Source organism: Puma concolor, chromosome C2 (assembly GCF_028749965.1).
Source record: "Puma concolor isolate L17-30 chromosome C2, mPumCon1.1.hap2, whole genome shotgun sequence".
Lineage (NCBI taxonomy): Eukaryota > Metazoa > Chordata > Mammalia > Carnivora > Felidae > Puma > Puma concolor.
Window position 1 is genome coordinate 58,607,445 of NC_141675.1, and position 1,153,433 is coordinate 59,760,877.

At 35.3% G+C, this 1,153,433-nt stretch overlaps 4 protein-coding genes, 1 long non-coding RNA gene and 5 pseudogenes across 17 annotated transcripts; 3 read left to right on the forward strand and 7 right to left on the reverse strand.

The window, feature by feature from the left end:
* Positions 1-64,010: 64,010 nt before the first annotated feature.
* On the reverse strand, positions 64,011-64,108 carry LOC112850579 (U6 spliceosomal RNA; annotated as a pseudogene).
* Positions 64,109-143,549: 79,441 nt separating this feature from the next.
* Positions 143,550-303,157, reverse strand: SI (sucrase-isomaltase). Of its 2 annotated transcripts, XM_086674658.1 has the most exons (49): positions 302,965-303,157; positions 270,444-270,572; positions 240,597-240,714; positions 239,184-239,320; positions 232,792-232,909; positions 232,381-232,490; positions 231,261-231,412; positions 229,697-229,868; positions 227,701-227,800; positions 226,633-226,745; positions 224,272-224,397; positions 223,564-223,695; positions 223,357-223,476; positions 221,500-221,613; positions 215,988-216,072; positions 215,109-215,226; positions 213,597-213,768; positions 209,606-209,722; positions 207,447-207,601; positions 206,435-206,519; positions 205,294-205,350; positions 198,373-198,497; positions 196,267-196,355; positions 193,049-193,098; positions 192,141-192,311; positions 189,741-189,896; positions 188,084-188,290; positions 186,013-186,167; positions 184,186-184,354; positions 182,597-182,693; positions 182,341-182,453; positions 181,898-182,023; positions 180,193-180,321; positions 179,355-179,465; positions 177,366-177,428; positions 172,529-172,645; positions 170,204-170,291; positions 169,125-169,263; positions 160,493-160,626; positions 158,832-158,866; positions 158,632-158,748; positions 155,639-155,787; positions 153,595-153,679; positions 153,454-153,510; positions 152,729-152,853; positions 150,939-151,027; positions 146,964-147,013; positions 146,547-146,714; positions 143,550-143,751 (listed from the first exon to the last, which is right to left on the reverse strand). In XM_086674658.1, exons 3-49 carry the CDS (start codon positions 240,712-240,714, stop codon positions 143,683-143,685), a joined length of 5,484 nt encoding a protein of 1,827 aa, XP_086530784.1. In that variant the 5' UTR covers positions 270,444-270,572; positions 302,965-303,157; the 3' UTR covers positions 143,550-143,682. The 2 variants fall into 2 exon arrangements, with proteins under 2 accessions (XP_086530784.1, XP_086530785.1); XM_086674659.1 differs by lacking the exon at positions 270,444-270,572.
* LOC147577277 (small ribosomal subunit protein eS24 pseudogene) lies at positions 253,346-253,875 on the reverse strand (annotated as a pseudogene).
* Positions 303,158-337,222: 34,065 nt separating the features above from the next.
* Positions 337,223-352,873, reverse strand: SLITRK3 (SLIT and NTRK like family member 3). Of its 4 annotated transcripts, none has more exons than XM_086674663.1 (3): positions 352,722-352,873; positions 348,641-349,823; positions 337,223-346,989 (listed from the first exon to the last, which is right to left on the reverse strand). In XM_086674663.1, the coding sequence occupies exon 3, from the start codon at positions 346,966-346,968 to the stop codon at positions 344,029-344,031; it is 2,940 nt and encodes a 979-aa protein (XP_086530789.1). In that variant the 5' UTR covers positions 346,969-346,989; positions 348,641-349,823; positions 352,722-352,873; the 3' UTR covers positions 337,223-344,028. The 4 variants fall into 4 exon arrangements, with proteins under 4 accessions (XP_086530789.1, XP_086530788.1, XP_086530786.1 ...); XM_086674662.1 differs by lacking the exon at positions 352,722-352,873 and adding an exon at positions 351,699-352,370; XM_086674660.1 differs by lacking the exon at positions 348,641-349,823.
* Positions 352,874-361,375: 8,502 nt separating this feature from the next.
* LOC112850226 (peroxiredoxin-5, mitochondrial pseudogene) lies at positions 361,376-361,862 on the forward strand (annotated as a pseudogene).
* A 2,956-nt stretch (positions 361,863-364,818) lies between these two features.
* LOC112849965 (uncharacterized) lies at positions 364,819-931,063 on the forward strand. Of its 6 annotated transcripts, XR_015255789.1 has the most exons (7): positions 364,819-365,002; positions 505,480-505,547; positions 519,238-519,321; positions 666,798-667,001; positions 692,979-693,175; positions 697,406-697,566; positions 930,476-931,063. XR_015255789.1 is itself a non-coding variant. In XM_086720240.1 (5 exons), exons 2-5 carry the CDS (start codon positions 505,525-505,527, stop codon positions 697,422-697,424), a joined length of 330 nt encoding a protein of 109 aa, XP_086576366.1. In that variant the 5' UTR covers positions 364,819-365,002; positions 505,480-505,524; the 3' UTR covers positions 697,425-697,998. The 6 variants fall into 6 exon arrangements, 1 of the variants encoding a protein (XP_086576366.1); XR_015255792.1 differs by lacking the exon at positions 930,476-931,063 and having other exon boundaries at positions 519,162-519,321; positions 697,406-697,998; XR_015255791.1 differs by lacking the exon at positions 930,476-931,063 and having other exon boundaries at positions 519,162-519,321; positions 666,819-667,001; positions 697,406-697,998.
* On the reverse strand, positions 402,556-409,097 carry LOC147577278 (uncharacterized). 3 transcript variants are annotated; one of them, XR_015255787.1, is made up of 5 exons: positions 408,930-409,097; positions 405,518-405,632; positions 404,725-404,840; positions 403,290-403,521; positions 402,556-402,722 (listed from the first exon to the last, which is right to left on the reverse strand). It is a non-coding gene; the product is annotated as an uncharacterized LOC147577278 (long non-coding RNA). The 3 variants fall into 3 exon arrangements; XR_015255785.1 differs by lacking the exon at positions 403,290-403,521; XR_015255786.1 differs by lacking the exon at positions 403,290-403,521 and having other exon boundaries at positions 405,518-405,635.
* On the forward strand, positions 512,659-513,238 carry LOC147577279 (phosphatidylethanolamine-binding protein 1 pseudogene; annotated as a pseudogene).
* On the reverse strand, positions 652,673-652,766 carry LOC112850568 (U6 spliceosomal RNA; annotated as a pseudogene).
* On the reverse strand, positions 825,145-916,126 carry BCHE (butyrylcholinesterase). Of its 2 annotated transcripts, XM_025913949.2 has the most exons (5): positions 915,988-916,126; positions 908,465-909,989; positions 856,054-856,220; positions 849,235-849,351; positions 825,145-825,705 (listed from the first exon to the last, which is right to left on the reverse strand). In XM_025913949.2, exons 2-5 carry the CDS (start codon positions 909,979-909,981, stop codon positions 825,611-825,613), a joined length of 1,896 nt encoding a protein of 631 aa, XP_025769734.2. In that variant the 5' UTR covers positions 909,982-909,989; positions 915,988-916,126; the 3' UTR covers positions 825,145-825,610. The 2 variants fall into 2 exon arrangements, with proteins under 2 accessions (XP_025769734.2, XP_086530790.1); XM_086674664.1 differs by lacking the exons at positions 825,145-825,705; positions 915,988-916,126 and having other exon boundaries at positions 848,963-849,351.
* Positions 931,064-1,153,433: the final 222,370 nt, after the last annotated feature.

The window sequence follows — 1,153,433 nt, forward strand, 5'->3', positions numbered from 1 at the left end:
TTTAAGTGAGTCAGAGATAGAGTCTGTTATTGTGTTATATTAAAATGAATTTCTATTTAATATATAGCATTCCTTTTTGAATATAGCCAGCACTATGTCCACATGAATATTATATAACCATAAATGAAACTTCTTATATTTCTGTAAATTGTCAACAAATAGTTATCACAAATATTACCAATTTTTATTCTCACAGCAATCCTACATTGTAGACATTATTATTTCTCAATTAAAGGTGAGAAAACTAAGATTTATTTTTGCTCAGAGACATACACTTAGAAAGAAATAGATATAAAAGTCATATCATATCATATTTAGTTTCAAAGTCTTCTTCTCACCTCCACAAACATAAATAAATATTGTTTTATTTTATGAAGTAAGAAAGATGAGAAATTAACTGTCTTATTTCCTCAGATGAAACTCTTTAGGAGAGAATAAATGTAGCCAAAACTCAAAGTCTTGGAAAATTTGACTTTTATCCCAAGAGAGTTTGGAAAGTTCTTAGATATTTAAGGGCTATGTTAATGGCAATAGTGCAAAGTCGTCCTTAAGTGCTGCCAGGAATTGAAGGAGAGCAAGTGGCTAGATCTCAGAGAAAGTTGAATTCTCCTATACAAGGTGATGAGTGGCTGAAAATGTATCCCATTACCACAGAGGACACTGGCCTGAAAGCTGAGGTAAAGCCTGTTATGGTTAGTGACTGGGCATTAAACACCCTGAAAATTGCAATGAAAATGCTGACTCTAAGCTTGGCAAGTGGAGGAAGTGGATTCCTTGAGCTTTAGAACCACCTAAACCCCGACAAACCTCGTAGACCCAAGCAATGAGCAGTTCAGCACTATCTCTCATGGACTGGAGAACAATGCACAACCTTAAAAATCACTCACATAGAGTAAGCCTTGGAGTCTATGGGTTCCTGATTTCCCCAGAAAGTACAGTTTGAAAGAATTTTAATGTAAAATGTAATCCAGGGAGCAAGAGTGTGGAAGACATATGGCGCAAGAAAGGAGAGTTACTATAAAGATGCACAATTCAGTTAGCAAATAATTGTTCGTTCTAAAACTACCTCCTGAAGAGCCATATAAAATGCATCTCAGGACTGACTCTCGGGGAAATAAAAGGGAAAATTACACACCACTGGTCAACATTGTCTTTTCTTCAAGGGGCATAAACATCATCAATTGATATCAACAGCTGAGTCCTGGGGTAGAAGCAAGAGGAGCTTTGCAACATGGATCACATAACTGGTTACAGGAGCAGCAGCTGAAGAAAGAAAACTATGAGGGCAAGAGAATCTTAACTCACAAGAGAGGTTCCATATCAACTACTCTGATATAACTCAAATACACCCATATGCTCTATTAAGTCTAATTCATTACAGAATTGCCACAAAGGGGAAGGTCTGTGTCAGTCTCTGAAAAGATTTAAAATAAGTCAACTCTGGGAACAAATCTTCATTGCTGTATTTGTTTGTGAATATATTCGTATTTCTTTTCCATCACCCATTTTTATTTGCTTATACCTTCAGCCAGCATTCCAACTATCCTGCGTGGTTTGTCTTTATCACCAAGGGATGTGAGTTGTTATATGCTTCACGTCTATCAAACTGTGATTGTTTTAGTTATACATTTGCCACTTAGTCCTCTGTGTTAGGACATAGCTTTCCATGCTTCTGCTCTCTATTAGCAGTCCTGGCTCCTGATGGAAATCAGGGTTCCATTATTCCTACCAATCTAGTAACTTTTTTCCTGTGCTTACTAAATTATCAGCATTAAGAACTTCAACATGACCAGGTAGCTTCACCTTCAGTGAAACTTTTATTGCATTCCTTCGAAGAGGAAGCTCTAATTCTGGACCTCTGTTCTACTAGATTAGCTGCATCTGGGTTTTGGAATGTATGAAAAAAAAAAAAACTAACGGACCCAATGGCCATGCATCCATTGTATCACCTCCTTTGACATAAAAATGTATGTTCTGGTAGGAGACAGTATTGTGCATGGTACTATGTCAATATGTTACACTCCTCTGTGACCTAGGGGAGCAAGATAGAGACTCTGGCAGAAATTGTGCATTCAGGGAAGGCAAATCCATGCCTAGACTAGCCATTAACTCAGAAACCCAGGAGTGAGAGAGACAGGCACATGGCCTGGGCCCAAAACAATCTATCCTCAGGCTGTACCTGTATGAAGCTAGTCGAAGCCCGCACAGAATGGGGTTTGTGGCTTTATGCATGTAAAATAGTAAATACTATTAACTATAGTGAATAAATCACTATAGTAAATGCATAAATAGTAATGTAAGATTCTAGGTATCAAGGGAGAGGAAGGAGATTCTTAAAATCACTGAAATTTCATTTTAAGCCACATAAAAGGCACAGAAGTCATTCAATTTTACTTAGAAATATGACCTTCCTTGCAATAAAGTATCCTATAAAAAATCAGACTATATTCAGTGGTACTTATATCTATGTGAAGTAATCAAATGGATCAAAGAAACTTTCATTTTAAGGAAAATAGCTCGGACATTGCTAGAATTTATATCCTAAACAATCCCCAAAGTATCTCACGAAGGGTTGATGGAGTTTTCCACAGCTAGGTATTAGATTTCTGACCCATTTGGTCATATATGGACAAATATCCCATGTGCTCATCCCAGAGTGATAAGTTATAAATATTCCTAACTCAAGGACAGTGCTCTGAAATGTAGCAGTCACTGATTTTGGTCTTTAAGATATTGCCTTCCCTATAAGTGGATCCCTCCTAACAGTTAAAGAAACTGGACAGCATTAACCCCAAGTAGACTGCCCTTATCTTGTTAAACTCTTGGTCACTCACTGTTGTGATTATGGTTTTCTCTCCATGTTTATCATAAAAATCAAAACAACCTGACCTTTTAGCAGCTGACATTTGTTTTTCTAAAGGGAGAATCCTGCTCACAGTAAAAATCAGACACCAAATGCTTCTCTCAGATTGCTCAAATTCCTTTCTTTGGCTGACTCACTGATAAGGATATTATGGAGCCCATGCTTATTTAGGGTTAATGACTGCTACAATGCTTATAAGGGTGAATTCTCAACTGCAATGAATGAACCGAAAGAAAGTGCATATACACCTTCAAAACCCCTGGAATTTTCCTCTGTAATCATAAGAACTGTGTATATGTACAAAAGGTGGTAAAATTGGAAATAAGATTTCAGTATCTCTCTTCTTTGGTGTCAGGTTAATTCCTTGGTGATTTGAAGAGGAAGAGCAAGGAGTCCTAGGAGTAATAGTATAGATTGTTTAATATAAATACTTCTCTGTTAGAAAATGGAAATAAAATGATATACGATAGTAACAAAATCTAAAATAGTTTGCAAGAAATAACATATATAAGATATATGCAAAGAATGTTGTTCAAGAGCATAAAACAAAACCTCAACAAAAGGAAAACTGTATCATGAGGTTAGATAGGAAGATTTAAAGTAAAGATTTTGGGGGCACCTTGGTGGCTCAGTTGGTTAAGTGTCCGACTGTTGATTTCAGCTCAGGTCATGATCCCAGGATCTTAAGATCAAGCCCCACATTGGGCTCTGCACTGAGCATGCAGGAGACTGCTTGGGACTCTCTCTCTCTCTCTCTCTCTCTCTCTCCCTCTGCCCCTATCCCCCACTCATGCTCTCTCTCTCTTTAAAATCTCTAAAATATATATCTATATCTATATCTATATCTATATATGTATATATTAAACAAAGATTTTCATCATTCTGTATTTATTATATAAGATCAATACAGTTTCAACCAGAATCTTTATAGTCATGCTTTTGTAATTTTTAACTACATGGATTTATAATAAGATTAATATAGAGTGATAGATATTTAAAATAGCCAAAATGTGGAAAAAGAATACATGCATAGCATGTATTCAAATTAATTTTAAAGTTTCAGTAGTTAAAGCAATTGATTTGAGAGCTACAAGGCAAGAATAGTTTAAATAAAGAAAAGACTGGGGTCGCCAAAAGCTTGGGGTTGAAATAGGAGCCCTTACCAAAGCATTTTACATGAAAGTTGGCATTTGTATTGCATACATATGAAATTATAAATTTCAGCATTAAGAACTGCTTTATCAGCTTCAAAATTATGTATGTACACTTTTGACATTCTGCTAAAGGAAAACTAAAGGGAAATGGGATGTATTACACCAAGTGAGTCCATTGATGTCACTATTTGTTGTATACGGAAGGGAAGTCACTAACATAGAAATTCATGCCTCAACAAATAATGTTGATAGTATAAAATTTGAACATTAAATTTGGGGCTTTCTGTACTATGAGTTATGCAAACTTTCAAGTTTGTACAGCAAATCGTGTGGTGCAATCTTGACTGAGTGAGTAAAATCTCGCAGTTTTACGTTAGCTTTTCAGAGAAACTGATAATCATATGATGTCAGTTGATTTGAGAATTGACTTGTTGAAAGCACAGTGGGATAGTGGGGAAGTGAGGCAGAGAAATGAAGGAAGGCAATACAGATGGTTAATGACCAGATTCCCAGATTCTGCCATGACTACAAGAACTCACCCCCACTAGCAATTTCTGAGGAAGTGAATATAGTCTGACTCTGAGTTGTCCCACTATAGGGCAAGGAATCTGAAGTATTTAGTAATTCCTATCTCTGATTTTTGAGGAATGCTCCTCCGGTCATTAACTTCTTAGCACTTTTGGATAACTTTATACACGAACTGAGGAACTGAGAATTATGTAGATGGCAAAAGATTTTAGACCAAGAGGTGTTGGTGTTTTCAGTAGAAGCCATTGACACATAAGGAATATGACTTTATATGATCCAAAAAGGACACCATGCAAAGGATCAGTGTCTGCTAAAGAATATGAGCAGGACATTGACAGAAACTATTATCCATACTCTAAAAGGCTGTTTTGTCGATATCTATAATTCAAACAATTTAGTCATATCTAGTCATTATTAAGGTGCCCAGCAGAACCAACAACATTCCCACCAAGGAGAAAGCTTTTCTGAGCTTGGGGAAAGAAGTCCAACACATAGAAATTTAGCCTTTGTGCTAAATGACATTTCAAATCAGTGTTAGAAATGGTTCATTGCATTTTAAAAGGATGAAACGATAATTAGTTTCTGTAGTGGATAATTATTTTCCTTGCTGTTCAAATCCATTTTCTTTTCTCTTGTAAAATTACTCAAAATTTCTCCCAGATTTACTACCATGCAGATCAAGGGGTAGTACCTGTAGTTTAAGGGGGGGATGGGAGGAAGAAAAGCTCACTCAGCAACATCTCATGACCCACACCATATTTGCTGTGAGAATGAGCATTAGACTCAATACAAGTCAATGAGAATTTATCCTAGGACTTTTCTTCAAACTGTAGAAAAAATCATTTCTTTTCTTTTGTATGTGAAACTATAAATCATAAACTTAAGATTCATTAGTCAAGTTGACATGAGTCTGAAATGAAGCCATGGCAAAGCTAAGAGATGAACTTTTTATTTTATTTTTGATGTAGTTATTTAATGATACAGGAAAATAACATGTTATGAAACAAGCTGGTTACAAGTAGGGGTTAGAAGATGATTTCACTTTTGATTAAAAAATTTAATATTGTGTATACAAAACACTGGATGGTTACATACTACAAAATCAACAGTATTTACTCCTGTTCAGTGATTAAATATTCTTCTCTTTGCTTTTGCGTATTTTTTGAAACATGATTATTTCTGAAACAAAAAAGAAAAATGAGTTATTGGATGTCTTAGAAGAACAGTTATTAAATGCCAGAAGTCCAGCAGTCAAGGCGCAAACCCCAGGACAGGTCCAGCCAGGGTGACAGTGGTCAAGCCCAGATGAAGAGTATCATTCTTTTTTTTTTTACTACTGGGATGCTATTTTTATCAGGCTGTTTCCTCCACATTTGATGTTCTCAGTGTACTTATATTTAACAGGAGTCTATGAATATTAACTGACACGGCAGCAAAATGATGCTAGCACCTTTGGTTTCAAATTGATAAAAATGTAATAACCATTTTATAGTTATAAAATGCACTAGAAATAAAACAAGATGGATGAAACACTCTCGCAATGAAAATTTTACAAAAGACTTCTGTTGTCATTGTTTGAGCCCTGAGAATGAAGGTCATTGAAACTCTGCGATGAAGGTCAGACTAAGGTCAGACCTACCACTGGAATTTTAAGTGATACAAGCCAATAATGTTCTCTATGTTATAAAAAGCTTAAATTAGGTTTTAAATTAGTTAGATTTACAATATGACTGTAGGAGAGAAAGGAAAATTGGATCTATTCTTTGCATCATTATTTTTATTTCTTCAATTTCCACATTGAAGAATGATGATTTAAATTTAGACCTCTGCTAATAACCAAAACAACTAACAAACAAAAATGTACTGCAAAACAAACAAGAAGAGGAGTTCTAGATAAAAATACAGAACACCTTCTATAATTAGAAATGTGGAAAGCTTTTCTTTGCCTGTTTCTGAAGACACAAACATAAAAGAAAATCCTATATTTAAAAATTTTTAAACTTGAAAAGATACTATGAATAAATTTCAAAGACAGTTAACATATTGAGGAAACTATTTTAAAGGACAAAATGCTAATTTTGCTAGGAAAAAAAAAAAGCTCCAACAGGTAAAGAAAAATGGAATGACTAGATATAAAAATGGCCAGTTTATATTAAAAAATACAATAGTAGATAAAGATGTAAATAGATATAAATCTAACTAAATAATCCAATTAATTTAAAACAATTAAAACATATTATTGTAACTTATCAGATTTATGAACGTTAACAAAAAGTTAGAAACAATTATGACAGAGTTTGGCGAAAAAAATCAATCTCACTTCTGTGGAACATGCAGTATGCTATAATTATTTAGAGCGATTTGGCAAAATATATATATATATATATATATATATCAATATATAAAATATTCAAACGTAATTAGGCATTTCTACATTTAAAAAGTGTCACATGGAGGCACTTGCAATAGTTACAAAATGTTCCTTTCAATATTGTTGGTAATAGCAAAATATTTAAAGGAAGCATATGCCCATCAGTTGGGAATATTGTCACAAATTAACTGTTTTCAGTGAACTACTCTTTAGTATGTAGGGCCACAGAATTATAAGTACCTTAAACTTTATAAGTAAAATTTACCAAAGAATAGAAACTAAAACACAAAACCAACAGCAAGTTATTATGTTTAGTGTGGTACATTTGTACCAGAAAATAATATGTGTTTATGTAAGGATGTTAAGTGTGAAAATATAAACAAAGACAAATAAGAATGATTGTGAAAAATCCAGGAATGCACTATAAATTCAATAAATGATTATTTTTACAAGTTATGAAATTATAGTACTTTAGTCTTGTATGCATTATTATAATTTTATCAATTGTAACGACCATGCATCATTTTTAATAATCAGAAATAAATTAATTAACTAAAATGGGAAGAAAAGGGAATTTACACCCGTTACTCTATGCCAAATGATAACAAATAAACAAGACTTTCTTTTCACAAACAAAACAATTCCCATACTGTTACAATCAAAGATTCTTATAACTAGTTATATAGAGATTGATTGCCATTCTCCCCAAATTATAAGCTTCATGAGTGCAGGGATCATATTGTTAATAAATGCACACCCAAAGCATCGAGTCATTCATACAGGCAGTAAATAATTCAATTACAAATTACTTTAATCTAATATAATTTGAAATATTTGATAAGTATTTAATAATTTTATATAGTATTTGTTTTTATCCAGTAATTCACAAGCATAATTTTAAAGGATCAACAGCATGATGGATTTGTATGAAAAACAAGATTCTACTATTTCGCAGTGCTGTTCCCAAAAGTTATCATTTTAGTTACTTTTATAATGCTCTATTTCTATATTTAAGTAATATATTTTCAGAAAAATTTGTCAATTGAAAAAATTATATTGATGTTATTTTTTGATGATGATGATCTAGTTCACACTAATCCTATTTCCCTCATATCATCTTTCCAGTGTGGGGGGTGAGGAGAGGGAGGGGGAATTTGTGTGCGTGTGCACGTGTGTATACATATGTTCCCTCTGATGGGATTTAGTGGGAGTACATAGCCTATTAGTGGAATTTGTAAGACAAATATATATATTACTCCATTATCTTTCAGATGTTAAAACTAAAGATACCCCTGTGATTTTTTTTAATGTGATCCATTTATCTTTGTTTATTTTGTTTATTGTATAAATTCTGAAATAGTTTAGGATAGTTTCCTTATTTCACATGGTTTAACATTTTTGATGCTGTGCCTTAACTTGATTCCTTCCTCCCTCCTTACTTCTTTCCTTCCATTCCTCATTCTTTTTTAAATGCCAGAGGCTGGACAATTAGTAGGTACTTAAAATATGGAGATTCTTTCATCACTTCTGGACTATTTAGAAATTATTTATTTACACATATGCTTCCTCTCTACTTTTTTCCCTAAGAGCTCCTACAATCAGATTGGCAGATGGAGTACACACAGCAGAGAGTTGGGAAGCACTTCCTCAGATAACTGGCGTTATAACAGCGTGATGAATTCAAAGTGAAATGTTGGCAAGGCTTCAAAGCCTGATAATCTCCTGCACTCACAGCTCAGATGGACTCCCTTGGGCAGCAGCCACCTCTGGTCACCAGAAAGCTGACTCATACTGATCCTTTAAACTTACCACGGGTCCCCAAACTGCAAGTCGTTGGGCCAGCCTGAAACTTACCTCAGGACAATCATGGACTCAGGCTGCCTTAAGGACCCACAGCCCAATTACTTTGCCTTTCTTTTCCTCTTCTACATCTAGGGCACTTCCATCTCCATCTTTATACCTGGAGTACAAAAGCCTCATGTTGCTTCTTTTCCCCACAATAGAGGTTGATTTCTCATCAGAAAAAAAAAAAAAATGTCCCAGAACTTATAAGGATAAAAGCCTCTTTAGCCTTCTGTACCTCCAACTTGACAGAGGAAAGCTTTGCTTACACTATTAAATAGAAGTTTATAAAGAGTCAGTTTCTGTCTAGTTCAATCTGAGGAAACAAGTCAGGTAGCACTCTGGGACTTTTTTTTCTTTTTCCTATTTCAAATGTTCATTTGAGTGAACAAGAGCATGTATGCTTGAATAGGAAAACTATGGAGCAGGAAACCAGGGAATTACATGTACTGAAATATTGGCACAGAAAAACAGAATAGAAATCAGAGTGGTTAGTACTTACATAGTAAAAACATATTGAATTAGGGGAGAATTTACAGCACAGTTAAAACAAAGCAGTCCACAAACCTCTGCAAATATTTAAAAATACTCCATGATGGGGCGCCTGGGTGGCTCAGTGGGTTAAGCCTCCAACTTAGACTTAGGCTATGATCTTGTGTTTTGTGGGTTTGAGCTCTGCATTGGGCTCTGTGCTGTCAACACAGAGCCCACTTTGGATCCTTTGTCCTCTCTCTACCTCTCCCCAGCTTGCTCTCTCTCTCTCTCTCTCTCTCTCTTTCTCTCTCTCTCAGTGTCTCTCTCTCAAAAATAAATAAACGTTAAGCAATATATGTATAAAAAATACTCACTCCATGATGGAAGTTTTCTTTCTGATTATATGCCATTTGAAGTATCTATCTATTATCTATCATCTATCTATCTACCTATCTATCTATCTATCTATCTAAATATCTATCTATAAAGCAATAGCCATAAAAATAGCAAAAGCACTTCTTTATTAAATATCAGTATATTTAAGTGAAATATAACACATTAACCAGCATCTCTAAAATTGTAAATATTTTTAAAGAGAGCTCTTATAATCAATTTTGCATTAACAACTTGATGCACTTTTTAAATTGTCTACATAAAGACACAACCAGCTGTTGATTTTGAAGCTGAGTTGTATCTGTAGTCATAGTCTCACTGTCAAATAAGTGAGTTTGATGCTAAAAACAGAAAAAATACATTATGCATTCATAAACCTATTCTATATTAAATATTCATTAAGTACTTATTTTTGTTAGGCATTGTCTTAACTAAATTCATTTCTTCTCTTACAGAAGTTTAAGTTTCAGTGTAGAAACTTACAAAGTCCAATTAAGTATAATTAAAATTTTAAGTATATATAATCTATATAAATACATAAACAAATATTAACATATACACATACATACAATTACACATATATGAGAATTTCACTGTAAAGTTATAGGGGCTTCTGGGTGGCTCAGTTGGTTGGGCATCCGACTTCAGTTTGGGTCATGATCTCACAGTCCATGAGTTCAAGTGCCACATCGGGCTCTGTGCTGACAGCTCAGAGCCTGGAGCCTGCTTCAAATTCTGTGTCTCCCTCTCCTCCCCTCCCTTGTTCATGCTCTGTTTCTGTCTCAAAAATAAATAAAAACATTAAAGTTTTTTTAACTGTAAAGCTATAAAAGGAAGATACATTGTCCTAAAACCTATAAAAAATGGGTGAAAATTGGAGACATTTGCACTGAAATCTGAATTATAGGTTGACACTACTTAGGATACAAACCTGTAAACCTTTGCATAATTTCTGAATGACAGAAGAAACAAAGTAACATTTTTTGTCTGGTTCAAATGTTCTGGTGCCCCAGAGTGGAAATTATTAAAAAACCCTTTACCACTGCCTGAATATCACCTTCTAAATCAGGAAAGACCTCAGACTATCCAAACATAATACACATCAAAACTAGACACTATCTCTTGGGGCACCTGGGTGGCTCAGTTGGTTGAGCATCCAACTCTTGGTTTCTGCTCCGGTCATGATTTCACAAACGGAACCCAACATCAAGCTCTGGGCTGACAATACAGAGGAGCCAGCTTGGGATTCTCTGTCTCCCTCTCTCTCTGTCCCTTTCCGGCTCATGCTCTCCCTCTCTCAAAATAAATATAAATAAACTTAAAAAAAAACTAGATTATTTCTTAACTTTACAAACATTAGTTCTATGAAATCCATCTGCTACCAGGTTCCTGATAAAGTTGATTAAAGAAAACTTCCTGTGCTTACCTTGGAAGTAAAAATTTTGTGACAAAAATTCCCTAAAAATTCTAACACAGCACAGTTCTCTTTAATATGTTTTAAGTATTTTTGGGTAGGCATAATTAAAGTCTAGTGTCTTTATACCCTTCTTTTAGGCAGATTATCTTTTGAAGACACAAAAACACCAACCAAGCAAATATGGACTGTGGTGTAGAAATTGTTTTGTTAGCTAATTCCCACAGTTTGGTCAAATTTCTTTCAATCCCTTTAATAACTTATCTATCTAGCGTATCTTTAAAAATGGACACAACAGTTTTTCAATGTATTAAAAATGCAGTTTCTAAGTTTGAAGTTTGCTGTGTTTAACAGAAGCTTTTGCAGTTCTATCAGCAAATTACTGCTTTTAGAAACTTTGTCCTTCTGCCCTGTGTGAGCTCTACAATGAATTACTGACATGTGAATAGGCAGTTGTAAAGGTTCTGGTAAAGCAGCCATAAATTTTTCATGAGATGTTTTAGTTCTCATTTTAAGTAGAAAATCCTCTATTTAAACCTTTTTTTTCTGTTGTACTACAGACATCACAGCTACATTATATATACGTAAGTATATATGTGTATTTGTATATGTGAACACAGTATATATTTTATTTATATGACCAATCACATGACTAATCACTAACATTATCAAGTATGCAATAAAAATAGAAATATCAGATAAATAGGGCCAAATTTTTCAAAATTTGATATTCTCAAAGCTGAAGGAGAGGCTGTAGCCAATTTTAGCTTTCAAAGCCTCTTCATATTCTAGATCTTTGGATTTTAGATCTCTAGATCCTCTCCAGAGGATCTGGAGAATTATCACACAATTGTTCTGGCAGAGATTTTGCTTGTTAAGCTGTAATCCACTATCTGTAATACTGTACTAGTCCACCAAATTGTCCATTTTTGTTTTTAAATAAAGATAATAGCAGGAGGGTCCCAAGAACCTTGAGGTATTCTTTACCAGAAACACTGGGCATCCTCATAAACAAAAGCAAATACGAATTTAGACTTGTCCATTAGAGGAACAGGAGAGAAGGAACGAAAGAAGAAAAGGAGGGAGGGAGAGAGGGAGGGAGGAAGAAAAGAAGCTAAGAATTGCAGATCAAAGATCAAATACCCAGAAATAAATTTTTGCAATGATACCAAAGTCAGAATTTAGAGCAGTTCAGCATAGTTATAGGATTAGGAACTACAGAGATTAATGGCTAACATTTTGTACAAATCTATATAGTGGCTGACCATCTTTGTTAAATTTACCATTCTTCTTTACTGGAAGTATGGAAATATTATGTGGAATGCCCATTTTCAAATTATTTCTTCTTTTTGTAATTCTTTTGTTACTAGTTTTACTCCTTTTAATTGAGCTTTCAGCAAATAATATTGTTTTACATATAACCCTGACCTATATTTCTGGTAAACTATTCTTATTGATTTTATATCTCAAGTTAAACCAGTGTCATTATATCCTAGGGCACTGATGTTTTCATTAATTTTAGAACAGTGTGGTTTTCAGGTGTGGTATGAGATTGCCACTCTCTGCAATGCCCCCCCTCCCTCTTTTTAAATAACCAACTCATGTGCTTTCCTCCAAACAGTTCCATAAATAGTCCATCCAGAATACAGAGTATGGCAGACTTTAAGTTACATAGCAGGCCTATAGCCTGTAGATTTACAGCAAGATCAGGAGGAAGTAAGAATGCATGTTTCTCAGTAAAAAAAAACAAAAACAAAAAACAAACAAACAAAAAAAAAAAACCCTACCTATAATTGTAACAATGGTGATGAAGGAAAAAGTAGAAGGTTGACCAAAAATACCAGCAAACTGTATTAATCTATACCAGATAGAAAGCAAGAAAATTTTGAGAAAATTGCAGGGTAACACCAGTATCTATCAGAACAGGCAAAGATCGTTTAGCCTGATGAAAAGTTATTGATACATATATGGATGGTTCACAAGTTACCACCTCTAAAATTCCCTCAATCTGTCCATTTTAAGCAATTTACCAATTATCTCCTAGCTGAGGATTTTGTCCTTCAAGACTTTTCTATTTCCCTTGTCTCTGTAATTCCTGAATCCTGTGGAGCCTCTTTCTAGAATCCTTCTTCCAGCATCCTAGCTTCTTGCAATAGGGCATACAGTCTCCCTTCTTCTTTTCTTGCCTTCATAAATTGGTCAGAGTGAGAATTATTCCTTTTAGAGAGTCCTAACTGAATAGCCAGTTCCGTGGTCTTTAATTTTTTTCTTTTCTTTTTTTTTTTTTCTTTTTTTTTTTTTTTTTTTTGTCTTTGTCTTTCTCTAGCTCATCCTAAAACTTGAGTCCGTACTGCCAAGATTGGAGTAGTTATCTGTCCTTGCCATCCTGCCACCTTAACTTGGGTATGGACAATGGACAAGAGAGTCCAAATAAAGACTGACAAGGCTAGAGCATGGTTTTAATCTGACCCAGGGTCAATGCCAATGAATTCTGGGCCTCAACAAACTGCTAATGGAAATCAGTGGGGGTGGGGGGCTCACTCATCTTCTCTATACACGACTGCACTTTCTCTCAGATCACCTTCGTGGCTTCAAGTACTGCCATTAGTAACCCCTTTTGATGAGTTGCTAATGCCCTTAGGTTTTCTGTAGTTGTGGGAGGTGGTGGATAACTAAGCTTCCCTTGGCCACAGAATCCCTTGATGTGGTGATCTGTGGCCCACTATGTGCTTACTTCATCAAAAGAACAAAGTCTACTTGTAGCTGAATTCTATGTAGTGCCAGTGCCCATCTTCACACACAGGACCATGAACTGAAAACGTACTCTAAGTACTTCTACAAAGGGAAAAGAAGCTTTTAAATGGATCATAACTATTGGTGAGGAAGGCATTTGGATAGCTTGGGAATCTTGGGTAGCTTCTCAATGGCATCAGCTTTGCTGAAAATCTAAATAGGAAGGGCTGGTTTTCCATGCATTGAGACAAGAAAAATGTAAACTATATGACACTCTGGTTTTCCTTCCCATATTGATATCCATTAGCTTAATACCTTCTTTGCCTTTTTTTTTTTCCTTGTTTGACTTTTTTCAAGCTATTGACTAGTTCCACTACTCTCAATCCTGGTGCTTTCATATGGGCACATTATTTTATCCAAGTTCTTAATTATTCATTCCCTGATCAGGTCTCTTCATTTTGTCTGTTCTTTCTTTCTTTCTTTCTTTCTTTCTTTCTTTCTTTCTTTCTTTCTTTCTTTCCTTCTTGCTTTCTTGCTTTCTTTTTTAATGTTTATTTATTTTTGAGATAGAGACAGAACAAGCAGGGGGGGACAGAGAGAGAGGGACAGAGAAAATCCCAAGCAGGTTCTGTATTTGTCAGCACAGAGACTAATGGGAGGGGCTGGAGGTCACAAACTGTGAGATCATGACCTGAGCCAAAATCAAGAGCCGGATGCTTAACCATCTGAGCCACCCAGGCACCCACATTGTGTCTGCTTTTCTAGCTATATGGTCTGTGGATGATAAGGGACTCTTGGAGGCAGAGCTAAATGAAATGTAAGATTTATTGTTGCTGTGGTTATGCTCAGTGCTCTATAGCCATGAAATTCCTTTAGTGGCTTTCTGTGTGCAGGATGGGAGTTACCCAGCTAGTCGGTCTTTCCTGTGTCTATTCCCTTGGCATTTGGTTTTCTATTTGCCCTGCCTCATAGAGAATATCTGTCTCTCGCCACTCCCCCAGCTGTAGTGGATGGTTGTTTTACACGAAGTATGTTAACCTCCTGATGAGGCTGATATTTGGATTGTTTCTTTTTTAGGAAGACACTGCATCCCTGAAGATAGAATATGTGGCCTTCACAATTATCTTGCCCTTCTTCAGCTATAATGCTGGATTTAGCATGTATTTCTGTCCATCCTTCATGGATAGAGGTCTTTTCTTAGTTCTTTCTGAAATGCAATGAGTTTTCATTAGTTTCTTTAGGGCTGCAGGCTTTGCTGTCCATACTGCACTAATAAAAGGACAATAACTGTTGTTCTTCTCCCTTGATATTGTGGCTTCTTTTTTCAATAATAGATATAAGGGAGATGGGTCCACAGCTACCACTGTTTCTCAAATATCCAGCACCGGGAGGAAAACTTTCTCATGATTCTCCATAAACAAAATTCTTAGATTTGTGTTATTATCACTTTTCTTTCATTTAAAAATGTTTATATTTTTGACTTGAGAAAAATCAGTATACATACCACCATCATAATTTGAAGGTTTTACCACAATCTATGGACATTTGATTTTGCTTCTGAGAAATCCCATGAAATTCCAGGGAACTACGATCCACTTGCACAATAGATATACTCAGACGTGGGAAATCTGTCTGCTGCTCAGTAACAAATTCACTCAAGCATTGTGTTTCATTTATATAACTGCTTATGCACCCGGGATCTTATTCAGAGTTTAGAGGTAAACCATTGTTTGCATCATCACTGGTATTTCTCTGAGTTGTTTTATCTAAGATCTTATTTGTTGCCATAAATTTGCTTCCTTATTTTAATTCACACTTTCTTGCCTTTGGTGCTTATTACAAAATATCCCTTCATATTTTCTCCTTTTGTGAACCAGCTTTCATTAACTACAAGTATATACTTAAACAGCAATTATGTTTTATTCATTTCCTTGAGAAACTCAAATTAAATATAATTATAATTTGTAATTATATTTCTTCCTCTACATGATTATTATATACCCTCAGGACTTGTTGATCTGCCTGAGTCCATCTGGCATTATTGGATCTCTCCTCATATATTAAATAATACTAATCTCATCAAAATATATTAGCATGATGTTACAATATCTGATACTATAAATCACAAGACATTTCTTACTGGTTATTTTTAAATAGTAGACATGAGTGTAATTTAATTATGTGAATGCACATCACTAACAAAAATCTAACTTGATAAAATATGATGCATAAGCTGTCCTGTAATGTTAAATATTGTTAAAATGTGTCATAATATGATGTGTTCACCATTCTAGGTAAATACATGTTTGAGAGAATTGAGTTTCAGAATGAAATGCAATTATCAATAAACTACTTTGAGTAGAAAATATTGCACGAAAATTCTAAATTATTGCTAAAATTTGCAAAACACATTTCAACTGCTGTTTTTACTTTCACTTCCTAATTGATGGATATAGCAATTATAGGACGTTCCAGTGTGTAGTACCACATCCTTATTTTTAAGTAGATGCTTTCCTTTAGTGCTGCAAATTTGACCAGCTGCTATAGAAGTATCTGGAAGTATCAGAAGTGATGCCATCTATTATTCTTTGAAAAGGTATTTCCTTTTGTTGTCAACAGGTAACTCTTGTTATTACTCTACATTTTGTTCATCTGATATATAATAAGCACATTAAAAATACTTCTAGAAAAAGTCACTACACACAATAACATGGCAATGGAAACCAAAAAAAAAACACACCATTAGTGAATAGTGTGTGTGTGTGTATACACACACATATATACGTATATATGTATATATATAATGTAGATATTTATGTAATATATATATAATGTAATATATATGTTTTCAGTGCATGTGTTTGGTTGCCTATCACATATGACATGCCATGGATGGCGGGAATACAAAGATGATTACTGGTAGGGTCTCTCCTTTCAAGGATGTCAGAGTCTAATGGGACTGTAAACAATTTTTTTTCTGGGAGAAAACTATAAAACATAATGAAACTGAACTAAGTAAAAGAAAGGTTATGTTTGTCATTCTTATTTTGGTCACAAGTCAGAAGCTACTATATGTCTCTTTTCTACCAATTATCAAAAAAAGAAAAAGGAAGTGAAATTACTTGGTATAAATTAGACATAATGAACTGAAGCAAAGAAATGCAAAGTCACCTAAGACAGTCCAAATATATACCAAGGTCGCTGCAATACCATGGAACTTCCAATTCATCTTTAAGAAGAATGGATTTATAAAAGAAGAAAGGGGATATCTACCATAAAAGAAGAATTGGAAAATTGAGATAAATAGCAGCTATATCAGCACTATCAGGGAAGAGGACATCCTAGCCAACTAGTAAAAAAAAAAAAAATCACAGTTCCTTTGAAATGACTCTGATCATTCCTAACGTGGACTTTGATACTTCAGGTAATTTTTGAACTGTTTCCATTATGGATTTAATCTACCTAATCTGTTTGTTCTGATTCCAAGATTACCAATCTAAGCATATCCTTAACCAAATAAAATCCAAACTAATCAATGAGAACTTCACTAAGAGAATGTGGCTCGATCCATGACAAGACTAAATATCAATATTGGCTATACTGTACCAAATATTTGTGTAAAACAGAAAGTTCCTGGGCTATCAGTAACAATTTGAAGCCGAGGGATGACATTATTTAATTTTACTTACTGTTTCACCCTTGATTTTAGAGAGTTCTGTGTGATTCAGAAGGTTATATATGAACAGCTGGACAATGTGAGACATCATCAACATGACAAACAGACATAAAAACTATAAGAAGATAATCTGGACCAGCCTAGGGGTAGATATAACACCTTAACTATAGCACATGTGGAAAGTTCTTACTGTTATTTTCATGATATTTAATATCAAGAAGGGAAAAAGACTTTTCTAGGAGAGTGAGAACATCTGTTCGGAAATAAAGCAAATTTCCTAGCTTTGACTGTGATGCTCAATATGGCCATCACCTCACTCAATACACATTAGTAATTCTCAAAACTGAGGATTCTCAAATACTGAGCATTCAGGAGCAAGGGTAGTGTTTGTTGATTTTGTTCCCTTGAAGTGATTTTTCATTATCCACATGCATTATTATTGCTATTTATGTATCATGTAGGTTACCCACTCAGCAATGATAACTAGATACCTTTGTGTCATCCGTATGTTTGCCTAAATTTCTGCCCATGTAACTCACCAGTTTGCAATTCCACCATTGTTTTATTTGTGCTTGTCATGTGAACAAATTCTGACCCAATATTTATCTCCTGGATCTTTCTGGGTTCCCTGCCTGACATGTCCCCTGTGTTCTACCAGCACTTGGAAAGTAAAGGTCACAGAAAAAAATAGCTGAGTCACTTACCCATACTCGTGGTGTGAAAAATATATTCAGTCTAGAATCAAATTATCTTGCCCCAACCACTAACTTTGCTACTTAGAAGCTGGAGGAACTGATGCCAGCTAAACTCCCGAAATTTAGTTCTTTCCCTAGTAAAATGAGATAAATAATACATTTTTCCACATTAATGTATTATCATAAATATAATTCTATTCTTTGCAAATATAAAAAGCCTTGCTCACTCACAGGAACCAAATCAGTCAATGCTAAATTGACATCAAGCCACTTAAAAAACTAATAAAAAATCTCATCATCAGGAAGTTTTTCTCTGCTTTTGGTTGCTTGTCATAATGTGGGAAATGCTTCTACATAATTGACTTAATTTTTTTATAAACCAAAGTAATTTATACACCAAGGTAATTTTTTATAAATCAAGGTATTTGCTTATTTATGTTCCATCTACTTCCAAAAAGCGAGTGAGTGGATGCACCATAAAAATGTAATACAACAAGATGAGATATTATTAATAAAACATAAAGACAATTTGTAAAGGAATAGAGAAGGAAATATATCAGGACATTTTGATAGCAGAACTATGCAACAACCAAGCACAAATTATCTCTGAGCTATCCAGCAGTGGAATGTTACCATGAAGTCTTGGGCTCCATTCTTAAAATGCCTATGAATGGCCATTTAGCCAAATTTTAGAAATCTTATCTGTATTTCAAGCATTTGGATTTAATTTCCTGGAATTTCAGTTCCACATAGTGAAATGTTCACTGCGAAGACAGAAGCATTGTTACGCAATTTGCTAGTAGTTTGCACAAGTGAAGGCTCAGAAGAGACTAGAATACAAGGGGTAAGGCCTGGGCTTTCCACCCAGACTCTGTCCTTCATTACCTATACAACCTTGGGAAGCTATTAATATCCTAATGCCTCAGTTTCCTTACCTGCAAAGATCCCTGGAAATTCTACCTCGTGGTGTTTTTGGTCTTTTTTTTTTTGAAGAAAAATGAGTCAATACATGTCAAGCACTTAGAGCAGTGCCTGGTCGTAGTCACTGTTCGATTTCAGTGCTTTGTTTTAAACTGGTAGTTCCATGAAACAGATTTGCTTTAGAAAAATCCTCAATGTAACCCAATAAATATATCCTCAATAACTCAGTAAAATAAATGGATAGTGCCTGCCTGCACAATGTTCTGAGAAAAACCTGTGAGGTCATTTTAAATCGGGATGCAGGTACATCAGGCTCGATATGTCTGCTGGTGATACAAGATGCATGTATCATCTTGATTACAATTTAGAAAAAAGGGGAGAGGATGTTCCTACCACAAAGAGAGCAATTACTGCGTCAGCGTGTGGAGGGAGTAGTAAGGAGATAAAGTGTCTAATGACCCCTTGCTTGCTGCTCCTGCATGTGCAATTTTTTAAAAAATTGAATGATTAAGCCATGCCTATTGGAAAACGTACTGTAGACTAAACTGATTACCTTACTTGAACCTTAATGTCTCTTATTGACTATTATCCCAGGACACCAGAATATTAGAGCTGGTACAAGAGAGAGAATCTTGTATTTGGATTTGGGAGCTCTCACAGGAGATGTCATAGTATTAGTACAAAGCAGTATAAGGCTCTCGACTAGTGGATCTAAGCTCTAGATGCAAATTTGAGTGACGTGGTGAGTTTTTAAAAATCACGTGCTTAACCACATCCCCCTAATTTGGATTTAATTGGTCTACATTTGGAATATTGCTATTTTCAAAAGCTGGGGTACAGTCAGAGCGACTGCACTTCCCTGAATGTCTTGAACTGAAGAGAGTGATGGCAGCAAAAACCAAACCAAGAACAGCTCTTTCCACTTTTCACTTTCAGCAACAGAAATCTGCACTTGCTACTTTGGATTGAGTAAGCAAGTATCAGAGATTCTTGGGAATATCTGGTAAAACTAATCCAGTAAGAACACTTCTCAAAAGAGTGACAATTAAGTGACATGACACTTTATTTGGTATTTCAAATTTGTCGAGTAAGAAATAGCAGACACATACGTCTATATTATTTTTTATGCAACCTCAAGATTATATATTTTTAAATGTTTATTTATTTATTTTGAGAGAGGGAGAGAGAGCAGGAAAGGGACAGAAAGAGGTAGAGAGAGGGAATCCCTAGCAGCCTCCGTGTTGTCCGCACAGAGCCTGATGCAGGGCTTGAGCCTACAAACCATGAGATCACGACCTGAGCTGAAACCAAGAATTGGACGCTAAACCAACTAAGCCAGCCAAGTGGCCTCAAGATTCTATTTTTGTCTGAGTTAATTGAATAATGTCTCAAGATTATAGATAGATAGATAGATAGATAATCACAAATATTTTCTGCAATAACTTGATTTTTCCCAGAATGTTTCTATTTTGATTTAAAAATAGAAATACATTTCCAATCATAGCTATAACTCTCACCTTGATAAACAATATTTTTAATGGTAAAGGATAGGATACTTTATAAAATTAGCCAAAGGATTATACGAAATTCACCTTTATATCATTGAAGGTCTTAGATATCTATCTAATTTTAAAGGACTTTTGGAAAAGGAAGGATGAACTGACTGGATTTTTTTTCTCGTGTAACATGAGTAGGCTTAAGTAGGAACCAAATGTCAAGGCCATGTTACACAAGTTTTACCAAAAGAAAGGAACAGTTAATACAATTGGCAAGGGAAGAATTCTCTCAGAGCTGGACATTGCAGAATATCTATATATACTAAATTCTAACGGCCAGAAAAATTGTTTGGAAAATACAACTTAGGTTTCCATGCAGATTTTCATCGAAAAAGAACAATAAAGCATGAATACATTGTGTGCAAATTTGGCCTTTTTGTATCCTTTAATACTGCATTTACTATTTATTGTCAATTAAGTTTTGGGTTCAGTCTTCAATTCTTAAAAAACCAATAAATAATAAATAAATAATAAAATTTTTTTATTTATTCAGATTTTATCTACTTATCTCTTATAGTATTTTCCAACTATCAGCTCTATTATTTTATATAAATCATGTATTTTTTTAGTAGATCATTAGGAACAATTGTAAAATGTATAATATGTATTGAACTTTGTTTAACTTTGACCAAACCAAACATGTATATTTTAGTATCCTGCCATGGTGTTTTGACATTTTATTTTATTTTTTTTATTTAAAAAAAAATTTTTTTAATATTTATTTATTTATTTTTGAGAGACAGAGAAAGACAGAGCGTGAGCAGGGGAGGGGGCAGAGAGAGAGAGGGAGACACAGAATCTGAAGCAGGTTCCAGGCTCTGAGCTGTCAGCACAGAGCCCAACACGGGGCTTGAACCCACGAACTGTGAGATCATGACCTGAGCCGAAGTCTGACATTTAACCAACTGAGCCACCCAGGCACCCCTATTTTATTTTTTTAATGTTTATTTTGTTTATTTTTGAGAGAGAAAGAGAGGGAGAGAGCAGAGGAGGGGCAGAGAGGGAATGGGACACAAGATCTGAAGCGGACTGCATGCTAACAGCAGAGAGCCCAATGTGGGGCTCAAACTTACCACCTGTGAGATCATGACCTGAGTCAAAGTCAGATGCTCAGCTGAATGAGTCACCCAGATACCCCTGTTTTGACATTTTATGACTAGAATAATATCAGGCTCTGGGGTTTTGTCATTTTATTGCTGGAATAATAGCACAGATTTATTCCCCCTTCCACTGGGATTTTAAACATCCAGTCTCTTCTTACGTTGTCTAATCTGTGTGGCATCATTATCCAGTCAGTGGAGAGTTGGTTACTACATTTTCCTGAAGGCAGCCAGTGAGTGAAATCTATTCACATCAATTTGTTCCTTCAAGTTCCTGGTTTTATTCTGCTTTGGTTAGTTAACCTTTCAAAGATATAATTACTCTGTTTGTGCCAATATAATAAGATCAAACAGACTGTATCCTCTCCATAAATCTATTCTTTGTGGAAAATACTCACACAGAAATTACTGAAACAGAAGAAAAATGATTTAAGAAAACATTCACCTTCTATATGTGTTTCAGTGTTTTACTATCTGTGATTGTTTATAGCTACTATTAGTTAAAATTGTACTTTAAAATTAAAATAAAATAAGATTCAGACCATACTGGAAAAATATGGTAGAAAATAAGTAAAATTTGCATAATTATGTTTTAAAATATGTCTTATTCATTCGACATTTATATTCACAACCATGAGGCTCTGGGTAGAGATCTTCTTCAGGTGCCTCTGCTGTGACCTCATGGAAGAGGAAGAAATCGTGAAGACATCTTTCTCCACTATGACTAAGTCTTCAGTACTTTTACGTTCCTAACTCTTCCCTCTTCCTCTCAGGTTCTGGGGTCCCTCAAGAGTGAAATGACCACTGAGATGATCCACCTGCTTTTTGCCAATTTCACTGTTCCTGGGAGAAGATGGAAGGAGGCAGTGGTCAGTGCTTCATTCAATTTTGGACTCTCTAACACCACAGCAAGTGATGAAAGGTTTAACTCTCATTTTTGGCTTGCTGCTATAGCTGCTACTCACATCTGACAGTTCAGCTCTCTCTCAGGTCAGCTAAGCTCCTAGCATATCCTTGAGAAAGACATGTATCTTCTACCAAAATATGAAAGTAATGGCAAGGCCATATCCATTTTTCTCATTTGTAAATAATTCTAATTTAAAAGCATTAGGAGAACGTTAATAACTGCTTTCTAACGTTGATGATGACACTGGAAAACATAAAACATTCTGTAAGTGGTTAATTGTTATCAATGACTTAGAAGGCATAATATTTGAGTCCAAGGAAAATCTAACTAATGCTGAATTCTTACATAGTATCTTCAGTTTTTTGTTTTCTGTAGCCCTGATCTCCAAAAGCAAATTATAATTTTAGTAGCATAATTGAACAAAGTGGAAATAAGTCATAAAAAATGTGTTCAACTCTCTAGTAAGTGTGAATACTCTGTAATTACAGAAAAGAAATTGTCATAAGGTCCTAAAAAAATTCTCATTGGTCCTTAAAAAGTGCCACCTGATTAATTTCTATGCCATCATATATTTCCATTTTATAGTGACAAGAAAAGTTAAATGAGAAACATAAAGGTAGATGCCAATTATCTAGTTATTTAGAAAAGTATCTTATTGTCTAATTGACTCTACTACTATAAAATAGTTTCTGAGGAGACTGATAATTTTTATTTTGAATATTAATATCATTAATTCTTCAGACACCAGCTTTGGCTGCTGTAAGATTCTCCTTTTTTTTTTTTTTTTTTTTTTCACCACTCACTTTCTCTTCATTAATACTTCCCAGGCACAGAACCTTGCGCATTGTTTTCCTGTCACTTATATTTTACTTTTCTCTTAGTTACACAGATATTTCCTTAAGTTAAAACATTTCTCATTCTCAAGAAGCAGTGTCTAAACCAAAAGTAGCCATTTCCATGCTCTAGATTTGGGGATTCATCACACTGGTAGATCCTTTACATTTCTCCACTCTCTTCTCAAGATTTTTAGGTTTCTAAGAATATCGTTTAATGACAAAAATATAATAAAGCATATATAAAGTACCTTTTTCTCTTCCAATTCTTAAAAAGACATTTTATATATGTTTCATAGGTCTTTCCATTCTGAAGATATCAATGTCAGCTACAAAGCACTCCTTCTGTGGCTCTATCTCTCCCACTTGTAGGAAAACCAGCTCTTTGAAGTTCCGCCAAAATAGTTTTGTCAATCGGGAGGAATTGGGCTCCCATAATAAGTCCTCCAAAGATGTGACTTTTTAATATTCCATTGTACCTGCTCTAGATTATGAAGATTCTGGTTTCTACTGGTATTAAAAGATATGATGTCAAGGCATCCTGAAGGCACCAATGAGTTGGTGCTTCTATCATCTATTCCAAATTTATAGATGCCCAAGGTTTAAAAGAGTGGGTTTTACAGTAAGAGTGTCAATTTTCAATGTTAAGGGGGTCAAAAATAGCTGTTATCAGGGCCAGTGTTACTATTTCTGTTGTCAGTACAGTGATTACTTCCTGCTGAATCTGTTGCCATCTTGGTCCCACTGTTCATGCTGGGACTAATGTTCACACCTTGTACTTATTTCTAATGCCACACAGACATTTCATAGAAATGATTTCTTGGATTTTACAAAACTTTATGCAAGTGTTTGTTTGTTTTGCAGTTGCTACCATTGCACACCCATCCACCATATTTGTGCATAAATATACATGAGGAGAGCCAGTATACATACTAAATATCAGACAGGTACAGGTCTTAGAATACAGGTCTTTCCTGACTTCCATGGGGTTTTGTCCCAATAAATCCAACATAGGTTGAAAATATCCAGTCAAAAAATGCATTTAATACACCTAACCTACTGAACATCATAGCTTAGCCTGGCTTGCCACAAGCATGCTTAGGATACTCACATTAGCCTACAGTTCAGCAAAATTATGTAACACAAAGCCTATTTGATAATAAAGTGTTGAGTTATCTCATGTAAATATAAATCTGCCTCAGATTATGTCTTAATTTGTTAGCCTAGACTAGAGACTTCCTATTAAAAATGCTATCTGTAAACAACATATATAAATAACAATAAATAAATATGACTTCATTCATAAACACCGTTATCTCTTACTCTTTGCATACTCTCAGACATTTTTATGTATAACCCAAATTGATGGATTTTTTAATGAGCAATGCTAGTTGTAAATATCATTATTTTACTTTAAATACATCGAACTTCACGTTGAACTCATATTTAACATAGTGCTACCTAGGTAATTTCCTTTTCTATTTCACTATTAGTACTTTCCAATTTCCTTCTGTTTAAGTAACTTTGCAAATAGAGTTGACCCTTGAACGACACTAGTTTGAACTGTGTCAGTCCACTTATACACAGATTCTTTTCGATAAATAAGGTACTGTACTATAAATGTATTTTCTCATCCTTATGATTTTCTTGACATTTTCTTTTCTATGCATACTTTTGTTATAAGAATACAGTATATAAGTAACATACAAAGTGTGTGTTCGTTGACTATTTATGTTATCAGTAAGGCTTCCAGTCAACAGTTTTTGGGAATTTTGCTATTAAGTTTTTGGGAATTCAAAAGTTATACATGGATTTTCGATTGTGTGGATGATGTGGGGAGGAGGGTGGTCAGCGACCCTAACCACTATGTTGTTCAAGGCGCAACTGTATTATATGTTACATCTTGTTTAGCAAATTCTTAAATCTAACGACATAATAAAATGATCAATGTTACTATTTCTTGTGTTAGCATCTGTATCTATTGTACTCTGAAATATCCTGATTATTTTTTACAGAATTACTTAGTTCCCTAGGCCTGCAATATTCTCAGGGTACTTAGCAATGGATGTACATCAGAATCACCAAAGGGAGGTGGTTCTAATTGCTAATAACTGCTCTCTACGCTGAGATTTCAATTAGATGGAAGTGCAAGTTTCTCTAAATATACACAATTTTGGAAAAAGAGAGAAAGAGAATCCAGCTAATGCTAAAGTGAAAATCACAGGGCACCTGGGGGCTCAGTCAGTTAAGCGTCCGATTTCAGCTCAGCTCATAATCTCACGGTTTGTGGGTTTGAGCTCTGCATGGGCTCTGGGCTAACAGCTCAGAGCCTGGAGCCTGCTTCACATTCTGTGTCTCCCTCTCTCTCTGCCCCTCCTCCGCTCACACTCTGTCTCTTTCTCTCTCGCAAAAATAAATAAACATGTAAAAAAAAATAGATTCTGGGGCACCTGGGTGGCTCAGTCAGCTAAGCGTCTGACTTCAGCTCAGGGCATGATCTCAGCGTTCATGAGTTCGAGCCCCACATACTCCTCTGCGCTGACAGCTTGGAATTTGGAGCCTACTTCAGATTCTCTCTCTCTCTCTCTCTGCCCTTCCCCTGCTCACACTCTGTCTCTCTCTCAAAAATAAACATTAAAAAAAATTTAGAGTGAAGATCAGTTAAGAACCACTACTCCAAATTAGGAACTAAACTAAAACTTTTGCAAGTGCCCCTCTTCATTATTAACAATATATCCAGTTTTACCTCAAAATCAGAATAGTCCTTTTGTATAGATAGGAATTAGGCAGTGACTATTCATGTTAATGCAATGATTCGTATTTCTATACTTTGTGACTGAATTCCATTTAAGCCTTTAGCCTCTCAGGATTGGAATTTTTTTGCCCTGAACCACAACTTCTTAGAAAAACAAAACCCTCCTATGCATCAGGGACTGCCGGCCTCCTCATTACACTTAACCTTCTGCTTGGAGTTCCACTGATTACTGTTTTTCTCTCACTGTGATGGTCACCATATTTCTTAGATTTAGCTTAAATTTAGCTAATTCCCTTGCATGCAAACTTTCTCATTTTGTACCATGACTTTCCTTATTTTCATAACATATTTTTAATTTTAAAACTTACTTCTGGTCTTCCTCTCAAAGACAGACAGTCTATCCCTCTCAAACAACAGGTTCTTCCAAACTCCTCTTTGCACCTTTAAATACTTGTGTCCACATCATAATCTAGCCATTTACCCCACCTTTGAAAGAGATAAGAGACATTCCAAGGATAGCAGGCAAAGGGCTACTTTAAATGTCATAGACTGACTCTAAGAAATATGACGAAAATAATTGTTCAGTGTAGCACCTTTTAAGATGGTTTTATTTTTGCAAGGGAGGGAAGAATACTCAATAATAGTTTGATCAGTGGTAGTTGATAGATTAATTCATCAACCCCCAACTGATTCAATTTCTTTCTCTTTGAATTTGCCATCACCTCTTCATTGTTGCATGACCTTGGAAAATATTATTATATTTTGAGCCTTAATTTATCATCTGTTCTATTGGGATAATAGAAAATACCATGAAAACATCTTGTGATGTTCAACTATAGTTCCCATAATTTTATATTCCATGAAGCCACAGCACTTCCCAAAACCTCTAGCAACTCGTGTAGGGTTCGACATTCTTCCAAATAAAAATGAAAAATCCCCACAACTATCAGGTACTATCATTTAATTAAATGAAATCACGTTGGGGCACCCAGGTGGCTCAGGTGATTAAGTGTCAGATTCTTGATTTCGGCTCTGGGACTGATCTTGCAGTTCCTGAGTTCCAGCCCCACACCAGGCTCTGTGCTGATGGTGCAGACCCTGCTTGGAATTCTGTCTCGCCCTCTCTCTTCTCCTCCCCCACTCATGCTGTCTCTCTGTCTTTCTCTTTGTCAAAATAAATAATAAAAAAAGTTTTTAAAAATAATAAAAAATAGTAAAATGAAACCACTTTAACACTAAGAAATCATATAAATTCAGAATAAAATTAGAATCTTATAAACTTAAAACATATTTAACTTTTTAAAAACCTTCTAATTTACATGTTTTTCTCACTTTACTTTGGACTTCTGAACATGTTGTCATGAACTGAGCAATGTGCTTCCAGCACAGTATAAGCCATGGAGCAGGTGTTCAAGGCCGATTAGCTCTCCTTGCTAATGGTGCAATTAGCTAGAATATTTCAGGAGAAAAATTATTTTACTTTGTTGGGGATTGAATTTTTTACTCACTCTTTAGACAAGTACAGATATAAGCACTTATTTTTATTCTTACTACATTTTCTATGTCACATAATGAGACTCAAATGTGAGTCCTTTGTTAATGTTCACAGTCTCCTCAGATAATTTTTATTTGAGAAAATGCAATTTCTTTTGGAATGTCTATCACATATATTAAAGAAAAACAATGAGGATGGAAATCATAACACCCATGGGATTTCTATGGGACTTTGAAATTTTGTGATTATTATATTTAGATAAAAATATTAACTATAAATATATACAATTATAATTGCCTATAATTTTTAAGATCTCTTTGAATGTAATGCATAGAATTCTGCTTAATTGTTTAAACAGAAACATGTTAAATACTTCAAGAAAGGACTTGATCTTATCACTGCCTATTAGCTTCTTCACTAAATAATCATTATTTTCTTTTCATTTTTTAGAAATGTTTATTTATTGGGTCACCTGGGTGGCTCAGTCGGTTAAGGGTCTGACTTTGGCTCAGGTCAGGATCTTTCAGTTCTTTAGTTCGAGCCCCTGTGTCAGGCTCTGTGCTGAAAGCTCAGAGCCCAGAGGCTGCTTCAGGTTCTGTGTCTCCTTCTCTGTCTGCCCTTCCCCCACTCTCACTCTGTCTCTCTCTCTCAAAAATAAACATTAAAAAAATTAAAAAGGAGATGTTTATTTATTTATTTTGAAAGGGGAGGAGGGGTAGGGGCAGAGAGAGAAAGGGAGAGAGAGAATCCCAAGCAGGCTCCCACTGCCAGCACAGAGCCCAACTTGGGGCTCAAATTCACGAACCATGAGATCATGACCTGAGCTGAAATCAAGAGTCGGACACTTAACTGACTGAGCCACTCAAGCACCCCTAGATAGTCATTATTTTTGCAGCTAGTATTTTTCTTTTAAGAGGTAACACACTGTTCATTGTTGTAATTCAAAAGTTCAGTCTTACTTTCAAAAAATAAACATTGTACATTTCCTAACAGACTGTGTTCCCTTGAGTAATATTATAATGCATTTCTTTTGATTTATTTTTGTCCCCTGGTGGTCCATTAGCTGAGTAGAAACTGTCATTTATTTCAGTATCTTAAATTCTATGACCAGAGGTTTTCTAGTATGTCATCTGTCAAAATGTCAAGAAGAAAAGGTAGTGTTTTTTTTTTTAAGTTTTGGGAACGTTTTCCAGAATTACTATTTTATCTGGTTTATTTTATCTGGTATATGTTTAAAGTAGGTTTTCCTCAAGTAATTTGTTAAGTCATGAAAACGTCAAAAGTTCATACACAGATGCAAAAAAGAAAACTTCAGAATATGCATTTACTTGCTAAATCACTAAAGGATTTTTATTTAAACAATCAAAAATAAATCAACCAAAGTAGACATAAACAAGTGGAAAGGTATCTTGTGTTTGTGGATTGGAAGAATTAATATTGTTAAACACCCAAAGTAATCTACAGATTCAATGAATTCCCTATCAAAATTCCAATGGTATTTTTCACAGAAATTTTTTAAAAATCCTAAAATTCATACAGAACCACCAAAGCCTTGAAGAGTTAAAGCAATCTCGAGCAAAAAAATTAAACTGGAATAATCATGTTTCCTGACTTCAAACTACATTACAAAACTGTAATAATCCACAGTATGGTACTGATAAAAACCAGACATATAAATCAATGGAACAGAATAGAAAATCCAGAAATAATCCCATGCATATACAGTCAACTAATATTTGACAGAGGTGCCAAGAATACAATGGAAAAAGAATAGTCATTTCAATACATGGTGTTTATAAAACTGGATATCTATATGCAAAATAATTTAATTGGAATCTTGTCTTATACTATACATAAAAATCAACTCAAAATGGATTTAAGACCTGAAACTGCACAACCCCTAGAAGAAAATCTAGGGGAGAATCTCCTTGACGTTGGTCTTGGCAATGACTGTTTGGAATTGACATCAAAAGCACAGGCAACAAAAGAAAAAAATAAGTGGGACCACATTAAACCAAGAATTTTCTGGACAGCAATGGAAATAATCAATAGAATGAAGAAGAAGTCTATGGAATGGATGGGAGAAAATATTTGAAAGCCATTTTTCTGTTAAGATATTAGTATTCAAAATATATACAGTACTCAGACAACTCAACAGTAAAATAAGAGAAACTCAATTAAAAAAAGGACAAAGAGACTGAACATACATTTTTCCAAAGAAGACATGGGCACCAGAAAATGAAAAGATGACCAACATCACTAATTATTAGGGAAATGTAAATCAAAACCACGGTGAGATATCACCTCACACTTGTCATGATATCTATTATCAGAAAGCTAAAAGATAACAATGCTGGAAAGGATGTGGAGAAAAGGATGCCCTTGCACACTGTTGGTGGGAAAGCAAATAGGTAAAGTCGTTATGGAAAACATTATAAAAGTTCCCAAAAAAAGTTAAAAATGGAATTAACATAGTAATCCCATGTCTGGGTATATATCCAAAGAAAATGAAAATCCATATCTCAAAGAAATATTTGTACTCCCAGGTTTATTGCAGCATTATTCACAATAGCCAAGACATGGAAACAACCAAGTGTCTATCAGTGGGTAAATGGTTAAAGAAAAATGTGATGTGATATAGACATTTTAAATTTCAAATATGCATATATTTCAAATATATATGTGTGTGTGTGTTTATCCATAAAACAGAAGGAAACTCTGCCATTTGCAACAACATGAATAACATTATGCTAAGTATCAGAATAAATGAGCATTAGTAAGAATCAGTGGCTTCAGACAGAAAGCTCCTGTATGATTTTACAACCTGAAATTACTTTCATACTCTCATCTCTTCCTCTATCCACTATTAATGAAGACTTCCTAGATTCCAGAGTTCAAAAAGCATTTAAAAATATTCAGCTCCTGGGGGGCCCAGGTGGCTCAGTCAGTTAAATTTCTGACTCCAGTTCAGGTAATGGTCTCACGGTTCATGTGTTTGAGTCCCACATCGGCTTTGTGCTGATGGTGCAGAAGCTGCTTGGGATTTTCCCCTCCCTAACCCGTTTGTTCTCTCTCTCATCCTTTCAAAATAAATAAATAAACTTAAAAATATTCAGCTGCATTTTTACATAGCCATTTAATGATTTCTAAGTGAAATAAGCCAGACACAGAAAGATAAATATGGCATGGTATTATTACTTATAGCTGGAATCTAAAAAACAAACAAAAAATGTTGAATTTATAGTAAAAGAACAGAATGAATGGGGGTTATGAGAGGTTGGGCACTTTGGTGGCTCAGTCAGTTAAGCATCCAACTCTGGTTCAGGTCATGATGTCCTGGTTCTTGGGTTCCAGCCCCGCATTGGGCTCTGTGCTGACAGCTCACAGCCTGAAGACTGTTTCAGATTCTGTCTCCCATTCTCTCTGCTCCTCCTCCCTGGTGTTTTGTCTCTGTTTCTCAAAAATAAATAAACGTTAAAAAAATTTAAAAAAAAATTAAATAGAGATACTAATCAAGAGTTACACTTTCAGTTATGAATAAATTCTGAACACCTAATGTACAGTAGGAAACTGTAATTAATAGTAATGTATACTTGAAATTTGCTAAGACAGTAGATCTCAACTGTTTTTAACACACACACACAAAAGACAACTATGTGAGATAATGGAATGTTAATTAGTTTGATCTTGATAATCATTTCACAATGTATATATACATCAAAACATCATTTTAAACAGTAAATAAAAATATTGATTTTTGTCAAAAAATGATTAATTCCAATGTTTTTACACAAAGAGAACTTTAGACCTAGAGTAGTGTCACATAAAATTATTATGTCATTCTAATAGAATAATAAACAAAAATATGGAATATGCTCAAATTACAAATTCTTATCTTGCATGCTTGATGTCTCGAAATTCTGTGGGTCATTTGGCACTTGGCCTACCTTTTCCCATACCAACAATGTTTGAAACAGTAGGTCAAATTGCAGAATCTGATGCCACCCCAAATGCGCATAAAGTGTAATATGTTTTCACACTTAATATTTTAATCAGGAGACTAATAGAACATACTATTGTCAAAACTATATAATACTATAAAATTAAATATACAGAGATCAGGGAATGACTATATACGTGAAATGTCAATGAATGTTTTTAAGTGCTTTTTGAACTCTGCAATCTAAGGGGAAGCACTGATTAGTAGTGGAAAGCAGTAGAGATAAGATTGTGGAGATGATTTTAGGTTTTGGAGACTTACAAAAGTCTTTTCTGACTGATGCTTCTGATTCTTACAAATGTCCTTTTATTCTGATACAAGTATTGTACAAGCACTATTCTTATTGTTACTCATTTGTGACTATGGATGTTCAGAAACTTGTAAATAAAACTTAAAAAGAGGATAAAAAATAGAAATGTTTTATTTTTTATTCTCCTGAAAATATTTGAGTAAAAGAGAAAGGAGAGGGGAAGAAAGGAAAAAAGTTTAAAGGTTTATTTATGCAGATATGTATATAGATTTTTGGATTTATAATGAACTGTGGAAATATTTAGAAAGGGCTGGAAAGAAAAACTGGACCTGATGTCTGGGTAATCATTGGTCTAGAAAACTTTGTAAGGTCAATTGAAGTGACAAATATGACCAGCTACTAATACCTGAAAAACCAAATAGCTACCAATATATGCAAGATAATCAAAAGTAAATACTTGTTAAGCCTTTAAATTATATGGAATAATGAATTTTTAATTCTTTAAATAAGATGATATCAAAATATTTTATATACTACTCACTGAAATCAAATAATTTTTTGGTTTTTTATTAAAGGCACATAGGAACACTTTTCAGGAAAAGAAATCACTTAGGTTGGCCATTAATGTATTGCTATTTTTAACCAGGATTATAAAATATATTATATTTCATTAATATCCAAACTGCCTGGATTCAACTCCTTGTTGCACTAATTATCAGAGGATTATGTAAGTTATTTATCCTCCCCATGGCTGCTTTATTTTTTTAATGTTTATTTATTTATTTTGAGAAAGAAATAGCAAAGAAGGGCAGAGAGAGAGAGAACCCCACGCAGACTCCGTGCTGTCAGCACAAAGCCTGATGTGGGGCTTGAACTTAGAAACTGTGCAGTCATGATCTGAGTTGAAATCAAGAGTCGATCACTTAACCAACTGAGCCATCAGTTACATATTACAAACTTTCTTCGTTTGTAATATGAGTCATATCAGTCTGGAAATTGAGTTTTCCTTTTACTCATCCTTGAGCTTGATTTGAGCCTATTTGGGAAAGGACTAGTTGTAAAAGCTTTCCCACACTCTTTATTTAATATTAGGTATTTGTAGGGTCTTCATTGGGGAATTTACAAAACTCATTTCACTCTCAACTTTCCAATCAATATCCGGAAGACAATAGATGCCTCTTCTGGTATCTGAAAATGGAAGACAGGAGAGTATGTGGAGTTAATATCACATTGCCTTGGTCTTAGCTGTCAATCAGCTAATGCTTATTCATCTGCTCAAATGCCATATCAAATAGAAACTCAGCTAGCACATGGAGTTATGGGCAATAAATCCCTTAAGAGTGGGCATTTGTTTCTGATTCAGAAGACAAACTTTGAAGTATGCTAGAAGTAAATTTTGATGACCCTTTTTCTATAATATTGCCTGACTCAAAGTGCTTTTCAAGGCATTTACTGGAAAAAGCCACGTTAGCTAGAGGCAGAAGTCTTTTCCCTTATTTATTATAGCAGCCTGGTCAATGAACAATATATATTAATATGCTTAATCATACCACCTAGAATGGCATGGTTTTTAAGGTAGCAATTACCAGAGAATGGAAGCCAAACAATATACTTGATTACATTTTTTTTTTTTTTTTTCTGCCACTAACTAACTATGTACCTTTGGAAGTGTTGGTCAAGTTCTCTACGTCACAATATTGTCAGCTCTATAATGGAGATAGTCCTTCAGATTTTAGTCATGATATTACTTTTCATAGAAAAGTATCTGATTTGAATTGAATTGTGTCTTTCTAAATGCATATGTTAAAGCTCTAATCCCTCAATATGTCTTATTTGGAAATAAGGCCTAAAAGGAGGCTATTCAGATTCAATGAGGACATCAGGAAGGGGTCAAGATTCTCTAAGATAGGTGTCCTTACAAGAAGAGACACCAGGGAGCTCTTTCCTTCTCCATGAGCACTCAGAAAAAAAAAAGCCCATGAGGGCACAACAAGAGGGCAGCCTACTCTAAGCCAGGAAGGAAGCTCTCACCAGAAACTGAACCCTGCTGGACCTTGATCTTGGATTTCTGGCCTCCAGAAATGGGAGAAATGCATTTTTGTTGTTTAAGCCACCATGTCTATAGTATTTTGTTATGGCTGCCCAAGCAGCTTAAGAAAATATACCTTTGGAGCCTCCAAAAAGTCTTAATTGTTCCAGTTCAGAGCTATCAAAACAAAATGAACATTATCTGTCATAGCCATATCATCCTCACTTATTATTGAAAATAAATACAAAAAAGTGCTTACACTTAGCTTAATGCTTTGCTGTGCAACAATTTTTGAAATATGGAATTAATAGGTGACACTAGACATCTGTGTATCTCATCAATCTTTCCTAGTCTGGTTGACTACTTTTCTTTCCACACTGAATTTAAAGAAGTTGGTGCTAATATAATAGACTCTTTACATTTGGGGTACATATAAGAGAATCTCATATCTTCAAATATGTTAATCCCAGGATACTATATAGACTCCTCTCATTTAAAGGAAAAACTGCAATAATTCTAAGTAGATACCAAGTAGAATTGGTTTGAGAAGCAGATTCTGAAATCATTGTTAGCCTTAACCTCTGCTATGATTTATACCCCGATATCAGTTCCCCAATATCATACCTCCATAAAACAGCAAATTACTACATAATCCCTTAAGCTCACTTGTGACTATTCAAATTAATGAATGTTAAATCTGCAAATGCTGAGGATCATGTACACAAACATTTTGTAGAGTCAACACCACTTTAGATTTTATTCATTGTTCTCCTCTCATCTCATCTCCAATTAGGTAGTACCAGTTCATCCATAGGTCATTTTATGAAAATCATCTATTTTTAAAGGATGATGCATTTCAAACTCCTACATAAAACACGCATGTTTATAAAGACAAGTAATTCTATTTGGAAACCTTGACCAGAAGTGAAATCATCAGATTGTAAGTGACTTTCAAAAATGAGTCTCACCATCTCTCTCCAAATAACAGGGTTTTTCTTTTTTTCAAGGATCTTTACCGTCTCTATTAAGAATCATCATTCACATTTTTTAATTTTTTTATGTTTTTTATTATTTTTGCGACACAGAGAGCGAGAGACAGAGCATAAGTGGGGGAGGGGCAGAGAGAAAGAGAGAGGGAAACTCAGAATCCAAAGCAGGCTCCAGACTCTGAGCTGTCAGCACAGAGCCCGACGCAGGGCTCGAACCCATGAATCATGAGATCATGACCTGAGCCTAAATCGGATGCTTAACCAACTAAGCCATCCAGGCGCCCCTCATTCATATTTTAAAGTACGTATTTTCTAGTATTTCTGGCTTAAAAAAAATAATTTTCTTTGGAGGTAATAATAAATAGAATAAAAAGCATCCTAGGAAATGTACCTCTATACAATTACACAGTTCATACTTGTATGCTACCTACAAGTGAAACACTTACAACTAATCCTTCATCGTTTATAGCAAGTTTTTTTTAAACTGAATATAGTTCCTATAGTGTCCATATTATAAAGTGCCTGGTAAGGTTACTGTTAAGATTTATAACAATGAATCTTGAGGTTTGTGTCTACTGCCTAATACTGAATTACAATAGAACTCTAAATCCATACTGCTAAATGTCAGGTGAAGATCAGAGCAGAAATTCAAGTTTCTGATCAAACAAATAGAAACAGGTAAAACATGGAGTCCTGGTAGATAGCTGTGCTCAAGAGAGCATGAAAACATATAGGGAAAATACAAAGTCAACAGCAGACCTGTCATTTATTTTAGCCATCTTGTTCTGGCTTCACCTTTTACAAATCATTTCTGAAGTTATAATTGAAAAATTCTCAATGGTGAATGGATTGGCATCAAGACTATGAAAAATAACTAATGTTGAGGTGTTAAATAATGTCAGTGCTTTTGGTCTACAACATTGGAAGAGAGCATGAAGAAAAAAAAGCACACCAAGATAAGAAGCTTATTTCATTGTTACTGAAAAATTAAATTCAAAATTTGAAGCTGTGGTTGGAATCAACTATAGGAACAAAGCTTACGGTACTGGAAAAAGTAGAATCTCAAGAACAAAAACAAAAACAAAAACAAAAAGAGTTGCAACTCACAAGCACAGCTTCTTATCCGAAAATCTTCAAACTCTTAAGGAGAATACGGATGTTCTTCAGAATATCTGGAAAACATCTAAAATTGTATGCGAAATTCTATATGCAAACAATTTCAACACATGAAAAACAGTTAACACCCAAACATTTTTGTCAGAAGAGAGTGCAATAGATCCATAAAATTCATTAGATAGTTAAAAGCATCAGTAAATTGACATAGATGAATAACCACATGCACAGCCCAGATAGGCGGAAGAACAATTTGAATATACAAGTAGGCTTAGTTTCTAAAAATTTAACTAAAATACAAGGGAATAAGAACATTATGAGCAAGAGACTGAAGATAATATCTCAAAATATCCTATTAACTGTATACATAAGATGCTACATTGAAAATATAAATGTCGAGGGGTGCCTGGGTGGCTCAGTCGGTTAAGTGTCCAACTTCGGCTCAGGTCATGATCTCGGGGTGACTGAGTTCGAGCCCCGTGTCCGGCTCTGTGCTGACAGCTTGGAGCCTGGAGTCTGCTTTGGATTCTGTGTCTCCCTCTCTTTCTGCTCATACCCTGGGCTCTCTCTCTCTCTCTCTCTCTTCCCCCATCCCTCCTCTCTCTCTTTCAAAAAAAATGAACATTAAAAAATTAAATATACATATATATGTTGATTACAAAATCTCAGATAGTTGGGCTATATTATTATTTTAAACATTCTCTTTAATGTAGGAAAACCAATATTGCTAGATTTGCTTGCCTGCAGTGAATGGCTGGAAATCCTTATAACTAATTTTCAAAATACAGACAGTTGTAACCATGGGGACAGCAGCAAAAATCTCTCACAAAATGAGAAATATTCATGTCTATTAAGACAACAAATTTATCCTGGATTTGACTAAAACTACCTTGAATGCCCTATTAGTCAAATGTCTTTTCATAATTACATATAAATACACATTGATTAAAATGTATTATTTCTTTATTACCATCCAAGAAATTACACTTTCTTCATTTGTAATATGAGTCATATCAATCTGGAAATTGAGTTTTGTTTGTTTGTTTTAATTTAAATCACTAATTATTTGTATTTTTACTAAAGGGTAATAATGGTAATAGGCATCAAAAGGATAATAAGGAAAACTATGAACAACGTTCTGGCCACAACTTTGATAACCTAGATGAAATGAAAAAATTATTTGAAAAACACATTCTGTCAAAATTCACACAAGGAGAAATAGATAATCTGAGTAAATCTGTATCTATTAAAGAAATTGAAACAATAAATAATAACCTTCCAAATAGAATTACCAGGTCCAGATGGATTCACTGGTAAATCCTACCAACCATTTAAGGAAGAAATAAAACCAGATCTTTGCAATCTTTTCCAGAAGATATAAGAAAAGGGAATACTTCCTAACTCATTCTGTGAGACCAGCATTACCCTAATACCAACACTAACAAAAACATAACAAGAAAACTAAAGACCAATAGCTCTCATGAAAATAGATGCAAACTCTTCAAGAAAATATTAGCACATCGAATCCAACAATGTATAAAAATAATTAGACACCACAACCAGTGGTGTTTATCCCAGATATGCAAGTCTGGTTAACATTAGTGTAATCCATCACATCAATAAGCTAAAGAATTAAAATCATATGGTCATATTAACAGATGCAGAAAAGGCATTTGACAAAATCCAACGTGTTGATGACATATAATGGGGTATTACCCAGCTATTACCAAAAACAAAAAAAAAAAAAAAAAGAAAGAAAGAAAAAGAAGAAAGAAGAAAGAAGGAAAGAAAGAAAGAAAGAAAGAAAGAAAGAAAGAAAGAAAGAAAGATCTTGCCATTTGCAACAACATGGATGGGCCTTGAAGGAATTACACTAAATAAAGTAAGACAGAGAAAGACAAACCACCATATGATTTCACTTATAAGTGGAATCTAAAAAATAAAACAGAACAGATGAATAAACAAAACAGAACAAAACCAGACTATTAAATACAGGAAACAGACTGATCGTTGCCAAAGGAAATGCGGCTTGGGAGGTGAGTGAAATGGATAAAGGTGATCAAGTTATAAAATAAATAAATCATGGGGATATAATGTATAGCACAGGGAATATAGACAATAATATTGTATTGACTATGTAAGGTGACAACCAGTCACTAAACTTGTGATCATTGTGTAATGTATAGGAATGTCACCATCTTGGGGCATCTGGGTGGCTTAGTACGTTGAGTGTCCAACTTCATCTCAGGTCATGATCTCTCGGTTAGTGGGTTCCAGCCTCACGTTGAGCTCTGAGCCTGGAACCTGCTTCGGATTCTGAGTCTCCTCTCTCTGCCTCTCCCCTGCGTGTGCTCTCTCTCTCTCTCTGTCTCTCTGTCTCTCAGGAACAGATAAACATTAAAAAATTTTTAGACATGTTACCATCTTGTATTCCTGAAACTAATATAATATTGTATGTTAATTATATTTCAATTTTAGGGGTGTCTGGGTGATACAGTTGGTTAAGCGTCCGACTTCAGCTCAGATCATGACGTCGCAGTTGGTGGGTTTGAATCCCACATGGGGATCTGTGCTAACAACTCAAGAGACTGGAGCCTGCTTCAGATTCTGTGTCTCCCTCTCTCTCTCTGCCTCTCCCCCACTCGTTCTCTCTCTCTCTCTCTCTCTTTCAAAAATAAATAAATGTTAAAAAATTGAAAAGACATTGGAGTTTTAAAAATTTTAAATACTATAAGCTTATATCCTTATTATGATTTTTATACGCTTATAATATATTGGGCACTGTGGTGTGGTGGTTGAAAATCTCTAGATACTATATTTCTCACTGGATCTTATTTGTAAATTATGCTAACAAAATATATTAATTTCTTTAATACAGGCCAAATGATGATAGTTACTTTAAAGTTTTGTCATGATGGGGCGCCTGGGTGGCGCAGTCGGTTAAGCGTCCGACTTCAGCCAGGTCACGATCTCACGGTCCGTGAGTTCGAGCCCCGCGTCGGGCTCTGGGCTGATGGCTCAGAGCCTGGAGCCTGTTTCCGATTCTGTGTCTCCCTCTCTCTCTGCCCCTCGCCCGTTCATGCTCTGTCTCTCTCTGTCCCAAAAATAAATAAACGTTGAAAAAAAAAAAAAAAAAAGGTTTTGTCATGATGTATGTATAGTCTATAATATTAGTGATAATCTGTTACTGTAAAGGAATCCATTAAAATTCATTTTCTTTTAATTCTTTAGATGAATGAAACTGATCTTCTAGGGTAAGTATTATTTTACATCAATGTTAACATGAACTTTATCTTCCTCAAAAAGGAGACATTTTGAAACATTCTTTTCAATTAGTCATATTCATTGTGACAATAAATTTAAAAACATTTAAAATATTTTTATTTACTATAAAAAGATCAGGTAATGTATGATAATTTAGGAGTTTGTTGCCTAAAAGTCACGGGAAGACAATCAGTTCAAAGAGCTGAGAATCTTCAAGTGGAAACTTACCTCAAGATGGGAGGGAAGGAGGAAATTCCCCGATGATTCCCTTCTCCATCAACATAAAATGCACTCAACTGCTCTTTGTTGGCAGAAACTTAGGCACTGTATGTCACGGATTTTACATTCTTCTGCAAAGAGAATTAGATGAATCTCAGGACACCTGGGTGGTCCAGTTGGTTAAGTGTCCAACTCTTGATTTTGGCTCAAAGCTCTGCTCTGAGTGTGGAACCTGATTTGGATTCTCTCTCTTCCTCTCTCTCTGCCCCTTCCCAGATTGTATTCGCCTTAGCCCTCTCTCTCTCTCTCAAAATAAATAAACAAACAACAACAACAAAAAAGGAATTAGATGAATCTCCTAATCAATCTGTAAAGGAAAAATAAAAATAAAAATAAAATAAAATAAAATAAAATAAAATAAAATAAAATAAAATAATAAAGTCCCTATAAGTGTAAGCTGACTTATAGTTACATTTTTATATACTGCCAACATCCCAAAAAGTCTTTACAATGACTTATAATAATAATACCAAACAAAATTCAAATAATAAATGAAGACAGGATTTCAACATGTAAACACCACGGAATAGAAAACAGTTCCAATCTTACAAATAGTCAAGGTAGAGAGAAAATTTTTAGATAATATCATTTTATCTACAAATGATTTATTTTTTGGAAATATACCACCTTGTTAATATCTATTAACTCTGAGAGGACTTTTTCATTGGAGTTAGAAATAAGAGACCCTTAATAAGATACTGGATAATGTCCTAGATATTTTTTTTCCTGATTATTTTTAAGGCTTCAGGTAAAAATCAACTACTAATTCAAGCTAATGCTTACCTACTCAAATATGATTTAGTTCATATTCCTTTCTGAAAATATCCTCTCAGTTTTAGACTATGATTGAAAAAAATAATGAAAATAGTAACTATTCATCCCACTTTATTTCAACTTGACAATTCTCTCTCTCTCTCTCTCTCTCTCTCTGTGTCTCTCTTTTCTATATAGCATGAACTTTATATTAACTAATTTTATATTTCAAAGGCCAGGAAATTTTATATAGGAGTCCTCTTTTTTTTAAATAATAAAAACAGATAATATTAAAATAGGTAACAGATGATGGCTAAATTATGAAAAGGTGACTTCTAGCTCAATGTGGTAGGCTGAACACATGAATTTACTTCCCAAATAATATTCACATAAATTGTACCAAAAGAAAACATAAAATCCATTAAAAAATCATTAAGGATATGGAGGGACAGTCATCAGAAAAAGCATGGTAATTTGTTGAATTCCTGGTAGATGGAACACACAAGTGGCTATATCAATGAATCTAGAGCAGAGGAAATCACAGCCCTGATCCTTGGCAATAAAATCCAAAGTACAGGTAAACTTTGTCATATGTGGAGAGGAGTTGCAGGGAAAAGATTCAAAGTAATTAAACGATTATCTACACATATAGCTGGTCTTTGTGTTTGCTTCAACTTGTTGCCCTTTTACTCGGATTAAGCCACTGGCAAGAGAAAGTAAAATTTCTCAGGGACATCTAAGCATCTTGTGTATATTTAGATGCTTAAAATGCAACTGAATATAGAATGTGGAAAATGCAAACCATCAAAAAAGTCAGGGACTGGGGCGCCTGAGTGGCTCAGTCAGTTCAGTGTCTGACTCTTGGTTTCTGCTCAGGTGATGATTTCATGGTTTGTGCATTCAAGCCCCACATCAGGCTCTGCACTGAGCGTGGACCCTGCTTGGGATTCTCTTTCTCTCTCTGCTTCTCACCCCCTCATCTCTCTCAAAATAATAAATAAAAAAAAATAATTAATTAGTTAATTTTTTAAAAAGTCAGGGACCGTGGGGCAAGGGCACAGTGGCTAGAGAGAGAGGGAAGAGACAGGGTCTACTAGAGAGCTGTCCTCTGAAAGAAATACATAATAGTGCAGCTACCCCAGGAGTAAGAAAAGATTGAGGACCGGTGCTTTTATTTCAGAAATAAACCTATTTGAAAAAGGAAATTATAAACCTAAAGGGCAAATTTGCTCTATGTATATTATTCAATCTAATTGTTTTAATGATTCGAAAGTCCTGGAATCTGCATTGCAGAAAACCAACCATTTGCAAAGAATTGAGATGAGCCGTGGAAGGCCATGGCTAACCAGGTAGACTGAAAACACAAGTAGACTTCATTGCATAGCAAGAAAGTGATTGGAATGTTAGATATGGGTGATATAAACTGGTGTCCCTTCCTCTACCCATCCTCTTCCATGCCCAAAGAGACAAAAGGAAGTAAAACGAATATCTCTATGGCCCTATGACTGGGAGACCCCTTACCATCACAGCTTGCTGGGTCCATGTTACTTTAGATGGCAAGATACTACACTGCAGACCTGTCCTTGAACTTGGGAACACACATTTCGACTCTTAGAAAAGTTGGAGTCTACTGGTATGGGGTTTAATTTTTCTACCCACACCCCTTAAAGAAGCAGAGGCTTAGAGACACAGAGTGTCATAATTATTTCATGGCACCAATTTTAACTTTTTTGTGAGTGTAAACCTATTTCTGAGTTTCCCAAGCAATAGCCTTAAAAGTATTTTATTCTTTTTTTTTTTTTTTTCGGAAGGACTTTTAAGATGACTCTTTAGCCACGAATCTTCAATTCAGAGCAAATTACTTCAACTCTACTCTTAATTTTTTTCTCCCCTGTGTCTCTTTCATTTACTGGTTACTTTATCTTCACATCAATTACCTTAGTTCAAGTTCTTTTTTCTCTTCACATCAGAGCCCATTTGGTTTTCATGACCCTTGTTCCTAAACTTGAAAGCATCTTAAAACACCATTTTCCTTTTATATCACTTTAATTCACTCTTCACAGAACATAACAATTTTAACTTTCAACCAATCAAAATGATCAAAATTGTTCTTGCCTCAAGCTTATGCCCCAGCCAAACCTTCATACTTTTCAATTTTCACCTTCCAGGGTACTGACATCTTTTAGGCAAGTATATGGCTATTGTCATCCATTTTTAAATATTGGTCTCAAGGCATAGGGTGACTAAATGTAGATATGATTTGTAGAAAAGAGATGTTTTCACTTGCACCAATATTTTCAACAGAAGGGCCTATTACTCCCCACTCTTACTTATCAATCATAAAATTTATTTTAGGTAATTTTTTGCCTGAGAGCCTACAGTAAAGGAATTTTATATTATATATAAATATCCTGAAAGAACATGCAATTTTTCTGCAACTGTATTCCAATGGATGTGTTTGTTCTGGAACAAGAGTCCAAAGTTTCCATAAGAAGTTAAGGTAATTTGGAACCATTTAATACAGACCATTACCAAGTCATATTTTATTTATTTCATTTAAAAAATTTTTAATGTTTATTTTTCTGTGTGTGTGAGAGAGAGAGAGGGAGAGCAGGGGAGGGGAAGAGAGAGGGAGACACAGAATCCAAAGTAGGCTCCAGGCTCTGAGTTGTCATCACAGAGCCTGATGTGGGGCCTGAACTCATGAGCCATGAGATCATGACCTGAGCCGAAGTCAGATGCTTAACCAACTGAGCCACCCAGGCACCCCTCCAAATTGTATTTTAAACATGAATTTCAAGCATCTAAATCCTTTTATTTCTGATATCCTGAAACAAAGCTGTTTAAAACTGATAAATCATTAGAAAGGAATTGGGCAAAAACAATAGAAACAAACCAAATATTTTATGATCCCCAAATAATATTTAAGTTAAAATTAATCAATATTTCATAATGTACACACATTATATAAATTGTCAAAATAAAATTCAAGAAAGCATTTATAGAATAATTTTCAAGTATTTTGAGTTGAATATTTAAATTTAGACTTTAGAGATATGACGTTTAATTTTCTAAAATCCCACAAATTTAGATAATTTTAATAAATATGTTTGATGTATAAAAATGGAGTTTCAAAATGTATATAAATTTTTTAACACAATATTTTCTCATAAAATATTTTTCATATTTTCTCATAAAATGAAACAGTCTTCATTTCTGGCATTCTGCCCACCTCATGTCACTCTTTTTCCCCATAGACGCCCTGTTTTCACCTTCTACCTTAACTGTTACTATCTCAGAAAGCTCATTTTCTGACACTTTTATCTAAATTGGGTCATTTTTAAAAATTTCCTTTCACATTCTCCTATTTGTTTCTGTCACTAAGCAGAATTTCTAATTATTTTCTTATTTTATTACTTATTTGTTGCTTATCTTCCTTTTAGACTGTAAATTCTATAAGGACATATTTCTTTGGTTACTACTATATCCCCAATATCAATCACAGTGCATGATGTATCTTAAGTATTCAAACACCTTTTTTTCTTTCCTTTTTTAATGAATGAATATGTGGTTTATTTCATGGTTTTTATCTGATGGTCAAATAAGTTTCTCGGTTCTGGTGTTCCAGGTTCTGTTTTCTTTCACAGGATCTTTTCAGGCATTATCCCAAATTGCATATTACTTCTTTAGTCCATGCCACACTGGTATTGGTTTTTGTATTTCCTTTATACCTGGCACATTTGGCAGTCCACTATGGACTCCTGTTTCCCAGAGTTGGGATTTTTCCCGAAGTATTATTACCTTTACAAAAGTTTAGTATGCTGGCAGTTAATGTCAGGTCACCTGTGTTTAGGCACTCCCCAAACATCGGTTACTTTGCCAGTAATCAAGCTTTGGTTACTTTGTCACTGCTTGTGACATTCTGAACTCGCTTTGATTGATTAGAATGCTCTGCCCATTCTTTGTGTTCTCTGTGTTAGCCTCTGGGTCATAGTGTGGATGGCTTGGGATCTTGTTTCTTTCTCTAAACTGCCTGAGTTGTCACATTTCTGTTTATTTCTTTTTAAATTGAATTAAGAAGTACTTTATAGATTTTAGGAAGCCAGAATTCTCAAACTCTTCTGATTCCTTTTAGATATTTCTGTCCCCAATTCTACAATTATAATTTACCAAAATGCTTATTAATTTTACTTCCAAAGGTAGGTTAATAATAACAGGATCACAGCAATTCATCAAGACTTGCAATTGATGTGTTGCTCCTAATCACCCCAACTGTAGTTCCTTAGCCTTGTTTCCCAGGGTCTAAGCCCAGTTTGTTGCCCTGAACCATAACATCTCTCTCACTGCCCTCTCATGGTATCAAGAACCTTAAAATCCTAGAGAAGAAAACAGGCAACAATCTCTTTGACCTCGACTGCAGCAACTTCTTACTTGACATGTCTCTGGAAGGAAGGGAAACAAAAGCAAAAATTAACTATTGGGACCTCATCAAGATAAAAACCTTCTGCACAGTGAAGGAAACAATCAACAAAACTAAACGGCAACTAACAGAATTGGAGAAAATATTTGCAAATTACATATCAAATAAAGGGTTAGTGTCAAAAATCTATAAAGAATTCATTCAACTTAACACCCAAAAAACAAATAATCCAGTGAAGAAATGGGCAAAAGACATGAATAGACACTTTTCAAAAGAAGACATCCATATGGCTAACAGACACATGAAAAAATGTTCATCACTCGTCATCAGGGAAATACGAATCAAAACCACAATGAGACACCACCTCACACTTGTCAGACTGGCTAAAATTAACAACTCAGAAAACAACAAATGTTGGCAAAGATGAGGAAAAAGGGGAAGGAACACTTCGCATTGCTGGTGGGAATGCAAACTGGTGCAGCCACTCTGGAAAACATTATGAAGCTTCCTCAAAAAAACTAAAAATATAACTACCCTATAATGCAGGAATTGCACTACCAGGTATTTATCCAAAGGATACAAAAATGCTGATTCGAAAGGTCACATACAGCACAATGTTTATAACAGCACTATCAACAATAGTTAAATTTTGGAAAGAGTCCAAATGTCCATCAACTGACAAATGCATACAGAAGATGTGGTATATAAAATGGAATACTACTGAACAATGCAAAAAAAAAAAAAAAGAAAAGAAAAAGAAAGAAATCTTGCCATTTGCAACAACGTGGATGGAACTAGGGTGTATTATGCTAAATGAAATGTCAGTCAAAAGAAAGACAGATATATGGTTTCATTTGTATGTGGAATTTGAGAAACTCAACAGATGAACATAGGGGAAGGGAAGGAAAAATAAGATAAAAACAAAGGGAAGCAAACCATAAAAGACTCTTAAACACAGGGAACAAACTGAAGGTTGATGGAGAGGTGTTGGTTGGGGGATGGGCTAAGTGATTGATATGTACAAAGGAGGGCACTTGTTGGGATGAGCACTGGGTGTTGTATGTAAGTGATGAATCAGTAAATTCTATTCCTGAAATCATTATTACACTACATGTTAACTAACTTGGATTGAAGTTAAAAAAAAAAGAACTAACTTTAAAGTCTACTTTTTTGGTCTTTTGGTACCAAGTCACATAAACTTTCCTGATGTAGGGGCGCCTGGGTGGCTCAGTTGGTTAAGTGTCCAACTTCGGCTCAGGTCATGATCTCACGGTCTGTGAGTTCAGGCCCCGTGTCAGGCTCTGCTGACAGCTCAGAGCTGGAGCCTGATTTGGATTCTGTGTCTCCCTCTCTCTGACCCTCCACCGTTCATGCTCTGTCTCTCTCTGTCTCAAAAATAAATAAACGTTAAAAAAAAAATTCTTGACGTAAACATGGCCTGAGTAACAAAGACAAAACAGTGAATAGCTTAACACCAGGCTCTCCAGCAGACAGGAGTCACCCACCCATTCCTCCCCATAATGTCTTTACTAAGCCAATTCCCATTTAGTTTCTGAATATCAGTTACTTGCAACAAAAATCCTACTGAACTTTTCTACCTCAACTATCTTAGCAAAACAGGCATCTGCTTCTCTTACATGTATGAATATTATGACCACTTATAAATGCTTTCAGATTTAAGATTTATAATTCCATGCTATTTTGAACTTTACACAGCAATTTGCTGTACAATTCCATAATATTGTGCATTTTTCCTACATACAACTTCCACACATAGTCAAAATATATCACTTTATTACCTGTTAACAGAACACTACTATATGATTGATTACAGTTATACACAGACAAAAAGAAAAACATTTTTTTTCACTCAATTAAATTGCGTGTCTGTGTGTATGCGCACGTGCACGCTGTGGGGTGGTGTGAAGAGAATCCCAAATCCGTAGGCAAATATTTCTAATTAGTCAGCTTTTCTTCCAGATTGTACTTCACATTATCCAATTAATTTCGTTTTTTTACAAGTTCTGTACGGCTATCAAAAAGTGCAAACTCAGGGGTGTCTGGGTGGCTCCGTGGGTTGAGCGTCTGACTTCGGCTCAGGTTATGATCTCACAGCTTATGAGTTCAAGCTCTGCATCAGGCTCTGTACTGACGGCTCAGAGCCTGGAGCCTTGGATTCTGTGTCTCCTTCTCTCTCTGCCCCTTCCCTACTCATGCTCTGTCTATCTGTCTCTCATAAATAAATAAACATTGAAAAAAATTTTTAAATAAAAGAGTACAAACTCAAATACATAAAATAACAAATTTGAGTGCTGGTTATATTGTTTACAACCCCAAGCACCTTATAGTTCAACTAATAATTTAGAAGAGAACACAATCTAGATGGAATGTGACTTAATTATTCCATTATTTATTATTTCCATATTTATTACAATGGATTCACCATATTTATAGTTACATTATCCATACTTCATTCTCATTATATATATGTGTGTGTGTATATATATATATATATATATATATATTTATTTATTTATATGTATATATCTCCTTTGTATTATGAAGGCTAATTGATAAATTGGAACAACCCATCAAACTACATTCCTTAAAAATTATTCTCATTTCTCGTTCACTATGAGTTTTATAAAAGTTGTCCTTACCTGGTATTTACTAAACTAAATAAATATAAATTTTTAATAGTATAGATTTTCAGCAACTGCTTCTCATATGAATGTCTAGAAATTAACTGACTACTACATCTGGTCATTTACTTTATCCTTTCCCTTGTGAAAACAGTTCATGTCACAATAAGTTGATGCACTGTTAATCCCAACAATCAATGAAGATCTGTTCCAACCATCTGTGATGTTGTAATAAGAATTCATCCATGCAGGCAATGACCAGTGAGTTGCAATAATCTGATAAGATGTCTGAATCTGGCTACAGCTACAACACCCACGGTGCCAGAATTAGACATTGTGTAATCAAAAGTACAGCTTCTCCATATGGGAAGTGTCTGTGGATATACCCAGCAACTAGTTTGTCTACCGTATTACCAAACAAGCAAGCATTGGATACAAATAATATTTAAATAGAGTGGCTCCAGTCTATTTTTTCTTAAATGGGAAAAATCTAGAAAATTGATTCTAGAGACTACTACAAAGGATAATTTAATAAGAAAGATAAGATGGGACATAAAGCTAATTTTAGATAAAATATTGCATTTTTTAAAAAATTTGAGACCTTTAGCAGTTTATATACTATATGCTACCATAAGAATGAGTTGTTGTTTTTTTTTAATAACTGTCTCTTTATTATTCTGAAGATCAGGAATTTAATGTTATGTCTATGCTTTCTTACTAAGAAAATAATTTATTATATTGCATATAGATTTGTCAAAACTATCAAATTTACTCATCTGTTAAAATACAGGAAACTAAATCACAATACACACACACACACACACACACACACACACACACGATGCACAGGGCATTAGGGAAACACTGGAGTAATTCCAGACAACTTCAGTTAGAGTATTGTTTTACTAGACCAAACTTGTGGACCATCTACCCTATTTCCTATCTCTAAGAGATAGCCACAGACACATATGTTTGAAAAATTCATGGAAGACATCAAAGTTGGATTGAATACTAAATTCTTTAACTTAATAACATATATTCTAACATCAATATTCATAAATAGGTCATAATACCTCAAGCAGGTAAATTAGTATATTCAGGAGCAAATGTACAGATCAGTTAGACGTTAGAGAGAATAGGGTCTTGTAGGAAGAGAAAGGCAAAACAGAGAAGGAAAACAGAAAATTGTGGACTGATTTGCCTTCTTTTATGCATAGTAATGAAGATGGTTGAATGTCTCGTGGCATGTGAAGTTCTCCTAGTTTCCCCAGAAGTCAGACCCCTATTTTATTATAATTAGAAAATCATTTTCTTTTTTTTTTTTTATTTTTATTTTTTTTATTTTTGGGACAGAGAGAGACAGAGCATGAACGGGGGAGGAGCAGAGAGAGAGGGAGACACAGAATCGGACACAGGCTCCAGGCTCTGAGCCATCAGCCCAGAGCCTGACGCGGGGCTCGAACTCACGGACTGCGAGATCGTGACCTGGCTGAAGTCGGACGCTTAACCGACTGCGCCACCCAGGCGCCCCAAAAATCATTTTCTTTTAATGTAAACATTAATTAGTTTAGAGTTCACGTGTGATTTAATTAGTTCCATTTCAGGGGAAAGTTTGAGTAGGAAATTCAAAGGTGATTGTATCACACAGAAAGGTGTCAATTAGGAGAAAAAAAAAATATGAGATGTGTTGAGTTACCTAGATCTAGCTAATCTCCAGTTAATTAGATTCTAGTTAACTAGAATGCAAATTGAAAACCTCTGTGATTCACAGACTTCTCATGTTTTCCACTGTCTTTGGTAAAATCAGTAGTCATCCCCTCATTATATTGCCTGGCCAGTTCAGCATCACTGCTTTCAAAAGTCAGGTACGCAGCTCTCCTGTTGCTCTAAAGAGGAATTCAGATAGACCTTATTTCTAATCAGATATCATTGATCTTGCCAGGGAAAAATAAATATGTTCAGAAACTCCTTCCAGTTTTCTGAGGGAATCTAATCGGGAAAAAAAATCCTTACTTTGTTTCCCGAGAAGCTTAACAAAATCCTTTAGTAATTGATAAAGATAATGGTGGTTCAGCCACTGTAACCTAAGTAAGTCATTGTTTCTCTGACAATAAAGATGTAAAAAGTGTAAATCTGTGAATATGGGTAAATGAAAATATATACCAGAGGTTTTTTTTATTTATAAATGTAGCGTGTAGCCTTGTTGAGAGTTGATAAACTAGAAACTAGATATAGTTTGTCACATGTAAGTACTCTTATCACCTTTGCCATATCTTCTTTTCCCACTGTGTGTGTGTATGTGTGTGTTTCTGAGTGTAATGTATACATTATGTAGCATCTCCATTTTGAAAAATCACAGTATTCTTTAGCATATTAAGGGTTCTCTGTTGTCCTACAATAAATTCACCTATTTAACTGTTTTCACTGATATTTTGTTAACATATTGAGCATGTAAAAAACTTAACACCTGACAGAAAATATTGTTTTACAGATCACTAGTCAGCTAGATGTGGCTATAAATTCTTTTTTTTAAGTTTTTAAAAATGTTTATTCACTTCAGAGAGAGAGAGACAGAGCGCACACACAAGGGAGGGACAGAGAGAGACACACACAGAATCCGAAGCAAGCTCCAAGCTCTGTGCTGTCAACACAGAGCCTGATGTGGGACTCGAACCCATGAACTGTGAGATCATGACCTGAGCCAAAGTCGGGGGGCTTAACCGACTGAGTGATTATATTTTCTTGATATATGTTACACTTCGTTCATATTCTTTCTTAAACTGAATAAAGGAGATACCCAATTTGATAGGATATTGGTCATTATAAACAGCATGGAAGTTTGCAAGGACTGTTTACTGCAATAGTTGCTGGAAATAGATGTGAGACTAAGAGGAAAAGAGGTTTGTCACAAGAAACATCTCTTTCAAAGAGTGTCCTAAAACTGTTTTAGCCGGTTGGCAAAATATAGATTACAATATTTTTATAAGAAAATGATGACTTGTTTTTGGCTAATTAGCAAAACTTCCTATATAGATAGATAGCTTGAAAACTTAAAGTATTCCATTGTATATATAAACGACATCTTCTTTATCCATTCGTTAGTTGATGAACATTTAGGCTCTTTCCATAATTTGGCTATTAATAGTGCCGCTATAAACATTGGGATACTCTTGCCCCTATGAATCAGCACTCCTGTATCCTTTGGATAAATTCCTAGTAATGCTATTGCTGGGTTATAGGGGAGTTCTATTTTTAATTTTTTGAGGAACCTCCATACTGTTTTCCAGAGTGGCTGCACCAGTTTTCATTCCTACCAACAGTGCAAGAGGGTTCCCATTTCTCCACATCCTCGCCAGCATCTGTTGTTTCTTGAGGTTTATATGTACAATGGAATACTACTTGGCAATGAGAAAGAATGAAATCATGCCATTTGCAACAACATGGATGGAACTGAAGGGTATGATGCTAGGTGAAATAAGTCAGTAAGAGAAAGACATATATGTTTTCACTCATATGCGGAACTTGAGAAACTTAATGGAAGACCATGAGGGAAGGGAAGGGGAAAAAATAGTTAAAAATGGAGAGGGAGGGAGGCAAACCATAAGAGACTCTTAAATACAGAGAAAAAAACTGAGGCTTGGTGGGGGAGGCAGAGGCGAGGAGAAAATGGGTGATGGGTATTGAGGAGGGCACTTTTTGGGATGAGCACTGGATGTTGTAAGTGATGAACCACAGGAATCTACCCCCCAAACCAAGAGTGCACTGTACACACTGTATATTAGCTAATTTGACAATAAATTATATTTAAAAAAAAGAAAACTTAAAGTAGTGTCTCTCAAGTGAGGTTTTTCCAATTATGTGTTGACTATCCTAAAGTATAAGTAACTGATCTGAGCAAATGAATTCACATGGAATATAACCTAACACACACATATGCATATGCACACACACACACACACACACACACACACACACACGATACAGTGGAGCCAAACTAAAATCATTTTCAAAAAATTACAAACAGGGAGGCCTGGGTGGCTCAGTCGGTTAAGCATCCAACTCTTGATTTCAGCTCAGGTCATGACCTCACAGTTCATGACTTCCAGCTCCATCTGGGGCTCTGTGCTGACAGTGTGCAGCCTGCTTGGGATTCTCTCTCACCCTCTCTCTCTGCCCCTTCCCTGTTGCTCTCTCTCTCTTTCTCTCAAAAATAAATAAATAAACTTTAAAAAATTACAAACATCTTAACAAATGTTATTTGGCCATGATATACAGTTGAGTAAGTAACCTGTCCGGGGAAACCATGTTGAGTGGAATCTTGCTGTCCACCACTGCATAGATTCCTGTCTAGACTATAGACAATTAAACCTTTGCTGCCATTTAGTCAGGAGATTATCCCTGTGAACAAGACAATGGAGGTATAACACAAACATGGTAACTTAAATGTAAACAACCTCTAATTGTCATTTCCTTGTTTAGTCTCAGAAATTTCCATTAGAAGAGGGCTTTGTACGTAATTGCATTTCTAAGGCTATCCAGAAAAGAATGATGTAAGATAATTTTTTTTTTGCAGGTTTACTGCAATTTGATAGAAATGTTCTCAATGGTGTATGTAATCTATACATCTTGATCTAGTTTTTGAAAAGAAGATGGGTCAGTCCTGACATATATAATTCTGTTATGTCAATATGATATCTCAATATAAACATTTCGGAATGTTTTAAAAATTATACTATTAAATTGAAAAGAAATTCTGTCACTATTTAATTATGAGTCTAAATTTTGTGCTGAACATTGAAGCTATTTAGATACATCTTTATCAAGTGCAATTGTTGAAGGAAATTGTCACTTAATTGACATAGAATGAATCTAATTTTAGAAATCTTTTTTTGTCTCTCAGGTTCTACTTAAATTCATTCATCAAGAGTAAACAACTCTTAAAATGATGTAACTGTTGGAAATAAAATGATTCCTGCTTTGAATGGGAAATGAGCTATTCTTCATTTTCCTTTGCCTTATGCACAAAATTAATATGAGGAAATGAATCAAATGCATAAGGAAATCCTGAATAACTTAAAATTGATACCTAATCTCTTTGTCTTTAATAATTCATGAAAAAACAAGTTGACATAAAGTGTTTGGTTTAATTTGATTTCATATAAATAATAAAATTATGAAAAATTGGCTTATTTCAGAGCCTATGAAATAAGACAATCAAAGATCAGTTATTACTTAGTATATTGGCTTCCCCATTTTCTTATTACTCACCCGCCGCTAACACATACTAGTCACTTGATAATTATTTGCTGAAGGATTAGAATCCAATTACTCTCTGCCATTAAGAGTTCTTATTTTGTGTTACTGGTGTCTGTTTTAAATTGCTATCGATACCACCTTGTGTGCCTTTTCAATTTGACACACAAAAATAAACCAAGTCTAATTTAAGAAGTTCTTTAGTAGGAAAGAACACACTAGACACATTTCACTACTTCATATTTACCATGATCCTAAAAGACTGGTTTATATTTGCTTAAATTCTAGCAGTATCAAAACATGGTAATTATAAAATATCATCATACAGTTAAATCTAATAAACATTTTAGGCTATTTGGTTACACTATTCTTTTCAGTTTGAATGAAAAACTCATTAAAAATCACAGTGTCACAGTTTGTTAAAAAAGGGAAAGTTTTGGGGCGCCTGGGTGGCGCAGTCGGTTAAGCGTCCGACTTTGGCCAGGTCACGATCTCGCGGTCCGTGAGTTCGAGCCCCTCGTCGGGCTCTGGGCTGATGGCTCAGAGCCTGGAGCCTGCTTCCCGTTCTGTGTCTCCCTCTCTCTCTGCCCCTTCCCCGTTCATGCTCTGTCTCTCTCTGTCCCCAAAATAAATAAACGTTGAAAAAAAAAAAAAAAAGGGGGAAAGTTTTAAATAAGTCCTAAATCAGAAGTAAAACATGACAATTGTGCTATTACTGTGCTCTGGAAGAAAATTGTGAAATACATAATACCTGCAAAATAGAATAACAGAAAGAAATCTTATCATATAAATGAAATTGAAATGACTGAAGAAAGGTTAATACATTTTAGTGAATTTTATAAGTATACATAACAAATTTTTTCATTCATCCTTTCACTGGGAAACCAAACCTCTTAAGGTGGGGGAAAAATGAATAGAAACTTAACACAGAACATCATACATTTTATTTGAAAAACCATATGCTTTTGCAGAGATATGAATAGCTGTCATTTTGGGAAAAAATACACAACTTTATACAAACTTTGATCACATTTAACTGGTACATTTAAAAATAGACATATTATTAAAATCTGTCAATTATAATAACATACCTAGAGAAAGTCATTTTATTAAATTGGTATGTGTTGAAAAATATGAATGAAAAACAAATTAAGTGATATATGGATTACCAAGAGAGTGCAAGCTCTATTTGTTCTAAAACTAATTTCAATGCCCTCTGTCTCTGTGTCCCTCTCCCTCTTGCATTTTCTCTCTCTCTCTCAAGAATAAATAAACATTAAAAGATTTTTTAAATGTTTCATTTATTCTTGAGAGAGAGAGAGAGACAGAGCATGAGTGGGGAAGGAGCAGAATGAGAGAAGGACACAGAATCCGAAGCAGGCTCCAGGCACAGAGGCCGTCGTGGGGCTTGAACTCACAAGCCCCGAGATCATGACCTGAACCAAAGTCAGCTAGCTGCTCAACCACCCAGGCACCACACATTAAAAAAAAAAAAAAAAAAAAAAAATTTTTTTTTTTTTTTTAAAGTGGCTCAATTGGGTAAGCGTCCGACTTCACTCAGGTCATGATCTTGGGGTTTGTGAGTTTGAGCCCAACGTTGGGCTCTGTGATGACACCTCAGAGCCTGGAACCTGCTTCCATGTCCTCCTCTCTCTCTGCTCCTCCCCCACTCACATTGGAGTGCTTTCTCTCTTTCAAAAATAAATAAACATGAAAAAATAAAATAAAAATAACTTCAATGTATATACATCTTAGTAATCTTAAGATTTTTTTATTATCTCTGATGTTCATAACCTCCTGTAAACTAAGTTCATTATTGCCATTTAATAAATGAGAAAACTGAAGGTCATGAGAATAGCTAGGGATGGAGCTCGTGTTCAAAAACAGATCTTTTGACTCTAGATCCACAAGATACCCTTCGAATTGGAAGAGTTAATTTTATTTTTATCTGTTCACATGTTTTCTGCTAGATTAGCTATGACCTGGGGGTAGTTTGAGATTTTGTTTCTTATCTTGGTGCTGACTGAACAATAGGTTCAATAAAAATTCATCCACTTTAAACATATGATATGTGTACTTAATGTAATCATGCTGTTCTTCAAAATTAAACAAAAATAAAATAGAATGGTATTTTTTTTCCAAGATTGCCCTTTCCATTCAGAATAAATGTCAAAGCATTTATCACTTACCCCACCCCATCCCTCCTGCTTTATTTTTCTTCCCCAATCCACACTTTTTTTCATGTAACTGTTCACAATTTAATATACTACCCATTTTACTCTTTAAAGAAATTTATCTCCCCACTAGAATAGAAACAGCACAAGGCCAAGAATGTTTGTATTTCATTCGCTGTTATACAATCTGTGCCTGGAACATACTAGGTGAACAATAAATACATAATGAATGAATGGGTTAACAAACCAAGTAATCAGCTATGGAGAAAAAAATGCACGTAGTTGCAGTGCTCATGTACTACGTTCTTGTTCTACTCTATCCTATGCAGTATTCTGTGAAAAAAACTCTCACATTTCATTGTACTATTTCAATTGAAATTTTTGACATAATTGCATACTTAATATAGTTGTAAGAAATCATACAGACAGATCCCACATACACATTACTGTTTCTCCCAATAGTGATGGTATACAAAACTATTATATAATATCACAACCAAAATACTGAAATTTGTTCAGTCCACTGATCTTCACCATTTTTATCTTCATTCACTTGAGTGTGTGTATTTAGTTTTACATAATTTTATCACATTTCCGTGTTCATATATCTACTACCCCAGGCAAGATACTGAACAGTTTATGACAAGTGTCTCTTATTGCCATTTTATAATAATACCTACCTCCTCCCACTGACGACTAATCTGTTCTCCATTGTAATAATTGTATTATTTCAAAACTATTATATAAATGGAATAAGGCAGTTGGTAACCTTTGGGATTTGGGTATTTTCATTCAGCACAATTCCTTGGATTTTCATCCAAGTTGCTACAGGATCAAGAGCTAGTTCCTTTTTATTGATTTATGTGATATTCCATGGTAAGCATGCATCACACTTTGTTTAACATTTTGAAGGACAATATGGGCTGTTTCCAGCTTTGGGCTACTATAAATAAAACTGCTATGAACATTGGTGTACAGATTTTCTTTGAATACAAGTTTTTATTTTTCTGGCATGAATTCTCAGGAGTATAAATGCTGAGTCATAGGGTTTTAACATGTTTAGTTTTATCAGAACCTGCCAAAAAATTTTTTTTTCTACAGTGGTCAAACTATTTTGTCTTCCCACCAGTAATGTGTAAGTGATCCTATTTATTCACATCTTTGCCAGCATTTTGTTTTGTTTTTTTTAGCAAATCGGGTAGGTATGTAGACTTTTTGTTTGTAAGATTGTCTCTCTTTCCCTAACACACTGGGGATATGAAGCCAACACTTGAATTATTTATTTCTGTATTTTAAGTGCTTAACATACCACCAGACACATAATAGGTCATCAATAAATATTTATTGGATAAAAAAATAAATATGTTAATGAAATAAAAAAGTTTGTATTCTAATATTTAAAGTCTAATATAGGTAAGTATTATATTAACACAAAACAAATGAGAGGTAAAACTAATATCTACACTGTAATTCAAATAGGTTGTCAAACATATAAGTAAGACAGGGAGATATTTCTGTTCTACTAATAGAATTCTATGGATATATTGTTTGAAGTTATGATGTTATCAGCTGATTAAATCCGGAAGGCATTCACTGTATTATAAGTATGTTGTGAAAAATAGTCTGAAATGTTGCTAATATTATTTCACAATGAAAAGATTATCGTAGGGTAATCATTATAGTTATTTCACAATAAATTCTTATTGACATTGAACATAGTATAAGTGAATGTTTTTAGAGAAGATAGCATCTCATAATGAGAAATTATAGCAACATTATACTATATTAGCAATAATAACATGTTCACCTCCCTTCACAAAGCAGGTCAGCTTTTATATTATCACAGCAAATTACCAAAGGCTCCATATATAAAAAAAATTCTCACCATTAGGTGAGAAAATAGAATTTTGTGTTTAGTATTCATTTTGGGCAAAATACTCTTATTATCTGAAAATGTGAATTGGCATAGAGTAGGCAATGAACCAGCTGAACTCGAGGTTTCATTTCTTTTTAATTTAGGGGGGAAGAAATATGAAAGGCTCAAAATGAAATTACTTCATCAGAATTCACATTTGATTTTCATCTTTTCAGCTACCCAGCTGCATCAATGCTCAACTGACTATACTCCCAGCTGCATTATTCAAGGAAGTTATTCAAGGAGGAATACTTGCAATACGTGTTATACTGAGTAGCGAGCTAATTAAAAGAAATTCACAGCTGGATTTTTAGAAGGCTTTGATCTTAATTGTAAAGTGCTAAAAATGCTTGTTGGTTGGATTTTGTTCCTTCTACCCTAAATCTGTAGTCTTCCCTTGTAAGAAAATTGGTAAGAACTGTTAATGAATGAATGAGTGAATCCTTATCTCTGTTCTCTTTTTTCTGTTACAGCTTAACAAGCTATACATCGTATATAATTTCTTACATTTCAGAGAGATCCCCTGCCCAGAAATAATGGTTAAGAATGCAATATTACATCCTCCAGGAAGGTTCTATTGTTTATTGTCAATTAAAAACTCTACCTTTAAAAATATATATATATATATATATTCTGAAAACTGCATTGCTCTAATTGAAGACTTATAAAATACTTGCAGTATTTTGCTTGGGGTTTATTTTTCTTCACCATGTTATAAGACTTTATCCTTGATGTGCACAGGGTTAGATTTAGGCTATGTGATATGTAATGGGGGGCGGTGAGAAGATAAAGATAATATGGGGACCTAAATAGAAAAATAATGTGAAGGCAAATTGAATGCACAAATACGAAAAGAACATTGAACCAAAAAAGCAACAATGGACTAGCTGAGTCCTAATCCAGCTTTGTCAATGGCAAATAGTGTGTGACCTGTGAATCTGGCTTTTAGGTTGAGCACATCAATTTCTTTAATTGCAAATGTGTAAACTGAGCAAGTTAGTGTCTTTTATTACAGAGGCAGGATATTTTGCTAAAAGTAACTAAAATTTACTCCTAATGGCTTAAACAGATAAGGGAATTTAATATAAGGGAAAAGGCTGCACTATGACTAAACCAAGAGCAGAAAGTATAGTTGGGACTTGCCCAAAACTGGAATCTACTAGGATATAGTCTTTCTAGAGCTACTTGGTTTCTTTTCCCTGCCACGCTCTGAGTTTGATTCCGGTTTTGTTTGTTCGTTTGTTTTATTCCCTCTCTCTCTTTCTCTATTTTCTTCCTCTGCTTCTTTGGCCAAATTCTCATTCTAGTGCTGACACAGTCTACACAGAATTACTGCATTCTCAATACAAATTCCAATTCCATAGACAGCAAAACAGATTAGTTAAGTATGAATTGTTATCTGCCCTAGCAGAAACCCTGGTATCTATACTGAGAAAGGAATCAAGAAAATAGAACAGTGATTGAACATGTCCACCTCACTGAGGAAAATTTTAAAATTTTGGGGCAGCAAATAAAAATCTTTTCTTTATATATGCAACAATAAAATATTTGCTCTAAATTGTGACATGTACATATATTTCAGTTTCAGAAAGTGTAAAGAAAGTAAAATTCTTTGGAGAAAGAATTCACAAATTTTTTGTAGCCTAAATTGATTCTCATTCTTAGGACTAATTCAGTGAATTAGTCTTACTTGTGACCTTCCATATACATAATTTTCTCTTCTTGGTTTTATTTGAAAATGAGCTGTCAAGCATGTTTCTGATGATTTCCCTTTCCTGTAAAATAATCATGTGAAAAGAAGTCAACCTTACAAAAATCACTGGATAATGCTTAGAAAACTGGAGAATTTATATTTGTCAATATTAAGCTCAGTAAACTGAAATCTTATTTCCCAAAGTGGTCCATATTCCTAGGACATGGTTTATTCATTAGTGTAGATCACTTCAAGTTTCCCTTATAATTTATTCCTTAACCAGTTAATGTCACGCTGAACTGTCTGAATTTTGAATTAAACATTGCAAGTTCTTGAAGGAACTTAAAATAAAAACTGAAATTTAGAACTTTAAATTTTCAAACAGATTTTATCATTTAAAACTTGAATTATGTGAGGTCAGTCAGATCAATCTCTGTCAACTGCAAATATTTTTAAATTATCATTAAGTATTTTGGTATGCATCTGATTTGTTTAAAAATGACCATGGTGATGACTCAGTGGGTTTGTTTCCCTGATTAATCAGGCAAAATAATAATAATAATAATAATAATAATAATAATAATAATTTATTTTTGACATTGTATTAATGTTTTAAATATATATATATATATATATAAATTTGTGTTCATCTACTTTAAATTAAATTTGTGAAGTAAAGATAGGAATTATTATTCACTTTACATCTGCAAAACGTTCACAGAAAAGAATTGTCTTCCCAAGCCCATGTAGCTATACGGAAGCAAAGGCACCTCGAGTCTAATTCAAATTCACCATTGTATTATACTGCAGAGTCTAATCTTCACTAATAATTTCTATGTACATGATAATCATCTTGCTCATTTAAAATAATCCAACTGGGATAATATTTTGTCTCTAATAGGAACAATAAAGATTGCTTTGGGAAGAGAATTATCATTTCTTTTCAAGCAGTTTTCCTTAAAAAATCCTAGAGTGTAATTATGAAACCCAAATATCCATAATTCCTTTGGTGCATTATTTATGATTTATCTAAAGTCTTCTTGAGCCTATTTAGAATTTTATCCTGAACTCCTTCTTAATTATATCCACAAAAACACTGAACACTGTAATCCTTTTATTTTCTCCATTTAATCCCAAGGCCAGAGTTTTTATGCTAGAATTCTATGATGTGGAGATTACTTTCACATTTAACTCCATTTAAAATATTTTCATCTTTTTTTTTTGACAATAAATAATTAGGTTCTAATTACTTTGAGCCAATTTTATTTGAGGTATTACTAGACCCTGACTCCTATAGCTTATCTTGAATGCCAAAAAAACACTATTATGATTGACATCTCTTAAAATATTCCTTGAGTAAAACACTAACCAGAATCCTTTTATTGACCATACTCACACAAAATTCAAACAAATTTGTCAAAATGAAAGTATATTTGATTTCTCTAATTTTAGAGGCTTTTTGAAGATAAAATATTTACCTTATTGTAGTTAACATTCAGAATGTCATTGCTACAAACATAAACTCTTTTAATCTTCACAACAAGCACAGATGTGCTGTTATTTTCAAGTTTCACAGTTAAGCACAGAAAGCAAGACACAGAGAGGTTAGTATATTTGTCTCTTTGTATAGCTAGCCAGCACTAGAACTGATATTTGAACTTAGGCAATTTGGATATTCTGCACCTATTTTTTATTATTAGGATCTATTACTGGACTTCACTGGAAATAAGATGATTCTCAGTTGTTTTCTTGCTGGCATTTGCAAGAAGTATTAGATCCAGTGGCGACCTATTAAAACCTGGCTAAAGGACCCTCCACCTGAAAGCAACATTACCCAGAGGCTCTTTCTGTAAATTTCTTACATATTGAGCTTTCTTCCCTTGCCATTCCCTGAGGACTTGACACTTTTGCCTGACTGTCCACAAGGGCATCTTTTGTTCAAACTGAAGGCTCCTCCTGGCTTTCGATGGCCTGTCTTTTCTAAGCTGGACAAACAACTCAAAACATCAAATCAAAACCTTGTAAACTATTAAAAAAGAGGGTGACATAAGATCATTCAGGGGACCTCTAAATCATCTTTGTGGTAACAAGTGGAGAATGCTTTTAACAAATATCTTTTGTGGGCAATGTAAATTTCACAGGGAAGAAAATCAAATTCCTGATGACAGCTATAGAGAAAGTTAGTATCTAGGTCACAGTATCATGGCTTGTAGTGGAAATGGCAGAGATAGGTTTAATTCCTGGTAGAGAATCAACTCTTAAATCTGAGGTTGGCTCTTTGCCTTTAATCTCTGTAATACAATTAGACTAACAGCTTCAAGTCTTGTAATCTAACTAACTACATAAATGGACTATCACAAGATTTACAGTATTGATCATTTCTTTAGCTAAATAAAAAATCAAATTGATCTAACTGGTTATCAGTTAGCTTTCTGCAAGTAGCATTTTAAAATCAAATATATGTTTAAGTTGAGTTCTCTAAAGTTCATCCTGAGGTGCTTAAGCTAAAAAAGTGAAGTCTCCTTTTTGTTTCCCTAAAATCAGACTATAAAAAGGGAATAAATTTTAACTTTGTTTAAACAGACACAGATTAGTCCCAATTCTAAGTAGTTAGCCATGTAGAAAAATGTAAATTGTCCAGGCAGAATGATATGCTACTCCATCCAAACTCCACAACAGTATCTACAGTAAGCACAATAAATATTTGTTGAACTGAAGCATTATAGCAGCAGTCCAACAGCATTTTTACAAGAAAAGACTGCTGGGAAAATGTGCACTCTTATTTTCACAGAGGTCACATTGCCAACATGATTATCCGATGCCAAAGAGTTCACTTTCACCTAATCTCTAATGCACAAAAGAACAAAATTATAAATTATATCAAAATATACTTGTATATGTGTTGTGTGTATATCTCTTACACTCTATAATCCATCAACCATGAGATCAGCATGGTTTTATACATTTCTGCAATTTTCATCACTTTTCCTTCAGCTGCTGATGTTAAGAAATCTGGAAATGCTGTATGATCTTTGGAAGTCTGTAGCATAAGAAAGAAAGAAACAAGGGGCGCCTGGGTGGCGCAGTCGGTTAAGCGTCCGACTTCAGCCAGATCACGATCTTGCGGTCCGGGAGTTCGAGCCCCGCGTCAGGCTCTGGGCTGATGGCTCAGAGCCTGGAGCCTGTTTCCGATTCTGTGTCTCCCTCTCTCTCTGCCCCTCCCCCGTTCATGCTCTGTCTCTCTCTGTTCCAAAAATAAATAAACGTTGAAAAAAAAAATTAAAAAAAAAAAAAAAGAAAGAAAGAAACAAAATAAACCATGGACATGTTTATAGAATAGTGCCACATTTACAGAAATTGTTTGGCTAATTTAGTAGTTTTCCATTGAAGAAGTGGAGTAACTCTGACCCTACCTTCATTAGTGAGTGCCTTCCAGCAGGGTTTCTCAACCAATTGATATTTTGGGGCAGATAAGTCTTAGTTTAGAAGGTCTGCACTGTGCATTGTAGGATGTTTAGCAATATTCCTGGACTCTACCCACTAGATGCCAATGGCATTCCTCCTTTCAGAGTTGAGACAACCAAAAGTGTCTCCAGAAAATTTGAAAAATTCGCTAGGGGCAAAATCACTGGTTAAGGACCACTTAGCTATACTTCCTAGTTTAGGCAAAACCAAAAGAAAATAGTTTATTTTGTTTTATTCTAATTCCAGTCTAATTTCTTTACTCTGAAACACTAAAAACATAAGATAGATGCAAACTTCGTAATATGCCTGAGGAGCCTAGATATATACTTGATAATGCAGATAATGGAGTCCAGATAATGGACTCTTCATTGCTGCTTGATGCTACAAGTTTTCAAATATCTTTCTCTAGAATAGGAATTCATCATCAGATTTACCTAAAAATCTGACCTATAGGTTAGTTATGGGCAGTTCCCACGCCAGCTCAGAAACATTCTATTTGAACAGAAGAATCTATTTTCCCAACCGTAGAAAAAGCCATTCATCTTGGTAGCAGATGATCGTCTAGAAGTTGCAAATAAAGCTGCAGAGTTTAGATCCCTAATTGTTAATTCTTTGTGGGAAGTTCAAAAGGAAATTTTTAGAATGTACTTGAACATCTCTGAGTGCTTTCATTTTGCACCACCAGAGGTGCTAACCGGAAGGTTGTTCCCAGAAGATGAATTGTTAAAAAACATGGTGTGAATGAATGTTTGTGCTTCTGTTGTGTGTCTATACTCCCCTATCATAGTTAGGTTTCTCTGGAAAACAGACTCTGACTCTGACATTTTCATAAAGTGAGTTTATTGGAAAATGCTCTGAGGATCAACTATGAGGGGAAAAGAGTAAGGCCGTGTTGCGGAAGAGTTCTGGAGCTGGGGCAGTCTTGCAGAATAATCCTGTCTTAAGACAAGGGAGTTCCCTTTCCTGTACCTTTACAAACCAGTCATTTAATGCAAACTGCCCTGGAAAGGGGACATGGACGTAGGAAAGGCAGATCTTTTCAGTTGAGAACAATTCCTGGAGAGGGGATGAATTGAGAGCTGTTAGCCCTCAGCACTCCCGACAACTAGGGTAATTGAGGGTTTCAGTCCTCACTGGGCAGCTACTAAAACTTACCTTTTAATAGAGAAAATGCTACATAACGACTTCCATACTGTTGTGGAAGCACTGAGATGTTCTTCTAAGTGAATCTTGGGCTCAGCAATTTGTCTGAGAGATTTACTGGAGTTTGAATATTTTAGACAAAAGATAGTTTTCAGGACTTTTGGAATGGTTACTTTTCCTTTCCTCTAATCCTTTATCAATACCTAGAAATGAATCTAAGGTTTCTGGAGTTTCTCTGAAATTCAGAGAAAAAGGCTGGAGCAATCATCAAAAGGATGTAAAATCTACCATCAAAGAAAAACAACACTCTTCTCATTACAGATTATAGCAGTGGTCTCAGAAGTGCACATGAATGACAGAGAATTGGTCGTTCACAGAAAATTAAATCAGATTTTCCCAACTGACATAATAATTATACAAAAATTTTTCCTTCATGCAGTGAAAATGACATCACATAAAGATAAAAGTGAAAACTAAAATACATATTTTTTAAAAATAACCAAAATTATCTGTTACAACTTAAGTTTTTTTCTATTAGCACATAAGTTCAGAATAGTATATGAAATATCTCACACAGGATGAACATTATGTCCTTTTCATTTGCAGTGTCTGACTTTAGCATAACTCTTCCATAAGATTTTAGAAACTAAAAATCCCAAACAACAACAAAACCTACCTTTTAAAAAATCTTATTTTTTTATTTTTAGCAGCTTTATTAAGGTATATTTCACATACAAAAACTGTATATTTTTATGGTGTACAGCATAATGTTTTGATCGCTACAATTAAGCCAATTAACATACCCATCATTTCCACATAGTTACCACTATGTGCAAGTGTGTGTGGTGAGAATATTAATTTATGATCTATCTTCTGCATATTTCATGTATCCAATATATAATTGTTAACTATTGTCACAAAAGTACAAAATGCTTCATGAATTTTTGTGTCAACATTGAGCAGGTGTCATACTAATCTCATATCAATTTTAGTATACATGCTACCAAGGTGAACACAAAAAATCTTATTTTAAAAAGCACTTAATTTTGGGGGGCACCTTGGTGGCTCAGTTGGTTAAGTGTCCAGCTCTTGATTTCGGCTCAGGTCATGATCTCACAGTTTTGCAGATTGGAGCCCCATGTCAGGCTCCATGCTGATGGTGTGGAGCCTGTTTGGGATTCTCTGTCTCCCTCTCTCTCCCTTTCCCTCCCCTGCTTGTGCTGATTCTGTCTCTCACTAAATAGATAAATAAATAAATAGCATTTAATTTTCATAATTCCAAGTATCCTGAAATTATGTAAATATTTTTTCTTCCTTCAGTGAAAATGATATCACATCATAATTTGATTCAAAATAATTTATGTTTATCATAATTTTAAATGATACAATATACTGAAGAAGAAGAGAGATACCTGAGTTCTAAAGGTAAATGAAAAATATGAGAGCAGCACCGGTACATCGGTAAGTGGACGCTTGACCGTAGACAGGAGCAGGGTGCTATAAACAAGGAAGTCCTTTGCCCTTGAGCTTCCCCAAGCTGTCTATTTAACTGGAGAAGAGGATTAATTTAAGTAAACAAAGATTGTATTAACTCATCGTTAGCTGGTTTAACACTGAAAGCATATATGTCTACTTCTTCCCAATCTGGAGGCTGATCTGGCTTCCCATCTCTAACTGGAAATACCCTGCCCTCTTTACTAGTCTTCAGTGCAGTACATCATCTCTTTACAATTCTTTTTCATGGTCCACCATTTTGAAATTAAATGTGGCCATGTAACTTACTTTAGTCAATATAAGGAAAAGTGACATGTGTCTCCTCTAGTAAAAACTTTGAGAGCTAGGTGTACAGTTTGCCATATACTCTTTCCCTTGCCAGGAGACCAAGAATTTTCCAGATAGTTAGGAAGACAGGAAGCAGAATGCTCTGATGAACTACAATCAATATGGAGTATGAGCAACACTTATACCTTTGTTATTTTAAAGCACTAAATTTGGGAAGGAGAATTTGTAACCCCAGCCTAATCTATTCTATCTTCTTTCATTTTATGAATAATAATTTACCCATGTTTCTTCAAAGTAAATGCACACTGAACAGTGACAAGAGTTTACCAACTTAATGCACAGGGGGTCAGATTTCAAGCATGTACAGGAATGGGGAATAGGAAACAATATGTCCCAGGGCCTACTGACTCCCTTTTATTGTATCACACAAGAGGCAAACTTGCTAATTTTATGTATAGGGAAGGATTGGTAGAGTTTACTGATTTTATATTCTTAGGAATTTCCCCTATTATTCCATCCACTTTTTTTATACGTAAGTATGAACATCTCTCCCTACATAAATAACCTAAGTTTATGGTTATTGAAACACCTGGCAGGGACACCTGGGTGGCTCAGTCAGTTAAGAGTCTGACTTGACTCAGGTCATGATCTCATGGTTCATGAGTTCGAGCCCTGTGTCAGGCTCTGTGCTGATAGCTCAGAGCCTGGAGTCTTCTTTGGATTCTGTGTTTCCCTCTCTCTGCCCCTCCCCCACTCACACTCCGTCTCTCTCTTTCTCTCAAAAATAAATAAAAATTTAAATAAATTTTTAAAAAACAAACCTCTGACAAATACGCCCCAAAATGACCTAAATGATTCTCATTTCTGTGTTCACATTTTTATATAATCTCCTGTGAGTAGGCAAGGGGCTTGAGACTATCTTGTAACCAACAGCATGCAGCAAAGGGAAGAGGATATCACTCCATTAATATTAGGTTATATGCTGTAAGACTTCATTTTAGCAAGCTGGTGGTAGATAATTTCCTTGTAGTGTTGAAGTAAGCAGCCAAGTTGAAGAAACCCATGTGACAAGGAACTGTGAGCTGTCTCTAGAACCTGAAGGCTGATTCCAGCTGACAGCCAAGAAGGAGTTGGGGTCTTCAATCATATAACTGCAAGTGATATTTTGCCAAAAACTTAAATCAGCATGAAAGTAGATTCTTCCCCAGTCAAGTCTCCAGGCATGAATGCAATCTGGTCAATACTGTGATGGCAGCCTTGTGAGACTCTAAGTGGAGGATACAGGGAACCGTGCCTAACTCTTAATCCATGAGGAATATGAGATAATAAATCTGTACTGTTATAAACTACTAAGTTTTTGGTAATTTGTCATACACACACACACACACATACACACACACATACAAGATCATGCTTGGATCTAACACATAAGATGTCTAAGACTTATCTCATTTGTCCATTTCTGTTGCTTCCTTACCATAAAAAGGTAAATTCTTTTCCCAAGTTGTTATAATCTGCTAGAGGTGGGGATACAGATAGCTGGCCATGGAAAAGGGAGGGAGTTCCAACTTGCCTATGGCTTGCTTTCCTCCAAAATACCTACAATTAAAAACATTCACCATGAGAATTAAAAAATTAATCAATTGCTCTTCCAGTTAGCATAAGTTTTATTTCATGTGCAAAAGTATCTGTGCTTTTTCTCTCAGATTAGCATGGATGTTTTTCTTCTTTCCCTAGCCTGAAGTTACAAAGAGTGATATATAAGAGGTGAGTGAGAGATGAGCTGCTATAATGAAAATGAATATATAGGTAAATCTAAGTAATTGAGGATCCCAAGGGAAGGAAATAGAGTATAAACATAATATTCTATGTTTAATAGAGCCATAACAAATACAGAAAATATGGATGGTGATTATGCTGGTTATGACATGGGAAAGGACCTCTCTACATTTAAAAACACTGAAGAGGAGGATTACAAGGAATGGTGCATTAGGTAATGTCAGGAAGGAGCTCAACTCACAGTTCAGCAAATAATTATTTCATTGACTACTGGGTTCCGGGCACTATGAGTTCCTCATCATTGGTGGTAACAAAAGCAGAAGCAGAAGTATGTTAGGGAACATGTAAGGTTCTGTCCTAAAGCGGGTTTCTAAATGTTTTAAAGAGTAAAATAAAATCTATTTATATATTTATACATGTGCTAATATTGACTAATAATCCATACTATTAATTCCAACCACTGGTTCTCATCCCTGGCTGAACATTAGAATCTCCTAGGGAGCTTTTGAAAACTGTCTTTCCAGAATGCCATCCAGGCCAATTCAATCAGCATCTCTGGGACTGCGTCCTCAGCAGTGATACTTTTTAAATCTCCCCAGAGGGTGATAATGTGCATTCAGGGTTGAGAAATTCTGCTTTAAACTATTGATAGAGACTGCTATACATAATTTTACTTTATATTTATAGATTTTGCCAATATGTTTTTACATTGTTTATTAACTCCTATAAATATACACATCACATGATGAAAACTGAGTGCTATGCATTTTAAAAATTCAAAGACCTTAATTTGAAACTACTAACAAATCCTGATTTGAGCATTGGGACATCAGGTTTATTTTTGCCATTTCTTATATTTGTTTTGTTTTGTTTGTTTGTTTAAAAAATTTACCCCATTATAAATCTAACTTTTCTTGGATGTAAGGCAATTTTGCACCATAAAATCTAATTTTTATAGCTAAATTAAGGCAGTTAATGTGCAACAGGACCTATATTATTTTTTCTGCACCATCATTCCTCAATACTACAAAACAGGTATAAAACTAGATATATTAAATAAAATCATCTTCTATCATGCTACAATTTATTAGGCTGTTATGTAACATCTTTTAGGTAATATACTTTATATATAATGATTTTATTTACTGTGATAATTGTAAATACAATATATTATATAGTATATATTAATATTAATATATTAATATTAATAGTATATAATATTTGATTTCAACAATTCTACCAGTATCTTTAAACCAGGTGATATAAACTGATGACCAACAACTTCAATTGCCTTGTATCAGGCAATTATATCAAAACATTAAAAATATAAATGAACTTACCTCTATCAAATTAAAATTTTTGCTTATTTTCAACTTAGAGAAATAGTTTCTACCATTTTTTTCTTATTTGTTCTCCTGTATTCTCTCTACTGTCCTTAAAGGTTATTCTATCACACAGATATAGCTTCCAAACTTCACTTTATATTTTTATTTTATTATTTTTCTTCTAGTATTTATATCTTTGACTTTTGTAAAGACAGTTTATGCGTTTTGAAGGACATGTCTGAGAATTTGAGATTTTTTTTTTTCTTAACGATCTATCAGTTCCCTTGTCTAACTCACTAATTCAATCTTAGAGAAAGGTTGGGGTCAGCTCTTCTAAAGACAATATTTTAATTATCTTCATTTACATCCCAGGACTCCCCTTTGCTCATTGTATTTATTGTTTCTGGGCCTGGAATTGTTCTATTTTTCTTCTGAGATCTAGGCTGTGACCTCACATCCCTACTTTCTGTTTTTTAAACATACCTAAGAAAGGCTGTTCTATTTATGACACTTGCCATGTTACAGCTGATGAACTCTATCTAAAATATGTCCTGTGATTCAGATGGGGTTTGATTTGTGTGCTCACTCTACTGCCTTGATGCAATCTCTATCCTTCCATGTACAAAGCAACTCTTACTAGCCACACACATTGTATTTCTCCGTATAAGGATTATGAGATGGCTTTTAGAATCTCCATATATATTTGGAAACCACAAATGCCAAAGAACTCGTTTAAGGCTGAGGCCTCATAATACAATTTCATTAGAAGTAGCAATATTAACATACCAGGCACAATTATATCTCTGGAAATGTCTCAGATCTCAGAACATTTGAAAAATATCAGTGAGGGAGGTGTTTGGGGTGTGGTAAAAGGACTGGGACTCTACCTTATATGAACTGTTTTAAATTGGATTCACAATGTATCAATAAGATTTTATTCACCTAATTTCATTCACAGTTGCACTTTTAAACCACCGTTTGTTACTCAATATTAGAAGAAAGACATGGTTATTGCATAAAACCCTATGGACTCTAGCACTCTTTTTCATATTTCCCTTCCTCCATAAAGCAGACCAGTCAGTAACCAGTGTGATTATCAAATGTAGGAAATTTAGAGAAAATAGTTAATTTCTCTTGCAGACTACTATATCATCTTTAAAAGAAGGGTTCATTGACTTGGATTATGTCTCAGTGATTCAATCTATGAGGCAACTACTTTTGGGGTGGCCATGCTAGTCCCTCATAACAGATTCAAATCTGGAAGAACAAAGGGTAGAAATAAGACCTACTGCTTCAAGTCAATTCTACTTAACAAGCATCTATTGAGAACTATGTGTATATAAAACATAATCATTAAGGAACTTCTATACAGAGATTCACATTCAAGTAGATGTGTATGTTGAGAGAGAACAGTTTAAAAAATTAGGATTTAAGATAAAAATGTGTTCTCATTTTGAATGTAAGGTAAAAGAAAAGGAAATATCAAAAGATACAGAACACAATAGACTAAGATTGCCACAAGAATCTCAAGTGGACAGCCTCAGAGTCAAATGCAGTAGAAAGGCTAGCTGGAATAAACCCTAAGAGAGAGGTTTGTGATTGATAAATCAATTTTTTTAGAAACATTTTAGTGAGGGCTGTTAGCAGAGACCATGTGAGATGATGAAGCAGGTTGTAAAATAGTACAGGGTATAGCCTATGGTTTTAAAGCAGTAGATATAGAAGGGCAAGAAAAAAGGAGAGCAGAGTCAATGACTGAATTTCTCGGTTTCTTGGAAGCCAAGTAGAAAGAGTCACCAGAAGAACAGAGAAATTAAAGACACAAAAGGAAATCCTGGCAGGGTTGGGCAGAGATAAGACCAGAGACCAGATGTTCAGATAGCTGAGTTAAGCATTTCTCTGAAGCTGGAGAGAATAAAATAATTTAAAATATGGTGAAATTCTAAGTGAAAAGTAGAAATTTGAAAGAATTCTCTCCTTGGACAGTTTCTACCATTCTATTGATGTAGGACAACAATGCCATAGGATGAAAGTAAGGGCTTTATATACTCCTTCACTAAACAAATCACACTTGAGAGTTTATATAAATTAAGCACAGTACTGACCATTGAGGATTTGTTGAAAAATGAGATGTATATGATTTCTGCTCCGGCAGGAAGCCAAATCAAAAGATAAGAAAACAGATAAATAGAATACCTATAAAGAGATAATGTGCTTTTAAAAATACACAGTGAGTATAGATAGAAAAAGATAGTTGAGAGAAGGGGGATCAGGCTTTACAATAAGTAAATAGAGAATTCCTTCTTAAGCGGTTGAAATTTAAAATGAGACTCACAGGATTAAATATAACTAGCCAAGTAAAAAATTGGAGGAAAGTCATTCCAGATGAGGTTACTGAAGATAAGAAAAGGCTTTCTGGAAGAAAATGGTACAGCATGGTGAAAGAACTGAGATAGTTTGACTTAAGACTAGAAATAAGTAAGCAAGTGAGAACATAACAAGACATAATAAAAAAATATCAAGCAATGATACTGTTTAAAATTTGAAACCTGATTTAAATAAATCAACAATAAAAATTGTAAGACAGCTGGGGAAATTTAATACAAAACAGATATTTGAATATTAAGGAATTATTGTTAAATTTATTTATGGATGACAATAGTATGAGGGATAAGTTTTTATTAAGGGCGTATATTTTACAGATATATACTAAAATGAATATAAATGAATTCATCTAATGTCAAAAATACTCTATGATACAACCCAGGAGCAAGAGAGGTTGTAATTCTTCATCCATTCCTTCCACCAGGGTTAGAAAACAGCCACAGACACGCAGTAGCTGGTCAACATTGTGCAGGTTCTCACTCTCCTCCGGAATGTTCTCTCCAACAAAGATGTTGGGGTTTGCAAACAGGATGTCCTGATGAGCTGATGCTCATTGATGCAGCCCAGGTACTTCTGCCACATCTCAGGTTTCATGTACGTGGCCAGGTTCGATTGTAATCATAGAGAGAGGCAATGATACTGAACTTGATCTTGACTATGACACCCTCCGCCAGGTTGTTTTCAGATGCAAACAGAACTAGCAGCCGTAGCAGCTTAATCTAGGCTCCTTGATCAGTTCCCTTCTTGCCTCATGCCTGCAGGATCTCATTCAGTTTCTTGATGACAACAGCATGGGTGATCTCTGTTCCATTGGCAAACGTTTTTGGTTTCTCCTTAACAAGGGGCACTTCCCCTAACCCCCAAATTTACTCACTCTCCACCTCCATTGTCCTCTGCCTCATCCAGGTAGTTAGATTTCCTATCATGCTTCTTCTTGGCTTTGTCCTCCTGTTTCTTTGCAGCTGCCTTCTTTTCTTCCTAGTGGTGGAGGCCTTTTTAAGGAATCTTGAGGATGTGGTGGCAGGGTGTTGGGGTTGATGTAGATGAAACAAGACTGATTATGAACTGATAAGTTTTGAAACTCAGTGTCACTCAAAAAAAGAGTCCATTATACCAGTTCTCTATGTGTTTGACATTTTTTATTATAAAAAAGATGAAATGCACACTAAAAATTTAGAGATTGAAAACTACTGTGGTTGTAATAGAATGTTTAGATTTTTATGAATTTTACTGTATATTTACACTTCCCAAATACTATTTTTAAACTGCAAATAGCCTAACTTGTTTGATAAATATGCAAAGATAAGAGAAATAAGCCACATTTGATACTTGACTTTAGTGCCTTAACTCTCCCAACCATGTTTGCATTCTAGTCTCCTTCAGTCTCTGAATATTTTCTGAATAAGTCTCCTTGTTCTCTGAATATTTTCTTTTCCTTTCTCTTTAAATTTTACATTAAAAAAACCCTCATATTTTCTCTTTATATTTATTATTATTTCTAGACAACAGTACATTCCGTCTGTCTTTCCATCCACTCACCCATCTCTGTTCCATAATAATAAAAAACAATTATTACCTAGGAGTGATTTGGGTTTGTTGTTTATTATACTTCTACCAATAAAAGACAATAAATTATACTATACAGGGAAGATAACACTGGGACCATTTGGTTCAACCAGTTTATTTGGTAAAAGAGTAAAGCAATACTGAAAATAAATAATTTACTAACAGTCATGTGGCTATTGAGTGGTGTTTTTTATTATAATTTTATTTTATTTTTGAAAGTTTATTTATTTATTTTGAGAGAGCTAGAGCAGGGGAGGGGCAGAGAGAGAGAGAGAGACAGAAAGAACCCCAAGCAGGTTCTGCACTGTCAGCGCAGAGCCCAGTTCGGGGCTCAAATCCACCAACTGCGAGATCATGACCTGAGCCTAAATCAAGAGTCAGGCGCTTAACTAACTGAGTCACCCAGGTGCTCCTGAGGTTTTTTTAAAATCATTTTAAGTAACTTTGATACCAATGTCTCTTAGTAGAATTATATTTGAAAGGTTTTTGAATTACAAGTAATACTCCAACAGCTAGACTCCAGAAAATGGAATATGGTAACTAAAGCATTAGAATGATTTTTTAAAAAATCAAAGTGTCCTAGAAATGAATTTGACTTTCACTTAAGGTGGGATTTACACAATATAATAGCAGAAAACAAGTCAAACATAATGAATTTAACTTTATGCTAAATGTACAGAGGCTAAATTAGTCTTCAATAATTGTTCCTTATTGAGTCAAAAATTACTTAGACTTAACTGTTCACAAGGAACATAATTCAGCATTTAATGGGCTTAGATGCAAAGTGTCTCTGCTACGTTTAGCTGCATGAGTTAGGACTAGTTACCAGTAACGTTTCTCAACCTTAGTTTTCCCATCTATAATGTGCGGATAATAATCTCTTTAAAAAAGACTTTTGTATAGATTGACTAAGATAAATGTTATGGAATGTCTAGTATAAATAAATAGTGGACATTAGAGCTGCTACAACAACCACTACTACAGCTGTTCTACTATATTGCTCAAAACTTATGAAATAGGCCGCTAACTAAACCGAGTGTTGATATTAAACGTTTGCTCCTGGCACACGCTTTAGAAATGTTCGTTGGGCACAAGTAATGAAGATCCTTGAATTCCAACCTGATTCACAGGGTATTTGCACAACAGATATTGAGGACTCCCAGCAGATTTTTTACAAGGTGAGTTTTGGGGGCGCCTGGGTGGCTCAGTCGGTTAAGCTTCTGACTCTTGGTTTCAGCTCGGGTCATGATTTCACGGCTCAGTTCATGAGATGGAGCCTTATGTCGGGCTCCACACTGACAGAGCCGGATTGTGATTCTCTCTCTCCCCCCACCACCTCTCTCTCTGCCCCTCACCCACTCCTGTGAGCAAGGGTGTGTACACACTCTCTCTCTCAAAATAAATAAATAAATTTAAAAAACAAGGTGAGTGATTTTATGGATTTACTATTTTAGAAAATGTGACCAATGATACTAAACAAGACTGAGTATAGATTTAAAAAGACCGGTTAGGAAGTTATTGGTACAGTCTTGAGGAGAGATTTTATAAATAACAGAAAGTACTGAAAGGCATGACAATGATAACTGAATGGAATATAAATAAGTAAAAATTAGTTGAATAAGAATTGTAGAAAGATGGTCAAAATAGTCTTTATGTGTCTGTTTAAGCATTACATCTAGATTACCCAGACTTATATTTAGATACAAAATAATTAGGTTTTAGTCACCTTATTCACATCATTAAAATTAAAAGAAGGAGCAGGTGTGCTTTCTTGATTGTTCATTCACTGTAATTGATGTAGGTCTTTCTTTTTCAAGAACTTGAATTCAGGAAAGCTCAAATTTGTTCATGTAGCCAACAAATTGTGAATGAGTACAATCAATGCTAAATAACTCTGAAAAAAAATATTGTGAACATTAGCAATCGGATTATCTATTGAGAACCTAAAATAAAGGTAGAAATATCCTTGAGAACGTAATACTACCACATTCTTAACATGCTTCAATATGCTTAAACACTCCTCTCTTCAAAGTAGGGTGTTAACTGCATATACATCTCTTTTTACAACCTCCCATTGTAAGAAATGACACAACAGTCAAAGGTACATTAATTTCTTTAAAGAAATCATAAACTATAAGTTACCATAAATGTATTTGTTTTATGATGCTACAAAAACTCACACCTGTCATCAAGATAAATCAATTTATAAAAGCAATGAGCAATTTATTCCATCTCATGGAAGAAAATTATCACTACAACACAGATATCAACAGCATTCTCATAAATGTTCTAGTCAAGCTGCCTCTCTGCTCAGTACCTATGTGATTTCCTTGAGTGCTAACCTGAAGCAGTCTACACTCATTTTCCTTTGTTCCGCTTCTGCCACAAGAAGGATAAAAGGACAGCTAGTCACTATCCACTAGTTCAAAAATGTATTGAGGACTGACTAAAATTCAGTTATATAATTTGCTTCATTGTTAATTCATCATTGGCCTTTTCTTTTTCCCTTCTTTCTTAATATTTGTCAGTAATGGGAGAATTTTCCAAAGCTGATGTTCTTCTAAATATTAAGCTGAAAATACACATTGATTTAAGGAACAAATGAAGTCTATTAATAAACTGATAATGAAAAAATTACTAATTTTGACTCAGTAAACATAGGGAACCCATATAACTATGTACTTTATCTTATATGTACCTTTACAGAAGTATTCAGCATATTTTTTAATAATAAGGCATAAGTACAATGAAATATAAAACTTTTTATTATAAAGATCACAAGAAACATTTTACTGAGGAAAATTCTTACATGAGAGATTGAAAATGTATAGAAAAATGCAGTTGCATTTCTCTATACTATTTGAAAAAGAAACAAAAAGATCATTCCAATGTAGAGCTACAGCATTGTTAGTAAAATAATCATTTTTTGTTTACTAACATATGTATTACTTCAAGAGGCAGATTAACTGAAATAAGCCTGGAAAAATTTACTAAGTGGATCGGTTTGTCCAAAACTACAGGTATGTTCTTACTCTTAATCTAAACATACTCATAATTCTTGATTTTTATTCTTTTTCTAAAGATAAAATATGATTGTATGTGAAAAGGAAGAAGGATCTTTCCCTCTCTCTCTCTCTCTGTGTCTGTCTCTCCCCTCCCTCCCCTACCGCACATGCTAAATAAGTTTTTTGTAATAATTATGTGAGTTTTTTTTGTTAAATAATCATTTTGCAAGAGAAGAAGATAAATCATCAGAAAGCTGTAACTTACCCATAGTCACATAACTAGTTTTGATCACATCCTAAATTGTAACTGGGTCTGTTTGATTCCAAAGTGGGTGCCTAGAAGCATGCATTGTGCTGATGAAGTATTTAATTATAGGTAAAATGGGAAAGGTGCCAAAGCAAGGAAAATGAAGCAGACTAAATTAAATTGGAAACGGAAAAGGACAAAAAAAAAAAAAAAAGAATCCCCCTTATACCTTATGCAGGTGACCACTTTTTCTAGAATTCACTTAAATGTATGTTATAGTCTACTGAAATGGAAGTTCTGAATCAGACCCCACATGCAGCATGACTGGAAAAGTCACTTGCAAATTTAAAGACAAGTGTAGCATTCATTAAAGTTCAAAAAAGTCTTGCACTTTAGTAATACAATATGTAAATGATGAATTATGCCCGTATTCCTTTCAGCCTATTTCACAAGGGTTCTTACCTGACCTCTTAAATTGTCCATACAAGTTTTTAAAGATAGAAAATACTTCTTTGTGAAAAATTTCCATTCAGCATATATTGTTTAACCAAGGTAATGTTTCATTATAACAGACATACATAATAATTACAAATGGTTCCTACCATTCTTATAAAAAATATTAAGAATTTTTACTATTATTATAACTACTCATTGTCCTCAGTGCCAGTAATTGTGCTTAGTGATAAACATACATTTATATATCTTAAAGTAAATTAAATGTATATTATTCTAGAATAATGCTAGCTCAGGAAAATTTTGGTGAGTTACCATTGGATATCACTCATGATGCAAAAAATTTATAACAGCATATGAACTAATTACTAGAATATTGGATAATTAACTTTGGTATGAAAATGATTAGTGTCCTTTTATTTCCTTAATATACTGTGAATTTTTGTTGAGCAGAAATTAAATGTTATAATTGTGTGGGTTTTACCCATCAACTCATAATTAGTACAAACTATGTTCAATAAATTTTGATTGAACAAATAACTTAACCAATTGATTAAGTTGTTATGATACTGAAAATTACAGATTCATAGAAAGAATCCTTAATTTAGAATCAAAATGCCTCAATATGAATCCCTTCTTATTATTTATTGGTTATAAGTGCGAGAAACCATACAATCTCTCTGATTCTCTGATTCTAATCTAAGAAATGAGGCCACCAATGTTACACTCAGGATTACTTTCAGCATCAAATGAGACAATGCATGCAAAATTATTTTACTCTCTTTGAAATTATGATTATGGATTTTCTAGTTTTCATTTATTTTAATGATACACATAAATAATACAAGCTATTATATATTACTCTCTTTTTTTTAAATTTTTTTTCAACGTTTATTTATTTTTGAGACAGAGAGAGACAGAGCATGAACAGGGGAGGGGCAGAGAGAGAGGGAGACACAGAATCAGAAGCAGGCTCCAGGCTCTGAGCCATCAGCCCAGAGCCCGACGCCGGGTTCAAACTCATGGACCGTGAGATCGTGACCTGAGCTGAAGTCGGACGCTTAACCTACTGAGCCACCCAGACGCCCCTATATATTACTCTCTTAATAAATAAGAGTCAAAATCTCCCAGTGCCTACATGACAGAAATTGCATGGTACAATAAAAAAGAGAATTAAGAAACATATGCCTTTGCCTAATTTTGTCAGTACAATTTTTATCTTTACTAAACACCTTTATTATCTCTGAAACTTAAGTACTAGAATATTTCTGTGTTTCTCAGTTCTGCTAGGCCATTAAGGATTCTTTAGTAGCTACAGTAACATTAAATTGAATTATGTACAATATATTCATTTTATAAAGTGTACATATTTGTGACTATATAATATTGAGATTTTTATAACATTAAAATATGAATACACCTAGATGATTCTTCTCCTTCAAAAGATGTACCTTCAAAACCCATACATTTCCTTTTTTTTCCCTTTTCTCTAGTGTTCTTTGCTTTTGGCTTAATGAACAGAAATTTATTTTCCTATCATTTTGGAAGCTCAAGGTCCAAGATCAAGATGTCAGCAGGTTTGGTTTCTCCTGAGGCCTCTCTCCGACGCTTGCAGATGGCCACTTTCCAGCTATGTCCTCCCGGGGTCTTTCCATAAGTATTTATCTTTGGTGTCTCTTGTTGCCCCAGTTTTCCTCTTCTCTTATATAATAAATGAAATGTACTTGGCATATAACATTATATTAGTTTCAGGTATACCACATAATGATTCAATAAAAAATAAATTGTACGTAATATAGAAACAGGTCACCACACTAAGTCTAGGTAACATCCATCACCACCCAGTTACAATGTTTTTTCTTGTGATGAGAACTTTTAAGGTGTACACTCCTCCACACTTTGATTGCTGTCATAGTGGCCCAATGCTCTCATCTTTTACTACAGGACACTCAACCATCAACCATTTGATACTCACTGTAATATTTATTGTAGCAACAGTGCCAAATATATTGTCTGCCATATCTTTCAATGTCTCTTTTATGAGATACTATGTTCTTGGGGCCAGGAAAACTTTGGCTTCTTAGGAGCAACTGATATTAATTTTTATGATAATGACTGAATCTTATGTCTAATCATGCATTTCCTTTTCCTTTAGCTGCTAAGAATATCAGAGCCAAATATTTAGTCTGCATTCAATAAATACCGCAGAAACTTAAGGAACAGATTTTTTAAAAGCACATCTTTTCTTGGTTTCCAATTAACCAATTCTTCCTTCCTTCCTTCCTTCCTTCCTTCCTTCCTTCCTTCCTTCCCTCCCTTTCTCTCCTTGGTTCTCTCATTCTTTCTCCTTTTATGTCTTTGTTGGTTCTACTTCCTATTCTCTTTTTATTTTATCCTTATTTATCTGCATGTGTATGTGTGATACAATGGTAAATTATCTCAGTAACATTTATCTATGTGACATTTCATCTTGACTTTCATAAACTAGGTATGAAAATCAATCTTAGTTACACTCTACTCACCCTTAATTTTAGATCAAAACAAAATGATTCTGCTTAGCTACTAGTTTTCTTAGACTGGGCATTTAACAATTTACCTCCTTCATCTGTGAGATGTATTATATATATAATAAATATGTTTGCCTTTAGACTTTCTATCATCCCAGAAATACTGAATTAAAAATTATTTTCATTTAGGGCAATTGTGAGCCCCATGGTATTCTAATGTTATAATAAAATAAAGTATGAATATGATTAAAACCTATTTATGGCTACAAGTATATTCAGAAAAAAAATTAATTATCTACAATTGCTTAATTATTTCAAATGGAAGAGTAAACCACTAAGTGAATAAAATGGTCATATGGAGGACAGAATTGAGAATTAGGTAATAGATAGAAGCTGTACTCCTCTAAATATAATCTATTGTGTAGATCAAGCATTGGGAGCTTATAAAGGTTTTGCATAATTATAAAACAAATTAAATCAAAGTAGAAAAAAATCCCTAAAAACCATGAGAAAAATAAAACCAATAAACCTGAGTTGGTGATTCCATCACACAGAGAAGAAATATTTCAAGTGATCTTAAAGAACAGTAATTTGATTATAAAATAAATCAAAATAAATAGACTTGGAATAAAAATAAGTGGGGCAGGAAGAGCAAACCTTAAACAACTTTCAGTAATACTGTTAGAGGTAATACTAATGTCTTCATTTTGAAATAAGCATACCAAATAAATAATTACATTAATATTTAGGAACTAATATTTTTAGCGGATGAAAGAAAAATTCGAAGATATACTAAAGACTATTAAAGACATAAGCAAAACCCTACAGTCCTAACCTTTTTTTTTTTTTTTTTTTTTTACTGTTTTCTTATTTTTGAGAGTCAGAGAGAGAGAGACAGAGCATGAATGGGGGAGGGGCACAGAGAGAGAGAGAGAGAGAGAGAGAGAGAGAGAGAGAATCTAAAGTAGGCTCCAGGCTCTGAGCTGTCAGCACAGAGCCCCACATGGGACCCAAACTCACGAACTGCAAGATCATGACCTGAACCAAAGTAGGATGCTTAACCAGCTGACCACCCAGGTGCCCTGTTACAGGGCTAAATTTAAACTGAAATACCAATATAATTCCTAACATACTTCCTCTTTTATATCATACATGTTTCCTAGCTTTGATCATTGTAAAGGTCTAGAAATGGTGACAAATTCTATGAGCAACAAATACTCTATCATCCAGATGGCAGACTCTAAATATCATTTTTCACTAAAGGGAATTATGACTACTTACAGAAATGCAAAATTCTAGGTCCAGAGCAGGAAATGTAGAATAAGTCCTAGCATTTTTTTGCTTTGTTTGTTTTGCTTTATTTTGTAATCCCTAAAACCAAAGAATGTTATCAAGTTTACTGTAGTTGTATTAAATAGATACAGGAACCAAATTGAAGAGGTTGACAAGAGAATTTGAGTGCAAGTTTGCCTTGTGGCTAACATTCTTTACAACATAAAACTCATAACTACATACCTCATCCACAAACCTCTGTTCCCATAAACCACATTCAGAAACCAAATAAATTACCAATGGTCTTAATTCCCAAAAGCCAAAATGTGGGCTTTTTTCTTTACAGTTATTATTATATTACATAAACAAAGGAACTATTTTTATTAATTAGATCTTTGTGGAATTATTTTTACCTTGCTTCAATATAAAAAGGATTTGAAATAGCTTACAAAATATATTCAAGGAGGTAAAAATGTAACAGAAAAATAAGGTGAAGGAAAAAATAAGGGAGGTAGTATTAAAATTTAAATTCCATGCCATTTATAAGCAAGTTCTAAAAAGTTGCTAAAGGAAGTCAGCAAATCTTTGGGATGTGAACGAACCATCATGAAGTAGGACATAGTTGTGATTAAATCCTTTACACCCATAAGATAAACACAACCTAATTAATCAGTAGAAACACATTTCCCACTCAAGAATATTCATGAAATGGTTATTATGCTATGTTATGAAGAATTCCTTATAATGACGAGTCTATAGAAAATACAACAGAGACAGAAAAGGGTCATTATTTGAAACACTATGTGGGGGCAAAGTTCAGTAAATTCCAAACCACACATAGGCTAAGTAGCACTCTGGTCATGAGCTAAATCCAAAGAACATCTTTTAGAAATCTCAAAAGGGACAGCTGCATTTTCTTCAAATTGTCCTTCCTAAATAGTATTTTTTCTAGCACAGATTTGCTAAGGATTGAACCATCATAAATTCAACTCCATTTCTCCACACTACTCTGTGAGTTTTCAAGCGAGGTATTAAAGTATCAACAGCAAATGGGCAATTGAAGGTCTTCTTTACTGAACTAGCATATGATTTCCCTGGAAGTATTCTCCACTATTTCAAGTGAGAAAAAATAAAATAAAATGAGTGTGTAGCACAATCCAATCACTGTAAAAAAGAAAGAAACAAAACCCAACAACTAGATGAGGAAGCCACTGCATGTATTTACAATTAAAATGCCCAGCAGGATATTCAGTGGTGTGTGAAAAGTAGGCATCTCAAAGTAGACGAGGGCTATTTCTCTATTTTAAAATATTTTAAAAACATTTTAATAACATACATTTCTTTAGATTGGCTATAAATTTTAGTTATGATCATAATCATTGGGCTGTAATATTGATCCACAGTAAATTGAGCCAGATAACATTGCCATAGCAGCATGTTAAATTGAAGCATCTGAGAAAACACTCTGTAAAGTTACTTATTCAATTCTTTGTACCAGCATTTACTTGATATATTGAAACATAGAATACTATTTTATTATAACATGTCAGTAGGTATGTGGATGTGTGGATGTGAAATATGTTGGTTTGTTTGTATATTTGTTTTGTCTGGATTTTTGTTCTATTATTCCCCAACATACCAGTTAGGGGAACATTGAAATGACATGTAGTCCACTGTTTATGTCATAGCAATGCATAACCATAGATATATATGCATGGTTTAAACAATACTAAAATAAAAGAGTTTGCATTTTTGATTTACCATACGTATATGCAATTCGTTATTATGCTATCTCTTGATGGTGACTATAGGGTATTTAACCTCCCCAAAGTGTTGGATTCAGACTTCTGGCTATGAAAAAACTGTCTTTCAAAAATAAAACAAATGCTACAGACTACACTTAGTTACCAAATGAAAGCAATAGTCATTGAACTAACATTCTCATAGTATCAATCTTGCTATTCATTTCTAATATATTTAAACCTAAAACTTTTTATTATTTTACATACTTTTAATAAAAATCTGTAACCTGTATTAAATATTTATCTTCCTTCTCTAAGGATGCAGAACATAGTTTTATGATTCCTTAATGATGCATTGCTGAGTTTCAGACATTGGTGTAAAACAGTATCTTCCAGGAAAACCGAAATGTAAGTACTACTAGATCCAATAAGTTAATATCGATAAGGAACTCCTGGCTGCCATGCTGTTGTAAATTCTTGCATTTTTTATTTTTTCAATTTATTTTTAATTAGATTCAACTAATAAAGAAAAACGTCTTTATTTTTTTTAATTTTTTAATGTTTTTATTTATTTTTGAGACAGAGAGAGACAGAGCATGAGTGGGGAAGGGGCAGAGAGAGAGGGAGACACAGAATCTGAAGCAGGCTCCAGACTCTGAGCTGTCAGCCCAGAGCCCGACGCGGGGCTCGAACTCACAGACTGTGAGATCGTGACCTGAGCTGAAGTCGGACGCTTAACCAACTGAGCCCCCAGGTGCCCCAAGAAAAACATCTTTAAATGAATGAGGGGTTAAGTGCAACCAGTTTTCTCCCAGCCACAGAAGCACACAGAAGGGTAGGGATGAAACATTACCAGAACAGAGCTCGTTAGACACCTGCCTAACATGAGATTGAAAATGCTTTGATGAAGGTTTGAAGCATTCTCCTACACACAGATTATAATATAATATAATATAATATAATATAATATAATATAATATAATATAATATAATATATAATTGTGTATATATTGAATGTTTAATAAGATATGTTTATATATATTTAATAACCAATATTTTGTGGACACTGCCTAAGGAGAACAAACACCAGCCACAGCACTGAAGTAAGATTCTAGGGATCTCCATCTATGTCCTTTGGTTGCACCATTATTAAGAGGACTGAGGTTCTTAGAATACAGGGCTAAGAGCAATTATGACTGTCAAGGGATTTGAGCTAGTTGCAAAATAAAAGTGTTGGCAAGTATGTGGAGGATGGAAGCTATAGAAAACGTTAACGGGTAGGCAAAATGATGCAGCTGCTATGGAAAATAGCGTAGGTTCCACGAAAACTAAAATAGGACTACTCTGCGATCCAGCAATTCTACTTCTGTATATTTATATAAAAGAATTGAAAACAGTATCTCAAAAGAGATACTTGCACTCTCATGTTCACTGAAGCATTTTTCACAATAGCCAAGAATCAGAAACAGCCTAAACTTCCATGGATGGTTGATATACAGAGCAATGTGGGTGTACATATAATGAGATTATTCAGTCTTTAAAAAGAAGGAAATCCTACCATATGTGACAACATGGGTAAACCTCAAGCACTATATGTTAAGTGAAATCAGTCACAGAAGGACAAATACTGCATGATCCCACTTATATGAGGTATCTAAAGTAGTAACAGGGAGACAGAAAGTGCAATGGTGGTTGCCAGAAGCTGGAAGGAGTTAGACACGAGTTGCTGTTCAATGAATATAGAGTTCCAATCATGCAAAATAATTAAGGTCTATATATCTACTGTACAATAATATGCCTATATTTAGCAACACCATACTTCCACTTAAATTTTTATAAAAAGGGTACATATTCTGGGGTGCCTGGGTGGCTCAGTCGGTTAGGCATCTGACTTTAGCTCAGGTCATGATCTCACAGCTCGTGGGTTCGAGCCCTGCATCGGGCTCTTTGCTGACAGTTCATGCAGTCTGCTTTGGATTCTGTGACTCCCTCTCTCTGCCCTTCCTCTGCTCACACTGTGTGTCTCTCTCTCTCAAAAATAAATAAACATTTAGAAAAGGGTACATTTGCTGTTATATGGTTTTTTTACCATAATAAAAAAATTAAAAGAGAAACGCAAAGGAAAAAAATGGAGTGTGGGAGGGGTTACTAGATATTGTTTATTTGGCTAATTTCAGTTCCCTGAAAAATATTTAAAAGCATTACTGCCACCACCTCCAGACCATTGTAGTGAAAAGACAAATAGGTTACAATGCAAACTGAATTTGTAACTCATTAAAATATAAGAATTCTAGAAGGACATATGAAGGTGTTAGGTTGTTTTATTTTTTTAATGTTTTTCATTTGTTTTTGAGAGAGAGAGAGAGAGAGAGAGAGAATCCAAACTAGGCTCTAGGTTCTGAGCTGTCAGCACAGAGCCTGACACGGGGCTCGAACTCACAAACCACAACATCATGACTTGAGCTGGAGTGGGACACTCAACGGCCTGAACCACTGAGGCGCCCCTCTAGGTTGTTGTACTTTTAGGAATTATCCAATTTTTAATAAAATATCCTGGTTAAAGTCAGATTTGTTTGGATATGGCTTTACATATTCTTCCAGTAAGTTCAAAGAAGAAAGGGGTTTTGTATTTTGTTTAGTGTTCTATTCAAGAGGAAACATGTACACAAAACACAAAGCAATCTTATAGCTAATAGTAAACTATAAAATAATTCAACAATTGAGTAAAAAAAAAAAAAAAAGAAATCACCTGATATACGCTACTGAATCTGTAATGTGTAAAGTGTAGTAAGAAGGATAAGGGTTCTGATTCCAGTCAGACCTGAGGACATCGGGTTGTACATGACTAGCAAATTAAGGCTCAGTGTGAAAGGTAACTTTACATTACACTTGTCACTAATACTACTACCTGGAAAGTAGCACTGCTACACAGACACACACCAAACGGTCAGGTATGTGTTCCCTGAAACTGGTAACTGACTACAATCACTTCAACAGCTGGATTCCTAAACTGTCCTGCATATTTAGGTTTGAGATCCATAGATTTTCTGTAAAGATATTCTGGTTAAAACCTTTTCCTTTTTCTTTTTTTTAAGTCATAGGTTGGCACAGTAGATGAACCTTGTTCACACACACACACAAAAGAGTTGAAGGTAAGATCCTGACAGCTTTCCAGGCCCATTCTGATTATTGCCCTTGGTTCTGTGTAATAAAAGTTTCCAATTTTCTGATTCAAATAACTTTCTGTTAATTGAAGGAAATGGCCCTAGCTCACCACTTCAGTTTCCTAACATACAAAGAAGCAAACCTGTTGTCTTACTACCTTGCAAGGTCATGAAACAAGGTAATCTGCATAAGGGTCCAGTCGTCCTTAGTGCAGTTAGAAGGCACTCCGTAAACCTTTACTATTACTTTTTACTTAGCAACTCCTCTTGGAAGCTAATCAGATGAAGTCAGAAAGCAGCCCAAAGCATTTAAACCCAGAAGGGATCTTAGAGCTATGAATCCAAAGCTAGAGATAATCTCTGATTCATGTAGTGTTCCTAGAAACTCATCAAATTAAGTTTTTAAAAATAATATTCCATATTTCAAATCTTATCCTCATTTAAAGAACTCTTCTGTCAAGTAAGTATACATTACTCATGAAAGGCTTTCCATATTTAACTGCTTAAGTTTTTTCAGTAATTGTTACCAAGGGATCATATTTCACTAGGAATTAATTCAGGTTTTAATGAATACAGATGTGGACTATGATTTCACTGTGCAATACTGCTGATCACCTTTTACTATATCAGCCAAGCTATTGCACTTCTAACAGAATTCTCATGAAATTCATTTTTTGGAAAGGAAATTATGACTTAAATAGTTTCTATTATTTAAAAATTATATTTCCAGGGGCTCCTGGGTGGCGCAGTCGGTTAAGCGTCCGACTTCAGCCAGGTCACGATCTCGCGGTCCGTGAGTTCGAGCCCCGCGTCAGGCTCTCATCAGGCTCTGGGCTGATGGCTCAGAGTCTGGAGCCTGTTTCTGATTCTGTGTCTCCTTCTCTCTCTGCCCCTCCCCCGTTCATGCTCTGTCTCTCTCTGTCCCAAAAATAAATAAACGTTGAAAAAAAAAAAATTTAAAAATTATATTTCCAGGGAAGCCTGGGTGTCTCATTCGGTTTAACACCTGACTTTAGCTGAGGTCATGATATCATGGTTCATGAGTTCAAGCCCTGCATTAGGCTCTGTGCTGACAGCTGAGAGCCTAGAGCCTGCTTTGGACTCTGTGTCTCCCTCTCTCTCTGCCCCTCCCCCACTCGCACTTTGTCTCTCTCTCTCAAAAATAAAGGAAGCATTTAAAATTTTTTTTAACAATTAATTAATTAATTAATTAAAATTATATTCCAGTGTTATAAAGGTATAAACATATATAAAAATTAATCAAGTTGAACACAGTATTCGTGTATTTTACAGTATGGTATCTATTTAACGTTTTAAATTTATTTTTTAATTATTTTTATTTTTATTTTCTTATTTTAGAGAGAATGAGAGTGTCTAAGCAGGGGAGAGGGGGTAAAGATAGAATCTCAAGCAGACTTCACATAAAGCCCGACATGGGGTTCAATCCCATGGCCCTGGGATTATAACCTGAGCCGAAATCAAGAGTGTGATGCTCAAATGACTGAACCACCCAGGCACCCCAGTATATAGTATGTATTTAAAAGTGAAAATAAAATAAGGCATTTACTTAAAAGAAGTATATTTCTTACTATTGTTTAAACCTACTCTTTTGCATATGTAACACTGTCACATTTGAAGTATATAATAATATTATTGTGTCCTAAAATTTTACTAGTTATCCTTAGATAGAAAATTGATCATCTTAGCATCAAGATATTGATTGTCTCATATCGAATAAATGCATTACTAGCAACTCTTGTTTAAAAATTTACTTCCAATCTACAGAAATCACTTTTGCAGGATAGTCATGATTATTTTCAATGAATCTGCCTACCTTGGTAGTAAGAAAGAACCCAGGGAATTAACTATTATTGAAAAAAATCTAAGGGAGCCAAAGCATGCATAGATTTCTTACAGAGTCCCACAGTTCATTTGATGAATAATTTTGACAATTATTATCATTAGGAGGCATGTACAACAACTAAAAAGAGCGATCTTATTTCTTTTATTGTAATATAAACCCCATAACTTTGACTTGGTATAACAACTGATACCAATTACAGTGTCATCAGTTTGGTCAGTGAATCAGGTTGAGAGTGGTAAGAGGGCAGAGTTTTATCAGAAACCGTTTGGAATAGAGGCGCCTAGGTGGCTCAGTCAGTTAAGCTAAGAGTCTGACTCTTGGTTTCAGCTCAGGTCGTGATGTCACGCACGGTTCATGAGTTTGAGCAGTGTGGAGCCTGCTTGGAACTCTCTGTCTGCCTGTCTCTCTCTCTGCCTCTTCCCTGCTCACTCTTTTTTTTTTTTTTCTCTCTCTCTTTCAAAATAAATAAATAAACTTTTTTTTTTTTAAATTTTTATTTATTTTTGAGAGACAGAGAGAGACAGCATGAGCAGGGGAGGGGCAGAGAGAGGAAGAGAATCAGAATCCCAGACAGCCTCCAGACTCTGAGCTGTCAGCCCAAAGCCCCACTCGGGACTCAAACTCACGAACCATGAGATTATGACCTTAGCTAAAGTGTGATGCTTAACCAACTGAGCCACCCAGGCACCCCAATAAATAAACATTTTTTTAAAGAAGAGTTTATAATAAATTGATACACTTAAAGAAAGGTTTTACAAACTTGTCTCAACCTTAGACAAACCAGGGTGCAGTTGTATCAATTTAGAATACTAGACCAAACTTCTAACCTACTAAGTGACTTTTCCATCAAAACAGTTTTGGTATCAACAACTTTGATACCAAGTGGTTCCTAATTCCTATCATAAGATATTAACATAGGTTTTTTTAAGTTTTTTTTTTAATGCTTATTCATTTTTGAGAGAGAAAGAGAGTTGGTGGGGGAGGGGCAGAGAGAGAGGGAGACACAGGATCCCAAGCAGGCTCCAGGCTTTGAGCTGTCAGCACAGAGCCTGACACAAGGCTTGAACTCACAAACCGTGAGATCATGACCTGAGCCAAAGTCAGACGCTTAACCAACTGAGCTACCCAGGTGCCCCTTTTTAAGTTTTTATTTAAATTCCAGTTGGTTAACATACAGTGTAATATTAGTTTCAGGTGTACTCTATAGTGATTCAACAATTCCATAAAACACCCGGTGCTCATTACAAGTGTAAAATACTAACATAGTTTTTAAAGAAAAAAAATATGAAATATGAGGATATTCACTAAACTGTTAACAGTGATGATCTTTTGAATAGTTTAATTATAGGTGATTTTATTTTCTTCTTTAACTTTATACTTTGCAATGTATTTTCATATATAATTGAATATATTTTTGCAATATAAACATAAATTGAAATAAACAACTAAGAGGATGGATATCAGAAAAAATGCTCAAGAATAATAATACTAAACCCAATTATTTGCTCATAGCAAATACTGTTTTCATGCTCAATATATAATACTAAATAATTCTATCCAAGCTTCCTGTTTATTCAAATTTTATGTAGATAACCCAGATTGACCAATTGTCATTCTTTCCATTTATTCTCAAATATTGTTTGCACACTGACTGCATATCATAGATAGCACTGTATTATATAAGCTATTTTGTTGTTGTTTTGCTTTTAGTAATTTTTAAACTGTTCCATACCCCAATAATATTTTCCATGTTTTGAACAACAATGTCATGATACACAGATTGTGACTATCCACAGTAGAGTAAAATAAAAAGTACAAATCACAGTAAAAAATCAATACTTGTATCTTATTTATTTATGCTTTTCTTATTCAGAGGAGATCAAACTTTAATATTTACAATAACATTATCTTGTCAATTAAGAGATTCCAGGACCAGAATACCTATGTTTGAATCCAGTTCTGCCATGAGCTAATAATGTGACTTTGTACACTTTGTGTTTCTTTATGTCTCAAATTTATCATTTCCCTTAAATGGTATGACATTAATACTTGTTATGAATGTAGATCACTAAATGTAAAACACTTAATAGAGCTTGTGATATATACTAAGCTCTCTCTATTATTCTCACCTACCACAGGACTGAGTGCTGCCAGAAATATTAGCAATAGTGTCATATAAATTACATGGAAAACATTTGAGAATTGTAATTTTCAGGCACAGAATTCCAATGTAACTCCTTGAGTACATCTACATCTCAATCTAAATATACATATTAAGAATAATTCTACCCCACCTCACTGCACATTTGCATAGAATCACCAACTCTCATTGGCCTGAGTTTTCAATTTCACTCTGAATAATTAATAGCTCATTAGGATACCCTTTAGGCTGCAGAACTGAAGATGAGTTCCACTTGGGAAACCATTATTTCAATAATGAGATTAATTATGTGTGTGAAAACCTGCTGATAGCCACTGACAGTTTTATTCCAGAAGAAGAAAAATAAGTGGCTCATACCATGTCACTGGTAAATGCTATGTAAGGACAGAGAACATGAGCCTATAGAACATGTTGCCTTCATATGTAGCAATAACATGACACTGTTTGGAAAACAGGAATAAACTTTCTACACAAATTTTTATACGCCTCCCCAAATAAACTGGTATGAATGTTTTCCTTTCAGTGGCTACCCTTGAGCAACTCAATTAAATATGTTCGTAACAGAGCTCATTGCTCTTCTATGGGCAGCCAACCATTTCCCTACAGTAGAAATCTGAAAGCAATTCTAGAGGCATCTCTCTCAAGCTTTGTCCCACCCCAATCCATTGAATCATTCACAAAGCCCAAAAGTTTTAATATTACACATATTTCTTAAATCCATTCCTCCCATAACCTTACCTAACCCATATCTCTCCAATTTTAGATACTGTGTTTCTCCCCTGAGGGTTTCAACAACCCTCTGATTGACTGTGCTGACTCCAGCCTTGTCTCTTTCAAATCAATCATCCATGCATTTGCTGGAGAGATCTATTGAAAATGCAAATCTCTCATTTAAAATCCTTCAACGTTTTCCTTTGGCTATAGTACACTGGCCAACTTCCTTAATGCATCAAATTAACTTTGTGCTACTTCATCTTCTATCTTCACGGAGAGAAAACTCCATTATATCCAGTGTTGCCTTCTCTGAATCTGCTTTTTCTTTCCCTTCCCCTTCCGTCTACATTCAGCTCTCCCCTCTCCTCCTCCAACTCAATTAGGTAGCAATTGTATCTGCTTCAATTATATCCTGGGGAAAAACACTACAGTTGTACTTATTAAACTGCATTGTTATTATCTATCTGCCCACATAGGTGTTTAGCTCTTATAAAAGGAGTGATATATTGTGTAAGAGTGAGAACATTGAAGTTAAACAAGCCTTTATCATATTTTGATCAGTAATATACTACTTTAGTAATAACAGGCATATGTTTAAGCTCTTTGTACGTCAACTTTTGTATCAGTAAAATGAGTAATTGTGAGGTATAAGATTGCCTATTATTTATTTTAAAATATCTCAGTATGTGCACAATATTTAACTGATCAGAAATGTATACTCAGGGTGCCTGGGTGGCTCAGTCAGTTAAGCATCCAGCTCTTGATTTCGGCTCAGGTCACAGTCTCACAGTTCGTGAGTTCAAGCCCAGCATCGGGCTCTGAGCTGACAGCAAGGAGCCTGCTTGGGATTCTCCCTCCCCCTCTCTCTGCCCCTCCCTGTTTGTGTGTGCTTTCTCTTTCTTTCAATATAAATATACTTAAAAATAAAAATAAATAAAAATTAAAAAAAAAAGAAATGTATACTCACCCCCAGAGTGGTAAATTAATATTTGAAAGATTCTAATCCACATTCTACATGAAGCTTCTCAAACGGCTTCAACTATCCTTATTTCTGTTAAATATCACAGAGTTCATTAATTAGCATTATAAGCATTTACTTTTTTTTCATTGCTGAATGAGATATTCAAGATATGTACATTGGCTATATAAATTTTTTTCAGGCCCTCCACCTTGTGTAAACTAGAAAAAAGAATCTAGAGCAACCAATATCTTATACCCTTCCGAAATGCACCTGAAGTTTAGGATTCTGATACCTGTAATCAAAGCTGACAAGAAAGCTTGTCAATATTTCTGCTAGAATACTGTTGCATGTGTCAGAAAAAGCATTCTATGCGAGGTGCTGGTGGGAGCACATCAAGGACAGAAAGCTAAAGAACAGAATGAAGACTGTTACTGAGCTTGTTTGCTAAGAAAGGTCTTTATGTGGGCAAACTCTTGTATGAGACTCACATTCAATTGAAATATATTTCCTAGGGGTGCCTAGGTGGCTCGGTCGATAAAGTGTCTGACTGTAGCTCAGGTCATTAGATCGCTGTTTGTGAGTTCGAGCCCCACGTCGGGCTCTGTGCTGACAGCTCAGAGCCTGGAGCCTGCTTCGGATTCTGTGTCTCCCTCTCTCTGCCCCTCCCCCACTTGCACTCAGTCTCTCTTTCTCAAATATAAACATTAAAAAAATTAAAAAAGAAAAAGAAGTATACTTCCTAGTAACAAGGTCATGGTTAAAAACATGTAAAGCTTTGCCCACTGCTAACTAGTAGAGGCTGCTCATACCTACATAAGAGCCATATAGTTGTAAGTAAAGCCTTTCCTTAGATAAATGTGCAACGATAAGATAACATTGTGCAAAGTGACAACCATAGAGTTTAGCATATAGTAGATACAATTATTTAATACATAACTGTGTTTACTTCATCTTTATATCCCTGCAGCCTAGTGTTCAATGTTGGCAATATTGACATTTTGGACCAGAAAATAGTTTTTTGCCGTGGGGTGGGGGCGCTATCCTATTCATTATAAGATGTTCAACAGCATCGTTGGCCTCTACTAACTCAATGCCAACAGCACTCCCCAGCTGTGACAACCAAAAAGGACTTCAAAGGTTAAGTGTCCCTGAATGAGACAAAGTCACCCTTGGGTGGTAACCACTGCTGTTACCTAATGTAGTGCTAGGTATATACCACAAGTTCTAAATTTTATTAGAAGTTTCAGGGGCTGCATAGCTCACATGAAACTCAATTAGTGGTTTCAATCCTCAAGTGTCATAATAAATTTTATTCTTTTCTTGCATCTTTTACCATTACCTCAAAATTTTATGTCATTGATAATTGAGAGATTATCCTAAATTTAGAATTAGTAAGCATCAGAGGGAGAAGGGTATATTTTTTCGTATCTTAAATCTATGGATGGGAAGGATGTGATGAAATAGAGACAAAACCTGAATTTTCCTCATCTCCCTCCCTTTGTATGAATGGGATTATTTCTGAACTTTTAATGCAAAACAATTAGAATTACAAAAGAAAAAGAGAAAGAAAGAAAGAAAGAAAGAAAGAAAGAAAGAAAGAAAGAAAGAAAGAAAGAAAGAAAGAAAGAAAGAAAAGAAGGAAGGAAGGAAGGAAGGAAGGAAGGAAGGAAGGAAGGAAGGAAGGACGGACGAAAGAAAGAAAGAAAAAAAATTTATTAAACCTGATGGGAAAATATATTTTGTTATGTATGAATCGTACCAATAACTGGTGTCATCATTTTTTTAAACTTAAATAAATGTAAAACAATTACTTACAATTTTAAGACCAGTGAATTTTACTTTCTGGTGAATAAACTCATACTCATTCACCCAACAATTTACAAATGCCAGATTCGTAAAGTCAGGTTACAAAACCAAATCCTGATCATACCTAAAAGACAAAAGATTAGTAGGTAACTTATGCCATGTATCTATAGCCAAAAGACAACAATTACATAAATAATATATTTTTCAGACTTAGAACTTGAAAATGGTTACTCTATTTATCAAATATCTCCCAATGGGACTGGCTAAATGCAAAACAAAAATTTTGATTTCTAATTAGAGTTTAAAATCCCATAAGATTAATGGGATCAATTAACATCAAAATAAAAAAGCACACTATACATATTAAGAAAATAACCTCCTTTAATTCTCAGAATTTAATATAATGGCAAATTCATACTATGAAGATGGACAGCTTTGAAGCCCCCCCCCCCCCCACAAGCCTCATTTATGGATTTAAAAAATGTAACTCTTTGGGGCGCCTGGGTGGCTCAGTCGGTTGAACGACCGACTTTGGCTCTGGTCATGATCTCACGTTTTGTGAGTTTGAGTCCCGAGTCGGACTCTGTGCTGACAGCTCAGAGCCTGGAGCCTGCTTCTGATTCTGTGTCTCCCTCTCTCTTTGCCCCTCCCCCACTCATGCTCTGTCTCTCTCTGTCTCAGAAATAAATAAACATAAAAAAAAATTTTTTTAATGGAAAAAGTAACTCTTCAATAATGAAATAAATTGCATGCATGAACTAACTCCAAAATTATGCAGTTCTGTATTACCAATAGTTTTCCTTTCCTCCATTACTAGCTCTCCAGTTATGAAATAATACACAGTTTTAAAGAAGAAAATTTAAATTTTATAATACTTGGTTGTTTGATATACCTATTATTTTTTTATATATACAAAGTGTTAGAAGCATCTACGTATTTAGAGAACTTTTACTGAATCTCTATTACGTGCCAAATATTGCACTAAATTATGGTAAACAGCTGAGCAAGAATATTGGAAATTATTTTTGGTCACAAATCAGAAAATGGGAATTCTAGTCCTTAGAATTGTTAACATAATACTACTTTTCATTATACTATTATTGGCAAATAGTTATTAAGTTCCCTCTGTATTAAACCTGTGCTTTTAGCTCAATGCATTATGCATGTTGAATCATTTATATCCTCTTAACAATCCTGCAAGAAATGTATGACCTCTATTTTTAAAATGAGTAACTTGAGATTCCCTGAACTTCTCTTTTTCGACTTATAAAATGAGAATAATGATTTCTACTACTAGCTATTAGGATTGTTGTGGGAATCACATTCACTCATGTGCATGTGTGGGCAAGAATGACCCACACAAACCTCAGGTGATGTTGTTACCATGAATGGCATCAAAATAGTCCCTTTTGAGCATAATAAACCTTTTAAGATTTAATTCTTAGTTCCTTTTAGGAACTAGAAAGCATGCCCCCACATATAAGTCAGAGCCTCTGATACATCAGCCTGTCCTTTTTGGCCAGGGATTGTTGCAGTTAAGTGCCTCATGACTACCAGCCCAGCGGGGTGCCCTGGATGCTCTGACAGAGCACTCTACTAAACTGTTGTTGAGAAGCAGGAATGTGACCAAACCCCACGCAGCTGATGGTGTTCAACCCCAGGGAGAAAACTGGACTCAGAAACAGGTTTTCTAGTTTCCTTTAAGACTGGAATTTGAGAAGGGACAATGAACTAAGGTTGGTTTGGAGAAACAATTACTTTCAGAAAAAAGAATATATTCCATTGCTAAGAAATTTCTGTTCCTTGGGGGAAAAGGGGGCATAAACAAAGGGTGCTAGGTCTCAAAAAGAGGAACCAAGTGATCTGGCAAATTATTGGCTTCTATAAATATTTCCAAAGAATCTATGGAGACCTGTGGGCTCTTGGACTGGATGGAAAGAGGAAGTTCCTGGAAAAAAATATGGTACAGGAAAAGAAGGCTGAACTTTCTAGAACAAGGGATCAGCAGAAAAATGACTATAATTTTCCCAGCAACATCATGCTTATCTTTTATATTTTCTCTTCTGATACATTTAGGACAGATTCATTGCAATTTTGACAATAACTCTCCACCTGGCAGCTGTTTAGCAGAGTGATTCTCAAGTTCTGAGTTATACGATTGAGGTGAGGGAAACGGGGCCATATTATCCTCTCAATTTGCTCTTCCTCTCCAACAAATTAAATAACATAGTGATTGGTTCAAAACTAGGTTTTTACTAGTTACCTCTTCAATAACTGGTGCAATGCCATCAGACTCATTAATCCACACTTTTTGTACTCTTCTTTTATCATAGAGTTCATATGTTCCTCCATTTCTACATTTTTTCTATAAAAAGAGCAGGATCCTTAACAAAAGAAAAGGGAGAACATAGAAACAGCAATTATGTTTTCAAAGGAGGAACTTAAATTAGTATCTTTTACCATTTCCAGAATGCTGACATATTTTTGACCATGGTTGTGAAAATCTTGAGCAAATTCAGGAAGGTCTTTGAATTTAACTTCATAATAACTGAAGTCTTATGTCTTTCATGACAATATCAGCGAACTGAACATACTGAAAGGCAACTGTGCATATCAGTAACCAGTAGTATTTACATGCAGTTTAAACAATTCAACATCCGGGTGTCTAAACAATTCAACATCCGGGTGTCTAGGTGGCTCAGTCGCCTGAGTGACCAGCTCATTATTTCAGCTCAGGTCATGATCTCAGGGTCATGGGATCGAGCCTTGCATCAGATCCTGCTCTGAGTGTGGAGCCTGATTAAAATTCTCTCTCTCTCTCTCTCTCTCTCTCTCTCTCTCTCTCTCTCTCCCTCCCTCTAACCCTCTTCCCCACTCGTGCTTTTTCTCTCTGAAAAAAAAATTTAAAAAGTAAAAAAATAAAATAAAATAAAATAAAATAAAATAAAATAAAATATTCAACATCCAATATGCATTTCATAGTTCTGGAATTATGAAAAATGTATACATTTCTTTGGAATTACTTTTAATATAAATCAATCATATTATCAATATATTCTTTAAATGTTTTCAAAACTTTAATATTAGTTACTAAATATTTTGTTTCACGGGATAGCATAAATATTCGTCCAGAGTGTACAAGTAATTTTCACTGAATGAGAAAAACATGTTGTGCGGTTTGGCATTTTCACACAAAAAGTTACAGATAAACATGAAATACTGCATTTTTACCAGATTATAATAACTTTTCCTTACACTAATTCTCATAAAAAAACAAGGCAATAAAAATACTGATAAAATAATGACTGTCTAGTGTTCAAATCTATCAAATGATATAATTTTATGTACAAATATAAAATATATATGCATGTATATTTAAATATACTTATGTACATATGAAGAAATAATGTCAATATTGGTCATTTTGGAAATTGTTAAGTAACACATTTAGTCACTGAACTAACAAAAGAAATGCCTGTTTCCCAATTTCTAGCCACTATCTCTTTCACATCATCTATGATTAAATAATTTCAGTGGCTCAGGTGGAGTTCAAGCACCTAATATTAAAGTATCGGTGGTAGTCCAATAAGCTTAAACAAAGAAAACAAACAAACAAACAAACAAAAACAGAGGTAAGGAATAAGGAATTGATCTGATGAAATTTCAATAAGTAGCCAAATTCCCCTGAATTGTGAAAAATAGGGATTCTGTGTTTACTGAGAGCTATAAATGCCTTACCTCAAAACTTTGTAGAGTCTGACAAACATGACTTGTTATCTTAGCCTATCATTATGTATTTTAATTGACAGACAGAAATCTATAAGAATTAAATTGACATATATCAAGCATGAGAAGAATGTGTAATGGTCATATAAATTGTGATTATTCTGCAAGGAAAACAGAATTTTTGAAAATACAAATATTCAAATACATCATTTTGTTTTAAATGTTAACTTATTTATTTTGAGAGAGAGAGAGAGAGAGAGAGAGAAAGTGTGCATGAGGGATGGGCAGAGAGAGAGGGACAGAGAGAATCCCAAGCAGGGTCCATGCTGTCAGCGCAGAGTCCAATGAGGGGCTCAGTCTCAAGAACCGCAGGATCATGACCTGAGCCAAAACCAAGAATCAGCTGCTCAACCGACTGAACCACTCAGGCACCCCTTATTTTTAACTGAACATTTTAAAAATGGTAAAATTCTAGCACTAATGACTTATCTTTTTTTCTATGTGGTCTCTCTACTCTAAATTCATGATATCCAATCATGTAACACATATGAGCAAACTAAATTGTTTCAAAAAGTCATTTTAAGGGGCGCTTGGGTGGCTTGGTCGGTTAAGCATCCGACTTCAGCTCAGGTAATGATCTCACAATTCGTGAGTTCGAGCCCCGTGTCAGAGGCCTTGGTGCTGACAGCTCGGGGCCGGGAGCCTACTTACAGATTCTGTGTCTCCCTCTCTCTCTGCCCCTCCCCTGATCATGCTCTGTCTCTCAAAAATAAATAAATGTTAAAAAAAATTTTTTTTAATCACTTTAATAAGCCAATTCTGTTTCTAGTTGAATGTGTTCTACTATAATTGTAATAATGTCTTATTTGTCTATACTTACCCTAAAATTTGTTCCCCACATGACTTAAGGCAGTTTTAAATACATAAGTCATGTAAGGTAGAATAAAGGCAAAAATGTTCATCAAGAAATCCAAATGGAGAGAAATTTCTAAAAGAATATGTGCCAATATCATGAACTTAATACCTAATAGATTACATTCAATAAATGCTACAATTTTTAAATTGTAATAGTGTTATTTTCCCATTGCATTTGCAGTACAATAGCAGTTATATTTCCATTTCCATATTGTGTCAGATATGCAAGATGCCTATATTTGCAAAACAATGTACCTCTAGTACTCCTTGGGTCTCCAGGTTCAAAATTGCAACTACCTATTCTACATCATTTCTTAGATGTCTAATAGACAATTGAGACATAACATGTCTAGAAACAACCTTTAGATTTCTGTTCTCATCCATCTACCAAACAAATCTGCTCCTTTTTAATTCTTCTACAATTAAGTGGCTGAACTTTGCTCTCAGGCCAAAAAATTTCCAGGGCCCTTATCTTTGTTTTATAATCCACCTCCATCTATCAGCAAATCCTTCCTTCTTACTATATTTTCCTAAGTACACCCAAGTTTCAACTTCCAATAATGCCACCTTCACCCAATCAATTTTGATTATTACAATTATAGCCTATCCATTCTGCTTGCTTGCATTCTTGTTCCATCTAAATATTTTCCTACATAGCTCATTACTCATCTGTCCACAACAATAGGTGCCTAGCCACTAAAAATCAAAGCCCTTAAAATGGCTTCCACTGACCAAAACAATCTGCCCAGACTACCTTTCATTACCTCATCTACCTATCTTCATTTTACCAATCACACAAGCCAAGATCTTCCCAATCTCATTTTTGTTCTTGCTGGCCACTATGTCTAGAAATTATCTTCCCCAGACACCCAAGCATCTCACTTTCTACAGGTCACTGTGCAGATGTAACCTTACCAGAGAAACATTCCCTGCCACTTTACACTTTAGCAGGAACATACTCTCTTTTTATGTTCCCATTTCCAGTAAGCAAGACTAGGGGAAAGAGTTAGCAGAGTTATTTAAATGAGAAGCTATTTTTTAAACCTAAGAAGTTCCAGGCATATTGCCACAATATCAATTTTTATAACTGAGAGTAACAGTTCCAAAGAAAGACAAATGCAGCAGTAGGGGCTGAAGTCAAGCAAAAATAGAGAATTTGGAAGTAATCTGTGATAAAAAAGAAGTAAATCATGTTGACCTTTGTCGTGAACTTGCTAAATCCCTAGAAGGTGGTTCTGAGTTGGGAAATGCCATATTCAAATGCACTTATAATTTTGAAGAAATTATTTATGCTAAGTATGTTGTTATACTTGCGTCTTTGTTTCCAATGTCATTGGCAATTTAGACAGCCATTGTCATAATAAACTTACTCTACTTACCTTCCTTTCTACAGTGTGCATTTGTACTCACTAAAACAGTTTAAAAATAAAGATTTAATCCCTGATAGTTTCCAAATATATTTTCTGACATATTGATCTTTGCTATTTCCTAAATATAATTTTGTATTGTTATAATTACTTTTGTCTTTTCCTCGATATCCCATATCCATTTTATCTTTTTTTGTTTCCCTAGCAACATTTGTCAAAAGATTTAAATGACAACATTGGGAATAATGTAGAAGGTTTTTCGTATTTTATATAGAAGTGTCTGCTAGGGAAATAGCAAAGTATCTCATATTTTACAGAAACATTGCCTACCAGAAAAACAAAAACAAAAACAAACAAACAAACAAACAAAAACTTGTACCTTTTTATCCTTGATTTCTAAGTGTAAAAAGCTCAGATACATGGGGGCACGTGGGTGGCTCAGTCGGTTGAGCATCCGGCTTCGGCCTCAGGTCATGATCTCTCAGTTTGGGGGTTCGAGCCCCACATCAGGGTCTGTGCTGACAGCTTACAGCCTGGAGCCTGCTTCAAATTCTGTGTCTCCCTCTCTCTCTGATCCTCCCCTGCTCATGCCATGTTTCTCTCTCTCCTTCAAAAATAAATAAAAACATTAAAAAAAAATTAAAAGAAAAAAGGTCAGATACATGTTTGAAACTGGAGAAATGTCAAATTAAAAATCACTACAAAATGTTACTTTTTCTGATCACTTTAATGCTACTGAATGTACTGTAAGTGACTTCAAGAGATTACTGAGTGTTCAAAGTTGCTGATCCACTGAACTCATTTAACATACTGATGAGGAACTTCATATCTTTTGTTATTGGGATCTATAATCTAAACAGATTCACACACACACACACACTCACACACTCACACACACATATATATATCATAATTATGATATATTTGGACATTTGCTATTTTCCAATGGTCATAATGGTCCTATGTTCATTAATTAAATATAGAACAAGATTGTCACATACCTAGTTTGCATAATTAGTAAATTGAAGTTATCTGCGGGTTAGAGAATACATTATTTAAAATATAAAAAATGTTACTTTTAAAATGTTTAGAGTGACACAGTCAGTGAATATTTTCTAATTCTATGGTCAATCTGTAGATAAAATTATGCTAAAATATAAGTGCTGTTATTGAGTTAATATAAACCTATAGGCATACATTATTAGAATATTGTAAAATAATTTTCATATATTTTAAAATAAAAGTAGGGGCGCCTGGGTGGCGCAGTCGGTTAAGCGTCCGACTTCAGCCAGGTCACGATCTCGCGGTCCGTGAGTTCGAGCCCCGCGTCAGGCTCTGGGCTGATGGCTCGGAGCCTGGAGCCTGTTTCCGATTCTGTGTCTCCCTCTCTCTGCCCCTCCCCCGTTCATGCTCTGTCTCTCTCTCTGTCCCAAAAATAAATAAACGTTGAAAAAATAAATAAATAAAAATAAAATAAAATAAAAGTAAACAAAATAATTTGAGGTTATGTTGCTTTACATGATTTTGAAAATTAGAATTTTTCCCCTTGTACATTGTCTTTTAAAATTGATGGAACTCTGTTGCTGCTGACATTACTATTGCTTGAACTAGGTGAATAAGTATTTACAAAGTTTTATAAATAGCAACCTAATCTGCTTTTCTAATTTCACTAATCATATTTACTTAGCAGTTTAATTTCTTTTTGCAAATATTAAACTTAAAAAAATACTGAAGGCATTTATATAGTTTCACATTTTAAAAGTATTAATTGATCATTTTCACTTGCTAAATTTAGGGGACAAGAAGATTCTTATAACAGTTTGGCATACAATACACAACGTAAGAATCACTGTTCCTAGATAAATTCAATCTCCAAATGTAATGATTTTTCTAGGTGGTAAAATTATGTAATAAATGTAAAAACATATTTTACTTTTTATTCTCGTCTTCTAAAAAGCATAGGGTGGATATGAATGGGGTTAGTATAAGTATCTGGACACAAAATGACTATTAAAATGGATATAATTAATATGAAAGTTTTATGAAGTTTATACAAATATATAGCAATATACATATTTGTGGTAGAACAGCAAAAGAACCCTTGGGGTAAAATACAGATGCTCATTTTAAATCTTGATGCTATTTCTGTGTGATAGATACATTGTCTTCTGAAATTTTAATTTCTTAGTTTAAAGTTAGCTTGATTTGATTGGATCACTAACTCTAAACCAGTGGATATTTCATGGATGCATCTCAGGAATTTCCCTGAAGCTACATGCAAAATTTAGTTTGTATGTGCATTTTTTTTTTTTTTTTTTTTGGAGAGGAGTTCATAGCTATTATTAGAATCTCAAATAGTTAGGGACTACAGAGAGAGAGAGAGAGAATAAACAATTTAAAATAGATTATCATATGGTCCTTTTTATTTCCAAATTTCTGTTATTCAATTTAAAATGGAACCCATACACTCTCTCCATTTTATATATCATTATTGTCAAGGAATATACGTAAGCCTGTTATAAATAATTTGCACAGGGAAGAAAAATATAACTTAAACAACTTGAAAAACAAACCTTGACCTGGAAACAATTGGGTGTCTTTGTGTTGTGAGAAGCATACTGTTAATATCATTGCCAAACAAAATAGGTAAATTTATCCTGCTAAATTTAGCTTCTAGCCCTTAAAAGAAATAGAGGGGAAAAAAAAACAGAGGGAGCTGGAAAAAGAACACACATGAACACCCCTCAAGGATTGTATAATTAAAGAGCATGTTGCTTATAGAGAAACGTCAGCCTCACCAGCATTTGTTGTTGTCTTTTGGTCAACCTCATAGCTATGATTGTCTGCAAAGAAGCACCAGGGAAGGAGAGACTCATTCAGTGGATGCCAACAGCAGCCGTGCTGTTCATACACTGCCTGGTAAAGCATCACAAAGAATTGTATTATTTGCCATTTTCTATTATGTCCATCTCAAATTTTCACATAGAGTTTCATTTGGCCCATGGTAATGAAAATACTCCTCTCTTTCCTTCAAAATGTGTTTTATCGTGAAACTCAATAGGATTTAGTGGGGGGAAAAAGATACCTTATTGTCATAGAGCCAAGGATGGAACTGCAAATCTGCCTCACTAGCAAATAAGTAGTTTCTTTAATATACCTGAGTCTCCATCACCTATATCTGGAAAAGGGTTGTCTTTTTACCTACATTGAATGATATAATGAGTATTAACTGTGATAACGCTTGTAAGTGTTGGCATGGCACATGGCATGTAATAAATGATTAACAAATTGGATATCATAATACATCACATATACAATTGGAAATTGGAAGCTTTCTACAATTTATTATAAAACTCTGAACTAAGATGGCTTTTATTATCCTTAGTTATATAAGTAAATAATAGTCAATTAAACTGCTAGTAAATTAATCTTTGCAAATCACTTGCTTTTTTAGAGGAAATACATTCAGAGTCAGATTCTCATGTGTATACAACATGTGTTATGTTCACACACTTACAGACCATAATGCAATGAACAGTAAGACCTTTATCAAGGTGATGAGCTTTATCAAATACAGCAACTTGATTTTACAAGAAAGGAATTTATATACATATGCACTGATACGATTCCCCAACTAAAATGAGAATAAATCACAAAGGTAAAAAATAATATTTTTCAGCACTTTGAAAGTCTTCTAAAAAGAGGAATATAATATATCAGGTCTGGGTTGTTATCATTTTGAAACATCTGGTGTTTCCTTTACATTCTTTTTATTTCCTATGTTTCAACTGAAATTCATCCATTTATCTAACTTCATTAGGTGTGTGTGTGTGTTCCAGGTGTGGTGGCAAAATGTGTGCATAAGTGTATCAAATTTTGGTGTTCTTTGGTGTCCTTATTACACTCTTTGTTTTCAAGACAGTTAAAAAATTTGGACACATTATATTGTATTATTTCAAAAGAAGTAACAAGAAACAACATTTTGATCTCTTGGGTTTGTTATTGTTGTTGTTCTTTTGTTTTATGATAATAAGAGAGATTATTTAATTTCATTAGAGATATAAATCACAATATCTGCACGAATTAACTTCTACTAACATGCCTGACAAAAAATGTTCCATAATTCATTTCTGAGTGTTTTTTTTTTTTTGCATGTTTTTTTTTTTTATTGTTGTTGTTCCTTTAAGTGTATTTGACCACAAAGATGACTTCTCAGTTAGATTATGTTGTGGACATTTTCTATAAATCAAGCTAAAACTTTAGCTCCCCAGTTGTAATGAAAACTTACCTGAATCATGTGTGCTAAAATGACATATAAAAAAAGAAGAATTGGGCTTGAGTACTCTGTGAGTAGAAAAGAAACATTTAAGTCACATAAGCCAAACTACAAACCGTAACTTTTATTATGCATTGTAAAGATAATCATAAGGGAAATTTAAGTTACCTTTCTAAAAATGGTATGAGATAATGACTTTTAATCAATACTCTGCCATCTGGAAATCCCTTGTAATAATCAGTTACTGCAAAAGTTAAGTAATTTCCCCATTTCACTTTATAAACCATCCTGTAATGTCTTTGAATTTAAAAGCGCCCATTTCATGAACTTTTACTCTACTTTAGTAAAAGTGTATATACAATAAACTCTCACTAAATACTATTTAGTGATTTGGTGGTTATAATTTTGCTAATTCTGGATTTTTGACACGTGATAAGATGAATTATAAAAAATGATGTTGTTGTAATATTTAGCAAAACTAGTAATACCTTTTTTTTCAGCCCAGAGCATATTGTATTAAGCCATGTGAATCAAAGTGAAATCTGTTTGCTAAATCTCCGTCAAGTATTATGGGTACACTCAGACTTCCATAGCCTGAATAACTAATGAATAATAAGTCCTTCTTTGCAAAGTCAGATGTTTCTGATTATTTGCCTTCAAAAACAAAAAGAAAACAGAAAAGAGGAAATAACAGGGTTTCTGGCTAATATATTTTTTAAAAGAATAATTCTTTTGATGTTACGCAATTATGTGTTTTAAGATAGAGCTCGACAAGTTTAAGGAACAGACTGACCTGTCTTGTAACAAATCTCTTTAGTTACTTTACTTATGTGAACAAAGTTTATCAACTTGAACAAAACTTAAAAGAGAAAAATAAGAGTATATCTGACATGGAATTCTATCTCATTCTATTAATAATCTATGGTCACTCACAGATGCAAGAATGTGGGGGGAGCCCCATTAAGTGCATTAAGAGATGTATGTTCAATAACATTTTATTTCTTCTTTCATAAAATATGCAATATATTTAAGGTATTTTGAGAAATTTTGTATTACTAGTAGTTGAAATGATTTGTTTACCAGAAGAAACGTTTGTAACACTTGGAAACTTAAAGCAATAGTAAATAAAATAAATTTATAATTTCAGTTTATTTATAAAATTTTGACACTGCAAGTCATAATATGTTTACCAACAAAGGACTTCTAGGCATAAAAATAGGTAAAACTCTCATGGCAAAGGTGAGGGGATGGTAGGGTATAAATACAAGTGCAAAAAAAAATGGAATAAAATTTCCTACTGAAAAAGAACAACTTGTATGTGTATATTTTTGGACAGATTACATAGTATAACAAATCATTATGAAAAAGTATTTTTATTGATATATTTTATTTTGTGGATGTGATAACTTTTTTATTATGGGATTTTTATTAAATCTGCAATTATTCAAACTCTGATAATGATTTTTTATATTTTAACTTAAAGGAGTTGGAAGGAATACATGGTTTTTCATATTTTTTATTGGCCAAGTGCTCTTGTCTACTCGGTAACTCCAGTTCAATGGAAGGGCTTCATCAAAAGTTTTCTAAAGAATTATTTTCATTTGGTTGGTAGAAAATGTGATGGAGACAATAAGTTTTGCTTGTTCTCCCAAAGTTTTCTATTTCTTCTCAAGAAGGAGCCAGTACTTTGTAATTCTAAGAGTCAGGTTTTCTGCGGAACTAAATTAAAAGCTCTTTGAATTCAGGGTTTCCTCTCCCAGACACTCCTAGAGGTAAGACCATCGAGGAGTTTGATGGCAGCCAAGAAGAAGAGAGATTTGCTTCCCAATGTGTGGAAAAGTCAAGTGTCAGTAGCTCCCTGGGTGACCAAATCCAGCACCCCACTCTGCATAGTGCACTGGAGAGTTGGCATGACCCTAAAGCTAGGACGACATGACACATTTGAGGAATACAGACCTGAACCACAGGGCTGTTCCAGGATTGCAACAAACTGGCAGTGCCTCTTCAATTAAAGGGACTTGCTTTGCTGGATGAACAAACCTATAACCAGAATAGCAGCTAAGAAGTCGTGCTTCACAAAACTACAAATTTAGCACAGCCCTGGGAAGCAAGAGAAGCCCCAGCAGTGGCTAAAAATGAATGTCCTACCAATCGGACAGATTAAGGAATGAAAGATTTTATTTAAGTTACTTAAGGGGAAAATACTTAATGCAAATATGTATATTTCTTGCAGGCCAGAGGTTGTGCACTAAATATTACATTTATAACATGAATCTTAGGAACATAAAATCCATGATAGAATTTGGGAAATCAGATTTCTTATATTCCTCAATAGAAAATATTACTTTAAAAACCAGAACCAGTGATAAATGAAAATAGCCATAAATTTTTCAACTTAGGAGGCTTTTGTTATCATATAGTAGTTTTATTTGTGATAAACTGAAAAAGGGCAAACAATTACACATTTGACAGCTGTAAGTCCCTCCAAAACACATGGCTGCCCACTCAGTCCTGCATTTGGAGAACAAAAGCAGCCATAATTTAGAAATTCCTTACATTAGCATAAATTGAGTCCTTTTTTTTTTAGAGAAACACAGTAGACTTGATGCTTAATAATTTGCTTTTTTGTTTAATTTGTTAATATCAAACATAGACCTTCATACTTCTTAATGATTGCATAGAACTCCATTTCGTGGTCGAACTGCCACATGTGCTGAATTCCATCTTGAAGGATAAAGAGGTTGTTGGCTGCTGTTGTCTTTCATTTTTCTTGTTTTTTTTTCTCTTTTTGACCACCTAGAATATTTTATTTTATTTCATTTTTCTTTCTGCTTTATTGAGATACCATTGACATATAACATTATGCATGCTTAAGTTATACAGAATGTTAATTTGATAGACTTACATATTGAAAAATGATTACCACCATAGCATTAGCATTGACACTTGTTAATTACAAGTTTCTGTCCTATCAGTGAATTTCACCCACTATTTCTGTCCTATCAATACACAGAACTGGATGCCTCTAGTTCTTATATTTTGCCTCTGTATTTCTTTGTAGACTTCAGTGTCTGTAAGACTAAAAGACTTTTCCATAAGACTAAATTATTTCTTGTAAATGTACCTGATTTAAAATGACTAAAATTCAAAGTGATATATCACACACCTATATGCATACACACATACATGCAGGATAAACATTGCAGTAGGGAGGCTGCTGGTAAAAAAGAGTCTGGGGCATCTAAGCTGATTGCTTTGGTATTTCTCTAGAAGTTTTACAAAAGAACGAGTATGTTTTTTGTTTGTTTTGTTTGGGCAGATTATTCCTTTGACCATTAAAGTAGATCTCAATAAATAACTGACAAAATTTAAGCAGTTAGTATGAAACTGTGTCTTTAGTTAACCAAACCTTGAGATTTTTAGTTATAATCCATTTAGATGTAGAGCAGTATCTTAGAATTTTATCTGTATATTTGAAATAGTCGATCTTTTTAGAAGTAATGAAATAGCATTAACTTGCTTATTAGTTAGTCCTATGTAAAATTTCAATAAAAATTATATTCTACTTTACCAGGGTTTCTCAACCTTGACACTAAGTTTCCCCCTAGGGGAAAAAAAAAATTGCTCCCATTTGAGAACTGCTGTGTTATATCAATCTGTGTTTGCAGTAAAATTATAATTTATTTATAATTTTGATTATAACAACAATCTAATTTCATTCTAAAATTTATTTTATACATTATTATTCACAATATAGACAATAAATGTATGGAGTCAATAAATGCAGAAGTTCAATAAAAAAACTAATCAGTAATATATGGCCAAATTGTGTCTGAAAATATATTTTTTTGAAAATTATTTTTAAAACTGTTTTTACATCTTGAAAAGGGCAGATTATTCCTACTACTCTATTATAGTATGAATTTATAAATGGGACTTTATAAATAAGATTTGCCCAGGCCAGTTGATTGGGCCCAAACTTCTATTCTATTAGTTCATTAAAATGGATTAAGGAATGCAGAAACAAAGCATTCATAAAACTTCAAAAGAACAAAATAAAAGTGATGAGATTGCCTTACAAAGTCAGGTTTTTCCAACATTTTGCCACTCTGACCTAAGAATTATGGCTAAGTGAACAAGTATATATGTATGTTAGCAGTGGGCATGGTTTCATTGTTCTGTTATCAAATTTATCAGTAAAATTTTTTTAAAAATTAACATTTATTTATTTTTGAAAGAGAGAGACAGAGTGTGAGCAGGGGAGGGGCAGAGATAGAGGGGGACACAGAATCCTAAGTAGGCATCAGGCTCTGAGCTGTCAGCACAGAGCCCAATGAAGGGCTCAAACTCACAAACTGTGAGATCATGACCTGAGCCAAAGTTGGGTGCTTAACCGACTGAGCCACCCAGGTGTCCCATCAGTAAAGATTCTAAACTTTTTCATCATAAAATACACACACACACACACACACACACACACACACACACACACACATATATATGTATATGTATATATATGTATATGTATATATCATGGCACCAAATAAGGCTGCCATGGACAAATCAGTCTAGAAAACCTACTTAATTCTTAATTTTTTAATGGGTTTTATCTTATATGTTTAAGTTATGTTTTAGCTCTTGATTTGCCAAAACAATGATAGTTAAAACATAGCAAATTCTTTTACATGCTTTTCTTTACAAAAAAAGAAAACACAAATGTATTACTTAAAATCTCATTTGGGATCATAGATGAATAAAGGAATTCTATCCAGAAATAATGTCTTTAAGAAAAAGAAAAGAAATATTTTACCTAAAACAATTTATGACTCAATTGAGTAGTAAACTCAGTTTTATTTTAGAGTGAACTAGAAGAAAATGTAGTAATCCTTCTTTATTTAGAATCTCAACCATTGAAGAATTCAAAGAAATTGATACATATTTTTTAACATATCATCTCAAGCTAGCTAGCTAGAACTGACATTCTCTCACAGAATGTGAATTAGTGTTTGTTGACTGAAGACAGACTGATCTACTCCCCTTTTAAAATCTCTGTTTCGATATACACCCTACCTCAGAAGTGGCTTTGTAGCTACTGCCATGGTCCAGACTGTTGTGCACCTCAAAAGTAAGTTTTCTAAAATAATCTTATTTTTATATTTGTATGCTCCACCAAATGGAGCATACATTAAGATGCATACCATTGAAAAGGAAATAAAAGAGTTTGGTTTGAATAAGTAATACTTTCAAAAAATAAAAATCTCTCTCTCTCTCTCTAGAGCTATACACAGAACATAGATATTTCATAATCAAGTTCAACAACAGGTAAAACCTATGTTCTTTTAGCTATTCGCATTTATTGTATGGTCTCAATTCCTATATTTTCTGTCCACAGTATTGACACAGAAGCATGATTATATCCTGAAAGGTTTTCTACATTAAGTAATTAATCAATTAACTCACTAAAGTGTCTTCACCATGTGCCCAGCACTCAATAGTTATAGAAGATCTGGTCTTAAGATACATTTCTCACTCAATATTAGGAAATTTCCTTTGTCTTACAAAAACCAATGCAAAATGCCATAGTTATACAGAACCCACTTTCTAAAACACAAATTTGACCAACATTTTGAGTTAAATGTATTTAGAAGCACTGTATAATTTTTTTTGGAAAAAGCACAAAGTTCATAGTTTAATGCACAAGACCATTAATGTTCTAAGTTTGTGGTTATGCCCTCAACTACTCACCTAAATGCCCTCTTCAGTTTCGTTTTTGGGCTATCTCAGTCCTATTGGATACTATTAATAACTTGATTTTCCATAGACATTTCTTATAAATAGAGAAAGTCAGGGGGATTCTTTTCAGGAAATGAGAAAATTTTAATGCCTGTGTTTATCAGCACCACCTATCACATGTATTATTTCCTTTCCGGATGCCTCTGTCATTGTCCACTAATTCACTCATATATTTTTTTTTGTCTTTTTCTTTTTCCTTCTTTTTTCATTTATTTTTATTATTTTGAATGTATCTTCCTTCCCCAGCGAAAACATTGAGGATGTACAATAAAGAAGCTTATAAAGTCAGGTACAGAACACTGGCACACTCTCAGGAGTACACATTCCTCTTGACAATTCTAGTAGACATTCTACCATAATAGTTACACTTCTGAATTTCAGTATAATTTATGATGTAAGAAATTAGAAGTTGTTAACAGGAAGAGACTTTACAATTGAGGATTCTGATAAAAGAAAGAACATAATGAATTTTTTTCTGTTTTGAAAGTCTTGGAGTTTTGACTATTTGATCCAGGTAGTCCGCTTTTAATTATCCATGTTAAGTGGATTAATGCTATGGCTCCCCTAAATAAAAATGCTAGACAGTTCATGAAATATGACATATAGCGTGGTGCTATTCCAGGAAAACAGCTCATTTGTTTTGTGCATGCTCTGAAGGTGATCATGCATATCATGCTAAGGAAAGAAGGTAGAGATATTAATCCTTTGGAGCCAGGCAGTTATTACAGAAGAATAGGCAGAGGAGAGGTAGAAGTAAATAATGCACATTTATAAAGTGCAGAGTTACTTATATCTACTTCAGAAATATCAAATTGATCACAAGCTTTGAGAAAATAATATTATTCTAAATGGTCCTAGGAACCCTTGAATATTTGGTCTAGTTTCCATAAATTATTTCAATGGATGAATGAAAAATCCCTAATCCAAATAGAGCATGGTTTCCCTTTACACAAAATATATTCTAAATGGTCTGCAATCATATTATTTTTATACCTAATAACAATTGCTGTAATACATAAAAATTGATGTAACATGGTTTGAGATCCTGGGAAATGACTCTTGCTTATTACATTTTGATATTTAATGTCCCTTCACTGTTACCTGAAACTGGGTTCACCTCTTGGTGGGTGTTGAGCCAAAAGACACAGCCAAACCAAAGAATAGGAAAAGGAAGGGTTTTACTTGCAACAAGTAAAAAGGAACACCTGGGATATTCCCCAAAGCAGAGTCTCCTCAAAGAACAAAAATGGGGAGGTTTCAGGGTAAAGGGCCATACATATTCATGAAGGGACTTTCCCAAGAGGGATTTCAGCATGGAACTGGGGCAAAGTCACCTTAAGGTGACTAGTCCAGGTAGAAGTCAGGAGGGCCAACAAGGGTCTGCCATCATCAATACTCTGGATTTAGTCATCTGGTATCTGGAGTGCTCAAAGGGGTTTAGATCCTACAAAGATAACTCAAGAATGCACTTCAGGTCAATCTTCACTTTTGAGCCAGCACTGGGAGTTTTACCACTGATTTATTGTCCTTGATAGGATTAGCCTATCTCCTGGCCTGATAGTGGCTCTTTGTTCTTAAATGTTTTCACAAAATGGCTGGCTGCCTAATCTGACTTTTCTTATGCCAAGAAAGCTATGTCTGTCTTTCTTTTTCTGGGGACCCCTAACTCTTTCTGCTTACATCACCTTTAATGGGTCATGTTTTAGTTCCATTTATGTTCATTACAGTCATGAGTTTCCATTATGTCATATTTTTTTTAAACTGTCAGCCTAGATTCCATCACAAAATAATTTCAATATGTGGCCTCTTAAAACACCCTTATGATTCCACCTCCCAGGCTTCCTTTCTCAAAGTTAAATTAATATGTGAAATTATTTGACACAAGTCATGCAGTGAATTAGTGAACCAGGCCTAAATCTATGACTCAGATTCCTGATTCATTTTATCTAACCTTTTAAGCAACACTTAAATACTTTAAACTATTTTTTTATGTTCCATCCCTTATCAGAGCATTCTACTAGTTATCTCCCCAAACATTATCTCTTCTCTATCATTAAATGCTGTAGCTAATGACTACTATCTCCAAAAGCTATGTTTTACTGTTTTTGAAGAGAATTCCTTTGTGGTTATATTTGATTTTCACTGCTGTGACCTTGTTCTTTTTATCACAAATGTATTAGCCGTCATAGGTCATTTTATACCCTTTTTAACCAAATGTATTGCTGCCTTTATAATTTCTTTCTATTGTCAAGGACATTTCTGAATGTCCTCAACAGTAATGAGCAGCCTTTATAAATTACTGAAATAAAAGTGTATATAAATAAATCCTTCCAGCTCCAGAATTTGCAAGTAGTAAAAAGACACAGAAACTGATTTTAAGCTATGTATATTATTCGCCTCAACATTTTTCATTTTATGTTTATATTGAGTAAAGTATATGACTACTTCCCGAAGTTTTCAGTGTATAAATACCAAAATGTATAGACATAAACAAATATTCCACAATCAATAAGAAGTAGAGGGTCAAGTAACTTAGGGTAATTTGTTATCCTTTAGCCTCAATTCACAGGCAAACCTAGAGCAACACGATTCATGCAAAATACAGTTTAATGGTTATTTTTTGGTATAGAAAGAAAAAATACGAAAAATTTGTGTAGAACACCAGTTTACAAAGTGTTTTCTTCTTTTTATTTCTGATGCTAGAATTTCCTTTTATTAATCTAAAACTGATTGAATTTAAAGATTATCCTTATTCTTTCCCATCTTAACTAAACAACATCCTTCCACTATCACAATATATACTCTCTATTCTATCAAGGCCGGTTTCTAGATAACTCCCCTACCAGTACACTATAGTGAATTTATGGTACTTTTTATCCCCAGGATCCTCTCCAACTGAGAACTTCTTTTTTCTATTTGAGCTGTCAATTTCACGGTCCTATGTTCCCAAGAACTGGGCTGTCCACTTGGCAAAGATTAGCAAATCAGCAAATCCTATCCACCTGGTCACACCATGTGGTTCAGGGATGTACAACCCAAGGGAGTAAATCAATCAGTAAATCTCCCCAAGATTTACCACACACACACACACACACACACACACACACACACATGTACTGTATGTACTATCTTTTCCATGAGATCATTAAACATAAGGATGATAGTAACCTTGGAGATACTAGTGACCTCTTTTTACTGTCACGCATAGCATTCTTGACTAAATAAAGTTAAGAAAAATAGGAACTCCTCTGTTCTGGAGAGGTACTAGGGCAAGTATTTAATATTGCTGACATACCAGCTACTTCGTGTAATAGCCAGTTATTCTCCAACCCATGTTATGGCATGAAAAATCCATAAAATCCCAGATGTCTTTGAGAAATTATAGGACAGGGGTATATGACATATATCCTAAAAAACAGAGACTCATAAGGCAGCTGTAGAAAGTACAAAGAGTCTGAATATTCTTCAAATGTTTATAATCTACAGTAATTTATTTTTTGTTATGAGATGTTTCTTTTTAGAAAGAAGTAACAATGGTTCAAAATGCTTCTTCACTGAAAAATCCTATTCCATGCTTTTGCAGAATCTAAATTTGTCAAACATTCAATGGAATAATAAAGAAAGAAAACTTACTTGAAAAACTTAATCTTATAAAAACATTTACTGAAGAAAACCACTCTGACTGGGAGCAAAAAGTAGTACCTGTGGAAATATTTGAGCTAAAATATTTACACATTTCAATACAAAATAATAGAATTAGGTGTATGTTCCATTTAGCAGAAGTGGCTCTGAGTTTACAAATTCCTTAGAACCTGTATGAGAGTATTTTAAAAATACAGTTTTCTACAGAAAAGTGTCCATGAAAGGTGCAAACAATTTCAAATTTAGAAACTAAAATGTAACATTAAAATATATTGTAGAGGGGCGCCTGGGTGGCGCAGTCGGTTAAGCGTCCGACTTCAGCCAGGTCACGATCTCGCGGTCCGTGGGTTCGAACCCCGCGTCAGGCTCTGGGCGGATGGCTCAGAGCCTGGAGCCTGTTTCCGATTCTGTGTCTCCCTCGCTCTCTGCCCCTCCCCCGTTCATGCTCTGTCTCTCTCTGTCCCAAAAATAAATAAACGTTGAAAAAAAAAAATTAAATAAATAAATAAATAAATAAAATATATTGTAGAAAACTTTATGAAAAATTATAATGAGGCTTTGATGGATAAATCTATGTGTCAACTTGGCTAGGCTATAGTGCCCAGTTGTTTGGTCAAACACTTGAAGTGGCATCTAGTCTAGATGTCACTATGAAGGTATTTTGTAGCTGTGACTATCATTTACAATTAGTTGACATTATGTAAGAGACATTATCATTGATAACACAGGTGGACCTTATCCAATAATTCAAATATTGGATGGATATTTAAGTGTTAAAATAGGCTTGCTGGAGAAGAAGACATTCTTTCTGTCTCAAGACTATAATATAGAAACCCTGCCCTAATTTCCAGTCTGATGGCCTGCCCTACAGACTCTCAAGCAAACTTCAAGAAGTAGTTGTGTTTAGAATGTGGCCTAGAAAACCTTATAGACATTTCCTATTTCCCAGTGTAAATTAAATGGAACAGAAAAATTCCCATGTCCTCAAGCATAGAAAGCTACAGCAGAAACTGGCCACAACTCAATAGACCAAAAGACAGGAACAAAGGCTACTTAGGAAAAGGCCATCCTCAGTTAGGCCCAAGGGGAAATAGATGACTGGGCTCATGGCAAAAGGGATAGATGGCATCTATTATCAGACTGAGCTACCTCCAAATACTTTCATAATATGAGAGACCCCAAAACTTAGATGTAACATTGGAAAGCTTAGAAACTGAAATCACTTAGATTACTATTTTCGACTGATAGCCAAAGTTATCATTTAAGACAGAAATTAAACTAACAGAGTTAAAACGTTTTTATGTTTACAAGTAGATACAATTTATGTAAAAACCGTATGCTCTACCCAACATGTACTCACAACAAAAATTCTCAGAAAATTTATTGTATAGAGGGGAATATCTGCAACTTCGTAAAAAGCACCTAAAAGAAAAAACCTTCAACAATCTCATATTTAATGGGGAGAAAATAGATACTATTTTACTAAGATCAGGAAAAAAGTATGACTGTCCTCTCTCATCACTGCTATTTAATATCATACTGGAAGACCCAGCTAAATCAATAAGAAAAAAAAAAAGAAAAAAGGAAATGAAAAGTATATAGATTGAGAAGGAAAAAATAAAATTGTCTTTGTTGGCAGATGATATAATGTCTACATAGAAAATCCCAAAGATTCAACAAAAAGTCTACTAGAATTAATAAGTTCTGTTAAACATTTAGAATTTAGAGTGAAGCAATTAATGATTGGCTAAATGCTTTTAAGTAAGAGGTTACCATATCAAAATACATACTTATGATATACATTATAAAATTATATGTAACTACCGCTATATATTTCTCATTAATGCATCATATTAATGTTTCAAATTGAAGTAGAATCATCTTAGTTTTATCATCAATTATATTTTTTTTTTTTAATTTTTTTTTTTCAATGTTTATTTATTTTTGGGACAGAGAGAGACAGAGCATGAACGGGGGAGGGGCAGAGAGAGAGGGAGACACAGAATCGGAAGCAGGCTCCAGGCTCCGAGCCATCAGCCCAGAGCCTGACGCAGGGCTCGAACTCACGGACCGCGAGATCGTGACCTGGCTGAAGTCGGACGCTTAACCGACTGCGCCACCCAGGCGCCCCTCATCAATTATATTTTTAACTCTGTAAGGATACTTAAGAAAATCTTCCACTTTTTCTTTCATCCTTTACCTAATAAGGGAGGAAAAAAATCCCAAGGAAAATACTAAGAGAATTTTGAAAAGAAACAAGTTTTGGCATTTTGACTGTACTAGCAAGACTCAGGTCTCTTCCTTTCATTCATTTATTTTTAATTTTTTTGAATTAAAAATTTTTTAATTTAAATTCAAGTTAGTTAATATACAGTGTAGTCTTGGTTTCAGGAGTAGAACCCAGTGATTGATCTCTTACATATAACACACAGTGCTCATCCCAAAAAGTGTCTTCCTTAATGCCAATCAACCGTTTAACCCATCCTCTCACCCACATCTCCCCAGCAACCCTCAGTTTGTACTTGGTATTTAAGAGTGTCTTTTGGTTTGCCTCCCTTTCTGTTTTTATCTTATTTTTCCTTTTCTTCCCCCATGTTCATCTGTTGAATTTCTCAAATTCCACATATGAGTGAAATTGTGTGATAGCTATCTTTCTCTGACTGACTTATTTTGCTTAGCATAATACCCTCTAGTTCCATCCACACTGTTGCAAATGACACGATTTCATTCTTTTTCATCGCCAAGTAGTATTCCATTGTATATATAAACCACATCTTCTTTATCCATTCATCAACTGATGGACATTTGGGCTCTTTCCATAATTTGGCTATTGTTGATAGTGCTGCTATAAACATTGGGGTGCATTGCCCCTTCAAATTATCCCTCCTTTCAATAAATACCTAGTAGTGCAACTGCTGGGTCATAGGATTATCTTATTTTTAATTTTTTGAGGAAACTCCATACTGTTTTCCAGAGTGGCTGCACCAGTTGCATCCCTACCAACAATGCAAAAGGGTTCCCCTTTCTCCACATCCTCGACAACATCTGTTGTTTCCTGGATTAATTTTAGCCTTTCTGACAGATGTGAGGTGGTATCTCATGTTGGTTTTCATTTGTATTTCCCTGATGATGAGTGATGTTGATCATCTTTTCATGTGTCTGTTAGCCATCTGGGTGTCTTCTTTGGAAAAGTATCTATTTATGACTTCTACCCATTTCTTCATTGGATCATTTGTTTTTTGGGTGTTGAGTTTGGTAAGTTCTTTATAGATTTTGGATACTAGCACTTTATCTGATATGTCATTTGAAAATATCTTCTCTCATTCCGTTTGTCTTTTAGATTTGTTGATTGTTTCTTTCACTGTGCAGAAGCTTATTATCTTGATGAGGTCCCAATAGTTCATTTTTGCAAATAGCCAAAGTAATGTTGAAAGAGAAAACCAGGGGCGCCTGGGTGGCTCAGTCGGTTAAGCGGCCGACTTCGGCTCAGGTCATGATCTCGCGGTCTGTGAGTTCGAGCCCCGCATCGGGTTCTGTGCTGACAGCTCAGAGCCTGGAGCCTGTTTCAGATTCTGTGTCTCCCTCTCTCTGACCCTCCCCCATTCATGCTCTGTCTCTCTCTGTCTCAAAAATAAATAAACGTTAAAAAAATTAAAAAAAAAAAAAAAAAAAAGAAAGAGAAAACCAAAGCTGGAGGCATCAGAATTCTGGACTTTAAGCTGTATTAAAAAGCTCTAATAATCAAGACAGTATGGCATTGGCACAAAAACAGACACAAAGATCAATGGAATAGAATAGAGAACCCAGAAATGGTACCACAAATAGAGGGCCAACTAATCTTCCAGAAAGCAGGAAAAAGTATCCAATGGAAAAAAGACAGTGTCTTTAGCAAATGGTGCTAAAAGAACTGACCAGTGACACACAGAAGAATGAAACTGGACCACTTTCTTACACCATACACAAAAACGACATTCAAAATAGATGAAAGACCTAAATGTGAGACAGAAATCCATCACAATTCTACAGGAGAAAACGGACAGCAACCTTTTTGACCTAAGTCACAGCAACTACTTACTTGACATGTCTTTAGTGGCAACTTCTCTTCATTTTAGTATTTGCCTCCCAGTTTTCTGTTCTTCAACTGTCTGCTGCCATCCAAAGTCCTGTAACCAAATGTACATGATTCCTTTTTTGGCTTTTCACTGGCATAACAAATGTTAAACAAACAAAAAAAGTGGTGTACAAAACTATGGGAAATTATCTTATAAATACTGAAATATATAAATATGATCCAATTCAGAAACTGTATATTTCTGATCTGCTTTCAAGAAACTTTAAATGCATTAACTGCTCCCTACCAGGAAATTAAAAAAAAAAAAAGTGGAATAAATGGATGCAGTATACTCCAGTGAGATGAATTTCTGGTACATTATAAGTAGTTATTGAGGATAATGTGAGATTCCTTGAGTGGAAAGTGAAACTCTTGTTACTGGTATGGCTAGGCATCCTATAAATATAAGCATTCAGATATTGTCCTCTGCCTCATCATTTCTACATTAAAAAGTGGGAATATTTCACCATTCCAAGCTTTAGTACAATGCTGAACATAGTAGCCCCTTGAAATACTTTTTTGATAACTGAATAAAACATCTAGACAATAATTGAGAAACAGATTATAATTAAATGCTGTTTACTTACAACATTATCTTCTATGATTTATGGCAGCTACTAAAAGCCACTGATTCCGAGATCGTATCTCCAAAATAATCAAAAATGTAATCAAAGGTTATGATCTAAGCAGTGAATTCAGACATGGAAAGAGTGATAAGGGCATTAAAATAAGTTGTTAGTGATAAATGTCACAGTGCCCACCCACTTCCTCTTAAAATATGTTATTATATTAGTTTCCTAGGGCTATCGCAGCAAACTACCACAAACTAAGTAGCTTATAACAACAAAAACATGTTGCCTCACAGTTCTGGAGGCTATTCTTTATGAGGGAAAATCTCTATTCCTCGCATCTCTCCTAGCTGCTGGTCATTTGCTGGCAATCTTTGTCACTCCTTGGCTTGTAGATGCATCACTCTAACCTCTGCCTTCATCTTCAAATCACCTTCTCCCTATGTGCCTTCCCATAGTCTTACAATGTAAATGCCTGTGTCTGTGGCAGAATTCCTTTCTTGATAAGAACACCATCATGTTGGATTACGTCACACCCTAACGACCTCCACTTAAAAAAAAATAGAATATTTATTAGTTTTTATACACTGTTACATTACTTTCAGGTGTACAATATAGTGATTCAACAGTTTTAATATCATCTTTTCTATACTTTCTAACCCTTTAACCTCTTGTATCCCCAAACTATGGTGCTACAAACATCTGTTCAACCAGGAATCTGCTTTCATACCCAGGTCTACTATTACTGTGGCTACTCTTTTTGAATTAAACTTTTGAATTTTATAGATATATCACTTAATAACTTTGACAATATGACTAATTATTCTTCATATTCTTTTACTATACTGTTTATTAGATATCTACATATTTTTACCACAAAAATAAGGGGGGAAAATGTGTCATGAACTCCCTCGAAATTCTATAGACTCTTTCAATTCTTTTAAGCAGATTAAACTACTTTGTACTCATGTTAGTTTTCTTTGTGTTACTTTACACAGGCATTTCTACTTCTTAATCATTTTAATTAAAATAAGAAATTTTAGGAAAGGGGCTGGACTAGCATAGGTGGCCATGGTGTCATGAGCCGCACCCACTGCGCGTGCGCAGAGTTTAGGACGGGCATAGTACGTGCTCCCTTCTGTTGGCTGCAGTCGCTGCCGCCAAAAACGAAAGAAATTTTACAGACTGCTCAGGTATTAGCTAATTCTAAGGCTAAGAAACATTTTGCGTTCAATGATGAATTTTAAACAGGTATGAAAAATAGTTATTTTTTTCCTATTGAGTTGAATTGCGGATAATGCTAATAAATGAATTATTAGACAAAAAAAACCTCACCAATTTATATGCTCCTTTTAAGGAAGAAGTAGATTTCCTTTCCACATCTGTACATGACTTGGGTTATTTTTATAATTTTTAAGTGAGTCTGCTTTAACTCTCATTAAAAAAAAAAATAGCATTGTATACCTTTTTTCAAATGTCTAAAACATAGTCTTACTGTTTTAAATATGAATCATATCATTCCCTTAGGACAAATATATTCTTGTTTCTGCAACCCAAATACCTTACCTGAAATGGCCTATGCTCACCTTTTCTACATACTTCTTAGTATTTCCTCCCCACTCATTGCTCATCAGACATTCTGGCCTTTCTGGTTCTCAAGCACCATATGCTGGGTCTTTTCTCAGGGATCCTGCACATACTGTTACAGGTTATCCTAAAGGAGTTGCGTTTGCCACTTTCCTGTTATTCACTTCTTGGTTCAAATGTCACATTCTCCTGGTAGTTCCTCCTAGGAAGCAGATCTAGGTTCTGAAGAAAAGATAGGAGATAGACACCTCACCATTTTCCATGTTCTCCGTCTCTTCAGTGCTCATCTGTTCTTTTTTAGACAAGGGTTAGGGAACAAAATGTATTTGTGTCAAGATTCTTGATAGACCAGCTTGCTGTTTCAGGATAAAATACGATATTTTACGACATGTATAGGAACAAATCAATGCGTACAACTTAAATTGTGATTAAGAGAAGAATGATTCAAGTCTACTTATTTTGAGAGAGAAAGGTGGGAGGGTTGGAAGGGCAGAGAAAGAGGGAGGAAGAGAATCCTAAGAAGGCTCTGCTCTGTCAGGGCAGAGCTCAACACTGGATCCTACGAACCTGCAAGAGCATGACCTGAGCCAAGCCAAGAGCTGTTGCTTAACCGACTAAGCCACGCTAGCACCCCAAGAGAGGAATGATTAAACTAAATATCAAAATGTTAATCACAATGAAAAATAATTATTATATTGTAAATAAAACAGAACACAACAGGATGTTTCTAGTGACTGTGTACAAGATGTAAAGGAAAGGAAAAAAAACCTGTCACCCACCTACAGTGTGATTAAAATAAAAATAATATTAAAAGTTCTGTGGATATGTCTGGATGAAAGAACTATAGATGCCCTTACTTTTTATTGCCTTTTGCTCAAGTTTTATTATAATATGCATTATTATTTAACATAAAACACACAACATAAACACTTAGACTTTCAAAATGTACTTCAACTCAAAATAGTTTGTATATTTCTGTCAATCTATCTAATAAATGTGCCTATATGTGTTTGCTTACTTAAGTTAAATGTTTCATTTTCATTCTGGACTTTATTCAAATAAATGAGTTTTAATTGTACACATAACATTTTGGAGTCTTTGTCATTTAAGCTCTAAAAATCTTAGATATTACTATTTTTTAACATGGATAACTATTAGTTAAAATGCATTTGCTTCATAGTCTCATGATTAATTCTTAGGAATGGTATTATATGTTCAACAATTGTGTAAATTTTATGGTCCTTAAAAACAGGCTCAATTGGACATTTCTCTTTAATACATGGCTTTGTGCTATTTTCTAACTTCAATTTCTACCCGGCTTTGGCTTGCCATCATGATGACTGACATCTTCACAATCTCTTCTTTATCACGACTTTGAGTGAGAAAACCCCTCTTGTCTGGAAAATTCTAAAAGTGTCATTTCTTATTTGAAATTTAGTATATGGTGCCCCTATATTATCCTTAATGTCCTATTTTTGGAGTACTACACATTATATTTTATCAACATGCATAGAGTTCCTTTGTAAAAATATCTTCCTGATATTTTAATGGTCTCAACTTTATCCCCAATCTCAGTTTTATGCTACCAACTCAATTTATCTTTATTTGTAAATTGACATTAAAATGTATTATTTTTATATTGTTTTCTTTTTTAATATTTATTTATTTTGAGAGAGAGAGAGACCACACATGCATGGGGAAGGGACAGAGAGGGAGAGAGAGAATTCCAAGCAGGCTCCACACCATTAGCACAGAGCCCGAAGCAGGGTTGATCTCATGAACCATGAGATCATGACCTGAGCGAAAGTCAAGAGTCAGACGTTTAATCTACTGGGCCACCCAAGCACCCCTACATTGCTTTCTGAATGACTATCCACAATCTCTTTTTTTTCTGCTGTATATTTTTCTTTCTTTTCATATAAATCAATAATTAAGATTGGAGGTTTTTATATTTGGTTCTTTCTTGCAAGCATCTTTCTAATCTTTATTTTCTTTTGCTAAAATAATGAGAAGTTACCATGATATGTTAATTGGCTCACTCATTTGGTGTTTATTGAGTTCCCATGTGCCATTTACTGTTCATTCTGAACTCATTTTAGTCTATGTTCACTACTGGTTTATAATTCAGTTTTTATACGTACGATTCTAAAACTTCAACATCCTCTTTAAATTGTTTCTTCATTTTCTTCCAGAATACTCACTTTTGGCACTCTCTTACTTACCAAATAATTATCTGACTCTATGTCAATCTTCCTGTTTTCTGTTATATTGGTAAATGTAAACAATTCAATATACCTGAGAGTATTATACAATTTTTTTCACGCTATGTGTAAATATTTTTGAGTATTGACATTTTAGGACCATCACTAACAAGAAGGATTTTTTTCTTCAAACAACTGTTTTAGATTTGAAAGTGAGATTTAGAAAGTGAGGAAGAATACTATTTGTAAATGTTTATGGGTAAGTTAGTGATTTTTTTTTTTTTTTTTGAGAGAGAGTTTGCTTGCATGTGCACACATAAGCAGAGGAGGAGCAGAGGGAACGAGAGATAGAGAATCTTAAGCAGGCTCCATGCTCAGTGCAGTGCTAGATGTAGGGCTCAGTCTAACAACTGCGAGATCATGACCTGAGCTGAATTCAAGAGATGCTTAACTGATTGATTGAGCCACGCAGGCACCCCCAGGAATTATCATTTCAAGATAAATTCAAAATCCATTTTCTTGGTAAGTGTACTCAATGATATGGTTCCTTATTATCATAATTTAGACTGCATGGAAAGAAATTCGATATTATTTCTTTCTCAGGGGCTTTGGGTTATTAGTATATTATGCCTTAGGATTTGAGAGATTGGGAATCTAGAGAGGAATAAAGCCAAATCCAAGGTATTTATAACCAGTTTGTAAACTCTTCATTATTTTTATCTGCTAGTCGTAATATGTAAACAATATAAAAGGAAAACTAGTCTTGTATACTTTCACAGATATTCTATGTAGACTGCAAGGCAGACCTTCAACATAGTTTATCTATAAGTAATTTCAATAGCACCTAAGCTCATATATGAGCATACACACACACACATGTACACACACACACACACACACACACACACACACTTGCTTTCTGAATATAAAACAACACATAATTTTGCATGACTACAAAACATAAAAATTGGAATTCAGTCTTTGTAAACAGTGTTATCACACTATAGAAAATTAAACTAAATAGTTGAATTAAATTAAAACCCTTATGTATTCTGTTTTCAAGAACACAGTTATATTTGTCAACTCACATCTTTCTTTCCAGAATCCAAAATAATGTTTCAGTTTGCTATGACTAAACCCATATGATCTGATGTTAAGAAATATTTTACTGGGGCGCCTGGGTGGCTCAGTCGGTTAAGCATCCAAATTTGGTTCAGGTCATGATCTCACAGTTCATGAAGTCAAGCCCCACGCTGGGCTCTGTGCTGACAGCTCAAAGCCTGGAGCCTGCTTTGGATTCTATGTCTCCAGCTCTCTCTGCCCCTTCCCCGCTTGTGCTCTGTTTCTGTCTCTGTCTCTGTCTCAAAAATAAACATTAAAAAACTTAAAAAATGTATTTTACTAAGTAAAGAAAAAAATTAACTTAAAACATCTAAGTTAAAAAAAAATTAGGATAACATAATTGGAAATGATGGATACAAGGTTTCCTAATGTGTCTTCTAAGGGATACTGCTATAGAGATGTGCTCCTTACAAGTAAGATAGAGGGGAAAGGAAAGAGAAAGGAAATAAATTTGTTAAAATATCCTGGAAATAAATGCACATCATAGGTATAAGATAGTATACTCATACCCTTCTAAAATCTGGAAGTTTAAAAAAATATTGAATTGTATAAAATCCATTTTTTTCTCTTGTTGAATAAAGAAGCAATACTGAGGAATATACACATCTTCCCAGTGCATATGACTCTTCATATATATCATATTGCAACAGATTCCCTTAACTGTGTGCAAAGAATCAGAACAAAATTACTGTCTTTGTATGCCAGAGAATCATTTGAGTAACAGATGGAAAACATTGTCTAGTATTCAGTGGCAATGAAAAACATTGCTGTTAATTCTAAGAATTCTAATAGTTTGCCAATATACTCTGAAATGAGAAGTCCTAGCTTTCTATTTGTAAAATTGGAATATAGTAATATTTTTTTACTAAAATGTGCTTATGATTAGTTTAGCAAATGACACTCTGAATCATACAATCATACAATAATGTAATTGTATCTTATAGGAAATCTTAATTATAAGGCTGATCACCTTTGCTATGCAAATGATTCAGGTAATCTAGGAAATAAAAATAGGAATTTCAGAAAATGGGTTACATTGCCTCCCCCAAAATTGGTATGATATAACCCACATCTAGGGAGTATAAATAAATTTTATTTAAAAAAATTTTTAATGTTTATTTATTTTTGAGAGAGAAAGAGAGACAGAGGTCGAGAGGGGAAAGGCCAGAGAGAGAGGGAGAGACAGAATCTGAAGCAGGCTCCAGGCTCTGAGCTGACAGCACAGAGCCCGATGCAGGGCTCGAACTCACAAACTGTGAGATCGTGACCTGAGCCAAAGTCAGATGCTCAACTGACTGAGCCACCCAGGCGCCCCTAAATAAATTTTAATAAGGGGGCTATACTCACACTCTACTAATTACATTATTTGTATCAATAATTCCACTGTATGTTGAAAGATATTATGGAAAACAGATTTGATGGACATACAAGTTTGAAAATTTCTGTGTAAACTAATTTATATAGGTTTTAATATTTCAGGATTTCATACTACATTTCATATGCTAATAAAAAGTTTTAATTTCCATAAATAAATTTATGTATAGAATCTTTCTATTTTTCCTACGATCACGTCCTAACGCAAGTATTATGATTCACCATTGTTTATCAATTCTATAGATATCTTAGGTTAGACAATTATTCTTATATTTTAGAATCAAAAATTGAGAAACAATTACATTTTAGTACAGAATGAAACATGGGAAAAAGATTTTGGGCCGCAACTATTTTAAGAAATAGACCATATATATCTAATTCAGCTCTGTATAAGATTTTATTATACTTAAGAAACAATAAATGCAATGATTATAAGTTATTTTTACTGTTAAATCTTCCCCTACTCAAACATGAGAGATACTGAAATATCACCCCCTATGGGAAAACCATTTTGATTCTCATTGTACAATATGAATGAGTAATCTAATTATTACTCAGTGTTTGCTAACATGGCAGTTCACTCAAGAGTATTGAAATTTTATTATAAACATATCTGACCTATATCTATTTCTAGTAAGCATTTATCATGTAGTAAGTACAAAATCAAACCTCATGGGATCAAATATTCTTAACATAATAACCAGAGGAAAGAAATCACCTAAGCAGGCAAAAAATAAAATGGAGTCTATCTCTAGAAATTTCAGTTATTTTTCCTTGTTCATTAGAATTTCTGTAAATTTTCCTTTTTTGTTGTTGTTGTTATTGGGATAAGTGAGCATTACAGTGCAAATGGTATATTTATATTGAAATAAATTGACTACCCAAACTAAAAGAAGGTATTAACAATCTGGGATTGGCTATAAAATAGCTCTAATTTAAAGGTAAGGTAGTTAGTCATAGAATTTAGCAGTTCTCCTATTCCTTAACAAAATTAAATATAAAATTTCTCCCTTCCCTAAAGCCATGCCTTGAATTCTTCCTGGACTATTACAAATTTGGTAAGGATGATCAGTGTTTTTGTCTATACACTACTCATTTGGGGTTTGAAAATGTTGAGGCACAGTGAAGTTAGTTCTAGACTGCAATTTTTAGTTCTCAGTTCACTTTTTAATTTTTTTTCACACTATTCCATTTCATTATTGAAGTTGGATAAAATATTTTGTGTTCTTGTTTCCTGCACCTGTCTGATGACTTTTTCTCATTTCAGCTTGAGATTGTTTGCTCTCTGTGATTTCAAGAGATCACTCTGTCTGGTTTTTAATATCATCCAGACTAATTCTAAATGATCTTCAAAAGATTCTTTTACTTTCCCAAATATTAAATGTTGATCTTTTCCAGAGTTCCACCTTAATCTCATTGTTTCCTTATGTTACATGCCTTTCAATGGTTATTTCATTTACATACATGATTTTATTTAACCAGTATATGGGGTAAGATACTGATTTGGGGGCCAGAAAAAAGGTGAGTTTTAATTTTTAACTTCACTTTCTTTAGCTGACGGACTTTGGACAAGATGCATAATCACTTTCTACTGGATGCTCTCCTTCCTTGCACATCAAAAAAACCAAAAAACAAAAGTGGGTAATTTTTAACAAATTACTGTTGACTTATCTGCTCAGCAACTCCTCCTCTATATTCTGGAATTTCCCCATTTTCTGACTTCATCATCTCAGTATCTTGGTTGATGGTACTACCATCTTCCCCCTTAACAAAACGCACAAAAAAATCATAGGCATTTGCTGAGCCAGCCCTTCTCCACTGCTACTGTTCATTTTGATGCTCAACTCCTGGCAGTTGAACATCTGTGTGCTGCAATTCTCCACACCACTGAAATTCTCATTTCTGCAAAGTAAAATGTAGAGCAACTATGTCAAAATGGTTTATAAAAATTCAAGACATCCAGATATTATTAATCTCAGAGCGAGCAGACTTTATTCTCAAGCACAATAATAAATTTATCTGATGGCTCATATTCTTCAAGTTTAAATGCACATTTTTGAGATCTCTAGTAAGAAGAAAGTTGGCCACTTTGCCCATGGTGATTCAGAGAAATCAGTATGTGTAGCCACAAGTTAATGCTGCCTTGAACTAGCCAACTAGCCTTGAACCAGACCTGCCCAGCAGAGTTGCAAACTCAGGAGAATGATTTTTATCAAGTCACCAAGAGTGAATTTATTTTTCGCAAGCAGTCTGAAAAGTCAGAGTTATAGCTTTCTTTAAATAATTCAAAGCAACTTCTTGAAATCATGCCAGAAGTGCCAATATAAATATCTGTAATGAAATGCCATAAAACCTTTCATTTGCATTCTTGGTTTGGACAATTCATGAATGACTGGGAAAGTTTATGACATGGTAATTTGCAACTTCGCAGTGGAACAAATTCAAACATTCACATTTCGGAAGTCTTATATGTGGAAAGGAGGCATTTATCTGGGAATTGAGCCTAGCTCGCTACACAACATCAAAAATTCCATGCAGTTTCCCTCTTCTACACATGTGTCTGCTCCATCAATAAATAATCTTAATGTGGGGCTGAAGGGCGTCACCTACAGATTTCATTGATAGTTTTTATGTACAAAATTTGGAAATTTGACCCTGACAATGGGCTTACAAAGCTGTGTTTTTTAATAAAGATAAGAATTTTAAGAGCCCTTCTCTGAAAATAACACACACACACACACACACACACACACACACACACACACACAAAACATGTGTTGGGGAAATTGTAGTCTAATGGTCATTAAAGGGTAAATTCAAAGTTAAAGGGAAAGAGATTTTTTGAAAATTTTATAGAAGTAAAAGAATACAATGTTATCTTTTCTAACACCTTTCTAATGACATCTAAAGAGAATATTTTAAAATGATAATTTCTAATAGCACTGTAGTGTGGTAACTTCTTTCATTATAAGTCTATACATTTTTCTAAGATAGTACTAGTTATAAAATGTGTATAAAGAACAGAAAGAAGGATATCATAGCTATTGGAATTTTTATGCTGCAGCACCAACAGTGAAAATTAAATATTCTTTAGAAAATGGGTTTTGGTATCTCTCTGTACATATAAAAATTGAGATTTCTAAAATGATGGTCATCAAATGTAAATAAGAGTCACTTCTGGGTGGTGTGATTTGGATGACTTGAAATTTTTTCTCCATAATTTTCTGCTTTGCTTAATTTTTTAAAAAAATGGCAATGCAGTGTATTTACTTAAATAACAATGAAAAATAACATAAAACCCTTTTTAATAGCTTTACATATTAGAAAGGCAATTCCAAGGATGATTTGAATGCTTTTGTCATTCACTAAATACAGTAGAAGCCCAAGTTTCAAGTCAACTGAGTTCAATACACAATAGTTTTTAACTGAAATGGGGATAGGGAGAAAAAGTTCTTAATGAATTATCACTTTTGACATCTCTTCTCAAGATAAAGCTGGACTTAAAATGTAATCTCAAACCCTGTTTTACATTTAAGATATTTCTATTCAGCTTTCATTTGTTGAAGGACAAAATAAATTAATTGGTCTAACCAGAAGATATGTATTCAATTTAAATTTGTACTTGTGATAACAATTATTAATAACATTGACTTCAATATATTGATCACCTAACATGCCAGCCATGTGTTATCTCATAGGTGAGTGGGTCTACATCTTAGAGCTGAAGAAAGAAAATGTTAGAGGAATAAATAATTTAGCAAATGTCTAAAACTAGTAACTGATACAATAATCGGAATTTAAATCCATGCCCACCTGACTCTTGCATGTATTATTATTTTAATATTTTCTTCTGAAATTAAGACAAGAATGGCTAAACTATATTAAGTTGTTTCTGTGTATGTTTTCTTGAAATTATTTCCAAGAATCATTGTCTTTAATCCATGCAAGTATACAAAGTAGATATTATTATTATACCCTTTTTACAGATGAAAATAATTACATACAGCTAATATTCCCACCAATGCCTATTGATATTCAATAGCATGCCTGTCTTACTAAAAAGTCACCACAGGGGTACTAGGTGTCTCACACACTTTATTGTCAAAGAATTCTTATTAGAGAAGTTTGTATTTGATACAGAATCCAGAGGAGAAGTCATTATTTATGATGACAGCTATGGGCTGGTGTATCTATATCTTCAGAGAATACATGTGGGATTCTGCCTGCAGGGATCAGACATCTTACTGATTCAGAATTATAGACTTAACTCTAGATGTATATACACTAATAGCATTTCTACTCTAAAATATTGCTTACAGATTCAAAGGTTATGAATCAAAAGTTGTATATGAAAACTACTGTTCTGAGTGCCATTTGAGGTTATACCTTAAATATCAGTGTATTAGTTTTTTGTAGCTGCTGAAACAAAATATTACAGATTTAAACTTGGAGTATTAAAATGACACAAATGTATTATCTTACAGTTCTGGAGGTCAGAAGTCTGAAATGAGCCTTACTAGCTGAAATCAAGGTGTTGGCAGAGCTTTGCTCTTCCTGGAGGCTCCAGGTGAAAGTAAGTTTTCTTACGTTTATCATCTTCCAAAATTTTCATATATTTTTTGTCTTGAGCTCTCCTTCCATCTTCAAAGCCAAAAATGGCCAATCACATCATTGTAACAATGACTCTTTTCTGCCTCCCTCTTCCATTTATTTGAACCCATCTGATTATATCAGGATTACTCAGATAATCCAGGACAATCCTCCCATCTCAAGGTCGGTTGATTAGAAACTTTAATTTCTTCAGCAACCTTAATTATCCTTTGCTATGTAACTTAACATATTCATAGGTTTGGGTTTAGGACATGGACGTTTTGAGGGGGACATTCTTCTGTTTATCACAATTGAGTATTAAAATAGACCAAAGATTAAGGTTTGAAATCACCAATTTTAACTGGATAACTATCTAACTTTTGTGATCTTGTGTTTGGGAAAATATAGTAAGTTTTTCCGAAGAAATAATGTATTTGCTGTGGTAGATCTTGTGAACGTAACTGTGACAATGTTTTGTGGGGATTCCGCTATTATAAATATGGAATGTAGCGTGCAGTTTCCAAAGTTTTCATTTCATAACATAATTATTGGCAAGGCAAATTGTGTTCCTGTTAAGGAAAAGTCTATTTTAAAAGTTCACAATATTTGAAGAGATAAAACACATGTCTGAATCCCATTTTAAGCCAATTTACACCTATTAGGATGTGTTGAACTGAAAAAGGAAGCATCCATATTTTCACTGTGTCAAATGCAAATATTTCCTGTATTTCGATGTTTCAGGGGTGAGAATGCTCCTCAGGTCAGCTAAATTTTACCACACACATGACTAATTACAGGCAGAAACCCATCAATGCCAAGGTAAATAATACTGATATCTGTTTCTTTATGAGATAGCAACAGGGAAATGGAGTGCCCCAGGGATGCCCATGTAAAATTGTAACCATTTTGTGGAAAGGAACACTTTATTTTCCTGATTCATGCAAGTGCATATGAGGGCATCAACCAGAATATTTACTGGCCAAACAGCTGAGATCCTAATCTCTGTTCTGCCTCTTTCTCAGTATCTGATGCTAGCAGTCAGCTTCCTCATCTTAAAAACAGAGGTAAAAATACAAACTTCAAATATCATCAGGAACTCGAGTTAAATAAGATTTGTTAGTTCCTCGAGAAACATTTATTGAGTGTCTACTCACTGGCAGGCAATCTTCTAGGAGTTAGGGATAAGGCAATGAGCAAATAAGAAAGACCTGCTCTCAAAGAGCTCACATTCTGAGTTGAAGGAGGACAGTACACTGATACATAAATAACATATATAGTATGTTTTATGGTAATTAGCAGTAAAGATGCACTATGGAAGAGGGATAGGAGTGCGGGGATATGGTCAAGTACAAACTCACTGAGAAGCTGATGCTTGGCAAAGACCTGAAGGAAGTGAGGAAACTAGATGTGCTATTACCTGGAGAACAAGGTACGTCCAAAGGGAAGAGTATGTTCAAATGTCTCAAGTGGGAAGAAGCTTGGAATTCCTAGGAACACAAAGAAGGTGAGTATAATTGGAGCAAAAAGAGTGAAAGAGTGCTTGACTCAAGGAAAGTATGAAGAACTAAATTGATACCAAACCAGAAAGATCCCTGGGCTTATGTTAGGGCTTTATTTCTACCTTAAGAGTAAAGGGAACTTAATGATAGGTAAGCATGGTGGTGCTATAACTATATTTCTGTTTTTATTAAAAATCACTTTGAGGGGTGCCTGGATGGCTCAGTCAGTTGACCATCCCACTCTTGATTTCAGCTCAGTCATGATTTCATGGTTCATGAGCATGGAGCTGACAGCATGGAGCCTGCTTGGGATTCTCTCTGTCTCTCTGTTTCTCTGTCTCTGCCTCCCTCTCTCTCTGTCTCTCTCTCTCAAAGTTAATAAAATAAAAAAAAATCACTTTGACTTCCACAAAGAGAATAGACACAGAGAGGGCAGGAATTGAGGAAATTGAAGAAGGTGGAGTAGTTAGTGAGCTGTTGGGGTGTTCTGAATGAACCTTAACAATGGCCTGTACTATGACTGTAGCAGGAGAGATGAAGAGCAGGAGACGTTGTCAAGAAAGAGTTAGGAACTAGAATGAGTAGGATTTGTTGACACATTAGATCTGAGATATAAAAAGGAAGCCACTGTCAAAGATGACCCAAAATTTGGCATGATTACTGGATGAGTGGTGGGGTCATATTCTTAAATAAGAAGTAGATGAAGAGCTAGTTTGGCAATTAATGTGGAGTTGGGGAATTGTGCAAGGGGATTATGAGTTTACTTTTGAAAAGTTTGCATTCGAGATGTGTGTGAGATGTCCAGGTTGCTGCTGAAAAAGAGGGAGTTGAATACACAGATGTGTAGCCACTGGTAGGATCTGGCCTAGAGTTGGAGGTTGCTGGAGTTTGAAATAATAAACAGCCAGAGAAATGGTGTCATCAGGGATCAGCCAGGCTTCGACTCAGGTCAACAAAAGGTGTTGGGAGAATATGTGGAGGAGAACATGAAGATCTGGGCACCTGATGGATGACTGTGACGCTGGAATGTGTTAAGACTCAGAGAAGAATTAGGAGGTGAAGTGAAGATCTGTGAATATACTGAGCCTTTAGGGGATGTGGAATGTTTCTAAGTTTAATTTACAATATTCTCTGTAAGATACTGCATGTTAATTTTAGAGACAATTTTATTTTGATATTCTGAAGATTTGCTTTATTATAACTCTATATGTTGATAATAATATTAACATTTTAACTAAATATATCAGAGGTAATTTAAGAGTAAGAATATGGTAATTTAATCTTATTCTATTTCTAGAAAAGTATTTTTCCAAATAACTATCATATATTATGTGATTTTTTGCATATTATATTATATTTATGCATTTCAAGTATGAATTTCACAAAGATGAGCTATATTTTTTCAAACTTACTAATAAGAAATGAAATACTTGTTGATAATATGCAAGAAAAAGTCAGTGATAATGGAGAAAGTACAGTAATATGTGTTTTCTTTTCCAATTAACCTACTTTATTGCAGTCTCATTTTTAAAGTAAAATGTTAATAGTTACTACCTACTGTTAATATTCATATCTAAAGTAAACCAATGTACATATCCATAGTAATCAAAAAAGTTACATCAAAGAGCCTTAGAATATTTACTGAAGTGACATTAAAGAACATGGAATAGTATTAATATGTCATAGAAGGAAAAGCTTTACCAGGCATTTGGCAGGAATATAAATCAAGAATAAAATGTGAAAGCTTGAGTGATTAAGGAAATAATTATTTGACTGAAAGGCTGATAATTTCAGGTCCTACATGATATGCAAAGTTTAAAAAGGGTCAAAGCTGTATCCAGCCATTAGAGAATTTCCAGAATCACTGGAATACCTAAGAATATGACAAAAAACTATAAAAATAAACAAGAGGCTAAAGGAAAATAATTTCATTAAAGGACTCATTTCAAACAATTTTTCAAACTTTAAAGGACTTGGAATAGAACGGACAATTTCATTAAAAGAAAATAGAAGGAGAAAATATATTTAAATTTTGAGAGAGGGGCGCCTGGGTGGCGCAGTCGGTTAAGCGTCCGACTTCAGCCAGGTCACGATCTCGCGGTCCGTGAGTTCGAGCCCCGCGTCAGGCTCTGGGCTGATGGCTCGGAGCTTGGAGCCTGTTTCCGATGCTGTATCTCCCTCTCTCTCTGCCCCTCCCCCGTTCATGCTCTGTTTCTCTCTGTCCCAAAAATAAAAAAAAAAAAAAAAAAAAAAAACGTTGAAGAAAAAAATTTTGAGAGAAAACAAAAGATATATTTTAGAGGATATAAAAATAAAAGAAAACATATCAATAAGCAACTACAAACCATAGTATTCAGTAACCGTAAGATACTACATGTGCTCTCAAGAGAGATTACGAAAGGATTGATTGATTGATTAGCTCATCATGTCATTCAATCCCTGAAATTAAGAGTTGTAAATTGAAAAATAGAACATATATGGGCAAATAATATTAATAATTATTCAATTATAAATCTTAATCAGAATAATTTAATAATTAGTAATATTAATTTTGATACATGCATCCATGGGCTAAATGGGTGTTGGGTATTAAGGAGGGCACTTTGTGATGAGCATTGGGTGTTATACTTAAGCGACGAATCACTAAATTCTACACCTGAAACCAATTCTGTCATATATGCTAACTAAAATTTAAATAAAAGCTTGAAATTTAAAAATTTGAAATGACCCAAATATGCACCTTAATCTCCTCTGCAATTTGTCATCTGCTCAAAAGAGGAGTCTCAATACTTCCCACCTAGTTGAACCAAAAGAACTCTGAGGGAGAGTCCTCAGTGCAGTGTGCATCTGCCCTCACATCTTTGATGTAGATAAAAACATTAACTTCACATAGACTAAGTTAAACATATTTGTTCCCTGCAGAGAGTCTGACACCGATTAGTTTGCCCCTCCCTTATTCTTGGAAAACTCCTCATCTAGCATAACTATCTGAAATCTATGCAAGCAAATAAACTAAAACCATTTCTCTTGTTTTACTTAATTAAAAATCCCGTATATTTTTTTTCCTAATTGATCAACCTACCATATACTACTTCTATTGATGTGAAATGAAAATTTGCCATTTGAATGACATAGTAATCAGAGGAAAATACATTAGCTATGACTTAATTTCATGTTGTGTGTAAGAGAAAATCAGAGGGAAAAACTGTGCACAATATTTAAATAGCTCAGATTTAATTTCTACATTATTGTCTTGTTTACTTTTTGTCTGTGTCATTCTGATGTTTATACCCTCAAATTATTTAGGGAGATGATTGATTGATAAATAGAGTACAAAATAATTTGCTAATAATGGAATCTTGCTTTATATGTGTAATAATGTCCTATATAATTTCTCCTAATACAAATCCCAATAAAATTAATACTGAGAAGGCAATGAAGATTTTCAATGCCAGCAGTGAGGCCAACAACAGAAAGGAGAAGCTGAAGGAAACAATATAAAACTCACAGATCTGGTAGCTTACCAATTTGGCACTCCTCGATGGAGAGAGTATATTTCTTCACCTCCCTGAATTTGGTCTGTGACTGTTTTTACTATTCTATCACTTCTTGCCTCTTTGACCTCTGAGCTTTCAAATAAGAAATCCAAGCAACTCAACTATAAAGAGAGGCCATGAGGATGAACAATGAGACACCAAATATAAGTGAGGCTGTCATCTTGGATTTCTAGGCAATCAAGCCTTCAAAGGACTCAATCCCAACCTACATCTGATGCACTACATGACATATAATACAAACTCATAAAATCATGAAAGATACTAATTTTTTTTTAAATCACAAGTTGTTGGGGGTAATTTTTCACTTAGCAGTGAATGAACGGAACTTTAGCTGCACCATTTTTTTCTTTGGCATTGAACCCAAGAAACATAGAAAGAAGTTGGAACATAGAAGTCATGAGTAAGCAGAGGAAAATGAGAATTGGTAAGCTTAAGCAATACTATACAATGTGTTGGTAAAGAGTGTGGTATCTAGAGTCAGATGGATTTTATCTATAAAATTTTATCTATTTTATTAATAGATATATGACCTTGGGCAAGTTATTTAACTCTATTCCTTACTTTCCTCATTTATAAAATGAGGATGATGATATCACATACCTATTAAATGTTAATGGAGAAAAATCACACAAAGTAAATGTTTTAACAATTAATATAGTCCCTGATTATACATCTAGTATTATGCAATAGCAATGCAGAAACAAGAGTTCTGACCTCACAGCAAACGTCCTTAATTTACTAAGCCATAGCTTCTCCTTGGATTGCAGAAAATCTTTCAGAATAGGCTAACAATATTAGACTTTAATTCTGTTGCGGAAAAAATGGAAAACCTTCCAAGCATGCTGAGAAGGAAACAGTAATCATAAAAGTGAAGTTTGGGAACAATTTTTCTGAATTGGTGTCCGTGGTAGATTATAGGATGGAGAGATTGAAGGCAGACAGGCTAATACAGAAGTATTTTAATAATACAGACTTGAGATTATGAGGATCTTAATTAGATGATAGTGCAAAGAAAAGAAGGGACAAAATTGGCAAATATTGTGGGGCAAAAAAATAGACAAGGCTGGAAGGATGAGGTGGAAGAGATTGTAAACAATTAAAACATGATGTCAAGGTTTTCAAATATCTGAGTACAGAACTGTGACCCATTCTACAAAAGAAAGTTAGGAAGGGGAACTTTTGTGGACAAATGTGGGAATGTATGTACTCTGTGCCCTGTAAATATCTTTCTGATATTCATTTTGTGAGTTACATACGTTATGTGTTAAGATTTTAGTTGCCCAAGTTTAAGAACAAAGTACCTACCAGTCTGACCACTTGATTTAAAAGGTGATGGAGGTGGCAAGAGAGTATATAAAAAATTGTGCTTCTGTGTATATTTAATATCCACAGTGGTTTATGAAAGAAGATAATATACTGTTTGGAGGGTAAATGAGTAGTTAGTGCTGGGTATTTGAGAGTAATTTCACAAGTTATGCACTTTTTGATTTTTAAGCCATATGACTATATTACTATATAAAACTGCATTTTATACACACACACACATCCCAGGGGCAGGTTGAAACTTGAGTTTGAAACTGCGCAAACAAATGTGTGACAGACACAGACATGATAGTTGATCTCATTGATAGGATACTAAAACAAAAAGAGTGAATAAGATCAGGAGAGAGAATTATGAAAGAGGTCAGCAGAAGACTATTAAAATATCAACAAATTTGGAAAAATTAATTTATGAAAAGGAGCTCTGTCAGGATTTTATTGCATGTTTTATTGTATATATACCTATATTCTATGGTTATTGCTGTAAAATAATCCTCCTAGATATAAGAGTTCTGACTGTGTAGAATTATGGATCAAGCCTTTCTCACATAAGACCGAGACTTCTCCAAGGAATAAAATATAGGAACTAAATAAAAATCATCCAACATATTTCAAATTACCTTGTCTGTTAAGGCTTTCAATTTTTATTTTTTAATTATTTTAAGCTTTATTTATTCATTTTGAGAGAGTGAAAGCATGAGCAGGGGAGGGGCAGAGACAGGGAGAGAGAGAGTCCCAAGCAGGCTCCATGCTCTTAGCATGGAGCACGGTGCGGGGCTCGAACCCATGAACCATGAGATCACGACCTGAGCTGAAATCAATAGTCAGATGCTTAACTGAATGAGCCACTCAGGCACCCCAAGTCCTTCAATTTTAAAGTAAACTATTGGGGCGCCTGGGTGGCGCAGCCGGTTAAGCGTCCGACTTCAGCCAGGTCACGATCTCACGGTCCGTGAGTTCGAGCCCCGCGTCGGGCTCTGGGCTGATGGCTCAGAGCCTGGAGCCTGTTTCCGATTCTGTGTCTCCCTCTCTCTCTGCCCCTCCCCCGTTCATGCTCTGTCTCTCTCTGTCTCAAAAATAAATAAACGTTAAAAAAAAAAATTAAAAAAAAATAAACTATTGACATGTATATATAAAAGTACACACAAATGAAAAGTTGAGTGTACAACTAAATGAATTTCCACATAATTCACCTTTGGACCTAAAACCTGATCCAGAAAAAAGAACATTAGCAACACCCAGAAACCACATTTATGCCCCTCTGGTCACTACCACCACAAAGGTTACCACTCTAATGGCTTCTATCACTATCATTAGTTTTGCCTGGTTTTTGATCTTTACATACTTGGATTCATATTGTATATTTACTTTTATATATGGCTCCTTTAACTTTTATGATAAAATTTACCCTTTTAAGTATGCAGTTTGCAACTTTTGAGATATATATATATATATACCTCAATGTGACTGTCACCAAAATAAGGCTATAGAACAATTTCATTGTCCCCAAATAATTCTGTGTCTCTTTATAGTCAACCCCTTCTCCCACTGCATGCCCTCGACAACTCTCGTCTGTGCTTTGTCTCAGTTTTGCTTTTCCAGAATTTCAAATAATATGATTTTGTTCTAGTTCCTATACTTCGTATAATGCAGTAGAGTTTATTCCATGATTTTACAAGTCTTAGTCATTCATTTCTTTTTGCGGTATACATAATTTATTTATCCCCTGGTTGAACTATAATTGAGTGTTTCTCAGACTTTGGTAATTAGGAACAAAGCCACTGTAACATTTGCATATACGTTTTGTTTTTGGACACAAGTCTCAATTTGACTTGGGTAAATAGATAAGAGTAAGATTTCCAGATCACAGGAGATGTGAACATTTAACTTGTTAAGAACTCCACACCGCTCTCCACAGCGGCTATACCATTTTGTCTTCTCAACAGGCATGTTTAAGAGTTGCAGTTGTTCTTCATTCTTGCCTGCATTTGATATCATCCGTTTTAAATTTTATTTTAGTCATTTTAATAAGTGTGCTGTGGTATCTCATTGTGGTTTTAATTGCATTGCCCTAATGGCTAATGATATCGGGCATCTTTTCAGGTGCTTCTTTGTCATCTGTAGACACTCTTCGGTGAAACATTGATGAAGTGTTTTGCCCATTTTTTAATTGGCATGTTTATTTTATTATTATTATGTTTTTGGAGTACCTTATACATATTTGGATAAAAGTTCTTTACAGATATATAATTTCTAAATATTCTCTCTCAGTCTGTATCTTGTCTTTGCATTCTCTATACAGTACCTTGTACAGAGCAGAAGTTTTTATTTCTTCATAAAACAAATTTGTCAGGTTTTTTTTTTCTATGGTGTATTATGCTTTTGATGTCATATCAACAAATATTCAGCTAATACAAGGTGACAGAATTTTCTCCTGTGTTTTCTTTTAGACACTTTATAGGTTTTAGGTTTTATATGTAGGTGCATAAAACACTTTGAGTTAATTTTTAAATATGATCCAAGAGATACATTTTTCATATGTTTGGCAATTTTTCCAGAACAATTTGTTAAGAAGATTGTCATTTTTTTATGAACTGCTCTTTCACCTAAATAAAAAATCAATTGTCCACTTATTAGTGGGGCAATTTTTTTATTCTTCACTGGCTTTAATACTTCATATACCTTCATGCACATGTATGCACGCACTCACATAAGTCATAAAGACTTTCTCCAAAGATGTACAAATGGCCAATAATACATGAAAAGATGCTCAACATCATTTTTCATTTTAGATATAAATTAAAACCACAGTAAGATACTACTTCACATACCTTAGGATGACTATAATCAAAAAGACACACAATATCAAGTATTAGTGAGGATAGGAAGAAATTGAAACCCTCATGTACTGCTGGTAGGAATATAAAATGGTGCAACCGCTTTGGAAAAGCTTTGAAGTTTCTCAAAATGCTAAACATGAAATTACTGTATGACTTGGCACTTCCATTCCTAGGTGAATATCTAAAAGTATGAAAACATATGTCTTGTACAAAAATCTGTATGTCTTTATTATAGTAGCATTACTCATGATTATAATCTCCTATGTATACTGTAAGAAATACACAAATTTGGGACGGCTGGGTGGCTCAGTCAGTTAAGCACCTGACTCTTGATCTCGGCTCAGGTCATGATCTCACAGTTTGTGAGTTTGAGCCCCTCAACAAGCTTTGCTCTGACAACCCAGAGCCTGCTTGGGATTCTCTCTCTCCTCTCTGCCTCTCCCCTGCTCTCTCTCTCTGTCTCAAAATAAATAAATAAACTTTAATAGAAATACACAAATTTCATCTGAGAAAATAAGAGGTTTATTATGAATTGCTCTTTATTCTCTCCCCTAGGCAAAGCAAATAGTGGTTATTCAAGGACAGAATAGCTTGTGTGCTGATATATACATTTTTTTCCATCTGTTTCAGGTCCTGGAGACCCCTCAGCTTTTGCGGATATAGGAATCTGCTTTGTGTTTTTGCCTTCTCACCAATATGACTCCTTCCATTGGCTCTTGGTACTGAAGTCTCTACCTAGAAGTCTGGGATTGTATTTCCCTTCAATTGTGTCACTGGGCACAATGGGACTAAAAGAATCCTAGGAGTTCAAGCTGGATCTTTGCTTTGCAAATCTATAGCTTCCCATCCCTCATGTTGGACCCATGTTGAAAATCAGTTTCCTCCCAAAATTCCCAGTGGGTATGGAGTCAGAAATTTTTCATTCTTTTTTTCTCACCTCATAGAATAAATATCCTTTTCTCCACTCTGGGTTTTTATGATACTGAAGTCGGAAAAATGGTACAAGATTGCTCTTTTGATTTCTTTCTCAAACCTTTGTCTTTTTTGCTGGCAATTTTCTGGATCCAGAAAAAAGTAAGAACTCATATTTCATCCTCTATATTTTATTCTCTTCTGATTCTGGCCACAGGAAAAAAGCCTTAATAGATGATTTAGCTTCTCTACCACTAAACCATTAAGAGATTTAAAAAAAATTTAACTTCATTCTCTCTCTTTTTTTTTTTTTTGTATTTATTCAACATATTTATTAGCATCTACTACTGTGTATTGAGTCAGACAGAGGAAGATGAGAGGCAATCCCTATTCTTTGGCCTCAAAAGCCCACAATCTAGTTGAAAGATACAGTCAATTTCAATTTCAAGTTAATGTAATACAGTCAGTTCTATGGAAATATGGAGGAAGTTCTTTGCTTCAAGGAGTTAAAAAATCATGTCCATTGGGGTGCCTCGGTGGCTCAGTTAAGTGTCTGACTCTTGATCTTGGCTCAGATCGTGATCTCATGTTTCATGAGTTTGAGTCCCACATTGGGCTATGCACTATCAGTGTGGAGCCTAGTTGGGATTCTCTCTCTCCCTGTCTGTCCCTCCCCTGCTTGTGCTTTCTCTGTCTGTGTGTCTGTCTGTCTCTGTCAGAATAAATAAACTTAAAAAAAAAGGAAACCATGCCCATCAATTTGGCAGTGAAACTTAACTATAACATAATAATGGGAATTTGCTAAGAGAATAAGGCAAAAAGAAGCAGCATTCTAAGTAGTGAGGGAGGAAGAAAAACAATGAGTGTGAGAGATTAAGTTAAAATTAAATATCTTTATCTAAGATAAGGTATTTCTTGGGGTGCCTGGGTGGCTCAGTCAGTTGGGCATCCAACTTTGGCTCAGGTCATGATCTCATGGGTCATGGCTTCAAGCCCCTTGTTGGACCCTGTGCTGACAACTCGGAGGTTGGAGCCTGCTTCTGATTCTGCGTCTCCCTCTCTGCCCCTTCCCTGCTTGCACTCTGTGTCTCTCTCTCTCTTTCAAAAATAAAATAAACATTTAAAAAAAATAAAATAAGGTATTTCTTTCCAAAATATTTAATTTTGTCATGTTTGTTTGTAGAACTTTACGTTTTGGGTTTTTTTTTTTAAACTTTCAGTTAGGACCTTGTGTATAATGGTTAGAATTTAGATTTTATTTGAAGGGAATCACTGGATAAGTGTGCTCAATAAAATGAAATATTTGTAGTTTAGATTTTTTTTCTGTATTGTGTGTTAATTGGGAAAAATTGGAGGAGAGTGGAAGCAAGAAGAGATAAATATCAGATTATGTATCAGATTATGTATCAGATAATGTATCAGATTAGAAACGATGTGGACCTGAACAAAAATCTAGAGGGGAAATAATAGACTGGAGAGGGATTTGAAATATAAAATATAAGGCTTTTTAACATATGGGTCATTTTATTTTGGATTACTACAAAGTAAGTCTCCTTCATGTAATCATCACCAAATTAATCTTTTTAGCCGTTAAATCAGATTTGCAACATTGATTTTGTGAATCACTAGGGAAGATGGTGAATGCCATGTATTTTCTACTTTATAAGATAACTTGTGTGCTTTGAAACACAGCCATTAGTCACTACTTACGAACAATAAATGATGTTCACCAAGATTATGTAGCAGATACTAGCCACTACACGTGACACGACTAAATGTTGGAAGCCAAATTTAAACTCATCTGTTTGACTCTCAATTTTACGTTCATTGGGTAGCCAAATGGATAAGTCACATAAACTGGAGCTCATATGGATGAAATGAAAATGGGGTAGAAGATTCAGCTTGCTATATCTTTCTCTTTATCTATCCAGAGAAGGCTTTGCACAGATGTTATGCTCCTTAGGGGGGCTGCGTTTCTAAACAATTAGTCCGTACTATTCTGTATTTTGTATGCTATCTCACAGGCAAAAAGCAAGAAAAGTTATATTAAGTAGATAAAGCATCATAATTTGAACATATTATATATTCAGTGAAACAGTTTATTTTTTAGCATTTTAAAAAAATATTTTTATTTATTTTTGAGATTGAGAGAGAAAAGAGTACTAGTGAGGGAGGGGCAGAGAGAGAGAGGGAGACACAGAATCCTAAGCAGACTCCAGGCTCTAAGCTGTCAGCACAGAGTCCAATGTAGGGCTTGAACTTGTGAACCTCAAGATCATGACCTGAGCTGAAGTTGGATGCTTAACCATTTGAGCCACCGAGGCACCCCTCAGTGAAACAGTTTTTAATTGCATAATACCCATTTTGAATACTTTTTTTTTCAGTGTTGATAATATATGCTGGCTTTTAAGGAATAAGAAACTGATTGCCAGTACATGTTAAGTTCCTGTCTCCACCTGAAATTTGATTCCAAATGCCAACATGATGTCTTATATATCTTTATGTGTATTTGGTACTCAGTAAATACTTGCTAATTGATCCTTAGAGTGCTTATAATATTTTGTTGGGTAAACAGATACTTGTCTTTGGTGTATGGTTTTTAGAATCTTTGGTGAATCCTTATTTCTGTAAGTTTGATAGTATTCTGATTGGCATATGGATAAGTTAAAGAGTGTAGCAGGCAGAATTTAAGATGACTCCCATAAGCATCATCTCTTGGAATTCACACCTTTGTGTAATATTCTCCCCTTAAGGGTGGACAGGACCTATCAATAACTCTAAGTCAATGGAATATAGCAAGTTGATGAGATGTAATTCCCATGATTATGCTTTATTATACAAGACTCCACCTTATCAGCAGACTTGCTCCAGAGATTATTCTTGCTGCACTAAGTAAGTGGCAATGTTAAGGAAGCATATACATGGTAAGGAACTATGGGTGGCTACTAGGAGGTGAGGGTAGTATCAGGAAGCTGAGGGCAGCCTATAGCTGGCCACCACCCAGAAAGCAGGTTGTCAGTCCTACTGATGCAAGAAAATCAATTTGCCAAGAACCTAAGTGAGCTTGGAAGTAAATTCTTCCCCAATATAGCCTCAGGATGACAAAGAACATAACCAAGCCAACCTCTTGATTTCAGCCTGTGAGACTCTGAGGAGCCAGCCTAGCCATGAGCCACATCCTGACCATTGGAAACTGTGAAATAATAAAATTGGATTCTTTTAAACTGGTAGATTTGTGATAATTTGTTACAAAGCAATAGAAAACTAATGTGGGAAAAATTATTTTGACAGGCTGAAGTTCCCCAGAGTAAATCAGTTCTTCCTTGCCCAGACAAGAGGAAGTTAATGTCTGTGGAAGACATTATAAGGTGAAATGGCAGTGGTGCTGAACAGAGGCGTAGATGGCCTCAGGTTCCTTAGGAAAGACAAGTATAGGATTCTCATTTTTACGTGAACAGCTGCAAGTAACTTCTCATTCCCTCTTCAAATACGTATTGGAAGCCTTCACACAATCATATATGAAATATGACATTGAGAACTAAATACAATTTCTGGAGTAATAGTCACAACACAAGTTAACTTTATATTTAAAGCTAACATGTTTTCACTGATTTCATCATGGGAACCAAAATTTCTTCTTACCAAGTGACTTAAGATCTGTAAAGACTATTGTCATTAAAAGTTCTATTAGGACAGACACTATCTCCACTTCTTTGCTACCATGGTCAAAAGTGATGCCTTTAAATTGGCAATTATTTTTTTCTAGGAGATGGAAGGAATGGAATAAGACTACGGCTGCAATTGATAAAAAATAACAGATCACTCCTGTTAGTCCATAGAAGCAGATATTTGGTATTTTTGTGATTTGGAGAGTGTTTTTATTGTTTCCTGTCCTCAAAAATGATTCTGAGTAGTCTTGTTTTTGACTTGTTCCACTGTGGTTAGATGTCTGTGGGAGTATTTATTTTCAATAGAAAAACATCATGGCTTAATTCTTAGAGCCAAGCCAACTCCTAGCTGAGAGCAGTCCATGATTATTTTTTTCTTTTTCAGCAACAAACAGCAAATATGCTTGTATATTCCTCTTTGCACACCTCTATAAAAGCATCTCAAGAGTGGAACTCTGGGTCAAAGTGGATACACAAACTTAATTTTACTGAATACTGCATGATTGCCATTTAAAGATGGCTATGCTCATTTATAATCCCATCTGTAGTGATTGTGTATTCTTTGCCAGCACCTGATTTTATAATTTATAATCTATTTGTAAATTCTCCTTAACTTCTATAACGTTTCTTAGAAGTAAACTTATTTTTATTGTTGTTATCATTATTATTGCCATTATTGTCATTATTATTTTCCCCCAGTTCTTGTATTCTGAGGTATGAATGGTCTTAAATATTCCATTATAACAATACTCTAGCATTTTTTCCTTGCCTTCCCTTCCCTTTCCTCTTTCCTCTTTTCTGTTTTCTTTTCTTTTCTTTTACCTTTTGACCTTCTCTCATTTCTTTCATCTTCCCCTCTATCCCTCCCCCACCTCTGGCAACAATCTGTTCACTGTTATCTATGAACTCGTATTTCGTTTGTAATGTCTACATATAAGAGAAATTATATGGTATTTGTCTTTCTCTACATGACATATTTTACTTAGTATAATGTCCTCAAAGTCCAACCATGTTGGTTGCCACAAATCACAAACAAGATTTCATTCATTTTAATGGCTGAATAATATTCTGTTGTGTGTATATACCACAATTTCTTTACCCATTCATCTATCAATTGATGCTTAGATTGTTTCCATATCTTGGCTATTGTAAACAGTATTGCAATGAACATGGAGTGCATACATCTTGAGTTAATATTTTTGTGTTCTTCAAATAAATACCCAGAAGTAGAATTCCTGTATCTTGTGATAGTTCTGTTTTCAGTTTTTGCAGAAACTCTATACTGTTTTCCATAGTGACTACACCAATTACATTCCCACCAACAAAACACAAGTGTTCTCCTTTCTCCACATCCTCATCAACACTTGTTATTTATTGTCTTTTTGATAATAAAAATTATTATCCTTCTTATTGTTTCCCAAGTCCTTGTATTCTGAGTTATAAATTGTCTTAAATATTCTACTTTAATAATGTTTTAATTTTTAGTTAGAAAAGAATTGTATCAAGTTACAGATATTACTTGATTAAGTAAATTCAAAGAAACCCAAGTGTTAAAAAAATACCAATGAATACTATTTTAGACCATGATTTAGAGCCTTGCAAACCACATAAATGAGTTAGAATGGTTTATTCAACTAGCTAAATAGAAAAAAATTTAATATTTTTTTTTCTGTATAAAAAGCAAACCTGGAGTACCTCTCAGTCAGTTAAGCATCTGACTTCAGCTCAGGTCATGATCTCACAGTTCGTGAGTTCAAGCCCTGTGTTGGGCTCTGTGCTGGCAACTTAGAGCCTGGAGCCTGCTTCAGATTCTGTGTCTCCCTCTCTCTCTGCCCCTCCTCCGCTCACACTCTGTCTCAAAAATAAATAAACATTAAAAGAAAATTTTAAAGAAAAAACAAAGCTAAAACAGAAATTTGGGTTTCTGTTATAGACTGAATGGTTGTGTCCCTCCCAAATTCATTGGTTGAACCCCCAATCTCCAAAATGATGGTACTTGGAGGAGCACCTTTAAGAAGTACTTAGGCCATGAGGATGGAGCCCTCATGAATGGGGTTAATGCCTTCTAAAGAGACACCAGAGAGCTGGTGTCCTTTCTGCTCTTGGCCATGTGAGGATACAAGGAGAAGATGGCCATCTGCAAACCAGAAAGAGGGTCCTCACTGGACACCAAATCTTATGGCAACTTCATCAGACTTCTCAGCCACCAGCACAATGAGAAATAAATGTTTATTGCTCAAGCCACTCAGTCTATGATAATTTGTCACAGAAACCTAAACTAAAACAATTTTCTTTTGGAAAATAAAGAGAAATGTATATTTTTTATACCTATGTGCATTTTATTTTCTGTGTCCTAATTAAATGTACATACTAAGAAATAATTAAATATGATGACAACTGTTGTTACCTGACTTAAATTTACTAAACATTGGAGAAAATATTGTATACAATTACACAAAAATGTCATTTAAATAATCACTTATTTTAATTATATCTCAGTTATGCACATATGTATTTAGTAACTAGTTTATGGTTTTGGCTGATATTTAGCAAGGTAACTAGAATTACTTAAATCTTACTAAATATGTTAAAAAACTGGATTTAGAACACATTAATGTAATAAAATTAGTATTAATATCAATGTACCCTATGAAATAACTTTAGATAGACTTTATTAAAATCATATTTTATACAATATAAGAAACCAACAAAGAGAAAAACTGTAAGTACAGTGAATCTTAAATCCAGGTGTTAATTTCCTTTTGACAACTGGAATTGATGGTGATCTTCATGACCAGATGATTTCTATTGGTTCATCAAGAATAACATTATTTACTGTCAGATCAATATTTAATATCTAAAAAGAAAGTAAAATGATAATTATTATTTAATCAGAACAATGTTGGGTCCCTTTGTTTTTTTAACAAAGACTATTTCCATAAATAAATTTTCTGTAAGTAACATGATAGTCTTTGTTTCTTTTTTTTTTTTTGGATGAATTTTTATTCCAGAGAGCTCACAACTATTTCACTAATAATCTCACCCAACCCACTCATTATTCAAATAAAAATAAATCTCAGATAGGTGGAATGGTTGTTAAAAGATTGTGAAAAACTAAAACTTAACCAGTCATCTTGATTTCTATTACTTTACTCTTTCTCCATATTCTGAAACATGGTATTATTTATAATTGCATTAGATAAATCTCTGTGCTTCCTGCTCTCAAATATGAGCCAGTCATCTACACACACAAATTAGATTAGAAATATGTTTTCTTTTGCATCAATCCCTAAAGGTTTAGGATGCTGAATTTATCGCCAATAATTTCAATTCTGTTGTGTTACTTTCTTTCACTGGACAGAATCTCAATTAGACCACGTAGGGACTAATTATGGAGGTGTCTAAGCAGCTGTAGTCCATCACGTGTAATGTCTTTATGATATGATTTCATTAGACCTTACCATTGCTTTTTCTCCAATACACTCACATGACTTTCTGTGCCTTAACTCAGAAAGTTTAGATTCAATTATCAAATATGCAAAAGAAGAGGAAGAGAATCAACATTCCTTTACTGCCTACTGAATACCAGGCACTCTTATAGGGGCTTTATAAAATATATTCTTTTCTAAAGCACAACATTCTGGGCAGAAGAATTTAAAAGGTAAAAGTTAAATAATTTTTTAAAATATAAATTAGCCAGATTTGAAACTGAGCATCTTACACCAAAATCTAACTTAGTTCCTTTTTACCAAAACTGAAAAGCAACAAGTACGTCAGATAGCTTTTAATAGCTGTACAAAAGACAACAAAATGTAACTATTGCTAGGAAAATGTTTTTTAAATAATATGGATAAAGCAATTAAATCATGTTTTGCATATAATTCCCACACCCATGGAGAAGGGCAACCAGGATAAAGAAAGAAATTGACCACTCTCTAGTTTTCCCATATATGTAGAAAGGTTGGAAATAGTAGGTGCTCATTAATATTTGTTTTAATTAAATGAGTTTAGAAGGCACTGCTCAATTGTTAGTAGTTAAAATCTTTTGTAATCCCTGAGGTAATGAAATGTTGTAAAATTTCTTGTGAATGGATCTAGAAGTAGTGTAATGAATTTTTCTTTATAAATGATGTGTTTTTATGCCAAATATTCAGTCAAAATCAACTTGAAAAGATATTTGATATGTTAAAATATCTTATTTGACATTGTTCACCTGATTGTATTTAGTTTTTTTTTTTTATAGTAAAAGTTAGGAACTTTATTTTTACCAATGTAGTAGTAAATAAAGAGTAAGAAAGTATATATGGCAAATCGCCCTTTTTATTCTGATTGAATATTGGGCAGTTCAAAAACACAGATTGCTAATTATGATTGATAACTATTAACTATTTATTCTTGGAGAATTAATTTTCCTCTTGCAGAACTCAGTTTCTTGGTCTACCATATGATTAACACTGGACTAAATCAGTGATGGCTTTACCATACAATTTTATAAACCTGTAAAATTTTAAAAAGAAGAAAAATGGGAGTGGAGCACTGTGTTAATCAATTTTTTTATTACCAAGGAAGGACATTAAATATACAAAACTCTAACTTCCCAACATCGATATAATTTAAAGAAATAAACTTATTTTGATACAAAAATAGTAATTAAGACATAGTTCTGTATTAAAGGGGAAATGATACTTGGCTACAAAACAGTAGTAACAACAAGACAGGTATTAAGTTTCAACTGGATGAAACAATCTTTCCGGTGCTGTGCATCTCTCATGTTTATAAAATCTATGAGGACCTAGGACTGTGGTCCAAGATGTTTGTTATTTTTTTTTAAGTTGAAGTCAGTCAAGTAACTGGCTATTTTGTAAATTAGGTTCACCTGAAGCGACTGGTTGACTCACAGCTACTTATTTTTATACAGCTACAAAGACAAAAGGTATACACACACACACAATCACACAGTTTTAGCAGTGCAGACATAGCCTTATACTTGGATCATTTATGACAGTTAGCTGTTTTCTAGAATATATGCACTTTGGAATCTACCTTTTCAGAACAAAGATTCCAGAATTTAAATCGGAAGGAGCTTAAGAGATTGTTCACTTGCATATTCTTATTTAACTTGAAAGAAAAAAAAGACTTAAAATTATTTGTTCAATGTAAAAAACTAATTACTGGCAACAATGGACTATAACATAAAAATCCTGATACCTTATTTAATATATGAACCATATCCTCATACACCTGTGTGTCAAATTATTCATGAGTGCCAACAGACACATCTTGCAAGGATTTCCAAATATATTTTATCTAAGATGTATTAAATGTTTAAATGTAGACATTTTATATTAAAAAAAAATTAAATTTTAAGGCACTTTACCATATAGGGACAACTGATTTAGAGGCTTAATGGAAATTTATCTTGCTTAGATTATATCAGGAGAATTGTAACATACATTCCATTAGGTTGATTCATATGACATGTTACTAAGGATGATAATAATGGCGATAGTTCAGGAAGTTTAATGAATATGAATAAACAACAAAGGTCATAGGTATCCATAATTATGCTTCTTGACGGATAGGAAATATAAGATATCCCTATAGACATTTTGAAAAACTCTATTAAAAAGTGTGTTTTCCTTTGTCACTTACCTCGTTGTTTGCCTCTTGAGTAAATTTAACTGACACTTTATTTCCATTATATATGAGATTAACCTCATTAACAGAAGTCTTTCCTTTCCCCCATATGTTGATGAATCCAAGCCTCATTTCATTTTTGTTTATGTAACCATTTTTCAATATAGTGCTTGTCAAGGTATTCTATAAAGTCACAGAAAAAGAAGTAATATAAACCCTTCATTTTCAAAAGCAATTAAATCTTTTAAAATCTATGTCTGTTAACTACAGTGGATTTCATAGTATAGCAAATTATTTACTCACATATTTGAAATGAGATACATTATACAATAAATATGAAATATGAAAATATAAATAAGTATAAAATCTGGCATAAGATTTCAAATATTATTTAACACAATTGCATACAAATGATCTGGCATGAATACATACCTTGTTCAAATTAAACTGTACCAGGAAATATAAGTCTCTTTCATAGGTGTCTGTAGAGAGAAAAAAAGGCAATATATTTATATTTCCAAAGAAGAAAAATAGTAAAAACTAGTATATCTTGCTTCTCTTTCCCAGTATAAAGGGTATCAAATACCATCAACACATATCAAATTTTTCTCTAAGTTTACTGAACTTTTTCAAATATAGTCCAAGAAGGACTAAGATATGAAGGATGAGTCTCACCAGAGAGGGCTATAGAAGGCCAGGAGTGTGTGTATCTGTATGTAGGAGGGTAACACTAAAGGGTGACAGGTCTAAAATCACTTTAAACACCTCTGGGAGGGTGAAAGAAGTAAAAGAATTAACAGAATTGGGTGGTGATAGTGGTGGACACTTATGGGCCACTTCAATGACTGACAACATAATAATATGTATAAAGGCAAATGAATATGATGGTAACGTATTCTAGTGTCATTTGAGAAAAATATTCAGTTGTTAGAGACTATTATAGGTCTACTGAAATACAAATAATAAAACAGGGTTTATATCCATGTTCATCAAAATATAATCTTGCCATATTAAAATCAATTTTTAAAATAATTTCACAGCTTAAATTAAGTACTATTCGTCAAACTTTAAGTACTTTATCACATTGCTCTAAGATAAGTTATTTTATTATTCTTATGGTTGAAGAGGAATGTGAGTCCCAGAGAAGTTAAATAAATGGCTGAAAGTAAATGAACTAATTATTAACAAAAGCTGGAAACAAGTCTAGATTTCCCTGAATTCTAAGATTGTGTTTAGAGGTAAAACTAAACAAGCATGGGTAAGACAGAAAGGCGAAAGTGGAGACAAATACATGACTGAAACAAAATAACATTGAGGGGTGCCTGGGTGGCTCTGTAGGTTAAGCATCCGACTCTTGACCTGGGCTCAGGTCATGATCTCATATTTATGAGTCTGAGCTCCACTCTGGGTTCTGTAGTGACAGCATGGGAGCCTGCATGGGATCCTGTCTCTTCCTCTCTCTGCTCCTCCCCCCAGGTGCACATGTGAGTGCATGCACCTTCTCTCTCTCTCAAAATAAATAAATAAACTTAAAAAAAAAACATTGAAAAAGTAACAAATTTTAATTTCCTCTTCCAACTTATAAATGCCGGCATTAGATTAAATAATTCAATGAAAATTAGTTTGCAATTAATTTTTCCTACACTAAAATTAAATTATGTTCTGCCTAAAACATTTTTTCTATATGTACCAATGTATGCATGGCTTATTTGATATGTGTTCTGAGGCAAAAATTTTAGTCTTAACTTTTAACTATACAAATATAGCATAAGTTTTTAAGACCAATTGTTTATAGAACCATGAGGTAAAAGAACACAGAAGTGATAACTATTAGGAAGATATGGGCAGTTTTGTTGTTTTTCATAAATAAGAAAAAAATACCACATATGATGTTAGTCAAGAGTACACATACATCTATTTCATTAAGATAAGTAGGACAGGGGTGGCTGGGTGGCTCAGTCACTTAAGCATCCAACTCTTGAGTTCAGCTCAAGTCATGATCTCACAGTTCGTGAGATCGAGCCCCCTGTCCAGCTGTGCATTGACAGTGAAGAGCCTGCTTGGACTCTCTCCCCACTCCCTGTGCACCTTCCTCACGTGCACTCTATTAAAATAATAAATAAACATTTTTAAAAAAAGATAAGTAGGACAAAATAAGATTTTACTAATCTACAACTTTATTAGTTAGCATGGTCAAAATTTACTTAATATACATGAGTTTAAAGATAGGTTTACAAAAGTCCCCCTTTATGTGTAGGGGGTACATTCTAAGATGCCCCCCCAGTGGATGTCAGAAACCTCAGACAATACCAAACCCTGTATACACTCTGCCTTTTTTTTTTTTATAAAAGACTCACCTCTGATATAGCTTAATTTATAAATTAAGAACAGTAATAGATGAACAGTAACTAAAAATAGAACAATTATAACAATATGGTGTAATAATAAAAGTTATGTGAATGTGTTCTCTCACTCTCAAAATGCCTTATTGTGTTATATTCATCTTTGCTGTGACAATGTGAGATGAAAAATGCCTACATGATGAAATGATCATTTCAGAAGTAGGATCATTTGCTTCGGGACCACGGTTGACTGTGGGTAACCAAAATGGCAGAAAGCAAAACCATGGAAAAGGAGGAAATGCTGTATTTTATCTTTGATTTTCTTTGAGGTAAAAAATATATATCAGCAAAAAATAATACATTATAAAATGTGAATGTACTTAAAGGAGGAAAAAAATTAGTGTCTATCAACTAGATTGATGAGTTTGCTGTGAGAGAAAACTTCTTTGGAGATTCTGATCCACTAAATCCGAGCACTCTAAGCATCTGTTGTGTATTGTTGTTGCTGTTTACTCAAGAAATGTCAAGGGATTATCTGAAATCTTTGTACTTAAATACTGAGATTGTGCAATATAACCAAAAAACGCTAAATACAATTAGCCAAAATAATTTTGTATGTTTATATAGAGGGATCAAGAAATAAATATCTGAATTATGTTACTTTTCAGTAATTAAAAAAACCTGCCATGAAACTTTAATAGGATAAAGGTCATATCAACTTCTTTCATCTATATCTTAGTTTGGTAAGTAGAGCTACAGAAAAATTTCTAAGGGGCACGTTGTCTCCTTTGCTGTTCAAAGGAATTAACTTAATTTGTTAGATAGTTAAATTCAAAGATTCCAAGACAAGGTTTAAATTATGCACTACTCAACTTTACAACCCTGGGAAGCTGTAGGCAAATTCAAAGTACAACCTGCTGGACCCAGGTGAGAAAGGCTGCAAACTTAGTACAAACCCTCTTTTTGTGTTAATAAAGGTCAGGACTCTAAAAACAGGATTTTAACTAATAGTGGTCGATTCTTCACCTTAAATCACAAAATACTAGGAAAGGTTTTTTTTAAGAGTCTTGATTATTACAAAATGATTCTTATATTAATCTTCTGATGTACTTTATTTACTAATAAATAATTCTTGTTGTTAATATTGAAAAATATTAACTATGATTCACCTAAAAAGATACAAGGTAAATGTCTTTGCTAGTACTGAAAGATCTCTCTTCCACAGATAATTTAGATTGCAATGAACTGCTCCATGAGAACAATGACTCACCCAGATATTAGTTTTTATGTGGATTGTGTTAAGTGAATATTCAGATTTCCCATCTAGTAGAGTTGGCATTATTAATGACAGTCAATAAACCTAATCCACAATGAGTGTTTAATTAACAGCATAATCATCACCTGAAGGTGATACCTGGCCTCTCCCCAAATTAATGGAAATTAAGTGGTCCTCAGAATTTGCATTTTTAATAGCCTACTGCAAGTGCTTCAGAGGACAATGGTCAGCAAAACACACATTGCTGGAAGCTTGGCGGTTCAGTCTGGTTTTAAGAAATAGTCATAAACATAGATCTAAGTTTAAATCTTTAAAGTTTTCATGTAAAAATATTGAATACAAAAAAATAGCCATGAAATACAAAATCAAACTTGAGTTTTGTTTCTAGACTATGTCAGGTTTTAGTGGCATCCTTTATGCATCACCATGTACACATGGAACATGGCTTTTCAGCTGGGCAGACCTCATACATATGGAATGTCTATCATGAATGGCATGGGCTAACTTCCAGGAGTAAAAGATGATCCATATACAATCTCTGTGCACACACATCTCTTAGATATGCAGACATTTACCATAGGGATCAACTATATTTAGGATAAGAGAAAAGTCTTTAATGTTCGTAACACTAAGTTTTTAAGTTGGTTCAGCTAATTATTAAATGATTTCAGCTTTGTATAATATTATTAGCTTCCATTCAGCCTCCAAAGTACAGTAGTAGATACATAAAACTAATGTGACATATATGTATGTCAGCAATTACATTTTTCAACTAAATGGAACACTCACCTATACTCTCTCCATCATCCCAAAACAGAGATCCCTGTGCCATCTGATTAGCATCTGCGGCAACAATGAGCTTCATGTAGTTTTGTCGACTAAAAAAAAAAAGACATAATTTTAACCAATGTTTATACAGTAGCATATGTTTAGTTATGATATGGCACCCACATAAGTATCCAAACGAAAACAAAGATGATTATCAACTAAGGAGAATACAAACTGTTTTAGACCAATAAAATTAAAGGACTTTCCTTTTGTGATGAGTTACTGGGAACGATATAAACCATAAAATCCTTCACATTTAATAGAAAATATCATGCATGTCTTTTGATCTATTGTAACAAATTGAAAGGAGCCTCACTTATAATAATTATAACCGTGTTAAATTTATTGATATATTTATTTATTTTTCTCTCTGCTAATCCTGTCACTGACCATTAGACATGAAACTATATTAATAGCAATTTTTATTTATTATCGTTTAAACCTTCTTCACATTTCCATACATAAATCACTGAAATATCATTGGAAATTATTAACAAGAATGTGAAGAGTAGTATGAAAATTTTAAGTTCTATTCTTGAAATGGGCAATCCCTCCCAAGCTTGTGCCTGCATAGGCCCATTTATGAACTAAATATCTGCTTCCATGCTCACTGTACAAGTGATTTCATTTGATAGCTTCATATTGCTAAGGAAGGATTTCTCAGACAGTTACACTTAGGCATAATTACCTTTTCCAATCACAAATGTTGAAGGTTGTACTGCCATGGAAATTCCCTAAAATATCCAAAACATCTAGCGTTCAAATCTCTACAGCAACTTAATATTTTCCATGTAAAGATGTTAACATGTCTTAGCATGAATTTATATATATATATATATACATAATTTAAATTTTAGTTAGTTAACATATAGTACTATAGTTAATATTGTTAAGTTGTTTATATATAGTTATATTGTTATAACTATATATGGAGTTACATTGTTAACTATATATTTTATTGTATGTTAACTAAAATTTAAATTAAAAAAAAGGGAAAAATATTAAAAATGCATGTTTTTAAAGCAAACAGTATTGGAAGATAGGGCAGTGTTCTTTTTAAATTAATTAAAGAAATTTTACTGCCCAGGGCGCCTGCATGGCTCAGTTGGTTAAGTGTCCCACTCCTCATTTTGGCTCAGGTCAAGATCTCACCATTTGTGACATCAAGCCCTGTGTTGGGTTCTGGGCTGACAGCGCAGAACCTGCGTGGGTCCCTCTCTCTCTCTCTCTTTCTCTCTCTCTCTCTCTCTCACTCTCTCTGTCTCTTTCTCACACACACACGCGTGCGCGCGCGCACACACACACACACACACACACACACACAAAATAAATAAACTTAAAAAAATTTACTGGCCAGTATAATAACAAAGGTAAAGTCTCCCTTGGAAGCAAACAATGAACATGCTTGCTTGCAGCCCATTATAAAAGATTGCCTAGGTTTGGATTCCTTAGCTGTGGCACAAACCTCCTACATGTGTAGCACCTGCCTCAGCATAGGCCACTCCATGTCATCCCCATGGAACTCTGGGGGCAAAGAAAAAAGCAAACATGAAGTTTGTGTCTCTTGTTATGCCTTGAGTAAAACAGACCTTTGTGTCCTACCTAAAATTCATGACACCGTGGCAGACTAACTTACAAAGTAATTTGTAAGCTTTGAAGTAGGGTAAAATCTCAGACCCCTTCCCAGTTCTTGACAATTCTGACATGATGTATCCAAAATTTAATCTGAGCTCTGTAAACACTTCACTTACCTGTAAAATGTGTTTAAACCAGGCTCTTGACATGGTAGAATGTGACCACCACGGACATGTAGGTTTATTTTATATAAAGGAGCTTCAAATTCATTAAATTTTCCTCTGACACCAATATCTTGGCCCTGGAAATGAGACGGTTGGAAGGAAAAAGAACACAAGCAATAAGAAATAGAATCATCAGCAATATTGGTGCTTGAGAGGTTGCATTTTATAAATCAAATGATATACTTAATTTATAAATTAATAAAAACTCAAATACTTATTCAGGAAATCATATTGTTTAAAGCATGTACTTCTTAATTATTAATAGCTTTGAAAATAATTTACCACTATTTGTTTTTGTGATGCTCACATGAAGAAAATGTGTGGGTTTTGAAAAGTCACAAAAGTTATTCCTGACTTTTCACATACATTATTCTTGGAAGGACTACATCACCTTTAATTATAATTTCATATATTCAATAAAGGGCAATGAACTTTTTGTGTATAATGTGCACTCTCTATGCTTATTCAGTAAAATAAATCAATGTCTACACAACTAACAATGGGGCATAAATTAACTCTCTTTCACTGTGTGTTAATTTGATTCAGCTGTAATTAGCAAGAACTATCTTACTCTTTTTAAATGTAAAGTAGACCAAATATGTCCCTAAAGAAAAGGCTTGGATCAAATTGTTACTCATTTCCACTTTGGCAATGCCCTAGAATTCTTAACTACTTACCGTATGATAATCAAACCACCGAGCATCAGGGACGTAGCCTGCTACAGTGTCCCTATACTGGAATTTAAAGATATAATCATTGAAAACATATAAACCAAATACAAAACTATTTTGTGAACAAAAATGTATGATAGAACTTACAGGTTGCAGTACAGGGGTAACCATAAACGCTGGACCCCACAAGAACTGCTTGAATATATCCCAGGTTAGCTTGTCATTAAAGAACCTTGACAAAATATTCACAAATAAGTAAATCTGAATATCATAAAATAATTATTCAAATCACATTTTGCAGTATAGACTTATGTGGACTGAAATGAAAACCAAACTATAAACAAATCAAAAACAATTCTATCAGTTAGGATTTAATGTGCAGTAATTAACACACTATTTTATGAGTAAATCTAGATTATAACTAAATTAACTTCAAAATGCAGAGAATGTCTATAAGACCAGCTGAATGAGAAACCTCTGAAGAGAACTCATAGAGGTACAAATATTAACTGTGCCTCATAAAAGATCAACAAACTAGGAAGCAAAAGTTGTAAGTACTCTGGATGAGAATTGTTAAACAGGTGTGCTTTAAGAACCTTGATTTGGTAATTCAAAAAGATTTTGCTTACCCTACTTAAAGCTCACTGAATGGTGCATTTAACTTAATATATTTCTGAATTTCAGAAACAAATGGTTGGAAACACCAGAATCTGTTTTTCATAGTTTGAGAATAGTCACTATTAAATAACCACATTTTTTCTCTAATTGAAATGGAATTGCACATTTTTGTTTGTTCTTTTGTTTTTGTCTTGCTTTGTTGTACTATAAACTGAGATGAATGCCAAATGGGACTCTGAATTTACTCCTTCATGGACTTCCCATGGGAACAAAGGCCCAGATGTTCTCAACAGGACAAAAGTCTGCATAGTTAATAATAATGTTTCTGGTTGGGGACTCAGTCCAGAGCTGATAATTTGACTCTGCTGGGAAGTAAATAGGGAGAACACAAGAGGGGAAAGTCTGGAAATAAGAGAGGCAAGATATTAATAAAATTTTATCAAAAATAAAGAATGGATTATGGTAGATAAATTAATAAAGTAACTAGAGGCTGATATGAATCTAGGAATACCTATTATTTTTTAAAACCCTATTCTGAGAACAGAAGGCATACTGATCAACTTATTATTTTGTCATTTTGCCTTGTGTATTATTATTTATTTTAGTAAGCATGTGCCGTATATTTTTACTGATTTATCAGTTGTGCAGTCTAACAAATCACCTCACTCAATTACTCTGGTAATATAAGGTACATAAGAAGTTAAGTATGATTATTTCAAAGGTTTTTTGTACTACTTTTAATTGTGTTGTTTTTGTGACATCAGCAAACAGAATTGTCTTGTATTTGCCTTAAAAATAGAACAGGCTAAAATTTATGCAACTATGCTCCATAGAATAGAATTTCAAGATTTAATCATGTATCAGTTTGAGCTTTAAGAAGTGAATCCTAGGGCACCTGGGTGGCTTAGTCGGTTAAGCGTATGACTTTGGTTCAGGTCATGATCTCATGGTCCAGGAGTTCGAGCCCTACATCAGGCTCTGTGCTGACAGCTCAGAGCCTGGAGCCTGCTTTAGATTCTGTGTCTCCCTCTCTCTGCCCCTCCCCCTGTTCACCCTCTGTCTCTTTCTCTCTTCCTCAAAAATAAATAAACATTAAAAAATATAAGAAGAAGTGAATCCAAAACAATTTTCTAGGGAGAATGTTAGAACTGTTCTAGGGTATTCTATAATACACCTCCAAGATGAGGTGAGATGGTTTTCTTCAGTAAGGTATATATATGGTAGATTTAATTAATTGCTCTAAACTTCAGTTAATCAAAGCATAATATAAAGATAATATTACTTGCCTCCATTTTTAAAAGTCAATACAATAAGTATGTAAATCTAAATTAACTCTAGGTGTACAGTAGTTATTTCTAAGAATTATTACTTTTTAATAACTGATTAATGTTTCATTTTTAATAACATCCTGATTATCAATAGACTTATTTATGTAAATGTTTATTAACTGAAAATATATACTAAAATAACAATGAAAAAGTTTCCAGTTTCAAATATTCTATACTATGAGAGATTACTGAGTAAATTAAATGAAACCCATTTCTTTTTGGCAGGAAATAATATGTGCACTTACTCATGCAAAAGGGGTCGAATAACAGTGCCACCATGAGCATGAATTTCATGCATCTGTGTATAGAAATAGGGTAATAAAGTGTATCTAATATTTAGAATATTCTTTGACATTTCAGAAAAAGTTTCATTCCAGGAAGCAGGATCTTGTCTCTGAAACAAAGCAGAATGAAATAGTCATAAGCATTTGTCCTGGTTTAAATCATAATTTTCAGATACATATATAGAGAATGAAAACTAGAAAATAATATTCATTCATTGCCATGTGTTATATACTTTCTTACCAAAAACCTTATGCAATAATATTACTATCATATGATGGAGAAAGAACATAATATTACTATTTCAATATGAAAAATGCAAATTATACCCATAGCTTGATTTAGTTTAGGTGAACATATGTAAAGAACAGTTCAATTTGAATAGATGACAACATAATGATAATCAGGGTGAAAAGACTAGAAAATAAATGAAATGCTGTATAAAAGTGGGTTGAAACAGGGGTGCCTGACTGGTTCAGTGGGTTAAGCATCTGCATCTGCACAGAACCTGCTTAGGATCCTCTGTCTCCTCTCTCTGCCCCTCTCCGGTTTGTGCTATCTCTCTCTCTCTTAAAAATAAACATTAACAAATTTTTAAAAAGTGGATTGGAATAAACAGAGATACCCAGAACCTATCATGGTGACCCCCACATTATGTGTTCTCCTGAGAAATGGATAAGTTATGATATTAAAGAATTAAGATAGCAGAAAGAAAGGACCTAATTAATGCTGGATAAGGAAGAACAACATGCCCAGATACACTCTGGAATACACACTCCAGGTAAAAAGACTAAAGTTGATACTGGAAAGATTAAAAGCCTGTTAAGAAATGTTGTTGCACTTACTGGTCAAAAAATAATAGTGAAGGTGATTAGCATTTTATATTTTAATGTGTGCTGGGGAACAAACAAGGCTGCCATATAACTCTAGGGGGCAATATGTTTATGTTTTTCAACAGACAGAGAGGGTCCTTAAGAGCTGGCCATATCTATGAAGATTCCAACTTTTTTAGATTTCAGTAAGCTTGATGTAGATTAATGAGCTTTAGATTAGAAAGCTTGAATGATGACTGGGTGTTTGTATATGTAAAAATGTTAGAAGAGGCAAAACCTTGAAAGTAAAAAGGTCGAAGAATTAAGCTATAAGATTCTATCCTTACTAGTTCCAAAGTCAAGTAAGAAAGACGCAAAGATCCTATCTGTTGCTTGCTGACTTAACTGATGTTATTTTAGTTTTAACAAGCTGATATACAAGCATTTAAGTCTAAACTATACATTAAAAAAAAGTTAATGTTTATTTATTTTTGAAGGTGAGACAGAGCATTAGTGGGGGGGAGGGACAGAGAGTGAGTTAGAGACACGGAATCTGAAGCAGGCTCCAGGCTCCAGGCTCCAGGATGCGAGCGGTCAGCACAGAGCCCGACATGGGGCTCAAACTCGCAAGCGGTGAGATCATGACCTGAGCTGAAGTCGGGTTAACCGACTGAGCCACCCAGATGCCCCTAACCATGAATTCTAAATTTAATTGTACTACCTCAAAATTAAACTTAAGTTGAGCTTTCTGTTCTGCAGATTTTTATTGAGAAATACTTCTTCAGTCTTTTTCTCCTCCTCTATTTCATCTTCTCCAAAATTCCATCTTGGAGTCTTTCACTGACTCCGTCTGTCTGAAATTCTCCCTGCCCCCCATATCCTTATATTGCTTTTGGTTTTTGTGCCCCACTAAAGTCTCCACTCTAATGCTTAAGTCACTTTATCCAAGAGGGACCTTCATAGGTACCCCTTCTAAAACAGAATCCCCCAAATTGCTGTCACTTTAGCTTGCACTATCTTTTCTTTATATGCATTTATTTATACCTGATTATACATATATATACATACACACACACATAATTGCCTATTATCTCTATCCTGCCTACAATTTATGAATCTTAGAGCAGGGACATTGTAAATATTACATAGTGGCCTCCTAATAAATACTTATTGAATAAATCCCTGTCCAGGCTTTTGATTCATCCCACTCTTCCAATATTACAGCTTTCTAAATTGCATTACTGACAGTAAGTTTTCCTGTTAAAATATTCCTATTTCATCAAGTTATGTTGTTATTGCCCAACTTTCAAATTCTTCCAAAATGTGGTCCCATACTGCCTTCTATCCTTGTATAGATTTTTATTTACTAAAATAAATCTCCTCTATTCTAACTAAAATTTCCCAGGAGGGACACAAAGATTTCACAGCACCTGATGAGATTCACCATTCAGTTACTGCTGCTAGAACCCATCCTTCAAAGAGCAGCTCTGTCTACAACTCTTCCACGAGTTACTTTTGATAATTCATCTTTCCCCTGCACTTCTTCACTAAAGTCAATATCACAAAATTAAGCTCTTAGATATTGCCTTTAATTGTTCATACTTTTCCATAATTTGTAATACTGTCACCCCTCTTATTCAAACATTTCCTTCAGACAATTTAGTAAAGTGCAGAATTGTGCCACCACACAAGAATTAGCTCTTAATTCCCTCTTCCTTTTTTTCTCAAATTTTCAACTCATTGTCTTAACATTTGCCTTTTAAATCTGCTCATTTTCATGCACTGATACTAGTATTTCCAAGGAGTTTTCATTTGTAATTTACTTTGAAGCTGATTTTTTCTATTCTGTCTCAGTTTGGAAGAAGTTACATACAGAAGCAGTTTTTTTTTTTCCCCTCCCTGGCTATTCTAAAAGTATATGCAACAGCAGTAAGTATGCCAGCTAACCAAGTTCTAAACCCTAAAGTAGAAAGAAGAGTAACCCAAATCAGAAAATTCTCAAAGTGATGGGCTCCGATGTCCTCAGTAAATGTAAAGAAGTTCATTCAAAGCAAGCGCTAGAAATCAGCCAGGCAGGAGGAGTTCTATTCAAAACTTCTAAGGTTAGGAGGAAAGGAATGAAAGCACATGCAGTCATTACATACCCTAGTAAATGCAATGTTGTGATTTCTTGAGTATGGGTAAAATGCTCCAAGTTGCATCCAGCGGGCACAGAGCTCATACTCTGAGTTGTTGAAGAAACCACAGATATCTGCACCAGTCTAAAATATATTGTTACATTTAATATCAATGTTTTTTCTTAAAATTTATAAGTTATGAAGATAAAAGAAATACAGTTACTTACATATGAGATTCCAAAGAGACTAAATTCCATCATACCTAAAAAAAATCAGGAAAAATTTAGAAAGATACTACATCATGTATTTTGATATTTGATGATTTGATTTGTTAAGATGTTCCATTTCTAATAACCTCTAAACTAATGAGACATTTTTCAGATTTTTAATACACCTATCATTTCCTCTTAAAATACTCATGCTGTTATAATGTTAATGATGTAAAAATAAGACACTATGCTTCTTTGTCACTTTCAAGATGGTATATTTAGAGCACAAAATAGGTATAAATACATTATAGCATGAGAATAAAATGGCAGTGTTTCTGTCTCAGTTTGGAAGAAGTTACGGAAGCAGTTTCATTTTTAATATTAATTTTATTTTTTTAATTTTATTTGTTTGTTTATTTATTTATTTTGAGAGAGAGAGAGAGAGACCATGAGAAGGGGAGGGACAGAGAGAGAGAGGGAGGGAGGGAGAGAATCTCAAGCAGGCTCTGCACTGTCAGCGCAGAGCTCAACGTCAGACTCAAAGTTGGGACCTGTGAGATCACGACCTGAGCTGGAACCAAGAGTTGGCCATTTAATCAACTGAGCCACCCAGCCACCACCTTGGTTTCAGTTTTTAAAACTGGGGTGCCTGGGTGCCTCAGGCAGTGAAGCATCCAACTTCGGCTCAGGTCATGATCTCACTGTGAATTCAAGCCTCATGTTGGGCTCTGTGCTGACAGTTCAGAGCCTGGAGCCTGCTTAAGATTATGTGTCTTCCTCTCTCTCTGTCCCTTCCCCACTCATGCTCTTTCTCTAAAAAATAAACATAATACATTAAAAAATAAATAAAAAGCAGTAAGGCTAGTAATTTCGTTCAGAAAGGAGGAAAAGTAGAGCTATAAGCTAGAGGTACAGGAGTGATCTGTTTGGTTGCTATGTAGATGATGATTTAGAAAATAATATAACATAATATAATATAATATAATATAATATAATATAATATAATATAATATAATATAATATAAAAGGCTATCTATGTAATTATTTAACCATAGGCCTCATTATTTGGAAAAAAACAAACAAATAAGAATTATCCTCATTAAATACAATCCTCTGAGATCACTTCAATAAAACAGGATTCATGTGATATCCCAGTTCTTCTTTTAAAGTAGTAACATTATTTCCTTGAATCCTAATATAAACGTAAAGTAATTTTAAGACTAGATCTGAAATGAAAAGTATCAATTTCCCCTTTAAAACGATAATATCTTATTTACCTAACAATTGTCAAAACACTCTTTCAAAATTTGGTTAGAAATGTTTCATTCTTTAGCATCTATGAGTGATTCTTATTCCCTAGAATCTAGAATTTCGACCCATTTCTATTCTTAGCTCCACATGTTATTTTCCCAGCTCCTGCCTTTTTCCTGGGGAACTGAGACCAAAAGGGATGAAATTACTATCTCAAAATAAACTATTTGGATATTATTAGTTTCTAGAAAGCATCCCAGCTCCTACTTTCTGGCACACTACATTTTCATGATGCTATTTGCCATAAAATATGATGTGAAAAGCATGTTTCTGAGAAGGACTTATAAAGTATATAAACTATTACCAGAAAAAGTGAATACTTAACAGAAAACGCAAAGGAGTAATGATAAAGATGGTGACTCACATACCAATGATTGATTTGTCCAAATTGTCCCACTGTGCATAGTTGTCTCCAAGCCAGTGTCCTCCCCATTGTCCACCAGTAGGATATGTTGAACGAGAAATAACAATTCCTCTTTTGCCAGTTGTCTTCTGCAATGCACTAATATAGATGGAGAAGGATCTATGAGTTCTTACATGAGGTATTTTTCAGATATTTCTACTTATGAGCATTTCATTAAAAAGATGTGTTTTTTATGGTGTCTTTGTTATCTCTTATTACAACTAGCTTTATAAGTGAGTCTTCTTTCATTATACTATAAAATTCTCATAGACATAAAGGACATTTTTCTTCCCTTCCAACATTTATCAGACTGACATGCCTAAGTGGCCTTTATTTGTTCAATGAATACAAGTTAAGTCAACTATTGAAGTTATCAAATCAGGTAACTAATTATATCTTAAGTTTTCTGAATGAATTCATTTAATTCTACTTAAATATGTTCTCTTGAATACGCTCTAACTATTGATTGCTCTAACCCTTCTCAATTATAGCTTGTCAACACTTAATCTCCACATTACTCAACAGAGAATCTTTGCTATAGTATTCCCTGTTTTAGAGGGTATATTAAAGGGAGTGAAATTTTGGGTGGTGAAAATAAAAGTAGTTGTTTTATTTCAAGCACAGAATCTATCCAAGCCATATCTCAAGAGAATGAATTTTACAAATTACATTATATTTCTTTTTGTTCTCTCCCCTCCTCAGTCTTGGAACAGTGACTTTAAATGATTTACTATTCATTTTAAAACACATTCTAGTGCTAAAAATAATATAATAATGCATTATTTTACATTATCTGCATCTTTCTCTCTCTCTGTGTGTGATACTATAAGAGCATCTAAGGTAGAAAAAAATATTCTACTATTATTTTATTTGAGAGAGAGTGAGCAAGGAAGAGGCAGCAGAGGGAGAGAGCAAGAGAATCTTAAGCAGATTCCACGTTCAGCCTGCAGCCTGATGAGGAACTGGATCCTACAACCCTGGGATCATGACCTGAGCAAAAATCAAGAGTCTGATGCTCAACCAACTGAGTCACCCAGATGCCCCGAAAAATTTTCCACTATTAATTGGAAGTAAAATGTTTATTTTTATACTGTTTGAAATCAACTGCATATGAATAGAACTATTTCAGGAAAAAAATTCTTCAAATACCTAATTAGGCAGACTTTCCAATCATTTTCTTATTACAGCATGGATCACAGTGTTTGTACTGATGGCTTCATATATAAAGTTTCTTTAATGAGACCCTGAAATTCTTGATGTTAAAGATAATGTCTTAATCTTCTTTGTACTTTTTACACCTAATACAGTCTTAGCATATAATAGTAACTCAAGAAGTTTTTGGATTAATGAATTTCTCCAATCAAAGTTACAGAAAACTGAAAGTGTTTTCAATGGACATGTGATACATTGAACTATCTGTTAATAATAAACACCATATTGTATTTGCTAACTTAAAATTTCCTACTTGTATGTATGTCCATCTTTAAACAGATCAATAAGAAAATCATCTTCAGTGCTTAATATTCTATAATAAATATAAAGGATCAAGTCTATTTAGGTACATTAATATACTTAACATACATTACATATATTTGCTGACATTTCACAAGAAATGACTGATTACTGGGACACCTGGGTGGCTCAGTCAGTTAAGCAACTGACTCCTGATTTTGGCTCAGGTCATGATCTCATGGTTCTTGAGTTAAAAAAATTTTTTTTTTCAACATTTATTTATTTTTGGGACAGAGAGAGACAGAGCATGAACGGGGGAGGGGCAGAGAGAGAGGGAGACACAGAATTGGAAACAGGCTCCAGGCTCTGAGCCATCAGCCCAGAGCCTGACGCGGGGCTCAAACTCACGGACCACAACATCGTGACCTGGCTGAAGTCGGACGCTTAACCGACTGCGCCACCCAGGCACCCCTCATGGTTCTTGAGTTTAACCCTGTGTCAGGCTCTGTGCTGACAATGTGGAGACTGCCTGGGTTGGGATTCTCCATCTCTCTCTCTCTCTCTCTCTCTGTCTCTCTCTCTCGCTCTCTCTCTGCCCCTCCCCCGTGGGCTCTCTCTCAAAATACATAAACTTAAAAAAAAGAATGATTATTGATGTAGAGAATAAAATATCATATGATCAATCTAAAAATATATGTGAAACATAGATTCTAATTTTAATTAATTTGAAAACAAAATTGATTTCATTTAACTAATAAAAAAATTATCTAAAGGGATAGAACTGTCCCCAATTTTTAACATTCAAGAAATATATATTCTTTCTTTTTTTTTTTTTAATTTTTTTTTTCAACGTTTATTTATTTTTGGGACAGAGAGAGACAGAGCATGAACAGGGGAGGGGCAGAGAGAGAGGGAGACACAGAATCGGAAACAGGCTCCAGGCTCCGAGCCATCAGCCCAGAGCCTGACGCGGGGCTCGAACTCCCGGACCGCGAGATCGTGACCTGGCTGAAGTCGGACGCTTAACCGACTGTGCCACCCAGGCGCCCCAAGAAATATATATTCTTAAAGAATTTTTTTTCTGCTGTATGTCTTACTTTTGCAAAAATTATTTACTTAGGCTTTAAATCAATAACTGAACATATGCCTTATTAGATATCTGACTGAGAAAAATTCTGCATTAGGTATTTTTATAATAATTTTCTCCTAAGAAAGAGTTAACTTCTTACATTAGAAGAATCTTCTCTGTAACCCTTCAATGAATCAAGAACAAAACTTTGGGAAATACTTGCTGCCACTAAATATATAATTTAAAATCCCATCACTATAAATATTTTCCAAATATTTTTGACATGTTCTAACTTTAAAAATGGTTTAGTCATAATGAATTTAGCTCAATTTTAAGAAACACTTTTCACCTGTAGGACAGTTTGTCCTTTGTTACCACTTGATTCTGAAAAATTTAGCTAATACAAAGGATTGCAATGTTGTGTTATGGAAGTATTTTTATTGTATGTTTTTAGTCACCTACATGAGCACTTTTTTGAAAAGGATTTAAAAACTTCTAAATTTATCTTAAGTTACTGGGAAAAAATCTTTCTTAAAAAATGAGTATTAGTATTTATATTATATTATTACATTATATTACATTACATTATATTATATTGTATAGAATATATAACTAAGCCTTCTTAAAAATGATTTTTAATATATATTATATACAATATATGTATGGATATATACATATATTGTATATATGTATATATATATCTTAAATATTAAATATTTTAAATATCTTAAAAATGATTTTTAATATATATTATATACAATATATGTATGGATATATACATATCCATATATGTATATGTATATCCATACATATATTGTATATACATGTAATTTTAATTTTAAATATTTAATTTAATTTTAAATATCTTAAAAATGATTTTTAATATATATTATATACAATATATGTATGGATATATGTATATGTATATCCATACATATATTGTATATACATGTAATATATATGATATATATTACAAAAGTGGATAATGTGAAAGGAAAATATTAAATTGAAACTTTTAAATATATTTTAAATCTTCAAAATGAATATATTTATTTTCACCATGGGTACTAAAGATAATAATTTGAAATTATTCAATTGGCTATTGTTTTTAATTACTGATGAAATCAATTGATAACTATACTCCAGATACTTCTGTCTCTGGGTGGCATTAAATTATTTTAGAATATTGACCAGTGTTGCTTAGAGTAAATAAAGTTATTGCAGGAGTATTTTTCTCAATATTTATTTAAACAAATTCATTGAAAACTAAAGATATTTCATTGAATTACTTTTTAGAAAGCAAATAATTCAGTATTATATATTTAATATCCATTAGAAATAGTAATGTACCCATTTCTGAAATATTTCCATTGTTTTTGAGTGTATAATAAAATTTAAATTTGAAATTTCCGTAATTGAGAAGATAATGTGAAGGGCTAAACCATGGAAATAGCTTTATGGATTCAGATCTCAATTTTTTTTTAAAGTTTATTTATTTACTTTGAGAGGGAGAGAGCCTGCATGAGTTGGGGAGGGGCAGAGAGAGAGAATTCCAAGCAGGCTCCACACTGTCAGTGAGCCTTGGGGCTTGAACCATGAGATCTGGTATCGTGACCCAAGCTGAAATTAAGAGCTCAGACTACTGAGCCACCCAGGTGCCCCAGATCTCAATTTTTTAAATAAGCATTGATACCAGCTACATCAATGTTCAGCTCAGCCATCTTAATCAGAAATTAATGTCTAAGAGACATATGTCCAGTATCTATTCCAATGACTAATAGCTAATTAACAGAAACTTACAGTTGTAAACAAGAAAATGTCAAAATTATTGGAAGGGCGAGCTATATTGTGTTTGTTTTTATCTACCAACCTTATTTTTTGTTAAAAAAAAATTTACAAGAGGCCACTTCCTATAGTACATAATCCTCCCAAAAAAGCACCTTTATTTTTCCAGTTAGATACATTAAACATAGAAAGAAGTAGAATATGATGTTTTAATTTGCCATTTAACCCAGTCTATAGAAATACCTAAAAAAATAACTTGCAATTATTGATTTTTACTCCATTCTAAATTATGATTACAAAAATCTGTGGCATTTATTTAAAAATTGTATCTTTAACACCACCTGAATTTCCAAAAGGAGACAGAAGATTTTGATTTTTCTGTATCCTTTCTAATGAAAAAACAATGTAGTAATCTCTAAAATCATTCCAGGTATTTATTGAAGTTGAAAATATGAAATATATAGTCATATAATCATTGAATAATTCTCTCAAATTCGAACACACACTTTGAGGTAGTTTTTAAAGTGTATTTATTTATACATTTGAAGCACAGCCTTTGCTTGTTTCAGTGCAAGATTGAATTTTATTTTTTTTCAACGTTTATTTATTTTTTTTGGGACAGAGAGAGACAGAGCATGAACGGGGGAGGGGCAGAGAGAGAGGGAGACACAGAATGAGAAACAGGCTCCAGGCTCCAAGCCATCAGCCCAGAGCCTGACGCGGGGCTCGAACTCACGGACCGCGAGATCGTGACCTGGCTGAAGTCGGACGCTTAACCGACTGCGCCACCCAGGCGCCCCAACAAGATTGAATTTTAAATAATAAGAGAGATCTATTGAAGACTGAAAGTTTTTGTATGGCATTTACATATGAAACTTTTCATTTGCAACTGGTAGCCAAGGTCCTTCCTCTAAAACCATTTACAATTTCTCAAGCTGATTATTTATCTTCTGTTTCTGAATCCCCTCATTGTATTCTTTCCTTGCTTTGCTTGTTTGTGACATGTTTAGTGAAGAGCACAGTAGCAAGAACTAGTTGAATGTCAAATGTGTACCGTTTTTGAAAGACACAAAATGAATCAAAAAAGGAAACAATAAAATGCTACAGTCTGGATAACATAAAGAAACATATTATGTTTTTAATCCTTTCACTCTCCTCCAATGGTAAATAAAAAGTCTTTACTATCCGTCCTTTGCTTCAGTGTAAATATAATTTACTTATAGCATCCTTTTACATTTGTCAAGGTCTTTAAAAATTTGACTATATTTAATCTCTAAAATTTCTGAAGGAAAGTTCAATATTTTTTTCTAATATTACTGCAAAAAATAAATATTAAGAAAGTATCTAAAACATATGAAAAGACTATGGGTATGTGTAAACTGAGCTATTTAACTCAACATTTAAAATTCATTAATCTGCTTAATTTAAATAACAAATGAAACACTTACTGAAAATTTTATGAACTAACACTTTAAAGAAATGTATAATGTCTTTATTTTTTATTTTTTTTTTTTAACATTTATTTATTATTGAGAGACAGAGAGACACAGAGCATGAGCAGGGGAGGGGTAGAGAGAGGGGGAGACATAGAATCTGAAGTAGGCTCCAGGCTCTGAGCTGTCAGCACAGAGCCTGACGCAGGGCTCGAACTCACAAACTGCGAGATCATGGCCTGAGCCAAAGTCGGTCGGTCACTCAACCGACTGAGCCACCCAGGCGCCCCAAGAAATGTATAATGTCTTTAAATCACAAAATGTTCTTTGGAAGATTGTATTGATCGCTTCCTCATAATGTTTGCTATTTAAGAGTAAAATGTACTTTCAATATCCCTAATTACCTTTGAATATCAACTATTTAAAAATTTACCTGCATGTCTCTAAATTTACTAAGCATCTTCCAGTGTGTTAGGAACCATAAAAGGTGTTCCCAAGTTCAATTCACTACCTCAGTGAATAATTTTTTTTTCAATTTCCTTTAAACTACATAGTTTGATCTCAAAATGTGTAAGTTTTGCCAACAGGATTATCAGTGAATTCTCAATATTTTTGTTCTTTTTAATATCTTTATGATAAAATGAGGTCAGCTGAAGATTAAAAAGTGAGGATAAATGTGCTCCAAAATTATGTTCCAGTAAGGTTAATCTAAAGAAGCATTTGTTCCAATAAAAAAGCATCGTAGGGGCTCCTGGGTGGCTCAGTCAGTTAAGTGTCTGACTTTGGGTCAGGTCATGATTTCACAGCTCATAAGTTCGGGCCCCACATCAGGCTCTGTGCTGACAGCTCAGAGCCTGGAGTCTGCTTGGGACTCTGTGTCTCCCTCTCTCTCTGCCTCTCCTCCACTCACAGTCTGTCTCTCTCTCTGTCTCTCCAAAAATGAATAAAAACATTAAAAAAATTTTTAAAAAAGCATTGTAAAGACCAATTTGTTTACTCTTAAAAATGGCATTTCCTAGTCTTTCTACATGATTTTAGTGTCACTACATTGGAATTTGGTGAACAAATATGTGGTAATTCATTCATGTAATAATATCTTAAATAATTCACCTCTACCAGGTTGAAAAAGTTTGGTGCTACAAATAAGATAAGCATGTTTCACTAAGTGAAGAAATATTACTCATACTCTTTACTCCAAAATGCTTTTCAATGTGTTTTACCAACTACAGTTATATACTAGAGCTGTGTTTTTCAAATCTAGATGCACATTGGTACTACCTGGAAAAATTCTTTAAAATTCAGATCTTAAGGGACACCTGGGTGTCTCAGTCAGTGGAGTGTCTGACTTCAGCTCAGGTCATGGTTTGTGAGTTTGAGCCCCACATCCGGTTCTGTGTTGACAGCTCAGAGCCTGGAGCATGCTTCAGATTCTGTGTCTCCCTCTCTCTCTGCCCCTCCCCTGCTCATGCTCTGTCTATCTCACTCTCAAAAATAAATAAACATTATTTTTTTTTTTAATTCAGCTCTTAGGCTGTAGTACAAACCAATTAAATCAATACATTTATTAAAAATCTCCAGGTGATATACTGTGTAATTAAGAGCCAGTGACCTAAAACTGCACTGTGTAGTATGGTGCACATTAGCCACATGGGACTAATTTAAATTTAAATTATTAAAACTAAATAAAACTTAAAATTCCTTTCCTGAGTCACAGTAGCCATATTGTTCAACAGCCATATATGGCTAGCATATACCATTTTGGACAACTCAGAATTATAAAACATTTCTATCATTACAAAAAGTCTTATTGCACAGTGCTAATAAAGACTTGATATTCAAAGGATGGTTTGTGTTCCATTATCACCGGCCTCACATAAAAGTTGGTTTAATGTGGACATTAAATAAAGTTCACTTATACATATTCTAATTTGGTAATATTGGACTTAACTGATTTACCCTTATTTATTTATTTATTTATTTATTTATTTATTTATTTATTTTTAATGTTTATCTTTATTTTTGAGACAGAAAGGGACAGAGCATGAGCGGGGGAGAGGCAGAGAGAGAGGGAGACACAGACTCCGAAGCAGGCTCCAGGCTCTGAGCTGTCAGCGCAGAGCCCGACACCGGGCTCGAACTCGTCAACTGTGAGCTCCTGACCCGAGCAGAAGTCGGACGCTCAACCGACTGAGCCACCCAGGTGCCCCATGATTTACCCTATCTTTAATGCCTTAATTAATGACATCAAACTATACATTGTTTACTCATTTATACATTCACAACTATTTATTGCATACCAATTATTTGTTAGGCACTGCCACTATGAGCTAGGAAAGATAAAAATAACATTGTTCAGGATACCTTTTGGAATAGGATGAAAATTTAAAGCAATGATAAATGATACATTTGAAGAGAGAAAGAGAGAGACAGAGAGACAGAGAGAGACACACATAATAATTCTTTTTTTAAAATTTCTTTTAATGTTTATTTTTGAGAGAGAGAGAGAGAGAGAGGCCCCCTGAGCATGAGTCCGGGGGGGGTGGGCAGAGAGAGAGGAGACACAGAATCGGAAGCAGGCTCCAGGTTCTGAGCTGTCAGCACAGAGCCCAATGATGGGCTCAAACCCACATTGGGAGATCATGACCTGAGCCAAAGTCTGATGCCCAACCAACTGAGCCACCCAGGTGCCCTGAGACACATAATAATTCTAAGTGTCATAAAGGACCAAGTAAGTTACAGAGAACATTGGGTAAGAAATTGCTACCAGAAAAGGTCAGCAGGGAAGAACTCTGAAAGTAGGGAACATTAATCTAAAAGATAATAAAGAGTCAAAAAAGATAATTATGAACACCACTTACTCATAAGTAGGTTTCATTTGTGACCATCCATATAGATTGTGAACATCATAATGCAAAACGGATGATCCATCACTAAGAATCTGTTCAGTTTCCATACACATAGTTCTGAAATGTAATCCATTTGTTCTTTTTGTGATTTCTGGGGAGAACCAATGGGAAAATATTAATATATTATAAATTACCCTATATTTGAATGTCTAAATAATAACTATATATTCTTTTGGCAAAAATATTAACCATTGTTTTAAAATAATATTGTTTTCTAATCATTTGTACACTTTGTCTCTGCTAATTAAAGTGAAAAATAATCTGTGATTATAGCTGCACTTATACCTGTAACTGAAAAAATCTGTGAAAAAATTTACTGTATTCAGCAACACAAATATTAAGAATTAACATGAATTAATAAAACCCTGAAAGATAAGCATACTCCTAAATGCCTACAATATTTTATGCACTCAGATTATATTGATTAAATAGATTTTGATAAAAAATCCATTCAGTAACATGAAGCCCTGGGGTTAAGAACCAGGCAATGCAATAACAACATTATTCTTTGACACACTTTTTCTCAGCTAATGATGCATTTTTTCAGAGTTTTGCCATCACTTTAGATATCAAAAGTTTATGAGGTTTACTGACTACATAAGAGTATGAGGATGAATACTGAGCAACTGGATCCTTGTCTCCTGGGTCAGGGACAACCAAAGAAGTACTGTTAGTATTGTTTCATTTTTTCCTAATAAAGAAAAATTTAGAAATAAGTCTTTTAAAAGTGTTTTTTTTTTTTAATCTTGAGGAATACTGACAATTTTCAAATCTGGGAAGGTTCTTAAGAAAATCAAAGTAACAATTTCAAACATGCATAAGAATATGTACATATAAATAAAATATGTTCCTTGATTTTTCTTTTCAAAATAATGTTAAATAGTATTGGGAATGGGTTGAGGTGTGATGTGAGTCAATGTGTAGATGGGTAGTGTGAATTGGGAATGTGAATCCAGTTCCCTACATCATAAAGTATATAAACCCGATTAATAAATAGCAATAACATCAAAAGTGTAGCAACAAAATTGTACCTGGGACATAAGGTGGATAATTTAACTCTTTATTTCTGCATTGATTAGTAACTGTTCCGTGTACAAAACTGGATGGTTCATTCATATCCTAAAAAAAGAGATAAAAGTAAACAAAAAATAAAGTAGAGCATATATTCTTAAAGGAACTAATTCAGAAAACCAATAAATTAAAGCAGCATATTTGAGTAACGGCACATTTACCGTTCTAAAGCAAAAATATAAGACATCTCAATACTAAAGAGTTAGTTTAGCTCAGTGTTTCTTTTTTACATTTCATGACTCCTTTGTAAAACATAAAATGGCCTACTCTTCTCTGTACATATAATACACATAAAAAAGTGAATTGTTTTCTAGACATAAAATTATAGTAGTGTATATTCTCCCATGTCCTCTCCTCTCCTGCCCCAGTGCCTTCTATCGCTTTTGAAAAACAAAACAAAACAAAACAAAACAAAACAAAACAAAACAAAACAATGGTTTGTGGCTTTAAAACCACAGAGTATAGTTTATGCACACAGGAACGTTATTTGTTTGTTTGTTTGTTTGTTTATTTATTTATTTATGTTTCAAGTATAGAATTTAGTGATTCGTGACTTACATACGACACCCAGTGCTCATCACAAACAGTGCCCTTCCTATAACCCATCACCTATCACCTATCCCCTAGCCGGCCTCCTCTTCAACAACTCTCCATTTGTTCTCATAGTTAAGAGTATATTTCATTGTTTTCTTCTCTCTCAATCTTTTCCCCACTATGTTCAATTAGATGGAGTTTTATGTACAGTGATATAGGTGTTTTGCATATTATTTCTGCTCTAGTCTTTATTATTTTTCTTCTGGTGGCCTTCGGCTTCATTTGTTCTTCTTTTTCTAGTTCCTTCAGGTGTAAGGTTAGGCCATTTTTATGATTTTTCTTGCTTCTTGAGGTAGGCATTTATTGCTATATTCTTCCTTCTTATGACCATTTTTGCTGCACCCCAAAGGTTTTGGACTGTCATGTTTTCATTTTCATTTGTTTCCATGTTTTTTTTAAATTTCTTATTTAATTTCCTGGTTGGTCCATTCGTTATTTAGTTGGATGTTCTTTATCCTCCATGTACTTGTGGTCTTTCCAAATTTTTTCTTGTGGTTAACTTCAGGTTTCTTAGCGTTGTGGTCTAAAAATATGCAGGGTACAATCTCTATCTTTTTGTACTCGTTGAGGCCTGATTTGTAACCTACTATGTGATCTATTCTGGAGAATGTTCCATGGATACTCAAAAAGAATGTGTATTTTGCTGATTTAGGATGAAAAGTTCTGAATGTATCTGTTAAGTTCATCTGGTACAGTGTGTCATTAAAAGCCATTGTTCCCTTTTAGATTTGCTGCTTAGATGATCTGTCCATTGTTGTTAGTGGGGTATTAAAGTCCCCTACTATTACTGTATTGTTATCAATGAGTTTCCTCATGTTTGTTATTAATTGATTTACATATTAGGATACTTCAAGATGGGGGCATAAATATTTAAAATTGTTAGATTTTCTTGATGGATAGACCACTTTATTATGATATGGTGCCCTTCTTCATCTCTTTTTACAGTCTTTGTTTTAAAATCTAGTTTGTCTGATGTAAGTATGGTTACTCTGGCTTTCTTTTAACATCCATTAGTATGTTAGATGGTTCTCCATCCCTTCACTTTCAATCTTCAGGTGTTTTTAGGTCTAAACTTAATCTCTTGTAGGCAGCAATATAGATGGGTCTTGGTTTTGTGTCCATTCTGATACCCTATGTCTTTTCATTGGAATATTTAGTCCATTTATATTCAGAGTGATTATTGATAGACATGAATTTAGTGCCATTGCATTACCTGTAAAGTTGTTGTTTCTGGAGATTTCTCTGTTCCTCTTTAGTCTTTGTGCTTTTGGTCTTTCTTTCCCATTCAGTATCCTTTAATATTTCTTTAAGGGCTTGTTTAGTGGTCACCAACTCCTTTAGTTTTTGTTTTTTCCTGGGAAACTCTCTCTTTCCTCCTATTCTGAATGATAGCCTTGCTGGATAGAGTATTCTTGGTTGCATATTTTTTTTTCATTATGTATAGTAAATATATCATGCCAATCTCTTCTGGCCTGCCTATTTTCTGTGGAGATATCTGCTAACCTTATTTGTCTTCCCTTTAAGTTAGGGACTTCTTTTGTCTTGCTGCTTTTAGTATTTTTTTTTCTTATCTCTATATTTTGTAAATTTAACTACAATGTGTCTGAATCGAGTAATAATTTTGTTGAATCACTACACAATAAATTAAAACAATAACAACTTAAAATATAAATTGCTCAAAGTTTACTTACAATCCACAAGCCATCAAACTTCATCTGGTTATTGTAGAAATCTATAATTTCCTTTGCCCACCACTCTGCTGTGGAATTCCTGAAAAAATCTGGAAAAGCTACATGAGCTCTGGAAACCTGTAAAAACAAAATTCAGGCCTATATGTAGGAAGTCAAAAGAGAGACCATGAGTGTCTAAGTCCAACATTTATCTGTCTGATTCACAAGTTGTGCACAAATGATAATGAAGGCAACCTGATCCTAACTTTAATTACATTAACATATATTATTTCCCTCTACCACCCCAACAACAAAGAGTAAAAGAGAGAGAGAGAGATACATGGAGTGAGAAGGGAATAGCACTGGGGTCCTTATGGGGTCCTTTTTTTGAACTGTCAAAAAAAAAGTTCACAACATAGAAATATATTTTCAGTGTTTCTTACAGTTTTAGGAAATTTTTTCTTTGTGTCCTTAGAGACCTATACTGCATATTTACTTTTTTGGAGCATGATAGGTAAGAAAAAGGCTTTTGTTTAGCCCGTTTATCTGATAAAATTTTGTTTACCCAGATTTCTGTCCTTCTAGGACCAGTAATATATAGCTTCACTACCCCAACTGTTTGTCTTTCTCTCTCATATCTAATCGTTCCGACCTAACCAGAAAAGAGGTGATTTACTCCTTTCCCTACCAAGAACATTCCCTACTTGTCAGCCTACCCATATAAATTCCGAGGTCAAAGTCTGTGCTAGCTGAGGACTGACCTTCTGCAAGTAAACCAATTTCCTGAAAAACATGGCATCACCTGCATGCTTTCCTGCCACACTTTAATAGTATGTAGTAACTGCCAGGATAGTCTTCTCTATGAATAGGGTATGGGATGGCACTGTGCATAGAGAAAATGCAAAGGGTAGGGAATATAAGGATTTATAAAACACACATATATATCATAGATACTTTTAGGACTGAAGGGAAATTCATTATATCATTATGATCAATAATTACTTTTACTCATAAGGAAAGAAGGCTCAGTAGGTATAGTCAACAAATATTTTTTATGTTAGGTCCCTAGAGTATAATGAAAAATAAGTAAGAAATTAATGTCATGTTTTGTTTAAGATCTATTTTGCTCTTTCCACAATTTATTCATTTTTCTGTTTGCTTTATTCTTTTAGGTGGCTGCTTTCATTCTTTTAATGCAAATCATTAATTACATATAGAAATTTCATCGGTTATATGTGATCCAAGATTCTCTGTACTTTTTGTGTTAGATTATGCCAGTGATTATACATAAACCGTTGTAAATTGAAGGGATTCCTACCCCCCAAATCTATATATAGAAGCCATGCCTTCCTATCTACTGTTGCTAATATTACCCAAGGTAATACCTGCAATTGAGACTCTGATTTTTTTCCTAAAGAATATTGTTTAGTAATTCTTTGGCTCAACTCTAGAAATAATCTGGTAAGTTTTAATGTAAGAATCCTCCTCTAATTTTTCACACATGAACTTGTATGACTTAATGATTATAATTTAGCCTACCTAAAATATTGACTGCTCTTAGTGTCACTGATTTTTTCCTGTTGCCTTGATATGGTTTATTTCATTTATTTCTGCTCTAATTTGTTATTATTTACTTTCTTCTGCTAGTTTTAGGCTTAATTTGTTCTCTTCATAGTTCCTGGAGGTATAAAATTAGGTTATTTATTTGATATCCTTCTTCTTTTATAATGTTGGTGTTTATCATTATAAACATCTCTCTTAGTACTATTTTTGCTGCATCCCATAAGTTTTAGTGTGTTGGATATTCATTTTTGTTTGCCTCAAAATATTTTCTAATTTCTCTTTTGATTTCTTCTTTGACCCACTCATTATTCAAAAGTGTGTTGTTCAATTTGCACATATTTGTGAATTTTCTAATTTTCCTTTTGATATTGATTTTAGTTTCATTTCACCGTGGCCAAAAAACAAACTTGTTATGATTTCAACAGTTTTAAATTTGTTAAGATTTGTTTTGCAATTTAACATGGGATATATCCTGGCCAACATTCTATGTGCTACTGGATAGAATGTTCTGCTACAGTTGGGTAGAAGGTTCCGTAAGTGTCTGTTAAGTCCATATGGTCTATATATAGTGTTGTTTTTAAGCTCACTGTTTCTTTGTTGATTTTCTGTCTGCTTGTTCTATCCATTATTGAAGGAGAAGTATTAAAGTCTCCTACTGTTATTGTATTACTGTGTACTTTTCCCTCAGTTCTGTCAATGTTGGTTTACATAGTCATCTGCTCTGATGTTGGGTGCATATATATTTATAATTGTCATATCTTCTTGATGAATTGAACCTGTTATAACTAATACTGTCTTTTTGGTATCCCGTGACAGTTTTTGACTTAAAGTGTATTTTTTTCTGATATAAGTATAGCCACCCTTGCTCTCTTTTGGTTGCCATTTATATAGAGTATCTTTTTTCATATCCTTTCATATCCCTATGTGTGTCCTTAAATCTAAACTACGTTTTTTGTAGACAGCACATACAAAATTGACAAATTGTTATCTAGACTAAGAAAAAAAAAGAGAGAAAAGTCAAATAAGTAAAATCAGATATGGAAGATCAAACATTATAACTGATACTATAGAAACACAGCAACAAACAGGATAACATAGAAAAAATTGGATAAATTCCTAGAATCCTACAACCTAGTAAAACTGAATCATGATGAAACAGAAATCTGAAAAGACCAATTACCTATAAGGAGATTGAATCAGTAGTAAAAAAAAACCTCCTAAAAAAAGGAGTACAGGACCAAATGACTACACTAGAGAAGTGGATCAAACATTTCAGGAAGAATTAATGCCAATCCTTCCAAATTTATCCCCAAAAAACTGAAGTGGAGAGAATACTTCCAAATTCATTTTAAAAGGTCCACATAACCTCATAAAAAAGTCAAATATACCACAAGAAAAAGAAAAACTACACAATAATACCCCTCATGAATACAGATGCAAACATCCCCAATAAAATACTACAGAACTACATGCAGCAGTATATTTTAAAAAGTGATACACCATGAAAAAGTGGAATTTATCCCAGTTATATAAGGATAGTTCAATATATGAAAATCAATTAATGTGGTATACCACATTAACACAAAGAGGATAAAAAAATCACATGAACAAACAATGCAGAAAAAGTTGGCAAAAGTCAACACCCTTTCATGATAAAAACTCTAAAAAAACTAAGAATAGAATAAAATATCTCAACATAATAAAGATCATATATTAAACATACCCAGCTAATATCATGCTCATTCAAAAAGACCTGAGTTTTTCACACAGGTGTGCGCACACACACACATAACACACACACAGAACTAATAAACAAATAAAGTTGCCAGATGTAAAATCAACATGGAAAAATCAGTTGCATTGTATACACTAACAATTAACTATCAGAAAAGATAATTGGGAAAATAATCCAATTTACAACAGCAATAAAATGAATAAAACACTTAGGAATAAAATTAACTAAGGAGGTGGAACACTTGTGCATTGAAAACTACAACACATTGGTGAAAGATATTGAAGAAGACACAAACAAACAGAAATAAATCCCATGTTCATGGATTGGAAGAATTAATATTGTGAAAATGTCTGTACTACCCAAAGCAATCTATAGATTCAATGCAATCTATATCAAAATACCAATGACACCTTCCATAGAAATAGAAAAAAAAATTCTACAATTCATTTGGAAATACAAATACCCTGAATAGCCAAAATAATCTTGATAAAGTAGAACAAAACTGGAGGCATCACATTTCCTGAGTTCAAAATATACTCCAAACCCACAGTAATTAAAATAGAATGATACCAGCACAATAGACACACGGGCTAATGGCACAGAACAGAGAGTATAGAAATCAATCCATACATATATAGTAAACTGATCACTGACAAGAATGCCAAAAGTGTGAAGAAAGGACAGTCTCTTCAACAAATGGTGCTGGGAAAACTGGATATACACATATGCAAAAGAATGAAATTGGACCCTTATCTTATAAAATCAGCACAAAATGGAGTAAAGACTTAAATGTAACACATGAAACTGAGAAACTTCTAATAGAAAACAAAGGGAAAAAGTTTCATGACATTGGCCATAGCAAAGATATTATGGATATGATGTCAAAAATACAGGCAACAAAAGCAAAAGTAAACACATGAATACATCAAACCAAAAAGTTTTTGCACAGCAAAGGAACCACAAAGTGAAAAGGCAACGTTCAGAATGAGAGAAAATATTTAAATGCTATATATCAGATAAAGTGTGAATCTCCAAAGTATATAAGAAATCCTATGACTCAATAGGAAAAAAAAAAAAAGAAAAGAAAAAGGAAAAGAAAAAAAGTAACCCAAACAACTTCTTAAAAAATGGGCAAAGGCTTGAATACACATTTCTCTAAAGAACACATGCAAATGGCCAACAGGTAGATGGAAAGATACTCAAATTCACTTATCCTCAAGGAAATATAAAAGCTATAATGAGATATCACCTCACACATGTTAGAATGGCTATTATTCAAAAAACAAAGACAACAAGTTTGGGAAAGGATATGGAGAAACTGGAATCCTTGTGCACTACTGGTAGGAATGCAAAGTGGTACAGCCACTAAGGAAAACAGTATGGAGATTCCTCAAAAAATTAAAAATAGAACTACCATATGATTTAAATATGGTCTTGTACAGAGAATTTAAAAACAATCAATCTTCTTTTTTAAAGAAAATACTCAAATTGAATTATTGGTCAAATTGATCATTAAATCCAAGTGCTTTTACTTATGTACTCAACCATTGTAAAACTTACATTAACAGCTTCATCTTCAGTTAGATTTTCGTCTATTGTTACATTGGGCAAATCTGGCCAAACCTACAGAGAAGGAAGAAATGGGAAAATAGTTCAAAATAAATTCAGTATGGTATGACCATGCTGTAAATAAAGTATAATAGAGTTCTGGAGGCATATTGTATACTCAAGTTCCCCAATTCAGTAATTCCTTTAATTGTTTTTTTCAGTTTGTGTTTTGGAAATGTATTATTTGCAAACTATTCCTAACTGCTATATTAATTTCCTCTTTAATATGGCAAATAGGAAAAAGAATACCCACCTTTGTAAAAGGTAGTGGTTTTAAAAACAATGCATATGAAACATCAAAAAAAAATTTAAAAAAGGGGGACACCTGGGTGGCTCAGCAGGTTAAGCATCCGACTTTGGCTCAGGTCAGGATCTCACAGTTCATGGGTTTGAATCCCGCGTCAGACTCTGTGCTGACAGCTCAGAGCCTGGAGCCTGCTTCGGATTCTGTGTCTCCCCCTCACTCTTTGCCCCTCCCCCTTCACACTCTGTCTCTCTCATTCTCTCTCAAAAATAGATAAACATTAAACATTTTTTTAAATAAAAACAATGCATATAACCAAAGGTTCTAGTCAAGAAATAATATAAAGGCATATACTAAATTCAATTTAATGTATATTAAAACTGTTTCTACAATTATTCCAGTATTACATATAAATATATTTTTATTTAAAAGGAATTGAAGAACTAATGGATAATGCCATGTTGAGGCAAGTATCTTCTTAGTTTTCACAGTTAGTACTATATCCTCTTCTCTCTCTCCCCTTCCAAACCCTTACCCCCATCCCTGCTTCACCATCTACCAATGTTTTCCTCTACCCCAACCACAAACACACAAAACAGAGTCCAAATTTAATCATGCTGAAAGCTCTCTTTCTCTTTCAGAAAGTCTCATTTAAAAAAATATAGATAATCCCCAAGGACTAATTACCTACAAGGGATTAGTTACTGATAGTGAGTAGTTCTTTTAAGGAATGGAACAGAAGATAGAAATCTGAGAAAATGTATAGACATATAAACTGAGAAGAAGGTAGGAAGGAAAAAACCCGTTTCTATGGCTAATCTGCTATACTCTATACTTGTATGTTTCTTAAAATGTTATGACTTCTCATTAAGTTTATCGTAGGATTTTTCTATTTTATCTCATTATTTTGAAATATTTTCAGATTTACAGAAAAGCTGCAAAAATTATACCCAGAGTTTTTCTATATCCTCACTTTGTTTCTCCTAATGTTAACATATTTATAACCTCTGTACAATCATCAAAACCTAGAAATCTACAGGCCATGTTGGAATTTCAGCACTTCTTTCACTAATGTGATATTTTTGGTCCAAGAGAGAAAAGAATTCCATACTGCATTTCATTATGTCCCATATTATGGAATTTTGTTTGTATTTTTCCTTTTCATTTTAGTTATGATGAATGGATTTTTGTTTACTCTTTTATATATAAGTCAATCAGGATTTTTCTATAATATATTAATATACCCAGGTCTGAATATTATTGTTTAAGTGAAATACAGTAAATTATATTCCTTAGTCAAGTCAGGAATATAAGTATAGCTTTTAAAAACATTGCCTCTTTTATTAATGAAAGAAGTACAAACATTTAAATGACTTGCAGTGTAGAATAATGAACAACCATCTTCTTAATAATTTTATAATAAAACACAAGGCATTCTAAGAAATGCAATAAAAGACAATATAAAGATGAAACAAATAGTATTTAGATATATGAGCAATATAAATTCTTTCTGTTTCTAATAATTTGGGTCGAACTTAGAGTACATATTACTTTAATTATTAGCTACTAAATCATTACATTCTGTAGTATATATCTCTCCTTCTGAATAAGTCTTTAACAGTTTTCTCTACTCAATAGAAATTTTCAATGAAATAACAGTTTTATACTTATTTTATTTCAAGATATCAATTCCATACCTTTGCCCAACAAATATCATTGGTGTTAGGCCATTTGACAAAAACATCTTTCTCCTGTCCTCTGTCAAATGCAGGGTAAGGCTTTGTTTCATTTCCCGAAATGGCTGGATCCTAATATTAAAATGAAATACAAACCAGGTAACTCTGGAATAAAAGTACAGCCACTTGGGTCACTGTTATGAGACACAATTTTCCATGATTACATTATCATTTACTGTGCTCTCACATATACTGATTGACAGACTGACAGTATAAACTGCAGTGTTCCAGCTAGTTCTAAATTCCTTAGAAGGAAACTTTAAGGACTTTTGAAAATGTATTGGCTATGATTTCAAGAAATATTACTAGCATTTTTTGTTTTGTTTTTATTCCTCCCAGTGGGTTTACTGGCTGCCTAGCTTGCTTCCTGTAAGATATTGATAAAATATTCTCCCCACTGAATCACTAACTTGAAGCCAAATTTTTAAACATGACAAGCATAAGAAGCAATCCCAGAGAATGATTTTAGAATTGTATAGAAATAGAAAATCCATCACAACTTTGTGATAGCTTCTATAAATTGAGGCCAGTTTGTAGCTTCAATGATTATTAGAAGACAGCTTGCCTTTGACTTCCAGATTCAGTCTTAGATCTCTAAGGATATACCAAAATGTGAAGATAGCCTGGTAGCAGCCCATGTAAATAAAAGTGTTAAAGGAAGAAAATATTAGATGTGGGAGTAGAGTTTAAAGTAATTGTCTTTCTATTTTGAAACACCCCCCACAACATCATTCCAGAAGAGAAATCTTAATAATATCAAGATAATAAGACCCAGATAAAATATAAAACATAAACTAACCAGGATAATAATGTATCTCATTCCCTCCTGTCTTATTTTGTCAACAAACTCAGGAAGATCACGGAAGTTTTCATCAATTGTAAAGTCTAGTTGTCTTTCCATGTAATCAATGTCTGTGTATTGAACATCCTAAAACATATGAAGATAGTGGTAGTGCAGTAAGAATCACAGGAATCAATGCATCACTTTCTATCATAGTTATAAAACTAATACCAATATGAAAGTTTAAATGCCTTTTCATGTAATACTAAAGAGAATTAATCAAGTAACACAAATAAAACTACTGTATTAAAGGTGCAAAATATTCCATGAATAAGTTTATATAAATGTTCTGTTTTGTTAACAATTCATTTAACAACTTTGATTTCTAAAGAGTCTTTCACCTGAAAGACATATCCTTAGTTATGTAATTTTCAAAGAAAATAGAAAGACACAAGAGTAAAAGATTTATGAGGCTATGAAATTGTGTTAAGTGGCAGTTTGGAATTTTGTGCATTATATACAGAAAAAAGCATTGTTCCCTTTCTGGAAGCATAAAGCAAATAGGGGATAATTTCAAATAATTTTCATATTGCCAAAGGAGAAGAAATAATTATTTATTAAATCCGTCAATTATAGGATTCTTTTATTATCTATCAAAATAATTTTTAGAATTATAGCCCAATCATAAATAAACAAAACACTGCTTACAAATACATATGTACAAACATGTTTAAACTAATAAATGCTTGGATTCTATCATGATATCTTCACTTTAGACCTAAAATAACAAATTTGTCAATTATTTTCTGTTACTAGTCATTAATTCAATTTCTTCTTCTAGGTGTTATAAAAAGTATGGCTGATATAGTACACAAAATAATGGAAAACCTCCCTTTTTATAAAAAAATCTCCATGTGCATATTTTTATATCATCTACCTATACATTAAATTTCCTCGTAATAATGTATTCAGGAGCCATATACTTGATTCTACTGCATGTACCAATGTCTTATAATGAGACTTTTTCATTTTTCTTAGATTAAGTTCTTATATACCAAGTATTCTAGATGTCACTGTTGAAGTGCTCCCAGAAGGACCCCCTAGGATTCCTTAATCTTGCTAAAAAATAAAATCACAGGGAGTATTATTTCTAGATACTCAGTAATATTTAGTTTCCTGAATATTGAGGGAAGAGGATATTTTGCAAGTGTTCAAATTCTAAGTTCCAGCATCACAACTATCACCTATTGCAGGGCAAAAATCACTCAGTTTTATCTCCACTTTCTTCTCTGTAATTTGTCACATCAGTTGATGAAGTAAGTTTCTGTGAACTCTTATTCTCATATAAAGAAAATATGGGGAATACACCTGATTACTTATGGCACCCAAAGTTTATTGGAGAAAACCAAGTGCACAGTCACTTGTTTAGTACAACTCACAATCATGGAACTAGAAAGAAGGGGGGGGGAAAGGAATGTTATTATCCCTTTTCCTTCATCAATCTAATAAAACACATTTTGTAAAAATCTCATGACCAATTCATTAGGTACTATGAAAAACTAAGCATTTATTATTGAGAAATGCTTAAAATAATTTTATTTATTTATTTATTTATTTATTTATTTATTTATTTATTTTTAAAATAATTTTAAAGTATACATATTTATTTGTTTGCTTTTATAGATGACACACTTAACATTATTTTAAAAACTGATATACATACATAAGGGATCTGAGCGGCCACCATATCGTTATATACTTGCTGAACCTCTGAAGTATTTCTGTACCCATAACGACATAATTGAAATCCCAAAGCCCAGTAAGGTGGCATGACTGGTCGGCCAATTACCTTTGGGGAAAAAAACAACAACGTTATTTGTGAACTAAGAGGGTTACGATATATCACAGAGAAAACTTTGTGGTTTTTACAAAATGTACAATCATACTGGGGCGCCTGGGTGGCTCAGTTGGTTAAGCGTCCAACTTCGGCTCAGGTCATGATCTGACAGTTCGTGGGTTCAAACCCTGCACAGAGCTCTGTTCTGACAGCTCAGAGCCTGGAGCTTGCTTCAGATTTGGTGTCTCCCTCTCTCTCTGCCTCTCCCCACTCACACTCTGTCTCTCTCTCAAAAATAAATAAACATTAAAAAAAATGTACAATCATACTTCATGGTATTGTTTTGTTGCAACTTCCGGAGTTGGACCCAAAAACATATAGAAATCCAAGATTCCTCCAATTATGCGGTAAGTTAGAGCAGGAGTTGGCTGAAAAGTAACATCTGAAAATCAAAAAATATAATTACACACATATATATACATATATATATGTGTGGATATATATATATATATATATATATATATGTTAATTAGATTATTGGAGAATCACATAAAATGTAAGAAATTCAACAAATGATTGTTTTACCCATTCCATTGCTGTTAAGTAAGAGAACTCCATGAGCATAGCCTTCATCTTCCAGAGCCATGTAATATGGATGAAATCCATAGGAATTAAGTTTATACTAAAATAAGAAAAATAAACATAATATATAGTGCTTAAATAGCAATAGCATATGAATTTTGTCAAGGTAATATTTAAATTCATTATAAGATTGAGCCTATAAGAATTTAAAGGTTCCTTTTTGTACACAAAACTATACGTACTAAAATAAATACATCTCCTTTAGAAAATAATTGCTTTATTACTGAAACCTGTACTGCTTCAGAGCATGCAAATGAATATACAAATTTGTAACATGCACAAATACATTAATTGATATAAAAAAATTGGTATTGGTGTAGTTGGGTTTCTTTCCACAGATCATATGTCTTAATTTATTTATAAATTGGCACTTCTTTTTCAAAAATAAAATTTCTAAGAAATGATTACAAGATATCTAAGTTTATATAATATTATATGATAGTATTTTAAATGATAATATCTCATTTATGTAATAGTGTATGCAACATTTACTTTCATTTTTACCTAGGTCTTTCCTGAATAAAAAATCTATACTCAGGGTTATAAAATGACTTATCAAAACTCACAAAACTTTTAAGTTGATGATCCCTATTCAAACTGACATCTTTGACCCATATGTATCCCACTAATTAATTAGCATGTGAAAGTAAATTCATATATTGAGAATCAAGATTATATTAACTTATTAATGTCAATACTAATGTTGAATAGTTTTTAAAGAAATATATTTTGTAAAACATATTCTTTCAAATCGATATAAATTAAAAACAGCCTTCATAACTTAGGCATGAACTATTATGATACAAATAAAAATTGCTTGAGCACCTAACAATAAAAGTAGTTGCAATAGTATACACATTTATAATCTCATGTGGAATACATCCTTTAGATTCACATCATACGTGAAAAATAGAAATGAGCTAGTATTTTTATTAAAATTGTTTTTTATGATATGCTTAGAATAATTATAGTTAATATTAATTGTGCAATGCATGAAATATTCATGAAATGTATTCCATTAATAAGACAAAACGTAGTAAAAAGTGACATGAGCATAAAAAAGCATTTTCTAAAGATGTAACTAGCAGTATGGCCGCCTAACATACACAACTATAGCTGGGTATCATTAAGGAAAAAGTTACCATTAAATCAATATCTAAGCAGTAAAAAATAAATAAATAAATAAATTCTAGGAGAACCCTAGTCAGTTATTTCTAAAAGCTAGAGTAAAAGTAGACCTGGCAGGGGATTCTGAGTTTGAATATTCTTTCTATACAATTAAGAAGGTAAAGAATGGGGTCACAACCTCCCTTTTCACTGTAATCAATGATGGTATCTATCCAATCTTGTGCTTTCACCTGTACTTTATTGTGGCTTGTTTGTTTGTTTGTTTATTTTAAATCTCTATAGCAGGTCTAGAGATCTCCAGCCCCCTTGTTATTACTTTAATGCTGAGTCTAGGCCTACAGAGAAGTGGCTGTCCTAACCATGGTCTTAGTTGCTTCATGGAGTAGTCAAATACTGGTACCTACACCAGGGGGTTGGTCTCTTGTGAACATTCCCCAAGTATGCCAGTTCAGGTCTCTCTTAAATGCTCTGTGTTCCACTTCCCCAAAACCATATATATATTCTGATGGCAGGCGAGTAGATATTTGAATAAACTGGTTATTAAAAGCAAATCCAGGCAGGTGAGAATCCCAACTGAAAAGAAAACAATTCAAATCCAATAAATATATCGAAAGTAGTATCAAAAATAATAATGGTAACTCTTACGTGATATGAAAACAAATAATATTTTTCTCTATATGCCTTATTGTACTCAAATACTGTACTCAAATATGAAAATAATTATCGCAATACATTTATCTTTTGACTAGGTTAAAAAATATCTAACATAGGTTTCATTTTTTCAGCATTATTAATAAAATAAACTATATGAAAAATATGATTATACATTTATCTTTAGATATAAATTCTTTTAAAATAAAATTAATATAAAGTTATAAATAATATATGACCCAGAAGTAATATATGTCCTAGAAACTGAAAGTCCTCTGTAAACTTTTGCTACATATAGAATAAAATGAAATCAAAATCAAAATAAACTATTAAGGCATGATGGGTATTTTAATTCCAAGCTCTCTGTAATTTCTCCAAAATACAAATACAAAATACAAATACGATACAAAATTTCATTTTGTATTTATAAAAATTATTGTTTAAAAAGAAATGTATCAAAGAGAATGTATCATCTTTCTAGTCATTTGTAAAAGCATACAGGTGGAAGAAAAGAGATAAAAGTTGGCAGGAAAAAGAAACATAAAAATTATAAAGAATTTGAGACATATTTAAATTTCTATATTAATGATTTTGGAAAAGTATTTACTAAAAATAATGTTTCCTAAATAAAAATAAATAATGCCATTGTACAAGAACTTTTTTACAAAATGACTTCACTTATCCTTTGAAACAAAAATATTATCATACCAACAGAATTTTTAAAACAGTACAGACATACTTTTCTTCATTATCTGTATCCAGCCTGACAATTCTTGACAACATCTTCTAAAAAATGACAGGCAAGCTAAAATACATAAACTGTCTTTTAGTATACTATGGTTTGTCTACAAACCTCTTATTTTTACTAAAGTAAAATGTTTTTACATAAACTTGTTAATTCATATAATTATTCATTCATAAATAATTCATTCATAAAATATAGAGAGATGTATGTATCATAATTTCTTTTCATCAATACCTGGCAGAGATAGTATTAACTCTATCAGATTCCAGAACTAATAAACCTCAATTTCAATTAATTTCTAAATAAATATTTACAAAACACATTTCCACCTAACTTATTTTACAACATTCATACTTTTCAAGAGGAGCTTTGGTTTTGGTTTTCAACCTGATTAGTTGAATGAGTGTGATAATAATTAAATCAGTCATATGCAAAATGTAGATGAAATTTTCCAAATCTTAATGATAGTCCCACGAGTGTGATAATTATTTAGTTTTAAAATGTTAAAACAGGTGCCTGGGTGACTCAGTGGGTTATGCATCCAACTTTGACTTCAGCTCAAGTCATGATCTCATGGTTCACGAGTCTGAGCCCAGCATCAGGCTCCCTGCTGTCAGTGGCAGCCCGCTTCGGATCCTCTGTCTCCCTTTCTCTCTCTGCCCCTTCCCCAAATAAACATTAAAAAAAAGGTTTTTTAATATTGAAACAGGCCAAGTTACTTAATAGAACTGAAACTATTTTTTAATGTGATGATACTCTAGCACAGTGAAAATAATCTTACCCCCTCCATTCTACAATCAAAATATTCCTCATGTCAAATAATTCAATCACTTACATAACTCTTCCTGTGCTTCTCCTTCGAATCTGGATGCCAAAAGGATTTTCCTTGATTTCAACATCATAAAGTCTATTTTCATAAGTACTTGTTGGCATGGCTGGAATGTTTAAAGGTACTGGAACTTCATATCTCTTATTTTGGGGATCATAAATCTATTGCAGAGAAATAATGAAAATAAATGTTTTGCTCATATTGCTGAAATACCATGCAAATAATCATTATATGACTTAAATAATTGCTGAAACAAGATATTAGAATTCTTATTTATATAATTCTTAATTCTGCATCCATGGCCCATATATCTATACAGAAATCTACATACACACATATATATGTAATGGGATCAAATTATGAATTGCATTTTATCACTTTTTAATGTTTTATAATTCATTTTTCATACTATGAGAAATATTCAAAAACAAATGTTTAGAGTTAAATATTTTCTTATATGGTTACACAAAATTATTTACCACTTCATGGTTAGACACAGAATTTGTTTCAATGTTTTTGGTCACATGTTTGATTGGACAATGAATGGTAATGGTAATTTGTTTACTCATGTCTTTATTTCCTCAGTAGATTTCTTAGAAGTTATAATGTTAGGTCAGACAGACTATACTAAAATTTGTAAGGTCTTTGATATCTGTTTTCCAGAATTAGTGTACTAATTAATATTCTAACCAAAAATGTGTACTCTAATATTATTTTATGTTAAAGTAAAATCATTTATTTTTTATTTCATTCATTTATTTTTTTAAAGTTTGAAAGAAAAATAGAGAGCAAGCAGGGGTGGGGCAGAGAGAGAGGAAGACAGAATCCCAAGCAGGCTCCATGCTGTCAGCGCAGAGCCCAATATGGGGTTTGAAATCACAAACCATGAAATCATGACCTGAGATGAAATCAAGAGTCAGAAACTTAACCAACTGAGCCACCCAGGTACTCCGAATTCATACTGTTTTAATTCTGCAAATTCTACATCATCTCCTCTTTTTTTGAGTTTTAACCATTGCCATTATTATATGTTTATTTTTCCAGATGAACTTAAAGAAAATTAATTTAAAAAATAGTCTTAATTAGGATTTTTTATTTTTTAATGTATTTATTTAATCTCTCAATACTTTTTACATTTTTTTCTTATAAAGTCAATTTACTCCTATGATTTTTGATATATTCTTTGTGTTTTTTTTTTAATTGTTTTTCTCATTTGATTTTGCCATTGGGACTTGCCTTTATTTCAATTTCTAAATGGTGAATAACAGAATACACCAAAACATTTTTTGGAGATATTATTTTACATCTAGTCTTTTTGATTTTCTTGTCATTTTTAATAGTTTTCTTAATGGATTCCTGTGGAGCTCTTAAGCAAAAATTAATGAGAACAAACCGATAGTTGCCAGAGGGGAAGGGGTGGGGACATGGGCAAGTGGGTGAAGAGGAGTGGGAGATATAGGCTTCCAGTTACGGAATGAATACATCACAGGGATGAAAGGCGCAGCATAGGGAACATAGTCAATGGTACTGTAATAAAGTTCTATGGTGACAGATGGTAGCTATACTTATGGTGAACATAGCATAATGTATGCATTTGTCAAATCACTATCTTATACACCTCAAACAAATGTAACATTGTGTGTCAGCTGTACTTCAATTAAAAAAAAAAAAACTGCTAAGTGTACCTGTTGAAAGACTTTTTTTTAAATGTCTTACTGTATTGGTCAGAAAATTCAGGTCACTGTTTAAAAATAGTGGAAATAGTAAATATCCCATTTTGTTTCTTTTTTTCTGTTTTATTTATCCCAATGGGACTATCGTCATAATCTGATTCTAAGTAACATATGTATTTAGCAAGAATTTGAAATTTTTAAATCACCACTACTTGTTTAATTATTCACAAATTTGGAAAAATAAGAAGCTGTATTGGAAAAGAAATTGTTTTTTTAAAATCAAAACGTCTACAACTCAATTAATAGTCCTTAATATTACATTAAAAATGCAAGTATCTAATCTATTCAGAATATCTTGTCTTAAGAGATGAGTCTTGCATTGGGATAGTTTATATCAAACATACCTTAAATTGCAGCATATCATTTTTGTGATATTTCACTTCCACACGAAGTGTTGGGATGGGTTCAGAAGGTAGCTTTATTCGAGCACTTGCAGTATTCAGCTGGAGGTCAGCTGTTATACCCATTGATGAATATTGAGTTGTACTGACTAAATAAGGGTTGTGTTGTCTAGGAAAGTAACAGCTAGGTGCTTGGGATCTAAAGGTAGGCTAAAAACACAATACAGGTTAATTGCCAGAAATCATAAGCATTATAATATTAGACTCTTCAAAACAATAAGGTAGATATGTTTAATCACATGATGTATAATTTGTAAATTTTATTTTTTAATGCTAAAATTAAATTGTAATCACAGCAGAAAATAACTATTATGCGACCCAAATAAGTACTATATACTAAATGATAAATAGAATAATTTATATTTTGACTCTAAAGATAGACCCAGTAGAGGAAAAGGATCAAATGTCATAGCTTTTCAACAGAAAATAAAATGATTCTGTGATCTTTGCAAAAATTAAGTATATTACTCATAAATTTTTATTCCATGCTTGTTCTCAATCTTCATATTGACTATTGTCTTTTGTGTGTAAGATGGCTCTACAACAATCCTCAGAAAGGTCTGTTCTTAAAGGTTTTTTTCTTTTACTTATAATGAAACTGTATCATTCCATATTTCATGACTGGTCCTTGTACAGGTCAATTACATACTGACCAGTATTTGAATAGGGACTGTGGCCAAAGATCAAAGCTACTACTGTTATATAAGGGTGGAAGCTAGGACCTAAGAAAAACAATGGTAAATTGTGGCATGATGGGCTAGTTACCTTACAATAGTCCATTCTCCCATCTTTCTTATTAATTATATTATTATACATCTGGGAGAAGCAACATGCCCATCTGCATCTCTATCTCTTTTGAGGAAATTGTATATGACCCCCCAGATCCTCTTAAAAGAAAAGGGAATAAGCTGATTAAAATAAGATATCCTTAGCCCTCCCTCCTTTGGCCCTGGAATGCATACATGATGGCAGAAGACGTAATACAGTCTTGAGGATAAAAAAATAAATGATAAATATGAGACATTGATGACCTTGGGAGGCCAGTATATTAGGACTGGGACTCTTTTTTTGTAAAAGACAAATAAATCATGTCTTGTTTAACCAAATCATCATTCTGTTGAATGGATGACCAAAACAACTGGCTAGAAATTACCCCTAGTGGAACTGCTACAACCAACCCAATAATTTGAGAAGTTTTAATAACTTGAGACAATGCTTTTGAAAGCCTGTCTCCTACTGGCATAATATCTTAATCAATTAAGCTGGTCAGCCACAGCCAACACTTAAGAAGAGTTCAAGAAATAGAGTACTATTTTATTAAGTAAAATGGGCATACTTTATTAAGTAAAGCAAGGCACACTATCCAAAGTGCCTGGAAAGCAACTTACACATTCATTTAGTCTCGTATTTACTACAGTATGTCTTTGGAGAATTAAGATTAAAATAAATTGCCTATAAGAAGTCCTAATTTCAAATTCCAAATGCCTCTCTAGATGAATTTAGTTCATATGCTGTAGAATTAAGATTATAATACATAGTGTTTACATTGAGATGTTTATGTAAAAGTCATGTTATGAATCATAATTAAAATTCTTAGTACCGTTTCCCATAAACAGCCACGTTCTTCACACTTTTCTCTAGTTGCAATGTCTGCATCTGGATAACAAGTAAACCTTTCATTTTCTGAGAATTTTTGACTCCATTGAACGGTAAAGTTTCTTCCAAGGTTAAACTTGAGACTATAAATTAAGAGACTCTTTGAAGACAAAGAAACATTAAAGAATATTTGTGGGCACTGGACAATTTAAAAATACTTAACATTTATAAAATGTAGCAACCACAGCAATTCTTTAAATTAAATCATTCTTATTTTTAATAGAATCCTTAAGGAAAAGAAAAGAAGGAGAAAACATGTCGTGCTATTGAAAGGGCTAGAAAACTTAAAATAGGAACTATGAGGTAGAATACTAATGAAAAGCATTATTGCTAAATGAATTCAATTCTCAATTCTGCCATTTAATGCTTATGAGTCTTGGGGAAAATTGTCTATCCTGTATTATCCTCAATTTCCTCCCTTTGTAAAATGGGGATGATGGACCCTACTAAAGGGATTGCTATACAAACTGAATGGTAAATGTAATTTAAAGCATCTAATACAATTCCTGGGGATTACTAGGTATGAAATAAATGTTAGTTCCTTCAAGAAAGAAAAAGGGTGGGAAAAGTTAACCACTTAGGTTGATATGGAGGCTCCCAGAGTCAGAGGAGGGAAATACTTATTTCTTCAATTCTGTCTCTAATTTGAGTAACTGCTTACATATTTGATGGATGAGTTAGATGGGACATAAGACATGATGCAAAAAAGAAAAAAAAAGAGAATAATTACATACATACATATAATAATACATAATTGTTTCTATTGTTAGGATATTGCAAGTTATTTTTTTTTATTGTCTGTATACCTTGAGAATAATATTGGCAAAATTTATCCCAGACTTCCATCTGCATAGCTTACTTTATGATATCAACTTACCCTCATAACTCTACATGCATGAATGAAAATTCACATAAGGATCAATCTAAGTACAGCAGAATTAGGAAGGTGTATCTATTAAGTCCGTGCAAATCTTCCATAAGCATAAATATAGACACAGATATAAACTGAGATCGCAAAAAACAAATAAAATTATTAAAAAAAAATTTTTTTAAGTTTATTTATGTTTGAGAGACAGAGCATGAGCAGGGGAGGGGCAGAGAGAGAGGGAGACACAGAATCAGAAGCAGGCTCCAGGATATGAGCTGTCAGCACAGAGTCCGACGGGGACTTGAACCCACAAACCGCGAGATCATGACCTGAGCCAAAGTCCGACGCTTAACCAATTGAGCCACTCAGGTGCCCCCAAATAAAATGAGTTTTAATAATCTTTCTTAGAGTCTTAAAGTTCTCAATAGGCTTGTGTTATTTAATTTATATTAATTAATTTTTATGGTTTTAGGGATATATAAATTATAGTATATTTACTAAATAAAAATAATTAACAAGTACATATTTTTATGAAAATGGCCAAGTGAGAAACTCTGGGCCAGAGTAGGAAAGAAATTACTCTAAGAAAATGTTCTTTATCTCAAATAATTTAGAATTTATGCTGATATTACCAATAATTTAAGATTTATATGAATGGTGGAAAAACAAATACCAATAAAATCACTTTGATGTTTTAAGTTATTATGGCCTACATTTTAAATGCACTACTTGACTACCCAAAGCAACATTATGATTCAAATACTACATTTTACAGATGAGGAAGCTGTGATAAAAAGGGATTAATTTGATATGCTTAAATGCAAAGATTACAGGGCTAGAATTTTAGCCCCATCCTATGACTCCCTTTCTCTGTCTAGAATACATCTTAAGATGTACATCCAATGTGGGGCTCGAACTTACAACTCCAAAATCAAGAGTCACATGCTCCACTGACTGAGCCAGGCTAGTGTCCCTCTAGTATATATCTTAAGACAGACAAAAATTACAACTGCACCTAAAGGGGAGAGTGTAAACAAAAATTCGATGAAAAAGCTACAAGATATATCAAGGACAGTGAGGATTCATGAAAGAAGAAGCATAGAGAGTGATTTATTATAGATAAATCAATATCTTAAAGAGTATTAAATGCAAAGCTAAAACATTTAGAAACTTTACTGTATGCAACAGATTAGAAAGTTAGAGTTCAGGGTAGGAAAATGGCATGAAAAAATATTATGAAGGTATACGTAAGTGATATCCAAGATACAGTGAAATAAAGAGAAGTAGAGCAAAGAGTCCCTTTAATGTTGATATCTAAATATAAATTGAATGATCTAAAATGGAATATCGGTAGCAAAAGGGAAAGAGAGAAAGTAATGTTGTGAAGAAAAAAAAATCACAAAACCAAGAGACTGAATGGTTATCTTAAAGGTGAGAATATGTAATAGCTCAAATATTTTTAAACATTTAATTTACCTGGTTGGAAGCTGTATAAGTAAAATTGTAGTGAGCTTTCATTGGCTGATTATCTTCCACCACTGTGACTTGTATAACAGGATCTATCAACCCAAGGATTTTAATAGTCTCAAATGCTAATGTGTTTCCTTCCTGGTATGATGAATGTGTGCATATCATATCTAATTTGTTCTGAAAAGAAGTATATAATAGTGTAAATTAAGTAGAAGTTCACTGCATACAAACCTGAAATAACAAGTATACAAGTGTGAAACAGAAAAAGAACCAATCTTCTATCCCTCCATTCCCTTCAGTTCTCCACATCCACGTAGCATATATAAATACACTCATTAATAACTCTTTTCATTTTTTGTACACATGCCATAAAATTTATTTTCAGACATAACCTAAATTAGCCATGATGCAATTAATATATGTCTCTTCTCATTCTAGGTGTAATGTTGATGAAGAATAACAGTTTTGGCCACAAAGAATGTAAGAAGAAAACCAACATCTAAAACAGAATTGCTATTAAATATTCAAATTTTAGCTTTGTACATAGATTTTTCACCTTCACTCAAAATCCATGACAATTATTGCTGTGACTGGTATATTAAAACCTTTTCAAATATGTTGACATTATTTTTCTAGGTCATGTTGCTTAAACCAGACATAGAACTTTAAGATGTCTGAAGATTTCTTGTGCATCAATTCCATCATCACATTACATATAAATACTAAAATTTAAAGTAAAAATGTATTTATAGTTTAACAATTTAAATTTAAAAATTTAACAATGTATTTCATTTATTTCTATTGAAATTAGGAGGTAAATGTAAACATCTTTTCAAAAAAAATTCCATGATAAAGGCCTAACCCAGACATTAACAAGATACATGTTTAGCTGTGTATCCAAGGAAAATACTTACATTAGAAACTGAAAATGTATATAAAATGTATCTGCCATTTTGTATGGTATCTGAAATGGGAAAAAATACAGATATCAGATCAAAATGTAATTCTCTATTGTTAAATTATCTATTTTTACAGTATAACAATTAAGAAATTTGAAAAAAATATGGTTTATTAATGAAGCAAATTAAACAGATTATCTTTTCATATTAAGGTTTTTGATCACCTCTATACACAATAATCTTGGTAGTTTATTATCACAGTAAGTAAATGTAATGAATACATATGTGCCTCATTTAATTTTTCAGAGATGGCTAAGATATTTATGGAAATTAAGAGAAAGAAAAATTTACAGTAAAATGTACATAAAATAAATTCATTATTTTGAACGATACTTTATCTATTGCTAGTAAAATAAACCATGTAACATTCAGCTTATTTTGGAAGACGTGGCACACCATAATTTTATTCTGTATCTTAAATTTTTTTCTTTATTTGAGGAAATAAAGTGAATCTGCAGACATGTTAGAGACTGAACTAAACTTTAATGAGGAAAATGGAACAAGACAATGATTTTATTTAAAAAAAATTTTTTTTTGTTTCATTTATTTTTGAGGGAGAGAGTGAGAGACAGCGAGAGAGAGCACAAGCAGGGGAAAGGCCAGGGGTGGGGGTGGCGGACATAGGATCCAAAAAGGGCTCCATGCTGACAGCAGTGAGCCTGATGTGGGGCTTGAAGTCACAGACCCTGAGATCATGACCTGAGCCAGAGTCGGATGCTCAACCAACTGAGCCACCCAGGCACCCCAAGACAATGATTTTCTATACTATCTATATATGTGATACAACTTTTTATTAATATTTTTATTTAACAGAGAAACTGAACATTATGGCTAAAATAATTTGAAAGAAATAAAGTGAAAAAAGGTCAAAGGAATTCAAGAACATATAATATTTTTTCAATAACATTAATTTACTTAAAATTTATCATAGTTAATGAGATAAAAATCATAAACTGAAGGTCATTTCACAGTTTTCACGTTTATTTACGAGTTGATTATTTAGAAAATTCTGATTTTAACTTTTTTTTTTTTTTTAATTTTTTTTTTTCAACGTTTATTTATTTTTGGGACAGAGAGAGACAGAGCATGAACGGGGGAGGGGCAGAGAGAGAGGGAGACACAGAATCGGAAACAGGCTCCAGGCTCTGAGCCATCAGCCCAGAGCCCGACGCGGGGCTCGAACTCACGGACCGCGAGATCATGACCTGGCTGAAGTCGGACGCTTAACCGACTGCGCCACCCAGGCGCCCCTGATTTTAACTTTTCGAAGCACATACCTATGTAGATACCATATTAGATGACCAAATCACATATCCATATTTAACCATCTTCTTATATGAAAGTAAATTATCAACATACATTTTCATGAGTAGAAAGAAACATATTTGGGTATATTTATATAATTTGAGAAAAAAATAATAGCCTTAAAACCAAGCTCCACATCCTACCAATACAGATATGATCTCAACAACATTCTTTAATTGATGATCACAAATAATTTAGTTCAGCAGGAATCCAATCTCTTTTTTTTTATATGTTTATTTATTTTTGAGACAGAGAGAGACAGAGCACAAACAGGGGAGGGGCAGAGAGAGAGGGAGATACAGACTCCGAAGCAGGCTCCAGGCTCTGAGCTGTCAGCACAGAGCCCGACGCGGGGCTTGAACTCACAGACTGTTAGATCATGACCTGAGCTGAAGTCAGACGCTTAACCAACTGAGTCACCCAGGCGCCCCAGGAATCCAATCTTAAGTAACTTTTACGTAGTAAATGTTTGGAACCTATTATCATGACAGAGCTCACCCTAGTGTGCTTAGACCCTAAGGTATTTGAAACCGAGCAAGAAGGCTGGTGTGCTGAAGTAGAATGAGAAATAGAATGAGAAATAAAGAGCAGTAGGGGATAACTGTGTGTGTGTGTGTGAGCTTGTGTGTGTGCACACATGTGCGAAGGTACAGATCACCGTCAGTGGTCTAGGTCTTGGTAAAATCTATGGTTCCTAACTGAATCATCTTTTAAAAGATGATTTTAAAATCTACCTGCTGGATTGTAAATAAAATGTACATGGAGTTTGAGAAGAACTATGGACATAGACCAGTTAGGGAGGTATTACAGTAATTAAAATGAAAGACAGTAATGATAGTGGTGGAACTGATGAGAGAACTAGGTCAAGGGAGAACCAAGAGAGATTCCTAGGTTGTGAGAGAAAATGGTGAACTGAAGTTTTTTGGCATCTTGTAGAGATGAAATTACCATCAACTGACAGGTAAGACTGTAGGTGGAGCAGATATATTGCAGTAATCTATATGTTTATAGATAAGACTTAAAAATGAACATGAATTTTTTAATAGATTCCATATTTTCAAATTATAAGAGAGCACAACAATACATAGACTATTTCTTGAAGTTAGAGATATTTGGATGTTTCACACACATACAAAGACATATGGGATATTTAATACATCTGAGAAGTAGTGGGCTAAAATAGGAGCTAAACTATAATTCTTTGTACACATATATATAAAACAAATACCTAAGAGCCTTCTATTAAAAGAAAAGATAATATGAAAGTTAACACATTTATTAGGGTAATTATAATTGACTAAACCGATATTTTTACTATGGTGTAATTATATATTAGCAAAAAATGGCTCATTGTTTATTCATTTGGATTACTGAATTTTCAAGTTTGGGGCTCATGAAATAAAATTAAAGACAATAATTAAATTGTGAAACATTTATATGATAATATTCTTACCTTAAATAATTTAACATTAATTAACTAAACTTTTAAATGTTTGTTTTTTTACAGTAATAAAATTTTAGTTTTAACTATTACAACCATTTAAGAGAGTTGAAACTATGATACAATTTATATATCTGTGAATTTATTAACTATTTTAATTAAAATTAATAATCTAATAGAGAAAGATATCTATACTTGTCAAAAAACTTGACAATGAACTAATAGACAAAACTAAATATTGTAATTTAATATTGATAATTTAAAGAACAATGTTAAATTTCAGAAAGTAACCTCATAGACTAAAATAGATAAAAAACAAGAATTAAAAATAAAGCTTGTGACATTTTTAAACAGATGCATATATCAATAAAGGCAAATGTTCCCTCATCAGAATGAACATTTAAAAGCATATCACATTGAGACTTACTTTTAGTTTCACCATCATCCCAGAAAAAGTCTCCTTTTGCTGTGTTATCTTCATCTAATGCAACTATAAGTCCTAGAGGGTTCTTTCGGCTGTTAAGTAAGTTTGGGAGATTTGTTATTCAAAGTAAATTTATAATAGTGAAATATCCTATAAATAAGTCCATTTCAACCTAACGGATTTGTAGGAGTACTGCATTCATGTGAGAACATTGATATCAATAAAATTTATGTCTATACTTATTAATAATTTGTCCACAAGAAAATAATTTATAAATAAAAATAAATATAATAAATATAATATGGAATTGTTTGGAGGCTAAGTAGGACATAAGCAAAATTGAAACAGTATAATGATACTTCAATTCAAACAAGAAAAATTAAATATACTTTATGAATGCAGAATATATTTAACATGTATTTGCAACACCTCAATTAACTCTACCTTGCAATTTATCAGGGCTACATCTTATATACATAAAAATGAAAAGTACAATATAAAAAATTTAATGCAGAGCGCCTGGGTGGCTCAGTCGGTTGAGTGTCAGGCTTCAGCTCAGGTCATGATCTCATGGTTCGTGAGTTTGAGCCCAACGTCTGGCTCTGTGCTGACAGCTCAGAGCCTGGAGCCTGCTTCTGATTCCGTGTCTCCCTATCTCTCTGCTCCTCCCCTGTTCATGCTCTGTCTCTCTCTCAAAAATAAATAAACATTAAAAAATTAAAAAAAAAATTAATGCTCAGTGGAATATCTAATAACCTTAAAAATCAAGCTAATTCTATCCTGAGACATAATAAATAATTTTTTTTTCCTTAGTTATATATTACTGTAGGTTTTAAACCTAAAATAGTACCCCTGAGGCTATGCAGTCCAGGCAACTGCTCTGTATACAACATATTCCATCCTGCATACACTCACCAAAGCGTATGCTTCTCTTGTTCAATACAGCTCTAGAATATAACTAATTTGTTGGAGAACACATTCAAGAAACAGTTACAGTCTGAAAATAATCAATTGTAGAATGCCAAAATAATTACATTACTAGCACACATTCATTCACTCATATATGTGTTCTTTCAACAAATATTTAGCGAAAATAGGGAGCAGATTATGAGTCAGATGTTATTATTGGTTTGGGGACTAAAGCAGTGAAAAGTCAAGTCCCTGCCTTCATGGAGTTTACAGTCTAGGGGAGTGAACACACTACCTATACGACTCCAGATATTCTTAAGGTTATGGAGAAAACACAGGAGGATAAGGAATAGAGAGTGACTATCTCTTGGGATGTTGCAGAATGTGAGGAAATATGTGGATTCACTATAACAACTTATGTGCCCTTTTGAGCCAGAATTTTCAAGTTTCTTCTTTTTTTCCTAAATATTTCTGTAATTTATTCTTAATGAACAACTTAGGTTCTGTCTTGTTCTTTCCCTACACAGAATTTTTCACCTCATTTATCAATTTAAATGTAAAATATTTTAGCAGAAAGAAAAATGTGTGTCATTTACATATGGAAAATCTAAGTATGTAACTGATTTTTTAAGAATTATATAATTTACTTTAAGTTCTCATATTTTTATTAAGATAAGGACTTAACTTTAATTATACATATTCTATAGAGAATGTCAGCACATTTTTGGCACAAGAAATAAATTTATAATCTAATTATGTTCATTCTTTAAGTCAAGCAATTTGTAATAATGTATATAATTTGCATTTTTTTAATAAATGATGATTATATTTAAGAATTCCCTCTCTACATAAATATTCTGGTGAAAAAAATGAAACATTAATCTTTGATTCTTTTTTTTTTTTTAATTTTTTTTTCAAAGTTTTTTAAAATTATTTTTGGGCCAGAGAGAGACAGAGCATGAACGGGGGAGGGGCAGAGAGAGAGGGAGACACAGAATCGGAAACAGGCTCCAGGCTCTGAGCCATCAGCCCAGAGCCTGACGCGGGGTTCAAACTCACGGACCGCGAGATCGTGACCTGGCTGAAGTCGGACGCTTAACCGACTGCGCCACCCAGGCGCCCCTCTTTGATTCTTAATAAAATAGAAATATTAAAACTTTAATTATATTTCAGATTTAAGTTAATGATTTGTCATTTTACCTTGCATTTGTAGTTACAGCAGGTTGTTGAATGGGGATAACATAACCTCCTCTAAGATGTAATCCTATTTTGTCTCCTGGAAGGTACATATTAACACGTTGTTTTTTCCATGGCCTTTTTGCACCCTAATGGTTAGAAGTTAGGAAGATTTTTTTTAGTATTTGTAAAAATTTTAATCCCATTTCACAATAATTTGAATTTACACATTGAAATAATTTTTACTGTGAGCAATTCAGGTCATTTAAATGAATATTAATATACTGACTTTGAACTTTGAAAAAAAAATTTTTTCAGTTTACTGAACAAAGCAGGATAAAAATAAATCTACTTTCCCCCCCAAAACAAAAACCCAACTTAGAGAAATCCATTTCCCCTCTATGATAATTAGTACTCTTACTTAGCCCTATTTTTATTGTTTGTTCTTGTTTAAAAAGCTTTTAAAAATCATTGTTTCTATAAAATAAAGAGTCTGCTTAGCAAAAGTAAGTGATCTACAAAATGATGCCTTTTAAAATAAATACTTCTTAAAGGTCTTAGTCAATTACAAAAATAGGTTGAATATGAATGCTACCATGTTGCCTTTTCAAAGTTGAAATGAAAATCTTTCCCAAACTTTTGAATGTACCATTATAAAAACAAATGTTTAGGATTAGCTCAGTACTCAATTCCTCTGGCATTAAAAATAAATATATAAAATAGGAAAAGTATTAAAATGAATCCCCACTCCTTACTAAAATTACCCCTGACTTATTTCTGTAAACTAAAAATAAGTAAGACTCCAGGGGGAAGATGGCAAAATAGGAGGACACTGGGCTCACCTCATCCTGCTGACCACTTAGATTCCACCCACACCTGCCTAAATAACCCAGAAAACCACCAGAAGACTAGCAGAATGGACTCTCCAGAGCCAAGCGTAGACAAGAGACCCATGGAAGAGGGTAGGAAGGGCAGAGAGGCGGTGCGTGCTACACGGAATGGCCGGAGGGACTGGGTGGTGGAGGGGCACCCCGCCAGGCAAGGCAGAGCGCCCGAAGTCTGGCTTGCAAAAGCCGAGGGGTGGGACTCCGTGAGTTCTGACAGCCAGTGGGACTTAACATCTAGAATGTTAAAAGTCAACAGCTCTGCTCTCGGAGACTGGGGAGGGTGAGACGATGCAGGGAGGGAGAGTTGTTGAGCCCCGGAAGACAAAGCTCAGCTTGGCATGGGAACAAAGGTGCTGGCAAGTGCCATCTCCCCCTCACATCCCCCAGCCAAAATTCCAAAGGGAACCAGTTCCCGGCACCAAACTTGCCTGCACTGTGCAAACACCCAACTCTGTGCTTTTGTGGATCCATCCCTCCAATGGGTCTGCCTCCCTCCTGGTGCTGCAAGGCCCCTCCCACAGAGGACCTCCCACAGCAATTCAAGCTAGGCCTGCCCCTCCCGCCCCTGTGCACCTTGCGGATCCACCCGGGCTAATATGCCAGATCCCATGCAAGCCTGGCAGTGTGCAAATAGCCCAGACAGGGGCCACACCACTCCACGGTGAGTCCTGCCCTTGGGAGAGGGGAAGGTAAGGTACACACCAGTCTGACTGGAGCCCCAGCGGGGGACTGGGGGCAGACATCAGGTCTGACTGCGGCCCTGCCCACAACACAAGTTACCCTGGACAGCACAAGGGAAGTGCCCTGCAGTTCCATGCCATCCCAGGGACTACCCAAATGACAAAACAGAAGAATTCTCCTCAAAAGAAACTCCAGAAAGTAGCGACAGCTAACGAATTGATCAAAAACAATTTAAGCAATATAACAGAAAAAGAATTTAGAATAATAGTCATAAAATTAATTGTTGGGCTTGAAAAAACACATAGAGGACAGCAGAGAATCTATTGCTACAGAGATCAAGGGACTAAGAAACAGTCATGAGGAGCTAAAAAATGCTATAAATGAGGTGCAAAATAAAATGGAGGTGGCTATAGCACGGACTGAAGAGGCAGAGGAGAGAATAGGTGAATTAGAAGATAAAATTATGGAAAAAAAGGAAGCTGAGAAAAAGAGAGATAAAAAAAATCCAGGAGTATGAGGGAAGAATTAGAGAACTAAGTTATGCAATCAAATGGAATAATATCCATATCATAGGAATTCCAGAAGAAGAAGAGAGAGAAAGGGGCTGAAGGTGTACTTGAATAAATCATAGCTGAGAACTTCCCTGATCTGGGGAAGGAAAAAGGCACTGAAATCCAAGAGGCACAGAGAACTCCCTTCAGACGTAACATGAATTGATCTGCATGACATGTTGTAGTGAAACTGGCAAAATAAAGGATAAAGAAAAAATTCTGAAAGCAGCTAGAGATAAACATGCTATAACTTACAAGGGTAGACCCATAAGAGTAGTGGCAGACCTACCTACTGAAATTTGGCAGGCGAGAAAGGAATGGCAGGAAATCTTCAGTGCGATGAATAGAAAAAATAGACAACCAAAAATCCTTTATCTAGCAAGTCTGTCATTCAGAATAGAAAGAGAGATAAAGGATTCCCCAAACAAAAACTGAAGGAATTCATCACCACTAAACCAGCCCTACAAGAGATCCTAAGGGGGATTCTGCGAGTGAAATGTTGCAAGGACCACAAAGTACCAGAGACAGCACTACAAGCATGAAACCTACAGATATCACAATGACTCTAAACCCATATCTTGCTATAATAACACTGAATGTAAATGGACTAAATGCACCAACCAAAAGACACAGGGTATCAGAATGGATAAAAAAACAAGACCCATCTATTTGCTGTCTACAAGAGACTCATCTTCGACCTGAGGACACCTTCAGATTGAAAGTGAGGGGATGGAGAACTATCTATCATGCTACTGGAAGTCAAAAGAAAGCTGGAGTAGCCATACTTATGTCAGACCAACTACACTTTAAATTAAAGGCTGTAACAAGAGAAGAAGAAGGGCATTATATAATAATTACAGGGTCTATCCATCAGGAAGAGCTAACAATTATAAATGTCTATGCACTGAATACAGGAGCCCCCAAATACATAAAACAATCACAAACATAAGCAACCATATTGATAAGAATGTGGCAATTGCAGGGGACTTTAATACCCCACTGACAACAATGGATAGATCATCTAGACACAGGATCAATAAAGAAACAAGGGCCCTCAATGATACATTGGATCAGATGGACTTGTCAGATATATTTAGAACTCTGCATCCCAAAGGAACAGAATATACTTTCTTCTCAAGTGCACATGGAACATTCTCTGAGATAGATCACATACTGGGTCACAAAACAGCCCTTCATAAGTACAAAAGAATTGAGATCATACCATGCACAATTTCAGACCACAATGCTATGAAACTTAAAATCAACCACAGGAAAAAGTCTGGAAAACCTCCGAAAGCATGGAGGCTAAAGAACACCCTACTAAAGAATTAATGCATGAACCAGGAAATTAGAGAATAAATTAAAAAATATGTGGAAACAAATGAAAATGAAAATACAACAATCCAAATGCTTTGGGATGCAGCAAAGGCAGTCCTGAGAGGAAAATACATTGCAATCCAGGCTTATCTCAAGAAACAAGAAAAATCCCAAATACAAAATCTAACAGGACACCTAAAGGAAATAGAAGCAGAACAGCAAAAACACCCCAAACCCAGCAGAAGAAGAGAAATAATAAAGATCAGAGCAGAAATAAACAATATAGAATCTAAAAAACTGTAGAGCAGATCAATGAAACCAAGAGTTGGTTTTTTGAAAAAATAAACAAAATTGATAAGCCTTTAGCCAGGCTTCTCAAAAGGAAAAGGGAGAGGACCCAAATAGATAAAATCATGAATTAAAATGGAGTTATTACAACTAATGCCTCAGAAATACACAATTATAAGGGAATACTATGAAAAACTATATGCCAACAAACTGGACAACCTGGAAGAAATGGACAAATTCCTAAGCACCCACACACTCCCAAAACTCAAATAGGAAGAAATAGAAAACTTGAACAGACCCACAACCAGCAAAGAAATTGAATCAGATATCAAAAATCTCCCAACAAATAAGAGTCCAGGACCAGATGGATTCCCTGGGGAATTCTACCAGACATTTAAAGCAGAGATAATACCCATCCTTCTCAAGCTTCTCTATTTGGAAAATAGAAAGGGAAGGGAAACTTCCAGACTCATTGTATGAAGCCAGCATTACTCTGATTCCTAAACCATACAGAGACCCAGCAAAAAAAAGAGAACTACAGGCCAATATCCATGATGAATATAGATGCAAAAATTCTCAATAAGATACTAGCAAATCGAATTCAAGAGCATATAAAAAGAATTATTCACCATGATCACGTGGGATTCATCCCTGTAGGGCTGGTTCAACATTTGCAAATCAATCAATCCGATACATCACATTAATAAAAGAAAAGAACCATATGATCTTGTCAATCGATGCAGAAAAAGCATTTGACAAAATTCAGCATCTTTCTTAATAAAAACCCTCAAGAAGGTCGGGATAGAAGGAACATACTTAAACATCATAAAAGCCATTTATGAAAAGCCCACAGCTAATATCATTCTCAATGGGGAAAACCTGAGAGCTTTCCCCCTGAGATCAGGAACACAACAGGATGTCCACTCTTACCGCTGTTGTTTAACATACTGTTGGAAGTTCTAGCATCAGCAATCAGACAACAAAAGAAAATCAAAGGCATTGAAATTGGCAAAGATGAAGTCAAGCTTTCACTTTCTGCAGATGACATGATATTATACATGGAAAACCCGATAGACTCCTCCAAAAGTCTTCTAGAACTGATACATGAATTCAGCAAAGTCGCAGGACACAAAATCAATGTACAGAAATCAGTTGAATTCTACACACTAATAATGAAGCAACAGAAAGACAAAGAAACTTATCCCATTCACAATTGCACCAAATATCATAAAATACCTAGGAATAAACCTAACCAAAGATGTAAAAGATCTGTATGCTGAAAACTATAGAAAGCTTATGAAGGAAATTGAAGAAGATATAAAGAAATGGAAAAACATTCCATGCTTATAGATTGGAAGAATAAATACTGTGTAAATGTCAATACTACCAAAAGCTATCTACACATTCAATGCAATCCCAATCAAAATTGCACCAGCATTCTTCTTGAAGCTAGAAAAAGCAATCCTAAAATTTGTATGGAACCACAAAAGACCCTGAATAGCCAAAGTAATTTTGAAGAAGACCAAAACAGAAGGCATCAAAATCCCAGACTTTAGGCTCTACCACAAAGCTGTAATCATCAAGATAGCATGGTATTGGCACAAAAACAGACACACAGACCAGTGGAATAGAATAGAGACTCCAGAATTGGACCCACAAAAGTATGGCCAACTAATATTTGACAAAGCTGGAAAGAATATCCAATAAAAAAAAGTCTCTTTAACAAATGGTGCTGGGAGACATGCAACATGCAAAAGAATGACACTAGACCACTTTCTTACACCATTCACAAAAATAAACTCAAAATGGATAAAGGACCTGAATGTGAGACAGGAAACCGTCAAAACCCTAGAGGAGAAAGCAGGAAAAAAACCTCTCTGACCTCAGCTGCAGCAATTTCTTACTTGACCCATCTCCAAAGGCAAGGGAATTAAAAGCAAAGATGAACTATTAGGACCTCATGAAGATAAAAAGCTTCTGCACTGCAAAGGAAACAATCAACAAAACTAAAAGGCAACCGACGTAATGGGAAAAGATATTTGCAAATGACATATCAGACAAAGGGCTAGTATCCAAAATCTGTAAAGAACTCACCAAACTCCACACACGAAAAACAAATAACGCATTGAAGAAATGGGCAGAAAACGTGAGTAGACACTTCTCTAAAGAAGACATCTAGATGGCCAATAGGCACATGAAAAGATGCTCAATGTCACTCCTCATCAGGGAAATACAAATCAAAACCACACTGAGATACCACCTCATGCCAGTCAGAGTGGCTAAAATGAACAAAGCAGGAGACAATAGATGCTGGTGAGGATGTGGAGAAACGAGAACCCTTCTTGCACTGTTGGGAATGCAAACTGGTGCAGCCTCTCTGGAAAACAGTGTGGAGGTTCCTTAAAAAATTAAAAATAGATCTATCTTATGACCCAGCAATAGCACTGCTAGGAATTCACTCAAGGGATACAGGAGTGCTGATGGATCGGGGCACTTGTACCCTAATGTTTATAGCAGCACTTTCTATAATAGCTGAATTATGGAAAGAGCCTAAATGTCCATCAACTGATGAATGGATAAAGAAATTGTGGTTTATATGCACAATGGAATACTACTTGGCAATGAGAAAGAATGAAATATGGCCTTTTGTAGCAACATGGATGGAACTGGAGAGTGCTATGCTAAGTGAAATAAGTCATACAGAGAAAGACAGATACCATATGTTTTCACTCTTATGTGGATCCTGAGAAACTTAACAGAAGACCGTGGGGGAGGGGAAGGGAAAAAAAAGAGAAGGAGAGAGCCAAACCATAAAAGACTCTTAAAAACTGAGAATAAACTGAAGGTTGATGGGGAGTGGGAGGGAGGGGAGGGTGGGTGATGGGTATTGAGGAGGTCACCTGTTGGGATAAGCCCTGGGTGTTGTATGGAAACCAATTTGACAATAAATTTCATATTTAAAAAATAAAATAAAAATAAATAAGATTTTATACTAAAGAATATAACTTTATATTAGTCACATGCAACAAACATATACTTGCCCATGTGCAACAAAACATGTATACCGGCACAAATAGTACCATTATCCAAAATTATTCATTTTTTATAAGAATCACACAAATGCTGACAACAGATAGGCTATATGTTTGGAATTAAGTTTCCACATCAGATGTTTCACAGTATAATCCTTGTGAGTCTATTATTATATTAAAGTTACTTACAGTTTCATAATCATACCAAGTAGCATTAGGGATATATGCACTCACTGTATCTGCTCCCTAAAATAAAACAAGATAATTTATATGTTTTTCATTTGTTTACTTTTATCAGAAAAGTATTATACCCAATATTTCTATGTTTTTCATTTGTTTACTTTAATTTGTTTACTTTTATCAGAAAAGTATTATACCAAATATTAAGTTGGGTTTTATTTTTTTTTATTTAAAAAACAATTTTTTAAGGTGTATTTATTATTGAAAGACAGACACAGCTTGAGCAGGGGCGGGGTAGAGAGAAGGGGAGACACAGAATCAGACATAGGCCTAGGCTCTGAGCTGTCAGCACAGAGCCCAACGCGGGGCTCAAAGTCACAAACTGCGAAATCATGACATGGGCTGAAGTCGGTCGCTTAACCAACTGAGCCACCCAGGTGCCCCTAAGTTGGGTTTTAATAGTCAAGAAAAAAACTTCCTTTGTATTGTTACATTCCCATATTTGTTATAAATAATAATCAACAGACTCTTTTATTAGTTTTATATAATATAATAATTTAAAACACACCAAAAGCAAAGTTGAAATTAATTTAAGTAACAATTGAAAAAAACAATGCACACTTGCATTTGTACTGTCATAATCTATATGGTAATTGCAAATGTGTACACATTAATTTTTGTATATTTCCATGGGCATATAGACTTTTAAATGATAGATAAAACCAAATATCTCACTCCACTACATTTTCAATATGGTCATATGATCAGCTGACTTTCAAGAACCTCTTTATCTAAAAGTTAGCAAAATTTCAATGTCTATGTATAGTTAAATGAGAGTTCATTGTTATTGCTATGGATTTGATTTTGATTCCATAAATAAAGTTGTCTTCTTAAGAAGAATACTAATTTTATATAATTTTATTTCCACAGTTACACATTATATATTTGAAAAGCATAAATCTACTTATTTTTATTATCTTTAGCATTTCTTCTACATTTTAGAATTCAATTCAACATTTATCAGGTTGAATCAGTCTACTGAGTAACATTTATTACCAAGTTATGGTTTTTGTTTTTTATAATTTAGTGTGGATTTGGTTATAAAGTTTTCCTTTAAAAGCAATAAATGTATTAGAGTTGTAAAACTTACCTCTTTCAAGACTGGAGTAATAAGTAATGAGGGGCCCCATAAGAATTGAGTGTCCTCAGTCCAGGTATTCATATCTTCATAAAACCTAAGAATAATGACAATTTGCTACATAATGCCATGCTTACAATATAAAGGTAAAGAAATAAGTTTATCCATATTCCTTCTTGGGTTTATCATTTCAGTCTTTCCCCGGGAATTATTATTAGCTTTAATTTTTACTTGTTTGACCTGTCATTTTGAATCTATGGTTCTTATATCTTTATGGTTCATCTGACACTCAAGAAAGAAGGAAGGAAGGGAGGAAGGAAGGAAGGAAGGAAGGAAGGAAGGAAGGAAGGAAGGAAGGAAGGAAGGAAGGAAGGAAGGAAGGAAGGGAGAGGGGGAAGAAAGGAGGGAAGGTGGGAGGAAATTAGTTCATCTGGGCTCAAAAAAATCTATGATACATGATAAGGTTATCTGTTATCTGTAATAAACAACTATTCTGTTTAATTCATTTTCCCCTCTAAGATAGGTTTGTAAAGTACCAGAAATCTTTCATACACGACTTTCTTCCTTTAAAATTTTTCGTTAAAAAATTCCTGTTTTGATATGGATTCTAAAGTCATTTCTTGAGGAAAGGTCCTGCTTTGCTCAAAATATACAAAGGCAAACACAATTCATTGCTCTGTGACTATACTGTACTCTTGATCTATATACTCAGATGATTTTGACAATACATAATAAGTTTTCAATAACTGCATATTTAATATTACTAATATAATTTACCCAATATATTTTCTATATATTTTTTCTTTTAATATCTATTTAATTCCTACATTTCTAACTTAATCTTGTCCAATTCATTAAATTAACCATATTTATTTACTAATGTTATTCCACAGTTCATCAAATGATTTATATAAATATAAAAAAAAGCAGAAATCCATTTGACATCTTGATTAATCTCCATTAATTTTTCAATATATGTCTCATATAATTTGAAAAAATTAAAATTCTTGAACGTAGTACTCACTCATGAAGAACTGGCCGTGCTACTGTTTCTCCAAACTTATGGGCTTTGTAAAATAGAGTATATAGGAAAGGTAATAAGGTATAGCGAATATTCAAATAGTGCCTTGATGAATTAACCAAAAGAGAATTCTGTCCAAAAAATGCTGGATCCTGATGCTATGGAATAAAAAGGAAATTGACATTAAAAATGCTAAAATGTGAATGAAAATTAAAGAGAAGCATTTAAGCTATTTTTGAAATGCAAATTATATACATTTTAGTTTGTGTATGAAAATTTGAAATTGTTCCTCTTTCATCATCAAAGTATATAAGTATTTTTAGTTTTTATATTTTTATTTGGATATGTTTTAATTAAACTTTGTTTTAAACTGGGCATTTTTCATTTTTATATATTAGAGATGAAAAGATATTTTAACGAAGAATTTTCACCTATATTATTTGTGGTAGACTGCATTATTGGCTCCAATTTTCATGCTTCCTGTACCTCCAACCTTTGCTGTATAACTCTGAAATCCCTACCAATAAAATGGAGTGTATTTCCCATCAAGTGCACTTGACTTTGTGCTCAGCTAAGTGACATACTTTGGCCAATGGAGTTTTAGTAACATGCGACCCATTCATGTAAAGGCTTGAAATGTGCTTGCCTGCGGACTTACTGCCTTGTGCCTTGTCCTTGCCATTAGGAAAAAAAGCCCAGGTAGTCTACTGGCCCAGAGATACAGGGAACAGAGCAGCTTGGCCAGCTCTTGTAGCTGAAGGACAGCTTGTAACCTGAAGGACAGCTTTCCTGCTAAACCCACGCTAGATCAGTGGACTCTCTTAGTCTAGGTGCAGTGATATGAGCAAACCTGCTTAGATCTCCTGTTATGGGTAGCAAAATTATACTGAGGGCACCAGCTGCTGCCTCCCTTGATTCACCATCATGTTTACTCTGAAAACATTTCCCTTTGGCTGCTCCCAGCTAATCAATGAGCATGGTGGGAGTACTATTCAGGCCCATTCATAGAAAACACAGGACATTTCCAAGGTCATCTTTGCACTGAGGACTCACCACTGCGCTGAGTGGAAACTTCCTTAGAATTGGGCTGCAGTGTGTGACTCTCTTTAAAAACCCGCTTTCCTTGCCTTCATCGTCACCAGATTCAGACCCCAATTGTGATGTGAAGGCTCTCTCTCTTTATTTTCTCCTCTCCCTCCCCTTTATCCTTCACAAGTTTTTCACTAATAAATCTCTATCATGTCTGTCTCAGCATCTGCTTTTTGGGGTCAGAAATTAACACACAGTGTAATATAATTCATATCAGTATTCCCCATGAGCACAAATTTCTTGAAAGCATGTCTCAGAAGATTAGGTAATGACTAATCTCCAATTTATACCTCTTACTTTTGTTCTGTCATGCCTTCTTCCAGGCTGAGCTCTGAGTGGTTGTCCCTCTTCTCAAACAGAATTAAGGCCCTATGTGTAACTAGTGGGTAAACAATGAATCATTTCTTAACATGCACTTAACTGACTTAATGGTCTCACCTAATTTTCCCAGTTTCTCTGAGAAATATGTTTCTGAGAGCCCAGAGCATGCTGAATTCACAGGGCTGGTACTTCAGTATGTCCTTATATATCAACTCCCACCAGTTCAGATACATACGGTAAATGTTAGTTTTATTTTTTCCCAAGCTGTCATTCCAGTTTTACTTATTATGGAAAGACTCTGGACTCAAACTACTTTTACAGTGTCTTGAACTTTTTGTGTTTCTTTAATGAAACAAAAACTGTAAATCCTTAATATTACCTTGTATTTTTTATGAAAGAAAAATTACCTGGAATTTACATTGTTGGAATCCAAGAATCTAGACTCAAAACCCTTTGGCTTTAATTTTAAGTATTAAGTTATTTTAAGTTAAAGTGATCTAATTTCCTTGTATATGCTTTATGCTTAAATAAGGTATTTATGTTGTGACCCCATTACATTTCAAGATTCCTTTATTTGACCATTTTTTAAATATACAAAATATTTATAGGCCTTGAGAAGGGAACTTCTAACTCCTCTTTAAAAATTATGCTACAAACTTTCAGCCCCTTTCTTCTACAGATATAAATTTAAGTACATTGCTAAAACTAGAATAAGGTTTTATTTCAAAACATGGAGAAGAAAAGGAATTTACCTCATATATATCACCATTATGGTTCCTGGAAAATGGATAAAAGGCCCCAAGTTGCATCCACCTCCTGCAAAGCTCTTCTGTGGTATTAACCACAAATCCACAGATGTCCGCTCCAACCTAAATAACAAATATATCTATCATTCATAGTGTAAAGAGTCTCAAATTTGCCTAGGGCATCACATTTTATGCCCCAACAGATTAACCTGCATTACTTACAATCTTTATTTTACTGTCTTCATATATTCTTCCTTAACTTAGTTTTTTATTTTCCATTTTTGCTATTTATTTGCCTTTAATTGCATCATTTTACACTTTTTTTCACTCTTTATACACTATTAGTCTCATGTATTTATTTTCTCCTTTGATCTAATCATTGTTAATCTATAGTGTGAATTTATATTATTAAAATGTTTTGTTTCTTAATCCAAAACTCCCCTCCCATGATCTGATTTTTTCCATTTATAATATATTACTGTAATAGTAAAATAGTAAAAAAAATGGTGTCTAACATGTAGCCATTAAAATTTCATTTCTCTTCCTTTAAGGACCCTCCAGGAAAAACTCTTATCCTTAATTTAGTATGTTTACATTTATTTAAATGTTTACAGCCATTTCTTTATTTTTCTAAATAGTATGTAAATATCCATAAACAAAATATAGTATTTTTTGCATGTTTATTAACTTTATATAAATGGCAGACTGTACGAATGACATTGCATTTCATTTTTTTCTCAAGGTACTATTGTTGTGAGACTCACTTACGTTAATGTGGCTCTAGTTTTCTATCATATGGGATCTCATGACTATGAAAAATGTTCCTATCAAACTTATTTGTAGGCTTTTTTGTGAGTAATATTCTATGGAAATATATATATATATATATATATATATATATATATATATATATACACACACACACACACACACACACACACACACACACACATATTTACCTTTACTCTATGGTATTATATATACGTTTATATATACAAATATTTTCAAGATTATTTCTCTGGTTTATTGGAAATGCACATTGTTTAATCAAAACCAGCTGTAACCATTAGTAAGCACATTCACAGTACATGAAAATTTCCTTTGTTCCATTTCTTGTCAATTCCTGTTATATTTCGACTTTTAATTTTTGCCACCTATATATACGATATGTATACCTCACTAAAATTTTAACTTGTATTTCTCTGATTACTATGGAAGTTGGGAACTTTTTCATATTCTTACTGAGTCCATATTGGTTTCTCTTCCTACAGAATTACCTGTTTACAACCTTTGCTAATTTTTCCATTGTTTTACCTTCTACAAATTTACAGTAGGTAGTTTAAATTGAGTATTAGTCATTTATTGACTATATGAATTGAAAATGTCATTTTAACTTTTAAAATAGTCTTTTAGGGGCGCCTGGGTGGCGCAGTCGGTTAAGCGTCCGACTTCAGCCAGGTCACGATCTCGCGGTCCGTGAGTTCGAGCCCCGCGTCAGGCCCTGGGCTGATGGCTCAGAGCCTGGAGCCTGTTTCCGATTCTGTGTCTCCCTCTCTCTCTGCCCCTCCCCCGTTCATGCTCTGTCTCTCTCTGTCCCAAAAAAATAAATAAACGTTAAAATAGTCTTTTAATGAACAAAAGTTTTTATTTTGTTACAGTAAAATTTATATTTCTTTATTATTTGTGCCTTCTGTGATTTGTTTAGGAAATTATACCTCTAACCCAACATCACAGAGTTACTCATATGTTTTTCTAATATGTTTAAAGTTTACTTTTCTTTTTAAAAAAAAATTTTTTTAACATTTATTTATTTTTGAGACAGAGAGAGACAGAGCATGAACGGGGGAGGGTCAGAGAGAGAGGGAGGCACAGAATCGGAAGCAGGCTCCAGGCTCTGAGCCATCAGCCCAGAGCCCAACGCGGGGCTCGAACTCACGGACCGCGAGATCGTGACCTGAGCTGAAGTCGGACACTTAACCAACTGAGCCACCCAGGCGCCTCTAAAGTTTACTTTTCATACATAGCTCTTTAATCTATCTGGGATTGATTTTTGTGTGAAGTGTAAGTCATGGACCCATTTTATTTTATTATGAATAAATGATACTTCACATATGAATATTTGATACTTTCCTCACTGATTTATAGTGATAGTGCAATCAGTTAATGCATTTCATTAATGCATGAGCCTATTCCATATTATGCCATATTATTCTCTTTGAATATACAGAGTCAAGAATTGTGCTATATTACTGTTTTATTGGATAGGGTGAATCCTTGTGCTCTTTTCTACTTCTTTACATTGTATTGTCTCCCACATGAAGTTTAAATAATCTTTTATGTTCCCCAAACTCACTTTATAGTTTAAATTGGAATATCACTAATGATGGATAGTAGTTTGGGGAGAATGTATATTTCTAATATATTAAGCTTTATTATCTATGAACATGGCATGTATTTAATTTAGCTACTTAAAATTTTCTCAAAACTATCCTACATTTACTTTTAATATTTACTCCTGGTAACTGTGTATTAATTACTTGCTATAATAAATTAACACTTTATCTTAAAATACATTGTAACATTGCTTATTTCTTTCAACCTTTTTTAGACAAAATTTGCCAAAAATCTATTTTATTCAAATTTCCAAAGTCATCTTTGTAATTTCATTTTATTAATTTTTCTCTAGAAACTTTGCTTCCCTGCATTAATGTCTTCTCTTATTTTCATTCCTTACTTCTTTCTTTAAGTTTATTCTACTTTGTTTTTTCCATTTTCTTAATTAATGCACTTTACTCATTAATATTCAGCCTTTTTTGTTTTTAATCTAAGCAGTTAAGGCTGTAAGTTTTCCTCTAAAACAAATTTAGTTGACAACTTATAGTTTTGATATTAAGTATAATTGCTAGCACTCAGTTATAAGGATTTATTCCCCCCCTCTGTTTCCATTCAGTTTGTTTTTTCACTCATGAATCATTTTAAAATGCGTTTTTTAATTTCCCAAGTCAAGACTCTTGAGTGTGTGTGTGTGTGTGTGTGTGTGTGTGTGTGTGTACGCGCGCGCGCACGCACGTGTGTGATTTTTGTTGTTATTTGGTTGGGTTTTTTTTTAATATGAAATTTATTGTCAAATTGGTTTCCATACAACACCCAGTGCTCATCTCAACAGGTGCCCTCCTCAGTACCCATCACCCACCCACCCACCCCTCCCTACCACCGCCCATCAACCCTCAGATTGTTGTCAGTTTTTAAGAGTCTCTTATGGTTTGGCTCCCTCCCTCTCTAACTTTTTTTTTTTCCTTCCCCTCCCCCATGGTCTTCTGTCACGTTTCTCAGGTTTTCATTTTGTTTTGTGCATATGAAAGAAAGAACAAATGAACCACTATAATTTCCTAACACATTTTACATTATTTTTTTATGTAGTGGCTCTCTTTAATGTTCAATTATCAACACTGCATACATTTTTTATTTGATATAGAGACTGATTAGATTCTAAATATCCAGAGTTGCCTGGAACAAATTTTCTCTGCTTTTAAAATTTGAGACTTCTCTCTGTCTTTATTTTTTGTCTTTTATTTTTTTCTTTTAAATACAGGAAACAGCTTTATTGGTTTTTATCTTAAACTGACAATCTAGTATTTAAAGATATTTAGACTTTTGACATTTATCTTTATTACCACTATATTTGGATTTTTCCCAACCATCTTATCTGGGGCTTTATTTACTTTATAAAAGCTTTTCCTTTGCTTTGTTTATATTGGTATTTGTTTCATGTATTATTTTGAGTTCCTTGAATTTTATTTATTCCTATTTCTCATTCTAATGGCTAGAATGTTATAGATACCACCTATATTCTTTTTTTTCATAAATTCCCTAAGAATAAAGATTGGATTTTTCTGTAACATACATTTAATCATTTTATTGAAGATTATTAAGATCACATTACAAAATTAAAAGTCATGCACAGCTAATATAAATGACACTGTATGAAATTGCTTACCAATGGCATTCCAAATAAATTGAACTCTAGCATTCCTGTGATAGACCATTCCATTTGCTCCCATGAAGCAGTGTTGTCCCCTAACCAGTGTGCAGCATAGCTTCCAGACCCAGCAAAAGTTGAGCGGGTGAGAATGAAGCTTCTCTTATTAGGGAAAACTTTCTCTATGGCTCTAAAAGTAAAAGCAAATGAATAAATCAGATGTATTTCTAAATAACTTTTTATTGACCTTTTGTACCAATTTTGTATTTATCTACCAATGTTTACTTAAAAACATTCCAATCAGGGAAAGGAAATCAGACTTTGATTTCTTTTACCAAATTAAATAAACATACTTTTTGTATCCACTCAACACTTGTTTTTAAAATATATGGTTTAAACTCACTGAAATCCTTTTTTAACCTGAAATGTCGTAATCTGAACTTGAACTGTCTACAAAGTTTTGAGATGCAATGATGCTAATGATATATTAATGTCTGTATTTTCAAATATTAGCACGCAATGTTGGGATGAAAGTTACATATTTGAGAGGCATTTTATTTTGTTTGTATCTAAAAGTTTACTATCCACAACTACTAGCATTATTTATCTCACCTCTATTTGGTACCTGAGTATTATTGATAATTTTTTTCTATAAATAGGAAATATTCAGGAAAGATACAAAGTTTGATTTAGTATATAAAATTATCCAGACTACCTTAGTAAAAAGATATAATGGTATTCTCAGGTGGTTTTTCTATATTAATATCTTTATAACATTGAACTATAGTGTTGCTATTTCCTTCTAGAATTTATTTATTTATACACTTCAATATATAAATGTTCTACTGAGTTTAAAAAGTGAAGTAACCAAACTCTATGAAGATAATGTATAAGAGTTGAGATACCATGGTATGTTTTGGGACTAGACAAATGTAGGTGTGACTTTAAATTTAATCATATTTATTTAATTCTGAAAAAGATTAAAAAATTATTGAGGTCGGGATCTGGGTTTTATTGACTATTGCACTGTAGGTTCTTATATAATACTTGAGAAAGAATAGGCAATCAGGGTAAGATTATCCCCTTCCTTTGTTTTGTAACTTGTTATTTTTTTGCATCCAAGTACACACGGCATTAGAAAGTTACTTTGTGAGATACTACATAGAAAACTACATTTTAATTGAAACCCTTGATTTTAAAAAGACCTACTCTAGAAGCACCACTCTCTCAGGCCAATTGTGTAGTTCATGCTTAGAACATAATTATATTCAGAGATAGCAAAGTGAATCAAAATTTTGAAGCGTACTTTAAATCTATGAATTAAAAAAGGACCACAGTTAAATACATACACCACATAGTTCTTGATGAACTAAGTTCCAAATTCATGAAGATTAGTAGAAGTACTGACACCATGAAAATACTATCTTTCTTTGCTTTCTTACTCTTGCTCTTTTCCAACTATATTACTGTATTACAACATATTTCTAGACAATAAGTATGAAAGAGGTTTCTGAATGAAACTGCACTTACTTCTCTGTGGCTATAGCCATGCTGTATCCATAGAGGCTGTGAACATCATACTGTTTCCCCCAGTACTGCACAGCATCCATGCAAATTGTTTTGGAATACATGAGTTTGTCAAGAATATCTTAGAAAAAATATGTAAGAAATGTTTCTTAAGAGAGAGTTTCCATTTTAAGCTTCATAATCCTTATGTACACAATATATATGTACACATATATATACCTATTTGTATTATACGTCACACAAATATATATACCCTTTTAACGCTTTCTAGGTTAGTTTATTTAAATATAATTTAATTTTATATATGTACATCTGTTACACAATTACAAACCATCCAAATCCCTGCTTTTCAGGTTTTTTATTTTGCTTCAACTTACAGGCTTATGTGGTGTTGCAATAATTACTGTCATCTTCAGATGTACTTATTGCTGTCTATTCTCCCCTAAGAGCAAATCTTTCTTTGGTTGTATTTTTTACCCACTTTTAATGGTGAAAAACTTATTTTTTAGAATATGTGACATGTAACTATTCCCATTAGGTTCATTCTAAAAACTGCACAAATTACTGCATAAGGCTCGTGGAAAGAAGTTGATCATTTAAATTATAATTTCAAACAAATTGTGTTTCTTTTCATTAATTATTTGATCATGGGCAGTTTATCAGTAATAAAGAGAAATCAATAATCTTTCCCAAAATTTAAAATCATTCTTCTTTTCTTAAGCATAAAAATTTTAGCCCAAAAGTAACACAAAAACAGACAAAAACACATTGATTTCAGGGACTCAAAATTTTATCAAGGTTTGTGATATAGAAATATATGCTAGAATTTACCAGGAAAATTATTCTTAGTTAATGGTAAGTAAATAACCAAATAAAATTTACCAGGAGTAAAAGGTGGATAATTCAGTTTATTGTCATTGCATCCTTTTTTTGAACCTTGAACAAAACTGGAAACTTCATTCATGTCCTAAATGGATATAACATGAAGAACAGCAGATTTTAAGTGATAACAGAGGTAACTTGTATGGGATTCAGGGATTGTATATAACAAAAATGTATTTAACTTACCTAGTTTTAATTATACCTATAAAATATTAATAACATTATAAGTATTAAGCAACTGTCTTTTCCAAGTAGTTGTATCAATTTTCTCAAGGTGAGTCCACCATTGTGCCACACTTCTGGCACATTCATTTATGCACCATCGTTTGCTCATCTTACCTGACATTTATCTAGTTTCTGTGATGTGCACTGCCAGCCGCGAGGCACAGCATGTTTTGTATAGCCCTTCATTCCTACACTCTCATGAGAGAGTGAAAGTGAAAATAGGTAAATAGCATTTTAGCATTAAATGAAAATAGTTATGACCTTACTTAACCCCTTGAATAGTCTCAGGGAACCCTAGGGCAGCTGGACCACATTATAAGAACCAGTGACCTAAACATCTCTTGGAGGCAGAATTGTGGGGATGTGTTTATAGATTTTTTGCCGTGTAAACGTAAGCCGCGATAGTATCTTGCCACATACTAGTTTGTGACCATTACTTTAAAAAAAATAAAGGCTTTGAACTAAAAAGATAATATATATATAAAATTATATATCACACTACACATGCTCAAAAAATAATCTATTTCTTTTTCCTTCTCTGTTAATTGCATTGTAGGGCTTCCACACATTTTTGAAGCTTATTTCCCACATGTCTATAATATGCAGTCTCTGCTCTCACAAAGACTTCATACTCGGTCAAGTCCCTTGTTACTATTGTTTTTCTTCAGAAGGAATAAATTTTCTTTATGACTCTTTTTTTCTTCCATACACATCATGCCCAGATGGAATCAATGTGAAACATTAAAGTTGCAAAATAAATTTTTCATCATTAAAAGGTAAATGTTTTCATTTCCCAAATATTTTCTCTTTAAAAAAGTTTTTAATGTTTATTTTATTTCATGTTTTTTTGTTGAGAGAGAGAGAGACAGAGAGACAGAGCATGAGTGGGAGAGGGGCAGAGAGAGGGAGACACAGAATCTGAAGCAGGGTCCAGGCTCTGAGCTGTCAGCACAGAGTCTGATACAGGGCTTGAACTAACTAACGGAACTGAGTCATGACATCATGAGCCTAGATGAAGTTGGACACTTAATCGACTGAGCCACCCAGGCTCCAAATATTTTCTTAATAGCCACAAAGAAGAAAAATTATGTAGTTATTCTACAGTATTGGGGTTACTTTATTGAAATTACCTGGAATATTATATTCAATTTGATTTTCCTATGTCTAGTAAAATTAATACAAAGAGATACTATAGTTGGGCCGCCAATAATTTTAGATGAACCTAAGCACTTTTCTTCATGAATCCATGAACCAAATTAAATTTAAAAACAAATTCAACTGCTGACATTCATAATTGGGAATCAAGTTGCATTATTTTAAATTTTAACTTTTTCTAAACTATTTAGCATCTTATATGTATAATTATTCTTGAGAAAATACAAAGCAAAACATTTAACTATGAAATTTATGTTATTTTATTAGAATTATGTACTTGCAAATTGAAATAAAAATCACAAGTTCTTCCAGCATTTGCTCAAAATAGACATAATTTATGTAACTTAAGAATAAACAAATTTTTAAAGAAATTAATTTATTTCACATGAAAAAATTGATCCAAAATATTTGTTTAATCATTAATATTATACTGTATGTTAACTGGAATTTAAATAAAAATTAAGATAAAATTAATTATTTTATCATGCAACCATGTAAATAAGAGTAAATCGGGGCGCCTGGGTGGCGCAGTCGGTTGAGCGTCCGACTTCAGCCAGGTCACGATCTCGCGGTCCGTGAGTTCGAGTCCCGCGTCAGGCTCTGGGCTGATGGCTCGGAGCCTGGAGCCTGTTTCCGATTCTGTGTCTCCCTCTCTCTCTGACCCTCCCCCGTTCATGCTCTGTCTCTCTCTGTCCCAAAAATAAATAAACGTTGAAAAAAAAAAATTTAAAAGAGTAAATCAAATGTTTGATTTCACCAGTTCACAATATAAAGGAAAAGAGTCTCTGTACTCCAGAAGATAAATGTATTCATCTATTAGAGGGAAAAAAACCACTTTTACATGATTGTAACCATATTTTACAATAAACACAATATTTGCTATTTGATTATTTATTTTTAAAATATCCTACCTACTTGGAAAGATTTGTTATTAATTAAACATACTACACATAACGTAATAGAATTTATTTGTATCTCTTTTAATGTATTTTGTATATTTGCACTTTTGAAAATTCTGAAAGTATTTTTCTCTAATGTCTATAAATTATTTAAATGATGCTACATGTATTTAGTGTCATTTAAAAATCAACTCAATTAGTATTTTTAATATTACAACCAGCAGGTTGAAAGCAGTGGAAGTCACAAGGCAAAGGCCTCAGTGAATTGATAGTAATAAGTATACCTACAGATATTCAAGTATCATTCAAACCATCCCAAATTGAGTAATGATTATTCTTAGGAATTGTCAATGCCATTTTTAGGGATGTTTCTGAAAGTTCTTTTCTTTAAAATCCATTGAAAATTGTGTACAAAAGTTTGGCAACTTTTTAAAATAAAACATTTTAAAAAAATCTTGGTATTTCATAATTTCATCACTTCATATTTAAACTAAGTCTACATAAAAATAGCCCCATTTTTCAAAGAATTCTAAAAATAATTCACTGAATTTTAAGTCTGTCACTGAATTTTAAGTTTCCTAGAACTATGTATTAAATTGTTGAGCTTTTTTATGGAAAAATTCTGCTTATTAGATTTTTAAGAATGAAATCATAATAACAACACGATCACAACAATATATATATTTGTTCAGAGAAAGTGGAAGTGATCTTTGAATTTTAAAGATACTGACTGGGTACATTTATTTTGAAATTACTGCTTCAGTCTTTATTAAACCAAATGCATTAGTCTCTTATTTCTCAAGTATTAGGAAATTATCTCAAGAATGTTGCAAAAAAGATAATTCAAGTATATTATATGTCTATACACAAAAATCTATTTTTCAATGAAAATTATGCTCATATTGTTTTCCAAAGTGATTTTAATATTTAAAATTAAAATTCAAAAACATTAGCTTGGCATTTAAATTATAAATCTAGGAAATGATGACACTAATTTTAAATCTAACAAAAAAATAAAATGTTTTCAGTTAAATAAGAATACTTTGTTTTATTGTACATTCATTCTATCAGAATAATCTGAAGAAAATGAAAGAATTAAGGAAACAATTTTATCAGTAGGATTTGATAGTTATTCAAGTAAAAGCTGGAAGCAGAATAACCATTGCTTATACATCATATAAATTAATTCAGTGATGTTTAGTGAGCTTTGAAATCATACTGATTATATTGCATTTTGTTTTGTTTTTTAAGCTTAGTTAAATGCTTATGTATTAGGAGGAGAACAACTCCACCTTTCTCAGATGCTCCTCCCCTTCCCTGACCTCCCTCTCTTTGGAGTTGAATCAGGTACTGTATTTGTGTTCAATGGATATAGGAAATGAAGTATTCTCTTTCTACAGCACAGTCAGATTCTCTTTCACTATTCCTAAAGTATCAGTTATACTGTAACTGTGCTCCAATGGACTCAAATTATTTCATTAGCAGAAACAAAAACCCAAACATTTTAACTTAACTAATGCAACTGAAATTGGAGCTGGAATTAAAAACAAAACCAAGAATGGAGTGCAAAATTTTTTTGTTATTCCTATAGGCTGCTAGGTATTATTGTGACCTCACTAATTTTGTGTCCAATAACTAAAGCCTCTCCATTTTCATTCTATTCTTAAGAATCCTGAAGAGTATGCTAACCTCTAACTCAGTTCCATGTCGTCAGCTAAAAACATAATTTTCCACTTTGTATTCTCCACAACATACCTGATATACTGATGGTGCAAAATATACACTTAACTAAGTAATTGATTAAATAATCACTGAATAAATAATAAGCACTTCATGAAAGTAGAGCTATTGTGTAACTCAAGAGACAAAGACATGTATGTCCCTAAGACATCCATTATCTCCTTCTAAAATTCTGTGCAGTTGTAATAACTTTGAACAAAATCTCTGATGTTCCTCTGTATTCAAGTTTATTAGACTTCTTTTTTCCCCTGGACATAGAATTCTGGGGTCACCAAGTAGTTTCACTCACCAAATATGGTTGCAGTTTCCATAACAAAAGACACTAAATCATTCTATATGGTAAACCCAGAAATAAGTAATCAATAGCTACAGATACAAAACTTCATCCAAAGAAATTTTCAAACGTTAGCATTTCCCTTTAATAGCTTTACCAATAATCTAGGATTCTGGTTGTTGCTGTTGTTGTTTATCTTGAAATAAAACATTTAACCTATTTCAATTTTGATTTGTTTTATTCCATAATTTACTAAAAAGAAAGTTTCTAGGGGTGCCTGGGTGGCTCAGTTGATTGAGCGTCCAACTGTTGATTTCAACTCAGGTCATGATCTCACGGTTCCTGTGTTTGAGTCCCACGTAGGGCTGGCTCTGTGCTGATGGGGCAGAGCTTACTTGGATCCTCTCTCTCCCTCTCTCTTTGCCCCTCCACCACTCGCATGCACATGCACATGCATACATGCACTCTCACTCTGTCTCTAGCAAAATAAATAAATATGTTTTTTTTTTAAAAAAAAGCTTTTTTTGGGGGGCGCCCGGGTGGCTCAGTCGGTTGAGCGTCCGACTTCGGCTCAGGTCATGATCTCGCGGTCCGTGAGTTCGAGCCCCGCGTCGGGCTCTGTGCTGACAGCTCGGAGCCTGGAGCCTGTTTCAGATTCTGTGTCTCCTTCTCTCTCTGACCCTCCCCCATTCATGCTCTGTGTCTCTCTGTCCCAAAAATAAATAAGCTTAAAAAAATTAAAAAAAAAGCTTTTTTTTTAAAAAAGAAAGTTTCTAAGGGTTAGTGATATGTTATGTATCCATAGTGCTGCAATCGCTTGAATACTGTAGACTATAATAAATGTTTTTAAAATTGCACTACTTACCTCCAAATCTTGCTGTTTTCAAACATAAATTGTTAGTCATAAAAATATGGCATCTTACTGATAGAAATGGAATTTATTCTATAAAGTGTATCACTGAAGAAGAAAACTTGCAATTTGCAGTTTTTACTTAAGATTCTTTTCTAACCCAGGAACATGACAGGTATGAATTTATACATTCTAGAAAAATATTATAAAATTTTTAAATTTCATGTTCAAATGATTACAAAATTTACCTTGTCAACTTCATAATTATTTTATATATTTTATTTATTTATTTATTATAATAATAATTATTTATAGAAAAATAATTCTATGCTAATTGTCTAAAATTAGTGATTTAAAATAGCTACTTACAATCCAAAGTCCATCATATTTCACTTCTTGATGGAAAATGCTGCATTCATCTGCCCACCAATCTATGCAGTTTGGATTAGTAAAATCAGGGTATACTGCTAATCCTGGCCACACCTAAAAGAATAGATCATTCATATATATACATATATAAAAGGAAAAATAAATAAATAATAACTCAAGGTTATTGAGTAGATAAGAATAGTAAAAAAGCATTAAAGTTATAATATTGTACTTCTTAAGGTTTATGTGATCCATGCACCATTTATATGTATAATAATCTTAGACCTATTTTAAAATGCTTTAAAAAATAAAATAAAATGCATATAATGAGAGTAAAGTAGAGAGAGAGAGCATAAGGCATTTAGGAAGGCCAAAATATAAGAACATGGGATGAAACTGCTATTTTGCAACTAAATTTATTTCTTAGCATACTAATGGGTTAGGTTAAAAACAAATAAAAACTAGACAATGTATTCATTGTCTGAATAAAAAAAGGTACACGGTTTAATTTCCAAAAGCATTTGTTTCCAAGAAATTCAAGCAAAAAAACTCCTTGTGTATTTATTATTTATTTAACAAATGAGAATATGACATTTGTTTTGTGCTGGGTAATGTTCCGAGCATTTTTATAATTACTAGCTCATTTAATCTTCACTAGAACTACAGAAGATGGGTATTTTTTTAATCACTGCTTTACAGATGAGTTAGTCACTATAATTAAACCCACTTTACAGATGAAAGAAGTGATAAACAGAGAAACTAAATACATTTTTCAAGATCACACCGCTAATAAGTGGTACAGAAGGAATTCAAACACAGCAATCACATATCTGAGTCCAGGCTATTAGACACTACCCATACTATGCTGTCTTTTTATACTTCTTCAAATTATCTGCTCATTACTTAAAGTAATGACAGACTAGAGAAATTCAGTTTCAGATGAATGAAAAAAATAATACTGTTTTATATCCAAAAATATGACTATTGGCTATCCAATCTGTTCACAGCAAATGGAGTAGGTTTAACAGGGTATATTCTGTGAGATATTAATAGGAATTATGGGAAGAAATTCAGCTTTTGTTTCTGATGGAGCTCATAATTATTTGAATAAGACTTTCACCAGAAATTTTGATATTGATGAATTCAATAAAAAGTGATGGCTAGTATATCTTCATTACAGTAAATAATGCTATAATACATGTTTTTTATACACTGACATTATCTCTTACTTTATTTCCTTTGACTAAATTACAGAAGTGGAATTACCAAATTAGTGTATCTAGACTTTATAGTTTTTGATATGTCTTAGAAAGCTGTCTTCAAAAGAATATGTGTTCTGGTTAAGATTATGCATTTGGGAACTAGTCATTTTCATAACTCTGTTATTTATTAGCTCTGTGATATTAGGGAAGTTACTATACCTATCTCAAATTCACTTTTTTCACCTATAAAGTAAAAATTCTAATTATAGGTATGTATCTCATTATTTTACTGTGAGGATTAAATATAAATCATAAAATTTAGTATCCAGCACAAAAGTACTCAATTTATAGAAGTATTTATTTTACATCAAAATATCAGAATTTTTGTAATAATCTAATTATATTGTTAGTTTTGTTTTAATTGTGTATAGCATTGAAATCTATGTCTTCTTACTAAAACTGTTTTAGAGATAGAAATTTTGAAATATTTCCTCTCTAAAATTTCTTTACACAATTAAAATACCAAGTCCATATTTGAAAGCAAATACACACACACACACACACACACACACACACACACACACACACTTACGAAAACTGTCATTACACAACAGAAAATCTAAGCAACACAACTTTAATGAATATCAGAATTTACCTCGCCAATAATTGCTGTAGTCCCATCTGAATCATTTACCCACACATGTCTTGCATTTCCCCTCTCATAGGTGGCATATGCCGTTCCATTGCTTAGCTTATCTATGGAAATTGCGGGATCCTAATAATAGAAAGAAGAAACTATAGAAAATATATTAAGTTACAAATAAGTAAATACTAAAAACATATTAATACATAATGTCATTACCAAGATGATGACATATTTCTGTCCATGGTCGTGCAAATCTTGAACAAATTCAGGGAGGCCTTTAAATGCAACTTTATCATAAGTAAAGTCTTTCTTTGCTTCCATATAGTCAATATCAGTGACCTGTGTATCCTGAAAATTAGTAGAGTATATTTCAATAAATAGTACTGAAAGGACTCTAATCACTTCAACCTTTAAGCCCAATGCTTTATAAATATAATGATTAAAAGGTAAATGAACTTAGATCTCTTTTATTTTACTAAAAACCATGAAATAGTTTATAAACTAATTTTTCTAATTCTAAAATACAAAAACATTAAGTGATTATTCACATTTTTTTCAGTGATGATCACTGAATAAGTACTATATTTTATATACAGGAATCACTGTATAGAAAACAAAGCCTATATGCTACATAAAATATGTTAAAAAGTATATAGGCAGTAAAAATAATCTATTTTAAAAACTGAATATGATGTTCACAGTTAAACATGTATTCTAGTATAAATAATAATTAGTTCTTAAAATTTCAAGTATACCTGGCCTTGTGTATAGATTTAAAATATACTTTAACATTAAAACACATCTTAATAATCCACATTTATATTATATAGTATAATATCATGTGTAATGCTGACAATCACATTTATTATTATGTGACAATATTTAACTTGGTATGTAATCCCATAAACCCTTCATCCCACTTACAAATGGTATGCCAGCATCCCGATTTCTTTTTACCACTTCTTTCACTACATCAAGTGACTTATAATTCCAGCGACTCAGCTGGAATCCAAGACTCCAATATACTGGCATTGCGGGTCGTCCAACAAGCTTGAAGTAAATGGATATTTGATTAATTTCAATAAAGAACATTAAAATTATTATTAATATGCTTATTATTCTAACATCTCTGATATTTATTTAACTTAAATTACATATTTTGGACAAAAAATTAGTGTTACCTGCATTCTAAAATGCGTTCTGGATTTTATGTTAGAATTTTATTATAAATTAGTGTGTCGTCACAACAAGAGGACATGACTTTGGAAATACGTGGAAATCCAAGTGTAAGTAATAGTAAATAGTTTTAACTAAAACTGAGTATTAAGTTATAGTACAGTATAGTATAGTATAATAACCTTTTTGGCATAATGATTTTTTTTTTAATTTTGGCATACACATACACACACATTCCATGATTTCTCTATCATATATGCATAAAAAACTACAATGTAACAATTTTTAAGTTACTTATATTGGGTTATATATGTAACATAATTTTTCATAAAAGTATGTAAAATATTATTATATGTTATATTAGCTCACATACTATTTATATTACACTCTATACAGAAACATTGTTTTTTTTTTTTTTTTTTAATTTTTTTTTCAACGTTTATTTATTTTTGGGACAGAGAGAGACAGAGCATGAACGGGGGAGGGGCAGAGAGAGAGGGAGACACAGAATCGGAAACAGGCTCCAGGCTCTGAGCCATCAGCCCAGAGCCTGACGCAGGGCTCGAACTCACGGACCGCGAGATCGTGACCTGGCTGAAGTCGGACGCTTAACCGACTGCGCCACCCAGGCGCCCCAGAAACATTGTTTTTAAAACTATTCACCAGTCAAATGAATTGCTTTATATTTTAACATATTGAGACCGTAAAAAAAATTGTTTTTCTTCAAACAATAAAGTTTCTTTTGCCTACTCTCTACATAGCTTGTACCTCATTTAAATGCACTGATTAACTATATTACATTCTACACAACTATTGTATCTTATTGCTTAAATACACGCCTTTGGAAGACTGCCCATAAAATGATTTAAAGCAAGTGCACTACTATACTAAATGTATGCTGCATTCATACGCCATGCATAACTCAGACTCAATTCCTGCTGACCACAGACTGTACTCAGCATGTAACAGACAACAATCCTAGCTGGTATTTCACAAATCCCATGTCAAATTCTTTTTAAAAAATGTGCTATCCACAGTTTTGGTGGTGTGGTAACCATATGCAAAGTTGTATAAAGGCCAGCCTAACATTGTAATTATAATTTAGTATTATAAATTGTAACTTTTGTATCCTTTCTGAAGTTCATATTTATCAATAGCAATTTGGGAATTGTTAGACACTGTAAATTATTTAATTGTGTAAAACTCTACCTACTCTCATATCAGACATTTGGATCCTAATTAAAGAAAAGTTTTTGATAGTAATTACTTCTCCTTTAAGATCATTTTAGCAAATGGGAAATGTATATCAAAATACAAATCAAAATACAAAAAACAAAATTTTAAAAAGACATAATCTGTAAATCTTAGGCCAATACAAACAATTTATTTTTCCATACTAACACCAAGAATTATGTACCGACATTCACAGGAGAATAACTATATAAAAGAATTATATAAAAGAAATACAGAATTATATTTTAGAAGTAGACTCAGGGTACCCCTGGATTCCTTGTCTGTCTAAGACCCACCTTGGACTTAGGTACATGAAGACATTATTTAATAGGGAAGCAAGAGTTGCTTAGACAGATGACCTAAGACTTCACACTATGTTTCAAAATCTTCTGTTCTAAGCCTGAGCATCAGAGATAATTTTCCTGGAGTTTACCTACTATGCATTAACAGCAAGTTTTACTAGTCTTCCTTATAACTCATTTGCCTCTAGGATTTTTATCAAAGGGGTATATGACCTACACACCCTTGCATATCCTCAGCCTTGAATAGAAAATACTTCCCTCGGCTTTATCCTACCAAAGTAGGTCATGAATAAGTAAAGATTTAATATGCAACATTTCAAAAAAATCCTACTCCTGAACTCAGCTGCCTAGAACCAATAAATAATTTGATATAAGAAATATAGACATATAAATATACATAGTCATCATTGTATAGGAAAGACAAAAACAAAAACCACCTACTCATACCTGAAAATGGTAAGATTTAAAAATATATTTAGCTAAGAGGCCCCAGATATCTTAAATAAAATTAGACATGATGGTTGAAAGAAAAGTATAGTAGAAATTAATTTATTAAAATAGATGTAAAACATACCTCTTGATACTGTTGAACTACTTGTTCTGGTGTATCTCCTAGAAAGATGTAAAAGTCCAGAATTCCGCCAATAACTCTGTAAGTTACTATTGGAGTAGGCTGGATGAAAATTTCTACAAATTAAATTGGAGAAACATATATAACTAGTAAAAATATACACAGTGATAAAATAACTGCAGTGTCTATTTTAAGTACTTCATATTAACCATACATTTTTGCACTGTTTTTAAATAACTAAGGTAAAATAAGATACTAAAGATAGGAAGAATATACGAGAAAAGTAGAACGCCACCATCTATGAGGTTTATGATAGGAAATCACAGCTGTTTCCTTCTACAGATGTTGGCAGAATCTCTCCCTGGAAACTGCATAGCCAGGTAATCAGTGCTTTTATAACAAAATTTTGTTTTCTGAAATTGCATTTCAATTAGTTGTGTTAATTGAAGATTCTCTAAAAGATCATATTCTCACATTAATTTTTAAGAAAAAACTACAGAATTTTTTTTCTCTACATAGACAATAATTGCCTGGATAACCATTTTAATATACTGTTCTCGCTGGGACACTGTTGAATTTTGGAACTTTTTATTATCACTAATTCATATGTTACACATTGGTATTACACTCACAACATTTAAAAAAACATTCTACATTACTTGAATTATGATAAACTCAAAAATTAATCTTCTTTCTCTCCCTATATTATATAGACTTTCCTTTTTTTTTTTTTTTTTTTGGTTATAGTGGTATGTTAAATTATCTTAACAAGTGAGGCTGTGGGAATGGGAATATTCCTTTCCATGGATGTGTTTCACTATTGCTGTGAAAGCTCTGAAGAAAGTGCCTGACTATAATAACATAGTATAGTCTCCGTAAAATAGACACACTTATAAGTAAAATTCCATTGTCTTACTCACTACAAACTCTGCTTGTAATAATTTCATATACTAAATCATTACCAATAGAGTTTACTCTGACATATATTATCTATGATTGGAATAAAGAGAACAGTTCAAACATTTCAAGTTATATCTCATTTAAATATATTACCAGATAAATTACTCTTACCCATTGCATTGCTGTTCATTAAGAAAACACCAAATGACTTTCCAGAAGTATCTTCAATGCACATGAAGAATGTCTGATGACCATATAAATTATTATTATTCTGTAAGGCAAAAATTTGAACATTAATTTTAAAGTATATTTAAAGTAAAAAAGATTATATATTTAACATGGCCTTTATATATTCCAATTAGTTTCTGTAATTTACTCCTCATACTTCTATACTAATTACTATACATACCATATGAAACACTGTGGCAAAAAAATTAACCTATTTTGATTATTAATATGTTACTATATAAAATATGTAACATAATATATTCATTATACTATGACTAGATTACTTAACTTTCCTTTATGTTTTATCTGATTGAGTTTTAATTAGCCATTCATGTTAAGAAAATGGCACTTTTATTCATTATGGCCCATGTTATGTCCAAGGCAGGACAGGGAATTCCAAGATGACGTCCAACCTTATAGAACTTCCCCACTACATTTGCTATAAACCAAGGAGTACATGAAATAGCTGAGAACAATTGGGAATACACTTATAAGGCAAAAGAAGAAAGAATTCCTGGCTGATAGGATATGGAAGTTCCAAGAAAAGAATGAATGGAAAATAGCCTGGTGTTTATTAGGTGTTCATTACAGATAGTGATGCTATAAAAACAGACTGGTAGAATCTTTATTAGTAGTAGTTCTGTACCAAATGAGGCTCTTTTTTTAATAATTTTTTTTTCAACGTTTATTTATTTTTGGGACAGAGAGAGACAGAGCATGAACAGGCGAGGGGCAGAGAGAGAGGGAGACACAGAATCGGAAACAGGCTCCAGGCTCTGAGCCATCAGCCCAGAGCCCGACGCGGGGCTCGAACTCACGGACCGTGAGATCGTGACCTGGTTGAAGTCGGACGCTTAACCGACTGCGCCACCCAGGCGCCCCAAAATGAGGCTCTTTAAAGCAACCACCATTTATTCATTTTTGGGAATGAAATAGCACTGGCATTTTAAAAGTCACTAACAATTGACTCAAAGCAACCATGAATTAATTAAAAATATTAATTTTTTTATGTTTATTTAATTTTTGAGAGAGAGAGAGAGAGAGAGAGAGAGAGGTGGGAGTGAGGGGCAGAGAGAGAAGGAGACACAAAATCTGAAGCAGGCTCCAGGCTCTGAGCTATCAGCACAGAGCCTGATGAGGGGCTTGAACACACAAGCCATGAAATCACGACCTCAGCCGAAGTCAAATGCTTAAATGACTGAGTCACCCAGGCACCCCTAAAAAATAATTTTTTAATGATATGGTCTTTGCTCTAAAGAATCTAATTTTAGAATTATATACAAATATATACACAAAGACTAACCTGTAGTGACTGTCATACTAAAATATGAACAAAAGGTTAGAAATAAAGATTAATTCTGCACGGGGGAGTTTGGGAGAAGTTCTTATGAGATTAAAGTTCAAATTATCTCTCAGTGACTTATTGTACAAATGATAAGACCTCAAGTTGCAGTATTTAAAAAGGGAACCAACCCTCTGTGCAAATATATAAACTTATATAAGATTATCATATGTTATGGAAGGGGAAGATGCAGACATAGATGTACAATATGATGTCCAATAAATAGGCAGACACCATATCATACAAAGTGATAGAGAACACAGTAAGTGTTAGAATTATTCTAGCTCAGTGACTAGCCATGTATTGGTTTAAGCATAAGAATGACTGAAAAGGGAATGATAGAATACAAAAATCAAATCAAAAGAAAATATTCATAAAATAGATATACCTATTTGAACTAAAATCTGTTGGTTACTTTTTGAGTTAATTTGAGACTACTACAAATCATCACCCCTGAAGTAAACAAGCTCCTGTATTAGGTATCACTGACATACAATAAATGATGGCTTCAAATAGGGTAACATTATCACCTGCTCCAATATAATGATTTTATTTACATAAAAAAAAAAAAAAAAAAAAAAAAAAAGAGTTCCTTACGTCACCAGGAAGTTGATCCCGGGTAAAAATTGGCCATGTTTTCCAGTTTAAATCGTGACGAAATCTCTTATGAATATGTTCCCCAATGCCATAAATATATTCACTGGAAAGTCTGGTTGAAATCTGTAAATACTGGTCAGAGTACACCAAAGGACCAATGCTGGTGTCAAACCTGTACAATAAAATAAATAAATAAATGATCTAGAAACAAATAAAATGTTCTACCAAATAAGGATCTATGTTACCATGCTGAATATTTCACTTTAAATATGTCAATCTTTAGCTGTGATCACTTCTTAGGAATATATGAATTATACCATAAACAGAATTTGTTAATTCCATCAACACAATTTGCTTCATCACCACCAATATGATTCTCCATATACATCCTCTCCTTTAATCATCACAAACTTGAAGTGTAACTACCAGTATCAGTTTCATTCTACAAATAACACAAATTGGGAAAATTATGTCCTGTGTTCTAAGGTGACAAACTTGTAACTAGCAAAGCCAGATTTCAAACCCAGTTCTGCCTTGCTCCAGAGACACTATTTTAAAATATAGTACTAAACTAGCTTTCACACCTCTAACACATATATTAAAGTTAGGTTCAAAATAATTTTTCCAAAATTAAGAAGATTGTATGTTTGATTCATATCAAATATATCCTACAAGAAATGTTAAATGCATTTAATACTTTTGTGACAATTAACAATCATTGTGTCAATTGCAAATCATTAAAATATATTTAAGGAAAGTAACTGCTGAGATTTAATCTTGACAATTGCTCAGTTAACCTTTTTAATTTAATGTTTATTTTATTTTTGTGAGAGAGAGAGAGAGAGAGGGTGAGGGGCAGAGACAGAGAGGAAGACAGAGGATCCAAAGCAGGCTCTGCACTGACAGCAGAAAGCCCGATGTGGTGCTCGAACTCACGAACTGTGAGATGGTGACCTGAGGCAAAGTCAGAGCTTAACTGAGCCACCCAGGCACCCTGCTCAATTAACCTTCTTAGAGATGTGAGGTATCTCAAAAATTGCTAAATCCCTTGCTGCAAATATCCCCCCAAATTCATTCATAATGAAAGCATTCAGGCAATATTTAATTAAGTATATACATTTTCATACACATTATTTCACACATATGTATTTTTTCATATATATATATATGAAGTCCTTTAATATGACTATGGGAATTAGCCCCTTCTGAATAACTATTTGATTCTAAAAATTGGCAACAGAATATGATAAACAATGGGGAAAGGACAAAACAGGAGTTCTAGCTATGCAAAAATACAGGGAAAGCTAAAATGCTTTTCGGTGATGCTCTTTACCTTCATCTTTGATTGGCCCTAGTTTGTACATTTTCATTCACCTTTGTAACTTTCATCCACAGGAAATAAAACTGCTTTACATTATAGTCTTTACAAGGATGCACATCCACCCATTTGGGAGGAAATTTATTCTTTCTGAAAAAGCCTTAAAATTAAACTTTTCCTAATTCTATAACAGAATACAATTGACTGGTTATTTAACCTTAGAGAAATGTAAAATAAGATACTTACAAAATTCTATTATTGCTTTTTCTAATAACTTTGATGCTAAATGGATTTTCTACAACCTGCACGTCATACAATGTGTTAGAAGCTGTGGTACCAGTAAATTCTTTTACAAACTGATGAGGAACTTCATATCTTCTATTATTTGGATCAGTTATCTGCAAAGATTAAACAATTAGCATCATTTGATTCAAAACCATTATTTCATCTTCCAATTCAAAATTAAGTATCAAATGCAAGTTTTGAATAAAAAATACTAAATTTAGTAACTTAACAGAGGAACTATTAATCTGGCCATAAACTTAATTCTAACGTTGTTGTATGGTTATGCACAAATTGTATACATTGTTAAGGAATATAGAATTGGTCATAAAAGTACCGTATATAATAAAAATATTTTTGGCTGTTAAAAATATATATTAATTATATAATATAATATTAATATATTAATATATATTAATGATAGTATTACTAAATATTGATTCTTGAATACTGTATCTTTGTGAATTTAATTATTCTTATTGCTTTTTAGTATTCATCTCCTTAGAAATCCCATGAAGAATTTTATATTTGGTTAAAAAAAATACTTAATTCTTGTGAAATTGCTGAAAAAGTAGTGTACAAAGAATATGGTGTTGTTTTCATTTCCAAATCCAAAAGATCCAAAATTCAAGTAAACTACTCACTTACAAAATAATAGGAATTAGTTTCTTTAAAATCATGAATAATAGGGATACCTGTAAAAAGAACTAGTAAGTATAAGTCACATGTATACACCACAATTAACATGTTTCTCAAATTAAATTTTAAACTAATCCTTCATCATAGTCTATGGTTGAAGTAATAAAAACTGCTAAAGTTTATTGAGTGTTTACTCTTCTCAAGACACTGTATCCAATATTTTACATTGACTGTATTATGAAATTTTTCAAAAAGGACTGCCAGAGAAACTATTCTTATGATACATTTCAGTAAACAGGCTCAGAGAACTGAAATAACTAGTCCAATTAGTCCTTTGCTTTGGAATAAGTATTTCTTAAGAGAGAAAATGTCTTGGTAAGATGAAGAATGTGCTCATAACTTCCTTTTATGATTAATTCCTCTTTATAAATATCAAAAAACAAACCTTAAATCGGAAACGATTGGGTGTCTGATTTTGAGTTGTGATAAGAACACTAGTAATGTCATTTCCAAAGAGCGTAGGTGAAGGTTTCCTGTTTAATTTGGCTTCAAGCCCTTAAAGGAAGAAAAAAAGTTGGTGCGAGTGATTTTATTTATAAAGAGTAATAATTATTAAATATTTTTCATATTTTTATAATTATATTTCCTTTATTACAAATAATGACTTCTTTTATTATTTGGAAGATACAATCTTGCAAAAATAAAATCCTTGATCTAACATATTTTAACATTCTTGCATACAAATTTCCCACTTGATTCTATTTAAGATATTTTCCCAAAGAAAAATTTAAAATATATTTCTTGTTTTCCAATTAAAATATATTATATTGGATCACCATGATGGAACATTTCTCACCAATACTTGTTGTTATCATTCTCTCAACATTATAGCCATGATTATCTGCGAAGAAGCACCAAGGAATAAGAGAGTCATTCCATGGCTTCCAGCAGCAGCCTCTCTCTGAGCAAACTGCCTGTTAAAACATTTATAAAAGGAATCATATCATATGATTAGTACTGTTACCATGTGTTAATACCTAGTTTTTAAACATCCATTCCAATAAATGTTTGAATTAAATGCCTGGAAAACAAGCTTATTTCTTCAAGAATACCGTGTGTTAAAAGAGCATGTATTCTCAGGGCACCTGGGTGGCTCACTTGGTTAAGCATCAGATTTCAGCTCAGATCATGATCCCACAGTTCTAAGGTCAAGCCCCGCGTTGGGCTCTGTGCTGGCAGCTCAGAGCCTGAACCCTGTTTCAGATTCTGTGTCTCCCTCTCTCTCTGCCCCTTCCCTGCTCATCATGTTCTGTCTCTGTCTCTCTCTCTCAAAACTAAGTAAACATTAAAAAAATTAAACAAAATCATCTATTCTCTTGTTCCTTTCACTTAGCAGAAATATAAATATTTGATAATGTGAATTAATTACACCCTATCAGAAATTGATACTCTGAGTTGTGATTTATCAAATTTACATATCTGTGCACATTATTGTAAACTTATGTTTTTCTTTATGTCTTTGATTTTAATTTTTTTTTATTTGAATATACTGCTCAAAGCAATCTACAGTTTGAATATAATCTCTATCAAAATACCAACAACATCTTTCACAGAACCAGAACAAATAATACTAAAATTGGGATGGTACCACAAAAGACACCAAGTAGCCAAAGTAATCTTGAGAAAGAACAAAGCTGAAGGTATCACAATCCCAGATTCCAAGATCTACTACTACTAAGCCTATGTTTTTTTAAAAGTCTGCCCTATGAGTAATTATAATGTATTCTGTTGTCACATAGTCAATACAGAAGAACTGAAATATTTTTGACTATCAATTATGTATCAAGCTACAAGTGAGTGTATAAAGATGAAGACATGGCCCTGAATTCAAGCCTACATAACATGTTTAAGGCAGTTATTTACAGCCACTTGTTAGTTTAATATTTTAAGTAAATAATTAAACTAATTTATGTGCCAGGTTGTAACTAGTTGTAGCCATTATATCCAAAGAATAAAGCAAAACACTGAGCTCCTGAGTAGTTTTATGATCTGTATGGAAAGATTACATGAAGTGGAAAAAACTATATATGCTTATGTAAAAAGTTGAGGCACATGGCAATTCTGTGTGTTAACATTGGTATAATTAAAAATCTACTTAATATTTAAATTTAATAGTGTTACACACTTTCATAATTTGAGCATCTGTGTGTTTTTTTTCTTGTCTATTTGTCTTGAAAATAGTTTAAAGCTACTCTTTCAGAGGCTGACATATTAACTTATCTCCTACTTTAACATCAAATTAAACTGGCTTCAGATACACATACACATGCACACACACAAGTACAAACATACATACATGTACCTTGAAAATGGAAGTACAATTTGACCTGATATTTTAGGGGTTCATTACCTATCAGAATCTAAAGTATGTGTGACTTCTGATCAGGTAATTTTCCCTCTAGTTATAGAACTTACAGAAGTACTCCCAGCAATAGAAAGAGATAATTACACACACACAAAAATTGTCATTTATGGTAATCTTTACAAAAAGCTCTTTAAATGTTGGTACAAAACTGAGAGGTAGAACTAAACATAGAGAAATGGATTTGGGAAGGTGTAAAGCTGTTAAGAAAATATAAATAAGCAAACTATAATCACATTTTGCTAAAATAAAAAAATATATAGTAAAATGGAGTTACATGAAGTTCTTCCAAACATACTATATTTGGGTCCTAGGGCTGTTCTAATAGGATTGTCTGAATGAACAGAAATTTATTCTCTCACAGTTCTGGAATCTAGAAGTCCTACTTCAAGGTGCTAGCAGAACCATGCTCTGTCCAAGGCTCTAGGAAAGACTGCTTCCTTGTCTAGTCATAGCTTCTGATGGCTCCTGGAAAGTCGGCATTTTTTGATTTGAAGACACCATACTCAAATCTGTACTTCCATCTTCACACTGCCTTCTTCCCTGTGGTTCTCTGTATGTCATCCCCTTCTCTTGAAGGGACACCAGTCATTGGATTTAGGACCCACCCAAATCGCAAGATTTCATTCAGCATATAATTACATCTGCAAAGATCTTATTTCCAAGTAATGTTTATTTTGAGAAAGAGAGGGACAGAGACAGAGAGTGGCAGGAGGGGCAGAGAGAGAGAAGAGAGGGAATCCCAAGCAGGCTATGTGCTGTCCATGCAGAGCCTGATGCAGGGCTTGATCCCATGAATCACAAAATCATGAGCTGAGCCAAAATCAAGAGTTGGATGCTTAACTGACTGAGCCACTAGGCTCAAATAAAGTCATATTATAAGGCTCCAAGTAGACATGAATTTGTAGAGGGCATATCATTCATACCACTACATATACACAGCAAAATACTAGTTCAAAACTGTATATACTCATTGTTTTAAAAAAGCTTTTTTAATGTTTATTTATTTTTGAGAGAGACAGAGACAGAATGTGAGTGGGTTAGGGGCAGAGAGAGAGGGAGACACAGAATCCGAAGCAGGCTCCAGGCCCCGAGCTGTCAGCACAGAGCCCGACGCGGGGCTTGAACTCACGAGCTGTGATATCATGACCTGAGCTGAAGTCGGACACTCAACCGACTGAGCCACCCAGGCGCCCCAATCCTCATTGTTTTTAAAATATGGATAATTTTTGTTTATCTTTAGAGATTTTGATAATTATTATTTATGTTTAGTCATTCTGCCTATTTTTCAAGATTACAGGCATTTTCCCCTATTATTGTAATAGTGTTTAAAAAGCTACTTCTTGTTTTTATTTAAATTCCAGTTAGGCTTAATAATCTATACATAATTAATTTTATTATGTGAGCTCAGTCATTCTCAATTAGTCACTTCTGATATCTTTGTAAACTCTTGAGTTAAAAGAACCCCTTCCAGGTGCCTGGGTGGCTCACTTAAAGCGTCCGACTTCGGCTCAGGTCACGATCTCATGGTTCATGAGTTTGAGCCCCAAGTTGGGCTCTGTGCTGACAGCTCAGAGCCTGGAGCCTGCTTCAGATTCTGTGCCCCGTCCCCGCCCTCCCCTGCTTGCACGCTCTGTCTCTCTCAAAAATAAATAAACATTAAAAAATTTTTTTAAAGAACCCCTTCCAGAATTGTTAATGACATGAAAGTAACTGGATATTTGCAGTATCATTCTTTTTGCTCAGGAGAAACAGATGAGGCAAGAACACAATAGTGAATGATCCCATGAAGACTTGTTCCTGTTTAAGTGAGCTAGCTGCTTAGGACAGCCGCTGGGAAGGAACAGGTGCTCATAATAATGTCTAATATTTGAGTGCTTTCAGTGCATTACATGTTTAGTCCCTTCAAGAACTCTATGAGACAGGGGTGCTTGGGTGTCTCAGTCAGTTGAGTGTCCAACTCTCGATTTCAGCTCAGGTCATGATCTCCTGTTTCATAGGACTAAGCCACATGACTGGCTTTGCACTGACAGTGTGGAGCCTGTTTGGGATTCTCTCTCTCCCCTTCTCTGTTCCATCCCTGCTCATTCTCTCTCTCTCTCTCTCTCTCTCTCTCTCTCTCTCTCTCTCTCTTCTCAAAACAAATAAACTTGATAAAAAATAAATAAAATCCAGTTAGTTAACATAACGCAGAGTATTAGTTTCAGGTGTACAACATAGTCCACACTTCCATAAAATACCTGGGGCTTATCACAAGTACCCTCCTTAATCCCCATCACCTATTTAAGCCCCCCCCACACACACACACACCTCCCCTCTTGTAACCATCAGTTTGTTCTCTATAGTTAAGAATCTGTTTCTTGGTTTGCCTCTCTCTCTTTTTCCCCTTTGCTCATTTGTTTTGTTTCTCAAATTCCACATAGGAGTGAATTTCAATTTTCTTTTTTCTTAATTGGAAAAAGCAAAAAATTAAAACACATTAAATACCCATCAATAGTCATTAACTTTGGTGGATGAAAATACAATAAATTTGTTTTTTTCTTATTTTTATTATATGTGTGTTAGTATACATATAGAACTACATGTAATAATATTGTTATTATTATAGTTAAAGCAATTGATTGTTTTATGGACTGAACTGTGTCCCCCAACAATTCTTAGGTAGGAAGCCTTAATCCCTGACCCCTTATATGACTGTATTTGGAGATAGGGCCTTCAAGGAGGTAATTAAGGTTAAATGAAGACATAAAGCTGGGATGCAAATCTGAAAGGATTGGTGCTCTCATAAAAAGAGGAAGAGATGCCAGAGCATGGTCACATATATACTCTCTCTCTCCTTCTATGCATGCACAAAGGAAAGACCAAATGAAGATACAAGAATCCAGCTGTCTACAAAGCAGGATGAGATGTCTCGCTAGAAACCAACGCTGGTAGCATCATGACTTCTATTCTCCAGAACAGAAAGTAAATGTCTATTATTTAAGCCACTCAGCCTGGCATTTTATTATAGAAGCCCAGGCTGATTAATACATTCTGGGTAGAATTATAGCTGCTGTTAAAATAAGTTCACCTTCTTTTCTTAAATGACAAATACTTGTTAGCTGAAATTTGTTAAATTCGTAAGTTTAATTTGTTTCACATTGAAAACACTCTTTAGCAACCTTACAGGCTGACAGTAAAAACTAATAGTAGCCATCAAAACCTTAAACAATTAGCTTTTAAATATTGTCTCCCTGGAGCACTGGATGTTATATGTAAGTGATGAATCAGCAAAATCTACTCCGGAAACCAATATTACACTGTGTGTTAAGTAACTAGAATTTAACTAAAAATTTAACATATAATAATTAAATAATAAATTATAAGTAAATACAGCCTTGAAACTAAATAAATAAAATAAAATAATTAATGTCATTTCCCTTTAAGATCTTAGCAGCCCATATTGTCCCTAATAGAATTCCATGTTAAGCTTCAATTGTTCCCTAAGAAGAATACACCTAAAGAGAATATCTGGCCAATTATCTTAGTGTGTCACAGTAAACACTATTTATCCAGCTCTATTATCATTAGGTAAACTATAAAGACTAACTGTTCCTAATACTGTCCTAAGAAAAATCTCATCCATTTGCTACTTTTCATAGCAAATATTAAAAAATTATGTGGTAACTATGAGGTAGCTTAGGTTAAGGCTAATAGAAAAATTTATAGTTCATTTACTTAATCTGCTTGTGATGAAAAGAGTGAGAGAGGTGAGATTCAGATATGTCTATTACAGATAACATATATTATAGATCTGCATATCTGCATATTACATGCATATAATAGATAAATAATATACTATTGATATGCATATTACATTAACATATATAATATAATAATATATAATATATAATTAATATATATTTACATTATGTGGGTATTATAGATTACATAGATATTGCAAATTGTGAACACACACACATTCACACACAAACACACACCTTCACTGACCTTCATTCTCATAGGTTATGAAGACTAGGAAGAGTCAACTCAGGGTTACATGAATCCATTAAGTTACCCTTAATTTTCTCCATTTGGGCTTCTCCCAAACTACCAAATAATTAAAAAATAATAATTTTCCAAAATATCATATTACTTTATTTTCCACAGACAATTCTTGTTTTTAATTGTTTTTAATGTTTATTTATTTTTGAGAGCTAGCAAAAGAGAGAGAGAGAGAGAGAGAGAAAGAGAGAGAGAGAGAGAGAACGCGCAAATGGGGGAAGGGCAGAGACAGGAAAACACAGAATCAGAAGCAGGATCCAGGCTCCAAGCTGTCAGTACAGAGCCCGATGCCTGGCTCGAACTCACAAACTGTGAGATCATGATCCGAGCAGCAGTCAGATGCTTAATGGACTGAGCCACCCAGGCACCATTTCCACAGACAATTCTTAATGCCATCATTACAAATACTTTTATGGAGCATTCATTTTCTCTCATATTCTCTCTCTCTCTCTCTCTCATACTCTCAAAGGTTACAATTTTTTTAAGAAGTAGATTTGCAAGAATAGATTTCATAAAGGTTTTTAAAATTAACAATAGGTTGTTAAGCATGAAAAATATTAAGTTGTGAATTTAAATTGAATAGAAGTACAGGAAAGCAAGCTCAGTAATTTCTGTTATTTCTCATCTCTTTATACAGAGCTACAAGAAAAAGATAAATGTAGCCCAATTGATGGCTAGATCTTTAAAAATATGGTATTGATCCGATATTGAGCAATTATCTTAATATACTTACTATAATATATATCTATTTATAAAAAGCATTAAAGTCTTTTGTTGCAGACCTTTGTTGGTAATTGATCTGGAATGCAATTTATTCTCTCATTGATAGGATCATTTAGCTCACTTGGACACTTTCCTGAACCGGGAAACACAGTGGTTGTACGAGTGGTAGGTGGGCTTGAAGTAGAATTACTAATCGCTAGGAAATAGAGAGGTCAATAAAATAAAACACTGTGTTAAATTAATATTTTCATATTGTGGGAGTAATAAATACCTTACATTGTAAGAACAACTAAATTTATATATAATAAAAATAAAAATAAATTTTACATTAATAAAAAACTGACACTTTCAAGTCCTGGTTACCAAAGGAAGATATCCAAATGGTATTTAAAAATTGTGCAGAGCCCTAACTGAGTGTTTTTGTAGAAAACCAAAATATTTTCACAGAAGGTCTTGAGGTAGATTCAAAAGGAAACAAAATGTACATTCCACCATATTTACAAAAAAATGTGTTTTAGAGATGAAGAAAGAAGATGGAGAAATATGGATGGGAGAAGGAAATAGAGAAAGAGACAAGAATTACTGCAGAAGAGAGAAAGGTAAGAGGGAGAAAACACGTTGGAGTGGACAGAAGAGAAAGCAGGGCACAGCAAAGAAAAGTAAATCCCAATTCTATATAAGACCTTTCCAGTAATCAGATATGGGTAACAAAATTGGTTACTTCACAAAGTAGTGAGTTTGCAGTATACTAGAAAAAAGTAAAACAAATGACTAAGAGCAGTAGAAAATTAACTATGGTTAGACTAGAAGATACTTTGAAACATTATCATTTCCAGTCCTGATTTGGTCTAGAGAGAATGATGAAAAAGGGAAAGCAGGTGAGGTGGATAGGAGTAGTATGCATTTACTCTAAATGAGGATAGAAATATTCAGAAAAAAAAATAGATAAACTTTTCAAGCTTTGTTTCACCTTCCCTCTATCCTTTTTTTGTTATACATCCTCTCTCCTTTAAAAAAAAACAAAAACAAAAAACAAAAAACAAAACTGAGCCTAAAATAAAGAGGGAAGTCCCATAGATTTTCCACCCCCCCACCCCCACTTTTCCAAGTATCTGAAGGCCAGAGCAAAAACCTAGGTATTTCCATTAATTAGAAGAACCTCACTAAAAACAGTAGATGATTATTCCTCCTCCTTCCATTAACACCTTGATCCCTTTGCCTCTTCACTATTCCTCAAGCAACACAACGTGGGGAAGGTTATTAATGTCAAAGCAGATAGATTCCTTAATTACAACAGCTCTTAACTAAAATAACTGTAATAGATAGAAAAAACTGGAGTAATTATGTAACTTGCCAGAGATCTTTCTTAACATTTCATCTCATGTAGATAACTTTTAAAAACCTATAACTAATATGGAATAAAGTTTCTTTAACTTCACTATAATGTGTAAGTATTTTTTAACATTACTTACCTTCAACAGCAGGTGTCCTAGTTGCTAAAACAGCAATTAGGGCAATAGCTATTATAGTAACTATAGCAAAAAGGACAATCAGAGAGATTTCTAATCCAGAAAATTTCTTCCTTGCCATCTAAAGAAAGAAAAGAAATATATGTTTAAAATGTAAAATATGTACTTACAGTACACCACCATCATTATCATTAAAGTATATACATTCCTCTTTTTTTAGCTACAACACAAGCAGAGCTGCAGACGGCTCTGTTTATAATCTAAATAAATATTGGCAAAAATGTAAACAACACTTGCAATTTTTAATAAACTGAGTGGATTTGTGGTACACATTATTGTGGTAACTAAGATGAAACATAAGTAGTGGAAAAGCGAAGCAAAGATCTTTCAGCAGATGTGCCTTGCTCTCTCATTTTAGGGCCTTTCTCAAGTGAAAGAAACCTACCACTTGCACTGTGTTCCCTACTTCTCACAATTTTAGGAAGGAGATGATGTTATCCACATTTTGCTTCTTAGCAACTTCAAGCTTAGAGAAAATAAGTTATTGTCTCTCAAAGTCAAAATGATTTTTAACCATAGTTAATACAATTGGATCTCAATTTCAATACTGCTTTCTTATAACAATACTGTGGAAAAGAATATAAATATATTTGGAAAGAATATACATATGAATATAAATATAAAATATTGTGAAAAATTATATATGTATACAGTATATATTTGAGAGATGTCATTTAAAAAAAGGTTTGAACTGCATGATCTCCAAGTTCCTCCCTCAAAATGAAAATAAAATATACTAAACTCTTGTATCAAACACAAGAGGTGTTTGTGAAAAAAAGCACAAAAGGTGCTTATTTTCTGATAACATAATACATTTCAGTTTGTATACAGAGGATACTTAAATGTAGATTGGGAAGAGCTTTTTTTTCCAGCGATTATCTTAAATTTTATTTGTTTAGTTTAGTTTTGACCATACATCTCTCATCTCTCTTAGTCTTCAAGTTTCCCTGACTTTTCTGTATTCTACGATTTTTTATATAAATCTTATTCAATGGCATATACCCAGGTGGGAATTTAGAATTTCCATGGTAAATGCTTTAATAAATTGCAGATATTATTTTTCTTAGATTTTATTTAAATTTTAGTTACTTAACATACATTATAATATTAGTTTCAGTTGTGCAATATAATGATTATAAATTGCTGATTTTAAAATAAAACTTTTGGCCTCTCACCCTAGCCTCTTCTGTAATTATCTAGATCAGTTCATATCCAGTTGCCCCAACTTAAAAACTTCTTTCATTCATTCATTCAAAAGGCCTCTTGGTTCTACCTCCAAAATATTTTCAGAATTATACCTTCATCTTAACTCCAACACTGCAACATCTTTTTTGTATAACATATCTTCTTAGTACATGTTGTTTAGTCTTTCTTCAATCCTTCCATATCTGCTTTTCTAGGTCACTTCCAATTTATGCCAGTTCAAATGCCATGTCCTTTGTGAGTTCTTTCCTACTCTTAGAGGCAGAGTTAATCCATCCTTTTTTCCATTTTACCATATTACATAGCATATCTACTGCCCTTCTTTATACATATGTCAATTTCCTTAATTGTATTGCTCTATTCTTACTAGCAATAATCATGAAAGTAGTTCAGAGCCTGACATCAAGTAAGCACAATTCATTTTTTAAACTGCACCTTATGAATGAATGTTTAAAGATTAGCATTCAATTTTATTTTATTTTTTTTATATATGAAATTTATTGTCAAATTGGTTTCCATACAACACCCAGTGCTCATCCCAAAAGGTGCCCTCCTCAATACCCATCACCCACCCTCTCCTCCCTCCCACCCCCATCAACCCTCAGTTTGTTCTCAGGTTTTAACAGTCTCTTATGCTTTGGCTCTCTCCCACTCTAACCTCTTTTTTTTTCTTTTTTTTTTTTCTTTTTTCCTCCCCCTCCCCCATGGGTTCCTGTTAAGTTTCTCAGGATCCACATAAGAGTGAAACCATATGGTATCTGTCTTTCTCTGTATGGCTTATTTCACTTAGCATCACACTCTCCAGTTCCATCCACGTTGCTACAAAAGGCCGTATTTCATTTTTTCTCATTGCCACGTAGTATTAGCATTCAATTTTAACATATGATTTCCTATTACACATATGTAAGCTGTTTATTGTATCTGTAATCTTCAAAGAACCCAAATGTAAACTAGACTTAATCAAAGTGACAGAGGATATAGGAGGTTGTTGAGAAAATGAAACCCAACTGCTCAATGTTATGTGAGAAAGGACACAGTTGCATTTAATGTTTAACTTCAGATAAGTTTGTCTCACTCAAAGTAATATCTTACTTTGGTATCAAGAAGCCAATAAGGATTGTGCTTTTCTTTTTTAAGAAAAGTCTAAAAACAAAAATGCATATTGTTATGAAGCAGACCCTCTTTTATCTAGAAGAATAAGAACAAAATTAATGTATTAAAATTAAATTACTCATGTGAGTACTCATAAACAATCAGTACTAAAATTGTTCATGTGCTGTAGGTGGTAATTACATTGATCACATTTTGGATCACAGCAATTTTAAGCAAAACACTTTTCGGGAAATTATATATTGATGTCCTTTCTGTGTAAATTTATTTTAAAAATGAGTAATACTTTACTAGATGGTAGTTTAATGACTTTGTAAAAAATATTTGCTAGAAAAGATTAAATGTTTTTTAACTGTAGCATTCTACTCCACCTATACATATTTTCTTAAATAAAATACATTTAGTCATACTTAGAGTATTTCTACATATTTTAAGATATGTTTTGATTCTTACTTTTTTCTATATGAAGTAGTTAAACAAAACTTGCTTTGATTCACTTATAATGAAGAGCTGGGGAAAGAAAATATTCTCATATCTTAAAAAAATTTAAAAATGTTTTCTCCTGTTTTAGTACAAAGACTATATATTTAAAATGGCAAATGAAAATAAGCTGTCTTTTCTCTTTTAAAGAAGTACAAATAGACAGGAATATTTCTAACATGAATTAAAGGAATACATAATTACTTAGAAACATGAAAGTAATGAAGAAATATGATCCATAAACGTACCTTATTTCATAGCCTGTTCTGTTCACTATGCCGTACCAGAGCTGGGTAAGGCTGCAAAAGTTATGATCAAGGAAACTGCTCAGATATATATGGAGCTACTCATAAAGTTTTATTGCACCTTCACCAGCCTGTCAGCATTTAATAAACTTCAACACGCGTCGAAAAAAAACCTTAACCCTGAAAATAGTTGCATAAATAATTCTGTATAGGAATCTAAGTTAATTAATAATTGTGCCCTCAGATATTCTTTGATTCCTGAAGCTATGAACTAGCCCAAGAACATAAAAGTGTTTATTTATATTGTTTTTTTTTTTCATAATTTTATTTCTTTCACTATTTAGATATTGTTTGAATAACTGTCTTATCTAATTGTGTGAAATTTAAACTATTACTAAAACGTAGAAACATATTGGTAAGGTAGATCTGGAAAACATTTGCAGGAACTAACAATTAGAAGATAATATTTAATGGAAGATAAATAAAATAGATATAAAATAGAAGATAATATAAAAAGAAATGATTAAATAAAAGTTATTTCCTGTGTCTCATTATTAACTTTAAGGTTGAAAGACTGAGCCAATCCGTAAGACTAAAATGTAAAAGTAGAGATATATAAATAATTCAGAAATAAAATCAAAATTTTATCTATATTTTTATTTATAGCACAAATTTAATTATCAAAAATTATATTGTAAACAGCATTTCATACAGTAAAATTATAGTATCAATTACATTACTTGTTTAAGTTAGTATAGTGTTTAGGAGCAAAGGATTTAATATAAGAGACCTGGTTCCAAACGCCAGCTGTACTACATATTCCTAAGAAACTGTGGGCAAATCTGTTAATGTTTTTAAGCCTAAACCTCTTTACAATGAGGAAATAAAAATATCTACCCAAAGAGTCATTGTGAGATTTATATGCACTAACATAATCTATTAACATTATTGCAGCTCTGTCATCAGAGATTACAATTTGAAGTGCTTAGTGTCTGAGTTCTGCACACGATCTTGGCACTATCTTTTCAAAGGAATATATATTAAAATAATGTGGTCACACAAAGTACAGTTACTGGTTTTTTGAGACAATCTGAATAGGAGTAAAAGAAGTGAATACATGGATTACTGTCAAGACTCAGGGGGAATATAAAGGAGAACTTCCAATATATAAAGAGCAGTGATATGGAAATAACATTAGAATCATTCTAGATTATCTCAGTGGGCAGAAGTCCAATGTAATAGAAATTATGAGTGATTTACTCTCTACTCACATAGCACACAATTATGCATGTGGAAAAGTCATTCAAAATACTGAATTAGAGTCAGGATGTGAGTGTAGCAAGGTCACAGAATATAAAGTCAATGTACAAAAGTCAATCATGTTCTACATAACAGTAATTGCAAACTGAAACTTAATATATTACATATAAATATATTTTTTTATATTTTTAGATTTTTTTATCTAAAAAAATATATATAAAGAGAAATATATATAGAGAGAGATATATATCTAACATATATCTTTATAGATATAAATGGATAGATAGATAATTTATGATAGCATGAAAAATTAATATTTAGGTATAAATCTAACAAATATATGCAGACTATTCTGAAAACAACAAAATGTTGATAAAAGAAGTTTAAGATCTAAATAAATGGAGAAATAAACTGTATTCATGGATTAGAAAACTGAAAATTATTAAACTGTTTATTCTTCATAATTAGATCTACATATTCAATATAATATCAATAAAAATCTCAGGAAATAAATATAGATAAATTGATTATAAATTTTCTACATCAATGTTTATAGAAGCTTTATAATTTCCCCAACCTGGACACAACTAAGGTGCCCATCAATACCTGGCATACTACTCAGGAACAGAAGTTATGAATACTGATTCATGCAACTATATGGATCAATCCTAAAATTCAGGTTAGTTGTTTTCTCTGCAATTTAAATTTTCTTTTTTTTTTTTTTTAATTTTTTTTCAACGTTTATTTATTTTTTTTGGGACAGAGAGAGACAGAGCATGAACGGGGGAGGGGCAGAGAGAGAGGGAGACACAGAATCGGAAACAGGCTCCAGGCTCCGAGCCATCAGCCCAGAGCCTGACGCGGGGCTCGAACTCACGGACCGCGAGATCTTGACCTGGCTGAAGTCGGACGCTTAACCGACTGCGCCACCCAGGCGCCCCTGCAATTTAAATTTTCTGACTGGCTCAAAATAAAGTAATTAATTAGCAATTTGTCTACCCTTTGTTTTTTTTCTCTTCTAAGAGTAATACCAAACACTCCAGTGTTTCACATCTTTGAACTGAAACTAATTCTGTCAAGTTTTAATTAATATTTTGTAGATTTTCTTTTATGTGTAGATATATTTTAAGTAATACTGTTTGTTCTCTCGATTTAAAAAGTTTATGTGATTTGAAATTTTCATGCCTTCTCTTTCATATCCAGGTTTCCATGTCTGGTGCTGTGTGTGAGCTTGCCTTTGCCTTGAACAGTTTCTTTAAATGTTTATTTATTTATTTTTGAGAGAGAGAGAGTAAGCACGCGCGCATGCGAGAGCACATGCGTGAGTGGGGGAGGGGCAAAGAAAGAGGGAGACAGAGTCCTAAGCAGGCTCAACGTTGCCAGCACAGGGCTAGACAGAGACTCTGAATCTGGAACCAGGAGAGTTGTGGCTGCTTAGCCAACTGATCCACTCAGGCGCTTTCATCAGGGGAGTAATGTGTTCATGAATTGCTAGGAGGTAAATTCAAACAAAACTATAATATAAAGGTATTCAATTATAGACATGACAAAATTATATACAATAATGAAAAATGTGTTTTAACTTAAAACATAATTTTATCTAAAAGTAATTGTGAGTTTAATTTTTTTTATTTATTAATATATAAACTGTACAAAATTTTAAAACTGCATTAAGTAAATTAACAAAAATTGAGTTAGGGGTGCAATAGGCAAAAAAAGTTGTAAACACCAACAGTGAAATGGAACCATACTTGGTGATTGACACTTTTACTAAACAGAACAGATTAGTGTTCAACTACTCTCTTTATGGACTCTGTTCTGTTTAGACTTTCTAATGTGAATTTCAGAATTTCCAACATATGGTGGTTAAATCATGCATATCAAACATACACTTTGGGTTAAAACTAATATAATTTATAATCCCATTTACAATTGCACCAAAAACAATTAGATACCTAGGAATAAAACTAATCAAAAAGCTGAAAGACCTATACTCTGAAAACAATAAAACACTGATGAAAGAAATTAAAGATGACCCAAAGATATGGAAAGACATTCCAAGCTCATGGATTGAAAGAAAAAAAAAAAATATATATATATATATGTATGTATGTATTGTTTAGGTTTCTTTATTTTGAGGAACTGAGAAAGCACATGCATGCATGCATACAAGTGGGGGTGGGGCAGAGAGAGAGGGAGAGAGAAATCTAAGGCAGGCTCTACACTGTCATCACAGTGACCAACACAGGGCTCAATCTCATGAACCATAAGATAATGACCTGAGCCAAAATCAAGAGTCAGACACGTAACCAACTGAGCCACCCAGGTTCCCAGAAGAACAAATATTGTTAAAATGTCTACACTACCCAAATTACTCTTCACATTTAATTCGTCCCTGTCAAAACACCACCAGCATTTTTCAGAGGTAGAACAAGAAATCCTAAAATTTGTATGGAACCACGAAATACTTCAAATAACCAAAGCAATCTTGAAAAAGAAAGGCAAGGCTGGAGGCATTACAATTCCAGACTTCAAGTCATAACACAAAGCCATAGTACTCACAACAATATGATACTGGCACAAAAATAGACAAATAGATCAACAGAACAGAAGAGAAAATTCAGAAATGAGCCCACAATTACATGGTCAATTAAGCTCTGACAAAGCAGGAAAGAATAACCAATGGAAAGTCTCTTCAACAAATGGTGTTGGGAAAACTAGACAGTAACATGCAGAAGAATGAAACTGGATCACTTTCTTACACCATACACAAAAGTAAATTCAAAATGGATGAAAGACTTAAATATGAGACAGAAAACCAACAAAATCCCAGAGGAGAACATAGGCAGTAACCTCTTTAACGTTGGCCTTAGCAACTTCTAACTGACACGTCTCCAGAAACAAGGGAAACAAAAGCAAAAATGAACTATTGGGACTTCATCGAGATAAAAAGCTTCTGCACAGCAAAGGATACAATCAATAAAACTAAAAGGCAACTGATGGAAGGGAAAAAGATATTTGCAAATGGGTTTGAAATTTGATATTTGATAAAGGGTTAGTATCCATAATCTATGAAAAACTTCTCAAACTCAACACCCAGAAAACAAATAATCCAGTTAAGAAATGGGCAGAAGACATGAATAGACATTTTTTCCAAAGAAGACATCCAGATGGCTAAAAGACACATGAAAAGATGCCCAACATTACTTATCATCAAGGAAATACAAATCAAAACCACAAAAAGATAACCTCACACTTGTCAGAATGGTTAAAATTAACAACTCAGGAGACAACAGATGTTGGCGAAGATGTGGAGAAAGGGAACTCTCTTATACTGTTGGAGGAAATGCAAACTGGTCCAGGCACTCTGGAAAACAGTACAAAGGTTCCTCAAAAAGTTAAAAATAGAACTATCCTATGATCCAGCAACTGCACTACTAGGTATTTACCCAAAGGATACAAAAACACTTATTTGAGGGGACACATGTACCCTAATATTTATAGCAGCATTATCAATAATAGCAAATTATATTAAGAGCCCTAATGCCCACCTACTGATGAATAGATAAAGAAGATATGGCATATATACATACACACATATGTATACATATATATACATATATATACATACGTATACACATACACACATTCCACACAATGGAATTTACTCATCCATAAAAAAAAAAAAAAAAAAAAAAAAACAAAAAAAACCCAGAATCTTGCCGTTTGCAACAATGTGGAAGGAGCCAGAATATACTATATGGGGTGCCTGGGTGGCTCAGTTGGTTGAGCATCTAACGTCAGCTCAGGTCATGATGTCACTGTTAGTGAATTCAAGACCTGTATCAGGCTTGCTGCGGTCAGCACAGAGCTCACTTCAGATCCTCTGTCCCCGCCCCCCCCGCCCCTCCCTGTTCACACTCTCTCTCTCTCAAAAATAAATAAGCATTAAAAAATAATATATTATGCCAAGTGAAATAAGTCAGTCAGAGAAAGACAAACACCATATGATTCCACTCATGTGGAATTTAAGAAACAAAACAGGTGAACATAGGGGAAAAACAGAGAAACCATAAAACAGACTCTTAACTACAGAGAACAAACTGAAGGTTGCTGGAGGGAATATGAGTGGGGGGATCGTCTACATAGGTGATGTGTATTAAGGGAGGGCACTTGGTGTTATATGTAAGTGATGAATCACTAAATTCTACTGAAACTAATATTGCACTACTGTTAACTAACTAGAATTTAAATAAAAAACTTGAAGCAAACAAAAACTACCTGTTCACTCTAGATCATTAACCTTTCTCTGAGCTATACAATTAGAGACAAATAATCTACCTTCCTTGAGCCAGTGAATAATTTGACTCTCTTAATTAAAGCATTTTATACTCATCTAATACAGATTGTAAGAACAGACATTGCTTATTGATAATAAATTTTAATGATGAAATGTTAAATGTGTCTACTCTGGATCAAGAGGTTGGTAGTTGGAGTATGTGTATTTATTACCTTCTCTAGACTTCCATTATGTAGCTTGTCAAGTATTTTCATAAACCAGAAAACTACAGGTACACATATATGGCACAAGCCTCTGGGACTATTAAGATAATAAAAATCTTAAAAACCCTAATAGTATCACTATAAATGATTGTAAAATGGAAAGGAAAATGAAAAGGAGTCTCACTCATGCTTTGCTATTTTATAGGAAAAATTTATGGTTTTTTTCTATTCTGCATTCTTGAAGTGTGAATTGTGGACTTAAATATGGAAGGGGCTGTTTCATTTCAAATATAAGTTTTCAGAGAACTCCTAATAAGTTAATTTTTAAAACCTATCATTTAATCATCACTGAAACAAATGGACAGAATAGACTGTTACCTATTAAATTTCAATCATATTATATGTAAAAATATATTTTGCCTGTAATACTATCAGTGCTGTGAAGTTACATAAAATGTAACTAATTAAAATTAATTTCAGAATAATCTTTATAATTATCATTCTAAATATTGTAAATATCATTGAAATTATATTGCAAACGTCGATGAAAATACTATCTAGTTCCTGAAAACAGCCCTTGAAAAACAATTTTCAGCTTGTTAATGCTGTAATTTTATTTACTCTATTTCCATATTTTGATTCTAGGAGATTTATTGTGGGAAAAAAACTACATTTTTTAAAGTTTATTTTGAGAGAAAGAGAGTGGGGAAGGGACAGAGAGAGAGGGAGAGAGAGAAATTCCCAAGCAGGGTCCACGCCATCAGTACAGAGCCAGCGTGGGACTAGAACTCTCAAATCCTGAGATCATGACCTCAGCTGAAATTAAGAGAGTCTGATGCTTAACCAACTAAGCCACTCAAGTGCCCTGGAAAAAAACTAGTTTTAAAATATAGAAAAATCATTCACATATTGGAAATAGCCAATAAAAAAAGACTAATGATTTTAAACAGATCATGATTTCTCTGGAGTGGCTATTTAATGTATACATTCCTGAAAAAGAAGTTTTATAAATAATAGTAGAGAAAAATAAAAATAAAGTGACTAGAGGCTGGTCTAAAATTAATCTCATTCCTTTAGCACTTATGAGATTTACCTACTTCTAAATATTCACTAGAGATTTAAGGCCATATTTCTTTGGCAAATAAGCTGAGAACAGTGAAGCCAGCTTAGAAACCTACTATCTAAGTCTTTCTGAGGGAATTTCCACATTGTTAAGAATGAACAATCAGTAAAAATTGCACAGAACTCCATGTTTAAAATATATTATTTTATTATGTACATAATTTGCAAATATTTTTCCATGTTCTATGGCTTGGTTACTCATTCTCTTAACAATGTCTTTTGAAGAACAGTTGTTTTCAATTTTTTAAAGATCAATATTTATTTATTTGTTTATTTGTTTTTTAGTTCAGAGGTGCCTGAATGGCTCAGATGGTTAAGCATCTGACTCTTGATTTTGGTTCAGGTCATGATCTCACTGTTCATGAGATTGAATCCCTTGTCAGGGTCTGTGCTGACAGCATGGAAACTTCTTGGGTTTCTCTCTTCTTCTCTCTCTGCCCCTCCTCTGCTTGCACTCTCTCTTTCTCTCACTCTCTCTTGAAATAAAATAAATTAAAAAAATTAACTGGTTCATTCTTTTGGTATCCTATGTAGGAAATCCGTGCCTATCCAAGCTCATAGATATTTTCTCCTATTTTTTAGAAATTTTCTGGTTTTAAGTTTTATAATTTTAGTACTATATTATTTGTGGATTTAATTTTTATGCCTTGGAAGTTCCGGCAAAGTTTAATTTTTTTGCACGTAAATAACAAATTGTCCCAGCAATACTGCTAAAAAACAAACTATCCTTTATCCATTAAATATCTTTTCACCTTTGTTGAAATTTTGTTCATACATGTGTGGGTCCATTTTGGACTTTCTACTCTGTTCCAGTGATCTATATGTCTAGCTTTTCTTAAAGACCATACTGTCTATTGCTTCACAATTATTCATGTAATCCAGAAGGATGAGTCTTCTAGTTTTGTTCTTTTTCAGAATTGCTTTGTTAATTTTAATTCTCTTTTTCTCATGTATGTTTTAGAATAAGTTTCTTGACTTCCACCTAAAATTCCTGCTGGGATTTTACTTGGGATTGCATTGAATCTGTAACTCACTTTAAGGAAATTTTATATGTTATTAGTATTGAGTCTTTAAAACCATAAACATGGTATATATTCCCATTTACTTAGGCCTTGATTTCTTTCATCAGAATTTTTCAGTATGCAGATATTGTCCATATTTTAATATTTATACATAAGGGTTTCGTTTGGTGGTGCTAGTTTAAATGATATTTTCTTATTTCAAATTGAAATATTGTGTTAGAATATAGAAAAATGGTTGAATTTTGTATATCAACCCTGTATCCTATAATTTTGCTAAACTTATATAGTAAGTTCCCAAACCATTTTGTAGAATCATTGTGATTTTTACATAGATGACCATGTATATCATCTTTTATTGAGAAATTTATATTCTTTAATTTCAATCCATTTGTCTACTATTCCTTTTCCTTGACTGGTTGCACTTACTAGAACTTCCAGTAAAATGTTAAATGGAGCAATGTGAGCAGTCATCCTTGCATTGTTCTTGATCAGAGGGAAATATTTAATCTTTCACCAATAAGAATAATGTTTGTAGGGTTTTGTTTGTTTGTTTGTTGACAGATTCTCTTGATCACATTGAAGAAATTACTTTCTTCTCTTAGTTTGTTGAAATGGATATTGAAATTTCTTAAAAGTTTTTTCAGTATTCATTGAGATGGCCAAATTACTCTTCCTGTTTGGTTTGTCAAACTGGTGAATTTCCTCCACTGATTTATAAGTATAGAAAAAAGTCTTGTGCTTTCAGAATAAATCCTATATTGTCATAATATATTATCTTTTTCAATAATGTTGGTTGCATTTGCTTCTATTTTCTTAAGGATTTTGGGGTCTATTTTCATGAGGATACTGGCTGTTTTTTTTTTTAATTTCCTCTAATATATTTGCCTGATTTTTGTACCTGGATAAACTGGACTCATAAAATGAAATGGGAAGGGCTTCCTACTCTTACCTATTCTGGAAATTTTTATTTGGAACTGGTGTTACTTCTTCTGCAACTGTTTGGTAGAATTCACCAATGAATAATCTGCTCCTAGAGATTTTATAATAACAAGGTTTTTTTTTTTTTTTTTTTACATACAAGTACATTTTTTTTCAGAGATATTATAATCTATTAGCTATATGCTCCAATTTAGAAGACAAGGTCAGGGCGCCTGGGTGGCGCAGTCGGTTAAGCGTCCGACTTCAGCCAGGTCACGATCTCGCAGTCCGTGAGTTCGAGCCCCGCGTCGGGCTCTGGGCTGACAGCTCAGAGCCTGGAGCCTGTTTCCGATTCTGTGTCTCCCTCTCTCTCTGCCCCTCCCCCGTTCATGCTCTGTCTCTCTCTGTCCCAAAAATAAATAAAAACGTTGAAAAAAAAAATTTAAAAAAAAAAAAAAAAAAAGAAGACAAGGTCAAATGTCATCAACTAAAGAGATTTGAGTCCCCTAAATTCTGAGTGACTTTTTTATTCATCTAAATGGTTTACACTTAATAGAGAACACATAACCAAAGAATTAGAAAAACAGAAGTTCCAAAGAACTAGAAAAATAGAAGTTAAGTTAAACAAGTTTCATATTAAGTAATTATCACAATTTAAAATAAATTTGGATAATTAGATTATTCATGAAAAGATACTAAAAATTATTTATAAGAATATATGACAAACACCATCAACTCTAGTTTTCCTCATAAATGGAAGAGTTATTTAAAATCAAAGTCATTGCTTTGTTATTTTGTTTTATATTGTTTGATTTTTGTGGCTGCAAATTTACATAAGTTTTTTTTAAGTTCTTAGTTCATTAATCCTTTCATGAAAAATCTGCACAATGACTACAGATAAAAGAATCTTTACTCCTTCTTTTGTCCAATCACCAGCTCATATTTTGCCAGCACCAACACTAGTGTTTGCAGTCCCCCTGACTTTCTTCGCTCTGTTCTACTGTTCCTTTCACTGTTTTCTTGAGGTCTGTTTCTTCTCATACAGTCCAAGTCTTGCAAGTCTATGTTTGGGTTCATTTTTCTTTGCATAACCCAATAATCATAAATCATGCCAAACAAAGCTAGTTGTCTTGCCACTATCAAAATGAGTTCTGAATCTAAACACAAAGAAGACATCTGCTGCGGTTTTGTACATTTTGGCTACTTTTTTGAAACTTCTGTCTTGGGTTTTGTTGCTTTTCCAGGATGAAGAATATCAATGACCATTTGTTTTTGCTGAAGTAGTCGGATGGTCATGAACTTCATGGTCTGGATAGTTACTGTGTTGTTCATGGCGGTGGCCAAGCTTCAAGCAGCCAGGGAGAACTATATAGGTTTTTTAATAAAAAATGGAAGGTGCTCAAAAATGATACAGAAAGAAAACCTAAAATTAAACATTTTCTTCTTTCTTTTTTTTAAAATTTACATCCAAGTTAGTTAGCATATAGTGCAATAATGATTTCCAGAGTAGAATCCAGTGATTCATACCCTATGTATAACACACAGTGCCCATCCCAACAAGAATCTTCCTTAATGCCCCTTACCCATTTAACCCATCACCCACCCATAACCCTTCCGTCAACCCTCAGCTTGTTCTCTATATTTAAGAGTCTTCTATGTTTTGCCCCCTCCTTGTTTTTATATCATTTATGCTTTCCTTTCCTTATGTTCATCTGTTTTGTATCTTAAATTTCACATGAGTGAAATCATATGATATTTGTCTTTCTTTGATTAATTTCACTTAGCATAATACCCTCTAGTTCCATCCACACTGTTGCAAAAGGCAAGATTTTGTTCTTTGTGATTAACGAGTAATACTCCATTGTGTGTGTGTATATTAAATATGTGTGTGTGTGTGTGTGTGTGTGTGTGTGTGTATGCCACATCTTCTTTATCCACTCATATACTGATGGACATTTGGGCTCTCCATACTTTGGCTACTGTCGATAGTGTTGCCATCAACATTGGGGTGCATGTGCCCCTTCAAAACAGCTCACCTATATCCTTTGGATAAATACCTAGTAGTGCAATTGCTGGGTCATAGAGTAGTTCTATTTTTTTTTTTTTCAAAGTTTATTTATTTTTGGGACAGAGAGAGACAGAGCATGAACGGGGGAGGGGCAGAGAGAGAGGGAGACACAGAATCGGAAACAGGCTCCAGGCTCTGAGCCATCAGCCCAGAGCCTGACACGGGGCTCGAACTCACGGACCGCGAGATCGTGACCTGGTTGAAGTCGGACGCTTAACCGACTGCGCCAACCAGGCGCCCCGAGTAGTTCTATTTTTAATTTTTTGATGAACTTCCATACTGTTTTCCGGAGTGGCTGCACCAGTTTGCATTCCTATCAGCAATGCAAAAGACATTCTCTTTCTCTGAGTCCTCACCAACGTCTGTTGTTGCCTGAGTTGTTAATTTTAGCCATTCTGATTGTTGTGAGGTGGTATCTCATTGTGGTTTTGATTTGTATATCCCTGATGATGAGTGATATTAAGCAATTTTTCATATATTTGTTAGCCATCTGGATGTCTTCTTTTGAAAAGTGTCTATTCATGTCTTTTGTCCATTTCTTCACTGGATTATTTGTTTTTTGGGTGTTAAGTTTGAGAAGTTCTTTATAGATTTTGAATAGTAACCCTTTACCTGATATGTGATTTGTAAATATCTTCTCCCATTCTGTTGGTTGCCTTTTAGTTTTGCTGGTTGTTTATTTCATTGTGCAGAGCTTTTTAACTTGATGAGGTCCTGATAGTTCATTTTTGCTTTTGTTTCCCTTGTATCTGGAGACGTGTTGAGTAAGAAGTTGCTGCAGGCAAGATCAAAGAGGTTTTTGCCTGATTTCTCCTCTAGGATTTTGATGGATTCCTGTCTTACATTTAGCTCTTTCATCCATTTTGAGTTTATTTTTGTGTGTGGTGTAAGAAAGTGGTCCAGGTTCACTTTTCTGCATGTCACTATCCAGTTTTCTCAACACCAGTTGCTGAGGAGACTGTCTTTATTCCATTGGATATTCTTAACTGCTTTGTCAAAGATTAGTTGGCCATACATTTCTGAATCCATTTCTGTGGTCTCTATTCTGTTACATTGATCTAAGTGTCTGTTTCTGTAACAGTACCTTACTGTCTTGATGATTACAGCTTTGTAATATGTCTTGAAGTCTGGATTGTGATGCCTTCAGCTTTGGTTTTCCTTTTCAAGATTTCTCAGGTTATTCGGGTTTTTTTGTGGTTCCATACAAATTTTAGGATTGTTTGTTCTAGCTCTGTGAAGAATGCTGGTGGTATTTTGATAGGTATTGCATTGAATATATAGATTGCTTTGGGTGGTATTGACATTTTAACAATATTTGTTCTTCCAATCCATGAGTATGGAATATTTTTCCATTTGTTTCTGTCTTCTTCAATTTCTTTCATAAGCTTTCTATTGTTTTCAGTGTATAGATTTTTCACCTCTTTGGTGAATTCCTAGGTATTTTATGTTTTTTGGTGCAATTGTAAATGGGATCGATTCCTTGATTTCTCTTTCTCTTGCTTCATTATTGGTGTATAGAAATGAGACCGATTTCTGTGCACTGATTTTATATCCTGTGACTTTGCTGAAATCATGGATCAGTTCTAAAGTTTTTTGGTGAAATCTTTTAGGTTTTCCATATACAGTATCATGTCATCTGTGAGGAGTGAAAGTTTGACTTCCTCCTTGCCGATTTGGATGCCTTTTATTCCTTCATGTTGTCTGATTGCTGAGGCTAGGACTTACAATATTATGTGTTGAACATCCCTGTCATGTTCCTGACCTTAGGAGGAAAGCTCTCAGTTTTTCCTCACTGAGGATGATATTAGCAGTGGGTCTTTCATATACGGTTTTTATGATCTTGAGGTATGATCTTCCTACTTTCTTCTGGATTTTTATCCAAAAAGGATGCTGTATGTTTGTCAAATGCTTTCTCTGAATCTATTGAGAGTATCATGTGGTTCTTGTCCTTTATTAATGATGTATTACATTGACTGATTTGTGTATATTGAACCAGCCCTGTATCCCAGGTATAAATCCCACTTGGTCGTGGTGAATAATTCTTTTAATGTATTGTTGGATCCAATTGGCTAGTATCTTATTGAGGATTTTGCATCTACCATCTGTGCTCCCCTGTTTATAGAGTCCTAATGGTATTGGAATCTCTCCTTTCTCCCTTTCTTGGTCAGTCTCTTGATGTTTCCAATCTTTGTTTTTTCTCTCCAGCTGCTTTCAGAGGGAGTGCTTTTCCTATACTCTTCCCCCTGTCTCTGTCCTCCCTTCACAAGCAAACACAGCTCTCTACCCTCTGCAGCATCCCTCTCCCCCAGCTCACCTCTCAGAGCCTTGTACCTGCCGAGTTCTCCAGTTCAAGTTATGCATCTTGTTGTGTTAATCTTCAGACCAATTTTCTAGGTGTGCAAAATGGTGTGATGCTGATTTAGCTGCATTTCAGGGATGAAAGAAGCAGAAAACTTCCATGCTGCTCTGTCATCTTGGCCCTTCTTCCTCTAAATATCTTTTGTTTTTTAAAAAAGCCAAATACTAAAAACAGATAATTTAGTTCAGGTAAATAAGTTGGAGAAACTGTACATGACAGTCAGGGTAGTTAAAGTATTTTCTCAAATGAGTTTTTCCTCAAAATGGAATCATATTTATTTCAACCATGGAATCTGCTTATGAAGAGGCATATATTAGAGAAAGAAGTACTAGAAAATCTGTTTATATCACACTTTTCTTTCTTTACAATTTTCTCAGAACTTGTCTTTTTAATGACAGTTAAGCCCTACATATATTTTAAGTGTATTTAACTTTATTTTTTTATTCCTCTAACTTAGAAACAAATATTCAATAAATTTGTGATGCGATAGATAAAATGAATAAAATTAACTTGCCAGGTAAAATATTTTATGTATTAAGCATATTTTTATCATAAATACATTTGTAAAAATTTAATCTCTTAACTCCTTATATTTCTTAAAGACATTCTCTGTAAAATAATTATCATAAAATACATTTTGCATTTAAATTGTAAAAATTTATTTGGCAATTATTCAGTAATTTCTCTGTATCATGCACTATTCTAGGCACAAGGATTTTAACAATAAAAAGACAATGCATTGCCTTGCACAGCTGAGTGAGAGACAGAGACAACAAAATAATGTTTAACTCCAACATCCCAATGACTCAGGTGTAACCATTTTTTTCATACAGCTCACACTAATTTTTTTTTATTAATTTAGTTTTTGATTCAAGTATAATTAACATAGTGTTATATTAGTTTCAGGTGTACAATATTATGATTCAATAATTCTATACATCACTCCTTGCTCACGTGATAAGTGTATTCTTAAACCCCTTCACTTTTTTCACTTACTCCCTCACCAACCTCTCCTCTGGCAACCACTAGTTTGTTCTCTATAGTTGAGATTCTTCTTTTTTTTTAATTTGTCTCTTTCTTTTCTTTATTGTTTTGTTTCTTAAATTCCACATATTGGTGAAATCACATGGTATTTGTGTTTCTCTGACCAACTTCTTTCACTTAGCATTACCTTCTAGATTCATCCATGATGCTGCAAATGGTGAGTTCATTCTTTTTTATGGCTAAAGTAATAATCTGTGTGTGTGTGTGTGTGTGTGTGTGTGTGTGTGTGTGTAATATCATCTTCATCCATTTATCTATTGATGGACACGTGTTGTTTTCATATCTTAAGTATTGTATATAATGTTGCAATAAACATAGGATGCATATATCTTTTTGAATTAGTGTTTTTGTTTTCTTTGGGTAAATACCTAGTAGTAGAATACTGGACCTTATGGTAATCCTATTTTCAAATTTTAAGGAACCTCCACACTTTTTAAAAGTGTCTGTATCAGCTTGCAGTCTCAGCAACAGTGCATGAAGTTTCCTTTTTTTTTCTTCACATCCTTGCCAACACTTAACTTCTTGTGTATTTGATTATAGTGGTTCCAACAGGTGTGAGACTATATCTCATGATGGCATTTCTCTGATGATTGGTGGTGTTGAGCGTCTTTTCTTGTGTCTGTTGGCTGTCTATATGTCTTCTTTGGTGAAATGTCTATTCATATCTTCTGTCCATTTTTAATTGGATTATTTGTTTTTTAGTGTTGAGTTGTATAAGTTCTTTTTATATTTTGAATATTAACCCCTTATTGGATATATCATTTACATATATATGTTCTCATTTGGTAGATTGTTTTGTTTTCTTTTGTTGTTTTCCTTCACTGTGCAAAAGCTTTTTATTTTGGTGTAGTCCCAAGAGTTTAATTTTCCTTTAGTTTCCCTTGCCAAAGGAGACATAGTTAGAAATATGTTTCTATGGATAATGTTATATTACTGCCTATGCTTTCTCTTGGCAATTTTATGATTTTAGACCTCACATTTAGGTCTGTAAAACATTTTGAATTTGTGTATGCTGTAAAAAAGTGGTTTAGTTTCATTATTTGGCAAGTAGCTGTCCAGTTTTACCAACACCATTTGTTGAAGAGACTTTCTCCATTGTTTATCTTGTCCCATTTGTTGTAGATTCATTGACACATAATTGTGTTTTTTTTTTTTTTTTTCTGGGCTTTCTGTTATGTTCCATTGATCTGTGTGTCTATTTTTGTGCCAGTATCAAGTGTAATAATTTTAAAGGCAGTTGTCCTCTACCTCTTTCTATTTTGTTTGTTTGCTTATGATTTGTTTCTTTTTTAGAACAATCAATATGTGAAATGTAATTTGCTAAATGTTTTTAAACAGATAGTTCTCATTCTCATTTTAAATATTAAAAGTAAACCAAAATAAGAAATAAAACAGAGAGGGGGGCAAACTATAAGAGACTCTTAAACATAGAGAACAAACTGAAGGATGCTGTAGGTGAGGTGGGTAGGGGGATGGGTTCAATGGGTGATGGGCATTACAGAGGGAACTTTTTGGGATAAGCACTGAAGTGTCATATGTAAGAGATGAATCACTGGGTTCTACTCCAGATGCCAAAACTAAACTGTGAGTTAACTAGAATTTAAATTTTAAAAAATATATAAAGTAACCCAATATAAATAATTATTGTATGTGTATTGAAATTTCACCTATATGTAAATAGTTTTTGAGTAAACCACAAATGTAGTTCATCATACCCCAAGATTATGTTTCTTTGTCTTTTACCTCAAATATAAACAGTTATTTCCTTTTAGCATATTTTCTTTTTTTAATACTTTTTTAAGAGCAGTTTTAGGTTCACAGTAAAATTGCACAGAAGGTATAGAGATTTCCCGTATAACTCCACCACCCCCATTCATTGTTGCCCTCATTTTCACATGCCCCACCAGAATGGTACATTTGTTACAATTCATGAACCTAAATGACACATCATTTATACCCAGAGTCATGGTTTTATATTAGGGTTCCCATTTGGTGTTGTACATTCTATAGATTTGAATAAATGTTTACCACTATAGGAGTGGTAGCATACAGAGTAGTTCACAGACCTAAAAATCCTCTGTACTTTGCCTATTCCTCCCTCCTTTCTACCAAACCCTGGCAACCACTGATATCTTTACTGTCTCCATAGTTTTGCCTTTTCCAGAATATCATATAGTTGGAATGATACAGTAGGCAGCCTTTTTAAATGGCTTCTTTCAATTAGTAATATGCATTCAAGGCTCTTTCAAGTCTTTTCATGGAACCTTGATAGCTAATTTCTTTTTAGCCTTGCATAATATTCCATTGCCTGGATGTATCAAAGTGGTTTTTAATTTTTTTTAAGTTTATTTTATTTTTGAGTGACAGAGAGACTGAACATGAATGATAGAGGGGCAGAGAGAGAGAGGGAGACATAGAATCCCAAGGATCTGAGCTGTAAGTGCAGAGCCAGTTGCAGGGCTTAAACTCACAAACCGGGAGATCATGACCTTAGCCGAAGTCAGATGCTTATTTCTATATTTACTTTCATAAGAAGCTGCTAAACTCCCTCCTAAAGTAGCTGCAACATTTTGCATTCCCACCAACGATAAATGAGAGTTCATGTTGTTCTACATGAGTGTGTAGTGGTGTCTCATTGTTTTAATTTGCATTTCCCTCATGAGACATGTGGAGCCTCTTTCATATGGCCATTTTCTATCTGTATATCATCTTTGGTGAGGTGCATATTATGGTCTTTTGACTAATTTTTTAATCAGGTTGTTTGTTTTCTGATTGTTGAGTTTTAAGTGTTCTTTGTATATCTTAAACAAGAGTGATTTATCAGTGCATCTTTTGAAAATATTTTCTCCCAGTCTGTGAGTAGTCTTCTTATTCTCTTGACATTGTCTTTTGGAGAGTAAGTTTTCAATTTTATTTAAGCCTAGTTTGTCAATTTTTCTTTTATAAATTATGTCCTTGGTGTTGTATTTGAAAAGTCATTGCCATAATCAATTATCCAAAAGCCATCTATAATTTCTGATACGTTATCTTCTAAGAGTTTTATAGTCTTTCATTTTACATTTACATATTTTAAAATTACTTTTCAAAAAAACTTTATTTTGAGAGAAAGATAAAATAAGTGTGCTTATGGGAGAGGGGCAGAGGGAAAGGGAGTGAGAGAATCTGACGCAGGTTTTGCACTGTCAGTGTGGACCCTGATGTGGGGCTTGTTCTCATGAACCCTGAAATCATGACCTGAGACAAAATCAAGTCAGACACTTAACCGACTGAGCCAACCAGTCAGTTACAAAAGCATCTGCATGTTTTACATTTTTGTCAAGGGTGTAAGATTTATGTCTAGATTTATTTTTTGCATTTCAATGTCCAATTTTCCAGCATCATAAGGTGAAAGACTTTCCTTTCTCCACTGTATTGCCTTTTCTCCTTTTGAAAGACCAGTCTACTATATTTATGTGGGTCTATTTCTGGGTGATTCATCCATTCTTTCACCATTATCACATGACTGGGTTACTACTTCTTTATAGCAAGACTTGAAGACAGTAGTGTCAGTCTTCTTTGTTTTCCTCCTTCAATATACAGTTGGCCTTTCTGAGTCTTTTGTCTCACTAGATAAGCTTTAGATCAGTTTGTAGATACACACACACAAAGTTGGATTTTGGTTGGAATTGCATTAAACCTATACATCTTGTTGGGAAAAACTGAGATCTTGACCATATAGAGTTGTCTTATCCAAAATGTGGAATACTCCCGTTTATTTTTATTTCATTCATCAGAGTTTTATAGTTTTCCTCACATAGATCTTTACACATTTTGTTAGTTTTGTACCTAATATTTCATTTTGAAACTGCTAATGTAAATGGTATTCTGATTTTAATTTCAAGTTCCATGTTTTTATTTCTTGCATATAGGAAAGTGACTAACTTTTGTATACTGACTTCACTGACCTTGTGTTTTTCAGCCTTGTTATAATTTTTTATTAGTTCCAGGAGGCTTTTTTGGTTTGTTTGTTTGTTTTTCAGAGAGAGAGATAGAGCACACCCATGGTGCAGGGGAGGGGGGAGGGGGGGAGGGAGGGAGAGAGGGAGAGAGAGAGAGAGAGAGAGAGAGAGAGAGAGAGAGAGAGAGAAAGGATCTTAAGCAGGCTCCATGCTAGGCATGGAGCCTGACATGGGGTTTGATCCCACACCCTGGGATCATGACCTGAGCCAAAATCAAGAGTTGGATGTTCAACTGACTGAGTCACCCAAGCTTCCCTAGTTCCAGGAGTTTTTCTGTCAATTCTTTCAGATATTCTACATAGACATTTATGCCATCTATAAAAAAAAAGGCATTTTTTTTTCTTTTCAATGTATAATTTTTATCTCTTTTCCTTGATTTTTTGCATTATTTGGGGCTTCCAGTATAATGTTGAAAGGGAGTGGTGAGAGGGGACATGTTGCCTTCTTTTTTTAAAAAAAATTAATGTTTATTACTTATTCTTGAGAGACTTAGAGAGACAGAGCATGAATGGGGTAGTGGCAGAGAGAGGGAGACACGGAATCGGAAGCAGGCTCCAGTCTCTTTGCTGTCAGCACAGAGCCTGATATGGGGCTTGAACTCGTGAACCACCAGACATGACCTGAGCGGAAGTTGGTAGCTTAACTGACTGAGCCACCCAGGCACCCCATTTTATCTTGTTTCTGATCTTAGTGGGAAAGCTTTGAATTTCTCACCATTACATACAATTTTAGGTACAGGTTTTTTTGCAGATGCTCTTTATCAGGATGAAAAAGTTCTCTATTCCTAGTTTTCTGACAGTTATCATGGATGGGTATTGGATTTTGTCAAATGCTTTTTCTTTTTTTTTGTAATGTTTATTTATTTTTGAGAGAGGCAGAGACAGAATGTGAGTGGGTTAGGGGCAGAGAGAGAGGGAGACACAGAACCCGAATCAGGCTCCAGGCTCTGAGCGGTCAGCACAGAGCCCGATGTGGGGCACGAACTCACAGGACTGTGAGACCATGACCTGAGCTGAAGTCGGACGCTCAACCAACTGAGCCACACAGGAGCCCCTGTCAAATGCTTTTTCTGAATATATTGTTATGACTATGTGATTTTTCATCTTTCACCTGTGTGATATATTACATTGATTTTCAGATGTTGAACCAGCCTTGCATATCTGAAATAAATCAGACTTGGTCATAGTATATAGTTCTTTTTATGCATTTTTGGATTGAATTTGCTAATAATTTGGAGGATTTTTCATTTATGTTCATGAGAGAAATTGGTATGTAGCTTCTGTTTCTTGTAATATCTTTGTCTGGTTTTGGTTTTGGGTGATGCTGGCCTCATAGAATGAGTTAGGAAGTAATCTCTCTTCCTTTATCTTCTCAAAGAGATCGTAGAGATTTGATATAATTTCTTATTTAAAAGTTTAGCAGAATTCACAAAACTATCTAGGATTACTCCATTCTTTTCTGGAAGATGAGTGCTTAATTGATTTGATTCCTTTAATAGGTGTGTGCCTATTTAGACTGTCTTTTTCTTCTAGTGAATGTTTTGGCAGACCGTCTCTTTCAAAAACTAGTCTATTCAACTAGTTTATCAAATTTGTAAGTATACAATTGTTAATATTATCTTCCTCATAATGTTCATGTACTCTGTGGCTCTGCACCCTCTTTCATTTCTGTTATTAATAATTTGTTTCCTATTTCTTTTTGTCCTTAGTTAGCCTGGCTAAAAGTTTATCAATTGTATTGAAGTTTTCAAAGAACCATATTTCTGGCTTTTAATTTTCTCTACTCACTTGTTGCTTTCAATTTAATTGATTTTTGCTCTAATTTGTATCTCTTTTATTCTGCTTGCCTTGGATTCTGATTTTCTTATTTTTATACTTTCTTAAAATGTATGCTTAAATGATTTATTTTAGATATTTCTTCTTTCCTAATATATGCATTCAATGCTATACATTTTCCTTTAAGCAGTGCTTTTGCTACATCCAAAACATTTTTATAAGTTGTATTTTCATTTTCATTTAGTTCAAACTATTTTTGAACTTTCTCTTGCGATTTCTTCTTTGACCCACATGCTATTTAAAGTGTTGCTTAATCTCCATGTATTTTTGGACTTACCAACTCTTATTGATTTATAGTTTAATTCCATTGTGATCTGAGTTGTATGATATCTATTCTTTTAAATTTGATAAGGTGCATTTTATGGGTCTGACTGAGGTCTGTCTCAGTGAAGATGACCTGGGGACTTGAAAAGAATGTGCATTTAGCTGTTAGAGAAAGCATTCTATTGATATCCATTATAACAGTTGATAGGTGGTGGCATTAAGTTCAGCTGTATTCTTACTGATTTTCTGACTTCTGAATCTGTCCATTTCCAATAAATGGGTGTTGAAGTTTCCAACTGTAATAGTAGATTCATCTATTCCTCCTTGCAATTCTATCAGCTTTTGCCTCATATATTTTGATACTCTGTTGGTGGAACACACATATTAAGGATAGTTTTGTCTTGAAAAATTTACCATGTATCATTATGTTATGCCCCTCTTTATTCCTAATAATTTTCATTGACCTGAATTCATCTGTCTGAAATTAGTATAGCTACTCCTGCTTTCTTTTGATCACTGTTAGCATGGTACATTTTTCTCCATCCATTTACTTTAAAAAATTGTAATGCTTATTAAAACATTAATAATGTTTTTGAGAGAGAGAGCAGAGTTTGAGCAAGGGCAAGGGAGGAGCAGAAAGAGGAGACACAGAACTCGAAGCAGACTTCAGGCTCTGAGCTGTCAGCACAGAACCTGATGTGGGGCCCAAACTTACAAAATGTGAGATCATGACCTGAGCCAAAGTCATATGCTCACCCAACTGAGCCACCCAGGTCCTCCCCAAGTCCACTTTCAAATAACTCTCTACCACTTCACAGGTAGTATATTATTTAAAAAATTTATACTAATTCCTTCCTTCCATCTTTTGTTTCATGCTGTGATTCATTTCACCTATACATAAACATACACAACACATATAATACAGAAGCATACATGATCAACTACATTGGTGCTATTATTTTGAACACACTGTTATCGGTTGGACCAATTAAGAATGAGAAAAAAATAAGTTTTTATTTTACCTTCACCTATTGCTTATCCAATATTCTTCTTTTTTCTATGTAGATCTGAGTTTCTGACTTTTATCATTTCCTTTCTCTTTCAAGAGTTTCTTTTAACATTTCTTGCAAGGAATGTCTACTGGCAACATATTCCCTCAATTTGTGTTTGTCGGAGAAAGTATTTCTCCTTCACTTTTGTAAGGCAATTTTTGCTCAGAACAAAATTCTAGGTTGGCAATTTCTTTCCTCTCAAAATATTTACTCCACTCTCTTTTTGCTTACATTGTTTCCGGGTGTAATTCTTATTTTTGACTCTGAATAAGTAAATTGTTTTTAATCTATGGCTTCTTTCAACATATATATATTTTAAATCTTTGATTTTCGGTAGTTGGAAAATGATATGCATAGGTGTGGTTTTTTGAGGATTTATCCTACTAAGAGTTTTATGACCTTCCTCGATCTATGGTTCAGTATGTGACATTAATTTGGGAAAACTCTCGGGGTGCCTGGGTGGCTCATTCGGTTAGGTATCTGACTTTGGCTCAGGTCATGATCTTGTGGTTTGTGAGCTCCACATCAGGCTCTGTGCTGACAGCTCAGAGCCTGGAGCCTGCTTTGGATTCTGTGTCTTCCTTTCTCACTGCCCCTCCCCTGCTCACACTCTTTCTCTCTCAAAAATAAATAAACATTAATTGTTTTAAAAAAATTGGGGAAACAGTCATTATTGCTTCAAATATTTCTTGTATTCTTTCTTGTTAAGAAGAACAGAATGCTCTAGAATATTTCAAAATGGTTTCTTTTCTCTCCTCTTGCTGGAAGAAGATTTTTCTCAGATATTCATCTTGAGAAACTGGCTAAGCTCCTGGAGGTAAAACTCATAAAAGAGTGGGAGCCCTTGATGACTGTGGTCCCCTGGTTTTTTTCTCTCAGACTTATCCACATTGAGCTCCCATCTATTCATCAGTTGTAGTTCAGGTTTCCTTACCTTGGCATGGGTTCCCATCGAGCTTTGTGGACCTGGGTTTCTTCTCAAGAAGAAACGATTGTCTGTATTTGTTTGCTAGCCTCTAATTTGAGAGTAGTGGTTAGTCCTATGATCCTACCTGTCTGTCAGACATAATAAGAGTTTATGATTTTTCAGTTTGCTCAGCTTTTTATTTTCTTGTTAAGGTATATTAGCAATTCCTAGCTTCTTACATGTTGACTAGAAACTACATTTTCTCTCCAAATATTAATTTTCATCAGCCTCCATATTACTATAATAATAAAATAGACGACACAAATCAGCCCTCAACAAGTGCAAAAAATCAAGATCATACCGTGCATATTTTCAGACCACAATGCTATGAAGCTCTAAATCAACCACAAGAAAACATTTGGAAAGATAACAAATACTTGTAGACTAAAGAACACCCTACTAAAGAACGAATGGGCTAACCAAGAAATTAAAGAGGAAATTAAAAAGCAAGTGGAAACCAATGAAAATGATAATACCATAGCCCAAAACCTCTGGGATGCAGCAAAGGTGGTCATAAGAGGAAAGTATATAGCGATCCAGGCCTTCCTAAAGAAGGAAGAAAGGTCTCAGATACACAATCTAACCTTACACCTCAAAGAGCTAGAAAAAGAACAGCAAATAGACCCCAAACCAGCAGAAGACAGGAAATAAGAAAGATTAGAGCAGAAATCAATGCTATTGAAACCAAACCAAACCAAACCAAAACAAAACAAAACAAAACAAACAAAAAAACCCAGTAGAACAGATAAATGAAACCAGGAGGTGGTTCTTTGAAAGCATTAACAAAATTGATAAACCACTAGCCAGTTTGATCAAAAGAAAAAGGGAAGAACCCAAATAAATAAAATCAAGAATGAAAGAGAGAGATCACAACAAACCCTGCAGAAACACAAACAATAATAAGAGAATATTATGAGCAATTATACACCAATAAAATGGGCAATCTGGGAGAAATGGACAAATTCCTAGAAACATATACACTACCAAAACTGAAACAGGAAGAAATAGAAAATTTGAACAGACCCATAACCAGTAAAGAAATTGAATTAGTAATCAAATCTCCCAAAAAAACACGAGTCCAGGGCTGGATGGTTTTACAGGGGAATTCTACCAAACATTTAGAGAAGAGTTAACACCTATTCTCTTAAGTCTGTTCCAAAAAATAGAAATGGAAGGAAAACTTCCAAACTCTTTCTATGAAGCCAGCATTATCTTGATTCCAAAACCAGACAAAGACCCTACTAAAAAAGAGAATTATAGACCAATTTTCCTGATGAACATGGATGCAAAAATCCTCAACAAGTTACTAGCCAACCGATCCAACAATACATTAAAGAATTATTCACCACGACCAAGTGGAATTTATATCTGGGATGCAGGGTTGGTTCAATATCTGCAAAACAATCAATGTGATACATCACATTAATCCAATAAAGGATAAGAACCAAATGATCGTCTCAATAGATGCAGAGAAGCATTTGACAAAATACAGCATCCTTTCTTGATTAAAACCCTCAAGAAAGTAGGGATAGAAGGATCATACCTCAAGATCCTAAAAGCCACATATGAATGACCCAATGCTAATATCATCCTCAATGGGGAAAAATTAAGAGCCTTCCCCCTAAGGTCAGGAACATGACGGGGATGTCCACTCTCACCACTGTTATTCAACATAGTATTGGAAGTCTTAGCCCGAGCAATCAGACAACACAAATGAATAAAAGGCATCCAAATCGGTCAGGAGGAAGTCAAACTTTCACTCTTCTCAGATGACATGACACTCTATATGGAAAACATATATGGTGTTGGGAAAACTGGACAGCAACATGCAGAAAAATGAACCTGGACCTCTTTCTTATACCATACACAAAAATAAACTCAAAATAGATGAAAGACCTAAATGTAAGACAGGAATCCATCAAAATCCTAGAGAAGAAAACAGGCAAAAACCTCTTTGACCTTGGCCGCAGCAATTTCTTACTCAACACGTCTCTGGAGGCAAGGGAAACAAAAGCAACAATGAACTATTGGGACCTCATCAAAACAAAAGGTTTGTGCACAGTGAAGGAAATAATCACCAAAAGTAAAAAGCAACTGATGAAATGGGAGAAGATATTCACAAATGACATATCAGATAAAGAGTTAGTATCCAAAGTTTATAAAGAACTTTTCAAACTCAATACCCCCAAAACAAATAACCCAGCGAAGCACATGAATAGACACTTCTCCAAAGAAGATATCCAGATGGTGGACAGACACATGAAAAAATGCTTAACATCACTCATTATCAGAAAATTACAAATCAAAGCCACAGTGAGATACCACCTCACACCTGTCAGAATGGCTTACATTAACAACTCAGGCAACAACAGATGTTGGCGGGGACGCGGGGAAAGAGGAACTCTTTTGCATTGTTGGTTGGAATGCAAACTGTTGCAACCACTCTGGAAAACAGTATGGAGGTTCCTCAAAAAAGTAAAAATAGAACTATCTGATGGCCCAGAAATTGTACTACCAGGTATTTACCCAAGGGGTACAGGTGTGCTGTTTCGAACAGGCACATGCATCCCAATGTTTACAGCAGCGCTCTCGACAATAGCCGAAGTATGAAAAGAGCCCAAATGTCCATCAACAGATGAATGGATAAAGAAGATGTGGTATACATATGTAGTGGAGTATTACTCAGCATTCAAAAAGAATGAAATCTTGCCATTTGCAACTATGTGGATGGAACTAGAGGGTATTATGCTAAGCGAAGTTAGTCAGTCAGAGAAAGACAAATATCATATGACTTCACTCATGTGGAATTTAAGATACAAAAAAGATGAACATAAGGGAATGGAAGCAAAAATAATATAAAAAAAGGGACACAATGCTATAGATTTCAAGGGTGAGTCTTCATTTTTCAGATGGTTTTTGTTTGATTTTTGTTTTCTTGTTTTAATACTTCATCCTCTTAATTTCTGCTCTCTGATGTTCTAAATTAAAAAAAAAATTAGACATGGACGGACTCTTCTTATTTTCTGTTTATTTTGTAATTTTAGCCATAATGGAATGACATTAAGGAGTTTTGGTTTGGAGTTTTAGCCACTTGAATGTTTTGTCTATTAAGTTGTTTTGTTGTACTTATTTTTTAATGTTTATTTTTTGAGAGAGAAAGAGAGAGCAATCGGGAAAGGGCCAGAGAGAGAGGAAGATAGAGGTTATGAAGCAGCCTCTGTGCTTACAGCAGACAGCCCGATGTAGGGCTTGAACTCACAAATTGCAAGATCATGACCTGAGCCGAAATCAGATGGTCAACTGACAGAGCTACACAGCATCCCTTAAATTATTTTAATTAAAATATTTGAGCCAATGAACATTAAGTAGTATGTAACCTACCACTTGGTTATTTTTGTTTTTGCTTTTATTATATTTGTATCCTCCATACCATAGTATACCATGTCTATCACAGAGAAATAAATTTTAGATAAAGTCAATTACTAAGCTCTACCAAACATAATACAAAGCTTCAAAGAAAATAATACATTCTATCTGCTGTTATAAAGGTTATCCTGCCAAAATATGTCAGAAGAAATTTATTTCTCTCATTTAGCTTATTAAACTTGGACAGGCCGCTACCTATAAAAAATGTAAGTTAACATTTTTAGAAGCAAACTCACTACACTATATTTACAAGAATTTTATTCCATACAGCACAGTGCTGATATTTAAATCCTACCACTTTTTAGAGATCAAGACTTATGTTCTCACAATTATGGAGACCTTTTTTTTTAACTTCCCACACCTCTTTTCTTACCCTAGCTGTTAGCAATTTCTGTTATCTGTACAACCCCATATGGTATGTTATGTTCTCTCATGTATTTCTTTTGTAATTTGTTTTAAAAATATTTGTTTATATTTGCCAATGTCTAAGAATCCTTCAATATTCCAAACCACTTAGAATATGGCCTCATATTGTGGTCTATCAAATAGTAAATACTCAGTAAATATCACTGAGTGCATCAGCAAGTAGACCTATTTATTTGTTTACATACAACTCTCTTACAGATAACAAAAAGAACTTGAGAGCTTATATAAATGTATTAAACATCACAAAATATGAAATTTATAATTAGTTAGTGATAATAAATACAATTAGAAGAAATTAGGATAGATGATAATGCAAAAATTATGACACAATTCCTTGAATATTTGAGATCAATGACCATAAAATTTGTTCTATGCTCTCTGGTAGCCTATGCCAAGTGAAAGTCAGAATCATTTATGCAATTCCTAGTGTTCATTAGCTAAAATAAAACCATCTGTTCAGAAAGTTTACACCAATTCCTTGTACTTACAGCGTAAATGTATTTATTTCAGGTGCATTTTTGTACAAAACTCAGGTAATCAAAATTACATCATATTGTTCAGTTTCAAAGGCAATGAACTTCATTGGTTTGTTTTTTCTACTGGCTCCCAGTATAAGCCTAATGAAAAAATGCCAAAAGTATGTTTAGTATAATTAATATTAATTCATAAATAATTTAAAAAGAACATGGTATTTCAAGACTAAATTTTTGTTTATCTGGCTTAATCTAGCTATATATGTTAGAATGCCTAACTTTCCTGTTTTCAATTTTTGATTCAACTACACCTTTTGATATATACTGACACCCCAAACCACCTGTGTATTACAATCCACACCTCTGGACATCACTAGATGAAAAAATATTCTGAGCAATCATAAGCTGAGATACAAAATGTTACAGGACAGTAACTCATAATTTAGTTTAAGCAGGTTTGTTGTTTTTGTTGATAAAGCCATGTTTGTGCAATTATTACATTTGGGTATTATCATGAATTTTACCCACACTTTTAAATAAAAATAGTGGAAAATGGAAAAAAAAAAAAGAGAACAAGTTCTGTTATTAGTGACAACAAAGTACAAGTTTCCTATAATTAGGACATCCTTAGGTGTGATTATACTTGCAAAGATTTCCCTCAGTCTGATGTTCAATAAACATAAGCAAAAAAATTGTATTTTCAAATGTGAAGATGTGTAAAATCCCAGTAATAAGTATTACTGAGTCAAAAAAGCAAAATGTAATTTGGGTCCTTTGACATGTTTTAGCTGTCTGGAAACAGAAAACATTAAAACCAGAAAACTGGCTTTAGTACACATTATCAGGATTACAGTTTTATAAAATAGGATCACTGTCCCACTAAATTGACCACTTGGTAAGAGTTAATTGGCAGTGACTTTGGTTACACTCCCTAAGAGTCACCTCAAATGTTGTTCTCCGTTGAATGTACTTGAATGGTCAGCTGAAAGATGGTATTTTGACACCTTCCTGCCAAAGTAAAGGAGCTGGCAAGAACGCACCTGAATTTCACTCTCCTTTGTATTTCTTGCTCTTTCATCTCAGAAGCTAAGGATAGATAGAGTTGAGTGGCAGTAATTCAACCATACATAGCCCAAGAAGTTTCGTAAGTGTGTGTGTGTGTGTGTGTGTGTGTGTGTGTGTGTGTGTGTGTGCACGTTCAAAGATAAATACAAGTACTCAGGTTCTAAATCTAAATATTATCCATTATACTTTTCTTCTTATATAGCATTTTTTCTTCTCTTTTTGTAAGAATATGAGGAAAGGATGCTAGAAAACAAATTCATTAGAATATGGTTTACAAGATAAAAAAGATGCCTAAAATATTACATTGAGTCAATCAAGTATCTTCACTATGAGAAACAGTAATATGGATAATTTGAGTTAAACTAGAAAACAGTCAAAGCTATTAATAGATATAACTTTTTTAAAACATATGATTAGTTCCCTAATCTTTTTTTTAACAGCTAACCAACAGCTTTTTTTTTTTATTTTTTTTCTTTTGTGGTGATCATTTCGCCTTTTTATTTTTTTATTTTTATTTTTTTTTAATTTTTTTTCTTTTTTTTTTATTTATATATGAAATTTATTGTCAAATTGGTTTCCATACAACACCCAGTGCTCATCCCAAAAGGTGCCCTCCTCAGTACCCATCACCCACCCTCTCCTCCCTCCCACCCCCCATCAACCCTCAGTTTGCTCTCAGTTCTCAACAGTCTCTTATGCTTTGGCTCTCTCCCACTCTAACCTTTTTTTTTTTTTTTTTTTTCCTTTCCCCTCCCACATGGGTTCCTGTCAAGTTTCTCAGGATCCACATAAGAGTGAAACCATATGGTATCTGTCTTTCTCTGTATGGCTTATTTCACTTAGCATCACACTCTCCAGTTCCATCTACGTTGCTACAAAAGGCCATATTTCATTTTTTCTCATTGCCACGTAGTATTCCATAGTGTATATAAACCACAATTTCTTTATCCATTCATCAGTTGATGGACATTTAGGCTCTTTCCATAATTTGGCTATTGTTGAGAGGGCTGCTATGAACATTGGGGTACAAGTGCCCCTATGCATCAGTACTCCTGTGTCCCTTGGATAAATTCCTAGCAGTGCTATTGCTGGGTCATAGGGTAGGTCTATTTTTAATTTTCTGAGGAACCTCCACACTGCTTTCCAGAGCGGCTGCACCAATTTGCATTCCCACCAACAGTGCAAGAGGGTTCCCGTTTCTCCACATCCTCTCCAGCATCTATAGTCTCCTGATTTGTTCATTTTGGCCACTCTGACTGGCGTGAGGTGATACCTGAGTGTGGTTTTGATTTGTATTTCCCTGATAAGGAGCGACGCTGAACATCTTTTCATGTGCCTGTTGGCCATCCGGATGTCTTCCTTAGAGAAGTGTCTATTCATGTTTTCTGCCCATTTCTTCACTGGGTTATTTGCTTTTCGGGTGTGGAGTTTGGTGAGCTCTTTATAGATTTTGGATACTAGCCCTTTGTCCGATATGTCATTTGCAAATATCTTTTCCCATTCCGTTGGTTGCCTTTTAGTTTTGTTGGTTGTTTCCTTTGCTGTGCAGAAGCTTTTTATCTTCATAAGGTCCCAGTAATTCACTTTTGCTTTTAATTCCCTTGCCTTTGGGGATGTGTCGAGGAAGAGATTGCTACGGCTGAGGTCAGAGAGGTCTTTTCCTGCTTTCTCCTCTAAGGTTTGGATGGTTTCCTGTCTCACATTCAGGTCCTTTATCCATTTTGAGTTTATTTTTGTGAATGGTGTGAGAAGGTGGTCTAGTTTCAACCTTCTGCATGTTGCTGTCCAGTTCTCCCAGCACCATTTGTGAAAGAGACTGTCTTTTTTCCATTGGATGTTCTTTCCTGCTTTGTCAAAGATGAGTTGGCCATACGTTTGCGGGTCTAGTTCTGGGGTTTCTATTCTATTCCATTGGTCTATGTGTCTGTTTTTGTGCCAATACCATGCTGTCTTGATGATGACAGCTTTGTAGTAGAGGCTAAAGTCTGGGATTGTGATGCCTCCTGCTTTGGTCTTCTTCTTCAAAATTACTTTGGCTATTCGGGGCCTTTTGTGGTTCCATATGAATTTTAGGATTGCTTGTTCTAGTTTCGAGAAGAATGCTGGTGCAATTTTGATTGGGATTGCATTGAATGTGTAGATAGCTTTGGGTAGTATTGACATTTTGACAATATTTATTCTTCCAATCCATGAGCAGGGAATGTCTTTCCATTTCTTTAAATCTTCTTCAATTACCTTCATAAGCTTTCTATAGTTTTCAGCATACAGATCCTTTACATCTTTGGTTAGATTTATTCCTAGGTATATTATGCTTCTTGGTGCAATTGTGAATGGGATCAGTTTCTTTACTTGTCTTTCTGTTGCTTCATTGTTAGTGTATAAGAATGCAACTGATTTCTGTACATTGATTTTGTATCCTGCAACTTTGCTGAATTCATGTATCAGTTCTAGTAGACTTTTGGTGGAGTCTATCGGATTTTCCATGTATAATATCATGTCATCTGCAAAAAGCGAAAGCTTGACTTCATCTTTGCCAATTTTGATGCCTTTGATTTCCTTTTGTTGTCTGATTGCTGATGCTAGAACTTCCAGCAGTATGTTAAACAACAGCGGTGAGAGTGGGCATCCCTGTCGTGTTCCTGATCTCAGGGAGAAAGCTCTCAGTTTTTCCCCGTTGAGGATGATGTTAGCTGTGGGCTTTTCATAAATGGCTTTTATGATCTTTAAGTATGTTCCTTCTATCCCGACTTTCTCAAGGGTTTTTATTAAGAAAGGGTGCTGGATTTTGTCAAAGGCCTTTTCTGCATCGATTGACAGGATCATATGGTTTTTCTCTTTTTTTTTGTTAATGTGATGTATCACGTTGATTGATTTGCGAATGTTGAACCAGCCCTGCATCCCAGGAATGAATCCCACTTGATCATGGTGAATAATTCCTTTTATATGCCGTTGAATTCGATTTGCTAGTATCTTATTGAGAATTTTTGCATCCATATTCATCAGGGATATTGGCCTGTAGTTCTCTTTTTTTACTGGGTCTCTGTCTGGTTTAGGAATCAAAGTAATACTGGCTTCATAGAATGAGTCTGGAAGTTTTACTTCCCTTTCTATTTCTTGGAATAGCTTGAGAAGGATAGGTATTATCTCTGCTTTAAACGTCTGGTAGAACTCCCCTGGGAAGCCATCTGGTCCTGGACTCTTATTTGTTGGGAGATTTTTCATAACCGATTCAATTTCTTCGCTGGTGATGGGTCTGTTCAAGCTTTCTATTTCCTCCTGATTGAGTTTTGGAAGAGTGTGGGTGTTCAGGAATTTGTCCATTTCTTCCAGGTTGTCCAATTTGTTGGCATATAATTTTTCATAGTATTCCCTGATAATTGTTTGTATCTCTGAGGGATTGGTTGTAATAATTCCATTTTCATTCATGATTTTATCTATTTGGGTCATCTCCCTTTTCTTTTTGAGAAGCCTGGCTAGAGGTTTGTCAATTTTGTTTATTTTTTCAAAAAACCAACTCTTGGTTTCGTTGATCTGCTCTACAGTTTTTTTAGATTCTATATTGTTTATTTCTGCTCTGATCTTTATTATTTCTCTTCTTCTGCTGGGTTTAGGCTGCCTTTGCTGTTCTGCTTCTAGTTCCTTTCGGTGTGCTGTTAGAGTTTGTATTTGGGATTTTTCTTGTTTCTTGAGATAGGCCTGGATTGCAATGTATTTTCCTCTCAGGACTGCCTTCGCTGCGTCCCAAAGCATTTGGATTGTTGTATTTTCATTTTCGTTTGTTTCCATATATTTTTAAATTTCTTCTCTAATTGCCTGGTTGACCCACTCATTCGTTAGTAGGGTGTTCTTTAACCTCCATGCTTTTGGAGGTTTTCCAGACGTTTTTCTGTGGTTGATTTCAAGCTTCATAGCATTGTGGTCTGAAAGTATGCATGGTATGATTTCAATTCTTGTAAACTTATGAAGGGCTGTTTTGTGACCCAGTATATGATCTATCTTGGAGAATGTTCCATGTGCACTCGAGAAGAAAGTATATTCTGTTGCTTTGGGATGCAGAGTTCTAAATATATCTGTCAAGTCCATCTGATCCAATGTCTCATTCAGGGCCCTTGTTTCTTTATTGACCGTGTGTCTAGATGATCTACCCATTTCTGTAAGTGGGGTGTTAAAGTCCCCTGCAATTACCACATTCTTCTCAATAAGGTTGCTTATGTTTATGAGTAATTGTTTTATATATTTGGGCGCTCCGGTATTCGGCGCATAGACATTTATAATTGTTAGCTCTTCCTGATGGATAGACCCTGTCACTTTTATATAATGTCCTTCTTCATCTCTTGTTACAGCCTTTAATTTAAAGTCTAGTTTGTCTGATATAAGGATGGCTACTCCAGCTTTCTTTTGGCTTCCAGTAGCATGATAAATAGTTCTCCATCCCCTCACTCTCAATCTAAAGGTGTCCTCAGGTCTAAAATGAGTCTCTTGTAGACAGCAAATAGATGGGTCTTGTTTTTTTATCCATTCTGAACCCTATGTCTTTTGGTTGGCACATTTAGTCCATTTACATTCAGTGTTATTATAGAAAGATATGGGTTTAGAGTCATTGTGATGTCTGTATGTTTTATGCTTGTAGTGATGTCTCTGGTACTTTGTCTCACAGGGTCCCCCTTAGGATCTCTTGGAGGGCTGGTTTAGTGGTGACAAATTCCTTCAGTTTTTGTTTGTTTGGGAAGACCTTTATCTCTCCTTCTATTCTAAATGACAGACTTGCTGGATAAAGGATTCTCGGCTGCATATTTTTTCTGTTTAGCACACTGAAAATCTCGTGCCAATTCTTTCTGGCCTGCCAAGTTTCAAAAGAGAGATCAGTCACGAGTCTTATAGGTCTCCCTTTATATGTGAGGGCACGTTTACCCCTTGCTGCTTTCAGAATTTTCTCTTTATCCTTGTATTTTGCCAGTTTCACTATGATATGTCATGCAGAAGATCGATTCAAGTTACGTCTGAAGGGAGTTCTCTGTGCCTCTTGGATTTCAATGCCTTTTTCCTTCCCCAGTTCAGGGAAGTTCTCAGCTATTATTTCTTCAAGTACCCCTTCAGCACCTTTCCCTCTCTCTTCCTCCTCTGGGATACCTATTATGCGTATATTATTTCTTTTTAGTGTATCACTTAGTTCTCTAATTTTCCGCTCATACTCCTGGATTTTTTTATCTCTTTTTCTCAGCTTCCTCTTTTTCCATAACTGTATCTTCTAGTTCACCTATTCTCTCCTCTGCCTCTTCAATCCGAGCCGTGGTGGTTTCCATTTTGTTATGCATTTCGTTTAAAGCGTTTTTCAGCTCCTCGTGACTGTTCCTTAGTCCCTTGATCTCTGTAGCAAGAGATTCTCTGCTGTCAGCTATACTGTTTTCAAGCCCAGCGATTAGTTTTATGACTATTATTCTAAATTCACTTTCTGTTATATTATTTAAATCCTTTTTGATCAGCTCATTAGCTGTTGTTATTTCCTAGAGATTCTTCTGAGGGGAATTCTTCCGCTTGGTCATTTTGGATAGTCCCTGGCGTGGTGAGGACCTGCAGGGCACTTCCCCTGTGCTGTGGTGTATAACTGGAGTTGGTGGGCGGAGCCGCAGTCAGACCTGATGTCTGCCCCCAGCCCACCGCTGGGGCCACAGTCAGACTGGTGCGTGCCTTCTCTTCCCCTCTCCTAGGGGCGGGATTCACTGTGGGGTGGGGTGGCCTGTCTGGGCTACTTGCACACTGCCAGGCTTGTGATGCTGGGGATCTGGCGTCTTAGCTGAGGTGGGTAGGCAAGGTGCACAGGGGCAGGAGGGGCAGGCTTAGCTTGCTTCTCCTTAGGTGATCCACTTCAGGAGGGGCCCTGTGGCAGCAGGAGTGAGTCAGATCTGCTGCCGGTGGTTTGGCTCCGCAGAAGCGCAGAGTTGGGTGTTTCCGCGGAGCAAGTTCCCTGGCAGGAACTGGTTCTCTTTGGGATTTTGGCTGGGGGATGGGCGGGGGAGATGGCGCTGGCGAGCACCTTTGTTCCCCACCAAACTGAGCTCTGTCGTCCGGGGGCTCAGCAGCTCTCCTTCCCTTTGTCCTCCAGCCTTCCCGCTTTCTGAGCAGAGCTGTTAACTTACGACCTCCCAGACGCTAAGTCGCGCTTGCTGTCGGAACACAGTCCGTCAGGCCCCTCCGCTTTTTGCAAGCCAGACTCGGGGGCTCTGCTTGGCCGGCGAGCCGCCCCTCCGCCCCGGCTCCCTCCCGCCAGTCCGTGGAGCGCGCACCGCCTCGCCGCCCTTCCTACCCTCTTCCGTGGGCCTCTGGTCTGCGCTTGGCTCCGGCGACTCCGTTCTGCTAATCCTCTGGCGGTTTTCTGGGTTAGGCAGGTGTAGGTGGAATCTAAGTGATCAGCAGGACGCGCGGTGAGCCCAGCGTCCTCCTACGCCGCCATCTTCTCCAGCTTTTTTTTTTAATATTCATTTATTTTTGAGAAAGAGAGCAAGTGGGGGAAGGGCAGAGAGAGAGAGAGGGAGACACAGAAACTGAAGCAGGCTTCAGGCTCTGAGCTGTCAGCACAGAGCCCGACAAGGGGCTTGAAACCATGAACCTGGAGATCATGACCTGAGCTGAAGTTGGATGCTTAACCAATTGAGCCACGTAGGTGCCCCTGATTAGTTCCCTAATGTTGAAATTATTTCTGCAACTTAAAAATAATTAATCATGAATGAAACATTTGATTATATTTTCATGATATCCACATTTCAAAGACACAACTTATGAACAAGAACTGAATATAAATATGGTTATCTCTAATCACAATTAACTGCTAAATAAGAATCTATAGGAAAATGGAATTGTCTGTATTCAATATAACTTTTTATCAGATATTGGTATAGAAAACAGTAAATTTATTTTCAGTTATAATTCAGGGTCATGAAACCAATGCATTCTCTTTAGCTTAAAGTTTGCCTTGGACTTTTTTAAGAAAGTGAACATTACTAAAAATAAACATACTTTTCTGTTCCTCAAAGATTTCCTACACAGAAGAGATTCAGTATTGTGGAGGGAAATCACGTTAGAAAAATAAATGTACCTACCTGATCTATAAATGAAATATTTTTACCAGTATATTGGTTAAAATATAACTAGATTTACATCTTTGTTTTCCAAATAGAATTTTAAGGAGGCACAATATTCACTTTCTGAAAGTGGACTTTTCATATTTTTCATCATTGTCAAGGCAATATTGAGCTAGATCTTAAAAGATAGAACAGCAAAAAAAATAATATGTTTTATTGACTTTCAAAATTACTTTGGTGCTCTGTTCCTTCTCAACATCCTATCCCTTAGAGAACTCATCCTTCAATTGTCATCTCTATACTGAAAAGTGCTAAATTTGTTTTTCTAGCTTATCTTCTCACCAAAACTGTAGTATGACTAACATTCTACTGTATATTTTTTTCTTGTTTCATCTTCTCACCGAAACTGCAATATGCCTTACATTCTATGTACATTTTTACCTGAATGCACTTTCTTTTTTTTTAATTTTTTTTAAGTTTATTTATTTTGAGAGAGAGAGAGAGTGCGCACAAGCAGAGGAGGGGCAGAGAGAAGGGGAAACAGAAGAGCCCTATGTGGGGCTCAAACTCATGAGCTGTGAGATCATGCTCTGAGCCAAGATCAAGAGGTAGATGCTTAACCGACTGAGCCACCCAGGCACCCCTATTTGAATGAACTTTCATCCTTCAAAGTCAAAAGTTCTGAAATTAAATTCAGAATTTTTTCCTGTCAAATCTCTGCTAAAATGTTTCACGATATTTTAGTGTCACCATTTCTACAGTAACCATCCTCAAAATCTACCCATCATTTTTCATGCATCAGTTCTTGCACAAAGCCTTTTAAACATTTCAGCTCTTCAAGTTTTTCTCTTTTCAAAATTTTTATAACATTTAAAAAATACACTTAAGAGTAGGTACATCTTGCTTTACTTCCTACTGGTTTCAGGTGTGTACAACACAGCTATCAATAATATGTGCTAAAAGGCTTACCTACATAATCTTCAATCCTTACCAAATCCTGTTAATAGAATTTATAATTTCCATTTTACAGATGTTTCATTGAGACAGAGACTAATGTTTATGCCAAAGTCACAAAGCAAAATTTGGGTTTAATTCTATTCTGATTTATAATTTGAAAAGCTTCATATATAATATCTTTTCTCCCTATATATCAACAAACATCTTATTTTTCCTAAATGCTACTTCACTCTGAAAATAGAGCAGATACTTAATAAATGTGTGTTGACTTGTAAGCTAATAAATACGAGTCTTGCAAAACCAAAACTAATCTATTTGATGACAAGTAAAGGTATACCAGCTTTCAGGGATAATAAAATCATTGTACATATATAAGTATACTGAGTTATTTAAAGCTGCAGTTAAAACTTACTGAATCATAGATAATATGCACAGAGTAATAAAATCTAAAGCCAAAAGATAGGTTTCCAAATGTCAACACGTGAAAAGTATATAAAACAAAATATTGGAAAGGGTGTTTGAAAAGGATGTCATGATTAATTCTGAACTGTGTATTATGCCTATTTTATAGGTATTAGGTATTATAGGTATAGGTATAGGTATTAGGTGTTATTACCTAATGTTTTCATTTTAGCAGAAACTCAAGCATGGGAAACACTAAAAGTCCTTCAATATAGCCTCTTTTTACCATAAATAAATAGTGGCTAAAGAAATCATAGTAATAGTATCTCAAAACCCAAATCCTATTGAAGGGAAGACCCCAAGCCATGGAAAGTAAGGACTGTCCCTTGTGACAGAGGAGAACAGAGGGTCTCTTTCCCTGCTCTTAGCAGATACTTGAACTACCAGACATATTTCACTGGGAAGCAGTAGAATTGCGGGTCTAACAGTGTTGACAGCATCCTAAGCAGATCATTCTTAGGCTCTATTTTTGGCTGTCCCCAGCACTGCTTAACACCCTTTGATTTTCTACCCTTTTTCTTAACTTTTTACTGATACTAAGAGTCAGTATTTGCACTTGATTAAAGAGTTATACAAAAATTAGGTTAATAATCTTAGCAGACATTCATATAGCCTGAATGAAAAAATTAAGAAAATAGTAGAATATTTCCTCAAAATATTGGACAATGAAAAATCATTTAATCCATAGGATGATAACCAAGATGTGCTCCAGCTTCTCAAAGTGTCTTCAGGGAAACTAATAGAAAATGTTCCATGAAGATTAGCAATTATTATGTATTAATTTATATTGATAACATTTTAAATTGATAATGCACATAGGAAACCAATCCTCTACTCAACATTTCACTTAATTAAACAGGACAGTCTATTCTCAGGCCATTCCCAATGACTGTTTCCAGTTGCCCTAGCAACTTTAGTTACTAAAAGCTCACTTAGACACAATTAAGTCATAGTGGGAATAAGAGACCTTGGATGGTTTTGGCTTTTAACCTCCTAGGTCACCAGACACTTAGAGCAGCATCAATCGATACAAATATCCCTCTGTTGAGGAGGTGGCTTACAAATAATAAACACTATGCTTCAGTATCAAAGTTTCAGGAATTTGGAGGGATTAGCAGATCACATACAGCTCATTTCATACCCTTGCCATGTCCCTTCAGTTTGCTTCTCAATCCCCTGCCTCCATTTATTCTTTCCACATAAAAGTGCCACCCAAGGTGTATAATTTTTTCTTCAATCTTTAAAATAGAAATTTTGAAAGTTAGCCTCAGATTACAGACAGCGATTTACAAGATTGTCTCTCAAGCTAGATTACAACTTAATTTGAGAATGAGAACTACATACTAATGTGGGCTAATTTTGTGTTTCTAAAGTGTTTTATACATTACAAGCATTCAAAGGAAGTGTGTTGGAAATTAAACATCTTTAAATCTACTGATAAAAATGTTATTTATTAAAATTAATTTTAAATAGAAAAATACAATAACTGAAATATCAAGTGACTTTATTATAATACTAATGACGCTTCAGTATAATTACCAGTTTATTTGGTTGCATCTTCAATTGGAATCTAATTGTTCACTTATCTAATTTCTAATCAATTAGAATCTCTGTGTGAGCACAGGACACTATGTCTGGTTTATTCTTTGTGGTACTCCTCAATAACAGAGCACATTATATAAACATTTTTAAATTAATGATAAAATCACTTATTCAAAAAAGCAATATTTTTATTAAAGTACATTTGTGTGTGTGTGTGCGTGTGTGTGTTTGGATATTCATCTTTGGTTTTACATTTACAATCAAAACACTGTTTTCCAAAGTTACTTAGGTCAGTTCCTTTCTTTGTTTATTTTTGGAATTGAAGTACAAGTAACATACAGGGTTATATTAGTTTCAGGTGTAAAATATAATGATTCAATAGTTCTATACAGTACTCACTCAAGGTTCAATAAAACTGTTGTACTCCTAATCTCCTTTATCTATTTCACACATCACCTCACTCAACTCCCCTTTGGCAACCACCAGTGTGTTCTCTGTATTTGAGTTTCTTTTTCTTTGATTTGTCTTTTTTTCTTTTTGTTTGTTTGTTTTGTTTCTTTAATTCTACATATAAGTGCAATCATACTGTAGTTATCTTTAGAGAAAGATACTTACTTACTTAGCATTATATTCTTTACGTCCACCCATACTGTTGCAAATGGCTAGATCTCACTTTTTTTATGAATAATATTTCATGGTGTGTGTGTGTGTGTGTGTGTGTGTGTATTCTATATTCATTTATTCATTCATCTAGGGATAGACACTTGGGTTGCTTCCATATCTTGACTATTGCTAATAATATTGCAATAAACATAGGGGTGTATATATATATGTGTGTATATATGTATATATACATATATGTGTGTTCAGATTAGTGTTTCTATTTTGAGTAAATAGTAGTGTAATTACTGGATCTTATTCTATGCCACAATATTAATATTCTTACTATAAAGTTCAAATGAATGAGAAATAAGGAACCTGACATTTTAAAAAGGGAAAAGATAAATAAACAGTGTGGGTTTTGTATCAAGGGAAACACACACACACACACACACACACAAATCAAAACAAAATGTATAAAGTATAAGCCAAAAAGAAAGAAAAATATTAAAATAGAAAAATCCATTAATTTGTAATCTAGAATGAAGAAAACAGCATAAATAAAGTATGAATAAAGTGACAGAAATTCTAACATAATAGTGATTTACATATATGATATGAACTTATCAATTAAAAGCAGAGAATCTCAGAGGCAGTATGTTGTATTCAAAAGACACTTAAAATTTTTAAAAATACAGAGAGTATTATAAGAATAGGAGAATATACTTGATAAATATTAATCAAATAGAATTGACGTATCATACTAATTGAAAAATTAGCATGCAGTGCAAAAAAGTATCAAAAGAAGAAAAAAACATGTTATACAATAGAAAAATTAACAATAGAGCAAGAAGATATAACCATAACGAAATTGTATGTATCTAACAAAATGGTCAAGAATATATAAAGCAAAACTGTAAGTATAGTAAATACCGCAGACCCTTGAACAACATGGGTTTGAGTTTCATGAGTCTGCTTTTACACATATTTTTTACTGTACAATCCTGCAAATGTATTTTATCTTCTGATTTTCATAACATCTGTTCTCTAGTGTACTTTACTGTAATAATACAATATATAATACATATAACAAATTGTGTTAATTGACACAGTGTATGTTATCAGCAAGGCTTCCTAGTCAACAGTAGGTTGTTACTAGTGAAGTTGTGGGAAAGCCACACATTATAGTATGTGCATTTTTTATTATGAGGGTCAGCCCTTCTAACCCCATTTGGTTGAAGGGTCAACTACAGGTACAGGTAAAACATTCACCTTAGGGAATAGGAAGAAGTTGAGTATGGAAAAGTAATTTTATTTTAGATGTATGTATGTAAAGACCTTTTCCCTTAAGTTTTATTGCATTGTTTTGCCTTACTCTGTGCAATTCACTATAAAAGAGTTAAAGAAATATTGGAACAGTATCATGTGGTAATAACTAGGATGACAAATAGACTCAAAACAATGTAACAGTAATGATGATTAGTATTTATTTTAGCTCTTACTGTGTGCAAGGTACACAATTTGTATGCATTTTAGAAATGTGATTTTCACTTTTATATGACACTCTCAGGATCATACAGTTAAGATAACAACTTATAATTTTAACTATATTTTATACTTTTTTGTTACCAGCTTGATAAAAGTATCTAGAAGGATTAATGAGAGTTGGGAGATGGTTTCATAGTAAACATAATAGCTAAACCCAAATACGTGAGAAATCATTACATACAAATGACTGTTCATTTATATCATCAAGGGGCAAAATTAATATTAGTTGATATAAGTTCAGTGAGAACTATTCCAGTTTTATACAGGACAACTTCTCCATAGGCTGCTTTCAAAAAGAGTGAATTACTCACCTTTGATATTAGAAAAATTAAGAAAATATATGTTGTCAGAACTATTATAGAAGTAGCCAATCATAAATTAGACGGTTAGGATAGAAGATGAAATTTAAAGATTCTTTCAAAAACACAGATTTTATAGTGCTTCCACAGATCAAACTCTATTGTTTTGGATAAATGCTAGACTGTTAATGTTTCTTTTATGCCTGTAAATTACTAAAATCAACATACATAAGAACAAAATTTCATAGGTCAAATTACAATTCTAAATATGAAATATCAAACTGTGTTCTATGCCTGCCTTTAATTTACCATATATGATCTCTAAGCTTTCTTTTATTTATTTTTAATTTTTTTAATGTTATTTATTTTTGGATGGGGAGGTAGGGAGGGGTGGGGCAGAGACAGAGAGGGAGACACAGAATCCAAAGCAGACTCCAAGCTCCGAGCTGTCAGCACAGAGCCTGATGAGGGGCTTGAACTCACGAACTGTGAGATTATGACCTAAGCCGAAGTCGGATGTTTAACCAACTGAGCCACCCAAGCGCCCCACTAAGCTTTTTTTCAAATGTCCATAGGTTTAAGTAAAATGATATAGATATGATGGGAACAAGATACATGTTTATATGCCATAGCACTTTTGTTTTCACTAATAACTTTGGAATTACAAGTAAAAAGCAATTGATATTTTGGTTAATTATTGTCAGATAGTTTAATTTAACAGTTTTGCTGAGATGAAAATAATTACGTTTGACGTTTGACGTTCTGGATTCCAATGTCAATGTATTCAACTACTTCAGGGAATATTTTGCTGCTAATCCTTTTTTGCCAACCATAGATTAACTACAATTAATAATCAAATATCTTCAAGGAGTCATTTATATTTTAATTAAAGTAAATAAATAAAAGTTAATACAAATGTTTACGTCAAAATCACTTCTTTACTACTTTAAAATTCAGAATCCTAGATCATAGATAAGTAATAATTCCACTTCTTGATAAGCATTGTTGGAGTAACAAACTTAATGGGAAGAAACTACTGAAGTCCTCATCAAAGCAAAAATAGAATACTTCTCCATCTAGGAAGGGTATGTCAATTCCTTTATTATTAGGGTTGTTCCACTACCTTCACATATGGAATGTGTATATATTCCATATATATGTATATATATGTATATATGTATGTATATATTCACACATAACACAGACTATCGTCTTTTCACACAGTTATGTGAGAACTCAAATTATTGAATCCAGACTTTCTGAAGGTTCATTTGAGAATATTTATTAAACCTCTACCATGTATCACGCACTTTACTAGGGATTTACATGAATCACTTAATGTAAATAATACAACACCCTCTGAGTTAGGCTGTCTTATTATCTCCAAATAACATAAATCAAAATTTATGATTAAGTAATTTAGACCTATAATTTGTTACATATGCACTTTCTTAATCTGCTATGCTCTCTGTATTAGCTAGACCAGCGATTCTCTAATATTTTACTTTCAGGACCCCTTTACCCTCTTAAAAGACATTGAAGTTCCCAAAGAGCTTTTGATTATGTGGATTTTATATACAAATACTTATCACATCTGATACTAAAAATGAGAATTAAAAATATTCGGTCATCAAAACATGTTGTTAATAATCCATTGCATGTTAACATAAAAATATTTTTTGGAAAAATATACTGTCCAAAACAAAAAGTTATAAGGGAAGTGACATTGTTTTACATTTTTTTTTGCAAATCTCTTTAACGTTTAGCTTAATAAAAGATAGAGTCTCATTCCTGCCTTGGATTTCAACCTGTTATGATACTACTTTTTTCATACACTTGTGAGAAATTCAAAAGCCATATGATATATTTGTATTATTATAAAAAGGTTTTAATTTATGGAGCCCTTGATTGGTCACACTTGGAGAAGCACTACACTGATGCATCACTTGATACATCTACCTTTCACAGATAATTTTAACTTACTCCATAATTATAAAGAGATACTGAAAAATATACTTTAAAGAGTATATAAACAGAATTTTAGCTAAGCAAGTATGCAAAGTTTTCGCAATGCCTGACATTGTGATCTTTTAATAAAATCAGTTATAAATATTTAATATTTTATTATCACAATTAACATATTGTTTTTACATTATCCCTAGATGTTCTTATATTTCCCTTACACATCCTTAGTATGATCACAAGATATGGCTTTAGGAATAAAGGCAAAGGAAGCTATTTAGTGATGAATGTACATATTGTATTTTTTTTCATATGACAAACATTTATTACATAATAAGCCCTGTGTTAGGTGTTAGAGATAACAATAGATCCCAGTATGTTAAAAAATATTAGCAAATATTTCCCAGGAAGTTGGAGAGAAAAATATATCTGAGTAGCTAAAGCTGTCTGGTAGAAATTGGAAAGAAATTTCTATAGCACACCAACCTGTTAAAAAGTGAGATATTGTGCTAGTTAGTAAACTATTTTTTTCTGATAATGATCAATATTTTTTTTAATTTGAAAAAGATTTGACAAAACTTTTTACTACCTAGAGCGTAAATGACAAATGTGAAGCATGGTTTAGTTATGGAGGAAAAGAAAAAAATATTTTTTGTTGTTCTTTAATATTTAAGGAATGGAAACGCTAAAGACAGTTGTTGAAATAAGCCTAAAACCACTAACTAGACACCGATTTAATTTTAACTGGCAGCACATGGGTTATAGGAATGAAATATTTTGGAAAAGATAATGTGTTTTATCCTTTGTCTATTTGGTTTTATATGAAAAAAATTCAGCGTTTTCCATTTATAATTCAGAAAATTAAATGTCTCTAGGAGAAAAAATGTATAACTGTATAATTGTTGGTACACTAGAATACAATGAAATATTTTGAATTCATGCATTCTTGATAAAATACAGCACTGACATACTACAGTAATTTTTACAGTAACTAATTTCCTACTATGAAGGGTATAAACATAAAATACAGATTAACAACATAAAGTTCACTGTGATAAATCAAGAATACAAAGTTCACTACGATAAGAGATCAAAGTGCAACAAGTCTTTCTTTTCCACTAAATTATCTATTTTACAGCAATTATACTTCATGAAAACATTTGAGCAGAAAGTATCAGTTTTCACTGAACTATCATTATGCCCTTTGAATTAAAATGGAAATATTTAAACATACTTTTACTATGTTCTAAAATGCTTTATTCACCCAACTAATATTTATTGAGTATATATTATTGTAATGCACTCTTCAGGTATCGGACCTAAATCACTAGGAAAAAAAAAAAAGAAAGATAAATCCCTGTTATACATTGGAGCTTACATCCTAGTGGAAAAGTAACACAACAAACATGTCAAATAAGTATGTTTTTAAAGTATATTAAAACATGGTAAAAGCTATGTGGGTGAAAGGAGTGGAAGATGATTTTGTGTGCCAGAGGAAAATCTTGTTGAATATTTTTTTCTTTTTGTCTTTTTTTTAATAAACATAAAGTAAACCTGCCTTTTGATGGTGTACACTTTTATGAGTTTTTTTTTTTTAATTTTTTAACGTGTATTTTTGAGAGAGACAGAGACAGAGAGTGAACAGGGGAGGAGCACAGAGAAAGGGAGATACAGAATCGGAAGCAGGCTCCAGGCTCTGAGCTGTCAGCACAGAACCCCACACGGGGCTCGAACTCACAAAACGCGAGATCATGACCTGAGCCAAAGTCAGACGCTTTACTGACTGAGCCACCCAGGTGCCCCACTTTTATGAGTTTTAACATACGTGTTGATTCATATAGCCACAACCACAACCAGGGTAACGGACAATTAAAAAAATCACCAAAACTCCTTTTTGCTGCCCCTATGTAGTCGAACCTTCCCCCATTCCTAAACAATTCTACTCTTCCCCATTTCCATAGCTTGGAATTTTCATGAAAGTCTTATAAATAGAATCATACACTGTGTATCATTTTAATACTGTCTTCTTTCACTCAGCATAATGTCTTTGAGATTCATCCAAACTGTTTATATTAATGCTGTGTTCATTTTTATTAATGAGTAGTATTCCATTGTGTCAATGTATCATAGTTTGCTTACCCATATAGCTGATGAAGAACAAATTTATTGAGTAAATACAAATTTTAATTTGTTCAGGGTAAATATTCAGGAGTAGAATTACTGAGTTATGTAGCAAGTGTATGTATCAATTTATAAGAAATTGCCAAACTGTTTCAGTTGCTATACCATTTTGCACTCCCATGAGCAATTTTTCTTTGCCTATCCATATAAAATTTAAAATTAGCTTGTTTATATCAATAAAAATATTTCTGGAATATTAATTGGAATTGCATTGTATCCATATATTTGAGGAGATTTGAGATATTTATTATGGTGAGTCTCCCAATTCATGAAATGATAGGTCTCTCCAGATATTTAGGTCTTCTAAAAATTTGATTTCCTTCGTCACTACTGTGTATTTTCTGAATACAGATGCTTCACATGTTTTATTAAATTTGTACCTTAACATTTCATTTTTTGGAGTTGCTGTAAGTAGTACTGAATTAAAAATTTTTGTTTCCAAGTGTTCATTATTAGTACATAGAAATATGATTGATTCTTATGTGTTGACCTTGTACACTCTTTGTTGAATTCATTCATTCTAGTTTTTTTTTTTTTTAGATTCTGTATCATCAAGGTTTTCCAGATAAACAGAAAAAAATTACATATATATGTATATATGTTTGTGTGTGTTTATGTATATGTGTGTGCATGTATATATGTACATATGTATGGATGGATTTTGAGGAATTGACTTTTGCAATTTTTTAATTTGGCAAGTCCAACATTTGTACAGCAAGCCAGTAGGTTGGAAATTCTCAGGTGGGAGTTGAGGCAGAATTTCCTTGTCCTCAGGGAAACCTCAGTTTGGTTTTTAAGGGTTTCCAACTGATTGACTTAGGTCATCCACATTATAAAGAATAATCTCCTTTATAAAGTCAATTGATTGTAGATGTTATTCACATTTACTAAATATCTTCAGTGCAACACCTTAGTGTTGATTTAATGACTGTATATTATAGCCCAGCCAGGTTTACACATAAAACTGTCAAGATTCCTTGGGATTTTCTAGGTAGACAATATCATCTATGAATAGGGTAGTTATATTTCTTCCTTTCCAATGTGTGTGACTTTTATTTCTTTTTCTTATCTTATTATACTGGCTAAAACTTCCAGAACAATGTCTAATAGAAATGATGAGAGTGCATATCTTTGCTTTTTCCCTGTTATTAAAGGAAAAACATTCAATCTTTCAACATTAAGAATGATGATAGCTGCAGATTTTTAAATATATGTCCCTTATCAGATTGGGGAAGTTTCTTTTTATTCCAAGTTTGTTGAGCATTCCTGTCATGAATGCATGCTGAATGTTGTCAAAAAAAACATTAATATAATCATGTCATGAATTACTGATTTTTTAATATAGCATATTCTTACATACTGGGATAAACCCCACTTCAACTTAGTCTTTGAGTTTTGTTTTGTTTTTAATGTGTTGCTAAATTCAACTTGCCAACATTCTGTTGAGGATTTTTGCCTCTGTGCAGAACAGATACTACTCTGCAGTTTGTTTTTCTTATTTTTCTGGTTGTAGTATTAGAATTATGCTGGCTTCATAAAAAAATATTTGGTAAGTATACTATAGTGTATAGAATTAATGTTACTTATATTTTATTTAAAATTTTTTTTTAATAGGCCTACCCTATGACCCAGCAGTAGCACTGCTAGGAATTTACCCAAGGGATACAGGAGTACTGATGCATAGGGGCACTTGTACCCCAATGTTTATAGCAGCACTCTCAATAATAGCCAAATTGTGGAAAAAGCCTAAATGTCCATCAACTGAGGAATGGATAAAGAAATTGTGGTTTATATACACAATGGAGTACTACGTGGCAATGAGAAAGAATGAAATATGGCCCTTTGTAGCAATGTGGATGGAACTGGAGAGTGTGATGCTAAGTGAAATAAGCCATACAGAGAAAGACAGATACCATATGTTTTCCCTCTTATGTGGATCCTGAGAAACTTAACAGAAACCCATGGGGGAGGGGAAGGAAAAAAAAAGAAAAAAAAAAAAGAGGTTAGAGTGGGAGAGAGAGCCAAAGCATAAGAGACTCTTAAAAACTGAGAACAAACTGAGGGTTGATGGGGGTGGGAGGGAGGGGCGGGTAGGTGATGGGCATTGAAGAGGCATCTTTTGGGATGAGCACTGGGTGTTGTATGGAAACCAATTTGACAATAAATTTCATATGATAAAAAAAAACAGTAAGAACCAAAAAAAAATTTTTAATGTTTATTTATTTTTGAGAGAGTGAGAGAGAATATGATGGGGAGTGAGAGAGAGGGAGACACAGATTCTGAAGCAGGCTCCAGGCTCTGAGCTATCAGCATAGAGCCTGATGCGGGGCTCAAATCCACAAACTGCCAGATCATGACCTGAGCCAAAGTTGGACACTCAACAGACTGAGCCACCCAAGCGCCCCTATGTTACTTATTTTTAAATGGCTGAGAGAATTCACCAATTTAAATATATGGACATATAAACTTCTTTTTTGAGAAATGTTTTAATTACAATTTCAGTATCTTAAGTAGCTATAGAAATGCTTAGATTATGTATTTCATCCGGCTAAGTTTCAATAGTTTGAGGTTTGTGTCAAATTGGTGCATTTAATTTAAGCTGTCTAATTTATATACATATAGTTGCTCATAACATTCACTTAGCATTCTTTTAATGCGTCTGGTATACATAGCGATATCCTCTCTTCCATTCTTAATATTCTTATTCATATTCTCTCTCTCTTTCTTCTCATTTGCAGACTTATTAACCTTTTCACACAATAATATTTCAATTCACTGTTTTACCTTTTTTTGTTTGTTTTGTTTTACATGCAATGTAATATTGATTGGAGATATTAATACATAGTATTTTATTATTTGTTTTCTTTTTTACCTCAATGATTCATTTACTTATTTCCTCTTTTCTGCCATTTTTTGGACTATTTTACCAGTTTTTGCATTCTACTTTAATTGCCTATTGTGTTTTTGAGTATATCTCTCTGTTATTACTCAAGTGGGTTTATTCAAGTAGGTTTCCTTGGTATTAAAATACATGCACTGATTCAGTTTCTAGTCCAGCACATTAGGAGCTTGGAAGTCATCAATCCATCCTAACAACAAGTTAAAACAAAACAAAACAAAACAAAAAAGAAACTAAACAAACTAAAAAATCAACTGCTCTTCTTTGATTCATCAGAGAAGTGAGGTCACAGGACAAACTGCAATAGCCAAAACTAGAGACAAAGGCAGGCAAGTAGAGAGTCACAACCTGCCAGAGCAGAAACCTGCCTGGAAACCAGGACCGGATGGGAAAACCTAAATTGTATGTGCACAGTTGCTGGCGATTCACTGTGAGTCTGAGAGATAAAATTCCAGGGGAGCAGTCATAGGGGGCCCCCAATGTTTTGTGAGTTTTACTTTCAGAAGTTCAAACAGGTTCTCGCAGTGATAGACCACATTCTGGGCCATAAGACATACCTGTACAAATTTAAAGAATGTAAAAAATACAATTTATGCTCTCAAACCACATGGAATTAAACCTGAAATCAGTAACAGAAAAATGTAAATTACAAATATTTAGAGATTAAACAACATACTTCCTAATAACGAATAGGTCAATGAAGAAATCTCAGGAGAAATTTTAAAGTATTTCAACTAAATGAAAATGAAAATACACATCAAAATTTGTGGCATGGAGTGAAAGTATTGCTTAGAGGAAAATTTATGGCACTGAATGCATATATTAGAAAAGAGGAAAAATTAAATTTAACAATCTAAACTCCTACCATAGGAAACTAGAAAAAGAAGAGGAAATTAATTCTAAAGTAAACAGAAGAAGAGACAATAAAAATTAAAAAAGAATTCAAGGAAATTGATAATAGAAATCAATAAAGAAAATCAGCAGAACAAATACTATATTCAGTTCTTTAAATTGTCATGTTCTTGGTTTCAAGGTTAGCCTCACACAAAAGAATTCAAGAGAGGAAACAATAAAAAAATACATATGTAGCGGGGCACCTGGGTGGCTCGGTCGTTTAAGAACCTCATTCCTGATAGACTCCTGAAATCGGCTCAGGTCAAGATCTCGCAGTCATGAGATTAAGCCTCACTAAGCATGGAGACTGGTTGGGATTCTCTCTCTCCCTTTCTCTCTCTGACCCTCCCCAACTGGTGCTCTCTCTTGCTCTCTAAATAAACATTAAAAAAAGCATGTAAGGAGGTATAAATTTAAATTATACCCTTTTCTATTTGTGTTTTATTGTGGTAAGTAACATCTAAATGCATTTTCTGCATTAAGCAAAAAATATGTTTGCAATTACATCAGATTAAATACATTTTGAGAATTTTGTTGGTCACTTTGAGCAAAAAGTGAGGAATGCATGCTGTTTCTTTGGAGAAAATCTATTCTATTCTTACAACTTCAACATTCAAGTAAATGCCAACAAGCCTAAGTGAATTGTTTGAAATATCATGAGCCTATATTTTCTCTTTTAAGTCCACTAATAACAAAACAAATTTAAGAAAAACAGCCAAAACAATCTGTGAGGGCAAATGACTAAAAATCATCCAACATATGCATAATAGCCATCAAAACAAAAATAAAAATAATCAGAAATCAGTACAACCATTTAACCACTGAAGATGTGCAATATTACATAACTCTATGCTTTTTATTATAAAAAGTAATATATTGACTGAAATAAAATTAAGCACTTGAAATATTTTGGATATTTCAGGTCACATTATAAAGTTATCTTCCTGTTAAGGAAAAAAAATAAATTTACATTTAAAAACGATTTCCACAAAAATGACTTCAAGGAAGGGGCGCCTGGGTGGCTCAGTCGGTTGAGCAGCTGACTTCGGCTCAGGTCATGATCTCGCGGTCCGTGAGTTCGAGCCCCGCGTCAGGCTCTGTGCTGACAGCTCAGAGCCTGGAGCCTGTTTCAGATTCTGTGTCTCCCTCTCTCTGACCCTCCTCCATTCATGCTCTGCCTCTCTCTGTCTCAAAAATAAATAAACATTAAAAAAAAATTTTTAAAAAAGATAAAAAAATGACTTCAAGGAAAAAAATACTTTAAAATTATAACAATATATTTGGTGAGTTATTATATATAGCACATTGCTGAAGCAAGGTGAAACATGTAGTATTGTGAAATGAAAATAGTGTCCAGTGGGAGAGATAAAAGGAAAGAGAGTTCTAATTTACTAAGCTCTTACATAAAACATTGTGTTATTTTTTCTATTATTTTATTTTGGCCACACACACACACACACACACACACACACACACACACACACACAAAAGAAATGAACAGGTGTTCTAGAGAAACAGGCGAGGAAGGCAAGGTTCAATGTACACAATCAGTGAAAAGAGCCAAAGGTTTTTATCTCCAAAGGCCATGCTCATTGCATTAAAGCATAAATAACTCTGGAGCTTAGCCTATCTTATATTTTAAGCAGTACATAATGTGTTCATGCAAAACGCTGGCATGAATAAACTCCTTAGTACTGTCTGAATTATCTGGGTGAAGTCTCAGAGTTCATCAGGTCATTTGTATTTACAAAGATACTGCCTTGATTGTGAGAGTGTACACGCAGGAATCACATGCTATAATAGTGACCTGTTTCCAATGAGGTACTTTGCCAATTAAAGCATATTTCACCTCTTTCTCAATCATAGAGACGAGAAATATAGGAGGGATGTAATAGTTTTTGAATTAAGTAGATAATTAAGGATGCATGTAACAGATATTGTTTCATATCCAGTACAATTTAAGTCTTCCTACCCACTTCCACAAATTCCAAGGTAATCATTTACATCAGCCTGTGAATTTTCAAATACCAGCTATAATGTTTAAGGACTTATTCATCCTTAGAAGATGACTATAGGTGTACTTGTGGCATCTTTATTTTTCATGGACAGGTGTTCCCTCTTACTGACTATTTAAAAGAAAGGCAGATATGTAGTGACTAGTATGAAAGAACCTCCAATGGAAAAAAGCCAGGAGCAAAACAGTTTGCTTAATATGTATTATGTACCTGTGTTACCATTCCTAAATTTGGGGGAAAAAAAGCTAGATCTGCTGAAAGCCTCCTCCCCCCCCTCTCCCCTACACACACACCGGGTATTGTTTCCAGAGTCTTCTCCTTCTTATTACTACCAAACTTCATGAGCCATTCACTTTGGTAGGTTGCTTGGTGTAGAAAAAGGAACTAGAATCAGAATTAGAAGCTTTGTATCTTAGGTGGGTATCTTAACCTCTCTTTGTCTCAGTTTATCTCAAGTATAAAGCAAAGATAAATCTTATTTTCATGAAAGATAGTGTGTCATGGTAAATCAGATCACGGGCTTTGGGGCCACAGATCGAAGACTAAGTTTTTGTCTGTTATTTCTTGGCTTTGTGTCCTTGATACAAATGATTTGATCAGAGACATAGATTGTTACAGACAGAAAACACTGCATCTGTTGTCTAATTAATTTTAATAATCTATTCACAACCTCATACAATACATTGTCAAACAGAATTTCCTTGATAGCAATATAAAAAGATACGTACATATATACATTTTCTTAAATTGTCTTTGTTCAATATAAATTTTGTAGTTTTTATTATATAACTTAAAAAAGTCTTAACTACTTTGAGGCTTTACAGTATGTTGACTTTAGAGTTTCTTATAAACCTTCAATTGCCTTAAAGCAGTAAAAGTTGAAATACGGTATCATTCATTTTTATAATACATCTTTTCCTGCCCCTTTAAATAAAAGTATTATTTCAGGGCACATGAGTGGCTCAGTAGGTTAAGCATCTGACTCTTGATTTCGGCTCAGGTCACAATCTCATGCTTTGTGAATTCAATCCCAGAATTGGGCTCCATGCTGACATTGTGAAGCCTGCTTGGGATTCTCTCTCCCTCTCTCTCTGCTCCTTCCTGACTTGCACTATCTCTCTCAAAATAAATAAATAAACTTTTAAAAATAAATAAAAAGATAAATAAAAGTATTATTTAGCAAAATAATTTGAAAACAAAAATATATAGTATTTAACTTTGTCTTGGATTCTTGTGAGACGGGAAGGTCGGGATGTAAACTTTAGGACAATAAAAGATGAATGGCACAACATGCACTGGAAATTAGTAACTTGATTATATATATATGTGTTTTGTAATATATATGGGGATTTATATATTACTTTTGGTTAAGAGAATGTGTCCTTTTCTATGCATTTAATTTCAACATGTTTTTGGGATATTTGAAATAACTTGAATATTTATTTTCCTCAAATTAAATACATCAAAAAATGTATAATAAACATAATCTTTAGAAATGATTCTGGTTTGAGAACATTGGCAATTCACAGTCACTTTGGCTAAGAAACTGTATAATAATTCATACAAATGGTTTATTGAAGAACTCATATTTAGGGCATCAAATAATTTTGTGCTTAAATTTTCCCTTTGGTTATGACATTTGTTCCTACTTCCCTCACACCCAAAGTTTATCTTATCGGGGTGACCTTATACTTCATTCTTATTGTCCAAAAGATATGTTTTCACATACATAAACACTGGTCAGAAATCAAAGTTAGGTTTTGAGAAGTCATCTAAACAAAGAGAGGAAACTAAAGAGAAAATATGGCAGTGTCCTATAGCCATAATTACTAAGCCAACGAACAACAATAAAAAAATTTGAAGCCTCATTGATAAACAGGAAAACATAATACAATAGTATTACTGGAGATTAGAGTAGGAAAACAAGTCTTAGAAATTATATGTGCAATGAACTATAGAAGGAGTATCTTCCATTCAGATAAAATGGATTTCAGTAAGACTATGAAGTAAAATAAACAACATTCCATTATGGTCGATAGAAATTTATTTAAAATCAAAGTAAATTACTCAAATACATGCCTTACTTCCAAACTTTATCCAGAATTTAGAAACTTATATTTGAAAACCATTTCAAGATCCATGGAGCATTTATAGTCACTGAGTTAGATACATGTTCTTAAGTATTGAACTTATGCAATAATTGATGATAAAACATAGATCAAGAATATTTCTTGGATCAAAGAGATTTCATGCTTATGTTTATTTGTTAAGCAAATATAAATGAAATAAAGCCATATATTACAGTCCTGTTATAGCAGTGTGTTCTAATTTTTTTATAGGCTTGCTGGGCAAAGATCTGAATTTGATGATACCTGATAGTACTGTCAACCCTCTACTACCTATTTAGTTCACAGCACCTAGAATAAACATGTCCTGAGTACCCTAAATGCTTGTGGAATGCAGGAGTTACATAATTTTAAGAAATAACAGGGCAATATACATAGCATTCTGTAGTATTGACAAAACTCCTAAATTTCTACAAATGTAAGATGAAAGACATTCTGATTGAGAGTTATAAAAACATTCACTATAGCATTCTTTAGTTCTTTGCTAAAAGTGCTGGGACTATCCTATGTTTTCAATACTAGAATAACTTCAATAGTACACACAGTATAATGTCTTCAAAGGTGAAACTTCAACTCAGCACTGAAAGAAGGGTAGGAAAATAATTTGTTTACACCACGACTAAGTAATCAGATTTGAAGATAGTCATACTATCAAAATAATCAAACTACTAGAAGTTATCAACAGATATCCCAAGGCATTTCCTGAGGTTTTCTGTTATTGAGGTTTTTTTGAAAAAACCAAATGGAGAATTATTTTCAATTTTTAAAAAGTAACAAATACTTCCTCAAAACATTATTATGTACCAAGTATTTCATCACTATAACTGCATAGAGACAAAACAAAGGTAAACCTAAAATGAGTACATTTTATTGTAAATAAATTATACTCTCAATAATGTTTAATTTAAAAAGTTTATTGCAACTATAGAAGCACTGTGAATAAGAACCTATTACTCACCCATATCTGGTCACCCAGGTCATCAACTCCTCAGATTCAACTGAGATGACCTTTACCAACATGCCCTCACCAAGCTAATCCAAAACTATTTCTGTTTCAGGGTTTACCAGTTTTATAACTTTAGTTGTAATAAAATAGTCTGTGCAATTTTTAAACATATAGATTCCACGGCCCACCTAAGACCTCCTGAATCTGTATATTTGACAACTTTACCAGGTGATTCCTAAAATGAGCACATTTGAGCATCAGAGCTTTTGTTTCCCCAGTCCCTCTTAATAATCATTTTTTCTACTCAGCTTTCCAAGTGAGATTCTTCCAACCCAAATTTCTTTCTATTTATTTTTGAGAAAGAAAGGTGGGGGAGGGGGGCGTGGAGGGGCAAAGAGAGAGGAAGACAGAGGATCTGAAGTGGGCTCCGTGATGACAGCAGAGAGTCCAATGTGGGGCTTGAAGTCACAACCTGTGAGATCATGACCTGAGCCAAAGTTGGATGCTTAACTGACTGAGCCACCCAGATGCCCCTCAAATTTCTACTACTCTTTGAATTGTCCAAAGTTTTACGTACTTCTGTTTTCTAGAATTCCAAATATGTCGGCATGCCATTGACGAATCCTAATCCAGAATTCAAAAAAGAATAAATACAAGCAAAGACTAAAGATCTCCTACTTTGGTTCATTACAATCAGGCAATGGAGTAAAAGAAAATAAAAAATATGGCATGGGCACTTTCAATGTCACCTTCCTAGGGAGGCAAAACACCGCAATACTACTATTCCTAACTTCCAACTTAAGTACTTTGCTCAAAAACAAAGAAAAAGCTTTAAGGACTTTGAAAGTGATTTTATATCTTTGAAGAAAAACAAAACAAACAAACACCACTAGCAAACAAACAGCACTATATAATTTCACTACCTATTGGGAAAAGCAAATTTACTAATTTAAAAAAGGAATTCTAGTGTCCCAAGCAGTTACTGATTTCTGAATTCAAAGGAATGCATTACAATATCCACTTGTTTTGGTTATTAACACTTACTGAGGTTAAATATACAGTGAATATAGCTCTCACCGAATAAACTAACCTCAGCACTTTAATTAATTATTTTTGTTTTCTTCACAAATTCAAAATTATTGAATCATTTCAGTTATGGTTATAGAAAGTTGTCCAAAATGAGTACAGATGCTGACAATTACCTAAAATTTCTGATACCCAGAATAGATATTACCAGAGAAGCAGCCTTCTGGCTTGTTATAGCAAGGCTTACTTCAGTTTTACTAAAGTAGAGTTCCTTAAAGAACCACAAAGAATTATTTCGAATACTAATCAAAAACAGACTCTTGGACCCAACTCAGAAACAATGGATCCAAATCTTAAAAGCAGTGGCCCAAGAATCTGTATTTAACTAGATTCTTAGGCAATTCACATGCTGAAACCATTTGGGGAACCTTTATATTTTAATGACCCTAAACCTGATCCAGAGAGGATTCTTCCACTATCACTGAAGTCACAGAAACTGTATCATGCCCCAGAAACACAGATGCATCTGTATGACAGTGTTATGTCGACTATCTATAAAAGCATTTCTCCCAAAGTAAACAAATAATAAAAGAATTATTAGAAAACCTTCCTCAGAACCATTTGACATTGAGTTTTGATTACTCCTTTAAAGGAATTACTATGGCCACAATCTAAAAGAAGCAATAATTTTTCCTTAAATGCTACAATTCCTAAAGCATAATCACTTGATTTAGTCAATTGCAAGTGTGTGTGTGTGTGTGTGTGTGTGTGTGTGTGTGTGTACCTTACTCCATCCTCAGAAGGAGTTTTTCAAGAATATTTCTGGACTGGCAGAAATGAGTTGGTAGTAAAGTAGAGGTAAGGGAGGAAGAATATTACACATTACATATGTAAGAACAGTGATTTAATTTTTAAAATTCTAATATTGTAACAAATACTGTCACAAATACAGAACAAGCTAGGAAAGAGACTAGCTAATTAACAAGTAACAATACATTGTTTTGTTGAATTTTTTTAATTCTTTCAGTATATACATAATATTCTGTTTCCTGCCTACCATCCTTCTTTTTCTCTTTCTCCTGTCTTCTGGACTCCTGACTTGACTTTTTATCCCATCCTATACACTTTCCTCATTCTTGTACTTCCTAATCCGTATGTAATATGATCACTTTATTTTCAGGTGAACAGTTTATCAAGTTTTTACAGCATGTGCTTTAAATATTTTGGAGGACAAGGTCTGACATAAAAGTGATTCCATTTAATAACAAGCTACATTATAACAGCATGTTTTAAATTGATCTTTGCCCAGTACATAAATCCAATGATAATCAGTCATAAAAATGATTAGATAACACACACAATTATAAGTCAAGTTCTCCCCACATGGTGAGAAATGTACTTTTGCAGGGCACCTGCATTAATTAAACCAACAAGACCCAGAAAACAAAATACATTTGGTATATAAATCTACACATCAAACTTACCAAGGGAAAGATAAATATTTCATTCATTCCATTTATTCAATTTTTTCTGATCTTTTTTTGAGGAGAAAAATACTTTTGAGAATGGCTGATAAAGAAAAGCAATCAGCATTGGTTTCCATAAAAATTGATGCCCTATGAAGCCATTTACTAAAGAGCACCTTGACAGTCTTGAAAGAGTCAATGCATCTCACAAAGAGAGGTTTCCAGGAAGGAGAGAGAAGGTCTAGCAGAGTATTTATGCAGTGCCATCTTAAAATAGGCTAAATAATTTATTAATGTGGCTCCTTTTCTTTCACAACATTTTGAAAACAAAATGCTTTTAAAATTGAATAATCATTGTAGCAAGGTGAATCTTTCAGAGATAACATAAAAAAAAAAAAACCTTGCAGAAATGCAATTAAAATTATGACAAAGTACTAATTAAAAATTGAGCACATGTTCCAATATGAATGCTTCTACATACCTAAGATACAATTCTGGAGAAATCTGCATATTGAACCTGCTATGGCTTAGACAGTATCATTTGATAAAATCATATAGACCTTTCATTATCATGATTATTTTATTTATTTTTAAATCTTGGATAATGGCTTTTACCTCCATGTTTATTCATATGTTATTAAAATTATAAAATTACTTTCCCATTCATAATGGCTTGAGTCTTCAGTTTTAATTTCCATTATTTTAGGAGTTGCCCTTAAGTCTCAAAAATATATAAATATATATATTTTAGGTAGTAAGTATATATGTGTGTGTATGTAAAAGGCTCACAGGCATATGTAAGTAGATATAGTTATTATATAGGTACACGTATACATGTAGTATACACATAAATATGTACATAATATGTAGGAGGGATGTGGTTTGTGTGTGTGTGTTTGTGTGTGTGTGTATGTGTGTGTGTGTGTGTGTGTTGATAAGGATTTTGCTTTGATTCCATATCTTAGTATAATGTAGGCTCTCAGTAAGTAGGTAATGAGTGAACCACATTTCAAAATTTAGTATTAAATTTCAACTGGAAAATCTTTATATATTCTTGAAAATAAACTATTCAACTTCACTAAGTTGATATTTCAGTTATATTCAAATATAAACTTTTCCTTTGAATCGTATGCCCAAGTCTTTACCATTTTCTTGAGATGAATTTTTGCATTTTTTTACCCTATATTGAAAATTTACTAGTGCTTAACAGCCCCTAATGAATTTTACTCTCCATTAATTAAAACAGATATCTTCCTGTCGTATATTATTATCTGAATTTTGGATTCGATATATTTCCCTTTAGCTCTAATTTAAAATAATAGGAATGATGTTCTTCAAAGAAGTATATCCACTGAAATATAAAATAAAACCTAAATATATTTTCAATTCACTGCACAACAAGGACTATCTACTACCTATTATATAATCTAAGTTATAATACATCATAACAGGACGTTCCTTTCTTTTAACTTCAAGGCAATCTACCATGAACAACCATCCTTCAAACTGTCCTTCATATGTTCTTTTTCACAGGATGTTATAAATAGACCATAATATTGTGAAATTCTCACTCAGGTAAAATTTTTTTAAACTTTAGTGTGGCAAATGGCCACTAGTGTGGCAAAATGGAAAAATTGTATGAAACAAAAATTATATAAAATGACAAATGTTATTATTTATTCAAAAAAATAAATTAAAAAGCATGCTCCCAGATACTGCTCTAGGAACTCGGAATAACAAATAAGGCAGTTATGATCCATGTTCTAATGGAAATTAGTCTACTCTATTAATAGGAATGTGACATTATTTACAAAATGACACAACACTTTTATCCACATTCCATCTCTTAAAATAACTTTTTAACATTTATTTACTTTTGAGAAACAGAGACAGAGTGCAAGCGGCAGAGTAGCAGAGAGAGGAGACACAGAATCCAAAGCAGGCTCCAGACTCTGAGCAAGCTGTCAGCACAGAGCCCGCCCAATGTGGGGCTTGAACCCACAAAATGTGAGATCATGACCTGAGCCGAAGTCGGACACTGAACCGACTGAGCCACCCAGGTGCCCCTCTACATTCCATCTTGAAATACAGGTATTTTAAATTAGCAAAAACATTCACAGTTTACCTAGAATGAAATGGCTATAAATATACTACTAATTATATACTGAGTGTACTAACTACAAATTAAGATATAAATAAGGTATCTTCCAGCTTCATAATTTTATGTGTTAGTGATTCTACATGATCTCAAATTCTTGCCTCAGCACCTGGAGACCAGGGTACAGATCAATAGTGACCTCCCTGTCTACCCTTCTGCCATCAAAATCTGAGGATACTATCTTTGCTAAATACCAAGGAATCTTATAAATCCCTCTGAACAATTGCACACACACCACCTAGTTTCACTTCTCTCATTTTTAGTTTGTTTTTAATCCTCACAATGTCTTCCTTTAATGCTAATAAACTTGCAACTTCCTCAAAACTGTTCAACTACTGGAAAAACAAAAACCCTCAGAGAATCCCACTGACTGCCTTCTCTGTGTTTAAACATGAAAGACTGAAGGATGCCAGAGAAATTCACTTCCCCAGACTGGATCAGGCCTGACACACACAGTTGTGCGTGTTGCTTAAAATTCTAGAGTGCCACGGGTCACTACCATCACCACTCTCCAAAGCATTTTCACTGGAATGAAAATCCATCACCACTCTCCAAAGCATTTCCCCCACTGGAATGGGAATAATTCCATGATCTCCAAGCTTAATTGTGTCCTTAAGCATGCTCCACTGTCCTACTTCTCAAATGAGCTTTCTCACTCAACTTTATGCAAACCTAAGAGCAACGGGAAAACATTGCATGGTATCAGAAAGGGGAGTAATACAATCAAATTTCCATTTTAGAAAATTCTCTAAATAGATAAAACAGGCCACTAGAGAGACTCAAGACTGAAGGCTACTGCGGTAGTTCACGTGAAGGATGTTTGCTTGAATATAGACAGGAACAATGAGCATGAAGAAAAGGGCCAGATCTAAAGTAGGACACAAAGTCCTCTGCTGTGACCTAAGAGCTGAAGCTGATATGGCTAGAGAATTTTTTCCCTTGCCCCTTAGAAAGTTATCTTTTAGTAAAATGTCACAGAACATTTAAAAAAGTGAACGAATAAAAAATACAAAACAAAATAGCAAAACAAACAAAAAAAAACCCCCCAAAACAAAACCCAAACCCAAACCCTACCTCAGAAAGTGAATAGTGTTTTTAACACAGAAAAAGTAAGTTAAGGGACATGGATCGCAAGGTAGGGGATAGGAGTTATACAATGAAATATCCTTAACAGAGGAAGCCTTCTGGAGAACATACGATTTTAGCAAGGCCTTGACAACAGGGAGCGAATGAACCACATGCGTAGCGGGGACGGGACGAATACCCCAGTAGAGGGACAGGAGGAAACACAGAACCTAAGCAGGCACTTACCCTGAGTCTGGAGAAACAACCCGCACGACAGCAGTGTGGAGTAGATTGCCTGCGGGGCCCCAAGGCTGTGTTCTCAGTGCTGGGTGCCCACCGCCCCTGACCGCCTCTTACGCGTGGCGGACAATAGCCGGCAAGTGCCAGTTAGAAACGCACCCACCTTTGACCTCCATCCGGGTACCGGGGCCCTGAGATCCCGCCCCAGGGCCTGAGCCGCTTCCGCTGGCTGGCTTCGGGGCAACGTTCCTTTCAATCCTAGGATCTGTGAGGTGAATCTGTCCCGGGAAATGCTGAGGGAGGTGACTAGAGGAGTCGGAGGTGGGCCTGGGGTCCACGCCTGTCCCTGCATTACTGATGGAGCTGAGGTGGGGAAGAGAAGGCGCGCACATTGGGCTCCTCAGGACGTGGCCTCCCCTTAAGAAGGAAACAGGTGCGGCGTGAGCGGTGCAAACGAGATGAATTCAGAGGGGGAAATTGGGGGCCTGGTCTTGTGCTTTGTAGACTCTTAAAGGATTTTGGCTTTACGTAGAGAAAAATGGAACCTGCTGCATTTCTGAGCAGGGAAGTCACGCTATCAGTCTAGTTTCAGTTTAGTAAGGCTCTGGTTTTTGTGAGGAGACCAAGACGTAGGGTATCACTTATAAATAGGGACATGCAGGGGCACCTGGGTGGCTCAGTCGGTTAAGCACCAGGCTTCGGCTCAGGTCATGATCTCACAGTCCATGAGTTTGAGCCCCGCATCAGGCTCTGTGCTGACAGCGCAGAGCCTGGAGCCTGCTTCTGATTCTGTGTCTCCCTCTCTCTCTACCCCTCCCCTGCTCATGCTCTGCCTCTCTCTGTCTCAAAAATAAATAAAAACATTTAAAAGAAATTTTAAATAAATAAATAAATAAATAAATAAATAAAGACATGCATTGCAAGAATTAAGGGGCATGCTGGTGGCTTGACCCGGAATAGCAGTAATGAAGGTGGTAAGAAAGGGATTCTGGAACTAGATATTTATATTTATATATATTGTTGGGATGATACAAATAAAGCTTGTATAAATATTCGTATACATGTTTCTTCATGAACGATGAGTTTTCATTTCCCTGCTATGAATGACCAGGGGTGAAGTTTCTGAATAGTATGGTAGTTACATGTTTAGTTTTATGAAAACTGCACACCTTTTTGGGAGTGGCTGTCCCATTTTGCATTCCCATCAGCAGTGTATGAGTGATGGCAATATTTTTTTTTTAATTTTTTTTTTCAACGTTTATTTATTTTTGGGACAGAGAGAGACAAAGCATGAATGGGGGAGGGGCAGAGAGAGAGGGAGACACAGAATCGGAAACAGGCTCCAGGCTCTGAGCCATCAGCCCAGAGCCCGACGCAGGGCTCGAACTCACGGACCGTGAGATCGTGACCTGGCTGAAGTCGGAGGCTTAACCGACTGCGCCACCCAGGCGCCCCAATATTTTTTTTTATTTTAGGCATTCTCGTAAGTGATATCTCATCATTTGCACATCCCAAATGATGTTGAACATGCTTGTGCTTATTTGTCATCTGTATATCCTTATCAGTGAAAGGTCTCTTATTTCTTGGCCATTTTCTAATTTTATTTTTTTATTGTTGACTTTTGAGACTTCTTTACACATTCTGAATATTCATGTTTTGTTGGATGTGCCCTATGAAATTTTTTTTCTCCCACCTTGTAGCTTGTCTTTCCATCCTCAAAACAGGATCTTTCATAGAGCAAAAGTTTTTATTTTTCTTTTATGGATGGTGCTTTTAGTGTCGAATCTAAGACCAAATCGCCTAGCTTCACATCCTAAAGGTATTCTTCTATTTTTCTTTCCTTCAATACTTATGTTTAAGTCTATAATTCATTTTAAGTTAACCTTTGTATAAAGTATCAGAATCTTTTTTCTCTCTTCTATAAGTCCAGTTGGTCCAGGACCATTTGTGAGGAAGGCTGTGCTGTCTCCATTGGACTACTTTTCCACCTTTTCAAAACTCATTTGGGCATATTTATGTGGGTTTATATCTGGGTTCTTTATTCTAACCCATTGATCTATGTATTTATTCTTCCACCAATACCATACAGTCTTGATTACCATAACTGTATAACAATTCTTAAAAAATGTATTATATATATGTATATATATACACATACATGCGTATATACATATATGTCTTAAAATTGGTATAGACTGCTCTTACCTTATTGTTGTTTTTTAAAATTAATTTAGGGGCCCTCATTTCTTTTTATTTCCGTATAGATTTTAGAATAAGCTTGTGTATTTCTACAGAAAAATCTTACTGGGATTTTGATGGGAATTACATTAAAACTGTTGTTTATCAATTCAGGGAGATTTGACATCTTTACTAGGTTGAGTTTTCAAATATATGGACATATTATGTTTGTCTATTTATTTAGATCATCTTCAGTTTCTTTTATCAACTTTCTGTAGTTTTTGAGCATGCAAGTCCAAAACGTATTTTGTTAGATTTACATCTAAGCATTTCATTTTTTGTGCAGTTGTTATTTTATTTTTTTAAATTTTGGAGTCCATGTATTCATTACTAGTAAGGACCTTTGTGGGGTATGTATGTATGTATGTATGTATGTATTTATTTATTTATTTTTAAAAGTTTATTTATTTATTTTGAGAAAGTGAGAGAGTGAGTGAGTGCAAGCGGGGCGGGGGGCGGAGAGAGAGAGGGAGAGAGAAAGAATCCCAACCAGGCCTTGCCCTGTGAGCACATGTAAGTTTCGCATTGTGAGATCATGACCTGAGCTGAAATCAAAAGTCAGATGCTGGGGTGCCTGGTGGCTCAGTTGGTTAGGATTAAACCTCAGACTTTGGCTCAGGTCATGATATCCTGGTCTGAGTTTATGCTCCACGTTGGACTCTGTGCTGACAGAGCAGAGCCTGGAGCCTGCTTAGGATTCTGTGTCTCCCTCTCTCTCCCTCCGCTACCTTGCTGGCTTTCTGTCTCTGTCTATGTCTCTCTCTCAAAAATAAACATTAAAAATTTTTTTAGAAGAGCTGGATGCTTAATTGACTGAACCACCCAGGCACCCCTGACTTTTTTTATCTTGTATCTTTCAGCCTTACTGGTCTTGCTTATTAGTTCTATTCTTTTTTTTTTTTTTTTTTGTAGATTCTTTGAATTTTATATGTAGGCAGTGTGCAGATAGGGATAGTTCCGTTTCTTTCTTTCTGATCTGTGTAAGTTTTATTTCCGTTTTTTTTGCCTTATTACACTTCCAGTACTATGATGAACTTCCAGTACTATGTTGAATAAGAGTAGTGAGAGTAGTTGTTCTTGTCTTGTTCTCCATCTGTGGGGGGAATGCATTCAGTATTGCCTATTAAATATACCATTAGCTGTAGTGTTTTTTGTAGATGTTCTTCATCAAGTTTATTCTTATTTTTATCATATATGGGTGTTGAAATTGTCAAAAGATTTTTCTGTGTCAAATGATATGATCATGTGACTTTTCTTTAACCTGTTGATATGGTAAATTGCATTGATTGATGTTCAAATATTGAACCAGCTTGGTATCTCTGGAATGAACCCCAGTTGATTTATGATTTTGTCAAGGTGGCCTGTGACACCGGTGGCAAAGAATTGCACAATGAGTGGAGCAACAAGCAGGACAGAGTTTATTCACTCTTCCAAAGGAGGAGAGGGACCAGACATCCAGAGAAATGTCAGCGCTGAGTTTCTCTTAAGCTGGGCCTTTTAAGGGATTTTGAAGGAAGAGGGTTGCAGCCTTGCCCATGGTGGGGCGTATGGGGAAGAGGTCTACTTTTAGCCAAGTAAAGCAGGAAGTGGCAGGGGCTCTGTCTAGGGCTGCACCAGGATGTAGGTTGGGCTCAGGCTAGAGGAGAATATATTTTGTACTTGGGATCTATTTTCGGAGAATGTAGGGCGCTGTGGCCTAGAAAAACAAAGAGGGTCAAGTTCAGACACCTGTGATTTCTGTCTGTAAATGTGACTGGTGGTGGTGGCGGGGGTAGGGGTGGCTTTGAATAGATACCTTTCAGGTATATAACTTTTTAAATATATTATTGAATTCAACTTGACTAATATTTTGTTAAGGACCTTTGCATCTGTATTCATGAAGGATATACATTTGTGGGGCTTTTGTGTGTGTGTGTGTGTGTGTGTGTGTGTGTGTGTGTGTACTGGCCATTTTTGTCTGATTTTGGTATTTGAGTAATGTTAGTTTCATAAGTCGAATTGGAAAATTTCCCTTTGTCTTCTATTTTCCAAGAGAAATTGTTTTGAATTGGTGCTAATTCTTTAAATATTTTGTAGAGTTCTCCATTGAAACCATATGGACCTGGATATATCTCTTTTGGAGATTTTCAAAATTGTAAACACAATTTCTTTAATAATTATAGGGCTGTTCAAATGACCTGCTTCATATTGGACAAGTGATCATTTAATTTTTTTGAGGAATTGGTCCATTTCTTCCTTGTGTCAAATTTATGTGTGTAAAGTTGTTCACAATATTTTCTTGTTACTCTTTTGATATCTATAGGGTCTATAGTGGTATCTTCTGTTTCATTCCTGATATTGATAATTTGAATGTTTTCTGTTTTTTTTCTTTTTCAGTTTTGCTAGAGGTTTGTCAAATTTATTGATCTTTTAAATGAACTAGCTCTTCATTGAATTTTCTATACTGTTTTTCTCTTCTATATCTTTCTATATCTGCGTTTCTCTTTATTGTGTCCTCACTACTGCTTGCTTTGAGTTTATATTGATCTTCTTTTATAGAATCTTGAAATTAGACCTAGGTTATTGATTTGTGACTTTTCCTTTTTAACATATGCATTTAGTGCTGATAGTTTCCCACTCAACATTGCTTTAGGTGTGTCTCATAAAATTGATATGCTGTATTTTCATTCAGTACAATGTCTTTTTTAAAAATTTTTTGAGACTTTCTACTTAACTCATGGATTATTGACAATTAATGTTTAGTTCCCAAGGACATGGAGATTTTCCTATTATCTTTATGTTAATGATTTCTGGCTTTACTCCATTGTTATCAGAGAATACACTTTCTATGACTTGGGTTTTTTTTTTTTTTTTTATTTACATTTGTTTTATTGCCCAGAATATGGTCTATTGTTAGTTGCTGTGGGACATGAAAAGAATGTGTAGTCTGCTACTGTTGGGTGGAGTGTTCTATGTTTTAATTAGATCCTGTTGTTTGATGTTGTTGAAATCTTCTGTATCCTTGCTGATTTTCTGTCTAGTTGTTCTATCAACTGTTGAGAGAAGACTGTTGAAATCTCTAACTGGCTGTGGATTTGTCTATTTCTTCTTTAAGTTTTACCAATTTTTGCTTCACTTGTTTTGCACCTTTCACTGTGTCTTCTTGGTAGTTGATCATTTTATTATTATATAATGTCCTTCTCTTTCTCTGGTAACTTTCTTTTCTCTGAAGTCTGTTTTATTTGGCATTCACGTAGCCATTCTTGCTTTCCTTTGATTAATGTTTGTATGATATATATTTTCCACCCTTATTCTTCAAACTTGCCTGTATTATTATGCGTAAAATTAGTATCTTGTAGACAACATACAGTTGAGCTGTGGTTTTTAATCCAGTCTGCTGATCTCTGTCTTGTAATTGCTATATTTAGACCACTTATGCCATTTACATACAAAATAATGATATGTTAAGGCTTGAGTCTGCCTCCCTCCCCCCACTTATGTGCCTTTTTCTTTATTTATTTTTGAGTGTATATTTGTAGAGTTTTTTTCAATTGGATACTATAGGTATTACATTATATATGCATGATTATTACTACATTCAACTGGGGTCATCATTTTATCTGTGCCTGTGACATACAGAAAACTCATTTATTTTCATATCCATTTTATGTCACTTTTTTTATATTTTTCTTTTTATATCCCTTGTCTTCTCCCATTTATAATATAATTGTTTTAGATATTTCCTCTACAAACATTTGGAACCACAGCAGGCAGTGTTACAATTTTTGCTTTAATAATCAAATATAAATTAGAAAACTCAGGAGGAGAAGGAAAACTTGGTACCTTTATCCTGTAAGATATGATCCATAAGGCTACAAAGTTATCTATGTAGCCTTAACTTTGTTACTCACTAGCAGTGTGATCTCAGACAACTCACATTTTCTCCACTTCCCCAATTGTAAAATGATGGCAGTTTATAGGGCGCCTGGGTGGTTCAGTTGGTTAAGTGTCTGACTTCAGCTCAGGTAATGATCTCACAGTTTGTGAGTTCAAGCCCCAAGTCAGGCTCTGTGCTGACAGCTTGCTCAGAGCCTGCAGGCTGCTCCGGGTTCCATCTCCCTTTCTGTCTGCCCCTCCCCCGCTCATACTCTTTCTCTCTCAAAAATAAATAAACATTAAAAATTTTTAAAAAAATGATGGCAGTTTGGCAGGTCTATTTTAGATGTCCATTTCAGTTCTAGGGCTTTGTGATTTTATGATTCAGATAAACCAATTAGTGATATAATTGTTTGTGGTAAAACACCAAGGGTCAAACTCCATCACTAAAAGAATGGTTACTCTTTTTTATTACAACCGTACCCAGTTATATTTACCATACTGCTTTACCCTTTCTGACACCTTTGCTTTATGATTCCTGGAAGTCCTCTATTACAGACATTCACAGCTCACATTCACAGTTGCCTCTTTGACCTTATTTTCTCTTGGAACTGCTCTATTTCCATGATATTAAACTCAGAATAGTCACTGCTACTCCCTTATTCCTAACATTCCTTATATTGCCCAGTTCCACTAACTTCAAATTTTTTTTCTTCATGTTGTTAAGTCCCATGATTCTAAACACAACAGAAAAGTCATCTAATTACTAATTGAATCCCCTATAAAGTCAAATAAACAATTCAAGAGAAGCCCTCAATGGTACCAGTCAATTCTTTTATTTATTCACAAATAAATATCAGATCTGTAAACATGGTCACATTTTTAATGATTAATGAAGAAAATTCTTCTTTCCATTCAGTTCTCACTCCATACCATAAAACTTCTTAACTTGTTAGACTGTCATTCAGTGCTTCCATTTCTTATATGTTACTCTAAAGTTTTTGTTTCTGATATCTGCTCACATACCTTCCCTGAAATTGAAACTTCAAAGGTCAAATACTCAGTGCCTTTGAATATAAAATTGGATGACACTTTCTCTTTTATCACAAGACCTTTCAGAGATTTTGCCATTTTCAACCACTAGGTGCTTCTCAGTTCCAGGATTTTAATTTTCTACCAGCCATTACATTTCTCCTTCCAGAGTTTTCTATTTTCCTTTTTTTTTTTTTTTTTTCCTTATTGGACTTAATATCTCTGGGGGGATGTCATTAAATAATTACCTGTATACTGATCACTGTCAGATTCTTAACTCCAACCAGGTTTTTAGAACTATATATTTCAACTATATATTTGACCTTCCCACACAAATGTCCTACAGGCCTTTCAAACACAAGATGCCCAAAATGAACTTCTTTTCCCAAGTTAGCTGTTTCTCCTGTAATTACTTTTTTTCTGTAAATTTACACCCACCCAGTTATTCTTTAATTTCCCCATTCTTCACTAAAAAGTATTTCCAAAAAAAACTTTTAAATATACCGTCTTAATATTTCACGTCCCATACTATGTCTGTTGCCATTCCAGAAAAGCGAATCAGGCAAACAAAAAAGGAAAATGAAGAAGCAAACAAATAAGCACAAATGTCCTTAGAGATACAAAGACAGTCATGATTAATTGGCATTACAGAAGTTAGGGGAGAAGATTGGGGTTCAAAGAAATCTACTATTAAATTGTCCAGTGCTGTGGACAGAAAAATAAGTTAAGGACAGTATATTTTATATTGGTTTTGAGGACTAGGCTATTAGTCACATTTAGAAATGAATGGCAGATTAAGAAGTAAAGACAATGAGTGTTGACTATTCTATTTAAGGCATTTGGCCAATGATCACAGGGATGAGGGAGCAGGAGAACATGGCATTAAGAGCACACCTGGTAGATTCAGTGCCCAAGAGTAAGAGAAACCATCTCCCAAGATAGACAAAAGGGAGGTAGACATTTATATCAATAATAACTAGTAAATAATAGTAACTATTAGCTTCCAGTTTTAGTACTTGCTTTATGCCAAGCCCAGTGCTACGTGCTTTACATATACTTTGTCATTTAATAAGTTTTACACAAATTCAATGTGTAGACTTTTTTATTAGATTAAAACTTTGCCTAAAGCTTCCTAAGTGGTAAAATGGAAAATCACACTACGTTGCTTTTGGCTTCTATTATATACAGCTTCATGTTAGAGGTAATGTTTTGTCCATAATAACGTAACAAAAAGTTTTAAAAATCCTGACTTGAAAATTATGATACACATAGGAAATTCCAAATGGAAAATCATTATTTACAAAGAACACTTTCTAAATGTGAAATTAGAGGTTAGGTTTCAGGAATAGAATATCTTGAATGTGATAGCACATCTCACACAATATACTTTTAGGATGCTGCAAAAAATCAGGTTTAACATTTTGTCAGGGCCAGGACTTGGGTGAGGAAAACAAGAGACCTGGTGCAAAATTTAAGGAAGCCCTCACTCTTAAGGTCATGCAAGTGCAGGGTCACCATCCTCACTGGAGGGTGAGTGCTTCCTTACATTTTCTGCCTTAGGCACTTTGCTTGTCTCAACCTAGTCTTGGTCCTACCATTTGTCAAATTTAATAATATGCTTTAAAAATCTTATGAAAAATAATGCAGCATAGAAATTAGAAACAACAGTTAAGGCAGAAGAATATTTTATGTTCATAGACTCTAAGACTATATTGCTTCATCATCAAGTTGTGTATAGTATAAATTATTTAAAATATTAATTATTCAAGGTGAGAATGGTTAAATAAATCAGAACATATATAGTATATTATATAGCCATTAAAGGTGTATTTAAGTGATTTTAATGACATTACAAAAGTAGGGGGCGCCTGGGTGGCGCAGTCGGTTAAGCGTCTGACTTCAGCCAGGTCACGATCTCACGGTCTGTGAGTTCGAGCCCCGTGTCAGGCTCTGGGCTGATGGCTCAGAGCCTGGAGCCTGTTTCCGATTCTGTGTCTCCCTCTCTCTCTGCTCCTCCCCCGTTCATGCTCTGTCTCTCTCTGTCCCAAAAATAAATAAAAAAACGTTGAAAAAAAAATTAAAAAAAAAAAAAAGTAGCATGTATATTAGGCAAAAAATATGGAAGTTCTAAAGAGAGTTTATTATCTGATCCAATTTATGTAATACACATCCATATAAAAATGTATAGGTATGGGGGTGCCTGGGTGACTCAGCCGGTTAAGCATCTGATTTCAGCTCAGGTCATGATCTCGTGGTTCATGAGTTCAAGCCCCGCGTCAGGCTCTGTGCTGACAGCTCAGAGCCTGGAGCCTGCTTCTGATTCTGTGTCTCCCTCTCTCTCTGCCCCTCCCCTGCTCATGCTCTGTCTCTCTCTGTCTCAAACATAAATAAAACATTTAAAAAAATTTAAAAAAAGATGTATAGGTATGTACACATTTAAGAAAAAACAGAAGGAAATATATCAAAATATAAGTACTTAATTTTAGTTTGTAATCTTAGTAGTTATTTAAATATTTCACTTTATATTTTTCTATATTTCAAAATTTTTCTTTAATAATTCTAGATTCAGAAGAAAAATAACTTTAAAATCATGTGTTTATTAAACATCTGCTTTGTTCCAAATGTAAAATATCTGGGAATTAAAAGATAGATTTAAAAAATTGTCCTTGCCTTCTTCAAATCCCACTCTTTATTCAAGGACACAAATCTCACACACACACACACACACACACACACACACACACACACACACACAATTACTTGTGGTGTAATATAGTAGATTCTGTGCTATAGTGCAGAAAAACTGTCAGTGTGATAGCAAAATATGTTTGGTCCTTAACAAAATAGTTAATTTTGTGAGAAAATAAAATGAATTGTATGGAATTGCTAAACCCAAAGGATATTTCACTCTTTTTTCTTCTAAGTCATTTTCCATGAGAAACAGTATTCACCTCTAGAAAGTGATCAGTTGATGCCTAAACTTTATGTGTGGTTCTCCATGCAACAATGAAATGATTGATGAAAAAGAGGTACTAATGGATTGAACATTTAGTTAGTAATCATTGTAAAGTTATTGCTGCCTATTGAAAGGATATAACCTTTATTCTCTTTCATTTCTGTGCCTGTTTTAAGAGAAGTCGCAAATAAATTGTGACGTGTTTTGCTGAGCATGAATTCATGTTTATATATGAACATTATATCTTTTAGGCTTTGTATATTATATGCTTTGATAATAAACTCAAATCTAAGTGTATTTTCCGTGGTAATACTGCAAAATGCAGTAACAGATGTTTTCAGTTACTATGAAGCCATTAATGTATCTTACTTTGATAGGATGATTAATCTGCTTTATTTGACCTTAATAGTTTGACATGTTTTGTACCTAAGTTTTTACTATCTTTCAGCAATACCTATTATTTTACCTTACTCCATATGCAATGATAAGTGGAAGATCTCTTTGGTGTGACAGCTCTTTTTACTACTTAGTTTCCATGTTTAATTATTCCTAATACTTTCAACAAATACCAGGATGCCATATTTAAAAGCCAAGTACTTTTCTTCTCTGTCTCTTTCCTTCTGTAGTTGCCCATAATTATCTAACTAGCTACTTAAAAATTACATTTCACAGGCAAAATAATTGAGACATTAAAAATATCAGTGACTGCCAAGGACTGAGGGTGGGAGGATGAAGGATGAAAAAGTGAAGCACAGGGCAGTTTTAGGCAGTGAAACTATTCTGTATAATACAATGATGGTGGTTATATAAATTTCCTAGAGCTGCCATATAAATTACTAAAAACAGGGTGGCTTAGAACAATGTAAATTTATTTTCTCAGTTCTGGAGGCTAGACCTCTAAGATCTAAGTGTTGTCAGGGTTAGATCCTTTGGAGAGCATAAATATGAGAAATTTATGCCATGCCTCTCTCCTAGCTTCTGGTGGTTTGCTAGCAATCTTTGCATTCTTTGGCTTGTAGATGCATCACTTTGGTCTCTTCCTCATCTTGATGTGGTGTCTCCTATGTGTGTCTCTGTATCCAAACTTCTTTCTATGGCACTAGTCATATTGGACTAGGGGCCACCCAATGACCTTATTTTATTTAGTATTTCTGTAAGATTGTATCTCAAATAAGGTTACATTGTGAGGTTCAGGGGGTGGGTAGGACTCAAACATATATTTTGGGGGGTGGGACACAATTAAATCCATAACAGTGGATATGTTATGCATTTGTCAGAACCCATGGAACTTTACAGCACCAAGACTGAACTTAAGTATGCAAATTAAAAATATATATATTTAGGAAATCAGGAGGTCCTAGGAGGCCCCTTCAGCCTCCCACTGAAGGGGGTGGGGCAGAAGGTACTGACCTAGGTAACTTTGGAAATGAATGGAGTTTGTAAGACTCCATTGTGCAAAGACTACATTGCACATGTAAGACTCCATGTGCAAAAAGAACTGCACATAAACAGTGTACTGATTGATAAAGTTTTTTTTTCCACAGAGGTACAGGTTAGCAATCTGATATTGCTGTACATGTGTACTAGAATTCAATAAGTAAGTGTGTAGTGGATAGTGGGAACCAGGTTTATCACTGTTGGAGTGGGAATTTACAAATAGAAAAGGGAAAGACACTAGGGTTATTTATGGGGTAATGGATTAGAGTTGGAGGCATCGGTAACTGAGTTAACCAATGGATACATATAGAAATACTCATAGATACGTGTATGTACAGGGGTTAGTATACAAAGGTATATTTATTTGCTCTATCAATTAGGAGTGCCTAAAAGAAATGACATCCCAGGAGCAATGAACACAACTAGACCCCAGATACTGGTTTCTAATACCATTTACCATTAAAAGGAATGAGGGCTCCTTGCAGAAATGACTGATTCTCAGACTAGGACTGTGGCAGGAAATAAACAAGTTGAGCCTCTAGTAGTAGAATTCTTATAGTGTTAGAAAGTTAGGAAGTGCTAAAAAAAAAAGTCACCTTAATGAGGGCAAATCAAGGGGTACAGGAACCAAGTGAAAGATCTGAGCAAATAAAGTATAGTACCAGATTGTGACTGGATTGTGACTGGATTGTACGGGGGCGCTTGGGTGGCTCAGTCGGTTGGGTGTCTGACTTTAGTTCAGGTCATGATCTTGCAGTTACTGAGTTCAAGCCCCATGTCAGGCTCTGTGCTGACAGCTCAAAGCCTGGAGCCTGCTTCTGATTGTGTGTCTCCCTCTCTCTCTGCTCCTCACCCACTTTTATTCTGTCTCTTTCTCTCTCAAAAATAATTAAAAACATTTTTTAAAAAGTACAAAATAAATATCCATGATTCTATACTGATATAAACAAACATTGATTAAATTAATAAATGGGCAGGGGCAAATCTCCTGTGAAGAATAATTTCAAACAAATTTTGTAGAAACTTTGCCCTAAAGGAGTGGGAACATAACTCCCCACTCCTTAAGCATAAGCTACACGAAGCTTATGGTATAGAAAAGGGGAAATAAGGTTACAGTGGAGAAAACTGGCAGTACTTCAGCTAGGTGATCAAAAGCAATATCAACAACCATAAACAAAAACAAACTAAGAGAAATAAATAACTAACAAGAACTAAAATTAAAAAGCAACCATCATAAATCATGTTGATTGTATGTACCTTCGATATGGTGAGATGAACATAGCACTTTATCTCTGTGATCTTCTTCCCAAAAATCCATTAAAAAATTACATTTCAGTTTGCAAATGTAAGCAGATTCTACTCCATCTCTAATTAGTCAACGTATTAATAACAATTTTTGAAATATAAATAAGACTTAGAATATATTATAGACTAAATGTTTGTGCCTCCTCTCCAAATTCATATGTTGAAACCCTCATTCCTAATGTGATGTTATTTAGAGATGGAGGCTTTGGGATGTAATTAGTTTTAGATGAGGTCATAAGGGTAAGTTTTCACAATGGGATTGGTGTCTTTATAAGCAGAGGAAGAAACATATGAGCTCTTTATCTCTTCACTGTGTGAGAACACAGTGAGAAGGCAGCCAGACATCTGCAAGCCAAGAAGAGGGCTCTCACTAGGAAGTGAATCTGTCTGGCACCTTGATCTTGGACTTGCCAGCCTCCAGAACACTGAGAAATAAATGTTACTTAAGCCATTCAGTCCATATTACTTTGTTATAGCAGCCCAAGCTAACAAAGACAATGATTACAGTGCTTCAGGTACTGTTCTAAGCATTTGACATGTATTTTGTATTCCAATAAAATGATTCACTTATTATTTACAGAATTCTTGTGAGGTTGACTTTATTATGATTCTGTTATGATGCCCTGCCCATTATAGAAGTTGTAGATCTGTCTTTTGAACCCAGGCAGTCTGATCTCAGAGTTTGTGTGCTTAACAACTGTGCAGTGCTGTTTCTTGACTACTTGAGGTCTATAACACGTCAGAAAAAAATGATATTTATAAGTTTATGTATGTGTGTGATATTATATATATGTGTATATATATATATATATAAAACTATATATAACTATATATGTGTATATATATATATGTATATGTATATATATAGTTGGAGGAAAGTGAGAGTACTCTGAATCTGCTATATATTTAGGACAAAGGATAGAGTGCCCAAACAATCATCTTGATGAAACTTTTGCTGATTGGTGGAAAATGGAATTACCAGTTCTTACCAGTAAGAACAAAAATGTTTCAGTGGTCTTCCAAACTCTATAAATCCAGTCTTTGCTCTCTAAATCCAGTGATGGCCATCAAAGTGTTCTTTTCAGTGAATTTCTGCTATTTCCTTAGTAGGGAAAAGCTAATTATATTATACTTCTTTGGAAGATGGAGTTCAGTTCATTCATATATAATGGATCTTTGTTAGTCACAGATTCTGTATTTGTGAATTTACTCATTCACTAAAATCTGTAACCCCAAAATTCATGAGGCATCTTCTGGGGTAATTGCTGGACATGTGCAGTGGGGCTAAAAATGTACATATTCCCAATTGAATTCAAACACTGCAACACTGCCTAGATTCACTTCTCATTCAGCGATGACCAGAGGATGGAGATAGTAGGTGGCAGTGTATGTAATACAAGAAGCTCCAGCACTGGCGACAGTTGGATGGAATTTAGATCCCAACTCTGGCACCTGTTAATGGGGCAGCCTCAGACAAGTCACCTAACACATCTGAACCTCTTTTTCTCTTTTTTAAAATGAAGAAATTAGTCTATCAGAATTAGTTGCTTTTAGAATTTAAGATTATAATGTATATGAGAGATGTTTGTGCATAGTGTGCATGTATATATAATACATATACGTATATATGTATTTTCTCTAGGAGCAAAGTTCAATATTTACTAATTTATTATTCCCTACTTATTTATTATGGGAAGGAGTTGAGTACTCACAAGTTAAGTGGGAAAAGCTAATATTTTTAGTAGATTTTTTTTAACCCAAAGTCAAAGGAGATAGAACCCAGCCCTGTCTAGGACTTCTGAACCATAAGGACTGTTTTTCTTCTGATTCCTCTCACTGCTTCCCTACTAGGAAGTAAGATGTGGGGTGGAACAGGCATATCAATAATTCCAGTTTAATCACTCAACCTTTTTTTTACTATTCTCAATCCAGTTGTCAAAGAAAACCTTTGGAATGTGGCCCTCTTCTCTGTTATGGCTTCCAAAATTATCCACAGCCCATAGTTAGTGAAAGTGTGCCTTACACTTTTACTGGCCTCTGGCACTAACTAAAAGAACTTATTTTTATATGGCTAGCTGCCTATGATTTTTATATTAACCATCCCTCTTTCTTACTTAATACACTTGCACTTCTGTTGGGATATCAAATAACACAAACATCTAAGTTAATTTCCCTACTATTTTTCATCTTAGTAGATACTAATGAAATGTGAAGAGAGACACTACAGTCCTATTAGTGAGCTTAAATGGCTTTTAATTAGTTTAACTGCTAAATTTCTTTAACAAAATTGACACTTTATGACTACTCAACTCTTTAAAATATGTCAGTTTCTACTTTCTGAAACTGAAACAAGAGCATTAAATTCAGGTAACATAATTTTAAGTAAGGTGCTTATCCAGTTGCATTCCAGCACAGACTTAAGATATGATGCAGGTTTAATGGAATTTTAATCTATCGTGAGTACAGATAAAAAGAAATTTACAATTTGAGACAGAAAGTATAATACAGGTCAGCTCTATTCTTTCTCTTACTCACCCTAATTTCTAACATGGAAGCGTAGATTTATCAAAATAATTCACTAAAACAAACAAACAAAACAAAAAACTACTGAAATAAACTCCTGTTTCATTTCAGCATGTTTTCTTTGAAACTATTAGTTATGTCATTCCCTTAGGCCAAATTTTAAACACCTTCCCATATCACTTTAGTCTAATCTCAATAGTGTGATCTCTCTTGTACCATCTGAGGAAAGCTCTTCCCATCCCAACACTTTCCAAACCTTAATCTATATCTAAATCAGTGAAATCTTACCCATCTGAAACAAACCATGTTAGTATCTCCCATTAGTTTCATAAAATTTGCCACTATTTCCTCAGCCTTTGCCTCCCCTTCTTGCCCAGCACCATTTCTTAAGTCTTGTACAGTTAGTCAGATTCTTCCCAGATAGAGGTTCCTAAAATTGAGAATAGGCACTGGAGAGTGTGATGCTAAGTGAAATAAGCCATACAGAGAAAGACAGATACCATATGTTTTCACTCTTAAGTGGATCCTGAGAAACTTAACAGAAACCCATGGGGGAGGGGAAGAAAAAAAAAAAAAAAGAGGTTAGAGAGGGAGAGAGCCAAAGCATAAGAGACTCTTAAAAACTGAGAACAAACTGAGGGTTGATGAGGGGTGGGAGGGAGGGGAGGGTGGGTGATGGGTATTGAGGAGGGCACCTTTTGGGATGAGCACTGGGTGTTGTATGGAAACCAATTTGACAATAAGTTTCATATATTGAAAAAAAATAAAATTGAGAATAGGCAACTATTGGAATAAGGACCACTTATTGCAATATCACTATGAGAAGAAGGAAAAGGTAAAGGCCTTCAGGTTTCGATTACAGAACTCTTGTTCTCCATTGAGGGCCAAGGATGACTTGAGTAAACCGACAAAACACTGAAGACATTAAACTACTCCTGTGAGCATTAATTTCTCACAAGGTGTCTCTAGATTCCTGAAAGTTATACTCATGAAAGCTACTCACACCAAGTATTTATAGATGATCACGGGATTGCTCCTTTATTTTTAAAACTTTTTAAATTAAATTTTTAAAGTTTGTTTATTTATTTATTTATTTATTTATTTATTTATTTATTTATTTATTTATTTTGAGAGATACAGAGAGCGAGAGAGCATGTGAGCAGAGGAAGGGCAGAGAGAGAGGAAGAAAGAGAATCCCAAGCAGGTTCTGCACTCTCAGCGTAGAGTCCTATGTGGGACTTGATCCCATTAACCATGAGTTCATGACCTGAGCCAAAATCAAGAGTTAAGTTGGACCCAACTCTATGTGTATGTCCTTGTGCTCCATGTGTGTATCTTTTTATAGAACTTCTAATTAGGGCTCATTAAACACTAATGTTTCCTCAAAACTTCTTTATAGCTTTTTTTTAAATGTTTATTTTGAGAGGGGGAGGGACACAGAGAGAGGACAATAGAAGATCCAAAGTGGACTCTGCACTGACATCAGAAAGCCCAATGTGGGGCTTGAACTCAGGAATGGTGAGCTGAGCTGAAGTCGGATGCTGTAACCTACTGAGCCACACAGGCACCCCTCTTTATAGCTTTTCTTATGTCCTCATCCTCAATGTATACTTAAAGGAAACAGAATTTATGATAAAGTTCACATGTGTCCCACTTTCCATGTGCCCCTGAAAAACAAACTGATTTTATAATCATATACTCTCATATTCTTTGTGCTAGTAAAAGTGACATACATTTTACAGCCAATGGAGGTAAATTATCCCACCAAAATGTAAATTTCCCAGGATAATTATTCAAGTTATATAATCTTTTACTTTATCTGTAAGCATACACTGAAAGTTACAAGCATACACTGACAAAAAGTATGAAAGAGACAAACTGAGATAGACAAACTTCTTTCTTTTAGGAAAAGTTTTGGCCTATTAAGACTGACATATACTATCCTGAATAGCCTAATAATCTTTTTAAATCTCCTTTCCTGTACTTTCATATCATTCCTGAGGTCTGGCTCAAACAGGAATAATTAAGGTATTGTTTAATGGAATGATGCAAAATGTGCATATTCCCTGTCAACCCCTAGCCTTTTTGTTTTTTTAGTCCTTTTGGTTGCCATAAGAAAATACTATACCTTATAAACAAAAGAAAATTATTTCTTACAGTTCTAAAAGCTGGAAGTCCAAGATCAGGGCACCAGCAGATTTGGTGTTAGGTAAAATCCCACTTCCTGGTTTATCGACCACAGTCTTCTCACTGTCCTCTCATGGTGGAAGGGACAAGAAAGTTCACTGATGTCTGTTTTTTTTTTTTTTTTTTTTTTTAATTTTTTAATGTTTATTTTTGAGAGAGAGAGAGACAGAGACAGAGACAGTATGAGCGGGGTTGGGGCAGAAAGAGAGGAAGACACAGAATCTGAAGCAGGCTTCAGGCTCTGAACTGTCAGCACAGAGCCGGATGCAGGGCTCAAACTCATGAACTGTGAGATCATGAGCTGAGATGAAGTTGGACGCTTAAATGACGGAGCCATCTAGGTGCCCCAACTGCTGTCTGTTTTTGAGTGCACTGATTGCTTTCATGAATTCATGCTCCACCTTCATGGATTAACTTCCAAAGTCTCTACCTATTGATGCTATCACTTGGGCATTAGCATTTAACTTAGAGTTTTGGGGGGACACGAACATTCAGTGTGTAATGCATTCATAAAAATAAGGCCAGCCCACATAGTTGATGTATTTTCAGGGTTAAAATAGCAACCCCATCAATATGAACCTTTAAAACCTAACCTTCACAGTTTTAGTACACTCTTTTAGAGTACAAATACAGAGTGAATCACTTTTATAAATTTTTGGACTCTTCAGTTATGCTAGATAGCAGTGGTTATATTTTTCATTCAGATTTTTCTTAGAAATAAAAACATGTTGATTTGATTTCTTTTTTATACCCTGATGATTAATAAGCCATTGTTAGCAAGTTTCCTGAATAAATATTAAGCACTTATGTAAAAATGGAAGTTTCCCCTTTAAATGTATGGATAAAGTATTAGCGTGTTTATGATAAAATACATTTGACAAACAATTTCTCATTAACATTTCTTCTCCTTAGGAGAGCTATCATATAGTTGAAAAGAGTGACATCCATTACCTTATTGCTTTAAAATTGTATCTAAAATGTTCCCTTATGCATTTGTTTTGTGACCATCTCATATGTATTTCAATCTTAAAACAAGTAAAACACATGTTTTAAAACAATTCATTATTTCATCACACCTTTTCTAAACCATAACATAATATTTTATAAATGGCTAGTTTTTTAAGGCAGTAAAATACACTGCTTTAAGAAGCCACACCATTGAAGCTCCTCTCTGCTAAGGGTAAGCAATTAATATAAACTCCTTAAAAAACTTGATTTAAAAAATTTCTACTTGAAAGTTTGGGACATTTCATACCACAAGAGACTCTTAATGATAGAGAACAAACTATGGGTTGATGGAGGAAGGTGGGTAGGAGATGGGCTAGATGGATCATGGGTACTAAGGAGGGAAATTTTGATGAGCACTGGGTGCTGTATGTACGTGATGAATCACTGAATTCTACTCCCGAAACCAATACTGCATTGTATGTTAACTAAGTAAATTTTAAATTTAAAAAAGGAAAAAACATGCTTTATTGCTAAAAAATGCTAACCACCACCTGAGCTTTCAGCAAGTTGTAATCACTGAGTACAGACCAGTGATTCTATTATTATATAGTATTATAATAGAAAAGATATAATATTATAATTACATATAATTATAATATTTTAATTATAATATATCTTTATATCTTTAATTATTATTATAATATAAATATATATTATAACAAATTTAGTATGTGTTATATATTATTACAACAAACAGAATAATAATGAAAAAGTAAGAAATGTTCTAAGAATTACCAAAATGTGACGTGGAGACACAAAGTGAGCAAATGCTGTTGGAAAAATGGCACTGATAGACTTCCTTCATGCAAGGTGGCCACAAACTTTCAATTTGTAAAAACCAAACCAAAACAAAACAAAACACACTATCTGCAAAGTGCAGTAAAGCAAGGGATGCCTGTACTCAGTAATAAAAAGAATAAACTATTTTGATATGCAAGTACAAAAAAAATAAAAAATTTCTACTTGAAATTTTGGGACATTTCATATCATAAAAAATTAATAAAAATTATATGGAATTAATCTTTTGTATTGTATTCACTTAATTACATGTGCAATTAATATGTAAATAATTAATATGTAAATAATTAATGTAAAGGATTAATTATATAGGTAGATTTTGTCAGAACTACATTTGTCAGTTTTTTCCTGACAAATTTGTCAGTGTACATTTGTCACTGTAACGGAACACTGATGAACATACATCTTAAGATATCTCTTTTGCCTTCTCATTAACCTCAAACTCCATTTTGAATGGTAGGGGGAGGAATTCTGTGAAGCTGGATACTGACCAAGTACTTTTGAACATTGTATTAATTCGGGTTTTGGTTTGTTGGTTTTTTTTTTTTAAGGAAGGCAAGATCATTTCTTGTTGCTGTCTCACTGAAATGGGAAAAGGGCCTCTGTATTTTTTGATCTTTGTTTTTGTAGGTACATGCAGTATCTGTCTCTTCTCCAATGCCTAATTTTGCCATAAATTTTTCTATGAAGAGACAATTCGTTGCTACTTTGTTTGGGGTATATGGAATTGCCTTCCATCATTCATTTGAAATAAATTTTAGAGACAAACTACATTAAAAACGAACTAAATAAAATTTTGCAGAGGTTTCAGTGCAACCTGGAATATCAAACTAATAAATTGAAATTTTAAAATGTGATGATACAGTGTAGAAAAAGTTTTTAGAACGCATATGTCTACAGAAATCTTGGAAGGTATAACCTCAGATGATAAGATGTAACATGATGATCCACAAAAATAAAGTTTATTAGACAAAATAAATGCTTTTGACAGAAGGACAGATGTATTGATGCAAATATTTAGAAGAACTTAGGGCAAAATAGTTATTTGGAATTCAAAGTTAATAGTTTTAATTTGGTACTTGTATTCTCTTGTGCATACTCAAACACCCATCAGTCAAACACAGTTCATTATTACCGTTAACTACTGCTCAGAATTTGGATACAGCCTTGTGGCTTTAGGGAAGCAGAAGCCAGCCCTAGTTTCAGTTGTGGTGAGAGTGAACTGTTCCCAAGAATTTCCTTTCCGAAGGCCTTTGCATATAGGTTTAAGGATTATGCTTTGACCTCATGACATCTTGATCAAAACACTGTAATAACTGGCAACATTTAGACATGTTGATACTGGTTTGGCATTTCTTTAATCAGTAAATTTATCTCTAGATCTTTTTACTTTTGCTGAATTAAAATTAATTTTATTCCGATTCTTGGTAAATGAGATCCCTCCTGGTGCATTATTTACACCAGTTTCAGGAAGTAGGAAATTTTTATCACACTCCAAGGTCACTTTATGTGGTCAACTGAAGTTCCTTACATCATTTTTACATTTGCTATCATTGGTTTATTCTTATTAGTCAGTTGATTGTTTAGCCTTTTGTTTTCTTCCAAATATATTTATTTTACACATATATGCACACATGCACCTGCTAGATCTCCTGGCACACTCTCTTTTTTTAAATGTCTATTTGTTTTTGAGAGAAAAAGAGTGAGTGAGGGTCAGAGAGAGAAGGAGACAGAATCTCAAGCAGGCTCCACAATATCAGGGCAGAGCCTGATGTGGGGCTTGAACCCATGAACTGCGAGATCATGATCCAAGCTGAAACCAAGAGTCACACATTCAACTGACTGAGCCACCCAGGCACCCCTGGCACACTCTTTTATATTAGTTCCTTCATTTCAGTCCCATTTTAATTGGCTCATCTGTATAATTTTAATCAAAAACTCAAAACCAATGTTTGGCTTAGTTATGTAATAGCCTCTTACAGTGCTGACTTTAAATTTTTTCTATGCATATACTGGTAACGGTTGCTATTCCAACATGATTTAAACTGCTCAAGATGGCTTCCTGTTACCAAATCACTATTTTGTGCTTTAGTAGTAAAATATTGATTTGATAGCCTTGCTCTTATAATTTATTACTTCAATAGCTATTGTTTGTGACCACCCACCTGACTAGAATATATGTGTAAGAGTGTATGTACTAAACCACTCTTTTATTTCTATCACAATGTTCCTTCTGTTTCCTCTGATGCAGTTTTTGCTTTTAAAGTCTTAAATTTCTCCATTATATAAACACTCCATAAATATTGCCCAGAATCTTTCAAAGGAAGTGAGCGCATCATTCAGTTGCTGTTGTACAGTTGCACACAATAATAAGTCCAAAACCACAAATCACTTATTTGATGTGAGCTTTTGCATGAAGATTTCATTTTAATATGAAATAATATCTCTGTTTAAAGAGGAATGTTACTTTTCATGTCACTAAATCACTTTACTAATTGTCTTCTAATAAGTTTTATTAATTCCATTTGCCAAAATAAATTTTTAAAACGTTAAATAAATTACCATGTTCTACCAACTTGATCTCTGTACTTTATCTTTCTTCCTTCTGGTATAACTAAGCCTGTCTACCAAAAGAATGTGTCCTGTGCAAACAGTGACAGGATAGGCTCTTGATTTTTTTCAATCAGAAAATCTTCCTGGGGTGCCTGGGTGGCTCAGTGGGTTGTGTCCAACTCTTGATTTCTGTTCAGGTCATGATCTCAAGGTGGTGAAATAGCCCAGCATGGGGCTCCGTGATGGGTGGCATGGAGCCTGCTTAAGATTCTCTCTCTGCTCCTCCCCACTCACTCTTACTCTCTCTCTCTCTCAAAAAAAAAAAAAAAAAAAAAAAAGAAAGAAAGAAAGAAAGAAAATCTTCCTTATACCTATATGATAGGAATTCAAAGTCATTTATCTCCAAATTTCTCTTCCTTTACCACTGCCTTACCTCCTCCTATGAACGCTTATTACAATGATTTGATGATAGCAGTTTATTATATTTAGGGTGTTGTTATTATAGTTACAAAGCATTATTTTCTGCCAAAGAATTGTGCTAAACAGCAGTATATACATAAATTCCCATCTAATTTTCACAAATTGATACCATTATTACTATTCCTATTTTTCAGTAAGGGAAATTAGTGCTTAAAAAAAAGGTAAAATTATTTGCCCAAGATCACATAACTATTAGGGGGAGTGCTGGGATTCAATAATAGGCATTCTAACTCCAGAGCCCATCTCCTAACCAACAGACTATAACTCCACATTCTCCTGCCTCCCTTGGCCAGTTTCTAACAGGCATTACTTGCTGTGATGCTGTCTTTGTGTCCAGTCCTTAGTATCTCTGATGCACATTGTGCTTTAAGTGCAGCTGACCCAGGAGCAGCCCCAATGTACTACTTCTGGTGCTTAAGACTGTAAATAGTGCTTGTGGCAGGCAATTTTTTCAGACTGCTTTCCAGTTTTGCTCAATCTCTTCTCATTTCTGTTGCTTTGTCTATTGAATTCCTACCTCTGTCTGCCTCTGACATCAGTTTCTGTTCTATATACTTGAAATCTCTTTTTTAAACTTTTAATAGAATTTACTAGGATCTAAATTCCTACCTATGTTAGATTGTGCTCATGCCTTTGATTTCAGATACACTGTGTAGCCTTGAGTGGATTGCATTCTTCAAAATCCTGTCTTCTGACTTATTATCCATTCTTTCCACCAGGGAGAGATATTTAGATTTTGAGACTGACTCATATTAAATAAAATAACAAGAGATTGGTGTATAAACCAGAATGCCATTATTTAAAGTGAAAATTGTGTTATGGAGATCAGGATAGTTAATCTGTTTCCAGTGGCTTTTCTTTCTAAAAAAATAACAAGGAAAGAAAAAAAATTGAAAAGAGAATATTATTTTGGGAGTATAGAATCAAGGCAGGGGTAGAGTTGAATAATCTTAATTTATTCTGTTTCACGGCAGGACATTTAACCTTGATATTTTCTCATGGGACACCTATCTCCCTGAGAATGTTGGAGAAGTTGTGACAAGTTCTTGCTCACTGACTTCCTTTAGTTAGTTCTTGGTTTAATAGTTTTTCCTCCAACTTGATTATGTTTTAGTTTTTATTTATTCATTGATTAATTCATTAAAAATATTTGTTGAACACAGACCATGTGCTAAGCACTGACTAAGTCATGAAAACACATTAACAAAGCGGATATGATTTCTGTCCTCAGTGAACTTACAATTTAGTGATGGAGTCAATTATTAAAGAGGTAAACATACAGATACCTAATTACAACTGTCTTCATTACTTTGAAGAAAAAACTGAGTTGGTGTTATGAGACTGCAAAACAGAAGAGCTGGTTTTCTGTGGGAAATTCGAGAAGGTTTCCCTGTGGGAGTGATTTTTTTAAGTGAGGGCTTAAAGGGTTGATAGGATGGACCCAAAAAAGTAGAAGAGACTTTTAGTCAGTGGGGACATAAAAGAGGGTCCTAAGTGGAAAATAGTTTGGATATTTTTAAGTAATTAATAGAAAATGGATGTGTCTAGGGGCACCTGGGTTTCTCAGTTAAGCGTCCGACTTCAGCTCAGGTCATGATCTCACAGTCATAAGTTCGAGCCCTGCGTCAGGCTCTGTGCTGATGGCTCAGAGCCTGGAGCCTGTTTCCGATTCTGTGTCTCCCTCTCTCTCTGCCCCTCCCCTGATCATGCTCTGTCTCTCTCTGTTTCAAAAATAAATAAAAACATTAAAAAAAAAAAAGAAAATGGATGTATCTGGAGCTTAGTGCATGAGTAAAAGAGTTGGTATTAATAATGTGAGGATGCAGAGGTGAAGATTTGGGAGGTAGAGATCATGCAGGGTATATCTGAATTTTGGACTTTTTAAGAAAGACCATAGGGAACTATTGAAGGGTTTTTAAGCAGGGAAGAAACTGATTAGAATTGCTTTTAAAATTATTTTTCTGCTGTCGTAAAGGTGTTTAATTCATGTAGGATCAAGAATGAATATGGTTGGAATAATCAGCTATTGTAATTCAGGAATAAAATATGATGTTTTTTGGAGATGGAGAGAAATAATTCCAGAAATATTTGGGATATAAAATCAATAGACTCTCTTGTTCCTATCATGGATTCCTGAGACCAACCTAAATCATTCTGACCAATGTGATTATATAAGAAACTCCTTAACAGAAATAACTGTATGGGTTATTCTGCAGATGGCTAATATTTTCCATTATGAATTGATAGTATTATGCTTATGATTTTTACTTTCAGGGCCTCTTTCTAAGTTCTTAAGAGCAGAATACTGCTGACTCTTATTGATGGATTGCAGAGATCAATATTTTTTTTAATTGAAATTAGTAGAGTATTGCAGAGTGGTAAGAGCTGTGAGAACAACCTGGAAGATTCTGGAAAAACCTGATCCCCAACTGCACAACCACTATAATCTCAGCCATTCTCTCATAGCAGTGTAAGTAGGTCTTTCCTACTGTTCATAAAAGGCTACATGGAAACAGTGATTATTAATCAGTTCAGAGATAAAGATGGCAGTACACCCAAATTCAAGGAGCTGGAGTTTATTTTCATAAAATATGCTTAAATAAATATTTTAAACCATGATGATATGAATTTTTTTTTCTCCAGAAGGAGTGCTTAATGATTTCAGATGCAGTTGTTTGGACAGGTCAGCATTTCTCCAAATCGAGAATGCTTTTTTAAAAATTGCAATAGTTTGAATAATTATAACTGTGTGATTAAGTGATTCAACAGCCCAGGACTTTTAAGTGTAGAATTGTGGTTAATCTTTTCCTTCAGATAATTTGCAGACTTTGCTATTCTACAAACTTAAGAGTTGATTTAAACTCATACAGACTGAAACTGAAATGAGCTATGAACAGGGAGCTACAGCTATGCTCTTCAGCATTCCAAGAAGTTCTTGCTGGGGCTGACCTGGGTGTTGAGGACATCAGAGTAGATACCACTTGACTGTCTGTCAAATGGTAATTTAATTTCTTCTTAATTGCTATTGTGTATCCTGTCTATACCAATAGTATTAACACCTTAAACTAACCTCGCATGTTTAAGTCATATCTCCCAAAACTAGTTTGTCATTTCCTTGAGATCATATAGTTTTGTATTTACAATAGCTTGCCTTCAAGCAGGGATGTTCAATAACTCTATGCAAAATACAGTACCAAAAATTCTTGTTAATACCCCACCCGCTTTTTGACAAGTAACTTTGCATCATTCCTAGCACATACCTAAATAAGTCACATTTTATTTTATTTTATTATTTTTTAAAAAAAATTTTTAACGTTTATTCATTTTTGAGACAGAGAGAGACAGAGCATGAATGGGGGAAGGTCAGAGAGAGAGGGAGACACAGAATCTGAAACAAGCTCCAGGCTCTGAGCTGTCAGCACAGAGCCCGACGCGGGGCTCGAACTCACGGACCGCGAGATCATGACCTGAGCTGAAGACGGACGCCCAACCGACTGAGCCACCCACGTGCCCCTAAAAGTCACATTTTAAACATCATTTAAGAGGCATCATGTTATATCGTTTGCCTCATAAAATCCCTGCCCCTTTGTTGCCTTATAGCAGGCTTAAAATTTAAAGTAATAGAATTAAATTCTTCACTCAAAACAAAAAAAGATAAAAATGGGAGGAAATTACTAGTACAAAAAAAAGGACTACTATAACTGGGGAAAACCTAAGCAGTAGTGTTAACAGACAGCAATGTTAAAGTCATTTAAAAGTAAGCCTTGAAAAATTACATCTTTTACTTTAGGGAAGAAACCTATAGAAGCTTATGCAGAGAACTTACAAAGATATTTTTAAATGGCACATACATTATTGAAGGCTCTTCTCCTATTTCTATTCTAACAATATGTAAATTATGAAAATAGTAGATTCTCCATGCAGCACTGTGGTGGCTATGTCTGCATAGGAAAAGCCAAGCAGAGAGTTGAGACCATTACTTCAAATCACACCAGAAAGATTAATAACCCTGTGGATAAGGAGGAAATAGGAATGTTTTTAAACATCTACGTTCTTATCCATCACATACCTATGTGAAATCAATCTTTATTGACATTTCATCTATTCCCAAGGGCTGCAGTTAAAGGACAAAATCTGCTAATGGGAATCCTGACCTGGATTCTACCATGCTGGTTCTGAGTGAAAACATTAATTTTCTTAATAACATTCTTGTTTGTGAATGCTTTAAATATTATTTATTATTTTCCACTGCTTAGAATGCACATGCATTCAGAGAATAAAATGAAAGCATATATAATAAATAAAAGATATATGTGAGGGCCCAGAGAATAGAGTAAATAAATATAAGACAATAAACAAGTAAGGTCAGTTTCAGTTTTTTCCGTGCCATTTGCACTGAAGAATCTGAGTCTCAGGACCTATGGCAACACAATAAAATAACTATAGGTAATGTGTATAAAGCCCAACAATGCAAGCGCCAGGTAAATATATAGAGAAGTATGAAAGACTGCTCATAGTTAAGAAGGAACTTGCTCATTTTTTGGACTTCCTTCTATCAACTTACATACACCCACTTCCCATCAAATGAAAGGTAGAATAGCTCTAAATGTTTAATATTTTAGTATGCACACAGATCATTTCCTGTTGTCACATCCATCATCACATTCTAGCTGCCCTTTTGTCCCTCATTGATGTTCAAGGCATATGAAGAATGAACCCACCACGAGATTAAATATAAACTATAAAATTCCAGTCAGAGTGGCTTATCATTGACAGAGGCTAGACACATGTTGATTCTTATAAGATCAGGTAATTAGCAAAGTCTGAGCCATTTGGCTACGTACAGCACAAAGTATCCCATAGCACCATGAACAAATACTGCCCTTTCTCACCCTGCAGATGCCTTACTTTGTTTGGCTCAACCAGAATTAACTTCTGTAATTTTGCTTTAGATGAAACTTATGGTAGATCTAAAATATTTTACCACCCTGCATAGGAAATTAAGGGCAATTTCTCATTTTTAGTGTGTTAGTCTTATCAATCTCTCTGACTTGAAAGGAGTGATTTAAGATGGACAGAGGTAAGACACATCATAAGTGAACCTTTAGAACATCCTTGGACCTTTTCCAGCATAGCAATCTACTAAATATTTCTATCAAAAACAAAAGTGAGTCCTTTTGCTAAATTCACCAGTCTCACCCTTAAGATATCCATTCTTAGTACTTTGAAGAGAACTATGATTAGGAATGGACTGAACACAGGAAATCATGTTGTTTATAGGATTTTTGAAATTAGAATTCATTATTACACTGTTGTAGTTTTTCCACTGATAAGTATCTTGATATTACAAAATTATATAATATCCCCTCGATTGCAATATATTTCAAACTCCTAGTATACATTTAAGTCCTTCTCACTATAGCCCCAATTTTGCCTATTAATATTTTTAACAATTCCCTCCAACTCATCAAACCTTTTACATTTTAACATTCTGTCCACTTTTATACCCCTGTGCCTTTGCCCAAATTGTGTAGTACCCTATCAACTTGGCATCGTACAGTGGAGCCCTTTGCACTATAGAATATGTATTTAAGACCTAAATTGGGATAGAGAAGGATGGTAATGTTATCCACGCATCCTCTGTGGCCCCAGTCAAGGCTTGGCATTTATAACTTATACTCTTATTTGATAGGTCCCTGAAAAAACTCCACAGACAGAGTGTGGATCCAAACAGGAATGCCTCTCTCAACTGGCATCTTCATTAAAAGTTTCTTTGCAACCCGAAACAATATTGAAATTCCTTTCTGATAATAATGATTGTAGTGATGGTAGTAACCATGATGATGGTGATGATGATGAACATCACATAGTGGCCATCATTTATTGAATACTTCCTATGTGGCAACCATTGATCTAAATGTTCTACATACATTATTGCTAATACTTGCATCTTAACAAGTCTAAAATGAAACTCATGATTTTCCTTCCAAACATGCTCCCATTCCACCTTCTAGTCATCCTGTCTCAGTAAAAATCACCAACATCCACTCAGTTCTTGAAGCTAAAAACCACAAATCATTCTTGATTCTTTCCTTTTCTTCATGACTCATGTCCATTCTGTAGTTCCTAGCTCTAGCATGTTTCACATCTATTCCCCTCTATCTTCACTGCTACCAGCTAGTCCTGCTCATTAGTATCTTTAGGATGGAGCTTGGAAAAATAAAATAAAATAATAAAAGTGTCACTGTTAATTCAATGTGATATCCTGGGTTGGATCCTGGGGCAGAAAAGGGAGATTAGTGAAGAAAAAAAAAAAAAAAGCTGCTGAAATTAGATAAAGTCTGTAGTTTAGCTAATGGTATTGTGCCTATGTCAGTTTCCTAATTTTAACATACACCTTCATGTGTGAGATATTTAACATTAAGGGAGACTGACTGAAGGATGTACAGGGAACTCTTTTTTACTATTTATCTACATCACTCTTCTGTACAATCTAAAAGTGTTGGAAACAAAACAAAAAAAGTTTTCTTAGCTTCCATCGTAGTTCCCTTCAATCCATTCTTTACAGCTGCTGGAGTGATCTTTTAATAATATAAATCTGACCATTAAAAGAGTTTAAACATCTCAGAAAGATTAAAACAACCTGTCCAAGATTATGTAGGTATTAATAGCTGAACAGGGATTCTCACCGACATTTGACAAGATTCAACGTCTCTTAAACATTATACTACTGAGTTCTCTATGTGATGAATTCAGCACTTAACAAAAAGAAATCATCGTCTTCCAGCTTTGCACATATCCCATTCATGGTTTAAATTTGGTCTGATTCAAAATCCTAAGACATCCCTGTGAATACCAACTAAACTGATAGGCCAGAAGAGTGAAAAAGAGTCCTTTATGCTTTTCAACTATACTACATTTTAAAAGATTTGAGATAATGCAGGGTCTAAGGTGTTCTTAAGGAATGAGAAAAGGTCTTCCTTTGAAGTTTTTGCAGTAGTCACAGTTGCGTTCACCATGATGGCTTACAGGGATGGGTATTCAAAAGGATACACCAGCAGAGTGGGCACAAGCAGAGGGTCCAAATTCTGAATATAGAACTTCTTTCTTCCCTTTTTTATAATACAACAGCTGGATCATGAAGACATCCTTCTAAAGGTTAGCCTCTTCCCATATTCTAGAATATAGTGGAAACTGAAACTATTTAAAACCTTCAACTATTTTCAAGCTGTATTATTACAGCCTATTCATTTTAGGATTAGGACAAAAAGAAGGTCCAATATCTCAAATACTGTTTTCACAGGGAGAAATACATTTAACAGTGAAACCTATTATCTTTAGTTATCTATGGGATCCTCTTTAGACCTAGCTTTCTATTAAACCGTATTAGCTTTAGTGGACAAACTTGGACAAAAGGATAAGATTATAAGCTACAGTAAGTAGTCTTTTCTTACCCAGTCATTTCTTCACCTGATAATAGCAGAAGGCAGGGGAATCCTAAATCCCTATAGTACTCATTTGATAAAGATTAATAGTTGTTGGGTTTAGTTTTTTATATTTTTCACTTGTTTTTGAGACTTAAGTCTCTTAAAATGAGAACATAATCCATAATGAAGTAATATTGACTCAGAATAGAATCTGTATACCACAATAATAGGAGATCCTAAACTATTTAAACAAATCTGATCTCGCAATTTCGGAACTATAAACAATCAAAAAAATTACATTTTAATAGGCAGTGAAAAATGCTGTTTTATGTTTATTAGATATCTGCACTTTATAAAACCTCAATAAAACTTACAGTTTGTGAGCATTTTTAAGGCATGGAGAAGCTTTTCCTTAGAGTTATTAATTATTATGAAATGTCTCAGTACAAGATCATGTTTCTGCACAGCTGGTTATTCAGAAAAAAATTAAGTTGAAATGTTTACTAACTTTTACAATGGGTCAAGATATGAAAATCATTTCATATCTCATGTTAATGGGTTTTGTAAGTCATATATTAACTTCTTAAATATTGTTATAGCTTTTTTAGTAAGGAAAATAATGCAAGTATGTGGGATATTAGTACACATATGTACATAATATGAATATTTTACTTTAAAATCAGAATATATTTAATAGGCCTAAAATTAATATTTTTATATCTTAATTTTATATAAGTCTACTTTATGTTAAAAGAATTTATTATGTCTACATCCCTAACTCTATTGACTAGCAGGAAATTCTTATGTTACATCTTCTGAGACAAACTGAACTACATGCCATTTATTTGCTTTGACAGTGGTTTGAAGTTCTGCAATCCTTCTGCACAACAACTTCTAAAATACTTGAATTATACCTTCAATGCATTAAAAGATGTAAATGTACAGTTTGGGATCATTTTATCTCTAATGATTAGAGTCCAAACACAAGCATATTTCAAAGACAACGTAAAATGTCAATGAGAATATACAATCTTAACACGAAGTTAGACATCCAAGAGAGCTAAGATGTAGCACCACAATGGCAAGGTTCCAGACACCTAAAAAGGACTGATTTTTCATACAATATCCATAGCCTTAATGAAAATAAGTAAAATAGATGCTCACAGTGTATTAAAAAAAGTATGTGTCTGAATTTGCCTTAAATATTTCTTATTGGGCTAAATTTACCATCAATTAAATTCTCATCGATGACTTTATTATAAACAGAGAAGAGTATGATTATAGTAGCATTTCAAGATTCAAACTTTAAAAAGAACACAGATGATTTTTCTTCTCTTGTTAAAGTTTCACATCACCTAAGTGAAAATGTGCTCAGCTTTGCATTATAATTTGGATCTTTCAAAGTAGAAATATATTTTGTATATTCATTCATATGATCATCTTTGCAGTTCTTTTCTCATCATCTAATTTTACCTCACGTTTGTCCATCAGATCAGAGTCTAAAATATAGGAATGGAGCTAGTCATATCTTGTCACTCTGAGTGTGAAAATCTTGTACATTTGGCTGGCATAGAAGAGATAAAAATATTTTAAGTTGCTTATCTCTCTAAAGGAAAGTGGTACATGTAATACTTGTATGTATGCCCTATTTTATTTAATATTCTTAGCTGGATTAACATTCCAGTAGAATTTTCACTAAAGTGGTAGAACGTTCATTCAGTTAAGCAATTTTAACATAGAGAAATCAAATAAGCCTACTAAATTACTGCTCTTATTTGCAAATGTTTAAGTAACTGAGCACAGCTTTATTAATACTACATCTACACATACTACTGGGCATATGCTCCTTTTACTGCTTTGGCCACCAGTGAGGAAGATAAAACTAAGTTTTATAATTGCTCCTTTTCTGTTTCCTTCTTTCCTTCCTCCCTCTTTTCCTTCCTTCCTTCCTTCCTTCCTTCCTTCCTTCCTTCCTTCCTTCCTTCCTTCTTTCCTTCGTTCCTTCCCTCTCTCTCCCTCCCTTGCTCTGTCTCTCTCTCAGTCTCCTTTATTTTTCTTTCTTTCTATTAGTTTTTCCTCAGAGACCTACTCATACTACTCCTCTTCCTCAATCTTATTTCCTTAAGGTCAGTGTGTATCTTATCAATAGAAAACCCAAGGAAAGTAAACAGAAGTCACTACTGCTGTCATGCTCTCACATTTCTTGCTGCCTCTTGCTCTTCAGACTCCTCCATCTCTTTTCATCACTTCTCTCAACTTTTGCAAGAACTCATAGGCCATACATATTTTAACTCTGTTCATTCCATCAAAAAATAATTACCTACTACCTAGTGTTATTAAGGCTGTGTGTTAGAAATAATGGGAAGAAAGGTAGCAGTAATGAGGCTATTCCAAGATCCATGAAACTCAGTTTTGATCACAATATATTTTCCATAGCTGTGCAAAAAGATGGTCCTAGACACTGTGCTACAAAAGACCTTGAAGACAGTCTATGTTCTCAAGTGCTTACAATATAATTGAAAAGCCAGATTCTTGGCACAGACAGGCAAAGTGACTGAAGGACACTTAGGATAAAATATTCCAGCATACCCAAATCATCATAAAGTAAACAGTGTGCATAAGTAAGTGAGAGAATATTCAAAATTTAGTTACTGTATCAATAAAGGCCTACTGGATGAGGACATTTGAAACCTAATTTTGATGCCCATGAGAGATGTGTATTTTCAGCAAATAAAAGAATGACCACAGTAATTTGTGCAAATATGAGAATTGGCAAACTGCATGCTAAAAGATAGATTATTTGCTTGATTGTAACTAAAGTTACTTGCTGAGAACTTGCTAAGTTCTCAAAATGATGGTTGTTGAATGGGCATATCAGAATTACATCAGGCGCTTTTTTTGACTACACATTGTCTTCTGTCTCTCTTCATTTTGTTTTGCAACATTCCTTTCTACTAGTTTGTGATGTCCCTTGCAGGGCAAGTAAGAGCGGAACTGGGCTTGTGGCAGTTAAGATAGGTAGAGAAGAGTTTTTCAGAAAATTCTTCAGAATCAATATCTCTGCCCTCCTTTCTTTAAGACACAATGATTTATAGAAACGCTAACTTATTTTTTTGAAATGGAGTAACAGTGGTAAATGTAGTATCTCAGAACTGGATAGCCATTAACATGAGATGAGAGGTGATTTATTGTCGAACTCAAGCCTGGTTCCTTTAAGAATAAAACATTAGCAGCTAGAATCTATGTATTGTTCAGTATTTTACACTATCTTTTACTCCATTTTGAACCTTGAATTTTAATATTTTTAAAATTTAATCTGTGCAGTACTGCATTACGCAAACTGTCACTTGATAAAGATGTTAGTAAATAAATCCCTCTATCTATCTATCTATCTATCTATCTATCTATATCTATCTATCTATCTATCTATCTATCTATCTATCTATCTATCTTCAGAATTAACTTAAGCAGTGTTCAGCTATCACATGTCTACATTTATAAAGAGAGAAGGGTATACAATCCAAATTAAGGAGCAGTTTCAGTATCATTTATACTACTAACTGCAAAGCATAAGCACAAATAGAGAACAAACATTTCAAATTACTATGTTTGGTTCTGGATAGTTCAGGGATATGTTATACAATATACATATGTTATATGTATACATATATACATATATATGTTATATAATATACATATAATACATGTATATTATAAATTACATTCAATTTCTAATAAATAATTAAGTTTTCTTAAATATTAATAATTGGGCTGTGTTCCTTAAATGAATTCTGGTATGGGGCTCAGGAGAAAGTTATGCTACTGTGGCCCCCAAAATAACTAAGGGCTAGCGAAGACCTCTTATTTGTTTAGGAAAAACTACTAATTTAAAAAAGAAAACGACTTCATAATTCACTTTACACAGCCATACCATGAATTAAGCTAAATGTTTTAATATACGTTGTCACTTCAGTTTATCCTTGTGATTTCTTTTGCATTAGAATTACAGTTAATTATAGCTGATTGAGTTACTTTAATGTTAAGGTTTGATATCATGTTCAATGGTTATGTTAAAGATGACAGTTGAAGTGGCTTAGAATCATGTTGAAAGACATAGTGAATCTATTTGGAATATAAACCCTTCCAAATGTAGTACACCAAAAGTTAATGTGAATGTCTGATTTAAACTTCCTCCATTAACCCTTTATCAGATGGTCTTCAGAAAGGGAGAGCATTTTCATTTTTTTCCCCTTCTCTTTCATTGTTTTTCTTGTTGAGGAAGGTTTTCTGAAGGCAAAGTGAGTGATTCATGGATCCAGTTATTACACAGATTACTTACACCTGTTAACATTTTCTGTTCCCCCCCACCCCAACCCCTACCTCCCTTCAATTGCCCGCTAGAAAAGTAAAGCATCTAGTTAACTGTTCATTACAAAGAGGAACAGATTTCACTTTTGAATCCAAATCAGGTGAAGAAGAGCACAAGTAGGGAAAAAAATCCCAATTCAATTTAATACATATAAAATGTCCAATTTAGATAGACTTTGAGGGTTTCTTTTTTTTTTTCCAATTACAGTATATGGTTAATAGTTTACATATTGACAGACTTGTTTTTATTAAAAGTTAGTTACCACAGAACAAAAACAAAATAAATAAAAAATATAAAAAGACATTTTAAGATAAGCTTTTTACCAGAATTCGGGGGGGGGGGGGGAGGGGGAACAGCCTTAGAATTCCAAGCAACAGGTAGGTGAGTGGTCAGAAAGTTTATACTATAAATAAGGAAAAACTACTGAAAATATGTGGGTTCCAGAAACAGGTGGTCTTAATACAAATATTTTACATTTGTATCTTAATTTTAATTACTAAACTAATATTTTGGATGCAATGGCAAAGACAGAGGGCATTTTGAAGGAGGAAGATCAAGGTTTTGAGATTTTAAACATAGGTTCCATATTTTTAAAGCATTCGCTGATGCATTCTTGATTTCCAGTAGTAGTTCTAGTTTTACTGTTACAGGTTTTGACTTTTTTCACCAGACTTACAAATGATCTCACAATGAAGAGAGATATGTTGAATTACTTTCTCAGCCTAGGTACAAAGAGAAGTGAATTGGACATTCTGTCATTAGGTGCAAGGACTCTCATCCATCCCTGGTCTTCCCTTGGTGCCTAATTTGAGCTCAGCGAATGTGCCCTCAGTCACAAGAATATCTTGGTGCTGAGTCAGAAACAGACGTAGAAGCAGAGCTGTCAGGAATAGTGAAAGGAAAAGGGCCAGGGAGAAGAGAACTGCTTTTTGTCCCTGCACATACTCACATGACATCTTTGTTTCGGCATCGTTTTTCAAAAGAGCTAACTTGACCACCCCCAAGGTAGGGAAGTTACGCTCTTGTTTAAAATACTACAAAAGTCATTATATCGTGTTCCATCGTCCGAATAAACTACAAGCCTAAAAGTAGTAAACTGTGTAATAGCATAAAAGCCCTGTATTGACATATAATACAGTATTGGTAATGTGGTACTTGTCATCATCAAGGGAACAACCTGCTAATTGAAATAAATTATTCAGGGGCGCCTGGATGTCTCAAGTTAGTTAAGCCTCTGACTGTTCCCATTCAGGCCGTGATCCCACAGTTCAAGAGTTCGAGCCCTGCACTGGACTCCTCGCTGACTGCACAGAGCCTGCTTGGGGCTCTCTCTCTCCCTCCCTCTCTGCCTCTCACCTACTCATGTGCTCTCTCTCTCTCTCTCTGTTTCAAAATAAATAAATAAACTTAAAAAAATTATTCAGGTTTTTTTTACTTGCGGTTATATTTTTTGATGAAAATTGTTTGATTTTGATACAACTTAATACACTGCAAACTATCAATTCCCTACACTAATAAACAAGTGGATAGACTGAATATACTAAAGGAACAGTTAACTAGGTATGCTGGGCCTTTTTGTCACTGGGTGGTAATGAGGAAAGCGTCCTTTTTTCATCTGTGTTTTAATGTTAAAGATGTAGGGGTTGTGTCAACCTCAAATTTATTATAATGCCACCTTGGCTATATGTCTTTAATGTTTACCACAAGTATTATTTTCTATTAGAATTTTAAAGTTATGTGAAAAAATCATCTACATCAGTGCAAGGAGAAGAAATGATACATATTTTCAAAAATATGTATATTATATTCAGGAGTAAATATTATCAGAATTAAAAAGTCTACCCAAATTATTCCCTCTTCACAACCAGTAACCCCTGGTATACACCTTTCCTGGTAAGAGAAATCATCTCCTTCATTTTAGATTTCATAAAAGCATACTAGAAATGGTTATCTCTATTTATTATTATTGCTACTATTATACATTTTAAATAAAGGATAATATTTAAAAGAAGTAAATAGGAAAATGAATGTCTTAAACAGGAACTTTTCTTCTCTTGCTTTTGCTTTTAAGATTTCACTTTTTCAAGACAAAAGGTCTTGTCAAACTAATAATGCTCTGAAATTATTTTCACCTGTTAAATTTATTCTAGAAATAGAAAAGTGAAAAGGAGCACTTGTTTTTCATTTGACTTGTGTTGCATATTTATAAGATATTAGGATTTTTTACGGTTGAGGACTTAAAATAAATCACAGTTTGACTGAGATTTGTCCCCTATGACCTAAACAACAAAAGGAAACAAATTGAAAGATAAAAGAACTTTTAAATTCAGAAATATTAATTACAGTGTTACTTTTTACATGTGAACATTTCCAAAGTGAAGACTCATAATTTCATCCATCTTCACTTGGACATTAGCTAGACAGAAGCAAAGAAAAGAAATGCATAAAACTGAAATTGTTATACATGTGAGAAAAAGTGCATAATTTACATGTAAATATAATTCAGCATATATAAACTATATACATGTATATACAGTGTATATACATATATAATAGTTATACACACACATATATACGTCATTGCCCAATTACACATGTGTTATTGCTCCTATTTTAAAAGGCCTATAGTATATTATTAAACTGAATACTTATATGGTGAAATTAGTGGTATTATTTATAATCTGTTAACCTGAATTTTCAGTTGAGGATTTTTGAGCTAAGTATAAGTTATAAATGTTTAAATTCAAATTAAACTAAATTTAAGATGGAGTGTTTTTTTATTATCATTTCCTCTCATCTTGTTATAGTCATATGTCTCTCATTTTGTAAAGCATTACATTAATGTTTCCTTTGTTATAGCTATTTTACATTTATTGGCTCAGACAACATAATTCCAAACGGATAGGACTCTGTGAACAATGGATTTACACTAAGTGAATCAAAATAATATGTCACAATAGTTAAAGAAAATTCCTTATGTTATGCAATTGCATTATCAATTTTTATAGTGCTAAACCCAAATATTCTTCTCAGATATCAAGGGTTTAAAACTAACATTCCTAGTTAAGGGGGGGAGGGGACAAATTATCAAAGGCTTAGTCATTAAACTTTCCTTGTGATCTCTCTCTCTCTGTAAATTTTTATTTAAAATATGGTGTTTATCATCCATATATATATATATACATATATATGTGTATGTATGTATAGTTTTTAGTATTTTTCAATTGGAGGAAATAATGTAGCTTTTAAGATAAAAGCAAAAGCATCCATGTAAGTAATGCTGGTATATGATAATGTTGAAATTATTACTGAGTGATACTAATATTTCACTTTCAACTATTTTCCAGTAGCCACTTACAGTAAAAGAACATTACAATACATTTTATTAATTTCAAATATTATTACTATAATTTGTAATAAAGTAGCAATGAATCAATAGCAGATATCTGCCTGATCTGGGTCTGCTTCAGTCTAATTGACCACCACTATGAGGTAAACTAGGAATCATTGTCTCAAAAATAATGTTTTACTACAGCAAAAATATGGAACAAATCCTAATCATAGTACCTATATTAATACCCATGGTACTTTATGAAAACATACCTGGTATTATAAATTAAATCTAACTTTAATAATTCTAATAGACAGCTAAAGGAAGTAGCCTAGCGAAGGGGGTAGAAAACTCCATGGAAGCAAAAATTTATCTCCCTTGAATACAAAATTCCATTCTCATATAAATTTGTTTTCACTAAATAAAATTTATTCCTCATTCAAGAGTAAAATTACTATCTATATTTAAGGTAAGACATTCTTTCTGTATTTAATAAATAAAATATAAACATAATTATCAAGTTATATTGTAATTTGATACGGTTTATGGACACACATTTTTCAAATGTCAAAAGCACCAGGATCATTAGGGATTGTACTTTAACCTGATTTGTATAATATGCCATGTTATGAATGTGCGCATGGTTATTAAGGAAATGATGGTTACTGTCGGAAATATCTAGCTTTGCATTTTGAATGTTTATTATGCACATGCTTTCTACTATTCACCAAAGTATTTTATTAGGAGGAATGGAAACATGATAAATCACTAATTTAGAGGGACTCCATAGATAAGCTTTTAAAACACTTAAAGGTGTTTAAAACACTGACTTTCTGTGCTTAAAAAAAGGCTTCAAAGGAGGGAAAGATGATTAGAAAGAATAAGGAAAGTGAGATAACTATGAAAAAGCTAACTTAGGGGAAAGTAAAAAGACGCGGAACATAAACCAAAACGGGAGAATGACACCTAATTAATTGTGGATTTGATCCTCTTGCATAAGGAAAGCTACATTTCAATATTGTATGTAGAGAAATGGTGAATCATGTTTTCCTTCACTGCAGTAATTCCACTGTACCTCAAATAATGGAAGACAAAAGTTTTAGGTACAATGTGCCAAATGCAAGGCAGCCCTGAAAAGTTGCATTTTTGTATTGATATATGTGGGGTTTTTTTTAATTTTATTTTTAGGTATACCTGTGTTGATACCCATACATAACTAATCAAGAGATAGATACTTATAAACATGTTTTTCTAGACATTCATGGGGCTTTTTTAAGTGCAATGCCTTAGTTTTTATATCAGTCACACAGCTTTAGAAGCTGCTGGTCTTTTTAATGGAAAAAAACAAAGTGATGTAAGGCATTAGTGACTTGTGGTGAATTACATTCAACACATAATGATAATTTCTACTAAGAGCAGCTTGAGAAAACTAACAGAATACTGGCCCCTCTGCATAATTCTGCAGCAACAGGGTCTGTGAATCTCTGAAGCTCTGCTGCCCTCTACTGGCGTAATGAGATAAGTGCCTGCCTCAAAACTCAGGTTTCTTTTTATCAGTTTAGTTTCCTCCACAAACAAGACACTCGCACCTTAAAAATCCAATTTTCTTTGGTTTCGCTCACATGCAAATGGATAATAACTTGGGTTATTGTGAGATTAATTTTAAACATCATACAGTTGAATATCATACAGAAAGAAAACCTCATTCAGCATCTCCTGTCTTAGTTCAAGCAAGACTGGGGCCAGTTGCAGTAGTGGCTGAAAAAACCAAGTAACTAAATATAGCAGTGACCACTTGTACAGATAACAGCATTCTGACAGTCAAATTGGCTACAAGGCCTTAGATTTTGATTGTGTGTGCGTGTGTGTTTGTGTGTGTGTGTGTGTGTGTGTGTGTGATATTCTGGTTCATGTTTTTAAAAATAGCAATTTCACTTTCCTTTTTCTTTCTGTCATTTACTATTTTAAGGTGCATGGATCCTTGATTGCCTCCTCTATATAATCCTATACTTCTTAGCAATCTAGTTACTCTATTTTCCCCCAGTCACAGCCTGCCTAGGAAAACCGGTGCGTCACTGGGGTAGTGAGTTTGAGATTCATAATTCAAGACAAAAATAAAAGTGAACTATATAAATCAGATTTTTTTAAGTCCCGACTGTATCCTGGCATGTGATGGGGGTGGTGGGTTATAAGATTTATCAACATCACAGTGCATCAAACCTATTAATAAACCAGCTTTCTGTATAACAAGTAAAAGAAAGGTTCAAAAAATTGGGAGCACAAAAGGCACGGCATAGCTGTGGTTTCAGGTCCAAGCTTGGTGTCCTCTATATATAATGTATTATATTTTTCAAAAACTCTTTATTAGGAAAGCTATACCAGACGCATAATCACTATACAATGATTAAACATTACCTTTACAATTTATAATCACTGAAATTACAGAATAAATATATGCACATTTCTTTTGAATCTTTGTGTGTGAGAGAAAACATTAAAAGTGCTTCCTACAAAGCTGTTAGTGATATATACCCAGTTGCTTTTTTATTTTTTTAATATTATATATATATTTATATATATATAAGAAAGTGCAGATGGTCTCCAAAAACTCTTGGCATCAGGATGAAGTGTCACAAAGAGGATGCTCATCCCTAGGTATGTGCCTCTGGCTGTTAAACCAGGCCTCCACTTCATTAGGATCCAACCTAGAATATGACCTTTCCCAGGGTGGTAGGCGAGAGCTGTACACTAGGGGTGAAGGGAAGGTGAAGCTATGAAGAGGAGAGGAATGGATCAAACCCGAAATAATTAGATAGTGTTAAAAGGGAATGGGGTGTGATGTTTGTGTGTGTTTTGTGTGTGTGTGTGTGTGTGCGCGCGTGTGTATGCATGTGCAGGTTTATACGTCTGCATGTGTGTGTACCTGTACCAGAAGGAAGAGGCTGCAGGTTTAGGGACCTAATGGTGTGCAGCGATTGGTGATTTGCATGTGGGTATGTGTGTGACAGAAAAAAGAGTGGGTGAGAACATTCAAGCAAGACCCGCCCCCTCCCTCCCCGTCTTGCAGTTTCCAGGCATGCAGCAAACTGCATTGTTAATACATGTACAGAATCTGTGCCATGATGGGAAGAGGAAAGAAAGCCACAAATGTCAATTTGTTTTCCCCCCTCCCTGTCAAACGAAACTACAACTAAAAAAAATTACTGAAAATAAAAAGACGTTGAATTTTACTTAATTAGGATCAATACAACGATCCCCAATATACCTTATACATGGCACAGTCAAAGTCTCAAGTTTCAGTATAAAAAATAATGATAACATTTGCTGGCAAAAGTCTGCGAAGGCACTTCATTGATTAATGATCTGAGTATGGCCCTTCCTCCAAATCACATCTGAGAGGGGAGAGCATACATCTGTATTTTCTAGTTACATGCGGTTTCAGTCCTGTTCAGGGCAGGGAAGTTTGTGAGAATGGAGTTATTGGGACAAGTGTAAAGGGAGCAAGGGGTATTTCTTTTATTTTCCTTTTCTTTTGAAAAAAAAAAAGCACTAATTTATTTTTCTTTTTTCGTTAGAACCTGTATGTTGTCTTCTCCAGGACTTCGAGGTAATCCGGCTTGGTTTGAAGTTTGGCCCTTAACTCGAGGTAATCACTTTTTTGGGTTTGGTGGTCTGTGAAGCCCTTTCCAGCCGAGAAGAGAAGGGTTTCTTTGAGCCTGGCGTCCTGCTGTAAGTCTGGATATTGCATGCCAGGAGGGTGGACGTGCAGTTCCTTTAATTTGGGCACTGTGCCATAGAGACAATCCACGAATCCCACTGTGCAGGGGGCTGGCTGTGGCCTCTCTCGGTCTAGGAGCATACTTCCACCGCCACAGCCTCCCCCAGGAGGAAACAGCACCACCCCACCATTCTTCTCATGGTGGCGGAACCCAGCCAAGTCTCCCCCAGTTCCCGCAACTACCCCAGAAACCCCACCAACTGCTGGGTGGTGAGGGTGAGGGTGATGATGATTCACCGTCACTATGGTGTTGAGCTGGGAGCTGGACACTGCCAGGGCCCACTCCTTTTCTTTTTCCAGCAAGGTCCGGTAGTTGCTGTGGTTCTCCTTGGGTGTCTCCGCAAACTGCTCACTTCCTAGGAGAACCTCACCTACTCCTGGTGGCTGTGTCCCAGGACCCCCTCGTTCTGCACTCCCTGACTCCTGGACTGATGAAACAGCCACCTCCTCCTCCTCACGAGGCTTATAGATGGGGTTGTTGCACATTTGGGTCACTGGGTGGGGGATGTACTCATATACGTGGCCCACAGGAGGGGCCTTCTCTGGGGACGAAATAGTCGCTCGGCCCCCACCTCCACTTCCACCTCCACCACCCCCACCATCCTCAAACAGCCGGTGGCATTGCATCTGGATGCCGGTAAGGTCCACCCCTTCTTGTCGCTTGCTCCTAAAGGGCAGCTTCTTCCGGCGCCGTCGGAGCACGTAGGCAAAGAGGCCTGCAGCAACAAAGACTGCTGAAAAGAAAAGAACCAGCAGGCTGAGAATCAACACAGAAAGTGGCACAGGGCCCCCGGGGGCAGAGAACTCATAAGGTGATGCACTCGTTGGCCCCCCAGCAAGGTGAGACTCTCCAGGCTGGGCTGGGGATGCTCCAGCTGGTGGGACGTGCAGCATCTCTGGGCAGAGAACTTCCAGCTCAATGGTGCGCACATCACGGTGGGTGAGGTTCTCAGGGCTCCTGCAAAGCACATCACCCACCACGCTGACTGAGCTGATGGTTTCAATCCACTGTTTGAAGGGGACCAGGTCACAGGTACAGTCCCAAGGATTCTCATTGAGGTCTATCTGGACAATGGCATTCAAGTGTTCTAGGACGCCAGCCACAGGAAGATAGAGGAAGTAGTTCTTTCTCAGGTTGAGCCGGGCCAGGGATGTGCCTGCAAAGGCATCTGTCGGGAGGGTCCTCAGCAAGTTATTGTTGAGGAATAGCAGCTTCAAGTTGGGCATGAGGCTGAAGGCTGCAGGCTGGATTTCTCGGATGACATTGAACTCAAAGTACAAGTAGTGCAAACTCTGTAGTCCTCGGAACATGCCTGGTGTCAGCTTCTCAATATCGTTGCCATTGAGAAAGAGGCTCTTTAGGTTGGGCAGGTTGATGAAGGCCCCATCCTGGACATAAGAAATACGATTGTTCCCCAGATGCAAGAGATCCAAGGAGGAGAAATTCCAAAAATCAGAACGGTATATTTTCTGAATCAGATTGCTACTCAGGTAAAGTTTCTTGGCATTCAATGGCCTTGGAAGAAGTTCAGAAATGTTATTAAATCCTCGCTCTTTGCAGTTGACAGTCAAGCCAAGGTCGTTGATGTGCAAGTTACAGGTACACCCAGTAGGACATATAATGGGAATGGGTGGTCTGGTCTGGTAAGGAGCAATGGGAGGTTGGTTTGGACCAGGGTATAAAGCTTGGGATGTAGAGGGTGGCCTTGGTGTTCGGGGCTGTTTGGTGGGCTTGGGCTGTTTATTTGAGGACTTGTATTCAACAGAAGAAGCAGTGAAATGGACAGAGGACAACATTGAGGAAGGCTTAGTCGGCCATGCATTCTCCTTGCTTGATGACAAGTGGGGAATCCCCAAACTAGCCTCCACCTCAGAGTCAGACAACAAGGGGCAGAGTTCTGTCTTCCTGATTTCTCGCAGATCCTTTCCATGGAAATGGAAGGGGGTCTCACAGGTGATGTCTCCCACCAGGGCGGTGTAAGGAATGCGTTCCAGCCAACTCTTTAGCTGCACAATCTCACATGTACAGTTCCAGGGATTTTCTTCCAGCTGGAGCTCCATCAGGCTTCTGCCAATGTGGTCTAGCATTCCTCGGTAAAAAAGAACCTTTAACCTATTTCCACGTAGGTCCAGATGGGTTAAGGAGACAGCCTTAAATAAATTGGTTGGAAGCATGGGGATGAGATTATCATTTAAAATCAGAACTCTCAATTTACTTAGGTTCCGAAATGCCCCACTCTCAATACGTTTAATGACATTGTAATCTGCCTGCAGATATTCCAGACTTTCCAAGCCAAGGAAGGTGTCATTTCTGAAGATGTCTAGTTTGTTCTCATGTAGATATAACCTCTTTAAGATCTTAAGACCATTGAAAGCTCCTGATTGAATGTCCTGCAATGCATTGTTCCCAAGGTTAATGGACACAGCGTTATTCAAATGAAGAAAACTGTTGGTGTACAATTTCCTCATTGAATTCCTTTGCAGATACAGTTTAAAAGGTCTTGACCAGAACTCAGTAATCTGACTAATATTTGTAAATCCTTTACTGTCACAATGTATATGAAAGAGGCTTTCTTTAACTTCACAGTAGCATGGATCAAAACAGGGCTCATCTATTTCCTCTGAGTCCTCTATCAGGGGAATCGGGGTAGTCCATCCTAGAGCAATTGTGCTTAGAAGAATTATCCACAACATCCTCCCTCTGTGAAGCATCTCAGCTATGGAAGATTTCATCGTTCGTAGTTGATTACAAAACTGCAACAGAAATAAAGATGCAGATTTTAGCCTTTACTCACTCGTATGCACTATTCTAATTGACTCCTACATTTGGAGCTTTTTAAGAGTAATACAAAACTTTAGTAATTGTCGAACTGGCACTCGAAATGATCTATCAACCTGCTTAATATGTCCTGTATTTAAACTTGGGTGACTCTGAAATATTGTGCCATGCAATGCATTTTTCCTGAACCAAGCCATACTTGGTAAAGAGCATATCATACAAACAACAGCAGCCTTCATTGCCTCCTATAGCAATCAAGGGACTGGTATACAGGGATGTCGTTTAGATATAGGCAGATTCAGTAATAATGGCAGTAATTTGGCCATTACACCTGTTTGCCTGTTAAAATTCGCCTTGATTTCAGAGGTGCCCATCATAGAACTGATTGGGATTCTGACAGGAAATAAGTATTCTTTAAACTATAGGCTTCTACTCATAAAAAGCCATGGCATACCACAAATTTATTAGATTAGAGTGTGATGAAGTATGAGCTCATTGCCCAGTATCAGATGTTGAGATGTATACGATGTTGGGTATCTCTGGAAAACTTAAGATTTCTCTTCAGAGATGATCACAGTGTACTTAATTATAGTGTATGCTCAGTATCACATTATCCCCCCACCCTATTTTGCCCAAGCACAGATTTTTAACATCTCCTTTAATTAAATAATTTTTACACAAGTGTATCATTTGGCTATTTAAACCCTTTAGGAGTGATTAGCCTTTCTGAAGAAAGGCCCGTGCAGTCATCAGAGTTAGAGATAATGACAGCTAAAGGATGCTGAGCCTGGGAGTGTCTGTATTAAAACACTTGCAGAGCTTAGTTTGGAATGTGTATCTGTGCCTTCAATATCAGCTGAGGAGTCCTGTGAAAAGCTGGACGGGCAGGTGGCTGGTTAGAAGACAGTTGGGTAGTTAAAGGCAAGAAAGGGTGGAAACCTCAATTCTTACCTGCTGATAATTGATCTATCACATGAAATACATTTCAAAGAAAGACATCATTCTTTTCCAATCAGAAGAAACAAATACTGTGTACTATTCTAATAATACAGAGCCTTCCTCCATGGCTCTCTTTCCTTGCCTTATATCATCAATATATGGAAATGCGTACCTAAATAAATTATATTAATGCAGTTTTATTAGATTGCCCTTTCTGAGTCACTGAAATATCAAATTGGAATAATTATTTTTAATCAAAAATAAACCCGAATTTTTAGCATATATTTTCTCTCCACGCATAAGATACATACATTAAGGAAATATTTTGCCAACCCTTCGAAAACACAATGATATAATTTACAGGGAGAGTGAAAAGAATAAATCTTCACATTCAACTTGCATATAATGTACACAGCTGTAAGGAAAGGAAGACCCATGAGAAAGCAAAGAGAAATCTGCCTCAGGCATGCAATACTCAATTTTTAGAAACAATTATATGGAAAAAAAAGAGAGAGAGAGAGACAGAAAGCAGATGAGGCTACATTGCAGTATCAGTTAGTCTTCCCTGTCTCCCTTATAAAATATTAAAATCTACTTAAGTTATTTCTTCACCAATTTAAAATGTTTTTCTTGTTTCTGAGGTCCCTGAGATTTAGGTAGGAAAGGCTCCAGATGTCTTTGACTTACCTATTTTGCAGGAGGTTTTTTTTTTTTTTTTTTAAGTTTTTAACATTGGAAGGAAAAAAAAAAAAAAGCTTGAGTTTAAGGATTCTCTTTCTCCCTCCCTTCCTTTTGCTGAAGCTGAAGCAAAGGGGGATAGAGGGGGTGGGTGGGGGAGACGAAGAGAAAAAATACAAGCAGCAAGCTTGAGACGTGCTGGGAATGCAATGGGCCTTTCAATGGGCTTCTTTAGAATGCAGAACTGCCGCTTGGCACACTCAATAGAGGAGGGAGGAGAAGGGGCTGCTGCAGGCTTCCAGCTTCGCTGCCGCCGCCGCCGCCGCCGCCGCCGCTGCCGCCGTGGCTGCTCTCGCTGGGTACCGGCAGCACATCATTGGGCACTGGGAGGAAGGGCGGGAGGGAGGCAGGCAGGAAGGCAGGCTCAATCTCAGTGCAGAATCTCGGACTTCTCTTGTGCTGGCTTTTTTTTTTTTTTTTTTTTAATATGTGCTGTAACCCTGGATCCGGCTTTCCACGTCACGAATATGAGCTCCAAGAAGGGGAACGCGCTTAGCTTGGGTCGGGAGCGTGCACTACGAAGCCCTGACTAGAGAGTGTGTGTGTGTGTGTGTGTGTGTGTGTGTGCGCGCGCGCGCGCGCGCGCGCGCGCGTGTGTGTGTGTGTGTGTGTGTGTGTGTTTAAGGGGCAAGAAAAGAAGTGAAGGGATCGACTTAACAAATTGTCAAAATAAGAAACACGGAAGCAGAAGCCAACCTAAAGGAAACATTCCTTTGGTGGGGAAGGTGGAGGGGGAGGGGTGTAGGCATTTTTTCCCTTTAAAAAAAAAAAAATACTGTTTTTAACTCTCAAGGAAATCATCTGACTGGTTTGCTCTTCTGGTTTCCAAAGCTTGTCTCTCTGGTGTAGACTGGTTGAAAAGTAAGATTATCCTTTGGAATTATCCTTTTCATAGCACAGACATTCCCCTTCCAAAGGCGGGGATAAAGGGAAATTCAGGTCCCCAGAGAAGAGCTGGATCTAGCTGATTCTGCTTAGGTGTCCCGAATAAGAGCTCAGGCAGCCTGAGGGACTTGGACTGAGTGTCTCCTGCATTTTGCTTCGATCTCTTTGCACCAGGAATCCTTTTGTTGTGCTGCAGCTCAAAGCCTTCGATTTCCCCTGGATTCAACAGCCATGTGTTTGCTTCCACCTTTTTAAAAACAGAGACAAGCCAACGCAGACCACTTGGTAACAATGGCACATTTCACTTTCTTCCACTGGGAAAGACCTCGCGGGGACAGGGGGCAGCATTTCAGGATATATATTTCTGCCCCTCCTCGGCCCTCCTCATTCCTCACTCCTCCCTGCCTCCCCCCCCCCCCACATGCTGTTTTTGGTCCAAATGTTTCTCCATGATATTTTGGGGAAGAGGAAGGTAGGGAGTCGTGAGGGTGGGGGTGATTGAGCGAAGACGTTGCAGTGAAGAGGGGCCACCAGATCACACGAACCTTCTAAGAAGGCTCAACTGACGGTTCTACAGTCCTACCTGCTGGGAGGAAATTCAGCTTAGTGGGGAAACTGGAGAGAGGGAAGTGTGCAGCAAGCGTGTCTAGTTAGCGGGAACTGTAATGGCATCGATTGCCCTGTGTCCCCCCCCCCCCCCCAGCTCCTGGGGAAGGGAGGGACTTTCTGGCCGCTAAAGAATTGGATTGAACCTCAACTGCCCAAGGACTCAAAGTTAGCGGGTAGAGATGGCTTTCTCTTAAAGCGCTTTTTACAAAACCAAACTTTAAGGAAAAACCACACAACTCATGTTATCAGTTGTCCCCATTTTAAATATATGTCAGTCACTTAATGCAAGAAAACATTCCTTAAGAGTCAGTCATTAGGAGATTCCCATGATATTTTGCATTTAAAATGACCGCACAAGTGTCCACCGCTCCAGAGTAGCTAAGATTGGAAACCACGATCACAGACTTAGTAAGCAGGCAGGCAAGATTCTCTAACACTATATGTACACGCTTAATATTCCAGACCCACCCTATTTCTCATGTCCCCGCCGAACAGACCATCACCGACAGCCTGAGCTCAGAACCAGAGCGATCCCATCTCCTTCACCAGCTGCCAACCTACCCCCTCCTCCGCCGCACACACCACCTTTGGTACCCAACGTGCAGAGGCGGTGACTGTTTCACGGATCATATCGGAACCCATGATGCGATGAAATCGATGGGTAACAACAGGGAGGCTTCCCTGAGCCTCTCGATGATGGTAAATGACCATCTCTGCAATCGTCCTCCGTGCTCTCCTTAACTACATCCCCTCAAGTTCTTGGTCTGGTCCATGTCCTAAAGGCTATTTCACCCCTTCCCTTTCCTTTATCTCCGTATAGCGTGTCTGAGTGATAGGAAGAGCCCCAAAAGTTAGAGGATGAAGGGCCCTGAAGCCCGTTGTCGCCCGCTTCCTGCTGGGAGCGCCGGGCATCATTTGTCCACGGGGAGGACAAGAAGCCCTTTCTCCCCACTGTGTCCCCTTCCTCTCTCCCCCTCCCCTTTGCCCGATCTCCGAGCCCACTAATCTCTCCATATCTAAGATTAAATATTCCAATATGGAAGCAAAACGATCTCTCCTAGAACAAATAATTAAAATGCTGCATCATTCATTTTCTGAAGAGGTCTGAGCCTTCTACAGATCCTTTTCTAATCTGCTGTCTCCAGGCAAAACGCACAATGGGTATGTTTAGAAATGGAAAATGATTAAAACCCCAAGCCGTTTTCCTTCTTTTACCGCACGAGCGAGCGACCCACTGGGGGAGGGGCCCTTCGCTCCGCCACTTGGCCTATTTGTTGGAGTTACTTACAATTTCCTCCCCCAGGAAAGGGTCTGGGGGTATGTGAGTCTCCAGCACCTTCCCTTCTATCTTTGTCCTTACAACTAAATGATCCAGTTCAAAAATGCAACAAACCCCTAGCACCTGTGAACGAACAGCAGCCACCGAGGTCAAACTCTGTTCTACAATGCACATCCTGCAAGCGAGAAATCCTGGTCTCAATTAGGCAAAGTAGGAAAGGATGGCGGCGAATACCTATCCGCGCCGAGCGCTCTAGATCTCCGAGATGAGCTCCGAGGGGCTTCCCAGCGGGAGGTGCAAACTCTCTGGGCGGCTGAATTGTATCCATTATGCCGTAGGCTTGCAGTTCCTCTCCCTCCGTCCACCAACTTTCAGAAAGGCCACCAAATCACGCTTGTAATCCTTTTAAATGTTTCCACCTTTGAGACTCGAAGGGAAATGGTCGCTGCATACCAATGGGAGAGCCGGGCGCTCACCTAGCGCGACGAGACCAGTGACAGGGAGCTCACGATCACAGTTCTGTGTACCCTCGATGGGAGGCAGGCAGCGCGAGTGTCCTAGGACTCGGTTCTCTCACTTAAAATCTCGGTACTCTCGGTTCAGCGTCGAGCTTCGTGGTCCCCGAGAGTCCTGGCTAGGTCTCTGGGTTTTATTTATTTATTTTTCTTTCTTTCTCTTTCTGGCTTCCTGAAAGGTTGTCACTCAGTGCAATCCCTGCCCAAGGCCTCCTTGAATCTGGGGAGATGGGACTAGCCCTTGCCTTCTCCCGGTGTCTTTGCTCTTGACCCTTTGGGTAGGTGGGAGTGGGGGTGGGTGGTGTGTAGATGAGAGAAGGGGTTGGGGAGGGGAGGGAAGGAGGCAGGAAGGGGGCGACTAGATCCCAGATCCCAGCATTGGCCAGACGGCGAAGCGGGGGGGGGGGGGGGGGGGGGGCGGGGGTAGAGAGAAAAAGAGGATACAAATACAACGGTATGGCTGTACACACCAAATTCGACTTCGACTGGGGCGGGGGGAAATCTCCGGCAAAGCACGAAGGTGAAGCGATCCAGCGGGCAGAGAGTGAGCCCCCCTGACAGCTCACCATTCAAGCACCCTCACATCTCGAGCGGGAGAGGGTGGGAGGCGGGGAAGGGGACCGCGGAACGTTTCAGGCCAAGGAGACGCTCGCGGCAGCGGCATCTTTTAAGACTGACCTGCTTTAAAAGTGCCACTTTAATGGCTTAGGAAATAACTAAAATCGGATCACACGTTACTCACCAACGTCTGCACCTAAACTGGGAGCTCCAGGTCGGGTTTTAGGAGGCAATATAGGAAACGCCAAGCTGGAACCCGAATGCAAATCCATCAGCTGCTGCCCCCAAATCGCGCACAGAGGGAGAGGCGCTCGGGAGCCCCCAGATCAGCCCATCGCGGGAGCCTCCGCCAGCTTGTCCCCCCTCCCCCCCCGCACCCCCGGCCCCTCCTCCGCGCCAACTGTGTAAATCAGCCGCCGCAGTCCTCTCGCCGCGCATCGCAGGCAAATCCCTGCTTAGGAAGCAAGGAAGCAAGTGATCTCTCTTCTCTCTCTCTCTCCTCTCTCTCTGTCTCATGCTCTCTCTCATTCTCTCTCTCCTCTCATCCCCCCCCCCCCTTTATCGGTCACAATCTGGCAGCTCTACAAAGAGAAACCTTGTAAAATTGAGTGGCAGGAAGTCAGCATTCTGTGTCTGTGGATTGATTTTAACTTTTATTTGCAAATGAGGGGTGGCTGTTTGGAAAATTACAGCCCAGGCCCGAAGGGGTTCGGGCGGGGTCATCAAATTAAGAGCGTCTGAGCTGTGTTGATGGGCGGTATCGCTAAACGCCTCGTAGAAGCTGTTTCCAAGTGATTTGCAGTGCCTCCCCCCCTCCCCGCTTCATGATACATAGGTGACATTTTGGAAGTACACATATTTTTCTCATCTGTTTACACTTGCTAAGAGGGAGGAAATAAAACTAGGGTGAGGGGCGGTGTGGGGGGCATCTGCTGGGGAGATGCTGGGTACCATTTCGTGACCAAGTAAATGAGGACACTTGAGCAATTATCGCACCTATGTGAGAGTATTATTACAACATTATATACTCACTGGAGGCGACCATTACCCCCACTGCAGTCATACTAATGCAGTCATTTAATGCTCCATTCAGTCTGCAGTGTAAACCAACGCAGATCTGTTTAATAGATTCTTCTCATCAGCGACTGTGTTGGAGAGAGGGCAATCTTCCACTAACTTCATACTGAATAGAAAGTAGTCCCAGGAATCATCTTCGTATCTCTTGTCATCCCTAACTGAAGTGAATGGAACAAAATTATCCAAGACAAGCCAAGTTGTGTAGCTAGTTTATAATTGTAGACATAAACTACCTCGACCCTGTTTTTAAAAGCTCTCAAAGGAGCTAACTCAACCCTGGCAAAGAGTACTCTCTTTCATATGTGGAAATCTTTGAGAAACAGGCCTGGAGGTATGATTTTAGCCTTGATTTAATGGATTCACTATACACTATATTATGCCATTGTTACTCTATCTTATATGTGTATTATACCACAAGTCTAGTGTCTGTATTACCTCCATTAAAAGAGAGAAGATGATGGAACTGGTCAGAGTGGAAACCAGGGGCCTGTGGAATTTCTTTGGATTTTACACATATATTAGCCAAAGTCAGTATGGCAACTGTGTTTGTTGGTTGTGCATAGAGTGAATTTAGATGTCCTTTTTAACATAGTGTTTCAATTTGTTCTCCACAATAGTGTTAAGACTTTTTAGATTAGTAGGGTATCTCCTAGGGACCTAGAAAGTGGCAAAAACAACATGATATCAAAACCTATACTTTTAAATATAGTTTTTCAGATCTGCTGGCCCAGAGTTGAATCCCTCCTCAGTACTTTCTTGGATAGTAAGTGCATCTGTGTGGATTTTATATATGTGGAGACATGGATAAGAGAAGAACACTTGTTTGGGGTTTTTCACTTACTAGTTCTGTAAAATTGAGTTTTAACAAGATATATCCAGGAAAGGTTGTGAAAAAGGTCATCCCTATAAGAAATCAGTCTGATTTAGGAGAAATGAGCTACATCAGTAGGCTGATGAGTCATAAAGATGTTTCTGGCCATTTCAGGTGGTTGCTCAATTTGAGGAGAATCACTCCTGAGTACACCATATTCTATGTGGGCAAGTGTGAAATCACACACATGCCCCTGAGCCTCAAGGCTGGAGGCTATTAGAGTAACCCTGAAAGAAGTCATTCCTGAAATAGCTAAATCTCTTTAACTTTTTGGAGCTTTTTTTAAATTTCATTTGATTTTCAATGTTATTTGTTGATCAAAGAACGTTGAATGTGTTAATAGATTAACTCTGAGCAGATGTTGGTTATGATCTGTTGGTACTGGGGAGCTACAGAAGATTGAATAGCTAGAACGGTTCAGAGTTAAAAGTGAGTGCTTCCAACACAAATATTTCAGGTCACAAAAAAATGTTGTGGGCTAAATGATTGTGACGGGCCTTTGAGTGATTCTTTGTTGTGATTTTTTAGTGCATTTTGCAAAGGTATTTATTTACATGTCCATAGTTATATTTTAATCAATTTATATTGTGAAAAGGAAGAACTGTTATGAAAATACTGTGTTCTTTATATGTGATGCATAAAGGATGAAAGGAAAATGTAGAAATAACATTCAGAATGTAATTAAATATGGTTATATTGCTGATTTGACATACGTATTTTTAGTTCCAAGGACAACAGTATTTCTCAATTTCCTTTGAACTGTTCTGTCATTTTCCAGAGAGAGACAGTGGTATTAAAATGAATAAAGTAGGGGTACCTGGGTGGCTCAGTCAGTTAAGCATCTGACTCTTGATTTCATCTCATGGTTTGTGGGTTCAAGCCTCACAACGGGCTCTGGGTTAGCAGTGCAGAGCCTGCTTGGGATTCTTTCCCTCTCTTTCTCTACCCTCCCCTCCTCTCTCTCTCTCTCTTTCAAAAATAAATAAATAAACTTTTAAAAAATAGAAAAATAAAATGAATACAATAGTTACATTTTTTCTTATCTAGTATATATTTTACTCCCTCTGATTTAAATAAAATAAATACATTTTGAAAGATTTAATACTAATTTAAGTAATAGTAGAGAGCTCCTTTTATCATGGAACATTCACCCAAGAAAGTTCTAAACTCTGCAGTAATTTATGATTATGTATGGCATACCTAAATCATCTATATATCGTATTCATCTGTGTTTGCACCAGCATTCATGAAGCCTGTCTCTCTCCCTCTCTCTCCCTCCCTCTCTCTCTCTCTCTTTTTGTTTGTTCCAAATAGTTTTCAGGCCAACAAACTACATGCTTGATAATTATCAAAAAGCCAGTTGTTTCTTCATTTGAGCAACTTTTGATACCAGTTTTGAAACAATTGAAAACACAATTACTCACACAATACAATTTTGCAAATGAAAATTTAGCCTATAAAAATTAAGCAGATAAAAATATGATAAAACAGAAATTAAATGTTAGTGTTTATTGCAAGAATTCAAAGGATTAAACAATAGAGACTGAAGGTTATATACTTACATAAATGTTTCCTTTTGTAAATCTTCCTCTAGCTCCACAGTAGAAACATGTTTGAAAGATTTTATATTTTGCATAAGTTCCAAAGCTATCGATAACTTTGTTTTCTTGAAAACATCTTGTAAAATTTAGTGAATCAACATATTTGTGATACCTGCATTATCATTATAATTGACAAGCTATAAATATAGAGAAGTAGTTACAAGGTATTCAATTAGACATTGATCTTTTCTATTTTGTTTCACTAAAACATTTAGAAGCACTTTGTAAACTCCCAACCTAATGAAAATTTAGGTTATCTTTGAAGTAAACGTGTGTTTTAATCTCAATGATTAAGTGGACTATTTTAGAATTCCCAGAGTTTATCTAATATGAACAAAGCCTCCAAATTTTTTGTAGTCTGGATTAAGCATGGAAAGTTATTGTTCCCTTCATAAGTGATTTTCTAAAATTATTTGGAATTAATTGATTGTAGATGTTAAGATTAAAACTACTGAGAAAAAAATCTTGAAAGATCAAGATAAGAGGAAATTAATCAAATATATTTGTTGAAATGAATTAAACTATTGAATAATACATCAGGAAATAATGAATAGATATTATATGTAGTGGAAAGAGGTAAATCACATAAGTTTTAGTAGTGAAAGGAGTTTTTCTTTTTTTAATATATGATGAGAAAAGGGAATGAAAATAATTTTATAACATTATAGAATCTCAGAATTAAGAGGGACTTGAAAGGTTATCTAGTCTGACCAATTATGTGATATTCAAATCCCAATTTCACTGTTCTTTGCCAAATTGCTATTCAGACTATGATTTAATATTGCCTGTGATGTGGAGCTTGGTACATTTCAGGGCAGCTGATTTTGTTTTGGGACAAATCTAATTGGTAGAACAAATTTGAGACAAACTTAAAAAAATATATTTTCTTTTACTTCCCATTAAGTAGTCTTATTTGCTTACAAATCTAAGGTAATGAACTTCCTACTTATTCAAATTAGGTTTATTTTCATGCAAACGGAGAAACTTACCTGCCAGGTAGAAATGTAGAAACAGTCTTCAAGAGATGAGCCAGGGCTTGGGTGCCTGGGTAGCTCAGTCAGTTAAGCAACTGACTCTTGAGTTTGGCTTAGGTCATGATCTCATAGGTCATGAGATGGAGTCCCCTGCCTCATTAGGCTCCACTCTGGGTGTGGAGCCTGCTTGATATTCTCTCTCTCTCTCTCTCTCTCTCTCTCTCTCTCTCTCTCTCTCTCTCCTTCTGCCTCTTCTCTGCTCTCTCTCTCTCTCTCTCTCTCTCTCTGTCTCTCTCTCTCAAACAAAAAGAAATGAGTGAGAGCTAGAAAAGGACTCATTTAAATTGAGAAGATAATTGAAACTATAGAATTTGTGGTAACTACCCTAAAGTGAAAAAAATGTTAATATTATAGTGCTTGAAAGTTACTTATGAAATATTTAAAATAATTTAGCTAGTTTTCATGTAAATCCCTTTGGAACCACATTTGAAGTTGTATATGTGTCCTCTTAATCTACTAATTTAAAGTTAACTACAACATCGTAAGAGGAATAGTTTTGGCATCAGCTAAAGAGGCCAGAAAGCCTAAACAATACCCATAGATATTTATAAGTCAAATCAAATTTCCCCTGGTCTTTGAATTTTTGAAAGCTATTTGAGAACATGAATATGAAATGAATATTTTTAAATGAGGCTGATTTCAATATAAAACCTTATGAAAAATTCTTTCTTACCAAGTATGGGACAAGATAAAAGGCTTAATATGATTGTATGCTGGAATTCACAGATAATGGAAATATTATGTACAACTTTGCATTTTAAGAATAGAACAAAAATGTTATGAAACACTGAATATATATCTGAATGTTAACAATTCTTAAGGTGACTTAAATCCAAAGAAGTAAAGTTTCTTTGAATTTGGCTGTCTCATCTGTATCACTCTGCTGAATTACTTAGGATATAGCTTCTTTTAGTTTTAATGTTCTATCTAAATCTCCTTGCACATTTCTGTGTTGTTAATTACTGTTTAGTGATTCTAATATCTGTAACTCTGTCTTTTGAGTATTGAAATTGATGTTGTCTATGTATTTTCACATAGGAAAATATCTGATTCTATGGGTGCCAATCCTTTCCCTTTCATATCCAACAAAATACTCTTTTTTCATAGGTGAATGGTCTGAATTTTATTTTCTCTAATAGTACTGTTTTTTAAGAATTTGGTGAGTGGGGAAATATTTATTACAAATGTTACATTTAACAAATATTTTAAATAAGAAGAATAATGTGATTTAATAAACATATGTGGAACAGCTAAGATGCCATTCACTGCTTTTTAATGACAGCAAAAATTATCAAATAATGTGGAACCTATAATGCTATTAATTTACCCTCATCCAAAAGATATAAAATACTTTCTAGAGAGTGTCACCAAAAATATAAATAAAAGATAAAGAATATTTGCATATTTGGGCATGTATTTTAACGTACCCTTGTTATTTTTAAAGGATAGTCTGACCTAAAACTTTTTTAAAATTTCTTGTATTAGTTACATATGTTCATTGACAGTGGCGTGGTGAAATGTTTCATGTGATTAAGACAGTGACAGTGTGTTTGCTAACTTCCCTCACCTGCCCATTAAAACACTCTATGGTTTATTTTGTGACATTTCATTAGAAATGCCATAAAAAAGTAGCCAAAATATGTTTACACATCTAAAAAATGTTACATATATGAGTGTGTGTGTGTGTATGGGTGTGGGTTGGGAGGATATAACATTTAAAAATAATGGGTTCTTTACAAAATCTTTGTTTTGTTTCTAAAATTGTTTTGTCTCTAATAAGGGAAGCAACAGAGTTTCAAAGACTCAAAATGTAACAAAATAGTCATCCATAAGATATAAAAGTTTCATCATATTTATTTTATTGATATTGGATGAGAATATTCATTGAGTTAGAAACTCTTGAAACATTTATGTCACAAAAGATCAGATGGATTATCTTTGGGAGCTGACCTTTTTTTCTATGGGTTTAAGCCAACACCCTGGAAAAATAATTATGTTCAACAATTTAGTAGTCTGACATCAACTCCCCAATGTGCAAGCACTTTCTATCATTTATAAAAAAGTAACATGTGTTTTTAAAATTCTACTACCGTTTAGCTCTTATGCCAAAATACATAAAAAGCCAAAATACCCAAGTCTTGAATATGTTTAACGTTCATTAGAGTCTTTGGCAATCCGGTTTAAGAAAAGGGGGATATTTTTTTTAAAAGGCTGTGCAGTGTTATCTCACAGAAATTCAAGTACTGAAACAAGTACAGCCAGACCTCATGGGGAACATAATTGGAAATTAGGCCACACTTTGTATCTCTCAGGGTCCACATGGTCTCCCTGTTCCCTCCCTCACTTCCCATCTGTTCTCCACAGCAGCAAGAATGATTCTTAAAAACGTAAGGCTGCTCTTATCTTTTCGTAACCCTCTAGTGGCTTCCCATCTCTCTGGGCCAAAGCTAGCATTCTGACCCAGGTTGACAAGCCCAGTGGGATCTTTTTGCTCACTCCATTTCTGACCTCATACCCCATCATTTGGTTTGTTGCTCCCACTCCACCAGGCATACTCCCCCTGCCCGTTGCTATTCCTTTGATTCACCAAGCACATACCTATTATCAGAGTCTTTGCATCCGCTGTGCACTCTGTCCGGCAAACCCCTTCCACAGTTATCAGCACGGCTGGCTGGCAACTGCAGTGCATTCAGGTTTCTGTTCCAAGAACACACCATCAAACATGCACTGCTGACCATGGCTGCCCCAAGTAGCAGTTCCCCCATTGCTTTTAAACTTCATGGCATGCTTTATTTTTTTATTCCCACAGTTTTCTGTCCTCATGAAATATAATTTATATGCTCATGCATTTTTACCGTCTATCTCCCACTACCAGAATAAGTTTCATGAGAACAGGCGCTTTGTTTTATTCATTGCAGTATTGCTGGCACCTAGAACAGTACCCTGTGCATAATAGGAACTCTATACAAATGTATTAGAGGAATTAAATGAGTGAATGTTCTCTCTAAGCTCTACTTCTTTTTGAGTCTGCACCGTTTTTTGTTTTTTTTTTTTTCCTTCTGCTAAGCTGCTTTCTCTGCATCAGCTAGCATACAGCTCATAATTGCTACATGGCCTTTCAGCTGCAGGATTCTCCACCAACTGGCAACTTCTGTCTTTTACTTTAGTTCAAATTCCTGAACATTTAATTGAACAGGCTTATTTTTTTTTTTTCCAGTAAGGCCACATAGACCATAAGTTTCTGGTCAGTCTCTGAATGTATTCTTTTTGCTCAAATGTATTCCTGGTCCAGTAAGGCTGAGCCAGTTCAGAGCATGGATGATTCAGTGTGAGGGGCTGTGGACAGGCTTCCAGGTGACACAAACCTGTCTAGTCCACAAAGCCATTGCAGCCATGCTGGCATCTATGCTCTTCATTGTCCCAATTCCTGCCTGACCAAGAGCCTGACATCACTCTTTAATTCATTGCACCAACCTTCTGCTTCCGTGTCCTTCCTGATGAAATGACTTGTCTATATTTTCCTCATTATATTTCTTTGTTAGGTATAACTATACAGCTGTAAAACTCCTATAATAAATATATCCATGTCTCTGCCTTGATCCCAAAGGGGACAAAATGTCCTTGCACTTCCATTCTCCCCAAGCTGTTCCACTTAAGCTTTTGCATGGTAAGCAAAAAATCTCTTGTGTCTTTATAGAGATCCCATCGTGGACACAACCTAAGGTGATCCCCAATGTGTCACATCCTTGCATAATCTCATCTTCATAGTTTAGTGTGGGTGGAGCCTGTAACTTTTTTTACCCAATAGAAAATGGCAAAGGTTAAGGGATTTTGCAGATGTAGAATCCCAAATTGGTGATTTTGAGTTAGCTGGAAGGGAGATTGTTCTGGGTCAGCCTGACTTAATTAGGTGCATGTCCTTAAAAGACAGACTAGTGTCCTCCCTAAAATGAAGACACTTTCTCCTGGTGAACTTGAAGAATCCAAGGCAATGAATTCTTCCAACAGCCTAGTTGAATTTAGAAACACATTCTTCCCCAACCAAGTCTCCAGATAAGAATACAGCCCAGTGTGTCTGGGATGGGCACGCTGCTGGTTGGGCTGAACCTTCTTGGTAGCTGAGCAGGCTTGGTTCTTGTCTGGGCAGCTGCCATTATCTGCAGCATGGGTGGGAGTGGGAGCAGGAGGGGGCCAGCAATGAGTCAGGGAGTAGATGCTTGGCAGGGCCTATGGTTTCAGCAGCACCAATTCAGCCATGGCCCCAGTCGAGGTGGGAGATTCCATCCCTTCAGTGGTGGTTTTAGGAGGGGAGGCTAGGAACAAACTGAACCTGGCAGAGCTGTTCAGGGGCATGAAGGGGGTGCTGTTTGGAATCCCTGAGGCCTTTACCCTCGAATGTTCCAAGACCCACCTGCTAGGGTTTGTGGAGCCGGCTGAGGCTTTGAAGGCCAAGGGGTCCAGGTAGTAGCATGTCAAGTTTTAATGATGTCTTTGTGACTGAAAAGTGGGGATGAGCTCACAACTTTGGAGACAAGGTTAGGCTCTTGTCTGACCCCACAGGGGCCTTTGGAAAGGAGATGGATTTGCTACTAGATAATTCATTGGTGTCTGTCTTTGGAAAACACCAGCTTAAGAGGTTTTCCATGGTAGAAGAGGATGACATAGTGAAGTCCCTGCATGTGGAGCCAGATGGTATAGGCTGCACTTGCAGCCTGGCCCCTAACATCATCTTGCAGCTCTGAAGCCCTGGCCTCAGTCATGCTCCTTGTAACCTTTTCTATTTTACCTACCCAGGCCTGGATGGAGGGCCCCAGTCTAACTGCAACAGGGGCCACCCAGTAGGAATCTTGGCCAAATTTCTGCAATAAACATTTCTGGTTCACATTAAAACAAACAAACAGCCCAATTGATACCAAGATTGTCACTTTGTGAGACTGAGCAGAGGACTCATCTAAGTCATGCCTGGATTACTGACCTATAGGAATTGTGAGACAATAAGTGTGCTTTGTTTTAAGCTACAAAGATTGTGGTAATTTGCTGTATAGCAGTAGAACACATACATAGATTCTTCATCCTAGTTCACAGTAAAAGACAAATATTTAGAGTCCCCATGTTATTTTAGTTCTTTAGTCCTATGTGGGTCTTTGACTTGGACTATTTTTGCTTTCTTTGAGTTTTACATGCTAAATTGTGAAAATAGAAATAATTTGCTTCTTTGTTATACTCTTATTTGGGGATTTATACTTTTATTTTTTTTTAATTTTTTTCATGTTTTATTTATTTTTGAGACAGAGAGAGACAGAGCATGAGCAGGGGAGGGGCAGAGAGAGAGAGGGAGACACAGAATCCAAAGCAGGCTCCAGGCTCTGAGCTGTTAGCACAGAGCCCGACGCGGGGCTCGAACTCACAAACCACGAGATCATGACCTGAGCCGAAGTCGGACGCTTAACCAACTGAGCCACCCAGGCGCCCCAGATTTACACTTTTAAAAAATATTTTTTCTTGTTTCAATGTCTTTTTAAAAAAAATTTTTTTTCAACGTTTATTTATTTTTGGGACAGAGAGAGACAGAGCATGAACAGGGGAGGGGCAGAGAGAGAGGAAGACACAGAATCGGAAACAGGCTCCAGGCTCTGAGCCATCAGCCCAGAGCCTGACGCGGGGCTCGAACTCACGGACCGCGAGATCATGACCTGGCTGAAGTCGGACGCTTAACCGACTGCGCCACCCAGGCGCCCCTCTTGTTTCAATGTCTTAAGGCTAATTTTAGACCCTCTTTCATGGGACAACACATGGCCATGATGCTTCTTCTCCTTGCCCTAGCCACCTAATCATCTCTTTTGCATGTAGCATCAACTCCTATGATTTTCAGCCTTTGATTCTGATCAGCATAGAAACAGTATCTTTGGCTATAAAGTTTACATGTCTACCCTTCTCATTAATGTCTCACTTTTTTTTCATGTTTATACATGTGAATATTTTTCATTCAAATCATTCTATAAATTCTGGTGAGTTTTTATGTAAAGAATGATTTTGTAAGGTCAAAACATTTGTGGTGGGGAGCTTTATCCCCTAATTTATCTGTTTGTTACATCTAAATGTTCACGTATCACATTTTACTTTGTAAAAGTTGGACATATCTGTGTTTGGTCAGTGTTTAATTTGTTATTATATGTAAGTTTCCAAATGTTATTTATTCTGCTTGTAATCTTAAACTGTGTATTTGAGCATGTTGCCTTTCTAAGAAGTTCAATATAACCCTAACCATAGTGCAACATATAAGTCATATAATTTAGGAATCAGTTAGTTGACACTTATGTTTTCATATTCCATAGTGCTAGGAGTTGAGGGTATAGAGACATAAAGAGTTACCATTCTTTTTAATCCTTTCAGCACATTTTCACACATTTTACAAACTCACAAAAAATATAGTTTGAGTATTTGATACATACTGTCTCTATTTAAAAAAAAATCTTACTTTTCTTTAGAATATAATGGTATATGTTGAAAAGCTGATATATTTGTGTATCAAACACATAGAAATAAACATTTGAGATGAAATATTCATGAAATAATTTTTCTATGTTTATCCTGTCAGAATTTCCCAAACACTGATTTGAAATTGAAGTGATTAAGAATTTTTGTTTCCCAAAAGGGCCCCACATAATATCATCAAGCTCTGGTCCATATTTGTCTGGAAAAATGTACGATCGCAATAAATGGATCCCTTATTAAATAGTTTCAAAGTCAAATTTTAATTTTAAAGACAAGATGACATCCCAAATCTTGATGCATGATGGACATAGGAGTGAGGTAGAGTGGGGGATGGGAATAGCAATCATGTTCAATTTGATCTGTCGGGAATAACGAAACACTCAATAATCACATTTCTAAATGCATATCACAATAGATAAGCCTTTAAGTGCTCTAGTCAACTAATTAATTAAGCTTATATCTCATTCAGGTATACAAATTATCCTCTTTAAGGGAAAGAAGCTTAGGGAGGTATTTAGTGGGAAATTAATTTGAGGAGCTTTTGTTGAAATGTTTAAGTCCTATGAACACTTTATCAAATGAACTATAATCGAAACTGTTTTTTCTTGTTATCATACTCAAGTCAGTGTAATGCACTGATAAGGAACACACTAAACATTTCCAGAGGTAATGTGTGTAATTTTTAAAAAAGCAGAGCATGTTTAACACACTGGCATTGTATTAGTTCAAAGGCATAGATTTCTCTTTTGGAAAGCTGTGTTTTTGTTAAATATTGAAATCATAGAAACTTCTGATAGTAGCCAGTGTTAATTATTTTAATTTTAGTTGAGTCAAAAAGAAATAAGATTAATTTGTCAACTCGTTATTTGTACATAAATGAGATCACAGTTTTTACCGTATTGTGAAGAATGAAAGAAATAGAACGTTTATGAGGATTTCTTGCATTTTTGTCTTATATATGTGTGTATATATATATGAAATATATATGTATGTATATATATATATATATATATATGAAAGTGTAAATAAACAGTATGCTTATTTTAACAAAGAATTTGCTGACATTCTTGTTCCACCCAGTTGTTCTAAGTTTGCTGCGGCTGCCTCCAGGCGCCTCCAGATGGCGCCCTGGTGCCCGTTCTCTCCGCCCAGCGGCCGACCAGTTGCCTGCTGGTGGGGAGAAAGAGCTTGGAGCGGCGGGGCTTAACCCAGCGCGGCTCAGAGGTGGGTTGCTGAAGGACTCGGGAAACAGCTGCAACAGGGCATCACTCACTGTCCAAGTATTTCCATTTCTGAGCGCAAAAGGAAGAACTTAAGCAGGCGGCAGTTGGAGTGTAAATTGCTTTGTAGTATTTAAAAGCAGCAAGGATCGTGGGCAGCTGAGCTGGTATGTGCAAGAGAAACTACTGAATTTGAATTGTGCTGGGTAGGAACCCGTCTGATCATTCTTTGTGTACCAAACGTTCTGTGTCCTGAATTGTGCCTATGTGTATACACTCATTTCATTTTTGCCTGGATCATGGGGATTTGAGGTCACAATCTTTCATTTTTCAACATGATATAATAAAACCATTGCAGAACATTGTCTATTGATAGAAATATGATCTGACTAATGGTCTAAAGAAACACATGATAACGGCACCAAAATACTTTTGTTTCTTTGTTAGAGAAAAAAAAAAAAAAGAAGAAAGTAAACCTAAACCATATTAGCATGTGATTTTACCAGATACGACTTTCAAGAGGCAATAGAAAAAAAATATATATTTAACTGTTTAACTACTTTGGATTAGATATTAAGTTACTTTTACTGTAGGTGTAGACATAAACAGACCTATAAAATATGAATGATTTTTATATCTGTGGGCCAGAAAAAAATATTGTGCAGTTATGAAAACACTAGTGATGAAAAACACATATCTTGTGTATGTACGTTTTGTATGGTCTCATATGCCATGTGAATGGGTGTTGTGTATGTGTAGACAATAACATATATGTGTCACCTACATGCAGAATTGTTTATGTTATAAAAATGCATGTGTTGGATGTGGATAGATTTTCGCACCTTCACACAATATTTCTATCTAGATAACTTAGTATGACGATCATCTCTTGCCAAAAATAAATCTGAATTTAAAGAACGTTTAAGTCTTTGAATAGTTTCAGTGTTAAACGTGTTAAATTTCCCAAGTTTCATTCAGTTGTGCACTTAGTTGTACTTTTAAATCCTGAGGAATAGTTTGGTTCTTATATTTTGAACATAAAATATTGGCTGAAGTGATTATATAGAAATAGAATGCATAGGTATATAAATATAGATTCCCCAGACTTGAGGTTACTATAGCTGGAATGCACAAAAGTCTGAAAACTTGAGAGTTCTGACTGGGAGTTTATATTTGAAACTACTCAGCAAACTGAAAGATCCAAAAGTTCAGAACTACATTGGAAATAACGCAGGCCACGGCTTTACTCTTTGTATTATTGTTCTAAAACTAATGTTAGGCTACTTGTAAACTTGTATGTGTTCCCTTGTAACAGATTTGTACATGAATCAGGTACTGAATGTTATGTCCTGCCATTGAACACAGCAAATACAACACAATTCAACATAAGAAGTGAATTGAGACCTAATGGTTTAAGACAGTATACCAAATAGCCTGAGACATCAAGACAAGTTAGAAATAGTCCCTGCCCTCAAAAAGTTGCCAGTCAAATAAATGACTAGGATGGGCATTTTTATGAACATGAGTATATAGTAAAATATAAATCAAAATAAATGCTATTAGAGAGGGGCATGCCCAAGATGTATAGCATTTAAGTGGAGGGAGAAATCTGACTTGGGGACTTGACATTATAAGGCAGTCTTCTCAAGGGATGGATGGAAAGATTGATTTTGGTGAGTAAAGATAATGTGCAGTCAAGCATTTAGTTTGTATTGGCTACTGCTTTCTTCATTGATCTCAGGAGTGAGCAGTAAGAGATAATATTATACAGGGGGAGGCAGGGGCAGTATTAGAGATGGCCTTGAACATCAGACTGAACATTTTGGATTTTCATCATTAGTTCACTCCCACTGCCATTAAAAATATCGGTATTAAGTACTCTTTTAGAAATATTGAGTGTTGTGTATAATAGCAAGAGCCAGTGTGAGGCTTCACAATAACTTTATGATTTACTTACTGTATATTTTCCATATTAAAATATAAGTTCCAAGACAGGGAGGTCTTTCTCAATAGTATATCCACAGAACCTAGACATTTCTTGAAAAAAGTATCTACTATATAAATGAATGAATGAATGAATGAATGGGGATACGGCTAGGATTCTATATTATTTACATTTAGTTTTCCTACTACTCATCAATGATTAACATCCTCAAAATTTACCAAGTCTTTGGAACTCTTGTTCCAGCGGATCCCCCATATGGCTCAGGTAATGAAAAGCAAGTTCCCTAGAATAGCCACTATTGATGTTTCATCTTCCTCTATTTTTAATCTTTTACATGAACAGTCTTCCCTTCGCATTTTTAAAGGAGTTACTAGGATAATTACAAATAGGCAGAATTCACCAGCTCATTTTCATATCTCTATGGTAGACATATAAGAGGATATTAACACGTTAAACAATTCAGGAAAACGGTTGTAGAGTTTGAGGGATGTCTTTGCACACTGAAATATATATTTACCTCCTTACATGAATGCTTCTAATATCTGGTCATCTGCAACTTAGTACAGGAAAACTCTCTAGAGCCTCTTTCTATTTCTGGGAGTGCCCAGTTATCACTTCAGAGGTCATTAACTCTTTGTTTCCATAGTTTTAGGGGGTACTGAGGTAGCATGCTTGGGGTCCCAGCCCCCATACACGGAGGTAGTCCTTTTCTCTGTCCCTGTGTAATGACATTGATAGCTTTTATGGGCAATGACAGATACATGTAAATAAATTAGTGAAGAATTGTGTTGTTATTGTTGTTTGAAAGGATGATACTAAATGAAAATAAATAGACATTTTACAGGAAATTATAAATGTAGTTCACTTGATTAAATTATAAATAAATGTATAAAGTGTCTTACAAATAAAAAAGCCAAATAAACAGGGTCATTGAACCAACAACATTAAAAGATAAAACAAACACCTGGAGTTTCCCCTTTTGCCCAAGAGAGACCTTTCTTCTGTGATGATAATTTATACATCTTAATTTACTTTCATAGAATTCATTTAAAAATATGTAAGGGAGGAATTTCTCAGTTTGAAAATATATGTTGATGGGGTTTGTATATGTTAGTTAAACTAAGGATGCAGGATTTCATTCACTTCGACCTAATCTGCACAGAGTCAGGCTTTTTCTCTCATCCGTGTCAGTATGACAAATTTTCACACCAGTTCTGGTTTCTATCCTGCTGGACATGCTGTTAATGCTTTATTTTTAACCCATGGGAAAGGAGATGGGAAGAAACAGTGACCCAGGATTTTTACCTTATTGTAAGCCCTGGGGCATGGTTTGGCCTGGAGACCGATGGATTAGGGGAAGCATATCTTGTCCAAATAAAGCTGGAGGTTCCGTTTCGGAGAAATATACTGCACTGTGTACTGCAGATTTTTCCCCCTAGTGGTTGACTTAAAACTGTTGTGTTTCTTATAACAATTGAAATAGATTTTTCTTCGTATATTGGAACTAGTTTGTCAAGATTCTTTAAATTAAGGTTAAAAAAAAAAACTTGTTTGAGAGCGCAGAAGTTTCTTTCAATGATCATTTTGAAAGTACAAAAAGTACAATGCCTTGGAAAATATATCGGAGGCTTTTTCTTTATTCTTTGGAAAGCTAGGCATTGAAAAATACACAAATACGAAATATACACAGATAATAAAAATATTCTGCTACTGGATTCCTCTTTCTTAGCATGGAGAAAAGTTTTCTTCTTCCTCTGGTGTCCTGATGTCGCTATTTCCTTTGGTCAGTCCACTGAATTGGTTTAACATTTTTTCTTTTGCCTTTCCAACCAAACTGTAAACTCCCTAAAGGAAAGCAACCATTTCCATGAGGCTTAAAACATACTTCCAGCCACAAACAGCACTGAAGTTTGGTTCCTGACAATTATATAAAGATTAAATTCTTTTTCCCCCTCACAAATTCGAATAGATTTAGAAATGTAGCAGTGACTTCTAAGGGGCAAATGGAAATTTTTCCAGAAGCTCTGTAAACTGAGAGTGACACACTACAACAGAAAGGGAAAGTTATTTCTCCTCAAATCGAGTGTTTGAAATGAGATTTTTAAAAAGAAATATTTGATATACAGAGATATCTATAAAGGCACAAACCTTGCCTTCACTTGGTAAAGCTATTTACATCTGGAAGAGATACCTCTGGCATACCTGTGTCTCTGGGGTGTTGTGTAACTGCAGGTAGAATATTCCAAAGTCAGAACTGCTGGAAGTGAGGGCAGATCGGAAGTGTTCCTGGCAGCAAGAATTAACCTTAAGCAACCTTAGAGCATTGACATGCTTTAAAGTTGTTCCTGGGGGGACAAAAAATCATGTATTTTTTGTAATGAGGACTTTATGAGCATACAACAGGCTGCCACCAAGATGAATACAAATGAGAGTAGCAGCAAACGTCTATTTTAGCAAGTGCTAGAGGAAAATAATAAAGGTCGTGTAGCTGTATTGTTAATAGGAGTGAAGAACGTTTCTTGTATCTCTGCACTAAAGGCTAACGGAAGAGCTCTTGGTTACTAAGATGTATTCTTTTCTGGTCTCAGGATCATTAACGATGGAAGTAGGAGGGAGAGGGTATAAAATGGCAGCTGCGGCTGTGGGCACTCAGATCATTTGTCACCTGGCATGAGGCTAGTGTTGGCAGCTCCAGAGTTCCAGCACAGAACTCCAGAGAGCAAATGCCAGCTGATTGTTGTTCCTTACCAGCTTCCCGGCTAACTCTGACTCATTCTTCAGATCTCTGCTCAAGTGTTGCTTCTTCTAGGTAGCTTTCCCGGACCTCTCTAGCTACACTTAGCACCTTTCTCTCTGCCATTACAGCCTCATATTCTCATCCCTGCCATCATACTTACCGCTTGAAGACCTGCCTGCTCCCTTCAGTAGCCTGAAAGCAACAGCTGAGTCTTATCCCATATTGCTCGGTTTCTGTGTCTAGCTTATAATAGGTTTGTGACTCTTTATGAATATTGTCTGTTGCATGATAGTTTAAAGGATGCGAATGGGCTGTGGGGTCAGCAAAAGTTGCGTTTGACCCTTGGCACACATAAGGTGAGAAGTAACTTAAACTCTCAATCCCAGTGTCCTTATCAACTGTCTGAGGCAATTATATACCTGCTCCTTAAACATGGCTGTTAAGGTTAAAAATAATACTTATTATCGTTACTATTATCATCATCATTATTATTATACTATGATTATTTTCTTGTGGGATTTCTAAATATCAACTGAGTTAATCTTCAAATTAAAAATGCTTAATCAAGTTGTTACTACTGTCATTCTACTTTATATGGGAAATAGGAACACAGAAAGGTTAAGTTCCTTGCTCAAGGCCACAGAGGGAAGAATAATGAAAACAGAAGAACTAGAATAGTGCCCAGGATAGAGTAGACTTGTATTAAATGCTAGAATGGGGGTACCGCAGTTTTATTTGGGGAAGACTGATTTCTGTGTAAGTGAGAAACTACCCCACACAGTTAAAAACAGTTTGTTCCCTTATTTTAGAGCCTTCTGTTGCAGATATTGTATTTGTAGAATTTTCACGGAAGCCAGATATGGTCGGAGAGAAACTTATAATGAGTGTAATCTGAGAGGATCTTTATCTCTCTTTGAGCATTTTATAATGTTGGGTATAAAAGAAATTAAAGAAACCCTTATAAGAAATATATTCTTGTTACAACCTCAGGGGTAAAAAGAAGCAAATGATAGCATTGCCTCATTTTGCTTGCTTTACAGCACTTTTTTATTTTGTTTTACTTATACATTTCATTTATATGATGTTTACTTTTTCTCTTTGTAAAAAGTACATATAATTTTGTAGCAAATGTGTAAAATCCAAACAAACTACAAAGAAGAAAATAAAAGTAATCTATAATTATTCAACCCACAAATAACTACTATTAATACTTTGGTATATTTCCTTTCTCTCTTTTGACACAATTGCATGTATATATGTTCATGCACATGCATTTGTACACATATATTTGATCATGGAATTATGTAATAAATATAACTTCATGTCCTATTGTGTCTACTATTTTATTGTTACTGGCAATTCTTCAAAAATTACAACTTTCAATGATTGCATAGTATTATTCTGTGTGGCTGTATCATAATTTTATTTAATAATTTTTAGTTGTTTAATATTCTCCTAATTTTGGAAATTCTCCAATTGTTTCTATTTTAAACAGGTTTGAAATGAATGGTGCTTTAAATTACAGGTGGACCTCCTAAATAATTGTATTTAGATAACTGATTATCATCTAATAATAAGGTTGTTAAAAGGTAGGACTGTGTTTCTCCTCAGAAATAAACAGGCCAAAAGAAGCATTTTAAAATAAGTTTAGGCCTAAGGAAATTCTAAGGAAAAAAAATTGCAGATGAAATGGATTAATATCTCTTGAGTGAACGATGATATGCTATGACCTACAAAGGTCAGCATTAGAGTCACCATTTTACTGTGATTAATTGGGGGTTGAAAGGGGTTGAATGGAAATATCGGTTTGCATTAGTGGCCCTCCCGGTATTCAAATAGAAGTTTCACTTCTGAGTCCTTTGTCTTTTTCATCCCACCATACAGTCTACACAGTATGTTGGCCATGCTCATAGTTTTACCCAATACTTAATTTCTTTTTCTTTTTTAATGTTTTATTTATTTATTTTTTTTTGAGAGAGTGCAAGTGGGAAAGGGGCAGAGAGAGGGGGACAGAGGATCTGAAGTGTGCTCTGCGCTGACAGCAGTGAGCCTAATGTGGGGCTTGAACTGCTGAATGCTGAGATCATGACCTGAGCTGGTCGGATGGTCAACCGAGGGAGCCACCCAGGTGCCCTTTAATTTCTTTGAACCCTGCTATCCTGTGTAAAATATAAATAGTATTTCTCACTGCTTAGAGTTTTTGTGACAATTAATTTAAATACTATATGGAGATTGAGATCCTAAGGAATATATCCTAGGACTCAATTTTAGCATTGATAGATATGCTTTAGCGTTGATAGATATGTCATGAAGTACTGTCTCAAACTGATAAAGCTTAAGAATCCCTTAGGAGTTTACGTACTGGCAGAAGGCTTGTTAGTCCAAAGTCCCAGACACAAATCTAGGAGATTCAGATTCAAAATCTAAGGAGGGTCACTGTCTTTGCTTTAACAAGTTCCCTTGGTGATTTTGTTGATATAGTAAATGGCAGCCAAAGATACAGGTGACTAGCAAAAATAGGCTGGAGGGAGCATGAAAAGTTTAAGATGAGACAGAAATTTGTCAGTCATCAGGTATTGGTTGAGAGTAGACGGAGCCCTCCCCAGGGAGATACCATGCCTGGAAACTGTCTGGATATAAAAACAACTTGGGGCTTGAAGGCTTCATTTCTTTAGATCATTTGAAATATGAGATACATTATGGGCACTTGAAATCAAAAGCAAAAATAATACCGGGTTGACTTAACAGAAATGGCAGACAGTCAAGATTTACTGACGTAGGTAGGATGTGCTTTGAAATATGTTGATTATGAAAGTAAATGCTTTGGGTCCTTGATGCCTATGGATCATAATCATAAATACACCACCGAAGCTAAGAAATCTGATTTGAATTTTTGATTTAACTTTTTTAAGTGTGATATATTAGTATTAGTTCCTACTAATAGAAATGCTCTACATTTCTATTGGATTTTTCCAACCTTTCATACCAGATAACAGTTGATTAAATTGGTTTTGGCTACTAGTTAAGACTCTCATTGAAAGAGGATTCTTAAGAAATAGTTTTTGAGTGAATTACGTTTCAACTCATGTATTCATTATTTTTAATACTTGACAGAAACATTTCATAACTTTAAAAAAGTTCTCTATGGGAAACATTTTTTACTACTAACTCTTTAAAATGACACCAAGGATTTTAGGACATGTGTTCTTTTGTTGTTGTTGTTGTTTGTTTTTTGTATTGTAGAGTATTTGATGTGATTTTCTAAAGAAAATATTTTTTTATATTTAACACCAATGTTCTCTAAAACTTTTTTATGTGTTTTTTCCTTCTTCTTCAGGAATTAGTAAAGTGCTTGACATTAGTTTCTTTGAAATTGTTATTGAAGGTATTAAATCCCTTGCTGTACCTTCAGTTCCAGAAAACTTTTCAGTTGGGCCAAATAATTTTATCAATTTGTTACTGAGTATTAAACTTAAGGGAGGTTAGACATTTGACTGATAGGAAAAGTGGCATTCCCAGTTTATTATTTTCTGGTTAAGTATAACCTAGAAATTCTCTACAACTCTAATTTTAATTGGCCCTTAGCACACAATCTTAAAATCTTAGAGGGCTAAAAAGAGCTTTAAAAGTAATTTTTCAGGATGAGATGAGAATCTTTAAGATTTCAAGGGACTTTCTTTTTTTTATGTTTACTTATTTATTTTTGAGAGAGAGAGAGCATAAGTATTGAGGGGCAGAGAGAGAGAGACAGAGACAGAATCTGAAGCAGGCTCCATGCTCTGAGTGGTCAGCTCAGAGCCCAATATGGGGCTCAAACCCATGAACCATGAGATCATGGTCTGAGAGGATGTTGACTGACCAACCCAGGTGCCCCTCAAAGTACTTCTGTAGAAGGTATGTCATACTTTCCCTTGCTAATCCCTTGCCATTGGCAGTTACCTGCATTGTTAAGAAATTCTTGGTTAAACCCATTCCCAAATCTCTCCTGCTGTATAAACACACATCTTCTTGCTTGCTCTTAGTGAAGACTGAGAAAAGCTAGTCACTGTCCTTTTAATACATGTCATTTAGATATCAGAAGGTTATTATCAAAATCTTCCTCACAAATATTGTAGGCAAGCTACCTGTGTAGTCGGCGCTTTCCTGATTTCCTTCTGCAGAGGTTCTGGATCAGGATATTGCATGCTTTACATTCAGGTAGATACAAGAAGGCTTTTTCCAGGCCTCCTTGCCTTCTTATTTCTAGTTTATAAAATCATTCTCCCTGGTTTTGGTTTTATAAAAATTATTTTGTAGCTGTCATTTCTTGAGCTTCTCTACTTGCCTTCTTACCCTGCACTCTTGACTAGCAACACCAAGAAACCAATGGTAGCTGAATCCTAAAAAGAGCACATAATTATGACTTTGTATGTAAATTTCAGAGGCACTTATCATCAGTGTCCTTTAGGCATGTAGTATTCATATGCAGAACTTTGTGCCAAACGTTAAATGCGTTTATAAATAGTGCAAAGAGTAAACCCTGCCTTTGGGGCACATATGTAACAGTAATAATGACATTGCTACCTACTGGCTGTTTATTGAATCCTGATAACAGCCTGATGGTAGGTAATATTATGAATATACAGGGAGAGAAAAACAGGATTGTCTGACTAAATGATTGTTGGGCAGAAAACTTTTTCTTCTACACTTCTAGGTTCTTTGTCTGGTCTAATAATTAAATTGACAAAAGACAGATTGACAGGAGAAAAACAAATTTAATTTTGTACCTGTGGAAGCCCCATAAAAATATGAGACCTAAAGCTATCAGGCAATTGAGTCTTATAGGTCATTCTGAGCTAATGAATGGGATAGCAACTTAGGGCATCAAAAAGGAGGCAAATTCATGGGAAGATAAGAAGAGCAGGTGTTTGCCCTGGCATGCAGCAAAGTCTTTCAGATAAAAGAGTGATCTCTGGCAATAGCTCTCTTTCTGGGCCAAGCCCCCATCTAAATTATTTTAGGTAGTTAAGGGACAGGTAAAAAGTTTTTGAGTTTGCTGGGACTTGATTGCCTTCAGCTCAAAATCATCCACATGCCAAAGTGGATTATTTTGGGGTGGTATATTCTGTTCCCCTTCATAATCACACTGATCATTTCACTTGGCTCCTAAGTAATGACTTTTTGTCAAAGTAAAGACCTCTTCTGTCCTTTAGCTTAAAGACTGAATCTGATACTTCCATTCCTGTAATATGTCTTCAGTCATTTCACCATATTGTTGCACTACCTAGTTCTAGTTACCAAAATTCTCATGTTTTTTTTTTTTTTTTCCTCATTCTTCTCATTTTGTAAGGTACATTCTATCCTGGAATGTGTCTGGATTTTTCAGTTTGGTAAGGTTGCTAGGATCTTATTGATCGCCACTTTTTACACAGAATCTTTTAATGTCAACCTTCACTGGCAAATGGAGCTTATTATATGGACATCTCACATAAAGGAAATTAGATTCAGTATAGACTGACTTTGTCAAATTTGAATCCATTTATTAAAATTGAATACAATTTATCGCAATGAATTATTCTGACATATGCTTATGATTTTCATAAGTCGATTTCAGAGACACTTGTAATATCTATCATTACATTTTTTTAGAATACATCTTTTTTGGCTTTGCATATGTATGTTCAAATTGTTTCACCATTCCATGTTGAAATGTTTCTGGAAAATTAAAGTGGAGAGTCACCGTAGCCTTTGTCAGTACTACAAGATTAGGCAAATTACAGTGGCCAAAGATGTACTGAGTTTGAGAGACATGAAAAACTTTATCAACAAAAAGAGGATACTGTTTTTCTGCTTTGATGATCCACACAGCATTGAGAAGAACATGAAAAATCTAGGTTTGTATAATTATTAAGCTAGACATCAGAAAATGATGCTTTACGGATTACTCTGCTCTATTTTTAGTTTTCATTTACTGCTGATAAGCAAACTACAGAGCTTGAGAAATTGGTCTCTTTAATTTTGTCTAAAACTCTACTTACATCAATTACTGGTTTGCATTTTATTATAAAAAATATTGTTGAAGAGGAAATTTCCTGTATTACAGGTAGGGGATGAAATGTTACATAATTGTTCTTGTGCTGTGGTCTTTTAGGATCTGATAACAAACTATATCAAAACTAGTTTATTACAAAAATAAATGTGAAATGCAGCAGACTAACAGAAATAAAAGAATTTCAGCCAATAAAATTGCAGGAAATATGTTTTCTTTAAAAAAAATCAGTGATGACACAGATGTCTTAATTGATGTCTGAAGCTTCAATTTGACAGAGTCGTCTATTTACTTACTACCCAAAATGTCAGCAATGTATGCATGAAGGTTGATTGTATTAAATTTGAATAGAATACATCAGATTATATTGCTAAAAGCAAGAATAAGGCTTGGGAAATAGAAAGGCCTTTAATACCCTGTCCCATTTTCTTTTCTTTTCCTTTCTTTTTATTTCTATACTACACCCTTCCGTGTCTTCTCTGCTTTCCTCCTCCATCCCACACCTGGAACATTTTGGAGTAACAAATTCCTGAAGTGAAAACTCCAGTATGATCAGAGCACTGTAAAAATAAGGTGGTGCTGGTGGGGTAGGGACGCAGCTGAAAGGCTTTGCTTGTCTTCCAAAATACACGCATCTGCACCTGCAAGAAGGCTTTTGCCACCACAGTCAACTCTTTATTATCTGGAGAACTCTGCTTTGTGGAGACTTGGCTGTCACCCCAGACTTGCTTGCCTGGAACACCTAACTTTGTTCTTGGCTGCCAGCAGCATTGTCGTCTTAGGAAGGATTCAACTGCAACACAGAGGAGGAGACTGTTTGAGTACATGTGTTGAGAGTATGAAGGACCCCAAATTCCAAAGGCAAATATAAAGGGTTTGGGTGCATCCAAAAACATGCCTCTTTTTTTACCTTATTAATAAAGGGATTTGGAGATTTGTGTACCTTTATTGTATTTCAATGCAGTACATACTCAAATATATTTCACGAGGTCTCCCTTAGCTACATATTTCACATCTGTATGACCAGTTGTTTCATCCTGGCTACATGCATTAAGTGGTCAAATAAGTGTTTTCCTTTCAGTACAGCCTCAAAGAACTGTTAAGTTTTTAGCCTTCCCTGAAGTTCTACTACTTAATAAAAAGAAAGTACAACACACATAATGATCCTCTCACTCATCCAGTGAGAGAATGTAACATGTTCTGGCATTTTGGACTTCTCATCTTTGGAAGTATTTACTCATAAAATCTAAATATTAAAAAAAAAAAATCAAAAAGCAAACTGTAAATAGCTGCAAATGTCTTTATTTTGACTACCAAACATATAAAACATATAAAATCACTATGGTTGGGAAGAGATTATTTTACATTTCCTGTTCTTGATATATTCTCTCTAGGAATTTCAACTCAGATTAAAGCCTCATCAGAAACAAGATAATGGATGTTCATGTAAAGATAACAATGTAATGGGACATATTGAATGAGAACACTGCTATCTCTTTTCTCTGTAAATGAAAAGCAGTAGCGATATGGAATCTAAATATTTAAAAGGACATTAAAAATATTACAACCCAGTAGCCAAGGAGAGGAGGTAGTGAATGGGATGAAACTCTTGAGCGAATTTGGGGCCAGATTGTTTAGCATCTTCCATATCAATGCAGAGTTTGAACTTTTATTTGTTAGACACTGGTGGCTTAACTGTGGTTTTGCATGGGATAATAGGACTATTGCTTCTGTGTTTTAGGATTATAATCCTGGCAGCAAGGCAAAAGATGAATTAGTGGGGAAAAAAATCTTGTGGGGGGAAAATGTGGGTGAGACTGAACTAAATCAGTGGCAGGAGTGGTGGAAAGGAGGGGGAAATTTTAGAAAGGCATTTTAGAAGTAGATTAATAGGGAAGGGAAAGTGAGGAGTTAAGGATGACTCCAGGATTTCTAGCTCATGTGATTGGGTAGCTAATGATGCCATTAATCATAATAGGGAATAGCAACTAAGCTTTATTGAGAGGAGACTTTGGATTTTACAGGGAAAGCAGAATAGTGGAGTGGAGATAAAGAGGTTGGAGTTGGCAATGCTGAGTTTGCTACCTGTTGGATATACATCTGGAGCAGTGTTTGTTAACCTTGGTACTGTTGATATTTTGGGCTGCATAATTTGTAGTGGTGAGAATGTTTAGCAATATCCTTGGCCTCTACCCACTGGCACCCATCTCAGTTGTGCCAACCAAAAATGTTTCCAGACTTTTCCAAATATTTTCTGAGGCAGGGGCAAAATTGTCCCCAGTTGAGAAACCATTGATACAGACACAACAAGGAGGGTGGTAAAGTTGTGTGTCTAGAATTTAAAATATAGATGAGACTTGAAATCAATATTTAAAATCAGCAGTGGTGGGGGGCACCTGGGTAGCTCAGTTGGTTAAGTGTCCATCTCTTGATTTTGGCTCAGTTCATGATCTCATGGTTTGTGAGTTTGAGCCCCACGTCTGGCTCTGAGCTCACAGTGTGGAGCCTGCTTGGGGTTCTCTCTCTCCCTCTCTCTCTGTCCCTTTCTCACTCTCTTTCTCTCTCTCTTTCTCTCAAAATAAATAAACATTAAAAAAGTTAATGGTGGCGATTTAAGCAATGTGCAAAGATGAGATTGTGCAAAAGAGTGTAGACAAGTATATACTTATCTCATTTTTCCTTGAATAGTTCCAAACACTGAATATTCCTAAACTCATGAGATAGATTGAGGCAATTTATTCTACTTTTTAAAAAGTTTATTTATTTATTTTGAGAGAGCAAGAGCAAGAGAGAGAGCATGAACAGGGGAGGGGCAGAGAGAGAGGGAGAGAGAGAATCCCAAGCAGGCTCCATGCTGTCAGCACTTGGAGCCATCATGAAGCTTGATTTCATGAACCTTTCACGAACCTTTCACGATCATGAACTGAGCCAAAATCAAGAGTCAGCCTAACTGACTGAGCCACCCAGGTGCCCCAATTTATTCTATTTTTGAATACTTTCAAATGTTTTATGTTTTTATTATTGTTGTATGTTGTCACATATTGAGCCAAATTCCTTGTAGTGGGACAGAATTAATCTTTGTGTAACTAATCTTTGGTTCTTGTGATATTGTGATTTATAAGATTTCTCATATTAGTCATCAACTACTATTCCTGGGTCACAGTTCCCGAAACCCTTAGAATTTCCTCAACATAAGAGCAGTGAGGCATCTTTTGTTATAATGTTTGGTTTCTTGTCCTTAGTTGCTGAGAAACACTTTAGAGCCATAAGGTGAAATGGGTCTTGTTGTTCATAGCAAGCCTTTCCCACCATAACTGGGTTTATGTTAATGCAGGTGACTTTTGGACAGTGCTGAAGAATGAGTGCTGGCTGCCAGGAAAACCATTCATGACTAGAATGTTGGAATTTTGAATCCTGCCCCCTAATTTCCTGGGAGAGGAGAGGGGCTAGAGGTTGAATCAATTACCAGTGGCCAATAAGTTCATCAATAAGCCTATGTTATGGAGATACCATAAAGCTCCAAAAGGAGGAGGTCTGGAGAGCTACTAGGTTGGGGAACCAGAACACTTTCACATACCACCATGCCAGTCCCCAGGCTCCACAAAGACAGAAGCTCCTTTGCTCAGGACCTTACCTTATGTATCTCCTTATCTGGCCATTGATTAATATTCTTTAATATTATTTGTAGTAAATCAGTGATCTAGTGAGTTCTATGAGCTGTTCTAGTAAATTAGTGGAACCCAAGGTAGGGGGGTGGGACCCTCTCATTTATGGCCAGTCTGTCAGAAGTACAGGTAACAACCTGGACTTGTGATTGGGATCTGGAATTGGAGGGAGGTTTTGGAACCTCTAGTTTGTAACTGGTTGGGTCAGAAGCACAAGTAACCTGGTCTTGTGATTGGCATCTGAAGTGATGGGTAGTCTTGTGGGACTGAGCCCTTAAACTGTGAAATAAGAAGCTATCACCAGGTAAATAGTGTCAGAATTGAGTTGAATTGTAGAACACTAGCTATTGTCTCCACAGGGGCTTGTTGGTGTGGGAGACTCCTCCACACATTGGAATCAGTATCAGAACCTGTTAGGTCTTAAGTTTGTTTTCATGGGACACAAAATAAGTCTATTAGGACAAATTATTTTTCCTAAATCCCTCTACATATTTTAATATAGCTATCAGATTTGTAGAATTTAACATTATTATCTCCTGACTACATAGCCTTAATATTTCATCTTTCTTTTATATGTTGTATTTTGAGACGTTTTGCAACATGAGCACTCTCTATTGAATAGCAACTGATTTTTTTAATGTTTATTTTGAGAGAGAGAGAGAGAGAGAGAGAGAGAGAGAACATGAACACACATGCAAGCAGGGGAGGGTCAGAAAGACAGGTAGAGAGAATTCTAAGCAGGCTCCGTGCTCAGCGTGGATCCCAACACTGGACTTAACATGGGGCTCTCTGTGGAGTTCAGTCTCATGACTATAAGGTCATGACCTGACCGAAATCAAGAGTCAGACACTTAACCAGTTGAGCCACCCAGGCACTTCAAATGGCAACCATTTGAATATCCTCCTTAAGCTATAGCTGTAGAGCAGAGAATTGAACAAACTCCATGTTTGACCCATCCAATTCAGCGAAAAACAAACTATCAATTTCTTGGTTTTTGTCATAGTATTTTTATTAAAATATCTCAGAATTACATTAGCTCTTTTTTGTCAGCCACTCTATGCCATCTTTTCTTTTGTTATTTTTATTTTGCATGAACTTTCTGTTAAATCACATTCCATATCATATACTACTGATGTTTTTTTGTTTCTAACCCAAGCATGAAAATTCATATCCATCCTTTTAAAAATATACTCTTCTTTCATGGATTATGAATTTCATCATCTAACATGTTTATTATTTCTCCCAGTTTTATGCCATCTGCACAGTTTATCAGCATACCTTGAAGACACATTGATCCAAGTCATTAATAAAAATGTGAGCAGGTTAAGTCTAGAGTTAATGGGATACATAGTGCTATGGATTTTCTCTTCAGTGCTTGTACAGCTATTTTTTACTTAAAGGCCTTTTACTTTCAGGGACTACTATATAAATGAGACTCATGCAGATAAACATTATGTTCAATCTTACCCAGATAAAACTACCAAACATAATATTCTTGCAAGAAATAGTAAACTATGTTCCATACAGATTGAAGTGGAAAATTTTCATGGGACCAGATGGTTTTATTAGGTGATAAAATAGTGTTAAGTAATATAGGCAGGATACAAATTTAAATACAAAATATGACACCACTATTTATAGATAGTAATAGATATAGAAATAAACCCAGTTCTAGACGTAGATATAGAGAACACCAGAATCTTAATGATAGTTGCCTCTAAAGTGGTAATGATCGATGTCTTTATTACTATGTTATAGTCTCAAATGTTATGTGATAAATTGTCACCTTTATATGCAGAAAATAAATATTAAAATATACTTGTATATTGTATAACTTTGTATCAGCAAAAGTAGAAACAGAATCTGAGAGAAAATACATGTATCTCTGATGACCAGGGTTTGAGGGAAAGACCTGACCTTAAGTGATAGGAGAAACCCTTCTACGGAAGCCACAGGTTTTCAGTATTCCCTAAGGGGAACAGGAGTTGGAGTTGCACCAGATTTCCCATCACCAACACTCTGTCCTGCTGACAGATCCCTTAAGAGATGACAGATATGGCTGGATAAGTCGGAAGAATTTGTCATCTGCAGAAACATACCTGCTTGTCTTTCTTTTTTTCCAACGTTTTTTTTTTTTTTTTTTTTTTTTTTATTTATTTATTTATTTTTGGGACAGAGAGAGACAGAGCATGAACGGGGGAGGGGCAGAGAGAGAGGGAGACACAGAATCGGAAACAGGCTCCAGGCTCCGAGCCATCAGCCCAGGGCCTGACGCGGGGCTCGAACTCACGGACCGCGAGATCGTGACCTGGCTGAAGTCGGACGCTTAACCGACTGCGCCACCCAGGCGCCCCCTGCTTGTCTTTCTTAACAGAGTTACTATAAAGATCAAATGAGATGATAAATGAGAAAATTTGTACATAAAAAGATTGTAAGTCCTCCTATTCAAGGGTAAATTATTGGTGAAAAGGAGTTTTAGTTGTAGTTACTTTAATTGGAGTGAGTATAGTCATTATACATTATACATTATAGGTATGTAGTGGGAATGTTTGGTCACCCTTCAGGATAAAATCCTTGAAAACAGGGACCATGTCATATTCACCTACGTATGTTCCAACACCTAACACATTACTTACACCTTAAGCATGGATATGGAATGGATTGCATTGCTGAATATTTGCAATATTTGCAAAATGGTAATGATTTTTTTAATTAAAATAAGAGAAATGAAATAATAGTGTTATAAATTATCAATTACTAAAATAACACTGTTACTCTGCCATCTTGGTGAAGCAGATGATTCATTAATATAATTTACCAAATGATAAACAGCATTTGACTTCCTCCTCTTTCTGATCCCTAATTTTAGGCATTCACTGAGATTTTATGCTTGGTCCCATTTTCTCTTTATATCTTTATCATTTTTATTATATCAATTAATGTGTTCTAAAAAATCTTCTGTATGCTGATGACTCTTCAACCGTGGCTTTTTCCAGTTCTGTATTTCTGACTTTTTGCTCAACTCTTCTGGTTAGCTTCTTACCTACTCAAGTGTGTATATATATATATATATATATATATATATATATATATATTCAAAATCTTTTAATGACTTATTTTTAATGACTTACGAATTTAAAAATTTTTTGGTGTTTATTTTTGAGAGAGAGAGAGAGAGAGAGAGACAAAGAATCAGAAGCAGGCTCCAGGATCTGAGCTGTCAGCACAGAGCCCAACACAGGGCTCAAACTCACAAGCCGTGAGATCATGACCTGAGCAGAAGCTGGACACTTAACCGACTGAGCCACCCAGGTGCCCCCTAACTTTATATTATTAAGGTCCCATGAATATCATTTGAGAGGAATAGGCTTGGGGGAAATATTAACTTAATTCTTTAAGATAGTCTAGTCTTCTAACCTTGTGTAATGTGTTTCATATCATTATTATGTGATTCCACCCAAAACTATTGTTTTACTTCCTTGTCCTTATAATACCCCTTGAGTAATATAAATAAATATACTGAAAGAAGGAAATGGATGTTCACATGAGGGAACTTGGATTGAGTGATTTCAGTCGTGGACACAGAATGAAAGACCCACATCCACCATGTAGAATAAAGAAATGAGTTGGATTCAACATTCAGGTAGTATCAGGTAATCTTTTGAATGTTGTAAAATGACTGCAAGCCTTGACTTGTTTGTCTGTGGTTCTGCTCAGGGCTAAAGAAAGTCAGTTGAGTCTGCCTTATATTCATTTTACCTTCTTACTGTCCTTTCTTAACTTTCATTAAAAAGAAAAGTGGGGTAAAGTGGGTTGAGATAATAAATCTTAACGTAATAAGGAAGTCTTAAAGATAGTCTAGGAAGAAGGAACAGATGCTCTTTTTTAGAGAAGAGTTGCTAGAAACTTCTATTCAGAGAGAGCAGTGTGTTGGGTGGCTCAGTAGGCAGAAATAGTGACTCAAAGGCAGGTTCATTACAGAAGAAGACTTAAGCTGGTCAAAATGGGATGAAAAGACTTAATTCCAAGTTATAAAGAAGGTTCAGATACAGCAGATTAGCAGAAAAAAGTTTTGTAGTTGATACAAAGACACTAATTTCATGCCACATGTACATATAAAGGAGAAAAAGCAAATTGTGGCTATGAAAACAGTTTTTCCACTGTTTCCACTGTTTTTCCACTGTTAAGTGTCCCCTCAAAAATGCTGACAAAAGAAACAAAAACAGGGGCACCTGAGTGGCTCAGTCAGTTAAGCATCCGACTTCGACTCAGGTCATGATCTCACAGTTTGTGAGTTCGAGCCCCACGTTGGGCTCTGTGCTGACAGCTCAGAGCCTGGAGCCTGCTTCGGATTCTGTGTCTCCTTCTATCTCTGCCCCTCTCTCATTTGTGCTCTGTCTCTCTCTGTCTCTCAAAAATAAATAAATGTAAAAAAATTTTTTTTAAAAGAGAAAAACAAAACATTGTTTTTCTTTTTTTTGTAAAAAAAAAAGCCTGCAGACCTTCACATAGAATTCAGTGATAAATATTTGAATCCAATTACTGTCTTTAAAAGCCCAAAATGCTAATACTATTAAATAACTTATGCAAGAATTTATAATTATTTTAAAGAAAAAGTAGGCTGAATAACATTAAGTGTAAAAGCATATTTTCTTCTTAATAAATGGAAAATTACCAGACATTTATTTCCTTTATAGTTTGGGATATGAGGGAGATAGATGTTGCTAACCATTAGGTATATTATTGTTGCAAATGAAAAGCTCTATGATATATGTTATCGAAAGCAGATGTTACTCTGGTAGATGATTTTAAGCATTCCACTTAAGAGTTGTCTTGGGATTTTTCTAGCCTTTTTCTCCATTTAGTGTAAATCTCAGATTCTGGAAATCAGAGATCTTGGCTGTACAATATTCTAACCATCCAGTTTCAATTTTCTCATTGGACTCCAATCTTACCAATTCTTTTTTAGATTCTTCCCTTTGCTTAAAACCTATTGTCTCCCAGCTACGGCATGGTGTCTATGTGCATCCTCATTTTTAAGCTGTTACCTCCTTTTTCCCTCATTTGACTCATTCTCTAGTTTCTTTTCTTATCTTATGCCTCAGTAATTATAGCATCCTTAGTTCTGCCAAAATGGGCAAGTGTATCATTATGTTTAAAGTGCAGAGCAGTACAGAAAACTAGAAGATCATGGGCTGTTTTTACTTTGTCTGATAAAAAGTCTTCTGGTTGGATTATGGTTCTATGAAAAAAGGAAATGGCATTGAAGATGCGTTAAATTCCACTGCTAGTTTTAAGTTAACTTTCTTAGGTTGGCAACAAAATTCACAGCTTGTTGATTGGGCTTTCTGAAATGATGAAACAAAGTGAAAAAAAAGTCTGAAAAGAGTGACTAATAGAGACAGTAACAAAAACTTTTAGTTAATGAAATGATAAAAAAAAGTTATTAGACTCGCTTTGAAAAATTAATAGATATGAAAGGTATGCATTTTAACCTTTTTGAATATTTGATATCTTCCTTTGTCTTTAGCCACAGATAAGTATCTTTGACTTTATTATTATTATTATTATTTTTTTTTAATTTGACTTGCTATCTCATTCTGTTAAGTCTTTATAGCTCATTGCTTTATGGTCAGGTTGTTTGATTCTTTCTACTTCTCCTTTCCATCTTCCCTTTTCTTAATTTCATGCATTCTCATTTCCTCTCTGTAGACCACTGTTTTCATGAAAGGTCAGCACCTTGCATAGGTAGGACTGATCTTCATACATCTGTTGTCCTTAGCACAGCACAATGGGTTATAAACAGTATGAGAAGGGACCACAGAGACCATTTAGTGGAATCATTTATTTTACAGATGAGGAACCCAAAACCCAGAGTGGCTAGGTCACCTAATCAAGGTCTCTTAACAAGTTAGTGACTGTGGCAAAGTAGAACTCTTGTGCCCTGATTCCTAATTCAGAGTAGTCATATGATTAAGGACTAACTTTCTGGTTCTAGAGGTAGAAATAAAATAGGATTTTTTTTTCCTGTACAGGAATGGGTCTTTGCTAATGTTGGTGACAAGTGACATTTCAATGCTTATTGTATACCAAATGCTTACTGAATGTTAACTGTCCTTCATAGTTGACCTCATTTAATCCTCACAATAATCCAACAAGGTCAGGAATGTTATTATTCCCATTTTACAGATGGAGATATTTGACTAATATCAGGCACAGCCATAGACTCAAAGAGACTGTATAAATGGTAATAAGAAAAAAAAATACATCTAGTCCCCTTAAATAAAGTCTGCCTGTGGAAGGCCCAGACACTGAGTTCTTCCTTATCTGCTCAGGCATAAGAAGGAACAGCAATGGGAAAAAGAGCACTAACTTGATTGAATCCCAGTGGGTGCCTCAGTCCTGCCAAGGATCAGATGTATGTCCTGTAGCCTTATGATGTTTCTGTTCTGCCATACTGCCTATTATCTTAACAGTACCTAACTCATGCCTTTTGTACAGGGCATGTAAATTTTCATTTAAAACAAATATTAAGTGCCACTGTATGCTAAGTCTATTATACAATGGCAAACAAAACACGTTAATTACCCAAATTCTAAGAGCAAGGGGAAAAGTTCAACCACTGCTGTCCCACAAAGAAACCTATATTTTTTTTTCCCCATTACCACCTGAGTCCCCATAATCTAGTACTGTTAATTCAACCTCTGTCCCTGTGTTCTCCATCCATTACTTTTCAACATACTCTTACTGAATTACATCCTGGCAAATCCACCTAATATACCAAAACAGAATCATTTCAGATTTTGTGCCATTCATTTATTGGCCTACTAATTCTTCAAACATTCACTGAATACTTATTATAACTGAGAGACCTACCTGAACCAAGGACATAAAACGAGAAAGGCACAATTCTTGTCTTTAATTCTATTAATAAAGGACAATAAATAAATACATTAATTAAGGCCAATAAGGAAGATAGAGGTCCAAAAGATGACATTATTATGATATTATTATTGTAAAATAGTACTACTATTCACCTATTATATCCTAAACATTTTATATGTAATTATATAATAATATGTTATTGCATATTTTATCATGTACCAGCAACTGTGTTTTACATATGTTAGGCAAGCCCTGTGAGATAGGAGTACTAGTTTTATTTTACACAAGAAGAAGCTGAGGCTCATGTGGTAAGTGATTGTGTAAGGTTGTATAGCAAGTAAGTGGTAGAGATGAGAATTGACAAACACCAAAGCCTTTGTTTTTCCTATTTCATCATGGCAACTCTCCGGTGTTGTTTAAGCAAAGCTCAGATTTTAATTAATTCTGTTTAGAGTATTTGGGGATGATTTCAGTAGAGGTCATATGTAAACTAAGTCTGAAAGCTGGATAAGAATTCTGGAAGTAAGAATGTGTATTTCAAACCTACAAAGATATAAAGAGTATGGTGTAAAAGTTTATTGGTCAGTAACTTTAGGGAATTGTGTAGTATATCCTACCCAAGGATTTGGACCTTACTTTGCTGTAGTCAATGGAAGTAGATCAATAGACTTGGAATTGACATAGTTACAAAAAAAAAAAAAAATCACCATTCTTTTTTAAAAATTAATTTATTCTTTTACATTCTAGTGTAATAACATGCGGTGCTATATTTAGTTTCAGGTGTGCAATATAATGATTGCACAGTTCTATACATTACCCACTGATCATCACAGTAAGTGTGCTCTTAATCCCCTTTACCTATTTCACCCATACTTCCTCTGGTAACTGCCAGTTTGTTCTCTATATTTAAAAGGGTTTTTGTTGTTGTTGTTTGTTTTCTTTTTTTTATTTGGTGTGTGTGTGTGTGTGTCTCTTTTTTATTTTGTTCATTCGTTTTGTTTCTTAAATTCCACTTATGAGTGAAATCATATGGTATTGTCTTTGTAGGACTGACTTATTTCACTTAGCATTATACCCTCTAGATCCATCCATGTTTTAGCTAAAGGCAAGATATCATTCTTTTTTGCAGATGGGTAATATTCTATTGTATGTATACCACATCTTTTTTATACTTTAATCTGTCAATGGGCACTTGGGTTGTTTCTGTATCTTGGTTATTATAAATAATACTGAAATAAACACAGAGATATATCTGTCTTTTCAAATTAATGTTTTCATTTTCACTGGGTAAAATAAAATAAAATAAAATAAAATAAAATAAAATAAAATTCCAGTAGTGGAATTCCTGGATCATATGGCAACTCTATTTTTAATTTTTTGAGGACCCTTCCTACTGTTTTCCACAGTGACTGCATAAACTTGCATTCTCACCAGTAGTTCATGAGGGTTCCTTTTTCTCCACATCCTTGCCAAGACTTGTTCTTTCTTATGTTTTTGACTTTAGTCATTCTGAGCGGTGACAATTTCATTGTAGCTTTGATTTGCATTTTCCTGATGATTATGTTGAACATCTTTTCACGTGTCTGTTGGCCATCTATATGTCTTCTTTGGAGAAATGTCTATTCATGTCCTCTGCCAATTTTTAATTGGGTTATTTGAGTTTTTGGTCTTGAGTTGTATAAGTTCTTTATATATTTTGGACATTAACTCTTTTCAGGGGTTAATGGATTGTCTTTCAGTGGATTGTCTTTTTGTTTTATTGGTGGTTTTCTTTACTGTGCAAAAGCTTTCTATTTTGGTGTAGTCCCAATAGTTTAATTTTGCTTTTGTGTCCCTTGCCAGAGGAGACAAATCTAGAAAAATGTTTTTATAGCTGATGTCAAAGAGATTACTGCCTGTTGTTTTCTTCTAGGAATTTTATGGTTTCATGTCTCACATTTAGGTCTTTAAAACATTTTGAGTTTATTTTTTCTGTGTAAGAAAGGGTTTAGTTTCATTCTTTTGCATGAAGCTATCCACTTTTCCCAATACTATTTGTTGAGGAGATGATAGGAGATGGTATTTTTCCCATTGTATATTCTTGCCTCCATTGTCATAAATCTATGTATTGATGTAATGGGATATTAAGTCCCCTACTCTTCCTGTATTGCTATAAATTTCTTCCTTTACATCTATTAATAGTTGCTTTATGTATTTGGGTGCTCCCATGTTGGTGCATAAATGTTTAAAATAGTTATATCACGGGGCCTCTGGGTGGCGCAGTCGGTTAAGCGTCTGACTTCAGCCAGGTCACGATCTCGCGGTCAGTTGGCTTGAGCCCCGCGTCAGGCTCTGGGCTGATGATGGCTCAGAGCCTGGAGCCTGTTTCCGATTCTGTGTCTCCCTCTCTCTCTGCCCCTCCCCCGTTCATGCTCTGTCTCTCTCTGTCCCAAAAATAAATAAATGTTGAAAAAAAAATTAAAAAAAAAATAAATAAAATAGTTATATCTTCTTGCTGGGAAAATCACCATTCTGTAAATATTATTATTTGAAATTATATGTGTGCATATATTCTGTAATAATGGAACTATAAGTTTTTGGAAAACCAGGTCCATGTTATTTCTTTCTCTCATGGAGTTTAGTATAATAACCCAGTAAGATTTATTAAATAAAGGAATTGACTGGATTATGAAACTAAGAGGTTATTTGATCTATCTGTTCACCAAACAATAAATATAACATTACAACTACTAATAATATTATGAAAATGCTAATATGGTTTCTGAAGCTGATGATTCACTTCTTTGAAACATGGTAATGAGGCCAATAGTGGGGATTTAATCCTGTCAGCTTTTTCTTTCTTCCATGGATATAAACATTGACCCAGACCATTTTTACACTTTCAAGAAGGACCCTGTGAAAGAATATGGATCAGTTACTGCAAATCCATCATTAGTATTAAAAGAAACTAATATACATGCTTTCCTGGTAGTGGGTCAGAAAATGTCATCTTTGCATTGGAAAGTCAGCAGTATTTTTATGGTTGACCTCACAAATCATGTTACGTATAAATTCCACTTGTGTTCTAACTTTATCATTCTTTCTTGTCCTACCATATAAAGAAGTATAGCTTTTAATCTAAATACCAAAGCATTATACCCAAGAATATTATTAAGAAGCTCTCTTTGTTCTAAACCCTCTTCTTATTAGCAGTAGGACTGATCTTCTGCTTCTCACCCTGAAACACTAGGTCAGAGAACCTGTTATTTCATATACAGTGATTTATTTGAATAGAACATGAGAAAATTTGTTTTTTTAATGTTTACTTATTTTGAGAGAGAGAGAGAGAGAGAGAGAGAGAGAGAGAGAAGGGGGGAGAGCCAGAGATAGAGGAGAGAGAGAATCCCAAGGAGGGATTCTCCATGCTGACAGCACAGAGCTTGACACAGGCCTTCATCCCACAAACTGTGAGATCATGATCTGAACTGAAATCAGGAGTTGGACGCTTAACTGGTTGAGCCAAACAGGTGTCCCAAGAACATGAAGAAATTTAAATCACTGTGGTCTTTCAGTTCATTAAGAGCCAAAATAAAAAAATCCAAACCTAAAAACCAATTTTATGTTTGTATACTTCTCTGGAGAAAGAGAGACATACTCATATGTCACAAAACTTTCTAGTAGTAGAATTGAAGGGCCAGGTTTAATACTGATTTTCAAAATGCCGCTCAGTATAAAATCCAGTTTTAAAAGTATTTTTCAATTTTAATGCAGATACAACATATGTTTTATTAAGTACATTTTATTTCTCATAATGACACAATGATAATTTTATACAATAGGTATTGAATAATGGGACATGTAGATTAGCTTTTTAAAACCTATTACTGTGGTGTCTAATTATTAGAAATAAAGTGTATACAATATATTCCAAATATGTTATTAAATTTGCTAGGCTCTCTCACAATAAAGCAATAGATAGATAACAAACTTGTTTAAGAAAAATATATAAACAATATTAAACCATTAGAAAATAATTACTGTTTATATAAAATCAAATGCTAAATGGTGTGATAAAATTTACTTGTAACCATAATTGAAAGAGGGAAACATAATGCTTAATAGGAAAAATAGGTTTAATCACATATAGGGGATGAAATGGGTGATAATGTGTCAATGAGAAGACCTGAATTCTAAGTTCATCCTCTCTATAAGTTATGTGACCTTGAGCAACTTACTTAACCTTCTTAGGCCACTGATGAAGATAACACTTGCTCTGTATACTTTGCATAATGTTGTGGGAAAAAATTATAATAAAAGTAATATAAAAAGTTTATTTTAAGGGCGCCTGGGTGGCTCAGTCCTTTACGCATCCGACTTCAGCTCAGGTCACGATCTCGCGGTCCGTGAGTTCGAGCCCCGCATCGGGCTGTGGGCTGATGGCTCGGAGCCTGGAGCCTGCTTCCGATTCTGTGTCTCCCTCTCTCTCTGCCCCTCCCCCGTTCATGCTCTGTCTCTCTCTGTCTCAAAAATAAAATAAACGTTAACATTTTTTTTTAAAAAAGCTTATTTTCAAATAGAATATAATATCAAGGTAAGTGGTAGTATTTTTATGCTTTATACTAGGTTGACACTCAGAATTTGCTTATAATTAATTATAACTACCTCTTTTACTGGAATTTCAGAAAAATCTGTGGGTTATATTTTGTCACATTAAAACATTACTACTATATAGAAAAAGATTTTGAATGCATATTTGTCTTGTTTTATAAGGAGGTATTTATGATTTCTCTCAATATCGATGTTATAAATTTAGAAATTTAGGTATACATTTAATCATAAAAAGAATTCTGAAATACTTTTTAAAAATAATTATTAAGTTTATATGTGATATTGAAAAAGTATTTACAATAGAAATTTGAATTAGTACAAATTATCTTAACTTTGACTAGCTCTTAGTCTTGTGATTTTTTTTTTTTATTATGAAATTTATTGTCAAATTGGTTTCCATACAACACCCAGTGCTCATCCCAACAGGTGCCCTCCTCAATGCCCATCAACCACTTTCTCTTCCCTCCCACCCCCATCAACCCTCAGTTTATTTTCAGTTTTTAAGAGTCTCTTATGGTTTGGCTCCCTCCCTCTCTAACTTTTTTTTTTTTTCCTTCCCCTCCCCCATGGTCTTCTGTTAAGTTTCTCAGGATCCACATAGTCTTGTGATATTTTTACTGAACTTGTATTATTCTGGTGTTTTTAAAGCAGGAGAGATGTGGGAATTTCAGACTTTATACAAGCAACTGAATGCTCAATTAAACTGTCCACTCTTCCTTTCTTGCTTCACTTTATGTTGAGGCATAAAGAAAAAAACAAAAGGCAAAAAACAGTGCTACATTGTTATGGCCCCAAACTTGAAAAACCTATGACTGACTCTCAAGGAGGATAAAGAAGAGACAAGAGAGTGCTAAGTACAGGATTTTTGGAGAGGATTCCTTTGGAGATAATCCTATCTTCCTATTAAGTTGTAAAGAGAAAAAAATCTGCCCTTCACCTTGAGCCTAATGAGAAAGATTTCATTCAGATTTCTTTGAGAGCTTGATGTGTGTTGTTGGTAATTGAGAGGTGGGCTTAGTGGACTGGTGCTTTAGGTAGGACCAAGAAAGGGACTACTGTCAATGAAATAAATTCTGTGTGTGTGTGTGTGTGTGTGTGTGTGTGTGTGTGTGTGTGTAAAGAACTTATTCTTATTCTTGTTTTTCATGAGTTGATGTGCTGTAATATTGTTGCATGATGCCTTCCCAGGAAGCAGACTCTGGAACAGAGATTAGCTAGCTTGTGAAAAAGATTTCAGTGACTACAGTGAGAGTCAACACCTGTGGAAGGGAGAACTAAGTGAGAAGTTGAGCTGCAAAGCTGAATGAGTTTACCTGAGTTAGTACAGTTTATCTGAGTAAACTTTAGAGTTTACCTAAGTTAGTACAAGTGGACAGGTCCTTTATATCCATGTGTTATTCAGCCTGTGGACACTGGCTGCCCAGGGAGGGAAATGTGACCACAGGTGAAAGATCCCCAGAGTGATGATAGCTGAAAGTAACCTTCCCCCTACGTCGGGGATTAAGTCCTTCTTTTCTGAAGGGGTATCTGGGCAGTGCATCACAGCACCCTTTACAAATCCCACATTCCATATGAGAAACCCACAGAGTGAATGTCAGCCTGGATTCTGCTGCCTTCCAATATGAAGAGATGCTGGCAGTAAGTGTAATGGAATGTATCATTGGGGCATAAGCCAAGGTTGTATTTGAAGTAACAAGCTGAAGGAAGAGCACTGCTACTGCCAAGAAAATTGTATCAAGAGGACTAAGAGGGGATTTTCTTGAGTAGCACTGCCCATTAGAAAGACAATGTGAGCCACATATGTAATTTTAAACTTTCTAGTAGCCATATTTTAAGAAGTGGCTAAGAAAGTGAAATTTAAAAAAAGAAATAAGTGAAATTAATTTTAATAACATTTAAATTTTTAACTTTTTCTGGGGCACCTGGGTTGCTTGGTTGGTTTATCATCCAACTCTTGATTTTGGCTCAGGTAATGAGCTCAGTGGTAAGATCAAGCCCCTCATAGGGCTCTACGCTGGGCATGGAGACTGCTTAAGATTCTCTCTCTCCCTATGGCCCTCCCCCACTCTTGCAACTGCATGCACATGTGCTCTCTTTCTCTCTCTCTCTCTCTCCCTGTAAATAAATAAATAAATAAATAAATAAATAAATAAATTACTATTTTTCTAATTTAAATATAATTTGAGGTATTTAATGCATTTTTGTCAACATCATAGTCAAAATGATAAAAGACTCAATGAGATTCTTCTTTCTTTATTTATTTTATAATTTTCTTTAGTAGGCTTCACACCCAATGTGGGGCTTGAATTCACAACCCAGAGTTCAAGAGTCACATGCTTTACCAACTCAGCCAGCCAGGCGCCCCAATGAGATTCTTTGCATTCTTTCTTCATATTAAACCTTAGAAATCAGCATGTATTTTACTCTATAGAAACCGCATTTCAAGTGCTTAGTACCTTCAAATTGGACAAATGCCATATTGGACAGTTCAATTCTAGAGAAACTACAGAAATGCCCCTTGAAACAAAAGTCAGTTTTAACCTCCTGCTATACCTAGAGATTGCCAATCCATTATATGATAGTGACAATCAAATAAGAACTTTTTATACCTCTTATCTGTCCTCATTCCTACCCCTGAAAGTCTCAAAAATATTAATGCCCCAACTTGATAGCACCAAAATATATAAAATAATAACAAACATAAAGGAACTCATTAATACTAATACAATAATACAAGGCGACTTTAACACCTCACTTACATCAATGGACAGATCATATAAACAAAAGATCAACAAGGAAACAATGGCTTTGAATGACACACTGGACCAAGTGGATTTAAGAGATATATTCAGAACATTTCAAAAGCAGCAGAATACACATTCTTTTAAAGTGCACGTGGGACATTCTCCAGAATAGATCACATGCTAGGTCACAAATCAGGCTTCAACAAGTACAAAAAGATTGAGAGCATGCCTTGCATATTTTCCTATGGCAACACGATGAAATTTGAAGTCAATCACAAGAAAAAAAATTGAAAGACCATAAATACACGGAGGATAAAGAACATTCTACTAAAGAATGAATGGGTCAACCAAGAAATTAAACAAGAAATAAAAAACATGGAAACAAATGAAAATGAAAACACAATGGTCTGAAACCTTTGGATTCAGCAAAAGTGGTCATAAGAGGGAAGCATACAGCTTTCCAGGCCTACCTCAAGAAGCAAGAAAAGTCTCAAATACACAACCTAACTTTATACCTAAAGGAGCTAGAAAAAGAACAATTGATGAAGCCTAAAGCCAGGAGAAGAAGGGAAATAATAAAGATTAGAGCAGATATAAATGATGTGGAAACAACAAGCAAAAACAGTAGAACAGATCAATGAAACCAGGAGATGATTCTCTGAAAGAATTAATAATATTGATAAACCCCTAGCCAGACTTATCAAAAAGAGAAATGACCTAAATAAATAAAATCATCAAAGAAAGAGGAGAGATCACAGCCAACACCACAGAAATGCAATTATAAGAGAATATTAGAAAAATTATATGCCAACAAATTGGACAATTTGGAAGAAATGGATAAATTTCTAGAAACATATAAACTACAAAAAATTAAAGAGGAAAAGATAGAAAACTTGAACAGACTAATAACCAGCAAAGAAATTGAATCAGTAATCAAAGTCTCACAGCAAACAAAAGGCCAGGGCCAAATGGCTTCCCAGGGGAATTCTACCAGACATTTAAAGAAGGAAGAGTTAATACCTATTCTTCTTCTCAAACTGTTCCAAAAAATAAAAATGGAAGGAAGACTTCTAAACTCATTCTATGAGGCCAGCATTACTTTGATTCCAAAACCAAAGACCCTATTATAAAAAAACTACAGGCTAATAATATTCCTTATGAAAATGGATGCAAAAATTCTCAACAAAATATTAGCAAATCAAATACAACAGCACATTTTATATATATTCAGTTAAGAATGTATAAAAATTATAGTTAAAATTATGCTTGATATATAAATGTATATTAAATATCCATATATATATTCGATATTCATCTCATCCACTTCTATATATAAATCTCTGTATATAAATCTATATATAGTAAAAGCTTGGATTGCAAGTAACTTATCCTGTGAGTGTTCTGCAAGACAAGCAAACATTTCTAATAAATTTTAACTTGATAAATGAGCGATGTTCTGCAATATGAGTAGTACGTGATGCCAAATATACAGGATCACAATTGAGCCAATGGTTCTTGAAATTCATGTTAATATAGAAGTGCTTTGATTATAAGCATGTTTCCGGAACGAATTATGCTTGCAAATCAAAATTTTACTGTCTATACAATTTTTTGAAAATATATCATTTAAATAATACATGTGTTCTTATTTGAACACAGAGACCAAACACTGACACCATGAAACCAATCCCTTATTATTCTCTCTAGTCCAGTCTATTATAGAAGTGACTTAATCAGATTCCCCACATCTGTTTTACCTCCTTCAAATTTATTTTTTAAACTAAAGAAAGAAAATGTTTTAAAGTAAGAAACATAGGTTCTTAGCTTAAAACCATGTGATTGTCTCCCCAGTTTTCCTTAAATTCAAAAATTCTTACATTGACCATCAGAACCCTAAATATTCTCATTGCCATCTGCATCTCCAGTTTTACCATGAATCAAATTATCCTTTTTTCCATATATTCCAACCATGATAGTTTTCTTTCAGTTCCTCAAATGCACTCCACTCTTTTGCACAATAAGCTCTTCACATGTGCTGTTCCCCCATACAGTTAAATATACTAGTTAATTTCTTTGCTTTCTTTTGATCCCCAACAGTGTTTTCTTTCCCTGAAGATGTAATTTCTGAACCCATAGAACAAGTTAGACTCAGGAGTCAAGTGTGTTTATAGCATTTTATGCTTTAGTTATTTATTTACCAACTTGACATCTAGATTATAAGCTTCCTTAGGACAGAGACCAAAATGTCTTGATAAGATACAGAACTCATGAACTTATAATGTGTAATTTGCTCATTAAATTAATGAAGGGTAGATTTTATATTGGTTTTATTTTTGTTTCTCCCATCATATCAGTTATAAATGCTATTATGTGATTTTGTGCTAATAAATATACATATGTATTAATTTAATGTATTATTTCATATATGCATTAATTCATAACACATTCATTGAACAGTACGTTAAGAGAATCGCCATGATCAAGTGGGATCAAGTGCAACCTTGGTGGCTGCAATGGTGGTTTAATATTCACAAATCAATCAATGTGATATGTCACATTAATGAAAGACTGGATAAGAACTATATGATCCTTTCAATAGATGCAGGAAAAGCATCTGACAAAGTATAGCATCCATTCTTGATAAAAACCTTCAACAAAGTAGGGATAGAAAGAACACACCTCTAAATCATAAAGACTGTATATGAAAGACCCACAACTAATATCATTTTCAATGGGTGAATACTGAGAGCTTTTCTTCTATGGTCAGGAAGAAGATAGGGTTGTCCACTCTCACCACTGTTATTTAACATAGTACTAGAAGTCCCACCCTCAGCAATCAACAGCAAAAGGAAAAAAAGAAAGCATCCAAATCTGCAAGGAAGAATTTAAATTTTCACTATTTGCAGATAACATGATGGTTCTATGCAGAAAATGCAAAAGATTCCACCAAAAAAATTGCTAGAACTGATATGCAAGTTCAGTAAAATTGTAGGATACAAAGTCAACATACAAAAATCTGTTGCATTTGTATGCACCAATAATGAAGCACCAGAAAAAGAAATCAAGGAATCCATCTCATTTATAATTGCACCAAAAACCATTAGATACTTAGGAATAAACCTAACCAAAGAGGTAAAATATCTGTATCCTGAAAACTGTAAAACACTTATGAAAGAAATTGAAGACAACATAAAGAAATGGAAATGCAATCCAAGCTCATGGATTGGAAGAAAAAAATATTGTTGAAATGTCTATACTACCGAAAGCACTCTACACATTTGATGTAATCCTTATCAAAATACCACCAGTGTTTTTCACAGAGCTAGAACAATCTTAAAATCTGTATGGACCACAAAAGACCCCAAATGGCCAAAGCAATCTTGGAAAACAAAAGCAAAGTTGGAGGCATCACAATTCCAGACTTCAAGGTATGTTACAAAACTGTAGTGATCAAGACAGTGTGGCATAAAAACAGACAAATAGAACAATGGAGCAGAATAGAAAACCCAGAAATGGACCTTCAACTATATGGTCAATTTACCTTTGACAAAGCAGGAAAGAATATCCAATGGAAAAAAGGGCAGTCTTTTCAACAATTAGTGCTGGGAAAACTGGAGAGCGACATGCAAAAGAATGAAACTGGACCACCTTCTTACACCATACACAAAAATAAATTAAAAATGGATAAAAACCTAAATGTGAGACAGGAAACTATTAAAATCCTAGAAGACAACATGGGCAGTGACCTCTTTGACATTGGTCGTAGCAACTTCTTACTAGACATGTCTCCAGAGGTAAGGGAAACAAAACCAAAAATTAACCATTGGGACCTCATCAAAATAAAAAGCTTCTGCATGACAAAGGAAACAATCAATAAAACTAAAAGGCAACCTTCAGAATGGGAGAAAATATTTGTAAATGACATATCTGATAAAGGATTAGTATCCAAAATATATAAAGAACTTATCAAACTCAATACCCAAAAAAACAAATAACCCAGTGAAGAAATGGGCAGAAGACTTGAATAGACATTTTTCCAAAGAACACATACAGATGGCTAACAGACCCATGGAAAGATGCTCAACATCACTCATCATCAGGGAAAGACAAACCAAAGCTACCATGAGATATCACCTAACACTTGTCAGAGTGGGTAAAATTAATGACACAGGGAACAACAAATGTTGGTGAGGGTGTGGAGAAAGGAGAACCCTTTAGCACTGTTGGTGAGAATGCAAACTTGTGCAGCCACTCTGGAAAACAGTATGGAGGTTCCTCAAAAAATTAAAAATAGAACTACCTTACAATCCAGCAATTTCACTGCTAGGTATTTACCCAAAGGATACAAAACTACTGATTTGAAGGGATACATGCACCTGATGTTTATAGCAGCATTATCAACAATAGCCAAACTATGGAAAGAGCCCAAATGTCCATTGGCTGATGAATGGATAAAGAAGAAGTGGTATATATACACAATGAGAATATTACTCAGCACCCCCCCCCAAAAAAAAGAGTGAAATCTTGCCAATTGGAACAATGTGGATGGAGCTAGAAAGTATTATGCTAAGTGAAATAATACAGTCAGAGAAAGACAAATACCATATTATTTCACTCGTATGTGGAATTTAAGAAACACAACAAATGAACATAGGAGAAAAAAAGAGAATCAAACCTTGAAACAATTTCTTAACTGTAGAAAACAAACTCATGGTTGCTGGACGGAAGTGAGCAGAGAGAGGGGTTAAATGGATGATGGCACTTGTTGTGAAGAGCACTAGGTGTTATATAAAAATGATGAATCACTAAATTCTATACCTGAAACTAATATTACACTGTATGTTAACTAACTGGAATTTAAATAAAAATGTGAAACTAAAAAAAAATACATATTAGCTACTAAGTTAAAAAAAGAAAGAAGAAGCTTACTATCTTCTTCTTCCTCAAAGGTTATCAGGCCTAGCTGTTTAAACAGAGATGGAATCATATTTCCTTAAATGAAGATAATAGTGGTGAATATGTTTGAAGGAAATGGAATGTTTAGAACATTGTGAATTGAAACCAGAAACACATCTTAAAATTGTCACTGTTTCAACAGTTTTGAGATATAATTGACATCCAATCAACTGCACATTCATGTGAAGCTTACAATTTATTAAGTTTTAATGTAAGCACACACCCATGAGACTGTCAGTACACTCAAGATAATAAAAATATCCATCACTCCCTACAGTTTTCTCATGTTTCCTTGTTGTCTCTTCTTTCTACCACTCCCTCCTTTATTGGTCCCAGGCAACCACTGTTCCTCTTTCTGTCATTTTATTTATTTATTTATTTATTTATTTATTTATTTATTTATTTATTTAAAAAATTTTCTTTTTCAATGTTTATTTATTTTTGGGACAGAGAGAGACAGAGCATGAACGGGGGAGGGGCAGAGAGAGAGGGAGACACAGAATCGGAAACAGGCTCCAGGCTCTGAGCCATCAGCCCAGAGCCTGACGCGGGGCTCGAACTCATGGACCGCGAGATCCTGACCTGGCTGAAGTCGGACGCTTAACCGACTGCGCCACCCAGGCGCCCCTCTTTTTGTCATTTTAAATTAGTTTGCATTTTCTAGAGTTTTATATAAATGGAATCACACACTGTTTTAGTCTAGTCCATTTCACTCAATATGATTATCTTGAGACTTGTCCATGTTGTTGCATTTTATCAACAGTTTATTCCTTTTAATTGCTAAGTAGTATTCCATTATGTGGATATAGTATACTTTTTATCTATTCACCTCTTCATAGATTTTTGGATTGTTTTCATTTGGGGGCTATTACAAATAAAGATGCTCTGAATATCTGTGTACAAGCCACTGCATTGACATATTCTTTTTTAAAATGTTTACTTATTTTGAGAGAGAGTGTGCGCGTGTGTGCACATGAGTGGGGAAGGGGCAGAGAGAGGGCTGAGAGAGAGAGAGAGAAATAGAGAGAGAATCCCAAGCAGGCCCTGTGCTGTCAGTGTGGAGCTTGATGTGGGGCTTGATCCCAGGGACTGTGAGATCAGGACATGAACTGAAATCAAGAGTCAGACACTTAACCAACTGAGCCACCCAGACACCCCTGCATTGACTTATTTTTAACTTTTTCTTAGAAAAATATCTAAGAATAGAATGGCTCAATCATATGGAAAGTGCATGTTTAGCATGTTTAACTTCTTAGGAACTTTCCAAACTGTTTTCCAAAGTATTGTTCCCACCTGTACTGTGTGAGAATTCTAGCTGTTCCGTCTTTTCATAACGCTTGGTATAATCAGTCTTCTAAGTTTTATCTATTCTATTATGTATATAGGGTATCTCATTGTTTTAATTTTCACTTTCCTAGTGACGAATGTTGTTGAGCCTGTTTTCATGAATCTAGCCTCTATCCATGTATCTTCTTTGTCATAGTGTTTTTTCATGACTTTATATGCCATCTATATACCTTCCATGGTAAATTGTCTGTTCAGTCTTCTGCCTATTTCTTTTTGAATTGAGTTGCTTGTTTTCCTATTGAATTTTCCAAGTTCTTTGTGTATTCTATATACAAATCTTTTTTTCTGATATATGATTTACAAAATATTGTCTCTGTGGCTGGTCTTTTCATTCTTTAACGAAGGCTTTTTTTTTTTTAATTTTTTTTTTCCAACGTTTATTTATTTTTGGGACAGAGAGAGACAGAGCATGAACGGCGGAGGGGCAGAGAGAGAGGGAGACACAGAATCGGAAACAGGCTCCAGGCTCTGAGCCATCACCCCAGAGCCTGACGCGGGGCTCGAACTCACGGACCGCGAGATCGTGACCTGGCTGAAGTCGGACGCTTAACCGACTGCACCACCCAGGCGCCCCATAACGAAGTCTTTTGAAGAGCAGAAGTTTTTAATTGTGATAAAGTTCAAATTATCATTTTGATATTTCATTGATCCTTGGTTTTGGTATTATATTTAAGAAATCTTTGCCTAACTCAAGGTCACAACAATTTTTGTCTTTTGTTTTCCCTAAAAGTTCTACAGTTTTAGTATTTACATTAACTTATGATCCACTTCAGGGCCACCTGGGTGGCTCTGTTGGGTAAGCGTCCAACTTCGGCTCCGGTCATGATCTCGCATTTCATGAGTTCAAACCCTGCATAGGGCTCTGTACTGACAGCTCAGAGCCTGGAGCCTGCTTCGGATTCTGTGTCTTCCCCTTTCTCTGCCCCTTCCCTGCTTGTGCTCTCTCTGGTCTCTCAAAAAAAAAAAAAAATGAATAAATGTTGAAAAAAAATTTTTAAATAAAAAAAAACTTATGATCCACTTTGAGTTAATCTTTGTGTGGGTTGTCAGTATGAATTGAAATTTATTTTTTATCACTTCATTTGTTCTTGTCTTTCAAATATTACTGTCCTTCATTGCCTGATGCCTCGTGTCTTTAAAACCATTGTTTTATATATTTTTCCCAGTCGTTTGTTTCAAGTGGGAAGGTAAACTTGGTTTCTGTTAACTCCATCTTGGCCAGAAGCAACTGTCATGAAGTTCATTTTTAATTAATGAAAGTTATTTTTTTTTAAAAAAGGGCTGCATTTTGTTAGAGTACTTTCTTTTATTTAAGAGTGAGTGAGCTGAAAAACTTTAAAAAGCTGCATGAGTTTTTATTCAAAGATAGGAGAAGAAACACCCCACTAAAGAAATTTAACAAAAGAGTGGAAGACAAACATGAATATCTGCCCTGAATCCTCTGTGTTACATGTAGGAACAACATAATCTTTAAATCTAGATCACTTATTGTTTACATACTTTTAAAAGCAGTTGATATTTGAGGCACTCATTAATTAGTATTTGAAAATGAGGAGATGTTTCCCATGATTCTCATAAGTAATGGAAATCCTAAAAAATGGCCTTTAAAATCCCTCTTTGTATACCTGGGAAGTCGCAAGAATTCTTCCAACTACTCATGTCAACACTGGAGAAGCTAGAAACATGTTCTAAATATATTTCGACACAATCAAAATTGACATTTACTTCTTTGAAAATACATAATGTTAAAGAAAATCCAAATTTTGATTTCAAATGGTATTTCCAAATTTTAATTTGTTATAAGACTTCCTATTTGTACTGAATTTCTCCTATTTCTCAAGCCATTTCCTTTCTTTTGTTGGTTTCCCACTTAGTTAATTTCTCCCATATTCTAATCACAGATTTACATCTATTTTTCAAAGGCTGTCTAAAGATCACTTTGAAAGAAATCCAGCTTATCTCTGTCATTCATAAGATTAACCTACTATTCATTCAACTCATCAATAAATGATGAGGAAAGTGAGAGACTAGATCCACTTGGTTCATATGCCCAAGATGAATTTGATGAGTGTTATGTCAGTGTTGGGCACTACATATCAAGGGATGGTCCACATTCTTGTACTTAAAATTGATTCTCTCTCCTTTTTTTTCCTCTCATTTTACAGTCTCTGAAAAATTTTCAGGTGAACTGGAGGTCTTTCTGACTGACCTACATATAAAACTGGAAGGAAGTTCTGAGTTGAAATTTAGCATGCAAAGTTTTCTGCAAACCTATATTATTCATGTGAATGAGAAGTGACATACAGGATACTTTGCAAAAACAATGAAAAAGAGAAGTTTTAAAGTTTGAAAATATTTCAATAGGAAAACAGTAATGAGTAGGAAGATTAAAAATCCCAAAGGCAATGAGTTATAATTTTGTCAAACATAAAGTAATATTTTGATGTTTTGTGAGAGTTTTTATAAAGTTAGATGAAGACATTAATACTGTTTTTAGAATGCCTTTTTAGAAAAAAGAAATCCTGTTGTACTTTTGTAACTGAACCAATGTGAGTTCACTCCTTGGTGAGTCACAGATACACCAGGTAGGGTTGTCACACAAAGTAAATTTTATTTGAGGCAAATAAGGAGATCACTGGGAATAATTTCCAAAGCCTTGACTTCCTGAGAAAGGGTGAATGAGTGCCTTTTGTTTAGGGTTAGGATGAACATTTAAATAGGGAAGCCTTGTCATCCTTTGTAGAGGTGGGCATGAGGTCATGCATGCACCTTAAGGAAACATGCCTATACATACATCGTATGTTATATAAATGAGGCTGGTGCCCCTCCTTGGGTAGAGATTTTATTATTATAATGAGGAAGAGGGAATTGTTGGTCATTCCAGATGTCACTCCGTGGTCTGTGCAGGTGCCAGTCGGGGGTTAAGCTCAAACTGGTCTGAGTGGTCTGGGATGGCTGGAGGTCCTGTCAGGACAGTTTCAGGTTTCATTTGCCTGTGTTAAGAAGTAAGCCAGAAAGAAGAATTTATGAAAAAATATAGGACAGAGGTTGTGGAGTACATGCAGGTGGGCAATAAAGTTCAGGTCTTGAGGTCTAGCTGGTGACACTTTTATTAGAGTTGTATATCCCTAAATCATCATTGAATTTGTTGCAATTTGTTCTGAATTGTGATTTCTATAGTAGGGTGCCTGTATAATACTAAAAATAGGGATTTATTATTTTTAACTGTGTTCTTTCCCAAATGTGCTAGACCAACATAGAAAATCTGTTAATCTATGTGTCTCCAAAATACTATTTAGAATTTTTTACCCAGAGAAACCCAAGAGTGTATAATGTTTAAAGTGTATAAATAATATCTGTAGCATTAAAGTTTTTTAATCATAAACATAATGTTCATTTTAAGGTGATCTCTGAAATGTATATCATAAAACTCAAAACACCATAGAAGAAAATTAGAAACCATTCATTTAACCATTATCTTCAATTAATGGAAAGGAAATGGTAAAATTTAAAGTGATTAATTCCTTCACTTGACTGTCCATACTTTAATATTGATATACCTTATGAAGATCCCATATGCATGGGAAGGGTAGTCTTTTTCAGTTTCTCTGAACACAGATGATTGGGAGGGTGTCTTAACCTTTTCTGGTTTCCAAGCATAGGTCTCAGGCAAAGGTCAACATTGTCACCACAACTTTCCTTTCTTTGAAGGACTTACAAGAGTAAGATTTAACCTTCTTATTTTTTTTTCCAACTCTGGCAAAATGTGTGTTACTGTTGTGTACATTTCAGCTAAAGCAGTAGTAAGAAGACAAATCAGAATACACAAATCCAGGTAAAGTTGAGAATGAATCAAAATATCTACCATAACCATGAGACTTTATAATTTGGTATATAAAAAAGCTTGTTAAACCAAAAGAAGTGTTTAATTTTTAGACTATTAGGCAGTTTTAAAACAGTGAAGAATTGCTATTAGTATGGTGAACATTTTTTGGTTCAAAATTAACTTTCTAACACCCTGAAATCATGTCATGCCTAATTAAGTAATGTAAGTCTGACCTTGAGTTTAATAGGATGAAAAGGGAGAATAGAACTTGCATATGGTTGGTGCTTCATAACTGTTGACTAATAATGACTATAATGATTTATAACTTGGATCAAATAATATCACTAGATATTTATACTCTTTCAAGTTTCATTTAAAGTTCATATCTGAAATCTATTTCGTAGAGATGAGCAGGCATATCCATTTAGAAAGGACTAAATCAGTGCTTCTCAACAGGAACAGTTTTGCTTTCCAAGGGACACTTGGCGATATCTAGGAACATATCCTTCATTATTACTACAGGAGTTGGGGGGTGCTACTGGCATCTAGTGGGTAGAGGCTAGAGAGGCTGCTAAATATCTTGCAATGTACAGAACAGCCTCTCAAAATAAATAATGATTTGGTCCAATATATCAATGATATTGAGATTATGAATCTCTGGGCTAAATAAGTTTTATAAGGAGTTAATATATACTCATGTGTGTAGATACTTAGATAGTGTGTATCAGGGTGTGTATTTATGACTCTCCAGAAATTCTGGAAATTTTTCTTTACTTTCCCTTTTTTTTCTGGCTAAAAAAGTTATGATATTGTTTGCCAATCATTCTCTAGTGAAGTAAATATTCTCTAGTTGTTACTATAATACACAAAGAAACAACTTTCATTCTGATATTGAATCCCCAGTCCTAAATAACAACAACAGAAAAGCGACGATAGAATAAAGCTAACACAGTACAAAGTTAAATCCTCAAGTTCTAGAACATTATTATGTGTGAGTCTCTGACCCTTTGTCAGTGTTGAGAGAATCAAAGGAAAGAGAAGAATACTTTGAAAGTTATGTCTTTACAATATCTCTCAGAAATATTTTTTCTCTTGGCACATTTGAGAAAGAGAGGGCTTGTTCTTCTCTTTCTTAGCTTAGAGAGTCATAGATACAGTCGTGTAACTACCTGCAAAGAACATTCCCACTTAAATGGAGAAGTGGGGGTGATAACTAAAAATCTGCCATAGGAAGTGATCAAAGAAGGCCAGTCAAAGAAAATGTAGGCAGTGAAGTTGGAGGCAGCTGAAAGAAAAATTAGGATAGTTAGATTCCTGTAGCTGACATATTTGGGATTATAACAATAGAGATTTCAAAAGCTGTAGTCACCCATATCAGAGCATTTGTAAAGACAAAGTACTCAAAACAAAGCTGCTGGAAATTGTCTATTACATGAAATTTAAGCAAGAACAAAGAGAAAAGATGACAATATGAGGAAATAATTGCTACTATGTGTGTCTATGTACATGTATAAACTGATTTATTTAGTCCTTTCTGAATTATAATTTATAAGACATATTGGCATTTGGAATTCATAAACCATCTCTACATCCAGGCAGCTTTTTTCTAAATTAAAATTTCCTTCTTCCATGTATTTTTGATTTTGTTTTTCCCATCCCAGCCATGTTGTCCTTAGTTATTTTTTAAAAAACTGGGACCAGGGGTGCCTGGGTGACTCAGTAGGTTGAGCGTCCCACTTTTGATTTTGGCTCAGGTCGTGATCCCAGGGTCATGGGATTGAGCCTTGTTTCAGGCTCATGCTGAGCTTCGAGCCTGCTTAAGACTCTCTCTCTCTCTCTCTCTCTCTCTCTCTGTTTCTCTCTCTCTTTCTCTCTCCCTCTACCCACCCCCCCCCTTTGGCCTTCTCCCCGCTGGCACATTCTTTAATAAAAAAAATATAAATATAAAGTAAAATACATTACAATGCAATACAATACACTAAGTTTGTTGAGTGTCCAACTCTTGATTTCAGCACAGGTATTTATCTCAAGGTTGTGAGTTCAAGCACTGCATTCAGCTCCATGCTGGCTGTAGAACCTACTTAAAAAATAAAGAAAAATTTTAAAATGAAAATACGTGGACTGTGTATACTTACTGTAAGGTTGATTCTTTCATGGGACTGACTTTTTGTAGAACTGGGTTTAACAAAGATAAGGTTATCAGGTTGACTTAATAGAGAGAAATCGCCTTACCTTCTTCCACTAAATTTAACTTTAAATCTGTTTCATCCTATTTCCATCTTCCCACTTAGCATTAATACCCCCACCTATAAAACCTGAGGTCCGCCTAAAGATAGGGTGAAAGAGCCAGTCTGTTAATAAATGAGTGAAGCAACCTTCATGGGGACTATGGCAAACTCAAGAGTTGGAGACCTATAAAGAGTAAACACGGCCATTGTAGCTTCTGGCTTTCATTCTCATGTGTCATGAAGGGCTGCTGCCCAGTATTGTTAAACATTCCAGTTTTTATGTTAAAAAATAATAAATTCATACTTTAAATTAAACACCCAAATTAAAATGTTTTCTCTCTCTCTTTTTCTTGTCTTTGCCTTTTTCTATTTTCATTTTGAATTTAGTACAATATACATATCAGAGACCACTAATGTGAAACTTCTGGCCCAGATGATCAAAGTGTTCCATATTTTTCAAAAAAGGTACTAAGAATATATTAACATTACACTAGAAATCTATTGTAAATATATTCAAATAGTTGGTACTAAGGATTGATATTCCAAGAATAGCATTTTTATTAAAGAACCAGAATGTAGCTCTGAGAGACTGTCTAGCCGAGCAAAGACATTTTGCATAGAATCCTAAAATAGTATTGTTGACTGAGGCAGAAGCTTGTGAGATTTTTATCTATGAAAATTGTACTTCAATATATCAGCTGTGGACTTGGGGTAAGATTTAGGTAAGATATTTGAGGCAATTAGTATTGTCAGTAGAAATGTTTGTCCTTCATTATTGTTTTCTAAGTACTGAACTCTTTAACTTTTTAAACATATTTTTCTACTTTTTGCATGGAGACAGTACATAAACTCAATAATCCAATTCTGTAGAACTAAACCAGACATTTGTATAATAGGTTTGCTGTAGAGGTGGTGGTACAGCTTGAACCTGTTATTGTAATACAATTCTCGGTATCAACTTGGAGATCATTCCAGGTCAGTGATTTGACTTCACAGTAGAATCACGTGAGGATTTTTTTTTTTTTTTTAATTCTGATGACCTGACTGCATTTCATAACCATTCAGTCTTTGTGGGGTGGGGAGGTATGGGAAAGATCCAGACATCATTACTTTTTTAGCTCTTTAGTTGAGCAGAGAACTATCTAAATAATATTCACTAGAATTCTCCTTTAAGCCAGTGGTCATAAGAGTCTTAAAAATCTTGAGGACCAGATAAGGTTAATTAATCCAATTGTTCATTTAACAAACACGTATTAGGTACTTACTCTGTACTAGATACTTTGCTTGAGGGGAGGGGTGATATGCAAAGATGAATAAAACGTTTTTTGCCCCTCAAATAAATAGAATCTATTTTTTTAATGTTTTTATTTATTTTTGAGAGACAGAGAGAAACAGAGCATGAACAGGGGAGGGGCAGAGAGAAGGAGACACAGAATCCCAAGCAAGCTCCAGGCTTTGAGCTGTCATCACAGAGCCCGACGTGGGGCTCGAACTCATACCGTGAGATCATGCCCTGAGCCAAAGTCAGATGCTTAACTGACTGAGCCACCCAGGTGCCCCAGAATCTATTTTTTTAATGTTTATTTATTTTTGAGAGAAACAGTGAGAGACAGAGTGTGAGCAGAGGAGGGGCAGAGAAAGAAGGAGACATAGAATCCAAAGCAGGCTCCAGGATCTGAGCTGTTAGCACAGAGCCCAACGCAGGGCTTGAACCCACAAACTGTGAGATCATGACCTGAGCTGAAGTCAGATGTTTGACTGAGGCCTCAGAGCCCCCAAATAGAATCCATTAGTGGAAGTTCTTATAAATGAGTAAGTGAAGTGTTAAGATAGCTTTGGTAGAAATATGCCTTTGGGGCGCCTGGGTGGCTCAGTAGGTTAAGCATCTGACTTCGGCTCAGGTCATGATCTCGCTATCTGTGAGTTCGAGCCCCGCGTCAAGGCTCTGTGCTGATGGCTCAGTGCCTGGAGCCTGTTTCGGATTCTGTGTCTCCCTCTCTCTCTGACCCTCCCCCGTTTATGCTCTGTCTCTCTCTGTCTCAAAAATAAATAAATGTTAACAAAAAATTTAAAAAAAGAAAAAAATATGCCTAGAGAAAAAGGGAAAAGCAATTTGATCTGGAACTTGATTGAATATTAGGGAGAAAAAAAATCATACAGGATTATTCCTTCAGTGAACCTGAGAAATGAATAAATATTTTTGGCCAAAATAGAATGGGATATTGGAAGGGGTACAGTCAGCGTGTGAGAACAATTTGTCCATCTTAGATCTATTGAAGATAATCAGTCTGAACAGAGCTTACAGGTTGATTTTACTTACTAAAATTTAGTACAATAAATACTGTTAATTTTTTTTGTTTTCGGTAATGTTATTAAATAATTTAAAATATTTGTTACACTTGTCAGAGTAGTTTCCAAACTTTAATGTGCATCATAATCATCTGAAGGCTTTTTAAAACACAGATTTGCTACCCCTCCCTCAGCTTCTGATTTGCTAGGTCTGGGGTGGGCCCAATAATTTGCATTTTTAACAAATCCCAGTTGATGATGAAACTGCTAGTGGTCCAGGGACAACACTTTGTGAAAAAGTGTTCTATAAAGAATAGATTGTCAGGTGATTTGGTCAGGGTCTAGGTGAATATATTTTTAGTAAACAATTCCATCTTTATAAACCTCCCCACTTATAAAATAAAAAAGGTTGCACTGTACAATACCTATAACAAAGAAATATAGGCATCCCAGATGGGCTAATAGTAAATTTTCAAATTGAAAATATTCTTTAGGAGAAGATGAGTGTTTTGTGAGAAAAGGGCAAACAAGTATAACAGAATATTCAATCTTGACTCTGACCTAAGCAGTTCAGTTCACTCCCTAAATTTCAATACCCAGTCAGTAAAACAAAAGCCCAGCCAAACCCACTACCCTTTAATGGGACTTTGGAGATCATCATTCCTCCATTCATTACCATCATATGCTCTCAGAACTGCAGGCTACTTTTGAGAGTTTCCCAACTTCAGGTCTTGCTCTCCCTGAAAGGAGTTCTGGTATTTGTATGTATTAATATGTATTTCTTCATCTCATAAAATTTTCATTGAGATCTTAGTACTCTACAGGGATTTTTACCTCTTAGCTGCTGGCTGACCCACCTTTTTTAATTCGGTGTTTCTAAATTCTCAAGCAGCCCTAGCATTCTGTCTGTGGTCTATATGCAAACTTGGTAGGAGGGGAACTCAAGGGACTTGAGACTTCAGAGCATATGATGATGGTTGAGCCAGTGGAGGGAGCTGTTTGCTTGAGAATCACTGACCTTTTTGGTATCTAGCAGACAGAAGCACACATTTCATTGCTAGCGAAAAGCCTAGTGCTAAACATTTATTGCTCTGAGTTAGTATTTTCACTGAGCTAAACTGCTTATGTTGCTTTGAATTTGGAACAAAAATCACCTTCTATCAAAGGACTATACCTGCAATAGCCTTTGTGACTAAGTGGAAGGTTGGTAGAAGCAGGACTTGAAAAGATATGACCTGTATGATGCTATGAGATTTGCTTAGTGATGTGAACAGTTCCTTATTAAATAAGTGACTTTGAGGGTGCTCAGTCATAACTCATATAAGGTATAAATTATGTTTCATAGAAAAAGTACAAAATTGTCATTCTGCCTTAGTCTATATTTATCTTTAAAGATAAAGATAAATTTTCTTTGGAATTCCAGAGTTAATTATTTATTTTAATAGAATGTGTAGATTTAAATTGACTATAGTGATGAATTTTAGGACCTATAAATAGTGCCATTAATCTGAAGAAGTACAGATGTGTGAATAAAAAATAATATTTAATGATGGCTGATAAAATTTTTAAATGTAATGCTTCAATAGTATGAAATTTACCTTTAAACTAAAAAGGTTAAAGTTTTGCTGTATGTGTCTATCTTATTTATGCTTTTCTATGCAAAAATATAGTTCATGATAATTCAGAATGTCAGATAAACTTATAATTTTAACTTTTATCTTTACTGAATATTTATGGCATTACTAACAATGGTAAATACAGCTTAGTTTATAAGCTATTCAATGGTAATGACAGCCCCAAAAATGGAGAGAAAAAATAGACTGGTTGTCAGGAGATCCTGGGTTCTAGAGATGAAGTCTCTTCCCTATTAGCAATGCGATTTTGTAAAACTATTTAATCTCACTGGGCCTCAGTCTTTTCAGTTTTAAATTAGTAAAGTTCAACTTCTAAGACTTTCCAGGTTCCCAATTTTTAATTTTTTTCAGATGATTTTTATTTCTTAAGATTTAGACCACTTGGTATACCAAAGCAAACTGAATACCAGTATATTTTAAAACCACGTTGTTCCAAAAACACATGTATATTTGAAAAATAGTCTAAATCTAATGTTAGTTATATGGCTAAAAAAAATATATATATATATATATATTTATATCATAATTTTGGATCACTTAGCTATTGGGAATATTGGTTTTATTTTTATTAATAAGTTTTGTTTTAGTTAATAGAATTACTATTTTCTCATTATTTTCATATAGTATACTATTATAATTCTTATAATCCATTAAAAAATAAAATTCCCAAGAAAAAAATATGTTTACTTAGAATTTTGAAAGTTAATGAAAAGTCATTTTAGGTTTATATAACAGGATGTCAAAGAACTTTATGTATCACATAGTCATAAATTTAATTTTTCAGAGTGAAAAATTTTAATGTGATGACTATAAAAATATTGATAGAGACCAAAATATTAACCACAATTTTATAAAGCTAATACCAGGTTTTAAAAATCCCACTAAAGGGGCGCCTGGGTGGCTCCGTCGGTTCAGCGTCCGACTTCGGCTCAGGTCACGATCTCACGGTCCGTGAGTTCGAGCCCCGCATCCGGCTCTGGGCTGATGGCTCAGAGCCTGGAGCCTGTTTCCGATTCTGTGTCTCCCTCTCTCTCTGCCCCTCCCCCATTCATGCTCTGTCTCTCTCTGTCTCAAAAATAAATAAACGTTAAAAAAAAATTTAAAAAAATAAAAATAAAAATCCCACTAATGCCTCTAAAGTATTATTATACCACTCTTATTTAGACTAAGAGAGCCTTGTGAATTGCTTTTCAGTTTAATCTAGTAGATTAAGCTTTATGAAACGTTTGGTTGGGATTTTCTATTGATAGCTGTTGTTGCTCTGTGATAAAAAAAAAAAGAGAAAAAAAAGGAAAACGAAAGTTTAGAAGGCTTTGCAGGCAATCTGGTTTTGCAAGCCTCTTTCTCTGCTGAAAGATTAGAAGTATGACGTGTGATTTGCCTCTCTTTCGAAGGGCGTTACTACTTCAATAATATACAGATTTGGATTTTGAATTGCATTGCAGACAATCAGAGAGGTTACTAAAATTTTATTTTACATTCAGGTAAATGTGTAGGTTTTTTTTTTGTATATGTCATTCCCCATTATATGATTTCCTTAAAGTCATTAATATGATTTCCTTAAAGTCAAATTTATGAGAAAATAATGGAGAATTATGGGCATAGCCATTATTCATTATCATTTTCTTTCATACAAAGCGCTCTGAAAATATAAATTGGCTTTGACAACTTCTTTTTTCTGTTTCCTTGTCTCCTTTTTTAAAATATGTAAATATTTTGGACTTAGGACTAAAGCCCCCTAACTTCTTGTTTAAAGACATTTCTAAAACTGTTTGCCATCTATCCATCTTATATGATTCTTAACAATAAATTCAGAATTATAACTCTTAAAACTTCACCTTGGTAACATACCTCCAATTTTATTTGTCTCCTCTGCTGGCCTGATATTACTAATGAGAGCCTGAATGTCACAAGGCAATGAGGATTGCCCATCAGTTGCAGAGCTTAGTGAACTGTGTAATGAAGTCTTGTTTGTTTGCTTTCTTTTGTAAAGCACTTAGTGAATCTCAGCACATTTTCAGCAGCTTAGTGATATTGCTCATTTCATCACTTCTTCTAAACTTTTTGCATCATTTTACTAACCATTACTGAACTTTATTTCATTTCATATACCTACAAAGGCAGTGCCAAAGTAATTGGCAGAACAGCTAATAGGCACTAAAACCAAATAATAACCACCACAAGAGAAGCATCAAAAATGATAAGAAATTGAAAACTACATTTACCATATTTCTTATACATTTTAAAAAGATTTTAAGACAAGTAAAAAGCAAATACATGCTTAGTATTAAAAAGAAATAAATGGTTACATAAATAACAGAATTATAGAATACAATGTATAAATGCCCTTTTAATATATCTCTCCCATCCCTACCTTTAATAATCTGATTTTTATCCTTCTAGCTTTTTTACTATGTGGGCTCAGGACCAGACTTTATCTGAATTAATGAAAACAAATAAACAAACAAACCAGGATGTCATCATAGTACACCAAAATTTAAATAAACATCACAAAAATTTATAATTAAAATATATTTTGTGGTTTTCATTTTATATAAATGATATCATACTTTTTAAAAAAATCTAGAATGTTCCCTAAGATAAATCTACCATATTTTATTTAACCACTTATCGTTGATGGACATTTAGTATTTTTTAGTTTTTGATCATATATATATATATTCAAGTCTTTTTCTGAGATTCCTTTCAGGGACTAGGAATATGCACATTTAAAATTGTCCCTCAATGGGGCGCCTGAGTGGCTCGGTCGGTTAAGCTCCGTTAAGCGTCTGACTTCGGCTCAGGTCATGATCTCGCGGTCCGTGAGTTCGAGCCCCGCATGGGCCTCTGGGCTGATGGCTCAGAGCCTGGAGCCTGTTTCGGATTCTGTGTCTCCCTCTCTCTCTGTCCCTCCCCTGTTCATGCTCTGTCTCTCTCTGTCTCAAAAATAAATAAACGCTAAAAAATAAAGATTTTAAAATTGTCCCTCAAAAAGTGTATAACAATATACACTAAAACACTGTATGATAGAGTCAATTCTCTAAGATCTCATTTTTTAAAAAATTCCCAGTACGCTGGTTGAAACATGTTTATTTTAAACTTGGCCATCATCCTTGAATTCCATATTATTTTTATTTATTTATCATTTGTGGATAATATAATATGACAATATGTAACATATCAGGATTAGGTGCTAAATTTGATCAAGTACTTATTTGGAGGCTAGAGATCTTTGACTAACTTTCCAATTTATCTAAACTTTTAATTTTATTCAGATATTTTTACCTTTTTAAAAATCAAATTTGGTACTTCAGATGTTATGAGAAATTGTCTAATGATGTAAAATTTCAAGGTTATTAACTAAACTTATACATAGCCTTCCCTAACATTTAAAAATATGGTCTTTCTCTACCTCTAATGTAGTTTATATGTATGCTTTTTTAGTTTTGATAAGACCTAAAAAAAAGTCTCTCTTTTGTTGATATTTCTTAAAGACCACATTTTATTATATTGGTTTAATTTATTATTGTTATCTAATTAAAATTACTGTTGCAGGGCGCCTGGGTGGCTCAGTCGGTTAAGGGTCCGACTTCGGATCCGGTCATGATCTTGCAGTTCGTGGGTTCGAGTCCCGTGTTGGGCTCTGTGCTGACAGCTCAGAGCCTGGAGCCTGCTTCAGATTCTGTGTCTCCCTCTCTCTCTGTTCTTCCCCCACTCACGCTCTCTCTCTCAAAAATAAATAAACATAAAAAAATTTAAAAAATTGCTGTTGCTTCATTTTCACTTTTTTTTTGGCTGTTTTTTAATTTAGTTTTTTGAGATAAAAAGTTCATTTTATTTACTTTCAACCTATATTTTTATGAGAAATATTTAAGAATAAAGTGTTTTAGTTGAATACCATCTTGATAGGTTCATAGATTTTTGATATGGATTATTTTTATTGCCTTTTATTTCCAAATAGTCTATAATTTCTGTTCTGATTTATTCTTTAAACCATTAAGAATATTCTAAAATTTTGCAAGCTTATTGTCTTTGGGGATTGTTTGGTTAATTTTTATTAACACTTTAATTTATAAATTTCTTAATTTTCAGTTGCATTTTATTTTGGTTCAATACATTCCAAGTATCATTTCCATTTTTTCCTTTGTGTAGTAGTTTGAGACTACCTTTACAGCTTAATACATGTTCTTTTTTTGTAAAGTTAGCATAACTTTGAAAAAGAAGTATATTTCTCCATATTAAGATACAAAATAAATGCTCCCACCTATCAAGCTTATTGTTTGTAACACTCAAATTTTTATGTATTTATGGTTTTGTTCTGAGAGTCATTTATTTATGTTACTATGTTATTAGCTCTAATCTAATTCAAAAATAAAATTTTTAATGTTTATTCATTTTTGAGACAGAGCATGAGTGGGGGAGGGGCAGAGAGCAAAGGAGACACAGAATCTGAAGTAGGCTCCAGGCTCTGAGCTGTCAGCACAGAACCTGATGTGGGGCTTGAAGTCATGAACTGTGAGATCATGACCTGAGCTGAAGGCAGATGCTTAACCAACCGAGCCACCTAGGTGCCCCAGGAATAAAATTAGATTAATGGATATTTTTTCCTTCATAAAATTATGCATATTGAAAATGTATTTAATAATGTATCTTATGACAAAAGTATATGAATGTTATACATTTTTGGTAATGTCTACCTTTCATTAAGATAAGCTATTTTGGGGGCACCTGGGTGGCTTAGTCCTTTAAACATCTGACTTCAGCTTCGAGCCCCATGTGAGGCTCTATGCTGACAGCTTGGAGCTTGAACCTGTTTCAGATTCTGTGTCTCCCTCTCTCTCTGGCCCTCCTCACTCACATTCTGTCTCTGTCTCTCAAAAACAAATAAAACATTCTATTGAAGGTTTGCTTTGAATTCAATTTTCTTAATATATTTGTGCTTCCCTTTGTTTTCAACTTTTCAGAGTATTTTCTAAATACTTATATACAGTATCTCAGCAATTTTTATTACTTTCAGTTTTTTTTTTTTTAATTTGATTTGAGAGAGAGAGAAAGAGTGAACAAGGGAGGGGCAGAAAGAGAGGGAGAGAGAATCTTAAGCATCCTCCATACCAGAAGTGCAGAGCCTGATGAGGGCTTGGTCTCATGAACTGTGAGATCATGACCTGAGCCAAAATCAAGAGTCAGACCCTTACCCGAGTAAGCCACCTAGACACCCCTCGCAATTTTTAGAAGTCTAATCACTGTTCTTTATTTTTTCAAGTTCAGCAAACATTATTTCCCATTACATGTATGCACACGTATACACACATGAAATATTTGAAATACAGAGGACGTCTTGCCTGAAAAAGTTCACAATCTACTCTTAATTTTTTGCTGAGTATTAATCACCTATAGCTTCACAAAAAGTTAATTTGATGCCACTATTTCTAACAATTGTGGAACAATAATTTCTGTAAACATATCTCTTTTTAAAATTTTTTTATGTTTATTTATCTATTTTTGAGAGACAGAGAGAGAGAGACAAAGACAGAGACAGAGACAGAGCAAGAACAGGGGAGGGCCAGAGAGAGAATGAAACACAGAATCCAAAGAAGGCTCCAGTCTCTGAGCTGTCAGCACAGAGCCCAATGTGGGGCTTGAATTCACAAAGCATGAGATTATGACCTGAGCCTAGGTTAGACACTTAATTGACTAAGCCACCAAGTATAAAGGAAGAAGAAGTCTATTTTCAACATGTGATATTTCAACAATTTATTTTCCCTCATTCCTCAAGAAGCTCCTGGAACATCTGTCCTACTGAAACAGTATATGAAGTCAAAAAAGGGGAAGCCATAAATATGATACAGGGATAAAAATTTTATTTGAAAATATTCTGTGTCATTTAACTTTGTAAATTAACTACCCTCAACATTTTATGCATATTAAATTACTTATATTTTATAACAGTCCTAAGAAGTAGGATTTAAACCCAGTTAGAATTGACTTCAAAATCGGTGTTTGTAAACCATACAGTATGCAACCTCTCTTTATGTAGTACTAGGTGAAAATTCTCAGAAGTATGGTGATGGGATCTTTGAGGCCAGAACTGTGGAAAATATTTTGAAAGCTGTATACCTGTCTAGGTCTTTTGGGAGTTAGAGGAGAAACTGATAGAATATATGGTGTCTGATCTTATGGATAATTGAATTCACTATTTTACTTCAATTAAAGAAAGATATAAAAAGAAGTAATTAAATTGAGGGACTCTTACATGATTTGTGAAGGCAAATTATAAAGGATCAATAAAAATTAAAAACATGAAAAAAGTAGTAATTACAAACTCCATGAAAAACAAAGAGACTTTGAAAAGAAAAACAAAACGCAATTAGAGTACACTGACTGGCTGAAGAGTAACAATATTTAACGACTCATAATAATGACAGGAGAAATGCTAACTTAACATTAATGTGGCATAATTTAATTGAGATGATAGAATAAGTGAATATGCAAACTAAATCATTATTTACACTAATGGGAAAACAATTGTCTATTCATTGATAAATTCAGAGTTGATAGAATTTGCGTGTAATTTCAAAATACAAAAGTAAATGCCAGGACAAATAATTAACAGAACTTCAAGTCCCCTAATTCAGAGGAGCAGAATTGGAAGGCAGTGACCAGTTTTTCTAAAGCTGAGTAGCTTTTAGCTTCTTTGTCCTATAATTTGAATTATTAAAATAATAACAGAAATCATCTGCTATAATATATATATATTTAATTTTTTTTTCATTTATTTATTTTTGAGACAGAGAAAGCACAAGGCGGAAGGGGCAGAGAGAGAAGGAGACAGAATCCAAATAAGGCTCCAGGCTCTGAGCTGTCAGCACAGAGCCTGACGCAGGGCTCGAACTCACAAACTGTGAGATCGTGACCTGAGCCGAAGTCGGACGCTTAACCGACTGAGCCACCCAGGCGCCCCCCACCAAAAAAATAACTTTTTTAAACATAGGAATAGAGGAGAAAGCAAGAGAGAGACATTGACAGACTTTGACATTTACAAACCAAAGTAGACAGAAAGGAAGAGAAAGAGTTGATTTTGAAGTTATTGGATAGCTTTTATTGTTAATTTGGGCTTAGAATTTAAAACATTATTATATCTAATTATTTCATTTTAACTTGGTGTTTAGATGTATTTAATCTATCTAGATGTGTCTCATCATCTTCTCTGCCAAATTTATTCTTCTGTGCTCCCACCTAAGTTAATCCCATCACTATCTTCCTCATGTGTTTAATGTCTCAGTTATGACATCCATAGTCTACCAATTCATCTTAGCCAGTGCCTTGGAGTCTTCTTCCACATGTCTATCCTTTTTTATCTTCACAGATCACAAGCTCCTGTCGATTCTATTTAGTAATTTATTTGTTCTCTCCTTTCTTTTCCCCTCATTCAATGCCTTGTTTCAAGTCTTTATTGGCTTATTGCAAGTCCCTCTAAACTGAAAACTATAAAGTTATCTCTTTTATTAACACTACTATTATGAATAGTTTCAAACATATATGAAAGCAGAACAAAAAGTATAATAAATCCCCACAGCACCTAATCTAAAATGTTATTATTTTATCAGTAAGGGAATCTGTGAGTTTACTTACTTTTCATTTACTCTCTCTATCCCTCTACACCATTTATTGATAGTGGTTTACTTTTAGAGTACATAGATATTAGGTACTATAACTTCCTTATAACCATCATTTAATTTTAGTTATAGTTTATAACTAATATTTGCTACAAATTCTCATATACAGGTTTATTCAGTCATTTTTCTTACTGGATGCTTGCTGTCACGGATGGGTTCATTAAGATCAGTATTCCCTGTTCATAACAGTTTGTAGCTTATTGATTTGAAAGTTGGTTTTGTTGTAAATAAAGTCTTTAGCTCACATTTCTTTCCTTGAGTTCCATAAATATATTAGTCTATTGTTTTCTGGCATGTTAAGGTTGAAAAACCCGGAAGCAATCCGATTTTTTTTCTCTTAAGTCTCTTGGTATTTTTGCCTCTAAGGAAAAAAAAAGTGCCTGTTTTTGAGGTCTAGTGGCTGCACCAGTGTATGTCTTGTTTTCACTCTTTTGGGTCAATTTCCCCAGGTAAGCAGTCTGCCATTTTAATACATGGTTTCAAGTCTCCTTTTATTTCAGAAGAATGTTTCTTAAATTATAGTTTTTCGTATTTGTTACATGCCATTGCTCTGATTTTATTTCCCTCTGTTAATATCTTTTAAGTACTCTGTATCTATTCATTCTCTTCTTTTTGATTGCAACAATTTCCTCCTTTCATCTCCTACTTTTCTTAAGAGGTGGTATAAAACTCCTAATTTAGTTTCTATTTCTGAAATGGTTTCTTGTTTTTCTTCTAATTATTTCTTAAATTATATAAGGTCTTTTGCAATTTTGTTTTCTCCAATCACATCATATGAGTTTTCTTTAATTCCAAAGTTTGGTTTCTATAATTTTATTAAGTTTCTGTAGTTTGTTTTGAAATACCAAGTCAGTTTTTTTTTTTAATTTTTGAAGTGCCTTATATGCTGTAAGTCACTCTTCTCCTATTTATACTTCAATAATAATATACTTGCATGGGCTTTACTACGGTCCTTTTCTATTGCTTATGTACAAATGAAATTAGTTTTTCTTCCCATACTCTTAAGAAAAAGATACATCAAGATATCATTCCTTACTTTATGGTTCTGGAACTTCTGTTACTTTTATATATGTTAAAAAAATATAGCCATGCATTTTTGAAATCTGTGGCTCTTTTTCTTTCTCAAGTCTAGCTGACCCTTCTCAATTTAGATCCTATATCCTGCTGTTTCTCTGAATGTAGGATTATTCTGGAAAGGACACCTTGTTAGTAGGTTTCAAGAATCCATAAGGCCCAGCCTCTTCTACCACAGGCTTTAGACAGTGTCCTTCCATATGCCTTTGAATTGGAATGTGCACAGCCCTTATCCAGTTTTGGCTACCGTGTGCTGATTAGCTGCACAAGTTGTTAAGGAGTATCATCAATTTGTAGGTGATGTAAAGGCTCTCAAGCTCTCAGGTCTGTCCAAATTCACTTTGCCATCCCCCTGCTTCCATTCTCATAGCTGGTAACACCATGTGGCTCTTGTTTTATGTATGTATGTATGTATGTATGTATGTATGTACGTATGTATGTATGTATGTTTGGTTTTGTGTTATGTGATTATGTTTTATAAGAGCTTTATTGAGATACAATCCATTTATCATAAAATTCAGATTTTAGAATGTACATTTCAGTAGTTTTTAATGAATTAATAGAGTTGTGCATCCACAATTATCTAATATTAGAAAATTTTCATCACCTCAGAAAGAAACCAATCAGCAGTCACTTCCCTTTACCTCTATTGCCAGGCCTTGGCAACCACAAACATATCTGATCCATAGATTTGCATATTCTGTACATTTCATAAAAAATGGAGTCATGAAACATGGTATGTGTGTGTGTATATGTTTGTGTGTGTGTGTGTGTGTGTATGTGTGTTTGTATCTGGCTTTTTTCACTTAGCATGATGTTTTCTTTTTTTTTTTTTTTTCAATATATGAAATTTATTGTCAAATTGGTTTCCATACAACACCCAGTGCTCATCCCAAAAGGTGCCCTCCTCAATACCCATCACCCACCCTCCCCTCCCTCCCACCGCCCTTCAAACCTCAGTTTGTTCTCAGTTTTTGTTTTTTTTTCAACGTGTTTTTTTTTTGGGGGGGGGGACAGAGAGAGACAGAGCATGAACGGGGGAGGGGCAGAGAGAAAGGGAGACACAGAATCGGAAACAGGCTCCAGGCTCCGAGCCATCAGCCCAGAGCCTGACGCGGGCTCGAACTCACGGACCGCGAGATCATGACCTGGCTGAAGTCGGACGCTTAACCGACTGCGCCACCCAGGCGCCCCTGTTCTCAGTTTTTAAGAGTCTTTTATGCTTTGGCTCTCTCTCCCACTCTAACCTCTTTTTTTTTCCTTCCCCTCCCCCATGGGTTTCTGTTAAGTTTCTCAGGATGCACATAAGAGTGAAAACATATGGTATCTGTCTTTCCCTGTATGGCTTATTTCACTTAGCATCACACTCACCAGTTCCATCCACGTTGCTACAAAGGGCCATATTTCGTTCTTTCTCATTGCCATGTAGTACTCCATTGTGTATAAAAACCACAATTTCTGGGGCGCCTGGGTGGCGCAGTCGGTTAAGCGTCCGACTTCAACCAGGTCACGATCTCGTGGTCCGTGAGTTCAAGCCCCGCGTCAGGCTCTGGGCTGATGGCTCAGAGCCTGGAGCCTGTTTCCGATTCTGTGTCTCCCTCTCTCTCTGCCCCTCCCCTGTTCATGCTCTGTCTCTCTCTGTCCCAAAAATAAATAAACGTTGAAAAACCACAATTTCTTTATCCATTCATCAGTTGATGGACATTTAGGCTCTTTCCATAATTTGGCTATTGTTGAGAGTGCTGGTATAAACATTGGGGTACAAGTGCCCGTATGCATCAGTACTCCTGTATCCCTTGGGTAAATTCCTAGCAGTGCTATTGCTGGGTCATAGGGTAGGTCTATTTTTAATTTTCTGAGGAACCTCCACACTGTTTCCCAGAGTGGCTGCACCAATTTGCATTCCCACCAACAGTGCAAGAGGGTTCCCATTTCTCCACATCCTCGCCAGCATCTATAGTCTCCTGATTGTTCATTTTGGCCACTCTGACTGGCATGAGGTGATATCTGAGTGTGGTTTTGATTTGTATTTCCCTGATAAGGAGCGACGTTGGGCATCTTTTCATGTGCCTGTTGGCCATCCGGATGTCTTCTTTAGAGAAGTGTCTATTCATGTTTTCTGCCCATTTCTTCACTGGATTATTTGTTTTTCGGGTGTGGAGTTTGGTGAGCTCTTTATAGATTTTGGATACTAGCCCTTTGTCCGATATGTCATTTGCAAATATCTTTTCCCATTCCGTTGGTTGCCTTTTAGTTTTGTTGGTTGTTTCCTTTGCTGTGCAGAAGCTTTTTATCTTCATAAAGTACCAGTAATTCATTTTTGCTTTTAATTCCCTTGCCTTTGGGGATGTGTCGAGTAAGAGATTGCTACGGCTGAGGTCAGAGGGCTCTTTTCCTGCTTTCTCCTCTAGGGTTTTGATGGTTTCCTGTCTCACGTTCAGGTCCTTTATCCATTTTGAGTTTATTTTTGTGAATGGTGTGAGAAAGTGGTCTAGTTTCAATCTTCGTCATGTCGCTGTCCAGTTCTTCCAGCACCATTTGTTAAAGAGACTGTCTTTTGTCTATTGGATATTCTTTCCTGCTTTGTCAAAGATGAGTTGGCCATACGTTTGTGGGTCTAGTTTTGGGGTTTCTATTCTATTCCATTGGTCTATGTGTCTGTTTTTGTAGCATGATGTTTTCAAGGCTCATCCATATTATATCATTTTTATATTGCTGAATAATATTCAATTGTGTGACTATGCCAAATTTTTTTAAATCCATTCATTAGATGATGAACATTTGGGTTGTTTTATCCAGGTCATATTCTTAGAGAATTATTACTTCTATATATTTATATTTTCTCTGCAGCAAATTCTTAATCACCCTATCAAGTTTTATCTTTTATAAAGGAAGGCTATTTTAAATCTGTAATGTAATTTAAATATGCAAACTCAGAGAAAAACTATTAGTATAAATGGAAGTAAAATGAAAAAGTGAAATTTTAGATATATTTCAAAAGGTTGTAATTTAGAAACCATAGATGCTTATAAGACTCTAGTTTGAATGGGCTATATTGTGAAGATGTGAGTGTTCCTTTAATAGAAATCTTCAAGCAGTTATTGGATGACAATCTAACAGAAATATCATAGAGAAGTTTCCTCCATTATTTTCTGGGAGCTAGACAAAATGATCCTCATGATCACATCCAGGTCTCTGCTTCTATGACATTATGTACAGCAGAAATTATGAAAAAGTTTTAAATAGTCAATAACCTTTTAAACTGTCAGTTTTTATATAGAATTAAATTTTTTGATGGGGCTACCTAAGCACATAAAATATGAGCATGTCTATTATCTCACAGAGTAGTCATTACTAAATAAAAAAATTGAGCTCTTTTGCAAAATCTCACATTAAAAATGATATGACTTTGGGGGCCCCTGGGTGGCTCAGTCGGTTAAGCATCCGAATTTGGGTCAGGTCATGATCTCACGGCTCATCAGTTGGAGCCCCACATCAGGCTCTGTGCTGACGACTCAGAGCCTGGAGCCTGCCTCAGATTCTGTGTCTCTATTGCTCTTTGCCCCTCCCCATGCTCTCTCTCTTTTCTCTCTCTCTCAATAATAAACATTAATTTTTTTTAAAGGTGACATGACTTTGTAGTAAAATTAAGGATAGGCAAGGCCACTCAAAATTGAACATAAAAACAAATAATGACATTCCTTATAAATGTACTGCTGCAGTAAAAAGTATATGAAATTCCTAATAAGTAGGAATATTGCAGTACATTATAGGACTTATTTACAAAAGAAAGTAAAAGGTTAGCTCTGAAAGGAAGAACAAGGAAGGTTTGTGTTGGAGTGCTCTGTTATGAAAATTACAAGATGTATTAGTTTCCTGGGGATGCCATAACAGATTACCACAAACTGGGTGACTTAAAACAGCAAACATTATTCTCTCACAATTCTGGAGGCCATAAGTCTAAATCAAGGTGTCAGCAGGACAAGGCTCCTCCCAGAAAGCTCTAGAGGGAAATTCTGTTCCTTGCCTCTTTCAGCTTGGGGTTGCCTTACTCCAGTCTCTGCCTTTATTCTCACATGGCCTTGTCCTCTGCCCACTTCAGTCTCAAATCTCTCTATACTTTGCTCTTAGAAGGACATTTGTCATTGGATTTAGGACCCATCCAGGATGATAATCTTTTTCTCAAAATTCTTAGTTACATCTGAAAAGATCCTTTTTCTGATAAGGCAATATTCACAGGTTCCAAGAAGTAGTATATGGATGTATATTTTTGGAGCTACCATTTTAGCCAGTACACATTATGACAGCGCATTATGTAATAATTGTTTTTCAAGTCAGAAGAGTTTTCCAACGTGATCTAAGAGGCTGATTGTGGGATCAGTGGGCAGCACTGATTAAAAAACATTTTAAAAACATATTAAAAAACATATTCTTTCGTGGCTCGCCGCATTCAGCAGTTACTTGGCACAAAACACTGAAGTGCTAGGGAATACCATGTATGAATCAATGCAATTTCCACATTATATTGACACTTTTTCCCTGTTTAGCAATTGAATACAGCCAATACACTTCACAGAAAATATACATTGTAGGAGAAAGACTCATTCAGAATAAGCCATAACTCAAATATAAATTAGCTGAAGACTTTGATTTTGTTCTAAAACTGTAAGTTCCTATCAGTTTTAGAAGTTTTAGAAAAGCAGAATTATGTTTTAGTTATTGAGAAAAACTGAAAGAATGGCATTTTTCAAATCATTTAACTGGAATTGAAAGTGAGTATATACAGCAGGGGAAAATGATATTTTATCATATACACTAAAAATTATGAGTATAAAATAAAATCTCATTACTAAAGAAAATATTTTTGGAACCATTTGAGAAGGGATATAAAAATAAATTTGTTGAGACTGGTTTATTATATATATATGTATATATATATATATATATATATATATATATATACTATATAAATGTATACATATAATTAAATATATACAAACTTCATGGCTCCTTAATTTTCAAGATTCACAATGAGGTATTAAAATTTAAACTATTCTAGTTTTTTTGTTGTTTTTTGTTTTACTCTTAGACGATTTTTGTCAATTTTAGAACACACTGAGTTAGTTGTAGTATTTCCATTAATACTTTTGTTGACTCAGCCTGAAACAGAATCAGATCTACTGTATGTCTTTGGGGACTAAGAAGGAAATCCTTTCATATTTTATTTCTGTCAGGTATTATTTTAAAGAGAATATAAAATACCCTACAGATTACAAATTATATTTAGAAGAGTCTCTGTAGGATTTGATTACCTTATTGAAACCCTGTACTGGTTTCAGTGAAATAATCTTGAAATACACAAATACTTTTGAGAGTGTTTCTTATATTGGAGTAAAACTAAAGATATTTGGAGATATCACCGTAAAAGCGTGACATTGCCTGATATTTGCTTCAACAAACTGGCAGTAAAAAATACTTCTTTTCTTTAATCAATAGCTTTTAGCATACATAATTTCTCTCAGTTGCACAGTTGTGCTAAATAATGCTCCATGATTATGAAAACGAAGACATTTTTGGCATAAAGGGGCACCTGCCTGGCTCAGTTGGTAGAGCATGTATTTCTTGATTTTGGGGTCGTGAATTTAAGCCCCACGTTGGGTGTAGGGCTTACTTTTTAAAAATGACATTTCTAGAACAAGAAAAAATATAAACTCTGGACTCATAAAAGGATGTGTGCTTTCCACATGTAGCGTAAACATTCCCTTGCAGAAGTGAAGTTGGACTTGCTTTTGAAAAAGACTATCCTCTTTTTTTATAATGATATCACTTTTAGTGATTTATTTTTAAATTTTATTTATTTATTTTTGGGAAAGAGGGCATAGAGGGAGGGAGAGAGAGAGTCACAAGCAGGCTCTGTGCTGTCAGGGAGGAACCCGGTGTGGAGCTTGATCCCATGAACCGTAAGATCCTGACCTGAAGTGAAACCAAGAGTCAGAGCTTAACTGACTGAGCCACCCAGGCACCCCAGTGACTTATTTTATTATTTTTAAGAGTAGGAAATTTCAGATGCATACTCATACTCTAAAGAAGGGAGGAAATATTGCGGGTAGGCCCCACTGTATCTCATTTTGTTTTGGTCCTTTACTCAATCTTAAATCGTTAATTACATTCTTTATGTCAATTTACTCATTCATTTGGCAGATTCTAAAGAATATCATAATACCTGTTTAAGACCCTCTCTAGGGGCGCCTGGGTGGCGCAGTCGGTTAAGCGTCCGACTTCAGCCAGGTCACGATCTCACGGTCCGTGAGTTCGAGCCCCGCGTCAGGCTCTGGGCTGATGACTCGGAGCCTGGAGCCTGTTTCCGATTCTGTGTCTCCCTCTCTCTCTGCCCCTCCCCCGTTCATGCTCTGTCTCTGTCTGTCCCATAAATAAATAAAAACGTTGGAAAAAAAAAATTAAAAAAAAAAAGACCCTCTCTAATGTATGCCTTTAGCAGTTTATTATTATATTTCAAGTTAATTTAATAAATCTTACAGTTATTGAACACTTAGTGTTCTATATGATGCTGTGTTAATAACTGTGTGGGCAAGGTGGGTAGGACATGGTTCCCACTGATAACGGCCTTTATATCTGTGCAAAAGAGCTCTGCATGTTAGAGGCCTCAAATAAAAATAAATTTATTAAAGAACACATGGACACTTCTGCTCAGCACAACACATAATCTTCAACATTTGCTTTCATAATTAACACCATTCAGATTCTAGAAAAAGCTTCACTTCATATCCTAGCACGTATTCTTAAAGCAAAAACGGACTGTATCCAAATGTTTTCAAGACATGTGGACTCAACCATTTCCAATGTTAAAGACTGACATACTCCTTCAGAGTTTAGAGGAAATGTGGGGGACAAAAGCACTTAAAAACAATTTTTAAAAACATTTTTTTGGCTAATATGCATGTGTTAGATTCTTACGTAATAAAGTACTGTTTCCCAGGAATGTTGAGTGTCCATTTTCTTGCATCTCCTATCTATGTTATCCTATTCATAATCATTAAGGTTTTACATGTGTTGCACATGTAAATAAGCAGATTTTTTACATGTGTTGCACCTTCTGACTGAGAAAATTTTCAACATATAACAATTCTTATCACTCTTAATTTGAATAAATGTATCTCTAGCTGTAATATGCATAAAGCATGATATCCAACTCTTCACATGGGTAAGTAGATGGATACTGAATTATAGACTTGTGAATAATTCTTTTGTGAAAATAATTATTTTAAATAAAACTTTCATAAAATTAAATTCTCTACAATATTTAAAAGTTTTTGATATTTATTAATGATAATGTATATATTTCTTTTTATTTTTACCATAGTATTTTGCATAATTTTGAATAACATGAAAATATTTTTACTCTTTTAATTTTTGCACTTGATTTGAATTATGTATTTCATTATCGCGTATTGAATTTTCACATATTTTAGAACAATTATATTTTATTTGTTTCTTTAGGTCATTATGTTATAATCTTTATTATTATCACCAACAAAAGATTTTGCTGAAGATGAAGGCAAAGAAAATATGTTTTATGAAATAGATATGTAATCATTTATGAAATAATAAACACTACATATTATATATCATATAAACATATGTATATATGAAAAACATTATGTGTCTGTGTGCACATGTACTTATGCTTCCTGACATTATCAGCCTAGAACTTGTCCACACAACATCCTGACATGGATAGTGATAGCTACAGTTATTTATTTGATATGATACTAGCTTAATCTTCTGAAAATGATCGCTTGGTACATATTTTTTTGATGTTGTCATTAGAAGAGTATATCTGCTAAGGTAAGAGGATAGAACATATATTATTTTGCAGTTGGTAGCTTTTAGTTTTAAATAATTTGTACTCATGTACTGGGCCCTGTTGATGTCAGGGCAGACCAGATTCGCTTTTTTAGGAGCTCACAGTTTAAGTTGAGGAGAAAGATATGCAAAATTGACCCAAGTAAGTATCCATAAAGGGCTCTAATGGTATGTTCCAAAATGCCAGTTATGCCCAGTCATGACCAAAACATGGACTAAAATGACAATGTATACATATTCATTAGTGCATTTCTGTTATTATAAAAATGAATATTCATTGTGGAAAATTTGACAAATATAGGAAGGTGTAAAATTTTATAAATAAAAATATTCACAAGGCCAACATCTAGACAAAACTACTGTTAATATTTTGGCTGTAGTTTTTAAATCATATTTAGTTGTGATTATTTTCTGTATACAAAATTTTTAAATATTGACCTTTTAGTTTTGTATGTATGAAAATAAAATTTCACTTCAAAAAAATGTGTACATTAAAAATACTAAAAATTGCCTAGAATTTTACAAGTGATAAATACCAATATTTTTGGCATACTTCTTTTATACTGTTCTTATACATATTTACATACTGAATATTACATAGTTACTGAAGGAATGTCACTAAGATTCAAGAGTACATGGAAAGGGGGCTAACTGACAGATAATAACACATCCTAAGTGATTTATTTTCATTTTTCATAAAATCAAAGTAACATAATAGATAAAATAATTCAATATGAGTTTTAATTATCAAGAAAAGTCATTAAGTGTGTTGGCTATTACAGTTACTTTTATGTTGCTGTAAGCAAACTAATAATTTGAATGAGGCAAACAAAACAAAACAAAACTTGGTTTAATAACTCACTGAGCCTAGTAGCTCAACTGTGCAGCTTAGATATTATTAGAAGTGCCTGAAGGAAAAAAAGCACACTATTTCATGTTTTAAGCTTCCTATCAGGAGGAAGATTGCATCTGCACTCTTGATGAAGGATGTGTGCTCAAGAGGTATTTCCGTGCACAAGGAAAGAAGCAAAAAAGAAGAAACTTTAGGTAATATTACAGGATTAAACCTTACACTTTAGGCTGCAGAATTGATTTTTGACTCTAGGATCCAAATAGAATAAAAAGTTTTCTTAATCTATTAATATCACAGTTCTTGTATTTTTAAATTGTGAATTATTATCTGCTTCCTGATTTTTTGGGAGTTAAAATACACTTCTATTTTTCATTTAAGAAGACCTATTAAAGCCATTATTTCTGAGCCCATACGTATCTGAGAATGTCTCTTAGTTTTCTATATGAATGGAAAATAACTTGGAGGTGCCTGAATGGCTCAGTTAGTTGAGCATCCGACTTCAGCTCAGGTCATGATCTTACGGTTTGTGAGTTCGAGCCCTACCTCAGGCTCACTGCTGTCTGCTTGGAGCCCGCTTCAGATCCTCTTTCCCCTTCTCTCTCTGCCCTTCCCCCCCCCCCCCGTCTCTCTTTCAGAAATAAATATTGGGGCGCCTGGATGGCTCAGTCGGTTAAGCGTCCGACTTCGGCTCAGGTCATGATCTTGCGGTTCGTGAGTTCAAGCCCTGCGTCAGGCTGTGTGCTGACAGCTCAGAGCCTGGAGCCTGTTTCAGATTCTGTGTCTCCCTCTCTCTCTCTGACCCTCCCCCATTCATGTTCTGTCTCTCTCTGTCTCAAAAATTAATAAACTTTAAAAAAAATTAAAGAAAAAGAAATAAATATTAAAAAATTCCCGTCATGTTAGTATACTGTTTTCTGCAAAGGAGAGATCTGAAACTAACTTGTTTTTATTTATTTTTCTATGTGGATGACTCTCAAATTGATTTATCCTGATAAATCAAAAATTTTACTGGGTTATGTATGGTGTAAGTCTCTTTTTTTAATTGATTTCTTCCTTAGAATATAGTAATAGTTTGGATCTGCCTTCTCAGTTCTTTTTAATCTAAAGAATTTCTGTGATTAATTTAAATGATATAGATTATTGCTTCTGCTTCATTTCATTTCATTTCATTCTTGGAAACATCTCCCATATTCCCTGTCCCTTTTCTTTGCTCCAGACCACAGGAGATGCAAATTCTTGTGTGATTTTCTCTCTATTTATTTTTTCAATCTCTCATAGGATCTACTTTTTCTCTCTTTGGCTATGTGCGCTTGCTGTCTCACTACAGGGATTGATTTCGACTCCTTGAGACATTTTTATATTTCTTCCCCTGACCCAGGACATATGTCCCACTTTATACTCCCCTAATTCTCACTAGTATGCACTTCTCCCCTTATCTGTGGTTTCGCATTCCAGAGTTTCAGTTACCTCAGATCAACCTTGGTCCAAAAGCAGATGACCCTCCTTCTGATGTATCATAAGAAGGTCCCTAGTAATGCCATGTTATAAATCCCAATACATTCACTTCACTTCATCTCATCACATAGACATTTTATCATCTCACATCATCACAAGAAGGGTAAATACAGCACAATATGATACTGAGGAAGAGTGACCACATTCACAAACTTTTATTACTGTACATTGTTATAATTGTTTTTTATTAGTACTTTTGGTTGCTAATCTCTTACTGTTCCTTATTTATAAATTAAACTTGTCATAGGTATGTATGTAAAGAAAAAAACACAGTATGTATAGAGTTCAGTACTATCTGGGGTTTCAGACATCCACTTGGGGTCTTGGATCATATCCCCCACAGATAAGGAGGGACTACTGTATTTTTATTTATTTTATTTTTTAATTTAAAAAAATGTTTATTTATTTTTTGAGACACAGAGAGAGAGACAGGGCATGAGCCAGGGAGGGGCAGAAAGGGAAGGAAGACACAGAATCTGAAGCAAGTCCAGGCTTTTCAGCACAGAGCCCAACATGGAGCTCGAACTCACAGACTGCAAGATCATGACCTGAGCTGAAGTTGGACACTCAACCCGAGCCACCCAGGAGCCCCAGGACTACTATATTTTTAAACTGAACACTTCCCTCTCACAGTTCCCAAAAGGAAGTTGAACTGTTTTTACAGTAGTTTAAATATGCCTCAATATATATTTTGAAAAGATTTTAAAGCTATAGCAAGAAATAAAATAGTAAGAGCATCTTGCAATAAAATGAGGGTATCAAATATATGATATGATTTAAATTTACTAACACTAATAGGATGTTTCCTAATGCCTTCTGCTCTACCATTTGTTACATTCTCTATTGAACTTTAAAAATGTTAGATATAATTCTGTTTATCTTCCTTATTTAGAATTGCTGAAACTGGGGAGATTAAGATACTTACCTCTACCTCACAGGTAGTTATTAGAGGATGTGGACCTTCTGTCCCCTGTTCAAGGACTTCTGTACTAAAACATATTATCTCATCCCAGGTGAAAAGTGCTTGGCAGGTATATCATTTTTAAAGTCATTGCTTTCCCTTGATTTCCAATTATTTTAGCATATTTTCTAAGAAAACTGGGTAGAGTGTTCTAACAGCAAGGCACTAGCAAATATCTGTGGTCCTCATTTAGCTGAATGTCATAGGACTGGACTTACATTGGCAAATATTTAATCATCTGTCAGCCTCTTGTTGGTGACTTTGAGCTAATCAATATCCAATCATGCATTTATGCCATCTGTATTCAGTTCAGCTTCAATCATGGTCCTGATTCTATTTAGATTGGCTTCAAATCTATTCTACTGTGCACTCCTGTTATCACTAGTATGTATTTCTTATTACTGTAGTTTTTTTTTTTTGTTTTTTTTTTTTTTTTAATTCTCCTTGTGTTCCTTTCAGGCTCTCTCCAAATCTGATTCAAGATACCTTTAAAAATAATAATAATGACTTATCATACCCCATAGCAAAATCCTAGTTTCAGAGATGTAAATCACCAATTAAGATTTGGGATTGCAGAATTGAAAACACCTATAGAGATCTTCTAATCCAGATCTGTAGAGATATAATCAAACTCTGGGTATCCCTGAGATCCTTTCAGGGATACTGAAAGGTCAAAACTAATTTCTTAATAATTTTAAGGTGTTATTTCCTTTTTACTTTCACTCTCACATGAGTATTCAGTTGGTTCTTTTCAGGGGCTTGCTGACTGAATGCCAAAGATATGTTCAACTGCCTTCTAGGAAGCTAATAAAGAGATTTGCAAAAATGCATAATAATGTTAGGCTTCTCAGTATTTTTGTTATAGAACGCATAATTTTGTTTTTGTTCTTACAAATGTTTTTATATTAACATGTAATGAGTTTATTTTGTTATTTTAAATGAATTAATAAACACATAAACAATTTTTTCTTGGCTTTAATTTCTAATGCAGTAGAAGTTTTCACCCACTTTAAGCCCTGAGTTTGATTTCTGACTTTAACGTTTACAAGTTTTACAACTTACAGCAAGTTAATTAACCATCCTGAGCTTTCTATTTTTAAATAGAGGACTAAAATAGGATCAACTAAACATGAAATAAATGCTATTTATTATTAATAAGTAAGACTCAGGCTATTTATGTTGACTTCTTCTTTAGAAGTTGTGAAAACATTTTATAATTTTTCTTAACATTTATTCATTTTTGAGAGACAGAGACATAGCATGAGTAGGGGAGAGGCCAAGAGAGAGAGGGAGACACAGAATCTGAAACAGGCTTCAGGCTCTGAGCTGTCAGCACAGAGCCCGATGCAGGGCTCATACTCATGGACTGTGAGATCATGACCTGAGCTGAAGCTGGACGCCCAAGTGGCTGAGCCAACCAGGGCGCCCCGTGGAAACATTTTATAAATGATAGTTTTAAAAGAATATTTTAGCTGATTGTCATTAGCATTCAAGTCTGTAGATGCCCCATACTCAATCCAGTGACATAATTCCCAGAATCAGAATTCTAAGTGTCATGTTAAATTGCCCAGTTTTTAAGTGCTTAGAAATAGCACTGCTTTATCTCATGGTTCTTCATTTTCTACATTTGGATCTAGAGTTACAAAAAACTGTATGTCTATTAGCATTCTGAAAATAGCATTTTTAATATAGAATATCTGCTCATCACAGAAAACTCCAAATAAGCAAAGTAATGAAATATTGGTTCTTTGCATGAAATATTTAAGACAATTCTCCATGCTTTCTATAAAGATTTCCCTTTTTAATGTTCTTCCAAGACTTCAGATCATAAAGTCTCAATTAGATGTGATTTTTCTTTAATGACTGCAACTTCTTGGAATCTTTCCTTAAAGAGAGGGGTGTATCCTGGGGTATCAACCTGTAGCAACTAATTGCAATTAACAAAGTGATTAGAAGATGTGCTCTATTTAAAATCAGGAATCCTGAATACATAATTGAGAGAATTCTTAAAGAGAAGCTAGAACGTAGAAAAATATAATTACACTTTTAGTGGTGGAGATCTTTTTCTTGGGGTTATCTTCTGTATCATAGCTATTCTGTGCAAAATAATTTAGGTTTTAACTAAAAAATAAATAAAGTAAATTTAACAATGACTAACAATTTGTGGTTTCACAAGCCTTGAATAAAAGGTGCATATGAAGACACTATTTGCTTTAAATTTCTCACCAAAGAAAGACTGTGTCCTTCCTCGTATTCCTCATTCTGGTAAAGAGGAGAGGTGATCTGTGCTTACACTGTTCTATTGCATTTTGTACAGAGGCATGCTTTTATCTAATGGCTGTTAGGAGCAGTTCAAATCTAGATGGGCAAACGGAAAATTGGTTGACGTTGGATTTAAATCTCTAGTCCTATGACTAATTGTGCAATGCTCTAATAAAATAAGCTGTGGCAGCCTGAAGCACACATTATCCACAGAAATTTAAGAAAAGCAAATGCATATGAAACATATCTGTGAATTTTAACTATTCTATGGTGTGGATATACAGAAGAAAAGTAACTGCTTGATTTTTACTATATATACTTTGTGAATATTTCTCTTGAATCCTAACATTTGAACAGTATGTGTGTGTCGTGGAGGGGAAGGGTAGTGACTACCCAAACTATTCTGTCAAGAGCAACCCATTTATTTAAAGTATTGTTAAATGTTTATTTTGTGAGAAGATTTTTCAGTTTCTCAAATCATCTCCTCACCCCTTAAACCACATCATCCTATGTGAACATGATGAGTGAGGTTTTTGTGTCTTTGTAAATTTGAGGATAAAGGGACTTTGTGCTGGTCTTTGGGTGTGTAAAGGGACTTACTGATATCCAGGGCAATGACTCTTTTCTGCTTGCTCAGGACTTATCCTGCAGGTGAATTTGTATTCTATTCTTTTGGTTTGGGCATTGGAGACCTCTCAGCCACCTCCCATTGATGACTCACCTTTTCCTGGTACTAATGACTCCAACCACTGCTATCAGCCCATAGTTTGACAGAATCCATCTCACCACATGACAACAGATGCCATGGTGGGTTCTCTGGCTCTCAGTTTACCTCCAATCCATACAAGAAGTAAAATAAGCCTGATAAAGCTAAAATTCAAAGCTTTTCTTTCCTTAATAACACTTTGCCCTAGATTGTTTCTGAAATTTCCTGAAAAGTCACCTCCTGTCACTGGTTGAAATAGGTAACTGGGAGAGAAATTTCTGCTATTGGTGCCAGACATTTCTTTTTCTTTCTTTAATTTTTTTCCAGGATTAAAATGGGGTGACCTTTACTTTTACTTTTTCTAATTCAGTCTCCTTTCTGAGTTGAGCTAGGAATTAAAAGTGGGCATAGGAGAAGAAGTCTTTAAGAATGACTTTCCAGGCCTATTCTTGTTGTATTACATCAAAACTAAAAAAAAAAAAAAAAAAAAAAAAAATCTAGTAAATTATCTTTTAAGACAGTATCCAGGCTTGTAAATTCAATATAATGTATATATGCATGTTAAAACACACAGACACACACACACAGCAGAATGACAAAATAGAAATGTCTCAAGATATTCAACCTCTGGATGGTGACATAATGAGTTACTGTTATTTATGCTATATACTTTTCTTTATTTACCATATTTTGCATTACTTTTAGGATCAGAAAAAAAAGTACTAAATATCCCTTAATTCTTAGAAATACCACTAAAATGACTTTTCCTCGATATCACTTCCCCTCTACCCTTCCAAAGAATAGAATAGAATAGAATAGAATAGAATAGAATAGAATAGAATAGAAAATGGAATAAAGGATAGAGAAGATGTGATAGGATTCTTTGGTCATAGTTGAGAACTTCTTCTTAGGGTAAAACTGTAACTTGTAGATGTAATTTATGACCACTGCTGTGAGTGAAATTTTAAATGAAAAACGTGTTACTTTCTTTCTTTCCCCAACTTGATAATGTCTGCTAGAAGCACAACACCAGTCAGCTTGCCTTATATAACAGTGAGATTGCTTATGTAAAGAAGACATAAGAAACTTATTTAAGTGTACCAAAAAAGGATAAACTTTAATCAGAACAAAAGAGATTTTTCAAAAGGCAGCATCTTTCTAAAATCCCTTTTTAATCTCTAAAATAAAAGGGATGGGCAAATGATCTCTGAGGTCCCTATACTACCACAGTGTTCTCTGATAGCATGAAATCCGACTCCCTAATGAAGGATAATGCTGCATTGAATCAGGCCAAAGAGATTTACTGATAGGAAATATGAGAAAACCCTATTAATCAGCAGACCAAAGGAGCCTAGGACTGGCTTATGACTCTTTTTTTCCAGAATAACAAAAAAAAGGTAGACCGCATTTGAGTTTAAATGGTGATGCTAAAATAAGGTCAACATGTGAAACCAAAAGTTTCAGTATTCAATTTTAACATTAAATTGCACATTTTGATAATACATAATTTTGATTATATTTATTGAATTTTTAAATATAATCAGTGTGAGAAGCAAAATATTTTATTATTTTATTATTGTATCTCTTAGAGCATTCATTAGGGTCAGCCAGATGGGGCTTTATTTATAACATTAATTAATTGCAGTGACACTTCATTTGTCAGGAAGCTCCTTTTCTGGCTGCCTCACCTGTTTAAAGCTTGAGAAAAATGTGGAAGACTTCCCCAAAGCCACTTAAAATCCACGTCACACTAAAATAAAAGCTTAAAATCAAAGTGAAATGATAGGAACATGAAAAGAGATGGCAGGCTGATAGGGAGGGAGAGATAACTATGAAAAACACAAGAGCAAAAAAGCTTAGTGATTTAAGGCCATTTAATCCAAGAAAATCATTCTTATATACCGGCCTTAATGCTAAATGAGGCATCTTCATATTAACTCTCAGTATAATACTTGAGGCTCATAAGGATGCTAATTATTTTTTTAACATTTATTTATTATTGAGAGACAGACAGATAGACAGACAGAAGACAGAGCATGAGCAGGTGAGGGGCAGAGACAGGGGGAGACACAGAATCTGAAGCAGGCTCCAGGCTCCAAGCTGTCAGCACAGAGCCCGATGCGGGGCTTGAACTCATAAACTGTGAGATCATGACCTGAGCCAAAGTCAGTCACTCAACCAACTGAGCCACCCAGGTGCCCCTGATGCTAATTATTTTTTAAAAAACAGTGAAGATTAGAATATTTATAAAAAGATTTCATCAAAGATTATTAAAGAAATAAAGCTTTGGCTCTTAATTGGATATATTTCAATTGTCTGAAAAATACACTTTTTAAAAATGAGTTTATTTCATTGAAACAAATGATAAATAAAGCTAATACTTTTTTAAAAGTATCTCCTCTTTATTCTTCATTTACTAGAAGCATCTATTATCTTCCATAGTGTCAGCTAATGTTGATTTGAAGTCTTGCTTTTATATTTTAAATTCTTTATTTTATTTTATTTTATTTTATTTTATTTTATTTTATTTTATTTTATGTTATTAATTGGTTAATTTTTTAATTAGAGAGAAGATGTTAAGATTCTGAGACTATCTTTTTGGATGGTGTTTGTATTCTGAGCTACAAAATCATTTTTAAAACTCTGCTATTTAAGACCCTTTGTTAGATCATAGCTAATGGGGGTGTGTAATCGAAAAGTGACAGATATAGGACGAGTAATGGCTATAATTTTCTGTAATTATTGTACATTTTGTATATATCCTGTGAGAAAACATTATAATATTTAAGCAGTAACAGGTTCTGTTTAATCTTCCTGCCCTGGCATATGGAGGAGACCCATTAAGAACAGCTCTAGGTGCTAGAAGGGGCAGGAGCACTTTTACAGGAAGTTTCATGGAGTCATGAATGGTAGATCCAGAGATGTTTTAAGTCTTGTAGACATTTAAAGCAGGTACAGACAACAGTAAGTGATAGCTAGAGAAAGTCTAGGAGCCAAGGAATGGAGCTAAACATGAGCAGTGGAACCAACAGAATTGAGTTATGATTAGTTATAGAGGAAGTAAAGGGGAAAAATGTCTGAGAAATGTCCAAGGTAGGATGTGGACACTGAAAAATGTTTGAGAGGCATTCATGGCATAGTTGCTCTGTGTGTGCTAAATATGTGTAAAGGGGCTGGGATGGGGTGAAAAGTTTCTTCTGAGACCTGTTATTCTGGGTACAAGATGTATATGAATAAAAAGTTATACAAGTTAAGTTTAAAAACATTTACTTTGTGCACAAACACTTTTGTAGTACCTGTGAAAGTTATTCTAATAAGTAATATAGTTATGTAATGTAATATTCTCCAGTACTATTAATAAAAATCTATGAATGATATCTTCAAATAACTCCTGGGTATTATTACTGTAAGGTAGTTTGTCACATCAAAATTAAAAAGACGTTGAAATAAGGACCCATATAATACTGGTTGCATTAATTATAAGCCCTATTTCTTTATAATCTGGCAAATTCAGTAATACAGTTAAAAGGAGAGCATTTTAATTTAATTATACAAATTACTTTTAATCAAAGAATTACATCTCTTCATATAGAATAATGATTTTCTTCACTTTTAAGAACACGTATAAGTTTGTCTCAATTTTTCAACTTAAACTCCCAAATCTAAATTTCATACAGACTGCAGTACAGTCACAATAGTAATAAATTAGCACTTGCTAAGGCCAGTTCAATTTTTTTTGCTAATATCACCGTTATCTGGGAATTATGCCACTGCATAGTCGTTTTGATTAATCTATTTTTAATTTTTTGAATAACTAGACTGTAAAGTCTATGAACTCAAGGACCATGTTTGAAAATTTACCACATAGCGTGGTGTTTGGTATATAATAGATCTTCATTATATGTCTATCCAGTGGCTAAGAGAATGAATTAAATTAAAAATTTAGTGGATTTTTCTTTCTTTTCTCAATTCATTTGGCTGAAACTTGAATAATCTTCCTAATTCTCCTCATTGCCAATTCTACTCCTGGCTGTTTCCTGAAAGCTAATGTAAATTCAAATATAATTTCTGGGGCCACCTGGGTGGCTCAGCCAGTTGAGTGTCCAACTCTTGATTTCAGCTCAGTCATGATCCCAGGGTCGTGGGATTGAGCCACACTTAGCATGGAGCCTCCTTAAGATTCTCTCTCTCTTTTCTCCCTCTGGCCCTCCCCTGTTTGTACACACTCTCTCTAAAAAAAATAAATAAAAACAAAATAAATAAAAAATTAAAAAACAAAAACAAACAAACAAAAAAAAGCAAATATAATTTCTGACCATCTTTCCATTTGCACACACAGTTGGGGTTTCTAGTCTTTATTTTCATTCTGATGATGTGACTTTCTGCTGCCTTTATTCTCCCCTGTTAAACTTTGGCACTTCGTCTACAGTCCTTCTGTTTCTCCCCCATTATCTCCTCACTTAACAAAGTAGATTACTCCTTTTTTTTTAATTTTTAACTGGAGGTTAGAGACCTTTGTTACTGACTATAAGTTGAGTAACTACAATAAGTTGATTAAGGAATACTACTCAACTACACGGGTAATGTAAGTTGAATAACTACCTAACATCAGTTGGGTAGACAACTTACTTTGTGACTTAGACATCTGCCTTAGTTGTTCAAAGAACATTTCTCTGGTGAACCTGGGTACTCCACAGCAGAATCTAAAACACAACCTCATTTTGCCTAAACCCAGATATCTAACTTACCCAAGAACTTCTTAAAGAGATTGCACCAGGGACCAGAGTTACTTTTCAGAAAGCATTCTAGATTCTGTCAAGGGAGCATTTGACATTCATCTGACAGTTGCTGAGGCTGCTTTTGGGGGAATTGGAGACTCCAGTACAGATTGATGCTAATATTTGAATTTTGGTAACCGTTCATCAGGTAGCAATACCTTTATGGTTATCCTAAAAATTGGAAGTGTCCAGAGATTGAAGCATTTTTAACGGAATAGCAGGTTAGCTGTTGTTTACTTTCTTACTTTTGTTTACTTTCTTCAAGAGCATAACCAGAATGCTCTAAATACACATGAAAAGCTACATAATTTTTTTGAGGTCACAGATTTATGTATGTTATTGTGCTCTTTATGTCTGTGTTATGCCTTAACTCTACTTTTTAAACTCTAGAATCAACTAAACTAAATTCTAGAGTATATTCCTATAAATTATGTGCCTACCACATACACTCAACTATTCCATAATATTTTAGACAGGGGATTGCTTAAAAGAGTAGAAACATAAGTGCTTGTTCCTAATGCTGCTTTAAAGCCTATGATTAATATATGGACAATTTCTGCTCCTGTTGTCATTGGCTTCTCTCTTGTCCTTATCTAGCCTTTTGCTTTAAAGCAACACATTCTTATCACAACATGTAATCCCTTTCTTTTTCTTGGTATAAATTATTAAACTACTATTTTTGAGTATTCACCATGTGAGGCTGGCACCATACTGAGAACTTCAAAAGAATATTAGTTAATATTTATTTAATGTTACCTAATTTGTTATACTATACTAAGGCCTTTCTTTACATAACTACATTATGACATTTAATCTTTATAAAACTCTATAAAGCATGTATTATTAGTCCTGTTTATGTATTATCAATGACCAGAGTTTAAATAACTTGGCAAAAGTTACAAAGCTTTGAAATACTAGAGTTTGGTATTTATACCTAGGCTTCTGATAGCAAGAACCAGAACTCCATCTTTCAAAACTGACTATTAGTACTACCTTCTGTATAGCATACCAATTATGACCAGAAGCCATCCTAGGAGGCATTTTCTGATTGATAAAAGGATGTTGGCTTGGGGCCATCTGAGCACAACTTCTCTTTCCCTCAGTGAGTTTCAGGTAGCTACACTTATTTCTGTTCACTCTTTGGTTTTCTCTAGTTCCTAATTTTTTATGCTTAGGGATTTTCTACTCCGGGATCATAATAAAATAATTACTCATCTCAAAATTACTTATAATCTTTTTCCTTGTAATTAGAGTTATTTTATAATCTCCTGTATTCTTGGTTACAATATACAACATATTTCATATGTCAAAAATATTATAGTTCTTGACTAAATAATGGTTATAATTTTAGTTGTCTTGACAAAGATCTTTGCTGACCAAACTGTAGTCAGACTCCTTCCTGAACCTTCTCCTAGGCCCATCTGTGCACTTTTTTGTAAAATCTAGTGTTTGCAAGAACCCTGCAAAGTCGGTGTAATCAGAACTACCCCCCGCCACCTCTCCCTCAATATCTGATCATCCTGAATATCTGATCAGGTCCCTCATCCTCCACCAACCCCTCGGTGTTGTCTGATCACCCTGGCCTGTCTTTAGCAAGAATCCTGTTAGGTCAGATTAGCCAGAATCCCCTTATCCTTGATGTTTCCTTTTAGTAATTTTCCATCCATTCACCCCCACCCTGTTCCATATTTATAAATTCTCACTTGTCTGTGTTGTGTTCAGAACTGAGCCAAATCTTTTTTTCCCTAAAATCCCATTGCAGTGGTGATCCCTATAGCTTATAGCAATCATCTTTTATAAAGTATGCTTTACTTACCATCTTTAATATTGATTTTTATTTTCCTTAACAGTTTAATTAAATCCAGGTATAGAGTGCTGATGATCATCTTGATACTTTAATGTTTTCTCTCCCTCTTCATTCTTCTTCCTCTTCATTGTCATTAATCCATTAAGGATACTGTCTTCATTTGAGCACTTCCCATTTTTTCTTTTTCCAATTTCTTACCTAAGTAGGCTCAGAAATCTCTTAGCTCAACTCTTTTTTCCTCTCCGAGTATATGCAAGAATATGTATTCTATACCTTTCTTAGAATTAGTTATTACTTTATTTTTCATGAATTTTCCTTTTGAAATATTCATGAAACACTTATGTCTTGTTACATCCAATTAAAATACTGGTTTTCTCCACACTGAGATACCATCTCACGCTGGTTAGAGTGCCTAAAATGAACCAAATCAGGAGACTATAGATGCTGGTGAGGATGTGGAGAAACGGGAACCCTCGTGCATTGTTGGTGGGAATGCAAATTGGTACAGCCACTCTGGAAAACAGTATGGAGGTTCCTCAAAAAATTATAATAGATCTACCCTATGACCCAGCAATAGCACTGCTAGGAATCTACCCAAGGGATACAGGAGTGCTGATGCATAGAAGCACTTGCACCCCAATGTTTATAACAGCATTTTCAACAATAGCCAAATTATGGGAAGAGCCTAAATGTCCATCAACTGACAGATGGATAAAGAAGGTGTGGTTTATATCTACAATGGAATACTACTTGGCAATGAGAAAGATGAAATCTGGCCATTTGTAGCAACGTGGATGGAACTGGAGAGTATTATGCTAAGTGAAATAAGTCAGGTAGAGAAAGACAAATACCATATGTTTTCACTCTTAGGTGGATCCTGAGAAACTTAACAGAAGACCAGGGGGCCGGGGAAGGGGAAAAAAAGTTACAGAGGGAAGGAGGCAAACCATAAGAGACTCTTAAATACCGAGAACAAACTAAGGGTTGATGAGGGGTGGGGGAGAGGGGAAAGTGGGTGATGGGCATTGAGGAGGGCACCTGTTGGGATGAGCCCTGGGTTTGTATGGAAACCAATTTGACAATAAATTATATATATAAAAAAATACTGGTTTTCTAATTTTCACTTTGGTAGTAGTTTGTATAGAGTTATTCACTTACACTTTGAAGGACTTCAGAGTAGATGGAAAATTATGTAAATTAGAAAATGAAGTGTTTAACCAAAATTTTCACACTTCATTGCTCTTAGTCTTAGCAGAAGAAAATAGAACATTGATTTATGTTGGGAAAACATATACTTGTTAAAACAGATAATAGGATAAATTTGAATAAATAATACATGTAGGAAAGAGGATGTTGACTCTCTACTGTTTTAATACATTAACAAATATCTGTATTTCAAAAGGTAACAATATAAATTGACATCTTTGTAGTCTTTTTTTTCCCTTTATTCCTATAGATTATTCTTTTTTTGTTGTTGTTGTTTCTTGACATTAATCTTGAGAGGGAACAAAATATGCCACCTTAGAATATGCTCTCTTGGCATATGGATTATTTTGTATTAAAGGTACTTCTTAAGAAACAGCCAGTGCAAGAAAGACACTCTGACCCTCCTTTGTCCCCCAGAAAGCAGGAAATAAATCTTCCATGTAAAGGTATCCTCTCTGTACCAGGAGAGTGAAAGGTCTTATCACCAAACCTAGGAAATTCAGAGCCAAGAAGCCTCTATAAAAAACTTCCTTACTTCTTCATTAATTTTCTATCCCAGCCCCAAACCCCTTTGTTTGTCAGATCTTCACAAATAATTGTTTATTTGTCTAAAAGGCATTAAAGCTGCCTGTTTGGGGCAGTTTTTTGAGTCCCATATTTGGGACTCTGGTGCAGATGAAATAAATTTGTTTTTCTCCTGTTGATTTGTCTAATGTCAATTCATGTATTAGACCAGCCAAAGAACCTAGAAAAGAAGAGGAGAAAAATTTTCTTTTCCTACAGTTCCATGAATCTACTTTACATTATATTACAAAAAGTTATTCCTATAGTGACATCTTAAAATCATTTTACTACATTTGAAAAACAGTCTTATTTCCCTTAGTTATTATTTTGAAATTTGACTTTGTTTTTAAGGTAGATAAAATTGCAGTATATTTAAATAAGATGTTTTCTGGATACATTAAGCTATGGCCACTTAAGTGTTCTCTGGTAAAAGTGAATCCTTTATTCCTTTTAAGTAAGATGTAAAGAATGTGTTATTCTGGATCTTATATTGTTTAGTCTACTCTCAAATCATACTTTTACCAGTGACTATGCACTTAAGGGAGTGAGGTTTTTTTTTCTTTTTCTTTTTTAACTTTCTTAAATTGTTGTTGTTTTTGTTGTTGTTTTTAATATGCAATGGTGTTTGTACTAAGGACTACATCTAAAAGGAGGAAATAGCCCTAAGTAGGAAGGAGGACCTACTTAGTATATGGCAGTGATTGGTGTCAGCTGTCTCAATTTTCAGAGCTTAGTGATTAATAAGAATTTAACAAATTATTTGTAGAATGAATAAAGAAGATTAGCTTTCCCCTGAATGAGCTCCGTGTCATGGGGGGAGGTGAATTGCAAGACAGGCAGAGGGCAGAGGGCCATAGGAGCCATTGTTAGTTGTCTCTTCCACCCTTCTACCTTATCTCCCTGCTGGAATTTGATCACTCTCTTGGATCTTTCTCTTTCCATTCACAATCTTTCCACAAGTTGTAATAGTTTTATTTGTTGCTTTGCTTATTTGGCATTACCACCCCTACTAGGGTGAGCCAAGAACCAAGATTTGAATAAATCTATTGTTCAAATTTTCAGCCTAGTGATTGTGAAAAGGAACCACTTAGTTAAATGTATTGATAAGTGGCTTAGCTCCTGCATGGGCCCATTTTGATTCTACTAGAAAAAGGAAAGTTGAACATTGGAAAATATTTTTCTTATCTGGTGCATCTATCTGATATGTGCACCAATCTTGTGGTAAACTCACATTGGTCATCAACTTTGCAGTGCGTTTTCAATGACAGTTGCTCTCAATAAAATCAGAACATTTGTTTACCAAGATGATATTTAACTAAATACATAGTGCTACTAGCATTTGTAAATGCCACTCTAGTACTGCTGAAAATTAGTTACCTAAAAACCATTTGGACCTCAGAAATTTTGTTTGGGAAATTTTGCACTCAAGTCTGGATTCTTGTCACACTTCTTAGCAATATAAGAATTCCTAAATTGAGGGACCCTAACTTTTTCATCCTCATTGAAATTTTGATAGGAGACAGTATGATAAAGGGACTTAGTCTAATTCTCTCACTGGAGAAAAAAAAGGGTATCATAGTTGAGAGAAACAATTAACTGGGGTTCATAATTAACTAGGGTTTCTCCAGAGATTAGAGATTGCCTCTGTTAGTTGCAACAGCTGCTAGTTGTATAGGGTGCCCAGCAGAAATAGAAAAATGAGAATAATGGGTGGAGAGTAGCAAAGGCAAATGGAAATCTCATACTGTCCAAATGGCAGTGCTTTATAAGCTTATACAGGGCACATCAGGTGGTTCTTGAAAGATTTCAGCCATAGCAACACACAAGAAAGGTGACACTTTGTTCACCCCATCCTTGACTGGGCTGTAACTCAGAAAAGTCGTTCTGGCCTAGTTTCTTTCCACTCTCAGTATTACCGACAGAGTTAAACTCTCACCATCCCCTCCTGGGGCTTTTGTAACTGCTTACCATCCCCTCCTGGGGCTTTTGTAACTGCTTACCCTTTGGTCTACTTAGTAAGTGCTGTCCTTTTGGTCTTATCTGTGGTCACTCCATTTGTTAATCTTCTTCAAGCTTTCTTTTCTTTTCTTTCTTTCTTTCTTTCTTTCTTTCTTTCTTTCTTTCTTTCTTTCTTTCTTTCTTTCTTTCTTTCTTCTTTTTTTAAGGCACTGTACACTCCCCATTAACTAACAAAGAAAAATCAGAATTCCTTACGCTGGAAAAATACCTCTTCTTAGTCTGATGAGCTTTACCTTCCCCAGTTCTTTGCCCTTTGTCTTATCCTTTGTCTTCTCCCTGGTAAACATTATGCTCTTTATGCATTTTTCACTGATTTACCAATGCAGTAAATCTTTTTTCTTAGGCTGTGCTTTGTGCCATGCTATTTTTCTTTTGGAGTCACTTCCCCTCTGTTAGCTTGGCAAACTGTGCTTCTGAGTGTCATCTTAAATGCCGTAGCTACTGTAAGGCTGCTTCTGACTCTTGTACAGAGGTAGACACTCTGAAGCATTAAATTTATACCTCTGTCACAGTCAACATCACTTATATTGCAACTCATCTGTTTATATGCCAGTCTTCACCACTAGTCTGAGAACTCTGATAAATTTTCACTGGCAACTACTCTATCTTTATAAACCTGGCTTTTTGGTGATACTTATCAAACTTTTGTTGAATGAACAAATTATCTTGAGAGGCCAGCCCTTCCTAAAATAAAGAGCCCAGCCTTGCTGGAAGACTTCTTCTGGAAATGATGGTCTAGAGTATTTAAATCAAATTAAATAATAAATTGTCAAAATTTAAAAAAAATCTTAGAACAATCACAAGGAGAACACAATCCTACAGAACAGATTTGATGCAATTACCTACTGATTTTAGACTTTTATGCCATTTTAGTTAGAAACACTGAAAGACACTTTTAACAGTTTGCCAAATATCCTAGTAAAGAAGTATTAACTCACCAAGACTTCAGTTTCCACAGAAGTAACTGCTACTGATTGATTTTCCAGAATTGACATCTAGAGTTTCCAGAATTGGCAGGATGCAAAGTGAATGTGGATTAATTGGTTACCTAGGGAGATTATATAGATCACTAAATGCAGAGGAATGAAATCAGAAATCTGAGTACCAGTAATATTTTTGGAATATTCTAAAGAAAGCGATTTTCTGCACAACCTTGTACCTGTATAGTGAATTGATGGATTGATGGCTTGCTTCTTTCTTTCTTTCTTTCTTTCTTTCTTTCTTTCTTTCTTTCTTTCTTTCTTAGCATTTATTTCCTACTATTTACTTGGTTATGCTTGGGATGGTGTTATAGAAGCATGCTTGTGTATGACACTCTAACATTAGATTTAATTTTTTTAATGTTTATTTATTTTTGAGAGAGAGAGAGACAGACAGAGCATGAGTGGGGGAGGGGCAGAGAGAGAGAGGGAGACACAGAATCTAAAGCAGACTCAGGCTCTATGCTGACAGGGGCTCGAACTCACAAACCCTGAGAGCGTGACCTGAGCCAAAGTGGATACTTAATCGACTGAGCCACCCAGGTGCCCCTCTAACATCATATTTAAATTAAGGCATTATCATTATCATCATTTAAAATCGCCTTGCTCTACCCAGATCCAATAGATGCTGTGTTTTCCCACTTGAATTATACTGGTGGCTTAAGCCATTTCCTGGCTTAGTCTAAAGCAAAACAACTAAAAGAATTGAAAAATTCCCAGGTTCTAATTCATAAATCCATGGCTATTGGCATGTTGTGCCCAGGAATGCTTTTGAAAAGCCCATAGTTCCCAAATTTAAATTCTAATATTAAACATTTAATACTTCAGGGCATTGATTAAATTGTGCTTTCACACAAGTATTTCCTAAGATGCATGTGTATATTTACACATGATTTATTATTCTAGAGCATTGTGATTTTGTTTAGCAAGTACAATAACATATCATTAATTCACTTCTTAATTGAGGACTAGGAAAATATTAAAATAAGTTTCTCTGTTTGTGACGATTCTATTCTATTAATGAAACTCTAGAATATGAACCTTGAGAAGTTATTAAGTTGTTCATATATTCATTTGGATATGTCAGAATCCATAATTCAAATTAATTATATTATAATAATAGTTAATAGGACATATTCTCACAGTTGGATTTTCTTAGAACCCCAGAAGCTTTAAAATATTCAAAATTAATTATAGGTTTAGATTTTATTAAACATAGTCTACATAGAGGAAAATAAATCTATAATGAAGACTTTGACGAAAATCTATATCAAATCTAAATATTATTTTTTGTATGTAATATAACATGAAGGGAAACAATGCAACATGAATTATTACAGCACTACAAAGAGAAAACAAAAGTTATAATAAGGGCCAATATATTTTTATTATGAAAACAGAAAATGCAACCTCATAACTGTGCTAAAAGCAAATGTTTCCATGTGTATGCAACAGTTGTGCTTAGTTCTGTTGCAGCTACTTATTAGGTAACTTGTGCTTTTACATATTCCATGGTATAATCTGTATAGCAGCCAAAGCACTGTAATATGATGTGACAGAAAATACATAGAAAACTCTATTCACTTATGCGTCTCTGATGCTTGCTTTCAGTTGAAATCAGAACTTTGAGTTAGTAATAGAATTGACAGTTGGAGGCAAGCGTGAAGCTCCTGGCTTACAGGCTTCTCCGTACCTTTGGAACGATTTTTTTTTTTAAATAAACTATGTCTTCATACGTTTTTCTCTCCTTAACATTAATGCAATTTGAGGAACTTACTTTCATATATGTATTTCCCAGTAAATCACATTTCCTTTTATACAAGATGCAATTTTGGAACATAGTTGGAAGGTTATGGTGTTGACTCATGAAAGTTCACTTCACCAGCTTTGTATTTCTGTAATGTTAAATGTGTGACTGATTAACTCACAGAATCTGACACTGGGGCTCATAGGATAGCCTGTGGTGCTGTGTCTTTCAAGAAGGGCTAAATGTAGCTTTAAAGAAGTGTGCTTTATTTCAGTGTATCTTTATTTTAACATGGTAATTTTAAACTGAAATGATAAAGATAAATTGTTCCATTGCCATTAACACCTGGGGCACTTTCTTACTCAGCGGTGTCAATAAAACAGCAAGTAAATCCAGTGCTAATGAAATGGAAGTGATGATAATCCTATCTTAAAATAAGAACAATGTAGTAATATAGGGAGGAGTGGTTCCTTTATTATATGCCCTAGGGAAACATTTCTGCAATATCATATCCCTGCTATTCATACACTTGGGGCTGTTGGGAGCCAGAGATGAGTGGTAAGAGAATCTTTGTTCAATTAATTCAAGTAAAGGAAGGCTCACTACTTCATGAGTTCTCAATTCACTTGAGACATTGACAACTCCATTAGCAGACTATAGTACTGAAATGTTTCAGATGTACCTGAGTCACAGATCTACAAAATTAATTTTGAACACCAGCAAAATAATAAGAAAAACAATAATAATAGTATTAACAATAATAATAATTTGAATTCAAATCTTTGAAAGTCATCAGGTGTACTTCCTCCTTGCTGTACTAATAAAAGTTAAATTACATGATTTTAGTGGCGGTTAAAGATCTAACAATATAAATAAGAGACTATACCCTTCATTTTGAGAGGAGGAATGAATAACGCTTCTCACTCCACTACTCTGCCCTAACTTATAGCTGTTGAAATTTACTGATTAACATCAATACTACATGTTGCATCTATTATGCGTTAGACATGCTTTGAAGTCCTTAGGTTCTGCATCAACTAAGCTGTCATGTCTGTACCTTCATAAAACCAGATGGAGAATATTTGCTAATTTATCATTTCAAAGAAAGTTTAAAAAGTTGTCTCTTCTAGGTATGATGACTGATGATCAGTTCATTTCTGTAGATAAGTAGGCCAAGTTTGTGACAGACTATGGAACTATAAAATAAATGGGATACAATATTTTGTTGAAAATATTTACTCATAATTTCTTTAATTCTGTTGTGCTCTGCTGTAGTCATTGGACTCTGAGGTAGTTAGATGACTGACAGTCTCTTTAGATAAAAATTAATCAGGTTGACCTCAATTTGCTAGTGCGTAAAATACAAGTAATAAGAGATACGCAAAAATATTACATTATAAATGATATTCTGAGGGGATTGAAAAATCTGTTAATATTTTTAAGCCCAGTGAAGATGAGTTGCTAGTAAAGAAGAAAATTATTTTATTTGATGTCTGGACGGGGGGTGGGGTGGTGCTGAAAGTTCTTTGGCAGACCAATAGTTCTATAAGGAAAAAAACAAAACAAAACTTAACCAGCTACTTCAACAGTGTTTTTTATTTGCCGTTTACCCCAATTACAACAAACGTGGGCTATTTAATGCATTTATGTATTCATTATTTTAGTATTTATTGCAGGCTAATCATGTGGCTGGCTCTTACCTAGGGACCTTCTGAGGTATCCAATTCTTTCTCTCAAGAATCTTAGACTGTAGAGGGAAAAAAAGAACTACAGGAACACAAAGAGTTATAGTAATAGCAGTATGTGATAATTGCTAATTGCCATATATATGGTATACACGTGCTATGCATTTTAAATATTTTAAACATGTAAATATATTGCAATAGTTTAATATTCATAATATTAAAATGCCATATATGTTTTAATTTTGAAGCCATGTAGCAATACATTTTCCTCTTCTGCAAAAAGGAAAGATAAAAATAAGACCTAACCCATAGAATTTTCTTGAGATTAAATGAGGTAATAAAAGTTCCTATTACAGTATCTGTTCAATAGACATCAATTATTATTGAAGATTTCTAATCAGTATTTTTTAAATGTAGTTCATATTCCTATGAATATGTTAAAAATTTTAGTTGAAATTTTACAGATTTTAGTTAAAAATGTATGTAAAATTTTTGTCCATAAATTACACATTTTCAATTTTCTTCCTCTATCCCTTCAGCCATACTTCACATATATACACAAAAAATATCATTATTTTCTTTAGTAGCATAATAGGCAATGAAGAGTATAAGGGAAAGAGGAAGTAATATTACAAATACTAAAAAAAGGAAGTCACTGTCCTCAGGAAGGCAGCATTTTGCAGTAAAAACAATATTCCCTGGAGATTAGAAAACAGGTTTCTACTAACTGGGAGAGTAGTCTTGGGTAAGTCATGTCATTATAAACCTTACTTTCTTCTTCTGTAAAAATAAGAGACAATAGACTAGATGGTTTTTAAGTGTTATGATTCTAAGAATCCTACAATGTGTACCTGGCGTGGACAAATATATTACAAAGATTTAAGGAAAAATTGCCACACAACCAAAAGGAAGTGTATTTAAATCATAGAAGCAAATGAGTTTATTCTTAATCTTTCATAAAATTTCACATTTTAAAAGAAAAAAAAATACAAGAGACTAAAATGGTCTGCAAGCTGCAGATGAATTATAATTTTGTAACAGCTCTGCTATCTCATCTACTCTGGGTTCAAAGCCATGTTCTGGTTCTCTTTAGAGAACATGCTATTTTGGGATTTATCCCAGCTAATAATCAATGCAGAGCCCCGTGGCAAAAACTCAACACAGATGCTTAGATGGATGCTGATCTCATGATATCTCCAGAATCACTACCTCTGGTTTAGCTACCGATAAATGAATGTTTGAGTAGTTTAATACACAGGGGCTGAAAGCAAGTAGAGGTGGCGTCCCCAAGCGATGTCAGAAATGATAAATGCTAAAGACCTAGAAATGTGGTTGTTGATGGTCTGCGATAGTGTTCCAGCACAGTCCGTCCCGGAAACTGACAGCTGGATATCAAAGTGAGAAAGATCACTTTTAGATTTTTATGGAATTAGCAGAAAAAAAAGCCTTTCCACAGGAACTATAGATGGATTTAAGCAGTATGTTATGTGGAAGTTATTTGCAAAGGCTATAGGGATTTGTGGTTTTGTGAGAACTGCTAACACACTTGTATGGTAGATTTTATATATCAGAGAAGATGATACTAGCTGGACATTGCTCTGAGATCAAGCATTTATAAATCTGTTAATTGCTCAGCTTAACCTCACTGTATTACCTAATTTTTCTCACTAAATAAATCTTTTTGGATGTCTGCTTGTGAGAGCCTGGATGACAGAGACCAATGCTCTATTCTTTATATCTTTTTGCAGTCTGGGAAATGCCCAGCAGAGTAATTAGTACATGATAGGGCCACAATAAAAAAGCTTTATATTTAAAAATGCTTTCAAACTCATTTATATACCATTTTTTCTTACAACAGTCTCATAATGAAAACAAAACCAGATATTATCCATGTTTTACATAAGAAAAAAAAAGGTCCACAAATTTATTTAAATTATTCATTCCTCCTAAGTGATAGTACTTAAATCCTTTTCTCCTCTTTTTAAACTTAAGCTTTGGCCATCGTGTCACCCTGATTTTTCCCCACTTCAGCATATATGCTATCTTGTATTCAGAACCCCAAATAGTTTCTTTTGTGTGACATCACTAACAAGGAGGTGAGCCAGAATGCAAGCCTGTAGCTAAATAAAAATTATTATATTATTATGGAGTTGGGAATAAGACTATACTGAAAATAAAAGTATGTTCTACCAAACGCATTAAATGGGACTATAGTTTGTCTCTGGAGAACCTACCCAAAGAGATTCCTGGCTTAATTTATGCCAGTTGCTTTAGGCATTAAAAAAAGGTAATCATAGAAGGAGCTTATTAGAGAGTTGAGGGAAATTAAGTGTGAGGAACACCTGACAGCATGAGAAGAAATGCTCTTTCGGTAACAATAGCAAAGACATATTTAAAAATCAGCTTCTATTTAGTAGACTGAGAAATAAACTAGTTTCTGACAGGCAAGAGACCAGTCACTTTTTTCTCCTCAATAGATATCTTGCCCTCATTGGTAAAATGTATATAGCAATGTGAAATTTCTTCTTGTACTAAGTGGAAAGGTTGGCATGGTTGTAGGTATATTTAACCTTTGATGTATTGACTCCATATAGTTTGAACAAGCCATTTGGATATCTTTTGTGGGTAGCTTTTTTGTTGCATCTAAAATAATCTTATAATAGCGATATCATTAATGATAGCAGACTTGGTTTCTATAGCCACTTCTTCCTGGATAGTGGCTACTGCAGACTATGTGTCACTGTTCTGACAAAGCTCCAAAATGCATGCACATTGCTTTGGGCCCAGAGGGCAAGCCAAAATTTCCTGGACACTCTTGAATTTAGTTATATATTTGTTTCTCTCATCAGGCAGCAAAGCTCTGTAATAACTTTAAATAAGGTCAGTACTGAAGCATAAAGTCTGGTAAAACAAAACAAAAAAAAATAGAATCTACAGAACTGGGTATTATGGGATTTCATTTCTAGCTCTAATGATATATAGTATTATGAAAGATATCGTAGTTTGTCTAAAATTTTACTTGTGATAAATCTTCCCTTTACTTACTGTACTTCCACCTAAGCTTTCTTGCCACCTTTCTACAATTCTGGAGCCTTGTCTATGCTTGAATGTCCTTGATTCCCTTTGTCCTTTCTTTATCAGGCCTATTATAATGTTAGGACCATAAGTGACAGCTTAATTATGAGGACCGTAAGTGACAGCTTAATTATGAAATTCTTATGAAAATATTAAATCTATCTTCCTATCTAAACCTAATTGATATGTTTCTCTTCCATTGAGAATGAGCAATTAATAAAAGTATTGGTGGAATAATTCATACTAAGATCTTTATAGTTTTTCCTAAGTGAATTTGTAATGTGTAGGTCAGTACTTGCACTTAAGCAGGGTGTCATTGCCTAAACCCCCAACTAATAGTGAAATTCATATTAGCACATATTGTGCTTCAGTAGGGGGGAGCGTTCATATATTAGCATGCATTCTAGGCATTTTTCAAGCACAGTGTCTTGGGTAATCACCTACTCCACTCTCCCTATAAAGCCAACACTTCCTCCAATTCCAAGATGTCCATTAGAGAGCCCAGCTGCTGTCAGCCTACCAGGCATGCAGCCAGGTGGCTATAAGCCTGAAAGTTTCAGTGCCAGAATGTCACAGGATCCTCTCAAAGTTATTTGGTAAAGTGTAGATTAAGATTACCTACAGTATCTGCTTTCTTCTCCTTACAGAAATATGTCATAAGAATAAATGAGATAATTTAGGAGAGGCACTTTAGATCCTAGGAAGAAAATGCATTCTATTTATCCGGGTTATTGTTGTTTTTAGTATTATTAATAAATGCTACATTGCAGTTGCCCTGAAGATAAGGTGTGACACATTAATATTACTGTATTTGGATATAAAGTTTTTATAAAATTGGTTACAGTTTGCTTCCAGGCAACCAAGATATGGTGGGATCTCTCATTTACAAACAGACCTCTAAGTCTGTTTGTAATGTAAACAATTTGCTTTGTAAATAAACAGCATTTTTCATAGTTGACATATTGTAATTTCCAATAGAAATGTAAGCTAAATTGATGAATTCATTAGAAAGCATATAGTAAGGTGATTATCATTTATTTCTAAGGAATAAATACTACACGAATGCCTAGTTTGTTTCCATCTTTATTGTTTTCATACTGTGCCAAACAATGAAGAAACCCCACATAACCAAAGGAAAAAAAATAAGCAAATAGGAGCTTGTGAAGTGGAGAAAAAAAAAAGAAAAAGAAAAATTTGCTACAGAAAAGGCTATTAATTTAAATTCAATGTTCTCTTTTTTGTGCATGAACAGAGGGTGGATTCTTTTCTGCTCTGAGGCATTCCTGTATTCATGTTTTCTCAGATTAACTCTCTTACTTCCCCAATTGCCTAAATCCTACAGAGAGCCACTAGTCAAGGCTTCTCAACTTCAGAGCATAAATGCAGGCTCTAAACAGCAGGAGGTCTGAGACATTACTTTAGCCATATGACAGCTAACATTTTTTCCCTTTAATCATCTCCCTCTTCATTCTCATTGGATCATTTGTATCTGACAGGGAACAGCCTACCTCCTAGAACAGGAATGTCCTTATTTATCCTTGAACCAGACCCTACAGAAGCACAACTTCTTCTTTAAGGACAAGTTAGGGATTTTGTTTCACGTTTGACGTTTCTGGATTGAGAAAAGATAGAAAGTTTTTCCTCCATTTCTAATTTTTTTTCCCTGTAAAGAAATAGGCTGAGTTCCTTATTTCAAATGTTAACGTGTTACAAAAGCATCATAACCCACCAAAACAATGCTTTAGACAAAATTCGTATAATAAGACAAAACATAATAAAGGTCTTGATATAATCCTTATACAGGTATAAATCTCTTTGAATTCAAATGTATGTACCAAATTGATAATCCCTTAATATTAGAAACTGATATGTATTATATTTATGAATAGTTATAATGAGAATACCATTTTCATATCTGTATTGTAATAGCACTATCAATATAACGTATTCATATTGTTACAGTTGGAAATGTTAATTAAAATCTATATTATTTTACCAGAAAATGTAACAAGGATGCCAAAATATGTTTTAAGATGGTGAACCCTTAAGACCTGAGATATTTGTATTTATATTTCCAAATAGTTTGGCAAAAAAATAGAGAAGGAATATAGATATTTTGTTAAAAAGATGAATACTTTAAAATTGCATGATTAATTTATTATTATAAGAAATGAAATTTATTTCCCTCTATGCTTGAGATAATTTTTTTTTTTAATTTTTTTTTTTTCAACGTTTATTTATTTTTGGGACAGAGAGAGACAGAGCATGAACGGGGGAGGGGCAGAGAGAGAGGGAGACACAGAATCGGAAACAGGCTCCAGGCTCTGAGCCACCAGCCCAGAGCCCGACGCGGGGCTTGAACTCACGGACCGCGAGATCGTGACCTGGCTGAAGTCGGACGCTCAACCGACTGCGCCACCCAGGCGCCCCAACTTGAGATAATTTTTGGCAGGAAATTACTCACCTAGGAAACCACCAGTTATCTTAGACCATTATACTCTCTTGTCGTGCAAGCCTCTCCAAAGTTTAGGGTATTTTTTTTTTTTTTCTTACAAATCACTGATTGTGGATCAGTGCTCATAGTAATATTTCTGAACCTGAGATGGGGTGGTGAGGTAAGGGTAAGTTAAGGATCTCCTGTATCCTCCTTTCTATTAGAAATGACTACAGGGGCGCCTGGGTGGCTCAGTTGGGTAAGCATCCACCTTCGGCTCAGGTCATGATCTCCCAGTTCATGAGTTCAAGCCCCACATTGGGCTCTGTGCTAACAGCTCAGAGCCTGAAGCCCGCTTCAGATTCTATGTCTCCCTCTTTCTCTGTCCCTTTCCCACTCACACTCTGTTTCTTTCTCTCTAAAATAAACTAACATTGAAAAAAAATTTAAAAAAAAGAAATGACTACAATCTGCAGAGAAGAAATTTGAGGCTCCTTTATAGTATCAGTGGTTCTATGTTGTGGGCAGAGTTCTGCAGTAGTTGCTGAGCTGTATTCAAAATTTATAAATTCCTAAGGTTTACTCAAAAGATCTTTAATGTAGTAAATTGTTTTTGTTTTTGAATTGTGGATCCTTGGATGCTAGGACATAAACACACACATAAATCCCTTTATATTTGAATATTTGTAATTATAGAGCAATATTTCATCTGTAATTGGACTTTGACCCAAATACAATAAAATATGTTTGTTTGCTTGTTTGTTCATTTGTTTATTTGTTTTAAATAAGAACCATGTATTTAACGAAATCTTGTATGATTATCAGGCCATTTCTATGACAGTGTAGGCTTTTCTTCTCAAAAATCTAGGGAGTGACTTTCCCATCTTTGTATGCATGATGTCCTAGTGTAATCAGTGGAACTAAACAAAGTTGTCTATTCCACCTCATGGAGCCTAGGGTTCTTGTAGATGAAAGAAAGAATGAAAGTAAGGGTAGGGGCACCTGGGTTGCTCAGTTGCTTAAGTGTCTGACTTTAGATCGAATTGTGATCTCATGGTCTGTGAGTTCGAGCCCCGCATCAGGTTCTGTGCTGACAGCTCAGAGCCTGGAGCCTGCTTCAGATTCTGTGTCTTCCTCTCTCTCTGCCCCTCCCCCTGCTCATGCTCTGTCTCTCTCCCTCTCTCAAAAATAAATAAACATTAAAAAAAAAGAAAAGAAAGTATGGGTAAAAAACATGATTTCCACCATTGGGTGGAATATATATGTATATATATTTGGTTAAGAATCCATTGCTGTATATTGAAACAACTAAATGCTGAATAAATTCAAGAGAATAAAATGTGAGGACTTGAGTAAATGATGGTGTCCTTGAAAGAGATGATGCACAGTCTGGCCCAGAAGGATATCTAGGTATGAATTGGTAAGGAGTATTCTAGAAGGAAAGAACATTAAGAAGAAGGCAATGTAAGAAAGAAACATTATGTGCAGAGGGGATGATGAAAGCATTGACTTCATTGTAGCTGTGTGTGTGTATATTAGAGAATAACTGCTTATCCAACCTTGAATTTGATAGGTTAAGTTAGCTTATGGCAAGTCTTGAAAGCTGTACAGAAAGGTCTGCACTTGATGTGGTAGGCAATAGGATACTCTTGCAAATTATTGAACTGAAAATGATAGCAGTACTTTTGGAAAAGTATTAAACCAGTGATAAGAATAAAAACTTTTGAGAGAAAAGATTCAGGAAAGGTAACCAGATTTCATGCATTGAAAAGATGATGGGTGGATAGCATGAGAAAATAATGTGCATACATCATGTCTTGAAGGGTTTTGTCACTGCTAGAAAACCAAAGAGCATTGGAAGAGAAAGAAAATGAAAAGCTCCCCTCCCCCCTTTGATATGTTTAAAATTGAAGGAGTCCTTGGGGAGCCTTGGGTGACTCAGTTGGTTAAGCATCTGACTCTTGATTTTGGCTCAGGTCATGATCTCATGGTTTGTGAGATTGAGCCAGTGTCAATCTCATGATTGAGGTGCTAACATGTGCTAACAGGCTCTGTGCTAACAGAACTTGGGATTCTCTCTCCCTCTCTATCTCTACCACTCCCCTGCTCGCATGTGCTCTCTGCATCTCTCTCTCTCTCTCAAAATAAATAAATAAACATTTTAAAATTGAAGGACTCCTTAATGTGCCTCTAGTAGGAATGAAAGGAGATGTTGAAGAAAGCCTGATGCAAATGTTAAAGAGGGAAGGGGAAGAATTGGAGGCTAGGTTTCCAGAGACAGTAGAAACTGATGAGCCTAGAATATTGATGGAAAGAAACTGAGTCAAAATGAGAAAATAGACAGGAACAGTGCTTTCTAAGAGTCCGTGAGACAGAAATTTCTAGTTATAATCATGACTTATTTTTAAATGATAACCCAGAGCACTAGAATGTCTTGGATGCTTTCTAAATCTTCAGTGATTAAGTTATGCTCAATTTAGTTTTCTTGGATATTAATGTAAGTCAATTCTATGAAAACAAGTAAAACAAGTAAACCACATGCACATATATAAAAACTAAATAGCAACCAGAATATGAAAGTTGAACACCCCTTTTCCTTACAAAAATGGCTAATAAGAGTATACTATTGCTTATGCCAAACAAGCCTTATAAATTATATAATTTATTCAATATAATTCTGAAGTTTGTTTTTCTATTTATTTTTTAAATTTTTCCTATGAAAGCAATCTTTTAAATTTAAACTAACTTTTTAAAGGATTTTGTCCAACACATTTGCAGGGGCATCATATTCTTTTGTATTAAACTTTGAAATGAAAGAAAAATAAATAGTTGGTAGACTTAAGAAAAAAATTCAAATGCCTTATATTGTTTCCGTTTGAATTCCATCATTTATGCTATTAGGGCTATGTTGTTCTTAATGTAAATAACCAATGTAATTTTTTATGTACAAGGCTAACATAAGGCCAGGGTTAGGCTATTATCATATTTATTTCTTATGTGAAATTACTGTAAGAGAGACAATGACTTATTAACAGAAGGTAAATACTTCTTTAAAATTTGATTTCTGGGGGCGCCTGGGTGGCGCAGTCGGTTAAGCGTCCGACTTCAGCCAGGTCACGATCTCGCGGTCCGTGAGTTTGAGCCCCGCGTCGGGCTCTGGGCTGATGGCTCAGAGCCTGGAGCCTGTTTCCGATTCTGTGTCTCCCTCTCTCTCTGCCCCTCCCCCGTTCATGCTCTGTCTCTCTCTGTCCCAAAAATAAATAAAAAACGTTTGGAAAAAAAAAAAAAAAAAAAAAAAAAAAATTTGATTTCTGTAGGAAAAACATGTGTGCAATCAAATATTTGTAATATACAAGCATAACTTATCTTAATAATTGAGAGGCCTCTGTTTAATTAGATGAGCGTTGTTGTTAACCAGTATAAACAGGATCCTAATTAATGAGTTGTTGACATTCCAATTTTGCAGTTATTTTTCATAATTTTTCATGGTATATTTTTGATTCTTACATAAACAAAAATTAGAAAGAAAGCAAGTTCAGGAGTAGTGCTAATGACTCTTTCAGAAAATGGACTAAACTAATATCTATCATTCAGTGAGTGCTTGCTTTATGCCAAGGCATCATGGTAAGTTCTTTACATGTGGTATTTGATTTTTTTCAACACCTATGAGGTAAATGTAATATTTTACCCACTTAAATTGAAAAAATGACTTGGGGAAAGCTCAGTAAATGCCCCTATGTTACACAGTTACTAAATGTCAGAACCAGTTTCAAATCCAGGTATGAGTGATTTTCATAATCATGACCTTAACCACTTTTCTATATTTCTTTTAAAAATTATTTATTTATTTATTTATTTATTTATTTATTTATTTATTTTGACAGAGGGAGAGAGAGAGCAGAGGAGGGGCAGAGAGAGAGAGGGAAGGAGGGAGAGAGAGAATCCCAAGCAGGCTCACATCAGCCCAGAGCCTGATGTGGGACTCGATCTCACAAACCATGAGATCTTGATCTGAGCTGAAACCAAGAGTTGGAGACTTTAACCAACTGAGTCATCCAGGTGTCTTGTGTTGCTTTTTTGATGCATGTTTCAGAATGAAGACATTAATTGCTTAAGAGGGTACTATAAGTGGTCTCCTGGTATTTGTGACCAGGGAGACAACAAACAAAAAAGTATATAATCATGTATAAAATCAGGGAAATTTAAACCTGGGAACAAAATTTTGAATTCATGTAATCCAGACCCTCTGATTGAGAAAATTCAGACACAAAATGACCAAATGGTATTACAGACAAGTCACATCAAACATTTAATTTATCAGCTCTGTGGTAAAAGCCTAAAATGTCATGAGACCAGTCCCCTACTGCATTAAAAAGATAGCGGAAGAGGGGAGATTATGTTAGAGAACACACAGAGAATTAAGGATCTAGTCACCAAGTACTTCTCCTCAGCTTTTCAAAGGAGAAAAAAAAAACTGTAATTAGGCAAAATTTAATTTTCAATTTATAAAAAAATTATCGAACATCTTCAATGCACCAGAACTAATATTAGGTACTTCCACATTTATTATCTCATTTAATCCTCACCATCACATTTGGAGCTATTAGGATTGATATTAAATCCTGTTGACAAACATATTAATTTTAGACTAAGCCACCAATTCCGCATTCACAGTTGGAAATTATTAAATCTTTTTTTTTTAATTTTTAATGTTTATTTATTTTTGAGAGAGAGACAGAGCACGAGTGAGGGAGGGGAAGAGAGAGAGACACACACAAGAATTCCAACCAGGCTCCAGGCTCTGAGCTGTCAGCACAGCCCTATGCAGGGGTGGCAGGGGGTGGGGCTGGAACTCAAGGATAGTGAGATCATGACCTGAACCAAAGTCGGACACTTAACCGGCTGAGCCACCAGGCACCCCAATTATTAAACCTGAATAACAGTCTGTTGTGAATAGTAATGTTTTGCCAAATTGCTTTTAGTTAAACATGCCTTGGGTATATCTAAGTACTTCTTAAGCCATCAGGTTGTTTATATTACTATACAAGTTTTTATATCCCACAATGTCATGCTATAACTTCTGGGTGATTTATGGAAACCTTAAGAATGATTTTGATTACACATGACTTTTTTATGGTGACTTTGTAATTTAATTGTCAAAGAAGAGGAGACTAACTATATATGCAGATCTTCAATTTATGATGGGGTTACATCTGGATAAAGCCATCATAACTGAAACTCTTATAAGTCAAAAATACATTTAATACACCCAACCTGCTGACATCATGCTTTAACCTAGCCTACTTTAAATATACTTAGAACAATTACATTAACATACAGTTGGGAAAAGTTATCTAACACAAAGCCTGTTTTATAGTAAAGTGTTGAATATCTCACATTATTTATTGAATACTGTGAATGATTTATTGAATTGAATGAATTTATTGAATATAGAATGGTTGTAAGTGTCTTGGAGTTTACCCTCATGATTGTGGGACTGACTGTGAGCTGTGGCACTGCTGATGTCCAATATCAGCAGAGTCTCACTGCATGTCACTAGCACAGGGAAAACTTCAAATTCAAAATCTGAAGTACGGTTTCTACAGAATGCGCATCGCTTTTGTACCAATATAAAATCAAAAAATTATAAAGTCAAAACATAATTTATCAGGGACTGTTGGTAGTTATTAGAACAAAAATATTAAGTAAATGTATACATGAATCAGAATCAAAGTTTCGTAACCATTGTTTCCCACATCATAGTTCTCAGACAACCTACATCATAATTACCTGAGCTGTCACTGAATATGCGGATTTCCTGGGTCCAACTCAGACCAATCAAATCATAATCTCTGAGGGCTGGACTCATGAATCTACGTTTTTAACAAATCTTGTGGGTGATTTCTATGCACACTAGAGTTTAGAAGCCTTGTTCTGTATTTTCAGTCCAAAACTTTCCCACCTTACTATTGGCGGGGGGTGGGGAGGTGGTTAAGTTAGCAGCTCTATAAGATTTCCCCTTGTATTTTTCTGCTATACTATCATGTATGAGATTATATCTCCTATGTGTTAGAAAGGAACTTGTCTTAAAAAGAGAAATTCTTATTGTTGGAATCAATTATGCTTTCTTTTTTTCGAAGACTGTGTATATGTCTACATGCTTGTGCATGTGTATGTGTACGTCAAGGAGGGAAGAAAAAATAGAGTGCCTCTCTCAACCTCACATGAAGAAAAGTTTTGTACAACAAAATTATGTAAATAACTTCAAGAAGAGATGTCCCATTTGGATACATTTGTACTCATTTTTAATTCCGCTATCCACACAATCCCTCTTAGTGAATAATTGGTGTCTTGTTCTCATTTGTAATACAGTCTTTGAATTGCAGTCATGGAAATCATCTTAAAAGGTCATCTTGTCCTTCCCTTGACCTCCAAGTTTAATATATTTGAAATTCTATTTTTAAAATATTTCCACAATTGCAATGTTCTGAAATTCCTTGGGGACCCATTTAGTGGTGAGCAGTCTTTTCAATTATCAAAAGCTCCTTTCTTTATTCCCTTGTTTTGCTATTAAGATTCATTTTTCTCTGGTATGTTTTCCACAGAAATGAAAATAGCCAGCCACCATAATCCATGGAATAACCCTTCATTGAAGAGCATTAATAATGGCCTTTCAACCAGCTCTTCTCTAGCCTAAATAATATAAAGCTTTTTAACCCTTTTTGGAATTCTCATTTTCTAACCTTTCAGTTATTTTTCTTCCTCTATCCTTAACTGTCTTCATCCTTCTTAAGTTCTGGGGTGTGAAACTAGACGCAGTAGGATCTCACCAGTGATGAATATAATAGGAGGATTACCTTGCTGTTCTTATTTACTCTATTCCTATTTATGCATCCTGTAGAACTCTGAGAGGTTCAGATAAGATGTAAATGGGTGTCCTGATGCTCATGGTCTTGAATAATTTCATAGCACTTTTCATAAAGATATGGATGTTATTTCCAGGAACCTGGGTAGTTTGTATCATAGGTAATTACTTTCTGCCTATCTATAGCATTCTAAGTTTCAATTAGATGGATTATTCTTCACTTCTACTGGTAATGCCATTATTGCAAAAAGTTCTTTGAGTAGAACAGAACAGCTCTGCATTTTAACAGAGAGAGAAAAGACTACTTTATATACGGTCTGTAAAGAGGCTAGCATTTCCTTAAGTGTATGAAATACAGTGATACAGAGTCCTGCTTTCCATCCTAATGTGCACTGTCCAATATGCTCTTTATATTTTCCTTTTGTATCCTTATCTTGCTTCGTTATCCTAAATCCTAACAGGAAAATCTTCCCTGATAATGGCTTTTATTCTCCGATTTCAGTGGAATTTTAAGTCAAAGATGTTTAAAATAGAACATGAAATTGGCAAAGCTGTAAGTTATATTTACACCTGTTTCATCAATTTAACTAAAAATGCAGAGGACTTACTTTTGTTTTTGCTTTTTTGTTGGTATTGTCTAGTTCTATATTGGAATAGGTCGATGAAATTACATATTCATTGTTCTATAAACTTATTGAATACGTATTATGGCAGTGCATACAACCAGTTTAGCTGTTGTCAGAAGGTCTAAAACAATAAGCACAGTCTGGCTTTTTGTGTATTCTCTCTTTTATTTTCTATTGAAATAGGATTTCTTTTTGCCTTTTTTTTTTTTTTTTAAGTTGTCTTCAGTGTTATCCCATTTATTTGAGTCCAGGACTTTTCTTTTGGCATTCCCCTTCACTCAATCCTGAAATTTCAGGTCTTTGTTTTAACTCATTAGGCTCTACATGCAGTTCAGACACTTTTTGATAGAGAAGACCGGAGGACCTGTCCAGCCAGTTGTTGTTCAGAAGGGTGACTCTATTAGCACATCTTTATCATCTCTTTCCTTAGCTCTTTCCTACTTTTCACTGTGCTACATCCTTTGCATTCTCAAGTGGGCTTATGGGAATTTAAAGAGATTTTACCAAGGCAATGAATGTTTCTGAACCCCATCTTAAAATATAAATGTCATCTTGCCATTCCCGTACCTTTAACAGAAACTACTGCCTATGGGATAAAAATCTACACTCGTTTTGTATGCTGCGTCAAAATATCCCCACTTTCAGTTTCTCTGCCCTCTTCCACACACACCCCCAAATTGCTATTTTCTAGTTTATGCCTGCTATCTCCCTTTGCTCTTACATGTATCCTGAAATGGATGAAAATTATATAATTATCCTTCTATTAAGATGCAGCTCAGACATTTAATACATGTATAAGGTTTCTCTACCTTCCATTCACAGGACTTTGTTTCTTTCTTTATGTTCCTATGGCTGTTTAAAAAAATGTTTGTGGGGATTAAGAGTACACTTACGATAAGCACTAAGTAATGTCTAGAACTGTTGAGTCACTATACTATACACCTAAAACTAATACAGCACTGTATGTTAACTATACTGGAATTAAAAATTAAAAAAATGTTTGCTATAATATTTAACATTTTTATTAACATTTTTGGTTTAACAATCTGCTCTTAGCTCTAGAAAAATGTGCTTTTAGATGCCAGGAGTATATAATCATTCAATATCATTCATTCACTCATTCAGTATTTTCTTAAGATGTGCTAGAAGTCAGTACTGTTGTATGATGCAATGCTGATGAAGAAAACAAAAGGGGCTATGTTTTCATGTTGCTTTATTTTTTTTTTTTTTGAGAGGAAGAGACAGCAAGTGGACAAATAAATAAGTTTATTTAAGGCTGTGATAGAAAATAAAACAGGCTAATGTAATAAAAAGATAAAAGGCATTCAAATTTTGTGCTAAATTAAGAAAACTGTTCAGCAAAAGCATAACTGAGGGTGTGATCCTTAAGTTAGAACCTAAATGACGAGAATGTGTTAGCTATGTGAGAGTCTGGAAGAAGAGAGTTTTAGACAGAGGAAGAATACAAATTGAGGCGCAAACAGCAGGAATGAACTTGGTGATTTGAGGAACTGAAAGAGGACCATTGTGACAAAAACACAGTGAAGGTGAAGGGGCGTTGTCAGAGGTAACATGGGAGATGTAGTCAAGAACCATACAAACTGTTTTTAGTAGAAGTTCTTCAGCAAGTTTTTGAAATGAATAGAATTAGACTTGACATCGATTTAATATTTTAATTGTTTAATAAAGTCCATAGGATGAAAATGAAATGGAGTCATAGTTTTAGATCCATAATCTTTAACTATTTCAATCCAATAATGGCCAAAGTACTATTGCATGCAGTATAGTATAGTACTAACATCAGAGACAATGTACAAAATATGTCTGAGGCCATTACAAATGATATTATTATAGACAGATTAATCATCCATACTTCTCTTTTGTGATCTGAAATAATTTTTAAAGAAGAAAATAAAAAGACTTTTGATGTCAAAGGAAGAGATGTATTAAAGGTATGGAAACAAATAGGGTAATTTGTGGATATAATTCTATGGATATATTCAAAATGAATCTGACTATATAATCTTCTAAAGGATAGGAACTATGCTTGCTTTTTAGTATATTTACTTAATATCTTCTATATAGATATTTAATTAAATAAAAATATATACCCTAAATTATATTTTTGAGGTTTACCATTGTTTGCTTAAAAATCAAAATTATTTTTAAAAACCTCAAAAATTGAAGTATATGTTTTTTTTTTATTAGCCTCTTCATAGCAATGTTAAAAATTTCTTCTACTTTTCTATAAAATAGGTTTGGATCAACTCCAAAATAATTTTGTGCATTTTTTCTCATTATTTTTTATTTTTATTTTTTATTTATTTTACATATATAATATATATTTTATATTTATTTTATTATTATTTGTACTAAATAATCATCAGGGGTAGCCTGTCATAATTAAGAAGCAGAAAAAAAATCATGAAATAATATTCTAAACACAGAAAATTTCAAAATTATAGGATTGGTTTTTTTTTCCATGAAGCATGAGGCAGATGGTGGAGATCACTGTGGTTCTTGATGAGTGGGAGTAGGAACATCTCCATGCTGTACCGTGAACAAGTGTCAGCTAACAAGTACATATTTAGTGTAAAATTTGACGGAACCTAATATTCCACTTTCAGAGTGAAGTGTTTGTGCTCAAATACTCCCCATTTTGAGATTCTCTAATGATGTCTGATCCATATTAAAGGCTGGGAATTCCCTGCAATATTTCATTAGACTTGTCAACCAGATTTATTCATAAATGAGAATAAATGAGCATGTCAGCATAAGTTATTGTGGTAATTTGTGAAACTGTTAATGAGATATTTTCAGAGCTCGTAAAAGGGAAGAACTATGTCATTAAATTACTGCACAATAATTTTATTTTGATATAGTAAGTGAGCCGATATTTTATCAAAAATGACACCCTGATGCATCAGTGGACTGAAGATGAACAATTAAACGTTTCTGTAAAGAGGACTGATGTTATTTAGAAGTAGTTAAGACTTACAAAGGAATGCAGAGTTTAAAAAAAAAGGTGATTAGTTTGAATTAATTAGATATGTTTTTAACATTTTGGAAAGTAATTCATACATATTAGGAAGGAAATCAATAAAAAGAGTTACCAAAATTATAAAAAACAAAACAAAACAAAACATACACTCAAACATTTTACAGTGTAACAAGTATGTGGTGTTCTTGTTAATAGACCCAAACACTAAGAATTTACAAGATCAAAGGATAAACAAATCATACTAGTGAGACTACAGAGATAATCAGATAATTATGGATGCTACATGTGGGCTCTGCGTGCCATGAGGAAAGAAAGAAAATGACGTGGACCCAAGAGAAGGAAGAATGTGCGACTTTACCTTAGTTTGGACAATGTTTAAAAATAAACTATACAGGGGCGCCTGGGTGGCTCAGTCGGTTAAGCGGCCGACTCCGGCTCAGGTCATGATCTCGCGGTTGGTGAGTTCGAGCCCTGCGTCGGGCTCTGTGCTGACAGCTCAGAGCCTGAAGCCTGTTTCAGATTCTGTGTCACCCTCTCTCTGACACTCCCCCGTTCATGCTCTGTCTCCCTCTGCCTCAAAAATAAGTAAACGTTAAAAAAAAAAAAAATAAAATAAAAATAAACTATACAAGCATGCTAACAGGAAAGGGAGAATGGTGATATTGGCAGATACCACAGGACATTCTATCACAAGGAGGGGAAGCATGTGCTATTTGCATGGAAAACATCACCACCTGAGTGAAGAAGAGGAAGCACCTGTTGTTTACTAGACACTTGTATTGGCAATGTAGGATTTGTGAAGAAACCAGTTCATTGAGTGTGCACTGTTCAGTTCTCTAGTGTCATTTCTATGGGATCCACAGATCCAGTACAATTTTTGTGATGCCTCTGGAGCATTAATTAGTGACTAAATCATCAAGGTCTGCAAACCTCAAAGATAGTACACAAAATGTTCACAGCCGCTGTATACAAGGACCTAGTGTCAAAGTAGGAAAACATGCATGTAGATAGGTCTTCATGATACATCATTATAAGTATAACTCATACTCTTTCCTTTTAGTTGTGGTTTCATTTTGTCTCCCTTAATGTAGATGAACATCTTTCTAAAATCTCTCCTACCTGTGGCTTTTATTCAACTCAGTAAGAAATCATTACTGGCTCTCTTCCCTAAATAGAAGCTAGGTGAGACCCATAAGGCTTGAAGTGGACTAATCTTAATAAACCTGACTGATAGGATAATCATTATTGATTTCATAGGAAAATGTCTGTTGGGTGCTTACTGGTTATAGGGTCTTAGGTAAGGAGCTGGGAATGCACTTAGAGATTCCCTGCTCTGGAGAGCCTATAATTTAAGTATTGAGATAGGAGACACGTATCAAAAGAAAAGTGAGTTATTAAATGAGTGCATTAAAAAGTGCCATAATTCTTTAGGAAGACCACAGACATAGAGGTATTTGAAAATTAAGAAGACTTTGTGGAGCTGAATGTTCAGTTGGGACATAAAGCAAAGGCAGTAATAACTTTAGCATGCTTTTCAGTTGTACAATAATTTTGTATGTGTTATTTAATTTGCTTGTTATAATAACCATGAACATTATTAATTTGCTCATTTTTTAAGCTGCTGAAACTCAAGGAATTTTATAGTAGAGTTGGGAATCAAATTTAGGCATTCTGTTTTCTTACTGATTCTACTTGTGATACAGTGCTATTTAATGGAGGACTTAGACCATCAAGTAGGCTTTTTCTGGGAAACTTCATTATCGAAATCATGGAGGTTGTATAATGGTAAACAATATGAGATCTGGTGTTCACATCCTGGCTTTATTCCATTTTATCTACGTGACCTCTGACAAATTGTTGCACCACTGTTTCATCTATAAATCATAAAAAATATTACTCAGTCATAGGGTTGTTTTAAGGATTAAATGACCTGCAAAGTACTTAGACTAGTATCTAGCATGTATTAGGCTGATACTTCTCAAATTTGTGGTTTTAGGACCTTTTACAAACTTAAAAATTATTGTGCACCTTAAGGAAATTTTTATGTGTGTTCATGGCTATCAGTATTTGCCATATAAAACGTTTAAAATATTTCTGTATGAATTAATTAAAATTATAATAATAAACCCACTGCAAGCTAAAATAAATAACATTTTTAAGGAAAAATACCATATTTTTCAGCCAAAAGTTTTTAGTGAAAAGAGTGGCATTGTTTAGACTGTTATATTTTTTTAAGTCACTTATCATTTGCTTCTATGAATATAGAGCTGGATTATCATATCTGATGCTTGCAATCTGTTGTGATATGTTGTTTTTGTAGAGTATATGAAGAAAATCTGGTCTTATTCAAAGACGTAGATGGAAAATGGAATATTTTCAAGAGATTTTTTTTTATAATTGTGGATATTCTCCTTTAATACCACATTAAAACTAGATAAATGATAGTTTTTTTTAAGGTTAATTGTAATGTGGAATCTGAAACTATATCAATGAACATTTTGAACTCTGATACATTGAAGTCCATTCATCTGTGACTGTGATGTAGTTTAAATGGATCCTTTACTTATGCGTAATTTTATAGCATTGTGCGTTGGTTATTTACAAACTGTTGGTTAACTGAATTATGCTGATCTTCCAAATATAGACACATTACATTAAACAATATCAGAAAATCATGTTCATTAATGTCATCCACCAATAACATTAGAAAAGTCTTTAATTATTGGGAAGATCTTGAGCTTATGATGGTGGATGTAAGTTTTTTATAATTCTTATTTTTGCTTGAAATCTTGAATTTTATTATTAAAAAATGCAAGTTGTTTTCCTGGAAGTATGAATTCACATTGTTTATTTTTAAGAAAATTTCTGCCGAATAACCATCTGAATAATGTGATTTTTCAGTTGTTTTTTTTCAAGCAAAAATGGTTTTTCCAAGTAAAAAAGCAGCTAGTACTGCTCTCAATTACAGTTCACTTACACAACTGCTATTTCTGGAAATGACCATTGTAATTTTAGTATGCAGGAGAAATGCTTATATGTATATTTTCCATTTTATCACATGGAAGAGTAAAAAAGACATATTCAAGGGTTGTGATTCAATAAAATTGACAATTATTTTATTTTATTTTATTTTTTAATGTTTATTCATTTTTTGAGAGAGAGAGACAGAGTGTGACAGGGGAGGGGCAGAAAGAGAGGAAGACAGAATCTGAAGCAGGCTCCAGGCTCTAAGCTGTCAGCACAGAGCCTGATGCAGGGCTCAAACCCATGAACCGTGAGATCATGACCTGAGCCCAAGTTGGACATTTAACTGACTAAGTCCCCCCGGTGCCCCTAAAACTGACAATTTTAACACTTCGTGGATATTTGTAGGTGGATATTTGTAGCTGATATATATCTGATACATCTGATATGTCTTTTTGACTCTCTGTGTGGTGGTAAAGGATACAGTGATAATAGTATAGTTTGGTACTAGTAACTTGATTTGTGCTGAGACACTAGCAGTTTTCACCACCATTGCTTTCCCACCTTCAGCGAAAATGGCAAACAACAGTTTAGTATTTCCAAAATAGTTTTGACTTCATGAACCCCGTGAAAGTGTCTTAGGAACTTTAGGATCCTTGACCCCACTTGGAGAACCATTGTACAGAGCATTCATGTTAGCTGTTATTTCCATTAAGAAGAAAGATTGTGTACAATGTTTGTGCAAAGAATTCGTAGACTAGATAAATGTGAACAGCAGATTCATTTAGGAAATACACTTGAAGACGTAAGTGATTATAGAGTCCTATTGTATAAAGTGATCTGTATTTAAAAATTAAACAAATAGAACAAGACCTAACAATTTACTTTTTTTTCAGGCTATAACAGGATGTCTCCTTGAAGCATAGAGGGATGACTCTATCCAGAAAAATGTACAGCTCTTAAATGGATATAAGCCATATAATTAAGTAGTCCACGGAGTGTTTGTAGATGTGAGCTGTTCACTATTGTTTAAGTGTGTTACCTTTGTGTATCTAGTTTTATCAGACTAGATATACATGCCTTTACATGATATCCTCCATGGCACCCAGGTCAAGGGGAAAGGAGTTATATATACTTACTGAACCATTACTGATTACTATGCAGCTCATATTTTATGTGTTTTATATTTTATTTTATAAATTCTGTGTGCTTCAGTAACACAGACTAGGAAGAGTGATTTGGTGCTTGATAGAATTTTGAAGTTATATCTAGGTGGCACTTTTTCCCACACTTCTAAAAGAGAATTATTATTCTGTCCCTTCTAAATGGTCCCTTATTTACAATTATATTTATCTGAAAAGGAATATTCATCAAGGTAATCATATCCATTAGGTTCGTTATACCGGAACCACCATTAAAATTTAGAATTAACTTATTTGTATAGAACTTTGTATTTTACAGTAAACTTTTTTGATACATCATCTTTTCATTCAATACTCTTAAGAATCTTGTGAAATCTGAGCTCTTATCCTCATTTGACTGTCCTTCCTAAATGATCAAAGCCACAGAGCTGAGCATTGAGAAATAAGCCCTTAAATTAGATCTACTGATTTTTGTTTAGTCTAAAAACAAATATACCATAGTTACCTTCATTTTATATTAAAAATGTACAATTTATCTCTCTTCTCTATATAATAAAAATGTTAAAACCTTCCCCTAATACACTTTGTAATCACACAAAGTCAAATGACATTGTGATACTACAGTACAAATGCTTGCAGCTCAGCCTCTGTTTGCCAGCAGAGGCTGCTCTTAGGTTAGTGATTACCTTGAGATTACAGTATATCAAGAATATTAAGCAGCTGAACGGAAGCTACATTATGATGTAATTATGCAGAAGTTAGATTTAAATTGAATAATAACCACTTGAGTGACTCTCACACATGTGTTAATCTCCACATCATCAGAAATTATGCTCTTTACAAAGATATCTCTGTAGCAGAGCAGAAAGTGACATTCCTGAAATGAAAACAGTTTGTGGCTTACCGGGAGAGAAGGATTACTAATTTAGAAAATCAGAAAAAATCTGAGTCTTATCATAATAGATTTATAAAGCCATATTCTTATCCTTACCATAGAATTTCTCTGGTTTGCTAAAAAATTTTTGAAAAGTGCAAATCAGTCCACATCTGTTTAAACCAGTGTAAAAATATAAGTAATTGCACATATAGGAGAAACATATTGTTATAAATATTTTTAAAATAAAAAATATTTACTTGCTAATAAGCAAAATGGATAAAACTGAGCAGTGATGTAAGATAGATTATTTTATATTTTTAACGGGTCCATAAGTGTACAACATTCATTTCACAAAGAACAATTGCAGAGTTTGAATTCTCTTGTGATAACTCAGATATATAAAATTAATTAAGCCAAATACTTTTAAAATGTACTTTAAAAGCATTTTATTTTAGAAGATTTAAATATCAGAGAACATTAGGAAACAGAGCTTTTATCTTCATTGTTAGAAATTTGAAGTTTTGAAAAAAAAAAACTTCCTACAGTAATATGATTTTTTTTGCAAATATGCACTTTAAACCAGGAATTATTTTAAATACCATTTAAACCATCTTATTAACAGTAGGTTATCTATAACAGTGATGTATTTTGGGGCTCAGCAAACTTTTTCTGGAAAGAGCTGGATGGTAAATGTTTCAAGTTTTGAAAGCCATATGATTTCTATTATAACTATTCAAATTTACCATTGTAGCACTCAAGTGACCACAGACCATATGTAAAGGAATGAATGTAGCTTTGTTCTAATAAAACTTTATTTACAAAACAGTTGGTGAAACATCTGGATTGTGGTCAGTAGTTTACTAGTCCCTGATCTATATTATAATATTACAAAAAAACAAAATGATTTGTAGCAAATTTTTTTTTTATTTCAACACCAGTTCTTAATTGTTTCATAGCATCTATTGGACACAGGGCATTTATCATTCTATTTATGGTATAATTAGGTAAATATGTTTTATTATCTATATTTTTTCATAGATTATATACTTTTGATATTTTTTTTTGCATTCCTGTGTTACTGCCCTTTTATAAGTAAAAATTATGAATAAAGTTGTTTTAATCTTAAAATGTTACTCTAGGAAAATAGTAAAATATACATACTGTAGTTAAAACTACTAGAAATTATAGCTCTCATTTTATTTTTCTCTTTTTTTTTGCAGCAATGTGGATTTCCCCATAGATTATCCAAGATTATTTTTGCTAATTTTTGTTATTTCATGCTAATATTTTTCAAATAATATATTAAAATTTCTTTATGAGTATTGTGAGTATGGACTTTGTTTAAAATAGTTTTATATGGGGCGCCTGGGTGGCGCAGTCGGTTAAGCGTCCGACTTCAACCAGGTCACGATCTCACGGTCCGTGAGTTCGAGCCCCGCGTTGGGCTCTGGGCTGATGGCTCAGAGCCTGGAGCCTGTTTCCGATTCTGTGTCTCCCTCTCTCTCTGCCCCTCGCCCGTTCATGCTCTGTCTCTCTCTGTCCCAAAAATAAATAAACGTTGAAAAAAAAATTAAAATATAAAAAAAAAAAATAAATAAAATAGTTTTATATTAGACAGGTAACAGTAGAATTTCACTGCTAAGATATTCTTTAAGAATGTGGGTAAGTAAGTTATTTTGAACTTCTTCACAGAAGAGTTTTAATTCTAGTTTTGTTATTTTAAAAATGTATTGTTGAATTCATGTGGCTATTGTAGGGATTAATTTTAATTAAGCTATTCTCAACATTGTTCAGCCAATTGAAAGACCTGACAATAATTGACAATATCAAACATTATTTAGAAGTCATAGTCCCAGTATTATCTAACCAGTAGTAATAGGAATAATAATACAAATAATAAAAATTGGAAACATTTATGTTTACGTTTATGATTGTCCCCTTGTGTACCTTGCAAAAGAGGAAATAGACCCTTAGAAAAGTTTTCTTACTTGTTTAGCCAATGTACCAAAACTATCGAGCTTTTTAGATACATTAGTCAAAGAACAAGTTATAGACTTTGCCCAAAAACTGAGATGGCATAGTTGGGATTCACAATACTCTGTACAACTCTTAGCAATCTGAGGCTAGCAGATTCTCAGTGGGGAAATCATATGGGTCTCCAACAGAATTTGCCTTGGTTCAAAAATGTCTGACTTCTGAATCTGTACATAAATCCTATTTGTTTGTCATAGTGATCACATCACTCCTTTAAACATATATCTACTACTTTGCTATATACATTAGTATTAAAGATATAAATAAAATGGAAATCTGCATATACATTTATAAGCATTTTTAAATATTGAGATATATGAAGTGCTCACTATCTTCCAAAAGATGTTTCTTAAATTTAATACATTTAAGTTCACTTTTATATAATAAGTACTTCTGAGTTTTTGTTGTTTTTCATTTGTTAGTTTTTGTTTTTGTTTTATTTTAGAGAGAGAGAGCTCACCCAGGAGCTGGGAAGAGGGACACAGAGAGAGAAAGAGAGAGAATCTTAAGCAGGCTTTACACTCAGCAAGGAGCCTGACTCAGGCATAGATCCCTTGACCGTGGGATCATGACCTAAACTGAAACCAAGAGTCGGATGCTCAAATGAATGAGCCACCTAGGCACCCCTATAATAAATACTTTTGAACCAACAAAATTGTAAGATGACCTTCTACAGGGTGTATACTAAGTATTCTACGTATCATGCAAGAATTTATATATTTCTTACAAAGAGTTATTAGTTCAGAATCTAATATATTTGAAAAAAAGTGCATGTATTTTTCTACCACAAATACTAGTTCACAATAAAAATTTTAATCCTGATTTTTAAATTAATTTCATGTGAATTCAACTAATTGCAGGTCTGAAGAGTATAAATGTAATTTTATTTTAATACAAATTTAATTTCTTGAAAATTGCCCTTTGGTAAACTGAATAAAAGTTTTTTCCAAATTTTTAAGTGATTTACATAACCATCTTGAAACATTTCATATCCTTAATATGTAAAAATGTTTTCCTATATGAGGCATTAATATTTTAATCCTGACATTAAAATGAATGTTTTTCCATTAAGAAAAATAATGATGTCATTTATTCTCAGAGTGTCTCTGTACTTCCATTTTTTTTAGTGAAAAAAACAATGTCTCAAATAATTTGGAAGAGACTTTAGATCACAATTGGCTTTTCTGCCAAGAAATGAAAATACAATATTTAAATAATATTTAAATTTTAGTTTCCTGATGTGCCTTCAGGATACACATAAGGGATATTCATTCACTCAAAAATATGAAATTTTAATCTAAGAACCCCAAAATATGCATGCTAATAAAACATATGTTGAACAACACACCTTGATTTCACACTATGCATGCTCAAGTACACGTGACTTTTGTCTACTGAATTGAAGCATGTTTTGGTCACATTCAAATGCTACTAGAAATATACATGGTACTTGGATCCATCAGAGCTAACAGTGGTTGCATGTTTTCCTGGTTCATGGTGAGGTTGAGAGGCACTTGGCTAAGCATCTGACTCTTGATTCTGGCCCAGGTCATGATCTCGCAGTCATTCTCTCCCCTCTCTCCCTTTGCCCCTACCCGACTTGTGCACACACATGCATGTGCACTTTCTCTCTTTCTCCCTCTCAAAAAATAAAAATTAAAAAAACAAATTGATTCTCCAAACTCTTAAGGAGTATTCTGGTATTTTTTAAAACACAATGAATAGTGCATTTATATGTCAATTTTCTAAGCATTTTATAAAAATGAATTTATTTAATCTTTTTGTTACATAGGTACCAGTATTATTTCCATTTTATGGGTAAAGATACTTCAGGAAGATTGGTTAACTTGCCCAAGATCAAATCTAGACAGAGTATGTGCTCTTAATCACATAATTAATTCTGCTTTACATAAATGATCTTGAACTATCTGCCACCAAATTTTTATCAGAAGTCCAGTTGACATTGTGAGACTGTGTGTGTGTGTGTGTGTGTGTGTGTGTGTGTGTGTGTGTGTTTGTGTGGCACATGTGTGCTTTGTTGAGAAAGGGGAAACACCAGTTTGATGGATGCGGCTTCTACCCATATTTCAATACCAGTCAGTCTCACCTTTTTTTCCCTCTAGCATAACTGAAGTATACAGCATATTTCATGGATTGGATAGTGCATAGCAGAGATATTACTCTCTTAACAAGCATTTTACTCTCAGGGGTGAAAAGTGGGTGTAGTTAGAAATTGATCTCCCCTTATCCGTTTCTTCCCAGGTGAAGCACACCTCCCTTGTAATCTTTGCCCATTTCAATGCACATCTGTTTTCTATATCTAGAATTTATTCCTGAATCAAACCATATATTTGGATAGCATTAATAATTATGTTTATACTAACTCTGCACTCCCTCCTCATGTTGAAATATTGAAAGATATCTTAAGAAACAATTATATAAAACTCAGTATTATATTTATTGAAAGGAGATTGTAGGGGATGCATTCCTGTATGATTTAGCCTCACCTAAAGAAAGATGTCTGAATCATAAGTGCCAACAAATCTATTGCTTTCCTCAAATAATTGATATTTATATTTTATAAATAATGTAAACTGTGAGGCAGATCATGTTTCATTTTGTGTTTTGACTACTATGGTATGATATTTAAAATTTGCAACCTTTTTTTTAAATAACTTCATAAACCTAATGACCTGCACAAGTCTGATCTAGCTTTCACTTGATCTATATCTACATTTTCTCTTAGTCCTTAATTTTCAGTGATTTAATTATAGGTATTTGAAAGGTAACCTTAATTTTCTAATGCAACAGTGTAAAATAAATAGAATAAGGAAAAGGATAAGGAAAAAAATAAATATAGTAGACAAAACAGCCCCTCAATGTCAGAAAATTAGATATAGGGTGCTTTAATAGGCATAAAAGGGGGAGTCCAGAAACAGACAATAACTGGATGTGTAAGTTAGCAGTCAGACAGTCAGCTTTGAATGTCTGTCAGTTGACTCCTGAAAGATTGGAGTATGGGGTAGAGTAGTAAGACAAGCATTTATGTGTGTAATGGCACCAAAGTTTAAAAGCTAGCACATAAACTAACCTAAGGGCTAGATGGGAACCCCCAGAATCATTGTTGATAACTCTTTCACCCTTACCCTCTACTTTTAAGTTGTCAAGTCTAGTTGAATCTTTCTGGAAAACCTTTTCATACGATTTTCTTTATGGCAATTTCCTGTGGCACCAGGCTCATCCGGAATTCTGTACAGAGCTTATATTTAGTCTTTCTCTTTCTCTTTTGTCTTGCCTAATAGAATCTAAATCTTCATATCTCAGCCAGAGTTGTCTTAAAAAAATTGGCAAATACATGTCTCTACCATGCTCTATCCCTTCATGATTTCCAATTTCCATAAAGATAAAGTCTGGGGCTGATTTGCCCCCTTGTTTTCTACTCCCTGCCTACTCTTCTAAATTCTTACTTCATACCAAATTCCCTTGTTCTGTATCAGTGAGCTACACTCACCTGCTTCAGATTGCTAGAATGCATTATTTCCTTCTCACCTTAGGTCTATTAATAGCATATAGTGCTCTTCTTCCTTCATTCCTTCCCCTCCCTTCCTCCCTCCCTCCGTCCTTCCTTCCCTTCTTTCTTTCTCTCTCCTCTTTCTTTCTTTCTTTCTTTCTTTCTTTCTTTCTTTCTTTCTTTCTTTCTTTCTTTCTTTCTTTCTTTCTTTCTTTCTTTCTTTCTTTCTTCTTTCTCCCTTACTCTCTTTCTTGTCTGCTGTCTTCTTTCTCCCCCTAGGTCTATCTAGTTAATTCTTTCTCATCTTTTGGATCTCATCTTCCACACCACTTCCTTAGCATTAAATTCTCCCTTCACCTCTCAACCTAGGTCAGAGCCCTAACTCTATGTTGTCAGCACATCCTATACTCCTACTTGTATTGGTCATGTCTATATCTGCAGTACCTAGCATTCTCAGCATAGTCATTCCTCTATAAGTCATTGTTTAGTGAGGGAATTAATGACAAGCAGCAAAAATAGTGTCGTACTTACTTTCATTAGATTGAACTAAACATCTTAAATTCTTCCTGGCTAAGGTCAGAAATGGCCTTGGCAGCAGAGTCAGGCTAAGTGAGTAACCAGAATTTTCATGATTCCAGAGCTATGGGGGGAGGCTTGATAGACTGTTTTTATATCCACAGTGAGACTCCAATCAGCAGCATTTCGGTTAGAAGTTTTGCACAGCTGATGTCTTTCATGGTATACAAATGTAGGTTCCTCCTGAAATCTTGAATGCTGTTTTGCTTTGAAAATTATTCTTGGGAGGACTTTATTTTTTTTTTAATTTTTTTTAACGTTTATTTATTTTTGAGACAGAGACAGAGCATGAACGGGAGAGGGGCAGATAGAGAGGGAGACACAGAATCGGAAGCAGGCTCCCCTGAGCTGAGGTCAGACGCCCAACCAACTGAGCCACCCAGGAGCCCTGGGGAGCCCTTTAAATAAGAGAGAAAGAGAATGAATCTTGGTCATTAAGTATCCAGACAACCTTATGATCACCATTTGTCCTCACCTTCATTACTTCATTTTGAAGATTAATCTATGAAATCCTTTGGTTTTGTTGGATCAGAAACTAGTGAGAAAGTTTCATCTTTAAAGATCATTATGGGTGGGTGTCTTGTATTTCTTTCTTTGGTATGTTTTACACTAATTCATGAAATAAGATCAGGACTCCATTCCTTGATTGGTTCAATGAATGAGGCAACCTGTTGATTTCATTTTGCCATGTGCCTTTTAATTTGAATTAGAAAATACACCCTCAGAGACACCAAAAGATAGAAATGAAAATTTTTATTTAGTTAATTTGAGTGAACTTTACAATATTTATTTTCAATTAAAAATTGAACTACTTAGGGGTACCTGGGTGACTCAGTCGGTAAGCGTCCAACTTCGGCTCAGGTCATGATATCACAGTTGGTGAGTTGAACCCCGCATCACTCTCTGTGCTGACAGCTCAGAGCCTGGAGCCTGCTTAGGATTCTGTGTCTCCCTTTCTCTGTGCCCCTCCCCTGCTCACACTCTGTCTCTCTCTGTCTCTCTCTCTCTCAAAAATAATTATACATTAAAATTTTTTTTAATTTGAACTATTAGTTGATATGATTACTATTAAAACTGCCACTCAATTTATAAATATATACATAGTAGTATAATTTATAATTTATAAAATAATATAGTTTATATTATATAGTATTATAAGATAATACACACACACACATACTAGATGTCTGCCACCATGGAAACAAAGTATAAATAACATAATTGAAATTTGAATTATTAATTATTATTATAATATAGTTCTCATTTTTAGAGTTTTATATTATTTTCTATCTATTGCCAATATTAAATTTTGAGATTTATTCCAGCATTTTTGAAATTGTGCTCTGACCCACTTCCAAGAATAAGAATGACCAGATGCCACCGTTTCACTTGATAAGAAAATTATGTATGCTTCTATTTTTGAATGGATACTTACATAATCAAATTACAAGAAAGTATAAAATAGTAATTATGATTTGTTATTTATAGTTTGTTTTTCATTCTGGTTTTGCTACCCTAAACAGTCTAAGTAATGGGAGAGGCAAATTTTATACTGCCAATTATATTATACACACACACACACACACACACACACACACACACACACATTTTTAGGTATTTGCAATACCTTGAATTTATATTATTGGAACCAGAAATGCAACTCAGTTACACAATCCTTTATGCTGTTGATTTTGACAAATATCTTTTTGCAATGAATAGTCCTGTACCTAAGTAAGTAGGTGATTCTAAATGTAATTTATACTTCTCTTTATGATTCTGAGTCCCATTTCTTTTCTAAAGACAATCTCTTCATATATATATTCCAAAATGTATTCTATGCCATATCTTTTGAGTTTCACTGCCATAATTGTTTCTTCCATTGGTAGCAGTAGTAATTTATTCTTATTCTTTTATTCCTAAGTATGGTTGTGTCTCTCTCTTTCTAAATTAATACCTTAGCTAGGCTCTCTACTATCTTGTAGTATTAATCAAACTCTACCTTTCTCCTTGAATGTAAATGTCGCTCCCCCACCCAGATACCACCCAGTAGGCCTCGTGTCTTCTTCAAACAATTCAAGGTCTCTCCTATTCTCCTTCATTTATAGCTCCTCTGCCTGCCCTCATGCTGAATTTTGAATGTCAGTAACAAAATCTGGAAATAGATATTTTTACACAATACGGTTTTTCTGTACAACAGCACAATCTCCAAAGTATTTCACAGAAATTATTATAAACAGAAAGTGGACAAAGCTATCACTGAATTTTTCTATATGCTCTTACTGATTTGAAAGCAAATTATAAGTTGTACATTGTGAAAATCAGGGAAGTCGGGTACAAGGACTACAAGCCTTCAACATGTAGAAAAAATGATAAACTGACATATTTCTTATTGTTTGAAGGCTTATGTTAATTGTGTTTTATAACATTAAAAGATGTTTGAAATAAATATGGAGACTTCACTAAATTATGTGGAAACTTTTCCTTCTTTTGCATTTAATATAATTATTGGACTCCCTATTTTTGACGTTAAGGTGTTTTTACCACTCTGCCCCCGCCACCGTGCTTCCGGCAGTTCTGATTGAGAAGAGAGTTTTTGGTAACCTATTAACTTGTTTTTTCATTCCTTGGAGAAGGATTATGTGCCTATTCCATGGAATTCGTATTCCAGTTTAGTTATGACCCTACCATATTTGGAGAGTCCTTAGAGGATAGATATTCCAAAGTGGTGCTATAGGAAGAAAAATAGTAGTATTGATAGAAGCCATAAAGCTAGGATGGAAAGCTCTTTTAAGTTAAGTTCCAGATGTAAGAAATTTAGAAATATGATGATATATTCAATACCAATATCTTGAAAGATGTTGGAGATACATTTAATGAGGATTAAATCAACAAGAGAAGTATAGAAAAAGAAGATCACTTTTCTTTGAGCTTCTGGGAATATCCACATTTGGGAGGTTAGTGAGGAGAGAGTGTACAGTAAAGGGCCAGAAAGTTAATGACTGGTCAGATAAAAGGAGTTCTAAGAACATGCAATTAGGCAAAAAAGATCTTTTTTTCAAGAATGAAGAGTTGGTCAGTGGTAGCAAACACTGTAGTAGGATTTACAAGAGTTAAAACCTAAAAGCACACTTGATCGGTCAAGAGAAAAGTAACTTGAGATTTGAAGTGCATGTTCATATACTTGTGGGTAAATAAGCCAAACTGAGATTAAAAGGACGAGGTTATAATAAAATAAAAGTAGTTGGCACAGAGCACTAAATTAAGAATTTTATGGAGAAAAGAAGTTCCTATTTTTGCCTTCAAATGCTAAGTATCTCATCAGCCCTCTCACCTGCATTTGGCCCACCCATTTTTCTTTTCTTGTCTTTTTCTTCTTTCATTTCAACAGTGAATCTGATTAAGGAACTAGGTTTGGGTGGAGTACAAAGCTCATTTTGAGGAATAGTGTAAAATTATAAAAATACAGCTGATCAATTCAGGAGAGTTTTAAGTGTCAGACTAGTGAGACTATTTGGCAAATGATGTGCTGTCAACAAAGCAATATGGTAGTGCATTGTTTTTAAAAGATTAACTTGAAATAATATATGAAAGAGAAATAAGAGAAGAATCAATCTATTTAAGACGTTTCTTCAACAATGAACTCAAGGTATCACACAAGTCCTACGCTTTTAATGCTGGTGGTAGCAGTACTGAAAAGAGGTGAAGGATAGGATGACAATATATATACCTTGCAAGTAGATTTTAAGGAGTTTGACCTTTGATGTGAATGCAAGTGAAACAATGATCTAAACATTAACACTGGTTGACTATATTAAGTAAATGAAAAGAGAGGAGAGCAAGGTGATGAATTACATTTTTTGTCTTGATAGGGTTTGTGGTAGAATATTCAGGGAGACCTCAGTTTTGGGGAATGAACATTGGCAAGGAAGGGCCTAAGTGTGTAGTAAGACAAGCATTTTGAAATATGAATGTTGGGATTGAAAGTCAGGAAAGAGATTTCTTTGATATCTCTTTTTCTTAGGCCAAATAGTAGAACAAGGGATAAGTATGATAAAAGTAGTTGGTTGGGTTTGGGAGGATATTATCTGTGAAAGTTCATGCTGAGAGTTGCTATTAAAGTATGTGTGAATTGGGGATTTAAAAAGATATGGGCGTGTGTACATTTTGGCATTGCTTTCTTGGGAGTATGTATGCTAGGGAATAAAATAAATGTGTGAATTAAATAATGTTTTGCAATAGTGAGCCCCCAGTATAAGATGAATGCTATGACTTTTTTCTTAAGGGGGAATTTGGCTTCATCTACTTAAATCTTTAACCAACAATAATTCATGACCTGGAAGCAGAGAAAAGGCAATAAACTCTGGGGATGGGTGCAGTAGTGGAAACAAAGGTTATGATGAGTTCTGGTCAGTTATCATTAGAGATTAAAGAACTGAATAAATTGACAGGGTTGAGTGAGAGGAGTTCACACTGAAAATAAAAAGAAAAAATTAGTGAACCTGAAAGAAAGAAAAGGTAAATGGTTTATCATAATGGAAACAAAGCACCTACTTTGAGATTTTGAAGGTCAGATAAAGAAGAGAAGTGGGATGTGTAGAGGTAGATGTATGTGATGTTTTGAAGATAGAGCTGTGTGATGCTCCTACTGATGAAAGTATGATGTGGGGCTTGAAGAACATATCAGATGTTAAGGAACAAAGTTACTAGGTAGAAAATAGATTGGCAATAGGAAAAATGGGATTGAAAAGATGATGGGAAACATGGAAAAAGGAGAAAAATGATCCAGGTGTTCATTTTGTTTTAGCTATAGGAGTCACATTTCTGTGGGATTCCAGTGTTTGGTGGTTGGGAAGGTTACAAAATCCCTTAAAGGATCACAAGTACCTGACCTGAATGTGAGGCCTCAGAGAGAGGCTGAGCTTTCAAAATTGCAAGAACACAAGTGTATAAGGAGTATTATAGGTTTAAATCAGATGAAACAAACAGGGTGAAAGTGAAGAAGTTAGTGGTTTGTATTTTGGGAATTCACCTTTTCCATCTCCATCCCCTTTAGTAATATGTCTCCTAAATGATATTGGAAGCCACTGGGAAGAAGAGTTTAAAAAATCGTTTTACATTCCACGTTTTCTTGTTCTAAGTATGTCTATGTATCCAATCAAGCCAATTTGCACATATTTATTGAGAAAGGATAATTTTTAAATTTAGAAATAAAAGACATTTATATGCATGTATATCATTATTCAATAATAATTTATCACCTGATTATCCCTACTACATGCATATCCACCTACTTTAAATATACTCTGTACTTTTAATTTTACCATTTTCCCTTCCCCAGACATTTCCTTTGTCTAACCCTGAGCATAAGCAACCTGCCCGTGCTGTTTCTCTGCTTGATAGGTCCTCTCCAACCTGCCTGCCTCCTATCCAAAATATTCAAGTCATAGATGCCATTTATGAAAGGTATTTTCTCCCACTTTCTTCTGAATTCTTCATCCAAACACGTGTGATGTTTCCCTCCCTTGATCCCACTAGCATTTTTTACTTTATTTCAGAAAGGGGGGGGGCACAAGGGAGAAGCATAAAGAGAGAGAGAGAGAGAGAGAGAGAAACTTAAGCAGATGCAGGGCTCGATTCGGTGACCTTGGGATCATGATCTGAGCTGAAATCAAGAGTTGGATGCTCAACCCACTGAGCCACCCAGGAACTCCAGCCCACTAGCATTTTTTAATGTTTTATACTTAACATATCCTTTGTTTCTTGTACTTATTATTTCTTGATTTTTGTGCACTTTTCTTTGTTGCATACTAAATTGCAAACGTTCATCTTTGTGTTCTCCCAAGTGCTTGGCATGGAATTTTATAAATAAGCTCCCATATTTGTTTGAAGATTTGCTGTTATACTGACTATAATCTTTCAGTTGAGCCTATGTCTCCTTTTCATTGTATTCAACTATATCATCTTCCAGGTTATATCACATATTCTGAATCTATTGATATAATGTCATTCATTTTCTTTATATGTCTGCTTAGTTCAGGGAATGAAGTTTTAAATACACTAAAGATAGTCTTTATTCTTGATGATAGTTACATTAACTCACTGGTGAACTTACTTTTAAATTTGTCTACTGCCTGTGGTGATATGTGATAAAAAGAATTGCAATAACAATCATAATTGTCATTTGCTTCCCAGAATCTGGAGTACCACCCTTTTAAATGATCTCAAAGACCTATACGTCTCTTCCAACAAATAGAAATATTGTGTAAATTACAAACATCTAAAAGTAGTTCATAGAATGTTTAAAAAGGAGAATGTGTTCTTATTAAGGAATGTCATAAAGGATTGCAATCTAATTATATAGTGAGTTTTAAAAAACATTGGAAGTATCAATTACAAAAAGGTAAATGGTGGTCCTACAATAAAGTAGTTACTGGAAAATACTGCAACAAAGAAACTCTTTTCACCTAAAAAAATGTATTTCTGGAAGAAAGATGTAGTAATAATTTATATCATGGTAATAAAATCTTGAAAAAAATCCTGGTTATAAATTCTAAGAAAAACACAAAGAGATGTTAATATTTGAGATTATCAAAGCAAAATAAGCACACACATTTGATATTATATCAACATGTCATCTATGTCAAGTTAAATGTTGAGCAATTTACTCATGTGATACTAGACTAACTTGTGTTTCTGTAATTTATTTTTCCACATATTCTCAAACCTAACTAGCCTGGAGGTCTCTTTCATGGAGTTGTTAGCAAAATATGAGGCCCCCATATAGGAGATTGCTATTGTTACCAATCTTCATTTTTCAAATGAGAGTAACTAAGCAACCCTGAGCAAGTTATATTACAGGTTGAGTTTTCCAGGATGCAGATTCTGAGATGCAGCTTCAGGTGCAAGATATTTATTAAGAATAGTTCCTGAAATTGACATCTGTGGAAGAGAATAAAAAAGGAAAATCAAGCAGAGAAAGAAGTTCAGCTTTGATGCAGGCTGGACAGTCTCAGCAGACCCCACAGGGAGCTCTGGAGCTAAAATGGACCTGTCAGAATTGTTCCAGGTTGGGCTGAAGTTAAAACGGTTCCATGTTTATAGCCCTGCCTCCAATAGTTCATTCATGTAGCCTCTAGGAAGGGTATGACCTTGGGAGAGGTGGGTCTGCAACTAAATTAGTCCTTTAAGTGCTGACAGCCGAAGACTTGCTGCCAACACTATTTCTAATATCTGGGCAGCAAATCCTTCCTTGGCAGTGTACCTGGGCAGAGCACATCTATATCCATGACAAGGTTGCTTGACCAAGATCACAAAGTACTGGAGAACCTAGATTAAGACTAATCATATTTATATCCAAAGCCTATATTCTTAACCACTATGTTCCAAATTCCTTTTCTCCCTCTCCTCTACAGATCCTGAAACCCCCCACTAGGCTGAAAGTCTTTATCCTCAGTCTAGCTGTTGCTTTTGTTGACATTACTATACCACATCATTCACATCTCAGGACTGTAGACAGATAATTATCCTCAGATTTGTGAGACCACCCGATTGAGCTTCTTTAAACTTTCAATTTAAGAGCACTGGTGTGTGTGTGTGTACGTGTGTGTGTGCACGTGCACGCGCTTCTGTACCCATATCAAGCATTTATTAAGTAACTACTATTTTCCAGCAACTTGAAAGCCCTAGTTTGCAAATAAAATGAAAAGGAATAGAATGGTCTTGATTCACAGAATTTTCATGTCATTGGTTCTTTAAATTGATCACAGTTCCCTAGTTTCGAGGAAACTGGGACTAAGACCACAGATTCTATGCTTCCCCACTTCTACTCTCAGAATCATTTGTTCTCTCCCTGGCATCCACCAACATTGTCAGACCATGCATCTGGGATCTCTGTCTTAAGAGTGGTTTCTTTCTTAGTGTTTTTATGCCGCAATAATGAAGAGTCATTGATTTTCGTTCCTGAATTTTTGGTGGTGTGCTTCATAGGGCTCTACTATCTTTCACACAGGACTCACAGGTGTTTGTGTAAATAAAATCCTGTTTGGTCATAGTGCCCCATGAGTCTTGGACTTGCCAAGAGTTTTGGTGTGTTCTCTTCTTAGGAGAACTTTGAGACCATAGATATGTGGATATGGAGAAGTGAATGTGGTGGAACATTATAATTATTACAAGACAGATGTTTCTATTGTGTTGCCAGTTGGTTACTTTGAATTTTTATTTGTATTTTTGAAATTTCATGATGGATGAAAATATACCGTAGAGGTAATGCCAGGAGAAAATAGTCTTTCCTGGCACTTTCCTTCACCTTGGTGTATCTATCAACCATGGAGTCTGGCTATTCAGCTTGCAGGCTCAGAACTCAAATGTGTCAAAAATCCTAGAAGCAAAATATCTTTCATGAATGTCATTCCAATTTGGCTAACACACCATTTCCCAACTTGCTTCTATTTTCTCTTCACTACTATATATCCTATATAAACCATCACTTTTCCCATCTTTTTTACTGGTAGGGGTAGACATGTTAAAGATTCTGGCCAATGTCTGCTAAGGAATTGCTGGGAAAACTTTCTCTTCCCTTTTAAAATAGCCAAATACTACAGACATATACCCTTCCTCTTAATTCTTGCCTTGAATACTGACATGATGCCTTGAGTTGAGGTTACTGTCTTATGATCATAAGAAGGATAAATTAATCTCCAAGATTCTGGTCCTGGCATTTGCAAGCCTGAAACCAACAACAGCAGCTGGATATCTTCAGTTTTCTTGTTATGAGAGAAAAATTAACTCCTATGTTGTAGCCACTGTTGCTCTGGTATTGTTACTTTTGGGTGAAAATATGCTTGTTATAAGCAATTGGATATAAATTCAAAATGGCACTTTATAAATTTATAGTGATAAACTTAACTATCAAACCTATAAAAATACTTATTTCAACATATTGAGCTATATCCTTGTAGGTGGGGAAACCAAATTATTAATTGCCTGGCAAATATGGGTTCTGAACAAATGGATTACACTATAAGAAAAGAATGTGTAAAGACAACAGACTCGGATAACCTCATCCACCGTTAACACAGTAGGAATACATTTGCCTATGGAGTGAAACACTCCAAGTCCATTATATAGAACTCTGTTTACTCTGAAGGATGCTAGGATGAGCCCTGAAAAATCTCCCACTGTGACTCTTTTTCTAACCTGATTTCAGCACTTAACCAACTGCATGGCCTTGGGCAGTTTCCTTTTCCTACGTGCCTCAGTTTTAATACAGTAACAATCATATTTATTTCATTGAGTTTGTGTGAAAATTAAATGAAAGATAATCTAAAGAATTTAGAATACCTCTTGGAATGTAATAAGTGCTCAATGATTTTAGATTTATTTTATGTCTAGCTAATTCTGCTTCTTAAAACCACATGCTTTCTCTGTATTTTAACATATTCAGTCAAGATAGAATCAGATCTTGTGACCTCAGATCCTTTCTGCTTTTTAAAGGTGGCTCATGTACCTTTGCTCTGATTAATTATGCATTCATATGCATAAAAGAGGGGAATGTTTTCTTTTTCCTTAAAACTATCTTTCAGTTTAAAATATGGATACATATACACACTTTTGAGAAAAAATGGAAAAATTATTATTCAGATACCTGCATACAGATATATTCCCTTGTAAATTTTGGTATGATCTACTATAAACTGTAGGTCATGAAGTCAGGAGGCAGAGGCTTATTATGTTCATAGTAGTTCAGAAATTCTTCTGAGTTGAAGAGAAACTGTCTAAGCTCACTATTCAGTTTGTTGCAAAGTACTCCCTACCCAGCATTCCTTCTCTCCTGTCTAGTACCGCTCAGGTGTTCTGAGATTACCCTCTGACAATTCATGAGGTTTCTGAGTGCTTTTAAAAATATCCCACAAAACTTTTAAATGAAATAATGAGGCCAGTTAAGAATTTTGAGAAGCCTCCAAGTGAAAAATCCTGTGAATAGGTGTCACAAATTGAGCCAAAAGGGTTTTCAGCTGCATTGTGAAGAAAACTAACAGATTACCAACCTCATGCTTCAAATTAATGAAAGCTCATTCAGAAAAATAGGTGACAATCTGCCAAGACTAAATACAGAACTAACTTGCAACCTTACTATCACAAAGGTTTCGTATTTAAAAATCTAAAATTTTAACTGAAGAAGACAGAATAACACAGGTAATGACTGATGGCTAATGCTGAGATTCCATTGGACATTAAAGGTGATATTATTTTGTTTAGTTGTGAAATTCATATTCATCTTTTTCCAGAAAGAGTCTATTTATTCTTCATATCAATATTGAATGACAAGAATGACATAACTGATTTTTTTTGCAATACACCAGATTTTTAAATCATTCTTAAAGCACTTTTAAAATCTTTTAAATTCCTGAAAATGCTTTCCAAATAAACCAACTATCCCACTGAAATATGGAGTCATTTTATAATTGTGAGGGAAATATTTCACCATAACACACGTGTTCCTGATAACTCCCTTTTAAATTTAAGGGAAGGGTCCATATCTGAGCGTTGTTATCTTTGGTGAAAGATAATGACCATGTATAAGGATGGTAATGATGATGATAGTATTTGCTGCAATAATACAATAGCTACCAATACTTCATCACTTTTACTGATCCAGAAAATATACTAAGTAGTTAACATATGTTTTTAAAAATTATTTAAGTAATAATTGAGGTGATTTTCTAATCTGCATTTTCTAGATGAGAAATTGAAGCTTAGTAAAGTTAAATTACTGAATATAATTTAGGCAGGAAACTAATTTGAAATCAGCTTTCATTTTCCAAAATCTGTACATTGAGCCAGTAACAATATACTTTATTGTGTATATTATATGAATGAACAATTAAGTGCATGAGATAGGTTTGTATTTATTTATTTATTTATTTATTTATTTAATGTTGATTTATTTTCAAGAGACAGAGACACAGAGACAGAGAGAGACAGACTGTGAGCAAGGGAGGAGCAGAGAGAGGCAGACACAGAATCTGAAGCAGGCTCCAGGCTCTGAACTGTCAGCACAGAGCCTGACACAGGGCTTGAACCCAGCAAGTGGGAGATCATGACTTGAGCCGAAGTTGGACACTTAACCGACTGAGTCACCCAGGCGCCCCCCACCTTTTTAAAAAAAAAATTTTTAATGGAGATGGGTTTTTAAAACTTTACTTTTTCAAGCTAATTATAGAAATGGCAGTTAAAATTATAATTAGAAAAACTGCTTCCATTAGCCAATTTCATATTATTGAAACTTGAATATATGTTAGAAGTATCTTATATTTTCCAGAATAAAATATATTTCATCTTACAGTTTGCTTCTCACCATGTCTGTCTACTTTCATTCATGTTCCTCAAGACCATCTAAATATGAACTGACATGAAGTTCTTTCGAACTGTGTCATTTATCCCTCTCAATCTTGAGAAGTAACTTTTGTAATCTCCATTTTATACGGATTATATATCCTTTTCAGAATTTAATTATGTGTCTAAGTGAAAACTCCACTATAACTTCCTGTGGTGGAAATGATAGAGATGTCAGAGTTCGGGAGTCTGACCTTAGAGAGAATTTGGTAAGACATGGACAGATTTTCAAGTTACCATTAAAGGTTTTGCTATTGCAAATTATGTGCCTCTGTCTCTCTAGGCTGTGGTAGTAATTTTCCTAACTATTTGCCATTCATTTGCTAAACGAATTACCACAAATTGTAGGCTTTTCACTATGGTCATATTCCATTTAAGAAACTAACGTATGTATTGCTTAGGATAGGATAGGTAAGAGTATGCTGAAGAATGAAAGAAAACCCAATATACCAATGACTTAATACTTAATTTTTTTTAACATTTATTTATTTTTGAGAGACAGGGTGAGACAGAGCACGAGTCAGGGAGGGGCAGAGAGAGAGGGAGACAGAATCCCAAGCAGGCTCCAGGCTCCGAGCTGTCAGCACAGAGCCTGACGCAGGCCCGAACCCACAGACTGTGAGATCATGACTTGAGCCAAAGTACGCCTAAACCGACTGAGCCACCCTGGTGCCCCAGGTGTTTATTCTCATTAAGGCATTATCTGTCATGCCAGGTTTCTCTGCGGGGTGTCTCCCCTCTAAGTATTGACTCATGGATTTAATCTGTTTACATGTTTTAGCCATGCTGTTGGAAGAACATGGATTCCAAGGCCACCTTGGCAGAAGAGTGGGCCATAAAATTGGATGGGGTATTTTATATGGCTAAAGTAGTGAATTTTTTATAGCTCTTCTGTCTGTATTACGTCAGTAATCACGTGACCAACATGATTGCAGGGGTGATTGGAAATCTGGAGGAGCACATGAGAACAGTTTCTTATTGAACGTCCAATTGAATTTAAAAATGTGATGAAACCATAAAAACTGTACTGTTAAGATAAGTAGAACAGTGTTAGCACTGGGTGTTGTATGTAAGTGATGAATCATGGGAATCTACCCCAAAACCAAGAGCACACTGTATACACTATATGTTAGCCAACTTGACAATAAATTATATTAAAAAAAAGATAACCACAACTGTTTGGGATCAGAAAATCTCTGAGACCCATTCAGTGATACTTCATAGTGTATATCAAAGTACATAATAATTATCAATAATAATCGGTGTCACTTAGAAGCTACAATTATAAGATTAGTCCTTATTAAACTGGTTTTGTGAAATTGTAATTTTATTCTCAGAAGAGAGGGATTAAGGTGGTATATAGTAAAAGAGGCATTACAAAGTTGGGGGAGCTGGGCTATAGGTGTAGATCTAAATGATCTAATCTGACACATCATGTAATCTCTTCCCGCCTCATTGCCCTCATGTATAAAATGACAAGGGTAGCTGATGCGTTGTCTAGGTGTTCTTCTAGAGCCTAGAATTCTATGGCTTTAGCTATCCCAGAGGACAGTACAACAGCAGTCACAGGCATAAAATCTGATGTCAGAATTTCTTGGTTTTAATTCTGGTCTAGCATTTATTAGCACTGTGAATTAAACAAATCTTCCATGCACTTCAGTTTTCACATCCACAGAATGTAGCTTCACATATCTCTTGAGAGGATTAAATGACTTAATACATGGAAATTAATATGCTTAGAACATTATATTGAATACATCTTAACTATTATTATCATTTGAGAAAACCTCTGAAAGAAAACTTGGTAGCTTGTCAGAAGTCACATAGCTATTTGGGAGCAAAACTGGAATATAATTCTTGATCTTAGTTCTTTCCATTTCTGCTAGGCAACACCATAACTAAAAGTTCTAAATATTTCTATAAAGTCATTGCTTCATAAATGATTTTTTTTCTATACAAGATACTGAAAAGGAAAATATAATCATCTCTATCTATAGGAAAATGTTTACAAGTTTTCCTGCAAAATGTACTTCTAATAGGAAAAAATGTTGAAAGCTTTTGAAAAAATAGTATTGAATACTTAGCAACAGCAGCAAATTATTTCAGACCTAAAATTATTTTGAAAATGAGATTTAAAAATGTGAAATACCCAATCCTGTACATGATTGCCTACCAGGCAATTACAGAGACTAAATAACAAGATATTTTTCTGATTGTGAACATTCCTTTGATTATTAAAAAAAAAAAAAAACTTAGTGTTTTAGCAATATTTATTTCACTTGCTTAACTAATTTAAAATGTTTCTAATAACTTGTCATACTTTAAAATAAGAATGAATACAGTATTTATTTTACAAAACTTAAAGAGGAAAACATTTATTTAGTGACAGCTCCTTATCACATGTTCAAGTTTAATTTTCACAGCCACACTCAGGGAAGGGTATTATTATCCTCTGGTTCAGATGAGGCAAAGAGGCTCACACAGCCTGTGTGTGGCCGGTCCAGGATTTATTCAAGCCCAGATGTCAAATCCTGAGTTTATTCTGCTGAATATCAGCATCTCATTCACTGTCCAAAATAACTGGGGTTCAGTTGCATAAAAGAGGCACTCTATGATGAATCTGAAAGGGTGTTGAGTCTGTAGTTAGAGGATCTGGCTTTGAGGCTTAGATTTTTCTCTCAGTGCCCTCCAACTCTCCTGAAATTTTCCCAGGAAGAGAATGGTTGTTCTTCAGACAAGAGTATATCAGTAGCTATATTTGGAAATTGTAAAATACCGTGCCAATAATGTTAATTCTATTGTTATTATATAAATAGAAATAAATATGAATTTTCTCCACAAAGACATTTGACATAATATACTTAAGATGATCAAAGTTACTGTGTAATTATTAACTTCCATAGCTTCTTTATTATCAGTATGTTTAATTTCTCTGTGACCTTTGACCTTTATTTGCTTATTTATTTATTTATTTTAAAGGTTATTTGTTTATTTTGAGAGAGAGAGAAAGAGAGCATGCATGCGTGGGGGAGGGACAGAGAGAGAGGGAGAGAGAGAATCCCAGGAAAGCTCTGCACTGTTAGCATGGAGTCCAACTTAGGGCTTGAACTCATGAACCGTGAGATCATGACCTGAACCATAACCAAGAGTTGGATGTTTAACCACCTGAGCTTATTTGCTCGTTAAAATAAATTTCCTTGGCTTTATTGAGACAATATTGACATCACATGTAAGTTTAAGGTGTACATGTGATGAATAGATACACATAATTGCAAAATGATTACACAGTAAGGTTAGTTAACATCCCTATCCCTTTAAATACAATTGTGTGTGTGAGTGTGTGTGTGTGTGTGTGTGTGCGCGTGCGCGTGTGTGAGTGTGGTAACATTTAAAATCTACTCTTTTAAAAACTTTCAAGTATATAATACAGTATTATTAATTACAGCCACTATGCTGTGCATCAGATCCCCAGACCTTATTTAGCTTATAGCTGGGAATTTATTTACTTCTCAAAACTCTTTTGTAGTGACTTCCTGATGTCCTTCTTTCTTTGTTCCTCTTCTGAGCACCCCTGACCCCTGTCTTCCCTTCTCAATCTCCTGCACCATTCTTACACCCTTGCCTGCCAGCAGGAGCCTTGGCTGGGACTTCCAGGTCATCTCTCCTATCCTATCTTCACTGTGGTCATATTTGGTTGAGTGTTTGGTCTCCTCTTTCAATGTTTCTGACAGTCTCTGGCCAATGACTAAGATGTGCGCTTTTGACTTTAACCTCTCATTTAAATACCAGACCTCTGTTTTCAACTGACTTTTCTTTTCTTTTTTTATTTTTTTAAGTTTATTTATTTATTTTTAAGAGAGAGAGAGAGAGGCAGGGGCAGAGAGAGAGGGAGACAGAGAATCTGAAGCAGGCTCTGCTCTGACAGCAGAGAGCCTGATGTGGGTCTCAAACTCACAAACTGCGGGATCATGACCTGAGCTGAAGACAGATGCATAACTGACTAAGCCGCCCAGGTGCCCTCAACCGACTTTTCTATGTCTCTAGCTTTATATTCTTCAGGACCCAAAAACTGAAAATCAGACAACTGAATTTAGTCTTTGGTTTTTGTTTTCTGTTTCTCTTGTCATCAGCCAATTTTTCAAGCTAGAAAAATAGTAGTTATTTTTAATTTCTCTTTCTCCTTCATTGTCTTAATGTAGGTAGTGTCTGAGTATTATTTATTACAACTCTATGTAGATTTGAAACCTCCCCTGCTTGCCATTCTTACATTCATTGCCTTGTTTGTGATCCTCATTGATTCTTGTCACATTTCCCACAGTGGCCTTCTAAATAGCCCTTTACTACCCAAGTCTTCAGGCCACAAACATTATCATTAATTCGGTTTGTCTTCTTAAAATATTAATCTTAATTTATTTTTTAAAAAAATATTTATGTTTGGGAGAGTACAAGTGGAGGAGGGGTAGAGAGAGGGGGACAGAGGATTTGAAGTGGGCTCTGTGCAGACCGGCTGACAGCAGTGAGACCAACGTGGGATTTGAACTCATGAACCATGAGATCATGAGCTGAGCTGAAGTTGGACACTCAACCGACTGAGCCACCCTGGTGCCCTTAATCTTATTTTAAATGTAATTTGCCCCCAAAATGCATCACAATATGTGAAAGTCCCTCTCATAAACCTAGAGTCATGATATTTAAAAAGTGGAACCCTACATAGGCAGACAGACATGGGTTATCACTTCCTGCATCATTAACTAGTTATATGTGAACTTAAGTTATTTATTTCCTTGAAGCAGAGAACCTCCATCTTTAAATGGAATCATAAAGAAATGTGAGAATTAGAGAAAATAAATGCAAAACACAATCACAGTGTTGGGAACACAGGAGGTGTTCGAGAAATGGTAATTAAAATCTGTTCTAACACATCCTTTCCCATCCAACACAGTAATCTAAGCATCAGTAAAAACTGAGATTTTCAGCATTTTGCAAATATGTCTAGTCCTTTATCTGTTTGTTCATGTAGTCCCACTACCTGGAATATCCTTTTCTACCTTGGTTTCTAAGAAAATTCCTTCTCATATACAGAGCTTATATGTCGTGTGTGTGTGTGTGTGTGTGTGTGTGTGTGTGTGTGTGTGTGCACGTGTGCGGGCACGTGTGTGAATCCTATGACATTTAGGCAACACTTGTTTTGCTCTAATAGTTATTTGTCACTTGATTAAGTCCCTGGGTAAGAAAGCACTCTCTTCATCTCTCCAGCACCTACTTTATTTATATATTCAGTAAATATTTGCTGAAGGAATGCAATATAGTCTTTCAAAAAATGTCCACCTAACAGAATTTTGTCCAAATTTAATAGTAACTCATTTTCTCTCAAAATAATTTTCCAAAATCTAGCTTTTTTACCTCTATTTTCTGCTTTTTGAAGATTTTTCCCAAAACTTTTTAACACATTAGACTTAATAGCCACAAGTACAAGAGAGGGTTTTTATTTGTTTGCCTATGTTATTTTTAAATAACAAAATGGATATTTAAATAGCAGCAAAAAAAGGAGAAAATAGTTACATCAAATGTTCACAATTACTTACTGTACAGGGATAAAGTTATATGGTAGAAGGAATACAGGCTTTGAAGATCTGTTTAGGCTTTTCTTGTAACAGATTTGTCACTCTCAGTAAATTTATGAAATTTCTTTCTTCCTTTCTTTCTTTTTTCTTTCTTCTTTCTTTCTTTCTTTCTTTCTTTCTTTCTTTCTTTCTTTCTTTCTTTCTTTCTTTCTTTCTTTCTTTCTTTTTCATCTTTGAGAGAGAGAGTGTGAGCGGGACAGGGGCAGAGAGAGGGAGACACAGAATCTGAAGCAGGCTCCAGACTCTGAGCTGTAGCACAGAACCCGATGTGGGGCTCAAACCCATGAACCATGAGATCATGACCTGAGCCAAAGTTGGACGCTTAACTGACTGAGCTACGCAGGCTCCCTGAAACTTCTTTGTTTCAGTTGCTTGAATGGAATTAATAATACCTGTGTCTAAGATAAGCATGAAGATTAAATGCAAAGTAAATATATAAAATTACTAAACAGTAGTAGGACTAGAGTTGGCATTCAGTCATTGTCAAATCTCATCCATACACTCACTACTTGTACTTAAATGGAAACATTTCCTTCAGATTTATAAAAAGCTTATAAAAATTTAAACAAATAGGCAAAAAATAGGAAAGACAATTTGATAAAAGGCATTAACTAATAAATATAAATGTATAATATTCATCTGTAAAAACTAAAAATGTAAATTAAACCTGAGAGTGTATTTTATATTCATTAAAGTGGCAATATTTTTAAGCAAATAGCTAATTCTAGAATGGTTTTAGTAAACCTGGTGTACTAATTTATTACTGTTAACACTACAAATGTGTATAATAACCTTCTCATAAAATTCAGTATACTTGCATGTAATAAGACCTATATTAATGGCCTTTAGCTGGATATATTTCTACCATTTTATTCTCATTAAATAATTTAATAGAAATAGAAGCTTACAAACACAAGCTCTGTGTCATGGCATTATACAGAATTGGGAAAACTTGATGAAAGTCTCCAGAATTTTAATTGTAGAATGATTAAGTACATAATACTGCCATGCATTAATATGTAGGAATATTTTTTGTGCATTAAAAGTAAAACACAGGTATTATATAGCCCAGCACTGTTTAAATATAGTCCACTACATATGTGAACCACATATGTGTTTTTATTTTTTCTAGTAGCCACATTATAAAAGTAAAAAGAAAGAGGTAAAATTAATCTTAATGATACATTTAACTAAAATATCCAGAATATTATTATTTCAACCTGTAATTAATATAAAAGACTTACCAATGAGAGTTCTTCCATTCTTTGTTTGCTACCAAGTCTTTGAAATCTTTTGCAAATTTTATATTTACAAAATATTTCTATTTGGGCTAACTACTTTCCCAAACTCAATAGCCACATATGGAATGTTGCTACCATTTTGGACAGAGCAGATTATGGGTAGATATTGAAGACATAGAAATATTGTTAACAGCATATACACTATTATTTCTACTACTAAGATGAAACATTCATTTATGTTTAGTATGGAAAGTGTAAAAAGAGTTAAGAGAGGGAGATTATGGCTCTTTTTACATAAATTTAAATATTTGCATACCTTTATTGTTTTTATTTCAATAAAAAAGTCTTAAGCCTTCAAATCAGTCCTCAATTTGACAGATGCTCTGTCTATATGCCTTCTTAGAAAATGATGGTGAACTTCAATTGTAATTTGTAATATGTTCACATTTTAACCCTGTTTCCATGGATTAATAAGTCTTTCCAATTCAGAGCTGTTTGGTATGCAAAATAGCCTGAACATTTTCACAGGGAGTAACAAAAAAATGACCTTTCTGGATTAAGTCAGTCTGGCCAACTACTATTTTTCACAGTTCCAACAGTCTATATTTGCTTGACCTTGTGAGTTAGTAAAATAAGAAAATGTATTTAGAACCTTATTTTAAAAAATACCTAGCTTTGTACCTTGCATATATTGGACACAAAATGCATAAGTGTAGAATTTAATTGATTTGATGTTTCTGTCACTTGAAACCTTTTTCTTGGGTAGGATTTCCTTTTTCTTCATCTATTCCACTATCATGCCTCATAAAGAAAGAAAGCCAGAAACACAGACAACAAAAGTCTTAGGACTTTTGACAGCTCTAGAAGTGAACAGAGAATTCTTTCATGTTTCTCCTTAAATATTTTTGTCTGAGTGAAATGTGTCAAGATTTTCATTTTTTTAATTTTATTAAGGTATAACGTATAGAAAGATATTCATATTTAATGTATATAATTCGATGTGTTTAGGCATAAATGTACACCCATGAAACTACCACCACCATCAAGGCCATGGACATATCCATTGCCTCCCAAATTTTCCTCCCATCACTTTTATTATTTTTATTATTTGCACATACATGTGTATGTATGTGGTAAGAACACAACCTAACTTCTACCCTCTTTTCAATAAAAAATACAATATTGTTAGTTTTAGGCACTATGCCATACAGTAGATTCCAAGAATTTATTTATCTTGAATAACTAAAACATTGATACCTTTGATCATCGTCTCATTTTCTCCCCCTGTGGCCCCTGGTAACCACATTGTACTCTCAGTTTCTGAGTTTGACTACTTTAGATTTCACATATAAGTGATATCGTGCAGTACTTGTCTTTTTGTGTCTGGCTTACTTCACTTAGCATGATGTCCTCCAGGTCCATCCATGTTGTCATAAATGGCAGATTTCCTTTTATAAGGATGAAAAATATTCCATATAAATATATATCCATATAAATATATAAATATAAATTTAAATCTGTGTCCATGTAAATATAAATATATACCTTAAATAAATATGTATCTGTATAAATATAATATATAGATAATATATATATATCTTAAAAATATATATATATATATCCATATAAAGATGCATTAAAGATTACATTTTTATCTCTTCATCCTAGATGGACACTTAAGTTGTTTCCATATCTTGGCTCTTGTGAAAATGCTGCAGTGAACATAAGAGTGCTCTTAAGATTCTCCTGAAGATCAAGGATCTCTTCAAGATTTTGATTTCAATTCTTTTAGATAAATACTCAGAAGTGGAATTGTTGGATCATGTGATAGTTCTACTTTCAAAATGAACTACTTATATTTATAAACTTCCGTACTATTTTCCTATAATTGATTTAACAGTTTACATTCCCACACCAGAATTGTATGATTTTGTTATATATTTTTATAGTAACCTCTTATTAGATAATATGGCTTACAAATATGTTTTCCTATATTCTGTAGGTTGCCTCTTCTTTTGTTGGTAGTTTCCTTTGCTGTGAAGAAATTTTTTAGTTTGGTGTAATCCCACTTTATTTTTTATTATATTGATGTGATTTAGTGTTATGTCCAAAAAAATACTGCCAAGACCAGTGTCAAGGAGCTGTTTCTCTGTGTTTTCTTCTCAAGGTTCTACTGTTTCAGCTCTTACATTTAAATCTTTAATCCATTGGAGTTGATTTCTGTCTATGGTAAGATATGGGTCCACTTTCATTCTTTTGCATATAGATGTCCAGCTTTCCCAATACCATTTATTGAAGAGACAGTACTTTCCCATTTTGTATTCATGGAGCCCTTGTGAAAGATCAATTAGCTATATATGTTCATTTTATTCCTGAGGTCTCTATTTTGTTCCATAGATCTATATGTCTGTTTTTATACCAATGCAATACTGTTTGGCTTCATAAGTTTTGTAATATAATTTGAAATCAAGAAATGTGATGTATCTGGCTGTGTCCTTTCTTAAGATTGCTTTGGCTATTCAGGGTCTTTGTGGTTCTGAATTTTAAGATTTTTTTTTTCTATTTCTCTGAAAAGTGTCTTTGGAATTTTGATAGGGACTGAATAATCTGTAGATCACTTTGGATAGTATAGGCATTGTAGCAATATTAATTTTTCAATCCATGAACATAAGATAGCTTTCCATTATTTGTGTCTTCTTCAAATTCCTTCATTAATAGCTCATAGTTTTCAATGTACAGGTATCTCACTTCCTCAGTTAAATTTATTCTTTTTTTAAATATGAAATTTATTGGAGGGAAGATGGCGGCGTAGGAGGACGCTGGGCTCACCGCGCGTCCTGCTGATCACTTAGATTCCACCTACACCTGCCTAATAACCCAGAAAACCACCAGAGGATTAGCAGAACGGAGTCGCTGGAGCCAAGCGCAGACGAGAGGCCCACGGAAGAGGGTAGGAAGGGCGGCGAGGCGGTGCGCGCTCCACGGACTGGCGGGAGGGAGCCGGGGCGGAGGGGCGGCTCGCCGGCCAAGCAGAGCCCCCGAGTCTGGCTTGCAAAAAGCAGAGGGGCCTGACGGACTGTGTTCCGACAGCAAGCGCGACTTAGCGTCTGGGAGGTCATAAGTTAACAGCTCTGCTCAGAAAGCGGGAAGGCTGGAGGACAAAGGGAAGGAGAGCTGCTGAGCCCCCTGATGACAGAGCTCAGTTTGGTGGGGAACAAAGGCGCTCGCCAGCGCCATCTCCCCCGCCCATCCCCCAGCCAAAATCCCAAAGAGAACCAGTTCCTGCCAGGGAACTTGCTCGCTCCGCGCAAACACCCAACTCTGCGCTTCTGCGGAGCCAAACCTCCGGCAGCAGATCTGACTCCCTCCTGCTGCCACAGGGCCCCTCCTGAAGTGGATCACCTAAGGAGAAGCAAGCTAAGCCTGCCCCTCCTGCCCCTGTGCACCTTGCCTACCCACCCCAGCTAAGACACCAGATCCCCAGCATCACAAGCCTGGCAGTGTGCAAGTAGCCCAGACAGGCCACCCCACCCCACAGTGAATCCCGCCCCTAGGAGAGGGGAAGAGAAGGCACACACCAGTCTGACTGTGGACACAGCGGTGGGCTGGGGGCAGACATCAGGTCTGACTGCGGCTCCTCCCACCAACTCCAGTTATACACCACAGCACAGGGGAAGTGCCCTGCAGGTCCTCACCACGCCAGGGACTATCCAAAATGACCAAGCGGAAGAATTCCCCTCAGAAGAATCTCCAGGAAATAACAACAGCTAATGAGCTGATCAAAAAGGATTTAAATAATATAACAGAAAGTGAATTTAGAATAATAGTCATAAAATTAATCGCTGGGCTTGAAAACAGTATAGCTGACAGCAGAGAATCTCTTGCTACAGAGATCAAGGGACTAAGGAACAGTCACGAGGAGCTGAAAAACGCTTTAAACGAAATGCATAACAAAATGGAAACCACCACGGCTCGGATTGAAGAGGCAGAGGAGAGAATAGGTGAACTAGAAGATAAAGTTATGGAAAAAGAGGAAGCTGAGAAAAAGAGAGATAAAAAAATCCAGGAGTATGAGGGGAAAATTAGAGAACTAAGTGATACACTAAAAAGAAATAATATACGCATAATTGGTATCCCAGAGGAGAAAGAGAGAGGGAAAGGTGCTGAAGGGGTACTTGAAGAAATAATAGCTGAGAACTTCCCTGAACTGGGGAAGGAAAAAGGCATTGAAATCCAAGAGGCACAGAGTACTCCCTTCAGACGTAACTTGAATCGATCTTCTGCACGACATATCATAGTGAAACTGGCAAAATACAAGGATAAAGAGAAAATTCTGAAAGCAGCAAGGGGTAAACGTGCCCTCACATATAAAGGGAGACCTATAAGACTCGTGACTGATCTCTCTTTTGAAACTTGGCAGGCCAGAAAGAATTGGCACGAGATTTTCAGTGTGGTAGACAGAAAAAATATGCAGCCGAGAATCCTTTATCCAGCAAGTCTGTCATTTAGAATAGAAGGAGAGATAAAGGTCTTCCCAAACAAACAAAAACTGAAGGAATTTGTCACCACTAAACCAGCCCTACAAGAGATCATAAGGGGGACCCTGTGAGACAAAGTACCAGAGACATCACTACAAGCATAAAACATACAGACATCACAATGACTCTAAACCCATATCTTTCTATAATAACACTGAATGTAAATGGATTAAATGCGCCAACCAAAAGACATAGGGTATCAGAATGGATAAAAAAACAAGACCCATCTATTTGCTGTCTACAAGAGACTCATTTTAGACCTGAGGACACCTTTAGATTGAGAGTGAGGGGATGGAGAACTATTTATCATGCTACTGGAAGCCAAAAGAAAGCTGGAGTAGCCATCCTTATATCAGACAAACTAGACTTTAAATTAAAGGCTGTAACAAGAGATGAAGAAGGACATTATATAATAGTGACAGGGTCTATCCATCAGGAAGAGCTAACAATTATAAATGTCTATGCGCCGAATACCGGAGCGCCCAAATATATAAAACAATTACTCATAAACATAAGCAACCTTATTGAGAAGAATGTGGTAATTGCAGGGGACTTTAACACCCCACTTACAGAAATGGATAGATCATCTAGACACACGGTCAATAAAGAAACAAGGGCCCTGAATGAGACATTGGATCAGATGGACTTGACAGATATATTTAGAACTCTGCATCCCAAAGCAACAGAATATACTTTCTTCTCGAGTGCACATGGAACATTCTCCAAGATAGATCATATACTGGGTCACAAAACAGCCCTTCATAAGTTTACAAGAATTGAAATCATACCATGCATACTTTCAGACCACAATGCTATGAAGCTTGAAATCAACCACAGAAAAAAGTCTGGAAAACCTCCAAAAGCATGGAGGTTAAAGAACACCCTACTAACGAATGAGTGGGTCAACCAGGCAATTAGAGAAGAAATTAAAAAATATATGGAAACAAACGAAAATGAAAATACAACAATCCAAACGCTTTGGGACGCAGCAAAGGCAGTCCTGAGAGGAAAATACATTGCAATCCAGGCCTATCTCAAGAAACAAGAAAAATCCCAAATACAAAATCTAACAGCACACCTAAAGGAAATAGAAGCAGAACAGCAAAGGCAGCCTAAACCCAGCAGAAGAAGAGAAATAATAAAGATCAGAGCAGAAAAAAACAATATAGAATCTAAAAAAACTGTAGAGCAAATCAACGAAACCAAGAGTTGGTTTTTTGAAAAAATCAACAAAATTGACAAACCTCTAGCCAGGCTTCTCAAAAAGAAAAGGGAGATGACCCAAATAGATAAAATCATGAATGAAAATGGAATGATTACAACCAATCCCTCAGAGATACAAACAATTATCAGGGAATACTATGAAAAATTATATGCCAACAAATTGGACAACCTGGAAGAAATGGACAAATTCCTGAACACCCACACTCTTCCAAAACTCAATCAGGAGGAAATAGAAAGCTTGAACAGACCCATAACCAGCGAAGAAATTGAATCGGTTATCAAAAATCTCCCAACAAATAAGAGTCCAGGACCAGATGGCTTCCCAGGGGAGTTCTACCAGACGTTTCAAGCAGAGATAATACCTATCCTTCTCAAGCTATTCCAAGAAATAGAAAGGGAAGGAAAACTTCCAGACTCATTCTATGAACCCACTATTACTTTGATTCCTAAACCAGACAGAGACCCAGTAAAAAAAGAGAACTACAGGCCAATATCCCTGATGAACATGGATGCAAAAATTCTCAATAAGATACTAGCAAATCGAATTCAACGGCATATAAAAAGAATTATTCACCATGATCAAGTGGGATTCATTCCTGGGATGCAGGGCTGGTTTAACATTCGCAAATCAATCAACGTGATACATCACATTAACAAAAAAAAAAGATAAGAACCATATGATCCTGTCAATCGATGCAGAAAAGGCCTTTGACAAAATCCAGCACCCTTTCTTAATAAAAACCCTCGAGAAAGTCGGGATAGAAGGAACATACTTAAAGATCATAAAAGCCATTTATGAAAAGCCCGCAGCTAACATCATCCTCAACGGGGAAAAACTGAGAGCTTTTTCCCTGAGATCAGGAACACGACAGGGATGCCCACTCTCACCGCTGTTGTTTAACATAGTGCTGGAAGTTCTAGCATCAGCAATCAGACAACAACAGGAAATCAAAGGCATCAAAATTGGCAAAGAGGAAGTCAAGCTTTCGCTCTTTCCAGATGACATGATATTATACATGGAAAATCCGATAGACTCCACCAAAAGTCTGCTAGAACTGATACATGAATTCAGCAAAGTTGCAGGATACAAAATCAATGTACAGAAATAAGTTGCATTCTTATACACTAACAATGAAGCAACAGAAAGACAAATAAAGAAACTGATCCCATTCACAATTGCACCAAGAAGCATAAAATACCTAGGAATCAATCTAACCAAAGATGTAAAGGATCTGTATGCTGAAAACTATAGAAAGCTTATGAAGGTAATTGAAGAAGATTTAAAGAAATGGAAAGACATTCCCTGCTCATGGATTGGAAGAATAAATATTGTCAAAATGTCAATACTACCCAAAGCTATCTACACATTCAATGCAATCCCAATCAAAATTGCACCAGCATTCTTCTCGAAACTAGAACAAGCAATCCTAAAATTCATATGGAACCACAAAAGGCCCCGAATAGCCAAAGTAATTTTGAAGAAGAAGACCAAAGCAGGAGGCATCACAATCCCAGACTTTAGCCTCTACTACAAAGCTGTCATCATCAAGACAGCATGGTATTGGCAGAAAAACAGACACATAGACCAATGGAATAGAATAGAAACCCCAGAACTAGACCCACAAACGTATGGCCAACTCATCTTTGACAAAACAGGAAAGAACATCCAATGGAAAAAAGACAGTCTCTTTCACAAATGGTGCTGGGAGAACTGGACAGCAACATGCAGAAGGTTGAAACTAGACCACTTTCTCACACCATTCACAAAAATAAACTCAAAATGGATAAAGGACCTGAATGTGAGACAGGAAACCATCAAAACCTTAGAGGAGAAAGCAGGAAAAGACCTCTCTGACCTCAGCCGTAGCAATCTCTTACTCAACACATCCCCAAAGGCAAGGGGATTAAAAGCAAAAGTGAATTACTGGGACCTTATGAAGATAAAAAGCTTCTGCACAGCAATGGAAACAACCAACAAAACTAAAAGGCAACCAACGGAATGGGAAAAGATATTTGCAAATGACATATCGGACAGAGGGCTAGTATCCAAAATCTATAAAGAGCTCACCAAACTCCACACCCGAAAAGCAAATAACCCAGTGAAGAAATGGGCAGAAAACATGAATAGACACTTCTCTAAAGAAGACATCCGGATGGCCAACAGGCACATGAAAAGATGTTCAGCGTCGTTCCTTATTAGGGAAATACAAATCAAAACCACACTCAGGTATCACCTCACACCAGTCAGAGTGGCCAAAATGAACAAATCAGGAGACTATAGATGCTGGCGAGGATGTGGAGAAACGGGAACCCTCTTGCACTGTTGGTGGGAATGCAAATTGGTGCAGCTGCTCTGGAAAGCAGTGTGGAGGTTCCTCAGAAAATTAAAAATAGACCTACCCTATGACCCAGCAATAGCACTGCTAGGAATTTATCCAAGGGACACAGGAGTACTGATGCATAGGGGCACTTGTACCCCAATGTTCATAGCAGCACTCTCAACAATAGCCAAATTATGGAAAGAGCCTAAATGTCCATCAAATGATGAATGGATAAAGAAATTGTGGTTTATATACACAATGGAATACTACGTGGCAATGAGAAAAAATGAAATATGGCCTTTTGTAGCAACGTGGATGGAACTGGAGAGTGTGATGCTAAGTGAAATAAGCCATACAGAGAAAGACAGATACCATATGGTTTCACTCTTATGTGGATCCTGAGAAACTTAACAGGAACCCATGGGGGAGGGGAAGGAAAAAAAAAAAAGAGGTTAGAGTGGGAGAGAGCCAAAGCATAAGAGACTGTTGAGAACTGAGAACAAACTAAGGGTTGATGGGGGGTGGGAGGAAGGGGAGGGTGGGTGATGGGTATTGAGGAGGGCACCTTTTGGGATGAGCACTGGGTGTTGTATGGAAACCAATTTGACAATAAATTTCATATATAAATAAAAAAAATAAAAAAAATAAAAAATAAAATAAAATAAAATAAAATAGAAACCGTAAAAAAATAAATAAATAAATAAATAAATAAATAAATAAATAAATAAATAAATATGAAATTTATTGTCAAATTGGTTTCCATACAACACCCAGTTGACAAAGCAGAAAAGAATATCCAATGGAAAAAAGACAGTCTATTTATCAAATGGTGCTGGGAGAACTGGACCGCAACATGCAGAAAAATAAAACTAGACCATTTTCTTACACCATTCACAAAAATAAACTCAAAATGGATGAAGGACCTGAATGTGAGACAGGAAACCATCAAAACCCTAGAGGAGAAAGAGTAGAAAACCTCTCTGACCTCAGCCACAGCAATTTCTTACTTGACACATCTCCAAAGGCAAGGGAATTAAAAGCAAAAATAAATTTATTCTTAAATATTTTTATTCTTTTGATACTATTATAAATGCGGTTGTTATCTTAATTTCTTTTTTGAACATTTGTTGTTAAGGCATAGAAATGTGACTGACATTTGTGTGTTAATTTTGTATCCTTCAAATTTATGGAACTTTTTTATTAGTTCTAACAGTTTTCTAGAGGAGTCTTTGGGGTTTGCTATATATAAAATCATGTCCTCTGCAAAAACAGATAATTTTGCATCTTAATATCTAATTTAGATGGCTTTGATTTCTTTTTCTTGTCTAATTGCTCTGGCTAGAACTTTGAGTACTAGGCTGAATAAGAGCAGCAAGAGTGGTCATCCTTATCTCTTTCAAGATCTTAGGGAGAAAGCATTCTACTTTTTCCCGTTGAGTATGATGTTAGCTGTGGGCTTGTCATATACGGCCTTTATTATGTGAGTTATATCTCACATATAACTTCTATCTCAAACTTGTTGAAAGTTTTTACCAATAACAAATGTTGAATTTTGTCAAATGCTGTGCATCTATTGAGACAACCGTATGACTTTTATCCTTCATTCTGTTAATGTAATGTACCACATTTATTGATTTAGAAATGATGAACCATCCTTGTTTCTTAGGGATAAATCTTACTTGATCAAGATTTATGATCTTTTTAATGTGCTGTTGATTACAATTTGTTAGCGTTTTTTGAGGATTTTTGGATATATATCAGTAATACTGGCTTGTAATATTCTTTTTCTCTTTTCTTTTGTTTTCCTTTCCTTTTCTTTTCTTTTCCTTTTCTTTTCTTTGTTTTTCTTTGCTTTGCTTTGCTTTGTTTTGCTTTGCTTTGTTTTGCTTTCCCTTGAATGGCTTTGGTATCAGGATAATGCTGGTCTTATAAAATGAGTTTGGGAGTGTTCTTGCCTTTCCTCTCCCTTTTGCATGCTGCCCCAAATAATGGAGGCATTCTGTTTCCCTCTGTGTCCTGGGTGGGAAAGACAGAATTGGTGTGTGCATGTGCAATAAGAATGCAACATAACTTCTACCCTCTTTTAAGTATTAAATACAGTATTATTACTTATAGGAACTATGCTATCTAATATAATTGTACCTTCTGCCCAGTGGCCCACAAGGCCAGGGAAGCCAGGTACTCACATAACATCCACTTCCCCCTGTGGGAGAAATCACTGGTCAAGAGGGTCTCTCTTGCTATTTAGCTGCCCTACATTCAGGGAGGGGTAACAGATAAAATGAAACTTTTTTTTTTTTACCTTCTCCCCGCATCTATCCTTGGATGCTTTGCTCGACTGAAGTGCTTGGCTCTCTCAACTGGACTCTTATACTTCCATAAAGTTATTCTTGTCTATGGGTAACTTTTCAAATCAGTGTTTCTGTAGGGGGTTGAGGACTGAAACTTCCTAATACACTATCTTGGCGACATCACTCTGAGCCTTTCTGTGGTTTGTATATTGTATCAATGATTATTTATCTTTAAAAATAATTATTTAAGGACACTTGGATGGCTCAGTCAGTTGGATGTCCACCTCTTGATATAGGCTCAGGTCATGATCTCAGATTCGTAGGATTGAGTCCTACATCAGGCTCTGTGCTGAGTGCGAAGCCTGTTTGAGATTTTCTCTCTCCCTGTCTCTCAAAATAAACATTTAAAAAAATATTTATTTAAACTGCAATATGATTCTTGTTCTGTTGGAATTACATTTCCACATAATTTTAATTTTTTTTTCCCAAACCAGTTTCAAGCTGCTTGAGGACAGGACCATTGTTTATTATTCCTCACAATGCCAAATAGCCTAAGATGGTGCTATGCCTAATAAAATATTCAAAATATGTTAATCGATTTGATTTATGAACACTAAAATGAGTGTAGGTAGGATTGAAAAGCATAAGCACAAGGGTTATATTTTTTTCTTTACATTTCAAGTTTTTATTTAAATTTTAGTTAGTTAACATATAGCATAATATTGTTTTCAGGAACAGAATTTAGTGATCCATCACTTACATATAACACCCAGTGCTCAACATGAAAAGTGCCCTACATAGATTAAGTTTATGTTTTCTTTGTAAGTAATAATGGCAGAATATAGCTCTCAAGAGTTTTTTATATAATTGTGCTATCAAAAATAACTAATAGTGAATAATTACACATTTCATCCAGGAAAAAGTGGAAACAGTGAAATGGTGGAGATGATGCAGTGGTGTGTTATTTGAAAATGTTGATAAAATTAAACAAAAGTTATTTTTTTTAATTTTCTTTATAACTCTCTGTGCAGAAAAATCTTTATATCACAGAAATTGACTTTCAAATGAACTATGTCTTCAGACCAAGTTTGATCAGTTATTGATGATACTTGATCCCCTTTTCATAAACCTGCTGCAGTGATTCAGGTCTTTTCAATCTCAGTTTTATTACATTTTCTCTACTACCCTACTTCTCACCACTACTGTGTTAGGTCATTGTTCAAAAGAATGATCACAACTGAAGTTACCTAATCTAAAGCAGATTTAGACTGTTAATCAGAGTCTGCTATAATTTATAAACACTCCTTGTTTCCAGAAATCCAATCTTCATTTGCAAATCCCCACAGCTATGGCTGTACAGTCTATTATCATCTATAGTATGCAAAGCCAGAATGTGATTACACATATAAGATGGGAACTGCTGAAAACCCAACCCACTAGTTATTTTCTAGTAAAGGCATATTAGTATGATACACATATAGCACCACAATGTATACTGTTATGTATCTAGTAATTAATTTCTTAGTGACTCACTAAATATTTATGGTCTTTTTTCACTTACAACAAAATCTTCAGTTTTCCCAAGAGCTATTCTAATTTAGGAAGGTATTTAAGTAGAATCACTTCATTATGCTTGTTTTTTTCAGTTGTCTTGGGAACAATGTAATAACACTAGTAGGATGTTTTCTTCAGAAATGAAAAAGAAAACATTTGGAGATGTTTAAGCTGTGTAAATATCAAATTTGGAGACAATATAATCGATTGTGAGTAACATATCCATGCACTAAGTGATAGATAGACAAATATATAGATATATAGATACAAATATCTATATCTGGTGAATTTCATTATTGTGAATTTACTGGGTTTCTAGTAAATTGTTTTAACTGCTGAAACGAATTCTCTGATTGCAATGTATCAATTATTATCTGCATTGCATATGCTGCATAGTAGCAGCATTTTTAAAGAAGTCCCTAAATACCCAAGACAATGAAGCATCTATTCTAATAGATCTCTTAACGTAACGGTTTGCTTAGTGCACTACCTGGATAACTTTCCTTAATTTCCTTGCCTGGATCAGTGTTAATGGTGTTTCAGTTTTGCTCTCAGAAAATCAAGTGTTATGCCCTAATATATCAGAACTGAAATGGTAATTCTTTATAGAAAAATGAGAAGGGGGTAGAAAACATGCCAGCTATACTTCTTCTGAGTAATATAACTTCAGATTTTTGCCTTCACAGAGGTATCCCCTTTAAGAAGATGATTGCAAAATCTGATCTGGTCTCATCTGATAGTTTTGTTCTTTGGTTTTCCCCCAGAACTGTGATCTGTAAATTCTCAGAAGATACTGAAGCATCCTGAATATGCTTACTTCTCAAGACACATGGTAATTTAAAACCTTATAATATGTAGGCTTAGAAATGACAAAATGTATGTATCTGCCAGGGTTTGGTCCTAAGACAACCCTTCTTTCTTATCAACTTTGCCCCTCTAGGTGATCTAACCAGTCCCATAGCTTCTACTGTTAATGTCTAGCAAACAGTCTTTATCTCTCATCTTGTCTTCAAATTTATATAAATGAAGGTTTTTCTGATTTCTCCACTTAGGTCTCAAAACATAATTTCCTCTCATCTACCTGTTTTCCTCCCATCCTCCTCCTCCAGTCTTTCTCGTATCAATAAATAGCATCACATCCACTCTGTTGATTAGACCAACCTAGGAATTATCATTAATTGTCTTTTTCTCGGCTCCCATACCATACTCATCAGCAAATCCTGTTGTTTCTTTCCAAAATACATCTCATTTGCATTGCTACTACCCTACTCCAAGAAATCTTCACTCATCTGGGCTAATGCAATAGTCTATTTAATGGTTTGTCTGGTTCTACTTTTGCTCCCTAATTAGCCATTCTCCACACAGCAGACAGTGTGATCTTTAAAAATTCATGGCACCCTTCTGCTCAAAATCCTCCAATAGCTCCTCACTGCACTTAGAATAAAATCCAAGCTCCATACAAGTCTCTATATGATATGATCACTGCCTCTCTCTCCAGTCTTTCTGTTTATCTCTCTCTTTTCCTGACTGACATTGCTCTAACCACACTAGGATCTGTAAGTTCCTGGAAAACACCAACTTATTCCCACTCTTGAAGTTTGCATCTGCTTCTCCCTTGATGCTTTGCATTTTCATTTCCCTTTGCTTAGAGCTCTCTGCCCTCTAATTTTTCATGCTTGGCTTCCTGTTTTCATTCAGTTCTCAGCTGAAATGTCATCTTCTCAGAGACCTTCCCTGAAAATCAATCTAAAGAACTACCTCAGTTCCTCTGTTTCATCCACTGTTTTATTTTGTATGTAGTAGTCATCACCACCTGAATTTATCTTTCTTGTATATTTAATTTCTCTCTTCCATTTTGAACTGTGACCTTTCTCTACTTCTATCACTTTATCTCCAACCCCTAGAAGAGTAATTGGAACATACTGGGTATGTATCCAGGGAGGGTAAGGACACATGACAGAGAGAAAGACAAAGAGACAGAGATAGTTTATGTACAAAATGATATTGAAGTGCTTGACATTTAACCCACATTTCCCTTTAAACTGGTTTGGATAAATTCTAATCTATAGGATTCTTAGACAAAAAAGATTCTTTGGACAAATTAGTTTGGAAGATTCCATTAGAGATTTATAAAAAAAAATTAGTCCATTACTCTATAAGTTTTACAATAAGGAATCTTATTTAATTATATTTGATCAAATGAATCCTAAAGTTAGTTGGCTCTGGAAAGTGTTTCCTGCCCTCCCCACCCCCCTGCTTTTGACATAGTGACCTTTGGAACTGCTGATCTAAATCAAGACAGTGTCCCACTTAGAAGAGAATTAAGGTAACAATAGGGTAATATCTTTTTTTAAGTTGTTTAAAAAAAAGCCTCAGTGAGTAAGAAAGATATATTTGTTTTTGAGAATTTTATAGGAATTAAAAATGGCTACATTGAGAGAAGAGACAAAAATATGCTAAAGAGAAAATTTAGTTAACAGCAGTTAAGTAAATTTAGGAATTCCACTTTCTGGGGCACCTGGGTGGCTCAGTTGGTTAAGTGTCATGATCTTAACCATGGTCTTCAGCTTAGGTCATGATCTCGTGGTTTGTGGGTTTGAACCCTGCGTTGGGCTCTGTGCTGACAGCACAGAGCCTGGAGCCTGCCTCACATTCTGTGTTTCCTTTTCTCTCTGTCTCTGTCTCTCTCTAGTTCTCTCTCAAAAATAAATAAACATTACGAAATTAAAAAAAAGAAACCATACACATACACCATATACAAAAATAAATTCAAAATGGATGAAAGACCTAAATGTAAGACAGAATACCATCAAAATCGTACAGGAGAAAACAGGCAACAAACTCTTTAGCCTCAGCTGCAGCAACGTCTTACTTGACATGTCTCTGGAGGCAAGGTAAACAAAGGCAAAAATGAACTATTGGGACCTCATCAAGATAAAAAGCTTCTGCACAGCAAAGGAAACAATCAACAAAACTAAAAGGCAACTGATGGAATGGGAGAAGATATTTGCAAATGACATATTAGATAAGGGTTAGTATCCAAAATCTGTACAGAATTTATCAAAACTCAACACCCAAAAACCAAATAATCTAGTGAAGAAATGGGCAGAAGACATGAATAGACAGTTTTCCAAAAGAAGACATCTACATGGACTAACAGACACATGAAGAGATGCTCCATATCACTCATCATCAAGGAAATACAAATTAAAAGCACAATGGGTGCCAACTCACACCTGTCAGAATGGATAAAATTAACAAGTTAGGAAACAACTTGTTACTACTAACAGATGTTAGTAAGGATGCAGAAAAGGAGAATCCTTTTGCATTGTTGGTGGGAATGCAAACTGGTACAGCCACTCTGGAAAACAGGATGGACGTTCCTCAAAAATTTTAAAATAGAACTACCCTGCAACCCAACAATTGCAGTAACAGGAATTTATCCAAAGGATATAAAAATGCTGATTCAAAGGGTCATATGCACCCCGATATTTATAGCAGTGCTATCAACAATAGCCAAATTATGGAAAGAGCCCCGAAATATCCTTCAATGGATGAATAGATAAACAGAATATTACTCAGCGATGAAAAAAAAAAATGAAATCTTGCCATTTGCAACAATGTGGCTGGAACTAGAGGGTATTATGCTGAGCAAAATAAGTCAGCCAGAGAAAGACAGATATTATTGTATGATTTCATTCATATGTGGAATTTAAGAAACACAACAGATGAACATAAGGAAGGGAAGGAAAAATAAGATAAAAACAGAAAGGGAGGCAAACCATAAGAGACTCCTAAAAACAGAGAACAAGCTGAGGGTTGATGGAGGGGAGGTGGGTTGGGGGTTGGGCTAAATGGGTAAGGAGGGCACTTGTTGGGTTGAGCACTGGATGCTATATGTAGGTGATGAATCACTGGGTTCTACTCCTAAAACCAATACTACACTGTATGTTAGCTAACTTGAATTTAAATAAATAAATTTAAAATAAATAAATCCATAAAATAACAGTAGCAAAAATTAAAAAGAAAAAATGGACAATTAAAAATAGTTTCAGATGTAGAAGAATAATATTGGGAAATTTTGAGCAGAATGTAGTCAGATTTCTAAAAAGTGTAATTATCAAACTTGTTCTTTACAAAGTCTATAAAAGATGGGATAACATAAACATGAATATCCTGGTTCTAGTTAAGGAAAGTGATGTAAAACCAGACGTTCAAAGTTAAATCAAGAAAGATTAGGGAGATTAAATTGAGAGGAATAAGCCTGTGAAATTTATAATTAACCACAATGTAGAGGGATAGTTTTTAACAGCTGTTCTTTAAAAAATCCTGTTTTTAGCTCCATAAAACTTTACCTCATGGCTGTAGTGTTTTGAACTTTCATCATATATTTATACTTTGCTTTAAAGCTTATGAAGAGCAAATATGAAAGTTTGTCATAGATAGGGGATATATTATAACTCCTAAATGAAAAAAAAATGTGCATTTGAATTCTAAGATCTTTATATACCTATCCACAGAATCACTGTTATGTTTTTAAACCTCATTCCTGGAAACACTGCAGATGTCAGATCAATTTAGAAGCCAAAGAGTACCTCTGGGAATGATATGGCAGCAACTGAAATAGTGTTTGGCCAAATTAAGCCTGTATGCCAAGGATGCCAAAAATCACAGTAACCTGGCAGGTAGATAGCTATTATTTAACTGTATGATCGTTATTGGTTTCTCTACTGAAAAACTGTTGGCTGTTTATGCAGTGAAATGGAGCCCATGATTTAGGCAGAGTATCTCTCTGCTTTGATGTCAGTAGTAGCTGGTTGGGGATTGCACCCAATCACAAAATCGAATTTCTCAATCAAACTTTTGGGGACAAACAGAAAAAAAAATAGCTTTTAACAAATTATATTATGACTCACTTAGAAACAGAAATGAGGGAATATCAATGTAGAGATTATTTTTTGCTATAGATTCTTAAACATTTTTTAACATTTATTTATTATTGAGAGACAGAGAGAGAGAGACAGAGCATGAGCAGGGGAGGGGCCGAGAGACGGGGAGACACAGAATCCAAAGCAGGCTCCAGGCTCTGAGCTGTCAGCACAGAGCCCTATGCAGGGCTCAAACTCACAAACTGTGAGATCATGACCTGAGTGGAAGTCGGACGCTGAACTGAGGGAGCCAGCCAGGTGCCCCTGCTATAGATTCTTAATATTCAAAATGGTATTCATATTCTTCACTACTTCTATCTTTCTTTCTGTCTGGTACAAACAGACTGGCCTGATCTTAGTTTGGTGCAGAACTTTTCAACTTAAGTGTTTATTTTGTAAGGCAACTAATAAGATAATTATTTTTTTAAATAATTTCTCTGTATGTTCATAGTTCCTGGATCCCTGCTCTCTCAACTGCATGCTAGTCATAGTCTCATGCTGTTTGGAAAGAACTTCATTTTCATAGTTCTAAAAATCCCAAATTGGCAAAAGTTGCCCAAGTACCTTGCAATGTAGCATGTGTTTTTAAATTTAGGAAATTAAAACTTCATTTTTGTAAGGTTGAAATGTAATGAAACAGTCTCATTAAACATATCCATTATGTAGTGGAAAGAACATTAAATTTGACCCCTGTGTACCTGGATGACTCAGTCGGTTAAGTGTCTGCCTCTTGGTTTCAGCTCAGGTCATGATCTCATAGTTTTGTAGTTCGAGCCCTGTTTTGGGCTCTGCCACCGTGCAGAGCCTGCTTGGGATTCTCTCTCTCTCCTTCTCTCTTTGCCCCCCACCCCCAGCCCTGACCCACACTATTTCTGCCTCTCTCAAAATAAATAAATAACCTTTAAAAAAAAATTGACCCCTGTGTGTGATCTGCCTCTTCCAGGTAGAGTGTATTTGGTCAAGTCACTTCTCCTAAATTTACTTCTTTGGTTAATGATGTGAGTGTAATAACACCTGACTCTGAAATAGTGTTGTTTGTAACAAGATGCAAAGAATTATCATTATTATCATCTTCATCATCACCTATTTACATCGTTATGATTATTACAAAATTTAATGGAGTCCATGGAACATTTCAGAACTTCCACACTCACAAACATGTACAAATCTGAACCTACTATTTATGGGGTTAGAAGGCAGAATTCAGAATTAATACACAATCAAATGCCAAACATAATTTTGAGTATTTTTTGTCTTTTCTATACTTGTACCTGTCAAAATTTCCAAATTGCCGTCTTAGACAAATAAACGATACAGAAATATAAATTAGAAAATGTAAATGTTTAACTCAAGTAAAAGAAATTATTAGGTGCTTCTTCTGTTTCATGTCCAAGTTGAAATCACAGAAGAGGCTTTGGGCAATCACAAATAAATTGATGCTTTATTTATGTGCAAATTTAACTTCCCACATTGTATTATAAGTGATGAAGTTATGTCAGTTATAGAAAGTGGCAAAGAGATTACATTTGCTAGAGTTCTTATAAAAGAATGACACAAAATACATTGTAATATAATATAAAAATTAGTTTTGATATGCAAAACTTTATGCCCTTTGTGTCACATATGCTGGACAATGATCATCTAATGGAAAATTAGATTATTAGATTATTAAACTAGAAAATTAGATTATTAGAGATGACTGGGTGGCTTAGTCAGCTAAGCATCTTACTCTTGATTTCAGCTCAAGTCATGATCTCACAGTCATGAGATAAAACCCCATGTCAGGCTCTGTGCTGGGTGTGGAGCCTCCTTAAGCTTTTCTCTCCCTCTCCCTCTGCTCCTCTCCCACCCACATGCAAGCACTCTCTTTCTCTCAAAAAAGAAAAGAAAAAGAAAATTAGATTATTAAAGAATCCAGAAATTCTTTCATTAAATACACAAGCACAAGTGTTCTTGACAGATTGAATCATCAATATTGTTGAGAGCTAACTTTCATATCTAAGAAGCAAAAGCAAGAAAAAAACACACACATCTGGGCAAATAAATATATCTGAATATTTTATCATTCTTTATCATTTTAGTTGGTGCATTCTATCTTTTCTGAGTTTCACAATGGTTTTATGTGTTTTTGTATATCCATAAAAAACACATACCATGCTAAAATATAAATGAGTTTAAATAGGCTGTGAACAGTCTAATCATTCATTTATCCATCCATCCACTGAAGAAACAAAGATATCTGAGTATCTGTTTTTCATTGACATTGCAAATTAAAAACTAAATGTTACAGCTTGGCAGACTTAAAAATAGTGTTTAAAATCTAGTATGATAAGTGCTACTACACGCACATGCACATGCACACACACACACTCAACATGTATAGTGTTGGACAAATAAAAGTGTAATTTCAAATTTGCAACATGGACAGGGAAGGCTTTACAGAGGAAAAATCATCTGAACTAGGTTTAAGCCTACCAAGGGATTTTTAGGCACTTAAAAGACAATTGTTTACTTCAGGAGGGAGAAAAAAATCAGGAGCAATGGCAGAGAAGTTAGCATATAGCCTGAGTTGAATGAGGTGGGACTACATAAATAATGAAAACAAAGGCAGAAACTAAATCATAGAATACTCTATAATTTCATCGAAGGACTTTGGCGTTTAGACTATGGCAAATATAGTATCCCTGATGTGATTGTAGTATTTGAATAACAAAATTGATTTTCAGTTTTGAAAATTCCTGTTAAGAATTTTCAAAAGAATTCCTATAAGAATTTTCAGTTTTGAAAATTCCTGTTAATTCCTAATTAATAGAAAGTGTGTAGAGGCAAAGACATGAATACAGTAGGAAGTTACCACATAGGTTTGTAAGACACAATGAGGACTTAAATTAAGCCAATGAAGTGAAAATAAGAAAATGTGTTGAAACACTTTGTGGACCATTTGGAGTCGGTGCTGCAGGCTGGTACCTTGCCTCCCAAGACTCTTCCCAGCTGTCTGCCCAACCCGGCCCCGTGATGCCCATAGACCTCAGCAAATGGTCCAGGACTGAGCTTATAGGAAGTGGATGAGCAGCCACAGCATCTGCTGCAGGTCAAATATGCCAGGGTGGAGGTTGACAGCTGGCCAAATTGCTGACACCCACCCAGGATAAGAACAGACCCACCAGGACTTCATGGGGTGGTCTTGAGCTACATAAACCTTACACCTTGGTCATGACAGATCCAGATGCTCCCAGATGGAAGGACCCCAAGTACAGGGAATGGCACCATTTTCTGGTGGTCAGAGTGAGGGGCAATGACATCAACAGTGGCATAGTCCTCTCTGATTATGTCGACTCTGCGCCTCCCAATGGCATAGCCTTCAATTGCTATATCTGGCTGGTTTACCAGCAGAATGGGTCACAGAAGGATGATGAGCCCATTCTCAGCAACTGATCTGGAGACCACCATAGCAAATTCAAAGTATGAGCTCGGGCACCTGGTGGCTGGCACGTGCTACCAGGGTGAATGAGATGACTGTGTGCCCAAACTCTATGAGCAGCTATCTAGGAAGCAGAGGTATGCTAGGAGACAGAAATCGTCCCTGAGGTGTTGAGCAGTGTTCTCAAGTTCAGTGATGCATGTAGATTTCTCTGCTTCCCAGCTTCCCATTCTCACAGGTGAGGCCTGAGCCATCAGGTAGTGGTTTAGAGTGACTTTTCCTTCTGCCTAACCATTATAATTCTAGAGGTTCACACCCAGGTTTATGTTTTGAACAAATTTGAACTGTATTTTGGGGAATATTTTGGTACTAGGTTGGGGTCATCAAATTGTGAATATAAGAATAGCAATCCAGGGGCGCCTGGATGGCCCAGTAGGTTAAGTGTCCGACTTCGGCTCAGGTCATGATCTTGTGTTTTGTGAGTTTGAGCCCTGTGTCGGGCTCTGTGCTGACAGCTCAGAGCCTGGAGCCTGCTTCCGATTCTGTGTCTCTCTCTCTCTCTCTCTGCCCCTTACCCACTCATGCTCTGTCTCTGTCTCAAAAATAAATAAAAACATTAAAAAAATTAAAAAAAAAAAAAGAATAGCAATCCAGAATTTAAAGAAGAAAAAATGACCAGGTCTATAGTAACAGAGCAGAGCATCAAAGAATCCTTAAGAAAGGTTTAAAAGAGAGAGAGAGAGAGAGAGAGAGAGAGATTTGTTGCCTCTGCCTTTGTGAGCCCGAGTCCAGAATTATGCATGATGGCACTTTTGGGAGTGTTTTCACTGCTATGTCCCTCACCAGGATAGCCAGAGACTGGTGTGGCCACTAACTACCAAAGTGATACATCCTCGGACTCCTTACTAGGGGTCAGTGCCCCGCTCTGGCTCTTTTAAAGAGCAATCCTGGAAAAAGCTATAGGGAGAATCGCTTTGTGGTTAAGGCAAGGCCATACAAATGAGCTTCAGCGCTGGGTGAGAGGTTGTCAGAAAGCCTCAAGTCTGCACCTGTTAAACTGTTCACTCCCCATCTGTATAAGAAACCCTGATCTGGAGTTGCGGAACGTTGCGTTAATTCTGCTGTTTGCTTACAGGTGAATAAAAATAAAATCATTGTGTGGATAAAAAAAAAAGACAGAAAATGTGAAAAATTGGTAGGATATGGTAATCTATTGCATGCGAGGTCAGGACTGTTGAGAGAGAAGGAAGATCTGCCAGGTCCTTTGATTTCACTTTTGAATAGGAAGACTGCATAATTTTTTTTTTTATCCAAATCCTAAAACTTACGAAAATAAAGAAGGTTCTAAAATAATCAAACTTTTATAATGTTGACTTTTATATCTTAAGGAATTTGTTGCTATTGTATTAGTGAATACATACTTTTATTCAAAACTATTCTTACAAATAAAATTACTTGTACAAGTAAAAATGCATACCTGTATATATCAAAACAAAGCAAAATATTGAAAAATTACATAAATAGAATTACTGTCTTTGACTTATATTGATATACTTTAATAAGTTTCTTAGCCATATCTGTGTCTCAAACTATGTCGTTGTAGAATGATTTTTTTAATGTGTTCAGATAATTTTTTAAAATAAAATTGCTTGCAGTCTTTCTCAGAATTGTATTTTATGGTTAATAAATTTGAAGTAATGGGCTGCTTCTGTTGTTAAAGTTCCGTAGGCCAGAAATATTTTTACCTGAGAAAAAAATCATCTGTATTTTCCTAAGGTACCTGTAAACTCAGAGTTAATTCTGCTAAATAAAAAATAGTCTTCATTTTACATTTTTTATTGGAACACATAAAAATTTTAGCCCAAGTAGGGCACCTGGGTGGCTCAGTTAGTTAAGCTTCCAATTCTTGATTTAGGCTCAGGTCATGATCTCATGGTGTGTGATACAAAGCCCTGCATTGAGCTCTGTTCTGACAGCACAGAGCCTGCTTGGGATTCTCTCTCTCCCTCTCTCTGCCCCTCCCCAACTTGTGTATGAACTCTCTCTCTCTGTCTCTCAAAATAAAGTATTTTTACCAGCACTGTTTTTTTTCCTTTATTCAAAGTAACATTTTTCAACAAGCATTTTTGTATAACAAAATTCATCAAATAATATGTCTCTATGATTTTTTTTCAATATCTTGTCAAACTTGGATGCTACAGTAGACAAAAGCTGTCTCAATTTCTTTCTATTCTATCACAGAATATTAATTTATTAAGATTAAAAAAGGAGAACCTTTAAAGTCTTTCTCAGAACCCAAGTTATTCTGCAGCTCCAGTGTAGATTTTCAAAAATGTTATGTGCCCTTTTTGAACTCTCATCATCTGATTTTCTAAATGATTTTTGTTTGTTTCTTTGTTTCTGTCAGAAAAAAAATTATTCTTTCTATCTCCAATTTTGTTTCAATTTCCTGAAAGTGTTAAACTTGACATTTTTAAAAAAGATTTCCAGCAAAAGAGTTTGAAAAAAAAAAAGTAAACCAAAATTTAGAAAACTCTTTTACAAAATAGTTCAATACCATTGTAGGACACTTAGATTGTTTTATAAGGTTGTTTTAAAGGCTAAAACATTTCTACAAATTTATTGATGGCGGGGAAGAAAGAAAGTGTGAAAGTCTCTTTTGTAAGTGTGTTTTTGTTTTGTTTTTAAATTTTTTTAACATTCATTTTTGAGAGTGAAAGAGACAGACCATGCGCGGGGGAGGGGCAGAGAGAGAGGGAGACAGAATCAGAAGCAGGCTCCAGGCTCTGAGCTGTAAGCACAGGGCCCGATGCGGGGCTCGAACTCACGGGCTGCGAGATCATGACCTGAGCCGAAGTTGGACGCTCAACCGACTGAGCCACCCAGGCACCCCTTGTAAGTGTGTTTTTGTATGTACAATGCTATAGTTTACAGCTTGATACGTTAGACTGGCGATATACTACAAATTGGTGGAGATAATTATTAAGTTTGTGTGTATACAACAAATTCCAAATATATTCACTCTCCATACATTTCTTAATTCAAAAAAGAATATTACCTTTACTATGACTTTACGATCTACAAATGTTTATATTTTTATTCACCTAAAGCTTATCATTTTAACCTTCAAGGTTGAAGTTTTAAGTATTTTAGAATTTTAGTCACAATAATCTCAGGTGTTTCACCATAGAATAATTACCTTCCAAAAGCTTTAGAGTCCATTGATTAAATAAAACTATAACTATTGTTGGCATTAAAATTTCTATTTGAAATAACTTAAAGTCAATTTAAGCCATGTATCATTTAACCCTTTGCAAAGCTTTTCTTTGGAAAATAGAGCCAACCTATGAATAGTTGTTACTATATTGTGTGTGCTTAAGAAAACTTGATGGGGCACCTGGGTGGCGCAGTCGGTTAAGCATCCGACTTCAGCCAGGTCACGATCTCGCGGTCCGTGAGTTTGAGCCCCGCGTCAGGCTCTGGGCTGATGGCTCGGAGCCTGGAGCCTGTTTCCGATTCTGTGTCTCCCTCTCTCTCTGCCCCTCCCCCGTTCATGCTCTGTCTCTCTCTGTCCAAAAATAAATAAACTTAAAAAAAAAAAAAAAAAAGAAAACTTGAGATTGAGGGGCGTTGAGCATGGAGCCTGTTTAAGATTTTCTCTCTCTCCCTCTGCCCCTCTCCTCCACTTATATTCTCTTTCTCTTTCTCTCTAAAATTAAAAAAAATGAGAGTGAAAAAGTGAAATTAATTTAGAATAGTCATAGAATCTTTTTAAAAATTTTTTTTTAATGTTTATTTATTTTTGAGAGAGAGAGAATGTAAGTGGGCTAGGGGCAAAGAGAGAGGGAGACACAGAATCCGAAGCAGGCTCCAGGCTCTGAGCTGTTTAGCACAGAGCCCAACGTGGGGATCAAACCCACAAGCTGTGAGATCATGACCTGAGCCAAAGACCGACACTTAACCGACTGAGCCACCCAGACGCCCCTAGAATAGTCATATAATCTAAATGAAAAGCTACATTTCACAGAGTGATATATAAACCCACTTTGCATATTAATTAAATCAAGATCTACTGGCATGGTTTTCTTTTTAAAATTTTAAACTAAATGCTACTGTTTCCCCTTAAGATTTGGTTTTCATGTGGTCTGTGATATTATGGCCCCACATGTGGTAGATGATTAAAGTCACAAATATTCTGTGCAACTCAGAGCAACCTTTAGTAGTAGATTTTATATTAAAAATCTATTTCTTATAGTTTAAATGTTTTGGTTCTTAAAAGAGTTTATTGCAAAATGAAAGTTCCAGCAATCAGTGAAAAATTAGTTATAAATATTCAGCATAAAATATAAGCTACCCTAGAGATGGGAGACCGGTCCATTAGCTGATCTAGGAAAGGATCAGAGGATCTAGGAAAGAGATAGTTTTTAGTTACAATGATGAGTTCAGGTTGGGCATCACTAGTTGTTGATAACTGTGGTACACACAGTTGGTGATGCCCACGAAATATTTGGTAATATTGCTTTGGAGTACAGGAGAGTGGTGAAAGACAGAAATACAAATTTGGAAGTTTTCAGCATATGGGTAGTAGTTGAAACCATGTGAGATGAAAGTAAGACATTTTCAGCACTGATACTTGTTGAGGAGTTTCTGGGAATAGGACCAAAGGTCTTTGGACGTTGACAGCAAAGGGGAGAATGTAATGTTATCACTTTACTCTAAATGACTTGTGTATTAGTTCTTGTAGCTGCTGCAGCAAATTACCACCAACTTTTAAAGCAACAGAATTGTATTCCTTCACAGTTCTGTATGCCAGAAGTCCACAATAAGTATCACTGAGCCTGAATCAAGATATTTGCATGGCCACATTCCCTCTGGAGGCCCTAGGGAACAATTTGATTTTGGCCTTTTTCAGTTTCTGTGAGCTGTTGACATTGCTTGGCATGTGGCCACATTACCCCAATCACTGCTTCTGTCATCGTATTCTCTTTCTTCCTCAGTGGTGAAATCTCCCTTCGCTTTCCTCATAAAAATAAATAGGATAAATATAATTACAGTTAAAACCCCTTCTGATAACGCAGGATAATCTCTCCATCTCAATATCTTCAATTTAATCACACCTCCATCTCATTATCTTTACTTTAATCATATCTAGGAAGTCCTTTTTGCCTTATAAGGTAACATTCATAGGTTCCAAGGATTAGGATGTGGATATCCTTGCAGATAGGAGGCTAATATTAGCCTACCACAGCTTGTATCTATCTGATCAACATTGCCCTTGAACTTGGAAGACTTGGTACAAAAAAAGTAGTCTCATAATGTCTCATAATTTTTGATTGATTGAAATGACATCTTGGATATATTCTATTAAATATGTTATTAAAAGAATATTATATAAAACATTTTTTCAATATAGCTACTAGAAAATTTTAAATTGCAGGGTCCCTGGATGTCTCAGTCAGTTGCATGTCTGACTCTTGATTTCAGGTGAGGTCATGATCCTAAAGTCACAGGATCGAGCCCTGCAATGGACTCTGCACTGAGTGTGGAGCCTGCTTAAGATATTATCTCTCCCCAACACCTGCTTGTTCATGCTGTCTCTCTTTCTAAAAAAAAGAAAAGAAAAGAAAATTTTAAATTGCATATGAAGTTAGCATTGCATTTCTATTAGCACTGGTGTAGAGTGTGTATGTGTTTAAATCTCTTCATCTTATAGAGAAATTGCTGTTTCCTTAAAAATAAATAGTTACAAATCTTGAAAGCTGCACATTAAGTTAATTAAATGCTCAATTTTAATGGTGCCTGGGTGGCTTAGTAGGTTGAGCGTCTGACTTTGGCTTAGGTCGTGATCTTGCAGTTTGTGAGTTTAGGCCCTGCATTGGGCTCTGTGCTGACAGCTCAGACCCTGGAGCCTGCTTCTGATTCTGTGTCTCCCTCTCTCTCGCTGCCCCTCCACTGCTCATGCTCTGCCTGTCTCTCTCTCTCTCTCTCAAAAAAAAATAATAATAATAATAATGTTCAATTTTATTCTATAGATGCACTTTGCTATATTGTAATCCATATTCAAACTGTTTATTTGTTGCTTTTCTCCATTTTACAGCAAGAAACTGAAAGGCCATCATGTGAAATTATTGACTACTTGTGTTCCCTTCGCCTCCATTAACCCCTAATCCTAGGCACCTGGGAGCTAAAGAACACCATAAAGAGCCACAGGTTCTCACTCTCCCTGATGAAGCATCTCTGGAAGGAAGTCTCACATGGTGAGTGCAGACTGACAGTCTCTTAGAACTGAGAAGAAATAAGGTACTTTTAGGAGTTTGAAACTTTTTTTAAAAAGAGCTGGTATTCTAAAGGGTGAAAGGTGTTGAAGAAATAAGGGTAAAATGTTTTTAGTGGGGATCCATCCAAGGGAAACTTATAGGAATTGAAGAGTCTTCCAGGAAAGGAGATTTGTGATTTGAGAGGTTCCTATATGATTTGAGAGGGACTGAGGAAAGAGGTGGAAAAGAGTGATCAGAAGAGGAAATCTAGGAGATCCTAAGCAGTGAAGATCTAGTGAGAGGGAGAAGAAAGAACACTACTATTTATCAAGCCTCTACTACATGTTGAGTACCTTCATATATGTTATCCAAAATATATTTATAGTATTCATTTTTGCAGGCCAAAAATTCGAGGTACAGAAAGATGAAATGATTTTCCTAAGGTCACACAAGCAGTACATATCAAGGGCAAATTTAGGATCCATTGGTTAGTGGGTTGATATTCTTTAGAGTGTTAAAGGTGGATTAAAAGGTGAATCTGTTGGGGGTGACTGGGTGGCTCAGTCTGTTAAGCATCCGATTCTTGCTTTTGGCTCAGGTCATGATCTCATGGTTCATGAGATGTAGCCCCACACTGGGCTCTGCACTGACAGTGTGGAGACTACTTGAGATTCTCTCTCTCCCTCACTCTCCATCCCTCTCCCACTCTCTCTCTATCTCTCTAAATAAATAAATAAACAAACTTAAAAAAGGAAAAAAGTGAACCAGGGGCGCCTGGGTGGCTCAGTCGGTTGGGCATCCGACTTCAGTTCAGGTCATGATCTCGTGGATCGTGGGTTTGAGCCCCGCGTCAGGCTGTGTGCTGACAGCTCTGAGCCTGAAGCCTGCTTCTGATTCTGTGTCTCCTTCTCTCTCTGCCCCTCCCCCATTCGTTCTCTTTCTTTCTCTCTCTCTCTCTGTCTCTCTCTCTCTGAAAAATAAATAAAACATTCAAAAAAAAAGTGAACCAACGATAATGGAAAACATGGCCAGTGACTTGAGTAAATCTAGGAAATTTCAATGATAGGAATGAATCTATGTGTGACTGAAGTAGGCAAGAGGAAGAGGCAGGCCAGGGAAGTATTTGTACTTGGAATTATTTGTGGCAGTTGTGAAAACACATCACATCCAAAGGGCTCAGAAGAAATGGGATACTGGTTAGATTTTTAGCTCGTTAAATTTTTGTACTTGACCAGTTCCTCAGCATTGCCCTATATTTGTAATAAGCATAAACCTTTTGATTTTTATGTAAGTACACATAGGAAATATAAGCATATTCAACTTCAACATCCCACAGATCTCAAACAAACATAGCAAAAAACGAGTTCGAGTTTTAGTTAGTTCATCTGTAAAAAATGAAGGCAGTAAGAACTATTCTAGCTCATAATGATATGATTTAAAGGTACCATGACATCACCTCAGCCTCCAGAATTCCCAAATCATGTATTCCCAACTTAAGCTAGTCTGCTTAGAAATCATTTCATTTTAGGGGCACCTGGATGGCTCAGTCGGTTAAGCATCGGACTTCAGCTCAGGTCATGATCTTGTGGTTTGTGAGTTCAAGCCCCACGTCGGGCTCTGTGCTGACAGTTCAGAGCCTGGAGCCTGCTTCAGATTCTGTGTCTCCCTCTCTCTCTGCCCCTCCCCTGTTCACACTCTGTCTCTCAATAATAAACGTTAAAAAAAAAAAGAAATCATTTCATTTTCATTTCACTCAGAACCATTAAGGACTCAATACCTTGTCTTCAAATATTGGCATTCCCCTCATTTCAGTGGACCCGTCCATCCAGGGGCTCTGAGATCTGTTATGTTATTGATGCCCTCCACTGGCATACTACTGATCTCTAATCACTGAAGCATCCAATCTAAAAGCAGATGACAGAGCGGCTGCTGAAGATGAGGGGGGAGAAGATTCTACATGCTAACAAACTTGACTCACCATAAATTTACAGAAACCAGATAGAACTTTCATTCTTTCTCCTCTTTGGCAGCCTTCTTTTATTAATTGCTGAGTGTTTTCCCTGTTCTGATTTCTCAAAATCTTTATTTCTAGCTGTCAGTCTTGCATATCATTTAGCCAAAACAAGACACATGACTTAGGCTCTCTCATTTCACCTCCATGTTTCAATGGATCACTCTCTCAACATACAGAACTTCTCATCCTTCCATGATGTCTGAGAAAAATAAAGCACTTCAAAGCAAGTTTCTTTAACTAAGCTCTATTTCAGATTCCTTTTTGTTTTCTTAAAAAGGTGTTTCACATTGTTTACTTTTCGTCTATTATTTTTAATTTCTTTTTTCTATTGATTCTCTTTTATGTCCTGATCAGTGGCTCACACTTTTTTTTTAAGTTTTGATAAATCAATAGAAGCTATTGATAATGAATATCATTATTATTTAAATTGACTTTTCTTGAATAATGTGATTAAAATTTTAAATATTCAGCAGCGATTTCATATTCTATCCAGTGAACTGTCTTTTGAATATCCGTGCCACTTTTTCTATTGATAAATTAATATAAATTTTGCAATGTTTTTTAAACTTTTTAATTAATAGCATTTTTCTATCACATTCGTGACGAATATTTTTCAGTTTGTTGCATCTGACTAACATATAAGAATTGGTAGGAATTAAAAAAGTTTAATTTTATCTATCACATTGGTCATCATTTCTCTTTCTGATATCCTCAAATGCTTCTATACTTAGAATATCATTTGCTTTATATATTTCAATTAATACATGCTTCTATATTTGTGTAATATATCTGTTTTTATTTTATTACTTTAAAGTTTTGAATTCATGTGCAATTATTTTACTCTTTATCATAATAATTTTGCAACTTATGGTAGGTCATCAAAATTGCAAATCATCTTTGACTTGTCCAGCTTAATTTATATTCCATGTCATTAACTTAGAAGGTATAGTTTTCCAAAATTAAATAAAATTTCACAGCCTTGCTGATTCATTTTATTAAACAATAAGCATAGTAAGGATAAGAATCATGTCATATTTGTTTCCTTAGTACATAGTATAATCCTTATGTATTATTTAATACTATGTATAATACATAATAGGCTTTTGATAAATGTTTACTGAATTTGATTACAAAATTGGGTTATCACACTATGTCAATGTCATGATAATTATTTTATTAATATAATGCTTTGCACAGTCTTCTTGAAACTATGCTTTTAAGCAAGACAACTTATATATTATTCAGTAGTCCTCATTCCTTACTTCTAGATTCTTCCTTCTTTCTATGCTGCTTTAGATGATGTTGGCATAGTCTCTTCCCTGTTTCTCATTCTAGAATGCTGCTGCTTTGATAGCGTGTGTTAACCCAGTGTCTTTTCTTGTTTCTGACCACTTCCGATGATCACCTATGTTCAGTCCTTAGGACTCCCTGTATGCATGAGCTTTTCAATAGAACTGGCCTTATCCATTCAAAAATGTGGCAGTCTTCATTCAGCCAAAAGTCTCTACACTTTGGACTTTCTAATATCACCTGCAGTAAGAAGAACACGGAGACAAAATTGCTTGACTAATTGCTTATTGACCATATATTTTATTTTGTGACAGTCCTTTCAAATAGTGCCAACTCTAGCAAAGACCAGGAGGGTCCAGAGATTTCTAATAGGAAATTATTAAGCAGATTGAATTTGCCAATAAATGGAACTCCATAGTTGATGTATAAACTGTCAAGAAAAATAATGAAAGAAAGAAAAGTGTTGGAAAGTGTTAGTGTTGGAAAACAGCTTCCTATGTAGTCAGATGATTAAACTTCTGAGAGGATACAGACTGAGTTCATAGTTTAAGACTTCCTGAATAGATATAGAGAATGGAGAGGAGGGACAGTCAGATGAATGCAAGGAACTAAACAAGGAAATAGTGTGAGGATCTCCATAGAATAAAATAAAGTACTAGTATTGCCTTCTATAATTTTTTTTTTTTAAGAAATAGACTTGAAGAAGGAAACACATGTTGTTTTAAGACTAGTGAGAAGAAAAATAATGAGTCAGAGACTATAATTGTGTGGGTAAGCCATAAAGCAAAATTTGTAGAATAATCTGGAAGTTTGAGACTACACAGCTTTGCTTAAGGCTACCTCTATTTTTTTTCATCTAGGCACTAGGTAAATAAGAGTAATGTAGAAGTATTTTCTGTCTTTTATAACAACATAGATTCAACTTTTTATATAAACTATATCATAACTTTTATAGAAACTATGACATATTTTTACTGTTTAATAAGAAAATTACAGACTTTCAATGTCCCTTTTGTTCATTAAAAATAATAATAGCCAACACTTGTTGAGCACTGACTGTCACACACTATGCTAAGTTCCTAAATAAATCACGTTTTATTTTATCTTCACAGATAAAATACAAGTGTAATACACATGAGATGATACAAGTGTAATATGCATTTTACAGATTAGTACACAGAGACTTAACTGGTGAGGGTCATACAAATGTAAGTGCCAGAGGCAGGAACTGAACCTAGGAATTTGATAACAGAGCCGCTATAGAACAAAACCCTAATAGTAAGTCACATAAAATCCAATTTCCAATATTAGTAATATAAAGTTACTGGTTATGTTAAGAATATTTGTGTATGTGATCACTTCAGCTTTACAGACTTAATCTTTTATCCATGGATTTAATAGTTGTATTTATAGAATGTATTTTTGTTTGCCTTAGTAAGTGATATACTAATAACAATTTGCATTTTCATTGATGAGTCGGGGCTCTGACCAGCCAACTAAAATAATGGAAATGATGTAGTTCACTGGATTAAATCTAAATATGAAAGGTCATATCTTCTATCTAGATCTCATGAATAAATCCATAACTCCATGACCTTTCAGTAGCCTTCTTTACTATAACTGCAGGAAGTGATAAGCAATGGGGATATCTGTGAAATATATTGAGTTAAGACTGAGACAGCTGTCTGCTCAAGTTTGCCTCAGTGGCAATACTTGATAATTCCAAAATTTAGAGTGGTGGATTATTGAAATATAATTCTACATTTAAAAAACTCCTTTGCAAGTTTTGGGTGAAAAAAAGAGTATGGGAGAATAAGGAATATATTAAAGGTGAGGCATGGGGATGACAAGTTTTTAACAGAGAGGGGCAGGAGATTTTATTGGGAAAGTAATTTTGCATATTGCTCCAGAGGAAATGCATGCAAAGAAAGTAGATAATGAAAAGATAGTTTTTGTTGGTTATTTTTGTTATACTAATTTTGATATGCCAGCTGGGAGTAACACGTGTTTCCATTAACCTCTGGTCCCTTGCTGCTGTTTGAAAACTCTCCAGATGGCCTTATGGTTAGAGAATGCTTGTGATCATCTGGCATTGGGGAAAAAGGGCCTTTGTAGTCCCTTTGAGGATATTGTTCAATTTGAAAAACAAACCCTAAGAAAACCTTACTTGATTCTTTCCACTTCTTTTTATTTTGGTACAATGCATATAACATAAAACTTGTCATCTTAATTATTCTTAACTGTACAGTTCAGAGGTATTAAATACACTTGTAATATTGTGTAAGCATCACCACCATCCAATCCATCTACATAACTGTTTTCATCTTGAAAAACTAAAACTCTATACTCATTTCCTCATTCCTCCTCCTAGCCCCTCGTAACCACCATGTTACTTTCTATGATTCTGCATACTTCAGACACTTTATATAAGTAGAATCATGCAGTGTTTATCTTTTTGTGACTGGCTTATTTCACAATCATAATGTCCTCAAGGTTCATCTATGCTATAGCTTAATTCATAATATCCTTTCTTTCTAAAGCTAAATGATATTCATTCTATGTATATACCACCTTTGCTTATCTATTCATATGTCAATGGGCACTTGGGTTGCTTCCACATTTTAGCTATTATGAATAATGCTGCTATAAATATGACCACCAATATCTCTTTAAGACCGTGCTTTCAATTCTTCTGGGTAGGTAACCAAAAGTGGAATTGTTGAATCATATAAATAGTTCTATTTTTAATTTTTTGAGGAACCACCATTCTGTTTTCCACAGTGGCTTGACTATTTCACATTCCAACCAACAGTGCACGGAGGTTCCAAATTTACATCATTACCAATACATCTTTTCTTTCTCTTTTCTTTTTTCTTTTCTTTGCTTTTCTTTCCTTTTCTTTTTTCTTTCTTTTCTTTTCCTTTTCTCTTCTTTTCTCTTCTCTTCTCTTCCTTTTCTTTTCTTTTCTCATCCCTTCCTTCTCTTCTTTTTTCTCCCTTCCTTCCTCCCTTCCTTCTTCTCTTTCTTTCTTTCTTTTTTTCTTTCTTTCTCCCTTCCTCCTTTTCTTTCTTTCTTTCTTTCTTTCTTTCTTTCTTTCTTTCTTTCTTTCTTTCTTTCTTTCTTTCTTTCATTGTAGCCATCCTAATGGGTCTGAACTGGTATCTCATTGTAGTTTTGATTGGCATTTCCCTAATTATTAGTGATGTTGAGCACCTTTTCATGTGCTTATTGCCCATTTGTTGTATATCTTTTCTGGAAAAATATTCAGGTACTTTGTCCAGTTTTTAAGTCAGGGTGTTTGGTTTTTTGTTGTTGACTTTTAGAAGTTTCCTACATATTCTGTATATTAATCCCTTAACAGATATATAGTTTGCAAATATTTTCTCTAATTCTGTGGTTTGCATTTTTATTCTGTTGGTATTAACTTCCAATGTGTAATTTTTAAAAATTTCCATAAAGTCCAGTGTGTCTGTTTTTTTCATTTGTTGCCTGTGCCTTTGGTGTCAAGAAATTATTGCCAAATTCAATGTCATATTACTTTTCTCCTGTGTTTTTTTTCCTAAGAGTTTTATAGTTTTTCATTTTATATCCATGTATTTGATCCATTTTAAGTTAATTCTTGCATATGGTTTGAGAAAAGGGTTCTACTTCATTCTCTTGCATGTGGATAGTTTCCCCAACACTGTATGTTGAAAAGACTGTTTTTCCCCATTGCAAAGTTTTGGTATCTTGTCAAAAATCATTTGACTGTGTATATGAAGGTGTATTTCTGGGGTTCTGTATTCTATTCCATTGCCTTTATGCTAGTATCATACTGTTTTGATTACTATAACTTTGTTATAAATTTTCATATCAGGAAGTATGCATTCTCCAAGTTTGTTATTCCTTTTCAAAATTATTTTGGCTATACACACTCTCTTGAGATACCACCTGAATTTTAGAATGGGTTTTTCTATTTCTTCACAAAATGTCATTGGAATTTTGATAGGAATTACATGAATCTATTTGTAGATTGCTTTGGGTAGTACTGACATCGTAAGAATATTGAGTCATCTAATTCATAAATGTAAGATGTGATTCTATTTATTTATATCTTCTTTAATATTTTTCAGCATTGGTTTATAGTTTTCATTTTACAGGTCTCTTATCTTCTTGTTTAAGTTAATTTCTAAGTGTTTTATTTTTTTGGTGCTATTATAAATGGAATTGTTTTTGTACTTTCCTTTTCAGATTGTTTTTTAGCATATAGAAATGCAATTTTTGTATGCTGACTTCATATTCTGCTATCATATATACTGCTGAACTCATTTATTAGTTCTAACAGCTTGTGTGTGTGTGTGTGTGTGTGTGTGTGTGTGTGTGTGTGTGTGTGATCTTTAGGATTTTCTACATATAAGATGATATCATCTGAGAACAGAGATCATTTTACTTCCTCTGTTTCAATTTGGATCCCTTGAATTTCTTTTTTACTTACATAATTGCTCTGCCTTGAATGTCCAGTGTTATGTTTTTTGTTTTGTTTTGTTTGACTTTGTATTTATTTTTTTTTTTTTAATTTTTGTTTAAATTCTAGTTAGTTAACATTCAGTGCAATATTGGTTTCAGGAGTAGAATTCAGTGATTCATCACTTACATACAACACCCAGTGCTCATCATAACAACTGCCCTCATTAACAACCATCACCCATCTAGCCCGTCCCCACACACCTCCCTCCATCAACCCTCAGTTTGTTCTCTATTGTTAAGTCTCTTTTTTTCCTCCTTCCCATTTGTTTATCTGTTTTGTTAAATTCCACATATGAATGAAATCATATGGTATTTGTCTTTTTCTGACTGACTTTTTTCACTTAGCATAATATACTCTAGCTCCATCCATGTCATTGCAAATGGCAAGATTTCATTCTTTTTAATGACCGAGTAATATTCCATTGTATACATATACCACATCACTTTATCTATTTGCCATTTGACAGACATTTGGGCTCTTTCGAGAGTTTGGCTATTGTTGACAATTCTGGTATCAACATCGGGGTGTATGTACCCATTCAAATCTGTATTTTTGTATTTTTGGGGTAAATACCTAGCAGTGCAATTGTTGGGTCATAGAGTAGTTCTATTTTTAAATTTTTGAGGAACCTCCATACTGTTTTCCTGCTCAGGATGTTGAATAGAGGTGGCAAAAGTGGGCATCCTTGCCTTGTTACTGATCTCTGGAAAAAATCTTGTGGTGTTTCACAATTGAGTGTGAAGTTCACTGGGGTTTTTCCTATATGGCTTCAATTATATTGAGGTAGTTTACTTCTGTTCCTAATGTGTTGAGTGTTTTTTTTTTTTTTTTTAATTTTTTTTTTTTCAACGTTTATTTATTTTTGGGACAGAGAGAGACAGAGCATGAACGGGGGAGGGGCAGAGAGAGAGGGAGACACAGAATCGGAAACAGTCTCCAGGCTCTGAGCCATCAGCCCAGAGCCCGACGCGGGGCTCGAACTCACGGACCGCGAGATCGTGACCTGGCTGAAGTCGGACGCTTAACCGACTGCGCCACCCAGGCGCCCCTGTTGAGTGTTTTTATCATGAATTTGAACTTTAGCAAATGCTTTTTCTGCATCAACTGAGATGATCATGTCATTTTTTTCTCTCATTCTGTTAATGGTATTTTATATTGCTTGATTTTTATATATTGAAACATCTCTGCATTTCAGCAATAAACTCCATTTGGTTATGTTATACAGTCCATTTAATATGCTGCTGAATTTGATTTGCTAGTTCTTTTTTGAGGATGTTTTATCTAAGCTTGTAAGGGATGTTGGTCTGTAGTTTCTTTTCTTGTAGTGTCTTTGGCCTCATTAACAGGCTAATGCTTATCTCATAGAATAAGTTAGGAAGTGTTCCCTCCTCTTTAATTTTTCAGAAGAGTTTGAGAAAGATTGGTATTTTCTAATAATACCTAATTGGTATTTTCTAATGTTTGGTAGAATTCGCCAGTTAACTCATCAGATCCTAGGCTTTTTTTCATCAGGAGATTTTTGATTACTGATTTAATCTCCTTACTAGTTAAGAGTCTATTCAGATTTCCTATTTATTTATTATATAGTCTTGGTACGTTTTGTATTTCTAGAAATGTATCCAAGTTATCTAAGTTACACAGTGTGTGGGTATACAGTTGTTCAATAGTACACTCATATTTTTATTTCTATAAAATTGGTAATAATGTCTCTACATTCATTTATAATTTTAGTAATTTGAATGTTCCTCTCTCTCTCTCTCTCTCTCTCTCTTTAACCCATCTAACTAAAAGTTTGTCAATTTTGACGATCATTTCAAAGAACAAACTTTTGGTTTCATTGACTCTTCTCTATTGTTTTTCTATTCTTTATTTTTTGTCCTTGCTCTAACCTTTATTGTTACTTCTATTAACTTTGAGTTTAGTTTGCTCTTCCTTTTATAATTCCTTAAGCTATAAAGTTTTGAGATCTTTTGTTTTTATATATGTAATTTTTTATTTCTTAAAATCAGTTTTATTGGGACATAATTAACATTAAAATTATAAGATATTTGAAGTGTGTGTTGTGGTGATTTGATATATATATGCATTGTATAAAGATTCTCCATCTAGTTAATTAACATACCCGTTACTTTAGTTACTTATTTACTTACTTCTTTGTTTATTTTTGGTGAGAACATTTAAGTTCATTTTCTTACCAAGCATCAATTATACAATACTGTGTTGTCAACTATAGTCACCATATTTTATGTTAGATCTTCAGACATTATTCATCTGATAGATGAAAGTTTTAACCTTGACCAAACTCTCCCTTTGGGGCAACCAGAAAGAAGATGAGTAGGAAATAGAAGTCTTTAAACAACACAATAAACCAACTAGATCTAACAGAAAAATACAGAATACTTTACTCAACAACATTCTTCTCAATGGTACATTTTCCAGAAGAGACCATATGTTAATCCATAGAGTAAGTGTCAATAGTTTTTAAAAGACAGGTATCACGTAAAGAAAACTTCTTTAACCACACAAGATGATGTTAAAAATCAACAATAGAAGTAAAACTATAAAATACACAAATTTGTGGAAGTTAAAAAGCCTCCCATTCTTAAATTATTAATGGATCAACAAAGAAATCACAAGAAAAAATTAGAAAATACTTAGGGATGAATGAAAACAAAAATGAAACATACCAAAATTTAATAAAACAGTGAAAGCAAATGCTAAAGAAGAAATTTACAGCTATAGACATTTACAGTGTTTGTCCCTTATTTCTTGCGTTATTGTCTTATTTTGTGTTGTTTTTTAGCAAAATATTTAAATTTTTATTTCTCCTTTTGTCTTGAGCATATTACATAGCTAATCTCTTTATATCTACCACAAAGAACACATTTAACATCTTAAAGTTATAACACACTGATTTGAATTTATACAGTTTAACCTCAATAACATACAAAAATCAGTTCTTTTACAGCTTTTCCCTGAACCCTTTTAGTTCTTCATATCACAGAATCACATTTTTATACATTGTATGACTCCAAAATAAACTAATAATTTTTAAATGAATTGATCTTTTAAGTTAGTGTTGAAAATAAAAGGTGGTGTTATAAACCAAAGTGATAATAATACTAGCTTTTAAACTTATAATTGTTAGGGTTTTTCTTTTTTGTATTAGTCTTTTACACTTGTACAAAAACAACTGAAGTTGCAAACTACTGTTACTATTTTACTAGCTTTTATAATTGCTCATGTATTTATGTTTATTGATATCTTTATTTCTTCACTCTGCTTCAGGTTACTGTCAAGTGTCCTTTCATTTTTACCCTGCAAGACTCCCTTAAGCATTTCTTGCAGGGCAAGTATAGTGATAATGAAGTCCTTCAGCTTTGGTGTATCTAGGAATGTCTTAATTTCTTCTTCACCCTTGTAGGACAGTTTGTCAGGTATAGATTTTTTTTTGTGTTTACAGTTTTTTCTATTAGCACGTGAATATACTAGCACACTAGCTTCTTCTTACTAAAGTTTCTGATGAGAAATCTGTTCATATTCTTGTTGGGGATAGCCTATATATGATGAGTCACTTCCTTCTTGTTGCTTTCAAGATTTTCTCTTTGTTTTTGACAGTTGGTCATAATGTGTGTTGGTATGGGTTTTTTTTAGTTTGTCTTAGAGCTTCTTAAGCTTCTTAGATGTTTTTACTCATGATCTATCAAGTCTGAGAAGTTTTCAACCATTGTTTCTTCAAATATTTTGTATGCTCTTTTCCTTTTCTTTTTCTGGGACTGCACAACACATAGGTCCTTTGGTGTCCCATAGGTCTCTTAGGTTCTGTTCACTTTTTATTATTTTTTCCTTCTGTTTCTCAGACTCAATAATTTCTATTGCCTTATCTTTAAGTTCACTAATTCTTTATTCTGCTTGGTCAAATCTGTCTATGAATCCTTGTAATGAGTTTTTCATTTTAGTCATTTTTACTGTTCATCTGTATAATTTCTTTTCAGTTCCTTTTTTAGGTTTTCTATCTTGTTATTGATATTTCCACTTTGTTCATATATCAATTTCTTGACTTTTTGTACATATTACCTTGTTCTTTCAATAGCTTTAAAACAATTGTTTTAAAGTCTTTATCTAAGAGCTCCACCATCAAGTCTTTTTCAAGGGCAGTTTCTGTTGATTTATTTTTTTTCCTTTGAATGAACTATACTTTTCTGTTCTATGCATGCCATGTTATTTTTTGTTGGACATTTGAATGTAATAATGTGGCATCTCTAGAAATCATATTTTCTTCTTTCCCCAGAATTGGCTGGTTTTTGTTTTTGTATTATTGCTATAGGCTGTCTGTGTGCTGAGAATCACCCTGAGGTGGAAACACTGACCCTGTGCCTTTCCCTGCTTTGGAATATCCTAATCTTTATGTCTGGCCTCCAAAAGGAGAAAAATAAAGGGGAGAAAAAGCCACTACCCTTTAAATCTCCTTGAAGTCACTTTAGCTTGAGGTGAGGGTCTTGCAGTGATACGAAGTGCAACAACAATGGCCACGTGTCTCTTTGTCCATATCTCTGAGACTAAAAGCAAAAATCAGCTCTGAGAGAACAGTTCCCTAGTATTTGGAGGACAAAGTTGTTTTGTCCCACCCTGGCTTCTGCAAGCTGTTTATAAGCTGCTCCAACACCATCTGCTCAGCTTCCTGCCATGGAGTTTGGGGTGGGGCATCCATAGCTGCTATGGTGCTGAAAGCTAAAATTTACTAAAATTAACCAATTTGCCATCTAAGCCTTCCCCTGGATTTTGCAAGTTCTCAACAGATGCTAGAGATCCAAAATAATTACATCAGATAGATCCTGCCAGTGTAATTTTTGTCTAGGTGGGGGGAAAGAGTCCTGGTGCTTCCTGGTGTCTCCAGTCCCTCCCTTGTTTGATGTTTAAAGTAGCTGCAGATTCGGGGTGCCTGGGTGGTGCAGTCGGTTAAACGTCCGACTTCAGCCAGGTCATGATCTCGCAGTCTGTGAGTTCGAGCCCTGCGTCGGGCTCTGGGCTGATGGCTCAGAGCCTGGAGCCTGTTTCCGATTCTGTGTCTCCTTCTCTCTCTGCCCCTCCCCCGTTCATGCTCTGTCTCTCTCTGTCCCAAAAATAAATAAACGTTGAAAAAAATAAATAAATAAAGTAGCTGCAGACTTAGTTCAGCTACCATAGTGAAGACAATATTTTATTTATTTAATGATTTAATATTACTTCAAATATGATAATTATATGTATATTGCATGCTGAGGAGTATATGTCACATCAATACATTTTTTAAGCTATTTACTTAAAAGCCATACTTCTTTCACCAATAGTATAGGGGATTATGCATTTTTCTAGTCAATAAGAAAGAAAATATATACAATGTAAAAAATATTGAGTGTCAATTTTTAGTCTGAAACTTGATCTTTTCCCATACAATATTATCAGCTAATCATTAAAGTTGGATTAATGTAGAGGAAGAAACATTTAGACATTTGGCAACTGTCTCTGTTAATCCAGTAGTTATATCAAGCACAATCACTTACCCCAACTTGGCTTCTTCAGTCATTTTTCTACTGATACAGAACAGCGTCATTTATCCTAATGTGCTTACAAGGTTTTTATCCTAAGTCAGAAACAATGACAGTCTCAGCCTGTTATTACACTGACAAGTTTACAACTTTGCCAAATGCAGAAGACATTTTAAAGGAAAAGATTTTTCATTCATTCATTATACATCGAACTCCTAAAACGCTTACTAAGTGCCTGTAATATAAAGTTACTGCTTGAAGCACCAAAGATGTAGAAGAGATCAAGACATGCTATCTACCTTCAAAGAACTTCTAGACCAGTAGTAGTGAGAAGTAAAGTTTGTTAGCTTTATCTATGGGGTCAAGAAAGACTTCACAGAGGAAGTGACACTAAATGTCCTAGAAAATGCGACAGCTTTGCAGGAAAAGTGACTGGGGTTTAACAAGAAGCCTGAGGAGCTAACATTCTAAATAGAGTAACTAGAAGGTGGAAAGGCAAAAAATCTATAGAGAAAACACAGGAAGCCTAAGACAAAGAAAGTCTGAGATTCTGACCACAAAATCCTGCTCCCAAAGAAATCCCCTTTTCCAAGTAATAAATATTCTACTCCCTAGTTAACAACAGAAAATAGAGACCCAAATCCCAGGGGTGTAGCTCTCCCTGGAGCTCACCCACTGTCATATTTCCAGAGCACACTCCCCTTTAATCAACTCTTCACTTATACCACTGGAGCACTGTGTCTGGTCCATGACTGAATTCTTTCCCACCAGGAGAGGAGAGACCCAGTGACATCTGGGAATGGGCTGGGCAGAGGCCTTAGGGCCAGGGGTCTCCTCACTTCACCTGGCAACACATATGCTGCTTAACTGAACCTAGACTTTAATTTTCTTGTACATATACTAACTATGCTGTCAGTGTTTTATACTGTACTGAGTTTTCCAAGCATACAAGTGAAGATAAAGTCAACACTGAGGAGACATGGTAGATAGTCAGAAACAACCTGGTGAACTCACTTGGGGCTAAACCAACTGATTCACAAATTGCTCTCATTTATACACCCGATTACGTGTGCCGATACTGGTTAAGCCCATTTGAATATTTTTTAAATATGCGGCCAGAAGCAACCTAAAAGTTTGGCACAGGGATTTATTATGATTTGCTTATCCTGAATTATTTATGCTATTTCTACATTTCCTCTTTTTTTTTTTTTTTTGCTATTATATGACATTGTGATAAATAGCATTATAAATGTTTTCTTATGAATTTCTCTGATTACTTCCTGAGGATTAATTCCTATAAGAAAAATTACTAGGCTAAATTCTCATTCACTTTCTCTTTCTCTTTCTCTTTCTCTTTCTCTTTCTCTTTCTCTTTCTCTTTCTCTTTCTCTTTCTCCTTCTCTTTCTCTCTCTCTCTCTCTCTACCTTACTTCTCTTTCAGCTTTTTATACATTGCTAAATTAATTGCCTCTTAGAAAGGTGATACAATATCCATTATTATATATTCATAAATTTGCTTTTGAAACCTATGGAAATAGATTTAGATGACATTTGATCTTTTTCCAACTATCACTCTATTAAAAATATAAATGGGTCCAGGTGAGTCTCTATTCCTTTTTTGCAGTTTAGAAAATTATTGAAAAAAATCTCAAAGATATTGAGTTTTAGAATTCTCTTAATGAGGAAAAAAAACAGTAGATATGAAAATAGGAAATTTCCATAGAGATTTTGGTGCTATCCAAAGAAGAAATAATTTAAGTGATTTAACACTTAGTTGTAAATGTTGAACTCTAACTTTTCTTTATATCTGGCTTTTACTACATTATATAAATAGGGAAGGGGAGCTTATCTAGAGTTGTTAATGCTGTTGCTGAGATAAGTAAAGGAATATCAATGGGGAAAAGGAGAATGAGTCTATTCTCTGTGCATTTAAAACCTCTCCCCTTCTGACTTCCATTTTCTTTTCTTGTCAAATTCTCTGTACTTGTCAAGGACACTCTAACAGTAGAAAAGCACATTTCAACATAATTTAGAATGACAAAACAACTCTCTTGGCCTGCCCTGAGATAGGCCTTCAGTTTTGTGTATTGAAATGGCTGCTTAGAATGAAAAAATAGAATTCTATATTATAAAACCCTCAATTGTTACATTGTTTGTTGTCTGAACAGATGGAAAGATATGAGCGATGGCTTCCGGGTTAGAAATACCTGTGTTTGTGCCTGCTACTTCATTATTTTAGTGACATTGGGAAAGCTAATTATATATATTTTTTTAATATATGAAGTTTATTGTCAAATTGGTTTCCATACAACACCCAGTGCTCATCCCAAAAGGTGCCCTCCTCAATACCCATCACCCACCCTCCCCTTCCTCCCACCCCCCATCAACCCTCAGTTTGTTCTCAGTTTTTAAGAGTCTCTTATGCTTTGGCTCTCTCCCACTCTAACCTCTTTTTTTTTTTTTTCCTTCCCCTCCCCCATGGGTTTCTGTTAAGTTTCTCAGAATCCACATAAGAGTGAAACCATATGGTATCTGTCTTTCTCTGTATGGCTTATTTCACTTAGCATCACACTCTCCAGTTCCATCCACGTTGCTACAAAAGGCCTATTTCATTCTTTCTCATTGCCATGTAGTACTCCATTGTGTATATAAACCACAATTTCTTTATCCGTTCATCAGTTGATGGACATTTAGGCTCTTTCCATAATTTGGCTATTGTTGAGAGTACTGCTATAAACATTGGGGTACAAGTGCCCCTATGCATCAGTACTCCTGTGTCCCTTGGGTAAATTCCTAGCAGTGCTATTACTGGGTCATAGGGTAGGTCTATTTTTAATTTTCTGAGGAACCTCCACACTGCTTTCCAGAGCAGCTGCACCAATTTGCATTCCCACCAACAGTGCAAGAGGGTTCCCGTTTCTCCACATCCTCGCCAGCATCTATAGTCTCCTGCTTTGTTCATTTTGGCCACTCTGACTGGCGTGAGGTGATATCTGATTGTGGTTTTGATTTGTATTTCCCTGATGAGGAGCGACGATGAGTATCTTTTCATGTGCCTGTTGGCCACCCGGGCGTCTTCTTTAGAGAAGTGTCTATTCATGTTTTCTGCCCATTTCTTCACTAGGTTATTTGTTTTTCGGGTGTGGAGTTTGGTGAGCTCTTTATAGATTTTGGATACTAGCCCTTTGTCCGATATGTCATTTGCAAATATCTTTTCCCATTCCGTTGGTTGCCTTTTAGTTTTGTTGGTTGTTTCTTTTGCTGTGCAGAAGCTTTTTATCTTCATAAGGTCCCAGTAGTTCATTTTTGCTTTTAATTCCCTTGCCTTTGGTGATGTGTCAAGTAAGAAATTACTAAGTCTGAGGTCAGAGAGGTCTTTTCCTGCTTTCTCCTCTAGGGTTTTGATGGTTTCCTGTCTCACAACCAGGTCCTTTATCAATTTTGAGTTTATTTTTGTGAATGGTGTGAGAAAGTGGTCTAGTTTCAATCTTCGGCATGTCGCTGTCCAGTTCTCCCAGCACCATTTGTTAAAGAGACTGTCTTTTGTCTATTGGATATTCTTTCCTGCTTTGTCAAAGATTAGTTGGCCATACGTTTGTGGGTCTAGTTCTGGGGTTTCTATTCTATTCCATTGGTCTATGTGTCTGTTTTTCTGCCAATACCATGCTGTCTTGATGATGACAGCTTTGTAGTAGAGGCTAAAGTCTGGGATTGTGATGCCTCCTGCTTTGGTCTTCTTCTTCAAAATTACTTTGGCTCTTTGGGGTCTTTTGTGGTTCCATATGAATTTTAGGATTGCTTGTTCTAGTTTCGAGAAGAATGCTGGTGCAATTTTGATTGGGATTGCATTGAATGTGTAGATAGCTTTGGGTAGTATTGACATTTTGACAATATTTATTCTTCCAATCCATGAGCATGGAATGTTTTTCCATTTATTTATATCTTCTTCAATTACCTTCATAAGCTTTCTATAGTTTTAAGCATACAGATCTTTTACATCTTTGGTTAGATTTATTCCTAGGTATTTTATGCTTCTTGGTGCAATTGTGAATGGAATCAGTTTCTTTATGTTGCTTCATTATTAGTGTATAAGAATGCAACTGATTTCTGTACATTGATCTTGTATCCTGCAACTTTGCTAAATTCATGTATCAGTTCTAGCAGTCTTCTGGTGGAGTCTGTCGGATTTTCCGTGTATAATATCATGTCATCTGCAAAAAGTGAAAGCTTAACCTCATCTTTGCGATTTTGATGCCTTTGATTTCCTTTTGTTGTCTGATTGCTGATGCTAGAACTTCCAGCACTATGTTAAACAACAGCAGTGAGAGTGGGCATCCCTGTCGTGTTCCTGATCTCAGGGAAAAAGCTCTCAGTTTTTCCCCATTGAGGATGATGTTAGCTGTGGGCTTTTCATAAATGGCTTTTATGATCTTTAAGTATGTTCCTTCTATCCCAACTTTCTCGAGGGTTTTTATTAAGAAACGTTGCTGAATTTGGTCAAAGGCCTTTTCTGCATCAGTTGACAGGATCATATGGTTGTTATCTTTTCTTTTATTAATGTGATGTATCACATTGATTGATTTGTGAATGTTGAAACAGCCCTGCATCCCAGGAATGAATCCCACTTGATCATGGTGAATAATTCTTTTTATATGCTGTTGAATTCGATTTGCTAGTATCTTATTGAGAATTTTTGCATCCGTATTCATCAAGGATATTGGCCTATAGTTCTCTTTTTTTACTGGGTCTCTGTCTGGTTTAGGAATCAGAGTAATACTGGCTTCATAGAATGAGTCTGGAAGTTTTCCTTCCCTTTTTATTTTTTGGAATAGCTTGAGAAGGACAGATATTATCTCTGCTTTAAACGTCTGGTAGAACTCCCCTGGGAAGCCATGTGGTCCTGGACTCTTATTTGTTGGGAGATTTTTGATGACTGATTCAATTTCTACTCTGGTTATGGGTCTGTTCAAGCTTTCTATTTCCTCCTGATTGAGTTTTGGAAGCATGTGGGTGTTTAGGAATTTGTCCATTTTTTCCAGGTTATCCAGTTTGTTGGCGTATAATTTTTCATAATATTCCCTGATAATTGCTTGTATCTCTGAGGGATTGGTTGTAATCATTCCATTTTCATTCATGATTTTATCTATTTGGGTTATCTCCCTTTTCTTTTTGAGAAGCCTGGCTAGAGGTTTGTCAATTTTGTTTATTTTTTCAAAAAACCAACTCTTGGTTTCATTGATCTGCTCTACAGTTTTTTTAGATTCTATATTGTTTATTTCTGCTCTGATCTTTATTATTTCTCTTCTTCTGCTGGATTTAGGCTGTCTTTGCTGTTCTGCGTCTATTTCCTTTAGGTGTCCTGTTAGATTTTGTATTTGGGGTTTTTCTTGTTTCTTGAGATAGGCCTGGATTGCAATGTATTTTCCTCTCAGGACTGCATCCAAAGCGTTTGGATTGTTGTATTTTCATTTTCATTTGTTTCCATATGTTTTTTAATTTCTTCTCTAATTGCTTGGTTGACCCATTCATTCTTTAGTAGGGTGTTCTTTAACCTCCATGCTTTTGGAGGTTTTCCAGAATTTTTCCTGTGGTTGATTTCAAGCTTCATAGCACTGTGGTCTGAAAGTATGCATGATATGATTTCAATTCTTGTATACTTATGAAGGGCTGTTTTGTGACCCCGTATGTGATCTATCTTGGAGAATGTTCCATGTGCACTCGAGAAGAAAGTATATTCTGTTGCTTTGGGATGCAGAGTTCTAAATATATCTGTCAAGTCCATCTGATCCAATGTATCATTCAGGGCCCTTGTTTCTTTATTGACCATGTGTCTAGATGATCTATCCATTTCTGTAAGTGGGGTGTTAAAGTCCCCTGCAGTTACCACATTCTTATCAATAAGTTTGCTTATGTTTGTGAGTAATTGTTTTATATATTTGGGGGCTCCTGTATTCGGTGCATAGACATTTATAATTGTTAGCTCTTCCTGGTAGATAGACCCTGTGATTATTATATAATGCCCTTCTTCATCTCTTGTTACAGCCTTTAATTTAAAGTCTAGTTTGTCTGATATAAGTGTGGCTACTCCAGCTTTCTTTTGACTTCCAGTGGCATAATAAATAGTTCTCCATCACCTCACTCTCAATCTGAAGGTGCCCTCAGGTCTAAAATGAGTCTCTTGTAGACAGCAAATAGATGGGTCTTGTTTTTTTATCCATTCCGATACCCTATGTCTTTTGGTTGGTGCATTTAGTCCATTTACGTTCAGTGTTATTATAGAAAGATATAGGTTTAGAGTCATTGTGATGTCCATAGGTTTCATGCTTGTAGCGATGTCTCTGGTACTTTGTCTCACAGGATCCCCCTTAGGATCTCTTGTAGGGCTGGTTTAGTGGTGACGAATTCCTTCAGTTTTTCTTTGTTTGAGAAGACCTTTATCTCTCCTATTCTAAATGACAGACTTGCTCGATAAAGGATTCTCAGCTGCATATTTTTTCTGTTCATCACATTGAAGATCTCCTGCCATTCCTTTCTGGCCTGCCAAGTTTCAGTAGAGAGATCGGTCATGAGTCTTATAGGTCTCTTTTTATATGTTATAACACGTTTATCTCTAGCTGCTTTCAGAATTTTCTCTCTATCCTTCTATTTTGCCAGTTTCACTATGATATGTCATGCAGATCGATTCAAGTTACGTGTGAAGGGAGTTCTCTGTGCCTCTTGGATTTCAATGCCTTTTTCCTTCCCCAGATCCAGGAAGTTCTCAGCTATTATTTCTTCAAGTACCCCTTCAGCACCTTTCCCTCTCTCTTCCTCCTCTGGAATACCAATTATGCGTATATTATTTCTCTTTAGTGCATCACTTAGTTCTCTAATATCCCCCTCATACTCCTGGATTTTTTTTATTTCTCTTTTTCTCAGCTTCTTCTTTTTCCATAATTTTATCTTCTAGTTCCCCTTTCTCTCTTCAGCTTCTTCAATCCAAGCCGTAGTTGTCTCCATTTTATTTTGCAGCTCATTGATAGCATTTTTTAGCTCCTCCTGGCTGTTCCTTAGTCCCTTGATCTCTGTAGTAAGAGATTCTCTGCTGTCCTTTACACTGTTTTCAAGCCCAGCAATTAATTTTATGACTATTATTCTAAATTCACTTTCTGTTATATTGTTTAAATCATTTTTGATCAGTTCGTTAGCAGTTGTTATTTCCTGGACGTTTTTCTGAGGGGAATTCTTCCGTTTCATCATTTTGCATAGTCCCTGGAGTGGTGTGGGACTGCGGGGCACTTCCCCTGTGCTGTCTTGAATTAACTTGCATTGGTGAGCAGGGCCGCAGTCAGACCTGATGTCTGCCCCCATCCCACCGCTGGGGCCAAGTCAGACTGGTGTGTGCCTTCTCTTCCCATCTCCTAGGGGCAGGATTCACTGTAGGGTGGCGTGGCCCATCTGGGCTACTTGCACAGTGCCAGGCTTGTGGTGCTGGGGATCTGGCGTATTAGCTGGGGTGGATCGGGAAGGTGCACAGGGGCGGGAGGGGCAGGTTCACCTCGCTTTTCCTTCGGAGATCTGCTTCGGGAGGGGCCCTGAGGCACCAGGAGGGAGTCAGACCCCCCGGAGGGATGGATCCGCAGAAGCACAGGGTTGGGTGTTTGCGTGGTGCAAGCAAGTTCTCTGGCAGGAACTGGTTCCCTTTGGGATTTTGGCTGGGGGATGGGCGAGGGAGATGGTGCTGGCGAGCGCCTTTGTTCCCCGCCAAGCTGCGCTCTGTCATCTGGGAACTCTCCCTCCCTTTGTCCTCCAGCCTTCCCGCTTTCCAAGCAGAGCTGTTAACTTATGACCTCCCAGATGCTGTCACGCTTGCTGTCGGAACACACTCAGTCTGGTCCCTCCGCTTTTGTAAGCCAGACTCGGGGGCTCTGCTTGGCCAGCAGGCTGCCCCTCTGCCCCAGCTCCCTCCCGCCAGTCCGTGGAGCGCGCACTGCCTCTCCGCCCTTCCTACCCTCTTCCGTGGGCCTCTCATCTGCGCTTGGCTCCAGAGACTCCGTGCTGCTAGTCTTCTGGAGGTTTTCTGGGTTATTTAGGCAGGTGTAGGTGGAAACTAAGTGATCAGCAGTACGCGAGGTGAGCCCAGCGTCCTCCTACGCCGCCATCTTCCCAGGATCCTCCGGGAAAGCTAATTATAATATCCCTAAACCTCAGGAAGATTTAACGGTCAGTGAAAATTTATATGAATCTATTTTTAAACTATTGTTTATTACTTATGTAAATATGGTTTCACTGTTCAGTCGGTGTGTGTGTGTGTGTGTGTGTGTGTGTGTGTGTGTGTGGTGTGTTTGCATATACAATTTAATAGGTTCCAGAAGCATAAGCATATACAGTGGCCATTTTTTCTAAAGGAGAGGACTTATTGAAGGGAGATTCAGTGTCAAGTTTCAGATCTACAATCCATTAGCTACATGACCTTGGATAAGTTACTTAATTGCTCTTTTGTTTTATGTACCACCCGAGTTCTTTCCCTATCCTGGCCAGTGAAGAAGTTCCATGTGCAAAGTGAGTTTTATTCCTGGAGCAGATTCTTTATCTCTTCCAGACCCTTTATTATACCCTAGCTAACCATCTCATTATGCACACTGCTAAGGTCAGAGAAAGGATGTCAAACAGCAAAAACCTCCTTTTGTCTTTCAGTGTCACTACCACACATGCAGTGTATCTTTTGCATTGATACTAAACCCCCACTTATTTAAATTTCTTTCTTTGGTCTGTCAATACTGGTATAACGACTGTGAACTTTTTAAAAATTGTATGCCAGTCTGCTTAGAACATATGCTAAACTATTCCTGCAAAGCACTGGGTGAACCAGTCCTCAAGAGACATCTGTATTGAATCAAAACTCCCTGGGGATGTGAATATTTTCTTTTGTTTCAGTAGTTTTTTGTCTTTTTTTTTTTCCTTCATAATCTTTACTTGGGAACAATTCACATTGAATTCACAATCAGTCTTATTCTGCTCTTCCCAATACAACAGTGGAAATAAAATAAAATGTATAACCAGCATACTGTCAATTCACAGTTACAGTAATGCTTATGAATATGGCATTTGCCTGCCTGACAGATGTCCGCCTATGTGATTATCTAGAATTATATTTTCCATTGCTTTTCTTCAATGTCTATTAACAACAGAAAGCCAAGAGCTAAGATTTTAACTCTGAATAAATTTTTCACTAAAAAAAAGTATAAGAAATGATTAATTTTTATTTTTATTTCTATTACCATCAATTACATCTGATTCTGACATTAAATGCCTGCCAGAAGGTAGATCACCTGACTACCCATCACTTACTAAAGATGAGTCCTTCATACCCCTTTTCCATCAACCACCACCCACTAAAATATCTTCTATTCCACAGTAAATTTCATTTTATATATGAAATGTATTTACATCAATACTGTTGTTTATTATTTATGTAAATGTGCTTCACTGCTAAACTGATACATTTTTTCTAACTGTGGAAAATTATTTGGGTGTGTTGGGTTAGAATGGGATGCATAATATTTTTCCCATAAAAATTACTAGATGTATGTGCTTGTGTGAGCATATGTGTGTGTATAGACAAATTTTTCAGAACTAAAATTTGTTAAATAAAAATGGGTATCAATTAATCCCTGAGAGATTCAGAAGCCAGTATAACTTTTACTGTCTATAAATGTAATTTCCTTTTTGAATATCATAAAAGAAGTTTTCCATTAAATGTCATTAGTTATTACATTCTATACATAGCAAGCTACATGCATAATAAGACATAATGTTACAAAGTATACACTTAAGAAATACCCAGGGGTGCTTGGATGACTCAGTTAGTTGAGCATCCAACTCTTGATTTTGACTCAGGACATGATCCCAGAATTGTGGAATTGAGCCCCACCTCAGGTTCCATGCTGAAAATGGAGCCTGATTGAACTTTTCTCTCTCCTTCCACCCTTTACCCCTGCTCATGCTTGCGCGCTCTCTCTCACTCTGTTAAAAAAAAAAAAAAGGCATTTGTGTAATTGTTATAAATTTCAAAATATTATTTGCCATATAAATAATATACAAATCTTAATATACTGTCTTTAAAAACATAATTTTACAGTGGCAAAATTTGATAATAGTATGTCTAAGTTAAATATGTGAAACAGAAAACTATTGGCACAGAGTCTAGCCTTTCTTCTTAGAAATTTAGGATTAAGAAAAATTAATGTTTATTTATTTTTGAGAAAAAGACACACAGAGGATGAGCAGGGGAGGGGCAGAGAGAGAAAAGGACACAGAATCGAAAGCAGCCTCCAGTCTCCAGTATGCCAGCACAGAGCCCAATGCGGGGCTCAAACTCACAAACCACAAGATCATGACCCGAGCAGAAGTTGGATGCTTAACTGACTGAGCTACTCAGTCTCCCCGAAATTTAGGATTTTTCAAAAAATTGTCTAAATAATTTAATTTTTTATGCTATGATGAAGTGAAAATTCAAAATCATCTATGATATATCTACTTGTAAGTGAATTTTCCCTATATCCCCCTGTTTACAACAATGGTTTCTTCTATGAAATCTCCCTAGAAATATGTTATTTTAGAGTCAATAGTGAAGGTATGAAGGCTTCAACAGCACTTGTGCCTTTGTCATTGTAAACATGGATAAGCCATAATTTGGATAGTAACTTTTTATATCTGTCTGTTCATCTGCCCATCTGTCCATCTATTCATCAATCTATCCCTACCTACCTATCTACCTATCCTTTATCTGCATTAGGTTACTTCGTTTCTTTAGGGAAAGTATATTTACTCAAAGCTCATTAAGTGTAGAAAAAAGTGCATTTGACTTTGCTTGAAAAGGGCTCCATAGAACCTCCTGGATAGTTCCATGGGTTACTATTACATAAGTTTTTAAATTGCAACAACTTAAACTGTGTAATAAAAATAAACGTTGCTTTTGCTGTTTTGTTTTGTTTTGTTTTGTTTTGTTTTGTTTTGTTTTGTTTTGTTTTTACCAAGGGCTGACTGCATCAACATTTCAGATAGAGGCCACAATTGTTAAAATATAAACCCTCAAAATAACTAAGTTACCAGACTCAGAGAAGAGTAACAAGAAATATTTAGTAATTTTGTTAACCTATGAAGGGACCATAGATTTTTACATGTGGGAAACATCCGCTGAAGCTAATTACAGAGTTAATACTAAGATACTGATTTAATGGCTTTGGTATTAGGAGAACTGGACTCTTATTCTAATAATAATAAGAGTGATAAATCACAGTGATATTAATGTGAATATTAGTATTACTATTACCATAGTTAATACTTGCTAAACACTTAAAACTGGTCAATATGCTAAGCATTCTGGTTTAAGAATTTTATTTGATTTCACATCCCCAATGTGAAAAACACTATTGTTACCCTTCTTTTATCAGTGAGGAAGTGAACTTAAAGAAATTAAAAGAAATGTACCAACAGTTTCTCAGCCCATAAACTGGGGATCTAGGGCTCAAAATCAAGTTGTTTGACTCTAGAAATTACCTTCTTAATGACAGTTGACCACAGTTAAGAAGTTGGAATAGTCAACTTCTCAGGACCTTCATTTATTTATCTGTAAATAAGAATAATCCATTAATCTCCAATTCCTTTGTAAAATCTATAGTTAAGCATTATAATGTAAGTGAAGTTTTGGGGCTCCTGGGTGGCTCAGTCGGTTAAGCCTCCGGCTTGTGCTCAGGTCATGATCTAGTGGTTTGTGGTTTGAGCCCCGCGTCAGGCTCTGAGCTGTCAGCACAGAGCCTTGATCCTGCTTCGGATTTGGTGTCTCCCCTCTCTCTGCCTCTCCCCCCTTTCTCTGCCTCTCCCCCATCACGCTTTGTCTCTCTCTCTCCTTCAAAAATAAATAAACATAAAAAAATTTAAAAGATAATGTAAGTGAAGTTTTTAAGGAGAAGAATTGGTTCTTTTTATTCTCTTTGACAGCACAGTGTGTGTGGCCTAAATATTTATACCCACAATACCCTATGCCTTTCCTCTATTTATGCTTACGGAATTAGGAAATCACTTTATACATGTATAAAGAATACTAAAGCTACAAATAAGTCTTCTTCTCTTTTATTTTTTTTAAAGTTTATTTATTTATTTTGAGAGAGAGAGAGAGAGCTTGCAAGAGTGGGGAAGGGGCAGAGAGAAAAGGAGACAGAGAGAATCGCAAGCAGGTTCCACACTGTCAGTGAAGAGCTGGATGCAGGGCTTGAACTCATGAACCATGAGATCATGACCTGAGCCTAAACCAAGAGTCAGACACTAAACTGCCTGAGCCACTCAGGAGCCCCTAGTCTTATTTTCTTTTAATTACACTTCTCTCATTTACTCTTTTGTTGTCATGGTTTTGTTTTATTTCAGTCCAACTGAGATTTTGAGATTTTTCTTATTTTTATTTTTATTTTTTGGTGATAGGTTTTGTAGCCTGTTATGTATTATGTTGTTAACTGACATGAAATTATATTAATATTTTAAAATAGGCATTCCATTATTGATCATTATTAATTCCCTATTAACATTTATAGCAAACTATCTTCCTTGTCTCAGATTGCTTAATTATGCATAATAGAATCTCCTTTTCCCATGGTTCAGACTATCCATGGACAGCTTTTTGAGGTCGAAATCACTCAAGTAGTAACTGAAATTTCTAAGATGTTTTGATAAAATTTTATTCAAGTAGCTGAAATAATGGGGAAAAAAAGCAGCAATATTCCACATTATACTTTATATACTCAGGTAAGTCTTAGTGTTGTCACTCTGAGATTGTCCAAAAAACATAGATCTTACTAATGGCATTGAAAGTGATTACTATTTTTTCTTTTAAGTTATGGAGCAAGAAAGATCTCTGCAATTCTTGCTCCTTCTTGCCCTCTCAGTGACACCATTTGTTACCTGGACCCTGACATAGTCCTCTTCCTACAGCTGACAAATGTTGGCTTAAGTGGTTATACCTTGAAGAAGAAACTGTTTTCACAGGGACTTGGGGGCACCTACCTGCATGGTGAGGTCTTGTCTTCCTCATCCTGAGAGTCCCGCAGAGGTGCATGGCAGGGAAAGCACACTGATAGTTGGGAGCTAAATACAATTGTATTGAAGAGCCAGAAAGCACATCTCTAATGGTGGAATTAAAAAAAAAAAATGTTTATTTATTTATTTTGAGAGAGATAGAGAGCAAGAGAACACATATACAGGTGCAAATGGGAGTGGGTGGGGGAGAGAGGGTGGGAGAGAGAGAACCCCAAGCAGACCCCATGCCACCATGAAATCAGGACCTGAGCTGAAATCAAGGGTTGGATGCTCAACCGAGCCACCCAGGTGTTCCTCTAATGGTGGAATTTTAGGCCAGCAGGAAAGGTTTAATTTTGAGAGGCTTTCCTAGCGCTTCCCAAGCAAATGCCAAGGTGTAACTGCCTACACAAAGACCCCATCTTCCATCATCACTGTATAGAGTCTTTGGCACTGAGACCATTACAAGGTACCAGGGAGATGCATGGTACAGAGAAGTTGTTTAGAGAAGTCTCCTCTGGTGTTCTGTCCCTAATAATTCCAAACTGAGAGCAGCCTGGGTTTCACTTGGGTCCTCCTCTCTGAGAATACAGGGAGGCTAGCAGCCCAACAATCTTGGACAGCATCAAGAGCTCACAAGGGGGATAAATACTCTCCCTGAGCAAGGCATCCCTCAAATGTCATCATGGAAAGGGTGTAAGAGAGAATCAGGACTGGTTCCAATGTGAGTAGGACTCAATGGGATTGAAGAAGTCAGTCTGACCACCAGATATTTAGAGCTTCCTTACCCCATCTCCAATATCCATTCACCTTTTAAAAATATTTGGATATTTTTGAAGAAAGTCTACTGAAGAATTTTTACATGAAAATGGTACAAACATTGCCCTTGCAACTTTAGCTCAAAATCGTTTTACAGATATGCCCTATCCCAGAGAAGAGCCCTGAGAGAACATAGCATATATTTATTTATTTTTTTTTTTTATTTATATATGAAATTTATTGTCAAATTGGTTTCCATACAACACCCCGTGCTCATCCCAAAAGGTGCCCTCCTCAGTACCCATCACCCACCCTCTCCTCCCTCCCACCCCCCATCAACCCTTAGTTTGTTCTCAGTTCTCAACAGTCTCTTATGCTTTGGCTCTCTCCCACTCTAACCTCTTTTTTTTTTTTTTTTTTTTTTTTTGTTCCCCTCCCCCATGGGTTTCTCTTAAGTTTCTCAGGATCCACATAAGAGTGAAACCATATGGTATCTGTCTTTCTCTGTATGGCTTATTTCACTTAGCATCACACTCTCCAGTTCCATCCACGTTGCTACAAAAGGCCATATTTCATTTTTTCTCATTGCCACATAGTACTCCATTGTGTATATAAACCACAATTTCTTTATCCATTCATCAGTTGATGGACATTTAGGCTCTTTCCATAATTTGGCTATTGTTGAGAGTGCTGCTATGAACATTGGGGTACAAGTGCCCCTATGCATCAGTACTCCTGTGTCCCTTGGATAAATTCCTAGCAGTGCTATTGCTGGGTCATAGGGTAGGTCTATTTTTAATTTTCTGAGGAACCTCCACACTGCTTTCCAGAGCGGCTGCACCAATTTGCATTCCCACCAACAGTGCAAGAGGGTTCCCGTTTCTCCACATCCTCGCCAGCATCTATAGTCTCCTGATTTGTTCATTTTGGCCACTCTGACTGGCGTGAGGTGATATCTGAGTGTGGTTTTGATTTGTATTTCCCTGATAAGGAGCGACGCTGAACATCTTTTCATGTGCCTGTTGGCCATCCGGATGTCTTCTTTAGAGAAGTGTCTATTCATGTTTTCTGCCCATTTCTTCACTGGGTTATTTGCTTTTCGGGTGTGGAGTTTGGTGAGCTCTTTATAGATTTTGGATACTAGCCCTTTGTCCGATATGTCATTTGCAAATATCTTTTCCCATTCCGTTGGTTGCCTTTTAGTTTTGTTGGTTGTTTCCTTTGCTGTGCAGAAGCTTTTTATCTTCATAAGGTTCCAGGAATTCACTTTTGCTTTTAATTCCCTTGCCTTTGGGGATGTGTCGAGTAAGAGATTGCTACGGCTGAGGTCAGAGAGGTCTTTTCCTGCTTTCTCCTCTAAGGTTTTGATGGTTTCCTGTCTCACATTCAGGTCCTTTATCCATTTTGAGTTTATTTTTGTGAATGGTGTGAGAAAGTGGTCTAGTTTCAACCTTCTGCATGTTGCTGTCCAGTTCTCCCAGCACCATTTGTTAAAGAGACTGTCTTTTTTCCATTGGATGTTCTTTCCTGCTTTGTCAAAGATGAGTTGGCCGTACGTTTGTGGGTCTAGTTCTGGGGTTTCTATTCTATTCCATTGGTCTATGTGTCTGTTTTTGTGCCAATACCATGCTGTCTTGATGATGACAGCTTTGTAGTAGAGGCTAAAGTCTTGGATTGTGATGCCTCCTGCTTTGGTCTTCTTCTTCAAAATTACTTTGGCTATTCGGGGCCTTTTGTGGTTCCATATGAATTTTAGGATTGCTTGTTCTAGTTTCGAGAAGAATGCTGGTGCAATTTTGATTGGGATTGCATTGAATGTGTAGATAGCTTTGGGTAGTATTGACATTTTGACAATATTTATTCTTCCAATCCATGAGCAGGGAATGTCTTTCCATTTCTTTAAATCTTCTTCAATTACCTTCATAAGCTTTCTATAGTTTTCAGCATACAGATCCTTTACATCTTTGGTTAGATTGATTCCTAGGTATTTTATGCTTCTTGGTGCAATTGTGAATGGGATCAGTTTCTTTATTTGTCTTTCTGTTGCTTCATTGTTAGTGTATAAGAATGCAACTGATTTCTGTACATTGATTTTGTATCCTGCAACTTTGCTGAATTCATGGATCAGTTCTAGCAGACTTTTGGTGGAGTCTATCGGATTTTCCATGTATAATATCATGTCATCTGCAAAGAGCGAAAGCTTGACTTCATCTTTGCCAATTTTGACGCCTTTGATTTCCTTTTGTTGTCTGATTGCTGATGCTAGAACTTCCAGCACTATGTTAAACAACAGCGGTGAGAGTGGGCATCCCTGTCGTGTTCCTGATCTCAGGGAAAAAGCTCTCAGTTTTTCCCCGTTGAGGATGATGTTAGCTGTGGGCTTTTCATAAATGGCTTTTATGATCTTTAAGTATGTTCCTTCTATCCCGACTTTCTCAAGAGTTTTTATTAAGAAAGGGTGCTGGATTTTGTCAAAGGCCTTTTCTGCATCGATTGACAGGATCATATGGTTCTTCTCTTTTTTTTTGTTAATGTGATGTATCACGTTGATTGATTTGCGAATGTTGAACCAGCCCTGCATCCCAGGAATGAATCCCACTTGATCATGGTGAATAATTCTTTTTATATGCCGTTGAATTCGATTTGCTAGTATCTTATTGAGAATTTTTGCATCCATATTCATCAGGGATATTGGCCTGTAGTTCTCTTTTTTTACTGGGTCTCTGTCTGGTTTAGGAATCAAAGTAATACTGGCTTCATAGAATGAGTCTGGAAGTTTTCCTTCCCTTTCTATTTCTTGGAATAGCTTGAGAAGGATAGGTATTATCTCTGCTTTAAACGTCTGGTAGAACTCCCCTGGGAAGCCATCTGGTCCTGGACTCTTATTTGTTGGGAGATTTTTGATAACTGATTCAATTTCTTCGCTGGTTATGGGTCTGTTCAAGCTTTCTATTTCCTCCTGATTGAGTTTTGGAAGCATGTGGGTGTTCAGGAATTTGTCCATTTCTTCCAGGTTGTCCAATTTGTTGGCATATAATTTTTCATAGTATTCCCTGATAATTGTTTGTATCTCTGAGGGATTGGTTGTAATCATTCCATTTTCATTCATGATTTTATCTATTTGGGTCATCTCCCTTTTCTTTTTGAGAAGCCTGGCTAGAGGTTTGTCAATTTTGTTTATTTTTTCAAAAAACCAACTCTTGGTTTCATTGATCTGCTCTACAGTTTTTTTAGATTCTATATTGTTTATTTCTGCTCTGATCTTTATTATTTCTCTTCTTCTGCTGGGTTTAGGCTGCCTTTGCTGTTCTGCTTCTATTTCCTTTAGGTGTGCTGTTAGATTTTGTATTTGGGATTTTTCTTGTTTCTGGAGATAGGCCTGGATTGCAATGTATTTTCCTCTCAGGACTGCCTTCGCTGCGTCCCAAAGCGTTTGGATTGTTGTATTTTCATTTTCGTTTGTTTCCATATATTTTTTAATTTCTTCTCTAATTGCCTGGTTGACCCACTCATTCGTGAGTAGGGTGTTCTTTAACCTCCATGCTTTTGGAGGTTTTCCAGACTTTTTTCTGTGGTTGATTTCAAGCTTCATAGCATTGTGGTCTGAAAGTATGCATGGTATGATTTCAATTCTTGTAAACTTATGAAGGGCTGTTTTGTGACCCAGTATATGATCTATCTTGGAGAATGTTCCATGTGCACTCGAGAAGAAAGTATATTCTGTTGCTTTGGGATGCAGAGTTCTAAATATATCTGTCAAGTCCATCTGATCCAATGTCTCATTCAGGGCCCTTGTTTCTTTATTGATCGTGTGTCTAGATGATCTATCCATTTCTGTAAGTGGGGTGTTAAAGTCCCCTGCAATTACCACATTCTTATCAATAAGGTTGCTTGTGTTTATGAGTAATTGTTTTATATATTTGGGCGCTCCGGTATTCGGCGCATAGACACTTATAATTGTTAGCTCTTCCTGATGGATAGACCCTGTCACTATTATATAATGTCCTTCTTCATCTCTTGTTACAGCCTTTAATTTAAAGTCTAGTTTGTCTGATATAAGTATGGCTACTCCAGCTTTCTTTTGGCTTCCAGTAGCATGATAAATAGTTCTCCATCCCCTCACTCTCAATCTAAAGGTGTCCTCAGGTCTAAAATGAGTCTCTTGTAGACAGCAAATAGATGGGTCTTGTTTTTTTATCCATTCTGATACCCTATGTCTTTTGGTTGGCGCATTTAATCCATTTACATTCAGTGTTATTATAGAAAGATATGGGTTTAGAGTCATTGTGATGTCTGTATGTTTTATGCTTGTAGTGATGTCTCTGGTACTTTGTCTCACAGGGTCCCCCTTAGGATCTCTTGTAGGGCTGGTTTAGTGGTGACAAATTCCTTCAGTTTTTGTTTGTTTGGGAAGACCTTTATCTCTCCTTCGATTCTAAATGACAGACTTGCTGGATAAAGGATTCTCGGCTGCATATTTTTTCTGTCTAGCACACTGAAAATCTCGTGCCAATTCTTTCTGGCCTGCCAAGTTTCAAAAGAGAGATCCGTCACGAGTCTTATAGGTCTCCCTTTATATGTGAGGGCACGTTTACCCCTTGCTGCTTTCAGAATTTTCTCTTTATCCTTGTATTTTGCCAGTTTCACTATGATATGTCGTGCAGAAGATCGATTCAAGTTACGTCTGAAGGGAGTACTCTGTGCCTCTTGGATTTCAATGCCTTTTTCCTTCCCCACTTCTGGGAAGTTCTCAGCTATTATTTCTTCAAGTACCCCTTCAGCACCTTTCCCTCTCTCTTCCTCCTCTGGGATACCAATGATGCGTATATTATTTCTTTTTAGCGTATCACTTAGTTCTCTAATTTTCCCCTCATATTCCTGGATTTTTTTATCCCTCTTTTTCTCAGCTTCCTCTTTTTCCATAACTTTATCTTCTAGTTCACCTATTCTCTCCTCTGCCTCTTCAATCCGAGCCGTGGTGGTTTCCATTTTGTTATGCATTTCGTTTAAAGCGTTTTTCAGCTCCTCGTGACTGTTCCTTAGTCCCTTGATCTCTGTAGCAAGAGATTCTCTGCGGTCAGCTATACTGTTTTCAAGCCCAGCGATTAATTTTATGACTATTATTCTAAATTCACTTTCTGTTATATTGTTTAAATCATTTTTGATCAGTTCGTTAGCAGTTGTTATTTCCTGGAGATTCTTCTGAGGGGAATTCTTCCGCTTGGTCATTTTGGATAGTCCCTGGCGTGGTGAGGACCTGCAGGGCACTTCCCCTGTGCTGTGGTGTATAACTGGAGTTGGTGGGCGGAGCCGCAGTCAGACCTGATGTCTGCTCCCAGCCCACCGCTGGGGCCACAGTCAGACTGGTGCGTGCCTTCTCTTCCCCTCTCCTAGGGGCGGGATTCACTGTGGGGTGGGGTGGTCTGTCTGGGCTACTTGCACACTGCCAGGCTTGTGACGCTGGGGATCTGGCGTCTTAGCTGGGGTGGGTAGGCAAGGTGCACAGGGGCAGGAGGGGCAGGCTTAGCTTGCTTCTCCTTAGGTGATCCACTTCAGGAGGGGCCCTGTGGCAGCAGGAGGGAGTCAGATCCGCTGCCGGAGGTTTGGCTCCGCAGAAGCACAGAGTTGGGTGTTTGCGCGGAGCAAGCAAAGCGGAGCGAGCAAGTTCCCTGGCAGGAACTGGTTCTCTTTGGGATTTTGGCTGGGGGATGGGCGGGGAAGATGGCGCTGGCGAGCGCCTTTGTTCCCCACCAAACTGAGCTCTGTCGTCCGGGGGCTCAGCAGCTCTCCTTCCCTTTGTCCTCCAGCCTTCCCGCTTTCTGAGCAGAGCTGTTCACTTATGACCTCCCAGCCGCTAAGTCGCGCTTGCTGTCGGAACACAGTCCGTCAGGCCCCTCCGCTTTTTGCAAGCCAGACTCGGGGGCTCTGCTTGGCCGGCGAGCCGCCCCTCCGCCCCGGCTCCCTCCCGCCAGTCCGTGGAGCGCGCACCGCCTCGCCGCCCTTCCTACCCTCTTCCGTGGGCCTCTCGTCTGCGCTTGGCTCCGGCGACTCCGTTCTGCTAATCCTCTGGTGGTTTTCTGGGTTATTTAGGCAGGTGTAGGTGGAATCTAAGTGATCAGCAGGACGCGCGGTGAGCCCAGCGTCCTCCTACGCCGCCATCTTCAGTTCTCCCAGCATATATTTAATCACTGCTTCCTCTCATTCATTTCAACCACCTGCTCCCTGACTAATAACCAGATCTTCATTCATTCATTCATTCACTAAGTATATACTGAACACCAGCTTTGGATCAGGCAATGAATGAATCCCAGAAATTCAAAGGTAAACCCAACAGAGATTACCTTGTCCTTAAGGAGCATATACTCTAATTGTCCTACTCTTCTGTCCCCTCCCCAATTCAGAAAAAAAGCAAACAACCAACTCTGACACTCTGTGATTAATGTTAGAATCCAGGCAGCTATCAGGTGTATCTAGATATCCTTAGGAGACACTCCAGGGAAGCTTCCTGGAAAGCTAATTGTAGGGTGTATTAGTTTGCTATTACTGCTATAACAAATTACCACAAACTTAGTGGCTTAAAAGCTTATTATCTTAGGGGCGCCTGGGTGGCTATCTTGGTTGAGCATCTGACTCTTGATTTCAGCTCATGGTTCTTGATTTCTGTCTCATGGTTTGTGAGCTCGAGCCCTACATCAGGCTCTGTACTGATAGCATGGAGCCTGCTTGGGGTTCTCTCTCTCTCTTTCTCTCTCTCTCTCTCTCTCTCTCTCTCTCCCCCTCCACTGCTAATGTGTACTTTCTCTCTCAGAATAAATAAACATTAAAAAAAGAAACTATTCAAAAAAAGTTTATTTTCTTACAGTTCTGTAGATCAGAAACCTAACATGGGTCCCACTGGGCAAAAAATCATTCATGTTCTTTTCCAAAGGCTCTAAGGAAGAATCTGTTTCCTTGCATTTTCCAGTCTCTAGAAGCTGTTTACATTCCTTGGCTCATGACCTCAATTTTCTCACTTAAAAGCCAGGAGTGTCAAATCTCTCTTACCATTCTTCCATCACCACATCTCCCTCTCATTAATCTAATTTTTTAATTGAAGAATAGTTGACTTACAATATTGTATTATTTACAGGTGACCACATAGTGAGTGATTCAATATTTATATACATTACAAATGGTCACTACAATAAGTCCAGTTACTATCTGTCACTATACAGAATCATTGTAATATTGTTGAATATATATTTCCCATGCTCTATATTATATCTCTGAGTTTTATTTGTTTTATAATTGGAAGATTGTACCTCTTAATCCCCTCCATCTATTTAATATATTCCCCCTACTCACTTCCTCCTCTGGCAACCATCAGTTTGTTCTGTGTGTCTCTGAATCTGTTTCTGTTTGGTTTGTTCCAAACATGTGATATTTATCTTTCTTTGACTTATTTTACTTGGCATAATACCCTCTAGGCCCATCCATGTTGTCACAAATGGCAAGATTTCATTATTTTTATGGCTGAGTAATATTCCATTGCATATGTGTGTGAACAGATATTGATATGAAATGTGTTATTATACAAGAGATATAAAAAGGATTTTTTTTTATTTTTTATTTTCTACTTGGTTAATATAATAGCTGCTATCACTGTGCTACTTACAAAATCAATTACTAGGTAAGGAATTAAAATCTAGGAGATAAATTTTAGAGGACACTTTGAAATAATCCACACTCTGAGTTTAAGACTTCACCCTCTAGGGTAACATTTCAGTGTGTGATTAATGAAATCTATACTTAACTATACTACACATATGGAATGTGTCTTATTCCTTGTGCAGTACATGGTAAATCTCTTCTTTGTTATTTCTATGGTAGCAAGAAATAAACTTTATTTCTTAAGAATATAAAAAATGAATTGGACTTTTTATTTCCCAACAGCTAAACCACTTAAACTGGACCAAACTAAAATGTGAAAGAGCTTTAGTGAAGAGAACATATTTCAAGTCTGGGATTTACTTTCCCTGATCACAGCTAAATAATGATAGTTTTATGAGAAATAAAAATAATTCCAGTATACTCCGGTGTCTTTAAGGTTCCTTTTTCATTATTATTTTAAACAACTGTGGTAGAAAACATATTTCAGAAATAAAATTTATCCTCAGTTTATTATTCCCTCTTTATTATTGAACATAGACACATTGTGTAAAATATTGCACATAAATATTCAATAGCTACAGTTTTAATGCATTTTATTTTTATCATAATAAATTTTTATTAAAAAAATCACCAAAGATAAATATAAATCCATAGGTGAATTAATGTCATCCTGATATACCATTACCATTTTCTAAACTCACTTGATATGACTTGAAATTCTATTTAAATATGCTTAAAATACCATTATATAATTTATAAGTAACATCTTACTGGTAGTACATGTTAAAATATGATCTATTGCAAATTGCACATGACCAAGTCTATTACAATGAATGTAATGACTTTACTTGGAATATATTTTCACTAGAATGGGTTAATTCATTGTGAACATAATTATTTCATTTACAAAATAAAGCCTATTAGCCAAAATATTTAAAATTATCAAATAAATAAAAAATACCAAAGAAGAACTGAAAATATCTTTATAAAGTATCATCTATATTATATTAGTTCCATTTGTACTGTCAAAAAGCTTTCGTGGTGCCATAATTTTAAAACACACACAAGAGGGGCGCCTGGGTGGCGCAGTCGGTTAAGCGTCCGACTTCAGCCAGGTCACGATCTTGCGGTCAGGGAGTTCGAGCCCCGCGTCAGGCTCTGGGCTGATGGCTCGGAGCTTGGAGCCTGTTTCCGATTCTGTGTCTCCCTCTCTCTCTGCCCCTCCCCCGTTCATGCTCTGTCTCTCTCTGTCCCAAAAATAAATAAACGTTGGAAAAAAAAAATAAATAAATAAATAAATAAATAAATAAAATAAAAATAAATAAAACACACACAAGATAGGGGTACCTGGGTGGCTCAGTTATTTAAACCTCTGACTCTTGATTTTGGCTCAGGTCATGATTTCATGGTTTGTGAGTTTGAGTCCTGCATCAGTCTCTATGCTGACAGTATGGAACCTGCTTGGGACTCTCTCTCTCCTTCTCACTCTGCCCCTCCCCTACTCATGCTCTCTATCTCAAAATAAATAAATAAACTTAAAAAAATACACAAGATAATTTTGAGTCAATTTTTAATTTTTTTAAACATTTATTTGTTATTGAGAGACAGAGAGAGACAGAGCATGAGCATGGGAGGGGCAGAGAGAAGGTGAGACACAGAATCCGAAGCAGGCTCCAGGCTCCGAGCTGTCAGCACAGAGCCCGACGTGGGGCTCAGCCCACAAACCTAGATATCATGACCTGAGCAGAAGTAGGACACTTAACCAACTGAGCCACCCAGGCTCCTTGAGTCAATTTTTAAAAGTGAAGAAATAATATAAAAGATAGCTTGGATCATTTAAACTCTCAATATACTATGGGCAGTTTGACTACAAATGAGATAATGTGTTCAAATCTCTCCCTCTATGTTGGGTTATAATAAATATAGGTAATCAATTTCATAGAGAATTCACAAGTCTCTTCTTTAGGAAATATAACTTTCTAATATAAAATCTGTACTTCCCATTTTTATTACTTATTTTCTGTCACTGGGAGTTTAGTGATTAGAAGAAGGGGATGGATTAGGCTTACAAACTATACTTAAAAAGATTACTCAAGTTTCAAGTACCTGAGGTATACATGTTGGATTCATAGCTTTACATCAACAGATAGGGGGAAAGTGTTCAGATATGTATTCAGCTGGAAGGGATTGTGTTCTACCATGGCCTATCTATGTGAGAGACCTGGCAAGAGTGGTGCACAGATACTTAGAGCAGAATTGGAAGAATTACAAACATTTGCATGTCAATGACATCAATGCTGGACAACTTATAGTCACAAATTAAAAAGAAGGCAAAAAAGGAAAAGATAAAGTCCCTTAGGCTCCTTCAGCAACCTAAGCAGTTGCTGAAATCCTTGCTTTTGGAGACACTGATTTTTCCTGGCAACAAAAAAGAGGTATCTGTCAAGAGTATGAGAAGACACACCGCAGACTGGGAGAAAACATTTGCAAGACACATATCTGATACAGGATTGTTATCTAAAATATATAAAGAAGTCTTAAAACTCAACAATCAGAAAAGGAACAACCTAATTTTAAAAAAATGGGCAAAAGATCTAAATAGACATCTCACCGAAGAAGATAAACATATGGCAAATCAGAATATTTCATTAAAATAATGAAATGAAAGCAATTATGTATCACTACACACCTATTAGAATGGCTAAACCTAAGAACACTGACAACACTAAATGCTGATGAGGATATGGAGAAACGACAGGAGCTCTTATTCATTGCTGGTGGGAATCAAAATGGTACAGCCACTTTGGAAGACAGTTGGCAGTTTCTTACAAAACTCAACGTGTGCTTACCATGTGATTTGGCATTCATGCTCTTTAGCATTTACCCAAATGAATTGAAAACTTATGTCCACACAAAAAACCTGCACACAGATGTTTATAGCAGCTTTATTCATAATTTCCAAAGCTTGGAAGCAAGCAAGATGTCCTTCAGTAGGTGAATGGATAAAATATTTCATTGTCTACTTGTACCACATTTTATGATACAGTTTTATCAGGCTATGGAGAGATATTGAGAAACCTTAAATGCATATTATTATTAAGTAAAAGAAGTCAACCTGAAAAGATGCATGCTATATAATTCTAATTATATGATGTTCTGGAAAAGGCAAAACTACTGGAGAGAGTAAAAAGATCGGTGGTTGCCAGGGTTTGGGGACATGAAAGGGTGATTATGCAGGGTACAGAAGATTTTTAAGGCAGTGAAACTCCTCTTCATAATCATACAATGGTGGATACATGTCATTATGCATTTGTCAAAATCCACAGAATGTACAATACCAAAAGTGTACTATCATGTAAACTATGGGATTTAGGTGATATTTTAGTGTAGGTTTCTTGATTGTAACAAATGTATAACTCTGGTAGGGGATGTTGATAGTGGAAGAGGCTATACATGTGTTGGGGAGGGGTATGAAGAAACTCTGTACTTTCCACTCAGTTTTGCTGAGGAGAGAGGGAAGGAGGTGAGAAAGAAGGGGAAAGAAGAGAGGGGAGAAGAAGGGGAAGGGAGAGGAGGGAGGTGGGGAGAGAGAGTTCTCTGGCAGCTTTTGAAAAGTAGGGATGCCTGAGTGGCTCAGTTGGTTAAGCGTCTGACTTCGGCTCAGGTCATGATCTCTTGGTTTGTGAGTTCGAGCCCCACATTGGGCTCTGTGCTGATAGCTCAGAGCCTGGAGCCCGTTTCAGATTCTGTGTCTCCCTCTCTCTCTGCCCTTCCCCTGCTCATGTTCTGTCTCTCTCTGTCTCAAAAATAAATTTAAAAAAAGAAAAGTAAAGCCAGCCAATGAAGGCAAGAGAAAAAGAAATCATAATAGACCAAGAGAGCCAGAAGTGACAAAAAATTTGCCACAGTTTTTTGAAGTCAGATTGGATATAGACACGTTCCTATTGGACTAGGAAATATGAATTAACTTCCAAGTGCTAGTTTCCTGAAAATGATGAGGTCAGCCAGAAGAGTTTCCTATGTACACATGCAAGGAAGGGAAGCCACACATCATCCCCTAAGTTATCAGAAGGGAATCTTACACTACACACAGAAAAAGAGATGGAGAGGAGTCACTGTGGGACTATGGATGCAAATGAGCACTCGCTGTCACTGATTGGCATTTTATCCTCCTCTGTGGAATACTGCAGTGATTTGACTCAATGAAAGATGAAAAGAGAAGGTTTTCACATGTGTGTTCAGTACTTTTTTTCCTTCCTGTGGCCACTAAGGAGACCTTTGCTTCTCTCTCTCATTTCTTTTTTCTACCACCAGAGAACTCTTGTCAGCTCACCCCGCCACACAAAGGACTCGAGAGAGCTGGAGAGTTTCATCTTGACTTGATTAGCTCTAAGCCATGTCTATATCAGAGTAATAGCTGACCTGGAAGTGCAAGTGGGAGAAAATCACTGCCATCCTCATCATAATCATAATCGGATAGAGAAAGGAGAACAGAGCTAGAGAGAATAGCTGGAGTCTGAACAAGGTGGATTGGGAAAATGTTTGTTTGAGGTTATTTTGAGGGAAATTTGAGGAAGCTATCCTGTTTATGAGGGCAAGAAAAAAAACACAAGGGAATTTTATGACATGTTGTCCTAAAAAATTACTAAAAGTAACTCTATAATTAAAGAAATAACTCTACTGATGTTTTCTATAGAAATTGTGTTAAAGATTTAAATTGCTTTCAATCACATCTTGATCAGCAAATTGTGTTCTTGTTGCATATTTTTTGTAATAGCAGTAATAGTCATAGTAATAATAATGTTATTAATATTATTATTTTGAAAATACTGAATGCCAGGAGTTACCTACAAACTGATAGGAGTTAAATACAAACTGAAAATTAAAAGTGTTAAAATCTCATATAGTTAAATCTGCATTATTATGTGATACCAGGGATTGTTAATCTACCATTGTGTCTCAGCTCACATTTGGAAGTTGCTGGCAAAGGGAGGGACTTAGAATATTAGTAAACCTAAATATAGCATAGATATAAATTCATGGAAGCTAAATTCACTTATTGAAAACATTTTATGATGTGAGTCGTTTCATTTTTCTTCTTGGTGATGTAATTCAGAGTTCTAAAGGCAGGGGCACCTGGGTGGCTCAGTTGGTTAGGTGTCTGACTTCGGCTCAGGTCATGATCTCCCAGTCTGGAAGTCTGAGCCCCACATTGGGTTCTGTGCTGACAGCTCAGAGCCTGGAGCCTGCTTCAGATTCTGTGTCTCCCTCTCTCTGTGCCCCTCCCCTGCTCCCGCTTTGCCTCTCTCCCTCTCTCTCAAAAATCAATAAACATTTAAAAAAAATTTTTTTAAAGTTCTAAAGGCAGTATACTGTGGCACTCAACACCCTTAGAAAAGATTAAGGCTCAAATAATAAAGCAACAAAGCAGACAGCTGTGAGAGTTGATATATTTCAACTTTACAAAGTTTTCTTTTTAATCTTTCAGTAATTGATGATGCTATTAGACATATTTTACTATCTACCAGCTCCATCAAAAAGTAGACAAGACAGACAATATGAATGGAAATCACTATTTCTTGTGGATTATATTTGACATGATATACTATGGTTTTTTGAATACCCAGTTTTATATATCTCTGCTGAGAAATGGAAATCTTTATTTTGTCTTTTTTATCTGATTTATAACACTATTGAATTCAGAAATTGTACTCAATCCAATATGACTCCTCATCTGTCTTTCAATTTAAAAATAACAACCAAAACAAAATCAATGTTTAAAAAAAAGAGAGAGAGTGAGATATAACCCTCCCTATCATGTAAGAAAAAACTGGAAAGCCTTCTATTTATACAAATATAATCTATCCAGGGAGAATCATGCTCCAGGGTACTTGTTTGATAGACACCGATGTCTAGTTCAGTATTAGTATTTTGTTGTTAGTTGTGACACCTTAATATTATAAACAAATTTCATGTTACCCACAATCATAAACCTTCCTCTGTTACTATATATTGAAGTGAGAGTATATCAATTGTATGTTGGGCTGGAGGGATGGATTTTGCTTCCATCTTTGAGACATTTTGTGACGATGTTGCTGAAAGCCTGTTCCAGGACTAACTATATGAATCATTAGTTAAAGAAAAATCCTGAATCCCATCACTAGTCCTACTGACAAAGAACCTTCAGGAGTTACATTTTTATTTTATTTTTTTAATGTTTATTTGTTTATTTTGAAAGAGAGAGGAAGAGAGCAGGTGAGGGGCAGAGAGAGAAAGAGAGAGAGAACACCAAACAGGCTCTGTGCTTTCAGCTCAGAGCCCCATGCAGGACTGGATCCCATTAACAGTGAGATCATGACCTGAGCTGAAATCAAGAGTCAAATGCTTAACCAACTGAGCCACCCAGACATCCCAAGAACCTGCATTTTTAAAAAGTACCTTTTGAATGAGAAATACTGGTCTTTGTTTCAGAATAAGTCCATATTTGACAGAAATTTTTATCTTACTGTTCTAAGTAACTAGGATTAATAATTAAGAATGTTGCAATTATTAATAGCAGATAATTATAATCAATATTAACTAGAATTAAATTTTATGTTAAATTTATTTTTAAATAATACTGTCTTCACATTTTAAGCAATATAACAAAATATTAATCAATTCAGAAATGCACATTAAATATTTTTACAGTGATTGGAAATCCAGTTAAAATTAAGAAATATTACATATAACGTGATATTAAATTTTGATATTTAATAAAATTTAACATTATAGTGACATTATATATTCCAAAACAGGTTAGCGCTTAATGTTCTCTACATAAACTTTGTGTCAAGGAATTTATTTTTCAAAAAAAAGAGTTTATAAGAGATTATAGATAGAAGGATTCCACCGGTCCAAAACTTCCACCTTAATAATGAGAAAAGAGAAGACCAAGTAGGTAGCAGAGCTAGGGCCAGCACTAGGCCCCTCAGGGCAATTTCTGTTACCCAGCCTGACATTGTGACTTGTTATATGTGTGCCTTTCAAATCAGGAAGAGGATGGTCGTTAAGAATATAGACTTTGAAGTCAGAGACATCTAGACGAGAGTACTAATCTGTTTTTTGTAACATTAGGGAAGTTACTTAATTCCCTGTGTCTCAGTTCCTCAGAAATTTAGGAGAAAGTAGAACCTACCGTATTGGATGGATAGAAATATTAAATGACAAGGGCACCTGGGTGGCTCAGTCAGGTAAGCATCCATCTCTTGATTTCAGCTCAGGTCATGATTTTGTGGTTCGTGAGATCAAGCCCTGTGTGGGGCTGTGCGCCATTGGTGCAGAGCCTGCTTGGGATTCTCTCCCTCCCTCTCTCTCTGCCCCAGGCCCCCCTCAAAATAAATAAATAAACAAATAAAAAGGAATTTTAAATGACATACAGAATTTCAAGTGTCTGACTCCTTATTGCTATCTGCCTTATATATATTTACATGTTTTTATATTTATAAATGTTTATATTTTGAATTTAATATTTTCCATAGGTAATGTACTCAGTTTTTTTTAAAAATCAAAGCAGTGTAAAAACTATACAATAAAAATTACCCCTACAAGTCTCCTTCCTCTCACCTGTGGACAACTACGTTTATTTGTTTGCGTATATATGCCTGCTTCTGCATTTTCTTTATGTAAATATTAACAAGTAAAAGTTAATATGTATTGTTCTTTTTCCTTCATATATTAATGGTGACCACACACAGCCTTATACATTTTTTGTTTAACTTAACGTTATATCTTGGAGATCACTCCATGTCAAAATGCAGAAAATATCTTCATTTCTCTTTTACAGCAGAATCATAATAATGGCCAAAATTTTTGTGGTAATTAGCATGCACAAGGTATTATTTTAAGTATTTTACACATAGTAAGACATATGTAATAGCATATTCTTCAGAACCACACTAGGAAATGTATATTTATTTAATTCCTATTTATAGATGCAGAAGACATATTTATGAATCTTGCTGCAAGTCTTACAATGTCAAGGTATAAAGTAAGGATTTGAAACTGTTAGTCTTGCAATTTGGGCTCTGAAACCTTACACCGTAATACATCTCAGCTTCATAATATCCCATTCTATAGATGAATCACAACTTATTTATCCAGTACTCTACTAACACAAAATCATGTTGCTTCCAAATTTTCTTTTCTTTTTATTACAACTAATGCTGCAGTAATTCTTGAACAGAAAAACATATGCAGCTATATCTATAGCAAAAATTCATAGAAGTCAGATTGCTGGCTGAAAATGTAAATGCCTTTGTAATTTTGATAGATGCTGCCAAATTACTCTCTTTAGTGATTTTTAATGTGTAGTTCCACCAGCAATGTATTAGAATCTTTATTTCACCATAGCCCTGCTAACAGATATTGTCAAACATTTAGGTTTTATCCCCAAATAGGACAAAAACGCTATGTCACTATAGTGACATGTCAAGAGCATATACTGTCACATGGTTTATTACTGTTGATGTTGACCTTGATCACCTGGCCAAGATAGCATTAATATTAATTTTTCATTAGAAATTAGAGTGAGCATGTTTCCATTTTTTTCAAGACAAATATGTATTTCCTTTTCTGTTCATAACCTTTACTCATTTTTAGAAACTGGACAGTTAGTCTTTTTCTTATAAATATGTAGGAATTCTTTTAATGTATTCAGGAGGTTGATCTTTTAAATGCAAAGTGATTTGAACATTTTTCAAGTTTTCATTTTTTTAAATAGACTTTATTTTTTGAAACAGTTTTAGATTACAGAAAAACTGAGAAGATAGTACAGAGAGTTCTTGGGTATCTTATACTCAGTTTCCCTTATTATTAGTATCTCACATAGTATGGCACATATGTTACAATTAATGGACTAATATTAATACATTATTATTAACTAAAAGCCGTATTTTCTTCAGATTTCCTTAATTATTACCTAATGGGCTTTTTGTTTGTTTTGTCTTTGTTTTTCTCTTTCAGGATCCTATCCAAGCAACCATAATACATTTAGTTTTCAGGTCTTTGTAGCCTCTTTCATCATTCAGACTGCTATAAGTAAATACTACAGACTGGTGGCTTAACCAACATATATTTATATCTCATAGTTCTGAACACACAGAAGTCCAAGATAAGGATGCCAATATGGTGGGATTCTTGATGAGAGCCCCCTTCTTGATTGGATCCCTTCATGGGCTTTCCTTGGTTTGTGCACTCAGAGAGAGAGGGAAAAGGAGGAAGGGAAGAAGAGAGAGACAGAGAGAGAGAGAGAGAGAGAGATCCTCTCTCTTCCTATTTTTTAAGGGCATTTATCCCATCATGAGGCTCTATCCTCATGATTAGATCTAAAACTAATTACTTCCCAAAGGCTCCACCTCCAAATACCATCACATTGGGAATTAAGCTTCAATATGTGAATTTGGGGGGATAGTCAATCCGTATCAGGCTTTCTTGACTGTGAAAGTTTGTGAGATTTTCCTTGTTTTTGTTGATCTTGACAGTTTTCGGGAGTATTGTTTAGATACTTTATAGGATGCCATTTTATTGGAATTTTCTGATTTTTTTTTAAGTGATTAGTCTGAGGTTATGAGTTTTGGGAAGAAAAACAAGGATATATAGTACCCTTTTCATCATAACATGTCAAGAATATATACTGTCACATGATTTATTACTGTTGATGTTGACCTTGATCTCCTGGCCCAGGTAGCATTTGTGGGTTTCTCCATTATAAAATTACTCTCTAACTCCACCTACTTTCCATACCAGTTCTTTGGAAGAAAGCTACTATGCCCAGTCCAGACTTAAGCACAGGGAGTTATAACCCTCCTACTCAGGGAGAGGAGTATCTGTGTCTATTACTTAGAATTGTTCTGCATGGAGATGTATTTATTATCTTCCCTTTATTCATTTTTTTATATCCATATGGAATCATAAGCTTTTGTTTGTTTGTTTGTTTGTTTGTTTGTTTGTTTTGTACTTTGAGTTAAACCAATACTATTTTATACATTTTGTTGCTCAGGAAAGCTTTGTCCATTAGAAGTTCTTTCACTTGGCTCCTGTGTCTTTTTGAAATAACTCCATCAATGTCTGGTTTGTTTGAGTACTTCCTCACTTTCTAGCAATATAAGATGCTCTAGGCTTATTTTGTGTATTTACTGCCCCAGTCCTAGAATCAACCATTTCTTCAAAGAGTCTTGGTTCCTTTTATTGTAGAATAATGTTAGTGCCAAGGTCTGGGCACTATATTTGCTTATTGCTAGGGTGGTATTGTTGCCTTTACTCCTTCTTAGGGGACAGAGTAAGAAAATATATGTGTGTATACTGTCTTGTGTGTGTGTGTGCGTGTGTGTGTGTGTGATTTCTATATGCAATCATATGTAACCATATTAATTAAACATGAATTTAAAAAAAAAGGAAAAAAAAAACCCATGAGTTCATATAGATGTCTCCAACTCTAATCCCTTACCACATGGATCATTCTAGCCCCCTTCCCCTGATTAGCTGTAAATTCCCACTCCAACAGTGAAAACTTTGGTTTCCACAATCTGCCATCCACTTACTCTATTTTTCAGTTCCAAAGTATGTATAGCAGTATCAAAATTGTAACTGGCCCATAAAGCCAAAGTGCCTTGCTTATTTGTAGTCCTCTTCCCATTAGTTGTGTAGACTCAATCAATTTCCAGAGTTACTTAGGTCAGCACTTTTTCTCATCTACTTTAGTGAGATTGTTTCATACATTTGTAATACAGTTAGATTCTGTTGTCATACTCTGTCTTCCTTCTTGGGATTCCCCAACCTCCTAAATGAATTTTTTAATTTGCATACATTAAGATTCACCTTTGTACTTTAAAGGTTGGTGAGTTTTGACAAGTACATAATTTTATATCCACATTACAATATTATACAAAATATTATCACTAAAAAATTTATCACCTAAAAAACTTCATGAGCTTCACCTGTTTAATCATCTCATCCGGAGGATTCCCAGAAACACTGATCTTTTTACTGTCTCTGTAGTTTGCATTTTCCATAAGGTTATATAATTGTAATCATACAGCATATAGCTTTTTTAGACTGGCTTCTTAACAATATGCATTTAAATTCCATCCATGTCTTTCCATAGCCTGGTGGCTCACTTCTATTTTATTGCTGAATAATATTCCATTGTATGGATATACCCAGTCTGTTTAACTATTCATCTACTGAAGGACATCTTGACTGGTTCGTTTTTAATGATTATGAATAAAGCTATTATAAACATTTGTGTAGGTTTTTTATGTAGACATTAGTTATCAAATAATTTATGTAAATACCTGGGAGAATGCTGAATCATATGGCGAGTGTCTTGTCAACAACTACCATACTATCTTCCAAATGACTATACCATTTTGTGTTCCCATCAGCAATGAAAGGAATCACTCCAAAAGCTTGCTAGAATTTGGCATTGTCATTTTTTTTTCATTTTAGACATTCTAATAAGTATGTAGTTGTATCTAGCTGTTGTTGTAATTTGAAATTCCTTAATCATAAATGATATTGAACATCTTTTTGTATGTTGGTCATTGCTATGTCTTCTTTGGTGAGGTGTCTGTTTAGATCTTTTGCCCATCTTTAAATTGGGTTGTTTACTTATTGTTGAGTTTTAAGAGTTTTTCATATATTTTGGATAACAGCTCAAGTATTTTGCAAGTATTTTCTCCCAGTCAGTGACTTTTCTTTCATTTCTGTAAGGGTCTTTTACAAAGCAGTTATTAATTTAGTTAAAGTCCAATTTATCAGTTTTGTGTTTGTGGACCATACTTTTTGTGTTGCAGCTAAAAAACCATTACCAAACACAAGGTTATCTAGATTTGCTTCTATGTTTTCTTCTAGAAGGAGTATCATTTTGCATTTTATATCCAGGTATATAATCATTTTGAGTTGATTTGATTTTTAGTGTTTTTTTTTTTTTACTTGTTTTTAGCATTTCTGTTATTTCTTTGTTTACATTACCTGTTTGTTCTTGTATGTGTCAACTCTTTACATTAGAACCCTTAACTTATTAATAAATAATATTCCCTGTCTAATAATCCCCAAATCTGTGTCATATCTGATGCTTTTTTTTTTCCCTTCAGACTGCATTTTTTTTTTTTTTTTGGTCTTTTTTGCATTTCTAGCAATATTTTGTTGAAAACCAGACATGATGTATTGGGTAACAGGAACTAAACTAAATGGGCCTTTAGTGTAAGGTATCATATTAATATGGTTAGGGGTTGGACCGTTTTTAATGTTAGCTGGGGTTATAGTTGCTGGAAGCTTCAATTTCCTTTAGTATACTTGCTTTTGTCTCTCCTGTTGTTTTTGAGTTTCCAAAAGAAATCCTCCTTAAACGGAATCTGGCCTTGTAGGTCTTTGAGTTGTAATCCACAGTTGATGCACAGAAAGTGTACCAGAGGAGAAACATTCTATGGTATTATGACTTAATATTTTTTTTTTTTTTTTACTAGGGCTATATCACAGAACTGTGACCTTTACAAGTATTTCTTCATCTTTTCTCCCCCTTAGATGAGACAAGAAGGCTAGAGGGGCTGGAATGGAGTAAGTGCCCTTCCCCCGATGGGATAAGGCTCTGATAAATGCTCTTCCCCTGAAGAGGACTTTGTTATGGAGATTACTCTGGCTGTATTTTAATGTTTTCCTCCCATTCCTGCAGGAGACCTGAGGGAATTTTTCTTAGCTTTTCTTTGATAATCTTGTGGAATTCTGGAGGTAAAAGGCCCAAAAGCATAAGGGAGGGCCTTCCTAAAACTGTGGCTTCCAGAAATTTCTTGCACTCATACTAGTCCACAGTCAGCCTTCAACAATTTGTCAAATTAATTATTTTCTTATTTGTTTATTGCCCCAGCCACTTCTGTTCCATGTAAACTGACCTCAACTGTGATTCTTTATATTTACCTGCCTCATCAGGTTTCTAGGTTTCTCTTTCTCTGATGGGTCCAAACGTAGTCATTAATGTTGTTTGTTTCACTTTTTTTTTTTTCCTTTTTAAAGTTTATTTATTTTGGGAGAGAGAGCAGGGGGTGGCAGAGAGAGAATGCGAGACAGAGAGAATCCCAAGCAGGCTCCTCACTGATACAAGGCTCAATCCCACAAACTGTGAGATCATGACCTGAGCTGAAATCAGGAGGCGAACGCTTAACAGACTAAGCCACCCAGGAGCCCTATTTTTTTCTTAATTGTAAAGACAGGGGTGACAACTTCCAAGACATGTTGGAGCTAAAACCCAAAGTCCTATCATTTGTTTTTTGACCTTTTAGAGTGTTTGGGGTTTTGTTTTGTTTGTTGTTGCTATTGCTGTTCTATCATGTAAAAATTCCATTATGGAATGCAGCAAATCCCAAACAACTTTAATTATCGAGATTTTATAAAATATTTGAATTTGAATATATAGTAGGGTTACTCCACTTTTTTATCAGTTATCTATTGCCATATAGAAAATTAGTCCCCAAACATATTGACTTAAAGCAATAAACATGTTTGCTTTTTGTTGTTGTCGTTGTTGTTGTTGTTTTTGTTGTCACTTTAAATCTCACATAATTTCCATGGGTCAGAAATTCCGGAGCAACTTGGTTGACTCGGAGTCTCAAAAGATTTCACTCAAGGTGTCGTCCACTACTGTTGTCATCTTAAGGTTTGACCCAGGTTAGAGTATCTGTATTCAGATTGGTTCTCACATAACTTGGAAGTTACTGCCAGCTATTGCCATAGGGCCTCAGTTTTTCACCACCTGTACTTCTTCACTGATACTGCTTGAGAGTTCTTACAACCCAGTGATGACTTCCCCCAGAGATTGTAATCCAAGAGACAGCAAGGAGAAAGAAGCAGTATTTTGTAAAGTATCCTTCTATATGACACACCATTATAACCATATATTCAACTGACAGTATAGGTCAGCCCTATTCAGTATGGGAAAGGACTTCATAATAGCATGAATACTAAGATATAAGGAACATTGGACACCATATTGAAGGTAGGCTATGACATACTTCTTCAATTGTCATCCTCAGAATATTAATTACTTTTGCCAGTTTAATTCTTTATGTGAAATTTAGATTCAGTTTATACGTGTTTTTGTGTGTGTGCGTATGTGTGTGTATGTTTGGTGAATATTAAATTTAAAAATTAAGAGAGAATTGACACCTTCACAAAGTTGGGTCTTATACAAGAATATGACTTTCAGTTTGTTCAAATATCCTTTTATGCCTTTCATGTTTTAATGTTTTCTTCATAGAAGTTATCTGTATATCTTATAAAATATGTTATGGTGTTTTATCTATTTTTGTGGCTATTTTAATAGGTTTATTTCTTTTTAACAGTTTTTTTAATGTTTATTTATTAATTTTGAGAGAGAGAGAGGGAGAGAGAGTGGGGGAAAGGGCAGAGAGCTAGGAGAGAGAGAATCCCAAATTAGCTCAGAGCCCGACACAAGTCTTGATCTCACAAACCGCAAGATCATGACCTGAGCTGAAATCAACAGTTGGATGCTTAACCAACTGAGCCATCCAGGCACCCCTAGGCTTGCTTCTTCTAATATACTTTTGATAATGATTTTGTGTGATAAGATAGCTATTGATTTCTATATATTTTGTACCCTAATACTTTATCACATTATTTTATTATATAAGCAGTTGAGTAGTTTACTCTCTGGTATATTCCAGACATAGTGTTAACATATGCAAATAGTGAGAGCATTAGGTCTCTATTTCAGTTTTTGTAACTTTAAGATTTTTCTCTTCTTTAATTTTTTGGCTAATATCCCCAGTTCAGTGCTAAATTATAGAAATGCCTATAAGCGTCCATGCATTGTATGAAACCCTGCCTTTGTGGCTGACATGATGTTAAAGATATACCCATTGATTCCTATTTTATTCAATATTTTTAGCAAGAAAAGTTTGAATTGTGTTAAATTTCTTTGTACTATTTATAGAGATGATGGTATGATTTTTCTCTTTATATCTGTTAATCTGATTAATTACTTTAATAGACTTCATAATACTGAACCAATCTTGCTTTATAAACATAAACTGCACTTGGTTCTGATAATAAACATTATAGTATGCTTCTGGATAATATTTGGGAAAATTGCATTAATATGTATGAGTGAAATTGATCCGTGATTTTCTTTTTGCGGATTCGGCAAGTTTTCACTTACTGATGCACCTTTTTGAGCAAAATTTAAAAATTTTTTTGCATTTCTAATTCATCACTTTGTTTTTTGGTTAGTGGTTTTTGTGCCTTAATATATTTTTTTACCAGTTTTAAACTTGCAAGATATTCTACTATGCCTATTTCTAGAAGCCTTATAGCTTTAATTTTAACATGTAGTATATGCTCCATCTCAAATTAACTTTTGTTTAAAGTGCAGTATATGTTGATGTGAAATAATAAGAAATACATATGTATATATATATATACATACACATGTATATATATATATACATACACATGTATATATATATATACATACACATGTATATATATATATATATATATATATATATATGCCACTTGTTTTTAACACAGGGCTCCAAAAACTCTTGTGATATCCTACCCTAAGTGATAAGAACACTAGGAACATCTCTTGTTCTGATATTTGTCTTTGACTCTGTCCTCGACATAAGGCTCCTAAAACTTTTTTATTTATGCATTTTTTTAAGTTTATTTATTTATTTTGAGAGAATCAGAGGTAGCGTGAGCTGGGAAGGAGCAGAGAGAGAGGAAGTGAAAGAGAAGAATTCCAGGCAGACTCTGGGCCACCAGCACAGAGCCCCATTTGGGGCTTGACCCCATGAACAATGAGATAATGACCTGAGCTGAAATCAAGAATCAGATGCTTAACTGCTTGAGCCACCCAGGCACTCCTTAAACCTTTTGAAAACCCTAAGTGATAACAAATTAGGAGCATCTTTTATTCTAATGAGGTGACTCTAGGTGGGTCTTGGGTGGCTCCTGGATGGGGGCTGGTAACCAGAAAGACCAAGCCATGTTCTTAAGGTTGGGATTTTCAGCCCCACCCTCATTCTACATGAAGAAGCCTTTATAAAAACCCCGTAGTACAGGGGCGCCTGGGTGGCTCAGTTGGTTAAGCATCCAACTTCGGCTCAGGTCATGATCTCACCACTAGTGGGTTCAAACCCTCCGTCAGGCTCTGTGCTGAAAGCTGAGAGCCTAGAACCTCCTTCCAGTTCTGTGTCTCCCTCTCTCTCTACACCTCTCCCACTCATGCTCTGTCTGTTTCTCTCAAATATAAATTTAAAAAATTAAAAAAAACAAAACAAAACCCTGTAGTACAGGATTCAGAGAGCTTCCAGGCTGGTGAACATATCTACATTTGTGGGGGGTTGGGAGACATACCCCAACTCCACAAGGACAGACCTCCTGTGCTCTGTACCCTCCTCCTAGACTACTCCCTGTGTATTTCTTTATCTGGCTGTTCATCTGTATCCTTTATTATATCCTTTAATAAACTACTGACCATAACTAGGTTCTTTGATCTGCTCTATCAAATTAATCAGAAGCAGCTGGATGACTCAGTCAGTTGAGCATCCAACTTCAGGTCATGATCTCACCATTCATGAATTTGAGCCCCATGTCAGGCTCTGTGCTGACAGCTCAGAGCCTGGAGCCTGCTTCGTATTCTGTGTCTCCCTCTCTCTCTGCCCTTCCCCCGCTCACACTCTATCTCCCTTTCTCTCTCTCAAAAATAATAAAAAAATTAAAAGGAGGGAAAGGTGGGGTTTTCCATTTTAGTTAAGGTAATTTCTTTTTTTTTTTTTCTTCTGTACAGATATTTAATTATTCCAGTTCCATTTGTTGATAATACTTTCCTTTCAACATGGAATAATCTTGGATTCCTTTCCAAGGTGCTTAAACTTATGTATATTGATCTATTTCTGGACTTGCTTTTTCTGTCCTGTTGCTCAGTTTGTTTTGCCTCATATCAGTACCAAAATATCTTCTTTATTATTTAGTGCAGCTTTTGAAGTCAGACAATATAAATCTTCCAATTTTGTTCCATTTTCCCAAGATTGTTTCAGCTATCCTAGAACCTTTGCATTTCCATATAAATTTTAGAATCAGCTTCTCATTTTTTTTTTTTTTTTTACAAAAGAAAAAAAGCCCATTATTATTTAGAGGAGTGAGATTGCATTGAATCTATGGATTGAGCTGGGGAAAATTAACATGTTAACAATCTGTGAAATCTGTGAGCATGGTATATCTGCTCATATATTTACATCTTCCTTAATTAGTTTATACAACGTTTATAGTTTTCATTGATGAATCTTAATCCAACTTTCATTATATTTATTCCTAACTTTTTTATGATTTTGATGTTAATAAATGGTATTTTTGGGGCGCCTGGGTGGCGCAGTCGGTTAAGCGTCCGACTTCAGCCAGGTCACGATCTCGCGGTCCGTGAGTTCGAGCCCCGCGTCGGGCTCTGGGCCGATGGCTCGGAGCCTGGAGCCTGTTTCCGATTCTGTGTCTCCCTCTCTCTCTGCCCCTCGCCTGTTCATGCTCTGTCTCTCTCTGTCCCAAAAATAAATAAACGTTGAAAAAAAAATTAAAAAAAAAAAAAAAAAATGGTATTTTTAAATGTTTATATTCCAATTTTGTGTTGACATACAAAAATGTAATTTGTTGGGGTTTTTTAAAGTTTATTTATTTATTTTAAGAGACAGAGTGGACGTGTGTGCAGGAGAGGGGCAGAGAGGGATTCTCTGGTCTGTCAGCATGGAATCTCAGGAACTATGAGATCATGAGCTGGGCTGAAATCAAGAGTCAGACGCTTAACCAACTGAGCCACCCAGGCATCCCTACAATTTAAAAAAAAATTTTTTTTTGAATGCTTATTTATTTTAGAGAGAGAGAGACACAGCGCAAGCAGGAGAGGGGCAGAGAGAGAGGGAGACACAGAATCTGAAAGCAGGTTCCAGGCTCTCAGCTGTCAGCACAGAGCCCAATGCAGGGCTTGAACAGGGGAACTATGAGATCATGACCTGAGCCAGAGTCGAATGCTCAACTGACTGAGCCATCCAGGCTCCCCAGGACCCTACAATTTGTTTTTTAATCTTGACCTTGTATCCTAGGACTTTGCTGCATTCACTTAATCGTTTTACATACCTTAAGATTTTCTAAGTATAGGTCAAATCATCTCTGAATAAAAAGTTTGCTTTTTCCTTCCCAAATTTTGACTGTTTGTTTGTTTGTTTTTAACTTGCTTTGGCCAGGAAACCCAGTACAATATGGAATAGAAATGATGAGAGTGAATGTTTGGTCTTGTTTCCAGTCTTCTGGAGAAGTATAAAATATTTTACCACTAGCTATGATGTTAGCTGTAGATTTGTCACAGATGTCTTCTTAGATTGAGGAAGTTTCCTCCTATTCCTAATTTGTTAAAGATTTTTTTAAGTCATGAATTAATGTTAAATTCTGTCATATGCCTTTTCTGCTTCTATTTAGATGATAATATAATTTTTAAATTTTTATTCTGATGATGTGATAAATGGTACTAGTTGTTTTCCAAGTTCTAAACCAATCTTTGATCTCTCCATTAAGCCCTGTATTCTCATGATGTATTATTTATTTTATGTATTTCTGGATTTGATTTACTAACATTTTGTTGATGATTTTTACATAAATGTTTGAGAGATTGATATATAATGTTCCTTTGTGGAAATGTCCTCATTAGATTTTGATATCTGAGTTAGTCTGACCTCAAAAAATGAGTTGGAAAATAGCCCCTTCTCTATTTCCTGAAAGAATTTGTGTAATATTGGTATTAATTTCTTCTTATACGCTTGCTAAAATTCATCAGTCAAGACACTAGGGCCTAGTTTATTTTGGAAAGGTTTTTTATTTTATTTATTTATTTTTGTTTTGTTTCATTTTTTTTTTTTTTTTTTTTTTTAATGTTTAGTTTTGAGGCAGAGAGAAAGAATGCAAGCAGGGTAGGGACAGAGAGAGAGGGAAAAAGAAGATCCTAGGCAGTCTCTGTGCTGACAGCAGAGAGCCCGATGCTGGGCTCAAACTCACAAACCCTGAGATCATGACCTGACCTGAAGTCAGATGCTTAACAACTGAGCCACCCAAGTGCCTTTTTTTGGAAAGGTTATTAATTACAATTTCAGTATCTTCAGCATCCCAAATTTTCTTTTTCTCCCCCTTGTGTTGGTTTTCAATTGTATTTTCCAAGATATTTGTCCATTTTGTTTAAATTCGTGAATTTATTGGGGAAAAATTTTAAACAATGTTTTATTATTCTTCCTGCGGTATGTGTGGGGTATTACCTCTTTCCTTTCTGATACTGGTAAATCTCTCCTCCTCCTTCCCCTTATTTCCCCCCACTCCTCCTTCTCCCATTTGCCCCTTCCCCATTCTTTTCCTCCACTTCCTCTCCCTTCTTTTTCACTTTTTCTTTAATTTGCCAGTTTTATTAACCTTTTAATGGATACTTTTTGACATTGTTAATTTTCTCTATTGTTTGTTTTCTGTTGCACTGATTTCTACTTCACTCTTGACTTTATACTTCCTGTCATGTGTTTTCATTATCATTCTGTTGAACATAAATTATAATTTACTTCTGTTCTGTTTAATTTGTTCTTATTTAAAAGTACATTTCAGGGACACCTGGGTGGCTCAGTCATTTGAGAGTCTAACTCTTGATTTCAGCTCAGGTCATGATCCCCAAGGTTGTGGTATTGACCCCTACTTTGGGCTCCTCACTGAGCATGGAGCCTGATTGAGATTCTTTCTCTCTCCCTCTGCCCCTCTCCCCCACTTGTGCATGCTCTCTCTTTCTAAAATAAAAAATAAATTAATTAAAAAAATAAAAGTATGTTACATAAATTATATCCATATGGGGATTTCTATCTTGGTTTTCTTGATTTCTAATTTAATTCTGTTGTGATAAGAGAACATACCCTGTATACTTCAGAAAGTATGAAATTTATTGAGGCTCATTTTATGGTCCATATTACAGTTGTTCTTTGTATGTGTTCTATCTGTGCTTGAAAAGAATATGTATTCTGCTGTTGGGTGGAACATTTTATATATGCAATCCTTATAATACTTAGGTCAAGTGGTTTGGGAGTTTCAATCATATTTTCAATGCCTTCACTGATTTTTTAGTCTATGTTATCTACTGAAGGAGGGATGTTAAAAATACTTAAGATTATAGATTTGTTTATTTCTGCCTTCAGTTCTGTCTTTAGTTCAATTTTTGCTGAATATGTATTAAAGTACTGTGATTAAGAGTTAAATATTCAAGATTGTTGTTTATTCTTGGTGAAAATTGAACTTTTATCATTATACAAGTGACTCTTCTCCATAATAGTCCTTTCCTTTAAGTCTCCTTTGTTTTATATTATCAAACAGAATCAAACTAGGATTCTTATATTTAGTGCTTATATAATGTATCTTTTTTTCCATATTCTTTTATTTGCTACTATCTAAGTTTTTTTGTTTTTTTTTTATTTTTAGTCATATCTTGTAAACCATATATAGTTGGGTCTTATTTTTTATCCAGTCTATCAATCTGTTTCATTTAGAAGTTTAGGACACTTAATTTTTTTTAATAAGATGTTTTTAAAATTTATTTTATTTATTTTGAGAGACAGAGAGAGAACACAAGCAGGGCAGAGGCAGAGAGAGAAGGAGGAGAGAGAGAATCCCAAGCAGGTTTCACAATGACAGTGGGAAGCCCAATGTGGGGCTCAAACCCATGAGCCATGAGATCATGACCTGAGCCAAAACCAAGAGTCAGGCGCTCAACTGACTGAGCCACCCAGGTGCTCCTAGGCCACTTAAATTTAATCTAATTGTTGATATGGATGAATTTGAATTTACCCTCTAATTGTTTTCTACTTGTCCCACTTGTATTTTATTTCTTTTTTATCTGTATGGGCACAATTGAGCTAAGTATCTTTTAGTATTTCATTTTATATCCTCTACTGACTTTTGAGCTATTGATATTTATCTATGGATTAAAAATGTGCATCTTTAACTTACTACAGTCTACTTTCAATTGTTTATTATAAACCTGTATTGTATAATGTAAGAATAATACAAATTGTGTTTTCCTTTTTTGCACACCTGCCCTTTCCATCCAACACACACACACACACACACACACACACACACACACACACACACACAGTTTAGGACCCAAGCATTGAATGGGAGCTGTATTGACTAGGAATAAAGAAGTAAAAGCCTTAGTTTCCGCAGGAGACCACTGCACAGGCAACGCATGTGAAAACTTGCGCAAATAACTTTCCTGAGCAGGCAAACACAAAGACAAGCTCCAGGCTCTGAGCTGTCAGCACAGAGCCCAACATGGGGCTCGAACCCATGAACCATGAGATGATGGTCTGTGCCGAAGTCAGATGCTTAACTGACTAAGCCACTCAGGTGCCCCTAAAGCCAAAAGATTAAAAATATGATGTTAGATTAAAATTATTAATGTATGCATCACTTGGATTTAATACATGGTAAGATTTGTACTTCTGATTGATTTTCTTTTTAATTTTTTTTAATGTTTATTTTGAGAGAAAGAGCATAAGCAGGGCAAGGGCAGAGAGAGAGAGGAAGACACAGAATCCAAAGACTCCAGGATCTGAGCTGTCAGCATAAAGCCTGACTCGGTGCTGGAACTCACGAACCATGAGATCATGACCTGAGATCATGACCTGAGGTGAAGTTGGATGCTTAACTGACTGAGCCACCCAGGCACCCCTTGATTTTTCTTTTTAAAACAATTAAATGTTACAAATACATGTAAAGCCTGCCTTTCTCCACCTTATTCTTCTCTTTCTCTTCTTTCTTATAATTAGAATGCATCTTTCTGGATCATGGTTAAGAAAGGAAAAAAGAAAGTATATCCTCTAATTGTCTGTGATATCTGTTAATAGTGTGGTTCAAATAGTTTATATCCTTTCTAATTTTTTTTAACATATTTAGTCTTTCCGTTCCTAAGACATGCATTAAAATCTTTCACTATGTTTTTGGATTGTAAATTCCTTCAATCTGATTCAGTGTTTCAAATATTTAAGATTATTCCATTAGACCACAGGAGATCATGATAGTTGCATCTTATTTTTTCTCTCTCTCTCTTTTTTTTTTTTTTTTTTTTTTTTTTGTTACTCTATATAGTAACCTTATCCTTAGATTCAGTGTAGGGAAAAGTTTTAATTTTAACCTTATCACTAACTTAGGTTATTTAATGTCTCTGCATTGCAGTTTGAATATATATATATAAATGGGGGTAATTATATAACCTTTTAGTAAAATGGAGGATTAAATAAATGAGTTCAGTTTAGTAGTAGTTTGAGGATTAAATGAGTTAATACACATAAAGTGTTCAAAAAAGTGCTTGGCTTGTGATAAGTACAAATATCTATTAAGGTGACAGGATGCTGTCACTTTTCTATGGTCTCAGAGTTTAGGCAGAGGTCTCTAGAACCAAGAATATTACAACAGGTATCAGTGTCCCCTCATTCCATAGTAAGGTTCCAATTCATCTATATAGAACATAGTAAGAGTTTGACCTTTTAACTAACTTGATCTTTACTCACCTTGAAATTGTATGAAAGGAAGGAAGTTGAAAAGACCCTTTGGAAATTTCTTTATAAAGTTATCAGAGAGGCTCCATTTCTAATCCTGGAAGGGCCTAAAACAGCAGTTAGTTAAAGGAAAAGAAATTAGACCAATAAAATAAAGAAAAGAAATCACCCAAGCTTCTACATCATAGATGATTTGATCTAAGATAGGTTATAGTTGGCAGAAGTAAGCTTTAATTATGTGGACGTTTGGAGGTTTTAAATTGGACAGAAATTTTCACTCTCTAAGTGACAGAAAAACCTATGGAAAAAATCCTCATTCAGGAGGCAGAAGGAAAAGTCCACAAATAAATATTCAGGGAGAGTAACAAAAGAATGAAGTTGCTTTTCCTCACCTTTGACTGAATCTACTTATTAATAAACCACTGATTAGCCTAGGTTCTGGTCTTAGGTATACAGTCAATTTGTTTAAATATGTCCAGGAAAAATAGAACAGATTCTTATTGAACTTATATAAACAATTATATTACCTTGCTAAGTAATGAGACTCAGAAAAAGTATGTATTTCTGAATTTTGAGGAGATAGAATCATATACCATTTAGAAATGTTTCATTTCATTTTACAAAATGATGGTCTTATAAAATTGAAGGTTAGAGATAAGAAGAAAGTGACTAAACCTTTTTATATATACAGAAAAGAATATAAATTAATGTAATTCTAACAATATTACTAACAAATAAGCAAAATAAAATTCCCTTTGTCCATTTATTCAGACCAATATTAATTCTTGTTTTATTGACTCTTGGGTTAGCAGTGAACTTTGATGGAGTATGTTCACTTTCAGACTGGCAAGGGTCCAGGAAATTCTGACTCAGTCCAATAGTACACTCTGAAAGTTTTCTAAGCAGCATAAGCTTAAAACTATTTACCCAAGCATATATTCTTTGAACTATTGAAGTAACAATAGTTTAGAGTATCTGGTATAGTCCTTTTTATGAGGTGCTAAAACTGTCTTTGTTGAAGATACTGATTCTAGTCTGAAACTTATAGCAGAGCCTTCTGGCAAATATCAGGAAGGAAAAACCTGTTGGATAATAAGACTCAATTTATTATAATAATCAAGAGTATGAAGATGAGGAAAAGTAAAATTCTCTATTGGGGTATAGTAAATAACTACTCTATAAGAGTTTGATCAATATTTTAAATGAAGGGCAAGAATATCCTATGGATAATGAGGACATTAGCAAAACTCCAGGGCCTTCTCCAAAAGAACACAATTTGTGAAATATTAACATTAATATCATTTTCCCTATAAACTTAGGAAAGGTAACTTAGGATATTTAGGAGTATCTCTTCTGACTTGATATTTCTACCTGGGTAGTTCTTACAATGGTATCTAGCTAATAAAGCAATATGGAGCCTGATCATTCTAGAACCCACCCCCATTATAAGGTGAAATACCAAATTTTTTAGGTTTCCTGGGGTCCTCTGGGAAAATAGTTTTCTTACTTCCTCTGAAATAGTTTAAGCTGTAAAAGAAAACCATGAAATTTTATTTCTAGCCTTTAACTTAGGATCTGATCTTGGAAGACAAAATTAAAAGAACTGTTAAATGATATGAAGTCATTTAATCAAGTTAAGATCATAGGTGCCTGAGAAATTATACTTGTTTACCTATTTAATCAAAGTGATGAAATGTTTTAAAATAAACATAATGAAAGTAGCAATATTATAAGTAACTCTAGTCTTTCACAAGGGAGAAACCTTTGTTATTTGTATTTTTGTGTATCATTGTCTTTATTTTAAGTATTTAAGGATGTGATAAAGTTAACACGAAATAGAGACAATTATTCTAGAGAGACCTGAAACCATATGTCTATCTGGGTAAATTACACAGAAGGTAAAGAGTAATTTCTACCATTCTATGTTAATAACTCAAGAGGCACCTGGGTGGCTCAGTCCTTTAAGCATCTGACTTCAGTTTAGGTCATGATCTCACAGCTCCTGAGTTTGAGCCCATGTTGGGCTCTGTGCTGAAAGCGCAGAGCCTGGAATCTGCTTCGGATCCTGTGTCTCCCTCTCTCTCTGCCTCTCCCTTGTTCATACTCTGTCTCTCTCCCTCTCTCAAAAATAAATAAACATTAAAAAATTTAAAAAAAAAGAAACCTCTAAGACCAATTTATCATTTTAACAGAGATAAAGTCAAATACAATATTTAGGAATAAAGAATATAAGCTTTCTTTCCTTATGAATAAACCCATCAAAACTGAGCCATCTTTGGCAAAATGTTACCACATTTCATTTCTTTTTTTCAGACTTTAATGTATGCAGATATTTTTAACCAAGGCAAGTAGAAATAATTCTTTTTCTGCAAACTACAACTTTTTATAGCTACCCTAGTTTTGTTTCACTATCCCCTTTCACATTCTAAACTGCAAACAATTTAAGATGAAACTACTCTTTTTATCTTGATGAACTAAAATACATTCCATTACCTTGTCTACACATTCATGTCACTGTCACCATTGTCCCAAGTGTAGTTTCAACTACCTGCAGTAATTACAGCTTTTAACCAAAATAACTAATTTCTATTTCACTCAGCAAACTGAGAAGCTGATAATTCAGATCGCTCAAATATAAGCCACCAGACCAGCAAAGCTGACTCAATGAAGTCATACAGGTCAATTGACATCATTTTAAAGTTGCAGATGTGAACTGATTCATTATCATAACCCAAAGATACAGTATGTAAAATTTTATATATACTTTATGGTATATAAAAATGAAAACAAAAAGTATATAAATTTAAAATGATGCTTAATAATCAGTACTTCAATATTTAGTCATACTCTGAAATTAAGATCCCAACGATTATTCATAGTTTTAAGTTACCTAAGAATCTTGAAATTTTGGTTTGTCTGACATAGTATAATTATATAATTGTATTACTGTTATAAAAATGTTTATCATAATTATGATCAAATTTAGTTGAATACAAATAAACTATTTATATTCTTAAAATTTAGGAGTAATATTTATTTAGGAGTAATATTGGCTTATTTGATCAATAAACCAATATAAGTTTAGGAAGTTCAGATAAACTAGTTTGTTCATGAAAAAAAACAAATCCACATCTTTTAAAAATACAACAATTTTTATATTATGCCCATAATAATAAACCCAAGCCTAACACATAGAGCTATTTATATTTTTTAAGTATTAAATGAGCCTAATTTGTCAAAAAAACACTGTAATTACATGAATTTGGATTTTTTATAAATGTTTGAGATAGCAGTTTCCGTAAAAAGAATTTTTTCTTAAGATGTCTAGCATTGTTAAGGTACTAGAAGCTCACTTTCCTTATTTTCTATTTTCCTCATATTCTTAGCAATGTTAGACTTATGTATGAATGTATCTATGTTCTTAAGACAGGTAACACAATCAGAGTAGAGCTACTTTAAGGAACTTAATCATCTAACTTATAAATGCCCTCTGGTGGTAGGAAAAGATGTCACTCTCACACCATGAAAGATAAGTTTTTCTGAATTACAGAGAGCTTATGATTTTAGTTCTACAACATCAGTCACAGTTAACAGGTTAACCATAAACAAAACCTACCAGCTCAGATATCAAAAAGCTATTTCCCTTCCCAGTGGGTATTGAGATTTGAGTTCATAAGCAGATAACAGAGATAAATAAATAAATAAATAAATAAATAAATAAATAAGACTAGCAAAACATTCTTTTTCATCTCTCATTGAACAGAAAATAGATCACCATCATCCATCTGACAGAGATCTTTGAAGGGTCAAACCATGAAACCAAATTCCCAATTAGCACAGCCATCAATGAGAACAACTTATCAGCTTTGCCCAAGTCAGACACGAAACCAAAACACAAAATCACTAGGGGAAAAAAATTAAAAAGCACCACTAGAGCATCAAGAAATGTTAAGTTCTGGGTTTCACTGTGAGAGTCTAAAAAAGTCTTCCCTGGGCTCACGCATCCCATGAGGTGCACTTGTCTGGAGGCGGTTTTTCTTGACATCATCAGCTAAGTCCACTGAAGCATCACAGTAAATAACTTACACAATTGCGAAAGGTTAAAAAAAATGGTTCTCATGCAGATATAAAATAAACGTGTGAAATATTTATTCAACTCAGTAGTTAATGAGGGAACCAACACCATAATAAAGACATACAAAAGTGTTTTTCAGAAGCTAGGATTTTTAAGCAATGATAGTATATGATTCAAACTGGTTAGTGCCCATAACCTTAAGTTTTGGGGAGATATTTTTTAACAGAAAAAATTATATGCATTTCTTCCTGTCATAAATTCACACATTAACCTGGTACCCTTTAGAGCTGTAAAAGAGCCCTATAAATAGAAAGCCTGGAAAAGTCAAGCCTACTACAGCACTGACGAACACTTAGTAATCTCCATGTTTTAACTATCTTGTCTATCTCCATATTTCATGTAATTTTCTTCACCAGGATCTATTTTAAATTGTTTCTTTTCCATTATTCATTTTCTTGTTTATGGTTTTATCTTAATCTCACGGAGTATTGGAATTTTTATCTTTGTATCCTCAAGTTTTTCTGTGCCTCTTAGTATCATTTATTCTATTTTCATTTTTACCCTTTACATTTATTTTATTGCTTTTTTTCTCCACTGTCCAATTATCATTGATTCTTCATTCACACTGATGGGTGAAATGTATTGACTTGTATAGGGGACCAGCAATGATTTTTATTATGACATTAGTAGTTATATCCTTAATAGCCCTTAGTTTTTCATGGAATGGAGACTGTATGTTCTGTGTAAGTGGGCAGTATATTTTTATAACCAGGGTTTCGTATGGAATGCATGAACAACAAAAAGATAATTAAGTCATTGACATCCACCATTTCCAAATTAAAGTGGATTTGTTAGATGGTATTCTTTAAAATCGTTCATTTTTCCTTGGTTGCGTTTGTTTTCCTTTTGTTTTAGGATTTTTTTTCCCCCCAAACTGAAGTAGCTTAGATCTGTTCTGTTCTTCTCTCATCTGGGAGTCTAACCAGAAGTCCTCCAAAGGCTATATCTTTCTTCTACAGAGAGTTTGACCTTAAGACAAAATCTACTCCTTCCTTTTGATGGTTTAAGAAGGGAAGAAGGCCCAGCTGCTCTGGATACTGTTACTCCTCAGCCTCTTGCTGTATGCAATTGTTGATTCAGAGGTTGAATCAACAATTCATTTGATTTCTGAATTGTTGATTCAGATTTCCCCAAGGCTCTCTTAGAACTGACAGTATATACCTTGTTTTTCTCAGGCTAAGATTTTACTGTCATGATTTCTCCACCACCCAAATACATATATGCCTTTTATCTTTCAGGTCCTCTGTGGTGATTCTTCTTTTTCCAGTGCTATTGTGGTTTCATTATTTTTTAACTTATTATTTTTATAATATCTTTTTTGTCGTTTAAATTAAAAACTTAGAATTGAGAGTAGGAAACATTTGTGCTTAGTCTGCATTTTCACCCAGAATTTAATCTGCTATAACCTAACGTTTATTTTTATTTTGACTAGGCTGTGTGAATTATATTGAAATAAATTACCAAATGTACAGTTGAATAATAGAAACATATTTGGTAGTGATAGATCATTTTCACTGCATGCAAATATTTGAAACACTATATGTTAACTGTATTGGGAGGAGAAAGTTTCCCTCTCTCTATTTAGGCCCAGTGTTTGGGGGTCTGCACATTAACTGACAATAAGCAAATAAAGAGACAAGACAAAGTCTATTCAAACTTGTGCATAGTAGTTGGTCAGTGGTAAGTAATTTACTGAATAGCCAGAAGGAAAGGTTTATATACCAAAATCAACCAAAAATGGAAGGGGGGAATTAAAGCTTCAATGAGAAGATAAGAAGTTTCTACTGTATTTTTTTTATAGTAATAGTAGACAGTCTGTCTCCATGTGGGCTGAATTCATGGGAAACTTCCTTTGAGAGAAGTTAATGACAGGTATGTTTTCAAGGGGTTCTGCTTTAGTCAGATAAAGGAAGTTCAGGTAAGAATTTTTTCTGCATCTTCTGTAGCTTGAATGCTTTTACTTTATAATGATATTATATCAACTCCTAGAATCCAGGTGAATCCCTACATTCCTATTTGAAACTTCCCTAGAAGTTGTGTGTGCACGCACACACACAGGCTTACACACACAGCTGTACTGATTGGTGTAGAGAGAGATTTAGGTTAGAAATTACGAGGTAAGAAATCTGCAAAGGGGGAAATGAGCATTGATTAGAACAAGGATGAATAAGCAAGGAAAGGACAAATCTAAGGAAACTGCTTCACATCCCACTGAACCAGTCTCTCAGTCCTGGGAATAGGTAGATCAGTTTAGTTTAATAGTTGTGTCTCATTTAAGGAGGTAGTGATGCAGATGGGAGAGCATGGTGCCCATCAAAGTTAGGCTTCTATATGGTGGGAATAACCAAGCATTGCCTCATAAAGTCCATCTTAGTTCCTTAAAACCGTCTAATTACATCTGATTCCATGCACATCATTCTCAAATATGACATTCCAGTTAAAGCCTTGATAATATGATCAATTTTCCCAGGTGTGCCCTGTAACAAGGAGAACAGATTCTCATTGAATTTATGCAGATAACTGGATTACCATATAAGAATACTTAATGAGAGTTTCTGAATTCTAGAGGGATCAGGCAGGGAAAACAGATAAATGTTTCATTTCTGTTTACAATAGTATAATCTACTAAATTTCTATAAGTTATGGCTAGCTTAAGATGAAAAAAAAGAGTTCCTTAAATCTGAAAAATAGAACATTGAAGAAACAACAATGTTCCCCAAAAAAAGTTCACAAAAAAACTTATAATAGTCATTTATCACTTTATTTACTTCCATACAATTTTTGTTCCACCTGATCTTGAGTTAGTGGTTTCACAAACTCATCACCTTCCCCGTCAGTTTTAGAAATCCTTATCTTGTTCAGTGGTATTATCTAAAAGTTATTAATGCTATCAGAATCCTCTGCCACAGAGTACCTGTCTTAGTCCTTTCCAGGGGTCCCTGAGACAGTCCCTTTGTTGAAGATGAAGCATTCTGGCTTATAGTTGATTGAAAAGCTTTCAGATAAAACAATAACTATCTGTGAATGACAAGAGATTCAAAATAGCTGTGGTTAAAGATATGAATAGAATTTATTAAAATAGTTGACAAGGAAATTTAGTTGTTTTTATGACATAACATTTTAAATAAGTGGAATTATGAATTATAACATTATACCATTGTTTTCTACTATCAGACAAAGCAGCATTAATGACATATTGTAAACTGCTAGGGCATTGAAAATTTTCTAGAAATTTTAGGGACACTTGGGTGGCATCATCAGTTGACCATCCTACTCTTGACTTAGGCTCAGGTCATGATCCCAGGGTTGTGGGATTGAGCCCCACATGTCAGGCTCCACACTGAGTGGGGAGCCTGCTTGGAATTCTCTCTCTCTCTCTCTCTCTCTCTCTCTCTCTCTGGCTCTGTCCCTCTCCCTTGCTCACATTCTCTCTACAATTTTTTTTAATCTAGAAATTTTATATAATTCCTGAAGTATTTATATTGATAGTATCTACCCACATAAATACAACCTAGGGGGAAAAGTTAAGCATCTCTTCTTTTTTGACAATACTTTTCATGCCAGCCAACATATAAATGAGCATTATTATTTGAAATTATTTAGAAAAACAAGCACAATTTGCTTTCCTGGGGCTCCAGCCTCTAGATGGTAAATCATGAGACTTCTTGGCCTCCATATTTGCATAAGCCAATTCCTTATAATAAAGTCCATAGATACATACAGAGATAGATACAGAGATAGATATCTCCTGTTGGTTCTGTTTCCTCTGGAGAACCCTGACGAAACACTTTTCACACCAATTTTTTTTCCCTTCACCTTTATTGTTTTATAGTAGTTGTATTTATATACATTGATTATAATTTTTAACCATTAGTAACCCTTATTTTACAGAAAAAACTAGAAAATAGAAAATTATGAATCATCTGTCATATACCAGCATTCTTAGTAGATTAGCAAATTTTATGAATGTATCATTTCACAATTTCTAGAGGCATATGCTTTCTTATAATATATATCTTCAATGTGACAGAGAGAACATGTTTATTAACTGACCCAAAAATCCTTAGTCTCTCTATCAGAAGTAAAAAATACATATGTTCAAAATTATGTTTAGTAATTAATATTTCAGTATTTGATCTCACTTAGAAATAATCTACGTATTTATCGAACATCTATTACTTAATGTCTAACAACTCTAAGGTTTCAAGTTACCAAAAAGATCTTGGAAACTACTTTTAGGCAGACATATAAAATAAAATTATTCTAGAAATACAGTTTGTCAGAACAATGACTCAATTTGATTACAATCATATCTGTGAATTTTATTATCTTAAACATTTAGTAGATTTAATTTTAGCTTATTTGACTCATAAGCCCAGGGAGAAAAATAATGTATGTCTGTATTAGCTGATGTTGACAATTCTGAGGACATGCCTGTTTTATTAAACCAAATAACATTGATGTGTTCACCAAAGGCTTATAGAAATTGATGGGGTCTTGGGGTGATGGTGGGGTTCAGAGCCGATGGCCAAGAAAGAATTCTTGAAGATGTCTTTGGTGCTTTATTAAAGCATGGGGACAGGACCCTTAGACAGGAAGAGCTGCACTGGGGTTGTGCAGAGTGACTGCTTACATACTGTGTAGTCTTGGGGGAGGTAAAGTCTAGAGGAAGTTTCTTAAAGGGATTTCCATATCCTAAGGAGGATTTACAGATTACTGGAGACCTAACTATTGTCAAGCTAAGGATGTTTTTCCCTCTAGCAGAGAGTTGTAGGGAGTTCCTGATTAGGCTTTGATGAGATATTTGGAAACTGATGGAGACTATCAGTTTAACCACTTGTTTTCTGCCCTTTCCTTTGTTCTTGGGCAGCTAGGAGTGCCTGAGGAATATCACACCTATACCACCTTGGGGGAGGGGGGTTGTGCTAGCTTGTGCTTGGCCCTCAGCTTGCCTTATGGTTCCTCATCAGAAACCACATGGATTTAAAAAATATTTGGCTCAGTACCTGTATTTCTGAGAGTTCTAGAAGAAATATTTATGTAAGAATAGAAGTCCTTTATTAATTTGGCAGTACCATCTGAAGATAGGAAAATATCACATATACAGAACATATATACATACAGATAGACAAACGCAAGTGGAGATCATTATGGTTTTCATTATAAAGTTTTAGCAATGCGTCAGAGATAAATACAATAGAACACAATTCACTGGTTTATATATGAGTTAGATCTTATCTTTGCCCCACTTTATATTTTTATCTGAATTGTGTTTCTGGCAGATGGAACAAGTTGTTACCTGCTCTATAGGAGGGTTAAAACTTTCCATCAGTATTTGTGGAGACTTAAATTTTCTTTTGTCCTATTATATAATCTTATAGATGCTGTGAAGTAAATTTTGTTCCCAATTAGCTCTTTAATTGTTTTTTCTTTTTCTTTTTTTGAGGCTCTCTGAGTCCCTTTAACCCCTCAGGAGTGTCAAGGGGAACTAAAATTCCAATAACTATAGAGAACAGAGAGCCTGGAGTAGGAAAAGATGGTTTTAGTGGAGCCAGCATGGGAGATTTACATTTTCTTAAAGGAGTCACTGAACTTCTAAATTATCCATGGAGGTACCTTCAAACAAAGAAGCCTGGAATTATAACCCAGCTTCAGTGTGTTCTCCTTTTAAATGTGACTCAAACCAATATATCCCATTTGTATTGCTTAAGCATGGATACAAAAGGTATCCCCAAACCAGGTACAAAAGTTGCAATCTCCCCCCTCTACCCATACCCACAAATAACCAAGGAGAAAGAAAACAAGGACCATAATTTCTACAGACAGTAAGCAAAAGCAACAGGAATGAGACAACAGTACTTTATTATTATTATTATTATTATTATTATTATTATTATTTTAGATTCAAACGAAATCCCTGGCAATTGTCAGTAAGATGCCACCTGCAAATGGGGTGTCCAAGCTGCCACATTTTTGCCTGGATGGCTATAAATTCTTGGGCTCCCAAGCTGACCTTCAATCACAGATCTGATAGTCTATGTCCCCCAATCCCACACCAGGCATGCTGAAAACCAGAGAACTTTCTCTCTGGATCCAAAACAAATTGTTAAGATACAAAATGAAGATGTAAGGAAAACTTCATCCAGTTTCATTGGTGACCCACAAACTCACCAGTCTGTGAGGTGCACTCGAACAACAGACTTATAATATAACCTACACCTGTGCTCTACCCTATGATTCTCCTCCTTATGATAAACAACAACACGAAAAGGTGGATTCAAATGGGAAACAACAGTATGTATAACGAGCCACAATAGCTCAAGAACTAGTTCTAAACCCAAAGTTTTGTGCTCTATATCTGAAAAAAAAAAACCTCTCTTTTAGAAAAGACAAGGAGAGTCTCTTACTGTCCTTGTTTAATCAGACCCCGAGCAGAGATGCAGGAATCTGACAAGTAAAAATAGTTTACCTTTGCTGGCTTGGTCAGAAGCCCAGGATCTCAGGTGTGGCAGTCTCTGGGGCTGGCAGGTAGTCCCAGCCATCCTATCTTAGTCACCAAAACTGTTGGGAGGACATATTTTCCTCTTCTGATTTGGGTCCATTAATGGGGGCCTACAAATTAACTCACCATAAATAGATTCACAGGACAAACGCAAAGTTTATTTACACTTGCACTTGGGGAGTTACTCAGAAATAATTAGTAACTCACTGAATAGCAGGAGATACAGGTTTATATATCAAACTTAACAAAAGAGGGGAGGGTTTAGGGCATCAATGGGAAGATAGGAAAGGTTCTATTGGGCTTTTTTCATGCTAATGTCTCTGTGGCAGCTGAATTCACTGGAGAATCCCTCAGAGGAGGGTCAATGGCAGCTGTATTTTCAGGATACTCTGCTTTGGTCCGATAAAGGAAGTTCAGATAAGATTTCTTTTTGTACCTTCTATAGTCAAATGTGTTCACTTTATAATAATCTTTATACTAACTCTGGAGCCCAAGTGGGTCCCCACAGATGATTTATATACCATTTCAGAAATTTTTAATTAGGTTGGATTGAATTTAAACAACTAACAAAAATGTATCTATTCTGGGATAGAGATGATAATTGAAAACAAATTAATTAATTGTTCAGGACATACACAGATAAAATTAGTAAATTATTAGAAATATACAAATACATTGTAAGAAATTTCCTCCAATGCTTTTTCTCAGTTTATCTGAAAATATGACATAATGATAATTATGAATGAAATGAATGCCAGCTAATTCTCATCAAGAACAATAGAAATATTATTATATCTTATTTTTTAAGTTTAAATATTTATTTTTTGAGAGAGTGCAAGCAGGGGAGGGACAGAGAGAGAGGGGAGAGAGAAGATCCCAAGCAGGGTTCACCCTGTCAGCGTGGAGCCTGCTGTAGGGCTTGAACCCACAATCCGTGAGATAATGACCTGAGCCAAAATCAAGAGTGGAACACTTAACCAACTGAGCCACCCAGACACCTCTATATCTTAATTTTTAATGCATGATTTCAAAGCATGTTTCATAAGAAAATTTGCAAAATTTAAATAAATCCTAATTCTTAAGAAGAGAATGATGACCATGATAAGAACTTGAGTTTGACTTTTTCTGTTCATATTCTAGTAAAACACTTGGCAGAATATCAGAATGTTTCTTGTCATTGTTTTTAATATTATTGTTATGACTATTATAACCTGAGATGTGTAATTTAAGAAATGATGAGAAAACAATTTCAAATAGGGTGATGCATGCATTTACACATTTTTCTATAGATTAAAAGACAATTTCCTCATAATGTACTGGAGTTTGGTAATCTGATTCTTTCCTATAATTATACTTTGCTAAAACTTACCATTAATTTCCAAGAGTCTAAATCTAAGAGCCAAGAAAGTGTTAAGGTAACATTGTATAAGACAGGTTGTCAAATCCATATGTATCAGCTGCATTTTCTTTCAAGTACTTTGAAAACAGTCATAATCCATCTTTATAAAGACTATTGGAATGGTATGCTTCTGTTTGTTTTGTGGTTGTGTCCATGTTAAAATATGGAAAACACCCTCCCTATTCATGTATTACACATCAATTCACACCTTCTTTTACATTTTTTTTAGATTTGTACTCCTAAAATTGAAGGTTTGTTGCATTAAAATGCAAGCCTGACTGGCACTGGATCTCTAAGAGAGAAAACAGTTGAAAGAAAAGGAGAAAGACATGGGAAGAAAGAGGAAGGTGAAGTGATGTCAGGGAAAATAAATGCTCATTTTATTCAAGAGCATGTGAAAGCAAAAGTGGTGGATAAAGGATGAAGAGGAATTGGGGACATTTGGTGGTTTGATGCAATCTGGAAGAATTTTAATGATAAGGGAAATGTGACTTTTTCCTGTTTCTATTCATCTTCTTCTGGTGTTTTCTCTGTGGTTACCTTGCCTTGCCTCTTTAAAGGGAAATTGAGCCTTATCTCTCTCCTTCACTCTCCTGTGTCTTTAGAACTTTCAGAGGCATTTGTTGTCATTGACAGACATATTATTGTCTTTCTTATCGGACACTTTGGTAACATTTTTTTTTTTTTTAATTCATAGTCTCTACATCTGTACCTTCCTTTTGTTTTCTCTTTGTAATAACCCTACTGAATAGCATCTCCTTTCCTTCCCTTCATGCTCTTTTGTTTTCTTCCTTGTTTCACTGACCTCTACTCATGACATTTTGTGCAGTTCTGTGCCACAAATACCTCTGACTTACATAAGTTTCTCTTCCTTGTCACATTTTTTGGATATTTTGTTGCTGGAAAAAAATTCACCTCTCCCGATTACTTGTCATTGGCTATCAAGTCACCTTAGTGATTATTTGAAAATAGTTTTTTTAATGTATTTTAGGATAATATTAACAGATAATTTTCAGGTACAAGGTGAAATTGACTCTTGTGTCTGCTCTTACAAGGTGGATTTCCTTATGTGCTACAGTTAACATTTTAGCTGTGAGCTGGAAGTTTTACTTGTGGGAATCCCACATGATCCTGGTTTTGTGTACATTTGCTGGCTCCCTTGGTTTCAAGTTTCTTAAGTGCAGAAATTCCTGAGTGCTTATCCAAGCTATCACTGCTATTTTAGTTTAGCTTTTAAAATAGTTCATATATTCTCTTTATTTTTCAGGGAATCACTTACTATGGTTATTGTGTTTGGATTTATCTTTAGCACATTTTTAGATGTTAAAAAATAAAATTCAGTTGTGTAAATTTGAAGATCTAATGGGCTTTATTCAGTGATTCATGAATTGGGCAGCATGCCATTTAATAGGTAGAAAGGAGTAGATTTTCAAATTGGAAGACTTTTATAGGCAGACATGGGGCAGGAAAAAGAAGTTATTAGTACAAGAAAAAAAAAAGGACTATTTGAGGCAAGGTCACCTTCCTTTTGGGGAAAGAGTAGGTCTCTATCATGCACATGATCTCACTAGTGCAGACCAGAAAATTCCAAATTGAGTGGTTAAAAGTTATATTCCTACAATTAAGTCTGCTTTGATGTTGTGGAGGAAAGTGACTACATATTAGATCTGTTTTTCCTTTTTCTTTCTTTCTTTCTTTCTTTCTTTCTTTCTTTCTTTCCTTATTTCTTCTTTCCTTCCTTCCTTCAACATAGATTGCTTTTAAATTCTCCTCTGCCCAACTAAAACTGATTTATGATTAAAATATTTCATATATAGAAACATTTACATTAAACTCTCTCAATATTCCCAATTCTGATATATTTTTAAAATCGCACAACTTTTTAAATCTCACAACTATTTTTTTCAAGAATTGATCTTCTTATTTTAAAATAGTAATATTTTTCAAATATTTGCTACCTCAAATAATAACATAACTAGAAATAATTAAGTATAATTATTCAGAAATAATTTTAAATAATTTAAGAAATTATTAAAAATAATAAAAGAGAAATGGTACCTTTTTAAAAGAAAAAAAGACAAAATAATAGATCAGAGACTTAATATTAGACCTGGGGGCTCTCAGGTGGTTCAGTTTGTTAAACATCTGACTTCAACTCAGATCATGATCTCATAGCTCATGAGTTCGAGCCCTGCATTGGGCTCTGTCCTGACAGCTCAGAGCCTGGAGCTGGCTTCAGATTCTGTCTCTGTCTCTCTCTGCCTCTCCCCTGCTTGCCCTCTGTCTCTCTGTCTCTCTCTAATGTAAATAAACATTAAAAAAATGTTAGAGCTAGAAAATTCTGCCTTAAAAATGTTCACATTATTACATTTCAAGTCCAAATGATGTGGAAATGTTGGAGTTCAGAGTCAATGGCCAAGAAAGAATTCTTGAGACTTCTTTGGTACAAAAAAAATGGTTTTATTAAAGCATAGGAGTAGGACCCATGGGCAGAAAGAGCTGCACTGGGGTTATGTGGGGTGACTGATTATATAATATCAAATTGGGAGGGTGCTAGGGATATTGTAAGTCTCTAAGGAATTTTGGAAACAGGGTTTCCAGAGGGGCCAGCTATTGTTAGAAAGAAGTCATTTATTACTGTCTAGTGAAACCTTAGTTGGAGGACCATTGCCAACATGTATCTTGGGAGGTAGAGATAAAGGAAGTTTCCAAAGGAATTTCTATATGTTTCACGTAGACTCATAGGATCCTGGGGGGATGGGCTAAGATTGCCTTTTGCCCTTAGCAAAGTGTCAACATTTGGTAACATGTTGAATGTAGTTGAATTCCTGGAAAAATGTCACTATGCCTGCCTGTCTCAAGGACTTTTCAGTGTGGTGTAAGTAGGAAGGAAATTTATTTTTTTCTTTTGCCTTTGTTTCCCATGTCATTTCCCCTGAACAATTTTGACCCTTAAATCTTTAAGGTTGCTGAGGGTGGAAGGTCTAGTCTTCTGTAACTTCTCCCTGCTGAAAAAGGGTGTAGAGATGTCCCTACCTACGGCTCAACATTGGTCAGTTGGGGGCTTATATATTTAGGAGTTATGTAAGGCAGTGGCAGCTGAATCCAATGGAGTCAGTATGTATGGATATCCCCAAGTGGTAAGGATCATTTGTCAGCTTGAAGTTATGGCAGTTCTGAAGTTATGGAAGTCTTGGCACCAGGTGCAGAGGCATGGGAGAAAACAGTAAAACATGATTAGAATAACAAAAAGAAAAACCCAAATAAGAGTCCTTTGATAGTTGACAAAAGTCTTCCTCCAGTCCAGGAATTTAACAAATTATTAAAGCACCATTTCTAAAGGGCCAGTTTGAGTATTCATGTCAGTTAGAAGCCCTGAAATATTTTTGCAGTAATCTGGAATGTACATACAACATTCTGTTTTTGTGATAGCACAAGTTCTGCCTTGTGCTGCAGTTAAAACATCTACTGCCATTCTATTTTGTAAAACTGCTTTACCTGTTTGTGTTACTTCAGTATTTAATAGAGAAATGCTATTTTGAATGTCACTTAGCGATTTGACTATATATTTATTAAGAACTTCCATGTGCGAAACAACATCTTCCAGTCCCAAAGAGGGAACAAAGATGGATGCTAGGTGGTCTTACCAATGAAACAAGGAACATGTCCACCATTTGAAACGTTAAATTTGAAACGTTGGCTGGCTTGGCGATGGTTAAATAATGCATCCATGCATCCAGGCAAAACTCAGAGTACAGTGGCCTATCCAGCCAGGGAGAAGCCATGGACAAAAGTTAGAGCCATGTTACTATCGGGTCTATTAGGAGCCAGCCATCTAATTCTTGACCTCCTTTAACTGCAGGCAGTATATCAAGGGCTATTCAATTTTGGAGGGTAACCTTTCCAGAGGATTATGGATGTCAGGCCAAATGTAATTAGTAGTTAATTACATTTGAGCTATTTGCTGAGCTATTTGTGCAATAAAAGACAGTCCATTGTCACTTCGTAGGGACCAAGGGAGTCCAAATCTAGAGACCATTCCTCTTAGCAAAGTTCTTATCACCTCCGTGGTCTTTTCTGTTTTATAAGGAAAGGCCTCTATTCACCCAGTAAAGGTGCCTTAGGACTGGCCTTAAAAGGGGGGGAGGGGGCACAAGTTGAACGCTCTGGATTTGCTTGTGTGCAAATAGCACATGATTGACATATCTGTTTTTATGGTAGTGGTAGAGATAATTCCATCAAAGGTGTTTTTAACCATTCATTCCAGGGCCTTTTTATCCAAATAAGTAGCCTGATGTATACCTTGCTTTAATTTCCATTGGTTGCCTTTGGCTATGAAGATTTTTCCTCTATCATTTATAAACCAGTCTTGTGCATGTTTTTGAAAATCCCATTCCTTGGTTACTTGGTTTCTTGATCTGATAAGACCAGGATTATATATTTTATTGGTGTTAGTACTGGTATGAGACTGAGTACTGTAGGCTTTGTGAAGCTTGTTTGGCTACATGGTCTGCTAAATTATTTCCTTTAAATTCTATAGACCCATCCTTTTGATGTCCCTTGAGACGAATTGTAGCTACCTCCTTAGGTAGGTGTGCAGCCTCAAGAAGAGTAATAATTTCAGGCCCCTGTTTAATTGGGGAGTTATGGCTTGGTAATAATCCCCTTTCATTCCAAATTTCTCCATGGGCCTGTAGGCCTAGAGTCAGTATAGATAGTAATTTTGAGGCCCTTTGCCAATTGTAAAGCACAAGTAAATGCTATTAACTCTGCTTTTTGGGCAAACATAATTGCTGGTAGGGCTTTGGCCTCAACAGTGTGTGTTAGACTGACTATAGCATACCTAGCTTTTCCATGAAACTACTGGCATCAATAAACCAACTGTCATCTGCATTTTCAATAGGAAAATCTTTTTATTTTTTTAATATTTAAAAAAAATTAATGTTTATTTAGTTTTGAGAGAGAGACACACAGAGCACAAACAGGGGAGGGGCAGAGAGAAAGAGAGGCACAGAATCTGAAGCAGGCTCCAGGCTCTGAGCTGTCAACACAAAGCCCAATGCAGGGCTCAAAACCACAACCCATGAGCCCATGACCTGAGCCGAAGTCAGATGCTTAACCAACTGAGCCACCAAGGCACCCCAATAGGAGAATCTTTTAAGTCTTATTGGCTAGAATAAACAAGGTCAATAATCTCTGAACAGTCAAGTGGTTTTGTTTGTTTGTTTGTTTGTTTGTTTGTTTGTTTTTGAGGGAGGGCGGGAGGGAGGAAGAGAGAGAGAGAGAGAGAGAGAGAGCACTAGGTAGGGGGTGGGTAAAGGGAGAAGGAGAGAGAATCTTAAGCAATTTCCACACTCAGCCCAGAGCCTGATGCAAGACTTGATCTCACGACCATGGGATGGTTGGTTGTGTTGAAATCAAGAGTCAGATACTCAACCAATTAAATCAGCCAGGCACACCTGAGTAGTCATGTTTTAACATGGAAGCAGGATGGTCAGGTCTAAGCATAAAGGTAGCTGGGTTTAAAGATTGACAGGTTTTAAGTACTATTTCAGGTACATCTATAAGCATAGCCTGGTATCTATCTATCTATCTATCTATCTATCTATCTATCTATCTATCTATAATGTTTATTTATTTATTTTGAGAGAGAGAAAAAGCAAGAGCAGGGGAGGGGCAGAATGAAAGGGAGAGAGGATCCCAAGCAGGCTCCGCATTCAGTGCGGAGACTGATGCAGGGTTAGATCTCACAACTGTGAGATCATGACCTGAGCTGAAATCAAGAGTCTGATGCTTAACTGACTGAGCCATCCAGGCACTCCAGCATAGCGTGGTATTTAAAAGATGGCTTCCCATTATCCATTGGTGGCCTTTGGTCTCTAAGACACTCTGGACTTGATATGGAGTCATTACTGTCAGGGACTGTCTCATAGTAAGTTTTGAGGTTTCTTCTACTAGGATGGCTATTATATGCTAGGCTAAAGCCCCTGTTTGCAATTGTATATCAATAGAGGTAATTCCTGGGACATATATGACTAAGGAATAAAATCATCAAGAAGCTTTCTTTGAGGTCTAGCCTTACCATTATCCTAATTCTAAGCAATCACTGGCAAGTGGGAGAAGACTTGTCTCAGGAGATAAGGGCAGTCCCAAGTTCATCATCTAATCCAATCATAGGGAATGGGGGGGAGTCACCCATTATCTCCATAAATACATAATCTCATGAAGTGAGGTATGCTGCAGCTTTCAAGCAGCAATTTTATCATTCTAGCCACACAGAATTAGTCAAGGTGATAGTTGAGTTATACAATTGTATACAATTGTATAGTTGAGTTATACAATTGGGGAGTCCATCCCACTTTCCCAGCTGTTTACATAATCATATGCCCATGGGCTCCTGTTATTATCCCCACAGAATAATAAGCATGAAGATTGTCAATACATGAGCTATTAGTAGGCTTTCTAGGCTAGAAGCCAAGTCAAGTACCTGCCATCAGACATGCTACAACACCTAGTAGATTAGGGCAAATTCCTCTTCTCGAGGCTCAAATATCCTGAGGTCCTTGCACCTGACAGAAAGTAACATTCTTTACTCATCGGGTAAGGCTGCTGGGAACTCTGTAAGCAAGGTATTCAGGGCAATGTTTCCAAGGGGCTTAATGGCTCCATATTTCATAAAGTCAACCTTAATTTCTGAAAGCTGTCTGGTCATATCTGAGTCTATGCATGTCTCTCTCAAATATGACATTCCAGTCAAACCTTGGTAAAATAACCAGTGTTTCCAGTGGTGTCCTGTTGCAAGGAGAACAGATTCTTACTGAACTTATGCAAATGACCATGATTGGCATGGAAGAGCATCCATGGAAAGAATAGTCACTGAGAGTTTCTGAATTTCAGAGGGTGCAGATAGAGGGAAAAGTTAAATGCTTCAATTTGTTTACAAATGAATACTTTATAACATTTCTGTAAATTACAGCTATCTTAAGAGAAAGTTTCCTTAATCTAGAAGAGCAAACATTAGAGAACCAGCAATCATTCAAATAACAGTCACAAAAACTAGGGGTGCCTGGGTGGCTCAGTCGGTTGAGTGTCAGACTTCAGCTCAGGTCATGATCTTGCAGTTTGTGAGTTGGAGCCTGTGAGTTCAACTCCCGAGTCAGGCTCTGTGCTGACAGCTCAGAGCCTGGAGCCTGCTTTGGAGTCTGTGTCTCCCTCACTCTCTGCCCCTCCCCCATTCTTTCTCTCTCTCTGTCTCTCTCTCTTTCTCTCTTAAAAATAAACATTAAAAGAAAATAGTCACAAAAACTATGATTATCTATCCCCCAATTCATTTAGTCCCATGTTACTAATTCTTAGAATGCAGCTTTTCAGTTCTGGAAATTCTTATCTATTATAGTTTTATGATCCTAAAGATATTGAATACCTGTGTTTGTCCTAAAAGTCCTTTTTATGAATCTCCTTGAAATTGAAGCATGTTTTGTAAGAGCATCAGAACAATAAATGATAAAAACTCAGAAATGAACATTGTTAATGATCTGATATGAGAGTTCATTATGATGCAATTGACAAGGAAATTCAGTTTCCTTGTGTGACACACAACACGTTAATAATCAGAATTTCAAGTGATGACCTTATACCAGGATGTAACATACCAAATAAACATACCTAATTAGTCAAAAAGACTTCGTCTATAATTTTAAATCTTGGGAAGTTTGTTGAAAACCTTAGAAAATTTTAAAGTACATGTCTAAATAGGATTACAGATCATTTAAGGCTGATAAGGAAAAAACATAGAAACTGTGTTTTCTGGGCAAGTAAAGAGAAAGCATTATTTATATTTTCTTATCAAGAGCAGACCAACAATTCAAGAAAACTTTGTCTTTTTGTAATGTTAATTTATTTACTTGGGGGAGCAGAGGGGAAGGGCAGAGAGAAAGAGACAGAGAGAGAGAGAGAGGGGGAGAGAGAGAGAGAGAGAGAGAGAGAGAGAGAGAGAGAGAGAGAGAGAATGCTAAGTAGGCTCCATGCTGTTAGCTCAGACCCTGATTTGGGACTCCATCTCAAAAATAGTGGGATCATGACCTGAGCCAATGTCATGAGCCAATTGCTTAACCGACTAAGCCACTAGGTGTCCCAAGAAAACTTTGTTTTTTTAACAGAGAGAAAGCAGACTTTCAATCTCATACCAGTGTACTTTTAAAATCCATTCTTTTCAACCTTAGTCTTCCCTGACCGCGTCTAAAATTCCTTTCCAAAGATTTCCCTTCATAAACCTTCCCTTTGCATTCAGATTTTGTCCCAAGCCATTTCTCTCCAAACAACCAATCTCATTTAGGACAAAATTACTTTCGTTTACCTTCAGCAAAATTACTTTCTTTTACCTTCGACTCCCAGGTGGTGTCCCATACAGGACATGTCAGAGGTTCCTGGTGTCAAAGCAACCTGAGACATCCCTAAATGAAATAGCTATATCACGAACTTGCCATTAAAGTCCTTGTAGGAGGAACACTATACTCCCCTGCTTCCCATATCACATTCTAGACTGCAAATTGGGTGCCGGTGTATGGAACTGAGACACCATGCCTGGCCTTGCCTTGAAGGCCGTGCTATGAAGGCCATGCCTTACCTTGCTGTGAAGAACCCACAGTTTTCATGGAAACACTAGAAAAGGGGAAATTATACAGTTTTGTAATTTAAGTAGTTAGTAGGGGACATTGACAGAAAACAGTAAAGAGAAAAATCCATCATGGTCTAAATGACATTCCAACACGTCATTTTTTTTTTTTTTTTTTTTTTTTTTTACAACCAGCCTCCCTAGGAAATGGTCCCCAGTGGGTTTTAGTTCAGTTGGGTACTAGTTTCAGCTGGCTCCTGTTGGAAGGCTCATGGCCAGAAGTGGCTCGACCAGTGATTTGAAGGGGATCACATTCAACCAATGAAGAGGAAACCTCACAGGGAAGTATTAAGTTCAGCAGCTATGCTAGTCACTTAGTGGCTATATTGTGTCCAAGACAGATGACTATGCAAAAGGACAGGAATAAAGAGAGGGCATCAAGCTTCTGGGTCTTATTACCATTCTGGCCATGATACTAACTTCCAGCCAAAAGTCAGTCTTTCTCCTCCCTGTAGACTAGCCCTGGCTAGAGGATCGCAGCCTGAGCAGTCGACATGAAAGTGTTCCAATAAGACTGTAGTCCTTGAAAAGCCCCTGAAGTGAAAGTAAAGGAAGAGAAGGGAAAATACTCACCAAGTTTGCACTGAGGCTCAGAGTCCAGATGTGAAGACTTATGACAATTTTCAGGTGCCAAAATGATGTGGAAATGTTGGGATTTAGAGCAAATGGTCAAGAAAGAATTCTTGAAACATCTTTGGTGCAAAAGATGGTTTTATTAAAGCATGGGGACAGGATCCCTGGGCAGAAAGAGCTGCATTGGGGTTGTGAGGGGTGATTGATTATATACTTTCGAGTTGGGAGGGGGCTTGGGATAGCCTAAGTCTCCAAGGAATTTTGGAAGCAAGGTTTCCAGGACCTAAGAGGCTAGCTGCTGTTAGGATGAGGTCATTTATTACAGTTTAGTAAAACCTTCATCATGAGACCCTTCAGATGTATATCAATGGGCCATATACTTGGAGGATGATCGCCAACATTTATCTTGGGGGGTTAGAGATAAAGGAAGTTTCCAGAGGAATTTTCATATGTTAAAGTAGACTTACAGGATCCTGGAGGTCAGGATAATGTTAAGCTAAGATTGCCTTTTGCCCTTAGCCAAGTATTAATCAAGGCAGTTAAGTCCCTAGACAAATGTCACTCTGCCTGTCTCAAAGGTTTGTCACTGGGCTATAAGTAGCAGGGAAATTTAATTTTTCCTTTGCCTTTGTTTCCCAAAACAGAAAAACACCTGGCTTAAAGTATACACACAAATGTTCATTAGATAAGCAAGAGGATGAACAAATGCATTCCCAAATGGAACTATTATTTGTTATAGTTATGGCATGGAAGGAAAAGAAAAAAAAGATAAACTGATGTTTAAAAAAATTTTTTAACGTTTATTTATTATTGAGAGACAAGAGAGACACAGGGTGTGAGCAGGGGAGGGGTAGAGAGAGGGGAAGACACAGAATCCGAAGTAGACTCCAGGTTCTGAGCTGTCAGCACAGAGCCTGACTTGGGGCTCGTGCTCACTATCTGTGAGACCGTGACCTGAGCTGAAGTCCATTGCCTAGCCAACTGAACCACCAAGGCACCCCTAAACTGATGTTTTAAATGATAGTTTCCCTCTGAACTCTTTTAGGATGATAGTATATTTCACTTTATGTGGAGCAATTATTTCTGCTTTATACGTGATTTTCTATTGTAACTATTTTTTTTAACATTTATGCATTTTTGAGAGACAGAGCGTGAGTGGGGGAGGGGCAGAGAGAGAGGGAGACACAGAATCCGAAGCAGGCTCCAGGCTCTGAGCTGTCAGCACAGAGCCCTATGCAGGGCTCAAACTCACAAACCGCGAGATCATGACCTGAGTGGAAGTCGGACGCTGAACTGAGGGAGCCTGCCAGGTGCCCCTGCTATAGATTCTTAATATTCAAAATGGTATTCATATTCTTCACTACTTCTATCTTTCTTTCTCTCTGGTACAAACAGACTGGGCCCTGGTGATAAATTTTATGCTAAGGAGGTGTCTAATGGGGGACCCTTAGTTAGTGCTAATGAGATGACTCAGGACAGTCGTTGGCCAAGCCAGAAAGGCTAGTCAATTAAAAGATTGAGTGTTTTGAGCCACATAGTATCAACCCAATCTCTGGATAGGAGAGGATGGCTGAAGGTTGTGTTTAACCTTATAGCCAATGATGCCTTATGTAATGAAACCACAATAAAAACTCTGGGACTGGTGAGTTTCCCTGGTTGACAGTAATCTGTATATTGTTGCACATGGATGTGTCAGGAGGATGGCATGTCTTGATTCCATGAGGAAAGGACAATGGAAGCTTGTTACTGCCCTATGCATTTTTTTAAATATTAATTTATTTTTGAAAGAGAGGGAGAGAGAGAGACAGAGCGTGAGCCGGGGAGGGGCAGAGTGAGAGGGAGACACAGAATCTGAAGCAGGCTCCAGGCTCTGAGCTGTCAGCACAGAGCCCGATGAGGGGCTTGAACTCATGGATCACAAGATCAAGACCTGAACTGAAGTCGGATGCTCAACTGGCAGAGCCACCCAGGTGCCCCTACGCATTTTTTTTTCAGTTGGTTCTGATTTGTATCTTTTTACAAAGCTAAACCTGTAATGATAAGAATAGTACTTTTCCGAGTTTATAATAAACCAGTAATGATAAGAATAGTACTTTCCTGAGTTCTGAAATTCATTTCAGCAAGTTATTGAATCTGAGGGGGTAGTGGAACTCCCTGAATTTGTAGTCAGTTAGAAGAGTAAGAGGCCTGGGGACCCTTGAACCTGCAGCTGGTATCTGAAGTGAGGGCACTCTTTTGGAAGAGTGTCCTTAACCTATGAAATTTGACCCAACTCTGGGTAGTTGGTATCAGAAATTATTTCATAAACATACTTCAAAACTTGAAAGCAAGAAAAAAATGCATGCACATACATATATATAAAATGCAGAATATACCTTTTTTATTATCCTTTTGACTCATAGGTAAAGATAAATAACACCTGGAATTACCTTAGTTTTTTAAGGCTTTACATTATTTTTACATACAATAATCAAGGGTATTTCCAGATATATATATTTTTTTATTTAAAAGAAATTATAGGACTAATTTATGTTATTCTCGGTGTTCTTTAATAAGTTATTTTATGAGAATATAGTTTCCAGGGGCGCCTGGGTGGCTCAGTCGGTTTAGCGTCCGACTTCGGCTCAGGTCATGAACTCGCAGATCATGAGTTTGAGCCTTGCACGAGGCTCTGTGCTAATAGCTCAGAGCCTGGAACCTGCTTCGGATTCTGTGTCTTCTTCTCTCTCTGTTGCCCCCCTGCCTGTATTCTTTCTCTGTCTCCCTCTCAAAAATAAATAAAGAGAATATAGTTTCCAAAACCTAATATATACTTAACTGAAAAAAAAATATGACAGAAAGTTAACATTTTTCTATCTGGAATGTGAACACATGAATGTTTCATTACATAGTCTTTGCATGTGTGAAATATTTTAAGTGTATCTACATTTTGATAATAATTTTACTTCATTCCCTGGCAATGCTGAAAAGTAAGTCCTTAGAATAATTGAACAGCACAAAATCAGAACACCACAGAAATTTGCAAATGCTATAATTCAGAGCTTTCCCTCCACCTGTGGAGAGCTGGTGTTAAACAGCCTACAATTGCATAGTGGTCTTTTTCAATCTTCTGGACAATACGAATAAAATTTTCTACCACAAACACATTTTCTTTCTTTAGAAAGAAATTTCTGCAGCACTGGTATCTTACCGGATGCAATGTTATGTTGCCTGCAATGGTTATGTTGCCTGCATTGTTGCTGATTGACAATCTCACCATGCGTTCTGCACAGCCATTATTCGCCAGCTCAATAATAAGAAAAAGGCTGATATTAACAAAGTTCTCAGTTGGTAATACTTTATTTTTGTATAACTTCAAAATGTTAATATTTGGTTTTTGATGAATTTATCTAATATCTCCCTGCTTTGCACCAATAATCTTTTACAATTTTGAATAAATACAGGAGTAAATTCATGACTAAAAAAACTATTCATTTTGAGCACATATCAGTATTAACAGTAAATTTTTCTCTTGATAATAAACTATGCCTAATTTATATAAAAATTACTTTTTAGTTGCCATTTAATGAACATCAACTTCACCCCAGGCATTGTGGTACATATTTTCACTTTTTCATATTGTCATAGTTTCATTTTCCTATTTCCTTCTCAAAATCTCTATCATGGAGATAGGGTATGCATATTTTCTGCACTGGAATATAAACCAACCAGGGAAGGAGTATTATCTAATTCTTCAACGATATAGCTAAAGAGCTTAGAATAGTACTGGGAACATACTAGACACTGAATAAACATTAGTTGAAGGAATGAGTAGTTTTTAAAAGCATTTTTTTTTCAATGTTTATTTATTTTTGGGACAGAGAGAGACAGAGCATGAACGGGGGAGGGGCAGAGAGAGAGGGAGACACAGAATCGGAAACAGGCTCCAGGCTCTGAGCAGTCAGCACAGAGCCCGACACGAGGCTTGAACTCACAGACCGCGAGATCGTGACCTGAGCCGAAGTCCGACGCTTAACGGACTGAGCCACCCAGGCGCCCCTTATGTCATCTTATTCTTTTTTTTTTTTTAATTTTTTTTCAACATTTGTTTATTTTTTGGGGGACAGAGAGAGACAGAGCATGAATGGGGGAGGGGCAGAGAGAGAGGGAGACACAGAATCGGAAACAGGCTCCAGGCTCTGAGCCATCAGCCCAGAGCCCGACGCGGGGCTCGAACTCACGGACTGCGAGATCGTGACCTGGCTGAAGTCGGACGCTTAACCGACTGCGCCACCCAGGCGCCCCAGGAATGAGTAGTTTTTAGTGTTGAATAAACTAAAATTGAAATTTGCTTTTTCATCATCACACAACTTATAAGCCTAAGGCAATAGGTTCAATTTGTGCTTTCTCTTAGTTGTGTCATAATATTAGTTGTACAACAATTCGTTATGTAACAATCATGTATTCTCTGAGAACGCTGTCTGAAGTGGATTTGGTGAGATTTATGACCAATCAGAAACAATGAAGGCATGAAACTGTGGATAGTAATTCCACAGTGATATTTGTCTATTTTATTCCATGATGCATCTCCAGACCCTAGAGCAGGCACTAGCACATAGTTGTCACTCAAGCTTAATAAATATTTGTCAAATAAGCGAATTTTGTTTTCTATGTGATTGCTAAGATTAGCAGAATTTAAGATGCTTCAATGTGAAAAACACAATTTGTATTTTTAATTTTAGCACATTTTTATCAACCTTAATTTTTTATTTTAAAATATTATAGACCTACAAGATGTTGCAAAAATACTACAGACAAGTTCTCTGTATCTGTCATTGCATAAATATAGCACATGCTCAAAACTAGGAAATTGACATTGTCACTATACAATTAACTGGACTACAGACCTCACTGGGACTTCACCAGCTTTTGAATGCACTCATTTCTTTTCATATGTCTTTGCATGTAATTTGGTGACCTTTTATCACTTACATAAATAGATATTGCAATCAAGTTACAGAATTGTCTCCTTACCACAAAGAAATGCCTAAAACTCACGTCTTTTAAAGTCACATCCTCCTTCTTCCATTACCCTTGGTGACCACTAATCTGTTGTCCTGCTCTACAGTCATTGCAAGAATATCATATAAATGGAATTAAGTAACCTTTTGAGGTTGACTTTTTTTTTTCATTCAGCACAATGCCCTTAAAATTGATCCAAATTGTTGCCTGCACAAAGTTCCTTCCTTCTTATTGCTGAATACTATTCCATTGCATGGATGTGCCAACAACGGAATATTTAACCATTCAGCTGTTGAAAGACATATGGATTTCTTGTTTGGGGTTACTACATAGTATTAAAATTAAATAATTTAGCTAATACTAAATAGTTTAATGGACTATTAAAACTACTATGAACGTTCATATTAGAATATTGTGTGAACATACACATTTATTTCTCTAAGGTAAAATGCCCAGGAATGTGATTGCTGAGTCATGTGATGTAAGTTTATGTTTACGATACACACACACACACACACACACACACACACACACACACGTACATATACATATATACACATACACATATAGATACGTGTGTATATGTATATACATATGTATACACACATATAGATACATGTGCATATGTATATACATATATATACACACATATATGTAATACATATGTGTCTTCACATTCTTGGGAATTTTATGTTTGTGTATATATACATACAATGTTATATGTAACATGTTAGTTTCAGGTATAAAACATACTGCTTTGACAATTCTATATATTGCTCAATGCTCATCACAATAAGTGTAGTCATCATCTGTCACTATACAATGTAATTATAGTATTATTGACTATATTCTCTATGCTGTACTTTTCATCTCCATGACTTACTTATTTTATAACTGGAAATCTGCACCTTTTAATCCTTTCTATCTCTTTTGCCCATTCCCCTACCCGCCTTCCTTCTGGCAACCACCAGTTTATCTCTGTATTTAGGAGTCTGTTTTTTTTTGTTTGCTTGTTCATTTGTTTTAATTTTTAGAATCTACATATAAATGAAATCACATGGCATCATGTATATATATGTATATATGTATATATATTATATATATGGTTTATATGTATATATATAAAATGTCTTCTTTATCCATTCATCTTTCTTTTTTTTAATTTTTAAATGTTTTTATTTATTTTTGAGACAGAGAGACTGAGCATGAACAGGGGAGGGGCAGAGAGAGAGGGAGACACAGAATCCGTAGCAGGCTCCAGGCTCTGAGCTGTCAGCACAGAGCCCGACGCGGGGCTCAAACTCACAGACTGTGAGATCATGACCTGAGCTGAAGTTGGACACTTAACCAACTGAGCCACCCAGGCACCCCTGTCCATTCATCTTTCATGGGCACTTAGGTTGTTTCCATATCTTGGCTATTATAAATATTGCTGCAATGCACATAGAGATGCATAAGTCTTTTCAAATTAGTATTTTCACTTTCTTTGGGTAAATAACCATTGGTGGAATTACTGGACTATATGATATTTTTATTTTTGATTTTTTGAGTCATCTCCATAGTGTTTTCCACAGTGATTGCACTAGTTTACATTCTCACCAATGAATATGAGTTCCCTTTTCTTCATATCCTTGCCAACACTTATTTTTTGTGTTTTTGATTATATGAGGGGTATGAGGTGATACCTTGCTATAGCTTTAATTTACATTTCCCTGATGATTAGTGACGTTGAGTATCTTTTCATGTGTCTGTTGGTCATCTGTATGTCTTTGGAAAAATTTCTGTTCAGGTCCTCTGCTCATTTTTTAATCAGATTGTTTGTTTGTTTGTTTTTGGTGTTAAGTTGTATAAATTCATTATATATTTTGGATGTTAACCCCTTACTAGATATATCATTTGCAAATATCTTCTTCCATTCACTAGGTTGAAAACCTAGTGAGACAGAGAGAGACAGAGCATGAATGGGGGAGGGTCAGAGAGAGAGGGAAACATAATCTGAAACAGGCTCCAGGCTCTGAACTGTCAGCACAGAGCCCGATGTGGGGCTTGAACTCACAGACTGCAGGAGATCATGACCTGAGCCAAAGTTGGACGCTCAACCGACTGAGCCACCCAGGCACCCCAAGTATTATCTTTTAATTCATGTAGATGCTAAATTGCCCAAGGTCAAATAAATTTTCTGAGAATATAAAATCAACTGAAGAACTACGATTACATATTGGTCTTCTGCCTGCTTTTTTAATAAAATAGAGTTTTTTAAAGCATTGGAATTTACTATTATTTAAGAAATTTTTGTATTTAAATAGTTATTTAAAAGCCACAAATACCATTACCTCATTTCATGAAAGTTATGTCTAGAAAATGGTATGCTGTGTGAAATACCCAACTCTTTGAGGCAAATATGTACTGCAAGCATAAACTTCATGGCTTCATGAATTTGCCTTTATCTAGTGTTAAAACTACCTGAGAACAAGCCCTGTCTACAATATTATTAAATTGGTTCTTTGAATCAAGGAGATTCTAGTAGTAGTTATTAGTGACTTTCTTGTTTAAAAATGAGTGGCTACCCTATAATCCTTAATAATTTTTAGTTTTTTAGTGTAAAACTAATAATTATTACTCAGTTTATTTATTACTGAGAGTGGGGGGGGGATCTCTCTCCCCTCTCTCCCCTCTCCTCTCTCTCTCTCCCTCTCCCTCTCGCTCAAGGGTGGGGGGGGAGGTGATAACCAAAACTCTTGCTTTTGTAAATAAGTATTAGTTGAAAATAATGTCCCAGACCCATTGTTGGTAATGCTTGGTTAAATAAAGTTAAACAGAATTTTTGTTGTTTGTTTTTCATTTAGTTTTGATTTGCTTTGTTTTAAATGTGAAACAGTTTAGAATACTTAATATGCCAGTGTGCAATGTGACTTTCTAAAGGGATGTACACTCAGCAGTTATTTCCCTAATCTATTTGAATCTGAAAAAATATGTTTCTCTTTTATAAGACTTCTTGTGGGATTTACTGTACTGTGGGTTACACTTTGACATATACTGGACTAGAGTGTACCTTGTGTTTAGCTAACTTCTGAACTGGTGGTCTTACTGGTTTCTATAATGCTGTGCATTGTTTCTCCACTGTCTTTAGTTTTATTTTATTGTGCTAAGAACATGAGATCTACTCTCTTCGCAAATTTTTATCTGTATAAAACAGCACTGTTAACTTTGGAACAATGTTGTACAGTAGATCTCTAGAATGTATTCACCTTGCATAATTGAAACTTTATGGCCATTGATTTGCAACTCTCCATTTCTCCTCCCTCCAATTCCTGGCAACCACCATTTCACTCTGATTCTAGGAGCTTGACTATTTTAGAAACCTCATATAAATGGAATCATGCAGTATTTTTCCTGTTACTGGCTTATTTTACTTGACGTAATGTCCTCCAGGTTTATCCATGTTGTCACATGTTGGAATATTTTCTTCATTTTTAAAGATGGGTAATATTCCATTGTATGTAGATACCATGTTTTCTTTCTCCCTTTCTTTCTTTCTTTCTTTCTTTCTTTCTTTCTTTCTTTCTTTCTTTCTTTCTTTCTTTCTTTCTTCCTTTTTGAGAGAGAGAACAAGAGTGAATGGAAGAAGGGCAGAGGGAGAGAGAATCTTAAGCAGGCTCCATGCCCAGCACCCAGCTTAATCTCAAAAACTGTGAGATGATGACCTGAGCAGAAATCAAGAGTCTGATGCTTAACCGACTGAACCACCCAGGCACCTCTATGCCACATTTTCTTTATCCATTCATCTGTTGGTGGGCATTTAAGTTGTTTCCATATTTTGACTATTTTGAATTGTGCTTCAATGAAGATTGGAATACTAATAACTCTTCTAGATACCGAATTCATTCTTTTGAATAATACCTAGAAGTGAGATTTCTGGATGGTATGATAGTTCTGTTTTTAATTTTTGAGGAATCACTATACTATTTTTCATAACAGCTGCAACATTTTTCATTCCTACCAACAGTGCACAAACGTTCCATTTCCTCCACATCCTACCCAACACTTTTTTTTTTTTCACATCCTAACATATGTGAGGGGAAAACCCCTGTGGTTTTGACTTGATTTTACACTTCTCTGATGATTAGGGACATTATCTTTTCATATACCTGTTGGCTATTTGTATATCATATTTGGAGAAATGTCCATTCCAAGTCTTTAGCCCACATTAAAGTCAGGTTATTTGTCTTTTGGTGTTGAGTTGTAGGATTTCCTTATATGTTTTGGATATTAATCCCTTATCTCGTATATGATTTGCAAATATTTTCTCCCATTCTGTAAGTTGCCTTTCACTCTGTTGATGGTTTCCTTTGCTCAACAGAACTTTTTTTTTTTTTTTTTAGTTTGATGTAGTCCTACTTATCTATTTTTTGCTTTTGTTGCCTATGGTTTTAGTGTCATATTGATGAAATAATTGCCAAGACCAATGCCATGAAGCTTTTTCCCTATGTTTTCTTCTAGGAGCTTTGCAGTTTCGGGTCTTATGTTTAAGTCTTTAATTCATTTTGAGTTGATGCTTGTGTATGGTGTAAGGTAGGGGTTCAATTTCATTCTTTTGTGTGTTGGTATCTAGTTTCTCTAGCACATTTGTTGAAGAGACTATTCTCTTCCCATCTATGTTCTTGATACCCTTGTTGAAGGTCAGTTGACCTCATACACATGAATTTATTTCTATTTTTTTCTATTGGTCTCTATGTCTGTCTTTATGCCAGTACTATGCTGTTTTAATTACTGTAGCTTTTTTATATTTTTTGAAATCAGGAAGTATGATGCCTCTGGCTTTGTTTTTGTTTTTTTTTGTTTTTTGTTTTTTTTTTTGTTTGTTTTTGTTTTTGTTTTTCAAGATTATCTTTTCTTTTGTGGTTCCGTATGAATTTTTGTATTTTTTTTCTATTTTTGCAAACCATGTTATTGGAATTCTGGTAGGGATTGTACTGAATCTGTGGATTGCTCTGTGTAGTATGAACATTTAACAAGACATTTAACAACAAGCCTTTCAATCCATGAATACACGATGTCTTTCCATTTGTCTGTATCTTCTTTAATATCTTTCATCAATGATATTCCTTTTTACCTCCTTAGTTAAGTTTATTCCTGAGTATTTTATTCTTTTTGGTGCTATTGTAAATGGTATATTTTCTTTAATTTTTCTTTTCAGGTAGTTTATTATTACTATATAGAAATGCAACTTATTTTTTTATACTGACTTTGTATCCTGCAACTTTACAGAATTTGTTTATTGTGTCTAACAGGTGCTTGTTTGTTTGGGGAGTTTTTAGGGTTTTCTTTATGTTAGACCATGTCATGTGACAACAGGGACATTTTACTTCTTCCTTTCTGATTTGCTTACCTTTTATCTCTTTCCTTTGCCTAATTATTCTGACTAAACCTCCAGTACTATGTTGAATATAAGTGGTGAAACCAGGCATCCTTTGCCTTTATCCCAATCTGAGAGGAAAGCTTTCAGTTTTTGACTGTTTTGTATGACATATGCTGTGGGTTTTTTATATATGCCTTTATTATGTTGAGATAATTTCCTTTTATTTGTAGTTTTTTAAGAGTTTTTATTATGAAAAGATATTGAGTTTTGTCAAATGCTTTTTCTTCATCTTTTGAGATGATCATATGATTTTTATCCATTGCATTAATGTGGTGTATAATATTAATTGATTTTCATATTAGGTCTTCCTTGTGTCTCAGGGCTAAATCTCACTTGGTTATATTGTATAATCCCTTTAATGTGCTATTGAACACGATTTGCTAGTATTTTGTCGAAGGTTTTCATATGTTCATCAGAGATATCAGTCTATAGTTTTCTTTTCTTGTGGTATCTGTGTCTGACTTTGGTACCTGGGAAATGCTGGCCTCATAAAATGAGTTTGAAAGTGTTGCTCTTTTCCACTTTGAAAGGTCATGGTTGTGATATGTTAAATAACTAAAGGCATTATTGGGAAAAAAAGTTACTTCAGCAAAATGAGAACAGGAAACGAAGTAGATGACATTGGATATGAGAGGCAGCATGAGCTAACCACAACATAGCAGAAGATAAGAGACGGTAAAGATCTGTTGACTTTAGACTTGGAAGATTCTTCTTTAAATGGTAATGTTTAAAGAATGTCAGATTATATTTCTTTCTGTCTTGGTACAATCCCACAACGTGATTCTGCATTTGATACTTGTTCATTTGGTCTTAGATTTTAAGTGATGTTTAATGGTCTTCCCACTTTCAGAAAATGTATAAATAATGCATAGAAATATGACTACAAACAGTACCTCAATACTATATATTAATTTGTGTACATAATTGTCATACTTCAGTGCACAGTAATTTGTTTTTCTGTAATATTTTCTTATAATTAAGGTTTATAAATACAAAAATTATAGGGGAAAATTGAATGAGAAGAGATTGAAAAAAGTGTAGATGCTCCATCTACTATCTTAGTTTTCCCTCAGGGTTTCTCTAGAGGCTGAAAAACTATTATTAATGTCTGGTTCTCTAAAAGCTGACCTGCAATGGGAAATTTTGTTTGTGGTTTATTAAGGGAGTGTCCTTAGGAGAACTCAGTAAGGGAATGAGAGAAGCAAGGTAGGAAAGGAGAAGGAACTTTATAAAGTGTAGGTTCTCTAATCCCCTAGAAGCTTTGGAGAATTAATCTCAGATGGTTTGTCATCACTTGGGGTCAGGAAGCAGGACGTTTGTATTCCTCCAACACCCCAGCTTATCATCGAATATGACGTGCAAGGTGGAGAGAAGAATAAGGTGCCCCAGTTAACGCTTAGTTACTTGTAGGAAGGTGAGTGTGATGGTTAATTATATATGTCAACTTGACTGAGCCACAGGATGCCAAGACATTTAGTCAAACATTATTCTGCACATGTCTTTGAGGGTGTTTCTGGATGCAATTTACTTTTGAATCAATAGAGTAAAGCAGATTGCCCTCCCAGCATGGGTGGTCCTCATCCAATCAGTTGAAGGCCTGAGTACAACAAAAAGACTCACCTTTCTATGAGTAAGGAGGAACTCCTCCTATATGACTTCCTTCCAGCGGGGACATTCAGTTTTTTCCTACCTTCAGACTTGAACTGAAACATCTATTCTTCCTGTATCTCAAGCCTGCCAGTCCTCAGACTGAGCTACTATTGGCTTTCCTGGTTCTTAGGACTTAAAACTCACATTGCAACTATAATGTCAGCATACTTGGATCTTCAGCTTGCCAATTACAAATTTTGGGACGTGTCAGTCTCCACAATTGTTTGAGCCAATTCCTTATGAAATCTTATCTCCTCTCTCTCTCTCTCTCTCTTGCTCCCCTGATTGGTTCTGTTTCTCTGGAGAACCCTAGCTAATACAGTGAGAAATGAAATCTACAATCTAAGTGAAATCCTTTAGAAAATTTCAGTCAATGTGAGGCCTCAGCAGAAGCAACCCCGAGAAGTAGTAAAAGCAATCTCAAGGGATTTGGGTAGGGCAACAACAGCTGCTACAATTATACATTTAGACTCTGCTTTATATATTCTAGGAAACTGCCTACATACAAATACCATCTCCATCTAGCCTTTCTTTCCCAACCAATGCTCCAGTCATTTGTTGTGAAGGTTGCTGTATATGCACTTAAAGAAATCTTGACACTCTCATCTTACAGTAAACTTTGTTTCCTATGAATTTTACACCATATTTAGTTCATAATATATTCTAAAACAAGTTTTAGGAGTCTAAATTTACTTAATTTTTATGCAAGTTCCCTGCATTTTACTCTGAGAAGAGCTATTCCTTATGGCAAATTACTGCAGTGTTCTTTTTGGAGACTTCGTTCTGCAAAACCTTCAGAAAGATACAAAAATATCACAGATAATCCCAAAGACAACCAGTCTATTATTTGAAGATAAAATACTTCTTAGCAAAGATTGGGTTACTTGGTTACTTAATACTGATATTACAAAACTCCCTTTGAAAAGGACAGAATCAAAAGATACAATCATAAAGCTTTAAGACTCAAAGTTTCTTAGAGGTCATCTTGTCCAATATACTTTTTCTCTGCACAAGTGAACTGAGAAAGAGACTATGAAGTCAATTGAGGAATAGGCGATCTATATGAGATAACTTTCTAACTTTGTGTTTTTGACACCTTAATCTGCAATTAGTTTTAGTTGGAGCTCAGTATAAAGTCATTTATATACAATACATTTTTAATGTTGAAATATTATTGCTCATGGATCTAAATTCAATTCAGAAAATGCCTCAGATGCAATTTTCTCTTAAATGTTTTGTTTCACGGAATGTATCCTTTATAGAGAACAGATTATTATAAACAAAATATAGCCATGATTTTTGAAATAATTTATTATTACAAATCTTTGAAGAACGTAAGAATCGTGAAGGCTGTGACAGTAATATCAACAGCACAAGCATATTAGTGTATGTTTTATTAGCATAGGCATATCAAACATTTATTTGATGTAGACAGTTATTAGATGTAATTTAGTGATCAAGTAGAAAATCATGTGTTTCAGCATGACTCCTAATCAGTTTTTGAGGAATGCAGTTTAGTATTTAAATATGAAGACAGTGGCATTGATCTACTTTTAAAGGACATATTTGTGGGGTTGATTTTGCAGTTAGTGAGGGATTGTGTAGGCTATAACAATCATTCTTAGAAGAAAGTACAATGGCACCAAAGTCAGGGGGCCCAGGATTTAATGTCTGCTTTGTAAGTAGTCATTCGACATTAGCCAACTCACTTAACTCTATGAAAATCATTTTCCTGTCCTTTAAAGTGAGGAAGTTGGGGTTTTGACCTAGATCAATTTAAAGATTCCCTCTAGGTCTATTTGAACATTCTATGACTCTGTGACCTAGGCTTCATTAGTGGTGTATTAAGAGTCAAAATTAGGCCCAAATTAAATACATTAGGTGGACACATACTGTTGGATTTGAGATACCAATATTTAATTTCTATTTTGAGATTCTCTTCTTCCTGCCCTATGCTCTTCCAGAAACCTTAACTCTTAGAAAAGAACTTCAGTACAAGGAGTGAAGAGAGATGGTTCTTTGAGTATTTTTAAATTATGTAACAAGCCAAATTACAAGATTTAATAAGAAATTAAATGTCTGAATTTCAAAAACAAACCTTAAGGCAACCAGTCTATCATTTGTTCCCTGTCTGAACTGAAATGACAAATACAATATATTATCATACCTTAGCCATGTAGACAAGTTATGTAATAGGTCAAGAGAGAAGAGTGACTTTGGACCTGCCCTGTGGAAAAGATGCCCTTACTTGGCATTCTTCACTGATCCTTGAACAGTGTGCCTGAGCAGTTGGAAGCAGACTGGAACAATTGGAAAGCACTGAATTAGTAGGAGGTAAGGGAGGTATCTGCAACAGCTGAAGCAAAATGAACTTTTCTGCCGAGAAAAGCAGCTTAGTTGCAACCCTCTGAGCTTAGACGTCAATCCATCCGCAAGCAGGACAAGTGTGGGTGATATATGGAAAGGATATTTTAAAATCTGCTTGAGTTTGCCAATCTGGAGATTCGCCCAGGAAAGAGAGCCTTAGAAAAATCATGATGGAAACAAGCAAATTTTATCATATTTATGCAGAACTTGAGAGACACAGAAACTAATTGGCAGACTCCCATTGCTAAGCAGATAAAGATTTCATCATTAATGATTACCATGACAGAAAGCTCTTTTAACTATTTTTCTCTAACATCTGCAGTGATTAAGTAAGTATGTGTATTAGTTTTGTGTAATATCATGATGGAAAAAAACACTTTCCTCACATGTCCTTGTAAAGATAACCCTGTTCTCTTATAGCTTGCTGAAGCTTAAATCAGTTTTCAAACATGGATACATTAAATAGAGGTGTGCTAGGAACATTTCTTTCTAAAGTCAGAAACATTTCATTTTGAATGCTTAAGAAAATCGCAAATGCCAAGTGCTTTGTTCCCTTAAAATAAAGGGGTGTTTAACATCTTGAATTATGCAGAATATTTGTGACACTAAATAATAATGCACCTTTTCTTTAATATGAACAAAATCCTTTTTGTCAGCAAAGTAAAACGCCCTGCATTAAAAATAATATTAATGCTCATTGGCTGTGTGCATTATTGTCTTTTGCAGACATCAGCTGAATCACTATGATTTATTCCAAATGAGATATTTTTAATGAAAATGTATCACATAGAGAAGCTAAATCATTTCCAGTAATATTGTAACAGCTTCGAAAGGAGACACTGTGGTGTTAAAGAGAAGCATATGATTCTTGGTGTCAATGCCAGAGAACTGTAGTTTTAATGTGTTGAATCAGTACAAGTGATGACGTGAATGATTAGATTTTACAAGAGCAACTTAATGTGAAAGAAGCAGACATTTTTATTCGGAGACTTAGCTGTAAAATTTCATAATAAAGTTAAAAGAATTAAAATTTGCCAGAAGGTTTTCAGATAACTTATTTTTTTAATTAATACAAACTTTGGGGTATCCTGACTAATTTTATACGCTATAAAATAATTTTGAGTTAGTGAAGGTACTCTGGATGGAGTGTAGTAATCATATTTACTTTCGCAAAAGTACGTATGTTTGGTCATTGAGATGTCAGCTTAAGCCTTATTTATTTAAGGGTGCTAAACTCTAACATTTTAGAGTACAGTGCTGTTTTAAGACAGGTTATTTGGGGCGCCTGGGTGGCGCAGTCGGTTAAGCGTCCGACTTCAACCAGGTCACGATCTCGCGGTCCGTGAGTTCGAGCCCCGCGTCGGGCTCTGGGCTGATGGCTCAGAGCCTGGAGCCTGTTTCCGATTCTGTGTCTCCCTCTCTCTCTGCCCCTCCCCCGTTCATGCTCTGTCTCTCTCTGTCCCAAAAATAAATAAACGTTGAAAAAAAAAATTTTTAATAAAAAAAAAAAAAAAAGACAGGTTATTTACATTAACAACTGAGTTGTTAAAATAATGGAAGCCAAGCAAACAAAACCAATGCTGGGGATCTTATGGGAGTATCTGTGGACATCTCACACGGAGACTTCACTGGTGTCAGGAAAGCATGAACCTCCAGAGTCATGGCCTGCTCTTCATTCCGGGCTTTTCCTGGCCTGCTGTGTGCTCTCAGCATGTGGAGGTTAAACCATCACACATCTTATCAGCCAGCTGAGAGGAAGGTCTCAGGGGGCAGCACTGAGTTACAGAATGGTGGCTAGGAGAGAGAGAGAGGAAAAGGGCAGTTCCGAAAAAGGAAGTGAGACCAAAGCACAGACAAGAGATTTCTTGTGGTTTCGCTCTAGGCTGACCCTGATTTAAGGCATTGAAGAAAAAAAAACAAAAAACTGGAATCCATAGCCCCTAAAATAGGATAAAATTCACCAAGGGTTTCATTGGCTTGTGCTCAATATGTCAGTATTGATACACTCACTTTGAAAGACCAGCAATAACACTACGAGTCCAACTATCATAGATCACTGCTGATCAGATAGCAATTTTTCCTGCACATTTTCAAAGAAGCTATTGTTTTCTGTCACGTAGTGATGCAGTGTGGAATAAATTCTGACCCAGCTAGGAGAAATTGAAAGAAGGTACTTTCAAAATAAAAGTGATATTTAAGAAAGGACTCACTAGTAAAATGTTAGAAAGTAACTTCTTTTACCATTCCTTTGCATCCTTAAACAACCTCTGAATTTAGCACACTAAGTATACTTAAAACCATAGCTTCTCATTTATCCTTTTTACAATGAGTGGCATAGGACATTATTTCCTTTGGGGAAATACTATTTTTTCCAGATTTTGCAGTTAGGAATAGATTTATTGTAGGGCATCTGGGTGGCTCAGTCGTTAAGCATCTGACTTCGGCTCAGGTCATGATCTCTCGGTTCCTGAGTTCAAGTCCCCCACTGGGTGAGCTTGAGCTCTGCTTTGAGTTAGCCCTACTTCTCTCTCCCCCCTTCTCTCTTTTCTTTGCCCCTCCTGGGATTCTCTCTCTCTCTCTGCCCCTCAGGCATTTTGCACCCTGCACCCTCTTGTGCTCTCTCTCTCTCAAAAATAAATTAATAAATAAGTAAATAAATAAATAATAAAAAAACATTTTTAAAGGGCAATAGATTTATTGTAGAGAACATATTATTTAATTCTGGTAGCTCTAATTCAAACTGAAATTGAGTAATTGTGTATTTAATTGTTGAATGGCTGCATCTGCAAGATGTTATGCTCTGTGAAGACTGGGATGGTGTCTGTTTTGTGAACGATAACCCCAGCCCCTAGCTAGGGCCTTAATGTAGTAGGCCATCAGTCAATAAGAAACTTCTCATTAATTGAAGGATGACATGGGCCCACAGCTAGTAATTGGTAAGGATGAGAATTTAAGTCTGAACTGCTAACTCCATGCTCAGTGCTCTATGGACTATTTTGAATTTGTAAGTGACAAGTTATAAGCATCAAATTCACAGATTTGTTTCTTAGTGAATTCAAACACTCCTACTGAATAAGTATGTGTATAGTGAGTAGCTTGACCAAACCACTAGATCTATTCTTGTGAAATGATTTCATGGTTTGCTTTTTATGGAAATGCCTTTAAGTTACAGTTTATACTGCATATCATGATTCCAGAGAGTTCATGGCTAGGGCCACTGATTCAATTCTCAGAGGGAGAATTAGATTTTCCAGGGAAACTTTCTTTTCCCTGGGAGTGTGTACTTCCAACTCTAGTTAAAAATGCCTGTCTTGTTCTGAAGGAAAAATTCTGCACCAAATGTGAGCTAACATCAACCCTTCCCCATCTCCAAACCTGAAATCATCAGTTTATCAATTGCTCCACCATTAATGAGTTGTATTAGATATTTTCTAAACTTTTGCCTGGCTCTGAATTTATATTAAATTAATAGCAATCAAATGATGTACCAATTATCTCTTTTGATTCTGGAAAATATTTTATGAAATAGACGTTAACTTCCCAATTTGAGATGAGGAAAATAAGTCATAGAGAGAATTCAAACCTAGGTCTTCTCAACTTAGACCCTTACTCTTAAGCAAGTGATAATTCTACAGTACAATAAAGATGACAGTAAGTATATTATTTTTATAGTATTTTATGAGCACCAAATATCATAGAAAATACTACTGTGATTAATGTGATTTTTAAGCTAAAAGGTAATGTATGCAACACCAGCTATTATTAGTGTCATTTAATCCATCTGAGAAAGAGGATCATTATAGATGTGTGGTAAGGACATATTTGTGGCCCATTTTTTGTTGTTGTTTTGGTTTGGTTTGGGTTTTTTTGTATATTTCCCTCTATATTTGGCAAGATTGATACCAATGATTATAAGATCGAATTTCCCTGCCTTCTTGGCAGCTAAGAGATGAACATTTGACCAAGATTCTCACCAGTGAAATGCACCTCCACAATACTTCAATTAAGCAGGGAAAAAAAATAGAAGAACTTACTTTAGGAAGTCATACGTGGTGGATATGGCACGGTTTGGCATAGACACTGAGTCAAGGAGCAGCTATGACAGAATAGCCGAGGGTAGGATGTTCTGTTCATAGTTTACAATACCTGTGCTAGAATCAAGCCTCTGAATAGTTTAGTGGTGTGGTTTGGGTATTATTGCTGGTGGCGTAATCTCTAAACTCAGTTGTCTGCCCCCCCTGACCCCCCTGGGACTTCTGAGGGCTAGCGTGTATCATTTAATACATTCCTATTCCAATTTACCTAGTTTGTTCTTTTTTTTGCAACTAATAAACCTGACTACAATAAGCCAGCTTCACATAGCAGGTTTGTGTTAGACAGAATAATTGTTTCCCAAAGATGTTCATGTCCTAATTCTTGCAACCTATGAATATCTGAAGTTGCGCAGTAAAAAGAGATTTTTGCAGATGTGATTAAGATTACAGACGTTGGAATGGGGAGGTTATTCCAGATTACCCTGGTGGCTTCAGTCTAATTACACAAGTCCTTAAAAACAAAGACTTTTTCCCAGCAAGGTATATGTATATATGTTCTACACACACACATACACACACACACACACACACACACACACACACACACACCCCTTAAGAGTGAGAGAGAAATGACAAAAGGGCATGAGAATGATTCTATCTGCTGTTGTTGACTTTGAGGATGAAGGAAGGAAGCATTGAGCCAAGGAATGCAGGTGATCTCCATAAGCTTAGAATTGCCCTCAACTGACAAAAAGGAAAGAAATTGATGCCTTAGTTCTACAACTGAATGGAACTGAATTCTGCTAACCTGAATGAGAAAAATAAAAGTATGTACTTTATAACCCACCAGAGTTCTAAACTATAAAACTGTAAAGTAAGAAATTTGTAGTGTTTAAAGCCACAAAATTGGTGGCTATAGAAAGCTAGTACAAGGCTAGCAAACTTTACCTTAGATATGACATAATCCAGTCCTAGTCTATGACTTTGATTCTTCTGCAAAATGTTAGTTCTATTCTTTACTTGAGCCTGTCTTACCAGACTCTTACCTTGACCTCTGAGCCCAGATTCTAATTCTGAAAGATCTCTGTGCTTAATATTAGGAGGCAAAGTATAGAGCAGGAATAAACAGTGAGATTGGCATATTGCAAACTTCAGAGAAAGATGACATGAAATGCAAAATAAGGATTGAATCAGAAAATATTGAAATTCGTCAGTGCTAGCAACATTGGACAGCTAAACTATTAATGTTTCTGCTCGTCTACATGTGACATTTGGATATTAATAGCAGTTCATAGATGACTTACAGTACTGAATAAAATAATATATGTAAAGCTCTTAGAATAGTCTGTGGCACATAGTAAATGTTTTATAAATGATGACCATCTTTATTAATGTAGGGTGTATATACTAATGTACTTTTTGTATGTAGAAAGCATATTGAGGGAGGGGGAAAGGAATATATCTTCTTAAATTTTTCTCTGTATGTTGAACTCTTGTCTTTGTGAAAACAATCTTTTGATTTTGAAATATATCTGGTCATCAATACTTATTTAATAAATCTAAATATTAAATACTCAGTTAATTTTCAACCATCAAAAAGTCAGTTAGGAATGAGACTTAGTTTGATGGAAAAATCAGTCCTCTAAAAAGATTTGTATTTCAAAGTACGGTCTGTGGGAGTGTGTTTGAGCAGAATCTCAGGTCCCACCTGATAACAGGAACCTACGTTTTAATAAGATCCCCAGATGATTCATGTGTACCCTAAGGTTTTGGAAGCACTGATGAAAACACAAACAATAAAAATTGGAAATGTAGGCAAATTAAAATTTTAAACTACTTAAAGTTATCACAACAGTAAAACTATTCTTGTGCCTTCTCCACTTTGTTTTATCACTTATAAAATGAGGACGCTATACGACCTATTTCTTGAAATTAAGGTAAAGATTTAATGACCCATATCATTACTAATTAGATAATACAGTGAAGCTCTCTGTGAATTGCCTGGCCAATAATCAATGCTTATCAAATGTAAATGTGACCAGTATTCTTCTTTTTTAGCCCCTTCCTCTACATAAGCTTCTTCTTCCCACTTGTCCAACAATCCTAATTAAATAACATCTATAATATAACTTGGGTACTCTGCTGCAACTAATCATTTGAAATGGAGGCTACAAGCGATCAGGAGGTGAACTAGCCCATTTTTCTCCCTCTTATAGCTAGAGCACAGGGAGTAGGTTCACAAAAAAGTGTCCCAACTTAACCCAATTTAAATACCAAATATTTCTTTATTTTTTTTATTTTTATTTATTTTTAATTTTTTTAATGTTTATTTATTATTGAGAAACAGAGAAAGACAGCATGAGCATGGAAGGGGCAGAAAGAAAGGGAGACAGAATCTGAAGCAGGCTCCAAGCTCCGAGCCGTCAGCACAGAGCCCGATGCGGGGCTCGAACTCACAAACTGCAAGATCATGACACAAGCCAATGTCGGACGCTCAAACAACTGAGCCACCCAGGCGCCCCAATTTTTTTTATTTTTTAATAGATTAATTCATTGCCTATGAAAAATTTTTATCTCCAGTTATTTGGGCCTGTAAAAAAATTACTTCAGTCTGTGAGAAGGAAGGCACATATAACACCTAAAATGAGAAAAGGCAAAGGTTAAGACATGTGGATTTTTATATCTCCTACAGAAATAGAAGTATGAAATAGAAGAAAAGCCGTGCTTTGAAGCTAGCAGGACCTGTGTTTAAAATCTGACTGTTTTTCTTATTTACTACTTTCCATTTGGCTAGTCAATGAACTGCTCAGAAGTTTAGTTTCCTCATCTATAAACATCTTCCTTAAAGGACTGTGGTTCTTATTAAATGTGAATACCTTTCTATTTTGTCTGGCACATAGGAGTCATAAAATAAAAGCTATTTTCTGTCTTTTTTTATTTCTAGATACATAAATATGATAAGGTACATGACAGGATTATATCTCTAAATATTAATATGCATTTTTGTGCACTTTCCTCACCTTTTTCACATTATTTTCCAAGGCCACATTATTCCCTCTCAACTTATCTGTAGGTAAGCAGATACTAAGACTTACATTTAAGTATGTGACAGAATGATTCAACCATATGCTTACAGGGCAACCTAAGACCAGGTAAGAGTGGGCCTTTCTATAGAAGAGAATGTGGAAGGGGGCCTGTGTGACTAAGTCAGTTAAGTGACTCTTGATTTGGGTTCAGGTCATAACCTCATGGTTTGCAATATCGAGCCCCATGCTTGGGGCTCTCTCTCTCTCTCTCTCTCTCTCTCTGTCTCTCTCTGCCCATCCCCCCCCCGTCTGTCTCTCTCTGCCCGTCCCCCCCCCCACTCTCTCTCCCTCTCTCTTTGTCTCTCTTTCAAAATAAATAAATAAACATTTTTAAAAAGAGAGAGAGAGAGAGAGAACGTGAAGTGGCTCATCGGACAAAAAGATAAAAGTGACCCTAGACACTGAAAGAAAAAGAGGAAATTGTACCTTTATTTTCAAGGGCTAGAGCCACCAAAAGAGGCTGAGCACCAATCCTTTACCCATCCATCACCTGGGGACAAAACTGTCCTGTAGTCTCAGGCCACTGAGTATATCCTAAACATAGGTTGAAAGACTTAGACAGTATATTGCTGATCAAGATAGAATTGAACATGACCAGAGGTGATTCTACTATGAGTAGAACTATATACATTGCCAAAGATAATCCTTGTCTAGTTATTGACTCAAAAGAAAGCAGAGACAGACCAGATACCTTAAAAGGATAATGATTGAGGCTACATTTTCATGTGATTCTGATGCTTGAATATGAAAAACCTTAGACTTGTTTAGTTCATGAATTTGAGTGACTACTAGAGCTTTAGGTAGTCACAGAGAGACTAGAAAATTATCAGTAAATATTATATAATATTTAAATATGTGTATTATAGATTATTACAAAGAAATTATTTTTACTGATGCATTTGGATACATGAATACAATATTTTTAGCGTATGCAGTTTATAGTACAAGTTTCTTTATTGTGTTGTTGTTACACTGACAATCTAGGCGTCCTAACATAATAAAACCAAGAGATATAATTTTACCTTGATATTTAGCTGTATTTTTATATGCGTCTTTGTAAACAACGTAAAAGCAGTCACTTTAAAGTAACCCCTGAGTTATTTTGATGAAAATTCTTCCAATTTTATCAAATACATTCCATTTTGCAAAATTTATTGAGCGCTTATCAGGCACTCTCTAATGTACCACGGCAATAATAATGATATGCTTTCACAAGTGCTATGTTTAATATTATAGGAAGGTACATAAAAATTATAATAGAAAATACTATTAAAATGAATGTCTGTGCCCATGTATTATAATGTTTTTTTAACTAATTGACACTTTTAATGCTCTGCAGAAATATTTTTTCATATATTAGAAATGTATCGTCTGAAAATTATAAAGACATAAAGGTCTTTTGTCTTGATGTTATTCTTCAGAGAATTTTAAAGTAATTATTCAGATTACAGTTTTGGTAATAACAGATCAGAATATTTGAACCAATCTTCACACTTGAAGACAACTTTAAAAAGCTCAGATGAAGTTAAAAACAACTTGCATGAAAGCACTGCAGAGCTAACAAGGCTGTGAAGAGTTACAAGGCCAAGGTTCGAAAGGTGGAAGTCTAAAGCTGTTTGGTGTTTGTTGCCACTCTTTCCTAAGGAGCACTGGCTTGCTCTGATAGAGGTGGCTCAAAGTACTTGAACCTACGCAGTCCTACTAAAACTCTGTCAAGGCTAGAGGGAAAACTTGGGTGAACAGCATGTCATTTAGCTCTTCCACGAATTGGTGCTTAATTTCAAATCATTTCAAACTTGAAACTGAATTAAAGGAATCCCAGAGTCCTAGTACCCCTAGCCGTGTGTGAGTTTAAACAACCATTTTTATTATAATCCTGGGGATAATTGATAAGATTGAAAATTTTGGAAGACTGCAAGAAAAGTAGTTTAACAGTTAAATGAATATTTCAGAACTTAAGAAACAAAAAGTAAACAGTAGAAATTTAATAGATTGTTTGAATATTAGAATGAATATTAAGGAAACAATTAGTGAACTTGTAATAGGTTAGAAGGAAATTTCTTGAAACAAATTTCCTGAATGAAACAAAATATTTTAAACATGGAGGAGTGGTTAAGAGATAAACAGAACAAAATGAGATGATCAAATACTGGAGTCCCAGAAAGGGATAGAGAAAATGGGGTAGAAGTAATATTTGAAAGATATAATTCTCAATTTTCCAAAACTGATCACAACAAATAACAAACTACAGAGACCTTATGACTCCCAAACAAAATAAATGAAAAGATTATCACTCAGAGGTAACATTGAATAAAATTTCTGGAAAATGAGAGAGAAAGTACACACTCAAAGGAATATATATCAGAAACTGTAAACATTAACACCAAGAGGATATCATGAACAATTTTACTCTAAATTTCAAAATTTAGATAAAATGGACAGACCTAGAAAAATACAATAGAATATTATTCAGACTTAAAAAAGGAAATCCTGGGGCGCCTGGGTGGCGCAATCGGTTAAGCGCCCGACTTCAGCCAGGTCACGATCTCGCGGTCCGTGAGTTCGAGCCCCGCGTCAGGCTCTGGGCTGATGGCTCAGAGCCTGGAGCCTGTTTCCGATTCTGTGTCTCCCTCTCTCTCTGTCCCTCCCCCGTTCATGCTCTGTCTCTCTCTATCCCAAAAATAAATAAACGTTGAAAAAAAAAATTAAAAAAAAAAAAAAAAAAGGAAATCCTGCCATTTGCAAAAATTTGATAAACTCAGAGGACATTTCGCTAAGTAAAATGAACCAGACACTAAGCAAAATGACTGCATGATCTTACTATTATGGTGAAACTAAAAAAGTTGAATATATAGAAGCAGAGAGTAGAGCAGTAGATACAGTGGAGAAAAGGTGGGGGAAATGGGGAGATGTTTCTCAAAGAGCACAAAGTGACAATTATGTAAGATGAGTAAGTCTCAAGACCTAACATACAGCATGATGATTATAGTTAATAATATCATATTGAATACGGGAAATTTGCTAAGGAAGGAGATTTCAGGGGCTCTCCTGACACACACATAAAAATGGTAATATGTTCACTGTTCATATATTAATTAGCTTGACTGTAGTAATCATTTTCTATGTATATGTATATCAAATTATCATGTTATATACCTTAAATATTTACAAGTTTTTATTTTAAATTTTTAAAAAAAGATTTGCATTATTCTATTTGGGACACAGTAAGTATAGAAGTTTTACTAAAAGTACTAGATCAAATATCACTTCAGACTAGAAACTTGTAAAACTATAAAACTGGAACTCATTCTAAATACCAGAAAAACCGCTGTGGAGTTTCCCAACATCAATGGATTTTTTTTCTTTAAAAATAAAGTTTTACCAATGCTAATAGATGTTTAACATGTCAAATTGGTATTTTAGTTTGAAACCAGGGATTTTAAAAGTATGATTTTTAGTCACACTGCTAAAATAGATATCACTGGAAAAAATATAGCCAAAGAAATGAAAATAATGAAATAAGCCAAGTCATCATTTGAGTAATACAGAATAGCCAGACTACGGTGGTATTAAAAATATTTGGAAATCTTTTCTGTTAGCCAAAGACTCAGTGAAATTACAATTCTAAAAATAACTTAAAATAATAAAAATAATTGGAATAGAAAAAATGTATATCTACATACTAAATACAAATCACAAAATAAAATATCTTTAAAGACACCATTTTTAAGGCATAAAATTTAACAAATACTTAGGAATTAAATTAGTCAAAACCAGATGTGATAATTAATTTTGAGAACCCTAACTAATATGCCAGTTGGGAACTCAGATAGCTTGAAGTATTATTGAAAGATAAACGAATATGTGCTCTTTTCATGGTTTGGAAGGTTGCGCATGGTAAAGGTGTCACATTCCCCACATATTTTAATATAGACAAACTGCAATCTGACTGAAAACTCCAGTAGGCATTTTTGTGAAAATTGACAAGCTGATTCTAAAATTCATAGAGAAATGCCATGGGCCAAGATTAGAAAAGACATTCTTGATGAATTAAAACACTATTAGAGGACATTTAGCAAGTTTCTATATAACACTACAGTAAGGAAATAGGGTATTAAAGCCAAGTCTCTACAAGGATCAGTGTAATTGAATAGAAAGCCTACATACACATGGACATTTGATTTATTATGGTAGAGTAGTAGAGGAAGGGCAATCTCTTTTATAAATCAATTGAATATCAATTTGATAATAATTATATTAAACCTGACCCCTGTATCAGTTTAAACCCCCAAATCAATCACAGGTGGATTTTAATATTTAACCATGACATGCAAGAGGGATGGCCAGAAAGAAAATAGAGTAGAGTATCTTCATGATATTTGGAGAAGGAAAAATTTATTAAATAGTCTTTCATGAATTACCATATTTTAATCCACCAGAATGGATAATATCTAAAGAACTATAATACAAAGTACTGGAGAAGACAAGGAGCATCAGGATCTATCAGATATTCCTGGTGGGGGGGGGGCAGAAATATTTTGGAAAACAGTTTATCATCATCTACTGGTGTTGCAGACCCGCATACCAACAATTTCACTCCTGGGTATAGAGTAAGAGAAAGGCACGCATGAAGAACTATATGAAAATATTCATAGCTGCTTTCATACAACAGAACCAATGCAGCAATGAATGAAGTAATGAAAATGAATGAACTATGGCTACCAAAAAAGTATAAATCTTAAGTAGACCACTTAGATACCAAAGAATATGTACTGCATTATTCCACTTATTAAAAAATCTGAAACAATTTAAAATGAAAGTTTTAAAGAAAATTTAAACCAAAGGATCAGATATCAGGGTAGTGGTTCCTTTTGGGGAAGAGGGAAATGGTAAGTGTGGAAAAGATCTGTAAGTAGACTTCTCCACTTGTGGATCTATGTCTTGATCTGGATGATTGGTACATAGTTTTCCTCTGATAATTTGTTGTACTATAGATTTGGTTTGTGCACTTTTCTGTATATGATACTTTATAATGCAGACTTTAAAATCCTGATTGTGACTCTAATAGAAATATTTTTAAATTAATATTCTGGTTACAAAGATTGAGAAGCCTACAAATTTAGGTTTTGTGCTTGTTTGTGTACACAGAAATCTGTAGTAAGGATCTCATTTATGTCCTTCTGCCAGTGAGAAAGGACTAAACTACCCACCTGGCAAAACCTTAACTCTTTCAGGCCAATAGAGGGTATTCAGAAAATTACCTTTTGAAATGAAGTAAATCAGCCAAATAGATTTGTGTAGAGCTTTACATGCCAAATGCCAGTGATAAAGCTGCCCCTGCGTTTAGGATAAGATAATGGACACTGACTTATTTGAAAAATTGAGTTTCATCTGCCAAAGAAAGGAAAACAGTGCCATTGTAAAAACACAATGATGATCACTATATTTCAAGGAAACTGTATGGGGCTTGGAGCGAATCCCCTATCCCTTTTATGAACTGTTCTTGGCAGATGACATCTACTATTAACAGATACATGAATGTTATATTGAAAACAAGTTCCCAGAAAAATGTAAAGTCTGTTGCTTTGATCAGGAATTGGGTGCATTGGGACATATGAAGCCTGTGTAGATTTATTGTTCTATTCCCAGTTAAATTAGCAGCCTGTGTCTAACCCCGTGAACTTTCTATAAATTCCTTCTGTTGCATCTTTACTACTGAATGAAGTAGTATAAAGGGCTGAGCGATGATCTGGCTGAGTAACTGACCATGAGGACCTATAATGAAGATAATTATGCATTACTCTCCTAATTGAAATAAGAATAAAAGCTATACATTTAGAATATAAAAATCAAATCAACCAAGCAAATATTTGTTTAGTTTTTATTTATTTTTTAAAAATAAACTTAAGCTTTAAATTGTTTTTAATTTCAAAATGATGAGCTATAACTTGTTTTACAGAGAATTTATTCTATCACAAAAATATATAAACCATCATCAGTATGACTTATTATTAAATATACTACAAAACAATTTTACTTCAGAAATTATGGCAAATGAGATGATGAAGAAATAAAGTTTCAGGCCAGGATTCCAAATGCTTTGGTATATATTCAAGAATTCAATAAATGCTGAAAGACCTTCTAGAAGCCACATATAAAGAATATTTTTCAAGAAATTCTAACATTTTTATGGAGTCTTTACCACAACAGTTAAGGTGGGAAGGTTGTCAATCGCACACAGAGAGTCCAAAGGGAAAGAAGCTTGTAGCAATACTGATATTGCCAAGAGGTTAAACCTTTGCAGTTATCCCCAGATGATGTACCTAAGTAAGAAGGATATAGGCAAAAGTAAAAAAATGGATGAACGTTTTCCTCTCGTGATTTCTACTTTGAGAAAGTGATCATACAATTTCCAGATTGTAAAGAAACAAAGCACGTTTAAAGACTTTAAAAAATACAAACGAGGGGCGCCTGGGTGGCTCAGTCAACTAGACTAGGTGACCGACTTCGGCTCAGGTCATGATCTTCAGGTTTGTGAGTTCGAGCCCTGAGTCGGGCTCTGTGCTGAAGTCTCAGAGCCTGAAGCCTGTTTTGGATTCTCTGTCTCCCTCTCTCTCTGCCCCTCCCCTGCTCCTGCACTGTCTCTCTTTCCCTCAAAAATAAATAAACATTTAAAAAAAAAATTTAAGTACAAAAAAAACCAAACAGAACCCTTCAACCAGAGACATATTGCCTTACCTTACACCAAAATCTTCTGAAAAAGCGTATATTTAATATTGTGCATGCAAGCTATAAAATGGAAATGGAAAGGAACTAGTATCACAATTTTCAGACATTTTTATTGTTCACGGGCTTTTGAAGCTTGAATTTCTTTCAAATACTTTTTTTCTGATCCTTTGGTGTACTGACATGCACTTAGGCTTCAGTAGTAATTAATTATATGAACGTAATTTTGGTTAATACCTTTACCTGACATTGAAGGAGGCCGTATGACCTGGACCAGTGGGTAAACTGCCATTACTTTCCAAATTTGCTCCCCACTACCTTCACTTTTGATCACTATGTTGCCTTCATTAAGTCCTTTGTCCTGAAAGTGAGAAGCAAGATTTGGCTATGGAGATGGGGTGATATCTTGAGGAACACTCTGACTAAAAGCAGATAGATATAAATATGGGAATTCAAGAAGTGGTATAATTTGGGAAATTAGGATACTTGGGACAACTGATCCAGTGGATCACCCTGGCTTTTAAATGAGGCAAACCTCAGGGCACCTGGGTGGCTCAGTCGGTTAAGCATCTGACTTCAGCTCAGGTCATGATCTCGCAGTCCATGAGTTTTAGCCCTGTGTCGGGCTCTGTTCTGACAGCTCAGAGCCTGAAGCCTGTTTCAGATTCTGTGTCTCCCTGTCTCTCCCTCTGCCCCTCCCCCACTCATGCTCTGTCTCTGAGAAATGAATAAATCTTAAATTTTTTTTTTTAAATGAGGCAAACCTCAACTCCTAAGTATCTGTGGTATTATTTTTCAGAGCAAAAGTTGTAGTAGGTGATAAAGTGATTCATCACTTCTAAGAAAGATACAAGACAAAAGGAGATTGCCACTAACGGTACATTTGTTCTTACACCGAAAGCTTTCTATTTGCACCCCTGCAATCACGTGCTGATATGCCTCCATAAATGCATTTTTTTTCAGGTTTTGAGTTGGGTTGGATATTGTAGTAATGAACAATACAGGACTTAGTTTCTTTAGTTTTGTTATTTGTTTTATTGTGGTAAAAAATATAACAACCATTTTTAAGTGTATGATATCAACTATATGTGCATTGTTATGCAACAGGTCTCTAGAACTTTTTCATCTTACAAAACTGAAGCTCTTTATTCTGGAACAACGTCCCCTTCCCACCTCCCCTCATGGCCCTGGCAACTACCAACCTACTTTTTGTTCCTAAGAGTCTGACGACGCAAATACCCTGTATATGTAGAATCATGCAGTACTTGTTTTTTTGTGACTGGCTTGCTTCATTGAACATAATGTCCTCAAATTTCATCCATGTTTTAACATATGAAAGAATTTTCCCCCTTTTTAAGGCTGAATAATATTCTATTGTATGTATATGTCATATTCTCTTTATCCATTAATTCATTGATAAATATTCATTTGCTTCCACCTCTTGGCTAGTGTGAATAATGCTGCAATGAACACAGTGTACAATGTTTGTTGAAATGAATTTTCTCTTACTAATTATGTGTTTTTTGAGGTAAGCTCACAATGTTGGGACATTATTTTTGACCTCAGTAAGAGACTTCAGTGAAATAATGTATGGGTATACAAGTAAAAAGGAGCAGTTATTAATAATTTTACTGGAAAAACAGATTATCAGAAAAAAACAGAACATTAAATGGTATAATCGAGGAAGGAAAATTTTATAGAAGATGAAAGAATATATAGTGTAAGATAAAGTTTGGGACTTAGGCTTGGATTGAAAGAGAGAAACTTCTTTCTTCAAAATTTGAGGCAAAGAAGTGCAGTTGAGTAGATATCTTCTTAGTTAAGGATTTTATGCCTAGAATCCTCAATTTTCTTTGTGCAATAGAAGGCTAAATTATGTATTTAAAATAAGGGTCATAGACTGTTGAAGAACATAAAAGAAATGAAGCAAATTTTCACTGAGCAGAATTGGAGAGGGAGCAGTTAAGAGACAGTTAAATCAAGCAATTTTATGACCCCATGGAAGTTAGAGACTGTGTGTGTGTGTGTGTGTGTGTGTGTGTGTCTATGTGTATTTGCTGTATACTGAGCTGTATGATTTTCTCCAAGGTTTCTCAGTGGTCAAGTTGCTGACAGAAATCTTGACTGTTCCATTTTTTTTTTTTCATTTTTATGTATTTAAAAGTGTACTGACTACATATTATTTGTCAGGAACTGGATTTCACACAACATGCATACCAAAAAATGTAGTTCCTGTGTGTATCAATTATGGTTCAACCAGAGAAGCAGGACCAATAGGAAAGATAACAAGTACAATTAAACTTCATGGGCATAGGTTGAAGCTTTTGTCTACAGGGGAATTTCTTCTCTTTCAGGGAAACCTCAGACCTGCTTGAAAGGCCTTCCAACTATTTCAGCCAAGTTCACCCAGCTTATCTAGGATAACCTCCCTTATTTAAATTCAACTGATTAGGAATTGCTTCACAGCAACACCTAGATTAGTGTTTAATTGAATCACTAGGGACTATAGCCTTGCCAAGTTGACATATCAAAAAAACCAAAAACAACATTATACCACTTAAGTTTACTTTCTAGTTCAGAGTAAGATAGGTAGATAGATTATAATATTAGAGCATTCCATGTGGTCTTTGAACACAGACCATGGACATAAGGAAAGGAGGGGTCTGTTGATTAGGAGCTAGCTAGGAGAGGTTGGAAAGGGGGTGCAGGCAGACGAAGCACCTTATACAAAGATCCACAGAGAGCGTCTCTCATTCAGAGAGTAACAAGTAATGCAACTTATTTTAATTGTGACTGTAAGATGGGAATAGATGAGGAAGTCAGTAAGAAGCAGGTGAAGTAATATTATAAAGAACAATATATACTACACTAAGACCTTTGGATATTATCTTCAAAGTTATGCGAAGCATTCTGGGTTGTTATCTGATATAATGCACTTGGATTTGTCAATGACAATGCTCATTAAAGATTATATCCTCAATGGAACAGGTATTTTCTTTTTAAATGGTTTTAGAAACAAATTTGACATGATCAAATTAGCAACAACTTGGAGAAAAGAAAACAAATGTGGACAAGAATGAGGCCATCGGAAGTTATAATATTTTCAGTTAGAAATGATGTGGGAGTTTAAATACTATGAGAATGTTGAGACACAACAGGAACTGGTGAGTGATTGAATGTGGGGGCAAAAGAGAGAAAGAGGATAATAATTATATCCTCATTTCTGGCTCAGTTCAGTAGGTAAATAACTGTACCACTCACCAAAATAAAGGTATAGCAGGAGGAAAACTGAGGAGTGGGGGAAAGGTAAACGGGATGATAAATTTAGCATTAGACATGTGGAATTTGATCTGCTTGAGATGTATCCTAATGTCATGAATAGTCAGTTGAATATTTGAGTGAAAGCTCAGAAAAGAGGTCAGATATGAAGACATAGATCAGTATTTCTTTAACTGTGTTGTGCATAAAAGCACTAGATCTTGTTAAAATGGTGCTTCAGAGCCATATTCCCTAAATCACTGATTCTAGAGGCCCATGTCCAATGATTAAAAAGCAGCTTATAGACCAGTTTGAGTCATGTTTATGCAAATTTTACCGAAGATATCAACATACAGAAATATAACATTGCCAAAACTGTGGGAATTAGATGAATTCAGCTAGACAGAGTAGGAAATGATGAAGCAGTTAAGAATAGAACTTTAAAGAAGATGATTGAACAGAATAGCTAAAAAAGTTGATCCCTTGATGGCAACTGAGAATGGTAGGTAAGAGAAAGTTATGAGGAACATCAGAAACATGAGAAGGAGGGACTTTCAAGAATGAAAAAATCAAAGCCAGTGCCGAATGACACAGAGCATTCAAGAATTATATGTACCTATCAAATTTCATTTATCAACAAGCTCCCCAGAAAACCAATTTTTAATTAAGGCAAGTAATGGAGATAGTATTTTAAAATAGTAATTTATTCATTCATTCAACAGTTATTTATTAGGTTCCTAATTTATTGAGGCTCTATTCTGAGCACTGGGATTGTAACAGAGAATAGGACATCTGAACCTAATGTGGGAAATTAAAAAAAAAAAAATCAATAAATGTATGGTAGCCTAGATGGTGAGAAATGTTACAGAAAATAATAAAAGAGGGAGAAATATAGTGCCAAGAGAGGGAGGGGTACTATTTTATGTAGGATAGTTAAGGTAGCATCCCTAGTAAGGTGACATTTGAACAATGAGCCAAAGGAAGTGTAAAAACAAGTCATACAGATATCTGGATACAAAATATTACAGGAAAAAGAAACAGCAAATGTCAAGGCCCTTTGTTGTGTTCATGTGTAGAATGTTTCCGCATCAGCAAGGAGACCAGGATGGGGGAGAAAGAGAGTGGTAGGGGGACAGGATAGAGAGAAAGTAGGGTTCTCAAGAACATAAGGTCTTGCAGGCCTTTGCCAGTTATTTAAGTTTTGTTCTGAAGGAGATAGGTTACCACTGGGGAGTCTTGAAAATAGGAATAAAATTATATGACTTATGTCCTAATGAGATTACTCTGGCTATTGGTTGAGAAAAGACTATAAATGAGTAAGAGTGAATAAAGGGAGCCCCGCTGGAAGTTAGTGTAATAATTCAATTTAAAAATGGTGGTTTGGGCTTAGGGTCGCAGTGGAAGTAGTAAAAAGTGATTGGAATTGCTTTCTATACTGAATATAGCACTGAATGCATTCACTGGTGACTTGAAGAAAGGTTATAAAAGAAAATCTTCCAGAATAAGTTTAAGTATGTAAGCCTAAACAACTGAAAGGATTGAATGATTATTTGCTTAAATAATGGGGAAGAAGACTGTGGAGGGTGTAGCTTGGTCAGGGATTGTCTTGGATGGGGATGCATTAGGTGTTCACTAAGACATGCTTATGTTTGAGGTGTTTGTTTAAACATCTAAGTAGTGGTGTTGAAAACAAAATTGTGTATGAGTCTAGGGTTAAGTGAAGAGATTGAGTTGGAGATACCAGTTTGGGAGCCACCATCATATAGATAATATGAATCTGGAGCAAATCGCCTAGGAAGTTAGTGAAAGGGGAAAAGAAAAGAAAGAGCCTTGCGTCACTCCAATATTTAGAAGTCATAGAGTTGAGTAGGAAACAGAAAAGGAGACTCTGAAGACAAGGGTGGAGATGTAGGAAGAAGATCTTGACCTACTGGCCTATTTCTATTGGCATACAAATGTTTTGGTATTTCTTCTTTTAAAAAACCTACACTCTTGGGGCACCTGGGTGGGTTAGTCGGTTGAGCATTCGACTTCAGCTCAGGTCATGATCTCGCCTTTGACGGAATTCAAGCCCTACATCGGGCTCTGTGCTGACAGCTCAGAGCCTGGAGCCTGCTTCAGATTCTGTGTCTCCCTCTCTCTCTGTCTGTGCCCCGCTCATGCTGTGTCTCTATCTGTCTCAAAAATAAAGATAAACATTAAAAAAAAAAATTTAAGCCTACACTCTTTACTCATTTTCCTCCACCTCTCACTATAATTTTTTTTCTCATTTCTTTAAAGCAAAAGTTTTCTTTTTTTTTTTTTTTAATTTTAGTTTGTTGATATTCAGTGCCATATTGGTTTCAGGAGTAGAGTTCTGTGATTCATCATTTACATACAGCACCCAGTGCTCATCACAAGTGCCCTCCTTAATGCCCATCATCCATCCATTTAGCCTATCCCCCACCCACCTCCCTCCAGCAACCCTAAGTTTGTTCTCTATCATTAAGAGTCTATTGTGGTTTGTTTCCCTCTCTCCTCCTTTTCACCCCTTCCCATATGTTCACCTGTTTTGTTTCTTAAACTCCATATATGAATGACATCATAAAGTATTTGTCCTCCTCTGACTGACTTATTTTGCTTGGCATAATATATTCTAGCTCCATCCATGTCATTACAAATGGCAAGATTTCATCCTTTTTGATGGCTGAGCAATATTCCATTGTATATACTTAACACAGCTTCTTTATCCATCCATTCATCAGTCGTTGGACATTTGCACTCTCTTCATAGTTTGGTTATTGTTGATAATGCTGCTATAAACATTAGGGCACACGTGTCCCTTCAAATCTGTATTTTTGTATCCTTTGGGTAAATACCTAATAGTACAATTTCTGGATCATAGGGTAGTTCTATTTTTAGTTTTTTGAGGCACCTGTATACTATTCTCCAGAGTGGCTGCACTATTTGCGTTCCCACCAATAGTTAAGCAACACTTCTTGAAAGAGTAATCTTTTCTCAATGTTCCAGTTTTTCTCTTACAATTCTCTCTTGAAATCACTCCAGTCAGGCATTTGTTCCCACAAACTAGCATAAATGCTCTTTTCAAGGTCACCAATGGCATCCTAATTGCTAAAATCAATGCTCAATTTTCTGTTCTCATTTAACTTTGCCCATCAGCAGCATTTGACACAATTACAAACTTTCCTTTTGAAATGTTAGCTTTACTTGGCACCTTGTCTACTCACCCTGCACAACTGACCAAACCTTTACTTGGTTTCCAAGATATCACTCTCTCCATATTTTCCTCATACTTCTCTAATAACTCATTTTCAGTCTCATTTATTGATTCATCTTCATTTTATAGATCTAGATATATCTATATCTATATATACCTATATATAGATATAGATGTATCTATATAGATATAGCTATATATATGTCTATATAGATACATAGATAGATATCTGGATATCTATCTAGATCTATCTATATCTATATAGATATATCTATATATAGATATCTATCTAGATATCTATCTAGATCTATCTATCTATATATAGATATATCTATATAGATATAGATAGATCTAGATAGATATCCAGATATCTCTATAGATATAGATATATCTAGGTATCTAGATATATAGATATAGATATATCAATAGATATCTATCTAGATATCAATATATAGATATCTATATATCTATATCTATCTATCTATATATAGATAGATATAGATATATAGATATATAGATATATATATAGATATATAGATATATAGATATAGATATAGATATATAATATATTATGTTCCTCGGGACTTAGGCCTTGGAGTATTTTTTAATATCTCCATTCACTCACTACAGATGTAGTTTCACAGATCTTTCTGCTAATCACATCCAAATGTATATATCCATACTAGACATTTTCTTTGGACTATAAAATTCTTTATACAACTGCCTAATCAGTACTTCCACTTAAATTACTAATGGGCATCTTATCATAGTATATTCAATACTGATCTCATGACATCTGTCCCAAGTACATCCACCCTCAATCTTTCATATCTCAGTGACAACTCCGTTCTCTTGGTACTCAATAACAAATCCAAACATCATACTTGACTCCTTTTCTCTCACATCCTATATCTGAGATATTTAGCAACTCTCAAAATATCTTAAAATTAGGCCATTGTTCTGCTTAACATACTCATGGTTTCCCTTATATTCTGAATAGAATCTAAAATATTTAAATGATCTTATTAAGCCCACAAGGTCTGGCTTCCTACCATCTCCTTGCTCTCATTTACTCAACCTCAGCTCCGTTGACCTTGCTTCATCAAACATATAAGGCATGCTTAGGACCTTTGCCCTTGCTTTTCTAGGAAGTTCTTCCTTCAGATATCTACGTGATGTAGTTCCTAACTTTTTTTCAGACCTTTACTCAAGTATTTTCTTAGGAAGACCTTACCTGGTCACCCTATCTAAAATTTCCTACATTATTTTTCTCTTTAGTAAACTGATACATCATATGTTTTACTTAATACTCCTTGTTTATTACATTTTTATACAAACTAGAAGATCAGTTTCATATCTCCTGGATTTGGAACAGTGCCTGATGTGTAATAGTCAATAAATAGTTGCTGAAAAATGAAAATGAACTTGACCTCTTTTGCATCATCAGCACTTTCCTGTTTTCTAGATCATTCCATTAGCACATAAATATGATCTTAATATCTCTCATCTTGAAAAAAATATCTCTCACCTTGAATCTCTAACTTCCCCTAATTATCACCCACTTTTTCTGCTCCTTTAATAACAAAAACTTAATATAAAAATCTCTTTATAGTTACTATTTTCTCTTCCTAACATCTCATCTATGCCACACCTTGTTCAAATAAGGCTTCTAATGACACCTGTCCCCTTGCCTCTGATGATTTTTTTGTTGCCAAAAGAACATTCACATCTTTTGTATTCAAAACTCCTGGTAGCATTCAACAGAGTTGAACATTTCTCACATCTGGACATACACTCTTCTCTGGACTTATTGGATGATATGTTTGTAACTTTTATCTCATTTTTTGCTCCTCTGTAACAATCTGTTCTTTGATCTAATTTGCAGAACCTGCTTCACATGCCTGGCCTTCACCTCTAAAGAGTTCCTTCTTACCATTCACTTCCCATCTCCAAAGTACGTCCTCAGATAAATTTTCCTAATTAAAATATTAGCCCCTCATTCTGTTAGTCAGCTTATTTCCTATCACTCTATTTTATTTTTTTTTCTTTATGCTACTTATATTGTTGGGTCTGATTTTTGTTGTTGTTGTTCTTTCCTCTCTCTAGAATGAAAGCTATACTTGTCTCTACCATTTTACTAAAGCCTGAACATGGCACATAGTAGACTCTCAATAAATTAGGCAAATTTTCTATTTCAACTCTAAGATACAATTTAATTGAGGAGTGGAACAAGAACTCAGTTTTTAGAACATGGATTTGATCGGCAACCTCCAGGGTGACCCCCAATGATCCCCGCCTCCTGGTATTTGTGCTCTGTGTAGTTCCCTCTGCTTGAGTGTGGCTGATTGATTGACTTGCTTTTAGTGAATGAGAGAAGGCAAAAGTAAAAAGTTGGTGCTTCTGAGATTAGGTTACAAACAGACTGTGACTTCTGTTTTGTGTTTCCTCTATTGCACATTCACTTACTTGCTCTGAGGGAATCTAGCTGCCATTTGTGAGAAGCACATATGGCAGAGAACTGATGTTTTCAGCCAAGAGTCGCTTAAGATATGAAGCCTGACAACAGCCATATGAATGAGTTCAGAAGGGATCTTGCCCCAGTTGAGCTTTGAGATATCTCCAGCTTTGGAGTGCAATTTCTTGAGAGATGCTGATCCAGAACCACTGAACTAAGTAGTACACAAATTTCTGACCTCAAAGAACTGTGCGATAATAAATACACTTTGTTTTAAACAATGAAATTTTAGGAAATGTATTATACATATATAGTTAACAAATACAATGAGAAACACTTTAAGTATGGTGGGTTTGGGTAAGATTTTTAGTTGGAGATATTCTGTAGTCAGAAAACAGAATAAGGGAAGGAGATTAAAAACTCACAGTTCAAAGAAGGTCACAGGATAAAAAATTGTTAAGGACACACTGTGTCTATTTTATTTACTTCTAAATATTGTCTTTTCACCACTTTTTAGATGTCAAGTTATTTTAAAAATTTTTTAAGTTTAAAAAGTTTTTTTTTTTTATATTTATTTTTGAGAGAGGGAGAGACAGAGTGCAGGTGGGAGAGGGGCAGAGAGAGAGGGAGATACAGAATCCAAAGCAGGCTACATGCTCTGAGCTGTCAGCACACAGCTCAACACAGAGCTCAAACTCAGGAAGCATGAGATCTTGACCTGAGCTGAAGTTGCACTCTCAATTGACTGAGCCACACACACACACACACACAAAAAAATAACGTTTATTTTTGAGAGACAGAGAGAGACAGAGCATGAGCAGGGGAGGGGCAGAGAGAGAGGGAGACACAGAGTCTGAAGCAGGGTCCAAGCTCTGAGCTGACAGCACAGAGCAACGGGGCTTGAACCCACAAACTGTGAGATAATGACCTGAGATCATGACCTGAGCTGAAGTCAGACGCTTACCCAACTGAGCCACCCATGTGCCCTGATGCCAAGGTATTTTTAAAAATACCTTTCAGGTTCTCTTTTCCCAGACTCTTACTTAGCTGTAAGTGTGATAGAAGGACAAGGACACTGGGAATGGAGCATCACTCTGAAGAAACAACAAATATTTATCAGATTGGCCAATAAATAGTATTGTACTTTATTTTTAATTAATTTTTATTGATGTGTAATTGACATACAATATCCTAGCAGTTCCAGGTATATATCATAGCAATTTGATATTTTTCTACATTACCAAATGATCCCCATAAGTCAAATTACCATCTGGCACCATACAAGATTAATTAGTGATACACTTTAACAAAACCTAAGGATTTCGAAAGCCTATCTTGTATAATGTAGTTTGTCTATATTAGGGTCCTGATAACAATATATAACTCTGATTCACAAACAGATATTATCATGGGATCTGAGTTAATTATAGTGTTTGGTTTCTGGTCAGAATAGATGAGATATTTCAACTGGTCTTCAAGTGTTCCTATAAACTTCATGTTTATGCAGGAAAATAAGCAGTTTGATTATACTTTGCCAAGATTACTGTTTGCAAAGTTAGCTTTCTGAAGGTATTGATGCGTGTATATTTCAAGAATGTTAAATTATGAAAGTGAAAATTACATGACTTGTCAGTTCATTATGCTAGGAAGATTTGAAGGGTGAATTAGATTTTATAAAACATACTGAACACACTATTTTTATATTCACCCTATCTTTAAGATACTTCGAATGTATTAAGAGAAAAAATCATTTTAATTTTGTCTCCAAAATGCAATTTTATTCTCGGGCTGATTCAGCAGAGTAGAAATAATTTTGACATCTGTAGGTTCTAGATGTAGTTTAATATAAGAATAAAAGCCCGTGTGGAAAATTTGTGTTTGAGGATTTCAAAGTTTATTGAAAGTATGAGGACTACTTTTACGACTGAGAAAGAGGCAGACATTTGGAACTGAACTGAAAGAATCAACAGAATAGGAATCCTCTCCTCATATTATTAATAGAGACTTGCCTGTGATACTACTCTTAAACACAGAGATAACATCACATCACCTAATCTAAGAAACTTCACTATGGTCACTGCTGAGATGGGGTAATTAGTGGGATGGCAATTGTGGTAGTAGGGCTGGCAGAATTTTGAGATTAGCTCTTTTTCAACAACTCTTAAAGGGGCAACTCCTATGAATGTCAAATATCATTAAGTTGTTTATATTAAAAATAGAGGTTTCATCAATAGTGGTAATCATGCAGGTATCTTGATTTAAAAAAACGATATAACCTCTTCTTGTGAAATGTGTAAGTTGTTCATGATTATGTCAGATATTAGCATTCATAGTAAAGTAGTTCTGTTCAGTTGAGGATTACATTAGAATTGATGCTCCATAGGGGTACCTGAGTGCCTTGGTCGGTTGGGCGTCCGACTTCGGCTCAGGTCATGATATCATGGTTCTTGGGTTCAAGCTCCATGTCCGGCTCTGTGCCAACAGCTCGGAGCCCGGAGCCTGCTTTGGATTCTGTGTCCCCTCTCTCTCTGCCTCTTCCCGTTCATGCTCTATTTCTCTCTCTCAAGAATAAACATTAAAAAAAAATGATGCTATATAATAAACATTTGACTCCATCATTCTTTATGACTAGACCAGAAAGTTTATGCCTAGGGGTATAAATTTAAGACCCTCATTTAGTAGTGTGAAAATCCTAGGATAAGCATGGTAGGGCAAATGTGAATATCAGTTTTGCTAATATGAATTAGTTATTGCAAACTAACTGGTGTTCAGAACATATTAAGGTTTAAAAATCTAAACTATTACATAAGAAGAAATAATATTTATATATTTCTATTATGTACTTTTAAATACTTAGAACTTATTTTGATGATGGTGATCAAAATTTTATATATTTTCAGTATTAGGGTATATCTAGAAGTTAACAATACAATCTATCATAAAGTGCAGTAAGTGCATGGAGTGGTTATGACATTAAAAATCTAACTGAATATGGTATGCATATTATGTTCCACAGTTGATACTTTGTTCATAATTGTATTTACTTTTTTTTTTTAATTTTTTTAATGTTTATTTGTTTTTGAGACAGAGAGAGACAGAGTGCAAGTGGGGGAGGGGCAGAGAGAGAGGGAGACACAGAATCTGAAACAGGCTCCAGGCCCTGAGCTGTCAGCACAGAGCCCGACGCGGGGCTCGAACCCACAAACCGTGAGATCATGACCTGAGCTGAAGTCAGACGCTTAACAGACTGAGCCACCCAGGCGCCCCAATTGTATTTACTTTTAAAACACTTTTGGCATTTCTCTTTTTGTAATTTTTGTTACTGTTGTTCTTGTTGCTGGGGTAGAATTTTTGGTAGATCTGAGTTAAATTCACCATTCGGGAATTGAATGTTGCATAGAAAGATTAAAGCAGCACTTTGAGCCATTGAGAGATACTCTAATTTTATTAAGACAAAATATTTTAAGAGATGAAAGGATTATATAAAGTAAAATCGTATCTATAGTTAGAGCAGAGTAAGAACTGTGGTTCCAGGGATTACTGTATCAACTTTAGTAGAAAAGGAATTTCCCTGTGGTTTAGAATTATTAAATTGTGTGAGTTATGGAGCATCTGCATTTTCTTTGGAATCATCTATCATTGGCCATGTCACATATGGAATTTAATGATACCATGAGCCAAGTGGTGTGGTGTGTTCCTTAGGCCCATTTTTCTATACTGTGGGACTCACATGAATCAGATCACACTTAGAGATTTCTAATATAAAAATAATCTTTTTAAAAGCATTCCCTTAAATACGTAAGTTTTTTTTTTTTTCTATCATCTTCCTTGACCATGTGAAATGTCCTGTTTGAGCTGCCACTGATTTTGAAGGTGAGTCAGTCTTCTCTGAAGATTTACGTTTAATAATTTCCCACAACCCTGCACTAACTGAATCCGGAATGTTTAATGGAAAACATTTCATCTAAGATTTTATGACTTTGTACTGAACCACTAATTACTGGATCTATTTAGTACCGTATGCACTAAAGAATACAACTTAGGAAAGGCAAGATATATATACAGATAATACATCAGAACTCTGGTATCAGAATTTGCCACCCACCTACAAGTTTGCCTCACAGAGTGGGAAAGACCTCCATCTGGCTTTTACAGTGCTCTTTTTCTTTCTTATTGAAACATCATCACAAATAACACTTCATTATATAATTATTTCTGGGTTCATATTTATTAAACAAGTGTTATTTTTTAAAAGTCCCAGGGATAATCAACAATGAATACAGAATTTCAGTTTTTAGGGGTCCTTCATATAAATCTCATCCTTTTTTTCTAATTTTTTAAAGTTTATTCATTTTTTGATAGAGTGTGAGGGGGGGGTGAGGCAGAGAGAGAGGGAGACACAGAATCCAAAGCAGGCTCCAGGCTCTGAACTGACAGCACAGAGCCCGACGTGGGGCTCGAACTCACAGACCGTGAGATCATGACCTGAGCTGAAGTTGGGCGCTGAACCGACTGAGCCACCCAGGTGCCCCACATATAAATCTCATCCTTAATTGTATCCCCACAAACACATATATTCAGTATGGAGTTCCCCCCACTTGATGAGTTCACCAGAAGGTCTACCTTTTAGAGATAGCTTTAGGATTTTGATAGAATGTTTCCAGGAAATTACCATATCTATAGATCCTTTTACCAGATGTAGGGATACCTGGGTAAGGTGATCATTTCTATTTTGTGTGTGGTCTGAAAATTGTGCTTATCTGGTTGGCATTTTCTGATGCTGCCATACCAATTCTTGATGCACAGTCTCGTAATTAGTTTCTATCCCTTGGGTTCAGGATGTCTTGTTGATGTCCTCCTGTCTGGTGACAGCAGCTACACAATGTCTCTTTGCATAAGAATACAGTTGTATAATAGGTTTTGTTGAAAATTTTCAACAGAAATGCTTTGCACATATCTGTCTTGCAAACTTTATTATTCACTCATTTTCTTTCTTCATAATCTGTTTCCATAAAGTGATCGCCTGTTACAATTGAAATCATTATTGTAATTATCACTGTTTTGAATCATCATAAAATATTCTGCAGCTACCAAATATTTAACTCATGATTATTCTAACAATCACAAATCAGTATTAACATTATAGCATTTTTTATCTACTACCAGATAAGTAATTAACTACCAGTGTGACCTCAAACTAAACACTTCATTGTGCTTTTTATTTTATGGCCCCTGTTATCAGCTTTTCCTTTTCTTTCATTTTTTTTTTCCAGTCAGCTTTCCAAGAATGTGTCTTTATTTCCAATGCCGTCTTATCGAATATGTGAAATATTATCCTTGTGGAGAGTTTATAAATGGAAATATCTGAACTTATTTTTCTCATTATTATATTTTCATTACTATTGAGAACTATAACATACCAAGAATCCATCAAATGCTTTCCTATTCTAGATTTTAGCAACCAAGTAAGGATGCTTCATATCATAATATTTTATTTCTCTTTTATTATATTTTATATACCCTATTGTATTATCATATTAAGGCTTATAGTTGTTGGATATATTTGAATTAGTTCTACTCTTAACAGACAACTCAGAGGAACAGCTACACACAAATATAAACAGAAACAAAACTTCTGAAATCTAAATTAAAAAGGTAGTTTATCTTAATAGTCATTTAAAATTTTTTTTTAATGTTTTATTTATTTTTGAGACAAAAGTGACAGAGCATGAGCAGGAGAGGGGCAGAGAGAGAGGGAGACACAGAATCTGAAGCAGGGTCCAAGCTCTGAGCTGACAGCACAGAGCAACGGGGCTTGAACTCACAAACTGTGAGATCATGACCTGAGCCAAAGTCGGAGGCTTAACCAACTGAGCCACCCAGGCGCCCCTTTGGTAGTCATTTTTATTGCTAATAGTATTTTAAGAAGATGAATTATTTTAAAATTTGGGTTGTATGACTACAATTCTGACTGGAAAAGGTAAACTTCTAAAATATTCTGTGAATATATTGATGTATCTGCAAAAGTCATGCGGAAATAACTTACATAATCAATGATTACCATCCGTTAGTGAATAACTACCAAAGCATTTGATATAAAACTTCTTTGTGTGGCAAAACAATAGTACTGTACATACTTTCCCAAAGGGTATCATGTTTATTATTCTTAAATTTAATAAGAAATATTACTCTTTGAAGAATAAGTTGACTTTAAGTTTACATCAAATTAAGGCATCTGTCTTGTTTTGCAAAATCTGAATCTTTGTTTTTTCCAATTTTCACTTATAATAGCTCCATATAAATTTACTATGAACTGGATAGTAACAGAGCAAAAGAAGTTTGATATTACACAAGGTGATTTTTTAAAAGTCAGCTTGCTAAACATTTAATTTAAAATGACCTGAAATATTCTAGGGATAAAAGGGGTCTTTACTGGTCATTAAATAGTTTCCAGACAGTACTGCAACTTAATCATCTTTAACAGATTGGTATCTTTTCTACTTTTATAGACCTCTTGAAAGAGAAGTTCTATATATTTAACAGTTCCCACTGTGAGAAATATTTAATTAATCCTAACCTAAAATGCTCATGTTTCAGTTTCAGGTGATGGTGATGATGATGAGTTTCAATCCTTTTATCATCTTATTACCATCTTCACTTTCCTATGAGAAATTGTTATCCTTTGCAGATTGACTTCTATTTTACAGATAGTATACATATGATATAAATTAATGTATATCATGTTCGTAAATTTCAGCCTGTTTATGCGTTATCATCTTATTAGAAACCAGCTAAATATATTGTTACCACGTTTGAAGAGTATGTTTGGGATGGGCTGTTTTCAAAATGTTTAGCATACCTCAATTTTGTTTTTGGGAGCTCAAGGATACACTTAAAGAGAGAAAATCATCTTCCAACAGAATTGAAAAGTGAAGCTAAATTCTCTTCAAATTTAGTGAATATTTTCAGAGTTCTGTGAATTAAATTATGTGCATTTAATGTATACAAAATTTATTTGAAGGGTAAATCTGGAAGCACCTCAAAATGCAGTCATTTGTTCACCTGAATATCTAAACATAAGGCACTGTAAGGAAACCTTTTATACTTAGAGAGAGACAGTGTCTATTAAAATGGTGTGACCATTGAGAGTGAAGTGGTGTTATTAACTGGGAAAGAGTGTGAAGGGACCTCCTGGGAAGCTGAAACTATTAAAAAGATGTGCTTTGTGGTTAATAAGGGCATATGAATAAACATGTAAAAATTCATTTAAATGTTCATGTGTGGTCTCTGCATCTTTTAAAAATCATACCTTAATTAAAGAGAAGAAGAAATTAGGGACAGAAAAAATAAATAAGGGTTTGAAATCCAAGCTCCCAAAATCAAAGTCACAAAGGCAGAGGCTCAAAATTGCAGATGCTGATTTTTAACTGCACTGTGTACAATGGGAGGGCTCCCAGCAGCGCATTGTAAGCAGCCTCAGAGATTTGTTCATGTAATAATAGCTAATGATTTTTTAGAACAATAGCAATCCAGCTAGTGTGTGTGTGTGTGTGTGTGTGTGTGTGTGTCCACAAAAGTGTAGATACGTATATGCCTATTTTTATTGTGAAAATTATTGTACTTATTGCAAATAAAAAAGCACAGAGAAGCATAAAGTTTAGAACATTAAATTCAGTTCAAAATCATATTTCACAAAACATTACTCCAAAGTATTTCATCTTACTCTGTTTGCTTGAAAGCATCGATATATGCTCCAAATTACCTCACAGCTTCCACTTGGGAAATATTTAATATATTGGATTATGAAATAAGTTACTTTTTTATTCATAACATTTTACAATATATAACCTATTACTTTTTTAGTGACCAGAGTTATTGTTCACATCATTAAAATCAAAAGGTAAAACAGGATTACATTTTATGGGTGAAATTTAGGGAATGTAGAGTAACTTATTAATATTTCAGCTTTCTTGAGGTATATTTGACAAAATTTTAAAGTGTACAATGTGATTATTGGATATACATATACATTATGAAAAGATTCTCGCCATCGAGTTAACGAGCATATCTGTCACCTCACATATTTACCTTTTCATCCTTTTAGTGAGAATATTTAAGTTCTACTCTCTTCACAAATTTCTGGTACACGATACAGACTCTATTATCAACTAGATTCACTGTGATATATATCAGCTCCTCAGACCTTGTTTGTCTTATAACTGAAAGTTTGTAACTTTTTACAAACTACTCACAGTTTACCCCATGCTTCAGTTCCTTGGCAACCATCATTCTACTCTCTGTTTCTATGAATTTGACTTTTTTTTTTTTTTTTTTTTAGATTCTACATACAAGTGATATAATGCAGCATTTGTATTTGTCTGGCTTATAGCACTTTGCATACTGCCTTCCAGGTTCATCCATTTTGTGTCAAATGCAAGATTTCCTTCTTTTTTAAGGCTGAATAATATTACATTATATATATGCGCTGCATTTTCTTTATCAATTCCTCTGTTGGTGGACACTTAGCTTGTTTCCATACTGTGGCTATTGTGAATAATGTTGCAATGAAAGCGGATTATAAATACGGTCTTTGAGATAATATTTTTGGATATATTCCCAGAGGGGGATTGCTGGGTCATATGTTAATTCTATTTTTAATTTCTTGGTTAACCTCCCCATACTGTTTCCCATTTTGATAATACATCCCCACCAAGAGTATACAAGGGTTCCTTTTTCTCCACATCCTTGCTAGTATTTGTTAATTCATGCCTTTTTGATGAGACATTCTGACAGGTATGAGGGGATATCTCACTGTGGTTTTGAATTGCATTTCCCAGATAATTAGTGATGTTGGCCACCTTTTCATGTACCTGTTGGCCATTTGTATTTCTTGTTTGGAAAAATATCTATTAAGATCCTTTGCCTATTCTTTAATTAAGGTTTTGTTTGTTTGTTTGTTTGTTTTGCTATTGAGCTGTATAGCTCTTTGTATATTTTGGATATTAATTCCATAATGAATATGTGATTTGCAGATATTTCTTCCAGGAGTTTTATGGTTTCAGGTCTTACATTTAAGTACTCACTCCAACTTTGAGTTGTTTTTGTGTATGGTGTAAGATAGAGGTCCAATTTTATTCTTTTGCATATAGATATCCACTTTTCCCAATACCACTTATTGAAGAGACCACTCTTTTCCTATTCTTGGCTCCTTTGTCAGAAATGTGGGTTTATTCTTCAGATTCTGTGTCTTTCTCTCTCTCTCTCTGCCCCTCCCCCGCTCACACTCTGTCTCTCAAAAATAAATAAACATTAAAAAAATTAAAAAAAAAAGAAACGTGGGCTTATTTCTGGGATTTTTATTCTGTTCCATTAATTTATGTGTCTGTTTTATGCCAATACCATATTGTTTTGATTACTTTTGGTTTGTAATAGTGTTTGAAATCAGGAAGTGTGATACCTCCAGCTTTATTCTTTCCAAGATTTATTTGGCTACCTAGGGTCTCTTGAGGTTCAATATGAATTTTAGGATCATTTTTTCTCATTCTATGAAGAATGCCATTGGAATTTCAATAGGGATTGAAATGAAACTGTAGGTCACTTTGTCGTATGGATAATATTAAGTCTTCCAATCCATGACCATGGAATATATTTCTAATTATTTGTGTGCTCCTCAATTTATTTTATCAATTTTTAAATAGTTATCAGTGTACAGATATTTCACCTGCTTGAACTTATTCATAAGCATTTTATTCCTTTTGATGCTATAGTAGATAGGTAAATTCCTAGAAACACACAACCTATCAAGAATGAACATAAAGAAATAAAAAAATCCGAATAGACCTATAACTAGTAAGAAGATCAAATCTGTAAACACAAATCTCCCACCCCCAAAATAATCTTTTATATACTGAGATAATTTAATCTTTATATACCCTAACTGTGGGTATTATTTTGGGCTCCTGGTGAAACATAATTGGCAACCCAAACTAGTTTATACAAAGAAACACAAGCAAAATTAAAAAAAAATAATAATTTAAAAAAACCTGTTCATTATAGAAATTGATTTTAAGTAAAACACTAAGAAATTCACTAATAATTTCACAAAATTCTTAGTGAAAAGGGAAGTAGTAGGCTGATGTACCTCAGAGCTTGAAAGTATCTTGGTGGAGATGGCTGGAAAAAAATTCTGAGAGTATTCTCTCTGCATTACTACCTCTTATCTTTATTGATTTTGCTTTCTCCAAGAAGTCTTAGCATAACACCCAAAAATTAGAACCAATATAAACCTCCATCAACAGGTGAATGTAAGAACAAATTGAGGTAAATCCATACCAAAAAAAAAAAAAAAAAAACTACTCAGCAGTTAAAAAGGAACTAGCCACTGATAAATGCAATGTGGTAGGCTGAATAATGCCCTCCATCTTCCCGAAAGATGTCTAAGTCCGAATCTACAATGAATGTTTACTTATCTGTCAAAAGGGACCCTGAAGGTGTGATTAAGCCAAACCATAAGAGACTTAAAAACTGAGGGTTGATGGGGGTGGGGGGGGGGGGAGAGGGTGATGGGCATTGAGGAGGGCACCTGTTGGGATGAGCACTGGGTGTCATATGGAAACCAATTTGACAATAAATTTAATATTAAAAAAAAAAAAAGACTCTTGAGAAGGGAAGATTACTCTGGATTATCTGGGTGGGACTGATATAGTCCCAGAAGTCCTTATTAGAGGGAAGCAGACCAGAGAAAGGAAGATAAAAAGAAAGATGTGACCACAAAAGCAGAGACTGGAGTGATGAGAGGCAAGAGATAGGAAATGTGGGCAGCCTCTAGTTTCTTAAAGCATTAAGGAGTAGATATTCCCCCTGGAAACTCTAAAAGGAACCTCTTATGCTAACACCTTGATTGTAGCCCCTTAACACTGCTTTTGGACTTCTGACCTGCAGAACTGTAAAATAATAAATTTGTGTTCTTTAAAGCCAGTAAATTTGTGGTAATTTGTTACAACACCAATGGGATACTAATACATAAAACAAAATGGATGAACTTCAAAGGCATCATGTTAAGTGAGAGAGAACTTATAAATGGATCAAAATAAATTTAGTGTTGGATTTTACATATGCATATGTCCATCCCTGTCATATCTAATCAAATGGATAGAGTAAGATCCATATCCATATGTTTCTGTTTTTTTTTTTTCCTTTTTCCCCAAATGTGATTATCCCTGCCTTCTCCTTTGATTATAAACCTCATTTCCAATATATATGCACCAACTTTACATTCTGGAGTTGAATGTTATATTGAGCCTGGTACTAAGAAAATGTCACCTGTATATTCAGGATAATTTTGTTTGTTTCTCTCTCTTTCTACTCAGCTCTTATTTTTTCTTCTCTAGTATATCTGCCTTCCATTAGCCTGAAACTTTTTTTCTAATTCAGTGGTCTCTAAGACAATCCATTGGGTTAGATATAATACCTTACTATTTCTATTCATTTTTTTTAATAAAAATAAGAAGGATTGGGGCACCTGGGTGGCTCAGTTGGTTTAGCGCCGACTCTTGGTTTTGGCTCAGGTCATGATCTCGTGGTTTGTGGGTTCAAACCAGGTGTTGGACTCTGAGCTGCTGGTGTGGAGCCTGCTTGGGATTCTCTTTCTCCCTCACTCTCTGCCTGCCAGTCCCCCACCCCTGCTCATTCTCTCTCTCTCTCTCTCTCTCTCAAAATAAATAAATAAAACTTAAAAGTATAAGAAACACTATACTTACTGATATTTAATGCTACAAGATGGACACTGGTACTCTTTCTGGGACCATTTATCAGATGATCCAGCATGTTAGCCTGGATACCTGAAGGAAAAGTGAGCTAAGCATTCCATAGTAAAAGGCGGTTGATTTGCCTTTTGTGAATCTTGTCCACTAAATAGACGTAAGGATTTTATAATATTGAATAGTGAAAGAATTCTTGGTAACAAGAGGGATCGAGACCGTAACAGTCCTCTGAACACATAGATATGTGTTCATATCTTGCAATTTTAGATGTTTAAAGGTTTGCTTGTATAAAGTATAAACAGGGGCGCTTGGGTGGCTCAGTCCGTTAAGCTTCCAAATTTGGCTCAGGTCATGATCTTGCTGTTCATGAGTTTGAGCCCTGCGTCAGGATCTGTGATGACAGCTGGGAGCCTGGAACCTGCTTCGGATTTTGTCTCCCTCTCTCTCTGCTCCTCCCCTGTTCATGCGCGCTCTCTCGCTCTCTCTCTCTCTCTCTCTCTCTCTCTCAAAAATAAATAAACATGAAAAAAAAGTTTTAAAAAGTATAAACATTTTTTTTCTAATTTAAAGATGAGCTAATAATTTACAAATGAAACTGTTTAAAATCTGCTGACATTTTATCACAGAAAGTAGCTTTGTTGTATAATAAGTAGAAAATATTTTCCATAAAATGAACACAACCTGCCATTTCAATATAAAAGTGAAATTTTAACAACGAGTGCAAAAGTAAATGGTTTTTGGAAAAAAGTTATGTTAGACACAGTTTTAAATTTAAAATTTGGAGAGTTTTCTGTCACCATGAAATTTATTGGAAAAAGTGTAAGCTTGTTACCTAAACAAACAAACAATACCTGAGGATATATTTAAATTTAAAGCAAATCTTGCCATTCGTGATTTCTAGCTTGTTTAAAAATCATCCAAAAGAAAATTCCAAGTAGGTTTTAAGAAATATTTCTTAAAAATATTAAATAAAGCCTATTAATATACAAGAACAACTGACTGAATCATGGAGAATAAAAAGTTTCCAGCCAAATTACCAAAGATATTTGTATACCTGTTGGTTGATATTTAAAAACTAGCAGCATAATTCTTTAAAGTTTCCCCTTTTAAGAAGCTCTAGGGTTGCCTGGGTGGCTCCATTGGTTAAGCGTCCAACTTTGGCTTGGGTCATGATCTCACAGTTCGTGAGTTCCAGCCCTGCATCGGGTTCTGTGCTGACACGACAACTCAGAGCCTCAAGACCACTTCTGATTCTATGTCTCCCTCTCTCTCTGCTCCTCCCCCACTTGCACTCTGTCTCTCTCTCTCTCTCTCAAAAATAAATTAAAAAAAACATTAAAAATATTTTTAAAAAGAAGCTCTAAAACAGATTTTGTTCATTTTCAGAGTATAAGAAATAGTTACTTAGATGGGGCGCCTGGGTGGCACAGTCGGTTAAGCGTCCGACTTCAGCCAGGTCACGATCTCTCGGTCCGTGAGTTCGAGCCCCGCGTCGGGCTCTGGGCTGATGGCTCAGAGCCTGGAGCCTGTTTCCGATTCTGTGTCTCCCTCTCTCTCTGCCCCTCCCCCGTTCATGCTCTGTCTCTCTCTGTCCCAAAAATAAATAAACGTTGAAAAAAAAATTAAAAAAAAAAAAAAAGAAATATTTACTTAGAAATTCCTAGAAGAATGTCAGGAAGAAATTAAGAAAAATTAATACCTCTGTCTATCTTAGATGTGTAGTTTCTTTTTATATAACAATTCATTGTAATCATAACATATTTAAAGAATTTTTTTAAATTTATATTTTTTCTTGAAGTATGTGTAAGTTAAGCATCACTTTGATGCCGTTAGACTCATAATTTATTGCTATTTATGTTACTTTCGTACAGGCCTACCTCAGAGATACTGCAGATTTAGTTTCAGACCACTGCAATAAAACAAATATTGCAATAAAACAAGTCAAATGATTTTTTTTTTGTTTCCCAGGGCATATAAAAGTTACATTTTACACTCTACTGTAGTTGAGTGTGCAATAGCCTTATGTCTAAAAACTGTTCATAGTTTAATTAAAAAATACTTTATTGCTAAAAAATGCTAATCATCATGTGAGCTTTCTGTGAGTCATAATAACTGATCACAGATCACCATAAAAAATATAATAATAATGAAAACATTTGAAATATTCCATGAATTACCAAAATGTGACACAAAGTGGACAAATGCTGTTGGAAAAATGACACCAATAAACTTACCTCTACCACGGGGTTGCCACAAACCTTCAATTTGTTAAGAAAAGAAAACAACCAGTATCTGTGAAGTGAAATAAAAAGAGGTATGCCTATATTTATAAACTACACTGTTATAAAATTGTATATGATTTTGCAAATCCTCCAATATGCATAGTGCCAGGCTAATATATGGAATAAATTAACATTAAATTATCTAGCTTCTGGCTGAGATCCATGTGCAAAGTAATTAAATAGAACCTCATCCCTTTCCTCCTCCAACAGTTCTGAGTTGTGGGCATAAATTAGACAAATACAAGATATTAGGAAAGGAATTAGAATGAAAAGAAGAGCTATTTATATTGCTCCAATAGTCTCAATTTTGTATGTATTTTTGTTCCGTGCGAACTCTTCTGAGGGTCTATATACTGCTGAATTAAGCTATAGCTGTTTGTTTGTAAGGAGTAAAAAAAGTTGGTAATTCAAATAGAATTGTATCACTGCACTTCACAAAACGTCTATGTTTAAGAAGAGGACTTTGGCCAAGGACTTTCTCCTAGAATCGGGCAGTTATTTGTCTCATTCACAGTGGATGTCCTGTTATCTCCCTGTTCTAAAACACTGACATGCTTCTGAGGTTGGCAACTCTCTCCCCTATTTGTATTTAGTTTCAGTAATTGTGCTTGTATCTTCTTATAAAACAAATCTCATTTGATTACTAGACCAAATCAGCCTATTTGTGCACAGAACCCCAAGGGACTCGAATTTAATCCCTTGAGTATTTAATGTTCTTGTGAGTCAGGAGCACAGCTAAAGTAAATTGATGATCACAGGCACCAATTCCTAAAATTGTGGGTAGAACTGACAGATACACTCTTTGTTCTACCTAAAGCTTGTAGACACATTGTTTTTCTTCAGTAATCTCCAAGAGGGGCTGAGAGTGAACACATCTCAAAATGACAGTAGAAACATTTTAACCACTAGCAAGAGTGCATTTTTGGTGTTTTATTAATTCTTTAAAATCCTAAATTTAAATGAACAGCAATCAGCTGCAATTTCTACTCACTTTGCTTATTTTGAAAGAAAAAGACAGCATGAGTGGTCTCTATGGCTGTCTTCACTGCATAATCTCATTTGTGTATTTTGCCTTTTTCTTAGATTCTCTCACTATCATCTGAAAGAGAGAAAAATGTCTTCTTTGCTAAACTACAGTTCCAATTCCTTTTTTTGTATTGTGCTTGGATTTTTAAATAAGTCTATATTCATATTTACTTTATCTTCTCCCCTTCTTGGATCGATAAGGAGTCAGGACTGATGATGACCCAATAGAAGCAGCATGATAGAGAGTTGATATTTACTATATATGTGAAAGGTAAGGTAAATGCTGATTACAAAATCCAGTGAATCTTGCAAGAAAATGGAGCTAAGAGGCAAAATCAGGCTTTTAGGAGACTTATGGGTGATTAGGGTTAAAACAGATTTTTAAAAAAAGGTAAGTTTGGAAGCATTCCATCAGTTTGGAAGTAAGTGGGTATAGATTCTTTTTATGCCATATCCACTATCCATGGGTTTGCCATCATGAGACCAGTTCAGGGGCATTTGATGTTTATTTTCAACTGGCTTTTATAATACTCTTGAGATTTTTTTTTTTTTTTTCAAATCTCAAGCTTGAAGTCAAAGACGGTTCCTTTTGTTTTTATTTTTTAAATGATATGCAATCACTGGTATATGTTATAAATAACAGGTTGATGCTATTTCAGCTATTGCCCATAAGTGTGCACAGGTGTTTACTGGCAATGCTACCTCCTTTTCACAGGTAAGTGAATCATAGTAGCTTAGTGCAATTCCAGATCCTCCTCTATCCTTTGCAGGTGGATTTGCTGTGTTGTTGCCAGGTAGAAATGAAAACAGGCTCCTGTCACTTGTATTTTAGAAATATGTGGGCTTTTCCTTTGACCATCTCGTAACTAATATCTCAGGGAAGTGCTAACTGTGATCTCTTAATGCTACAGGGGCTGTATTGTCCTCTTGCCATAATGCCCAGAATTCAGGATGTATGTGGTCCCTACTTTGAATTTCTGGATCTAAGTCCCAGTCTTGAATCTCCTGAACTACATCTTCCTAGGTCTTTACATTTGGCTAGTAATTAGACTTTTCAGCTTTATACCAGTTAACTTTAGAACTGTCAGCTGCTTTTCCAGGAGTCTCAGCTTGTCCGATTTCATGCTGTATTAATCATGACTATGGCAGTGACAAGTGGCCAAATTCCAAAATTAACTCACTTAAGCAAAAGTAAAGGGGAAACAGTGGTTTCACATTGTGGTCAGCATGAAATAACCTAATGTATTTTAAATACTTACAAGAGTACCGGATATAAACAAAGTGATATCACCATTATCAAAAATAAAACTCTGTGTATTAACACATTGCCTTCATTACCTCACTAAGCATATATTATGTGTCTGCTGTGGGCTTCAGGACTTTACAGGAAAAGAGAGAGAGAGAGAGAGAGAGAGAGAGAGAGAGGAGGAAAGATTTTCTAGTATTATGAGACTTGCAACCTAACAATGGAAGTTAAACATTCTACTGTATATAATATATTGCATGAGGTCAAAATATAAAGTATTGAAAAATATGAATTTAGTCTTAAATTTACACCTTCTCTTAGAGTATAATAATTTAGAGCAAAAGATGTTTTTAAAAATGTTAAAAGTTTCCATTGTTTTATAAAATTCAAGTTTTTTTATATTAAGTATAATTTATTATCAAATTGGTTTCCATACAACACCCAGTGCTCATCCCAACAGGTGCCCTCCTCAATGCCCATCACCCACCCTCCCCTCTCCTCCAACCCCTATCAACCCTCAGTTTGTTCTCAGTATTTAAGAGTCTCTTATGGTTTGCCTCCTTCTCTCTCTGTAACTTTTTTTTCCCCCTTTCCCTCCCCCATGGTCTTCTGTTAAGTTTCTCAGGATCCACATAGGAGTGAAAACATATGGTATCTGTCTTTCTCTGTATGACTTAGTTCACTGAACATAACACTCTCCAGTTCCATCCACGTTGCTGCAAATGGCCAGATTTCATTCTTTCTCATTGCCAGGTAGTATTCCATTGTATATATAAACCACATCTTCTTTATCCATTCGTCAGTTCATGGACATTTAGGCTCTTCCAATAATTTGGTTATTGTTGAAAGTGCTGCTGTAAACATTGAGGTACAAGTGCTCCTATGCATCAGCACTCCTGTATCCCTTGGGTAAATTCCTAGCAGTTATTAAATTCTTTTAATAAAGATTAAAATCTTTTAATTTTTTGAGGAACCTCCACACTGTTTTCCTGAGTGGCTGCACCAGTTTGCATTCCCACCAACAGTGCAAGAGGGTTCCCATTTCTCCACATCCTCACCAGTATCTATAGTCTCCTGATTTGTTCATTTTAGCCACTCTGACTGGCGTGAGGTGGTATATAAAAATGTGGAAGCTTCACGAATTTGCGTGTCATCTGTGCTAATCTTCTCTGCATTGTTCCAATTTTAGTATCTGTGCTGCCGGAGGGAGGACAAATGCAAGATATTTTTATCATTATTAAAATGTAGACTTCACATTCCATTTCAAAAGAAGAGACTTAAGATCAACAAAACTGAGTGGTCAACACTAACTAAATCAGTAGCAGGCTGAAAACTGAAACCTAATTTGGCTAATTCTCAGATAGTATTCCTTCAGCTAAAATTTTGCAAAAATGCAGGAACTATACAGAGTTAGTAGAGTGAAGATGAATTAAATTAGAGAAAAGTGGAGTTTCATTTCATATCATTAGAGAGAGAGGCATGATTAAGGTGAAGGAATAAGTGTATGACCTTATCTATGATGGCTCGTAACCTTAATTTTAAACTTAAAAATACATCAATCAAAATGATGTTGCTAATTTCTTAGGCTGGATTTTCTTCCACTATATTCACACAACCGTAATTTGTTTTCACTGAACTGGTAAATATTGAATCTTTACTTATCCTGTAACTTTCCTTCGGAGGTTATGGATAGAGTCCATTTTCCCTTGAAAGTCTCATTCCTTCAACTGTACTCCAAACCTCAGGCTCACTTTCCTTTTCAAAGACATTGTGTCCACCTTTTCACTCTTTACTTCCTCAATATCTTTCTAAATCATTTGCATCAGCATGCAAATCTATTCTGTCTTTTAAAAAGACTTCCTTTGAATTTATGTGCCTTTCCAACTTTTGTATTTTGTGTCTCCCTTCAACAGCAAACTGTCTCAAACATGTTGTCTGTGGTCATTATTCTTTCTCTCTATCCCTCCTTTTTTTACTTTTCACTAGTCTGATTTTCATCCCTTGACCTCCTTTGCCACTGTTCATGCCAAGATCATCAGTGAAGTGACCTCTAAGGGTGACACATCCAGAGCTCACTCTTATAGGCCCAGTTTATTAGATGCTTTAATGAAATCAAATATTGCTGACCTTACTTGATACACTTTACTTATCATGACAGATTATATTTTCCAAAGATGACTGCATTAATATTTTTCATATGCTGTTCCAACAAAGTGGCATTGAGAGAGATACTCTGACTCATTTTAGACCTGAGGACACCTTTAGATTGAGAGTGAGGGGATGGAGAACTATTTATCATGCTACTGGAAGCCAAAAGAAAGCTGGAGTAGCCATACTTATATCAGACAAACTAGACTTTAAATTAAAGGCTGTAACAAGAGATGAAGAAGGACATTATATAATAGTGACAGGGTCTATCCATCAGGAAGAGCTAACAATTATAAATGTCTATGTGCCGAATACCGGAGCGCCCAAATATATAAAACAATTACTCATAAACACAAGCAACCTTATTGATAAGAATGTGGTAATTGCAGGGGACTTTAACACCCCACTTACAGAAATGGATAGATCATCTAGACACACGATCAATAAAGAAACAAGGGCCCTGAATGAGACATTGGATCAGATGGACTTGACAGATATATTTAGAACTCTGCATCCCAAAGCAACAGAATATACTTTCTTCTCGAGTGCACATGGAACATTCTCCAAGATAGATCATATACTGGGTCACAAAACAGACCTTCATAAGTTTACAAGAATTGAAATCATACCATGCATACTTTCAGACCACAACGCTATGAAGCTTGAAATCAACCACAGAAAAAAGTCTGGAAAACCTCCAAAAGCATGGAGGTTAAAGAACACCCTACTCACGAATGAGTGGGTCAACCAGGCAATTAGAGAAGAAATTAAAAAATATATGGAAACAAACGAAAATGAAAATACAACAATCCAAACGCTTTGGGACGCAGCAAAGGCAGTCCTGAGAGGAAAATACATTGCAATCCAGGCCTATCTCCAGAAACAAGAAAAATCCCAAATACAAAATCTAACAGCACACCTAAAGGAAATAGAAGCAGAACAGCAAAGGCAGCCTAAACCCAGCAGAAGAAGAGAAATAATAAAGATCAGAGCAGAAATAAACAATATAGAATCTAAAAAAACTGTAGAGCAGATCAATGAAACCAAGAGTTGGTTTTTTGAAAAAATAAACAAAATTGACAAACCTCTAGCCAGGCTTCTCAAAAAGAAAAGGGAGATGACCCAAATAGATAAAATCATGAATGAAAATGGAATGATTACAACCAATCCCTCAGAGATACAAACAATTATCAGGGAATACTATGAAAAATTATATGCCAACAAATTGGACAACCTGGAAGAAATGGACAAATTCCTGAACACCCACACTCTTCCAAAACTCAATCAGGAGGAAATAGAAAGCTTGAACAGACCCATAACCAGCGAAGAAATTGAATCAGTTATCAAAAATCTCCCAACAAATAAGAGTCCAGGACCAGATGGCTTCCCAGGGGAGTTCTACCAGACGTTTAAAGCAGAGATAATACCTATCCTTCTCAAGCTATTCCAAGAAATAGAAAGGGAAGGAAAACTTCCAGACTCATTCTATGAAGCCAGTATTACTTTGATTCCTAAACCAGACAGAGACCCAGTAAAAAAAGAGAACTACAGGCCAATATCCCTGATGAATATGGATGCAAAAATTCTCAATAAGATACTAGCAAATCGAATTCAACGGCATATAAAAAGAATTATTCACCATGATCAAGTGGGATTCATTCCTGGGATGCAGGGCTGGTTCAACATTCGCCAATCAATCAACGTGATACATCACATTAACAAAAAAAAAGAGAAGAACCATATGATCCTGTCAATCGATGCAGAAAAGGCCTTTGACAAAATCCAGCACCCTTTCTTAATAAAAACTCTTGAGAAAGTCGGGATAGAAGGAACATACTTAAAGATCATAAAAGCCATTTATGAAAAGCCCACAGCTAACATCATCCTCAACGGGGAAAAACTGAGAGCTTTTTCCCTGAGATCAGGAACACGACAGGGATGCCCACTCTCACCGCTGTTGTTTAACATAGTGCTGGAAGTTCTAGCATCAGCAATCAGACAACAAAAGGAAATCAAAGGCGTCAAAATTGGCAAAGATGAAGTCAAGCTTTCGCTCTTTGCAGATGACATGATATTATACATGGAAAATCCGATAGACTCCACCAAAAGTCTGCTAGAACTGATCCATGAATTCAGCAAAGTTGCAGGATACAAAATCAATGTACAGAAATCAGTTGCATTCTTATACACTAACAATGAAGCAACAGAAAGACAAATAAAGAAACTGATCCCATTCACAATTGCACCAAGAAGCATAAAATACCTAGGAATCAATCTAACCAAAGATGTAAAGGATCTGTATGCTGAAAACTATAGAAAGCTTATGAAGGTAATTGAAGAAGATTTAAAGAAATGGAAAGACATTCCCTGCTCATGGATTGGAAGAATAAATATTGTCAAAATGTCAATACTACCCAAAGCTATCTACACATTCAATGCAATCCCAATCAAAATTGCACCAGCATTCTTCTCGAAACTAGAACAAGCAATCCTAAAATTCATATGGAACCACAAAAGGCCCCGAATAGCCAAAGTAATTTTGAAGAAGAAGACCAAAGCAGGAGGCATCACAATCCCTGACTTTAGCCTCTACTACAAAGCTGTCATCATCAAGACAGCATGGTATTGGCACCAAAACAGACACATAGACCAATGGAATAGAATAGAAACCCCAGAACTAGACCCACAAACGTACGGCCAACTCATCTTTGACAAAGCAGGAAAGAACATCCAATGGAAAAAAAACAGTCTCTTTAACAAATGGTGCTGGGAGAACTGGACAGCAACATGCAGAAGGTTGAAACTAGACCACTTTCTCACACCATTCACAAAAATAAACTCAAAATGGATAAAGGACCTGAATGTGAGACAGGAAACCATCAAAACCTTAGAGGAGAAAGCAGGAAAAGACCTCTCTGACCTCAGCCGTAGCAATCTCTTACTCGACACATCCCCAAAGGCAAGGGAATTAAAAGCAAAAGTGAATTCCTGGGACCTTATGAAGATAAAAAGCTTCTGCACAGCAAAGGAAACAACCAACAAAACTAAAAGGCAACCAACGGAATGGGAAAAGATATTTGCAAATGACATATCGGACAAAGGGCTAGTATCCAAAATCTATAAAGAGCTCACCAAACTCCACACCCGAAAAGCAAATAACCCAGTGAAGAAATGGGCAGAAAACATGAATAGACACTTCTCTAAAGAAGACATCCGGATGGCCAACAGGCACATGAAAAGATGTTCAGCGTCGCTCCTTATCAGGGAAATACAAATCAAAACCACACTCAGATATCACCTCACGCCAGTCAGAGTGGCCAAAATGAACAAATCAGGAGACTATAGATGCTGGAGAGGATGTGGAGAAACGGGAACCCTCTTGCACTGTTGGTGGGAATGCAAATTGGTGCAGTCACTCTGGAAAGCAGTGTGGAGGTTCCTCAGAAAATTAAAAATAGACCTACCCTATGACCCAGCAATAGCACTGCTAGGAATTTATCCAAGGGACACAGGAGTACTGATGCATAGGGGCACTTGTACCCCAATGTTCATAGCAGCACTCTCAACAATAGCCAAATTATGGAAAGAGCCTAAATGTCCATCAACTGATGAATGGATAAAGAAATTGTGGTTTATATACACAATGGAGTACTACGTGGCAATGAGAAAAAATGAAATATGGCCTTTTGTAGCAACGTGGATGGAACTGGAGAGTGTTATGCTAAGTGAAATAAGCCATACAGAGAAAGACAGATACCATATGGTTTCACTCTTATGTGGATCCTGAGAAACTTAAGAGAAACCCATGGGGGAGGGGAACAAAAAAAAAAAAAAAAAAAAGAGGTTAGAGTGGGAGAGAGCCAAAGCATAAGAGACTGTTGAGAACTGAGAACAAACTAAGGGTTGATGGGGGGTGGGAGGGAGGAGAGGGTGGGTGATGGGTACTGAGGAGGGCACCTTTTGGGATGAGCACTGGGTGTTGTATGGAAACCAATTTGACAATAAATTTCATATATAAATAAAAAAAAAAATAAATAAAAAAAAAAAAAAAAAAAAAAAAAAAGAGAGAGATACTCTGTATTTCCTCACTTCTGTTGAGAAATAGGGTCTATGTTTCTTCTCCTTGAACTTCAATGGACCTTCGAAAGAGTGTTGACCAATGAAATGTGGTGGACTTAGTGTTGCAAGGCGTGTGAGGCTACATAAGAAAAGGTGATGTGGCTTTCATCTTGCTCTCTCTGTTGTGACACTCACTGGGAATCCTGAGCTGCTGTGTAAGAAGTCCTGCTACCCTGAAGTCATTCTGGAGTGATTGCATGAAGTTGCTACAGATGACAGAGAAAGATGCTCTAGGAAGCCCAGGTATTCCAGCTCCCGACTGTGAATCTTTATGGTACAGACACCAGACACATGAGTGAGGAAACAAGCGTTCACATGATTTTAGCTTGTTGCCCCACACTTCCCCAGCTGATATTTAGTAAAATGAGAAATGGAGTAGAGTTCTGCTCAGGTAGCTGATTTATAGAAAATAAAATATGATTAGCAGCCTAAGTTTGGGAGTATTTTTATTACACAGCCATAGTAATTGAAACACTTGTTTTGACTTCTACAATAATAGGTGGTCTGGATTTCTCCACTTTCACTCATTGCTCCCTCTAATTCTCTTTCATTGGCTCTTATTTCCATGATTGGCATTCTAATTAGAATGCTCTTGGCATGGCCATTATTTTCTATATACACTATCTAAATTACTTTATTTCATCATAGCCCATTTGTATGCGGATGGTTTCTTCCCCATCACATTGCATTTCTATCTCTGATGTCTCCTCTGGATCCTCTAAATTCTAAGCATATATATGAAATCGTCCCCTTAACATCAACACTGAGATATTTTTTTAAATTTTTTTAATGTTTATTTTTGAGAGAGAGAGACAGAGTGCGAGTGGAAGAGGTGCAGAGAGAGAGAGAGGGAGACACAGAACTTCAAGCAGGCTCCAGGCTCTGAGCTGTCAGCACAGAGCCCAATACGGGGCTTGAACTCACGGAGTGTGAGATCATGACCTGAGCCGAAGTCAGTCGCCCAACCCACTGAGCCACCCTGGCACCCCAACACTGAGATATTTAATAACAATTCACACTTAACACATACAAAGTTGAGCCCTTGATGTTTTGTCCCTGTAAAACAGAAAATAAAATTTCCTCATTCCCTAGTCTTCCTTATTTCACTAAATATGATTACAATGTATACAATTTTTCAAGCACAAAATTCAAAAGTAAATTTTGATTCTCTCTTTTTCTTAAGGACCACATCTAATCTATTTCCATTGATTATACCTCTATCATGGATCTCCAAACTTTTCTTCATTTCCACCTCTTCCCACTGCAAGCTGTCATCATATCTTTTTTAAACAATGGAAATACATCTTTAATAGTTTCCTTTCTTCCAGTCTTACTACACCATAGCCTATCTTCCTAACATTAGCCAGATTGGTCTTTTTCCACAAAAAATCATATCACATTACTTATCTGACTCAAAGCCACTCAATGTCTTCTCATATGGGCAAATTTTATTTTCTAAAGATGGCCCCCACATTTTGCTCTTCTAATGTGACTTGATACTTGTACCACTTAAAGGTGAACGTCTAGGGGCGCCTGGGTGGTTCAGTCAGTTAAGCATCCAACTTCGGCTCAGGTCATGATCCTGCAGTTTGTGAATTCAAGCCCCGCATTGGGCTCTGTGCTGACAGCTCAGAGTTTGAAGTCTGCTTCAAATTCTGTGTCTCCCTCTGTCTTCATTCCTCCCCCTCTTTCACTCTGTCTCTCTGTCTCTCAAAAATAAACATTAAAATTTTTTTAAAAAATTTTAACGTTTATTCATTTTTGAGAGACAGAGAGGCAGAGCATGAGCAGGGAAGGGGCAGAGAGAGGGAGACACAGAATCTGCAGCAGGCTCCAGGCTCTGAGCTGTCAGCACAGAGTCCGATGGGGGGCTCGAACTCACGAACTGTGACATCATGACCTGAGCTGAAGCCAGACGCTCAACTGAATGAGCCACCCAGGTGCCCCAACATTAAAAATTTTTTAAAGATAAAAGTCTATGTCCCCTCCCTGTAAGTCTGGATGGCCCTGTGAGTCCAGCGGAAGATACTCTATAGGTGATAAAATCAGACAAAACCATGCTTGGGTCTCTTTGGATACTTGCTTTTGAATCTAGTCCCCATGCCTGAATAAACCCAAGCAGCCCACAAAGAGACCAATATGGAGAGGAACTAAGGCCTCCCCAGCCTCAGGAAAGTTCTCAGCCAACTTCCAATTACTAATTTGCCAGCTATGTGAGTGAGTCATCTGGACATCTAGAACAGAGATGGACTGTCCACATCAAGTCCAGCTGAGATTACAGAAAGATGAGCAAAGGAAATTGTTGTTGTTGTTTTAAGTCATTAAGTTTTTGGATAGATTTTTGTTTGTTTTTTAATACTGTAATAGAAAATACTGTAACAGATTTTGGTACCTAAAAGTGGGATGCTCCTGTAAAAATCCTAAACCATGTAGCATTGGCTTTGGGACAAGCTATAGAGGAAGCTAGAAACCTTGATGAAATGTTAGCAAAAGCCTAAAGCATTTGTTTCTGACAGCTCAAAGGAAAATAAAGAAAATGTGATTGGAAGATGTTTGTAGTAATGGAAATTCTGGCAACAGTATTACCTGAAGTAACATAGAAAATAGGAAATGTTCCAGTGAGCTCAATGATCAAGCTAAGGAAATTTTCAGGCAGAATATTCAAAGTGTCATCTAGAATTTTTTCATTATCTATGATATAATGTGAGAAGAGAGAAATAAGCTAAAAATGAACTCTTAAATATAATGGATCCAGAACTTTCCTACTTTCAAAATAAATCTTATTTCTCTTCTCAAATCTCTCTTGGTGGCAAATGATGCTCATATTAAGGACTGGTTTAAGAGAGAAGATTAATTGTACTATAAAATCCATTATTAAGATCTGAGAAAGATATGAGGTACTTCCTCATAGAGCCTTTCAAATAGATAAAAGCTCTTCTAAGGATCCTAGTACTGTAATTTACAGACCTGTCCATTATAGAGTAAAGCTTATAAGAATCTTAAGGATGTTATTCCACAGCAGTGTCATGGTGAGTTCAAGGAAGAGAATGGCTTATCTGGAAGAGACTGATGGTTAATTTATGGTTATAGTGTTTTGTTGGTGGAGTGAATTATAAATCAATACACAAAAAGCACACCGAAATTGTTAAGGGAATTGTAACATCTTGTAATAAAAGGAAAAGAAACAAAACAACTTGAGAAGGGCTTTGAACCCTCAAACCTTGAGAAGCAGTAAGTAAGCTTAAGAAGGCTTAGGGAAAAGGAAGGTAGATTGAGAAGGAAGGACCAAGAAACTTACGCAGTTGAGCCAAGAGCCATGAAGAATAAATTCCAGAGAGTAGGGCTAAACTCTAATCAAAGAACTGGCAACATGTGCCTGGTTGGATTTCAGAATCTATATAGACCAGTGACTACTGTGTTCCTTCCGTTTCCCTGCCATTTTCAATGGGAGTATCTATAGCAGTTATCCAATGTCTGTCCTACCATATTACTTTGAGTATTTGGAGACCTAGAAAAATTATCTGTTTAGGTCAAATGTGTCACATGTCATCGCATCATAAGAAAGAGTGCTCAAAGAGCTGCATTAGAGTAACTGCACACAGTTAACATCCCCCATATCTAGATCTGATTTAGATATAAGATTCTTGACTTTGAGCTGATGCAATTATGGAATGAGACTTCACTCATGAGAAAGGAGATGAATATATTTCACATGTAAAAGGGATATAAATTATTGTAGCCTGAAGACAAAACTATGGCAGATTATATTTTTCAAAGATGGCTGTAACAAGACCTCCTGTCTCACTTTTTCTTCTTACATCTTTGATACACCTCCTATCAGGAGCTATGCATTTCTCTTGAACCTGGGCAAGATTGTGATAATGAACGCTATATGACTTTTGAGAATAGTCATAAAGTATGATATATCTTTCTATATCACTGGAATGCTTGCTCCTAAATCCTAGCGATTATGTTTGTATAATCCTAAGAGACCTGAGAGAACCATGTGAAGAACAGAGGCCTCTGGCCTACAGTCCTGCCTGAACTCCCATCTAATGGTACCAACTCAGCAGTCATGTGCGTAAGTCATCTTGACTCTTTCAGCCCCCAACTGAATCCCTTCCAGCTAATGCTGATGCTGCATGGAAAACTTGTTTTGTGAGCAAACTATATTAGTATTTTGGTTTAAGTCACTAAGTTTTAGATGCATAGTAGGTATTCCACAAATATTGTTGAGTGAAAAAAAAGGGTGGAAGTAAATGTTAATTCAGTTTTATATTATAGAGCAAAATAGAAATCTAGGACTTAATATAATATCGATTTCCTAGAAAAAATTCAGGAAATTCTTAAATTTTCTTTTTTAATGTCATGTTTGGAGTTCAGTGTTGAGCTGTTTAAAAACCCTTTTCCAGAGGAAAACATGTATAGGTTATCATTAGTAAAAAAGAAAGACTCCCATTTACAGAAATTTGGAATGTGCATCCTTTGTATAATAGTGATATAGCTTTCCATCTAATCAATGTGTAAAATAGAAAAATGATTTTAATTTATTTACCTGGACTTTACTTCTTTGCACTATGAAGCCTGGATGCCTGAGTGCACAAGTATAGTTAGAATAATCTTGCTCTACAAGAATTAGCCACCTCTTCAGAGTCTCAAAATAGCAAGAGGAATTACCCTAGGAATATTTTTCCCTGGGGAGGGGATTAGTGCCTAATCCTAAAAGAATCAGAGTATCTGTTTAGATCATAACATGATGTTTTCAACTTTCCTCAATTTTCCTTGGGATTTCCTTCAGATATATCCTACTGAGAGAGGCATTACCAGGTCCTTCAGGTTTGAGAAGCATGGAGTGCAAGTCATAGCCTTAGGCCAGTAGACGATCTTCTACTTTGATCATCCATATCCCTGTTCTAAACAACCTCTACTGTTGGCCCTTATACAGAATCTCTTGGGATTAGTAATTGGTAGACTCTAAGTGGCTCTTATTTCTTGCTCTTTTTCGTACTACTTTTAATAAAAGTGGGAGGTTGGACCTTCAATATATGTTGTGATTATGTCTTAACCCTGTTAGCCTAATCACAATGCAATTCCACTTAAGCACAGACAACAGCAACAGTAATAATTACTTAATTCTAACTCATTGTAAAGCCGGCCCACACTTTTAGTAATCAATTTCTGAAGCACATAATTAATAACATATGTTTAGCTTATCACAGTGCCTAACTCTCTTTGATGAACAAAAAGATAATATTCACTTGTGCTTACTTTATAGTTTCATAAGATGTCCCATTAATTTCCATACTATTTCCTTAAGCATTATGTACAGTTACTTTCTCTATCACCTGCTTCCCACTGTTGATTCCTTATCTTTTTCTTTACACTCCTGCTTGGCCTTGTTCCTCTATCAGTGACAGCTCCTCTGGTGATCTAGCTTCCTCTGCTCTCCTTACCCTCAGATAGTCTCAGCATCTCCCATCATTCTCCACATATATTATTTGGCTTATGCCATAGTATATTTGTAAAATACATAAAAGATTGGTAGTATTTTTATTTTACAGATGATGAAACTGAAGTACGGAAGGTAAATGACTCCCCAGAGGCCATGATTTGTGGGCCTTGTAGTGGGTTTAATGGGAGGAAAGCAGAGGTGAAATGCCAAAATAGAGAAGTTAGTGAGAGCTGAGATGAGTGATAGAGACCTAAGAAAGATGGAGTTAAATGGTCCAGGGCATGAAATGACCTGAGGAACAGTAGGTATAAAAAGAGGGGAGACCTTAAAATTGATGACTCCTCTGTCCTGATAACTTCAAGGTGCACTTCAATTTGAAATCTCTATCACCTCATTGCATGGGGACAGATGAAAAAAACACATACAGAGCATTTATCTCTTCCTTGAAGCTTCTCAAATTCATAAAATTTCTAAGATATTGAGAGAAAAATATCATCAACATGTTTAGTTTTGTATCATTTATTGCCATTTCTCTTTATCTCTTCAAATACATTTTATACATTTAATTTCAGGTATTATTTAATCTTATCTACCTAACATGATATTGTTTAGCTGACACATTGTATTTATTAAATATTAATCACACACATTTTAATGCCCTAAAATTTTGCATTTATTATACTTTACCTATTTAGGGGGAAAAGTGACTTCATATCACTTCTGTTAAGACCAAGCCCCTCCTATTATCAACTGCATGATAATATCATCAACAGTGAACTTAAGGATGATATTACTCCATTTGCTTAAAATTTATCAGTTTCCCCTGGTCCTCGTTGTTAGCTTCAAGGTTAGGTCTCTGTCCAGTCATTTCGTCTTTCTTATTTACAGGGCCAGTCTGAAGAGCTGCAGAATTTCTATGTGATACAAATCCAAGGGGTGCCTCTGGCATTCTGAAGTGCACCAGCTGCAAACTATATCTGATGATTCTGCCTCAGTTCCATATAGCATAGTTTCTATTAGGGTCTTCAGCAGAACAAACTGTAATTACTACAAAGAGAAAATAAACCTATACTTGCTAAGGCACAGAAGATTCCTTTATGAGTGTCTTCTGTGTTATAGACAAGGTAATGAGGCAAGCTGTGTTATAAATGTTGGGAACTAAAGAGTGAATAGTACAGCTGAAGCCTCTCTCTCAGAGAGCTTATATTCTAGTATGAGGAGGAGCAGAAAATAGTAAAATAAAACCAGAGAGGACAAAACATTGGAGACTAATAAGTTCTATGAAAGAAAATAGAGGAGTATAATGAGATAGACAGAAATGGATGCTGTTTTAGAGAAAAACTTCTCTTAGGAGTGGAAATATAGGAAGAGAAGCTACTCTGTAAGAAGATACGTAAACAGAAATCTGAATGAAGTGATTGAATTTACCTGCCATGCAAATATGTGGAGGAATGGTTTTTCAGGTTGGGGAATAGCAAATGCAAATGCCCTGAGACAAGAGTGTGCTCACATTACTTTAGAAATAGCAAGGGGACTATTGTTGCTAGGGTGAAGTAGATAACTAGTAGAATGGGAGGAGATGAAGAACAGAGAAAATTAGAGGTAAGGCCAGGCAGTGGCTTATAAACAATAATAGGAACTGAGGAACTTACTCTAAGTGTGATGGGAAATCATTGAAAGCTTTTGAGCAGAAGAATAACATTATCTGATTTACCACTTAGAAGTATCATTCTTGCTGATGTGTGAATAGAATGAGGGATGAAAGGAAGTAAGCAATGGGGCAAGTTAGGAGACTACGGGGGTTGTCCATGTTAGACATGATGATGACTTCAATGGGTTGTTGGTGGTGGTGGCAGTAGAGGTGGTGAGAGGAGTGAAAATAAGAACATATGCTCAAGGTAGCTCTGGTTACCTTTGCTCTCTGGCTGCTATGCACTGAGGGATTAGATACAAGGTTATGCAGCATTTAAATCCTGAGCAACTAGGTAAGTGGTGGCACCATCTTCTTTCAGAGGGAATACTGGAAGACAACAAAGTTGAGGGCAGAAAATAATAGGAATTGATAGATTATGTTTGGAGATATTGAATTGAGATGCCTAAAGACATCCAATTAGAGGTTATTGTGGTTTATGTTGGATCAATTGAGCTAATCTGGAATTGTTTCTCCAAATTCCCTTCTCTCAATTATTGTAGATGGGTCATAAAAGATTATTTTGCATTACGTATGGAAAGCAGAAATGAAGCAGTGGTCATACTGTTTTCATTCTCAGAAGGATAATGCAGGAACTTTTGCAGTGCACACATGTGGTCACTGATCTGCTGACTCACCTTGCTTGTGTGAGGCAGCAGTCACCTCTCAGATAGTTAAGTATAGAAAAGAAAATGAATATCTAGCACTAGTGACATATTTTCCACTGTTTACCTTTTAATGGATAGATGGAGAGTAAGAATGAAGCATATTATTAAATAATGTGACAAGGGATTTAAGTCATAATTAAAAAAACAGTCCTTGGTCAGAAAGGATAACAAATGCCTTTCTACAAAGCTCTCATCGGTCCTAGAGCCTGGCAGGGGCTGGCAGCACCTTTAAGAAGCTACAGAGTGAAATCTGCCGCAGTTTTGCTGGGCCTGTTATAAATAGCCCTAGGTCAGACACATACCATCCATCAGAATTAAGTGGATCACTCAGCACCTGCTTCCTGTACCCTGTCTTCTGTTATTCCATGTGCTTTCCCAGATACTGACAGGTCCTTGGCCCTTGCTTCTAGGTGTAACAGTGATCTCTGCCCAGGAGGAAGGTAATAATCCCTGGGACAAGATATGAGAGCCAGGCATATATTTATCATCTCAGGATTGAGCTTCCATTGCTAATAATAGATGTCTTGTATTGAGTCCTCATTCTACGCCAAGCTCTTACAGAACACATTCCAGATCTTATCTCATTTGATCCTGGCAACAGTGGTATAAAGAAAGTTCTAGTATGATTCCCATTCTGTATTTAAATAAATTTAGTTGTAAACAAATTAAGAATTTTGTGCAAGATCTCACAGTGAATGACAGAAGAATAAGGACTTGACCAGGTGCCACCTGCCTTTAATGACTGACCTCACTATATTAAATTGCTCTCACGGGCTTAAGGAGAAGTTTCGAGCAAGCTTCTTTCTTGAGAGACCTCTGAGAGTATATGACCGGTTGCTTTGAAATTGAACTCAATGGCCCTTAGATTCATTGAAACCTTAAAGGAGGGAGAACCTGTAATAACTCTTGTGATGTTTCAAAGGAAATGAAGAGTTTCTATTTTGAAATAGGACTACAGATACATCTTTATGACAGAATCTTTTATTCTAGAAAAATCGCTCAAATGAACCATATAATGAGATAAAAAAAGTAGATTCTACCATCAGTGAAGTTATTCTGGACTCTTCAGTCGTAAAAAAATGTTCTGTGTAATAATGGAAAATATGGTCAATATCATACTTCTTTGCAGACTGACATTTCTGGGGTTTTTGTTGTTGTTGTTAATAGGATAAAACTTGACTGTTCTAGGAAACAACAGCTTGTCCTGTGGAGAATTCGGAGTACTCACCAATGGAAAATTAGAGGCTGCATACCAAAAGTCAAAGAAGCTGTTTTCCAGAGTCCTTCTGGGACCCTGGGTATAAGCCGTGGTGAGCTTGGTGGCAAAGGTGATTTATGGAGCTGGAAAACCAATAGCTGGGAAGGCCAAAGGTATGATCGGCCAGGAATATGTAGCCATCATGAGCATGTATGTATTGAAAAAAACATAACTGTAAATCATATACAGCAAAACTGTTAGAAACAGAACCTCGCAGGGGCGCCAGGGTGGCTCAGTCAGTTGACTGTCCGACTTCAGCTTAGGTCATGATCTCATGGTTCATGAATTAGAGCCCTGCATCAGGCTCTGTGATGACAGCTCAGAGCCTGGAGCCCGCTTCAGATTGTGTGTCTCTTTGTCTCTCTGCCCCTCCCTTGCTCACGCTCTGCCTCTCTCTGTCTCTAAAAACTAAATAAACATAAAAGAAAAAGATAGAACTTCACAAAATAATAGATTAAAACATTTCTAGTAAACAAATAATATAGAAATTTTCCCTCAAATATTCATAGAATGTTAGTTTAAAAATCAATAAAATGCAAGAAAAATTCATAGAAGTCATAGACTGGAAGACAATAAAATTAAAATTTAAAAGCAAAGGGGCCAGAATTAAATAATGTTTTGAAAATAAAGATAAATACTTTTCTTTATTATTTGTGTTAAAAAGGAAATCAAAACTTAAATTATAGATTATTTAGAAATGAACCTCACTACATATCAAATCATATGTTAAAAATCATACTCAAAATAAATTTTATAGCATTAAATACTTTTTTAAAAGCCTGATAATAAATGAAATTTACATTCGTCTCAAGAATCCAGCAAAACAACAAAATAAACTATAAAAAAGAGAGAGAGAGAGAGAGAGACGGAACCAAAACTAACATAATGTGTAGTCATTATGTTAAATAAAATGATCTAAGCATACTTTCTTGTTTCCCTATCAAACAATACAGAGCACAAGCAAAAATAAGTCAGTCACTTGCTCTAGGAAATACATGCTCTTGGAAGATAAGACTGTGAACCAACTAAAATAGCTTTTTAATGGAGACTAATAGCTTGTTCATCAATACTCATTTCAAGACCCTCACTTCATGGTGGCCATCAATCCAAAATTATTATTTCTCAAATCCTTCCTGCCAAATTCAAGCTGGTTTCCCTCCCGGCAAGATTCACTTTAAAATCATCCAGTCCAGGCACTAAAATGTAATAAACATATCTCTTTCCTTCTGACTCACTTTTTGAGACACTACACTAGTTTTCTGTCAAGGTAGTATTCTTCTTTACCACATTAGGTCTAAAAACTTAGTTTTGTTTAATTGATGTCATTTTTGGAGGCATTTTAGAAAGTTAACATTCAATGGGAGAAAAAATCCATAAAATTAGAAAAAATTTGAATGAGGTAAAGTGACAAATATTTTTCACAGAATTCCAAATAATATATGGGGATACTCACTCTTCAGGATGTGGGACCTAATTCTCTTCTCTTCCCTGTATCTCCCCATTAAAGATGTGCTAGACTTGCTGATGTCTTTCAAAGAAGTATATAAGGAAAGGGAAAAAATGGTAAATTTACAGTGGAAGAATCTTAGCCAAATGATGAGGGTTAATATCGCCAGTGATGCCATGTGGGCATAGTTACCCCCTGATATGATGTGATAAAAAGAGTACTTTCTTCTGTGGTATTCTTTCCCCAAACCCAGAACCCCAATCCAAACAGGAGAAAAACAAGACATATTTATATTTGGGAATGTTCATCAAGATACCTGCCTAGTATACCTCAAGGCTTTCAAAGTCATGAAAATTCGGAAAGACTGGGAAACTCTCACAGATTGGAAGATCTTGTGGAAATAGAACCGTTTTAAATCTATAGATTTAATGCAACCCATCTCAAAATGCCAATGACATTTTTCACAGAACTAGAGTCAACAATCCTAAAATTTATATGGGACCACAAAATACCCTGAATAGCCAAAGCAATTTGAAAGAAAAGCAAAGCTGGAGGCATCACAATTCCAGACTTCAAGTTATGTTACAAAGCTGTTGTAGTAAAAAGAGTATGGTACTGGCACAAAAATAGACACATAGACAAATTGAACAGAATAGAAAACCCAGAAATTAATTAATAATTATATGGTCAATTAATCTTCAACAAAGCAGGAAAGAATATCCAATGGGCCAAACACAGTCTCTTCAACAAATGGTGTTGAGGAAACTGGTCAGCTACATGCAAAAGAATGAAACTGTACTACTTTCTTTTACCATACATGAAAATAAACTCAAAATGGATTGACAACCTAAATGGGAGGTCTGAAACCATAGAAATTCTAGAAGAGAGCACAGGCAGAAATGTCTCTGACATAAGCCATAGCAGCATTTTTAAGGGTGCCTGCATGGCTCAGTCAGTTAAGCGTTGGACTCTTGGTTTTGGGTCAAGTCATGATCTCATGGTTGGTGAGTTCGAGCCCTGCATTAGTCTCCATGCTGGCAGTGCAGAGCCTGCTTGGGATTCTCTGTCTCCCTCTCTCTCTGCCCTTTCCCTGTTTCCTCTCTCTCTCTCTGTCTCTCTCTCTCTGTCTCTCTCTCTCTCTCTCAAAATAAATAAATAAACTTTTTTTTAAAAAAAGAATGGAAATGTAAGGAAAGCCATGAATTTGTTTAAATGTTGGAAATGAATTATTTAGAGTGGTGGGATATCTCTGGCAGATAGCTAACACACTACACAGTTACATTAATTAAAACAATATAGAAGAAAAGTGTTGTTTATGGATAACTACAGCCATGATTAGTTGCTAAATGACAAAAAACATAGTAAAGTATGCATTAATAGCCATTAAGTATTAATGAATTATGAAATCAGTGAGAAAATATTTAAACAACATACCAGAGCAGTGAACAAAGAAAGTGAAAGTGTGTTATAGAAGGAAAAATAAGTAAGAGTAACAATCATGAACAAGATAAACTGTTGATAAGGAAATGTATGTGAAAACAATGAAATACAGAATTTCTCTAGGAGGTTAACTTTAAAAAAAAAAAAAGCAATGATTGGTGAATGTGACAGTGTGGGGAAGCATACACAGTTGATGGAAAGTAAACTGAAGGACAAAGTACTTTCTCCTACCAACATTTGAAATGTGCAGATGCTTTGTCTCAAAATTTCCACTTGCAGAATGTAATCCTATAGAAATTCTCCCAGTTAGCTGTTAATGATTGCATCATTTTTAGGAAAGAAAGAAATGAAGTCCTCTCATTTTTTATTAATATGAGGATGGTTTAATAAAGTGAGGCTTACTTAACAATTTGGAGTAGTTGGCTACTGTAAGAATGAGATGGTCTGGTGTGCAAGGAAGGCCATGGCACTTTCTTTGTGGGATTGAGAAAAAAAGCTGCAGAGCAGTATACATAGTCAAGTTTAATTTTGTGAAAGTAAATATATTCTTGTGTATTTTTCCTATCACCCAGTATGTATACATATACATACACATATATACTTGCATGTGCAAATTCTAAACTGTATACCTCGTGCACTCACAGATTATGACTAGTGTGTAAGCACTTCAAGGATACGTATGACAAATTTACTTTTACTGTATACTTGTCATATTTTCAATAAGCAGTCACTTTTTTAAAGTTACTTGTTGTATTTTATTTATTTATTTTTAAAGTTTATTTACTTTGAAAGAGAGAGCACAAGTAGGGAAGGGGCAGAGAGAGAGAGAGGGAGAGAAAGAAAACTAAGCAGGCTCTTCACTACCAGGACAGAGTCCGACACGGAGCTCGAACCCACAAACTGTGAGATCATGACCTGAGCCGAAGTCAGACACTTAACTGACTGAGCCACCCAGATACCCCCCCAAGGTTATTTATTTTAAACTGTTGGCCAGTGTTACTGGAAACCTGATACCCTCCGCTCCCTGCCTTAGTAAGATTAGATGCTCCTATTGTTATTGTAGTAGTTATCACTCTACAGGAATTTCTATTTAAGCCATCAACTGCAGCATAGTAGGTATGTTATGACCACAAAATATTCTTAATGCTTAACTCAATGTAAAATGATTTAAAAATGTTGAACAATGAAATGAATAAAAAAAGAATGAGTGAACAAACGATTCAACAGGAGAAAGAATGAATGGAAAAATAAAATAAGGTAACGGCAGAGGAAATAAAGAAAAATGAATATGACATAATTAGAATGTTACAATCTTCTATAAAGGACAAAAAAAATAAAAAAAAATAAGTAAGTTAAGCATCAAAATTTAATTGGGCAGGAGTAGTAACTATTTGAAAGTAGTGGAAATTATTTACTATTTTTGTTTATTTTGCAAGCAAAATAGAACCTGATCATGTACATTATGTAATGAAACAAATTAACTTTGCTCTAAAATTGATTAAATTGTAATAACATTTATTTCATTCATTGGATTTCTTCAAAGCATTAGGATTTTCTTATAATTACATAGATGTATCACGAGTAGAAAAATTACTATTTTGCTGAAATAATTGAATTATCAGTTTTTCATAACATCTGGACTAGTCAAATTTAATACGAAAACTTATTTTTGAAAATTATGCACTTCCCTTGGTTATTTGTGTATTGGTTTTCTATTAATAGCTTTCAGTTGGCAAGAAGGGTCAGTACCTGATAGGTTACATTTATTCCTTCTCAGGGTAATCATTGTTCAAAAGATGTGAAATGTGTGGTCCAGAACCCAGAGTACTTAGAACATATTACTAGATACATCCATGCTGACATGGGAAAGCTGGTTTGCTCCCATTACTAAAATATGTTACCTTACGCATTTTTTTTCTTCCAAGAAAAGTAGGCCCATTCCTAAAAATATAGCCCTGAAACTTTCTGAAAATTTATTTTTAAGAGAGGAAAATGAAACACTGGCTTTAGGAATGGTGATTGTTTCTTTTTCAGTATTTTATAAGCTGGTTAATGTAGGGCATTGTGAGTTCTTTGGGTTTTGTTGTTGTTGTTTTGGTTTTGTTTTTTGTTTGTTTTACCTATACAAAGCCTGTCTTTTTTACTTCAGGTAGATTTTGTTCAATTTGTTTAAATACTAAACAATTTAAACTAAAATTTAGTTTAATACTAAACTATTTCTGTACTGGAAATTTTTATTTGTCCTTTCAGTTTTTTTTTTTTTTTTTTTGAGTAGTAAATTAGTGGCATTAGGTTCCCTTTTTTAGAAGTTGGAGTAATAGGCGACTTACTCTTGAAATAGTTTATTAATAACATATTAACTCAGTCCACTGAGCTACTTCAGAGGTCAATAAACTACAGCTCATAAAGTCAGTCTGGCCCAGTGTTTATTTTTGTAAATCAAGTTTTATTAGGACGTGTTGGCCTTTTTTTACATATTACATGTCATGTATTTTTTGCTGTAGTAGTAGAGTTGAGTAGCTGCAACAAAGACTAAATGGACTGCAAAGCCTAAAATATTTATTATCCAGACCTTTCCAGAAAACATTTGCTCACTCCTGATCTTAATTAATCAATTAATTAACTGTGTCTTCCCCATCACTGTAACAAACTAATACCTAGAAATCATAGGGAGTATACATAAACTACAGTGGCATTTCTTATACTTGAAATATGAAAATAATCTCTTTCAAGGGTGAAAAATATTCTCTTAGACTATGAGTAATGACTTAAATGACTTTTATTACGTATCTGAATGAGCATATAACTAAGTATATAATTATATATATTACATGATTATATTGTATATATTGCTAAATGAAGAGGAAAATTAAACTGTTCTCACTAAGAACTTGTAGATTGCTAACATTCTTTTGTTTCAGAAACACTGACCCACACCATAGTGAAAAAATTTCAAAATAAAGGAGTTGCAGGTTATTGGTTATTCAGAAAAATAAGGATGGAACATGCTATAATGTTACTTAATGCTGGAATAGCTTTTATTTCAGACTTCTAAGAGACTCAGAAGCAAGGCTCTGTATTTCAACAAAATCCACCTTCCTAGAAACAACCTAACAAATTTAATAAAATAAGCATATTAGTAGTCAACTCTGCATAATACAGAATTATGAGGGAATTGAAGAGATTATGGAAGATATGCTTCCTGTACTGTAAATGTTTATAGCCAAACTAGAAAATAAACCAAAGTTACCACATTAAATGGCTCTCTAGTACAGGATTTCAACTCTATATATGACTAAGTGCCAAAACAAATGGTAAAAAATAATCAATACTTTAAAATTCTGAGGGAGTTTGATTAATTAGAAGAAATGATACAAGGTAAAGGAATTTTCTATAGCAAAAGTTCTTATAATAATGAGCCACAGTAAAATTCGAATTACTATAATGTAATACAAATCCATGTAGTAAAAAAACTGGTCAAATTATTATATTTCATCAAAAAATGGATCAATATCAAATTTTAACTCATACTGAGACGTATTTTGATGCTGCTTCACATCTTTAGAGATGATTAACTGAGATCATTATTTATAAGATTATAGAATTACTAAAATAATTAGGATATTATGATTCTTCTGGGTGATTCATCTCTGATTTGAACATGTTCCAGCTACCAACAATCTCCACAGTTTAACCAACTGTTCCAGAACAGACCATAGAATTTGTCTGGCGTGAGGATATCTAAGAATAATGAATTGAACTCAGTGCTAGCTTACTTTTACTTTTACTTTATCCAAAGCAGTAAATACACAGAGCGGCTAATGTAAATGAAATAAGAAAGGTGGATACAATGACATGATTTGCCTCTTGCACCTCACCAAGTTATTTCAAAGTTTGGGGGTCTTGGCAAACCACTAGGAATGAGATGTTGCCGAGACAGAGTGGAGATCTATGGGCTCACAGCCTTTTATTCTTTATTATACTAACAATAGTCATATTAGTACCCAGAAGCAAATTACATTATCTTGAAAAGCAGTAATTCCATTATTCAGGAAGTTGCATCCTCAGCCATCTCTGCAGGGCCTGGGAGGTTCACTTTTATGCACACTTAGGCATAGTTGGGCCTATCATACCAATATATTCTGCATCTCTAATTACCAATAAATGGAAAAATGACATATTGAAACAAAGGGAAAATGCAGGTACAAGGAATAAGGACAACGAGAAAGAAAAACAATGGTACGTTTTTAAATAAGTTCCTAATTATTTTGATAAAAAATGTACTTTAGATTATTATGCCATCATAGATTACCCTGCAAATTTTTATTAATTTGTAATTATCTTAATAATGTCCATAATGTACTCAGGAAATTTAGTACACAAATAAATTTATTATCCCAAATGCAATAATGGCCACATTCATATCAAGAAATGATATATGAACTCCATCTGATATGGTAGCATCTTTTACACTCCCTCTTCCTCTCAAAATAGACTGTGGCACATTATAAAATAGATTCCCTTTAGTTCATGACTTGTTCAGTTGCAAATTCATGTAAACTACAGGACCAGTTTGGCACCTGCTGTGATCATGAGTCTACTGCTGTTTCTCTAATCAGAAAACATTCCTATTAGATAAACCATCTGGCTTGAAAAGCATCCCCTTTGCATTCAAAATGGTTTTGGTAGAATTCAGCCAAAGTATATTTTAAAAGGAAAGATGTGTCAGCAAGACTAGTCTATTTACTAATGGAATAGTCCTCTATTACAATACCATTTGTGGAATAAAAACCATAGAATGAAAATACTACACAACCTGAATATATTCTAGTTACATGTGAAAATGCAGGTGGTGGCAACCTTTTGTCTAGGGCCATCCACTGAAATTGTTGGAATTTAGTCAGTCATAGTCATCATCTGGTCAGAGCCAACTAAACTGCATATTATTCTGATTGCACCCATTCTCATTGAAGTGTGACATATGAAAGTTGCTTCATTACCAGTGGGTACTAGGTTACTACTTGGTTGCCAACTGAATCATGTTTATTCTTGTGGATATGTGTTATTTTCATTTATCGTCATATTCTTCAGGCTATATACATTTGATATCACTTAGTCAAATAATAACAATGTAATTCCACTTTAGAAATAATTCATAGTGGGGTGCCTGGGTGGCTCAGTTGGTTAAGTGTCTGATTTCAGCTCAGGTCATGATCTCACAGTTCATGAATTTGAACCTTGTGTGGGGCTCTGTGCTGACAGGTCAGAGCCTGGAGCCTGCTTCCAGATTCTGTGTCTCCCTCTCTCTCTGCCCCTCCCCTGCTCACGCTCTGTCTCTCAAAATTGAATAAACACTTGAAAATATATTTAAAAAAATAAAGAATTCATAGGCACCTAAAATATCTAGCCTTAATATTTTGAGTGAATTTTGGGCACTACTAACAGGAGAAATAAAATATTGAGACATAAGACTCTTAAAGCTAATTTAAAGCTTAACAATTATGATAAAAGAAATGCTGTTCTTCGATTTTTTCAGTTAATGTGTTTATCAAGATCTTATTGTATGCACACACTTGGTAAGATATTCTTAGTTATAGTTCCAAAAACAGAGACCTGGTTTCTGCCTTCAAGAAGTTTGAATGAGGGGTGCCTGGGTCGTTCAGTTGGTTGAGCGACTGACTCCTGATTCCTGCTCAGGTCGTGACCCCAGGGTTATGAGTTGAACTTTGCACTGAGTGTAGAGCCTGCTTTGTGTTTTTCCTCTCTCTGTTTCTCTCCTCTGCTCGCTCACTCTCTGTCTCTCTCTAAAAAGAAGTTTGCATGTTTTCAAAGAAAGCTAATATTACAATAACTGCCTAGTCATGAAGGAGTTCCTGTGGATTTTTGAGATTCACTTGAATATATAAAGATCAAAAAAGGAGAAATCAGTATGGTGGACATAGAATTTAGATTGTTCTGATGATCAAGTTGGTGATGGAAGCACACAAAGCAAAAAGGCAAGACAACCTGGAGGGAGCACAAATAGGAGAGCAGAAATGTAGGATACAGGTATGATGATATTTTATAGAGCATAAAATGGGATTTGCATTTGGATACATCAAACTTAAGGTATTTTTTTCAAATGTAAGGTATTGATAGCTATCTAGAATCCTTGAAATATGAGTCAAACAGTTTAACGTTTGCCCACACAAGTCAATACTTTCATTTTTTGTTTTATTTTCTCAATTGGACTGTAAGCTTCTTGCCCACAGGGCGTATATTATTATATTCTGGAGCATATCATAACTTATGATGCATTGAACACTGGGGCATTCACATGATATATTTTTCAAAGAATAGTGTTTAATGGGCACATAATAAATGCTGGTCGTGTGGTGTGTGTGTGTGTGTGTGTGTGTGAGAGAGAGAGAGAGTGATTAAAAGCACCTTTGTCATTTTCTGCTAAAGATCTAAAACCTTTTTATATTGGGGCACCTGGGTGGCGCAGTCGGTTAAGCGTCCGACTTCAGCCAGGTCACGATCTTGCGGTCCGTGAGTTCGAGCCCCGCGTCAGGCTCTGGGCTGATGGCTCGGAGACTGGAGCCTGTTTCTGATTCTGTGTCTCCCTCTCTCTCTGCCCCTCCCCCGTTCATGCTCTGTCTCTCTCTGTTCCAAAAATAAATAAACGTTGAAAAAAAAAATAAAAAAAAATAAAATAAAAAAAAAATAAAACCTTTTTATATTGACAATGCCTGAAGTGAGTATGATGTAACTTTGTTACATTAGTGTAAAGATATGGTTATTGCTAAAATGAAAGAAATTGTAAGGATGAAATTGGAGGATCACTGAGAAACGCCTTTTTCATCCTACCTCGTTATCATTTCCTCTTTTTGCTGGCTTTAAATTCACACCATTGAAATCATTCTTTTGGAAACTATAACATATTTGTCTCCAGGAGGCTACCAAGTACATGCTATATATATTTGGAACTGTTATATATTATCTGGATCTAGAAATAGGTGCTGGAATACATTGCCATCACATTATTAACAGGGATGTTTTCATCGTATTTAGTTAAGTAACAACTTTGCAAACAGAGAGAAGAGTTTTGTTTTGAAAGAAAATGTTGAAGTACAGTTAAATGTCAGTAGGCAAGGAAAAAAGTTATTAATTCCAGGACTTAGGAAGGGTGTGCCATAAATAACTAAGCATAAGGAAAGAAACATCAAAACAGGTCTACCTGCATATTCAGTGTGTGTGTCTGTGTCTGTGTGTGTATGTGTGTACATATACACTGGTATGTGATATGCAAAAGTTTTGTCACCTATAAATAATTTAGCAAAGAACAAGAATAATAAATGAAACAGTAAATAAGAAATGAATGAATGAAATATAATGAATGAAATATAATGAATATATATTATATGTAATGAAATATGAATGAAACAAAAAATGAAATAATAAATAAATAAGAAATAAGAAAAATAAATTAAATAATAAATAAATACATGAAATAATAATACATAATTACTTTAAATAATTGATACTTCTGTTCAATCTCAATATAAGAATCTTCTATTTTCCAATAAAGACTACCTTGAGAGCTGGTACTCAATAAAATTAACCAAAAACCTGTTTCTGATAGACACATAGGTTTAATAAGACTGACATAAGCCATTTATCGATTATTTACATATGTCAAATACTGTGCCAAGTATTTATGTTCATATTTTAATTTACTTCTAATTTATCATATTTATAATTTATTTCAAAGTAACTTATTTTGCTTAAGTGTAAAATTTATTTTATCTTCCTATGGCATTTTATAGATGAGGAAACTGTCACACAGAAGTGCAGGAGTCTCTGTCATGCGGTAGAATGGGGCCTATGAATTTAATTGCCCTGAATCCCAGATGCATATTGATGCAAGTCTAGAAGCAAAGGAGGAAGTGGGTGACTCCTAGGGTTGTTTTCTTTGTTAACGTTGAGGTTTTCCAGATCTAGTGGACTTCCAACTCAGGATACTGTCAAGCAAAATACAATCCGTGAAGTTACTGGAGTGAGCAGCAAGTAAGTGTTGCCACTTGAAGGATGAGAACCCAGGATGAGGCAAGACTTCTTGGAAGTGATCAGTAAACCCGCAAGTGTGGACCTAACTCACAGCATCCAAATCAGAGTTATTATAGCTTCAGGGCCTTATTTAAATAATCACAAGAATATAACGTTGGATTCTTCTGAGCTCACCTAAAAGAAATGGACTAAATAGGAAAGTATTCATGAATGAGCAGTTGAATAATGATATGTTTTAACCATGGTTATGTATTTGTATTTTATTTATTTATTTTTATTACATTTTTTAATGTTTGTTTTCTTTTTGAGAGAGAGAGAGAGAAAGAGAGAGACAAAGTGTGATCAGGAGAGGGGCAGAGAGAGAGGGAGACACAGAATCTGAAGCACAAACTGTGAGATTATGACCTGAGCTGAAGACAGACACCTAAATGACTGAGCCACCCAGGCACCCCATGTATTTGTATTTTTAAATCATCATGGATTTCTATGCAGTCCCAAGCAGAATAGTATAGTGATTAACATCACGAGCTCTTCTGTCTGTGCTTCATTTTGAATTCCAGATCTGTCACTTTCTAGCTGTGACCTAAGATAAGTCATTTAATCTCTTTGTGCCTCAGTTTTCTCATCAAGGGTCAGTTTGAGGGTTAAATGAGTTAAGAACTTAAACACTTAGAACTGTACCTGACACATGAGGAGCACTAAATATTGTTAGTCACTATTACTTTGGTTTTTATGTAGATACTCTTATGTGAGATAGATGGATACGTTGATTATATTAAATCACTGATATTTGACTGGGTGAAAAGGTGACATATCTAAGGAAAGACCAGGAAAAAGTTTTTCTCTATCTAAACCTCCCTGGATATTATAAGTCCTCTCTCTCCCAACTCCTACCCTGCCCCATGCCATGATCCTTATCCTCCATCCAGCAGAGCGTCATAAGTTCTAATGAGAGATCTTACTTGAGGCCTTTCTAGCAAATGTGAATGGTACAGAGACAGAACAAGATTAGAAGCGTTGATTTAAGTAGGGCTGGATCATATGTTATCTGCCTAAATAATAGTTTTTTCCACTCAGGTTTTTTACTTGCTTTATGAAACAAGCATTGAACCTTGCTGTGAAATGTAATCCTCAACAGTGAGTGTAATATCCACTTTAAGTGCCCTCAGTTTGAATCTCCAAGTGAGAAGCTGCTTACTTAGCAGCTCCAGAGGTAGAAAATGTATGTCTCTTGAAGAACAGGAATATTCTCTCCTCATTGGCAAGAGCTTCATATAACTGATTGTCTCCTTGTCTTTGACTTGCCTTTAATGATATGCAAAAATAGTGACTACACATATTTTTAAATATAATATGTCAGAGACATAAGTTACCAAGAGGTTGTAAGGAGCATAATCTCCTATAATAGGAGTAAGCCCCCATGAGATAGCAGTTACAGTATTCCTTTGTGATCACTTATTTTTTAACTTAGAGAAAAATATTTTTTGCATTATCACAAAAGAAAACTGAATATGTTTGTAAAGTTCTAGCCCCTGGTAATTGCGAATGTGACCTTATTTGAAAATAGGGCCTTTGCAGATGGGATCAAGTTAAGATGTGGTCATAGTGGGTTAGAGAGGCCACTAAATCCAAAGACTGGTGTTCTTCCAAGCAGAGGTGGGTTTGGACACAGACACAGACACAGACACACACACACACACACACACACACACGCACACACACGGAGGGAAGATGTATATGTGAAATGGAGATAGAAATTGAAGGGTTGCAGCTAGAGCCAAAGATGCCAAGGATTTCCCACCACCAGTACAAGCTAGGAAGAGGCAAGAAAAGATTGTCCCCTGGAACCTTCAGAGACAACATGACCAGGCTGACATCTGGGTTTCACAATTTTTGGTCTCTGGAACTGCAAGGGAATAAGTTTCTTGTGCTTTAAGCCATCAGCTTGTGGTGATTTGTTGTAGCAGACCTAGGAAACTAATAACAGTTTGCATCCTCCACGACACTCCAACCACAATGGCCTTCTTTTAGATCCTCAAACACATGAAGTACTGTTGTGCCTTGAGGTGCACAGGCTGTTCACTCTGCCTAAAGTATCCTTCCCCAGGTACCTCCATGACTGGCTTTTGCTTTTCATTGAGGAATTACACAGACCAGAGACCCTCCCTGAGGACCTAAGTTCAAGAAGCCATCATTTACTCTACACTGCATCAGTTTAATTCCTACATAGAAATTATTTTGGCTATTTTTTCTTTTTTTTTCTTTGTGTGTTTACTTAGCTTTTGTTCATACACCATTAGAATATAAATTATATGAGAACAATTTTATGCATTTGTTTAGTACCCAGAATAGAGTCTGTAGAATGTAGGCACTCAATAGATATTCACTGAATGAATGAATGAAGTCATAATTTTTTACCCCTTGAAACACAGTATTGTGATGTCATAGGACAAGGCCCTGGAATATATTCATTGTCTTAGTTTTATAAACAACTATTGTATAGCTATTACACATCTCTATGAGCATGACATTTATGGTATTTTATTTTTATCTTAGTCAGTAAATATAGGCTTGCAAAAAAATTATTTCATAGGTATTCTTTTACATCTGAATAACTAGCAGATATTGTCACTATGTCAGGAATTAAAAAGTACATTTTCTATTGTGTGGTTACTCTTATTTTTTCCAAGTTAGCTACTGACAAGAAAAAAGCTTTTAGTAAATTTTCCTTCTTTTATTTTTAATTAATAAAAAATTTAATGTGTATTTATTTTTGAGAGAGAGAGACAGAACCTGAGCAGGGGAGAGGCAGAGAAAAGAGACACAGAATCCAAAGCAGGTTCCAGGCTCTGAGCTGTCAGCACAGAGCCCAATACAGATATTGAATCTACAAACTCTAAGATCATGACCTGAGCCAAAGTCAGACGCTTAACCTACTGAGCCACCCAGGTGCCCCATAAAATATCCTTCTTTTAGCCAACATATTCCTAGAGATAGTCGTCGATATATTCTGTAGTGTTCACTTGCCATGAATATAGAGTAAAATCTGATTTGCTCTTTCTTGATAACCTTAATGTAGTTAGGTATAATGTATGAATATGGAATAGAGTGCTTATGAATGAAGATGATGGGCTGGATGGACTGAGAGCTTCTCTAATTTCTTCTCCAGGCAATGTTTTTCAAAACTATTTCCAACTCTATTTATATATGTCACATACACTACAACTTCCTCTATTTGATAACTTTGGGTGAATTCTTGCTTACAGCAAGAATTTATAGAGTATGGTATTAACATCCTTCCTAGAATGTTCTGGGCATTTGAGATATTCTTAGTCTTGAAACGACCAATATAAGCTAGTGTCGTTAACTTTGACATTCATCAGAATTTGTGTGGGGATTATTTTAAAATGTAGTTAACTTAGAAACGTGTGTTATTTTGTCATGTTGCAAGTTTGATTTACATGAATAAGTATGTTAGTTCTTTTAAATGATACCTTGAGATCTTCCTCCAATATTTTCTTTTTTTCTTTTAGGTTATTTTTTGGGGGGACACCTGGGTGGCTCAGTTGGTTAAGCTCAGGTCATGATCTCACTGCTGGTGAGGTCAAGCCCCTCATCGGGCTCTCTGCTATCACTGCAGAGCCTACTTTGGATTCTCTGTTCCCCTCTCTTTCTGCTCCCCACCCCCTCCTCGCACATGTACGTGTACACACTTTCTCTCTCTTTCAAAAATAAATAAGCTTAAAAAAATTTCTTCTAAAAAATTAAAAAGTTTTTTTTTAGTTAAAAAATGGGCAGAAGACATGAACAGATATTTCACCAAAGAAGGCATCCAAATAGCCAACAGACACGTGAAGAGATGCTCAGCATCACTCATCATCAGGGAAATGCAAATCAAAACCACATGAGATATCACGTTCACCTATCAGAATGGGTAAAATAGAAAACCCGCGAAACAAGTGTTAGTAAGGATGTGGAGAAAAAGGAACCTTCTTGCACTATTGGCAGGAATGCCAACTGGTGCAGCCCCTGTGGAAAAGAGTATGGAGGTTCCTCAAAAAATTAAAAGTAGTCAATGTAAGCAAGGCCTTTCAATTCTTCCTGCTTTGCCCAGATCTGCTGGTTGTCTTCTCAGTATTAGATTATAGCTCAAATATCACCTCCTCAGAAATACCAGTCTTTAACTTGTCATGTAAAATATTCCCCTTTACTGTCACTTTCTGTAACAGACAACTCTTCATCCTTTTCATTTCTAACAATGCCCTGAGTTTTTTGACCCACTTTGCATAGCCACATGTTTCAGAGGATGGGGACTCCATCCCAACCAGTCTAAATCTTATGGTATTAGATCTTTATAAATGTAACCCAGTAATTTTCAACCAGGACAGAGTCCCATACACAGAGATGTTGATACCATTATTTTGAGGTTAAAAACCATTTTTTCTAAATCAGTTATGGTATTTTGAGTACATTTTAAGTGATCTGGCACAGGAATGGGCACAGACTGCAATTTGCTAAATGAAAAATGAAAGAAAAATTGCTTATGGGATTCTGAGAAACGCTCTTTGTCTTAAAAGGGGATGAGAGAAGATCTAAGTTCTCAACAATCAGCTGCATTTTATTGTGTAAGAATGTGAAGTACGGTACTATTGCAGCTTTCTTAGGCCTAGGAAGGTGAAAGCCTGAAGGATAAAAGCCAACATCAGGATGGCAGAGAAAAAAGACAGACAGAATCAGAATCTAAATGACATTGATGAGTTAGGTAATTCCCACACCACACCAACTGTAGGGGTTTTGTTTTCTTGTTTTTTGTTTGTTTGTTTTGTTTTTTAATGTGAGATAATAAATCCCGCTCTTACTTAAGCCATTTAAAGTTGGGCCTCGTATTTATTGCAGACCAAAGGAGCTTAATTGATATGTTTTCTAGTTCATTACACAGTCCAGTTGTCTTAGTGCAGGCAGTAAAATCTGGAATTACCTTGCTTGTTTGTGCATTTCTTTTTTTTTTTCTTTCTTTCCCTACATTTTAAGAAAAAGAACATTGTTTTATACTCATTTCTGACCCAAGGCCTAGAATGTTGTTTGGCACATTGAATGAGTATGTAAAATATATATGATGAATACATTCAATCTATCAAATTTATTTCCTAAATCTCTAAAGGTAAGCTTTTCTGTGCTCATTTACTATCACAGCTTTAGTTTATTAATTTTTTCCAGAATGCTTTAATACTCTCTATTAAAATATGTTTTCCTACAGTCATGCTTCACAAATTCATCTTCCACACTGCTGTTAGAGCAGAAAATATCTTACCTGCTTAAAATCTATCTGTGGTGCCCTATTAACTCCAGAGGCAAATTAATATTCTATTGCATGTATACATCAGGCCTCCACCTACTTATCTGGAGCTTGTCTGCCTCTAGTTTGTACTACAATCATAACTAAGATTTCAAATATCTTCCAACAAACCATATGTAGTAAGCAGAATTCTAAGATTGTTCATAAGATTTCTACTTCCCAGTGTCCACACTTTGTATAATACCTCCCTTTGAGTGTAGGTAGATCTAAATCAATCAGGCGAGCTCTTTTAAAAGAGGACGTGGAAGTAAGAGACAGAAGAATCTAGAGATAGACAAAGCTGCAGCAGATGCCCTCCTGGCCACAGGAGACTTCAGTCCCATAACCACAAGGAATTGAATTCAGCCAACAACCTGAATAAATTTGGAAGCAGACCCAAAACCCCAGAGAAGAACTCCATCCTAGCTGACATTTTTATTGCAACTTTGTGGGACACTAAACAGACAATTCAGCTAAGATATACCCAGAATTCTGACATACATAACTGTGAGATAATATATGGGTGTTGTTGTTTTTGTTTTGAGCTAAGTTTGTGGTAATATGTTTTGCAGTAGTAAAACACTAATACATCATACGTTCTCATTTCTCCTTACCTTTCATTCATTGTTCTCTTTAATTTCAGTTCATCTCTTCCTGATATTTATCCTTCCTTATTTATCCTTCAAGATCCAATTCATCCATTACTTCATTTAGAAATCCTTCCTCTGCAAAAGACCTTTCTCCCAATGCTCACTTCTTTTGCCATGCCTCGTTCTCCCCTTCCATGGTTTCTGTTGTTCTAACATTTCCTCTCTCGCATGTCTATTATATCAGAAAAATAGTGCTCTCATTTTGAACTGAAGCTATAACCTCCTCTCTTGGCAAAACCAATGCCATACTGGAACCAGGTTATCAGGAGTATCCTAATAAAAACACACCCCAGGTATGCTGAAGATACTTGATTGATTCAACAGCAATGCCTCAAGTTTTTGTGAGGGTGTGACAGCAGTGTTACTGTTACTCAGATTTCCCTCTACATTAACCGTCAGCAGACTAATGGACACAGAAGATGACTGAGTCCACATATGACTGAGTCCACAGATGACAATGGACATAGAAGAATGTAACAAAATTTTAGGAACTGACTTGTGTTTTACAAAGCATAATAATAACATCTGTATTGCCTTTGCCTCTTCTCTCTGAAATCATTCTAAAACAATGACAATTACAAGAAAGCATTAAGAAACACAGCTCCATCTTTGGTGAAACTAGAAACTATCTATAACCCTAAAAATACATGAAGAATGCCTACCAAATCCAGTAGCAATAATAATATGATCCAAGAAAACATTGAGAAAAGAAACTTACAGCTGTACCATCAGGTAATGCTGGCATAGAAAAGTCTCCAATGTAGGTGGTCACCTGAGGAATAAAATATCATTAACAATTGCATTTTTTATATGATAGGATGAGCTGTGGGAACTTCTCTAGACTTTGTTTATCATCACAGAGAAATAAAGAGATGTTTGAAGAAGAAAGCACACAAATATGGCAAAAGTACAGAAAGCAATCTGCCAGGGAGACCAGATAAAGGAAAGCCTTTCAACTGTAAGCAGCCCTGAGACTGCTGATTTATTTCAGTTGAAGAAGTAAACGCTAAATAACCACTCTCTGTTTCTGTATATTTCTATGTGTACACATGTGTTAGTGTAAATCATAATCACACACACACACACACACACACACGCACACACACACACACGAGACTCAAAACCTTGTGTCATAAGAATTTCTCCATAAGCCAGGAAGACATCCTGGTAATCTATAAACTTTTCACTCCTATAACACAGAAACCTACTACCAAGAGATGGTAGTATAGACAGAAGTCACCTTACTCACAGTTAATTTTAAAATATTCAATTAAGCATCCACAGATATTTCTACAAATTAAAAATTATGGAACAGACAAAAATTCAAGTGGCAAGTTAGGAAGACCTAAGCAGAATAATGTCACCTTGGAGAAAATACAAAAATTTGACCAAACTATATGGAAAATATACAATTTAAAGTAAGAGCTCAGAGCAGAGAAATAAGAGAATGAGGAAGACATTGGATACACACATACCTACAATATACAAACATACATACGTACACCTATTCATCTAAAGAGACAAGAATAAGAGGGGCGCCTGGGTGACTCAGTCGGTTGAGCATCTGACTTTGGCTCAGGTTGTGATCTCACAGTTCATGGGTTCGAGCCCTGTGTTGGGCTCTGTGCTGACAGCTCAGAGGCTGGAGCCTGCTTTGGATTCTGTGTCTCCCTCTCTCTATGCCCCTCCCCCACTCATGCTGTCTCTCTCTCTCTCTCTCTCTCTCTCTCTCTCAAAAATAAATAAACATTAAAAAATGTAAAGAGACAAGAATAAGAGAAAACAATCTTCACAGAAAACATCTAAGGGAAAGAAATTGACTCTGCTGGAAAGAAAGTGAAAAGTCAGACTGGGAAAATGGAGCAAAATGGAATTAAAAAGAGAATTAAAAGAATTACAGAGCACTGGTTGATAAATAAGAAACCCAAAGCCTATCATCATTATGTCACCAAAATAGATATAATTGGTATCCTTGAGTAATAAAACTGAAAGATTAAAATTTCAATGTATAATTCAAAGAGTTTGTATAACTTTAAGTATTGATAAGAAAAACGTTAATGCATATATTGAATGAGAAAACGATGTCTCAGGTGAAACTGCAGCAATGCCTATTATATTTCCTGAAGTTAGAAGTTAAAATATAATCCTTCAGGCTTTGAGGCAAAAGGATAAAGATGCCTAGAGTGGGTAAAGAACCGAAGGCCTCACAGATCCCCAGCTCTTTTTAATTTCTCAAGCAAAGAGGAACCTGAGTATTTTATACTCAGTCAAAATTTCATTCCTGATACACAATTTCAAACACCTAACAACATAGGGATATATTCTTCATGAGTTCTGGGGAAGAAATTTCTAGGTGACAAATTGACCAATATAGTAGTGAGTATAGAGAGAAAGGCAAATGATTGGCAATTTAATTGCAGGACTAAAATTAATCCAATTGTGGAAATTATAGTTACAAACAGACTACCATAAATCATTCCAAGATAGAGAACACCATTGCTATTATCAAACCAACACTATTATCAAAAGTAAGTGGGAGCAGGGCATCTGGGTGGCTCAGTTGGTTGAATGTCCGACTTCAGCTCAGGTCATGATCTCACAATTCATGGGTTTGAGCCCCACATCAGGCTCTTTGCTGTCAGTGCAGATCCCACTTTGAACCCTCTGTCCTCCTCTGTCTCTGTCCCCCCCCTCTTGAAAATAAATAAACATTTTTTAAAAAGTAAGTGAGAGATAAGGGAGAAAGAAGTATTATAACTATGATAATGTCTTCTGGTTTTATAGCTGAGTCAAAAGATGTTTTTGAATCTGAAAAAAATCAAGGAATGAATGTAATGTGTTAATCTTGTTTAAATGTTTATTTATTTATCTTGAGAGAGAGAGAGAGAGAGAGAGAGAGAGAGAGAGCATGAGCAGGGAAGGGGCAGAAAGAGAGAGAGGGAGAAAGAGAATATCAGGCAAGTTCCATGCCCAGTGCAGAGCCTGATGAGGGGCTCGATCTCACAGCCATGAGATCATGACCTGAACTGAAATCAAGAGTCAGATGCTCAACCAACTGAGCCACCCAGGACACTCTATTAAGGTAATTTTTTAAAAAATGTCTGGATGCCAAGGTAAAATCAAACAAGATGCTGTGAGATATGTTTAAAACTAAGTGATAGAGAAAGTAAAAGTCAAAAAATTTAAAAAAGCATCAAATAGAGCAACAATCAAAAAAAAAAAAAAATGGCCAGAGATATGTTGTTAATATGTTGATTCAAGGAAAATGCATCATAATAATAAGAATTTCAATTCAGGAAATTTTGTAGTCACATATAACAATGTATAAGTAAATATAACAACAAAATTCATGAAATAAAAACTGCAAGGAGATTTTCAGTAGCATTTTGGGAGTAGGATATTCTAATTAATTTATCTCTTTTGCTGGTGACATTTCAAGTAGATCAAAAATAAATACAGCTATAGCAGTCCAAAATTATGTAATATATAAAGTATATCCAATTGCTATATATATTCTGAAATACACCTCAGATATTTATAGAGAATCATTTTCCTAGGAAATTGAGGTTCCTAACCCAAGGTTTTCAGTAAATACCCAGAAATGTAGGCATGGGATGTTATCAATTATATGCACATGATAAGCAGAGATATTCAAATCATAGTCACCAGGAGTTTGAAGGATTCAGGAAATTATAAAATCCTACTTGGGAAGTTAGGGAGGAAATATTTCTGAAGGACCTCACAATGTCCTCACTTTGAGCAGGCAGTATTATAAGCAACCTGCTCTTCCAACAGAAGGTATTGCTTCATGTGGACATGAGTAGATGAATTGCCTCCTTTGTTGGGGTCTCTTAGTCAATCTGGTCACTTTCTCCTTATGAAATCTCTGCAATTATGTATCTTTTAATATAACTCCAAATAACTAAAAGAATTATTTATATCAACAGTTCAAAGATGATTGAATGAATATTAAGAAATCAATAACCACAATTTACTATAATATTAGAGAAAAGGTTTTATTCATTGATACTGAAAATTAATTTGATCAAAGGCTATGTTCATACTAGATAAGATTGCTAAAGGATGTACTTTCTTAATATGTTATATAGATGAAGGAAATTCTTCCTTATATGTGTATATTTTGCATGTGTATATGAGTGATATATATGTTATATGTAAACATTTGTAAGTGCATATATATGTGTGTCTTATATGAGATAAAAGAGAATTTGTATTAAAGTTGAGAATAAGGAAATTGTCTACCATCACTCGTATTTAATATTTTTATTAATGTAATAGTTACTGGTATTTACATGATAAAGAAATGAAGTATAAAAATTGGAATGGAGGAGACAAAGTTGAAATCATTTATAATGATGTAGCAGAATATCTACAAAAGTCAAAAGAACCACATAAAAAATTATCACAAGCGGTAAGAGATTTCAGTGAGGTGCTTGTGGGTAAATCAATATGCCAAAATAATACATCTATTATAATTATATATATTAATGTTATTATATATATTATTTTTGAGAGAGAGAGAGAGCATGAGTCGGGGAGGGGCAGAGAGAGAGGGAGACGCAGAAGCCAAAGCAGGCTCCAGGCTCCTAGCTGTCAGCACAGAGCCCGGCGCGGGGCTCAAGCTCACGAACTGTGAGATCATGCCCTGAGCTGAAGTTGGACACTCAACCTACTGAGCCACCCAGGCGCCCCTATAATTATATATATTGCATCCATAAAAAGTTTATTAGAAAGGATAATGAAGAAATGTTTTATTTACAGTAGTCACACAATCATACCTGTGAATAATCTAAACAAGAAATGTAGCAGCTTTTTGTGAAGAGATATTCATAATGTTATTAAAGGATCCAAAATGAAACTTGAATTATTAGAAAGGAATGTCTTCTTGTTGGATAGAGAGACTTAATATTAGAAGAATCTCAGGGCACCTGGGTGGCTCAGTCAGTTAAACATTTGACTCTTGATTTTGGCTCAGGTCATGATCTCACAGTTCATGGGATCCAGCCCCAAGTTGGGTTCTGTGCTGACAGCACAGAGCCTGCTTGGCATTCTCTCTTCTCTTTCTGTCTCAAAATAAATAAATAAACATTTAAAAAATATTTATCTTTTAAAAAAGAAGAAGAATTTCAACAAATCCTAAATCGATATGCAAGGATGATTCCTGTAGTATACCAACAGGAAATGTTTCATTAGTGCTAGAAACACTGATTCTAAAATTCATGTGGATAAACAAATGTTAAAAATTAGCTAAGAAATTTTTGAAAAGTAAGAGTAACCAGGTGAACTTTAATACCTAACAATACTCAAGTATATTATGAAACATTATAAATCTTAATATAGTAGTGATTCATAAATAGAATACTAACAAGAAAGAGTCCAGGTATAAATACAAATATGTATGGGGATTTAGTACATCATAAAAATGGCATTTTTTTTTATCAGTGGAGAAAATGTAGATTAATAATGGTGCTGGGGCAATTGGTCAGGCACATTAAAAAATAAATTTGTACAGCAACCTCATTTTTTATCATCAATTTTGTTGAAGCAAATTTTCAGTTGAAGCAAATAATTAAATTAGGAATATGGAAGACGGGGAGAAGGAAGAGAGGAAGAGAAAGAAAAACACTATAAAATTATTAGAAGAAAATTTGGTTTTCTTTTTTTTATATTTTAACAAGAATTTTGAGATGGAAAAGATCTCTGTAAATATTATATAAAAAACACAAGAACTGAGACAAATATTATATAAAAAACAAAAGATCTCTGTAAATATTATATAAAAAACACAAAAACCTGCCTCATTATAATTGTTAGGATTGAGAACTAAGACCACGTGTGTCAACATGAATTTACCTGTTCCATGAAAGTCTCACTCAAGAAGATAAGACTAAAAACCGATAAATAACTTCACTGTTTGCTGTTGGAAATTCTTGCAAATCAGTTCATCTGGGCAAGCAGTTTACTCGCCTAGATGAACACCTTATTTAGTCAGGCAATAGTTTGCTCACCAAGACCTGCTTCACCATTCTCTTGCTTTGCTGTATACCACTTTAAACTTGGCCCAGTTCCGACCACTTCACCTCCTTGAAAAACATGCCTTAAGTCATTTGAGCGTAGACCCAAAACACCTTCTGAATATCATTTCCTGACCTCCTCCTTTTGAGATACCACTAAGGATTCGCAAGGTAGTGTTTTCCTTTTCTATAGTAAGCTTATTAAATTCAGCTTTGTTTGATCAGGAAGTTTTTCTGCTATTCCATTGTAGATAGTAGAAGATCCAAAGCCATTTATTTTTTTTATTTTTTTTTAATGTTTTTATTTGATTTTTGAGAGAGACAGACAGACAGAGTGTGAGCAGGGGAAGGGCAGAGAGAGAGGGAGACACAGAATTCAAAGCAGGCTCCAGGCTCCGAGCTATCAGCACAGAGCCCGACACAGAGCTCGAACTCATGAATGGTGAGATCGTGACCTGAGCCAACGTCAGACGCTTAACCAACCAAGCCACCCAGGCACCCCTATTACAATTTTTTTTTTAATTTTTTTTTTCAACGTTTATTTATTTTTGGGACAGAGAGAGACAGAGCATGAACGGGGGAGGGGCAGAGAGAGAGAGGGAGACACAGAATCGGAAACAGGCTCCAGGCTCTGAGCCATCAGCCCAGAGCCCGACGCGGGGCTCGAACTCCCGGACCGCGAGATCGTGACCTGGCTGAAGTCGGACGCTTAACCTACTGCGCCACCCAGGCGCCCCCCCATTACAATTTTAAATGTACATTGGCTTTGACTAAGGAATTCTGCTTCCAGGAATCTATCTTCCAAATGTATTCCCATAAGTGCAAAAAAAAAAAAAAAAAAAAAAAAATATATATATATATATATATATATATATATATATATATAGGTTATTTCTGGAAATAACAAAGGATTAAACCTTTAAAATATCCATTATATGGTATAATAAAAAGTGACATATTTGAAAGCAGCTATTGTAAATATGCACTAATAAAGACTTGTACTAATGCCCAAGTTATGTTAAATTAAAAAAAATATTGCACAGGAGTATGATTTTTATGCTATGACTTTAACAAGAAAGCATATAAATATGGTATTCAAAAGATCTCTGTAAAAGCTGTTGCTACTGAAATTGATTAAATGGTTTAGAGGCAGCAGTACCTTCCACTGCAAACTCTTTTGAACTCTTTGTCTGGAAATATGCATTTATTATTAACCCTGCCTTCATCCCAATGAAATTGAGAAAGGGAGCTTGTGTCACTACAAATTGTAAGGCACTGGAACTTTGAGTAGTATCACCTCAGAACCTTAATGGAATATGATACACTTAAAGGGGGATAAGAGATCCTTTTTCTTCTTCTGCATGGTGGACAGTGGGCACAGGCACAGTGAGTGTGTAGAGAAGGGAGGCTCCTCCTACCTAGGGCATTCACAGGAGGGTGTCAGTACCCAGATGGAGACTAATGGACTAATATGGCTGGACGCACTGGTAGCTTTAGGTAGGGAGCCAAAAACTTATCAGTGGATAACACAAAAGAGATCTCAGCAGGAAAATCGTAGAAAGGTGAATTCACCTTGATGCTATCAACACTGTTTACAAGCATGTGTGGAATCCCTCTATAACCTTACCTCTGGGTAACTCCGGCAATTGGGGAAGACTTGGCAGGAAACTGGAAGTTTCGCAGAAGCAAGTTGAAGTATGGTATTAATGCTTATGCTACTTGAGTATTAGTGTGTGGTCAGGGCATAGAGGATCATGGTAAGACACATAGAATAACAAATTATAATTACTTTATAGTAGCTTTTAGCAATAAAAAATGTATGTCAGAATTACCCAGGAGCTCATGTTTGGGGCCAAGTCCTCAGATATTAAGGTATTTTAATACAATTAATAAAACATGGCTCCTACAGGCAAAAGAAACACAAGATAAATTAAGCATATTATTTGCTCAGGACTGAGTTCCACACAAGTATTTCTGAATAGCTCCCCTTCACTGAGGAAGGAATGGCTACTAGTGGGAGCGATAGGAAAAAAACAGATGGCATTTAAATATTTCATCAGTTCCCCACTCCTTCCTATTTACTCAACTTTATTTTACTTTTATCTTCACTATTCCACCAACCCCAATGCTCCTTGCTTCAGTCAGACTATTCTTCTGAGTCCTTGTTCAAAGTCATTATGCCCTAGGAGCGTGGCTGCCCAGAGCCGCTGGAGCCCTTCTCCCCAGGAAGTGCCGTTTGCTGAAGGCCCAGAATAAGCAGCTGGAAGAGTGTCTTCAAAGCTGCCCAGCACCAAAGGAACAGCACGTTCCTCCACTGCCTTCGTGGTCCCTTTGCACCTCAAGTCTGAATAATGTTAGGGCTTAAAACAAACAGTACCTTAGGAGGATTATTAGTTTGGAAAATCAAACAATAACCAACTTGAAATTAATTAATTCCCTATCAGTTAAACACTACATTAAGTTTGAAGTATAACGCAAAGAATTGGATGGAGTAACAGTTTCAGCCTATAGTTAGTTTTGTTTTTCTAAATTACTTTAGCATTTATTGCCTTTACCCCTCTTGAAATGAAAGACAAACAAGTGCTTTTGATTTTTTGTTACTTTGTATCTGCTCAATATGTGTTTGTGACTTATTTCAAATGCCAGTTTTCTGTGGAAACCTGAAAACCTTTTGAAATAACAAGATTAAAATTTTCTATTAAATTTCTAAAATGCCTTAATTTCTATTAATAACAAGATTAAATTTTTTTCTACTAAAATGCTTTTATGCAGGAAGTAGAAGGAGAATAATACAGTAAAACTTTGGTTTGTGAGCATAATTCATTCTGGAAACATGCTTATAATCCAAAGCACTCATATATCAAAGCAAATTTCAAGAACCATTGGTTCAGTTGTGATCATGTGACATTTGGCATCACATATTATTCATATCGTAAGACATCACCCATTTTTCAAGTTAAACTTAATTAGAAATGTTTGCTCATCTTGTGGAACACTCACATAACAAATTACTCTCAATCCAAGGTTTTACTGTACATCTTACTGATAAATTCTGATCTAATCAATGATTTATGAAGTGGTCTCCATTCATTGTAGACACTACATTAACTGTGGATCTATGTCCTGATTTGAAGCACAAATCCCTTGAAATGGGCTGAATTGTGTCCCTGAGAATTCATCACCTGGACCCTCAGAGCTTGACCTTTTTTGGAAATGAGAAGGCCTTGTGAAGACCTACTGGCAGGAAGTCCATGTGAACATGGAGGCACAGATTGGAGGGAGATGTATATAAGGCAGGGAATACAAGCAACCACGACATTCAAGGACAGAGGTATGAGATAGTTTCTGTCTCACAGTCTTCAGAAAAAAACAACCCTGTCAACACCTCAAATTCAGACTTCTAGCGTCCAGAATTGTGAGAGAATAAATTTCTGTTGTAAGTGACCTGATTGTGGTACTTTGTTACAGCAGCCCTGAGAAACTAATACAGATTTTGGTACTATGGAGCTAGGTGCTGCTGTAACAAAATACCTAAAACTGTGGAAGTGGCTTTAGATTTGGGTAATGGAGCTTCGTAGAAAAAGCCCACATTGTCTTGAGGGCAATGGTACAAGTATGGATGTTAAAAGTGATTCTGGTGAAGGCACAGATGAAAGTGGACAGAACGGTAAAGAAAGTTTCTATTATCTTAGAGAATACATGAACAGAATGCTGGTAGAAATATGAATGTTGCAGGTGATTTAGTGAGTTTTCAGAAACAAATGAGAAGCATGTCAGTGGATAATGAAGGGAAGGTGATTCTTGATTCTTATTATCAAGTGGCAGAAAGCTTCGTTGAATTGTATCCTAGTGTTGGGTGGAAAGTAGAACTGGTGAACAATGACCTTGGATACTTAGCTGAGATTTCTAAGCAAAATATGGAAAGTGTGGCTTCATGTCTTCTCACTGTATACTGTACAATGCAAGAGGATAGAGGTAAATTGAGAACCTATGAAGCAAAAAGGAACCAGAACCTGATTTGGAAAATCCTCAGCCTTTTAATATTGTAAAAAATGTGAAGTATTCACTGCAGAGAACTCTAAGACTGTGGCTGAACAACTCTCTGGTGAAGAAATTAGTTATGTGACTCATGGAGCCAATGGAATATCTCAGGAGAAGCCAGGAATAGAGACAGGATTATCCAGAAAGAACCTGTGTAAAATTATCCTAACGGTGTGGATCCTCCTGGTGTACATGGAAGACTGACAACATTTTTGAGATTTTATTTTTACCAATAGAAACACTAACAATGAACTCAGAGGGACAAAAATAGGATGAAATTAAGGAAGAATGACTCTGAGCAGAGGCCATGACTAGTGGGAGACCTTCACTGCCACAGAGAGCAAAGCATCCAGCCACAGATCATTATTCTCAGGCCTTAAAACCTAATGGAACTTGCCCTATTAAGTTGTGACCTTGTTTTGGACCCATGAGAACTTTATTCCTTCCATCTTCTCCCTTTCAGAATGAGAATGTCTGTTATATGCTTGTCCCACCATTGGATTTTGGAAGCAGACAACTTTTCTTCAGTTTTACATGCCCACAACTAGAAAGGAATTTTGCCCTAGAATAGATCATACCCAGCATTTCAACCATACTTATACAGATTATTTAAATGGGATTTGGAACTTTTTGAGCTGATGTAGTGTTTATATAAGAATGGGCTAATAATTTCAGGGATGCTATGGTGGTATCAATGTCTTACGTGTGGAATAGATATGAATTTGTGGGCTGTGGGGGGGGGAGACAGAGGGCACACTGTATGTGGTTGAGTAATTTCCACCTCCAAGATTCATGTCTACATGAAACCTAAGAATGTGGCCACATTTGGAAATACGATTTTTGCAGATATAATTGGTTAACAAAATGAGGCCATATAGGATTAGAGTAGGCCCTAAATCCAGTGAGTGGAGTACTTGCAAGAACATGTTGTGAAGACAGAGGCAGAATTTGGAGCAGTACATCTAGAAACCAAGGAACACCATCGATTGCCAGTAACCACCAGAAGCTGGAAGAGAAGCATGAGACAGTTTCTCCATCAGTACTTTTAGAAGGAATCAACCTTACCAAGAGTTGAATTCACACTTCTAGCATCCAGAGCTGTGAGAGAATAAATTTCTGTTGTCTTAAGCCATCTAGTCTGTGATACTTGGTAATGACATCCCCAGGAAGCTATTGTTCCCTCTCAAAGAGAATATGCCATATATGCACTTTTTATATTCAACTTAATTTTATTGTAATGCTAAAATTTTTGCCGCTGCTGACTACTATTATTGAAAGCAACTAACATTTACTGAACATTTCTGAATTTCCATTAATAATCCTCACAACTACTGAAACAGGCATTATTATCCCTAGTTTACAGATTTGGATATTCTAATCTGTATTAGGGGGAGGGATCTTACAGTAATAAGCAGAAAAGTCAGTATTTAAATTCATATCTGTTTAAGTCCACTGTTTATAGTCTACTTATTAATTTATAAAAAGAAAAAAATGAATTATTCTAACATATAACAAGATTTTAACTCACACTGAGCAAAGAAAAGAGCACTCATCCTTTATCAGTGTCCAATCTATATGTATTTAATTTTCTTCTCCGACCCTGCAAGATGTTGCCCAATGTGTCATCAATCAGGATGAGCTTACAAATTCATTTAGAAGGGCAAGCACATTCAAGTGTGCCATATAGTCAATTCTTTTTTCAATGAGAGTTCTCTCTGACAACCACAAAGCTTTTATATTTAAGCAAGCCTAATGACAAGACCATTACTTCAAGTATTGACCAGAACTTGCAAACAGAAGAGCAATGGGGAAGTTCTCCTAAAGCTGTTATTCCAAAATGGGAGCAGGTGAATAAGTGCATTACTCTCTTTTAAGTAGAATTTGCCTTTTGCTCTATATTAGTTCATATTTGTGAACTCTAATGAGACTGATTTATAGCAAAGTTATTCCTACCTTTTAAAAGGTGCATCTGTTCTAGTGATGGTACCAACAATAATGCTGTGACGTTCATTAAAAGTAAAATAAGAGTGTTTGGGTTGAGAAGAAACATTGTGTGGCTCACCTCCAGTTTAAGCTGCCTCCAGCACTGGAATTCAGACCTGCTGGATATGTCAGGGGGACAGAGGACTGGAGAGACTTCTGAGGGAGAATTTATTTTAAGGAGTGATGAGGACACCCAAAATAGGGCTCCTCTATTAACAAAACTTTAGCTCTAAGATGGGAGATGTATTAGTTTGCTGACACTGCCATAACCAAGTAACAGACTCGGTGGCTTACCCGACAGTAATTCTCAAAGTTTTGGTGGCTGAAAATGTGAGATCAGTATGCTGGCAAGGTTACTTTCTTCTAAGGCCTCTCTCCTTGACTTGTAAATGGCCATATTCTCCCTTTGTCTTCACATGTTGTTCTGACTGTGTGCAACTGTGTCCAGATTTCCTCTTCCTATAAGGACATCCATCATTTTAGAATAGAGCCCACCCTAGTGACCTCGTTTTACCTTGAGCCTCTTTAAAGGCTTAAACCTCTTAAACAGTCACATCCGAAGTACTTGGGGTTAGAACTTCAACATATAAATTTTGGGGAGATCCAAGCATAATAGGAGAGATGATTCTAAGTACACTATTGTACTTGTCAAAAAATTAGTCCCTGACCCAGATGCCCATGGATTTATGTGTAATTCCTTTGGAGGTTTGAGAGATGCAGACTATGAGGCACTACAATAACTCTGTGGTAAAACAGAATAGTAAGAGTGAATGAAGCATTTTTCACTTCTGCATTGACCATAGTGCCTGTGGAGAATGCACTGGGCTCAGAATGTTAGAGATACTGAAGGAATAAAAAATTTTGCCTGACTGTAGCAAGACTTTGCTTTCAACTTTTGCTCCTCTACCTATTGCTAAACCCAGTGATTTGATGGTAGCTGTTAAACTGGATTCAGTCCTGTGGTCCCTACACGTTTTATGATTAACACAACTTCAATTTATTCATACTTTTCAAGAATTTGGACAGTATAGGGCACCCCGGGTGGTTCAGTCGGTTCAGTGGCCTACTCTTGATTTCAGCTCACGTCGTGATCTCATGGTCCTGAGATTGAGCCCCTCTTCTGGTTCTGCACTGGGCATAGAGGCTGCTTAAGATTCTCTCTCTATTTCTTTCCCTCTTTTCTTCCCCCACTCACATGTGCTCTCTCTCTCTCTCTCTCTCTCTCTCTCTCTCAAAATAAATAAACTTTAAATAAAAGAAAAAAGAAAAAGGTTCTGTCTCTCTCCTCTGCCCCTCCCCCACTCACACTCACTCTCTCTCTTTCTCTCTCTCTCTCTCTCTCTCTGCCTGCCCCCCCCCCAGATAATTTGGACAGTGGAAATTATCTTTAAAAAATGGATTTTGCCTAGCTATCCTCAAATATTCTTATAAAGTACTTAAGCATCTTGCTATCCACAAAAGTCATGGCTGTTTCCATGTTTCTATATTTCAGTAAAATGCTTGAGCTAATGACTCTTTTTTTTCTTCTTCCACAAAGAACCACATTGGCTCTCTGAGGTATCCATTTCAGCAGGGATAAGTTTCTGGCAGAGGAAGAAGCAACAATAATGCCCAGCAGAAGTGCCAGCAGCAGCAGTAGACATTGGTAAAAGGGATGCCAATGTCTGATGGAGACGGTTCAGCCATGGGGAACAGAGTGTAAGTCAAAGCGTCTTCCTACAGTTTTCAAACAGAGTGGTCTTGACAGCAGACATCCCTGGGAGAAGCTGAATATGGAGATGAAAAAGAGGGCAGAATCCATGTGGCTGGTTACAGGCTTTATCTATGAGTATATAAAGCAGCCTTTGGGAATATAGGATGTTTTAGGGTACTTTAACAGGGACTGAAGTTTCACTGATAACAAAATGAGGGGACAGGTGTATAAATGGGCTATTATGATGTGACCTAGGACAACAACTTTGTATGATTACTCTGGATGATGCTTTCTAGAGTTGTGTTGTAGGGGGATTATTCTGCAGAATTCTACATTGTACCATAGTCTACATTCATACTGTATTCTACAGATATGGTTCTGCCTGGAACAGCGCAACTGCTCATGTACATGAAATATAAACCAATTTTGAGTCCTAATTTGGGTTGCCTTTAATAAATACCTTAGATGTACTTATTAATTTTTCTGGTTTACAATGCATTTTCACATATATAATTACATTTTTATCTTTTTAGCCTCACAAACTCTACTAGGTAAGCATTATATAATTCATATCCATTGGGAAATTGAAGAGTTATTTTGCTATTTCTACCATAATATATTGCAATAGCACAATTTCTAGCATATAGAAAGTGCTCAATAAATATTTGATAACCAGGCATAATATAAATTCATGCATAATATAAACCTATGAAAAATATATGTTCAAATAGAGATTTAATTATGATAAAATAGATGTTTTACATCTTAATGGATATGATAACTGTATTCATGGTCATCCACACAAGTAAGAAGACTAGAGAGCATCTGTGTTTTTTAATTTCATGAAGATAAAAAAGATCCCCAAGATTTCCAAATTGCACCATACTCAATTGCAAATAAATGATATTGTACTTTATTTTCTTCTAGTAGGACTGACACAGGGGACCAAATTAGAAAATAGCTTTCCCATATTTTTCTTTTTTTTTAATGTTTATTTATTTTGAGAGAGAGAGAGCATGTGCGTGTGGGTGGGGGAGGAGCAGAGAGAGGGAGAGAGAGAATCCCAAGTAGGCTCCGCACTCTTAGTGCAAAGCCAGATTCCAGGGCTTGACCTTACAAATCATGAGGTCATGACCTGAGCCAGAATCAAGAGTTGGATGCTTAACTGACTGAAGCCATGCAGGTGCCCCTAGCTTTCTCATTTTAAGATGAAAATCCATTCATTCATTCAACAAATATGTATTGAACATTTGCTATGTGTCAAGTGTTGTTCTTGATGCTGATGAATTGTCATTGGAAAAAAGATCCCTGTACTTAGAGACTTTAGATTCTGTATTTAATTACTTCCTCTTAGGGTTTGCATTATAGTGATTTCACTTTGGAAATCATCATGTAGTTACTTATATAATTTTATAGTTAGAGATAATACATGATTCATACTTGTCTTCTTGCACATGACAGAATTCCAACTCAAAGTGACTCTAAAGAAAAAAAAAATTATTGGGTACATGGCTGAATACATGAACTCATGTTGAATCAAGAGGTCTCTGGCTTCCCCAGTATTTACTATATTTTTGCTTGCATTGGCCTTGTTTGCTAGAAACTTAGCTACACAGGGGCTTCTAGACCTACAGGCTTACATTCAACCAGATTGGTAATTCAAGGGAAGAGAACATCTCTATTCTAACGAAAGTCCCAGAAATTACTATTGCCAGTCATAGTTGGTTTCTATGTCCGTTCATGAATAAATCACTCCCATTGAGGCAATGGCTTCATCTCTTGCCAATGGAGGGACTTGTCTCATCTGAACAACTTAAACTCTTAATAGATTGAAAACAAAATGGTGTTTTTTTGTTTTTGTTTTTTTTTACATTTTATTTATTTATTTATTTATTTATTTATTTATTTATTTATTTCTTATTTATTTATTTATTTTTTATTTTTTAAAATTTATATCCAAATTAACATATAGTGCAACAATGATTTCAGGAGTAGATTCCTTAATGCCCCTTACCCATTTAGCCCATCCCCCTTCCCACAACCCCTCCAGTAACCCTCAGTTTGTTTTCCATATTTATCAGTCTCTTCTGTTTTGTCCCCCTCCCTGTTTTTATATTATTTTTGTTTCCCTTCCATTATGTTCATCTGTTTTGTCTCTTAAAGTCCTCATATGAATGAACTCATATGATTTTTGTCTTTCTCTGACTAATTTCACTTAGCAAAATACCCTCCAGTTCCATCCACATAGTTGCAAATGTCAAGATTTCATTATTTTTGATTGACGAGTAATACTCCATTGTATATATATACCACATCTTCTTTATCCATTCATCCATAAATGGACATTTGGGCTCTTTCCATACTTTGGCTATTGTTGATAGTGCTGCTATTAACATGGAGTGCTTGTGTCCCTTCGAAACACCACACCTGTATCCCGTGGATAAATGCCTAGTAGTGCAATTGCTGGGCCATAGGGTAGTTCTACTTTTAGTGTTTTGAGGAACCTCCATACTGTTTTCCAGAGTGGCTGCACCAGCTTGCATTCCCACCAACAATGCAAAAAAGATCCTCTTTCTCCGCATCCTCGCCAACATCTGTTGTTGCCTGAGTTGTTAATGTTAGCCATTCTGACAGGTGTAAGGTGGTATCTCATTATGGTTTTTTGTATTTCCCTGATGATGAGTGATGTTGAGCATTTTTTCATGTGTCAGTTGGCCATCTGGATGTCTTCTTTGGAGAAGTGTCTATTCATGTCTTTTGCCCATTTTTTCACTGGACTATTTGTTTTTCGGGTGTTGAGTTTGATAAGTTCTTCATAGATTTTAGATACTAACTCTTTACCTGATATGTCATTTGCAAATATCTTCTCCCATTCTGTCAGTTACCTTTTAGTTTTGCTGATTGTTTCCTTCGCTGTGCAGAAGTTATTTTGATGAAGTCACAGTAGTTCATTTTTGCTTTTGTTTCCCTTGCCTCCAGAGATGTGTTGAGTAAGAAGTTGCTGTAGCCAAGATCAAAGAGGTTTTTGCCTGCTTTCTCCTCGAGAACTGTGATGGCTTCCTGTCTTACATTGCGGTCTTTCATCCATGTTGAGTTTATTTTTGTGTCTGCTGTAAGAAAGTGGTCCAGCATGTCGCTGTCCAGTTTTCCCAGCACCACTTGCTGAAGAGACTGTCTTTATTCCATTAGATATTCTTTCCTGCTTTGTCAAAGATTGACATTTCTGGGTTCTCTATTCTTTTCCATTGATCTGAGTGTCTGTTCTTGTGCCAGTACCACTCTGTCTTGATGATTACAGCTTTGTACTATAGCTTGAAGTCCGGGATTGTGATGCCTCCTGCTTTGGTTTTCTTTTTCAAGATCGATTTGGCTGTTTGGGGTCTTTTCTGGTTCCATACAAATTTTAGGATTATTTATTCTAGCTCTGTGAAGGATGCTGGTGTTACTTTGATAGGGATTGCATTGAATATGTAGATTGCTTTGGGTAGTATTGACATTTTCACAATATTCTTCCTATCCAGGAACATGGAATCGTTTTCCATTTTTTGTGGCTTCTTCAATTTCTTTCATAAGCTTTCTATAATTTTCAGTGTATAGATTTTTCACCTCTTTGGTTAGATTTATTCCTAGGTATTTTATATTTTTTTGTGTGCAACTATAAATGGGCTCGATTCCTTGATTTCTCTTTCTGTCGCTTCATTGTTGGTGTATAGGAATGCAACCAATTTCTGTGCATTTATTTTATATCCTGCAACTTTGCTGAATTCATGAATCAATTCTCGCAGTTTTTTGGTGGAATATTTGGGTTTTCCATATAAAGTATCATGTCATCTGCAAAGAGTGAAAGTTTGATTTCCTCCTGGCCGATTTGGATGCCTTTTATTTCTTTGTGTTGTCTGATTGCAGAGGCTAAGACTTCCAATACCATGTTGAATAACAGTGGTGAGAGTGGACATCCCTGTCTTGTTCCTGACCTTTGGGGGAAAGCTCTCATTTTTTCCCCATTGAGGATGATATTAGTGTTGGGTCGGTCAATATGGCTTTTACGATCTTGAGATATCCTCCTTCTATCCCTACTTTCTTGAGGGTTTTTTCAAGAAAGGATGCTCTATTTTGTCAAATGCTTTCTCTGCATATTTTGAAAAGATCACATGGTTCTTGTCTTTTCTTTTATTGATGTGATGAATCACGTTAATTGTTTTGTGGATATTGAACCAGTCCTGCATCCCAGGTATAAATCCCACTTGGTCATGGTGAATATTTTTTTTAATATATTGTTGGATCCAGTTGGCTAATATCTTGTAGAAGATTTTTGCATCCATGTTCATCAGGGCAATTGGTATAAAGTTCTCCTTTTTTTTTTTTTAATTTTTTTTTTTAACGTTTTATTTTATTTTTGAGACAGAGACAGAGCATGAACGGGGGAGGGTCAGAGAGAGAGGGAGACACAGAATCGGAAGCAGGCTCCAGGCTCTGAGCCATCAGCCCAGAGCCCAACGCGGGGCTCGAACTCACCGACCGTGAGATCGTGACCTGAGCCGAAGTCGGACGCTCAACCAACTGAGCCACCCAGGCGCCCCCATAATATTTTCTTATTATTGTTTTTATTTCTGTTGTTTTGGTTGTGATCTCTCCTTTCATTCTTGATTTTATTTACTTGGGTCCTTTCCTTTTTCTTCTTGATCAAACTGGTAGTGGTTTATCTATTTTGTTAATTCTTTCAAAGAACCAGCTTCTGGTTTCATTGATCTGTTCTGTTTGTTTTGTTTTGTTTTGTTTTGTTTTGTTTTGTTTCTTAGTTTCGATAGCATTAGTTTCTGCTCTAATCTTTATTATTTCCTGTCTCCTGCTTGTTTTGGGTTTTATTTGTTTATTTGTTCTTTTTCCAGCATCTTAAGGCGTAAGGTTAGGTTGTGTATCTCAGGTCTTTCTTCCTTCTTTAGGAAGGCCTGGATTGCTATATACTTTCCTCTTATGACTGCCTTTGCTGCGTCCCAGAGGTTTTGGGTTGTGGTGGTATCATTTTCATTGACTTCCATATACTTTTTAATTTCCTCTTTAACTTTGGTAGGATGTTCTTCAGTCTCCAAGTATTTGTTACCTTTCTAAATTTTTTCTTGTGGTTGATTTCAAGTTTCATAGCATTGTGGTCTGAAAATATGCACAGTATTATCTCGGTCTTTTTGTACTTACTTAGGGCTGATTTGTGTCCCAGTATGTGGTCTATTCTGGAGAACATTCCATGTGCACTGGAGAAGAATGTATATTCTGCTGCTTTAGGATGAAATGTTCTGAATATATCTGTTAAGTCCATCTGGTCCAGGGTGTCATTCAAAGCCATTGTTTCCTTGTTGATTTTTTGATTAGATGATCTGTCCATTGCTGTGAGTGTGGTGTTTAAGTATCCTACTATTACAGTATTAGTATCAATGAGTTACTTTATGTTTGTGATTAATTGATTTATATATTTGGGTGCCATCATATTTGGCACATAAATGTTTACAATTGTTAGTTCTTCTTGGTGGATAGACCCCTTGATTATGATATAATGCCCTTCTGCATCTCTTGATACAGTCTTTATTTTAAAGTCCAGACACACACACACAAAAATCAAATAGATGATGCTAGACCCTAGGTGTGTTTTTGTCTGGGTGTTGAAAGTGGTTTGACAGACTAGAGAAAAAAAAGAGGGGGGGAGAGAAAACAAAAGAAAAAAAAAAGGAAATCGTTTGAGAAGTTGAAAAAAATGAATACACTGAAGTAGACCAAAATGAGATGGTGGGCGTAAAATACAATTTGAAAAAATATACACAAAGGTAATGAACATAGTAGAAAAAAATCAAGACAAATATTTTTAATAAAAATTAAAAATAAAAATGAATTTTTTTCTGTATTCAAGAAAAAGAAATGAAAAAGAGAAAAAAGATTTAAAAAAAGAAAAAAAGTAAATCATTTGAAAATTTGAAAAACTGAATACACTGTAGTAGACTATAATAAAAATGATGGAAGCAAAATAGAATTTGAAAAAATTTACATAAATGCAAAAAATATAGTAAAAAAAGAAAATTATTTTTAATAGAAATTGAAAGTAAAAATGAAGTTTTTCTCTTCCTGCATTCAAGGAAAAGAAAAGAAATGAAAAAGAGAAAAAAGAAAAAGAAAGCAAAGAAAAAGGAATCATTTGAAAATTTGAAAAAGTGAATACACTGAAGTAGTCAAAAATAAAATGATGGAAGTAAAATACAATTTGTAAAAATTTACACAAAAGTAAAATATATAGTAATAAAAATTAAAGAAAAATATTTTTAATAAAAATTGAAACTAAAAATGATTTTTTTTTATCTTTCTGTATTAGAGAAAAAGAAGTGTAAAAGAGAAAAATAAAAGAAAGAAAATTGAATAGATGAACCTGCTAACAGATTGAAGTAGGACTGAAATTACGTTTTCCCCTAGAAGTCAGTCTATGTAGCACTTTATAGTCCATATACTGAGCAGGCGGTGAGACTTGTGTTCTTGAAGAGCGAAGTTGGCCCAGTTGGGCGGGGCTCAGTGTAACAACTCCGACCTCCACTAGATGGCGCTGCTAGCCTACTGGGGTGGATTATTGTTGTGCTCGTAGGTGCATATGAGCATGAGAAGGAAGGGTGAAAATGGCACCCTCCAGCTACCCAGTCTGTTCTCCTGGATCAACAATGGCGTACTGGTCCTCTGTTCAGGTTTCATCCACTCCCCGCTTTTTCACTCTCCGTGACCAGGCCCCAGGCAGTACCTCTGTCCCGAGTTTTGTCTCAGATGCGGCTGTTTTCCCCGGCCCCTTACTTCTGAAGGACTGCAGCTTTGACCTCTTCAGCCCCTTTGCGGGAGGGTCTCACCAAGCAATGGCTGAATGCTGGCTGCACCCAGGAATGCTGGATCCTGCTGCTGCCGGTGCCCTGAGACTGCGCCCAGGTGCCAGCCCGCCCAAGAAAAAGTTCGCGAGACAGTGTAGCAGCAGCTTTTCAGGGATTATGGAAAGTCACAACACACATCTGGCACGAGGCTTCACCCTTAAAGACCTTGTTCCAGCACCAGCGAATGTGGCCGTTTTCCGGGGTCTGCTGGGACCCAGGTGGCTTCAACAGTCTCTACCAAATGTCCTTCCAGCAGCGGAACCGCTTTTCCCCATGTGGCCCGAGAACCTCCCGGACCCCACTCTGTTCCTGGGGATTCGCCCTTCCCACCAGAGCACCACCAGGTATGGCGCTGCGGAGTTGCAGCCTCTGCGCTCCCCTTGTTTATAGTCTTAATGGAACTTAAACCCTCTCCTTTCTCCTTTCTCCCTTTTTAGTTTAGTCCCTGCGGCTGTTTCCAATTTTCCACTTTCTCTCCAGCTGCCTTTGGGAAGGGTGCTTTTCCCGTATTCACCCTCCCTCCCCAGTCTCTGTCCTTTCTCCGCCCGCAAAGCACCTCCCTTCCTGTGCCTTCTCCCCAAGTTCACCTCTCTGTGCCGTGTACCTGCTGAATTCTGTGGTTCAGGTTGTGCAGATTGTTGTGTTAAGGATGTGTTGTGTTAAGGTGTGTAGGATGGTTTAATGTTGGTCTGGCTGTATTTCATGGACGCGAGACACAAAAAAACTTCCATGCTGTTCTGCCGTCTTCTAAACCTTTTTTCACAAAATGGTGTTTTGTTACCAAAAAAGTGGAATTTAATGATATAACTGACTTTTTACAGTGAAAATAAGTGACTTTGGAAACAAAGCCAAGTTGTGTCTTAGATTTCTGAGTCCTAGGCCAGAATTTTTCAATTGTACTTCACTGTCAGTTTTTATTATGGAGAGTAAATAAGATCATGAGCTTAATTGTTCTTTGAAAAAGTAATAATGTGCTGAATAAATAGCTATTATACATGATCCCTAGGCAATAATCTTGAAAGTTCCAGATGTCCTGATTTAATTTGTACATTTAAAGTGTATTCGATCTGAGTGACTGTATTAGTAAAGTTATTTGGAAAATATGCTATAATTAGTGGGTTTGTTATTCAATAGGCCTTGATAATGACTACTCAGAGATTATAATAATCTTCTGGACTAACACATGAAAAGTTATCTCTAAAGTAAAGACTGAGAAGTGTTTGGGCAATGTTTCCACTCCAGTAGGGCTCCTGGGTTCTCCCATAAGGTTCTTGAAAATGGTTTTTTACTTACTCCCTTCACTCAACTCCTTCCAGGCTGAGTACTATCGAACTTCACCACGATGAACTCCTTGGCCTGGTGGCTCTCTTCTCTATTCTCTGACCTACTTTTCTCGTAGGGGAAAGTATTCCTCTTTTATTGCTTGCCTGGGAAGAACCACATATCTTATCTTTTCTAAAAATATATTTTCTTCTTCTTATCTGGCAAGAGACACTTATGGCCTATTAAATCCAGATTTGGAAACATTATAAACCTAAAACCAGTTCTGCTTTCCTTTAGGAGAAGGGAAAGCTTAATAAAAATTTCTGCACAAGTGTGAAGAAATTTTATGGTCCATTCTTTTAACAGAGCAAAGCAAAGAAATATACAGTTGTGTCATATTAAGATAGTTTGAATCATTTATTATAAAGGCCACAGCTCAGGAATATAGGCACACTAAAATTTAAGTAATGGACTTAGATTGGTTGCTTCCCCAACACCTAAATTCACATCAATGGGGCATCTCTACAATAATAAATGGTTAAAATTGAAAGAATTGCATTTCTTAGACCTTATTTAAGAAGTCACTGGAGAAACCCAAAGACAATAGGGGAGACAAACACAAATACATCAAAGGAAATTGTAGTCTCCAACACAGCTACAACAAACAATAAACACAGCCTACTGTCTAGCCAGATAAATACAACCTCCCATCCAAAGCCTATTTACCTCAGTAAAAGGCTACCTGAAACGTCATGCCAAGATTTAAACAAAAAAATTATAAAGCATACTAAAAGGCAAAAAAAGAAAAAAAAAACAGTTTTAAGATACAGAACGGTATTAGAATTCCATATATGGCAAAGATTTTGAAATTATTACCTCTGGAATTTAAAATAACTATGATTAACATGCTAAGCTCTCTAATGGAAAAAGTGGACAGTCTGTAAGAACAGATGGATAACATAAGCAGAGAGATGAAAACTCGATAAGAGAATCAAAAAGAAATTCTAAAAATAAAAACTATAGCAAAAATAGAAAATATTAAATTGTAAAATTTCTAGAAGATAGCATAGGAAAAATCTAGGTGACTAAGAGTTTGGCAATGAGTTTAGGTACAAACAGTAACAAAGGCATGAGCCATAAAAGAAAACCAAGTTGAGCTTTATTAAAATAAGACATTTCCACTCTGTGACAGACACTGTTAAGAAGATGTAGACAAGTCACATGCTGGGAAAAATATTTACAAAGCAGATATCTGATAAGAGACTTGTATCCAAAATATAAAAAGAATTCTTAAAGTTCAAAAATAAGAAAACAACCCAATTTAAGAAAGGGGAAAAAAAAACAGATCGGAAATAATGAACTGTAATCTTATTGTTTAAATGAGATTTGAAATCTATTTGTTTGTACTTCAGCTCACTACTTAATTAGCTGATACATTCCCTAAGAAAGCTATTAAATCTCACTGGATCTCAATGTCTCTTTTAAAAAGGTGGCCATAGTAACTACCTCAGAAAGTTACTGAGTGAATAGTAACAGATACACATTATATCAGTGTGGTTAATGTTGTTATAAACAATGAACCAAACCAAAGAGCAGTAGAGTCAATATTTATTTCCTGAGGACTCAGTTTTGTCATTAGCAAAATAACGGCAAGGAATACATTACTGTCTCTCTAAAAATCTTTATAAATAATATTTAATTTAATTCAGTCGTGTTCCCTTGACATATTCATTAGGACCAGAAGCCCCTGAAAACTCTGAAATTGTGTAAAACTGTAATAAAATAGACCCTGTAGCATTTGTATGTGCTTCAAGGACTGTTACCTTTAATTACTCTGTTAACAAATACTCTTATATATGTAGGTTTTAAGACTTGACTTGAACACTTTTAATGTGGTAGTTTTTTGTCTAAGAACATTTGAAATTTTCTGCCCCATTCTCTATAATCTTTGGGTGGTTTTAAATTTTGATACATTTAGGGGACCTGGGTGGCTCAGTCAGTTAAGCCTCTGAGTTCAGCTCAGGTCATGATCTCACAGCTTGTGAGTAGGAGCCCTGTGTTGGGCCCTGTGCTGACAGTTTGGAGCCTGGAGCCTACTTCAGATTCTGTGTCTCCTCCCTTTCTCTCTGCCACTCCCCTGCTCGTGTTCTGTCTGTCTCTGTCTCTCAAAAATAAATAAACATTGAAAAAAATGTTTTAAATTTTGGTAGATTTATACAAACTTATAATGAAAGCAACATCAAATTCAGATTCTACAAAAAGAAAACCAAGATTGATAACTATATTGATAATCTATAGCAAATTACCCTAAAACTTTGTAGCACAAGCCAACCAATGTTTATTACATTACAGTTTCTGTGGGTCAGGTGTCTGGATGTGACTAGTTTGAGAGCCCGGCTCAAAGTCTATCATAAGGATGTTCTCAAGCTGTCAGCTCTGTCTGTGATTTTATCTGAAAGATCCATCACAGGGAGGGAACTCTGCCTCCAAGCTCACTCATGTGGTTATTGGTAGGACTTGATTCCTCATTCCATAGGCTTAGCTACAGGGTTGTCATGGTGGCTAACTTTCTCTAGGTAAACAATCCAGGAGAAAATGTGAGAGAATATGTCTAAGACAGAAACCAGTCTTTTTATAAGCTAATCTTAGAAGTGACATTCCATTCTATACAAGTGAACTGGTAAGTCAAGCCTACACACAAAAAGAAGGAATTACACAGGGCATGGACACTAAGAAGCAGAGATTATTGGGGACCATCTTAGAAGCTCTTTACCCTAGTGCTTTCCATATCCTCTTAGATGAGACTTACAATAACATCATAATAAGTCACATTAGGAAATTGTGGATGTCCTAATTAGACAAAATAAGAACATGAACATCATAAACTCTTTAAAATATTATATCCAAGTTTACTGAAAGGTTTATAGAGGCGAGTAAAAATTATTAGGGAAATTTCTTATCCTTGGATTCCCCTTGGAACAGTATTAGGGTCACCTAGATGTCTATAGTCTATACTTTGAGAACTGTTAATTCTCATAATTTTAAAATTATGAATACTTGAAGATTAATGCTGCTATTGTAATGTTAGTTAGAGTGGTTTTATTAAAGTAGTCAGTGACAAAGAAGCTCAGAGCATCGGACAACAAATGTGGACGTTCACAAAACAAATGTAACACATCACATTGGTCTAGCTTAATTTTTTATGTTTTGGGAGCGATCATAGAATTAGTGCCAATTCAGGACTGTCTTAAGCCTGGAATTCTTGCTTGAGGAACTGGGGAAAGTGTGCAAGTATCTTAACTCTATGATGATTTGAATGTGTACTTTATCTTCATTCTCTCATTCAAAGGGGAACAATCAAGAAAGATTTAGACCAAGCTACTTACCTTAATAAACATGAAGGTTTTTTTTTTCAATGTTTATTAAAGTTTTTGCAATTTGTGGTAAACCATACATTTGTAGATATAATCTCCAGAGCCATAAGGATATTTTCATTGGTTTTGGTCTTTATTCTGATTTAGTGGGCTCTGGGCGAATCACCAAAATTGTTCAGGATGTTATAGCTCCCATAGGAGGAAATTCTATCCTGTTGACTAAAATGTAAATTAATTCACTTGAGTCATGGGTTGTTCACTTGTAGTGCAGTGCATCTAAATCTGCATTATAATGGATACCCTTTTTATTTATGGATAATAAGAAAAGAGAATTTACTTTTCCTCATATCATGTTTCATGTATTTGCCTTGATCCTTTTGATTTGATACATTTGCAAAGTATAGCTATATAGTTTAAACTATTATCTTATGAGAGTTTTTCCAATTCACCTGCTTATACTCAACCAGCATTTAAAAAAAAAATTTTTTAATGTTTATTTATTTTTGAAGGCGAGAAAGACAGAGCATGAGCAGGGGAGGGGCAGAGAGAGAGGAAGACAGACTCTGAAGCAGGCTCCAGGCTCTGAGCGGTCAGCACAGAGTCCGACGACAGACTCAAACTCATGAAGAGTCATGAGATCATGACCTGAGCCGAAGTTGGACACTTAACCAACTGAGCCACCCACGTGCCCCCCCACCAGCATTTTTATGTTTACATGTCTTTTTAAAATTTAGGAGCAAATCACTATCAATGATCTATTAAATATGGAGTAGACAAGCTTCTATGTTGTGTGAAATCATATCACAAGAGAATGTATGACATAAATAACTAGAATTTTCCAAGAGAAAACTAAAGGGAAATATCAGAATTTTACTTAAAAATATTGAAATATTTGGGATTTTGTGCTATTACAGAGATCATGTGTGAAACCAACAGTGGTAATTAAAAGATATAGTGTGGGTTCTTCAAGTAAACATTATAGTGATGGATGTATGTAAAAAAATTGTAATCAGCTTATGTTGCAAAAAACACCTTTTATGTGCCTTATGTATCAACTAATTTAATTCTCACAAGTCTAGAAGTTAAGTATTTTTTAATCTCTGATTTTTAAATGAATACATTAAGATACAGAAAGAATTACTAATTTCCCAAAATCAAATAGCTATGGAAATGGTGGAGCCAGACTTCACCATCAGGCAATCTGATCTCAGAGTCTTTGAGCTTAAGCTTCATGCTATTTTTTAAGGAAAAATTTCCTGGAAGTGACAGTGAAACACTAAGAAAATATAAAAATTGTCTCCTTGTCTATAGATACATCAAGTATGTGAACATGAATATCCTCCTTCTCTTAAGAAAGCTTCAAGGAGGGAAGAAAAAAAAAGTCAGGTCTTAGTCTCAGGAATGACAGGAAAGGTGAATTCTGTGGAGTATCAGGTTGAAGGAAGATCTCTGTATAATGAACAGGGGTTTTAGAGATAACCGTGGAGGTGTTGGGAGGAAGCACAGACCAGTGTAGGTATAAGAATATCAGTTATGGAAGCTCCTGGATGGCTCATTTGGTTAAACGTCCAACTTTGCTCAGGTCATGACCCCATGGTTCATGTGTTCAAGCCCTGCGTTGGGCTCTGTGCCGTTAGCTCAGAGCCTGGAGCCTGCTTCGGATTTTGTGTCTTCCTCTCTCTCTGCCCCTCCCCTGCTCACAGTCTGTTTCTCTCTGTCACTCTCAAAAATAAATAAACATTAAAAAAAAAAAATAAGGGGGCACCTGGGTGGCTCAGTCGGCTAAGTGTCCGACTTCAGCTCAGGTCATGATCTCTCAGTCTGTGAATTCAAGCCCCGTGTTGGGCTCTGTGCTGACAGCTCAGAGCCTGGAGCCTTCTTCGGATTCTGTCTCTCTCTCTCCCTCTGCCCCTCCCCACTCTCACTCTCTCTCTCTCAAAAATAAACAAACATTTAAAAAAATAAAAATAAAATAAAATAAAATAAATAAAATAAAATAAAAATAAGACTATCAGTTACGTAGGATTTACAGGGATGTAAAGCATGGTATTAGTAACTGGCTTTGTAGTCTCAGGTTGAGTGAAATCTGCTGACACCTAGCAGCATACAGCACTTGCTTAGGATCCTGAGTAGAATATTGAAGAGCTGGATTGTTGTCCCTGAGAAGTCCCTCCTCTGATGACAGGGGAGTACCCCTTTTGGATAAATCAACAATGGCTAGTACACAGTTGTATATTCTATTTCTTTTTTTTTTTTTTTTTAATTTTTTTTTTCAACGTTTATTTATTTTTGGGACAGAGAGAGACAGAGCATGAACAGGGGAGGGGCAGAGAGAGAGGGAGACACAGAATCGGAAACAGGCTCCAGGCTCCGAGCCATCAGCCCAGAGCCTGACGCGGGTCTCGAACTCACAGACCGTGAGATCGTGACCTGGCTGAAGTCGGACGCTTAACCGACTGCGCCACCCAGGCGCCCCTGTATATTCTATTTCTAATGGTTGTTTGTTATTTGATTTTATTATGTTTATCTTTGAAAGTGCTGCCTTGAAATATTCCTCATTATATAGAAAATTAAACAAAGATAATATATAAAGACGGTATAATTACAAGGATACAAATAATGCACATATGCCCACTATTCAAAAGTTAAGAAAAAGTTTTATGTTTACTTCAGATTATTTGCTCTCTTGTTTCAAAAAAATAATGATTTACAGATGAAGCTATAATCATCTATGTTCTCCTTGTTTGTCTTTTTTTTTCCCATCTCCAGCTGAAACTACTGTTGGTTTTTTTCTTATTTGATTTCAATCCAAACTCTTTTCACAGTAATTCTACATAAGGGTACTATATACTTCATGAAAAAAACACTAAGTAGTTGATTAAAATATCTGCATATTTTATGTGTACTTTTAGTTTATATCAAATAGAAAAATTAATTGGATAAGTACTGTAATAAATCATGGTTAAAACTGTCAAGTGAAAGAGCTCTAGTGAGAAAATTATAAAATATCATTGAAAATCATAAAAGAGGGTTCGAATAAATGAAAAGATACTCATGTTTGTGAATATTAAGGCTCAATACTGAAAGCATTAATTTTCCTAAATTAAATATGATAATATAATTACAGTCCAAATTACAATAGCTATTTTGGAGGATGAATCTTGGTAAATTGATTCTAAAATCCATACAAAAGTGTAAAATTCATAATTGCCCAATAAAATTCTGAAAAAAGAAAAGATACTGAAGACAGTGAGATGTTCTCATAATAAATCATGAGTAGGCAATTTTCCACTTTGGTAAACATTGCCAGTTGTTTTTCAAAGAAATATATGGCTACTTGGTAAAAAAAAAAAAAAATCAGTGAGGAATGGATGTAGTATTTAATAAACTGCATTAAAGTAACTCCCTTCTAGAGAAAAGAACAGATTCCTTTCTCATATTAAGCATCAAATAAATTCCAATTGGGATAAACATCTAAAACAATGAACCAATAATTATTAATGTTGAAATAATCTGTATATATCTTAGAAAACTTAGGATAAAGAATGGTATCTAGGCCAGATACAGAACTGAAATCATAAGGAAAAAAAATTAATATATTTGATTATTTAAGATATTAAACATTTTTATAACAAAGTATTACATATGCAAAGGTAAATAAAAGGAAATCTTGAAATAACCTATTTTCCACGATCTAATAGAGAAAATATTAGTGTCAATAACATTAAAAATAATAAAAAAGGAGGAAATGAGTAAGAACATGTATAGATATTTCAAAGATAATAAAATACAAATGTCTGATAAACATATGAAGAACTGCCTAACCCAGTAGTGATCAGAGAGATGAGATTACAACAGCAAGATATAATTTTACACCCATAACATAGGCAAAAAAAATGTTAAAGATCTAACAATATGAACTATTTATGAATAAAGAAGTGGAAAATCTTAAACACTGTTGATCACAGTATAAATCATAACAACAACTTTGGAAAGCAACTGACAATTTTTAACAATATTGAAAATAAGCACACTTTATATACTCAGATGTTTTACTTTTTGTATCTGATCTAGAAAAACTCCTCACTTGTGTACAGAGAGAATGTTTAACAGTATTATTTCCTGCTTTCTCAGTGTTCTACTGGGGCATAGGTGCTTAGTTTCTCCAGCACCACACAGGGTTTGATAGAATCAAGATTACTACTACTTGTATCTAAACTTAAAACCCCATGGGCCCAGATCTATTGACAGTCTATGGTGTGTGTATCTTTAAAAAATTTGAAGCTATTGTTGGCTCTGCAAACTGTGGATTTACAGTGCTATTTTATGTGGAAATTCAAGCAATCAAAATTTACTTTATTTTAATGAGATAAGCATGCTTTAAACTATTTGATCTTTAGAACAGACATAGCCAGCCCCTTGTCATAGTAATAAGACTTTTAACAAATAGCATTTATTCAGAGATTACAGGAAATATGTTGGACATTATTTCTCTTTATGAATGATAAGTGAGTTTGCATGTAACAGAAACCTTGATTAATGTTAGTTTAAGCAGAAAGACATTTTGTTATGTGATATCAAGGAATCCAGAGATAGCCAGTTTGTAAGATTGATACAATGAGTGAATAGTCATGGACAACATTATCTCCAAACCTCTTAGATTTTTCTTCTGCTTGTCCCCTTGTCACAAGATGGTTCTTTTCAATCTACATTTTAGGGGAGAAATAGGAATAATGGGAAGTAGGCAAAAGGATGGCAATGCCAAATGATTATTTCTCATTTTATCTGGAAACCAAAAGTTTGCCTAGAAACCCCACCCAGTTTATTTCTGCCTAGATCTCATTGGTACTAACTGGATTATATGGCTGGTCAAAGGGAACAATATCACCACAACTAGGCTAAACCAATCAGCCATCCCTTAGGGAAATCCTCAAGATTAAGAGATCTCCAATATAACCTGAACAAAGTGGAGTTTTCATATAAAAGACAAGAGGACAGTGAACAGTGTTAAGTGCATACCTTTTTCTCAGTGCCTCATAACTTTTGCACTTTATACCATAACAGTTTATCTGCTGTACTTTGCCCTAGGTGTTTGAAGATTTGTTGAAACAGAAACGATGTATTAGTTTGTATGGACCTAGTATATAGAACAGTTCCCCCGCCCCCCGCCCCAAACAGTAGGGATTCAATTAATATTTTTAAATTAATGAATGCATTAATGATAAAGAAATAATTCTTGTATCAAGCACATGTTCAACCAGATGGTATCTAAGTTTTCTTTCAACTCTAAATTTCCTTTATTCTGGTAAGGTTATTTTATTTTCAAGATTGTAAATAAAATTCTGATAAAAACATTATTTCCATGTATTTTGATTTTTCTAACTTCTGATCTAGAGGAAACTACAGCAAATATTTATAAACAATGAATGAATTTTAATGAAAACGTTGAGTTTGCTAATCAGGCCATTTCTGAAATGATTGCATATTCAGTATCATATCTTCTTTGTAAATAACAACAACAAAATTTACTTATCACTGTTTTTCTTTGGAACAATAGATATCAGTAATTTATGTACAGAGCGCTTGTCCTTTCTTGTTTAAGAAAACAATCTGTGTAGGGGCGCCTGGGTGGCGCAGTCGGTTAAGCGTCCGACTTCAGCCAGGTCACGATCTCGCGGTCCGTGAGTTCGAGCCCCGCGTCAGGCTCTGGGCTGATGGCTCGGAGCCTGGAGCCTGTTTCTGATGCTGTGTCTCCCTCTCTCTCTGCCCCTCCCCCGTTCATGCTCTGTTTCTCTCTGTCCCAAAAATAAATAAAAAACGTTGAAAAAAAAATTAAAAAAAAAAAAAAGAAAACAATCTGTTAATAGTGCTGCAAGTTATTAATTCATAAAGAATCTCTTTTTGTGTTTAACATTATATGCATCATACATAATAAATAAAGCAAGAGTAGAGAATTTATAAATGGAGGGAGACATACATAATTATTATCAAATGATTATTCACAAAAAGACAAAATCAGGAGGATAGCAAAAACAAACAAACAAACAAACAAAAAACAGAAGCCATGAAGAATGAAGGAAAAATGAGACCACAAAAAGATCTTTTCTAGGGTTGTTAACCTTCCTGACAATTAATTTATGACTCTACTTTTAAAGCTAAGATATCTTTGGATGACTACAGAAAAATTAATAATAATAAGATAATAAGTTTCATTAAGCTAGGCTATTTCTTTAAATTGTTTTATTTATTATGGTTTGTGCAACCTGTCTACTGCAGATTAAATGTAAAATTTAATTAAAATTAAACGTAACATTTAATGTAAAGCAGAAGTTTTTTTTTTGTTTTGTTTTGTTTTTGTTTTTAAATCTCTCACTGAATTTTATTTATAAATCATATAGGTCCCTTAAATGCAGAGTCCATTCTTTTCAGTCCTGGAAAAAAAAAGAGAGAAAAAAGAAGTTAGACTAGAGATAAAGTTAAGAAATGTGTTGACATTTGTTTTTCAGAATTTATGAGTTCTCTAATATCCAAAACTGTTTTGTTTACTAAGCCCTTTATAGTTTTCTCTTCCTTTAATACTATCCCATCAACTCCATCAAACATGAATATTTTTCTACAAATCTTAGTACCATATAGCACCCTAAGAAATACAGTGTAAATCCATAGTTAACCCCAAAGTGGGCTTCATTTCCCACATTACTTCTATAGTTCCCCCGAAGTCACTTCAAAGTAAAAAAAAAAAAAAAATTCTTAACATGGGCATTTAACATTTTTTTCAATGTACAATATGTATAATACAATATTTTTAAATAAATTTTTAAGCTTATTTATTTATTTTTATTTTGAGAGACACAGAAAGAGAAAGAGCAGGGAGGAGCAGAGACGGAGAGGGAGAGAGAATCCCAAGCTGACTCCATGCTGTTGGTGCAGAGCCCTATGTGGGACTCCAACTCACCAACTGTGAGATCATGACCTGAGCTGAAACCAAGAGTTGGCTACTTAACCAACTGAGCCACCAAGGCACCCCTAAAACAGTCTTTTTTAAAACTTTACCATCTAATTAATAACAGTGATGTTACTATGCAAAGGAGTCATGACAAGTTACCCAGTTTTCCCATGCAGTGATTTTCAAAGAGTGACTTTTAGACCAGCAGAATAACATCACTTGGAGGCTTGTCAGAAATGCAAATTATTGCCTTGCCTCTCCCTAACCTACTGACTTAGAACCTCTGGGAATGAGGCCCAGGATCCTGTGTTTTAATAAGCCTTCTAGATAATTCTGATGCAAGTTAAAATTTGAAAAGCATTGCCTCTAATGCTGCATCCATAGAAATTTTGGAACCTTCCCTGATATTGGTAACAGCACATAGGAAAATAATCCAGTTTTGTATATTGATTTTTTTCTTTTTATCTTATAGGATCAATTACAGTTCTTAACCACAGTGGAATTTTGTGCTTAGTCTTATAATTTTGGAGTGAACTGGAGTAGAAACTTCAACATCAGGTGACAGTGGAAACATGTTTTTAAAAAAGTGCTGTGATTATAAATCCCAGAGGATATATTTTGATGGCTTATAAAAAAATTTTTTTAATGTTTTTTGGTTTTTTTTTTTTTTTTTTTTGAGAGAGAAAGAGACAGAGCACAAGGGGGGGAGGGGCAGAGAGAGAGAGGGAGACACAGAATCCGAACCAGGCTCCAGGCTTTGAGCTGTCAGCACAGAGCCCGACGTGGGGCTCGAACTTACAAACCGCAAGATCATGACCTAAGCCGAAGTCAGACGCTCAACCAACTGAGCCATGCAGACGCCCCTTGATGGCTTATAATATGTATGACATTTTACTATGAGGTATCCAGTTAAGGGTCTTCAATAATATGGGAATTTTCCATCAGTGTCTACTCTGCCTAACTTGCTGCCTCTGAATGTAGGGGAAAAACAAAACAAAACACTCCATAAGTACCCATGTTAATAGTGGCTAATGCCCTCTGGCAATTTATTGATGCCTCTAAAAAAAAAATCTACAATCTTTTTGGAAATATTGCTTTGGAAAGGTTGAATTTAGATAAAGTGATATTCTGTTTTGTTTTGGACTATGCTACTATTTTCTTTTAGAAGAGTAAAACAACTTACTCTAGTCAAGGATTCAAAAAATTACCAGCAATTGGAGAAGTCTAACCTGATTTGAGACTTGCTATTTTTAAATTATGTTTTGGCATAATGTTTTCATAATTAACTGAATCCTCTTATAAATTACTTAAGAATTCTAGGATTTACTACCTATAAATATTGGGGTTTCTAACATAATTTTTAAAGTTTTGAATGCTACTTTCTCACTCCCAACCAGAGAAATGATTACAGTTGATTCCACTGTTATCATAAGAATAGCAATACCACCCAACTGGACTTGTTTTGTAAGAGAGATGACTTTGGGTATAATTTTAGGTAATAATTGTCCCCATAATTAGAAAAATAATTTTAACCATAATTAAATAAACAAATGCAATTAAGTAATAAAAAAATTGGTGATCACACAAAGAATATTGAATGCAGTTAAATCTCAGAATTAAGTAATGATGAAAACCCAACTGTGGCAATAGCTTACAGAGCAGATAGGATTTTGAAAAGTCTTTGTTTTTTATGTTTATTTATTTTTGAGAGAGAGAGAGAGAGAGAATATGAGAGGGGGAGGGGCAGAGAAAGAGGGAGACGCAGAATCCAAAGAAGGCTCCAGGTTCTGAGCTGTCAGCACAGAGTCCGACACAAGGTTCAAATTCATGAACTGAGATCATGACATGAGCTGAAGTCAGACGCTTAATTGACTGAGCCACCCAGGTGCCCCAGATTTCAAAGCTCTTAAGATTACTATAAAATAGCTCATGGAAAACACATATTTTCCATAGGTGCATTAAGGACTGTCTTTAAATGTTTAAATGGTAGGATGGAAGCATGAGACAGGGAGAGAAGAGAAGGAAAAGGGAGAGATGTGAAAAAGAAGGAGGGAGATTATAAAGCAAAGTTTAACTGATAATTGGAACATTTGAATATAATATTATTGAATAGAGAGTCTAAATTATATAAACCAATCCATTTATCAAGAAAAATACCTCCGAGGGGCACCTGGGTGGCTCAGTCGGTTGAGCGTCTGACTTCGGCTCAGGTCATGATCTCACGGTTTGTGAGTTCACAGCACATCTGGCTCTGTGCTGGCAGCTAAGAGCCTGGAGCCTGCTTTGGATTCTGTGTCTCCCTCTCTCTCTGCCCCTCCCCCACTTGTGCTCTGTCTCTCTCTGTCTCTCAAAAATAAATAAATGTAAAAAAAATTTAAAAAGAAAAAAGAGAAATACCTCCGAGCTACAGGAAAAAGAGTGTCTTAGTAAATATGCCAATGCCAGGATTGTCTATATCCTGCGGGATTTGAGAGGAAATTAAGAGCTCACAATACATGCATTGTCAGAATCAGAATGTTCTTTGTAGTGAGTGATTTTACATCATATGTTCTAAATTTATCTAGAAGTAGCATTGGCATTGACTGTTAATTGTCACTGAAAAGTATACTTTCACTAAAGGAAAAGGGAAAACTGAAAAAACAAACCTTAAACTATTCTCAGAGAGGACAAGTGAACTCTTGTACAATAAATGTATTTATAAGGTGATGTTACGGTTATTCAAAACTCTTTAAGAGATCATTTGTTTAGGTTCCTCATGTAAACATAGACTTTTTGTATATGTATGACTTAAAAAAATCTATTTCAAACTTCAGAATAATATGTGATACCTTAAGTAACAATAGTATGGAATGTCTCATTCGCATACAATCTAGGACAATCCTTTGCACAAAGAAATTCTCCAGTTATTTGTTGAACAGAATTTTCAAAAAACAACAATACATTTGTAAAATGCATTTATATAAATAAAATGTCACTAAGTAAAGTATGTATGTATATATATATATGTATATATATATGTATATGTCTTTCTTTAGAATGAACATATCTTAAAAGGTAAAAATAAAGTTAGAAAAGAAATCACAAACTAGCACCAAATAGATCTTAGAAAGGTGTGTGTGTGTGTGTGTGTGTGTGTGTGTGTGTGTGTTTACATGCACACACACATGCAGGTGTGTGTGGCAAATCTTTTTAAAGTCATCTGCATGAGTTCTTAACATTTATTCTCTGGCAAGAACCATATGTAGCCCAAGGGTGTTGTAAGGGTAAATATAAATCAGAAAAAAAATTCCCTGGTACAAAAAGAGAGACTCTTTTTCCCACCCTTTTCTTTCAGAGCATTTCATTAAAAAAATTTATAATTGCAAATTCTTTCTCTGTCCCTTGGAGATGTATATATAATCTTTTTGAAATCTAAATAAGCCTCTTGTCAGCTTTACAAACCAGAAATGTTTTTCTCAAGGTCCTGGGAGCCATCTCTTTGAAATGTGATCATCGAGTATCTCTTAATTTCTATGGGAGGGTAGGAGCCTAACTCCAGTGAGCAACTTGCTCCAAAATTACCTCCTGCCATGAAGATATGAGTTTATTTTTCCTTTGTATAAAACCAATTAGGTAACACAGATCATCATCCCATTTACCGTTGAATTTAGGGTGCAGTGTGCATGACAAGTGGTGCTGTTAATTCAGCTTACTTGAGGACCAGTGATTGTTTATTTTGAAGCCATGTATGCAGTGAGGTGTCTCTGCTTGGTTATACAGAGGGTGAGATTTCTTTCTGACATCACAATGTCTTAGTCTATTGTCTGTGAGCATTAAGCTTATCCAAAAAAAGAAAAGAAAAGAAAAGAAAAGAGAAAGAAAGAAAACAAGGCTGTTTTTTTCTCTTCTACCTCTGTGGAGCATTTTTCTGGGATTGGGAAGAAATGTTGTCTTTAGTTACATTTCCTCGACAGGGTGTAACAGAGGATTTGACATAATACTTAATAATTGGTTGAAACTATTTTCAACTCAACCAATATTTAAAGAAAAATATTTTCTTCTGCATACTTGTATTTACATGTTTTTCTGTTAAGTATTAACTTTTAATCTTTTCATTTAATATCAAATTCAACCCAGGATTAAGGGTGAAAAAACAAAACAGCAATATACGGGAGAACTTCTGCTCAGGGTAAGGTGCTTAGAGGATAAAAATAAAGTGATGGAAACAAAAGTACCATTCAAATTGTGAACCGTTGAGGAAATGCCTAAAAGGTAATGGAAAAGTTGGTAAATAAAGCAGCAAGGGTTTAGAACCATTAGATACAACAGACTATTCATGGTACTGGAATTATTAAAACTTATTCTGGAAGAAAGAAACTCATAAATGTAAAATAAGGGCAAAGGGGCCAAAGGATAATGGGCTAGTAAAATAAATAGTGGAAGCAAAAATAGAACAAAATGAATGAATTGAGCAGGAAATTTTCCGAGGACACTGAACTTGTGTAAAAAAATGTGAACAAGAGTAGATGGTTGCATAGCTGAACAGAATTACATACGTACAGATAGTATAATGGTTAAGATTGATCAATAAAATCAGTCTTCACCAATTATTACACATTATGAATTTTCCTACATTTATTTAATATACTGATGTGAGGCATAGGAAAAGCTAATTGTTAGCAAATATGAAATATGAAAAAATGTACTTTATTTTCACAAATTTTCTTGAGTACCTATAGATGGTGAAGTATTACAGAAGATAAAATGATAATATAATCTCTGCCTTTAAGTACAATAATCTATATAAGATAGGCATTAGTCAGCTAGATTTTCATTCAGAATTTATTAATGGCTTTTGCTAGAAGAAGAAACTATTGAGATCCATGGCCATCACCGTGTAATTTTGGAAAATTTTAGTACCAGTGCAACTAAAAGCATAACTTAGCAATACATCCTAATAAGAAAGTCACAGTCACTAACAAGAACAATCCTCAAGTTAAAAAACTACAAGTAGACACATAATTTTAAGCAAATCTACTCCTTTATGAGATCTTAAAGATGAATCACCTCAGAAATAAAGATTGATAAGCTATGGTAACTTAAATAGATTATTAATAAGCCAATATGAACAAAATATTTTGTTTCATGTGTTAAAATATTTTATGTGATTATTCCTTCTTTCAATGATATTTAATAAGTCAGCTTTACGTAAGAGATAAACCATATGTTAAAGAATTTTGATCCTGTTTTCTATAAAAAACATATGCAGTGTTGAAAGTACATGCATTCAAGGTGCATGTCATGTATTTCTGAATGGAATGGGGGAGAGCATTACAGACAAATAGTTAGGAAAAGAGGTTATATACATTTTGTAGACAAGATACAAAATATGTGGAGTTTTCTACTTTACAAAGTATTCCAATATCCATATCTCCTAGGGTAAAATGGACCTTGTGCTGCCATCATATTAGGTAATTACAGGAAATAATTCTGCAATATTCTATTGCATATAACTGATAAATCTCCATCTCCCTTCACTTGATTACAGAGACCATGCTGGTATCACTTCTGGATTAATTCATTAAATGATGAAGGAATAAAAATATCATACCAGATTTTTTGAACATCATATATGATGTTATAGCTATCGATTAACATGTTATGGAATACTACTGGTTTTTAAACAATTAATTTATGCCCGGTATCCCTGAAGCATTTGATTGTCTCCCATCCTCCCGACATGGTCACGACTGTGTGTGGAGCATGGCCAACATGTGCTTACAAAACGTAATCAAAAATGTTTCCACAACATATATTGATCACTGTAATTACAGCGTTCTTTCCAGTGACCAGAATATTTACTCCAACGGACAGGAATCTTCAACAAATGCAGAAGGAGTTAGGAAAGGTCCCTAGCTAGTGCCAGATCAAAAAAAAAGAACAACTGAGGAAACTGAAAAACTGAGCTCTGTATCTTTTGTGTGTTTTTTTTTTTCCCCTTAGCATTCAGGCTTTTGTGAAACCATACTCCTTGCTTCAGAAAATTATTGAATCTTATCAGTCATTATAGAATATAAAGTTCTAAAGTGACTAATCTCTCCTTTTTCTTTTAGTTCACCTCATTATTTGCCTTCCCAAATTGAACTATTTGGTAAAAAAGCCTATGACAGACATTGGAAATTTCCAGAGAGGAATAAACTAAAATCCAAGCCCTGTGGGAAAAAAAAATTAACCAAGAGCCCATAAAAACATTTCTGAAGTTGGGGCGCCTGGGTGGCGCAGTCGGTTAAGCGTCCGACTTCAGCCAGGTCACGATCTCGCAGTCCGGGAGTTCGAGCCCCGTGTCGGGCTCTGGGCTGATGGCTCAGAGCCTGGAGCCTGTTTCCGATTCTGTGTCTCCCTCTCTCTCTGCCCCTCCCCCGTTCATGCTCTGTCTCTCTCTGTCCCAAAAATAAATAAACGTTGAAAAAAAAAATTAAAAAAAAAAACATTTCTGAAGTAGCAAATTAGGATAGAAGCTTGTTTCTCATCAGAAATAAGTGATTTCTTCCAAGTTTGTTTTATATATGGATCGAATTCTATCAATTGTTTATACTAGGAGAGAAATGCTACAGATTTATTCTGAAGACTACATACTCTAAGAGATTTGTTTCTTCCTACAGAAAAAGGAGAAAGATTGCAGTTATAGGACTTTCTACATGAAAATTAAGCCTTCATTACTTTCTCCTTGTTTGGAGTAGATGATTAAATTAAAAAAAAAAAAAAAGTTTAGTGTTTATTTTTGAGAGAGAGACAGAGCTCGAACAGGGGAGGGGCAGAGAGAGAGAGAGAGGGAGACACAGAATCTGAAACAGGCTCCAGGCTCTGAACTGTCAGCACAGAGCCTGACGTGGGGCTTGAACTCAGGAACAGTGAGATCATGACCTGACCCAAAGTCAGATGCTCAACCGACTGAGCCACCCAAGTGCCCTTAGATCATTAACTTTCTTGAAGCTCAAGTGCTGAATCTAAAATAAATGGGAATATTATCATATACTTTCTGAAATTGTAAGGGAAATTAAATTAGGTAATATGTATAAAATAATAAGCATGGAACAACAGAGTGGCTACTCAATGAATACTAATTCTCTAGTCTGATAAATGAAACAATCTGGGGAGTGTATCATTAATTCATATAAAGTTTCATTTATGAATCACAAACCCAACTTGTCAGTTTAACTGGCATCTATAGAATACATATCCAAGAAGGCAAACTTACAATAGGTGTATATGATGGTGGTCTTGGAATTGTTTATTCCAAGCGTCTTTGGAATTGTTTATCATGAAAATCCATGCCTTCTGAATGTTGTTGAAAACGGTTAAATAGTTATTCATTATTTCACAGGGATTACAAAAAAAGGAATAAAACAAATATACAAGTAGAAAACAAGATACCATATTGTTCATATTCTAAAAAAATTTACTACATTTTTTGGGATTTTCCTAAAGGCGATTTGGAGTTAAAATTTTAACAAGAATGACTACGAAGGAAACTTCGTAGTTACAGATCTTAACTTACAGATCTTAAACCAATGATGAGTGAAAACGTCCATTCATATCCAGTCCATCGTTATGCTTCATCTTTTATCTCTATGATGTTATTTAACTGAAAGTGTACAATTTCCTAAATCTGCGAAGATATCATCAATGTAATATTAATCTGTATATTTCATGCATGTCTTGCCTGAGCACTCGATCCCCCAAAATTCTCCCTTCACTGGTGAGATAAAATCATTTTCATCTCCAGTCTCAAAGAGACTGTTACAGGGGTGCCTGGATAGCTCAGTTAGTTAGGCGACCGACTTGGGCTCAGGTCATGATCTTGATCTTGCAGTTTGTGAGTTCGAGCCTCGTGTTGGATTCTGTGCTGAAAGCTCAGAGCCTGGATCCTGCTTTGGATTCTGTGTCTCCCCTTCTCTCTCTGCCCCTTCCCACGCTCACACTCTGTGTCTCTCAATAATAAATAAATGTTAAAAAATTTTATAAAAAAAAAAAGAGAGAGAGAGAGAGAGAGAGACTGTTACAGAGTCTCCGGCTACTCTACAATTACTTTGTTGAGGAAACATAACAAACGATTAAAAGTGTACTTACTTGAAAGTTACATACAATTGTATGTACATACATGCATACAGTTACATACCTACATGCTGTGAAATTGATCTACCAATCTGTGAATTTAAAGAATCCTTCAGTATTTTATATACCTTTAAAATATCTTAAGCCAAAACTTCTAGAGCAAATACTTTGTAAACCACTTCATCATAGTTCTCCTGTCTCCCACCAACTAGGCTAAACACCCACTGACCCACAGTCTCATGGCAGTCTTTACACTGAACATAAACTTTGACTTTAACTATTGTTTAATTATTATGAAACTCGAACAGAAAGGATCCTTAGAGCTTAGCTTGATTTCTATATCCATAACATTTAGCCATGATTTTTGTCAGCGTAAAGACAATCATCTGCTGCAGCTGAGGTCTGAGTTTTCTTTTTTCTGTATATCACGACAAAATGCTTAAATCTTTTGTTTTGTGTTCTCTTGTATCCATTTCTGCATGCTGTCCCTGTACCTCTAATAACAGTCACCTATTTTAAAATGAGTACTCAGTGTACTTTTGACATAATTGAGCAGCAGTCTAGTCTGATGGGAATGCTTTGCTGTGCTGTTAATGATAGGATCACATGGGATTATTTTAAACTGGGTGAAAACAAAGTCTGGAAATTCAGATTTTAGTCCTCTCTGTTGTTCTCCATCCCTTTTTGCACTTCTAAAAATGTATATATAAAGCCATTCAATGGCCTTATTACAAATTTTAAAAAGTATTTTATTAAGCTTTACTGAAGTCATTGACTTTTTCTTTATTTTCCCTTTTAAAGATAAAACACCTGAATTTAGATGGTTTGGGGAGACAAAAAGGTGACTTAAACAATATGATTTCTTTCTTTCTTTCTCATAAGTAAATGTGATGCACAATGACATATAATTAGTTATCAATCCTGGATGATAGATTAATTTTTATTATTTTCCATACCTTTCTCTGTTCCTTAAACTGGAAAAAAACTTTTAGTGACAGATCTTGCTTTATCAGTTAAATTTTAGGACAATTGATGTTGTTCTTTATTTTTTTTTAATTTTTAAAGTGTTTTCAACATCAATACACATGATATATTTGTTTCTTTTGATTTTTCAGAGATTGGTGTGTTTCTCACAATAACATTTTGGAAAACTAATCTCTCAGTATGTTTATATTGAACAACCTAAGACATTGTTTGTGACATGACTTGTTATGATACAATAATGATTCACACAGAAGATTTATTATAAGACATCCAAATCTTCACACTCCTTTAGTTAGAAAAAAAATTATATTTAAAGAAACTCTGAAATATCCCATTCCTATAAGTGTCTGTGATAAAATAGGTATACTTAAAAAAGCTTAACTTGCTGTCAGTAGCCCCAGGACATAGGAGCAGGGCTGCTATAATTTTGGGTCTGCCAATTTAGCCAAGTCTTTTAAAAGCTTGATTTGGCATCAGTTTTTTTGTTTTGTTTTGTTTTTCATTTTTTGTTTTTTTCCAGATACAAAGTAACTGGGATATAATTGTTTTTGAGGTCACTTCCAAAATGATCATTCTGTGTTTCTCTAATTTATACATTTAAAAAGTATGATTAAATAAATCACTTTATATCTGGTAATAATCATGGCAAGATTTAGGTAATCTCCTTTAGCTTGAGGTTGCTAAGTATTTTACTTAATGATTTCAAATCCAAGATTTGAAAGATATTTTCCAAGATATTTTATCATCTGCCCAAATTAGGGATGCTTTCCCTTTCTAGGCTGAACAGCTTTTTAACTTCTTTTTTTTTTTTTTTTTTAATCACATTGAGGTACAGATTTCAATGGGTAAAGAAAATGGTCAGAGTTTTACATTTCTGTTAAGTCTCTATGCATTAAATTCTCAAATAACTCAAACATATCCTGAGGTCCTATGAATTAAACTCAAAGTGACTCTTTTAAGTCCCTATGCATTAAAGCTCAAACAACTCAAAAGTACCAAGACATCTTTAGACCAGAGTTGGCATTGTTTGCCTATTGAAGACAAAGGACAGAGGACTGCTTTTAGGACACTGGCGGATATCCACAGGAAATTCCTGGGCTATAGGCCTTGCAAGGAGAAGGGTGTTCTAATCATTTCTCCTCTAACATTTCCTATTTTCTGACATGTGTGGTAAAATTGATAAATGTCACTCATAATGTAATTATATTAAACCCCTGACCATGGCAGAGACTAATTAGAGCTAGTTTAAAGACATCTCTAAATAGGACAAGAAATCAAATTAGAATTGGAATTAGTTACTGATTCATTCTCAATGCAAACAATTAAGATATATTGTTTAAATTATGATTTCATACATCATGGATTTAACCTACCTTGGTTAAGAATACTTGTTACATTATTATTATTTCCATTGTAAAGAAAAATCAGCAAATGGCTGACATTAATAGAATTTCTGGTCTTATATCTGCAGCACACCCCTGAGGGTACTTTATTACATATTATCACAAATAAAATATAAGAAATTTATTGATCCTCCCAAGGTTCAATTTATTTATGCTATGGCAAAGATTCTTATAGTCACAAAATGATGAAGCTAAGAGGCAAAGGAGATTTCTGAAAGTATTAAAAATATGAAAAAGTTTTAAAAACCATTGGCGGTGATAAGTTGTGAAAGTGACACTAAGAAAACCAAACAAAACAAAGGAAAGAAATCTTGGGATTTAAAAAATCTTGGGATTTACTTGGGAAATAAAAATCATAGGAAGGAATATAATTGGATGACAAAATATAGAAGTCCAGATTCAAGTACTAATAGTTCCTAAAGGAGGCAAGTCCTCAATGCTCATAAATGTACATGAACATTAATGAAAAACAAATAATAAACATTATTTAATAATTGAAGTAAAAATCAAAATCAAATCAAATCTATGTGAAAAAAGAAAATTTAAAAACAATGTCCCCAATAGAAAAAAAAAAAAGTCATCTGAAGACCAAAATGCCGAGACAACTAACAAAAATAAACTTACAAAAGCTGGATTCTTAAAAACATTTTAAATTCAAATATAGCCTCTAAGCTTCTGAGGAAAATAATGCAGCTTAATTACAGAGACAGAAATCCTATAAGTGCCTGAATTAAAATAAAACAAAACAAAATACTTAAATACCAGAAAACTAAAGGAGCAATATCTGTAGAAACTTTTGATAGTAAGTATGAAACTTCCAAAAGTTTATATTGTGTCACTTTATGTTAAAGAGTAAATGAAAAAGATAATCACCTACTAAACATTTGAATATAAGCATGTAAATGACTTCCTATAATGATATTACTTAAAAATACAGTTGCAGTTATTCAAAATTGAGGAAGCCAGAGGTCAAATGTCTGGAAATAGATAATTGTGTGTTCCTAAATGACTAAGTCAATATCATAAATTTTCTTCTTTCAATGTATTTGCCATTTCTCCATTAAGAGTTGGAGTCTGGGTGTGTGTCCCTTTCCCATGAACCAGAGCAGATCTTTGTGACTGTCACAACTGTTCCAGGTTAAATTGTGTTCCCTTCTCCCTACCACCCCCACCCCCTCAAAGATATCTTAAAGTCTTAACTCCCAGTACTTCAGAAGGTAACCAGATTTAAAAGAGAATCATTGTAGGGATGCCTGGGTGGCTCAGTCGGTTAAGCAGGTGACTTCGGCTCAGGTCATGATCTTGCAGTTCATGGGTTTGAGGCCCGTGTTGGCCTCTGTGTTGCCAGCTCTGAGCCTGGAGCCTGCTTCAGGTTCTAGGTCTCCTTCTCTCTCTGCTCTCCCCTGCTCATGTTTTTTTTTCTTTCTCAAAAAATGAATAAACATTAAAAAAATAATTAAAACAGAATCATTGTGAATGTAATTGGTTAAGATGAGGTCCTACTAGAGTAGTGTGGGCCCCTAATCCAATATGACTAGCGTCCTTATAAAAAGGTTCCCATATGAAAGCAGAGACACACAAGGAAAATACCATGTAAAGATAGAGCATTGAAGAGATGCATCTGTAAATCAAGGAACATCACAGAGTATGAGAAAACCAACACAAGCTAGGAAGAGACAAGGAAGGATTTAGGATTCAGAGGAAGGATATCACTGCTCACATCTTGATTTTGGACTTCTGGCCTGCAGAACTGTAAGACAACAAATTTCCATTGTTTGAAGCTACCTAGTTAGTGGTACTTTGATATGGTAGCCCTAAGAAACCAATATAATGACCAACAAATTATGGCAGAAATGATGCCATATGCTTATTCAATTAGGACAGACAGACTATAGATTTTCTACCTGGATCAAGACCCTAGAAAAAGTGTCTATAGAATGCTGAGCTGGCATGCAAAAAGTTTAGGACCCTAAATCTAACATGCTAAGGAGACCACATTCTTTGTTTTCTTTGTTATGCAGAAAGCTTTTTAGTTTGATGAAGTCTTACTAGCTTGTTTTGCCTTTGTGGCCTGTGCTTTGGTGTCATATCCAACAAATTATTGCCAAACCCAATGATGTCAAGAAGCTTTTCTTCTGTGTTCTCTTTTAAGAGTTTTACAGTTGTAGGTCTTATATTCAAGTTTTTAATCCATTTTGAATTGATTTTTCTGATGGTATAAGACAAAGGGCCAATTTTTTATTTTTTTTTTTGGCCTGTGACTATTCATTTTTTCCAGCACCATTTATTGAAGAGACTCTCCACTCCCCATTGTTTATTCTTGGTATCTTTATTTGGTTCTCTATTCTATTCCATTTGTCAAGACATACAGATGATCAACAGGTATATGCAAACATAGTCACATCACTAATCATCAAGGAAATGAAAATTGAAACCACTATAAAATATCACTTCATATCTGTTTAGAATGATGATTATTTTTTTAAAAAGATAAACAAAGTTGGTAAGGATGTAAAGAAATCAGAACCCTTATACACTGATGGTGGCAATGTAAAACTGTGGAAATGTAAATCTATGAGACAATGTAAAACTATAGAACTACCATATGATCAGCAGTCCCACTTCTGGGTATATATCTGAAAGACTTGAAATTAAGATTTTGAAGAGATATCTGAACTTCCATGTTCCTCACAGCATTTTTCACAAAAGCTAAGATAAGCAAACAACTAAAATGTCTAGTAGATGGATGGAGAAAGAAAATGTGGTATGTACATAAAGTGAAATATTATTCAACTTAAAAAAGAAGGTAATCCTGTCATATGTAACAATATGGATGACCCTTGAGGACTTAACACTAAGTGAACTAAGCCAGTCACAGAAGAATACATACCTTATGATACCATCTATATGAGGTATCTAAAATAGTCAAACTCAGAATCAGAGAGTAGAATGGTGGTTGCCAGGGTCTGGGGCAAGGGAAAATGAGAGTTGCTACTCAATGGGCATAAAGTCTCAATCATGGAAGGTGAATAAATTCAAGAGAGCTACTGTACAACATGGTATCTGTAGTTAACAATATATTGTGCACATAGAAAATGTTAAGAAAGTATATCTCATGTTACATGTTCTTAACACAAAAAAGTGGGGAGTACAAGAAAACTTTGGAGGTGATGGATATTTATCACCTTGATTGTTGTTATAGTTTCACATGTGTATGCATATGACCAAACTTATCAAATTGCATAAATTAGATATTTGCAGTTTTTTGCCACATAATTATACCTTAATAAAGCCCCCCTTTTTAAAAAGAATGTTCCAGGGGCGCCTGGGTGGCGCAGTCGGTTAAGCGTCCGACTTCAGCCAGGTCACGATCTCGCGGTTCGTGAGTTCGAGCCCCGCGTCAGGCTCTGGGCTGATGGCTCGGAGCCTGGAGCCTGTTTCCGATTCTGTGTCTCCCTCTCTCTCTGCCCCTCCCCCGTTCATGCTCTGTCTCTCTCTGTCCCAAAAATAAATTAAAAATGTTGAAAAAAAAAATTAAAAAAAAAAAAAAAAAAAAAAAAAAAATGTTCCAGTTTTGCTGTTGCCTGAAATTTCCCCCTTTTTATATAGGTAGAAATTGTGGACAGATGACTGGCTACTTCCTTAGAAGCGTCACTAGACTATTATTTTAGCTAGGAGATGGGCAATATATTATCTATCAAATTCTTAGCTGTTTTTTTAACAGAAATTTCAAGGCTAAATCTAAAATTCTTGTGGAAATATAAACAGTCAAGATGATCTTAATGAAGAAGAACAAAGCTGAAGGTATCATGCCTTTCTATAAACCTACAGCAATTATGACAGTGTGATATTGACATAAAAATAGACAAAAGGACCAATGGAACACGAATCAAGACACAGACCCACACACATGAGGTCACCTGATTTATGACATAGATATAATGTCATAACATAATGAATCGCATACATCTGAATTGCAGTGGGAGTAGAATGACCTTTTAAAAAATGGTCCTGTATTATTTGGACATCAGTACAGAACAAAATAAATTTTATTCTACCTCATTCTTTATAACATATTAATTCCAAATGATTTTGCTTCTAAATAAAAAAGTTGAGACAATAAATGTCCTAGAAGAAAACATATGACAATACCTAGAGTAGACAAAATACATCTAGTGGGACATGAAAAATACTAATCATAAAGTAAAAATATCATAAGTTGAGTTGCACTAAGATTACAATTTTCTGGGGGCACCTGGGTGGCCCAGTCAGTTAAGCATCCAACGTTGGGTCAGGTCATGATCTCACAGTTCATGAGTTTGAGCCCCTCATCAGGCTCTGTGCTGTCAGCTCAGATCCTGAAGCCTGCTTCAGATTCTGTGTCTTCCTCCCTCTCTGCCCTTCCCCCACTCACACTCTGTCTCTGTCTCTCAAAAACAAATAAACGTTAAAAAAAATTAAAAGATTACACTTTTCTGGTCATCAAAAACCACTATTTAGAAAGTGAAAAGACAAGCCACACATTAACAGAAGATATTTGCCATGCATATGTCCAATAATGGATTTATATCCAGCATATATATAACTCTCATATATTTGTAAGGAAAAAATGGCCAAACCAATAAAAAAAAATCTGCAGAAGTCTTAAATGTATTCTTCAGAAAGAAGAAACCCAAATGTCCATTCAACATATGAAAAAAGCACTTCATTTAATTACTGACAGGAAAGTGCAAAAGAAAAAACATAAGAAACATGTCAGAGCTACCAGAACTGTTAATTAGGTCAAGAATTCCAAATGTTGTGTAGCAACTGTAACACTCACAAACTTTTGAGAGAATAAATTGGCGCAACACTGTGGAAAACTAACATATCTACTAAAACATGTCATTGACCTGGTAATTCCACCCTGATGTGTATACCCAACAGATGTGCATTTAGCTACATAAATCATATATCAAAATGTTTATAACAACAAATAAAATAAAAGCAACTCTAACATCAGTCAGTGGTAAAATGGATTAACTATTGTTGGTATATTCAGTTGAATACTGTAAGGCAATGGTTCTTATCTGGAACCAATTTATTTTCAGTGTGTTTGACAATGTCTAGAGACATTTTCAGTAGTCACACCTAGGGGAGTCCTACTGACATCTCATCCTTAGATGTCAGGGATGCTGTTAAATATCCTGCCCTGCACAGGACAGTCCCCCCTAACAAAGTGTTATCTGGCCCACACTGTGAGCAGTGCAAGATTGAGAAAGCTTGCTATGGAACTATTGAGTAAACTAAACTACTCATAACCACATGGACAAAGGAAATGAGACAGGAGTTTTATACTGACTGATATTGTTTACAAAAACTTCAAGATCAAAATAAATCCATTATTATGTTAGAACTTAGCTTAATGGTTATTTTTGATGGGGAACAGTGATTAGAAGGGCCAGGAAGACAATCAACAATAATGGTAATTGTTGTAACCAGTATGGGTATTGGTTACACTTTTTCCCATTGAAAATTAATTTAGCTGTATACTTTCATTTCTATAGTTTTTTACTTCTCTATTTTTAGTGAAAAATTTATTAAAAATTTATTATATTAGATACTCCTCCTCTTAACGCCCTTCTGGCTGCACTCCATCAAGGGTAAAGTCATTTCTGATTCAATAGATCTTGTTGCTAGGAACTATAAAGAATATAAATTATTTTCACTTTGTTGGCAGAATGATTCAGGTCTCTCTAATCACTACACCCAAACTTAGCTCCAAATCAACTTTTACATATCAAAGGGAAGGACCTGTCTTCACTTAGCATCACAAAAGGCCAGACTTAGAGAGTTTTTAAAGGATACTCACTTTATTTTTATAAGGCAATTATGCTTTGACATAGTAATTTGGAGGGTTTGTGTGTGTGTGTGTGTGTGTGTGTGTGTGTTAGATATACAAATTAACCATTACTTTCAAATATATGGAGTTACTCCAAGTAACATGGAGTTTTTAAACTTTGCTGAACAAATCTAGTCTAAGCAAAATGCAATTATTTCAGGGAAGTGGAAGATGTTTAAATAATCATTATTGTATCCCTGAATATAGACATAAATTTAATCCCATTTGATATGGTAGACATTGGAGGCAAAAACATTGTACATGCATATTCATAAATTCTAAAATTTATTTTACTTTAAATACAGTCCCCCAAATACAATATAGCCCTTAGTATCATGCTAAAGAAAAATAATTACACATTTACAAAACTTACCTTTAAGTAATCATTAATTCCAGCCAGAAAGTAAGTCTTTAACAGACTTTAGGGCAAAATATACATAGGATGTGATATATTTTAAAACCTATGAAGATTAACAGAACAAAATTAGATCATATTTTTCAGTTAGTTTAGGTATCATTTTATATTTATAACACAGTACCATGTGCAATAACATGGCATTTGTATTATTTAATAAGTAAAAGGTGATCTCTGATTCTTTACATTCATCTCTATAATACTGACCAATGACCTCATCCCTGAAGCACCACCTGGACAGTGTCCAATGCCAAATCAATTAAACCTGCTAATAAACCAATACCAGGTTACCTTTCACTTTGAGGCAAAGAAAGGAAAACACTGATCAACTGTGTGGATAGTTTCCTTTATAAATCCATGCTCTCTAACCTCTAATTGATGATGTAAAATTTTGAGCAGAAATCTGTTTAAAGATACTTTTTCTAAAAGGAAAGGACTCAGTACATATTGTAACCAATATTTTCCTCCCTTCTAGGTTCTTAAATGATATAAAGTTTGCAATATAGAAAGCATCAGGTGGAAAACAAACTTACTAAATTCACCAAAGCTGGTTTCTCAAAATGAGAGTACTAGTTTCTTTTCAGGTGTGAGGGCGACCAAACTGGTTTCATAATTTCTAAGAAAAAGGAAGTCACGTTTTATCAAGAACAAATTGTGGGGGTGCCTGGCTGACTCAGTAGATGGAGTGTTGTTACTCTTGAACTCAGGGTGGTGAGTTCAGGCCCCATGTTGGGCCTGGAGCCTAGTTAAAACAAATAAACAAACAACAAACAAACAAACAAACAAGAAAAAAAACCCATTCCCTGTAGGGGTGTAAAGAAAGGAAGCACATGACTGACCTCACTGCTCAGATCTGAGGAAAGGGATTTCTAAGAAGTTTAGCCAATATCTTTTTATGAGCTGCAATACATACTGAGCAAGCATGCATGCTGACCTAAATTGCAAATGCAGGAATGGCACTGAGACTGGAGACAGATTGTTTGAATGGTCAGGAAGAGAAGCAGATTTCAGTTCCTAGTTCATGAGAGGTAAAAAGACAGACCCATTCAAGTCCATAGCACCCTAAATATGGAAAACTCTCTATGCAAAAAAACAAAACAAAAAAGCCACTCATGATAGCATTTTTATAAGAGATAGATCACGTGTGTCTCAGACTTACAGGCCAACGAATTCTTGATTGCTGCCCATGTTCTTCCTCTTAGTAAATAGCAGCACCAGTCATTCACTTGGTAAAGTCAAAATCTTATAGTAATGTTTGACTTTTCCTCTTATGCTCTTCTAGTCCATCAGCAAAGCTGGTCACTTTTAACTTTAAATAGATTGTAAACCTCATTGCTTCTCTCCTTTTCTCCACTGATCTACTAAGTCGGGTCTCTCTGATCTCGCTCCCTTGCATGTGGAATATAGTCAATGCTCAGTGAAGAAGTGATGTTCTACTTGAAGAGTTGCTTGAAACGTATGTATACATGTATTCATAGGAAGGTCATGTAAAGATGCTTCTGTTTTATTTTAGTATAAAAGTAATTTAAAAGGGGTTGCCCATTGCTTAATGAACTTATCCAACATGATCTGTATACTCTTCCTCTCTGCACAACTCTTCCTATGAAGAAATTTTACTTATCCTTCATGGTTAATTCAAAATGTTCTCTTCTCGGGGTGTCTGGGTAGCTCAGTTGGTTGAGCGACCGACTTTGACTTAGGTCATGATCTTACAGTTTGTGAGTTCGAGCCCCGTGTCAGGCTCTGTGCTGACAGCTCAGAGCCTGGAGCCTGCTTCTGATTCTGTGTCTCCCTTTCTCTCTGCCCCTGTCCCACTCATGCTGTGTCTCTCTCTGTCCCAGAAATAAATAAACATAAAATTTGTTTTTTTTTAATTCTCTTCTCTAGGAATTTTCTCTCCTTTCCCCAAAGAAGTGCTACTTCTTGTGCCTTTAAATCTCCATGTGTACATTCAGCTCTCTCTCTGTGGAGCTTAAAACAGTTTTTCCCTGACATTTGAGTTATTGTTCTGAATACGTTTCTTTCCCCTATCAGATTATAAACTCCTTGAAGACATCTCCTTTTAAATATAAAGACACATCAGGATAGGCTAGTGTTATATTAGAATGCCCTCCTTCCCCATCCCTCAGCGAGTTAATGTGTTTATAATGTGACTTGTTTAAACAAAACAATCATAAAACACATATAGAGCATATATCATATTTGAATCCCCTATATAGCTTTAATTGGTAAGTATTTTATGTAAGTGAATGAAAAGGTAAACACATGAATGAAAGAATTAAACATTCAATGAAGAGTAAAACATTTCTGGTTGGGTGAACTATAAAACAGTAAAATAGGAGTGTTTCTATTTTATGGTGATACATTTTAAATTTTCATATATGTGTAAACAGAAATGTGAGAAGATTAAGCTTCATATACTAATACGGTAAATGATTTATTACCTGTGCATGCTATAATTGGTTTGTTTAAAGAAACCACATTATAATCACATTAACTCACTTCAGGGTGTTTAATGTAACAATACCACACCCTGCTGTGTCTTATTACTTAAATGGAGTTGCAATTTGGTTTTCCTGCTGACTATTCAATTGTATTTCCTAGACGAAGACAGATAGTAACTTACATCAAATTATTCTTGTTTATCTAAGGAGAACATTCATCAATACCATGTGATCTGAGGCCAGGTACCTCTTTTTCCCCAATCACACTGCATTTAAACAAGAGCAAAGATATCTGGCACTTCCAAATATTGGCTCAGTTCAGTTTAGCACACATTGGACAGCTCTGACGCCCTGTACTATGCATGTTATTGTGTGAGATCTTGAGTAGACAATCTAGTTTGGCAGCTTACTTTGCCTAACACTTTTCATAATAGATAGGATGCAGGACAGATAGTATTAATGACAATATATAGCTTTAGACACTAAATTCTAGAGATCCAGGATTCCATCAATGGTAGCTTAACAATTAACTCTGTGTATTTTGCAATATAGAATTTCATGCTCCAAAATTTAAAAATTATGCCTGATTTCATAGTTATCTCAATAACTAAGATGAGTTCCACATGTGAATAAAGTGTCCAACACCCTATCTTAATCCCATATATTTATTTTTTACCATAACTTAATGCCATCTCCTAAATCTTGTTATCACTCTGAATGACAGAATCCCTGAATTCAAAAGTTTGAAACTGTATGTATGTACAGGCTCTTTCCTTATGAGTCTTTTAGGCCATTAGTTCTACTCTGGCCATGAAGCATTCAACACCCTATACTCTCCCTATCTTTCAGCCATCTCTGAAAGCTTCTCTTGTTTCCTTACAAAATGATGCCGTGTAACAACTCACTTTAATCACTCTCAGGCCAAAAGCATGAATCCATTTTCCCTCATGCAGCATCATGCTTGCTGTACCTTCCACACAACAGTCCTGGATATGCTCAATGTAAGGGGGAACCATGTGGGTTGATTCACTTCAAACTCATGATCTGGATCCTCGCTTGGCCCTCATTGTTGCCATATGCACTTCATTATAAACCTAGGGATACCTCTGTGACACTCCCCTTAGTATTTGTTCCAAACTCACCATTACTCCCAGGTTCCCTCCTCTTCCCCTTTTACTCTTTCAAGGAGATGACTTGGTGATTTGATTTCCAACAAAACAGGGAGGCCAAAAATTGAGCTCTTCCTTATTTCTCCAGCCCTGTGCCTGCACGTTTATTTGCATTCCCAATCAATCTTACTGATAATTTTTTCTCATTTAAGTAAATCATTTCTTTCCAACTGGCTGAAAATAAAGTGTTTACTTGTCAGTTGATTTTATCCTCTTGTGTTTCCTAGAAAACTTTCGCCCATCCATTATCTCTGAAGACCTACATCTTCAAATGCACCTTCCACATATATACATATGTATATACAGCATATCAGCATTTTCACATTTTCAAGGATTTTTACTGTTTGTTTAATTTTTTTAATGTTTATTTTTGAAAGAGATAGAGCACGAGTCAGGGAGGGGCAAAGAGAGGGGGAGACACAGAATCTGAAGCAGGCTCCAGGCCCAAGCTGTCAGCATAGAGCCTGACATGGGGCTCCAACTCAGGGACTGCGAGATCACGGCCTGGGCCGGAGCCAGATGCTTAACTGACAGAGCCACCAGGCGCCCCTCACAGACCTTTATTGTTAAAAAAAACCCCACAGAAACCTCCTTTAACCTTTAACCTGTGCTTTTTGCCCCCATCATTCTCCTTGACTCTCCTCTGTCCTCTTCCCTTCTCCATTCCACTGACCCTTGGAAACAGCTATTCATCCCAATTATTTCTCTAAGGAAGCTTCATTTCGAAGTCTATTTTGTCTCTCATTTCATTGCGGTTGTGATTGTTGCCATTCCCTGAGTATGGCCAGTTCTTATTCCTTCTGCTACTACAGTGGGACCCTGTCTCCTTAAGCTTAGGTGTGCTGCCCCTTGCCATTGAAATGCATTGGAGTTGTCAGTGCCGTCCTATCCCCTAGGATCCCTTGCCTTTTTAGTGCACAAAGACTCATGTGTTTTCACTGCCAAAATCCAGATCTGTGACTCCCTTTGGGCTGCTGGAGCCCAAAAAGCCTGGAATTTTATCTCACCACAATGGAAACCCTGAAATAGCAACTGACAAGTAGCAGTGTATAATAATGCAGGTTTTGTGGCTCTGGTCAGGATAAATTTCAGGTTTGACTTGCTTAGTCTCCAGAGGTACCTTGGTGATGGAGCCAAAATCTCAGGACACATTAATATTGCAACATTTCTTGGCTTCCTTTCCTTTTAGCCCCACTTTCCCACTCTCCTCCTGGTTTTAATTGTGAACACTTACTACTTAGATTACTGTCATAGGAGCCATTAGCTCAGGGCCTACTTCTGGGGAACCCAAACTAAAGTAAAATATGTGTGGAAGTGACGTGTGTCATATTTAGGCTTAAAGAGCCCATGTGTGATTTGCCACCTTCTTTTTTCCTCTACCCTGACAACTGGCAGTATTCCAGATACTGGCTGCTGTGCTGGCCTAGGGCCTAGAGTTAGGAAAATGTGGAGCAGAGCCCGCAGTTAACTCATGACAGACATGTGGCATGAAAGAAAAATGAAACCATCGGCATTTAAAGCAGCTGAATGATCCCATTATTTGTCACTACAGCACAAGCAAGCCCATCCCTATGCTATGGGAATGAGTTCACATCTCTCTTGTATCAATTTATATATTATCAGGATAGGCCAAGATATGCGATGGTGATAAAATTCCCAAATCCCAATGGCTTATAATGAAAAAGAATCACTTTTCCTTTAATCAGGTTTCCTTACTGCTGGACCCACCCAGATGAAAGAGTACACCATGAAACTTGCTGGTTACTGTGCTGGAGGGTGGGAGCTCTGGATGTTACAGTGACACCTTCAATCCTGAAGGGATGCATGTGACTTCCCCTCACAACTCATTGACCAAATCTAGTCAGACGTGACCACAAGGGGGCTGGGAAAGTGCAACCTCACCATGATTCTCTGGGGCTGAGAGGTGGAAAGATTCAAAGAATAGCACTAATTACTGGTACAGTTTTCAACTCATTGACATCTGGCTTCTATCCAAACTATACCCAGGCTTTGTTGTCACCAATGACAAATTAAGTTAACACATTTCACTTTATATTTCTTGACGTTTCTGTAGCACTTCAAATTGTTGAATAGTTTATTCTTTATTAAATTCTATGCATTTTAGCCTCTTTCATTAAAGATGCTTTTTATTATAAGTAATGAAAAAAAATATTACAGAGTAGTTTAAAGAGTGACATGGGCTGTTTCTGGTGCAGGTAAAAAAAAAAAAAAAACAAACAAATCTGAAAATTCTCCTACCACTAAATGCCTTGAAAGACTGGATGCAGACAGTAAAAAAAACAACACAAAACAAAAAAACACTTTTTTTCGAAGTGGATAATTGAGTCTAAAAAAGGAAAGGAAAACAGAATATTTTTGTGAATTTAGCATAGGTGTATTTCCCTAAGCAAAATACAAAACAGAAACCATAAAAGGAATGTTACAATCAATTGAACATATTAACGTTTAGGTATTTAGTATTAATTGATATGGAAACATTTTAAAAATAAGACAAATCATGTATTTGTCAACCATATATTGCATAAATTATTTGTGTCAAGAGTATGTGGAAAGCTCCAGTAACTAAGAAAGAAAAAGAACCAATTACAAAAGGGACAAAGTATATAAATGTTTTAATGTTTATTTATTTTTGAGAGAGAAAGAGTGAGAGAGAGATGCAGAGTGTAAGCAGGGGAGGGGCAGAGAGAGAGGGAGACACAGATCTGAAGCAAGCTCCAGGCTCTGAGCTGTCAGCACAGAGCCCGATGTGGGGCTCGAATTCATGAACCATGGGCCAAAGTTGGCTGCTTAACGGACTGAGCCACCCAGGCACAGCTAGAAAAGGGACAAAGTATACAAATAAGCCTCAGATAATGGAATTGGTATGCAAAATATACATATAAAAGTAGGTTGAATATGTACAACCTCATGAGTAATCAAGGAGAGGCAAATTATTACCATAGAAAAATGTGATTTTATAGCTATAAAAATGGGGAAATGTAGTTAAATGAAATAAATTCAAATGCTAGTAAAATAAGAATTCATATACTTTGCTAGAAAAAACACTAATATAATTTTTAGAAGGGAATTTTGCAACATCTAACAAATTTGAAGTTGCATATTCTTCATTTCCCAGTAATCCCAGGTCTAGAGAGACTCTCTCATATAGAGACCATTAGAAAAATGTCTATTGCAGCACTGTTTGTAATAGAGTTAAATGTGAAAAAAACCCTAAATATTTTTAGTAGGTGACTGTATAAATTAACTATGGCTTATTCATATAATGAAACGTTAGATAGCAAGTAAATTATATGAACTAGATTGTCAAATGTCAACATCAACATGGCTATAACATATATATGGTGTTGAGGGGGAAAAGCAATAGTATATATAATTTATGAATTATTAATTGGACACTTGTCTATAAATAATTACAAACTTCAGGGTAATGGTTGCTTCTGAGGTTGGGCAAGGAGTGCATGAAGAACGGTGGTTGGCCCTCTCTAAGATGGTCCCTGATGATTCTCCCCTAATATTCATGTCCTTATATAATCAGTCTCCTTTAGTATGGGCTGGACCTAGTGCCTTACTCTGAATGAACCAGACATGGCAAAAGTAATGAATTATCACTTCAAATTAATAATAAAAAGATAGTGGCTTCCATCCTGAGTTTTCTCTCTTGCTTGAGGAAACTAGCCATAATGCTATGAGCTTCCCTATGGAGGAGCCCATATGGCAAGGAACTGAGGGAGGCCTTTGGTCAGCAGCCAATGAAGAACTGAGGCTCTTGTTCAAAAACCTATGAGAAACTGAAACCTGACAACAGCATATGAGTGATCTTAAAAGAAGATCCTTCCCCAGTCAAGCCATCAGATGAGATTGAAGCCCTGGCTGACTTCTTGATTACAGCCTTGTGAGACACCTTCAAGCAGAGGCATGTAGCTAAGGCACATCTATATTCCTGCCCCATGGATACCATGAAATAATAATTGCCTATTGTTTTAAGCCATTAATGGGTTTGGCATAGTTTGTTAAATATCAAAAGATAACTAATACAGGAGGAATAGAAAAATAACTGAAAATTTCTGGCAGCCAGGCAAAGTTAGCAGGTTTGCACCAGGGTTCTTGTTCCATTGCTGTGTCCTCAGCCTGACTTTTCCATATTCTGTGATTTTATCTTCATGCTGATAGCAAAAGGGCTGTGGCAGCCATGTGCCTTAACTTCACTCAAAACTAGCCATTACTGTCCAGAAAATATAATGGAAGCCACATTTATAATTTAAATTTTTCTAGAAGCCAAGTTTAAAAAGTAAATAGATTCAGGTAAAATTCTTTTTAATACAACATTTTATTTAACCCAATATATTCAAAATATTCTTATTCCAACATATAATCTACCTAAATAAATTACTGAGATATTTTACATTGCCTTTTTCATGCTAAATCTTGGAAATCTGATCTATATTGAACATCTCAACTTGGACACTAAGTTTTCCTCAGAAGCTTTTGATGTATACTGTGTAAAATGTACAGTTGAGAAAATTCATTCAGATTTCAAAGTTTTTTTCAAATACATTTAAAAATTTTCCAGTGATGAAATTGAGTGTCAGTGTTAAGTAAAATTAAAAATTCCATATCTTAACTGTATTAGTCACATTTCAGTAGGCAAAAGTGGCCAATGGCTACCATATTGGACAGCCTGGCTCCAAAGGGTATTTCTTGTGAGACTGAAGTTTTCCTCCACCTACCAATAATTACCCTTTGTAATGTTTTGGCTAGTTTGGATTATATGTCCCTTTCTAAACCAATCCCTATAAAAGGGGGTAATACTACACTTTAGAAAATATGTTCTCAACTTTATAGATTACATTTATCTAGAAAGTTTTTTTTTTTTTTAAATGCCTGCATCTCATTCTCACATTTAGAAGTTTTGACTGGATTTAATTGGTACTTAGTCTCACATTGTTTTTTTTTTGTTGTTGTTTGTTTGTTTTTTAAGAACTCCCAAGGGAAGAGGAATTAAAAATATAGGAAGTTCTATGTTCCTATTTACCAAGTAAAACATAATATCTGAGACAGACCCTGGGCATTGCTATTTGAAAAAACTAACTAACTAACTAACTAACTAACTAACTAACTAACTAACTAACTAACTTCCACATGATTCTAATGCAAAATCAAGGAAGGGAATAAATGACTGCTTAGAATCAAGGCCCAGCTCCCAAGCTTGTGTTTGGGGTAGATTCCTCTGACAACACAACAGCTTCATGGGGAGGAAAGATGACTGTCATAGAAGGCACAGCTCTGCTAGGAAGGAGAAATATGTTCTGTGTAGATAACCAACTATGCCCACTCCACTTTCTGGGTTTTCTAACACTGAGAACTATATTTGGTCTTCACTGTTGCTGTTATTCTGCCGGCATGCCTTGAATGATGATGTTCCTCTGGGTCCTGTTTGCTACCAGTTTCTTTTATAAGAAGAGGCATTTCTTTGCCTCTTACATTTCAGATTTTCACTTGAAAATGCCCCTGATTCATTGTGTCTTGACTGCCAGGCTTACTTCACATAAACTTATACTTGATATTAAAGCATCAATTTTTATTGCATTTGTGTTATTTCAGTTATTATATGTTGAACAGTATAATTTATATCCAACTGTATTGTTACAATCCCCAGCTATGCAAAGAATTATTTCTTTGGTTTGCTTTTTTAAAATTCAGAGCTGTACAGATTACTCCTGACCATACTAGTTGTCCTTTAGCAAGCTACTTTGGAGTTCCTGAAGTGATATCTGAAATCAGCCCTCCATGTGGAGGAGGGAGACCAAAAAAAGAGGCAGACCACTCTAGGTTGGTAGATGGCAAGCTTAATAACCAAGGGAACCTACATATGTGGCTTGTCTTAGGCAGCTACAAAACGAGTAGCTATCTGCAACCACATGCCAAATCTTATAGATTTGTCCTTTATATAGATAAAGATGAGTCCTTTATATAGAGGACTTAACTGGGTTCAGTCTTGTATACCATATAGATAGCCTCAGCACCATATCACTATCTCAAGGATATGTCCTTGGGGCAGCTTTTGGGAGCAGGGAAGGCAAGCACAATGCACACCGCAAGGATAGGGGAGGGGATGAAGAGCCACCGATTGCCAGGGTCCAGCTCATGGGTCAACTGGGGGCCAGGTCCTCATAATGACCTCTGCCAACATGCCACTCTATGACTAGCTCTTACATGCCCCTCTCTTCCACAAAATGCACTGGGAAGGCAGCAAGGTGTTTCACTAGCATGGAGGTGGCTCTTTTGGCAGCTATCTGGTTGCACTGAAGATGTCATAGCAATAAAACAGGTACATGCAAGAGAAAGCACAGATTAAAATGATGATTCCCAAAATCTGACAGTTTTTTCCACCAAGAGCCCCATAATCCAAACCACTGATTTAAGTCCCCTAGGCAGGAGTTTGGATCACTCAGGGCATTCATTTGTGTCCTCATGTAATTTAACAAAGATGATACATTAAGCAGACTCATCAGGTATGAACATACAACATTCTGTTTGGATAATGACACAGATGACTCCTTGTAAGACAGTAATAATGTTCAAGGCCATCGTATTTTGGAGGACAGCTTTTCCCATTGGATTCATCTCAGTGTTCATAAAGGAAATACTTTGTTGCTACTATTCAAGGCTTGATGGGTGAATTTAGTAAGTGCTTCTGTGTGTGCTATAATATCCTCCAGGCCAATGGAGGAGACAATGACAGCAGCCAAATGATTGTACCAGTGGAAAACAGAACATGTCCACCTGGCCTTGTAAAAAGGAGGGTTGGCAGTTTTAGGAACTTGACCTTGTTGTAGATACCATACATGTTGGCTGGGGAAAGAAGCACTGCCAAACATGTGGAGACAGACTGGGGGTGGGATATGCCAGACCAGGACCCTCACTTTCTCCCCTTTTTTAATGGCATGTGTTCCTTTCCAGGAATAGTGCATTTCAACAAGTCCAGCTTGCAGCAAGACAATGGGATCCCCATAGAGATTGAGTGTTCTCCCTCACTCAGGGGTATGAAGTAACTCAGCACCCACCCTAGCGGGACATCTCATTGCAAATTTCAGCAGATAATTTCTTTCCCAGATGTGATAGGGCTTGGTGTTCTCAGCAGTATGGGACATTGATCTGCCATGAAAGTCAAGGCAATGGCTGTTTCCCACAAGTTCTGTCCCTTTATAGTATTGGGTGTCTTGGCAGGCATCTCTGGTCTGGCATATGGGGCAATAGGCTCTACTTGTTGATCATTTAAATGTATTAAAGCCTGAGACAATACTGTAGTCAACCCAACCACCATAGTTTTAGCTATTAGTAACCTAATCTGCTGCTTTCATATTCCATTTTTCTTTTCTGCCAACACTGCTGTTGTGGGTTATAGGGGAATTGGAACCTCCATTAATGCCGTGTTCTTTTTCCCAGTCCTGCAGGTGAACCCAAATGTTTTCCTACATATCTTGACTCCACAGGGCCCCAGTCATGATATCTACCCTTGGACTTCCCATTGTCCAGGCTTCCCATTTTCTTTAGAATAGCCCAACTATCACTGCAAAGGGTTAACAGCCTGGGATCTTGAGTGATCACTAGGTGAATGGCTCTGAGTTTAGCCCATTGGCTGCTGTGGTTTATCTCTTTACTGAAAGGCTTTACTTGGAAGAGCTCTGTGTACATTTTTAGGAACTGTTGCTCTCTTGGGCGATATTGGGTTTCTGCCCCTTCCCAAGTGGGTGACAAAAATCCAAGGGGCATTCTCCCCTTCTTTTGTCTTTGTCACAGAGCCCAACCGACACCTTCTAGAGTAGTAGACATATCTAACTCAAATGGTAGCTCTGCTTAGGAGATGCCAGAGCTTTAGTTTGTTTCACTAGTTCTTTGTCTTCCCAAAGGTGGCTTGCTGCTCTGATCCCTAGCCCCATACATTCCTTTCTTTACCAGGCAGTTTAAGGGATGCAGGCATTGTGCCAGGTGGGGAGTAAAAGTCCCCAAAACCCCAAAATCCCTACAAAAGCTTGCACCTCTTTCACATTCCTAGGGTGCGGCTTAACCTTGCACTTTATAAACCACAGCTTCTGGGACAACGTGGTCTTACCTGATCAAATGACTCCCACAACCTTATGGTGGTGTCTCAACCTTGGATCTTCTGTGGGCCCATCCTTTTCCCTGAAGATGCTCTGGCAAAACCTGCAGTGTCCTGCAGAATGTCCTGCAGCAGGGGCAAGTTTTCACATGTCAACATTATATCATCAATGTGATGGCCCATTTTACTGATGTGGGGAAGGGGAACAGAGTGTGTGGTGATGGTACTCATTTCCGCTGCCTCCTGCCCATCAGAGAAATGCCAGTGTCCTCCCATGTCCCATCGCTGCAGTAACCAAGCCCGGATACGTTCCCTGGCCTTTAGCTGGAACTTAGCAGTTTTATCAGAGGTTGTATATTCTCTCATCATGAATATTTCCTGACCGGGGACTGCCACTGGCTGGAGTTGTTACTGATGGACTTTTGCTCTCCTTTTTATTAACAATCAGATGACACCGAGCTTTTTGTCTGTTTCATTGTCAATCACCACAACATCCTCCTCTCCCCTCTCATCACTTTCCTAGGATTTTCTTTGCACAGTGTGCTATGTGCAGTTTCTCAGGCAAACCCGTTAAAGCAGCCGGAGTTTCCAGGACACCGCTGTACTCCCAAAGCCATCCACAATCACCTGACAACATAGTGGTCACCTGTCAACTCAGGATTTCCCCCTTGGATGCCTCTTTCCCAAGCCCCAGGTTTTTGGTTTCCTGGCTGGCTCACCAAGGATTGTTGGTTCACAACCTCCTTGGCAACTTTCTGGGGGAAGGAGGGCAAGAAAAGACTGAAGAAGAGGCAGTCCACTCCAGGTTGGTAGATGGCAGGTTTAATAAGCAACAGAACTTTCATACGAGGCTTGTTTCGGTGGTTGCAAGACAACTAGATTTACACACCTGCCTGCCAACTTTTAAAAGTTAAAATAGAGGCCTTACCTGAGTTCAGTCTGGTATAACATTTAGGTGGTCTCATTAGCACATCACTGTCTCAAGGCTGTGTCCTTGGGGCAGCTTCTAGGAGCAGTGAAGGCAGGAAGAATATATACCCCAAAGGGGTGAGGAGCCTCTGATTGTGGGGTTCAGCTCATGGGTCAATGAGGGGTTATGTCCTCTTGCTGACCTTCCCCAACACTAGTGCAATTATAATGTGCTTAAATAGTAAATATAATATGACAATGCCTTACAACTTGTAAAAGTTTCAGGAAAAGTGGGATTTTTTTTTTTTTTTTTTTAATGTGCTGGAATCTTATTCAAGAGTCACTGGTGAACCTGTTAATGCAAAGAAACACAGCTTCGCCACTTTTGTTTGCCTCTCCTTTAGCCTCTCTTTAATAATGTCTAGCAGGCTGGAAGGACTTTCAAGGAATTTGTTAGAGAGAGATATTTCTGTAATTTTGAAGGAGCGGACATAAAATTTACATGTGGTTATGTTAGAATGATTTGACCAATGTAAATTTTCCAGAGGGGAAATAGTTATTTCTCAAGTCAGTACATTATTGGAGGAACATTCCAGTTTGCAAGATAGTGTCAAAAATTCAAACATAGCAGAAGTAAAACCAGTGAATCACTGAAGTAGTAATTAGTAAAAGTTTATTGTGCACACACAAAAAAGACAGTTTGTAAACCAGGAGCACTCAAACCAAAACATAGAATGAAGCTCAAGGGTATATTGTTATAAAGCAGCTTATACAGTGAGAAAGCAGTGACTGTGTAATGTTCACAGCGATTGGTTATGATATGAGAATTTTCTTAAATAATAGGGAATTGGTCAGTGGTTGGGAAATAGATCAAGTTTTGTTTATGATTTCCAGAGACATAAACAAGAAATGACCCCAGTCAAATTACTTTTGCAAAATAAGCTAAATTAAGCTTTGTTTGTATGACTAAACTGGTTTTGCTACTCAGAAAAATTTTAAGACTGGTCTCCATTTGTTTATTATTGTAACAATAACTTTTGTATTAAAATAGTTTACATTCCTTACTCATTAATTTTACTTCTAGGAAACTTTCCTAATGAAATGAACAAAAAAATACAGTGAAACCATACCCAAAGATGTTACTCAGAATAGTCATTATATTGAGGAGTTAGAAGCATTCTGCATTTCCATGTGTAAAAATTATTTAGGTAAGATGGATCACTAGAAAAAATGTTAAACTCATATTTACAAAACAAAGATGGAGGCAGAGGTTAATAAAAAGTACAAACTTTCAGCTGTAAGAAGAATAAGGTCTGAGGATAAAATGTAAAAGGTGGTGATAGCGCTGTATTGTACTTGCTAAGAGGTGGAACCTAAATGTTCTCACCAAAAACAGAACAAAGAAAAGTTTAAGTATGTGAGGTGATGGATGTGAACTTAACTAGATTTTGTCAGGGGTGGGGTGTGAGGGGTGGGCTAGGGTGGGCGAGGATACTTTTTCAATGTGATATATATATATATATATATATATATATATATATATATATATATACACACACACACACTATGATGCACATTTTAAATATCCCCTAATTTCATATGTCAATTATACCTCAAACGACCTGAAATTTTTTAAAAAAGGAGAGTATAGTGCTTAATCATGCATGTAGATGAAAATTTAGTCACCAGAGCCGACCCCCAGATGCACCATTTAAAGAGTGTTGTCCCATCCTTCTCCCTACGTGCTTGGTGATGCCACATAGGGACAGATACGCTGGTGTGATCATCACCACTTCTGATGTGCCTTTTCTTACCCTCTATAATTCATACCTCAATAATCAGCAAATATTTATTGATTACTTATGTAAAAGTCACTGTGCATATGTGTTGCACATATGAAGAAAATAAACAATTACACTGAAAAAAAAAACCCAGAGTAATAAATATCATAGCTGACATTAATTGAAGTCGGACACACTATGTGCATTAAAAACATTATCTCATTTAATTCTCACAACAATCTCAATTTTCAAAACATAAAAAAGTACTTAGATAAATTACAAAATAAGAATAAACATAAATATTGTCAAAGATGTGGACTGTTACTTTTATCCAGTTAACAGAGATGCAAAATGGTACAAGCCATTTAGAAAACACGTTGGCAGTTTCATTTAAAGTGAAATCATAAATCTATGAAATGTCCCATTCATTCAAAACTTGGGTGTTTATAATGGGAAGAAGAAACACAAAGACTGTATAAACGTTTATAGTAGCTTTATTTATAATAGCTCCCCACTGGAAGTTATCCAAATATTTATATAAGAGAATTACAAACACGCAGAAGATGAATTAACACAAAAATATTAAACTTTGTTTTTAATTAATTTATTTATTTTGAAAGAGAGAGGCAGTGTGAGTAGGGGAGAGAGAGAAGGAGACGGAGAATGCTAAGCAGGCTCCATGCTGTCAGCAAAGAGCCTGGTGGAGGCTTGAACTCATGAAACAGTGAGATCATGACCTGAGTGAGCCTAAACCAAGAGTCAGTTGCTTAACTGACTGAGCCAGCCAAGCGCCCCAAAAAATAATTTTAAAAAAGAACTTTAAAAATAAGGGAAAACTTTTGTTATATTATTAAGTGAAAAAGACTTAACAAGAATAATTTGTGAGAAAGTATATCCTGCTTAATTAGCTCTAAGACTTCAGTCTGTTCTAGGATTTAAAGAGGTTGAGGCTCATCCAGCATCTCTACCAGAATTTGTTTTTTTGTTTTTTGTTTTTTAAGTGTATTTATTTACTTGGAGAGAGAGTGCACATGCAAGAGTGTGAGGTTGAGTGAGCAGGTTCTGTGCTGTCAGCACAGAGCTGGATGTGGAGCTTGATCCCACACACCGTAAGATCGTGACCTGAGCAGAAACCAAGGGTCAGGTGCTTAACTGACTGAGCCACCCAGGAGCCCCTCCACCAGAATTTATGATCATTAATTTGGAGTATGAGAAGAGATGAAACAAGATGGGGCTGGATGATGGAGGTAGACCTGCTTCTTCTGGCTATCTCTACTAAAGAGCTCCTATTTCTTTTGAATTGCCTTTTCACCTCCAGTACAATACATGGTATGGAACAACAAGCTATAATACAGATACATGAAACTATACCAAAAATGTGATGAAAAGATGGATAATTGGTTAATATCCATACATTAAGCTATATATTTTCTTTGAGAAATGTTAACAGAAGAGAGAAGGAAGTTTGTAGATCCGGTTTGATGGAGATATATATGGAGCTATACATAGATCTATCTCTGTCTCTATCTCTATCTCTATCATCTATAGATAGATAGATCTATATCTGTTATCCATCTATATATCTAATCTTCTATGTATATTTGGCTGAACACATGGCTGTTCTTGGGGTAACTGAGTTAATTAAAATGGCAAAGATAGATCAGTGCTACACTGTGGAAAGCCCTGAATTTAGACACATGAATATATAATTATCATTGAAAGATGTGCACTATTGAAACAGAGTTTCATGAATATGTACCTGGAATCTTATGTTAGATTGTTAGAGTGGAGTCTTATTTTAGCAGCGATAATAGAACAAAAATAATAAAATCAAAAGGACTAGTCAATTAATTGTTAAAGAAAGTTTAAAAGTTAGAAGAATAAAATCTAAAAGATTTCCTGCTTATGCGATTGCTATTTTCAGAAGGAGTAAATTCAGGAATAAGTAGTTTTAGAAGAAAAAGCTCATGTGCACTTACTGGGAATTTTTATTGGGCTTTGGGGGTCTATTATATTAGTAAGTTCTTGGACAACAGAATAAGGGAAAAGTGCATCATGTTAATGATGGTTACTTTTAAAATGTCAGTTAACCAGGCTACAATCACTCAAAGTTTAGCATTTTCTAGAAAAAACATACAGTCTAATTTGAGTACATTTATATTTATTTGCTTATTTTGCAACCTGTGATGTGTAGTAGTATTTTCTTTATTTTTATACTTTTGAAAATTATACAAATTTTCTCATCATACAAATGAGAAATAAAAATGCTACAAAGGAAGTAACTTGGAAGTAAAATAGTAAAGTTCTTAACATCTATATAGTATTTATAAATATGTTTATCTAATAATTTATTAAAAGGAAGAAAATAATATTTTCACATGGAAATATTTTACATAAGTAATAACTTATTAAATATATATTAGTATTTAAGATATATATTAAATGTTTAGGATATACAGGGTTCAGCTGCAGTTCTGATGACTCCTCTCATACATCTATGTGTTTGAGGTATATGTAGATCTAATACTAATGATTGTAATCGATGGCAATATTTATCTAATTATGTCATTATGCCTCAATTCATTACCAAATATGAAGCCTACTAAAAACTCTCTAGGACCCAGTCCAATTAAGGAAGAAGGAAGAATGAGTAAGGGGAGAGAAATTCTGCATTTTCTAATATGAGGAGTTTCATATGATTCTGTTCCTCCCATGAAGCAAAGTTCAGGGAATTCTCACTAGTTGTAATGTATTAGACTTTGGAGAGTATTTGTTCTCTTATTTCTGAATAATTAAGAGGTAAGAAATCATTTTTTATTAAAATAAGTGATTTGTATTTATTCTGTTTATTTTCTATTTATATTAATAATACTTCAATTTAAATAGAATCACTGTTTTACTTCTCTTGAATTATATACTAGGTGGTTAATAAATATATACACTGTTTTACGTGTCTTTATTATTACAGATTTTGTAATTGTATTATTCAAAAATCTATTTGCAATGAGCCAAAATGTTAAACACATGTTTATATTTCTTTATTAGAGAAAGAAATAATACAAAACAAATTCTTAAAAAGATAGAAAGCAAACCCTAGTTTTCACATATATATCTTTGTTAAGCACATCCACCTCTTTTTTTCCTATTCATTTCTAAAGCTTTTTTGAATACTCTCCCTTCTTCCCCTCAGGCTCTGGGTAGTCTGTAGAGCCATAAACTTTGTAAGGCACCAAATCAATTTTTTTCATTCTTGAGGTCGTTATCTATCTCATTGTAGATTGTCCTAAAATAACATGAAGTGCCCATTTGACGTCCATTTTTAGGAGTTAAATGTTGTAATCCATTTCCCCTTTATAGTATTTTAAGAAACATATTCCTCGAGTATATTTTAACAAAACAACAATGCAAACAGGATTTGAACAACATACACAAATAATATGTTGATGACAATCCCAGGAATAAAATGTGGCAATTTCTAATAGACTTATTTAACAAACAGGCAATGTGTTCTATGAATACTAGGCTTGTTCTTAATGCTTTATAGGTATCAAATCCTTATAACACTATCCACATTTTACAGACAAACTTTACTCACAGAGATGTTAAGTAATTTTCCCCAAATTACCCAGCTAGTGTTTGGCCATGCCAAAACTTAAGCCCAGGCAGGTTGAGTGCAGAATTCCTGTACTGTTATTGTCTTTCCAGTGAAGTGCTTTCATTCTTTTCCATTTAGTACTTTCATCAAAATTAACAGGTGCTTGTTAAGGAACAACACTCTGGTGCCTCTCCTATACTACTTGCACAGAACACTTCTGTGACCAGAAGTGTGGGGTTTTTACACATATCAAGCAATTCAGCGACATTGGCTGTGCGTCCTACAATTTAACTCAATTCTGACACTATCTAAATGGCTTCTAATATAGTCAGTGTTATAAATTTCCCTCTACCTATTGCTTTAACCGAATCCTACAAATATTGATATTTTGCTTTGTGATTTTATCTCAGTTAAAATACTTGCGAGTTTCCTTTTTTATTAATTTTTGACACAAGTGTTATTTCAGGGTATATTACTTATTTCTCAAATGTTTATGGATTCTTCATATATATATATATATATATATATATATATATATATATATTACTGTTATTGTTTACCTTCTACTGTGGTTAGAGAACTTCATTCGTGTGAATTGATTCTTTTTAAATTAATTGAACCAGAATGACCCAGAATATACTATATTTTGCTAAATGCTCTGTGTACTAAACAGAATGTGTATTCTGTTGTTTTTACATGGAATGTCCTATGAAGTTCAGTTAGATGAAATTGGTTGAAATATTGTTCAACCTGATTCCCTACTGATTCTCAGTCTATTTTTCTTACCCATTTTTGAGAGAGGTTTTGTAATACCTGATGATAACTAGAAATCCATCTATTTTCTTGCCTTTTTTTTTTTTTTTTTAGTTTTACTTCAGGTGTTTTGAAACTCTCTTGTTTTATGCATAAATGTTTAAGACTGCTATGTAATATTGACAAATAGGACACTTTCATTTTTACCAAATGATCTTCTTTATGCCTGTTCGTAGCCTTTGCCCTGAAATATATTTTGTTAATATCAACAGAGTCACTCCAACTTTCTTATGATATGGCTTATCTTTTTAAAGTTTTTCTACTTTCCATCTATTTATGTCTTTATATTTAAATTGAATTTCTTACACGCAGAGTATAATTGCACCTTACTTTTTAATCCAATCTGAAAATCTCTGCCTTTAATTAAAATACTTGGAGAATTAATCGTTGCTATAATTAGTTGTATTTTTGCCTCATTCTAGTGTTGGTCTGCTTTATCTGTGGGGATACATTCCAAGACCCTTAGTGGATGCTGGAAACCACTTATAGTGCAGAGCCCTTTATCTATGTGTCCACTAAGCATATGCTGTTCACTAGCTTCTTCAACATATGGAAGACAGTTACAATAATGATTAACTCTTTACATATTAATTTTATCACCTATGTAATTTCTGAATTGGTGTGCATTGATCTATTTTTCTCCTAATTATGGAATTTATTTTCCTGCTTCTTTTCATTCTTGGTAATTTTTGATTGGACATCAGATATTTTGAATATTATTTTGTTAAGAGTTATATATTTTTGTACAGCTATAAATGTGCTTTAGCTTTATTTTTGAACAAGTTTAATTGAAAAGGGTTTGATCCTTTTGAATCTTGCTGTAAAATTTTGCTAGACAGGATTAGAGCAGCATTTAGGCTAAAGCAAATTTTCCCTACTTCTGTGGCAAGACTTGAGTTCTCCACCTGATGCCCATGAATTATTAAATTTTCCATTCCAGATGGTAGAAATAGGTACTGTGGTGAGACCTGTGTAAGCAGTAAGGTTGTTCCCACTAAGCCTTTCAGGGATTCTCTTCCCTGACCTTGAATGGTGTCCTCAACTGATTCACTAATCGGTGCTAAGCTAAATATCACAAAGTGGCCCCCGCAGATCTCTGGAACTTTTCTCCTGGCAGTTCTCGATTTTCTGGTACTCTTTCCCATGAACTAGCTGCCTTAGCCTTCCTGGGTTTCCAGCGACATCATCTTAACTCAGAGACACCACCATGCTCTGCCTGGATTGTCCTTAGCTGTGCACAATTTGGAAACTGCAGACCACAGAATTGGGGCATTTGTTGTTCTTATCATTTTGTTTCCCATTTCACAACGTCCAGTGATACCCAACGTCCAGTGTCCCCAAACCATTGTTTCATATATTTTGTATTTGTGGCTTTTTTTTTTTTTTTTTGAGGCAGAAGCTCAAACTCAGTAATTATTATTCCATCCTGGCTGGACGCATAAGTCTTGCAATGTGATTTTCATCAATCAAAATGCAGAGGAAAAAAAAAACAGAAACAAAAGGCTATTTATATTTTTAAGAGGCTTAAAAATAATAATCTTAAATTGTTTAAATAAATTCTGTCAATCTAGCTTACGCTCTTACATATGAGCATGAATTTAGTTCAGAAAAGCACTTATCTTTAAAGCAGCTACATTAATGTTTATTGTAATGCTTTCATTATAGCCCTACAATCTCTTACAGTTTAACCTTCAACCATTCTGTGACTTCTGTCCTTTTTTCCCACTCTTAAATTAATTCCTGGCCTTCTACTCTTGTGTGAATTGTGTTCCAATACATCTTTCCAACAGAAACCACGATGCTCTATGTACACTTATTTTTTCTCTCTCCCTATAGATGACCTCTTATTTACTTTCATATTTCTCTGGGTCTTTCATCTATGATTTCCTCACACTTCTTATTCGTTAAGACTTATTTTTGTTCAGTCCTGCCACTAACTCAACAGAGGGGCTAAAAAAAATCAATATTTCTTATCTGGAAATGTTGACCAATCACCAGTTTTCAGAACAAAAGCTAAACAGTTGTGAGGAAGAGAATGCCTGCCTACTTACCAGAACCAGTCTGATAAACTCCAGCACACCACAAGTCAAAAGAGGTTGATGCCAGTTTGCCTTCCCTTTCCGGTTGATGTTAATACATATGAGTAAAGGCAGATTATTTATGAAATAACTAATTTATGAATAGGGTCAATTAAACATCGTGGAAATTTGGAAAGTATTTTGTTTGGCTTGATGTTCAGTTAGATTTTTCAAATTTCCCTTTAAGGCAGAATCAGGCTCTCTAAAAACAAAAACAAAACAAAACAAAACAAAAAACAAAGATGAGAAATTATTACCCGGAACTGGCATAAAATGAATTAAATAAGAACATGCATACTGAATAATGTTACCAACCAGAAAAGTGAGATTTTCACTACTTCAAAGGAACAAGGATACAACTAGATATGAGATTGAAAATTAGGTTTAAAATCAATCGAAAATATGATGGTTATACATATATATTTGTTAAAAAAAAAAAAGGTGCAAAAGAGGCCAGAGACTCCTGGTTATATTTATTATGTGTGTGTGTGAGACACCTAATAGCTCATTTGATCAAGTGAGTTAAAAGCAAAAATCTTTGTAAGAAGTCTACAAAATAAAATCTACAAAAGTTCTAGAACTAGTAAGTGAGATTAGCAATATTACAGGATATACGATTAATATATAAAAATTGTGTATCTGTGTACTCTCAATGAACAACCAGAAATTTATATTTAATAACCAATGCTATTTTTAAATAGCATCCAAGAAATGAACAACTTAAGGATAAATCTGACAAAACACATGTAAAAGCTGTACTATGAAAACTACACTACACAGTATAGATAAATTCGAGAAATCTTAAATTAATGGAATAAAAAACTGGATGACTATTGTTAAGATGCCAATTATTTCCAAATTAATCCATCTATTCAGTGTAGTATCAAAGTCCCAGCAAGTTTTTCTTGTAGAAACTGAGGAACTGATGTGAAAGTTCATCTGGAAACACAAAGATCCTACCATAATGAAAATAGTGTGGTATTAGCATCAAGATAGACAAGTAGATGAATGGATCAGAGTACAGTTAAGAAATAGAATCATGCATATATAGACAACCGATTTCAAAAAATGGTGAGTAGAAAAATCTGTGGAGAAATAACAATCTTTCCAAATTATGGTGCTAGGACAAATGGATATCCTTATGCAAAAAATAAACAAATCCATAGCACACCATATGGCTATGTATCAAAATGGATCAAACTCTTAAATGTAAAAAACAAAACTATAAAACTTCTAGAAGTAAACATAAGAGAAAATCTGTATGACCTTTGGTTAGGCAAAGATTTCTGAGATGTGACACCAAAACATAATCTATAAAGGGAAAAAAGTTAATAAGTCAGACTTTAACAAAAGTAAAAAAATGTCAGCTCTTTAAAAGACATTGTTAGGACAATGAAAAGATTACCCACAGACTGGGAAAAACTATTTGCAAGCATTTAACTGCTAAAGGACTAGGATTCAGAATATACATAGAGTTTACAAAGGTCTTAAAATTCTATACTAAGATAACAAACAACCTAATTAAGAAATATGCAAAAGATTTGAACAGACATTTAACCACAGATCTGTGGGTGGCCTCTAAGCACTTGTAAAGATGCTGAACATCATTAGTTATTAAAAAAAAAATAAAAACTTAAAGTTTAATCATGTACTCACTTTATAGATGGTTAAAATTAAAAAGTAACAATGATGTAAGTAACTGAAACTCTCATACATGCTGGTGGAAATGCAAGATGGAAAATATTTTGACACTTTCTTAAATAGGCCAACCTAGAGCTACCATAAGTCCCAGCCATTCCACTCCCAATAGAACAACAATAACAAAAAAATGGGTCTATATAGACATTTGTGTGTTGATAATTCACAGCAGTTTTATTTGTAATTGTCTCAAACTGGAAAAAAAAACCTGAATAACTACTAACAAGTAAATGAATAAGAAATTCTGATATATCTATATACTGGATTACTCTATAGGAATAAAAGAAAGCAACTTTTGCATATGAATCTCAAAATTTACTATGAGTCTCAAAATAATCATGTTGTGAAATATGCAATATCAAAAAAATATACTGTGAGATCCCATTTATAAAATTCTAAGAAAATGCATGATGACAGAAAGCAGATGAGTAATTGACTAGGGTTGTGGGAGGATCAAATCAGAAAGGGAGGGAGGATTACAAATACTCATAAAGAGACTTTTGGGAGTGATGGACATGTTCACTATCTCAATTGTCACAGTTTTGCAGCTGTATACATAAGTTAAAACCTGCCAAAGTGCTGGGGCGCCTGGGTGGCGCAGTCGGTTAAGCGTCCGACTTCAGCCAGGTCACGATCTTGCGGTCCGTGAGTTCGAGCCCCGCATCAGGCTTTGGGCTGATGGCTCAGAGCCTGGAGCCTGTTTCCGATTCTGTATCTCCCTCTCTCTCTGCCCCTCACCCGTTCATGCTCTGTCTCTCCCTGTCCCAAAAATAAATAAACGTTGAAAAAAAAAAAAATTTTAAAAAAAACCTGTCAAAGTGTTCACTTTAGATGTGAGCAGTTAACTGTGTATCAGTTATATCTCAACAAAGCTGTTAAATATTTTTTTTTAATCTTGTGATTTGGAAGAGTTTACAAAATGACTACATACAATTCCATGGGATTAAGAAAAGCTAACTCGACATCATTATATGATGAGACCAAATGTTAATGTAGAAAATCTTTACCATAAAGTCCTGTATTCTTTGTCAAGGTGAGTAGAGACAAGCTGAGTAAGCGAACACAATCAGTTAAAAGATTCTTAGTGCATATATGATTAACACGAATCAGTTAAGATAAATTTAACTTTTCCTGTTAGCATGTTTTTAAAGAATTGATTTCTGTAGTGTCAAAAAATTTTTATGTAATGTGTTATACTGGTAATAATGGCATCTTTACTGTAATAATATATAATATAATAATGATCCACAGAGGCCATTTTACAGTGACCTAAAGGATGCAAACGTGCATGTTTTACATCCATATTGAGATAGGGGTGGGGTGAGAAGCTTCAAGAAACGCACGACTTGTCTCTTTTGGGGAATAGTTTTAGTACATCATTACCTGATCTCAATCTTGCAATAATAATTAGACATTAAATAAATCAAGGTTGTAAGTGATCATTTAAATTAACTCAATAAAGGTCCCTCCAACAAAAATGTAAAGCCGTGTAACTTTGTCGACTTTCCAAGATAAAGTTTTTGAGGGGTGCCTGGGTGGCTCAGTCAGTTAAGCATCTGACTTCAGCTCGGGTCATGATCTTGCGGTCCGTGAGTTCGAGCCCTGCGTCAGGCTCTGTACTGACAGCTCAGAGCCTGGAGCCTGTTTCAGATTCTGTGTCTCCCTCTCTCTCTGACCCTCCCCTGTTCATGCTGTCTCTCCCTGTCTCAAAAATAAATAAACGTAAAAAAAAATACATTAAAAAAAAGATAAAGTTTTTGCAAAATATACTTACAGGTAATAAAATAATTTTGATTTACTAGAGTTTTCCTAGTTGCAGGTCAATTAAATGACTATTGTATGCAAAAAATAAAAATTTTGTTTTTATTTTTGTGTTGTCCTTATTAAATTATTTCTTGCAACAATTAGATAATTATAAAATTGTGTCAATTTTTATTAATTTTATTCTAAAATCACATCATTTACCCTTAGAAGACTATCTCTTTTCTATCATTGAGGATCTTCAATCCATTCTACTAAACTTGGGAATTAAAGACAAAGAAATGCATATTTTTAAAGGAGAATGAATAAATAAACCATTTCTATTGATTTCGATTCAGCAATATTTATGTATAAATGTCTCTAGATAAATATCACGTCACCTATATATAAGGAACTCATGTAATTTATTTATTTTTTTTTTAATTTTTTTTTCAACGTTTTTTATTTATTTTGGGACAGAGAGAGACAGAGCATGAACGGGGGAGGGGCAGAGAGAGAGGGAGACACAGAATCGGAAACAGGCTCCAGGCTCTGAGCCATCAGCCCAGAGCCTGACGCGGGGCTCGAACTCACGGAGCGCGAGATCATGACCTGGCTGAAGTCGGACGCTTAACCGACTGCGCCACCCAGGCGCCCCGGAACTCATGTAATTTAGATTAAAAAGTCCACATGGTCAAATAGTGAAAAAAAATAATGAAAATTGTGAAATATATGTCTGTTCTTAACACATATATTTAGAATGCTTTCCTTTCTACTAAGTTCATTCGTTTGTAGTTTAAGAGGAAGTAGAAAATATATATTTAAATTGTAATATTAATACAACTTTTACTTAGGATTTAATTTCAACAAAGATATTGATATAAGAGGATCTGAAATACAAAATCATTGGATCCTATTTATGAGGTATTCTTATGAAAATTAACTGAGAAGCTCAAGTTTTCCTTTCTTAGAGTTACGGTAGTCTGTGAGTTATGAAGGTGAATATAACCAGAAACACAATGTTATGACTCCCCAAAGGGGTCACGAGACCCATTGGGACAGTCATGTGATGGTTTCTTTAAAGGATGACCATTTTTGCACAATTTGTCAAAGACCCTACCAGGACACTATCTGTACTTGTATTGAGGGCCTCCGAGGAAAGTTCACAATGCTTATCCTGACAACAGGGAGATTCAAGCTGAAAATCTCCTCCTTTTCAATCTGGCTCCTGGTTTTTAACCAAACAGATATTAACTTGGTGCTTATAATTTACATAGCACCCCAGGATCCCAGATTTTATATAATGGATTCTTAAAACTTCACCAGCATAAATGAAACATTGAATGGCTAAAGTCTGTTAAATCATCTTTGTCTGAAGTCATCTTTGCTTTGAATTAAATGCCTTAGATTCAGTCACTTGTTTCCCTCTGGGGATGTATACATATATTTAGTTAGCTGTGTATGAAGTTGTTTACCATAAAATGTTATTTCTACCCCAAATTTCCCATCTAACTTCAATGCTATTTTATTCAAAATGGAGGAATTTTAATTTATTCATTTAAAATAGATCAAATTACAAAGTTTTCTATTCACTGCTTAATCTCCTTTCAAACTTCTTAAATATTTTTTAATTACACTATTAGATAGTTTGTGAACAAATTCACCATCAGTACTGCCTGCAGATAACGAGTTAATATACGAATGGAAAGTCCCACTGTGCTGGGATACTGTGACATTTTAATGCCAACCAAAATATATTGGCTGCTCTGACCTTCAGGGTTCTTGCAGCATATGGAAAACTTGCAAATTTCCAGCACCATGCCTAACCTCATAAAGACAGATTCAAAGAACAAAAGAAATAAAGAAGCCAGTCTATTTTCTAATTCATATGAATATTTTTATTCAAATCAAATTGGACTGGAACTAGCAATAGCATTGACTCTTCATCAACATTGAAAAACAGTTTCTGGGAAGAAAATTTAAAAACCAGAAACAAAGAAACAAACAAAAAGAGGGTCACAAAAAAATCATATGTCGTTCCCACAAAGGAAAATAATTCACATTCTGTAAATTTATTAATTTAGCCATGCTACTGAGATGGAGAAGTGGTTTTGCTTCTTGATTTCCAGAGGAAAAAGAGAACATTTTAGAGAATGTTTTAGACCATGAGAGCACATTGTAAATTATTTCTTTGGCTCACAGGAATTAAAATTTTGCTGTTGATTGATTATCAAATATGTGAGCTATTACATTTTAAGACATTTTTTCACGAATTGGTTTATATATACGTGTCCTCAACTTGATTATAAATTCCTCACAGGAAACCATTCACATCTCTTAAATTTTTATAATTTCAGACCCCATCTTACTGATTGAAGCACAAATGCCTTCTAACTGCCCCCACCTGTAATCATTTTTCCTCCAGGTTACATCAAAGTAGTTCTCCTAAAGTTGAGCTCTGATCCCATTACTTCTGTATTCTGGGTAAAATCGGGAAGACCTAAGGGCCATCACCTAGCTCAGAGTACTGCATAAGGTCCATGCCATTTCCCCACAGATAAACTGTAGGCAAGGAATCAATACAGGTGAAATCAGCCAAAATTCACAGTTAGATTCCTTGACAAATCTGTCATCTGTTTGAAGTGATGGAGTAGAGAATTAGTCACACACAGGGAATTAGCGCAGTAGGTACTTCAAGGAGCCTATATAAGTAATTTTGGATTCTAAGAACTTTTGAGTAAGTTTTCCTCGGTTGTGTCCAGTTGTATTAGCCTGAAGGATATCATATTAAGGGAAGCATGACGTTTTTCCACAGTTAGAGGATTCTTGTAATTGAATTCTTTGTGGCCAAAAAGCAGAGTTTGTGAGAGTGCATAGAACCCACAGTGAATTGATGCAGTACACTTTGAAGGAGCCTCCTCCTGACATTCTTTTTTTTTTTTTTTAATTTTTTAAGGTTTATTTATTTTTGAGAGAGAGAGGGCACACGAGTGTCGCAGAGAGAGAGGGAGACAGAATCCCAAGCAGGCTCCAGACATTGAGCTGTCAGTACAGAGCCCCACGGGGGGCTGGAACCAATGAACAGTGAGATTGTGACCTGAGCAGAAGTCTGACGCTTAATGTACTGAGCCACCCAGGTGCCCCGGAGCCTCCTGACATTCTTATAAAATGTTTTATAATATGCTTAATTATCTAATGGGTGGTGGCCAATTTTTTTCACTTGTTTTAAAAGTTTTAAATGTCTTGTAACTAAATAAGTGTCTAGCTCTAAATAAGTGTTAGTCAAACTGAAGAACTGGTGTTCCTGATGTAGTCTCTGATATTTACTATCACCACATATTCAAATACATGTTATATATATGAACTTTGTACAATGCTTGAGGTATGACACATAATTATTTATGACTCTAAAATAGCTTTTCTCAAACAGGGTACTGAAAAAATGAACACCACTGTTTTTTCAGTTCTCCCAAGGAAGGTACATAATTAGTACAATTCTAGATGCATAAAAGAGGAGTTAACTTATTATATACAATGGATACCTCAGGCATTAAGGAAATTCTGTTACGGAAACTCAGTTTAGATGGTCTGTAATGAAACCAAATTAAATCGAACTTGAGCACCTGTTTTCAAAAATAGAAGATAAATTCAAAGTCAGCTATGTTGACCCCCTTTTGGTCTACACAAGAGGGACTCTTTGGAGACACTATGGTTTACCAGATGTTGTCACTGCAGCTGCATTTTTCTGTGCAGTCATACATACAGCTATCAAAATTTTGGTGCTAATGCTCCATCTAAAATGATTTTTGATTTTTTTGACTTTTAATTTTTTTTAGTGTTTATTTGTTTTTGAGAAGGACATAGAGTGAAAGTAGGGGAGGGGCAGAGAGAGAGGAAGATACAGAATCCGAAGCAAGCTCCAGACTCCAAGCTGTCAGCACAGAGCCCGACTAGGGGCTCAAACTCATGAACTGTGAGATCATGACCTCAGCTAAAGTCGTCCACTTAACCGACTGAGCCACACAGGCACCCATGATTTTCTTATTTTTTTTTTTTAATTGCAGTAAGAACACCGCTGAACATGATTTATACTCTTAACAAATTTTTAAGTGCACTATACAGTGTTTTTAACTATAGGCAAAATGTTGTATAGCTGATTTCTAGAACTTACTCCTGTTGTACCACTGAATCTAAACCTGTGTCCTCCTCCCCATTGCCTCTGGCAACCACTATTCTATTCTCTATGTCTATGAGTTTGACTATTTTAGATACTCCAGTTAAGTGGAATCATGCAGTATTCATTTGTTACAAAAAACGCACTTAAAAAATGATGAAGACTTCAGTAGACGTTTCTCCAAAGAAGAAATATGAATGGCCAACAAGTATTAGAAAGGTGTTTAAAATCACTCTTATGCAGGGAAGTGAAAATCAAAGCCACAATAAGATATAACCTCATACCTATTAGGATAGCTGTTATTAAAAAAGAAAAAGAAAAAGGTAGCTAGTGTTGGTGAATATGTGGAGAAATTGGAACTTTCGTGTACTGCTAGTAGGAATGTAAAATGGTGCAACCTCTATGGAAAACAGTATGAAGTTTCCTCAAAAAATTAAAAGTAGAACTACCATATGATATAGCAATCCCGCTTCTGGGTATATTTTCAAAAGAATTGAAATGAGGATCTTGAAGAAATTTCTGTTCTCCTACATTCATTACAGCATTATTGAAAATAGCCAAGATAAGGCAACAACTTAAATGTCCATCAGTGAATAAATAGATAAGGAAAATGTAGCATATACATACAGAGGAATATTATTCAGCATAAAAAACGGAATCCTACCATATGTGAAACATGGATGAACCTGGAGAACATTATGTTAAGTAGAATAAGCTGGTCACTGAAGTGGGTTTTAATTCCTGACATTTCAGCACTAGCCAGTGTAGTATCAGGCTTCTCCGCTGCTCCTTGCAGAGTTCAGTTACAAGAGGCTTTTTTTTTTTAAGGCAATGGCCCTTGCTGACCATTCATTGCAGGAATATCCCATCCATCTCCTTAAAGATCTTCCTTAGAAGTGTCTATTCTGGGGCGCCTGGGTGGCTCAGTTGGTTGAGTGTCTGAATTCAGGTCAGGTCATGATCTTGCAGCTTGTGGGCCCAAGCCCCACGTCAGGCTCTGTGCTGACAGCTCAGAGCCTGGAGCCTGCTTCAGATTCTGTGTCTCCCCCTCTCTCTTCCCCTCCCATGCTCATGCTCTCTCTCTGTCTCTCAATAATAAATAAATGTTAAAAATAGAAATTAAAAATAAAAAGTGTTCTATTCCATGATCCTGTAAAACACAAAAAACTTGAAACCTTCATCCTTGTTGGAGGGTAAAACTTTTCCTTTCTTCCCTTCTAGGGTCTTTGATTGATCTAATAGTTAAATTGACCCAGGACAGATTAATAGGAGAAAAACAAATTTAATTATATATGTATAGCAGGTTATAGAAATAAGACTCAAAGAAGTGACCAAAGCAGGCAGCTTTTATATCTTTCAGACAAAGAAACAATACATTTGTGAATAATTGGCAAAACAAAGAAGTTTTGGCTTGGGATAGTGAACTGGTGCAGAAGTAACAAGGTTTGTTTATATAGCATCCTCAACCCTAAATTCCCTGTCTGGTGATAAGGATGTCTCTTTACCTCCTAGTACTGGAAGAGTGTCTTTCACATGGGACATTTATTTCCTGCTTTTAGGGGAACAAAAGACGAGAGGGTCCTTCTTGTACTAGCTGTTTCTTAAGTAACTTTAATTAAAAATAATCAGTTTGCCAAAGTGGCATATTTTAGGTTGGTCTGCCTTGAACCCCATCATCCCATAGAATTCAGTACTTAAGGAGAGTCAAGTTCCTTTCATTTTCATCAAAAAGCCTCATTTCCCTCCTTATATCCAGTTGCTCCATAGTTTCTTCCTTTCATGAATTTTAAAATCAGTTAGGCCTATTTAGGGGCTGACTTCAGGATGACGCACAAAGCCTTCACAATTTATCCTTTCTGGCTCTGAGTCAAAAGAACTGTTTATTCCCATTGCGGGGTATGAAATCTTTTCAACTTGAGTAAATGCATCCTGAAGGGTAGGTGCTCTGTTTTATTCCTTATATGGGTTTGCATACAGCGAAAATGCTCAAACATTTTACATTGAACAAATACATGAGATTGTAAAATACGTGATGATATCTGAAATAGAGTTCAGAATTGAACTCTTCCTTTAATCCACCATGCTGACCCCAGGTGCATGCTGGGAATTATTACACTGAAAGCAGCTTGTTTTTCACTTAAATTCAGAAATTCTGCTTGTTCCCCCTTTGATTTTAACTTCATCAGCTAACACGAAACATATTGCTCATTTGTTAGCCTTTGTTTTCACTTTATTCTGTATTTATAAAGCTTAGCTCCATTTTCCACACTATTATTTATAATAGTTTAGAAAACACTTCTGGTATCCTAGGTTTCATTAGGTAAGCATCCTTCCTGATGTGATAAATTTGGGTGACTATATCTTTCTGACATTCACTCTTAGGCAGTTCTATCCCCAGATTTATTCTCAACCTTGAAGTCTTAAAAATCACTGGGTAATATTTGTGATATAGTTCACTGTTCATTTGACTTCAATTCTGTCAATGTCCTTTGTTTCTTGAAACAACAGATGTATGTTTTGTTTTGTTTTTTAATTCAGTCTGATAGCCTTTGACTGGATAGTTTATTAAATTTATTGTGACACTTCAGATATATTTGGACTTGTTTCTACCATATGTTATTTCTATGTTTTTTTTCCTTTGTTGCTTTCTTCTTTCAGTCTTGCCCCCCTTTTTTGTTACGATTTTCAAAGTATTATTTTTTGTTCATTACATTTTTCATTTTATTCTTTTAGAGAATTATGTTCTTCATGCCTATATTTTTAAGAATGATTTTAATAGTAATGCTAACTTAATAGAGTCTGAAGTTAATCAGCATCTTTAACTCCTGTTTGAACAGTAAAAATATAAATTTAAGATAATATACTATGAATAAACATAATTACAATAATTGCCATGCAATGTTTACTCTATTGGTATTCAGTATTATAGTTCTGGTTTGTTTTCAACCCAAGGATTAGACATTGTTAACATTGGTTTATACTGTAAATATCAGGTCAGTTTCACTCTTTTTGCAATATTTATAGTCACCTTTCATTCTTAAATTTTTCACTCTTTTATCTGAGAGAAGTTTTTTTTTTTCTTCCTAAATGTGTTCCTTAGACTCTTCTTTATTGTGGTATAGTCAGTTTGTTCTTCTGAGATGGATTTTTATTTTATCCTATTTTTTTAAATAGAACTTCACTATTGTTTTATATTGAGTTGACCAAGAAACAGACTTCAATACACAGAGAAGCATGCCATGGTGTCAGTGCAAATTTTGGGATTAACACCTGTAGAAGGGAAGGGGAGAATATGGGATTGGGGAATGTGAGAAGTAAAGCTTGAAATGGAAGCTTACAGGAAATTCAGATGATGGGATGTCCCCTTAGAGCTATTTCTAGTTGGGCCAGGTACCAAACCTATGAATTTTGGCATTGATGAGTCATTAGAGATGGTCTGCATGAGGAAGAAGCTGTGACCTCAGTAAAGCAAGTTTTACCAGCTGAGAAAATGCCCAAAGGGAGCAAAGTGGTCAGAGGTGTCTCCCAGACACATTTTCAGGAGCTGGTATAATAAACCCTTTATTTCTTAAGTGGGATCTCAGTAATTTATTTCAGTGACTCCTCATGACGATGCATTGAGTTTCATATGAATGGTTATTTTCTATCATCACATAAAACTATGTGATAACTTTATTTGTTTGTAATCATAGAATAATGAATCCATTGTATTCTGGCTTCTATTGTTGCTGTTGAGAAAAGATTATCAGTCTAATTGCTTTATTTTAGATGATTTACTGTCCATCTCTGGTGACTTTTAAAATCTCTTTTTCTGTTTCTCTCACAGCTGCTTTCTTTTTTATGTCTGTGTTCAGCAGATGAAGTGACTAATTCAGGGGCAATTGAAAGACTGGGCTCAACTCAGTTCTTTCAAATACTGCAATTTTCTGGGTGTTCCTGCACAGAGTCCTCACAGAGGTAGGCAGAGAAAAGGCTTCCTTATGTCATTCTGTATCAAGATGCTTTTTTTTTGAATACAGAAACTCATCTCAAACTGTCCTAAGTCACAGGAATTTTATTGGGTCCCATAATTACAACCCTGATTTCATTGCTTTGGGATTCTCTTAATGTTACTCTCCACATTGTAGTGGCTTTATCATTGGATAACTTCTTTTATGGCTGCAGGATGGCTACTGCAGTAACTCAGGAAACATGCTCCCACATCCATATTTAGGAAGGGAGGGAAACTGGCTTTCACAAATTACTATGGCTTCCCTGGCAAAAGTCTCTATACATTTCATTGGCTGAAAGTGGCTTAACTCAGTATACATATAAGCTACACAGAGGCAAGAAGAATGGATAGAATAATCAAGTCACGCTACTGGGTAGAGCAGTCAATTTTCAAAATTTCATTGCTGCTACATGGTGCAGGATGTGTGAACCGGAGCTTGAAATGTCCATTTCGATAAGCACAATGGGCTTCTACTGCATAAAGGAGGCACTCCTTGGCTAGTGTGCACGGTGTCTGGTTCTGCTGTAAATATGGTGACTTTTCCTGTATCTCAAAGTCTTCAGCCTTGGAGTCATCTCCAAATTAGGAGAATTTCTCTACTGACTAGGGTTACATTTGACCTGGGATTCATTAAGTGTGTTCTAGTCAGACTCAATGAAAAGCCATCAGCTCTTCTGGTCCCATAGTAACCACAAGAGTTGTTTCGCTGTCCTATTTGTGGATAAATAAATCTCACTTTCCAAATCAGGATCAAAACAATTTAGGAAGATATCCATTTACTTAAATTCAACAAATATTGACTGAGTAACTTCTGAGTCTAAGACACATTGCTTTAGCACTTGGTAATGACTCGCAGATTCCTGTTCCCGGTGTTAATATTTTTATATGCACTTGTTGCACTTGTTGATTACTTGCTTACTAAATAGTTTCTCCTTCTTTTTACCTGTGTTTATACAATTCTATATTTCAACTTAGATTTAATCAGGCTTAGAAAACATTCTTCCTCGTCAACAACATCCTTCACATAGTACTCTTCCTCTGATAAAAATGGAGAGATCTTACTGAGTGTACAAAAATGCAGCAATAGAGTGTTTGGATGTGCATTCAAGACATAGGTGTCAGGGTGACGATAACTCATCAAAACTTATCTTTTACCCATCTCTTGTCAAAGCTTTAACTTTTATGCATATGCCCTCCAAGCCTGATCCAAAGGCTTTTTGTGTCAATATCAATAGTATTTCCTTTTAAAAATAACCTAGACCTTTTCTTTTTCCTTCCTGAGTCAGATGAGATAGTGCATTTTTTTATGTTAGTTATGTAAGAATCCTTGCTGCTCTTTTCTGTGCCATTTAGCCTAGGTCTGGCTTAGTATTTTGAGAAAGAAAGGGCTATGGATTTTATTTAGGTTTCCCCAGTTTCAACATTACTAAAAGTAGAGATCTAGACGCCTTCATTGAGGGAATGTGCAAACCTAACATATTTGTGTTTTATTGGGGGAAGAAGTTTTATATATATATATATATATATATATATATATATATATATATATATCCCAAATATCCCTAAACATTGTTCAGCTTTTTAGAACAATAAATAATCAATGATGCCCTCAAAACATTTAAAGGCTAACAAGTTAAATATGCTTTTTATGATTTTGAGTTAGAGGCTCTGTAAGGTGTAAAAATAATATACATAGGACAGAGAAATAAATTAAACATTTTATAATCTTAGAATATTTTCTATTATAAAAGCAAAGAATCTTCTCACTCTTTTCCAAATTCATTTATATTTCATAGCTCTAAAGAGAGAAAGAAAACTTGAAACACTAATACAAATTTTAGAAGTCTAGAAAAAGAGTATATTTTATCAGTCCAGAGCTACCCTGTTATGATTTTAAAGAAACTACCTTTGGGGTGTCTGGGTGGCTCAGTCAGTTAAGTGTCTGACTTCAGTTAAGGTCATGATCTCACAGTTTGTGAGTTTGAGCCCCACCTCAGGCTCTGTGCTGAGAACTCAGAGCCTGGGGCCTGCTTTGGATTCTGTGTCTCCTGATTCTGCCCCTCCCCGACTTGCACTGTCTCAAACAATGAATAAGTGTTGAAAAAAATTTTAAAAAAAGAATCTATCTTCTTTTTTTGCCTTCAATTGCATAAGAGTTGGTTTGGGATTTGAATTTTAATGAAAAAACTAGCTTCACAAATAATAATTTTAACAAATAGGATTTAAAATGTCAGATCCATTATAAGCTGAAATATTATCCTGAGAAATATGGAATAGATTCTTATAGCACAAATGTGAGTAACTAATATGAATTACTAAAATAAATTCTTCAATTATTATGAGCAAGATATTGTAGTAGGTTCTTTACAGAGATTACCTAGTAAAATCCTCTCCTCAACCCCATGAGGCAAGTATAATAATTCCTATGTAGCATTATTTAGATATATTCATCTTAGGAAACATATCTCCTTTTATACAGACACATGCTTTGTTGAGTTAATAATATAGTAAGTCAATGGTGTGGTAGCAAATAAGACCCTCTCCCATGATTATGTTAGAGGATGATAGATATCCAATGCATTGATGACCTCTGGGCTTTTATGATTAGCATTTTGGAGTAGATGGTTAAGAGCTAATTTTTAATAATCTATTCATGGAGTAAGTTGGGTTCTGTAGAGAGAAAAGGAGGAGACAAATGACTTGGAGAGAAAAGATCTTAAGAGAGAAGAAGCAAGCCATGAAAGAGGCAATACAAGCTTTTTTTGGTGTGGTATGTAACATGAAACCTGGTCACATACCCACAGTATCTTCAATAAACTCTGTGATCCTTGTTAATGCATGGTAGAGTTGGATCTATTTAGTGGGTAGAATAATAACAGCTCATACTTAATGAATTCATGTTCTGAGCCAAATATATGGTCACAATTTATTCCTCCCCAAACAATATTAACAATATTAACAGTGCTATTGTTATCCCCAGTTTAGATGAGGAAAGTGATTTCTTAGAGAGGTTTATCATGTGCTCAAGATCACTGAGTTGGTAAGTGATAGAGTGGGGATTTTAACCAACGCACTGTGACTCCTGAGATGATTTTTTGTTTGTTTGTTTGTTTGTTTGCTTTTTGACATTTTTTGAGAAGAAGGGGAAGGGGCAGAGGGAAAGGGAGGGCTTGATTTCAAAATCATGAGATCATGACCTGAGCCAAAATCAAGAGTTAGCCACCCAGGTGCCTCTGAGATGTTTTTAATTAATGGGCAATACTGCTATTTTGAGACCTGGTTGAAAATAAGGTCTATTCACATGATGCTGTCAAGATTGGTAGACACCTTTTTTTACAGATGATGAAACAGAAATTTACAGAGACAAAATAACTAGCACAAGATTACTTAGCTAATGTGGGGAAGGATCAGAATTTCATTCATGTCTAATTCAAATGCCCTGAAGTGTTCCGCTCACCACATTTTAAATAAACGTGTTCAATCTTTCTTAATGAGGCAACGGTTTTAATCCCTTTAAAAAGTGTCCATTGTAATTTTGGTTTGGTTGATTTGGTCTGAGTTAATTTATAATAGTTCTTTTAGTAATGAGTCTAACTCCATTTTTGATATTTGACTGTTAATAGTTTTAAAGCTCCCTCATTCTCTTTCTTCTCCTGCCCCGCCCCCAGGTAAGCTCATAGAAAGCTTAGCTGCTACCTCCTTTGGTACCTGTAAGAGGGTCAAACCATGCAACTGAGGTCAGAACATGTGAGAACTTATATCAAGCTAACCATCCCTAACCATCATGAAAGCCAGGTCAGTCTCCATTCCCAGCTGTCTAAAGCCATTTTCTGACCAGCTTGAGAACCAGCATGACTCTCCTCAGCCAGCCTCTTAATGTGAGCAAATGAAACTTTTCATATCTTTTGATGAGTGTGTTTGTGATGTCATCAGTTTTGACATAAGAATCAAATCTTAGGTGAGGGTCTATCTTGTCTCAACAGAATGACTGCAAGACTTTCCACCATATTTTTTAAAACCTCAGGGAGAAAAGAAATTGGCTGGAAGGATATGTGGTAGTTCCTAATATTAATGAAAGGCTGGAAAACCAGGCTCAGAAATTGGGCACATACCAAGAGCAGGCAGGTATTAGGAAAGAGTGCCAGTATCATGCCTCAGGGACAGTCTGGTTGGAATGTTACTCCTGGCAGTAATGTCACTGAGTACTTGTCACTGTCTGCATTGCTCAACTATGACAGCACTGACTGCCAATACTGTATCAAAATGTTTCCATATACCAATATCATTAGGTCACCTTTTTGAGATTCAAACCTGGAGGTGTGAGCATTTTAAAACCTATGTATCCATACTCTAGTCAGCCACTAAGCAGGGAGGAGGTTTAACCAGGTTCTTCTGACTTAGTAATATCTTCCATTAAGACATGCACAATTGACAACCTCAAAGTGGGAACGTTGTTCTGATTCTGCATTTTATATATATATATATATATATATATGTGTGTGTGTGTGTGTGTGTGTGTGTGTGTGTGTGTGTGTGTGTATGTGTGTGTATATATATATATAATACATATATATAATACATATATATAATACATATATATATTATATACATATTTATATATATAAATACATACACTATTCTTAAGTGATTACTGTTTCTTCCCTGAAACCCCTTCTTCATTCAGCTTCATGAGGTTTTCTATTAGAGTTAACCACCTTTTTATTTTTGTTTCTTCTTAAATATTTTTGTATTGATTTTTCTCTCCTTTCTATCCCCAAATAAAGGCACTTCTCAAGTCCTCTTTCCCTTTATTCCTCTGGTCCAGTAGAGATAGCACTCATCTGCGTCACCTCAACTCTTCCCTATATGGATGTACTGAGTCTGCATCTACAACCCAAATATCTTCCTGTAAAATCAATCTTTCATTTCTATTTCCTTTCTGGATATTTACATCCAGATTTTCCCCTACAAGTTAAAAGTGAAAATGACATAGACTTCATACTATCTCCCAAATCCAGATCTTCCTTAAGATGGACCTGCCTTGGGGTGCCTGAGTGGCTCAGTTGGTTAAGCGTCCAACTTTGGCTCAGGTCATCATCTCTGTTTGTGAGTTTGAGCCCTGCATCAGGCTCTGTGCTGATAGCTCGGAGCTTGGAGGCTGCTACAGATTCTGTGTCTCCCTCTCTATCTGCCCCTTCCCCTGCTCGCACTTAGTGTCTCTCTCCTTCTCAAAAATAAATAAACATTAAAAAAAGATGGACCTGCCTCCATAGACTTACTTGTCTTTTAATCATCCCACCACCATCACAGAATATGCTTAACTTTCTCATGGCCTGTGTCACCAAGGATTATCAAATGCTTCACAAGCTTTCTGTAAATTATTATAAACAGATTGATGTATATGAGATCATGTAAAACAAATTAGACTTTACCGGGTCTGGCTGAAGATAATTTTGACTAAGGGCTGTATTGAATATTCACGTACTTGTATCCTCATAGTTTTTTTTTTTTTTTAATTTTTGTAATTTTCATTTATTTTTGAGAGGAAGTGAGAGTGTGAGTGGGGGAGGAACAGAGAGAGAAGGAGACACAGAATCTGAAGCAGCTCCAGGCTCTGAGCTGTCAGCAAAGAGCCCAACATGGGGCTTGAACCCACAGACCGTGAGATGATGACCTGAGTCGAAGTTGGATGCTTAACCGACTGAGCCACCTCAGGCGCCTCATGTATCCTCATAGTTTTTGATGAACTTAATTCTTTGAGAAGAAATGCACAACCTCAGTTTGGAAGAGAAATAGTCAAAAGAGAATTTCAGGGGTTATCCCTAGAAATACAGTCCAGGAGAAGTAAATTTCACAAATTTTCATGTGTTGGAAATAGCTATAATAGTTTGATTTCCTTCTACAATATTAATTTCCTAAGATACTGTACCAGATGCTTTTTCTATGCTACTTTCTATCTTTTCTGCTTCACCTGTTTCTGGAATTTTGGGCCACTGTTTCCAGCCTTGCTGCCGTTGCTCATTAACTGATTCTGGGTGGTCTTCAACAAGTGTTACCAGTGAAACATGCTTCACTCTATGCCCATATCACATGGGCTTGCCTGTCAATGCTTAAGTATGAGATTTCAGGGGACCTGTTCAATGTCTGTGGCTTGGAAGTGAGGGGAAGTTAAAGCCCTCCAAATTAACTTCTAACAATACAATACCAGACTGGAAGGTAAATAATTCTCTCTTCCCTCCCAACTGGCATTATAAATAGTGGTCTTTATATTTTCTTAGATAATAATCTAAGATCTTGAGATCAGGCAAGCATTTGTGCATATAATAAGTGCTAGCCAAGCACTCTCAACAATAGCCAAATTATGGAAAGAGCCTAAATGTCCATCAAATGATGAATGGATAAAGAAATTGTGGTTTATATACACAATGGAGTACTACGTGGCAATGAGAAAGAACGAAATATGGCCCTTTGTAGCAACGTGGATGGAACTGGAGAGTGTGATGCTAAGTGAAATAAGCCATACAGAGAAAGACAGATACCATATGTTTTCACTCTTATGTGGATCCTGAGAAACTTAACAGAAACCCATGGGGGAGGGGAAGGAAAAAAAAAAAAAAGAGGTTAGAGTGGGAGAGAGCCAAAGCATAAGAGACTCTTAAAAACTGAGAACAAACTAAGGGTTGATGGGGGGGTGGGAGGGAGGGGAGTGTGGGTGATGGGCATTGAGGAGGGCACCTTTTGGGATGAGCACTGGGTGTTGTATGGAAACCAACTTGACAATAAATTACGTATATTGAAAAAAAAATTAAATTAAAAAAAATAAATAAATAAGTGCTAGCCAACTCTGCACTTACACCAGATCTCCCTCCTTTCCTGCCGCATCCCCTTCCTGCCCTAATTCTGGCTTTATACATTTGCACTCCCTAATAAAGTATAAACCCATGCTTCAGACATTCCTTTCTGGGCAAACTAATACACATGTGCTGCCTCTTCCACAAACAGCTGGAGATATATAGAGGAAGCTGGGCTTAGAGCTTCAAAACAGAATCATCTAAGGGGTGTGGGGGGGTGGCAAGGCCCAGATGGGGGTGGGAGGTAGGTTGGTGGGGAAAAGATGCTTCAGGGAGAAAAAGTTTCTAAGCATACTATTTATGATAGAAATCATGTACCTATGTTGATTAACTATAGTTTAAAGGCGTTTAATCTACTGGTGGTGCTAAAGTAATAAATGTTTATGGAGTTTTGTTTCCTAAGCACAAAATTGCTCTTATTTACATTACCTTATAAAGAGGCATCAAATTTGATACTTTAAATGACCAGAAGGGATAGCAAAGCCCAGAGATGCGGTGAGATCTCATTTTTATGAGTAAATTTTATGTCTTCAAACTATCAATCACATAAGTGAACATAAGTGACCAAAATAATAAAGAGGATTTCACATGACACAAAACAATTGCCACCTAGTAGTGCCAATAAATTTGCAGAAATCGTTATCCAACAAGTTTGTATATTGTGACTTATTTTGATTTATTCACACGATAATCTGTTATATTACTGAGATTTTATTTATTTATTTTATTATATTATTTATTTTTATTTTTTTTAATTTCTTTTTAATGTTTTATTTATTTTTGACAGAGAGAGAGAGACAGAGCATGAGCGGGGGAGGGGCAGAGAGCAAGGAAGACACAGAATCGGAAGCCTGCTCCAGGCTCTGAGCTGTCAGCATAGAGCCCGAAGCAGGGCTCGAACTCCCAGACAGCGAGATCATGACCTGAGCTGAAGTCGGATGCTCAACCAACTGAGCCACCCAGGCACCTCATATTACTGAGATTTTAGATATCATCTATCCTTTCACCACTATTTTTTTGAAATGTTCTAAGACTGCTTACTTGCCCTGGTTAGTGAGAAAACATACTTAAATGAACCTAATGAAAAATTCAGGCTTTGAAACCTGAGTTTTTTGTTTTTTTTTTATGTTATCGTCAAAACACATTTGTCATAGTAAAATCTTAATACTTGTAAATTTGCACATAGATGAAAAAATATCTTAGTATCCTAGTTGCCAAACTTGTACATGGAAAAACTCTATAAAACCTTTACATAAGTAAGATGGGATTGAATTGCTTTAAAAATAATAAATTTTCTGCTTTCTAGTAAAAAAAATCCCTCCCTTATTTCAGTTATTTTTAAATGAATTCTTGAAATTAATTTTGTCCTTAAAATTATAGGATTAAATTTACTCTGAAAAGAAAGTATCAATTGGGGTACACAGTAGTATCTCAAAAAAAAAAATCCTATATTTCTAAATTTCTGGCACATCTTTTTCTTTTTTTTTCTTCTTTTTTCTTTCTTCTTTTTTTTTCTTTTTCTTTTTCTTTCTTTTTTTTTTTTTTTTTTTTTTTTTTGATACCCAGAGAACCGGTGCATGAGCAGGGTTGAGGGGTGTGGACCAACAAGAGGGAGAGACTCTCAGGCAGACTCCATGCCCAGCGCAGAGCCGAAGGCCAGGCTCCATCTTATCATCATGACATCATGACTTGAGCAGAAATCAAGAGTTGGCCGCTTAACCGACTGAGTCACCCAGGCACCCTGGCACATCTTAATATTAACTTTTCTTGAGACAACATTTGACTTGGCAGAGGCCCCATGTCACTTACCTTCCAGTCATAATATTAGGAAAATGTATGATAAATATGATGTACTTAGTAGGTAAAAATTATTAGCCAGAATATAAAAGTACTAAAACTAAAAGAAAAAAATGATAAATTATATTTCATCAACATTGGTAAGATTTTCCTACCAAGAGACAAATTAAAGGATAATCCATACACTATGAAATATATTCAGAATATATAGATTGTAAAAAAAAATTTGCATCCAGAATATATACATATTTCTACAAATAAACAATAAAAAGATGGATAACCCAGTTAAAAAAAAATGAAGACTTGAAGAGACACTGTACAAAAATAAGTGAATGGCCAATAAATATATAAAAAGAATGTCAACATCCTCAGTCCTTGAGGATATGCAAAATAAAGCAACGATGATATACTATTCACACTTCTAGAAAGGCTAACCAAAGGGAAAAAACAAAAGTAATGATACCCTACATTATCAAGCATGTGAGCCAATTGAAACTTTCAAGTATTATTGAATGTTGGATTAGTTGGCTAGGCTGTTGTATCAAAGTACTACAAACTGAATGTCTTCAACAAAAGAGATCTAGTGTTTCACAACTCTGGAGACTAAAGATGTGAAGTCAAGCTGTTAGCAGGGCCAGTTCCTTCTGAGGGTTGTAGAGAAGAATCTCCTCCAGGCCTCTCTGTTTTGTGGATGGCTGTCTTCATGTTCATATAGCATTTTTCCTCTCTATATGTTTCCAAAATCCTCCTTTTTATAAACATACTAGTCATATTAGATTAGAAGCCACCTTAATGACCTCATTTAAACTTAACTAATTGCATCTACAACAATCCTATTTCGAAAAAGTTCCCATTCTGAGGTAATGGGGATGAAGACTCAACATACGAATTTTGGATACACACAATTCAATCCACAGCAGGCATGAAAATGGTATAAGCACTTTGTAGAACTGTTACATACATCCATATGCTACACCTCAACAATTTCACAACTAGATAAGATGAATGAACTAAATGCAATAATATGGATCATTGTAAAAACATGATGTTAAATTTAGAAGCCAGGGACAAAAGAGTTCAATTTACATGAAATTTAAGAACAGGCAAAATTAATCTATCATATTAGAAATTATAAAGTGGTTTCCTGGCAAGTGAGGGAGGGAGGGAGAATGACTAGAAAGGGCAAAAGGGAAAATTGTGAGTTGATAAAAATGTTCTTGTTTTGGACAGTGATCACACAATTGTACAATTGTTAGAACTCAACAAAACGAACACCTAAAGTCAGGTGTATATTATTATGTTAATTAGACCTAAATTGCATACAGACACATATTTGCACTCATAAAAATACATATAAATATATATAGTTGTTTAAAACTAGAACTGACACTTCTAAATACATGTTGCTAAAATTCAAACATGTAAGAGAAATATTAAGATGAAAAATGTAGATCATGGTTGGCATTTTCTTCCTTAAACTTGTTTTATAATAAAATTTTGTACCAAGAAAATAATCAGTGAATTTTAATGAAAGTGAAGTTCAAGGTTGTGTAATAATGGGATTCACAAATCTATTTAAAATTCTGGCATTCATGATCCTTCCTTTGGAAAAAAAGGAAGAAAAAACACCTGATTTAGCAATCGATATAGGTAACTTAAAATTTAATATGCAGGACAGTAAATACAATTCCCTCAGATGTACAAACCTTAGTTCAACATAGTTGTTGATTTCTATATTAAGATTCTTATATCAGGATAGTCTGGGTTATGCTATGGGTGCACATAGCCCCATATTCTCATTGGCTAAATATAACAAAGATTTATTTCTCCCTTCTTCCATATGTTCAATAGAGCTTTAGGGGTTTTGCTCTTCAGAGACACTTGGTGAAGAATCTTTTGCATTCACCACCACAGGGGAAATGAGATTGGAGAGTCTTTGGAAATTAAATTTTCCAGTCACAAAGTGAGATGTACAGCTTCTGCCTATGGATCATCTGCTGGAATTAGTTATACGACCATGTCCCACCTCAGGGTGAAAGGGCATGTATCCTCCCATGTCCTGGAAGGTGACAGGGGTCAGATATTGGTGAACAATGGACACATATTTCATACTTAGATAATTGGTAAAAGCAGATTCTGGGGTCTCTTAAAATCATACGATTTTCCTTCCAAACCAGTAAAAAAGAAGAAGAAATATATTCAGTTTTTATAACTAGCAAGCCCTCCATTTACTGATATTAGTAAAAGTGATTTATCAACAAAATTTTAGGAGCTAAAATGGTTTAGATAATACCTCCTTTTTTAAATTTACTTATTTTTCAAGGAAGCACTACATTTACCGTGGGGCTCAAACTCAGGACCCCAAGATCAAGAGTCACATACTCTACCGACTGAGCTAACCAGGTACCTCTAGGTAATGCCTCCTAACCCCCCTAGTAAAACATCAACTATTAATAAGTACAGGACAAAATTCAAAAGAACCAAATAAAACAGAGTACACGATGTGCAATATTCTTTCTTTGGCTCATTTGAAGACCCTCAATTGTCCAAGTGCTCTAATGATCACTGTCCCTGAAAAATTTATTTAATAAATTGCAAAGGTCAAAATATGAAATTTTGATGTCCCTTCTTTCTTTCCTCAACTGCTCCTGATCAAATGTTCAAAAATATGTATTTTAGAACATGAACTTTAATTGAAAGAAAAGAAAGGGAAAAAATTCACAATCTCACTACTCCAGCCATTACAGTGGTTTTACCTTTCCATCTTTATATTTCAGCCTTTGTCCATGCAAACAATTTTTACACTGATACATATAAGCATTCTCTATGCATTTTACTCCATATTTAAGCAGAATGCTGTGAAAAGTCTGTAAATCCATAAAAAATAAATTAAGAAATCATAAGGATCTCTGGCAAAGTTTTCTACTTCAGTATCATCTCTTCTCCTTAGCAAGTTAAAAAAATACATACTTATGTAAACAAAATATCCAAGTAAAGCTTATATTTCCCAGGTTCCCTTGAAAGTAAGGGCTATTAAGAAGATCTTTTCATATGGTATCTCTGGGAATGATCCTTAATAAGACGATAGGTTTTGTTTACTCCTTTGTTCATTGGAATTTAGACATCATGGCCCACTGTGACAAAATCATCTTCAAATACCAAGCTAGAATGAACCTAGGTTCTGGAAGAGAAGGCCTGGATTGAATTGCCTCAAGAGATAAACATCTAACTTGGCCATTCATTATTTATTTTGTTTGATTTCATTTGAGTTTTGTTTTGTCATGTGTTGTTGAAACCAAAGCTAACAAACAGAGGTCCAGAATTCTTTAGCAACCATGTCATCTTGACACTTTTTTTAAAATAAAATTTATTTATTTATTTATTTATTTATTTATTTATTTATTTATTTATTTAATTTTAGAGCGATACAGAGAGAGAGGGTAGGGAGAGAGGCAGAGGGAGAGGGGGAGGGAATTCCAAACAGGCTCCTTGTTGAGCATGGAGCCCGATGTGGGGCTTGATCTTATGACTCTGGGATCATCACCTGAGCCAAAAATCAAGAGTCCGACGCTCAATCAACTCAGTGACTTAGGCGCCCCCCATCCTGACACTTTTGAAATTTCTGGAAATGCTTGTGCTAAAACGTTTTAATAGTACAAAGGTATAAAAGTATTAGAAGTATTCACTTTCTATAACTTCTCCCCAAAATATTTGTTAAAAGTCTTGTTTCATTTCTCCAAATAAATATTTATTTACTAATCTAGATAAGATCTAGCTATAAGATACAGCCCTATAAGTACATTTTGATTGGGTTAGTTATTAGTCATTTTTATCTATGTAGATATTGGCATAGGTATAGATACATATGCACATTTTTCTGGATTTCAGCAACATTAGGCAGTATTTATATGTTATAAAAGATGACAAAAATAGCTATGCAGTTTACATTCAAATGTTTTTCTCTGGTTGAGAAAATTGACACAGGTCATTCTTGGGGAATTTTGCATACTGAAAATGCCCTTATTGTATCTTTACATCTAATAGATAATTTGGTTGGCTATGTAACTCCAGGTGGAAGTTATTTTCCCTCATAATTTGGAAGGCTTGCCTTCATTTTCTTTAGCTTGTAATGTTGCTGTTGAAAAGTCTTATGTCATTCTGTCTACACATTCTTTATATTAATAACTAAAATTATTGCTTTTCTGTGGAAGTTCTTAGAATGGTTTCTTAGTCTGTGTATTCTAAAATTTCAGGATGATAAGTAAGGACATTAATTTTTTAAATTTATTTTTCTGGGCAATCAGTAATCCTTTACAATCAGCTGATTCATGTCTTTCACCTCTTGTGACATTTTAACATTACTTGTTCCAAGTTTTTCTCTCCTTTATTTTAGTTTCCCTTTATGGAACCCCTGTTATTTGTATTTGGTGCATCTAAAACAGTTCTTTAAAACTTTGATTTTTACTTTCCTAATTTTCAATGTCCTTTGCTCTGTCTTCTAGAAGATTCTGGAATTTTGTGTCTCTTTCCTTCATTTATACTAAAAAGTATGATTTCTCAGAGCTCTTTTTTGTTATATGTGTTGCTTTGTATGGCATCTTGTTCTTCTCTTACAAATGCAATACTTTTATTAATAGGATATATTTGACCCTCTATAGAGAATAAAACTCCAGACTTCTGATAGCATAAGACAGCATATAGGAAGACAAATTATCTGGCAGTGCAGACTAGAGGAGAGTCTTAATGGGTCTAACTACTTCTTAAACACCTTTTCAAAATATCCTGGTTTAGTTTAGTTTCACTCTCACCCTCTTTCTGAAAGATACCAGATGTTAACAATCCCTGAGACTTTAGGTCTCTGTAGTGTAAACTGGGTTGCTTTGTTTTAATACCATGGCTTTAGAATTGAGCTTTAGGATTTGGCTTCCTGGTGTATGTTAAGTTACCATTCATAAATCTGTCTACAGCTCCTAAAGTTGTTTTGAAATTTCCTCTCCTGTCCCCGTATCCTTTTAAGTGCTTTGACTGTCAAACAACAACAAAAAAGCTAAACCCTATTTTCTGCCATTTAAATAGAGTTCTGAGGATGGAACAAATATAAACACATGACTTCATTCTATCTTCTTTAACTAGACGTATGTATGTATGTATGTATGTAACTAAGATGTATGTGTTATGTACATTTTAATAGAATATTTATGCTTGGTTGAATTATGCTCAAAAAAGTGGTCTGAACTATTCTAATCTAAATTAAAAAAATCCCTCCCTCCTAATCTTTAAATATTTCCAAATGATGCAATAATAACTCATGGGGACGAAAATAACCAGTGTCATTAGTTCTCTTGTCTAAACAAAGTTTATGAAAAGCTCAAGAGAAAATGCTCTGAATCGATGACAGTTAATTTTGGTTTTTGCTCTCGCTCTCCCTCTCCCCCTTCCCACTCACATCTCCCTCTTTTGAACTCTGCATTTTTTCTTGCTCAGACGTATATTTTGGCATCTGAATGTGAGTGCATGTAGCATGTAAGAAAGAGAGAAGGAACTGAGTGTTATGGCTTTGAAACTTCTTGATAAAACACAGCTGCTCATGTTGGAGGACATTTTATTGAAAACATAAATTCTCACAAGCAGCACCTGGAGTGCCATAGTTTTCAAGTTGACAAGACTGTACCGTGAAAATTCTAACTAAATATTTAACAACTGTGGTAAATGTCAATTATATAAATGGTGGAAAGATATACTCTAGATTTATGTAGCACAAACTGAGCTCTTGGTCCAGAAAAAAAAAAAATCCACCTAAATAATTACTTGTGGAAGTTTTGATTTTTCACATGGACTGTTCTAGATAACCCTTACACTACTCTTGAGGACAAACCACTGGTTTCCATCAGAAATAATTAATAAAGACAGATGAAATAGAAACTGACAATAAGATACTGAAGATGTTAATAATGGAATTATAATTCTGACCACAAATCATAGATATGACACCAATTTCTCCCTGTAAACCACCTGTTCTATTCCTCTATCTTCCCGTACACCCCCATATTAAAAGAACCAGAGTATCTGTGTTTTATGATGCTGACTCTCTGGATAAGAATTAAAATTTTCAGTTGAAATTCCGATGTTTACACATATTTGGATAATTTTTGTTAAGTACACCAAACCCATAACTTCAAAATTTCTTCTAAATCTTTTAATTTTCATCTGGCTATTGTCTAAAACATCTCGTTAATTTATTCAAAAGTTAATCATTCAACTGTTTTGTTTTTCTAAAAGTTATACACAACATAGCCCCAGACTCCTATTTATCCTCAGTATTAGTCATATATTCTTAGGGCCCAGGCTCCTAATGGGTCTGACTAGGGGCATATTGGTTTGGAGGTGAGGGCTTTTGCAAACTATAAATCCATCCACCCTCCAAGACTGATATATTCCTAGAAATATGTAGTTCCTCTTTCCCAAAGTCTCTTAATCTCTCATCTCCAGCAGCACTGCAGTAAAAATCAATTGTGCACTAGAAAAGTATCCTATGCCAGGTTGGGGGTGGGGGGGGGAGTTGTCTCTTATTTGAAGTTCAATATATATATTGAAGTGGTTGACTTCAATCCTGCATGCACTATTAGGCATACAACATGATGGCTATGTTCAAAACATTATTAGATTGTTCAGAAATTATTATTGATTGCCAGAAATACAGGGTCAGTGCATGAGAACATCACACATTTTCAACTTGTAATAGTACAAAAAAGATTTTTAAATAATTGTATTTTAAGTCATTAACTGAAGAATTTTAGCCTTTGCACATTTACATAATTGTATCTTTAAAAGTATGTAAAGATTAAAGATGGTGTAATGTAATGAAAGAAATCTCAGAATTCCAAATGAAATGAAGCATTTAAAGGTGGGAAAAAATTAATCATTAGTCTACACAACGATGTTAGCTCAAATTGATTGAGTGCTAATTATATACCAGGCACTGTTCTGGATGTTTTATGCAAATTAACCAATTTACTTCGCAAAGCAATCCTTTAATAATTTAATTCTCAAAGCAACCCTTTGCTATTATAATGATTTCCTCATATTGGTAATGAAATACGTGATTATGTTAAGCCAATGGATGAAGTTAGGAGACCTTGTATCCGTTGTAGTCTTGCTTTTGGTTCAGGCACAATGTTCAATTGCTTCATTGATAGAATGAGATTCTGTGCCAAGGAGTCTTGAATTATCTTTAAGTTCTAAAAAACTATGGATTAAGTAAAAGATACATGATCTAACTTGGGTATTTTCTTTTTCTTGATTCAGACTTCATGGACTGTACCTCAGGTTTTTTTCAATCACTAACATAATAGTAATAATACCTTTCTCAGAGGGTTGACTGGAAAAGGTGTGATGAGTTATTACAATGAGCTAATGCACGTAAAAATTTTGAATAGTGCCTGGTCTATAACAGGCACTCAGTAAATTGGAACTAATATTGTTTTTTGACTAAATATCAGGATTTAAAATTCTTTTTATTCTGTAAAATTTTAAAGATATTATATATTATCCAACAAGTCTGCTTGTAAGGTCTTAAATTAGCCTGAAACAATGCAGCTATTACAATAATAGTAAACTTAAGTGTAACTTGTAAATTGTTAATGCAATCTTAACATCTTAGTATTAAGATATTATCTGTTACTGTTCTTCAATATCAGATTGTTTATTCTTTATTTCACCCAGCACTTAGGATTTGTTTAGTCCATATATAATAGATTTACTCCAATGAGTTTTTTTTTCCCCCCTTCTCGACATTCCTTTGAGATTGCTAATTTGGAATGTTCATAGATATTTTATTTATAATTAACCTAAAAGTTTCTTACTGATTTTTAAACTTTCCCACAATCTGATCTCACAATATTTTCATGTTGTTTTTATCTACTTGTATTATTAGCATCTGTTTTCCTCAGTTTTTCATAGCTGTATCCCTCACAAAAATCCAGTCCTACCTTATTTTCTAATTTACCTTTGACAAGATTATGAAGTACTATGTATTAATACCTGAGATTCCCATGTGACAAAGCCAGCAGCTAAAACTTGTAAGTACCTTATCAGGAATGAGTCTTGGTAACCAAGAAACTTTTAAATCTCAATTTTCTCTACACAAGTCTCCTTCTCAGAAGGGTTTTTTAAAAATTATACATCTTTATGTATTTGTATATTGGGAACTAAAAAAGTTTTCATCCCAAGTTTAAGTACTATAAAAGAGTAATTTCCTACATTATGTAAATATTGCCATTAAAACTATGAAGTCACTCTTGTAAATGCATCCATTGGAATTGAAATACCATATTGATCTGATATGTAATATCATCCATTAAGAAATATGAATAAGCAAGCAAGAGTATGAATTTATTATTGTTTCCTTTTCTCCTTAAACTTCCATTTCCATTCCATCCCTGCATTCAGAGTTTACCCATTATGTGTCTATGCTTGAAAGTGTTTTATTGATCACCTATCATACTTCTCTGCATTAAAAGTATGTGCATGTATTTAAATTTAATTCATTTCAAAAGTTGCATTTTTATTATAGACTTGGTGGTAAATTTTGGGCGGCATTCTCATTATTATTACTAATGCATACTTATTAAAAAATAATATGTTGTGCTTTCATTTATAATAAAAATAGTGCAAAGGTAGAGGACAATGACTTGAAGTATAAAGATTATTTTATTTTTTAATAAGATTACATATGTTTAGATAAATATTACACTAAAATTGGACATTATGTGTCATCCTATTATTGTTTTTGTTTTGCAGATATAAGCTTGAGAAAAATTAGCAATGTCACAGATTCTTTATCTCCTTCTGAGTTATATTTCAAAAGTCATATTGTGATATAGCATCATCTATCTATTGATCCATCAATACACAACTCAGTTGCTTTTACCTTCTTTTTTTTTTAATATTTAGAATCTATTAGGTTTGTAAAAGAATGTATTACTCAGCCCCTTTCTTAATTATGTAGATGTAGTCAAAATACTTTATTAAGTCATCAAATTAATTTTAGCTAATGTATCTATTATTCTTCTATAAAAATGGGAAACTAGAAATTTCATTAATATATTGAGTGTACTATTTTGATAAAATGCTTTTTATATTAACATATGCTTTAAAGTATTTATTGAAGAATTTTTCTGCAGATTTGATTCATTCTATCTATAAAATAATATCTATCATATAACTTAAATGGCAAAGAAATTCTCCTTGACAATGTGATACATAAGACTAATTTTTACCAAGAAAAATATGACATCAGACTTCAATACAAATAGATTTCTGAGATAACCATTTGACTTCTGGATTTTAATTCTAAGATGAATGGATGAATGAATGGCTAGCTCAAATAAATGCTTGGAGCCTTACTATGAATTTGTTCTGAATGAAAACAGGCAATGCTTTTACCAATATTTCTGATCAATGCTTCGCTTTGATCTCATGAGTCTTTCCTCAGAAACAATATATTTTTGGGGCGCCTGGGTGGCTCAGTTGGCTGAGCATCCAACTTCAGCTCAGGTCACGATCTCGCAGTTCGTGGGTTTGAGCCCTGCGTCGGGCTCTGTGCTGACAGCTCAGAGCCTGGAGCCTGTTTCAGATTCTGTGTCTCCCTCTCTCTCTGACCCTCCCCTGTTCATGATCTGTCTCTCCCTGTCTCAAAAATAAATAAACGTTTAAAAAAATTTTTTTTAAAGAAACAATATAATTTTTTGACAATAACTGGAGAGAGGCAGTCTGGAGTACAGAGACAATATAAATAAATAAAATGTTCATATTCCTTACATTTCACTGTCCAAAATATTTAAATTCAGAAAATTCCATCACTAGACAAAATAAACAATTTCTATAAGCCATATTTCAATTTTTTTTTGATATTGACCAGGATTTGGGGCAGTAGGGTGGCTCAGTTGGTTGAGCGGCAGACTCTTGATTTTGGCTCAGGTCATGACGTTGAGGTTTGTGGGTTAGAACCCTGTGCCTGTGGGCTCTGTGCTGGCTGGGTGCAGCCTGCTTGAGATTCTCTGTCTCTTGTCTCCCTCTCTCTCTCTGCCCATCCCCTGATTGCACTCTCTCTCTCTCTCAAAAATAAATAAATAAACATTATAAAAAATATTGGCCAAGATTTGAACTTCTATATATGGTTTGTCCTACTTTGTCTATAGCAGGTGCTGTCATATCAATCCTGTGAATGTTGCCTATAGTTTGTTGACCTAGAGGCTTGGAAACCCCGGGCACAGTGTGACATAGTACGATCAGAAATTAATGAGATATAGGGATGGACATTGTGAAAGGAATGGTTGCTATGGAAAACAGGCTAGTTACCTCCACCAACTATGTTCTTAAGCAAGTAGATTTTAAAAATTTCGTGTTTGTCCAAGATTTGAAATTTGATTCTCTTAAAACCATCAATGCCCATGTATACAATGGAAAATTTTTTGTGAGCCCTAACACTGTTAGCTATGTATCTCAGCTTGGAAACTGGTATTTTAAACTGGAATACTACTCAGTAATGAAAAAGGATGAAATCTTGCTGTTTGCAGCAACATGGATGGAACTGGTGGGTATTATGCTAAGTGAAATAAGTCAGTCAGAGAAAGACATATATCATATCTTTTCACTCACATGTGGAAGTTGAGAAAGTTAACAGAAGACCAAGGGAAGAGGGAAAGAAAAAAACAATAGTTACAAACAGCAAGGGAGACAAACCATAAGGGACTCTTAAATACAGAGAACAAAGTGATGGTTGATAGGAGTGTGGAGGCAGGGGTACAAGGAAAATGGGTGATGGGCATTGAGGAGGGCACTTGTTAGCATGAGCACTGGTGTTGTATGTAAGTGATGAATCATGGGAATCTACTCCTGAAGGAAAGAGCATACTGTGTATATACACTGCGTATGCTAGCTAACTTGACAATAAATTATATGTATATATATATACGCACACACATATATATATATAAATATATATTTATATATGTTTATATATATTTATATTTTATATATATTTATAAATAAATATATACTTATATATGTGTGTATATTTATATAATATATATATATATATATATATATATATATATATATATATATATATATAAATAAATAAACTGGAGATCCCTAATGTTGGTGTATATAGGAGCTGGGCAGGTAATATAAGTGCATTCATTCTTCATGGATTGTTAACAGTGTTAGCAAATCAAATAGGTACTTTAGTGAATTTAAGAGGAGGTGCCCTAAAAGAGAGTAACTCATTATATTCGTCATTCAGGAATATGAACCCAGTTTTGCAACTGGGTTTTTCAAAATTAGAACTCTAGTGTTTTTTTGTGCTATTATTAAATATTTTAATTTCTGAATGTTGGGAATTCAATATTTTCTTGAAACACTGAGTAGGCTAAATAAAACATATCTGCAGGCAAAATCTGTCTCAGGGTTATTTACTTGTCTGCCCTTATTCTTTCTCTTCACGTTCTCTGCCATTTCCTTGAGTTTATACTTTGATTTCTCTTATAAGCATTCAGGTACATTGAGATTACAGGCTGCTCTTGCTAGGGAATTAACACCTGGTTTGCTCTTGGCATTGCTCTCTGAAATTGAAGTAGTGTCTACTTTCTCTTCACCCAGCTTGAGGTCCACACGTGAATGGACAGATCATTTGGGATAATGCATTTTTAGGCGTTTGTCTTAAGGGTAACATGCTGGGTGAGATGCTCTGTTACTTTCTGCCACATATTAAGTTGGAACATTTATTTCTACTTAATGCCACACAGAGGCTTTCAAAATAATGTTCCAACTTACTTTGGGTTTGCAAATGCTGTGCATTCAATCATCTAGTGGCTTCCAAATGGTCCAGCCTCTGTAAGCACATTAGCTTTCTTAATATAGTCCATCAGACCCCTCCCTGCTTTCCCCCCGCCCTTTCTGTTTCTCGTTGGTCTTGTTGCTGGGAACGCCAAAATCTCTTAACTCAGCACCAGTTTAAAGATAACAATTTCTTTAGATTTCTCTTCCTTGTGTTCTATGCCTGTACTGTATTTATTGTCCCCTATGTACTTTATTAATTTACCATTTTGTAGTGAACGGCATTGAAACTCTTTCTTACATTGTTACTACTTGTCAACCTTGTATTCATTCCAACTTTATATACCTGCCCTGTGATGTTTTTCTTTCTTTCTTTCTTTCTTTCTTTCTTTCTTTCTTTCTTTCTTTCTTTCTTTCTTTCTCTTTCTTTCCTTCTTTCTCTTTCTTTCTTTCTTTCTTTCTTTCTTTCTTTCTTTCTTTCTTTCTCTTTCTTTCCTTCTTTCTCTTTCTTTCTTTCTTTCTTTCTTTCTTTCTTTCTTTCTTTCTTCTTCCTTCCTTCCTTCTTTCCTTCCTTCCTTCCTTCCTACCTTTCTTTCCTGAGTACTTCATTCTAATTCAAATTCTCTTCTCTGAAAAATCAGTAAAATCATTACATTCATGCTACATACTACACAATCAGTTATACTATCTTGAATTATTATTATTACTTTTTATATGTGTTTACCAATCATACTTTAAAATTTTCAAAGGTGGGTTAGGTAATTTAACTCCCACAAATTGCTTTAGAAATTATTAGTTACTGGCCTACAATTAGTAGTCAATGAAAGTCTATTGTTTAGTTCACCCTGGCATCACAAATATATGTTAAAGGAATAAGCATTATATTTTATGTTAGAACTCAATGCCTGTTTTGTAACACTTTATAACACCTTCTTGTGAAAGTTACTATAATTAAATAATTACTTGATTTTATGTTATTTTTATGCCTTTTGTAGTAAATGTTTTCTTCCTATTTTTCTCTGCATTATGTTGGATTATATATGTTCTTGTCAGTCACAACATTTGGATACTTTATTTCACATCCTAAATGTCTTTTAGCAATTTAGGAGAAATGAAAAAAACAAGCTCATTACTTCAGGGAGAAGAGAGCTATGAAATGGTCAAGAAGGAAAAAAAACAACTAGTAATCTTTAAATCTCCAATATTTATAAATTCTATAGAAGTGTCTTTTCAGAAAGAGATTTCACACACACACACACACACACACACACACACACACACACACACACAAGCATGTATCAGAAAAGTAAACTTTGTTTCCTTCGCTGTTATGTAGAGATAAGTTTCAGTATGTTTTTGAACAAATTCAATCTAATCTGTTCTATTATGTACCATTTCCTTCTTTTTGACTAGCAAGTATCTTTCTGGGCTCTCACTAGTCTCTTCTCATTCTTATCACTGAGATTTTTCTGATTATGTATTTTCATTGAAAAGTGACAGGAAAAAGTCAACGCATATTGAGGAAACAGTGATGACTGACATCATCTTTAAACTTGTTTGGCATTTACGGGCACCTGGGTGACTCAGTCAATTAAGCGTCAGCTCTTGACTTTGGTTCAGGTCATGATCTCACAGTTTGTGAGTTCGAGCCCCACATCGGGCTCTGTGCTGACTGCAGGCAAAGCCTGCTTGAGGATTCTCTCTCTCTCCCTCTCTCTCTGCCCCTCTCCCACTCGTGTGCTCTGTTCTCTGTCAAAATAAATACATTAACTTAAAAAAATTAAAATAAATAAAATAAATAAACTTATTTGTTATTTAATTTACATTTACAAACAAACTCTTTGCTTACTCCAACTCTCATGTCCACTCAACTTCATAGAAAAGAGAGCCCTCTGAGCTAACACAGAAAATTAATCTACTTGTATATTTGTTGTATATTTGGACTTTAGTTAAATTCATGATTATGTAGTGCAATTATGAAATTTGATGGAGAAAACTATTTTAATGCACAAAATATTGTGGAGGTAATTAGATTTGGAACTTCTCTGAGCTGCAAGGAAGATGGTTTGGGGATGTCTTTTGCCTTTACAGGTTCTATACAGGATTATAATACACTAATCAATTCTGGTAAGTACATTAGAATTCTGATTCTCTGTGGACTCTTCTATGAATGACAGACTCAATATGTAGGTTCTACTCTTGGCTTTAGTGTTCCCAATAAAGTTCATTTCTCAACATGTAATTTAATGTCTGTTATGTAAATATAACATTAAGTGTGAAGTAGATTTCACTATTAATATCAGAATATTTTTGGACTCACATTGTCTGCCACTCAAATTGTTCTCTCCTGTATACTTACACTTGATATGGTAATCTGTTAATGACTAAGATTTTGATCAGTTTATTTCTGGGTGTTGATGTTTCATGTTTCCTTTAATGAAACAAGTTTTATGTTGCAGAAAAATATTTCCCATGTGAAAGATTGCTCAGGCATGTTCTGCATCTGTACATCAATGGCTCCTCTGGTTTAAATTGAAAGCACAGATTTTTTGAAAATAAAATACAAGCTTATGCCATAAAGAAGTTGAATAGCTGGACCATAATGGATCAGTAATGAGTCATTAGTGACTAAGGTGAGGGGAATATTGCTGTAAAGCAGTAAGTGACTTTGCAGTACATGCAGCATTCAGCAAAAACCAAATGCTAATGGAAATCCAGGTGCCAAGGCTTCCTGTGAGTTTACAAACTATTCAGAAGACACAAACAATGTGTATCTTATAGTAGGAAAAAAAACTGAGTGCTTAAATTTCCAATTCTCATTAAGCTTAAGCCACCTAGGTGGTAGAGAAAACAGTATAAACAGTTAAGAAATTTGTGTTGCATACTGATTACATGGAGCTCTTTCTAAAGCCAGGCGTATAATCATATTCTAAAATGGTTGCCATCAATGCTCCTTATTTCTTTCAAACTGGTTCTTTTTTCCAAAAGGTTAAACAGAAACCTTCCATTCTCTGACAGAGCCATGTATGTCTAATTCTAAAAGACACTTAGTATGCTCAGGAACTATTTGTTAAAAGTGAGAGTACCTTTAAAACTAATTTACAACCAGTATAACATAGAGTTCTGCTTGGTTAGAAAGGATATAAACTGTGGAACTGGAGTCTAATTGTGGAAGGTCCTGCTGAGGCAAGCATTAGCTTTTATTCTGAATGAATGAATACCAGAAATTATTTTATTGTTTTAATTACCAGTATTGGCTATCATGGCATAATAACTAAAAATCATCAAAGAAAGACAAATATCATATGATCTCACTTACATGTAGAACATAAAAAGTAAAACAAATGAGCAAACAAAAAACAGACTCTTTCATACAGTTGGTTGCCAGAGAGGAGGTGAGTGGAGGGATAGATGACATAGATGAAAGAGATTAAGAGGCACAAACTCCCAGTTATCACCCATGGAGGTGAAATGTATAGCATAGAGAATATAGTCAATAATCTTGTAATAATGCATGGTGACAGATGATGACTGACTGAGCACTGAGTAATATGGAGAAATTGTTGAACCACTATATTATATACCTAAAGTTAACATACCATGGATTGTCAACTACACTAAAAACAAACAAACAAAAGAACTAAACATCAACCTTGAATGAATTAATGAATGAATGATATCTTCTACAAGACTGCGCATCAGATAATTTTCTAGTGCTGATATTACCACATAACATTGTCACTAGATGTACTCAATGAAGTTGATGTTTTTTGTTTTATACATTTCCTGTTTCATTCATAGATTAGAACATAAAGTAGCAGGGCAGGACTTCAACACACAATATATTTTGCCATACCCAGTGCTTATTGAACTACCTCTGCTGGAGAATAAAAGACCCCCTAACAGAACCTGGTATAAGCATTTCTTGTCCAGGTGAAACTGTAGGAAGGAGTGAAGGACTGCTCGGGTATAGGAGGAAAGAAGGGAAAAAGTGGATCTTTGGAAGCGCTTGTAACAATTTGTCTTTTAAAGTTTTTTGAGAAATAAAACTTCAGGTATATTATCCAATAAAATATATTGTATAAAACATATTTAAACAAGACTTAGTTATGGCAGGTTGTTCAGGGGAAATAGGTGCTCTGGACAGAGAGGCTCCCTAGTGAACGAAGGTGAGCCGTAACTGAGTTTTCTAGAGAGTTCTGTGAAGTCAGCTGCAGAGTCACTGTGCCCAAGTGTGAATCCTAACTATACCCTTCACTAGGTGTGAGACATTAAGCACCTAACCTCTCTGAGCTTCTGTTCCCTCAACTGTAATATAGGAGATAATTGTCTTCATTCAACTGCTGTGAAAATTTTGTGAGATGACTTATATTGGAGCTTGGCACAATGGCTGGCAAAAAGTAAATACTAAGTAAATGTTAGTCCTTACTGTTGTTTTTTTATGCGTAAGGAAAATGTAAAGAGAAAGTCTCCATAGCCTTAGCAACTGCTAGAGAGATTTTAGTAGAATGGATATTTATAAATGTTTGTTTAATACATGACCAATGAGTGTTATCAAGAAAGTAATTTTTTTCTTGGCTTTTCTTTTTTTGTTGTTTTTAGTAAGATCTTCCACTGATAATGAAATATCCATTAAAGTCGGGGTCATATGATTTAATTTTTCCTTGGCAGTTTGTATTTCTAAAATTATTTATATAATAGTCTGGAAAATAGAGAGTTTCAAGACTGTAGCAGCCTATAAGTTGTAATTTTATAAATGACCAATTTTAAATTTGCTTCATTTTCTATAGGTGTACGTATAAAGCATAGAAATCAAAATACAATGTAGTATAACATGATGCTGTAGTGAGGCAGAGTGTAAATAAGCTAGAGACTTAATTGAATTACGGCAAGCAGTGATATTTAGTATTTGTTACACGCTATGCAAGTCAATAAGAAATATGGAGTACCATGAAACATAAGACATGATTTCAGGCCTTAAGAGCACCACTCTAAGATAAGACATTTTTAGTTATCTACTCATTTGTGTTTGCATTCATTCAATCTACAAACATTTACTGGATGCTTGCAATGTGCCACGTGTGTTTGGCACTGAGGGTATGATAATAACAAGATGATGTTCTTGCTTTCAAGGTTCTCCCAGTGTTGTGGAGGAGATATAATGTAAATAGCTAATTAACATAAAATGTGATAAGTATCATAAGGGTGAGATGGAAACATGAAATAGAATGTCATAGATTAGTCAGACAAATTGAACGTAATTGGTCATGAATTTGGTAGAGTTCATAGACTACAAAAAGCCAAGGCCCTAAAAGACATTTCAGAGGCTTAACCAATACATTCTAGAACATTTATATTAAAATAATTGCAGGCTGGCTGGAAAAATCGTCCTAGTGGACATGAATCTAAAACAGATCTTAAAGAATGAAATGTCTCAAGTAGAAGGGAAGGAACAGAGCATTTGATAACGTTAAATCAGTTGTTTCACGTTCAACTGTCCATTTTGACTATCCACCTGCCAAATGAGCTATGAATGTCCTTCACTTTGTGCCATCAATCATCAAATCTCTGTGGGAAGGGTCTTCAGTATTATTTGAATGGACTTTATGTTAGTTATTGTCTAGAAGGCATCCCTGGCACCTGGTGCTTAACACTGGTCTCCTCTTTGAACACTCTCAGGGATTGCATCACTCACTTTCTGCCTCTTGTATGTTTATATTTACAAAGTGTCTCTCTTCTAGGCCTACTTATTTCTCTTGGTTTTCTCTATAGTTGCACAGATTATTTGATACCCTTTTCATTAAATAGTCCTTCAAAAAAATTAAATACTGTTTTGACAAAAGTCCTCTGTTTTGTGTACTAAGCACCCACAACCTCTTCAGCTCTATCCACACAGCACAATTTCTAGATCTTTGATCATTTAGAGAAGATAAATAAAGGTACGAGTAATATTTTTGTTTAGTGGCAGGGATAGATTTAAGACTCTTAATAAGACCTTGGGTATCTGTCCACCTTTGCTGATGACTCTTTAGAAATAGGTGTCTGTAACACCACTTTGTCCCTATCTTCTTTCTTTATTCCCACCATTTCTCATATTCCCTGTTATAATCCTCCCCTTACTATTATTATTACTTGACCTTTTTAGGTAAATTGTCAGTCTTTTCTTATTGTGGTCATGATATTTTATTTTTGACTGTAATAGTTGGTTTGTCAGGAAGAAAGGGGCTAAAACTCAACTGTGTCTGTGCTGTTACCTCCCTACACCTCTAATTCCTCTTATTATTCCTCTTATAATTAGGAATCTTGATTAGGTAAATTCTTGAATCTGCCTTAGCTCTAAAATTCTGATTCCATGAGTCTATTATCTTACTGGAACAACTATGGACATCAGAAGTAACTTTTCTCCTTGCTGGACTATCCAATATCTTCTGATATTGTGGATAAATACAATTTCAATATTACACAACAACAATAAAGATCAAACAACAACAATAAAATAATTCCTAGCTGAGGCAATTATTTTGATCTTCCTTCCCCACTGGGATTTAGTAAAGCATATGTAATTTGTAGCAGCAGGGAAAAGCATCAGGGAAATGAGGAAAGCCAAAATAACCTTGTGATGAGGAGCACAGATATTGTTCTTCTCATATGAGGGAGAAAAATAAGGACTGATAAACACGATTTCATGGAGCAATAGACACCAAAGGAAAGAAAGGAGAACCACTGGTACATGATGGGCATTGCTACTACCTCTTGCCACTTTTTTTTATTCTGTTCATGACATGAATATAATCCCATAAATTACCTTCTAAAACCGGAAATGTTTTTCTTTGAAGAAAGATTCATCCTTATGATTCTGATTCTATCTACCAAAATGAATGGAATCAATTGTATACCCTGTAATAATGCTGAATAAAAATTACCTTTTTGAGACCATAACCTTTGCCAAATAGCATAATAATTGAAATGTAGCCATCCTGCTACATGACAATTGAATCATGAGAAATTGAACTGAGAATTCAATTGAATTGCGAATTTAATTGAGACATTGAATGAGAATCGTATTTTCCTTCTATTTCATATGAGGCCTTAAAATCTCTCAGTGACATAATGAATAAGTAAACTTAATACCCACAGCTTCATCTTCCTTTCCTTGAGCAAGCCAAAATATCTCAATTGTGTAATACTTCAAGAGTAATATGCTGTGATGTTATCTGGTTATTTAAAAACTTGTCAGTTGTGTATGTCTTATAAGAACTTTTACATAAAAGATTACAAATATATAAAATATTATAAATACAGGTATATATTGCCTAAACATATATATATATATACACATTATATATATGTATATATATATGCTTATATATGTTATATGTATACACACACACACACACACACACACACACACACACACACATATATATATATAAAACACACACAACATAATGAAAGCAACTTTATTTAATGTCCAATGCTTTTCTAACTACTTCATAGAGTAATTCATTTAATCGTCAAAATTCACAATAATGGGCACCTTGCTGGCTCAGTCAGTAGAGCATATGACTCTTAATCTCAGGATTGTGAGTTCAAGCCCCACATTGGGTGTGGAACCTACTTAAAATTTAAAAAAAAGTAATTAAAAAATAAATATAATTCATAATAAGCCTATGGGGTATTATTATCACTATTTTATTTATGAGGAATATGAGGGACCAAGAACTTAACTGATCTGGCCCAAGTCACACAGTAAAGGGATAAAGGAAGTAGTTTGACTCCAGAGACATTATTGTCATGTTGCTTATTTCTGTATGTCTGATATGGACATATGGACATATTCCACAAATCTACATACTGAGTGTCCACCTCCTAATGACTATTATCTACTACAAAATTGGTAAAGTTAACCAAACCTAAGTTTGGCTTCAGTGTTGCATTGAATCATTTGGAGTTAAGTGGTATGAAAGTGTAGAAAATGGTGGAGGTCTGGACCAGATGGATTTAACAGATATATTCAGAACATTCAATCCTAAAGGCAGCAGAATACATGTTCTTTTCAAGTACACATGTGACATTCTCCAGGATAGATCACAGACTAGGTCACCAATCAGGCCTCAACAAATACAAAAAGATTGAGATCATACTATACACATTTTCTGATCACAATGCTATGAAACTTGAAGTTGGTCACAAGAAAAAAAAAAAATGGAAATACCACAAATACATGGAGGCTAAAGAACACGTGACTAAAGAAGGAATGAGTCAACCAGGAAATTAAAGAAGAATTTAAGAAAATGGAGTGGTGCCCTGGTGGCTCAGTCAGTTAAGTGTCCAACTCTTGGTTTTGGTTCAGGTCATGATCTCATGGTTTCATGAGTTTGAGTTCCACATTGGGAACTCTCTCTCTATCAAAATAAATAAGAAAACCTAAAATAAATAAATAAATAAATAAATACTTAAATGAGCAGAAGACATGAATAGACATTTTTTCAAAGACATACAGATGGCTCAACATCACTCATCATCAAAGAAATACAAATCAAAACTACAATGAGATATAACCTCACACCTGCCAGAATGGATAAAATTAATAACATAGGAAACAGCAGATGTTGGCGAGGATGCCGAGAAAGGGGAACCCTCTTACACTGTTGGTGGGAATGCAAACTGGTGCAGCCACTCTGGAAAACAGTATGAAATAGAACTACCCTATGACCTAGCAATTACACTACTAGGTATTTACGCAAAGGATACAAAAATACTGATTCGAATGGACACATCCACCCTAATGTTTATAGCAGCATATGAACAATAGCCAAATTATGGAAAGAGTCCAAATGTCCATCAACTGATGAATTGATAAAAAAGAAATGGTGTACATATACACAATGGAATATTACTCAGCCATCAAAAAGAATGAAATCTTGCCATTTACAACAATGTGGATGGAGCTAAAGAGTATTGCAGTAAGGGAAGTAAGTCAGAGAAAGACAAATACCATATTATTTCACTCATGTGTGGAATTTAAGAGATATAAAGGACAGTTGGGTGGCTCAGTTGGTTAAACATCTGACTTGATTTCGGCTCAGTTCATGATCTCAGGGTTGTGAGCTCATGTTTTTGTTGGGCTCTGAGCCTTCTCAGATTCTCCTTCTCCCTTTCCCTCTGATCTTTCCCCACTTGCATGCATTCTCCCCCTCTCTCTCTCTCTCTCTCTTTCACACACACACATATTCTCAAGACATAACAGATGAACATAGGGGAAAAAAGAGAGAAGGAGCCAAACCATAAAATAGACTCTTAACTATAGAGAACAAACTGACAGTTCCTAGAGGGGAGGTGAGTAGTGGGATGGGTTAAATGGGTGATAGGTATTAAGGAGGGCACTTGTTGGGATGAGCACTGGATGTTATAGGTAAATGATGAATCACTAAATTCTATACCTGAAACTAATATTACACTGTATGTTAACTAACCGGAATTTAAACAAAATCATGAAACCTAAAAATATTAAAACTAAAATTATGAAAACTAAAATTTAAATTATTTACATTAACTGAAACACAAATAAATGCATCTATTTATTGGGGAAAAAAAGAAAAAAAAGAAAATGGTGGAGGCTACTAGTTCCCACTAAAACTTAAAACTTGGACTTGAAAACTAAAAATTAATCCTATCCTTTTTTCTTCTCCTATTCATTACCCCATTGCTATGACAATGTGTGGACAAAAGGAAGGATTTGTTACCAAGGGGTTTTTCTATTTAAATGCTAGGTACCTCTAGGAATCCAATAGGGGATGAACTAAAATTCATAATTCTCATAAATTGTATTCAGTCTTATTTCATTTCGTAGGCAGTGGTGGAATATGTGAGTAGAAAGCAGGAGAGAGAGTGGCATCATTCAAACCTTGGGTAAGGAGAGGGAAATAAAGGAGAATGCCTTTCTGAGTCTATCCTCATAGTAATTGCAAAAGGAAATAATCACCTAGATCCTTTCTTTATTATAATACAAGCAGGTGCTTGCCAAATTCCAGTTTGTCATCAAGCAAAAGGACTCAGTAGTTTATCTCCAGTTGATTGTTTTATTATCTTAACTTTTCAACTCTCAAAGCCGCAGAAAAGGAATGGCTAACTGCTAATGAAAATTTAAATATCAAGAAGGACCCTGGTGTGAGCCATTTCTATGCTGTTCTAGTTCAGCAGATACCAGGAAGACAGCCCAGACCAATTAAAAATATAACCTCAGGCAGTGAGGCGCAAGAATAGGAATTTTATGATTGTGCTAGGCAATTACAGTTTGCGCGGTATCCATTCTCACTTTAGTTAGATACTGTAACCCCATTTTAGCAGCTAGGTTGCAAAGTTAAGATACTTGGGTTTACTGTGAGTGACAACAAAAGACTGAAGGAAATGGTGACCATTTGCTGTCTACATAGCCTATGTGACATTGCAGAATCTCAACCTTGCTTATCTCTTTAATTCCTTGCTGTTCTCCTTTACTATTACTTCTTTACTATTGTCCCACCACTTCCTTCCTCTATTCATGAAGTGTATCAAACACTGGAATGCTTCAGAGATTTTACACATATGAGTTCCAATGACTAGAACACACTTTTCACTACTCCATACCTGACTAGTGCAGTAGAATTTTATCATGTCAGCTTAGCTAAGAGGGAATCACACTCCCTAGAATTTTCTTTCCTGCACAGTTCCAAATTACAAGCATACACGAGAGATATTTGGCATGAGATTTGAAAGGCAAAGAGGAGCGATAGATACATTTTTTTTTCACACTCAAACTGTTGGTCAAAGGGGACTGTGTGCAGGTCTGTTGCAGGTCACATACTTTTTTTTTTTTTCTTTTTTGGCTCGCTCTCCTTGTTAGCAAGGGGTGGCTGTGTGGCCTGTAGCTCCTTCAGAAACTACCAGATGCTCTTTTGGTTTCTTCCACTCCTATACTAGGTGCATGTTTAGGTCCATGACAAGGGTTCTGGCTTTTCCTGTATGTACTTGAACCATTGAGTTGGTGGCTTAGAGGTGATGAGAAGCCGATGTGAGTTCCAGTCCATCCTACCCTGTTCTGTTCGTGCCCACCCTCCATACTCTGTGCCCATCTTCCCTCCCGGACCCACTGTGCTGCTCCCTGCAGCCTTCAGCACCACAGCACAGAGGGAAGCCCCACATTGGCATAATCAGCTTCCACACTGGGTGTGCTCAAATCTCTGTGAGAAATCCTTTATTTTTTACCCCCATTGACTCTGTTTCTTCAACCGAATCCTGATAGATCTAGCTTCTGTTCTTACTCAGGCTTCAGCCTAAAAATCCCTCCTTGACGGGCCTTCTGAGACAGCATCATTCAGAATGTGCCCCTCCTCACCCCTCTCCTCAGACCCTAGCTTTCCTTGTTCCTTTCTCACCAAGCACTTATCATCATTTATACCAATTTCACTTAGCTTACTTGCAATTTGCCTGTCCCCCTCATGACTGTGTCGACTCAATGGGATAAGTTATGTTTTGTCCTCTTTTGTCACTTCATCTTCAATATCTGTGACAGTGCCTGGTAGACAGTGAATGCTTATTAAATAATTTTTGTACATGGGAATGAATGAATGGATAGATACTTTTTAGAAAGGTAGCTCTGAGCACCCTGTGAACAAAGAATTTGAGCTTGGTGACTGGATGGCCAGACAGGGAGCTGCAGACATTGATGAAGGCTTGAAAAATGAAGGTGAACAATATGAGGCATGGACAAAAAGAGGAGACAGGAAAATTTGACTCCTCCGTGAAAAAGAGGATGGTGAAAGAGATGGCAGAATCGGGATGAGAGATTCCTCATTCCTTTAAAGAAATGGAATCACTCAGATGGATAGATAAGGGATTTCTCACAGAGGTTTGAGGACACACGGACATTTGAGAGCACACAGACATTTGAGCACACACAGAGAGTTGAGGGCACACAGAGATTTGAGAGCACACAGAGTTTGAGGGCACACAGAGATTTGAGCGCACATAGAGATCTGAGTGCACACAGAGATTTGAGCGCACACGGAGATTTGAGGGCACACACAGATTTGAGAGCACACAGAGATCTGAGAACACACAGAGATCTGAGGGCGCAAAGAGATCTGAGAGCACACAGATCTGAGCGCACACTGAGATCTGAGTGCACACAGAGTTCTGAGGGCACACAGAGATGTGAGGGCACACGGGGATCTGAGGGCACACAGAGATTTGAGAGCACACAGAGATCTGAGGGCACACAGAGATCTGAGCGCACACAGAGATCTGAGGACACACAGAGATTTGAGCGCACACGGAGATTTGAGCGCACACAGAGATTTGAGGGCACACGGAAATCTGAGAACACACAGAGATCTGAGGGCACACAGAGATTTGAGGGCACACAGATTTTAGAGCACACAGAGATTTGAGCGCACATAGAGATCTGAGTGCACACAGAGATTTGAGTGCACACAGAGATTTGAGCGCACACAGATTTGAGGGCACACAGCGATCTGAGCACACACTGAGATCTGAGCGCACACATGTTCGACTGCACACAGAGATCTGAGGGCACACAGAGATCTGAGCACACACAGAGATATGATGGCACACAGAGATTTGAGGGCACACGGAGATTTGAGTGCACACAGAGATCTGAGCACACACAGAGATCTGAGCACACACATGTTCGACTGCACACAGAGATCTGAGGGCACACAGAGATCTGAGCACACACAGAGATATGAGGGCACACAGAGATTTGAGGGCACACAGAGATCTGAGGGCACACAGAGATCTGAGCACACACAGAGATCTGAGGACACACAGAGATTTGAGGGCACACTGAGATTTGAGCGCACACAGAGATCTGAGCGCACACACAGTTTGAAGCTTCCATCTGTGCGCTCTGTGTGTTGTGTCAGAGGCTGCAGGCAGCAGGGCAGGAGGTTGGGTGGTAATATTGGTGTGGAATATGATTGCTGGGAATGTGAACAGGGCGGGATGAACTGGGACTTGCATCACCTTCTCATTCCTCATTCTTCACAACCAGGAAGGTAGTAATGCTTGGACAGATTGAAGTTGAAGAACAGGCTTTAGCGAATAAGATACGGAGTTTGAAGTTTTGAATTCAGATGGAAATTTCTGATAGAATGATGAGTCAGGAGTGCTGACACACTAACCTATATGTATCAGACAGTGGTATTTGAAGCCATGCCAGTACTTAAGATTATCCAAGTAGACTGTTGAAGTAATTTAAGAAGAGGTCCAAGGAATCCTTAAATATTTACCATGTAGGAGGGTGAGTAAAACTATAAAGCTTAAGAGATCCTTAAAGACTTTCCATGCTTTGAGTATGAAGTAAAATTGTTTTAGACCAGCACACAGCACTAACATGAAGGGCAGACAAAGAATCACACACTTCATTCGTCTGAACTAGCAGCCTCAGAACTCGGCAAGCCATCGCCATGAGGATCTAACATCCTCTATATTCTTGCCTTTTTTCTCAGCTCTTCTTTTTTTTTTTTTAATTTTTTTTTAATGTTTTTATTTATTTTTGAGACAGAGAGAGACAGAGCATGAACAGGGGAAGGGCAGAGAGAGAGGGAGACACAGAATCCGAAGCAGGCTCCAGGATCTGAGCTGTCAGCACAGAGCCAGACGCAGGGCCTGAACCCACGAACCGTGAGATCAGGACCTGAGCCGAAGTCGGACACTTAACCGACTGAGCCACCCAGGCGCCCCTTTTCTCAGCTCTTCTACCCAAATACCCATTATAATGTTTCAAACTCCCTTTAGTAACTTTAAACCTGAGTGGAAAAAAATTGTATTGTCTGCATCAGTAGTTCTCAAATGGAGACAATTTTGCCTGTGGTGGGTACATTTGACAATGTATGGAGGTATTTTTTATTACTACAGGCATCTTGTGGTTTGAAATCTGGATGTCAATAGGAATCCTGCAAGGCAGGGACAGCAGTCCTCCCTCACAACAAAGGACTTTCTCATCCCCCAAATGTTTTGCAAACAGTTGCTTTCATTTTTTTTATTAAAAAAAAAACAAAGTTTATTTGTTTTGAGAGAGAGTACACATGCGCTAGTGGGGGGAGGGGCAGAGAAAGAAGGAGAGAGAGAATCCCAAGCAGGTTCCATGCTCAACTCAAAGCCTGGTGCAGGGCTCAATCCCATGACTGTGAGATCATGACCTAAGTTGAAATCAAGAGTTGGATGCTTAACTGACTGAGCCACCCAGGTGCCCAACAAATAGCTGCTCATAGAACATGATTTGCAGATGTTCTATAAAATATTAATCAAGTTTGTGCACACACTCGTGCTTACACATAAATAACTATGTGGACAAATTGGTTGCTAAAAAATATTTAAATGGGTTTATTTGCTACAGAAACTCAGAGTCTTGAATATATTAATGGACATTTTAAACCTCTTAAGTGGTATTCTGTGTGCCCTATTTCTCAAACTTAATTGACTTGGGAGCCTATTTCTGATCAAACATGTTGAGAAACTAGTGTTCTGCAAGAAAACTTTGGGAAACACTATCTTGGAGTCTGGGAACAGAATCTTAGACTATAAGGGATACGATAATATGAATATTGCCCCCTAAAATGTTTACTAAAAGATGAGTATCTAGACCTATGATCTAATTACAGGTCTGTTTGGTCTATTTATTAGCTGAAGGTTAAGAAGCAATTAGTTGTATAGTGGTATAACTTGGGGTCTGGTTATTAAAAAGATTTTGAAATTGACAAATAAATACATATAATTTTATGAATGTGTTAAAAATTCAAACACAATTATCTGTGCTATGAATTTTCACAGAAAATTAAGAAATAAATATGTAAGATAAAAAATATAAACCAGACAAAAATGCAGACCAAATATAGTAATTATTTTTAAAAATTAAATTAGGTAAACTAATTTATTTAAAATAAAAAAGTTTGGGGCGCCTGGGTGGCGCAGTCGGTTAAGCGTCCGACTTCAGCCAGGTCACGATCGCGTGGTCCGTGAGTTCGAGCCCCGCGTCAGGCTCTGAGCTGATGGCTCAGAGCCTGGAGCCTGTTTCCGATTCTGTGTCTCCCACTCTCTCTGCCCCTCCCCCGTTCATGCTCTGTCTCTCTCTGTCCCAAAAATAAATAAACGTTGAAAAAAAATTTTTAAAAAAATAAAATAAAAAAAGTTTAAGATTTTACTAAAAAATAATGATGAAGCTATGTATAATAAAAAAAAAATACTTAAAATTACGCATCTTCCATTACTTGGCATCTCCATAAACATATGGAGTTTAATCACTGGACAAAATCACTGACCAGTTTCAATGTATTTTAGATTCAGTCTAAAATAAGTGAAAAAAACAGAAATATGTTCAAATGCATTTTTATACTATTATTGTGGTACCATGTTATAGATAGCATTTTTTGAAAGTAAGCATCTTATGCATAGGGGCACTTGTACCCCAATGTTCATAGCAGCACTCTCAACAATAGCCAAATTATGGAAAGAGCCTAAATGTCCATCAACTGATGAATGGATAAGGAAATTGTAGTTTATATACACAATGGAATACTACGTGGCAATGAGAAAAAATGAAATATGGCCTTTTGTAGCAACGTGGATGGAACTGGAGAGTGTGATGCTAAGTGAAATAAGCCGTACAGAGAAAGACAGATACCATATGGTTTCACTCTTATGTGGATCCTGAGAGACTTGACGGGAACCCATGGGGGAGGGGAAGGAAAAAAAAAAAAAAGAGGTTAGAGTGGGAGAGAGCCAAAGCATAAGAGACTGTTAAAAACTGAGAACAAACTGAGGGTTGATGGGGGGTGGGAGGGAGGAGAGGGTGGGTGATGGGTATTGAGGAGGGCACCTTTTGGGATGAGCACTGGGTGTTGTATGGAAAGCAATTTGACAATAAATTTCATATATTAAAAAAAAAAATTAAAAAGTAAATAAATAAATAAATAAACAAACAAACAAACTTAAAAAAAAAAAAAAAGAAAGTAAGCATCTTATATGTGAGTGATGCAATCTTTTGGGCCTTAATTGTACTTGGGAAAATAGTGTTGGTCCATTGCTGGCAGGTACATCAGTAAACATGGAGATTTGTTTTCATATGTATCAAGTTTTGATTATTTTAGAATTTTATGGTATAGATTTTAAGGAAGAAAAAATATCTGGAAAGAATCCAGGGAGTGCAGCCATGAGTGATGATATTATTAAATGGCCTGGAAAATAAGATATATAAAGAAGACCTAAAAAAGAAAAAAAAAGGTGGTTGGCTTATAAAAGAGAATCCTGAGGAATGAGTTACTAAAAATTCTATTTGAACCAAAAACAGAACATATAAAAGTGTTCTTAAATTGTACCAAGGAAAAAGGTTAAATATAAAGATGAACTGTGATGTTGTACACTTGAATCATTTCCGAAGTTGGTGCTTTTATAGCATTTTGAGGGCAAGAGTCTAAACTCCTAAGCATGTTGAATTATATTTAGTGCTATTGGATAAAAGAAAGTGGTATTTCTTTTTATGTCTATACAAAATGTCTTTATATGTCTTTTTATGTCTCTGTGCACACCCTCCTATGATTTTAATAAATGTTTTTCCAAATGTATATTGCAAAAAGTAGTTAAATGAAGAATACCAGCAGCAATGACAGAATGAAAGTATAACAAAAGATTTTACCAGTATGGAGGAGAGAGTGTGTGTGTGTGTGTGTGTGTAAGTGTACGGTACCATTCATAGAGGAAGTACTGTATTTCAGTACCAGGAATTCAGTACTTTAGACTCTAAAATTAATTTAATTTAATTTAGTTTTATTTTATTTTATTTTATTTTAATGTTTATGTATTTATTTTGAGAGAAAGTTCACATGTGCGAGCAGGGGCAGAGAGAGAGGGCTAGAGAGAATCCTAAGCAGGGTCTGCACTGTCAGTTCAGAGCCCAATACAGGGCTTGATCTCACCACCATGAGCTCATGACCTAAGCCAAAACCAAGAGTCGAACGTTTAGCCAACTGAGCCACCCAGGCACCCCTAAAACTTTATTTTATATGTAGGAGAAATATTTATCTTTTGGACAGACTAAAATTAACCAAGATAAGAAGCCTGATACATAAAGTCCTACTACCAACCTACTTGACACTGGGACATGTACCTGTCACATTTACAAGAATTTAAGGTTGGCCTCAGCACACATCCTTTCTCAGTAATCAGCGTATGTGCAGAACAGAACTATGTTGTTTGTTTGGTGAATATAAAATTATAATAAGGTAAATTAGTACACTAAGCAGATAGGCCAGTTAATACTATGGTCACATGTTAAACCCTAAAATCTTGGTGGCTTAATTTAACAAGGATTAATTTCTCTTAAGTTATGGAAGTATAAACAATGACTCTTAAGCATTCACTTAAAGTGATACACACCATTTCAGCTCTCAACCTGTTGGCCAGAATTAATCACATCACCTAATAGGAAAAGGGCTGAGAAATGTGGAAATGCATATAGAATATATGGTGAGTTGTAGATGACTTTGACTTAGTGAGACCAATTAATTATTTAATGGCATAGGATAAATCTATATTGCATGTAATTTGTCAATGATTCAAACTGCTTAAAGAGGGGGGCTAATTTCTTTTCTAAAAACCTTTGGAGTAGACATTGTTTATAGCTGACTCCAAATTTCTGCCTTTTCTATAGTTGGATATGTGACCATCCCATGTTTAACTGGCAGAATATGTATAATTAATATATTTACATTTTAAAATAATTTATACTAAAGTCACCTAACTCTATAGCTATTCTGTTTTTTTTTTAGGCGACTTAACATACCTGTGATTTTATTCATTAAATACTGATTTTGTTTTTTAACTGGATGGTAGAATGAGGTTGCAGACTTATAAGAAAACAATTATAAATTTCTTAAATACTTTAATCAAAATTTCAATCAATTACTATTTTGTTAAGAAAAGGTACAGAACTTAGAATAAAATATTTATATATTATACTGCTTTTAATAACTTTGTCTTTTCAATTAAATTGATTAATTCAATCTTAAAATTTTTTTAAACTTAAATCTACAAACTAGTCAAGTGAATTCACTCTCATTTTTTCACATGTAAGTACAGCTTATAAATCCACTATTTTCTAAATAATATGATTTATATTTTGTTAAAGAAACACTTGCAAATTCACAAAATATTGCCTTGTAAAACAAAATAATTAATTGTTGTTGTTGTTATGTTTTTATTATTTATTTTTGAGAGACAGAGTGTGAGTGGGGGAGGGGCAGAGAGAGAGGGAGACACAGAATCTGAAGCAGGCTCCAGGTTCTGAGCTGTCAGCACAGAGCCTGATGTGGGGCTTGAACTCATGAACCATAAGATCATGATTTGAGCCGAAGTCAGACACTTAACTGACTGAACCACCCAGGCACCCCAGTAATTAGAATTAACCCAAATGTCAGGAGAGAAACCTTTAAATACTATCATGGCTTACCTAGACAATTGAATATAGTAGAGTATTTGGAGAAAATGGATTATATCTATATGAATTGTTCAAAATAACACGTAAAACAGGAAATTTAATAATAGAATATATGACATGATCCATTTTTATTTGGAGATCAAATAAGTTAACACATAGCATGAGTTAATAGATGAATAAAAAAAAAATCTTATGAGGGCGCCTGGGTGGCTCAGTTGGTTAAGTGTCTGACTTCAGCTCAGCTCATGATCTCACGGTTTGTGGGTTTAAGCCCCGCGTCAGGCTCTGTGCTGACAGCTTGGAGACTGGAGCCTGCTTCGGGTTCTGTGTCTCCTCCTCTTTCTGCCCCTCCCATGCTCATGCTCTGTCTCTGTCTCTCAATGAACATTAAAAAAGTAATAATAAAATAAAATAAAATCTTGTGAAATAGTCACCAAATTGTATCTTGTGGATACAAGGTTTATTAACATAATTTGTAATATTTAAACTTTATATGAGAAATTTACATTACTTTTGTAATCAGAAAAATTGATTAAACTATATTTAAATAGATGACTACATGATTTTGTTACTAATTAGTCTATTACTGATTAACAAATTAATCCCAAATTTAGTAGCTTCAACAACATTTATTCTCTCACAGTTTCTGTGGGTCAGGAATCTAGGAGCAGCTTAGCTGCTTGGTTCAGGCTCAAGGTCTCTCATTAGGTTACGAACTGTTGGCTAGGAATGTTGTCTCTTGGAAGGTTTGATTTGGAGGAGATCTACTTTCAAGGTCACTCATGTGATTATTGACAAGGTTAATTTCACTGGCTTGGCCAAAGATTTCAGTTTCTTGCCTCGTGGGCCTCTAAAATCTTCGTTATGTAATAGCAACTGACTTTTTCCAGAGAAAGTCATACCTCTAGAAAGTCATGCCTCTCTAGAGAAGGCATACTGAAACCAGAGCAGGTGCCTCTTATACCTTAATTTGGGGAGTGATATACCATCATTTCTGCTATATGCCATTGGTAAAATGTACCACATGTTATATTCAATTATTGTAATGATTTATGGGATGTATTAAACTAGACAACCAGGGAGGACATACACGAGGGTGTGAATAACAGGAGACAGAGATCATTGGGTGTCATTCTAGAGACTGCCTGTCAACTTTTTGTCCTGTCTTCTTTCTCTCCATAATATTTATCATCTCCTTATAATTTGAAGGTACAATGGTTAATTTGTACTGTGATCCCTTATTAGAATATGGGTGACATGAGAATAGGAACTTTATCTTTTATCTGTCACTAATATCTAGGAAAATACCTGGCTCACAAGTAAACATAGTTCTGCGTGATTGAATGAATGAAGGATTAGTAAATCCATATACAACATTTGGTGGGGTTGGTTGGTAGCATGAATTTTAAAATTTTTGTTTAGTAGAGTTCATACTTTCATCTTTTTACTCAATTACTTGTTTTACTCAAAAGCATATATTTTAATAAGAGCTTGCATTTAGCAGAAGTCAGTTCAAAAGCTTCTGTCAGTTCTTTGGAGGGAATTGAAAAAGAAAGATGGAGAAATCTATTCAATTCATGTTAACAAATAGAAAAATAAGACACTGTCATATTGGAACGATGTCATAGATTATATTGTTGACAAAAAGAATACACACACACACACACACACACATCATTTCACTATATAAAAATTTTCTGAAAAAATATAGGATATACTTGTAGTTATAGTTCAAAAGCTGTTTTTGACAGGGCAAAATAAAACTGTCTTCATATTTAGTGGACCATGCATTTTCAGCCAAAGAGCAATTATATTTCTTAATATCACTAAGCACATTATAATGCTGAAAAGAAATATTGGTGAAAATTGTAATTTAAATTACAGTGAAAAACTCTGAAAAGTCAGCATTATTAAAAAACTGCTGAAAATACAAAATCTAAGTAGGTGACTAAACACCTGGTATAGGGGAAGAATAGAATAAAGGGCTAAATAAAGAAGACACTGAGGGCTAAGAATTTAATTCTTCAAAGAATAGACTCTGAAATTATTCCAAGCATTTTTGAAAAAGTGAGAATACATTGTGTCTAGTGGGAAGAACGTGTTTTATCCAAGTCTACTAAAGAGTAGATATGCTCCCATTGGATAAACTAGCCTGAGTCTATTCTATTTGGTCAGTGTCCATCCATGCCGTACTGCTTCTTAAGTGTTTTAAGTATTACATCTGATATTATCTATTAGTTTATATTTATTGGGAAGGTTAATTTGAGCATTTTTTGGTTTATATATTAGACTGACTCTTATATTTGAATTTTTCTTATATATTTGACCCGTCTTTAAAGACTCAAGCAATATCACTATTTCTTTCCTTTAAATTTAAATCCTTAAAAATTATATACATTGTAATCAAGGCTTTTTTACTTCCACATAATGCATGGCCTCATTGGGACCTTTAAGAGTCAGCTTTTAAAAAATGCTTGCTAACTGTGGGAATAATTCAGCTTCCCAACCCACAGTGACTCATTCTGTTCTTCTCCTATCTGCCATGTCTCTGCACAGTTTTATGATGACCTTCTTAAAGTACTGATTCTATATACTACCCAACAATGTTCTCTTATTACTATTTTTTTTAATGAGAGTTTTAGGCATATTAACTATTAAATGAAAGTGACTTGTAGAAAGTTTGAAAGAAAAAGCTTCAACCAAAGGAGCAAGTTGGTGAGGAAATAATACACTACAGATTCCAGAAGATAGGTGAAGAAAGAAGAAATTTAATTTGGGGTAGAATGAAGGAAGCTTCTACCACTGATACCAATCAATCTATTAATTAGCAATATTAAGGACTTTCTATTCTCAAAGTTCAATCTATGACACTATTTCTGTTCTCATGGAATTTACAGCTCTTTAGTAGTTAAGGCAGATGTTAATAAAATCACAAACATATTACATTGCAACTACAACAGAGTAAGATCTATGAAGATAAATCACACAGTGCCATGAGAGGGGAAAGACCTATTATTGGAGACCAGGAAAAGATTCCCCAAAGAAATTAAACTGTGATAAGAAGGACAAACACATTGAGGAAGGGAAAGTACATCTCAGACAGAGAAAGGAACAGGTAAAAGGCTCGAGGGTGAAGGATGAGGTTCAGTTAAGCAGTTGAAAGAAGGCCAGTGTGGTAGAACCTAGAAATTAAACATAATGTAAAACTGTACTGGGGTTTATTAAATTTTTTTGTTAAAAATGTGAAGTATTTTAAGTTAGGACTTTGATCTGAGCAGACTTGCTTTGTAAACCCATTGCCTAGGTAGAAAAGGGCAGGAGTGGATGCAGAGTGACAAGTTAACAGAATTGCATGGCAATAACCCACATAGGAGATTATAGTAGCTTGTTCTGAGGAGAAGAGTGTGGACATCAAGCAAAGAGAATGGATTTAGAGATTTGTAAGAGATAAGATCACTAGAATTACCAATGGATATAGACGACAAGGAGAGAATGTGAAGTGTAAACAATGATTTCTAGTAGTCTGTCTTGAGAAAGTGATTATATGCTAATACTGTTCTGAGTTGAGTACCACTTAAAGAGAATCAGGTTTTCTGGAAGAGAATAAGGAGCTGCTATTCATTTAAGATGAAAATCGATTTTCTCTGAATTATGAAGCATTTCTGCTTCCTGGGATGAGAAGGTGGTGCCACTCAAGTCTGAGGCAACAGGAGATTGATAATGGCTTGGAAGAGAGGATGCAAAGTGCACGTTTTTCCACATCCAAATGGAGTTTTACATTGAAAGATTGTTGAAAGCATTTCACCCATAATGGTACTCAAGAATCCTGGATTTATGTAGCAATAAACATAGAGGCATAGGACTTTTTCTATGTTTTGGTTCAACAGCATGGATTTGGAAGTGTAAGCACGATATGAATTGTTGACTCAGCTAAAAAAAAAATTAAGAAATTTTGGTCTAAAAGCGGAATGCTAGATTTCAATTTCCACATTGACATTAGGGTAATGTCAAGGTGTAAGTGTTGGCTGTAGATATAAGTGAGCTGCACCTATTTTTTTTTGACACCGTCTCTGTCTTTTCCCAATTGTGTAATGTTAGGGAAGTGACAAAAACTCTTGGCACTTAGGTTTCCTATTTGTAACAGGAGGATAATAACAACAGGCCTTTCACAGGCTTGTGTTTGAAATTAATTAATATGTAAAATGTTTAGCAAATATTTAGAATGTAATGAATTCCTCACAAATGTTATTTTTATTATGTGTAATACAAGAATTTCTTTTTTGCTCTGTATTTTCCCTATGTTATATCTTGAATTCAGAAAACTTTTATATTTATATCTTGAATTCAGAAAACTTTTCATTCCTACCTCTTAGCAGAATAAAATAATACACTCATTTTAATATATATTTATTTTGCAAATCTTTCTCTGAAGGAAAAGAGTAATACTGTACTTGTCAACAAATTAGTAGAAATTTCTCAGTTGAACTAGAAATCTAATGACTACAAATAATAAAATTACCGTTTACCTGTTAGAAACACTTCTTTTGTATATTTCCATATATTCATATTATGGTCTTATAACTGTGCTAGTTTCTTCTTATTATTTTTCTTATAATTATTACTACAAATTAGATGCCACTTGACATTTTCTATATTAAAAATTTCTTTTAAAAGTGAGATCACCTCACAGTTCATGGGTTCAAGCCCCGCATTGGGCTCTGTGCTGACCGTTCAGGGCCTGGAGCCTACTTTGGATTCTGTGTCTCCCTCTCTCGCTGCCCCTACCTCACTTGTGCTCTGTCTCTGTCTCTCAAAAATAATAAATACACGTTAAAAAAAAAAGCAAGATCACAATTAAACTGGCATTAAGTTGTCTCTCACATAACAGGATCCTCTGTAAATAAAAATAAAAGAACTAATCCTGCTGAACAACTTACAACTCATAAATGTCCTGCTACATGTATAATCTTATATAATCATTGTAAGATACTTGGAAGGTAGGCATTAAGCTGAGGGAACACACGACTAGAGACATAAGGCATTTCTTTGACATTATATGACCGCTAAGTGGTGAGCACAATGTTCAAATCCAAGTGTCTGTCTGGTTTCACACTTGATTTCATTGTTACTGGATTTGTTTTTATTTCAAGAAGAATTTGAGCTATTTGTAGTGGAGGTTAGATGTAATTTAGACAAAAGAAAATTTATTTCATTTTATAAAATATCTTCTAGTAGCATTCAGGTATCATCAGATATTCTTTAGGAAAATAAAATGATATGTATTGGAAACACATGACATACATATCCATAGACCTCGTAGTAAATGCAACAGAAATTAAGAAAGTTGCAAATGATATTTTTAGAAGCACACTTCAGATTCCTGAAGACTAGAAAGTGGTTGTCATAACACACTTATTGGAAAGGCATTACATGATGACAAGTACAGAAACAGAAAATTGGTTAGCTTAACATAAATTATAGAAGAAACTATAATAGAAAACCAAGTACAGAGAATAAATACTCACAAAGACATGCCACATTCTAAAGAAAAAAAAAACAAAATTGCTTCAGTATTGCTTCAATAACTTATTGTGGTTATTCATTTTAAGACAGCTTTTGATCACTTGTGAGGTATACACTGACATTTATATTTATACTAGTTTTCTACCTCTAAAACCATGCATTTGTTTCCAATACAGCAAATATTGTAATGATTCAAAATCAGAAGTGTATATACATATCAATACTGATCTTCAAATTAAATACATTAGTATGACTTTGTGCTTGGTCTTCTCACAAATATGTTTGGCCATCCAATTATCTCACAGGGAAATGCAAGATGCATAGGTTAAATATTGCTGTACATACAACCACCCCAAATTCAATGACCTAACATATAAATTACTTATTTTCATGCCTTTGTGGATTTTCAGAGTTTGTTGATACAGGCTATGCTCTGCTTAAAACTGTCAGCCCGGTTACGCTTAGCTAGGATAGGTCTACTTTAGGTGAATTCATCTTGGGGTCTAGGTTGTGGAGGTAACAGCTCCAGGTGTGCTGGTTAATTTTAGGTAAACCTGACTGGGCCACAGGGTACCCAGGTATTTGGTCAATATTATTATGGGTGTGTCTGTGAGGGTGTTTTCAGATAAGATCAATATTTGAATTGACTAGCTAAAGCAAATTGTCTTCCCTAATGTGAATAATTTTCATCCAATCAGCCGGAGGTCTGAACAAAAATATCACTGGTAGATCAGCAGAAACTCCTCTTCCTGACTACCTTGAGCTGAGTCTTAGCTCTTTTCCTGTCTTTGTATTCTAACTGAAACATTGTCTCTTCTTGAATCTCAGGGCTGCAGGCTTCCTGATTGTAGATCTCAGGATTTCTCAGCCTTTATAATCATATGAGCCTATATAAATATCTATATCTATATCTATATCTATCTATCTATATATATATATCATATATATATATAGGGTATTATATAGGATATTATATAGGGTATATAGGATATATATATATATATATATAGGATATACAGGATATATATATAGAGAATATATAGGGTATATATCCTATATATAATATAGGATATATATAGGATATATATATATATATATATATATATATATATATATATAGAATATATAGAGAGAATATAGGATATATAGAATATATAGAGAGAATATAGGATATATAGAATATATATCAATATATTCTATATATAGAATATATATCAATATATTCTATATATAGAATATATATCAATATATTCTATATATAGAATATATATATCTATATATATTCTATATATCCATCCCCCTATTGGTTGTGTTTCTCTGTAGAGCCCTTATTAATATACCTGGGAAATCTCTTATCAAGAAAACATAAATTTTCTTAAGGTCTCACCTCAGAACTGGCTCACTGCTACTTTCATCTGGATTCTATTAGCCAGAACAATCATATGTCTAAGCCTGAAGTCAGAGGGGAGAAAAGGACACCATGTTCATTATGTGGTCACGGCAAGGTATTTAGCACCCTCGGCAGATTCTAGGCCAAGGGTGGCTGATGGCTCACCAAGACAGAAGAAATGACCTGGAGACAACAATCAAGACATAGATTTATTAGGGGAACTTCTGTACAGTCAGTCCAGGAGCAGCAGACTGGACAAAGCATCCACTGCTGGGGTCTACATGCAGCAAGCTTTTATAGTGTAGCAACTAGCCTAGCAACTATCTGTAATGTGTTCGCTCCTTGCATGACAAGTGTTCTAAGGAGATCAAGGCCTGCCATTTGGACATTCTTTATTACAAAGGACATGCTCTGGGTTGGCAACCCTGGAGTCTCTGACCTTGAATGCTGAACAACATGTTACTCTACATATCCTGCTTGATTGGAATATAAAGGGAGGATGAGATCTGTATATTCTCAAGATAGTGATTAACACGGCATTCAGGGTTTGACTGCACAAACTGGCCACGCACCACATATCATACACAAGGGTAAAGATTTGGGGCCATTTATTCATTATACTTCGGTAGAAGTAACATGAGAATCCTCATGAGCTTTGATTTAATATCTTTTTGTTAGTTACTTTGCTAATGAAGATAATAAAACTGATCACCTGTGGAGTACATTTTCTTTACATAAAATTTAAGGATCAGACATACAATTTAGGAAATTACATTGTAAATGTCATTTCTCTCCAGGATTAGAAGACATTCTAAAAATTGCTCTGATAAAGATATAACTGTAAAATTAAGAGATATTAGCTGCTTTAGAGAATTAGAATCCCTTACATTTGGTTTTGGTTTTAGTAGATATAGTCATTAGACCTGGAGAATTAAATTTTGCACTAACGTTCACTCACTCCAAAACCCTCAAATATGCATGAAGGAAAAGCTCCAATATGAAAGGTAAAGAAAATGAGAGAGAGAGAGAAAGCGGGAGAGAGAGAGAGACATTGAAAAGGCAGATTTTTTAAAAATTATAGCTTATATTCTTAAAGAGAGCAAATATACTGCATGTGGAAACAAAGATCATAATATTACATACAATAAATCACAATAAAAATAAAGGAACAAAAAAGAATAAGAAAGAGATCCTAGGAGTTAAAATATCATGGAGAAATATATAAAATTCAGTATAAGACTAGGAAGATAATTTGAGCAAAATTTCTGAAAATCCAGAAAGGAGAACAACCAAAAAGAGATGAAAAGTAGAAAGTGAGAAAAATTAAACCATTGATTCAAAATGTCCGATATCCAATATCCAGCTACTAAGATTTGCAGAAGGCAGGAACATAGAAAACAGAAAGGAAGTTACTCTTTAATGAATTATACAAAAACACTGCCTCTCCTCTCTCCCAAATCCCCAAAACAAATGAATGTGAAATATATATATCTATATATATATATATCTATATATATATATATCTATATATATATATATCTATATATATATATATAGATATAGATATATATATATAGAGGAGAGAGAGCGTTGAGTGGGGAAGAGGGGCAGAGGGGGAGAGAGAGAGAGTCTTAAGAGGTTCCACACTCAGCATGTAACCTCATGTGGGGCTTGATCCCAGGACCCTGATGCTCAGGGTCTGGTTGAGTCTGATGCTCAAGCAACTGAGCCACCCAGGAGGCCCAATAAGGGAATTTTATCAAACTGTGAAAATAATAACCTCTTATGATATTAAAATGTTTCACAATGTAGAAAATAAAAGAAAAATATTTTGAATAATTTTTATTAAAATAAACCCACATACACCTAACCATGATAAAAAAAAAAAAAAAGAAAACATTGATTTGCAGTTGGTGTAATTATTATGAGTTAATTGGGCTGAAGTTTGTGTGGAAGAAGAGAATGTTAAAAGGCTCTGAGATGAATGGAAGAAAGTATTATAGTATACTTTTAAAAATGACCATGTTAATGTGGTAAAGATAGTAAAGGTAGATAACTGATGTGAAAAAAATTTGGAAAAGTAGGCAGAGATTGGAAAAGGCAAAGTCTTCTGAGCTTGGTGAGGAGGTTGTCATTAAGTACAGTAGGATAGCATTGGACACTTCTGAGCACTGGGAGGAAATGGTCATATGTGTTAATTATGAAATAAATGTGTTTGATTATGATGATTTCCTCAATTTGCACTCTTAGAAAATATTTTTGGTATCTAATTACGGGTCACTGAGAAATGTATATTTGCTCATGAATCTGATAATGAATCATGAGATTTATGTTACATGTAGATAGAACAGGTGATAATCTACATCGTATAATTTCACAGACAAATAGAAACTGCTAAACTAAAATACATGACTTCATTTATTTATCTATACCTATAATGTATGTAGCGGGACATGCATATTAATGATATCTTCTTATTCCTCCAATCCCTCCACCCCAATATGACTTAGAAGAGACAATACATTGTTTTCAGTTTACACGAAAGGGCAAAAGAGTATAAAAAGGTTTTAGACTGTTTTATCATGGTCACTTTTGAAAATTAGTTTCTCAAACCCTTCATTTAAAGCTCTGTTTCTTGTTTACTTTTCCAGGCTTATCCTCTGCCCTTTTGTCCCTTATACAACAAGGTCTCTAGCTATGGAGATTCTGTTTTTGTTTTTTTGTTTTTTCTCTTTCACTACAATTTGCATGCCAATTACTCTTTTTATATGGTGAGTTGTGGGGTCAGAAATGAAACATTTTTATTCTATGATTATTTTAGAAATACATGCATATTTTTTGTCAGATACTATGCAGTACACCAGGAACAAAAAGATATTAAGGTACAGTTTTGTCTTGGGGAGCCTGGGTTGCTCAGTTAAGCAACAGACTCTTGATATCACCTCAGGTCATGATCCACAGTTCATGGGTTCGAGCCCTGTGTCGGGCTCTGCACTGACAGTGCAGAGCCTGTTTGGGATTCTCTCTTCCATCTCTCTGCTCCTACCCTTCTCACACACACACTCTCTCTCTCTCTCTCAAAATAAATAAATTAAAAAAAATTTAAAACATTAAAAAATATGATAGAGTTTTGTCTTGATTCTAACAGTACTGGTCAATAGCACATGATATGTATTTCTTGACTATTTCTTACTATGCACCAAATAAATACTTTTTGAATAAATTTTAATCTGTTTTCTCTTTAACATTTAAAGTTTAATTTTAAGTAGATAGAACTTTATTCCCAGACAAAAATGCATTAGCTATCTCTTTCTTATCAGAAGATATCTCTCTATTAGAAACCACCTTTCTCCCTAGTGTCATACCAACAGCTAAGTTACAATACATGGCAAAAAAGACTTTGCAGATGTAATAAAGGTTACTAATCAGTTGACTTTAAGATAGAAAGATTATTTTAGATTATCTAGTAGGCACAGTACAATCACATGAGCCCTTAAAAGCAGAAGAGGAGGGGCGCCTGGGTGGCGCAGTCGGTTAAGCGTCCGACTTCAGCCAGGTCACGATCTCGCGGTCCGTGAGTTCGAGCCCCGCGTCAGGCTCTGGGCTGGTGGCTCAGAGCCTGGAGCCTGTTTCCGATTCTGTGTCTCCCTCTCTCTCTGCCCCTCCCCCATTCATGCTCTGTCTCTCTCTGTCCCAAAAATAAAAATAAAAAAAAAATAAAAAAAAAAAAAAAACGTTGAAAAAAAAAAAAAAGCAGAAGAGGAAGTTAGAGTGATGCTGATAAAAGATAAATCAGAGATTTGAAGCACAGAAGGACTCCATCTGCTATTGCTGGCTTGAGTATGGAGGAGACTATGTGGAAAGCATGAGGAAATGAATTCTGCCAATAACTAGTCATCTTGGAAAAGGACCCGAAGCACTAGATTGAATTGCAGACCTGCTGACACTCTAATTTCAACCTTGTAATACACTGAGCTATGTATCTACCTATGCTATGCCTGACTTTTGACCTGCTAACACTGTGAGATAATAAATGAGTGTAGTTGTAAGCTGCTACATTTGTAATGTGTTATGCAGTAATAGAAATCTAACAGGGTGTCCAAAGCAATGTCCATTACTATTGTGGTTTAGTTACTGAGACAACACTGCAATGTTTCTATTTTTCAATATTTCCATTTATAATTTAAGTTTTAGTTAGTTAACATAAAGTATAATGTTAGTTTCAGGAATATAATTTAGTGATTCATCACTTACAATACCTAGCACTCATCACAAGTGCCCTCTTTGGGGAGTGCCTGGGTGGTACAGTTGGTTAAGTGACCGACTTTGGCTCAGGTCATGATCTCACAGTTCGTGAGTTCGAGCCCCGCATTGGGTTCTGTGCTGACAGCTCAGATCCTGGAGCCTGCTTTGGATTCTGTGTCTCCCTCTCTCTCTGCCCCTCCCCAACTTGCGCTCTGTCTCTCTCTCAAAATAAATACACATTAAACTGTTTTTTTTTAAAAGAAAGGGTCAGACTTTATGACCCTTAAAAAACAAACAAAAAAAAAAAAAAAAAAACAAGTGTCCTCCTTAATACTCTTCACCCATTCATCCCATCCCCTATCCACCTTCCTCCATAAATCCTCAGTTTGTTCTCTATGATTAAGAGTCTCTTATGGCTTGCTTCCCCCTCTTCTTTTTTTTCCTTTCCCCTATGTCCATCTGTTTTGTTTCTTAAATTCCACTTATGAATGAAATAAGCTGGTATTTGTCTTTCTCTGACTGACTTATTTCACTTATCATAATATATTCTAGTTCCACACACCTCATTGCAAATGGCAAGATTTCATTCTTTTTGATGGCTGAGTAATATTCCATTGTATATTTGTACAACTTCTTTATCCATTCATTAGTCAATGGACATTTGGGTTCATTTCATAATTTGACTATTGTTGATAACACTGCTGTAAACATTGGGATGCATGTACTCCTTCAAATCAGCATTTTTGTATCCTTTGGATAAATACCTAGTAGTGCAATTGATGGGTCATAGGGTAGTTCTGTCTTTACCATTTTGAGGAACCTCCATACTGTTTTCCAGAGTGGCTGCACCAGTCTGAATTCCCACCAGAACTGCAAAAGGGTTCCCCTTTCTTCACACCCTCACCAACATCTTTTGTTTCTTGTGTTGTTGATTTTAGCCATTCTGACAAGTGTGAAGTGATATCTCATTGTAGTTTTGATTTGAATTTCCCTGATGATGAGTGATGTTGAGCATCTTTTCATGTGTCTGTTAGCCATCTGAATGTCTTCTTCAGAAAAATATCTATTCATGACTTCTGCCCATTTTTAACTAGATCATTTGTTTTTTGAGTGTTTAGTTTGATAAGTTATTCATAGATTTTAAGAGATTTGATCACAGAGAAAAATGATAAATTTAATTAATTAAATTTAATTGTATGTTTAATTTAAGGAATTGTAATGATGACACTGTATTTACTATTAGTGAAAACATAATTAATGTAAGGGCAGTACACAAATTTGCATCAGTTTCCAAAGAGGCTTTGTGTTCTAATGGAAAAAAACACTGAAAGAGCAACCAAAATATCTGACTTCCAAGTCCAATACTAGCCAAGTGGCAATGAGCGAAGCTTTTGTTTCGTCTGCAGTTGATCTTTCTTGTATTTCAAATGGGTGTCATACTAGCTCTCTTCTCCTCTCACAGGAATGTGAAATTCTAATGAGATAATATATATAAACGTACTTTATAAAGTATAAAACATAACGCAAATGTGACAAAATTATTACTAGATTGCTACTAAGTGAAATACTAATATTTCTCAGTTAATTCTGAATAGTTTCCATAATTCCAGAGTAATTAGGTTTCAGAGGTGGTGTAGCTTCCTCAAAAAGGTAAATAGATTGATGGATGGGTAGGTGGATAGGTAGTTAAAAGTATATGTATTCAGATTTTTCTTAAAAATATTATTTTCTAAGGAAATTTCAAAATGTATTTAGAAAACTCCTCTTTCTGAATAAATGATTTTAGAGCATTAATATCATTGCAAATGTCTCAACTCACTAAATACCACTGTGTAATTTATATACTTTTTTTTAAAGCAAAGTTGCTCAAGCAGCAAATTCAAAGTGGCAGGACTCTTTATATCATATATGCAGCATTATTAATTTTGCAGCATCTCCAGCAGATGCTAAAAATAGCATGCCGTTAAATTACAAATGTACACAGAGTTCTCTAAGGTCTGGGTATTCACAAGTAAAGATGAAGGCATTAAAAAGCTCATTAATATAAATAATAGTGTGAGCAAAACAGATATTGCCTTAAGCAGTACAATTACTAGTCAATAACTCCTTATCAGTTTTCCATTATAATCTCTTTATTGTACTACTTCACTTCTTATCCTTTGATCTAGTAATTCTGTTTCTATACCTTTAGGCCCTTTTGTTATTTTCTGGCAAGAAAACTGATCTAGTAAAGATTCGAAACAATCAATCTACATTTAAGAGTTTTCCCTAAATCTTTATTAATACTGAATTTAAAAAGTTTAAGGTTTCTTTTTCTTTTTCAGTGGTTATCAAGATATGACTATGATGTGCGTTGGTACTCTTTTCTATATTCTGATTGGACTTGTTAAACTTTTATCTGTGGGTTCATAGTTTTCATCTAATTAGGATAGTCATTGGCCATTATTTCTTTAAATAATTTTTCTTCCCTCTTCTGGCCATATGCTCTTTGTGTTTCATTCTATTACCATGCCTTCAAGCACACTGATCTTTTCTTTCACAGTATCTAATCTTAATACCATCTAGGGTACGATTTATTTGAAATATTGCTTTACACCCAAAAGTGCTTGGTCTTATTTATTTATTTTTTTTTTACAAATTTTCATCCCATTGCTATCTTCTAGTCCATTCCTCATAATAGTAATATTGTTTATATTCTTGCATATTTGGGGCATACACATTTATAGCTATTTTACGATACTTATCTGGTAATTCCCTTATCCCTAATCATTTTTGCATCTCTTTCATTTGATTCATTTTTTCTGCTGCCATGAAAAGCCACATTTTTTTCATGCTTTTTTGCATACCTAGTAATTTTGTATTGGATCCTGGACCTTATGAATTTTACATTGTTGGGTGATTCATTTTGTCTTATTTCATTCAAGAGGTTTGGACTTTTCTGGGGCATACAGTTACTTGCAGTCAATTTGATCTTTTTGGGACAGCTATTAAACATGATGAAGGTGGTTTCAAAGAAGTCTTTAGTCTACAGCTGAGTTGGCTCAACTTCTGAAGTGATACTATCACCATATGTGAACTATCCCTGAGGCCCCATAAATTTAAATGTATTTCTGCTTTGATATTTTTTCAAATCTAGGATTTGTTTAGATTGCTCGTACTCTAACCACCTCATGGAATTTCACTCCTTCCGCTTACAGACCACTAATAAGGTAAATATTCTAAGAGACCCCTCTTTAGTTCTCTGAAGCTCTCTCTATCTCTCTCTATGCTCTTGACTCCTCTCCAGGATTCTTTCCAGCACAGTTGAGCTTTATCTCCTTTGACTCTGATGTCTGGCTGTTCATCTCAATGAGATTGCTTGTTTGTTTGTTTGTTTTGGTTTCTCTTTTCCTGGATTACAACCTGGAAACTGCCTTCAGAAAATAACCTATGTTAATCATAAGGTTGATTTATTTGTTTCCTTTCTCTCAGGGATCACAGTCCTGTTCTGGTTGTTGTCTAATGTCTGAAACCTGTAGATATATAGATGATAGATGATAGATAGATAGATAGATAGATAGATAGATAGATAGATAGATACAAGCAGGGTCATTCTCATAGCACTGCATTGACAGAAGTGAAAATGCCCTTGAAGCTATGGAAAAAAAAAAAAATGTCCTATTTCTTTTCACTGAAAGAGTCCAGAAATAATGACATATCATGAACATAAGGATATCCAGTACCTAGATCTTTGTTTTAAAATATTATTAATCACCAAAATGAGCCAGTACTCCTTAGAGCATATTTTAAATATGGAAGAGAGAAAGTAGAAAAGATGAGCCTGGAAATTCTTGTTACCTGAGAAAGTAAAAAATGCTAAAAAATTGATGGAAATATGTCAAATTCGTATAGGTGCCTGAACAGGTCATATGGACATTTGGCAAATACTTTAGGAGTTCAAACGAAACACAGATAAGCCAATGTTTTAGGAGTAAGGGTCTTTCTGAAAACAAAGAGATACATTATTGGAATAATAAAATAAATATAGATTCATCCTAACAAAAACCAAAACAAAACCTTTATAGGATAAAAAAGATCCACCAACAATTTAACTGTCATGTAGAAAAATTGAACACTCAGTGAAGATAACAAAATCAAGATTCCCTACAACTTTTCATCTATAATGTTTTGCACATAATTCAATATTTGTTTTAATGTGCATTCACTTTTGAGAGAGAGAGGAGAGAGAGAGAAAGAGAATGCATGGAAGCGAGGGAGGAGAGAGAGAGGAGGACACAGGATCCAAAGCGGCTCTGTGCTGACAGCAGAAGTCCAATGCGGGACTTGAACTCATGAACCATGAGACCATGACTTGAGAGGAAGTTGGAAGTTTAACTGATTGAGCCACCTTAGGTGCCCCAATAATTAAATCTTAATAGACATGTGAAGAAGCAGGGAAGTGTGATCCATAATCAAAAGAGACAATAAGTGAATAGAAAAAAAAAAATACTCAGATGGTGGATTTGTTGGAATTAGCAGACTAAGACTTCAAGATAACTACTAGAAATATGTTAAATAATTTACAGTAAATGATGAATAGAATGGTAAATAGGGAATTTCAGGAGAGATATGAAATCTCTTTAAAATGCACCCAGGGTCACCTAGGTGGCTTAGTTAGTTAAGCATCCGACTTCAGCTCAGGTCATGATCTCACAGTCTGTAGGTTCAAGCCCCACGTCAGGCTCTGTGCTGACAGCTCAGAGCCTGGAGCCTGATTTAGATTCTGTGGCTCCCTCTCTCTCTGCCCCTCCTCTGCTTGTGCTCTCTCTCTCTCTCTCTCTCTCTCAAAAAATAAACATTTAAAAAAAATTTAAATGCAGCCAAAGAAAATCTCAGAACTAAAAAGATTCAATATGTAATTTATTTTTTATTATATTGTTTAATTTTTAGTTATATTTACTTTTTTGTTTATTTATTTTAGAGAGAGGGAGGGAGAGAGAGGATGTGCTTGCAGCTTAGGATAAGAGGGAGAGAGACTCTTAAGCAGGTTCCATGCTCAGCATATAGCCTGATGCAGGGCTCAATCTCACAATCCTGGGATCATGACCTGAACTGAAATCAAGAGTTGGATGCTCAAACAACTGAGCCACCCAGGCACCCCAAAATAAAATTATTGAATGGGACTGATGGCAGATAGAACACTGCGGAGAAAAGAATCAGTATACTTGGAGACCAGTAAAGAGAAACTAAACTGAAGCACGAATTATCTTATCTAATCTGAAGCACAGATAGAAAGAAAAGATTGAAAGAAATAAACAGAACCACAATGACCTAGGGGATAATAAGAAGCCATCTATAACGTGTGTAATTGGTGTCCTAGAAGGCAGAGGAAAAGTGATTATATATATATATATATATATATATATAAGCACTGCCCTCAAAAAACTCTTTAAAGTATCAACCCACACAGCCAAGAAGAAAGGAAACCCAGAGGTAGATAAACATAGTGAAAACCACTCAGGGTCACAAATAACCAAACTACTTAGTCTAAGATATAAAGAAAACATCTTGAAAGCAACCAGTAAAAAAAAAAAAAAAAAAGAAAAAAGAGAGTAAAAAAGGAAAGAAAAAGAGAGAGAGTGATATATACCATGGAGAAACAATAAGCAGGATAACTAATCTATCAGGAGTAACGGAGGACATAAGGCAATAAAATGACATCTTAAAAGGCTTTAAAAAACAAACTTACTTAGAATTTTAAGGATAATGAATGTATACTTCAAAAAGGAAGGCAAAATAAAGACACGTTCAGATGAACAAAACTCAAGAGAATGGGCATTACTGCAAGAGCCACCATAGGAAGTGAATCAGGCTGAAGAAAATTGAGTGGGAATAATTCTTACATTATATGTGGAGATGTATGATATTAATTCAAGGTAGATGAAAAGTTAAGGAAGCATATTTTACTTCCTAAAATAACCACCATGAAGCTAATTGAAGGAGTTAATAATAACATTCCATATAGAAGATAACATGGAATACTGAAAACAGTGATTTCAAAAGAAAGCTGCAGGGGGATGGAAACGAGGATTCCCAGCTCAGTGCTTTGCTTTTTTAAGGTGAACTGAACTCTGCTGACCCTGCAGCAGAAAATTACTAAAGAAATAGATGGCTTTTTACAAAAACTGAGGGAGAAGATGAAAATTGGAATGCTAGGCAGGTAGGACTTTGAGAGGAGCAACTGGGAAATGATGTGTTGAGAATATGACTATGTTTTTCAAGAAAATGGCTTGGTAGCATACAAAGATGGGAAACTCTGTGTAAACAGAATATTCAAGGTCAGCTGGGTGAGGCATTCAACTACTGTGTGAGCTACGTTGCAGAAACTAAACTTCCAAAGAGGGGGTACTTTCATTGGAATTCTAAATGAGATGTTAAATGTGTCCTCCTTTGGAGACAGTAACTTGGGATGTTGAATGTCACTGAAAGATCTTTCTTTGAATTGGATGTGGTAGGGCTTCCCAAAGGCATTATTCAACTCTAGCTTCTCAGGGATCAGGTAAGAGCCTGAAAATTAATAAGAAATAGAGCTGCACTTTATTTCTCTGAAAATCTTTTAACAGAGGTGTCCACCCAGGCCCTCATACAGACTTTGACTTAAGGTGTGGGAGCAGCAGTTGTGGGGACCCTCATTCCCCTCTTTCACATTTGGCAAGTTCTTTGTGAAACTGGAAGTAACCTTGAGGTCCCAGTCTAGAACATCGTGAAAGAGAGTTTTCCAACAAAAAGGTTTACGGGTCACTTTTCAGTAGATGGAAATATTGGGACCCACAAACCTTCCACCGGTTGGTTCTGGGGGTGGGTTCAGTCCACAGGTGGTCTCTACTAAAGGCTCACCTACCTGAATATTCAGCCTAGGGGAACCCTGTGGTCTGCATCCCAGCCCCAACCAGGTGCTTTCAACACAGATAGCCCTGGTTTCTTCCAAACCTTCAGGCCACTCAGCCTTGTCTCGCTCAGGATTGGGCTGGGAGAAAATAAGAAGAAATGCCAATTTGTGGAGTTTTCCCCCCCTCACACACTTCAATTTATCTCCTACAGGATGGATGTATCCCAGTGATTCCCAGGACACAGCATCCAGTGGCTCTTTTCCTCATTAAATTTTGCAAATGACATTGAACTGACCATTCAAAATGAAAAATAACAAAGTGATTTCATTGTTTCCTAAAAAAAAAAAAAAAAAATAGAAGTCATTAGGAACAACGGGACAAAGAATGAACAATGAAAATGATAATGAAAAATAGAAGACAAATAGAGAGAACACAAATAGATCAACAATTATGTCAAATAAATGTGGACTAAATGCTCCAAGTAAGAGTCAGAGATTGATGGGGTGCCTGGGTGGCTCGGTTGGTTAAGCATCCGACTTTGGCTCAGGTAATGATCTCACAGTCTGTGGGTTCGAGCCCCACGTCGGTCTATGTGCTGACAGCTCAGAGCCTGGAGCCTGCTTTGGATTCTGTGCCTACCTCTCTCTGCCCCTCCCCCACTCTTGCTCTCTCTCTCTCTCTCTCTCTCTCTCTCTCTCTGTCTCCATCAAAAATAAATAAACATTAAAAAATTAAAAAAAAAGAGTCTGAGATTGTCAAACTAGATAAATAAGCAAGACTCATCTATATGCAAGTTATAAGAGATGAATTTTAGGGAGCCTGGGTAGCTCAGTCAGGTTGAGCATCAGAGTCTTGATTTTGGGTCAGGTCATAAACCTAGGGTCATGGGATTAAGCCCCACATCAGGCTCAGCATTGAGCATGGACCCTGCTTAGTATTTTCTCCCTCCCTCCCTCCCTCCCTCCCTCCCTCCCTCCCTCTCTCTCTCTCTCTCTCTCCCTCCCTCCCTCCCTCTGTCCCTCTCCCCCTCTCTTCTGCTCATGCATGCTCTCTCTCTCAAAACAAAAAAAAAAAAAAAAAGAAAAGAGAGAGAGAGATGATTTTTCAACCTAGGAAAGTTGAAAGCAAAAACATGGAAAAGTACACTATGTGAAAACAGTATAGTAAAGCTGATATGACTATACTAATATCAGATAAAGACTTCTGGACATAGGGTATTACCAGATATAAGAAATATTCATAATGATAAAAAAGCCAATTTAACAAGAGGATCTAAAATATTAAACCTGTATTCACCTACTAACAGATCTCAACAAAGCACAAAGTAATAACTGTCAGAGCAAAAGGGAAAGCTAGAGAAATCCATCATTATTATTGGACATGCCGTATGTTCTTATTTACATATATTTCTAGAACCGAAAATACTGATCTTATCTGAGGAAAATCTCAATAATGGTTGGTTTTGTTGGGGGTTTGTCTGTAAAGAGCAAGATGTATTTTCTCAGTATGATAAAAAATACTTTTTTTCTTGATTGGGATGGGAGTTTTACAGAAGTACACATTTGCCAAACTCCTTTAGCTATCTACTTAAATCTTTGCACTTTATTGCTTTTAAATTCTATCTTAACAAAACCTCAAAGTACTGTCCAGTATTCTACATAATACCCTTTTGTCATTTACATTTAATATTGGATATTTATATGTATTATTTCCCTGTTAGAGTTCTGCTTATAACACTTTGCCCAATTTTGATAATTAATCAATATCAATTGAACAAATAAAAATGAACTGTAAATATTGAATCCAACATTTTATATATTTATTTTTATTTTTTATTTTTTTAAGCTTGGATTTTCACTTGCTTTATCTTTTTTTTTTCAATATATGAAGTTTATTGTCAAATTGGTTTCCATACAACACCCAGTGCTCATCCCAAAAGGTGCCCTCCTCAATACCCATCACCCACCCTCCCCTTCTCCCCACCCCCCATGAATCCTCAGTTTGTTCTCAGTTTTTCAGAGTCTCGTATGCTTTGGCTCCCTCCCACTCTAACCTCTTTTTTTTTTTTCCTTCCCCTCCCCCATGGGTTTCTGTTAAGTTTCTCAGGATCCACATAAGAGTGAAACCATATAGTATCTGTCTTTCTCTTGTATGGCTTATTTCATTTAGCATCACACTCTCCAGTTCCATCCACGTTGCTACAAAAGGCCATATTTCATTCTTTCTCATTGCCACGTAGTACTCCATTGTGTATATAAACCACAATTTCTTTATCCATTCATCAGTTGATGGACATTTAGGCTCTTTCCATAATTTGGCTATTGTTGAGAGTGCTGCTATAAACATTGGGGTACAAGTGCCCCTATGCATCAGTACTCCTGTATCCCTTGGGTTAATTCCTAGCAGTGCTATTGCTGGGTCATAGGGTGGGTCTATTTTTAATTTTTTGAGGAGCCTCCACACTGTTTTCCAGAGTGGCTGCACCAATTTACATTCCCACCAACAGTGCAAGAGGGTTCCCGTTTCTCCACATCCTCTCCAGCATCTATAGTCTCCTGATTTGTTCATTTTGGCCACTCTGACTGGCGTGAGGTGATATCTGAGTGTGGTTTTGATTTGTATTTCCCTGATGAGGAGTGACATTGGACATCTTTTCATGTGCCTGTTGGCCATCTGGATGTCTTCTTTAGAGAAGTGTCTATTCATGTTTTCTGCCCATTTCTTCACTGGGTTATTTGTTTTTCGGGTGTGGAGTTTGGTGAGCTCTTTATAGATTTTGGATACTAGCCCTTTGTCCTATATGTCATTTGCAAATATCTTTTCCCATTCCGTTGGTTGCCTTTTAGTTTTGTTGGTTGTTTCCTTTACTGTGCAGAAGCTTTTTGTCTTCATAAGGTCCCAGTAGTTCATTTTTGCTTTTAATTCCCTTGCCTTTGGTGAATCCAACATTTTAAATAGGATTAACTTTATTGTGTATTGTAGAGTAGGTGTTGGTAACAGTTAGTCAACATAGCCCCTAGCCTAAATTTGGCCCACTTCTTGTTTTGTATGATCCAAAGCTAAGATTAGTTGATGTATTGTACGTGGTAGGAAAAAAATCAAAAGAAGAAAATATTGTGTGACGAGTTAAAATTATATAAAATTCTACTTCAGAAAACATTAAGTTTTATTATAACACAGGAAAGTAAAAGGATGAGAAAAGATCTGTGGTTCCTCGATACCTCAGTTAGTTGAGTGTCCGACTCTAGGTTTCCGCTCAGGTCATGATCTCCTGGTTCATGAGTTCCAGCTCTGTGCTGAGGACACAGAGCCTGCGTGGGATTCTTTTTCTCTCTTCCTCTCTCTCTCTCTGCCTTTCTTCCTCTCTGTCTCTGTGTCAAAATAAATAAATAAACTTAAAAAAAAAAAGGATGAGAAAAGATCGATCATGCAAACACTTAGCATGATACGGCTGATAGGATTTTCCTGGTATCAAATAAAGGACGCTTTAGGTTGAGAGGTTTTGTCAGATACAAATAAGGAGAATTCAAAAAGGCAAAAGTTGAAGGAGTTGCAGGCGCTGCTGAGATAGAGCCCAGGAATCTGGACTGCAGTAAGCCTTCAGGCCCTCTGTAACAAAACCTGCTGTAGAGTAATGGCAATAACAAAATATTTCTTAATCATGAGCCATGCAAATAATCAGCTGTTTCACAAGATACAAAGTGGCAGATGGGGTCATGCAGCAGATTTAGTAAGAGTATAAGTGATTATGTAGGCTACAGGAGTGGATACAATTTGGAAGGATGGGAGATAAGGAGATAACTGGTTTCTGCCTACACAGTTTCAGCAGCTTTGCAAAGATGAGATTTATAAATACTTTATAAATTAAAGAAATTAACTACAGCATCACTAAACTGAAAGTACCACCTACACCACTTGCACAGTGTTCTATTAATAGTGAGTGAAGCATTAGCTGCCAAGGCCTTGGAATAAATTATTATGGAATTAGACCTCGCAGAGATGAGTTATTGCCTCTCATATGCACATTACTTGTAGCAAGAAAATACCATATTTGGAGTCAATCTCCTGTAGAGTCCAAAAGCTACACACAGTTACAATGACATAAGAGCTTAGACTTACAGCCTTATTAATGTTTTATAGAAATGAGGTGGAGAAGATAAAATGTATAACAATTTAAATGAAGATGAGATGGATCTTCAATACTTTTTGGTCCTTTTTTGGTCTCTCAGCTACTTCTAAGAGTACAAGCAGGCATTCCTTGTTTTAAGAAAAACTCGTTATTCTATGGCACTACTTATTAAGGGGAGAATAAATTCAGTATTAATTACATGAAAGATTATAGTTAGAAAAATGCTGAGGTCCACGTTTAATTAATTGTGGTCGATCCCTGCAATGTGAGTGAAAGGAGGTGTCAGAACAGGATCATCTGCCTATAATTAATATAATGGTTATCATTCTTCCTACAAATAAAAAACCTGTTGAGAATTTCTTGGTCAAAATGGGAAATGTATGACTAGGATGGAATATAAGGGTAATTCGCAGTTCAAGGGTCTCATGTGGCCAGGCCTTAGGAAAGAAACTGGAACCACCACATCATTGCTGTTAGGGCTTTCTCTCAATTATCATTCTGGGCTGTTTCCTTGTTCAGTCTTTCTACTGACCAACCTCTTGTAGCTGAAAATGGCTGCCGTTACCTCTCATTTAGAATTTTCCCTTGAAGAGGGGTGCCATAATAGAGATTAAATGTTTACATTCCTGGGGTGCCTAGGTGGCTCCGTAAGTTAAGTGGTTGACTCTTGATTTCAGCTCAGGTGATGATCTTGCAGTTCGTGGGATCGAGGCCAGTGTTTGGTTCTGAGCTGACAGCGCGGAGCCTACTTGGGATACTCTTGTCTCCCTCTCTCTCTGCCCCTCTCCCAGTCATGTGCTCTTTCTGTTTCTCTCTCAAAATAAATAAACATTAAAAAAAAAAAAATGTCCGGGCGCCTGGGTGGCGCAGTCGGTTAAGCGTCCGACTTCAGCCAGGTCACGATCTCGCGGTCCGTGAGTTCGAGCCCCGCATCAGGCTCTGGGCTGATGGCTCAGAGCCTGGAGCCTGTTTCACATTCTGTGTCTCCCTCTCTCTCTGCCCCTCCCCCGTTCATGCTCTGTCTCTCTCTGTCCCAAAAATAAATAAACGTTGAAAAAAAAAAAAATGTCTACATTCCTTGCTAAGGAACTCTTCAGCCCAGTTGGTGTCAATAGATCACCACTCCTAGTCTGACCACAGTGGATCCTGTGGTTCTATTACTGTGTTCAGAGAAAGAGATCTCATTGTTTTTGTTTTTTTGCTGTTTTTTTTTTTTTTTTTTAATTTTGTTTATTTTGAGAGAGATAGAGACACTGCAAGCAGGGGAGGGGCAAAGAAAGAGGGAGAATCCCAAGCAGGCTCCACCTGGTCAGTACAGAGCACAACAAGGGCCTCAAACTCATGAACTGTGAGGTCATGACCTGACTCTTACCCCACTGAGCCACCCAGGTGACCCATCTGTTCTTTTTTTCTTTATTATTCTTATTTTTTTAACATTATTTTTTTTTTACCTTTTCTTTTCTTTTCTTTTCTTTTCTTTTCTTTTCTTTTCTTTTCTTTTCTTTTCTTTTCTTTTCTTTTCTTTTCTTTTCTTTTCTTTTCTTTTCGTTATTGTTCTTAGTCTTCTAATCTGACCAGTACTCACTAGTCAAACCAGAGACTATAATAATAAGGCTGAGCTAATAATGTATCAGTTGTCTCAAAAACGGACTCATCCATAAAACAAAAATGGTTTGCTTGCCCTGGTTATGACTTTATAGAATTGATTAGTAGAAAAATGAAATTATGTATGTTAATAATATTTGCAAATTTTTTGACACCAATCATATAAATTTCTTCACTATATTTAAAGAATTTCTTTCTTTGTGGTTCTTTTTGGAAAGCTAAGCTCCCTGCACACACTATAGAAGTTAAAAATGCTAGATTCTCACATTCCAAGTCTCCCTAACACCTCAAGCATGAACATGTGACCTACATGGGCTACTCAGGGGCATTCATAAGGGACTGCATGTGGCGCATCATAGAATTGCCATGAGTAAGATATTGTGTTGGGCCATGGCAACAACACTGACCAGATCTGATGACCCTACTTAATACCTTGACCCTGTGTTTCCTTTAGTTTCAAAGCCTGGCTCTTCTAGCCTGCTAGTGCTTTTTCTATGCTTTTAATTAAAATAAATAAACTCAATAGATTTTCAATAAATTTATTTTCTATTTAGGTATAAAAGATCCAGATCTAGTTGAGTTGGTTTTTGTTGCTTGCAACTTAAAACTCTAATAAATAGTGAAAGTACTCATAAAATACAATTCCTTAATGTTGTATATTTGATTTACATTTGTAGCCCTCAATCCACCAATCTGGAAAGTTATTGAGAAAATAATAACAAGAAGATAAGCTTACCATGAGTCAATGCCCTTTAAAAATAGACATCTAAATGCATTTTTCAGATTTCATTGAAAGGGCATTAAGGACTTCTGCATTTAATAGTAAATAAATTTCACCTCAAAAACAACAAAAAAGTACTAGAAACAAATTTAGAGCTTTGGTTAATAATATGCACATTGAAGTTTTTGTGGGAATATACTGATTCTATAACTTTGCTTGAAATGCATCAAGAAATAAGATAGATGAGTCAATGGCCAGAGGGATGTGTATATGAATATGGATGAATAGATATGTGATAAAGCAAATATAATAAAATGTTGATTTCAGCCCTGACATAGTGTATACGTGAATTTTTACTCTGAAATTCTTTCTGCTTTTCTGTGTGTTTAAAATTATCATAATGAAATGTTGGAAAAAATAAACATCTAGTGATTTGACACCTCATAATATAAAAAATTCATTCTCAATATTTCTATGCATTTGAGAATCTAGAAAAATCTCTATTCCTACTACCTCCACAATGCTCTTTTACATTGCTTTAACCCCACTTACCTTTGAAGTTTCTAAGTTCAGTGTGTACCATAGTTGCTGTTTACAATGGGTCATCTTAGTTATTCCTTTCAAGTTTTTAATTCCACAATGAATAATTATGTCTTTCAGAAATCCACAAGAGCAAAATCTGAAAATATAAATTATCTGTTTCCTCAATACTCAGAGATATTTGGTGTACATTTCTCTAGAATTTGCTTTAATAAATGCCCTTTAAAAAGTTGGAGAGACTAAAGCAAATGTATGGGAAGTATGTATTATCTTTGTCATTTAATAGATCGGGCCAGAAACTCAGCTTCTTAAAATCCAAATTTATCATTTCCCACTTGCACCTTATCATGACAAATATTTGTTTTTATCCTTCATATTTCTCATTGACCTATTCCATGGGTATTTTATGTTCTACTGATTTTCTCAGCTACTACAATATTGTACATGTATTTCATAATACAATATTATTGGATTGTACTCTCTCAGTAGTTTGGGGACTGAGGTGTTTATCAAGTACTGCCTAATAGGCATCACCATGAATAGTGCCATAAAAATCATATAAAGGAAATAAAACTCATCTTAAGAAATATTAAACAGGTCATTTTGTTGAACGGTTAAGATAGGCAACATCTTTGAGCCTTAGTACTTAAACCTGAACAGCTTTAAAAGAAGTAACATAACATGCTAGTAGCACCTCATCCAGTATATGCCATATGCCCAGTCAGCATAAGAGATAATTTCTATTAGTATGTTACTTTTGATTTGTACACTGCCAGCATATTTACAGAGCAAACTGCAAAAATCATTTATACTCAAAAGAAGTTTCAACATTTTCCCTTGAATAATTTTTAACATTATCGGTATTTTTATTATGCCCTTTTTCATTGATAATGCAATCCTATCTTTAGCTAGACAGGTTCTGACACCACAAAGTCTGGATTTTTTGAGACTTGGTAAATGAGATTTTGTTATTTAAGAATCTAAGATAATGAACCTTACCTGGTGCTTTATAGTCTTTGGTAAGACATCATTCTTTTACCTCTATTCTGGACTAACAACTCTGGTACTCCATTTGTGTGCAGTGAGTCATTAGAGAAAGTAAAGACTTTCTTCCTAAAATTATATAATATTATTTTTTTCTTTTTGAATTAAAGGTTTCCCATTTGTCATGTAATAGCCATTACTAATCTGTTCAAATCATTTACAAAATTCTCACTTTCCATCATGCTTGCTACATTTTTTCAATCATAAAGAAGAACAGATGATATATTAATTTTGCTGTCTTCCTTATCTAATGGAATTTCTCTTCCAACCCACCTTATGTGAGTCAACTGACATGTGGCAAGTACCAGCCTCACAGATGGATCAGTAATGACAATCACACAATTGCTGCATTTTGCAACACAGGTGCTTGGATTGGCTTTGCCTGCTGGCCAGCAATTTACAGATTTTTGGCAGACCCCCACGGTTGTAAAAAGAAGCAAAGAGAGAGCACATACTCATTCAACTGGCACTCATCCTTCTCTGCAATGGGTCCTATGGTGAGCCAGACTCACTGCTATCATTGCTTCCTAGTCCCTGAATCACTGTCAGGTTCTTAACCCCTATCTGCAACTTGTAAGGAAACCATTTTGGTTTAGTTATAAATGTGTCAGTTTAGTATGGAAATAATGTGTTCCTTCATGCAATATTTACTACCAAAAAAAAAAAAAAAAAGTAGAAATTGAGACACTTTTTCTTCCGAATCCAAAATGAAATGTTTTTACAGCAAACATAAAAATACACTTAAAAAGAGATTGTCTTTTTTTTTTTTTAATTTTTTTTTTCAACGTTTATTTATTTTTGGGACAGAGAGAGACAGAGCATGAACGGGGGAGGGGCAGAGAGAGAGGGAGACACAGAATCGGAAACAGGCTCCGAGCCATCAGCCCAGAGCCTGACGCGGGGCTCGAACTCACGGACCGCGAGATCGTGACCTGGCTGAAGTCGGACGCTTAACCGACTGCGCCACCCAGGCGCCCCAAAAAGAGATTGTCTTTAAAAAAAAGGTCATATTTTTGCTATTAATTTTTCAAGTTTAACCTTTGATTTTCCAAATACTCCTTTGTCCTTCAAACTTGAAGATGTATCTGGAGAGAGTGATTGCTATTTATATGTATGTGGGTGAGTATGAAAATACTGCTCATGAGCCATTTTTCAGCATGAGTGCATATGAAAATTTGTCTTTAGTGAGAATTTGTGCACTTGGCTGGTTTCCAGGAATCTTAATATGAATTGGAGATAGACTCACCCTTGAGGAACTCATGGTAGAGTTGACGAGAATGTCAGTGTGACACCTTCCACTAAAAAGTATGAATAAAGGAAGTAGTACTGCTGGGGGAGAGGCAATTGTGCTTGAAAAGGGTCAAGGAAAACAATAGAAAGAAACTGACATGTGTACTTAAGGCTTACAGGATGTGTACTTCATTAGGAAAGTACACAGATGTAGTCAGTTTGAACAAAGGGAAATAGTTTGTTTTGGAAAACGGGATTTATTGTGTTTGTTGGGAATAACTAAAGATATGGTTGGAGAGATAGTCTTGGATCAGACATGAAGATCCAGTGATTTATCCTAAGAAGTATGGGGCTGATTTCAATATAGGCCATGTCCAGAACAGAACATTACACTAGTTAACTTGTTCCACTTCCTGAGCTTCCCCATCTCACTGCACCATAGTAAACCCAGTGAATCTACCTGAAATCTTAGAGTCATTCTCCAGTCTTTCTTTTCTTTCACACCCCATATCAAAACATTAAAAAGCTTTAATTTCATCTTCAAAGCATATTCCGTCTTCTTATCTGGACCGTCACCAATATTATTCACTTTCAAGCCACAGTCATTTCCTGCGTGGACTATTATAATAGACTCATTATTGGTCGTCCTGCTTCTGTTTGGACTACCTTTCCCCCGAATCCATTTGCCACACAACAGAATGATCTTTTAAAATCGAAATAAAATCACATTATTCTGCCTTTTTCCCTCCTAAAAAGCTGTCCACTGAAGATTCTAGAATAAAATGCAAAGTCCTAACATTCAGGAGACCTTGCATGGTTCAACTTCATCTCTTGTGGCAGGTGCTATCTTTTCTAAACTCCAATCTTTTCCTCAAACACAATAAGCTTATTTTTTTGCCCTGAGGTCTTTGCACTAGCCTAGAATGTTCTTTCTCAGATATTGGCATGACAGTCCCATTCTTGTTATTTTCATCTCAGGTGTAGGTATCACTGACTTGCCGGGGTGGGGGGGCATTTCTGACCATGGAACCTACCTCATCCAGAAGTCCATTATCACTGCTCTTCTAAGTAAAACCCCTGAGTGGTTGGAAATGGGAATAAGAAAATTGCAACAGAATGTGAGACAATGTACTGCTTTCTTTATCAAGAAAGTTGTGTAACAAAAAAATGTGAACTATAATATCTTATGTGTATGAGTCATATTTGCTTTATTCAGAAATTACAGAAGGCAGTATGGTGGAAATTCTGGGAAGAATGAGCTTTATCTCAATCGGAAAACAGACCTGATTATCTGACAAAGCACCTATCTGGGCACGTATTTTTCCCTTTGTTGCCTTCCTTTTATTTATCAACAGAAATGGGATGAAGGGAGCACGTATGCATAACATGAATATCAAAGGAATTCTGTCTGGTTACTATGGCAAAATGTTGGCGTTACTTTTCCTCCGTCTTATCAGAGAAGGAAACGGCTTGGGGTAGGCAGGCCTCACAACCATTTTATCTATTCCAACAACATAGGCTATAGATACATTCTGATATTGATTGAAGCAAACTGTAAGTGCCCATTTAAACATTCCATTATGGAAATTAAAACTATAAATTGTATTTTTATTTAAGGAGTTTTGGGGCTTTTTTTTTGTAAAAGAATCAATGCCTTGATTGAAATCCCAGAATTCTGTGCCACAGGGCATGGAAGAGTCATTTTTGGCATGGAAATGTTAAAGACAGTTGTTACTGGTTATTTGTAGATATTGAGGAACTTTAGTAAATCTCTTGCCCAGTGTAGAATTTTGACTAGCACTGCCTTCAGGAGTCCTCCAGGATTAGTCCATAGCAAAATGATGCTCTAAGTTGTAGAAGGTATTAACAGGTCAGATGGAATTATTTAACATCATTCCATTATATTGCTGAACAATGTCTGCCCAAAGGAACAGTATGGGTATTTATTGTGGTTGCATTTTGTTCCCCCTGACAATAATTAAACAACAGACTGGCTACCTTTTTAAAAGTACATGTTATTATTTGTTTTGAATAGATAATATATGCACATGATGCAAGGTATAAAAGGCACTCAAATAACATACAAAATAATTCGCAGTCCCACATTTTTAAAAAAATTTATTTGCTTTGAGGGGAGGGTAAGGGGCAGAGAGATAAGGGGAGAGAGAGAGAGAGAGAGAGAGAGAGAGAGAATCCCAAGCAGGCCCCATACTGTTAGCACAGAGCTCGATGTGGGGCTTGAACTTACCAACCAAAAGATCATGACCTGAGCCAAAACCAACAGTCAGATGCTTAACCAACTGAGCCACCCAGGTGCCACCCCAGTCCCACATTTTTATCACAGCCATCTAGTTCCTTAGAGGCATTCACTGTTACTCTTCTTAGATGTGCTTCCAGAGATAATCTAAGTACATCCAAGCAGATATCCCATGCATATTGTCTTTAAATAGAAATCATAATCCATCTATAATATTATGCACATTGATTTATTCCAAAATATCTTGGAGATTTTTCCATATTCACACATAAATTCCCTATCTAACTGCTGCATGGTATTCCATTTTATGGATAAACCAAATTACCTTCAATACTTTCCTGTTATTGGACATTTAAATTGTGCTTTTAACTATCTAATAAAAAAGAACTTTTTTTAAAAAAGTCTTGTGGAATTCCTAGGATATGTGTAGTACTCTCCCCCACGCCCACCCCCGCTGAGAAATTGTGTCCTTTCTCAATCTATAGACAAAAAGGTGTACTTAACAAATTTCTTGATTATGTGAATTCTTTTTTCTCCTATTTTAGTTCTCAAGCTTAGCAAGCTGATTGTATTAGATCTCTTTTTAAATTTTTTTCCTATTAACCTTTGTCTTTTTTTTTTTTACTCCTTCATTCCTTTTTTTTTTTTTTTTTTCACTTCCTTTTCAATCCTATCATGTTTTCAGTGGGGATAGTTTTTGTGTTGCGCCTAATGTGGGCTTTATACCTGAGATTTTATTTTTTTCTCTTACTTCTTTCCTGTGCTTTGCTAACTCATGTGCTGTCTTTCTCTGTTATCTACCATATCTGTCTTGGATTCTTGCACCTCTGCTTTGAACTTGAGGTCATATAATTTTTTGCTTTATCATTAAGATTTCTTAAATCTAATCTTATTCTAGCATTTTCCTGTAAACGCTGTTCTTGTTTCTTAATTTCAATGAACTCAGTTCTGGGACCAATAATCTGCCAAAATTTTATTGTGAGGCAGGAATTTTTCTTAGGACATTATTTTTAAAAATTTTTTTAAACATTTATTTATTTTTGAGAGACAGAGAGAGACAGAGTATGAATGGAGGAGGGGCAGAGAGAGAGGGAGACACAGAATCTGCAGCAGGCTCCAGGCTCGGAGCTGTCAGCACAGAGCCCCACGTGGGGCTTGAACCCATGAACCGTGAGATCATGACCTGAGCTGAAGTCAGATGCTTAACTGACTGAGTCACCCAAGCGCCCCAGGACATTATTAAATTAAAGCAGTATTTCCTTAGTTTATCACTGAAATAAATTATTATATTCAAAATAAATTTTGCTATTAATGATGGCATTTAACATCTTTTGGCTTAATGGTCCCCAAGTGTTCATCTTGGCCTTTATTGACAAAGGCTATCTTAAAATATTGAAAAGAAGTAGAATTGGGTGATTTAATATGTCTGGGCAATAAGAGTTGATTTATTCCAACTCAAGGTTAGCAGCATCAGGCCTCTTGACTCTTAATTGAAAAGGACACCTCAATGAAAAATAACCGGAGTCCTCAAATGCTATTGAACATATAAGCATATTATATAATATATTCTGAGAGCTATGGAACCTACTGCAGAGAAATAAAATCGTTAGTAGACGTGCTACTCAAACTGAAAATTGCTGTGTTCAGTAAAAATAATCTTATAGGGGCGCCTGGGTGGCTTGGTCGGTTGAGTGTCCGACTTCGGCTCAGGTCATGATCTCACGGTCCGTGAGTTCGAGCCCCGCGTCGGGCTCTGTGCTGACAGCTCAGAGCCTGGAGCCTGTTTCCGATTCTGTGTCTCCCTCTCTCTCTGCCCCTCCCCCGTTCATGCTCTGTCTCTCTCTGTCTCAAGAATAAATAAACGTTAAAAAAAATTTAAAAAAATAATCTTATATTCCTATGTGATGGTGTTGACATACATTTTTGTTTTGTTTTTTACAGAACAATTAATATCAATATTGTGATCACCAGCTGATATCACTATTTCACCTACTTTTCTTGGGCTATATACCTCCTTGCGTTTCTGATGAAAGATTTTGACACACTGGTCTACCTACAGTTTTTGAGGATGTAATTTTGTTCTTCTTTTTCTAGCACAGGAATTTCTGCCCTGGTGTCACACATAATTCCATCCTATCTATTGCTTTACATTTTCAGGATTTTTTTAAACTTTACCTCTACAGGTCGGCAGCATTTGGACTCTATCATTTAAACTAATCATATTTCAAGTTCTAAAAACTGAGCCAGGCAAAGAGTAAACAGTTCTCTGAAGGAAAATGCTCATGCAATCCCAGGGCCATGGAAAGCTGAAATAATGAAAAATAAGACAAATAAGTAAAATGAAAAGTAAACTGGAGTGGGACATTGCTGAGGCAATTTCTGTCTATCACATCTATCTTAGAGAAGAAACTCTCTGGAACCCAGATAAATATCCCTTTTGTGGCAGGACCCACCGCAAGAATTTCTCCATAGACCCTACCAGATGTCAGATTTCCACATGTTAAATTAAAGTTCTATTAAAGATAATTTGTCTCCTTTTGTTTGTGTCTGAAGGAGTAGACTAGAAATACTTACCTATTTCTGCCCAAATCTCAACATTTGTATCACATAATACTGTGTTGGCATAGACTTATGGAAAAATAATTCATCTAAAAATGACTATATCCAAAAACAACCTGCTTTTGAAATTCTGTCAGTAAATAAATAAGGAATTTTTAGAATACTTATGAATATAAAAGAATCTGTTTTTAAAAGACCAAAGGGAGTTTTTGCATTTATGAAATTATAACAATAAATCATGAAGAAAGGAAAAGGTGAAATAAGAAAAACTGTATGGTGCAAAACACATGTTATAAAATTTAATGAAAATAATGGTGGTGATAAAAATAATGGATTAGCTATAGAAGACAAATCTTGGAGAAGAAAAAGGCACTGGAGGGAAAGTGTTCAAATCAGAGTATTTCTGAGGAGAGGAATAAAATAAAGTGAAAGTAGGTCTGAAGTGGGGCAGATCCAGGTAATCAGACCCACGTATCACATACCATGCTGGTGAGGACAGAGTGGACAGAATAAAAATAACGAAGACGTGTGTCTGAAAACTTTCACCAGATAAAGACATATTTCAACTGGCAGGTTGCAAATACCTTTGAAAACCTAGGGAAAGTTATGTTAGATAAATAATATTTACATTTATCATGGTGAACTGTGATGGCTATGTATTTGTTTCCTGTGGCTGCCGTAATCCATTAATACTGACTTGATGGCTTAAACGATGCAAATTTATTCTGTCACGGTTCAAGAGGTAGGAAATTTGAGATCAGTTTCACGGTGGCAAAATCAAGGTGACAGCAAGGCCACCTGCCACATGGGCTCTAGGGAAGAATTTGTTCTTTGTCTCTTTTGGCTTCTGGTGGCGGCTGGCATTCTTTGGCTTGTGGCTGAATCACTCCAGCCTCTCTGCCTCTGTGGTCACACTGCCTTCTCTTCTCAGTGTCAGCGTTCCCTCCTCTTACAATGATACATGCATGTGATTACATTTACCACTCTCCTAGATTATCCAGTGTTGTCTCTCTCTCTCTCTCTCTTGATCTCCAATTTAATCATTTTTGCAAAATTCCTTAATGCAATATAAGGCAACATTTATAAGTACTGGGGATTAGGAAGTGGATGTCTTTTGGGGGGCCATTATTTAGCCTGTGATTTAGATGTATGTATGCATGTATGCATGTATGTATAAATTTTGCAAGCCTCCAAGCACAAGATACAGATTACATACAAGGAAACAAAATTCTAGTTGTTCTGAGACTATCATTCTGTAGAGAATTCTACAGCATTGAGGAAGCATGGTGGTATTACAAATTCAACCAAATACTCATTTATTTGCAAAGGCAACCAGAAGATTTTCTCAGCTCTAAAAAAGCTCAATTTAGTTTTCCTGAAGATAAAATTTTGTTGCATTACAGATGGATGGGAGATGATTCAAGGTTAGAAAGTTAAAAAGAGGGAAGTTTTTTATAAAAGTCTGGCAATAAGCACTGTAGCTTAACAGAGACTTAAACATCAAATTAAATCTCCATGCTGGAGTGCTTCTCTGCTCAGGCCAGATTTACACTCAGTCTCTAGGTACTCTCCTTCAGTCCTGTGACTTTGCATACCATCTGTATGCTGGAGACAACCTGACTTATATTTCTAATCTAGGCGTCTCCTCTCAAGTCAACTCTCACTTAACCGTGTTTTTTTCTTTTTCTTAGATACCTGATAGGCATCTGAAAGTTAACACACCCTGAACCAAACTCTTGTGTCTCTATTTAGACCTGGTGAACCTTTAGCTTTCCCTGTCTCAGAATATGGCAAATCTATTTAACCAGTTATTTAAGCAGAAGATCTATCCATTGTTTATTTTTCCGTATCTTTTAGCAAATCCCATTGGCGGTTGTTTAGAGATATAAGAACTACCACACCTCTCACTCTGTGGCTCCTACCTAGCTGGAGCCATTCTCCTCTCTTGCCTCAAATAATTAAACATCTTGCTCTGCACCCACACTTGCCTTTGTATAGTCCAGCCTCCAAGGAACCAGAGTGATCTGAACTAAAGTATGATCATGACTGCATTACTTAGCTGCTCAGAGCCCTGCAATGGCTTGCAAGCTGCTCCTGTCACTTCCTGACTTCATCTCCTAACACCCTCTCTTATTTCTTCCAAGAGTTAGGCCTCCTGGCTGTTGTCTTAACACATGAGTTAGGGGAAGGTCTTCCCAGGGCCTTATGTTTGTCCCTTTTCACTGAATTGTTCCCCCAGATACTTGCATGGCTGGCTGCCTCAGTTCTTTCAGGATTGGCTCACATATCCCCTGTTGTCCAGGCCCCACCATAAATCTCTATTTCCTCACTCTGCCAAAAATTTGTTCATGGGTCTGACATTACACAACTGTATATTTACAGTTTCATTGTATATCTCACACCACTAGAATGTGAGTTTCATAAGAGCAGAGGCTTTTTCTTTTTTGATCATTGCTATATCCCCTGGGCTTAAAAGTATATATAACAACTAATAACAGCTGTTAATATTTTTCAATAAACACATTAAATGAAAAAATAGTGAAAAAAATTATCCCAGTATATTCTGAAACACATTTTGAAATATATATGTCATGTAAGCATATATATTTTTATGTATGTAATATATAATAATTCATGAATATATGCATATGGAATGCCCTCTCCCTACAAAAAAAGATTCTCTTTGGTCAGTATGAGTATAGTTTTTTTTTTTTTTTTTTTACTTTTTCACATTTTCTAAGTTTTTTCAATAAACATATATTTTTAGTTTTTAATTTTTTTAAGAAACAGAATTTTTTTTCTTTTTTTTTTTTTGTTTTTAAGAGACAGAGAGCATGAAAGAGGGAGAGGGGCAAAAGCAGAGAGAGAGAGAGAGTTGTAAGCAGGCTCCACACTCAGCATGGAGTCTAATGAGGGGCTTGATCCCACAACCCTAGGATCATGACTTGAGCTGAAATCAAGGATCGAGGGCTCAACAGACTGAATCACCCAGGCACCCCCAACAAATATTTTTAAAATTAGGACTTGTGCTATTAACATTTTTTACAGATGAATAAGACAGAAAAGGAGAGAATAATTAATTGGTGTATGGATATGCAATCATCAAGTTCTTTTTGAAGATGAAGGTAGCTGCCATTTTATATGGCAAGGAGTCCTCTTCTAAAGCTACCTTTAAAATTTGTTTAGGGGTGCCTGGGCGACTCCATTGGTTAAGCCTCTGACTCTTGCTTTCTGTTCAGGTCATGATCTCACAATTTTGTGAGATCAGGCCCTGCACTGGGCTCTGCACTGGCAGTGAGGAGCCTGCTAGGGATTTTCTCTCCCCCTTTCTCTCTCTGCCCCTCCCCCACTCATACTGTCTCTCTCTCAAAATAAATAAACTTAAAAAATAAAATAAAACAAGATAAAACAAAACAGAAATAAAATAAAATAAAATTTGTTTAGTAGGAGTACCTTAAATGGGAAAATGTCCCAAGACATTCCACTACAAAATTTCTTTACATGGATCCAAGCCAGACTCACTTAAATTGACAATGATGATAGTAATGTGATAAATCAAATACTTCTTGTTAGGACATCCGTATATAATAGTTTAAATTTTGTTCTTCTAAAAGATAGTCACAGTTTAAAAGAGTTAAAAGATGATCAAAGGACATCCTTAGAGGCGTGCATAGGTGGCTCAGTTGGTTGAGCATCTGACTCTTGATTTCTACTCAGGTTATGAACATAGGGTGGTGGGATTGCTCCGAGCTCAATATGGAGCCTGTTTAAGATTCTGTCTCTCCTTCCCACTGCCTGTCTCCCCCACCTGTGTTCTCTCTATCTCAAAAAAAGAAAGAAAGAAAGAAAGAAAGAAAGAAAGAAAGAAAGAAAGAAAGAAAGAAAGAAAAAGAAAAGAAGAGAAAAGAAAAAGAATGTTTTCCAGGTGATAAAAAATTTATATGGAATAGTGGAATTCTAAGTAGCAGTGCCAACCATTGGTCAAGAAGTTTAGGTGCTCTGGAATTTGATGAATTCCTTGGTAGCCTTCAATGTACTCCAAGATAAATAAATAGTTGCCTCTGTAACTGACTATAATACCAGGTAAGCAGACAGGGGACATGGTACTCACCCTCTGTCTTTGAAAGCTTCAAAAGTCTTAAAGAAGGAATGGTGTTCTGTTAGAATTCTAACTTAATATTTTGCACATGACTTCAAAGGGACAATTCCAAGGGAGGTTATTAAAATTTTATCTTTCACGGTTTTGTGAAAATGTTAATTCACTTACCGAAGAGAATATTATACACACATTTGGTTTAAAATTGAAATACCACAGCAGATGTTAGCATTTGAGTTTTTCACTTACTTATTACCTTGCACAAAGATAGTAACTCCAAAATTAGCATATTACAATGTTGTAAAACAAAGATAACACATTGCAGCTAAAGAAAACCAGGGAAATATCTTTAAGAACAGTGGGAGAAGAATCCTTTTGGATTAAAAATGTTGTTTTCTGCATGGAACTATAAACTAAAGATTCATTTCTGTTGATGGTGAAAAACCAAAGCTAACCCAAGTTGTGTTCCTCTCAAAAACTCATATCTTTCTAGTAAACCTGTTTAAAACAATAATATGAAATTACAAATACAAAATTACATATAGTGCCTTCAGAGGAGTCCTTGCAAGTGAAGATTCCTTAAGTTATATTAGCTTCATGATAAACCTTTCTCTGTGAAAATGTTATTTTTCATCTGTTCCCAAAGGCCTAGCAGTATAATGGAAATATGCATTACAGATGTAAATGTAATCCTTTATATCACTAGTGGCTTCTAGACAACAGCACAAAGATCTATAGTTATTCCTTTGCATTAATAAAAAGGAAAAAGAAAGAGTAAAGGAGAGAAGAAAAAAATAAAAGAAATCATATATGCAAAATGAGAGAATCCATTTTCTCATGGCCACGCTAATAGGAAAACAGTATGAACATGAAAACTTAAATTTCATATAGAAGGGGAAAAAATGCCAGAATATTAAGAAATGCTAAAAATGAAAGACACCAAAGACTTGAGATTAACACAGAAATGCAAATTATTATCTGCTTAAAAAATTGGTAGAAATGTGACTGTGCCCCAGGCACTTTAAAAAAGTGTTGGATTTTAGTTTAGACTATTAAAGTAAAAATTGCATTGGACAAAATAAACAGGCAAGGGAGACTTTATTCAAGACTATTACAGTCGTAGAGACTGAACTCAACTCTGTGAAACTAAAGAAGTAAGAGTATTTAAGTGCTGAGGTGAGTTGGCAGAAAAGTACGAGGGGACTTTTGGGAAGGGTTGACTGATGGTAGGCATTCAGCACACTGAGTTATTCTTGAGTCTGCAAATGTTTTTATCTCTGGTAAGGGCATCTGTGTTTGGTACTTGGCTCTCAGTGAAGTTGGAGGGACTGGGAGACAGAGCCACTCTATCTTGTACTGTTTAATTTGAAGCCCTAGTATATAGGTCCTTCAAAAAGGCATTTCCTAGTACTAACACTGGCAAAAGGCTGGGATATTTGCATACATTTCAAAAGAGCAGAGAAAAAACTTACAATTGCAAGATTTTTAATATAGATGTTCTAAGGAACAGATGATTAAAGGAGTATAGACAGCAAGAAGTCTGTCTAAATTTTAGATGAGCCGAGGGGACCATTAAGGCCATCTTCCTCTAAACAAGGACTTTGAATTTATATTTCAAGTTAGATGAGATTTATTAGTTCCATTCCACTGGTCACCACTGCCCATGTTTGCTAAAATTGGGAGTGGCAATTTTAGAGAGATGATACAAATAGATGATAGACAGATAATAGATATCATTTTCTGGCGTATTCATTTTTAAGGATTTTAGAATGCTTAACATTATTAAATACATTTTTATAGTTTATTCTCCAGAGACATTTTTAATAAGTTCCCCCCCTTCTCCCTAAATTATTAACAGAAATCAAAATAATTAGAATGGAAGGTCTCGCTTCAGAGAAACAAGGTAATACAGTAATTGCCTCAAGCAAGAGGCTTCTGCTAATTCTTCTGAGATGAAAAACAACTCTTAATACTCACCTACCTAGTTTAATAATCATTAAGTATTTAGTCCTAACAACATCTCTTTATGAGTCTGGCAAGAATGAAAACCTACTTGCATTTCTGAGAATTCTCAAGACTGTCAAAACACTTTTTAAGTGAAAAGGACACTAGAAAATGAGAATTAAAATTCTGATTCCTTATCTTGAATCTAAATTATTATATTCAATTATTATCAAGTGAGCCAATGTGGGTTGCCTCAATGCCAACAATGATCTTCTGTAATAACTGCTATTACACACCACCATAAAATATTATATATATTTCAGTTGCCCATCTTATTTTTCAAACATATCTCTACCCAATCCCATATTTATTGGTAAACATGATTTCTAGTGTAAAGGAAGAAAGTATGCACCCCAAATTTATTCCACATATTCAGTCATCTCTGTTACAGTTCCTTGTTCAAAGAAAAACTATTAGTTTCTCAGATATCAGTAATGAATACACTTCTTTGTCACATTAAATTGCAAGTTTTATATTTTCTGCTTCTGAGTATTAACACAATATGAATACTCTCCCTGTTCTTTAAATTGACCATCTAGAATGGGCCATTAGTTCCCAGCCTTTAATGCATATTAGGACCAATCAGGAACCATTAAGAAATGCTGGTACCTGGCTCTGACCCTCACATTGTGATTTAATTAGTATTGGTATTGGCTGTGATATAGATATTAGGAGTTTTTCAAAATAACTTTTGAGATAATTCTAATATGTAACAGAGCTTGGGAATTATTCATCTAAGACCTATGATTTTTTTCTCTAGAGAAAGTATCATCCTTAAACCTGTCAAGACAAACAGTGTTATCATAGAAAAAAATAAATCAGTGTATCTCAGCCTGATAATATTAGAATCATCTGATAAACTAAAAAAATATATATATAGATAGATATCTAGACTCTACTCTCAGTGATTCTAGTTCAATTGGTCTGGTAGGTTCAGGCAACAGTCATAGAGCCAGGAATTCTAACATGTTGTTGAGGATATAGGTTGAAAACTGCTGAGTTAAACATCCCTATATCAATGTAAAATTATCTAAAAAATTTATCTACCTATCTAGCTATCTATCTCCAATTTCTTATCTCACACTTCTTCCAGCCTGAAACGCTCAAGTGATAGATCATTTGGATAAATTTGATTACAAATGGAGGCTGTCATACTCCTCCTTCTCTTCTTCCATTTAAAAAAAAAAAATATATATATATATATATATATTTATTTATTTATTTATTTATTTATTTTAGTCTTTTTTTTAATGTTTATTTATTTTCAAGAGTGAGCGATAGAGCATGAGCAATGGAAGGGCAGAGAGAGAAGGAGACACAGAATTCAAAGCAAGCTCCAGGCTTGGAGCTGTCAGCACAGAGCTGGACTTGGGGCTCGAACTCACAAACTCAGAGATCATGACCTGAGTGGAAGTGGGGATGTTCAACTGACTGGGCCACCCAGATGCTCCTTAAAAAATTTATTTATTCATTTTGAGGGGCACCTGGGTGGCTCAGTCAGTTAAGTGGCCGACTTTGGCTCAGGTCAGGATCTCATAGTTCGTGAGTTTGAGCCCTATGTTAGGCTCTGTGCTGACAGCTTGGAGCCTTGAGCCTGCTTGAGATTCTGTGTCTCCGTCTCTCTCTGCCCCTCTCCTGCTCATACTCTGCCTCTCTCTCCTTCAAAAATAAATAAATATTTTTTTTTTAAGTAACAGAAATTAACTTGTTTTTAGAGTGAAAGAGCACAAGTGAGGGAGAGATAGAGAGATAGGTAGAGAGTGAGAATCTCAAGCAGGCTTCACACTGTCTGCCTGATGATGCAGGCTTCGATCCCATTAATCGTGAGATTATGACCTGAACAGAAATCAAGAGTTGGACTTTTAACCATCCGAGCCACCCAGGGACCCATCACCTCCACTGTTTCTTATCCTTTCATTTATCCACTGAGTCAACAAGCACCACACAGTGTGGTGGCATTGTGCATGCAGTTCCTAGTTGGGAATCCAGTGATGAATCTCATAACATCAAGACATTGGCAGTTAATTGCCTTGGGAATTCAGGTTTTCCAACATTCAGGGCAATTGTAAAGGGTTAAAGTAGGTTTGTAAATTGTAAAGTCCTATGAAAATGGACAATGCATAGAGAAGAAACCAGACTTCTTTGGTGAGGTAAGTAAGTTTTGTGTTAGGTGTGTATGGCTATTGGTGTTAAAATTCACCTCTAATATAACTATGCCACTTCTATTGCTTTATTATCTCATTGATTGGTAACTCTAATGGTGAGATTTTGGACCAAGGATAAGACAGAACAAGGTAAGCTGAACTCATGGAAGCTATGGCCTAATTGAGGAATTCCTTCCTTTTCTCCTTCCTTCTTTCCTTCCTTCTTTCCTTCCTTCCTTCCTGCCTTCCTTCCTGCCTTCCTGCCTTCCTGCCTTCCTAACCTCCTTCCTTCCTTGTTCCTTCCTTTTCTTTCTTTCTTTTCAGGAAAATTGTAATTTTAGATGTTGTTCACATTGGGATATAGAATTAGATTTGTGGCTTGGCTATATAAAAGTTTTACTTTTTCTATGCCCTACAACCTGTAATGCCCTTCCTGCATTTTGATTGACAACATCCTTCACAAAGTATTTGACAATATAATTGGTCTGTTATGAGTCTCTTCAATAAATTTATAAGTAAAATATTTTACAATTACAGTAGCTCTTGTCAATGGTATGTCAAAGTGACTATTGTGTTTCATCAGAATTGGTCCTAATATAAGATATATTGTCTATTATATAATTTCATAATATTTTTATAATTGTATATTAATACACAATAAATATGTATTAACAAAATATACATTTCACATTAGTGTCTAATGCATAATTAGATGGCCATCATATGACCACCATGCACTCTTCTTTTCTAACACTGATCTTCCATGACTTACCATGCATGGGGTTACATCCCAGTAAACCCATTTTAAGTTGAAAATATCATAAGTCAAAAATGTATTTAAAACACTGAATTTATTGACCTAGCTTAGTCTAGGTCATCTTAAATGTGCTCAGAGCATTTACATTGGCCTACAGTTGACTATAATTGTCTAACAGAAAGCTTATTTTTTGTGTGTATTTATTTATTTATTTTGAGAGAGGAGGGGGAGGAGCAGGGAAGGGGCACAGAGAGGAAGAGAGAGAATCCCAAGCAAGCCCTGTGCCACCAGCACAGATCCCAATGTGGGGCTCAAACCCATGAGACCATGACCTGAGCCGAAATCAAGAGTCAGTCACTGACTGAGCACCCATGCACTCCATAACAGAAAGCTTATTTTATAATAAAGTGTTGAATATCTCATGTAATTTATTGAATACTGTACTGCAAGTGAAAAACAGAATGACTGGGTACAGAATTTTTGTAAATGTTCACCCTCCTGATTGTGGGGCTGACTGGGACCTACGGGTTGCTGCCACTGTCCAGCATCACAAAAGAGCATTGTACAGATACTGCTAGCCTGGGAAAATATATCAAAATTCAAAATTTGAGGTACAGTTTCTCCTTAATTCCTATTGGTTTCATACCATTGTAAAGTCAAAATATTGTAAGTCAAACCATCATAAGTAGGGGACTGTCTGTATTCCAAACCTCCTGTTTTTCTCCTATCTTGGGACTGTTCAGGGAATTCTTCAATGTGACCACCTGCTGGACATGAATAGAATAGTCCTGTATGTGTGTATGTGTGTACCTACCTGTGTGTGTGTATTTTAAAATCTGGTGTTCACTTTGTTCTTTAACAGTCTCAAGTTTCTACCGAGATTGTATTGATAAATAGCATTGCTGGTTTACATTTACATTAAGTATGTTTGGTTTAAAAATACATATGCCTTATTTTTCTTACAATCCTCATTTAAAAATTTTTTCAATGTTTATTTTTGAGAGAGACAGAGAAAGAGTGTGAGTGGTACTGGGGCAGAGAGAGAGGGAGACACAGAATCCAAAGCAGGCTCCAGGCTCTGAGCTGCCAGCACAGAGCCCGACAAGGAGCTCGAACTCACGATCCATGAGATCATGACCCGAGCCAAAGTTGGACACATAACCAACTGAGACACCCAAGCGCCGCTCTTACCATCCTCATTTTAAAACAAACTCTTTGTAAAGAGAATACTTTTGCTCAATTCAGTAAGGCTACAGGCACAACAAGAATTTTACTAGCTGATGAGTCTGTCCTCTTTCTTTAGCAATGTCAGGAAGGTCCCATTTATTTGAATATTCTGCTAAAAATGTCACAGCTGCAACTATGTTAAGATTTATCCATGAAATTTAATTTCTGATTGGTCAGAAACTAATTACCTTGCCTTCATGCTAATAATGTTCAGCAGCCAACTTACTTGAGAAACAAAATCAGTTATAATGGTATTTTTTTAAGGTATGTGACTTGTTACCTTAATCCTTATATGTATTACATGGATACCAAACCATAAATGATGATCAATTTGCAATAAACCTTATAATGCAAAATCTTGTAGAGAGTTCCACACCACAAGAAATAATAATGTTTTCACTTAAATAATTGATCAAGCTGAGTCTTGTGATACTGGTTGGAATAATTCCAGTTGTTCAGTTGTGACCTTAGACATAATTTTCCCTCATACTTTTGAAAAATGTACCTTAAAATTTTACCAGAATTAGGTGATAACCTCCATGGCTTTGTGAATTTATGCTAATATCTCCCCATACTCTGCTTCTGGGAAGGGTTTATGCCATTTTGAGGTTTTAATACTTCTGTACTGTTAGTATCTGAGACAATCAAAACTTTTTTCATCTATGAGCCTGCTGAAATGTAAATCTGCAAGATCTATTCAGAAGTATTAGTTTCCATTATTTTATGCAGAAGTTTCTCCCTTGGCTTGGGGTCCCTGGATTAAAATACTGCACTGAAACTGCCTTTTAAATGGCATTCATAGTAAGAGAAATTGTATAGACGCTGCTACACAGTGTTTTCTCCAAAAGCCTTAACCTAACTTCCGGCAATGGTGCTAGACACAGTGGATTCATAATAGTTTATTTACAGAGCAAACACGAAGGAGTTTATGTGCTGGTTGACTCTCCTTGTTGCGTTTAGGTAAAAGTTTCAGAGTAAGCCAAGGCTTGTGTCAATAAAATTCAAGAACAAATCAATTGATTGTCCAAGGTAGGACAAAGTGATCCACATGATCTTTTCAGATGACTGGAGCATGTCATTAAAGGCAGGTTATAGGTATTCTATAAACATAATCATGTTTTCCTAATTATTGGTCTCATCAAGAATATCTTTAAAGGGTCTTTAATGATGTTGAACAGGCATCATCTCATTTCATATCTCAGAGGGTTCTACATCGAAAGGAGGCTCAAATGATTCAGAAAAACATAATGGATCCTGGAAGAATGGCACCCAAAACAAAGATGGTGGTGTGGAATGAAATGCCTGCTCATTCACCTATTATTTGTGGTATTTTTTTCCTTCCTTCCTTTCCTTTCCTTCCTTCCTTCCTTCCATCACAGGATGAAGGAAGAACTATAAAGCAAAAATATCCATTTACAGCAGCACTGAAGTGATTATCAAAACTGACTTGACTTGTATAATGACTCCCTCTAACCAGCTGAAGATGATAAGGTAGCCTGAACTCTGAATGACCTTGAGTGAGGATGGCAAAACCACACTGTCTCTAACTATGAACATCCTTATGGCCAATGAACAATGGGACATGCTTTAACCAACAATGTACAGATCTATGAACTCACTTTGTCCTATCCTGGGTGTCAGTTTTCAATGCTTAATTAACACAATCAACTTGCAGTGCCCTTTTCTGGAACTTAAAATCTCTGACTTCTCCTCTTTACTGAACTACTCGATTAATTTATTCGTGGATGTCTTTAGTTGCCATGCCAGTTAGTAAATGCAGTTTTGTAATTTTTTAAATTATAATAATAATATCATTTGTCTACAGAAAGTACAACAATTTCTTTCCTGGAATTAAACAATTTCCTTTTGAAAATCCTAATATTTCTGGGTCCAGGCAAGAATTCTCCTAACCCAGATGCTTAACTGACTGAGCCACTTAGGTGCCCCTCAAAACCTAGTTCATTTTAAAAAGATACCTTTTGGGGCGCCTGGGTGGCGCAGTCGGTTAAGCGTCCGACTTCAGCCAGGTCACGATCTTGCGGTCCATGAGTTCGAGCCCCGCGTCAGGCTCTGGGCTGATGGCTTGGAGCCTCTTTCCGATTCTGTGTCTCCCTCTCTCTCTGCCCCTCCCCCGTTCATGCTCTGTCTCTCTCTGTCCCAAAAATAAATAAATAAACGTTGAAAAAAAAATAAAAAAAAAATAAATAAAAAGATACCTTTTTTTATGAGTGGCCATAAACATACATATGCAACTAAAAGTAGAATACAGGTATTTTTTGAGAGAAAAAATTCTTAAGGTTATTCAGGAAAGAGAGTTTGAAGCTACAAATCATTTTAATATGCATAAAATTAATTGTCAAACTTTATATTGTGAAATTTAATTAAACATATTCTAGCCATTTGGGTTTTGAAATGCTAGGTATAATACTAAGTGAAAGATGTGAGGAATCAATATTATCCTTCTGGCATTTTTGTTTCAGCAGTATAATAGCTTTCTTACATGGTGTGTAAGAGAGCTAGTGATATTTTTACCTTGATCTATAGGAAAATGAACATTCTATAAAGGGTAAATCTATTAATTAGAGACCTGCACAGCTTTCTTTCTTGCTAGTATAATCATTAAATTGATTTTTCCAGTCCATCATGTAATTGTTCCAGCGATAGAATCCTGCTCTCCATTCTCGTTCTGCTTCATCAATATTTCCTGTAAAACATGGAATAAGTTGTATTAATCTAAATTTTAATCTGTTTACATTAATTGAAAAATAATTTTGATTATAGACGCTATTTTCTCCAAGTACACTGTGCAGTAATTTTTTACTTTTCATTATTTATTATCAGCTTCTTTCGCTACCTGAAAAGCTTTAATAAAATTTTATACTTTACATGGAAATGCAAATAATATATATGTGAATTGAATATATCATAAAAATGTGAACATGAATTGATATATTATGTCAAATTATATTACATAACATATATTTAGTTTCTAAGAAGATATATAGATGTTATCTTTTTTTGAACCCCTCTGCATAACAGAAATCTCATTTAATGCATTTCATTTATGTATGATACAACAGACTATTATTTCTGATGAAAATATTTATATATATTTATTAATGCATAAGGGTAACGTTGTAATTGACATTCCATGAAGATTTTATACTCACCCTATATGAGTTATTTTAATTCCAAACAATGCCTACTCATTGAAAGCAGCTTATTGAAACTACTACATGAAAGCAGTTTATTAATTGCTTTACAAATTAGAAAGATGACTAAGAAAATCTCTGCTCTTCAGTAGCTTGCAAAGTGTATGCATGTGTCAGGAGAAAGGAGTGTTTATGTCAGAAATAATGTGAGGCAATGAACCAAAAACAGTCTATGTGTACTACAGGCACCTTGAAACCTTGATTTATTTGAAAATCTATTACATTAAAGAATAAAGTTTGTGAGCAATAGAAACTCTTGAACACAAACTTCTGAAATTATGTATATATGTTCCTAATATTAAAAATTTTTAATGTTTATTTATTTTTGAGAGAGAGAGAGAGAAGGAGTGTGAGTGGGTGAGGGGCAGAGAGAGACGGAGACAGAATCTGAAGCAGGCTCAAGGCTCAGAGCTGTCAACACAGAGCCTGATGTGGGGCTCAAACTCATGAACCTTGAGATATGACCTGAGCCAAAGTCAGATGTCTAACCTACTGAGACACCCAGAAGCCCCTCCTAATATTAATATATATGATAAAGCTAGAAGATTGTTTAAGTTATTTAAATCTCTAAGTATTTTACACATTTGTTGTTTTACTTTTTAAACTCTTAGAATGCTGTGCTATAGTCATTGAATTAAAAACAGCATTTTGAGTTATTTCAGTTACCTTGAGAATAAAGACTGACAGTGTTTTAATTATATACTTTTCAGTTAGGAATTTTTGAAATTAATTATAACTTTGTAAGATATTAATTTGGAGAAGGCAGTTCATATGATCTCACTACATTATACATGAAAATATGTCTTTGTTTCATTCATACTGTTAACAATGGAGCACATTCAGTGATTTATTTTTAGTTTATATGAAAATCAAAATATTTAAAACATTTACACAGCTACTAAAATATCCCCTGTAATTTAAGATATATTTAAGTTTGAAATGTTCATAATGCTTGGACTTTGGATAAATATTTGAGAATATATACAAAAATTTCCCATTTTAAAAATGGCTTTTAAAAGGTCAATGACTGTAATTATTTTGTGAATAATAGAACTTTTCTAAAAAAACATTAGATGTGAAAGACATTAAATATCATGCCAAATGATCCACTCCTATGATATTTTTTATAATTAAATGCTGTTTTAAGTGTTATGCAAAATAAGGGCTCTAAAGTTCAGAAAGAACAAAATTTTTGTTATAAGAAATAAATGAAAAAAAAAAGAAATGATTGGTAATCTAGCACTTACACCATGAATTTTAATACTCAGAAAAAAAGTCTTAGATTTAATTTTTTTTCTTGTACATAGAATGATGCCAAATCCATTAATTCATATAAATGTAAACTTATTTCCTTATGTATCATAATCAAACACTATACTTTGCTTTTTAGTGCACAAATGCATTGTAAACCTTAATAATTTTTTTCTTTAATAATACTGAACATTGACTAAGACAATAAAATATGAAACATTTGATTTTTTTCTAATACAACTCAGAAGAACTGAATACACCTTAGTAAAAAGATAACAAAAATTTTGAATCCATGACATAAATCAAACCAAAATTAGTTCTTATTCTTCCTCTTACTTCTCCTCTTCCTCCAAACTGGAATACTACTTAAGTGGCTATAGATTGATCATCTGTGAGATGTAGATGTATCATCTTGTAGTTAACAAGGTACTATAATGTGAAATAAAATACATTATTTAGGCTTTGGACTGATGTGGGTTAAATTCCAGCTTGACCACTTATTATATTTCTGACATAGCAAGAATTCTTAACTTTTCAAATTAGTTTTCCAACTGTAAATGGGGTTGGTGTTCACTATTGTGCAGTGTTACTGTGAAGGATAAATCAGCTGGTATGTACATTATAAAATCAAGCTCGATACAGCTATTGGGAGCTCCAAAAATGAATTTACTGCCCTATTACAAAAATTTATTCTTAACTTTGCTCTCTATTGAATCCATGTACAGCTAGATCAATACTAGTAGTTCATAAATATATTGACACAACTTTTTCAGGACTTTCATGCTCTTTGATTTGTCCACATTGTTGTCTCACTTGGAAAAAGAAAGAGTCAGGCTTTCTTCCTTACAGAAAGAGTAATACTAATAAAGCTACTTTTTGTCTTGCCAATTAAAAAAGAGTGAGCAGGGGCGCCTGGGTGGCGCAGTCGGTTAAGCGTCCGACTTCAGCCAGGTCACGATCTCGCGGTCCGTGAGTTCGAGCCCCGCATCAGGCTCTGGGCTGATGGCTCGGAGCCTGGAGCCTGTTTCCGATTCTGTGTCTCCCTCTCTCTCTGCCCCTCCCCTGTTCATGCTCTGTCTCTCTCTGTCCCAAAAATAAATAAAAACGTTGAAAAAAAAAATTTTAAAAAGAGTGAGCATATTTCACCAGAGTGGAGTCTATTTAATCAAGTTGAAGGAGGTAAGAAGGAATACAGGAGAGGTGAGTTGACTCAAAATTATAAATGGAGGTAAAGTTAGAAGAAAAGATTAAAATGGATATTGAATTGTTCTGATGATTATAATAAAAAAAAAGTGATTCATGTACTTTGAGATTTCATTGAAAATCTCTCTTGTCCCCATTACTTATTTTCCTATTTGTTAATCAATTACTAAAATTACCAAGAAATGCATAATTCTTTATGAGACAGATCAGAAACACATTTATTTTCCTGTTATAATTCTGAGTGTGGGATTAGAGTGAACTATATCTATACTAATACTACAGAGTGAATTACCATAAGCTCAGGCTAGGCTTTATGAAGACATCACTTACAGGCATACCTATTTTATTGCACTTTACTTTATTGTGCTTTGCAGATACTGCGTTTTTACAAATTGAAAGTTTATGGCAACCTTGTATCAAGTTAGTCTATCCACACAATTTTCCCAACAGTATTTGCTCACTTCATGTCTCTATGTCATGTTTTGGTTCTTCTTGCAATAGTTCAAACTTTTCATTATTATTCTATTTGAATTGCTGCAATCTCATGATAAAACTGTAAAGGATGGGGAGTTGCTTCTTATGGATGAACAAAGAAAGTCATTTCCTGAACTGGAATCTACTCCTGATGAAGATGCTGTGAAGATTGTTGAAATGACAACAAAGAATTTAGACATTACATAAATTTAGTTGATAAAGCAGCAGCAGGGTTTGAGAGGATTGACCCCAATTTTGAAAGTTCTACTGTGGGTCAAATGCTATCAAGTAGCTCAGATGATAGTGTTTTTAGCAATAAAGTATTTTTATTTCAATTTTTTAAATGTTTATTTATATTTGAGAGAGAGAGAGAGAGAGAGAGAGAGAGAGAACCAGCAGAGGAGGGGCAGAGAGAGAGGTGGAGACAGAATCCTGAAGTCGGACGCTTAACTGACTGAGCCACCCAGACACCCCAGCAATAAAGTATTTTTAAATTAAGATGTGTTCACTATTTTTTTAGACACAATGCTACTATGTCTACTACTTAATGGACTTCAGTATACTGTAAATATAACTTTTATGTGCACTTGGAAACCAAAAAGTTCGTTGACTTGCTTTATTGTGATATTCACTTTATGGTGGTGGTCTGAAACCAAATGGCAATATCTTCTATGTATGTCTGTATTTTTAAAATGCAACAAAGGAAAACAACACTAGATCTAACGCTTTTCTTCATTGGGAAGATTTGAAGGTCAAAGTGGTTTTTCCTTTAGGTAAATTTACTCTTTCACTTTTAGTGAAAAATATTGGTATCTTATTGACATTGAATGGATCATTTCTCTACTTCCTTTTCTTTCTTTTTCAAACAATTATGAAGTACTGTGCAGTTACATTTTGAGTGAAAATTGTTGATAACATCTGAAACAAATACTGCACATTTTATTTCTTGCAGGTGCATGCAATAATAGCACAGGCATATGCTGAAGTATAGTCTGAAAGTTAAGTGCTAGAATTCATGTGTTTAAACAAATCTTAAGGATCATTTTATTTGAGAACATTTATTGCTCAAAAGTAAACTACTGCTCAAGTGGTACTTATAAAGCTCATTGGGTTTCCATCTTGAGTGAGGTGAATATTTCTCCTTTTAAGAAATCCAGTTAGTTTTTTTTCCTTTATGTGTATAGCTGTTGTGTGTGTTTGTGTGTGTGTGTGTGTGTGTGTGTGTGCGTGTGTGTGTGTGTGTGCATTTAATAATATTGCCATAGAAACTTCAGCACAAGTCATCTGAATAACCCCAATTTGCAAAATATCAAAGATTGAAATGTATGAGGTTTTGCAACTTGAAATACACAAAATATGGTAAGAACATGTTTTCTTAATCTTTTTAATCCCCCTACATTATTTATTTATAAAACCTAAAAACATGTAACTTCAAACTGGTTTTGTTTAAATGTAAAAAAAGTTGTTGATTATTAATGAAGACATTGATTTTACAACAATCATATCATGCATTTACTTTAAATTTTATAAAATATATTGAATATAACTTTTTGGGGAGAATTATCTGAAAAATGCTAAAGTATAAAATTGTGTTTTTTAAAGACACTTTGGAACTATTCCAAAGCACTGTACAAACCCAGAGCAAGGTGTGGTATTTCCAAACAGCAGTGGTTCAGCACTGGATAGGAAGGAGTGGCAGCTAGCCAAAAACTTAACAGTTTGTTTATTCAATCTGCTTTATGACAATTCACTATTTAAAGATAGAGATTTTGAAGTACATCTTCAAAAATTGTTGATACTGAAGTTTTATTTTGTCAACAAATAAATTACAATAGGCTGCACAAGCTCAAACCAGAACAAGTCAATTTGGCTTATGATAAGTTGGTCATTGAAAATCCTCCCCACTCCCCTTTCATTGTCCCTCAAGTACAACCTTCTCATTTAAAAATATTTTAAGTAAAGATTAAGAATGTGCCATCTGTGATATGTTAAATGGTACCTCTTTTGGTCTCTTGGCAGTTTAAACATGTTACCTCATTGTTATTCACACCCGGAGGACACAAGGGCAGCACTGTAGGTTTGCCAAGGGATGCAGAAACCCATCTCTGGATATATATTATGTCACAGAACATTTGGTAATACACAGAGCACGGGTATATCAGAAACATCTCCCAAACAGATGGAGTACATAATTATAATTTTGGTGAGTAATGTCTGATAATTAAAACACATATTAAACAATCAAATATAGCTCTGAGATGCCCATATTTGCCTGAAACTAACCCCCAACCTCTCTAAACATTAAACCAAAACAGCTACTATATTGCGGTATCTAACACAGCCTGAAAATTGCAGAGTATTATGATGAACAGAGTGGTAAAGTCTAAAGGAATGGGGCAGCAATATGTCTGATGGTTGAAAGTCAATTACTTTTACTTAAAAAATAAAGACCTGAGGAGTCACATGGGTTAGAAACAGCTGGGCGTTTTAAAACCAGCAAGTGAGTGAGATACACATGTCATTTTCCTCACAGAAGAGGCGATCATTCAAGCTGATTGCTCGAGTTGATTTAAATATCTTCTTACTGATGAGTTTTGAAATAACATAATAATATGGACCAGTTTTCCTAGCACTTCCTTGTATAAGCTTATGGAATCCTTTCTTAAAGATTAGTTAACTAAATTATTGTTTGTTTATTGTATTATGGAATACATGTATGTGTTCAAGATAAATATCTCTAACCTCAGAATATTTAGAAATGTTTGGAGTCTGCTTTTAAACATTTAATTCTGGAGGGTTTTTTCCACCCTTAGAAATCAAGAGTTCTGTTTATCAATAAATTTGTTTTTACCTCTCTTTGAGTATAAATTATATTTCATTCTATATTTTATTAATTATATTATTAGTTCTATACATTGCCTTCTTTATATATTCATTTGTTCATTTATCCATTAATTAGTTACACATAGACTAACTAATGTGTTAGCAAGCAGTGCCCTATTTTAGTTCCACTACCACGTTTTATGTTCCTCTACGGGAGAATTTCTATTTTAGTTTTCTTTACTACTAAACTGCTACTCATATAGTAAGACCTCAAAACACATCTAAACTTGCTGGAAGAAAGTTGTTAAAATTATCTACTCACTGGAATCAAGTAATTGTAAAATCACAAGTTAATACCATCACTGTCCCTTGGATAGTCTACCTTTTCTCCCTTTTACATAATCCACAATCAGTTACTTGACCAACTACTAAAAAGCACATACCTGTCATTTCCAAGACTTTGGGAAAAAATAGTGTCCAGAATCGGCATTGTTGAGCACGTAGTTTAGTGTGTATTTTTGGTGACTCTGCATTCAAGGTTAAATATTTTTGATCGGTGCTTCTGAAGGCAGGCCATCGTGTGCTGTTGTTCTGGGTTCCATTTGGATTTCTAAAAAATTAAAGAGACACAGTGTAGTTCTACTAAAATCATTGTTAGAATATTGTTCTCAAAAACCAACAAGAGCTTTTAAAAAGTCAGAAAAAATGTGGATTTGTTTTGATGAGGTCAAGTAAAAATGAACTGGGTAGAATGTTTTCAGTAACTTGAAGCATTAAATTAGTTAAAAGTGTAGGAATTAAAATTTAAAGAAAAACTTTTTCCATGCATTTTGGCTTAACATACAAGGAAGAAAAAATTTTTTTTTTCTATTTCAGGAATAGACAAGCTTAAACAAGCTTGAAGGGTCAGTATTCTTTTTGTTTCCTTTTATTCCTTTACCTCAGATCCAATCTTTTCACAATGAAGATTAATACCATTTTCTCAATATCTTGCATCTATGTTGTTCTATTTGTTCCTGTCATTACTGTCTGAGTTTGTGACTGATTACACATCTTATTATGCAATAACTTCATTACTATAGGAAACTGCCTTCAGTCTCACTTTTAAAGATAAAGGTTCATTTATTTCTTTTGAGAGAGAGAGAGGCGGGGGGAGAGGCAGAGAAAGAGGGAGACAGAAAATCCCAAGTAGGTTTTGCACTGTCAGTGCAGAGTCCCTGATGAGGGATTCAAAGCCATGAACCCTGAGATCATGACCTGAGCCAAAATCAAGAGTCAAATGCTTAACTGACTGAGCCACCAAGGTGCCCCAGTCTCACTTTTAAGTTGATCTTACATTCTTATAGATCTGCTCACTGATTAAAAATTGTTTCAGTGATTCACTGTGGGTTCAGATAAATTTAATTAATATGGTGCCACCCATATTTCCAAGCTTATTTTCAGATAGTCTCTGCATAAGGCAACCGACAGGAATTAGGGACAGTTCCTTAGTAATTCCCTCCTCTATTTCACTTCCTTGCCCTTGTCACAGCTACTCTGCTTGGAATCCCTTCATTTCCTGATAGCATGGGTCTAGGTCAATTCCAATTCTCTTTTTTATATTCTCCTTTTGTGCTGATATTTCCTATATCTTTCATTGTGATTTTTAAATCAATAACACTTGTCTCTATTTTTTAGAAAAAAATTTTAAATGTTTTTTAACATTCATTTTTGAGAGACAGAGCATGAGTGGGGGAGGGGCAGAGAGAGAGGGAGACACAGAATCTGAAACGGGCTCCAGGCTCTGAGCTGTCAGCACAGAGCCCGATGCGGGGCTCAAACCCACGAACGATGAGATCATGACCTGAGCTGAAGTGGGGCACTCAACGGAATGAGCCACACAGGCACCCCTCTATTTTTTAGAAATTTATAGTTTGGGGTTTATTTGCACCTTTGTAGCACTCAATAATATGTTCTTACCTAGATCACACAAACACAAATTCAAAGAGTAAACATTTTGAGACTCCAAATAGCCACTGGTGAGTCCCTAGATTTCCCTTTAATGAACTTTTATGCTATGATTATGAATTAGACTCTGCTCTAAGATCTAGAAATACAAACAAATATGGGAAACATATGTACATATGTGCAAGGAAGAACATTCGTGAAAACAAAGAATCAATATATGGTAGCCTAAACCAAACATAAACAAAGGGACACAAATTGTCAGAAGAGGGAACAATCACTACATGTTTGCAAGAAAATTGCCTGAAGGAAGGAGATTCTAACTGACATAAGAAGAGCAAATAAAGAACTGATCCAGGAAGAGAAGTTGGAAAAACTAGAGAAAGGGAAAACAATTAACATAAGTATAAATAATGAGTGTTCATGTTAGGTCAAATAACAATGAAAAAACTAGTTTTCTTGGAATATAGGATAAAGGACATCCTATTAGAGTTACAGCTTCAGGATATCAGTGTTATTGCATTAACATCTGACAGCCTAGGAAAATGGTTTGAAGTACAACTTCAGGCATTTATTATTCTTAAGGGATTTTTGACTAAATGGCTTATTTTGAACATAACATTTTAGAAATACTGACCTGGAAGTTATCCAGAATAATCAAGAACCTATAGTCACAGGTATTTCTATCATAAACAGAAGACTAAAGTGATAAGGATAAGTAATTCATTCCTTTCTCCTAGAGTCTACCTTAAGTAAAATTATGTAAGAAAACCTCTAGTTGAACTTTTCTAAAAATTCAATGCACAAATTTCTTTGTCATTCTAATAGTTCTGTAGATTGGTATGGATAGAAAGTTCGGAGTAGTGACAGCAGATACAAGGTTTTTTTGTTGTTGTTTTGTTTTGTTTTGTTTTCCAAAAGCCTGTGAACTCAGTAGATTTTGGAAAGAGAAGCAGGCATTCATTCAGCGTGGTTATCTACAGGCACATTTTGCCATCAAGAACTTGTATCGAATAAGCACCATAAATTCATATTTTATCATAAAAGTAGACATATTCAACCATGAATTCAGGAGCTTTGGAGATAAATAGCTTCTTGATGGACTAGTTGATTTTATGTAGGAATTGGATGGTTAAAAAGAATTATTAATAACTAGAGCTATTCAAGCTAAACCAATATCATAACAGGATTGAAACCTCCTGCTTTAGGGTATTATTTGAGAGAGGTCATGAAGAAAATTTCTCTGGATCACAGATGGCACACTTGTCTAGGTGAATTATGTAGTCTCTTCCCTTTCTTTTAAAGCTTTAGAAGCTAACAAGTACAGCTGCTGGAGGCTGGATATTAAACCAGGAGAACCATTGGTCTGATTCGGTACAGCAATTCTTATGTTCCTAAATTGCCCACTTTCCTTCTAATTCCACTCTAATTAACTTATGGCACGATTTTAACTGCTCATTCATTTCTGGCTGCTGCAAATGGTGACTTAAAGTGAGCTGACTCGTACTTGAGTTCAAGAGCAAAGCACTATTGGCACTGCCCGTGTTCATTTGACAAACTTTGTCCTATGAAATAACTCATGAAATTCCAGAATGCAATTCAGAGATAATAAAATTCCTTTGCCTATGGATGCAGATATAGTTTTCAAAAAGTGATTGAAATAGCTATTGAAGCGATGGAGCATTTTACTGTATAATTTGAAAGAAATCTTCAAAGAATTTAAAACTTAACAAGAGATATAATTCACTTTCTATCCGCATCAATTAAAGACTTTATGAAATACAACGTATTTTCCAGATACACAATTCTGAAACACTATATAATTTTAGTCTCAAAACTATAAGATATATTTAAACATCTTGGCTTTGCTGTTTTTTAAAAATATTTCCTGTTCTTGTCACAAAATAGAGACTTCAAAGTGCTAATACCTAAATTTTTTTTTTTATAAAATAGAGAAATCTCTGCTCTGTTTTTACTATGAGATTTTTTTCCCCTACTTTGTGGTATACAGAAGCGGTCTAAATATCATTCATTACACTTTTCCTCTTATGTAGGTTGGAAAATTTTTAAGACACAGCTTGTTTAACCAAAAAGGCAGAGTATTTTCCTAACATCTGTATTTCAGGAAATTACCTGCTTGTCATTGATATTTGAGCAAAGATTTGATGTCTTATTTTATGAATAGACTTATAAAAAAGACTTTAATTGACTCAGGGTGCCTGATATGAAGACAAAGTATGCATTCAGCTCTGTGCATCAAGTTTTCTTGGGATTATAAATCCCAGGATTGCCTATCAATCTTAACATAAGAATTAAGATTCTTTTTGATTAAGAATTTTGAGACAATGGTATCTAAGAAAGCTATACAATGATTTTAAAGTGAATATATTTCTAGTAAGATAAAGCCATGATTAGTAGTTGTAAATTGAAAGGCCATCTGAAATATTCCACTCCTGTGAGAGGGCTACAGATGACACTGGATAATTTCTTAAATATGAAAATGTTTATAGATTTATATTCTATGTTAAGTCACACTTGAATAAAATTGTATATTAATTTACAGAGTAGAAGGGCTATTAGAGAATCTGAATTTAGCAAAAAAAATTCATCTATTCATTCAACAAATACTGAATGCATACGACTTCAGGTTTATTTAAGTCACAGAAAATCAACAAAGACAAAAATAAAAACTCTTGCCCCTTGCAGTATTCATTCTTTGAGGAAGATAGACCATAAACAAGATAAATAAGGAAAATACAATATGTTGGGTAGTAATAGTTCTAGAGAGGGGGCAGTGGTGAAGGAATATGCAATAATGAATTTGATTGGCCTTGGTCCATAGTTCCTATGAGGTAACCTCTGAATGTTTGGAATTTTGCACCATACCGAACTGTTTATGCTAACACGGCGACTCATGGTGGGCATCAATGGCTTTTGCTAAAGGCTTGACTCAGGGTGGGGCTGTTCACACTGATATCTTATGGAAGGAACCAGCCATTCCAGAAGGACCAACCATGTGATTAGAGGGTTGGGACTTTGAGCTAGGTAATATCAACCTGACCTCCAGGAAGAGGAAGAGGGCTGAAGATTGAGTTCAAACACAGTGGCTAATAATTTAGTCAACTATGCCTATATAATGAAATTACAATAACACTCTGAACCTTAAGCTCAGGTGACCTTCCTGGGCTTGTGATACTCCATGTACACATTGCCACAATTAATGCCATGAAGGTAATGCATCTATGAGGTCCCAGAAGCTTTGCCTTTGGAATCCTGTCAGTACCAGATCCTGTTTTATGTATCTCTTCTTTTGACTGGTTCTGATATATATCCTTTTATTATATAAAAACTGCAATTGTGAAGCATCTTGGTGGCTCAGTTGGTTAAGTTTTCTACTCTTGATTCCGGCTCAGGTCATGATCTCACAGTTGGTGAAATTGAGTCCCTCATCTGAACTGACAGCACAAAGCCTGCTTGGGATTCTCTCTCTCTCTCTCTCTCTCTCTCTCTCTCTCTCTCTCTCCCCCTCCCCTGCTCTCTCTCAAAATAAATAAAGAAATCTTTTAAAAAAGATTGCTCTCTCTCTCTCTCTTTCAAATAAATATTGAAGAAAAAAAACTTCAGTTGTAATTATAGCACTCTCCTGAGTTCTGTGAGTCATTCTGGGGCATGATTAAATCTGAGGAAGTTCACAGAGACTTCAAATTTAGAGCCCACTATTCTGAAGTGAGGGTGGATCTGGTGGCTTTGAACTTGGAACTAGTGTCAGAAATCTTGGGCTAACTTGGAAGTCTGAAGGCCTGAGCCATTAACCTTGATTTGGCTACCTCAGGGTAGGGAAGCTGCAATATTTGATAGGAAAGGAACTTTTAAGTAAAGACTTGAAGAAGGAGAGAACTGAGATATGCAATTTTTTGGAGGAAGAACATTTCAACAGAAGGGCTAGAAAGCAAAGGCTACAAGACAGATAAGCATCTGGAGTTTTCCATGAAAAGTGAGTAAGAGAGTGGGGCTAGAGTAGAGCCAGCCAGGGAGGGAGTAGTCTGAGGGGAAGTTGGAGAGGTAACAGGAGACCACATTAATTAGTGAACTATAGGTCCTTGTAAGCTTTTTATGTCTACTCTCCGTGGGAGAAGTAATTGGAGGGTTTGCACAAAGAAGAGACAAGATCTCACTTATATTTTTCAAAAGATTATCTGGCTGGAATTCTGGGAATAGACTGCAGAGAATCCAAAGCCAGAATCAGAGAGAGCACCTAGGAGACCACTGTATAATTTAGGTGAGAGATGATGGTTGTTTGAACCAGGTAGGTAGTAGTAGAAGTTGAGAGAAGTGGTCATATCTTGAGTGTATTGAAGGTAGAGAGCACCCTTGCAATTTGCCAATGGAGTAGATATAGAGAGAAAGAGAGCAGTCAAGGATGACACCAAGGATTTTGGCCTGAAAAATTGGAAGGATGAATGGAGTTGCCATTACTGAGATAGAAACTGCTGCAAGAAGAACATATTTGGAGGAAAATATTGAGAATTCAGCTCTTTGCATGTTAAATTTGAGATACAAATACAGAATGGAAGTAGACAGTTGGAATTTAGTGGCTAATCTTTATTTTACTGAGGGAATCTCTGTCTTACAAATGGATTCACAAGCTCTTGAAGGTACTATTCCCCAGGAACACCAATATTCTGACTCAGTTTCCAAATTTCAATGCAGAAATGACATTTAAAAATATACACCTTGCAATAAATGAATTCATAGGACACACAGCACCTGTCCCTTCCTATATTGTAGCTCCTTGGTCTAATGCTCCTTTTACCATCTTGTCAGACAGGCCTTCCTTGATGACCTCATTAAAATGGCCAGTCTCGATTTCCTCACACTTCAAAATTTCCTTTTTAAGTTTTTATTTAAATTCTGGTTACTTAACATACAGTGTAATATTAGTTTCAGGAGTACAATATAGTGACTTAACACTCGCATACAACACTTGATCCTCATCACAGGAAGTGTATGCCTTAATCCTCATCACCTATTTTACCCATTCCCACACCCACCTCCCTTCTGGTAACCATCAGTTTGTTCTCTACAGTTAAGAGTCTGTTTCTTGATTCGCCTCTCTTTTCCCTCTTTGTTCGTTTGTTTTGTTTCTTAAATTCCACATATGAGTGAATCCTATGGTATTTGTCTTTCTCTGACTTATTCCACTTTTCATAATACTCTCTAGCTCCATCCATGTCATTGCAAATGGCAAGATTTCATTCTTTTTTATGGCTGAATAATTCTCAAAATTTATTTTAACTGCACATTTTCCTCTTTCCTCATTACAGAGTGCTATGGTCTGAATGTTTGCATGCTCTCAAAATAAGGTGATGGTCTTAGAAGCTGGAGCCTTTGGGAAGTGCTTCAGCCATAAAGGCAGGCTCTCATGAATGGGACTGGTGTCTTTATATAAAAGGTTTCATAGAGATCCTTTGCCCCTTCCACCATGTGAGGACACAACAAGAAGGAGCTGGCTATCAGTTAGGAAGAGGGTCTTCACCAGAAGCTGACCATGCTGGTAACTTAATCTTTGACTTCTAGTCTCCAAAAGTGTGAGCTGTTGTTTAGAAGCTACCATATCTGTGGTATCTTGGTATCGCAAGAATGGGCTAAGACAGAGGGTAAGCTCCATGCAAACCATCATTTATTTACAACCTAAAACTGTGCTGAATCATAGTATTTAGGAAATAAATATGAAGAAAAAAATAAGAAACATCACAACATCATGGTAGTTTATCTCATTTGTCTTTAACTATAGTAAATATTCACATTTAAAAACCACCACCACATGGGAAATTATATTTCAAAGATGACTTATATGACTATAAGAGTCTATGGGATAGTTTTAACATGTGTCTTACACGTAAACTATTTTTTACCATGACAGTTTAACATTTAAATAAACATAATTGATAACATAGCATAAATTTGTGCCTAGGAGATCTCATTTAAAAAGTGAGATGTGCAGATTTATTATTCTTAGAAAAAAATTAGGAACCAATTGAGCAAAACTGATCAAAAAGAAATTAAAAAGGAGATAATATCATGATTAGTAGTGGTAGCAGAAAATGAAAAGTTTCACAAGTTGCTTCTATTTTGACATTTATGTAAAGAGCAAACAAAGCAATTTAACATAGTAAACAAATTTTCTCTTCATATATAAGTATATAATGATGAACATGAATTCATAATATAATCTGTTTTAGAAAAATATGAAGACAGGTAAAACAGTGATGCTAGTACATAGCAAGGGATAAATAAAATCCTGTTTCTCTCAAGATCATATTCTTTGCTTCATTTTGTATACAGGCAACTCCTTACGATAAATATAGACATTAAATACATTTTGAAGTAGTTTTATTCCTTCTAGAGACATTTTCTGTGACTATATTTATAAATTTGACAAAGTGCCATTATTTATTTCATTTAAGTGTGCTAAAAACTATTCAATCTTTAAAACTGACCAAACAGTAGCTTTTTTAATTAAATTAATAGTAACATTTATTCTTTAAAATTTTTTTTTAACATTTATTTATTTTTGAGAGACAAAGAGAGGCAGAGCATGAGCAGGGGAGGGGGAGAGAGAGATACAGAATCCGAAGCAGGCTCCAGGCTCTGAGCTGTCAGCACAGAGCCCAACGCGGGGACGCGGGGCTCAAACTCACGAACTGAGAGACCATGACCTGAGCTGAAGTCGGACGCTCAACCAACTGAGCCACCCAGGTGCCCCAATTGTAACATATATTCTTAATCATATAACCAACTAAATATCCACTGAATTCTCTTAAATCAACTTAGTATTAATTTGTGAATGCATTCCCAATAATTCAAACATACTGCCTCCATTTTAACCTATAAGGCTGTATCCTAGGTTGATCAATTAATTTTATAGAACTTATACTGAACTTTATCGTTTCCTACAAGTTTCCAAGATGAATCTTTAAAGACAAATGGAATAATTTAAATAATTTTTCTTTGCATACAAACACACAAACATGCATATTTCTATGTATCTGACTCCTGACCCTGTGTGTGTGTGTGTGTGTGTGTGTGTGTGTGTGTGTGTGTGTATTCTGCAACTCGAATATTAGAGGTACCAAAAACAATTGAACAAATATCACTTATATACAAACGTAATTTATATCATACTATTGAAACTCACTGTAAAAGTACCAGTACCAGATTATATAGATAACAACTATATTTTGAGCTTTAGAGTAAATAACATCTTACTTATTTTTGCATATTCAGCATGTATCATAAGCCTGCACAGAAACTATACATTCAATAAATCCTTGCTTAAATGAGAACTAAGTGACTAGCCTTCAGAACTTTGGATGTATTTTAGATGAATTTAATATCAGTTATAAAATATTAATTTTCACAGTATTAGAAGAGAGGAATTAACTTTATTCTCATGTGTTAAGATGACAAAAAGTCTTGTAAATAATACTCTTCTCAGGTTAAAAACTTGAAAACTCACATTAGCTCTTTAAGTGTCTAAAGTAATAATGCATTTAATGTCCAAGTCCTACATCAGCTGATGAGGAGTCACAATATGCACGACTTTCTGAGTTTCTCATAAGCCCTGTTCACAAACTGAAACTCAGCTCTTTTCCAAGGTTCATTTTTGGCCTCATCTAGATTCACTGTAGTTTGTTAGGAAGGTTTTTATGGTCGTACTGTTCTCCCTTTGTAGGCAATAAGGGCAAAAATATTAGTTACTAAAGCAATATGTAGTGTATAATAATGTAGTTGTGCATAGAGAGTTTTTTATAAATAGATTATTTGCAATTTAAATTATATTTAATGCAAATATCTAAACCTAGTTCACTTTTGTTGTTTGCTTCCTTCCATCTCTTGACATTTCCAGTGCAAACTGTGGAGATGAGAGAAGTAATTATGGACAAACAAGTCTCTAGATTCATTGGTTTGTTAAGTTTCCCCCTTACTCCAACAGGTTCATTATTCTAGGCAAGAGTCTGGGTACCCAGAAGGGCAGGACTGTATTAGTACAACACAGAAGTTGTCAGTAATTCAGAAATTCTTTAACAATGACTTCTTGCATCTAAATCTACTGTGTGGATACAGTCCATGGTCAAGTTGGTTATTAAATTTTTATTACTTATCATTCCTAACTAGTGGATTGGAATACATTCTTAACCTCACAGAAAAATAGGAATACAGATATTTATGAGAGAAAGAGAGATCAGAGGAAGAGGAAAAGAAAAGAAGGGAAGAAAAGAGAAGAATCCTAAAGGCCATGTAAAAAACTGTATGATCCTGTTACCAAATTTGCTCAAAAAACAAACCATATCAATAGGCTAAACCACCTATGGAAGAAAAAAAAGAGAGGGAGGTTTATTTTCACTCACCATTAATAAAAAGGAACAGATTACATTTCAGTTAAATAAATACCATTAGCTAAATGAGATATGTTTAGCTGCAGATCATCTTCAAACTTTGAGAATAATTAGTAACTGTAGTAACTGAAGGTAGGCAGCATATGGGCTGAGGTTTCAGCACTAGCAATAAGCAAAGGCCCATTATAATATAGTATAGCTAGATATGTGCTATGAAAGTGGATGCCTGGTAAGAAAGAAACATCTAGTCTAAAGGATGATCATAAAAAGTAAAACTGTGGAATATTGAAGGTAAGGTAAGATTTTTTTAAGTGTATTTACTTATTTTGAGAGAGAGAGACATAATAGGAGGGCTAGAAAAAGAAGGAGAGAATCCCAAGTGGGCTCTGGGCTGGCAGCACAAAGCCCCAGAAGGGACTCAAACCCACGAATTGTGAAATCATGACCTGAGCTGAAATCAAGAGTTGGACACTTAACCGACTGAGCCACCCCAAGTGCCCCATGAGGTGAGAGTTCTTCAGGAAACTTGTCTAAACAACTACTTCTCCTCCTTCTTCTTCTTCTTCTTCTTCTTCTTCTTCTTCTTCTTCTTCTTCTTCTTCTTCTTCTTCTTTCTTCTTCTTCTTCCTTCTTCCTTCTCCCTCTTTTTCCTTCTCCTCCCCCTCCTCCTCCCCCCTCCTCCTCTTCCCCTCCTCCTCTTTCTCCTCCTCCTTTGTCTTCTTCTTCTTCTTCTTCTTCTTCTTCTTCTTCTTCTTCTTCTTCTTCTTCTTTCTTCTTCCTTCTTCTTCCTTCTTCTTCCTTCTTCTTCCTTCTTCTTCCTTCTCCCTCTTCCTCTTTCTCCTCCCCCTCCTCCTCCTCTTTCTTCTTCCTTGTTCCACATTCTTCCTTCTTCTTCTTTCATCTTTCTTCTTCCTTCTTCTTCCTTCTCCCTCTTCTTCCCCCTCCTCCCCCTCCTCCTCCCTCCTCTTCCTTCTTCTTCTTCTTCTTCCTCTTCTTTCTTCTTTCTTTCTTCTTTCATCCTCTTCTTCCTCTTTTTAACTAGTGCCTAACAGAACCTGGCACTGGTTATCAATGTTGCTGAACCCAATCATATTTAAGAAAAAAGGGGGGGGGAGGAAAATGTTTCAAATACACACAAACATGTTTCTCCTTTTAATCCAAATCTAAGTCCTCCTACACATATTCACCTTTGCTGAGATGTAGTATTTTGTTTTCCTTAAATTAATAACTAAGAAAAAGTTACCCAACTTAAAACACATTTCTGTTTTGTAAGAACTTTTAAATCTTAATTACTATTTAAATGTGGCCACTGTACTTAACCCACTCTCCTAAATACTGCACTGCAATAGTTGGATAGAGTCATGCAAACAAGTTGATTTCCAAGACGCAGTTCCCATTTAGCAATTGGTTTGCACTGCACATCTTCAGTTGTTTATCAGCTGAAAGAGCAAAAGGCTGCCAAACAAAAGATCTCTAAGATCTTTACTATCCTGGTAAAGTATGGTATGATGGATGACCAAAGCTTTCTTGGTCTGGTAAATTATTCTTTCTTCTTTCCGCTGCATTGTTTGGACAGAATGATTTGTTTAATTATCTGGAGAGTTAAACAGGAATACCAGGCAATGTTTGGCTCCTCCAGCTCTCCAGAAAATGAACTGGGTTGAACACTAGAGTGATTTATTTATTTATTTAGTGCTTTTTAAAGTTCTTATTTAAATTCCAATTAGTTAACATACAGTGTGGTATTAGTTTCATGAATAAAATATAGTGATTCAATACCTGCATACACCTGGTGCTTATCACAGCAAGTGCGCTCCTTAATCCCGATCACCTATTTTTACCCATCCCCCACATACCTCCCCACTGGTAACCATCAGTTTGTTCTCTATAATTAAGGTCTGTTTTACCTTCCCCTCTCTCTTTTTTCCCTTTGTTTGTTTGCTTTGTTTTTAAAATTCCACATACAAATGAAATCATATGGTATTTGTCTTTCTCTGTCTGACTTCTTTCCCTTAGCATAATACTTTTTAGATCTATCCATGTCATTGCAAATGGCCAGATTTCATTTTTTTTATGACTAATATTCCATTGTGTATATATACCACTTCTTTATCCATTATCCGTTGATGGACACTTGGGCTGTTTCCATAATTTGGCTATCATAGATAATGCTCTATAAACATTGAGGTGCATGTATTCTTTTGAATTAGTATTTTTGTATTCTTTGGGTAAATACCTAGCAGTATTTACAATTGCTGGATAATAGGGTAGTTTTTTTGTGGGGGGAGGAGCATCTCTATTGTTTTCCAGAGTGGCTGTACCTGTGCACATTCCCACCAACAGTGTGAAAGCTTTCCTCTTTCTCCACATCCATGCCAGCACCTGTTATTTCTTGTACTGTTGATTTTAGCCATTCTGACAGGTCTGAAGTGATATCTCATTGTAGTTTTGAATTGTATTTCCCTGATGATCAGTGATGTTGAGCAGCTTTTCATGTGTCTGTTGGCCATCTGTATGTCTTCTTTGGAGAAATGTCTGTTCTTGTCTTCTGCCCATTTTTTAATTGGATTATTTGTGCTTTGGGTGTTGAGTTTTAGAAGTTCTTTGTATATTTGTATAGTAACCCTTTATCACATAAATCATTTTCAAATATCTTCTCCCATTCCATAAGTTGCTTTTTAGTTTCATTTATCACTTCCTCCGCTGTGCAGAAGCTCAGAGAGAAGCAGAAACTTATTCTCCCTCCCTTCCTCCCTTTCTTTCTTCCTCCTTTCCTTCTTTTCTTTCTTCTTTTCTCTTTGTTAGCTTGGCAAGTGCATCCATATATCTTGCCTAATTTCCAAGTGTCCAAATGCATTATATTTGCATTATAATTTTGTTTCTAGTGGCAATAGATCAACCACTATCATTTGTATATGATCACATGAATTCCCAGAGACACTACAGTCCAAGGGTCTGTAGAAATTCCAGAAGCACTTTTACATAACAACACTAGAGCTCTTATTTTAATAAAAGGCAAACTTAACATTAATTATGGATAAGAAAATGATCCCAAACTGGAAACAAATTTGTTTCTCTTTTGAGTCTTCCAAATTCTATCAGTTTTGTACTTCATGTTGGTTTGCTGTAGTCTCTGCCATAAAGATAATGGCAGCAAGCCCACAGTTTCAGGAATAAGCCTAGGAAATGCCAAGAAAAAGTCCTGGAAACTTAGTTTTGTAGTAGCATATATATCTTAAAATAGTTTGATTTTAAGGGAACACTTGGACATTAGAAGAGACTTGGGAAATCAAATGCTCTAAGAAAATTATACAAAATCGCAATTATTGCAATTTTTTTCTTTAATGGGTAGTTTGAGCATATCAAATAATTCTCCTTGAATTAAAAGTTATTTTCTTTATATCACTATTCACTGGAGGTCCCTATATTTGAGTAATCACTTCCATTAAACTGAAAAGCTCCATGAGAGCGGAGAACATGACTGTGTGCTCATTCCCATAGCCTAGTATAGTCAGTGCTCAGTAAAGGCACGGGGTAGCCTACTATACCTTGCTGAAGTAAGTAAACCATTAAATTGATTATATTTCAACTTATTATAATTTTATGTATAAATATATAAATATAATTTTTTCTAATGTGCAAAGAAAGATTTAGCTAATTAATATATTACAAAATATAATCTTTCAACTATCTATATATGATTTTATTTGTATATTTACAGGGCATTGTTTTTAGGGAAAGTAAGTAATGGAAACAAGTGTGCCACATTAAGGTACATGGATAGCAATAATATCATTTTTGGAGAAACTGTCAGCATAACAAATAATTTAAGTAGTAACTTTTATGGCAATGCACATACATACAGAGCTTCAAATTACACTCAATGAATTTTCCAAAGTGAGCACTCAAGCATATTTAATTTCTAATCATTAAAATAGTTATACATACAAACCAATCTTATTTCATTTTAATGAGAGGTAAAAACATTTGATCTAAGTGATATTAAGTCTATATGAACATTGGAGAGATAACAGTAAATTATATATTTTCTATCTACAATATAAAATAGGATGCTGTTTTTCAATAATTCTATTATATTACTTGAACAATAATTAATAGATTAGAAATTATCCTATCCATATTTTTTAAAATATTATTTAAAATTTTTATGATGTCCTATCCCAGCGTCAATCATTTCTCATTAAAGAATTATATTTATTTATTAACATGGAGTTGGAAATGTTTTATAATCAATTATTTTCTGTTCTTAACTCTTTTCTGGATATTTTTCTAGCTTTTCTATTACTTAATTTTTTTTTTTAAGATTTTTACTCAATAATAAATAAAGGTTTCCTGAAGTAATGTTGTCCAATCTCCTATGCAGTATTTTATTCCCTGTAAAATATCTACATAAAGCTATTCCAGCTTCTGTTCATTCACTTTCCATAATGGGATGTGTGTCACATTCTGGACCAGGTCATTCCAATCCCTGACAACTTTATTCATTAGTAATTCTACTTGATAAAACAGACCTGTATTCAGGCCCTGCTAGAATTCCAGGCACTGTGGATATTTTTTATTCTTTCTCAAAGAGAAATATGTTTTTTTTTTCTTTCTTTATACTGTTAAAAATGGTCTCTATATGAATTTTACCCAAAGGTTCTCTGTTTTGTGCCCACATAGAATATATCTAAACTCTCTGTTATGACATAATTTTTTTTCTTGAAACCAGCTACACTCACTGCCACAACAAACACCATTTTTTTCCCCTCCAGACTAAATGTAACCTCTTCACTTGTGAGACAGTGAGGTTATTCTTAATCGGAGATGTATCACATAATAGACAGTGTTTTGTTGAAATTTTTAATCCACAATAAAATATCAAGCTAATTTTTTTTCAGGAAGTTGTTTGTTATTTCTTCATTGAATTTTATCACCTAGTGTGTGCCAGGAACTCCTCTCTGGACAATGGATATAGGACTGATAAGGTCCCTGATCACAGAGATCCATTATTTTAATTTGTGGAGATAGACAATATATAAACAAAGTAATAGATATAAAAAATTCAGATAGTAATATTGTTGATGAAGAAAGACAAATAGTATAGCCAAACATCTTTAACAAGCATGTACTAATTCAGAACTGGCTATTGATTCACGGAAAAGTTTGAGATGAGCTGACAGGTGTTGAAAGCAAACCTTACTTTTTGTGCTGCTTCTTGGCTACAGTTTTCTGGCTTTTCCTTAGAAAAGGAAATTTAAGAAGGATGAACAGAGTGGACTTTGCAGTTCTCATAGATGCTAAGGACAGCTCAAGCAGTCCCTCCTGGACTTCCTTAGAGACAATGATGAGTGTAATTTCTTAATGACTTGCAAATTGCGGCTAAGTCAGTCATAGGGTTTTACTTCTTATATACGAAGCAGATGTATCATAATAAAAACCAAAAAGATAATCATTTTACATTGGCTAGTAAGATTTAATAACTTGTGAATTTAAAGACAGTGTTCCTTGGACACTTTTTCATGAATTTTATGTAAAAGTATCTGAAGTAATGCTAAAGAATTACAAATATTTGTTTCTGGGGCACCTGAGTGGCTCAGTCAGTTAAGCGTCTCTGAATTTTGGCTCAGGTCATGATCTCATGCTGATGTAGTTTGAGCCCTGCATCAGGCTCTGTGCTGACAGTGTGGAGCCTGCTTGAGATTCTCTCTGTCCCTCTCTCTCTACCCCTCCCTGCTCATGCTGTCTCTGTCTCTCTCAAAATACATAAATTTAAAAAATATATTATTTTCTGTTAAATTGTATGTTGTTTTATTATTATAGCTATAGAAATAATTATCTTCCTATGATCAGATATATTTTTGACATTTTATATGAATATATAATTATGAAGTAAATATAAATTATGAAATATAATATATAAAATTAATAAATATATACTTGAAATTAGAAATTTTAAAACTTTCTTAATCTGAGAGGTGGAAAAAATTTATTTTCTACATAGAAATAGTAGCTATATAAAGAAGAAGAGGAACAAGTGATCTTGGTTACAATGTATTTATCTCACAGTTTAAGTTTCTAAACTATTATTTCAGGTACCATAATTTAGAAACAACTTTAATATCAAGAAACAAGGTGGAAAAGGTATTTACTAAAAATACTATTGCGGGGCACCTACGTGACTCAATCAGTTAAGCGTCCAACTCTGGATTTCAGCTCAGGTCATGATCTCATGGTGTGAGATGAAGCCCAGCATGGGGCTCCATGCTGGGCGTGGAACCTGCTTAAGATTCTCTTTCCCCCTACCCTCCCTCCCAAAAAAGATTCTCTCTCTCCCTCTTCCTCTGCCCCTCCCCCACTCACATTCTTGTGCACAATTTCTTTCTCTCTCTCTCAGAAAAACAATGTTATTGGCTGTGTGATCTTGGGCAATTTGCCTAAACTCCCCAATCATCAATTTATTTGTAGAATAGGAATATTAATGCATTTTACACACATTCATTGTAAAGAATGCATGAAATATCTATATAGAATGTTTAGAATCATAATAGAATATTTAATAGTAAACATTAATAAAGTATTTAACAAATGGGTCTTAGTCTTAATAAAACATTTAATAAGTGGAAAGTGTGATGAATAAGTAGATGACAACAGCAATGGTAAAGGTGATAACAGCACTGTCCTATAGCCACCAAAGCCACTCTGGCTGTTACCTACAGGCTTTCCACAGTAGAATTCATATTACTTACTGGACATGTTTTCCCAATAAAGATGTGAGGTAGGTTTTATTAGGGAAATAGAGACATGGTGGAATTAATCACCTTGGAAACTATATGGCAAGGATCAAGTGTATCTTCTGATAACGGCCATGTTCTTTCTGATCCATTATAGTTGGAAGTTCAACAAAAAAGTAAGGCTATTTTTGTTGGATGAAAGAAGAACCAAGAAATCAGTTCAGTGTGTGTTAGATTTTCAACTTTTAATGTGATTTATTTCAATCTTTTTGGAATTAAAAAGTAATGAAAATAAAACAGTGTTTTATCTTTTAAACATACTTGTAATTAAGAAAAAAATCTTCATGGGACCTCATCAAAATAAAAAGCTTCTGCACAGCAAAGGAAACAATCAGCAAAACTAAAAGGCAACCAATGGAATGGGAGAAGATATTTACAAACAACATATCAGATAAAGTGTTAGTATTCAAAATCTATAAAAACTTATCAAACTCAACAGCCAAAAAACAAATAATCCAGTGAAGAAATGGGCAAAAGACATGAATAGACACTTCTCCAAAGAAGACATTCAGATGGCCATCTGACACATGAAAAAATGCTCCACATCACTTATCATCAGGGAAATACAAATCAAAACCACAATGAGATACCACCTCAAACCTGTCAGAATGGCTAACATTAACAACTCAGGCAACGACAGATGTTGGCAAGGAAGCAGAAAAAGAGGAACTGTTTTGCACTGCTAGTGGGAATGCAAACTGGTGCAGCCACTCTGGAAAATAGTATGGAGGTTCCTCAAAAAGTTAAAAAGAGAACTACCCTACCACCCAGCAATTGCACTACTTGGTATTTTCCAAGGGATACAGGTGTGCTGTTTCGAAGGGGCACATGCACCCACCCCAATGTTTATAGCAGCACTATCAACAATAGCCAAAGTATGAAAAGAGCCCAAATATCCATTGATGGATGAATGGGTAAAGAAGATGTGGTATACACACACACACACACACACACACACACACACACACACTATGGAGTATTACTCAGCAATCAAAAAGAATGAAATCTTGCCCTTTGCAGCTAGGTGGATGGAACTAGAGGGTATTATGTTAAGCAAAATTAGTCAGAGAAAGACAAATATCATATGACTTCACTCATATGAGGAGTTTAAGATACAAAACAGATGAACATAAGGGAAGGGAAGCAAAAATAATATAAAAACAGGAGGGGGACCAAAACATAAGAGACTTTTAAAGATAGAGAACAAACTGAGGGTTGCTGGAAGGGTTGTGAGAGAGGGAATGGGCTAAATGGGTAAGGGGCATTAAGGAATCTACTCCTGAAATCAGTGTTGTTCTATATACTAACTAACTTGGATATAAATTAAAAAAATAAATTAAATAAAAATTTAATAAATAAATAAATAAATCATAAATAAAAAGAAAAAATCTTCATCCCAACACTTTTTAGAAAACCTATTCCTTCAGACATGAATTTACCACAATTTATCTTATTTGCACATCGATGAGAATATTATGCATGAAATAGCTTTTAATTTAATACACATTTTTAAGTTATATCTCTTTTGCTACCACCATTATTTTCTCTTATATTATCCTGCTTTTTGTCTGTGTAGTTGAAAAAAATATTTTAAGTATGTTTCTGTTTCTTATGCTATAAAGCACTAACTCTTAATGTGAAGAGAAATAAGAGAGGAGAAACGGTGGTGATAAGGAGACACATCTATTTAGGGGTTATTCAGAATTATTTGCAGGACCTTTTAAAATTGCACCTGCTCACCTAGAGTTTTTGATAAAGGTGTAAGTCCTTTTCTTTATCTTTACAATCACTGTCATTGTGACCCAATATTCTGGAGGCAAGTAAAGACCTTGTTATTCAAATGTTTGTAATAAATTAAAAATTAAGGGGCACCTGGGTGGCTCAGTCGGTTAAGCATCCGACTTTGGCTCAGGTCATGATCTCACAGTCCGTGAGTTCGAGCCCCGTGTCGGGCTCTGTGCTGACAGCTCAGAGCCTGGAGTCTGCTTCAGATTCTATGTCTCCCTCCCTCTGACCCTCCCTTTTTCATGCTCTGTCTCTGTCTCAAAAATAAATAAACATTAAAAAAATTAAATTAAAAATCAAACTGCTATTCAGATTCTGGGTTCACAAGTGTTAACTTTCACTCAAATTTGCTTCTTGCCTCTGTCCCCTTTCTTGACAAACGTATCCATTTTCAGTTTTAACTATTCTTGTACATGATGAACTCACATGTCTCTGTCCACATTCTTTCATCCACAACACCTTGCTGGACTCAAGTCATAAAATCCCAGCCACTGCATATACACCTACATTTATTGTTCTGCTTTTCCTTCAACTCTATGAGACTGCACCATATTTAACCTCCATGAAAGCACTCTCTGTGTTCTCAGATTCAATTAATGTCTTCAACTTGCTCCCAGTATCACATTACACCCTGAAGGGCTGCATAAAACGTGGTTTGGAATCACAAGCTTTGAAACTATACTCTCCTACTAAAAACTGGCTGAACTCGCATGACGTTATTCAACTTCTCAGAGCCTGTTTATCCATACATTTTTAATAAGTGATCTCAAGAGGACCACAAGGTTGGCTGGAGCATTGTAAGCAGGGACAGAATCTTAATAGAAGTAGACAAAGAACATCTCATAGAGGCCCTTTTAGATAATGATGAGAAATTTAGATTTTATTCTAGATAAAATAAGAAATCACTAGAGAGCTATTATCTAGGCAGTGACAAGATTTGGCTAACATTTTGAAAAGGTAACTGCAGCTATAAAGAATGAGAATAAACTATAAAGCGACAAAGGAGGGACCAGGGAGACTGGCTATTGTAGTAAACCAGAACAGGTATGTTGGTGGTGTAGAATAGGCTTGTATCTGAAAACAGTGAGACCTAAATTATTTTTGAATCTATTTTAAAGTTTGAGCTGATAGAACTGGCTGATGTAGAATGGAGAAAGTAAGGATTTAAAGATAGGGAAGGTTTAAGTTTTGAGTAACTTGAAATGTAGGAGACATTTACAGATGGAATTAATTAATTAATTAATTAATATATATATATATATATATATGTTAAAGACTATATATGTTTATATATTAAACACTATATATATATAGTGCTTAACTAATGTTTATATATATATTATATAATATATATTAAACACTATATATATATATATACATATATATATATATATACACACACACACATATATAGTAAGTAATCTCATCTATTTCTAACACAATAGAAATAGATGAGATTACTTAGGGAAGAGTATAGAAAAAGAAAAAAGGGAAGAGATCTAAGAACTAAGCTCTCTTACGTAGAAAACTTGAGAAGAATCCATTTAATTATTCATTTACTCACTTACTGAAAAATTATTCGTTGACTACCTATTATGTGCCTAACAATGTTACAGGTACTATATACAGTTTTAAATAAAAGCCTTATTTTTCTGGATCTTATATTTTGGTGAGAGAGTGAGATGGTGAATAAGACCAATCTGCTCAATAATATGTGTTAAGAGGACAAAAATATGCAGAGAAGGAAAATGTTAAATGCATAGAAAATTGGGCAGCCTGGAAAATTGGGCAGAATTTTGGGCTGAAGAAAATGAAGGGTATATTCATGAAATATCTGAAGAAGGAGGCAGAGATCAGTGAGGAAGACTCTGCAAAAGTTCTGAGTATAAACAGCATCAAGTGTGCCCTATAAGTTCAAGAAACATTAAGGAAACAGAAAGGTGTGGAACAGAGATGCTGTGTTGACAACAGATGAAGGTTAAGCAAACACAAGAAAGTTAACACCAGGCACAAAGCTAGTGAAAAAAACATATATGGGACACGATGGTGGTTTGAACCTAAGTAGTAGGAGCAGAAGTAGTCAAGAGTTATTAAACTCCTTTCATCCATTCATTTGTTTTATGCTGTAATACAGACACCACATTCTGCACCTAAGCAATTTAGTTTTCATCTTCCTCTCCCTAAAATGGATATATTCCTACTTAGCCAAAACCAAAGTGTCCTACCAAATAAATTTAACAATAATTTCTAAATATCACTGAATGTCCAGACTATATTTATGACTATTTTAGATAAAAAGATATGTAATGGGCATTAATAACTATAAGTAGTATGTAACCTTAAGAGAATTCTTGCTTGCTTATTTTTGTAAAGGTCAAGTTGACAGAATTTACTGATAAACTGGATATGGGGAATGGCATATGCAAATGGAAGAATGGAGTTGTTTTTAATGGAGATAAGAAAGCCTAAGAGGAGAATATTAAAAGAAAATTATGACTATTTAGTTTATGATAGTAAGTATCTACACAAATACACACATAAGGTCCAGGGCAATCAGGGAGAGGTCTGGGCTGCAGATACAACTTTGGAAGTCATTATTATGTTGATGGTAGTTAAAGGGATGAAGCTGGTTGGGATCACCTATGGGATGAAAATGTACAGAAAAGAGAGCATATTCAAGGACTAAGTTTTGGAACACTACAACATGCAGAGGTGAGCTGAAGAGGAGAAACCCCAAAGGAGACTAAAACAGTTTTGGAAAGGTTAGACAAAACTTGGTGATGGCTGGGTTTGCAGTACCCAACTGAAGGAGATGCTTCAAGAAGGAGAGAATGCACCAAGTTCAAACACTGGTAAAAGGTTAAGACTGAGGAAGGATTATATAATTTGGTAATGTAGAAGCAACTGCTGACCATTACGAGACTAGTCAATTTGAGGTGGCTGGGAAAATGGGATAGTCTAAATACAGAATGAGAGAAGAAAAGTAGGCAATTGGTAAAGATATTTTGCTATCAAAGAGAATAGGAAAATGAGAAAGTAGCTATTGAACAATGTGATGTCTTTTTTAAGATGTTATACATTAATAAAAATAGGAATGATATATAAAGAAAAATGATGAAAGAGAGAAGGAAAATAATTTTTTTCATGTTTATTTATTTTTGAGACCAAGAGAAAGAGTGCAAGCAGGGGAGGGGCAGTGAGAGAGAGAGATAGAGAATCCCAAGCAGGCTCCACGGTGTCAGCCCAGAGCTCCACACAGGGCTCAATCTCACGAACCATGAGATTATGAACTGAGCCAAAATCGAGAGTTGGATGCTCAACTGAGTGGGTCACCCATGCGTCCCTAAAGAGAAGGAAAATAATTTTAAAAGCTACATTCTTGCATAGTCATGAGTGGATGGGTTCCACGCATCGCACCTGCGGTGGGCAAAGGAGACAGAAAGTTAGCTACAGAAGGAGGAAGGTAGGGTACTTAGGCGTGAATTCTGATAAGTTGATTGATTTGGTGAGCTAATAGAATCAGGGTTTGTGTGTATGTGTGTGCACGTGTGTGTGTGTGTGTGTAAAATGCAGGTTTATAACTGAAAGTGTGACTGGCAGAGGAATGTTTAGGCTTTGAAGAGTGAGTAAATAAATAATATTCTCTAGAAAAGTTGGAGAAATAAATAAATTGGCTAGCAATATTTATTAGCAAGAAACATTAAAGATCTTGAGTGTAAGGTCTTAAAGTTATTAGTACAGTGTGTGTGTGTATGTGTGTGTGTGTGTGTGTGTGTACAGCCACATTAAACTGTTTGGTTGCAATTGTATATTTAGACATAAAGAAGGTTGTATTCCTGCAGGTGAGAAAGATTAAAAAGAGTCATTGGATGGATTATTGTTATGAACACTGAAATAATTAAAAATGCTTACAAGATTTATGGTAGAAAGAGGACAAGGAAGCTAGATGTTCAAAATTGGTGAATGAGTAGGATTCACTAGGATTTAAGCAGACTCCTACAGCAAGAATGGGGAGTGTGTAGTGTTGTCTGACATTGTTCAATAGAATTTGCCTTAGAGTGGAATGAGGGAGGTGGGTGGAATGATGTTTTGGAAATGGTGATGAGCACTCAGGTAGACAGTTGTATGACTCTGGTACATGAATACTGAAATAAAAACAGTCATCCCTTGAATGGGCTGAAGGGAAAATAGAATCTTCAGGACCAAAGAATGAAGGAAATGCTTAAAAACTGAAACTGCAGTGAATTTTGTTGACAGACCAGGAATCCCAGAAGGGACAGTGGGAGGGGTTTGGAAGCTTGGCAAAAGTGGAAATTTGATTAGGGTGTCTTTCAGTATAGGTTACTGAAGACACACAAATACATTTCCAAAGGGATTCTTAAATACAAGCTTATGTTTCATAGTGGTATAAGATGTTTTGTTATATATTTTGATTATTTAAATTGATGTGTGCACACTCATATGTATAGCGGGAGAAGAAGAGATGTTTTTCTCTCTTCATATGATTCTGGAAGATCTGAGATATAGCACCAGGAGCGTCTGGGTGGCTCAGTCAGTTGAGCATCCCATTTCAGCTCAGGTCATGATCTCACAGTCCATGGGTTTGAGCCTGAAGTCAGATGCCGTGCTGACAGTTCGGAGCCTGGAGTTGGCTTCGAATTCTTTGTCTCCCTCTCTCTCTGCCCCTCCCCCCCCCATGCTCTGTCTCTCTCCATCTCCCAAAAATGAATAAACATTAAAAAATTTTAAGATACAGCACAGATGGATGACACCAATGACCTAGATCATTAAATATAAAGGTCATTGTTTTGGTGCTTATTTTGCTAATTTTTTACCTTTCTTTTCCAGAAATTTACTTGCAATGCCTTCAGAAACAGCACAAATTTCTTTTCTTTTCTTTTTTCTTTTTTTTTTTTTTTTTAATATATAGCCACTCCTTCTTACTCTGAATTTTAGGCAGCTTGTCCTTTTCTTCCTCCCTAACGTTGGCTATTGTGAAGTATCATAGTCCTGTTAGGTTTCCCATTGTACATAAAGTATCTTAGTGATCACACCCAGTTTGGCTGACTAAATTACTCTTTATATCCAAGTGCCTAACAATGAAAACTCATGGGTGTTTCATAGACATTAACTCAATGTGTGAAGGACTGAACTCCTCAATTTATTATTTCTGTCATTCACATGTATCTCACTCAGTAAGAGATCCTGACCAGTCGGGGCACCTGGTGGCTCAGTCGGTTAAGTGTCCGACTTGGGAGTTCGAGCTGGGAGTCCAACTCTGTGCTCAGAGTCTGGAGTCTGCTTTGGATTCTGTGTCTCCCTCTTTCCCTGCCCCTCCCTGGCTCGTGCTCTGTCTCTGTCTCTCTCTCAAAAATAAATAAACATTAAAAAGAAAAATTTGTTTTTTAAAAAAAGAGATACTGAGTCAAGTCAGAAAACTGTGTAAACTTCATTGATTTCCCCTTCTCAAATACCCTTTATAACTATCTAAGTAATCATCAAACCGTCTTATATCATCATCAAATCATCAAACTGACATATTCACTGAACCTCTCAAATCGATCATCTGACTGGTCTTTTGTTTTTTTATTTAATTTTTTTAAGTTTGTTTATTTATTTTAATTTTTTTTAAGTTTATTTATTTTTGAGAGGCAGAGAGACAGAGAGAGAGAGAGACAGAGCATGAGCAGGGGAGGGGCAGAGAGAGAGGGAGACACAGAATCTGAAGCAGGCTGCAGGTTCTGAGCTGTCAGCACAGAGCCCGCTGCGGGGCTGGGAGATCATGAACTGAGCTGAAGTTGGAAGCTTAACTGACTGAGTCACCCAGGTGCCCCTATTTATTTATTTTTAAGAGAGAGAGAGAGGGAGGAAGGGGCAGAGATAGAAGGAGATAAGAGAGAGAGAGAGAGAATCCCAAGCAAGTTCCACACAGCACAGAAACTGATGTGTGGCTCAAACTCACAAACCAGGAGATCATGACCTGAGCTGAACTCAAGAATTGGACCCTCAACTGACTGAGCCACCCAGGTGCCCGCTGCCAGGTCTTTGCATTCTCAACATAACCCTTCTAATCTAGGATTATTATTGCTGCCCTGGGCCATTGAAACACATCTCTAAATCATATTCTGTCACCTTTCTTGCTCACCTCTAGGCCATCTTTCCCCTGCAGACAGGATGATCTTACTAAAATGCAAATTTAATAGCATTCTGCCCTGACTGAAACAAACAAGGAAGCAACAAAACAAGATGTTTCCACATGGTGCCCTTCCAATATAATCCTAAAACTAGTAGAGTTGACACATTTATGAACTGGTTTCTGCAAAACTCTTCAGACTCATGTCTCCCCACTCCTGCCTTCTTGTTTTCTCTTGCTCTGTTTATCAGCTTTGGGTTTTTGCAAATACTATTTTATCTTCCCAAAGGGCTCTCTCCTTGAGAAAGGTTTCCATAAGACTCTAGGACTGACTTGAGGTTCTTCGATGCTTTATTCCACAGAAGCCTATTTTTACTCATGGTGTAGCCCTTGTCACTGTGCATGGAAAATTGTTATTTGCTGCTGTCTTTCAGCAGTAAGTGGTACCTCTTAGGTGGCAGGTCTGCATTTTATTCTGAAGTATATTTCTACTAACTCTACAACATTCACCACAGTGTCTGGCTTATAATTGGAGCTCAGAATTTTTTTTTTCAATGAATAGAATTATAAAATATCATAGAGATGTAGGGTACAATTTAATATAAAATATTTGATTTTGTATAATCAAGATTTTTTTGTTCATAATATTGGATAATATTAGAACCAGATGCCCAAATAATGGTATAATCATATCTTTACAATAATGACTATGTAGTTTATTTTGATCTGCCTGAATAATAGCAAAATAGATCAAATATTGTTCTGATTGTTTTAATGACCAGACTGGGTTCTTTCCCATGGCTGTGTTGATTGAGAATGCAAAATTGTGTTAAATTAGAAAAGAATAGCGTTACTAGAACACTGTGATCTTCTAGAAACAACTATTATTTTATGTGGGCTATTTGGGGAGTTGGAAGGACAGCATTCAGCCAGTATAACTGAAAATACTGAAGTTCAGGTATAAAATATAGCTAGACCCAATTTCCATGTGGTTTCAATTAAAAAACTGATTTTTTTTTCAACTTTTAGGTCAAGACTACACTCTTGCTAAATTGGAATATTCATGGATCTCTTGTGCAGCATACTAAATACATCTTAAATACAGGACACTTTTCAACTTTTTAAAATTGTTATATAATAAGAACATAGAACGAATGAGTAGATTTTAATTTTTTTTTGAGATTCGAGATGATTTAAAACATGTTACTTCCCATTCTATATAATCACATATGCATAACTGTTTAGATCCAATGTTCATATTTAGCATAAGTTTAGCAGGGGTACACAAGGCAAATATTTGTTAGGTATATTTCCTTCTAACTATCTCATCCATTTTAGCAGGCATTTTATAATCCAAGCATAGTATAACTTCATTTTACATTATTTTCCACATTAAAGTGCATAATATGATAACATTAGGTTCTCTAAGAAAAGTGACAAAATTTTTATATTTATTAAAACTTTAATATTAAAAGCTGACTTTAAGCATGTCTAGTGGAGCATGGTCCTTAGTTAAATTTCTGTAACTGTTAATCTTTAAAAACAAAAAGTGTTACCAAGCTAAGTATTCTTTCATTATTATAATTTATTGGAAAATACCCCTATTTCTTGGTATTTTATAGAAGTCAGCAGAGTTTTACACATTCCTAGGATGGTGTCTATATTTATGATTATTCATAATATTAAAATTACTGTTTTTAATAATGCTTACCATATGGCATACATTGTATTAGATGATTAGATTTTTGAAAATCTCTATTTTCACATCAGTTACAAGAAATTGATATTTATTTTGGAGACAAAAATAGTAAGCTTCAGGCAGGCTATATTCTTGCATGCTGAATTTTTAGAAAAATAGGTCTTTGATAATAACAAGTTTTATTGTCTATAGTTACACTCAGTATGAGTTAAGGATATTTTTCTGTTCAAGTTGTGATTTTTCTAGCAGCAGATTCCAATTCACAGAGAAAAATTTATGAGGGTTTTCCATATTGTTCCTATCAGGAAGATTATGCCCTCTCAAAATATCTTAATATACATTGTATATAGTGTCTTGGAAGGTGTATAGATTCCCAGTACTTAACACTTCCTTCATTTGTGTGCTAACATTGTATTTTGGGAGAGTCTCTATATACTTGTCACAGCTTTATCACTTTATAACATTTGTTTCTATTTTGTCCTTGGGTGTGTTATTTTGTTGGCAGTTTTTCAGTTTTTAGGCTGGCTATGATTTGGGGATAAACAGCTCTAGCCACTGGGATTGAGGATGCATTGTCATCAGCTCTGCCCTCTGGCCATTCAGAGAATCAAGTTCCTCCATTTGAAATTAAGAGTAAGAAGTTGGTTTCCTTGGCAGTATTTTTTTTGAATGTTTATTTATTTGTTTTATTTATTTATTTATTTGTTTGTTTGTTTATTTATTTATTTTAGAAAGAGACAGAGACAGAGACAAAGTACGAGCCAGAGAAGGGCAGAGAGAGGGAGACACAGAATCTGAAGCAGGCTCCAGGCTCTGAGCTGTGGAAACAGCGCCAGATGCCTGTTGTATCTCATAAACCAAGAGATCCTGACTAGAGCGGAAGTTGGATGCCTAAGGGACTGAGCACCCATAAGCCCCTCCTTAGCAGTATTTGAGGCAAGCTGTTATTCCTTTTATCTCTTTTGAAAAGTTTTGTTCTTTAGTATACCATTAAATGAAGAACTGGTGTGGAACTTTTATCTTAAAGCACAGACTGTGGCCAGATTAGAAGATAAAACTAGGGGTAACTTTTGGAAGAAGAGAAACGTCTAACTCAGTGTTAATACATTAAAACACGCAGGGAGTACTCCCTTTAAAAACAAAACAAAACAAAACAAAACATTTTACTTAAGAGTTAGAAATTAAACTTTCGGACTAAAATTTATTTCGTAGTGATGATAAAAATAAAATTGCACAATTGATAACTAAAATACATACAATAAATCATTAATTTAAAAAGTCAGTCATTGTAACACGGCAGCAATGTTGAATGTTAATTAGTAGAATATGACAACCCAATGAATGAAATGTTCTTGCTCACAAGTGGAAGACCCAAATTGCAAATGAATCTAAACTTGAGAGATTTAGATCTCCATTTAGCATGAAGTTACGATACCCACAGAAGAAGTGAAATTAGAAATGACTCTGCATATGCAAGTGGAGGTCTAATTCTTTTTTTAACTAAATTTTCATTAGACAAAGGACAATAGTCTGAAATAAAAGTGAAGGCATATGTACCTATATATTCATTTATAGATGCCCCATCTTGTGCAAACATTCTTAACAGAGTGTGTAATTGTATGGAGGAGAGGCAGGAATGTGGGATAAGTGAAAAAAACAATAAAATACTTTTACTGACATGAGAGAAGTCTTGCATGAACAATGATAAAATGTTTTAGGAATAACTGAATTTTCTGCATCTGCCAAAAAACAAACAAACCAACAAAAAAACAGAAAAATCAAACCTCAACTGACCAAAAATTAATTTGATTTTCTCCTCAAAAATTCCCTTTTTGGATTGTTTTTAGCATTAAAATTTTAATTTGTACATTTGAAATAAAGACAATTTAATCTGATAATTTGGACATTATTTCCTCAGCAAGATGGGAGGGTACATGGATAACCATTGTTTTATCTTCCTACTGTAAAGAGTGCCAATCTAAGCCCACAATTATAAGTACTGAGCAGAATGGGGATTATATAATAATAGATAAAATGGTAAAATCTAGAGTGACAAGAGGGTTAGGTGACCTAGTGGAAAGAAATAGGCTTTGGTGTCATAACAACTTCCTTAGGTATCTCATTTCAAATCACCTCCAGCCATCTGACTTTGCCCAACTTAACTCACCCTACCTCTTCATTTAATTAGCAGAGATAATAATTTCTTAGCAAATTTGTTATGGAAATTAAGTGGGTTAATATTGTGAAAGCACTTAGTCCAAAGCTAGAAACTTGATAAACTTTCCTCTTTTCATTTATTTCCTTTTTTCTCTTTCTCATTCATTCTCTATTGACTCTTTTTACTGTAGATTGGTTCAAGAGTTCAGAGGATCTTCAGGTCAGATCCTAAAGACTCTGTGAATACTGTGACTTTCAAGAACAGATAAGTGACCACATCAATTCTATCAGGAACTAACAGAAATTTATATAAATAAATAATCTGGTCTTTATCCGTTCTCAACATTTTGGTACCACATCTGAAATATATAATTTTATAATTGTTAGACAGTTTGAAAAGAAAAGAAAATACTATCATATCCTTATCTAAAGATTTGTTAGATATGAATCCATAACTGGATAAAAGTTGGATCTCATAAGTTTTTTACCTTTTTGTGCTTCTATGACAAGACAAAATACAAACGTATTTATCATTATTTATATTCTATGTTTAACTTTTAGTTATTAATTTGCTTTTCTTGGCATGATAATCTAGCCATGCTTACTTCACATGCTAGATAAAAGAAAACGGTAAAACTACTATAGTTTCAAATAAACAGCATGCTCAAACTTTAAAATGTGTTTAGATAGGCATTTCTAATTTTGTGGATTATAATATCTTTATTTCTTTTTAATTCGCCACTTGCATTATTTTTACAACTGCTCTAAAGCACTAGAGAAATAAAAGAAAATTAAATATTTTACATATTTCCATATGTATTTATTTACTAGTTACTGGTAATACAATTGTTATTTAATTGCACTGTCTTTAATGTGGTATTTTCCAGTGATGAAAAATATTTAACTAATATTCTATAGAAAGAAACATAATACTGTGAATAAGCATGAACTCTAATAGCATGTGATGTGGGAGGGTATGCCTTTTAAATACGGATGTATAGTCCAGTCAGTAGCAGACTGTGCTCCAAAACATTGAACATTGGCATTAGTTACTCCAGATTTTGTCTAGAACCCTTTCTCTGTTGTCTATCATTTCTAGTTACTAAAAATATTCAGATGTCCTTCATAATGTCATAAGATTCCACAATTCTCTAATTGCTAGACCATCTTTACTTTCATTTACAACTATTCAGTGAGGGTCCTCTGCATACATGTTTTGTCAGAGTTTTGGTTCAAAACTTTTTTTTTACCAGGAAAAAAAAAAAATGATAAAAAGAGAAGCTGCCATGAATTAAACAATACAAACTGCAAAATTGTAATAAATCAGTGCCCTATGGCATGTTGATAAACAAGAAGTAAGTTCACTTTGATGATTTACCAATATAATTTAAAAGATACTGGGGCGCCTGGGTGGCGCAGTCGGTTAAGCGTCCGGCTTCAGCCAGGTCACGATCTCGCGGTCTGTGAGTTCGAGCCCCGCGTCAGGCTCTGGGCTGATGGCTCAGAGCCTGGAGCCTGTTTCCGATTCTATGTCTCCCTCTCTCTCTACCCCTCCCCCATTCATGCTCTGTCTCTCTCTGTCCCAAAAATAAATAAACGTTGAAAAAAAAATTTAAAAAAAAAAAAAATAAAATAAAAGATACTTTGTAGGTAGAGTCTTTTTGATGTTGAAATAATTTTATATTCTTTTAGGTACTGAATTATTAAATATTATTTTTGGTCATTTTACTACAATCGTCTTTTATCTCTTCTGGTTTTCTTCCTTATGAAGTAAATAATTTTCAGTTCCTAATCACTAAAGATTGAACATCAATTCTGATTTTTCATCTTATTTTCCATTTGTAGATACCTGATTATGCTTATATCAAGAGTAGGTTCCAATCAGAGAACTTAAATATGTATACCAATACTTTGTAAAGTCAATACTTTTTTATAAAATAAATATAATTGATCTTTAACTTAATCCCATTGAAAAGTTCGTTGAGAGAATATTCTGTTTAAACCATAATGGATCCACCATTTAGATTTACTTATTTACACCAAAATCTTACCCTAGTCCTAAAAATGAAAAAGAAAGGAAACTCAAAACACAAGGCTGAAATAAATTTCCAGGCCCAAAATGGGAGTTGTTTCTGCTTGAGGTGATAGGTCAGCAAACCAAACTTAGATAACTTTTGTATCCCTGCAAATTTTCCACTTGATCAGAAACACCCAGTAAGCTGATCCCCAAATGCTAAGTCAACTCACGACTCTCTACTTATTTGTTTCTTGATATTTGTACATAAAATCAGATATGCAAACCCAGCTAGTAAAGTCCTGCCTTCCCATTACGGCTTCTAAAGCTCTATAAAATTTGCTCTCATCCAAACATCCCCGGGGGTAGAATGTTCTACTGCTTGATAAGCACTGTATACTCCCCCAATCCATGCACTGCTATTACTTAAACAAAGAACATCAAACTTACTACTAAATTGTTTCATTTTTGACATTTGACAGCAATAAATATAAATTTATAAATTTTAAGCCAATTTTCTGTAATGTTTTAACAAAAGAAAGGCCAAATATAAAGATGATGCTCAATTTAAGGTTTAAAGAGTAATAATTTTTCTCACTTTAATATTATTTATTCATTACATATAAATGATCTCCATTGTACTAATGGTAGAAAAAGAATGTGATGAGGTTTTGGGTGATGGTGGGGTTCGTGGGTTTCAGAGCTAACAAGCCAATAAAGAATTCTTGAAGATGTCTTTGATACAAAAAGATGATTTTATTAAAGCACAAGGACAGGACCAGTAGGCAGAGAGACCTACACTTGAGTTGTGAAGAGTGGCTCCTTATATAGATGGGACTGGGGAAGGTAAAGTCAAAAGGGAAGTTTCCAAAGAGATTTTCTTTTCTTTTTTTTTTTTTTTTAATTTTTTTTTTAACGTTTATTTTTGAGACAGAGAGAGACAGAGCATGAACGGGGGAGGGGCAGAGAGAGAGGGAGACAAAATCAGAAGCAGACTCCAGGCTCTGAGCCACCAGCCCAGAGCCCGACGCGGGGCTCGAACTCACAGACCGCAAGATCTTGACCCGGGCTGAAGTCGGACGCTTAACCGACTGAGCCACCCAGGCGCCCCTCCAAAGAGATTTTCATATGCCAAAGACTCACAGATTACTGGAGGCCAAGATATTGTCAAGTTGAGGTTTCTCCCTCTAGAAGAGCATTAACATTAAGATAGTAAGGAGTTCTGGACTTTAGGCCATTGATGTCATTGCCTTTTTCTTTTTTTTATTTATTTTATTTTATTTTATTTTATTTTTAATTTATATATGAAATTTATTGTCAAATTGGTTTCCATACAACACCCAGTGCTCATCCCAAAAGGTGCCCTCCTCAATACCCATCACCCACCCTCTCCTCCCTCCCACCCCCCATCAACCCTCAGTTTGCTCTCAGTTCTCAACAGTCTCTTATGCTTTGGCTCTCTCCCACTCTAACCTCTTTTTTTTTTTTTCCTTCCCCTCCCCCATGGGTTCCTGTTAAGTTTCTCAGGATCCACATAAGAGTGAAACCATATGGTATCTGTCTTTCTCTGTATGGCTTATTTCACTTAGCATCACACTCTCCAGTTCCATCCACGTTGCTACAAAAGGCCATATTTCATTTTTTCTCATTGCCACGTAGTATTCCATTGTGTATATAAACCACAATTTCTTTATCCATTCATCAGTTGATGGACATTTAGGCTCTTTCCATAATTTGGCTATTGTTGAGAGTGCTGCTATGAACATTGGGGTACAAGTGCCCCTATGCATCAGTACTCCTGTGTCCCTTGGATAAATTCCTAGCAGTGCTATTGCTGGGTCATAGGGTAGGTCTATTTTTAATTTTCTGAGGAACCTCCACACTGCTTTCCAGAGCGGCTGCACCAATTTGCATTCCCACCAACAGTGCAAGAGGGTTCCCGTTTCTCCACATCCTCTCCAGCATCTATAGTCTCCTGATTTGTTCATTTTGGCCACTCTGACTGGCGTGAGGTGATACCTGAGTGTGGTTTTGATTTGTATTTCCCTGATAAGGAGCGACGCTGAACATCTTTTCATGTGCCTGTTGGCCATCTGGATGTCTTCTTTAGAGAAGTGTCTATTCATGTTTTCTGCCCATTTCTTCACTGGGTTATTTGCTTTTCGGGTGTGGAGTTTGGTGAGCTCTTTATAGATTTTGGATACTAGCCCTTTGTCCGATATGTCATTTGCAAATATCTTTTCCCATTCCGTTGGTTGCCTTTTAGTTTTGTTGGTTGTTTCCTTTGCTGTGCAGAAGCTTTTTATCTTCATAAGGTCCCAGTAATTCACTTTTGCTTTTAATTCCCTTGCCTTTGGGGATGTGTCGAGTAAGAGATTGCTACGGCTGAGGTCAGAGAGGTCTTTTCCTGCCTTCTCCTCTAAGGTTTTGATGGTTTCCTGTCTCACATTCAGGTCCTTTATCCATTTTGAGTTTATTTTTGTGAATGGTGTGAGAAAGTGGTCTAGTTTCAACCTTCTGCATGTTGCTGTCCAGTTCTCTCAGCACCATTTGTTAAAGAGACTATCTTTTTTTCCATTGGATGTTCTTTCCTGCTTTGTCAAAGATGAGTTGGCCATACGTTTGTGGGTCTAGTTCTGGGGTTTCTATTCTATTCCATTGGTCTATGTGTCTGTTTTTGTGCCAATACCATGCTGTCTTGATGATGACAGCTTTGTAGTAGAGGCTGAAGTCTGGGATTGTGATGCCTCCTGCTTTGGTCTTCTTCTTCAAAATTACTTTGGCGATTCGGGGCCTTTTGTGGTTCCATATGAATTTTAGGATTGCTTGTTCTAGTTTCGAGAAGAATGCTGGTGCAATTTTGATTGGGATTGCATTGAATGTGTAGATAGCTTTGGGTAGTATTGACATTTTGACAATATTTATTCTTCCAATCCATGAGCAGGGAATGTCTTTCCATTTCTTTAAATCTTCTTCAATTACCTTCATAAGCTTTCTATAGTTTTCAGCATACAGATCCTTTACATCTTTGGTTAGATTTATTCCTAGGTATTTTATGCTTCTTGGTGCAATTGTGAATGGGATCAGTTTCTTTATTTGTCTTTCTGTTGCTTCATTGTTAGTGTATAAGAATGCAACTGATTTCTGTACATTGATTTTGTATCCTGCAACTTTGCTGAATTCATGGATCAGTTCTAGTAGACTTTTGGTGGAGTCTATTGGATTTTCCATGTATAATATTATGTCATCTGCAAAAAGCGAAAGCTTGACTTCATCTTTGCCAATTTTGATGCCTTTGATTTCCTTTTGTTGTCTGATTGCTGATGCTAGAACTTCCAGCACTATGTTAAACAACAGCGGTGAGAGTGGGCATCCCTGTCGTGTTCCTGATCTCAGGGAAAAAGCTCTCAGTTTTTCCCCGTTGAGGATGATGTTAGCTGTGGGCTTTTCATAAATGGCTTTTATGATCTTTAAGTATGTTCCTTCTATCCCGACTTTCTCAAGGGTTTTTATTAAGAAAGGGTGCTGGATTTTGTCAAAGGCCTTTTCTGCATCGATTGACATGATCATATGGTTTTTCTCTTTTCTTTTGTTAATGTGATGTATCACGTTGATTGATTTGCGAATGTTGAACCAGCCCTGCATCCCAGGAATGAATCCCACTTGATCATGGTGAATAATTCTTTTTACATGCCGTTGAATTCGATTTGCTAGTATCTTATTGAGAATTTTTGCATCCATGTTCATCAGGGATATTGGCCTGTAGTTCTCTTTTTTTACTGGGTCTCTGTCTGGTTTAGGAATCAAAGTAATACTGGCTTCATAGAATGAGTCTGGAAGTTTTCCTTCCCTTTCTATTTCTTGGAATAGCTTGAGAAGGATAGGTATTATCTCTGCTTTAAACGTCTGGTAGAACTCCCCTGGGAAGCCATCTGGTCCTGGACTCTTATTTGTTGGGAGATTTTTGATAACCAATTCAATTTCTTCGCTGGTGATGGGTCTGTTCAAGCTTTCTATTTCCTCCTGATTGAGTTTTGGAAGAGTGTGGGTGTTCAGGAATTTGTCCATTTCTTCCAGGTTGTCCAATTTGTTGGCATATAATTTTTCATAGTATTCCCTGATAATTGCTTGTATCTCTGAGGGATTGGTTGTAATCATTCAATTTTCATTCATGATTTTATCTATTTGGGTCATCTCCCGTTTCTTTTTGAGAAGCCTGGCTAGAGGTTTGTCAATTTTGTTTATTTTTTCAAAAAACCAACTCTTGGTTTCGTTGATCTGCTCTACAGTTTTTTTAGATTCTATATTGTTTATTTCTGCTCTGATCTTTATTATTTCTCTTCTTCTGCTGGGTTTAGGCTGCCTTTGCTGTTCTGCTTCTATTTCCTTTAGGTGTGCTGTTAGAGTTTGTATTTGGGATTTTTCTTGTTTCTTGAGATAGGCCTGGATTGCAATGTATTTTCCTCTCAGGACTGCCTTCGCTGCGTCCCAAAGCGTTTGGATTGTTGTATTTTCATTTTCGTTTGTTTCCATATATTTTTTAATTTCTTCTCTAATTGCCTGGTTGACCCACTCATTCGTTAGTAGGGTGTTCTTTAACCTCCATGCTTTTGGAGGTTTTCCAGACTTTTTTCTGTGGTTGATTTCAAGCTTCATAGCATTGTGGTCTGAAAGTATGCATGGTATGATTTCAATTCTTGTAAACTTTTGAAGGGCTGTTTTGTGACCCAGTATATGATCTATCTTGGAGAATGTTCCATGTGCACTCGAGAAGAAAGTATATTCTGTTGCTTTGGGATGTAGAGTTCTAAATATATCTGTCAAGTCCATCTGATCCAATGTCTCATTCAGGGCCCTTGTTTCTTTATTGACCGTGTGTCTAGATGATCTATCCATTTCTGTAAGTGGGGTGTTAAAGTCCCCTGCAATTACCACATTCTTATCAATAAGGTTGCTTATGTTATGAGTAATTGTTTTATATATTTGGGCGCTCCGGTATTCGGCGCATAGACATTTATAATTGTTAGCTCTTCCTGATGGATAGACCCTGTCACTATTTATAATGTCCTTCTTCATCTCTTGTTACAGCCTTTAATTTAAAGTCTAGTTTGTCTGATATAAGTATGGCTACTCCAGCTTTTTTTGGCTTCCAGTAGCATGATAAATAGTTCCCATCCCCTCACTCTCAATCTAAAGGTGTCCTCAGGTCTAAAATGAGTCTCTTGTAGACAGCAAGTAGATGGGTCTTGTTTTTTTATCCATTCTGATACCCTATGTCTTTTGGTTGGCGCATTTAATCCATTTACATTCAGTGTTATTATAGAAAGATACGGGTTTAGAGTCATTGTGATGTCTGTATGTTTTATGCTTGTAGTGATGTCTCTGGTACTTTGTCTCACAGGGTCCCCCTTAGGATCTCTTGGAGGGCTGGTTTAGTGGTGACAAATTCCTTCAGTTTTTGTTTGTTTGGGAAGACCTTTATCTCTCCTTCTATTCTAAATGACAGACTTGCTGGATAAAGGATTCTCGGCTGCATATTTTTTCTGTCTAGCACACTGAAAATCTCTTGCCAATTCTTTCTGGCCTGCCAAGTTTCAAAAGAGAGATCAGTCACGAGTCTTATAGGTCTCCCTTTATATGTGAGGGCACGTTTACCCCTTGCTGCTTTCAGAATTTTCTCTTTATCCTTGTATGTTGCCAGTTTCACTATGATATGTCGTGCAGAAGATCGATTCAAGTTACGTCTGAAGGGAGTTCTCTGTGCCTCTTGGATTTCAATGCCTTTTTCCTTCCCCAGTTCAGGGAAGTTCTCAGCTATTATTTCTTCAAGTACCCCTTCAGCACCTTTCCCTCTCTCTTCCTCCTCTGGGATACCAATGATGCGTATATTATTTCTTTTTAGTGTATCACTTAGTTCTCTAATTTTCCGCTCATACTCCTGGATTTTTTTATCTCTCTTTTTCTCAGCTTCCTCTTTTTCCATAACTTTATCTTCTAGTTCACCTATTCTCTCCTCTGCCTCTTCAATCCGAGCCGTGGTGGTTTCCATTTTGTTATGCATTTCGTTTAAAGCGTTTTTCAGCTCCTCGTGACTGTTCCTTAGTCCCTTGATCTCTGTAGCAAGAGATTCTCTGCTGTCAGCTATACTGTTTTCAAGCCCAGCGATTAATTTTATGACTATTATTCTAAATTCACTTTCTGTTATATTATTTAAATCCTTTTTGATCAGCTCATTAGCTGTTGTTATTTCCTGGAGATTCTTCTGAGGGGAATTCTTCCGCTTGGTCATTTTGGATAGTCCCTGGCGTGGTGAGGACCTGCAGGGCACTTCCCCTGTGCTGTGGTGTATAACTGGAGTTGGTGGGCGGAGCCGCAGTCAGACCTGATGTCTGCCCCCAGCCCACCGCTGTGTCCACAGTCAGACTGGTGCGTGCCTTCTCTTCCCCTCTCCTAGGGGTGGGATTCACTGTGGGGTGGGGTGGCCTGTCTGGGCTACTTGTACACTGCCAGGCTTGTGATGCTGGGGATCTGGTGTCTTAGCTGGGGTGGGTAGGCAAGGTGCACGGGGGCAGGAGGGGCAGGCTTAGCTTGCTTCTCCTTAGGTGATCCACTTCAGGAGGGGCCCTGTGGCAGCAGGAGGGAGTCAGATCCGCTGCCGGAGGTTTGGCTCCGCAGAAGCGCAGAGTTGGGTGTTTGTGCGGAGCGAGCAAGTTCCCTGGCAGGAACTGGTTCTCTTTGGGATTTTGGCTGGGGGATGGGCGGGGGAGATGGCTCTGGCGAGCGCCTTTGTTCCCCACCAAACTGAGCTCTGTCGTCAGGGGGCTCAGCAGCTCTCCTTCCCTTTGTCCTCCAGCCTTCCCGCTTTCTGAGCAGAGCTGTTAGCTTATGACCTCCCAGACGCTAAGTCGCGCTTGCTGTCGGAACACAGTCCATCAGGCCCCTCCGCTTTTTGCAAGCCAGACTCGGGGGCTCTGCTTGGCCGGCGAGCCGCCCCTCCGCCCCGGCTCCCTCCCGCCAGTCCGTGGAGCGCGCACCGCCTCGCCGCCCTTCCTACCCTCTTCCGTGGGCCTTTCGTCTGCGCTTGGCTCTGGCGACTCCGTTCTGCTAATCCTCTGGCGGTTTTCTGGGTTATTTAGGCAGGTGTAGGTGGAATCTAAGTGATCAGCAGGACGCGCGGTGAGCCCAGCGTCCTCCTACGCCGCCATCTCTCATTGCCTTTTTCTTATAAGCTGGTGGACACTCTTCTCAGTTTAACCTTTTTTTTTTTTTTTTTTTTTCGTCCTTTCCTTTTTTGGGTAGGTAGAAGTGTCCAAGGAATATCACACATATCCCACCTGGGGCAAAGGTGGTGGGGGGAGGGTGGGAGGGAGGTGCTAGCTTGTACTTTGTCCTCAGACTGCCTGTGCTCCCTCATCAGAATGTAATTAAATACAAAAGATATAAAGTAATCAATTTGGCTTTATGCAATAATTTAGGTAGAGATCTCAAAAATAAATAAACGTTGGGGCGCCTGGGTGGCTCAGTCGTTAAGCATCCGACTTCAGCTCAGGTCACCATCTCGCGGTCCGTGAGTTCGAGCCCCGCGTCGGGCTCTGGGCTGATGGCTCAGAGCCTGGAGCCTGTTTCCGATTCTGTGTCTCCCTCTCTCTCTGCCCCTCCCCCGTTCATGCTCTGTCTCTCTCTGTCCCAAAAATAAATAAACATTGAAAAAAAATATTAAAAAAAAAAGTCCTTGTGTTATAAGGTTCTGGTCAGACTTCCCTTCCCTTCCCCCTCCCTTGTTTCTTCTTAGGTTCTACCCTTATTGGCTAGGTCACTCTAAATGCCTAGTCATTACTTTTTGATTGGCTTCTTTCTATTGTATAAAGAGTGGTCTATGGCCATATCCCTCCTTGTGAGTCATATATTTTATGGATGGTCTCCTACTTATTTTTAGTTAGGTCTTTTGTCAAATTCCTGAGGGAAACCTGAGGGGGACTAGGTGGTGTCTGTTACATTCTTAAGTGGAACCTTAAGACTGAGGGGGTTTGATATGGTCAGACACTCCCATCATTGTTCCAAAATAGGTGTTTTTCCACACCCAGAGACCTCAGGTCCTAACCTTTTCCTCTAGGCCTACTGAATCTTATCTTTTCCTATCATACTGAGACCCTCCCCGCCCCTGCCCCATGTATTGAGGTAAAACATCCTTCAACATTAGCACTCCCATATTAAAGATAAGGAAACTAAGGGTAAACAGGATTCAGTTACTTGCTCTTTCCCTTTCCCAATGGCACACAAAAATTCTAACAGGGATCAAAGTATAGGGAAGAGGTACCTGTGTTCCTCCATGACAACAGGATTCAAATTGGAGCTCTGGTTTTTATTAATACCTGTAGAATTTTGAGAAGCTTAAGCTCTTTAAGCTTCAGTGTCCTATAACACTACCTGTTGATGATGACCATGCTTCCTTAGAGAGCTGCATAATGAAAGTGAAGTCCTGAGATGACAGCTCATGTTAGCATTTGATTTATTTTAATTGATGCTATTAATATAAACAACACTATATAGACTTACAATTATTAGTCCAAGGCCATTTAGTTATTACTTTCTTTTTTAAAAATGACTTTAATGTTTATTTATTTTTAGAGAGAGAGCGAGAGAGCTCACAAGTGGGCCAAAACCAAAAGTTGGATGCTTAACTCACTGAGCCTGCCAGGTGCCCCATAGTCAGTACTTTCTTCAGAAGATTCTGGCCACACAGTAAGGCTTAATTATTATTAATTATAGGTCCTGTGCAAAACATATTCCTTAAGGGTTCAGTTATTTTAATTATAACCACATTAATTTTATTTTAACAAATTAATTTTCCTAACAGGGCTGCACAATATTTCCCTGAATGTTAAAGGACACCTAGAAGGCACTACATAACATGTTAGGTGATCTGCAGTCAATATTTTATTATCACTTATACTAGCTCTCATATCAGAGGTTATTTCCCCCTCCAGCTCCTTGTCTTGCTGTTCCTATGACCTTTCAGACTGTTGTAAAGTTGCTTACTTCCTGCCTTAATTCTCAGGAAACTGCTGCTTCTGATTTGGCTCTCTTCTTAAAAAATAAAGGAATGGTTCTTTCAGAATTTAGGGTACATTAGAAACCAAAAGATCCCAAGTGATGAAATACCACCTTTTCTGTGGAATAAATATCAAAGAAATATTTCATGATAGGTTTTTTGATGTTCATAATATTTGGGTGGTGGTTTTATTTATTTTCCCTTTGATTTCCATCTCTTGATTCCCTTAGTGTGTGCTCTGCAAAATCCAAGTTACTGATGGCCTGACTTCTAACCAAGTGGTTTGCGTTATAGTGAGATGCATTGTTTTCCAACATAGAAAATAAATAAATGAGTAAAATTAGGTAGATGATTATGATGCTGACACAAAACCAAAGTAGTCACACTAATCACTGTACTGTTCCCATCAGCACACAAACATGTTGCGATGGCTCTCATAAAAAAGCAGAAACAATTGTGAAAAAAATCGACACGACTAGAGCCATTTTAAATAGAGCCCGAGCAGCCACTGCAGAGAAACTGCTTTACCTGCCTTTGTTTGCACTGGGTCAAAACCTTTGTACTGGGCAAAAGAGCAACTGTTTTAGCAATCAGTGGGAGAACAGATACCCAATCACAAGACTGACTGCTGTGGACTCTCAGTCCACAATTGATAACTGAAGAGAAAATAACCCAGAGTGGTTTGCAACTTAACACACATGGAAAGCTTGTTAACACCCACAGAAAACCTTTTGCTTTCCTTCAACTCATGTAATTGCCTCTTGCCTTTTCCTCATAAATCAGCCCTGATTTCACCTACAAGTGCAACACTGCTTGGGTCTCTACCTGAATCTGTGCTCCCCAAATTGCAAATTCTTTTATACCAAATAAACATTCCTTTTTCTCTCATCCTGGCTCTTCATTTTAAGCTAACATAATCAGAAAGCCTCTTGCTCTCTCTTGTCCCTACATCTCCTGATTCTGATTTGGCTTCCCTGCCACACTTCAGAGTAAGCCTTTTGCAAAAACTGATTCAAATTGAAATTTCTAATTCCTCTTCTCCCTTTCTCTTTGGCATCTCCATTAAGGTTGTACTTCCCACCATTGCATCAAAACATCATGTCTTGCCACCAATAACCCATAGGCCTTTGTATAAGTTTCATGTAGTTTTCATTATACTCATTCTATATTTGATACTGGTATCACTCCCTCCTTGCAATGTTTTCTTCATTTGCTCTGGGGAGATACTTTGTTCTTGTAGTTGCTTTTCTAACTCATTGGCTAGTCATTGTCTCTGCTGGTTGCTCTTCTTCCCGACCTCTAGTCTAGGAGCGCTCAGATATCTGCTCCCTCTAAAACCCGTATGAGTAAGACAATCCTGTCTTATGGCTTTAAATACCATCCTCATGCTGTTAGATACCAGATTTATATCTCTAACCCCTACCTTTCCCTGGAGTTTTAGACTTCAGTGTCCGAATTGTTATTTTATTGATACAAGTGTCTGAAAAATAGGCACCTGAAACTTAAAAATATTTAAAATATCACATTTGGTTACAAAATCCCAACCACCTCCTCCCATAGGTATCCTTATCTCAGAAAATGGCACCTCTGGTGGCTTAGGTCAAAAACCTCGGAGCGTCCTTGCCATTACTTATTCTCACATATCCCACACCCGATTTATCAGCAAATCCTGTCCAATCTTCCTTCAGAGTACAGGCATATCTTGTTTCATTGTGCTTGTCTTTAGTGCACTTCACAGATAATTGCATTTTTTTATACATTGCGGGTTTGTGGCAACTCTGCCTCCAACAAGGCCATTGGTGCCATTTTTCCAACAGCATTTGCTCATTTTCTGTCACTGTGTCACATTTTGGTAATTCTTGCAATATGCAAACTTCTTCAGTATTATCATATTTGTTGTGGTGAACTGAGATCAGTGATCTTTGATGTTATTGCCATAACTGCTTTGGGCCACCACAAACCTTGCCTTTGTAAGACAGACAACTTAATTGACAAATGTATGTGTTCTGACTGCTCTGCCCACCTGCGGTTCCTCCCCCTCTTTCCCTCTATTCAGGCCTGCATAATATATGACCCAACCATACAAAAAAATATTAACTTGTGACTAATAGCGCTCTATAAAAAATGCAGATTTTTATATCAAGGAGTTTTACAAAATGTCTAAGTTTCGTACTTCCAGAAGCATTATGAAACCAGTAAAACCATGATTGGAATTATAGTTTTTAAGCAAAACATGGAATTCTAACATTTATGACCTCCTTGGATTATTATGGTGGTTTGCGAAGGTTTATCAGATCGAATATATTTTTGTAGTTAATATTTTAACTCTTGTCTTAAAACAAATATTACTTTGATATCAATCCTTACATATACATCAAAAATAATGTAATTTGTATAAGATACTTGATGTATATAATAGAGGTCTGTGAACAAGTTAGTATTAGCATTTCATTCACAATAAATCTACATATCATCCTTTCGGGTTAATAGTACCTATTAAGCTAATAGGAAGGAATCTAGATAAAATATTAACATATAAAAATAAAAATAGGGTGCAGTTGTGCTTTTTAGTACTCAGAAGGAAAATTGGAGCAAGAATAATTTCTTGGAACTCACAAACCTGACCAAATACATTTTAGTTATATCTGATTGTGAAACAGTCCGAAAAATAGTATTTTATACAGTAAAATATTTAAAATCACACTATGGTTTCTGCATTTTGTTACTTAGTGAAATATTATGTATTATTTTGTATGTGACAAGTCTTTTGAAGTATTGAATTTATATGTTACTGAAATTATGACTTTGTTTTTTTAAAAAATAATTGATTAATCTAATTTCAGATTGAATTTAAGATTTACAAGTTAAAGAAAAATGTAATTTTTCCAAATACAGAAAGTATGTGGAAAAAAATACAGAATTAATCACATTGTTATTTCCAAGTAAATGGATCATATCAATGTGATTTTCCATGTTTTAATGAGCCCCTTATACTATAAAAGCATTAGCTTTCTCCTACTTGACTGTGATAAAGTATTCCAAAACACTTAGTCAAACATATTTTAGTTTTATAGCTATCTTCATAGATGTAGCCCTTTGGGAGATCTGGTTTTTCTTCAGTCCACTGTCACTGATGGTAAAATATTGCTGCACTTTGAAATGGTTTTGCAAGTGATCTTATATTCACGTTAAACTGTCCCATAATGTAATTCCTCCTTTTCAAATAAGTTACTCTAATGCATGTATGTTTTTTTTAACATACATTTATATTCTGTCTGCTGAATTTAAGGTACTTTACAGGAACACTGCAGCTAAGATTCACTGTTTTATTCCTTACTGAGTAACTCCTCACCTAATTCCTAAGGTGTTGGTGGAGGGGCGCACAGAACTTCAAGTACTAGAACACTGATGCTGTCATGATAGCCATAAAATAAATCCAAGGGGACTGGAACCGTGACCCTTTTGCAAAGTCATCAAAATGTTTCAGTTAGGTTAATTATGATAATGTACCACAAATAATTATAGAATCAGAGGGTAAGGATTTTTTCTTCACTCTGGAAACCGCATGAACTATTATCTGTCAGAAAATCTAATTATAAGCCTGATAATAATTGCAGTAGATGGCCAGATGACAGTCTTTCACAAACTTAAACTTGTCTCTATATCTCATGATGTCTAATTTTAGCCTGTTCTCTGCCCTTACCCTTGTAACGTTAACCAGGTAGGTATCAGCATGCTAACATGTTAAAATTATTAGTTCGTCACCAAATTCATTTCCTAAAAATGTTTCATGACTGCTTTCAATAATTCATGGTGATGGCAGCCTGGTGAATGAATAGTACAAGGAAATGAAGTTAATAGTCTTGAGTCATAGTCAATCTTTGTTCTGTCACCTATTAGCTCCAATTCACTTTTCTTCTGTGGACCACACTTTTCCCATCTGAAATGTTAGATAGTGTCATCATTTCATCATTTTTTTCATCCTAATAATAGAATCCCTATACTTCCTACCTTGTCAGTGCAATGGTATCATTCACATTAAAACGATCTTTTACTGCTCTCGTTTTGCTACTTAAGGCATCTCTTATTAAGAAATGGGTTGTAATGAAGTCCTAGGATATTTATTTTGTTGAGTTAAAAATAATAAAAATAATTTCAAGTGTAATATGAAAATTAATTTCTTGATGAAGGGGTTTGTATAAACTTTACATAATGAATAGGGACACACACTAAATTCCTATGGAGAGATTAAGAATGAAGAAGCACTGCTTCTTTACTTACACGTACTTTGATTTCCTTAGGTTTTTCTATTATCTTTTGAAAACACAAAATGACTGCAGGAGAGGAAGAAAAAGAGCACACAAAGAAAATATACTCATTTGAAAAATAAGTGGGGTTGAAATGTTGTTCTTTCAATTACTTTATTTCCTGTGTCATGTATAAGGAAACAAGATATAAACATACCTATTAAACAATAATATTATTAAATCCACTTCACATTATAAATATCAGAAAATATATTATTATAGACTGTGTTCCTAGTAGTGTAGTGAGTATAATAATGTATATGAAACACCCATCCCATGGTGCATGATGTGTGTGTGCGCGTGTGTGTGTGTATGTGTGTGTTTGTATAAATGAACTTTATTTCTGATTTGGAATATTTGGGATATATCTATATACATGTATATATACATACATATATACATTTGGAATATTTGTTATGTATATGTACATATGTATATGTATACATGTATATGTACATATGTATATATACATTGCAAATATTCTAAATATATATTTATACATCCCAAATATTCGAAATATATATGTATATGTGTGTGTATATATATATGTGTGTGTATGCATGCATATATCTGTACATGTGTGTATGTGTGTGTCTATATACATATATATATCCCAAATATTCCAGATGAGAAACAAATGTCATTGCTTTAGAAATCTGGCAAATCTGTAATTGTACACATTATAATTAGAATTTAGTACATGGAAGCATACTTATTTTTAAATTGTCTCAATTATTAAAAAAAATTGTTGTGCACTAAGAAATTATGGCTTAGCATTTAATTTAATCACACCTACTTCCCAGTAGAGAAATCAAGAACAGTTCTTATTTATTTTTAATAGATAAGTGAATCATGGGAATGAAAGTTTAGTATTACATTTTTGTTCCCATATAATTAATTGTTCATGTGCGATAAAGTTTCTTACGGTGTAAGGGACTAAATAATAAATAAATAAAATACACGAGAGTAGCAGTGGATAAGCTTATGTGAAGTTACAAATATTTTGTTAAGTAATTTTTTTTCTTGTTTCACGATATCAAAATAGTACAAAGGAAAAGTGTTTTGTGCCATAATATTTATTTCTGGCAAAAGTGTGTTAGGAAACATTAACCACTTTAGAGGGATTCTGAATAAATGAATTATCAACAAAAAGACAGAAGGAAGTTAGCTGCCTTGATTTTGCAGTTTATTTGTTTGAAAACTGAACTGATTAATTAATGTGGAACTGGGATGTCAAACAATTGTACACTTTGGGGGGAAGGCAAGTTTGATTTTAGATAAGGATAGATTGGAGTAGTTTATGACTGGTGGGGAACGGGGCATTAATTTTTTTAGTGGGAAGGACGAATGCAATTCCCTGCAAATGAGAAGGTAATATTTAAATATGTCAGTGAAGGAGGTATATTTATATTCCCATTTTATAGATAAGGAAAAGTAAGGAATTCTAAGTAATTTGCCTGAAGTGATAGAAACACAAGATCTGTAGAAAGATTACCACTGGACACATGAGACCTGTCACATACAATTGAGAAGACTGTGTAACTACACTGTGAATGTCTCCCCTTGAAGTTGCACACTGGAGGTGCTCTGGATATAGCACCTGGGAGCCTACAGTAAACAAAAGATGCTCTGAAACAGTAGGAAACAACTGGAGGGGTCCTGGAATAATGATCCTACTCTATCTTACATTATGCTACTAATTACGTTTTGGCTATTTACTCTCTTTAGCTGTTCTGGCCTCCTTGGTAAATTAAGTTTGATTTCACCAGTTTCCTGCATAATTGGGATAGTGCTGAATGGATGTCATTAAGTGCTGCTTAATTTAATTCCTTGACCATCAAGTTATTACGTGGATGAATGATTGATGGATAAATATGTGAATTGATATTTCAACATATATTAGCACAGAATATTGGATGTAATGCACATACGGACCCGTGTGCTATTTGGGTACGGTTTTAAATTCATTTTCAGAGATCGGACTGAGGGAAAAGCAGGAGCAAGCAAAGTACATATAAGTGGTTAACAAAGTCTTACATGATATTGTGGCTTCTGTTTTATAAGGAATTTAAAACGCTACAACTAAGGATACCATATTTGAATACAATTTAGTGCTACCAAAGAATGTTTTCTTATTTTTGCCAAGAAGTAAGTGACAAAAGCTTTCATATGTATTGGAAATCGGTAAATATTCTAAAGTAACTGCAAAAAATGCACTTCATATAAGGGAATGAAAAATATAAAGGTTAGAGTACCCTCAAAATACAAACGGGAGTAGTTTGGGCTTTCATCTTCATCCATGATGGAGTGATTTAAACTGAATTAGCCTTCCCACCATAAACAATTTTAATACTATATAAAAAAACAAACAAAAACAAACAAACAAACAAACAAACGAAAAATGGCAATGAGTTTCAGGAACCAGGTAATAGGCAGTAGAAGTCTGTGTTATATGAGAGACGTGGTTACTCACAAGAGCATAATTTCTTTTTTTTTTTAATGTTTATTTATTTTTGAGACAGAGAGAGACAGAGCATAAATGGGGGAGGGTCAGAGAGAGAGGGAGACACAGTCCAAAGCAGGCTCCAGGCTCTGAGCTGTCAGCAAGAGCCTGACACGGGGCTCGAACTCATGGACTGTGAGGTCATGACCTGAGCTGAAGTTGGATGCTTAACTGACTGAGCCACCCAGGCACCCCACAAGAGCATAATTTCTTATCCAAGATGCAGGGAGCTTAAGCCTAAGCAGTAGAGCGGCTTCACTAAGGTCAAGAGACAGAAATAAGAGTTCCTGGATATAGAAGGAGCTAGAATCTGTGGAGCAGGACTCCAGAAAGAAGGAAGGAAGGCTCAAATTTTCTTCAGGGGTCCTCTACAGATCTTTGACTCAGGCCTGGACTAAATATATATAGGATGAGAGTATAAAGGGGCTGACCAGAGACAAGATGCTGTAGGGCTAAGAGCAGGAAAGAGATGGAAAAGTTGGAAAGTGAATAACTATCGTCAAGTTGTCAGTACTTAATTTACATCTCATTAATACCTCTTTAATGTTCAGTGTCCAGCTGGACGGATGGTCATGCCTTAGAAGTACAGAATACAATAAGACCTAGTGTATCCCCACCCTGACAGACTATTAAACCAACTACCCCCAAAGCCCTCAGTGAACACAGACTTTCGAGTTTAAGTCCTGCCAAGTTGGAGGATCTATAAAATATCTTTGACCTTCCCTGGATCCATTTGAACAAAATATAAAACCATGCTGATTACACATTTGAGAAAAATTCAATTCTATATACATCCTTTAATTGAATGGCCTGGTAAAATAGAAAAAAAACATTATTCAGTGGAAGCATACATTCTTCGGAGAAGGTTAAAATAATATAGAATTTTTGCTGCATATAATCCACAAAGTCTAGTATAAACTTGAAAATTACTAAGCATGTAAAGACATAGAAAAATAGAAACTGAACCCTGATATTATATGAACAAACAAAACCTTAAGTTATTTTAAGTATGTTTAAGAACTTAAAAAATAATATGTTTTATGTAGGAGACGGGGAGGGACTCTTGACAAAGAAATGTAAGTATTTTTAAAAAAGGAAATTTTTATCTGAAAACTAAAGTAAAATAAAAAATTCATGGGATTCATCCAGCTACAAATTGGAGAAGGCAGAAGGGTCAGTGAGCTTGCAAAAAAAATCAATAAAAATTATTTAATTTGAAAAACAGAAGCAAAATTGAAGAAAAGAAACAAATTTAGTCACCTGTGGAATAATATTAAACAACCTAGTGTATGTATAAATGGAGTTTGAGAAGGAGATGAGAATGAGGAGACAAAAAGAATATTTGATGAAATACTGACCCAAAATATCTCAAATATGACATTAAAAGTCAACAAGAAGAATCTTAGTAAACTCGAGATAAAAAAAAAAATTCATACTTGGAAACGTCATGAATGAACTATTGAAAACCAAAGATAAAGAGAAAATTTTGAAATCAACCAGAGGGGTGAAAAAACAGATATTGCATACAGGGAGAAAATCATATGAGTAAAAGCTTCACATCAGAACTAGAGAGAGAAAAACATTACGGAACACATCTTTAAACTGATGAAAGAGAAGGAAAAAAAGATCAACTCAGAATTCTATATTCCTAAAAAAAAATCCTTCAATTCAGGTAAAATAAAGACATTTTCATATAAAAGAAAACAGATAAAATTTGTAACTAGCCAATGTACACAATGAGAAATCCTAAAGAATGTTCTTCACCATGAAGGGAAATGATACCAGATGAAAAACTAGAATCCACAGGTAAGAAGAAAGAACATTGGAAATGACAAGTCTGTGGGTAAATACAAAATATTGTTTTCTTTTTTTCCCATAAATTTACATAAATATAGCTTATGGTTAAAGTGAATAAGATTTTAGGAGAGATTTTATATTACACATTGCCTAAACATGTGGCAGCAATATTGAAAAACATCGAGAATGCATGAAATGATATTGTTAGTCTCCTGACTTTGTGAGGTAGTAAGGGTGAAATAGAAAATGGGAAGCATGAATTGTGAAGAAAGTGGGAAATGCCAGTTGCAAAATGAAAAATGTTTCGATATTAACTCTAAGTTGACTTTCATAAGTTAAAGACACAATTGTTAGCCCTAAAGCAGCCACTGGAAAACATATTAAAGGCAAATTAAAATGTCTAGGGGCGCCTGGGTGGCGCAGTCGGTTAAGCGTCCGACTTCAGCTCAGGTCACCATCTCGCGGTCCGTGAGTTCGAGCCCCGCGTCGGGCTCTGGGCTGATGGCTCAGAGCCTGGAGCCTGTTTCCGATTCTGTGTCTCCCTCTCTCTCTGCCCCTCCCCCGTTCATGCTCTGTCTCTGTCCCAAAAATAAATAAAAAACGTTGAAAAAAAATTAAAAAAAAATGTCTATATAAAAACTAAATTGAAAAAACCTTTCAATTAGGGTAAAAAAATTGGTGGATTAATCACACCGATTGTAAGGAAGATTTCTTTAAAAATGTAAGTGGAAGAAAAGGATAGAACAAAACATGCAAACATAAGTATAGGAACCTTGACCTGTCTATCTTAGTATTAGGCAAATCCAACTTCAGGATGAAGAGACATTTCATAATGGTAAAACAGCCAATTAATCAGGACTACATAATTCTAACTATGCATAGAAATTAATAGCATAGCTTTAAAATACTAAAAGAAATTAGGAGGGCAAAATGGAGAAATGAGGAACACCACAATTACAATTGAAGATGCTAATACCCCTCTCTCAGCATTTGAAGCAAGTAGACAAAATTATTAGGAAGAGTATTAGAAGACCTGAGCAATTGTGAACTAATTAATTTATGGAACGAATCATACCAAGTAAACTAAAGAGCACATAAAATAATCACCCATATAGATCATATACTGGGTCCTAAAATAGTTCTTAATATGTTTCACAGGGGAAAATCTTACAGTATTGTCTCTCACTAGAATGGAACTAAATTGGAAATCAACAACGAAATATATAGAAATTATCCAAATACTTGGAGGTTAAATAACAGTCTACTAAATGACCCATTGGCAACATAAAAAATCACATAGAACAATTCAAAATTATTTTGAATTTAATTATAACAAACAGTACAATATATATACTACACATTATTTGTTAAATTTGTTAAAACATTTTCTGAGCCATGAACTTGATACCTTGTTTTTCTGAAGAATTATTACAACTCCTACTTCTACTTTTTTTATTTTCTTAATGCATTGTTTTTGGGTTATGAAGAAGTAGAAACCTGTAGTTTCTCAATCTTGGAATTATTCACTTTGGGAATGAATAGTTAATTCTTTGTTGTGGGAGCTGTTCTGTGCTTTGCTGGAAGTGTAGGAGCATCCCTGGCTTCTTCCTTGCCAGCATTACCCCCACTCCCAGTTGTGACACTCAGATACAGTTCCAGACATTATTGAATGTTCCCAAGTGGTGGGGGGGGGGGGGCGGTGAGAGCGTGAGAGGGTAGAGGATTAATCTCCCAGCATTGAAAACCAGAGTTAGAACATCATGTTTGTGGTAAGATAGATGTGGATGGATTTACAAACTGTGTATCTGCCAACTTTGTTTCCTTTGGAGTTTACTTAACTATTTTAAACTTTTATATTTATTCATAGATATACTTTGAAAAAAGACAATTTATACCAGGAGATTAACATTATGTTTGCCATCAAGTTAACTGTTAGCTTGTATGAAGTATTATTATTTCTGTTCAACTGTGTGAATATGAACTGTAAAGACACTCCCTAACTGAAATGACATCATGTGATAGCTAAACTACACTGAAAAGTTTACTTTAATCTTTATGGCTTAAAATCTTACTTATATGAACTTGTCTTTATGATTGAAATGTGTTAACCTTCATATATTTCTCATTAAAATATATTAACAATAGAAGTAGATTGGGGTTAAACAATATATTCTATTAAGTGTCAAAGATTCTCTTCTTGGAACTCTTGCTATCTGTGTGTCAAGATATATTCCACATCTGATTCTCAGTGTTCTCCATTGTGACATGAGAAAATATAAATTTTCTGGTAATTTCAATATGCAAAATATAAAGTCCTTTAAAAATTACAGGCCCATCAATAATCTTAAGAAATATATCTCCTTAAATTCTTTACAATCTCTAGAATTATAAGAAAGAATTTAAAACATATTAAAATGATTTAATATGGGCATAGCCTTTAGGCAGAGAACAAAATGAGATAGAAATAATTCTAATGCTTCTCCAGTAATGATGATCCTTCTTCAGCAGAAATTTGATGTTGAGAAGGCAAAAGATATTGCACAACTACAGGTAAATTAATAGCCCACAAATCTTAATATATATATATATATATATTTTTTTTTTTTTACTCATTCTAGCCTATACCTATTTTTGCTCAATCATTGGATAACATTGGATAGCCAAATATTTGATAAATATGTTATATACCAATGGCAGTAACTCTAATGAGTGGGCATCCAGTAAAACCAGTTTCTCTTTTCAGAAGCCTGTTTAGTCTAGGTTAGGAGGCTCAGCATATGATGAAAAATAGCACAGAGACAAATTACAGTCAATCACTTCTGTGGAGAGTGAAAAGAGGTCCAAAGCAATTATAACTTTAAGAATTAAAGATATGCTTGGTGAAACATGTGGGTGCTCAGGATCTTCAAAAAAAGAGTGGGATGTGTGTCATTAAAAAGAAAGGTAGACATTTTAAACAGGGCACAGAGCAAGAGCAAGGCTCTAAGGTGTATTAAGCTTGAAATCTTTGGCATTCATGAGATAACTGCCCTGCCAAGAAGCCAGATATTGTTGGGGAATATGGGTTGCAGTAAGATTATAAAAGCCTCTTAATGAAAGATAGAATTTTAGCTTTAGACACAGTGGATAAGCATTAAAAAGTTTTGAGAAGAATTATATTATACAAGTCCTTTGTAGAAAGATATATATATATATATATATATATATATATATATATATATATAGTGACATGAAGTACAATGAATTTCAAATGGAGGTTGGAAAAGAAAACCGGAATGCAATAATACTAGTAGCAACATTTTTTCAGTTATAAAAGATATTATGACAGATTGGATTAGCACATCCATCAATTTGTGTGTCTATAAGTATTTCTTTTAAACATAGGTGCTCAAATTTCTATTTGTTTTGTTCTTCCCATGGATACAAGGTATCCCAATATAGAAAATTCTTTTTAGGATTACAAAAAAAAAAAAAACCCTTATATCAATGCACATGCATTTATATATTTGAGAAATACACAAATTAGAAAATACATGTGAACAGATTATTTTCTTCTGATTCTTGAGGATATAATATCACAATATTTATAACAGATGAGGAAAAATGGGTTCTTTTGTCATATGTCTGGTTATCTAATGTTAGCTATATGACTGCTCAAATGCAAAACGGCTTAGCTAAACATGGGGACCCTTGTAGACGCCCTTGTCCAATACAGATCACTTGGAAACTCTGAACAAACCTAGTAGGGGAAAAATTGATAAAATGCCAAACTCTGCATTTGTATTTGGAGTAATCTGAGGGCCAACTCCATCACCATCTTGCCCTTTGATTTTCCTGATCAGGAATGTGTTTTTTCACTACCTCTGCTTAGAAGCATGAACAGAAGATATATTCCTGCTCTTCCCTAAACCTGTAAACATTATACATTTCAGGTTCAAGAGTATGGTGACAAGAGCTTTAGTTTTCAAGGTAAACATCCACTTCCATACAAACTTTGGCTAATATTACTGAAGTACTTCACAGTATTTTGGAAATGAAATCAGAAAATGTTTTTTTTTTTTTTTTGTAAAAGTCATTTGATGATTTATGTTAAGTACCCTGATGCAAGAAATTGAAATTCATTACATAATAAAAACCAAAACTAGCTTATGGTACAAAAAGAATAAAAAACTAAAACATGTCTGTGCCTTTAATGAAGTCTACACCACAGAGCAAGCAGAGTTAAGCAAAAGCAATCACAATCAAAACAATTCCAAAAATCAACACTTACCCATATTTTGCAAAATTTGCCCAGTAGTTCATGATGGATCTGCTCAAAATTTCCTCAGCTCTTGTGTAGTTAACTCTTCTTTCCAGAGGCAAACCAAAGACAAACTCAATTTCATAACCATGCATCACTCCCATCCATTCTGGCCAAGGAAGTTGGGAAGATCGGTGTTCAAAATAGTAGAAAAAGGCATTATTTCCCAATTCTGAGAATTTTGTGGTGAACTCCAATGCAGGGCATATGATATTGTAATCTCCAAGAACATCATCCAAGGCCTCACGGTACTTTTCAGCTCTCTGATCATCTAACAAGTCCACATAATAAAAAAGAATCGCTTCCCTTCCAAATTCACTCACTCCTGGAAAATATATTTTTAAACCTTCTTGAAATTCTTTTCTAGTTATGATACTGTCATTATCTTTGCTGAAACCAGGAGCACCATATACTAAAAATGCTGTCCCTTCATCTTTATTAACACCCACCAAGATCTGGGTTTTTTTGAACTGTCCAAGTTGGAGTAGTGTGTCTGGCATATCAGTGAGAAAATCACCATCCACGACTGGACCAAAGTTTACAGATAAAAGAGTATCAGAGGGGACAACCAATAGTTCATTCAGTAGAATTTCCTGGGGATCTTTGTTTCGAAGGCATTTGATTATCTCTGTGTCATTTTCTTTAGAGCAACCAATAAATTTAGCTAAGGTCAGTGTTCTGTTCTTGGCTTCATCCAGAGACATTACTGCCCAAGGGGCATTAGAGGATCCACTTTGCAGAATGGCTCTGGTAAACAATGGCTGGCTTCTAGGAGAAAGTAAATGAAGGCTAACTGAACCCGCCCCTGCACTTTCTCCAAAGAGAGTTACGCTTTTAGGATTTCCACCAAAGGCTGCTATATTTTTTTGGACCCACTGTAGTGCCAACTGTTGATCAAATAAGCCCATGTTCCCTGGTACCTCAGGATTTCCTGGTAAAGCTAAGAATCCTAGGGCACCCACCCTATAGTTCATTGAAACTACAATAACTCTTTCAACCCGAGCCAGAAACTTGCCATCATAAACAGGTAAAGATGATGTTCCGGTTTGAAAACCACCACCATAGATCCATATCATTACAGTAGCATTTTTTGGTTTAGGTGTTGGAATCCACACATTCAGGTATAAACAGTCTTCACTGAGATCAGTGTTTGGGTTCCACATCTCTGATCCAGGGAAGCCTGGGAAACTTTGATCTGCATTCTGATAGCAAGAATTTGCATATTTTGTGGCATTCCAAATATCGGACCACTTGGTCAAGAATTGTGGCTTTTTGAATCGAAGTCTACCAAGAGGTGGCTGTGCATAGGGAATTCCCAGAAAGGCTGTCACTGTGCCATCAAGAACTGGCAAGTTCATCCCTCTGACTTTTCCATTCTTGGTTGTAATTATGATGTCTTCTTCCGTGTGTGACTTCCCAATGAGCACCCAGAGCAGAAGAAACCGCAAGAGAAATTGGATGCTTATGATTGTACCCTTGCTCTGCATATTGATTTCTGAAAGAGAGGTGATTAGGGAGTTTTAAAAGCCTCATGCATCAAGTATTATATTTTATTTATGATAATTAATTAAAACACAGTAGTTATAATTAACCCTACCAATTATGAAAACTAATAAATCTGCTACCACTATTAAGGTTTTATCAAAAAAAAAAAAAAAAAACAGAAAATGCTTGGAGATATTTCAGTTTTCAATTTAGAATAGAAATAAGTGGAATGGAAAAGCAGAAATCATTTCACTTTGGAAAGATTCATTATCAAGTGTCTGCAAAGAAGATTTAGTATTTAAATGTTTTTAGTGTTTGTTTAGTTTTGAGAGAGAGAGAGGCAGAGAAAAATAGAGCACTAGTGGGGGAGGGGTATTGAGAGAAGGAGACAGAATCCAAAGCAGTCTCCGGGTCTGTCAGCACAGGGGCCTGAAGTGGGGCTTGAACTCAAGAAACGTGAGATCATGACCTGAGCCAAAGTCGGAGGCTTAACTAACTGAGCCACCCGGGCACCCTAGAAGATTTAATATTTTCAAGAGGAAGTTTGTCCCAGGCATATATATATATATTTCTCCACCATACATAGACCCACCAAAAGTGGAATTAAGTAGTAGTCAATTTATGACAGATATAATTTCTACCTTGGTTAGAGGAGGAAATACAAGCTTGTGTATTTTCTGAAATACGCACTGTTCTATTCATGGCCAGCTTAGACTTCTGTTATTGTATTTTTCTGTTTCCATGGTCCCTTCTGTGGTCCTTTCTGCCTCATGGTTTCTTCCTCTACACAATTCAGAAGAGAATTTGAACAATCTGTTCATAGAATACTAAGTAACAAAAATACAGCAGTTGTCATTTATCTTAAAAATTGTGAAAATGAACACATCTGTGACCCCTATAAAGAACTATGGGAAAAACTGGAAGAGAAGGCTGCAGACATATAACACACAAGTTCTGGAAAGTGAATAATGAAGAAATTCCTTCTCTATACCTGAATTACAATGTCAATAGAGAGAACCAGTAGCTGATAATATATCGTGTGGGAGAAGATAGTTTGAAGGAATTTAACACTCAGGTATTACTCAATGCACATCTATTATTTGTTAATTGATTAACAACTTGTGATTATAAATATGTTGACATGATCAGATTAGTTGCATTTTGATAGTGGACAAAATTAGTGAAATTAAGAGAACTAATGCTGAGAAATTACTGGAAAAGGTAGAAGAAAAAGCAATATTTGACATTTAAAAAATATTTATTGATGACATGAAGAGATTGCTTATGGAAATCAAAGTTTTATTAAAATTTCATAATTCACACTCGAATTTCTTTGAAATTAATAACATTTAAAATTCAGATTCTGAAACTCCAAATGACAAAGAGGGACACAAAAATGTAATGCCCATATCAATAAAAAAAACTACTATCTTTATATAATTGAAAGAAGACCTGATTAAAACGGTCAAATACAAACACTGACTCCATCCACACAATAATAACAAAGGTCCATAAATGTGCAAAATTTTTTTCTTTATTATTTTTGGTATTATAATTGTAAAACAATCTATGTGTCTAAGAAGCTAATCATGTGAGCATTGAGAAATTGTATTAGTGTGTGTGTGTGTGTGTGTGTGTGTGTGTGTGTGTGTGTTTAATTTAGATTATCTCAGAAGGCAGAGAAGAAGGCATCATCCTGAAAACTGTGCCAGAGTTATAATTTTCACATTTTAAATCAACCTCATTTACCACTGCTAATAGTGCAGCTAGTGATCAAAAAGTATTTCTTGAGCCCCCCAAAAGATCTAAATAAATTGATCAATTGTATACAGTATTTTGTTCAGTGTACTTATAGATCTCTTTATCTCTGCCTCTGTCTATATCTATATAGCTATACATGTAGATCTTATTCTTTCAATGTCCATAAGTATATGCATATTTTTACATATATGTCTATATATAATGATTATTATGGTAATCAAGTTTTAAAAAATCAAAATGTGAAATTATTTTATGTTCTCAAATTTGATACAATTGAATCTGTGTTAAGACCATTGAAATATATTATTGAAGTATATAATATCTTAATACCATTTCTATATTATATTATTTCTATACTATGATATATTTATATTATTTATGATTATATTATAGTATAATCTCACACTATTATGATAATGTAATAATAATGTAAAGTTTCCTGTAGACTTGACACTTACTAATGAGATTTTATATTTCTGACAGTTTAGGAGTTTTAGAGGCATGACTACCACAGTCTTTTTTTTTTCCTTTTGATAATTTCTAAGCCCTTTCTTTTAAATAAATTTCAGTGACATTTGGAGAACAAAATGCTGCAATGGATTTTTTTTCTTTTTTAAAAACCTGTTTGGGAAGGAAAAAAAGAATTAAGATACCAAGTGGGTTTACTTTAAGCTGCATTTCAATAGATTAATTGCAGCATCTCTGGTTGGCCTCATTCCTCCCTGGCTCAAGCTATGTTCTTCTGAGTCTGAAGCAGAGATTGTCTGGGCTTTTTTCTTGTTTTTATATAAATATTATTTTGCCTTTATTAACAAAACACCTAATGCTAATAATTTTGGTCTCTGATACTTTTCAAACATTTGTTGTACAGTTTATTAATTTTATTGCACAGCAAGTATAATACCACCGAAATGTTTTGTTTTTGCATGTAATTAATACATGCAATAATCTTCCTTGACTATTTAAAAAAAATATCTACTATAACAGTTAAAAGGTTGTCATATCATTCCCATGCCACTTAGCTTGATTTACATAACTGTTTCTTATATGGTTTTATTTATATTTGTGCTGAATAGGTGTTAATGTTGTATAGTATGATTCATCCAAATAATAACTAAGCTTGCTTTTTCAACCATTATCTGTGAGTCATCATCTTATAAATAATGTAATTAGGAACATTCAAAAAATTCATTGTAAGCATGTGTTCACTGCAAGAATGGTAATATAATTCCAACTCACTATCATGCTACCTGTTGGAATGTTTATACACCATATTATGAAATCTAGACTTTAATACAAAAATACTCATGTGCTCACATACTCATTGTTAGTGTAGGCTAATATTTTTATATTTAGCCGCAGCACTTATTTAAATAAGCATTTTCATAATCTGGTATTCTCTAGTCTAACAGGTTTCTCTGTAGTTTTACTACTAAGAGATATTTGTATTTTTAGTATATGCTATCACATGATTAAATAATCAAAAGATAAATAAAGGAGACTAAGAAAATTTTATTAGTTTGTATGTCTAAATCTTTATTTTTTAACCAAATTGATGTTTATTCATTTTTGATAGAGAGGGGTGGGGAGGGGCAGAAAGAGACAGGCACAGAATCTGAAGCAGGTTCCAGGCTCCAAGAGTCAGCACAGAGCCCCATGTGGGGTTCGAACCCACAGACTGTGAGATCATGACTTGAGCCGAAGTTGGTCACTTAACCAGCTGAGCCACCCAGTCACCCCATATATATCTAAATCTTTATTAATAATTAAACCATTTTCTTCAATAAATTCTAGTGCAAATTGGCTAATGTCACATTAAATAAACAATTTAAACTCTGAGAATACATAACACGTTTACTATAAAGAATAGGGAAAATTTTCATACCAAGAACAACTGAATATCTAAATTTAGATCATTTAACTTACTGTCATAGTTTTTGAAAGAAAGGCAGGAGTTTTTGTTTGGAATTGCAAAAGAAATTGAATGATGGAAGTGGGAAGAGGAAAAAGCTGAAAGATATTTAAGACTATAGTATTCTAAGGATATCAAGTGCTCTAGGATATCAAAATCTACTGGCCATCTTTGGAAAATATTCTAAACTTTGAATAGTAAAACTTTGAAAAATAAAAAAAAGCGAAAAATACATTTTTTGGATTTTTGATTTAATTTTGAAAGCATCAATTTTAAGAAATATGTTATGCTATAAGATATGGGTGTAAAACGATTGATAGAAAGAGCTATTTATTTGCCATAAATTTGCCATAGTTGATTATCAAACACATTTTCAAAATAATTGGCCACCCACGGTCAAGCAAATATTGATAACAGTTTTCTCTGAGTGTAATTTCTGTTTTTAAAAACAGTATAATATGTATTTCTATATAAAAATAAAGCTTCTTAAAATAGTCGGGCAAGAGACATCTAGATGATATGATCTAGAACAAGCGTCTCTAAGATGTATTTGGCCAAAGTAAGACAGTTAAACCTTTATACCAAACCTAAAAAGCTTGTTTTGTTGCAGGCTATCTGAAGTGGGCAATTGAGGAAGTCTGTTTATAATAGACTCTACCACTGCCTTTCAGGGATCTTTCTGATACCTTTTAGGCAATAAAAGAATGTGTACAGATAGAAGACACGATGTTACGTATTAGAAATGTTAAGATCTGTATCTCTCCTCAACTCGGAAGAATATTCACAAAGTCTTCCTTGTGTGAATAAATCAAACATTTAATATTAGAGAGATAACTTGGGTCTTCTTTGAAAGTTGAGTCTGGTCTTAGGTTGACATCTATTCAACTATAATTCTCTAACATCCTGTACAGTTCAGTTTCTAAGAATAAGCAGATTTTGGCATGAAAGCATCAGTATGAAGACAACATGTAATTTAAACATGTTATTAATTTTTATCAAAAAACGACTCAAAGCAGAAACTAAATTTATAAACAAGATGTGACTTGCTAAGATATTATTAACTTATATTTCAAAAACTGAAATGTGGAATAGATCTCAAACAGTTTCTTAAGGTTAAAGAAGCAGAGCATTAAAAACAAAAAACAACGAAAGAACAACAAATCTAGGAGAATAAAACAACTTTGCAAATCCAATTAGAAATTTTATTTGTCATTCAAAGATAATGTTATTTCAAAATCACAGAGAATTTCTGAAGATCTTCATTTAAAGTATAAAGACATTTAAAAACTCATGTTCATCCTTAAGAAAGTTCCTATTTACATAAATGAAATATAATTAAGCTTACCATCAGTATGAGATAGTTTATATTATGGAAGATATTACATAGACTAGGGATAGAAACTTCTGGTTGAGTTTATTACTATGTTATACACTCATAAAGATTGGGAAGGCCTACTCTTGAAATAAAAGGAAATTATATATGGAAATCATAAACAATGAAATAATTTTGTTCACATTTCAGTTTACTTTTATCATTCATACATATTACACTCAATGTTCAATACTCTGATTAAATAAGTACTGATATCATCAAAATAAGAGTAGATTTGCCAGACAACAGGATGAATAGAAAATCTATATTTCTAATTGTTTCCATAATAATAGTAATAATAGAAAATTTCCAATATTTTGCTATACTTTAAATGCACATATTAAAAAAAAAAGAGGACAAACAGGACAAAGGTGGGGGGAGTTCATAAATGAAATTAGAAAACAGAATTTTCTTTTAGATACAAGAAACTTACACCTCATTCTTTGCCAGTTTGATACTGGTAAAGTTTCAGATGACAAAATGTTGATTAAGAAAAGTACCCTGTCAAGCCAGACAATAAGAGGACTATTCATTTCTTTCCACTTAAAAAAGAAAAAAAATAGACTAAGACAGGTCAAAGACCACTTTTATTACCCTTTTCAGGAGAGATTCACTAAATCGTGCTTTTAAGGGCAAAATAGAGCATAAAAATATTTCCTTCAGGGAGTGCCCTGAGAACATACATCACAGTGATTCCACAAGTGCTGCGGTCCTTTACACAAAGTTGAATAAATTCATTATTTTCTCAGCAGTTAAATGGACTCAGTTTGCGTTCCTTGAATAATAGGCAGATTTGATGCATGTGTCTGCTGGCTCGCTTCATCTGTCCCATTTGCAATAACTGTCCTCCACAGAGCACCAAAGGGGCACAGCAGACCAGTGAAGGGATAACAATCCTCCTACAGAATGAGGTTCACCGCAAGTTGCATCTCTACACGAACACGTAAATTCTGAGCAGCTTACCTGACTCACTGCAACAAAAGATGATAAAGTTTGCAAGGAATGGAAGTCATGGAATACTTCAGGGAAATGCAGAATGCAGCTGCTGCTCCAGCCTGTAAATTGGACTGCACTGACATTACAATCAACTGTTACTGACAAAGCTCGCGAGAGTTGGCAGCAGCAACTTGATCTAGAGGCAGCCAATCTTTACACTCTGACATCTGTTCAGAGGCTAATGGTACGAATGCAATAGTGATTCATTTACAAAAGTATCACTAGATTCTTTACGAATTGCAGGCGCTAGTTTCAGAGTAAGGGGAAAAAAAGAGAAGCTGCTTTAACTAACAGAAGCTGATATTGAACAGAAAATGCACGTGTTTTCCTTTTTAAACACTACCAGAACTTTTAAGTGTTTTTCCTCTTTTATAGAATATGAAATTTTTGTGCTTATTTTAAGATTTAAAGACGTGCACATTGTCCTGAAGAAGTGTGGTATTGAAATTCTTTGTACCTTCAATCTGTGCCTTGCATGTAGTTATAAAGGAGTGCAAAAGAGGAAATAGGAAACAAAATAATTACTCTGTAGATAAAACTATGCAAATCAAAAGATTACTTATACTAACTGAATGTATGTCTCTATTAGTTATGTCCTTTCAAGCACTGTGCCCCGATACTTTCTTTAAGTTATACAAATCTCAGCATTGGTAATTTCCTATTCAGGGGCCCTGCAAGCAGTCAAGTGTGATGAGAAGCAACAATTTTCTCGTCAAAACAAAAATACAATGAACAATCTTCACCAAACTCTTAAAAAGACACATTTATCAGCTGGAAGAGTATGAATTCCCAGGGATGTATTTATAACTTTCGGGCTTTTATCTTCCTTGAAATATATATTTAGGAAAATGAAAAAAATAAACTTGAATGCCTCTTTCTCAGTGCAGTTATTTCTTTATCTGTTGCAAATGAGTTTTAACTTTTAAATCTCTCACTATTGGGCTCACTGAGGACTAATCAGTAGGCATGTACTTATAGATAAACCCATTTTTGTTTTTAATATTGTGCTGAAATATCAAACATGCAAACATAAGAGCTGTCATTTGTTATGCATACTATCTTGTTCCAGTCATTATAATAGACAGTTACATAAATTATTTTATTTTATTCCAAAAAATATATAAGTTAAATATCACTAGTCATATTTCTCAATGAAGAATCTAAGGCTTACAAAGATAAGAAACTTGTTATATATCCTACCGCTAGTAGTTGTTGGAATCAAAATTTTAACTTTGATTTGCCTGATGTCATGTCACGGTAACCGTTTCTAAGATAACAGCAATTTTGGTCTTAAAAATGATCTTTTCTGCAAAAATTGCTACCCAGGAGGTATTTATGACATAAAAAATTTCCAATCACAATGATCCCTAATGCATTTAGAATGTAGTTTATATAATGATTACCTAGTCACAAAAAAAGTTACAAAATACACGGTCTATCTAAAAGGAAGGAGGGCTTTTTAAAAGGGAGTACACTGACAATTAAGCAATGCTTTGTAAAGTGATGGCATTTCTGTTTAAAATGTAGTCATTCTAGCGAAAGAGCATTCATTGGTTTAATAAATGTGATTTGGTATGCAAATGTCAAAACTCTCTCCAACACAGCTCTTTTGCACTGTTTTCTGGACCAGCATGACTTATTCTCAAATCCTGCAATTGTCAAGGGATGTTTTTGATATTAGCGAATTCGGCAGAGCATTTTGCACACTCCTACTATCCATTCACCACCAGGTAAAATATAGCACATGGATACACATATTTCATTTTCATCTGGTAAACAAGAAGCCAAACAATAAAATAATCTGTTGCAAGCAGATTTTTATTTTGAACACATGTTTGCGTTGGCTGACTAGCAGCATCAGCTGACTACAAAACCTGGCAATTTTTCCTCAGTTCAGTATTTTCACTTCAGTGAAGCATCTTCAGCCACTGCCCCTTTAGTTTGTTTTCTTTGATTTCTCAGCTATCCTACATTATCTGATGCATTATTTCAGTGCATTTCTTCCTCCTGTTTTATTTGAAGGTTTCTTCCATTGTGGCTCAACATACAATGTAGCAGGAATCTCGCAGAGTCCTCACACAGAGACTTTTCTTTCCAGGAAGCAACTTTATTCCTGTCAGCACTGCTCAGTTGGGTTCATACCAGAAGAACTGAGCCCCGAAGGAACATCCCGTGGCACAGTTTTTTTTGTTTTTTTTTTAAATACATTTTCTATTTCTTTGTCTCCCATATATGGTAACACACACAATATTAAGTAGTCTCAGTTTACAAGGTCATGAGGGTCATGAGGGCACATAGCCAGGTTACCTTGAATTTTTTTTTCTTTTCTCTCTCTTTTTTCTCTTAGGGAGGGCACCCTACCACATTCCCCCCTTTGATGCTCAAAACCCTCTATTTTGGGTCAAAGAGCATCATCTTGGTTTAGAGGTTTATATTTTTATAGCATTATTACATGAATGGCCATCCTTTTTAAATCATGGCCTCAGTGAGACTGGAGACAGACTGTACAATCAAGGGAGCTAAGCAGGGTAAGATTAAGCACCCTCCCCAAATTAGAAGGGTAATTCCCACGAAGGTTTTGAATCCCCTGAGAGTTGAAAACCATCCTCTAAATAACTCCCCGGGTTTCCAACCATTCCAAGTCTGGACTGGGACTTGAGCAACCTTTCCCATTTGATCTGTGATGTCCTCTGTGACTTTTCCCTCATCATCTCTCTGTAGGCAGCAGTTGCTCAGGTTAAGTTTTCCACAAACACCTCCCTCAGAAGCAAAGCAGGTAATCTAAGGCCAAGCGATTTTGATAGATGGCCTTGTGCACTTTGGTTTGCCGCGTGGCTAGTAAGTTAAGAGCTCTGGCAGTTTCATTGGTTATAATTTCTACAACTGCTTGCAGTCTGATTATGTGGTTTAGCATGTAAATGGGAGTGCAGCAGCCCCAGGACCCATCCTCTGCCCAGTTGGCAGGGCCATAATACTGGATTATATGCTCAGGAGGCCATTTATCATCTTTTTAATTGCCAATTTGTAAAGCACACTGCTTCCTGTGAGTCTCCCTGTCCCTATACACTTGGACTCCCAAATATTTCCCTCTGGCAAGTGGGAGCAGGAAGAAAGATGGATGAATAGTTTCCAGCACATATGACCCTGACCAGACTGAGGGAAGTATTATATAGGATGTCCTTCCACAGATCTAGTATAGTCCACCTGGACCTGCCATTTGATGGCTGTGACATTGTCTCAGGCCTCTCAGAGATGAGACAAGTTAGACAAGAGGTGGGGATCTGGCTCAAGGTGATCTGGGGTCCCCCCCGACAACTGGGTTTTTCGGGTAGTTGAGTTATAAAATCTTTGGCGTAGGCATGTTAAGTTTTTAAAAGAGACAACAGTGAACTTTTTCCCCACTACTCAAGACAGTTTTTCCCAATAATTGAGCTCTTGAGAAGCCAAACCCCAGTAGTAGGCCTGGGGTGTTTTGTTTTACTATAAGGTTTGTGGGGATCTAATTTTCTAGGCTCTAATGGCCATTGTTGCCCCATGTCAGTGGCAATGAAATATCCTTTCCACAAAAGGAAGGTGAGTGTCAACAGAAACCTCTCACCACATTTCCAGCTGGCCAGGCAGCCTTGGCCTATCTTATGGCAAAGAGTAGAGCAAGAATCACAATAATAGTGAGAACTAAAGCGTGACAATGCATCAGAGTAAGGAAACAGATATAGAAAATAAGGACAGTCTTTCGTTTCGCCAGATCGTGGATTCCTCAAGCTTTTGCCGTACGTAGATTAGCAGGACTCCAGTCTGTTGGAGCCTGGGGAGTTGCAGATCGCTTCTTCCTATGGTCAGCTTGCACAGCGTTGATGAATCAGGAATACACTCCCAGTTTCGAGAGGGCAGCTTCACTCTGCTGTTGTGAATCCAGGGACCCACTTTGGCCACCTTTACTGCAGTAGGGGTGGACAAAATGGCAGTGAATGGGCCCCTCCAGAGGGGTTTTAGGGTTTGGTTTAGGGTTTCACTCCTTTATCCATATTGCATCTCCTGGTTTAAAGGGGTGAGTGTCTGTGGTCAGATTCATATGTTATTGCTCCCTGACTCAGTGGTGTAAGGTGGTTAAGGTAAAGCCAAGGGCCCGCATCTGTTGTCTTAGGGTTAGATTCCCTGTCTCACTTAGATCCCCCTGCCTTATGCCCTTGGTGCCCATAAAGGATTTTATAAGGGGAGAACCCCGTCTGCTTTAGCCTCCCACCTGCAGTTGCAGTCTGCCTCCCTGAAGGTCCCTTATCTCTCCCTGCCTAATGTTAACCCTTTCCCTATGTATTTCTCCCCTGAAATAGGGCCTGTAACTGCTGTTAGGAAAAAGGGATGATGACTGCTCTGGCTTCTGCAAGCTGATAAGGGGCGATGTAGGGTATAGCAGTTAGAGTCTTCCCAAGGGTCAGTCAAGTGGCCCACAGTATGGTTTTATAGGAAGGCTGGCAGGCATAAGAGAGCATAAACGTTAGGAGACACAAAGAGAAAAACAAAGTAAAGATTATATTGACCAACAAGATGGCATCTTAAGATAATGTATATAGTTTCCAAACCTGTCCAACAATCTAGGAGAGACCCTGGCTATGTAAACATATATCAGGGAATCTCTCATAACCCAGGTGATGGAGAAGCAGGAGCAATAAGTAATTAATGGTGGTTCTATTTTTAAGAGTTTGGTCCTAACTTACTTTAAAAAAAAATTAAAGCATCTAATGCTTGTGAGGTGTTATTTAGAGATTTCCTGAGTATGGGCTGACAGTTTGCTTTATTTTGAGGTGTAAAACTTTTCCAAGAGCAAGGCGTTCTCCTAGAGAAAGAGTCAAGGCAGCTATTTACCATTATTAATTGGTAAATTTTTAGGTAAGCCAAACCTGGGTATTATTTTATAAAGCAGGATTTTTATTACTTTTTGTGCCTTTTCTGTCTTGAAGGGGAAGGTCTTTACCCAATTAGTAAAAGTATTGAAACCTAATTGTCAGTCTTTTCTGGAGAGCCTCCAGTTTCTTGATTGCCTGGGAGAGCAAGTTTGTGGTTGACCTCACAGGCTGATACTACTTTCAGTAAACATCCTTTGGGCCATTTGGTAAGTTTTGTCTCTCCCTAAATGAAAGGCTCGATGCTGTGTTTTAATGATCTTTTAGCCCTGTGAGCTTGGTAATAATAATTGCCCTATGTTTGTAACCATTCCAAGGGCTGGAGACAGTGTCTAGGAGTCAAACCCCAGTTTTTTTGGGTTTTTTTTGGGGGGTGGGTGGGGAGAGTAGGTCGGATTGAGTCTCCTTTAATAATTGATATGGCAGGCAAACTATTTTCCTGAACCCTGGTATCTACAGCCTAAAATATCTAGTAATTTCCCAAAACTCACATCATTGTTTATTCTGTCCTGGAGTTAGTAGCAATGTCCATTTCTAGCAAGGGAGTAAGGCTCTCTGGCATTATCAGGAAAGAATGAGAAAAAAAAAAAAAAAAAAAAAAAAAACTAGGTTTTCCCATATACATCCCAGGGGCTGAGAGAAAAATTTAGTTAGAAGTTTTCCAGAGATGCCTCTAATCGTTATGCTGCATTTGGATAGCTGGCCTGGAGTGGAAAGGAGGACAGAAAGGGTAGCTCTGGTGTTAAGAAGGAAATCAACCAGTTTTCCTTCTGTATTTAGAGTTACCTGAGGCTCTGGGTTTCTGATAGACAGTTGGTTTAGGGGAGCCACAGTGAAGAGCCCTAGGCCCCAGTTAGTCCCTTTCCAGGGACATTGGTTATCGGAACCTTCACAGATAGAGGTCCCCGAGGGCATTCAGATATCCAGTGATTGTCTCCACATAAGGGACATGGCTTATGGGGTTTTCATTTTGGTTGTCCCCTCTGAGGACATTCTCATTTTAGTGCTCCGAACGGCCATATAAATGGCACCTGGTGCCAGGACCTTGGGAAGTCTGGTCTGACATAGTACATAAGGCCACAATTAAGGCCTCAGATTTTTTTTTTTAAGCCTCCTTTTCTGTATATTTTTTTTCCTCCTCCTGATCTTGGTTGTAATATACCCAACTGGCAGCTCATAAGAGCTCCTCTAGGGTCCCTTCAAGGCCAACAGCCAATTTTTGCATTTTCTCTGAATATCTAGGGCTGATTGAGTGACAAATTTGTCCTTTAAAATCATCTCAGCTTTAGGGGTGTCAGGGAAGATAGCCATATATTTAATGACAGCCTCCCACAACCTCTCCAGGAAGGCCCTTGGGCTCTCACTTTGTGTTTGTAAAATAGTGGCTAATTTAGCATAATTTAAGGGTTAAATCTTAGATTTCCTTATTTATTTACTATTTATTTTTTCAAAACATCTGTCTCATTAAGAGTCTGATTTAACAAAAGCGTTGTATCTTTCCAGGTCAACTCAAAAACATACATAATATTCTGAAAAGCATTTATATACTTGTCTGATCAGAAAATTTACCTAGATCTTCTTTTATCTGTCTTAAACCTTGTAATGTAAAGGGTTTTTCTTCTGGCATTTTAGCTTATTGTAAGGGAAACATGTTTGTTACATTACGGGGATGGTCTGGGTAAGGTGGGTGGCAGGGCGCAGAATTGTGTTTTGTTTTTAAATATAGACCCAGGACCTGAGGAGGAGGAGGCTGAGGTGGAAGACTTCCCTTCCCTTCCCTTCCTCCTTCTCTAGGTCTGGTTTGGATACAGGTAAGGGGTCCTTAACTGTTTCCCCTCCTGATTGCTGGACTTCAGAAAGGGTTGCCATTAAATCAAGATCCACCTTACATTGCTTACATATATCTTGATTTTTTTTTATTAAGGCCCCAAAACCATGAACATGGGGGAATTCTCCCTTCACATTTGCAAAACAAGTCCAATTGTGGAACAGTATTGTCAGTGAAATTTCCCCCTGGCAGCCAGGTCCCCTATTCCAATATGTATTGGGGCCAAGCCTTTGTGCAAAAGAAAATGAGTCATAATGCATTCCAAAAGAATAATGGCCTTGGTTGGGGAATTACCCATCTATAGGAAAAAGGAAGAAAGCTGGCTCTTCTCTCAGTTTCCTATAGTTGGCCAGGAGATGAGGTTTCTGGCTGGCTATGCGACTGGCAGCCAAAAGCCCTGTCAGTCTCCCGAGGTGCTGGGAGTAGTCATTCTTAACCTGGCTTGACCCTATCTCGGAGAGCTGACCTGGTCTTTCCTATTTTTCTCTTACCCCTCCGTTTCCTGCCTGCAGGATCTTGGGGGAATGGACTGTGATCAAGCAAGACTTTCCTGGCTATCGTAGGATGCACTAATTTTACTTTGACCCAACAGTAACTTACATATTGCTCACTGGCCATTGAGGAAGGAGGTTAAGGGGCCAACATCAAGGTCTATTTCACTTCTTTTTTCAACAATGCCCGCATAAATATGTTTCAGCCATGTGGATATCCATTTTTGGCATACAGCAGGCTAACTTTAGTAAAATGACTCCTATGTATCTTAGCAAAAGCCCTTCATTTATCACTCATCACTCATATGGCAGAGGCATCCATTACTCTGCTAAACAGGAACAACACAAACGTGGAGGATTTGGAGGCTGGCACCAAGGGTATTACCATCATTTTCGCAGCCTTTGGATCAAATCAGGAGGAATTTTAATCTTAACCCAGTGTACTTTTAAAATCCATTTATTTTAAGCTTAATCTGTCCCGACCACACATAAAACTTCTTTTTAAAGATTTTCCTTCATGAACCTTCTACAACTTTTCTTTGCATTTAGATTTTGTCCCAAGCCATTTCTCTCCAAATAACCAGTCTCATTTAGGACAAAATTACTTTCTTTTACCTTCAACAAAAATATATTTCCATTTCTTATTTCTTTCATATCTCCTACATTTCTACGTACAGAGTTGCTTTTTTAAATTTTTATCAGTTTTAACTACATTTTAACTACATTTAGCAGAATTTTAAGTCTTATAAACCTAAGTCTCCAGTGAAAACTAAGTAGCAACCAATAGTGAACTCTATGCTACATCAGAATTTTTTTAGATGGCAAACTTATAAATCCATTAAGCATAAAATATGTTTTCCCATAGATCCATATATCATTAGTTTCTCTGCAGCAAGTCAGAAGCACAAACCTACATCTAGTAATTAGTGCTTTAGCCTCTTATCTCATTAGATATCCAATGAATTCAGTCTTAATTTATCATGCAAGGAAACATTTAACATTTTGGGTTACCAAAGACTTTGAAAGCTGTCTTAACAATTACCCATGAAAACTTTGAGACAGACAAAATTAACCATCATTTTAAGTCACCTTTTTGCTAACAGATTACAACAGAGTTAACAAGAGCTTATTTGACCTTTAGAAAACCTTAGGTAGAAAAAAGTTTTATATATTTAATGCTGATAACTCTAAAGATATATAAAGACCAACAAACTTAACTCCACTTAAATACCAAATATGTTCCATCTGCGTCCATTTAAAAGTTAATCAATTTGTTCCCCATTGTCTATTTTTACCTGGGGCATCAGTGGGGAAATCTGAAGTGTGTGGTCTTTGCTTCACGACCTCTAGGGTGGGAGGAGGAGTTGACAGTGCCTGAGGCACTGAGGAGCCAGTTATGCAGGCTGCCCCCCCCCCCCCAGGTGGTGCAGTAAAGGAGCAGGGGAAGGGAGGGCAGAAGAGGAGAGGTGCCAACAGAAGGTAGAGAAAGAGAATCCCCTGTTTTAAATCTTGTCAACTCAGACAGAGGAGCCGACTCCAGGTTTCTTTTGTTTTGGTTTGTTTTCCATTAGTGGAATTAGGCAGTCCATGTCAGTCCAGAGAAGATAGGGAATTTCCCCAAAACAAAGGGAGTTTCGGCAGCTGCTTAGGAATATTCCTTAAAGTGCCCTTTCTAAGGTAGAATAACCAGAGACAGTTGGCTCTAATTATAATTGTCATTGACCCAGGAAATGAAGGAGAGACAAGTCCCCACACACAGTCACAAGGCGACTCCAACCTGCTACCCAGTGCCCAGTGCCTTAGAGTTGCAGCTTCATTCCTCGTCCCTTGTGGAACTACTAGGGCAACTCTGGGAGGTGATCAGGCTCCCCTTCTGTCTCTTAGGGACAGGTCTGCCAAAACAAACCCTGATTCTTACCAGTCTGACAGGCAGTGCTCCTTAAGCTGGTTCCTGGGCCTCACAGGTTCTGTTGGTGCACACGGGGTCCTCACCCCGGTGCGCCAGGAGGGATAGTCTCCTGCAGATCAAGTGGTCCACTGGCACCAGGTGAGCTGCCTCTCCCAGTGCCCTGAGGTCATATCCTCTGTGGCAAAGGAGGTGGAAACACACCATCTCTGAATCCTGGACACGAGCCCCCAGGTAATGTAGCACGATTCTCGCACAGAGAGTGGTGACACCGAGGCCTTTCTTTCCCGGAAGCAACTTTATTCCTGCCATTACTGCTCAGTTAGGTTCACACCTGAAGAACTGAGCCCCGAACGTCCCAGGGCATAGTTTTTTTTTTTTTTTTTTTTTTAATACATTTTCTGTTTCTTTGTCTCCCATACATGGTAACACACACAAACATGTAGGCTGATTAAGCAGTCGCAGTTTACAAGGTCATGAGGGATGTTGTCACGTAGGCGCATACCCAGGTTACCTTGAAGTTTTTTTCTTTTTTTCTTTTCTCTCCTCTTTTTTCTCTCCTTAGGGAGGGGACCCTACCCCAAGAACAGCTCAACAGCTGTTTTACTTCTGTGATATCATTTTTTTTTTTTCTTTTACATATATCCAGCCAACCATGTAGGTCAAAGGCAGTGAGTTGTGTTTTGTTGTTGTTGTTGTTTTTTGTTTTGCTTTTGTTTTGTTTTGTTTTTGAGAGAGAGAGGGCACAAGTGAGTGAGGGACAGAGAGAGGGAGAGAATCCCAGGAGGAGCAGAGAGAGAGAGAGAGAGAGAAGCAGGGCTCACCTGAAGCAGAGCTTGTATTCACCCCATGCAGAGCTCCCGTTCACCCAAAGGGGGCTGAGCTCACCCTAAGCGGGGCTCATGCTGTTATCTATTGAGTATGCCTTGTAAGTGATGCTCCTGAAATATCATAGGACACTGCTCAGATTTGGCAGCCACATATGCTGAAGCTCAGGCAAGACAACCATTGTGGTCTTGACTCTATGCTCATTTTCAGTTAGTCTATCATGGTGGCTTTTTTGCCTTTAGGTTTTCATTGTAACTTAGGTACCACTGAGCTGGTTGTTTTCTAGAGAGCAGCATTCAAGGAGATTTGAAAGAGTGGGGAATCCTAATCCCATATTACACGTTAGTCTTCCTTAGGCATACTGATGCCACAAAATGCCCTAATCTTTTATTAATACTTTGTTTTTTTGACAAGAATAATGCCTTCTCTAAAGAAAATATGGATTACAGAAAGGATATTTTTACATTTTACATATCACAGAGATGGAAAAAATCATGTGATGTATTTTATTCTAAAAAATGTATACATAATTATAGAGTTATATATAGCAGTAGTCAAATAGGTTATCATAATTTGTTTCCTTTTAAAAATTTATCATGATATTATTTTTTATTAAAATATTTTAATGACCAAGTGATATAGTGAAAGTACCATAATTTATTGCACATTTGTTATATTTATTATAATAATTTTAGCTAATAACTACTGCTTGCAAACATTGTTCCAAGAACTTTAAATATATTAACTCATTTAAAATTTAAAAACACCTTTTAAATAAGACAGTTATTATCCCTATTTTACAGCTGTGGAAATTTAGCCATGAAAGTTTTAAGAAACTTGACAAAAATCATGCAGGTAATAAAACTATTTTCTAGTATTTTTTATGTAAACGCTATTACAATTGACATATTTGCATATGGATATTTAGATGTAACTTTTGCTTATTTTCTTAATTTATTTTCCCAGAATTGGAATAACTGAATATGACTAGTACAAAATAAATGACTTTTTTTGCAATCTTCTGAGAGCCTCCACAGACTTTTAAATAAGAATAGGTTTCCAGGGGCTCCTGGGTGGCTCAGTCCCTTAAGTGTCTGACTCTTGATTTCAGCTCAGGTCATGATCTTAGAGTCATGATCTCACAGTGCTGAGATGGAGACCACTCTGGACATGGAGTCTGGTTAAGATTTCTTCTGTCCCTTGCCCACTGGTGCTCTGTCTCTCTCTTTCTCTCAAAAAAAAAAAAAAAAAAAAAAAAAGTTCCCACCTTCTGGCAAAAAAAAAAGGAAATCTTCTTAATCAGAATAAATCTGAGCAAGTCTCTGGAGCCAAGAGACTGTACATTCAAATACCTGGGTGTGGAAGGTGCTTAAAAGTAGATTTTTGGACAAATTTTAGAAGTGGGCCTAGCCCTGCAAACAATAAAATTATTTAAGAGTGTGGAGGTGGCAAATATGGAAGTGCCTGCAGGCAGTGGCAACAGAGCTACAACAGAGATCTTTTGGAGTTAAGGAAGACTGGATGAAGGGGAGTCTGAAGTAACCCTGTGCTATTTATATGGGTATACAGGTAGTTTGTATAGAGGAGTTCTGGATAGAGATTTGTAGGCACCAACAATTTGGTTAGAGTCTAGAACACTAGACTCTAAGGAAACACACTCTGAAACTAAATCACACAGGGCCTAAACAAAGAAAGAGAAACTCATTGTTCTAAACATGACGAAAGGGAAAAGAAGCGGCACCTTTCCTTGTTTACCATCTAAGTTATTGAACTGGCTTCAATATACTCTTGCCAAACATTTGATTCATCTTGGAGTTCTACTTTCAGAAAAACTGTACATTAACATGCCACAGAATCAATCCAAGTGCTCTTTGAAGATCCAGATTCCTGGACCACATCCTTGGCCTTTGGCTTTAGAAGATCAGTGGTGGGATCTTCTAAACTAGCCTCCTCTGTGGGGTTGACTAGGGAAGTTCACAGACCACACTGTAAGAGGCAGGGTTCCAGGGTTGGGTTCCTCAGGAAATTGCTAGTCTATCATATGTACAGTTTATCTTTTTCCTCCTATCTACTCATGTGCAATTATATCTTTAACTTTACGCTAACTTGGAAATGTGTCAAATATAATATTTTGTAGTAGGCTTTCATATAACTGCTATCATATATTTCTTTTCAGCTTAATTTTATTGCCTGTATTTTAACTGGTTTTATGGTTTTACTATAATGTTACTAACTCATTTTCATTGTAAAGATAGATTGTTTTAAATTTATCATGGATAGTAATATAAAAATGGACATAATAATTGCAAATATCTTTATACATCTATTGTTTTTCATGGAATAATTACCTAAATCCGAATTGTTCAAGAGTAATTTACAGTTTATGGCTAAGACATATATGACCAACTACCTACAAAGTATTATCAATTTAAATTTCCAATGCACATTAAGAAAATGTTTCTTTTCTAATGCTCAAAGAAAATAGATTGTTATTTATTTTCCCATTTCACTTGATAAAATATTATTATGTTTAATTCATTTGCTTATTGCTACGATTTTCTTGGGTTTATTAGTTTTCTGAAATGTAACTTTTACTTAGATGTAATTTCAAATGAATGAAAAAGTTTCAAAACTGTTTAAAGAAGTCTCAGATACCTTTACCCAGATTCACATGTTAATATTTTGACCCATTTCAATATCATTTTTTCTTCACATATATGTATATGATAATATATGTGCATGTATACATATGTGCCTCTTATTTTTTTCTGAGTTATTTCAGTGTTATTTGCAACTAACAAACAAATAAAAGGATATCCTTTACCCTAAACTGTCCTATAAAATCTATGAAAATCCTCTGGCTATTGATATAAGTGAATTCAATCAGCAGTGTGATAAATAGAACACAACTGAACAGCTCTGTTATCGAGGGGCAAGGCTAACTTAAAAAAAGACAACTAATAAACAAAGAAGGAATAATATGCTAGAAGCAAAAATTTGACAAACCCTGGTGAAAATATTGAGTCAGGCAACAATTAACAATTGATATTAAAATCATTAGGTATATGACTGAGGGAGAACTGGATGTTTGATATTCCCAAGAAACCTGAATTATGTTCAGAATTTCATTATTTAAGCAGGGGGTCAAATTTAGCATCATGGATAGTGGGATCAATGGAACATCTGGCATAGAACAGCATCTAGTGTACCTAAAAATTTTCAAATTAAATATTTTATCACCAAGCTTTAAGATATGACTTATACTTTATATGAAATAAAGAAAATAATGAGAAAATAAATTATATCACAATGAAATAACCAGACAACTCCAGAAAGTGGAATATTTGGGCCTGGTAATTTCAACCAAACAGTGAAGAAGGGTTCTGTTATGTAAGATTGGACAACACATAAAGGACATAATCAGACGCAGTGTGTGGCACAGAGTAGAAATGGGTTTGAATATCAGAAGTTATTTGGGGGGTCATTTTTGAAAATCTGAATAATTATTGGGTGTTACATTAGATGAGAAAAACTGTGGTGAAAATTCTTGATTAAAAGAAGTGGGTCACATAACATTATGAAATGCATCCCATTGTGGTAGTGCACACACACATACATATACAGAGAAAGATTTGAAAGGATGTGCATTAAGATATTAATGGTGGTTGCAGCTGTGTAGTGAGTATATATAATATTTACTTCTAAATGTTTGTTTCTCTATGTTTTCCAGTTTTCTGTAATGCAAAATTATTGTTCCTATAATCCTATAATCATTATGTATATATACCCAGATAGAGAGTCAAATTTAAATAAATAGCGGTGAAACAATTCCACCATGGACCTCATGAGATCTTAGCGCATGTTAACTGGTTTAGGGAATTGGAAAGAGGAAAAGCTACCCAGCTGATATTTTTTAAATGATACAAACTTCATGGCAAAATAAGGGCAAAAAAAGAAAAACAAAACAAGAAGTTGCAGTTTAAAGAAGCTGAAGCAAGGAGATTTTAGGGTGGGTGAGGTGAAGAAGCTAAGGAGAGGGAAGCGATTTGGGGAACTGCCCTAAAGAGTGCAATTGTTGGGGAGTTACATGCATAAGAAAAACTTTCAGGAAGGGAAGATAGTTGTAGTGAGGTGTAAATCCCTCCTGAGAATCCTCAAGGTTGAGTTTGGTAGTATAGACTAACATTGTTTTTCAATGATTCTGGAACAAATGTATGTGTGAGTGTGCGCGTGCACGTGTGTGTGTGTGTGTGTGTGTGTGTGTGTGTGTGTGTGTAAGTACTCAGAGACACTGGCTGCAAAAATACGCAGAGAGACCTACAATGGCAAAAGGAGAGAGATTTATGTGGTATAAAATAAAATAGTTATGCTACTATATTTCTGAGGTGGGAAATTGTAACCTTTTGCTTTCTTCACTTCCGTAATTGAAAACTTTTCTAATTTACACATAATATGTTTAATTAAAAATAAGCTTCTTATAAAATAATTTTAATCCTTACAGGAGCGCATTTTGGAGTCAAACAGCGACTTCTGAGACAAGAGTTAAAAAAGAGCAACGGTGGCCCTTCCCCAGGAAGATCCTGCCTTCATTCCCAGGGTAATGTCTCCTCAGTTCCTCCCACCCCCAACTTCTGTCTCCTGTATCTTCTTTCCCTTCATCATCTCTGCAATATTTCCATAGATCTCTTTCTGCCTTTTTTTTAAGAGCAACTATTTTTATCACCTCAGGATGACTTTTCAAATGCCAGTATTTAAATCTTACTATTTTTGGAGAGAGTAAGGAGAAATAGAGTCAAAGCCGCAATGCAGAAATTGTAAACTGCTGAGACTCACCTTTGCTGTGCAGCTGGAGTGTGCATGTGTTGCCGAAAAGAGTCTGACGTTTAGCGGAGGGCTGGATTGCTGGGGCATGACTGCAGTTACTAAATATAATCAGGCAACTAATAATTAATCTTACCATGTCTGAGTACCGTCTGCATCTTAATATTGTTTTTCGGTCTGTTCATATTTGGTGATTACATTCACAGAATCATTTAACCATATAAAGGAAATTTATTCAGAGTATAGTCTTAAACATGGAGAAGCTTATTTTGGGGGCCGCAAGAAAACTTACTGCCTCCAAGCTATGGTTCTACCTTTGATTTCTTCCTTAAACCCATCAGATGGCATTTTACTTCTCTGTGTCATCAATCATTCCTCTGATGTCAAATTTCTGGCTCTGTTTAAATAAGCAACGTGAAATAAAGCATGAATTAGTACTACAAATACCAAGAAATATAATATGAAAGGGTTACCTATTTGTAGACCTTGCAAAGTATTCTTCTACAAGTAGATTATACATATCTAGCTTGTTTTTATGCAGTAGTTATTAACTTATGGATGTGTAATTTTATTACTAGATATAGATAAGACATGAAGAGCCTTCAGCAGAGAACATGTACTTCTGTTTTGTCTATTTTATTCAATTTTGTGAAAAATCACATGAGGTAATGTAAGGAAAGGATGTGGTGAATTATCATTCTCAACTTTATAGTTTATACATATAAATGACCAGAAAATATTTTTATGTCTGTTGCTAATCATACTGTGTCTCCAGAAGCACAGTAACATTGCAGTGCTAGTAAGGATCAGTGCCACTCTTTGCACTTGGTCTTACAAAAGCGAGAAATGCCCATTTCTGTTATGACACCAGTCACTGGAGGATTTCCAGAAGCAGCCACGTCAAAATACAAGAGCAAACGTAAGCACATTTATGGGCAGTCACAATGATCTTGAGGAAGGATGGCCATATTGCAAGAATATATCACTTTTGAAGCAAGGATGTGAAAATAGAAGGACAGGTGCTTACTCCTATTTCTATTTCTTCTCCCTTTGATACCACTCAAATAAACAGTAGCCTTGAAGTGAATATTGTACTCACTGATTGCTTCAGTTAAAACATCTGAACAGGCCAGCATGAGTGAGGGCATCAGAGAAAAAAAGAGGGGGCATGCTTTTAGAGTAAATACTTTATTATAGTTTAAGTTGATTTTCTTGTGTCACCCTTTGAATTTGGATTTATAAAATGGGCATAATTTTGTTTATGTTTGTATTTGTATTCTCAGCACCTTGCAAATTCCTCGGTATATACTAAGTACCGTATAAAAACTTGGTAGTTGTTTGAATGTATAAAGGAATGTATAAAACATATAGAACGATTTACTCAAAACCATTTAAATGTACAATGTGCCTATTTCTCTAAGAGTTTCATTGTTAGTAGGAGAAAATACATTTTTTTTTTAAGCAAGAAATGTTTCCCATCACTGGTGATTTCTTTGAAACCATTCAACTGTTATAGGTGGTTAGCTACTATAGGAATTTCTCATATCTTTCCCAAAGGTGTTTTCTGAACACCTTCCATTCCAGCTGGATACACTCAATGAAGTGATTTATTTGAAGGTTAGTCTTGTGCCTTTTGTCTAAAGAATGCAATAGGAGATTCGGAGTATAAAATTCAAGATGTTCTTGATCTAGTCACACATATTTCTAAGGTGGTAGGGATGCTGATTGTGGTATCATGAAACATAACTGCAAAGAGAGACTTCATGGAATGGATAGGTACACCATAACTCTTGATCTTATGCATTAGTAATTATTACTGAAATCAACACCTTACCATTATTACTTTGTGTAAAATGGAAGATTTGTGTAAAATTTTGCCACCACAAGCTTAACGACAGCTGATTATTTATGAAGTTCTGGAAACAAACCATCAGTATTTTGAAACATTTTGATAAGAACTTAAGTTTTTACTTGAACGTTACAATATTTAATGGATTCCATTTTCCCAAATTGTAGACTTGTATTATATTTGTCTGGGTCACTCCTGGTATATGCCTGTTTTCTCTGCATGCTGCCTTCCACTCTCAGAAATTGAAAAACAAATTATAAAGGCCCCTACTGATAGTTAAAAATGAGTCACTGAGAAATATTATACATATAGCCAACTGGTAAAGAGCAAATATGAACTCAGATTTTTTAGTAAATGTCCTTTTATGTAGTGATTTAGATGTTAATAAGTAAAAAACAGTATCCTTTCTTGAGGTCACTCTATAAACAAAGCAAAAGATCTTCAGAATCTAACTGGAGCAATTACTTTTCATCATATTTTCTTCAATGCATCGCCAAGGCATTTCTTCCCTTGGTAGGATAAGCCTGGCATACCAAGGATTTATTGACTGTGTAGTCTGGACTGTGACATCGTGATGAACACAAACCTTGCTTCTTGCCACTCACACTTCACCGTACAGTGTTGCAGCTGTGCTTAGCAACAAAATGCCAGATGGCACGGAGACATCAATTGATTAGTACTCAAGAACAATGTCACCTACCAGAATGGACTACAGACAAATTGACAAAGACAATGCTATGTTTGCAGGCCTGAATGAAAAAGCCCTTTAAATAGATTTATGGCTGCATTTTTAAATGTGTGCTGTTCAGAAAGTTTTGTTTGTAGGATAAGGCTACAGTCTTAATTGTATAACCATGCGTGCTTTGCTGGAATCCATTTTTTTAGTGCTTAATCCTCTTGTCTACACATCTAGAAGGATAATATAACATGTTAAAGGTCTCCGTTGTCTGCCACCGCAAATCCAAAATTATCCACCCTCTTCTTAAAATGCATTCTTAGTCACCTTTTTGTGATAATCAGTCAACATTGTAAACTTGGGCCAAAGAGGATAGCCAATAGAAGCATTGCCTGAAGAATTCTGGAATTCACAAGCTGTCAGCATGAGTTATCTGTCCACAAAGAATGTCTTTTATGAGTAAGTCTTGTTTTTATAGAAGGCATTTATTATTGTATTTGGCATCATTTTATATAGCATATCTTGAATTGTTTGCACTCAAACTTTGGCTATAAGCTTTATCTGATGGCCTTAGAATGGATGCCAATATTTGAAAAATACACATGTCAGATTACTCAGCTTAGTTTTGGTAACTAAATCATTCTGACTTTTCAAAAATATTCCTGGGAAACTCGTCAATTGTTATAGCTTCTCAAATTTATTTTAAGAGATTCTGGTATGTTAGTGAAAATTCTGCTTCAACAAATACAACTTATTGCTATTATTTAAAATGCATGGATGACCTGTAACTGTTTTTTGTTTTTGTTTTTTAAGATAGTGTGCATTTACTTGGGTGCAATATAATATCACTTTGGACATGGGATTGATCTATTTATCTGAGAAGTTAACAAAATGCCTCACTTGCTGCAAGGGCAGGCTTTACTTGGAAGATCCGAGAAGTTTATTAGAGAAGATAAGTCCATGAGTCCTACTGCTTCTGGTTTTGTTATACATTTTAACTCTGAAAACATGACTTTATTATCTGTAATTCACCTCATTGTCTCTTGGCGCATATTTTCCTGCTGATGGTGTTGACAGAGGGGTGGACCTTTCGTTGGCTTATTAAGTATAATTTGATCTCTTTTGGTTTAATATAGTTGTTTTCCTTAAATATTTAGTCCATATAAAGTTTAAGCATACTATCAGGATATTTTCTGTTTCAAAGGTCTCTTCTTATCATGACTCTCCATTTTGATACCTTGGTTCAGAGTGAAACTTTTTAATCTCTGTGGAAGGCATTGTCTATGCACATCTTCCTGTCCTCCCTGATCTCTGAGCTGACAGTCACTCTTGAACTGATGTCCGCCCCGGTGTAGCAAGTTTGGTCTGGTTTTAGACCATCAGGCTGGTACTCGTTGATGACACTGGGTAGCTCCACTGCCTCACATCACAAGGTTACCAGATTCTGCTGCTCCCTTATTTCAACTTGAGGCACCTTGCAGGTCACAAGTTCTCGGGGTTACCTCGTGTTCGCATGCTCAGAGAGTAATTGAAGAGCTCTGTAGCTCTTGCATGCTTTAAGCAAGCTGTGAGATAGATCCCAGTGGCACCATCTCCAGTTCTCCTTCTGCTTGTGAACGTCAAGCTGCTAGTTCTATTCTTCTGTGGTTGCAATGAGCGTCAGGTTCCAGATCTTCTCTTTCAGCTTGTTCCAGCTTTTCTTCATCCCCGATGGGGCCTTTGATCCCTTATCAGAGATCTACTCAATAACTTAACAAGCCTTCTATTGTATATATTTATATTTCTGTCACTGTTACGTACACTTATTTCCTTTCTAAGTCACAGTAAAGCTGTCCTGATATCATTTATATACTATGTTCTCTCTATACGTTGGTGTTGGCAAAATGTCATGCTCAGACCTCTAAATTTCATCTCGATATTTAAAAATAAGCTCTTAAAAAGCACGAAAAAGTAATGACCATGTTTATTATCTTCTGGTAGATTAAAATATATCTAACTTGAAATTCAAAATTAATCAATGCATACTTTATTTAGGCTGAATTTAAACTTCTTCTGAAACTAATGCACAATCAATGGGTATGGAAGCCAAGGTACAACTGAGATATTGGGAATAGAATTCTATTATATTACCTCAATTTCATCCTACCCCAGTAAAACAATATTTTCTTGAAAAAGACCCTTAATCTTATGTAAGGTGTAAAATACTTAGTCTTATGCCATTTTGTACTAGACGTTGAGGGCTAAGTATTGTCAAACTTGATTTTTCTATCACTTGCCATTTCTCCAACATCTGAACACTAGAGGACATTAGTCTTACCCTTGAACAGTGATTTTCAAATTACATCAGAATCATTTTCAGGGCTTGGTGGAGCAAATCCCTAGGAACTAGTCTCAGAGTTTCTGATTCAGTAGGTCTGCAGTGGGCCTAAGAATGTTCATTTCCTTCACTAGTAGCTATGCCACCAGCATAGGCAAAACTTTCTTTGAGTAGTTATGCAGCGTTTTTCCAGTTATGAGTCACAATTGCATCTGATTCAAGAGGAATGCAAGTGACCTTACATCCTAAATAATGACAAGACTCTTCACTGACTTCCCAAGACATCTCCAGAGGGACTTAGTGTCTGCCTTACCAATAGCACATTTTCTTTCTAAGCTGATTATGAATACCAATATTTTCCTACATATTCCAACCTCTTCACATATTCTTTAGGCCAAAACACTAAGGGATTGAGCTGTGGAAACTTGTATTCTGTATCCAAAAAGAGGTACCATATTTTGAAAGTTCTAATTCCAAGAACCAAGTTTAAAGGTTGTTTTCTATGCCCTTTATTTTTCTTTTCTCCTTTTTTTCTTTGTTCTTCCACTCCCACCCACCCATGAATAACCTGATTTTTCCTTGGCATAATACTTTTATTCCTTAAAGGGTCATGACCTTGGGTTCAAATGACTAGGCTTCTATTTTCTTTCCCAGGGATTAGTAATACCTCTGTGGTGCCAACATAAATCCCCATGAGTAACAAGTCTGGGATGTTTACACCTCTATAGTCCAGTAGCTAAGGTCTTTCCCTTCATATCATTCTAACTTCATAAATTCTCTGTGTTATTCAAAAGGCTTACAAAAAGTCCAGAAATAAATATTGGAGCACTGTGTTGGTTGTTTTGGATGGAGTTCTGAAAAATCTTGCAGCACAGATGAGAATCATTTTCCTGAGATGACTCACGAGCAACCTGCAGGAAATTGTTGATGAAAGCCCTTATCAGGTGATGATGAGAAGTATAGCCTACATGATTCCTCAGCCCAGCACACAGGAAGCATGTGCTCATGTGGGAACAGACAATGCTTCATGTATTGGTGAGAATCCCATGTAACTCTGATGGTGGTGTGACCCATGCTGGCCAGGCTTATGATGCTGTATTTGCTTCTCCATACATGGCCTCCATTAAGTCTCATCTCTTATAGCAGTGTCTTATCCTAAACCCCATTCCATGCCAGATAAGGTACATCTTCCTGGGTCTAAGTAATATATCTTTCTTTATCATCTCTTCAAATTTTATTGTGACATAAGCTTATGTTCTTCTATGCTAAGTGCCTTCAATTTAGCTTTTCAAGAATACTGTGTTCTCTGGGGCGCCTGGGTGGCGCAGTCGGTTAAGCGTCCGACTTCATCCAGGTCACGATCTCGCGGTCCGTGAGTTCGAGCCCCGCGTCGGGCTCTGGGCTGATGGCTCAGAGCCTGGAGCCTGTTTCTGATTCTGTGTCTCCCTCTCTCTGCCCCTCGCCCGTTCATGCTCTGTCTCTCTCTGTCCTAAAAATAAATAAACGTTGAAAAAAAAAATTTAAAAAAAAAAAAAAAGAATACTGTGTTCTCTTAACAAAGCCCATCCCTTATAATCAAAAGCTTTGACTATATTATGTTATATTATATTATATTATATTATATTATATTATATTATATATTATATTATTATAGTATATTTTAGAAAAAGAGAGAGCACAAGTGTGGGAGAGGGGCAGAGGGAGAGAAGGGATCCCAAGCAGGCTCCACACTCAGCACAGATCATGACCTGAGCCAAAATCAAGAGTCAACTCTCTGAGCCATCCAGATGTCCCAAAAGCTTTGACTTTAAAATAGGCTCCCCAAAGCCTATATTGTAAGGATATTTTCCTTTACTTCTTTTTCTATTTCTGCCATAATAACATTTCTCAAGTCAGTATGTGTAGCCCCAGTGTGGTCTGGAACTTCTGTAACTAAGGCAACATGACGTTAGGTGCAGAAAGGCAGTCACCTTGATTCATTGCTATAATTCCAGTTAAATAATAGCTAAGGCATAATAATTAATATAAAAATGCAAAAAGTAGGATTCAGTAAACAATGTTTCTTATCAGATACATGCTCCAATTTCACAAGAGGATACCTCTTAGTTGTAAGAACATGATAATGCAGGACAGTTTCCTTCAATGATAGACATAAGGTCTTGTTGATCATTCTACACCCAGTAATCAGCACAATGATTTTAAAATGATAAATTTCAATTTTTTTAATTAAATAAATTAACAGAAGAGGTAGATGTGTATACTAGGCATTCCTGGCCACTTTAGTTTTTATGGAAAATGGCAATAATCTCAGGTACTGAAGATTAATTTATGGTAGAGTTTCTTAAAGTTTTTGAATTTTGGATTCTTCTATATATTTAAAAATCATTGAGAATTTCAAATAGCTTTTTGATGTGATTTGTATGTATTAATATTCACAGTATTAGAATTTAAGATAGAGAAATGTTTAAAATGTATTAATTCATTTAAAATAGTAATAAGCCCATCACATGTTCATTTAAATCAATTTTAAACAAAATAACTCGGCTTTCTAGATCACAAAACAGTTTAGTCAGAAAAGCAGTGTTAATATTTTTGAAAATATTTGTAATGTCTGTCTTAACAGACGGTAGGATTTCCACATCTGTTTCAACATTCAATCCGCTGTGATATCACATGTCATGTAGCTTCTGGAAAACTCCACTGTACACTCATAAGCTAAAGAGTGTGAAAAAGGCAAATAAAGTCTCCATGTCATGAAAATAGTTTTGACATTATAGAACCCCTGAAAAAGTCTCCTTGAAACCCTGGGATCCCCAGACCATATTTTTTAAATGTTGACTTGGTTATTTCTTGACAGTTTTCTTGTTTTGTTATAGCAACTAAACACAATACCTCAACATGAGAAAAATAAGTAAAAGTAAAGAGTGAAGAGAGAAAAATTAATAAAAATACAATAAATTCAATGAATTAAAAATAGCTCCTACATTTTTTATTGACTAAGTAAGGGATTATTATATTTTTCTTAATCAGAAAATGATAATTTATGGTCCACATAAATTAAATCAAAATATTATAGAGTTTAAGTTCCAGTTTTCAATATTATCACAGTTTGTCTCCATGGAAGTCACTGATAACATTTAAAAATTTTATAATAGAGACATAGAAGTTATTATATGTCAATCAAATTTATACCTTGTTTAAGCAACTCTCAAGTGTGCGTAGGTAACAAGTGTTCGTAATTCAGTTTAGAAATATAAAACCAAAAGACAGGTGGCACATAATTTAGTTTGCAATTCATCACTATTGATTTGCAGACGTAAAGTTCAATAATGACTGCCAATATGATATATATATGGACAGATGAGAATTTCTCATGTATAACTTAGAAATATCAAGTTTAAAATGAAGTTAAAATAATTAGTAATATTTGTGTATGTTCCTTATGGTCCCGTGTCTGCTTCACTGAATTTTTAGAAAGCACGTTTGTATGTACATGTGCTACGTGTATGAGAGACAAAGACAGAAAGGCAAAGAGACATATAGTAAGTAAGTAAGTAAATTAGAGCCTAGAATATGCTAGGACTCATGTGTTTTTCTCCATATATAAATCAGAGAAACTAATAATTGTGTTTGGAGCTAAGATTCATATGCCAGAATGTTAGATTCTTAAATATTTCAATAGCAAAGAACCAAGATATAGATTGTTATGATCCATGTTTCTGCCAGTTATTTGTATTCATATTATGTCAAGTGATTTATCTGCCTTTCTTGGGAATCATCACTCAACATTCTAAGTCACTAGCTCCCTATTAATATCATCTTAAAGTCTTTTACAACTCAAGTTGAGTGCCTCTGTGCTTTTGGAATAAAATATTTTTTCCAGAGTGGCCCAGTTAACCTGCTATTCTGTGACCTGTATTTCAAGGAGAATTAACATAGCACCATAATTCATATGTCTTGATATCAACATTTTATTTTTCACTTGAAACAACATTTTCTCCATATAACAAATTGAAGTTTTTCTCCTGACAGCCTGGAGAGCACTGTGGTTGGAAATGAAAATCTTATTGAGATCTGGGAAGCTAGTTTTGTAAATTCCTTGAAGCCTGAGTGTTTTCATCTCCTTTTATTAAAATGAATAAACTCTAAATTGATCTTTTCCATCAAAAACTTCTCTTAGAAATATTCTACCTGAATGACTGAGACCACTAAATATATTTACTTCCTAGGGAATGCATCACCCTTAAAGCAAGCAGCATCTCTAAACATTACTAAAGGGAATCTCACCATTTAAGCGTCTTGCACAACAGGAGGCTCTGTCGTTCTCTGAATGTGCAAGTGGTATGTGATCATGAACATCTCATTACAAGCATCTGTGCAAAGTTTCCAGAGTCATGCCACGATTTCTACATACTGGATAATTTATCATAGTGCCATCTGTTTAAAAAACATGGTTGCCAATATGGATGGATGATCAAGAAAATAAATTATTTTGTGTCTTTATGTAAATGCTCTTGATGATATATGCATGTGAAGTCTCCATAGATCATTAGCTTCTAAAGGCCAAATAACATTGCAAAGATGGAGTAATCCTTGAAAACAAACATAATCCCAATCAAAGCAATGACTCTTAACAAAAATGATAACCAAGTATTAGTTGTTCTGGTCAGTTCATGAAGAAAACAGTATGAAGAAAGGTAACAAAGTGACAATATTTGGGGAAAAAAGTCCTTGTATCTAGATTTTATTTTTGTCTCTTGCCATTTGTACTGGTATCATATGGACATAACTTATTTCCTTAGAAACAGAGTCTATATACATAATTACTTAATTTGTATGTAATTACAACTTTTGCTCCCAAGCACATTGTGATCAACAATGAAAATAGAATGCAAGTCCTGCAAGATCTCATATCTCATATCTCACCTTAAATTGTGGCTCATAGAAATTCTGGCTATAAGGAATTTTGAAGTCATCCAGTCTGGTTCTTTTATTTTATAGATGGGGAAATTAGTATTCAGTGTGATTAAGTATTCATGTGACAGAGATAGTTGTATTAGTCTGGGTTTTCCAAAGAAATGGAGAGAAACAGAGAAACAGAATTCAAGGAATTGGCTCACCTAACTGTGAAGGTGCAAGTCTAAAATCTGCAGGGCAGGCCAGCCTGCCAGAGACCCAAGGAAGAACTACAGCCCGAATCCAAAGGCAGTGCACTGACAGAATTCCTTCTTGCTTAAGACAGGTCAGTCTTTGCTCCTTTAAGGCCTTCAACTGATTGGATGAGGCTTACCCATATTATAAAGTAATCTGCTGTAGTCAAATTTAATGATTTAAATGTTAACCTCATCAAAAACACGCCTTCACTGAAACTTCCAGAATAATGATTGGCCAAATCTCTAGGCACTACCACTGAACCAACCTGACACATAAAAATTAACCATCACACTAATGTATATGCTGCACCCTCAATGTTTTATTAACAATGATTGGAGAATTGTTTGGGTTTTTATATATTTTCTCCCACAAGTGTTTGTTACACAACACCCGTCCTTTAAGGAATTCAGTATGAAATTGGCATTACAAAGTATATGTTTAAAAAATGTCTTAAGTGTATGACTTCCCTATTAACTGAACTAAGATGCCTACTTAAGTAATCGGTTTTAAAATGTTGAATAAATACTAGATAATACATTTTTCTAGAATGTTTTACACTGCTTATAAAATCTGTATGTGATCTTTAGATCTATTTTAAAAGAAAAAGTACATTAATTTATAAGAGTAAGAATATTACTAAAACGTTTGCACCATAGATCACATATGTTTAAAGGAACCTTCTCAAATAGACTTGGTGACACCATATCTTGTTTTTATTCTAGAGAGAGAGAGAACAAGGGCACATGTGCGAGCGGGGGTGGGGGCGGGGCAGAAGGAAAGAGAGAATAAATCTTAAGCAGGCTCCAGGTGCAGCCTGGAGCCTGACTTGGGGCTCAATCCCACAACCTAAGCCTAAACATGATCATGACCTAAACCAAAATCAAGAGCTGGGTGCTCAGACAGCTGAGCCACTCACGTGCCCCAGTGACAATATATTTTAATTAAATGTACATTTAAGCCCTTAATATGCCATTCTTTTGTATTTCTGTGTCCATTTCTCCTACTCCTTCTCTGTTTTGACTGATGTTTATTCTTCAAAGCGAAACTTAACCATTTCTTGCTCTTCTATTTTCTGTTGGGTCCCCTTTCTCTGTGTTCCCAGAGCACCATGTACATGTTGCAATCCTGCCAATCTCCTATGGCATTGTTTACAAGTTTAAGTGGATCAATATCTTCTCAATAAATATCCTAGCACACTTAGTTCCCTATGAATAGTATTCATACTATCAAAGCACTAGTCAAAAATGTCTGGAACTACAAAAGGAAACTTTTCAGTCCTTAGGACTGACCTTGGGAAATGTATCAAGTGAAATAGAATTCAACTTTCTGATGAGCATAAGTGTAGATTTCACTATGACAGCTATATTGGTTAATGTTTCTTTCCTTCTTTATTAAAAAAGTAATGTTTATCCAATGTTATATTTTAAGATATATCAAGATTTCCTTCAAGGTTTTCTCAAGAATGTGGCATTTGATTTCAACAATTTTATTAAGGACTGAAAAAATGTATTTGAAATATATAATGTTCATTTCTCTGAGTGTAAAATATTTGATTAAATGTATTGTGTCTCATTCATCTATCAGTGGTACCTGTTATCTGCTATAATTGATACTACCCAATAATTGTTATTTTAAAAACACTAAATAAATCAGATATACTATGGGATGGCTACTAAAAAGGTTTGGTTTTGGATTTCTACCAATGTTAACCATAATAAAATTACAAATTTGCTTTTCTATACCCTCAGCACTTTTTAACACCCACTTTGCCACCTACACATTTTTATATATGACTAAATTCAGGAGCCCCGTGCTATCTTTATTTCTTCCCATCAAAAAGATTCTGACTTAAGTATCTGTCATTAGCAAGTGTTTAATAATATAAATGCATTCATTATGTAATATTGTCAAAAAGATATCTAACATAGAAATACCAACACAAGTGGGTAGAGACAAATGTAAATTAATATTGATTGTAAAGGTTATTTTTGATATTTATGTACCTTTTATTTTGAAAATTATAAGAATAAATTATCAATACCTCATATGTAGATAGAACTGCATATTGTAGTAAATACATTCATTATGCTCTCAAACTTGATCTTCCTCCCAAAAATCTGTGACAATTTAAGGCACTCTTTAGTGTTCACTGGGTGAAGAAAATCTAACTGGCATAGTTCAGTTTTCAAGCAAGATTACCAAAGTCATATCTTTTAGTTTATGAACTAGCAGTTGCCCAATCCTAGTATGGTAGAATGTGACTGGGAAAGTAGGAGAAATGGATTCCTTTGGTAAAAATCACTGTTGACAGCATCCTTTAAGTGTTTTTACCATGGGCAAACCACCAAGGTTTGCAAACTCAGTGTATTAGTTAGCTACTGCTGTACAGCAAATTACTGCAAATTTAGAGGCTTAAAACAACACAGATTTGTTATCTTAAAGCTTCCACGGGTCAGGAGTCTGGGTGCAGCTTAGCCTCCTTATTTGCTTATAAGGTATAAACTATTTGCTTATAATGATATAATCATTAAATATTACAGTCTCATAAGGCTTCCATACAGGTCAGCTGGTGATGCATTCTCATCTGGAGGCTTTATTGGGAAAGAATCTGTTTTCAAACACACTCAGGTTTTTGACAGACTTCATTTCTTCGCAGCTATAGGGTTGACTGCCTCTCTTAATGTAGCTGGCTAAAAGTTCGAGGTCATCCTCAGCTGCTAGGAGTTGCCCTAGTTCCTAGAGGTTGCCCAGTTGCTAGTCACAGTGGCTTTCCCAACATGTCATTTAACCTCATCAAGTCAACAAGGAGAGTCTAGAGCAAGTATGCTAGTGAGACGGAGTTTTATTTAATGTAACATATCCACAGGAGTGATATCCATCATCTACCTTTGCCAGCTTCTGTTTATTAGAAGCAAGTCTGTTGGTTAGAATCAAGTGTGGTTCTATCCACTCTCAGAGGGAGAGTTTTCCACAAAAGCATGGATCTCGGTTGGCTGGAATCACAGTGTGGGAACAGAGGGATCTTAGAGTATGTCAGCTGTGTTCAGTAGAGATAGGTTTTATCATCCCCAGATGAAAACAGCTGAACTAAAATTTTCTCTCAAGTCTTACACCACTAGCAAATAATGACACTAAGACTTAAAAATAAATCTTTCTTGTTCCTGGAAGGAAAATCTTAGTACGGTGAAAAGTTTATATCTAGCTCTTTCTCTTGGTTCTGTGACTTTTATTGCACCTTTCAGCGTCATAGGCCAGTTTCACTCTGGTTCCAACTCCCACTCCCCCTTCATCCCTGGCCTCCACTCAGTATTCACCCCTGTACCTTGTTGGTAGATGATGTGTTTCAGATGCCTGCACTCCACACCTGCTTCTGAAATTTAACATATAGAGACGCAAGCCATGGGAAATACGCCCCTAGGATACTTTCAAGGAAAAGAGACCCTGAGGCAAGCAGAAAATAAAATAACTCAAAAGAGAGCAGAGGAAAATTGAAGAACAGAGAAAATAATATGATTAAAATAAAAAAAGTCTCTCCTCCTTATGTTCTGCATGTTATATCTGGGATTTTTAAAATTTCAGACATGGCTATAAGTACAAAATTGTAGGTGGCAAATTACTTCCCTGAGGGCTGCATATTTTAAAAATGTAAAAAGGAAGCGGGCTGCTCTCTATTTCTCCCCCTTTGTGCAAGATGAGGGGTGACCCTGGATGGAGGTGAGCATGGATGCAATATAAAGATCTGGATGAAAGAGCAAAGAGCCCAACTAGAGCCCAAAGAAATCATCGACATGAAGGGAACAGAGGCTGAGGTACAGGCCTGAAGTATGAAGCCAGGGACCAAAAAAGACAGGTTCAGAGAGCTGGCTAAGCACGAGAGCCTTTGAAGTGTTATCCTGGGAAAATACCCAACAACTGGGTTGTGCCTATGGATGATTTCTTGCTGCTCGATTAGCTCGCTGCATGTGTCAGGGGTATAACAGAGTATGGCCGACAGAAGGCACGTATCCTGCAGCACCAGGGAATCCTGAACGCCCTTTGCTTTTGTCATCTTATGTGTGACTACTCATTCATTCATCAGATATGGCAGTGAATTAAAGAGACAAGAATGCCTTCTCTCCTGGAGTTTATATTCCAGTCAAGGGAATCGAACTCTAACATAATAAATATGTATATTATATGGCGATAGGTGATGAGTTCCTTGGGAAACAAGTAATAGGGCAAGGGTTTCCAGGAGTAGTGAGCTAATTATTAGTCTTCACTGAGACGGTGACATTAAAAAAAAAAATTCTTGAAGGAAGTGAGGATATGAGCTGAACAGATATACTCTGAAGTGGGATCATACCTGCTGTGTATGAGGAATAGCAAGGAGGCACGTGTGTCTGGGTGGAGTGAACAAGAGGGTAAGTAGTTGTAGATTAGAATAGAAGGTAATAGGAAGCCTTATCAGGTCGGATCTTGTAGGCCATTAATAGGGTTTGGGCTTTTACCCTGAGTAAATGAGAAGCCCCCGGAAAGTTTTGACAAATGACAAGAAGCCCAGAGATTTCATTAGTCCTATGTTACACCTACAATCAGGCTTCAGGGTCTTCCCTTGTCAGTGATTTCTGTCTCTATGCCTTTCTACCTGCAAGCAATAATAATCCTATCAGACATACAGAAGTCTCCTGACCTTGTATCTGCCCTCAACTTCAGCAGCAGATAGCCACATGCATTCTTTTAATATGGCTTGGAAAATAATACACAGGGATTGACAAATACCCTTTTAACCAAGCGTTACTGGATGAATGTCTTTTTACTTTATTTTTCACGTTGATGTTTTGGTATTGTAATAACATTTAAAAAATCTGTCGAAGTCTGCAAAGAACTCTTTTGATGAATTTGTATATCACCAAACTCCAGTGATAGTGATCTGTGTTGCATAAGGTCCAAGACTGCAGCCAGTGATGCCTACAATCCATGTCCTGATTTCACATATTTTCTTCATATGCATTTTGTCTCTTTCGTAAATAGAGAAGGGCCTTCTTTTATGCTCCTGATTTCAATGTTCCCTGGACATTTCCTTCTTCTTCTTCCACCACTACTTTTACTCACACAGGCAGAACCAATTATCTGGTTGCTAGATAATAGGTATTATTATTAATTTTTTGGTTTGACCTGTGTATCAAAAAATACAAGCATTGGGAATTTTATCTCTTCTGCACCTCCACGTCAAACCAGTATAAGACAGACAACAGAATAAGCATGTTTGCTCTACAGTCTTCAACCTTTTGCAAAAACCTGAACTGAGGGTTAATCCATTTGACTCTTGTTTTTGAACTGTATTCACCAAGGTAGCCTTGGAAAGCTGACATTTTGGACTTTTTTTTATCTTTTTCTCAATGCTAGGAATGTTGGGGGTGGTCAGAAATGTTTATTAGGTCTCTTCAAGTCCTAGATACTCTTCATAGATTGAAATATTACATTGGTCTCAAGAAACAAAATATTTGGAACTATGGTAACTAAAAGATAATATCCTTGAGAAGCCATGATTTGCCATTGTTTGCAGCTATGTGCTGCAATTTTCCTTTTAAGTTTCATTTTTTTTTTTTTGCAATGGTAATATGCTGCTACTAGATGATAATATTGCCACGTAGTCTAGACTTCAAGGCTTCAACTCTTTTGATTGAGCTGGAATAAGTAAGCATATCATTTATGACACAGAAAAATGACCAGTGTAAAACTCTATCTTAAAATCCAAACAAAAGACATCAGCATAGATCACTCTATTTTTTGACGACATTTATATATGAGGAATTTATGCATAGATCTCATTTGTGTAAATCAGTGAGCTATTACCAATGCATATACCCATAAAGCCAACAACCCAACTGATACAAATAACACTTCCATTACCTCGGAAACTTTCAGGTAACTTTTACATAATATGATTTTTTTTATATTACCTGTTCTTAATTTTAAGGGGAATTTTACACACAAAAGTGGGAAAAGACCTTATTTAGAAAACAAGAGGCTATCCAAGATTAAGTATAGTTCAAAAAATATGCCTCCCCATGAATCACAAGGAGGAGGCGGGAGTAGATATACTAGCTTGGCCTGTGGAGTGTTACTGATGAGACTGTGTTGTGCAAATGAATACTATTAATAGAAAAAAAAATGGGGGGGGGGAATGTAGAACATTTAATGAAATAATAATAAGTCCCCATAAAGCAACATGATACTTCCTCAGTGTCTCTCAACCAGTATCTCTTGTGGAAACATTAATCTTAAACACAAAAATAGACTTTATCTATTTGTTGGTTTCAAGGCAGAAGTCGTGAAACCTGAGACCTTTCTTGTTAGACCCAACTGAAAGATAGATGTAGTTTAGCTAAGTGACAGCGCATCTCTCCATCTTATCAGTTGTCTCCCATGTGTGGTACAAGGGAGAAAAGAGCTATCTGTGTGGGTGGGTCCTCTCTGTAGAAGGGTTTCTACCACTCTTGGGATGTTTACTCCCCCCTCCCAGATTTATTGAGATATAATTGCTACATATCGTTGTGTAAGCAAAAGGTGTATAAGGTGATGATTTGATACAAGTATATATTGTAAAATGATTACCACAGAATTAGTTAATACATTCTATCATATCATTACTGTTTGTGTGTGTGTGTGTGTGTGTGTGTGTGTGTGTGTGTGGTGATAACATTTAAGTTGTATTCTCTTAGCAACTTTCATATATATGATATAGTATTGTTAACTACAATCAGCATACTATATCTTAGATCCCTAGATTTTACTCATCTTCTAATTGCAAGTTTGTACCCTCTGACCAATACCACCCCATTTCTCACAACCCCCAGCCTCTGGTAACCATTCTGTTCTCTCTTTCTATGCATTTGTCTTTTTAGACTCCACATGTAAGTGATCTCATATAGTATTTGTCTTTCTCTGTATGAGTTATTTCACTGAGCATAATGTGTTCTTTCATCAAAAGGAAGGAAATAAAAATTCACTCATGAAGATTAACAAATTACTTACTCTTTCTAGACATTTCAGCTGAGGTTTTCCAGCTAGACATATTTTGATATTTTATTTTTTGCTCCCCTAAAATGGCTTGGCAATTTGCAACATTTATAGAAATGCAAATTGCTGTCATAAAAATCGCTCTAAAGATATTATATGTTAAGAAAATTATCAACCAAGAAACAAAACAAAACTCAAATAACTCAAACAGATTAAATGCAATTTTAAATAAGATATTATCAAAAGAAATAGTAAACATTAAGGGAAGCTGCTTCTAAATATCTTTAATATAGAGTGCTGTTCTATGCCCGTTAGATGGTGATGATGATGATAGCAGAACTTAATGACTCCTTCCTAGTGCCAGACTCTTAGGTAAATGCTTTAAATGAATCACCTCATTGCATCCTTACCTGGAAATAAGCATCATTATTATCCCTGGTTTGTGGTTAAATTAACTGAGACATCCGGGAGCCTGGGGGCTCAGTTGGTTGAGCATATGACTCTCGATTTTGGCTCAGCTCATGATCTCCAGGTTTGTGACATCAAGCTCCATGTCGGGTGCTGCACTCGCAGCATGGAGCCTGTTTGGAATTCTCTCTCTCCCTCTCTTTCTGCCTCTACTCTGCTCTCTCTCCCTCTCTCAAAATAAACAAATAAACTTAAAAAAATTAACTGAGACTGAACTCTGTTAAATTATAGATACCTGTGGTGGCCCAACTGAAAAGCAGTGGAGCCAGTAATCAAAACTAAACAGTATGAGTCCAAAGACCTTCAACTCAACTCTCATGGCAATGCGCATGACCTATGAACCATTTGCATCAGCGTTCATGAGACACGCACTCTTTGGCCTCATACCAGCTCCTTTATGTGTTCATCTAAAGGTAATAATTAAAATTGGCTCAATTCACAGTAATTCTTAAAACAATTCCAGTGCATATGTTCTCATAAGAGCTAAAGACAAGGAATAAATAACATATCTGCAAAGACAAGGAATAAATAACAAGACCAATTTCTCTAGTAAGTCAGATTTTGGAATGGGGTAGAAACAATTTATGTCTACTTTCATTATCTATGAAAATTGGCCAAATACTATGGCATTAGAAGAAGTGAGTTTGTTTTTACTAAATACGAAATTATTTTTAATGTATTAGAATCCAGTGATTCTCAACTATTTGCCTGTCCCTCCACACACCTAAGTAATAGAATGTACTGTCAGTAAGAGTGGCTGACTAAAGCATCGAATAAGATGTGTGTAAGAAGAACACTGTTGGTGGGGGGCCTGCTTAATTAAAATGATCTCCTTACATCATTCTGATACAACCCCTGGTTTAGCTGAGAATCCTTGGTGTCCTTTTTGTCAACCACTACTACTGCTAATTTCAATAGTGTGCTATTTTGAATCTTGGTAAAAAAAATCACAGAATATATTACTGGCAATATTCATAAAAGTATTTATTTGTAAATCGAGCATCATCTGTATAGTAACTGAACCACAAGATTTTCAGAAACTAGCCGAGAGAAGAGTCCATTTTATCTTGTTTCATTAGAGGAGAACCAAAACCAATTTGCTCTTCAGGGACAGGGAAAGTGTATTGTTTCCACACAAAATTATAGTTAATAAATTTTACTGTACAAATTATGAATATTTATAAATAAAAAGTGATTTATAAAATATTGTCCTTTTTGACATAGAATATTCTGTTTAGTATGAATATATAATTTGTAATCAAAGTTCAATTATTTCAGAGATTATTTTGTACTTTATCACTTTACGTTCTAAATATTTTGATGCTGAAAAATCAATGATCAGTTCTAGTTTAGACTGACAGATATCTCCAAATTACACTGTCAGATATTTGAGTTACTTATTCTGAATAAAACCACAATGCCAAATGTTGCTACAGAGTGTAGAGGAAAGTGTCATATCAATTAAGATGAAATCAGTAATGATCCATATGTTAAAAAGCCATAATTGTCAAGGCTGAGTCATTACTCAGAAACCGGAGTGTTATATGTTCATGAATATAGCAGTGACATATTAACTATTTTCCTCTTTTTAAATCTACAGAAAAGAGTGATATAAAAGAAAAAAAAAACTACTTTTTTTGTCATCAAATTTCAAGCACTGTTTGAATTAATTTTTTTTTTATTGGTAAATGGATGCCCCTTAGACATGTGTCTATAATCATGGCTCTACCTTTCCACAACAATATAGGTACTGTCACAAGAGAGTGTCAGAAACCATCATTTTCTTTGTAACTTTCACACAGCACATTGCCTCTTGAAATCTTGTCTGTGTGGCACGTCTCTGTGAACATCTTTTATCAATCCTACTGAAATATAAGCTCTTTGAAGGTAGAGTCACAGTGTTATCTTTGTTTCCCTGTTTGTAGCATAGAGACTTGACAGTGGTAGATTTTGAGTAAAAATTGTTCTTGCCCGTATTTGCTCTTCACATGAATGACCCGAGCAAAGAGGTTATGAAAACAAGCATTCTGCTTTCATGATATAAACCATGGGAGAGTGAGGACCTGTGGTTTCCAGGAGCCGTTATCACAGAACTAGGCTATTTATAGTTGTCATAAGCACTTGTCTCAAAAACACAAAAATTTAAAAAGCACTTTCTCATGGAGATGTGGCTGAATTACAATGTTTCAAGGTTCTTCTCTCTCATACGTTGTGAGAATTATTTAATACACTTATTCACTATCTAGTCTGTGCAAGGCACTGAATAGGCAGGAGAGGAAAATGTCAGCATGCTCCCAGACTTTACTGAGCATCTCAGAACTATAGCGATCAGGATTCAACCTTAGGTTACCCGGTGAGGAACACTGTAAGTTAGGATAGAGGGAGTTAGAGGTAGCGTCTACACATTGTTCTGCGTGTCCCACTGGTGCAGGGTTAAGACTCTCTTGAAACATCGTGCGTTGTTTCAAAATACATTTCCAACATAAGATTGTGGGTCATGCATTCAATACGAAGTCAGCTCTCTCCTTCTTGAACATTTTCAAACAGAGTCTGAATGGGCTTTGATTCTTATGAAGGATCTTATAGTGGAGGGTTTATGATAGAGCTTTCTTGTTGATATTCAGGATTATGTGGGATGGGAAGGAATTAGAGGCTGAAGTAGTAAGTCTTCTAATATCTCACTTGACCATGTTTCTGTGTGTCTGGAATTAGATTGCCAAACCAAAGTCAGAAAATCTGGGCAAGATGTTTTCTAAGCCTACATCACAGACAAAGGATGTGAAAGTACAAAGATGGATTCAGTAAAATTCTAAGTTAAATAAATATTCTCAAATGCTATGAATTGAGCTATATTACTTCATTTTTCGAACCCAGGTTGGACTAACATTTTTAGATATTAGTGATGTCAAATTATAATTGACAACACATAAATAATTAATATCTTCCTATATTAATTAGAAATTATGAATCAAAGTATATCTTATGTTTCTGTTAGCATTAATGTTTTGCTTATTAAACCCCAATAGCTAGACCTTTCAGCTAAATACAATTTTCTTTCTTTTACCAAAAGAGAGCTGGGAAAAAAAATATAACAAAACTAACTGATTTTTAATTCTCAACTACGGAATATTTTTGCATTTAGACAATCTACTAAAAACAATACAGGGTGTGATCTTAACAGCCATTCAAGAACGTGAACCTAAGATACTTATACAACATAAATTCTAAAATACAAATACATTGTATTAACTCTTACCTGCAAAAATGGAAATGTGGGCTGATGTAATTTACAAATAGGTTCACTGAGAGCTGGAACAATAAAGAAAAAATCTATTTTAACATATGATGTTTCTAGATAAAAAAGGAATGGGGATTATATCGTTTATTAAGAAAAAAATGAATTCAGAGAATTTTCTAGTGCTAGTCCTTAAGCAGGAACTCACCTCATTTGTACCAGTTTTTTGTATTAGTTATTCCATTTGTTCTTTCTGAATACAAGATGAACAGACCATGAAATTTCTAAGTAAAATTATCACTGTTAAAGTTTCCCCTATTCTTTAATCACAGTTCATCTCTCTTTTTGCTACCATGGCCTCCTTAAATCATTTGACACTTCAGTTCTTTGTCTTTTACTGCAATAAATTGTCCTCAATATTAATACCTAAATATAATAATCAATATAGCATCTAAAAGTCAGACTAAGAGTCTGTCTTATCTTCCTTTACCTTTCCTACATAAACTATTTGGGACTCACAAAGGACCTCATAATTGTTAATACTAATTGAGTGATTTCCCAAGAGTTGGCCAGTGTAGGAAAAAGTGTGAGAGGTAAAGAAAATAATGCTCTCGTGCACTGAATATTGTCATTATCTGAAATGATCCTCAATTTTCAAAGAATTAAGAATAGAATAGTTATTAATAAAAAGAATTGGATGTAATCTTTCCTTATACAGAGGCACACAACCTGAGAACCAACTAAACAGAATCTCCTGATTCTGTTAATCTTGCATTAATCAGCAGGATTACTTTAAAGAGAAGTTTCTGTGACTCCAGTGGTAAATCAGACAATTTTACCAATAACGATGTAGTCCCTCTTTGGACTGTTTTAAAGTGTTTGCATTGTAGACGGACTTATTCATTCCAGAGTTTCGCCACTATACACCCAATTGGCTATCATGAAGAAAATATGTTCAAGCTTTTAGTCACGTTAACAAAAGGCTGATTTGAAATTTAGGTGATTGGGGTGTGTGGGTGGCTCCATCAGTTGAGCATCCAACTCTTGATTTCATCTCATGATCCCAGGTCATTATCCCAGAGTTGTGGAATGGAGCCCCTCATCAGGCTCCTTGCTGAGCATGGAGCCTGCTTAAGATTCTCTCCCTTTGTTTCCCTATCCCTGTCTCCTGCTCATACTCTGTCTGTCTGTCTCTCAATAAATAAATAAATAAATAAATAAATAAATAAATAAATAAGTAAACAAACAAATAAATAAATAAATAAATAAATAAATAAAATTTAGGTGATAGAATCAGCTAATAACTGCCACAGGTGTTTTCCTAAATCTAGAAATTGAAAAAAATTATCTCCTATAGTAAAATGATGGACTATAAATTTACAAAATCAAAACAGAGTTCTGCTGAGTCATCTTAAAAGGGAAGGTGACACCAAGGTATGGTTGATTAAGCTTCAATAAAGACTCCTTAATACAGAATGAAGTGAAATGTGGTTACTAAAGGAAGAACAAGATATCACCAAAGCAAGTAAATTGATTAGTCCACATATTCTATGGTCAAAGGTCTGTGCTAATTTTTGAGGATATGGAAGTAAATCCTATCCTCATGGTCTAAAATTGAATGAATAAACAAAAATTAAATAAACAAACATCTAGTAAACAAAAATGTTTATAAGATTGTCATATATAAATGTATATAATATGTGCTAATATATGCAAATATATCCCCATATGTATGTATGTATATTCAGATGTATGAATATATGAGCATATCTTGAAGATACTGCGGTTCAGTTCCAGACCTATACTATAAAGCAAATATTGTAATAAAGTAAGTCAAACGAATTTTTGTGGTTTCCCAGTGCATATACAAGTGGTGTTTACAGTACACTGAAGTCCATTAAGTGTGCAATAGCATTATGTTTTAAAAACTAGTGTATATACTGAGGCGCCTGGGTGGCTCAGTCGGTTGAGTGTCCGACTTCAGCTCAGGTCATGACCTCACGGTTCATGAGTTCGAGACTTGCATCAGGCTCGCTGCTATCAGTGCAGAGCCCACATAGGATCCTCTGTCCTCTCTCTCTCTCTGCCTCTCCCCAACTAATGATCTCTCTTTCTCTCTCTCTCAAAAAATGAATAAACATTTATTAAAAAAAAAAAAACAGTGTGCATACCTACCCTAATTTAAAAATGCTTTATTGCTTAAAAATGCTAGCCATCATCTGAACTTTTAGTGAGTTGTAATCTTTTTGCTGGTAGAGGGTCCTGCTTTGATGGTGATGGCCACTGACTGATCAGGTGGTTGCTAAAGCATGGAGTGGCTGTGGCAATTTTTAAAAATAAAACAACAATAAAGTTTGCACAGCCATTAACTGTCCCTTTCATGAGTAACTTTTTCTGTAGTAGGTGATGCTGTTTGATAGCATTTTACCCAAAGTAGAACTGCTTTCAAAATTGGAATCAATCTTGTCAAACCCTGCCAGTTCTTTTCAATTAAATTTATTGAATATTTTTAATACTTTGTTGTAATTTAAACAATCTTCACAGCATCTTTATTAAGAGTAAGGCCATCTTAAGAAACCACATTCTTTCTTCATCCCTAGAAACAACTCTTCATACATTCAAATTTAACATGAGATTGTGGCAATTCAGTCACATCTTCAGGCTTAACTTCTGATTCTAGTTCTCTTGCTATCCTCACCATAACTGCAATTACTTCCTCCACTGAAGTCTTGAACCCCTCAAGTTTTCCATGAAGTTTGAAATAAACTTCTTCCTAACTCCTGTTCATGTTGATATTTTGCCTTCTTGCATGAATCATGAATGTTCTTAATGGCATCTAGAATATAAAATGACATCCTAGAATATAGAATTTACTCTGCACAGATCCATCAGAGGAATTACTATTTATGGCAGTCATAGCTCTACAAAATGTATTTCTTAATAACAAGACTTGAAAGTCAAAGTTATTCCTTGATCCATGGGCTACAGAATGGTTACTAAGTTAGTAGGCATGAAAACTACATTAATCTTATTGTACATCTCCATCAGAGCTCTTGGGTGATCAGGTGCATTGTCAATAAGCAGTCATATTTTGAAAGAAATCTTTTTTTTTTTTTTTTTTTTTTTTTTTTTTTTTTTTTTTTTTTTGCAGTAGTTTTCAACAATGGGGCTTAAAATATTTGGGAAACCATATTGTAAATGGATATGCTGTCAGCCAGGTTTTGTTGTTCAGTTTATAGAACATAGGCAGAGTAGATTCAGCATAATTTTTAAGCATCCTAGGGTTTTCAAAATGGCCAAAGAGCATTAGCTTCAGCTTAAAGTCACCAACTCCATTAGCCTCTAACAAGAAGGTCAGCCTGTCATTTGGAGCTTTGAAGCCAGGAATTGACTTCTCTCTAACTATGAAAGTCCTAAATGGCATTGTCTTCCAATAGAAGGCTGTTTTGTCTACATTGACAATCTGCTGTTTAGCTTAGCCACCCTCATTAGTTATCTTAGCTAGATCTTGATAAGTTACTGTGGCTTCTACATCAGCACTTGCTGCTTCACCTTGCATTTTTATGTGATAGAGATGGCTTCTTTCTTTCAACCTCATGAACCGATCTCTGTTAGCTTCCACCTTTCTGTCTGCAGCTTCCTCACCTCTCTCAGCCTTCATAGATTGAAGAGAGTTAGGCCTTGCTCTGGATTAGGTTTTGGCTTAAGGGAATGCTGCGGCTGGTTTGATCTTCTGTCCAGATAAGTCAAACTTCCTCCCTAGTAACAATAAGGATGTTTCTTTTTCTAATCATTTGTGTGTGCATTGGAGTAGCATTTTTAATTTCCTTCAAGAACTTTTCTTTTGCACTCACTGCTTGAGTAACTGTTTGGTGCAAGGACTTTGCTTTCAGCTTACCTCAGCTTTTGACACGACTTCCTCACTAAGCTTAGTTATTTTTAGCTTTTGATTTAAAGTGAGAGACATGTGACTTTTCCTTTCACTTGAGGACTTAGAGGCCATTGTAGGGTTATTAATTCGTCCAATTTCAATATTGTTGGCTCTCTGGGAATAGGGATGTCTGAGCAGAGGGAGAAAGATGGGGAAATAGAACATGTACATTTATTGTGTAAGTTTGCCATCTTATATCATCAGCCTTTATTGTGGAGCCCCCAAACAATTCCAATGGTAACATCAAAGATCACTGATCACAGATCACCACAACAAATATAATAAGAAATTTTGGCATATTGTGAGAATTACCAAAATGTGACACAGATATATGAAGTGAACCGATTATTTTGGGAAAATGGTGCCAACAGACTTGCTGAACACAGCATTGCCACAAACCTTCAATATAACACACACACACACACACACACACACACACACAAAACACAGTATCTATGAAGTTCAATATAGCAAAGCACAATGAAATGATATGTGCCTGTACTATAAGGGAAGGTAGGTGAGTTAACAAATAACAGAATATTCTACTTCAGATTGGGCCATCAGGGAACCTGGCTCTTGGGAGACAATATTCATGCTAACACCTGAAGGTTGAGCAAAAGCTAGTTAAAGGAAGAGGGGAAGGGGAGCACTTCAAGCAATAGAACAGAAAGTTTGAAAGTCCTGAAGGGAGATAGAGATTTATCTGTTGGATAAAAGGAAAGAAAGTAGGTCAGTGTGACTGGAACCTAACAAGGGAGAGACCACTGAATGATAATTTTGTGATTTTAGTGAAAGCAATTTCATCCTTTCAATTATTTGGGGGCAAAAATAGTGTTATCTTTGGCTCTTCCCTCACATCCATAGAAACTGTAAGTAATTCTTATAGGAGACACCTTCTAAACATTTCCAGTTTCTGCCCACTTCTATCACGTGTCCCAGCTATGATCATGCTTCATGTGGATGATTGCAAGAGCTTCTCAGTGATCTCTCCATTTCACACTTGTTCTGCTTCAGTCTATTTTCAATGCAGCGACCCCTTCTCCAACCTTATCACTCCCTCTGCTAGCTCTTCTCTTTGCTCACACAGCTCCAGTCACAGGAAAACACCATAAATGTACACAAAGTTTTCCAAGATTTAGTTTCTCAGATCTATTTTATGAAATTATTCAAAGAATTTTATAAAAATAAGCATGTAAAAGTTTCCTATCAGGATTCCTAAGTTCTAATTTAATATTAGCTATTAACATTATTATTGCTGATTGCAAAATTGACCAGTCAAGAGAAACAAAACATGCCAGTCACAGAAACTTTTACCTTTCTTGTTCTATTTCTAGTTGTTGCCCTCAATTAATACAATGCCACTTGAATTTAAACAATGCATTTTCTTTTATAAGGAACCTGGTCAAAAGAGTTATTACTTTTGTATTAATTTTGCAGTAAATCTGGAACAAGTAGACAAACAATACTTTTTAACATTGGAATATGGTTGACATACAATATTACATTAGTTTCAGGTGTACAACATGTGATTCAACATCTCTATATGTTATGATGTGCTCACCAGGAATATAGCTACCATCTGTCACCACACAATGGCCATTCTAATACTGTTGACTGTATTCCCTATGTTGTACTTTTTTTCCCTATGACTTACTCATTCTATAACTGGAAGCCTGTACTTTCCACCCCGTTTTACTCATTTTGCCCATCCCCTCAGTCCCTGCTCTCTGGCTGCCATCAGGCAGACAAATAATATCATTAAGACTCACTTTTTAGATTTTAGGTGACTGAAAAGGTACAAAAACATCACCCCTTATGGAAAGCTGCACTATAAGCTATGAGCACACGGACTTCTCAACAGTGTATGACTCCGAAATGTTATGGAGTGAGTGAAAGTGCCATGAGGTCTTTAACCTCCACAAAAAGTTGAAGGGTGTAATCAAGAGGATATTGCAACAAATCTATGATCTTCCTTTGTTACTCATTTGCAATTTTTCACTTTCATTTTCTTATCCTTGCATCAGGTATCTCAAAGGAAGTAAAAAACGGACTTGAAGAAAACAACTAACTCCAGAGTGAGTTATCTTCAGACTATTTGTTGCTCTTTAGATTTTTTAAATAGTAGTTTTATTGTTCCTACTTAAAGAAGAGATAGAAAGCACTTCATGATAGGGACCAATCATGTTTAAAAAAAATAATGTTCTCTGTGCAATAGTGAGAACGCTATCAATTTCACTCTCTGTACTACTTACCACTTACTTGAAAGAAGCATTATGGGGTTCATTGGCTCATCTGTTTCATTTTAAAGCTGGTGAACTATCTAGTCTCTGTGCATAAAAAAAATGAGACATATGCTCTATATTCTAATTAATCAATTATTCATGAAATGATAGCACAAAAGAGAAATTTGCATACCAAGTTTCCTAAATCCCTTTCAGGAAGATTTTCCTACCAAGGGAGAATTTAACTGTATGCATAATATTATAAAATACGCTTTTCTGTAGTGGTATTTGAGCTCTATAAGAGGAAAGGTACATTCCTGATAAATAATAATAGAAACACATTATCATTTAAAACTCTTCATAATAAGACGTTATTAACGGGTGCTTCATGTGAATTCATGCTCCTTTTCTGGCAAAAAATGTAATTTTCTAGACTCAATCTAAGCTTCATTATATATGAATATAAAATATGTCTATTGTAAAGCAAGTTATTTTTCTCTAGTGTGTTTCATGAAATTTATCCTGACAAAGTATGATTCTTAGTTTATCTTGGAGTCTGTTTCTCCTTTTTAATTAAAACTAATATTTAAGCATATAAATTAAACTAGCTATATTCATTGTTTAGGAAATTATGATTGTTTATTTTCTAGTTAAATGAGAGGCATCAGTAATGGGACCTAATATAACATGAGTAGAGTATCAAAATATAGAGCAAAATTAATCAATGTTTATATCTATATCAATGTTATCATGTTACATGACTTTCTGTAGTGTTACACATGGTCATTAATTTAAAAGAAATATGACCATAGGACAATGTATAAACTTTATTTAGGGATAAAGTTCATATCTTCTAGTAACATGGATACTTTGAAGTTAAAATTCTTATGAAACAGTAACTGATTAGATATTTTAACTGGGAAGTCAATGAGAATTTACATATTTGTTCAACTTGCAACATTATAAATAAACTATAGAACATGTTTCCAATGATATACATGTATATATATTTTTAGTTATGTACCTATATACATGTGTGTATGTGTATATTTAATATATACATGTGCATATTTATTATATATATGTATATATATGTGAATATATATAAATATGAAAAATGATGACAATATTTAAGAATTAAGTTTGTGGTACTCATCATCTACCTTACAATGAAGAAGTGGCAGACCTGGCAGAAATATATTTTGTCATTTTCTTATTCATTAATAGGATTGATGTCAATACTCTCAATCTTCCTCAATTGACAAAATAATTAATTAAAACCTAGGTACTCTGGACCCCAAGTTATAGGATGATGTGTTGAATACAGTATAATATTTGGTCCTAGACATCAAAGTTCTTGTAATCACGTTCTAGAAGCAAAGCATAAATGTAGTGAACCGAAAGTCACATATGTGCCAGAGCAAGCCAAGCCAGTAACTGTTGGCCAGCTATGACTCCTAACGAGGACTGACATGAAAGCTGAATCCAAACAGAAGAACCGATAAGATCTGGACCACTTATATGCTCTTCCTCCAGATACTGACCTAGAGATGTGGAGATGAGGACAGGCATTTGGAAGCAGAACTGAAAGAGAAACAGAAATGGCAGAGGATAGACATGTGTGTCAAACCTACAAGGAGGAAGGAAAGTCATGCATAAACAGAAGCTAAGATTAAGCAAAAGCCATGAAGTGCAGCATAGATATGCAGACTAAAAGTGAAGAGTTAATAGTAGCCACAGGAAGGGTGTAAGTAGAGACAAAAAGAACTGACTCGATTTTAAAGAGAGAGCGTGACATTTCCCCACTGTTGTGGAGATGCCTGAAATATGTTTAAGAGTCCATGAGACAGTTTCAATTCAAGCTGTGGGGGCTGGTCACGTTCCTGGAAATAAAGATGTGTGGCTGACTCTCCTGTGCTTTCTATTTCATGTGCCTCTTTACAGTGAAGCACCCATCTCACTATTGTATGTGGTGACCTCATTCATTATTTTCCTATAGCTGTTGCAACAAATTACCACATAGTGGCTTAAAACAACACAAATTTATGTCTTACAGTCCAGAGGACAAAAGTTCTAAGTGGTCTTGCTGTGTGAAAATCCAAGTGTTGGAAGGGTAGCATTCCTTCAGAAAGGAAAGGCTCAGGGGGAGACTCCATTCCTTTCCCTTTTCCACCTTCTCGCCCTCATCTCTTCTTTTTCATTCTTTTTAGCTGAAGGATAAGTGACATATCATATCCTGTTAGCTTCAGGTGTACATCATAGTGATTTAATAGTTTTATAATTACAAAGTGATCCCCGTGGTAAGTCTAGTTACCATCTGTGACCATACAAAGTTATTACAATATTATTGCCTATATTCCCTATATTGTACATTACATCCCCATGACTTATTTACTTTATTACTGAAAATTGGACCTCTTAATCCTCTTCATCTATTTTGCCTGCCCCCTGGCCTCTCTGTCCTCTGGTAAATGACAGTTTGTTTTCTGTGTTTATGAGTCTGTTTCTGTTCTGTTTTGTTTGTTCATTTGTCCTATTTCTTTAGATTCCACATATAAGTGAAATCAAACAATGTTTGTCTTTCCCTATAAGGCTTAGCCTCATAGTTTCTGGACCCATCCATGTTGTCACAAAAGGCAAGATTTCTTCCATTTTATGGCTAAATGGTATTCTGGTATATATGTGTGTATATATAGGTATCACATCTTTTTTATTCATTCATCTATCAAAGGACACTTAGGTCGCTTCCACATCTTGGTTATTATAAATAATGCTGCAATGAAATAGGGGTACATATATCTCTTCAAGTTGGTGACTTATTTTCTTCAGATAAATACCTGAAGAGGAATTGCTGGACAATATAAATCTATTTCTGACTTAGACTCTCCTGCTTCCTTTCATAAGGACCCTTGTGATTACATTAGACCCACCTGAAACACCAGTGAAATCTCCCCATCTCAAGATAACTTAAACACATCTGCAAGGTCTCTTTTGGCATGTGAGATGACATATCCACAGGTTTTGCAAATTAGGAGGTGAACATTTTTTTTTTTTAATTTTTTTTTTAACGTTTTTATTTATTTTTGAGACAGCGAGAGACAGAGCATGAAGGGGGGAGGGGCAGAGAGAGAAGGAGACACAGAATTGGAAGCAGGCTCCAGGCCCTGAGCCATCAGCCCAGAGCCCGACGCGGGGCTCGAACTCACGAACCGTGAGATCGTGACCTGAGCTGAAGTCGGACGCTTAACCGACTGCGCCACCCAGGCGCCCCATGGAGGTGAACATTTTTAAAGGACCTTTACTATTCCAACCATACTTCACATAATGAAAGTTCTAGGCGCTAGTTGACAAACAGTTTTACAGAAGGCTATGTCATGGGACTTTATTAGGAGAAAAACCTTTGGATTTGGCTAGCCAGAGAAGTCACTACAGAAGAGAAGCAAGTTGGGTAGAATTGTGAAGGTCAGGCAAATTTTTTATTGTTAAAGAAGAGGATGAATTCAATTCCAAGGTGCGTGTAGAGGAAAAAAAGATGGAAAAAGAAACAAGTTCAAAAGAGAGATAGACCAGTAGGCTGTTAGAGGTAGAATATTCACACAAGAGAGTAGATGGGAGGCAGCTGGTGAAGTTAGATTTGGAAAAAGTGTGGATCTTAAGAAAATCTAACAAAAAAGTTTTGCTTTAGCACATAATCATGGACTTTCAAGTAAAGGCTGTGGTGAAGACAGTGTCTAAGGGAGAATTCCAAGGAACTATTACAGTGTAAAGTCGTAAAGTGTGCCTACCTGAAGTAGGGAGTAACAAATACAATGGAAATTGAAGGGAAAATATTAAGAAAAATTTTTATTTGATGAATTCATATATATATATATATAATATTTACTTGCTGAGTGTATATAGATGTCATTAAAACATTTTATTTTTCTTTTTTTAAATTTTAAACATTTATTTATCATTAAGAGACAGAGAGAGACAGTGCATGAGCATGGGAGGGGCAGAGAGAAGAGGAGACACAGAATCTGAAACAGGCTCCAGGCTCTGAGCTGTCAGCACAGAGTCCGACGGGGGGCTTGAACTCACAAACCAAGAGATCATGATCTGAGCCGAAGTCAGACGCTTAACTGACTGAGCCACCTAGGCGCCCCTAAAACATTTTATTTTTCTTAAGTAGTTATTTATTACATAACACTCATTGTCAATCAGTATGACTTAATAATGGTATGAAGAAATCATAGCAATAAATACAAAGTAATATTTATATCTAATTATAATTCATACCTAAGCATAAATATACATTTATATTTGTCGTTCTTACATGTGAACAAGAGTAATATTGCTGATATTCAAGGTAAAAATTCAGTCTCAAACAAGGAGAGAACTGTGTTGCCATTACATTTTGACTCTCTTCAGGAGGCTTTATGGTTCTTCTTAGCTTGGTACTGATGGTTTCGTTTTCACATATCCTAAGTTAGAGTTTGCTCTATTGCTACTAGATTGATGTACATATTATCACAGCAAAGAAAGAAAGGAAGAAAGAAAAGAAGAAGGGAAGGAGGGAGGGAGGGAAAGGGAGGAAGGAAGAAAGAATGAATTCTGTTTGGTTTATGAAGCCCTGTTTTGGAAACATTCTTGTTCTACTAATGCAGAAGTGATATACGTTCATGCCAACCAAAGCCACCTAACCTCTACTATAAAGAAATGACAGCAACTCTCTGAAAACAAGATCTGTCTTGAATACTACTGTCTTTGAAACTAGACAGGAGATGATAAGGTACTCACTGTAAAAACATGATGGTGAACAGTTCAAAGAATGGTTTGCTATGTGCCAGATCCTTGACATGATTGAATTTTGTAACAATACTACATTCTCGTGTGAGGATACTGAAATTCAGAGAGGTTAAATGTTTGTGGTCACAAAGCTAGAAATTGGTGATGGGTGTGTACAGGATCCGCCATGGTATTTCCATCCTTGCTACCCCGTTGCGGAAACTCTTTATATTAAATAGCATTGCCGCTCTGAAAATTAGAAGTTTGAATCACATGTTCTTCGATGTCAATCCCAGTGCTAATATTTTATAAATATTTTATGAATATTAGCCTAGCTGGGATAGGAAACTGACTCTTAGTTTTCTTGTGATAATATAAAGGATCATTTTATAATACTTGCTTTCTATTTGACTCGGTTTGATCTAATTAGACCTGATTAAAGACAGGTAAGCATAAGCCAGAGGTAAAGCACAATTCTTAGTGGCTAAATTGTTTAAGTAGTTACCTTGATGTATGTCATTTAGTGTTTTTGATTGAATTCATTGTGGTGTCTATTTTAAATTTAAACACCCCACAAAACCTTATGGTAGTCAAAAAAACTAAGAGTCTAAAGGAAACAATGGTTCTCTGCAGCCCATTCAGCATTAAAAAAGGAAACAACAAACAAAAATGAAACTGTGTATCAGTCAGATTGTTGGTCTGTGTAAGTGTTTCTCAAACCTGTCCGCACATCTGAAATGATCTTGGGTATTTTTTTGAAAGACCAGTATCTGGACTCCTCTACCATGAAATTCTGATTTAATTGGTCTGTTTTGAGGATGGATGATCTACATTTTTTTTTTAATTTTTTTTTTCAACGTTTATTTATTTTTGGGACAGAGAGAGACAGAGCATGAACGGGGGAGGGGCAGAGAGAGAGGGAGACACAGAATCGGAAACAGGCTCCAGGCTCTGAGCCATCAGCCCAGAGCCTGACGCAGGGCTCGAACTCACGGACCGCGAGATCGTGACCTGGCTGAAGTCGGACACTTAACCGACTCCGCCACCCAGGCGCCCCGTTGATCTACATTTTTAAGTATCACTTTGCATTTATATCTATTATGGATGCTGCTATAAGAACTTCACTATAAACAGTAAGGAAAGAATGTTTCTTCTTTCTTGGCAACACCACAATATTTATTGCTGTTACAGTAAGTTTCTAAGTTAGGAAAGGATTTTTCAATGGACAATAGACAGGCTAGACATTTCAGAACATGAGAGGTTCTTATTGTATGCCAAAATAAAGTTCTGGGACCATATGATAAAAACACAAGCATAGGTTATTTTTAATGAGGGCCTTAAAAACCAATGCCATTTGAATAATGTGTCTTTTCATTCCATGAATATCTATTTTTAAGTTTTTCTCTGTGTTTCAGTAGTGGCAGTGGGTGAAAATATTTTCAGATTACAAATCTCCAAATGGACAACACTCAAAACATTGTATCTACTTGGCCATTTGATAAAAGATGAGAGGCCTAAGGGAAGAAACAGTACAAGGAACTTTTGCCTTTGTTATAAGGATTTACAATTATAGAAGGGTCATGTCTGGGTTGTGTTTTCTAAGATGGCTTTATGTTTTTATATGCTCCTTCCAGGCTTCTCAGAATGTTGTTACTCATCCTGTTAAACAGACAAAGAGAAAGCCAGAAAGGACATGATTGTTTTTGGACTGGTTTCTTCTAAAGAGAGCTCACTTGTATTTTGGGCTTATAATTTATTTTCTTTCCTTTCAATTAATTAATTTATTTTTTATTTTTAAAAATTTACATCCACATTAGTTAGCATATAGTGCAACAATGATTTCAGGAGTAGACTCCTTAGTGCCCCTTACCCCTTTAACCCATCCCCCCTCCCACAACCCCTCCAGTAACCCTCAGTTTGTTCTCCATATTTATGAGTCTCTTCTGTTTTGTCCCCTCCCTGTTTTTATATTATTTTTGTTTCCCTTCTATTATGTTCATCTGTTTTGTCTCTTAAAGTCCTCATATGAGTGAAGTCATATGATTTTTGTCTTTCTCTGACTGACTAATTTCACTTAGCATAATACCATCCAGTTCCATCCACGTAGTTGCAAATGGCAAGATTTCATTCTCTTTGATTGCTGAGTAATACTCCATTGTGTGTGTGTGTGTGTGTGTGTGTGTGTGTGTGTGTATGTGTGTGTGTGTATATATATATATATGTGTATATATATATATATATATACACATATATATATATATCCCCCACATTTCCTTTATCCATTCATCCATCAATGGACATTTGGGCTTTTTCCGTACTTTGGCTATTGTTGTTGGTGCTGCTATAAACATTGGGGTGCATGTGTCCCTTCAAAACAGCACACCTGTATCCCGTGGATAAATGCCTAGTAGTGCAATTGCTGGGTCATAGGGTAGTTCTATTTTTAGTTTTTTGAGGACCCTCCATACTGTTTTCCAGAGTGGCCGCACCAGCTTGCATTCCCACCAACAATGCAAAGAGATCCTCTTTCTCCGCATCCTTGCCAACATCTGTTGTTGCCTCAGTTGTTAATGTTAGCCATTCTGACAGGTGTGAGGTGGTATCTAATTGCGGTTTTGATTTGTATTTCCCTGATGATGAGTGATGTTGAGTATTTTTTCATGTGTCGGTTGGCCATCTGGATGTCTTCTCTGGAGAAGTGTCTATTCATGTCTTTTGCCCATTTCTTCACTGGGTTGTTTGTTTTTTGTGTGTTGAGTTTGATAAGTTCTTTATAGATTTTGGATACTAACCCTTTATCTGATATGTCATTTGGAAATACCTTCTCCCATTCTGTCGGTTGCCTTTTAGTTTTGCTGATTATTTACATTGCTGTGCAGAAACTTTTTTATTTTGATGAGGTCTAAGTAGTTCATTTTTGCTTTTGTTTCCCTTGCCTCCAGAGATGTGTTGAGTAAGAAGTTGCTGCGGCCAAGATCAAAGAGGTTTTTGACTGCTTTCTCCTGGAGGATTCTGATGGCTTCATGTCTTACGTTGAGGTCTTTCATCCATGTTGAGTTTATTTTTGTGTATGGTGTAAGAAAGTGGTCCAGGTTCATTCTTCAGCATGTCGCTGTCCAGTTTTCCCAGCACCACTTGCTGAAGAGACTGTCTTTATTCCATTGCATATTCTTTCCTGCTTTGTCAAAGATTGGTTGGCAATACATTTGTGGGTCTATTTCTGGGTTCTCTATTCTGTTCCATTGATCTGAGTGTCTGTTCTTTTGCCAGTATCACTCTGTCTTGATAATTACAGCTTTGTATTATAGCTTGAAGTCTGGGATTGTGATGCCACCTGCTTTGGTTTTCTTTTTCAAGATCACTTTCGCTATTTGGGGTCTTTTTTTTTTTTTGGTTCCATACAAACTTTAGGATTATTTGTTTTAGCTCTGTGAAGAATGCTGGTGTTACTTTGATAGGGATTGCATTGAATATGTAGATTGCTTTGGGTAGTATCAACATTTTAACAATATTTGTTCTTCCTATCCAGGAACATGGAATCTTTTTACATTTTTTTGTGTCTTCTTCAATTTCTTTCATAAGCTTTCTATAGTTTTCAGTGTATAGATATTTCACCTCTTTGGTTAGATTTATTCCTAGGTATTTTATGGTTTTTTGTGCAACTTTAAATGGGATCGATTCCTTGATTTCTCTTTCTGTTGCTTCATTGTTGGTGTATAGGAATGCAACCGATTTCTGTGTGTTGATTTTATATCCTGTAACTTTAATGAATTCATGAATCAATTCTCGCAGTTTTTTGGTGGAATTTTTGGGTTTTCCATATAGAGTATCATGTCATCTGCAAAGAGTGAAAGTTTGATTTCCTCCTGGCCGATTTGGATGCCTTTTATTTCTTTGTGTTGTCTGATTGCTGAGGCTAAGACTTCCAGTACCATGTTGAATACCAGGGGCAAGAGTGGACATCCTTGTCTTGTTCCTGACTTCAGGATGATATTAGCGTTGGGTCCTTCATACATGGCTTTTATGATCTCGAGGTATGCTCCTTCTATCCCTAGTGTCTTGAGGGTCTTTATCAAGAAAGGATGCTGTATTTTGTCAAATGTTTTCTCTGTATCTATTGAGAGGATCAATAGTTCTTGTCCTTTCTTTTATTCATGTGATGAATCATGTTAATTGTTTTGTGGACATTGAACCAGTCCCGCATCCCAGGTATAAATCCTGCTTGGTCGTGGTGAATAATTTTTTTAATGTATTGTTGGATCCAGTTGGCTAATATCTTGTTGAGGATTTTTGCATCCACGTTTGTCAGGGAAATTGGTTTATAGGTCTCCTTTTTAGTGGGGTCTCTGTCTGGTTTTGGAATCAAAGTAATGCTGGCTTCATAGAAAGAGTTTGGAATTTTCTTTCCATTTCTATTTTTTTGGAACAGCTTCAAGAGAATAGGTGTTAACTCTTTTTTAAATGTTTGGTAGAATTCCTCTGGAAAGCCATCTGGCCCTGGACTCTTGTTTTTTGGCAGATTTTTGATTACTAATTTGATTTCCTTACTGCTTATGGGTGTATTCAAATTTTTTATTTCTTCCTGTTTCAGTTTTGGTAGTGTATATGTTTCTAGGAATTTGTCCATTTCTTCCAGATTGCCCATTTTATCGCCATACAATTGCTCATAATATTATCTTATTATTGTTTTTATTTCTGTTGTGTTGGTTGTGATCTCTCCTCTTTCATTCTTGATTTTATTTATTTGGGTCCTTTCCTTTTTCTTTTTGATCAAACTGCCTAGTGGTTTATCTATTTTGTTAATTCTTTCAAAGAACCATCTTCTGGTTTCATTGATCTGTTCGACTGTTTTTTTTTGTTTGTTTGTTTTTGTTTTGTTTTGTTTTGTTTTTTTTGTTTTTGGTTTCAATTGCATTAATTCCTGCTCTAATCTTATTATTTTCTGTATTCTGCTGGTTTTGGCTTTTATTTGCAGTTCTTTTTTCAGCTCCTTAAGGCATAAGTTTAGGTTGTGTATCTCAGATCTTTCTTCCTCCTTTAGGATGGCCTAGATTGCTCTATGCTTTCCTCTTATGGCCGCCTTTGCTGCATCCCATTATTTTTGGGTTGTGGTGTTATCATTTTCATTGACTTCCATATACTTTTTAATTTCCTCTTTAACTGCTTGGTTAGCCCATTCATTCTTTAGAAAGATGTTCTTCAGTCTCCAAGTATATATTACCTTTCCAGATTTTTTCTTGTGGTTGATTTTGAGTTTCATGGCATTATGGTCTGAAAATATGCACTGTATGATCTCGATCTTTTTGTACTTACTTAGGGCTGATTTGTGTCCCAGTATATGGTCTATTCTGGAGAATGTTCCATGTGCACTGGAGAAGAATGTATATTCTGCTTCTTTAGGATGAAATGTTCGAATATATCTGTTTAGTCCATCTGTTCCAGGGTGTCATACAAAGCCATTGTTTCCTTGTTGATTTTATGATTAGATGATCTGTCCATTGCTGTGAGTGGGGTGTTGAAGTCTCCTACTATTATCATATTGCTATTGATCATATTATCATATTACTATTATGTTTGTGATTAATTGATTTATATATTTGGGTGCTCTCACATTTGGCGAATAAATGTTTACAATTGTTAGGTCTTCTTGGTCTATAGACCCCTTGATTATGATATAATGCCCTTCTGCATCTCTTGATACAGTCTTGATTTTAAAGTCTAGATTGTCTGATATAAGTATGGCTGCTCAGCCTTTCTTTTGTTGACCATTAGCATGATAGATGGTTCTCCATCCCCTTATTTTCAATCTGAAGGTGTCTTTAGGTCTCAAGTGTATCTCTTGTCAACAGCATATCAATGGATCTTGTTTTCTTATCCATTCTGGTACCCTATGTCTTTTGATTGGAGCATTGAGTCTATTGACGTTTCGAGTGACTACTGAAAGATATGAATTTATTACCATTATAATGCTTGTACAGTTGGAGTTTCTGGTGGTGTTCTCTGGTCCTTTCTAATCTTTGTTGCTTTTGATATATATAAACTTTCATCTTTTCTCCCCTCAGAGAGTCCCCTTACAATTTCTTGCAGGGCTGGTTTAGTGGTCACAAACTCCTTTAATTTTTGTTTGTCTGGGAAACTTTTTATCTCTCCTTCTATTTTGAATGACAGCCTTGCTGGATAAAGAATTCTTGGCTGCATATTTTTCTGATTCAGCACACTGAATATATCCCACCGCTCCTTTCTGGCCTGCCAAGATTCTGTGGATAGGTCTGTTCCAAACCTGATCTGTCTTCCCTTGTAGGTTAGGGACTATTTTCCCTTGCTGCTTTCATGATTCTCTCCTTGCCTGAGTCTTTTGTGAATTTGTTCATGGCTAGTTTTTGTTGAATATAATGGAGGTCCTCTGTGCTTCCTGGATTTTGATGTCTGTGTCTTACCCCAGGTTAGGAAAGTTTTTTGCTATGATTTGCTCACAAAACCCTTCTACCCCTATTTCTCTCTTCCTCTTCAGGGACCCCTATGATTCCTTTTTTTTTTTTTTTCAATATATGAAGTTTATTGTCAAATTGGTTTCCATACAACACCCAGTGCTCATCCCAAAAGGTGCCCTCCTCAATACCCATCACCCACCCTCCCCACCCTCCCACCTCCTGTCAACCCTCAGTTTGTTCTCAGTTTTTATGAGTCTCTTATGCTTTGGCTCCCTCCCACTCTAACCTCCTTTTTTTTTTTTTTCCTTCCCCTCCCCCATGGGTTTCTGTTAAGTTTCTCAGGATCCCCCTAAGAGTGAAAACATATGGTATCTGTCTTTCTCTGTATGGCTTATTTCACTCAGCATCACACTCTCCAGTTCCATCCACGTTGCTACAAAGGGCCATATTTCATTCTTTCTCATTGCCAAGTAGTACTCCATTGTGCATATAAACCACAATTTCTTTATCCATTCATCAGTTGATGGACATTTAGGCTCTTTCCATAATTTGGCTATTGTTGAGAGTGCTGCTATAAACATTGGGGTACAAGTGCCCCTATGCATCAGTACGCCTGTATCCCTTGGGTAAATTCCTAGCAGTGCTATTGCTGGGTCATAGGGTAGATCTATTTTTAATTTTCTGAGGACCTCCACACTGTTTTCCAGAGTGGCTGCACCAGTTTGCATTCCCACCAACAGTGCAAGAGGGTTCCCGTTTCTCCACATCCTCTCCAACATCTATAGTCTCCTGATTTGTTCATTTTGGCCACTCTGACTGGCGTGAGGTGATACCTGAGTGTGGTTTTGATTTGTATTTCCCTGATGAGGAGCGACGTTGAGCATCTTTTCATGTGCCTGTTGGCCATCTGGATGTCTTCTTTAGAGAAGTGTCTATTCATGTTTTCTGCCCATTTCTTCACTGGGTTATTTTTTTTTCAGGTGTGGAGTTTGGTGAGCTCTTTATAGATTTTGGATACTAGCCCTTTGTCCGATATGTCATTTGCAAATATCTTTTCCCATTCCATTGGTTGCCTTTTAGTTTTGTTGGTTGTTTCCTTTGCTGTGCAGAAGCTTTTTATCTTCATAAGAGACCTCTATGATTCTGATGTTGTTCCTTTTTAATGAGTTTTGATTTCTCTAATTCTTAAATCATGCTCTTTTGCCTTCATCTCCCTCTTTTTTTCTGCTTCATTATTCTCTATAAGTTTGTCGTCTATATTGCTGATTCTCTGTTCTGCCTCATCCATCCTTGCCACTGCTGCATCCATCTGTGATTGCAGCTCAGTTATAACATTTAATTTCATTCTGACTAGTTTTTATTTCTTTTATCTCTGCAGAAAGGGATTCTAATCTATTTTCTACTCCAGCTAGTATTCTTATTATTGTGATTTTAAATTCTGGGTCAGACATCTTGCTTGTATCTGTGTTGGTTAAATCCCTGGCTGTCATTTCTTTATGCTCTTCCTTTTCAGGTGAATTCCTTCATTTTATCATTTTGAAGGGAGAAAAGGAATTAATGAGGTAGAAAAATTGAAATTAAAAATAATGTAATTAAAAAATATTACAATTAAAAATTAAACACACACACACACACAAAATCGAATAGATGATGCTAGATCCTAGGTGTGTTTTGTTCTGGGTGTTGAAAGTGGTTTGACAGATTAGAGATTAGAGGTAAAAAAGGTGAGGGGGGAGAAAAAAAAGGAAATTGTTTGAGAATTTGAAAAAATGAATACACTGAAGTAGACTAAAATGAGATGATGGGGGTAAAATAGAATTTGAAAAGATATATGCAAAAGAAAAGAAATATAGTGGGATAAATTAAAGAAAAATATTTTTAATAAAAACTGAAATAAAAATGAAGTTTTTCTCTTTCTGCATTCAAAAAAAGAAAAGAAACAAAAGAGAGAAAAATAGAAAAAGAAAGAAAAAAGGAAATTGTTTGAAAATTTGAAAAGGTGAATACACTGAAGTCGACTAAAATAAAATGATGGAAGTAAATAGAATTTGAAAAAATTTACACAAAAGTAAAAAATACAGTAATAAAAATAAAAGAAAAATATAGTTAATAAAAATTGAAAATAAAAATGAATTTTTTATCTTTCTGTATTCAAGAAAAAGAAAAGAAGTATAAAAGAGAAAAAGAAAAAAAAAGAGAATTGAGTAGATGAACCTGCTAACAGATTGAAGTTGGACTGAAATTGCTTCGTTTTCCCCTAGAAGTCAGTCTATGTAGTGCTTTATAGTCCATAAACTAAGCCAGCGGTGAGACTTGTGTTCTTGAAGAGCGAAGTTGGTCCAGTTGGGCGGGGCTCAGTGTAACGACTCTGCTTTCCACTAGATGGCACTGCTATCCTACTGGGGTGGATTTTGCAGTACTGGTGGGTGAGTATGCGCATGTGTGGCAGCGGTGAAAATGGCACCGCCCAGCTACCCAATCTGTTCTTCCCATCAGCAATCCTGGATCAGCTATGGCGCACCCGTCCTCTGTCTTCAGCTTTCGTCCACTTGCCGCTTTTTCACTGTCTGTGACCAGGCCCCAGGCAGTACCTCTCGCCCGAGTTTTGTCTCAGATGCAGCTGTTTTCCCCGGCCCCTTACTTCCAAAGGACTGCGGCTTGACCCTTTTCGCCCCTCTGCGGGAGGGTCTCACCGAGCAATGGCTGAATGCTGGCTGCACCCAGGAATGCTTGCTGGACTCTGCTGCTGCTGGTGCCCCAAGACTGTGGCCAGGTGCCAGCCTGCCCCAGAAAAAGTTCATAAGATAGTATAGCAGCAGCATTTCAGAGATAATGGAAAATCACAACACACATCTGGCACCAGGCTTCACCCTTAATGACCTTGTTCCAGCACCAGCGAATGTGGCCGTTTTACGGGGTCTGCTGGGACCAGGTGGCTTCAACAGTCTCTGCCAAATGTCCTTCCAGCAGTGGAACCGCTTTTCCCCACGTAGCCCGAGAACCTCCTGGACCCCACTCTGTTCCTGGGGATTCGCCCTTCCCACCAGAGCACTGCCAGGTATGGAGCTGCGGAGTTGCAGCCTTTGTGCTCCCCTTGTTTATAGTCTTAATGGAACTTAAACCCTCTCCTTTCTCCTTTCTCCCTTTTTAGTTTAGTCCCTGCGGCTGTTTCCAATTTTCTACTTTGTCTCCAGCTGCTTTTGGGGGAGGGGTGCTTTTCCTGTATTCTCCCTCCCTCCCCAGTCTCCATCCTCTCTCCGCCCACAAAAGCAGTTCCATACTCTCAGTGGCTTTTTGCCCCCAAGTTCACCTCTCTGCGCCGTGTACCTGCGGAATTCTGTGGTTCAGGTTGTGCAGATTGTTGTGTTAATACTTCTTTCAGTTTTCTAGGTGTGTAGGATGGTTTAGTGTTGGTCTGGCTGTATTTCATGGACGCGAGACACACAAAAAACTTCCATGCTGTTCTGCCATCTTGGCTCCTTCTCTTGGGCTTATAATTTAAATGTTAGCATTACCATTGTAACAAAACTTTGTAAAGGCCTGTATGGAAATACTTAAGATATTGCAGCATGTGTGGGTTGTCCCCACAAGCCAGTGTTTCCAAATATGTGGTTTTATTGGGGAATTTACTAGCTCTTGTGGTTAACACGCTTAGATGAGTAATGTACGTTTGAACAAATTGTTGTTCCAAGTTCAAAACTACCACCCACTGACTCAGAAAATAAAGTGGGAAAATGGTTTCTCTAAAACAAAAATTAAAGTTGGAAAGCAAGTGTTTTTACTGGTAATGCTGGGTAAATAAGGGTGGAGAGTTTCAAACCCTCTCCAGACCAACTAAATCAGAAAAAAAGAAAAAAAAAAAAAAAGAGTACATATTGTGAGTCATATGTGATGTTAATAGAGAGAGATCCATCTATACTTGTTTAGTTTTGACTTTTTTCACATAAGAGAGGAACTAGAAAGCTACTATTTAAAAAAAAAGAATTTGCTGTTCTGCAGGATGGAAACAGTATTTTAAAACATACTTGAGATCAAACATCTCAAGAATGTCTTCTGCCACGAGTTGGACTCTTAGGTGAACTGAGTATGTGAGTTCCCTGGCCCCTGTCCTTTCGTCACACCATTATGGAAAAATATCAGTCTTCAGGTGGAATTCAACCAACCATAACTGTGCCCTGGCTATTGAACCGATCTCACACGAGGACAGACTGGAGATAGATAGATCTGTGTTCTGACTTCCATCTGCACTACCATCACATGAAAGACCTTATCTAATAAATATCGATGTGTACGTTGACTGGTCCAAGGGCCTCTTTGACAGAGAACGCTGCTTCCTTACAGTTAATCGTGGTTCATTGCAATTAATATGAAGAGTCGAATTACATTAAGGTATTGGTAAGAAGTCATGATTTTACCAAGGATTTTTATGGGAATTGAAAGGTAGCTTCAGGTCAAATGCTGAATAGAATTTCACTCAAAAAACCAAATTTAAAAAGTTTATTGTCTATATCTCAGTACCTTTACATCTTTGCCAGCATTATGTCCCTTTTCTTTGCTTTTTACAAAAAGAACCCAGCAGTTCTGGCCCTCCTTTTCACACTTCCAAGTGCTCCCCATTGGGTCTCAATCTTTCTCTTTTATTTCATGCAAGTAAGGTGAGCTAAGTCAGGTTTCTTTTAAATGCATACTTGCTTCATCTCATCTCTCAAAGCTCTTTTCAGCTATGTGGAAAGCCACTAATTTTACTATAACAACATGTACTCAATAGATTAAGAATTCTCTACTAAGAATTCTCCGCTTACCAGAAACCACTGTCCTCAGGATGAATGGATAATTACAAATATTCAAAAAATGTCTCAGCTACAAAATTATTCCTTTTCAATTCTATCCTAAACTCTTTCCTTCATTTGTTTTATCCCAACCACATTTAAACATGCTTTCACTGTTTCTACATGAAGGGATAAAACACATAGTCACACATTTGAACCCATACTCGTATGTGTGCATTCAATCCACAGGTTCTGGGGCGCCTGGGTGGCGCAGTCGGTTAAGCGTCCGACTTCAGCCAGGTCGCGATCTCGCGGTCCGTGAGTTCGAGCCCCGCGTCGGGCTCTGGGCTGATGGCTCGGAGCCTGGAGCCTGTTTCCGATTCTGTGTCTCCCTCTCTCTCTGCCCCTCCCCCGTTCATGCTCTGTCTCTCTCTGTCCCAAAAATAAATAAACGTTGAAAAAAACAAAAATTAAAAAAAAAAAAATCCACAGGTTCAATTACCATTACCACCTATAAACAGTTCCCTGATTCCATCCTCTCTGTGCTTAATGGACAGCTCATTTACCTCAAACTCAGAATGTCTAAAATCAGATTTATCAAATTTTCTCACCATTTTTCCCATTCTCCAGGTTTCTCTATCTCATTAAATAACCTAGCATGAGTCACCACATCTTTTTCCTGACCACTGCAGCAATTTCCTTTTGGTTTCCTTGCATCCACTTTTCCTGATCCAAAACATTCTTTTCTTTTTTTTTAAACAGGCTTATGAAATATTTTATTATCAATAATTTTCTTAACATTAACGACAAAACCTCAGGGTAAGGCAAGCAGACACTTTTATCCTTATTTTACTGAACTCACAGAGGTTTAATGGCTTGTGTAAAGCAGTAGGTCAGGAATTCTATTCTACTAGAGAAATGTTCTATGCTCAGTTCTAATGTGGATTCTAATCCAGTGTTTCTCAAATGTAATAAAACCACTATTTTCAAAATAAAACTCAGCTGTGTTAATTCTGCTTTAAAATTTCCAATGAGTTCCCATTGCTTTTGTTACAGAGTCTGAAACATTTAATACAGTTTATAAGGTCTCCACATGAAGCCTTAACTTCCTTCCCACGCCCAATTTACCATACTCTGCACTCAGATATCCTAGACTCTTACAGTGCCTCAGAGAAGACAGATTCTTTTGCTAGTCTGATGCTTTGCATATGCCATTTTCTCTGTTGAGATTGAGTTGATCCATCGAGTTCTGTAGTTTCACCTTAAAAATGCCCACTTTTTCTTATAATCTGAGCATATCATTTTATCAGAAAGTCTTCCTTAAACCCACAGACTAGTTTAAGGTCCTCTGATATATGATCTTATATCACAATGCTTCTCTCTGTACATTACACATGCACTTATTCTGTCTAGATAATCTACTCCGTGAAGACAGCCACTCTCTCTGTTTTATTCTTGACTGTATTCCAGTGCTTAGGACATGGCATGATGTATAGAATTAATTTTATAGTTGGCCATAAGGTCTAAACACATAGATATTATTTACATATATATATTTTTTACAGAGAGGATTCCTTCAGTGGTATACTAAAGACACATTTATTTAGTGAAAATCAGAGACACAAATCATCTGAGGCAACTTAGGGATTGAAGGGAATGCAGTGTTAATGCACTGAGTTTATTGCACCTTGCATAGTCCATTGTATTTTGCATTGAAAATAAGGGACAACACATTGAGCATATAATATAATGTCATTGGCCACATTGTGTCTTATGATGTAAGAGCAATCAATATTTTGCTATCTATATTCAGTTATGTTTTCAGACTATGGCCACACTGTAACATAAATATTTTGAACTGAAAATTAATTATACACTCCTTATAGTCTTCACCAGAATAAACACTGGTTTACTGCTTATTTCACCCTAATAAACTTTCAGAACTAAGTGCTGGTAAGACTGGTCTCCTTGGATGAATAGGTCAGTGAGGCATAAAAACAGAAAAGTAAGGATTTGGCAAGTTGCTTTGGAATAAAAGAGGAGTATGAGAGTGAGCCTTGGCTTCCAGATATCATTTAAAGAAGAACTATTAAAAAGGATATGGAGGGGCGCCTGGGTGGCGCAGTCGGTTAAGCGTCCGACTTCAGCCGGGTCACGATCTCGCGGTCCGTGAGTTCGAGCCCCGCGTCGGGCTCTGGGCTGATGGCTCGGAGCCTGGAGCCTGTTTCCGATTCTGTGTCTCCCTCTCTCTCTGCCCCTCCCCCGTTCATGCTCTGTCTCTCTCTGTCCCAAAAATAAATAAAACAACGTTGAAAAAAAAATTAAAAAAAAAAAAAAAAGGATATGGAGAGGAATGCCTTTCTAGAGATCACATTTATGCTTCCTTTTTTTGTTTTTGTTTTTGTTTTTGTTTTGTTTTGTTTTGTTTTCCTGAGACATACTGAGAAAATATTTTGTTTTAGCCAGGTATTCATTTGAAGTGCTTAGTAAATGTGATTTTTTTTTTTTTTTGTAACTTGCACCTCATCCTGAAGTTTGTAACAAAGAAGAGGAAAGAGTAGTCAGTTACCTCAGAGACTGAAGAAGCCACAATAATGGCTCTTCCCAAAATACAGTCACTGTAGAAAAAATATATGTAACTTTTCAATAACAATTGAAAAGTTAGTTTAAGCAGAGAGGAGGGAAATATTAGCACTGTTTTATAACATCTTAAGTTCCAGTGTAAATAATGCTTGCATCTTTTAATGGCACTGCTGGCCATTGTCATCTGGCACAAATACAAATATCTATGATATGAGACATATTTGGGTGTTGGAGGGCTTCTCAAGAGCAAGTCACAAATGTCAAAGAAGTCCCAGGTGTGCGTTGTCCCTGGGTCCCACCTGGGTAAACAAGAGCCAAATTTATTTCAGACATCCTCAACCCCTGGATTTAGAGGAGGCGGAAACTGAAATAGTGCTCATAGAAGCACTAGGCAATGTAGCAATAGTGGGGTGTAGGTTACAGGTGCCATATGTTTAAATTATTTTCTGAAAAGCGGTTCCTGTGGCAGTTATTGATTGGATCATTTCCTTGAAGCTCAAATACTGAAGTCTGTCTTTACCTTAGAGACACGGTGGACCTGAGAAGAGTCAGCTCTGCTGTTATTATAAATCCAGACAAAGGGCTCGCGCAGAGAATGCTAGACATGATTAGGACATGCTCCAACTTTTAAGAAGTACTGTCCAAGGACTTTAGGCAGCTGTGGATATTGAATCACTAGAGGTCATTCCCATCTACATTCTATGGATAGAAGATGTCAGAAAATAAAAGTGTAACAAAGAAAAACTATACTGTTCCTGCTCTTCTCCTCAGTTGCTGCCAAATGAACATTCCCAAAGTCACCAATCTAGGAAATTGTTTTTTCCAGGATAGTCCGAGAAGGAGAGGTCACAGAAGGCTTTTACATATCTTGGATTGGGCTCAGAGTAAGTGACATAAAATAAGACTGCCACATGTTTGACCCTGTAGGGAAACATTATGCTTTTTGAAATCAATAATTTGTGAGCACACAGAAAACAGACTGATATACTGAATATTCCCTAAGTTCCACAGACTTGTGCCTTCTCATCATGGAAGTGCATTTAAAAAAAAAAAAAAGCAAAAAAGTTGTATGGCTGTTAGTAGAGTATGGTAGTTCGAATAGGCCCATTTTTAATAAGTTGTCACAATATATCCTGAATTCAGAGTGCCCTAGGGTGTTTATAAGGTAGCCGCTGATTTCAGCACAGGATTTGAAGAACTGATAGAATTGAATACTTAAAGGCTAATGAGAATAAAGAAAAATGCCTTTGTTGTCTCAAAGGGTTTTATTATTTTTACAGGATGCTCAAAGGCAGTGCTTCCCAACCTTGTTCCTGGCATGCTCTGCATAGAGAATAATAACACTGGTATGATACACAAGAATATTGAGGAGAATGCTTAGGGCAAGAAGGTTGCCAGGCCAGGTGACCCCAGAAGCTCTAAGCCCAACACTGAATAATGATAGGAAGGAATTCATCAGCAGTTAAACAGGAAAAACAAACAAACAAACAAACAAACAAACCCAAAAACACTTTATTGAGGTAAGGTTGACATCCAAAAAGTCAAACAAACTTAATGCATATGATTTGATGAATTTGACAATAAGTAAACAGTGTGAAATCATCAATCAAGACCATAAGCTTATCCCTGACCTTCAAAAATTTCCTCCTGCCACCTTTATTATTTTTCTAATTACTTCTTTTCTTTTGTGGAAAGAGCACTTAACAGAAGATCTACTCCCTTAGCAAATTTTCCAGGATGGGATACAGCATTGTTAGTTTTAGGCCCTATATTGTACAGTAGATGGCCAGAAGATCTTCATCTTACATCCTGAAACTTTGTACCCTTTGACTGACACCTCCCCGCATCCCCCTCCTCACAGCTCTGGTAACCACTATTCTACTCTCTGGCTCTATGAGTTTGGCTATTTTAGGTTTCTCATAAAAATGGGATCATGCAGTATTTGTCCTTCTGAGTCTGGCTTATTTCACTGAGCATAACGTCCTCCAGCACGGAAACCCGGCATCGCACGCCAGCCTGCACCGGTGCACAGACTGGGGTGTTGCACCCTCAGGTGTTTCAGAGTAGTTATTTTTCTGGACAGAAAAGGTCATTGGGATCATGATTTCACTGGAAGGCTAGTTCACGTATGTTTTCAAATTTATTATTGCATATTAGCTTATAACTGCTTCCTGTTGTGATATTTTTCTTGAATCAGTAGTTTTCCCTGATTTGTTCAATATTTTATTTACAACTCTCCTCTGGTTTTCTTGGCTCAACTTCCCAGGATGTGTATCTATCTTAACCAATCTTTTTAAAGATACAGCTTTTGGTTTGTTTAATTTTCTATAGTATGTTTCTTGTTTACTGTATTATTGATTTCTGCCATAACCTTTATTGTTTCATTTGATAGACTCTGTCCTTTTTGAATGATTGGTTGGTAGATTGATTGATTGCTGTGGCTTCTTTAAAACAATTTTTTTTTTGAGTTGAAAGCCTTACTCATTTAAGAAAAACTATTGTGATCATGGAATAGTCTACATATAGTAATTGCCCTTCTTTGTGTAAAATTCCCTAAGTTTTGATAAACACATATAGTTGTGTAACAGCCACAATAATCAAAATATAGAAAGTTCCATCACTCCTCAATTTCTCATGTACCCCCTTTGTAATTCACAATGTCCCTATCCTCAGTCTCTAACAATCACTGATGTGCTTTCTGTCTCTATAGGTCTTTTCCAGAATGTAATATAAATGGAGTCATATAGTATGTAAGCTTTGGATATGACTTATTTTATCTGGCATAATGAAATTATAACATATACATGTTAGTTCATATATCAGTATTTATTTCTCTCTATTGCTGAATATCCCATTGTGTGGATATGCTGCAATCTGTTTATTCAAGTAAGACACTTTGTTTTTTAAATTTTTTTTAATGTTTACGTATTGTTGAGAGGGAGACAGAGAGAGAGCCCTAGCAGGGGAGGGGCAGACAGAGAGGGCGACACAGAGTCTGAAGCAGACTCCAGACTCTGAGCTCTCAGCAGAGCCAAATGCAGGGCTTGAACTCACAAACTGTGAGATCATGACCTGAGCAGAAGTCAGAGGCTTAACGGACAGAACCACCCAGGTGCCCCCAGGTAAGACACTTTGTGTGTCTCCCCAAGTGACATATTTTCTGTGGTTTTCAGTTTTTGCTGATTATTTAACAAGCTGTCAGGATTTTATGTGAGTATGAGTTTTCATTTCACTTAAATAAACCCTGGCAGTGAATTCACTGAGTGGTATGTTAAGCGTATGTTTACTTTTAAAAGAAACTGCCAAATTGCTCTCCAAAGTGTCTATAATATGTTACTATTAACAATGTATTAGAGTTCCAGGTGCTCTGTATCCTGTGAGCCTTGGGTATTGTCAGATTTTTTTGTTGTTGTTGTTTCTATTTTTAGAACTGTTCTCATAAATGAGTAGTGGTATCTTATTACAATGTTAGTTGAAGTTGTTGTTGTTGTTGTTGTTTTTAAAATGGGAGACATAATAGCATATCATTTGTTGAGCCAGAGAAAAGTCAAAAGTTGGTTCCGTAGGAAATGGGGGAAATGCAGGTGCAGTGCCTTTATTTTCTTTTTTTTTTAATTGTTAAATGTTTATTTAATTTTGAGAGAGAGTGAGAGAGAGAGAGAACGAACATGAGCAGGGAAGGGGCAGAGAGAAAGAGAGACACAGAATTTGAAGCAGACTCCAGGCTCTGAGCTATCAACACAGAGCCCAACACAGGGCTCCAACCCATGAGCTGTGAGATCATGACCTGAGCTGAAGTCAGACGCCCAACTGACTGAGCCACCCAGGTGCCCTGCAATGTTTTTATTTTTATTATTTTTTTTTTATTTTTTTATTTTCAAACCAAAAGCTGGTTCTTTTTTTTTTTTTTTTTCAACGTTTATTTATTTCGGGACAGAGAGAGACAGAGCATGAACGGGGGAGGGGCAGAGAGAGAGGGAGACACAGAATCGGAAACAGGCTCCAGGCTCTGAGCCATCAGCCCAGAGCCTGACGCGGGGCTCGAACTCACGGACCGCGAGATCGTGACCTGGATGTTTTTAAATATAAGAACAAAATTTAGTTCACATGTGCAAGGATTGGTTTGTAGTTAAGAGCTTTTGGTTCATTTGTGGTAAAAATATTAACAGTCATATTTGTGGGTTGAATGCTTATATGCAAGTAAATTTATTGATGAGAACTTGTGGAAGTTCTCTTCTGAGATTTTCTTAGTAAACCAGGATGCAATATCATGAGCTGAAAGTAGGCGAATGTAAAAAGCATTGCTGATTTCAGAGAAGAAGTGATGGTAATTAATTGTGATACAGTAGAATGAAAGCATGAATCAAAAGGAATAGATATTGGAAAACTTTCTGTAAAGGAACAGATGCTAAACACTTTAGATTTTGCAGGTCATACGGTCTCTGCTGCAACTATTGAACCTTGCCATTGTATTGTGAAATCTACCATAGACAACAGCAAAAGAATAAATGTGGCTGGATTCCAGTATATATTCATAGACACTGACATTTGAATTTCATGTCATTTCACACGTCACAAAATATTACTCCTTTGATTTATTGTAACTGTTAAACAATGTAAATCCATTTTTAGCTTGCAGATCATACGTATGATGATAGTTGTCAACTATTTACCATTGTCACATTAAAGGCATACATTTTACTGAATGTAAGTTATGCTTTTAACAGCTGGTTTTTAAATAATAGTGTCACAAATTATCTAGTAACTCTCTTTCCAAAAAATACAAGACTCTTTTGAGAAAAGTTTGTAAAGTGATAAAGGATATAAAAGATTATCTACAGAGACATAATCCATGTTCTTGGACATAATGACATGATAACATAAATAAGGTCAATTCTTTTCAAAATAATCTATTAACTCAACTCAATTATGATCATTGAACAACAAAAAGTTGAATTCAAATTTTTTCCCCAGAAATCTGATAAATTCACTTTAAAATTTATGGAGGAAAAAATATGCAAGAATTGTTAGCTCGATTTTAAAACAGTAGAATAAAGAAAAGTTAGTTGGCCCAGCATAAGACATGTTACAAAGACATGGTAATAGAAAAGCAGTAGAAAGAAAAAGAAAGCTTGAAAACATTTTATTTCTAAGGTATTTAGTAAGTCATGTAGGCAGAAAAACCAGTGGAGGAAGAGGTAAATTCTTAAATAGATAGTATAAAAAACTGAATTAACATATTCGGGTGGCCAACAGAAACATGAAAATATGCTCATCATCCCTCATCATCAGGGATATGCAAATCAAAACCACAATGAGATACTCCTCACACCTGTCAGAATGGCTAAAATTAACAACACAAGAAACAGCAAGTGTTGGCGAGAATGTAGAGTACAAAGAACACTTCATGCACTGTTGGTGGGAATGCAAACTGGTGCAGCCACTTCGGAAAGCAGATGGAGGTTCCTCAAAAAGTTAAAAATAGAACAATTGCAGTAGTGGATATTTACCCCCAAAATACAAAAATTCTAACTCAAAGGGATACATACACCCCCATGTTTATTGCAGCATTCTTTATAATAGCCAAATTATGGAAGCAGTCCAAATATCCATTGATAGATAAATGGAGAAAGAATAATAATGGACTATTATTCAGACATAAAAAAGAATGAAATTTGCCATTTGCAACAACATGAATGGATCTTGAGAGTATAATGCTAAGTGGAATAAGTCAGAGAAAGACAAATACCATTTGATTTCACTCATATGTGGAATTTGAGAAATAAAAGAAATAAACGGAAAAGAGAGAGAGAGAGAGAGAGAGAGAGAGAGAGAGAGAATGAGAAACCAAGAAACAGGCTTTTAACCATAGAGAACAAACTGATGGTTACCAGAAGGGAGATGGGTGAAATAGGTGATGGGGATTAAGGAGTGTACTTGTCATGATGAGCATAGGGTGATGTACAGAATTATTGAATCACTGTATTGTACACCTGAAATTAATATAACACTGTATGTTAACTCTACTGGAATTTTTTAAAAGTTTCTGAAAAGCCCCCAAATAGATCCTAAAGCCACGTAGAAGAATGAACTATACGAGATTATAAACTTAAATTTGAAAGATAAAACACTTAATAGAGGAAACTATAGGAAAATCTCTTGAATAATCTAGAGGCAAGAAAACACTGCAATTTTTCAAAAGCACAAAACAGAAAGTAAAGCACTGTGAGTCTGGTTATATTATTTCTCTTTAGTGGAAGGCCACATAGATAATATTAATAAATGGCTGAAAGAACATGCAATTATGAATAATGCCTCAAACAAAAAGGGAATATTTAGTACATAGAAGGAGCTTCTATGTACTGCGAATTAACAAGAAAGTGCATCATCCCAAGTCAAAAAATGCATTATAAGCAGGTCATTCCTAAACCCAGAAACCTCAAATCGAGAAAGCCTATGAAGAGAGATTTAAAATAATTACTATTTGAAAAAAAGGAAATTAATGCAATAGTAATTAAACTGTAGGCCTATTTTACTAGGAAAAAATGAAGTTGGATAACACCAAAAATTAGCAGTGTGAAGATATATGGAAACTTATGGAAAGGCTAATGACTGGTGAAGAAGCCATATGAGAAAGCAAACTGGTGCCATTTGGTTAAATTAAATATATTCATATAACTCAGCAAATCTCCTGGGAACATAGTCTATTAGCAAATATAAGCTAAAAGTTTTTTTTTTTCCAGTGTTCCTTTTGGTGTCAGGCAGTTAGAGGCAATCTAACTAACCCCAGGAAAGTAAATATATATTTCATAGGTCTGAATTGAGACACAGAAAGATTATTTTAAAGAGATTGTGTGATTATGATTAAGAAGAAAATAAAGCCCAGAGAAATGTGACGTGCCCAAGATCAAAGATTTGGTAGCAGTAGGAACCAGAAGTCAAGTCTTTCAATTTATTTTTCGTGATCTTTCATAATGCTGTGTGGCTTCCCATTATAGGCAGTTTCAAAAACCAATAAACCCAATCCACATGGGCCTTTATGTCTCTTGTACATTGCACCATAATTAAGTTGGGTTTCCTTCTCATTTACCTCCATTTTCCTCCCTCATTTCTCTCCCCCATTTCTGCCTCCTTCCCTTCTAAATCCCCACTTCTCTGCTTGTTCTGGGACAAGAGAACAGTGGGATTCTTGTTGCAAATTTGGAAGATCAAAATAAATCCACAATTTTGTTTTAACATGATGAATTCAGTTATGTTATTATTGTTGTATTATCCCTGCCTTTTCTCACTTTTCTGCCTGTCTTTTCAGTACTTTTTTGTACCACCCCTCAGCCCCGCTCTTTTTCTCTTTTTCTCTCTTTCTCTTTTAACTCTTATTTCCTGAGACCATGCTCTTAGCTCTTGAAAGGAAGGTCAAGTAGAACAGAGTTAATATTACTACATTATACAGTATCTGTTATTAATGCCTGTGTAAATACTTTGTAACTAAGATAATAATTATGTGGCTATATGCCTACAAAGGAAGGAAAGAAATAAAGGAGTAACTTGGGGAAATTATTAATGTGAGTTTCACTTTGATCTTCTTGATTACAAGATCTTCCTCTTAGTTGACCTAGAGGACACATCTGCCAGGGAACAGAATCACATTCTTTTTGTAGAATGAATAAAAGAAGTATGAGGTCATGATTTAATATGGTGATTAATTAATTACACAAATGAATGATTGTAAAGTGCTTAGAACTAAGTCTGACACAGTTCTTTAGAAGTGTTATTATTATTATCATTAATATTACAGAGGAGTCACAACATAGATTTTTCCCTGTACTACAATAGCAAAGGCTTTTCTTCTGCCCCAGTTCTTGAGGGTTGCTTCACTATGGGTGAAGCATAGATGATATTAGGGGATGATAAAAAAAAATTCTAAGTTAGAAAACAAGAGATAGAGGCAGGCATTTAAGCTGATAGAGACCAGAACATTCAGTAGACAGAGTACCAAGGACTCCCTACTCTTTCCTACTAACATGTGTTTGCACACAACTTTCTTCAGACATTGTCTTGGGAGGAAAGCAGGGAAGAGCAAGACTATTTGAGAGACATAGAATTTTTTCTAGAGGCTAAACATTAACTAAAAGGACTTTAAATTATAAAAGGCAGCAAAGAGACTTCCCGCTGTAATTTCTTCACTATCATGTTGTATTTGTAGTTTTCTTCTGAGCATCCATTATCCATTCTTCCTGCAGTTGATTGCCTCATTTGGTGATTCATCTTCTCACACTCTCAATCCTTATGGATAGACTGACTGGAGAGAGTCTATAATACATTCCTAACAAATCAACGCATCTCTTTCCCCTCAGGCAATAAAGATTAGCTGTTGGCATATGATCTAAGCCAGCCTAATGTAAGAGTGATATTAATTCAAGAGTAGGATGATAATATTGTTGCTAGAAAAGAAATTGCATTTGTAATTTGCTTTGTCTTTATTGAATGTGAATATATCTGATATTTAGGGAATTCACTAAACTGCACATATGGTTTCATTGCTGTGGTCCCACTTCCTAACTCTCTGTAAGTGTTTTAGCTAGAACTGTAATCCTATTTTGTAGCATTAATGTTAGCAGATGATGTTTTTTTTTTGCCTGATAGAATCCAATGCAAAAGACTTAGTTTACTTGACAGCTATTCTTTGTAATTAACACAGAGTGTCAAGGATAATTCTGAAGCAGTGCATTTGAACTCACAAAGTCATTTCCTATGGAACATATTTTATTTGCTCTTTTTAGGAGCTATATATGATTAAGAGTCATATACCTTTCTAGATCATAAGCACCTTGTGGACAAAGATGATTGTGTGCTGCATCTTGTATCCAATGCTATGGGTTAAAATTAATTTTCCCACTCAGATATTTAATAGATTGTATGATCTTTGTTCTCCAATGGCATCTCTCCCACTTCCTGCATTGAAAACATCAGTTGTCTTTGATATAAATGTCAAATGCGCAGTGTTAGGGAAATTCAAATGCCTATTGAAATAAATTTCTAAGCCTCTCCTGCTTGGGGAACCACATCAGCAAACCAAAACTTAGATAACTTTCATGTTCTTGTAAATGCTTCACTTGACCAGAAACAGTATATCCAGCCAGCCAGTGCCCAACTGCCAAGAATCTGTAATGATTTCTCTTTTTTATATAAGGTAAAATATGCAACCCTATCCAATCAATTTAACCTAAATACACTTTCCTTATTCCCCAATTGTCTTCCTCTATAAAACCCTGCTTTCCTGATCCTTACCTTGCAGTTCTCTGGATTCTTGAAAGTGGAGATGCTCACTTCATGAAGTGCAAAATAAAATTTGCTTAGCTAAATTTTTCTCTTTGATTATTTTAACATGGTGCATTATATAATCTTGCTTTGGCATACCTTGTACTAACAAAACATACCCAAAAGTTTCATATCACTTATAATTTGTGTTACAAAATGTACCTGAGAGGGAGGTTTCCTTATGAAAGAATAAGCATAAAGAGACCAGTAGGTAGAGAATCTCAGGAATTGGTTAGGGAATATAGCCTTCACCTCCTCCCCACCATTATATATATAAAAAATAGAGCAACATGAAATAGCTGTTATCAGGGTCTTTTGACATTTCTAGAGAGAATCCACGGAGTCCTGGACCTGAAGTCAGCCTTATCCAGACATATAGCAATGGGTAGGTGGTTTAAATCAATGCTGAGAAAGTTCACTTCATCTTATCCACTACTTTGTTTCTGGATTTAGAATTTCCACAAGCTTGCAGAGAAAATATTCAGAGAACTAGGTGGCAAAAATATAACTTTGGTAGTAATAAACAGCTGTAGTTATTGTCTTCTGTTGCTCACTCATATCTGAATGAATAAATGACTAGACTGTTGTTTGCAAAATTCTGAGCATCAAGATAGCATAATTTGTCTGACTTCATATTGAAGAATGCAACTGGAAATCATAGAAAATATCTGAGGCTATAAGCTTCATGAGTGATTGGACTTTGGGGATCACCTATTGAAAATGTACAATATTTAAATAATGATGTTTAGAAAGTAGGTTCTCAAGTGTTTGTTATATAAATTAATGAACGGATACTTGTGATTGTGCAAAAGAAATTGTAGCAACATATATCGGAATGAGTACTTGCCAGCGATCATTTGCAGAAGCAAAGTTATTAAACACTTTCGTTCTGCCGAAGGGAGTGGGGGACTTAAAGATTCGCAGGGTCAGTTATTATCCCTTTGTGTATGGATTCAGTTCATCTTATATCTGAGAAGAACCTGGGTATGGAAAAAAGGATTCTGTTCAATGGACATCTATCTACAGTAGATACATGAAGAAGGAGACTCAAATAGAAATTAGGCTCGTTAGAGGCACCTGGGTGGCTCAGTTGGTTAAGCATCTGAGTCTTGGTTTTGGCTCAGGTCATGATCTCATGGTTCATGAGTTCAAGCCCTACATCAAGCTCTATGGCAGCATGAAGTCTGCTTGGGATTTTCTCTCTCCCTCACTCTCTTGCTCTCTCCCTCACATGCTTCCCCTCCCCTACTTGTACTGTCTTTGTCTCTCTCCAAATAAATCAATAAACTTAAAAAAAAAAAAAAAGAAAGAAGAAATTCGACTCATTAGAAAGACTACTTAAGTCAGTGGTCCCCAGATTTGAAAAGTACATATTCTAATTTCTGTTAACATAAAGTTGTATTTAAAAATATTTTTTTAAATGAGGAGCCTGTGTCAGAGCAGTATGTGGAATATCTTGAAGTAACACTGAAGAGTATCCCTATTCAGTCATTTCTTTTAGTATATTTTAACCTGGTTTAGTTCACTGCCTACCCAACGCCATGGATAGTCAATTTTATAAGAACAAGTGTTTTAATGGTAGAAAATATTAGTACTGTGGAAGGGAATGTGGAGTGACCAAAACTATTTTTTTAAGCTTAGAGGTGTACATGTTATGCCATAATAAAATACTCAAAAGGAGATTTGAAATTATTATTCAGTCATATTGATCTCCATAGAAATATAATAGTTTCTCTGGAAAAAGATTGCTTTTGTTTAAACAAAATCTCTTAAGTGTTTCATGTTTTTTTCTTCCTTGTAAATTTTTCATAATTGTGTTGTTTAAGAGAGTATTACAGGGGGACCTGAGTGGCTCAGTCGGTTAAGCATCCATCTTCAGCTCAGGTCATGATCTCCCAGCTAGTGAGTTCAAGCCCCGCATCGAGCTCTGTGTTGACAGCTCAGAGCCTGGGGCTGCTTTCAGATTCTGTGTTTTCCTCTCTCTCTGCCCCTCCCCACTCACACTCTGTCTCTCTGTCTCTCAAAAATAAACATTAAAAAAAATACAGTAGTACATAGATATAATTCTCAAATAAATGCATATACATTTATTAGAATGTATATTCGAGTCTCTAGGTGATAAAAATACATGTTGAAAATGTTTGGAGACTCACACATGGATTGTTGTATCCCATGTTTACCTCAGGTACATGGATCTCTAAAGCAGCAAGAAGTCAGTTCACAGGATAAACATTTCTGGGACAAAGATAGATTGAGAAAAACTATAGCAGGCATTCACCAGACAAATTGAAACAGCAGCTTGACATCTTTCTGTTATCCTCTCTGTGTGCAAATATTTATATGTCTTTCCAAACATAAATGTCACATGTTTCTAACCAGTATTTGATGAGATAAAACAAAAGTTAGGATTCTAATACAGAAAATATGACTCGAGAGCCTGTATTTTAATGACTAATTTTTCTTCCTTGTTTCCAGCACTCATAGCTTATATTTCACAGTTTTGTCAAAATTTGTTGTTGAAATGTCAAGAACCATGTTAAATAATATGGAGTTAGAACATGATATTCCTGTTCTTGTTTTTACTGTGTTTTTAGTGTTTCTTATTGAGCATGATGTTGAATGTTAATTTGAAGTTATATTGATATGCAGTATCTCTATATCTCTATATCTATATATAGATATCTGTAGATCTAGATATATATAGATATCTATATAGATCTATATATAGATACATAGATCTATATATATAGAAAAACCTTGGATAGTGAGTAACTCGTTCAGCAATTGTTCTGTAAGACGGGCAAACATTTCTAATAAATTTTAACTTGATAAATGAGCCATGTCTGGTAATATAAGTAGGTAGTACATAATGCTGAATGTCACATGATCACAAATGAGCCAGTGGTTCTTGAAATTCTCTGTGATATATAACACTGGAACTAAATTATGGTCACAAACCAAGTTTTTACTGTAAGAGAGTAAACATAGTAAGAGAGAGAGAGAAACAAACATAGTAATAAATATTTCTTGTTTTCTTAGATTTAGAGAAGATTTACAAAAAATTAGGTGTTGTTATTTATGTCATTTAGTATTTTATTAATAGATTATAAACTTGCTCCCCCATGGATTTATTGGATTTATTAATTTGCTAAAAATACTATGGACCTATCTTTGCATCCTCAGTGTAAAACCTATTTGGTCATGGTACATTCTAAATATACATGGAGAACAAATTTAATAATACTTTATAATTTGCCACAATGGTCATAAATGAATTTGTATGTGCTTATGCTAAATTCATCATCTTTTTTTATTTTGCTTTATTTTGCTTATTTTCTTTGTCTATGTAGTAAAATGTTTTGAATAGCATATATATTTATTCCTCTTTCAATTTGAAAGAACTGGCTGTGAAACAATTTTGCACAGTGTTTTTAAGTGAGGTGAAATTTTAAAAAATATGCTCATTTTATTTAGATGTTATTGGACTTTTCAGGTTTCCTAAATCTTCTAAAGGTCATTTTGGAGGCTCACATATTTTTAGAAAACTAGCATTTCATCTAAATATACAAATTTATTTTATAAAAGCCTATGAAATATATGTCTGAGTTCTTTTATTTCCCCTCTGTGCACTTGAATTTTAATCGTTAACAGCTTGACTGAGATGTAATTAACATACCATACAATTCCTAGATTTAAGGTATATCATTCGTTGGTTTTTAGTATATTCACAGTTGTACAACTGCCACCACAATCAATCTGGGAACATTTTCATCACTTGGGAAGAAACTCCAGTACAAATTAGCAGTCACTCTCCATTTCTCTTGCACTCCCAGGCCTATTGAGCCGCTGATCTACTTTTTATAGATTTGCCTCTTCTGGATGTTGCATGTAAGTGAAATAATATAATTTGTGGCCTTTTGCATTTTTTTTTTTTTACATTTAGTATCATATTTTCAAGGTTCATCTTTGTGGCAGCATGCATCTGTATGTCTTTCATTTATATGGCTGAGTAATATTCAATTGTGTGGATATACCAAGTTTTTACATCTATTCAACCATTAATGGACATTTAAGTTGTTTCCGCTTTTTGGTTATTATGAATATTTATGTACAAGTTTTGTATGGATGTATGTTTTCATTTCTTTTGTATATATACCTAGGAGTGGAATTGTTGAATCAGATATATTTTTATAAGATCATACAATAGTATTAGTTTAGAAACTCAGCAGAAAGAGATCTTAGAATGTTTATTAACTTCTTTATTCCTTCATATTTAAAAAACAAATAAATACATTCCTTCTGCTTTTCATAGAAAATGCTGAAATTAGAAGAATAAATGGACATTAATGTATATTTCAGGGAGACATTTAAAATTTTACTCATGTATGAGAGACCAATAGGGTAATGAGCTATTGATTTTTTCTTGTTTTTTTTTTTTCAAAAATATGCCATGCAAAATATGAATTGGAGCAATACAAGAAATTAAGAGTTGAAGCATGGGGAATTGATAAGATCTCTATGTGGAAGGTATATAGCATCAAACAAAAATTACTCAATTATCTGTGTGCAAGTTACAATTGATTTTTTTAGTTTTTATCAAGATAACCCATATATACTAGAGTGTTGTGATTTTACTGTTATATACTTTTCCAAATGAATATTTTTGACTCTATTATTCTGTCATTAAGATATATATTATACATATATATATTTCTACCTAATTTGTCTATATACACTGTACACACACATTTACTTGTACAAAAGATATATGTATGTGTCAACATATTAATCTCTGAAACTTAACATGGTCAAAAACCAAATTATTTCTGCCTTTCTGCACAATGTCTTTCTTCATCTTTTTGGCAATGTTATTCATAGCAACTAAAATATTTAAAATCATATGACAGAGCACTCTGAATCGTCTTGATTCTTTCCTTTCCTACAGGACACTCCCTGGTCTAGATTCTGCTTATTACTCCAGGATCACTCAATTTTACTTCGCTAACACAAGCTCTCTGTGATCAATCCATACTGGTCTTTCCTCAAATCCTAGAGTAACATTCTTCTGGAATGCTTGATTGGCTGCTTCTTTTTCTCCAAGAATCTGGTAGATTCTGTCTCTAATCAGTAGGATTTCTAGGATAGAAACCATATTCTCAATCCCATTTATTTTCTTCAAAGCAATCATCAGCATATTTTGTTTATTTTTTATATCTCTCCTACACTAAAATGCAAGTTCCAATAAGGAAAAAAATCATGTCTATTATACTCACCTTGCAGAATCACTGACATTACAGATTGTAGAGTAAATATTTATGGATTGAAAACAAAGTAAAATCGAGTCAAGTGAGGGTTAAGTTCCTAGGAACCCATAGAAAGATGAATAAATAAGTATGCAAACAAAAAGCAACTATCATTTCAGACTCAAAATCAATGAAATTTACTGTTGCTTTTAAAATAATGTAGTTTTGTTTGTATATGGGCAAATTGCCAAAAAAATAAAGTGCATTTTTGCTAGTTTCATGAATTTACAAAGGTAAAAAATTCCTTTAAAATTAAAATTAAATATAAATTCAGGCTGAGAAAATTTGTCTTTTCTAGGTAGTAATTGTGAAAGATGTATAAGATTTATCCTCAAGATAATTAAACACACGCATAGTAGAAAGAATAGTGAGTAGTGACAATTCAAGATTATACATTTTTTCTAAATATGCTGACATTGTTCTACATATTTCTGGATCTTCTCTTGGGATAGTTTTCAGAGGTTATAGTACATTCTTTTGAATATGCTCTGTCATGGAAAATGTTTATCATTTAAAGGTAGGTTCAATTTTGGGAAATCACATAACTGATTTTTAGTCAAATTTGGTAAATAAGAGAGTGATTAAGTTGGAAGATACTGTTTAAACCAAAGAAAAACAATATAAATAAAGTAATAAGACTAAATGTCATGGTCAGCTCACAAAAGTGACCTTGAACTAAATCACAAGAATGAAATTCCAAAGATTACCAGAATTATAGCAATAATATTGGAAAAACTTTATTGTCTCATAAATGTGGCGTACAGATTTAGTAGGTCTTTCTAAAAATTAACCTCTCCCTAATGACAATATTCTGTTGAAATTTTGAACTACTTTGTTAATCTGTTTAAAATCCCTAAGGTCATTACTTGTACGCTTCAATATAATTTGAATGTATTTACTGGGATATTATAATGCATGCCTTTTCCTAAATTACTCATGGAGAGAGAGAAAAGTTGACAATTTTGAGAAAGGGTTTGATAGCAGTTGTAAATGTGAGTATTGGCCACAGCAAATTTGAGAGTAAGGTGCTATTTTATATTTCTTTAAATTTTTAAATTAATAAATAACAATAAATACATGATAAAATAAAAATAAATGGTTAATAATTGTAAGTCTCTAATTCAATTCCCTATTGCACTAAAATGTAGTGTAAATACAAATTATCAAAATGTTAAAATGGTCTATAATTTTTCTTTTACCGAAAATTAATAGTTATCAGAATTGTTCAAGTTGTATAGCTGAAATTACGCTTACTGTCGGGATTAAATATAGAGATTGTATAATAAAATTCACTTCATATTCATAGATGAAACAACCATGATTTTAAGAAAAAAATACTTTATGAATATATTCTGTTCAAGGAACTTGATTGTGAATACAATAAACCAATCCTTTCTAATAGAATAGAAATGGGATTTATTAAAAACTAACTCAGCTTGATTGACTGAAGTTAGGCTATTACCTTCCAGGGTTCTGGGAGAATTAATATCGCCTACCACCCTGTAGTCTGAATCAGATCTCAGTCGTCTATCAATATCCACACAGAAGTGGATGGCCAAATTTAACAATGTATTTAAATGGCTGGGAATAAAAAAAAAAAAAAAAAAAAAAAAAAAAAGAGGAAAAGCAAATTTGCACCAGTGCTCTTTTTTTTAATTTTAATTTTTTTATTAAAAAAATTTTTTTAAGCTTTATTTATTTCTGAGAGAGCGAGAGAGAGACAGTGTGAGTGGGGGATGAACAGAGAGAGAGGGAGACACAGAATCCAAAGCAGGCTCCAGGCTCTGAGCTGTTGGCACAGAGCTGGACCTGGGGCTTGAACTCACAAACTGCCCAATTATGATCTGAGCCAAAGTCGGATGCTTAACCGACTGAGCCACCCACCCAGGTGCCCTGCACCACCACTCCTTTTAATGAAAGTATTTTAAGATGAACATGTTGTGAATTATTACTGAGTATTGACAATTATATTCTGTACCTAAAAGCATATACGCTAATAATGCACTACTAATAGGACAATCCTACTTAAAGTGACCCAAAGATCCTACCATTATATGCATACAAAGGGAAATGTAACCCTGACACACTACTTTGTATTTCTTACTGTTACTGTTTTCTGTTGTTTATTTTTATTTTTATATGTTCCTGTTTTTGTTTTCAGCTTTGTAAAACATTACATGGAACAAAACATAGCAAACCTAGGAACGATTAAAAGATAAAAGAAAATGGGCCCTCAAATGTAGAGAGAAAAATGGAAAGTATTAATACTATTATTTTCATCTTGCAGAGTAGAAAGTCAATATTACTAAAATGATGAAAAAAAAAACCAAGAAGTTGTAGCATTTTAAAAATTACAGATGCAAGCTACACATAATACATTATCTATATATTATTAGTAGTATTTACTTTGTATTATGGTATATTATATTACATATTATATGAATTATATATTAATATATTATAGATTACAATAATTATACTATGATATAATACAATATTGTAATATACATTGTATAGTGTATCATATTATCATATTATATTATAATTAACAATTAGCATTATACATTAATTATAATTATATTAACATGTAGATAACATATTAATATGTGTGATAATATACCACCATATATTTATAATTTATTTATTAATATATTAATAGGTATATTGGTAGTAGATATTATAACAATGTAATTATATGTAATATATTATGTTGTATTAATAATTGATATTTTAATACATAATATTAATGTCATAATTTGTATATGGAGTTATAAAGAAGGAGATAGAGATCTTTTACCTAGGAAATAGCCATTGCTGTGAAATAAACCATCTCAAAACTTAGCAACTTCAAACAAGCATAGAGTTCCACTCATGTGTCTTCAAGTCACCTGGGGGTCATCTGAGCTACTCTGGGATATCCGGACAGTTCTGCTTCAAGCTGTACATCTGCTTGGACTTGGCTTGTGCTGTGGGTTTGGTTTATCTCTGTTCCTCATGCCTCTTATCCTCCTGCACCAACATATTGGTTGGTGCAAATTCTTTTCATGGTGAAGATAGAAACAGAGAGCAGGAAGAAAACACACGAAAACTCATTGGCTAGAGCAAGTCTAATGGCCAAGCATATGGAAAGTCATATACTAAAAATGAGGATGCAGATATGGGGTCAGTAATTCAATCTATTGCAGGGCAATCATCAGAGAAACTAAAACCAGAAACAATGAAAGTATAACCTCTTTAGGGAGTGGCATTAGATGAGAGAAAAGATGAGGTGGGTGATTACTCCTTTTTACCCTAAATCATTATATACCATTTGATTCATAGAACATAAATGACACTTATTTTAAATTGACACTTGAATATACCTGTTATTAGAAAATATAAATGATTCCTGAAACGAATTTTAGGTATACCATATTTTATACATGTCATATTAAATCACTGAAACTATAATTAATCTGTTTAATATTTTTGCCAAAGATTTTTCCTAGAGAGGCACTTTATAAAAACAATATGGAAAGGATTTTGATAAGAATATAGAGAGAATATAATATAAAAATGTACAGTATTATGTTTATATTGAACACAAATTATACACATTCAGAATTTTTTTTAAATGTTTATTTATTTATTTTTTGAGAGAGAGAGAGAGCAGGGAAAGGGCAGAGCTAGAGGGAGAGAGAGAATCCCAAGCTGTCAGCACAGAGCCTGACATGGGTCTCAAACTCATGAACTGTGAGATCATGACCTGAGCTGAAACCAAGAATCAGATGCTTAACCAACCGAGCCACCCAGGTGCCCCCACATTTAGAATTATTTTGATGAGGGTAGTTTTCTTTCATTTTACTTTTACTGATTTTATACTATTATATTAATTTTTACTAAACTTCTAATTTCTAGAGGGAAAATTCATTTTAGAAGAGCCAAAAAGTCAGAAGGTAGTTTGACAAAATGATACATAGTTTCATAAAATGTTATAAAAATAAATTGAAACTCACCTGCTCTATTTTAAATACAGGCATGTTACATTCTATTGCATTACACAGATATTGTGGGTTTTTTTGTTTTTTTGTTTTTTTTTTTTTTTTTTTTTTTACAAATTGAAGGTTTGTGGCAACTCTGTGTCAACCAAGCCTATCAGCACCATTTTTTCCCCCAACAACATTTACTCACTTTGTGTCTCTGTGTCACGTTTTGGTAATTCTTGCAATATTTCAAACTTTTTCATTATTATTATGTGTGAAATGCTGCAATCTTATGATAAAACTTCAAGAGATGAGGAGTTGCTTCTTACGCATTAGCAAAGAAAGTGGCTTCTTGAGCAGGAACCTACTCCTGGTGAAGATACTGTGAGGGTTGTTGAAATGACAACAAAGGATTTAGAATATTACATACACTTAGTTGATACAGCAGTTGGCAGGATTTGAGATAACTGACTCCAATTTTGAAAGTTCTGTGAGTTAATGCTATCAAATGGCATCGCATGCTACAGAAAAACCATTTGTGAAAGGATGAGTTCATGGAAGTGGCAAATTTCATTGTTGTTTTATTTCAAGAAATTGCCACGGCTACACCACCCACCTTCAGCAACCACCACCTGGGTTTGTCAGCAGCCATTAACATCAAGGCAAGACCCTCTGCCTGCAAAAGATTATGGTTATGACCTGTTGAAAACTCAGAAAATAGCATTTATGTAATAAAGTATTTTTTAATTAATGTGTGTATATATTTTTAGAGATAAGGATAGACTTAATAGACTACAGTAAACACAACTTTTATATGCATTGGGAAACCAAAAAATTTATTAGACTTGTTTTATTATGATATTCACATTATCGTGGTGGTCTGGAACCAAACTACAATACCTCCAAGGTACGCTTGTACTATGACTATGAGTCCTTTCACTATAATAGCTAATCTTTTTGAGTATTTTATATGTTCCGGATACTGTATCAAATGTTCACATGCATTCTTTTTTTTTTTTTTTTTTTTAATTTTTTTTTTTCAACGTTTTTATTTTATTTTTGGGACAGAGAGAGACAGAGCATGAACGGGGGAGGGGCAGAGAGAGAGGGAGACACAGAATCAGAAACAGGCTCCAGGCTCTGAGCCATCAGCCCAGAGCCCGACGCGGGGCTCGAACTCACGGACCGCGAGATCGTGACCTGGCTGAAGTCGGACGCTTAACCGACTGCGCCACCCAGGCGCCCCTTCACATGCATTCTTAACCATAATCTTCACAGTGGCTCTGTAAGGTAGGTGTAATGTTTTTACCATTTTATAGATGAGGAAATGTGGTAGAGCCCCCTCCTTAAGGAATGTGGTAGAAAACTTCAAGACAAGGGAAGGCAACCTGGCCATGTGCCAGGGATGTATGTGACATCCCTCATGACTCAGTAACAGAGACCATGCCATCAGACTGTGTCTGTACGTTACCATGTATGGGAGACAGACCAGTAGAAATCGTATAAAAGACTACATCCTGCTGCCCTCGAGGCTCAGTTTTCTGGGTATGAACTCAATGAATCTGTGTTGGAATGGATGAAGGTCCTTCCTGGAAAGAAGAGTCCCAGTGTCACGACTCTGTGTGAACCTCAGTCCCATTACAGAAATTGGGTACCTCGAGGAGATCAATGAATTTACAAAATAACACAATGAGTACACGTTGAAGTGGCAATTACACTGAGTTTTTCCTCTTCAATTTCTTGTTCCTAACAATGATACAAGAAGTCCTCTTTCAATGTATCTGGTGTAATCACATTACAAAGAATGTTGTATAGATTGCAAAATGAAACATTATATAGGGTGTGTATATACATTTGCTCAAGAGAGGAGAAGAAACCCAAAGGAAAAGTTATTCGGAAATTTTCTTTAGAAAATCATCTAATTTGGGGCACCTGGGTGGCTCTGTCAGTTAAGTGTCTAACTCGTTTTCAGCTCAGGTCTTGATCTTGGGGTCATGAATTCAAGCCTCAAGTTGGGATCCATGCTGGGCATGGAGCTTACTTAAAAAATTAAAAAATCATCCAATTTAAGATGATATTAAAGGCAAATCAAAGTATTTCAAATAGAGGATGGAAGATTCCAGAGTGTATTACAAAGTGAGTAGGTGGAAAGACGTGAAAACTTGGTAATTTTAAATTTTAGAAATCATTCTGAGCAATCAAAAATCCATGCATTGAAAGAAGCCTGGAGCCGCATGTATTGATAACTTTCTTTGCAAAGTTCAGATTTTAAATATAGCCACTTTAAATAATTTTTATTTTTGCATTTTCTGTCACTTATCTTCTGCTCACTTTTTTAAACCGAAGACTCCATCTCTAGCACCTTTATCAACAAGAGAATAGGACAGAAAACTCAATCTGAGAAATTAAGTTTATCGATCTAGTAAGATATTTAGTAGGGGTTTAACTACTGGCTTGTCCCTTGACCTCCCATTGTTTCATAGAAAATAGACCTAATTAGCCGTTTAGAGGAAATGCTTTATACAAAATTACGAGTGCACAGAATGGAGCAGAAGAGGCTCAGCACAGCCCATGGCATTAAGAATCCCCCTTTTTACATCCAGGAAAAAAAAAAAAAATTCCAAAAGAATAACCATAGTCATTATGAGTTGGCATTAAATGTGCTTTCAAGTACATAAAAAGGCTTACAATTTCTGTATATTTCTGTATCCTGATACATCAGCTCACTGACCAACAAATATGAGGCTTAATTACTCTAAGAGGATTCAAAACTTTCAGAGTATCTGTATCATCGTTACAACAGTTAAGTTTCCAATGGGTTTGCATTCCAAATACAGATGGTCTTTAATTAAAATCAAGACACTTGGTTACAGCCAGAAACTATTTCCTCAATGAAATCTGCTCCTTATAGTTTCCTCATTTCACACGTACAGGGCATAAGCACACACAGATATTTTCTTTATATATAAAATAGAACAATAGGTACTTTGGGGTTTTTTATTACAAAGATTATAAATCAATACATTACTGATCATGATGGCTTTATTGTCCCCCTCAGCTTGACTAAACTTCAGACAGGCTTATTCTTGGCTATAGTTTTCTGGCCTCCCTTTTCTTAGAGATTTTACCTTAGAAAACTTGTAGTTGAAAATTCTTTCTTTGACCCCTTTGAAATGTACATAAATCCCCTTAAAAGTCTCTTGACACTTTTATGACCCAGAGAATGTCTTCTTCAAGGACCTGGGAACCTTCCCTTTGAAATACAATCATCAAGGAAGACAATGCTTCTATCTCCTGGTCTCCGTGGGAGGGTCATAGCCTAATTTTGGTGGGTAGCTCCGTCCAACTTATAAAAATACTTTCTGCCCTGAAGATATGAGAAAGTTGAATATCCTTTGGGTAAGTCCAGTCAGTAAACACAGGTGGCCTAGGAGGTCCCCCCAATTCAGCTTTTAAAACTCTTGAAACCCTTTGTTTCAGGGCAGCTGAATAGTCTCTCGACCTTCTTGCAATCATCTTGGATAAAGTCTTCCTTGCCTCTTTAACTGCCCAGTGCAGTTTTCCTTTAATATTACTCAAAATTCTTTACTGTGGAGACCTATAATTTTCCATACATTTTAAAGGGTTGTTACACTCATATACAGAATATATAAATGTATATGACAGTTACAAAATTAAATCCTGTGCTTTTGGCTTAAATTAAGTCAGTAGGCAGAAGGACTCTGAGGACTTCTAAGCCTCCTAAACCTTACCCTCAGAGTATGTATTATCGTTTTACTTTTTTTCTCCAAAGAAAATAACAACAATTGAAGGCAGTTGAAAAATAACAGAGGCTCATCAAAATTTAAATTCTATAATTCAGGAATTGAATGACTAGTCTATAAACTATTATATTATGTATGTTAAATGTCTCATGAGTTTGCTTTAAACATGCCTTTATCTTTTAATTTTAACATGTAAACTCCCTTATCCTACAGATATAAGTTATTTATACCATGAAAACTATAGCAAATAGAAGAGAGTGTTATTTTGTGAAAAAGAGTGCAGGAGTGGGTTGGTTTGTATTAGACACTCACTGTACACTTTGTGAATTATTGGGGGACACCTGGATGGTTCAGTTGGTTGAGTGTCCAACTTTTGATTTTGGCTGATCCCAAGGTCATGGTATGGAGTGATCCCAAGGTCATGGTATGGAGCCTCATGTTGGGCTGTGTGCTGTTTGTGGAGCCTGCTTAAGATCATCCTCCCTCCCTCCCTCCCTCCCTCCCTCCCTCCCTCCCCACCCCCTCTCTCTCTCCCACTCTTCTCCTCTCCCCCATGGTGCTTTTTCTCTCTCTCAAAAAAAGTATTTGTGTTTTTTTTTCTAATACCATTATTTCTCAGACCAGAACATTGGTTAGTGGAGGGCTACTAGAATATAATTTTTCTGTTTTAAGAATTTTGAGGTTCAGAAAGAAATTTTAAGGAGTTCAAATACACTTTCAGGAGGGCTTTTATATGGTTAGATCTATTGAAAATAGAGTAGTAAAAAAACAAGTAAAAACCACCACAGCCCAAAGACTAAATGTAACTTTCTTCCTACAAAAATGTTAAATAAAATATATTTTCCTTTTTAGACAACAATGCAAGCATCCCTAATAAATCTGTTTTTTGTTTTTTGTTTTATTTTGTTTTCTACATATAATAGAAACCACCTGTCCCTCATTTTCAATTCCTTTGCATGTTCCCTTTACTCTTTCCCAACACTTTCCTTTGGCTTGGTTGAAGAGCTGTGGAGGTATATCAGCTGCATGTTTCAGTATTTATTGAGACTTGGGGATAAATGGCAGATAAATCATCCAAACACATTTGGCATCATTATTAGATATTTTCTTTCCCATTTTTTTGTTAGCTGCTGTTTCATACATGGCAGGGTTAAGAGCATGATGTGGACTGAGACTCCCCAAGTTCAAATCCCGACTTTTTTGCTCTTGGTTAAAAAGGGGACTTATAGGGGCGCCTGGGTGGCGCAGTCGGTTAAGCGTCCGACTTCAACCAGGTCACGATCTCGCGGTCCGTGAGTTCGAGCCCCGCGTCGGGCTCTGGGCTGATGGCTCAGAGCCTGGAGCCTGTTTCCGATTCTGTGTCTCCCTCTCTCTCTGCCCCTCCCCCGTTCATGCTCTGTCTCTCTCTGTCCCAAAAATAAATAAACTTTGAAAAAAAAAATTAAAAAAAAAAAAAAAGGGGACTTATAGGACCCAGCATTTAGGAGCATTGAAAAGAACAAATGATGCAATCCTGTAAAGCATTTAGCACAGTGCCTGCTGCTATTAAATGTTAGTTATTGTTGTATTTATCAGTTATTGCATAACAAATTCTTATAAAATTTAACACCTTAGAATAAGTGTTTATATTATTCATGATTTGTGAGTTAGGAATTTGAGAAAGTCTCAGGTACATGGGATGACCTCATTTCACATGGTATCAGCTGGGGCCGGAGAATTCCCTGTTTCCGTCTTCACTCACATATCTGGCACTGTGGCTCTCTTTGACATCCTTTTTTTTCTCTTTCCATGTGGAATTTCATCCTTTGGCCCTTTCTTTGGAGCTTTTTCTCAGAAGCTGGTGGTCTCAAGGCAGTATCATTTATAACACGCAGAAATAGAAAGCAGACCTTTCAGACTAGTTTAAGGGCTAACCCTAATCCTAACAAAGCAATCAGAAAATTCAACCAGATTCATTTCAGTAGGATTGAGAAATGGATTCAGCTTCTTGATTAGGGGAGTGGCAAGGGGAGCATGGACTTTAGAGAATACAGGCACAGTTATTCTATGTTCTATTATCTCTACTTCAATTACATTTTCCACACTTACAAATGAATTCTTTTATTTTGCATAAGTTGTGTTGTTCTTTGTTCATTCATTCGTCTTTTAACTAAATATTTACTAAATATCTGTTGTATGTGAGACACTGCTCAAGGAACTGTGACTTAGAAATCACCATTACAGACAAGCTCCCTGCTCATGTTATCATTAAAAGAAAATCCCCGGGTTGGGGGAGGGGGTTGCCTGGGTGGCTCAGTTGGTTAAACCTCTGACTTTAGCTCAAGTCACAATCTCATGGTTCACGAGTTTGAGTCCCGCATCAGGCTCTGTGCTGACAGCTCAGAGCCTGGAGCCTGCTTTCAGATTCTGTGTCTCCCTCTTTCTCTGCCCCTCCCCCACTTGGACTCTGTCTCTCAAAAATAAATAAAACCATTAAAAATTTAAAAAAGAAAAGAAAACCCTCAGGAAACAATAGAAAGTATCTGGCATCATAGATGGGAGTCTATAAAAGAGCTAATATTTATTGGAGATGATGGCACTCTTGAAGAGATAACAGTTGCCCTAAGATCAAATTAGCAAGAAGCCCTGTGAAAATCTTGGGGAAGAATATTATAGGGGGAAGGGATGAATAAGTATCAAAGCCCTAAGGCTTTGACTATATCAGTCACAAAAACTTATAGTTCGAAGGGGGCATTAAGGCTGTGACCAAAGTTAGGGAAGAGATTTACCTGATTTACCTGTCTCAATAATTCTTCTCTATACGCAGTTGTTCCCAATTGGGAGAATCCTCTCTGGCACTTATGGGAGAGGGAAGTCTATAAATATAACACATACATTTATACCATTAAGTCAGATGTAGAAGAAACAACATCAGTATATTTACTTGATCGAAAGGGCCCTACTACAACACAAGATCAACTGCCTGAACTGTATTTGCTAAATGCAGCACTTTTTCCTTCCACAGGTCTGCACAAGACAGTGGCTTGGACATCTTTAACAAGAGAACAATGCATTTCAATTTCCTCCTTCTCCAGAGTTACCTGATATCTTCAGATGGGTACGGGCTTGGATTTCCCTTCAAAGTAACTGTGAAGGGAGAGAGCCATTGGCATTGGAAGGTAGGGGGGTTGGGTGGAGAGAGTGGCTCCATGCCAGTAAGCAAGGTTTCACCTTTACATCCTATTACAAGTGCCATGCCAATGTCATGGGACTCAATCAAATGAGCCTCTAGTATTTTTAGCCTATCTAATGTTCTATGTCATGTCTGAAAGCATCTAATTCAGCTTTGGGAGCCCCTTGGCTCAACAGTCACAGTCACTTTGATTTCTGGGAGGGACTCTGGGGTTTGAGTCCTCTGTCTGACTCAGGTTTAGCTTGTGTAGAAGTCCACTTTATTTGGGAGCATCTGCTGCTTTTTAGCCTAGTTTCAATGTAAGCACCAAGGGAATTTTCCAGGGATGGGAGGCAAGCCTGACCTAAATATTTATATAGATCTTTTTGAGTCACTTTCTCCATCAGTTACCTGCATCACAACTAGAAAACCAATCTGGGAAAAAAAGAATCCAAATTCAGGTTAATGCTTTATGTTGGGTTTACCACAGGAACTTATCTTTCTCAGAGAAATTTCCCCTGGAGAGCCCAAATCCCCTTATAGCAGTCAGGAACCACTGCAAAAACCTAAAAATAAACAAACAAACAAACAAACAAACAAACAAACAAAAAACAAAAAACAACAACACCCCCCCAAAAAAAACCCAAGGAGACATTTTACTATCATGTCCAAGTGTATCTAATGTTGGCATAATAGGCCATAGGAGTGTCTGAGCTGTTAGTCTGTTCAATGATTGACATTGTTTCTTGAGAAGCCTCAAGCATCTTGCCATTTCCTCTCTCAGGTGAACTAGTCATTATTCTTTTTTTTTTTTTTTAATTTTTTTTCAACGTTTATTTATTTTGGGGACAGAGAGAGACAGAGCATGAACGGGGGAGGGGCAGAGAGAGAGAGGGAGACACAGAATCGGAAGCAGGCTCCAGGCTCTGAGCCGTCAGCCCAGAGCCCGACGCGGGGCTCGAACTCCCGGACCGCGAGATCGTGACCTGGCTGAAGTCGGACGCTTAACCGACTGCGCCACCCAGGTGCCCCGAACCAGTCATTATTCTAATGAGTCTCCTTGTTTATGCCTATAGCACTTGTGATTTTCCCTCCTTTTACATGCAGTGTAGGAACACATCTCTGTTATCTGGGAAAGGTCAGAATCTTGTGCTAACTGGGGACAGATCTCAGTACCTGTTATGACAGTGAAGTAGACCAAGATTGACTGCTGAGTTGGTGAGGAAGTTCCCCTGCCCAGAGGAGAGAGCAACAACTACAGAGCTACTTTTGAACCTATCCTGGAACTCAACCTACATCCACCTTCTCATTAACAGGTGAAAGGTGAAGAAAATGTATTGTTCAGACAACCATATAGTTTGGTCATCATTTTCTTCTTTTTTTTAAATGTTGTTTTTAATGTTTATTTACTTTTGAGAGAGAGAGAGAGAGAGAGAGAGAGAGACAGAACGTGAGCAGAGGAGGGACAGAGAGAGAGGGAGACACAGAATCCGAAGCAGGCTCTAGAATCTGAGCTGTCAGCATAGAGCCCAACACAGGGCTCAAATTCATGAACCGTGAGATCATGACCTGAGCTGAAGTCGGACACTTAACCTACTGAGCCACCCAGTCACCCTGGTCATCATTTTCAATTCCGATTAGATAGACTTCTCTCAAATCTTACCAATTGGCTTATGAGGGCCTTGTCCATTCTCTTTTAGAAAGTCATGTATGTTACATCCCATCCTTATTGCTAATATTGTCAAGAAATGTGCAGAGACTGACATTTTACCTTACTTGCAAACGAGTAAGTTAGCTGGTCACAGTATTATACATCTATATATACAAGTGTATATAATTTATATAAATATATAGTAATTTATATAAATATATAATATATAATACACATAAATTAATATATAATATTATATATAAATGTGTTATATATATATTCCTTGCTTTGCACAATAGCTGATAATTATAAAAATGTACAAGCTGAAATTGTACTAAACATACTTAATATTCATTGGGAAAATTGCATTGTTCTTTAATCTTTAAAAATTTTTGTCAAAAACCTAAAACTCTTTTATTGTTGGTTATAAATACATAGGAAAGGGAAAACATAATAAAACTAGTATTTATGTCATATACCGTAATTTACAGATTAGAAACATAGAAAATTAAAGTGTTTTCTATTTCTCTATAACAAACTTACCAAAAGATAAACACCACTTGCTTTCTTCTGATCTTATAATAATGATATGTCATCATAATATGCAACACCATATGGAGGGAGCACTTCATTGTCTCAAGAAATTTCATGCTCTTTTATTTATTATTATTATTATTATTATTATTATTATTATTTTAATATATGAAATTTATTGTCAAGTTGGTTTCCATACAACACCCAGTGCTCATCCCAACAGGTGCCCTCCTCAATACCCATCACCTACCCTCCCTTCCCTCCCACCCCCCACCAACCTCCACACTGTTTTCCAGACTGGCTGCACCAGTTTGCATTCCCACCAACAGTGCAAGAGGGTTCCCTTTTCTCCACATTCTCGCCAGCATCTATAGTCTCCTGATTTGTTCATTTTAGCCACTCTGACTGGTGTAAGGTGGTATCTGAATGTGGTTTTGATTTGTCTTTCCCTGATGAGGAGCGACGTTGAGCATCTTTTCTTGTGCCTGTTGGCCATCTGGATGTCTTCTTTAGAGAAGTGTCTATTCATGTCTTCTGCCCATTTCTTCACTGGATTATTTGTTTTTCAGGTGTGAAGTTTGGTGAGTTCTTTATAGATTTTGGATACTAGCCCTTTGTCCGATATGTCATTTGCAAATATCTTTTCCCATTCCGTTGGTTGCCTTTTAGTTTTGTTGATTATTTCCTTTGCAGTGCAGAAGCTTTTTATCTTGATGAGGTCCCAATAGTTCATTTCTGCTTTTAATTCCCTTGCCTTTGGGGATGTGTCGAGTAAGAGATTGCTACGGCTGAGGTCAGAGAGGTCTTTTCCTGCTTTCTCCTCTAGGGTTTTGATGGTTTCCTGTCTCACATTCCGGTCCTTTATCCATTTTGAGTTTATTTTTGTGAATGGTGTGAGAAAATGGTCTAGTTTCAACCTTCTGCATGTTGCTTTCCAGTTCTCCCAGCACCATTTGTTAAAGAGACTGTCTTTTTTTCCATTGGATATTCTTTCCTGCTTTGTCAAAGATTAGTTGGACATACTTTTGTGGGTCTAGTTCTGGGGTTTCTATTCTATTCCATTGGTCTATGTATCTGTTTTTGTGCCAATACCATGCTGTCTTGATGATGACAGCTTTGTAGTAGAGGCTAAAGTCTGGAATTGTGATGCCTCCTGCTTTGGTCTTCTTCTTCAAAATTACTTTGGCTATTTGGGGCCTTTTGTGGTTCCATATGAATTTTAGGATTGCTTGTTCTAGTTTCGAGAAGAATGCTAGTGCAGTTTTGATTGGGAGTGCATTGAATGTATAGATAGCCTTGGGTAGTATTGACATTTTGACAATATTTATTCTTCCAACCCATGAGCACGGAATGTTTTTCCATTTATTTATATCTTCTTCAATTACCTTCATAAGCTTTCTGTAGTTTAAGCATACAGATCTTTTACATCTTTGGTTAGATTTATTCCTAGGTATTTTATGCTTCTTGGTGCAATTGTGAATGGAATCAGTTTCTTTATGTTGCTTCATTATTAGTGTATAAGAATGCAGCTGATTTCTGTACATTGATCTTGTATCCTGCAACTTTGCTAAATTCATGTATCAGTTCTAGCAGACTTTTGGTGGAGTGTATCGGATTTTCCATGTATAATATCATGTTATTATTATTAATATTAAGTGAAAGCTTAACTTCTTCTTTGCCAATTTTGATGCCTTTGATTTCCTTTTGTTGTCTGATTGCTGATGCTAGACCTTCCAACACTATGTTAAACAACAGTGGTGAGAGTGGACATCCCTGTCGTGTTCCTGATCTCAGGGAAAAAGCTCTCAGTTTTTCTCCATTGAGGATGATGTTAGCTGTGGGCTTTTCATAAATGGCTTTTATGATCTTTAAGTATGTTCCTTCTATCCCAACTTTCTCGAGGGTTTTTATTGAGAAAGCATGCTGAATTTTGTCAAATGCTTTTTCTGCATCGATTGATAGGATCATGTGGTTTTTATCTCTTCTTTTATTAATGTGATGTATCACGTTGATTGATTTGCAAATGTTGAACCAGCCCTGCATCCCAGGAATGAATCCCACTTGATCATGGTGAATAATTCTTTTTATATGCTGTTGAATTCGATTTGCTAGTATCTTATTGAGAATTTTTGCATCCATGTTCATCAGGGATATTGGCCTGTAGTTCTTTTTTTACTGGGTCTCTGTCTGGTTTAGGAATCAAAGTAATACTGGCTTCATAGAATGAGTCTGGAAGTTTTCCTTCCCTTTCTATTTCTTGGAATAGCTTGAGAAGGATAGGTATTATCTCTGCTTTAAACGTCTGGTAGAACTCCCCTGGGAAGGCATCTGGTCCTGGACTCTTATTTGTTGGGAGACTTTTGATAACTGACTCAATTTCTTCACTGGTTATGGGTCTGTTCAAGCTTTCTATTTCCTCCTGATTGAGTTTTGGAAGTGTGTGGGTGTTTAGGAATTTGTCCATTTCTTCCAGGTTGTCCAGTTTGTTGGCATATAGTTTTTCATAGTTTTCCCTGATAATTCCTTGTATTTCTGAGGGATTGGTTGTAATCATTCCATTTTCATTCATGATTTTATCTATTTGGGTCATCTCCCTTTTCTTTTTGAGAAGCCTGGCTAGAGGTTTGTCAATTTTGTTTATTTTTTCAAAAAACCAACTCTTGGTTTCGTTGATCTGCTCTACAGTTTTTTTAGATTCTATATTGTTTATTTCTGCTCTGATCTTTGTTATTTCTCTTCTTCTGCTGGGTTTAGGCTGCCTTTGCTGTTCTGCTTCTATTTCCTTTAGGTGTGCTGTTAGATTTTGTATTTGGGATTTTTCTTGTTTCTTGAGATAGGCCTGGATTGCAATGTATTTTCCTCTCAGGACCGCCTTCGCTGCATCCCAAAGAGTTTGGATTGTTGTATTTTCATTTTCATTTGTTTCCATATATTTTTTAATTTCTTCTCTAATTGCCTGGTTGATGCATTAATTCTTTAGTAGGGTGTTCTTTAACCTCCATGTTTTTGGAAGTTTTCCAGACTTTTCCTGTGGTTGATTTCAAGCTTCATAGCATTGTGGTGTGAAAGTATGCATGGTATGATTTCAATTCTTGTATACTTATGAAGGGATGTTTTGTGACCCAGTATGTGATCTATCTTGGAGAATGTTCCATGTGCACTCGAGAAGAAAGTATATTCTGTTGCTTTGGGATGCAGAGTTCTAAATATATCTGTCAAGTCCATCTGATCCAATGTATCATTCAGGGCCCTTGTTTCTTTACTGACTGTGTGTCTAGATGATCTATCCATTTCTGTAAATGGGGTGTTAAAGTCCCCTGCAATTACCACATTCTATTCAATAAGGTTGCTTATGTTTGTGAGTAATTGTTTTATATATTTTGGGGGCTCCCGTATTTGGCGCATAGACGTTTATAATTGTTAGCTCTTCCTGATGGATAGACCCTGTAATTATTATATGATGCCCTTCTTCATCTCTTATTGCAGCCTTTAATTTAATGTCTAGTTTGTCTGATATAAGTATGGCTACTCCAGCTCTCTTTTGACTTCCAGTAGCATGATAAATAGTTCTTCAGCCCCTCACTTTCAATCTGAAGGTGTCCTCAGGTCTAAAATGAGTCTCTTGTAGATAGCAAATAGATGGGTCTTGTTTTTTTATCCATTCTGATACCCTATGTCTTTTGGCGCATTCAGTCCACTTACGTTCAGTGTTAATATAGAAAGATATGGGTTTAGAGTCATTGTGATGTCCGTAGGTTTCATGCTTGTAGTGACGTCTTTGGTACTTTGTCTCACAGGATCCCCCTTAGGATCTCTTGTAGGGTGGGTTTAGTGGTGATGAATTCCTTCAGTTTTTGTTTGTTTGGGAAGACCTTTATCTCTCCTTCTATTCTAAATGACAGATTTTCTGGATAAAGGATTCTCGGCTACATATTTTTCCTGTTCATCACATTGAAGATCTCCTGCCATTCCTTTCTGGCCTGCCAAGTTTCAGTAGAGAGATCCGTCACAAGTCTTATCGGTCTGCCTTTATATGTTACAGCACGTTTATCCCTAGCTGCTTTCAGAATTTTCTCTTAATCCTTGTATTTTGCCAGTTTCACTATGATATGTCGTGCAGAAGATCGATTCAAGTTATGTCTGAAGGGAGTTCTCTGTGCCTCTTGGATTTCAATGCCTTTTTCCTTCCCCATATCAGGGAAGTTCTCAGCTATTATTTCTTCAAGTACCCCTTCAGCACCTTTCCCTCTCTCTTCCTCCTCTGGATTACCAATTAGGCGTAGATTATTTCTCTTTAGTGCATCACTTAGTTCTCTAATTTTCCCCTCATACTCCTGGATTTTTTTTATCTCTCTTTTTCTCAGCTTCCTCTTTTTCCATAATTTTATCTTCCAGTTCACCTATTCTCTCCTCTGCCTCTTCAATCCAAGCTGTGGTTGTCTCCATTTTATTTTGCAGCTCATTGATAGCATTTTTTTAGCTCCTCCTGGCTGTTCTTTAGTCCCTTGATCTCTGTAGCAATAGATTCTCTGCTGTCCTGTATACTGTTTTCAAGCCCAGCGATGAATTTTATGACTGTTATTCTAAATTCACTTTCTGTTATATTGTTTAAATCCTTTTTGATCAGTTCATTAGCTGTCGTTATTTCCTGGAGATTCTTTTGAAGGGAATTCTTCCATCTGGTCATTTGGGATAGTCCCTGGAGTGGTGCAGAACTGTGGGGCACTTCCCCTGTGCTGTCTTGAATAACTTGCATTGGTGGGCGGGGCCGCAGTCAGACCTGATGTCTGCCCCCAGCCCACCGCTGGGGCCACAGTGAGACTGGTGTGTACCTTCTCTTCCCCTCTCCTAGGGGCGGGATTCACTGTGGGGTGGCATGGCCCATCTGGGCTACTTGCACACTGCCAGGCTTGTGGTGCTGGGGATCTGGCATATTAGCTGGGGTGGATCGGCAAGGTGCACAGGGGTGGGAGGGGTAGGCTCAGCTCACTTTCCCTGGTGATCTGCTTCGGGAGGGGCCCTGCGGCACCAGGAGTGAGTCAGACCTGCAGCCGGAGGGATGGACCGGCAGAAGCACAGCCTTGGGTGTTTGGGCGGTGCAAGCAAATTCTCTGACAGGAACTGGTTCCCTTTGGGATTTTGGCTGGGAGATGGGCGAGGGAGATGTTGCTGGTGAGTGCCTTTGTTCCCCACCAAGCTGAGCTCTGTTTTCTGGGACTCAACAACTCTCCCTCCAGTTGTCTTCCAGCCCTCCCGCTTTTGGAGCAGAGCTGTTAGCTTATAACCTTCCAGATGTTAAGTCCCGCTTGCTGTCTGAACACACTCTGTCTGGCCCCTCCGCTTTTGCCACCCAGACTCAGGGGCTCTGCTTTGCCAGCAGGCTGCCCCTCCGCCCCGGCTCCCTCCCGCCAGTCCGCCAGTCCGCCAGTCCGTGGAGTGTGCACTGCTTCTCCGCCCTTCCTATCCTCTTCCGTGGACCTCTCATCTACGCCTGGCTCCAGAGAATCCGTTCTGCTAGTCTTCTGGTGGTTTTCTGGGTTATTTAGGCAGGTGTGGGTGGAATCTAAGTGATCAGCAGGACGCGCGGTGAGCCCAGCGTCCTCCTATGCCACCATCTTCAATCCGATCTGCTGCCATGCTCTTTTCTAAGTGTGGACTGGCTTCCAACGTCTGTCCTTTGTATTTTTGATGTTGTGAAGTATTTCTAAGAATTACTTTAATGTGATCTTATTTTCTGGTGTCATTTTCTCTAGTACATCAACGTCCTTTTAGACACAATCACTTTCTTCATTCGTGTTGTTATGTTTGCCTTCATGAAGTGCCTCTGGCTGCCTGGTGAGTCTCTTCAACAGGAGCCTTGTCAACATCCCCACAGACACTTGTCTTCTGATCACGGCCAACTTCCTATGTAGCACTTTCACTGTTTAGCTCTTTGTTGGCCTTTCATCTTTGTAGGCCAATTCCCTCTTTTGAGTAGCCAGTTTTGAAAATGTCATGCTGGTTTATTACCTGTAGGCCAGGAGGCAACACAATCGCATGCTTCACTGTTTGTACATGAAGTGTATAAAAGCTGCACAGGGGCTTATCACCAGCAGACATTGAGAGGAGTGACATATTGGTCACTGATTATAATATGTATTTGTTATTTACATAGGGATTATGGAATGAAGACCTAGGAGTGAAATTTGTACTTTATGTGATTACCAACAGTTAATATTTCAAGGTAACTGAAATCTTAGTCAACCTGTCTTAGTTAGGACTGGTATAATAAATACCATAAACTGGATAGCTTAAACAAAATTTAATTCTCATAGTTCTGGAGGCCGGGAAGACCAAGATCAACTTGTTATCTGGTTAAGACCCTTTTCCTGGTTTGCAAACAGCTAGCTAGCTTTCTTTCTTTCTTTCTTTCTTTCTTTCTTTCTTTCTTTCTTTCTTCCTCTTTCTCTCTCTCTCTCTCTCTCTCTCTCTCTCTCTCCCCCCCCTCAGTCATTCCTTCCTTCCTCTTTCTTTCTTTCTTTCTTTCTTTCTTTCTTTCTTTCTTTCTTTCTTTCTTTCTTTCTCCTTCTTTCTTTAATTCCAGTATTGTAAACATACAGTGTTATATTAGTTTCAGGTGTATATTATAGTAATTAAACAATTCTATACATTACTCAGTGGCTCATCATGATACATGTACTCTTAATCCCCTTTGCCTATTTCACCCATCCCCCAACCACCTCCCCTCTGGTAACCATCTGTTTGTTCTCTATACTTAAAAGTCTTTTTGTTTGTTTGTTTGTTTGTTTCTTTTTTCTTTGTTCATTTATTTCTTAATTTCCACATGAGTGAAATCATATTGTATTTGTCTTTCTCTGATTTACTTATTTTACTTAGCATTATACTCTCTAGATCCATCCATGTTGTTGCAAATGGCAAGATTTCATTCTTTTTTTATGGCTGAGTAACTTTCCATTGTATACAAACACCATTTCTTCTTTCTCCATTTATCTATTGGCAGACTCTTGGGCTGCTTCCATAACTTGGCTATTGTAAATAATGCTGTAATAAACATAGTGGTGCATCTATCTTTTCGAATTAGTGTTTTCATATTATTTGGGTAAATAGCCAGTAGTAGAATTGCTGGACCATATGGTATTTCTATTTTTAATTTTTTCAGGAACCTCATACTGTTTTTCATAGTTGTTCTCTCTTGACTTTTGCAGTAAGAAAAATGTTACTTTTTAATGTTTGTGTTCTGTCTTGACTGTTGCTTATAACTTGAGAATTTCCTGGGAAGCTAGATGTTACTCAAAGCCTACCAACCTTCCTTGTCTTCTTATAATGGGTGTCATTTTCTCTCATAGTGCTGGATCATTTTCATACCTCTTAAGAGAGTTGTGCCAAAAAAGAATATGTCTTCTCTTTAATCCCAGTTGACAGCTTTGAGAAACTCTGTCAAATTATTTAATTCTCTGGGGGAAGTTCAAAAATAATTTCTGATACAACAAATTTGCAAAATAAAGTCAATACAGAGTGTCATTTATAGACTTTCCATATATTTGTTGTTATACTTATAAAAATTTATTTATTTATTAATTAGAAAAAATTACATAGAATTTTAGTGTGTTGTTAATTTAAAAATGATATTTTAACAATTTTAAAATAATTGTTTAAATTTGTAAGATTTTCCCTCATAGTTTTACTCTTTGTGTCATTTTTACTAACGATTCCTGTAACTTGGGTCAATTACAAAAAACTATTTATAATATACTTTATTGCAAGATTAATGTTTAAAATAGGAAAATTATAGTATAGCAGACAAAAATGAAAATAATTAAGGCCTGAGTTTTGGCATTCTAACAACTGAGTATTTTCAATGGAGGAAACATAACAGTATACATGTCATTAACTCAGGATTACTCCATATCATTGGTCATGATCTAATAAGGACAAATAACAGTAGCTATTGTTTTAAAAAGAATATAAGGAATATTGTCACAGCGTTTCCACTAAGATTTATGTTTTGGAAATAAGATTATCTTCAAATAATATTTTCTGCAGTGAAACCAAAAAAGGAAATTTCTTATATTTTGTTTTCATAAAAGATGATTTTGCTTATAAGTGAACATTTTGAAAAAATCTATTACTCCAACTCTGATATATTTTTTTCAAAATAAATTACTTTAAAATATATGAAAGACTTTAAAAAGGTCTCTGAATAATGATGGTAACAGTAGAAATTAAATAAACTTGATAGCTTTTATTTGTTTTATTCCTAACATATTTTATGATTCAACAGCATTGCAGTGTTTTCCTAATTTTTGCTACAAAAGGGAAGTAAAAGAACAGTTTATTGTGGCAATACTTCATACTGGCCTACTTCTGTAAATTGTCTTTAAGCTCTAGGGTAAAGAGAGGAACATTCATGTTTTTAAATTGGATACAAAAGCAGTTTCTATCCTGTAGTTGTTGTAGCATAAATTGTCAAATAAAAACTATTAGATATGTCTAAACATATTGCTGTTCAGCAAATTATAAACAATTCTTTTGGTGTTCTTTACCTGGGGTGAGCTTATTTAGATTTTTATTGAATATTTTAAAAATACAACAGAAGTTATTAGACATTTCCAGTTTCCAATAACATGGTCCTTGAGGCATGTATGTAAACTTAATGCTGTTTCTTTAACCTATGAAGCCTTTCTAAAAAGATATTTCTAAAAAGATGGAATGTGATGTTCAGTGTTTCTGGAAAAAGGAAGGAAGGAAGGTAGGAAAGAAGGAAGGAAGAAAGAAAGTGAGAAAGAGAAGAAAGGGAGAAAGAGAAGAAAGAAAGGAAGAGAGAGAAGAAAGAAAGGAAGAGAGAAGAAAGAAAGAAAGAAAGAAAGAAAGAAAGAAAGAAAGAGAATGAAGAAAGAAAGAGAAGAAAAAGAAAGGAAGCTGGAACAAGGAAGAAAAGGGTATAAGAACTAAGCAGTCATGAACAGTGATATTGAAGATAAGGCGAAATGTAGGCAGACACTTCAAACATTAATATAATTCTACTAACCTTCATAATTAAATACCTAAAGATCTGTTGTTATGCAGTGTGTATGAAGGAAGCCAAAATGTTAATTTTTATACATGTTCTTTCCACTCTTTCCACACTACATATAGAAATTCTTACTGCCTTCGTTATAATCCAGTTTTTGGATAAATATTTAGTGAAAGGGGACAAATACTCACGGTGTCCCTCTCTATATTACTATTTAAAGATTTACTTATTTTATATTTTATATTTAAGAAAAAATATTTTTATTTTTGAGATGCTTATTTTAATATTCATAATTGGGAGTTAAGGGGAGGGGAAATTGTAGGTGTTTACAAATCTTTGTCTCTGTATTTTCCTTTTGATACTGAAATTACAATGTGTAAAAATGATGGTTTTTTGTTTTATGTTGGTCAATTCAGATTTAAGGAAAGAATAATCCAGGGGTTCTTGACATTATTTTCAGTATAATGATTAGCATCACACTTCCCTGTCTAGGTTCAAGTGTGCATTTCTGTGTAGTTGTACTTACACAAAGTCATTGCATTTCATTCTCTGTGAATTAATTTCTCAATTTTTAATTGCAATTGTAAGATTATCCAGACTAATTTTAACATTGTGTATATTGCTTTATCTAGTCTAAATTGTCAGTATCACCTCTGATTTTAATTTTTCTTTGAGTTATGACCCACCTCGTGATTGGCAAACATAATTAGAATACTGTTGGTCTCATAATTTAATTTAGCATAACTAAACTTTCAACTCTGAGAAGAATGTTTACTCTATCTACCAATAATCAAAATATGTCTGAGGAAAGAGTTTCTCCGTATTGGTTTTTGCCCTGAACTATATACTCTGACCTCCCATAAGTTTTCCTTCTATTTCCTTTATTTCTTGGGAACTTGAGACATGCAGCCCTTTAAAGTCAATGGGAATGTTCTCTCTCATAGGATATTGGCAAGCAGCGATGGGGTAACTGCTGTAAGATTGCATTTATTATAGTATTAGCATTCATACTTCCATATTTATCTTGGCTGACCTCACATTCCAATGTAGATTTATTTGTTCTGATGATAGTTCAATATGAAGGATGAACAAAAAGAACATGCATCTTTTCATCATGAAATACTTATAATAGAATTCTAACTTAAATTTCTTAAATGAAATCAAGATTCTTTCCAGAGGAAATCACAGCACTAAAGAACACATCCATGCATTTCTCATTAATAATAGTTTTGTCAAATAAAGAGAGGCAGGTCTGCTTGCAGTGGTCACAGACTATGCCTTGAGAAAGTTCAACCTGTCCAAGTTCAAGTAAAAGTTAAGAAGGCAATTAAAAGCTCTAATGCCTAGATGGCTCTTTTAATCATACTGTACTGTGTCTGGATATTTGATGCTTGTAGATTGCCTCTATTAAAGAACATCCAAGTTAGTGGTCTGAGTTTTATTCTTAAGTGATTGCAATGCAAAAGAAGTTCAAAAGTGCACTTTTTAAAGGCTTGTGCATGCAGGTAAAATATTTCTTTTTATTCCAACTGTATCAACTTTATTTTTGATTATGTTTGAATTTCTAATAGGTAAACGGAATTTTCTTAGGTAAGGATCATGCCTTATGGATGACTGTGAATTCCCCTAACTTCTTGTTTTTAATACTTTGATAGTTAGCTGTAGAGCTACCACTTCTATGAAGTTTTTTTTTCGGAAGAGTAAGCCTACATTAGTGCCTCTCCCTCTCTCTCTCTCTCTCTCTCTCTCTCTCTCTCTCTCTCATTAAAATTATTTCTTGGGGCGCCTGGGTGGCTCAGTCAGTTAAGCGGCCGACTTCGGCTCGGGTCATGATCTCGCGGTCCGTGAGTTCAAGCCCCGCGTCGGGCTCTGTGCTGACAGCTCAGAGCCTGGAGCCTGTTTCAGATTCTGTGTCTCCCTCTCTCTGACCCTCCCCTGTTCATGCTCTGTCTCTCTCTGTCTCAAAAATAAATAAACGTTAAAAAAAATTATTTCTTTCAAGTATTCAAATTTTTAATTTTTCCTTCATTGGAACCAGAAAGATAGCAAGACAAATTAAGTAGTCTTTTTTCTCCCTTTGAAAGTAGTTGTAGCATTTTGCATTTAGAGATTGTGAATTCATATGACTTCTTACACTGGCAAAGTAGGAAGAAGCTGAAGTGTTTTAAAATGTAGAATTTGTTATTGAGCCTTGGATCTAAAAGTATTTAAATGCAAAGCATTATCATCATCATCATCGTCATTATTATTAATGCTAGCAAACAAACAACAATGAATGTCTGTAAAGTTAAATCTTCCCTCAGTGATTGTATTATTCAACTAGGGTGACCATAACAAAATACCACAGACTGGGTGGCTTAAGCAACAGAAATTTATTTTCTCACAGTTCCCTGGAGCAGGAAGTCCAAGATCAGGAGGCCAGCAGGTTTGGTTTCTGGTGAGGTTTCTTTTCTTGTTTTGTAGAGAGCCACCTTCTTATTTGTTCATACGTATAGAGAAAGAAAGAGAGAGAGAGATTGATTGGTTGATTGATTTCTGGTATCTCTTCCTCCTTTTATGAAAAGCATTCAGTCCTATCATATTAGGGCCCCATCCTTTTGACCTCATTTAATTTTAATTATCTCCTTAAACCCTATAACTAAATGCACTTACATTGGGTGGTAGGGCTTCAACGTATGAATTTTGAGGAGACAAAAGTCAATTCATAATAGCCATCAATTTGCCAACCATAAATTAATGAATAGGTTGTTGTCAAAAAGCTGTTCTAAACCAAGTTAATGTTGGACTAAATAGAATATCCCAATACCAAAAAAAAAAAAAAAAAAAAGAAGTTCGGATTTATTAAATTTGTTTTCTTAAGTCAGATAACCTAGCAGGGTCAACAAGAACTCTTATAATTTCTGATATAATTGCATTGAGGAAATGGAGTCCAGTTGTTTTTATAACAAGTAATTGAGGGGAGCCCCATAAACAACCTCAGCCCTAGTAGCCTGGCCCTGCAGCATTATTACATCCAATGTTAGAACTGGCCCTGATCCTCTGGCTTATGGCAGGATGTTAGTAAGAGGACTTAGACAGCCAAGGAAAAGCCTCTTGTTATTGCCTTTGTAATAAGACACACGCTTGTTGTACACAAAGGGGTAGGGATAGAGTCCTTTTTTCCCCTTGTCCATGGAAAATAAATCACTCTCCCTTTATTTTTTTTAATGTTTTATCTTTATTTTTGAGAGAAAGAGAGACAGAGAGTGAGCAGGGGAGGGGCAGAGAGAGGGAGACACAGAATCTGAAGCAGGCTCCAGGCTCTGAGCTGTCAGCACAGAGCCCAAAGCGGGGCTTGAACTCATGAACCATGAGATCATGACCTGAGCCAGAGTCAGATACTTAATGGACTGAGTCACCCAGACACCCCTCCTTTTCTTTTAACCACCTGCTGTTAAAGAGTGTTTAATGTAACAATATCACTGTTAAAAGGAAGAGAAATAAGTACTCTAATTCACTTTAAGGTAACCCAGTATGTCATCTGCTACTGTGATCTGGAGACTGGGACAGAGGGAACAGGAGTGGATTTGGGATATGGAGCTCTGAGGCTTGGCTCTGCTGCTCACTGATTTTGGTATCTTAGTTTCACATCTGCAAAAGGAGAATATCAGGTACCAAGTTCATGACATTGTTTTGAGGATCAGACATAGTGTCCACAATACAGTAGCTTGCACATAAAAAAGGAAGTAAAGATCACTGTTATCCTTCTTTACTACCATCATTCTGTATCAGAGTGTCATTTTGGATTGTATTTTAAAGTACACATTTCTCCAGGGGTATGGTTTAAATATGTTGCATTGTACAGTTGACCCTTGAATTACATGGGAATTAGAGGCGCTTGCCTGCCCCCCACCCACATAGTTGAAAATCCACACATAACTTTTGACTCCCCCAAATCTGGTAATAGCCTACTGTTGATCAGCCTTACTAATAACATAAGTGGTCAATTAACACACACTGTGTATGTTACATGTATTGTATACTGTACTTTTACTGTACTCTTATAATAAAGTAAGCTAGAGAAAAAAGTTATTAAGAGAATCATAACCTTGAAAAAATACACTTACAGTACTCTACTATATCTAAAAATATTTGCGTAGAAGTGGACCTGCATAGTTGAAACCCATGTAGGTCAAGAGCAACTGTAGTATATATTCATACAAAAGCAAACAAACATAGCAGCACATGCTTTATTATATTTTAGGCAAAATTATTGCTCATAATTTTTATACAATATTTCAGGCCCAAATAATAGTTGATGAAAGGGTTCTGAGGGAGTGATTAGAAGACAGTCTATTGCAATATTTGGTTTAAAAGGAATCCAAAAGTAATAGCACAGCATAAAATATGAATCACTGTTGAATCTGTCCTATCAATGGAAAATACTTTTTATTTCAGGATCTAGTTTCAGACACCAACTCTATCATTGGAGTTGGTGTGGTCACTGGGTGAAAATCATGCCTCAAAATGTTCATATGCTAATTTACTCTGGAGGTGATACTGAAAAATACATATCCAAATCTGTAAATTAATCCTTCTTAAATGTTTATAGGTTTCTCAGTTTTTTCCCTCTAAATCCTTGCCTATCATTTGACATAACATGAAAAAATAACACAAATTGGCTGATGGTTTTAAGTGCTGCATTACTAGCCAAAAGTTTGGGCTATATTAAGAGCTTCTTCTGTACAGATTATAATACACTCATCGTCATTTTCAGGCAGGTAGGCAATTTGAAGAGCTTTGCTGAATCTGAAAATTGTTATATAATCAGTTACATGCCTTTGCGTATTTTTTATTCCATTTCAGTAAGCCCAAAGCAATTGCTAGAAGCAGGTAACCCTGACGAGGAATGTGAAGATGAGTGGAGTATTCTTGGTTACTTACCAACAATCACTTTCTTCTCTCTCTGCCTAGTTATACCATTCCCCCTTGTCCAATATTTTATCTCCTACAGTCTCAGTCCTGAGATCATTGTTTGGAAGCTGACCAGGTTCTAATCTTCTAGACCTCACTCTGTGCTCTGTATATTAACATAGTGTTTAAAGGCATGAACTTTGGACTGAGACAAATTGGATTTAAATTCCAATGTTAATGCTTACTAGTTATGGGAAAGTGTCACTTTTTCTATCTATAAAATAAGTGTATTACTGTTATGTCAGAAGAGTTTAATGTACTTATTTACCAACAGACCTTAAAATAGTATCTGAAAAGGGGAAATGCTCAAAAAAATATTGACCCTGTAGAAGTTTGTCAGGAATAGTGGCATGAGGAGCCCTGCAAACCCTCTCCCCATAGAAATAACCATCACTGGTGAATATTAGAAAAATAGCAATGATTTAGAGTCTCTGGAAATTGTCTGAAAAGCATAAAGAAAATGAGGAAACATTTATTTAAAAAATGTATAAATCATCATAAGAGCAGTGAGAGTCTGTGGCAACCTCCTTTCTCTCACCCCTGAGCTCAGCATGATGGGGGCTCTACCCCAGGTAGATGCAGCCTAAAACACAGAGCTTCATCTTCTCTCAGCTCTCACTTGAGTGCTTCAGTGTCTCCTGTCTTCCATGTTGCAGTTTTACTCAAGACAAGAAAGGCTCAGAGGTCTGGAACTGTCTTCATCTACTCATCCCCACTGTTAGGGAAGAAGTTCTATTCAGGTAAGGCAGGCTAATAATGTGAGGGCCCCCAATCACCTTTACCCAAGCTCATGCATGGAGCAGAGATTTTTAAGTCAAGGGAGGCTGGGAAGACCAGAGTCTACCAGTCCCACAGCTCTGCTTTTAAAGCAGGGATCACTTTGAGAAAAGCAAGCCACTGTCCACACTCACCACTAGGATAGTGGCTCAGAGATTCTACTCGGAATCATGAAAGCATGTGTCTGCATGAAAATTTCATACACAAATATTTATAGCATCATCATTCATTATAGTCCATAAGTGGAAACACCCAAAAGTCTATCAACAGATAAATGGATAAACAAGGAATGTGGTATACCCATATAATGGAATGTTTTCAGGCATAAAAATCATTGAAGTATTGATACATGGAGGGGAGATGGGAAATCACTTTTTTTTTTCTTTTTAGGGGTGATGAAAATGTTCTAAACTTAGATTGTAGTGATGGGTGCACATTGTGAATATCCTACAACAAAACATTACTTCAAAGGCATGCATTTTACAGTATGCATTATACCTCAGTGCAGATTTTTAAAAATGGTGGCCCTCTCCCCCAATAATAAACTTGATTTTGACTTATTTTTTTGAAGTCTTTGATAACCTTTGTCAATAAGTCAAATCAATCAGGTCTCAATATAATTAAGAAGCTCTTCCTGTCACAATGAGAGATTTAAAATAATGCAGGAGACCATACCATTTTACTCCATAATTCCAATGAAAATAGGAGGGGGACTATCTCAAGAAGTAAGACGAAAACAATGCTTTGAAGAAAATGTATATCAATTTTGCTCCTAATAAAATTACTGATATGGTAAAAAATTCAACACCAAAGTTTAGGTGAAAATGGATAAGATAATCCATAGATCTAAATATACAGAGGCACTGGGACATCTGGGTGGCTCAGTTGGTTAAGCTTCAAACTCTTGGTTTCAGCTCATGTCATGATCTCACAGTTGTGAGATCCATGCTCAGCATGGAACCTGCTTAAGGTTCCCTCTCTCCCTCTTTCTGCCCCTTGCCCATTCCCATGCTCCCTTGCTCTCTCTTTCCCTCTCTGTCTCAAAAAAAAAAAAAAAAGATTCTTTCTCCCTCTGCCCCTCTTCTCATGCCCATGATCTCTCTCTCACTCTCTAAAACAAAAATAAATAAATAAGAAAGAAATAAAGAAATAGAAAGAAAGAAACAGAAACATTAAAAAGCAGAAGATACATAAAAATATTAACTATTTTCAGTTTTTATTGGTGGAATTATATGCAATCATTTTATTCTTTTTTTTTATATTTGTATTTCTACAATTACATATTTTTTTTATTTTGCTTGCTATTTTTTTTAAATTTTTTTTTCAACGTTGATTTATTTTTGGGACAGAGAGAGACAGAGCATGAACGGGGGAGGGGCAGAGAGAGAGGGAGACACAGAATCGGAAACAGGCTCCAGGCTCTGAGCCATCAGCCCAGAGCCTGACGCGGGCTCGAACTCACGGACCGCGAGATCGTGACCTGGCTGAAGTCGGACGCCTAACCGACTGCGCCACCCAGGCGCCCCAACTATTTGTTTTTTTTAATATGAAATTTATTGTCAAGTTGGTTTCCATACAACACCCAGTGCTCATCACAACAGGTGCTGCTCAATGCCCATCACCCACCCTCCCCTGCCTCCAACCCCCCATCAACCCTAAGTTTATTCTCAGTTTTTAAGAGCCTTATCATTTGACTCTCTCCGTCTCTAACTTTATTTTTCCTTCCCCTCCCCCATGGTCTTCTGTTAAGTTTCTCAGGATCCACATAAGAGTGAAAACATATGGTATCTGTCTTTCTTTGTGTGACTTATTTCACTTCACTTATAACACTCTCCAGTTCCATCCATGTTGCTACAAAAGGCCATATTTCATTCTTTCTCATTGCCAAGTAGTATTCCATTGTGTGTATAAACCACAATTTCTTTATCCATTCATCAGTTGATGGACATTTAGGCTCTTTCCATATATAATTACATATTTTTAAAGTCAGAAGCAATATTACCCTTTTAAAAATTACAGAAATATGTAAGTTTTCAAAGAATAAAATAATTACAAAAAGTTCTCATAACTTACCCCTATGCAAAATATGATGCTAGGTTATGTAAAGAATTTAAAGATATATAAAACTCAGGCTGGCCTTCCAAGAGTTTACCATTCAGTAAAGCAGATGTGTTCTATACATAAATCTCCCACAATCTTTAAACCTAGCATATGACTGATTTATGTGTGCATTAGAAGCCATAAGTGCTAGGACAAATTCTGGGGGAGTATCCTTTCTGATAAGGATTCTTCATGGAAAAGGTGATTTACATTGTGCCTTAAAAATTAAATATGCTACTTAGAAGTTGTGTTATGATAAAGGTCATTCTTACCTAAGAAAATGGTGTGAACAAATATTCTGAAATTGAAATTAATAACAAATGAACAAAGAAGATAAAAATGGAGAGGAAAACAAAACAAAAAACAAACTCTTAACTGTAGAGAACAAACTGGTAGTTACCAGAGGGGAGGTGAGTGGGGTGATGGGTGAAACAGATGATAGGGATTAAAGAGTGCACTTGTGATGAGCACTGGGTGATGTATGAAAGTGTTGAATTGCTATATTGCACACCTGAAACTAATGCCACATTGCATGTTAACTAACCAGAATTTAAATAAAAACTTAAAAAAAAGAAAAAAAAATAACGGAGGCCACAGAATACAAAGTGTGAGGGAGAAGTGACAGAGATAATAAAAGAAAATGATGTAGAGCATGGAACATGGAAATAAGAAGATATTTTTTGAATTTATCATGGACCTATTATGATGGGTAGGAAATAAATCAGCAGGGAGAATTTGGGAGATTATTTTTGGGAGGAAGATGAGAAGAGTAAAGGATTTGCAGAATGTATGCAAGGATAGTGAATGAAGTTGGAGTTTACGTAGGATAAAAGAAAGAGAGGATTTATTTAGGCTTGGCTTATCAGGGTTTCGGAGTATAGTTTGTAGCTAGTGAGACATAATCAAAGTTTTAGAAAAAAATCAAGTAACATGCATACTGTACTTTTCTTATTTCATCCTTTCTATTGTAAGCTTTTGGGGGACAGAGACCATGGCACTCCATAAAAATTTGTTGAATAAATGGATAAATTAAAGAAAGAAGGGAATATGTAATACATGACATAGTTTTAAATCTTTGACTACAAAATTGATGTTAAAGAAAAAATAGTGGAGGACCACCAGAACTTAGGAGCCCATAATTAACTCAGGGTATTTGAGAAGTGATTTCTGCTAGTGCTTAAATACTAGGCAAGAGATTCACATATTTTAGTGATCATCAGATTTACATTATCAAACCCCAGATTGCTGTGCCTCACTACCAAATTTTATAATTAGGTAAGTCTTGGTGCCATGACTTCATTTCTATTAAATTCCCAGATAATACCAATAATGCTAAGCTAGGAACATACTTTGTGAAAAACTAAATTAGGATTCTTTTCTCTAACATCTTAATCTAGTTGTTTCCATTAGATAATTTTAACAACTAGAAGTATAAAATTTCCTGTATTTATTTCATGAAAACAAATAAACTCAGAGATGAGTGAATATTTTCATGTAGTACAGAGTGGTATAATACAGTAAAAAGAGCACAGCTCTAGTAGAACTAACTTTGGCTTCTGGTTTCATATCATATTTGCTCTCGGCCTTGAACATGTCACAGCCCTGAGTGGATGGCACATAGTAGTACTCAGTTAATGGTAACACTATAAAAGAGTGATTAAAGCAAGAGCTGGGGAATCAAACAGTTCTCTGTTCATGTATCACTCCTTACATGTTCTAGCATATGACCTTGGAAAAAATCATTTTTTCTGAACTTTAGCCTTCACACTTATAAAAATGTTTAACTTTCTGTGTTACTGTAAGGATTACAAGAAATAATACAACAAAGAGCTTGAAACATTGCCAAACACATAAGTATTCAATAAATACTGGTTAGAAATATTTTTGTTTTTTACTCTTTCAAACTTTCTCTTTCAAAAGAAAAAAAATTCTTACATGTAAAAATTTCTCATACTCACTAAGCTTTAATTAAGGAGTATGCACTATTTCCCCCCCACCCTTCCTTTCAAGCCCCATGTTAATTGTGAACTGGCTATAACTACCCTTTCAGAATGCAATTTCTATCCTTTATATGGTCCCACATATTTTTGGACCAACAAAAATGGCTCATATGTTTCAACATGTATTTATATAAACAGGGGTATTTTGAGTTCAGCAGAACAGTTTGAAATTACATGAATTTGGATTAATAATGTGGAAATAAATGAAGACCAACCAGGTAAGAACAAGTGAAGGATAATTCCTCACAGCTTGCTGTGATAGGGGAGTCAGCCACCATCCCTTTGGCAGACTCAAAACCAGGCAGAGGAGTGGGAAAGCTTTATAATAGAAAATGGGCAGGCTGATGTATGCCCTGATTGGAGGTTATTGGTGTGGAGAAGCCAAAGGTGGACTAACTAGAAGTGGGTCATCATATGTGATTGGTTAGGAGTGTGTATTTGTCTTTCCCTGGTTGTCCTAAGTTTAAACTGGGGTCAGAAATTAAGGAAGCTGTCCGTTATTGTCAACTTCTGGTCATTTGTGGTCTATTATTATGAGGGCTATTGTTCGGCTTTCTAGGTCCCTTGCTAGACATAGCAGCCTGACATTCTAAAAGTCAGACTTACAGAAAACAGACCCAGCTTCTTGAGTTGGTTGCTATAAAAAATAGCTTGGGTTTCCTGGACTGGTAGCTGTAGATTGGGGATTGGGGGATCAGAGTTTTATTTTTATATATGATCTGGCCGTTGTCGATTTGTATATTCTGTATCTCAATAAAAATGTGTTATTTAATAATAAAGTCTTCATGTTTTAAGAAATGCCTAGACTGACATTTTCACATTTGTAAAGATGGTGTTAGAAAAGCAAACAGTCAAAAACAAACCAAAACAAAACATGGACTGCTTAAAGCTAGCAGTGAAGGCAATTTGGTGTAATTTTTAAAAAAGCAAGTTGGTGTTTGTGGTAATTTCTGTATCTTTTTTCCTCTGTGATGGATGTAAAGACAAATTGTACCTGGGGATAGTATAATACTATGTCCAATTATAAAGCATGAATAAAACTGGTTAACAATGTTAAAGCAAACCTTGCAACTATATACAAAAAGGTTTTAAAAAAATTCTCCCAAGGGGTGCCTGGGTGGCTCAGTCGGTTAAGCGTCTGACTTTAGTTCAGGTCACGGTCTCGCGGTCCGTGAGTTCGAGCCTCGCGTTGGGCTCTGGGCTGACAGCTCAGAGCCTGGAGCCTGCTTCCGATTCTGTGTCTCCCTCTCTCTCTGCCCCTCCCCCATTCATGCTCTATCTCTCTCTGTCTCAAAAATAAATAAACGTTAAAAAAAAATAAAAAAAATAAATAAAAACTATTATCCCATTTAGGATATTATTTTAAAAATTTGTAGCTAATTAGTTCATTTCCACCCTTTATATTGTGAGCCATGATGATAAGGTGGTATTATTTCAGTGGACATTAGTAGCAGTGACAAATTTGGTTCATTTTTTTTTCCCCTGAAATCTGCAGGAAAACCAGTGATTGACTTTGCTTTTAGAATTAATCTGTTAAAGGTATATTTATACCTAAATTTAACTTGCAAAATTATTTTGAGGTACTAACGCCAAATTTTCTAAATGACTGTGTTTTTTCTTTTTTACTAACATTTTATAATTTTAAATGTGATCTTTCATTTATTTGATGTCCTATTTAGGAAACCCAGAAATAAAATGAATTCCTAATATTTTATCATTTTAGAGCCAGACTGCCAAGGTTGGAATTTTGGTTCCAACTCTTACCAACTAGACGGGTTGTTTAATATCCCCATGCTGTAATGTCCTTGTAAATAACATAAGAATAATAGTAATATCTTCTTCATGCTATTATTTGAAGGTTTAATTACTTAATGTATGCAAAAAACTTAGAAAAATACCAGGTACAAAGTAAGTGCTGCAAAATTTCCGCTATTTTTCTTAGTATTATCGATGGTACTAAGAAAGAGGAATTCAATGAATAATTATAATAAATGCCCGGAATTTTATTTTAAGCACAAACTGTTTCCTTGTGCTTTAACTACAAGCAATGCTTAGACTAAAAACAAATCCCAGGCAATGCTTTCAACAGAAGAATGCTTTTAGCAAGTTAGTGAGTTCTAGTGTGCTGTTTTTATTGTTGTGTTAACTTCTGTTTTTATCCTATTTATCAATTTGAGCAAAAATAAGACTTAGAGATAACCAGTGTTACATGATAAATGTAAGACTTTACTGAGGGTTCAGTGGAAAATTTGGATCAGCTCAGGATTAAGAGTATCAAACATGGAACAAGTAAACTGAGAAATTCATCATGGCAGCATAGAAAAAACATTGGATTGGAATTTAAATACCCAGTTTCAAATCTTGCTTATCACAGCTATGGTACATTATGTTACATTTACTTAATTTTATCATCTTTAGTTGTCTGGTGATAGAAGTAATAAAACATATTTCATAAATATTTTGAATATGCAGTGAGTTCATTCCTGAAAAAATAATGTCTAAAAGTTGTGTTTTTATGGAAAAGTGATCACTAGGTATTTTTTTACTTAGTGACAAGAACTGTATCTCCAGGAGAAATTTTCTCATGGGCAGCCCTACGAAAGAATAACTTTAATCCTCTAAAACTGACTGAAAACAACTTAAAGACTAACTCATTTTTCTAATGACACTAGGATAATCACACAAGTAAAAACCAGAATAATGATACATCTTGGCCAAATGCAGTAGAGTTTAGATGAAACTGAAAATTTATAAGAACATTGCATGCATATATGTGTCACCTTTGCAGACTTCTCAAGAAAGTAAAGGAAATGGAAAAACCTTTTGGCAATTTTATTTATTTATTTATTTATTTATTTATTTATTTATTTATTTGAGAGCCAGAGCACGAGAGGGGGGAGAAGGGCAGAGGGAGAGAGAAGGAATTTCAAGCAAGCTCTATCTTTGGTGCAGAGCCCCGTACAGGGCTTGACCCCATGAACTGTGAAATCATGACCTGCGCCAAAATCAAAAGTCAGCCATTCACCAAGTGAGCCATCCAGGCACCCCTGCAATTATTTACTTTGAATTACAATGTTCAAGACTCCGGTGAGAGGCATAGCACCAAAAAGACACTAACTGTAACCAGCAAGGAGATGCGACTTTTCAGTTTCTATTACCTAACAATCTCAGTTTGAGAAATAGTTGTGAAATGAGACAGGGTAGAGGAAAAGGGAAATGTGACTTCTGACTTCGTAATTGCTGACCAGAGCAGGGGGATCAGAAATTTAAAATAGTAAATGGTAGAGCATCAAATGGAACATCATTAAAAGTACCTCGTAGAGAACTGAACGGGGAAGAAGGCTGAAAACCAAGGGCAGATGTATGAGCAAGACAAAATTGGTGAGCAAGTATTTTAAATAATTGTCCTCAATTGATCCTTGTTCTGAATCATGCCCTTTGCCCTCTCCACAACATGCTTCAGCAAATTGCTGAACCACCTAGAACTGAGCTCATTCAAAAGTTAACACAGCAGTATAGTAGTGAGGATTCTCCCCAGAAATAGAACCAATAGGATGTAAATATAAAGAGATTTATCTTAAGGAGTTGGCTTAGTCAATTGTGGAGACTTGGTAAATCCAAAATCTGATGGAGTTGGCCAGCAGGCTGCAGACGCTGGGATGAATTGTGGTTCAAAGGCCAAAGGCAGTCAGGTGGCAGAACTTCTTGCCTAGGGGGCATCAATCTTTGTTCTAGTTAGGCCTTCAACTGATTGGATAGGGTCCGGCCACATTATGGAGGACTTTGGCTTTACTCCAAGTTCAATTTAAATGTTAATCTCAAACAAAAAAACACCTTCACAGAAATGCCCAGTATAATGTTTGACCAGGTATCTCGGCACTCTGGCCCAGTCAAGTTGTTACATATTAATCACAGGCAATAAGGAAGTAGTCTGGTTCTTAAACCAAATACTAAAATTTAAAAAGTAGTATCAAATATCGAAAACAAAATAAAAATTAAAATGTTCCTCTATAATAGAGAAGTTTTTCAATGGAAAAGAAGAGCAAATATATAATTGTCTATGTTTTTATAAATTCATGTGAGTATGGACATCATGCTTCCGTTCTAACATTCCATTGGCTGTCCGGTTCACTCAGAGGAAAAAAGAAAACTTTTGGAACTACTTATAAAGCCTCACATCTTTTCTGTCCTTATTAATTCTCTGACCCCATCCCCTTGATCACAGCTCTAGCCACACTGGTATCTGATATTCCCTGATATTCCACTATGCCTTCCCTTTGAGACCTTACACTACATGTTCCTTCTGCCTTTCCTTTTTTCTCCCTTCCTTCCTTCCTTCCTTCCTTCCTTCCTTCCTTCCTTCCTTCCTTCCTTCCTTCCTTCCTTTCTTTCTTTCTTTCTTTCTTTCTTTCTTTCTTTCTTTCTTTCTTTCTTTCTTTCTTTCTTTCTTCTTTAACATTTATTTTGAGGGAGAGAGAGAAGCAGACAGAGAATCCCAAGCAGGCTTCACACTGTCAATATGGAGCCTGATGTGAGGCTTGAACTCACAAACTGTGAGATCATGAGCTGAAGTCAGACATTTAACCTAGTGGGGCACCCAGATGCCCCTACCTTCTGCCTTTTCTGACATGGTTGCATGACAACCTCCTTCAGTTTCTCCCCGTTTTTGCTCAATGTCGCCGTCTCAAGGTGACCAACTCTTCCCCCCTATTTAATGCTGCAAACTTCCCTCACACCACCTTCCATATTCTCCTTCCTTTCCTTGCTATATTTCTTTTTTTTTCCCCTTAGCAATCATCATATTCAAACATTCTATATTATGTATTTATTATGTTTTTGTCCTCATCCCTCCAACTCCTTAAATAGAATTTACACTGTGCAAGGACATTTGTATATTTGGTTTATTGATGTATTTCAAGCACAAATAATAGCATCATAGCAGATGCATAAAAGATTTGTTAAATGAATAGATGGATGAGTGAATGAAACAATAATTTGATGAAGAAGGATATATAAACCCCAGTGTTTCTCTTCTAGAAAAAAGTAAGATTGATGTGCCTGGGTGACTCAGTCATTTAAGTGTCTGACTTCGACTCAGGTCATGATCTCTCTGTTAAAGCCCCACGTCAGGCTCTGTGCTGACAGCTCAGCCTCAGATTCTGTGTCTCCCTCTCTCTCTCTGCCCCCCCTCCACTCATGCTCTGTCTCTGTCTCAAAAATAAATAAACATTAAGAAGATTTAAAAAATGAAACTATAAAAAAAGAAAAAAAGTAAGATTCAAGAATATTGAAAAATGAGCCATAAAAATTAATAAAGGTATATAGATACAGATAAAATTAAAATAAATGTAAATTATCATGTGCTGAATATTATGCACAGAAACTTGAATGATCTGATGATGATTATTTTTTAGGAACACATAGATTTCCAAACTGTATCTTAAAAAACAAAGGATATTTTTAATTCAAATGTCTGAAAATACTAAGAAATTACAAGGAATGATATTCCTCAAGTTCTGGGACAAGGAATTTTCATCAGTGAATTATTTCAATGAATTATCATTCGAGGAATGAGATAATTCTGGTACAATTTAAAATGCCACCATACACAGTAGAGAAAAGTTCTCCATATTCATTTTTGATGCTAACCTAAGACTGCTTCACATGACAAAAATAGTAGTAAAAAAAGCTCCTAACTTCATTAATGAATTTAAATGTAAAAAATTAAATATTGGAAAATAAACATCAAGAAATATATTAATGAATATCATAATCCAAAACTGTGACATGGATTTTAAGAATGTAAGAAATACCAAGCTAGAAAATTAACTATTACAATTTGCCATTTTAAATGTTAGCAAATAAAATTAATATTTCTTATAACTTTTGACATAATTGAAGTAAAATAATATAGGTAGCAGGTGTATAGTAAAATATATATAATTTCAGCCACATAATCAGCACTATCTTTAGTGTGAATTATTTAGAAAATTAGCATTGCCTCAGAGTACTTGTACAAAAGGAAAGAGTTAGATTTATAAATATAAGATAGAAGGGAGACAAAAATAATTTATTGTGTTTCAAGATTGATTACTTAGAAAACAAAATAATAAACTGCAAAAGTACTAGAAACAGACCATTTATCAAATTTACTAATTTTAAAATGGCAAAAAATGCTTTTGCTGTATTTCAAAAATAACAAATAAAATGTCAAATATTTCTCATTAACAGTAATCATGGCAAAACCCTTAGGTGTATATTTAACAAAAATTATTTGTATTTCTAGAGCATGAACTAATATCTGAAATACAAAAATATTTGAATAAGTGGAAACTCATGCTACTTTTTCTTTCATATGAAGATTCCCTGTGATATAGTTTAATATTTAGCCAACATACATTTATACACGAATGACATTTCAGTGGCAATTATAGCCCCTTCCTCTAGGAGCCACTTTTAACAAATAATGCAAGATTCATGTGGAAAAATAATCGTGCAAAGAATTATTTTGAAATATGTGTGAATAGTGTTTATAAAATTTTTGAAAAGTAGATCAAAGAGACAAAGTAATCTTTGTTTGTTTAAACACAATGGTACAGCAATTAGCCTGGTTTGAAACTAACATATGAAGACATAAATATATTAATTAGATATAATGGGAAGATCAAAATAGACCCAAATATGTGTGATAATTCCATAGGTGCACAAAAAAACATCTCAAATAGTTTGGTAGAAAATTAAGTATTCATTATGACAACTGGCTAACAGTTTGTAGAAAATAACTTGGAACTCACTACTTGTATCAGAAGTAATCCCAGATGAATCAAATTTTTAAATGTCAAAATGAGCTGAGAAGGTTATTAGAAGAAAAAAAAAATGTGGATTTTAAAATGATAAATTTGGAACGGAAACATCAATTTTAGATATGGCAGCATATCCAGGAAGAGGATACATCTCACAAAAGATTCAGAGATTTGACTATATTTTGTTACATTCTATTAGATAGTAAATTAAAGCACAGAAAAAAATATTAAAATTCAAAAAGTAATGACAAGGTAGAAAATTATTTTAGATCACATACAAAAGGCAAAGAACTAAGTCTCTTAATATGCAAAGAATTTTTTCCCCAAAGTTTATTTATTTATTTTGGGGGTGGGGTGGAGTGGGGTAGGGAGAGAGGGAGGGGCCAAGAGAATCCCAAGCAGGCCCCATGCTGTTAGTGCAGAACCTGATGATGGGCTCCATCTCATGAACCATGAGATCATGACCTGGGCCGAAGTCAAGAGTCTGGACGTTCAACCAACTGAGCCACCGAGATGCCCCAATATATAAAGAATTCCTAAAATCCAAAAGACAAATGACTCTATTGCCAAAAGATAATTCACAGGAGAAAACAAAACAAAACAAAAATGAGAACTTACAAACATCCAAGTTGATTCATTTTTCATAATAAGAAGAATGCAAATTAAATGAGGAAATGTGTCACATATGATGGCATACAATTGCATAATGTTGATAATAGTTTTTGAGATGAAAATACACCCACAAATTGTTGCTGGGACTGTAAGTTGATGAAATAGTATGGAGCATAATTTGGAACATATATGCATATCAAATGCATATATCCTTTGACCCAGCAATCATCATTTGCTTAAAAATATAGATGTCATGTATGAGACATTGATATAATTTAATTTTAAATTATTTCAAATATGAATTATAAAAACCATTAAAAATTGATAATTTCCATGCTGAATCCAGGGTGAAGGAAGAGGAAACAAGTCTGGGGTACTTTCTATGATTCACAGTGGAACTTTTTTTTTTTAAAGTGAACATATTAAAGTTTTATTTTCATCATTTGTCCTTAATCTGTGTGGGTTAATTTCTGCATGTAGAGTGAAGAACAGATCTACATTATATCTTTTTCCATATGTGTAACCAATCTCAATGATCAATTTTGTTGAATAGTATCTATCTTTCCCATTTGATTGTTTTCCTAATTAAAGATAGATGCAAAGCGAAATAATAAACACAATCCTAAAGTCTAGGATTAAACCTCATTTTCACTTTGATCATTGTTTTTAAGTTATTTATTTATTTTGGGAGAGAAAGATAGAGATAGGGGCAGAGAGAATCCCAAGCAGGTTCTGCACCGTTACCACAGTCAGAGGCAGGGCTTGAACTCACGAACTGTGAGATCATGACTGAGCCACCCAGGCTCACCTCATTTTGGACATTTAAAGCAATGTGTTTTCTTCAGAAACCACCCTCAAAATACCTATTAAAATGGGAAAGGTTTGCATGTCCATATGTGCCCTGCATTATTTTCCAGCTTTTTTGTGCTTCTCGCAAATTGTGCTATGGATGAACTAGGACCATTCAAGATAAAGCACTTGTGTCAAATTGAAAAGCGGTTCCAGGATGTTTAATTCTCAAGTAGAAATATTGACATATAATAATATTATAACTTTTATTGTCTTTTTATTATTTTTAGGCACAATTCAAACAGTTGTGTGTGTATTATCTCATCTTATCCTCATAACAAGCCATAGAAAGGTTTTATTATGGTCCCACTTTTACACATCAGGAGGATTAGAAGGTTTATGTAATTTGCCTATATCAGATACATTAAGTGTCAAGTGGCTTGAACCTAATTCTTTGTTATTCAGGAGCACACACTCTGTGATTATGTAAAATTTCTTTCAGCTATCCTAAAGTATTTTTGCTGTTTCCTCATTCTATACTGTCTATCAGTATACCTATGTTTTACCTCTATGGTTGCTGAACAGATTTATGCTCAGTCCTGCCCCCCTCTACATGGATGGGTCTTTGTTAAGTCCCAGAATGCTTTCTCTTCTCACATGATGCCAAGCACGAACCAGGAAAGTAGAAGTAGGATACTTGAGTGTGAAGTTACAGGAGAAGATCAAATATCAAGCAAAAGATACTGATTTTCATTAGTAAAGTCAGATCCCAAAAGTGATTTCTTTTTTATTTTTTTAATGTTTATTTTACTTGAGAAGTTGAAGAATGTATAGATCAAGATAGGAAGATCTATATAGCAAATGTGTTGTGTTAGGTAGAAATTACATATATAAAAAACACACCTGACTTTCCTAACATGGAAGTTATTTACTCAGGAAAAAAAATTTCTTTGACAGGGCTATTGATTTTTAAGTAAAATATTCCCTTAGGATTTTTACAGTACTAACTGAATAATAACCAGACTATGATTTCAACATTAAAATGTGACCACTAAAAATCTTCTCCAGATGCCACCGTATACAACTAGACCATCACACTCAGTGAGACATTGATCCTTTCCCACTGTTAGAGCATCAATGCTCAGCAATTCCTTTGCTTGCAGATTCTGTTTTGTATGGCTCCATATGCTGTTACTGACTCCAAATTCCCTGGCAGCTGCATCACTGCTCTCTGACAGAGGGTTGGCTGAAGCAGGCATCATCTCACAGGGAGTAGCCAGCTACTTACTGAGCTTTAGGTGAAGCTGCCAGACACCTTGTCAGACCTCAGGGCTGACACAGAAGACATATCAAGTGTCTGGACAGTGCTGGTACACAAAATCATTGCTATCCCTGCTTAGATTTCTTCAGATATCAAAATGGGAAAACTTTCATTGTTTCACATACGTACTAATGTTTTTGTGAAAGGGGAAATTATTTATATATGAGCATAATAGCTTTTTTTCTCCTACAATTTTGCATCCCTACTCAGTGCCTGAAGATTATTTTTTTGCTGAACAGTGGGTTGCTATATAGATTTTGTGCATGTGTGAACTGGGTAAGGAATGAATTTATGCAGACCAATGGAGTTGTTTTTTTTTTTTTTTTTTTTAACTTGCAGTATGTGATGAATTATATCTGTAAGTTAGTGAGCAACACTTTTGTCATAGTTGTTATTAACATTGAGCAGAGAGGTACCAGGTGATATACCAGCAGATCATCTGTGTTTCAAACATATTACTTCCTGCTCCCACTGAATAACAGCTACCCAGCTTCATCCTGGTGATCAAATTATTTCACTTTCCATTGCCTTTTTGTTTCTTGCCAAGAGAAGCCTAGAAGTTGCTAGGTGGTTTGCCATAGTGTAAAGCTGAATGGGACAGTCACTGAATTCCCAGGGGAAATGATCCACTCTGGAAACCGGGATCTTTGTATACAGAGCACCTAAAACTGTGTATAAGAGAAACCAAAGTTTCCAAGTGGGTCACTGTTGGGCCCATTCATACATTCACCTCTTGTATTTTAACTCATATACTCTAAGGGGCCAGCAGCTTTTGTATATTACAGTATGTGATACAAGCCATGGGTCCCATATACAGGTATGCACTGCCTCCCTCCTTTGTGGTAAAGTGGGTTGCCTGTTATAGCGTGATATTATTTGGAATCATGTCCTGATGAGTCAAATATTCTACATCTTCAGACAGTAGTGAGGGGCAAAGTGCTATGAGCAAGAAAGGCATAATCATACCCAAAATATTATCAGTTCAGTTCCAGATGTGTCACTGCCATGCCAAGATGGGAAAGATCCAATGTAATCAATATCCCACCATGTGAATGGTTGCTCTCTACAATAGAAGATGCCGTAGCAGAGCCTCAGCATGGCAATTGCTAGCTAGTAGAATGGACTCTTGTTACAGTAGCTGGTTCAGCTGTGGTGAGCAGGAGCCCATGTTGTTGGGCCCATGAATAGTCACTGTCCCTCCTACCAAGCCCACTATGGTCATACTGTGATGTCTGGTAACAATGACTACATGACATCAGTTGGCTCAGCCATTTTGCATTCTTGTTTAGGTCAGGTAATACTGGACGGCCTCTTCTTGGCATGGTCATACAAAAAAAGTTCTTTATACTTTGTACCCACTCCCCTAGGCCCAATGACTTCTTTGTTCCCCAGCTTCCTTTTTTATTATTAATTAATTTATTTTTTATTTTCAAGCTGCTGACCAATTCACTAGTTCACTTGATATCACCTCCCTTTGCACAATAAAAGTGCATAATTTGGTTTCCCACTTGAAGATCTGCCTTTGGGACAATGTCCCCTCATGACCACAGCCATGGTGAATTTGGAGCTCTACTGCAGCAGGGACCCACTTTTAGCATGTACCTACATACCAAATTAACTCATCCTTGAAACAAACTCAGCCCTTTTCCTCCTCTGTCAGCTGATAATAAGGGTGGCACAATGCAGTGCTAGGCGTGGACTGAGGGGGTGCATCTGTGTACCCCAGGGTGGCAATCTGACAAGCGACTGAGTCTGCTGCCCTTGAATCTGGAGTGAAGCCCCGCAGTAGTGTCCCGGCATGGCCAGTAGTGAACCTCACTGGAGTCTCTCCTGCCATCAGTGGTGTCCCATTTGTCCCCTGCAGTAGTCCAAAGTGAACTGAAGTCCTCCCAGTGAGTCTCACCGCCCTCCAAAGAGCCAACACAACCCTGGGATGCGGTTTAGGGAATGAACACTTACTCTTCCTTTATGCCAAGGTTGAGTGTTGTCAAAGTGATTCTGTTTGCTGTGCTAAACTTGTCTCATGAGGTAGTTGGGCTGTGAGATAGGGTAGAATATAACGTGAGTTCAGTCAAGGTCAGAAGGCAGAGAAGTACCACCCAAGGCAGAGACCAGAGCATGATTTGAGGTGACTGAGAATAGAAAATATGTATCCCAGGCTCAAGGGATACAGGCATTTACTTATAAGAGGAGAGAGAGTGTACAAGTTCTAGCTCCTCACAATGTGTCAGTGTCTTGTGGTTATCAAATCTGTCCTGCAGCTCAAGCACAGGCATGGTGTCTGCATGTACCCTACCTCATGCTCCAGTAAAAGGAGCCCAACCTTGCTTCTTGGGGTCTGAAATATAGAAAGCTGGAAGCATGCCTGGTAGTCATTGATATAGGCATGGCTAAGCAGTTCCAAGAAAAGTTTACATGTTCCCTATACAGAGGGAACAGTGACATGCTGACTGTGCTCTGAGCTCTTTGCATGCATTGTGATTGCAAGCTTGACAGCATGTCCTGTACTGAGCACAAGGTTCTTCTTGGGAACACTGGGGAGGCATCAGACTTCACTTGGATCTCTCCCACACAAACACTGGAAAGACATTAAAATATGTTGTAATTGTAACAAACATCTCATCTAATCAACAGGAAACTCTGGAGCTGGAGGAGGTGGTCCTTCTGAGTTATTCTGAATAGAATTTAAAGGGTCTTATGAACTGCATGTTTGTGTCTCTCCAAATTTCATATTGTAACTCTAACCCCCAATGGAGGAGATGGAGCCTTTGAGAGATAATTAGGTTTAGATGCATCATGAGTGCAAAGCCCTAGTGATGGGATTTTGTACTCTTACAAGAACAAAAATAGTTTGCTGTCTCAGTCATGTGAGGATACAGGGAAAAGGATGTTGTCTGCAAGCTAGGAGTCATGCCTTCACCAGATACTGGGTCTACTTGCACCTTGATCTTGGACTTCCAAGCCTCTAAAACTGTTAGAAATAAATATTTGTTGCTTAAGCCACTCAGTTTACTTCTGTTATAGCAGCCTGAACCTCCTGAGATGGGGCAGGCTTTTATATTCTTGCCATGACCAGTCATTAGATGTTGGCTTCACCCAAGTATGAGACATAACCTTGGGCAAGGCAGTTTCTTTTGACGGGTGGCAATTCCCAGAAGAACTTGTCTGAGAGCTGTCAGCAGCCAACACTCTTGGCTCCTGGAGAAATGAGTGCTTCAATCATGAAGAGGTGATCTGATGGTATACCATAGCAACTACTACTCTGAAATGAGGATTTTATGTACTTTAAGATACCTTTGGGTGCCATTTAGATAATTTTTGAGTAGAAGGGAAACTAATATGGGATCTTATAGCAACTTCTTTCTATATAGGTTATATATTTGTTGTCAGTCAAGACAAAAGAAAATCATTTATATCCATTCAATAAGAAACCTTTTAAAAAAATAAAATATTCTTCTCCAAAGTGATACATATTCATTAAAATGGTCTTTACATTCAACTTACTGTCTAAATCCATAGTTCATTATATTTGAAAGATAAATAAGTATTATCTAGAGGAAATTTTCAGATTCGAATCTGATTATGTCACTCCCATGGTCAATAAATTTCGCTGGGTTTTCACTGGCAGTACAATAAAGTACATCCGCTGTGGTGTGACATTCAAGGCTCTTCATACTATGTCTCCAGATTTGATCTTTCCCACCTCACCTATACATAGTGTTTTCTGTCCTCTTACCTCAATTTGCATACACAGTCCAACTTCAAGTCAAACTATGGCCATCAAATTCTCACAATTTGTTTGCACTTTGCCCCCATTTTACCTACCTCCGATGATGGTTCTGCATTCCCTTTTCTGACCCCATTGTCCTAACCAGTGGCTTTTGAAATTTTTCAGGAACCAGATCATTTTAAATACTATCTTTCAATTGACTAATTCCTGGAAATCTTTTCTTTTTTAAAAAACTTTAAAAACGTTTTTAAAACATGTTTGTTTTTGAGAGAGATTGAGAGCACAAACTCAGGAGGGACAGAGAAAGAAGGGGACAGAGGATCTGAAGCAGGCTCTGTGCTGATAGTAGACAGCCCATCGTGGAGCTCGCACTCACAAACCATGAGATCATGACCTGAGCCAAAGATGGATGCTTAACCAATTGAGCCTTTGCTAGAAATTTTCATGAAGCATGAAATATTTTTTGTATTAATGAATCTATTCAGAAATACAAAGCGATACTATGGAGGAAAATGCAAGAACTGTGAATTTGACTATACAGATCAAGTAGAATGTATGCCTACACTTACCTGAAAGTATAGTATTTTAGCTAACAGCACTTTTCTTACATAACTCTGACTAAAACTTCTAATATAGTGTAGCATTCTACTAGAAGTCACTGTGCCCATGGATACTCAAATATTTCAAAATATTTACATTAATGTTTGAGCTTGTTTATATATTCATATAAAGAGGTGGTTCCAAAGTTTGATTTTTAGATCTCAGGTGCATAGAACAAGCTTATGCCTAGTCATTAGTTCTAATCATTGATCCATATATGCCATCTACCATTGAGTTATATAACGATAACCTTGCCTCAGGATATGATTTATCCACCAATTAACACCTGCCTTCTTTGTCCAGAGTTAACCATCATCCTTGAATAATATTTGTCATTTTTCTTGGTTTCCTTTTTCACATAATTTAATTCCACTTATGTATACTCTTTTTTTTTTGATGTTTATTTATTTCTTATATATAGAGGGATACAGAGTGAGAGCAGGGGAGGGGCAGAGAGAGAGGGAGACACAGAATCCAAAGCAGGCTCCAGCCTCTGAGTTGTCAGCACAGAGCCCAGTGCCTGGCTCGAACTCATGGACTGCAAGATCATGACCTGAGCTGAAGGCAGATGCTTAACCAACTGAGTCATCCAGGCACCCCATTATGTATATTCTTTTAAAGAATAATTTTATATTGCCGAGCTGTTGCAACCTGACCCCAGGTTGCATAATATATTGTTGCCTAACAGTAAAATTCATTTATTTTGTTATTCAATAATTATTTTGTAAATATAACATGTGTTTGCATCTAAGGTTGGTAGGTGTTTGTGTTGTTTCCTATTCTTTTGCTAATTGATAAATGTTGGCTGCAACTACTATCGTACATGTTATTTCTGGAAAAAGTACAAGAGGTTTTTCTTGGGTATATATTTAGGGCAGAAGTTAAGTGTCATAAAAGACATATATGTTCGACTATAAGGAAAATCCCCATCTTTGTCAGTTTAAGCCACTATAACAAAGCACTGTAGCTGGTGTGGCTTATAAACAACAGAAATTTATTTCTCACAGCTCTGGAGGCTGGAAGTCCAAGATCAGGGTGCCAGCACAGTCAGGTTCCGGTGAGGGCTCTTTCCCAGGTTACAGACTGCTGACTTGTCATTATATTCTCATATGACAGAAAGAGGGCAAGCTAGCTCTCTGGTTTCTTCTCTAAGGACACGAGTCCCATTCATGAGGGCTCCATCCATTCTCATGACCTAATTATCTCCCAAGGTCCTATCTCCTAATATCATCACATGGGCATTAGATTTCAACATATGAATTTGGGGTGACACAAATATTCAGTCCATAATAACGTCTAACAATATTTCAAGGGGATTGTAAACAGTCTGTACTCCTTCCAACAATGTATTCAAGATCCTGAGACTCTAACATCTCCAATGTTGGTATTGTCAGAATAGTGGTAGTAGTAGTATTTGCCAATCACTTGTGTTTAAAATGGCATTTAATTTCAGTCTTGATTTGCATTTCCATGGTCACTATTAAAGTCAAATATTTTTCAAATATGTATTGTCCATATATGTTCTTTTTTTAATTAAATTCGTGTTTGTGTCCCTTGCCCATTTTTCCATTGGGCTGTTTTGTGATACTAAATTGCCAGAGTTCTTTATATATTCTTGCTATAAATGATGTGTCAGTTTTGTATGATGTCGATATCTTCTTCCAGTTTTTACTGTCTTTTCACTTCTTTTACTGTGACTTTTGATATCCAACTTTCTTAATTGTAATAGTTACATTATTATTTTCTTTAATTTTTTTTAAGTTTATTTATTCTGAGAGAGATAGAGACAGTACAAGTTGGGGAGGGAAGCAGAGAGAGAGAGAAAGGGAGGGAGGGAGACAGAATCCCAAGCAGGTCCCACATGGTCAATGCAGATCCTGATTCCAGGCTGGATCTCACGAACCGTGAGATCATGGCCTGAGCCGAAATCAAGAGTCAGATGCTTAATCAACTTAGCCACCCAGGCACCCCAATAATTGTTTTCTTTTAGAGTCAATATTTTTAGTATTTTACATAGGAAATTTTTCTCTCCTCCAAGAATTAAAGACATTTAGCTGTATTTTCTATGAATGTTTATAGTTCTGTGTTAGGGTAATCTGTTTGATGTCTGTTTTTAACATGCATTGTAAAACAGGATTTCACTTCATCCTCTACTTTATGGAGAACCATTTCTAATTCTTCATTTATTTAGGTTTTTTTCTTTTTAGCCACTGATCCAACCCATCACACCTGTCATGCATCAAAGTTCCAAACATATATGATTCTATTTTTGGTCACCCTTATCCTGTTAATTGGTCATTTGGTTGAGTCCTTCATAGTCATGCATATTATAGGTATAATAAGTTTTGATACCCGGGAGGGCATGTCTTCCCTTATTGTTCCCATTCGTTCGTGAGTTTTGTGATAATCTCTTCTTGATAATTTAATCTCCTTCACCCTCCACAGACACAAAATAGAATCATTTTATCAATTCCCATAACTTTCTATTGGCATTTTGATTGTAATTCTTTGAGTCCGTAGCTTAATTTGGGGGAAAATGACATGCCATGATTAGTTTTCCTATATTTCATCATGCAATTAATCTCCTTTTATATGTTTCCTTTATACCTCATTAAAAAACTTTAATTTTTTCCTATGGAGATTTTTGAATTATCTTGTGATATATTTATTTTTGGTTACTCTTTGATATTAATATAAAGTGATTTCCCTTTTTATTATCTTTTACAAACGTATTGAAATATAAAAATAAAATAACTGTTCAGTAAGAGAAGAAGAAAACATTTTGGAGTTGCAGAGAAAATATAAAATATAAACCTTCCTCTCAAATATTACATAAGATTTTAATGTCATCAGAATCATATTTTAACAGAGAAGCCATAGCCCTCAAACCCAATGCTTGCTACCAATTCAAAATAGTGATCTTATCAGATTATTTCCTAATTTGAATGTGGCATTTATTAATGAAAATACCTTGAAGTTGGGGTGGCTGGTTAAGCATCCAACTCTTGTTTTTGGCTCAGGTCATGATCTCACAGTTCATGAATTCCAACCCCACATCCATCTCTGCGCTGACGGTGCAGAGCTTGCTTGGGATTTTCTCTCTTTCCCTCTGTCTCTTCTCCTCCTGTGTCTCTCTCTCTCTCTCAAAATAAATACATGAACCTAAAAAAATAACTTGAAGCTAGTTTAGACTCTCTATCATTTGAAAAAATATTTTTAATCAATGCTTATTTCCTGGTTCCTTGAGCACACGGCACACACAATTTTTTAAAATTTTTATCTGGATTTCTTCTAAATATCTCACATATACCAGCTGAAAATCTGAGCTTATCATTTCATCTTCTCAGAATTCACATACACATATGAATTTCTTCTTTCCCAATGTTCTTTTTTTATTGTTTTGCTAATGGCATAAAACTCCTTTTTTGCCAAAACATCAGACTCTCAAATGTAGTATTTATTATTAACATGTTCCTTTTTTAGCCCAGTAGATGACCAATTTCTGTGGTTTCTGCCCTTAGGTATCTTTTCCTCTTTTCCTCTCACTACCCATGTTTCAGGTCAAGCCTGTATTCTCTCTTGTCTAAACAGCTGCAATAGTTTTTACTGTTTTTTAAAGTCCAACACTTGTTTATGCCTAATTCAACTTTCTCAATGTTTCCATTGTCCTTTATATGCATAGTCCATGAATCTTGATGTGTAAAGTCATTTGCAAAATGGAGATACTTAGGTATGGGTTTAAATTCTGGAAGCAGTAAAATAGTATTAACTGGTGAATAAGAGTTAATTTTATTTGAGGTAAAAAAAGAAAACATACTTAGTTGCAGTATAATTCTGATTTCTCTGTGTGACTTACAAATGTCACTGATATAAATCCACCCTCTTCTCTGTGCCATAATTAACTGAACTACGTAATGATTGAAAACCCTAGTTTTTGCTAAAACTATGAAATTAATGGCCATAGTCCTGGCTTCTGTTTTGGTGAGAGGGTGGCTGAAAGAGCTGTATTGGCCATTACAATGGTTTCATTATAAACACACTGAAATTTCAAACTTTACTGTGAATTCCCCATCTCTAATGGGCATAGATTTTTCAAAGAAATAAACGCATTTTCTTAACCAACAAGAATGGGCCCTCTTCTATCCTCCGTTTTTAACTTTAGAAGAATCACCTCATAAAGAAACATCATATGAAAAAGTCATGAGCTTTGATCTCCAACAGGACAAGATTTAAATTCCCTTTCAACCACTTGCTGGCTAAGTAATGTGGGGCAAATGGTGAAATGTCTATGAGCCTTCTCTTTCCAAATATCCAAACAAATATGGCAATGAATTGGTTACAGTGTCATAGAGAGACTAATTTAAGGTATCTTAGGAGAATCCGTTGGTACAAAGCTTTTTTCCAATTACTTACACATAAGCATCTTAGAGGCCTAGTGTCTAAGATTTGAAATACGACTTTAGAATCTAATAATAAAATTCCATTTTCACAATCTTTTTATTTTTTTAATTTTTTTTTTAATTTTTTTTCAACGTTTATTTATTTTTGGGACAGAGAGAGACAGAGCATGAACGGGGGAGGGGCAGAGAGAGAGGGAGACACAGAATCGGAAACAGGCTCCAGGCTCTGAGCCATCAGCCCAGAGCCCGACGCGGGGCTCGAACTCACGGACCGTGAGATCGTGACCTGGCTGAAGTCGGACGCTTAACCGGCTGCGCCACCCAGGCGCCCCACAATCTTTTTAATAAATTATTATATGTCAATCTCTTTGATGTGGGAGGCATGTATTTTCCAATACTCGTTTACCAATCAAGGACATTATGTCTAAGCGTTGTTAAGAAACTTGCTAAAAACTGTACAACTCACAGAAGCTTTTATCTAAATGTCAGGCTTCAGATTTCGTCTTTGTATCAGCAATGCAGCATGCACCAGCCAGGGCAGGGCCTCCTCCTGCACCAGCCATTGTAAACATCCTATTTCACAGTTGTTGACTAATCTGATTGCCAGTAAATTCTGTTAATTTAGAACTGAATCTGCTTCACAGTAATTTCTAACCCATAATCCCTAGTTTGATTCTCCAGGGCCACAATATTTGCTCACACTGAATGATGTTTCAAGAACTATCGTTTTCCTTGTATCTTCTATTTTCCAGCTATTACCCACTTTTGGAAAAAATCCCTATTTGAATGAACATCTGTGGAGGATTACAGGGCAAAATAGTCCACATCCTGCTATCAGATGTGCTGCCAATGATGGCGGTGAGGTCATTCAACTCTCTCCTTGGACAGATCGTCATTATGAACATTCATATCATGTGTGATCAGCTATTTCAGTGTGAATACACTGTTATAAAAGAATAGGTTGGAAGCGTACTATCATAAAAATAGCCACAAAGTAAGTTTAAACTAGAAGGTAATTTTGAAAATACTATGCCTTTAGCAGATGGAATCATCACGCCCAAAAATGTGTTAAAAGAAAGTTGGATAAAAGCAGATATTCTGTTATCAGTTTCCCTGCAAAGAAGCTAAGGATGACTTTAAATGTGTTCTTCTACTTTTAGTTCCTAGCATATGAGCTTTTGCTTTATATCTTGCATCATGACAGCTTAAAGTCTGCTGCTGAGCATGCTCGTGATGAAACACAGATGATACTGATTACAAAAATTTAGTCCTGGATTAGGACTTTAATATGGGAGAGGTCATCTTAAGTGGCACTCATAAAACTTCATAAATTGTGTGTTTGCGTGATGTTTTATTGAAAACAAAATGCCTCTGAGAATAATAATGGCACATAGCTCAATAGTTTAACTCAGAAAACCTACTCAGTATTGATACCATTATTTTCATCATTTAAGCCAATTGTTGTGTCTACTTGGAATAAGATAACTTATTCTCTTGGATATGATAACTTAATTATATAATTTATATAGTTTAAATATAATTAAACTTAAGTTTAATATAATTAAACTTAAGTTTAATATAATTAAACTTATATAATTTAAATAGTTTTAGGTGTGTGATCTTTGCAATTTTTAGCTATTGAGAACATTTATATGTGTGTTTGTGAAAGTGTGTGTGTATTTATATACACACATATAATTTGTGTGACAGTAATAATTCATAAGTCCTCATCTATATTACTATGGTCTTCATAATTAAGAAATTAATTATTGCTAATAGAATATCTTATATGTAGATAATAAGGCTGAAATTTTATCAATTTTTAAAATTCTAGTAAGGACAGAACTTAGCACCATTGAGACCTATGTACCTCATGTTATGAAACAGCTTATCAAAGCCTTTCAATAAAAGTCCTAAATAAGAATAGATGCAATTTATAGAAGACTAGAATGCTCTCTTCCCTAGAAGGGAGTAAACACCATTGGTAATACTTTGCTCCAACTACACAAAATCTGACAGGAAGAAGCAGTTTCCTATGAAGGAAATTGTCATCATGGGGTAGCAAGGTAAATAACAGAAATAAATGTAAATGAGAATGTTTTTATTCTCCAAAATTAAAGATGTCCAATGGCCCATCAACAGTCACTACTTTTCTTTTCAGTTCAACATTTAACCTAAAAATGTTACTTTAGAATTCTTTTTCAAGTTCTCTTTGACTCAACTCCACTGTATTGCTGAGTCCTTCATTAATGAGTTTTAAAAAATATTAGGCACATTCTCATTTAAAAAGTACTATTTGGTTAACTCTGAGCACTCTAAATCACAGTAAAAATAACAAGAGTACCTTAAGGAGTTTGAATTCTCTTAAAGAAAAGGATGTTTACCAAATATAAAAGACTTTATCATATAGTTGAGTTTGTCATAATTCAGTGTCAAGGGGGTTACTCCAAAACCTTGAACTGATATACAGGCTTAAGTAACCAATCTCTTATTTTCCCTAACATCTTTTCTGTCCCTCAACAGAAGTAAAATACCACACCAAATCTCTATAAACTGTTGAGCCTGTTTTTAATCTCTTCTACAATTGAATTTAAAAATATATCTCCCAAGCTTCCATTTTTCTAATTTTATATAAAGTATGATTGTCATTGTGCTGTAACCTGCAGGCATTTTACATAGAATGAATTGAATCTGGAGGATTCTGGCATTTCTTCTATTGGTGGCGATTGTGATCACTATTAATCTGAAGTGTTTGTATTTGCCAACATATTTCTCTGTATCTCCTTGCTTTCCTTTCTCTTAACCCATAATACTCAAGCTTATTATGGACATAAATGTGAGATATATCAGTACTAAACAGACAAAAACGTCAACTGTTAAGTTAAATGCATCTCTCAGCAATTGATAAAACTTGAGGAAAAAAAGTCAGTCATCTTAGATGATCTGAAAAATTCTATCAACCACTTTTACTTAATAGATATTTTAGAAGACTTTACCCCAAAACTACAGAAAACACATTATTTTCAAATCCACATGGTATATTCACCAGGATAGACCATATACCGGATCATAAAAACAAGTCTCAGTATATTTAAAATAATTTACATCATACAAAATAAGACCTCAGAACTGCAGCACATTGAATTAGAACCATAACATCTATCCACTAGAAATCAGATAGATAGATAGATAGAGCAATAACAATCTTTTATCAAGAAAAACCTCAACTGTCTAGAAATAACAACATACTTCTAAATAAACTAGGAATCAAAGAAGAATCTCAAAAACAATTAGAAAATAGTTTGAACTGAATGTTAATAAGAATACCACACAAAATTTTTGGGGTGTAGTTCAAATTTTTAGTACTTTATAATAACCCAAGGGCAAAAGTGAGGTCCATACTATTGGCTCAGTTTCAGTGAGGCTCCCTTCCCTCCTCAAGGAGATCTTGACTCCTTAAGAAGTGGTGGGCTTGGAAGCTTGCAGATGCTCTTATAGTGATTTTAAAAAAAAAAATAATATACAGTTTTTCTAGTACACAAAAGTCAATGGTTTGCTAACAGTTACTCTACTATATCCAAAAGCAGAAGTCTGGAACATTCACTTTTAGTATCTAAATTAGCAGATTCAAGTAAAATATTAACATTTGTAGTAAAAAGACTAGTTGGGGCACATGGGTGGCTCAGTTGGTTAAGCATCGGACTCTTGATTTTGGCTCAGTTCATGATCTCAGAGTTCAGTTTGTGAAATCAAGCCCCTTGCTCCCTCTCTCTCTCCCCCCCTCAAAATAAATGAATAGACTTAAAAAAAAAGACTAGCTGAACTAACTAGGATCTTATTTAATTATCTCAAATTTTAGCACAAATCAGAATACTGCCAGTATCTGAAAATGCTAGATCTCTTGATCTTAAGGACTCTGTCTTTGGACTGGTATTTCATTCTCTTGGGAGATAAATAATTTTTTATAAAGCTACCCCAGGATTATATAATATTTGAATTTTACTTCAACTTTCCAGGTGTAAGTCTTGGTTTCTGTAGCATACATTATTTACTAATACAAACTTGAACTACAGAAGATTACTAAATTTAAATTCAATACAGTATTTTATAATTACATTAGTTAGTAGAGTTTCTTACAAGTTATCAGATTTACTATACAAATGTTTCAATTTGATTTAATAACAATGTGTGGTTTCCTAATATTATTGCTGTAATTAACTATAAAAATGAATTAGGAAGGTGAATTGAAAAGTAACTGAAATTCAACTTCCAGATGAACCAATATGGGCAACAAACTTATAAAAATATCAAATAAAATACCTGTTCTTTAACGATAAGTCTATCTTCAAATAAAATGAATGCTTGTTAAAATATTAATCTGAATTACTGTAATAATTTCTCCATTATATACAGCTTTAATAATAATTTTAAATACTTTCTTGGCAAAATATGTACCAGATGTTTGTATAATTAAAATATTGTAAAAATGTGCTTTGTGTTTTGCTGTTGTTTTTTTAAATGTTTACTTGTTTATTTTGAAAAACAGAACAAAACAGAGGGGCAGAGAGAGGGAGAGAGAGAATTCAAAACAGCCTCCTTGCTGTCAGCCTGGAACTTGATGCAGTGCTCGATCTCATGAACCATGAGATCATGACCTGAGCTGAAATCAAGAATCAGACCCAACCAACTAAGCCACATAGGTGCCCCAAGTTTTATTGTTAATTTAGTTAAAATTCAAATAAAAGCTTCAGGGGGTACACAGAAAAAGTTATTATACAAAACTCATTAATTTCTCTACTTCAGCAATCATTCTACAAATAATATATTTAATTCTTAAAATGTGATTGTCTTACCACTTAATCAATTCTTGATTAACTCTCTTGGGAAACTTTAAACCTTGATTAAAAGCTTAACAGAGTAAAGACAAATTTTCTTAACTTTGATTCTAGATTATTTCTTCTCTTTTTTCTGGATAATGCCACCATTTGGAAAATCATTCTTCCATCAAATGTCATAATTTTCTTCAAATTTTATTTCTTGTTTGTAGCCACATAAGTCAGTTCACATTTCTCGTATTGTCTTAGTTTTCTTATGAAAATCCTAGAATAGCTTATACTTTTCTCTTTTGGAAAATTGTAACACTCTATATAAATGCCAAGTGTTCTTATTTTTATAGTTCTGGAGACATAATTATTGGCAATAAAAAGTTGTTAGAACCAAGATTTTTCTTCCTCTGTTCAAAGAAGCTATGAAGCTAATCATTGCTGAATATATTCTAGAGAAAAGATCAGGTAATCTTGTTGGAAAAGAAATATGACTTTGAATTTGCTCTACAGCGTTGGTGGATGTGGCACTGCCTTTATTATTTACTCCACCTCAGAAGGTCATCTTTAAGTTATTTTTGGGAGTACTACCTGTCATGTGTTATCAATTTAATTAAAATAGAGTGTCTTAGGAAAGCTTCCACTCAACAATGGCTAAAATAATTCCTATTTCATATCCTTACTTTCAACAAAATTTCGCTTAAATAAAAAACATGAAACCAAAAACTTGTATTACTCAGTTTACATCAGAAGTGATTTATATTCCCACCATTTTTGCTATATCGAAACACAAACTCTTCTCTTTATAGATTTAATTCAGATACTAATTAGTGATTAAAATAAATCTTTAATGATTTTAAAGTTTCTAATTTAATTTATATATATTTTGTTTTCCTATTTATATTTGGCTAATTGCACAGTTTAATGATTCTTAAATATTCATAATACAGAAGCTGCCATATTGCATTGGCATTGGAAAGTGTTATTTAGATATGGGGGATTATGTCACACCATTCACATATGTGAATCTCTGAGAGACAAAATATATTTTGACACTTGTAATTTTTTTTTTTTTAATAAAGAGAAAGAGAGAGCATGAGCAGGGGATAGGGGCAGAAGGAGAAAGAAAAAGAATCTGAAACAGGCTCCATGCTCAGTGCAGAGCCTGACAGAGGACTTGATTCCAGGACCCTGGGATCGTGACTTGAGCCGAAATCAAGAGTTGGGCGCTCAACCAACTGAGTCACCCAGGAGGCCCTCACTTATAAAGTTTAATGGCAGAACAGTATTACTGCTTGTTGAAGTAAACAGATAATGTGATGCAGTGCTCTAAAGTGACAGCAGAGACTTAGGAGGGAATCATGGTTTTGAGCTTCGTATAGCTCCTTCTGATGACAGTCCATTGTACACTAATATTATGTATCTTGCAGTGAGTAAACATTGCAAGCAGAGAGGGTCAAGATTGTGAACTAAAGAAATCTTAGTGATATTTACTGTGAAAGATCTTTTCATATGAAGATACTTTTTAAGCATCTGCAGACCCCACTGCAAATAGAAGTATATAATTTACCAAATACTTTCAGAGTAAAGAAGAGATTGTTCTAGGAATTTAATTGACACCTTAGAAGCAAGATGAACTACAAGAGAATAAATGGAATTGTCTAGGAATGAACAAAATATAGTGACAAAAAGAAAAAAAATGTGTAAGACTATTTTAAGTTTCTTTGGTATTATTGTTAAGTTAAGCAAAGAAAGTTTCTAGATAGAGATATGAGAAAACTGATCTTCATTTTGTTAAGCTTAAAGTGAATGTTAATGTAAAATTTAAAATTTTCTCAACAGAATTTTATGAACATTGCTTTATAGAGTAAGACGACTTATGTTTTAAGGGCTAACTTAATCTAATATTCTTCTATATATTAAACATACCTTTTGGTAATATGAACTCTTCTAGTATTCTCTCAAATAGAATCTTTTGGCTATGTTTATATCACATAAATTTGAAGATTGCAAATGTGAAACAATATATATTACTACAGAGGTGATGCTTAGGGATAATTCTCCTCAGTTTGTTAACTTATTCACAAATATTTGTACAACACCTACTATATGCCAAGCTTTTTCCTAAGTGATGCAAATACAGCAGTGAACTCCTTGTCCTCAAGGAGCTTATGATAGAGATGTGGTGATGGGCAACTGAATGAGATGATTTCAGATGTTAATAAATGTTGTAGAGTAAATAAAGCCAGCTGTTTGAATACAGAGAGGCTGCAGTAGGGGTATTACCAGTCTATGGAACTTCTCAAGGGAAGGTATTTCTTAGGCGGTGACATTGGAAATGAGAGCTGAATGAAGAGAAGCAAACCAGTGAAGATCTACAGGAAGATCACTCTTGATGGGGTTGAGTAAGTGAGCTGAACATGTTTGAGGCATTAAAATATACCCAAATGTTAAGTAGGTTTAGTCAGTACAATTTGAAAAATGACCTCAATCTACCATCAGAAAAATAATTGTGGTGATAACCCACGTTTACAATTCTTGTGAACAGTAAACTAGACTTTGCCATAGATACAATCTTTCTTCTATATATACTTTAAGTATAACAACATAACTTGGAAACAGCTGTTGCATTCCATTTTAATAATCTTTTTTTCCAAAATAACAGGTAAAAAAGTGATAATACATCTTTTGAGAATCCATACTGTGTGCCTGTGCTCCAATGACTGTCTCCAAAAGTACTTACACACAACAGCTTTGACCCAAGTCAGTCAGCTATTAATTTAAGTAGAGTAGTAGCATTTGATAGAAGTTGTGAGGAATGTCAAATACTAGTATATTTTAGATGTCAAGGGGGCATAAAAATGAAGGCTGTCTTATGCCGCCATAATACTGAGGTCACTTCTCTCTAGTTTCTTTGTTTTTAAGATGGTGCATGTGAAGGATAAGTTGGGTGGCAGCACGAAGTTTGCTTCTGCCAGGAGAAGTTCTCGTTGATTTTGTTTACAATGGCCAGTGTGTGGTGATCATACAATGCAAACCATCTTTGTTTGGTTTTATTATTGCTTTTATATTCTCAACTGATCATACACTCTTTTATTGCTGGCATAAGGGGATTTTTGCTGCTACTATCCTACCATTGGTACACCTAATTGAGTACTTTATTTTAACATCACTAGTTAATATGTGGGTGGTTGACTTAAACTAAGTACTAGCTACTAAGAATATGTTTATATTTACTGCAATTTATTTCAACTAAATTGCTTTTGGCTAAAGTGTGTGTGTGTGTGTGTGTGTGTGTGTGTCTGTGTTTGTTTGCTTGTGTGTGTAAAACTAGGGTCTGTAATGTCTACTAAGGAAGTAGAAATGATCAAAAATTATTAAAATGATATTATGAAGCAATTTTTTTTCTTTTTTTTTTAATGTTTATTTTTGGGAGAGAGAGCATAATTGGGGGAGGGGCAGAGAGAAAAGGGGTCAGAGGATCCAAAGGGGGCTCTGCCCTGATAGCAGCCAGCAGCCTTATGCAGGACTTGAACTCATGAACCTTAAGATCATGATTTCAGCCAAAGTCACTCAACCAACTGAGCCACCTAGGTGGCCATCTTTTCCTTTTTTTTGAAAAACAAAATTGTCCTTGAATTTAATTTGCCATGTGGAAGATACGATAAAAGAATTGTGATCTCCTACTATTTGGAAAGAGTCACATACCATTTCTTCCTCCTTCCCCTCTCCCTACTTAAAATACTAAGTGAGAATCATGATGGAGTTCAGAAGAAGGAAAAAGAGAGAAACTCTTACATTTTGTATGAAGCACTGCCTAGTTCATCAAGATAGTGCTTGTGCAAAGATTTGGAACCACTCTTAACTAGAGAAAATACATGTTCAAGATGACAAGCAGTATATTATAAGAGATAAGAGATTTGTCTCTGGGATCAGATGGGTGCAGTCTTGTATTATGGCTCAAGACTTGATTCAAATATTGTGTGTCCTTAGAACATTCACATAAGATTTCTGAGCTTGTATCCTTAATTGAAAAAAAAGTCAATATTATATGAAAACAACTTGAAAGCGTAAACATCAAAAAGCCAATATTCAATGTATGCTGTTTTCATTACTACAGATTTTCACATGTCATGGAATTTCTCCTCTGCAAATATTCTTTCCAAATCATTTTGGGTAACTCTCACTATACTTATGAGGTATCAAAAATTAAACAAAAACAATTTTTTAGCAGCCAAAATCATGCACTTCAAGTGTATAACCTTTTGATTGCTCAACTTGATCCAAAGCTAGATAAATAAATACATAACTTCTTTAGACTTAGGACATTCTTTTACAATAAATATCACTTCTGAAGAATGTGTGGAGAGGAAAATTTGAACTCTATTTACTGATTCATATCTAATATGCTACTGTTTTGAATTGCTTATACAGTATCAATTCAAATACTCTCAAAAATGCCCCTGTATCTTCCTGCAGTTTATTTGTAATGGTGAATGAACTATAAAATTACAATTATCTTCAATTACTTTCACAAAAAAGAAACACAACTGGATGTGATTTGGAGAGACTGAAGAGTTCCGGGTCCATAACACAATCTGTTTGCATCCAGATATGGTCAGTTTAATTTCTAAGATATCATTGCCTCACTCAGATATCAATATTTCTTACAGAATGAGAAAAAAAATAGAAAAAAAATCAGTCATTTCAATTTAGTAAGTAAGGAATAATGATTTCTTCATTTATAGCTCTGCTTTTCTCTTTCTATAGGGTCTAGATCATGAAGTAAAGCTTTGTGGTCAGAGTTCACTCCCTGTGGAAAGAGTAGTACCAGAATTTGAGCAAAAAAGTATAAACCACAGGTTGCTACATAGGAGTGGACCTTTCCATACATACATAAAGACCTTTACGTACGTAAATAAGTTTTAATTATATTTCAGAAATAGTGCAAAACTATGAATTTTGCCCTGAAGATTTAGATGATTTCTTGATCTCCTGAGAATCTCCAGGCTACTTTTTATTGATGAAATAGAAATGAAAGTTGTCATTAACTTGTGCAACACTGAAAATGGGACATGAATGGGAAGAAGTGAGCACCATGTATCATCCTGTATAATGATGAAAGTTAATATATGGCTTTGAGATGCTGACTTACCAAGGATATCAAGTATTATTTCATAATAAATTCCAAGTCTCTCTGCATTTCTCTACAGACCATATTTAATGCCAAATGATAAATCAGAGTTACTACAATGAGATTTCAGACTCTAGATTGTATTAAAATCTGAAAGCATTCATGCCATATAGCTGAACATTGGGAGGTTACTTGTATAGAAAGGGCGCATAACAAGGAGAGCCAAATTTTTGAGCACTTACATTTTGAATATTTGAATTTTTTTTACCAAGAAACAGATGAGCAAGAGGAACACTAGATACAATTTTTAAAGTAATTTTAAGTGATTTGCTCATAAATGTGAAATATTGAATGTGGTAGATCATATAAAAATTAGAACCAATCACTTCATAACTGAAACCCATTGTAAGAAACACCTACTTCCAGACAATCCTGGCTTTCAGGACAATCTAAGGACAAGAGAAATCTAAGGTTGATAAAATTCAACTTTGCTGCAGGTTTAATGGATTTACAGAGAAGTAGTTGTAAGTAAAGGGGAAAAGGGATAAGGAAGGTTTAATATGAAGCTAAGGAACCACTGATCCAATAATATGATGGAGGAACATATTATTTAGATGTATAACCTAAAGAGATTCATCTTCCCTTTAGCATTACTGAGGATATATTAATAACCCGCATGAAAAAATACCTAATTGACAAGTTCTTGCATACCAAAATATATCCTAAATAGGTGCATCCATTTACCATATTTCAGTACATGTTTTTATTATTAAAAGGTAAGAAATTGCATTTACTAACTTTTTGTGGTTAAGTACACAGATTTCAGGTCTTAGTTGTTATTTTGGACTTATTTTTTGGAAAAATCCTTAGAAGCCCAGATATAGCAATTAGAAACAGAGATAAATTATCTTAGTGATGAGTTTCTTAATTGAATCAGTTGAAAATAAAATATAGATTGAGGTAAATTATGTATTATATGGATTCAGAGAAGATATACTATTGGCATTCTCCTTTTAGTATGTCAACTTAATTACTAAACATTATATGTGAATTAATGATAACTTTTCTACTTTCCTTTTCTAATATTTTATTTTTAAAATGGAATATTCACACATATATATTCAAGCGACTCATACTATACATCCTTAGCATGTTTATATATTAAAATTTTGATGATTAAAATACATATGTATACATATACATTTTAATTAGTTTATTAAATTTAGAGAAGCATGATTAATTTTTTAATCTTTATTTTTGAGAGAGAGAGAGAGAGAGAGAGAGAGAACGCAAGTGGGGAAGGAACAGAAACAGAGAGGGAGACAGAATCTGAAGCAGGCTCCAGGTTCTGAGCTGTCAGCACAGAGACCCATGCAGAACTGGAACTCAGGAGTTCCATTTCTCAAGCTCACAAGTTCACAGGCTCACAAGTTCATGACCTGAGCTGAAGTTGGATGCTCAACTGACTGAGCCACCCAGGTACCCATAAGCATGATAAAAATCTTAAACCATATGTGTTTACGTATTTGACTTCTGTGTTCATGTGTTCCCTCAGTCATAAGCATATATGTGTACACATTTACACCTATAGCTTAGTGACACAAATTAAATTGATATGAATTGCTGCTGTCTTCAGCTTATGGAAATACAGCAAGAATTCTGTGCTGACAGTTGCTCCATTGCCAAATTGGGCATCATGTTGAATGTTTGTCTTCTCATTTCAAATTGAGAGCCAGTTTTCTATCTTTTTCTAAGACAGGAAATATGCTAAAATCCATCTCGGCCTAGTTGCATCAATGACCATTTTCTCTTTGCATGACACCTAATCTTATCATATGGAGAGATGTCTCTGAGGAGATGAAAGATGGAACATGATGGCCCAAGAAGATTTGATTTAGAAATACAGAGTGAATATATGAGAGTATAGGGAGTGGTTTGGAGCTGGAAAGAGAATGGCTTCAATTATCCTAGAAAAGAAGAAGGAAATCTATTTAGGAGGAACGTAAGACTGAACTGAATTAAATATGTATAGGTAAATTTCACTTTAAAATTTTATCAAGAGTATAAGACATTGTAAAAACAGTCACAAACAGATTGATACTATTAGACTAATTTGACTGAAATACATAGAAATTAGATCTAGCCTCACGAACAAAGCTAGAATGTGTGAATTATTCACTATAATCTCATCCTAGTTTTCTGACTCCTGGAAATGAATTTGAACAATTCATTTTGGTAGTGGTGGTCATAGTAGTCATATTTGAGAGAAGAGACATGTACAAGTGAATGTGTAAATAAGGATCAGTAAGATTCAGTGATGAAATACCTGTAGGTTGTTACCTATAGAGACAGGTCAAGTTAAAAAAATGCATTTTATTTAAACTGGTGTTTTTATTTAGTTTAAGCTGGTGAGTTAAACTCATTCTACATTAAATTTATATATCCCTTCTGAACCCTGAGTCCTAAATTGTCCAAACTGGAAATTCACTGTCTATAATGATTAATTAATTGCCCGTTTTCCCTTTCTGCTCATCTGCACTTCTTAAACTAGGTATAATGCATTTCCTGGGAACTTGAATAAAAAAAAAAGAGCCATGGTTTTATACTGAATCAGACATAAATACATTATAGAGTAGGACTTAAAAACACCGTAATACATTTTAAGACGAATCTTGTGATAACAAAAAAATATTACCTTATGCTCCCCAGCTCCCTAAAGTTCTAGTCTGAGAAACAGAATGTTTTCTTATGTATCTGGGGTTTGTCTGTTTAGGGAAGAAGTTTTTATGGCATAACTATGTTCTCTTCCTGTTCCCTATTCTCATCACATTCAGTATTCAACAAATATTTATCGTATGTGCTAGTGTTTACAATATCCTGTTATTCTTTCCTTACTGAGCTAGCAGGAAAATACATTTTGCACCTTCTTTGAAATCAATCAGGATCATGTGACTAGTTCTGGTCAATCAAATATGAAATAAAATGAAAATGCTATTTTTATTCTGTGACCATAAAAATATGCTTTACAATTATACAGGATCCTCTGTTCTTTACTTCAGGAGTGGGGGAGACCATGAGCTTCAGCTGGTACAACTAAAGGTCACTGTGTAGAGCAGGGTACCCCATAAACCCGGACGTGAGCACATTTTTAGAACCTGTTGCATGAGCAAAAGATAAACTTTTATTGTATTGAACCACTAAGATTGGGGTTTCACTGAAAGCATTATATCCTAACAAGTGAAAGCATTTCTGTGTTTCAGGCACAGTTCCATGTCCGTGGCCAATTAAGAAACAAAATGAGACAAAGATCCCCACCTCTCCACTGCTGGAGTTTAATGCATAAAGGATGACATTTGTAGTAACATATTGGAAATAAGTAAGGGATTGATGAAGGAGGAAAAGAAGAGGATAATGAACATAATGGCTGATAGGTAGAATGATGGCCTCTCAAAGATGACACGCCATAATAACTGAAAATTGTGAATATGTTACTTACCTTTCAAAAGGGGCATTGGAGATGTAATTGAGTGAAGGATCTTGAAATGGAGGGTTTATTCTAGATTATCCAGGTGCATTAAGTGAAATCACAAAAGTCCTTATAAAAGAGTTGCAGGGGAGTCAGAATCAACTAAGGAGATGTATCATGGTGGCAAAGTTTGGAGTGACACAGGGACAAGAGCCAAAGGATGTAGTGGCCTCTAGAAGCCAGAAAAGGCAGGGAAATAGTTTCATCCCTAGAGGATCCAGAGGAATACAACCTTGCCAACCCATTTTAGACTTCTGACCTCCAGGAAAAATAAGATCATATACATCTGTGTTGTGTTAAGCCACTAAGTTTGTGGTAGTTTGTAGCAACAGTAGGAAACAAATACAGTTACCTAAAAAGAAGTGCTGCAAGACCAAGAAACCTCACTTTGCTGCCGTGTCTTCAGGGCAGGCCACTGCTGTTGATTGACCTTGTAATATATGTGATAACGGGCTTAGACGTTTTGGGAGAAATACTAGTAGCTCTTTCCACTGTTCAGTTCCATTACCCTTTTTCATATTCAGATACATTTGTTTATTTGTTTCTGTTTGTTTGTTAATAGCAAGACCATAAATCCCAGTCTACTTTTCTTTTTTTTTTTTTCCTTTTTTTAAGTGTTTGTCACTGATCATTTTATGCCTTGAGATTCCTCTCTCTTCTCCAGTACCAACCCGAATTTGTGCAAGATGGTGTTTCCCCAACTCTCCAATCCCATGGCAGCTTCCGTAAATAATTAAGAGAAACACCCATTGAGAGGGTTTTACTTTTGGAAATCAGACAAGAGATAACTAAAAAATTACAAATTGTTCAAAATTCTTAGAACCTTCATTGCTGGTCTAATTTTAAGGGTTCTCATTGACATGGTAGTTGAAAGACAACATTCTACTTCTGTCCTTGGCTTCTGAGACTTTCAATCAAAATTGACCCTTTTCTTAAGAAATGAAATTGGGTCTAAATGTATTACAAAATGGAGAATTTGTGCTTCCTAGGCTTATGGCAATTAGCACTACAACTCTGGGTGAAACTGAGCTTACCAGTCTTATATTTAGGGACAAAGTGATTCACTTTCAGTAGTCCTTCACAGATTATTGTTCTGTTTTAGTCATCATATACCAAATATACAATTTTTCCATTTTTATTCAATTAAACACATGTTTCTTAAGTGCACAGCATTCATCTAGATGTTTTATCTAGAGTCCCCTACCATGCTCCCAAAAGGAAAAATAAATGTTGTGATATGTACTTGGGTCACCATAATGATTCTTAATATTTTCCTTAATCCTGCATATATTTTGGATAATGGTATTTGAAGGTCGGGGGTACATGTGTGCCAAGAATGGCAGTAATCACAGTTTGCCATGAAAACATTCACAGCTTGTTTGAAGAGAATGTGGGGTGTTTGGGTTTTGTTTTAGTATTTACTGATATTACAAGGTATGAAATGTTTAGACCCAAAGACTGAATATCTGAATAACAAAAAAGTGGAATCTTGTAACTTGAACCATCTTGAGAAACATTCAGCTTATAAATATGTAAACAAGATTCAACAACCACAGCATTCTTCCAGCCTTACCAGATGTGCTTTCAAAGGGCTGTTTGGGGCCCTTCTTTTATGCTTTTCCCTTTTTTTATATTCTACTGCCTGAATATCAGGGAAAGGGCAAGTGATTACCTCGCATAGTTTTCTTCTACATATGAAATATGCATGAGATCTGTTCTTACTGAAAGTTTACATTTGCCCAGCTGGCTTAACATCTTTTGGGGGTCTTAGCCTTAGTGGCTTCATTAGACCTCCTGGAAAACAGATTTACATAGGAAATGGAAACTCAATTTAAATAATCTGTATGTCTTATAAGAATCCTTCATAGGAAAATTGTTCTTTCTTAAACCGCATTCAAATAAAAGTGAATTTTAAAATTTTGAGTGAACACTGTCCTCCACTCAGGAAAAAGTCCTTTAATTTGTTAACATATGTTAAGAATGCTTTTCTTTATTCTATAACCTTAAATTGCATGAATCTTTGAAGATCGCTCTTACTCATGTTTATTCTGAATTTAGAAGTTATCTTTCAATTATTCCACACATTGACCTTTAATCTCAAGACATTAACAAGAATGTATTATAATGAAACTCTGTGACACCTTTAGATGTAAAGTACAATGTAATAGGTTAAAATAATCAAGAATATTCTAATATGTTACATAACATATTAATAAATAACATATCCCCTATGTCATATGCAATATATTAACTTATTATGTGATAATCTTGAGAATGGAGGGACTCTATGGAAATCTTACTTTTTATAAGATGATTTATTTATTTCAATAATTTATTCCACAGCATTTAGGGAGTGCCTACTAAGTTATAGGCTCTATTCTAGTTTCTTGGAATGCATCTGTGAGTAAAAATTACAAAACTTGCACAGAAGAAGTAATTATCTAGTAAGGGAAACAGTCTATAGACAATAAACATAATTCTGAAATGTTGTAATATGTTAGAAGATAATGAATACCAGGAGAAAATCCAATAGGCTGGAGAGTTCCGTCTGGGAGGGATTTACCTTGCAGATTTCTAGGGAATGTACATTGCGGGGACAACTGTATCAAAGGTCCTAGGGTTGGAATTACCAGGCCTGTTCATGGGGAAAAAAAAGAGAACATTGTAGAGTGAAATGAGAAATGGTGGCAAGAAATGAAGCTGGAGGGATTTGTATTAATGGTGAGACGGGGGAGATGGGAGAAGATCACATAGGGCCAGCATGCATTTTACTAAATATCAAATTTTTTTTTACTAAAAGTGTCGATTTAATGGAATTTTTGGAGCAAAGGAATGACTTGTCTGAGTTATTTTTTTTAAATGTTTATTTATTTTGAGAGAGATACAAGGAGAGAGAGAGTGTGAGTGGGGGAGGGGCAAAGAGAGAGGGAGAGAGAATCCCAAGCAGGCTCCATGCTCAGCACAGAGACCTACCTAGGGCTCAATCTCACAACAGTGAAATCTCCACCTTACCTGATATCAACAGTCGAAACTTAACTGACTGAGTCACCCAGGTGCCAGAGTTGTCTGAGTTATTATTTTTTTTAATGTTCATTTATTTAGAAAGAGAGAGACCCCAAGTGGGGAAGGTGCAGAGAGAGAGGGGGATGTGAAAGCAGGCTCTACACTGACAGCAGAGAGCCCCATGTGGGCTTGAACTCATGAACCATGAGCTTACGACCTGAGCTGAAGTGGGATGCTCAACCAACTGAGTTACCCCCGTCTGAGTTATTTTTAACAAGATTATTTTGGCTGTTACTTTTGATAAGGAACTACACTTAGAATTGCAATAATTCAGGAGAGCGGTGATGAAAGCTCAGATCCAGTTGGTAAAGTGCTGCCATTGAGAAGTAGTAGGACTCTTAGTATATGTTTTGAAAGTAGGAACTTCTTTATTAATTGTATGTGAGGTGAAAGAGAAGTCAAGAATGAGTATAAGCATTTTGGTCTGATACAGTGGAAGTATGGACTTGCCATCAATGGAGATGAAGTAAACTTCAGCTAAAACAGATCTGAAAAGGGGGTCAGAAATTTAATTGTGTACATGATTAGTTTAAGATGTCTTTTAAATATGTAAGTAGAAAGTCACAAAAACTGGTATCCTAGTCTGGAGTTTGGGTGATACATCTGAGCTGGAGGTATAAATTTGGGAGCCATTTAGATTATCAATGGTGTTTACAACCATAAGAGAGTATACATTTCCCAAAGAAATGAGTGCAATGTTAAAGATTTTTAAAAATCTCTATGTGGAGGCAAAACCTAAGCCTTAGAACTCCAACTTTGAAAAGTTAGAGAGATGAAGAACTAACATATGAGATTGAGAGAGTGACCAAGGTAGGAATAAAACAAAGAGAATGGGTATGGTGTCCTGGGAGACAAGTGAATTATTTTATTTATTGTACTGTATTGTACCGTATTTAGCTTATATTATATTTCCAGTAGAAAGGAGTGGAAAAGGTGTAAAGGTATGCAAACATAAGTGATAGTTTCAGAATGACTGAGAACTGAGTACTTGATTTAGCAACATGGAATATATTGATGACTTTAACAGACTGCTTTGGTGGGTGAAAACCTTCCTGGAATGAGTTTGAGAAAAGATGGTAGAAAAGTATTTGGAGACAGGGGATACCATGCAAGTGGGATTTCATTTTTAATTTTTTAAAAATGTTTATTTTTGAAAAAGAGAGAGCGTGAGCGGGGGAGGGGCAGAGAGAGAGGGAGACACAGAATCTGAAGCAGGCTCCAGGCTCCAAGCCAACTCGGGGCTCGAACTCACGAACCATGAGATCATGACCTGAGCCAAAGTTGGATGCTCGACCTACTGAGCTACCCAGGCACTCCTCATTTTTAATGGGAAAAGCAGTGACATCATATTTGCATGCTGATAGGAAATGTGTGAGAAAAAATGATACAGGACTGGGTAAGATATTCAGACTGGAGATTTCAACAAGATGAGAATCAATGGAATTCAATGCATAAATGAAGGGATGAGTCTCAGGCAAGAGTCCTAGGAGTTTGTTTATAGCAATAGGAGGGAAAGAAGAGCAAAAAAAAAAAAAAAAAAAGCATGCGTGTTGTATGTGTGTGTGTGTTTAAGTAGGCTCCATGCCTAATTTGGGGCTTGAACTCACAACCCAGAGACCAAGAGTTGTATGCTCTACTGACTGAGTCAGAAAGAAGAGAAATGGTCAACAAATGGGCATAAGTGAAGAGTGATAAAGTGGAAGGGATATGTTGTAGATTTGATATCAGAGGATATAATGTGAAATAGACTAAGAGAGTAGAGGAATGAGTGAGCCCATAAAATATACTGTAATATACTATACTAATTGCAGGGCAGAACCAAGTATCCGCTTAAAGTTTGTGGACATGAATTTTTTTTTTTTTAATTTTTTTTTTAAACGTTTATTTATTTTTTGGGGGGACAGAGAGAGACAGAGCATGAACGGGAGAGGGGCAGAGAGAGAGGGAGACACAGAATCGGAAACAGGCTCCAGGCTCTGAGCCATCAGCTCAGAGCCTGACGCGGGGCTCGAACTCCCGGACCGCGAGATCGTGACCTGGCTGAAGTCGGACGCTTAACCGACTGCGCCACCCAGGCGCCCCAGTGGACATGAATTTAAAGTGACATCAGTTTGCACATTCCCCAAAGTCTAGCGAGATATATGGCACGTAGGAAGTCACTATTAAAGATCTGATGAATAAATGAAAAAAATGCTTGAAATATCCTTAAAAGGTACTGAATATATAGTATAGAAATGACCTTTGCATGTTTGATTTTCTACTTATTTTGTCTTCCTAAGCCCCATATTTGCACTAATCATGGAGAGAAAAGATCTACTTTAAGTGCCTGGGAAACAGACTCTGAGATCTGCATAAAAGAGGTTTATTGCAAAATATTTCAGAATTGGGAATGGGGGCAGTCAAATTGTGATGTAGTTCCAATAAGGGACTCGATTAATCTTACAGGGAGTTGGAATGTATCTTAAAAATTGTCGTAATTGAGACGAAATTGGTAGGATTTTATACCCCTTTAGTAGACAGTCATTGGATATAGGCCGCCCGAGGAGTGGATGTGTCACCTTGTTCAAGGCACGATCTTTCTGCCTAGGATAATTCCTGAAGAAGGAGTTAGGATGTCATAATGTTAGTTATAAAAGATAATTTTAGGAAAGGTCTTAAAGAGATCATTTTCATTTACTGGATTCTCCCCTCCCTTATAAATATTCAAAACACTTTGTAATGTAATTACCTCTTATTCCACATTAGTGATATTTAATACCAAACATTAACATTTTTCCAAGATGAGAGTCTAAAGTATGGAGAAAAGATAGGTTCAATAAGGCAGGTAGAGATTATAGGACAGTTAATCTGGCTATCTGGCTCTTGAAACAATAATGCTTTTGTATCTAGCTTTTCTGACTTTATCAAAATTAATAATAAATAAATAAATAGAAATAGTATCTAATTGTGACCCACTAACTTGATTTTATAATTTCTGGAATGTGTTTCAGCCTGAAGTTGGAAAGTGATTGGCTACAAAACACAAAAAGGATACACTGTTTATTTCATGCACTTACCAGGAATTGGAGAAATATGCTGGGCACAAGTAGGTAAGGTAAGGTGACCATAGGATGTATCATCTGATCCCAGGTCCTTTGAGAGTAAATGAGGCAGGAACAAGGACTGTCTCACTATCTGTAGCAGGGTTCTTCCATCACCAAGGCATGTTAAGGCTCAAAGTAGAAGTCAGAAGAGCACGACATGGGTCACAGCGGTTGTTTGTCCTTTTGATCCCTGTGTTCAGAAGAATAGGGAAAAAGGGAATCAGAAGACGTTTGACATTTACAAGAAGTCATTAACCTAGCTAGGATAAAAATGGGGGGGAGGGGACCATTAATCTGTAAGTTAAAATCAAACCCAAAGGAAAAAGTATAAACTACACAAGAACAGAGAAAAGCCATACTTGCCTGTGAAATGACACAGAGGAAGCACTATGTCACTGGATTATGGTGCTCAGGATAAAGTAGTACATGCATATACCTGATATCCAATGGAAACTCTTAGAGTTTGCAAGTCATGTAGAAACTCTCTTCACACATAATTGTGGGACAAAAGGTGACAAAAGAATTTAATTTTATTTAAACTTTCAAAGTTCTGATGTGACTAGTATAAGTTTTTCTAACTCGTTATACAAATCCTACATGCTTCTTTGTAAATGTATTTAGTATAAAGTGGGCTTAATTTTTTAAAAGATTTTATATGGTGTAATGGTTAATTTTAGGTGTCAACTTAACTGAGGTTAGGGATGCCCAGATAGCTGGTGAAATATTATTGCTGGGTGTGTCCATGAGGGTGTCTATGAAAGAGTTTCATTTGAATCAGTACTCTGAGTAGAGCTGATTACAATCACCAGTGTTAAGTGGGCATCATCCAATCTACTGAGGGTGTGAGTAAAACAAATGGTGAAAGAAGGGTGAATTGACTCTCTCTGCTGGAGCTGAGATGTCCATCATCTCCTACCCTCAACATTGGCACTCCTGGTTCTCAGGCTTTTCGTCTCAGACTGGGATTACATCATCACCCTCATGCCCCATTCTTGGAGCTTAGGACTGGAATGTACACCATCAGATTTCCTGGTTCTCTGGCCTCAAAACTTAGACTGAATTATACCACTGGCTTTCCTTCTCCTTTAGCTTTCAGACAACAAATCACGGGACTTTTTGGCCTCTGTAATGGTGTGAGGCAAGTCCTGTAATATGCAAACATACCTTATTTTATTGTGCTTTGTTTTATTGCACTTCACAAATACAGTGTGTTTTACAAACTGGAAAGAGGAAAAATGCCAACATTAACAGGAGTTTGGAAGAAGTTGATTCCAATCCTCATGGATGACTTTGAGGGGTTCCAGACTTCAGTGGAGGAAGTAACTGCAGATGTGGTGAAAATAGTGAGAGCTAGAATTAGAAGTGGAGACTGAAGATATGACTGAATGGCTGCAATCTCATGATAAAAGTTTAATGAATACAGAGTTGCTTCTTATGGGTGAGCAAAGAAAGTTCCTGAGTTTCTTGAGATAAAATCTACTCCTGGTGAAGGTGCTGAGAATACTATTGAAATGACAACGAATGATTTAGAATATTGCATACACTTAGGTGATAAAACAATGGCAGTTATACCCAATTGAGAGGACTGACTTCAATTTAAATTTTTTTTTTTTTTTTTTTTTTTTAGAGAGAGAGAGAGAGAGAGAAAGAGAGCACGTGTAAGCAGGGGAGGGGCAGAGAGAGAGGCAGAGAGAGAATCCTGAGCAGGCCCCTTACTGTCAGTGCAGAGCTCATGAACTGTGAGATCATCACCTGAGGGGAAATCAAGAGTCCAAAGCTTAATCTACTGAGCCACCCTGGCGCCCCTTGACTCCAATTTTGAAATAAATTCTACTTCGGGTAAATTGCTATCAAATGGCATCACATACTACAGAGAAATCACTGGTGAAAAGAAGAGCCAATGGATACAACAAACTTTATTATTATCTTATTTTAGGAAATTGCCACAGCCACCCCAATCTTCAACAACCTGATTAGTCAGCAGACATCAACATCCAGGCAAAACCTTCCACCAGCTGAAAGCTCAAATGATGTTGAGCCTTTTCAGAGCAATAAAGTTATTTTCAATTAGATGTGTACTTTTTTCAGACCTAATACTATTGCACACTTAATAGACTACAGTATAGTGTAAAAACAACTTTTATATGTGCTGGGACACCAAAAATTAATTGTAATGGCTTTATTGAAATATTCATTTTATTGTTGTGGTCTGGAACTGAACCTGCACTATCTCTGAGGTATATCTGTATATCCTATTGGTTCTGCTTCTCTGAAGAACCCTGACTAATATATTTTGTTATTAAGTATTTCACAGGAAGCAGTTGGAATAAAGACAAAAGAACACATTATCATTTCTTCTCCCAACATATGACTTTATATTTATACCCAAATATTTTTTCCAGGAGTACTAAAATGGTTAATGTTGGGCTCTTCTAATTTGAATGGGGTTTCAGTGGAATTTAGAGCAAAATAGGAAGTATATTTATTAACTGAAACCAAAACCAAACATACATTTTAGGAAACAATATGGTTTTTGATAGAATAAGCTTTTTTGACTTTCAAATTCAGCATTGTCTTCCAATCAAAAGAAAGAGAGACCTAGAAGGAATTGCAGTAGGAAATTGCAGAAAACTGGAGCTTTAAATATTAAAGCACCCTATGTATAACAATAAGTAGAAAATAATGGAAAGTGGATTCTCGATCATGGCACTTTTTTTTTTTTTTTTTTTTTAACTATGAGAGCAAGGTTTTCCTGGCTTCTTTTTCATCTGATGATATTTGATTAAGCTATGAATTTGTTATATATACTTCATAGTTACAACTATTTAATTTTTTTTTGAACAACAGTGAAAAAACTGGTGAATCGACTCACCTCCATACCGGGATACAGTTCCCCTCCCACATACTTACATTCTTACACTAAATATACTTAAAATATAAAGATAACTGAATAAATATATTTCTACTTACAAATTATTATTATTTTTTTTGCATAACACATCAGAGACTGTTACTAATTCTTTCTGTGTACTCAAGTATTTAAAAACCTAGTATGTTCAGGTTTACATTTAAACATCCATAGTTCATTTCTGCTATCATAGTGTAAGTTGTCATCCTGAATAATATAATGTCTGTCACTTTAGTCTGCACAGTAGCCACTCTTATAAAAACATATCAGATAATATGATTCTTTTGTAGAACTAGATAAGCCATTGAAAGAAAATAAGAAACATCTGAGTGGTAAAGATAACAGAAAATTACCTTATTTTTTGGTACCTACTATTCAGTAGAGTAGAATTGAATAATAACTTCTCTCATAATTTTTTTGGAACACCTGATTCCAGAAACGTAACTTTATCTTCATTTTGCATAACATGGTACAATAATTTTGCTTTAATAATTTTTATCATAAATAATTTTTAAAAATCAATGTCTTTTAAGTTATTTTTAATTTTCTCTTAAATATTAGTGATTAATGAAAGTTGAAAGCTAATTACTAACTATTAAAACATACAAATCAAGGCAATTAAATTATAGAAAGGAAACCATAACTAATTCAGGAGATGGGGTTAATTTTGAATATTTAACAATTATGGAATGATCTTAGAAAATTTGGAAAACTCTCCATTTTTGTACAAAGTTTCCCATTTTTTTAGTATATGTGCTGCTGAAGCGAGCACAATTTCCCGTTTTAAGTAAGTTTTCTGTAGTTGCCTTTGTAGTATATAATTATTTTAAATTGAAGGCCAAAAACTTATTTGGAGAAAGATAAAGCAACACCAAGTCACAGGTAACTTATCTTATAAAGTCTTCTTTTCTACTATGGTTCAATAATGGTACATTTTCATTTTCAAAACTGGGCCATAAAACTGTATGACAGGAAAAATTCAATGACTCTTCTTTACAATAAAGAACCCAATCATGGACCCAATAAAGAGCTACACTTTAAGAATTATTAAGAAAAAAAAAGCTTCATTTTAGCAATTGTTTAGATTAAATACAGAAAGTACAGTATTTCTGAGTACTATATACTAAGCCCAATATTTCGTTAGATATTATAAAAATAATATTGAGCAAAAAGAAGTAATATATAATTTAGAATGTATACTGAGATCTCTTGTGAATCTTCCAAAAATGACATTAATCTGAGCAAGTATATTGAAACATTTACATATTCCCTTTGAATCCATACACTTATCCTTAAAATATATTTTCTTCTGTTTCCAATTTTATATAATTGATAATAGTTACATAAAATCAGAGGTGTGAAAATGGTACAATCCTATTAACCAAAAAAAAAAAAAAAAAAGTATTTTGTCTCTTGAAGCTTTTAAAAACTACTCCCAGAAAGATTATGTAAGCAATGGCCCCATGATCTTCTCAGCTAATATAGAAAAGTTTAAATGTACCTATGTACTTTATAATTGGAATTACTTTGTAGATTGCTGGTATTATTTATCTATATTTGTTTACCATGTGAAAGAGTTCCTTGCTATTTACTTATTATTACTGCTTTTCAGTATTTTGTGTGCTGTTTTTGATTTAGTTCATTGCCAACTTAACCTGACAGAAAAATTACGTGACTTACAAATATAGTCTGTATTAATATTAAAATACTATTTTTATTTATTATAATACCATGACATAAATATAATTCTAATAGACTCAAATATTTCTTATTCATCCTTTTCTTTATAGTTTTACCGAGTGCAGAACATTTGTTTGTAAAAAGAAAAATCCTGTGGGAGAAATATATAGGTCTGAGATGGCAGCAAACCAACCCTCCCACCAAAAGCAATTAGAAAAGAGTTTTATAAAAGCTAAAAATCATCAGTTTAAAGACATTAGGGTACTGCTGGAAGATGGACAAGGGAGTCCAAGGTTTTGGAAAGCAGAGATGGGTGCTGACAAGGTAAACCACTTTCCCTCTGAGCATTTGCTGATTCTTAGGATAGGCAAGAGTCCAAGAATATTTGCTTTGCTGCTGCTGCTGGACAGAAACCAGATGCTGCTTCTGCTGGCTCTTGTTCTTGATTTTATCCCTCTCTCCTTCCTCACCCTCCCCCTTCCTCCTCCTGCTCCTCTTTTTCTTTCCCCTCTTCTTCCTATTCCTCCTCCTCCTCCTTTTAATTTTTTTTTTCAAAAACGTTTATTCATTTTTGGGACAGAGAGAGACAGAGCATGAACGGGGGAGGGGCAGAGAGAGAGGGAGACACAGAATCGGAAACAGGCTCCAGGCTCCGAGCCATCAGCCCAGAGCCCGACGCGGGGCTCGAACTCACGGACCGCGAGATCATGACCTGGCTGAAGTCGGACGCTTAACCGACTGCGCCACCCAGGCGCCCCTCCTCCTCCTTCTAAAATAGGTTTATCTTGCTATAAAATCTGTTGAGGCAAATGAGAAATTTAGGAGTCTAAAGGCCACAGGCATATTTTTCCCTTAAACAAATTTGCTGAATTATAAAGCTGTGCAAAGTAGAGGTTGAAAAAAAATGAATCAGAAAGTCAATAAAAAGGAGAGGAGACCTTTCTGGCAGCCTTGTGGTGCTGAGAAGATAAGGACCAGGATTCAGGACTGCAAGAGAGATGGAAATTTGTAAGTGTGCCATGCTCCAAACTAGAAACTCTGGAGGGTTGGACCCTGGACTGAGGAGGGGCCGCTACCGTCTACTAGTGTCAACAGCAGTAAACCAAAACCAAAATGAAAAAAATGACAATACAGAATACGTTAAAATTAAGAAATTTTTATTTCACAAGACAGAAATGAGGGAGAGAAGCAAGGCACAAAATGGAAGAAGACATCTTTTTATATTGCAAAGGATTTTTTTTTTTTTGATAAATCAGTAAGAAAAGAAGGCAGGGAAACCACTAACAACAACAAAAGACTGAAAAGCTTTGTACAGAGGATACCTATTACCTACATTGCAGGACACATGTGGAAGGGGCTGAACTCCATACACACCCACCAGAATGGCTAAAATAAAAAACAGACAAAGCAAAACAAAACACATAAACAAAATGTTGACTACAAACCTGATTTACTGCTGGTGAAAGTATTAATTGTTAAAATCCTTCTGGAAAATTGCTAGGCAGTAGCTGTTAAAGTTGAAAATGTACATTCCCTATTATCTAGCATCACACTTCTGGGTACATACCTTATCAAATCGCATTCATATTATTATCAAAAATTATGAGCGATTATGTCCATAACAGCTCTAGCCAAACATTGGAAACAACTGTGCAACAAAAGAACGCATATATTGTGGCATATTTACATAGGGCAATGGAAGACACACCCAAGACCCACAAAACTATTACCAATGCATAATAGGATAAATCTTGCCAAAATGATATCCAGAAACAAACACCAAATGCCAGCAGCCACAAAAAGTACATTTGTGATAATACTTATCTATGTGTGGAAGCAGGTCTACTTCATTGATAGTGTTAAAAGTGTTAGGCAGTTAGGCATGAGGAGAAGAGATAAAGCAGGTGCTGTCCACACCCTGGGTGCCACCCTTGAGGGAGAATTAACAGCCACACCTTCAGAGCCATGTTCAAGGGCTAACAAAACAAGAAAAGCTTAGCCACCAAGTCGCTCAAAAACCACAAGGGGGGTTCCAAGAGCTGAACATGTCCACAAAAGGTGCAACTTGCCCTTAACATACCTCAAACATCATAACAAAGTGCATGAGGCATAAATATACAATGCATAAATGAATGATTACAGACTGCATCATGGGTAGACACATGTGCAAAAGCCAAAATGTTATACAACCCCCCAGCTCTCAATAAAAAATGTCAATCAAAGCCAAATTTACATATGCAGAAAGCAGGCTTAAAAGGGGCTATTACCACTGTTGCTCTGGCAGTGGCCAGCTTATACTCTTGAAAGTGTCCTATATACTGGTCTGCTCAATAAAACTATTTCCCCACTCTGATGCCCAGGCTCTAATACTTCCGTGTGTCTGGGACAAGAACCGAGCAACCTGGTAACAGAAGTAAGCATGATTATGACTCTTAGAAGGGACGCTGGCGAGAAGGGTCCATAAGGAGTTTTCTGGGGGGTGCTGATAATGTTCTGTTTCTTGATGTGGATGGTGGTTACAATGTGTGTGCTAAATTTATGAAACTTTATCAAGCTGTATACTAGTGATTTTTGCATCGTTCTGTGTGCATGTTATACTTCAAAAGAGTTTATTAAAAAAGGCAGTACACCTGACATTATACAATAAGTGGTTAGCAGTATTAAAATTTGCAAGCACTGTTAATAATCTGAAATAATCACAAGTGATGCTCCAAGAAAGTGTTGAACATTCCAACCCAGAAAGAATTGTCTCACCTACTTACTGTTTCAACGAGTGAACAATGTGATAACTAGGGTGAATACAGGTAACAGAGCTATAAAAGTGAAAAGGAAATGAATACTTTGACAGACAATGTTGCCACTGTATTCCATAAGTGAAAAGTTCATTTAGAATACAGTCATTTATCTAAATTAGTGCTTTTCCAAGTGTGGCTCCTAGGCCAGCAGCATCAGCATCAGGGGGTAATACACCCAGAAAAACTGAATCTTAAACTCTGGGGAAAGGTCCGAGCCATCTGCATTTTTTAAATCTTTTTATTTTTTATCTATCTATCTATCTATCTATCTATCTATCTATCTTTTAGAGAGCACATATGCAAGCAGAGGAAGGGCAGAGGGAGAGACCTGAGCTGAAATCAAGAATCTGAAACTCAAGGGACTGCGTCCCTAACCATCTGTGTTTTAATAAGCCCTCCAAGTAATTCTGATGCATGCTAAATTTTAAGATCCAAGGATATAAAACAAATCTGTATACAAACACCCTACCTGTATTTTTCTTTCTTGTTTTCTTTCTTTTCTCCCTCCCTCCTTCCCTCCCCTCTTCTCTTTCTTTCCTTTCTTCTTTCTTTCTTTCTTTCTTTCTTTCTTTCTTTCTTTCTTTCTCTTCCTTTCTTTTTCCTTCCTTCCTTCCTTCCTTCCTTCCTTCCTTCCTTCCTTCCTTCCTTTCTTTCTTTCTTTCTTTCTTTCTTTCTTTCTTTCTTTCTTTCTTTCTTTCTTTCTTTCTCCCTTTGTCTCTTTCTTGCTTGCTTGCTTTCTTTCCTTTCTTTCTTTCTCCCTTTTTCCCTTCCTCCTCTTCCTCCTCCTCCTCCTCCTTCTTCTCATTCTTCGTGTGCCATTTAGCAATTTGGCAGGTACATTGCTGCTGATCACTGAATAAATATTGAATGAATCACTAGTGTTTTGCATGTTAAATGACATATAATTGTTTATTGAATTACATTTAATTAACTGTATCCCATGGACAAGAATGGATTCAATGAAATTTAAATTAATTCCATGCTGTTTCTACTTTAGTTCAATAATGATCCATCGATATGAGAAATGTAAGAGAAAGAGGAATCTAGTTTTTGTTGGCGTGTATCACATTTCCATGGAGATCTTGATGTAGTTCCTAAAATTTGAAAAGAACTCCCAACAGGATTTCCTCATCATAGATCATTGATTTGAACACCAGATAAAACAGGCATGGAAAAAAAATCAATCACTCAAACACTGGGTTGTGAGGGAGTAGATCTTTATTTAAGAAGGAATGGGGGAAAAGATCTCTTGAATAAAAGGGTAAACACACACACACACACACACACACACACACACACACACCACAGAGTATCATAGTACCAACTGTCCTGAGTTAAAATGAAGTACCCAAAGTTATAGTCAGAAATCAAGCTAGCACAGAGACAAATGATCAGTTTACTGAATATGAATGCCTAGCACTATGTACACTTTCTGAATAAGCCTCAGATGTAGCATCAATCTCAAAGAATAGAAGAATAAGCAACGTTTGATTTAAGGTGTTGTAATTCATGAATTCATGAAAATTTCATGAATATCAAGAAGTCAGATACCACTGAAATGTTTTCTGTTTTCAAACCAGGGTCACAGATCATTAAGCAGCTATTTAAGTATAAACCTTGCAATTAAAAGCATCAGAATTGATGTGCAGCTGGAGTCCCTTGCTTAGCTGAGTAGTTGGATGTTTATAAGAATTTGGTATACTGTTACTAACTATACATCCTTGTGAAAAGATTTCAATTTCCTTTCACAAAACCTGTATCATGATTTGAATTCTACATAAAATAGAAATTAAAATATTCAATGGCATCTGAAGAAGAGAAAAAGAATTAATAAAGTCACTGTTTTATAACTTGTATTTATTAAAACAAAGAAGACACCCATTAAGTTGTGTTTAATTCTCTCTGTTATACCAATAACTTTACTTATGTTAATGCTATAGAGATTAAGAAAGAAAGATGCCATTATATATGGAGATTTTAGTTTTAGTGCCTGTATTATTTAACATTTTTGGAATAAAAGATCCATTATGTTATCTGTCGATTGGTTTATTGGTCAATTGATCTATCTACACAAAGTTTAATAGTAGTGATCTGGAAGTTTGAACCCAAAACTAAGAATTCTCCATGCTGAAATTATGCCTATGCATTAATAAAGTAATCTCATAGTTCTATATATTTTTGAAATAAATTACATTTCAAATACTATCTCCATTATACACACACACACACACACACACACACAGTGTGTGTGTGTGTGTGTGTGTGTGTGTGTGTGTGTGTGTGTGTGTAATTTAACTTCTGGTCAGATCTTGACTTCTTTGAGTAATCTATTCATAGCCTACACCAAGAAATTCCCCTCTAAGGAGTATCAATATTAGCAGAGTGTTAGAAGTTCAAGATTGTGTTGGAAGGATTAATTTGTAATATTCCAAACTGTAATATAGCCTTAGAGCTTATATTTTCATCCTCAGACACTCTTCCAGTATTAACTCACTATTATCATCAGATCTCCCTGTCTTCATTGTAATAGAACTTGAAGTAATTGCCTTGGAAACTAAAGCAACTTTTAGAAAGAGATAATATTCTCTTAATAATAGGATGATTCATATAAATTTGCCATTAAGTAGATCAGTTATTAAACACGACAATTTCTTATGGTTCAACCTAATAATAAACATGGAATTTATCAGTTAAACTGATATCAGTTTGATTTTTTTAGCTTTATTTGTAAATTTTTTTTATTGTTTATTTTTGAGAGACAGATGGAGTGAGAGTGGGGGAGGGGCAGAGAGAGAGGGAGACACAGAATCTGAAGCAGGCTCCAGGCTCTTCGCTGTCAGCAAAGAGCCCGACTAGGGGCTCAAACTCATGAACCATGAGATCATGACCTGAGCCAAAGTCGGACAGTTAACTGACTGAGCCACCCAGGTGCCCCAGTTTACCAGATTTGTAAAAGCATGTAGTGTGTGTAAAGAATTATGTTAGATATTAGGAGTATCTAAAACATACATCTAAAAACACATCTGACAAGCATGGTCAGATAAGAGAACATGGTCCTATAAACAAAGTTACAATGCAAAAAAGTTTTAAGTTTATTTTTATCTTTAGTATCTTTATAACCATCTACATATTCAGATCTAGCACCAAAAAGGAAATGGATGTAATTGAATCAGAGGATTCTGCAAGTAGGGCTCAGAGGAGAAGAAATCTAATGTGCTTGTCTGGTTCTTACCTCAGCAATCCACTTGGATGAACCCAGGAAACTCTCACTAAGAACCTATAAAAACATCTTTTGTTATTTTATCTTTCTGTTGGCTCTTTTATTTAACCATATAAAGACAAGTCTCTTTAAACTCCATTTTCCAACTTTTCACATTTTACCTTTCTCCTTCCCATCGCAGCCAAGGTATTTGGAGGATATTCTACATTGTTTTCTACTTCAACATTTTCCAAATATAATATCAAATATATATGCATATATAAATGTATGAAACATGTGAGATATAAACATAATGTAAAATGGACAAATGTAAACTGAAATCATAACTCATGAACTAGGACATACTAATATTTTCTATCTACCATGTAATCCTTTTACATTCTATATCCTTACCTCCTTTGCAAGAACAGCCTCCCTCTAGTTTTGGTGTTTATCAGTAGCTTACAGTTTTGAAAATTAATTACATTGCATTCTTGTATAATCCTAAATATAATAGTGTTTAGTTGTTACTGTTTGAAGGTTGTTAAAGTTTTATTATGCTTTGTTATACTTCTGGAACTTGTTTTTTTAAATCACCTTTGATTTCTAAAATTATTCTACTTTGTTGTGGGTGATTGTATTTGTTCCTCACTGATGTATAATATTCTACTGTGTTAATAACTACAGTTTATTTACTTGTTGACTTGTTGATCAATAGTTACCATATTTTCTATCTTTCTTTATCTTCTTTTTTAAACAAATAATGTAGATCTGGGCATTCTTGTACATGTCTTCATTGCACAGGTACAAGAATTTCTCTGAGATGCCTATGTAGGAACAGAAGTAATGCATCATATTTGAACCTTCAACTTCATTGTATGATTTCACTTTGTGATCTAAAGTGGTTATAACAGGGGCACCTGGGTGGCACAGTGGGTTAAGCATCTGACTTTTGATTTCAGCTCAGTTCATGATCTCACTGTTTGTGACAAGCCCTGTGTTGGGCTCCATGTTAACAGCACAGAACCTACTTGGGATTCTCTCTCTCCCTCTCTCTCTCTGCCCCTCCCTTGCATGTTCTCACTCTCTCTTTCTCTCTCTCTAAATAAATAAATAAACTTAAAAAAAATACAAGCCCAAGAAAAAAGGTATTTTTTTTAAATGAAGTGGTTATAATAATTTACCTTCCCAGCAGCAACATATATAAAATGACAAATGAATATTTTCCTTAAGATTCTGAACATTGTAGCCAGACTGCCTGGGATTGTTTTTCCTTTGAATTAAAGTGCATAATTGAAGTGCATTCAGAAAAGTGTGCAGATCATAAGTGTACAGCTTGATGAATTCTCATAAATTGAACCTACCTTTGTATCCAGTACCTAGATTGAGAAACTGAAAATCACTGGCAACTACAGGGGTTTTCTCTCCTTTTCCAGTATGACGTCACCATACCTCCAGAGCAACTGTTATCTTTATTTCTAATCTCATAGATTAGTCTCGCCTGTTTATAAATTTTATAATATTGGAATCATTGGACATATATTTGTGCTTGGATTTGCTGTTCAGTCCATATTGTTGAGTATAATGGTATCCCATTCTTTCTCATAGACAAATAGTGTGTCCTTGTGTAAATACACCATGAATAATTACGCATCCATTCTGTTTATTAGCAACTGGATAGGTTTCAGTTTGGGTTCATTTTTAATAATGCTGCCTGTAAACATTCTTGTACTGTTTTGGTGAACATACCTGCATTTCTGTTGGGTTATACAAAAATGGAAGTGCTGATTTTTCTACATCCGTCTTCAGTAGATACTGCTGAATAATTTGCCCAAGCATCTGCCCTAATTTCCACTCTCTCCCAGCAGTGGATGAGACTTGCACTTGCTCCACATCCTTACCACAATTTATTTGTTTTATTTCTGCATTTCTGCTTTGTTTTCTTTTAGTTGTTTTGTTTCCTTTTTAATCCTTGGAAGGGGAGCATCTTAGGGTATAGCATTTCAGACCGGTTTTATTTTGCATTTTCTGATTCCTATGAAGGTGGAAGCATTTTCAGATGTTTATAGACCATTTGGATATCCTTTTTGTGAAGATCCTGTTCAAATCTTTGACAGTTTTCAAAAATCGATATCTCAGTATTTTTCTGACCAGTATTCTGCATGCAAAGACTTTGTTCAGCTATTTATTTTAAATATTAGGCCCCAACCTGTGGCTTGTCTTGTCAATCTCTCTTTCTTCTGATAATTTTTACATAATATAGACCAAATTATCAAGTATTTCCTTCGGATTATTGCTTTAGCATCATGTGTTTAAAAATATTGCAATACATCAAGTGCATTAAGTTGTTTCCCTATAGAGTAAATCTTTGGATTTCAAATAATTTGTTCTGTGAGCATTCCCCAAGATGAGTGAATATTTTTAATAAATTTTAACTTGATAAATGAGAGATGTCTTGAAATACCAATAGTATTTCACCCAATGTCACATGATCATAACTTAGCCAATGGTTCTTCTTTTTTATTTGCCTGTATCTTTTTTGTTTATTTATTTTTTATTTTTAAAATTGCATCCATGTTAGTTAGCACATAGTGCAACAGTGATTTCAGGAGTAGATTCCTTAGTGCCCCTTACCCATTTAGCCGATCCCCCCTCCCACAACCCCTCCAGTAACCTTCTGTTGTTCTCCAATTTAAGAGTCTCTTAGGTTTTGTCCACTCCCCTCTTTTTATGTAATTTTTGCTTGTGTTCCCTTATGTTCATCTGTTTTGAATCTTAAAGTCCTCATATGAGTGAAGTCATATGATATTTGTCTTTCTCTGACTGACTAATTTCACTTACATAATACCCTCCAGTTCCATCTACCTAGTTGCAAATGGCAGGATTTCATTCTTTTTGATTGCCGAGTAATACTCCATTGTGTATATATACAACATCCTCTTTATCCATTCATCCATTGATGGACATTTGGACTGTTTCCATACTTTGGCTCTTGTTGATAGTGCTGCTATAAACATTGGGGTGCATGTGCCCCTTTGGAACAGCATATCTGCATCTCTTGGATAAATACCTAGTAATGCAATTTTTGGGTCGTAAGGTAGTTCTATTTTTAATTTTTTAGGAACCTCCATAGTGCTTTCCAGAGTGGCTGCACCAGTTTGCATTCCCAACAGGAGTGCAAAAGAAATACTCTTTTTCTGCATCCTTGCCAACATCTGTTGTTTCCTGAGTTGTTAATGTTAGCCATTTGACAGGTGTGAAGTGATATCTCAGTGTGGTTTTGATTTGTATTTCTCTGATGATGAGTGATGTTGACCATTTTTTCATGTGTTGATCGGCCATCTGGATGTCTTTTTTGGAAAAGTGTCTATTCATGTCTTTTTCCCATTTCTTCACTGGATTATTTGTTTTTTGGGTGTTGAGTTTGATAAGCTCTTTATAGATTTTGGATAATCTTTATCTGATATGTAGTTTGCAAATTTCTTCTTTCATTCTATCAGTTGCCTTTTAGTTTTGCTGATTGTTCCCTTCACTGTGCAGAAGCTATTTATTTTGATGAGGTTTCAATAGTTCATTTTTGCTTGGTTTCCCTTGCCTCTGGAGATGTGTTGAGTAAGAACTTGCTGCGGCCAAGGTCAAAGAGGTGTTAGCCTGATTTCTCCTCGAGGATTTTGATGGCTTCCTGTCTTACATTTAGGTCTTTTATCCATTTTGAGTTTATTTTTGTGTATGGTGTAAGAAACTGGTCCAGATTCATTCTTCTCCATGTCACTGTCCAGTTTTTCCAGCACCACTTGCTGAAGAGATGTATTTTTTCCATTAGATATTCTTTCCTGCTTTGTCAGAGATTAGTTTGCCATATTTGTAAGTCCATTTCTGGGTTCTCTATTCTGTTCCATTGATCTGAGTGTCTGTTCTTGTGCCAGTACCATACTATCTTGATGATTACAGCTTTGTAATACAGCTGAAGTCCAGGATTATGATGTCTCCAGCTTTGTTTTTCTTTTTCAAGATTGCTTTGGCTATTCGGGGTCTTTTCTGGTTCCATACAAATTTTAGGATTGTTTGTCCTAGCTCTGTGAAGAATGCTGGTGTTATTTTGATAGGGATTGCACTGAATATGTAGATTGCTTTGGGTAGTATTCACATTTTAACAATATTTGTTCTTCCTACCCAGGATAATGGAATATGTTTCTATTTGTGTGTGTGTGTGTTTTCTTAAATTTGTTTCATAAGGTTTCTATAGTTTTCAGTGTATAGATTTTTCACCTCTTTGGTTAGATTTATTCCTAGGGATTTTATGGTTTTTGGTGCAATTATAAATGGGATCAATTCCTTGATTTCTGTTTCTGTTGCTTCATTGTTGGTGTGTAGGAATGCAACTGATTTCTGTGCATTGATTTTACATCTTGCAATTTTGCTGAATTCATTGATCAGTTGTAGACATTTTTTGGTGTGATCTTTTGGGTTTTCCATAAAGACTTTCATGTTATCTGTGAAGAGTGATAGTTTGACCTCCTCTTGGCCAATATGGATAACTTTCTTTGTGTTGTCCGATTGCTGAGGCTCAGACTTCCAATACTATGTTGAATAACAGTGGTGAGAGTGGACATCCCTGTCTTGTTTCTCACCTTAGGGGGAAAGCTCTCAGTTTTTTCCCCATTGAGGATGATATTAGCATTGGGTTTTTCATGTATGGCTTTTATGATCTCAAGGTATGATCCTTCTATCCCTATTTTTTGAGGGTTTTTATCAAGAAAGGATCCTGTATTTTGTCAAATGCTTTCTCTACATCTATTGAGAGGATGATGTGGTTCTTGTCCTTTCTTTTATTGATGTGATGAATCACGTTAATTGTTTTGTGGACATTGAACCAGCCCTGCATCCCAGATATAAATCCAACCTTGGCCGTGGTGAAGAATTTTTTTTAATGCATTGTTGGATCTGGTTTGGCTAATATCTTGTTGAGGATTTTTGCATCCTTGTTCATCAGGGGAATTGATCTATATCTCCTTTTTAGTGGGGTCTCTGTTTGGTTTTGGAATTAAGGTAATGCTGGCTTCATAGAAAGAGTTTGGAAGTTTTCTTTCCATGTCTATTTTTTTGAAATAGCTTCAAGAGAATAGGTGTTAACTCTTTCTTAAATGTTTGGTAGAATTCCCCTGGAAAGCCATCTGGCCCTGGACTCTGGTTTTTTGGCAAATTTTTGATTACTAATTCAATTTCTTTACTGGTTTTGGGTCTGTTCAAATTTTCTGTTTCTTTCTGTTTCAGTTTTGGTAGTTTATATGTTTCTAGGAATTTGTTAATTCCTTCCAGATTGCCAATTTTTTTGGCATATAATTGTTCATAATATTTTCTTATTATTGTTTTTATTTCTGCTTTGTTGGTTGTGATTTCTCCTCTTTTATTCTTGATTTTATTTTATGGGGTCCTTTCCTTTTTCTTTTTCATCAAAATGGCTAGGGATTTATCAGTTTTGTTAATTCTTTCAAAGAACCACTTCTGGTATCTTTGATCTGTTCTACTGTTGTTTCGGTTTGGATAGCATTGATTTCTGCTCTAATCTTTATTATTTCCTGTCTTCTGGTTTGGGGTTTTATTTGTTGTTCTTTTTCCAGCTCTTTAAGGTGTAAGGTAGGGTTGTGTGTCTGTGACCTTTCTTCCTTCTTTAGGAAGGCCCGGATTGCTATATACTTCCTTCTTATAATCACCTTTGCTGTGTCCCAAAGGTTTTGTGGCCTGTGGTGTTATCATTTTCATTGGCTTCTATGTACTTTTAATTTCCTCTTTAACTTCTTGGTTATCCCATTCATTCTTTACTAGGATGGTCTTTAGTCTCTAAGTATTTATTATCTTTCCACATTTTTTCTTGTGGTTGATTTCGAGTTTCATAGTGTTGTGGTCTGAAAATATGCACGGTATGATCTCAATCTTTTGTACTTGTTGAGGACTGATTTGTGTCCCAGTATGTGATCTATTCTGGAGAATTAACCGTGTGCTCTGGAGAAGAATGTGTATTCCACTGCTTTAGGATGAAATGCTCTGAATATATCTGTTAAGTCCATACGGTCCAGTGTATTATTTAAAGCCAATGTTTCCTTGTTGACTTTCTTTTTAGATGATCTGTTGATTGCTGTAAATGTGGTGTTGCAATCCCCTACTCTTATGGTAGTATTAGCAATGAGTTTCTTTATGTATGTGATTAATTTATTTATATATTTGGATGCTACCACATTTGGACCATAAATATTTACAGTTGTTAGATCTTCTTGGTGGATAGCCCCCTTAATTATGATATTATGCCCTTCTTCATCTCTAGTTACAACCTTTATTTTAAACTCTAGATTTTCTAATATAAGTATGGCTATTCTGGCTTTCTTTTGTTGACCATTGGCATGATAGATGGTTCTCCATCCCCTTTCTTTCAATCTGAAGGTGTTTTTAGGTCTCAAGTGGATCTCTTGTAAACAGCATATACATGGATCTTCTTTTTTTATCTATTCTGGTATCTTGTCTTTTGATTGGAGCATTTAATCCACTGACGTTTAGAGTGAGTACTGAAAGATATGACTTTGTTGCCATTATGTTGCCTGTAGAGTTGGTGTTTCCGGTGTTCTCTGGTCCTTTCTAGTCTTTGTTACCTTTGTTTTTGTTTTGTTTTGTTTTTGTTTTTTCCTTTCTCCCCTCAGAGAGTCCCCCTTAGAATTTCTTGCAGGGCTGCTTTAGTGGTCATGAACTCCTTTAATTTTTGTGTGTCTAAGAAACTTTTTATCTCTCCTTCTATTTTGAATGACGGCCTTGCTGGATAAAGAATTCTTGGCTGCATATTTTTCTGATTCAGCACACTGAATATATCCTGCCACTCCTTTCTGGCCTGCCAAGTTTCTGTGGATAGATCTGCTGCAAACCTGATCTGTCTTCCCTTGTAGGTTTAGAACTCTTTTCCTTTGCTGCTTTCATGATTCTCTACTTACCTGAGTAATTTGTGAATTTGACTGTGATGTGCCTTGTTGATGGTTGGTTTTTGTTGAATCTAATGGAAGTCCTCTGTGCTTCCTGGATTTTGATGTCTGTGTCTTTCCCCAGGTTAGGAAAATTTTCTGCTATGATTTGCTTAGATAACCTCTATGTATTTTTCTCTTTCTTCATCTCCTGGGATCCCTATGATTCTGATGTTGTTCCTTTTTAATAAGTCACTGATTTCTCTAATTCTTAAATCGTGCTCTTTTTCCTTAGTCTCTGTTTTTTTTTTTTCTGCTTCGTTATTCTCCACAAGTTTGTCTTCTATATCCCTGAGTCCCTTCTTGCCTCATCCATCTTTGCCACCATGGCATCCATCCGTGATTGCAGCTCAGTTATAGAATTTGTTATTTCATTCAACTAGCTTTTACTTCTTTTATCTCCACAGAAAGGGATTCTGATCTATTTTTGACCCCAGCTAGTATTCTTATTATCGTGATTCTAAATTCTGGTTCAGACATCTTGCTTCTATCTGTGTTGATTAAATCCCTGGCTATCATTTCTTCCTGCTCTTTCTTTTGGAGTGAATTCCTTCATTTTGTCATTTTCAAGGAAGAAAAGGAATTAATAAGGTAAAAAAATTAAATTAAAAAATTAAAAACAACACACACACACACACACACATACACACACAAATCAAATAAATGATTCTAGATCCTAGGTGTGTTTGGTCTGGGTGTTGAAAACACTTGGATAGATTAGAGAAAAATGGGGGAAAAAGGACAACATTTGTAAATTTGGAAGAGTGAATACAATGAAATAGAATAAAATGAAGTGATGGAAGTAAAATAGAATTTGAAAAATTTACAAAAAAGTAAAATACAGTAGAAAAATTTAAAGGAAAATATTTTTAATAAAAATTGAAAATAAAAATTTTGTTCTCTTTCTGTATTCAAGAAAAAGAACCAAAAAAGAAACAAAAAGGTAAATTAAATAGATGGACCAGCGAACAGACTGAAATATGATTGAAATTACAGTTTTTTCCCTTATAAGTCAAACTATGAAGTACTTTATCGTCTATAAACTAAGAAGTCAGAGAGAGTTGTGGTGTTCCTGTTGAGTGAGGTTGGCTTGGTTGGACTGGGCTCAGTGTTGCCTCCATTCTCCACTGGATGGCACTGCTTAGCTTACTGGGTTGGATTGTTGTGGGACTTGTAGGTGTGTATGCGCATGTATGGGAGGAATGAAAATGGCGTCACCAGCTACCCAGTCTTTAGTATCAGAGCTCTGTTCTTGCTGACCAGCAATCATGCACCCCTCCTTTGTCTCTGGCTTCTGTCCACTCCCTGCTTTTACACTTTCCATGACCCAGCCCCGGGCAGCACCTCCCTCCTGAGTTTTATCTCAGATGCAGCTGTGTTTCATGACCCCTCACTCTGAGGGACTGTGGCTTTACAGGCTCAGATTCTCTGGGAGAGGGTCTCACTGAGCAATGGCTGGGTGCTGACTGCACCCAGGAACGTTCGCAGAACCATGATGCTGCTGATGCCCAGAGACTGTGGCTAGGTGCCAGCCCGCCCCAGAAAAAGTTCACACGATCGTGTAGCAGCAGTGTTTCAGGGATTATGGAAAATCACAACACATATCAGGCACCAGGCTTCACCCTTAATGATCTTGTTCCAGCACCAGTGAATGCAGTTGTTCTCTGGGGTCTGCTGGGACCAGGTCATCTCACAGCCTCTACCAGATGTTGTCCTAGCAGGGGAACCGCCTCTCCCCGTGTGGCCCGAGAACCACCCCCAGACTTCACTCTGCTCCTCGGGATTCGTCCTTCTCACCAGAGAACCACCATGTAGCAAGCTGCAGAGTTTCAGACTCTGTGCTCCCCCTGTTTTATAGAGTCTTAATGGAATTTCAACCCTCACCTTTCTCCCCCTTTTTTCAGTCCCTGTGGCTGTTTTCATTTGCCACTTTCTCTCCGGGTGCTTTTGGGGGAGGTGCTTTTCTGTACTCTTCCCTTGTCTCTGTCATCTCTCTGCAATTAAAAAATAGCTCTTTGCCCTCTGCAGCTTTCTCCCACAGTTCACCTCTCCACGCTGTGTACCTGCTGAGTTCTGTGGTTCAGGTTGTGTAGATTGTTTTGCTAATCCTCAAATCAGTTTTCTAGGTGTGCAGCATAGTTTAGTGTTGATCTGGGTGTACTTCATGGATGCCAGATGCAAAAACAAACAAACAAACAAACAAACAAAACTTCTATGCTGTTCTGCCATCTTGGCTCCTCCCCCCAATGGTTATTGAAATTCATTTTGATGTACAGGTACTTTGGATTACAAGCATGTTTCCAGAATGAATCATGCTTGCAAACCAAGGTTTTACTGTATGTTATTTTAAAACATGGTTTTACATTTTGTATTTACCTCTAATACATTGGAACTGATTTGGTGTATGTTGTGAAGTAGAGGACCAGACTCTGTGGTTTTAATCCTTAAACCAATAAATTTGCTGTATAAACAGGGTGAATTACTCAGCACACTTGGCCCTCAGGTTCTTTACCTGTGAAGTTGGGATAATAATACTATCTAACACTTATTCTATCAACTGCTGAGGCCATTGTCAACAGATTGCTTCATCTGTCAGCCTGTTCAGGGAGGGGTTCAGCTTTAGAGAGCTGCTTCACTCGATCCCCCTCCCCTGAGGAGTCTGGCATCCCATGGTTGATTAGCACAAGGGAATTAAGTCCCTTGTCTCTGTCACCTCTACTCAGACAGTTCTCACAGTTGTCCTAGTTTCAGAACTCCCCATATGGTAGGCTAAGGGGTCTCTTGGGATTACCTCACAGCTTGATTTCTCCCTCTGCCTAATCTCACTTCCTTCTTTTCCTTCCACAGATGCGTTCACAGGAGTAAACATTAATAAATCTTCTCCATCCTAATCTGCACCTCAAAGTCGGCTTCCTTGTAGATGAAAGCAACCTGCCACACTCCCTCACTGGGAATTTCATTTAGGAAGATCAAGTAAGTTAATATATGTAAAGTACTGGCATGCTGCTAATTACCATCCAGTATAATCAAAGAAAAACCAGAGGAAGTTCTTGGTAGAAAATGACCCCCACAGTAAGACATGAATGGTGAGCAGTTCTTGACAAGATTAAGTTGCAGTGGGTAGAAGGGCGAATGTTCCAGACATTGGAAATATCACATGCAAAAACTCTGAAAGAAGAGCTAGAAACTGTAAGGCATTAAGTGTGGCCTGAGTGTATTATGGGAAGTTGTAGGATGTTCCAAAACAATGCTGGACAGGTAAGGAGTCAGCTCTTGCAGTGGCTCATCGTCTGTGCCAAGAAATTTATATCTTTTATTAAGAGGATTGAAAGGGCCAAAAAGAAGCCATTCCTGGAATTCATAAAGATCAGTGTTATATATTTTCAAGATTGTTGTAGCTCCAGAGAAGTGAATAAATTAGAGAGAAGTATTAGTTGGAAGCTAGAGTATTAGTCTATTTTAGTGATGATAGTGACAGAGAGTAAGTGCCAGTGGATCCAGAACCAAGTAGTTAGGATTGTCACAACTTAGTAAATTCTTCGTTAAGAGGAGTGTTGGACACAGAGGTCATGACTGAAACTCTTGCCTGTGATTTCGATTACTGCATATGTGATGTACTCTGCTTAAGCTAGGAAATTGAGAGGAGGAGGTCTGACACAGAGTGGAAAACTTTTAATTAATTTTTAGATATGTATTAAACTACTATTTGAAAATCCACTTGGATTTATTTTTAAATTTTAAGATTGTAAAAAAAGAGGTTTTGGTAGCAGGTGCACATATTAGTGATGTATACATTTTGGTGTTATGAGCATATTTTTATCAGTTTTAATTAGTGAATGAACAAAAAGGAGATAGTAAAGATACTATCAATGGATAAAAAGGTGTTTTATGACTGTGGTATATCAGACAATGGAATATTATTTAGTAGTAAAACTAATTGAGCTATCATACCATGAAAAGCCATGAAGAGAATTTAAATGCATATTACTAAGTAGAAGAAGCCAATCTGAAAGTGTTACATACTATATGCTTCTAACTATACAACATCCTGGAAAAAGCAAAACTGTAGTCGCAGTAAAAAGATTAGTGGTTACCAGGCTTTAAGGGAGAGCGGGATGGATAGGCAGAGCACAGAGGACTTTTAAGGCAGTGAGACTACTCTGTATGACACTATAAGGCTGAATACATTAAATATGTCATTATACATTTGTCCAAACCCATAGACCAAGAGTGAACCCTAATGTAAATTGTGGATTTTAGGTAATAATGATGTGTCAGTGTAGGTTCATCAATTGTAACAAATGTACCACTGTGGTGAGGGATTTTGATAATGAGGAAGGCTATGCATGTGTGGAAGCAAGGGGTATGTGGGAAATCACTGTACCTTCTGCTTGATATTACTATGAACCTGAAACTGATCTAAAAAAGAAGGCTATTAAAAAAGTTATTTATATACTCTAATGTTCAGTATAGATTATTGCTTATATGGTATATAGCAAGGGGATAATAACACAAGTTCTTTGCCAGGTATCTTTCTATTTAAAATCCATTCAAAAACGAACAAACAAACAAACAAACATTGTCTACTAAGTGGCAATTACAACTTTAACTGCAATGTAAACATCCATCAGCAAATTTACAAAGAATTTCTGCCATATGGTTCTTATGTCTTGATGGCAAGAATCACACCCTAAATGATTACCATAAATAGCGAACTATACATTTGGTTACAGGGGATAGATTTTAAAGATAATAAATTGAACAGATCATGGTGAAGGGAATTGAGAGTGTAGGAGATGGTGTTCGGTTGGAATTTCAAAGAGGGTGCTACTAAGCCTCATTGGAAAATAACATGTGAGCAGAAGTTAGGAAAAGGTTTAGCTTCATTTGTTCCAGCCAAAGTAACAATGAAATAAGCACGGCAGATGTATCTGAGGATCAGCAAGGAGGCCAGTGGACTGAGTAAAGTAAGATGAAAGGTGAGATTCATGACATGCTTGGTCCTACAACAATCATCTTTTTGTTTGTGTGTTTTAAATACTTACTGATTTAGGGGAGCCTGGGTGGCTCAGTGGGTTGAGCACCCGACTCTTGATTTTGGCTCAGGTCATGATCTCAAGGTTTTTGGGCATGGCATCGAGCCCAGAGTCAGGCTTGGCGCTGAGCGTAGAGCCTGCTTAAGGTTCTATCTTCCATTGTCCCTCTCTTCCACTCACACATGCACACACATTCTCTCTCTCTGAAATAAAGGAGAAAAGGAAAAGGAAAAAAAAAACTTATTGTTTTATGTTATTAATTCAGTATTTTTTGTGTGTGTTTTTTGTTTTTTGGGTTTCATTTTAGTTTTTTACTCTCACTTAAGTTTTCTTATCTTCTTTGCTCAAGTGAGCTGGAATTCATTTATTCAATTTAAAAAACTCTAGTATTTTCAAGATTCGGTCTCACAGTGGGTATATTTTGCATTCTATCTAGTGGTATATACTCTTAATTTTAAAAGTCGATATTTGTTGAAACAAATTGGATACAAAATTATAAAGTGATATGCTAGATTGTGATTTAAAATTTTTGTTAATTTTATTTATTTTTGAGAGAGAGAGAGAGAATGTGGGGGAGGGGCAAAGAGAGAGAAGGAGACACAGAATCCAAAGCAGGCTCCAGGCTCCAAGCTGTCAGCACAGAGCCCAACACGGGTCTTGAACCCATGAACTGTGAGATCATGACCTGAGTTGAAGTCAGACACTTAACTGACTGAGCCACCCAGGCACCCTGAGACTGTGATTTTAAAAGTAGTGGTGCACCTATATAAATGATCCCCTAGCCCTCACCCTATTCACATTGGGATTCTACCAACTGACCCACCCAGGCGCCCCCTATAGTATATTTTATAGCCTTACTATATATAATACTTGTGTAGACTTGACTCTACATTTAGTTTCTTTTATTGCCAACACTAAGCTTTTTGCATTGTCTTTCTCTTTCTTAAGTTTGTATTTTCTTTTATTTTTTATTAAAAGACAAATTATTCTTGTATAATTTATTCAGGAAGGTACATTAGTGATGTAATTACTGAAGCCTTGCTCCAATGACTTTAATTGAAGAATAATTTGTAAGCACCTACTATAGATCAGAGAAGACCATTTATTTGCTTAGTGCATAAAAAGTATGGCAGTGTCGAAAATTCTTGAATTGTTAGCGTTCTTTGTGTAACTCCCTACCTACCATCCCCCAGAAAGTTATTTGGTTGTAGCTTTATTATCAAAGTCCTTTAATGTTTCCAGCCCGTTTTTTTTCCCCTGTGTTTTTCTCTCATTTCCTTTCTGTATAACTTGTATGCTTATGGAATTTTTGAATACTTGAAATTAAAATATTTCAATGAAATAACAGTTGATATTAGAATAGTTTGGGTTTGCTCATAGATTCGTCAGTCTTCTATTTTTTTTTTTAAGTTTATTTATTTTGAGAGAGAGAGAAAGAGAGAGAGCAGGGGAGAGGCAGAAAGAGAGGAAGATGGAGATTCCCAAGCAGACTCACACCATCAGCTCAGAGCCCAATAAAGGGTTCAATCTCACAAACCATGAGATCATGACCTGAGATGAAATTAAGAGTCAGATGTTCAACCGACTGAGCCACCCAGGCACACCTCGTATTAGTCTTCTGTTAATTTGAGTAATAAATAATTTTAATTTTCTGTTGCATCTTGTTCATAGATTGGATTTTCTTCATCTTTCAAATTTTCACATTTTCCTGTAATATTCTTTTTTCATTATTTATCAATTATCATGAATTTATTTTTCCACAATTTCCAATAAGTTGTTTGATACTTCCCTGATAAGATCATGTTTATCAATTTTTTTTTCAACGTTTATTTATTTTTGGGACAGAGAGAGAGACAGAGCATGAACAGGCGAGGGGCAGAGGGAGAGGGAGACACAGAATCGGAAACAGGCTCCAGGCTCTGAGCCATCAGCCCAGAGCCCGACGCGGGGCTCGAACTCACGGACCGCGAGATCGTGACCTGGCTGAAGTCGGACGCTTAACCGACTGCGCCACCCAGGCGCCCCAATCAAATTTTTTAAAAAAGAAAAGTTTTCATATTTTTACACTATTTTCTCTTTATGACTACTTGGTCTAGCTTTTTGGGCAACATATATTCTCTTGAATCTGGGGGACACAATAAAAAATGTTCTGAAGTTTTACTCTTTTTATGGCAGCAAAATGTTTTCATGGTAGTATCTTTGATTAACAGTAGAAGAATCTGACTTTTCACCTATTATGTATTTACATAATTGTGATAGTTTTCATTTTTGTAGTCATTTAGTAAAAGCCCTATAAATAATTCTTTGCTTGTAGTAACTGCTGACTCTGGATAAAGACCTCCACTGATGTTCTCCATGTTTGTAACAGCCAAAGATCAAGGAGCTTTCAATTTGTTGTGGCTACTTAGTCTAAGAGGAATTCCTACTACCCAAATGTTCTGTGTGTTAGGGTCACATCTTTCATTCCTTGAAGATTTGGTGATGTCCTGTATCATGTGAGAAACATAACTATAGCTAGAAAATAGTGTTTGGAAGGAGATGTTCTCAGCCCTCCTGGAGCTAAGAACATGACCATACACAGTCCTCCTCCTTTGGGCTTATCAGGATTACTTCATGAGTGCATAGCCTTCTTTTTCAAATAAAGCATTCTGTGTTTGAATAGAACATTCAAAATGAAATCAGGTGTCTTCTTCTCTGACAGATGTCTGTCACCTGTTAAGTGCACTTAACAGAAATCCCTGGTGATGTCTGTTAAGATACCCTTCCAAGTTTGAAGTAGTAATGTGGGTTTCACCATATTTTTATTTATATTGTTCATAAATCTCAGATTCATTGAAGTAAGAAAGAAGGTGAATACCCATCATTATGTTGCTGTGAGTCAGATGTCACTGTTGTCCAGTTTCTAAAACAGTTCGGATTTTATTCGTTGGCAGACCTCTCTACCGTGGTATCTCTTTATCTCTTAGAAATTAAAGTACCTGATATGGAGGCACATGGGTGACTCAGTTGGTTAAGCACCTGACTTCAGCTCATGTCATGACCATGCAGTTTGTGAGTTTGATCCCTGCATCGGGCTTTCTGCTGTTAAAGCAGAGCCTGATTTAGATCTTCTGTCTCTCTCTCTCCCTCTCTCTGCCCCTCTCCTGCTCATTCTCTCTCTCTCTCTCTTTCTTTCTCTCTCAAAAATAAATAAACATAAAAAAGAAATTAATGTACATAGTTTTTATTTGAATTCTTTATTAATTGAGAAGGAATTCTAGATATGTGAATATCAACAAATGTAAGATATTACATGATTTCCTTCAATTTCAAGTGTAAATACTTTTCACATGTATTGCCAAGCATTATGAATTTGATAAACCTATCCAGAGGATGCAGTGCTAGCCCAATCTGGTATATGTTCAAGAGATTGTTTTATTCATAGCAGATGGAAGAGTTACCATTTCATTTAAAGGGAATCTGTTCAGGTATAAAGAGATATGATACTATCTATGCAGAGATTCAATTATTTGTATAGACTATATCAAGAAGTTGTTATATGTAGAAATGATAATATAGCATAATATATATAAAAAGAAAATATTTATATATTTTATAAATATATAATTATATAAACATAAATAAAAGATATAAACTATTTTTTAAAATACTGATGTTTTAATAAATAATTTCCATAAATTTTTATATATAACTAATAATTATATATAATTTATTCAAAAGCATAGACTTTTTGAAAAAATACACTGATGATTTTCTTATATTTATTTTAATTTATATACACATATTTGTATATATATCTTAAAATGTTATGAGATTTTTTGAATAGATCTAATTATAGATTTGTGTATATGCTTCCTCTAAAATCTTTTATGCCAATTTTGTAGAGGAAAACCAATCATATTCATTTAACTATTGAATCCATGAACTAGATTTTATTGTAGCAGTTACTACCAGGAAAATAAATAAGGTAACAGTTCCTCATACCCTTTCAGAATTGAGAAACTTTATGAAAAATCTTGAAGAATGCCATGAGGTGTGGTAGGACATAGAGAAACAAAGACAGTGTTCGCATGGCAGAGTAAGAGAGTTAGCTAAGGGAAGTGCAAATGTCATCAAGATTTAGAAGGCCCCATGAGTACTTCAAATATAAAAATATTTCTTTTGTTTTTATAGCATGATTTTCTTCTGTCATGGGCATTATTTATATTAGTTATAAAAATGAGTAAGACCAAGGAAATTACATTTCAAACTTATTTTTTTCCAGAACCACATTCAGGAGACTTTATAATTATTTACTGGAGTTAATTAATATAGCCAATCATTTTTTTCTAATTAAAATGTTATCTATATGCTTTCCGTGTAAGGGGGAGAACAAAAGACACGTGCAGTTTTACTGGAAGGCACATATTTTGAATATGAATATTTATGACAGTAGCTCAAGAACTTATATTTGATTGGGAAAGAGTGATTATAGTTATGTTGATAACAGTTTTTAGTGGTAACACGTGAATTTGAATCTATATACCTATATTTCACATTTCAAAATTGATATGTACTTGTTTTAAACATAAAGTTTACAAAATAAAAGAGCATTCCTCCCAAAATTTTTGTTAATTCCAATAGAGATAATCACTTTTATCAGTATTGTATAAAATTCTCTGTTTTAAAATGATAATAAATCCAGATTTTAAGAATTTATATTATACCATATATATTTGCAGTGTATTAATATTTATTCTTATTAATTTTAACATTATAAAAGCCACACACACACCCCTGGTTCAAAATTAAATACATAAATATAATAAAAGCAGTTTTATTTCTGAAAGCACATCTCCTAGGCTTCCTAACAATTTCTTTCTGATTAATGATTATGTAATAGCTCATTAAGTATTCCTTGTCTATAAGGATTTCTCTACCTCTGAATATTTTTTTTATCTACTTTTCTTTTGGGTTTTTCTTTTATTTTTTATTGATCTTTAGAAAGTCTTTCTATATAAATAAAATAACTTATTGGTAAACTGTTGATAATATTTTTCCAATTAAAAATTTTAATGTTCCTTTTTTTTCTTTTTCTAATTAATCATTTTATTTTTTAAATTTACATCCAAGTTAGTTAACGTGTAGTGTAATAATGATTTCAGGAGTGGAATTTACTGATTCATCACTTAATGCCCCTTGACCATTTAGCCCATTCCCCCCACCCATAACCCCTCTCGAAACCCTCAGTTCTCTGTATTTAAGAGTCTCTATGGTTTGTCCCCCTTTCTTTTTTTATATATTATTTTAGCTTCCCTTCCCTAATGTTCACCTGTTTTGTATCTTAAATTCCACATATGAGTGAAGTCATATATTTGTCTTTCTGTGACTGATTTTGCTTAGTATAATAATTCCAGTTCCATCCACGTTGTTGCAAATGGCAAGATTTCATTCTTTTTGATTGCCAGATAATATTCCATTATATATCCATATATATATATGTATATACACCATATCTTCTTTATCCATTCATCAGTCGATGGACATTTGGTTTCTTTCCATACTTTGGCTATTGTTGATAATGCTGCTGTAAACATTGGCGTGCCTGTGCCCCTTCAAAATAGCACTCCTGTATCCTTTAGATAAGTACCTAGTAGTACAATTGCTGGGTCATAGGGTAGGTCTATTTTTAATTTTTTGAGGAACTTCCACACTGTTTTCCAGAGTGGTTGGACAGGTTTGCATTCCCACCAGCAGTGAAAAAAGATTCCTCTTTCTCCTCGTTCTTGCCAACATCTGTTGTCTGAGTGGTTAATTTTAGCCATTCTGAGAGGTGTGAGGTGGTATCTCATTGTTGTTTTGATTTTATTTCCCTGATGATGAGTGATGTTGAGCATTTTTTCACGTCTGTTACCCATCTAGATGTCTTCTTTGGAAAAGTGTCTATTCATGTCTTTTGCCCATTTCTTCACTGGATTATTTGATTTTTGGGTTTTGAGTTTGACAAGATCTTTATAGATCTTGGATACGAACCCTTTATCTGATTATGTCATATTGGGAGAATATCTTCTCCCAATCCATTGGTTGCCTTTTAGTTTTGGTGATTGTTTCCTTCACTGTGCCTAAGATTTTGATCTCTCAATAGATTTGACAAAATACAACATTTTTCTTGATAAAAACCTTCAAGAAAGTAGTGATAAAAGGATCATACCTCAAGATCTTAAAAGCAATATATGAAAGAAAAACTGAGAGCTTTCCCCATAAGGTCAGGAACACAACTAGGATGTCCACTCTCACCACTGTTATTCATAATAGTGTTGGAAGTCCTAGCCTCAGCTATCAGACAACACAGAGAAATAAGAGACATCCAAATCTGCAAGGAGGAAGTCAAATTCTCACTCTTTGCAGATGACATGATACTGTATGTGGAAAACCCAAAAGACCACCAAGAAACTTCTAGAACTGATACAGGAAGTCAGCAAAGTCACAGGATATAAAATTTATGTACAGAAATCAGGTGCATTTCTATACACCAATAATGAAGCAACAAAAAGAGAAATCAAGGAATCGATCCCATTTACAATTGCACCAAAAACTATAAAATACCTAGGAATAAACCTAACCAAGGAGGTGAAAAATCTATACACTGAAAATGGTAGAAAGCTTATGATAGAAATTTTAAAAGGCACACACAAAAATGGAAAAAAAAAAACATTCAATGCTCATGAATTGGACGAACAAATAATGTTAAAATGTCAATACTACCCAAAGCAATGTACATATTCAGTGCAATCCCTATCAAAATAACACCAGCATTTTTCACAGAGCTAGAACAAACAATCCTAAAATTTGTATGGAAGCAGAAAAGTCCCTGAAAGCCAAAGCAATCCTGAAAAAGAAAATCAAAGCTGGAGGCATTACAATTCCAACTTCAATCTGTATTACAAAGCTGTAATCATTAAGACTGTGTGGTACTGGCACAAAAACAAATACGTAGATCAATGGAACAGAATGGAAAACCCAGAAATGTACCCACAAACGTATGGCCAACTAACCTTTGACAAAGCAGGAAAGAATATCCAATGGAAAAAAGTCTCTTCAGCAAATGGTGTTGGGAAACTGGACAGAAACATGCAGAAGAATGAATCTGGACCACTTTCTTAACCATACACAGAAATAAACTCAAAATGGATGAAAGACCTCAATGTAACACAGGAAGCCATTAAAATCCTAGAGGAGAAAATAGGCAACAACCTCTTCGACCTTGGCTGCAGCAACTTCTTACTTGACATGTTTTCAGAGGCAAGCAAAAATGAACTATTGGGATCCCATCAAGAGAATGTTTATTTATTTTTAAAGAGAGAGAGAGAGAGAGAGAAAGAGAGAGAGTCAAGTGGGGGAGCAGCAGAGACAGAGGGAGACACAGAATCCAAAGCAGGCTCCAGGCTCTGAGCTGTCAGCGCAGAGCCTGATGCAGGACTCAAACCCATGAACCATGAGATCATAACCTGAGCCGATGCTTAACCAACTAAGTCGGATGCTTAACCAACTGAGCCACCCACGTGCCCCATATTTTTACAATTTTTATTTTATCTTTAGACTTGATTTATTTTTTCTTAGATTTTAACAGAAGTTGACAAATCCTATGTAGTCATATATATCAATCTTTACCTTTATGGCTTTTTAATATTATTTCAAATTCCACCAAACATTTCCTGTGTTTAGAATTTAAAAATATTCATGCATATATTTTTTGTCACTTGTATATTTATATATTAAATTTTTACATACAAATATTGTGTTCATCTAAGTTTTTTTCTGTAATAAAGAGATGAAATTTTTGCTTCATTTTTTTCAATATATGAAATTTATTGTCAAATTGGTTTCCATATAACACCCAGTGCTCATCCCAAAAGGTGCCCTCCTCAATACCCATCACCCACCCTCCCCTCCCTCCCAACCCCCATCAACCCTCAGTTTGTTCTCAGTTTTTTTTTTTTTTTTTAATTTTTTTTTTTCAACGTTTATTTATTTTTGGGACAGAGAGAGACAGAGCATGAACGGGGGAGGGGCAGAGAGAGAGGGAGACACAGAATCGGAAACAGGCTCCAGTCTCTGAGCCATCAGCCCAGAGCCTGACGTGGGGCTCGAACTCACGGACCGCGAGATCGTGACCTGGTTGAAGTCGGACGCTTAACCGACTGTGCCACCCAGGCGCCCCTGTTCTCAGTTTTTAAGAGTCTCTTATGCTTTGGCTCTCTCCCACTCTAACCTCTTTTTTTTTTTTTTCCCTTCCCCTCCCCCATGGGTTTCTGTTAAGTTTCTCAGGATCCACGTAAGAGTGAAAACATGGTATCTGTCTCTCTCTGTATGGCTTATTTCACTAAGCATCACTGGAGAGTGTGATGCTAAGTGCTTCATTTTTTCCAAATAGTTATAACATGAGAGGCATTGATGACTCTCGAGTCCTTTACAAAGAGAACCTCCCAAATAAAAGCATTTCAACAACTGTGATTTCATATAAACAATACAGATAATCCTTAACTTACAATGGAGTTATGTTCCCATAACTCCACTGTAAGTTATAAATATTGTGTCAAGGGGCACCTGGGTGGTTCAGTCGGTTAAGCGTCCAACTTTGGCTTGGGTCATGATCTCCTGGTCCGGGCGTTTGAGCTCCGCGTAGGACGCTGCGCTGACAGTTCAGAGCCTGGAGCCTGCTTCCGATTCTTTGTCTCCCTCTCTCCCTGCCCTTCTGCCACTCATGCTCTCTCTCTCTCCCTCAAAAAATAAACATTTAAAAAAAATATATCATGTCAAAAATGCATTTAATACACCTACCCCACCAAACATCACAGCTTAGCCTAGTGTACTTTAACTGTACTCAGAACAGTTTTGTAAGCAAAATCACCCAACGCAAAGCCTATTTTATAACAAAGTGTTGAATAGCTAATGCGATTTGTTGAATACTGTACAGAAAGTGAAAAACACAAAGGATCTGTGAATACAGAATGGTTGCAAGTGTATCACTTGTTTACCTCTGTGACTCTGTGGCTGACTGGGAGCTGTATGTTGCCACTGCCCAGCATCACGAGAGAATATTACACCACATATTGCTAGCCTGAGAAAAGATCACTGAAAGTATTATTTCTACTGAATGAGTGTCACTTTCACACCATTATAAAATGGAATCATCGTAAGTGTGGGACCATCTGTATATCATGTCTTTACTTGAAAATTTGAGCTATTTTTGAAAATAATTTTGCAATTTATGTTGTAAATTTAGTTGTCCATACTACAAAATTTAGACTCCAGCTAGGAGTGCTAGAAGCTTTTAAAAGTTAGTTATTTCTGGGGGACCTGGGTGGCTCATCAGTTAAGTATTCAACTTTGGCTGAGGTCATGATCTTACAATTCATGAGTTCAAGCCCTGGGTCAGGATCTGTGCTGACAGCTCTGAGCCTGGAGCCTACTTTGGAGTCTGTGTCTTCCTCTCTCTCTGCCCCTCCCCTGATTGCACTCTGTCTCTCTCTCTCTCAAAAATAAATAAACATTAAAAAGGAATTTTAAAAAATAAAAGTTATTTATTTCTACTGTGATATTTCTATTTGATAGAAAAATCACTTTCATAAAATCCCAGACATATGATCACACACTCTTATGAAATTGGTAAATAGGAGGGAATTTAAAGTGTCATTAAAAATTGGGCTGGGATTTTCTTTTTTTCTTTTTTTTTTAAGTTTTTATTTAAATTCCAGTTAGTTAATATGTAGTATAGTATTAGTTTCAGTAATAGAATTTTGTGATTCATCACCTACATACAAAACCCGTGGCTCATCACAATAAGTACCCTTCTTAATACCCCTCACCCATTGAACCTATCCCTCACCCCACCTTCCCTCCAGCTCAGTTTGTTCTCTATAGTTAAGAGTCTGTTTTATGGTTTCTCATCTCTTTTTTTCCCCATGTTCATCTGTTTCATTTCTGAAATCTCACATATGAATGAAATTATATGGTATTTGTCTTTCTCTGACTTATTTTGTTTGGTATAATACATTCTGGCTTAATCATGTCATTGCAAATGGCAAGATATACTATTCCACTGTATGCATGTGTATGTGTGTGTGTGTGTGTGTGTGTGTGTGTGTGTGTGTGTGTGTTTCCAGAGTGGCTGTACCAGTTTGCATTCCCACCAACAGTACAAGATAAATAAGGCCTTTTAAGAATCTTTCTTATTTAGATTTCCTCATTGTATTATATAACTAAGACAACTTTGAAGCTTCTGGACTATGAGGCAATGGGAATTCAAACCAAATCTCAAATGAAGCACAGGGTCTGATTACGTTTAGTTCTGAGACAAACATTTTCAACCTACAGCTCAAACAGAGATCAGTAATGATTTTAAATTGTCTCTTTACAATGATAAGGAATATTTTGCTTAGTTTAATGTTTCATCCTGGGTATAGTCTTTCAAGTGTTCAGTTTTCAGTAGAATTTCATTCCAAAGCACTGCCTCACAAGAGCCCAGGGATTTGATCTACTACCTTCATATAGATACTAAAACTGAAGTTATGGGGTTACCAGGATGATAACTATCACTAAAGGACATATATATGTATATGTATGTATGTATATATATGTATGTATATATGTATATATGTGTGTACATATGTATATATGTGTGTGTGTATCCATCAATAGGAACTTTCCCTTAACTTATTTTAGTTTCAAAACATTGACCCTATACAGATATCACAAAATGCAAATCCTAGAAATGACCCTAGATCCCTGGATATTATGTAGCCCAGTTTATCACTGTGTGATGGAATTCTTCTTATAATATTTCTGACAAATGGTCATCCCTCTGCTTCTGTTAGGCAGCAAACTATACATATTAACTGCTCATTTCATTCCCAATTTGCTCTAGTTGCTAAGATAGTATATCAAATTCATTGATTTTTATTATTATCTTTATTTTGTCTTTGTTTCTGAAATCAATATCTTCAGGAAAATGGTGTAGTCAGTGACTTGAAACTATAAATGGATACAGATAAAAATATACTTCTAAAGATAACAATTCACTAGAAAGTTTTCGAATAGAACAATTCAACTTCAATAGGTCACTTTTCTTTCTTAGAAGAAGAAACGAAATTTTATTTCTGAGTTAGTAGCTAAGTATAGGTTTCTTTTTAATTCCACTCTAATATGTATAAAAGAAGTAACATATTCTAGCATATGGTAGTGTATCAACTAAGAGTGTGAGCTTTGAAAAAACAAACAAACAAAAAGAATATTATTCATACACTGCGGATATTCAAATAAATGTAGTTTTTAAAATATTTTTTTAAATTTATGCTTATTTATTGTTAAGAGAGAGAGACAAAGAGAAACTCGAGAGAGTGAGCGGGGGAGGGGCAGGGGGAGAAAGAGAGAGAGAGAGAGAGACAGAGAGACGGAGACAGAGACAGAGACACAAAATCTGAAGCAGGCTCCAGGCTCTGAGCTGTCAGCACAGAGCCCGATGCGGGGCTCAAACCCACGGACTGTGAGATCATCACCTGAGCCGAAGTCAGACTCTCAACTGACTGAGTCACCCAGGCACCCCTTGAATACTCATTTTAAAGCACAGTGCTTTTTATGCTAATTAAATGTAATTTGATTGAATCTTTCAATGAAAAGAATGTCAATAGGTGATTCACAAGAACTCTATCTAAAATGTAATATTGAAGAAAGTTTGGAAGTAAACAAACCATGAATATTAAAAATTTGTTAGAGAGATATTAACAAGTCAGTATTTAAGGCAAAAATAAAATGTATATATATATATATATATATATATATACATACATATATACACAAATACCAAAGGTGATTGCTTCAGCAAATCATACACCGGACCTGCTATAACAATGCTTATTGGGGATAATCACAAGAACAGCAATAGTAATGAGTACATGGACCCCTCTCCACCTCTTGCCCATTCAAGAGCAATATAGAGCAATCTGGTAGAACTATGTGTTAGATCCCAAGAGAGAAAATCTGACCACTGAGTAGTGGGGCTTTTAAGGTATAAAATTAGAGAACTACAAGCACCTCCTTTGGTGGTGCCTTTGGTGGTGGAATCAAGGCTGAGATATGATAACAATAAGACATGTTATAAACTTAACTGCAGGCTTGTCCAGCCAGCTCCTCATTTATGGTTGGGAGCATCAGCCCCACCCCTGCCATAGTCAGGTGGAGTCTAAGCTCCCAGTTGCAACTGCATGCTGTGATAAGTTAGTAGAAGTGTTTGTTCATTTTCTATGGGAGTTTACAAATCTTACCCTGGAATCATAGAAGGTTCTGGTCCCACTCTTGTAGTTGACCTAAACTGATTTGCATTAACTTAAACCATAGCTATTTGGTTTGGAGACTTTCAGGAGGCCTACCATTTTCTTCTGGAAAGCCAGACAAAAATATACAGGGGCAAAGAAGAAATAATATTAGACATTAAAAAGTGTGTACCTGCCTCTTATGGCAAATGATGCATATTTGAAAATGTGGTTTATATCTAAATATTATCAGAGAGAAATATCTACCTTCAAAAGCAGATTTTAGGGTAAAATAATGAGCTTAACATCTATCCAGTGAAGATGCATGAAATGCAGTGTAGTAAATTTGAAGGGAGAAGAAGAAAGGAAGGAACACAAGTATGAATCAAAATTAATATAATAAGAAGAGATCAAGTACTAGAAGGATGAACAAAACCCAAAGAGTTTTAAAAATACTAGTATGTTGACAAACCTCTGGGAAGAATGATAAAGGAAAAAGAAAAGAAAAAGGACAAGAATAACTAATTCAAGGATTAGATATATATCAGAATATATATATATTAGAAAAATATGTTACAAAACATACCAAATTATACAACAATGATAAAAATTCATCTCACATAGAAAATTACAGAAACATATAATTTCACAAATGAATTCAACCAAACATTCAAAGAAAATTAATACCAATCTAACACAGTTCCTTAAATAAAATACTAATGAGGGAAAACTTCCCATTTAATCAGGGTAGGAAAATTTTGATACCAACATCTTGGACAGCTTGAGAAAGGGATATTATAGACCATTCTTGCTTATGAGCAAAGGAACAAAAATTCTCAACAAATATTATCAAATCTCAGCAATATGTAAAGAGGATAATATATTATCAACTAATAGGATTTGGCCATAGGATTCAAGATTGAATCACATTAAAAGAATATCAATTTATCTAAACTACCATATAGCTCAAAAGAGGGAAAAAATGTATATATCTATTGTAATAGATGTAGAAAATATGTATAATAAAAGTCATAATCTCATCTTGATTTAAAACATGTCTCCAAGAAAAGTATTGATATGGAGAAGCTCCTTTATCTTACAAAAGTACCTTCGAAAAAGTAAAGAAATCATGCTGATAAGCATGGAAAAGATCATTTCAATCTTACCTTTTCATAACAAGAGCAAGATATTAATGCTCACTAACACAACTTCTGTGTATGATGTGGCAATTCTAGCTCACAGTCTAAAAAAAGGGAAAAATAGGGGCGCCTGGGTGGCGCAGTCGGTTAAGCGTCCGACTTCAGCCAGGTCACGATCTCGCGGTCCGTGAGTTCGAGCCCCGCGTCAGGCTCTGGGCTGATGGCTCAGAGCCTGGAGCCTGTTTCCGATTCTGTGTCTCCCTCTCTCTCTGCCCCTCCCCCGTTCATGCTCTGTCTCTCTCTGTCCCAAAAATAAATAAAAAACGTTGAAAAAAAATTAAAAAAAAAAAAAAAGAATAAAAACAAAAAAAAAACAAAAAAAAAATAAAAAAATAAAAAAAGGGAAAAATAATATATAGTGTCAGCATTAAAAGTATGAAAAAGGTATGCTTGATAGGCTCAGTCAGTTGAGTGTCATGATCTCACGGTCATGAGATAGAGCTCCAGGTGGGCTCCTCACAGACACAGAGCCTGCTTAAGATTCTCTCTCTGCTCCTCCTTCTGCTCCTCTCCCCCAGTCATGCTCCCTCTCTCTCTCTTTCTTTCTCTCTCTCAAAATAAAAAGTTTCAAAGTTCTTACTGTTGGCTATGATTATATATAATATACATTATATATTAAGTAAAATATATGATAAATAAAATAGATGATATTAAAATACAAAATTTTAAATATATAAAAATGTATAAGTACAGCATATTTTAATATATACAATACAATTTTGTTTATATTATATAATGATTATATTATATATGGCATAAATATTATAAATATATTTATGATTTTACATACATACATATAATTTAAAATTATACATATATAAAATGTACAAATAAAATTACATACAGATTATATAAAATATGCAAAATTCAAACATCTGTGTATAAATTATCATAATTAATAAAGGGGGTTAGAAAGGCTTCAATTATCATTTTAATCCTAACGTAATTTATTTTTATTTCAAGATTCCAGAAACAACCAAGAAACAGCTAAAGCTGTCAAATAACTAGTAATAAATCTAACATATAATGTAGGATTTTCTATTAAGAGAATTGTACAACTTTATTCAGAGACATTACAGAAGACTAACTGACAAGATACACCGCCATATTCATAGGTTGCAATTATAACAGAGATGTCCAATATTGCCAATTTATCTTTGAGCACAGTTCAAATCAAAGGCTCACCAGATGGGGGCGCCTGGGTGGCGCAGTCGGTTAAGCGTCCGACTTCAGCCAGGTCACGATCTCGCGGTCCGTGAGTTCGAGCCCGGCGTCAGGCTCTGGGCGGATGGCTCAGAGCCTGGAGCCTGTTTCCGATTCTGTGTCTCCCTCTCTCTCTGCCCCTCCCCTGTTCATGTTCTGTCACTCTCTGTCCCAAAAATAAATAAACGTTGAAAAAAAAAACAAACAACAACAACAACAAAAAAAACAAAGGCTCACCAGATGTATGTGTGTATGTGTCTTGGGATGAAAAGAAGACAAAAAAAAAAAAAAAAAAAAAAAAAAAATGGGCTTGCATTGCAAGCATCAACATACAGATAAATTGACAAAATAAAAACCCCAGAAGGCCTTATTATGTCAATTTGATATAGAACAGATACTGTATTTTTCAGATAAGTGAATTAAAAGGCTTTATTTTAATAACAGGGCTGGGAAAATTGAGCATCCATATAGAAAAATGTAAAATAGTACTACTACTTCCCATAATACAAAAGATGCAAGTAGATTAAGGAATGTGAAAGAACAATTACTAAATTTTCAGACAAAATGTATGTATTTTTTTAATCTTGAGAGAGAGAACAATACATTAAACAAGACACTAAACACATAAATATTAAAATAGACTCATAAATTCCACTGTATTTAAAAAACAAGTTCTGTTGATCAAATGACACTACAATGAAAATGAGAAGACAAACCACAGAATGGGAGACTATATTGGCAGGAAACAACTATCAAAAACACATATGGCAATGCTAAGCAGGGGAGTGGAGTGTGGCACAAGCACGTTAACATGCTGTCTGGGAGTGTGATTAGTCCAAGGTCTTTAAAAAACTATTAGGCATTGTCTAGTAAAATGACAAGTACACAAACTCTACAGATCAGTGATTCCACTATTAGATACACACCTAGATAAATTCTTTTTTTTAAACAATTTTTTTTAATGTCCATTTACTCTGGAGAGAGTACAAGTCGGGGTGGGGGGGTCAGTGAGAAGAGGACAGGATCTAAAGCAGGGTCTGTGCAGACAGCAGCAAGCCCTTTGTGGGGCTCAAACTCACAAACCCGAGGTCATTACCTGACCCGAAGTCAGATGCTCCAGCCAAAGTCAGATGCTGAAACGGACTGAGCTACCCACACATGTGTGCCAGTATTATATACAAAAATGTTCACAGACACATTGTTTATTATTGTCCAAATCTGACACAAATTATAAAAAAAAAATTGATAAATAGATCATGGTAGAGTACATAAAAATAAAATATAACAATTGAGATACAGCTGTAGACAATATACATGAAGCTCAAATAATATTTAGTGAAAATATATGCACTATGATTACATTTATACCAAGTTTGAAAAGAAACAATAGTACCCTTACATACTTTATAAATGTATACACCTAGAATTGAAAGCATGGCATGGGTTGCAATAGAAATCAGCAGAATAGTTCCTTTGGGAAATGTGGGGATTCACATTCAGAAAGGGATACTTGTGAGGCTCCTGCTATAATGGCAATAATTCATTACTTGAAGTTAACGATCAATACACTGGTGCTTGTTTTTCATTACCCTAGAAACACTACATATATATTTTATGCAGATCTCATTAAAATTTGTGATGAACCAAAATAAATTGAGAAAAACATCTTAATTACTGATACTCTAAGCCCTGTAGGCACACTACCCATTATTTGTGGAAAAAAAATTATATTACTTTCGTTCTACTTTAGGTAACACCTCTCTCTGGATAAGATTTATGGTGGCACAAACCTATAATGATTCCTTTTTATACTTCTTATCTAATTAAGCAAGTAAAGCAAAGCAAAAACAAAAAAAAATTGCAGTGTAGATTCTTGAGAAGAAAATTAATATATAAAAAGGACTATGCTTTTTTGAGAAGATAAAGCTTAGTTGCTTTTTTTTTGTACTTATTCAGATTGACATAAACATTATCTCTAGCAAGAGTTTTCCTGTTTTATTGATTAGTAAATTACTACTCCCAGATCAAAATGGTAATGCCCATGATTTAAAACTAGTTGTAAATTTTGCTGGGGTTGTCAAAAGGGTTTTTTAATACCACACCACTTTAAGTCTGACCAAAATCAGGATAATACCTTTATGTTTCTAACATGAAGAATATTCTAAGATATGAGAAAATTATAGACACCTACATACATTATAACTTCCAAAATTAATTTTAGGGGTACCTGGGTGGATTGGTTGGTTAAGCATCTGACTCTTGATTTCAGCTCATGTCATGATCTCATGGTTCACGAGTTCAAGCCCCGCGTCAGGCTCTGTACTGTTAGAGCGGAGCCTGCTTGGGATTCTCTTTCCTTCTGTCTACCCCTAGCCACCCCCCTCTCAAAATAAATGTATAAACTTTATAAAAATAATATAAAATAAAATTAGTTTCAGCAGGACTATATTTGCTGGCATTTTATCTCTAAATTTATAATTGTTATTAGTACTTTTATGTATCTACTAAATTTATAGGATAAGTATATATAAAATATAACTATAAAAATGTATCATATATAACTATGTGGGGGCAAGAAATCTGAAATCAGTTTCACTGGGCTGAGGTCAAGGTATAGGCAGAGCCACAGTATCTCTAAAGGCCCTAAGAAGAATGAGTCCCTTGCCTCACCAGCTCCTGGTGACTGCCTGTATACCTTGGCTTGTGGACACATTAACTTCAATCTTCACATCTGTGGTCCCACTGCCTCTCCCTTTCTACGTGTGCATTTAAGGTGCACGCAGGTAATCCAGAATGATCTTTTATCTCAAGATCTTACATCTAATCACACCACGAAGCCCTTTTTTGTTGTTGTTGTCAAAGATAACACAGGGTCCAGAAGAAATCAAGACATGACTTTCTTTGGGGGGGGGGAGTCATTAGTCTACCACATATTTTCATTTATTATATTCTTAATTAGGATATCAGAATATTCAAACATATTATGCCTTATAGATACAAATAAGCATACTTATATTACAATATATGAATTCACGGAGGTGACACAAAAGAAAAATTACCCCATTTAGTTAGGATTTTTTTGAAGCCTCTGTAATAGAATCTATAAGCAAAGAATCATTTGCCTGATTCTCTTATCGGAATATTATCCTTATAATCTATATGCTATAGTGAAAAACAAGAATTTTACATTTATTTAAGCAAAGTTTATTTACCTGCTAACTAAGGCCGAACATCTAACCTTTTCTTTGCAAGATAAAAATGACAGTTTTTGCTGTAATTACACCCCATCTTCTACGATATTACTTCACAAGCTGTTGTATGGATGTACGACATGTCAGCAAAATACCAAGAAATTTATAATATTTGTTTTTATCCAAGTGTGTGCAAACTACTTATATTAGTTAAGGTGAAGGCTAAACTGATTTAACAGAGATTCCAAATTTAGTGTCTTAAAGAAAACATATATTTATTTACCATGTAACATGTAACTTATCATTTTATTGGTGAATGGTTGGTGAATGGCTTTGTTCCACCTGGTCATTTGGGAATGTGTTTTCTTCCGGTTGTTCTGTATTTTCCTAAGTTGTTGACCTCATATGAAAGACACATAAGCATATTCACTTTCCTGTGTAAGGGAGGAAGAAGGAGAACATGGGGGAGGGCATTGCAATGTTTTAAGGCCCTGGTCAGAAGTGGTACCTGCCATGTTCCTTTATTCTGCTAGCAAGGCCTCATCCCATGGCCACATTTAATGGTAAAAGTTGTTGAAAATGTCTCTACTTGAGCAGCTATGTGTTCAGCTGCAATTGTCTTACTGTGAAAGACAATATATTTTGTTTTCAATTTTCTTTTCCACAATCTCTACAACACACGGTAAAATATGCATTATGTTGGACCATGTGGATGCCTACATGTTAATTAGTAAAAATGGACAAAGAATTTGAAAGTAATTGGTTGTCTGCCTTTAAGACAGAGGTTTAAATCAAAAGTTGCATAGAGATATTATATTGGGAAAAACATTAAAAATAACATTAACATTTTAATTTGTTCATTTGTTCAATTATATTTACACCAACTATAGGTTCTCAGGACATAAAGATCAGTAAGACCTTTCATGAACACAGGAAACTCACAGACTGATCATCAAGATAGTCCAAAATGAAATAAAATTCACTTAAAGTAGATGATGCAATCACATCAGAGTCATAATCCAAAAGACAAATTCAAAACATTTTCAAATGGAAGAGAATGCGGTTTTTAATGCTGTTCTGGGACATTTCACTGATATTGCATAAAGGCTTCTTTGTAGTAAGACTTGACCAATTAATCTCAATTTCTGGATAAAATTGTTAAGAAATACTGGACTTACAGTTATAATGAGCTAGCTTGTTCTAAACCAGCATTTGAGTCACAATGATTAAAAGTGTAGCTCTTAAAATATTACTTACATGGATTCATTGAAGATGAAGAGTATGGGAATAGTGAGACAGATGTTTCCCAAACACTCAGCTGAGACAATGAAACAACATCAACCCAAGCAAATTTCTTGTATAATATTCCCATAATTCCAGAAACATAACTTATTATCATGCCTAGGTGTATGCTGCTTTTCCAAGCTGAAGTTCGTCTTTTGATGCATTTAATATCCTTCAGGACCTTACAATGTTCTGGATGCAAACTAATTTCTCCTAAGAAAAGTTCTCCAATGGTTGACTTCTTTGCTATGTACCTAGGAACAGAGTCTTTATAAAATATTTTACATAGGTGTCTATAAAAAAATAATTGCTAGTAGGGTTTGAGCGTCTTAGCTATTGACCTGCACAAACATAACATCCCATATCTTGTTTTATTTAACCCTCTATACAGTCTTATGACCTAGGGATAATTATCCTAATACTGCAAAGAGGAAACCCAGCTCTAGACTGGTTGTTAGTTGATTTACCAGATAGCCAGTCACTAGCAGAACCATGACTGGCACCAGACCTGCTAGCTCTAAAACCTGCCAACATTAGTTTGTCAGTGTTTGATCAAGCTATATTTAAATGTTTTTATTTATTTAGTTTGAGAGAGTGAGAAAGAGAGAGAGAGAGAGAGAGAGAGAGAGAGAGAGAGAGAAAGAAAGAGGCAGAGACGGAGGGAGAGAGGGGATCCTAAGCATGCTCCGCAGTACAATGTTCAATGTCATGAACCATGAGATCATGACCTGGGCCAAAATTAAGAGTCTGATGTTTAACTGACTGAGCCACCCAGGCACCCCAGATGAAGTCACATTAAGTGTGCAAATATTTATTAATGTTTTCAAGGTGGTCTGTGTATGCTTATGTGTATATGTGACTCTTCTGCTATAATGTGAGCTACTTGAAGCTCACATTCTTTTATTATTTTTTAAGTTTATTTATTTTTGAGAGAGAGAGCATGAGTAGGGGAAGGACAGAAAGAGAGGGAGAGACAGAGAGAGAGAGAGAATCCCAAGCAGGATCCGTGCCCCCAGCACAGAGCCTGATGCAGGTCTCAAACACCTGAAACCGTGAGATCATGACCTGAGCACAAACCAAGAGTTGAATGCTTAAAGACTGAGCCACCCAAATGCCCTCTTTTATTTGTAAATGTCTCTGCAGTTGCTAATGCAGGATTCTGCATACTCAGTAAATGTTCATTAATTGTACATTGTTTAATCTCATTGAAATATGTTCAATTTATATAATTCTCTAGTTCTCATGCGATTGAGATTTATTTTTACAAAATCAATGACTGAGATTTTTAAAAAATCTTTCACTATAAACACATTCATTATCTGTTCCTTAGTAAGAGGATATCTAAATTTCGATATCATGATACATTATATTTTAGTCATCTTATTTAAATGCTACCATATTTTAATTAAGATATTTAATTATAATCCCAGGCTTTACTCTTTCTGATCATAACTTCTTAACTGCTTTATGATATGTGTTCATAGCAAGCCTTTAAAAAAATCAATATGGGTATCTTTAATTAAAAAAAAATAATGCCTGTTAAAATATGATTTCTTAGCAGTGGACATAGCATTTTTATCTCAAACACTTAAAAAATACATCATTAGTGACAATTTATACTGATTTTCAAAAATCTATCAGGCTCTATAAATTCACCTGCAAAATTTGCAGCAATTATTCTATTTTTAACCAAAGCAGTCTCTCAGTAATACGGGGTATTCTTAAGTGTTAAACTGATGAAAATTGGGGTTCAGGAAGTGGGTGAGGTGCTGCTCACCTCAGATATAAAAGTTGGGGGATAATAAATGAGACCTTTAATCTCCAAATTTACTTTAAATTTTTTTTTTTTTTTAACGTTTTTATTTATTTTCGGAACAGAGAGAGACAGAGCATGAACGGGGTAGGGGCAGAGAGAGAGGGAGACACAGAATCGGAAACAGGCTCCAGGCTCTGAGCCGTCAGCCCAGAGCCTGACGCGGGGCCCGAACTCACGAACCGCGAGATCGTGACCTGGCTGAAGTCGGACGCTTAACCGACTGCGCCACCCAGGCGCCCCTCCAAATTTACTTTAGATAGGTGAATTTGCTAACTTAATGTTTCTTACTTGCCAGGTGGGCATGTGCACACTTTAAGAAAACTAAAATTTTTTCACAGTGTTGTTTTTAAGTTTTCTATTTCAACATGAAATATGATCAGGTGGTAATAGAGCAAAGATTTAGACCAATAAGTAGTACACAGAGTTATTTAACTGTTTACAGATTAACAACACCTGTTATTTAAGGGCTAATTCAAACAAAACCTGGAACCACATTTTAGATTTACAAGGATCATTTTGGATTTCCTGAGGCTTAGAAGTTTGCACTCAGGATTCATGATTATGAATTGATGGGATTTAAAAAGAAATTCTGATGGCTAGCATGTGTTCATGTTTTTAAAGCAGTAGTTAACTTTTCTTAAATATTATAATAACCACTACAATATAAAAGGTTCAAAAGACTAAACATAGTATATAATACATGAAGATAACAACAAGACTAACGTAATAAGGGAGAGTTATCAGATTTGATTTTGCAATCAAGGTTCTCTCCAACTGTTATCATTAATTTTTTTTAACATCATTGTGTTAAAAAAAATCCTATAAAGGAGGAGTGGGTGGCTTAGTCCCTTAAGTGTCGACTCTTAATTTCAGCTCAAGTCATGATCTCACGGTAATGATCTCAGGGTCATGAGGTCCAGCCCATTGTTGGCTCTGAGCTGAATGTGGAGTTGGCTTGGGACTGTCTCTCTTCCTCTCTGCCCCTCCCCAGCTCACGAGTGCACTCTCTCTCACCCTCTCCCTCTCAAAATGAATAAACATTTTTTAAAAATTCTACAAAGGAGATTATTCTAATATCTATTCACATTCCAAGTTAACTATTTGAATTTTAAGTAATAATTCTATTTGGAATTTTAGTTAATTAGAACCATGTAAATTATCATTTTAATATTTCAAAGTAAAAAATTAACCATTCCTAATTTCTACATTAATAACTAATGAGAGGATCTAGGAGAGTAAGATAAAAGGAAGAGAAGACATGATTCTAACTATAACGTTAGTATTTTCAATTACTTGAGGTAAGGGAGATGTTTTCCTGTCCTTCCTTCCATCTGCATCACCTAAACAAAATCCGGAAGATGGTAGATATTCAAATATTCCTGAATTATTAAATTAATGGGTGAACTAAAAATATTCTTCTTATCTCTCAGCCGCAAGTCTCATGTTCACGTAATAAAATCCCAAAATGAATAAAAAATTAAAATAGTGCAAAATTCCATGCTTCTGAGACCTCAGAAAAATTTCTTTAGAGCCTAATTATTGAATGTTTAAAGTACCAATGACCAAAGAGAGGTGGATTACTTTTTTCATTAAAAAACTACGTTTATTTGGGGGTGCTTGGGAGGCTCAGTTGGTTGTGTCCGACTTCAGCTCAGGTCATGATCTCGCGATCTGTGAGTTCGAGCCCCATATTGGGCTCTGTCCTGACAGCTCAGAGCCTGGAGCCTTCTTCAGGTTCTGTGTCTCTGTCTCTGTCTCTCTGTCTCTGTCTCTCTCTCTCTCCCCCTGCCCCTCCCCCACTCACTCTGTCGAGTTTCTCTTTGTCTCTCTCTCTTAAAAATAAATAAGCATAAATTTAAAAAAATATTTAAAAAACTACATTTATTTGAATATCCGCAGTGTATGAATAATATAAAAGGCTTTTCCTACATATAAGCATCTAGAAGTAAGTCTCATTTCTTATCACCTCAAGAATCTGAGTTGTTTTTCAACATTCAATACAAGCTTCAATTGCTGTAGCTCCTTCTGTTAAAAATAATTTTCACATGCATCAATCAAATTAAACAAGCTGAAAACCAGAAAGACAAATTGAATGTAGACTTTGCATTATAGGAGTATATGGGAAAGAGTGTTTGTTAAGCATTAAGGCAGATTTTTTTGTCAGGCTCTCTCACACATATGAGGTATGGGGCAGTGTGTCAGTGAATAAAAAGGTGGAGCGTAGAAATTATCAGTGGTGTGACTTTGGAGTTATTTAAAGATTCTCACTCTCTGGCCCTTTATCTGTAAAATGGAGAAAATGATGTGTCCTAAAAATATATATTTGGGAAATGTTGGATACATAGTAGCATCCACTACTTAAATGTTGCAATTATTATTTCCTACATTGTCTAGCTATCATTTTTATCCCATAGTAATAAAGTAATGATATTATATAGATCCAAAATTAAGTACTTATCTATAATTACTACACTAAATCAATATATTTTCTTGCTCCAGACCACGTTCACCCAGAGCACAAACCAGTGAGAGGAACACACACGCTTCCCATGTCATTCATGTCCTAATGCCTGACTCTCTCTCAGAGAGACTCTCAGAGAGCCACTGCTTTTGTTTCCAACTCTAAGCCTTTTCTGAGTCAGGCAGCTGTTGGAATGAATGGTGACAATAGGCTTCTGGCTCTGTGGATGGCCTTTACTCCTTTCCCCCACGTGCCTGCAATACATGAAGATGAACTGACCCAAGCAGGGCAGCAGGGCAATGGCAGAGTCCCAGGAGAACCTGACACTCTCTCAGTGATCCGAGGGGAACTTCAGTATCAATGCCACATAAGTGTGTATGTTTCCAGACATTTGAAGTTCAGGAAGGAATTGAATGTATGGGCTGAATCTTCTCAACCTTTGAGTCTTGAATAGTGAGGAAGATAAATAAGCAGATAGGCATTTTCTATGCACTTCCAGAGAGTACTGTGCTAAGACCTCACTTGCATTACACCCACCTACCACAGGAATTCACCATCACAAATATTTAGATAATTGAATTGGAGATCACAAAAATAGCTCACAAAAAGAGACAATAGCCTACCAGACAGGGAAGTATTACAACCAAAATGCAAGCCAAATGAAATGCAACAGGAGAAAGAGGGAATGAATGGATCTGTCTCTCTGTCTCTCTCTATCTCTGTCTTTCTCTGCTTTTCTCTGTCTCTGTCTCTCTCTCTGTTTCTCTCCCGCCCTTGACACACACACACACACACACACACAGAACTATCTACAACAAAAATAATATTCCTCAGACCTTAAATAATTTTTAAGCTAAAATTAAATAGATGAAATAAATGATTAGTAGGTCCTTTCTGAGGCTAAAATAAATGCTCTGGAAAATCAAGGGTAAGAAGATCTCAAAGCACAAAGCAAAACATTAAAGTGAAGTAATCATGAAGGAAATGATTTTTTTAAAAAAGACTTCGAAAGATCTGAAAAGTAGAAATAGAACAGATGTGGGAGAGGCAATAATTAAACAATTTATGGAATAAAATTTCCCTTTAGTAGGAAAGATCTGAATCTACAGATTGAAAGGTGTCACCATTACTCAGGGTAAATTAATGAGAAAACACACAGAGAGGGCAAATTATGTTAAAATTGCTGAACTCTAAATAAGAAGATAAAAATATTACAAGTTCACAGAGAAAAAGAACAAAGATGTCCAACTGGCATCAGACTTCTGATATGTAGCACTGGAGCCTGAATGCAGTGGGATCCTCTATCCACCCACATTGTCATTCAGGGTAAAACAAAGATATTTGAAAATATACAAAAACTCCAAAACCACATTTGAGAGATGGGAGAAATGGATAGAGAGTAATAGTTAAAAGCAGACTGTATGAGAATATGTAATGATTTCCAAATAGGATTTTTTTTTTTTAGAGAGAGAGAGAGAGAGAGAGAGAGAGAGCGAGCATGCACAAGTTGGGCAGAGGGGCAGAGGAAGAGGGAGAGAGAATCTTAAGCTAAGCATGAAGCCCAACCCTGGGATCATGACCTGAGCCAAAATCAAGAGTCAGCCACTCGACTGACTAAGCCACCTAAACAAGATTTCTAAATAGGATTTTGAAAGTTGAGCCAAAGAAAATATATTGTAGGGGGGATTATAGTTAATAAAATAGCCATAACATTTAGGACTTTGGGAATTGGGAACTTGAGGAATGGCATGTGGTAGGGAAGATTAAAAAGTATTATACTACCGAGAGAAAAGTGCAGAGAAATGTGGAAAAATTGGGGTATTATGGTAAGATAAATAATGTGTCAGTGGAAAAAATCCATTTTTCTATTTATAAATAATATATGTGCCTGATTAGGGTTAATGGAGAAATGGAATTATAGTAATTTGGTAAACAAAAAAATAAAGGGAAAGGGAAAAGTTATAATAATGATATTAAAATTTATAATCATTTAACAGTGTCTGGCAGTTTCTTAGAAAGGTAAACAAACTCTTACCATATGATATAGCAAGTGAGCTTTTGAGATTTTTGGGATTTACTCAAACAAATTGAAAACAGGTCCACACAAAACACGGCACATGAATATTTGTAGCAGTTCTACTCATAATTGTCAAAAATTTGGAAGCAACCAAGATGTCCTTCAGCACAGGTAAATGCATGAAGAAACTGTGCTACATCCACACATCTATTTACTCAGTGATACCAGAAAAAAGAAAAAGAAATGTTAAGCCACAAAGAGACACTGAAGGACTTTAAAGGCATATTACTAACAACACAATCTAAAAAAAACTACATACTGTATTATGCTAAGTATATGACATTCTAGGGAAGTCTATAGAGATAGTAAAAAGGTTAGTGGTTTTCAAGGGTCTAAGGGGGAAGGACAGAGGGGATAAATAGGTGGGATTCTTAGAACAGTAAAATTTTTCTGTACAATACTATAATGGGAGTTACATGTTATTACACATTTGTCAAAATCCATGGTATGTACAATACAAAGAGCTAACCCTAATGTAGACCATGGACTTTAGTTATCAATATGTGTTCATCAACTGTAACAACTATCAACTTTTTTTCATATCACAAGTAGTTTTATTCTACACATTAATGTAATATTTATTTAAATTTTCATGTGTTACATTTTCTTTCCTGTTGAGGTAAATAATTTGTTTTCTTCAGATATGGCATTCCTGGAAATAAATTTGGTGTATAGTTGGCAAATTATATGATGAATCCCATAACGCCTACCTTTAGAAGTCAGAAGGTACATTTTTTGTCTCTGCCATTAATTAGATTAGTTTGGAATATTCACATACATATATATTTTTTTCTTAGAATATTATATCTTTTAAGGGGATTAATAATGCATTATCTTTGCTTTGCAGGGTGTTTGGAAAGACAAAACAACCTTTTAAATATGTGGAAAGAGAAAAAAATGTTCTATCAATATAAGCATTATTTAACCATAAATTTTTAATAGTATTAGAAAATAGTATTTCTGGGGCGCCTGGGTGGCGCAGTCGGTTAAGCGCCCGACTTCAGCCAGGTCACGATCTCGCGGTCCGTGAGTTCGAGCCCCGCGTCGGGCTCTGGGCTGATGGCTCGGAGCCTGGAGCCTGTTTCCGATTCTGTGTCTCCCTCTCTCTCTGCCCCTCCCCCGTTCATGCTCTGTCTCTCTTTGTCCCAAAAATAAATAAACGTTGAAAAAAAAAATTTAAAAAAAAAGAAAATAGTATTTCTTACAGGACAAGAATTGCATAATGCTTACCTGAAAATAAATATTATAGCGGTAATTACATATACACACATATATACAATATATATGTATTTTTATATATACATACATATGTGATACAAATCTGAAATATAACTTTTTCAGTATCAGATAATGCTTAAGAGTAAAAATATTATATTTTAATTAGACACTATTTGACATCAACATAACATGTTATGTATTCACATAGGAAAAATACCATACAACGTAATTCTACAGGTTAAAAAATATTACTTAGAATATATAGTGGTGCTTGGGTGGCACAGTCAGGTTAATGCCAGACCCTTGATTTTGGCTCAGGTCATGATCTCAGAGTTTGTGAGTTTGAGCCCTGCATCAGGTTTCACACTGACAGTGCGGAGCCTGGTTGGGATTCTCTCTCTCCCTCACTTTCTGCCCCTCCCCCACTCACATGTGTGCACTCTCTCTTTCAAAATAAATAAACTTTAAAAAATTTAAAAAATAAATAAAATATAGAAAAAATATACAGTATTATTATTATTTATATTTTATTTATTATTTTATATTTTATATTTTATTTATTAAATTATATTTAATTTATTATATATTATTACCATAGAAGATAGCATAAAATATAAGTACTATCACACTTATATTTACAAATGTATTGTATTTCCAGAGTCACATTGTTAAGTAACTCATGAATCGTCTAATGATTCCACTAAAATGTAAGATGCTATATTTTACTTAAAATTGCTTCAGAAACAATCATTGAAAAATGAGAAATGTTTTTAAACATATTCTTTTTATTTCTTATGTATTAATTGATGACTTTTATCTACAATGTTAAGCTGGGAAAGGATTTGACAAGTTCTTTTTTATTCATATTATAGTGATATATGAACAATCATGTATGGGTAAGGCAATGATTCTTTTTAATAATGAGCTAACCATATAAAGTGTACTTCAACAAAAGTGAAAAAAAAAAAAGAAGATTCAGCGATTTCCAGTAAATCTCTGGCATGGAGGAGTATTGTTTCTAACCAAGAAAGCAAGAAACCCAGGGGATATATCATTATGATCACTTATGCTAATAAGAGTGAAACAACAATGTTCAATCTATTTTTTAATCATCAAGTCAGGCAGCAGAAAAAGCTGAAGCTTTACCGTTTTAAGAGGATTTACCATTTCATTTTTTTTTTCAATATATGAAGTTTATTGTCAAATTGGTGTCCATACAACACCCAATGCTCATCCCAAAAGGTGCCCTCCTCAATACCCATCACCCACCCTCCCCTCCCTCCCAACCCCCATCAACCCTCAGTTTGTTCTCAGTTTTTAAGAGTCTCTTATGCTTTGGCTCTCTCTCCTTCTCTAACCTCTTTTTTTTTTTTTTTTCCTTCCCCTCCCCCATGGGTTTCTGTTAAGTTTCTCAGCATCCACCTAAGAGTGAAACCATATGGTATCTGTCTTTCTCTGTATGGCTTATTTCACTTAGCATCACACTCTCCAGTTCCATCCATGTTGCTACAAAGGGCCATATTTCATGCTTTCTCATTTTTATCTCAATGAGTTTTTGTTTTTAACTAACATAAACACACACTAAAAACACTCTTTTCTGCTGGTTGCTATGACACTTTGCATTCGAACTCAGAGTTCACTCTGTTGGCTTCATTTTGGTTAATTAGAACATTATCTCTGGGAGCACAGCTTTTGATTGGGGAAGGGTGAAAGAAGCAGGCTTGGAGACCAGGCTGTTGTATATGTACCGTATGTCAATTTTAAGATTTTTAAGATTTTTTTCTAATTATAATGTAGAATGTATTTATCATTGGTATGCTTGATATTTAAGTATTGTAACAAAAAATAAACAAGACATGTCCAAATAATTTCAATAATGTTTAACATTTTACCTGTGTGTTCTTTTACATGTTATGTATAATAATTCATGTATATTAGATTATGATCTCATTGTTTTAAAGAAAAACAAATTTTACTGCTGACCTCTAATAGCCTTTTTGTGAGCTTCTATTTTAAAAGAGCATTTAGTTTTCTATAAGAAAAAAACATTCTAAGGAAAAGAAAATCACATTGAAACTTATGATCTTACATTTTACTTTATTTTATTTATATTATTTTTTTTAAGTTTATTTTTGAGAGAGAGAGAGAGAGAGAGAGAGAGAGAGAGAGCATGAGCAGGCGAGGGTCAGAGAGAAAGGGAGACACAGAATTTGAGGGAAGCTCCAGGATCTGACTTGTCAGCATAGCACCTGACTTGGGCTTGAACTCATCAACTGTGAGATCATGACCTGAGCCAAAGTGGAATGCTTAACTCACTGAGCCACCAGGCACCCTGATCTTACATTTTAAATGAAATGCACATGATCCCAATACATAAAATAAAATTAGAATAAATCTGTTATTCATTATGAAATATTTTTCATTATGTATAATGTATATTTACAATATGTGAATTTTGTGTAATGTGGTGAAATTCCAAAAGGAACGGAAAAATCACATCAAAACTGAGCAAAATGCATTTATCTGAAAACTTATGATTCTTTTTTCTCTCTACTCAACAAAATGTTCCTTAGAGGACAGTATGATGACTATTGCTCAAGTATTATTTCCAGGAGCTTTGTAGAAGCTATTTTTACCATAAGGGTTTTAATTTACTTGTTGTGAACAGATTAAGTGCCCACTTTGCCTGTAGCCCTGCCTGAGGCCTGCAGGGGATTCCTTTTCCAAACCTCAATGAGTCTTTGTGGTAGAAGATATATTAGTTTTACATTTAAACCTTTTATATCAAGGCTTAAAATAAATTCCACACAGAAAGAGTAGTGAGATAAACTGTTATCAGAATACTAAGGAGCAAAAAGTCTCTTTCAACTTTTTATATAAACTTTTAAATAAAGTGGAGGTATCAGAAAACTTCAAATAGGAAGTTTCATTAATGTATATCTTTCCTGGTGCTTTGAAAGGCTGTTGTCAATTTTATCTCCTATTCCTTTGCTGGTCAATTTTTTTAGAAAATAAAACATTTGGGGGTGCCTGGGTGGCTCGGTCGGTTAAGCGTCCGACTTCGGCTCAGGTCATGATCTCACGGTCCGTGAGTTCGAGCCCTGCGTCGGGCTCTGTGCTGACAGCTCAGAGCCTGGAGTCTGTTTCAGATTCTGTGTCTCCCTCTCTCTGACCCTCCCCTGTTCATGCTCTGTCTCTCTCTGTCTCAAAAATAAATAAACGTTAAAAAAAAATTAAAAAAAAAAAAAGAAAATAAAACATTTGTCAGGGAATTTTAAAAATTGAATTTAAAAAATGGCTTAGTATACCAGATGTCATGCAAATTAGTTTCTGTTGTCAGTGTTACCCAATTCAAATGAATGAAGATGCATTTACCTAAATGGATTGATGAAGTTAAATTCCTATTTTGCCAACATAAGATATGGCCCAAAGGATAAGTTGGGTCTGCAAACATTTCTGGGATAACTATTTTTAATATATCACATATCAACTGGTCATATTTGATATCATTTAAATTAGCTAATTTAATAGCTAATTTTAAGATGTTCTTGTCACCTCTTTTTTAGTTCTTTCAGAGCATTAGGCAGCTGTGTTTCTCAAGATCTAAAGGTATGTTGTTGTGTTTTGATTGACTTTCGGAGAAAAAAATTCCAGTTTTCATGTGTCTCAGTGAAAGTTTGATGAAAGAATAAGATTAATCAATGGTATTTTTAAAATGAATAATTTTATTTAAATATTGGATGTCAAACTGCTTTGGGCAATGATTCTTTACCATGAAATCTACAAGCTAAGTATATGGATATGAGAATATTATGACCTGTTTTCCACTGAGTGCGTGGGCTATGACCCTATGCATCCCTGCTTTAGATTTTTTCCATTTATTTATCAAACACCATATAGTGTTCTGTGCCAAGCACTACTTTAAGTGTGTGATCAAATAGCAACACAAAATGCTGGTCTTGTGAGTAAAGTATAGTTATTGTTGTGGCTATATTACAGGTGAGAAAAATGAAGACAGAGAAGTTACATACCTTGCCCAAGGTCACACAACTGGTAACTTATGGGTCAGGATTTGAATGCAGGGAGTGTATCCTGAGAAGCCTACTGACTGGATTTTTTCTCTTTTCATCAGTATTCACCCATTCAGTGAGCCAATCCTCAGAACACTCTAAGGGCTCCATGAGGTCAAATAATTTTTAAATTATACTGTTATTCATCATTTTTTACTTTTATTCTTCAAAAATGTACTATGGAGTTTTCTAAGGGCGGCATGACATCTGATATAATAGGAGATTGATAGCAGAAGGGGAGAATTCAGTTGTGGTCTATGAAGCCAACATTAAAAAGTTTTGGCAAAATGTAAAAAATGGCACTCATTATCAGATTTTTTGTGTGTTTTGGAAGTAAAGTTATTTTTATAAAAATATATTACATGACAGATAATGGATTTATTACTATTACTTTACTAATGATTATTAATACATATTTCCAAAATTTATCATTTTTAATATCTAATGTGCAAATATATAACAATTATATATTTAACAATTATATATTTAACAATTATGTATATATCTATATCTATATCTATATCTATCTATATCTATATCTATAATCTCACACAAACAAAACCTCTTTGTGGTTCTCAAGTTTTAAGAGTATTAAGGAGTCCTGAAATAAAAATACTTAAGAATCTCTGCCTTTTAAACTTGTTTAAGCACTAAGTCATCTCATAAATTAATTACAACTTAGTTATTATTTTAACTCCATAATTAACATTTAATTTTAACATGAAACTTTAGAGCTTTAAGATTTAAAAAATTAAAATAAATAAAATAAATAAATAAAATGTAAATTGGAAAAAACCATGAAATACAATTGATGGGGCTCCTGCGTGGCTCAGTCAGTTGGGCATCTGGCTTTGGCTCAGGTCATGATCTCATGGTTCATGGGTTTGAGCCCTGCATTGGGCTCTGGGCTGACAGCTCAGAGCCTGGAGCCTGCTACAGATTCTGTTGTCTCCCTCTCTCTCTGCCCCTCCCCCACTTGCACATGACATCTTGTCTCTCTTTCTCTCTCTCCAAAATAAACGTTAAAAAAATTAAGAAAAAATGAAATACAGTTGAAAGTGCACACACAAAAACTCAGCTGAGATTTCAAAATCTTTTATTTCCTATGCACAATTATTGTGTGACTTAAATTTCTTCCCAGCAAAGGTGGCTTTTTATCACAGATGATTCTCTTAGAGACCTCACTCATCATGCTCTTTTTCACTTATGCTGAATTACTTACATATGATATGTGTAGCATAACATAATAGAAAAAGGGCAAGATATTGTATTGAGTAAAGTCTAAAGTAAATTTTGGCTCCACTACCTACCAGGCATGTGTCTTTGGCCAATGTGTTTGACCCTTCTGACCAATAGCAGTCTTTCTACAGATCTGGTGTGATGATTGTATGAAATATGAGTCATTTTATCCTAGCTAAGTATCAATCTCCTTATCAGTAAAATTATAATAAAGATTGTTTTCAAGCTTATTGCAGCTCTTCCATAAAGAGTGTTTTGAACAACTTTATTACTGAGAACGCATGAAATAATTGTTAGTGATTAAATTAGTTAACTACCATGTTGTAGACATTAATAAATAAGAGTTTCTTCCCTTCTCTCTCTTTGTTTTTACTACAACCAGATCTAAGTTTCATGACCTAAATTAAGTTCAATGTCTTCACTAAAGTCTACATTCTGCTTTGCCTTTCCTTCGCTAACTTTCAATATTGAAACACATTTATACTTATGAGCACATGTATATGTGCATAAAAGTGTAGCATTATTTATATACTTTTATGTTTACTTTGCCATAATGCAGTAACAAGTATATTTTAGAAGTATATTGTTAAATTTATAACAAACCAGTGTTTTTATATCTTCCTGGTAAATATTAAGCAACAAAATTCTTTATCCCCAATAATTGTTTTTTATCTTGAAGTCTAATTTGCATCTTATTAATTTTGACTCATACATTTTTTTGGACAGTGAATACATTTTAATATAACTGTCTTCTCTCTTGTAATCCTTGTGTTGTTGGTTAAATTTATTGTTTTAGAAGCCTACTTTAGTAAAATTCTTATCTCATATTATGTACTAAGGTCTTCTATTGTTTAAATTCAAGTAATGATTCAGTGGAAAAATATTTTGTGTATCCAATTTTCCTAGCTGTATTTGTTTCACAAGTTATAAGGGAAATAATAATATGGATGTAGTCATCATAATCTCCGGAAACTGTTCTTCATTTCTCTAGCGAAGGGAGGGACATAAATGCCAGAACAATCAAGGAAGAACTGATCCCAGCTTTCAGTTTCCACGTTTTATATGTCTTTGACCTGCATTCCCAATAGTCTCAGACTTTGTATAAATTGTGCTTTATTCAATGAAAGATTTGCAAAGTACTTGGTTTATCTAATAACATGTGTTACAATATATATTAATTATTTACTCAACACCTATCCTATTAATTTTTTCTAGTTTTATTTTGTATTATAGTAACAGTTGGCCAAAATAATATTTCATATTATGGTATCATTTCTGTTCCCTGCGGATTTAAATCACATTATTTTTTATCTTTCAAATATCTTTTCAACTATAGAGTTATATCTAGCTGATTGAGAAAATGGATTAAAATGTTGTAAGTAGTGATACCAAACAGATGAACATAAGGGAAGGGAAGCGAAAATATATAAAAACAGGGAGGGGGACAAAACCTAAGAAACTCTTAAATATGGAGAACAAACAGAGGGTTGGTGGAGGGGTTGTGGGAGGGAGGGAATGGGCTAAATGGATAAGGGGCATTAAGGAATCTACTCCTGAAATCATTGTTGCATTATATGCTAACTAACTTGGATGTAAATTTTAAAAATTTAAAAAATAGAAAACAAATAATAAAAATAAAATAAAATAATTTTAAATAAAAAATGTTATAAGTAGTGAATATAGAAACTTAATCCACTAAAATTGAATTCATAAAGGACTTTATATTCAACATTTTACATGATGAATGCTACATCACTTAAAAAAAATAAACAGGCTAGTATATGTAATTATCTTTTCAAGTAAAATTTGAATCGTAAAACAAAGGGAATCTCTGATATAAATGATGAGTCACAATCTTTACATTTTGAAGCTCATAGAATATTTCCACAATGTAACCACTTTCACTGTCCTCCTTTCAAAAACTATTTTTGAATAAAAAAAAAATAAAGCAGGCATAGAAGCACATATTTGTTTCAATATCAATAATGATGAAATAAGGTAAAGTATGTATGTGAAGGTAGACAGGAGACCAAGGGCAAACAGATCTTATAAACAGAGGTATAATTGTTAATAAAATATTAATTAAAATTTATAAATATTTATAAGATCTATGAGTATTATTATAAATTAGTTTGTATACACTTAATGTTACAAGTTATAAAGATGTTTGCTCAAAATAAAGCACAAAATCCTTTAATGTGTACATATTAGAGAATAGCGTAAATGCAATAGTGCTACCAAGGAGGTATTTTCTTTTACATTATACAGTTTTCTAAACACATTTTTCTTCTTTTGAATTTTACATAGAGATTTTTAAAAAGCTACAATTGTAAAATATACATGATAAATTAAATACTTTCCCTCAAAAATTATGAATTTACCAACATTGTAATATACTGATAGTCATAGAATTAATATATGCTGTAAAAATGATTCAGGATGAAATAAAAATCATTTCAAATTTATCTACAGAGGTTAAAGATACTTGTTGCAGATTTTTCAATTATTACAATTAAATAATTAGACGTTCAAAATACGTGTACTATTACCTGGGTTGTATTAATATATTTCCCTGATACTTGTATATTTGTCTGATTAAAAATGAAATTTCTAGGGGTGCCTGGGTGGCTCAGTTGGTTGAGCATCTGACTTCGGCTCAGGTCATGATCTCGTGGTTAATGAGTTCACACCCTGCATCAGGCTCTGTGCTGACAGCTCAGAGGCTGGAGCTTGCTTCAGATTCTGTGTCTCCCTCTCTCTGCCTCTCCCCCACTCACTCTCTGTCTCTCTCTGTCTCTGTCTCTGTCTCTCTCTAAAAAAATAAGTAACCATTAAAAAATATTTAAAAAATGAAATTTCTGGATCCAGATATGAAATCAAATGGGATTTTACATAAGACCCAGGCTTTCAAGGCCTGGGCAAAACACCAACAGTTTATAATTGTGTAGTTTTTCTGAAACCCAACGACAAAGAAGGAGGTCTCAAGCCAATGCCTAGTGTTAAGGATCAATGTTTGTTTTTTTTTGCCATTTTACACAGAAACCTGTACTCTAACGTCAAAAACAACAACATGATCAGCTTCTTTGACAGCTTGTGAGTACTTGTTAAATATAATTATATTTCTTCTTTTTTAAAGATTCTGACTTGTTAATATGCATTACACTCAGTGAATATTCATTAATTATGTCATTGCTATTATTTTACAAGCATCAAGCAGTTGTAGTCATGAAATATGACTAAATGGTAGATGGTAGATAGTTCACTCCTCAATGGAAGGCAATGTGCAAAATGATCTGAGTGTGAGAGACCTGGTGGTGTGGTGGTTATGAGTAGGGTGGGTGTGACTCATCTAAAAAGCCATTACCAGGCAACTCAAACAGATGGCTGTCTTGTGGCAATGCAGGTCCAGTATTGACATTGCCAGAGACTCTTATTTTTCAAGAGAGATGGAAAATCTGGATCTTAAATGAATCCCCTGCTTTTATATTTTGACCAAGAAACAAACAAACACACTAGTGTGAGCTGCAGCAGACACGCACCTTCCTTCAAGGCACCCAGTAGGGAGGGACATCTAGTTTAATGAACTGTTTACCATTGAGAGAACGTTAGCCAACATTACAAAGCTTGTAAGTGAAATATTAGAATATAGTTTTGCAACCTATATTTGGAATTTATGTGTCCAAAATTGTTTTATGACCTCTTTCCTCTTACAAACAAACAGCAACAAAAACCTACTTGCAGACTAGATTAAGCACTTTATTATTTTTAGACTTTCTCAGTCCTAAACTTTCAAACTCCTAAACCTTCCTTTGAGACTTCGGTTCTTGAGCTATAAAAGAAATATCATTTTGTTTCCTACTGAGGTCATAAAAGAGAGTTTTTTAATAGTGTAAGAATCTTTTTTTTTTTTTCCTAACCACTTCAGGGTGCTCCACTATTTATATTCTTTGGATATAGATCTTATTGATATAGAAATTCAGAGAGAGATAAGAGGAAGAAAGTTTTTTTTCACCCATAGGCTAGTATTATTTTTGTTTGTTTTAAAACTTAGTATTTCCACCAAGATGAATTCCATCCAAACTTTACATTTGTAGCCAAATATGCCTTGAAGATTTCGTGCCCATATTTATGGTTTATGTGGGTACAGAAGAATTTTTCTTTGTGAATAAGAGTTGAAAGGTGGCTTCCAGAGGATGTCCTCATGCATTTTCCAGTGTCTGATATATGACTCACTAGTGGAACTATGCTGGACTGAAATCGGGTTTTCTCAAACCTTGTCTCCTGCCTAGTATCTGGCTAAGGGTAATTTTTGCTCCAATTGTTCTTGATCAGGTGAAATTTCTTCTTTTATTGAATATAGGGCTAGACTCTGTTTCAGGGGCTCTTCTTGTCTTTTATATTAGGGAACTGAACATTCTACTGAGCTGTACTGTGTTATGTTTGATCACACGTAGAGGTAGAGCCATTCATGTTTGACAGAATGGACAGCACATAACTCTGGAGCCTTATAAAGCTCAGGGGTTGATTCTTTTAGTCAGTGGAGCTTATGCCTCAAGAGACTGAGCAAATGGGAGTGAAGGGTGGTGCGGATAAGCCAATAAACAGACATCTCCATATATTTCCTAGTAATCCAAACTGCGGTCCACCAGAATGAAGAATGCGTGTGTCAGCAATTATGTTTTTTTTTAAATTTTTTTTAACATTTATTTATTTTTGAGACAGAGAGACAGAGCATGAACGGGGGAGGGGCAGAGAGAGAGGGAGACACAGAATCTGAAACAGACTCCAGGCTCTGAGCCGTCAGCACAGAGCCCGACGCGGGGCTCGAACTTACGGACCGCGAGATCATGACCCGAGCCGAAGTCAGCCGCTTAACCGACTGAGCCACCCAGGCGCCCCTTGCAATTATGTTTTTTGAATCGCAGTATTTCTGGTTGCAGTAGTTACCAGAAGCCCTACAATATTTCTGTATTGACTAAATATTGACTATTTTCTTTATACTAAAGTTATAAAATTTTTAAAAATCACTTATCAGTGTTTTGACAGAAAATAGTTAGGGTATTGTAAACGAGTAGTAGTCTGGTACCATCTTTATACAGAACTTAAATTATTATATTTCAAAATTTACAGTGTGATACCTTTTTCTAAGAGAAAATTACACTTATACACAGTGATAAAAATTATTAACAACCAATACACATTGGGATAGAGGGAACATGCATAGCTGAAATTCATGAAAACCATAATGATTATAGTATAGTTGTAAAAAAAAAAATTAGCTTTCCTCTCACTAAGCCATTACCAAAGGGGAAATTGCTATAATCTGTATGCTATGGACTCCCAGCAGGTCCTTGCTGACTCAGTGACTGACTAACAAGTAGACTAATTTAACTATAATATCTTCTGTTCATCCTTCATTAGTGGTGTGAAAGATCATTGAAAAGGCCAAAAGTCAGGCAAAAAGAGAGAGAAATAACAATATCTTGATAGTCTATTGAACTGGAGAATTTTGAATACCTAGAGTTTGGGTTTTAACCTAACTAGTAATCTAAGTGGTTATATCCAAGTCCAATTAAGTAACTAAATCTGGGCAAATAAACAAAAGAACTATACCATTTCAGGACACATTTCTTCAATCTTTATCTACTTAGAACTCCAGAGAAATAATATTGCAACAGTGCACATGGAGGTATTACAAATCTATTGGCAGACTAACTAATTGTCAAATTATCATCATTTCTAATTGTGCCATGACATATGGATGGGGGACCAAAGTATACTTGGTAAATTTATAGAAAAAGATAAATTTTTATAGAAAATTTTATATTCATAGACAATTTTATAGGAAATGATTTTAATTTCCTCTTTGAAACAAAAAACATGTTGTGAAATATTAAATGAAATGACAAAGAGAATTTTAAATCTTGCAGTGTGAAAAAAGAAATTGTTCCTAAGGCTTTTTAGTCTAAAGATGGAAACCAGACTTGTTTACACTTCTTGGATGTGAAATTCTAATGAGTAATGACAACAGCTTCTAGGCAGATGACTCAAGTCTGTTAAGAATGCTTGTGTCATACAGATAAAAAGGAAAGAGGACAACCATAATTAGGAAGGCCATTCTGATCACTGGTTTGAAGATCAGCAGTACTTATTCCTTGGTCTTGGGATCAATGATTCCAAGACAAGTTGACTACTGAGACTACATGTGTTGTCAGACTAATTGGAGAATTTGGCACTGATGCAGTAAATGCAATTGAACTAGAGCAGCTTTAAAATGTCAACACTTCTGTGAAAGAGAGTTTGGGTTAAAAGGGAAAAAAAAGTACCTCACAGTAGATAAATCAGAAATATAACAATTGTACGGGTGATGCACTATACATTACAGTTAATGGATGAGTGAGCAGTGTACAGGTTGGAGGATCCTGATTACATTACCGAATTTTTCTGAGATTATTGTCTCACCTACAAAAAAGAGAAAGAGTGTTTTTCTCCCCAGGTTTAGAATGGGGATCATTTTCTTGAAGGTTAGCAAAATTATAAATTGCTATTCCAATGAGATTTTTTATAGGTTACATAGGCTTTTTGCCTAGGAAGTGCTGTATGAGACGTTCTAACTTCACTCCAAAAGATTTTCTTAGCTCTTTTATAGAGTAGAATGCTCCCATGTGTACTCGTGGCCTTTGTGGCTAATTTTTCAGAAATCTAGTAGATAGGATTCTAGGAGTTTATTAAATAAGGTTTGGGAAATGTAGAGATAGACATATGTAAAAGGGTTTCTTTATTTCAGGACTTCTCAGAGACTTCAATATGCCAATGTGCTTTGTGACTTCCCAAGCACTTGTGGGAAAAAGAATCTGTTGGATCTCAAATATGTCATTCTATTGACAATTTTTCTGTGTGCAGAGATTTTTAGTTTAATGTCCTCCCACTTGCCTGTTTTTTACTTTTGTTGCTTATGTTTTTGGTGTCTATACAAGAAATCATTTCCTTGACCAATGTCATGAAGCTTTCCCCCATATCTTCTTGGAGTTTTGTGGTTTGGGGTCTTATGTTTACATTTATAATCTATTTTAAGTTGATGTTTATGTATGGTATAATGTAAAGATCCAATTTCATTCTTTATTATATGAATATGCATTTTATCCAACACAATTTTTTTGAAGATACTATACTTTCCCCATTGTTTATTTCTGACACACTTGTTGAATATTGGTTGACAGCACAAATGTGGGTTTACTTCAAAAAACAAAAGATAATAAGAATTTGTGAGGAGGTGAAGAAATTGAAACTTTTGTGTACCTTTGGTAGGAATGCTGAATGATGTAGCTACTACAGAAAACATACGGAGGTTTCTCCAAAAAAAAAAAAAAAAAAAAAAGTCTGCCATGTAATCCAACAATTCCATTTCTGAGTATATATCCAAAATAACTGAAATCAGGATCTCAAAGGGATAGCTGCATTTTCATGTTCAATACAGTATTACTCACAATAGCCAAGATATAGGAGCAACATATATGTGTCCATCAGTAGGTGAATGGATTTAATAATGTGGTATATACACACAATGGAATGTCATTCAGTCTTTAAAAAGGAGAAAATTCTGCCATATATGACAACATGAATGAACCTGGAGAACATTATGCTAAATGAAATAAGCCAATTACAGAAAAGTAAATGCAGCATGATTCCACTTCTATGACATATCTAAAATAATCAAATTCATAGAAACAGAGAATAGAATGGTGGTTTTAGGAGTGGGGAAAGGGAAATAGGGAGTTGCTATTCATTGGGCATAAAGTATCATTTATACAAGATTGATACATTCTATAGATCTCCTGTACAACCTTGTGTGTATAGATCACAATACTTTTATGTGCATTTAAAATTTAAGAGAGTAGATTCCATGTTAAGTGTTCTTTCCCAATAAAAAAGTTACTATTTTTGTTAATTTTTAGAAACAAGACTATGGCAAAATTGTGGAGAAAATAGTTTGCCTGAATTTTCTTTACTAGATACATAACTTTAACAACACGTTAGCCAATGAGTGAGTCTTAATACCAACACTATGACTGAACTTGCTTTCCTTAGGTAATACTTCCTATGCTAGAACCCTCAAATTTAACTTCCTCGGGGCCCAGTTTCTGCCAGATGATGAATTAACCTATGTATAATGAGTTCATGTGCTTCTCTTTCTGAATGAAATAGGTACTGTATCATTATTGTTTCAGGAGTTTCTTATTCAAAATGGTGCTATTGGTAAAAATTCTAGGATTGTAGATTAATTTTAAGGTATGAAGTTTCTTTTTTCATCTCTAATTCAACAAAGTGACACATCGATAGTAAATACTATGTGCCAGATATTAGTAATATAGAGGAGAATAATAACACTCTAGCAGTAGCTGCCTGCTGAATGGGGTACAGATGAAACAGAAAATAAAGACACATAAGAGTCAGTTTTTTTGTTTTTTAATTTTTTTTTTCAACGTTTATTTATTTTTGGGACAGAGAGAGACAGAGCATGAGCGGGGGAGGGGCAGAGAGAGAGGGAGACACAGAATCGGAAACAGGCTCCAGGCTCTGAGCCATCAGCCCAGAGCCTGACGCGGGGCTCGAACTCCCGGACCGCGAGATCGTGACCTGGCTGAAGTCGGACGCTTAACCGACTGCGCCACCCAGGCGCCCCGTATCAAAAAGTCTATTATTGTGATTATTTGATATGCAATATTTCAATGAAACTGAAAAACTGAAAAATGTTTTGTTTTTTTTTTTTCCTTACCAAATTACAATCTAGATTTGAAATGGACACTAATTGTGCCTAGTGAGACTACTTTCCCCTTAAAACAAGAATCTACAGGGGTGCCTGGTGGGCTCAGTTGGTTAAGCATCTGACATAAGCTCAGGTCATGATCTCACAGTTAGTGGGTTTAAGCCCTGCATTGAGCTCTGTGCTGACAACTCCAAGCCTGCAGCCTGCTTCGAATTCTGTGTCTTCCTCTCTCTCTCTCTCTCTCAAAAATAAATAAATAAATAAATAAATAAATAAATAAATAAATAAATAAATAAATAAATAAATTTTTTAAAAAAATCTACTTTATCTCATACATTAAAAACAGTTATGTATGTTGCCTTTACTTAAATATTACTGAGAAGAGGCAGAATTGTTAGAGAATTGTTAAGTACATGGGGATAAATATCTATCTCCTTGATTTATCTATACATTTATTCTACTTTTGCACTCTGGAGTAAAAAGAGAAGTCTACTTCTTTCACATGACAGCCCTTCAAATCCATCTACACTTTGATGTTGGGATCAATGACTCTAAGACAACTTGAACAACAAGACTACATGTGTTGTCAAGTAATCAGAGAAATAGTTATTGGTTCACTGCATGCTAATAAACTTGAGTAATGTATGAAAATTAAGACTGAGATTATGTCTCTCCCTCACCCGAATGGTTCTCTTCTCTTTGCTAAATGATTCTAATTCCGACAACCTTTATTTATAGGACACAGCTGACAGTCCTGTCATCATTCTTTATTACCTTCCTGATTCCAGTACTTAGTACAATTTTTAGTAATCTTATTAAAGTGTGCTACCCAGACTCACAGGTATGGTCAGTTGTAGACAAACAAGAATGATCCAGATTGCCTCCATCAAGGTCATGTGAGTCTTATTGTCATGTAGTGAGATAAAAACCATGATAACTTTTTTACATAAACTATTTATCAACCCAGAAATTAGGCAACTCACTCATCTTGGATGGAAGATACATTTGTTCAGGTTTATACATATGATTTCACTGTTCATTTCATATTAGTTTTCTATTTGATAAAGATATTAACATTAATCATTTCATTGACTAAGATAACCAACTCAATTTCACCTGCAAATTTTAATCATGTTTTGTGTGTAATCATCTAAGTTAAACATATAGTGAATATCATATGGCCCTTTGAGTCTTCTCTTGCATCTTTACTAGATGCTGTCTCTAGTATCTTTTCTCTAGCTTGACTTCACTATAATAATAAACTTTAAAAACTTTAATCACACATATAGTTATAGTTTGAACTATTTGTCATCAAGATTTTGTTATTCAATCAGTCCCTTGAAGATATTATGAGAAATTGTGTCTAGTGGCTTCCTGAAATCAAGATAGAATAAAACTATGTTATTTTCCTTAAATCTGAAACAAACTGTTGAAACTAATCTGCCTTAAGGCTGACAAAAAAGCAAAAAAGGATAAAATACTCAGGCCTAAACAAACAAAAACAAACAAGCAAACAAACCCAAAGACAAAACAAAACAAAACAAAACAAAACAAAACAAAACAAAACAAAACAGACGTTATGTTGGCATAAACTGATTTCTTCAAATTTGTCCCTGGGCCTCACCCTCACCCTGTTATTTAATGCACCTTGTTCTATCATGGTTCTTGATACTTGGCTTTATTAACCACATCTGATCAGTTCTTCATTTTACCCCCAGTAATATCCCATTTCATTTTCTTCCTACTTGTCTTCTTCTTCTGGTTTTCCAGTATGTGAACAGATTGAGTTCTAAGATTAGAACTGGTTCTAAGGTCTCCCATGATGACCTTCCAGTAAAATATTATCTTTTGGCTGACTTCAACTACAAAATATTTGATTCTGATTACCATTTCCCAAACTTCTTCTTGCTGAATTCTAAACTTCAATGGTTATGATTATATATGGTGTACTTAAATTTTTATTTTGATATACTTTTATTTTTTATTTTCTATAATTAATTTATTTTTTGTATTTTACATTCAAGTTAGTTATCACATGGTGCAACAATGATTTCAGGAGTAGATTCCTTAATGCCCCTTACCCATTTAGTCCATCCCCCCTCCTGCAGCCCCTCCAGTAACCCTGTGTTTGTTGTCTGTATATGCGTTTCTTATGTTTTGTGCCCCTCCCTGATTTTATATGATTTTTTGTTTCCCTTGCCTTATTTTCAGCTATTTTGTATCTTAAAGTCCTCATATGAGTGAAGTCATATGGTATCTGTCTTTCTCTGACTGACTAATTTCACTTAGCATAATACCCTCCAGTTCCAACCACATAGTTGCAAATGGCAAGATTTCATTCTTTTTGATTGCTGAGTAATACTCCATTGTATATATATGCCACATTTTCTTTATCCATTCATCCATCGATGGATGTTTGGGCTCTTTCCATACTTTGGCTATTGTTGATAGTGCTGCCAGAAACATGGGGGTGCATGTGTCTCTTCAAAACAGCACACCTGTATCCCGTGGATAAATGCCTAGTAGTGCAATTGCTGGGTCATAGGATAGTTCTATTTTTAGTTTTTTTGAGGAGCCTCCATACTGTTTTCCAGAGTGGCTGTGCCAGTTTGCATTTACAACAGCAGTGCAAAAGAGGTCCTCTTTCTCCTCAGTCTTGCCAGTATCTATTGTTGCCTGAGTTGTTCATGTTAGCCATTCTGACAGGTGTGAGGTGGTATCTCATTGTGGTTTTGATTTGTATTTCCGGGATGATGAGGGCTGTTGAGCATTTTTTCACATGTCGGTTGGCCATCTGGATGTCTCCTTTGGAGAAGTGTCTATTCATGTCTTTTGCCCATTTCTAAACCAGATTATTTTTTTTGGGGGGGGTGTTGAGTTTGATAATTTCTTTATAATTTTGGATATTAACCCTTTATGTGTAATGTCATTTGCAAATATCTTTTCCCATTCTGTCAGTTGCCTTTTAGTTTTGCTGATTGTTTCCCTCGGTGTGCAGAAGATTTTTATTTTGATGAGTTCCCAATAGTTCATTTTTGCTTTTGCTTCCCTTGCCTACGGAGACATGTTGAGTAAGAAGTTGCTGCAGCCGAGGTCAGAGAGGTTTTTGCCTGCTTTCTCCTCAAGGATTTTGATGGCTTCCTGTCTTATGTTTAGGTCTTTCATCCATTTTGAGTTTATTTTTGTATTTGGTGTAAGAAAGTGGTCCAGATTCATTTTTCTGCATGTCGCTGTCCAGTTTTCCCAGCACCACTTGCTGAAGAGACTGTATTTTTTCCACTGGATATTCTTTCTTGCTTTGTCAAAGATTAGTTGGCCATACTTATTTTTGAGACACAGAGAGAGAGAGAGCATGGGAGGAAGAAGGATAGAGAGAGAGGGAGACACAGAATCCGAAGCAGGCTCCAGGCTCTGAGCTATCAACACAGAGTCTGACGTGGGGCTTGAACCCATCAAATGTGAGATCATAACCTAGGCTGAAGTTGGATGTCCAACCAACTGAGCCACTCAGGAACCCCTCCCCCTTTTAAAAATAATTTCTTTAACATTTTTATTTATTTTTGAGAGACAGAGAGGGACAGAGTGTGAACAGAGGAGGGGCAGAAAGAGAGGGAGACACAGAATTAATTTTGTAAGCCACGTTTAGAAATAGAAAATGAATTAGGAGAAATTCAACATTTTCTACAAATATTGCTTAGTAAGTTATAATGTTCCTTCACATAATCCCTTTAAGTGGGTTTTCAGGATTTTCCCCGATGATAAGTTTAAAGGCATGAAGTTCATAAGTTTAAGCAAAAGCCTTCATAGATATTACATAGATAATATAATAAAAAGAGATATTAGGCTAAGCAGAAAACTATAGATTGCTAGGTCATTTATAAAGGAGAGAAAATACAATGGCAAACTCAAATGTTTTCATATATGCAGACATTTTACATGTATTCACTACTCATGTATTCACTACTCAGGTCCATGTTTTAACTACTAAAAAATGGCAAATCACCCACTACTTGCAGAAGAGCAAATGCAGGAAAATAAATATTTAATGAAAGGTGTGTCCATTTTCTATTTTTGAAAATCAAAAGCATTTTCAATATATCCATATTGAAAAAGCACTTATTGCATTTCACTGTACTAAAATTACAAAGTCTGAATCTTCAATTATTCAAAGAGAACAAATTAAGTTGAAGACGTCCACTTGGTAGCAGATATTTGTTATTAGCAGTAGACTTTTCCACTCATGTTATGCTTATGAAACTGTCCACCCATGTTCACCTTCTGATAGGGGCCCAGATGCAGCCATTTGTTTTTCTACGTTTTTTTTCTTTTTCTTTCTCTACTTCCTTAGCCTGAATATCCAAAATATCCCAACATGCAGCCTCCTCCTGTCTTCTCTCTGCAGCCTCTGCAAACTTTGCTCTTTTTTCTTTCAGATCTGACCAGGGAGGTGCAGACTCCCAGGACAGGGAAAACACAGCCCCATCTGAAAAGTGGCTGGGGATCCCATACTAGGCCCATGACTGACCATAATAAAACTTGGGGAAGTTTTATTAAAACTCATTACATTCCATTGTCAATACTTTCCATATTAAGGGGAAAAAAAACCTTAAAAATGGTTTGAACATAAAATATACTAAAATTAAATCAGTTAAAAAACAATTTTGGGAATAATAGTTTTCTTACATGGTAAAGATTATATGAGGAAAAAGGAATCTGAATTTGAATTTCAAGTCAATATTGGGTGACATTTCACTTTTTAATTTTTTTATTGTGTATAATAACCTTGATTATCAAGAATATATTAGCAAATCAGTTTGACTTTTTCTCTACAGAAAAAAGCATTTAATGATAATGCCAGTATTAAAGTCTATGAGCATTTTGAGACTTAATCAAAATGTCATGAAATATATTTTCATTACTCTACATGTACTTACACAAGGGATTTTAAAGTTTGATTGAATTCATTAATGCTATTTTAGAGAGTTCCAACATACTAACTACTTAAAATAATGTTAACATGTTAAATATTTCTTTTTAATATGTGTTTATAGTAATTATGAGCATTATAGGACATTCTAGAATAAAATTATGGTATGAAAGTGTTACAGACAGACAACACTAATTGCACATAGTGTGGATATAAAGTAAGCTTTATTGGGGAAAAACTGACATGAAGTTTAAGTACAAGGACATCATAACCTCAAAAGATTAACCCTGAGCCCACAGTTTAGGCTTACTATAGATGGACTGTATCCACCATGGCCAACTTTTAAGTAAAGATGCACCCTTTATTAATTACTTATAATTAATTAGTTATATTTATTGGGCCAACTTGTAAGAAACAGTTGTATAAACATGTAAAATTAGAAGTTCTCTGGTTGAAAAGGAGGCCTGGTAGAAATTAGAAATGTCCAACAGCAGTTTCTGGTATTAAACTATTCTAGTGCCAACTCAAACCTACCAAGTCAGCTCTTTACTGATCTACAAAAAGAAGGGAAGAAATTAGCCACCAACATAATCCAGATCCATCTCTTCCTAGTGTAGCCCTCATGGGAACTCACTTATGGAACTATTTCATTTTCTCCCTTTTATCTCTGTTTCACTTCGGATCATAGAGATAATTGAGATATTTTCTGGGATGTGAGAGTAAATAGGTGTTATATAATGGCATCAGAAGGGAAGTGACATAGCCAACATTATGAGGAAGTTACTTTATGAGCTACTACCTGGGAAAATCATGGGAGGTTGATTGGAGCTTTCAGTCCCTGTCTGTTAAAAGGGAGAGACAGATTTACCACACTCCCCTGGTCTCCTAACTCTTTCCAAGATTGACTGCCATGGCTTCTCATGGGTAAGACAGACTGTTCCTATTCCCTTTTTTTGGAGTGATAAGTTTCATAGAAACCCAATAATTATCTTTTTGTCACGATGAATAACAGCTGGAGGCAGAGTACAGTGGCTGTGGAATCATCTGAAAAAGCCTGTGTCCTTGTTCATGTTCATCAGGTATCTGTCATCTGAGCAACATTATCTACCTATTTGCTGAGGTCAAAAAAGGTAGTATAAAAGTGCAAGAATCACTTTAATTAATTGTTTCCACTCACAATCTTTTTATCCCTGACTCTTGGATGCATAAAAAGGCTGCCATGTGTGTATGTTCATGTCCACTTAAAATTTTTTTAATGTTTATTTTATTTATTTTGAGAGAGAGAGAGAGAGAGAGAGAGAGAGATTGAGAGAGAGAGAGAGAGATAGTGTAAGCAGGGGAGGGGCAGAGACAGAGGGAGATAGAGAGTCCCAAGCAGGCTCCTTGCCTTCAGTGCAGAGCCTGGTGCTGGGCTCAAACTCATGAATCATGAGATCATGAACTGAGCCAAAATCGAGTCAGACACTTAACTGATTAAGCCACCCAGGCACCCCCCATGTGTCACTTTACTAGAATGGGACTAGCTGGTCCTATAGAAGTTATCGTTGAGAAGGCTGTCACAGTGGCAATTACATAAGTCAGAAAAATTTCACACTGGTCATTCTAATCCTTTCTGGTGGTTCCATTATTATGATGGGTCACAACATGGGTTTAGTGGGCTGTAGAATAGATGATGGCTAACATGCTTAGTTGGCTTTGTAAGTCCAGGTGGTTTCTCTAGATGTGTCATTCACATAGGCATTTATAAGTGTTATGTGAAGATCAAATTTATGTATAAGCTGTTGTATGTGTTTCTAGAAGGTAGCAACGCTTTAACTAATTCAGTTCTGAATACAGACCAATACTCCTACTCAAATAGGCCATTAGTGACTCCTCCCTTCCCTCGTTCTCCCAAAAATCCTGAAAAAAGACTTACTTTAAGGGAGGTATGCTCTATAGCAGTAGTTCTCAACTGGAGGTTATTTTCCCTGCAGGACATGTGTGGCAATGTCTGGAGACATTTTTAATTGTCACATCTGGCAGTGGTAGGGGATGCTATTGGTACCTGGTAACTAGAGGCCAGAGAAGCTACTAATCATACTACAATGTCCATAATAGCCCCCAAAGAAACAATGATCTGATCTAAAATTTCAATAGTGCCCATGTTGAATAACTCTACCCTATCTTTAGGAAGATAATTAGAAGAAAATGCACTTAATAGATTGGGGTATCAACAATTTATCATCATTAGGATGATTGGTTATAGTATTCTACTGGTTTTATCACAACTTTAGAGGTGGGCTATTATATCAGTTAACCATGATACCAATTTAGGTGCTGAGTATCATAAGCAATATCTTCGTGAATCAATTTTTTAAAATTATCACTATATTACAAAGGCCTTCCCAGTGTATAATTGGAAATGGCTGTTTATAGTCTTGGGACTATAAGGTTTGCACTTCATTGGAGTTATAGCTTCCATTTCATAATGGAACTATATGAAACTTGTCTTACTTTATGGGCATTTATTTCTGAAAAGACCTGTGGCAGAATGAGAATGTTTGAGTAACGACTTTTCTTTCTGTGAGATGATCTCTATCAAGTAGGTCCAAGCTAGCAGTAATTGCTCAGAAACAGTTCACATATTTAGGAAGCTCAGAAAACACAAAAGAGATTAATTAAAAAGAAAATCATACCAAATCACACTTTGTTCCAATTGCTAAAAACTATATGTGAAAAGAAATCTCAAAAGTAACCCAAGATAAAAAGATTATCACATACAGAAGAAAAAGAAAAAAAGAAAAGAAAAAGAATAGGTGACTTAGGAACAAAGGACAAAAGGAAATGGACAGAAAACCTAAATTGCTAAAAGATAAAATAAAAACAAAAACTATTAATAAAGAATTCTCTAACCAGTGAATATATACTTCAAAGTGAAGGTGGGGGAAAAAAACACACTTTAGGATAAGTCAAAATTTATATTATTTATTTATTAATTTATTATTTATTTATTTATTATTTTGAGAGAGGGAGAGAGAGTAAATGCAAATAGGGGAGGGTCAGACAGAGAGATGGAGAGAGAGAGAATCCTAAGTAGGCCCCATGCTGTCAGGGCAGAGTCTCATGTAGGGCTCAATCCCACAATACCTGAGATCATGACCTGAGCCAAAATCAAGAGTTGGATGCTTAACCTACTGAGCCACTCAGTTTCCCCTAAGATAAGTGAAATGTTATGCTAATTACAAAAGATTAATTTGAAATTTAGGGACATAAGTGGGTTGAAAATGAGAAGATGGAAAAGATATAATCCACAGCACAATTTCTACAAAATCTGAATGCTATCAATCCATTTAACCTAATTGACATTTATAAAGTCCTCCCTCAACAAACATTAAATGATTGAAGTCATACAGAGTATGATCTGTAACCACACTGGATGAAATTAGTAAACAGTAACAATGAGGTATCTAGAAAATCCCCAAAGGATTTAAACTGAGTGACAGACCTCAAATTAACTCCTGGATTAAAGATGGAAACACCAAGGAAATTATGAAATATTCAGAACTGAATGCTTATGAAAGTAAAACTGAATTTTGTCAAACAGCTAACGAAGGAACTACACATTTCTTTTTGTTTCTATTAGAAAAAAAAGCATCAGTGTACTCCAAAGTGTAGATATCACTGTAGCAGATTGTCTGAACATCGGCCAGCACTACATACTGCACTTAGGTTTATCTACTGTTTTGGTGATGTGTCACTAATGAGTTCAGGAGCGTAAAGTCATACAACAGGGCTTGTTAGATGAAGGGAAGCTGGTTTTGGTTTTCCTCACCGAGTAAGTGATACAAGACATAGAGCATTAGCAATGTCCAAGGCTACATAGCAAGTTCCAGCCATTGCAGGCAAACGGTCCTAATTCTCAGTTATAAAGGAGCAATGGTGGCCATATTCCTACTGAAGCCCTGTTAGTCCTCAGTAGGACTTCCACTGGCCAGACTGGGCTCTGAAGCTGGAGATAGCATTGCACAGAACTTTCTCCTATTCTGAATTTTGTGGATGAAGACCTAAATTAGTTACTAGAGCTGCCATACCAAAATACCACACACTGATTGGTTTAAACAACAAACATTTATTTTCTCACAGTTCTAGAAGCTAGAAATACAAGATCCAGGTGTTGGAAGGGTTAGTTTCTTTTGAAGAAAGGCTCCATGACTTTCCTCTAGCTTTTGGTGAGTTGGTGAAAAGTTTTGAGGTTCCCTGACTTGCAAAAGCATTATGCATTCATCTTCACATGGTGTTCTCCCTGTGTGCCTATGTCCAAATTTCCTCCTTTTAAAATGGCACCAGTCATATTGAGTTTGGGTCTCACTAATTATTTCATTTTAACTTGATTACCTCTGAAAGACTCCATCTGCAGGTTGGATTTCATTCTGAGGTACTGGAAGTTAGAACTTCAATATATAAATTTGTGTGAGAATTCAAATTTGTGTGGTAAATTCAACCCAAAATGAGACCATTACATTTTCTTCTGGAATGAGACGTTGTTATAACTGTCAATATTAGCGAACTTTATGAACACAAACCACTTAGTTTCATAAATTTTCCAACTTTCATAGCTGCCAAAAACAGAACCTATAAGGCTTGTAGCAAAGCAACATGTCCATGCAATCTTGCACCTAGACTATTTATATGATTTCAGTACTTAACAAAAGAAAGACAAAGACAATCCTCACACAAGAGTAAACTAGGAACCATGTAAGTCCCAATATCGAGTTACTTTAGGAATATTTCGGACATCCCCCTCTCCCCTGAAAGGAAAAACCGAGATCTATCCCCTGACCTGGTTCTTGTCTCTGCCTCATTTATCCTGTTAATTCTCCAGAATCGAGGGGAAGGGTTGACTTACGTAATTGTTGCTCCATAGTATGATAGGGAAAGATAGGGTAGAGTAGGCAGAAAGGGAGAGGCTAGGGCTTGAAAGTCCCTGGGAGCAAAACCACATATTTTTTTTTTTAATTTTTTTTTTTCAACGTTTATTTATTTTTGGGACAGAGAGAGACAGAGCATGAACGGGGGAGGGGCAGAGAGAGAGGGAGACACAGAATTGGAAACAGGCTCCAGGCTCTGAGCTGTCAGCACAGAGCCTGACGCGGGGCTCGAACTCACGGACGGCAAGATCGTGACCTGGCTGAAGTCGGACGCTTAACCGACTGCGCCACCCAGGCGCCCCAAAACCACATATTTTAAAACATTGCTGGGAACTTCTGAGTAAAACTCGCTCAGGTCTGACCATGGAGAAAACTCCCTCAGGTCTGACCATGAGATAAGCTTCCTCAGAAATAAAGCTTTTCTTAAGAATGTAACAAGCGTTATCTACTGCTCCCTCATGTTTCCCACAGAAATAAATAACCCAGCACCTACAGTTATCAGGCCCACAAAGGGGGAAAAAGAGGGAACAGACCAAAACCCTATAAAATAAAGTCCCTTGCCCATAGTTGGGGTTATTCATTTTCAAATACACCCTCTCTGTAAAGAGAGCCTTCCTACTATTCTTACTTTCTAATCTTATACTCTAATAAACTTTTTCTTGCTGCTCATTTTATTTTGCGTCCACCTCTTCATTCTTCTAAGCGGGGAGACAACGAACTCCAGGTATTGAGGTAAAAAATCCTTCAACCAAATCCATTCTGAATTTTCGCATCAGATCATCAGCTTGGTTGTGCATTGAATCCTCATATCTGTGAGTCTGTTGGTCCCTTTGATCTTATCCTTCCCTCAGACTTATGTCATAAAGTGCATGTGTTTTGCAGGGTTTTTCTGAGTCTAAATTATCCAGCCTCCTTTTTCTCTGTTACTCATTTTACTACCCTAGGTTTTCCTTTAGTAGCAAATCAACCATTCTTTTAAGATCTGAGTGTTTTAGGGACATTATTTGCTTTACATTTTTTTTATGCTCTTTCAAATTGCCTATTGTTTGGGGGTTTTGGTGAGGGACAGACTGCTGCTGCTTTGTCACCCTTAGGGTCTGGAGCAAACCTTTCTGAAGGTTTGATGGCCCTATGTTAGCACATCCTATTGCTTCCATACTTGCTCTGGGGCTGGGAGCCACCACACCTATGCTCTCTGTATAGGGTTTGGAACAATTTTCTCAGTGGCCCTTTTGGAAGATGCTGAGCTGGGCCACTTCATAACCATCCTACCACTTGGATACTTGCAGAACTTGGCCACCAGCATTCCATATGACCTGCAAATGTCCCTAGAAGGGGTGTTTCACACTATGGTGTAATCTGTGGGGGCTGGACAGATACTATTTTAAAATCCAAAAGCATTGATACCACTGGAGTGCATCCTTTTATGGCCAATACCCACCCTATACGGTAGTTACAGATACTCAGATGTTACCGACTGAATGTTGTGTTCCCTCAAAGTCCTTGAGTTGAAATTCTAACCTCTAGCATGATGGTATTAGGGGCCTTGGGGGAGTGATTAGGTCATGAGGATGGAGCCCTCATGAATGAGATTAATGCCCTTACGAAAGAACTCCAGGGAGTTCTCTCTTTTTTCCATGGGAGGATACAGCAGGAAGGTGGCTTCTCTCATAGCAGTTTTCTCACCAGACACTGACTCTTTTAGTACTGTGATCTTGGATTTTCCAGCCTCCAGAACTGTGAGAAATAAATATTTATTATTTAAGCCACTTAGTCTATGGTGTTTTAGTTATGGCAGCCCAAACGAACCAATAGTCACCACTAAAGCCATCTGTGCAAATAAGATTTGATGTAAGTAAGCAAATAAGCCAGATGTAAAATAAGATTTACTGGGAAAAATTTTACTAGCACAGAGGTAATGAAGCACCTAATTTAGCAAACTTATACTTTGACACAGCTTATTCCAGAGATTGACGGACTATCTGCATTAAAGTCAAACTTTTCAGCTAAGAGGAATCCTTCTCCATAATTCTCACCATATTTATAGGAACAGTGGATGAGAAACTTCTACGTGACTACATAACAATAGAGGCTCCCTGGTAGAGGAGGGAGCCTTTTCAACAAAGAACCTCTAAAATTAGCAGCTAGATTCAGGCTGTGCTACTGAGCTAACTGGGACCAGCTGAACCAACTTTCTACTAAGTACTAAAAAGTTTTAGTGTGTGTGGAGGAGGAGGAGGCAGGGAATGAGGGTTCATTACATTCAGATCTGTCTTTTCTCAAAAAGCTATAGAACTAAAATACATTAAGAGGAATAACAATTTTTTTGCAATGTATATATGTTAAACATCTTTAAAAAAGAAATATCGGTATCAGCACTAATATGGTATTTGTTGATCAGTTTCTTCGTCAGGTACAATCAAGCAATTTTACTTGACTGTCAAGCAGCTCTGCTTTCAGAACAATGGAATATCATAGTTGAATTCAATTTAATCAGATACTGACACCTTTTCTGTTATAATGGTCTAATTGTTTAAAGAGCAGCATCAGAAGAGACATGTGGGTTTGTGGAAATATAGAATAATAGTTTTTAAAGGTCCGCTTGTCATTTTAAATTGCCCTGAAGAATCAGGGTAAGAAATTAAAAATAAAGTATTTTGATGCCAGTAGGAGAATTTAGAACATTTTGGAAATGTCCATTCCCTTAGAGTAATTCATGGTCCTCCAAGTTATATGAGCATATTCATCAATTATCCAAAGCACATATTCTATATTAACCCACTAGTCAGATTCTCCAGGATATCCTTTCATATTTCCAAAATACAATGTTTATCAGTTGAAGTATGTTTAAGTCTTATTTATTTACCTACTAAAAAAGTCAAGTTAAAACATTCTATCTTAAGCCATTTAGTGGTAACAGCAGTACTTCTTTATTTTTGAAAAATTGTCACATATTATACCAAATACAGAAGCATTTGTATTTGCAGAACTAAAACTATTCCCTGGAAAACTGCTCACAGTTAGAGTAAGGCTAGATAATGTCAAAGCTCTAAATTAAACATGACATCTTGCTATTGACTTACCTGTCTCTTCCTCTAATTACAGATATTTATATACTAATGACCATAAAACGAAATCTGAAGCTATTCACCAGCAGTGCCTTCTTGGGAGTCTTTTTCCTCCTAACATGAATAGCTATTTTCTACATGTCTTAACTTCTGTTTTAAAGTTCTACTGTTCTATCTAAAGAAAATTCTGTATTGCATTTCCATTAAATTATAACTGGTGATACATAATGAAAGGCGTACTTCCATTCACCCTCATCTATTTTCATATTCAGGACGATTTCGCACCTGCTCATATATTTATGTTCCAGTGTACTTTGTATCTCCCTGAGGCTCCATAAATCATCTATGCTAGTTCCTCTGTGGATACTGTGTTATGTAACATTTCTTTAGAGCAGTCAGGACTCTCCCCAGGTGAGGCTATTTTTTTTTCCTCCTGGGAAAACTTGAATATATTTTACTTGTTCAGTGACATTTTTATTTTACCTCTGTGCATAGCTCTAGTCCTGACTCAGAATTTTTAGTTACTTTCTTGAATCACATCTAGAAGATGTGGTTGGAATTAACTTGAACTCGCTCTTTAGAACCGAGTAATATTTCTGCCTCAGATACCATGGTACATATTTAGGAGACTTCGATGTTCCTTATCTCACTAACATGTAGAAGAGTTTTCATTTCATGTATAATTTGATACTCCAAAATAAATAAATTATACATACTGTTTTATGCACACTTCCTACATTTGTTTGATCTTACTGTATTTTCCAAGTTTATTTTCAGCTGACCTCTGATTCATTTGTACATAAATATTTTTGTCTTGGCTATTCAAGCCACCCAGTAGATTATAAAAGCATTTACACAAAATAATATGACTTTATGACACCAGATCAAAGCATCCCAGTAATTACTTTTATATAATAGTTGAATTGAGAGAATGTTTACTGTGCTAATTCCACATGCACTTTCCCTTGTTACCTATTGCTGTTTGTTGTTATTCTTCACATTGATTTTTTCCAACCATGTGTTGGAAGTTCAAGAAGGTCAGTTAAAAAGACATATATTTATCATTATAGTAATTATACTGTATATCTTAGACTACTATAACACTGTGTATTTATTATACTTTAACAAAAAAATAAAATACATATAATTTTTCTTGGTTTTTTCAAGTTGGAATTGGTATCAGATAATGGTGAAAATGGAATATTAGGTCTAGTGTATATAAATCAGGAGTTCAGGTTCACTGAGGATATGGTGTCAGACATAGAAAATCTTGAATTTTGTCATACAGAAGAGATAGTTTTAGGAGTAAACTCAGAACTTAATACCCCAACTTATAGAGATAAAACTTGCCTCATATCCTGCTGAGTAAAATGATAGGTTTCTAAGCCTTGCTGTCAGTCTTGGGGTTGATATGGTCATTATTTGATAAATCACACAGGCTTTCTCTTCCTGGAGAAATTTTGCTGGGAAGGTTAAAGAGATTATTTTCAATGTATCTTGAAAATGTTGCCATCCCAACCCAGGAAAGTGTCAGTAATTATGGGGTTTTATTTTTTTTTTTTCTTAACTTGTTTTATTTTTTATTTTTTAAAATTTACATCCAAATTAGTTAGCATATAGTGAAACAATGATTTCAGGAGTAGATTCCTTGGTGCCCCTTACCCATTTAGTCAATCCCCCCTCCCACAACCCCTCCAGCAACCCTCAGTTTGTTCTCCATATTTATGAGTCTCTTCTGTTTTGTCCCCCTCCCTGTTTTTATATTATTTTTGTTTCCCTTATGTTCATCTCTTTTGTCTCTTAAAGTCCTCATATGAGTGAAGTCATATGATTTTTGTCTTTCTCTGACTGACTAATTTCACTTAGCATTATACCCTCCAGTTCCATCCATGTAGTTGCAAATGGCAAGATTTCATTCTTTTTGATTGACGAGTAATACTCCATTGTATATATGTACTACATGTTCTTTCTCCATTCATCCATTGATAGACGTTTGGGCTCTTTCCATACTTTGGTTATTGTTGATAGTGCTGCTCTAAACATGGGGGTGCATGTATCCCTTCAAAACAGCACACCTGTATCCTGTGGAAAAATGCCTAGTAGTGCCATTGCTGCGTCATAGGGTAGTTCTATTTTTAGTTTTTTTGAGGAACCTCCATACTGTTTTCCAGAGTGACTGCACCAGTTTGCATTCCCACCAACAATGCATAAGAGACCCTCTTTCTCTGCATCCTTGTCAACATCTGTTGTTGCCTGAGTTTTTCATGTTAGCCATTCTGACAGGTGTAAGGTAGCATCTCTTTGTGGTTTTGATTTGTATTTCCATGATGATGAGTGATATTGAGCATTTTTTCATGTGTCAGTTGGCCATCTGGATGTCTTCTTTGGAGAAGTATCTATTCATGTCTTTTGCCCATTTCTTCACTGGATTATTTGTTTTTTGGGTGTTTAGTTTGATAAGTTCTTTGTAGATTTTGGATACTAACCCTTTATCTGATATGTCATTTGCAAATATCTTTTCCCATTCTGTCAGTCGCCTTTTAGTTTTGCTGATTGTTTCCTTTGCTGTGCAGAAGATTTTTATTTTGATGAGTTCCCAGTAGTTCATTTTTGCCTGTTTCCCTTGCCTCTGGAGACGTGTTGAGTAAGAAGTTGCTGCGGCTGAGGTCAGAGAGGTTTTTGCCTGCTTTCTCCTCAAGGATTTTGATGGCTTCCTGTCTTACATTAGGTCTTTCATCCATTTTGAGTTTATTTTTGTGTCTGCTGTAAGAAAGTGGTCCAGGTTCATTCTTCTGCATGTCGCTGTCCAGTTATCCCAGCACCACTTGCTGAAGAGACTATTTTTTCCAGTGGATATTCTTTCCTGCTTTGTCAAAGATTATTTGCCCATATGTTTGTGAGTCCATTTCTGGGTTCTCTATTCTGTTCCATTGATCTGAGTGTCTGTTCTTCTGCCAGTACCATACTGTCTTGATGATTATAGCTTTGTAGTATAGCTTGAAGCCTGGGATTGTCATGCCACCTGCTTTGGTTTTCTTTTTCAAGATCGCTTTGGCTATTTGCGGTTTTTGTGGTTCCACACAAATTTTAGGATTATATGTTCTAGCTCTGTGAAGAATGCTGGTGTTATTTTGATAGGGATTGCATTAAATATGTAGATTGCTTTGGGTAGCATCAACATTTTAACAATATTTGTTGTTCCATTCTAGGAGCATGGAATCTTTTTCCATTTTTGTGTGTGTCTTCTTTAATTTCTCTATAGTTTTCAGTGTATAGATTTTTCACCTCTTTGGTTAGATTTATTTCTAGGTATTTTATGGCTTTTTGTGCAAGTGTAAATGGGAATGATTCCTTGATTTCTGTTTCTGTCACTTCACTGCTGGTGTATAGGAATGCAACTGATTTCTGTGCATTGATTTTATATCCTGCAACTTTGCTGAATTCATGAATAAATTTTAGCAGTTTTTTGGTGGAATCTTTTGGTTTTCCATATAGAGTATCATGTCATCTGTGAGAGTGAAAGTTTGACCTCCTCCTGGCCAATTTGGATGCCTTTTATTTCTTTGTGTTGTCTGATTGCAGAGACTAAGACTTCCAATACTATGTTGAATAACAGTGGCGAGAGTGGACATCCCTGTCTTGTTCCTGATATCAGGGGGAAAGCTCTCAATTTTTCCCCATTGAGGATGATATTAGCGTTGGGTCAGTCTATATGGCTTTTATGATCTTGAGATATGCTCCTTCTATTCCTACTTTCTTGAGGGTTTTTATCAAGAAAGGATGCTTTATTTTGTCAAATTCTTTCTCTGCATCTTTTGAGAAGATCATATGGTTCTTGTCTTTCATTTATTGATGTAATGAATCACGTAAATTGTTTTGCAGATAATGAACCAGCCCTGCATCCCAGGTATAAATCCTGCTTGGTCGTGGTGAATAATTTTAATGTATTGTTGGATCCAGTTGGCTAATATCTTTTGCATCCATGTTCATCAGAGAAATTAGTCTAAAGTTCTCCCTTTTAGTGGGGTCTTTGTCTGGTTTTGGAATCAAGGTAATGCTGGCTTCATAGAAAGAGTTTGGAAGTTTTCCTTCCATTTCTATTTTTTGGAACAGCTTCAAGAGAATAGGTGTTACCTCTTCCTTAAATGTTTGGTAGAATTCCCCTAGAAAGCTGTCTGGCCCTGGACTCGTTTTTTGGCAGATTTTTGATTACTAATTTGATTTCCTTACTGCTTATGGGTCTGTTGAAATTTTCTATTTCTTCCTGTGTCAGTTTTGGTAGTGTATATGTTTCTAGGAATTTGTCCATTTCTTCCAGATCGCCCATTTTATCGCCATACAATTGCTCATAATATTCTCTTATTATTGTTTTTATTTCTGTTGTGTTGGTTGTGATCTCTCCTCTTTCATTCTTGATTTTATTTATTTGGGTCCTTTCCTTTTTCTTTTTGATCAAACTGCCTAGTGGTTTATCAATGTTGTTAATTCTTTCAAAGAACCATCTTTTGGTTTCATTAATCTGTTCTACCATTTGTTTGGTCTCAGTAGCATTAATTTCTGCTCTTATTATTTCCTGTCTTCTGCTGGTTTTGGGTTTTATTTCCTGTTCTTTTTCCAGATCCTTAAGACCTGAGGTTAGGTTGTGTGTCTGAGATCTTTCTTCCCTCTTTAGGAAGGCCTGGATTGCTATATACTTTCCTCTTATGACTGGCTTTGCTGTGTCACAGAGGTTTTGGGTTGTGGTGTTATCATTTTCATTGACTTCCATATACTTTTTAATTTCCTCTTTAACTTCTTGGTTAGCCCATTCATTCTTTGGTAGGATGTTCTTCAGTCTCCAAGTATTTTTTACCTTTCCAAAATTTTTTTTTTTTTTGTGGTTGATTTCGAGTTTCATAGTGTTGTGGTCTGAAAATATGCATGGTATGATCTCGATCTTTTTGTACTTACTTAGGGCTGATCTGTGTCCTAGTATATGGTCTATTCTGGAGAACATTCCATGTGCACTGGAGAAGAATGTATATTCTGCTGTTTTAGGATGAAATGTTCTGAATATCTGTTAAGTCCATCTGGTCCAGTGTGTCATTCAAAGCCATTGTTTCCTTGTTGATTTTTTGATTAGATGATCTGTCTATTGCTGTGAGTGAGGTGTTGAAGTCTCCTACTATTATGGTATTGCTATTGATGAGTTTCTTTATGTTTGTGATTAATTGATTTATATATTTGGGTGCCATCATATTTGGCGAATAAATGTTTACAATTGTTAGGTCTTCTTGGTCTATAGACCCCTTGATTATGGTATAATGCCCTCTGCATCTCTTGATACAGTCTTGATTTTAAAGTCTAGATTGTCTGGTATAAGTATGACTACTCTGGCTTTCTTTTGTTGACCATTAGCGTGATAGATGGTTCTCCATCCCCTTATTTTCAATCTGAAGGTGTCTTTAGGTATCAAGTGAGTCTCTTGTTAACAGCATATCGATGGATCTTGTTTTCTTATCCATTCTGGTACCCTATGTCTTTTGATTGGAGCATTGAGTCCATTGACGTTTAGAGTGAGTACTGAAAGATATGAATTTATTACCATTATAATGCTTGTACAGTTGGAGTTTCTGGTGGTGTTCTCTGGTCCTTTCTAATCTTTGTTGCTTTTGATATATATAAACTTTCATCTTTTCTCCCCTCAGAGAGTCCCCTTACAATTTCTTGCAGGGCTGGTTTAGTGGTCACAAACTCCTTTAATTTTTTTGTCTGGGAAACTTTTTATCTCTCCTTCTATTTTGAATGACAGCCTTGCTGGATAAAGAATTCTTGGCTGCATGTTTTTCTGATTCAGCACACTGAGTATATCCCACCACTCCTTTCTGGCCTGCCAAGTTTCTGTGGATAGGTCTGCTGCAAACCTGATCTGTCTTCCCTTGTAGGTTAGGGACTATTTTCCCTTGCTGCTTTCATGATTCTCTCCTTGCCTGAGTCTTTTTTGAATTTGTTGATGGCTGGTTTTTGTTGAATCTAATGGGGGTCCTCTGTGCTTCCTGGATTTTGATGTCTGTGTTTTTCCCCAGGTTAGGAAAGTTTTCTGCTATGATTTGCTCACATAACCCTTCTACCCCTATTTCTCTCTCTTCCTCTTCTGGGACCCCTATATTTCTGATGTTGTTCCGTTTTAATGAGTCACTACTTTCTCTAATTCTTAAATCATACTTTTTGCCTTAATCTCCCTCTTTTTTTCTGCCTCATTATTCTCTATAGGTTTGTCCTCTATATCACTGATTCTCTGTTCTGCCTCATCCATCCTTGCCACCGCTGCATCCATCTGTGATTGCAGCTCAGTTACAGCATTTTTAATTTCATTCTGAATATTTCTTACTTCTTTTATCTCTGCAGAAAGGGATTCTAATCTATTTTCAGCTCCAGCTAGTATTCTTGTTATCGTGATTCTAAATTCTGGTTCAGACATCTTGCTTGTATCTGTGTTGGTTAAATCTCTGGCTGTCGTTTCTTCGTGCTCTTTCTTTTGGGGTGAATTCCTTTGTTGTTTCATTTTAAAGGGACAAAAGGAATTAGAGGTAGAAAAATTAAAATTAAATAAAATTAAAATTAAAAAATTAAAATTGAAAAACTACACACACACACACACACACACACACACACACACACACACACACACAAATCGAATAAATGATGCTAGATCCCAGGTGTGTTTCGGTCTGGGTGTTGAAAGTGGTTTGACAGATTAGAGAAGAAAAGGGGGGGGGGAGAAAAGGAAATCGTTTGAGAATTTGAAAAACTGAATACACTGAAGTAGACTAAAATGAGATGATAGGAGTAAAATAGAATTTGAAAAAATTTACACAAAAGTAAAGAATATAGTAAAAAAATTAAAGAAAAATATTTTTAATAAATTTAAAAATAAAAATGAATTTTTCTTTCTGTATTCAAGAAAAAGGAAAGAAATGAAAAAGAAAAAATAGAAAAAAAATCGTTTGAAAATTTGAAAAATTGAATACACTGTTGTAGCCTAAAATAAAATGATGGAAGTAAAATAGAATTTGAAAAATAATTTACATAAAAGTAAAAATTATAGTAAAGAAAGTAAAGCAAAATATTTTTAATAGGAATTGAAAGTAAAAATGAAGTTTTTCTCTTTCTGCATTAAAGAAAAAGTAGTGTAAAAGAGAAAAAAAAAAGAAAGAAAATTGAATAGATGGACCTGCCAACAGATTGAAGTAGAACTGAAGTTACTTCGTTTTTCCCTAGAAGTCAGTCTATGTAGCGCTTTATAGTCCATAAACTAAGCAGGCAGTGAGACTTGTGTTCTTGAAGAGTAAAGGTGGCCCAGTTGGGTGGGCTCAGTGTAATAGCTCCGTTCTCCACTAGATGGCGCTGCTTAGCCTACTGGAGTGGATTGTTGTGGCGCTCATAGGTGCGTGCCTACACGCATGCGTGGGAGGGGTGAAAATGGTGTTGCCCTGCTGCCCAGTCTGTTCTCCGGGATCAGCAATCGTGCACCTGTCCTCTGTCTTCAGCTTTCGTCCACTCCCCGCTTTTTCACTCTCCGTGACCAGGCCCTAGGCAGTACCTGTCTCCTGAGTTTTGTCTCAGATGCGGCTGTTTTCCACGGCCCCTTACTTCTGAAGGACTGTGGCTTTGACCCGTTCTGCCCCTCTGCGGGAGGGTCTCATCAAGCAATGGCTGAATGCTGGCTGCACCCAGGAATGCTTGCTGGACCCTGCTGCTGCTGGTGCCCTGAGACTGTGGCCAGGTGCCAGCCCGCCCCAGAAAAAGTTCGTGAGGTAGTGTAGCAGCAGCGTTTCAGGGATTATGGAAAATCACAACACCTGGCACCAGGCTTCACCCTTAAAGACCTTGTTCCAGCACCAGCGAATGTGGCCGTTTTACGGGGTCTGCTGGGACCAGGTGGCTTCAACAGTCTCTGCCAAATGTCCTTCCAGCAGTGGAACCGCTTTTCCCCACGTAGCCCGAGAACCTCCTGGACCCCACTCTGTTCCTGGGGATTCGCCCTTCCCACCAGAGCACTGCCAGGTATGGAGCTGCGGAGTTGCAGCCTTTGTGCTCCCCTTGTTTATAGTCTTAATGGAACTTAAACCCTCTCCTTTCTCCTTTCTCCCTTTTTAGTTTAGTCCCTGCGGCTGTTTCCAATTTTCCACTTTCTCTCCAGCTGCTTTTGGGGAGGGGTGCTTTTCCCTTATGCTCACCCCCTCCCCAGTCTCTGTCCTCTCTCCACCCGCAAAAGCAGTTCCCTGCCGGCTGCTGGCTTCTCTCTCCCCAAGTTCAACTCTCCGCACCCTATACCTGCTGAATTCTGTGGTTCAGGTTATGCAGATTGTTGTGTCAATCCTCTAATCAGTTTTCTAGGTGTGTAGGATGGTTTAGTGTTGGCCTGGCTGTATTTCATGGACTTGAGACACACAAAAAACTTCTATGCTGTTCTGCCATCTTCAGTAATTATGGTTCTTCAAAATATATTCATTGTAGGAAGTCAACATATTTCTACAAATGCCCCCATTTTAATTTATTTATTTATTTAAATTTTTATTAAAAAAAATTTAATGTTTATTTTTGAGCAGGGGCAGGGGGGCAGAGAGAGACACACAGAATCTGAAACAGGCTCTAGGTTCCCAACTGTCAGCACAGAGCCAGATGTAGGGCTTGAACCCACAAATCCTGAGATCATGACCAGAGCAGAAGTCGGATGCTTAACCGACTAACTCACCCAGGTGCCCTGCAAATGCCCCATTTTTAAAACAATGGGAAATTATTTGACTAAAAGAAAGTGAATATAAGTTATTTAGCATCACATCTCTTTATTAACAGCCTGTATCCTCCTAGTCTGAACCTTGGTGGAAAATTAAAATGACACAACATCAGTTTGAAGCTGCAGATATGGCCTTTGTCCAGAATAACCCCAGATGGTTGACTTTTGGTCACTTCAGTGACACCAAATCTTTGGAAATAAATGAGATGGCATTTCTTAGCTGAGTATGCTTACTGTAAAGGGAATTATAATCCAATAATTACTCCAAAGAAACTAGTTTCCTGAGGAATGAACTATCTATAGTGTTTATACCTCTAGAGTGCTCCCTGGAATGACGTTTGGCCTAAGATTGTAGAACCACAGGAGAATGCAACTTTCTGTGTTGAGCCATACCTTATTTTATTTATACTATTATTTTTATTTCATTATGTGCTATAAAGAATAGGGATAGAATTTTAAACATAGTAATGTGTTTAAACACATTAGTAGATACGTATTAGGAAATAATGATAACTGAAAATATGCTGCTTCATGATGGTTATGGACCATGCTTTTCATTTCATAAAGGTCTTATTTACTAAAAGACTCAAAAACTTCTACTCTGTCATATAACCCATCCACAGTAATTGGAAGATCTTTATTCTGTAGGATTGAATTATATATAAAATATTAGCAACATTTTAAACATGAATGCCATGAGAAAAACAAATTCTTGATTAGTAGGGGTTTGTAGAGTTTGGGGAATTCCTAGACTCAATGCTCTCGTCCTATTACCTTCTGTGGTACTTTGACAGTCTCAATTGCTTGTTACTATTCTCAACAGAGGAAAGAGAGAAATGAGACAAACTTCAAATTCATCAATTTTTTGTTTTCCTATATAAGTTAAAAATATTTTTAAAGAAATAGGCTGAGCTGATTCATGGCTGGGCTAAGCAGCAGTGCTGTACTTACCTTGAATACAGGCAACCTTGTAGAAGGACGCTGACCAGATACATAGGAAAGATAATGAGAACCCAAGAAAGTGGTTGACAGTAGGCACGGAAGGGAGAAATCTATTCAAGGTACATCTAAGCAGCCAATATGAAGATTGCTTGGTTGTTTCAAGTAAGAAAGGGGGTCAAACTCTTGACTTCTAACATTGGTTAACGTTAAACAAAAAGGTCATTAACAGAGATCAAGGCCAGAGATGAGAACTCTGGATTGCATAGTGAGAGAGAGTTAGGATTAATTCATTTAATTTTGGATTTGAGTTTGGAATACCCCTGAGATGTCCCAATACATAGTTTCCCTTTCCCAAATTATTCTCAATAGCCAGGGATTGAAGGCAAAGTCATTGAATACTATTCAATTGATCTTTTGACCTAAACGTTGCCTCCAGGTTGCATTAAAAATATTGCCAGAAAATGGGCCATCAAAATAACACAATTAATGTTTTTCTTGACTACAGTTATAATGGCTTCTGGCATCACTCCACTCACAAGAAAATGCTAAAATCGTTATTTCTTTGCCTACTAGCTGAAGGTCCTTTCCAGATAGGTTGTTACCAGAAATAAAAGCTTTTGTGTAAAATTATACAACTCAGAACCAGAAGGAAGATAGAAAAGCATACATAGAAAGTAGACACTCGGGGCGCCTGGGTGGCGCAGTCGGTTAAGCGTCCGACTTCAGCCAGGTCACGATCTCGCGGTCCGTGAGTTCGAGCCCCGCGTCGGGCTCTGGGCTGATGGCTCAGAGCCTGGAGCCTGTTTCCGATTCTGTGTCTCCCTCTCTCTCTGCCCCTCGCCCGTTCATGCTCTGTCTCTCTCTGTCCTAAAAATAAATAAACGTTGAAAAAAAAAAAAAAAAAAAAAAAAAAAGAAAGTAGACACTCTCTCTCTCCTGAATCCACTTCAACCTCTCTTTTTCAACATATACAAAGGCACAACGTTTTCCCCTTTTCAGATAATTATGGCTTAGGCTTTCATATACTGAATCTACAATTAGTAAAAAGAAATGAAGTAACAGTAAATTACAATCAACAGGTTTCAAAAATTCCTGGTCTCAAATATTTCCATTGTTTTCGACCATAACTACATGTGATAGAACAGAGGTTGTTGGCCAGAGATTGCAAGCATTGGTTTTGAATGTAATATTACATAATTGGTTGGCTTTTGTTTTTTATTGTTTGCTTATGTTTGCATGCATGCTTACATACGTGTGTGTGAGCATGCATGGTTGTATGTGTGCATTGTAGGACATTTGTTTTCCATGACTAAAAAATGATTGAAATATTATTTCAAATAAAATCTCTGAGAGTTTTTATTGTCACATCTGAAAACCTGGCACTATTATGTTCCTAGAAAATCTCTGGAAACCCTCAACTGGTCTCTACAGTTTAGTAGTAGAGCATGATCTGACCCAAGGAAGTTCTCATCCACATTTCACCCTTAGGAGAGCTAGTGTGTCAGCATTACTTTAAGCTTATTATATATGCAGAATTCCTAGCCCCACCCCCAAACATCTGGATCAGAGACTGCATTTTGATGAAATTCCGAAATGGTATTTGGGCACAGCAAAACTTGAGACTTTTGCTCTAGACCAAGGTGCTCCATATATCAGAGACACTTCTGTAAGACAAATTCTGTGAGACGCTAAACACTGATAGCTACGGTGTTAATTTTTGTGTGCACCTGTCCAAATGAGATAAAAAAAGGACCCAAGCATCAGAAAGAGCTAATGCATTTTAATTTATAGTTGAAATTGACGGGGCGCCTGGGTGGCGCAGTCGGTTGGGCGTCCGACTTCAGCCAGGTCACGATCTCGCGGTCTGTGAGTTCGAGCCCCGCGTCAGGCTCTGGGCTGATGGCTCGGAGCCTGGAGCCTGTTTCCGATTCTGTGTCTCCCTCTCTCTCTGCCCCTCCCCCGCTCATGCTCTGTCTCTCTCTGTCCCAAAAATAAATAAATACATTGAGAAAAAAAAAAATTTAAAAAAAAAAAAAAAAAAAAAAGAAATTGAGACAAGTGCTCATCCATTCACTGCTGCATTCAATTCCAACTGTATTTCATGGGTTAGTAGTTTCCTTTCCATCAGTATAGAGAATGAACAATCTTGATTTTTTTATGATAAATAAAATAAAAGCATAATGAAAGGATATACAGTGCATTGTATTTCTTAATCTATTCATACTGAGGTTTTGAAGATTTGAAGTCACTGTCCAAGACTTTGTAAATTCCTTGACTTTCTTAGTGCTATATGAATGTGTAGCAATTAGCTTTAGACTTAGGGATTTGTACTCAAAGAAAAAGAAGGAAATTGACAATTTCAAAGTATTATATGTTTGTGTGCATGTGTAATCTTTAGAAAGATACTTATATTTTAGTATTTTACTAAAGAAACCTGCTTAGTGCTAATTTAAATACATGATAGATTCATTGTGATATAAATATTTTAAAAACTTGATCATCATTGGGGCACCTGGGTGGCTCAGTCAAACATCTGACTTCAGCTGAGGTCATGATCTCATCGTTCATGAGTTCAAGCCTTGTGTTGAGTTCTGTGCTGACAGCTCAGAGCCTGAAATCTGCTTTGGATTCGGTGTCTCCCTCTCTCTCTTTGCTCGCACTCGATTTGTGTGTCTCCCTCTCAAAAATAAACAAACATTAAAAAATGTTTTTAAAACTTATTCATTACAGTAATCAGAATACATTATGTAATCTGTTCAGTAGAAATACAAGAGTCAAAATCATCAATACAAACAGTTGACTCACTAACTTCTACAAATCCATTAATTCCACATTTTATTACTTATTCATTAACAACTGACCGTATGTTCTGAGTGATTTACTTTTTTTCAGTAAATTTTCTCTGTGTTGAGTCCAAATCTTTAAAAAATATATTTATCACATGTATGTAACAAGCAAGGGTCATCAGGCATTTTAAATTAAAGGAGTGAATTGGTCATACAGTTAATTCTGGTTTACTTAATGGAGATTTACTCTATTTGTGGATGAAAACTGTGGCATTATTTTTTATTTCCCTTCTCTTTTTCTTTCCTCCATGCCTCCTGCTTACCTCCTCATGGCCCTTCATCACTGTCCCCCTCTTTCTTAGACACGAACACAGATAATGTACATAATGAAAAATGTTTCTAGTACTTGTTCAATTGGTGACTAGAAATGAGAAAAGGAATCCTAATTAGATGGGTATATTATGTAAGAATGTGTGTCTCTTTAATGTATGAGTAAGAAAGGAATATTAAATTGTGCATGTTATTAGAAAAAGTATTGTGTTGGTGCTATTTATAGATTCTAAAGAAGTAACATTGATTCAAGAAGGAGAAAAATACTGGATTACCTTTATTATTACAAATATACTACTTTGTACTCATGCCTAAACAGCATATATTACAATAATTATTAAGCATACCAATATGTCAGATTATTTTGGGTGCAAGTGTTACTTATTTAACAACATTAAACTCTGTTTACTGCTTAGGTAAGGTTGCCTCAATTCACATATTTAGAAGACAAGGAATTCTTCCTCAGACTAAATACTTTGCTCTCTATTGAATTGTTGCTTGCATTATTTATCATCTATCATTTTCTCATAACAAATTTCCTTTCCTTTTTGGTTATAAATCTAGTAAGGAGAACAGAGTATTTAAAGCACTGTCAGTGAAAGATATTACTATTAAGAGATGTTTTGTTTTGTTTTGTTTTGTTTTGTTTTGTTTTTGAAAAGTCATCCTAGAATTCAGAAGTACCAAGACAAATACCCCAGAGGCAATTGTGAATGAAGGAAAGATAGTAGAAATAACAGGGTAGTGAAAAATCTGAGTAAAGGGGCGTGCCTGGAATGAATGAATGAAGCAGAATAAACTTGCCATAAACATGTGTCATGTTATGGCATTGATCAACTCTAATGTAAGTGCAGTTTGTAGGCTAGCCACATAACTCTGGCTTGCCCACTACACATGTAGAATCCTGGGCCTCATTTTCAAATTTGCTGAAAGAGAATCTCTGAGGGTAGGATCCAGGAATCTATGTTTTAACAAACTTTACAGGTTATAGATATTAAACTTCTAGAAGTGTTGTACTAGATTCTAAACACTTCAATGTTATTCAGCATTTGTCTCCAAAACCTAGGAGAGTTCCTGCCACATAGTAGACAAGCAGTGAATATTTCCTGAAAGAAATAATTACAGGGAAAGAATGCCATATACTATGTTTCAATCACTGTGAGGAAAACAAAACATTGCTAGTAAACAAGACACAGAAATTTTATTCTGGGCTACTATAGCCATATATTATATGTTCATATAATGTATGTTCCATATAGTATCTTGCACTAAGAATTTATTTATACAAGGTGTCCATAAAGTCTGGGAACAGGTATTATTATTATTATTATTATTATTATTATTATTATTATTTTATATTGATCTCCCTCTTGATAGCATTGTGGAGATTAATCCATATTTCCCCACATTAGGGACATCCTGTACACTCTCTACCCAGATATATATACCTGAGACAGAGCTTGTATTGTGTGGCTCAGTTTAACACAATGTAACACAGTGTCTCTACCAGCATGAGAGTAGTGCTTTCTCTGTCATTCAGCCTATGCTCCTCCATCCAGTCCATTCCATGAATACTCTCATGCATTTTCAAGTGTTGTTCTCAATGTGACATTTTTATAGCAGTTAACTATGTCAAAGACTCTAGTAAAGAAAATGACAATAATGATTAAAATTATTATTATGATTGTCTTAATTGTTTTCAAGTACTATTTCAGTTATTATTTTTAATCCGTGCTTCACATAAAGAAGATATAGTGATTATCCATACCCTGGGAGAAAGGGAGACTGTGAATAATTGAGATGCATGAATAATTGTTTTCCACTGATGTTGTTACATTCTATACAACCATGTGTTAGATTGTTAATAGTCAGAAAACAGTGACAGAATATTCTAAGTTTTAGTTCTTGCATCTGTCCATATCTGAATATGGATATTGCCACAAATGAAATAATTCAAATTTGGGTAATGAAGAAGAAGAAATGGTATCAAAGGAAAAGAACACTTTTCACAAATTCTATAGCCACCCTCTAAGTTCAGGGCTTGCTTTATAAAGCACACAGGCGTCCATCCATTTCGAAGAACTATGCGGTATGAAATTGTTATTAGTGGTGTATCCTCTACTGAAGAGCAAGTAGAATTAAGGACCTTTACTTCGACTGTGCATTCTCAACAGAAGTGATATTGCACCCACGGGAGCACAAACCAGTTCTTGAGGGAATGTTTACTCGTTTTATTTTCAGGTATAAAGCACAGGAATATATACAGTACATAAACAGATATACAAATATGATCTGTGATATTAAAATTTCACGTGAGATGATTAGACAAAACAAATGCCTAAAAAGGATCCATCAGAGTGATAATGAAAAAAGAGAAAAGAAGGTTGAGAAATGCTGACTTGAAGGAAAGCTAAACACAGTAGTAGCAGTTGCAACTCCAGAATTTCTATATTGTGGGGAAAGGGAATTTCAAAATAATAATCTTATTGGAAATAAGACAGAGTTAGGAGGTGATTGCAGAAAAAGAGTTAGGAGACTTTGCTTGAACTTTTATTCTGTTGTACACTGTGGTAGCTGGAATCCTAAGATGGCTCCCAAGATTCCTAACTGCTGGTGTATGTGGCCTCTATAACTCAATCACTTTGACTGTAAGCAGGATCTGTGGATCTGATGGATGTTAGTCCATTGATTATATTACATGGCAAGGGTGAACTCATTTACATATGAATTTAAGGCCTCAAATCAGTTGACTTTGAATCAATAAAAAGAAAGATTATGCTCAGTGGGCCTGCCCTAATCAGGTGCAGTTCTGATGCTGACGCATCAGAGACATCATCCTAGTCACCTGGAAGACAGCAAATGACCGTTTTGTGAATGTCCTGTGAAAAGAGATGACCACAGGATCTGAGAATCTCAGTTTCACAATGGTACGGAAATGAATTCTATCAACAACCACAGAAGCTTGGAAGAGGATTGTGACCTTCCAATAAGAGCTGAAGTCTCAGTTTATGCTAAGATTGCAATCTCCTAAGACCAGAGAAGAACCAGCTAAACTGCATTTGGACTCCTGTCTCAGGGAAATTGTTAAAAAATAAATGGGTGTATTTTTTTTAAGGCTGGTAAATATGAAACAATTTGTCACACAGCTATAGAAAACTAATACATATTGCAAGTATTCATTTTTTAATTTAAATATGTGTTATCTGATACAGATTTGGAGGCTGATATGATAGTAAAACCTACCTACTACATCTGTGCTCCCACTGAAAGGAAAGGAATTTTAGAGAAAAAATACTTGGTTAGAAGTAAAGTGTTCAACATCTTTTCTGAGTATCATCTAGGATGAACATTCTTCTAATCGTGATTTCAAATGGACTTTTTAATTGTGAGAATTCATATAGTACCTAAAATTTTAAAATACGTTTTTGTATACTTCAATTGATTTGTCTTTCAACCTAAGGAAATATCATTAAGTACACTTGAGAATGGGGAATAGTAGCATCTATACAACCAACTTGTTGAACCCAAGAAGAGTTGATGCTTCAGTAGTGGACTAAAACCTAGAAGCCTGGTCTTCTGAGGGATTAGATGTCTTTCTCATACCCTTTCTTGATTCTGCCCCATCCTAGTGGCGGTTTCCTTATTCAT

Coding starts and splice junctions, on each gene's coding strand:
- SI (XM_086674659.1), bottom strand. CDS start 240,714: ATGGCAAGGAAGAAATTTTCTGGATTAGAAATCTCTCTGATTGTCCTT. Junction 205,351..206,434: donor TTACTCCAGTCTTGAAAGAG/GTAAGTTTTACA, acceptor GTTTTATTTTAG/GGAGCAGATACAGTGAGTGC. Junction 170,292..172,528: donor AGTTTGATGGCTTGTGGATT/GTAAGTAAACTT, acceptor CTCTTTTTTTAG/GATATGAATGAACCATCCAG.
- SLITRK3 (XM_086674660.1), bottom strand. CDS start 346,968: ATGAAATCTTCCATAGCTGAGATGCTTCACAGAGGGAGGATGTTGTGG.
- LOC112849965 (XM_086720240.1), top strand. CDS start 505,525: ATGCTTACTTCTCAAGACACATG. Junction 505,548..519,237: donor CTTACTTCTCAAGACACATG/GTAATTTAAAAC, acceptor CCCTAATCCTAG/GCACCTGGGAGCTAAAGAAC. Junction 519,322..666,797: donor CTGGAAGGAAGTCTCACATG/GTGAGTGCAGAC, acceptor TGTTGTTAATAG/GATAAAACTTGACTGTTCTA.
- BCHE (XM_025913949.2), bottom strand. CDS start 909,981: ATGCAGAGCAAGGGTACAATCATAAGCATCCAATTTCTCTTGCGGTTT. Junction 856,221..908,464: donor GCAAATTTTGCAAAATATGG/GTAAGTGTTGAT, acceptor TTAATTTTTTAG/AAATCCAAATGGAACCCAGA. Junction 849,352..856,053: donor CAAAGTCTTGGAAATGACAG/GTATGTGCTTTT, acceptor CATGTTTTACAG/GAAATATTGATGAAGCAGAA.